Source organism: Balaenoptera borealis (genome assembly GCF_965194805.1).
Source record: "Balaenoptera borealis genome assembly, chromosome: 20".
Lineage (NCBI taxonomy): Eukaryota > Metazoa > Chordata > Mammalia > Artiodactyla > Balaenopteridae > Balaenoptera > Balaenoptera borealis.
The window spans coordinates 45,932,788-47,004,319 of record NC_138879.1 but is presented as its reverse complement, the minus strand read 5'-3'; the positions used below and the strand labels follow the sequence as shown (position 1 = coordinate 47,004,319).

Below are 1,071,532 nucleotides of genomic sequence, written 5' to 3'. Positions count from 1 at the left end.
ATGTAGGGCTCCCGCCTCGCCTCCTCTTCACACCTGGCTGCACCACTTTTCTAGGGTCTTCGGTGAGGTCCCACTGTCTGCAGAGAGAGGGCCTGATAAACCGTCTCGTGCTCTCCGCAAGGGAGGACCTTGTCGGTGATTCACATTTTCTTCGTTTTAAGGATGAGGAAATTGATCCTGTAAGAGACTAAGTGACTTGGCAGCTGGAAATTCTTCCTGGCCACAGTGCCCTTTGGGGACTGGAGCTAAACTCAGCGACCTCTCTCTCCAGATCCTGCCACTAGCCGCTCACCTGAACCATGTGAACAGGCCATCCCTCTCCCACCTTCCAATCCCTTTCAGCCTATCCCTCAAGGCTGGATATTGGAAAGATACCAGAAAGTATTTCTTAACCACAAATGAGATAGTGTCATGCTTCTGTTCAAAACCCTCCGGTGGCAGGGACTTCCCTGGCAGTCCAGTGCTTGGGGCTTCGCCTTCCGATGCAGGGGGTGCGGGTTCGATCCCTGGTGGGGGGGCTGGGATCCCACATGCCTCGCGGCCTAAAAAAAAAAAAAACCACCAAAAACAGAGCAGAAGCAGTATTGTGTCAAGTTCAGTGGAGACGTTAAAGATGGTCCACATCAAAAAACAAAACAAAACAAAATCTTCAAACAAACAAAACCCTCCAGTGGCTCATGAGGCAAACCTCCAGGATGGAGTCCAGACTCCACTGACAAAGAAGGTCCTCCCAAATTTGGTCCCTGCCCACCTCTCTGCCTTTCTCCTAGGCTTTAGCCTTACCAACTCCCTGCTGCCTGGGGGACTCCAACCCTCCTTTAAGACCCAGCTCCACCTATGAGAAAACTTTTCTGGCCCCTCTCCCTCCTCTTTGTGTCACACTCCATCTTGTACATGTCTTTATCTTTGCCCTTGTTCCACTTTATGGCAATTATTAGTGACATCTTTTGTTTCCCTTTCTCATAGCTGCTCTCAAGGTCAGGGATTGTGTCTTTTCCAGTTTTGTATTCTTGCTGCTTCTTGCAGAGTGTGACCGACAGATAGCTGATAATTGCTGAATGAAATGAATGAATGAATGAACAGGCAGATGACCGAATCCTCACCGGGCAGTTCCTGCTTGGCTGCTCCAGTTGTGAATCACTCTGGGCTGGGAGCAGATGTGCTTCCCACAGACACTTCTCAACTCTGGAATTTCCTTCCTTGACAAAGTCTGTGTTTACTCACTTTCCCAATATCCCTTCTTCCTTTTTCTTTCTCTTTTCTTTTTCTTCCTTTCCTTCCTTCCTTCCTTCCTTCCTGCCTGCCTGCCTGCCTTCCTGCTTTTCTTTTTAAATTTGGTGTGCCACTGGTATGACTCATCTCTGTGTTTGTCTTTGGGCCCGATTGCTATGGAGAAATGGATGTGTTTTAAAAAACATAGTTGTGTATTCCCCAGCTTGTGTGATTTCTCAGTCCTTCACCTAGTCCCTTAAGCTGCTTTCTCTTCCACCTTTGCTTCGTATTTTGAAGAGACTGTCTCTACCTCCCGAGAGGCCACCACCATCTTTGTCTCCTGGGAGGGACTGAGGTGCTCCCAATGCCTGCAGCCAGCCAGTGCAGGGTATTCCATCAAGCGGAGTCCACAAGGATCTTGGCCTCTGTTAAGATTTCAGAATGGGGGAGAAATGCAGCACAGCAGACATGGATAACCCCAGTCAACAGCGTATTGATTGGAAGATGTTTCCATATGTATATTTAAATGCACAAAGGAAAAAACCCTGTAAGTTACTATAAGCATCAATTTCTGAATTTGTAATTTCCCTGGGAGGATAGTTTCAACTCTGTCCTTTAATTAAAGCAGCAGTATGATTCCCTTTTGGTCCAAGGAAGCTGTTACCAATACCACTAATTTTTTCCACGAGGACCAATATAGCCAGAAATGCCAGCATTCATCATCTGTAAACAGATCCCAGGAGCAACCTTCATTGTCTCTAGCTGGTGGATAGTTCAGCTTTATTACTTGGCTTTGGGTCATCATGGGGGCAGGGGTAGAGTGGCTGACATTTATTGAGTCCACACTTCTAGTGGCCATGCATCTTTGATCTCATCTAATTTTGAACAACCCTGTAAAGAAGGTATTATTGTCAAGATAGTGAGAGAGAGAGAAATGTAAGATCAAAGAGGTTAGAGGTCACACAGCTAATTTTCTGGAGTCTAAAGCTCAGTAGCTTTGCAAGGGCTTGGCCCAGGTGCATCTGGTCATTAGCATTTATTCATTCAATAAATATTTGTTGAGCACCTATTAAGCTCCAGAGCCTGGCAAATAAAGTTTAAACTTTGTAACCTGGCATATCAGACTCCTCACAATGGATCCTCTGACCCCAGCCTACTTGTCCAACCCCATTTCTTGAATTTCTTCTGCTTGCTGCACCCATTCAGGCCCCCAATCTGAGTAACCCCCAGAGAAGATGCCTTTTCTGTTCTGTGCCACCTCCCTTTGGCCCATCTTGGATTCCTGCGGCAGCTGCAGTGGACAGTTCCCAAGGGCTGCTGGGGTCTCACCTCAAACACCCAACCCTACTACTCTCCACTTTTCTGTCCTAGGGTTTTTCTCAAGCATTCCAGATGAAAGCTTCTATGGGGGGAAGTTATTCTGGGGCATCCCATGGCCAGTGGAAATGGGAGTTGGTTAATAAATGCCGCAGGCTCCTGTCTTTGGAGGACCTGAGGCATATTCTGCATGGTTGCTCAGTGGTCTCCAAGAGGAATGAGTCCCCATTGTTCACAGTGGTAATCAATCCATAATGAGCTCTCTATTGGCTTTCCCTTCTTGTCTGTCTCCCTCTCCCTCACTCCTGCTTCCTGGGATAATCTCCCGACTAAAATACTTGTACCGGGTCCTTGTGTCAGTCCCTGCTTTGCCCCTCTGATCCCCCCACTAAGACACCCTCCAGCCTCCCCACACCCTCTCTGATAGCCACACAAGGCGCTTCACCATTCCCCCAGTTACTCCCCCATCTCTCTTGTCTTCCTTTGCCATGTTGCTTCCTCCCATGTGAAAGGATGAGATCCCTTTTCACCTGTCCAAGCCCAGCTCACCTGTGACATTCTCTCTGAAGCCTTCCCTTCCCCAGGTCCAGTTAGGCATGCTTGTCTGCAGAGGGATTTAACTTAGTCACACCACATTGTAATTAGTTCCATGGCTCCTTGAGGAAATCCTGGCTCCAGCCAGCTGGTACCTCTTATTCCTCTAACTGCCACAGCCCCTGACACGGTGCCAGAGTCAGTGCCTAGTAGACGTCTGCTAAGGGAATAAATGAATGATGAATGAGTGAGTGGACTCTTTACACCATAACCTCACGCTATCTTAAATCAGGACCACCCTTACCCAAAGGAAAAGTGGGAAGACACCTGTGAGCTCATGCTGTCAGGAACTCTGCTTTTTACAAAATTCCTTTAGATTAACAAGCAGCCTCTATGAAAATATAAAATGTGACTATCAGTCATTCACACTTCAGTGTGAACTGCTTCTCCCTTGCTTTTTCCAGAGTTATCTGAGGTTCGTATTAGAGGGCTGGGAGTTTGGACTAGGAAGGAGAATGGAAGCAGAGTGCAGCCAGAAGGAGAAGGGTAACCTGGGAAGAACTGGGCTAGGGTGAGGCCTGCATCTTTGAGTGCTAAAGGTGTGAACACAGAAAAAAGGCCCCTCTTTTTGGGGACCCTCTCTACCAGGCTTGCTTCCTCTAATGCAGGAGTTCTCCTGAGTACAAATTAGAATAACCTGGGGGAGCAATTAAGACTATTCAGCCTTGGACTTGCTTCAATGCCAATTCATCCAGAATCTCAGGAATGGGACCCCACATCGGTATTTTCTTTCCTTTTTTTTTACCTTTATTGAAGTATAATACAATAGATTCATTTGTTTTAAGTATGCAGTTTGATGAATTTTGGTAATTGCAAACCATCATGTGTGTAATCTCCACAATAAACAACATACAGAATAGCTCCATCACCCTCAAGAGTTCCCTCCTGCTTTTTTGCAGTCAACCCCTTTTCCTGACTCCCAGTACCAAGCAATAATTGGTTTCTATAATTTCTGTCACTACAGTTTTGCCTTTTCTAGAGTTTTGTATGAATGAATGTATCTTTGGTGTTTGAGTGCTGAAGTTCAGTGTCCTGTTTTTGAGTTTCATCTGTTATGTGTATTTATATTTCATTCCTTCCCTCCCTCTCCCCCCAGGGTCAAGTGACTAGGCATTTTAATGTACTTTGTCACGTTCAACCCCCATCGTAGTGCTGTGACAGAAGTATTATAACCACCTTGCAGATAAATAAATTATGGTTTGATGAGATTGAGAGAGTTGGTATAAATTACCTCCTTTTCACTGTTGAGTAGTAAGTATTCCATACTATGAATATACCCCTATTTGTTTATCCATTCTCCAGTTGCTGGCCATTTGGCTGTCTTTTTGTGGACATAGTTTTCATTTCTGTTAAAAAATACTAATACATAGGAATGGGATTATTGGGTCGATGACAATATATGTTTAACTTTATAACATCCTGCTAGGGACTTCCCTGGTAGTCCAGTGGTTAAGACTCTGCCCTTCCAATGCAGGCGGCACCAGTTTGGGGAACTAAGATCCCGCATGTGGCTCAGCAAAAAAAAAAAAAAGAAGATACTGCTATGTAATGTTTTCCAAAGTGGCCGTACCAGTACCATTTTCCATTACCATCCGCAATGTCTGAGAGTTGCATTGCTCCACATCCTTGTCAACACTTAGTGATGTCAGTCTTTTCATTTTAGCCATTTTAGACGGTGTGTAACGGTATCTCATCATGGTTTTAATTTATATTTCCCTGATGACTGGTGATGTATAGCATCTTTTCATGTGCTTTATGGCCATCTGTATATCTTCTTTGTGAAGAATCTATACAAATCTTTTGTTAATTTTTTATTGGATGTTTGTCTTCTTATAATTGGGTGGTAATAGTTCGTATATTCTTTATTCAGACCTTTTGTCATATATGTTTTGCAAATAATTTTCTCCTAGCCTGTGGCTTGCCTTTTCATTTTCATATCTGTAACCTTTGAACAGTGAACATTTTAATTTTGATGAAGTACATTTTATCCATTTTTTAATAGTTTGCACTTTTTGTGTCCTGTTTAAGAAATCTTTACCTAACCCAATGTCACAAAGATTTCTCCAATCTTTGGAGTTTTCCTCTAGAAGTTTAATAGTTTTAGATCTTATGCTTCAGTTTCTAAGCCACTTTTAATTTTAGGGTATGACATAGGATAAGGGTAGAGATTATTTTTTTTCCATGTGGATATCTAGTTGTTTTAATTTTTAGGGTATGACATAGGATAAGGGTAGAGATTTTTTTTTTCCATGTGGATATCCAGTTGTTGCAGCACCATTTAGTAAAAAGACTCTTCTCCCTATCAAATTACTTTGGCAGCTTTGTAAAAAAAAAAAAAAAATCGGTTGACCATATAAGTATGGATCTATTTTTAGACCCTGTTCTGTTCCATTGATGTATATATCTATCTTCATGGCAATACCTTACTGTCTTGATTACTGTAGTTTTATAGTAGGTTTTAAATCAGACAGTGTAAGTCCTCCCACAGTCCTTCTTTTTTTTTTTTTTTAGACAGAAGCTCACTGCCCCTGAGATGCCAGGTTCTTTTTTTTCTTTTTTTTTTTTATTATTTATTTTATTTATTTATGGCTGTGTTGGGTCTTCGTTTCTGTGCGAGGGCTTTCTCTAGTTGTGGCAAGTGGGGGCCACTCTTCATCGCAGTGAACGGGCCTCTCACCATCGCGGCCTCTCTTGTTGCGGAGCACAGGCTCCAGACGCGCAGGCTCAGCAATTGTGGCTCACAGGCCCAGTTGCTCCGCAGCATGTGGGATCCTCCCAGCCCAGGGCTCGAACCCGTGTCCCCTGCATTAGCAGGCAGATTCTCAACCACTGCGCCACCAGGGAAGCCCTAGTAACTTTATTGTAGATTCATTATGGGTTTTTACATTTTTGTTTTGTTTTATTGAGATACAGTTCACATGCCATAAGTCTTGTCATTTTAAAGTGTACAATTCAGTGTTTTTTGGTATATTTTCTCACTTGTATAACCATCGCTATTATTTATTTTCAGAATACTTTCATCATCCCAAAAGAAATTTTTGCATCTGACCTCTTTCACTAAACATAATGTTTTCTAGGTTCATCCATGTTGTAGCATGTTTCAGTACTTCATTCCTTTGTATAACTGAATAGTATTCCATTGTATAAATACACTACATTTTGTTCATCATTCATCAATTGATGGCTATTGGGTTGTTTACACTTTTGGCCTATTATAAATAATGCTGTTATGAATATTCATGTACAAGTTTTAGTGTAGACATATGTTTTCATTTCTCGCTGGTCTATACCTAGGAGTGAATCATATGGTAACTTTATGTTTAACTTATTGAGGAACTGCCAGTTTCCCGAAGTGGCTGCCCCATTTTAATTCCAGCCAGCAATGTATGAGGGTTCCAAAATTTTCCACATGTTCATCAATACTTATTATTTTCTGTTTTTTTTAAATCATAGCCATCCTAGTGGATATGAAGTGATATTTCATTGTGGCTTTGGTTTATTTATATTTCCCTAATGATTAATGATATTGAATGTCTTTTCATATGCTATTGGTCATTTGTATATCTTCTTTGGAGAAATATCTATTCAAATCCTTTACCCATTTTTCAGTTGGGGTTGTCTTTTTTTTTTTTTTTTTTAATTATTTATTTATTTATTTATTTTTTGGCTGCATTGGGTCTTGCTGTGCGCGGGCTTTCTCTAGTTGCGGCGAGAGGGAGCTACTCTTTGTTGCGGTGCGCAGGCTTCTCGTTGTGGTGGCTTCTCTTGTTGTGGAGCACGGGCTCTAGGTGCACGGGCTTCAGTAGTTGTAGCACGCGGGCTTAACAGTTGCGGCTCGCGGGCTCTAGAGTGCAGGCTCAGTAGTTGTGGCGCACGGGCTTAGTTGCTCCGCGGCATGTGGGATCTTCCCAGACCAGGGCTTGAACCCGTGTCCCCTGCATTGGCGGGTGGATTCTTAACCACTGCGCCACAGGGGAAGCCCAGGGTTGTCTTTTTATTGTTGAGTTGTAAGAGGTTTTTTTTTTAGTATATTCTGGATACTAGACTCTTATCAGATATATAACTTGCAAATATTTTCTCACATCCTGTAGATTGTCTTTTTACTTTCTTTATAGTGTTCTTTGATGCACAGAAATTTAAAATTTTGATGGAGTGCAGTTTATCTATTTTTTCATCGGTTGGTTGTGCTTTTGGTGTCATATCTAAGAAACCATTGCCTAACCCAAAATAATGAAGATTCACCCTGATGTTTTCTTCTAAGAATTTTGTAGTTTTAGCTCTTCTATTTAGGTCTTTGATTCATTTCAATAGATGGCTTGAGATAGGGATCCAACTTTATTCTTTTTTTCTCCCCAGCTTTATTGGTATATAATTGACATTTGAGTTTAAGGTATTCAACATGATGATTTGATATGCATACATATTGTGAAATGATTACCACAATAGGGTTAGCTAACACCTCCATTCCCTCACATAATTGCCATTTCTTTCCCCATAGTGGGAACATTTAAGATCTACTACTCTCTTAGCAACTTTCAAATATATAATACAGTGTTGTTAACTATAGTCACCATGCTGTACATTAGATCCCCAGAACTTATTCATCTTATAATTAGAAATTTGTACCCTTTGAGCAACATCTACCCATTTCTCTCACTCCCCAGCCCCTGGCAACCACCATTCTACTCTGTTTCTATGAGTTCAGCTTTTTTAGAATCCACATATAAATGAGATCATATAGTATTTGTCTTTCTCCGGCTGACTTATTTCACTTAGCATAATACCATGAAGGTCTATCCATGGCAGGATGTCCTTTTTCCCATTGTGTGTATATGCACAATGGAATGTTATTATATATATAATAATAATAGAATTATTATTCCATTATTATTATTAATAATGGAATATTATAATATATATAATTATATATATATATTACATCTTCTTTATCCTTTCATCTGAAGATGGACATAATGTTGTTTCCATATCTTGGCTATTGTGAATAATGCAAAAATGAAAATGGGAGCGCAGATAGCTCTTCAATACAGTGATTTCATTTCTTTTGGTTATATAGCCAAAAGTGGGACTGCTAGATCATATGGTAATTCTATTTTTAATTTTGAGGAGCATCCATACTGTTCTCCATAGTGGTTACACAAATTTACATTCTTAAATAGTGCACAAGGGTTCCCTTTTCTCTACATCTTACAACACTTGTTATCTTGTCTTTTTGATAATAGACAGTCTAAGAGGTGTGAAGTAGTATCTTATTGTGGTTTTGATTTGCATTTCTCTGATGCTTAGTGATGTTGAGCACCTTTTCATGTACCTATTGGCCATCTGAATATCTTCTTTGGAAAAATGTCTATTCAGGTCCTTTGCACATTCTTTAATTGGATTATTTGGGGGTTTTTTCCTATTGAGTTGTAAGAGTTCCTTATCTTTTTTGGATATTAACCCCTTATCAGGTATGTGGCTTGCAAATATTTTCTCTCCATTCATTTTGTTGATTTTTTTTTTCTGTGCAGCTGATTTTTAGTTTGATGTAGTCCTACTTATTTATATTTGCTTTTGATGCTTGTGCTTTGGTGTCATATCCAAAAAACTGTTACCAAGACCAATGTCTAGGAGCTTTATCCCTATGTTTTCTCCTAGGAAACATAGTTTTATAGTTTCAGGTCTTATGTTTAAGTTTTAAATCCATTTAATCCATTTAATTTTTGTGAGTGGTGTAAGATAGGGGTCCAATTTCAGTCTTCTGCACGTGATGATCCAGTTTTCCCAACAACTTTTATTGAAGAGACTTCCTTTCCCCATTGAGCATTCTTGGCTCCCTTGTCAAATATTAGTTGACCGTAGATGCAAGGGTTTATTTCTGGGCTTTCAATTCTGTTTCATTAGTCTATGTGTCTCTTTTTATGCCAGCACCATACTGTTTTGATTACTATAGCTTTTTAATATAGTTTGAAATCAGGAAGTGTAAAGCCTCCAGTTTTGTTCTTCTTTCTCAAGATTGCTTTGGCTAACTGGGGTTGGTTGTGTTTCTATACACTAACAAAAAAAATCTGATTCTTTTTCATTCCATAGATCAGTTATATGACATTCACTTTTGAAGAAAATTTCTGCCCAGCCAGTGTCTGCAGTTGTATTTTGTTCTCTTCCCCCAGCTTTATAACTAGAACAGCCAGATGGAAGAGATGCATAGGGTAAGTGTGTTGAGAAGCTGGAGCTGGTATACTGAATTAAGAATATGCAGATTATAACCTGCTGAATGAGGGGGCCCAAGCCACCGACATGGGGTCAGCAGGTAGCTCCCTCAACATTCGAGCTTCCACTTTGGAGAAATGAAACCCATGGGGTCATTTTGATTGAAAGTGCACTTTCAGTGCATCCACACAAAGGAAGTAGTCACAAGATTTATTACTTACAGATCCCAGAAGAGGGTGGGGTGGGGCACAGTGAGCTGGGGGAAGGCAATCCTTCATCCCAGTTCAGGAGCGAGTAGGAGACAGAGAGCACAGTAGCAGGCACCTATTACTTATAAGGTGATTGGGGCGGAGGTCACTAACTTCTCACAGGCTCAACACTACGTGATATTTTTTTAAAAGATGCCTTAGGAGAAGCAAAGTGGGAACTTGGGGTGGGAATCCTAAGCTCAGGTCTTTATCTAAATGTTCAGACTCTGGGGGTGTGCAAGGTTGTCATACTGTAAAATGCTTAGGCAGCAACTCAAAATAGCTGTTTTCTCATCACACAAGGTATGGGAAAAAGGCAAGGAGCTTCCATGCCCTCTCTGAGCACACCACTCTCCCCAAACTTCCATGTGTTCACCAACCCGGAAGCTCCCCAACTTCACTTTTTTTTTCCTTTTTGTTTCTGTTTTTTTGAATTTTATTTTATTTTATTATTATTATTTTTTATACAGCCCCAACTTCACTTTTTTTGTAGGTGGGTATCCAGCTCTTCCAGCACCATTTGCTGAAGAGAATATTCTTTCCCCATTGAATGATATTGGCACCCTTGTTGAAAATCTTCAAAAATTGAAAATCAAAATAGAACTACCATATGATCCTGTAATTCCACTCCTGGATATATATCCAAAGAAAACGAAAACTCTAATTCGAAAAGATACATGCACCCCAATATTCATAGCAGCATTATTTACAATAGCCAAGATATGGAAGCAACCTATGTGTCCACCAGCAGATGGATGGATAAAAAAGATATGGTATATATATACAATGGGATATTACTCAGCCATAAAAAATGAAAAATTTCCATCTGCGACAACATGGATGGATGTGGAGGGTATTATGCTTAGTGAAATAAGTCAGACAGAAAAAGACAATTACTGTGTGATTTCACTTATATGTGGAATCTAAAATATAAAACAAATAAAAGAATATAACAAAACAAAAACAGACTCAAAGATACAGAAAACAAACTAGTGGTTACCAGTAAGGAGAGGGGTGAGAGGAGGGGCAAGATAGGTTAAGGGGATAAAGAGGTACAAACTAGTAGGTATAAAATAAAGAAGTTACACGGATGTAATGTACAGCACAGGGAACATAACCAATATTTTATAACAACTTTATATGGAGTATAATCTATAAAAATATTGAATCACTATGTTGTACACCTGAAACTAATATAATATTATAAGTCAACTATACTTTAAGAGAAATAGAAAATCAATTGACCATAAACATAGGGTTTATTTCTGGACTCACAATTCTATTTCATTTATCTATACCATTTATCTTTGTGTTATTATCACACTGTTTTGATTACTGTAACTTTGTAGTAAGTTTTGTAATCACAAAGTGTGAGTCCTCCAAATTTTTTCTTCTTTTTCAAGATTGTTTTGTCTATTCTGGGCCTTTTGCATATTCGTATGAATTTTAGGATCAGCTTGTCAATTTCTGCAAAAGAAAATCAGAGGAGATTTTGACAGGGATTGCACCGAATCTGTAGATCAATTTGGGGAGTATTACCATCCTACCAATATTAAGTCTTCCAATCCATGACCATGGGATATCCTTCCATTTATTTAGGTCTTAATTAATTTCTTTCAATGATGTTTTATAGTTTTTAATGTACAGGTCTTGCACTTCTTTGGTTAAATTTTTCTTATTTTATTATATTTAAAAATTGTAATAAAAACATATAATATAAAATTACCTTCTTTACCATTTTTAAGTGTACAGTTCAATAAAGTTAACTATATTCACATTGCTGTGTAACGGATCTCTAGAACTTTTCATCTTGCAAAATTGAAACTCTATATCCACAGAACAACAACTCTCCACTTGCGCTTCCCCTACTCCCTGCAACCACCATTCTATTTTCTGTTCCCATAATTTTGACTACTCTAGATATCTCATATAAGTGGAACCATACAGTATTCGCCCTTTTGTGATCGACTTATTTCATTCAGCATAATGTTTTCAAGGTTTATTCATGTTGTAGCATGTGACAGGATTTCCTAGTTTTTAAGGCTGAATAATATTCCATTGTATGTATATACATTTTCTTTATTCATTCATCTGTCAATGGACATTTGGGCTGCTTTTACCTCTTGGTTATTGTGAACAATGCTTCAACGAACATGGGCGTGCAAATACTCTTTGAGATCCTGTTTTCAATTCTTTTCAATATATAACCAGGAGTGGAATTGCTGGATCATATAATACTTCTATTTTTAGTTTTCTGAGGAACCTCTATACTGCTTTACATAGTGGCTACACCATGTTACATTCCCACCAACAGTGCAGAAATGTTTCAGTTTTGCCACATCCTCACCAACAACTGTTATTTGTTTTGTTTTGTTTTTATAGTGGTCATCCTAATGGGTGTGAGGTAATACCTCAATGACATTTTGATTTGCATTTCTCTAATGATTAGTGATGTTGAGAATCTTTTCATATGCTTGTTGACCATTTGTATATCTACTCTGGAGAAATGTCTCTTCTGGTCCTTTGTCCATTTTTTTCATTGGGTTATTTTTGTTGTTGTTGTTGAGTTGTAGGAGTTCTTCATATATTCTGGATATTAGGTTCTTATCAATATATGACTTGCAATTATTTTCTCCCATTCCATGTTACCTTTTCACTCTATTGACTATTTCTTTTGATGCACAAAAGTTTTTAAGTTTGATGTAGTCCCATCTGTCTATTTTTGCTTTTGTTGTTTTTGGTGTCATACCCAGGAAATCATTGCCAAGTCCAGTGTCATGAAGATTTCCCTTTATGTTTACTTCTAGGAGTTTTGTAGTTTTATGTCTTACATTTAGGTCTGGTTTTTGTTTTTGTTTTTTTGTGGGTTTTTTTTTTTTTTTTGAGTTAATTTTTGCATATGGTATAAGGTAAGAGTCCAACTTCATTTTTTTTGCATATGGATATCCAGTTTTCCCAGCACCATTTGTTGAAAAGACTGTTCTTTCCCCCATTGTGTGGTCTTAGAACTCTTGTCAAAGATCATTTGACCATAATATGAAGGTTTATTTCTGGGCCCTCTATTCTGTTCCATTGGACTATGTGTCTGTCTTTATGCCAGAACCACAGTTTTTATTACTGTGGCTTTGTTAATGTTTTGTTTTACAATAAGAGAATTTGCACTCTTCCCAATGAACCAAAAATTGCTATTAAAAAAATTAATCTCAAATAGGTTTTGGAGATCCTTCTATGACAATACATGTTGTGTGATTTTTTCTTTCTGACACCAATCAATTCTACAATTCTCTGACACTAACAATTTAATTCAATCCTGACACCAACTTCCTGAAGTAAGTCAGATCCCACAGGATAAGGGCTCAGTCCCACAAGACTGCCCCTACTTCAGATGCCAGCCACAAATGGGGGCCCAGGCTACCCACACTTCTGCCCAGTGAACTACAAATTTGAGGATTCCCATACCCCACCCTCAGGTTTGATAATTTGCTAGAACAACCCACAGAACTCAAGAAAACATTATATGTACTACTACAGCTTATTATAAAGGCTACAAATGAAGAGCCAGGTGAAGAGGTACACAGGGAGAGGTCTGGAAGGTCCTCAGTGTAGCACGGGTTGGGGTTCACCACCCTCCCAGGATACGGATGTGTTCGCCAACTCAGAAGCTCTCTGAATTGTGCTGTTTAGGGGTTTTTATGGAAGTTTCACTGTGTAGGCATGATTGTTTAAATTATTGGCCATTGGTGATTGAACTCAACCTCCAGGTCCCCTCTCCTCCCTAGAGGGGGAGGCAGTTCTAAGCCTCTAACCTTGTGGTTGGCTTGTCTGGCCACCAGTCCCCATCCTGAAGATATCTAGCCCCCTATCATGAGTCATCTCATTAACTTACAACAGACAGTAAATTCCAAGGGTTTAGGAGCTCTGAGCCAGGAACTAGGGACAAAGACTAAAGGCTTATTTTTTATTTTACCACAGGTGTGGATCTTCCTCATTATTTTTAATAGCTTCATGGCAGTCCACTGTATAGATGTACCATAATTTATTTAAACATCTGCTATTGACAGACATTGCAGGCGTTCGCCTACTCCTGCTATTGCTAACAGTGGTTTATTGAAATATCCACTATTGATAGATGTTGTCAGTATTTGCAGTTTTCTCACAAACACTAACAAAGTTGCAGGAAACATTCTTGTTGAGTATTCCTTTAGGTTAGATTCCCAGAAGTGGAATTCCTGGGTCAGAGTATATGTACCCTTGACATTTGGATAGACACTGTTAAATTGCCCTTAAAAATCCTGTACCAATTTGTACTCACAACAGTAGTGAATGAAAGAGACCATTTCTCCAGACCCTTATCAAAAGTGGATGTTTCAACTTTTTTTCCTTTTTTTTTTGGCCGCATTGCGGGTCATGTGGGATCTTGGTTCCCGGACCAGGGATGGAACCCGCACCTCCTGCAGTGGAAGCGCAGAGTCTTTACCACTGGACCGCTGGGGAAGTCCCTGGATGTTTCAACTTTTATTTTTTATTATTTATTTAGTAAATATATATATATACATACATATATATATGTATTTATTTATTTATTTATTTTTGCCTGCATTGGGTCCTCGTTGCTGCGCGCGGGCCTTCTCTAGTTGCGGTGAGCAGGGCTACTCTTCGTTGCGGTGCGCGCGCTTCTCATTGCAGTGGCTTCTCTTGTTGCGGAGCACGGGCTCTAGGCGCGCGGCCTTCAGTAGTTGTGGCTCATGGGCTCTAGAGCACAGGCTCAGTAGTTGTGGCGCACAGGCTTAGTTGCTCCACAGCATGTGGCATCTTCCCGGACCAGGGCTTGAACCCGTGTCCCCTGCACTGGTAGGTGGATTCTTAACCACTGCACCACCAGGGAAGCCCCTTCAACTTTTAAAAAATGTTGTTGTGGAAAATTTCACATATTGTGCGAAAGAAAGGGGATGATTATAAAGATTTCTCATGTGCCCATCACCCAGCTTGAACTCATGGCCAATCTTGTTTCATCTAAACTCCACCGTCTTCCCTACTGTCACTGGAGTATTTTGTAGGAAATCCCAGACACAAAACATTTCATCTGTAAATAATTCAGTATGTATTTCTAATACAGGAATTTTTAAAAAACATAACCACAATCCCCTGATGACAACTCAATCAATTAACAATAGTTCCTTAACAACCTAAATGCCCATCGACAGATGAATGGATAAAGAAGATGTGGTACATACATACAATGCAATACTACTTAGCCATAAAAACGAATGAAATAATGCCAACTGCAGCAACATGGATGGACCTAGAGATTATCATACTAAGTGAAGTAAGTCAGGAAGAGAAAGACAAATACCATATGATATCACTTATATGTGGAATCTAAAATATGACACAAATGAACCTATCTATGAAACAGAACCAGACTCACAGACATAGAGCACAGACTTGTAGTTGCCAGGGGGAGAGGGGGTGGGGAAGGGATGGACGGGGAGTTTGGGATTGGCAGATTCAGACTATTATATATAGGATGGATAAACAACAAGGTCCTACTGTATAGCACAGGGAATATATTCAATATCCTGTGATAAACCAGAATGGAAAAGAATAAGCAAAAAAATGTATATACATGTATAACTGAATCACTTTGCTATACAGCAGAAATTAACATAACATTGTAAATCAACTATACTTCAATAAAATAAAAAAAATAGTCCCTTAATATCATCAAATATCAGTCTTCAATTTCCCTATTGTCTCATAATTTTATTGGTAGTTTGTTTGAATCAGGATTCAAAACATCCCATAGATTACAGTCTATAAGTCTCTTTTAACTTATAGGTTCTCCTTCCATGTCCCCTCAACCCCTGCCTTCATCTGTCCTTTTAACTTATTTGTTAAAGACATTAGACAGTTTATCCTGTAGAGTTTCCCACAGTCTGTATTTTGCTCATGGAATCCTTTAATATGTCCCTCCTGTGAATTGGTAGTTAGATCTAGAGGCTTGATCAGATTTAATATGGGGGAGAGGGTAGGACTGCTTTGCAGGTGGAGTTGTGTTCTTCCCTCAGATGGCAATCATGTCATCATGTCTTTTCTTGTGATGTTAGCAGCCATTCATGATGAGTGCAAATGGTGTTATGCCATCATTCCTTCTCCATGTAGCAGCAGGAAAATGCCTATAAAGGGAAACTTCCGGGCTTCCCTGGTGGCGCAGTTGTTAAGAATCTGCCTGCCAATGCAGGGGACAGGGGTTCGAGCTCTGGTCTGGGAAGATCCTACATGCCACAGAGCAACTAAGCCCGTGCGCCACAACTACTGAAGCCCGCATGCCACAACTACTGAAGCCTGTGTGCCTAGAGCCCGTGCTCTGCAACTAAGAGTAACCCCCACTCGCCACAACTAGAAAAGCCCGTGTGCAGCAACAAAGACCCAACGCAGCCAAAATTAAATAAATAAATAAAGTTTTTAAAAAGAGCAAAAAACCCCAAAAAACAAAAAGGAAACTTCCCCTCATCAACTATTTGTTTACCCAGAGGTATAGTTCATATATGAAACACAGGATGATTACTTGACTCTTTACCTTTATTTCCAATTTTTAAAAATGAGTTGGTTCACTAGTATCCTTGAAAAGTAACCAGTGAGGTTTTCTTTTGTTTTGACTTGTTTTTAGTATAATGATAAATTCAGGGATTTAACTGTATTTATGCATTTTGTTCTATTATAGTTATTATCCTTCTTGACATTCAAACTGTCCCATCTTTGGCCAGCGGGAGCTTCTTCAAGGTAAGTTCTGAGGCCTTTTGACATCACTCTAGTAGTCTTTGATAGTTTTGTTGCTTTCTTGTTTGACAAGATATTTCAGGCTTATCTTATATATTTCCTGTCCTAGACATAAAATCAGCTGTTTCTCCAAAGAGCTCTGGTTCTTTTTAGTGGGAAATGGCATTTGGAGACCTCAGTCAAGGTATTAGAGGCGTTTATTGCTATTGGATTGGTCATTGTTTATATGTCTTTCCAGGGGAAAAAGCTAAGAAATATATATATTTAAACCATGTCATGAGTGTATAGTTAATTTTGCCATTAATATTCAGGATGACAGAATTTTCACTTACTCTCAAAGATCTCACTTTCTCTTTCTTCCTCCTCAGAAAAGAGCCCTTGTTCTCAATAATACTAATTCGATTACTCACATAACAGCCTCACGCGATCGGTCATCACTTTGCATGTCATCTGTGCCCAGGGACCCTGCCAATGCTCTCTGTGTCATTCTAAATCTAGTATATGTGCTGCTGAAGTGAGAACAAACTATATAATCCTGACCAAACTGAAAGGTGAAAAATTGTATCTCATTCTACTTTCATTCTGCATTTCTCTGGTGATTAATGAGGCTGAGGGGGTGTTTCTTCGTCATTGGCAAGTCAGTGGTTTAAGTCTCTTCCCCCAAACTGTTGGTGTTCTCCGCACCGCATTTCCTGCACTTCAGTCATCTGCTTAGTATGTCTTTTCCCAATTAACAAATCACCCATGCTATTATTGACTGAATATATTTTTAGTTAATGAGCACCACCCCCCTCCTAAGTAGTCATACACAAGCATAATAAACATGAATAGATTTGGTGTCCACTTATATACTTCCCTAGTGCACATTAACATAAATACATTACTCTTAACATTTATTAAGTGGGTACCACATGAAATCATCTCATGTACAACCCACCTGTGGTATGAGCACCACGCTCTGGGAATCACTACCCTACAGGCTTTGGCATTTTGTGATGAAAACGGGAGGAGAGACGTCGGTCATTGCCCCGTGCCCACCTATCTTTCATGAGAAAGACCACGTTCTGAGAAAAGCCAGACCAAATGCCTGCCTTCACTTGGTGCTGGATTCAGCTGCACAAGAGCAATAATGTGCTTTACCATTTGATGTGAAAAAGAGGACCTGGGACTTGATTTGCAGTGCTGCCAAGAACCAGCTGAGTGTCTTGGGGAAACCACATCACCCCTCAAGCCCTCAGGTTCCCCATCCATAAAATGGGGAAGTTGGAGGAAATGATTTGAAATCCCTTCCAGGTTTGAAGGCAAGGTTTGGAACCCCTTCCATCTCCATGCACTGAGAGTTCCTAGTTTAGAAACATTTTCTCCCTTCAGAGTTCCTGGCTCAGGACTGGTGCTGGGTGGCTCCAGTCCACACCAGCAAGCCTCTCTCTGGTGTCACTGGCAGAACTAACACCTAAACAGCTAACCAGCTCCTGAGCACAGGAAGCGCCAAAGGGCAGCTGAAGCATTAAAGCAGCCCCGTCCAGATCCTGGAGGGGCTGGGGTCAGGGCAATGCAGGCTGTGTGATCATCACAAGAGGGTGAAACTTGCCATGAGGTAAGCACACAGTTTATGTGTTTCTAAGAGAGAGAGGGAGAAAGGAAGAAAGACAGAGCAAGTTAATCAGAACTACTTCTCCAGGAGGTGGGGGTGATGGGGTCGGGGAATGGTCTCCAGCCCCCAGTACACAGGGATACACAGAGGTGGGCTTCTCTCACAGAGCAAAGGCTAAAAAAAACCAAACAAACAAACAAAAACCACCCAAAACAAACAAAAAAAAGTGCCTTGAGGTATTTTGTTACTCAAGCGGGGCCAGGGCGCCCCTGGCCTCACCCAATAAGGTGTGTCTTGCTAACAAAAACACCACCACCTGAAACTAACATAATGTTGTATGTCAGCTATATTTCAATTTAAAAAGGGAAAAAAACACAACACATTGTTCAGTGGCATGTGTGCCTCATGTTATCTGTTTAAGGAAGAAGCTGAGTTACCAGTGATGGTATCTTCTATGGAGATGGCTGTGTAGCTCAGAGGGGTGTAAATTGCACTCAATCTGCAGGGAAAGTCATGGTGAATTACGTGGGTCTTACCACCTAGAAGAGCAACAGATAGATCTGTGGGGTGGGCCATTTTCTCGTACAGTTACAGGTACAGAGGAAACCATACATTGCTCTGGACGGTGGGTCAGGTAACCTGTTCGGGGCATTAAGCTCAGCTCCAAACAGTCAGTGCTGGGGCCACCCAAGCATCCCGTGATCAACCAATGTTCGTGACCCTGACATAGATAATCTCTTCCAGATGCCACACCCACAGAAAATACTGCCCCAAAGGAAGTTGTTTCTTCTCACCAGAACAGCATCTAAGACCTATTGCAACATTTACTATTTTTGTGTAAGTACTTTTAAAAAAAAAGTCTGGTCACATCCTTGTAGCTGTGTGCGTGTGTGTGTGTGTGTGTGTGTGTGTGTGATATCTAGAGAGACAACCTTCCTTTCAGCCCCTTTCCTCAAGTGCTGGGGAAGGTTTGAATCCTGAACCATGTTTGACTATTTCCCTGGGATTTTTTCCTGCCGTGGGTTCTTCTCCTTTGAGACTGGCTGCCAGAGTCAGCATGAAAGATTCAAGAGGCATCAAGAAGTTTCTTTATACCTTCCCAATATTTCCCCTCCTTGCTGGCAAAATGACTCAGGTTCCTTAAACTAGATCAGGCCTTATGTTCTACATCAGGAAGCTTATTCTGTAAAGAGCCAGACAGTAAATATTTTAGGTGTTGTGGGCCATACAGGCTCTGTCCTGGCTACTCAACGCTCTGCTTAGAGCTAGAAAGCAGCCATAGACAATGTGTAAATGAATGAGCACAGTTGTGTTCCAATAAAGCTTTATTTACAAAAGCAGGAGCCAGACTTGGCCCCGTCAGCAAGAGGTTGCCCACCCTTTGTTCTATACTTACAGAGATGGCAGTGGGATGGGGGAGGGAGAGCTGATATTTATAGGATATTTACCACATGCCAGGCACTGTGCTAGCACCTTCATACGTGGTATTTCATTTGCTCGTCACAAAAATCACTGTGTGGAAGGTATAATCAATATCCATATTTTGTAGCTGAGGAAACTGAGGCTCAGAGAGGTTAAGTAACTTGACTGAGGTTGCTCAGCTGATGTTAGGATCCAATCTCAGGTATGTGAGGTTCAGAAGCCTGTGCTCTTTAAGAATGCTGGAGCTCACCAAATCCAACATCCTCATTTTATAGAGGAAATGAGAATAGTAGGGGGAGATCAGACCAAGACAAACTTGTCTTCTTTCTTCAATTTATACAAGAATGGTTCTCATGCCGTCACCTGGGGCATAGCAACTCCCCTCCTGAATAAGTAGTCTTCAGTAGGGACTCTCACTTCCTTGGGCCAGACACCAAACTTCCTCTTCACATGCTTTCCATCCTCCTGCCCTTATCCTCTGCTGAACTTCCAGTAACACATCATGGAAACAGCTAACAATTTTCTCTCACTGGAAGATCTATATTTCTTGTAGCATTGATTATGAAGGCTTGAATTAGCTGGACAACTTTATGCTGCAAATAATAGAAACTCCAACTCAAATTGGCTTTAAAAAAATAAAGGTCATTTATTGGCTCACATAACTGAACGGTTCAGAGACGGGGTTAGCTTCAGGTGGGGCTTGATATAGGTTCAAACAGTGTGCCCAATTTCTCTCTGTTGGTTTCTCAACGTCCTCAGTTTTAATCTCAGGCATGCTCTCCCTCATGGTGGCAAAATGGCTGCCAGGCACTCCTGAGGCTACATCCTTCCTTATTTGCATGCTTCTGCCCCAAAAGGGGGCTTCTCCTTCTCCTTCCCAAAAACACCAGCAAACATTTCCTTGCATCTTACTGGCTTGGGTTAACTACTCATTTTACACTAATCACTGCATCCAAGGGCTGGGACACTCTGTCTTAAGCTAATCAGGATCCATCCCTGGAACTGTGGGGCGGGGTTAGTTATATCTAAACCACGTGGCTGAGGGAATTCCCTGGTGGTCCAGTGATTAGGACTCCGTGCTTCCACTGCAGGGGGCATGGGTTTGATTCCTGCTCAGGGATCTCCCACAAGCCATGTGGCACGGCTATAAAAAACCAAAAAACAAAAAGTACCACATGGCTGCGAACCAGGGAAGAGTTAATTCCCCCATGAGAAATTAGGGTGGTGTGGACAGAAGAGGGGTTGGCAAACAAAAATATCTGCTCTGTGTTGAACTAAGGGTCCTCAAAAAAGAGCTCTCCCGATTCCAAGAGTTCATTGTGTCATTCTTTCACCTCCTCAAGGCAGAGGAAGCTGCTTTTGCATACATGATCCCTCCCTTATCTTCTTGGAGTTAAGGGTGAGCCTCTTCTGCCATCTGCCTGGCAGCAAGCCACAGTGTCAACTGCATACAGGGTGAATGTGGGGCGGCTACGTACCTAACAGGCGCTTCTCTGTGGCCAACTGTGGGATTTCAGAAGTGACCCACTGTAGGAGGGTTTTGAGAAGTTTTACACAGAGGAAACAGCCTTGCCAATAGCCACTCACCCACTGTTCAGGATGAGTAAAAACTGATGCCAGAGAAGTGAGAAGGGCAGCGTGCTTATTTCACAAATTTGGTGATACCTTGGCTCAGGTTTAATGCCGTTTAGGATGCCTCTGCCCAGAAGCCCTCTCAGAGGAGGTCAGAACGCCATCAGCAAATTATTAAGCTTGCCAGCAGCCTTTTTCAGAGTTCTCATCAGCAGACGATACATTAGTGTCACCACAGGGCAGCTTTGCTGAGTGCCAAAAATCCCATGAGGCACAGCTCAGGTTCCAATTTACCTGTGAGTAGCTAGAAGCTGCGGACACATCTGTGCTTCCTATAGGGGGAGTGCCAGGCATCCTTTGAAGTCCTTCCCGCCCTGGGATGAAGACAAACCTGAGATACCAACACAGCTGTGGATCATTTGTGGGGAAAAAGTCGACGACATAAAAGCCCGTGGCATTCAGTTGCCTCGCGTTCATTTTGGTTGTGATGCATTTATGTGTAGACAGACGGTGCTTGGCTGTTTTACGTTGTTTAATTGTTTGTATTTTAACTTTCTTCCTGATTTTCCTTGCAGTCAAGAGTCTTCACAATCTTTGAGGAGTGTTGCTCTGGTTAGCTCATTTGGTTAAAAGCCAAAATAAGGGCAATTTCACTCCCAGGTATATGTTCCCCAAAGAACTGAAAGCAAGGACTCAAACAGATACTTGGACACCAACGTTCATAGCAGCATTATCCACAATAGCCGCAAAGTGGAAAGAAACCAAATATCCATCAACTGATGAATGAAGAACTAAAATGTGGTATATCTATACAATGGAATATTAGTCATAAAAAAAGAATGAAATTCTGGTGCATGCTACAACATGGATGAACCTTCAAAATATTATGCTGAATGGGGCTTCCCTGGTGGCGCAGTTGTTAAGAATCCACCTGCCAATTCAGGGGACACGGGTTCAAGCCCTGGTCTGGGAAGATCCCATGTGCCGCGGAGCAACTAAGCCCATGCACCACAACTACTGAGCCTGCGCTCTAGAGCCTGCGAGCCACAACTACTGAAGCCCACACACCTAGAGCCCATTCTCTGCAACAAGACAAGCCACCACAGTGAGAAGCCCATGTACCGCAACAAAGAGTAGCCCCCACTCTCCGCAACTAGAGAAAACCCACGTGCAGCAGCGAAGACCCAACGCAGCCAAAAATTAAAATAAATGAATAACTAAATTTATAAAAAATATATTATGCTAAATGAAATAAGCCAGGCACAAAAGGACAAATATTGTATGATTCCACTTATATGAGGTATCTAGAATAGGCAAATTCATAGAGACAAAAAGTAGAACAGCAGTTACCAAGGGCTGGGGAGAAGGAGGGATGGGGAATTGTTGTTTAATGGGTACAGACTTTCTATCTGGGATGATGAAAATTTTCTGGAGATGGATGGTGGAGATGGCTGCACAACATTGTGAATGTATTTAATTCCACTGAATTGTACACTTAAAAATGGTTAAAATGCAGACAAAACTATAATTCAAAAAGATACATGCACCACTATGTTCATAGCAGCACTATTCACAATAGCCAAGACATGGAAACAACCTAAATGTCCATTGACAGATGAATGGATAAAGAAGGTGTGGTACCTACATAAAATGGAATACTACTCAGCCATAAAAAAGAATGAAATAATGCCATTTGCAGCAACATGGTTGCAACTAGAGATTATTATACTACGTGAAGTAAGTCAGAAAGAGAAAGACAAATACCATATGATATCACTTATACGTGGAATCTAAAATATGACACAGGGGACTTCCCTGGTGGTGCAGTGGTTAAGAATCCGCCTGCCAATGCAGGGGACATGGGTTCAATCCCTGGTCTGGGAAGATCCCACAAGCCATGGAGCAATTAAGCCCATGTGCCACAACTACTGTGCCCGTGTGCCACAACTACTGAAGCCCACACGCCTAGAGCCTGTGCTCTGCAACAGGAGGAGCCCGTGCACCACAACGAAGAGTAGCCCCCACTCGCCACAACTAGAGAAAGCCCATGCGCAGCAATGGAGACCCAATGCAGCCAACAATAAATAAATTTAAAAAATTTTTTTTAATAAAAGAAAATATGACACAAATGAACCTATCTATGAAACAGGAACAGACTCACAGACATAGAGAACAGTCTGGTGGTTGCCAAGGGGGAGGGGTTAAGGGAGGGCTGGTGTGGGAGGTTGGGATTAGCAGATGTAAGCTTTTATATATAGAATGGATAAACAACAAGGTCCTACTGTATAGCACAGAGAATTATATTCAATATCCTATGATAAACCATAATGGAAAAGAATATTTAAAAAAAGAATGTATATATATGTATAACTGAATCACTTTGCTGTACAGCAGTAATTAACACATTGTAAATCAACTATTCTTCAATAAAAAATGGTTAAAATGGTTAATTCTATATTATGTATATTTTACCACGATTAAAAAATTGTTTCTTAAGTCAAAGTTAGAGGTAAAATCAACGTAGGGGCCTGTTAGCTCCATTCTATCTCATAAACCACGTCAGCTGCATTCCAAGCCTAGCTGGTGATTAGAAATTAGTGCCTTTGGCCAGAAGAGAGTTCATCTCAGGGCAATCTCTTCTGGTTGCTGGGAAATAGAGTCCATCTGCTACTTTAATAGTGGGTTAGGAGGTTGGCCATGACACTGAAGGTTACACCTCAGAGGTGTAAATAAATAAGGCATCCACATTGTTCAAACATCAAATAAAACAAAACACAGGGAGTAAAAAGTCTCCCTCCTACCCTTTTCCCATCCACTCAGTGCCCATGTCCCTCAATAGGTGACTCTTGATTTTAGGTTTTTGTATATCCTTCTAGAAAAATTATGTGTATACCAACTACTATGGGTATACGTTATTTTTCTCTCTTTTTTTACCCAAACGGTAGCACACTGCTCTGGACTTTGCCTTTTTTTGTTAGAATGTATCTTGCTGAACTTTCCATAAAATACATAAGGAGTTTCCTTACTCTCTTTTTTTTTTAATATTTATTTATTTATTTATATTTTTGGCTGTGTTGGGTCTTCGTTTCTGTGCGAGGGCTTTCTCTAGTTGTGGCAAGCGGGGGCCACTCTTCATCGCAGTGCACAGGCCTCTCACTATCGCGGCCTCTCTCGCTGCAGAGCACAGGCTCCAGACGCGCAGGCTCAGCAGTTGTGGCACACGGGCCCAGTCGCTCCGCGGCATGTGGGATCCTCCCAGACCAGGGCTCGAACCTGTGTCCCCTGCACTGGCAGGCAGATTCTCAACCACTGCGCCACCAGGGAAGCCCCATGGAGTTTCCTTACTCTCTTTTTACAGCTGTATAATATTCCAACATATGGAGGGACCATAATTTATTTAACCAATCCTTTATTGTTGAACATTTAGCTGTTTCCATTCTTTTGCCATTACATAATTATGAATATCATTTTGCACATGTGTAAGGATAGCTGCAGGAAAAAATTCTGGGACTGCTAGATCAGAGGGTATAAACATTTGTAATTTTGATAAATACTGACAAATTGCCCTTGATAGGGGGTGTCAATTTACCTTCTTACTGGTAATGTGTGAGAATGCTTGTTTTCTGACGCATGCAGTCTGATATCAAATTTTTGGATTTTTACCAGTATAATGGGTGAAAAATGATACCTCAATGTGGTTTTAATTTGCATTTCTCATATGACTAGGGTTGAGCATCTTTTTATAATAAGAGCCATTTCTCTTTTCTTTTTTGTGGACCATCTGTTTATATCTTTTGCCCACTTTTCTCTTGGGCTAGTAATCTTTTCCTCTTTAAATATTATGGAAATTAACTCTTTGCCTGTGATTTGAGTTGAACATATTTTTCCCAGTTTATCATTTGACTTTGTTTATATTTTGCGTTGAAAAATTTTTTTATGTAGCCAAATTTATCAATTTCTTTTTCGTGGCTTTTGGATTTTGTGATATAATGAGAAAGGCCTTGCTCCCTTTGGAGTTATAAGAGAATCCTCTCATATTTTCTTCTATTATTTTCATGATTTCATTTTTCTTCCATTTCAAACTTTGATTCAATTGGAATTTATCCTCATATGCAGTGTGAAGTCTGAATCCAACTTTGTTTTTCAAGTGGCTACCCAGTTGTTCCAATACTACATATTGAGAAATCAATCTATTCCCCCACTGCTTCTAGATTCTATCTGAATTAAATACTATGGGATGGAACCATAGTCTCTACCCTAGGTGGATTCCATCTTTTGTCCCCCATCCCTATGGGACTGCACAAAGTACATCTTAGACTCTCAGCACATTTTCTGGAAAAAGTGACCCCAAGTGCTCTGCTCACCAACCCGCTTTCCCAACCTCTCCCAGACCTCATTCGGTAATTGATCCCTATCTTATTAACTCTTATTAAAATATTTTTGTTATACTTTGTCTAACTTAAAGATTTTTCTTTGTGGAAAGTATTCTTCTAAATTACCTAGTCCACTAATACCAGAAGAGGAAGTTCTGGGTTTTGGTAGTAGAGGTCCATATGTTGAACCACCCTTGAACTCCTGGAACAAACTCCATATGATATATTAATTTTAATATGTTATATTCTTTTTATTAATATTGTAATTGAACTTTTTGCATTAATAGTAATTAATGACCTGCACCTATGTTTTTATATTTAATGAAGTTTTCACTGGATTGGTATCAGTCTTGTGCTCATATTTCTAAAAGATTTTGGAAAACTTCCTTCTTTTTCTATAGCATGTTTAAACAGCCCTGGGATTATCTTCTCTTTAAAGGTTTGTTAGAATTCCCTTGCAAAATCATGTAGTGCAGTGGTTTTAATTGTAGTCATTGGGACCCTTGCTGGGGGGCTATGGAGGGGAGAAGTGTAATCTAAATGACAGACAGTATTTGATTCACACCAGTGCACACAGCTGGAGCTGGAGCAATTGTGTGATTTAAAACAATTTAATTCTAGTAACATTTCAATACTATGAAATTATAAAGATTAAATTTTTGTGGGTTTTTTTTTTTTTTGCTCCAAGAGTCAAAAAGCGTTAAAGTCTTTTCATTTACTTATTTCATGCTCTAGCCTTTTTCAGAGATCAAAATATTAAAACACTTCCCAAACATTTATTCCACCTTTCTTGGCCATCAGAGCTCTAGAGATATGTCTAGTTGCTTCAGGCCATAATGATAACCCTCCCTCCAATACCCAAAGCTAATCTCCTATAAAATTTGACATTTTCTCATCAGAAAACAGTTCCTATTTCTGGGCTTCTTATCTGTGCTGTTCTCCCCCACAGGCAGAGGGTTTTACCTCTTTGATTACTCCTATAAGTGGAATAAATGTGATCATTAAGAATAAAGATGAAAGCAAGATGGGGAGGTGGAACATCAAATCTATACTCTAAAGCAAAATCAAAACAAACAAAACCTCAATAACAGCATAAGCCCAAAAGTCCTTTAGGACAAAGTGTTATTTATTAATGGGCTATTTTCACATCTACCCTCCTGAGGGAAAAATCACTCACAGAGACCCTGACGCACAGTGAAAGGGCTTTGGGTCAAAAGTGACCTCGCCAAGGTGGCCTGGGGTTCCATAGGAGATATGGGATGTAGATCGTAATTTGGAGCTTCAGAGTAATAGGAGACTAAGGGCATCTGAACTGGAACCTCCCCTGCCCCACCACCCTGGGAAAGAGGGTGGGAGTCAAGTTCACTGCCAAGGTAAGAGGTGGTTGAATTTCAGAAGGATGTTGTCGTGTCCAGCCAGTATGTACCCTTACTATGTGACTGGTGTGATTTTGCTGGCTAAATGAAGTTAGTTAACCACTAACTAGGGGAAGCTAGAAATTCTAGCTGCCCAGATTCATGTCTGTCTCTGTCTCCAGGCTATAATTTCCTTGAAGACTGGGATTATATTTTAATCTCTGATTCCTCAGTGTCTGGCACAGAGCGCTTGCTCAGTACATGAAAGAATGAAATAATTAAAAGAAAGGTTTATATGAATTCATTCATTCATTCATTATGTATCATGTATCCGTGTTAGCCCTGTGTCGGTAATAGATCAGAGGACAACCCTGATCTTTGCTCTAATGGGATTTGTGGCCCAATGGTACAAGATGCCCAAGCACCACAGGAGATCGGATGAGGGGTGATGGATGTGAGCTCACCCCGCGCTCTAGAGACGCTTCCCACCTGCTGTCGGTGGGACCTGCAGAGCACAGAGCAAAGGAGTCTTGAGGGAAATGGCTCAGACTCCGGGGGGGCCTCTCTCTGCCTTAGCCCCCATGCGGTGGGCGGCGATGCTCTCTTTGGGTGTGAAAAGATAAAGAAAACCGAGGCGCTTGCCTTGACAGCCGCTCCCAGCCCGAGGCCCAACGTGCAGAGATTGTAATCTACATCCTTGCTGTTACCAGAGAAGGAAAACCAACACAGAGACGGGAAGAAAAGCACACTTTCTGTGCAGATGGTGGGGGTGTGGTTTCGCAAGGGAGGGAGGCCCGAGCTCTAAATCAGGCAGTGGCGCGCCCCCTGCTGGATATAAGATTGTTCTGCAACTAGCGGAACAAGGGCTAAACCAGGTGGGAGGACGGCCGCAAAGTTGCAGCAAGGAATAAGGAATGTTCCTCGTTCCTCCCAAATGCAGAAACCAAATTGCCAAGGGGAAGAAATCTACCAAGACTGATCAAGGGCCCTCCATCTTCCCAACCTTCTGGGGAAATCAGGAATGGGTAAGCGGTGAACAAAACTCCATCTGTAACCAGGGCCTTGGCTAACCACTCTTCTGGCAAATTCACTACCACTTAATGCCTCAATTCCCATCTTGGGCTCAACCTGGGGAAAAATGTATGAATTATTATAAAACAGCTGTCCCCCCTCTTTTTCTGCAAATATAAGAACACTGGGCATGGGTAATAATACAGATAGCATTCTTGTAAGGTCTTTGTATCTAGCTTACTGGCATCCCCCATCACTCCCTCCCCAACAGCATATAATTTGAGGATTTTCTCTAAAAAAAAACAAAACAAACAAACTTTAACGCCCCCAACTAATCTTTTCCAAATAGTAACAATTATAAATTCCAAACAAAAACTTAGAGGCATGTGAGCCTCTCTTAGGCTTTTCATTTTAATCGAGCTGCTAATTAAAAGCTATAATTTAACAAATAATGACCTAACCATCTCACTTTGAAATCAAACAAAAACCTACCACTAAAACGTTGGACTAGATAATGAATCCAGGCACAATTCAGACTCCTGCTGGGCCCGTGCTGGCCCCCTTCCAGCAAAGGGCCTGACGCCTTTGATTAGCGGCAATAGTTTTCCAAACCATTTGGAGCAAACTCACTATGGGGAGGATAAGTGAGCAATTTGTGAGGCTAAGTGTTTTTTTGGACCCACTCCCACTGCTGATGGAGCAGGATGAATATTTATCCCTTCTCTGCCCTCATTCATTGTCACTTGGTCAATTTCATTTTCTCCCTGGCCCCTCTTTGGCCCCTGGGGAAGAATGTTGTTCTTGAGGTAGCAAGCAGGAAGGAATCACAAACAGGAAAACTAGAGATGAAACCAGGTGATGCTCACTGCATACAGTATCCTAAGTGGTTAATAAAACAATAAACGATGGAAGCACGACTGCTTCCCATCTACCACGCCCCCTCCCTTAGCTGGGAATCTGGGCATCTGTGCCAGGCTATAAATAGTCTCCTGTTCTGGAACCTCCCCCGCAGTCCAAGCTCGCACCAGTTGCCAGTACGTGCCATCCAGTGGCTCTGCAGGAGCACTCATTCTCTGAGGCAGGAGGACCTCAAACACTGGCCCCTTTCTGAAGTCCTAGGAGGGGAGAGAATTGGGTACCTCTGAAAAGGCATCAGGTAGTGGCAGAGCACTCCCCATGGATCCGAGGCAGGAGGAGTGGGCACTGGGTGAGACCCTAGGAGAATACGGATCTTGGACACTCAGTCCATCTGTAGGTGCAGGGAGGAAGGAGCTGCCAGGTGTATGCATGTCACACTGCCACTTTTAGGACCTTGGCTTGGGCTGTTACATCCCCAGAAGCCACTCCTGCTTTGAAACCTTAAACCCTAATGGCCCTTCTCTTGAGTACAATCTGTCCTTTATCTCCCTCTCCCCATCATTCTACCTGTACCTGTTCTTCAGCCTCAAATAGACCTGATAACAGTCATAATCGTCATCACCACCATCAACATTGTCATCCTCAAGGCTACCACATATTGAGTGCTTACAATTCACCCAGCACTTTGAGAAATCCTGTATGTGGATTGATTCCATTAATCCTCCCAACAACCCTAAACCAATAATAATAGAGTTTTTAATCCCTTGTTCCCTCATTTAAAAATATATATATATTTATTTATTTATTTGGCTGTGCCGGGTCTTAGTTACGGCATGCGAGATCTTTAGCTGTGGCATGTGGGACCTAGTTCCCTGACCAGGGATCGAACCCCGGGCCCCCTGCACTGGGAGCACAGAGACTTAGCCACTGGACCGCCAGGGAAGTCCCCCCTCATTTTCTTCCAGGCTCTTTCTGGATTCTTTTCTTTTCCTAACCAACTGTACTGCACAAGCCAAAGAGTTCTGAGTACCTGCTACTCCTAGAGCCCTCCTCTGAGGAAAGCGGTTACATTGGTGGGGGGCAGTTCTTGTTTTGTCTTGTGTCATATCACTGGACTATGCTTCTGGTGCCAGTGGTTTGGTCTGGGGGTGGGGCCCAAGCCCAAAGTAGCTATGGATAGGCTGGACATCAAAATGACCACCCACCCATGATATGGGTCTGTGAGAGTCTGTCTAACAGAGATGCTCTATATTGGATAATGACAACGTCACCCAATCAGATTTTCTCTGGAGGGATGAATGTGAGATGCACACTGGGACAATGGAAGGCGACCTCCACAGAGATGACAAGATGACAAATGATAACTATACGTACCTGGATTTGTGTTTACTATGTGCCAGGTGCCCGGCCGAACGCTTCTCAAATTTTAGATTATCTTTCAGCAGTCTTACAACATAGATACTATTAGCACCTCCACTTTACAGATGAGAAAACAGAGGCTTAAGCAAGTTAATCCATTTGCCATAGGTTACACAGCCATGGTAGGGAGGAGATCCAAACCCAGGCAGTGGGACTGAAGATATTAGTCTGTTTCTTTAAATAATAAAAATTTTTAAGTTTTAAAAAGATAACACTTGGTTGCCAGGGGAAGGGGGTAGGGGGAAGAAGGGATGAATAGGCAGAGCACAGAGGGTTTTAGGGCAGTGAAGCTACTCTGTATGATACTATAATGGTGGATACATGTCGTTATACATTTACCCAAACCCATAGGATATACAAAGCCAAGGATGAACCCTAATGTAAACTGTGGACTTTGGGTGGTAATGATGTGTCAGTGTTGGTTCTTCGACTGTAACAAATGCACCACTGTGACGGGGGATGTGGTTAATGGGGAGGCCGTGCATGTGTTGGGGCAGGGGGCATATGGGAAATCTCTGTATCTTCTGCTCAGTGTTGCTGTGCATCTAAAACTGCTCTAAAAAATAAAGTCTATTTTAAAAAGATAATAGAGTCACATGGCCCAAATGCTTTTTTAAAAAAGCATAAAAGAGTATTCAGTAACATGTTCATCTCCCACCTCTGTTCTCCATCCTTCCAGTCCTACCCCCCCACCCCGGTCTCTGAAACCACTATTATTCTCATTTATCCTTCAAGAATTTTTTCATGCAAAAAAAAAAGAATTTCTTTATGCAAATGCAAGTATGTACATATATTTATATATAAACATGTATATTCTTATTTTACACAAAAGTAGGATTGCTGGGTCAAAGGGAATATACAAGTGCTATGTTGATAGCTGTTGCCAAATTGCCCTCCATAAGGGTGATGCCCTCTCAGGTATGGCTGCCGGGAGGGAAACTGGCCTCACTCTGTGCAGAGGGAGCCTGTCTTCTCAACCCTCTGTTAGACCAGAACCTCCTCCATGACGGGAATTCCAACGAGCCAGTGTCCTAATTCTCCCTGTGTCCCTGGGTCACTGTACGGCTGCCATGAAGGCATCCCTGCTACCTCACTTCCCTGAGGATGGTAACGCCGAAGGCGGTAGTTCTCACAGTGTGGTCCTGAGACGGCAGCATCAGGACCACCTGGGAACTTGTTAGAAATGCACATTTTCAGGCCCTGCCCCAGACCTACTGAATCAGAAATTCTGGAAGCCAGGCATGTTCTAAACAAGCCCTCTGGGTGATTCTGATGCACGCTTAGGTTTGAGAACCACTGTCCTAAGGTAAATGAAGTCCCTTCCTTGTATCTTGCAACAACCTCAGAATCCAGCCGGTACCCGACAGTTAATCATCTTACTTGACTTCTCCAGAGCCTCTAGCTCAAGACCGTGGCTACCTTCTTGAAATGTGCTACTCACTGGTTTCCATGAATCTTCTCTCGTGGTTTCCTTTCCACCTCTCTGACCTCCATCTTCAGCTTCCTTTGAGGGTCCTCTTTACCACCCACTACTTTAACGTTGTTAATGACTCACCGCTGTTCTCACTCTACACGTTTCCCCTGGGCAATTTCATCCACTCACCTGGTGTTAACGGCCACCAGCATGTGCTGATGACTCTCCAGTCTGTACCTCCACACTCACCGCTCCCTCGGGCTTCGTGCTTCTTTAACCCTCTGCCTGTTGTGAATATCTCCACTTGGATGTCCCACAATCACCCCAACGTCAACGTTTCCAAAACTGAGCTCCTCATTTTCTTCACAAGACTCGTTCCTCCTCCAAAGTTGCCTATTTCAGGCAATTCCTTTACAACTTAAGTTGCTTGAGCCAGAAACCTTGGAGTCATTCTAGATTTTCCCCTTTTTTCACTCCGTACATCCAATCAAGCACCAAGGCTTGCCTATTTAAAAATCTACTCCCTCTTCCCCACCCACCCTACTATTCCACCTCTAATTCAAGCCTCCATTATCCATTATCTTTTGCCTGGACTGGTGCAGTAGTCTCTTTGCTGGTCCTTTTGTCTCCAGTCAACCTGACCCAGCTTCCTCCATACCCAACACAGTTTTCTGCACCAGAAACTCCAATTCTGCACCCAGTTTTGACATGTGGCCTTTTTCCACACACCAAAAAATTCTCTGACACTAGCTGAATTCTGATACTATTTACTTGGAGGTAGCATCAGCTCCCACAGGTTAAGGGCTCAGTCCTATAAGGCTGCACCCCCCCGCCCCGCCACTTCAGATGCCGATCAAAAGTCTAGGTTGTCACCTGTGCTTCTGACTGACTATAGATTGGAGGTTCCAATGACCCTCCTAAGGTTCAATTAATTTGCTAGAGCTGTTCACAGAACTCTGAAACATTTTACTTACTATAGTACTGGCTTATTACCTAGAACTCAGGAACAGCCAGGAAGAAGAGATGCATAGGGCAAGGTATGGGCAAAGGGCGTGGTGTGCCACTCTCTCCAAACCTCCATGTGTTCACCATCCTGGAAGCTCTCTGAACCCAACCATTTGGGGTTTGATGGAGGCTTCATTACAGAGTTATGATTGATTAAATCACTGGCCATTGGCAATGCATTCAACTTCCAGCCCCTCTCCCCTCCCCAGAGGAACTGGGGACTGAAAGTTCCAATACTCTAATCACATGGTTGGTTCTCCTGGCAACCAGCCCCCATCCTAAGATACAGTCTAATAGTCACCTCATTAATACAACAGTAGACATGTTTATAACTCTCATCACTTAGGAAATCCCAAGGGTTTTAGGAGCTTTGTGCCAGGAATGGGGATGAACACCAACTATATACTTATTATAAATCACAATATCACCATCTCCTATTGGTTCTGTTTCTCTGGCGTGCCTGACTACAAGGCACCTCCCTGGGTCTGGTCTATTTTCCTACTCAGGCTCTTATTTGATCCCAGATAACAGGCTGCCTTAAAGAAAGAAAATTAAAAAAAAAAAAAAAAGCAGCAAAATATTCATTTTTCACTGCTGTGAATTCACCAGAAACAGGAGCAAAACTTTGTAATGCTTAGGGATTCCAGCAACTACTTTACACTATTTTGTGTCTTCCAGTGAGAGGAAGGTTATCTTGATAGCATTATGTTTGGTTGTTTGTTTGTTTGTTTTTATGGTGATGACTCTTTTCTTTCTTTATAAATTTTTTTCAATAAATAAAAATTGTATATATTTAAGGGGTCCAACATGGTGATTTGATATACATAGTGAAATGACTACAGTCAAGTTAATTAACATACATCTCCTCACATAGTCACTGTTTTGTGTGTCCCATTTGCATTATTATTCATTTGCTCTTTTTATATGTATATATTTATGTTTTTTTCCTCCTGAACAATTAGAAAGTTACAGACATCCTATCCTGCTCCTTTTAGATGAGTGCACCTGAAAAATATGAGATGCTTCAGGAATTTGGGTCTCATCCTTGCACAGGGGCCCTGTTCATCTCCTCTGTATTTTTCCAATTTTAGCATATGTGCTGCTGAAGGGAGCATTTGATAGCATTCGTTTTGTGTCGTATCTCTTCATTCTTTAGGATGTTTCTAGGATACAGAAATATCTGGGCTTGCAGAGCTGGAATTCTTCTTGAAAACTTTGATTTTTTAAAAACATCAAGCCTGAGGACTTCCCTGGTGGTCCAGTGGTTAAGACTGCGCTTCCAATGCAGGGGACGCACGTTCAATCCCTGGTCAGGGAACTAAGATCCCACATGGCCCATGGCACGGCCAAAAAAACTAAAAAATAAAAAGAGCAAGCTGGGTTCATCTGTAATGACAGTTTGTCTTGCAACCTAACTGCCTTTATTTTATCAGTTGTGGAAGGATGCTCTTCATTTTGCTGTTTAGCAAGGTCAAATTGGGCAGCTTTTAGGTGCAAAATTGGAGCCTCATTCTTTAAATCAAAAGTAAAGCCTTGTTAACCACATTGAATGATGTGGGATTTGGGTTTTCATCAGCTGCTATTTCCTTGATGGACACATTGACTTACTCAATCTCAAATCCTTAGAGCAAAACTATCAGATGTTAATTCTCTCCAGCAGCGTCTCCAGCAATGTCCAGAGATGGGCTTTCACAGCTGGGCTGCTTAGGGTGAATCTATTAATTGATTACAGGAGCTGTGTGAACTCCTCGGAGGGATATTTGCATTTCAGAGGCAGGGTTCAAGTTCAAGTCGTCCTTCTCTTCCCTCTTCCTCTTCTCCTGACTGAAAAGGGGCTCTTTAAGGACAGGACCCCCTCTTGTTTATCTTTGCATTTCCCCAGCCCCTCATGAAAAGCCTGATGATCAAGAAATACCCATTAAATAGAATCAATGGAATCTGACCATCTGTATTCATTAGAACTCTTTACATTACAAACAACAATTCCATCTAAAGGCACTACTTAAATAATAGAGACTATTTTGGCTCATGTAACTGAACAGTGCGGGTAGATTTTTAAGTCTGGCTTGATCTAGTCTTCAAATAATGTGACCAGGAACCTAGGTTTTCTCTTACCAACCTTCCTGGCTCTCCTTCTTTGGTGCTAGCTCCATTCTCAGGCCTGCTCTCCGCCATGGTTGCCAGATGGAAATAACCATCCCCCAGAGCTTGAGCCAGGCTCTTGCCTATCCAGCAGGTGAGTCTACTCAGGCAATTTCCACACAGGACGATGGAGGCTTGAGATTCTTGGAAGCTCCAGCAAATGTCTCTGGGCTTCTTATTGGCTTTGGCTGGCAACTGCCCACACCTGAACCCTGTACTACAGCCAAGAGGGTGAGACTTCCTGACGGGATCCCACCCAGTGTGCTGAGAATGAAAGAGCAGTGAACCTCTAACAGAAAATGAAGATCATTTTGGTGGGAGAAGAGGGAATGGGTGTCAGGAAAACAACCAGAAACCCCCACCAGCTCCTCTGTGGGTGGAGGTGGTGGTTTGGAGCAGCAATTCCTTTGTGGATGCTGTTCACGCCTCTCTCGAAGGCTCTTTGGCCCCTTCACGCTGGAACAGCTTCAGGCAAGAGAGTCAGAGACCACATAGCCTTGGAGAGGATGAGGAAAGGCTTGCCTCCCCACCTCTCACAGGTGCCCCCAATGCTTGCCAGGTTTCAGCAGCCTGTCAAGACTTCTCTTTGCCTTTCCCTCAACCACTAGACCCCTAATTCTCAGGCAGTGTGCATACCTTTGATAATATCTGCTTGCCTCAAATTCATGCACATGGGGGAGTTTTTCTGTTCTTAGGAAAAGACCCATCAGTCTGATTCTTGTAGACCTGGGACTCAATTTTATTTGCATAAGTGAGATAGTCATTGCTTTGAAAATTCCTGTAGCACTTCCCGAATAAACAAAGGTGCCATTCCTGCTCTGCTAAGCTTCACCCCTGTGACATGGGGATTGAGAGTGAGGCCTCTGACAGGGAAACGCTGCCCCCAGTTACAGGAGGCTAAAAAGACATGACAACCAAAGGCAATGCATGGACCAGGGGGAAAAAATATAGAGCTCAAAAGGACATTAATGAGGCAATTGACAAATTTGAATACGGACTGTGGATTAGATAATAGTATTGATTATTTTGACAATCGTACTCAGGTTATGTAAGACAATGTCTTTGTTCGTAGGAAATACACATGGAAGCCTTTAGGGGTAAAAGGAGCAGGATAGGATGTCTGTAACTTTCAAATTGTTCAGGAGGAAAAAAACATAAATATATACATATATAAAGAGCAAATGAATAATAATGCAAATGGGACAAAATGCTAAAAATTGGGGAATCTAGGTGAAGGATTATGGAAGGTCTAACTGCCTGGGTTTGAATCCTGGCTCCACTGCTTGCTAGCTAGCTCTAAACCTCTCTAAGCCTCACTTTCCCCATCTGTAAAATGGAGGTAATAGTAGCAACTACTGCATAGGCTTTTTGGGAGAAATAAGTGAAAGAATTCATAAAATGAGCTTAGCACAGGGTCTGGCTCATGGAAAGAGCCAAGAGTAATAAATGTTAGCTATTTTTATTACTATTACTGTCCCACAGTTCTCCCAGTCGCTGGGATAAAGAGATATAAATAGAAACTATTCTCTCTAGGAGCATACACGGCAGGAGATGCCGGCCAGAGGGAGATTTTTCCCCTCATATGGAATAGACTTGATCCACTGTCCCATTTTGTATGCATATGGTGTTACCTATTATTATGTATTATGTAATGCATACGTATACCATATGGTAATATGCTTTAAGTATTTTTCTTCAACTTGCCCCTTTTACTCAACACAATGTCTTGGAGATCTTTCCATAATAATACCAATAATAATGAACATTTATTGAAGCTTACCGTGTACCAGGCATAGTTCTGGGCACTTTCCATGTATTATTTAATTCTCACAACAATCCCATGAAATAGATTCTCTTGTAATCACCATTTTATGGATTAAAAAAACTGATGCTCAGAGAGGTTAAGTAACTTGCCCAAGGCCATAGTACCAAAATTTGAACTCAGCCTGTCTCCAGAGCCTGTGGCCTTAATCACTATATTTTTCCATGCAGGTGTACACAAAGATCTATTTCACTGAAAGAAAGTGACAGGGAGTTGGGGGGAGCTACCTAGTATTTCATGAAATGGTTATACCCAAAACTCATTTAATCATTCTAACCCAACTGATAGACATTTAGGTTATTTCCAATATATGCTATTTGAAATAGTGCTGTGATAAATATCATGGAACAAGCCTTGATAATATCACTATGTGTCTGACACCAAAGAAGGAAGAAGTTAAAAATATTTGACAGAGAAAAATTTAAGCAACAAAATAAAGTAGTATTAAACCAAAGTTATATTAAATTATACAAGATAAATATTGATGAGCCCACAATGAAATGAATGAATGAATAGGAGAGAAGAGACAAATCTCCAGTGCAGAAAAATTCCAAATAATTTGAAATTCCACCAAATAAGTGTGATGTGGTATCCAGGATAGGATCCTGGAACAGATAAGGAACATTAAGAAATTAAGGAACTATGAATAAACTACGGACTTTAGTTAATAATAATAATGTATCAATATGGGTTCATTAATTGTAACAAATGTACCAGGTAAGAGGTTAATAATAAAGAAAACTGGGTGCAGAGCATATGGGAATTCTCTGTACTATCCTCTCAATTTTTCTGTAAATCTAGAATTATTATTATTTTTTTTTAAGAGTTGCACTCAGTGCTACAACTTCTTTTTTTTTTTTTTAATTTATTTATTTTTATTTTTGGCTGTGTTGGGTCTTCGTTTCTGTGCGAGGGCTTTCTCTAGTTGTGGCAAGCGGGGGCCACTCTTCATCGCGGTGCACGGGCCTCTCACCGCCGCGGCCTCTCCCGTTGCGGAGCACAGGCTCCAGATGCGCAGGCTCAGTAGTTGTGGCTCACGGGCCTAGTTGCTCCGCGGCATGTGGGATCTTCCCAGACCGGGGCACGAACCCGTGTCCGCTGCATTGGCAGGCGGATTCCCAACCACTGCGCCACCAGGGAAGCCCCATAGAATTATTTTTAAAAGATAGTCTATTTCAAAAAGTTTTAAAAAAAATACTGGAGAGCGAGGGACAAAGTGTAGGTTTTGTAAGAGATGGGAGGGGAGGGGCTTCCCAGCTCAGCAGGGGAATTATTTTATTTTTTACTTTTTTTTTAAAATTAATTAATTTATTTATTTATGGCTGTGTTGGGTCTTCGTTTCTGTGCGAGGGCCTTCCCTAGTTGCGGCAAGTGGGGGCCACTCTTCATCGCGGTGCGCGGGCCTCTCACTATCGTGGCCTCTCTTGTTGCGGAGCCCAGGCTCCAGACACGCAGGCTCAGTAATTGTGGCTCACGGGCCTAGTTGCTCCGTGGCATGTGGGATCTTCCCAGACCAGGGCTCGAACCCGTGTCCCCTGCATTGGCAGGCAGACTCTCAACCACTGCACCACCAGGGAAGCCCTATTTTTTACTTTTTAATTAATTTTTATTGGGGTATAGTTGCTTTACAATGCTGTGTTAGCTTCTACTGTACAGCAAAGTGAGTCAACTATACGTATACATATAGCCCCTCTCTTTTTGGATTTCCTTCCCATTTAGGTCACCACAGAGCACTGAGTAAAGTTCCCTGAGCTATACAGTAGGTGCTCATCAGTTATCTATTTTATCTATTCCCCAGGAGGGGAATTAGCTTCAGACGGCAGGAGGAAAGGAGGCGCAGGTGGGTGCAGACAGATATTTTTGTAGGCCTTCAGCAGGAAGTTGAGGGTTCCCACCTGATGGCCTCAGTTTTTCCTTTATGACACAAGAGGTGAGGGTGGGCTATCTGCTGAGAGAGGGCATGTGGAAAAACTGTGGGTTGCAAGTGGCAAAAGTTTGGAGAGCCCCTGAGAGGAGTGCAAGAGGAAGCTGACCAGGGGCAGAAAAGAGCAATTTCCTCTCAGGTCACAGATTTGTGTTGCCCCAAAAGTCAGAGCCTTGGGCCGCAGGCCTAGAAGCTTAGCTGGACCGTCTCCTTGGAGTTCCACTATTTGACCAGCAGAGGGCGCCAAGACACCGCCCAACTTTTCCACACCCGGTCCTAGATCTCCCAATTTTCTCTCTGATTCCAAGAGTAAAACGTTCTTTTTTGAGCCAGCCATATTTGAAGGACGACAAACTCTTTGAACTAGCCCAAAGGAACACCTTTGAAGAGCAGGAATTTAGTTATGTGTCTCAGAGCTAATGTCTTTTACTTGCCTCCTCCCTCCAGGAAGTGCCGGCAAAGCAGAGTACACGACCGCCATTATTGAGGACCTACTGTGTGTCGTGTGATGTGCCAAGCGTGTCTCATTTAATCCTCACAAATCACCTCTGAGGTAGTGATTATTATTACCCCGTCTACAGAGGAATAAATGGAGTCTCAGAGAGGTAAAGGAGGTTATCTGAAGATCCTTCCTATTGAGAGTAGCCCTATTCCTACTTGGTTTCAGTTAACAATCAACCAATTAACAATTTTTCAACAGGTGTGTGTGTTGGAAAGCTTGCCCTGGGAGATGCTCTGTGAGAAAAGCATCCTGTGTCAATAAATTTGGCAAAGCTGCAAACTCTTTCCATTTCTGTGAACTGGGCATAAAAATGGTCACGACAAAGGGCTGTCCTGAAGCTAAGCTAGGCCTCTGCAGTGCCTGGAGAATGTCTGCTCCCTCTCCCCACTTCCCTGACCCACCCCAAGCAGGTGGCTCTTTCCTTTATGGGGGAATGATACAGCTAAATTAGAGGAAAATTTTCATATCGACCCCCAAGAAGTAATTGAGAATGGAACAATATACAGAACTGAAGCTTTGGAGTCAGGGCAAACGAAGTCTCTGAGATTTCGTTTTCTCATCTGAAAAACAGGGCGACAGATACCAGAACCTGCAGGATATCGTCAAGAATCAGTAAGCACGTGGAACCCCCAGCTCAGAGCCTGGCCCTGGGAGACCCTGGTGCGGGAGGCGCCAGGACCTGGGGACCATGAACCGGAATTGTGGCAGGACATGCACGGCCACCCTGCAGGATTTAGGCGCAGGATTTAGGCGGGTGACCACCTGCCTCCTCGCCTAGCCCCTGGGTCCCCCCCTCGCCTTCCCCTCCACCCCTTCCTCACAGTACTTGCTCCCGGTCGTAGCTCGTAAATCTCCTTCACACAGAGGGCGATAAATTAGTGGGGTGTGAGAGACCCCCCCCCACCTTCCTGCGCCCTCCCTCCCCCTTCTGGGGAGGACTTTGGGAGCAGGAAGCCCCTGGGACGGGGGTAGGCGGGGTCACCCAGACACGCCCACTTCGGCTTGTTAATTACAGACCCAGGGTCTGCAGGGCCTGATTTATGGCGGGGCGGGCTGCGTCCTGTGGCTGGGCAAGTCTAGGGGAGCCTGGAGGGGCGGGGGTGACGGGGGTGGGAGGGGTGGGAGGACAGGAGACCAGAGAGGATCCCTACTGAGCCTGCGTGTCTGGGGCCTGTGCTCCGCAACAAGAGAGGCCGCGACAGTGAGAGGCCCGCGCACAGAAACGAAGACCCAACACAGCCAAAAATAAATAAATAAGTAAATTTTAAAAAAAAATCTGATTTATATTAAAAAAAAAAAAGAATCCACCTGCCAACGCAGGGGACATGGGTTCGATCCCTAGTCCGGAGAGATCCCACATGCCATAGAGCACCTAAGCCCATGCGCCACAACTACTGAGCCTGTGTTCTAGAGCCCGCGAGCCACAACTACTGAAGCCTGCACGCCTAGAGCCGGCGCTCCGCAACAAGAGAAGCCACTGCAATGAGAAGCCCTCGCACCGCAACAAAGAGTAGCCCCCGCTCGCCGCAACTAGAGAAAGCCCACGCACAGCAACAAAGACCCTACGCAGCCAAAAACAAAAAAATTTTTTTAAATAAGATGATATTAGGGACTTCCCTGGTGGTCCAGTGGTTAAGACTTCGCCTTCCAATGCAGGGGATGCGGGTTCGATCCCTGGTCGGGGAACTAAGATCCCACATGCCTCACGGCCAAAAAACCAAAACATAAAACAGAAGCAATATTGTAACAAATTCAATAAAGACTTTAAAAATGGTCCACATCAAAAAAGAAAGATGATATTAAATGCTGTAGGAGATAAATCCCCAAATCTCAAAGGCTTTAACATAAAAGTTTATTTCTCACTTGTGTAATCATTCACTGTGGGTGTTCCCCATCAGGCAGTTTTCCTGGCCAGCTCTCCTCCAGGCGATGAAGGGCCTGGCTCCTTCTACCTTTTGGTTCTATCATCTTTAGCTTGTGGCTCCCATGGCTGCCCTAGGTCTTTGAGCCAGGAGGAAGGGGAAGGAGTGTGGAGGCTGCATATGGGAAGTTATGATGGACAGGCCTGGCAGTGACACACATCACTTCCGCTCATATTAAGAGGAGAACTCAGTCAACTGCAGGAAAGGCTGGGAAATGGTATAACTGCTGTATTCATTATCTATTGCTATGTAACAAATTACCTCAAAACATACTGGCTTAAAACAACAATGAATATTTATTACTTCACAGTTTCTATGGGTCAGGATTTGAGAAGCGGCCTACCTGGGTAAGTCTCTTCCCCTTTTGTGCATGATGGAGTATGTATGTGATTCCTAGAACTCCTGCAGCCATTCTGCCACCATGAGGGAAGCCACCTTGAGAAAGAAATATACATAGAAGAGATATGAAAGAATCACAGAAGAATAATCATATGGATGATTAAATTAAACAAAGGGGTTCTAAAATTCCCATGGAAGTGTAAAGAGCCAAGAATACTCAAGAAAATTATGAAAATGAGCAATGAGGCCAAGGGACTGCCAGATCAGACAGGCATTAAACAGAGATGGCTGGAGGTGGCATTATAGAGATGTGGCATTACGAATCATTGGAGACAGAATAAACTATTCCCAAATGGAGGTGGAAAAATTGGCACTTGGGTTCCAATAAAAATAAAAATAAAAATCCAATAATAATGAAAGCAATCACAACAACAATGATAATGGCTACCATTTGTTGACACCTACAAAGTTTTAGAAATTTACATTTGATTTATTTATGTCTATTTTCACACCAACCCCACCAGGTAGGTATTATCATTTATTATTCCCACTTGACAGATGAGAAAATTGCATCTCAGGAAGGCAGACCACACATGGCTCTCAGTCTCCTGGGCACTGAGTAGGAGCCCTGTTTCTCCTCCCCACAATAGCAGGACCCTGTCCCGAGAATTCCAGTTCAGGGCAGTGGTTGCCTCTCCCAGGAGACAGGAAGACAGAGCCCTCCATCAACGCCAAGCCAGGCCCCAGGAACCAGAATTCCTCCTTCACCCCTGACTGACCCTGGGGCAGATCTATGGCTGATTAGACCCCAGCTAAAAGCACAGAGGCCTCTTTGTCATTGCTTTAATGAGAAGCCAATCACCAGGTCATTAGTGGGTGGAGGTGATGAGGAGTTTGGTACTGGGGTGGGAGGGAGGAGGGTGATCTTGGCTTCTGGATGATTTACAGCTGCAGTGCCAGGCTGCCTGGGGAAGGGAGCAGAGCCGCAGGAGGATGAGAAAGTTAGAGCACCTCAGAAGAGCCAGGACCTCTTATGAGAGCATAGCATCTGTTTTATTTAATCCTTGCAACTAATCTGATGAAGCAGTATTATTGCATATCCCCATTTTACAGATAAGGAAACTGAGGCTCAGAGAGGTTAATTAAGCATTTTACCCAAGGCTATACAGTTAATAAATGATGGTCTTATTCCAGAGCCCAAACATCCACTCTGTTGTTCACTGTTATAGGCACAGCAGAAGTGAATGTAGGTGAAGGTCCAAGAAATATTCTAGCTTTAGACCAAGAAGGAACAAGCAGTCAGGAGATGCTTGACTGAGCGATGTTACTTTGTGGGCTGGGAGTAGGGACGGGGAAAGGGATATTACATAAGCTTGGAAGAAAGTACCCCTGGGATGCTGAGTAAGTCTGCCAGAAACAGGATAAAAATAACACAATATCTAAATATTATGAAGTGCCAACTATATGCCAGGCATTGCACCAAGGGCCTTCCAGTTATGAGGCAGTTACCAATCCATTTTGTAGCTGAGGAAACTGAGGCTCAGAGAGGTTAAGTTACCTGCCCCACGTCTCAAAGCTGGTAAATGGTAGGTACAGGGACTGATTTGGGAGTAAGAGAGGAGCAACAGGGCAGTTACTTACTCTCTGCTCTAGATTGTCAGGATTTTGGTCATAAACAACAAAACCCAACTTGGTTCACTTAAGAGGAAGAGGAAGTTGCTGGGCAGCTCTGAGATAGCTCACAGGATCAGTAGAAATTTTAATGGGATTAAGTTTGGGAAACTCATTAGAATTAGAGGAAACTGGGTGGCTGGAACCACAGCCCAGCCAATAACCTCCTGAGGATGCCCCCACAGGACACTGGAGGCTACTGGCCCAGTACAGGCAATTTCTCCCCAGGAGCCTGTTTCTCTGGGACACCTGCTCCATATTCAAGTCAAGGAGTCAAGTACCTAGACTCCTGTCCTAGCTGCCAGGAGTCTTTCCCACCCAGAGCACTACCATGGAGGCGTCCCTCCCCTAGATAGACAGACTATTAAAATGCTGCAGAGCAAACAATGACTACAAAAAAAACATTCACTGCAAGCCCCATGTGCCCCGGGTCTCCCAGCCCCTGGGAAGAAGTGACCAGAATGCCATCAACTCTCTGTCCTTCCTGAGACTCCTCCCACATCCATAGTTGGACTCTACATTGCAGAGAGCCCATCACTAGGGGCTGCCCAGAAATCTCAGGCCTCAGATTCTTGAAGGAGGATATGGAGATGGTAACACTTTCCTTTTCATCATCTGCTACCTCCAGCTGGCCACCCCCATGTGCCAATTCTACTTTCCAAACAGGTGTGGACTCCAGCCCACCTCTCTCACAACCTGCATAACTCAGGCCCCTCCTCTCTCACCTGGATCTTTACAGTATCTTAACTAGAGTCTGCCTTAGATCCCTTCTCCACACTGTTCGAAGGAGCTCTAGCTGCCATCCAAACATGACTGTGTCATTCCTCAACTTAATATCCTTTTGTGGTACCCAGTTATCTATAGGATGAAATCCAAGCTTTTGGGCATGATGCCTAGTAACCCCCCAGCTTCATCTCCCATCACCCCCTGCTCTCTCATATCATGGTTTGGCCAATTTACTGTATTTTCCTCATCATACTATGATGGTTTATACTTCCAGGCCTTGGCACACCCTGCTCCCTCAACCTTCTATGCCCTTCCACCCCTTGTCTGCTTAGCAAACTCCTATTCATCCTTTGAAATCCAGTTCGGGTATCATCTCCCCTGTAAAACTTTCCTGACCCCTCAGAGAAGTTCATACTCCATCCTCTGTACCACTTCCAAACCTTGCACGTTCTTTTGTTTCATGCTATTGAAATAACTGGTTTACAAGATGGTATTCTGCACTAGATGGCAAACTCCATGAGGGCAGGAACCATGTCCGATTTGTTCATCATCGTACCTTCAGTCCCTAAGCCAAGACTTGGCAAACAGCAGTCCTCAATAAATGTGTAACTTAATTGGCCAGGAAAGGCTTCCTGAGATCATGGGGGATAAATGTGAGAGAAGAGGGTTTCAGTAGACCAGGGTTGTGGGATGGCAAGAGCCAGACTTGGTTTGTGAGGGCTGAGAAGTGAAGCAGGGAGATGAAAGGAAGGAGAGAAGGTATTAAGTCCAGGATGTAGGGGAAGACTAACTCAGAAAGCAGCCTGAGAGAGAAAGCTGTAAAACGAAGAGAGGGACAACTGATGAGACAAGGTCCCCAGAAGAGATGGGGTGGAAGCAGGAGAGGAGAGAAAAGGACACACCCCAGAGCACAGCAGGGATACCTGGGGAGGGAGGAAGGACACTAAGACATAAAGATGGGTGCTGTCTGGAGAGGGGTGGGGTGGCGGGAGTACTCATCCAGCAGTCAGGGAAAGAGAAAGCTAATGGGTTTTCTTTTGTATTTAAGACTCATGAAGTGAGGGGATGGAATAAATATTTAATGGCTTCCCATCTCTTGCCAAGTAAAAGTGCAAGATATTGCAGTAGACTGTGCAACCATGTCACCAGCTGGAGCTCACCTCTTGCTCTGCCCCAGCCCCACTGGCCACCTTGTTGCCCCGGAACTGTTAGACACGCTCCTGCCTCAGGGCCTTTGCACATGCTGTTCCTGCTGCCTGGAAGCTCTTCCTCAAGATAGCCACAAAAATACCTTGTCTCATTCAAGTCCTTACTCAGATGTCACCTTCTCAGGTGGGTTTTCCCTGACCCCTCCCACCCCCACATTCTCCACTTTCTATCTTTTCTGATTTTATCTTTTCTGTACCATTTATCACTTTCTAATATACTTCTAATAGTACTTATTTACTACATAAATTACTTATTTTCCTTATTATTTGCTCTCTGCACTTGAATGTGACTTCCGTGAGGCCAGCTTTTTGCCTGTTTAATTTACTACTCTGCACCAGTAACTAGAACAGGAAGCAGTCATCACATTTTCGTTGAATGAAGGCACAGAGCCTGAAACTGAGCCCAGATCTGCCAGATTCCAAATTTCCCCCACGCCAAGTTTCTCTCTAAGTTGAACGCTGAGGATCCCGGTCTGGGAGAGAAGGGAGGCTGCGGGGCTTTCTGGAGGCCAGCTCTCCGGAGATGACGGGGTTCTCAGGACCCCCTGGACTCGGTTTCTCCGGAAAGCCCGTCCCTGGATCCCGGCTTTCTCTCCAAGGTGGGAGTTCTGTCTTCCCTCGGGGGAGCGACGCCGGAACTTCCCGGGGAAGAGCAGGAATTTCTGAAATCCAGGCCCCGCCGAGAGGTAATAGGCACCTTCGCGGCCGTCAGCGGAATCGCCCGGCCCTAAATCACGAGCGCGGCCCCTCCTCTCTGCGCCTGCCTCCTGGCGGCCCGGCCGGGAGAAGCGGCGCTCCCCGCGGGGGCGGATTCCAGCCGCGCGGCGGGAGGGACGGGCCGCCGCTGCAGATGCCGCGGAAATGCCTGCCCCGCCGCCGGCCTTTGAAGTCGGCCCAACCCCGCTCGAGGCCCCCGCGAGCTGCACGCCCCGGGGGTCGCAGCCGGGGATCACACGGGTCCCCTCGGATTCCAGGGATTCGTGGGAAGGGGGCCAAGTGGGGCGGGGGCGCTTCTATCTGGGAGCCCCGGCCATTTGTCAGGAGAGTGTGGCCTCAGAATTATTAACTTGGAGCCGAGGGTCATTTCCTGACGTGTGCGGGGAAGGGCGGAGGAGCCGGCCTGGAGAAGTAGGACACACGGGAAGGAAAAGCCAGAATTGTTTTAGGGAAGGGATGGGAGGGCAGGCCCGCTCCCAGCATCGGAAAACTTGTGCCCTTGGGACATTTTCTTTACTTTCACTGACCTCCTTTTCATATCGATTTGAGGGTTCATGGTAGGGGGCCAGCAGAGAAATCTGTGGTTCAATCTCATTTTTTTTCCTTGCTGATATTCTACGACTATATTGTTACGTTGGAGCCCCAGAGTTGTCTATTGCCATGAGTTCTTTTTCCTCCATCCAAGTATAGGTGGGGATGTTCTCAAGTTAATGTGCAAGAAGAAAATTGTGTGTACTCAAAATTATCTTTGAATAAGACTTAAATTAACCTTAAATAAGTCATTACGTGTACAATCCTGAACAGTCATTCTTAAGCAAGGTAAAATTTAGATTGGGCTAGATTCTGGATGAACAAATATATATATATTTCTGAACATTTGAACCACTTTGCTCTTACCTCAGAAGTTTGAATTCAGTAGATCTGGGGTGGGGTCTGAGAAGTTATAATGTACTGCGGCTGCCACTACAACCACATTGGAGAATACAGCTTTGGCAATTATCAAATTCCCCCCAGGTGACTGGGGGGGTGGGGAATTCTATGGCATTTCTTTTTGGCTGCAAGGTTTACTTCCTTCTATTTTAATATGGAGCTATATACTTTGTTTTTTTTTTGGCCACGCCGCATGGCATGCGGGATCTTGGTTCCCCGACCAGGGACTGAACCCATGCCCCCTGTAATGGAAGCACAGAGTCCTAAGCACTGGACTGCCAGGGAAGTCCCTTGGAGCTTCTACATACTTAATATACATGTTCATGGCTGTCAACACACGCGACAGCCTATAGCACTGGGCCTGGTATTTAGTACATGTTCAATAACTGTTTACCAGATTTGAATATAGAGCTTGTTTGATCAGACCAGTGTGGAGTTTCCAGAGTTTCGTGAATATCTTTTTTTCTTTTTTTTTTGGCTGCGTTGGGTCTTCGTTGCTGCACGTGGGCTTTCTCTAGTAGTGGCGAACAGGGGCTACTCTTCATTGCGGTGCACGGGCTTCTCATTGTGGTGGCTTCTCGTTGCAGAGCACAGACTCTAGGAGGGTGGGCTTCAGTAGCTGTGGTGCATGGGCTCAGTAGTTGTGGCTCGCGGGCTCTAGAGTGCAGGCTCAGTAGTTGTGGCGCATGGGCTTAGTTGCTCCGTGGCATGTGGGATCTTCCCGGACCAGGGCTCGAACCCGTGTCCCCTGCATTGGCAGGCAGATTCTTAACCACTGTGCCACCAGGGAAGTCCTCGTGAATATCTTAATATCAGGGATGGCACCATTTATTCAATATTCAGCAAATATTTCCTTGCATCTACTATGTACCAGGCACTGTGCTAGGTACTGGGAATATAGAAGCGACCTGGATGTGGATCCAGCATGAACATAAAAGTATTGAATACGATATGCAGATAACCAACAAGGACCTACTGTATAGCACAGGGAACTATACTCAATATTTTGTAATAACCTATAAGAGAAAAGAATCTGAAAAGAATATATATATATTCTTATATATATATATTCATACATGTACATACATATATATATATATGTATCTGAATTACTGTGCTGTACACCTGAAACTAACACAACATTGTAAATCAACTACACTTCAATTTTTAAAAAAAGACATATAAATACATGGGAAAAGAAGTACAGTATGATCTGCTACATGCTAAGGTGGGGTAAAGCACAGAAGGGGAGGGTTCAGGGCTGGCTTCACAGAGGAAATGTTGGCAAGCAGCCGAGGCTGGTGACCCACTGCAGGCCACTGAACTCAATCCAGAACTCCAGCAGGCAGAGGCCTAAGGCCTTTCCAACACGTGCATGCAGGTTGCTGCAGGCTGACCCCGAGTCCCCTCAGGCTACTCCTGGCTTACAGGGCCCTGGCTTACCTGCAGTGGAGGGTCAGGTTGGCAAGTGGGCACTGGCCTGTCACTTCCGCTCTCTGGTGCTCCCGCTGGGGTCCAGCAGCCGTCAGTTCAGCTGGGGACAGAGTTAGAATTAGCCAAGGAAATCCCAGGTAGCAAATCTCAGTCCCAGGAGGCAGGCAGTTGGGCTGCTTCGGACTGCTCCTAGCTTCCAGTCCAGATTCTCTATATTTTTCCTGCTTGTCTGTCTTCATTTGGAGGACCCTCCTTCCCCCACCCCCACCCCCTTCCCTGTCTTCTCTACAGCAGCCAAGCTCTTTTTATTTTCACACGCGGTTGAAACTATTTGACTATCTCAATGACTGTTGTTTCAAAGGGCAGATGCAAGGCCTCTATTACCTACAGGTGGTCGGTGGAGGCTGTCGGCTTGGGGGGTGGAGAAGTGCTCACTGAGCCCAGAATGCAGGCCCAGCACAGAGGGGTTAGGAGCTTGGTCTTCAAATAGGAGCCACGCTACCTGATTTGAAATCCTGGCTCAGCAACAGCTCAGCCCTCTGACTTGGGGCAGATTAGTTAACTCTCTCAGTCTCAAGTTTCCAGTCTGTAAAATGGGTATTATAATAATAGAGCCTTCCCTATAGGATTGCTGTGAGGCTAAGATAATGTATGTTAAAAAGCACTTAGGGGTTTCCCTGGTGGCGCAGTGGTTGAGAATCCGCCTGCCAATGCAGGGGACACGGGTTCGAGCCCTGGTCTGGGAAGATCCCACATGCCGCGGAGCAACTGGGCCCGTGAGCCATGATTACTGAGCCTGCGCGTCTGGAGCCTGTGCTCCGCAACGGGAGAAGCCGCGATAGTGAGAGGCCCGCGCACCGCGATGAAGAGTGGCTCCCGCTTGCCACAACTAGAGAAAGCCCTCGCACAGAAACGAAGACCTAACACAGCCATAAATAAATAAATAAAAATTAAAAAAATGATATCTTATAAAAAAAAAAGCACTTAGATTACTTAGTACCATGCCTCGTCTATAATAGTCAATAGAAGTCAGTACCAATATTATTAAGATGACTATTGTTATTATTACTAGTTTTTACTAAGCAGCATCCTGCCTGTGGTGGACTGTTAGTTTTCACTGAAGGAAGGAAAGGCCCGGGAAGCAGTTTAAGCTTGTTTATCAACCGAAAGGGGCAGCTCCTGCACTGCCCTAGGCAGATTCTCCCCTCTGTGAGGCTGCCCTCGGGGTCAGTGGGAAGGGCGGGCTTCCTTGCATAGGTCATCTCCATCCTTCCATGAAGATGGGAGGTGCTCTGGGCTTGCACATCTATTTCCTCCTGACTGTGGGTCATGGGCTCCCGGGAACACCACAGGGGAGGGAAATGTGTTAATGGGCACATTCAGGTCCAGGTTATCTTGCGATAACCAGATCCAGTATTTCTAAAGGCCCAATCTTTACCAGGTTCCTTTCATTGAGTCCTCTGAGGCTGGTATCACTCCCATTTTGCAGGTAGAGAACTGAAATTCAGAGCTTTTCCCAAGGTCTTTATGAAAGTGGCAAATGTCAGATGAGTTTAGACCCAAAGCTTATGCTCATGACCACTATACTACTCTATCCTACACTCAGGGCCAGCTTCACGGGTACGGGAGCTGTGCAGCGGCACAGACTCCAGGCTTAGAGAGCCCCAAGCTTGGTTTCATGCTCTGCTGTCACCATCTTCAAATTCTTAATAATTTTGAACAAAGGGCCCCCATTTTCATTTTGCACTGGGCTCTGCAAATTATATAGCTGGTCTTGCCTACCCTCCTTTGTAGAGGGGATGTCTTCCTTGCAAAGGAAAGAAAACTGGGGTGCAGAGAGGAGGGCATGACTGGCACAGGGTCCCATAGCAAGTTCGTGGCAGAACCAGAATCAGGTCTCCTGACCCCCTGTCCGGTGGAATTCTCTGGAAGCATTCATATATATGTCCAACTGTGCCCTTGACAGGGGAAGTTTTGGAAGAGGCCATCGGCTGGGAGTGCTTGGAGAGGGAAAGGGCTCCCACCCACCAAACCACCTCTCCCTGGTTTTTCTGGGGCTGGAAGGTCCACCTGCTGCCTCCTGCTCTGCCTGACTTTGAGCCCAGGGCCAGGCCTTTCTGAGGGGCTGGGCAAGGCCGACGAGCAGGAAAGCGATTCAGCTCTCTCTAGGGTGGCCTTGAGGGGCTAAGGGACAAGGGATGGGTGTGGGAGCAGAGGTGGCTGTGGAACGTGACACTCAGGAACCATAGTGTCTGGGCTTTGACCTGATTCCCTGCTTCCCACTCTGAGACCCACTGAGACTAACATTGTGGAGCACCCATGAGAGCTCAGACATCTGTGTGGCTCAGGCTCAGGGTAGGCTCCTGCTTGAGGCCTGCATTTTTGTGTGACTGTGTGTCTGTGTGTTGTAGGGACAGTGGGAAACAGCTTGAGAGGTGAAAACATCCAGTTGTAGCTGCTTTCATTCACTTTTAAATTTCACAGACATTGCAGATTTGGGGAATAGAGCCCTAGAAATACAATGTCCTTAGGGTGTTTACAGTCTAGTAGGCAAGGCAGAAAATAAAACAAAAGAACAGCCCTATTCTTTTTCTCCGTAGAGCAATTCATAGTTTGAAATAATGGGGTTGTTAGTCGGCTCTTTGGCGAGATGGATGTGAACTCCATATCCATCCCAGCTGTTAACACAGGCTTGCCATTTTGGAGGCATTTGGATTGTGGCTGGGAATGATATTGACCTTGGTGCACCATACAACTTACTTGTGGATGCCTGAAATTCCATTGCCGGGGGAGTCTTTCTCTAGGACTAAGCATTATTCTTTTTCTGATACCCTGTGTAAAATTAAAAATCCCTGGGGTGGGGATGGTGAGTGGGTTCACTGAGTTCATAACATGGCAGTGTTGTGTCTCGAGCTGCTCAAGGACCCTGGACTCCAAAAGATGCCCTGATGGGTACCACAAGGGGAGCCAGGGGGCCACCAGACAATCGCCATCACCCTCTGAGTCAGCACTCAGCCCAGCTCTGCCTGCAGAAGAGGGAGCTAAAGAGAGGTAGGAGATGAGTTAAGGCCCAAGCAAAATCCAAAACCAGAATCCCAGCCAGCCTCACTCTGGTAGCTGAGAAAGCCAGAAGTTCCAGGTCCATCTTATCTGCAGGGCCCTGCTGTATCTGATCTGCCCCTCCCTTATGGGTCCCGCTGGAACAGTCATGCTTTCCTCTGTGATAGCCCTGTGGTTGCCCACAGGACTTGACAAAACTTTCAAGGTTCTTTAAACACACTCAACTACAACTGGGGCCCTTCTGTGCACCTATCAGCAGTCCTGACCGTTGGCCAAATGTGGCACCCTTTTTGGGGTCGGGAGTAAGAATGTGGAACCCAGCCACCCCAGAGAGGCCCTGGAGTGAAGCAGGGCAAGCTCTCCCCGCGGCTGGAGTACTGCCCTGGGCGTGGCCCGGCGGCCCTTCCTACAAGAATCTGCATGCGTCCTCCCTTCCTTGCTTCCTTCCTCTGGGTTCCTCCCTCACCAACCTACCTGGAGGCAGGTAATAAAGCAGGAGGAGGGAGATGGATGGATGGGGAGGGCGGAGAGCCACGTGGTGCCATAAAGCCCAGCTAGAGAGGGCCTGTCCCGGGAGTGTCCAGACTGCAGGAGTCAACGCTCGGAAGGTGGACTGTCAGGCTTGTGAGCCGGAGCCGGAGCCGGAGCCGGGGCGGCAAGGCCTGGGAGAAGGCCATGCACCGAGGCGCGCCGGGACCAGGCCTCAGGGGCCTGAAGGGGGACGAAGGCTCTGCCCAGGACTTGGGGAGCTCTTGCCTGGAGGCCGGGAGGGATTTTGGGGTGCTGAGAGAGAACGGCAGTCCCCGCGGCCTGGGCGAGGCAGAGGAGGCGGTGGGCAGCAGAAAGCGCAGCCGGCCGGTGCGGTCGAAAGCGCGGCGCATGGCGGCCAACGTGCGGGAGCGCAAGCGCATCCTGGACTACAACGAGGCCTTCAACGCGCTGCGCCGCGCGCTGCGGCACGACCTGGGCGGCAAGAGGCTCTCCAAGATCGCCACGCTGCGGAGGGCCATCCACCGCATCACGGCGCTCTCCCTCGTGCTGCGCGCCAGCCCCGCGCCCCGCTGGCCCTGCGGGCACCTGGAGTGCTACGGCCAGACCGCGGGCGCTGGGGACGCGGGGGACGCGGGGGACGCGAGCTCCAGCCCGCCGCAGCCTGCGTCACCGCCCGCCGGGCCCTTCGCGCAGCGCTGCGCCTCGTGCTTCCTGCACACGCCCCTGGGACAGGCCAGGGCGACGGCCGAGGCGCGGGGCGTGGCCCAGGCCTCCGCGGGAAGCTGGCGCCGAAGTCTCGGGGCTCCCACTGCTTGGCCGCGGGGCCACCTGCGAGCGGGCCCCGGGCTGGGCTACCAGCACTCCTGACCCGGCACCGAGAGCACCGGCGGCCCTGGAGGAGGGCCGGCCTGGGAGGAGCCAATGACCCGATGACTACAGAAGGGAAGATTATAAAATCATCCTGGGCAAAACTGAACGGGCTGAGGCCAGAGGGGGAAAGGAGGCGCTTTGCCAGTGGGAAGGAACTCTGGAGCCTGGGGCTGCACCCCTTAACCACCCCCAATCCCAGCCAGGGTTGGCAGCTCCAAAAGGAGCAGGATCCTGCTGGGTTCTTACCTTTGGACTTGATGAACTCTTCTTGGAAAGTGACTTTTGCATCCCTGTGCCTCTAAGTCCTGCTGTTTTTTAGGAGAATGGGGACTTTTGGACAGGGGGGTGATGGTATGTGGGAGCGTGGGTGGCAGATGGTGTGGTCTGAGGGCACAGTGTGGGGTCCCCTCCCCCTGCCTGTGCTGATGCCCCAAGTCTGTGATCTGGGAGAGGCCATCAGGAGCAGCTAAATAAAAAGGAGAAGCTATCGTCTCTGTCTGCTACCAGGACTCTATTGGGGCCAGGAGCCCAGGGTGGCAAGAAGGCCTGAGGGGCTTGAGGCCTGGAGGCTCACCCCGGAATGTTGGGCCCTGGCCTGAGTGAGGCCCACGGTAGGTACTTGGAGACGTTGGTTCCTGGTGAGACCCCAGGTGTGACGGAGCACTGTGAGGGGCTCTGTGGGAGGAGACATTATCTGGAGACAGCAAGCGGGACCGGGAGGCTAAGGATGTGGTCAGCCTCCTCTCTGGCCCCCCCGCAGAGCTGCTGTCTGCAGTGAGCCACAGAGATGGTGGCAATGAGAGCGGAGTCTGGGCCAGTCTCAGGGAAGGAAGCTGAGGCCAGGGCCAAGGACTGGGGGTAAGTCCTGCCTGTACCCCAAGCTATGGGCGGATGGAGCTCCCAGGGAAGAGTGGGCCAGTGCAGCCAGGGCCTCTGTGATGAGGGGCAGACTTGGAATCCAGGAAAGTGGGCCTCGGGCCAAGGCTGCCCCCCAGAGAAGTCTGGAGAGAGCTGCTCTGCAGCTAAGACGAGCACTCTGAGCTCGTGTCCGGTCTCACTTGGGCTGGCCCGGCTGATGTTGCAGGTACTGCCTGCTGGGGTGAGGACCCAGGTGTGCCACGGGAGGCCTGAGGGCTTTCTGGTCTCCTTGGAGAGCTGGGCTCTTGCCAGCTTGGGGTGGGGGGAGTTATACAGCTCAGAATGGGGGACCCCACAGAAGCTGGAGAGATGCCTATAGTCACCCAGGGAGGAGTGAAGGGTCCCCAGAACAGCTGAGATGAGGCTCACCGTCCTGATTACAGGTGTCTTTGCTTTCTGCAAGTGAGACACTGGCTGGCACACTTGGCATCTGGTCCACAGGCCTCAGGGCTCCAAATTTCACAGGGCAGGTAGACGTGTCACAGATCACGGGAAGGCTTTGACTCTGGGGCAGAGGGGTCTTGGGGCCTAGCTAGGAGCAAAATGTGGGACTCGGCCCCAGGCCTGCCCGCTGAGCCTGCCCTATAAGGAAGAGGCAGTGTCACAGTCTAAGAGCGGAAAGGAAAGAGCCAGACTGGCCTGGGATCCAATCTCTGTTCTGCCACTTAATACATGTGTGACCACTTAACCTCTCTAAGCCTCCAGTGCCTCACCTCTGACACAGGTGATTTCACCTCAGGGTGGCTGTGAGCACTAACATTCGTTCTAAGGTACAGTTTCTGGCAATTAGAAGGTGTTCCACAACTTAGTACTGTTTGCATATTATAATTTTATGACAGACCAGCCTGGACAATGCTTCCACCTTGTTTCAGCCTCAGGTTTTTATTCTGTGGAAACATAATAAAATGACCATCAAGTCCTGCTTTCCAAAGTTCCAGGATGGAAAGAAGTGACCTTCTTCCCCGGTTGCACTCTCAGCCCTGGAAGGGCGAGGGCGCCCCCTGCAGGTAGAAGCGGGAGTGCGCCGCAGACTGTGAAGTCAGCCCGAGGATGAGAGGATTTGTCTCCTCACTTACCAGCTGAAGGACCTTGGCAAATCGCCTAAGGGCTTTGAGCCTAGGTACTCCATCCGTACAATGGGCTGAAATAAGTACTTAACATCATAGACTGTTGTGCAGACTAAAGGAGAGAATGCATTTAAGGCACTTAGCATAGTGCCTGGCCCACAAAGCACTCACTGCATGGAAGCTATTAAGACAAATTCTATTCACAGGGTTGTTATGAGGAGAGAATGCATGGGAAGGTGTTTTATAAACTAAAGCCTCCAACACATTAACACATTGTTTCATCAGGGCTATTTGTTTGCACACATCTGCATATTTACAGGATGATAAGTATTTGCCTGGCATTCTGAGGTTTTTTAACATGCGCATATTTTGTGCATGCTTACAGAGATGTGTAGATCTGTGAATGTGTGTGTGTGCATATGTGTATGTATTGACCTAACAGGTACCCCCTCCTCTCCCTGATTCTTTAGGGGATACTAGGCCAGAGTACCTTTAATTATGTGCCTTCCAGGTTTTCTGGAACTCTTGCTTGAGTTTTTTAATCTGCTTCCTAAGACCACATCCGTTCTCCAAGATAACTGATTTGCTGTGGAAAGAAGATAAATCTGTGATTGTTAAGAAATGGAAGTTATCAACCAAGACCACATAGGTTTATCCAAATATAGAGAAAAGTAATACGAGAGGCACTGAATGAATATAAAAAGGAAAGTTCTGGAAAGAGAAAACACACATATAAGAGAGAGCTGCTAAAAGTTATGGCCAAAAGACATGAACGACTGATACCTCAAGACAGAAATTATGTGTCTATAAGGTTAATCCCAACAGATCCCTCAAATAGTGTTCAAAGGAGAGAGAGGGTTCACTTTGAAAGGGCAGAAAATAATAACAATTTACAGCACTTTTAGCAGCTTTACAGCATAATGAATGAGACATGCCAGCGAAGTAAATAACAACTGTAAGACCCAGTGTTGTCAGGGATATGGAGAAAAGGGCACATTTACAGATTTCTACTTGTACTGTGTGTCTGTTCCCTTTTTGGTAGAGAACAATTTGGCAAAATCGCAGTAAAAATACCCCAAGGGAGTAATCCAAAAGGAAAAACAAATTTGCAAAAAGGCAGTCCCAGCGGCACTGTACCTATCGATGAAAGATTTTGAAACAACACAGATGCCCAGCCACAGAGGCACGGGCAAAGCATTCTCTAGTGTTGTAACAGGATGCCAGTTATGGTGAGTTCGGGGAGCGGATCACAAACTGGTCTGTGCCCGCTGATTATAAGTGTGGACAAACAGGTAGGTGCAGGAACAGACCTGGAGAGAATTTGGGAGGATGTAACAGGGTTAGTATCCATTAGGGTTTTTTTTTTTTGTAAAGATTTTTTTTGATGTGAACCATTTTTAAAGTGTTTATTGAATTTGTTACAATATTGCTTCTGTTTTAGGTTTTGGTTTTTTGGCCGCCAGGCATGTGGGATCTTAGCTCCCCGTCCAGGGATTGAACCCTCACCCCCTGCATTGGAAGGCAAGGTCTTTTTTTTTTTTTTTAATCTTTATTTTGTTTGTAATTTAATTTTTTTATACAACAGGTTCTTATTAGTTATCCATTTTATACATATTAGTGTATATATTTCAATCCCAATCTCCCAATTCATCCCACCACCACCACACACACTTTCCCCCTCTTGGCGTCCATACGTTTGTTCTCTACATCTGTGTCTCTATTTCTGGGAAGGCGAAGTCTTAACCACTGGACTGCCTGGGAAGTCCCTCCATTAGGTTCTTGATAATTGTTTTTAAAAGGTGAAAGTTTTGTTTCCTTAGGGCACCTTCCAAAGAGGAGTAGGGAAATGTTTTGAGCACAGACAGCAGGATTCCTTTGGAGGGACCCCATCTCACTGGATGTGAAACTGGGGTGCTTGCTGATGGGTGCATGACCACATCAAGTTTTGCTCACACTTTGCACGTATGTGTGTATGTGTGTGCAGACACCAGAAGGCTGCCTGGAGCAGTGGAGCTGGGCCCAGGCAGGCCTCAGTGAGAAGTGGAGTTTTCTTAATTACTCCTGCCTCCTCAGCCCCATATGGTTTCCTGACACCCAAGGCGATGCTGGGGATAAAAAGAGCCTTGGGGCAAATTCCCTGGCGGTCCAGTGGTTAGGACTCCACACTTCCACTGCAGGGGGCACGGGTTCGATCCCTGGTCGGGGAATTAAGCTCCACACGGCTGAAAAAAAAAAGGCCATGGCTACAGATATAGGGGGGCTTTTTACCTCTTCCCCTTGAATTAAGCTCGAACTTACCTACCCTTCTGTTTGCTTCCCTGTCCACTTTCCACTCCACTGTTTACATCTCAGCATCCTTCACACCCGGGGTGTCCCAAGGGTGGGACAGGCAGAGGTGGACTTAGCGCCGGCGTGGACACACCCTGGGCACTTTATTGGCGTCTTCATCTTCCTCTGGGTCATCCAGCCAGCCATCACTGCAAGTCAGGCCCTGGGCGAGGGAGCTGGGGTCACACCTGCCCACTCCAAGACCTCACAGCCCATCAGGGAGGGGACACAGAGAGGGGAGTGACTTTCTTCAGTTCCCAACATCCACGCTAGAGAGCAGCGAGGCCAGCCCGCAGCGGAACAGAAAGGCCAATACACCTGTGTAGCTGCAGGCGCTCACAGCGCAGGCCGCCACCTGAGGCCCGCGGGCGGCGTGAGGGCGGAGTCGGAGGAGGGGCTCAGCGCCCTCCCTTCTAAAGGCTGCAGCGGGCCCAGCTGCTTGCTGCTCTGCAGAAAATGGGCCCAGGGTTCCCAGATCTTCATGTTAAAAGTCTGAAACCCCCATGTTTATGTGAAATGGATTTTTAAAAAACACTGTTGAGCCAACACTGTGCAGGCCAAACCCACTTTGCATGATGAACATGGCCCGTGGGCCTCCATTGAAGACCTCAGCTGCGGGGGGAGTGGGGAGGCCGCACCTGCAGGCGGGGCAGGACCGGGCCAGAGGAGGAGCAGCTGGCTGGGTTGGGCTCACCAGCCCCGGAGCCCAATCCCGGTGCTCTGGTCCTCGCCTCTGCGCCTCCCACTGGTTCCCACTCCCACTTCTGGTCCTTTCCCTCACCACCACTCGGCCACTAGATGGCACCACAAGCCGAGGATCTCACAGCAGACAGAGCAAACCCGGCTCCCAAGTCCCTGAACCCCAGCATACCTGGTAACCTCGCTGCCGTGGGTCACCCTGGGGACTTCTTGGCTTTTTCTCTTCTCTTCGAGTTTTTATTAAGTCAAAAAATCCCTTTATGTCAGCTTCCTTCTGTCCTCCAGGCCAGTGCTGCCCAATAGAAATATAATGCAAGCCACGTTTTAAATTTTCTAGTAGCCATATTAAAAAAAGAAAAGAGACACAGGTGACATTAATTTTAATAATGTTTTATGTAGCCCAGTATATCCAAAATATTATCATTTCAGTATGCGATCTATATACAGTGTATTAAAGAGATATTTTACATTCTTTTTTCTCGTACTAAGTGTTTGAAATCTAGTATATGTTTTATACTTACAGCACATCTCAGTGTGGATGAGCTACATTTCAGGCGATTAGTAGTCACATTTGGCTGGAGGCTATGGAATTGGGCTGGGCAGCGGTAGGTCCACAGGGCCTGAGTCCGTCCCCCCAAGAATCAGCTCCCAGGTTGTAACATGGAATTCTGTCCAAGCTGGACACGGACTTAGAGTCTAGGGGTCTCAGGCACACAACCTGCCACCCTCTGCAGGAGGTCTCTTATTTAAAATGGCATTAGCCACTCTCTTGAAGTGAGAGAGTGGCATGGACATATATACACTACCAAATGTAAAATAGATAGCTAGTGGGAAGCAGCAGCGTAGCACAGGGAGATGAGCTGGGTGCTTTGTGACCACCTAGAGAGGTGGGATAGGGAAGGTGGGAGGGAGACGCAAGAGGGAGGAGATATGGGGATGTATGTATATGTATAGCTGATTCACTTTGTTCTACAGCAGAAACTAATACACCATTGTAAAGCAATTATACTCCAATAAAGATGTTAAAAAATAAATAAATAAAATGGCATTAGCACATTTCTGGAAGTTCCTGGGCACAAGAGCCCAGCTCACTCCCTCTGCCCCATCCCTGGCCTGGGGGAGCCCTCCTCCCATCCCTTTGTGGCCAGCTCTCCACTCCCTGCCGGTCACACTCTGCCTCCTTTGCCTTGTCACGGCCCTTGTTGGAAGCAGCATTTCTGAAGCCAGCTTGATACACAACCCAAAGATATTTCTTTCCACTAAAATGGCTCATCTTGCTCCAAACCAGCCCCTGGACTTGGACCAGGGATTGATATCTGATTGGGATACAGTTTGAGATGACTCTGGGCCTCACTTTTCTAATCTGTGATATCAAAGGATTTGAACTCCACAACCTCTGAGACCCCTTCTCACCTCTAACTTCCCACCCCCAACCCCCATGACCTATGCCCTCCTCCAAACCACACACAGACACACACACACACACACCCTGGTGGTTCTAGGTCACCTTATAAAACAATGTAAGGAGAGAGATCGGGGACATAGAAAGAGATGCAGAGAATAGAGAAGGTGGCAGAAACGGAGGGAGGAGACATGAGAGAACAAAGAGACAGAGGACAGGCAGCCAGAACCGAGGCCCTTCAGAGCCGGCATCTGCCCTAAGGAGCTCCTGAAACAGGATCTTTGCTGGCTTTTTAAAAGCACCTTAGAAAAGCTCTAATGGCCATGAGATGGGGCCAACACTCCTCCTTAATAGCCCCTCTGCCCCACCCCTTGGTGAGCTGCTCATACACCCATTCAGAGGGTCCAGGCAGAATCCAGGGGCCACACTAGTACTAGACCCTCCCGGAGCTAGGAGCCAGGCTCTGGCCTGGACGCCTCTGGGCGTTGGAGGTCAGGGTCGAGGTGGGATGCAGTAGGTCCAGGGGCCAGCGTTTCCCAACAGATAGGAGAAGCGGAAGCCCCCTCCAGTAGAGGAGCTGCAGAGGGCTCAGTCTCCCGTGACAGTTGAAGACACACCCATTTTGACCCACTCTGTCTTTCTTCCCCATCCAGAGCCCCCAGCCCAGAAGAGCAGGTCCTGGGTCAGTAGTGGAAGCCAGAGGCTGGCCCAAGTCCCCCTGGGCTGGGCTGGGCAGGGCTGAGCTGGGCTGGGCTGGGGCAGAGGCAGAATGCTGCTGGGTGGTTCTCTGGGGAGAGGGGAATTGAAAAGCATCTCTGAGGAGGGCAGGGAGGGAGGGAGGCTGGGTGATGTACACACACACACACACACACCCTCCCTGACTTAGCCAAAGCCTCACTCGGGAGAAGAGCAGTCTTCTCTCTGCTCTTGGAGCTGCTTTCTGTTGCTTCCCCGCCCATCTGTGCTGTCAGCGGCATCAGCAAAGTTGGCCTCAAACTTGAATGGAACTGAAGGCTCCAGCTTCCCGGAGCTCCATGGGGCAGTAGGCCGGCCTGAGCCTCTGAACTCAGCTGGCCCGGAGAAGCTGACCCTCCCAGCCCCCAGCTGGCCCTTGCTCTCCTGGGTGACACGTCTGCCCCTGACCTGTAGGCCCTGAGTCTGGGCTGAGGAATGGTGTGCTGAGGTCCCTCTGGAGCCCCTCGTCCCGGCCTGGAGCTGGAGCAGCCCAAGGCCCAGGCCAGCATGGCCCACCCCGGGCAGCCTCAGTTTTCCCCGGCGCAGGAGCCAGGCACCGTCTCACTCCTGGACCTGCCGGAGATGGAGAAACTCCTCACCAAGGTCGGGGGCCAGGATGACAAGGCCCTGAAGCTGTCCAAGTCCCCCTCGGGGGCTCTGGACCTGGAGCAGGGCTGCCACAGTCTGCCCTTCAAGGTGGTATCCGAGGGGCACCGGGAGGCCTCGCTCCCCCAGGCATCCTCCCGGGCCAGCTCGAGGCGGGCATCCTCCATTGCCACCACCTCCTATACCCAGGACAGAGAAGTTCCCAAAGATTACCTCCTCCTTGCCATCACCTCCTGCTTCTGCCCCATCTGGCCCCTCAACCTCATCCCCCTCATCTTTTCCATTATGGTAAGTGCTGCTCTTCGTTCCAGGGCAGGGGCTGGGCCTGGGGTCAGCAGCCATGCTTCCCTGCGGGCACCAGTCTCCCTGCCTGGGAGGCAGAGAAAAGAGCTGGGTGCCGGGGGCTTGGGGGAAGGCTCCCCTTCTCAGCTGGTCTATTACTCCCCCTTGGAGAGGGGCCCAGGGGCCTGGAGAGCTTCTGTTCGCTGTCCTCCTTCATCTCTGCTTCTGGACATCACAGCTTGACTTTGCACACATCCCTGCTGGGAGGGGGATTCCAGAGAGCCACCTGGAGCTAAATTCCGCACAGAAATACAGCTAAGTTGGGGGTCTTGCCTTTGCAGGGGTCGGGGGCATTGTCCCAAGGAGTCATTCCTGAGTGGGGCTGTGAATCAGCAGAGCTTGCAGCCGGCATGGGGTCCCAGGGCCCCATGTTCTCAGGAGGGGAGCCAGGCACCCCCCCCTGGTGTTCCGTCAGCCTCTGGCAGCTCTGGTTTCCAAGAGCAGGCGGTGGCTTCCCTGCCATGGACTGAGGGCCCCGGGGCCCGGCTCCCCCAGGGCTGCTCCTCTGGGGGGAACTTCTCGCTGGGGCCCTCTGGGCCTCGCCTTTGCACCGATTTCAGCATCTGTCTTCAGGGCGGGGGGTCTGGGCCAAGGGTGGGAACACACGTGTGTCAGAGGGCATGGCTGGCCTGGCCAGGGAGGGGCATGGGGGCTAGTCCTTGCTTCCCACACACTCGTGCTCTAGGGTTTTGAGTAAATTACCTTAGATCATCTCCAATCCAAGTCATCTGGATAGAGCTACTTACAGAGGAGGCACAGAAAATGTTGGTAGATGTTGGCAAGTGCTTTTGTGGTCCAGGAGATTGTGAGAGAGAGACGCAGAGAGGGGCTGGCAGGGAATGACTTTCAGAATGAGGTTAGGAGCAGGGGACAGTACACTGAGAAGGGAGACACTGTCTGCTTCCCTCTGGAGTGACTCCCTTGCTGAGTCATCCATCGTCGGGCCCCCAGGAGCTGTGGTCATTCCCGCTGCCCCGCTGTCCTCTGAGAAACCCCTGATTTCCTCGTACGTCTCTATCCACTTCACCGAGGCCCAGTCTCCAGCCACGGGGGCCTTCCCCAACCCCCAGCAAATCCAGCACCACCTGCCAGGGCTTTAGGGGATGCTGGCAGGGACCTGGCGTGGGCAGAAGAGCCAGGGCTGGGCCAGGCCTTTGAGGAACTTCCTGTGCTGCTCGCTGCTCTTGGAGGCAGCTGGGGGCAGAGCCGGGCCACAGGGGTGCAGCCAGTGGTTGTGGGCAGGGCCAACCTCTTGGTTACAGGGAGAAGCCCCAGGAGGAGAGACAGGCTTTGCGGAGGGAATCCACACAAGGACCCAGGAGAAAACGTTCGCTAGAATCCATCTCCTGCTGGGGGTGGCAGGGTGTGAGCTGGGTAGGAGCTGCCTTTGTCAAGGGAAACCCGGGCCCAAGGCTGTGAGACCACCGAACCCACCCCCAGTGCATTTCTACATCCTTCTCAGGTTCTTGAGTCAGGTCTGATGGTCACCGGGCCTGGGGCAGGGAATACAGTGCTAAACCAGATGCCATCACCAATTCCCACGAGCCTCCTGTCCAGTGGGGAGAAACTTGTAAACAGATCCTTACAACACATTGCAAGAAGCACCCATGCTAGACAAAACCACAAGATATTCTGTGGCCTCGGGCAAGTCACTCAAACATCTCTTCTCCTCAGTATTCCCATCTGCAAAATGGGTGTCAGCGTAACACCTGAATTATAGAGTTGTGTGAGGGTGAAATGAGATGAGCCATACAAAGTGCTAAAGCACCCAGCACATAGGAAGTGCTATTACGTGATGGTAGTAATTAGGCGAGTGTCTCCCTGGGGGAGATGGGAAGCCATCACCAGTTTGTTGGGTTTTTTTTTTTGTTTTTTTTTTGGCCGCACCACACAACATATGGGACCCTAGTTCCCTGACCAGGGATCGAACTTGTGCCCCCTGCACTGGAAGCACGAGTCTTAACCACTGGACCACCAGGGAAGTCCTGTTTGTTGTTTTACTTAGAGCTTTGAAATATAATTCACATATCATACAGTTCACCCATCTGAAGTGTACAATTCAATGATTTTTAGTATATTCACAGACAAGCGCAACTATAACCACAGTCAATTTTAGAACATTTTCCTCACCTCCAAAAGAAACCCAGTGCCTTTTTTCTTCCCCATTCCTCCCAAACCTGAGCAATCACTCATCTTCTTTCTGTCTTCATGGTTTTGCCTCTTCTGGACATTTTATAAGCAGACATACTCCGTTTTATTGTGCTTTGCCGCTATTGCATTTTTTGCAAATTGAAGGTTTGTGGCAACCCTGCATCGAGCAAGTCGATCGGCGCCTTTTTTTTTTCCAACAGCATTTGCTCACTTTGTGTCTCTGGGTCACATTTTGTTAATTCTCGAAATATGTCAAACGTTTTCATTATTATTATATTTGTCATGGTGACCTGTGATCAGTGATCTTTGATGTTACTAATGCAAAAAGATCACAACTTGCTGAGCAATGATGATTAGCATTTTTTAGCAATAAAGTATTTAAAAATTAAGGTATGTACATTGCTTTTTAAGATACAGTGTTATTGCACACTTATTAGACTACAGTAAGGTATAATCGTAACTTTTATATACACTGGGAATCCAAAACATTTGTGTGAGTCGCTTTTTTGTGATATTCACTTTTCTAGTTCATAGGACACTCCCATGCCCTGGGGAGGGAGGGGTCAGTTATTTATCTAGAGCTGAAATACTTGGTGCCACTCAAACAGCAGCAGGGGTGAAGGAGAGACAGAGAGTGTGGAAAGAGAGTTAAGTCTCCATGCTGGTGTCTCCAGGTCCTGGCAACAGACTTCAGAGCTCCTCATCTGAAGTCTTCCCACTTGTTACCAAGTGAAGGATCAAGCCCTTGACCCCAGGGGAGAAGGAGACCCACATCCCTGACAGCCTGGCTAGGGCTCACTGTCTGCAGAGCATGTCCTAGTATGAGGCTGACAGAGTCTAGCTAATTGTCCCCATTTACCAGATGAGGCAACCGAGGCATGTAAAACAGTGTCTTGCCCATGGTCACACAACTGGCAAGAGGCACATCAGCTGGATACTGAATCCAGTGTTCTCTTCATGGCCCCACCCTGTATCTACCTCTGGGGCAAGGATGGTGTGTCCTTCCCAGGAAAGGCAAACCTTTTAGGCATTTATGCAGGAAGGGAATAATCTACTTCCTTCCCTCTTTTTCTCCCCCACCTCCCAGTAGCCTCCTCTCCACCACCCACTCACTCCATCAGTGGAAGACTAATGGACCAGCAGTGTCCTTCCCACTGTGGCTCTGACAGGGGCCTGCTGGGACCAGTGCTGGGATCAGGGGCTCTACCTCAGGAGCTGTGATCACAGGTGTCCAGGCCCAGGCCTGCTCAGCACCGCAGCTTCCTGTGAGCTTCCTGGGGTGGCCAAGGCAAGGTTGGCTTCATCCATTTTACCTCTGGGTCAGGATGAGAAATGGCCACGCTTCCCGATCCAGCAAGATCTCCTGTCAATGAGGGATGCTGGGCCCCAGGCAGTGGGCCTTCAGTTGTTAATAAAAGAAGCATCAGATAGACTTGGGTGTGCATCCCATCTCTATCCCTTTTAAGTCACATGACCATGTCCAAATCATTCAACCTCCTTCCTTAGCTCCAGTTTCCCCATCTATAAAATGTGTAATAAAACCACCTACTTCATAGGGCTGTTGGGAGGATTAAATGAACTAATAATGTGTGTGCCAAAGCCTGGAACATAGTAAATGCTTAATAAATGGAAGTGGTTGCTATTATTCTTAATACTAAATGAAAGTGCAATGTCAGAGGACAGGGCAAACCCCCAGTGAACAGGCATTTCTGGCTTTTAGCAATTTGGATATAACGGAGTCTCACCCCTCATTACAGCCTTGGGAAAGGTAGGCAGCCCTGTCTGTAGTTTTGGTTGCGGCCTCTGAGCAGTCCCTTCTCTGTAGGTTGTTCCTACAGCATGTGGGAACGACGCAGAGATCCAGAGTGGCTTCAACGCTTCCTTACTTAGGCATTTTCAACAACTTAATTATTTAACTGATGTGTTGCAGGCTCATTTTCATTCATTTATGATTTATCCATTCACTCAACAAGAGTGATAAGCCCTGACCAGGGCTGACGGTCAGCTGGCATGTAGGCATATGGCTTAAGATACTGACGTCTTTTTTTCTCTTTTTTTGGCCATAACTTGTGGCTTGTGGGATCTTAGTTCCCCAATCAGCGATCGAACCTGGGCCCTTGCAGTGAGAGCACGGAGTCCTAACCACTAGACCACCAGGGAAGCCTCCTGACATACTTCTGAATAAGTTGGTAAACAGCTACGGTCTCAAGCCCCTAAATCTTCCCAATCCCTCCCATCCACCACTGCAGCTGTCCTGACTCCTTCCCCAGGATCCTCCACCATCCCTCCCCTCTCTCCAGCAACAGGGGGGTTAAACTGTAGTCAGGGCATTTCAGAAACAATTGTATCTATGCAGAGAGAGTGCTGTGAAGCACATGGAGAAGCACATCCTTTTGCCTTGACCCGCTGGTAGATGCTTGATCTCTGTGGAAGGGCTAATAACTGATCAGCCCTGGCACAGCTTGTCAGTTCTCCTGAGATCTGCTGGGCCTTGGCCTGAGCCTCATGGGTGGAGGAAGCTCGTTCCTGAGAAGTTCTGTTGCCACCCTCCCCTGGCTGGTGTCAGCCTCTAGCCGCTCTCATCAGCATCCTCCTCACCCTATCCTCTCCCCAACCCCGCCTTATCCTTTCCCCACACTCAAACGTTTTTCAATGTCTTTCCTCACCGATCTATTAACCTGAATTCATTTTCTCACTCACCATTCCCACAGCCATTGCAATCACAAATGATCTATTAATTCAGTCATTACAACCACTACTGCAGTTATTATTAGTGTGCCTTCAACTTGAGCCATTTGGTATAAGAGGAAGATGATGTCACTAATGGGGATGGAGAGCAGCTGGTAATTTACTCATAAAAAGAAATGAAGGGTTTTCTTCCATCCCTGGAAACAAGGGATGGATCTTTCATTTGGTAACTAATGGTGGGGGGGGGTACTTCAGAAATGAGTGCCAGCTAGCAGTGGACAACTTCTCATGTAAAATTAGGGCTCTCTTCTTAGAGGCAGTTACTATCCCTCCTTTCTACAGATTGGAAAACTAAAATTTACGGAACAGTTGTGAGGTTGACATTGCATAGCGTGTATAAAGTGTCTGACACAACAAAGCAGCCACAGTCAGGTCTGCCCTGTTCCTTGCAGCCATTCCCACTGTGTCTCCTTCAACGGTGTCCCTCGGGCTTGAAGGAACATGCATGACCGGGGTGCATGGATTGATGGCTCTGCGGATAAATAAGCGAGATGGGGCTCAGTAGAACTGAAAAAAATTCTCTCTCCCTCTCGCCTTTCTTCCTCACCTCTCATACCCAAGAAACTACCTGTGTGCCTCTCTCCATGGCCCTGAATCATTACTGCACAGACTTTTTCTGGAAAGTCGGGGGCAGGACTCATCTTAAACCCTCTGCCCCTCCCCCTGATGCTATATTTACAGCTGAGAATGAGTCCTGGATAATGATTCAAGGTAACCCCAGGATTTCTGAAGCTGAAATTCCTGGAAATCCCAGAAGTCTTTCTGTATGTTGCTTCCTCTTCCCCCCAGTGTTGCCTTAGTGTTGATGTCCTGAGTTTGGTGACCTGAGCTGGCCATCCATTAGAGCATTTTATCCTCTACCACTCCTATGAGGCAGGGATTGTTATTAGGCCATTTTACAGATGAGGAGATGGAGCTGGAATATAGAACACCAGGCAGGCGTGGTGAGGGAAGCAACTGGAGAAATGGAGAAAGGCCAGATCAAGAAGGGCCCCAACTGTCACAAAATGGACTCTGGATTTTGTCCTGTAGGCACTGGGGAGCCTACAATGGGGTGAGACAAATAGAGGATTTCTTCAAGACAGGAGAGAAAAAGATTCAGTCAAGAAGGAGAGGGTGAAAAGACCAAGGAGTGATTGGTGCCCCAATGTCCCTGGGCAGCAGAGAGAGGCTGAGGTCTAGACTTGAGCTTGTATAGTTCCTGGCACAAGGTAAATGTTCAAATAATGCTAGGGATTATGACCATTCCAGTGGGGGTGGAGGAATCTCAGTGGGCTTCACAGAGGAGGTGGCATTGGAGCCAGCTGTTGAAAGATAGAGAGGATTTGGACTTGGGGTGTTATGGGGGATCAGGAATGTGGGCGGGAGAAATAGCACGAGCAAAGGCAAGTGGAAGTCGGTGCTCATACCCTGAGCAGTCCAGATCGGCTAGACCCAGAGGTTGTGGAAGAGAATGGCAGAGGGTAAAACCAGGAAATGCAAAGCAAACCTGAGTTTGGACTCTATTCTGCAGACAGTGGGGGGCCGTGGAAGATGCTGGACAAGAGTGATTGCCTCAGCCATCATCATCTCTCTGAGCTTTTGCCTCAGCTCCTGGCTCTCCTCTGATCCCCCACTACGGTCAGTGGGGTCTTTAGGAAAACCTGCATCCAATCATACTATCCTCTGCCCCCAGCCTTCCATCTTCACTGGCTCTCACTGTTCTGGGATAAGGGCCGACCTCCTTCCTGTATGGGCAGAGCCCTACCTGGCCTGGCCCTGCCCACCTCTGCAGCCTCCTCTTCCTCACTGTCTCAGCCCCGGCTGCACTGGCCTTTGTCAAGTTCCCGCCTACTTCCTTCAGTCAATAACGATTTATTGAACATCTACATATTTGCCACGTAGGGACTCCCTCTGGGCCTTTGCACATGCTGTTCTCTCTGTGCAGAACACTCTTCTTCCATTTGAAAAATAATCTATTTAATTCGTACTCATCTTTCATATCTCAATCCAGATGTCCTCCCTTCAGGATGTGTTCCCTGACTCTCCCCTTTCATAAACTCTCATAGTACCAGGTACCTCGCCTTTGGAACACTACCCACACTTGCAATTTTGCTTTTATTTGTGTGGTCACAATGGAGGCCAGCCTCCCCCCAAGGCTGTAAGCTCCACGAGCATAAGAACTGGGGCGCTCTTGCACACTGCTGCGTCCCATGGTCTTCGCACCACGCCTGGCATGAATATCTGTAGGGTGAAATGGTGGTGTGGGGAGTAGAATGGAGAGGAAAAGAGCTTGGAGCCAGGGGGAACTTCAGGAGGCTCTTGTCATGGCTTGAGTGAGAAGTGGCACCTGGAACTAGGGCAAGTGCCGTGAAGCTAGAGAGGAGAGCTGCAATGGAATTGACTAGGAGAGGAAACTCATTAGTAGAGTGGGATGGGAGGGGAGTTAGGACTGAGTGGGAGGACTCCAGGCTGTTGCCAATAATTGGGGCTTGAGCACGTGGAAGGAGGAGCGCGAGGCAAGGAGCAGATCTGGGAAGTAGGAAGCTGTGGTTTGGGGCAAAGTGAGTGAGGTCACACTGGGGGGGGCAGCTGGCCCTGGCCTGGAAGGAGCTTGGCACAGGGAACCACGGGGTGGAGGTGGGGAATCAGAATTCTGAGAGATGAAGACAGGACCCAGGGGATGGGGGGTGCCCCAATGAAGAGAATAGAGGGGGAAGTGTCGCTTCTGTGAACTTCAGCTTCTTTAAAAGTGGGCAACACTGCCAACCTCATAGAATGATTCTGAGGCTGAATGAGATCATTTAGGCATAGTCATCAGTAAGCTGCCTGGCACAAAGTCAGGGCTCAATAAATCTTCGTCATCATCGTTACCATCATCATCAAGGTACTTGATGGTTCCATGCTGAACTCAGGAGCCTCCAATAATCAGAACATAAAATAACCAAATAAATGGCCTGAGGTCTTGTAAGTAGTCACACCTTTAGTAGACTCCTGCCTGTGCCTGTTCTATCAATACAAGTTCAAGTTCTAGAGCTGGAGGAATCTGGAGGTCACAGGCCAGTCCCGGGCAGTGGTGAGGGGGCCTCCATGGAGAAGCTTGGGACACACCTCCTACTGATTCCCCCCGGACCCCTCATGATCCTCTCTGTCTCTATGTCCTCTGTCCATCCCCATCCTCACCCAACCTGGTTTCACCCAATTAAATAGGGCCAAGAGAAGCCGAGCTCACTGAGAAGGAGTGAAATATCAGATAGGGCCCCCGTGAAGCCATACATGGCTCCACCCCAGCCCCAGCCTTCCTGGTTCAAACCTAAAATGCCTTGCCTTTCTGGTGTGATCTGGGAAGCAGACTTGGTTGAACAAGGATGTGGTTCCTGGGTGGGATATAGGGAGAGAGAGGACCAGTGATTTCCTTCCTTTTATGGCAAGAGGGGGCTCACAGAGGAAAAGAGGCAGGTATGTCAGGCCATAGAAAAAGCCACAGGGGCTGCCTTAGTGCAGCTACAGGAATGAGCCTTGGGCTGGGGTCCGCAGGGGCCTGGCTTATCTCTCCTGCCAGCTCAGCATGGCCTGGGCCTGGTCCACGCTCCCAGGCCCTCGGTCCCCACTATACCACCCTGCCCGTCACTGTCCTGAGATAACGCCCTGCAGTGCTTGGTCGTGCTTCCAGCTGTCCCCAGCCAGCGAGGGGCAGGCTTAGTTACGGGTCTCCTCAAGAGGTCTGGCCACTTCTCCTGAAGGAGCCCCCTGCCTCTCCCCTGTGGGGGCTGCTGGAGTGTGGGCTGCAGTGGGGACCGGGTGTGTTCCGGAGGCTCAGCAAGGGGCCCCCTCCCAGGCTGCCAAGGACAGCCTTCCCGAGGTCTCTGCCACCTTCTCTCTGCAGTCTCGAAGTAGCGTGCAGCAGGGAGACCTGGACGGGGCCCAGAGGCTGGGCCGCCTCGCCGGGATGCTCAGTGTCACCTTCATCATCATGGGGGTCGTCATCATCATCGTGGCCGTGACTGTCAACTTTGCAGGTGAGGCCCAGCCGCACTCCAGCTTACTCGGTGTGAGGACTGTGGAAGGCCGTGGCCCAGCCCCCTGGGACAGGGGAGGTGGTGGGGAGAAGGGTGAGAGCACGTGTGGGCCGCAGCCTCTTCCTCTCACTCAAGGACAGCAACCCAGTCCCCTGCAGGGACTGGCTGAGTGGGCTTGGCTTTCTGACTTTCTAATGCCTGGAGGATAGATCACTAGCAAAGGGTGTGGGAAGAGCACGTGCCCAGGAGTCAGAGGCCACGAGCTCTAGTCTCAGCCCTGATGGTCCTGCGTCCTGCACCAGGGTCTGCCTGGGTTGAGTCTCGGCGTTTTCACGTCGAAAGTGGTCGGAAGAAGCCTCCAGCACAGAGGCTTTTGCGAGCATCACCTGAGATGACGCATGTGACTCTGCTTGGCAAACTGGGGGCCAGCCAGACAGCACCCCTGATGAGACAGCCAGGACCTACTGGAAGTAAACCATGCACGTGCTGGAAGTCAGGAAGCAACACTTTTGTGAGCGCCCAAAGGTGGCCCAGGGAAGTTATCCAAGCAGGGCGGCCCTTTTCAAAGGTGCCGCTCAGCTGCTCACAAAGCTCAGGCAGCTTTGAGAATTTCTGGGCTATGCAGGTCAGTATTGTCCATTTCCCTCCCGTCACACACTCACATTGGGAGCCTCCAAGCGTCTCTGCCCCTTTGGTGATCAACATAAGCTGTTCCGCTAAAGACCTTGCCCCTCAATGTGTGCTCCATGGACAGCAGCCGTGGCTGCTGACACCAGGAAAGGGTTGGAAATACAGAATCTCAGGCCCCACCCAGACCCACTGAATCGGAATCTGCATTTTAATAAGATTCCCAGCCCAATCGTTATAGTTTGGGAGGCACTGTTCTGGAATATAGAGTTTTCAACTTGGGGCAGAAAGCCTGGGCTTCAGCCGTGGGGTCATGGGGAACCTTGGCCTCGTAGGAGAGGGAAGAGTTCAGGTTTGTAATCAGTCTGCCTGGGTTCAAGATGCAGGTCCTCCACTTCATCTGTCTGAGCGGAAACATGTTCCATAATCTCTGAGTTGACAGGTGTGCAGGTGCCTGAGAAGCAGGACCCCGCTGGCCCAGGGTATGAGCCTCAGTGTCACCTTCTGACGTCTCAGTCTTTGTCCTGCTGCTGCTTGTCACCTTAGCCGTGACTCTTTCAATGGCAAGTGACAACCACTGAGCTCAAATTGGCAAAGGGGACTGTTTAGTTTTCACTAAAATATTCAAGCAGCGATGGTTCTAGCCTCAGGGGTCCACGTGCCCACCTCCAAACCAATCACCGAGGCCCCGGTCCTCTCCTTGGCAGGAGTTCACTTCCACCAGGAGCCCCAAACCAACTCAACTCACCCCTGTTACCATTTCCCACTAGGAAACAAAAACTCAAATCCTCAACAAAGGGACCGGAAGACCCTATGTTCTGAGCTCTGTTCTGCCATACCTGTTCTTTTCTTTACAGTTCAGAAGAAATAGAACTAACTAGGGGGCTGTGCTAGCAGAAGCAGGCCCCCGCCCGCTGGAAAGCTCCGCACCCACATGCCCCATGTACCTCGGGAGACAGGATGGTAACTGCCAGGTGCCCACCTGCCCCCCAGCTCCAAAAGCACAAACTTGGAGGGAAACCCCCAAGTCACCCCATTGCCAGCCCACATCAAATGGGAAAGCAAGAGGAAAAAAGGAAGGAAGGAAATGAAATTGACTGTGAAACCAGTGAATACTGTGGTTTAATCTCAGGGGCACGTCCCGGCATTTTAACCCCAGGGTTCTGGCTGGTTTCTCATCCCCATGATTTCCTGGGACCTGCCAAGCAGCACATACTGCCAGAGGGAGAAGAAACCAGCCCCATAAACAAGACTACAGCGGGGAGAGAGGTAGCACAGTCCCTGCGTGTCTGATGACCAGGAGAAAAGACGCGGGCCTTTATTATCTTTTGTATTTTTCTTGAGGCAGGATAAAAAAGATTTTGCATGCCTTGTGCCACATGCCTGCTGCGACCCCAGCCAGCACCCTGAGCTCGGAGGCCAAGCTTCTGCTCAGCACATGCCCTGGAACCCCTCGGACACACAGGAGGTGCAGCTGCTCTGGAAAGAGGCAACAGCCAGACTTCAATCCTACATCCATCGCAGGGTGGAGGCACCGAGAGGAATGTTGGTGGAGACACAAACGGGGACAGCATGACCCACAGACCTCTTCCCAAACATTTCAGCCTCAGGAGCGTCTCGGCTGAGAAGTCTGGTGTCAGAGCATCTGCCAGGCTGACGCAGTCCGCCTCTAGTCCCTACCTGGGCTGTAGCCTGGGGCACCAACCAAGAACTCCCGGGGCCTGACCTTGCCTCCAGGACAGCCGGTGAAAAGGAACCCAGGCCTGAGCTCTCATCCTGACAGGCCCTCCCTGGCTGTCTGGGCCACAAACTCGGAGTTTCATGCAGAGGGGCTCAGGGTCCCCACGCAGAGTGGCTCAGGTGGGGCCTGGGCTCCCAGCTCCCAGCCCAGCTGCATCTGATGCTCTGTGCCTCACCCTGTGCCCCTGGCCAACCACAAACAGCAAAGGCTTTCCCTGGAGCAGGCTTAGGGACCACCCCTGGGGGAAATTCCCATGGGCTCCCAGGTCATCAGGGGTGTTTGTGCCTTCTGCAGGGGCGTGGGCCAGAGTTTTTATGAAGGTTTGTTGTTCATGGGGTCTAGAGAGTTTCAAGATAGAGGGAAGAGCTTGGCTGAAGGGTCCCATCTTTGGGGACCCAGGCTTAGGAACACATCCACATGCCCAGAATCAGGGGCCCGGACACCATGGCCTTTGTCTCAGGACCTAATGGGACACCTGGAAGGAGTTAAGCAGGGCCCCTCAGATTTCTCCCTGGTCTTTCTTGCTCCCACGTCCCCTGTTGGCTTCAGCCCCCAAACCCTTGCAGAAGGATGCTCCAGGCCTTCCCACCCTGGGAGGCCCTGCCTAGCGGCTAGGGTTCCAGGAGGTTGGGAGGGCAGGTTCTCAGGGCCCTAAGTTGGCCAAGAATGTGTCCTCTGTGCCTGCTCAGGACCCTCATGCCTCCTTTCAGGGTCCCTGCCCGTCTCTCCCGCCCTCCTCAGAGGCTCCTGAGGAGGGAGCATGTCAGCACAGAGGCGCTGTCTGCCGGGAGGGGCTCTGGGTCCTGGGTGCAGCCCCAAGCCTTCTAGGAGGGCCTGTATGAACGAGGGGAGGGTTCAGGGCCCAGGGGCATGGGCAGATCCCACTAGGGCTGGCGTTCCTGTGTCAGTCACCCACCCAGGGAATAAACTCCAACCTCTCCCGACCCTAAAGGAGGGACCAGCTGGATTTGCTTTATGGGACCTTTGAGGCCAAAATAGAAATGCCCGTGTTTGTCGGGGGGAGGAAGGGGATAAGCCCAGAGTATACGTGTCACTTTCAAGGTCAGGTCAGGCCAGGGGAGTCATGATGAGGTCTATGAATCTGACATTCACCGGCCCCCACCCTGGAAGGAGGGGTCATGAGCCAGCTGTCTTCCGGCAGGCCCCAGGGGTCCCCAGCTTTAGCACCCCAGGGAGAAGAGAGCAGTGAACCAGACTGTTTAGGCGTGGTCTTGTGGGAAAATGATGGCAGAGGTGGGACTGTGGCCTCTGTGCGCCCTGGGACCGTCACGCACACCCAGACCTGCCCCCCCATCTACAGTCACACCCACAAAAACAGGCCCTGCCACGCACTCACTCCCACAGACGCACACACTGGCTCCTACTCCAAACCCAGGAGAGTGGAGAAAGAGAGAAGCCGCAGCAGACCGCTGCAAAAGCAGGTACGGCAGGAGCAGCCTTCCATGCAGGCGAGAACGACTTGAGAGTTTCTAGTCATACTAAGGATGTAGCTCAGAGGCCTCAAGAGACTGGCCCTTCCAGCAGAGAGGAGCCCAGGGCCAGAGGATGGGGAACCCTTCAGAGGTAAGGCTGGGAGGGAGGGTTCCTGCTGCCTCCCACCCACAGGCCTCCTGACACCCCCAGGCCTCGTTGAACATGAAGGGACAGTGGTCCTGCCATCCCAGCGCCTTCGTGGGTCCAGTACTGGCTGCATGAACACAGTGGTCCCCTGGCTTGGGGCACTGACCCAGCCCCTCCCCGGGCCCCCTAGGGAACAGCAAGCACCACCCCCTGACCACCACCGGCCCCCACTCACCAGTTCTCTCCTCTGTATTTCTCGGCATGGAAAGAAATAAAGCTGACCATCCACGCCCACCGAGGGTCTGTTTGTGCCGCTGGGTTCAAAGGGTTCCAAACAACTTGGGGGGCACTGGGGAGCCTGGCCATCCAGGGGCTCCATGGCCACCATGAAGCATTCCCCTGGGCGAGCCATTTGTTCTCACCCAGCCTCAGTTTCTCTGGTAAGCAATGCTGGTCTTCCCTTGGTCGTTCCTTCTGCCTCTGAACAAAGACCTCAGGCATTGAAGAGGAGGGCAGGAGGCTGTGCTGGACATCTTACAAACCTTGGTAAATCCACACGGCCATCCGAGGGGGCCGCTAGTGTTATCCCGGGGTTCAGATTAGTAAACCGAGGCTCAGAGAGGTTCAGACACTGGGCCTGGGTCACACCGTGCTTGGCATGCAGAAGGTACTGAAGAAATGTTGGTGAACTGACCATATCCCTAGTTCTGGCCCCAAAGTTGGCTTCTTGCCGCCGTGCTTTGCTGCCTGGAGAGCAAAGCCCTATGTAAGGAAGGTGAGAGTTAGTTGTGTGTATGTGGGGCAGGGGAAGGGTGGGAGGAGGGAATCTATTTACAAGGCTGTAGGATGAAGCAGGCAGGGATGGCTTGATTGCTTGACGGTGGAAGGTGGCAAGGGCTTTAGGAGGGGGGTGTGGGCAGAGCCACTGGGCTGGGCAGCCAGAAGGAAGGGAAGGAATTGTCATGTGGCCACAATGAGCTGCCCACACCAAGGGCAAGAGGCTGGGGGAAGGGCATAGGACTGGGGTGGGGCAGGAAAGCAGGGAGAGTCCCAGGACCCAAGAGGCAGCCCAGCAGAGTAGACCAGGGGGTGGGAGTTCGGGCCAGCCACTTATTAGCTGCATCTCCTTGGGGAAATTCCTTCCAGCCAGACTAGGGGTCAGGGGAGTGCTTCTCATGTGCCATGTGCTGGGCTCCATGTTTTGTGCAAATTATCTCATTTAATCCTCACATCACCCCCATGAGGTGTGTCATCCCATTTTCCTAAGAAAAAAACAAAGCTGAGAGAGGCCCAGTGACTTGCCCAAGGTCACAGAGTCAGGAACCCGTGAAGTAGGACAGTCCCAGAAGCTTTGGTGACAGGAGTCTCCTCCCTCACCTTAAAAAGTTTGTGAGCTATTCCAAGGGAGTTGGCCATTTTGACGCCCTTTTCCTGCACTGCCCGGCATGTGATGGTCACATTTCTCTGCAGCTCTTTGTTTCAGTGCTGCATGTGACCTTTTCAAAGGTATTTTGAGCACCACCTGGGGAGTCCCAATTAAGATGAAATGCCACCAGTGAAATGCTACCAATTTAATAACACTCAGGTATCCGGACGCCTTCTCTACACATGGGCACTGCCAGTAACAATCACACCACTTTACTGCCTGGCTTGGTGATCTGGAAGTTTTTTGGCATAATTTTTCAGACACAACCCAGTTTTAGAAACTTTAAAACGGGGCATAGGGGGACATGTGTCTGAGATTAAGCAAGGGAGAAGCTGCAGCTTCCACAATGCAGAAAGCCTCAAATCACAGATGGCTGCGCCCTCTCTCTACCTGGACTCCCCACCTGTGAATGGTGTAGTGAGCCTCTCTGCACACCCACAGGGCTGGCGGAGACCCAGTGGCGCGTCCTGGTGAACGTGAGGGCTGGATACACGCCGGGAATGCCAATAACAATTTCCCAAGGCACAGCCAGGAGAGCACCCCAGAATCTGGGAGGTGCTGGGCACCCCAGGCTGGCCCTTGAGACTCTGCTCCCCTCCATCGCCAGCCCTACCTGCCTCTCCCTGACTCAGGACAGGAGACCACCCCGCGTGCCCAGGAGGTCTCTGGCCCAGGCCTCAAACCTTCACTCCTTGGCTGTGTCAACTTGAGCAACCCTGGCCTCTGTCTGGGCCTCAGTCTCCAGGTAAAGGAGTGAGCTGTGCGGGTCAAGAGCGGCTTGTCAATCCTTCCTGGCGGCACGTCGTTGGAATCACCTGGGAGCTTGGGCCATGCTGGCGCCTGGCTGCCACTCCTAGTGAATCAGGTTTAAGTGGTCTGGGGTGTGGCCTAAGCTTCCAGATTTTTTAAAGATTTCCAGGTGATCCCAATGGTCATTTGAAGTTGGGAGCTATGGGGCTGGGCCCTCGAGACTTACTACTCAGCATTAACAGGCGTCGCCAGGAGCGGTCAGAAATGCAGAAGCTCAGGCCACACCCCGACCCAGAATCTCTGCCCTTTCACAAGATCCCCAGTGGTTCCTGTGCACTGAAGTTGGGGACGCTCTGGGCCAGACACCTGAAGCCGAGTCAAGTGGGCCAACTTGCGGCAGTCTCCCCTTAGGCCGTACCTTCTGCGGGGGCGGGTCTTTTATCTCCCCTCTAAAAATAGTAATTGTTTTCCTTTCTTTTTCGGCTACTCCGCGCGGCTTGTGGGATCTTAGTTCCCCGACCAGGGATTGGACCGGGCCCTCGGCAGTGAGAGCACGGAGTCCTAACTACTGGACCGCCAGTGAAGTCCCATTCTCCTTTCTTTCTTACAACAAGGGTCTATTGAAACAAATGGAGAAAATCTAGGCAATACTGAGAAGCAAAGAGAAGGTCATTAAGAGAAACCCCAAATAAGTTGGGGGGCTCTCATAGCAGAAAAATTCTTCACCCTGTTTCCCAGAGTGTTTGTGAAACTGAGTCCCCCTTTAACGGAGTTCCCTTAACGAGTTTATGATTGATCTCTCTCTCCAAAACTTTCTTCCCTTTCTTGTTCCCTCTGACCCCAACCCTGAGCGAACTGAACATTAATCAACCAGAATCAGATGACTCAGACTGCTGTTGTGGATATCAACACCAATGTACTAGAATTGCTGTTATAGATCTCGTCATTAACCTGCAAATTCAGGTCATTTCTCTAGGGCAAGATGAGCTAACAGACCCCCCCCCCCGAGCCACAGACCACCTCTCCTGGGAATCGTAAACCAGAGACATCCTGACTCCTGAAACTATGATTAAGAAATGTCACAAGACAATGATTAATCCCAGCCAGTTTGTTATTCCCTTTAAAAGAAACAAACAAACTGCTAACTCAAAGACCAAGTTGGAGTGGATCTGAGGCCTGTCTCCCACTCCCTTGCTGGGTGCTCTGTAATAAACCTTTACTTTGCTGCAAACTCCTGCTGTCAGAGTCTGGCTTTCTGTGCTGTGGGCACACCAGCCCTTTGCCCCGTTACATTTGCCTGTGAGGCTGCAGCGCGCAGAAGCTGGCCTGTGTGGGTGTGGGTGTGGGTGGTGAGTGTGCCCCCAAAGCACAAATCCCTAGGAAGCCAGGACCTTCTCCCCTCTCCCAGCCTGTCACCCCTCACCCCACCCCATGCGCCAGCTAGAACCTGCATGGGGCTGGCGGAGGCAAGCAGGTGTTTTAAAGCTGCTTGGATGGAAAGTTCTACTTGCAGTCAAAATTAACACCCTGGTTCTCTTGGGTCTCCATCCCCCAGCCTCTAGGCCCTGGAGGAGGCGTGACGAAGGGACCTTGAGAAGCTGTGATGCCTCTGGCACCCCTGTCCTCTGGCAGAAATTCCTATTCCCAGGGTTGGCCCAGGTACATGTGGTTCCCCTGTACTGATGGCCCAACGGGCCCACTGCAGGCAGAGGAGGTACGGAAATTGTAAAAGGCCTCCCCTTCCTGGCTGTGTCTGTAGCCCACTCCCAGACTGGAGCCCTGAGGACAGCTGGATTTCTGAGGCCCGGGCACAGCTGCCTTTCCCCACTGGCCTGCCCACACCGCCCCACTGCGACAGGGCTGCCGCGGGTCCCTCCCTGGAGCCGGGGGACAGAGCTGGTCAGCTAGGAGCTGGGCCCTGCCAGGGTTTCTGCCTCCTGCATTATTGATCTGCTGCCTGGCCATGGACGTGAATAATTCATCCGAGCAGGAAGCCTGATGATCGCAAACGCTAGGCGTCTGGGCTCCTCCCCTCCTCGAGCTCTGGGTTTACTCCGCTCTGCTTAATGTGCTTCTAGGAAGGCCCCTGCTGATTCTCCAGTTTCTCCTCCTGCCAACAGGGCAGGCTTAGAAAGACCTCGAAGGTTTGGGGTGGCAACGAACCCAGCTGCCCACAGTTCCAGGAGCAGAGCGTCCATCCCCACCATGCTCTGGTCACCGGGGACTCGAGGCACACGGCCTGAGCCCTTTAGCCCCTCTGATTAGGAGGATGAGTCCTGTGCGGGAAGGCCTAACACCATCCCGACCCGCAGCACCTGCTTAGTAAACACGAGTCATTATTGCTGTTGAGGCCATCTGTCATAAAAGGTGGATTCTTTGCTGCCGAGGTCTTGGTGGAAGGCTGAGGGCCCCAGCTGGGAAGGAGGTGAGCGCTGGATGATGGATGAGCATGCTTGGGGTGGGGGGCGCTCAGCGCACAGGGGTGTGGGACCCCCGGACGTGGGTGCCCGGGAGCGGGGCTGGCTGTGCGGGGCAGGGGGTGGTGGTTGTGGGCGGTATCGAAAGACTGACTCAGAATCCCTCCAGTGATTTTCCCTCTGACTGAACTTTTCCAAACCACAGTGTCGGGGGCTTCAAATCCCCCAGGGAGAGGCAGGGGGGACTGCACGTGTTGGAGTCGGCCCGTCCCCTGATGCTGGGGCTTTCGCGCCGAGTTCTGTTTGACAGTTCCACTTAACACGTATTTAGTAAGGGTGATGTCAGTGTACAGTCTCAGGCCAAACTCAGGTGTGCAAGAAATGTTTGCTTTTTTTCTTTATAATTCAGTTTAATCTCTCTTTTGTCTCCATTCTGCCTAGTGGCAGAAAACATAAGCCCAGTCATTTCAGAGTTCCTTCCCCTTTCCCTGGGGATGACAGCAGGCCGGGGTGTCCAGGACACAGGTGGCAACAATCTGGTCCTCGGTGTCACCTAGAGGCATCCCCATTATGTCACCCTCAGTCCCTGCAGATGGCTGCTGAGTCAACCTTCAATGTGCCGAAAATATTTACTATCTGGCCTCTTACAGAAAAAGTTTGCCTATCTCTGATTCAGAAGGATTTCTCCAAATGTTCTATTTATGATTTCTCCACCCTGGGCTATAAGGAAAAGTGTCAAGTCTGACAGTAGATGGCAAATACTCTTTCAAAGCAAGAAAAAAGCAATTTCATACTCTTCAGCAACTGCTACTAAAAACGAACTGCAAACAGTAAGCATGATAATAATAATGCTGGTTTCCATGTTGGTCATGTCAGCTCTTTGCAGGCCACGTGGTCTCTGTTGCAACTCCTTAACTCTGCTGTTGCAGCACAAAGGAGCCATAGACAATACACAAAGGAGTATGGCTGTGCTCCAATAAACCTTTGTTTACAAAAACATGGGGAGCTCGGGAATTGGCCCATCGGTTGTAGTTTGCTAACCCTGCTCTAAACCCACTCAATATATTAGTTTCTGTGGCAAGAACAGGCTAGCTTTTCACTAAACCCATTTTCCTTTGAATCTTGGGCACCTAGCTACATTTCCCAGCTTCCCTTGCTGTTAGATGTGGCCATGGGACTAGGTTTTGGCCAAGTGAATGTGAAAGGATGTGATGTGTTTCATTTCCAGGCCTGGCCCTTAAAAACCTCCCCCAGAATCCTCCAGCTCTCCCATCTGCCAGCTGATACCAACTCCCAGGACAGCCTTGGAAGCCGCTCATTGAAGACAGCAGAGATGCTGTCACCCTGGGCCCCTGGATGACTACGTGGAGCAGAGCCCCCTCCCCAATCCCAAGCTACAGACTGGACTTATACGTGTTATGCCACCTAAGATTTCAGGGTTTATCTGTGACTAATTCAATTTCCTTCCTTTTTTCTACCCATTTTACAGATGGGAAAATAAGGTGAGCTAATTTAAGATGTGAAATATCAAGGTATTGGCTAAGTAATTTAAGTAAAGTAACATCAAGTTATAGTTCATTCGCTGAACAAATATTTGTTGGCCTACTATGTGCCAGACACTGTGCTGAGTGTTGGATATACTATGCTGAACAAAACCAACTGGGTGCCTACCCTCAAGGATTTTATAGCCTAGTGTCTGGAGAGATTAAACAAATGAATACATAATCACAATCTGTGATGGGTGGTAGAAAGTGTCTATGAAAGTACGTGATGGAGGGAACTAACACATGATGGAATCGGGGAAGCGCTCCCTAATGAAATGACATTTACACCGAGTCCTGAAGGAGTTGCCCAGGTGTGGAAGTGGGGAGGGTACTGAGGCAGAGCCAGGCCAATGGCTGGCATGGGCCAAGGTCCAGGTGGGAAAGTGCTGGGCTTATCACATGGCAATATTAGGAAGGCCAGTTAGTGCACCTGGCTCCTGGCCCATCGGTGATTAATCCCTTATTGTAGGTAGATTAATGACAGTGCTGGGGCTGACTGATTGTTCATTTCCCACGATAAACACCATTTAAAGAAGAACGAATGAAAAGTCAGATCATCAGTATCTAAACTGGAAGCAAACATGGACTGTAATTCAGTCCAATCCAAAAGCTCTTACTGCAAAATCCCAAGTGCCAGGCCATGCGTGGGAATCAGGGGCAGGGAGAGGAGACGGGAAATGCAGTCCCCATGTCCAGGAGCTCTGGGGGCCTCCAGGGAGGTGTGGGAAGCGCGCCAGATGCTGGAGACACAGTGACCACACAACAGGGAGACAGGGAGGCTGAAGGCAACATGCCTCGGCCCTGTGGTCGAGAAGGGGTCTCCACAGAAAAGGGCTCTGTCGTCAAATAGATCCCGAAAACACTGAGTTAAATAAAGCTAAATACAGTCGCTTGACTGTGACACTCCTCAGAGCCTTTAACACATCAACGTGCAACATGAATCTGTGAGAGAGGGTAGGGACATGGTATTTCCTAAATTTAATGCACCACCAAGCCCTTTCTTTGAGGTGCATTTTCTTGCAAACCTACTGTAGATTTGCTAAGCCAAGCATTTCCCTATGTTATTAAAGACTCTTTGTAAACATCTTTTTTAGTGGCTGTATAATAGGTATAAACCATCACTCATGTATTTACCTATCTTTTCTCCCATTGCGGGGCATGTAGGTATTCAGATTTTCTCTCTCCAATTTTTTCCCCTGCCTATAATTTAAAAACAGGGCTTAAGCACTAGGGGAGGAAATTCTGAAGGTGCTCCAGGAGCAGCTCTTGCTACTCGGGCCTCACTGGGTTCTGTTGCTCTCAGGAACCAGGGAGAAGAGCAATGCCTGGGGCTGACTCGTCGCCATGGCAACCTCAGGGTCAGGAAGAGGGAAGATGCTGGCTGGTGGGACTACACAAGGAAGCTCCCAGGGTCTGGTGGCTGGGACCCTGGAGCCCTGAGGCTGACCAGATCTGACTGTTGGGGGACCCACCCCCCCGGGAATGATGGATGGGTCTCGAAACTGCTTTTACTTTCTTCATGGCTCCTGGCAGCGCCAGGCTACCAGCCAGAAGCCTCCTTCTCCACGTGAATTTGCCTGCTGGGGCAAAGTGGGAGGCAGAGGTCAGGAGCTGGGAAAGTGGGTGGCTGGGAGTAGATTAGCCCACATTCCTGCCTTCTCACTGGATGGAGAATTTTCCTGTACACATTTCTTAACCGGGTTTGAATTCTAGGATCCTCAAGGAAGTTTTAACAAGGATCCCCTTGTGCACAGTTGCCTGTCAGGGGAAGAGGTTTCTGGGTGAGAGGAGACTTGGTCTCCTTGGGACTGTCCCAGGAATGCAGTGGGCAGGAGGGCAGTGGTGCAAGCACCAGTGTCCCAGAGGCCTCTGTCTGCTGCTGCAATGCTCGCCTGACTCTCAGGCCCCTCAGATGTAGTCAACAACCCTCCTCCATGAGAACTTTCTGTGCTCCCCGGCCCATGCAATATGCATTCTTTAAACTTTTTTTAAACATAAAAACTATACAAGTAATAGACACCACACGGATATCAGCAGTCACACATGGGGTGGGGGGCGGCACTGGGGCAGTGATCAAGTTTTTATTCCATATACCTCGTATCCATGGAATCTTACAGCAAGCGTTTATATCTGTATTACTTGGACAATTTAAAATTTAATTTAAAAAATCTTCCCCATAATCCATTAGCTGAAGCGATCAATGTGAATATCTGAGTATATTTCTTCCAGGCTTTTAAAAAGGAATTTGTTTTTAATATACAGCGAGTCGCTTTATAATAAAAGGGCTCATCTAAGTGCTCTTAGCATTGTAGCTGGACTTTGCAGCACTTTTAATTAACAGGCCCCTTCCATTCCCTCAAGCCCACCTCCTTACACGTGCCAGTCTCAGCACTACAAAACGGGCGCCACGGGGGCAGGATGGAGTGGGTGCTGTCAGAGAGGCTGGAAGCCCCCAGAAGCTCTTCCCCTCCTTGGACTGACCGACTGGCCAGATGGGTCTCCAGAAAAGCTCTGTCCATCATCCGTCAGCATGGCCTCCAGGACCCCCCCAGGGCTCACTTCTGACCTTTGCTTTGGAGTCAGTGCTTGCCCTTGGTCCTTGCCCTAGAACTGGATGCTTCTGTCTGGCTTTTGTCTGGAGTTTCCTCTCAGCCCCAGCCCCAGGCCTCCTGGCTGGAACCCTGCCCTCCCATGACCCCAGCTGGAGACAGATGCCCCTGGTACCTCCTTCTGCTCCTGAAGTCGGAGCTCCTTTCACTTTGCTCACCTTTCTGAGGGGCTGTAGTTGTAGCACTCCGTCCATTTAAGGGACAACTCGGATGCTGGGAAGTCTACTGTAGTGGGATTAAACCTGGATGGAAAAATGGGCCTGTGTGATTTTTCTCTTTTACCCCTCAAACCAGACCTCACAGGCCTCCCCAAACCCATCCATCTGTTGGGAAGCTGAGGGAGGTCCCAGGTCAGGCGTCCTCTGGCTCTTGGCCGGGAGAGACACTCTAGAGCCTCAGGACATTCCCCAGAGAGGGGGACCCACAGTTCCAGGCAGGCCAGGCTGCCCTCCCAGAGGAACCAAGCGCGATGAACTCATGTTTTGATCACGGCCCGTGGGAGCTGCTCTTGCGCTGGTTGAACAGGCAGGAGGTAAACAGGCACCAAGGAGACCGGCTCCTGCTCCCTGTGCAGCGGGTCGCATTGCAAACGCAACATAATGACGACAGGGTAGAAAGTGGGGGACACAGAGGGAAAATCTCTCACCAGCCACCTCCCCCCACTTTTCCACTGTCCGGTGTGTACACTCTCCCTCCTGGGTGACTTCCCCTAGAGTGTGGAGTGGTTTTTTCCTTCCTTAATTTCATTCTGATTACAAAATTAATACAACTTCATTGTGGCAAACTTGGAAAATGCAAAAAGTGTAACAAACAAAACAAAAATGTCTCCAGATTGCGTCCGTCAGCTCCTCTCTTTCACACTAAGCAGCCTTATTTTTAGCATCTCACTTCACCATCACCTGAATTCATTTTATTGACTTGTTTGCTTGTTTACTATTTCTCTCCCACCACAACCTTAATTTTATCCTTTTTTTTTTTTTTGGCCACGCCATCCAGCTTGCGGGATCTTAGCTCCCCAACCAGGGATTGAACCCAGGCCCTTGGCAGTGAAAGCACCGAGTCCTAACCACTGGACCACCAGGGAATCCCCAATGCCTTTTTTTTTTTTAATAAATTAATTTTATTTATTTTTATTTTTGGCTGTGTTGGGTCTTCATTGCTGCGCGCGGGCTTTCTCTAGTTGCGGCGAGCAGGAGCTACTCTTTGTTGCGGGGCGCGGGGTTCTCATTGCGGTGGCTTCTCTTGTTGCGGAGCATGGGCTCTAGGTGCGCGGGCTTCAGTTGTTGCAGCATGTGTGCTCAGTAGTTGTGGCTTGCGGGCTCTAGAGCTCAGGCTCAGTAGTTGTGGCGCATGGGCTTAGTTGCTCCGCGGCATGTGGGATCTTCCCAGACCAGGGCTCAAACCCCTGTCCCCTGCATTGGCAGGTAGATTCTCAACCACTGCACCACCAGGGAAGCCCCTCCACTTTTTTTTTAAGTGTCTGCTGTTGGGTTTTCGCTTGCTTGGTTGTGTGTACACAGTGTATACAAGTTGAGTTATACAGAAACCCAAGAAAGAGTCTGTCTTAAGTCTGCCTTGTACACAGTTAATGCCCAGGAAAGGGCCGGGCACATAGTAGGTGCTTTATTGCATGTTAGATGAATGAATGAATTCAGAGTGATGTGTATGTTTTCAGTTAGTTGTGATGACCCAGTTCATGCTATTTTGTATACTGATCTCTTCATGTTCTTCATGCCAGTCGGGGTGGCATTGGGGAGGGAGGGCTGGTGCCTCTGGGCCCAGGCTTAGGTCCAGGCAGGACAGGGAAAGGCACAGAGAAGGTGGTCTAATGATGTTGATGTCAGAGTCCCATGTCTGCCCCGTGTGGGGACTATATCTCATAACTCTTTGGGGTTGTTTGTACAGAAATCTGAGAACTGAACTTGCTCAAGGCTTCAGAGCTGGTCAGCAGTGGAGTTAGACTTGGAACTCCAGATACAATAATAAAAGCTTCATCTTTTAGAAAAAAAAATCAAATCAGAAATATGGGTTACATATAAAAGAGGCTTTTAATTAAAATGAAGCTCTGAAGCCCATCTCAGGGACCCAGATGTCCTTTTCATCTGGACACTGTTAAATCAAAAACCTTAGTCTCTGCTGATAAGAAAATGTGTTTCACAAGATTGAATTCGACAAAGAGGTTTGGTTAGCTGATTAATTAACCGAGACAAAGTTCTCACAGGAATTTCAATTGGGTGACCCTGGTCTTGTTCAACACAGGAAGATAGACTCTCTTGCTGTTAGATTGGTTTAATGTATGAGTTTGCCTTTATCCATCTGAAATGTAAAGCTCTATGTTTGTAAAATATATTTTAGATAATTGTGAAAAAATTGTGGTTCAGGCAGGAGATGGTAATAGTTCAACTGTTATATATTCATATATATATTTACAGTTGAATATATACCAACTGTATATATTCATCACTTCAAATGAAATACATCAATTGCACTTGCTAATTAAAAATAAATCAGGGGGGCGCAGTGGTTAAGAATCCGCCTGCCAATGCAGGGGACATGGGTTTGATCCCTGCTCCGGGAAGATCCCACATGCCATGGAGCAACTAAGCCCGTGAGCCACAATTACTGAGCTGGCACGCCACAATTACTGAAGCCCATGCACTATAGGGCCTGCCTGCTGCAACTGCTGAGACCGTGTCCTGCAAGTACTGAAGCCCATGCGCCTAGAGCTCGTGCTCCGCAACAAGAGAAGCCACCACAATGAGAAGCCCGCGCACCACAACGAAGAGTAGCCCCCACTTGCTGCAACTAGAGAAAAGCCCGCGTGCAGCAATGAAGAACCAATGCAGCCAAAAATAAATAAATAAAATAAATTTATAAAAAAAAAAAGTGAAAAGACAAGCCACAGAATGGGAGGGTATGTTTGCAATATACTCATCCAATAATGGCAAATTTAATTGGAAAAAGATTCAATGAATACATGTGCAAAAACTTGACGGACACTATACAAAGGGTATCTCCTCAATAGTGACTGAGCATATAAAAATGTTCAACCTCATCAGGCATCAGGGAATGCAAGTTCAGACTGGCAACACCAAGGTGAGAATGTGGAGGAACTGGAATATTCATACGTTGCTGGTGGGAATGGAAACTGGCACATTCACCTTGGAACACTGTTTGACGGTGTATGGTAAAACTGAGTGTATGCACAACCTAGAATCCAAAAAATACTACCCCTAGGGATATAGAAACAACAGAAAAGTGCACATATGTGTCCCCAAACCCACGTTCAAGAATGTTCAGAGCAGCACAATTTGTGATAGTTCCAAACTTAAAATAATTATCCACCTACAATAGAACAGCTAAATAGAATGTAGATATTCATACAATGGAATACTCTAGAGCAGTGGTAGACATTTGTGTGCATCAGAATCACCTGGAGGGCTTGTTAAACTACTGGTTGCTGGGCTCCACCTGCCTGTCCTCTGGCCCCACAGAGAACACAGCTCACATTTCCTCTTCCCCTTAGCTGTCCTTATCAGAGTTGAAGATGGCTCCCGGCCCCACCTTGAATGTTCTCTCCTTCCCTGTATCAGCAAAAGAGGGGACTCGGGAGGCATAAGAGGCCTGGTTTCTGACCATTAGTGCATACACAAAAATCTCTCTTCTGTCAGGTCAGCTCTGAACCCCTGCCTTTGTTGATATACTTGTGAGCATTTCCTCACATAATCCTGACAACATACTTAGAGCATAATTTTGACATGATTATGGCAGCCATCTTTATCTCCATTTTATAGAGAAGGAATTGATCATTAGCTGGATTAACTGCAGGGTCATGCTGCTAGGCAAAAGTAGAGATGAGATTCAAACCCGTATCCTCTGACTCTGGATTAATGCTCCCTCCTCCATAGCTGGCTGCATCCCCAGAATCCCAGGCACGCTCCTCCCTCTTCTCCATCCATCTGGGTACCATCAAGTTCCAGGTCTAAGGCGAGGCCCTCTTTCTCCAGGAAACAAGTACTGTGACTCAAAGCAAGATGCTTCTGCCTGATATGAATATAGTATTGTTTAGCTACATAATGTGCTTTTGGGCATTAAAAGTTCAGCCCCGAAAGAGCTCGTTTAGGCTGTGTCTGCTGAGTCTGTGGCTAATTGGCTGTCTGGGGAGGTGGATGCAGCTGCAGCGAAATGCTGATCTTCCAGCCTAATCACTTGGAGTGAGCTGGGAGACCATTTCCTCCATGTAGCAGCAGTTTTCAAACAGCTGCTATGACTTTGGCAGAGCCCAATAGGAAGCAGGGACTCCTCAAGAGCAGCCTGTGACCTGAAGAGATTCAGCACCCAGGCCAGTGATTCCAGCCCCACTGGAAGACAAGAAGCCATAAAGCAGAGGTTCTCAGCCCTGGCTGCAAGCTGAAATCACCTAGAGAGCTTATAAAAAATTCCCATGTCTGGGCTCCACCCAGTGCAATTGGATTGAAACTTCTTGGGGGTAGAACTGGAATATATATATATTTAAACCGCTCTTTCCCAGGTGATTCTAATATGCAGCAAGGATTGAGAATGATCATAGTAATGAATCAACAAATAGGAGGCGGAGTGTTCCAAAGCATGGACCATGAGACAGGGTTTTAAAAGGACCCTTTCAGGGATTTCCCTGGCTGTCCAGCGGTTAAGACTTCGCCTTCCAATGCAGAGGGTACAGGTTCGATCCCTGGTTGGGGAGGTAAGATCCCACATGCCTCGTGGCCAAAAGAACAAAACATAAAACAGAAGCAATATTGTAACAAATTCAATAAAGACTTTAAAAACAGTCCACATCAAAAAAAAAAAAAAAATCTAAAAAATAAAAGGAACCTTTCAGGGGAGGTCATTTAGTACCCCTCCCTCACCAACCCTGCTTCCATAAAACCATTCCTGGTCTGCTCTAAGTGGGTGAGTGCTACTCTCTCCACTCTGGCACCGTCCTCCTTGGGCTCCCTTCTTCTTATATCGACAACAAATAGCCTAGACCTTTCTTCATGGCAAACTGGAGAGCTCAACTGGGTCCAATTAAAAAAAAAAAAAAAGCAAACAAATACATACACACACACACCCAGAAAGAAACGATGAGGCTGCAGACATAACAGTAGTCTGGGAGTTGGCAGAATGTATCCTGCTTTTAAGATTTTTAAAAAGAAAAACCAAGTGTTGCTCAGTTATTTATAATGGGATAAAAATGGGAAACCACTTTATAGTTAAAAAAATAGTGTTATAGCCATACAATTAAACAATCAGAAGTTGGGCATCTGCATAATGAAATTCAGTGCAGCCATTGCAAAGAATGCTGCATATGAAAATTTAATGACACGGGAGGCTGTGTATGCTGTATTACATGAAAAAAACCTGTTCACAAGATAATATGTACCAGAGGATCCCAATTTAAAAATATATGCATGTTTAAGTGTTCAGATATTTAAAAAATGAAAAACATTCCAAGGGTTAACAGCCATTATCACAGAATGTTGGGGAAATAGGTAGTTTTTATTTCTATTTTTCTAGTTGATCCTTATTTCTATAATAAACACACATCAATTTTGTCAGAAAAAAAGTAATAAAAAAGCTTAGATGCTGAGCCAGTGAATTGATCCATAAAATTTTGCCATTTTCAACAGAGGGATGCACAGAGTTTTAGGCTGAAACAGAGTTTCACAGCATAATCAATGACATTCAAATAATGACAACAATATAGATCCTTCCCTGGAATAAAGAACTCCTTTAAGGCAAATGTCCACATTTCCTTGGAGTCAAATGTTAACCTGATAGAATGCAGCCCCGACTAGGAGACAGAATTTAATTTATGTGAAATTTTTATGAACTAATTAGTGGGTTGGATCAAAGGGCAGGACCAGAATAGTCACAAAGAGGTCTCAGAAAACAAAGCGTTTCTTGTCAATTCACTACTGCTTTCTTAAAAGGACGTGAACTTGGATGAGGCACTTACTTACCCAGGGTCTGCGAAACAACACCTACAAGCCTAAGTCACGTCCCAAGGTGGGAAGCAGGGCTGGAAGCAGAAAGCAGGCTGTGAAAAGGAAAATTTTACCAAATCATTTACCACAGACAGGCTGGGAAAGCCACTCTTGGCTTCTCTTTCCATAGGTCACCTTCTGCAGGGAAGAGGGAGGAAATTAAAAAGCTGGAACAGTATTCACTTAAATATAAATACCAAGTCGGCTTGATGGGGTCTTAGAGGAGCCATAGCCCAGACATCACCACCGTAAATGATTAAATACGAAACACTGTAAAATGCTCAGTGTCTCATTAATAGTTCAGAGCTCTAGTTTCCTACCAGTGCGGAGTTTCTGAAGTGCTCTTGGCTGAATAGAACAGTCTCCATCCGTCCATTAAAAAACATGCTTTCAATACTGCCCTTTTTCAGAGCAACCTACTTCTCTTTTTAAAATATAATTTAGGGACTTCTCTGGTGGCGCAGTGGTTAAGAATCCACGTGCCAATGCAGGGGACACGGGTTCGATCCCTGGTCCGGGAAGATCCCACAGGCCACGGAGCAACTAAGCCCATGCGCCACAACTACTGAGCCGGCGCTCTAGAGCCCGCGAGCCACAACTACTGAAGCCCACACGCCTAGAGCCCGTGCTCTGCAACAGGAGAAGCCACCACAATGAGAAGCCCATGCACCGCAATGAAGAGTAGCCCCTGCTCGCCACAACTAGAGAAAGCCTGTGCACAGCAACGAAGACCCAACACAGCCAAACAAACAAACAAATAAATAAATAAAATATAATTTAAACAAAAAATGCGGTATATGGAGGGTGAGACATTGAGTCCTTCTCATCTGTGCCCTCCAGTCTGCTCATTCTCTTTCCCAGAGGCAACTGCTCATACCATCTTCTTGACTATCTTCCCTCAAATTCTGCACATAAAATAAACAACCCATAAAAATAGGGAAAAATCTGAACAGACATTTCACCAAAAAAGATACACAGGTGACAGATAAACACCTGAAAGATGCTCAACATCATTAGTTATTAGGGAAATGCAAGTTAAAACCACAATGAGACATCACTACACACCTATGAGAACGGCTAAAACATAAAGGCCTTGTACCAAGTGTTGGTGAGGATGTGGATGAACTGGAGCTCTCAGACTGAACTGTAAAATGGTACACTTTGGAAAACCATTTGACAGTTACTTAAAAAAAGAATGATCTATTGGTACACTCACCAACATGGATAAATCTCAAAATAATTATGTTAAGTGAAAGACGCCAGACCCATACCAAAAGAGTACATATTGTATGATGCCACTTACATAAAACTTTAGAAAGTGCAAACTAATTGATAGTGACAGAAAGCAGAGCAGTGGTTGCTTGGGGAACCACCCAGGGAAGGGGTTGGAGGAAGGGATTTACAAAGGGGCACAGGAAACTATTGGGGATGATGGATACGTTCATTGTCTTGATTAGGGTGATCAAATTTTTTAAACATATGGAGTTTATTATATGCCAGTTATACCCAATAAAGCTGTTTTAAGAAAACCCATATGTATGTGTCTGTGACACACGCATATCATTTCCCCACTTAACATATCCTGGAGATCATTCCATGTCAGTACATAGCAAGTTACCTTTTCTTTTTAACAGCGGAATAGTATTCCATGGTATAGATTTACAGAATTTATTTAGCCATCCTTCTTCTGATGGACATTTAGGTTACTTACTATGTTTCTTTTACAGTCAATGCTGCCATGAACATCTTTATATATACACCCTTTTGCACCTGTAGGATAAGTTCTTAGAAGTGGACTTGCTTATTAGTCAAAGGTTTAATGTACGATTTTGAAAGACAGTATGAAATGGCCCCACTTCTCTCACAGGCTCAAGTCCTGCCTTGTTCTGAAATGGAAGGGATGGTCCTCACACGGATTAAGGAAAGTGCCACGCAGATTTCTGAGATCCACAAAGTGGGATTTCCTTGGCAGTTACGCTCCTATGAGCTGATAGCGCAGTCCTGATTTGCAATCACTCTTTGGTTCCAAGCTTTCTTTGGCAACAGGATTGTCTTGCAACAGTTGTGGGAAATCAGGTACCCCGTGCCAAGGTGCCTAATTTATCTGATTGAACCCAGGGAAAGGAACCTGAAGGGCTGGGCTGCTGTAAAGCAGTGAGGCGGCAGTTAGTGGGGAAGCCATAGCATCTGACGACATTCATTTCCAGCGTTACAGCCACTGCACTTTGATGCAGGGCAACCAGATCCTTCCATTTATCTTTCTTTCTCTCCTTCTCTTTCTCAATAATTACTGAGCACCTACTATGTTGATCGATAGGGATTGTGGGATCACAGAGGAAAACAGGAGGCACAGAGGAGGCGAAGGTCAGAAAGTCTTCCCAGAGGAAAGACCATTTAAGTGGAAAATCGAGGTGAAATTCACACAACATAAAATTAATCATTTTAAAGTGTACAGTTCAGTGGCATTTAGAACATTCACATCATTGTGCAAACATCACCTCTATGTAGTTCCCATTTTGTCACCCCAAAAGGAAACACCATACCCATTAAGCAGTTACTTCCCATAAACAGGGTTTAGAAACAAGGAGGAAGCATTGCGCAGGCAGGCTTGGAAAGGAGCTCATTCCAAAAGAGGAACTTTACAAAGGCCTTGGGACATCAAGTCACTTGGGATGGTGCAAATGTGTATGTTGGAGGGGTGAAGAAGTGATGAGATGAGGCAGGAAGGAAAGGCTAGGGGGACAGGGAAGATCACATGTGCCACCTTTGTCCCGGAAGCAGCTCACGTTAGTCAAATAAGGAGGAATCGGTGGTTCCGGAACCCATTTGAGTAATCTTCATGCCTGGGGGGATACTGTCAACTTTAATACGAATTCAGTTTGAGCCAGGGTTTCTCAACCTTGGCACCACTGACATTTTGGGGCCTGATAATTCTTTGCTGTCCTTTGCACTGTAAATTTTTTTAGCAGCACCTCTGGCCTCTACCCACTACCGGTAGCATCTGCCCTACTCCACCCCAGCCCAGTTAAGACAACCAAAGATGTCTCCAGACATTGCTAAATGCCCCCTGGGGGAGTGGCATTATCATTTCCTTAACATATCCTGGATATCATTCCATATCAGTATATAGCAAGTTACCTTTCTTTTTAACAGCTGAATAGTATTCCAGGGTATAGATTTACACAATTTATTTAGCCATCCTTCTTCTGATGGACATTTAGGTTACTTACCATCTTTCTTTTACAGTCAATGCTGCCATGAACATCTTTATATATACATCTCCCAAATATATATACGTATTTATATACACAGAAAAAATGTTTTTTTCTTTGTGTGTAAATCTCTCCAAGTTGAGACCACTGGAAGAACTCTGACCCCATATTCCACCATTCGAAGGAGTGGGCAAACCACACGGTGCTGTGAGAGGCACCCCTCCCGGCTGTACGGAGAGCAGGACACGACACAACACAGAGCAGCACCATCTCTGGGAACTGGTCAAACACAAGCAAATTAGCATTAAAACTTTGTGGCGTTTTTTAAATTCCTTCCTCCATTTATTCAACAACCACTTAATGCCTACTACGTGCCAGGGAGGCTGAACCCCCTGGCCCAGGAGCTCCTTGGCAAAGATCCCTGTGTCCAAGGGTGACACAGAAGCAGAGCAGCTGGTGGCTTCAAGGACGACTACATGCACTCAGGTGGCAAGCGTATCAGTGGGGTCCGGTGCGGATTAGAGTACCTGCCCCAAATGTTCCGGACTGTGAAAGACTCTTGGGAGCTTTGCACAGCCCGAGAGGCAAAGGGAAGGAGATTCAATTATGAGCAGGATTATTATTATTTTTTTGCTAAGCCCAGTAGGACGGGGGCTCTGAGTCAGATTTAATTGAACTTAGTCCTGTGACAGTTTCTGCATAAGGTTCATAAACATGATATTAAGATGAACAGACCACTGCCCTGGCTCTCCAGGGACTTGCAGCCTCATGGAAAACTCTCTGCCTCCACATTAGTTCTTGAGAACATTCTGAGGAATTTTGTCCCATTGTTCTCCTTGATCTCTACAACTGCATAAAGTTACTAGAGTCCATTTTGCAGATAAGAAAACTGAACTTAAGAGTGGTTTAGTGACTTGCCCTTGGCCTAAAAGGATCAGATCCAGTGCCAGGATACAGCCAGAAACTCCAAGCCTCGTTCTTTCCATTGCACCAGGCGGCTCTGCTCATTCACGAGAGATGAGGAAACTCTGGTTAGGCAAAGGGCAGCAGATGGCTATCAGGAGTACTCTGATCTCTTGGGCTTGTTTCTCTATCTGTAAAAGGAGAATACTGCCTCACTAAGTGAACAGGATTTTTTATGTGTGATGTATGTATGCACGCAGGTATGTACGTACGAAGCGAAGTGCTGGGTGTACATTCCACGTGTGAATGTGCTATAACACACTGGCAGAGATAGAAGGAAGCTGCCGAATATTCTTTTTTTTTTTAAAATTAATTAATTAGGCTGCGTTGCATTGTAGTTGCAGCATGAGGGATCTTTGTGGCGGCATGCGGGATCTTTTTGTTGCAGTGTATGGCTGTTCGTTGTGGCACGCGGGCTTCTCTCTGGTTGTGGTGCACGGGCTCCAGGGCGCACGGGCTCCAGAGTGTGCAGGCTCACTAGTTGCAGCGTGTGGGCTTAGTTGCCCCACTGCATGTGGGATCTTAGTTCCCAACCAGGGATCGAACCTGCGTCCCCTGCATTGGAAGGTGGATTCTTTACCACTGGACCACCAGGGAAGGCCGTGCCAAATATTCTTGAACAGAGTGATGAGAGATTAGAAGTTGTTTAGGAAGATAAACTAGGCAGCTAAGTGCAGAGCGGGTAGAGGGGTTAGATGGGAGACAGTGCACACAGCCCAGAGGGCAGCTGCTGTGTGCAGTTTGCCACAGGGAGAACTAATTGAGAACTGATTCCAGGGCGAAAACCCCCCAAATGCCATATTATCAGCATGTTATCCTTAATGAGAGGGAGAACTGTAAAAAAAAGCAAGTGCCACATTCGTTTAGGGATAACTTGGCACTTTGGGGGAAATAATTATGGTTAAACCATACTTTTTCGGCACTGAGTTAAAAGTAGCTACCAACCATATTTGCCTGCTCTCTCTCAAACTGTAAGCAATTTCATCAGTAAGAGACTAATTGAATGTTTGAGAGTATCTAAAAGAAATGTACTAATTAAGACAAAGTGACTGTTTCCTAAGAGCTTTATATCTCAAAGGAGAGAAAATGAATACCACAGATCGGGATAACAAATTAGAAGCCAATTTTACAAGGGTGAGGAGAACATTGTCAATGATCTCTGGGATTCCTCTAAGCAAAAAGTTACAACAAACTTTCAGCTCCCTGTCTTCTTAGCTTTTAAGTGTCTTCGGAGAGTTAGAAATAAAGAGCTTTGCAAGCTGATCAGCTCTGCCAAGGTGAGAAATCTTAGTTGAGTGGAGCGGAAGGCATCAGGCTGAAGTGCATTCCTCTTTGGTCCAACTCAGCCAGCAAATCTCTATCTTTGGAAGGAGAAATACACTTGTTTTTCTCATGGCTCTGGCTTTATAGAAACAATAGAAAATGTCCCGATAGCAAACACCTTCAGTGAGATTCCCTGGCCGCCTTTGTTTTTGGGTTTTTTGTTTTTTAAATTCTAGGCGTCTCTGGTAGCAGACAAGGCACGTTGGGGCAGAGCCTCGGATCCTAAGGAAAGGCCAGGTTAGGTAGGAGCTGGCAGCCCGTCAAAGCCATGCCACCTGAAGGGAAATGTACCACGACATGGTCTGGGTGGCACTGACTGAGGATCTGTGCTGAGATGCCTTGTCAGGCTTGGCCTCAGCCATCTCTAGGAAGACCTCCAAGGTTCTAAACTAGAAGAAACGGGCAGGAAGTTTGGTCCAAATTAAACCCATTTTAAAAAAAAATTTCCTACGTCAATGCATTATTTCTCTTAAAGAAATAGTGATTTACAAATGAGAACTCTTTATTAAGCACTTGGCTAGTAGCTAGCATTCCTTGAAAATAATCAAGCCACAGGGCTTTAAATATTCTAAATGTATTGCCTCTAAAATCAGGCAAAATTGGTGGTTCTTCTATAGCTTCTTTCCTAATCATGCAGCATGAGTTAAAATATATTTTGTGGAACTAGGATAATAAGGTTTGGCACCAAAGAGCCCTCAAGATTCAAATCCTCATTTAACTGTTCACTCTGATTTTGAGCAAATTAGTCCTCTGCACTAGTTTGTTGATCTGTAAAAAGGTCAAGATCCCAAGGAAGAGGTGGCTTTAGGGGCCATGTGAGTGAATGGGAGGGAAAAGCTGGGGGTGGCCCACAAAGGAAGAACAGCGTGGTCAGATAAAAAGGATGAACGGGCAGTGGGGAATCATTACCAATGGGGACAGGGTTTCCTTTTGGGATGACGAAAATGTTCTAAAGTTAGACAGTGGTGCTGGTTGCACAACTAACATACTAAAATCCATTGGTACACTTTTAAAGGGTGAATTTTGTGAATTGAATTATATCTCAATTATACTGTTATTTTAAAAAATATTTATTATTAATTATTTTGGTTGCACCGGGTCTTAGTTGCGGCACGTGCAATCTTCGTTGCGGCATGTTTAATTGCGGCATGCGGACTCTTAGTTGCGGCATGCATGTGGGATCTAGTTCCCCGACCAGGGATCAAACCCGGGACCCCTGCATTGGGAGCGCAGAGTCTTACCTACTTGACAACCAGGGCAAGTCCCTATGCTGTTATTTTTTTAAAAGGATGCAGAATACATGAATGAGAACATTTGGAGAGGTAATGGGAAGTGAGGGATTTTCAAACTCTTTTGGGGGGTGGGGGTCCTCAGATCTATACAATTAAATGTCATTATTTAGGGAGGGCAAGCACTTGTTTTTATTGCTAAATTCTACAATTTTACATTTCCATCATACTTCCTGAAGTTTCATTTTGATAAGAGATTCTCCTTCACTTCTTGGGCTAAATTATTAGTGGAATATTCCTATGATGTTTTTGAATGATAGGTGATAGCTTTTCCGTGCCTGTACTGTTTCACCCTGGGTTTTAGGACACCATGAGAAATACTTATTAATACCAAAGATTTCATAATACTACCCCAAACTGCCTTGATGGCACTATTCCAATACAAACAACAGACACACCATTCATATTTCTAATTTATTATTAAATTACATAACAAAGCTTCTATACAGTCAGAAAATGCACATTTAGATGAGAACAAAAAATTAAGTACAAATACAATAAACCTGGTTCCAAGAAGCCATTTTAAAAGCAAAAAATTAGAAAGTGCATTTGGAATAGATTTTTTAAAACCTGTATTGGCATTTTTCATGAGGAAACATCCTCCATCATGGTAAAGTGTGATTGGAATTGATTTCCCTCCCTAAGAGCTAATAGGATAGGAATAGATGCAAATACTTTGATACTAAAGTAATACTTTTGATACTTTGTACTAGGCACAAAGAAAATGAGAAAGATCCCTTAGGACATGGCTCAGCTGTCTCAGCTTCTTATCCAATAAACATCCTCAAGAGTGACTTGTTCCTCATTTTCTTTTGCCCTATAAAACTTACGGGTATGCAGATTTATAAAGGAGTAACAAGATTAGTTTATAAAGATCATGATGAAAAGCTCTATATCTTTTTGGAGACCAGGCTAAACAACCCCTACCCCAAAAGGAGAATAGAACACAATCATTTCAATTCCCAGTAGAATCCATTTACTCTTTACATTTGCCACAAAATTCAGTGTAACACTAGACATGGCCATTTATCCTCAATAGCTTAATATTGCAAGTTAGAAAATGCAGTCAATTTCCAAGAAATCATATCTGGCTAGTGATCAAACATGAGGTATTAGAAAACTAAAAAGGCTAGTCCAGTTCTTTAAAGTCCTTTTCCTCAGGTTGAGATCATTAACAATGAAATAGAAAATTAATGGTGGGAATGCAAGTCCAAGGTGCCTCAATTCCATAGAGGCCAAAAGTCATTGCATCAGAAAGCTCCATAAGTACATTTTTCTATTCAGATGTATTCAGCGTCCAACAGGAAAGAACTAAAATCAATATTAATTGGTTCCAGATGCAAAAAGTGCCCTCATGATGACTCCTCTCATTACTCATCTCCACTCTCAGGATTGTACTCCCATGTCTGATCTGAGTACTGGGCAGTATGGAAAAAGGCATTCTCTATAAAAGTGAATTTTGGTAAGCAGGAGAAAGGAATAATGGAGAAGAAAAGCCCATATTTTTCTAACATTAGAAAAATATGGGTGAGCAATGCTGCAAATTACAGGGACTCCTTCAGCATCGTTAATAATAACAGTAAGAAGAATATAGAAATAGCCAGGAGATATCAACTGAAGCACTTGAATATCTGGGCTTGAACTTGAGTAATAAATTCATTAAGCATTTCAAACTAAAGTTATCAGCGCACAGTAAAACAAACTCTCATTAGTATACCTTTTGGAATTTTCTGCCCTTTTTGTTGCCATGGTTTTTCATACTTTTAAAGTGAAATGGAAAGTTTTGAGTGGTTATTAAAAAGATCCCAAAAGGAAAGATCCATCATATAAGACAATGGCTGAGAGAGAATAACTTCCTCTAAGAGGTAACATTTGGGACAAGGAATAGAAAATTCCTTGGACCCGGCTCTGTCTGGCTCTAATAAGCAATTTACTGTTGGCCCCTGAGCCTAGTAACTGGTTTGTAAGGACAGCAAAAAAGTTAAGAAAACCAAGATGCTTAAAAAAAAAGGCTAAATGGCATGAAACTGAAAGAGTTCAAATCAGCTATCATGGGATCCAAAATAAGCCTCTACTTGTAAATGGCACATTTCTATCCTTGCTCTAGGGCCTCCTGCAAAAGAAGGAACCATAAAGGATAGAGGAGCACAGCCCTAGCGCTCTATGTTTGGCCCTGGGTTACCTCACTATGGGCTACAGCACTGGGAGGTTAGTCAGACCTACCTGACACCAACATCTACACCACGCTTTTTCAACTTCCTCAGAAGAACTAGTTTATTTTCATAAAGAAAATAATCAACATAATTCTATTACTTCATTTAAGCGCAACCCTAATGGAAAGGCTTACCAGCCATCAAAAGTGTTTGTTTGCTCAGCTGCAGCAAAAGCTAGATTAGCTTGGGTCCTAGTTTTAGTCTCACACCATCACCCGTTAATGAACACACCAAACAGTCAGACCAGTAAAAAAGACTGGTAGTATAATTAAATAAATAACTTTATTTATGATACTTCAGATTTTCTAAATGCCGACTATACAGCAACCAAAGTCCCATAAATTCTAGCTGAGGCACAACCACTGATCAAGACCCTTTGAAAAATCAAAGATAATAAAGTGTCAGGGGAGAGAAGTTTTGTTCTCCCAACAGAGAATTTAATAAATGAACTTATTTCTCTGATCTTTTAAGGTTCACACTGGGAAAACTTAAACTTTCTTTTAAGGGCATCCCCAATCAACTGACTGATCAATCAACCCATATTTAGAAAAATAAACCCCGTAGTTAAAAAAAATGTATCAAACACTCTTCATACCCAGAACATAATAAAACTTTGACACCAGAATGAAAAACCTCTCGGTTTCTGCACCAGACCAGAGGTTAGTCTACCCATCACCCTGTAATCAAATTCATCTGAATATCACCATCAACACTCTGTGACGTAGTTAAGAACTACATGCTAATATCCTTTTATTCCCCACAGCACGGTCTTAAGCCAACACTATAAATACCATAGTAAATTCCAAAGGTGAAGAGTAGCCTTCTTTCTTGGTGAGGAATACAGCTGTTGGAAGTCTTCGGCCTATTTGTAGTAGTTCAGTTAGAGAAGTAAAAGATTTACAGAAACTGAGAAATGGTTAAACTTGAAAAGAATTCTGGTGGGTGGTTTAAAATTTTGTCACTGTCCAGGGTGGTAACAGAAGACAGGTGCAGATAGAGAGAGATTCTGTTATATGCACCTTCAATAATAAAGCCATTCTCTGGATGTTTGAAAAAGCTTAAGAGATTTGGAATGAATAGGTTTTCACAGAACACAGAATTCCTGGTACATCAGACAGTGGTTCTTAAACTTTTGCTCATAAATGTGGAACGCTTACAAATGGAATTATCTGATGATGACCCCTCACTCAGTGTCTTTTTACATGTGGCCTGTTAAAGAGATCTCACTGAAAACCAAGCATTCCCCTCACTCAGTTGCCGGTGTTAATCCTGACATGATGAAGAACAGTTGCAATGACAGACATTGGCTTTTTGTCATGGTAGAACTGAGATTTCGTTTTCTTACAGTAGTAAATATTAACCCAATGGAAGAGATTAACAAAAAACAAAAAACAGTGACTGACCAAAAAAAAAGCCTGTCATTCTTGATGTTTTTCCAGGAATACAGTTAACCCCAGTGTGTGCACGATTAAAAAATAAAATAAAGAAAAAAGCTTTTTTGCAGTACGTGTCTTCTATTTCAGACAATCTCAACTGTGTTTCTGAAGGTGGTCTGTGAGCATCTCAAAGATTCTTTGAAAAATGTAATTTTTCTTGAATACCAAAAGAGATGGGGACAAAGAGTAGAAATTTATAGCACAGATTATCAAGAAATGACTTGTGATTTCTCATCATGAGTGTAAAATAAAAGGACAAAAACTATTTTTATTCACAACCCCCATCTGGTGGCTGAAAGGAAAGCAGTCTTTGGATATAGAGAAACCTGGTTTTCTGAAGAATCCAGCTGTAAGACCGGGCTTGTCATCAGCCTTCAACACTTTCACCGAGGCACGGAAACTGTGTTTCTGATGGGTTTACTTACCTCTTCGGGAGACAAAAGCAACTGAAAACATTTATTATTTTTTTTAAACTAAAAACAGAAGGAAATGTGTGTTAGAAAAGATAGCACAGAAAACCTGTGACTTCAGCTCAACCTGACCATGTCACAGAGTCCATCACTATCAGTCTTGAATTAATCCTGCCGGTCAGGCTAATTATCAGGCCAGTCAACTTCTCCTTCCTACTTTTTCTGATTCCGGATCAGGGTGTGAAAGTGGTGGTTGTCAAGAGTCCCTGGAGATGTCTCATCAATGGAAAGCATACAGCAGCAATAGGATGGTACAGACACCAATAACACCACCCAGGATGAGTGAGTCTCGCCGCTTCCTAAGGTTGACCCTCTGGATAAGGCTGTTCACAGCAGGAAAACGATCTTTGGGAAATCTTTATTAAGGTCATATTTGGAAGAAGCCTCTTTAGTGAAAACTCACAGGAGTCACAAAAACAGAGATCAGTGGAGTCCAGAAAAGATAAATGATGAGAAGAAATAGAGGGGAAGAAAGTCACACTGAGGGAGCTGCAGCAAACACAAATGCCCTACTGCTCAAGGGCAAATTCAAGTCTCCCAGTACGCTGCAGTACACAAGAACCATGAAAAGAAAAAAATTCATAGCGAGAGAAGAAACAATGATGACTGCTACCATGTACTGAGGGATTACCATCAGGGTGGGAGCCCGTGTGGTCGGGAGAGAGGAACCCTGCAGGGCACGGAGGTACAGGTGCAGCCAGCTACCACCACCACTATCCTGAGGTTCCTGTCTTTCTTTTTTTTCCTTCTCTTTCTCTCTCTTTCTTAAACCCCTTTTCTCAGGAGACTGGGAAGTTTTGCCAGAAAGGTTTTGAGGAGTATGTGATCTTCTCCCCACGGTATAAGCCCCCTTGGATTCAGGTAACTGGTGGGAACAAACTCTAAGTGTCTCTATGGTCAAGCACTGGTTAATTATTTAAAATTTTAAATTTACTTTGCAGCAGTAGGCAGGATACCGTAAGAAAGTGGGTTAAACTGCTCTGGCTGTCCTATTTGGGGAACATAAAAAAAGGAAATATAGGAAATTTTCAATTTTAGGAGTTTTATAGCAGTCACAACTGTATTTTACTTAGTATTGTAAAGTATCTTCATATCTTACTTGTTGGTATGTTGTAATCAAAGCACATGCTTCTGCATCCTACATTGTTTTGCATTTCTAGCACTGGTTGCTGACTACACACCTGCAGGTGCATCCTCTTTGTTAATAGAGGTATTGTATCAAGGTCAAGAAAAGCAACAACAAAATCACCTAGGTTACTAGAGAGCTGGAATGATCCCTACTCCCGGTGAATCCTCACTGCATTTTCCTGTAAATAAATGACTCTCAGCAGGGACTGTATTGTGTATTTATATACTCTACATACTGTATGCAGAGGTTATGTTTTTTTCTAATCTTGAATTTTCCTGTGCCTACTGAAGAGAACTTTACACACTGTAGGCATTAATGTGTTTTTCAAACTAATTAATGAAAAAAAGGGGACAATTTGCAGAAACAATTTTTAAAATGCAGAACAGAAAGCATGAAGTAATGTGCAAAAACTTATACAGTGTAAGGTACAAATCTCATTTAAAGCAAATGCTTCATCTTTTCTTGCTTGGTAAAAGAAGGGTCAACAATCCCGTGAGAGAAAGTAAGGAAACTTTTGACATTAGGAAACCCTGTCTATAGGGGACATATTTCTATCTAGTTTATTACATTTAGGGGAACCACCGCCTTCCTTCTATAATAATCTAATTCAGTTCATGTAACAGGGTGGGGCTGACCTTGTCCTCTGCCATCAGGTGAACATACACACTCACGACTGGCCAGAGAGAATATTCCCTCCCCTTGGGCAAATAGCTGGGTTAGGAATAGCTTGAGGTAACTCAAGCTAGGGCAACCACAGTCCTCTTGGGACATGTGCCAGAGCTGTCAGAAAATACGCCCTTTTTCCATGAGAATTTTTGAACTGGTAGGAGGTGACTCTTGTAGCCCTCTCTATCAGCACGAGGAGAAATCTGCCTGAGAATGAGGCCAACACACAAGAAAACAGAAATAAGAGATGGAGTAGGGGAACAGAGAGGAAAGGCAGATTCTTGACAATAAAATCTGAGCCCCTGCATCCAGCCATACCTTAAGCCAAATTCTACCCCTGAATTTTACAGATATATGAACAAATTAATTCCCTCCTTTTCCTCCTTAAGTCAGTATGAATTAGGTTTCTATTACTATCTCTCTATGGAGTCCTGACTAACTCACACCCATTTTATTTGATTTTTTTAAACATAATTTTGGGAATGATTCTAATTTATGGTACTGATAAAATGAGATAATGTATATAACAGTATTCTGTTAACTGTAGAGCCCTATATAAAATATAAATGATTTCGGAGGTGTGGTTTTATACTTAGGGTGACAAAGCAAGAACAAAATTCACCAAAAACTGGAAAATACCAACAGGCTTCAGGATATTCCTTTCCTTAGGCAAATACGGTATCAAACTAAAAGTGACCTTAAATTATCTAGGACCAGAAGATACTCAACTTTTGAAAGTTAAAGGTCCTTTCCCCCTTAGTAATTGGGGGAGGAAACTTTTTTCTCTAAAAGGCTTGACTTCTCAGAGTAAACAAAATGTTTTAGCTTAGCAGGCGTATCAGTTTCCCTGCTGGGTTTCTCAGAAGTATCAGTAATACTACTTTAAATTGGGAAACTGAAGAATTAAAAAGGCAGAGGTCACAATAAACAAGCAGCAAATCTATCCTAGAGTTTAGCTTGTGCAAAATGAAACGACGCCATCAGCAGTTACAACTTATTTACATGTATGGCTGTCTACTTCCCTCCTTTTCTAAGCATGTGCCACTGACTTATTCTCCAAACTGAAAAAAGAAAGAAGAAAAAGCACATAATTTATGACGTTTAGGTAAAAATTGTGTACACTGTGGAGTTCTAACATGGATTCAAGAGCTTTTAAAATATAAAATAATTCTGTGAATTTGAAAATTCACATAATTTTTTTCTAGATCTACTAGTATTAACCCTCTGGTGTGCAATCTTTCAGATATGGCATTAAACAGTATGATCTTTCAGGAATGCAGGGCATATCATAACACAGAATTACTGATGGCCTCTCCTGTTACTGATGATGGCAACCTGTCCAGAAGAGGGGGAGAGTGGTGAAGCACATACACAGATTCTTTTCCCCAAAAAAACCCCAGATTTCAAGCTTTCAAAAAGGATACTAGCCAAAGTGTTCATTTTGCTCTGAATTGACTTCAACATTCCTCTCTGTGAAGTCATATTTTCTTTTGTTGCCATAGCAATGCTGCAAGGGAGGAAGAGAGAAGCTCATTAAACTGATGTTTCAGATGATCCTGCATGCATCCATCATACCCTTAAAAGTGAACAGAAAACTAAGGTGAGCACATCACCTTTGAAAACCACTGGGCAGGAACATGGAAAAAAAAAAAAAAAAATCACCTCCCAAGTCATCTTCCCATTGTCCTTTTTCTGAATGACCACTTCATCCCCAATGCTATCCTCTGATATTTTTTTGGACAAGGCAGTGGACTGTTTCCTGTGGGTTGTTTTTTTTCCTTCAAAGTAACATATGAAATAAGACAACTGACAAATCACACATTACAAAAGCTTCTTAAAATGGTTTTAAAAGGGTCCAGGTACTAAAATATCCTTAATCAGGAAAAACCCTTGAGAGGGAAGTAGGGAATTACAATTATAAAAATAGAACCAAAGGTGCAACATATCACAAAATATTTATATACAACCAGCCCTTAACTTATGGAAAGATTATGTTCCAGGGCTTCCCTGGTGGTGCAGTGATTGAGAATCTGCCTGCCAATGCAGAGGACACGGGTTCGATCCCTGGTCCGGGAAGATCCCACATGCCGCGGAGCAACTAAGCCCGCGAGCCACAACTACTGAGCTTGCGTGCCGCAACTACTGAAGCCCGCACGCCTAGAGCCCGTGATCCACAACAAGAGAAGCCACCGCAATGAGAAGCCCACGCACCGCAACGAAGAGTAGCCCCTGCTCACCGCAACTAGAGAAAGACCACGCGCAGCAACGAAGACCCAACTCAGCCAAAAAATAAATAAATAAAATAAATAAATTTATTAAAAAAAAAAATTATGTTCCAAAACTCTATTTGAGAACCAACCAAGTAGATTTTAGGACACACATGCAACATTAAGCTGGTTTCCAAGCCAGGTGACAAAGGTCACAGATTCATTAAGCAAATGACAAAGAAGGGAAGTCACTTTTTCACTTTGTAGAGTACAGTTTCTTTCATGTAACTACTTTGATGTGCTTTTTAAAGAAATCTCAGTTAATATCTTTTTGCTATCACTGCCAGGATTATTAACTTTCAATAGTCTTATCTTCTTGGACATTAGTATCCTAGAGGGCAGGGTCAGTATACATTTTGATATATAACACACAGGGGAGCGTTTTAGATACTGACATTATAAAAAGCAGTAGGAAATAGGAAGTTCTTCAGTAATTCTGAAAATACGTGAAACATTAAAAAAACCGAAAAGCAACAGAAATGAAGATATCCTGGGAAGATGGTAGAGCACAAATTCTTGACCTTATCTCTGGCCCAATTTCCTCTATGGAAGAATACAAGACAAAGGCAGACATGCCGGGGAGGGTCCATCTGAGGTCCCAAGTTCTCTTGAGATCTCGAGGGAAGAAAGCCAGGGAGGGCTACACTCTCTCAATCAAGGGAAGAACCAAATGGCAGGGAAGACTATATTTTTCTTCAAGCCTGGGGCAAAGACCTAGGTTTCACTGCATTCTGAGAAGCCCAGGCAGTGGAAGGTAAGGGTCTGCATGTGCAGGGGCTGCAGTGATGAACTGAACTGCTCTCAGTCCCTACAGCTGCAAAAGGACTGCTACACACAGCCAGAGAGACCTATAAGCAGACAGCTGACATCTACAAGCTGGTGTGACAACGAGCCCCTAAGAGGGAAAACTGCCGGGCCATCTACTGCCACCTGTATGTACCTGCTTTAGGGTCTCTAATAGCCTGACCTACCAGAGGGCTAACTGAACACATTTTTGGACAGGCCAAGACCAGGTATGCTACTGGAGGAAAATGCTAGAGGGAGTACTTGGAGCAAATGGCAAATGAATCAAAACTGGAATTTCAAGATCTGAGAAGGCAAAGAAGAAACAAAAGTGTGTAGGGAGATATATACAAGGATAAGCATTGTTTGGAATAGTGAAAGACAAATGAAAAAATATTCCCCACCACCACCCCCTCCCCCCAAAACCTGGTAACAACATTGGAATGGTTTAGTAGATTATGGTATACCTGTACTATGAAAATAATATTTGCTTATTAAAAGAATGAGTCAGAATTATTTCCATTAACCTGGAGGGATGTTTATGATATACTGAATGATTTAAGTGAGCCACAGAATGTGTATAGTATTAGTCCTTTTTTATTTTAAGGAACACTCAAAACATCTTTGTGTATGTTTGTATGACAGTGAGAAAGGTATTAGAAAGATACATAACTGTCAGTTAATACAAGTTACTTCAGGGGGTAGGAATGGAGGGGCACCACCAGGAGACAAACTTTTTCTTTATACATTTTAGAATTATTTAAATTGTTATAGTAAGAACACTGTACTTTTATAATACATAAACATCTAATAAAGAAAATCAAAAAGAAAATTAGAGGAACTCCACCTGAGTGATTAAGAAATGTTAATAACATTACTAGCACCAAATCCCCTACTGTTATTCACCTCAGTATCACTATGAGTCAAGTAATGATTTATAAAGGTTTTCCCAGATCCTAGAAAATCTAAAGAATTGAAGGGATCAGGTATATCGGAAGACAGAATGAAAATTTGTGGTAATTTGTAAAAGGAGTTGTCAGACCCCTAAATTACCTGCTCCAAACCATGCAGGCAGGTGACTGACCTCAGTTCAGCAGAAAATCCAACCAAGAAGAGACCTACAGATACTGACATTTTAAAGCCCCCAATAAAACAGTCAGGCCCCTTCCCGATCACCCACGGTGAAGGCTCCCACTCAACAAATCCTACCACCCACGCACACAGAATGAGCATCCAATCACTAGATTTGGAGCCTCACCCTTAAATATGAACAAAGAGCCAAGGTTCACTAGGCATTTGAGGAGAGCCTCTAACATAAAAGGCAGAGATCCAAACAAACCAACCAGCAAACAGAAGAGTGATTCTGAGGAAACAGAGGCAATAAAGGAGGCTCATGAAACTCTAAAATCAAATTATATTTAATGCCCTCCGAGAGATAAAATATCACATTCATGAAACATACAAACATAAACGTACGTGTGTGTGTGTGTGTGTGTGTGTGGCTCTATCCCTTTAGAGAGCTCGTGTAAATTACAAAAAGGAGAATGGAAATAAAAACGTAACAGAAGCGTTAGAAGGAAAAATTGAGTAAACTTTCCAGAAAGTAGGAAAAAAAAAAAAAATGCAAGACAGAGAAAAGGTAAGAAAGGCTCAAGAAAAGGCAGGGAAGTAAGAGGTACAAACTATTAGGTATAAAATAAGCTACAAGGATATATTGCCCAACACAGGGAATATAGCCAATATCTTATAATAACTAATAAATGGAGTAAAACCTTTAAAAATTGTGAATCACTATATTGTACATGCATATCTTATATAGTATTGTATAGCAACTATACTTCAATAAAAAAATAAGTTAAAAAAAAAGGGGGGACACTTCCCTGGCGGTCCAGTGGTTAAGACTCCGCACTGCCACTGCAGGAGGCGCAGGTTCGGTCCCCTGTTAGGGAGCTAAGATCCCACATGCCACATGGCGCGGCCTTACAAAAATAAAAAGGAACTAGGAAAAATGCATGTTGTGGTTCTACCATTCAGGAGTTGGTTACAGTAGGGCAGCTCCCTAGACCATTATGGACTTCCACTGCCCAAGGTTATCCTTGGTCAAGAATAGGAACCCCATTTCCAGTGTCCATAACCAGTGTTCTACAAGCAACCACCCTTCCCTTTACAGGGATTAACACTTACCCATATGGCCCTCTCACAACCTACTGATTTAAGTCATGGACAAGTTAGGTGACTGCACATACTAACCTGCTATGGTTAATATCATTCCACTTTTTCTAAATGCCCAACTACACATGTGTCTGCCTGTATCTATGAATATGTTCATATTTTTTATTATTTTTAAATAGATATGAAGAGAGACATAGAGAAAAATATGGAAGAATACATACCAAATTATTAACCAATCTAGTGGCTGTGTTTTAGGTGAATTCTTTTTTTTCCCGTTTTATTTAGGTATATTTGACAAATATAAAGTGTATATTAAAAAAAAAAAGGATCAAGAAGAAGGAGGGAAGAAAACGATAAACATAAGAAAATTTCTCAGATCTGAAGATAAGTTTCCAGACTGTAAGAGCCCACCAAATGCCTAGTTCAATGGACTAAAAAAGATGCATATCAAGCTCATATGGTGAGATTAAAAACAAGCAAAAACATAAGGGAAAAGGGATGATCTTAAAAGCTTCCAGAGGAAAAAAAATGCTTATCAAATACAAAGGACCAGAAATTTTAATTGGCATTGGACTTAAAAAGCAGCACTGGAAACAATGCTTTCAAAAATTTCAAAATTATTTTCAACCTAGAATTCTATATCTTAGCTAAACAATGAATCAAGAATACGGGTAGAATAAAGACTTTTTTCGACGTGTAAAGTCCAAAAATTTTACCTCCTATTCTTTCTGAGGAAGCTACTAAAGAACATGGTCCAACGTAATGAGGGAATAAACTAAGAAAGTCGAAGACTTTTTTTTTAGAAATAAGTGATCCAATAAAGGAGGTCATTTTAGGATAATGGTGAAAGGACATCCCAGGACCAGTACAGTGAATGCACCAGGTCTAGAGCAAAACCAGTCAAGATTAGAGCAGAAAGAGGTGGGCAATGTCAACTTTATAACACACTGAATTTTAGATCCACAAAGTAAAAAGATCACAAGAATAAGAGTCAAACTAACAACATCCTTTGCACCATTAGTTCTTATTCATAATTTTTCAGGCTAAGTGTATATCTATGATAGAATATGATACATTTAAAATGTGGTTGTTTTATAATAGATTTACTTTACCAGGTATTTTTAAATAGGTATTATGGCCTTGTAAAAAGTTACAATTCAAACCTGGGCTGAGATATCTGAGGCCAATCTCTGAATCATATAAGCCTCTGTTTTCTTAAACTGGGACTATCACCATCTCCTATGCACTCTGACTCAGAAGTAGATAGGGAAAATTAAAAAATAATTTCTGCAAAGCACTTTGTGTTCCTTGGAGAACGGATATTATCATCATACATTATGTTATTATCTTGTTGAATATGCATGATTTCCAGTACCACACAAAGTATATCGAGACTTACTTTCCCATCTTATTCCATCATCTGGAGTCAAGCTGAGTGAATCTAGGCTGTTGTTATTTCAAGGGTCAAATATGCAGAGGCAAAACATAAGCTCCAAATAATGTATAATGCTTTTAAAATGATAAATTATTGATGTGTTTACTGGAACTTCAACATTCTCACCTGTTCTGTGAACTAAACTCAGACACTTATTTTTTCAACAACAGACAATACTAGTTATACATTTAAAGCTTAAGAATACATTTACAAATATTAAAAATATCCGTTCTTTTCAATAAACTGGTGTCAGCTTATATTCAGTTGTGTACATATTCTAAAAATACAGCTCTAAAAGGAAAAGGTAAAATTTTACATGTAGAATATGTAAAAATAATTATTTGACACAAATTCTATATTATCCATAAGTAATCATAACTAGTTTTATATACAATAAAATTTCACTTGTGACACCTATCATATTTTGAAACAAAGTGAAATAGTGAAATAAAAGGTCTTTTAATCACATGGTTTTTTGCTTTTTAACTAGCAAAATAATTATATCAGTGACTTGATAGTTCTCAAATGTTCCTATCCTATGAGGTACTCCAAATTTTTATACTCATATCACCTGCCCTTAAAAAGGCCAGCTTGGAATCGAAAAGCTTAAGGCAGCCTGGTGCTAGAAGATAAGGTATAAAGGAAGAAATAAAAGGAAGAAAAAAAAGAAAAAGGGTTATAAGGAAACCTTAAGTAAAGAATCCTTTGCAAAATGTGACCCAACTTTATGTGCTGATGAAAGGAAAGGAGTCACAAGGGAGATATTTCAGTTGATAATTAGGCAATTTTGTGAAAACGTTGGTCAGATGGAAGACCCAGTGCATGCAATTCAAACAAAATTCCAAGATGTGATAACTGCGTATTATTATAAAAGATAATTTATTAAGATTATTAAATAATGATAGGATCCATTTAATAAAATGAGAAGCCATGAGTCCATTTCAACATAAATATTTAGGATATGAACACTGAAATATTTAGAGGTAAAGAGGCAACATGTCTGCAACTTATTTTCAAGTAGTTCAGAAAAAAAATTGCAAAAAAGCAAATGTGGCAAAATGATAACATTTGGGGAATCTAGGTAAAAGGTATAAGGAAATTCTTTGTACCATTGGAACTTATTCTGAAATCCGAAATGAAATCAAAATAAAAAGTTAAAAAAAAAAAGTGTAAATAATACAGCTGCCATTTTCAAATTACCTAGTATCAGCCAGGCATTGTATTAGGCATTTTACTCATATTATCTTTAATTTTCAAAACAATCTTCTAGAGTAGGTATTATCATCAATCCCATGTTTTTAAACACATAAGAAAATGAAGATTCCAAGAAACTTATCCAAGACAGAGATCTAATTAAGTAGCACAGCCAGGTTTCAAACCAAATAACACTCCAAAGCTTGTCCTCTTTCTATAAGGTAGTAAATATAGTAGTGGTTTAGATAGAGCTCTTATTCTATAGTTAGAGACTCAGATTTGAGGATTTGAATCCTCAATACTATTTGTTAGTCATGTGACCATGGGCAAATTACCTACCTTAACTTCTTTTTTGTTTTGGAGATAGTATCTAGTGATCAGTGCCTATCTCATGAGTTATTGAGGAGATTAAATAACATACAGCATGTAAAACACTTGAACACAATACCAAAGCCTATGGTAAGAATACAAATGTTTGTTGTTTTTCCCATGTACTTCGTTCTACCTTTCCTGAAAAACAGTGCTGTAGACATTGCTGAATTTTAATGAAAATGAAACTGTGATTAAAAATCTTCCAACAAACAAAAGTCCAGGACCAGCTGGCTTCACAGGTGAATTCTATCAAACGTTTAGAGAAGAGCTAACACCCATCCTTCTCAAACTCTTCCAAAAAATTGCAGAGGAAGGAACACTCCCAAACTCATTCTATGAGGCCACCATCACCCTGATACCAAAACCAGACAAAGACACTACAAAAAAAAAGAAATTACAGACCAATATCACTGATGAATATAGATGCAAAAATCCTCAACAAAATACTAGCAAACAGAATCCAACAACACATTAAAAGGATCATACACCACGATCAAGTGGGATTTATCCCAGGGATGCAAGGATTCTTCAATATATGCAAATCAATCAATGTGATACACCTTATTAACAAATTGAAGAAGAAAAACCATATGATCATCTCAATAGATGCAGAAAAAGCTTTTGACAAAATTCAACACCCATTTCTGATAAAAACTCTCCAGAAAGTGGGCAGAGAGGGAACCTACCTCAACATAATAAAGGCCATATATGACAAACCGACAGCAAACATCATTCTCAATGGTGAAAAACGGAAAGCATTTCCTCTAAGATCAGGAACGAGACAAGGATGTCCACTCTCACCACTATTATTCAACATAGTTCTGGAAGTCTTAGCCACGGCAATCAGAGAAGAAAAAGAAATAAAAGGAATACAAATTGGAAAAGAAGAAGTAAAACTGTCACTGTTTGCAGATGACATGATACTATACATAGAGAATCCTAAAACTGCCACCAGAAAACTGCTAGAGCTAATTAATGAATATGGTAAAGTTGCAGGATACAAAATTAATGCACAGAAATCTCTTGCATTCCTATACACTAATGATGAAAAATCTGAAAGAGAAATTATGGAAACACTCCCATTTACCATTGCAACAAAAAGAATAAAATACCTAGGAATAAACCTACCTAGGGAGACAAAAGACCTGTATGCAGAAAACTATAAGACACTGATGAAAGAAATTAAAGATGATACCAACAGATGGAGAGATATACCATGTTCTTGGATTGGAAGAATCAACATTGTGAAAATGAGTATACTACCCAAAGCAATCTACAGATTCAATGCAATCCCTATCAAATTACCAATGGCATTTTTTACAGAGCTAGAACAAATCATCTTAAAATTTGTATGGAGACACAAAAGACCCCAAATAACCAAAGCAGTCTTGAGGGAAAAAAATGGAGCTGGAGGAATCAGACTCCCTGACTTCAGACTATACTACAAAGCTACAGTAATCAAGACAATATGGTACTGGCACAAAAACAGAAACATAGATCAATGGAACAAGATAGAAAGCCCAGAGATTAACCCACGCACCTATGGTCAACTAATCTATGACAAAGGAAGCAAAGATATACAATGGAGAAAAGACAGTCTCTTCAATAAGTGGTGCTGGGAAAACTGGACAGCTACATGTAAAAGAATGAAATTAGAATACTCCCTAACACCATACACAAAAATAAACTCAAAATGGATTAGAGACCTAAATATAAGACTGGACACTATAAAACTCTTAGAGGAAAACACAGGAAGAACACTCTTTGACATAAATCACAGCAAGATCTTTTTTGATCCACCTCCTAGAGTAATGGAAGTAAAAACAAAAATAAACAAGTGGGACCTAATGAAACTTCAAAGCTTTTGCACAGCAAAGGAAACCATAAACAAGACGAAAAGACAACCCTCAGAATGGGAGAAAATATTTGCAAATGAATCAACGGACAAAGGATTAATCTCCAAAATATATAAACAGCTCATTCAGCTCAATATTAAAGAAACAAACACCCCAATCCAAAAATGGGCAGAAGACCTAAATAGACATTTCTCCAAAGAAGACATACAGACGGCCACGAAGCACATGAAAAGATGCTCAACATCACTAATTATTAGAGAAATGCAAATCAAAACTACAATGAGGTATCACCTCACTCCTGTTAGAATGGGCATCATCAGAAAATCTACAAACAATAAATGCTGGAGAGGGTGTGGAGAAAAGGGAAACCTCTTGCACTGTTGGTGGGAATGTAAATTGATACAGCCACTGTGGAGAACAATATGGAGGTTCCTTAAAAAACTAAAAATAGAATTACCATATGACCCAGCAATCCCACTACTGGGCATATACCCAGAGAAAACCGTAATTCAAAAAGACACATGCACCCGAATGTTCACTGCAGCACTATTTACAATAGCCAGGTCATGGAAGCAACCTAAATGCCCATCAACAGACGAATGGATAAAGAAGTTGTGGTACATATATACAATGGAATATTACTCAGCCATAAAAAGGAACGAAATTGAGTCATTTGTTGAGACGTGGATGGATCTAGAGACTGTCATACAGAGTGAAGTAAGTCAGAAAGAGAAAAACAAATATCGTATATTAATGCATGTATGTGGAACCTAGAAAAATGGTACAGATGAGCCAGTTTGCAGGGCAGAAGTTGAGACACAGATGTAGAGAATGGACATATGGACACCAAGGGGGGAAAACTGCGGTGAGGTGGGGATGGTGGTGTGCTGAATTGGGCGATTGGGATTGACATGTATACACTGATGTGTATAAAACTGATGACTAATAAGAACCTGCAGTATAAAAAAACAAACAAACAAAACAACTAATACTAAACTTTCATTGGGTTATTTGTATGGAAATATGTTAATATAAATGTTTCAGACATTACATGAAATTTCTAAAAATCTTATATTTGTATTTGTATGGAAATATGTATGGAAATATGTTAATATAAATGTTTCAGACATTACATGAAATTTCTAAAAATCTTATATGTTCTGGTATAATGTTATAAGTCATAATCCTAGTTATTACTTTAAAATGTATATCTCAGAAATAACTAATTTTCTTGTCAACTGCATTATTATGAACTTTCATCAAATCTTTAACCGTGGTCATTTTTAAGTCTTTTGTCATTTACAGACAGTTCTGGGTGTACTCTGATGATTTTGCAAATATGTTCCTATAAAAGGGTTTCATCTTCAAGAAATTCATGGAAAAGACTCTGACAAGTACAGGTTTCTGGTAACTGACTGTACTGCTGAACTGAATGAATAAGCATTTTCAGAACTCTAATGAAAAACTGATGAACTCATAAAAGTGCTAACAAAAGATCAAGATGGAAAAAAAATTAATTACATGGGACTGAGTGAACTGATGAGGATGAGTATAATTTTTGTGACTTTCTGTCTGAATTAAAAAAAAAAAAATCCCACAAGGACTCAGAGGCAAAGAATATACAAATCAATTTTCACTGCAAAGTAAAGGAGCTGTTACAGTGGAGGATTACTGGACTGAATGTCAATATTATGACATAGTATGAGTGTGTTTCATGTTTGGTAATTGCAATCATTGTTGCTTTTGTTATGGTCATCCATGTACAATGCTTGGTGTCAGTCTATCTCTTGTAAAAATAAAATACAGTGTGTGTGTGTGAAAAAAAAAAAAAAAGTTATGATATCAGAAAAGAAATGTGGGTTAGACATGGTGGTAGAGAGTTTTTGGCATATAGATTGTGATTGAAGCCATCAAAATGGTAGAGATTTTTGAGGGAGAATATGCGAAAATGTAGGAGCTCTGGGATATCTGATCTTAAAGCATTCTGTAGAGAAGGTAGGACATTTGTAAGAAGCAGATAGGAATGTCTACAGAATTTATGAGAAATCCAAGAAAATTTGAGCCCATTGAGACCAAATAAAGAGGTGTCATCCACAGTATTAACTATTTATGAGTTTGATATAATGGTAAAACAATACTGTCATTGTTCATCAACTCATAGAGAATCATATGTGTTTTCCAAATGTACATAAAATACTAGATGGGAATGCATAAACATAATACAAAAATTTTTAATCCCAAAAAAAAAAAAAAAAAAGAACGGAGACCGTTCCTAGTTAACTTACTTTTTTACTGTCTTAAAATAGGTACTTAAAAATTCACCAAACCTAGAGAATTAAGCAGTTCAAACCAACATATTTCCCTTACCTTAAGCAAGAAACTACTTTAATGTTATTACAGATAATACTAATTACTACAGATTTTCTATAACTTCTGTAACAGAAACCAAGTCTACAAAAATGGTATACATAAGACATTTAACAAATCACATGTTCAAGACTGTTTTCATTAAAAAGTAAGAATAAAAAGACAGAGGCTGAAAATACTGAGTATGAATTAATCAGAAAAATTAACCTAGGTAAAACAGCTCAATTCTACTAATTCTGGAAACAAATGTTTTAGGCTTCAAATGTATCTTACAAGGGAAAGTCACAGTAAAAATACATAACCATGTAATGAAATTCTCATCTTTAATGAGGATGAACTGACTTTAACTCTAGTTATAGAATTAACTTTATCTGTTCATTTATATGCAAACAAACAAAAACAAAACATTTTTCCTACCTTATTGTCTCTTCTATTAGACGATCTGAGCTGCAAACAAAAAGAAAATTTGAATTCTGGAATTATTAAACGCACATTTAAAACTTGCACTTAATTTTTCTACATTTTACAGATAGATTACTCTTCCAACCATTTATGTAAAAAGAGCACCCAGACTTCTGAAAGCGTCTGGAGAAAATTCTGGACTCTGAAATTAATTAATCCACATATACAGTTTTCATCTTACTTTTATTTGTTGGCTTAAATCTATTTCTTCCACAGAGATACTTGATTATTAAAGTCAGAACAGTTTTAATGACAGCACAAATAAATAGAACTTCTTCTTTAGTTTAGATAGCTCCAAGTTGTCACCATTGTCTATTCAAAACTTAAGAATTACAACCAACTTGTTGAGACAGGATAGGCAAATATAGTTCTAATGCCTATAAGTAGTAATTATTTATATCTTAAAGTTCCTTCCTTTTTTGAAAAACAAAATCAAATCTCAGCTTGCCACACTTTAGAATTCAAGAATCTGAATAGGGACTTCCCTGTGGCGCAGTGGTTAAGAATCCGCCTGCCAATGCAGGGGACATGGGTTCGATCCCTGGTCCGGGAAGATCTCACATGCCGCGGAGCAACTAAGCCCGTGTGCCACAACTACTGAGCCCGTGTGCCACAACTACTGAAGCCCGCGCACCTAGAGCCCGTGCTCCGCAACAAGAGAAGCCACCACAATGAGAAGCCTGCGCACCGCAATGAAGAGTAGCCCCCGCTTGCCGCAACTAGAGAAAGCCCGTGCACAGCAACAATGACCCAATGCAGCCAAAAATAGATAAATGACCCCTCACTTGTTTAAAAAAAAAAAAAGGAACCTGAATAAAGACACCAATGCACCTTTGATCTGTAAAATATTTGCCTTTATGCATCACACACTGGAAAAAGAAACCCACCAAAAATCCATTTTAGGGAGGAATTTACAGGTAGCTAAATTTGGTAAAGGGGCAGCTTTATAGCAGAAAGTAGGAAAACAAACTCCCAGACATCTGTATCCATTTGGTACAGTGCATGGAACACAGTAGGGACTCAAATACTTGTATATTTTTTCCAACTACCTCTTTCCAAAAGGATTTCTAAGTTCATTCTATAAATTAATAAATTGAGGTTTTATTATAAAGTAGTGGACCAGGAAATCTAAGTTACTGCAATGAATTAGGGAACAAAGATGAACTTTAAAAATGTCATAAATATCTTATATAAATGCTATGATTAAGAATTTCAAAAATTACAAAGACGGTGGAGGGATTAAGAGCCAGACTATGTGGCTTTCTGAATGTTGACTGTATCACCTATTAGCTGAATAAACTCCATTCATTAAAAGCATCCTGGATAGTGTGGATACAATTCAGCAACAAAGTGGCTCCATAAAGACAGCATAATCCAGTAAAAATTGAATTTAAAATTACTTTCCTTTGGGGTATATAATATATAATCAAGTGGAATTATCCTTCTTAAACAAGTACTTCATAATAGCCCAGAGGCATTCCAAAGAGTCATCTAGAGTCTATATTAAGCAACAAGTTTCTGTTTCTTTCAAGACCAATTTAAACTAGCTGAAAACAATGAGCTAAATTTCATCACCAATTATTGTACCAAGGAATCACTAAAGCCACATTTAGATAATAATTCTCTGTTTAAAAAATAACTCATTTCCCTAAATACACAAACAGCAAATGACACAAATTTCAAGCACATATTTTAAAGTAGTTTTAACCAACAAAATGTAAGAACTTGGGAAAACCACTTAGGTAACAACTAATTAGAATCTTCTTTTAAAAGAGTAGGTGAATAAGTAAATAATAAACAAGTAAGCAAGTAAGAAAACAAACAAGCAAGTGCATAACAAATAAAATTTTAAAACTGATCCCTTTGCAAACTGCAAAAAAATCTGATGAGGTTGTCACCAACCAATGAGATAATTTACATCAAGCACTGTGGTGATGCAGTCTTTCACTTACAGTTAACCAGAGAGACCTGTGTCTTATTCATTTCTATATAATATCTTCTAAGACATGTTAACAATACAGTTAAGCTGCAGTAGGATACAAAAAGCTGTTTAAGCGCTAACAAAGTGTTATTTTACAGATAACATTTGGAAAATACCGAAAAACAAAGATGAATGTAGAAATCATTTGTAACCACTCTTCCATTAACACTGATATTGTGGCATATTTGTTTCTTGTCTGGGTAGGCCAAGGAGTATCTCTACTTGCTTTTTTCATGGTTTATTTAGCAGACAAATTTTGTTTTATAATCCCATGAAGTTACCTAGAGACAAAAAAGTTAAGCACCTGACAGACTCTGCCCAGTTCAGTCAGGGAGAGAAAAAAGAGAAAGATAAAAGCTAAATTATTAACAGTGAAATCAGAAAGTCACATTTTCTATTTTAAAAACATCAGTAGACTTTTTAGAACAGTTTTAGGTTTGCAGAAATATTCAGCAAGAAGTACAGGGAGCGCATATACCCATTTTCCCCCAACTATTATTAACATCTTTAGTGTGGTACATGGGTTACAACTGATGAACCAATATTGATACATTATTAACTAAAGTTCATAGTTTATATTAGGGTTTACTCTTTGCAGCTGTACAGGTCTATGGGTTTTACAAATGCATAATGTCATATATCCACCATTACAGTATCATACAAAGTAGTTTCACAGCCCTAAATATCCCCTATTCTCCACTTATTCATTCTTCCTCCTCTTCCCCCCCTGAACCCCTGACAACAGCTGATCTTTCTACTGTCTACAGTTCTGACCTTTCCTGAATGTCATGTAGTTGGAATTATACAGTATGAAGTCTTTCCAGACTGGCTTCTTTTATACATTTAAGGTTCCTCCATATCTTTTGGGGGCTTGATAGCTTGTTTCTTGTATCACTGAATAATATTCCATTGAATGGATGTACCTACAGGTTGCTTATCCATTCACTTATTGAAGGACATCTTGGTTGCTTCCAACTTCTGCCAATTATGAGTAAAGCCGCTATAAACATTCATGTGCAGGTTTTTATTTAGACATATTTTCAATTTGTTTAGGTAAATACCTAGGACTGTGACTGCTAGATCATATGGTAAGACTATTTAGTTTTTAAGAAAAACTGCCAAACTGGCTTCCAAAGTGGCTGTATCACTTTATATTCCCACCAGCAATGAGAATTCCTGTTGCTCCACATCCTTGCTAGCATTTGGTGGTGTCAATGTTTTGGATTTTAGCCATTCTAATAGGTACATGGTGGTATCCAGTTGTTTTAATTTGCAATTCCCTAATGACATATGATGTTGAGCACTTTTAATATGGTTCTTTGCCAGCTGCATACCTTCTCAGATGAAGTGTCTGTCAGACCTTCTGCCCACTTTTTAACTGTTGAGTTTTAAGAGTTCTTTGTATATTTTGGATAATAGTCCTTTCTCAGATATGTGTTTTGCAAATATTTTTTTCCAGTCTGTAGCTGTCTTTTCATTCTCTTGATAGTGTCTTTGGAAGAGCAGAGGTTTTTCATTTTAATGAAGTCGATCTTATCAACTTTTTCTTTCATGGATGGTGTTTTTGGCATTGTATCTAAAAACTCACTGCCAAGCCCAATGTTACCTAGATTTTCTCCTATGTTATAAAACTTCTATAAGTTTTGTATTTTATATTTAGGTCTATGATCTGTTTTGAGTTATTTTGGGGAAAGATATAAGGTCAGTGTCTATATTCATTTTTTTGCATGTGGATGCCCAGTTGTTCTAACACCACTTGTTCAAAAGACTATCCTTCCTCCACAGACTTGCCTTTGCTCTTCTGTCAAAGATCATTTGACTATATTTGTGTGTCTATTTCTGGGCTCTCTATTCTGTTGCACTGATCTATCTGTCTGTTCTTTCACCAATACCACACTGTCTTGATTACAAACAATATACAATAGGAAGTCAAGTTTAAATGGGGAGACAGTTTTTGTTCCTCTTTTTCCCCCTGAAAGTATTTTAATAAACATTTTTGTGCAAAAAAAATATATTTTTTTAACGTCAACAAACTTGTTTAACTACAGCAGAAACAAAAAGCCTAAGAGAAAATGTGAGGAATCACAGTTTCCATTTGTTGTTCTTCAGATAAATGGTACATAAGGATTGAAATCCTAAAAATCTACCTGAATTATAAAGAATATGAAATATTAAGGAAGCATTTTCTAATTTGTTTCTGAAACCTCTAAAAAATTAACTTGTATATCAATATAAACTAATCTGCTTATGTAAATAAAAATGGAAATATACTTTTCATTGTATGTATATGTTTTTCTCTCTCACATACTTATAACTCAGAAAACAATTCTCTCATAAATATAATCACAGAAATTCAATAGTATCAGCAATCATGACATCCATGAAACTATAAAGAATAAAATGGCTAGTTGCTTTCTCTTACACCCTACAACCTGAGTTTTATTAGTCAAGGCTCAAGCACTTGACTATATGAACTCAGCTCATGGAGTTGTCATAAGGCTCAAAAGCGATAGTGTAAACAAAAGTATTGTGTAAATTGTATAAGCCTACAGATACATGGCTGATGTAGATCAAGGCACTTTCATGCCTCATAGTCTCTCTTCTTCTGCATCCCCTCTTCTTCTGCATCCCCTTTCCTGATTTTCAACATAAATTGCTTTCATTTCAAAGTCCAGTTCAGAAGTCATATCCTTTGGGAAGCCTTTCCCATTCTATCTATACATCGGGCAGAACTAATACTTCTTTATACTATAATGTGTTTTCATAGCTCCTTGCTCTTCATCAATTCCTTCAAGATTATAACAAGCATTTAAGATATATCAGACATCATACTATGCACTGGAGGAAAAATATTTTAAATTTGTAAAGCTTATGAAGTTTTTCACATATGTTATCTCATATATTTTAAAAAATATAATATTTTGGGGACTTCCCTGGCGGTCCAGTGGTTAAGACTTCACCTTCCAATGCAGGGGGTGTGGGTTTGATCCCTGGTCAGGGAGCTAAGATCCCACAGGCCTCGTGGCCAAAAAACCAAAACATAAGACAGAAGCAGTATTTTAACAAATTCAATAAAGACTTTAAAAATAGTCCACATCAAAAAAAAATCTTTAAAGAAAAATAATATTTTTTAAAGTATATGAGATACTTTTAAAAATATAATATTTCACAGGATATCCTAATTATATGTTTATTATTTCTCTAACTAGAATGAGTTCCCAAAGGGTAGAGACTGAGTCTAATTTATCTTAAATTCCCTAGAGTCTAGTACAGTATCTAGCACACAGAAGACATTCATTAAATGCTTGATAAATGAATGAATAAGTAAGTAAATGAGACACTTGTTGGATCAATAAAATATCAATGAGAGTTAACACTGAAATAATCCTTATAAATTTCCACAGAGGACAAGGAGGATATAAATGTTATATTATACAAACACATCTGGGCAGAGAAAATTCCTCACTATTGCAGAGCACCTCCAACTCAAGTTTTACTGTTTAACAAAGCCACAGACCAACTGAAGGTGAATTTGATTTCACTATAGCTCCAAGTGAAAAAGAGTTCTGTATAAAAGCTCCTAACAAGAACATTCTGCTTTGTTAAACTAGACATTTACCACATGAATATAAAAATTAAAAAAATGCTGCTCAGGGTAATGTTAATTTGCTTTGTCATCTATTTCAATATGGCAGACAACTGTACCACCTGAAACAATGGAGCTTTGATATGTAATTTTAAAATACCCCATGAGTGGAATGACAGATGCATAATGAAATAAATGCTACCGGTTCTCACAGGCTAAAAACTCAACACTCCATTACACAAATGACTCCTCATATAAGGGATATATCTCAAAGATCTTTGCAGATTCCCAAGTTTATGGCTACTACTACTACATATAGTTTCTTCCAAAAATTTATGTAAGATCACTGCTTTCTTAGGATCACTTTACCTTTACCTTTATAATTGTGTTTTCTCCTTGGAGTAATGTTTCACAAAGAAACAAAGTATATGTGTGTATATAAATCATTTCATAGTAGCTACCAAGTAAATAACAATAAGCAGCAAATGTGAAGTTGGAAGTTAGGCTGAAGTGTAAATGTTGCCCAGAAAGGTCAGATGTACTCATTAAGTGACTTCCTCAACACCAGCTCCATAACATTCAAGTCTGTATTTCAACAAAATCATATATCGTGAACTTTAGGGTTCATAAATAGTTAAGAAAGCTAACGTTAATCTTGAATGCCAAGAGTCTGCTATATTGTTCCATTCACAGATGTTATAATCTGACCATTATTTAATTGACTTGTATGGTATTTATTAAATAATATACATAAACTATGTATACCAAAAACTTTTGGGAGAAAACCACTCCATCAAAAGGTCACTAAATTACGGTGACCATGTATCTCATATTTTTCAAATATGGTCATGGTCTGTTAATACATTAGAAATGCATTTCATCAAGACTATTCTGGCATCAAAAGTATTTCAAATTTTATTTAAGAAAGGTAAACTGACAGTGCATACAAAAGGTTTCCTCCTTCAGTATTTTCTTTTCTTACTCTTATAACCCCCGTTACGTTCTGCCTTATACAGAAATGCCTCACAGTTTACAAAGCCTTTTTACATGCATTAGCTCAGCAACTCTGTGAAGTAGATACCATAAAAATCATCTTGGAGAGGCAGTGCAGTATAGCAGAAACAACACAAACAGAGGACGTAGGTTTAAATCTCAGCTTTTACTAGCCATGTGACCTCAGGGAAATTTAACTAAAATCATGAAACAAACAAAAAGTGAAACGATTTTTAATGTTTTAAAAATGCCTACCTAAAATATTTCTGCAACCACAACATTGGAGCACCCAAATGACAAGGCTGGTGAATTTAAAAATTCAAAAAAATCAAGTCTAAACATAGCCTAAGACATAAGAAAAGTTGTCAGCAGGTAAGTCTCCACCTGAGAATATTCTTTACTCATTCATGGACATATTTATACTGAAGTGTACAACTATAATACAAATATGTGTGCCATCTCAGATAACTCAATCATATCTGCTAAACGTTAATGGATTGAAAACAAAACAAATTCTCAACTAAATAATGTAACTGATCCTGTTTAAGTGTAATTTGCTTTGTACAACAGTCCCATATTTGAAAAGTTATATGAAACAAATTCTTTAGATTTTTAGAGTGCTTTTAATTTTGTAAAATGCCTTAAATCTTAAGTCATTCTTCCTCAAAATCATCTAACATAAGGGAACAGCTACTATCCCATTTTAAAGATGGAAAAAACAGAGAAAGGCCAAGTCACTTGCTTTTCAGAGAAGTGAAAAGTCACTGGTCTTTCAATTCTCATTAGCATTACACCATGCTGGCTCCCTAATACAAGAAAAAACAAAGATTTAAAGAAGTAAATCACAGAGAAGGCAGTGTGATGTGGGACAAATATGGAAATAGGTTAGGAAATGTGGGTTTAGTAAGAGCTATACTATTAAATAGTTATGAGATCTTGTCCTCTCTGAATCTTGTTTCCTCATCTGTAAATAAGAGAGATGCTTGCCAGGCTTCTATTATATACCACATAAAAATTTGATTTTTAAAAGGTATTTCATGGAGAATTCATCTTGCAAAGCAAAAAAAATCACATCAATAATATCCCCTTCAGTTCTCAAAATCAGATTTCATATATACATAGCACTGGAACCAATACCTTGTACATAGTATGTATTCAATAAATATTTGAGGAATAAGTATATGAATGAAACAGATTTTCTACATTGGGGCACACATGTATATACACATATGTATATGAAACCAAAATTAATACATCTTCTACTTACATCCATTTATTCAAACAAGTAAATATTAAGTGTTTATGATATAACAGGAACTGGGCACCCAACACACTGCCAAGAACTAGACAAACTAGGCCCTACCCTCATGAAGCCTAAGAAGAGTCAGATAATTAAAAAAATAAACAAAAATAACAAATTATTACAGATTCTCATAAATGCTATGAAGGAAACAAAAAAAGTACTTTGTTAAATAATAATAAGGGAGAGTCTATTTCAGACAAGATAGTTAGAAAAGGCCTCTTTGAAGAGGTGACAAGTGAGCTTAGACCATAAAGATGTCAAGGAATAAGGTATATGAAAAGCTAAGAGAAGAGTATTTTAGGCAGATAAAACAAAATATAAGAACAAAGAAGCAAGAAAGGAAAAGCCTTGATATCTTTGGGAAAGGAAATGAATAAAAACCAGTCAGGCTGGTATCTAATAAGTAGAGGGAGAGAGTGATACAGATGAAGGGATGGAAAGAGATAAAATAGGTAGTATGTTGGTCATGTAGGGCCTTATAGACCCATAAATAGTTCGTAATTCATTGGTAGGGGATGGAGGGAGGAATGAAATATTAAAGTAAAAGTCCACTTCGATAACTATCACTAGAAAAAAGGATTTTGCTTAACTATACTATTTCTACGTCTATGGCTTAGAGTACAGAAGAGAGTGTAGTAAACCCAAATTGAAGTGACTAAGTTGGCTGATAACTTCCCTGGAGCCCTGTATATGCCACATTCTCTTTCTTCTGATAACAAACTTTCCAGTCCATTGGCCACAAGGATGGATGTGTGACAGGCCGGGCCAATCACAATCACCTATCACTCTCTGGCCCAGGAATAAATGAAACAGAGCCATAGTCTTACATCTACAAAAGAAACTGAATTTGTAATTTAAATATCTTGCCACAAAGAAAACTCTAGGCTAAGATGGATTCAATAGTAAATTCTATCAAATATTTAAGGAAGAAACAACACCAAGCCTGCGCAAACTCTTTCAGCAAACAGAAAGAACTCATTTTAATGGTGCCAGTCTTACCCTTCCACTAAAACCAGGTAAAAACACTTCAAAGAAAAGAAAACTAAAGATATTCTTCACAAGCATAATGTAAAGATCCTTAAAATAAATCCAGCAATACATAAAAGTGATAATAAATATATCATAATAAAGGGGGGTTATTCTAGGAATCAAGATTGGTTTAATGTTTGAAAATAATCAATGTAATTCACTATACTACAAAAAAGGAAAAAAATCTGATCAGTTCAACAGACTAAAAGATATGAAAAAATTCAACCCCATTCAAGATAAAAACTTTTAGCAAGGGCTTCCCTGGTGGCGCAGCGGTTGAGAATCTGCCTGCTAATGCAGGGGACACGGGTTCGAGCCCTGGTCTGGGAAGATCCCACATGCCACGGAGCAACTAGGCCCGTGAGCCACAATTACTGAGCCTGCGTGTCTGGAGCCTGTGCTCCGCAACAAGAGAGGCCGCGATAGTGAGAGGCCCGCGCACCGCAATGAAGAGTGGCCCCCACTTGCAGCAACTGGAGAAAGCCCTCGCACAGAAACGAAGACCCAACACAGCCATAAATAAAAATAAATAAATAATTAATTAATTTAAAAAAAAACACAAAACTTTTAGCAAGAGAGAGCCTAGGGACTTCCCTGGTGGCGCAGTGGTTAAGAATCCACCTGCCAATGCAGGGGACACGGGTATGAGCCCGGGTCCGGGAAGATCCCACATGCCACGGAGCAACTAAGCCCACGTGCCGCAACTACTGAGCCTGCGCTCTAGAGCTCGCGAGCCACAACTACGGACGCCTGCGTTCCTAGAGCCCGTGCTTCGCAACAAGAGAAGCCACTGTAATGAGAAGCCTGCGCATCTCAATGAAGAGTAGCCCCCGCTCGCCGCAACTAGAGAAAGCCCGTGCACAGCAACAAGACCCAACACAGCCATAAATAAATAAATTAATTAATAAAAAAAAAAAGAGAGCCTAGAAGGAATGACACTTCGATAGCAATAAGCATATCTAGCACCCAGATCTTAGTTTCTGAACCACTCTCCAATAAGAGGAACCAAGGTTGTTTGGAGAAGTGGTTCGTTCTAGAGCCAAGGCAGGGAAAATACAAGATGAGCCACAAACACTGTCGTGCCAGATAGTACAGGAAGTGCTCAAAAAAAGGATGGGGCATGTCAAATGACAGAAGCTAATTTGCAGGAGCTCCCAATGGCCAAAGGTGAAACAGTTTGAAGAACAAAATAATGATAGTGCTGGATTATAACCCAGAGTATAAAATAAGACTATGAGTCTACACTGGTAATAAACAGTACCATACAGTAAAGTACACAAAAGCACACCACTTGTAGAGGATGCACGCACATGACAATGTACATGAGACACGTGAACTAACTTACGTGATTGGACATGCGAACGCAGGTTCGCGTCCTTGAAAGTTCACAACTTGAAGGTTCGTATGTAGGGGACTTACTTATTGTTTCAGCACCATTTGTTGGAAATATTCTCCTTTCCCCCACTGAATTATGTTGGCACCTTTTGTTGGGAATTAATTGACCATATGTTAGTTGGTTTATTTCTGAACCCTGTTCTGTTCCATTAACCTATATAGGTCCATCTTATGCCAGTAGCTTACTGTTTTGATTATTATAGCTTTATAGTAAGTCTTGAATTGAGATAGTGCAAGTACTCTAACTTTGTTTGTATTTCCCGAATTTTTGGGCTCTTCCAGGTCCTTTGCATTTCCATATAAATTTTACAGTCAGATTGTAAAAAAAAATATGCTGGGAATTTAAATAAGATTACATTGAATCTATGGAACAATTTGGGGAGAATTGCCTCTTAACAGTAGCAAATCTTCCAATCCAGAAACATGGTATGTTTTCCATTTATTTAGGTCTCCTTTAATTTCTCTCAGCATTTTATGGTTTTCAGCATAAAGGTCTTGCACAAATTATATTCAGTTTACTTTAAAATGTTTCCTATTTGGGGATGTGTTGTAAATGGAATTAAAAATTTTTAATTTTCTAATTGTTTTTGCTAGTATAGCAATAGAATTTATAATTATATATAACCTTTCATCCTGTGACCTTGCTAAATTTACTTACTAATTTAATAGCTTCTAGATAAATCCTTTGGGATTTTCTATTTATGTAATCTTATCTGACAAAAATAGTTTTATTTCTTCCTTTCCAATCTGTATTCCTTTTATCCCTTTCCTCCCTTATTGCACTTGCTACGACCTCCAATACAATGCTGTAAAATGTGGTTAGTGCAAACATTCTTGCCTTGTTTTATATTTTAGAGAGAAAGCATTCATCCTTAAGTTTGATATTAACAGTTTTTGTACATGCCTTTAATCACGTTGAGGAAGAACCTTTTCCTTCCTATTTTGCTTATAGTTGTTTTTCTGTTGGTTGGGTTTTTTAGCTTTTTAGTTTGAAATAATTTTAGACTTAGAGAAAAATTGCAAAAAATAGTACAGAGGATTCTCGTACACCCTTCACTCTGCTTTCCTATGTTAATGTCTTACATAACCCTAGTACAATTATCAAAATCAGTGAATTTAACATTAGTACAATAATATTAACTAAACTACAGACTTTATTCACCAATTTTTCTACTAACGTCCTTTTTTTTTTTTAACATCTTTATTGGAGTATAATTGCTTTACAATGGTGTGTTAGTTTCTGCTTTATAACAAAGTGAATCAGCTATACATATACATATATCCCCATATCTCTTCCCTCTTGCATCTCCCTCCCTCCCACCCTCCCCATCCCACCCCTCTAGGTGGTCACAAAGCACCAAGCTGATCTCCCTGTGCTATGCGGCTGCTTCCCACTAGCTAGCTATTTTATGTTTGGTAGTGTATATATGTCCATGCCACTCTCTCACTTTATCCCAGCTTACCCTTCCCCCTCCCCATATCCTCAAGTCCATTCTCTAGTAGGTCTGCATCTTTATTCCCGTCTCACCCCTAGGTTCTTCTGACCTTTTTCTTTCTTTTTTTTCTTTTTAGATTCCATATATATGTGTCAGCATAACGTTCCTTTTTATGATGCAATTCAAGATCCTGTATTACATTTAGTTGTCATGTCTCCTAAGTCTCCTTCAGTCTGTGACAAAATGGCCTAACCTTAATTTGTCATGAGAAATATCAGACAAACCCAAGTTGAGGGACATTCTACAAAAATAACTGACTAGTATTTTAAAGTGTTATGGTCATGACCTTATGCAGTTTTAGCAAGAATACCATACAGTGATGTCAGGCCCTTGAAGCATCATATCAGGCTGTATATCATGTCAATATGTCTTATTACTGATGTTAACCTAGATTGCTTAGTTAAGGTGGTGTCTGCCAGGTTTCTCCACTGTAAAATTACTATATTTCCCATTGTAATTAATTAACATTGGGGAAGATGCTTTGAGAGTATGCAGGTACCCTGTTTCTCCTCAAAATTCCCACTAAATTTTAGCATCCATTTAGTGACTCTTTCTTTCCCAATTATTACTGTGCTGTTTACCTACTGATTTTCTATTTCTATCAGTCCTTGTACATTTATTAATTGGAATTCTATAAGAAAGAATATTAGGAGCTTTAATATTCATATTCATAGCAGCTTTATTTGTAACAGCCCCAAATTGAAAACAACCCAAATATCCATCAATGGGTTAATGGATAAACAAATTGTGGTATAGCATCATAAAATGGAAAGTACTCAGTTATAGAAAGGAACTGACTACTGATATAAAAAACATATAGATGAATCTTAGAAACACTACGACCTCTCAGTTCATCCCTCCACTGTTTTCTCTTGCTCCCTATGAGGCTGCCCTTTCAGGGGCATGAGTAAGGCCTGTAACCTGGGAGAGGGTTTGTAGACAGGCAACAAATGAATGATATTTCTAATATATCCACATTGATCATTTATCAGGAATGATATAGATTTTTTTTTAAAAAAAGATATGATCATAAGGTTCAAGTTTCATCTTTTCCCAAAACCTTTTCTTATGTCTATTTTAGTGAATACCTACTCATCCTTCAAGACTCAAATCAAATGCTTTATTTCTATAAAGCCCTTTCAGAAGCTTTAGAGTTAATCATTCCCTTTAATGTGATACTATAGTGGTATGCACAAACGTCTCCATACATTAAACTTAATTACGATGCACTTTAATTACCTGTTAACATTTCTCTTCTGCCCCCCCCACTCCCATCCTAGTGGAGCTCATTAAAAACAGGGCAGAACGTCACTAGGCTTTATCTCTTCTCTATCTCCAACACCCAGTACGATGCTTTCCACATTGCAGATGCTCAACAAATGCTTGGTAAAATAATGAAAATTGAATATATATATACCACATCTTCTTTAACCATTCATCTATTGATGGGCACTTAGGTTGTTTCCATATGTGAGCTATTGTAAATAATGCTGCAATAAACAGAGGGGTGCATCTATCTTTTTGAATTAGTGTTTTCATATTCTTTGGATAAATACCCAGAAATGGAATTGCAGGATCATATGGTAGTTCTACTCTTAATTTTTTGAGGAATTTCCATTCTGTTTTCCATAGTGGCTGTACCAATTTACATTCCCACCAACAGTGTACGAGGGCTCCCTCTTCTACATATCCTTACCAACACGTGTTATTTCTTGCCTTTTTTATAATAGCGATTCTAATAGGTATGAGGTAATATCTCAATGGATAAAGAAGATGTGGTATATATATATACAACGGAATAATACTATTCAGCCATAAAAAAGATGAAATATTGCCATTTGTGACAACATGGGTGGACTTTGAGGGTATTATGCTAAGTGAAATAAGTCAGATGGAGAAAGACAAATACCATATGATTTCACTCATATGTGGAATATAAAAAACGCAAACAACAACAAAAAACCAAAATAAATGAACAAACCAAACAAAACCAAACACATAGATACAGAGAACAGAGTAGAGGTTACCATAGGGGAAGGGAAGGGGAAGGTAAAATGCGTAAAGGGGATCAACTGTGTGGTGGCAAATGTGAACTAAATTTTTGGTGGTAAGTAAGCTGTAGCATATACAGAAGTAGAAATATAATGTTGTACACACAAAACTTCATTATATAATGTTATAGACCAATGTTACCTCAATAAACAACAATAACAACAAAAACTGATACAAAAAAATTATATGTGCATTCAGATAAATGCAAAGAAACAGATGAAATGCAACTGGAATTTGAAAACTCCCATCTAAAAATGAAGCTTAGGAATAAATAAACCACTTATTATACTAATGAAAATCCAATGAGCAATAAATGAAGAGAATGATTAAAAAACACACTCTGAGCTTTAATAGATAATCAGGGTTAGCTGATAGTTATTTATTCCTACATACCATTTTGGCCCTGAAGGGCCCCAGAGGGCTGGAATCTCTGTCACCTAGCTCTAGGTACACAATTCTAGTTACTAGTCTACTTTTCTGTTCTAATGCTGCTATGGGCAAGAAAGGCTCAATGTAATTTGAGAACTGGTCTACTACATGTCAGGCACTGTACTAGGTAAAAACTTTACACATTATCTCTAATTTTAAGTGTTTTAACACTGTGCAAAGTAAGAATTCAATTTTCCCCATTTAAGACAGTAGAGAGTCAGAGGGTTTAAGGCCCTTGCCCCCAAATATACAGTTCACACCAGGATTTAAACTCTCATCTGTTTGGCTTCAAAACCCATTCTCTATCTATTATACCAATTTAAGGAATAAATCCATTAAGGCATCTTCGTCAAGATAAAAGTGGCAAGTTAGTAAGAGGAAAAACTAAAATGTCTATTTGTATGTCCTTATGATGTGATCCAACCAAATAAAATGATAGTTTAGGAACTGACATATTACGTAATATTTTAAATATTTTGACTACTTTGAAATCCTGCCAAAGGTCTGTTTAAAATGTCAAGAATTTTTAAGGTGATGTGCTTAATATAACCAGTTTGCAATTCCAGTTGTAATCACGCCATTCCCACAAATCAGAGTACTTCCATGAAAACAAACAGAGCCTCTAAGTATGGATGAAATTCCTCAGCTTACCTTCTTAGCTGGGTCTATATAATTTCAGAATTTGCTCCTCTTTCTTCAACTCTCTCATTAATTTTATTATTCTTGGCAGTATAAAAATCTCACCAGTTGCTTTTCCTATAAATTTCTGAATGAAAATTTCAATTTCTCTTTGCTAGGTCTTCTTTATAGCTGCCATCTCTGGGGAGGAGGAATTGTTATGATGCATGTCAAGGACAAATAACTGGGCTAATGTGAGAGGGGAGATGACAAATAAGTTTCACCTGGTGGATTAGCTCTAATTAATTTCTGCCTGGAGAACACTGTGTAAAGGATTCTGAGGCTACATCAGAAGGCAGCCAGGAAGGAACAGAGTAATAAGAAAGGCAAGTGGAGAACCAGTAAATTTCAGTGTTACAGTGGCCTAGGTTTCCAAGGAGGGAACAGATTAAGAGTATCAAGTGAGGCAGAGCAGTCAAACAATATTAGATTTGGCCTTCAGGAGCTCATTGATGTCCCCAGTGACAACATGCTCAGTAGACTGTGAGGGAAGAAGTCAATAGGCTAAGGAGGAAATGAGTACTGACACAGAGACAGCAAGTGTATTTATAAACTAGAGAGAGCCAGTATAGAAGATGACTGAAGAGTAAAATAGCTGAGGTAGCAGGTAAGGACAGAGATAAAAGCCAGATGGATGTATTCAGCCTTCCCAGTAAAAAAACTCGTCCTCTAAAAACTACAGGAAAAGAAGGGTATTCCTGTATGTGAATTTGTACTAAGGAGAAAGAACCTTAAAATTTCAATGAAGTAGGAGTTAAGGACCTCTCTTTTAGGTGGAGGGACCAGAAAGTCAAGAAGGGGAATGAGACATTTTGGTAAAGTTCTTTTTTTTTTTGGCCGTGCTGTGGCATGTGGGATCTTAGTTCTCCGACCAGGGATTGAACCCGCACCCCCTGCATTGGAAGTGCAGAGTCCTAACCACTGGACCGCCAGGGAAGTCCTGGTAAATTTCTTGAAAAGAATGAGAGAGACAACTAAACTGAGTCAAGCAAGCAAAAGGTACTGGGCAATGCTGAATACTCAGACGAGGTTGGAAATAATGAATCTAAAACAAAGTTAATCTGTATATTGGGTGCTTTCTCTTTAACCCTTAGATAGAGGAGTAGAACAGTAGACTGTGGATCGGGTTGGCATTTTGCTAGGGTACAGAAAAAGAGAGGAGCACAGAAAAGGCCAAATGTTGGGAATATTTCAGTTGATCAACTATGAGATCCAAGCTAGCGAGGGTAGGAGAGGTTAAAGGTAAGAAGAAAAATATAAAAGAGAAGCTAGTGACGCTGCAGATAGGCTTGGAAGAATAAAATGTGTTGGTCAGAGTGAAATGTTAGAGTTGAAGATTTTTGAAGTGGTACAATCACAGATGAGAAGATGGAGGCAGCAGCCTTGGTAAAAGGTGGCTAATTTTCACGTGGAGGTGATGATCGCTGGCAGTAAAGAAGTCCAGCAAGAGGCTAGGCTCTTTCTATTTGTGTACACTTATCTCCTAATCCAAGTTTCTCACCACTACTCTGAAATTTGTCAACTTCATTAAGGTAAATGTGGAAGACATGTTTTATTCAAAATGACAAAACTCTTCTAAAGAAAAAGCTGTAAAAACAGCAATAATACAATCAGTCCCACACCCTTTAAAAATAAATAAGGAGAGAAAAGATCATACAGGCAAAAGTTCTTTAGAGGGGAAAAAAAAAAAGAACTTTGAAATACAAAACTAACTCAGATACTCCTTTCAAAAAGGAGCAATGAAAGAGAACAAACATATAAAGGAAGTTAATCTAAACAGCAACCAAATAGCTCACAGGAATGCATCCACAGTCCAGCAAAAAACAAACAGCTACAAGCCTGACACTCATTCAAAGCCAGCATTCTCTTCTGACATACTGAGAATCAGGGTAAGACAAGTTAAAAAAAAAGCTAGGGACTTCCCTGGTGGTGCAGTGGATAAGAATCCGCCTGCCAATGCAGGGGACAAGGGTTCGATCCCTGGTCAGGGAAGATCCCACATGCCGCGGAGCAACTAAACCCGTGCGCCACAACTACTAAGCCTGCGCTCTAGAGCCCACGAGCCACAACTACTGAGCCTGCACACCACAACTACTGAAGCCTGAGCACGTAGAGCCCGTGCTCTCCAACAAAAGAAGCCACTGCAATGAGAAGCCGGCACACCGCAATGAAGAGTAGCCCCCACTCGCTGCCAACTAGAGAAAGCCCACGCGAAGCAACGAAGACCCAACGCAGCCAAAAATAAATAAAATTAAATCTTAAAAAAAAAACACAAAAAACAATGAAAGCTAGCTTATCCACCAAATAGGAAGAGAAATTACTATCTTCTGTAAGATAAACTGCTACAAGCTAACAACATTTATTTTTAGACAAAAAGAATATTAAGAAGAGCTTTAAAAACAATTCATTACAAAGTCAGTTTTTTTTAATAAAGTTTACCATTCATTTATAAAAATTGCTTTACTCTTTTTCAAGGCAAAAATATGGACTTTTGAAGCAAGTTGTAGAAATTTACATTAACATGAAAAAATATTTTATGAAGAACCAAATAAAAATGTAAATATGCTTTTTGCCATGAAAAGTATGACCCTACTGCACAAAATCAAATGAGCTGAGTTACTGAGTAGTTTAAAAAAAACACCTTTCTTCATGAAAGATCAAACTAAAAAGTACCCTAACAGCAAATCTGGCCTCTTCATTGCAAATGGTCTTGCTGCAATACATAATCTCTTGCTGTCCATTTCACTTTTAGGTTAATTTAACTATTACTTCTTCTTCTTCTTTTTTTTTTTAAATTTTTTTGTCCACTCCATGGGCTTGTGGGATCTTAGTTCCCGGACCAGGGATCAAACCTGGGCCCATGGCTGTGAAAGCTCACGTCTTAACCACTGGACCACCTATGCTTCTTCTGCTTGGCTGTTTAACCTATGTTTTCTCTAATGAAAATATATTTCTTATTTAAAAAAAAAATCTATTGCCTGAGAATTTTTGCCTATCTTCATGGCATGAGTTAGAAAAAAATCAAGTAACTGTTCCTGAGAGCACTGGTAGAATATGCTACTAATGGGACTCTAAAGTAGCAAAACTTTAGAGGGAATTTTGACAATACTATATCAAAAGCTTTAAAAATGAATATATTTTTTAGTCCTGCAATGCCAATTCTAGGAATTTATCATAAGGAAATAATTATGGATACATGCAAAGACTTCAGTATGTACAATAATAAAAACTAGAAATAATCCAAAAGGCCAACACTCATTAGGTTACATGAATTATGGTTTATCTGTATTATAGGATATGTACACTATTAAAAGTTAAAAGAACTATTCAAAAACAAACAAAAAAAATTGTCAAATAACATGGGAAAAGGCTCAAAATCTACTGATGAGTAAAAAATGGTATAGCATCTATACTGATAAGTGTTTCAACTTGTCTTTTCTGTGTTGCTGAATTATTATTCATACTTTCTAAAATGAGTACTATAAAAAGTACATATAGCTCTTATGTTAAAAAGTTATTCTAAAAAAATTCTTCCTCAAAGCACTTAGCAAATGAAAGAGAGACAACATTGAAAAAAAGAGAGAAACTTTTTCATATCATTACTTTGTATATATGTTAGTCCATAATTTTATATTATTTTATTACTTAACAAGTATTTGTAATTTACACAAAATATTGATTTTTCTAAAACATATTTGGAAGCTCTGTTTTAATACTGAGAGCAATGACTAAACTCTTGTTATTGAGATTAAGCTTTAGTGTTAACAATTCCCCTCATTTATCAGCTCACGTTCCACTCAACTTCATCCTGCCTCAGTTTCTCTCTGTATGGAGTGAGCACATACTAACTTCTCACAAGAATGCTGAAAGGAATATATGTAAAGTATATCATACATAAAATCACCTGAGAAACAAAATGGTAAAAACCTTTTGATTGGCTTCCCTGGTGGCGCAGTGGTTGAGAATCTGCCTGCCAATGCAGGCGACACGGGTTCAAGCCCTGGTCTGGGAAGATCCCACATGCCGCAGAGCAACTAGGCCCGTGAGCCACAACTACTGAGCTTGCGCGTCTGGAGCCTGTGCTCCGCAACAAGAGAGGCCGCGACAGTGAGAGGCCGCGCGCACCGCGATGAAGAGTGGCCCCCGCTTGCCACAACTAGAGAAAGCCCTCGCACAGAAACGAAGACCCAACACAGCCAAAAATAAATAAATAAATAAATAAATAAAATTTAAAAAAAAAACAAAAAAAGTAAATTGAAGTTGAGTTCTTTAAAAAAAACAAAAAACAAAAAAAACTCCTTTTGATTGCCAATCTTCTTATCGTTCTTATAACCCTAAACAAATTACTTAAGCTGTGTGCCCCTGAACTATTATATTTATTTTCCTGTAAAATGGACAATATTAAACTCCTGAAGGGTTTTCTTTGAATTACTAAAATGAATGCAAAACTAAAATTTTCATATAAAATTTATAATAAACAATGTGTTCTGAAATAATGAAATAAAGAATATCAATTTATATAATAACTCTGGTATACTCTTTTCAGCATCAAATCATCCTTAAAGTAATTAAACTATTGCATTTCTGTTTAACTTCTTTTGGGGTTGATAAATATAAAAATGTTAATGCAAGCTAATATTTATTTTTATGCTACTTGAGTATCTTATTCCTTAAATTACTCTGTACCCCAAGAATATATTAATATAGTTTTGGATATAACGCAAAATTCTTTTTATGGTGGTCTCTATCAAATACAAAAAGAACTACCAAAGCTATAAATAACTATAAACTAAACATACTCTAGGAAAGGCTGCCCCCTTGTGCCAATCAATAATATTTAATATATTAAGAAATAACAACTTTCTGACACTAGAAGCACTCAGACTTCTACTAAAAAGGTCTTGATCTTTCCATGTTCTGATTTCAACAGCTCATATTTAAAGTGGTAATCTTTAAAGAAAAACAAATTGAACAGTACTTTAAGCTCATATGGACATGACTAATTTATGACATTCAGCAGCAAATATCAACATAATTCATATCATTTAACTATCATGGATATTAGCTGCTCAAGTGCTTAGAGGCTGAGCTCAGAGAGAGAAGTAATTTTCTGATCCTTAAGTTCTATAACAAAATACAAAGAAAATAATTAAAGAAACCAGTGTATTTCAGAAGAAAAATAGATAAAGCAGGGATAGAGTATGGTGGCTTGTTTTTATATATATGTGTATATATATATATATATATATATATATATATATATATATATATATATATATATATGTGTGTGTGTGTGTGTATATATACATATATATATATATCTCTCTCGTTCATCCAAGATTTTAGGTATTTTCTTCTGAGTTCTTGGAAGATAAGATATTTTCTTCCAATTTGATGTATGGCCAATTACCCTTTGTAAAGCTTCTTGACATATATAAGTGGTATCAGGCCATTCAAACGTAAGTCAGTATCAATATTATTACTATTATTATTACTAGTAATGTATAGTAGTGGACAAAGTATTAGAGCAATAGACTTGCTAAAGAAAACAAACATTAAGGCAATAAAAGACATATTACGGGTAACAAATAAGTAATGAATGCATATTTTGTATATCTGATAGCATCATATCGTTCCTAATTATGGTCAGAACAGGTGCAATTCTATTTCTACCCAATAGGATCATTAGAAGAATTAAATGAATTAGCATTGATAAAGCACTTACTATAATAAACACCATAAAATGTTTGCTATACATGTAAATAAATAAGTAGGTACTATATAGTATGCATTTTTTCAATAATACCTACTTTCGAAGGTGGTCATGTTCTTTCAAAAATAGTTCAGTTCTTCTGTTGTTTACTCCAGACCCACTTTTATATGACCTAGAACAAAAATAAAGAAAACTTAAGAACATTTTTGGTACATGTTATAAAAAAGGATTAAATGATTGACTCAAGTAATATCCAAAGTGGACAAATTGAGCCTCTCCATAGTTTTGAATAAACAATTAAAATGTATAATCCTTTTCATTTCCTTCTAAAAATAGCATCTATCATAAATGGATAAATATGAATGGCTCTCTAACTTAGGCCTAAGTTTATTATTTTTCACCAAAATAATCCAACATTCTTAAACAAAAATCTTACTTTTTCCTTTTTTTGATTTTATATACATTTATTAATAACTCTTCTAAAAGTGTTTATTTTGTATCATTTGCCAAAAATTCCAACTCACTAAAGTACATGAAAAGAGAATATACATTCATTCGTTTATTCATTAACTCAGCAAATATTTATTCAACATTTGTGAGGTACCAGACATTACAATAGTAAAACATGCTACCTAGCCACAAGTTGGTCATAGACAGTTTAGAGAGGTACATAAATTATATAATTGTAATTCAGTGTAATAGGAACTATTATAATAGTTACATACAAAAGAAGAGAGTAGTCATTTCTATAGGGCAGGAGGTAGATTAGAGAGACTGTGAGAAATACAGAAACATTCTTAAAGAGAGAAAATCCTTAAAGGGTACCCTGTAGAACGAGTGATAATTTAGTTATAAAAAGTGGAAGATTATTCCAGGAAGGAAGCAGAGCGTGTGCAGCATCATGAGGTGTGGAAGAACAGTGTCTTCAGAAAACTTTGCATTGTCCATCTTGAAGAGTAAGGTTTGGGAGGATACTGTAAAAGATGAGGAAAGCAGAGGCCTTTAAAGCCATTACTTTTCCTTTCTTTGTCTATTATCTCCTATATCTTTATTTTCCCCAAGTGGGAATAATACTTTGTTGGGGTTTTTTTTGTTTTTTGTTTTTTTGATTTTTGGCCGCATTGGGTCTTCGTTGCTGCGCACGGGCTTTCTCTAACTGCAGTGAGCGGGGGCTACTCTTTGTTGCGGTGCTCGGGCTCTAGATGCATGGGCTTCAGTAGTTATGGCACGCAGGCTCAGTAGTTGTGGCTCTCGGGCTTGGCTGCTCCGCTGCATGTGGGATCTTCCCGGACCAGGGCTCGAACCCGTGTCCCCTGAATCGGCAGGCAGATTCTTAACCACTGCACCACCGGGTAAGTCCGCGAATAATACTTTGGATTGATTACTACACAGCACATGGGGTGGGGAAGGTATTGAAATGGAATGTTTCCCTTCACAACGATACATGCAGTCCATCAACTGAAGCCTAAGGAACACAAAAAGGAAGCTAAAGATCTGCCAGTTGTGGCATACTTAAGGATTTCTATCCTGGTCTTAAGTTCATTACAATTTACTAGAAAACGCTTTGTATCATTACTATCAACACTTACACGTTTCAGTTTTTACTTACAAAGTATCAAGAACAAAATAAAAAATTTAAGTAACTGCACATACACTGCAGGAAGACAAAAGAGGGTCATGCTGCTAAAAGTGAACCACTGGCTGAGAGTAGGGCTGATGTGCAAAGTGCTGTGGGGAAGAAAACACCAGGAAAAGCAGCATGATATAACCAAGAACACATTGGACTTGAAAGACTGATGACTAGCCAGTTAACCTTAGATAACTCTTAATACCTAGTTTTATAAAATGGGACTAATAATTTATATCTATACCAAAAGATTATATGAAGCCAAAAAAGAGAGAATATATGAAATAGCAGTGTATAATTGTAGAAAAAATTCTTAAATGTCAGTTATTACTACTATATCTCATTTCACTAATCATGTTCTGCCATGTATTGTATTAATTTGAGTATGTGCCTTACTCCCCTCTAGCATCTAGAGGGCCATGTTGATCTTTCCATTTCTGCCTTCTACTGTGACTGACATATTATCTTACTCATGGTTGGTAATCAGGAAATAGTTTAGTAAATGGATGAACATGTTTCTTTTATGATCATCTTTTAGAAAACAAGTTATTACATTGGAACGTAGTCTAGCAATTCCCACAAATTGCGTGGTAGTTAAAAGCCTACACATTAAAGGCTGTCCGCTACACTGATTCTCAGCGCATTCTTTAAAATACCTATGTAAATAGACTATACAGAAATTAGACACAAGACTTATATGTGCCAGATAACTAAAATATTCCAAAATTCCTAATATGGCAAAAATGTTTCATTTTTTTCACTCCTATATGTTGTACAAAGTACCTATGACTAAATATAAGAAACATAGATAAAACAGAGACAAACAATAAAAATTAATTTTCCAAGATAATTTCTGGAGGTAGAAACACAACTGGTGACTGGATAATCCTGGTTTAGAGTTTTGGACAAAAATTTTGCATGGGATGAATATTAAATGATCTCTCCTGCAAAACTGTCTTACTGTTACAACAAAATAAAGGAACTCTAAGAAAATGTTTACCAGAGTACACATGATATATATCAGTTCATGATATGGTAGTACATATCACAGTTCATGAAACATAAGTATCATACTTATGAAACCTTGTACCATAAGCTTATCACAAGTGAGACAATGATAGGCATCAACAGATGGTCCCAAAGTGGAAAGTCTGCAGCTTTAATTAGATGCCCAATGGATTTAACCCTGTCAGTCATGTACAGCTGCGAAAAACATTTTGAAAATGTGTATAAAATGCTAGAATATATTATTAAAGGTGAGGTAAAGGAATGGAAGAAAAGAATACATTTTTTAAATTATGGGTTAAGAGCAGCATAAAAATGTTGGGAGTCTTTAAATAATTTGACTAAAGTTATGAATCTGTATAAAATCCGGAAAAAACAGATTTCAGATTCCAGGGAAGTAAAGGCTACTTTGATAGCTACCTAAGTACTGATGTGTAATTGTTGGGGCAAGGGAGAGGGTAGGGGGATAGACGGTAATCAGGAAGGGAAACACAGACAGCTTCAGTTATTGGTAACGTTATAATGCTTAAGGTGGGTGGTAGGAGATCAGAGAAAAACTCACAAAGACATCATCTAAACTGGACTTTGAATTAAGACAGGAAAGTCAAGGTTGGCAGGAGCCAATGATAAAACTAGGGGAAACCAGAGATAAGACCAGCAAAGTAGATTAGGACTATACTGGAGCAGCAATGTTTAAAGAACAGTGAAATGGGAATCAGAAACCTTGAAATCTAAACCATGGTTTCTGCTACTCAATTTGGTGCTAATCATGGATATACTCTAAATCTGATTCTGAATAAACATCCTACAAAAAAATATAAAAGGTAACTTACTCAATATCCTTTCGTACTGATCCCATGAGATTCTCCCTTTCCCGTATTGCCACAAAGTTTGCTTTGGTTTTATGGAATTCATGTGTATAATCCTGCAATCAATCAACATCTAGAATCAACACTAGCTAATTATAAATTTTCATCTTATTGAGCCAGCTATATATTGTTATATTACAAATTTCTGCCCAGAAAACTGCTATTTAAGAAATCAAATTGCCAAGAGGTAAAAATAACATTATAATCACTTTCCTGAAGACTGACCAACTTCTTTCAAATGAAAACAATTTGGAGCTAGGGTAATAGTGCCACTAAATCACTATCCTTTGTATCCCCTAGTACCTTGTCTTATGGGGCACAATTGCAAGGAAAAAATAATTTTCAGATAACATGACTTCAAATAGCCTAAGATAAAACTTAAGAGGCTCCTTCTACCATCAGTGCACCCAATGGGGCTTATTTTCAAATTTCACCTTTTTGGAACTCCTGCAGAAATTTAATTCCTAAACTAATCAAAGGAAGAACAGAAGTAAGAGAGTTGTAAAGAATAAAATAATTTTAAAATATTTTCCTTTCTTTTTCTACCATATTTTTAAGTTCTTAAGGAGTATTCATTACTTTTAAAAATTCGGATCAGTATATAAAAAAGATAAAAAACATAATGCCACCTCCCAGAGAGCCCTTTAAAAACAAAAATAATACATGAACATGGGGTACCATGAACTGAAAGAGCACCAAAAAGAACAGAAGTAAAAACCATCTTGCTCCACAGTTCTTAATATTATGATTACTTTCTTTCAGTTTCTTTCAGGAAATATGTTTTTGTATATACAAGTTTATTATTTCTTTCATTTATGCTAAAGAAATCATACTATATTCTGCTGCAACCTTGTTATTTGTAGTTCATAAAGTATCAAGTAATCCTTCCATATCAGCAAACTGAAATCTACATTCTTTTTAATATTTAATATTTAATTTTTAAATTGACTATAGTACTTTAATAAATTCTCTACTGATAAACATTTTAGTTGCCTTTTTTTTTTGCTGTTAAAAAAATGCTTCAATAAACATTCTTGTGTATATATTTTATTGAACTAAATGTATTTAAAGGGTAAATGCCTAGCAGAATAACTGGGTCAAAGAATCTTACATGAAAATTTTGATAGTGTTAAAATGCCTTCTAGAAAGACTACACCAACTTACATGCCCAGCAAATGGATGAGTGCCCATTTTTCTACACCCTTGCCAACAATGGGTTACAAATGCTTCAATATTTGCTAACCTGACAGGTGAAAAATCATATCTCATTTTTTTTTTCCATATCTCATTTTGATTTCTATATTTTCATTTGGGAATGTGGCTGACCATCTTTTTATGATTTTGGCCACTCATTTTCTGTAAACAAGTTCATATCCTTTGCCCATTTTTCTACTGGGTTGCTTTTTTCTCATTTCTATTATCTCTGTATATTAAGCAAATTAGTCATTTATTATAGTTTCTGGTATCAGGTCTTGCTTAGGAAAGTCCTTTACTACCCCAAAATGTACAATTTCACCCACGCTTTATTCTGAAATTTTATTGTTTCTTTTTCTACATATAAATCTTTGATCCATTTGGAATTTACTCTGGATAGGAGGAATGAGATAGAAATTGAGGGTTTTTTCCCCTCAAATAATTAGCGAATTGTTACAGCTCTATTTATTTTATAATCCCTCTTTTCTCCATTGATTCAAAATAGCACCTTTATCAGAAAGTAAATTTTCATGCATATTTGAGTCTATATATGAACTCTACTCTATTGGTCTACTTTTTATCCAGAATCAAACTGTTTTAATTATTCTAGCTTCTTAACAGGTTTTAACAGGTGGCAGAATTAGGCATCCTTTACTACTTATCTTCATTTTCACATGGGTTTTTTTCTTGGTTATTCTTATATGACTATAATTCCAAATAAACTTTGGTGTCATTTTGCTGTTTTTAAAAAAATGAAACAAACAAAAACCCCTGTTATTTCCACTGGGATAACATTCAATATATAGGCTGATTTAGAGAGAAATCTTCCCATCCAAAAGCAGAGTAAATCTTCTTTTATGTTCCTCAGTAGAGTTTTATACATATAAATCCTATACATTCTTATTAAATTATACATAAAATTTTTTATAGTTTCTTCCATTGTACTTTCTAACAGATTATTGTTTGTGTGTAGGAAAACTACTTGCTTTTATATATTAAGTTTATAAGTCATCAACTTACTGAATGTTTCCAATTTTTTTTTTATTTTTCTTCGTTTGTATTAGCTATATAATCTTATCATTGCCACAGAATACAGATTTTATCTCCCTTTTCAGTATTTATATCTTGTTCTTTTTACTGTGTAATTGAACAACCAAGAACTTCTAAACAATGTTAAACATCTGTGGGGACTGTGGGTATCCTTGTCTTGCTTTTTTTTTAAAAAATAAATTTATTTATCTACTTTTGGTTGTGTTGGGTCTTCGTTGCTGTGCATGGGCTTCCTCCAGTTGCCGCGAGCGGGGGCTACTCTTTGTTGCAGTGTGCAGGCTTCTCATTGAGGTGGCTTCTCTTGTTGCAGAGCACGGGCTCTAGGTGCACGGGCTTCAGTAGTTGTGGCATGCAGGCTCAGTAGTTGCGGCTCACGGGCTTAGCTGCTCCACAGCATGCAGGATCTTCCTGGACCAGGGATTGAACCCATGTCCCCTGCACTGGCACAAGGATCCTTAACCACTGAGCCACCAGGGAAGTCCCTCCTTGTTTTTTTTTTCAGTGGGAAAGCTTTTAGTGCTTTATTATTAAGCATTATGACAGATTTTAATCTGATGTACACATTTTTGCATTAGGTAAATAAAGTATCCTTCTAGTCCTATTTTTAACAAGTTTTAAAAATTAGAAATGGTTGAATTTTTTCAATATTAAAAAATTTGGGGACTTCCCTGGTGGTGCAGTGGTTAAGAATCCACCTGCCAATGCAGGGGACACAGGTTCGAGCCCTGGTCCAGGAAAATCCCACATGCCGCGGAGCAACTAAGCCCGTGTGCCACAGCTACTGAGGCTGCACTCTAGAGCCCGTGAGCCACAACTACTGAGCCTACGTGCCACAACTACTGAAGCCCGTGTGCCTAGAGCCCATGCTCCGCAACAAGAGAAGCCACTGCAATGAGAAGCCTGCACACTGCAACGAAGAGTAGCCCCTGTTCGCCGCAACTAGAGAAAGCCCGCGTGCAGCAACGAAAACCCAACGCAGCCAAAAAAAAAAAAAAAAAAAAATTTGCCTTCCTATTTGTACCACTATATTTTTAACACCTCCCATGTAAATCTTTAAAAGTTTTTTCATTTTATTGGTATACTTTTAATATTTTTCTCAAACAATACACTAAATATAGCAAATTACTTCTCTTCCATGTTATCTTCAAAGCCTGACGAAAGTATACTCTAAACCACCATATGACTGCTTATGCATGACCACTGGCTATTTCACTGTTTCAGCTAGCTAGCAAGATCTCCCACAGTAGAAGTATACTTACCTACTGATGAATATTATTCAATTTTACCAGGCAAAAGCAAGAGCTGCTAACCATTTTCAGAATTTTATGATATCAAGGAAAAAGAAAAGTAAAACAGGACAAACTTCTATAGCACGGCATTTATCCTCTTCGAAGATTTTTCCCTTTGTTCCCCTACATACACGTGAACACATTCTATTCATAGAGTAAAAAAACCCCTAAAACTTCCTGTAATAACATAAAAATCTCAAGCCCAATGTACTACCTGCAATATGTCTCTATGTCGCTGCAATGTATGCATCAATGCCGCATTCAAGGAGGGGACACCGGCACTGTTGGTATATTCTGCCATTTTATCATTTACTCCTGTAAGCTAAAACAGAAAAAAAAAAAAAAAAAGAAAGAAAGAAAAAGAAAACCAATAAAAATATTTTAGAAAGCACTGTAAAGAGATAAAAGTAAATTATATGCCTATATTCCTTTCTGGCTAACAGCAAAAAACAAAAACAAGAAGACAGCAGGCAAGGATTCAGTATTTCCCCAAAATAATCCATAAAGGCTAAAATAACATCCATAGGACCTGGGAATGGCTGTCATCAAAATTCAAGTGGCCTGGGGAGGCACACATCTTGAATGAAAGGGTGATTTCAATAAATATGTCTGCATTAATATAATCTAGTACCATATCTAACAGGTACACGGTTATTAGCAAAACAGCCATTTAACAGAAGGTACTTACCCTTGCCAAAAGCTGTTCAATCTCAATCGCCATAGTTTCAAACATTCTGTCTTGGCTTGATCCATTTAAAAGGGGTGTTGTGTCAGAGCTAAAGAGAAGTTCAAATAAAGAGTATCTATTACTTAAACCTAATCCTTTAAAATATACTGAAAATAATAAGGTAATTATTCTTAAAGAAGCCAAGTGGAACCCCTGAGACATTCTTTTTGTTTCATAAGAAGTTATAATTTTTATAGAAGTTTTTCTATAAAGATCACATATCCTAAATATTAAATTCAGTATAAAATATAATTGAATGTAAGACTGTCCCAAGCTTTAATACATCCAATCTTAATAATGCAAAGAAATTCTAAATTCTTGTTTACTGTTTCCCAAATGAAAGTAACTTAAGCTATGGCAGTGTCCAATTAAATGCTGAATCTAAAGGAACAAATTATGTGAAATAAAACTGCAGACCTATGTAGTACAGCATCTAAGAGGAGCCATAAAATGTATTGCAGATTATGTTAGCTCTGTGAGGAATAACCTTTAAAATTTTTACCTCAATTATGGTTCCTGAGACCTTAATTTAAGTTCTCTCTTCCTTCTATGACTCTTTCCAAGAAGAAATAAAATTGAGATTTAAACAATCCACAGATTGGATAAATAGTTATCAAATAATCAGGAACTGGCTTTAAGTCTAATACAGATAGCCACGTCCAGCAGGGAAGTTTTAATACCAATCCTTTACATTTCCACTTATATTACGTAATTGTTTCTGTTTTGCTTTGCAAAAATGTATTTAACTGTCTTCTGAAATCTGAATAGTCAATCCTAACTTTTTACAAGTGAAACTATGTTTGACAAATTCAAATTCTAAAACCACATGTCTTGAAAGTTTCATTTGTCTCTTCTGAAAAACCATTAACCTTCATTAGGTCCCAAGTGGTATATACTATATATGAGCAGCTGCAGCTCAATACTGATCTTAGTAATACCGAACACAGATAAATACCAGGAAATGACTATGCTCTCCAACCTTACTGAACACTTTTTCTTGCCCTGTGAGAGTTGCTTGGGTGCAGTAAATGAAAAGATTAAATAACCAGTTTAATGGTAAATTTACCTTGGCTCTTTCCCTTTTCCACATACACATCTACAGCAATAGTAACAAGCAGTGAAATAGCCAATAAGGAGGATTTTTATTTTAGGATGTTTAACTAGGTCCAAATTTTTATTTCTTTAAAATTTTTAATTTATTTGCCTTAAAATAACTCATTCTTGATCATGTGTCAGAGCCAACCCAAGGTTCTGCGCTTATCTCTTAGAACATGCCCATGTGAAATGCTCTATATACTACTAATACAGATCCTCCCCTACGAGAAATACGAAAAAGAACAATGGGCCAATAACATAAGCTCCATCAGGAGGAAAACTGCCTATGTCTTGCTCACAGATATATGCCTATCACTGAGAATAGTGCTTGGCACACGGTAGATGCTCTTTAGATACTTGTTGAATGAACGAGGAGGCAATCTCTACATTCACCATTCTCAGGGAGGTATGAGTCCAGGGAAAAGGTCAAAAACATACTCTCCACAATACTAAGATTCAGTTAAATTTAATTCATTTTATATGTACATGGTGATTCATAGACCATAAAGTTCTCAAAATACAAAAAGTAAAAAAATTACTCCTGAAAGAAACTTCTGGTCATCACTGAGTTTATTCATTATGATGTGCTTTCAACCTGGGCAACAAACAAAACACTTTAGAATGCACATTGGATCTTGGTCCTCATGGCTCTAGGTTTCTCATTAAAAGGGACAGTGAGGCTGAAGTAATTCCACAAACTCATTTCCAATTTGTTGTAGAATTTCTGAGGGAATGTTTTTGAATAGTTTCCCCTTTAAAGGAGTCATAAAAGTACAGGCATACCTTAGAGATATTGTGGGTTTAGTTCCAGACCACCACAATAAAGCAAGTATCTCGATAAAGTGAGTCACACTAATTTTTTGGTTTCCCAGTGCATATAAAAGTTATGTTTACAATTTACTGTAATCTATTAGGTCTGCAATAGTATTATTCTAAAAAACCAATGTACATATCTTAATTTAAAAATACTTTATAGCTAAAAAATGCTAACCATCATCTGAGCCTTCAGTGAGTAATCTTTTTGCTGGTGGAGGGTCCTGCCCTGATGTTGATGGCTGCTGACTGATCAGGGTCCTAAAGGCTGGGGCAGCTGGGGCAATTTTAAAAAACAAGATAACACTGAAGTTGCTGAATTGATGGACTCTTCCTTTCGTGAACGATTTCTCTGCGGCAGGCAATGCTGTTTGATAGCATTTTACCCACAGTAGAACTTCTTTCAAAATTGGAGTCAATCCTCTCAAACCCTGCTGCTGCTTTATCAACTAAGTTAATGTAATATTCTAAATTCTTTGTTGTCATTTCAACAATCTTCATAGCATCTTCACTGGAAGTAGATTCCATCTCAAGAAACCATTCACTTTTAAGAAATTTATATATCTACAGGAAACAACTCCTCATCTGTGCAAGTTTTATCATGAGACTGCAGCAATTCAGTCACATCTTCAGGCTTCACTTCTAATTCTAGTTCTCTTGCTATTTCCACCACATTTGTAGTTATTTCCTCCACTTAAGTCTTGAACCTCTCAAAGTCACCCATGAGGTTTGGAATCAACTTCTTCCAAATTCCTGTTAATGTTGTTATTTTGACCTCGTCCCATGAATCATGAATGTTCTTAATGGCATCTAGAATGGTGAATCCTTTCCAGAAGGTTTTCAACTGATTTTGCCCAGATCCATCAGAAGAATCGCTATCTACGGAAGCCATAGAAATGTATTTCTTAAATAATAAGACTTGAAAGTTGAAATTACTCCTTGATCCATGGGCTACAGAATGGGCATTGTGTTAGCAGGCATGAAAATAACATTAATCTCATTGTGCATCTCCATCAGAGCTCTTGGGTGCAATGTCAATGTGCAGTCATACTTTGAAAGGAATCTTTTTTCCTGAGAGTAGGTCTCATCAATGGGCTGAAAATATTCAGTAAACCATGTTGTAAACAGATGTGCTGACATCCAGGCTTTGTTTTTCCATTTATAGAGCACAGGCAGAGTAGATTTAGCATAATTCTTAAGGGCCCTAGGATTTTTGGAATGGTAAATGAGCACTGGCTTCAACTTAAAGTCACCAGCTGCATTAGCCCCTAACAAGAGAGTCAGCCTGTCCTTTGAAGCTTTGAGGCATCAACTTCTAACTATGAAAGTCCTACATGGCATCTTCCTCCAACAGAAGGCTGTTCTGTCTACACTGAAAATGTGCTATTTGGTGTAGCCACCTTCATTAATTACCTTAGCTGGATCTCCTGGATTACTTGCTACAGCTTCTATATCAGCACTTGCTGCTTCACCTTGCTCTTTTATGTTATGGAGGTGGCCTCCTTCCGTGAATCTCTTGGATCAACCTCAACTAGTTTCAAACTTTTCTTCTGCACCTTCCTCACCTCTCTCAGCCTTCACAGAATTGAAGAGTTAGGGCCTTGCTCTGGATTAGGCCCTGGCTTAAGGGAATGTTGTGGCTGGTTTGACCTTTTATTCAGACCACTCAAACTTTCTCCATATCCGCAATAAGGCTTTTCACTCTCTTATCATTCGTGTGTTCACTGGAGTAGCACTTTTTAATTTCTTTCAAGAACTTTTCCTTTGCATTCAGAACTCGGTTGCTTAGCACAACAGGCCTAGCTTTCAACTTATCTCGACTTTCAATATGCCTTTCTTACCAAGCTTAATCATTTCCAGCTTTTGATTTAAAGTGAGAGACGTGCAACTCTTCCTTTCACTTGAACACTTAGAGGTCACTGTAGTTATTAATTGGTCTAATTTCAATATTGTTGTGTCTCAGGGAATAGGGAGGCCTGAGGAGAGGGAAAGAGATGGGGGAAGGACCTGTCCACGGAGGAATCAGAACACACACGTTTATCAATTAACTTTGCCATCTTATACGGGTGTAGTCTGTGGTGCCCCAAAACAATTACAAAGTAACATCAAAGATCACTGATCACAGATTACCATAAGAAATATATCCTAATAATGAAAAAGTCTGAAATGTTGCGAGAATTACCGAATGTGACACTGATACACGAAGTGAGCAAATGCTGTTGGAAAGATGGCACCAACAGACTTCTAAACACAGGGCTGAAACCTTCAATTTGTAAAAAAAAATGCAGTATCTGTGAAGCACGCAGAGCAAAGTGCAATAAAACAAGGTATGTCTGAATTAAGATCATGATACACAGAGAACACAGGAAAAGCATCATGTAATCGTATCTCTTAACAGTTTGGAGTTTTAAAATTGTATACTCACTGGCATAGTCAAATGGGAGACTTAAATTCAGGAAAAATGCTTTCTAGTGATAAAATAAGTTGACTCATAGAAAAGAACATTCCTCATTCTCTTTACCTGCTAAATAAAGGCAAGCCGAAAGCAATGCATTGCAATCAAAGCTATGTGACATGCCAACAGCTTACCTTTAGCTCCTAAAGTCAGTATGTTGGCCCTGCTATCTTTAATTCTTTAATCATGTGACCTTGTAAAAAGAAGCAACACTGGCTATAGTACTGAAATAAGTCTTTTGTTGGAAGGTACATAGAAAGGTTTGGAGCATGGGCTCAGGATACAGAAAGATCTGGTTTCAAATCAAAGCTCAGTTTTTATTGTTTTTATTATTACTAGCTGAAAAAATATCCCACCCACCACCAATCCTCAAGAAAGTATGTAAAATAAGTAAAAATGTTCCCAGCAGCCTTTATATAAAGCTCTTAAAAACAGTACCTGAGGCAATGATGAACACTCTTGTGTTTAAAATTATTAAAATAAGCAAAAATTAGAAACAACATTCATCTACAGAATAAACTGATACAAGCATACAATGTAATACTATATGCAGCAAATGAATATACTAGAGCTAAACGTATCCATAGCTTAATCTCAAAAATAATGTCACACAAAAAAGCAAGTTGCAAAATAACTATTATGAATTGTTCAGGAACACAAATATATACGTAGTAAAAATATATGGAGATTACCCGGAGGGAGAAAATGGGATGCCATCAGGGGCTTCAACTGAATTGGTAATGATTATTTCTTAAAGTGGGAGATAGGCACATGGGGATCCATTATATTATTCTTTACATCTTCCTAAGTGTCTTAAATATTTCCTAATATTTTTTGTAACAAAGTGGATGGCCTAAAGTGAGTTTCAAAGATAAGAATACATTTAAATATGTTCAAGATAGTAGTATACCAGTTTCTCAAAAAAGAACCAAAATTTAAAAGAGCTTCGACCATTAACAGTGAGGATACACACTGCATTAGATTAACTCTAAAACACCAGAATAGCAGTAGGTATACTTTGCATTTGAGTAGTCTCTCAGATCCATTTAGCAATCAGAAAATATAAGAAATACAATGTGGGCAAAGCAACATTTCCTTATACCGGCTTATTTCTGATGCAAACTCACTCTTAAGCCTTAGCATTTTCCTCCTGATAACAACACAGTCCTTGCCTAAGGATCCCAAACAAATGTTCACCTCAAGAATTAAGAAGAATTTTTATAAATAACTAAAAAAAAAAAGGCAAAAACAAAAAATAAAATACCAAAAATTCACCAACAGACCAAGTTACAGTTATATATTTTACTTTATTTTTTTAATGCTTTAAAAACATGATATAGTTTAAGGCATAATAGAGAGAATCTGGTAGTACCTATACCTGTCGCGTCTTCCATCTCGGGCACTGCTGTGACTGTAACTTGTACATAGTTTACTGAAGGAAACTAGTTTCAGGTCAAGTTCATTTTCCAGCTGTCGAGCCTGTTTCCTGAGATCTTTAACAAAATTACAAAAGCAAATAATTAGACACAAAAAATCCATCAGTAGATATAAAAATCACAAAACTTTTCTGAAGAAAACAAACTATGCAAATGATCATATATCTAGAGTCTCCCTTAAAGAAAAGTATTAAAAGAAGCAAACCAAACACCCAGGAAAGCAAATTGTCACTTATTTAAACTTCAGATGAGGCAAAAAGGGGAGAAACAGTGGGAAATGCAAATTTTCAGCTTTATCCCAAAGACAGCTAGACAACAAATGCTGTTCTAACATCCCTGAAATTATTTCTATAGCAATAATTAAAATTTTTCATTTTAATTCAGGGGAAAACAGAAGAGAATACAAATCACAAAGGAACTGAGTATGGTTTATGACAAGCATTATATAAATTTACCAGCTAACTTTATAAGAAAGAAACCATCATTGTTTTGACAAGGGTTTTCCTATCTCTTTATGTTCCAAAGCTTTATTAAGTTTATGGAATTCTTAACAGTACAGTGAGTAAGTGCTTGACTGTAAAGAAAAAAATCACTGACATATATTTAAAAAACTGTCTTTCAATAAGCTTACTGAAAGATATTTGGAGAGGATGAGTTTGACAGTAAACGATGTGCTACCGACAAGATCAAATATAAGTAAAACAGAAATAAGAGTGTAAGTTTTTAAAGAACAGAAGCAAACAAGCATGCAGAGAAATTGGTATAATGGTTTGGCATCTAAGGTGGTTTAGTGAGAGGAAACCCATATCTAGATGTGAATACTCTCATTCACGGTGAAGTAGAGGTCAAAATAAAAGGGCTGAAATACAGAGGGCATAGTATAAAGATCTCATCTTTCAGGAATAAGAATATGAAACATTATTTCAATATACTTATCAGCAACCAGAAGTAGGAAGCAGCATGCAGGTAATACAGGGGAGCACATTTTCCCAGAGACCAAACCTCAACTAGAATCTCAGCTCAGCCTAAAGTTCTGAAGTTCTGAGAACTGGCTCTGATTTATTCACAATCTACTTAACCTATGAATCTCTGCTTTTCGTTTTTTAAACCCTTACCTTCAGGGTTTTCCTATGCATTACTAATCATGTGTTTAAGGCACCTGGCACAGAGTAGGCTGTCAATAATAAGTTGCTATAATTATTATAGCACGACGCTTCAAAAAAGTATAGCCTAATGACTAATGTTCAAGATACTTCTACATAATTTTAAAATATTTTCTAGCAAGCACACACATTTCAAATAACCGTTTTAATACATGTTTTAAACTATAAGCATGCTTCTCTGTAATTAGTAACTGTCTTCTATAGTAGAAAACATCAAGTAAAAGCATTTTGAAAGTATGACAAGCAAGTATGGATGACCTTAGAATTAAGTATTTTATACCAAGTGGCTGATAGTGACAATACTGCTATTTGTGGTGGGTTCCAGAGGCTTTGGGGGGTAGCAAGAGGAAACAGGTTAAAAGGGAAAAGGGATTCGGAGAGTAGTTTCTATTTTTCAGTAAAGCAAAGAGACAACTGAAAGAAAAAGGTCAGCCTTCTCTGATCTCTGCTTATCATCATGGTCCAGGAATGAGTTTTACATGAGCCCATTTTATCAAACCATATTTTCAGGAATTAAATAAACTTGCTTGTCAAGTTACAACATGGTTTTTTGGTAGAAGAGGTAAAGCAAATGCAATAATTACAATTCACACTGGTTCTCTCAACTTTCTCGTTTTAACAAAACCGATTTCCAGAGCAGAGGGTAAAGTTATTTCCTCTGCCTTCAAACGCGACTCCACACCCAATCCTCGAAGTCCCAGCCTGAAGGTGCCAAGGGGACCCAACAGGAGGGAGACATTCCGCTCACACAACTTCCCTCGATGGACCGGACTGACAAGTTTCTCCTTTCTCTTTTCCTACTCAATTCCCCAACAGTGACCTCAACTCTAAGGCGCTGACACCTCCAGTCTCCTGGACTCGGCATATTCTCGCTCAACACTCGTTTCCTCCCAGAGTTCACACCCAACCCCCTTCGTCCGAGTTCCGCTACCACCTCAACCCAGCTCTCCTCCGGCGACTCAAACCCTCTTCCTCTCGGTCCCGGCTCAGCCCTCTCTGCCCAACCCCTGCCCCAGGTCCCGCTGCCGCTCAGGTCAGTCCCCTCCCCAGACCGCACGGTCTCTACAGCCCCCAGGCCCGGCGGCTCGCACTAGACCAGCCCTGCCCGTCAACTCGGCCGCTCCGGAAGCCAGGCTCTTCCCCCTGCTGCCTCCGCCAAGACCCGTCCTCGCTCAGCCCTTCTGCCCCTCGGCGAGACGCACACGGAAGTCTCCCCTCACCTTCCCAGTAATTGCTGGTTCCTGCCGCCATCTTTGTTGTCCAACGTCAGTCGGGATAGGAGAGTAGAGGCGATGCGAGCCAGAGAGTCATTTCCATGCCTTCTTCCGCTTGGCGCCAGGGCCGATGGGATGCGTGAGCTTCCAAAGACACCGCCACCTGGCGGTCAATTCATCATTTTACACCTTTTGAGCAGCGAGACTGACAACTTCAGGTTTAGCACCTGACACTCCCTGAACATCTGCCTTTCTGGTGTTGGTATCCGCTCTCCGCGCCCTAAACCTACATCATCGCCCTCAGCTGGGCTTATCCCCTCTCCAACAGGGACCTCCCAGGCTGAGAAGAAAGTTAACCTTAGACGCAACTACCTGTTTCCTTCACCTTCTCTCAAATGTGTATCTTCAGCCAGCCTCTTTCTCTTCTCCAAGCCAGAGGCTCTTTTCTTTCCAAGACCAACCCCTTCATGCTACCTCCGCCTGTGCTCAATTATCCCACATCTTTGATATATGTGCTCTTCTCCACTGGCCGCCTTTTCCTCTGTCTACGGTAGAATCCCAGCCCTCTTTCCTCCCCAGCCGCCAAATCTAAAAAGTGTGTGCTAACTGCTTCCATGTGTCTCATCCTGACCCCTCAACCTGTTAAAATCAGCTGTCAAAACTCACTCTTTATAGATACATAAATTATCACAGTTTGCTCGTGTCCACATTTTACCAGTTCTCGTGAAATGCAGAAATCTTACCTCTTGTAAAGGTTTTAAAATCACACCTGGGGCTTCCCTGGTGGCGCAGTGGTTAAGAATCAGCCTGCCAATGCAGGGGAAACAGGTTCAATCCCTGGCCTGGGGAGATCCCACGTGCCGCGGAGCAACTAAGCCCGTGCACCACAGCTACTGAGCCTGCGCTCTAGAGCCCGTGCGCCACAGCAAGAGAAGCCACCGCAGTGAGAAGCCTGCGCACCGCAACGAAGAGTAGCCCCTGCTCACCGCAACTGGAGAAAGCCCGCGCACAGCAACGAAGACCCAACGCAGCGAAAAAAAAAAAAAATCACACCTGTCCCTTTACTCACTACCATATATAATTGTCTTTAATATTTCCTCTACATTCATTGAGAACCACATCATTATCTGATGTGTTATAATCTTTGCTTCAACTGTCAAACATAACTTACAGAGTTTAAAAGGAGAAGGAAAACCTGTGTTTACCCATTTTTTACTCTTCCCATTTTTCTTCCTTCCTGATGTTCCAAGATTCCTTCGTTTATCATTTTCTTTCTGTTTCAAGAACTTCCTTTAGCCATTTGTTAGAAGAGTAGGGCAGCTGGAGACAAATTCTATTTGTGTTTCTTCATCTGAAATGTCTTGAATTTCCCCTTCGTTCCTGAAAAATATTGTTGCCATATTAGGAATCTGGGGTTGACAATTTCTTTTTTTCAGCACTTGAAAAATGTGCCAATTCCTTCCTGCTTCCACAATTTCTGATGAGAAATTGGCTGTTATTTGAATCGTTTTTCCACTATAGCTAAGGTAGTTCTCTCTCTCTGCTTTAAAGACTTTTTCATTTTCTTTAATTTTCAGAAGATTGATTATGCTGTGTCTTAGTGTAGATTTTTTGGTTTTATCCTGTTTGAGATGTGTTCAACTTTTTGAACCTTAGGTTTATGTCTTTTGACACATTTGGGAAATTTTCAGCCATAAGTTCTTCTAATACTTTTTCTGCCCCATCCTCTTATTCTTCTTCTTCTGGGACTCCGATGATGTGAATGCTAAATATTTTATTATAGTCCTGCATATCCCCGAGGCACTACTCATTTTTTTCAGTCTATTTTCTGTTTCTCAGATTGGGTAATTTCTACTATTCTGTCTTCAAGTTCACGGACAGGCATGTCTTTCCTCTGTCCCCTCCATTTTGCTGTTGAGCCCATTCACTGAGTTTTTTTTTTTTTTTTTAATTATTGTATTTTTCAGATCTAAAATTTCCATTTGGTTCCTCATTATATCTTAAATTTATTTGCTGAGACTTTGTATTTCTTTGCTGAGGCTCTTTTTATCATTTGTTCTAAGATTATTTGTAATTGCTCATTGAAATATTTTTATTATATCTTTGTCAGATAATTTCAATGTCTGTGTCATTTTGATGTTGGCATCTTTTGTCTTTTTTCATTCAAATTGAAAATTTCTGGGGTCTTGGTATGCTGAGTGATTTTAAAAATTGTATCCTGGATATTTTAGGTATTATAAGACTCTGGATCTTATTTAGAACCTCTGTTTAAGCAGAACTCCTCTGACACTGTGCTGGTGGGAAAGGTGGGGAACTGCCGTGTTACTACCAGGTGGGAGTGAAAATTCAGGCTCTTCCTTGACCCCAGGTGAGGAGGGCGACTTGTTACTGCTTCTCATGTGCCCCCCACTGACACCATGGAAGGGGTCCTCATTACCACTGAGTGATAGTGAAAGTCCTGGTTCCCCACGTGGCCCTTTTTGATACCACCCAGGCAATGGGGAAGAGTGCTTCATTACACACAGGTGAAAGTGGAGTCTAGGCTCCCCATTCAGCCTTTGCTGGCAGAGGGTAGAGATGGGCCTTGGTTTTTTTCTGTAGCAATTGGCTGGAGTAGTACAATTGTTATGTAAAACTATTCTGTCCTGGTAGGTTGCCCCTTTCCTGGTCCTTTGGCTAGAGAAGTCTTTTCTTAGGGCTTTTTTGTCTGCACCCTTTGGCATTTCTGGGTTGCCAGCTTCTCCAGCATCCGTTATGGGTTATATGAGGCAACATCTATTATGGGATATATGAGGCAAAAAGAAAACCAGGGAACTCACCACAGTGTCTTTCCTTCGATGCTGGAGGTCCCTTGGAGGTTCCTTGGAGGTTCCTAGCTGGTCTGCCTTCTTCTCTCCACCTTTCTGAGTCTTTGTTTTATATATAATGCATGACGTTTTTTGCTGTGCTTAGTGGGAGGAATAGAAGAGAAATACATCTAGTCCATTTTGTCGAGAAGTGAAAGCCTCCGTCTAATTTTTAATAGATTTCAATTATCTGCTAAAATTATTCATCTTGCCTTATACTTTCTTGAATTTATTCCTTGCCATTGTTTTAAAGTTTCTGATTGATAACTGAAAAAAATCTGTAACTCCCGTGGGACTGTTTCTATTTTTTTCTTGATCTTTCATCATTTGAGCTGTGACAATAAAAGTAACTTTTAACTGGATGCTATATGTTATAGATTAAAATTTGTAGTAATCATTTGAGGCTCTAGATGGTATCTTGCTCCAGACACAGTTTGCTGCTTCTTGCAGGCAGTTCAAGTAGGGGCAGATCAGCTTACTCCAGTATGGGATGGGACTAATACCAAGTGGGATTCTACGTAAAAATTGGTCTGTTTTTGACTAGCCCTTACTTCTAATGTGTAGCCATTCAAGTGTCCTAACTTAAAGTTGACCGGTGCCCACTGCCTTGATAGGTGCTGAATTCATATTTCCTGCCACACAGTGGTACTACCTAAAGCTTCTGCATGGTTCTCTGCCTCTTGCCTGGCCTCTCTGCTACTAGGCATCTCTAAACTCTTAGTCACCACTTATGAATCAACCAATAACGTAAGGTGAAAACTTCATTATTTTCATCCCTGAATTCCCTTTGCTAGGATCTTGACCCCTAAGTCCTTGTTACTTTAGTAACTCTCCAATCCTTCAACAGGTTTTTTGGTTGTTGTTTTAAAATCCAAGCTTTTCTAATTATTCTTGATGGGAAGGTCTTTCTGTTTTAATCCACCCATAACTGGAAGTAAAGCTAAGTTATGTTATTATTTCTAACTTACCTGTAGATTATTTTGTATTTTTCACATGCACAATCATATCTACAAATAATGACAAATTTGTTTCTTCCTTATCAATATTCATATCTGTTACTGATATTTCCATGCTTCATGGCTGAGATCTCTTCTGTCCATATAGTAAAGTTCACATGCTTTAGTGGGGTTTTTGTTGGTTTGTTTTGGTGATAGGGAGGGGTCATAAGTGTTCCAATTTTGCAATTTTCATTTATCTTGCAGGACTGTAAATTTTCCTTTTTCTTTCCTCTCTCATCACCTAATTGTCAAAAGGTACATCTCCTTTTTCACTTTTTTTCTGTATTTCGGAGATTGCCCACTTAGATTACACCAGCCCCTTTAAATTGTGCTCACTTTGAAGCCCCTTCTCTATGGTTTGTGCTCTGATCTGCTTGCACATATTTTTTAGAGCATTCAGACTTATGGTGCGCTTAGTCTTTTTGGCAGTAGTTTTACACTAACTTTAGGCCCATTTGCTGGCATCCTTCTCTCTTTCTTGAAGTTCATCTCCCTCTGCCTTCTCTCCACAAAGCCTTGCTCTAAGGTGGGATTGGGGCAGGCATGTGAAAGTATATGCAGAGATTTGGTGATTTTTCTTTTTATTGTTAGTTTGAAGTTTCAAAATTGTCTGGCTTCAAGTTACACTGAGGTTTTTGTATAGATTTACTTTTTCCTTCTTGTTTTATTGCCTTATTTTACAATGAAATATTGGGAGATGGGGAGCTTAGGTTGCCACCAATGTTTTTAGCTACCTGGACGTTTACCTTCATTCTTTTTTTTTTTTTTTAATTTTTTGGCCGCACCATGCAGCACGTGGGATCTTAATTCCCCGACCAGGGATCGAACCCGTGCCCCCGGCAGTGGAAGCCTGGAGCCCTAACCACTGGACTGCTAGGGAAGGCCCTCACCTTCATTCTTGAAAGATGTGTTCAATAGAGAATTCTATGTTGGAAGCTAATGTCTTCCCTGGCACTTCCAAAGTTTAATTTCACTGTACTGGTTTCCTTTGTGGGGAGTGATTCTAATCTCAGTCTAATTGCTAATTCTTTGAAGTTAATTTCTTTTCCTTCTGACTGCTTTACATTTTTTTTCTCTTTGTCTTTGATGCTCAGCAGTCTCACCAATGTGTCTAAGTGTGGATGTTTACTTTGTCTGTCTTGGATGGAGTTTCATCTACAGATACCATTTATCAATTTTGGAAAATTCTCCGTCGTTGTCTCTTAGTTTCCTATGCTTCATTCTTTCTCCTCTTTCCCTCTAGAACAAATTATCAAACATGCATTAGTCATATTTTTACCCCTCTCCTTCCTATTTTCTACCATTTTATCTCGGCTGCAGAGGAGAGAATCTATAGATCTGCCTTCTAGTTTCTGTTTCTCTGTGTCCAAACTGCCATTGCAACTATCCATTTTAGTTTCTGTACTTTCATTTCTAGAAGTTCTATTATTTTACCTGTGATAGTCTCAGGTTTATCTTTTATTTCTTTGAAAACAGTAAGTTTATTTGCTTTACAGTGTTTGATAATGTCATCATCTGAAGCTGGTGAACTTTTTCTGCTTTTTTTACTGGTGGTGTTTGATTCCTCTACATGCTTAGTTATCTTTGTCCATGTTTGGTCATCGCTCTTGAAAAATAGTGAGATCTCCAAATCTAGGATGGAGATACCTTCCACTAGAGAAGATCTGAGTTGAACTAGAAGTAGTCCCATGTGGCTTGACACCTGGACTACCCAGGCTCTACATACCTGACTAGGTTCTAGACATCGTGTTCCCTCCTATGCCCACTCCTTTTCAAATGTGTTCCATTCAAGTCCTGCTGAATAGCAAACTGTACAATCCTTTCTCTTCTGCCCTCCCAACACCCACATCCTCCAAATAAAAGTCCAGCAGCCAATTCTATATTATCTTCCCAACTTTTCTGGAAATCTAAATCTTCTAAATTATTTTTAAAATCTAGCAGTCATCCAATTCAGCTATTACCATAATATGCCCATTCCCCATCTATCCCATTCCCTAACTATCTTCAGGATCAATTTTTCTGGGCACCTGCCATCTTTCAAACACCAAATCAGAAGTCGGTTGATCTTGAAAAACTCTAATAGGAATCATACAAAAATAAGTGATGATAATACTTATAAATATTGCAATAACTGCAAATACTCGAAATTAGTAGTGGTTCAGATCTAGCAATCTAGACCTTCCCTGTGATTCTTTCACTTTGGCTCAACCTCAGTGACAATCACAGAATATAATCCATGTTAAAACAATTTCTATTTAATCCATAATCTCTTTCTACATGTTGTATCTTAAATTTCTCCTCCTACTACTTTTATTTTCCACCTACAGCTCTGACTGTATCAAAATCTCTTCATACGGCTTCTAATTGAATCAATAAACTGTCTTAGCTGAACTTGAGGCATCCATCTCTATATACTCCCACTTCCAATTATCACATTTTTCAATCTAATCAAGCTTCTCACCCTTCTGCTTTCAAGATTTTTCCAGGCTGGCCTCTAAACTTGAACGACTTTCTACTCTAATTCTTGCTTGCCTCGTTCACATTTGTTTACACAGTAATAGGGAATAGGATTCCAGGCACAATGCCAAATAACATGCTTGCTTTTAACATTCTACTGATTAATGTAGGTGGAAATTGTGATACTAAAGTTAAAATTTGGCTTTATAGGCTGATTTCATTGCTTTTGGATTGGGAGTAATGGTGTATTTATCTGAGGTTTGTAAACAGCATAGCATCAGTTGGCATTCTAACTGCAAGTGAGAGTAAGAGATGAAGACCTACATGATAGCATTTATTCATAACTGAGTAGTGCATTAGCATTGAGCATTCATGTTTACTTTGCTGAGAACCATCAGCTTCTAGAAATCTGAAAAACCGAACATAATCGGTAGGTTACTATTTATAACACAAACCAAAAGTTTCTTGATTGAGTTATGAGAAAACTCCAGACAAAAATTCAGGAAAATATTTCAAACGTTGGGGGAAAAAGAGCCATCATTATGGTTCATATTTCTCGCAGCAGTTAAGTAAGGCTGTTTTCACTGAATAAGCATAAATATAATCTAATTTTATTTAAAAACAAATATGAAGCATTTGGCACAATTTAAAACTTTACTGCCGTGCTATAGACAATTTATGGAACCACATAATGGAAACTTTTATTTTTAGTATTCATGTCTAGGGATTTCTTCTAAATTTAAAAGGCCACCTGTAAACAGATCTTTGTTCATATATTTGATAAAATAACTTTCTTTCACAGGGATCAGAAAACAGCAAATGATGCTGGTTACCATGGTAATTCAATTCTGAGTCAAATATTATGTTGGGCCCTTTGCTAACATTATTTTGCTTAATTCCCGCTATAATCCTTTCAGGTATTATTCCTTAACCAGTAGAGAAACTAAGACTCAGAGAATGTTAAGAAGCTTATACAAAACTAAGTCACATAGGAAGCAAGAGAAGAGCCAAGAGTCAGTCTGAGATTGGTTCAACTCCAAAGTACATGCTCAGATCTCTACGCTGTACTTCCTCTATAGCAGACTTTCTTTTCAGAGGAACCAGTCACTATAGAAGTACAGCTTATTCCCATTTCTATTTTTCTGGTCTGGAGTATGAATTCCTTGTCAGCAGAGCCCATGTTTTTTATATAACTTTGTTTTCCCAATTCCTATTAGAGCAGCAGTATCAACAAGTTATTGCTAAATGAAAAGGGGATATTAAATTCATTGCCACTGTGCCTAAAAGTGCCAGGACACATTACTCTAACTCGGCTCATCTGTAAAAAGAAACAAATTTTAAACAAACAACCTTGAAATGGGTACATAAACCTTTCAATGGCCACTTTTATTATGCTCATTGTGGAATGACTGGACACATATCTATCTAGCTGAGCTGTGGCTACTATGTAATTATTCCAGAAACATAGTTTTATTTTAAGTCAATTCATGAAGACAGAAACACTCTGCAGCTAACAACCTGTATTCCTTGCCTGGGACTATTTTTCCCCTCATATAGGTAGAAAAACTAAATCCATAACTTTCGAATTGGAACAGTAACTTTTTCTGGTCTATTGCTTTTGAAAAAAGATTATGAGACAAAACACAAAGAAAGACAAACATCATAAAATAACTTTTATACAGGATTAGTAGATCTGTTTACATATAAAAAACAGAAAGGCCCTCATTACAGTTAGATTTCACATAAATTACACAGATTGACTTTTTAAAACTACTATTCAACTTTGTTTAAAGTCCCTTTTAAAAATTTCATTTTGAAGGCACAGTGCATGAAAATGAACCAAAGACTGAAGCACTTGAGATGACTGAGTTTTGGGCACCTCATATAAATAGCTATAGATTGTTGTGGAGCTGGGGAATGTCACTCTGAAAAAATGGGGAGGTGAAAAGTTGATTTTTAATCTGTGTGTAAAAAAATACCATTATGGCATACCTCCAGAAAGTCTGCAGCATGGCCAGCATAGAAGGTAGCTAGTATACTCATGTTATGCCAGTTGTAAAAGCCATAATCATACATATTTATATAATTTATATCCAAATGCCTCAAAATGGTAGCCTATTTTCAAATTTCACAATAGATTCTGCCAAATGGAAATCAACTAGGATAATATTCTGAAAGTCAAGTGGAATATTAATGAATTATTGCTAAGAATAGGAGGATCGGATGTTGGGAAACATTTCTTCATGAACTGGAAATCCAAGTTCAGCTGACATTAATCAAGGGCTCTAATCACCCCCCCAAAATCTGCTTTAATTAAAGCAAATCAGAAACCAAATACTTATCAAAAATTTGCTATATAGAAGATCATTGAACACCAACCATAGTGGACTTTTTTGTAGTAACATTAAAGTTGCTACTGTTAAGAACAATTCCACCAGAGAACCATAACATAGGGCACTATTACAGCATTCATAGCCAAGAAGCTTTTAATACAGCAGGGACAAAACCTGGCACAAATGCACTTCAGGCCACAAGAAAATAAAATGATTTACTGCCGAGAATAAATGGAAATAGAAGAACAGGTCCTGGTTACTGAGTAACCTGGTGTTAGCTCAGAAACACAATAAGCTCAGGCATAAGCACTACCTTTTATTTATTTGTCAACTCATAATTAGTTTTAAGTTCAATATTCATTAATTCAGCAAATCCCATTCAGGTGAAAGTTACCAAAGATTAACCAATCAATCATACTGGGTCAAATATACATTACGTTTCCTTTCTGGAGGATGACAAAGTCCCAAAGCACATCCCCTCCAAAGAGAATTGCAAGCATTCCTCAACTGGATGGGATCCCAACTACTACTCAAATGTTCAGCAAAGTACATCAAAACTAAAGGGTCTTTCCTTCTGAAATTAACTTGAGTTCATCTTATTGAACTGCATAATCAGTACAAGTGCATTTACATAGGCAGACACTTTGAACATTACCTACTCAATCACTTTGCTTTTATTAAGGAGCTGGGAGGGAAGAAGGCTTACAAACTGATCACCAGGACAAAAAAAAAAAAAGCCTTGTGAGTAAAGAAAGGCACAACTCAGGCTTGGGCAAATTTCTTAATACTGTGATACTTACTTGCCTCCATGACTCCAAGGAAATGGAAAGTCTCTAGGAGAAATACTGAAGAAATGCATTCCCCATGCCATATGGCTTCAACGCCTTAAGCAGTTGATGTGGTCTAATATTAGATTAGATCCACAAATAAAAGACAAAGCAGGGCAGAGAACACAGTCTTAGTAGTCATTATCCTGTACATTCATGTTAACAGGTAACACAGGCTGAGAAGGCCTTGTTTTCCAGAGCAATGCATTATTTAGAAATTCATTAGAGATTCAAGATTCATCGCAGAATTTGGTTTCCCTTTCAGGACAAATTATTAAAAGAACTATTTGTACGTTCATCTCTAAAAATAGTTTACACATGCTTAAAAGGCATGGACTCCAGCCACTGTGATGTACAGTGAAAGACATGTTTAAGACAGAGATGAATTTAAAAGGCATCCTCTAGTGAAGACCAATGCTAATAAAGTAAAGGCTGTCATGCCAACTTTGTTTCATTTCTACCTGCAATGTCCCAAGCAGAGCCAGCCACTCATAGGCCCTTTGTTGGTTTTCTGACTTTGCACTCAAAAATAAAGCTGCAAAGAGCAATACCACCACATCATCCCCTTAAGGAAAATGCAGAGCATTATTAGAAGAAATTAAATCATGTATATTTCATTAAGTATTAGCACCCCACAAACTCTGTTCTGTGTACGTGGTGGGCTAAGAGTGGGGTGGCAAGGGCTCAAAATTTCGAGTTGTTAATAACAGGATTAATACCAGAATGGCTTAACCTGGACCCACCCAAATTAGATCACAGATACTCATTAATAAATGTCATGACTTCATTATTCCTGCTAAACCAAATCTCTGTTTATGAAGCCACTTTGGGTACATTTCTCACAATACTTGGTTGAATGACCTAGATGGGTGGTAAACCACTCCACATGAAGGCTTTGGGATGATAGATACATTAATGGATATAGAATACAACTTGAAAAGATGAGAGCAAGTTTTTTGATCCCCTGATTTAGTACAAGTTCAGCAGCAACTTGGCCATTAAAACATTCAAAGGTATTAAACCATTAGATCATTGGTAAGACACATACTTACAAAAAGCATCATTTCCATTGAATAGTATGATATGACAGACACAATAAAACGCAAATCTTTTAGGCCTTTGCAGTAACCCCACTGGCACTGAAGATAACACTTTCTCACTACAGTGTTACTTTTTTTTTTTTTTTTTTTAATGGAGGGAGCCATATTTAAGTGCTTCCAACTGAACTTTTAACACAATTGGTTGATCAAGAAGAGACTGTCAAATGAAACACTGGACAAAGAACCCAATCACACGCAGAGGCCTTTACGAATAAGGTTGGCCAAGCTATTTCAATAACAGGATGCTATGATAGGGCGCTGGCTTGGGCTAACAGGAAGTGTAGATACTCTGCGTTCAAATGTAGGTTAAGAATGTGCAAGTAGGTCTCTTCCACGCCTCCAGGTATTTTCAGTAGAATTCAGATCTTGTCGATTGCCAAGTCATCTGAAAACCCTAAGTGTACAACATAGAAAAAGGTTCAAATTTAGGAAATAGTAAAGAATTAGGCATTCCTAGAATAAACTAGTGCTTCACAGATAAAAGCAACAGCACCTGTGGGTTTTTACCAAGTTAAAAGATAGGCAGCACGGGTTTTAGCTTTTGCTAGATCTCCCTCTCGGCTCTACGCAAATGGACACTGAGATCTTTTACAACAGTCAACAAGTTCTCCCTTAAAATGGGGATGTTTACAACTTTGCTAAACCTTACACAAGAGGTAGTGAAATCCTGCTTAGAGCACAGCCCACCAGTTCTGATCTAGCCTTGGAACAGGTAGAAAGCCAAATACAGAAGCCCGTTTAATCATTTCCTAATGTTACATAAGTTTCAAAATCAATTCAGCCTCCATTAAACCTGAATAATAAGAGAAACTCCAGCTATTTAATAACTAGAGAAAAGTACTCCTCAATAGGTTGAAAAAACCTCGAGTTTTTAAAGCTTTATGTCAGATTCTGACTGCTGTCCCTGCCTTAATGTTTCTGGATTCTTTTGGCCATTTAAAATAAAGAGAAAAAGCTAAAGCCACTAGTAAACACCTGGTGTGCAAAATACAACATCCACTAGTTGGCTTTCTTCAGTTATAGCATAAGCTCCAAACAGCTCAGCTTAAATTAAGAAGAAAAACAAAGTGGCTGTCCCATCTCTGCATAAATAGAAAGCAGATTTTTTTTTTAAGGTAAGAGTACTTTAAGGAGGGGAAGTTCAAAACTGCCAGCCAAATTCACAGAGAATACAAATTTAGCAAGTTAACTTCCCAAAGCTCTTTGAAGAAGCAAGATAGTCTCTCTTCTTAATGCGGTGTCTCCCAAAAGGAACTGTAACTTTGCTTGGTACTTATGCTGGGAGAGATGCAAGGTGTGTGTTTCAATGTTTGCTGGAATATAACGTTTCCTCTTCAGTGTCTGTTTCATCCTGGAACTCATGGCTTAAGAGAGACTTCTTGGAGCCAGTTGACATCATGCGAATTTCATCTTCATATTCATCATGATGCTGCCTGAGCCGATGAAAGCCATCCTTGTGTCTGTTAGACTTGATTGAGCAGATGCACCAAATAATGCAAGCTGTTAGGATCAATGCCGACATGGTGGCACCTGTCAACCAAAACCATCACGTGAGTGGTGTTCTAGTTGAAGAATATAAATAAGCAGCTGCTTACGATAGCACTTTTTATATTATGCCCTTCATTTATTTTATTTTTATTTCATTCACTTAAAAACAACCTTTTTTATTACAGAAGTAGTACATGTATCATGTGCAAAATTAGAAAAATACAGATAAGCAAAATACTAAAAACCCAAACCCCAAACTCCACTTCACATCTCCATTACCCTGAGGTCATTTTTAACAACCCTAGGGCATATTTTTTCTGGATTTTCCTTCACGTGTGTGTATGTACACCTATATTTTTTCTCTTACCATAATGAAATCAAACTGTGTCTACTGTTGTGTAACCTGCTTTTCATCAATCAATGACTTCCACTTTTCCTTTCCGGTAAATTTTCATCTCATCCCAAATCCCTCATTTATTTAAAATATTTTTACATAAGGTTATCAGAATAACAGTCTAAGTAACAGAAAATAATACAAATAAAATCATAATAAAAATTAAGTTCATGGGACTTCCCTGGTGGTCCAGTAGTTAAGACTCCAGGCTCCCAGTGCAGGGGCCCATGGTCAGGGAACTAGATCCTGCATGCATGCCACAACTAAAGATCCCACATGCCGCAACTAAAGATCCCACATGCGACAACGAAGATTCTGAGTGCCGCAACTAAGACCTGGCGCAGCCAAATATTAAAAAAAAAATTAAGTTCACAACAGCAAATGGGTGGCAGAGCCAGATTTAAACTGAATCCCAGCTCCTATGTTTCTAAGCACTTAGTGATTTACACTTTATCAAGTTAAGAACTCTACCGTAGTTTCATCTTCAAGGAATTCATGGAAAAGACTCTGACAAGTACAGGTTTCTGGCAACTGATTGTACTGCTGAACTGAATGAATAAGCATTTTCAGAACTCTAATGAAAAACTGATGAACTCATAAAAGTGCTAACAAAAGATCAAGATGAAAAAAAATTAATTACATGGGACTGAGTGAACTGATGAGGATGAGTATAATTTTTGTGACTTTCTGTTTGAATTAAAAAAAAAAATCCCACAAGGACTCAGAGGCAAAGAATATACAAATCAATTTTCACTACAAAGTAAAGGAGCTGTTACAGTGGAGGATTACTGGACTGAATGTCTATATTATGACAGTATGAGTGTGTTTCGTGTTTGGTAATTGCAATCATTGTTGCTTTTGTTGTGGTCATCCATTTACAATGCTTGGTGTCAGTCTATTTATCTCTTGTAAAAATAAAATACAGTGTGTGTGTGTGAAAAAAAAAATGCAGGTTGATGACAATAATGACAAAAAATACTAAAAAGGAGCATAAGAAAATAAAAATAATTTTAGTTATTGGACTCAGTTCTTTATAGGTTTATTGAATTGCTTTATCTTATTGAAATTCATTAGAGAGTTTGTGGTGGAATATATTTTTACTTTAAGTGAAATTATTCTCTTAGATAAATATTCTGTTTTTTCTAATATCCTATCTTCAGCACTTTTAAACTTCAGAGTAAAAAATTTTCATGTCGCTAAAAAAAAAAAAAAAAAAAAGAACTCTACCGTAAACACCCCATAACAGGCTCTATGATTTGACCATGTTTCCAATATACCACTCTCTCTCAACTAAGGATCTCTCCCCAACACACCCTGTAATAAAACTTGGTTATTTTGCATCAGGTCCAAGTTGTACCTAGAAATGGACCAAGGTTCTCTGTGTCAAAAGATACAGTACAGCAGAGTATTTATTATTTTACGACATTTTTTCTTTCTAAACTTTCAGTGATTCAAGTAATGGCACACATTAAGCCTGGAGAAAACAAATATTCCCTCCTTCCAGGATCATGGAAAAAATAGAACTAATATAAGTCAAAGTCCAAGGGACTTATGATCTTCGTATAAAGCAAATCATTCATTCAATCAACAACTCTTCATTAAGACCCACTACATGCCAACCCATGGTTCTAGGCACTGGGGGGCAGATGAAATCCCTGCCCTCTCAGAGTTTATGTTTTAGTGGGAGAGATCGAATACCGACCAATAGATGACTAATACAAAATGTAACGGCAGGGAGTGATAAGTGCTTTAACAGAAACAAGTGGCGGTGAGATAGTGACAGGGGTACTATTTTAGCTAGGGTGATCAGGGAAGGCCTCTCTGTGGAGGTGACATTTGAGTACAGACCTGAAAATGTGATGGGGCAATCCATGAGAACATATGAGAAAATAGTGTTCCAGGAAAATCATGTTTAGATAGGAGACGTTAGAAGAAAAGTGATTAGTTTCAGGTGATTATGGAGGTGATCCACTCTCAAATTGAAATGTCAGGATTGGTTTTAACTTCAACTACTGAAAATTTAAATTTTTTTACCTGATACAGTTACCACAAGCTCCCTTGGCAAACCAAATATCCGGTTATCTGTGTCAAAGACTATTACCACAGAACTGGCTGCATCATGATGCACAAAGACCTAGGAAGATAAAGTGCCAGAATTAGGAAAAAGTTTACCTAAGGTATATTGTATCCCCGCTATATTCCTAGGGCCTTTATAGCAAACCAAGGAGACGGTTCATTGTCATCTAAAGTACACAAAATGCCACAAAAATTTCCCTTTTGTTGCTAAAGGATAGAAAGATAACAAGATATCATAATCAAGAGGTGGTCACATTTTTCTTTATTCCCCACAAGCTTTCTAACAAGAGTTTCAAATTAAATATAAGTATTATTAATAATAAAAATTTACATGAGACCACTCAAGTTGAGTTTCTTACCTGGGAATGTTGTTGCTGATACCCATCGGCAATGGCATTGATGTTATGGACACCTGGGGCTAACAGTACATGGAAATAACCTCCCTCTTTTGTGTGTACCTTTATTCCTTCATTGAGCACAATGACTGCTTTAGAGATTGGTTTTCCAGTCTTATCTTTAACAAATCCATGAACTCCCTTGTGAACCTTAAAAAAATAAATGTTTAAGATATAAATTTATGTTTTCATAATGCCAGATATTCTAGAGGCCATAACTTGAGGCCTGACAAAAACAAACAAAACAACAAAACCCTCCATAAGTCTAGCTTATTCGTCCCTCCCCACTGACTCTGACCTTGTTTGCTACTCATTCACTGCTTCAGAGGCACAGAGATGGAAATAAGGGGAGAGAGGCCTCTGATAGAGTCAAAGCCTAAAGTGTTCGAACCCAAATCTTCCGACGTCTCGAATGTTTTACTTCCCACCACAGGACACTGTATCGAGTAACTCCGTGTGATATTCAAATGGAAGAGCCTGCAGCATCTCACAGGGTTAAATTACCTCAATATACATCAGATAGGTGAACTCATGGCACCTATTTAGGCAATAAAAAAAGAACAAAACTCTCCTTTCTACATACATTTAAAATAATACAAAATTTTGGTAAAAGATTAAGAAAATATTTTGATAAAGGTTTTCATTGACCATATTCCTGGGAGTTCGCTTCTAGTTAAAAGGGAAAGACTCACCTCCACCAACATGCTAAGAAGAGATTTTTTATTTTCTGCCCACAACGAAGGGAGTTGTGCTGCACTAGGAAAGTAGCAGCAGCTTGTGTATACTGTGATTTCCGGACAGTGGCCATAGGTAACACTATAATCCTGGAATATAAGATTCAAAAACAAATGTAGGAAAATTAATAAGTAAAAGTAAGAATGAGGCTGTGTAACATGACAAATGGAATGAATGGAATAAAAAGAAAAGCTGGGTGATGTAAACAAAGAATCTGTAAAGCATTTTACAGCAAATATAAATAAACCACTTGGTATTATAGCCAGTCACAAACATGGCCACTCCTAAGAGAGTTCTTAAGACCAGGGACTATGTCTAATTCATTTTTATATCTCCAGTGCTTCCTACAGTGACTGGCAGTAGAGGGGTTCTTATTAGGGTTTGTTGAATAAATGAATAAGTACATGCAGAGGGCCAGCTTCCCTCTAAACCCTGGAACTTCACAGCTGTTACTGCTGTTTTGGAGTTCTTAGAGGTAAAAGCACAAGTATTTGCTCTCTGATACCCTCAACCTGCAGGCTCGAGCCTACCATACAGCAATATAGCAATTATTTAGGTAGGAACTACTTGCGTGGACAGGTTCCAAAATCTAACTTACTACTTTTTCCCCCCAAACCCGTTCTTCTTCCTAATTCAGTTAATGACAGTAACTCATTTTCTCACACAGGTATGAAATATTTTGTCTTTGACTTCAATTTCTTGCCATCATCCAGAATTTGGCAAATCCTGTGAATTCCACTTCTACAATATCTCTGGAACTTCATCCCTTGATTCCATTCCCATTGCCGCTACTCTAATCTAGGCCCTCAGTAGTTCTCGTCTAGGCTATTCTAAACACAGTCTCTCCTTCCTCCAAACCATCTTAACCCACTGTTAAAAGATTTCCATAGAATAGCTCAGATCATGTCACCATATCCCTGCTCAAAACCTTTCATGGCTTCCCATTCCTTACTAAAACAAAGCATTCAAAGCCTCAAACTCTCTTTCCATTCTTGTCTTCTGCTGCTCTCCATTACACCCCATATTCTAACTAATGTAGACTGATTCTTTAAAAAAAAAAAATTTATTTTATATTGGAGTATAGCCAATTAACAACATTGTGTTAGTTTCAGGTGTACAGCAGAGTGATTCAGTTATATGTAGACACGTATCTATTCTTTTTCAAATTCTTTTCCCATTTAGGTTATTACAGAGTATTGAGCAGAGTTCCCTATGCTATACAGTAGGTCCTTGTTGGTATAGCAGTGTGTACATATTAGACTGCTTCTTGACCTCTGCCCATACTGCTTCCTCTTTACGGATGTCTTGGTTCACCATCTCTGCATCCCTAATGCCATCTCATCTATGAAAAGAAGGCTACATCACTAACTAGGTGTAACCTTTTCTGTCTTTAATTTCTCATGGCACATTGAGATCTCTTCTAGATCACAGTGATTAATTCTGTAACATAGTTATTTGTATAATGGGCCACAGAATATTCTCTATCTTTCATATAGAAAAGCGCCTCACGCATAGCAAGTTCTTAATAAATAAAGGAGGGAAGGCAGGCAGAGAAGGGAATGAAGTCAATTTTCTGGTTGCACGTGTGAACGGAATGATGAGCTAACCACCCATCTGCTAACAACTCCTGACTAATTTGAAATGGATGGACAACAAATGAAAATGCTCTCAGAAAGAAATTAAAGAAGACATTAAATGGAAAGACGTGTTGTATTCTTGGATAGCAAGACAATACTGTTGAGATGTCAAAACAACCCAAAGTGATTTATAGATTCAACACAACCCCTAACAAAATTCCAACAGCCTTTTTGCAGAAAAAGAAAGGCCAATCCCAAAATTCAAGTGAGACTGGAAGGACCCTTGAATAGCCAAAACAATCTTGGAAAATAACAAAGTTGAAGAACTCACAGTTCCCAATTCAAAACTTAGTACAAAGCTACAGTGTTCAAAACAGTGGTCCTAGAATAAGAATAGACATATAGGGGTTTCCCTGGTGGCACAGTGGTTGAGCATCCGCCTGCCAACGCAGGGGACACGGGTTCAAGCCCTGGTCCGGGAGGATCCCACGTGCCGCAGAGCAACTAAGCCCGTGCGCCACAACTACTGAAGCCCGCGTGCCCAGAGCCCCTGCTCTGCAACAAGAGAAGCCACCGCAGTGAGAAGCCTACCTGCTTATGAGAAAGCCCGCGGGCAGCAAGGAAGACCCAACGCAGCCAAAAAGAAAAAAAAGAAAAAAAAAAAAGAATAGACATATAGACCAATAGTATAGAATTGAGAATCCAGAAATAAACCCATACATCTATGGTCAATTGACTTTTGACAAGGATGGCAAGACTATTCAATGGAGGAAAGAATAGTCTTTTCAACAAATGGTGCTGGGACAACTGGACTTCCATATGCAAACAGATGAAGTTGAACTCCTACTTCATATCATATACAAAAATCAACTCTGAATATATCAATGACCTAAATATGAGAGCTAAGTCCATAAAATTCTTAGAAGAAAACATAGGGGTAAATCTTTATGACCTAGCATTTGGCAATGAATTCTTAGATATGACAATAAAGCATGAGCAACAAAAGAAAAAAACAAATTTGGCTTCATCTAAATTAAAACTTTTGTGCATCAGAAGTTTTCTTGACATTATCAAGAAAGTAAAAAGACAACTTACAGAAGAGGAGAAACTATTGGCAAATCAAATATCTGGTAAGGGTTTAGTATCCAAAATATATAAAGAATTCTTATAACTCAACAACAAAAAGACAAAAACCCCAACTTTAAAATGGGCAATGGATTTGAATAGACATTTTTCCAAAGAAAACATACAAATGGCCAATGGGCAAATGAAAAGATGCTCAACATCATTAGTCATCAGGGAAATGCAAATCAAAACTAAAGTGAGATACCACTTCACACCTACTATGATGGCTATAATTTAAAAAATGGAAAATAAATGTTGGCGAGGATGTGGAGAAACTGGAACCTTTATACATTGCTGATAAGAATGTAAAATGGTTCAGCTGCTGTGGAAGTTTGGTGGTTCCTCAAAAGTTAAACAGAGAATTACAATATGACAAGCAAATCCACTTCTAGGTATATACTCAAAAGAATTGAAAACAGGGGCTTAAACAGATACTTGTACACAAATGTTCACTGCAGCATTATTTTCAAGAGCCAAAAGGTGGAAACATCTGTCCATCAAAAGATGAACTGATAAACAAAATGTGATCTACACATACAATAGAATATTATTTAGCCATAAAAAGGAATGGAGTAGGTGATGTATGCTTCAGAATGGATGAACCCAGAAGGCATTATGCTAAGTGAAAAAAGCTGGACACAAAGAAAATATTGTACAATTCCACTTATATGAAATATCCAGAATAGGCAAATACATAGAGACAGAGAGTAGATTAGAAGTTACCAGGGGCTGGGAGAAGAGGAGAATGGGGAGTTACTGCTTTGGGGCACAGAGTTTCTGTTTGGGGTAATGAAAGTTTTGAAAATAGATATGGTGATAGCTGCACGACATTGTTAATGTAATTAAAATATCACTGAAATTATAATTAAAAATGGTTAAAATGGCAAAAAAAACTGCTGTCAGAGGTTAGTTAATTTAAGGGCTATCATGTCAAGGAAGCCACAAAGCAGATGCCATTCACTTTACTATATCAGAAAAGTCACCTATTCTTTCACTCAATGTCCAATACGTATTTATAATTCCATTCTCACCGTATTCTAGAAAGCATACCTTCATGCTGCCCAGGTGACTGTGCCATTCTGCTCCACGCATTACTCCTCCTGGAATATTCTCATCTATAAAAGCATTGAGAGATGTAGGATCAGCAAGATCATAAGGCCAGTCCTCATCCTCTCCCAAAACAGCAACAACAATAATAAAGGGTAGGGAAAATACCTACCTGATTTATTTGGGCAACTGGGCTGACCCATATGCATCGATGGATGATTATTTGCATAAAGAGATGCCAAATGCTTTAGAGTCTCTTTGTTTTCCACTACAAAAAGAAAAATACAGAAGTTAGCGGAGAAATTGAAAAGATTTTTCTCCAAGTTCAACTTCATGGACACAAAAGTCATATTCCTTTCCTTCTAGTAAATCTTGTACCTCACTGAAGTTTATTGAGGAGTTATTATAATTAAGCACACAGTTCTGTTCACCCCAAGATAATCTGACCAAGAAGATAAGCATCTTCCTTATATTAAAAGGCACTAACGGCGAGTTTAACAAGTTATCACACTAAAATACAAACCTATTTTGGTATGTTTTACTACATTTGGGGGCGACTGTGGCCTAATTACAATATTCCTTGTAAGCTGCATTGAAAGCAACACAAATTATCTCCATATACAATGGCCTCAGAGAGATTCAACAGGCAACTGTTTAACTCACCACAAGGTGCAACCAGTCAGTCAAGGTTTAAAGCAGGAGAGGGCAATTCTGTATTGTTAATGTTTGGTTACATCATATGGATTTCTTGGGGTGGGCATTGTGCCTTATTCACTTTTGTATTTCCAATGTCTAGAGACATAATAATTGTTCCATAAATGTTTATGGAGTAAAGATTGAGCAGATGTGACAAGATGGCTACACTGAATAAAGCTAGGCCATCATGGCTACACTGAATAAAGCTAGGCTCCCTCCTCCTCCAAGTAACTGAACTGTTGATGTATGTACAGTCTTCTTAGGTTGTTTATTCATGCAGTGTGCTCAAATGCTCACCATTTAAAAAATTTTTAGAAGGGATATTACCTAATTGAAATTTCCTATTTAAGCTTAAATAGTATATATGTAAAGTGACATTCTACATACCTGTTTGTACTGGCTTGTCATATGGGTATGTGACCAGCACTGAACCACCATCTAAAGCAACAGAAAGACTGAAGTCCTGTTTCTGAATCAAATTTTCAATGATGGCTTTAGTTTCAGGTTGGGAGGCATTATCTAAAAAATAGAAATGTCAAACATAAAATATCAAGTTTTAAAATTTTAGTATGAGCAGCTAAGAAAATATTCCCTACCTAAGCACAGTCAAAAGGCTAACTTACAAAATCTGTAGATAAATACTTTATTACTCCATAAGCCACTCCCTCAAGCAAGAAAGATACATCCTAGGAGGTAGGTTATTTTGAGTTTTACACACTTTAGGATAACGTTGAAAGGTTAATGACTCTAACCAAGTTTAAGAAAATTCTTACTGGAAACAAAAAGGGATGGACATATCCTCTTTTAAAAAATAATAACCCGTCCTTGAAAGAAAATAAGATTTTCAGAAATCAGGGTATTTTCTGAAGCATTGTTTGCAAGAGCAAAAAATTAAAAAGAAACTAAATGTCCATCAGAAGGGAAACTGTTGAATAAACTAGAGTACTACCATATATTCATAGCATAAGATGCCATTAATAAGAATGTTAGAGATCTATGAGTATTGAAATAGATGTCAATGATATATCCAATAAAAAAGTTGCAGAACAATATGTATAGCTGATGATCCTATTTAAGTAAATAAGAAACAGGCCCCTTCAAATCAATACACACATACATCGTGTGTGTGTGTACGCGTGTGTACACTCATATATAAGAGAGTAGAGAGAAAGAATATACATCTCTGTATGACTATGATGAAAACCTCCCCCCCAATATTATTGATTGAATTTCTAAGAAAAAAACTTGAATTACTTTTGCAAATGAAAAACAAGAAAAATTTGAAAAGTTTTCTAGATGTCTCCATTTATATTGTACATCCTAGACAAGAAAGCACCCCTTACTCATCTATAAAATAGGATCAACCAATCTCCTAGCAAAGAGAAATAAAATTATCTACAAAGTACTTTAATGACCTAAATATTGGTCTTACTTGTGAAGTCTGTATCCAGGTCTTTGCCACGAGCATTTGTCTGTCCTATCTTTGAAGTACAGTCTTTCTCTTGTGCTCTCTCTCGCCCATCTGGATTTAGAGAAGGTACAATCACAATTCTAGTCCTGTCGACCAACTAAAACAGAAACAGAAATCAATGAGTTTATTAGCTCTATGTGGAATCAAAAGGTACCCTCCCATGCTTCAAACAGAAAGTCTTTATTGCTTGTTTTAAACACAGATTTAAAAGGCAGAACTGAAAAATAAATAAAATTCTCTCTTGCTCCAAAAAAATTAAAAAAGAAACAAAAAACTGCACAACTACTGTTCCCAGAGACCTCCCAATAACTTACAACAGGGTCAGAAACCACTGTCTGTAGGCTAAACCCAGCCTGCTGCTTGCTATTGTAAATAAAGTTTTATTGACACACAGCCTTGCCCATTCACATGACTGTTTTTGTTCTGCAGTGGCAGAGTTGAGTAGTTGCAACACACAACATCTGACCCACAAAGTCCAAAATATATACTATATGGCCCTTTATAGAAAAAGTTTGCTGACCACTGGCTTAGGTCAATAATAACTGACCAATAAATAAAAATAATACAAATACAATAAACACAATAATATTGTATTCATAATATTGTACTTCCAGATTAAAAACTGGAACATATAATGTGACAAATATCAATGTATGTCTGGAAACATTGAGACAGAAGAGTTGAAATCAGCATATCAAAAAAAAAAATGAGGTAGGATATTTGTCTTACCCATAATTTCTCCCTCAGATGAGCCATATCCAGAGGTGTTAATACCTACATTTATGGCATGAATTTCTGATATAATTCATCCTACATATTTCTAATAGTAAATCAGAATAAGTGATCCCTGGTTTATTTATTCTAGTAAAATTGTCAATAGCTTGAAAATATATTTGCAATCCTTTAATTCATTTATTCTGGAATCTCTGAGGGAGATTTTTTTCCTATATGCTTGGGCTTAACCATATGTCTCTGGGTATATGTATATTTTCTTGAACTCTCCAGACAATTCTGGCACTTAGCTCAAAACAAATGGCAATCTAAAGTGATCTAAGCCTAATTAGACCAGTGAGGCAAATTCTCATAAACTAGGAGTTTAGAAATTCCTGGCAGATATTTTACCTGGGGTATATAGTCTCTTATAACCTTAAGATCAGTAGGTAGTAACTCTGGCCAAATGTAAGAATAACCTAAGGAGCTTTTAAAGAAATATTGATGCTTCTGGGGATGGAGCCCAGGCATTGGTGTTTGTAAAAGCTTCCCAGATGTTTTCAATGTATAGCCAGGGTAGAGAACCACTGTCCTAGGTAATCTCCCTTTTAAAAAAGAACAACAACAAAAATCTTTGAAATACTCCTGCAACTCACATGAAGAAGTCAATGGGATCTGCTCTGCTGAAAATGGTAAAATAATTTTTGATCAAGTCTGGTTTAAGTTCATCTCACCTAATCCCACATCATGGGATCCTAATCATGACATCAATTCTTTCCAAATTTCTTTCAGGGGAGGCAATAGGGTAAAACAGAACAGCACAGGCTTTAGAGTGAGACATGCTTGGGTTTAAATCCCTGCTTTACCACTTAGTAGCTGTGTGACCACCTGTAAGTTACCAAATATCTCTGCCTCAGTTTTCACATCTATAAAATGAAGCTAACATAATTGCAGGGTTGAGGATTAAATTATGATGTATGTAAAGTACCTAGCACATAGTAGGTATTAAACAAATACTAGTTCGTTTCCCCTTTCCTAAGTTCTATATAGACAGTGCCAATTAGTGAGTGTTGTAGACAGACACTCTTTCCTTCCTTTCCCTAAGACAACACAGAAACTAGGTTGCTTAATCATACATAACCAGCTTCTGGATCAACATTCTATTCTATAGTCATGGGCGACTAAAGTAGGCACTGCCATATCACTTTTTCTAAAATCTCTTAGCATCCAAGGTGTCCAATAATTTCATCTTTATTACATGAAAAAATACCCGATTTCTCTTCTACCTCATTTTTCAATATAGTATCCTAGTTATAAATAACTGGCAATGGAAGTCCCTCTAATTAGAATATACATCACTTTGAGTAAAGATTGGAAGGGTAACATAAAGGAATAGAGGACTGAATGCAAATCTTTATTATTTTTTTCCTCTATGGCTCTTAATATATACAAAGAAATATAATAGAAAGACACTATTAACAATGACTATATACCAAGGTCCATTTTTAAAGAGTAAAGTTTATAATGACCTTAAAAGTACCTTTGTATAAAATCTAACAGGAAATTAAATTAAAAAAAAAAAGGTGCCTTGATATCAGTGTATCACTGAGCTTTTTCCTTTTAAAGCATGTCAAAACAGGCTATTTTCTTACTTGGGTAACAGCTGGGTTCTTTTTGTAGTTTAGGCAGAGAAATTCTGCCAGAGCCAAAAGAAGTTCAGTTCCAACTGGAGCATTTCCATGGATACCAGCAACAAAACGAATCTTTGGTTCTTCAGGCTCAGATACATTGGGCTTATTGGAGATTTCAAGGGACCAAATGTGACGATATTCAGCACTCTGTCCCAAACTTTCAAAAACCAGAAACAAAAAGTCAGCAAGTAATCAAGTATTATGTTAATGCTGCCTTACAGATTTTAAAAAAACAAATGAGAACAAAATTTGAAAAGTCTTAAAAAGTCTTTAAAGAGTAACTCGTTATGTCAGAATACTTTAAGAAAATTAGGTTCCCTTAATCAAAGAAAGTCAAATAGATGGGAGATACTATCAGATTTAGGAAAGATTATGATTTAGTTCAACATTCCTCCAAATTGTCATTCTCCTATCATCTTCATAATATTTACCCAATCTTCTATAATCTATACTACTCTTTAGTTAATACATGTCTTTTTTTTTTTTGGCTGTGCCGCCTAGCATGTGGGATCCTAGTTCCCCGACAAGGGATCGAACCCGCGGCCCCTGCACTGGAAGCATGGAGTCTTAACCACTGGACCTCCACGGAAGTCCCTAGTTAACATATGTCTTTTAAGTTAACTCACTTAAATTTTTATTATGGAAATATTTAAATATACAGAAATGCAGAGCACCTTACTTTTAAAATCTAAATTAATTTACACAAATAAGACATTTTATACTTTAAATGAAGTACCAAGATTACAGCAAAACTAATTTAAAAGGCCTGTTTTCTTTGATATAAAGGGAGATTTACAAGAGTTAGATAGAAAAAAAATATTGGCATTAAATTGAGGATTAATAGAATAGACAAAGTACCGCTTTCTCACAATGGTATTTAATAATACTTAGCAACCGTTGGAGGACCACCTAAAACTGCCTTGTGTCCCACCACTGGCAGGTGTTGCATATTTGCTGGGGAAATATTTAACTAAGAAGTGCCTGTTTAATTGAAAGGTTAAAAAAAAAAAAACTTAAATGAACTAAGTAAATGGATAGCAAAATAATGTCCAATTTTTTGTTTTAAAATAAGAAAGTCTGTAACGTCTATATGGCACTAACATGGACAGTATTAAAACCTGACCTGGGCAGAAATGTTCAAGAGTCAGTTGCAGAAGAGAGGTAATTGGTATTGCCAAAGTAAATATCAGTCTTTGCAATTACAGACATTATAAACCAGTATTTGAGAAAGTAAATTTACTGGTAAAATTAAAAGAACCAATGAAGGAAAAAAAGTGAAAAAGTGAAAGGCTAGTTAATGTTCATTAGGTTTGTAGTAGAGAACTGTAAGTTCAGGGCAAAATGTAAAGTAAAGGCCCTAAAATAGGCAAATAATAGGAATCAACAAATCAAGGAAATAGTTTTGAGACAGTGAAAGTGAAGCAGAGAAGCCTAACAAGTGAAGGTAAAAGTTGTCTCAGCCATCAGTTTTACATAAGCCAGTACTGCATGTTTTCCCAGAACCCTCAATCACATATGTCCCTAAGGCTTCAGGGAACCATGACTCTGAGTAGAGACTAAAGCACAGAAAATGACAGCCAACCAGGCTTCATTTTCTAATTTGAAGAAAAGGTTAAACATGATCCCTGACAAGTGAGCTCATAGTTCCAAATTTGTCCCTGCCCCCAGCAAAATGAAACAAACTAAATAATATTTAGTCAGAATGTGAATCTGCAGCTGAGAAGGAGAAAGGGTTTTGAAATCAAAGTAATCATTAGAAAGAATGATTTTACATTTTCTGGAGGCAAAGGCCACACATTGCTAAACTAGCAAGTAATTCTGCTCCAATGTTTCTCATAAAAGTTTCCAAGATTCATTGTTAGAAAGATCTCCAAGCAAACATCTGTTTCAAAATAAGTGAAATCCAACTCTCTACACATTCAGCTCCCAAATATCTCTAAATAGATTACAAGAACCATTTAATGTGGCTTATGCTAAATGTAACCTCTTTAAAATGAAGAAAGAAGGAAGGAAGGAAGGAAGGAAGGGAGGGAGGGAGGGAGGGAGGGAGAGAGGAAGGAAGGAAGGAAGAAAGAGGGAGGGAAGGAGAAAGGGAGAAAGAAAGAGGAAAACAAGGCAGCAAGAAGGTGACACTTACTTGGTAAGATTTGTAATATGTGGATAGTTCATCACAAGTCCTCTCAGAAACTCTGATAAGTCCTTGTATGAATGGTATCGATAAAGAGCCAGATTTGAGGAGGAGCGTAACATGAAGGCTTCCAAACCATTCTCAGCTGAAAGGTCTTTAATTAAAGTTTCAAACTCTTTAGTAGTCGGATCGCTGGCACCCTCATTGTTGGTGCTGTCCCCCTTGCCTTTCTTTGATTCATTGTTTGAATCTGTTGAAGATCGAACAAGTGTGAAGTTGACCTGAACAGCACCTTCACTGTTTACGGTCACATTCTTGGTAACTGGATTATACCTGCAATAAAGGAGACAGATCAGAGCCACGCTTCTGCAGCTGGAGTACCCAAACCCTGGGAAAACAGAGGTGTGCAGATGATATGTGAATCCTTGAGATAAATGTGGTGCATCTCCCTAAAGGGTCAAATTGTTAACTTTGTGATAATTTAAGATTTGTTTTAAACATTAACGAAGACCATACAAGGGTAGACTATAAAACATAAATGAGTTTTTAAGATTAAATATATGACTTCAAAAGAAAGCTCATGCTTGCAGTGTATACTCCCATATTTCCTGGAATCTGAGTTCACTTGTCTGTCATCAGGGAGTATGGTGGAAAAAGTTTGAGAAGTACTAACTTAGGACATTCTCTGCCAAACGCATCATTCTTGCCCCATTTTTCAGATACCTTGATGCTTTGTTTTTTCCAATACTATGCCAAAACTGAAAAAAACCAGAATAGACTTCTTTACTCCTTAAAGTTCTAACCCATTCATTTACAGACCACTTGATATTTGAAAAACATTTTTTAAAAAAAGGTAACAATAACTTTAAATGTTTCCATGTATTTACCCTTACTTCAATGAGTGTTCAAACTAACTCTTCAGAAATAAGAGAGCTAGTAGGGGGAGGGGAAAATATTCTGTGGGAACACCTACATGTATCAAATATAAAAAAGAAAACTACAAGAGGATAAAAATGATAAGTTTCGACTAAAAAGTAAGGTGGCTCCAGTTCTAAGGTATTTGTAAAGGAGGAGGAACATAAGGAATGTTAAGTTTTTTCCAAGGGAAAAGGTCATAAGTTAATTTTTTCTTTTCAAGTAAATATATCTTTGTGGTGAGAAAAACTGTAAAAAATATGAAAATGGCTTTTCTCAGAGAATTAGCAGTAAGTAAGAAAATCTCACTCATGCGAGAAGGCAAAGGTACAATAATAAAAAATAAGTGTCTGTGAAAGAGTTTTAAAAGGGTACAAATGTAAAGTGGTGGTATTTTGGGGACAACATGACTAGAAGTATGCAGAAGTCTTTTTTTCCCTACTAACAAGTACTTCCCAGAACTGTTACCTATAGTGAAGGACATCAGTCACTATGGCTTTACATCTGGACAGGGGAAGGTGACCTGAGAGGATGAAGGTAAAAGAGGGTACTGTTCAAAGTGAATAATTTCACAGATTTCTTACATCTGATGGTTCATGTACTCACTGTGCCACCAGAGAAGAGTCAAATGTGTAACCAGCTCTAAACCTCTCAGCGTTAAACTCAAGGTTGCTTAGCCTCTACAGAGCTTTCTGGCAATAATCTTTCAGAATGGAACTATGCTTGTTTCATCTCCAAGCACTCAATTACAAAGCATTCAGTAACTCACCCTCGAGCAGATGCTGTGATTTTATAAGTTCCTGGAACCAACAGACGCCAGTAATCTCCAGTTTTGTAAGTAGTTACTGGGTGATTAATTTCAGCAACACTAATGGTGGCATTTAATATACCTCTGCCATCTGTGGCATCTAGGACGAATCCTTTGACACCCTGATGAACCTGGATAAAGCACAAGAACACCCAGATTTTACTGATAAAGATCATCATCTAATTATTTTGGGAGTTCACATCCAAAATAACAGATTGTTAAATAATGTAAACATGTAGAACAAATAGGAATTCAGGGGCTCAGAGTAAAGCTAAATGCAACCGCCCATTAAACAAAATATTTCAGTTTCTGAAAGGCTAGTTTTTCATAAGTTAGATTTGTCTTTATCTTCCTATCAGCTACAGAAAGACATTTTGAGGACAAGTGGAGGAAATTTGAACATGGATTAGGTATTAGGTAGTATAGGGAGTTACTGTTAATTTTCTTAGGTGAGATAATAGCAATTGGAGAAGTCAGGTAGGAGAATTAACCTTATTTTTAGAAGATGTATTCCGAAATACTTTGGGATAAATATCATAACACCTGCAATTTATACTGAAATAGTTCAACAAAAGTGTGTGTGTGTTTATATATATATAAAATACAAATGCAGCAAAGTATAAAAATTGTTAAACCTAGGTAAAGGAATAGTAGTATTTATTGTTAGTCTTATAATTTTTCCTGATGTTTACAAATTTTCAGAATAAAATGTTCTAAAAAATTAGTATGCAAACTCACAGCCATTATGCCACTCTACTCAGCAAAGTACTGGCACAAAGTATTAGTCAGATTATCCTAATAATTTTAACCACTATCAGCATATTTCTTATAGTCTTTACCTATCAGCCACAATGCACATCCAAACAAAAGGAAATTAATCGTTTCACAGTAAACCAATGGCAAAAAAAAAAAAAAAAATTTTACCCCATAGCCCATCTTTATCACTTGACAAATTCTTAGGCATGTACCCAATCTATAGTAGCCTTTTATAAAGACAAGGGTAAAAAGTGACCACTAACCATTAAGTGCAAAACATCATCACTATATTGTTTAATCATTTTTAACTCTTCTCCACGCATATAAATAAACTCATTTACATCCATGAATTTTCTAGATAAATATACGAAAACATGAATAGGTCAAACTGGAATTCAAATGAGGTGTATTCTAAAATCAATGCATGAAAACCACATGTACACACAAAAATCTTCTTGCTCTTGGGAGAAATTTCATACGTCACTCCAGAATTGTCACCTGTTTCAGAAACTGGATTAGAGATCTTCGATTCTGTTCCCAAAATTTTGGCAGATCTTTCTCAAATGGGTATTTCACACAACCAAGTTCAATAGTCACTTCAAAGCAGTTTGTTTGTAAATAGTTCCAGTCCTGCATACCACCTGAAGGATAAAAATTTTAAATCAGTTACTCTGAAGAAGTTCTAACTAGCTCAGATCCCAAATTGTAAGCAACATTCCTAGTAAAAAGCCAAATTCATCTTTTATCAGCATGGCTGAAAACCAATAATGCATTCATTTGAGAGCTCTCTGATGCCTGTGGTACAGGTAAAACATCTGTACTTTCATGTTCAGGAAGAATTCAAGTGTAGTTCACACTCTTCTTCTTAGCACATCTAAAGTTCTTTGTAATAGCCAGCGGTAAAATATAACACTTTCATGAAGTTTCAGTACATTATTTTACTCAAAAGTCAAAGTGCACCAAATATTAAAAATAGTTGAAATGGTAATTTGAATGTTTTAAACTATTTATACAATATTTTTAAAAGAATGATTCTTTCTCAAAATTAAAAAATCAGTAACAAGCAGTACCATCCAGGGGGACAGAAAATCCATCAAGTTATACGGCCTTAATATAAAAGAATGTTTTACCTGGGACATTGTACCAACTGGCTCCATTTGTTATTCCATGAGGAAAATATTCATTAGGGTACATATTCTTGCAAGGTCTACCTTGAAACATCTGGGAATTTTCCTGAAAAAAAGAAAAAAAAGAATCTTTACTTGTATTTGTTTGTATCTGCATCAAAAAACATGGGAAGGATAAAGAAAGATAGGAAGAGTGGTTACCAATAGGGTATATGTGGGGGTGGATGGAGTCATGGGAAGCAGTGACTTACTACCTACTTTTTAATATCAAAACTAAACAGTTTATGCTCTGTAAAAAAAAAAAGTGAAGACTTCATTTATTACTTGTAATTACAAGTAATATAAAAATCCAACCCAACCTCTCTCAAAAACAAAAACAACGCTGTTCATATTCGTACTTTCATTTCATGATCTCAAGAAGCTTAAAGTCCAAAAGAGGTAATTCACACATAATGGAAAGTAAGCATCTTTCTCTGACTTCTTGGGGACTAAGGTGGCCCCTCTGTGCTTTGACTGCACTCTGTACAATTATTTTATCCTGTTAAAACTGGTTGCACCTCTTTTCCCCCTAAAGACAATACACTACTCCTTGAAACAGTTTGTGTCTTTGTGTCCTCGGCATCCAGCAGTGTCTACATAGCACGTGTGCAATTGCTTGTTCCATGGAGAGTAAGAAAAACTGCCATAGAAGCACAAATAAACACTATTGGAAGCTAGAGGAGAGAAAGATTATTTCTGACTAGAGTGGCAGGGGAATTTTCCTGAAGAAATTAAGCTTTGAAAGATGGTCAAAACTTCATTTCTCTCTTTTGTAAATAGAAAAAGAAAAAAAGTACAGAAAAGTGTAAAGAGAAAAGTAATTTCTCACTTTCCCATCACTGAGAATTAACCATTTAACTTTAAAATATACAAAACAACCCCCTTTCGTAAACTTAACATACCAATTACAGGCTTATGATCCCACCACTCTGTTATCAAATGAAAGCTATTGTTTTAGGTTACTGGAATATTTGTGTATATGCTCTTTTACTCTCTGGTTTTTCCACTAAACACTTGCACACATCTTCTATGTCTCTATATCCTTATCTCCATTTCCATCAATATCTATCCATTTGATTATAAATTATATAGATGTACTACTGTACTAATTGATATAGTATGTATATTACAAACCTGCATTAAAAAAAACATTTTAAAAACAGAACTTCTAATATATTCTTCCTACATCTTAACGGATCATCTAGTATAAATCCCACTCTAGACACCACAGTTCTAGGCAATTGCTGTTAACATTTTGACTTTTTTCTCAGAGCAATAAGGAACTTGTGAAGATTTCTGATGGAAGGGTGATATATGATATATTCATGGCTCTAGGAAGTTTATTCTGATAATAATGTGAAAAAATGGACCAAAGCCAGGGAGACTCATCAGAGTACTACTGAAATAATCCAACTGAGAGATAATGAGCATCTGAAAAGTTGTGACAGATTGGTTTTACCATGTGTATTTTACCATCTTCTTTAATTCTCACTACTCTACTTTGATAATTTTTTTAAAAAAAAACTAATTAAAAATTTTAAAGCAAACAGTTTGACAACTTAAAGAAGACAGGGGGTGAGGATGTAGGTGTCCAGTCTCAGTCCATATATAAAGAGTCTAAAATATATACCAAGATAGTAAATGATTCTCTTCTTTTTGCTTGGCTATCGTCTCTAATCTTTTTATAATAACTTTCATTATATGAAACAACTTTTTGAAGAGGCATTTACATAGTGGTGACAGCTAAAGCAACTGGGTGCAATTGCCAAGACAGTAAAAATGGCTAAGGACAGAATATGGAGGGGGGGGGGAAAGTAAAAGAGAGAGGTTGAGCCACTGAAAGAGAAAAAAGGAAGCAAAGCTCTCTGCTATATAATGTAACAGAGATCAAGGGGAGAAGACAAGAGCGTTAGACTTCAGAGGTCAAGAACATTTAAAAAAAATAGACTTCTGGTAACCTTTGAGGGGTCACTTCCAGGTAAAACAATGTAGGCAGAAGACAGATGACAAGAAACTGAGGCATGAGAGAACAATAAGGAAGTGGAGATAAGCAGAGACTATTCATTTTTCTTATTCTTTTCTTTTGACTTCTTTTGAACTAATTTTAGAGTTGCAGAAAAGTTGCAAAAATAGTACAGAGTTTTATATACCTTTGATCCAGCTTTCCCTGATGTTAGCATCTTATATAACCATAGCACAATTATCAAAACAAGGAAATTAACACTGGCATGTTACTATTAACTAAATAACCTATATTTTATTCAAATATCACCAGTCTTCCACTAATGCCTCCTTGAAATTTTCTCTTCACTTACTATGTCACACTGTATAGCTCCATTTTTTCACTTTCACTTAATTGAATTCATTGAATTTCATTATACTTAAAATATAATAAAAGTTATTGTAGAAAGATTAGAAAATTGAGGCAAGCCAAAAGAAAAAAATATAAACCTAGAGATCACCAATCATTTAATATTTTGGCATATAACTTTTGACGTTTTTTTAGCCTACATATGAATTGAGCATGGATACCCCACCCCTGAGTCTTCTCTAGGTTCTCAAAATCTGCTTTATTGAAATATAATTCACACACCACACAACTCACGCATTTGAAGTATACAACTCAATGGTCCTTGGTATATTCACTCAGTTGTGTGACCATCACCACAGTAAATTTTAGGACATTTTCATGACCCCCAAATAAACCTGTACCCATCAGCACTCCCCATTTCCTCCCAACCTCTTCCCTGCCCCTCCCTACATCCCAAGCCCAAGGCAATTACCAGTCTATTTTCTGTCTCTATGGATTTGCCTATTCTGGACATTTCATATAAATGGAATCACACAATATGTAGTCTCTTGTGACTGGCTGCTTTCACCTAGCATGTTTTCAAGGGTCATCTAAGTTGTAGTTTGTATCAGTACTTTATTTTTTTTATGACTGAATAGTATTCCATTGCATGGATATATCACATTTTGTTTATCCACTTATCACTTGATGGACATGTGGGTTGTGTCCATTTTGGCTATTATGGATAATGCTGCTACGAACATTTGTGTACAAGTTTTGTGTGGACTATGTTTTCATTTCTCTTGGGCATATACTTAGGAGTGGGATTGTCAGGACATATGATAATTCTATATTTAACATTTTGAGGAACCGCAAGATTGTTTTCCAAAGCAGTTGTACCATTTTACATTCGCACCAGCAATGCACAAGGGTTCCAATTTCTCCACATCCTTACCAACCCTTGTTATTTTCTTTTTTTTTTTTTTTAAACTATAGCCATCCTAGTGGGTAAAAAGTAGTATCTCATTGTTGTTTTGATTTGCATTTCCCTGATGGCTAATGATACTGAGCACCTTTTTGTGAGCTTGTCGGTCATTTGTATATTTCTTTGGAGAAATGTGTATTCAGATTCTTTGCCCATTTTTCAATTGGATTGTCTTTTTATTATTTAGTTGTAAGAGTTCATTATATATTTTAGATATGGATCCTTATCAGATATATGGTATTCTCCTATGCTGTGGGTTGTCTTTTTACTTCCTTGATTATTATCTGTTATATTTTGAATGATTTCTCCTCCAAAAGATATGTTGAAGTCCTAACCCCCAAAATCTCATAATGTGACTGTATTTAATTACAGAGGTAATCAAGTTAAAATGAGGTAATTACGGTGGGCCCTAATCCAATATGACTGGTATCTTTATAAAAAGGGAAAATTTGGACACAGACAACAGGGAGAATGCCATGTGAAGACAGAGGACTGGGATAATCCATCTAGAAACCAGTGAATGGCAAAGACTGCCAGAAAAACACCAGAAGCTAGGAATAGGCAAGGAAGGATTCCCTTCCAGGTTTCAAGGGAGCATGGCCCTGCCAACGTCTTGATTTTGGACTTCTAGACTCTAGAACTGTGAGACGAAAAATTGTTACAGTAGTTCTAGGAAACTAACACAGTATCCTTTGCAGCAAAAAAGTATTAAAGTTTGTTGATGTCCAGTATGTCTTTTTTCTGTCACTTGTGCTTTTGATGTCACATCTAGGAAAACATTGTCTAACCCAAGGTCACAAAAATTTATTTCTATATTTTTTCCTAAAAGTCTTACAGTTTACATTTAGGTCTATGATCCATTTTGAGATAATTTTGGGGTATTATATCAGGAAGAGGTCCAAATTTATTCTTTTGCATGTGAATATCCAGTTTTCCATAACCATTTAGTGAAAAGATTTTTCTATCCCCATTGAATTGTCTTGGTGCCCTTGTTGAAAAATCAATTGACCATAAATGTAAGAGTTTATGTCTGGACTATCAATTTTATTTCTTTGATGTGTATATGTCCATCTTTTTTTTTTTAACATTTTTATTGGAGTATAATTGATTGCTCTACAATGGTGTGTTAGTTTCTGCTTTATAACAAAATGAATCACCATACATATACATATATCCCCATATCTCCTCCCTCCCACCCTCCCTATCCCATCCCTCTAGGTGGTCACAAAGCACCGAGCTGATCTCCCTGTGCTATGCAGCTGCTTCCCACTAGCTATCGATTTTACATTTGGTAGTGTATATATGTCCATGCCACTCTCTCACTTCGTTCCAGCTTACCTTTCCCCCTTCCCGTGTCCTCAAGTCCATTCTCTACGTCTGCATCTTTATTCCTGTCCTGCCCCTAGGTTCTTCAGAACCATTTTTTTTTTTTAAGATTCCATATATTTGTGTTAGCATGTGGTATTTGCTTTTCTCTTTCTGACTTACTTCACTCTGTATGACAGACTCTAGGTCCATCCACCTCACTACAAATAACTCAGTTTCGTTTCTTTTTATGGCTGAGTAATATTCCATTGTATATATGTGCCATGTATATGTCCATCTTTATTCCCGTATCACAGTGTCTTAATTACCACAGTCTTGTAGTAAGTTTGAAATTGGGAGATGTGAGGTCTTTAGCCCTTACAATTTATTCTTCATTTTTAGAGATAATTTTCTTTTTCTTCCATTACTTTCCTGAGTTCTATCAACTCTCCTTCATTTCTTCCTGTTTCTTTTTTCATTCCTGTTTTAATTTTTTAAATATCTGAGCCTATGTGGTTTTTCATATTCTCAGTGTGTGTTTGGGTATAGTCAATCTGCCTGGAGTGTAAACTTATAGTTTTCTTCTGCTTCTTGATTGTTTTTTGGTAGTGGTAAGGTTTCCTCAGGTGATATGTGTGAAATTTCATTTCCTGATTTTTTCTGCAATGGTTCTTCATGGTTTTTTTTTACCTCTTGTTCATTTTTATTATACTGAGCTGTTTCACATGATTCCTAGTTAATGGTGCCCTTTTTCTGTCAGTCTAGCAGTCAAGGTATTTTAATGTGGTTTTTTTTTTGTTTGCTTATTTGCCTTGGTATAAGGGTGGAGCTCTGAGTCCTCTGATTTTATGGTTCTCTTCTGTCTTGGACAACCCTACATTTCCCCCCTTTTCTCTTTCCCCTTCACTATCTAATTGTCAAAGGGCACTTCTTCATTTCTTTTTGCTTTTCTTCTCCCCCAGAAGCTATGAGTTTGGAAGATTTTCCTTTAAATCCAGCTGTCCTTTTAAATTGTGCCTATCCCTTTAAGTACACCAGATCCTTTAATTTGCATGTACTTTGAAACCCCTTCCCTATATTCCAGTGCTTTCATCTGCCCAGTTACTATCTTAGTATTTTCAGATTTAGGTTTCAGACGTAGCGTGTTTTCAATGTTTGGTGGTCCTTCCAAATCACCTTTATGCCTGCCGTTCCTTAAACCCCCCTCTTTTGTCTTCACAGATTTTCTTGGTCTGCTTTTCCTTACCATGAAGCCTTGTGGCAGGGGAAAGGTGGCTGGGTGCACAATAGATCATGATAGATCACAGTCAAGAGAAAGGAGCCTGGAGTAAAGATTGAGGAATTTAATTGGCACCTTCCCATTTACAACAGAAGAAACAAAGACAAAGAGGAGGCAGGGTGCTGTGGGATCAAGAAATGAAGAAGAGAGATCAGCCAAGATGGTGGAGTAGAAAGACCCTGAGCTCACCTCCTCTCACGAGCACACCAAACTCACAACTATTTGCAGAACAACCATCAGTGAAAAAGACCGAAACCTATCAGAAAAGATCTTCTACAACTAAAGACATAAAGAAGGAACCGCAATGAGATGGGTTGTGGACCATCTTGGACTCGTGATATAGTCAAGTCCCATATCCGTGGGTGGGCGGCCCACAGACTGGAGAATAATTATATTGCAGAGGTTTTCCCACAGGAGTGAGAGTTCTGAATCCCCATCTCGCTCCCCAGCCCGGGGTCCTGCATAGGGAAGATGAGCCTCTAGAGTATCTGGCTCTAAAGGCCAGTGAGGCTTAATTTCAAGAGTCCCACAGGACTGGGGGAAACAGAAACTTCACTCTTAAAGGGCACACACAAAATCTCACACGCTCTGGGAGCCAGGACGAAAGCAGTAATTTGATAGGAGCCTGGGTCAGACCTACCTGCTGATCTTGGAAAGTGTCTTGGGGAGGCGGAGGGCGGCTGCAGCTCACCCTAAGGACACAGACACTGGTGGCAGCCATTTTGGGGACCTCCTTCCACTGCATGGACGCTGGTGCTGGCAGGCACCCCTGTGGAATCCTCCCTCTGGCTAATTAATGGCAATACCTGGCCCCCACCCAACAACCAACCTGTAGGTGCCAATGCTGGGATGTCTCAGGCCAAGTAACTAACCTGGCAGAGACACAGCCCTATGCATCAACAGACAGGCTGCCAGAAGATCTCCTGAGCCCACAGTTGCCTCTGGAAACAGCCCTGCCCACCAGAGGGCCCAGGACCCAGCTCCACTCACCAGTGGGAAGGCACCAGTCCCAGACTCCCCTGGGCCCTGACCCTGCCCTCCAGGAAGCCCACTGTAGCCTGTGGACCAGCTTCACCCACCAGGGGGCAAACACCAGACATGAGAAAACTGCAATCATCAACAGATGAATGGATAAATAAGCTGTGATACACACACACACACACACACACACACACACACACACACACAGAGCGGATTACTACTCAGCCATAAAAAAGAATGAAATTTTGCCACTTGCAACAACATGGTTGGACTTGGTGGGCATTATGCTAAGTGAAATAAGTCATATAGAGAAAGACAAATACTGTATGATATCACTTATATGTGGAATCTAAAAAACACAACAAATTAGTGAATATACCAAAAAAGAAACAGACTCACAGATATAGAGAACAAACTAGTGATTACCAGTGGGGAGAGGGAAGGGGGGAGGGACAATGTAGGAGTAGGGGATTAAGAGGTACAAACTGTTATGTATAAAATAAGCTACAAGGATATATTGTATAACACAGGGAATATAGCCAATATTTTATAATGACTACAAATGGAGTATAAACCTTAAAATTGTGAATCACCATATTATATACCTGTAACTTATATAATATTATACATCAAATATACTTCAATTTAAAAAAATTAGGAGGAAAAAAAGAAATGCAGAATATGGGTAAAACACAAATAAACAATAATTGAGAAGACAGAATCAGAATGAACGCACATCAGATTATTCACAGTTCCACTTTAGTTCAAGGCAAAGTGATCCACTGAGAATAAGACAAACAAAGCTGGGATTAGAAGGCTCAGGTAGAAGATGAAGGCTCAGAATCACCATAGTGGGAAATGAGCCAGGGAGTCAAGTAGCAAAATGTGAAATATTGCCAGGTAGAACTGAGGGCTCAGCTGAGGTTAGAGAGCACTGCATATACATAGTATAGTCAATTGCCATGACTGTGACTTTTCTGGGATGTAGAAGAGAGATGATTGTAATTAGTAAGCGTTGGACATTGGCAAGGCAGGTATGTCAAAAGGGTATAAAAGATCCTAAGGTGTAGGTGAGTGCATCACTGAAAGGTATGTCCATAGGTGTAGGCTGGGTAGAAAGGAAATCAAATCAAAAGGGTTAAAGGTCAAAGAAATATAAAAAGAGGCTAAGGAATGAGAAGTTACAAAGAGGATGAAAAGTGGAACTGTAATAATGGACAGAATGTGATGGGGATATGTGTATAATCTGATCACTTAGTTTTTATTTTGATGATTGGAGGATATCTCATTTTTGTTTTATTATTTCATGTACATCCCTCTAAAATGGCATGCCCAAACAGAAGACAACTACACTTTAAGGTGAAATAATAGATGTACTCCCCTATTAGAAACTCTGAACAATCTCACAAGATCCCCTTGTAGAGAATGAGGGAGTGGGAAAAATAGAATGACAGAAAGGTGTGATTAGAGAGCACAGAGCTGCAGTAATAATCTTCATTTATCTATGACCAATAAAGTCACAGACTGAGTCAGTAGTAAGACCAAAAACTGAAACTAACAAGCCCAGTTCTCAAGCCTCAACTTTTAACATGCTTTCTAAGAACAACTTTTAAACTAAAATTTCACACATACACACACACACAGATATAACATTTCTGATTATGAAAGTAATGTGTGTTCATTATAGGAAGTTTAGAAAATACAGAAATTTCTACTTGCTCCTTTGCAATATGTTACTACTAGGCTCTTAAATACCTTAGACCAGGGGTCCCCAACCCCCAGGCTGCGGACTGGTACCAGTCCCTGGCCTGTTAGGAACGGGGCCACACAGCAGGAGGTGAGCGGCCACCAAGTGAGCAAAGCTTCATCTGCCGCTCCCCATCACTCGCGTTACTGCCTAAACCACCCCCAACTCCCCACCCCTGTCCGTGGAAAAACTGTCTTCCCCGAAACTGGTCCCTGGTGCCACGAAGGTTGGAGACTGCTTCCTTAGACTATAGGTTGGCAATTTTTTTCTGTAAAGGGTCAGATAGTAAAAACTTTTGGCTTTACAGGCTCTAAAGTGTCTGTTGCAATGACTCAACCCTGCCCTCCGCATCTATTGAGATGATTGCAGCGTTTTTCTTCTTTAGTCTGTTAATATGGTGAATTACACTGACTTATTTTCAAATGTTAAACAAGAAAGCAGCAATGGACAATATTTTAAAGAATGGATGTGCTGTATGTCAATAAAACTTTATTTACAAGAACAGGTGGTAGGCTGGATTTAGTCCCAGAGCTATAACTTGTGAACCCCACCTTAGACTACTTTACGAGGTTTATATTTAGTACTTCTCAAATGAAATAAACTAGCAGTTTGTTTAATTTATTATGTTCCAGGGACTGTGCTAAAAGCTATGGATGAAAAGACATTACCTGAACTTCATGGCTAATGGGGAAACACATGCAGTATGTTTAAAAGTGAGGTGGGAAACAGAGGAGAAAAAGAGGTAAGGTTGTCTGAAAGGAATCATGGAAGGCTTAACAGAGAAGAAAGCACTTGACCTGAGTCTTATAGGACTTTGTTTTAACGCATTTTTTAAATGAAAAATGAATTTTTATAGCATTTTATGTTTAAGCACAAGCCTACCTTGGAATAAGAAAGTGCTATTTGTTGAAATACAGCATCATCTGGTGATTTACTATATGTGGCAAGCCCTTGTTCATCATCATCAAAAGGGTAGTTAACCACCAAAGAACCTATGAGGGAAATGAGCAAAATGTATTGTGTTATTTCTTTCAAGATGGAGCATTAACACAAAGTAAGCTTTTCACAATACTGCCAGAGACAGGAAACCAGTACAATTTTCCAAGGTTAATTTCCTCAGTAGAAATGAAGAAGTTGCTAATTTCCTCAATAGAAAATCAAAGTGGATAAATAAAATATTAAATAGCTATGCATGACACTTAAAGGCTGTCTTAACTGGAAAGGTCTTGGGAGTTTGCCTGAACTTACAGGCATACTTTACATGTTAGAACTGAAACCAGAAGTATACAGGCTTAATTTAAACAATTTTACTTTTATAATATTTAGGATCAGAAAAATTGAGCAAAATTTGGTACTTTTTCACTAAAATTCAGACATTTATAAGGTCATGTCATGGAATTTTAAACTAAGAAAGGACCCTTGAAGTCCGATTAACCCACCCTCTTCATTTTGCAGATGTGGAATCTAAAATGGAGAGGCTAAACAACAAATGTATGGATAGTAGAGCCAGTCCTGACCTTCATTCAGAAAAAAATGGTAAAAATTCCTCTTATGCTCATATTATAAATTAGTCAACTGGAGTTATATCATATGGCTTTTCATGACCTAAAATACAGAGAGTGATGTTTTAAAACATATATAAAGGATATCAACTCCCTTCATGCTCCCCATAGGACATAAAGCAATTAGGGTGCTTCTCAGGCAGGAGCCCTGAGCCCACCCCCCCACCATAGGATCAAATCCCTTATTTTCCTATCAGTCACATCATTTTCATTTGTCCATGTGCCCATTTATTCTGCCTTGATTAGGCCACTCATCTTTGCCTTTTTTGTCATGCCACTTCCTGGGCATGGAAGTGAAAGAACAAAATTCAACTTGAATCCAGATGAAGTAATCCTGTGGTAACAAATACCAGCAAACATTCATATATTTTAAAAAATTTTTCTTTAAGAAACAAGTATAAAGAACTATGCTCATTTTATTCCCCAAAATAGTTCTAACAAGATAAGTGTACTTCAACACCTGTTCTTAGACAAATCAGTCCAAAAAAATTTAATTTCACCCTGGATCCATGACTCATGCCTAAAAATTACAACAGAAAAAAGTCAACTTCTACTTAATATTGTCTTTCAAATGGCTAATTTTCTAAGGCCAAAAAAAAGTCATAAAAGACTTACAATACTCCTACAAAAGTTTATTTAAAAAATAATTAGTATTGGGACTTCCCTGGTGGCGCAGTGGTTGGGAATCCACCTGCCAATGCAGGGGACAAGGGTTCAAGCCCTGGTCTGGGAGGATCCCACATGCCGTGGAGCGACTGGGCCCGTGAGCCACAACTGCTGAGCCTGCGCTCTGGAGCCCATGCTCCTAGAGCCTGGCTCAGCAACAGGAGAGGCCACCACAATGAGAGTCCCACGCACCACAACAAGGGGTGGCCCCCGCTCGCCACAACTAGAGAGGGCCCGTGCGCAGCAACGAAGATCCAACGCAGCCAAGAATGAATGAATAAATAAATAAATAATAAATTAAAAAAAAAATTAGTATCAACACAAAGAGCATGAGCTATTTTAAAAAAGATAAATCTGACTTCATCAATATTAAAAACTTTTGTGCATCAAAGGACATTATTAAGAAAATTAAAATAAACCTATAGAATGGGAGAAAATATTTGCAAGTCAGCAATTTGATAAGGGTCTAGAATCCAGACTATATAAAGAAGTCCTGCAACTCAACAAAAAGATGAAAAACCCAATTAACAATGGGCAAAAGACTTGAACAGATATTTCTCCAAATAAGATATACAAATGGCCAACAAGCACACAAAAAGATGCTCAGCATCATTAGCCATCAGGGAAATGCAAATCTAAATTTCAGGGGGATATCACCTTTCACCCACTAAAATAGCTATAATCAAAAAAAAAAAAAATTAACAAGGTAAGGATGTGGAAAAACTGGAACCCTCATACATTGCTGGTGGGAATATAAAATGGTTCTGCTACTGTGGAACAGTTTGGCAGTTCATCAAAAAGCTAAACATGGAATTACCATATGATGGTATTTCCATCAAAAAGCCAAGATAACCCAAAAGAATTGAAAACAGGGACTCAGATATTGTCTGCCAATGTTCAGAGTGGTATTATTCATAATAGTAAAAAGTAAAAATAACCCAAATGTCCATCAACAGATAAATAGATAAACAAATTGTGGTATATACATACAATGGAAAATTATTCAGTCATAAAAAGAAATAAAGTACTAACATATGCTACAATATGAATGAACCTTGAAAACACTATGCTAAGTGAAAGAAGACAGACACAAAAGGTCATATATTATATGATTTCATTTCTATGAAATATCCAAAACAGGCAAATTCATAGAGACAGAACACAGATTGGTGGTTACCAGGGCTTGAGGGGCATGGGGAATAGAAAGCAACTGCTTAATGGGTAAGGGGTTTCCTTTTGGGGAGGTGAAAATGTTTTGGAACAAGATAGAGATGGTGGTTGCACAGCATTGTGAATGCACTAAATGTCACTGAATTATTTACCTTAACATGGTTAGTGTTGTATGAATTTCACCTAAATAAAATATTAATATCAAAAATTACAAAAAGAAATATTACTTTTCTCTATATTCTTTCAAAATCCTTCTAAATTGTTAAGTTGGCAGCAAAGAATTCCTCTGTTAAATTTCTTTGCCAAGATTTCAAAACTCATTTAAAGATTTTAAGATGAGAAAGCAAAATACGTCATGGAAAGAAACATATCTACGTGATTGAAGATGTATCCCCCACCATGCCAAGGTCTTGATACCACATGTAAACATCTGTCAATTATTTTCACTGGAATGTAACTAATATTAAGTTTTCAGATTTAGCCAACATGATGTGATGTATTTTTTGCAGAATATTTTTAAAAGCTCAAAATAAAAAATATTTTCTGTCAAACATGGTATACAATTAATAAAGTAAGAAAAAAGCCAAAAAAATTATTTTGCTAACGAGGCTGCAACTTCATAATTCCTGTTTGGGTCTTTGAGAATCGTCCATGATTACCAATTATAGAAGTATTTTCTCCTACTATTAGCAAGCTTTCAAAGTCATTTTTGGAGAATCTCAATTTACTTCTTAAATACAAATATCCATCAGTGTGTACTGTCATTTCTAAAATGGCAGGTTAATCTATATGCCATCAAATCTTGACTGTGATACTTCCTTGGATAATCCAACAAATGTGGACACTAAATTTCTTACCTATTGCCCCTGGTGTTAATACCTTCACTCTTTTTTTTTTTTAATTTATTGAGATATAATTCATATACCATATAATCCATCCACTTGAAGTATATAATTCACTGTTGCTTAGTATATTCACAGGGTTGTACAACCATCACTACTTCCTAATTACAGAACATTTCATTACTGAAAATAAAAAACAACCCATACCCATTAGCAGTCACTCCCCATTCTCTCCCACCACTATCCTCTACAGCTTGAGGCAACTGCTAATCTATTTTCTATCTCTATGGATTTGCCTATTTCTGCACATTTCATAAAAAATGTAATCATACAATATATGGTTTCTTATGACTGGCTTCTATCACCTACCATGCTTTCAAGACTCATCTATGCTGTAGCATACATCAGTCCTTCATTCCTTTTCACAGCCAAATAACATTCAATTGTATACCACATTTTATTTATCTGATTGTTAGTCGGTGGACATTTGGGTTATTTATTCTTCCTGGTTATTAGGAATAGTGCTACTATGAACGTCCACATACCAGTTTACATGTAGACATGTGTTTTCAGGTCTCTACGGTACTGACACTTATTCCCACAACCCTAGTTGGACATTGTGATGATTTTTTGTTGTTGTTGTTGTTTATTTATTTATTTTTGGCTGCGCTGGGTCCTTGTTGCAGCATACAGGCTTTCTCTAGCTGTGGCATGCGGCGGGGCCTACTCTTCATTGCGGTGCCCAGGCTTCTTGTTGTGGTGGCTTCTCTTGTTGCAGAGCACGGGCTCTTGGCACGTGGGCTTCAGTTGTTGTGGCATCTGGGCTCAGTAGTTGTGGCTCACAGGCTCTAGAGCACTTAGCTGCTCCGTGGCAGGTGGGCCCTTCCCAGGCCAGGGCTCGAGCCCGTGTCCTCTGTGTTGGCAGGTGGATTCTTAACCACTGAGCCACCAGGGAAGCCTCATTGTGATCATTTTTAATCTTGACCTCTCATCCTATTCAACTAAGTTACTGCTGAATTATATGGAGGTGTATAAGCTCAGATACTACATGAGAATGAGGTCATTGTGCTACAGTTAATACACAGCAGATAAAAGATAAGAGAATGTCAAAATCTAAACCTACATAAAAGGGCATATTAAACTTTAGGGAGAAATAGGACTAAACATTTGGATCTGTTAGTGTTTAATTTTTATAAATGACAAAGAACATGTTACCAAATTCCCAGTGAGAGGGATAAATATAAAACATTTGTGAGGGATAAATATAAAACACTTGAAGAACTAAGTGAGAAAGAAATGGAGGGAGGGAGAAGGAGGAAAAGGGAAGGAGAGGTGGAGGGTGAGAGACAGAGAAAGAGAGGGAGGCAGGGTAGATGGCAGGAGGGAGAATGGAGGAGTACTGGGAGAGGGGAGGGGTGGGGGAGGAACGGGGAAAACAGCCAGGAAACTGGCTTAAAAAGTAATGAGAAAAGACATTTACTGTTGTCTGCCATAAAAGCAATAACAGGCTTAAGACAGCCTAAGACTATAAACAGATAAACTTTCACCAGGATTTTCAAATGCTCTCAACAAGAATTAATTAGTGGAATATCAAGTTGCTATTACCTCCATGCAGGTTTGCTGACAGCACAAATGGATAGGCCTTCATCCAGCTCATTACAGCAATAGTTTCTGGTTGGGTAGGATCTGTGATCTGAATGAACTGATCTGGGAAATTTCGGTTCAGGTCAAAGTTGTTGCTGTTGTTTCTGCCGACTACACTTACTGAATCTCCTGTATGATAAAAGATTCAAATTTAAGCCATGTTTCATTTATATTTTAATCCAATACATACTACTTCAGCTATCTTAACTCAAAGGTAAATGTGCACACATCAGGCTTCACTATAATCAAACACACTATGATTGAAACCGCGTAGGACCCTGTGGGGCCTTCCCAGGTTAAAAAAGCCCCTCTGTATCCCGTATTTCTTGTTTGTAGAAAAAAGGCTTTAGTCTCCTAGGCCTTCCCTAAGTTCCAAAGAGCAGGCATAAGCAGTTACTAATTAGGGAAGTGAGGAAATTCAGAAGTAAATGAAAAGCAGTTAAGCAAGAAAAGTAATGACAACAATTCAGGATTAAAAACAAGAGTCCTAGTTCTTACTCAAGGGATATACATAACAATCTAACATGTATCCTTGAGTTGTTCTGCAGGATGTAAGACCCCGACCCAGTAGGGGAAGGTGACTATGTGCTGAGCATAAGCATGTAGACCCCAGACTGGTTGGAACCAGAAGCCTGATGATTAAGATTCCCGAAACATCACCCTGTTACCTCCACACCACCAATCAATCAGAAGAAAGTCATGCACCCTGTACCCTCACCCCAAATGTTGCCTTTAAAAATCCTTCCCTGAAAGCCATTGAGAAGTTCGGGTATTTTGAGCATGAGCTGCCCATTCTCCTTGTTTAGTGCCTGCAGATAAATCCTGTACTTTCCTTCACCACAACCTCATATCAGTAAATTGGCTTTGCTCTGCAGCAGGTGAGAGGATCCAAGTTCAGTTGGGTAACGTGATTAAAACACACATCATTTTTACATTGTACATTTAAAAAAATGTATCTCTTCTAGATCTTTTGAATAGAAAGGTAAAACCATTATCCTTTCATTTCTGCCTCTGGTCATACTTTGAGGGGAAAAACTCCAACCATACGAAGTATATTAAAATATTGCTCATCTGTCAATAACCCACATACAGTGACATGATCACAATGTTGAGTGGGCATGACTGGCATGAGGGGGACTCTATTGTACTGGTATACAGGTCACTAAAACAATGTAAATAAACAGACCAGATGAAAAGAAAAAAGTTGCAGTATGCTTACATTAAAGTGATAACAAAAAGGTAAAGTTAGTCAAGAACATAGTTGGAAGGGAGGAGGAGAAAGGGTTCAACTTAAGCTTATTCCATTTTACTATGGGATGAGAGCCCTATTATTGTCATTATAATGAGAAAATGAATGCAAGTGAATGAAGAAAACCTACTAGAGGGCTCACTAGTAGTAAGTAGTTCCATCTTTCAGAAAGGTCTCAAGGGAGGAATGTGGAAGGGATTTGTGAGGCTGACAGAGAATAAGGTCCTTAGGGAAAGAATCTAAATAATATATATAAGGATTAACCTGGTCATTCACTAATCGATTCTCTCAGTGTTCAGTCAGTGAGGGTAATAAACCACGTGGCTGCATATTCATATTGTGGTATCTTTTCTACTCACTGGTATCACTGCCTGGAAGGAATCACAGGTTGGGAAAAGATGGATTCTCACTCTCCTAGTGTTCTGCATAATGTGGCCCATGTAAGAAAGTTGCTCTCCCTGCCCTTACTATAATGCCCTAGGAAAGATGGGCTAGCCCAGAGGAGGCAGAGGAATGGGAAGTCAATAACTTAGCAGGTTTAGATTATACATGCATGGGGAGTAGAAATGGCAGTCAAAACAGAGTCACTGGCTTAAAAAATATTTGGTTTGAGTTTTCATTTATGAGATAAAGTTCCCAATACAATAATTTAACAAAAATTACTGTTAAAATGGAACAATTTGTAAAAATCTTACATTATTTTAGTAAATAAGAGCCATTACCAAAGTAGAGAACTTCATTAAATATAAACTTGATGACATAATTGTTGAATGAACTAGCCTATCTTACAAGAATACAAAAGCTAGAACCAATGATAAATTATAAGAATAAAAATAGGAAGAAATTTCAGGGAAACAACCAGTTCAAATTCTTTTCTATCCCCAAATAATTATGCCATATAATAATCAAAAAGGTTAAGCACTAATAGACAGCTATTCTTTACCTTCCTGGGCCTTTTCATACCCATCAGGATTCATGGATGGCATAAGGTGAATTCTAGTGTTAAGAACCAAATCTGTTACATCGGGATCTGTTCCAAAGTTCTTACAAAGGTATTCGATGAGGTTCAGTAACAGTTCTCTTCCAACCACTTCATTGCCATGCATATTTCCAATGTACTTAAATTCTGGTTCACCTGAAAATAAAGTAATTACATGGAAGACGTTTTTTCCTCTTCATTAATCCTAGACTCTCTCTACTTTTTCCCCAACACATACAAAGACCCTGAACCAAAGATTTAAGATATATTTTGGCAAAAGAAACAGGAAAAAGCCTCATATAAAGCAGTCCTTACTAATATATACGTCTGAGCAAGCTCAAAGCATATATACGTATGTGTGTGTGTGTGTATATATATATATATATATATATATATATATATATATACACACACATACATATATATGCCATATTATATGAAAATAAAAGTACTATTAGCAGAAAGAATCTAATTATGCAGTATGTTAAACTTTGTGCATAATATGGATTATCAAATGGATTTTCTTCTTTTCTAGGAAAAAATTGGTTACGTTTTCTTTGATCCAGTTATACATACAATAGGTGACCTTTCTAGATGAAGCAAAGCAATATAGCACATAGCTCTGAGAAGCAATCTGAAATTATGTGTGAAACTACACCAATTACCTGGTTCATGGACACCTGGATTATCAGATATCTCCATTACATAAAGTTCTCTTGACTCTACCGATTTTCCCAATGAATAAAGCCGGGTGATGTTAGGATATTCATTGGCAAACCTTCTCAAGAAGATTTCCATATCAGGAAAGTGGTGGTGGTGAAAGTCCTGTGGCTGAACTGGCTGGTGGGAGGACTGTGTTCCAAGAGGACTATTAGATATAGCAACTGTGCTAGCAGTTACTACAACCTCAGTTGTGTCAGGGACTACTGAAGCCACAGTTGGCCGAAGGGGAAAATTCACCTTTGTGGCTGGTCCTTCTTTCACTATTATGTTATTAACAGTCAGTGGCATATACCTGAAAAGAAAAGTTTGAAAAAGTAGATGACTTGGAGTTAAATTGAAACAGACAATGCTTTAACATTATAAAAGTACATTATAAAAGTACAATAGCCTTTTCATACTCTTGCGCTTAGGCTATCGAAAGTCATATCAAATAAAGATAAATGTGTAAATTCAAGACTTTTAGCGTATTATCTCACAAAGAATTCCAGATTAAGTCTTTAAAGAATTATTTATCTTACCATCCTTTCATTCCACACATTAGAATGCTTATAAAAAATTACATTCAAAGGAGAGAATACGATGAAAAATGAAGGTCGTTAATCCATTGTAACCATTGCTACAATACTCAAAGTAGGGATAAATGATCCAATTCTTTGCAGTGCTTTATCAGACTGACATTCCAACTACTTTACCAAATGGGAAAGTTCAAAATTAAAGGTAATTTATTTGCTAAAGGTAAATCCTTAGCAAAATGAGCTTCCAGAAATATTTCCAGAGGAGGTGGGGAACCACTCATGTCATGTATTAGAAAGCTGATGGTGAGACAGCTCTTCAAAATGTCTTTCATAGAGCCCTGAGTTTCTTCTACCTTGGTATTCAATTAGCCTTGCGGCAATGCTTTACACAGCTGACCATCAAGCTTTTTTTTTTTTTTTTAAATTTTATTTATTTATTTATGGCTGTGTTGGGTCTTCATTTCTGTGTGAGGGCTTTCTGTAGTTGCGGCAAGTGGGGGCCACTCTTCATCGCGGTGCGCGGGCCTCTCACTACCGCGGCCTCTCTTGTTGTGGAGCACAGGCTCCAGACGCGCAGGCTCAGCAATTGTGGCTCACGGGCCTAGTTGCTCCGCGGCATGTGCGATCTTCCCAGACCAGGGCTCGAACCCGTGACCCCTGCATTGGCAGGCAGATTCTCAACCACTGTGCCACCAGGGAAGCCCCATCAAGCTTTTAAAACTGTCCTTCCTCCCAATTTTACAACGATGCTTCATATCCAGTTGTATTGATAATGTGACAAAAGATCCACCATAGTATTTTCTCATTATAAAGGGGGAAAAAATCAGAAAACAAGGAAAAATAAAAGCCAGATACAGTAAATAAGATCTCCAAGAGTATACTTCTCTTCTTAGATATAAACGGAAACTTGACATTTTAAGAGTCTAGTTTAAATTCTTACCCAGTTAAAACTGCTGTAATGTTATAAGTTCCAGGAACAAGTAATCGGTGGAAATCACCAAATCTTCCTGTTGTGATATTATGATTAATACCAGCTACTGAGATGGTTGCATTCTCTAAGCCAGCTCCTGTTACTGAATCTTTAACAAATCCTTTAACTCCAATGTGGACCTAAAAAAACAGGAATCAAAGTAGACTGCTCAGAGACAGTCAGTTTGGAAGGCAAGAGAAAATAACCTCCCTGCATTGATGCTAGAATTTTTAAAAAATAAGGTTACTCCTCTAGCTCCCTGAAATATTTTTCAATCCCTCCAAGTTAAAATAAAATACAGACCAAAAAAATTAAATCCTTAAACTTAACTCATCTGAAATCTAGACTGGTAAAATGCTTTTGAAATTCCTTCTCCTCAAAGCCAGACTTCTGCTTTTATCAACAAGATATAAGTAATCATTTCTGATATATCCAATAGTATATTAGTCTGCCTGATATTTAAATTAAACTTATGTCCATGGTTCATATAATGGTAAAGGTTCTCTAGCAAATATGATCGAATGGCATTGTAAGAATCTGGTACTACAAATTTTGCTAATTATTTCAGGTTGTAAAAGTGTTGTAAGACAGTCAAAAGAAGCCCTCCAGAGGAAAAGAGCTGGGGGGAAGGATAACAGAGGCATGGCTAGAATATGTTCTAATAGATTCTAATATAATCATTTCTAAATATAATCTACAATCTTAAATAATAAAAACAAAAATAAAGGGTATCTAGAATAAACTGTTGTTCATATACACAAATTTCTCCCTTACTTAATCAATTATTACCATACGCCAACCTTCCATTCAGCTTTTACCTTTTCAATCAATGTGATCAAAGACTCACGATTGTTCTCCCATTCTTGTTGAAGCTGCGAAGCTGGTGGGTACTTGCAACAAGACAGTTCTAATGTGATTTCAAAACAGTTGGCCCATAGATAATTGTAATCTTGCATGCCACCTGAAACATGAAGGAAAAAATAAGTTTATTCTCAGAATTCTACTCTCAAAAAGACCATAGAAATTAAATCAGCCATCTCTGCATGTATAAATTTTCTTTTCATTAAATTGTTTGAAATTGGAGAAGGCTCTTGAATTATAGAGGACACTAACAAGGAAGGCGAAAGGAATACACCTTGGAAAGGAATATACATGAAGGAAATACATTTGACTGATAGGATAAACAGTTATAAAGAGCATGAATATAATAGTTAATAACAATGGCAATAATGATAACCACTCTACATTTGAGTGTTTACTATATGCCAGCTCTGTTCTATGACCTTTATGTGTATTAACATTTAATCTTTACAAAAACTTTTTGAGGTAGGTATTGCTATTTCACCCATTTTACAGATGTGAGAAGTAAGGCACAGAGAGGTGAAGATTTTTGACAAAATGAACATGAAGAATACTCATGATCTTAAAGTTATAAAGGGTATTCACAGCAAAGCATTATTAAGGGCTTACTATTCTAACTGTACTCCCTGTATCACAAAGGTGACAAGAAGGGTCTGGATCAAAGTGGTAGAGTAGAAAGATCCTGAGCTCAACTCCTCATATAGGCACACTAAAATTACAACTACTTACAGAACAACTACCTCTGAAACAGCCTGAAGAATAACAGAAAAGATTTTCCACAGCTAAAGATATAAGGAAGGAGCCACAATAAAATGGGGTGGGTGGGTGGAGATGCAGTCTAGTCAGGGCCCACACCCCTGGTGCAACGACGCACAAGCAGGAGGAATATCACAACTGTGACAGTCATCCCTGAGGAGCATGGAGTCCAAGACCAACATTGAGCTCCCTAGCCCAGGGTCCTGAATTAGGAAGACAAGCCTCCAAAATGTCTGGCTTAAAAGCCAGTGGGGCTTATGTTCAGGAGTACCAGAGAGCTGTAGGAAACCAAGACTCTGCTCATAAGGGTGCATGCAAAAATACACTCGCTCCAAGTCCCAGCACAGAGGCAACAGTTTGAAAGGCACCTGAATCAGACACACTTGCTGATATTGGATAGCCCCCAGGAGAGGCAGGAGGCAGCTGGGACTCCCCCTGGGGACTGAGATGCTGGCAGCAGCCATTTTTGTGATCTCATTCTATCATGCTGACACCAGCACTGACAGGCATCATTCTGGAATCCTCTTTCGAGCCTATTAGAGCCAGGGGCCAGCCTCACCCACTAGCATGCCCACAGTGGTCAAACAATGCTGAGCATCACAGTCAGTCATGCCGGGGCCTGCCCTGACCATCAATGTGCCCAAGCAGTTGGCCCTGCCACAACAGAAAGGCACAAGCAGCCCTCATAGGGAACACCCCTGAAGTGTCTGCCCAGAGGGGAACAAGCTGCTCAGCCCATAGGACATCTCCAACATAAAGTCACTTCTCCAAGATCAGAAGACATAACAGACCTATTTAATACAAAGAAAATCAACACAGAAAATTAGGCAAAATGAAGAGACAGAGGAATGTGCTCCAAATGAAACAATAAGACAAAACCTCAGAAAAAGACCTAAATGAAATGGAGATAAGCAACCTACCTGATAAAGAGTTAAAGGTAATGATCATAAAGATGCTCACTGAACACAGGAGAAGAATGGATGAACACAGTGAAAACTTCAACAAAGAGCTAGAAAATATAAAACAGACCAATTAGGGCTAAAGAATACAGTAACTAAAATGAAAAATAGGACTTCCCTGGTGGCGCAGTGGTTAAGAATCTGCCTGCCAATTCAGGGGACATGAGTTCGATCCCTGGTCCGGGAAGATCTCACATGCCGAGAAGCAACTAAGCCTGTGCTCCACAACTACTGAGCCTGCGCTCTAGAGCTTGCATGCTGCAACTACTGAGCTGTGTGCTGCAACTACTGAAGCCCGTGCACCTAGAGCCTGTGCTCTGCAACAAAAGAAACCACCGCAATGAGAAGCCTGTGCACCGCAACGCAGAGTAGTCCCCACTCGCCACAACTAGAGGAAGCCCGCGTGCAGCAACGAAGACCCAATGCAGCCAAAAATAAATAAAATTTAAAATAAATAAATAAATAAGTAAATAGAAAGGGACACATGAATTTTTTTTTTAAAATAAAAATAAAATGAAAGATACACTAGAGGAAATCAACAGTAGATTTGATGATACAGGATAATGTATCAGTGATCTGTAAGACAAAGTAGTAAAAATTACCCAAGCTGAACAGGAAAAAAAAAATGAGGATAGTTTAAGTGACTTCTGGGACAACATCAAGCATATTAACATTTGCGTTATAGGGTCCCAGAAAGAGAAGAAAGATAAAAAAGAGAAGAGAACTTATTTGAAGAAATAGTAGCTGAAAACTTCCCTAACCCATGGAACAAAACAGACATCCAGTTCCAGGAAGCACAGAGAGTCCCAAACAAGATGAACACAAAGAGGTACACACCAAGACACATATTTAAAATGTCAAAAATTAAATATAAAGAGACTCATAAAAGTATCAAGAGAAAAACAACTAGTTACATTTAAGGAAACTCCCATAAGACTATCAGCTAACTTTTCAACAGAAGCTTAGCAGGCCACAAGGGAATGGCATGATATACTCAAAGTGCTGAAAAAAAAAAATACAACCAAGAATACTCTACGCAGCAAGATTATCATTCAGAATTGAAGGAGAGATAGAGAGTTCGACAGACAAACAAAAGCTAAAGGAGTCCATCACCAATAAACCAGCCCTTCAAGAAATGTTAAAGGGACTTCTCCAAGCAGAAAAGGCCACAACTAGAAGTAAGAAAATGAATAAAGAAAAAATCTCAATGGCAAAGACAAACATATAGTAAAAGGTAGTGGATCAACCACTTATAACTCTAGTAGAAAGGTTAAAAGACAAAAGTAGTAAAATCATCTATATCTACAATAAATAGTTAAGGGATACACAAAATAAAAAGATATAAAATATGCATCAAAACATAAAACGTGGTGTAGGGGTGGGGGGAGTAAAAATGTAGGGCTTTTAGAATCCCTTCAAACTTAAGAGATCATCATAAAATAGACAGCTATACACAAAGGTCATTATACATGAACCTCAAGGTAACCACAAACCAAAAACCGTTAAGAGATACACAAAAAATAAAGAGAAAGGAATCCAAACATAACACTAAAAATAGTCATCAAATCACAAGGGAAGAGAGACAAGAGAAGGAAGGAACAAAGAACAACTACAAAAAAACCCAGAAAAACAATTAACAAAATGGCAATAAGTATATACCTATCAATTATTACTTTAAATGTAAATGGACTAAATGCTCCAATCAAAAGACACAGGATGGCTGAATGGATAAAAACATATGACCCATATAAGAGACTTACTTCAAATCTAAAGACACACACAGACTGAAAGTAAAGAGATGGAAAAAGATATTCCACTCAAATGGAAATGAAAAGAAAGCTGAGGTAGGAATACTTATATCAGACAAAATAAACTTTACAACAAAGACTGTAACAAGAGACAAAAAAGGGAATGTCATAATGATAAAGGGATCAAGCCAACAAGAGCACATAACACTTGTATATATCTGTATGTCCGACACAGGAGAACTTAAATACATATAGATAGCAAATATTAACAGACATACAAAGAGAAAGACAGAACACAATAGTAGTAGGGAACTTTAACATATTTTCATAAATAGATAGATCATCCAAACAGAAAAATCAATAAGGAAATACTGGCCTTAAACAACACATCAGACCAGTTTGACTTAATAAATATATACAGAATAGTCCATCCAAAAACAGCAGAATATACATTCTTTTCAAGTGCACATAGAACATTCTCCAAAATAGATGACATGCTAGGCCACAAAACAAGTCTCAATAAATTTAAGAAAACTGAAATCATATTAAGCATTCTTTTCTGATCACAATAATTAGAAATCAGTTACAATAAGAAAAATGGGAAAAACACAACCATGTGGAGGCTAAACAACATGCAACTAAACAACCAATGGGTCAATGAAGAAATCAAAGAGGAAATAAATAAATACCTTGACACAAATAAAAAAGAGATGGCCCAAATAAATAAAATCAGAAATGAAAGAGAAGTTACAACCGACACCACAGAAATACAAAGGATCATAAGAGATTACCATGAAAAATTCTATGCCAACAAACTGGACAACCTAGCAGAAATGGATAAATTCCTAGAAACATACAATCTTCCAAGACTGAATCAGGAAGAAATAGAAAATATGAACAGACTGATTACCAATAATAAAATTGAATCAGTAATCAAAAAACTCCCAACAAACAAAAGTCCAGGGCCAGACAGCTTCACAGCTGAATTCTACCAAACATTTAAAAAAGAGTTAATACTTATCCTCCTCACACTATTCCAAAAAGTTGAAGAGGAAGAATCACTACCAAATTTGTTCTACAAGGCCAGCATTACCCTGGTACCAAAACCAGAAAAAGACACTACAGAAAAAGAATATATTCCTGATGTACACAGATGCAAAAATCTTCATTTCTTACAACAGATGAACCTACATCAACACATCATTACTACCCAAAGTCCATAGTTTACATTAGGGTTCATTCTCGGTGTTGTATATGCTATGAGTTTTGACAAATGTATAATGACATGTTTCCCCATTATAGTATCATACACAGTGGTTTCACTGCCCTAAAAATCCTCTATGCTCCACCTATACATCCCGTCCTCCTCCCTAACCCCTGGCAACCACTGATCTTTTTACTATCTCCATATTGCTTTGCCTCTTCCAGAGTGTCATATAGTTGGAATCATATAGTATGTAGCCTTTCCAGATTGGTTTCTTTCATTTAGTAATAGGTATTCAAGGTTGCTTTGCGTCTATTTTTTTTTTTTTTTTTTTGGCTGCGCAGCTTGCGGGATCTTAGCTCCCTGACCAGTGATCGAAACTGGGCCCCCTGCAGTGGACGTGTGGAGTCCTAACCACTGGACTGCCAGGGAATTCCCTCCTCCATGTCTTTTCATGGCTTGATAGCTCATTTCCTTTTAGTGCTGAATAATATGCCTTTGTCTGGATGTACCACAGTTTATTTTACCCATTCACCTACTGAAGAATATCTTGGTTGCTTCCAAGTTTTGATAATTATGAATAAAGTTTACTATAAACATCTATGTGCAGGTTTTTGTGAGAACATAAGTTTTCAACTCCTTTGGTTAAATACCAAGGAGAAAAATTGCTGGGTTGTATGATTAGAGTATGTTTAGTTTTGTAAGAAACCACCAGACTATCTTCCAAAATGGCTGTACCATTTTGCATTCCCACCAATAATGAATGAGAGTTCCTGTTGTTCTACATCTTCACAAGCATTTGCTGTTGTCAGGGTTCTGGATTTTGGTCTTTCTGATAGGTGTGTAGTGGTAACTTGTTTTTTTTTTTTTGAAGTGCTGCCATCTTTTTTAATTTATTTATTTTTATGGCTGTGTTGGGTCTTCGTTTCTGTGCGATGGCTTTCTCCAGCTGTGGCAAGCGGGGGGCCACTCTTCACTGCAGTGCGCGGGCCTCTCACTATCGCGGCCTCTCGCTGCGGAGCATGGGCTCCAGACGCGCAGGCTCAGCAATTGTGGCTCACGGGCCCAGCCGCTCCGCGGCATGTGGGATCTTCCTAGACCCGGGTTCGAACCCGTGTCCCCTGCATTGGCAGGCAGACTCTCAACCACTGCGCCACCAGGGAAGCCCAGGTAACTTGTTTTAATTTGCATTTCCCTGATGACATATGACATGGAGCATATTTTCATGTTTATTTGCCATCTGTCTATCTTTGTTGGTGAGATGTCTGTTAAGGTCTTTGGCCCATTTTTTAATGCAGTTGTTGTTTTCTTAGTATTGAGTCTTAAGAGTTTTTTATATATTTTGGATAACAGTCCTTTATCAGATGTGATTGCCTTCTTTTTTAGGCTGAATAATATTCCTTTGTATGTATATACCAAATTTTCTTTATCCATTCATCTGTCAATGAATATTTAGGTTGCTTCTTGGCAATTGTGACTAACACTGCAATGAACATGGGTGTACAAATATCTTTTCAAGATCCTGTTTTCAATTCTGTTGTACTTACACCCAGAAGTGGGTTTGTTGAATCATATGGTAATTCTATTTTTAACTTTTTGAGGAAGCTCCATACTGTTTTCCATAGCAACTGCACTATTTTATATTCCTACCAACTGTGCAAAGTTGTGCAACTGCACTATTTTATATTCCTACCAACTGTGCAAACTCCACATCCCCATCAACACCTGCTATTTTGGTATTTTTGATAGTGGTCATCCTAAGAGGTATAAGGTGATATCTCATTGTGGTTTTGATTTGCTTTTCCCTGATCATTAATGATATTAAGCATCTTTTCATATGTCTGTTGGCCATTTATATGTTTTTTGAAGAAACGTCTATTCAAGTCCTTTGTCCGTTTGTTAATCAGATTACTTGTTTTTTGTTGAGTTGTAGGAGTTCTTTATATATTCTGAATATTAACCCCTTATGGGGTTAATATTTGGTTTGATATATGGTATGCAAATATTTTCAGTAGGCTGCCTTTTCACTCTGTTGATTGTCTCCCTTGCTGCACAGAACATTGGAGGGTTTTGAGCAGAGGTGTGATATAATCTGAACAGCCTTTTTAAAAGATCATTCTGACTGCTGAATGAAAAATGACTATAGGGAAACAAAAAGGAAAGCAGGAAGATGAATTAGAAGAGAATGATGGATTTGGCTAGGTTGCTGGTAATGGAGATAAAGCAGAGAGATTTGGATGTAGAAAGGACTTGTTTAAAAGGAATCAAGGATGGTGTCTAGATTTTTGGCTTGAGAAACTAGGGAGACAGTGTTATTAGTGTCATTAACTGAGAGGATGAAGGAGAACAAAGGAAACAGATATGGCATGCCTAAGGCTCTGTCTTTGATCCTCTTCTCTTTCTTCACTTATGCCCTTGGTGTCTCATGCAGCCCCATGGGGTTTAAATATTATCTATCGGCTGACAACTCTCAAATTTCTATGTCCAGCCTACACCTCTTTCCCAGAATCCAGACTTGTCCATCCAACTGCCTACTCAATATCTCTACTTGGATATCACAAACCTAACATATTCTCATCTTCCCTAAACCAGTCTCTCCCATGATGGTCAATGGCACTAGAAGAATTTAGTTGCTCAGGCCCAAAGCCCTGGAGTCACATCCCACATCTAAAGCATCAGGAAATCGTGCTAGTTCTAACTTCAAAATATATCCAGAATCCCAAGATTTCTCCTCACCTCTACTGCTGCTGCCCTAATACAAGCCACAATCGTTTCTCCACCTGGATTTCTGCAATCACTCTTAATGGGTCTCCCTGTTCCTGCCCTAGCCGTTCTATGTTCTTTTCTCAACAGAGGTGCCAGAGAAATTCCGCTAAAATGTAAGTCGGATGTTATTCCCCTATACAATGACTCTCTATTTCACTCAGACTAAGAGCCAAAGCCTAAGCCTCTGCATGATTTGTCCACCACCACTCCCCTTCCCTCTGTAACCTCCTTTTATACTCTCCCCATCACTGGCTGTGCACCAGCCACACTGGCTTCCCCGCTGTTCACTGGATACACTAGGTACCTCCTGACTTTGGGTCTTTGTTCTAGCTGTTTCCTTTGCCTGGTATGCTCTTCCCCCAGATATCTCTACTTGACTAACTCCCTCCCCTCACCTTCAGCTCTTTGCTCCAATTTCAACTTGACAATTAGGCTCACCTTGATCTCCCCACTTAAAGTTGCTACTTACTTCTCCCCATCGCTGTCCCCAAGCCCATCTCACCAGCACTCTCACCCTTTTCTACTTTTTTCTTTTTTTTCTACAGTACCTAACAATTTACCTATTATGTTCCTTATTTAGTGCCTGTTCCTCCTCGCTAGATTATAAGCAACACAAGGGCAGAATATTTGTTATGCTCATTGATGGATATTCCAAGCACAAGAACAGTACCAGGCACATCGTATTCCTTCAGTAAATATTTGTTGAAGGAATGAAAGTAAGTAGGCTGGGTCAGTGGGAGATTAAGACTTCTGTTTTGAATGCATTAAATTTGAGATTCCCATTGACCATCCATGTGGAGATGTCAAATAGACTTTGTCTTCGTAAAATATATGTGCAGGTTTACCACTACCACAAGCCCAGTAACTTTGTCTTAACCTTTTTTCTTAGAAGGCAAGCTATCCATCTTTTGGTTTTCTCTTATCTTCCAGCATCTTGGCACTTACTTTGGGTCTGGAAGAAAAATGGTGAGATGCTGATTTTCACATCCCTACCAGTCATATTTAGTCATTAAGTGACGTAAGTCACCTTCAGTCATTGTTGACCTCTGATCATCTTTGGTAACTCTGACTCACATGTACACATACATATGTTATTCATTGTATATCATATTTATTAATCTCCAATATTTACTACTGTATTGGTCACAGTACAATGGTCATTGTAAGTCATTAAACCAAGATTATAGGGATTTATAAATAGGAGACATATTTCCATTCAGAGTTTAGAGTCTTGGTGAGGAAAAGAAACACAGAACACATACAAATAATTTCAGAGCAATACAAATGTGAACTAATCTATTTTTCTGCATATGTAAAACTTAATAGAAAAAAAATCTTCCCGTCTAAGGAAAAAAAAAACTTAATAGCTGAATTAAATTGCAAACACAGTCAACTCGTGCTTTAATTATGCCAGAATGCAGTGAAGTAGACTACTTATAACACTATAATCACCAGGCTTGAGTCCTAGCATTCTTTTGTCTACCTCTTAATTGTGTTACTTCAGCAGTAATTTAAGAAATACTAGCTAACAGCAACAAGAAGACAAAGCTTACAGTCATATTTTAGAGTGTTATCTAATCATCTTTTTAGATGTAACTTTAATAGGACTGTAACTAGCCAGCTCCAATCAATAACACATACAAACATATGCCCAGGGTAAGGGTGGGGAGGAAGGACAGAAATCTTTTAAAAATAAGACCTAGTTCTCAGAGAAGAAACTACATTCAGTGGCCTCTGGTCCTACAGATCACATTTTATATAAATAGTGATTTTGTAACATATAACTCTACGAACAATCTAAAACTAAAGGTCTGATTCATGATGACAAATCTCTTTTTGTAGATTCTATAGATTTGGGGAAATATTACAGTGAATAGTGTACCTAACTGTAACACATCTTCATAGAATTAATATTAACTTTACCATGTGGAACCTAGTGGAGATATATAATAGAATATTAATGAAATCTTGACATATGTTTCCCAAATTTTCCTTTGATAAGACACTACCCAACAGAAAGTCATGTAAAATGACGTTGGAAATAAAAGGATGACTGTGTAAAAACAATACAAAATGTCTTTCCTATACTTCAGCAATAATCAGAAAATGTAACAGAAGAAAGATGCCAGCAACAAAACCCACAACATGTATAGGATTAAATGTAATAAAATGCATAATATAAATCAACGTTATAAAATTTTACTAAGGGATGTAAATTTCATGCTTCCAGACAGGAGGCTTATAACAATATCAAATTTCCCCGAAATTAATTTACAAGCATCATGCAGAAAAATAGATATTTATTGGAACTGGACAAAATGATCTGGAATTTGGAAAAATAAATGGGTGAAAATATCCAAGAAAACATTAAAAAATTAAAATGATAATAGAGACTTGCATTGCCAGATATTACAATGTATTATAAAACCATATTTACTAAAGCAGTGCAATTAAGATGTCAAAATAAATAAACCAGCAGAACAAAATAGAAAGCACAATAACAGAAACAAAAGCATTTGGGATATAATTAAAGACATTTAAAACCAACGGGGAGGGCTTCCCTGGTGGTGCAGTGGTTAAGAATCTGCCTGCCAACGCAGGGGACACGGGTTCAAGCCCTGGTCCAGGAGGATCCCACATGCCATGGAGCAACTAAGCCCATGTGCCACAACTACTGAAGCCTGCACGCCTGGAGCCTGTGCTCTGCAACAAGAGAGGCCACCGCAATGAGAATCCTGTGTACCGCAACAAAGAGTAGCCCGCGCTCGCCCCAAAGAGAGAAGGCCTGCACACAGCAAGGAAGACCCAATGCAGCCAAAAATAAATAAAATAAATAAAATTAAAAAAAAAAAAAAAAAACCCAACGGGGAAAGAATTAGTAACTGTTACATGGATAACTGGTTAACTGTGTGACAAAAGTATAGGTGAGATTTACCTCAGATCATACCAAATAAAGGCTTAAGTCCACATGGAACATGATGTAAAAATGTAGCCATAAACAAAATCAGAAGCCAACTAGTATTTTTATACTCTCAGGATGAGGAAAGCCTTTCTAAGTATGACAGCAAAGTAGTATAAAGCCATAAATGATAGATTTAACTACCTAAAAACTGTAAACTATCTGTTGATCAAAAAACTGCCTTAGGGCTTCCCTGGTGGCGCAGTGGTTAAGAATCTGCCTGCCAATGCAGGGAACATGGGTTCGAGCCCTGGTCTGGGAAGATCCCACATGCCATGGAGCAACTAAGCCCGTGAGCCACAACTACTGAGCCTGCGCGTCTGGAGCCTGTGCTGCGCAACAAGAGAGGCCGCGACGGTAAGAGGCCCGCGCACCGCAATGAAGAGTGGCCCCCACTCGCCGCAACTGGAGAAAGCCCTCGCACAGAAACGAAGACCCAACACAGTCAAAAATAAAAAAAAAAAAAAAAAAAAAAAAAACGCCTTAAAAAGGTAAAAAAAAAGACTGAAAAAAAAACCCCAGATAAAAATAAAGGCATATAGAATATTGCTGGGTAACAATTTAGCAATATGTTTATAAAATCTTTAAAATAGGCATGACCTTAACACAGAAATTCATTTTCCAGGAATTTATTCTAAGATAACAGCTACAGCGATAAGGACTATAGTGTTTAACTTGAAGGAGAATAAAACAGGGAACAACCTGAAGGTCCAAAAATGGTGGACCAGTTTAGTAAATATGATATAAAATGGGCTACTATGCAATAATTTAAAATGTTACAGACACACACTTATGGTCATGATATTGACCATGTAATAATAAAAAAGGTTATAAAACAGCATATACAAGATACATCTTTTTGTAGGATACTTTAAATTTTATTCTTCTTTGAAGCCTACAGAGTTTCTCAGTTCCCCTTTACCCAAGTATGAAGTAACCGATCCAAAACAACTTTGACAATCTCTCTGATCTACATGCTGCTTTACAGCTTTTTTTAAAACTTAGGTTTATTGTGGTATAATTTATACACTGTAATCCCTTTTAAATGTACAGTGCAATGTGTACAGTCATATAACCACTTCCACAATCAAGATACAGAACATTTGCATCACCCCAGAAAGTTCCCTCCCCTCTGCTCCCAGGCCCTGGGCAACCACTAATCTAATTTCTTTCCCTATATTTTTGCCTTCTCCAGAATTTCATATAAATGAAGTCATACAATGTATAGTCTTTTGTATCAGGCTTCTTGCACTTAGCCTAACACTTTTGATATTCATTCATATTGTTATATATACAAATTCTCCTTTTTATTATTATATAGTCCATTGTATGGATATAGTACAATTTGTTTATCCATTCACTATGTGGCAGGTATTTGACTTGGTTTCGGCTTTTGGCGATTATGAATAAAACTGTGCCTAAGTCTTAGTGTCAACATATTTTTTCATGTCTTTTGGGTAAATACCTAGGAGAAGCATGGTTGCATCATGTGGTAAGTGTAAATTTAACTTCATAAGAAACTGTCAAACTGTTTTCCAAAGTGGCTGTACCATTTCACACTCCCCCCATCAAGGTATGAATGTTCCAATTGCTCTGCAACCTTAACTAACAAGCTGCTCAAGCAACTGGTCAGCCTTTTTTAATTTTAAGCATCCTGGTGGGTGTATAGTGGTATCTCATTGTGGTTTCAATCTGTATTTCCCTGACAACTAATGACAGTTGACACCCTATGATGTCTTTATTCATGATCTATTTTGGGAGACCTTGGAAGCCAGAGATTATGAGACTGCAGACAGGAGAGAGCTCAAAAAAGGGATTCTATGAAGTTTTTTATGAACTCCTGGGCTCAACTCTGAACTGCACATGTAAGGGTCTGACCCTAAACAACATACTAAAAGCATTGGGAATTGATCTACAGAACAGACCACTGACCAGGTCTCAGACTGCTCCCTGGGTGGTGCTCACATAAGACAGATCCAAACAGGCAGTGTAAAGGCTTTGAAAACTGAACTGACATTGGAATCACAGCCTACAAAAGGTGAGTCAAAACTCACAACTGAACAAGTCTGACAGTGGGTCATTCACTGTCAGAACAAATAAACAAAAAGTTACCATTTTTCTAGGGTTTAAACAAGGCTCAGATTTTATAACCTAAGATTCAAAATGTTCAGAATATAATCCGAAATTATTTGACATTTAAGGAACTAGTCAAATGTCAACAACTTGCAAGGAAAAAATAATCAATACACACCAACCCCAAGATTACCCAGATGTTGGAATTATCAGACTAACCTTAAAGTAATTATTATAGCCATGCTTTAAGGAAGTAAGATTAAACATTCTTGAAATGAAATAAAAGAAACAAACAGAAGGTGTAAAAAAGAACAAAATAGAAAGTTCATAAGTAAAAAATATAACCAAAAATTTTAAGTTTACTGGATGAGTTCAACAGAAGAATGGAAGTGACAGAGATAAAGAGGGTTAACTTGAAGATAAATAGAAATTACCTAATTTGAATACAGAGGAAAAAAAAAAGAACCGAGTTTTAGGGACATACCAAAAAGTCTAATATTCTTGCCACTGGAGACTCAAAAGGAGAGGGAAAAGAGTGCTATGCTGAAAAAAAAAAAGTGTTGAAGAAATAATTGCTGAAAACTTCCCAAATTTGGCAAAAGACATAAACTTGTATTTCAAAAAGCTCAGCAAATCTCAAATAGGATAAACTCAAAGAAATTCATGCCTAGATCCTTCATAGTCAAACTACTGAAATACAAAGACAAAGGAAAAAATCTTGAAAGTAGTCAGAGAAAAATGATACATTTATATAGGGAAACAATTTAAATGACTGTGAATTTCTCATCAGAAGCCATGAAGGCCAGAAGGCAATGGCACAAAACAATTTAAAAAAAAAAAGAAAAAGAATAGTCAACCCAGAACCTAGAGTTTTATATTCAGGGAAAATATCCTTCAGGAACAAAGGCAGAAATAGATATTCTCGGTGAAGGAAAGCAAAAATGATCCACCACAAGCCGACATGCTTTAAAAGAAATGTTAAAGAAAGTTCTTCAGGTAGAAGAGAAATGATAGCAGAGAAAAACTTGGAACTTCAGGAATGAAAAAAGTATGTATATCAAAATATTTCAAAAATATGTATATCAGTATACATATTTCAAAAATATGTATATCAGTTGAAAGCAAAAATCATAACACTGGTGGGGGTTTTAAGGTACATATATAAAAAATATACATATAATAAAACTGCTGCATAAAGTGGGGGAGGGTAAAGGGTGTGGTGGTAAGATGTGTACGTTCTTCTTGAGGTGGTAAAATACTACTTCTAGGTAGAACTGTCAAAAGTTAAGTATGTATATTGTAATTCCCAGAGCAACTACCAAAACAAACTTTATGAAGAGATATAGTTAAAATACTACAGTTAAAATGATATGATAAACATCCAAACAATACAACAGAAGGCAGGAAAGAGGAAACAATGGAATAAAAAACAGAGGGACAAACAGAAAAATAATAAAAAGGTAGACCTTAAACCAAACACATCAACAATTATATTCAATATAAATGGTGCAAATGCACCAACTAAAAGAAATTGTCAAATTGAATTAAAAAACAAGTCCCAACCACAATATATGCTCACTTTAAATATAATGGTATAGTAAGTTAAAAGAATGGAAAAAATATACCATGCAAACACAAATCAAATATTAATATCATATAAAGTAGAATTCAGAGCAAGGAAAAGTGCCAGGTATAAAGAGGGATAGTACATAATGTTAAAAGAGTCAATTCACCAAGACAATATAACAATCCTAAATGTGGCACCTAACAAAAGAACTTCAAAACACATGAAACAAAAACTGATAGTACTAAAAGAAGAAATGAATAAATCCACAATTATAGTTGCAGACTTCAGTAGTCCTCTCTCAGTAATCAACAGAAAAAGTAGACAGACCATATCCTGGGCCATAAAGCAAAGATAAAAGATTTAAAAGAACTGAAATTATACAAAGTATGTTCTTTGACATGATGGAATTACATAGAAATCAATAACAGAAAGATGCACACAAAATATCCTTCTCTCAATGAAATCTCATAAAAATAAAGCACATTTCCTCTGAGTCTATAATAACGAGCCAGTCCCAGAAGGCAATTAGTGAGCCATGATATACACCTTAATCTACCTCTTTCGAAACTCACAGGAGTCAATCAATGTCAGAAGAGTAGCAAACTGGGCTTCCCTGGTGGCACAGTGGTTGAGAATCTGCCTGCCAATGCAGGGAACACGGGTTCGAGTCCTGGTCTGGGAAGATCCCACATGCCTCGGAGCAACTAGGCCCGTGAGCCACAACTACTGAGCCTGTGTATCCGGAGCTTGTGCTCCGCAACCAGAGAGGCCGCGACAGTGAGAGGCCGCGCACTGCGATGAAGAATGGCCCCCACTCGCCGCAACTAGAGAAAGCCCACACACAGAAACGAAAACCCAACACAGCCAAAAATAAATAAATAAATAAAATTAAAAAAAAAAAAAAAAAAGAAACAATTCTTTAAAAAAAAAAAAAAAAGAAGAGTGGCAAACTAACTTTTAGTTTGCAAGACAAAAATGATAAAGCTATCCTAACTTCAGAATATCAAAAAGTCTTTATTCACCAACTTCAAGTTTTAGTTTAAAAACTACTTTTAAAAATCATCTAAAAAACTGGAAACAAATGGGGATATTAACTGAGTTATGAATAATTTAAGAATTTTTTTCAAGATGCCACAAATAGGCGTTATTTGCCATCTGTGTTAAACTTCACATTATTTTTCCAATACTAAATGTCAAAGACTGTATAATAAGTAATCTTAGCTAAGTAGCTGGTCCAGATCCGTTGTCTTGATTTTTTCCTTAACAGAAAACCTACTTATGCAAAGCTAGAGCTAGAGTTCACTGTCACAGAGAACACTGATCTGCAGATAGGCCTGACATTTCTGACAGCTGCAGCTACTACCAGATTCAGTTAATACATTTGTTTATCTTTTTAAGCTGATATGTTATGTGGCTCAACATAGACTAAAGGATAAAATGTCTGATTTCAGAACATTATCCAGTCAAAGAAAATTTTAATTTTGGGAGTGAAACATTCACCATAGGCATACCTCAAAGCAATAAAGCACTTTATTAACAGTATAAAGGATCTGCTATTTATCCTACTCATTAACAATCATAAATAATCAAGCCTCTAAAATCCATTAGTCTCTTACTGGGCTATCTAAACCAATGACCTTCAAACTTTTTTATTCATAGGAAAATAATCTTGAAAAATTATGCAACACTTCACACATTTTAAAGTTGGTACCTAAAAGTTTTGATTTTAAATTTAAATAGTAACAATGTCATTTATTGCATAATGTAAATTTTTATTTTTTAAATAAAGCCTTTACATTGTTATTTTAGGTGGATTCAAATAAATAAAAATACTACAGAGATTTGATTCCTAGAATCATCTTTTAAAACTTGCATGAACACTCTTCTTCAACAGGAGGAATTTTATAGCTTTCTTTTGTAAAAGAAACTTGAACTTTTGTTTCCATTCCACTTGCTCCACAGATTGTTATTCAAATGGGACATACTTTTTTTTTTTAATAGATCTTTATTGGAGTATAATTGCTTTGCAATACTGTGTTAGTTTCTGTAGCACAACAATGCGAATCAGCCATATGAATACACGTGTCCCCATATCCCCTCCCTCTTGAGCCTCCCTCCCATCCTCCCTAGCCCACCCCTCTAGGTCATTGCAAAGCACCAAGCCGATCTCCCTGTGCTATGCTGCTGCTTCAAATGGGATATACTTTTATGCTTGAAAGTCCTTCATTGATCATCCTATAATACTTCAATCTATAATAATATGTATGTATGCATATTTAAATTTCTCTTAATTTCTAATGACATTAATGCCCTATTAAATTTTTGTTTTCTAGATTGAATTATTGGGACTTCCCTGGCAATCCAGTGGTTAAGACTTCGCCTTCCAATGCAGGGGGTATGGGTTTGATACCTGGTCGGGGAGCTAACTAAGATCTCACGTGCCCCGAGGCCAAAAAACCAAAACATAAAACAGAATCAATACTGTAACAAATTCAATACAGACTTTAAAAATGGTTCACATCAAAAAAAATCTTTATAGATTGAAGTATTACAATAACTACTGGTATACAATTTATCAATAAAGGCATAGTTTTATTATCAATTTCAATAAATAATAAACCTAACAGGTAATAATTACTGAAAATATATCTTTTCATGAGACGTTTCAGTGATGCTTTTATGATACCATTAAAGTAATCACCAAATTGTCCCTTTTGTTTTTGGCGCACTTTGTAAAACTCTGAGTTAACGTATCATAGTGTGATTCAGGCATGGAAGATCTGGAAATTTATTTCCTTAAAGTTATCCAAACTAACTGGTCTCTTCCTCCTCCCCATACATACTCAGCTTGAAAACCACTGATTTAGACTATTTCCTCTACTCCCAAGGGAAACTGGCAAAGAAAGACAAAAGGTATATATTTTGTTTTTAAGCCTACCTACCAATCTAATTTTTCTATACTCAGAAAATATTGAATGCAATGTATTGTGAAAGCTATGATGTTTTCATTCCTTTACCAATATTAAAGAATAAGACTAAAAGTGTAATCACTAGGAATCTGTCCAGCACTACAACAAATTGTGATCAATACTAATTGTTATGGGTGGCTAAATCTTCTGATCAAAGGATCTATTCATACCCATTCAACTCCTTCAATCCATGTGTCTCACAACTAATCTTCATATGCTTGAAGATACTCAATTCATCTTTATGATGGAACCAATCCCTATTACTGTTTTCACTAGAGAGATCTAGCTTTAAGGAGGTAAAGGGTATTTAAATAAATTCAACCATTCATTCAAAGATGGTGCACTAACAACTCACTCTTATGCCTCATGCAGAAAGCCAATGGAAAAAAAATATAACCAATGCTACAATGTTAAGACTTGAACATAGCAAGTTGTTTTTTTTAACTTGCCTCAGTATGCCAACTATAAAGTATCAAACTGTGTGACACAAGAACCCCATAAACCTTTTACAGAAAAAAAAATGCAATGTATTATTTTCATTAGGAAAAGCATTTTAGAATGCAGGAATATAGATAGGCAATTTCTATTCTATATTTAAATTTGGAGCTTACTGTTATTTCTTTAATAAAACTACTTCAAGCTGGGATGAAGTGAGAGAGTGGCATGGACATATATACACTACCAAATGTAAAATAGATAGCTAGTGGGAAGCAGCTGCATAGCACAGGGAGATCAGCTCGGTGCTCTGTGACCACCTAGAGGGGTGGGATAGGGAGGGTGGGAAGGAGACGCAAGAGGGAGGAGATATGGGGATATATGTATACGTATAGCTGATTTACTTTGTTATAGCAGAAACTACCACACCACTGTAAAGCAATTATATTCCAATAAAGATGTTAAAAAAAAAAAGAATGTGGTGGAATAAAATTAAAAAAAAAAAAAACTTCAAGTGATAGTGAAAAGTTCTCACAACTTTGACTTTTGTGAACAATTTATTTATAGATAAGTGGGTTATTAAATGATAATTTTGCACTCCTTGAGATATTTTTAAAAGTTAATGAGCATGATGGTCATAAAAATTTTTAAGTGGAAGATCTGCATTAAATGAACGGAAAAAACAGAGACTGCCCTTGAAAGAATTTTTCCCATATTCCTGGTCTTTAAATTCAAGTTTGCTTTCACCAAATATTAACTGAACTTGGTCTTCATATTCTGAACAACTTATCTTATGAAAATCTATTTCCTTCACCACTCCCACTGAATATATATTTGCTAATGATATGATTCTACAAAGTTAAACTACATTACACAGTCCTGCATCTGTTTTCAGTTTTGTCTAACTTGGTCAACACTCCCTCTCACGCAGGTCTTTGAATTGTATTTTCCTTTGGTTTTTTTTGTTGTTGTTGTTGTTTTTAAGTACTTTCCTATTTTCTACCACCTGTATTTAAAAAAAAAAAAAAAAAAAAAAAGCACATCTAATTTTTAGACTTTGGATCTGAAGATTTAGGGGCCATATCCTAAAACAGTGTTTGGTTCTCAACCTTGATGAAAGTCTACTATTACAGTACAAAATACACAAGCACACTGATCCTAAAGGTTAGATTTTTATATGAGGCTATACTTCAGTTTACTAAAACAAACAAACTTATGACTCAAGCAGAAGAAAAAATTCTGTTTGAGTATCATTTTAAGTTTTTGCTTTCCTTTTAAATGAGGTGGCACTCAGGTAAAAGAGAGAGAGAGAGAAAGGAAGAAAGATCCAACTAGCTCCTTAATGTACAAGATCAGATAAAACCAAAAGCCCTTTATTAATGCACATTTGATTATCAATAGTATTCTTAAAATATGAACAGGCTGAGAATATCTAAACTGTTGGCATTCCTTAAAGAAAACATCCCAGTACAAAATGCCAGAAGTACATTCACTTTGGAGATGAAAGTGGAGATGAAAAAGCACCCATCTGTTCATATATATATATATATATTTTTTTTTTTTTTTTTCCCTAGTTGAATTTCTGGCTCCAAGCAATTAAATGATGCTAGGAAACAATATCAATTCAACTTTCAAAATCAGGCACACTGCCATATGCTTTCCACATATCTCATAATGCCTAAATCTCTTTATAATCTTGACCTCTTTCCCAAGCTCCAGAGACTATCTCCCAACTGTACATCAAGTATTTATAACTAGTACATCCAGTACCACCTCACCTCCAATTTTCACTCTTCTCACATCTAAAGAGAAAACACACACACACAAACACACACACACACACACCCCTTCCAATTAGTTTTTTCCCATTTCCATTATCATTCTTACTTATCCAGGCTCAAAATCTCCAAGTTATATCTTTAAGTCTTTCTTTGCCTTGACACTCTGTTCTACTATCTAACTGATGGTCAATTCTGCAACTCTTCTTGCACAATTTCTTATATATCTCATACTCCCTTTTCATTCCCATGGCATCCCTCTAGATAAAGCCCATATCTCCAAGAAAAGACCTTACTCCAAATAACCGTAAAAACCTCCCTAGTCTCACTTCCTGTAGGACCCTTTCCCTCCCAATACATTTTGTATAAAGATAACTACATAATGCATAGCACCACACTGTCCTTATCAAAGAATTCACACTCTAGCAGGAGACACAAAAAACTAACAACATAAGTAGATAAGCATTACACTGATGTTAAACAAAATGTTCTAGGAAGTTAAGAGTGACAGTTACTACAGGGGAGGTTTCAGAGAAGGTTACAGCTGAACTGGAAAAAAGCATTCCAGACAGAGAATAGCCCAGTATGTGAAGGTTCACATTTTGCAGGAAGGACAAGTCATTCAGTGGTAGGTGAAAAGTAGGAGAGAAGGCTCCTAGAAATGTAGGCTTGAGTCAGACTGTGAAAAGTTTAGACTTGCTCCAATTAAAATGTGAAACAAGCAAAGATATAAGAACGCTTTAAGTTTCAGTGTGTTTGCTAGTTTGCTTTTAATATGTAATTTTTAAAACAAAAATTAACACAAGCACTAATAGAACTAGACACATCTACCTTAAGTGTGACCAATGGTAAATCACTTATCATATACACTTTGGATTAGTAAACAGACTCTGCAGGAAAATTAGATATGAGGACAGTATTTTGTACATGTTCATTAGGTCAGATTGGTTTATGTTATTTAAATCCTCTGTGTCCTTACTGATATTTTTGTCTTTATGATCTAACAATTACTGAGAAAGGCATGTTTAAAATCTCCTACTGTATTTATGGATTTGTCTATTTCTTAATATCAGATATTATATTTCTTCAGTTCTGTACCATCCATTTGATTCTTTTTTATTTTATATAGATTCCAATTTCCTGGTGTCATAAGAATTAGGACATAATGCCCTATTTAATGACACAGAAAATGCTGCACAAGAATAAGCTTTTCAGTCCATTTTTTGGACCAAATCTAACCTTTCATGCTGTTCAAAACAGTTTGGTAATTATTTTCCCCGGGCTCTTTCCTTTCTGTCAGCAATCTGCTTAAAGCCAAACATACCTCAGTATTCAGAGCACATTAGTGCTGCTCAGTCTGACCTCCACTTTATGCAGAGAATGGCTGCCCACATGATCAAAGGAGTTTAAAGTCGCACAAAAAAACCTGAATTAGTTACAGATATGTTATCTGGTCACATTTCATTGCTCTCTTCTCTTTCTAGGTGGTTACTTGCCCTTTTAAAAATTTCTGTAAGTTGAAAGAGGGCAATTCTTAAAAGTTGACTGAAACTACAATCCAGTTTCATTAGGTTTGCTTTGGAATAAACGTATTAAACTATCAGATGATTTTTATAATGTCTTCAAAACCATGAAGAAAGAAAATAATAAAGAATGGTAAACAAAAGGCATACAAATCAGCACACTGTGGTTAAAAAAAAAAAAATAGAAGAAGGCCTGCCCCGTGAATAAGTTCAGCTTAGGCTCTCACAATAACAGGCTTTAGCAGAGGAGCACGACTGTTCGCAGGCCTTATTAGGACAGTCATTCCCTAGATGGATCCTGAGGTTTGAGAGACATGTTGAGAGAAGCAAGGCCACCCACGTAGGCAGCTAGATATGCTGAATCAACCCTGGCAATGAAGGTGAAGGTGGTGGGGGTCAAATTACCTCACATCCCCCACTACTAATACACTATCTGATCCCCGAGAGCAGGAATTGTTTCTGTTTTGCTCACACTGTACCCCATCACTTAATAGTGTATGGGATGTGGCAGGTGCTCAGTAAATATTTGCTAGGTTAATAAATGACTCCGCACCAGTTATTTCTTCTCTAAGGCCTTGATTGCCTATAAAGCAAAAGGGTTGGACTAGATCAACATATTCATTTTCAGCTCTAAAAGTCTATACTTCTTTGAGTCAGAATTTCTAAATGCATCACATAAGTGTCGGTCAAGTTACTCCAGGACATCCGGGTCTGAATATATGCCTAGTCACAAGGTTTCACAACATCTTATCGCAGTCCAGTATAAGACAAACGATGAATTTACCCTGTTGAAACTACTGAAACTTAATACTTATGTTTCATGGGTGCACATATATGTTGAAACTTATGAAATTGTACACTTTAAATGTGTCCAGTTTATTGTATGTCCATTATACCTTGATAAAGCTATTAAAACACACACACAAAAGAAACTACTGAAACTGCTCAATATTGTTAAGGCAGTAAGAGATATAAGCTACCTATTGTAGAAATAAAATGTGCCTGACCATCCAGCTAAAACAGGAGAGAAGTAGATGCTCATAAAAACAATAATAATGGCAAGAGCAAAATTTAGCTCCTTTAGATGTCTGAAGACTCAGAAAAACCCGTTGCCTGGCATAACCAAATAATCTTACTGTGAAGGAAGCACACTTACTTTTTAAATAGTATAACATATATTTACCTTCCGTAATCATCTGTCAATTAGAAACTACTTTCTAACCTTTTACAACTTTCTCCAAAAATGAAAATTTAATTATTTTTTAGTCCATTATTTTAGATAGTATCTCAAATAATGAAGCAACTTGACTACATCACAAAACCACTAGTTCATGAAAGCAGGTTTTATTAAATATACTTGCTAAAGGGAATTCCCTGGTGATCCAGTGGCTAAAACTCTGTGCTTTCACTGCGGACGGTGTAAGGTCAATCCCTGGTCGGGGAACTAAGATCCCACAAAAAAAAAAAAAAAAAAAAGAAAGAAAGAAAAAAAAAGAAATATATTTGCTAAAGATTGAAATTAGATTAAACATTAAAGTACGTCCCTTATCTTTAAAATTTTTTAATGGTTTTCAAACCACCTCTAATTGTTCTGGGCTGAAAGTCTGGCTTCTAAATATTTCAAAGCCCTTTCTAAATAGTTCAAATCACTAGTTATATATAAGAAACATTGGTAGAAACTATACGGGAATAAGAAGACTCTAGAAAGTATCAAGTCCTCAAACTTAGCACTCAATTTGGGTACACTTGGCTTGACATAAAAAGTCAAAGAGTTATTCAAATATTTATATGAAGGCACATCAAGAGAAACGTCGTAACATACTTTATAATGTGACTAACTGCCAATAAAAAGGTAAGGGGAAACCTAAGGCATTCACCGTGAGCAGATTCTAAGAAGAGAAAAAAGTTTATACTGATGACCTTTCCATAGATTGACTTGTTCCTTCTGATTACTCTTAATTAAATTGTCTAAGCCTGTTCATAAATATGAAAAAGTCATTATTCAAAGGATACCAAAAGTTTAAAAAGAACAATAGCTGTTTTTATAACATTTAAAAGAAAAGGTAAACAATTCAAGCTTACTTTAACATAAACATAGCATTCCATGAGAAATTGCTGGTGGATATGTAAAGTAGTACAGCCACTGTGTAAAAAGCTAAATACAGAATTACCATATGACCCAGCAATTCCACTCCTGAGTATTTGAAAAGATTTGAAAACAAGGGCTCAAGTAGATACTTGTACACCAACATTCATATCAGCATTATTCACAGTAGCCAAAAGGTGGAAACAATGGATGACTGGATAAATGAAATGTAATATATACATACAATGGAATACTTCTCAGCCATAAAAAGAAATGAAGTTCTGATACATGCTGCAAAATGGATGAACTCTGAAAACGTTATGCTAAGTGAAATGAGCCAGATGTAGAAGGACAAATATGTTAACTCCAGTTATATGAAATATCTAGAATAGGCAAATTCACAGAGATAAAAAGGAGATTAGAAGTTACCAGTGGCTGGGGGGGGCAGGTGGGAAATGAGTGGGGAATAGGGAGTTTTTGCTTAATGGTTACAGAGTTTCTATCTGGTATTTTTAAAGTTTTGTAAGTAGACGGTAATTAATACCACTTAATTCTACATTTAAAAATGGTTAAAATGTCAAATTTTATGATATATATTTTTTTTTCAACCACAATTTTTAAAAAACAGCATTCCACAATCATCCCACATATTAAAATACAAAGGGAAAATGTGCCTTTATGTAAAATGGAGAGAAGTGGTGGTCATCACATTAACCAAGCTGTCCAACTTGGCCACTTGCAGCCTGACTTTATGTGTCTCCTGATGTGATTGATATAATGATCTTGCTGGAAATTTTGACCTGATAATCTTATCAGGAAGAAAGCAGCAAATCTAGAATATGGGATGTTCTGTAGGACAACTGGCCTGGACACTTCAGAAGTTTCACCATCATTAAGAAAAGAGACTGTTGACATGACTCTTCTAGATGGGGGAAACTAAAAAAACACAAGAGCCAAATGCAATGCTGGAGCCTTGACTGCATCTGATCTGGAAGAAAAGGAGCTATAAGAGCTATTTGGGGGATAACAGAGGAATTTTGAGTTATGAACAGCATGTGCGATGATAGTACTGAATTACTGTTGATTTCTCAGTTACAATAATGGTACATGGGTTATACAAGAGAATGTCCTTGTACTTAGGAAATACATACTTGGGAGGTATTTACAGGTGAAGTGTCATGAAATCTGCAACCTACTTTTGGATCATTTGGCAAAAGAGTGTGTGTGTGTGTGTGTGTGTGTGTGCGTGTGCGTGTGCGTGTGCGTGCACATGCACATGAGAAGGGTTAGGAGGGGGAACATCTGGGGTAAGATAACAGCTGGTGAATTTAAATGAAGGATATACAGGTGTTCGTGTAGTTTTCTTTCAATTTTACTGTGGGTTTGAAATTTTCAAAATTAAAAAAAAAAAAGATTAAAAAATCAGAATTCAGACTTCCCCAGTGGTCCAGTGGTTAAGACTCTGCGTTTCCAATGCAGGGGGCGCAGGTTTGATCCCTGGTCAGGGAACTAAGATCCCACATGCTGTGCAGTGTGGCCAAAAAAAAAAAAATCAGAATTTCTCGAAATTTCCTCTTTCCACCAGAGTATACTTAGGAATGCTAAATGAACATGGGGGAAAATATAGCAAATTCAAGGCTTTACATACCTTCCACATCATACCAATGTGCACCATTTGTGATCCCATCTTTGAAAGTCTCATCTTCATCTCCAGGACAATGAGGGGCACCAGTTTTCATTATGGGGTGGTTTGAAGCATAGGCTTTTGCCAAGTATTTAAATACTTCATCATCTGAGGTTTTGCTATAGATTCCAGTAGCCTTATGTTCTGGAGAATCATCAAAAGGATAGCTTGCTACCACCGAGCCACCATGCAGATTTCCAGAAAGCACAAACCTTTGAAAACACAACCAAATCACATATCACTTTTTAAAGGGCACAGAAAACATGTATTTTAAAATTCTACATCTTTCATAAATGAACTTAGATATTCCTCTTGACACGTAGAAGACAACTCTGTCAGCTGTTAAAACAGACCAACAACAATAAAAAAAGAAAATGGAAAGAAAGTATTATTAACTCAATAAATTTCAAACAGTTTTTACAGTCCAAGTTAACTTCAAATAACTTTAAATAATTTCCCCATCACTGAAAAAAATAGCTGAATAACACAGTGTAAATTAATGTTTCAGGAGACGTCTTATTCAGGGAACTGTAAAATCATGTATTAACGGGCTTTCCTGGTGGCGCAGTGGTTGAGAATCTGCCTGCCAATGCAGGGGACACGGGTTCGAGCCCTGGTCTGGGAAGATCCCACATGCCACGGAGCAACTGGGCCGTGAGCCACAATTACTGAGCCTGCGCGTCTGGAGCCTGTGCTCCACAACAAGAGAGGCCGTGATGGTGAGAGGCCCGCGCACCGCGATGAAGAGTGGTCCCCACTTGCCATAACTAGAGAAAGCCCTCGCACAGAAACGAAGACCCAATACAGTCATAAATAAATAAAAAGAACGTGAATTTCTTAAAAAAAAAAAATTGATAAAAAAAAAAAATCATGTATTAAGTTGAACAATATGAACTTGCCACTATTCAACCATGTTTTGACCTACAAAAATGACAATTTCATAGAGTTCAATCTAATTCTTGTACTTCATATTGTGTTAATTTCATAGAAAGCGTGGCTGGCATAAATAAATATTTGTTGAATATACGAGTTAGGTTAATAAGTTTCATGCTTTTTATATTACTGTCCACAGAGAATTTTTAAGATAGGGAGTCTAATTTAAAACAGGATGTGCTTTGCCTCATTCCATTTTCACAGTACACTAAATTCACATTTTCAGGAGAGAAGCCGTAGTTGAGAAAATTCAGGGGGGGGAAAGACCTGAGCTGCTTTCAGATAAAAACAATACAGCACATTGCATCACTGTAAAAGCAGCTCTCTTTCTAGGTGCAAGGTTCCTGGTTGGACCATTAAAAAATAAACTGACATGGAGACAAGGCTGTTTCTATAAAAGAAACATTTTAAACTTCTTGCATTTTTACTGATACTTCTAAGCGAACCCATTTACAATTTGGTCAAATTTATAGATATAGAAATACTGAAGAATGCCTTTTACGGTAAAAGGTAAAGGCAAAAACATGCCGAAGTCCTATTTATACATTTTTCACTCAGGTAACAGTTCAAACCATTACTATGAGTGGAGATTAAACACTTTTCTCTTTGCACTCAAAATTATGATTTTTTGCTTCTGCCTTTTTGTGTCTGAAATAAACTGACCTACAGTAATTCTAAAGGGGGTTGATTTATAACATTTCTTTCTACATGTCTGAAAGAAAATTAAGCCTATGATATGTTTAATTTGAAATGTTAAGTATGATCAGTACCTCCCAGAGGAGGTCAAACAATGAAAATTACTTGTAACACAGAATCTATTCATCAGAAGACAGAATTTAGCTGATAAAGACAGTGATTAAACACCAGAATAGACTATGAAAGAAGACTAGTTTTATATAATTAAAATTAGCACAGTTCTAGATACCAGAGGGGAATGCCATTTGGTATAGTGGCAATAGCACAGGCTTTAAAACCAGGCAAATATGGGTAAGAACATTTGGTTTTGCAGACATGTCACTCACTAGTAACATGATCAGGAGAAGTTGTTGCCTCTAAATCCACTGAACCCCAGTTTCTCTCTCATCTGTAAAATGGGGATTAATGCTACCTGCCTCCCAGGATTGTTACAAGAATTAAATAAGATAATACATGTACAATTATCTTCCAGCACAATGACTGCTTTATAGCACCTGCTCAACGAATGTTCATTCCTTTGGAGACATCTAGCATCCTGCTTAGGGAATCACTGCCTTACAGACTATCATTCTACTCACCACTTCCAATGCTACAATGTTACAGAAACAAAAACTAAGCATCTATTCTAACTCCAATTTACCCATCCCTCCTCCATAGCAAGTTATTAACAATTTACTTTTTGGTTTCTATGCCTAAAATAATTTAAGTACTTCCCCACCACCACCCCACTCTGACTTTGGGAAAGTTACAAGAAGGCTGGCCCAGTTTAGACAATCAACTGAGCAACAAATTTTCTTGAGTGTCAACTGTAAGCCAAATGTTCTAGGCACTAAGGAATGTATCAGTGAAGAAACATACAAAAAAATGCCCTCATGGCATTCATAGTCTAGTGGGGAAAAAAAAAAAAGGATAAGTGAATATTCTAAATAAGTGAAGCATGTTACTTTATACATGTTCAATTAAAATTTTAAATTCCAAGATTCTCTAATAAATGCTGTTTTTCACTTTGTTTGACATTTCTTCTAACACTTCTCAGAAATACTGTTAAAATGGCCTAACCAAACACTTTTAGAACAATGAAATATTTGCAATCTACTTGAGTGATAAAATTAAATTATTAGATTTTCCTTACTCTACTCACATAGTTTTAAAAGCACCAATGCCACTCCGGTAAGGGTGATTTCAAAAGAAAGTGATATCTATTATAGTGGTTGTAAGATTATTTTCTTTTAGTCTTTGTCAAACCAACTTTGTATATCGATCCAATTTTATTTGAAGGGTATTTTATGGTTTCCAATCAAATCAATTCTCTTAAGTGTTTCTCACACTTGACTTCAATATCATGTATCATTCCTTGCATAAGATTTAAAGTAGCTGGTAAATATATCATAAAAATTATAAACAAGAGTCTGTAGATATTAAAAAGTCAATCTCCGGGCTTCCCTGGTGGCGCGGTGGTTGAGAATCTGCCTGCCGATGCAGGGGACACGGGTTCGAGCCCTGGTCTGGGAGGATCCCACATGCCGCGGAGCAGCTGGGCCCGTGAGCCACAACTACTGAGCCTGCGCGTCTGGAGCCTGTGCTCCGCAACAAGAGAGGCCGCGATAGTGAAGGGCCCGCGCACCGCGATGAAGAGTGGCCCCCGCTCATCACAACTGGAGAAAGCCCTTGCGCAGAAACAAAGACCCAACACAGCCATAAAATAAAATAAATTAATTAATTTAAAAAAAAAAAGTCAATCTCCAAGTTAACTTTATTATGGTCCCCAGAGAACCCTGTAAATAACTTTAAAAAATTAAGAAAACTTGATGTCTGATAAACTAAATTCTAAAGGTTTCAGGAAATTGTAGCTATACACCTACCCCAACAACATGATAATGCTTATCACAGACACACCCAAAAAATCATTTATATGCTAATCTCCTATTAAAGTCTAAGCAGGTATATTTAATTAAAGAACTGTGCCAAAAATATGAGGGTGAAGTAAACTATAAAATCTTTATTTTAATGATGGAGTTAAAATCTTGTATATTTTCTTAAGCAGATGAGTCAGTTATCAGTAGTACAAAATCACGGATTGGATGAAGTGTAAAGTGAAACAAAGAAAATAAACTCCACTTTCCCAAGCAGGAGGAAATGAGTCTTAAATTGTTACCTATCCAAAACAACAACAAAAATCTATTTCTAATACAGCTGGGTGAATAGGATATCAAGAAATTATTCAAATGATTTATTTCACAAAATACATTGAAAAAGGTAATTTCCCTGTACAGATGGATGTCTGTGGTTTTAGAATTTCCTATCCATAAAGCTGACTCTATATATTTAGGAATCAATCTCAAATCGTGTATGTGCTTGTTTTTTTTACTTTATTCACATATCAACGTCCCTTGTTACTGATTAATCATTAAATAATATGCATCTTGAGTTATTTATGATTGAGGATGGAAGGATGTACTTTTCACCCTATACACTCACCTACTTTCCCTTCTGATTAGTTACATTTGAAAAGAGGGCGGATATGATTAGGGTAGTCCATAGCCGTAAAATAGAGCCACTTTCTTTGTAATACCAACTGACACAGATGAGCTTTTAAAATCTTCACAAGCTCCTATCATTGAACTAGCCAGCCCAGACTATAACTTTAATCATTAAATACTGGTGATATGAAAGAGTTATCCAAAGAGCACATTTTTGGTCCTAGATTTAAAGTTTAAAGCTTTCAGTATAGTCTCAAGGTGACTTGCACCAAGACAAAGATCATTTTTATTTTTGGTCACAGCAGAAGTAATACTGAATAGAAAAATCTACTCACAGAATTTACATCCCTGCAAAGGTCATGATGGGGCTTTTTAAACGTGTCCTTTAAGCAATGCAAACAGTGAATTTGATATATCATCTCAGAAAGGCCCTGGCCATCACAGCTTCTGACAATAGGCTGTACGTTAAAGTTACACTTCTTATGTAAATGTTCAGAGGCCCTGACACCATTATCTTTATTTTTTTATTTTTTATTTTATTTAAATTTATTTATTTATTTTTGGCTGCGTTGGGTCTTCATTGTTACACTTGGGCTTTCTCTAGTTGCGGCGAGCCAGAGCTACTCTTCGTTGCAGTGCACAGGCTTCTCATTGCAGTGGCTTCTCTTTTTGTGGAGCCCGGGCTCTAGGCGCGCGTGCTTCAGAAGTTGTGGCACGCGGGCTCAGCAGTCGTGGCTTGCGGGCTTAGTTGCTCTGCGACATGTGGAATCTTCCCGGACCAGGGCTCCAACCCGCGTCCCCTGCATTTGCAGGCAGATTCTTAACCACTGCGCCACCAACACCATTATCTTTAAAGGAAAAATCTTCCCAGAAAGCGTATGTGAAATTAATACCTACAGGGGATCTCAGAAGGAGTAAAGTGAAAGGTAGGAGATAAAAAGAATCTAGAATTGTCATAATGGCCATGAATTTTTCAAGGTCTGCTATATATGCTGAACCTTGTAGAAGAGATGATTCCAAGTCCTACAGGGAAACTTCTTTGTTCATTATTGCTTGTATCTTATCTGTCACTCAGATATCTTCTTCAAATCAGGATGGAAAGATTAATTGCTTCACAAGCCTTCTGAGGACACAAAAATGGGGATATGCTGGGAAAGCCGATGCTTGACAAAAGGAAGAGGTGCACGGTCACCTCAGATATTATTCCATCTGGAATAAGTTCCTTCTTCCTTTATTCCTCTCCTCCACTTTTTTGCTGAAAATCCTACCCATCTCTCAAGACTCAGTTCAAGTTCTACCTTCTCCACAGAGATGACCCATGTTATTGCAGCCCACGCACATTTTGCCAGTAGGAACAATTCCTGTAAGGTTTAACTGGGTACATAAACACACCATATATATATTTATAATATTTTCTTGTTATACACCAATTTCTTCAGGTCCTCGTGCTTCTTTTAAGTTTTTACATCTCACAGAGCGGTTACTAACACTTAAGGTGTCTATTAAGTGTGACAATTAGTCATTTGGCCCTGGCCCACTAATAATGTGCACAAGTGGCAGCAGAAACCCTTCAGAGTCTAAAATGAAGCTGCTTATAGATGAAGGTTCCAGATCTGTACAAGTTCTCCAACCAGCCATATCTGTATGTTCCATAGCTGAGTCAGAGGTAAAGACTGGAAGAGAACCAGTTTCTGTTAAATAACCAAGAAGAAGACCCCGGGAGTGTCATCTGCCATTTCTAGGCTACAGTCTCCCTCCATGCCTGTTAAGAGCACTGACTAAATGCGTGAGTTGAAGTCCCAGCTACAGAACAGGGATGTTAATGCTGTCTGTCTCATCAGGTTGTGGCCAACATAAACTGAGATCATGCAGTCCACAGAAAGGGCTTAGCACAGTGCCTGTAGTAATAAGATAATCGCAATCTTGTCAGTTTATGTATAAAATAAGTGAGCTGACCTAGGTCATCCTTAATGTCTGTTCCGTCGCTCATATTCTACGATCCTGTGAGAACAGGGGCCAGAATGCTAGAAAAGAGTCTCCCCTCCAGCCAAACAGCGCTCTCCGCATCCTTTGAACAAATGACAGCCTCTAGGCAGCGCTTCTCGGACAATTAGCGGGACAGGAGGCTAAGCGGCCTGGGCCCTGTCCCCGTTACGGGGTGTCGCTCTCCGCCCTCACTATCCCCGTCCCTTAGGCCTGAGAGCACCGTTGGAGCGCTTACTGAGTGCCGGACCCAGCCTCTGCTCTGGAGGCTCACTTGGATGGGGAGGGTGGCGGGGGGGGGGGGGGGGGAGGAGGCGGCGGTGGAGGGAGGACGACACTCACTTGTTCCTGCGGATCCACTCGATCAGGGCGCGCACCTCGGGCACGTCGTCCAGGGACGGGGGCTCACCGGTGCTGAACTGGTCCGGGAAGCTGCGGTTGAGGTCGCGGCCACGGCTGTTGTCGCGGCCGCTGGCCCCGGGAGGGCCGCTGTCGCTGAAGCCGCAGTCGCCCTCACGGGCGCGTTCGAAGCCGTCGGGGTTGAGGCTGGGCAGCACGTACACGTCCGTGGTGTTGAGCAGGCGGACCAGGCGCAGGTCCCCGCGGCGGTAGCCAGCCGCCAGCTCCCGCGCCAGGTAGATGAGCACCTGGCGCGAGACGGTCTCGTCGCCGTGCATGTTGCCCACCAGCTTCACCTGCGGCCGGCCGGGCAGGAGCGGCCCCGCCGCGTCGGGCCCCGTGTCGCCGTCAGAAGGCGGCGGCCCCAGGCCGGCCGTGAGGCGCAGCACCCACAGCGGCCGGCCCTCCACCGAGCTGCCGATGCTGAAGAGGCGGGCCAGGCCTGGGGGCCCCGCGGCCGCCGCCCCCCTCAGCGCCAAGCCCAGCTCCTCTTCGTGGTAGTAGCGGTCGAACTGGCCCTTGACCGCCTCGGCGCCCGCGCTCGTCGTCGTCGTCGTCGCCTCCGCCTTCTTGATGTGCGCTGCCCGGGCTGGGCTCCGCAGCAGCAGCAGCAACAGCAGACACAGCAGCAGCGGGACGCGCCCTGGCCGCCAGGGCGGCCGCGCGTCCCAGCCTCTCGCCATCTTCCAGCAGCGCTGCAAACCCGGACTCCGTTCCCGCGGCTCCGCGCTCCGGGAGGCCTTGGCCAGCCGGATCCCCTCAGCTCCTAGCAACCCCATCCCGCCCTCCGGGCCGCAGCCAATCGCGGGCGGCTCTGCTGTGGCGTCACGCCGAGGGGCGGGGCTGTCCTTAAAGCAGCCGATTCCCTCTAGGCGTGCCTTCCTCCTCTCGGGGAAGAGTTTGGTCACTCTCTTCATCGGTCTAGGTTCCTGTCGCTCCCTTTCCCTCCTCCCCGTTTCCCTTCTGCGTTTGCTCCGCTTCTCCTCTACTCCCTCAGTCTCTTCTTTGTGGCTTACCGCTTAAATTCTCACCCCTTTCTCTCTGAGTACTCTCACTAGCTTCCTTCCCATCTTTGTTGCAGCTTTTCCTAGCGGCGCTTTAACGCTTGGAACCGAGAATTGAAAGAATCAAAAGGTTCGAAGGAATCAAAGGACTCGAAAAAATCCAAAGGTTCTAAAGAATCTACCTTGGAAGAGCCAAAAGACGCCTCAGCCCTTTGCACCTTGCACCCCTTCCATCGGAGTTGGTCTCCCAGCGCCCCGGCAGCGGTTGAAGAGACTGGGACGCTTGGAGTGGCAGAGGGCTCACTACCTCATTTCAGTTTTTAGTGTCTACGTTGAAAGAAGGTGTCTCCTTTATGTACAGTGGAAATCTGCTATGTAGTAGGCTCCCTTTGTGTTGATGGATATATTTACTTGGTGTTACCCCAGTTTATTTCACTGCCATTGGTTCCTGTGTGTGCTGGTCTCAGCCCTGTAGGCAGATTTCATTTCATGATTCACTTGCCCACCTCTCACACCTCTCCTGAGCGAGATACTTGTTTAACTGTGGCCTTAGAATAACATTTGAAAAGCAGCAGGTATGACATTTCTGGAGACACTTGCTTGGTGAGTATAATTCCGGAATGCCTCAAAGCTGACAAATACCCTGTTTTATCATCTGGAGAAGAGGCCTTTAAACTGGTCTTTAAAGTAGGCTTAAATCACTTTAGCTTGAAGAAACACAAAACCTCACAATCCTTTTATCAAGTGTGAAATTCTACACAACAAAGAGCATAATTGCAATAACTGTTCTGGTTCCTTCTTTCAGAGCCAGGCGATTCAAGTCTCCTTCCTTGAACTATGATTGAACCCTAATATGAATAGTAAAGAGTTCATTCATTTATCAGATTTTTACTGAGCAACTATTGTGTGCTAGAGCTATGTGCTGGTAAGCAATTCACTCTGCTTAGTTAGAGGTTGGATGCAGTTTGTGATAAGTGGTACAATATGGATATGGGGGCCCAGGTGAGGGAAACCTCATTCAACCCAAGGAGGAGTAAGAGAGAAAGAGAGAAACTAGGGGAGGAAGGGAGGTATTCTGGACAGAAGGAAGAGCAAGCACCGAAGGCTTGAGAGCAAATACTGCACATTTTGGGAACTGCATGCAGAGCAGGATTGTGAAGGAGCTCACAGGTATGGAGGACACAAGCCAGAGAAGCAGGACCAGAGCCCAAAGAGCCTCACAAGCCAGGCTCTGGGGAGCACTTGATCTGTAAGACCACGGAGAGCCACTGATGGATTTTAAGCTAGTTTAGAAAAATCCCTCTGACAGTAACGTGGAGAATGGAGTGGAAGGCCTAAGACTCGAGACCGAGAACCCTGTAAGGAAGATATAATCCGAGAAGACATGAGGCTCTGAACCCTCAAGGACAGTGCCAGTGGAGGTAGAAAGAAGGAAATGGATTTGAAAGAACTTTAGGAGAGAAAGTGGACAGGATCTGGTGACAGAGAGAGACAGAGGGTTGTAGGCTGACTTCAAGTTATAGCCAAAGCAACTTGCAGGTGTTCACTGAGGTGTAGGACAGGAGAAAGCACGGGCTTAGGTGAAGATGATGACTTTAGCACAGTCACTCTGGTCCTGTGAGCTCCTCTTCTCCTCCCTGCCTGTTTGGTTTAGTGCGCCTTTTACACAGCAGCTGCAACTCATCAGAAACAAAGCTCCAACTCTGTACAGAGACCACTCCCCCCCTTCCCCCCACCCACCCCGGAGTACTTAATCATTACACTGTGCAATTTTAGAATAATCCAAATCAAAGAAGCCCCAGGGGACACGTTAACCTCTAATCAAATATTTCCTTTTCTACCATTTTCACTCTCCTTTGAAGCCTCTTCCTGCCAACTCACTCCTGCAGCCTCACCTAGTGAGGCGATAAATAAACGTGTGAAGGCAGTGAAATAATGTGATGTAACTTGAGCCACCGCCCTCCCAGGAATCCCTGGGCCTCCTGCCTTGTGCTTGTAGCCTCTTTTGGGTCTGGAGTCTCCATCCTAAGCAGGTACCCCATGCTGGTGGTTAGAAGTGAAACCCAAAGCTCCCAACCCCGTCACTGCTCACTGGAGGGGAAAACTCCAACTAAATAACTCCAGCTGCCCCTGAGAAATCTTAACCTTGTGACAGGTGTCCCTTTTCTCCTTCCCACAAGGAAAGTCTTGGCCTCACAAGTGAGGGAACTTGGGGAAAGGCTTCCGGTTCACAGAAGCAGAGTGGTAATGACCTGGATTTTTGAAAACAGGGCAGAGCTTTTGAATGGCTTGCCTGACTTCAGCAACCACTTTTTCTAAAAAGACTCGTAGGTAATTGAAGCACACCATAGATCATGAACCTGTAAATGTCACACTGTCTGGCAGAAACACCCACAGACTGACACATACAAATTGGCAAATGTTTGTGGAGCACCCATCTAGTGAAAGATCTGCTGTGCTGGGTGCAGGAGGATTGGAAGATGAGTGAAGGATTGTCCTCTCCTAGGAGGCCAGAGTCTAGTGAGGGAGATATAACATAGACAGGACAGAATATTCCCATGAGGCCAGTGCTATGTAACAGGCACTGTGCTAAACCCTTTACGTTGGTTGATGCATTTAATCTTCACAACAATCCTGAGATAGGTACTATTATCTTTCCCGTTTCAAAGATAAATAAATATACTGAGGCACCAGATCTCACAGCTGGCAAGCCACAGATCCAGGACTCAAACTCAGGGAGTCTGGCTTCAGAGTCTGTGTGTTTATGATAAAACTGCTTCTTTGTAGTGAACTAAAACAAAACAAAATGAAACAAAACCAAAAAACAAAAAAAAACCTTCTGTGGGAACACAGAGGAAAAAGCAACTAATTGTGATGAGGAGTCAGAGAAAACTTCATCAATACTGTTAGATCATGAACTGAATTCAAATCCTAGATCAGCCATTTTCTAGCTGTTTTAACTTGGGGAAGTTATTTCATTTTTTCTGAGAATTAAATGAGATGATACATGTATAATATTTAATGTAATACTTGATACATGGCATATAAGAGATTTTCAGAAATCATCATTATTTTTATTTGCTTAATAAGAAGAATTCTCAAACAGGAAAAAAAAAAAAATGGAGAAAAGAACACTCCAGGCAGTGGGACCAGTGAGGATAGAGGGACAGAAGCATGCAGTAATGGTGGCTGGAATATAAGATGTGTTGGGAGGAGCAGCTGGATCCATAGCTATGAAGGTAGGATGGTGCCAGATGATGAAAAGCCTTAAATATTATGCTAAGGGGGTTTTGCTTTATTCCACAGCAAATGAAAAACTTACAGAGCTGTTTATGAAGGGAGCGGTGTGGATCATATCCGTGCTTTAGCAACAGAATTCCAGGAGCTGTGTGGGGCAGACTTAAAAGCAGTTGCCAGGAATTCCCTAGTGGTCCAGTGGTTAGGACTCCACACTTTCACTGCTCAGGGCGCAGGTTCGATCCCTGGTCGGGGAACTAAGATTCTGCCAGCCGCGTGGCATGGCAAAAAAAAAAAAAACAAAAAAACGCAGTTGCCATCCAGACAAGAGCTGATTCTGGCAAGGTTAGTGAGGACAGAAAAGAGAAGATAAATTAGAATGATATTTGGGTTATTGGATTGACAAGATGTAGCAACTGCTTGGATAAGAGGGAAGAAGAAGTAAAAGATGACTTCACGACTAGTGAGGATGACCAGATTAGATGGCCTTGCCAGTATCCAAGACAAGGAAGGCAGGAGAAAAATCTCTTTGAGATGAGGACTACATTGAATTGAGCATTGGATTTAGCAATGCAGAGGTTACTGATGACTTTTTTTTTTTTTTACTTTTTGGATGGAAACTGCACCCCTGCAGTGGAAGCACGGAGTCTTAACCACTGGACCGCCAGGGACGTCCCTTTACTGATGACCTTTATGAGAGCAGTTACCGTGGAATGGTGCAGGGAAAACCTGAATGGAGTGGGTTCAAGAGAGACTAGAAGGTAATGAAGTGGAGTTGGTGAAATAACTCTTTTGAGGAGTCTATAAAGGAGAGTAGAAAAATGGGACAATGCTGAATGGGGATGGAAGGCCAAGAGAGTTTTGGGGGCTTTGGGTTTTTTTCTTAAGATGGGAGAAACTACAGATTGTTTATATACTGATGGGAATGATCTAGTAAAGAGGGAAACTTTAATGATGCATTAGAGAGGAGGGAGAATTGCTGGAGCCAAGACTTCGAGAGGGCATAGGATCTAATACACCACTGGAGGCTTGGTCTTAAGTAGGAGCACAGACACTTCACCTGTAGTCACAAGTGGAAAGGCAGAATGTATGGGCATAAGTACAATTAAGTGGGTATGTGACATGTTGGGAGCTGGTGGTTATTCTCTGCTGATTGCTTTTGTTTTCTTAATGAAATGGAATGTTGTAGCCATCAGCTGAGAGTAAGGATGTTGTAGTGGTATTGGAGATTTGAGGAAAGAGAGAAAGATGTGAAATAATTATCTCAAAGAGTGGGAGAGAGAAATGGAGAGTAATAGTTTTCAGCCGTTGACACTTAATAGGGACCAGCAGTTTTTTAACATGTCATCTGGACCTGCTAATGGGACATGGAACAGAAGGGTTTGTTGGCTTGTTTTGGTTTTTACAGAGTTTGGTCTTACTTCCTCAGAGTCCTTATCTTTCCAGGCCAAAGAGAAATGAAAGATGTTTATTGAAATCACTTTCAAAAATTGCCCATGGTTAGGTAGGCCCATTCTATTTTAATTTTAGTCAGGCCTGATTCTAGGGCATAGACATGCTGCTGCCCAAACCTGAGGCCATGACAATGATTTTGATCAGTATTTCAAAAAAACTCACTATTTGCCAGCACCAAATGGACAGCAGTTCTATTCTCACGAGGCAAAGAAGGAGGGAAGCAGGTATCAGTTACTTTCGGTTGTACATATCAGAAAACCTGACTCATACTAGTTTGAATAATAAATGAAATGTATTGGCTCATATCACTGAGAAGTCCAAAGGAGAAGTCTGGATTCAGGCATAGCTTTATCCTGTGGCTAAATGGTTACCAGGCACCTGCTTTCTTCTTTTCCCTTGACGTTGCCTTCTACAATGTTCACTTTATTCTAAGTCTGACTCCCTTTGTGGTCCCAAGAGGGCTGCCAGAACGTCCTAAAGCCACATGCCAGAAGGTCCTAAAGCCACATGCTTTCTTTTCATACTCAGCAACAGAGAATGCCCTTGTACTATCGATTTTGCTGAGTTACACTCATATTGGATCAGCTTAGGTCATATGCCTAACCCTGAACCAATCACTATGGCCAGGGAGATGGAGTATGCTGATTGGCTTGGCTTAGGATGTGAACTCCATTGCTGGGGCTGGGGGTGGAATCTGATTCCCAAGAATTACATGGTTCCCCAAATGGAAATTAGGGCCTATGGCAAGGCAGAAGGGGGGATGGAAGCTGGGGAGACAGCCGGTCAATACCAACCTGCTTCACCAACCAAGTGAAAGCAGCAGAATGTTTTATTCACTCAACATTTATGAGGCATATCTGTGTGCCCTGGCCGGGGATGGGGGTGGGGGCATGTGAAAGAAGAAAAAAGGGAGAAGGAAGAGGAAGTGCTGTAACACAGTGAAATAAGTAACAGTATGTACAAAGTGCTGATAACTGAGCCCCGCACAGGGCTTTAGAGTTTACAATCTGCAGTTTGTCTCACTAATCCTCACAATTTGGAAAAGGAATATTTGTCCTTATTTTTGGCTGTCCAGTATCTGAACCCCTTCCCCTCATTTGGGGGACCCTCCATCTTAGGGGTCTCTGTGGAGGGCAGGGTCTCCTACTATGCAGGCTGAAAATGCCTCCTGGAACATGGGCTCGTAGCCTCGGTTTGGTCAAGCAGATGAACCTGTGACGGACTTTGAACTGGGAGCCAGTGACACAAAGAAGCAGAGACTGTGGATAACTCTTTTTGGCTGTGGTGGGTGAGGGTGGCAGCAACGTACAATTTCTGGGGTGACAGAGGAAACAGGAAGAACATCCAGTTCCCAGTGCCAGTGGTGGTAGGGGGACAAGCTGCAGCAGTTGGTACCTGGTGATAGTAGCAGCAAATTCCGCTGCTCGTTTTGGAGCATTGTTCTATCTGTGTATAACCTCTGATTTTCCAACGCTTCCAGCAATTCTGCGAGCCAACCAATATCCTTTCAATAAACCTGTTTTTAATCAGAATCAGTTTCTGAGGCTGCAATTTATTGAAATACAACCCTTTGAGGTCAGTATTATCATTATCATCCTCATTTTTCAGGTGAGAATACAGGCTCTGAGAGATTAAGTAACTTGTACCTAGGACCACACTATCTTCCAACTTCAAACGCATACTTTTTTCACCATATGTGTCACTCACAGGTAAAGGAGAAACAGAAAGACTCTTTCATTCCCAAAATAGTCCCTTTCTCTCCCCATCTGTCTAGTACCCGAGGTATCACTAGAGAGAGGTTCCTCTGAGTCTGAAAGGCTTTTCCCTCAATTAAAAGGCAAACACTCCAGGGATCTTGAGGTCTTGTCAGCTGACACCAGGATGGACTTGTTTAACAGCTGCTTAAGAGTAAGGGCCCATGAGAGTGGGATACAGATGGGTGGGGCAGGAGAGGGAGAAAAACACTAAAAGAGGAGGAATAGGGTTTCCATGTGACTGGGACTAAAAACAGAACTTGCCCTCACATTTCTAAGGAGGATCTTTGGCTTCTCTACTTAGCCCACCGGGGTAAAGAGTGGAGATGTCAGTAGGGGAAGCCCCAGGGGAGACTAGATTGCTTCATACTGATGGTTCTCAACCCTGCTCAGAATCACCTTGGGAGCTTTTTGAAAATACAAATGTGGGGGGGAATGGGAGTGGCTGCTTTATGTATACGGGGTTTCCTTTTGGGCAATGAAAAAATTGTGGAACTAGATAAAGCTGCTGGTTGTACAATATTGTGAATGTACTTAAATGCCATTGAAATGTACACTTTACAATGGTTATTTTTATGTTATGTGAGCTAAAATTTAAAAAAAAAAACACAAAAAACTAGTACCCTGAATTCCCTGAGAGGAGGGAGGTAATAAAGAGCATGTATGAGGGTGGACGAGTTTCAGAGAGAAAAGGAAGACTGGAGGAAGTTCCTGAGAAGTGTGAGACTTTAGGAGAGACATACCTTTAAAATAACTTCAGTGAAGACTTACCATGCTTTCCAGGAATCGGATTTGGATTTCCTTTGGATGTGACCATGCTGAGACAGGGCTGAGTAGAGCTTAGTCTTACTTGGGTTATAACTTATACCTATTGTATAAGTCTGCCCAAGGCTGGTCCTAGATTCTAGCAACAAATTCAAATGGGACCAAGTGCTCTCTTGCCCAGACATAGTCAGGTATGCCCCGATCCAAAGACATCTTCCAATAAAAACAGCAATAAACTAGGACTGTGCGCTCTTGCATAAAGGCCCCAGAGCACAACTCACACCTCCCAACCAGAAAAATATTGTTACCAGGGATGCTCTGGCAGTCAGCAATTGCAGCCTCTAATTTTGATGAAAATACTTGCCGAGACTGGATTGGCACAAATAAAGCACATTCACACCCAGCCAGCTGGACTCTATCTCAAGAGTACAAGATGAAGAAGTTCCAGAAGGTGAAGAGATTGATACTATTTATGGGAACAATCTGCAGTCATCTCTCTGTTACAGGTCTGGGTGAAAACGGTGTAAGGGAATGATAGCAGTTACAAGGAGAAAGCAGTTACTGAAATGCTGCAAGCCCGCAGAAAAGCCAAGGCTCCCCAGGAGACCCTGAGTGCCAGGGACACAGAACAAAGCAGTGGGTTTGCAAAATGAGCCTTATAAGAAGGAATTACTAGCTCATATGCTCAATAGAGAAGGGAAACACTTTATGCAGAAAGGAAAGAATGACAATGAAACCAGATAAAACAGGCGGAACTGATGCAACCAAAGACAAGACAGCATAGATGGCAATTACAGCAAATGTCTAGGGACACCAGAGCAGATGTTCCTGTCAGGTTCTCTAATGCTGCTTCCCAATGCCACCCTACCCCCAACTCCCATCTTTGCTCCTTACCCAGCACTTCATTCTACTCTACAAGTCTTCCATCCATTTATTAATTCATGCAATAGAACTTGACTAAGCACAGTCTCTGTGCCAGATCCAGTACAAGGCTCTGGACATAGAAGTAAGGAAAACACAATTAAGGGCAGATTAAGAAGAGTCTCAGCGCCTTAAGAACTAAAGAATTATGGTATCCCATTCCCAAAATAAAACTCAAATTAAAATTTTATTTTTCAAAATGACACAAACCTTATATATATTCTAGAATCAAAATAGCTTCCTTCTAGATTTGAGGATTAGAAAGTTCAGATTACATTAAAGATGAATGTTTCTCTCATTTTGATGTTCCTGCTTTGCCGGTGCCTTAAGGGGTAACCTAGCTCTGGGCCTTTTCCCAGCCCTTAAAAAGCTCTCAAGAGGGAGGATGGTGCTTGCCTTTCTGGCTACAATGGCTGCTCTTCTCTTTCCCAATTTCTGGTAACCACCATGGTTGTTAATGAGTGGAAGGAGAATAGGATGGCAACACGGGGAGGAATTAATATGCTGGAAAAAGGGCCAGCTTTCTTGATGACAAAAATCGCACAAAATCATTTGGGCTCTCACATCAGGACACTGAATGAACTTTTAGTAGTTGTGCTTCAAGATGTGCCGAAGGTTTTGAGAGGAGGAACACCAAGATATCAGAGGGATGAAATGACTTCCATCTTAATGATAAACTAAATCATTTCATACTTTTAACACTATCTAAACATATAAAAATTGGGAGGTTATATGACCCAAATCATAAAGCTATGTCTTCAGCAAAAGTGGCCTTGTCCATCATATCCTTGAACACTAGAATTAGAGATCACTTCTTATAACCGACCTCAGGGACCATTGGAATCCAGTGGCTAAAGTCTGGGAATAATGTTAAACCAGGCAGGACTTGAAGAATGGCAGGTCCACAGAAAAGCAGTATAGGTATGGGTCAAGACCAGGGAGGAAAAGAGAGTTCCTGAGATGGCTTCCAATAGCTAAAATAATGAGGCTTGGAACCTGAGAACTGTAAAGAAAGAAAGTTTCCAAAGTTATAAGCTGGGGACTCCCCTGGTGGTGCAGTGGAATCTGCCTGCCAATGCAGGGGACAAGAGTTCAATCCCCGGTCCGGGAAGATCCCACATGCCGCGGAGCAACTAAGCCCACGCACCACAATTACTGAGACTGTGCTCTAGAGCCCGCGAGCCACAACTACTGAGCCCAAGTGCCACAACTACTGAAGCCCACGCACCTGGAGCCCGTGCTCCGCAACAAGAATAGCCACCACAATGAGAAGCCCGCGCACCACAATGAAGAGTAGCCCCCGCTCGCCGCAACTAGAGAAAGCCCATGTACAGCAACAAAGACCCAGTGCAGCCATAAATAAATAAATAAATTTATTTATTTAAAAAAAAAAGCTGGACAGTGGAAGAGGAGTAAAAAGCCAATGATTTACTGTGTAGAGTTGGGTTCTAAAGGCAAGATTAAATAATCAAAGGAGAATATGAAAGAGAGAATGTCAACATATTAGCAAGGTATGGCAGGCCTGCTAGGAAGCCTAGATGGGATTTTGGCTACTGGGCCCAATAGAATGTTGCTTACGTGGCACTTCTCTTCCAGTTCCTAAGTTCACCTGAGAGGCCATACAAGCCAGAACCTAAATGGAATTGGTTCACAGATGGTTAGTATGCCCATAGCTGAGAGATGTGCAACAAATTAAGTGAGATTAGAAGTGTCTAGACTACACTCTTGTGCATATATCCAGGGAAAACTCTAATTCAAAAAATATACATGCAAAAAAAAAAAAAAGGTACATGCACCGCACTGTTCATAGCAGCATTACTTACAACAGCCAAAACATGGAAGCAACATAAATGTCCATCGACAGACAAGTGGATAAAGAAGATGTGGTACATATATACAATGGAATACTACTCAGCCATAAAAAAGAATGAACTAATGCCATTTGCAGCAACATGATGGACCTAGAGATTATCATACTAAGTGAAGTAAGTTAGAAAGAGAAAGAGAAACATCATATAACATCACTTATATGTGGAATCTAAAATATGATGCAAATGAACTTATTTACAAAACAGAAACAGACTCACAGACATAGAAAACAAATTTATGGTTACCAAAGGGGAAAAGGGGTGGGGGAGGGATAAACTGGGAGTTTGGGATTACCAGACACAAACTACTGTATATAAAATACATAAACAGCAAGGTCCTCTTTTTAAAAAAGAGTATTGAAAAAAGTTGTACAGGGACTATGATTGTCTCCTTTTTATTTTGCCAGGTAAGACACAAAAAAAACAACAAACAACCCGCCATCTACTATTACCTGCATTTCACAAAAGGAGGGATATTTTTGAAGGTAAAAAAAATGGAAGAAGGACATAGTCTCACGATAAAGAACAGTTCTTTACCCCAAAATGACTTTGGACATGTTCTCCCATGTTATTCTTACTCTTCTTATTTCATTATAGATTAATTTTTAAAAAAAAAATTCCCATATCAGCAGCTGTTTGGAGACCAGAGTTTGGAACTGCTACCACTAGTTACTACAAAGTGGGGGCTGATGGCACCAAAAGCAGTGATAAAAAGCCGGAGCCCACCGAACCATTATTTGACCCAATATGACATTTCTGGTGTCCTGAAACCGTGTTTTCATTCACGTGTGGAGACTATCACACAAAAATATCCCAGAGACAGCTTCTGAAAGACTGAAGATCAGAGAGACCGCTTCACCAGAGGATGACAGTGAGGGCTGGGGACACAATGTTCTTCTCACCCTGACACCCTGAGAAAGCACACTTGTGACTTTCCTGCATCTATGTTCTAATTTGTCTGCCTTATATAGGGCGCCTGCTTAGCGTGCAAAAGCTCTTGCAGCTGCAGCTTCACAGAAGCCAGGAAGTGAAGCAACCCAAAGTTGACACAGCCAGGAAGGCTGAGTCTGCGTGGGTAGTGGCAAGGTGAGAAGAAAATGCAGTAAGTGTGAAACCACAAGGAAATTCAGAGCTGGTTCCAAGGTTCAACCTTTGCAGTGAGTGGCGTCCCAGAAAATTCTGGGTGCCTGAACGCTGACTAAGTTTCATGTGCCCGTTTAGGAAAGAGGTGAACAGGCATTGCAAAGTGAGGTGGTCCAGGAATTTTCAGGGTCTATATGCATTCTACTGACTTCACATTCTTTAAGTAGCATTAAAATATTCTATTAAATTAGCACAACAAAATTCTTAGTGATACACCCAGAATGATTTATGTATTATGAAAGCAAGATACAGTTGAAAGGAATCGGTGTCGTGTGATTTAATATGATAATCCCAGCATTTGTAGACATATAGTACATCAAATAAGACTTTAAATATATTTTGTATGTTGTTTCCTCCCAGGTAAGTAGCTGCAATATCAGAAAAAAAATCTGATGTGTTAAGACACATTTTAAAAAATAACATACTTTCAGAAAAATCATAAATAAGAACAAAAACTTTTTTATGTCCCTCCAGTGGGGATTCCCTTTCATCCTGCTCAAGCTCTCAAACCCTATGCCAGTTTGTGCACCCATAGGACTGCTCCCCTCCACCCTCCTTGGGCTCTGATACCCTCACCAGGTCACCCCTATGCACGGATATTTTCCTCAACTGGCTCAGACTCTAAACCCTGCTCTGAGTCACCACCATCACCACCGCTCCATGAGGACACCATTCTCACCTTGCACAGGCTCCAGCTCCTTGCATTCCACCACAGGCACCCTACTCAGATTCGGACACCCGCCCTGTGCTGAGTTGCCCCCCTGAGGGGATGCTCTCCTTGCTCCACTCAGGCTCTGACACCCCATACTGGGTTGCACCATTGCATGGATGTCCTCCTCACTTTGCTTGCCAGCTTATCTTCCTTGTTCAAACCTGTAGGTCATATTTTGCAAGATCTGTAATTGTTTTGACTTATTTCTAGATTTACATAGATTCGACTTCACGACAAGTCTTGTTATATCCTATTTTCCCCATTCCCTAGTTTTCCGTTCTGAAATGTCTTAATTGGCTGGATTTTATCATCAGGTAGCTTTTTTTTTTTTTTTTAATTTGTTTTTGGCTGCATTGGGTTTTCATTGCTGCATGCGGGCTTTCTCTAGTTGCGGCGAGCAGGGGCTACTCTTCGTTGCGGTGCGCGGGCTTCTCATTGCGGTGGCTTCTCTTGTTACGGAGCACAGGCTCTAGGCCCGTGGGCTTCGGTAGTTGTGGCACGCGGGCTTAGCAGTTGTGGCTCGCGGGCTCTAGAGCGCAGGCTCAGTAGTTGTGGCGCAAGGGCTTAGCTGCTCCACGGCATGTGGGATCTTCCCGGACCAGGGTTCGAACCTGTGTCCCCTGCGTGGGCAGGCAGATTCTTAACCACTGCACCACCAGGGAAGTCCCCAACTTTTTCAAAAAGTATTTGTATGTGACTTACCTGACCCAAGCTGTAGCATATTTGAGACTATTTGTTGGTTTCCTTCATACACAGAAATTTGACTGGGTATACAATTCTTGGGTCACCTCATTTCTCCTTAGGACTTTGTAAACATTGCTCTATCATCTTCTAGTGAGGATCATTGCTGTAAGTGTGAACCCAGATTTACCTCTTCCTATTACAAGTGGCTTGTGTTTTTTTGCCTAGATATACATAGGATTATTCATTTAATTCATGAGTTTAGTCATTTCATGTGGCCATGTCATATTTCTATGCTTCTGTGTTAATTTTTCCGACAACACAGTGTATCCTTTAAATTTGTGGATTCTGTTCTTCATTTCAGGAAAGTATACTTTTCTCTTTGAATACTTTTATTCTCCATTTGCTGTGCTCTCTACCTCAGGGACACCAAATATATTTATATAGTGGATTTCTCTTGTCACTTATCATTGTATATCATTTCTATAACTGCAAAATTCTATGTAGTTGTAAAGTGTCTTAGCTCAGGTTTCTACAACAAAATAACATAGACTGGGTAGCTCATAAACAACAGAAAATTGTTTCTCACAGTTCTAGAGGCTGGGACATCCAAGATCAAGGCACCAGCAGATTTAGTGTTTGGTGAGGGCTCACTTCCTGGTTCATAGATGGCCATCTTCTCACTGTATCTTCACATGGCCAAAGGGGCAAGAGAACTCTCTGGAGTCTCTTTTGTATGGGCACTAATCCCATTCATGAGGGCTCCACTCTCATGACCTAATCACCTCCCAAAGACTCCACCTCCTAATACCATCATATTGAGGGTTAGGATTTCAACATATGAATTTTGGGAGGACACAAACATTTAGTCCAGAACATAAGGATCATAATTATTGTTGCAAATGTGATCCAAATATGGGAATTTTACTGTTCTTTCTCAGTTCAGGTCTCAGATACTAAAAACTTTGTGAATGACCTTTAGTGCGTGTTTGAGTGTGTGTGTACACATTTGAGCATGTATGTACTTTTCTTATGAAACAGTAAAAAAAATCAAACATATGCTACATGTGTGCCACTGTTTACAACAATATTGAAGGGGAGAAAATAATGTTTATTTAGGAACAGACATACCACAAGGTCTAGGCTTGATCAGCATGTGAATGCGTGATAATGATGTAGCAGGCTGAGATAAAAGATAACACAGTAGTCAGCTTGTTTTCCAAGAACTACAGTGACCAAGCAATACTTAGAACTAATTTTTAGTTAACATTAAATAATGCTTCAAAACTGTACAAGGCAAAGACATAAGCACTTTACACGTGTTAACTCATTCGATGCTCAAAATAACTATACAAAACAAATATTATTAGACCATCATTCAATAAAGAGATCAAGCCTCAGAAGAGTTAAATAAATCTCCAGAGTTGCCTCACTGCTAAATGGTACAGTGCGTTTGGAACCAGAGTTTCCCAAAGCAGTGTTTCCACATTAATCCTCTCTCTCTCCCATCTTCTGCTATAGTGGGAAGTCCTGAAGGAAAAAAAGAGATGTGTGTGCCTCTAAAGGGTATTCATATTTTAAGAAGTCAAATCTGTTGGTTCCCACAAATGCATATTATCTTTACAGCAATATATGTCAGAATTGTAAAACATATGGACTGTAAAACTTCTCTAAAAAGTCATTTTTAGTCATTGTCACCTGGTCTTTTTTCAACTGTTCCTTAGATCCTTTCAGTTAATGTTCCAAAAGGCACTCAAGTTCAACATATTTAAAGGGAAATCCATTGTTTTACTCCCAAGAACTTTTTCTTCCTCCCAGTTTATTCACTGACACCTCCCTCTCCCTTGCTTTCTATGTACCATTAGTCGTCAAAACTTATTGCTCCTGTCTTTTCATTCCCTCATTTTCTTTTTCTTTTTTTAAAATACTTACTTATTTATTTTGGCTGTGCTGGGTCTCAGCTGAGGCACGTGGGATCTTTGTTGCAGCATATTTAGTTGAGGCATGAGGGATCTTTAGTTGCAGCATGCGAACTCTTTTAGTTGTGGCATGCACGTGGGATCTAATTCCCCGACCAGGGATCAAACCCAGGCCCCCTGTATTGGGAGCACAGAGTCTAACCCACTGGACCACCAGGGAGCTCCCCTCATTCCCTCATTTTCTTGAATCTGTTCCTTTCCATTCAAAATGTCACCACTCTAATTTAGCCTCTGCCCTGACCTGGAATGTTGCATTGTTCGAGGGCTTGATTAATCTCCTGTCCTGTCATCCTTCTGCCCTCTCTCTACTTTTATCTCATACACAGGTTCAGACCTGTCTTTCTAAGCAGTGGTCTTCAAAACCTTTTGAAAGCACACTCTACCAATAAAAATGCTTGAGCATGAATTCCTACTATATTTATTTATTTCTAACTAATGTACACATATGACCAAACATACATGTAGTTTGTAAAATGTACAGAAAAATAGAAAGTAAAAGGAAATAGAGAGGAAATGAATACTTTAAATTTTTATTTGCTTTCTTAAAGGTACAAAATCATTTTTGTTCTCCCTATAATTGAATAAATGTCACTGTGTTTTTAAATTATTGGTTAATAATTTGTGATGCAGAGATTCACAAGTATGTTTCTAACTTCACTGTCTTTTGAAAATAGGTTTTACTTGTCATCATAGCCGAAGAAGATATTCACAAAGTTACATAGTACCAAATGCACCAAAAATGCATTACTGAATCCTATTATTCATTTTCATCCACCAATTATGCAAAGTTTTTTTTTTTTACAATTAATCTTTTATTTAATTATTTATGGCTGCACTGGGTCTTCGTTGCTGCGTGCGGGCTTTCTCTAGTTGCAGCGAGCAGGGGCTACTCTTTATTGCGGTGCATGGGCTTCTCGTGGTGGCTTCCCTTGTTGCGGAGCATGGGCTCTAGGTGCGTGGGCTTCAGTAGTTGTGGCTCGCGGTTCTAGAGCGCAGGCTCAGTAATTGTGGTGCATGGGCTTTGTTGCTCCGCAGCATGTGGGATCTCCCCGGACCAGGACTCCAACCGGTGTCCCCTGCATTGGCAGGCGGATTCTTAACCACTGCACCACGAGGGAAGTCCCATCAAAGAGTTATTCTTGCAAGCTCATTGAAAGATATTTTAAGTCTATATCTGGAATATTAATAGGTTAGAAGATTGTTTCCAAATTTTTTTAAGCATGCAAACATAAATTTTTCATAGGCAATGATACAGTTGTATTAATTTCAGGAATAAAATAATAATGGAAACATTTCTAAGCATTTTAAGTAAAATGCTCTCTCAATAAAAAGTGTTTATTTGCAAAAGCAATTACTTTTTCATTCATTGTTAACACCATCTTTTCCTTAAAGGTACTGGTTAAATAAATGTATTTATTATTTGAATATCTGCTAGGTAGCACAGTATTGAAAGTCACTTGTCATAACAGAAAAGGTCCGGAATTTTGGAACACCAGTCTTTTTGTAAGAGAATAAGTAATTCATCTTTAAATTGACAATTCTTTTAACTCCTTTAACCTCAAGTGACCTGTGAACCTGTTTGATTCAATTGATTTTTACTGTTGCTCCCCATCTCATTATAATATTATAAAAGTTCTACCACTTAAAAATTTCAGGGGTTTGTTTTTGTTTTTATGAAAATGCTCTTAACAATGACACCCTAGAGCACACAAATTCCTCGCAGGAGATTTCTCTTACCATTATGACACAACTTGTGTACAGACAAGTGTGGCTACCAGCATGAATCGATACATTAGATATCAGTAAAGTTTAATTTTTTTAAAGAAAAATAAATAGAAATTGTAATATTTTTTCTGTATCCTAAGGCAGCATCTAATGTACACTCAGGAAAGAGCACAGGTACCCCCTTTGGAGGCCACTGTAGTAAAACATTGCTCTGACCCTGTCCCTCTCCTGCCAGGAGGTCAACGTCAGCAATGCACTGTTTGGCCTGAGCCAGTCTTTCTACTGGGCACAGTCTGACCTTAGCAACTTAGTTGCCAGTTATGGTTTTCTCGCCTTGTGTCCTTATTCGTCAATGCTTGGGTTTGAGTCCCGGATTTAAAATAAATAGATGATAGATAGATAGACAGACAGGTAAATAGATAAAGTAATAACAACAACAATAATAGCAAATACTACAGAGCTTACTCCTTGCCTAGTATTGTTCTGCGTGCTTAACATACATTTATGTAATCCTCGTAATCTCTAAAATAATATTATTATCCCCATTTTACAGAAGATAAAACTGAGACACAGAGATTATACAACTTCCCCAAAGTCACTGACTAGTAAATGGTAGAGGTGGGTGGGTTGGAGTCTAGGCAGTTTAACTCCAGAGCCTGTGCTTATAGCACTTCATTGTTCTGCCCTGTCTCATGCCAACTTGTCATGGCTAATTGTAACAGGGGTGGAGAGGCATTGCTAAGTCAGACAGCTTTCAGCCAATATCATGGCCAATCCCAAGTTCAATATGAGGCAGTGTTGCTTCTGAGTGGATCAGATACTCAAGTTCAGAAACACTGGCACTGGTTGGGGGTTGAAATATGAAAAAAGACTGGGAGCCAGAAATGGTTCAAAAGCTAGAGTGAAAAACAGAGACTGTGGTTGAGTCCAAGGAAAAGGATCTGGTTGCCAAGGAATAGAGTGACAGAGAAATACGAACAATAGCCACCCGTTGTTCATGCTTACTATGTCCCAAACACTGTCTTATTCTCCTTATGTTCATTGTCCCTTTAACTCTTACAGTGGCCCTGTAAAGAAGGTACTGTTATGCCTTCAATTTCTAGACAAAGAAACTGAGGCTTAGAAAAACGAAGCCATTTTCCTAAGCCCCATGGCTAAACTAAGTGGCTCAGCCAGGATTTGAACCTAGGTATGTCTGAATTACGTATGCTAAAGGATGGTTTGGTGTGGAGGAGTGCTCCAACCACTGTCTCTCCATAATTTCTATTAGTTTGCCCAAAGCTACCTCAAATACCTCAAATCACAGTGCACCATATTTCCAAAATTTAAAAAAGGATTAGTAGTAGATTGGTTCAAGATGGCTGAGTAGAAGGACGTGCTCTCACTCCCTCTTGCGAGAACACCAGAATCACAACTAACTGCTGAACAATCATCAACAGGAAGACACTGGAACTCACCAAAAAAGATACCCCACATCCAAAGACAAAGGAGAAGCCACAAAGAGATGGTAGGAGGGGCACAATCACAACAAAATCACATCCCATAACTGCTGAGTGGGTGACTCACAAACTGGAGAACACTTACACCAGAGAAGTCCACCCATTGGAGTGAAGGTTCTGAGCCGCATGTAAGGCTTCTGAACCTGGGGGTCCGGCCACCGGAGGAGGAATTCCTAGAGAATCAGACTTTGAAGTCTAGCGGGATGTGATTGCAGAACTTCAACGGGACTGGGGGAAACAGAGACTCCACTCTTGGAGGGCACACACAAAGTACTGTGCACATCGGGACCCAGGGGAAGGAGCAGTGACCCCACAGGAGACTGAACCAGACCTACCTGCTAATGTTGGAGGGTCTCCTGCAGAGGCAGGGCATGGCTCTATCTCACGGTGAGGAAAGGACACTGGCAGCAGAAGAACTGGGAAGTACTCCTTGGCGTGAGCCCTCCCAGAGTCTGCCATTAGCCCCACCAAAGAGCCCAGGTAGGCTCCAGTGTTGGGCCACCTCAGGCCAAACAACCAACAGGGAGGGAACCCAGCCCCACCCATCAGCAGACAAGCGGATTAAAGTTTTACTGAACTCTGCCCACCAGAGCAACAGCCAGCTCTACCCACCACCAGTCCCACCCATCAGGAAACTTGCACAAGCTTCTTAGATAGTCTCATCCACCAAAGGGCAGACAGCAGAAGCAAGAACTACAATCCTGCAGCCTGTGGAACAAAAACCACATTCACAGAAAGATAGACAAGATGAAAAGGCAGAGGGCTATGTACCAGATGAAGGAACAAGATAAAACCCAGAAAAACAACTAAATGAAGTGGAGATAGGCAACCTTCCAGAAAAAGAATTCAGAATAATGATAGTGAAGATGATCCAGGACCTCAGAAGAAGAATGGAGGCAAAGATCGAAAGGATGCAAGAAATGTTCAATAAAGATCTAGAAGAATTAAAGAACAAACAAACAGAGATGAACAATACAATAACTGAAATGAAAAATACACTAGAAGGAATCAATAGCAGAAAAACTGAGGCAGAAGAACAGATTAGTGACCTGGAAGACAGAATGGTGGAATTCACTGCTGCGGAACAGAATAAAGAAAAAAGAATAAAAAGAAATGAAGACAGCCTAAGAGACCTCTGAGACAACATTAAATGTAACAACATTCACATTATAGGGGTCCCAGGAGGAGAAGAGGGAGAGAAAGGACCCGAGAAAATATTTGGAGAGATTATAGTAAAAAACTTCCCTAACATGGGAAAGGAAATAGCCACCCAAGTCCAGGAAGCACAGAGAGTCCCATACAGGATAAACCTAAGGAGAAACATGCCAAGACACATAGTAATCAAATTGGCAAAAATTAAAGACAAAGAAAAATTATTGAAAGCAGCAAGGGAAAAATGACAAATAACATACAAGGGAACTCCCATAAGGTTAACAGCTGATTTCTCAGCAGAAACTCTACAAGCCAGAGGGAGTGGCATGATATACTTAAAGTGATGAAAGGGAAGAATCTACAACCAAGATTACTCTACCTGGCAAGGATCTCATTCAGATTCGATGGAGAAATCAAAAGCTTTACAGACAAGCAAAAGCTAAGAGAATTCAGCACCACCAAACCAGCTCTACAACAAATGCTAAGGGAACTTCTCTAAGTGGGAAACACAAGAGAAGAAAAGGACCTACAAAACCAAACCCAAAACAATTAAGAAAATGGTCATAGGAACATACATATTGACAATTACCTTAAACGTGAAGGATTAAAGGCTCCAACCAAAAGACACAGGCTCACTGAATGGATACAAAAACAAGACCCATATATATGCTGTCTACAAGAGACCCACTTCAGACCTAGGGACACATACAGGCTGAAAGTGAGGGGATGGAAAAAGATATTCCATGCGAATGGAAATCAAAGGAAGCTGGAGTAGCAATACTCATATCAGAAAAAAATAGACTTTAAAATAAAGAATGTTACAAGAGACAAGGAAGGACACTACATAATGATCAAAGGATCAATCCAAGAAGAAGATATAACAATTATAAATATATATGCACCCAACATAGGAGCACCTCAATACATAAGGCAACTGCTAACAGCTATAAAAGAGGAAATCGACAGGAACACAATAATAGTGGGGGATTTTAATATCTCACTTACACCAATGGACAGATCATCCAAACAGTATATTAATAAGGAAACACAAGCTTTAAATGACACAATAGACCAGATAGATTTAATTGATATTTATAAGACATTCCATCCAAAAACCACAGATTACACTTTCTTCTCAAGTGCGCACAGAAAATTCTCCAAGATAGATCACATCTTGGGTCACAAATCAAGCCTCAGTAAATTTAAGAAAATTGAAATCATATCAAGCATCTTTTCTGACCACAACGTTATGAGATTAGAAATCAATTACAGGGAAAAAAAACATAAAAAACACAAACACATGGAGGCTAAACAATACGTTACTAAATAACCAAGAGATCACTGAAGAAATCAAAGAGGAAATCAAAAAATACCTAGAGACAAATGACAATGAAAACACGACAATCCAAAACCTATAGGATGCAGCAAAAGCAGTTCTAAGAGGGAAGTTTATAGCTGTACAAACCTAACTCAAGAAACAAGAAAAATCGCAAATAAACAATCTAACCTTACACCTAAAGGAACTAGAGAAAGAACAAACAAAACCCAAAGTTAGCAGAAGGAAAGAAATCATCAATATCAGAGCAGAAATAAATGAAATAGAAACAAAGAAAACAATAGCAAAGATCAATAAAACTAAAAGCTGGTTCTTTGAGAAGATAAACAAAACTGATAAACCATTAGTCAGACTCATCAAGAAAAAGAGGGAGAGGACTCAATTCAATAAAATTAGAAGTGAAAAAGAAGTTACAACAGACACTGCAGAAATACAAAGCATCCTAAGAGACTACCACAAGCAACTCTATGCCAATAAAATGGACAACCTGGAAGAAACGGACAAATTCTTAGAGAGGTATAACCTTCCAAGACTGAACCAGGAAGAAATAGAAAATGTGAACAAACCAATCACAAGTAATGAAAATGAAACTGTGATTAAAAATCTTCCAACAAACAAAAGTCCGGGACCAGATGGCTTCACAGGTGAATTCTATCAAACATTTAGAGAAGAGCTAACACCCGTCCTTCTCAAACTCTTCCAAACAATTGCAGAGGAAGGAACACTCCCAAACTCATTCTATGAGGCCACCATCACCTTGATGTCAAAACCAGACAAAGATACTACAAAAAAAGAAAATTACAGACCAATATCACTGATGAATATAGATGCAAAAATCCTCCACAAAATACTAGCAAACAGAATCCAACAACACATTAAAAGGATCATACACCATGATCAAGTGGGATTTATCCCAGGGATGCAAGGATTCTTCAATATACACAAATCAATCAGTGTGACACACCATATTAACAAACTGAAGAATAAAAACCATAAGATCATCTCAATAGATGGAGAAAAAGCTTTTGACAAAATTCAACACCCATTTATGATAAAAACTCTCCAGAAAGTGGGCATAGAGGGAACCTACCTCAACATAATAAAGGCCATATATGACAAACCGACAGCAAACATCATTCTCAATGGTGAAAAACGGAAAGCATTTCCCCTAAGATCAGGAACAAGACAAGGATGTCCCCTCTCACCACTATTATTCAACATAGTTCTGGAAGTCCTAGCCACGGCAATCAGAGAAGAAAAAGAAATAAAAGGAATACAAATTGGAAAAGAAGAAGTAAAACTGTCACTGTTTGCAGATGACATGATACTATACATAGAGAATCCTAAAGATGCCACCAGAAAACTACTAGAGCTAATCAATGAATTTGGTAAAGTAGCAGGATACAAAATTAGTGCACAGAAATCTCTTGCATTCCTATGACACAAGAAAAAAATAGGTAAATTAGACTTATTCAAAATTTTTAAAATTTGTGCTTCAAAGGGCAGTATCAAGAAAGTGAAAAGGCACCCTTCATTTCTTGGCAGGGATGGGGCTTGCGGTCCTGGTCCCCGTAATGCAGGGAGTAGAGGGAAAGAGGTAAGGCTCTGGCCCCCTTGGCATCATGTCTTCGGTACCGGCGGCTTCTAGTCTGCCGGTTCTATCCTCAAGAGCCAGGACACGGGGGAAAAAAGAAACAGAAAAAATATAAATAAATACATAAAAATAAATGAATAAAAAAGAAAGTGAAAAGACAACCCACAAAGTATTTGCAAATCATATATCTGATAAGGAATTTGTATTTAGGATATATAAAGAATCTAACAGCTCAAAAATAAGAAGAAAAATAACTCAGTGAAAATTTGGCAAAAGACTTGAATAGACATTTTTTCAAAGAACAAGTGCAAATGGCCAATAAGAACATGAAAATATGCTCAGTATTATTACTCATTAGGGCAATGCAAATGAAAACCACAATGAAATTGCTAAAAGGTACCGAGTTTCTTTTGGAGATGCTGAAAATGTTCCAAAACTGATTGTAGTGATGGTTGCACAACTGTGAATGTACTAAAACCCATGGAATTGTACACTTTAAATGGGTGAATTGTATGCAGGTGAATTATATCTTAATAAAGCCATCACCGAAAACCCACAATGAGATGCCACTTTACACCTACTAGGATGACTAAAATAGAAAAGACAGACAATAACAAACGATGACAAGTATATCAAAACATTGCAACACTCATACGTGGCTGGTGGGTTCATAAAATGATGCAGTCACTTTGAAAGTTCCTCAAAGTGTTAAACATAGAGTTACCATATGACCCAGCAATTCCCCTCCTCGGTATATACCCAAGAGAAATGGAAACATAGTCCACACAAAAACCTGTACGTGAATATTCATAGAAGCATTATTCACAATAGCTAAAAAGTGGAAACAATCTAATTGTGCATGAACTGATGAATGAATAAGCAAAATGTGGTATATCCATACAATGGAATAATATTTGACCATCAAAAGAAATGAAGTCCTGTTACATGCTACACCACAGATGAATTTTGAAACCATCATGCTAAGTAAAAGAGGTCAGACATAAAAGACCACATATTGTGTGATTACATTTATAAGAAATGTCCAGAATAAGGAAATCCATAGAGACAGAATGTAGATTAGTGGTTTTCAGGGACTGGAGGGAAGGGGGAAATAGGCAGTGACTACTAAGAGGCACAGGGTATTTTTTGGAGTGATGAAAATATCCTAAAATTAGATAGTGGTGGTTGCACAACACTATGAATATTCTGAAAACCACTGAATTGCACACTTTAAAAGGGCAAATTTTATGTGAACTATATATCAATAAACCTATTATTAAAGTTTTTTTAAACAAATCATTAATATGGTAATGTGATACCATAAATCAGAGTAGCATTATAAAGTCAAATAGTGAACAGGACTCTAGTGAAAATATAGAGTATGATTCTGTGTGTTATAGAATAAGCATCTGAAAATACGATTAAATTGCACAAGTAAGCAAAAGATAACAGTGCAAATAGTAAAAGGGATGATGAGTATCTGAAAATTGGATATTACTGGGCTAGCAAGTTATTCATCTCTATTCCTCAGTATATTATTTATTATGAACTTGTTCATATATGAGCATAAAGCTACCCTTGATTTTTTATTGTAATTTTCAAACAAAAGTGACCTGCCTAGTAAAGAAATAATATTTTTCTAGAATAAGAACACAACAATAGGGCTTCCCTCGTGGCGCAGTGGTTGAGGGTCTGCCTGCCAGTGCAGGGGACACGGGTTCGAGCCCTGGTCTGGGAAGATCCCACATGCCACGGGGCAACTGGGCCCGTGAGCCACAGTTACTGAGCCTGCGCGTCTGGAGCCTGTGCTCCGCAACAAGAGAGGCCACGACAGTGAGAGGCCCGCGCACCGCGATGAAGAGTAGCCCCCGCTTGCCGCAACTACAGAAAGCCCTCGCACAGAAACGAAGACCCAACACAGCCAAAAATAAATAAATAAATTAATTAATTAAAAAGAAAGAAAAAAAAGAAAGAGGAGCGTGAAGCATCTTCGTTTAAAAAAAAAAAAAGAACAAAACAATACTTTGCAAATTGAAGAATTTTGTTTCTAAAGGCAGACAGAAAATATCAAAACTATAGCAACGTCATTGCTATAGTAATGAAATCTACCCTTCTTCAGCAAAATAAGGCTGTAAATCATTCTATTGCCAAATAGGTATAAATCCAATTACAAAGCTAATGACACATTTTATGCTTGAAGAGATAGTGAACAAAAGTCCTTTATAAAGTCTAGGCAATTGCAAAAATCCAATGGCATACAATGTGAAAGAGCAATTACTATCATGTGGGCATCCTGTAAGCTATTTCCCATTGCATAGGAAGGAAATGGCTGATATGCTATGTACAAATCAGCCCTTGACATACGTGTGCTACATATATGAGGGGAAAATGCTCCATGACATTTAATTCTATTTATCACTACAGATGCATGCTATGGGAGAAGAAATTTTTCATCTACAAAAATTATTTTCTGAGAAAATATATGTTGGAGTCGGTACTGATGGAAACCTGGCCATATGTTAAGCAAAGAAAGGTTGCACTTGAATGCCAATCTTCTGCTTCATTCCTAGAGAATGATTAGCAGACAACATGCACCCTGACCTTGAATCAAGGATGAAGGAAAGAGTGAAGATCGCAAATATGCTCAGGTCACAACCACTGAGTGAATGTCTTTTTAGTGAGAAGAAACAAGATACTGATTTTCTAAGTGGAGACATGTTGTCTGCTGAAGAAAGTCACTCCCACACATTTTTTTAAATAAAGGAAGGGATTTTTGGTATTTTTTTGTGACACTCATAATGCCTGCAGAGACATTTCTCTATTTTCAAGTAGATTATCTCGGCTCTGTGTTCACAGTCTTGCATGGCCTGAACCTGTCACTTCAAGATGGATATAGCAACAAGTTTTAAGTTGAAAATAAACCAGCAGCATTTCTTAAGAAGATATAAACAAGCTGAATTAATTATTTATTGCTACATAACAACTTATCCCCAAACTCAGCAGTATAAAACAACAAACATTTATGATCTCACAGTTTCTGTGGGGCAAGAATCTGGGTGCAGGTTAGCTGGGTGCCTCTGGCTCAGGGTTCCTCGCAAGGCAGTGGTCAAGCTATTGGCTGGAGCTGCAGTTGTCTCAAGGCTCGACTGGAGAAGGATCCATTTCCAAGCTCACTTGGGCGGCTGTTGGCAGGACTCAGTCATCCCTGGCTGTTGGCTGGAGATGGCAGTTCGTCCACTGCCACGTGCCCCTCCACCCACCCCGAGGCCATCTCACAACATGGCAGCTGGCTTCCCTCAGAGTAAGTAAGAGAGTAGGAGAAGGCCAGCAAGACGGAAGCCACAGTCTTTTTGTAACCTAATCTCAGAAGTGACATCCATCCCTTCTGCCCTAATCTATTTGTTAGAAATGAGTCAGTAGGTCCTGCCCATGCACAAGGAGAGGAGATTACACACAGGTATGGAGACCAGGAGGTAGGGATCATGAGGGCCCTCTCAGAGGCTGCCTGCCACAGTATCCATATACTTCGTGGGTGTGGTTTTACTTGGACCAGGTGTCACACAATTCACCAGGTCTTGGTCAGTGAAGCTCTCTACTCCTCCATTTGGCATGGGCTGAATTCTCAGTGTTCTGTGATCCAGGAGGCCAAAACTTGACCAGCCACGTCAGTTGCTGAAGATGGGTGTAAGGTCTAAATCAAAACCTCATTTAGAAGTCCAGTGTCTGTGGGTACACGTGTATTATAGAGCTGGTGGGTATTCCCCCGCCCCCTTCAGCTGGCATGGCTGTTTGGTGGGAGAGGTCTAAACCTATTGTTCTTCCTTCCCATGGCAGGGATAAAGGTTGTCTTCAGTTAGCATGCCATTTCAGCTGGGATACATTGAGAAATGGATTCATCCTAGTTCCTCAGATAGAGTTGGTCTGACCTGACTGAAACAGCAATAGAGTGGGTTTGACCTGAGAGGATTCTCCATCGTTATGGATTGGGAGTAGGCTTTCAAACTTTAGGCATTTTTTGTTTCGGCCATTCAACCCAAATAAGAGTGGCTTGAATTAGGGCAGTGAGTCTTTTATTGATCTGCTTTACCAGGGATGAGTGACTGTTGGTCATCCTCCAATTTCCATTTTCCTCTTTGTCCTTAGAAACAAAATCTCAATTATTAGCTGGGCACATGGCTGCCAGGAGAAAGGACAACAATGGTCAGTTTTCTTGCAGTCAGATGTGGTCATGTGACTGTGTTCTGGCCAATGAAATATAAGCATAGTTGGTATAAGCAATATAAGTAGATGGTGTGAGCAATGTTTTTTTTTTTTTTAAAGATTTATTTATTTATTTATTTATGGCTGTGTTGGGTCTTCGTTTCTGTGCGAGGGATTTCTCCAGTTGCGGCAAGTGGGGGCCACTCTTCATCGTGGTGCGCGGGCCTCTCACTATTGCGGCCTCTCTTGTTGCGGAGCACAGGCTCCAGACGCGCAGGCTCAGTAGTTGTGGCTCACGGGCCTAGTTGCTCCGCGGCATGTGGGATCCTCCCAGACCAGGGCTCGAACCCGTGTCCCCTGCACTGGCAGGCAGATTCTCAACCACTGCGCCACCAGGGAAGCCCAGTGTGAGCAATTTTGAGGAAGTGGCCCTACAGGAAAGCAGTATACCCTTCTATAGCCTTTTTCCTTTATGTTAGCTAGAATATGCATGTAATGACTGAAACTCTAGCAGTCATATCGAGTTAACCTTGGGACTAGAAGGTATGCAGGATGAAACAACATGAAAGAAGGACACTCTGGCAGACCACTTCAATCCTGGGATGACTATCTTTGGATTTCTTATATGTGAAAGAGAAATAAAGTTGCATTTTTGTTTGAGCCATGTCTTGATTTTTCTGTTACTCTGAACTGAATCTAATTCTAACTACAGATGTGGCTTTGTCCCAGTGCAGATCCTAAATGTATGCAATTCACATCTAGTCTTGCTATGACCTGAGCTGCCCCACTACTTCCTATTTCTCTTCTAGCGGGCAGGTATTGTTTCTAAGTATAGGGCAAAAAGTTACAGCAAACGTTGCCAGGTTCCCACTGGTAATGGGTGAGGACCTAGGATGGGCTGACTGGCTGTATCCAGATTATGGGGCAATCTGCAGTGAGATGTACCTGTTGAACCGCAGGGGTGGGGCTACATCAGGGCAGGGGCTAGTCCTTGGGGTTCTCTTCAGGTAGCAGGACTAGCAGGAGGTTGTGGGACCCTGAGCTCTCCTGCCATCTGCCGTGGGTGCTACCTAAGTCCAAAGGCCTGACAGGTTTACGATCTGTAGGTCAAGTCCCTGTCTAACTCAGATATGCAGAGCCAGCAGGTACCTTTAAGAACAAGGGGTGGGAGTTGCCAGGGACAAGGAAGTACAGATAAAAGATAAGCAAAACTGTCTTCTGAAAGTAGGCAGGGAATAGACACAAACAAAAAACCCATATCAAGCACCAACGTGCACAGTGTTTGCGATGCCAGCCAGAGGGCCCTGGGAAACAAAGGCCATGTCTGTTTTCCTTTCACGGCCTCTGCTCTACGGTATCAATGACCTTCTCTAGTGAAACCCACACCCAGGCTTATGCCAGGGCTATGCTCAGCTCCCACTCTCCTTTTCACGGCATACCAAGAAATAACTTGTCTCAGGGCACACACAGGGGATGTTTCTGGGGCATTTTGTGCCGATGAGAGCAGTGGAGAATCCAAGGTATCCACCAGTTGCTTAGGCTCAAAGTATTCCTATTGTAAAATGCAAGTCCAGCCTTGTGGAAAGAGCAGGAATTCACCTTAAGGAACAGGAGAGTTTCAGCAAATTTATAACCTACTGTCAAAATTCTGGACCATGCACATTTTTCTGAATGCTTCTGGACTAAATTTAACTTTAGTTTGATAAACTTACTCCATTATCTTCAGACTGTTCTATCTTGGTATACACTGGCCCAAGAATGCCTCTTGTTCAAAATCCATTACCAGCGCCAATTATTTTAAAATACATTTCCCAAAATCAGGCAAAGGGACCTTCACTGGTCCAGAAGGGGTCAGTGTGGGAGGCTCAGTGTGGAATACAAAGTGTTTGGGTCCTCAAGTCTGGCAGACCTGCGCTGAGATCAAGACTCTCACACTGGAGTCCAAAGATACTATCTGTAGTTGTGGAACAAGAAATGAAGGAGTACATCCATTACTTAGAGTTGCAAGATGACCAGCTGAAGAACTAAAAGTATTGATAAAACCTAACCGGGAAGCAGTTTGGGAGATGAAAGGGAGATGCTGTTAGTGCACTAGAGCCTTTTCTCTCACAGCAGGAGGTCAATTGATAAATCAAGAAATGATATTCCTGCACTGTTGGTGGAAATGAAAATTGGTGTGGTCACTATGGAAAGCAGTATGAAGGTTCCTTAAAAAACTAAAAATCAAGTTATCATATGATCCTGGAATCCCACTCCTGGGCTTATATCCAGAGAAAACTCTAATTTAAAAAGATACATGCAGCCTAGTGTTTACAGCAGCACTCTTTACAATAGCCAAGACATGGAAGCGACATAGATGTCCATTGACAGATGAATGGATAAAGAAGATGTGGTATATATATGTGTGTGTGCATATATATGTATATATATGTGGTATATATATATACAGTATATATATATATATACATATGGTGTGTGTGTATATATATATATAGTGGAATATTACTCAGCCATAAAAAAGAATGAAATAGTGCCATTTGCAGCAACATGGATGGACCTAGAGATTATCATACTAAGTGAAGTAAGTCAAATAGAGAAAGACAAATATCATATGATATCACTTATATGTGGAATCTAACATATGATACAAATGAACTTATTTACAAAACAGAAACAGACTCACAGACATAGAAAAGTAACTTATGGTTACCAAAGGGGAAAAGGGGGGGGTGGGATAAGTTAGGAGTTTGGGATTGGCAGATGCAAGCTACTGTGTATAAAATAGACAAACAATAAGATCCTACCATATAGCACAGGGTACTATATTCAATATCTTATAATAAACTGCAGCGGAAAAGAATTTTAAAAAAGAAATAATGATATTTTTTCAACACATGTTTATGATGTGCCAACCACTGTTCTAGGTATCAAGGATACAAACATAAAATACTAAACTAAAAAATGCCACTGTACTCATTATTCTACTAATAAGCCTATTGGTTAAAGATGGAGACATTAAGATGACTACCAGAAGAAACAGTAAAAGTCTGAAAAGAGTTCCTTTGGGGAGAGGATTTAGGATATGTATATACACACACTTTCTTAGATATAAAAAATTTTAAATTATCAACAAAATATTCTACTACCTACTAGCTATATATCCTTGAATAGATTAAATCCCCTAGGCCTCTGTTCTTTTGTCCGGAAATTGGGAATAATGACTATTTATTACAGGAGTACCTGGCATAAAGTAGGCATAAAAATGTCAGTCCCTCCCCTATGCCTCCAATGTAATATTTTGTAGCTCGAGGTCTTCAGGCTGAGAAGTGACATCCGTTCTTGGGTTTGACTGGCCTGAGCAAGTCACATGACTTTTCTTTGCCTGCTTCTGTCCATCTGACACAAAGCTGCTCATCTCAAATTTCTCTGAGTGCTACAAGAACGGGATGTACACTGGTGAAAACTGAGCATTGTGAAAGAACACTGACCAAGTATTAACATGGTTTCCATTTGGATGATACTGTGCAGATATTCGTGTCATGTTTACTGCTCACTTATGGATAGCTAAGGTAAATCCACTATCCTGACCAGTATTATTGCCTCAGAACTTTCACAATTGGCTACTTTAATCCCTGAGGCACTGAGGGCCTCATGATGTAAGGGAGAGAACAATTGTGAATGAGAGAGAGAGAGAGAGAGAGATCACTGTGTGAGATCAGGATGTAATTAGTAGAAAAACACTAAAGATGTCGGCACGACAGAGCAAGGAGGATTGCTGACATCCAAGCTGGCCGTAAAGGGGAAAGTGTACATATATGGTCCTCTGTGTGTCTACACATATACAAATACGCAGGGGGATGTGTCTGCAGGTTCTGTGATGTGTCAGTGGGTGGGGTGGGGCAGGAGAGGGAGAGTAGGTTGGGGGTGGGGTGCAGGCAGCAATGTGCTGGTAAAGGTCTAACAGCCCGTCCTGGAGAGGAGAGCCCTGATTTGTAACGGGTGCCAATTTCAATGGTGTAAATGCTCCCAATGAGGCCAATTTCAATGTACAAAGTTAAGTCACTGAATGCAGAGTTGAGAAGAAAAGCGCAGAGGCAGCTCTTACTAGTTGGTACTAGCAGTTCCACCACGTTGCTGGCTGCAGGTTTCCAGCACCATTCTCTTTCAGAAACAGAAACAACTCCTTACACTCATCTGCTTCTAAATTTGTGGATATTGCTTTAACTTTTATTCCAAAATCCAATCCATAAGTCCCAAACAGAATTGTTCATTCAACCCTGGTTGATTATTTAATCCTTTGTAAACTTCATGGCTTATCCCGGCTCACAGGAATCCTGGAACCAGAGTTTTGTTTGGTTGGTTTTTTCCTCCGAAATCTACACAATGGTTGGCAAGACCATTTGTTTATTCAGAAAGCAGCCAACAGGATGCTACAGGCTTGTTAGTTCACCTAAAGATTTGGCAAACTTCTACGGGTCAAGGAAAGCTCTGAGCAGGCAAGAGGGAGCCCCCTCACTTCTGGTGCCCTCACAGTTACAATTCTTTGGAAATTAAGTTGCTGTCTGGTTCATTGGCACATGTATGAATCTCTTCCTCATCCCACAGAAAACTCTGGTTAGTCTCCAGGGACTTTGAAACTCTCCCCCACCTCCTTCCTCCCTGAAATCCTGTATCCTGGAGCCAGACAGGGCTAGATCCAAGCCCTACGGGGCCTAATGTTTATATACTCAGGGGTCTTCTTTAAGGAAAAGAATTACAAATATAATTACAAATATAAAGCTACTGAGGTCAGGGCCTTTAGGATGAGCCTGTGCAAATGAGGGTCTCCAGCAGAAGCATCATTAGCTTCCAGTAAATATGCCCCTGGAGCCAGACTACACTCAGAAGGAAATTGGATGTTTGCCAGGTGTTGGTGAGTGGTGGAATGTCCTGCATCTTTTTTTCCTTTTGTTTGAGGAGGAAGCTCCAGACCCCTGCTTCTGTTTAAAACTCTGCCTTCGAGCCTGACACTGGAAGACATTATCCAGTTTCTTCTTAGGAAGCCATTTCATTCTGCATCATTCCTGCTGTATCACATGGCTACTTCCCCACTGCTTGATACAGAATACGCCAGTTATGCCTGTAACAGGCAGAGATCTGCCCCATTTGTCCAAGGAAATATCTTCTCTAACCCCCAGCAAAGTCTAACTTCAGAATCACTGTGGATAAGAAGGGACCTCTAGTGGTCAATCTCAGAGGTCACATCACTGCAACCTTCTCCTACCTATCCTCTGAAAGGTGTTCTGACCTGTCAGCTCTGGGTTGCCAGTCTAAGAAGTGGAGGAAGGAAAATATAGGATAGATAAGAGGAATTTTGCATTTTGATATAGGTAGGTTGTGGAGGGTAAGATGGCTTCCACCGCATGGCATGTAGAAGATGTAGTGGATGTTTTTCCGTATACTTGCACTCAAAATCTACTCATCTCTTAGCATGATTGGACCCAGTGCTGTGCCAGGGAATGAAGGGATATAGAGGAAGCAGAAATGTGATTTCAGCCCAAAGTAATAGATGTTCTGCATTTTGAAAGCAGAACGTAGTACTGTGAAAGAGTATGTTTTATTTTTTTATTTTATTTTTAAAAAGTTTTTTGGCTTCGTTGGGTCTTTGTTGCTGCACGCGGGCTTTCTAGTTGTGCCGAGCGGGGGCTGCTCTTCGTTGCACTGCAAGGGCTTCTCATTGCGGTGGCTTCTCTTGCAGCGGAGCACGGACTCTAGGTGCGTGGACTTCAGAAGTTGCAGCACGCAGGCTCAGCAGTTGTGGCTCGCGGGCTTAGTTGCTCCGTGGCATGTGGGCTTCCCCGACCAGGGATCAAACCCATATCCCCTGCAATGGCAGGTGGATTCTTAAGCACTGCGCCAGGGATGTCCAGGGAAGCAGGGAAGTCCCTGAAAGAGTATATTTTAATATTTTATTAAAATCTTGACTCTTGAGAGGCTAATTGAAAAAGCAGAGACGACCTCCCCAGAAAAATACCCACACGTGCTCGCACACGCACACATGTTTTTGCCTAAAATTCAGGGATTTTACTGACACTCTAAAATTCATCCCTAGTGGTTCAAGAAGCCAAGTTAAGAAACTCTGAAGTAAGGCATTTGGAAAAGGTTACAGTGTGGCAGCGAGGAATCCTGAATGGATTCTAACCCTGTGTCACTTTGAACAAGTCGCTTTACGTCTCTGAACTTCACTTCCTTACCTATTAAAAAACAGGAGGATTAGACAGAAGTAGAGTTGCCAGATAAAAGACAGAACACCTAGTTAAATCTGAATTTCACATAAATATAGGTTTTTTTTAGTATAAGTATATTCCAAATATTGGCTTTGTCATAAATTAACAGATAGTAGGCGCACAGGACATAGTTATACTAAAAAATTATGTGTTACTTATCTGAAATTCACAGTTAAAGGGTGTCTTGTATTTTTATTTGCTAAATCTGGCAACCCTAGACAGGTGGCCTTTCAGGTCTTGATTTAAGGTCTAGGATTTTTGGGGATGAAGGAATCCTAATGGAGGATGGGAAGTTAGAGGATCATTAATTACTGTTTACAAGCTGGAAATTCTGAAGTTCCATGACCAATTTTAAGCAGTTTAGTTGATACTCTGTCGGATTCTAGATGGAAAGGCACCACACTGGGTCCCTGCATTGCTCAAAGAACCACTCTGTCTTTGCAAGGCTGTGACTACCAGATTTCTAATTTTTCTTTTACATTAAAACCCTCAGTTGTATTTCCAGTGACCTGGCCAGATGACCCTGATGGCCTGTGACCCTCCACCCATTTGCTGAGCTGCTGCCTCTGTCACATCAAGCTTGGTGATAGCAGATGTGAAGGCTGCAGCTCAAAGGCCTTTGGGGATGGCACTTGTCAGCAGTCAGCTGTGCTGCCCATCGGGTCTTTCCTCCTGGTTGTGTTTCCCTCCCTGTTCTTTATTCTCACACAGCAGGAAGTACTGTGAGGTCTGTGCACCAGCAGAGTCATTTTCCCACGGGGCAGCCCTGGGTACACATTCTCTTCCGGGGCAGAGCACCCAATTTACCTCCGAGTAGCCATCCTCCCCATCTTCCCCCCCTCCCTCCCTTCCTTTTTTCCTTCCTTCCTTCCCTCCTTCCTTCCTTTCACTACTGTTTCTTGAGTACCCACCATGCACTAGGCACTGTGCTCGGCACTTACCCTGAGCTGAGGGGCTTCTACCTTCATCACCCTCATCAATACTTAGTCCCATAGTCCACGGTTCTCAAAATGAGACCCCTGAACCACCATGTCAGTCACCTGGGAGTTTGTTAAAGATGAGATTCCTGATGCAGGAAAGGTGCCCAGAGACTCCCCAGGTGCTTCTTGGGCTCACTTAAATCAGATGGCCATGGCTGCCAGTTCTTGGACCCCCTCCTCTGCCCAGAAGTACATGGGCCTGATGTGAAGCAGACTGTTTCTACTCCCAGGAATTTCTACATTTGAGGCTGCCTGTCTTCTCTCCCTCTGGGCCTGAGCCACTTGTGGAGGACGTGGAGTGTTGGACTCTGTTAATACTCCAACCAGCCAAACTACTTAGGCTTAATGGTTAACTACTGGGCTTAACTACTTATGACGAAATGGTTTCCTCTCTCTGTCGGTCCTAGGAAAGAGGAATGTTCCAGGGACAACTTATATGGTCTTGGACAAGTCACGTCACTTCTTTGACTCTCCAGAAGGGGCGCCATGATAACGTTTTTTTAATCTGAAAATGCACTCTAACCGGCTCCTAATCATTGTTACCCCTCTAGAATGTAAGATGCTTGAAGACCGGGAGCTTTGTTTTGCTCATCTTTGTATCCCCCAGGGTACCAACCTAATGTTGTGGAGTTAAGGGAGCACCATTCGTTTTATAGACATCATCCATTGTATAGTTATTAAAACAGTTCTCCACAGATGGCAGGAGAGTGACTTGAAAAGCCAAGTCTTACTAATTCATGACGAAGATACCATCTTGGTTTGGATGGGACTGGCAATCCCATTGCTTAGAGTACTCAGCACATAGCAGACACTCAATAAATACTAAATACTTTTCCTCAACATTTTATTTATGAAAATGTCAAACATACAGAAGAGTTGAAAGAATAGTACAATGAATATCTATAGATCACTACCTAGACTCTAGATTCAGTAAATGTTAACATTTTGCTGTATTTGCTTTGTGAGTGTGTTTATTTATTTTTGCTGAATCATTTGAAAGTTAGTTGCAATCATTGTGACACTTAAATATTTCAGCAGGCGTCTCTTAAGAATGAAGACATTCTCCTATATAACAACAATACCATTATCACACCTAAGAGTAATTAACCGTTATTTCCTAACCACCTAACACCCACTTGTAGAAGTTGGTGTTGGTGCCCTACTCACACCCCCTTGGCCTGCCTAGAGGTCACCTGCAAACAATTCCCGTAGAGCCAATGACTTCCTGAGTGTCTGCCTGGACATTCACAGCCAGACCAAGAGAGTGAACTCTGCCTTCACATGGTGGGCTGGAAGTGCCGGGGAGTCAACACCCCAAGAGTGTCCCTTAACCAATGATGGAGGGAAGTTGGTAGATAGATACTCAAGCTTCCTTCCCCCGCATGAGTTGATGCTGAGGTGTGTTCCACAGAGCTTGTCAAAGGGTCCACAGCAACAGTCGCCCATAGTAACCTGTTCATTAACACATCCTTTATTAGCTTTCCTTCCTTCCCTATCTCACTTCCTTACTGTGCTTCCTGAGATCACCTTTAAATAAACTACTTGCATGCAAAGTTTTATCTTCAGGTCTGCTTTGGAGGGACCCAGAACCAAGACATCAATCCTCTGCTAAGTTCATTTTAAAATGAGAGCAAGGGCTTCCCTGGTGGCACAGTGGTTAAGAATCCACCTGCCAATGCAGGGGACACGGGTTCGAGCCCTGGTCCGGGAAGATCCCACATGCCGCAGAGCAACTAAGCCCGTGTGTCACAACTACTGAGCCTGCGCTCTAGAGCCCGCGAGCCACAACTACTGAGCCCGTGTGCCACAACTACTGAAGCCTGCATGCCTAGAGCCCGTGCTCCACAACAAGAAAAGCCACCGCAATGAGAAGCCTGCGCACTGCAACGAAGAGTAGCCCCCGCTAGCTACAACTAGAGAAAGCCCGCACGCAGCAACGAAGACCCAACACAGCCAAAAATAAATAAATAAAATAAATAAATAAATGTAAAAAAATTTTAAATGATAGCAAAACACAGTGCCCTTAGATCCATGCAGAAGCAAACTCAAAACTTGCTTAGATGGTGCTTGCAACCCAGTCAACAGGAAATGCTCTTAGTTATGATTCTTACTGGAACAATGCTATAGTGAGGCTGTGTTTATTTATTATGCCCTGCCCAGCCTATATTAATAATAATAATAGCTACCGCTTAATAAGAGCTTACTGTGTGGCTGCTTCACATGCTTTATTTCATTTAATCCTCAAGTGACCTTGTAGAGAGGGCACTATTATTATTCCCATTGTATTGATGAAGAACCTAAGGCCGCTAGAAGTAAAATAACTTTATGAAGTCATACAGCTAGCAAGCAGCAGATCTCTGGTGTTCTTAACCAATGTATTAAAATGTACAGATGACCATAAATATTTTTTATTCTACTCTTGTATGAATGGGAACAATAGTACTTGCCAGATAAAATTCATGTTGCAACACCACCATAAACATATATTTTTAAAAATTTCTTTTATCAAAGTGTAGTTGACTTACAATGTGTTAATTTCTGCTATACAGCAAAGTGATTCAGTTATACATATATATACATTCTTTTTCATATTCTTTTCCATTATGGTTTATCACAGGATATTGTACATAGTTCCCTGTGCTATACAGTATGACTGTGTTGTTTATCCATTCTATATATAATTACATCTACTAACCCCAAACTCCCAGTCCATCCCTCTGCCTCTCTCCTCCCGCTTGGCAACCACAGTCTCTTCTCTATCTCTGTGAGTTTGTTTCTGTTTCGTAGATAAGTTCATTTGTGTCATATTTTAGATTCCATATATAAGTGATATCATAAACATATGTATTTTTAACCAATTAAAAATGTTATCTTCATTATTCAACATAGTTTTGGAAGTTCTAGCCACGGCAATCAGAGAAGAAAAAGAAATAAAAGGAATACAAATTGGAAAAGAAGAAGTAAAACTGTCACTGTTTGCAGATGACATGATACTATACATAGAGAATCCTAAAGATGCCACCAGAAAAACTACTAGAGCTAATCAATGAATTTGGTAAAGTTGCAGGATACAAAATTAATGCACAGAAATCTCTTGCATTCCTATACACTAATGATGAAAAATCTGAAGAAGAAATTAAGGAAACACTCCCATTTACCATTGCAACGAAAAGAATAAAATACCTAGGATTAACCTACCTAAGACAAAAGACCTGTATGCAGAAAAGTATAAGACACTGATGAAAGAAATTAAAGATGATACCAACAGATGGAGAGATATACCATGTTCTTGGATTGGAAGAATCAATATTGTGAAAATGACTCTACTACCCAAAGCAATCTACAGATTCAATGCAATCCCTATCAAATTACCAATGGCATTTTTTACAGAACTAGAACAAAAAATCTTAAAATTTGTATGGAGACACAAAAGACCCCAAATAACCAAAGCAGTCTTGAGGGATAAAAATGGAGCTGGAGGAATCAGACTCCTTGACTTCAGACTATACTACAAAGCCACAGTAATCAAGACAATATGGTACTGGCACAAAAGCAGAAACATAGATCAATGGAACAAGATAGAAAGCCCAGAGGTAAATCCACACACCTATGGTCAACTAATCTATGACAAAGGAGGCAAAGATATACAATGGAGAAAAGACAGTCTTTTCAATAAGTGGTGCTGGGAAAACTGGACAGCTACATGTAAAAGAATGAAATTAGAACACTCCCTAACACCATAAACTCAAAGTGGATTAGAGACCTAAATGTAAGACCGGACACTATAGAACTCTTAGAGGAAAACATAGCAAGAACACTCTTTGACATAAATCACAGCAAGCTCTTTTTTGATCCACCTCCTAGAGTAATGGAAACAAAAACAAAAATAAACAAATGGGACCTAATTAAACTTAAAAGCATTTGCACAGCAAAGGAAACCATAAACAAGATGAGAAGACAACCCTCACAATGGGAGAAAATATTTGCAAACAAATCAACGGACAAAGGATTAATCTCCAAAATACATAAACAGCTCATGCAGCTCAATATTAAAAAAACAAACAACCCAATCAAAAAATGGGCAGAAGACCTAAATAGACATTTCTCCAAAGAAGACATACAGATGGCCAAGAAGCACATGAAAAGCTGCTCAACATCACTAATTATAAGAGAAATGCAAATGAAAAGTACAATGAGGTATCACCTCACACCAGTTAGAATGAGCTTCATCAGAAAATCTACAAACAGCAAATGCTGGAGAGGGTGTGGAGAAAAGGGAACCCTCTTGAACTGTTGGTGGCAATGTAAACTGATACAGCCACGATGGAGAACAGTATGGAGGTTCCTTAAAAAACTAAAAATAGAATTGTCATATAACCCAGCAATCCCACTACTGGGCATATACCCAGAGAAAACCACAATTCAAAAAGATACATGCACCCCAATGTTCATTGCAGCACTATTTACAATAGCCAGGTCATGGAAGCAACCTAAATGCCCATCGACAGATAAATGGATAAAGAAGATGTGGTACATATATACAATAGAATATTACTCAGCCATAAAAAGGAGGGAAATTGAGTCATTTGTTGAGACGTGGATGGATCTAGAGACGGTCATACAGAGTGAAGTAAGTCTGAAAGAGAAAAACAAATACCGTATTTTAACGCATATATGTGGAACTTAGAAAAATGGTACAGATGAACCAGTTTGCAGGGCAGAAATTGATGCACAGATGTAGAGAACAAACGTATGGACACCAAGGGGGGAAAGCCACGGGGGTTGCGGGGGTGATGAATTGGGAGATTGGGATTGGCATGTATACACTGATGTGTATAAAATTGATGACTAATAAGAAACTGCTGTATAAAAAATAAATAAATAATAAAAAAATAAAAATGTTTTCTTCAAATTGCTAATTCTTGAAAGTGTAAAGCAAGGATTCCCAGTCAGTTGAGAGCCTCAAAGGGATAAACTTTCCCCTGCCATGCCTGTCTTAGCACAGCTTATATACTATGCTTGGGTTGCCAGTGGTAAGTAATATTTTTCCAGCATTATTTAAGTTGTGTGGAATCTTCCAGTGTTTCAGCTGCTGTGAAAATCAGACTCCCCTCAGACTTGCCCCATCACAATTCTCAGGCTGTCAAATTATCAAGCACAGCCATCTAACTTGAGCATGACAACTCTCAGTGAGATGTGCTACAATTTTTGCACAAGGTCAGGCTTTCTTGGAAGAATTACATCCTTGTTAGTAATACCTGGCCCCACCCAATAACTTAAGTACACAGAAAAACTTGGATCTTAGGAAGATGCCTTTCCCAATTACTGTCTTCTCTAAGAATCCACAAAGAGAAACAGACTTTGAACCCAATGTATCTTTTTTACTTGACCCTACTGTCATAAAGTGTTCAAATTCAAGTATTATAAAGATGGTAAAAGGAAAAGGATTCAGGATTCCCAGACGGAGGAACGATTGGCCACAAAAGTCAGCTTTCAGAGCTCAGTGGGTAAGTGGTAAGACTTTGTCTTGTATAGAAAGTAGGGAGTCATGAAAATTAAAAACAAGTCAAGTGAGAGAAATTCATTTTGAAAAGTTGTTGTCTTAATGGGGTGGAAGAGAAAGGGAGACAGCAATCATCCTCCTTAATAGGGTAGGGTGAAGTCTGCTAAGAAGGCCACACTCTCACTGTTTACTAAGCACCTACAGTGGATAGTGCTTGAGAAAACCCTATTAATGACCAAATTCTGAAATCATCACTGTTAACAGTGCTGTATTGGAAATCTTATTGACAAAATTTTTAAATTATAGAAGAATCAATATTATTTCTAATAGCGTCTTACTGAAAGATTGATGAAGACTTGCCAGCCAGAAAGAGTGAGCCTGGCAGGAATGAAACTTGCTCCTGGCAGGTCAGGCCTGGGATGGGGAGGAGCAGAGCCAACCCCCAAAAGTCATAGGTATGTTCCAGCTCTTGAAGATTAATATTTGTGTTAAGAGGACAAAACTCCAAGTTGTTGAGGTCTTTGGATTGGACAGGGACGGGAAGGGATTAACAGCAGTTTCTTTAAGGAAGATAATATTCACCTAGGCAGCAGCATGGTGAAGAACGTTGCTTTAGGAGTCCTGGGTTAGAATCGTCACCCTGACATTTACAGATTATGTAATTTGACATTTGGTCAAATTATATAATCTCTCAAAACCTTTACAAATGACCTCAAGAAGCTTGTTAGGGGCTTAACTGAGATCGAAATAATGTATGTAAAGGGTTTAGCACACTGCCTGTTGCTTAGAAAACATTCCATATGTGTTTCTACTGTATTTATAGTGATAACTCCTGAAAGGAAGTAATAAATACATGTTTCTCCCTGATGGAAGCAGGGAATATCTTTGGGAGAGAAATGGCAGCAGGAAAAGCGCAGAAGAAGGGAGAAAAGAGGCCTTTGTTATTTATTCTTTTTAACCCATACTGGGTCAAGGGGGAAGAGTGTTATGAGGGAGTAGAGGCCAGGGGGAAAGCAGAGATTAATGTGGTTTAAAGCTTGAGGCTGGGACTTCACTGGTGGTCCAGTGGTAAAGAATCTGCCTTACAATGCAGAGAACGTGGGTTCAGTCCTTGGTCAGGGAACTAAGATCCCACATGTCGCGGGGCAACTAAGCCTGAGTGCCACAACTAGAGAGAAGCCCACGCACCACAACAAAGATCCCGTGCGCTGCAACTAAGACCCGACACACAGCCAAAAATAAATAAAATAAATAAATAATAAATAAATCTTAAGAAAAAAAACAAAACTAGAGGCCACGTTCGAATTGAGTCTTTTCTAAGGTGCAAACCATTTGAATCTATGGGATTTGGAACAGTTTCAAAAACCCTCTATTAACAGAGAGCAACTTTATGAAAAATGACCCAAGAGAGGCTTTCAAGACAAAAATTACTTTGTTCAGCAGAGGCTACCTGAGCAGAAAGGAAATTTCACTTTTCCTACTGTTAAAATGACATTCTATCAATGTCTCTGGGGAAGACTGGTTTCACCTTCCCGGGGGGCTGCTCTGTAGCTGCCCTCTATTTTATGGCCTATTTCCTTGTGGTTTCGTGTTTTGCTGTCTTTTAAAAAACCCCTAATACTAGAAGTACTTTGAACTTAGTAATCAGACAAGATTGTTTAATTAAAAACTAGAAATAGTACCATTATAACTGGGATGACTCATCTGGGACTTTATTTTAAGTATATAATAGACAAGAGGAAGGTTCATAAGCTCAGTGTAGACCAAAGTGCAGAATCAAATGCGCTCTTTTTCCCCAGCAGATCAGACTTAAATTCATTAAACATGGCATGGAAGACCAGCAACCTAATGCAAATGTACAGATTTCTTCTCTTAGCGATTTTATTTCTGCCACATGAGATGACAAGTAAGTTAATACTTTTGGGCCTCTTTTTAAATAAAGAAAATTTCAGATTATAAAATGATTGGGGGCTTTGGGAAATTACAAAATCCAAACTGGAATGATTATACAGTTGGTATGGTTCAGAGTACAGAAGTCAGATAAAATACTGAAAAATTAAGTGGAAAAATATTTTTATGGTTCTAATATTATAAGACAGGGTGAAGTATTTTATTCTCTCCAGAGCCACAGCCAGAATTTTCCTACATTTTAATGTATTTCATTACTAATCATATCTAAAATAAACCTCTGCTCTTTATTTGAGCATACAACATACACGAAAATCTTTTCTGCGTTTGCTCCCCACCCCAACCTGGAAATACCTTTTTCCTTCTTGATTTAAAAAGTGATAAGCTGTCATTGTAATATAAGTTAGGAAATATATAAAAGAATAAAGAAAAGTAAAAATCCCCCCAAATCCCATCATCAAGAGATAACCACTCAACGTTTTGATGTATATTCTTCCAGGTTTTAAAAAAATGCTAGGCAGCAATCACCAGTAGTTCATGCTTTTTAAAGGAAAAGTTAATGCATTTACAGAATATATTAACAAATGATATATAGGGGGCCAGTTTGTGGCAGCTAAAGTCATTTTTAAGCTTTGTTACTTGCTTCTAAATGAGGAAAGTACAAGCTGAAATTTAGGTATGTTACAATGGATTTCTAAAAATCAGAGGTAAAAATTAACTGCTATATATCCTGATCATCCACCCCACAACAACAACTTTACCACACAAACCACAGATGTTTAAACATCTTATTTTACTACACTGTCAGTATAATAGTGAAACATCAGATATACAAAACCAAATTTGTCTATAATCCCATCATCTAATCAAAAATGTTTTCAAATTAGCTTTTGCCCATATGCATATTCAATTTTGATATATTTATAGGAATTGTTAGAGATGTACTTTACATTCTGCCTATTCACCTAATATTATGTCTTAAATATTTTTCCATTTTGCTCTTTCTTTCTCCTTTGTATTTCCCCACTCCCATCCCCTTACTATGCTATTTCCAAGCACTTGAAATAAACAATTTAGATCTGGTAACTATTTCGCCACCATTTTCTCTATTTTTTATCAATCCTAGTCAATATATAGATAGGATTTTCCCAAGATTTGTCCATACATATATATGTATACGTATATATATGTATATGCGTGTGTGTGTGTGTATACATGGGGTAATTCCATACATATTGTTTTCTAACCCAGTGGTTCTCAAACTTCTCTGCATACTAGAATCGCCTGGGAGCTTCTTTAAAACCCCAGTGCCCAGGTTACACTAATATTAATTAGTCAGAACGTCTGGGGGTGGGAGCCAGGCATCAGTACGTTTTTGAAGATCCCCAGATGATTCCAATGTGCAGCAAAATTTGGTAACCATCATTTTTTAACCTTTTCCTTTTTTAAATTAATAAGCCTTTTCGATCTTTTCCTTGTAAAATCACATAGCTCAATATGACTATTTTTAATCATTGCAGAGCATTTCATTGTACTGATGTAATATATTTAACCAATTCTCTAATTATGGTCTAATTAGATTGTTCTGGTCATTTAGATTGTTCACTCTATCTTAATAGTTTCTTCCTGCACTCCCAGGTTCTGTTTTAACTGTGAATGGTAAAACTGAAAACTATATTCTGGACACTGAGCCTGGCCTCGAAGAATCTCTGAACTGTGCTGTTCAAAACCATACCAGAGAAGAAGAACTTCTCTGGTACCGCGAAGATGGGATAGTGGATTTGAAATCTGGAAACAAAATCAACTCAAGCTCTGTCTGTGTCACTTCCATCAGTGAAAATGACGACGGTATCACCTTTACCTGCAAGCTAAGGAGGAATCAGTCGACGTCCATCTCAGTGGTGCTGAATGTCACTTGTGAGTGAGGGGAAAGAAACTGCTAGTTAGTCTGTGTTGTATGTACTACACTAAGTGGTAGATGAACTCTGGGTCTAAAGAGTATGTGTATTTTAACATTTGCTTGATACTGCCCAATTGCCCTATTTATGATCCCACAACAACGCATGAGGGTGCCTGTTTCCCACACCCTCATGAGCCTGAGTATCCTCAAGCTCTAAGAATCTGCCAGCCTGACTTGAAATTTTATTTTCATTTTCTAAATCAGGAATGAGGGTGTTCACCTTTTCGTAAATGCATTCGCTTTTCATGGTTCTTGTCTGCAAAATGCTTGCTCATGTCCTTTACCCATTTTTCTATTGGGTTATTTGCCTTTTTCTTATTGATTTGTATAAGTGCTTTGTACATTAAGGAAATTAGCCTTTTGTCATTTTGAATGATAAGTATTTCGTCTATTTATTTTTGACATTTTAAAATAGTTCTTTTTTTGGCCATATTGAAATTTTAAATGTTTGTGTATTTAAAATTACCAATCTTTTCTTTCTTACCAAGTTTTTCTAGCTTTTGTGTTCTACTTAGAAAGATATTCATTGGGAATCTTTTAACATCACCTTAAACCCTCAAAGGTGAAGCTCTTTGATATTTGGGTTCCAGGTACTGGTAACCCATTGGTGGAACTATCTGAGGTTAGTCATCCTCTGAATGAGTCTATGGAGGTGATCATGTAGGTGGTTTGGGTGGAAAACTGGTTCTACCTGAGGGGGGTGTGGGTAGTGTGGTGAGGGGTGATGTGAGTAAGGGTGATAATATGGTGTGGTCTGGTAGAAAGAGCTCTGGACTTGGAACCTAGTAATAAAATGTCAAAGCCATTTGATCCCATGAGCTCAGCAAACTTTTCTTTGAAAAATTGATGCCATTGTTCTTGAGATAAAAGGGTGGGAAAAATGTCAAGGAATCCAGTGCTGGAATCTGCCGGCATCCTGCAGCTTGAGCTTCCAGAGTGAATCATTTACATGTTTCTGGGCAAAGGAGCTTTGTTTTTTATTTCCTATGAATTGATAAAATGTGATTTTTAACAAGCTATCTCTTGGCAACTTTGTTAGAATCCAAGACTATCAGCATACCTTGGAGCTTTTGTAATCCTTATAAAATGACAGACGAGGAAACTGAGGCCCAGAATGAAGGCCCTAATTATCACATCTGGAGCTGAGAACAGAACACAAATCCCCAGGCTCCTAATCTAGTGCTCTTTCCATTGTACCTTCTTAAGAGAGACACAGTAGAAATGCCGATAATATGATTCAGTGGCTTAAAAAAATGATTTTCAGTTTTCCAGCCTGATTCTACGTTTAATATTATCATCGTTGCACATATATAGAAAAAAAACCAATTGGTCAGTGATTCACAGTGACAATAACTGACACAAACTCATCAATCAATAAATCAAGATAAGGTCATAAAGTGACAAGAATATCATGTACAATCTTGAGAAGTATTATGGATTATTGTTATAAATTGCAGACCAAGAACTCAATGGAAGCTTGATAATACACTATTTGGAGGAGGGTGTGCAGAAACTTTTTTTTTTTTTTTTTAATTTATTTTTTTGGCTGTGTTGGGTCTTCGTTGCTGTGCACGGGCTTTCTCTAGTTGCGGCGAGTGGGGGCTACTCTTCGTTGCGGTGCGCGGGCTTCTCATTGCGGTGGCTTCTCTTGTTGCGGCGCAAGGGCCCTAGGCGTGCAGGCTTCAGTAGTTGTGGCACGCGGACTCAGTAGTTGTGGCTTGCAGGCTCTAGAGCGCAGGCTCAGTAGTCGTGGCGCACGGGCTTAGTTGCTCCGCGGCATGTGGGATCTTCCCGGACCAGGGATCGAACCCGTGTCCCCTGCATTGGCAGGCGGATTCTCAACCACTGCGCCACTGGGGAAGCCCCAGAAACTTCTTTTATACGTTGTTGCTGAAAGTATAAATTGAGACCACCTCTTTTGCAATATCTATCAAAATTTAAAGTGCACCTACCCTATGACCCAGCGTTTCTGCTTTGAGATGTTAACCTCAGAGAAATATATGCACATATGCATAAAGAGACATATACAAGGATTTTTTTTGACTTTTCCTTTTAGATTTTATTCAAATATTTGCTGAATATCTGGTCACATTTTTCTCCTTGCTTTTGCTTTTAGTCTTTAGATTATAGCCACTACACAGGGTTCTGTCCTGAGCCCATTCTTTTTTTTACAAGGATGTTTATTGAAGCACTGTTTAGCATTTTAAAATGAAAATAACCTGATGCCCATCAAAATAAAATAAGTAAAGAGTCAGATATTATACTATAGCACTCTAAAAGCAATGAGCTGGAATTCTGTGGTTCAACATGAATATATCTCAAAGCATGCAATTGTTGAGAGAGTGAAGTCTTTTATGTAAACACTTCTCACCCTCCTAGAACAATACAATATATTTCCTATGGGTATATCATATGTATTTTTAAAATACTATTAAAAAAAAGAAGATCTGCAACTATTTACATCAAACTCATAGCACTGGGTGTCTCTGGGGAGTCAGGAAGTGACCAGGATGGAGTCAAGGAGGACCGTAACTTTATCTGAAATGTACTGATACTTTTAAAAGGGAATGCTCATATAGAGCCAATATGCTTAAAAATTAATTTTAAATAGTTAAATAAAAAGGAACAACTATCTGAATACCATATAACATTCTTGTTGGACATGGATACAGAATTCAAACACATTGCAAAGAGCAATAAAATGTCATTCTTCTGAGAGAGCTATTAATAGCACAGCCTACTCAGGGTCTAATTATTCAGTGTGCAGATTATACAAGCTCCTTTTTTCCCTCCTTCTCTGCATCTATCTCTTTCCTACTGCCCACTTTTCATGCATTTTATTACTCTTCTGTACCTTGGCCAAAAAAATGCAAGGAGCATGGAGAAGAGGGGAGAGTCAGCTCAATCATTTCTCCCCCTAGATGTTGGAAAACCCTGGTGGTAGTAAGGGTTGGAATTATTTGGTGAAGATAAATGTGTTTGACAATCTATGGGTCTACAGATGTCCTTATCATGAAGGGAATAAGAAGTTGCTCACACAGAAGGTTGAGAGGGACTCGAGGTTATGCTCTTCTTCCATGGATGCCAGAGTTGCCACAATTGGAGTGCCTTCTGAGAGAAGGACATTATTTCTAGAAGATCATTGAGGAAATGCAAATATGCATTGGTAAATCTCTGGCCAGGGCAAGTATGAGTATTCTTCCATGTGTTACAAATTGTCTACTTAATACAGATTCATTATTATATACATTTGTTTCATGGTTTGTCTTCCCCACCACATTAAAAGTGCTATTAAGTTTGAAAATGGGTGTATGTTATTTACCATTGTATCCCTGGTTCCTAGCCCAGTGCTTGTCATACAGTAGGTACTCAATAAATTTTTGTCAAATAAATGAATGACTACATGAGATAGACTGAAGGGACATGTTGAACACTGGCAATAAACTATTGCTTATCTGCTAATTAAACTTAAATGCTTGCATCTTGCAGTTCCTCCTCTCCTAAGTGGCAACGACTTCCAAACAGCTGAGGAAGGCAGTGATGTGAAGTTGGTTTGCAATGTGAAATCCAACCCCCAGGCTCAAATGATGTGGTACAAAAACAGTGGCGTCTTGAATTTAGAGAAAAACCATCACCAACTCCAACAGACAAGTGAGTATCTTCAACTGTCAATCACCAAAGTCAAGAAATCTGACAACGGAACCTACAGCTGTATTGCAAATTCACTTATGGAAACGAAGACCAAGGACTTTCACCTTATTGTCAAAGGTAACTCTCTTGTTTATTTACTGAAATATAGTTGATTTACCATATTATGTTAGTTTCAGGTGTACAGCATAGTGATTTAATATTTTTATAGATTATACTCCCTTTCACATTATTACAAAACAATGGCTATATTTCCCTGTGTTGTACAATATATCCTTGTTACTTATACACAGAGTTTGTGTCTCATAATCCTATAGCCCTATCTTGCCCTTCCCTCCTTCCCTCTCCTCACTGGTATCCACTAGTTTGTTTTCTATATCTGTGAGTCTGTTTCTGTTTTGTTTTATACATTCATTTATTTTTTTTTTTGCACATATAATTGATAACATACAGTATTTGTCTTTCTCTGTCAAATCGACAGAGAGCTTAATACTTTTGAGGTCCATCCACAAAGGTAACTCTCTTTTTAAGTAATATCTAGCATAGTACAAAACTCAGAGAGATGCTCAGTAAATATTTTTTGTGACAACGAATGACGATGACAATTATGATTAGTAGCTAGGATTTTCTTTGGAGAATTATCTCGATCCAAGGAATTCTAGTTATTTCTTTTAGGGGAATTATTCCCATTCCATATAGGATACTGCTTTTTGAGCAAAGGTCCTTTTCTAGAATCAAGTAGTAGAAGACAGTTCTGGTTGGCTTTTATGGAGGAGTATTTCCATGAATTTTCCTGGGCAACAAGGTTTGTAGGAACTGGACTTTTTTTTTTTAATTTGGCTGCGTTGGGTCTTCATTGCTGCGCGCGGGCTTTCTCTAGCTGCGGCGAGCGGGGGCTACTCTTCGTTGCGGTGCGTGGGCTTCTCATTGCGGTCGCTTCTCTTGTTGCAGAGCAAGGGTCCTAGGCGCGCAGGCTTCAGTAGTTGTGGCACGCGGACTCAGTAGTTGTGGCTTGCAGGCTCTAGAGCACAGGCTCAGTAGTCGTGGCGCACGGGATTAGTTGCTCCGCGGCATGTGGGATCTTCCCGGACTGGGGTTGGAACCCATGTTCCCTGCATGGGCAGGCGGATTCTTAACCACTGAGCCACCCGGGAAATCCGGAACTGGACTTTTGAGTTAACAGCTTAGTGACAAACAGAAGAGAAGTCATAAACACATAGAGGAAAAATATACTGACTAGATAAGAAAATAGATCTATAAAATCACTCCTAACTCTGAAATTGTAACCTATAGGCTAATCAGAAAAGGGAGTGGGGGAGAATGGGGGAAACAGCTTCTTTCTCTTGGCTTCATGCTTCTTCTACCCAGGTTTATGATCTCTGCAATAACAAGGAACAAAAGAAGCTCCAAGTGTCTTTCCCTCCTCTTATTTCTCACTCATATAGAAAGAGGAAGGCGAGATACCTGGAGTGGCAGATGCAGATAATGCTCACGCACACATTTCCTGGTCTGGGGCCAGGATGCTAGAAGCAGCCAAACAAGCTGAGGCTCCTATATCTTGTTAGAACATCATTCACTTTGTCATTGGCCTCTCTGTGCCACTCATTGCCTTTCTTGCCAGTCCTCAGGAAGCCAATTGAACCCCAGCCAGAAGCGCTGGACATACGACCATGGGGCTTCTTATTACGGTATCGATAGAGTGGCTGGTGGGTAGGAAGGGCTGCCAGTTGAATGCCCATCACTGTGATTACTGGTGCGTTCAGTAATTTGTCTTGCAGAACAGTGACAGTATGCCCAGGCGCTACTTGCTTTAAAAACCAAACCCACAAACTCTTGGTTAAGAAGGAATCATAATTGCTCTATGTCACATTAAGCATACAGCTTGGGCTTCCCCGGTGGCGCAGTGGTTGAGAATCTGCCTGCCAATGCAGGGGACACGGGTTCGAGTCCTGGTCTGGGAAGATGCCACATGCCGCGGAGCAACTAAGCCCGTGAGCCACAACTACTGAGCCTGCGCGTCTGGAGCCTGTGCTCCGCAACAAAAGAGGCCGCGATAGTGAGAGGCCCGTGCACCGCAATGAAGAGTGGCCCCCGCTTGCCACAACTAGAGAAAGCCCTCACACAGAAACGAAGACCCAACACAACCAAAAATAAATAAATAAATAAATAACATTAAAAAAAAAAAAAAACAGCTTGTGTGGCAAGCAGGATGCCAGCTTGGCAAATTAGCTTTCAGGTGGGCAGAATCCTGTTTTGGGTTGAGCTCTTCCAAACCAACTGGTTTTTCTCATTTCTTCCTGCGTTATTACTTGCCTGGCTATTGGCTGCCTTAGGAGCATAAGCACTCCGGTGCTGGTGCTCAGGCTAAATGCCAGGTTTGCCATGAGCTCTCCCAGCTTCACGGCTCAGTGGGGTAGTTTCTAAATGAGGCCGTGCAAAGTGAGAAATGACAACACGGATCTCTTCTTGAGCACAAGATTTTAGCCACGTGTTGAGATTATTTTACCATAATGAATATGGGCTGGGATGGGTTGGGGGGAAATACCAGATCTGGTTATAAGTAAGAGAGTAAAAGGAAGAGATGCAGTTACACTTTCCAAACTCACTTTCAACAGAAACTTGGAATCCAAAGTGAGCCAGCGGGTCAGGCAGTTTATTTCAGTTTGTTTATGGAGTGAAAGCTGTCACGTGTGGCTTCATTTTATTCAGCTTGGTAAAAATATTCTGATCTATGACTGAGTTCTGATTTTTTCCCCCAACTGTACCACCTTTGCCTCTTCTTCATTTTGACATCTTTCCTTGGCACTGTAAGTTCATGGGGTCCCCAGTAAGAGGTGCTTTGGTGTGTCCCAGGGCTGGTTATTACAGAGTCAGTGTTTACAAGAAGTCCCAGGGACTTCCCTGGTGGTCCAGTGGCTAAGACTCTGCACTGTCAATGCAGGGGGCCCGGGTTCAATCCCTGGTCAGGCAACTAGATCCCACATGCTGCAACTAAAGATCCCGCATGCCGCAACTAAGACCCAGTGCAGCCAAATAAATAAATAATAAAAAAAAAAAAAGAAATCCCATTGAGCAGAGCTTCTCCAGAGGGTTGGTGCCACCCATACCCTCATGAAAATAATTTTTAGCAACAGCTAAAAGAGAGCAAAAGTAAAGGATGCTTAATCTACTCCCTAAAATTATCCTGAGCTGGACACATAATGGAGAAGAAAACAGTTAAAAGGTAAATAGTTAGTGTGTCATACAATTATGGAGGGATAAACCCCATTTCATAATCTTGAGGCATATAGGGCTTGGGCTTTGAAATTAGATTAATCAAAAGTCTTCTCTTCCCCTTCTCTCTTCCTTTCACCTTTCATATACTATCTCATAACACTTTGTCCTTTACAACACTATCTCAGTCTGCAGTAGTTTTTTTTTTTTAATGTCAGTCTCTCCCACTAGAATATGAGCTCCTCAGAGACAGGAGCCTTCCATGCCTGTCCTATTTTTTCAGGGCTAAGAACAGCACCTAACACACAGTAGTCATTTAGCAAAAATCTATTGATTTCATTCACTCTACAAACTCAATTATACAATAAATAGCACACTCTTTATTTCCTATAAATTCCAAAAATTTTATCTTAGCCATGATTGGAGCCCCTTTCCCTCCTAGGGCGGCATCAGAATCCAGGAGCTTAGACAGAGTCATTTAAATACCTTTGTTGACCTTAGCACTATTACTTTTGTAAGTTTCACCCCATATAAAATATATTAAAATGAAGTATTGAGGATACTTTTTGGCTGTAAAAATTTGAAAGGGTATTTAAAACTTGCATACATTTTGAATTTTTCTATAAATAAGTTATTAATTTGGTTCTTAAGTTTTAAATGTTATTATTATTATTTAACAGTTGGGTGATAGTCGACACAAAGTTACATTTTATAGATGCTTAAACATTTATGAATTTTGATTAACTTTGCCACTTTATTTTCATATTTTGGAGCCAATACTTTTTTTTTTCCGGTCTCAAATATTTTCATAGGCTCTTGGAAAGCTTACAAGCACAGGGACTGCACCTGTAGTACAAAATGGCTCTGAGCTTACCTGGTGTTCATAAAACAAGGGAATGGGCTTTCACTTCTAGGTGGCTGGTGTCTTCCTAGCCCAAGTTAGAAGTAGACTCTCTGTTCTTCCATATCATTTAGAGAAAGATGAAAATCTTTGCCAGGGTTGGGAAGGCTGATGCTTAGCGTTCTACTTTCCTAGGGGCACTAAGCAGCCACCCTGTATAATGTCTTGTCACCTACTTGGGGCACTATCACAGCACAGCTACAAGGGTCCCACTGTTCCTCCCTCCTTAGTCCAGCGGCTTCCTCACCTTTTCTCTTCTTGCTCTTAAAACCTTCCTCTCTCTCTTTCTCCCTCGAGGATACCTCCCAACATCTTTCAGGCTTTTCGAATGGCAGGAAAAAACATTGATTTCAGCCTACTTCTGCTTTCTGCATGGCAAAAATTATGGATCAAGCACAAAATGATCTGACTTTGGGGAGTTATTCATATTACAGTAAATTATCCTTCCAAGAAGGAATGGATTCAAAGCCTGTCTCTGCTAGTTACTAGTTCTGTGACTTTGGACAAGTAAACTCAAAGCCCCTGGTTCCTCGCCTATAAAAACAAATGATAATAATACTCTTCGGGATTGTTTGGAGAATTTTAATTAAGAGGAAAAATGTTAAGTGCAAGGCACCGTGGCTGGGACATACTAGAAGTACATAAATTAGAAGCATATAAATGTTAACTTTCTCGTTTCCTGTGTTTTATGCTTCCAACAGATAAAGCTTCATCTGTACCAGTAGAACCCATTATTGCTGCATGTATTGTGGTCTTTCTGACCATGTTATTTGGACTGATTGCCAGAAGAAAAAGAATAATGAAGGTATCTAAGTATTCTAAGCTAAAAAGTCATCTAAATAAAGGCAGAGAACTGGCTATATAAGTGACTATAGAATTAGGAAACATACTTGAACAATCTGGTCTCTCTACCATGAGATCTAAAATGGAAGTTGCTCAAGGGAATAAAAATTGTACATCTATTATGAGTACAGCTTTACGAAGAATAGAGTAGAAGAATAGAAGTTCATATGGACAAGACCTGAATGAAAATAGCTGTGGTGTTAGAAGTAGGTGCTGATTTTTCTTCCTTTTAAATTTCTCTTTATTGTTGCTATGGTTCCTTTGGTACAATAAATAAATAAATAAATATAGAGGCACATCTGCTCTGGATTCAGAGATCTGTGTGAAAAAGATGGCACTTACTGCTCACCTCTGGAGTACAGGCACATGCCCTGGCTGTGGTGGGCTGGAGTTTGAATTGTTGAATGGTTAACCTTGTTGGTTAGCATGATGCAGAGGACCTGCATGCATAGGTTAATGCTATTCATTTGACTCCACCAGTTAATCCAGTGCCAAAGGCAGGCAAACGTGGCAGAAAGCCTCTAAGGAAAGGCCAGTGTGCAATTACATTTTCTTAGGTTAAATAAAAATGATTAATGTGGTCAAAGAAATAAGACCTAGACCAGTGCAGAGGTGGCTGTATTCCCAGCCACCTTTGTATTGGTATGTATTTTTCTACATAGACGATTAACAGACATGTGGGTTTCCTGTCCCTTGAGCCACCTTGATGCATTCAAAATGTTTATCCATGGGCCTTAGCAAAACAGGCAAATTCATTGCCCTTGTCATGTTTGCTTTTAGCTCTGCATAAAGGATAAAGATCTTCAAAGCAGAACAGCTCTGTAAGTACTCTGGGCTGGGGTTAATGATTTTCCATAAGCAGATGGGTAGCAGTCAGTGGTGTGCATCATAAAGCCCATCCTGGGCAAACTCCTCCTGAGATGGAAGGTGCTAGAAGGTGAAGTGGTTCCGAGGAGAATGGAGGGTGGAGGAGAATCTGCCTCCACTTTAGAGGAAGACAGGTGAGGCTAGGTTGGAAGGTTGCTTAGAACTGACAACACCTTTGGTCTTGAGCCTACTCTTTCTTTAAGCAATTTCAGGCTAATGCTTGTGCAACTGCCTTTTATTGCCACACAATGTAAATGTCTGAGAGAGCTTACCCTGGGGGAAGCCACTGCTGCATTCTCCTTCACAACCAGGTCAGAAGCCACATTCCTCATTCTAAATACCACCTTCTCTTTGGAGCTTGCTTCAGACTGTTGGCTCCAGCATACCTGAAGTGGGCAGTGGCTAAAAAGGACAGAGGCATTCTTTCCAAGAGTATGAATTTTGTTTCGATTTTTTTCCTTAGTGTTGTGATCACCATTATAATTAATTTCTTGATTCATTTCAGATGAAAAAGCCAAGATGACATCTAATACAGCAAGAGTTTTGCATCAGGACCTCCTTGATTTATGTAGTCCCATCTGTATTTATTGCTATTATTAAATTCATTCCTGTCAAATTGTCAGAGGTTATGAAGTGTTTCATTAAGCACTTAGCAGCAGTTGTTATGACTAATTTAATATACTTGCAAGAACACTTTCAGGAAGAAAGCTGTAAAGATTGAAAGATAAGATTTTTAAAGTCTTCTCCTTGAAGGATATGTTAATTAATTGAAATTTGTCCTGAAAAGATTGGTAACCATTCACATTTAGTGTGTATTCTTCTAGGTAGGAGATTAACAGACATTTGGGTTTCACAAATCAGTACACTACCAAAAAAAAAAACTGGGGGATGGGGCAACATAGAGGGATCAATTTCTAAAGTTGCCAAGGAAACACATAAGTAATATCAATTATATCTACCTTCACTGTCATTTCAAAAAAGAAATGTTCTAGGACTGAAAAAGGAAGGATATAATCTCAGAATATAAGGTATTCCTTTAAATGGAAAAAATTCAGTATTATAAAAAACAACATATGTCCTTATTTTTCTCATCTTATTGTGGTTGACAGTCACAAACTTTGTGAGTTTTGTGTGGTGATGAAGATGAAAACGTCAGGGGACAGGGGATAGCATGTTTGTTTCCTAGTATCCTTTGTTCTTTTTGCATAGCCATTTGCATAGATCCAGCGATAATATGAATCAGCCTGTACTCTTCTCATATACCTCACTTTAAAATTGCAGCTCTCTTATTATTTATTGCTGACTTTCCCCACTTCCATTCTTTCTTCATTTTTTTCCCTGTAAGAGTCTCTGCTTCAGTTTCCCACACAACTGGGTTGGGTTATAGGGAGAGGCAGCCTTGGCCAGAAGCACCCTTGATTGTCTCTGCTGTGCTCTCACTGTATCTTAGAAAAAATTTTTTTGTCTAATGTTGCAGGAGCTAAATGCGCCACAGCGAAAGAGAAAGAGAGAGAGCTGCTGTCAGACAGGTGGTTAAAATCCCTTTATTGCCTTAGAAGCAAAGAGAAGAAATGAGCAGAATGTATTAAATCTTAACAGTCTTTTGTTTCTAAGAAGGACAGACACATCCTCCTGTTAGGCTCCTCTTTGCTTCCTTGGAAACGTCAGCATGAAATGGAGAGAGACCATTAAAAACTGTGGTTCACAGATTTCTCTGTCTTCTTGGAGGCCCTAGTAGGTTTTGTGGGGAAGCCTTCAGATCATGTCCCTCATTCAGGGTTTCTCAAATTAGAATTTGGAAGCCCTGTGAAAATGCTGTAAGGATAAGGTAGGAGGATTGTGAAAATCTGAAAGGTTAGACAATTAAGTGGAACCCTGGAAACGAGAAATTAAAAAATGGTGGGGTGGGATAGTTTAAAGTGGAAGAGGAAACAGAAAAACTTAACATATTTAATTGGACTTGGAAACAGGAGATCTGAGTTCCAGTCTTGGCTGTGTTACCTTGGGCAAGCGCTTTTCCCCCTCTTGGGCCTTTGGAAAATAAGGAGGTTGGATTAAGAGGAGGATTAAGATTCATTTTCATTTTAGCGTGAAAATTCTGTGATCCTCAGAAGATCCCCACATAGTTCAGTTAAATGTCTAAAGGAGTTGGCAAGAAAGACTGTAAATGTAATACCTTTGCCCCACCTAGCAGAGTAATGAATCATCTTTGTTCTAGGACACATAAATATCCTTGAGAATTACAGGTCATCAGGAAAGAGTTTCTTCACCCTTGTTAAATACAATGACCTTGTACGTTAGCACAGAGAAGCAACCTTAACTAGTTTTAACAGAGCACAGTCATATTATAAATAGTCGTTGCCTCTCATTTTGCCTTACAGTTTTGAAACAGAGTCTGTACTTAAACTATGTCTATTATTTAAAATTAGAAGTTAGCCTAGAGCCTGTCTTAGAAAGATGTGAAATTCCAGGACTCAAAAGAAACCCCATATGTAAATCAACTATACTTCAATTAAAAAATAATAAAATTAAAAAAATAAAGAAACCCCATAACCTTTCCCCAATGTTTTCTCTACCTACTGTGAGGTACGTGGAATTCCAACATACCCTCATCTGGTTTTGACCCTTTGGACTACAAATACCAGTGGAGAAGTGACAGAAAAATCCAGTTGCTCCCTTCTCAACCTTCCTATCAATAAGGACAACTTTCATAAGTATTATTTTTCTCCTTCTAGGGCCCCATATTTTGAAAGAACTGGTCTATCAAACAAATTTTATTTATTAAATAAGAGTCATCTGTTTTCCCAATTTAAAAAACATTTATCAATGATACCTACTTGTCAGTCTAAGTTTCTTTTATGACAATACAATCACCCACTTGACGTAATTCCATTTAAAAGAAAATAAATCTCGTACTATAGTTAACCTGTGCAGTTTTTTAGAGGTTAGCAATATAATCATTGCAATCAGGCTTTTTGAATCATTGAAAATAGCTTACAACTATTACCAAATAGTTCACCAACTTTACGCCTGTCATCACCATGATCATGACTACTTTCCTGAACCTATTAGCCAGGGGTCACAAAGTCAAATTCTTACAGGGGTCAAGCAGATCAATGAGTGAAGCAGGCTAGATGTACAACAATAGGGAGTGGTGGGGACTGTGGCAAATAGCATATCTATGTCTAAAAGGGAGCTAGTAGTTACCACTGGGGACAGATCTTCTGATTCTGTAAGAGAAGTCAGAAATCTGGATTTTTATGTGTCGGTCTCCTAATTTAAAAAAACTTAAAAAAAATCTTGTATATCTAGGAGTAGAAGAATCTTCTCACCCCAATATGTGTCATTCTCTGTTAGGTAAGTTACAACCTGGTGTTGACTTGGGCTTTCATTGTTTCATGGAGATTTTTGTGAAACAGCTCTTGTAATTTTCACTCATAGCCTACTATCTCCCAAAGCTCAAGCATGATCATGATGAACCAAATCAGAGGACAGTTAGTTCTGCAGGAATACCTCAGAGATATTGCGGATACATTGCAATAAAGCAAACATCTCAAAAAAGTGGGTAACAAATTTTTTTGGTTTCCCGGTGCATATAAAAGTTAGGTTTACACTTCACTGTAGTCTATTAAATGTGCAATAGCATTATGTCTAAAAACGATGTACATACCTTAATTTAAATATACTTTACTGCCGGGACTTCCCTGGCAGTCCAGTGGTTACGACTCCGGGCTGCCAATGCAGTGGGTGCGCGTTCGATCCCTGGTTGGGGGAAATAAGATTCCCACATGCTGCGGGGTGCAGCAGAGAAAAAAAAAACAAAACTTTATTGCTGAAAAATGCTAACTATCATCTGAGGCTTCAGTGAGTTGTATGTAATCTTTTTGCTGGTGAAGGGTCCTGCCTCAATGTCCTTGGCTGCTGACTGATCAAGATGGTTGCTGCTGAAAGTTTGGAGTGGCTGTAGCCATTTCTTAAAATAAGGCAGTAATGAACAATGAAGTGTGCCACATCAATTGATTCTTCCTTTCACGAATGACTTCTCTGTAGCAGGCAATGCTGTTTGATAGCATTTTACCTGCAGTAGAACTTCTTTCAAAATTGGAGTCAATCCTCTCAAACCCTGCTGCTGCTTTATTAACTAAGTTTATGTAATATTCTAAATCCTTTCTTGTCATTTCAACAATCTTCACAGTATCTTCACCAGGAGTAGATTCCATCTCAAGAAACCACTTTCTTTGCTCATCCATAAGAAGCAACTCCTCACCCATGAAAGTTTTATCATGAGATTGCAGCAATTCATCACATCTTCAGGCTCCACTTCTAATTCTAGTTCTCTTGCTATTTCCACCACATCTGCAGTTACTTTGTCCACTGAAGTCTTGATCCCCTCAGTCATCCATGAGGGCTGGAATCAACTTCTTCCAAATTCCCGTTAATGTTGATATTTTGACCTCTTCCCATGAATCATGAATGCTCTTAGTGGCATCTAGAATGGTGACTACTTTCCAGAAGGTTTTCAATTGACTTTGCCCAGATCCATCAGAGGAATTACTATCGATGGCAGCTATAGCCTTATGAAATGTATTTCTTAAATAATAAGATTTGAAAGTTGAAATTACTCCTTGATCCATGGGCTGCAGAGTGGATGTTGTGTTAGCAGGCATGAAAACAACATTAATCTCATTGTATATCTCCATTAGAGCTCTTGGTGACCAGGTGCATTGTCAATGAGCATTGTCAATATTTTGAAAGGAATCTTTTTTTCTGAGCCATAGATCTCAACAGTGGGCTTCGAATACTCAGTAAACTATGTTGTAAACAGATGTGCTGTCATCCAAGCTTTGTCGTTCCATTTATAGAGCACAGGTTTTCAACAGGTACCAAAAAACTGGAAAGCATTTCAGATAAGATGTTAATGGCACAAAGATAGGTACATGCCTCAGTGAGACAGATTGACCCTCATACTAGCTAAATAATGAGAGCAATACTCTGTAGGACTGTGATTTTCTGAAGTAAAGATTATCTGTTTCTCAATTCTATGTGTATAATACTCTCCTGGTGCTAGCTTTGACAGGCGAATTTTGAAATGTTGGCCCCAGTAATGACTGTGCTAGTTCATAATCTTCATTAGATTATGAGTATAATCCCCAAAAGTGTTAGAAATATTTCCAAGCAGTTTCTGATCTTTATTCTGTATTTCTGGGCATTTGTAATATGGTATTCTACTGATTTATATATATATATATATATTTTTTTTTTTTAACTAAAGTTTATGTTTAGATTATGATTTAGCATAATTCTTAAGGGCCCTAGGATTTTTGGAATGGTAAGAGAGCATATGGCTTCAGCTTAAAGTCATCAGCTGCATTGGCCCCTAACAAGAGAGTCAGCCTGTCCTTTGAAGCTTTGAAGCCAGGCATTGACTTCTGTTCTCTGGCTATGGCATCTCCTTCCAATATAAGACTGTTTTGTCAACATTGAAAATCTATTGTTTAGTGTAGCCCCCTTCATTAATTATCTTAGCTGGATCTCCTGGATAACTTGCTGCAGCTTCTATATCGGCACTTGCTGCTTCACCTTGCACTTTGATGTTACGGAGATGGCTTCTTTCCTTAAACCTCATGAACCAACCTCTGCTAGCTTCAAACTTTTCTTCTGCAGCTTCCTCACCTCTCTCAGCCTTCATAGAATTGAAGACAGTTAGGGCCTTGCTCTGGATTAGGCTTTGACTTAAGGGAATGTCGTGGCTGGTTTGAGCTTATATCCAGACCACTCAAACTTTCTCCATTATCAGTAATAAGGCTGTTTTGCTTTCTTATTATATGTGTGTTCACTGGAGTAGCACTTTTCACTTCCTTCAAGAACTTTTCCTTTGCACTCACAGCTTGGTTGTTTGGCACAAGAGGGCTAGCTTCCAGCCTATCTTGGCTTTTGACATGCCTTCCTCGTTAAACTTAAAATAAGAGACATGCGCCTCTCCCTTCATTCGAATACTTCGAGGCCACTGTAGGGTTATTAATTGGCCTAATTTCAATACTGTTGTGTCTCGGGGAATAGGGACACCTGAGGAGAGAGAGAAACGGGAACAGCTGGTCGATGGGGTAGTCAGGACACACTCAACACTTATCCATTGTTTGCTGTCTCATATGGGCACAGTTTGTGGCACCCCAAAACAATTACAAAAGTAACATCAAAGATCACTGATAACAGATCACCATAACAAATATAATAATAATGAAAAAGTTTGAAATATTGTGAGAATTACCAAAATGTGACACAGAGACACAAAGTATGCAAATGCTGTTGGGAAAATGGCACCAATAGACTTGCTCGATGCAGGGTTGCCACAAACCTTCAATTTGTAAAAATCGCAATATCTGTGACGCTCAATAAAGCAAAGTGCAATAAAACAAAGTATGCCGGAGCTGTGCTGAGGACTTTACCTGCATTACTTGATCCTGTGAATGACCCTATAAAGTAGTCATGATTGTCCCAACTTTGATGACGAGGACACTTGGGCTCAGAATGCTTAACTAAGTTATAGAGAGTGACTAAGCTGGAATTCATACCAAGCTGATCCAAAGCCTGGGGACTAGAGTAGGAGAGAAGCTATCACAGAAGGGGCAAAAGTTGAATAATAAAGACAAACCACCTCTCTCATAATTTCCTGTTGTTGCAATAACCCTAACAGGTAGGTGTTGGAATCCCCATTTTACAGATGAGGAAACTGAGGATTAGAGAAACAAAATAACATGCTCAAACTCACACAACTAGCAGGAGGTGTAGTTGGGATTTGAACCCAAGGCAGTTTGACCCCACAGTCCATGCTCCTTTCTCTACACTGCACTATCTTGGAGCCTAAGGATTAGGATAAAGCTACCAGAAAGCGATTGAGAACATCTTACTGCTTTAGGAGTTTGGGGGTTGTAGCAGAGATATTCATCATTCACTGAATATCCTGGTGCTCTTCACATTTCCCTGCTCGCTTGCCATTAACTAGACCATGTGACTAGTTCTAGTCAACGGGCTATGGATAGAATTAATGGTGTCACTTTCAGACAAAACAAAGCAGAATGGATGCATATTCTTTCACTTCTTTCTTCCTCTGACATGGCAATTGGGGAGAACATCTGTTAGTCTGGGATTCTGAATAACGTTGTGGAACAGAGCTACCTGCTCACATGTAAGTGAGAAATAGACCCTTGTGTTAAACCACTATTCTTTAGGGTTAATTTGTTACTGCAGCATAACTTAGCCTATCCTGACTAACGCAGGTATTTTCATTGGCATAATTCAAATACTCACAAAACTTTCATTATAATAAGAATTCAGGGGAAAGTTTAATCTAGTTTAATGAAATAATGCTTAATTTCAAGGGCAAGTTCATAATAATCCCCATCCCTCCCACCAGGGACATATAAAATGCTGAATAACCTGCAGTAAAATCATAACTTTCCCTTTGAGTAGACTTACATCTATTGACAACACATCTTTAAGGAAATAGGGCAGCAGTAGTGCAGCTAGAAAAAAATTAATTCATTTGTTTCATTTTATTAAAAAAGACAAATTATACTTAATCTCATGCCAGCAACTATAGAAAATAAAATCTATAAGTTAATGACAAATTCCTTAACACTCATATAATCTTTTTTCAAGAGCCTATCTCTGCAACATCAAGGTTGTTGTATAGCAAACATCATGGGTAGTTTTTGTGTATGTAATACTGGAAAACATGAAGGACACTACTGTGAATTCCCAAAAACCTGCACTCTCAGAGGATTGTGTACATATTAAGAAAAAATTGGAGATCTGGTGTTCCTGCCAACAGATTCCTAAAGTGTTGCTGTGGAAACTCATGAATTATTTGTCTTTATTTCTTTGGGCAATCTTGGTAGTAACAATAGTGTCAGCCTCTGTTTAAATTATAGGTATTGGGCTTCCCTGGTGGCGCAGTGGTTGAGAGTCTGCCTGCCAATGCAGGGGACACGGGTTCGGGCCCTGGTCTGGGAGGATCCCACGTGCCGCGGAGCAACTGGGCCCGTGGCCCACAACTGCTGAGCCTGCGCGTTTGGAGCCTGTGCTCCGCAACAAGAGAGGCTGCAATAATGAGGGGCCGGCACACCGCGGTGAAGAGTGGCCCCCACTTGCCGCAGCTGGAGAAAGCCCTCGCACAGAGACGAGGACCCAGCACAGCCAGAAATAAATAAATAAATAAATAATAAAAATAAAGGAATACCTTTAAAAAAAAAAGTAAAATAAATACCCTTTAAAAAAAAAATTATAGGTATTAACAGCAATCTCTTACATTTTCATGTTACCTTATAATTTATAAAACATTTTACACATGTCTTGTTTGATCCTCACAGCCACTCTCTGAGACAGGTAGTGATGTCATTATTTATGATGTACAACTGGAGATACCAAAGTTCAGAAAGGTTAAGTGATCTGTCCAAGGTCACACAGCTTGTATGAAGAGTCACTCTTCCCATCACCTGACTTTTGGCTGTAGGTGAGTACTATAATTGCTCTCAGTTTTGTACAGGATAATCATTCAGCCCTTTTGCCTTTTGGGTAATCACTGTATGCCAGTAAGAATTGAGATAGGAGATGAGAAATTAAACTAACACACGTAATTTTTAGAACTTCTCAAAATTGAGTTCTCTGAGTTACCTGAAGTATAGTGACATCACATAGCAATAGTTATACTCCGATAAGCACTTACCTTATATTGTACTATGCTAAGCACCTTATATATAACTTACTTAATCTTTATAACAATCACATAAGAAGGGTCCTATTTTTATCACACCCATTTTACAGGGGAGGAAGACTGAGGCACAGAGAATTTAAGTCACACGTCCTGGGTCACACAGCTTGTTAGTGGCTGAATAAGAATTTAGACCAAGGTTGTATGGCTCCTGGGTCTTTAACCATTATACAAAATTGCCTCTTACATTAATAACTAACTTATATAGTACTTCCTACATGGCAGGAACAAACATATATAAACTCATTTAATCCCTATAAGCGACACATTTAACATTTGAATTCAAATCGAAATTAGATTTAGGAGATAGGGAGGAAAAAGAGGATGGGTAAAAAAGGAGGGGTGCAGAGAGAGAGACAGACAGACAGACAAGAAGAACAACTTAAAAGTGCCTGCAATGAGACCTGCCATTCAGCTGAAAGAACATGTGCCCTGAAGTGAGCATGAGATGAGGAGGAGAATCAGCTCCCCTGGCCAGTCCCAGTTAGTTCCCTCCTGGCTCTCAAAGTGTGAGCATCTCATGTGCTGAGGATGAATCTAGTGCTCACAGATTTGCCAACTACTTCATTTGGTTCTCAACTGAAGAAACAGCAATCTCTCCCCATACTGGAATAGAAACCTGCCCTCCAGTGCTTATTAAGAGGAGGTGTTTGGGTCTCTGAAGTGATACTTTCCCAAAGAATTTCCAAGGATAGTGTTGACTATAGTCTATTTTTGCCTGACTTTGGAACTTTCTCTCTGAGTAAGCTGCAACCCACTTGTATCACTGAACATGAACCGGGTCAAAGGGAGTAGCTGGATTCCTATAACTGTAACGCAACTCTGCTGCATATATTCAACATTGCTCATGGAAAAGATTCAGCTACCAGATGTACATGAAGCTACCACATGTACGAACAGAAAAACAGGTCTCTTCTCCTGGCTCAGCCGCTAATGAGCTGCTCAGCTCAAGGGTGTCACATAATCTTTCAGAGACTCTGAACTAAGGGACTATACCAAAAGACAATCTCTAAGATCCTGCGAGCCCTCATATTATATGACTGACATTAAAAAAAAAAATTTAATGGTAACAAAACTTAGGAAGTCTTACTACCTCCTTGTGTGTCGTTCTGCAAACTGTATGTTCCTCTTGCAACAGATTCTCATTCCAAAACAGGTCATTTTTCACTCCAGCTGTCATTTGTAGGCAGTTTATAGGCAGCTCAAGGGCATCATTTAAAACATTGCACTAAAGAGGATATAGACTTTGCTGTCGATAAAGAATCATAGCCTTGAATTCCTGAATTTTATAGTTATGGTACTCATAAAAGTGTTTAATAACAAACTTGGCTCACTTGGAAATCACCAGTCTAAAGGACTTTGCCCCAATTTGACATGTGGATCATATTTGTTTTTAAGAAAATATTTAACGATTTATTAACAATTTCATATTTCTGCTTAAGATTTCTGCACAACCTCTTTCAATCACTCTAAATGTAGGCATAATGTGTTTTATGATTCTACAATGCTATTAAGCATCTATTAAGCTATTAAGGCTTCTATCATTGATCCTTGTTTGTCATGATGAGTGGTCATCATGATTTTCTACCTATATTAGACCAACTAAAATGGGCCAATGCGAAAACTTAACAGCTGCATATGTATGGGCCCAAGAAAAACTTCCTGATTATGTTCCATTTGTCAAAGCCTAGAGTAAAAGCACCCATAAAACTAAACCATCCACAAATGGAATATCCACAATGGTTACTTCATCGCAAATTGAAAAATGACACACAACGCTCAGCAATTTATAAATCTGCAAGTTTATTATTTAAACTGACATGTCTCAAATACTTGTTTCAAAATTCTTTCACTTACATTGTATCTTTTGATCCTTAGGCTTAGGGAGCCTGAACTCTTAGTCTCTGGAATCAGACTACCTAGGTATATATCCAAGCTCTACCACTTTACTAGCTGTGTGGTGATAGGCAAGTTACCTAACCTCTCTGTTCCTGCATTCCCTCATCTATAAAATGAGGATAGAAATAGAATCTACCTCCTGACTTATGGTTACTATGAGGATTAAATGAGATGAGACATGTACACTGTAAGACTCACTAAGCACTCACTGAATTTTAGCTATTATAGCTACTATCCCACTTTTCAGAAGAGGAAACTGAGCCTCAGATTAAATGATTTTTTACACCTATAAACAGGAGTTGGGAATTAAAAACAATGTCTAATGAACTTCAAACCTTGGCCTCTTAACTCCACATTGCTTTTCTTATTTAACAGAAGAAACCAGGCTTTCTAACAGAGAGCTTTTAAGGAACATATTCTTTTCTTTTTTTAGTCCTAAAAAGAGAGGACAAGTTTTTCATCTACTTTCAGGGTGAGATGCATATTATCTTTTTTTCGTTTTTCATTTGCCCTGTGAATGTGTTCAGTTTTACTTTTTTTTTATTTTTTAAAAAATTTTATTTATTTATTTATTTATTTATGGCTGTGTTGGGTCTTCGTTTCTGTGCGAGGGCTTTCTCTAGTTGTGGCAAGCGGGGGCCGCTCTTCATCGCGGTGCGCGGGCGTCTCACTATCGCGGCCTCTCTTGTTGCGGAGCACAGGCTCCAGATGCGCAGGCTCAGCAGTTGTGGCACACGGGCCCAGTCGCTCCGCGGCATGTGGGATCTTCCCAGACCAGTGCTCGAACCCGTGTCCCCTGCATTGGCAGGCAGATTCTCAACCACTACGCCACCAGGGAAGCCCCAGTTTTACTTTTATCTGGTGAATTATTCTTGGAACAAGGAAGAAAGAAAATTAAATGAAAGAAAAATAAAATGAGATGCACAAATGGGAATCTGATGAGAAAATATAAAGAATGTGCATTAGGAAAGGTGGATTTGAGTCACCACCTCCTTCGTGTTAACTTTATTTCTCAGATTTTTATACTTTGTCTCAAGAAGCACCTCTGAAAAGAGTACAAGAATGTCATAATTATTACACTTAAATATTTGCTTAAGATAGCAAAGAATGTAGTTCATGAACAAAAGAAGAAATAAAGAAAGCTCTGGTTTTGTTCATTGCACCATTAAGGAAAACCAGTCTAACAGCATTCCTAAAAGGAAACCGGGATCTATAGTCTCCACTGATGTTTATTATTTTCTCTCAAGTCCAATTTCTCCTTTTTCATCTCTATCATTTTCTCTTCCATGTGCCTTTCTTTTCCTTTCATACTCATCTCAATCTTTCTGTGATTCTACAATTTAGGTTTTGGTGATCACAGGTGATCATTTTCTAAAAATGATTAGTTCAAAGAGAAGCATTTTCAGAGTAGCCCAGCTAGGGCCTCCTTATGGCTAGATCTTCACAGTGTTATATCAGTTCCTTATTTTGTTGTTGTTCACAAGGATCTGGCAAAAGGAAAGAAAAACAGGGGCAATTTCCCTGCATCTTCCAGAATACGGTTTTAACCCCCAATGGGCACAATTGGCTCTCCGCGTTTGGCCCCTGCCTTCTCGCTCTTTAGTTCCAACTATGCTCAGTGTCTACAGTTTCCAGACAGAGACTTGCTGCCTTAAATTCTTCTTAAAAGCCATTACCTCCAAATAGAATGCCTTTCCTCAATCATTATCATTTAACAAACCCCTAATTGTTCCAAATTCAAATCATCTCTCCTCTCTTCCAAGGAGCTCTCCCTAAAGCTCCCGGTCTGACTTACATATTCTTCTTTCATGCTTCTTTCATGTACACCATGCAAACCTCTACCAGAGCATAATGGTTAGGGTTAGGATTGGGGTTAGGGTGATTCACCTCCAAAACATATCCCATTTTCATCCACTTCCTTTCATCTCCACTGCTGCCCTCTTGATCTCGGTCACCAGTCACCTTTTGCCTGGACAATTATAGTCTCCTAACAGGTCTCCAGCCTACATTCCCATCTCCCTTCAGTCTCTCATTTACACTGCAGCTAGAGTGACCTTTTTAAGAAGAAATATTTCATATATACAAAAATATAGATAACGTATGAAATCAGGTGTAACAAATAAGATGAAACCCATGTACCCACCACCAGTTTACGAAACACAATATTGCCAATGCCTTTGAAGCTGGCTGTGTCTCTTTCCCAAAGGCAAACACTACCTTAAATTTGATGTTTAATATTCCCTTGTTTTCTTTTTTTAACATCTTCATTGGATTATAATTGCTTTACATTGTTGTGTTAGTTGCTGCTGTATAACAAAGTGAATCAGCTATACATATACGTATATCCCCATATCTCCTCTCTCTTGCATCTCCCTCCCACCCTCCCTATCCCACCCCTCTAGGTGGTCACAAAGCTCCGAGCTGATCTCCCTGTGCTATGCAGCTGCTTCCCACTAGCTATCTATTTTACATTTGATAGTGTATATATGTCCATGCCACTCTCTCACTTCTTCCCAGCTTACCCTTCCCCCTCCTCGTGTCCTCAAGTCCATTCTCTACATCTGCATCTTTATTCCTGTCCTGCCCTTAGGTTCTTCAGAACTTTTTTTTTAGATTCCATACATCTGTGTTAGCATACGGTATTTGTTTTTCTCTTTTTGACTTACTTCACTCTGTATGACAGACTCTGGGTCCATCCACCTCACTACAAATAACTCAATTTCGTTTCTTTTTATGGCTGAGTAATATTCCATTGCATATATGTGCCACATCTTCTTTATCCATTCATCTGTCGATGGACACTTTAGGTTGCTTCCAGGTCCTGGCTATTGTAAATAGAGCTGCAATGAACATTGTGGTACATGACTCTTTTTGAATTATGGTTTTCTCAGGGTATATGCCCAGTAGTGGGATTGCTGAGTCATATGGTAGTTCTATTTTTAGTTTTTTTGTTTTTTTTTTAATTTTATTTATTTATTTATTTATTTATGGCTGTGTTGGGTCTTCGTTTCTCTGCAAGGGCTCTCTCTAGTTGCAGCAAGCTGGGGCCACTCTTCATCGCGGTGCGCGGGCCTCTCACTATCGCGGCCTCTCTTGTTGCGGAGCACACGCTCCAGACGCGCAGCCTCAGTAGTTGTGGCTCACGGGCCCAGTCGCTCCGCGGCATGTGGGATCCTCCCAGACCAGGGCTCGAACCCGTGTCCCCCGCATTGGCAGGCAGACTCCCAACCACTGCGCCACCAGGGAAGCCCTATTTTTAGTTTTTTAACCTCCATACTGTTCTCCATAGTGCCTGTATCAACTTACACTCCCACCAACAGTGCAAGAGGGTTCCCTTTTCTTCACACCCTCTCCATCATTTATTGTTTGTAGATTTTTTGATGATGGCCATTCTGACCAGTGTGAGGTGATACCTCATTGTAGGTGTTTTTTTTTTTTTTTTTTTTAAATTTATTTATGGCTGTGTTGGGTCTTCGTTTCTGTGCGAGGGCTTTCTCTAGTTGTGGCAAGCGGGGGCCACTCTTCATCGCGGTGCGCGGGCCTCTCACCATCGCGGCCTCTCTTGTTGCGGAGCACAGGCTCCAGACGCGCAGGCTCAGCAATTGTGGCTCACGGGCCTAGTCGCTCCGCGGCATGTGGGATCTTCGCAGACCAGGGCTCGAACCCGTGTCCCCTGCATTGGCAGGCAGATTCTCAACCACTGCGCCACCAGGGAAGCCCTCATTGTAGTTTTGATGTGCATTTCTCTAATGATTAGTGATGTTGAGCCTCCTTTCATGTGTTTGTTGGCAGTCTGTATAGTTTCTTTAGAGAAATATCTATTTAGGTCATCTGCCCATTTTTGGATTGGGTTGTTTGTTTTTTTGATATTGAGCTGCATGAGCTGCTTGTATATTCCCTTGTTTTAAAAACAAATTCTTTTACCATGTATGTCTGTATGTCTAAACAATACATTATGTAATTTTGTTTCTTGTTGAACTTTTAAAAAGTGGTTGTGTCATTTGCTTTGCAATTTGCTCTGTGCACTCAACATTATGTTTCTGAAATTCACCCACGTTGATTTTCATCTTCTCTGTAATAGTCCAGTGTATGAATATGTCACAATTCACAATTCACACAGACTCCTGTTGATGAACTATTGGGTTTTTTCCAGGTTCTATGCAATCACCAGCAATGCTCACATAAACAGTCATGACTGTGACGCCTAGGGCACATATGCAAGAATTTCTCCAGGGCAGGGCTGTCCAATGGAACTTACTGTGATGATGAAAGAGTTCTGTATCTATGCTCTCCAATATAGTAGCCTGAGCACTTGGAATGTGACTACTACTATTGAGAAAGTAGATTTTTAACTTTAATCTTAATGAATAAATTTAAATAGCCACAAGTGGCTAGTGGCTACCATACTGGACAGTGTAGTTTTCGAATACAAACCCAGGAATAAAGTTTCTGGGCTATAGGGTACTTGCATCTTCAACTTTACAAATATTGACAAATGTTTTCCAACTTGGTAATATTATTTATATCTCCTCAAGCAGTATGTAAGAATTGCCAATATTACTTTTTAATACCTGCCTTTAAAATTTTTGCCTATCAAGAGATAACGTGGCATCTTATTAAAATTTTATTGTGCATTTCCAACATTACTGTTGCCATTCATTCTTCCTTTTGTGTGAAATGCCTGTTTAGGTCTTTTTTCCATTTTTTATTGGGTTTTTTGTCTTTTTCCTACTGATGCTTAGGAGTTCTCTACATATTTTTAGTATTATTTTTTAATTTGCCTTGACACTGGATCTGTTTATCTAGGGAAGCCCCATAGAAGCAATAGGCAGAAGGCATATCTGCAACGGCAGGTGATGCCACTCACTGAATTTATATGGATTTTCTTTTCTAAAATTGTGGATTCATGCTAGAATTCTGCTTCTTGTAGCTTTGTTCCATGAGATGTCACAGGGCTCAACAGTATCTTTTCTGGATGGAGTTAGAGGGTAGTTCTGAACAATCCTACTCTTAGGGAAACGTCTTCCTGGCTCGGTCATCTGGGGCAGACCCATTGGAAAACCAGCTTTCCTCTGCTCTTCGTCTCCGTGCCCAAACAGGGGCTGAGTGTATGGGTGTGAGTTGCTGGGTGGGAAACTGATACTAAGGGTGACACCCTAGCAATGAGGGCAGAGCAGGAGACCTGGCAAAGTGATGATGATAGGAATTTCTGGGCATGGGGTGGGGAAATGTAGTCATTGGCATGAAAAGGGTAGCAGTAGCTGTAAAACTGGCCCTTCCACCTTCTCCAGTGATTCCATCCCTCCTCTTTTCCAGTGCTTATATTCTAGTAATTGTACCTTCTCTGCCACATATTTAATCTCTCATCTGTACTGGTTCCTGCCTTTCACCCTCCAGGTAGACGTCAGTTTTCCTTTTCTCCCAAAAGACTTTCCCTGGTATTTCCTTCCCTCTCAGCTTACTGCAATGTGGTGGCTTCTGCCCACCCCAACATTCACTGAAGCTGTCCTCTCTGAGGTCGCCTCTGATGTAGTTACTAAACTTTTCTGGAGCTTTCAGGCCTATTCACCATCTTCTCCTCGCCTTCCTGGGATTCCAGGTCATAACTCTATGGGTCTTCTCCCTCTCTCACTGCTCTTTCTGTGATTCACTGCTGGCTTCTCTGTCTTTACCCATTCTTTAATGTCACTATTTCCAGAGTTAATGGTACCCACTTATGGCATCCTTGTAACAAGCATTAAAAGGTGTACCATAATCTGATTGGGCACAGCCCTGGGCCAGGGCGTGTGGCTTCAGGTCCCATTCACCCCACTCAGCCTGGTACCCTTGTGCCATTAACACCCTGCACAACAGCATGCAGCTGCCCAGGGTACAATTCTTGGTGCTCATCTTTTTTTGCTTTATTCTCTTTCCCTGTGCAACCTTGTTGACTTTCATGGTTTGAAGACCTATGTAATTCTAGACATCTTTTAATCATCCTCCTGGACTTCTTTTCCTGGGTGTCCTCTGGGCATCCCAAACTTGCCAAGGCCCAAACTAATTTCATTATCCACTCACTTGCATATTCCCAAACATATCCATTTTTCTGTATTCCTTCTCTAAGTTAATGACACCACCATGCATTCACTCATCAAGTGAAAACTTCCAGATTATCTGTGCTTCCTCCTTTTCCACAGTTTAAAGCTTCTGTCATCCCCCAAGTGCACTGCTGGATTAGCCTTCTAACTAGTTTCCCTAGGTCCAGAATCTCTCCCCTCCAAATCACTCTCCCCACTGCTCTTACATTTCTTTCTTTACATAGAAATGAGCATATTGTTCCTTTGTTCAAAAACCTACATTGGCTTCTAGTTAACCATAAAATAAAGTCCAGATACTCAGGCATGGCATACAAAAGCCTTCATATTCTGGCCCAAATCTACCTTTCCAGTCCTACACTTTGACCCTGATCTTAACACCTTCCCTGATCTTAACCACATCAGACTATGATGCACAGTTTCTTGAACATAATTTTGCCACATGCTTTAATGCCCCAGTGCCTTTGCTGGTGCCTTGCATGCCCTTCCTCTGTGTTTTGCCTTGTGAAACCCCATCATCCACTCTTTAAGACTATGCTCACTGTGACCCCTTTTTTCAGGCACCACTGGTCCAATTAACAGCTCCTTCCTCACTGCTTTTACATCTCTATTGTTATGCTAATACAGATTCTCCAAAAGTTATTTTGCATCTTTTTCACTACATTGTGTGTTTCTTAAGGGCAAGTTTAAGCTTGTTGGTCTCCATATCATCAGCAGTTTGTCCAGTGACTGTACATGGTAGATATTGAATAAAATTTTTTGAGTTGAATTGGGCAGGATGCTTGAACATCATTTTGTGAAAGGACCAATGATTTCTTTCAGCATAATTTTCAACCTGTTCCTTTTCTTCAGACATCAGAAGAATCTCAGAATGGGACAGCTGATGGGCCCTGTTGGAGACAGTTGCTATGTCATATCCCCAAACTTTGGCTAGGTCTCTCTAAGGACACAGAGACTGTGATTTCTCAAATGACTGATCGGTGTCTGAGTATGGTTTTTCCCCAGATATTAGAGTTCCTTAGAATCAGAGATTATTTTCAATCTAGGACCTAGATGCTAGGTTCCACAGAAGACTCTCACTGCTCTGAGTAGCAGAGTCAGGCTTTTCAGTGGTAGACAGATCTATCTGGATTTGTTTCATCACCTTTGGGTCCCATCCCAACATCTCACTAAGGTTTGAGATTTTAGAGCACGAAAAACAACATAAAAAGGCTTCACTATCTCAAAACCTTGTTAAACCTCTCAGTTATCCTGAAAGCCTGGGGAGGAGGGCCCGCTCATTTGAAGGTTTTGTAGAGGGCTGGACAAGCAGTATCGATGCATCAGACTGACTTCTGTCACTTTCCTTAGCTAGGTAGGAGATACTCACTGACTCCATGAAGCCCAGAATTCCTCGAAATGAGCAATTGTATGTTTTTTATGTTGTTGGTTTTTTTTGGCTGCTTTGGGTTTTTTGGCTGTGCGCAGGCTTTCCCTAGTTGTCGCGAGTGGGGGGGGCTACTCTTCCACGCAGTGCGTGGGCTTCTCATTGTGGTGGCTTCTCTTGTTGTGGACCACGGGCTCTAGGCACGCAGGCTTCAGTAGTTGCAGCATGCGGGCTCAGTACTTGCGGTTCGCATGGGCTTAGTTGCTCCGCGTCATGTGGGATCTTCCCGGACCAGGGATCGAACCTATGTCTCCTGCATGGGCAGGCAGATTCTTAACCACAGCGCCACCAGGGAAGTCCCAGCAATTGTATGTTTGTAGAACCCTGGTAGCAACTGAGTGGGTAGGAAAGAGCTTGATTCCAATTTCCCCTCAACACAAAAACACTACCATTGAAAGTGCAGTGACTGGTCAGCGAAGGATGCCTATTGGAAGAGCCTCTGGGTTCATTTATGAAACGAGGCAACCCATCCTAAGCCCAGTGCTTAATTATGCGGTCCCTGAGCCCGTCCTACCGCCTTGGAGCCCCCTTTTGGCCTCTGAAAAGGCTTCATGGGGCCAATTTCACAATGCTAGGGTATTCGGTCTCCAGGCCCAGCATGGAACCCCTCGAGTTCCACGCTCTGGGCTGACCTTATCCCAGGAGGGCGCCCCGGTGGTCAGGAAGCGTAATCACGGCTGCCTGTAGACTCCGGCGCCGCGTGGGCGGACGCCGGGCAGCGCGGATGGAGAGCGTGGGCCTGAGCCGAGGGGGACCCGCCCGGGGCGGGGGCGCGGGCGGCTGCAGCGCGTCAGCGACCCGCCCCCTCGGCCCTCCCACGGGCGGGGCCAGCCCCGATGGCGCTGACTCAGCAACGCGTGTGGGGAGTTTTGTCCCTCCGCGGACCCCGTTTCTCTCAGTCCTCCGCCCCCGCTGAGCCGGCTTCCTTTTTCCGGCGGTCGGGGTGCGAGAGACAGGTCGGGCAGCTTAGGCAGCGAACGGCTGTGCAGCCCCGGGTCTTGCCTGAGGACCCCGAAACTACCGTTCCCCCGCCGGGCAGCGTGGGCGCCATGAACGACGCGGGTGAGGCGCCGCTCTTCCCCGCCAAGGGTAAGCCGGGGGGGCGCGGGTGGCCTCTGGGGACTCAGCTGCGCCCCGGAGGCCCGGCGGCGGGGAAGGGCCGGGGCCGGGACCCGGGGCGATGGTGAGGGTGGAGCTTTCTGGGTGGGCTGGAGCGGCCCGGAGGGAGGCAGCATCGTGGGCGAGGACGCCGGTGAAGGGCTTCTCCGCTGCTATGGTCACCTCGGGATGCTCTTACCAAGTTAGAGCCCGAGTGTGGGAGTCCCGGATCAGCCCTTCTCAGCCTCTTTTTGATGTTATAATCAATCCTGTTTGGTCTTTTAGCAGGACTGAATTCGGAGAAGGTAGCTGCTCTGCTTCAGAAACTGAATTCCGATCCTCAGTTCGTACTGGCCCAGAATGTCGGCACCACCCACGACCTCCTGGACATCTGTCTGAAGAGGGCCACGGTCCAGGGTGTTCAGCATGTGTTCCAGCACGCCGTGCATCCTGAAGGCAAGCCCGTCACCAGCCAGAAGAGCTCAGGTGAGGTCTTCAAACTTCTTGCGCACTTTCCTTGACTTTCTTGACAGCGTCCCATTGTGGTGTCTTACCTAAGAATGGCCTTAGGGGAGAAGACGTTTGGATAGAAAGAAGTTGTAGTAAATTTTTAGAGAACAGGCGCCAAGTACAGGCAGGTCCAAGAAGGTTACTTTGTGACTTGTTTTGGTGCTCTGTGGTTCGTTAGTATATTTGATTTGAGCACTAAAATGACTGACTAACCCATGGTCATCTGTTTGAATGTAATTCACGATATTCTGTCCTGAAGTTATGTGACTGCAGCCCCATGTCTTGGAGATATATATTCTTGGTACGAAACAGATCATGTAAAAAGGTTCATGCCCTAGAGGACACCTCCACGTTGCCCTGAAGGCCATGTACAAATGTATGGGATGGAAAAGACACAATGTAATTGCATCAAAATGTCATCAAATGTTATTTTTAAGTGTACCTTTTGGTTGCAATTTGAACACATGTGCTAATGGGCTAAGTTACCACCAGTAGACTAGTTTGTAATACAGAAAAATACTCATTTCTCATGCCTTGCTGGTCAAGAGCTCTTGTTTTGCTATCTGCTATCTAGCACCACTAGAAAACAGAAAAACAGCTACAGTGAAAGATGGGTTATCCAGGAATCTAAATAAGGACATTCTCGTGGCAGAATTGTACTAAAAGGACTTTTTAAAGTCTATCCATTTTAAAACTACTCCCAGTCTATTTATTTTGGCAGAAAGCAGATCAGTGCTTGCTTAAAGCCAGTCAGAACTCAAAGTGTACATTTATAACATGGATGTATTTTATTGTATGTAAATTATACCTCAGTAAAGTTCATTTGTAAATTTTAAGAAAAAATTACGATCTTGCAATAATTAATGTTTTGCCACAGTAGCAAGTGCTTGGGGTGGTGTGGCCTGTCACGCTACAAATTATCCAGTTAGATCCAGTTAGTAATGTTATTAGTGGTCCTACATGGTTTAGATTGCAGTGCCCTTTTAGGGAAAAGCCTGGAAATGTTCATCTGGAACAGGTCATGTCTTATATATCCTGTAGTGTCACTTTTATTTGCAAAAGGTACAAATAGCACATGAGCTATGTAGGTTATTTTCCTGCAGTTTTCACATTAACAGTTCATCCAGATTTCCTCACTAGAAAATAATAGTGTGCATATGAGAGAGGTGGCATACAGATAAAACCAAGGTAAAGATGAGCTATACTAAGTCATTAGTGACTTTTTTTTAAATTTTTATTTATTTTATTTATTTTTGGCTGCGTTGGGTCTTCATTGCTGTGCGCGGGCTGTTCTCTAGTTGAGGTGAATGGGGGCTACTCTCCATTGCGGTGCGCAGGCTTCTCATTGCGGTGGCTTCTCTTGTTGCGGAGCACGGACTCTATGCATGCGGGCTTCAGTAGTTGTGGTACTCGGGCTCAGTAGTTGTGACTCGCAGGCTGTAGAGCGCAGGCTCAGTAGTTGTGGTGCACGGGCTTAGTTGCCCCGAGGCATTTGGGATCTTCCTGGACCAGGGCTCGAACTCGTGTCCCCTTGCATTGGCAGGTGGATTCTTAACCACTGTGCCACCAGGGAAGCCCCATTAGTGACTTTTGAAAAACACTGTGTGTAGTTACTTATTTTTAATTATTTTTTCTTCTTGTAAGATTACTGTTGTTCAATGTAGAATATTTGCAAAATACCGATGAGTAAGTATTCTGTCAGGTCTTTATCCTGTGTGTGTGTGTGTTTAATATGCGTGATACCTTACATATTGTTAGGTAACCTACCTACCTTTTTCACTTACCAATATATTGTGAACATATTTTCATATTAGTAAAAAAGTTATGCCCAGATAAAAGTCAAGGTTTTTCCCCTCTGAATCTTCCTTAGAAAAGAGTTACCCTATGTGTGAGGCTTTACAAAGACTTTGATAATGAGCATTGTCAGTTAATTTAATTTGAAGTAAAGTACATTTTGGCAAAGACATTAATTACTCTGAAATGACCTTGATCCATGCTAGTTTGGGATGCTTATGGAGATCATTTGATTGAATCAGTTTTTTTAAAAAGCAGAAAATTTGAATGCAGTATTTTTCTAGGACATGACCTCACGTGGAAATGTTGGATATCCTTGTAAATAGACCTCTAAAGATCACTTAAGATGAAGTACAGAAGTACAGAAGATGGTGACATTGTGGAGTTTGTGATTATCCACTTACAGGACAAATGACAAATACGATTATATGGTTGAGTGGTGGCATAACATTTTTTAGGGACAGCATTATGCATGGATTCAAAGCATTGCTGTGACTCAAACACAGTAGATGGAAGAAAGATGATGTGTTCTGTTTGAAAGAGTGGATCTAATAATGGTAAAGGCACTGATGCCAAGATGCACGTGAAAAGTGTGGATCAGTGTGAAAATGACGTGTGAAAGTGGAAAAAACAATGCTTCTACATCAATTTGTTATATTAATATGATTTTAAATATCTAAATATTAAAGCTACTAAATTAAATATTATAGGCAGACAGTTACTATTTCATCTATTTTTTAAGTGTTTATATAATCCAGTTAACTAAATAACTTAAAAAAAAATTCTCATTGGGGGCATGGGGATTGACTTATGTTAGAGTCATCTTATATTGAAGCATATACTATATATTCCACATTAAAGGGTAGAGAATTTTTAAAGGTTTTGCCATATATTGCCAGATTGCCTTCAGATATTTTTTTACCCATTTAGATTCCTATCCAGGGTGTATAATAATGCTGTTTCCCCACTTCCTTGCCAATATTGGGCATTATTAATTGAAAAATAATGTTTCTCCATTTAACAGGTGTCTTATGATGAACTTTAAAAAAATGTTTCTTGCTATTTGTATCTTTTTTGACTATTAAATTAGCTGTTCATGATCTTTGCTCATGTTTCTCTACCAGTATTTCTTTTTCTAATGTAATTTTCTTAGGTGATTTATAATTGATTCTTTATGTGATACGTAAAGAGATTTTTTTTGTATGTTAAGGATATAAACCTTTGCATATATATTGCAGATAGTAAGTACTACCTTTCTTGTTTTTGTTTTTGTATCTTTCTGCTCTTTCTGATTTGGTCTTAAATTGTCCAAGATCTTGTCATGGACTCACTGTTGGGAAATACAGTTGGAACAATGTAAGCTATGTAAACATTCATCATAATTTCTTGATTTGCTTTCTTTTTTCAGGGCGATGCTGGATCTTTTCTTGTCTGAATGTTATGAGACTTCCATTCATGAGAAAATTAAATATTGAAGAATTTGAATTTAGTCAATCTTACCTCTTTTTCTGGGACAAGGTATGGGACTGATCTTGAAATACTCTTTTTGTTTCAATATCAACCTTGGTAGGGACTATCTCTTCGTTTCTTGCTTTTCTAGTTATAGTCTGCCTTCCATTATAGATGGGACAGCATTTATTCTGATTTCCAAAGAATCAAAAGTTGACTCTTTTCAAAGGCAGAACTACTTTTGGTTGGTAGGTGGCTACTTTTTGCAATGAAATAATAAGTCTGATGACTCACCTTACTACTTCCTTGTTTCTTTCTTATTTAAAATTTTTTATTTCGTTTTCAGTGATTTCCCCTTTTAGCATCTTTATGTAGATTATTTGTATTTCTAGGACCTAATTCCCTTTCTCCAGGTAATACTTGTCTGAAAAAGAGTAAATAATTTTATTCCAGTTTTTTATCTTTAAAGTGTATGTTATATGTGTCCGTTAGATCTTTATTGATTGAAGGCTCTAAATATCAGATTTTTCTGTTTCAGAATAAAGCAGTGCCTTGTTTTGGATAAACTATTACAATGTGTACACACAGATAAAGGAAAACACTTCAGACATTCTCATGAAGCCAGATACTGCTTTTTTTTTTTTTTTTTTTTTTTTCCCACACCACGTGACATGTGGGATCTTAGTTCCCCGACCAGGGATCGAACCCGTGCTCCCTGCAGTGGAAGTGCGGAGTCTTAACCACTGGACCCCCAGGGAAGCCCCAGAGATACTGCTATGTAATTACCAACTTTAGTTTAAAAATACCTACTCTGTTGGGTCTGCAGTAGTTCCGGGACTCGTATTCTGTTGATAATGCCAATAAAGATATTAGCTCTCTTCTCCTTTAATTTTATTTAATTTCTCTTACTCTAGGTCGAACGCTGTTATTTCTTCTTAAATGCTTTTGTGGACACAGCCCAGAAAAAGGAGCCTGAGGATGGTAGGCTGGTGCAGTATTTGCTTACAAATCCTGCAAATGATGGAGGACAATGGGATATGCTTGTCAATATTGTTGGTAAGAGCCTTCCTCTACTGAAACTGAAACCCAGCATGATCAAGCAAGGCTCTGTAGTTAGGCATAGGCCATTTCTTTGGTGGTTAAGTACAGAGTAGAATTGGTCCCCAGAGGGGTATACAGTTAGCTCCAGGAACCTTTATCTCACACTCTTACCTATTAAGTACCTTTCTTAAATTAGAGGTAAGGAGATAGGTACTGTGAAGGTTGAGTTAGAGGAGAAAAGGTTGTATTAAGTAGAACTAACTTTCTATGAAAAAGTTTATCTCTTATCCATTGATGTAATCAAGAAACGCATTGAAACTGCAGCTGTTTGAAAATGTCCTCATTCAAAAAATTGTCTTTTGGAGAAACTTCATCATGCTGAATACCTTACAAAGTGTGTTAGATTAAAAAGAACAGAATTAATTCAAGATAGATGGATAAATAGGCAGATTAAATGACCTGTTTAATAATATTGTAAGGTCATTAAGTTTTCTGAGTTAGACTAGGAAAATATGGCCTATTTTTAAAAGCAATAGCTATTTTTGCCAGGGTTCCTGACACTGGAGTATACGTTTACTTTATTGAACATTAAAATTTGTTTTCTTTTAGAAAAATATGGTGTTATCCCTAAGAAGTGCTTCCCTGAATCTTATACAACAGAGGCAACCAAAAGGATGAATGATATTCTGAATCACAAGGTACAGCATATGGAGCAGGGTGGGATTGCATGTCGTATACTTACCTTAAAACTCCTAACTGATTTTCCAGGGACATTCCTGGGCATTTCAGTATACACAGTCTGTGTACAAGATAGCTACTCAGTGTCTATCCAAGGCAATGTAGCCTCATATTAACTTTAAAAATAATTGAGATTAGGGTGTTTTTTTTCCTTCTCTTTAAAAATCTCCCACTTTTATTTCCGTTGATTTTAATATTTTCTTATGGGTACTGAGGAAAGAAAGTCCCATTCTCAGCCACCAGCATGCTAACTTGGTTCTCGTGGAGGTGGACTGGGGCAGCATTATGTTTTAGTAAAACCAAAAAGAACTCTTCGGAAGACTTCCTCAAAGAGTATGCAGAGCTCTGCGGCTTCTCCAAACTATATCAGTGTAGTTTATCCATTCACTTAACATTTGATGTAGTCACTGAACTGCTTTTTATTGCCTCAGTTGTCTTAATGAATCATCCTCTCTTCTCTGCATAACCCCTTTTCCCAAGGAGGATTGTGAATCCTACAGGGATGCTGCTCTGCCAGCCAGACATCTTTTTTAAGAACTGGGAGTTGCCAGAATCTGCTGTCTTGATCTATGAGGCTAAAATTGGATTTGTCATCCCTGGGAGAAAGACTACATTTTAAAATAAACTGTAAATGTGTTTCCTCAATATTAGAAGTAGGTTATTTTCCACCCAGGAAACTGGGGAATATTATCCACAGGCTAAAAGGTCATTAATAGTATAGCACTGGATTCCATTTCAGGTGGGAGCAAGATTCTCTTTAGCACAGTGGTTAGGTTTATGACTCACCTTTATCTTTGGCATCTCTCAAAATTGAAAACAAAAATGAAAAGTATATTGGGGGTTGGCATAGCCATGTTCATAATGATTTTACAGAGAAGAAATGGACAACCAGTAAAATTGTAAATTAAAATCTATTAGAGTGACTTAGTGGCATAATCAGCTTGTCTCTTGCTTTTTCCGAGGGTGATGGCATTATGGAATTACATGTTTTCCCCATCCCCAGACATGTATCACAGAGGGTCCCATCAGTTGCAGAGCAGGAGCAGTTCCATCTAGTATTTTTGGGGAATGATCCATGTCTTTTCTCCTTATGGAGAGCGTTTTTAGCTCTGTGCTTAAGTGGACTGGTTGGGGAAAAATGCATTTGCTTTTATGAACTTTGCCCGGGGTCTTGGCTGAGTTATACTTCAAATCAGAGCTAGCACTGGTCTGTTAGGCTCATTTATAGTTGAATTTGGGTAACTGAATAAGTTTCTGTCATAGATGAGAGAATTCTGTCTACGACTAAGGAACCTGGTACACAGCGGCGCAACCAAAGGAGAAATCTCAGCCACACAGGATGCCATGATGGAGGAGGTAATAACAATTATTTGGAATTTTTGTGACCCTTCTAAAGAACTCTCAGAATATTCCTATCTGTTACATTGATTGGGAAACGTGGTCATTGTAGTTAATGTTGAATTGAATTGAAAATTATTTTAGGGACTTGCCCTGGTGGTCCAGTGGGTAAGACCCTGAGCTCCCAATGTAGGGGACCTGGGTTCAAGCCCTGGTCAGGGAACTAGATCCCAGATGCATGCCGCAACTAAGTAGTCTGCGTGCCGCAACTAGGTATCCTGTATGCCACAACTAAGACCTGGTGCAGCCAAAATAAATAAATAAATAAATATTTTTTTTAAAAAAAGGGCTTCCCTGGTGGCGCAGTGGTTAAGAATCTGCCTGCCAATGCAGGGGACACGGGTTTGAGCCCTAGTCTGGGAAGATCCCACATGCCGCGGAGCAGCTAAGCCCGTGTGCCACAACTACTGAACCTATGCTCTAGAGCCTGCGAGCCACAACTACTGAGCCCGCATGCCACAACTACTGAAGCCCGCGTGCCTAGAGCCCGTGCTCCGCAACAAGAGAAGCCACCGCAATGAGAAGCCCATGCACTGCAACAGAGAGTAGCCCCCGCTTGCCCCAACTAGAGAAAGCTCGCGTGCAGCAACGAAGACCCAATGCAGCCAAAAATAAATAAATAAAAAATAAATTAAAGTATAGAATCTTTAAAAAATAAAAGAAAGAAAATTACTTATTTTACAGCTGAAAAGGCTGAGGTATAAACTTTGCAGTTTAGTATGGGACTTGTACTTATATCTTCTATTTCCCAATTTATTATTCTATAATTCACTCTTTTATTCATTTCATAAATATTGAATACGTGCTATGAGTTTGCTACTGGGAATACAAAGATGAGAAAGACATGGTCTCTATTTTCAAGGAGCTCAATCTCTTGGTAAAAGAAACACATGAATAATTATAATAAATCCTATGCTAGAGATGTGTTATAAAGGATTTGGTGGTCACAGAGGAGGGAGTGACTAATTCAGTGAACTGAAGGTTTCATGCGGAAGATATTGGAACCAGCACTTGAAAGAGCAGTAAAGATGTACCAGATGGGTAACTGGGAAAACCATTCCAGACAACAGGAATCGCATGTACAGTGGCATGAACAAAGGTGGAATCTTCAGAGAACAGGGTAGCTGAAACATAACATTTTGTGATTGTGTTTGGTAGTAAATTAAGCTAGAAAGGCAGAGCTGTGAGGGATCTTAGGTAGATGCCAGGTCTTTTGGTTTTATTCTGTAGGAATAAAGATGAGAAGCTATCGTTGGTTATAACAGTTAAAATAATGTATGTGAAAACATTTTGGAAAACTTAAAAAGCATTAAACAAATATAAGGCAGTAATATTTATTATCAAGGCAGTTAAAAATCTTTATTATTAAATACTATTCATAATCCAGATGAATATGTATAAAACTGTGAAATCACTTGGAGAAAAGTACAAACATTTCCCTTTTTCATCTAGTGGGCCCATTACTAGGAATCACTCAACTAACAGTCCTTTCAAGACTGTTTGTATGGAATTAAGATGGCCTAAATTTTTTCACTGCAGTGCACAACTTTAATGCTTTACTCGTGTTTTCCTTTGAATTTTAGAGAGGCAGCATAGTGTAGTCGAGAGCATGGTCTCTGGAGTCAGGCTATCTAATCTTCTCATTTAACAGCCATGTGACCTGAGACAGGTTCCTGAAGCTCTGAAGTCTCAGTTTGTTCAAGTGTAACATGTCTAGCTTGATACAAATATTCATTTCTTAAATATTGTTCAGTGGATGAACACAGAGGTTTCATTTTGCTAGATACATTTAAATTATCTCACATTTACCTCTTTCTTTACTCCTTAAGTGTTCTTTGTTAAGAGAGGTATCTGATTGTAGTAGAAGAAAATAGGTTTTGGAGTAGGACATGGGTTTCAGTTCCGGCTCTATCACTTAACGGCTCTGTGATCTTGGATAAAATACTTAACCTGTCTGAGATTCCATTTGGGGTTTAAAATATATTTCTCATTGGATTTTTGTGGGGATCAAATAAGGAATTAAGTATAAGAGTATAAGGCATAGTGCCTGGTACATAGCAGTGGTCCAATAAATGTTAGTTTTCTTCCCTTCCTCCTTGGAATGATCTCTCCTGTTGAGGCCATATCTCCTGCATAATTTGCCTTTATTTATGATTTTAGTAAGATGGTGGGGTGTAGTAAGGATGAAGGTTCTATAAAGAGTTATGGAAACGGGCTCAGATAATACTTACTGCAAATCACAAGCATTCTGTTGGCTTAAGATGTTTGCTTTAATGATCTTTTAAATGATATGTCTAAAATCCATGTTTTGACTCTGGGATTAGCTGATAAGAATTAGGGCAGGTTCACTTCCCTGGCGGGCCAGTGGTTAAGACTCTGTGCTTCCAGTGCAGGGGGCGCGGGTTCGATCCCTTGTTGGGGAACTAGGATCCCACATGTGGTGTGGTGCGGCCAAAAGAGAAAAAAAAAAAGAATTAGGGCAGGTATATTTCACATATCTTTTCTCTCCTGTTCCTAACCTTGGAAAAATAGTACAACACCACCTTACCAAGTCCTAAGTATGGATGTTTTATAAATAGGGTTGTTTACTTAATGATTCTAGGTAAGCTGTTGACTACAGAATTCTGTGTGGTATAGGTCTTTAGATTTTTACAATCCCCTAGATAACTCTTTATTTAACCTGACTCTTATGTAATGAAGAGCCTAGCTCTGGTTTTAAAGCCACAAATTAGTACCTATGTTTTGCCTAGCCTTGTAGGCACATCAAAATGATGACTTATCAGCCATGAAGCTCAGATAGCTTTGAATGAAATGTATTTATGCTAAAGGCATTCTTTCTAAGAGAAGAGAAAGGCAGGTTGTTTGTTGTGATGACAGACAAGGCAGATCTGGAACCGTGTAGTCACTTCTGTTGTAGTGTTTTCTTAGTGTGTCTACTCTCTTTTAGCCTCCAGATTCCCTTAGGATTATTAAATGTATTCTCTACCAAAACTCTGTCTGTTAAAAAACAAAACATAAAACAAAGACCAGAAACAATATTTATCAGTGCCATAGGAAGAGACAGGGAGTCATTATGATTTACTCAGGAAATTCTATAGCAGTGGCTCTCAGGTCTTAAAAACAATATATGGGCTTAGGCTTGCTTCAGACCTAAGGTCAAGGTCATTTTCCTTGAGATTAGGGCCTAGTTATCTTTCTTTGGGAGGTATACCCATTTATTTTATTTTTTCAACTGAACAATTAACTTCTTAGTTTGAAACATAGAACATTTGAATTACATTTGCTAATCATTCTACCCTGTTGCACATTAGAGGCTTTTGAGTGTTACACCAGGAGCATGAATAATGCTTGTGCTTTTAAACTTTATAAATATAAGAAATTACGTACTAACTAACACAGGGAAGGATGACATAGAAAGTCCTTGTGAGCCAAAGGTTATCACTGCTAACACTCTGGTGCATTTTCTTCCATATTTTTTTCATTTAAGATCATATAAAAATAGCTTTAAAAAGGGATCCTATACACTGTTTTATAACTTGGTTTTTTCATTTTCTTTGTCTTTCTCTAAAGCCTATAGTTTCTTTTAATACAATTTTTAAAGGTTACTTTCCATTTACAGTTATTATAAGATATTGGCTATATCCCCCATGTTGTACAATACATCCTTGAGCTTGTCTTACATCCATTAGTTTGTACCTCCCACTCCCCTGTCCCTATATTGCCCCTCCCCCTCCACACTGGTAACCACTTGTTTGTTCTCTGTATCTGTGAGTCTGTTTCTTTTTTGTTATATTCACTAGTTTGTTGTATCTTTTAGATTCCACATGTAAGTGATATCATACAGTATTTTTCTGTCTGACATTTCACTTAGCATAAATATCAAAAATAGAAGAAGATATACAGTGAGAAGTCTTCTCACCCTATTCTCCATCCTTCCAATTACCATGTACCCCCAAATTAGTTTTATTAGTTTTTGTTATTAGTTTTAGCTGTTAGTCATCCTTCCAGAGATTTTTTTTTAAAAAAAACATAATAGAAATAGGATTTTTGAGTCAGGGAGAATAGACATTTGTAACTTTGATATATAATGCCAAATTAACCTCTTTGGAGGGTCTATCAATTTACGCTCTCATCAGCAATATCTGACAGAACCTGTTTCCCTTTAGATTTATCAAGGCAGTGCATTTATCAAACAATCGGATCCTTACCGATCTGATAAGGTACACAGTTGACAGGTAAACAGTCTGATAGTTAAACTATCTCATTGTAGTTTTAATTTATATTTTCTTACTTTGAGTGGGGCTAAGGATCTTTTCTGTGAACTGTCTATTCTTATCCTTTCCTTGTTTTTTTTCTTGGTCTTTTATCAATTTTAGGTATTCCTTACATGTTACAGAAATTAGCCCATTGTGATATGAGATGCAAAATTTTTTTCTTAGTTTGTTGCTTATCTGTGATATGCTTTTTTTTTTGCTATGCAGAATTTTTTACTTATATATAGTCAAATTTGAAATTTTTTGTGGTTTTTAATTAGAAAAGCTTTTCTCGAATTATAAAAGAATTCGTCCATTTTTCTTCCAGTACTTACAGAGTTTTGATTTTTGTGTTTGAATCTCTGATCCATTTAGAATTTATCCTGGCATAGGGTATGAGATATGGATCTAACTTTTTTCCTCTCAAGGCTGCCCAGTTGACCCACATCTTTTCAAATAGTCCATCCTCTCCCTACCCCTTAATTTGAGATGCCATCTATCAGTTCTAAAATCTCCAGGCATGCAATTCTGTTCTTTTAGTGTGTTTATTCATCTGCCAGTAACTCTGTATTTTAGTTACTGAAGCTATTTATAGTGTTTTCGTGTTTGTAGAGTTAGCCCCATCTCATTGTTCCCTTATTGTTTTCGTGGTGAATTTTGTTTTGGCATTTGTCGAGTTGTGGCATCTATACCATTAAAAGCTTCTCAGGTGATTCTCATTTAAGAGCCACTGCTGCTAAGAAGTAACATTTTCTAATATGGTCTTCTCTTTTGGATTCTGGAAGAGGAAAGGAATTATTATTTTGATAGTCGTAGAGGACATTTCTGACACTGAAGAGGGGACTAACCTTTCCCTTGAGGTTCTTGAAGGAAATAGATTATGTTCACAAATTGCATTTCCCTTTTGAAGTAAAGCTGCACTTCAGGAGATTAAGTTAGTTAAATAGGTGAAACTGGAAGGAAGAGAGGTAGGAAGACCAGTTAGAAGCTGCAGCAGTCCAGGTGGTACTAATTTGGCCTGAACGAGGATAGTGATGATAGAAATGGAAAGGAGAGAAATGTGAGATATCTCAGAGGAAAAATCTGTAGCACTTGGCAACTTATCTGCCAAGGATTCATCATTACAAATAACTTTAAGGTTTTAAGCCTGGCAACTGGGAGAATGCTGCTATGGGTCACACACGTCAGTAAGAGAAGCTCTTTTCAGAGGCCACCGTGAAGAGGAGAAATATTGACTTCAGAGTGCCTAGTCCCAAGGCACTGTCCAGTTGGAAATAGGTTTCAAGCATATGGAAATCATTCCAAAGTTCAGGAAAGAGAATGATCTAGAAAAGTGATAGTGATGCTAGTACAGGTGGCTGAAGCCTTGCAAATTATTGGAATTCCTGAGGGAGAATGGAAGGATAGAATAGGTCTGAGTAAAGAATTCTGGAAAATAATCTGTTTCCATAAAACTTCTATTTCTATAAAAGTGAGTGCCAGAACTGTGTGATGTAGGTGCTGATCATCAGTGTCAGATGCTGCAGACAGGCCAGAGACTCTGAGGACTGAGGAAAGGCTGCCGATTCCTGAGTAGGGGTGTGTGGAATGGAGAAGGGAAGGAGCTAGGTGGAGAGGAGTCAGACCATGGCACGGAGAGAAAGGGAGTTTCAAGAAGCTCGGCAGTGCAGAGGAGAGAAGTTGATACGCATTTATTCCATAAGTATTTATTGAATACTACTAAATATTAAGCATGTTCTAAGCACTGTGGGTGCAGTGATGACTGAAACAGACCTGGTCCCTGCTCACATGGATTTTACATACTAGTGGAGGGAGACAGACGATACACAAGTAAATAAACAATCTGATGTGATATGTACTCTGAGGAACGTAGAATGCGGTGATTGATAGGGTGGCTAAGAAAGGCCTTTCCAGGGAGTTCCCTGGCAGTCCAGTGTTAGGGCTTGGCTTTTACAGCTGTGGCCCCGGGGTTCAATCTCTGGTCAGGGAACTAAGATCCTGCAAGCTGTGGCACAGCCAAAAAAAAAAAAAAGGCCTTTCTGAGGTCAAATATGAGCTGAGATATGAATAGCAGGAAGAATCCATCCATTCAGAGATCTGGACATAGAGCATAGCAGGCTGAGGAGACAGTGGGTGCAAAAGCCCTAAGACAGGAGGAAGCTTGGTATTTTTGAGGAACAGAAAGAAGGCAGTGTGACTCGAGCTTGGAAAGAGAGTGGGAATGGCTGGAATAGATCTCAGAGGAAATGAGAACCGGCTAATATAGCGCCTGTGAGCCATGGTAAGGATATTGCATTTTATTCTAAGTGAGCTAGGCACCGGGGAATTTAAGCTGAGGAGTGACATGGTTTAATTTTTGTTTTAAAAATATGCCACTCTGGCTGTTTTGAGAATGGATGGTAAAACAGTGGGAGAGGAAGTAGGGAGACCAGTTAGGAGGCTCTTGTGGTTGTGTAGATGAGATATCATAGTGGTTCCGACCAGATTGATGAGAGTGAGGGTTAAGAGAAATGAATACATTTGGGGGTGTATCTTGGAAGTGAAGCTGTCAGGACTTGCTGATGTGGAGGACAAGGAAGAGGGAAGAATTGGAGTGATGTATGGTACCTGAAGTGGGAGGGGTTACAAGTAGGGGAGAGGGCTTTTCGGCAGTGATGAGGAAACCTGTGTGTGGTAAGGGATAGCAGATGCGAATGAGAGAAGCAATAATTGAAGAAGCAAGGTTTTGGAGGAGAGAAAGAATAAATGTGCTCTAAAGTAGTGCTTTCAAACTTTAATGTACAGTCAAATCCCCTGGGGATCTTGTTAAAGTGCAGATTGATTCAGTAGGTCTGGGTGGGACTGGAGAGTCCGAATTTCTATTTCTTTGATTCAACCACCACTCTAGAAGGAGTCTCAAGATGATCATTTGACTCTTATCATCTGTATGACCTCATTTACCTTAGCATCACAGAAGGGCACATGCCCTTTAAGTGTACCTCTTTATGTCTTTCCCTGCCTGAAAATATATTTGGTGCCCCCAGAAAGTATCTCCTTCTCTGCCTGCTTTTGCAGGCACAGGTAAGATTTTTGTTTTTAAAACAGATCCTTGCCTTTCTTTCATTCCCCACCAGAAAGCAGTAGAGAGCTGTCTTCTCTCTCCTTTCTCTGCATTATCAGCAGTCACTAAGGTCTCTACTCCTTCCCTCTTGTAACTGGTTCATTTACCCTTAGCACTGAACTTTCTTCAAAGTTCAGCTATATTCTTTGACCACTTTTGTGTCCTGCGGTCATTCTACTCTGTGATCAATAGGTCATTTTACCTATGAGCCTAATTTCTCCATCAGTGAAACTAAAAAGTCAGAGTAGGTGATTTCTTAATGGCACTGTAGCTTTGCCTTTTTATAACAATAGAAGTAAGTAATATTTCTACAGTGGTTTAGACTTTACTAGGCAATACAGTATTGCAAATACAAATGAAGATTCTAATATTCTGTCACTTCTGCAGTGGTTCCAAGCACTGAAATCTTTTAGCTTTACCAGTTTTGCTCCATTACAAGTAGCTTGGTTGTTACCATTGCTACCTTCCCATTCTAACATTTCTAATTATTACAGTTTCCTCCATTCTGCGTCTGCCTGTAGCTGGCTTTCAACTCTCACCCTTCTAAGTATTCATGACTGACGCTCAACTATTGCATCCTGCCTTCCTCCTCTCACTTGATGTCTGTCTCCCAGTTTAGCCATGGGTATAGGAATTGACTCCATCCCACATCATTTGTCTTTAAATTGGGGTCCCCACATTCTTTCCCTATGTCCTGTATTTCATGCTTTCTGTGTCCTTTTTCTTTTTTCCATTCCCTTTCCTGGTTCTGTTATTCACCAGTATTCAGTGCTGCATAATGACTTGTGTTCAGTGTCCAGTATCTTTTTTTGTCCTGAATACCAAGTGCATCTTGTGAGAAGCAGGTGACACTCCCAAGTTGCTCACCAGAGAGCAGACTCAGATATCCACAGCTCACTGCCAGCTTTATACTTTGGGAACCGGGAATATTATTTCAGAACAGCAGAGTCTCTTATCAAGAAATGTAGTGTCAGGGGCCCTGGAGACTATACTTTGGAGAGTTTTAAAAAATTAGAGCTTGTTTAACTATTGTTAGTTGACTTGCAGCCAAATATTCCTTCCAAAGTGTTATAAACTGACTTGAATCTGAATGGCTTTGGATAATTATAGTCATAGTAAACAAAGCAACATGTCTCAAATTACAGTTTTACTAAAATCCAAGAGAAAGAGATGTCACCCTTATCCTCATTCATGCCTTATGTGTATCTTTGATAAAAATTTAGATTTATAAATCATATGCAGTAGGGCATAAGTATTTGTATTCCAAAAAGATTAATCATAGAATTCATTTAGATAACTAAAATGTAGGTTTCCTTTAATGCATTTTTGGGGAGAAGGAAGGAATGATTTAACACTTTTTACTTTAGATAGGGAGTCAAATGCATAATGAGGTATATGTAAATTATAGTGTAAAACACTCATTTATATTTAGAATGTGTTTAAAAGTAAACAGAAATTCACTTAGTTGTCTTAAATCTTCATTAGGCCTAGCCCTAGCCTCATTTTTTTTGGCCAGAGCCTAACTGAACTGGATAAACCACCCTTGGATGACTGAGAATTAATCAGAATGACCCCATATAAAATGTTCATACACATGTGACAACGATTACTAGTTAAAAATACACATCATTTAAGTCTATAAAACCTTCCTTATTTAAACATGTTCTGATTATATACTTTCATTGTCATTGTCTTTAGTTACCAGTGGCAGTGTCCTCATGAAGAAAGGTGCCAATTGTGGCCTTGGTGCTGAGCAAATACAAAATGACTCTCTGGTCCTTATGAATCCCAAACATAGCTCATTAATCCATGGCTAGATTAGCTCAATTACAGTTGCTGATGTGATGCCCTGCTGCTGCTTTTCTGTACTAGAAACCAACCTGGGAATGATACAACATTAAAAGAGAGGTGGTTTAAGGAGCAGCTGTTCAGGCTCGTAAAACACAAAGTAAATCCTAGTAAAGGAAGATTCTCTCTTGGGAAACAAAACATAAAATGAAAGGCAAACATAACTTCATCTGTAGGTTAATCTGTTTCTGTTAAGATGGTAGAGTCAGGCTCTGTCTTCCAAAATAACACATGAATTAAGAGTCTTTTTATCCTTAATTATAGGCCTAATGTCATAGGCAGACCTATGTCTAGTTTTCTAGCTTTGGTTCAGAGAATAAGTTTGAGCCTTGGTATCAGGTTCCAGTCTGTCTCAGGGCTTTTTGAGGCCTAGAATGAATGCACTGGAGATGATGAAGAGAAATAAATACAATTTCAGCGGCTGATGATGACATATGGATGCCGACTTAGAATTGGGGGATCTTGGACGTGTGTTCCCTAAAGCCAGATAGGGACTGGGGTATCTAATGAATTTACCTAAAGGTCAGTCTGGAGAAGTCCTGGCTGCTCAAAACAACTACTAATGTACAGCTAAGGGGTATCAAAAACTAAGCTCCTTAAGTGGTCTTTCTGGCTGAAAGTGGTGGGGTTGGGCGTATTAAGAAATCAGGCTGTCATAGATCATTCTCTGGTGATTCTTTCCAGAGCAGAGGCAGGAGCTGACATTTCTGAAGGGAGTGGAGGGTAAAGTGAGGGAAGAGGGTGAGGTCTATCAGGTTAAGGACAACAGAGTTCTCCAGAGTTGGGGTCCAAGGAGAGGAGGGGAAGGAAGGTTTATTTCTTACAGGCTATAGCTTTGTTTTATTCTCTAAGCCTTCCCTTTTGTTCTGCATTTAGGGTCTGCCCAGTTTGAACTCCTAAATTTAAGTTTTACACCAGTCACTGGAGAAGAACTTCAATTTAAGAAAACTGTTTTTAATGTGGTTCTTCTAGTGTTTGTTGGGATACGTCTAGGGTCTGGTTTCTGTCCCTGGTAGATTAAGTCTAGCAGGGGAGACAGTAGAGAAACATAACTGACACTATGGAATCAAATGTTAATTTTTCTAGCTCACACTAACTTCTCCCTTCTCTGAATACTTCTGACATAAAAATTTAATTAGTGAAAACTTTCTGGAAAAGGGTCATCCAGCACTGAGTTTTGGTTTTGTTTTTTTTTTTTTTATTTTAGTTTTTTGGCTGTGCCACATGGCTTGCGGGGTCTTAGTCCTCTGACCAGGGATTGAACTCGGGCCCTCGGCAGTGAAAGTGTGGAGTCTTAACCACTGAACCGCCAGGGAATTCCCTGCACTGAGTTTTATAGCGTGGGAGTAGGATTGGGTTTTGAGGAACAGAAGAGACAGTCAAGTTATGAAGGTGACAACGAGCTGAGTGCGTGAGTGGACAGTAAGGAGAGACAGAGACAGGCCCGACGGGTGAGCAGGCTCCGTGATGGGAAGTACGGTTGGGTGACGTCACGGAGAGCCTTTAACATCCAACCGTGCTCATCAGAGACATGCAAGCGAAAACCACATTGGGGGTACCATTACTTACCCACCAAAATGGCTAAGATTAAAAATACAGTGCCAGGTTTGGCAAGAATGTATTGTTAGAACAACTGGAACTCTCTTCCTTTGCTGGAGAGTATGTAAATTCCTTCAAGCCCCTGGAAAACGGTCTGGATAAAAATATTCTTAGCTGCTTTATAAATAACCCTACACTGAAAACAACTCACATGTCCACCAACACGAGTGAATAAATTATAATATATTTACACAGCAGTAAAGACAAATTAGTGATACCCACAGCACCATGAGTGAATCTTACAGGCATTATGTCAACAAAGGTTGCCCTACACAGCAGAGTATATGCTGTGTGATTCCATTTATATGAAATTAAAGAACAGGCAAAACTAATCAGTGGTTATATAAGTCAAAATGATGCTTACCTTGGGGAAGGTGTGGTTATTGACTGGAAGGGAGCTAGGGAACCTTTGGAACCCTGGAAATATTCTGTATATTTATTTGAATGGTGGTTACATGGGTGTATACCTATGTAAAAAATTGAACCGAGCTGTATGTGTAAGATTAGTGCACTTTGCATACCTTTTGAATGTATGTTATGCCGAAGTAAAAAAAGAAGACAAATAGATCAGGTCATGGAGTTTAGATTTGTTATGGGAGGTAATAGGAAAGCATTATTGAATCTTCAACAAGGAAGTGACTTGAAGAAAGGGTGGTACTTCTGAAATTATTCATCCTGTGGTGGAGAGTGGAATAGTGTTCACATTAGTTATCATATCTAGGTCAGATATAGTGCTAGATGCTATAGGAGATACAAAATATCCATGACCTGGTCCTTATCCTTGAGAAGTTTATGACCTTTTGTAAGAGACAGGTTATAGGAAACCCAGAAAGTTACAGTAAACGATAAATGCTTAATTCATGGTGTTATAGAAATAGTGCTGAGGTCAGACCTGGGTTCAAATCCTAATTTTGTGATTTATAGGCTTTAAGACTTCAGTCAAGCTATTTATTTCCCTGAACCTTGGTTTCCTTATCTGTAAAATATGAATAATACCTACCATTTTTTTTTGAGAGGATTGAGAGATATGATATTTAAAGATTGTAGTACAGCACAGAAAACAGTCAATAAATGTTCCCTTTTTTGTTTTAAACCCTGTACCAATGGAGCAATACTTTTTTTTTTTTTTTTGGACAGTGTGTGACATCAGTTTAGACCATGGTTCTGCCAGTTACTAGCTATGTGATCTTAAGTAGGTTACTTATTTTCTTTGAGTCTCAATCTCTTTGGGGGGAAAAAAAGAAAAAGGGGAAATTATGCCTTGAGAGAGTTCTGTGAGAATTAAGTTAACCTAGCAGATATATAGTATCTAGCACAAAATAGTCACACTTAATAAATACAGGGTCCATTTCTTTTGACTGTATTGGAGTATATCAATACAAATGTATGGAGCAAATAATACAGGTAATAAGATTGGATTAGGGTGGTGCCTGGGGTGGAGAAAGAAGAAGCGGATTGTAGTGTGTATTTTTTAAAAGATAAAAACAAATTTGATACAGAAGAGGAAGGTATGTCTCTATATTTCTATTTTTGTCTTTCTATAAGATGAAAATAATATAAAATATTGAAATATCCTTGGATTGTAATAATGCTAATTGAAGGTTTTATGACATCATTGGAAAGTATGTTAAGGTCTCACAACCCAAAAAATGGTACCTTACTACTAAATTTAGTCTTGTTCTAATAATAATTTTAATAGACATTGTCATCTAAGCTCCACCAAAAAGTTAATGACTTTTCTGTGAGTAGAGACCCCTGTCACAATCAAAGCCAAACCTAGAAGCATAAAGGGAAGGAAATCCATTTATAAAATGTATGCAATTATTTGTCACTTGAAATATAATCAGCAGAGCAGCAACCCAGGTCTTGTTGTGTATCAGTGGTGAGTGATTTCTTGGCTAAGGAAGTTTAACTTGCAGGGCAAATACTAAGCACTAAATATTAACATTTCAGAATTGTATTGTTCACAGTGTTTATTTAAGAACTCAGAAGTTGGCTGATATCAAATCCTGGACATCAACCTTCCAATTTTTGGAGCAATATTAGATTTCCTGTGAAATTTCTGGCTTGAATTTAGCCACTGATTCCTTGTGTTTCCCAAGCTAGAAGAAAATGAAGAGGTAAAAAATACTGCTTCCCCCTAGCCATCGCTTATCTGTCCTCCTTTTTTCCAGATATTCAGAGTGGTGTGTATCTGTTTGGGTAATCCACCAGAGACGTTTACCTGGGAGTATCGAGACAAAGATAAAAACTATCAGAAGATTGGCCCCATAACACCCTTGAAGTTTTACAAGGAACATGTCAAGCCACTCTTCAATATGGAAGATAAGGTTGGAGACTGGCACTGGCAGCCACTGGCTGTTTACTTTCAAATGCCTGTTGACTACAAGAAAGAATACACGATTCCTGGGTTACCATGCATGCTCATCAGACTAGACACTAAACAAAATGTTTCCTCCTTCCTCTGAGGTATTTTATGAACCAATTCAGTTGGTCATATTAGGATCCCCAGTGCTCCTCTTCAGAGACTTTTCTAACTATGGGCCAGCAGTCAGTTTAATTCCCATATGCTCCCCTGATTTGGGCCCTGAGTCATTCTCAGTTGCGAAGACAATAAAAGTATATTGGGTGTTTCTTACCATGGGTTCAGAGCATCACTCTACTGTGGGCCCCTCTTGGGACTCTCTTGCGGAAGGGAGCAGTGTCCCATCCTAGTTTTTCCCGCTCACTTCAGGGCTTCTCCACCTGCCTAGCAAGATGACTAGCGCCCCTTCTTCATTGGCATCTTGACCATCTTAAAAGCACGTGGCGTTTTTTTATGATGGAGTCCCAACTCAGTTGTGGTACTGCCAGATGTTGAGCCTTTCTGGTAACTTGAGAGCAGAGGTCTTGTAGTGATGGACTCGTGAATCGCCATCTTGCCATACTCAGTGCACACAATTCTGCAGAATTAGTTTTGGGGTGATTCCCGCCAGTAGGAAAAACAGGTTGATGCAACTCCCAAATGTGTCCCTTATACTAATTAGGATATACAGGGACCTCTCTCACATGACCTTGCCACCTTTTGTTTCTCAGTTATTTAACAATGTGTAATGCTTGTTCTTGTAGGCAGAGGTGCTAAGCTTGATACAAATATATGAACTTAAAGGAGAGGTCTGTATCTTGCTTGACACTCCTGGTTTTATGTTCTAATCAACATGTTCTTGATCTCAATAGATTTGTTTAGTGAATGACCCTCGGCCCCACCATAAGTACAGCAGGCTTTACACGGTGGACTACTTAAGCAACATGGTTGGAGGGAGGAAAACTCTATATAACAACCAGCCCATTGACTTATTGAAAAAGGTGGTTGCTGCCTCCATCAAAGATGGAGAGGTTGGTATTGTTTCTTTGTCTTCTGCATAGGGGTTAAAACCTTTTCTTCCCACTTCTTTGGTGTAATAGGAAGAACTTATGTTGACTTCTTTCATCTTCTTTCCTCTATTTCTAGGCTGTATGGTTTGGCTGTGATGTTGGAAAGCACTTCAATGGCAAGTTGGGCCTCAGTGACATGAATGTGTGAGTGCAAGAAATTTAAAATAGAAAATCATTTGTGGGTTGTGACTGTTGGAGTGCACTCTTGGTACGAAGTGACTCAGCTCAGGTTCACTCAAAGATTAAGGCTGGCCTGAGGGTGGGTCTCTTTCTTTCTATTTTGTAGAATTTGAGGATTCGTAGCAGAAACTCCACATATTTATATGCTCTAACCTGGGAAGTCAAGATCATACTTCATATCTGAGTTGAAATTGTTGGACGTTCCTAAAAAGTCATCCTACATGAGAAAGACACTTAAAAAAAATTTTTTTTGTTTAAAAAAAAAAAACAATGTAACACTCAAAGTAGTATTGTAAAAGATATAATCAATGTGATGCCAAGTATTTGATACCAAGTATTTATCAAAGATACCACATACTTTTTGTCTTTTTTTTTGGTACAATAATTACTTTTTAAAAGACAAGGGACTTCCATGGGTGGTCCAGTGGCCAAGACTCCATGCTCCCAATGCAGGGGGCCCGGGTTCAATCCCTGGTCAGGGAACTAGATCCCACATGCTGCAGCTAAGAGTTCACATGATGCAACTAAAAGATCCCACATGCTGCAACTAAAGATCCTGCATGCGGCAATGAAGATCCTGTGTGCCGCAACTAAGACCCGGTGCAGCCAAATAAATAAATAAATATTTTTTTTAAAAAAGGCAACTTAAAAGTTGGATTACTGGGACTTCCCTAGTGGCAAAGTGGTTAAGAATCTGCCTGCCAATGCCAGGTACACAGGTTCGATCCCTGGTCCGGGAAGATCCCACATGCCACAGAGCAACTAAGCCCGTGCACCACAACTGCTGAAGCCCACGTGCCTAGAGCCCGTGCTCCGCAACAAGAGAAGCCACTGCAATGAAAAGCCCGCGCACCACAATGAAGAGTAGCCCCCAGCTCGCCGCAACTAGACAAAGCCTGCACGCAGCAATGAAAACCCAACGCAGCCAAAAAAAAAAAAGAAAGTTGGATTACGAAAGTTATAAAAATAATAGTAATTGATTACTGTGTAAATCTGCTCAGTGCGTTTGGGGATATAATGAAAGGTTTTCCAGATCTCTTGTTTGCTATTTGAGCCTTCTTAACTACTTCTATTACTTTGATACCTTATGTATTTTGTCTTTATGACAACTAGGACTAATATGCATACACACTTTAAAGCATTCCTCCTGGTTGTTTATGACAATGAAGATTCATTTGTGAACTGAATCATTCAAATTCCTTGACTTAAAATATATCACTTTAGCATTACTTGTAAGTAATTATTACTTGTAGGAAATTGAGTAAATATCTTGACAGTTAACAACAGGACAAAGGAAATCTGCTAAAAGAATTCATGAAGTTTTTTAAACTTTGAAAATATTCTCCAATATTTTGACACTATTTATTTAAATTTCACAGTTAGCAGTGGTCTAAATGAATTCAGAAACTGAGTGTTTCTCCCGGCTCAAAAGAGACCATTTTTGAAAGAAATTACTTCAGAAACTTTTAAGTTTTCTTGCCAAAATGACAGTGTAAGCTTATCTTGTCAGCTTTCTGATTTGGGGAATTTATGTTTAATAACTTCATATTTTTCTGAGTACTCTTGTGACACAGAGAGAATGGAATCCCATTGAGAGACTAAATTTTGCACGTACCACGTTCTCTAAAGAGCTACAGCCCAGATATATCTGGAGCTGCAAAGCCCCTTCAGGTTCTTCTATGATCCTTTTACAACCAGAAGCCAATTATCCCCCATGATTGTACTCTCTATATTCTGTGCTATTGTTCTCTTTTACAGCTATGACCATGAGTTAGTGTTTGGTGTCTCCATGAAGAACATGAATAAAGCTGAGAGGCTGACTTTCGGTGAGTCACTTATGACCCACGCCATGACCTTCACTGCTGTCTCGGAAAAGGTATGACCCTCAGCGTGCCCACTCCAGTGTTTGCATAGGTGGATCTACATGCTCCTGCAGACCATTTAATCCAGCAGAGCTTCTTCATAGTGTATATGATTTCTGTTAAAAGTTAGCGAGACATTGTACCTGCCTCACTTGGGGTTTGGCTGGATGCTCAGAAGTAATAAAAATAGAAACTTTCCAGGAGGAGCAGAATTTGTGCCAGCAGGGAGTAAGGAGGTAACTGCTTTTCTGTAACTTTGGAAATTCTTGGTGTGAAAAGAGGTCAGCAAGGGAACTTGGGAGAGGATAACTTCAGTTTAATAAGGAATTAAAATGTGCCCTGAAAGTGTTCATATCTTGATGACTTATGTTCAGACTCACCTTCCTTTCATTTGTCATTCAGATTCTTCTGCAGTAAAATGTCAATAACAATAATTTGTAGACTCCATGCCCATTACTGGATTTATGCAGAGCTTCAGGAAATTGAATGTAAAAAGTATGTTGAATTTCCTATGAAATACTCTGACTAGTAATATCACTGTTTCTAAGACACAGTGTTGGAAACAACAACTGCAGTTTTATTTCACAAATAAGCCTCCTTATTTCTAGGCTGTAGAATAGATATTTACTCCTGTGCTCAGGGGTCATAAAGAAGAGAAGACTTCAGAATACTTTAGTTCTTTACCACTGCAAGCAAAAGTGTTCTTTTCCTAGCCTAATTGGAAAGAAAGTCACAGAATAACTACCTTGACCTTAGAAGCAAAATATTAGAAGGAACTTCTCGTAAAATACTGTAAGTAATGAAATAAAATTCTATAGTAAATAAACTAGAATAAAATACTACTAAAATACTTAGAATAAAATATTAAGTTGTTCATATTTATGTTTAGACCTCCTATATTGTAAAATTCAGTGGATTTATTACTAAAGCTCCTTAAAGTTAAACTTTTAAACTATTCAGAGGATTATTAAAAGGGAAAACAAACTAAAAACCTTGTAATTTCCAAGAGAGTTTTGGGTTTTATCATTTTCCATCTCTATTATAGAGTATTCCTGTTTTTCAGAAATAAAAATCATACATACTCCATGTCGTTTTCTCTGGAACTTCCATTCTTTCACTGGCATGGTTTATTAATATGCTTTTTTTTCCCCTCTGGGAAATGGAGCTACATTACCTGTAAATATTATAAAGCAGAATCGATACTATCATAACTGGAATTTTATATTGAGATTTTTCTCTTCCTTCCACTTTGAGTTTTTGACCACTACAAAACTAGTTTGCACTGCATTTGAATGATAATGCAGAGATAAATGCTAGTAAGTATTCTGGGATATTCTTTCTTGTTTCTGGTTTCTTGGAATCCCTCTGAGGGAGGTCCAGATATTATTCTATATTTGTAGATGACATGGCTTGATCTAGGTCATGCAGGAATTCATTGGCAAAGGAAAGAAGAGGAAACATTTTCAAACTTACTATAATAAATGACTTTAGGTGATATAGATTCTAACAGTTATATTTAAAAGGAAAGTAAAGATGGACTATAATGCAGGGAGTAGAAAACCAAAACATTTAATAAGCTAGCCCCAGAATGTATAGTTTATTGATGTGGTTTTAAAGGTACCTGGGGCTAAGATTAAGGGGTAGGTAGTACAGATAAGGGTGTTTGAAACTTGTGGGTTTGATTGTTGGCTATTTCTGAGACTGAAAATTACTGAGATTCAAGAAAACTGTCAGGAGTAAAATCAAATCCCATGTAGATGAGACTCATGCAGTTTTATGCAGGTGGGAGTTGACAGATGAAATCATTAGGAGATAATTCAGGAGCCAGCTCTCTTCTCATGCTACAGAGATTTAAGTTGTTTTGACATCAGCTAATGCCCTGGGTAAACATGAGAGAGAACAGTCTTTTCCCAAGTGCAGCCTTCTTATCCCTCTCTGCGTCACTGTAAGAAAGACTGTAAATGAAGGTTATCAGGATGAGTATCGTTGTCCCTTTAAGAAGATGAAAATTGAGCTTATTTTATTAATGAAGATAGAAGGAGAACGGAACTGCCTGGGTTTTGTTTTGTGAAAATAGTGTTTGGTTTGCCATTCAATCTCTATTGTATTAAATTCAATATTTGTGTAACTGAATCAATAAAAGAACACATTGGAGAGTGTCATTACTCGGTTCCCCTAAGAAAGAAAAGTAGGCTGTATTGATGAGAATGTGTTTGTTTTCTTTTTTAAACTCTTGACTAGGTCTTAGAATCATTTCTAAAATAAATACAGTGGGGTACCTTTGCAATGAATGCTGACTAATTAAAAGCAAGAGTCTCTGGCTTCAGATGGTGTTCACTGCTTTCAGTAATTTAATATTTTGTTTTTCTTAGCCAAGAGGCATTTTAATGTGCTTATTTTCTGTATACAATAGAATGTAAAGGAGAAAATAGTATTTATCGCTTTGCTGGGTTTATTGCATTTTCACCCCAAGAGATTCAAACTCCACTTCTATTAGAGTATCCCTTTGGTTATAGTGGAAGATATACGGCCCTGGTCATGTATATCATTGCTGTATAGCGAAGGCTCTTTCTTCTGAGTGGCTGAATAAGAGCTGAAATTACATGACACCTCATCAGGACGGATCTAGTTTCAGACTACACACTGTCATCCACTCTTTTGCAGGATGATCAGGAGGGTGCTTTCGTGAAATGGAGAGTGGAAAATTCGTGGGGTGAGGACCACGGCCATAAAGGTAAGCTTAATCTGGTAATACGAACTCAGAGTGACTAGGTCTGCTCTACTCTCTGCCTCCTAATGGGAAGAAAAAGCTGCCCTAGTGTGGATCATTTTTATTTTTCAGTAATTGGTCCCATTAGCTAGATTATTAGCTAGACTATTCTGGAGAAAAATCTGAGGATCTAGTTTGCCCCCAGGATCCCTACGACCAGCATGGTAGGCCTGAACTCCCTGGTTGGCTCTGAGATCAGTATGTGCTGGCATTTGTTCCAAACTGTGCTGACCCTAGTAGACCTCTTTGTACCAGAATCACTTGGCCCGTAAGAAGTTTGCCCTTTGCCAGGACACTTGCTGTATGGAGTTTGGTGCATTTTCGTTTACTGCACTAACTCTCTAGAAAATCAGAAGCTTTCTAGTGGGAGAATGGGATTGGCAAGAAACTTTAGGCATGTATTGGAGACTCATGAGAAGTTGTGAAGTCTAAAGAGGAAAAGAATGCCATGGTTACCATTTAGATGGTTTTATTCTGACAATCAAAACGCAGGCAGAAGTCATAAGTAAATTATAGTAATTAGGCTTAAAGAAAAACCACAGGTAATATATGAATTGTAGAAAAATAAAAACTACAGATAAGCCAAAAGAGGGGGAAAAAAATCTCTAATAATCCTGCTACCCAGCGATCACCATTGATTAACTGTTTAGGGTATATTCTTGCAAATCTTAGAGACCATATTTCTTAAGACTGTTTTTCATAGTAGATTTAGTAGATAAAAGCCTTTTAAGGTGTTGTTATGCTTTAATTTTTAGAGTTTCAGACCAAAAAGTGGCAACTACCAGAGAATATTATGCATGTCAGCATGTATTTGCGTGTGTGTTATGTGCTGGTCACATCTTGTAGCAGCTGTTTCCCAGAGTCCATATTTCTTACTTTTAGCCAGTAGATTCTGGCTAGGAAGGACACATTAACCGCAGCTCTCTAGACTAGTTAGAAGACTGGAAGGAAATAGGTAGGGAATCCAGTGAGATTACCCAGACACTTGGAATCAAACTTCAGCTATCTCACCCAAGCAGCAATCAGCCAGAAATTTTCTTTAAAAAAAGTAAAACAAAATGAAAGAAAAAAAAGAAAAAGAAAATAGCGATCTCAGCAACTCTTTACCTGTTGCTTCCCTCTTTGTTTAAGTGATTTTCCAGCTAAGTTCTTTAGAGCTCTAAGATTTCCAAGGGTAAAAGGTGGAGGTTTGGAAGTGAGCAGATGGGGCTTCAGTCGTTTATATTTGAAAACTACTGTCTTAGAAGAGCCTTGACAAGACTTGAGTATGCTGCAGTTGAGTGGCACAGGCTAGTAGGTGATGGCCAACACCTAGAGGCCATTTAATGTGTCATTCCAAGTCTTTTCATCTCCCCATGAAATGATCATTGGTGGATTTTGGCTAACTGTCCCTGGGATCTGCTGTGAAACTCAGCAGCTCAGTGATTATATGTAAACGAATATTAATGCTGTTGGTACGTATCTGCTCATCATCAGGTAGTTGCATGTCCCCCATCTGTGATTTCTGTTATTGTTCTGTGATTATGGGGCACTTGCTAAATTAACTGTTATGAATTAAAGTGCAACATATTTTTTAATTGGTGATTTCTTATAAGATAAATTCATTTTAAGACACAAAAACATTGGGATCAGGTAGAGGTGGGTATAAGGAAACTAGCAAAAAGATTAAAAACAAACAACTCAGAATTCAGTTATATCCCTTAAGTTGATGGTGGTTAAGAAGTGGATGCAAAGGAAAAGCTTGTCTTGAATTGGAAGGATTTGGTATTTGTAACATTTTAAAACATAAGCTATTGTTTCAGATGAAACTCTGTAGCTTCTGTTTCATTTTTGGTCTTATTTGGTCCCTGTAAATGGTTTGTTATTGTAAAGATTAGTGTCTAGAAAAAGGACTAAATTTATGGTTTGTTTAGACCAGCCTGGACCCCTTGGCTTGTTTCTGAGATATTTTTCTATCTATAACAGTCACTGAGTTTGTAGATAGTAGTGATACCCATTTAAGAGAGGATAAACACTTGTAAAGTCAGGCAAAAGCTCTGTGTTCTGTGTAGTGTGAGTTATTGTCTTTCTTACTTTGAACCTAAATACCTACTCTTAAAGAGGATTCTAGGCCACTTTGCTAATTTTTTTCCATTCAACTGTACCTCTTTACTCCTAACGCAATAAAAGTTTTGCTTCTGCTGACTTACTCATTCTATTATCATGTTGAGAGAGCTGGGGTCTTTTTTTTTTTTTAAGTTCAAAGGTTATAGCTTATTGTACTATAACACATTAACCAGTTTTGCTTCCAACCCAGAAGTCTAACATTTAATTATTTACAGAATTATATGAATTTTATAATTTATGTTATAAAGCACACATAATTATATCACACACACACACATTTTCAAATGTCCTTTGGCTCTTTGAACTGATTGTGTTATCTTACTGGTTCACTCTTGTAGTGAGTTGAATAAAATCTTTAACACGTGTTTATTTTACATTTGCATTATATCACCATTTTACTTCTTAAAATTTACTTTAATGACAGTGATACTCCCTTCTTGGTTTTTTTTTTTTTTTTAACATCTTTATTGGAGTATCATTGCTTTACAATGGTGTGTTAGTTTCTGCTTTATAACAAAGTGAATCAGCTGTACATAAACATATATCCCCATATCTCCTCCCTCTTGTGTCTCCCTCCCACCCTCCTTATCCCACCCCTCTAGGTGGTCACAAAGCCCTGAGCTGATCTCCCTGTGCTATGCGGCTGCTTCCCACTAGCTAGCTGTTTTGCATTTGGTAGTGTATAGATGTCCATGCCACTCTCTCACTTCATCCCAAGAGCTGGGGTCTTGATCCCTGTGGTCTGCCTATAATCCTTCCTAGCGAAACCTGCAGCTGTCTAGTTAAGACTAAACTAACTTTTTTGTTGTTCTCGAATAACTGAAATGCCTGAGATTATACAGAGTAAAGCATTTCAGTAGAGAGCCAAAAGATAAATTGTACTGAGTGGGGGTAGCGAATAGTTCATTCAAAGCCAAAATAAATTATTCTCATGTGTTTCTTGGTAATGTTCTTTCTGACTTAACAGGAAGGAAGGAAAGAAAACATGATCTAATTTAATTGGCACACTTGGCCTGACCTTAGGAGAATACGTAGTGTGCTATTATGCTGGCGAGGTGTGTTTACCCCAGCAGGGCCCTCCCGTCTGTCATCCTGGTGGGCATTGGCTGCCATGTGTGAGACAGAACCTCTTTTGTGCTCTTTCAGGAGACAGGACAACCTTAAACAGCATTGCTAGGATTTTGTTTCTGTAGATAACATTGTTAACAGTTTGTTACTGTTCTCTATGGGGTTTCTGCTTGTTAAGATTGATGGTTTCTCAAAAAGCAATGTTGATAATACTACAAGCTGGAGGTGAACAGAGCAGAGATACCTGGGCAGGCTGCCTTTTCCCTCTGCCCAGTTCTGGCTTTGGTCTTTCCCATTGGTCATGAGACTACTAATTAAATCAGATAACCTGACTGTTTCCCAAAGGGGACAAATATTAGACACATAAAGGGAGACACATAAAGGGAGAAATTAATTCTTATCTTATTGAAGCCATTGGGTTACTTCATATTGGTGAGGTATTCTAGTATTCTAGAATTCTGGTATTCTTAGTCAGATGGACTGAAAATTGGATACATATCTAGGATGGTGTACAACCAACATGGCTTTCTTTTCTCCCCTGCTTCTTGAAGTACTTGACTGTGTGTTTATGGATCATATTAGAAATGGATTTCATAGTTGAATGAGGGAACAGACCTTGGGACTTGTTACATTGTCTTTCATTTTGAAAAGCTGATAGGCTTGTTAGAATCAAGTAGTTTGTAAAATGTTTAAGAATTTAAAATAGGGGTGATAACCTTTGGTGCTTCTTACTCTTGGTCAGAAATTCATCTGAGAAGAGCATAATCTTTAAGCCAAAGTGACCTACAGGTCATCTCACTAAAAACTGGTAGAGCCAGAATTATAATTCAGTCTGACATTAGAGCCTGTTTTTTTAACCACTAAACTGTGCTTCCTCCAAGCTTCTCTGTTCTAGTAACATCTAGTCTACTCATGGACATACCAGATCAATTTATGATCTTGGTGACCAGAAACTAGTGGCTACGGGGACATAAAACTTGAATAAAGTATCTGGAGATGAGTAAATGTCTGCTGTCAGGAGAAAGGGCTCTTAGAGCACTGTTTATGTCTGGGAATCTGAATAAGGAGGGGAGGATGGAGCAACTCGTGAGTGGTTTGTGTCCAGAGTTAGCACATTGTGAGTTGGGCAAGTGAAAAACTGTATGTAACCACCAAAAATTTCCCAGGATTATTTTGTCCATGCCGCTTTATAACATGGTCTTTGTTTTTGTTTCTGTTTTTTTTTAACTTTTTATCATGGACAATTTCAAGCATATATAAACAGAATAGTATTAAGAAGTCCCCATAGCCCAGCTTCAATAGTGATCAACATTCTGCCATGCATATAACAAAAGTGTTGATACTCAATAAATTAAACTCTTGGATGGTCTCCCTAATGAACCAGTCTTATTATGGAACTTCTTTTTATGATTGGTTCACTTAGTCATGAGATGATATTCCAGTTCTAAAGTCTGATACATCAGAGCTCTGAAGGTAGAATTATCATAACATAGTTCTTAATGCTTGTAGTCTAGTTTCTTAATATGCTAAATAATACAACTTTTTAGTAAGGTTAGGAGGAATATTATTTTCTAACTCTGCAATGGTCATTGAAGGAAAATCTTTATCTTTTAAAAATTTGTTTCTCTACATTTTCATTTCGAACCAAGATTAGTTTTCATTTTTCAAATTGCTTTTGTGCCTGTCAACTTCAACTTTGAAGTTGTTTTTAACTCACATTCTTCATCTTTCCTTACAAATAAGCCTTTCTGTTCCTGATTTCATTTTAGTAAAATTTCCACACTTCCTCATAAAAGGGAGTCTCTTGATGATTTCAGTTAAAGAGGCTTTGGCATGTTAGAGATTAATCTGGAAAGAAATTTATGTGGCTGATTCACATTACATCTGGACTTCTGCTGCTTTCTAAAAACCAAAAGTATAGCCTTTAAATTGCCTCACCATGTGATTTTGGAAACAGTATGTCCAAAGCTAGGCACAAAATTCATCATATCCTTCATATAATGTTATATGGTGGAACCAGGAGAGACAGTTACTACTTTCTTGATTATAGATCCTGGGCAGTAATTTGTCTCCTTATGGTTTCACATTTCTCTATCAGTAACAACGGATAATGACTACTTCCTTATGAGGTCCTATAGTTTATATATAGCCATCAAACTGTATACTGTTATATAACTCTAAAAAGTTCAATGAATATTCTATATTTCTGTCAGAGGTACTCAGGACATAGAGTTCATAACATCTTGCTTCATAAGAATTCAACATTTGCTAATGTATTTGTATTTTTTTCCCCCACGGCATCATGTAGAGTAACTCAGGATATGAACACCCATGTTTGATGTGAAAAAATGAAAACATGCTGAGAGGTTTTGACTTGTTCAGGTTGCACAGTGTCAGAGAGAGAATTGGAATTCAGATTTCTTAATGTGACACAGGCAGCTTCCCTGAAAATGTATATTACCTATGAAAGATAACCAGTTACTTGCAGATCAGTTTGAGATTTAGTGGATTTCTAGCACAGATAATATAAATTATAGACAATATTGAGCTGAACTTGCAGAAATAAGAGAAAATTATATGAGCTAAAAGTGGATGCTTCTGATTTCCTGTAAAAGAGCAAGATACAAATTTGTTTTGTCACCTCAGGGTTTTCATGTCTCTCCAGGCTTGGGAAAAGCACTGCTACTATCAAATTCGGGTATCTGAGTTCTTTCAGAGGGACTTCTCATCCTCCATCTTCATTAACCAATGAGCCTGCATGACTCAAGCTAAAAAATAGTTCATGTGAGTGGAACAGAGGAAGACTGACGGTTGCTTCCTTATCAAAGTGTGTGACTAGCAGAGGGCTACCATTTGTGAGAGGGGGACAAACTATGGAACAGAGGCTCCTCCTAACCTGCAAGCAGGCATTGGTTTCAGGGAGAAATCTCTTCACATTTAATATAGATTTGTGTGTGTGTATTTGCTTTCTCCTCTAGAGAGGATCTGTCATTTTCACCAGATTGTGTCCCAGGTGTGTTTGCGTTGCTTTGAGGAGGATAGAGGTTAAGCACAGAACCTGGCACCAGATGCCTGGGAACACATCCTGGCAGTCCCTCCTATTGGCTGTGTAGCCTTGGTCATGGTATTTAACCTTTATAAGCCTTAGTTTTCTGATCTGTAAAATGGGGTTAATAATTGTACCTACCTCATAGGGTTGTTGTGAGAACTGTGCCAGGCATATAAGAAGTGCATGAAAATATTAGCTATTGTTGTTACTGTTGTTAATGTTATCTGTAGGCAGGTGAGAGCAGGAGAGCGAGAACATAAGGCTCCTTAATCCTTCCCTCTGGGAGAGGGCTGTCTTAACTTGCCCATGGTTCTAGCGTCAGGTCTCTAAGAATTCAAGACCCTCGTGTGACCGCTGGACTACATACCGGTTTACTGGATGGATGACTCGTCATGCGGGCTTAGTTGCATGAGGGAAAGCAGTGGAGGCGAATAAACCTAGTGCCCAGAAGAACCCATCGGCAATAACATCACCTCACATTTATTGATGGGATGCAGGGAACCGTGCACAGACCATGGTGGAACGAATGTCTCTGACCCTCAGAGGAATTTATACTTATTCACCTGGGACATGGAAGGGGATTTGAAGAGGGCTGTGATGGGACAAAAGTGGCATTCATGGTGTGCTCCTCAGACTGTAAGATATAGGATAAGTAGACCAAGAAAAGCAGGAGAAGGGATGATTTCTCCAGGAAGGCAGATGACAGCAGAAGTGGAGGAACCGGGCAGAGCCCCCTCAGTGGGGAGACAGTAGAAAGACATTGAAGCTGAAGTTATTGAAATGGGTGAGGGGTCAGGGAGAAGTCATGGAACTGGGTGATGTCAGGGAGAACTTGGTGGTAAACAGTGCTGCAGCAGGGCAGCCAGAAAATGAGTCAGTGGGAGAGGCTTCGGGATTGGACTTTAAGGCAGGTTTTGGAAACTTTAGGAGGGGTGAGTGAGGGTAGAAGCCCAACTGTGCTATTAATGCCACATCAGGAACATTTTGTACTTGATTCTTTCAAATGCTAGGTACAGGGAGTGGGGAGGCCAGGAATTGAGCTGGGATCATTGAGGCTGTAAATCTTGTTCTGTATGGTGTTTGCAATTTATTATAAGAGCAATTTATTATAAAAACAAATTGCTTTACCAAAAGTAAATAAATAAATAAATAAATATTTTTTTTAAAGACCCTTTAAAAAAAACAACAAGAAAAATTGCTTTTATAAGTGCAAAATAATAAAGGGGGTAAACTACAAGAGAGATGGTGAGTGATTGGAACAGGGAAGGCTCCTTAGTGATTCTTCAAAGGTGAGCAGAGGGCTTCCCTGGTGGCGCAGTGGTTGAGAATCTGCCTGCCAATGCAGGGGACACGGGTTCGAGCCCTGGTCTGGGAAGATCCCACATGCTGCGGAGCAACTGGGCCCGTGAGCCACAGTTACTGAGCCTGCGCGTCTGGAGCCTGTGCTCCGCAACAAGAGAGGCCGCGATAGAGGCCCGCGCACCGCGATGAAGAGTGGCCCCCACTTGCCACAACTAGAGAAAGCCCTCACACAGAAACGAAGACCCAACACAGCCATAAATAAATAAATAAATAAATAAAGACTTTCTCTCTATTCACTGTCTTTAAAAAAAAAAAAATAATAATAATATTTAAAAAAAAAAAAAAAGGTGAGCAGAGTTTTAGAAAGACGTTAGGGTTGTGGCTCTTTTGGGAAGCGAAGTGGAAGGCCAAGAAAAGGGGAGCTGAGAAGCGTAGCTCTTGACCTGTGAAGCATGCTTCAGGCCAGTCCGAGGCCTGGGGCCAAGAAATAATGTGGCCTGCCATCAGTGGAGCTTTTGAGGAATGATCAGAAAGCAGGCTTTGCCTGAAACAAATAGGAGTAATGATGTTTGGGGTTAGAGAGAAGTCATTGAGTTTTGGTGAGGAAACAAACCCTTGGATGACACCTAAAGTTGTGTTTCCTCCTCTTGTCCAACATCAGAGATCCTGGCAGGATTTTGTGTGATCTTGTACTTGCCTGGATCATGCTTACCGTCCAGGGAAACAAAAAAATCAGACTGGTTGGTGTGCTGCCTTCTCTCCTCAGCCCAGAGGTGGACAGGCTTCTTCTGGACTCCTTAGCAGAGGGACTTCCTCAGGAAGTGTGCACTTCTGCAGACTGAACTTTGTTGTGGTTTGATGGTTTAAAAAAAATGCAACCCACAAACCAAAACAACCCTCTTTCCCAACCACATTTTCCACTCTGCCTTCTTACCAGGGAAACACAATCTTCTGTAGCCTTTGTTTCTGAAAGAGGCTACAGGTAATATCCAGCTGTAAGAGTATCCCTTCTCTTATCAGCAAAAGGTTCAGGAACCTGAACCACAGACCAGACGTTTGTGTTTTACTCTGGAGGAAAAAGAAGCTTCTCCTCAGATCAGTGTCCAGATATCTGTCTCATAAGTAGTGGGTTTGTTTCTTTTTGAAAAACGTCCAGCCCATCCTGTTCTCCAGCCTTCTAAATAAATGCACTTAGAACACATGACATCTCTTTGATTTAAAGATACAAAATACCTCATAAATGGACCCTGCAAAACCTGGGCTCATGGCTCTGGATGTGGGGTGTGTGAGCGGAAGGAACCCGGTTCTAGACAGTGCCTAGATGAGGAGCTAGATAAAGCAGTTACCTGTTGACCAAGGTCATAACTGCCTGCCACTCTCTTTGCCCCCCTGAGTGCGGAAGCTGAGCCCCATGGAAAAGACCGAATTTGAAGTTAAGACCTGGATTTGAGTTAGGGCTTTACTTACTTACTGGCTATGTGACTTTAAACAGCTCATACCAACCCCGCCTGCCTCGTAGTGTTGCTGTGAGGATTAAAATCAAAACAAGGATAGTGGATGTAAAATTGCATTTTGAAGTCTAAGCTCCCTACAGATCCCTGTGTGTGTTTTTTATTTTGCTTTCTAAGGTATAATTCTTTTAATAAATAATAAAATTACATTGTTCCAAAATCAAAATACAAAAAAGTATATAAAGGGGAATCTTGTTTCCATCTCTGTCACTCTCTACTCCTTTCACCTCCCCTTCTTTCAGTTTCCCATTTCTGTTGTATCCTTCCAGTGTATTTTAGTGCAGCAAAGGTAGCATACCTTATGCCCCACTCTGCATCTTGCTCTCACTTCACTTAACAGCATGTCTTTGAGGCCTGTCAGTACGTTTTCACATCAGTACAGCTTCATTATCTTCCATTGTCTGGATGTACCATACTTTATTTAGCCAGTTCCCTTACTAATGGAACTTGGGTCATTTCCAGGCTTTTGCTATTACAAACTATATTGCAGTGAGTTAATATCATACAATGATTAGAACAGTGCCTGACAATACTAAGAGCTGAATAAATATTAACTGTTATTGTGCCTGAATAAACATGTATTGTCTGCATGTAAGTACTGTTTTGTCTGTAGGATGAAGTTCCAGAAATGGCCTTGCTTAGTGAAGAGGGTAAATGCATTTGAATTTTTTCTAGGTTGCCAAATTCCATTCCATAGGGATTGTGTCTTTTTGTACATTTGCAGCATACTCTGTACAAATGTAAGGCATGCTTTACACAGTGGGTAACCAACAGAAGTGGTTGACAGATTGTCACTACTTACTTACCTGTTAAAATTGTGTATGTTCATAGCTGGGGACTAGACTGTGCCGAGGCCTTACTGAGTGGTGGATTTTTCACTGAGATTGTGTTTCTTATGTTTTCTTACCACTAACCCTACTTTTCTCTCTTATTTATTTATTTTTTTAATATAGTAGCAGGAAAATGTTTGTAAGCATAACAAAAAAGTTAGAAGTCATAAAGGAAAAGATTGATAAATTTGACTTCATAAAATAAAAAAAATTTTAGTATACTAGAAAACACATCATCAACTAAATTAGAAGGCAAATTGCATAATAGGAAAAAAAGTTTGCAATCATTATAGTATATTAATATAGAGAGCACTATTACTGATCACTGTGAAAATGACAAACATACCAGTTAAAATTAGGCAGAGGTCCGAAACAGACTCTTTATAAAAGAAAACTGTGAATAGCAAGCACACACAGGCAAAAGTTCAAATTGGACCCAAAAATAAAGTTGTAATTATATATACCAAGTATTGATGAGGATATAAGGAAATTAGATAGATAATTAAGGATGTACACAGAGGTTTAATTACAAAAATGTTTATAGCAGTGTTGTTTCTAAGCCTAAAAAAACAATCCAGATTCCAACCGTAGGGGATTGATTAAGTACATTTTGGTTTTATTCATACAAATTCAGCTTAAAAATTAAGATGTAGATAGGTGTCTTTTTTTATCAATGTGAAAAGAGCAATATTGGAAAACAGCATGTGTGGTACTCTAGTAATAGAGCACGATGATGTCTCATTTTTATTAAATGTACAGAGTATATGTAGAAACTTTTATCAGAGGATGATAAATCTGAATAGGGCTTAACCCAAGGTGGTGGGGTTGTAGGCAGTTTTAAAATTTATATTCATCTTCTTACCATCCACCTCTTCCTTCTGCCCCTCTTCCTTCTTTTTTCTCATCTTCCTCCTCCTCCTGTGTTTCCAGAATTTTTTATAATGGGCATTAATTATATGGGTAATCGTTAAGGAATCAAAAAGCAATATAACATTTCAGAATTTTGAGGGGAAAATCACCTACCCAGTGATATAAAATTATCATTTTGCTTTTTTTTTTTTTTCATGTTTTCTCCCCCTGTGTATCTGGATTTTTAACATAGTTATATAGGATATGCCATTTTTATATACTTGTTTTTATACCCGTGTTTTATATACATGTTACTATGTAGTCTTTGCAACTTCATCTTAAATGACTGATTAATGTTGGGTGAAGTGGTTTCTCACTATTTATTAGGAAGTTTGAAATACAAGACAAGTGTCAGTAAAGCCTTTGCTTTCCTTTCTGGGAGCCTTTCTTCAGCCTTGAGTTATCAGCATCAGGTGAAAGATTGGCAGTGACTTAATGAGGCTTCAGTCGTCTGGCTTCCTTAGGTCTGTGCTGCCAGACAGATCCATCGCAGCAGAGCTGATAACTTGATTTTGTCATACCTTTTTTTAAAATAGCAAAAAAATATATATATATATATATATTTTTTTTTTAACCACAAATAGTTTGTTAGTGAGGTGAAATACTTCATAGAACAAAGCAAAAAATATATCTAATTCGTAAATGATAATATATTTATCACTTTAATTTAGTTTGAGAGGTTTAAAACTTAGATCTTTAGCAGGATTTCAGAAAACTGTTTTCTTAGGGTAAAGTTCTTCTTTCCCTTAAACGAACCCATCCGAAACTCTTCTGTGTCTGAGTGAATTTGGCCTAACCGGCCTAGAGCTGTATCCACAGACACTTTTTCCCCTTACAGGCCGATACTGCCCTTTCTCTTAACAAATACAGAAACATTGCCAGTGTCTTTGAGGGACTGTTCACTTATTTTATTTCTTCCTCATAGCATGTAAACAAGACATTAAAGTTTGAACAAAATTTAATTTAGTTCCTAAAGCTGACTTTCTTTATCCATTTATCTGTTTCCCTGAATGCCTTGTTCCCTGAACCTCGAGATCCTTGGAGCAGATTTTTTGTTTTCCTTTTTTTTTTCTTTTTTCCTTTTTCCTTTGAGGAACACCAGTTTCTAATGGCCAGAGTACATAAGTACATAAGGGCTAGAAGCTGCAACTCTCCTCAAATCAAAATGGCCTCTTTCATCCTGCCTTACTGCTCCTCTGCACAGCCCTCACTTGGGTTTTAGACACACTGATCCTAATCTTCTCATTCAAACTCCAAGACACGCAGTATCAACAGCTACAGCGGCCACAAGTTCATTACCTACGCAGGGCGCAGGTACTCGGCAGCCACCTAGACTGTGCGGTTCCTGTGGGCCCCCAAAGAACTCATATCCTGAAGAGAGAGACTAATCAAGGCAGGCCCTCTTGGCAGGGACACTGAAAGGGTGGATTGCAATTGATAGGAGTTTTAATTTGTAAGGACTTACTCTTATCTCCTGCTTTTGGAACAAGATGGTGTAGATGTACTTATTGTCCATTTTCTCTGGGCATTCTTTGAAGACTCATTTGATTGTGTGATGATAGTATTGTCATAAGGATACAGAACTTTATTACATGAATCTGCCTCTATCCTTCACCTGCCTCACTGCCCCGAGCTCCTCTGAGGATTTATTCAGCGTGCATTAGGGTGAGGGGGAGGATGCCTAATGTCTCAAATGGTGTAGCGTTTAGTAGCCTGGTCTCCTGCCCACGAGAACTCTTAGACAAGGCAGATGCTGACTTTCTCAGGAAGCACGCACTTACATTTCTTGCAGCAAGGAATGGTACTGGTTGGCCCTTCGGCCAACCAAGCTTTGGCTGCTAGAACTTAGTGGCAGTAATGTAGGTGATGGTAGGGGCCAGGGACTTTGGAATGGCACGGGCTACAGCGTTTGTCTGTGTTCTTCTTCCCTCAATCTCCTGTTGAGAAAGGAACACTGGATCGTGAGGGGATGAGAGCCCTCGCACACTTGCGCGGACATTTTCTGGTGAGGGTAAACGTGCGGTGCCGCATCAGGACGAGCTGTCTGACTGCTGCCGCAGGAGCAGAATTGGGCGTAGATGAGCTCCCCAGGGCAGCTGTGTTTTCAAGTTAAATAATGTCCTCTGTCACACCATTTAGCTTACAAAATTAGACTTAACCGTCATGATGCCTTTTAATTATTTAAATCAGTCTTGCTTTTAGAGCAGCGGTTCTCAGAGTGTGGTCTGAGGACCCCTGCCAGGTCCCTGGGACCCTTTTAGGGCATCTACAAGGTCTTCCTTCTCCGACAACGTATCTGTGTGAGGCCAGATTTGCTTCATCTACTTCATCCAAAACAACAGATTGCACACAGAAGCAGGTACAAGAATTCAGCTATCTTCTGAATTGTAAAGTAATGCCACTTTCCTAACTAAAATTTATTTTGTTTTGAAATATATAATTATTTTTCCTAAAAATATATTATTAATATTCACGTTTTTTAATTCTTATTTTTAAATGCACCAATATTTTTAACTTTCTGTTTTAATTTTTACTATGGTAAATATCAGTAAGTATAACCCACATAAACAACTTGTTAGGGTCCTCAATAGTTTTAAGTGTACAGTCTTGATCCTGGGGCCAGGAATTTTGAGAACCAACGTACTAGAAGATCACCTTAGGAGAAATACTTACCTCCTCTCCCTTCCTCTTGGTCCTGTGTAGTGGGAAATGATATAGCATAGACCTAGATTTGCACAGACACTTTCAGAGAAAAATTGCTCAAGTGTCTAGTATACAGCAGGTGCCAGATATGATATGATGATGATGATGATGAAGAGGAAGATTGCTAGTTCCTGTGAGTCCTTGCGTGTGTAGGTGCACACAGTACCCCTGTGTAGGTACACAGTTTTGTCCTCTGTGCTCTTTCCATGGCCCATCCTTGTTTTAAATACACACTCTTTCATCTCTTGCTTTAATTTTGCTCTTTGTATTAGCAGTGGCTCAGGTGAAGCATTTTCCCCCCTGTTTCAGTTTGTTGGCCGTGTGATCCTGAAGAGGAATTTGTGTTGTCCTAGTGGAGCCTGAGATACAATCTCCCTGAGGGGAAGAGGCAGGTGTCTAGGATAGGTACCTGATGACGCCACACTTTTTCTCAGCTAAGCTCTCAGCCTGGGGTGTTAGTACAGCTGAGCCCCTCTACAGTCCTGCCACTGGAGAGATCCATAAATCCCAGGGCCTTTGTGAGGAATATACGTCGAGCAACTGTCTCGTCTTCAGTTCTGCCTGATCCTCACCACAGATTTCCTCCTAAGAAAGCAGCGACTCACCCAGTATCATCTGGAAATAAGTGGCTACCTGGGAATGATGGTCAGGCCCCATCAGGACTCCCTCAATGGCTTAGCTGGTTGTTGTAGGAATTTATGGTAGAGAGGAAGGAGAGACAGCAGCCACGGATGCTGAGAAGGTGGGTAGGGTAAGAATCGAAGTGGTATGCGTGCCCTTCTCACCCTAGAGATTAACCCCCTATGTATGTATGGCTGTATGAGCAAGAAACATTTCCACCTACCTTTAGGGTCATTGACTCACCTTCAGGAAGGCAGCCTGGGCAGTGGAATAGCAGGATCTGGTAGCAGCCTTAGGTCCAAGGCCCAGCCCTGAACTTCTGACCTGGGTACATCACTTAGTTACTCTGAGCCCCAGTTTTCTAATTGGTAAAAATATAGCCATCCTGTCCTGTCTGCTTCACAGGGTTGCTAATAAGACTTAATCAGATTAAGTGAGGTTATAGATGGGAAAGCTGAAAAACATGTACAAATGTTAGTTTTGTAAGAGACTTTCTTAGAGTGCCAGTAAGGCTTCTGCTCTTTGCCCCTCACCTTCCGGACTCATGAGGCTTCTCTTCTTTCCTCCAGGCTACCTGTGCATGACGGATGAGTGGTTCTCTGAATACGTCTACGAAGTGGTGGTAGACAGGAAGCACATCCCTGAAGGGGTGCTGGCTGTGCTGGAGCAGGAGCCCATTGTCCTGCCAGCCTGGGACCCCATGGGTGCTTTGGCCGAGTGACGTTGCCTCCAGCTTTTCCTCCTCCCGTGGGACCTGAAGTAGCTGCAAAGGACAGATCCGGGGACTGAAGCCAGAGTTACACAGGTGACTGTGTGTTCCCACGGGACACAGTCAGACTCTTGGATTTCTCCTCCAGGAACCTCTTTGGGAAAGTGTGCTTTATGCTGAAACAAAATACTCTCTAAAGAAAAAAAAGGGAAAGATCAGCTCATACTATCGACTCTCCTCATCTCCAGCAGCTCAGGATCTCTTAGCATTTTAATCAGATGTAATTGTTTGTCTTCAGTCTGTCTCACCAGTCTGGTTCAGTGTCTGTTTTATGAGGCAGGAGAGGATGAGCAGTTATGGTGTGTGGAGAGAAAGCGGACTTAGTGCTCCTTGTTCCTAGAGTAGAGCGGGGGGAGGGCGCCCTGATACTCGAGCTCTCAAAGCTGCATGCTGCCTGACAGTAACACTGTCCCTCCTAGGTGGCAGTCACTGAATTCGGATTTTTCAAGGTAATTTCATGTGCCTCTAATAGCCCAGGATTGGGAGGTTGATCAAAACTGACATGATTCCTTCCTGTTGTTCTGAACTGTGGGGGAACACAGCTCTACTTGAGTCATGGTTAAGTAGAGGGTTGGAGAAAGTAGGTGAGAGAACAACCAAAACCTTATCATGATCTGAATTATAATCATTAGAGGGAGCTCTCGCCAAATGGTTTAACTTCTGCCTCTGGGTTTGGGAGTTGGGTGGGCATAAAAAGGGGATATCCATTCTTTCTGACAACTAGATGGTGCTGAGACGCTTTTGAATAAAACACTTTGCTAAATGAGAGTATGTTGGCTTATTTGATCTAAGAAGTGTGTGTTTGTTTAGCTACGAAGGAAAGCAACCAGGTGACTTGTGTTCTTGACAGTGAAGAAACAGCAAGATGGTTCAGGGCTGCCCTGCTTTAGGTTCTCTGTGGGATGTATGATCCTTCCCAGCCTGTGCTGATCTTCACTGGCTTCTGCAGAGGGCTTCCAGGCACCATATTTAGGAGGGCTTGTGCCCCTGCCACTTAACCATTCTTTCTCCAAGATCCAGGGTCTCTACAAGGGTGGGAAGTAAGGCTCTGCTAGGTCCAGCCTTAGAATGGGCTGAAGAGTATGTATTTTACTAAGACTGGGCCTTTCTTTCATTGAAAGCAAATAAATACAGCACCCTAATCAACATTTCCATCAGTGCCTGAGTCCCTACCTTTCGGGCTCTCCAAGAACCTTCTCAGTTCTAGCATGGAATATTGTTTGTCATAGCACTTTCCAAGATAACATTAGTTAAAGGCTCAAGCATTAATCAGTGTTTACAATATTCTAATAATCCTGTTCCAAGCAGGATAAATCCATTTCTAGACATATCATGATGAAACCCCAGAACAGATCTTAAAAGCATCCAGGAAGAAAATACAGATTGCCTCCAAAGAAAAGACAGTTAGATTGACAGCTAACTTCTCATCAGCAACTATATATGACAGCAGACAGTGAAAGGTACCTTCAAAGTACAATTAGAAATTAACCATGAACCTAGAATTCTATAATGAGTGAAACTGTGTTTCAAGAACTAGGGTGGGGAGGGGGGAAACAAGGGTGAAATAAGACATTTTCAGTCAAAAACTGTTGCCCAAGCAGAACAATAGTGATCTAATATAGAAGGTCTGAAATTCAACAAAAGAATGTAGAATCAAAGTGATAAACACGTGCACCATCTAAACAAGAAGTGACTGTGGGTAGTCTTACAGGGTTCAAAAAAAGATAAAACCAAAATACATGAAAATAGATAATGAGGGAGATGATTGGAATAAAATAAACATACTCTGAAGTCCTCATGTCACTGAGGAAGAAGATAAGTATATTGATTAAAATAAAACAAGATGGGGGAAAGAAAAGAAAACACAGGACAAATACTATATCCCAATAAGATAGAAATCTAAATGTGTCGATAATTACAACGTCTATAAATGGGTTAAATGTTTCAGAAAAAAGACAAATTGTCACATGGGATTTTTAAAAGAAATTCAGCCATAAGTTGATTATAAGAGATATCAGTACCTAGGATAAAAAAGGATAGAAGAGATATATCAGGCAGGTACTAACCAAAATAAATTTGGTATAGCTATCTTAATAACCAGTAAAATTATGGCCACTCAGACTAATTCTGGGATATGTTTTTCACAGCCTCCCTGGAATTGTACAGCACAGTGGCTCTGGTAATAGGCTTTAAAACTAAAAGCATTACTAAGGATAGAATCAGTACATAATTATATGCTCACTTGATTCTCCAGAAAAATTGAAGGATTCTAAATTAGTATTCACCTAATAACCTCAAAATATATAAAACAGAAACTGATGGCTACATGGAAAAACAAATAACCCAATATCATAATGGAAGATTTTAACACTTCTCAATTATTGATCAAGCAACCAAAAAAATCAGGTGAAGATTTAAGCATTTAATAAGTTTGATATAATAGACATCTAGTATCCTACCGCATCTAACAACTGCTAATGCTTTTTTTTTATTTTTTTGGCCATGCCACATGGCATGTGGGATCTCTCATTCATCCCCGACCAGGGATTGAACCCATGCCGCCCTGCAGTGGAAGCACAGAGTCTTAACCACTGGACCACGAGAGAAGTCCTTACTGATTCTGTTTTGAGCACACATGGAACTTCTGCAAAAATTGAGCAGATGCTGGGCAATAGAGTCAATCTCAACAAATTTCAATGGATTGTTACCATGCAGGCCACACTCAAACCACAATGCAATCAAGTTAGAAACCAAAAATTAAAAGATAACTAATAAAGCTATAAAAACTAAAGAAAAGGGCTTCCCAGGTAGTGCAGTGGTTGAGAATCTGCCTGCCAATGCAGGGGACACGGGTTCGAGCCCTGGTCTGGGAAGATCCCACATGCCGCGGAGCAACTGGGCCCGTGAGCCACAACTACTGAGCCTGCACGTCTGGAGCCTGTGCTCTGCAACAAGAGAGGCCGCGACAGTGAGGCCCGCGCACTGCGACAAAGAGTGGCCCCCGCTCGCCACAACTAGAGAAAGCCCTCGCACAGAAACGAAGACCCAACACAGCAAAAATTAATTAATTAATTTAAAAAAAACTAAAAAATGATAACTAATAACTAATTAAAAGGAAATTTAACCTGAACAATAATAAAAATACATATCAAAATGAGATACAGATAAAATAGTACTTAGATTTTATAGAGTTAAAAGTTTATTAGAATGTAAGGAAGCCTAAAAATTGAGTTTAGCATCTATTTCAAGAAATCAGAAGTACAAAAAAACCTGAAGAAAGTAGAAGGAAATAGGAAAGATATGTGCAGAAATTAAACATAGGATCAACATTCCCATAAGTGGTTCTTTCAATTTTTTGGCTTTCTTTTTTTCATTTTATTTTTTTATTGAAGTATAGTTGATTTACAATGTTGTGCTGATTTCTGCCGTACAGCAAAGTGACTCAGTTATATGTATATATACATTCTTTTTTAATATTCTTTTCCATTATGGTTTATCGCAGGAGATTGGATATAGTTCCCTATGCTATACAGTAGGACGTTGCTGTTTGTCCATTCTAAATGTAATAGTTTGCATCTACTAACCCTGAACTTCCAGTCCATCCCTCCCCCTCTCCCCTCCCCCTTGGCAACCACAAGTCTGTTCTCTATGTGAGTCTGTTTTTGTTTTGTAGATAGGTTCATTTGTGCCATATTTTAGATTCCACATATAAGTGATATCATATGGTATTTGTCTTTCTCTTTCTGACTTATTTCACTTAGTATGATAATCTCTAGGTGCATCCATGTTGCTACAAATGGCATTGTTTCATTCTTTTTTATGGCTGAGTACTATGCCATTGTATATATGTACCACATCTTCTTTATTCATTCATCTGTTGGACATTTAGGTTGTTTCCATGTCTTGGCTATTGTGAATAGTGCTGCTATGAACACAGGGGTGCATGTATCTTTTTGAATATAGTTTTGTCCAGGTATATGCCCAGGAGTGGGATTGCTGGATCATATGGTAGTTCTATTTTCAGTTTTCTGAGGAACCTCCATACTGTTTTCCATAGTGGCTGCACCAACTTACATTTCCACCAACAGTGTAGGAGGGTTCCCTTTTCTCCACACCCTCTCCAGCATTCGTTATTTGTAGACTTTTTAATGATGGCCATTCTGACCGGTGTGAAGTGGTACCTCATTGTAGTTTTGATTTGCATTTCTCTAATAATTAGTGATGTTGAGCACCTTTTCATGTGCCTAGGGCCATCTGTATGTCTTCTTCAGAGAAATGTCTTCTGCCCATTTTTCGATTGGGTTGTTTTGTTGTTGTTGAGTTGTATGAGCTGTTTATATATTTCGGAGATTAAGCCCTTGTCAGTTGCATCATTTGCAAATGTTTTCTCCCATTCTGTAGGTTGTCTTTTCATTTTGTTTATGGTTTCCTTTGCTGTGCAAAAGCTTGTAAGCTTGGTTAGGTCCCATTTGTTTATTTTTGTTTTTATTTCTATTGCCTTGGGAGACTGACTTAAAACACTGGTACGATTTATGTCAGAGAATGTTTTGCCTATGCTCTCTTCTAGGAGTTTAATGGTGTCATGTCTTATGGTTAAGTCTTTAAGCCATTTTGAGTTCATTTTTGTGCATCGTGTGAGGGTGTGTTCTAATTTCATTGATTTACATGCAGCTGTCCAACTTTCCCAGCACCACTTGCTGAAGAGACTGTCTTTTTCCCATTTTATATTAGAAGTAGTTCTCTTAAAAAAAAAATTAAGCAAATCAACATATTTGGCAAGACTGATCCCAAAAAAGTACATACACAGACACAAAAGAAATTGAAAGGAGCATACTATTATACTGCAGATATTTGAAAAATAGAAGATACCCTTAATGTTGTCAAAAGTGACAGTAAAAGGGATTTGTTTGGAAGACATAAATCCCCAAACCCCGGGAAGAAGGGAAAGAAGAAACAAACTGAAGAGCAGATTGAGACATTGAAAGATTTAGCGGAACTGAAGAAGTTGAATCCTGAGCCAGTGGTGGAGACAGCTAGTGATAAGCAAACCAATCTATAATTGCATAATCCCCCCAAAGCTCAGATATGGTAGCACCAGAGAGCGTTACTCTGGGAATTGGGAGTAAAAAGAGGGTTACTGAATGTCTGTTATAGATTCCCTCCCTGCTTTGGGTAGCTAGGTGACTGCCCCTCCCCCTCTCAGCAGCAGCCAATTGAAGATTTATTCTCCGTAGAGAAAAATAGTTTACGGCCTAGAGGTCAGAAACTGAGTTGAGGATGAAAGTACCTTAAGGGGTTCTGTGTCCTCAGTCACACTAGGCTCCCAGGACCTTAGTGCGCAGGAGATTGGAAGCGTTCTCTGGGGAACCTTGATTAGATTAAGAGGAAAGATGTAAAGAACTATTTTATGGCATAAAGAATTATTTTATGAGGCTGCCATAACCCTGACAAAGATAGTAAAAGAAAAAAATACGTGCAAATCTCCCCCATAAACAGATGCAAAATTCCTAATCAAATATTACTAACCAAATCCAACAATATATAAAAAAGATAATCTTCATAACCAAATATTTAATAAAAGCTATTTTCCAAGTAAAATTAGGATCCTATGTAGAGAAACAAAGAATGGCGGGTATGTCTTCTCTGCTGAAGATTAAAGGAAATGGGCCAGAGTTTTAGCCAGACATCTGAATTGGAAGAACTTTCTAACTTTTGGGTGAGCTCGGAAAGGAGAAGGTATGAATTGTCTTCCCCTGTAACTCTTTGAATGACACTCTCACCTCTGGAAGTTCCTTGCCAGCCCCAGGATTCCTCCTGAGACATGTAGAGTCATGCTGACCCTACACATCCAAGAAGCCAGGACCTGATAATGAGACATTTCTCCAGGATGTGGTTCTGGATCCATCTGTGTGCTCTGGCTTGTCATCAAAGGGTAGCTGAATTCTTATTTGCTGTTGGCAGTGCCAGGGCACTTGCACTTTAATTCCCATTTCTCCGGCCGTGTGGCATGGGTGAGCCTTGTTGCTGACTACGCCATAGTCATTGGTTAAGTTGGATTTTTCCTTTTAAGTAATATCAGATGAGCATTCCCATAGTTAGGACAACTTGTTCAGAACCAGTCTTGCTTCTCATGAAGATGACTATTCTTCCTTGGGGTCTGTGACACAATTTGATTGAAAACTAGGAATCAGTTGGCCAGAGTTGTTTTGTTTTGCTTTGTTTTCCTTTTCAAAATCCAAGCCCTTTACACATTACCACAAAGGGAAAGAAAGAGAGGGAGGGAATGTCTGATTCATAGAAGCTGCAGTTACTTGGGAACAGGATTGTGTGAAGATGGGAAGCCCTTCTGCACTATTTTTATTTATTTATTTATTTATTTATTTATTTATTTATTTATTTATTTATTTTGGGGTGTGTTGGGTCTTCGTTTCTGTGCGAGGGCTTTCTCTAGTTGTGGCAAGCGGGGGCCACTCTTCATTGCGGTGCGCGGGCCTCTCACTATCGCGGCCTCTCTTGTTGTGGAGCACAGGCTCCAGAAGCGCAGGCTCAGTAATTGTGGCTCGCGGGCCCAGTTGCTCCGCGGCATGTGGGATCTTCCCAGACCAGGGCTCGAACCCGTGTCCCCTGCATTGGCAGGCAGATTCTCAACCGCTGCGCCACCAGGGAAGCCCCTGCACTCGTCTTTCTTGGTACGGTTTGAATGCTCCCTGCTGTCTCTCTCTTGCTTACTCCTGTAGAAAAACTCTAGTAGCTCCTCTTGAAGTGGATGGAATGGGCTCTGGAACCATCTCTCAGGCTATCCTAAGACAGTTTTTTGTTTTATTTTTTTAAATTATCTGCTTTGCAGAAGAATGGAGCAGCTGAGGCAGGGTAGGTACACGGTGGAAAGTACCAGAGTGTGCTCTCGCCTGGGAGGGTCCTTATAGGTTATCTCGTCCACACTGCCCCAAGATGGATAAGGAACCCTTTAAATTCTCCTTGAACACATTCAGTGACAGGAGCGCACAGCCTCCTCCCCTGTGGCCCTGACCCGCCTCTCCAGACTCAGCTGCCTCCCTTCCCTTCTGTTCCAACCAACCGCCCTCCGCCCGCTTTGTCCCTCAGACACACCAAACTCCTTCCCACCTCCTAACTGTTCCCTCTTCCTAAAGCTCCTCCCTCAGCCTAAAGACTGGCCTCTTATGGTTCAGGTCATGGCTCGAAGGTCAAGGCCATCCTGGTCACCTTATCTAAGTAGCCAGCTGCCCCCTCCCCACTGCGTCTACCACCTCCATACCTGTCTTTCTCTATACCGTAAGTGGGATCTATTTCCTTCACTTCTAGCACTTTCTGAAATTCTTGTTTATTTATACGTTTACTTCCATTTTCCCCAAAGTCGATGATACTCCCTGTCAGCTCCCCAAGGGCAGGGCCTTTGTCTTGCTTGCCACTGCCTTCACAAGCCCGGTTCATGGTAAATACGGTTGGCTGACTGATTGAAAATGCCCTAAATTCTGACAGCTATACTCAATTAAAAGTTTACACATAGGGACTTCCCTGGTGTCAGTGGTTAAGAATCTGCCTGCCAACGCAGGGGACACGGGTTCGAGCCCTGGTCCGGGAAGATCCCACATGCCACAGAGCAACTAAGCCTGTGCGCCACAACTACTGAGCCTGCGCTCTACAGCCCGCGAGCCACAACTACTGAGACCGTGTGCCACAACTACTGAAGCCCGCGTGCCTAGAGCTCGTGCTCTGCAACAAGAGAAGCCACCGCAGTGAGAAGCCTGCGCACCGCAACGAAGAGTAGCCCCCGCTCACCGCAACTAGAGAAAAGCCCTCGTGCAGCAACGAAGACCCAACGCAGCCAAAGGAAAAAAAAAAAGTTTATACATAGATCCGAAGTGGGCTTCCCGATAACTTGCTGAGTAGGGACAATTAGAATGAGAACAAAGCCCCCGTGGATCTTCATATTTCAGTGCTTAACAGAAAGGTCTAGCTTTCCTGGTGACTGGCATAAGGGGAGTAGAAGAGAGGGGGAAACTCTCAAAAGTTTACTCCACTTTTTTCACTGCTTGCACGTTTCTTGCTTCAAATCAGCCCAGCAGAGTGAGAATCCCAGCAACTTTGGACTCAGGCAGACGGCTTGGCTGAGCTGCTTGGAGCCGTGTAAGCAGGGACAAGTCACCAAACCTCTCTGAGCCTCAGTCTCCATACCATCTTTATTGAAAAGCATTTTGAAATGTATTAAATAGGAAAAGTCACAGCTTGAAAAGGAGACCTATATTTTAAATAACACTTACAGGAAAATATAGCCAAAGGGTTGAAAAGACTGCATATTACCCATACGTGGTAGGAAAAGAACAAAAGAGGCTGCAGATAATGTGCCTGGGAGATAGAGGCTCAGTGAGTGGGAGCCGTTGGTAATAACCAGTTCTCACAGAGCTTCTCCAGTGTGTCCATTGTGTGAGGCCCTCTGGGGCTTAAAGCAATTCCCTGCTCTCCAGAAACGTGCCATGTAGTTGGGAAAATAAGATGTATATACACGAGCCGGTTGCAAAAGTAGATGACTTGTCTGAAGTTTTCCAGTAAATATCATAATAGTTAGGAAAGGGCTTGAAGTTGGAGAAGGAAAAGAAAAACTGACCGGTTTTAAACTAACTTCTGACCACAGTGACCACAGACATCAAGGATGAGGGTGATCAGTTTTCCAAGAAGAGACTAAGGGAAAATCTCCCTGTATGCAGAGGCCCAAGTTATCTTGAAGTTCCTGGAGGAGAAGAGCTAAAGAGAGGGTGAGTGTTTTGTAATCTTGAGCAGGCCAAGAAAGCGGGGAGTGGGGCGGAGGGGAGAGGAATGACTTCAGGGGCTGGAAGCAGAGGACTTGGGTTCTAAAAATAGCCCTGTCCCTCTTGATCGGATCCTGAGCAAAGCCCTGGATGTCACCTCTTGGCTCACAGCATCCTTGTTAGAAAATTAGAGAAAATATTTGCCTCCTTCCTAAGGGAACAAAAGAAAATTACAGTGGTCCTGAGTAATTTGGCCCCGTTTAGGAAGGAAACATGTGTGCACTGCGTGAAGTGGAGCTGAGAATCTTCCAGGCTTTTCCCTTGCTTTGCCACAAGCTTGGGGCCCTTACAACATCTTCCTGTGTTCTTTCTTTCCCCTCTCTTTTTTTCTTTCTTTCTTCCTTCCTTCCTTTTTTTTTTTCTTTAAACTTTTATAAATGTTTTAAAATGTTGCTTTTCTGAAAAGGTTTTATAAAAATATTACCTACACATGGCAAATAATTAAGTAGTACAGAAGGGAATGCAGTGAAAAAGCAGGGTTCCCTTCTACTTTTAATGTCCCTTCCCTCCAAGGCACTTGTGATTCCCAGTTTCTTCTACATACTTAAAGCGATTTCAATACGCAGAGAAAACCGCCTCACTCCTTTCACTGCTGGCTGTTTCTCCATTGTCAGATATGCCACGGTTTACTCACCAGTCCCAAGGGCACTGGTTCTTAGGACACTTTAAGTCTGCTAAGAGTGAAAGGCATTTTCCTAGTTGTTCATTGCCAGTTCTTGTTTATGGGGCCTGCTGTGTGCAGACACAGTGCTGGGTGTTGAGACGTGGAGAGAGGCAGAGCCCCTTCCCTTGGGAACTCAGAGCCTAGCGGAGGAGGTGGGCATTTAGGAGACATCTGAGGGCTCTCACAGGTCTGTGCGTGCACAGGGCTGGGGTCCCGCCCTGGTACTCTGTGCTTCTCCCAGCTGCGACTTCTCAGCCAAGGTGGAAGGTAAAAACAGCTGCCCTCCAGAATGTGGCCCTAGCTAAGGTGTTTAGAGTCAGGGGAGGGAATCCTGTAGCAAGGAAGTAAAAACCAAAAACCTTAGTTCAAAAATATCATAGAAAGAGCATGGGGAAGTCACAATACCTGTTAAATCTGGGGGAACAGGGTTTGTTTAGCAAAGGCAGTAGGCTCATAAGGAATGGGAGAGAGGGGGCCAGGAAAAGGTGACCAAAGACACAAGTCATCTACTTCCAAATGTTTTCTGCCTTCCTCGGGGCAATTCCTCTCCCACACCCCCTGCATGTCATGTTCCTGGCACTCCTGAAAGGGCTTTTCATCTCCTCCCCTTGGCCTTGCTTCATCTGGATCAGAGACAGCCTCCCACGGGGGGCTCCTACGTAGATCTCTGTGGGCATGAGCCCAGGGTTCACAGTGGCAGCGAATCCTGCCCTGGAGGTGCTGTACCCCTCGCATGGTTGACCGTGGACCCCATCACCAAAACTATGCCACGTCCCAGGAGAAACAAGGGGGTCCTGTGAGACACTCTAAAGACTGGAGTACTGAGAAAGAGCCCACAAGAAGGGGTGGGTGGGCCTTGTCTTCCATGATTGTGATTTACACCGTGTGTCCCAGTCTGGCTCCACAGGGGAACAGTTGCTGGGCCTTGAGACGCGCAGGAAGTGGGTCTCCTTGGCGGCGGTGTCTGTGTGTGGTGAGGGAGAGACAGCTGGGGAGAGGATGGAAATACTTAAACGTGCTCTTTACCTGTCAAAGCGAGACTGTTTATTCTGCAGCCTCATAGCAGACCGGAGGCCCCGCTATTTCTGATCTAGAGCTAGTGGAACAAAGAGAAAGTACTGCTGAACCATGATCGCCCAGGTTCACGGCATCATTGACAGATGCACCGTTTTCCCCAGACACCAGCCGCCGAGCCCCACAGGTTCTGCTTTGGTGTCTGACTCCCGTCTCTTCCCTGTGTGTGCTGGGGCCTGCCTGCCTCACACCTGCTTCACACCTGCACTCACGGTCTAAGGAACCCGTCTGCTTCCTCTAGGCCATGTCAGTCCTCCCCGGGAACATTGCTTTCGTCAACGCCTCTCCCGCTCAGGGCTCCCAAATGCCTTCCATGCTCAGCACAGCCCTTCTCCCTGACCCCCAAGGGCAGAGGGTGTGTCCTCCTCGGGACCTGGCGTGGAGCAGGTGCTCAGTCGTGAAGGAGCTTTGATGGAGGCAGACAGCTGGGAAGGGTACAGGGCTGCCCTCTCTTGGGCAGTGGATGATGTCTGTCCACTCAGCCCGATCGGGAGGCGAGGAAGGGCGGTCGAGGCAGCCCCCACCCCCCGGCAGTGGGACCAGGTGCCGGAACTAAGGAGCTCCACCAGGGAGGGAGTCCGGATGCTGGAGAAAGACAGGGCAGATGTGGCAACGAGCATGGGAAGCAAGACAGGGAAGACTTCGCTTTGGGAGGAGAGAGGCTGGATTTGTTGAGGGGAAGGCGGGCAGCTGAGGCCAACTGGTCTCTGTGGGATGACACCCACAGGGACAAGAAGAAGCGAAAGCACGTGTGTAGAGAGGATGGACCGTGTGCAATAGATCTGTGTGGACTGCGCCAGGGAGGCAGTGAGCAACAGGGAAAGGTCCAGTCTGGGTAAGCCCCATGTCTTTTTCTGATAGCACCCCTCAGCCAGGGAGCGAGTGGGGAGAAGACTGGCCTGGGGCGGCCCAAGGCCGAGGAGGGAGGGTGGGTGGGGTCTCCCTCGGGTGGAGAGGGCCCTGAGGTTACTGCACACACCAGCCCCTTCCCTCCCTGCAGCTGGGCGGTGCCCGCCATCCTTGTGATCCCTATTTTACACACGAAGGAGCTGAAGGCCGCACCGGCTGAGATGAAGGGATTCACCTTGGGTGGGAACAAACCCCCACGGACAGCACAGGGGCAGAGCTGGGATTTAACCCAGGTCCGCGGAAGTCCCACTCTCTAGGCCAGCACCCCCCCCCCCCAAAACAGCAGTTCTGAGAGGGGCCGGGGTGGCTGGGCAGGAATGGGTATTAGGTCCTCGAAAGAAGGCCAGGAGTGTTCAACAGGTTCATGAGACTCTGGAATGGTGTTAAAAAGTCATGTTGAGGGGACTTCCCTGGCGGTCCAGTGGTTAAGGCTTCGCCTTCCGCTGCGGGGGGTGCGGGTTCGATCCCTGGTCGGGGAGCTAAGATCCCACATGCTGCATGGCCGAAAAACCAAAACATAAAACAGAAGCAATATTGTAACAAATTCAATAAAGACTTTAAAAATGGTCCACATCAAAAAAAAAAAAATCTAAAAAAAAAAAGTCACGTTGACCCAATGTGGAGGACAGACTGGGTGGAGAGACAAGAGCCTTAGCCAAGGGCTGGAGTCACCCACTGCCCCCAGTCCCCTCCTCAGAACCACACCTTACACTTGTGTAGTCCCTGTTCACACAGTGCTCACACATTGTGTTCATCTGAAGGGAGGCGCTGCCTAATGTGGACCCTGTCACCCCGGGATTTGGCCACGGGATGAAATGCGCAAGATTGACCGGGAATCGCCAGCCAGCTCACCAGAGCAGCCCGGCGCTTTCTGAAGCCCGTCCCGCTTTCCTTGCAATCGCCACCCTGACGTCTAGGTGGCGCCAAAACCTCAAACTGATTCCTCCCAGGTTGGGGCACCGCCCACGCCCGGGAACGGAGTCGTTCCAACTCAGTCCCTGCAGACTACAGCTCAACTCAGCTGGCTGCCAGCTCAGCTTTCTGGGTTCCGTTCCGTCCAAGTACAGGGGGCTGCAAACTTGCAATTGTTGTTTCTGTTCTGCCTTCTACTTGGCTGGGACCCTGCCCTCCTCTAGGGAGAAGTAGGTTGGTCAGCCCTCACCCTCCCATCTCAGCTTCAGGGACATCCCAGAGCAAGTACTGCATCTGTTCTTTTCAAATGTAAAAAATAATTTTACTGAAAATATAATAACATTAAGTTCACTTTTAAACTTAATTTTAAAAAAATTATCGAAGCAATGTATTCACATGGTTCAACACAATAGGCTCCTGTTGACCCTCTTCAGATAATTAAAATATTGTTAACAATGCACCCACTCGCGCAGCACCACAGGCATATACTACGTTTTCCAGATCACCACCCACTGTTTTGATACTGCTTTTAACTGTAGCTGGTTAACAAAACGGGAAAGAATACTTCATTCCTTCATTCCTTCTGCAAGTATTTACTGTGAGCCATTAGGCTGGGCTTTATTGGAGTCACCGGGGAGGGCGAGGAATTAAACAAGGTCCCTTCTGGCTGAGCTCACCTCCCAGCGGCAGAGCCGGACGGAGAGCCGGGGGCTAAGTCCCAGGAAGGAAAATAGGGCAGGATGCGGGGTGAGGGTGATGGGAGGGGGTTGTCAGTGGTCAAGAGAGATCCTTCTGAGAAAGTGACATTGAGCCGAAAACTAAATAAAATTTTGGGAGCAATTTGCTGGGGGAGGAACTACACCTGTGGGTTGTGGAGCAGCTCCTCCCCCGCAAGCTTAACGAGCACGAGGGTCAGGATTCTTAGCTCCTCTCGGCCTGCTGCCCGCCCCTCACCGCCCCCGGCTCCCTCTCTTCCCAGGGCGCTGCCCCTTCCGGGGAGCGAGTGTGTGAGTGCGCGCGTGTGTGTGTGTCAGTGTGTGTGTTGGGGCGAAGGGGTCCTTCCCCTCCCCGGGCCCCGGCTCCCCCTCCACTCCCACCCCCAGCGGCCCCTCCCCGGTGAGCGCGCCCACACCCCCATCCCCCATCCTTCCCCCTCCCCAGGAGGAACGCAGAGCCGCAGCCGCGGGGAAACGTAAAGTTTCTGCGGCTCAAAAGTGACGCACAAATTCTTTAAGAGCTCTTTGGCGGCGGATATCTAGAGATCAGACCATGTGAGGGGCCGAGAGTACAAATACGGCCGCGCGGGCGCCGGCGCCGGCACAGGCAGCGGCGCCCCGGTGCCTCGAGGGCGCGAGGGTCGCCCGCCTCGGAAGCCCCGGACCGGCCTCCGCGAACTCCCAGCAGGTGGGTCCGCTTTCCTTACGGCTTCTAATGCCCACTTCTCTCCCAAACTTCATCCCGCCCGGCCTCTCCGGGCACCGGCGCGGGGGCTCTGGGCAGGGTGGGCGCGCGCGGAATCGGCCGCGGGGACAAGGGGACGCGGGCGGGCGACCGGCTTGGAGCGCTCCTTCGTCCCCGGCTGCCCGGCTTCGGGTGGCCCAGTAGCCCAGGAAAGCCCTTCAGGACGGTCCTGCGGTCGGGAGGAAAAGTTGCTTTACTTTCAGCCCATGGCTTCTGTGTGCTCTTCACTGACGGCCATCGCGTGCAGGGGGCTGTGTGCAGGCGTCTCTGGGGGGAGAGTCCTGGTGGACGCAAATGCCCAAATACCTCGAGAAATCTCTGAATGACACCTAAGTGGGACGAGTCTCCGTGCGCTTGGGTAGCTTTCCTTGGCAGAGCCGATGCATGCTCAGTCATTCAGAATTTATGTGAAACCCAAAACTCCAGCGAGCTGTTTTACGTGGTTGAAGTGTGTAACCATCAGTTGCCTGAAAAATGTGTACGTTCAAATTTGCTTTTGAAAAGGCTCTCTGGAGCTAAAGAACACTAAGAAGCACATTTCTTTTTGCCCTGGGTCTTCTGAATAATGAATTTCTTTTTCAGTTGGGGTTCTAAAGAATTTCAGAGGGGTGGAATTTCTAAGAGTCGGACATTACAAAGGCTTGTGTGTATGTATTTTTATGATCAATTTTGTCCAGAAAAATGAACCAGGTCAATGGATTATTTATGAGCCTGCTAGCTCTCATCAGAGTAAGACAAGATCAAATATTTAATGTGTTTTGCCTTCAGTTACATAGGAAAAATGTCTAAGAAAGCAACATTGGGATTTGTGTTTAATGAAGTGGAGGGCGCCATGGCACATGGCTGTTTGGGTTTGGGGAGTGGAGGGAAACACACAGCTTTGACTCTGTCCCGTTGCTTGCTTTTGTGTGAAGCCACTGGTGCTCAAAGGTTCAGATTTTCCTACCGCAGACTCGGGTTGGGGTGGCCACTTCCAGCGTGGATGAGATGCAGGTTCTTATGGGGTTTGTGCAAGCTGTTTTGGGCACGGGTTCTCCTTTTTTTTCACTGAACCTGAGTAAGAGCAGGTTGCAACTGCTTCACAATTAATCAAAAGTCCCCTCAACACTCAGGTGATCCATCTAGGACATTTCAGAGATGTGACACCAGCACAGATATTCAAACCCATCTCTTTTAGTCTCCTTGCTTAAAAATATTTATACTAGGGGTGGGCGGTGGGGACGGGATAACATTGCAGTTTTAATGGAATCAGCAAAACCTCAGAAATTCCTCTTTGGGGAATTCTTAGAGTTGTCTGAGCATTTTGATGAAACTCGGAGAGGCATGTCAAAGAGTCACAAATGGGTGAGGTGACCGTGGAATGGGGTGCTTGGCTGGAGGGGGTTGTCTCTTATGGCAGGCTTGCAGAAACATCCTGGATGTGTCCCCCTCCAAAGAGAAATGCAGGTAATTCCAGACATTAAGCCAGTAAATGGCAGTTCTTCTCCTTCATACTCCTCGAATGGTATAATTTGGGAGAACAAAGGCAGGGTTGCCTGAAGAAGTTTTATTTTAATTTGGCTTAATGAATCAACAGGATATGGTCATGACTTGACTTTTTAAATAAAGATGCCTGGATGGCCAGAGGGAAAATTATGCAGTCATGTTTCTGTCAGTTTAAGAAGGTACCTCAGACCTTAATTATTCCCCGTCACAGATCAGCTCCTCTGGGTCTCGAGGTCCTCAGCTCTAAGTGAGGGGTGGGGGGCCCTGCCTAACATGATGTCCGCGTCCCCTCCACTCACTCTGTGACTGTGAGCCTAGCCTCTCTGCTTTAAGCAAACACGAGTTGAAATGATGGTGCAAAATGCCTGGGGGCCAGGACTCTCTACCCAGATGTTTCCGTCAGATTAGGGTCCTCTGGGGACCCCCGGCTTTCCCTCTAAGGCAGAGGCTTTGCTCACTGACATGCACAAGTTAAGTCCTGCACCTCAACCCTGTCCAGCTGACAGGAGCCTGAGTTCCTAGACTCCTCGAATCCCCTTTGCAAACTGCCCGGGGTGTGGGGCAGGAGAAGCAGCCCCCAGCCTGTAGAGATTTGGGCTGGGCTGGTTTTCTTTGCAGTCACTGAGCTGTTGCCAGTGGGCTGCACTCCACTGAGGTTGGTGTTGTTCCACCGGACAGGCTTGGGAGTGGAGTCAAAGGTCTGATAAAGCGTCCCGTTTCTCCGTTCCTCAGGCAAGTGATGCCGACTCACCTGCTCCTGTGGGGAATCCCATTTCTGGGCTTAACCGGGCCAAATAGCACCCTAAGGAAAGGGAACTGCCATCTTTCTAGGAGGGAAAGATGGAAAATAGACCCAGGTGGAAAATAGATGAAACGTAGCATTTTAAAGAACCCTGGCATAAATGACTTACCCTGGTCAGAGGGTGACCTGCTTTTCTAGGGTGGGCACGAGGCCCAACGTCGGCCAGCACAGCCCCCCATTTCTAGGTAGAGCTGACGAACTGACAGCTCTACCTGTCAGTAGAACTGACAGCTCTACCTGTCAGTAGAACTGAATCAGCGAACTGACGTGGGTCCACATGCAGAAATGATCTCTGAGTAAAGGCTCTGTGCAGGGGGCACTTCCTCCTGCCTGACCTTTGTCAGCTGTCAGCACCTGGAAAGATGAAGGCTCACTTACTGAACATCAACATTTTTGTAAACCACGTGTTTTCCCAGCCGGGTGTCTAATGGGGTGACGAAACGAGTGGAGATAAGGCCTGTGTGGGCAGAGGAAGTCCGGCTGCCTTATTTTGCTCTTTCCTTTGGCTCCCCTGGAACCTGGCAGCAGCTCCCTTGCTGCCACCCCAGCCCGGGACCAAGGGCACTTGATAGTGGGTATGTAAGCCCTAGGCTTTCTAAAAGCCAGGACAGGATAGTTCTCCATTAACCCCCAAAACTCCTGGACTGCAGAGTGAGGGATGAACCCCAGCGACGTGGAGACACGGAGGTGGTGTCCCAGGGCCAGCTCGACTGCCAGGGTCCCCAGGCACTGGCAAGTGGCATGGGGAAGGTCTCCTGGAATCCTGAGGTCCAGTTCTTCGTGTCATTATTTGAGGTAGGAAGGGAAGAGGTAGGGGCTGTGACGAGGCCGGTGGCAGACGTGGGAGAGCCACCTGTGTGCCCTGGGCGAATCCAGAGCTGGAGCCTGGTAGGTGGGCTCAGTGAGAGGGAGCCAGTCAGCGGGCCTTTGCCTTCTCGTGTTATCGTGTGGTCTTTCGGGGCATATTCAAGGAAAAAGAAGATGGTATTTCCTTTGCTATGGAGCTGCTGCACGAAAATAAGATAAACTGATTTTTTTCCCTCTAACTAAGGGATTCCCTAGAATTAGGGAAGGGTAGAGCTGGAAGGGGCCTCTCTGGGGAGCTGCTCCGAGTCCTCCGTGGCTTGTTGAAGTTCCCCCACGGCCCCGAGTTCCAGGCCAGGCCTCGAACTTGAGTCTCCTGCGCATCTGTTTTTTTCTCTCCGCTGGGTGTGTTGTTTTAAACGCTAAATTAGCTGGCTCTTTTCCTTGTTTCAGAGGAGAGGAGCTGGGGCAGGAAGGAAAGGGGAGGGAAGAGACGGGGAGAGAGGAGATATGCTATTCCAGGCAGCAGGGAGGTTTGACTGACTGGAGGGGTTTCCCAGCTCGTCCGAGGGCTAGAATTATTTTTCTCCCCCCAATTTTTATTTTATGATTTAAAAAAAAATTTTATTGGAGTATAGTTGACTTACAATGTTGTGTTAGTTTCAGGTGTACAGCAAAGTGAGTCAGTTATACATACACATATATCCAGTCTTTTGTTTTTAGATTCTTTTCCCATGTAGGCCATTACAGAGTATTGAGTAGAGTTCCCTGTGCTCTACCTTAGGTCCTTATTAGTTATCTCTTTTATATATAGTAGTGTGTATATGTCAATCCCAATCTCCCAATTTATCCCTCCCTCCTTTACCCCCTGGTAATCATAAGTTTTTGTTTTTTTTATAACATCTTTATTGGAGTATAATTGCTTTACAGTGTTGTATTAGTTTCTGCTGTGTAACAATGTGAATCGCTATATATATACATATAACCCCATATCCCCTCCCTCTTGCATCTCCCTCCCACCCTCCCTATCCCACCCCTCGACCATACCACCCTGAACGTGCCCAATCCCATCTCCCCCCAGGTTTTTGTTTGTTTGTTTGTTTTTGGGGTTTTTTTGTTTGTTTTTTTTTTCCCCCCCAGTTTTTAATTTTGAAATATTTCAACTGAAAAGTTGGCGAAGTGGCCCAGCGAAGCTTCACCAGTTGTTAACATTTTGCCACATTTGGGCCTGAGCTTTCTCTCTAATTAGACACATATCTAATTTTTACACATGTTAACATATCTATAACTTGATACATTATGTATAATATGATATAACTAATGTAATAATGATACTATATATATATGTACATATATATAATTTTGTTGTTGAACCTGTGAGAATTTGCAGATATCCAAATACTTCACCCCTGGATACTTTAGCTCATGTCTCCTAAGAACAGGGACATCCTCCTACATGACCAGAGCCCCATAATTATCACATTTGGAAAACTTAACATTGATAAAATATTTTATAAAATATACAGCCCATATTCAGATTTCCCTCACTATCTCAGTGATGTCCGTTTTAGCTCAGAGGGTTACGTTTTGAGACCATCAGATCCTAGGGATGGGAAGTTACCTTGTGCCCTCATGTCAGTGCATCTGAGAACTAGATCAATTCTGTGTAATGATGAACTGATTTTTCATGAATGTTCCCGAACCATGTGGGTGTGACACATTGTAAAGCACATTTCAGAACTTGACCTAAGAGCATAGGCACCTTTGAGCAACGTTACCCAAGTCACAAACAGCTTGTGGCTGCAGAGGTGGCCCCCATCCCCCGCCCTACTCCGCTGCTGGACCCCATCTCTCCCCTCATTTAGTTCTCCCCCTCCCTGCCCCACCCAGAGAAATGGGCCTGGTTCCCCCTTCCTTTCCTCTTCACTCACATTGTATCTAATTCCACTTGGAGTCCCTTTCTCCTCCCCTTCTCGTCCCTTTCTCCTCCCCTTCTCTCTTCAACCAGCTGCCACTGGTAAATCTGCCCTCATTTCATAACACCCTCTCCCTGGGGCTGGTTTTCTCTCTCTCCCGTCTCTCCCTCTCTTGGCTTCCGTTGTGGGTCTAATCATGTCCGTTTCACACAGAAGTAGTCTTAGTAATATACCTGTGTTAAGGAAAAGAAAAATCTGTGTTTAGAAATGCTCCCATGTTTTTTTAAATCTTGATTTCTATTTATTGCATAAATTGCATTATAACAATAAAAGAGTATTTAGAAGGTGTAAGTGATACTCCTTGTTCTTTTTTTTCTTTCTTTTTTTAAAGGAAACTAACTTTTTTTTAATGATTTTTTTTTTTAATTTATTTTTTGGCTGCGTTGGGTCTTCGTTGCTGTGCAGGCTTTCTCTAGTTGTGGGGAGCAGGGGCAACTCTACTCTTCCTTGCGGTGCGCGGGCTTCTCATTGCGGTGGCTTCTCCTGTTGCAGAGCACAGGCTCTAGGCACACGGGCTTCAGTAGTTGTGGCACATGGGCTCAGTAGTTGTGGCACACGGACTTAGTTGCTCCACGGCATGTGGTATCTTCCCAGACCAGGTTTCAAACCCTTGTCCCCTGCATTGGCAGGCGGATTCTTAACTACTGCACCACCAGGGAAGCCCGGTACTCCTCATTCTGCCTAATCTAACACATCACCTGTTCGAGTTTCCCAAGCCTATTTCCTGGCCTTGTCCATGTTGAAACAGAGTGAAGGCAGTTTTGTTTTCTGCAAAAAGTTGTAAATTGTGTAGTTAAATGTAATAAGGGATCTGTGTCCTCAACTTCTAAAGGCACCTCCACAGATTCTATACACAAGCCTCTCTACCTCCTTATCCTTCTCTCCTTAAATTTAGTTTTCCTCAGGAACCAGGAAGAATGTTAAAATAAACAACTTCTAATCAGTTTAATTGTCACCTCCCACCGCCTTTTGTAGTACTTAACAATGCTGTGTTCTACAGCTTGCATGTTAGGTGTTTTTGTATTTTAAGGTTAAACTAGGATTTTGTAAACTAGGTTAGGAAGTTAACCACCACTTACAACATTTCTTTCTGTAGGTAGAAAATATATTGCAAGTTCCAAACAAACAACTCACAAATGAATGTTTGGAACACAGACCTTTGACAGGCATGCCTGCTGGTACTTGTTTCAAAGTCTAAAAGCACAACCTGGGCTCTACTTTAATCCTAGACATGTCAGTCTTTTGCAATCCAGAGTTCATTAAAATTATTGTTGTGACAGTCCTCCCTCGGCCCCCGAGATGCACAGCAGATCTTCCTAATGGGTGAGGAGGGAGGAGGGGCAGCCCCCTGAGATTGGGACCCCGGGAAGAAAGAGTAGAGCCTCACCTGAGGCTTACACCTGCCAGCATGGCAGCTGTGGTTCCCTGGGTCCCGTGCCCAGGAAACCTGAAATAGACCCTCTGTGCTGGGAGCTGTGCAGTGCACACACCGGTCAGCAAGTATTTGAGTACAGAATGTATGAGCCATGGCCCCTGCTTCCAGGGGGATGCAAATCAACTAGACATAAAAGGATAACTAATGATACTTGAAAATCAGTGAGGAATGACAAATGAGTAGAGAGAGATCATCTTGGGCTGGGGTGGTGAGAGAAAGCTACATGGCGGGGGTGGATAGAAACTTAAGCCATGCCTGGAGGATGCAGGATGATTAGAGGGAGAGAAGGGGCAGGGTGGAGATGTACTGGGCATGCTCAGTGGCCCACCTGCCCCTAGTAACCTGGGGTACTTGTTAACAATGCAGCACCCACATGGATCTCTTTATTAGAATCTCCGAGAGAGCAGCCCAGGAATCTGCTGTTTACAAGTTTCCCAGTGACTCCAAGCCACTGATTGAGAGGAACAAGCAAGAACCAGTGAGGGCCCATGGAAGGGGATGGAGGCTGTAGCTTCTGGCTCAAGTGGCCCACTTGTGCTGTGGGCTACGAATCACTTAGCCTTGTGGGCCCCAGTTTCTCGGACTGGGGTGAGGAGTAGAAAAGCAGAATGGGTTGCATATATGTGGTGGCTTAGTGGCCATCAACTCACTGTCATTTATTGATGCTTTCCATGTGCTAGACAATGAGTTAAGTGTTTGTCATACGTTTATTTAATTTCCACAACCACCTTTAGGAAGCAGGAATTTTAAGGGTCTGCTGTCACACATGGGGAAAGGGAAGCTCAGAGAGGTTAAGCAACCTGCCCAAAGTCACACAGCCAGTAAGTGATGGGTCTGGGGTTCCAGTGCAGATCTGTGCAACAGGAGAGCCACGGATTGTGGACACACAAGGACTGTTAAAAATGATGCCTCAGGAAGGTAGTTAGTCTAGGTTTTCCTGTTCATGTTCACTACAGCAGGGCTATTTATGCCTATCTATGCCAGATCCACTTCTTTTTATTAAAGTCAAAATAAATAATCCATTGTACTTTTGCCCAGCCTCTGGAGTGATCTCAACCCCAGCACAAATGGCTAATCCTCTAAATTTTACACCCTGTGTGGTGAGAAGCTCGAAGCTATCCTCCTCCAGGGAAAGTTCTGGATGGAGACCCTTTTCCTTTCTCATGGTAACTGGCCCAAATGGCCCTGAGGATTATAGCCTATTTAATTCCTCTCCAAAAAATTAAACTGTCTCATACAAGGCACTCTTTGGATAAGGAGATGGCTGTGATAGTGGAGTTCATTTCTGTCCCTTACGTCCAAAAAACAAGGAGATTTTCTCTACTCTCTCTGTTCAGATCATGAAGTCTCTATTTTGTTTGAAAGGCGAGTAGGAGTCCCATGGCTTATGACCCTCAGAGAACTCAACGGTCCCTTCAACAGGTACAAATACAAGCCACCATTTTTGCACTGTGAAGACATGAGCCAGAAGCAGCGAAAATCCAGGGTCCTGTGACAGAAGCTGTGCAATAGCAACAAAAGGAAGACCTTTAAAACCCAAGGGCAACTTGGAAGCTAAAAATGCAAGGTATCTGAACATGCTGCGTCAAGTCAGCGGAAATCTTGGTTTACAACAGGTTGTGTGGCAGCACTTGGAAGCAGCACCAGCCTCTCCCTTGTTCTGCATGCTGGTGTTTTCCTCCCAGTCATATTTTGGCCTTGTACCATAAACTTCATGAAGGCAGGACTGAGCCTGCCTTGTCTGCAAGAGCCTAGCACATAGTAGGCAGACAGTATGTGTCTGCTGAATTAGTGCCAATCCGTGGCAGAGGGCCAGGTTCAGTGTTTACTGCATTACAGGCACCAGGACTCTGTAACTCCTATCATCCTTGGTGTCTTGGGAACTTTAGACTCCCTCTGAATAGAGAGTGCCAATTACCACTTGGGTATATGACCTATAATTAATCTTATCTCAGTGGTAAACCCATAATTCATGTTGGTTTTGGGGGGGGTTTGTTTTTTGGTTTTTGTGGGGTTTTTTTTGAAAATGAAAATTGAGTGTCCTGAGAAATGAACTCACTTTGATATGGACACATGAAGTCAAAGTACAAAATGTCTATAGTGTTTCTGCTTAGGATGTGCTGAGGCATCAAACAGACAAGAGGGTCACGGGCATTTCCAAAGGGCTGGGTGGTTTCATGACTAATCACTGTAATTACATGCTTGTTCAGATACTGGTTCCCCTGGCTACAGAGACCAAGTTTGTGCAAAGAGGAATGGAGATTTGATCAGGAGAAGTTTAAGTAGAAACAGTCCTTTTTACTGGGGGGTGGGGGGGAGATGGAGTGAATTAGCCCACTCCCTGGACTAATACGAGCATTCTGTCAAGTGCATCACTGCTCGGCCCCTCGTGTGCGGACCCCTGGGGGATGAGCCTCCTGCGTGTCAAGCTGTCATCCTACCATGGAGCTGGGTGACGTGCATGGCCCCACCCACAGCTGGTCACCTGCTCAGCCCAGGAAAATGGCATACATTCAAGGTGCACAGGGAGGCTTCTGGGGCTGTTTCTGGCCACGGAGAAACTCAAGTCTGCATGGAAGAGGACACAGCTGTAATAGTGGACTCATTTGCAGTCTCTCTACCCAGCAGGATAAAAATACCTTTTAAAAAAGAAAGCTTTCAAGACAACATTCTTAGAAAGCAACCTTCTTAACATCTCTTCCTTCTATATTCCTGGGCCAGCTTGCTCTCAACTATTGCTATCTGCTGGTCTCAGTAGGAAAAGTTGGTCAGTGCTCTGTAGAATCAGGAAAATGGGAAAGGAGTCTGGATCCACAGGCAGCATCCTGCAGGCAGAAGGGAACCCAGGCCCGGCCATCTGCTCCTGGATGACAGATTAGTCTTTGGGAGGAGCTTTCTTCTAATAGGCAGAGGAGTGATTTGAAGAAAAGGAGACGTGCATCTCCTGCCTGTTCGGTGGCTTCGTGTGGCTGTAACTTATCTATTTGTACCCCGGGTTCTATGATTGGGGCAGGAGCCCAATAAGAGAAACCCAGAAAGCACAGCTGGATGGAGAGAGACCAGCCTCAGGGGAGAGGCAACCTGAAGTCATGATTGGGCTAAAGGACCCTCTGAACAGGTTTTCTTATGACTTGGGCTATTTCAGCTGTTGATGATTTTTTTTTTTTTTTTAATGCTGAGGGATATTTTAGGAAACAAGACCTTTTGTAATGCTCAGCAAAAATAGTCTGGTGTATTATTCTTCTAGGAGTTGCTTATAACAATTGCCGAGAAATCAAGATCAAATACCTTGGGGGCTGAACCTCTGAGAACCCTGAAGAACATACATTGCCCAACCAAAGTTCACCAGCCCACACACATTTTTCAACTTCCTGCAGAGTGCCCCAAGGGAGGAAGTAAATGAAATCTAGAAAAATTCACACGACTCTTGCAGCAGGAGGGTGACGGAGCCACTGTATGGCTAAACGTTTATTCCCCCGCCAATGTATTCTTCAGAGATAGGTGATGTTTCCCTTCTAGAGACTGTGGTGGACATGCCAGAGAAAGGGTGGGTGATACAGTTGCTCTTTGAGCTTCAATTTAAATGAGAGGAAAGCTGCAGTATTAAAGATGGGAAGATGTTCCTACAGAAAATTTTGGGTAAAATTTTGAAGGTGGAAAAAGAAAGACCAGGGAAGGGGGCCCTCGGTCACAGGCAGGGTCTGTCAGCTGGGTGCCGTCTGACCATCCGCACGTGGTAAAGCTCTGTTTCTGCCATCTGGTCTGCAAGTTCTTCACTGTTTAATGTGGAAAACATGCCATTGATATAGGCTGGAGGGAAGTACAGAGGCCTTCTTCAAACAACACAACCAGAGACTGCCAAGTTCAGGTTTAATTTAGCTGTGTATTTAAATATATTGACAACTCATCTCTCTCAAAAACAAAAACAGAAACACCTTAAAATAAAAATCCCTTAGCCTGGGCTTCCCTGGTGGCGCAGCGGTTGAGAATCTGCCTGCTAATGCCGGGGACGCGGGTTCGAGCCCTGGTCTGGGAAGATCCCACATGCCGCGGAGCAACTAGGCCCGTGAGCCACAACTACTGAGCCTGCGCGTCTGGAGCCTGTGCTCCGCAACAAGAGAGGCCGCAATAGTGAGAGGCCCGCGCACCACAATGAAGAGTGGCCCCCGCTTGCCGCAACTAGAGGAAGCCCTCGCACAGAAACGAAGACCCAACACAGCCAAAAATAAATAAGTAAATTAATTAATTAAAAATGCAACTGCAGGAAAAAAAAAACTTAAAAAAAAAAAAAATCCCTTAGCCTAGTAAATGGTACCTTATGGTGGATGAGAGGATGTGTGGTTATTTTAAAAGTCCGTCAAGTCTAGTTGAGGTCTCAGGGAACGGGTGGGGGCAGGGAAGGCTGGACAGCAGCATAAAGATAAGCAGAACAGGTTTTTATCTAGATCACTCTGTCAGAAATTCATATCCTTCTATGGGTCATGTTTGCCTCCTTGAACCCGGGATAGGGTCGGGGGCGGGGGCCAGTTAGATAGGGTGGAACCCAGGACACCTACCCCACCCCGTTAACACGCACACACACACACCCTCGCTACATAGAGATGGTTTCTCTCTTGTTGCTGTGATATTTTTGGCATCAATCAATCCCTTTAAAATGTTTATTTTCTACTTTACAGAAAGAAACTACCCAGTAAACATGAAACTCTAATTAGTTGCATCCCCTGTGTTCATTTCTGATCCTTGCCAATATTTATGTGCATAGTCATCAGTGTGAATCTACATACTTTGTGTTCTAATTTTTCACTCACTACATTTTTGTCCCCACATTTCCACACGTGGATAGTTAAGTTGTAGTCATCGAAAGCCCCACCAGGGTAGGAGACATACACTCACATTTTTTATGAGCTACCAGTTCCTAGCCAGCCTCCTACTGTTGGATTTGGAGGATTAGTATCAGATCTTTGCAGTTATGAAGAGCAGTAGCAGTATCCCTGGACATCTTTTCCTAGAAAGGTATAATGTGATTTGAGCTAAGCAGAAACAAAGTTCAAGCCCAGAAGAATGAAGTTAGCTAGAAGGTCCTGGCTCCTTACTACTTTATAACAGGCCATAGGTTTAAAGTCCGAAAGGGCTCGGATTTCTACCCCATGTTTGACATCTCAGGGAGCTGAGCTGACTTCCCTGTACCCTGGCCCACAGCAGTGACATGAAGGCACGGCAGCCCTGAGGCATGTGGGGGCAGAGACACCAGTCACACTGGTATGTGTAACCTCCACGCTCTTCTCTCTGGCTCTTCCAGCGTGGATGAGAGGTGACCCTGCCTGCCCACTGTTGCAGAACACAAGTGGATTAGCCTCAGGAGTTGCTGGGGAGTGGCAAGAAGAATGAATGGTGAGCAGCAGTGACATTTAAGGCTCAGTGGGACTTGCAGAGGCATGATGGGAATGCAGAAAGGCAAGGCACAGACGGACTGGACACAGCTGGAGGCAGCTAGAATCTGCCCAAAGGTTTCTCAGAGCTGGGCTCCAGCAAGAGTGAAAAAGTCTACAGCTAAGGAGCTAGGGGTGCCTCACAAAGGGTGGCCTCTTCATCTCTTTCCTATGCTCTCTTCCTTTTTAAGTTACACCTATAGTTTATATAAAATATACTTTGAGTGTTCAGTTTAAATGATGGAGAGGACTGTCCTTATCTATTTGCAGCCAGAAACTGCTTCTTTGTTACTCTTTTCCCAGCACAGCATCCAAGACAAAGTAAGTGCTCTGCGAAACTGTTGAAGTGAAGCTTTGTTCTTCCTGAGTCCACTGGTAAACTCCAGGGTGGGATTCCAGTCCCTCAAATTGAGGTCAATACTTTGCTCTTAATAGAGCCTAGGCAAAACCTTGGTTATTTGCTATTTTTGTTGTCCTGTTGTTGTTTTTTCCTTTTCAATTACTTGGTTGTGATTTGATACCTTGCATAGGATGAAAAATGTAGTTGATTTTACTTTACTTTAAAACTTTTTTGATAGGCAAGAAGCAGATTTATTAATATCCTTTTGTAAAGAGTTTACAGAAAATGGATCATGGAAGGATGGTCACGTCCCAGGTCTCGGATGAGTTCCTGGGACAGGCCAGCCAAGTGAGGGTCCTTGGCTTCGTGCGGGAAAGAATTCAAGAGCAAGCCATAGTAAAGTGAAAGCAGGTTTATTGACCACAGGCAGAATGCGATCCGTCTCAGAAGGCGAGTGGCCGTAGTTGATTTTTTTTTTTTTTTTTTTTTTGCGGCCATAGTTGATTTTATTGACTCTCATATAGCAAACAGGGTGTCTCACATTTAACAGATGCCTTCATAATCCCATTAACTAATGTAATTCAAGATGTATGATGAGTTACCAAAGACAAGTAAAATGCCTAATTCTGTTTTCCTTTCTCTGTGTGCCTTTCCAACAGAGCTCTCAACCCCACTGATATCAAGTGCTGAGGAGACTCATAGATCCGAGCACCAAGGATTCAGTTCGGTCCTCGGCACATGGGTGTCAGCATCATCTACTAGCCAGTAGGATGGAGACCACACCCTTAAATTCCCAGGAGCTATCAGCGTATAAGGATGGAGAAGATTGTCAAGGAAATGGTGTTCTACAGAAGGGTGTCCCTGCCCCTGGGGATAAGGCAGAGTCCGGCCAAATCTCGAATGGGTACTCAGCGGTTCCAAGCCCCAGTGCAGGAGACGACACTCAGCATTCCATCCCGGCTGCCACCACCGCCCTAGTGGCTGAGGTTCATCCAGGGGAACGGGAGACCTGGGGCAAGAAGATGGATTTCCTCCTCTCCGTCATTGGCTACGCTGTGGACCTGGGCAATGTCTGGCGCTTTCCCTACATCTGTTACCAGAATGGAGGGGGTCAGTATCATGGGCTGCAAGCAAAGGCTGTGACCCAGGGGTGGTCTGTAGATCCTCTTGGGAGGCCAGAGGATAAATCATGTCTTTTCTGTCTTGTTTAACTGATAATGCATCTGGGAACATGGTTGCTTAGACTTTCAAACTAGTCTAAAAGACAAATCTCCAGTAAGCCAAAACTTTAAGTCAGCATGTCTGCGGCTCTCTGGGTCATGAAGTTGAATGAAAGCTCTCCTGAACCTGACCTCACCAGATTTTCAGCATCATTAATGCTTCATCTGTGGAAGAGCCCCCTTCTCATCCCTGCATTATACAAGCCCTGCTCTCCTCCAAGTGAGACGTGGGGGAATGAGCATCAGCACTATGCTGAGTTCTTTCAGTCCTGCCGGCTGGTTCTGCTCAGAAGAGTCCAGAGAGCTTAGATCTGTGGAAGGAAGAATTGGGAAGTGGCTCCACGTTCCCAGACCCTGCTGGGTCTTTGGACCTGTGTGAGGGCAGAGACGGCATCAGCTCAAGTCCACAGTCTTAAGTTACAATCTGGGCGTGATCCGTAGCTGAACCCAGCCACGTTAATGCCAGCCCCAAACCATATATGGATATGCCTTATAGCTCCTACAAGAGTGTTAGATTCTTGAGGCCAGAGACGATTTCTTATTCCTCCTACTATCCCTAATGCCTACAGAGCAGTTTATTTGCAGATTATCAAAAATAGTAGCTGATTGTAGGCATAGATATGGGAGCCCCAGAGAGTAGAGCAGGGTGGAGGAGTGGGTAGGTATGGGGCCTCTGTTTTGACAATGGACTTGCTATCAGAATAGGAAAAGGACCAGAAGTGGGAGTCAAATCAGTTTGTTTGTTTATTTATTTATTTATAAAATTTATTTGGGTGCACCAGATCTTAGTTGCGGCATGTGGGCTCCTTAGTTGCAGCTCATGGGCTCCTTAGTTGTGGCTCACAGGTTCCTTAGTTGCGGCACGCATGTGGGATCTAGTTCCCTGACCAGGGATCGAATCTGCACCCCCTGCATTGGGAGCTTGGAGTCTTAACCACTGCGCCACCAGGGGAGTCCCAGTCATTTATTTTGACAGGAGCTCTGGCAACAGATTTAGGAGGGCAACTAAAATGAGGTTTGAGGGATAATTCGTTTGTGTCCCCCTCATTTCCTCCATGACCTGACACAGAGTTGCCTGGATTTGCTGCATCTTTTAAGGACCTGGGTCCATTCAGCTGCAAAGGCTATTCCAAGAGGGTGGGGGGTGGAGGGAGTGCTGGGAAGCCCAGCGCTCCTGGCCTGGGAGGAGCAGAAGTTGGAATCATCTTATCTCCAGCTTGGGAGGACCCGCCTGTAGCCTGAGCATTATATAAGGGGTTGGGTCACCGGTGATGTTTCCCCTACACTCATTCCCTACTGTAAAGCCAGTCAAGCAAACCCTTTGGACAAATGTCATCATGAGAACACAACATGGTTATTATTCTCAAGCCAGATTTACCCAGTGTGATTGTAAGTTAGATGAAACCTTTCTGAGTTGCACAGATTTCAGATTTCTAGGTTCAGAACACTTTATGGGAGGGAAAGTTGTCAGGGAAAAATCACAGCCGGCTCACCCTTTGGGCTGAAACTCAGGCTGCAGGTGAGCAATCCCCAGCATGGTGTACCCAAATTCTGCCTCAGCCACAAGAGCCAGGAGACACCAGCATCTCCAGTGATGCAGCAGTTCTGCACTTTCTCATTCTGTAGCAAACTACCTGCAAATTTCAGCCATACCTGCAAATCTGCCTCAGGAGGGAGCATTCTGGCTCCGTGGAGTTATGGAAATATAACCAAACATCAGTAGTCAAGTGTCTAGAGCCAGGGATACAGATGAACAAAGATACTAATTCAGTGATTTGCAGTAGTCAACAGACTATTGCAGCTGTTGTACAGGTTGTCACAGGAGATCTGTTCCAAGGGTCCCAAATGCTGGTCCATGTACTGGTTGCATCAGAATCACCTGGAGAGCTTAAAATAATCTTTGTTATACTTATACCTGAAGCTTCTGCTTCAGGAGGTCAGGGTGGGTGTGTGTTTTTAAGCTTACCAGTGATTATGATGAGTGGCTGGGTCTGGGAACCTCAGTTCTTCTCAACCCCGTCAGTTTCTAGTGGAAGAAAAAGAGGCCCAGAGAGAAGGGTCCTCCAGGCAGTTAGAAGTGGAACTGGTCCTAGGGCCTCTTCTGTTGACTCCCAGACCCAGTTTCCTTTCCACGTACTCTCTGCCTCCTCCCAAACCTCACTTCACTGTGGAGCTCTGTCTACTACTACTTTTGGCAAAGGACTAAGACCAGGGGAGCACCGTGTGAGGTCACTCAGGACAGGGTGGCTTCATGACTCTGGAGCATCAGATGGCTCTGTGTGTCCAGATCAGTTGGGCTGTCCTGGGTCAGATGTGGGCAGGGAGTGAAACTGTCTTTCATCTGCCTCAGGGGCATTCCTCCTACCCTACACTATCATGGCCGTTTTCGGGGGGATCCCGCTCTTCTACATGGAGCTCGCACTGGGCCAGTACCACCGAAATGGATGCATTTCGATATGGAGGAAAATCTGCCCAATTTTCAAAGGTAACGGAAAGGCTTGGGTGGGTGAGTGGGTCCTCCAAGGAAGTGATGATTTCTATCAATGGGTCGAGCTGGGGACCTTCTTCTGGATTCAGTTAGGCCTTAGGTATCCCTGGGAGATAACTTGAGTAGTTAAGGTTTTGACTGCTCAAGCAGTATGAGATTGTTAAAAGTAAAATAGAATAAATGGCAATTAAAAGTAAACTAAATAGAAAAAGCATTAATAGCACATGTACACATTTTCTAAAACATGTAACCTTGCAAATACAAATAAGGAATCTACCATATTGCCACTTTTCCACTGTCTCCTGGAGTCTTTGGAGGATGAAATGAATGGCAGCCCCACCTTTACCCCTCACCTGGGCTGCAGTGCCTCCTATGCCCTGCTTAGCTGCTGGGCTGCCCTTGAAACTTGGCCTCCCTCACCCTCTCTCTCCCAGGGATCGGTTACGCCATCTGCATCATTGCCTTTTACATCGCCTCCTACTACAACACCATCATGGCCTGGGCGCTCTACTACCTCATCTCCTCTTTTGCGGCCCAGCTGCCCTGGACCAGCTGTAAGAACTCCTGGAACACTGGCAACTGCACTAACTACTTCTCCGAGGACAACATCACCTGGACACTCCATTCAACATCCCCTGCAGAAGAATTTTATACGTAAGTGCATGTAAGTGAGGGGGTGGCCTATTCGGGGCAGGCCACACCCCTGGGCTTTGGCTTCTTAGGAGGGAGGTGGGAGCCAGGGGCTCTTTACCTCTTGGCTGATGGATTTCTGAGAGATGAAGCTATCGGGGAGGGGGAGTAAACGTGAGTGAGGGAGTTGGGAGACTACCTTGAGTGCTCCACAGTCTGGGCCTCTGCGCCGTCCCCCTCTTTTCTGTTGTGCCCAGGCCAGTCCCTACCTTCACATTCCAAAATGATTCCCCTGCATCAAAACTGCCTTTCTTCCTGGGCCCTCCTTGCAGCCAGCTGTCATGTAAGCAAAGCCTCCCACTACTTCAATAGTTTGAAACTACGCAAAGAGTTTCTGGTTTCATGTATTCACTTAATACGTGGGATCTACCCTTTGGAAGAAGATGCCTGGAGTAGGTAGTTTTCTTTAATGCTGGAATTTCAGGCAATAGCAGCCCAAAGGGAGCTGTTTTGGGGTGGGGAAGGGACCCACTGCCCACACATACAAATCCTCATGCACCCAGAAGCCAGTCATGTTAGTCATTCGTTGGATCCCAGCCTAGGAAGGAGACCTGGAAGTCTGCTTTTGGGCCGAGCGCTCTTCCCAGGGTTGGTCGGCTTGACTGCCCTGTTCTCTCCTTCAGGATGGGCAGAGCCCCTCCCAGCTCTTCCCGAGGCTTGCTGACCACTTGATCCTTGCAGTGCTGTGTCCGTTTTTTTCTCTTGGCATCCTCCCAGAGGTATCACACACAGTATGCTCAGGTAACTGTTCAGACCACGTCACCGGCCCTTCTTTCTCATTCACTCAGGCGCCACGTCCTGCAGATCCACCGGTCAAAGGGGCTCCAGGACCTGGGGGGCATCAGCTGGCAGCTTGCCCTCTGCATCATGCTGATCTTCACTATTATCTACTTTAGCATCTGGAAAGGTGTCAAAACATCTGGCAAGGTGAGGAGGACTCTGGCTGCTGATCCAGGCCTACCAAGGGGCCTTGGAGGATCTAACTCAGAATTCAGTGGCCTGGATAGCCAGAGACAGGGGGACATGTTTTCCTTTACACCAAACACATTCCATGATTTTCAGTCTCTCGTCACCAAATCGGTTAGAAAATTCTAGAAATGGGTCAATCCCAAGAACCATTATATGATTTTTAAAAAATTCCTTTAACATGCTGGTAGTGTCATAACTAATAATAGTGGCAATAATTTACTGAAAACCCATCATGGACCATGTACAGTGTTTTGTATACACTGGCTACTTTGTCTCCTGCTAGGTATTTTCCCCATCTTACAGATGGGGAGTGGGTTTAGAGGTAGTTAGTACCAGCAAGCAGGGAATCAGATCCCTGTATGATTTTAAAGGCTGTGATCTTTCTGCCACCCTGCCTCCTAAAATTACAGAAAAAAAAGAGGTGGATCTTCTTTCTTGGAGGTTTTCAAGAATAAGACACCAGCATTCATGTGGTGATAACCTATGTTTCCTTCCTTACAGGTGGTTTGGGTGACAGCCACCTTCCCTTACATCATCCTTTCGATCCTGCTGGTGAGGGGGGCCACCCTCCCCGGAGCCTGGAGGGGAGTTCTCTTCTATTTGAAACCCAACTGGCAGAAACTCCTGGAGACAGGGGTAAGATAATGAGGAAAGCAGTGTGCACCTGTCTGTCTTTTTACTAACTGAAGCTAGTCCTCCGAATAGGACAGTAGGAACAACTGAAATTTGGGTTCAGCGGCAAGTCTGCAGTGATGCTTTAAACCAGAAATACAAGCATGAAAAGTACAGTTGAGGCCACTGCGTTGGTTTATGTCTAAGTGATAGGAAGAGAACTCACATTTGTTTGCACTTGGTATGTGGCCAGCCCTGGAAGGAGCCCTGAGAAGCCTGTTTTTTGCCTCTGCATGTAGCCACATGGAGGCATGAGGGCGCTGGCCCCACTGGTGCTCAGCGATGGCCTGGGTCTCAGCCCTGGCCCTTACCTCTGCTGTGTTGCAGGTGTGGGTGGATGCGGCCGCCCAGATCTTCTTCTCTCTCGGTCCTGGCTTTGGGGTCCTGCTGGCTTTTGCGAGCTACAACAAATTCAACAACAACTGTTACCAGTGAGTATCTGGGGCCCCCCAAGCAAAGCTTGAAAGTGGAGTGAGTGTAAGTCAGCTGGTCTGGAGGAAAGCAATCAAACCGATGGCCTCAAACCTGGCCAGGCTTAGGCCACGTTGACACTCTGACCCTCAGGGGTGCCACAGGTGCCTGACCACTCACCCAGACCATAGCCTCACCCAGGCCACTCGGGTTGAGAGAGGCTCAAGGCCACTTCCGTTTTGTGAGATTCTCTATATGTCAGGAAAAATTAAGAAATTCCAAAGCAGGTTTACAAAAATCACAACATACATCCAATGTTTAGATTTGACCTGTTAATGTATTTAACAACAAAAATTGTGATAATTTATTTATGTATATATACACAAAAAGAATAATGATTGAACTACTTTGACCAACATAGAATGCCATAATTTTTATGTCAAAATCTCATTTCAGAAATGTGACAAAACAGGGAGCATGGCGCCAATTATGATTTAAATATCACTCCTCATCTTTAGAGTTAACTTTGTCTTAATATTCTATCACAGATGGCAATGTCCAGCAGTCTGACTGTGCTATTCGTAAGATAATTATAGAATTATCTTTAAAAAAAAAAAAGGAATTTACATGCACCCTAAGCAATGTGGCCTTGCATTGGGACACCAGCCTAAAGTTGTATGATGAGGTCCTCTTTTAAAAGTGTCAGGATCTTTGTGGCACTCTTATAACCTCATTTACACATAATGTCAAAAGTCTAAATCTGAGATCTTCACAAATGTAAGGCCAAGGCCTCCTCCTGGCCCCCGCTGCAACTCAGGCCCTGCTTCAGAGCAAGCCTTGTTTGAAATCCAGAGGTCTGTGCTGTGCTGGTTTACAACAAAATCATCTCTTAAAACCACCCCTGACTGCTGTTCTCCCCATGCCATGCGTGGTGATAACAGCAGCTTGTGCTTCAAGGTAATGCAACCCGTCTGAGAGGCTGGGCCCTGGGAGGAGGGGAGGAGACACACGGACAGGCTTGAAGTCCCTGTGAGCTCAGCCCACTCACCCTTGTCACAGCTGGAGACAGATGCTCCTTAGATTCCTGAATTGGAAATGTCTCAGGCCCCTTGGGTTTTCTGCTCCAGAGACGCCTTGGTGACCAGTGTGGTGAATTGCATGACGAGCTTCGTTTCAGGATTTGTCATCTTCACAGTGCTGGGGTATATGGCTGAGATGAGGAACGAAGATGTGTCTGAGGTGGCCAAAGATGCAGGTAGGACCTCGGGTTTTGTTTGGGTTCCTGGCTCCCACTGAATTGCTTTGCTGCTCTTTGGATCTTTACAAATATCTAACTTTTGCATTATTTCTAAATGTTCCTCTTAAAATTCTCAAAGGTTTTAGAGAAACTTACTGCCTTGGAAATTTCAACCCTTTCCATGGTGGTAATGGGGCTGGAAGTCCGCTGGCCTAGAGCCCGTGCTCCGCAGCAAGAGAAGCCACTGCAATGAGAAGCCTGCTCGCTGCAACTAGAGAAAGTCCGCTCACAGCAACGACGACCCAACACAGCCTAAATAAATAAATAGATAGATAGCAATTCCTATTTAAAAAAAACAAAACAGAACAAAAAAAGTGTGTTTGGGTCCTGTGATGGGTCCAAGTCTAGTAAGCAAATGATTACTAATCCTTTGCAGAAAAATTAGATGTAGATGATATAGCACTCTACTGTACTGTAAGGTTTCATGGAAAAAGAGTGACAGACGTTGAAGAAGAGGTTATGGGATCTTGTGGATGGAGTCCCAGGGCTTTCTTGCAAACATACATCTGTCTTTAGCCCGACACGGTGCTCTGATGAACTCCATGCCCCAAACTAAGGGCGGCCTATCTAGTCCATGAGAGGTTGAAGACATGTCCCTCATACTATCAAAAAGGACTTCAAAATAGCTGGAGGTCTTTATTCCGAGGCCTCTATGATTCTTCTGAAATCAGTATAACATTTCCTACTGTTCCGGAGCTAAAGAGAGAGCTAAACGCTGTGAGACTTCAGAGATGTATCAATCCTCATGTTGAAAAAAAAAAAAAAACACTGAATTATTATATAGTGGACACTCTAATTCATGTGCTCAGCTTTGCTAGTCTTGAGGTCTCAGGTTTGTTTCGTTTCTCCATGTTGGTTGAGGGTGCACACTCTTCAAGGTGGATACTGTTCCCTTCCTGCCTCCCAGGATGTCCAGGTAGGATGGTGTGGGGTGTGAGGAAGCATTTGGTACATGTCCAACCCTGATTCACATGTAAGGTTTTGTGACAGGAATTGTAATTGTTGGTGTAGCCAAGTTTCTCCTGAGACATCTTTGTAGGGCAGGCCTCAGCGACCACCTCCTCCTCTTTCCCGCTCTGTCTCAGGCCCCAGCCTGCTCTTCATCACATATGCGGAAGCCATAGCCAACATGCCGGCATCCACGTTCTTTGCCATCATCTTCTTCCTGATGTTAATCACACTGGGCTTGGACAGCACGGTAAGTGAATGGGGAGAGAAATCCAGCTCTCGGGAGGAGGGAGAAGGGGGGGAGGAGGAGGGGAAGGAAGCTACCCATTCCTTCCCATCCTGGCCACCCCAGGCCATGTTGGCTGCTCCCTCTTGGTGCTCCCTCAGCCCCTGTTCACTTGGGTGCTTACTGCCCTCTAGTACATTAGAGGCATTAATGGGATGAGGGTAAAGTGCCAGGCACAGGCCAAGAGCTCAGCATATGTGAACTGTTGTGCACTGACTGTGCACTGTCCCTTGACCAGACTGGCAGCACCTGGAGGCCAGGGCAAGGTCACACTTGTGTCTCAGTGCCCTGCAGCCCAGCATTCATATCATTAGTGTGGAATGAGTCTCAGCTTTGAGTTGGCGTTTCTGGTGCAACCAAAGTCTCCCCGAGAGACCTCATGTAAAGAAGTCCTGTCCATGTGCTATACTTTCTTTCCTTGATGTCCTTAGGAATGGGTTCTAAATGACGGGGTAAAACGGAGATATGTTTCCAGTGAGGGCCGGTGAGTAGGGGGAACTGGTCACGATCAGCTTGACAGGTCACTTGGCAATCTAACCCCTCCCTTCTGTTCACTGTCCTAGAGGTAGCAGATTTGTCCCAAAGTCTACACAGTGACCATTTGTGTGCCCCTCTCAGTTTGCAGGCTTGGAGGGGGTGATCACAGCCGTGCTGGATGAGTTTCCACACATCTGGTCCAAGCGCCGGGAGTGGTTTGTGCTCAGCGTGGTCATTACCTGCTTCTTTGGATCCCTGATCACCCTGACTTTTGTGAGTACCACAACCCTAAACTTAGAGTGAGCCTCCCCTAGGGCAACAGAATGTTACAAGAAGCTGTTCCTTTCCATCCTACATGATGCCCTGGCTTTGGGGCCAAAGGGAGAGAAGTTGTCACTGCTGTTAAAAAGTTAGTCATCAAGGAGAAGAAGAAAAGTTGTTTCTAGTGGCATCTGTCTAAAGAATCTGGGCGTGGTATCTGGAGGCTCAGCATTTTACAGCAAATCCAACTAGATTTAAGGCTTGACAGACTATCTGGAGGAAAACTAAGATGTGCCTTTTCAGTCTATTTCCAGTCCTTAGGGCTGCTTTCATAGGAATAGTGCCCTGATGTCCTGATATGCTGAACATCTGGAGGCTGGCATCTCATATTTGTAATGTCACTTCGTCTCCTCCAGAGAATTTGTAATGGTAAAGAATTTAGACCTTCTCCAGTGATATGATTTTTTTTTTTGGGGGGTAGCTAAGGCAAATACTGTCAAACTGTAAATCAGGCATCAGATAGTACCCATAGGCATTGTAGGCGTGTATCCTTCTGACTCAAGGCAGATTTTGTAGATAAACATCTTCAAGCCGTGACCCCAATGGCTCTGGAGCTTCAGCAGGGTTGTGGGGCCCTGAGTAGGACCCAAGGGATTTGTGAGTTAGGACAGAGGCAAAACCATGACCACTGGGCCCGGTGTGTCTGGTATTGTAGATTTTCTGGGGTAGAATACACAGTAGGTATTCAGTAAATTGAAGAAAGTTGAAAACAGATCCAGAGGCGCTTTTGAGTTTGTCTCTTAAAGCTTAGTGGGGAGTGGAAACAAGACGAGAGTGACCTGTAGGGCGGGAAGAGGTGTGTCTGATGGGATGAAATCTTGCCCACCTGCCAAGGCCAGTCCAAGAAGTAGGCTCTGGGACACTTATGTTAGATCCAAGGTGAGAATTTTCCAGAATTATCCTAAGTTAAGAAGTTCTTTTTGCTCCTGTCGTAAAGAGGAGGCAGTGCCTCAGAGGGCCTTTAACCAGGTTTGTGGTCTCATTTCCAGGGAGGGGCCTACGTGGTGAAGCTGCTGGAGGAGTTTGCCACGGGACCCGCAGTGCTCACTGTTGCCCTGATAGAAGCAATTGCTGTGTGTTGGTTCTATGGTAAGATGCTCCCTTCCACTAGCCACGATCCTTCCTACACCAGCCCATGTAGCCACCAGAATACAGAAGGGCTGATGTCGTCAGGGAAAAGCAGGCCGGTGTACAAGACGTCACCTCCTGCATCCCTTCTTCAAAAACAGGTCATCACTTCCTCCACACTCTATGCAACAGATTGCCTGCACTCCTGGGAGGACGTTTTTTTCTTCTGAGTTTATATGTTTACCCAGTGGAGACAGGCTGAAGTGGTTCCCTATAGCTCATCCACAGTGGTTGCTTAAGATCCCGACAGGCTCTAAGAATTGGACAGACAACAAAGAACTAGTGCACAGTGAATGCATTTGCAGAGTGTACAATATTCTGCTGTTACATAGAGTGGCCCCACTTTAAATTTCACAAACGAGCACTCCCTCCAGAGCCCTGAGACAGAGTTTAGGAGCTTATCTTCTAGGGAAGAGGCAAGAATGTTCCTGTTTGTTTGGATTATCTGTCTTGGTAAAGCCTCCAATTTACACTGCACCCCCCCCCCCCCGCCCCCCTGATCGTGGGATGGAATCTGATAAGGGTGAAACCACCAGGAGCGGAGAGAGAGAGAGCTGACACAGGTTCATGGGCAGGGATCCCAAGAGCCCCTGGGCGAGGATGAGGAGGGCACAGGCAATGGAAATGAAGAAAACCAAGTTCAGAGATGCCTTTCTTCATCTTTAAAATCAAGACGTGATGATTTCATTCTGAAAATATTTTCCTAGTTTCTATGATAGCAGAACAGCTTTAACATGTGTGTCATTGCACATAATATAAAGGGGGGGGCCCACATTTTGAGTTGCATGTGAGCCCTTTTTTTTTTTTTTTGAAAGAAGTCCTCCCCACCTCCTCAGCACTTCGGAGGACCAAGTTCAAGGTGTGTGATGTTACAGACCTGCTGGGCACTTTCAGGGAAGCAACTGCAGAGCACCCTTCCTTCCCCTTGTCGATTTCTCCCCCGAGTCCTCACTTCCATGCCAGTTACTTTGTAGAGAAGAACCTTGATCTTGATCTGACATATGAATGAGCAATAGTGTGGTTAAAATTTTCTCTTGAAAGTTTCCAGCATATGGTCAGAGTCAGTCTCTGTTAAGTGAGTTCACCATTTTTAGACAAAATTCCACTTCCTTTTCTACAGTAATGATAAAATCAGATATATGCTGAAACCCTAGAAAGGCAGTGTGGGCACCAAGAGGGGGCTTTAGGTCCCTCCCCAGATGTCCACCAATCCTCCCACTCTGTGTAGAAAGAGCTTTGCTTACTGTAACGTGCATTTTTGTGACAAGTCCCCCATCTCACTTTCAGACCAGATTGGTGCCCCCGAGCCCCTCCTTTGGAGAAACTCCAGAGCTGCTACTCTCTCTGAGAGTCAAGGGATAGGAGGACAGTCTAGTTCCTCTCTCAGTCAGTCAGTCTCGTTCTCTTTCGGATGATTTTAGGCATCAATCAGTTCTGCAGTGATGTGAAGGAAATGCTTGGCTTCAGCCCTGGATGGTTTTGGAGGATCTGCTGGGTAGCCATCAGCCCTCTGTTTCTCCTGGTGAGTTGTCATTTCCCTTCTCCTTCTTGCCCTGGAGAAAGATTCACCCTCAAACAAACACTCATAAAAAAATAAATTTTATCGAAGTGTAACATATATATACAGAAAAGTGTGCAAATCATAAGTGTACATCTCAGTGAAATTCTATAAATTGAGCACCATTTTGTAGCTAAAACCATACCAAGAAACAAACACATGACCAGTACTTCACAAGCCCCTCTTGTGCCCCCTCCCAGTCACTGTGCCCCCATAGTTAACCACTCTTCTGGTTTCTGTCATTATTTCATCCCTCCCCTGCTCCGTGATAATGACACATAACGTTCATTGAGCAGTAAGTGCCAGGCCAGACTTTACGCTAAACTTAACACCCATTGCTGTTTCAACTGTCACAACAATTCTATTAAGTAGAGTTCTAGTTCCCCATTTCACAGTTTCAGAGAAATTGAGGCTTAGGGTCCAAGGTCACATGACAAGAACTGTTCAAGGCCGGGGAAGTATTTACTGTGCTGCTCATGAAGGACCTAACAAGGGTCCTAGTAATTCTGTATTCATTTTCTTAAAGACCACCCCCACCCCCCACCAGGTTTCTCAGGTGTAGATCTGAGTCAAAAGTAGAATCCATTCATTGTAGAATGAGAGAGCTCAGCTCCAAGGGTTGCCTGTTTGCCAGGACGTGTTCAGTGCTGACTCCATCCTTGCTGCGTGTGCCCCTACGTCCCTCCTGGTACCCGTCTGAAGGAGATGTTTGCCCAAAGATGGATAAGCACCCTGCTAACATCCCAAGTGCACTGTGAGGTAGCCTGGGGTAAAGTGACTCTGTGCACATCACCAGGGATTACTCTCAGTTCTTTCATTTATCTGTAACTTGATTTGGGGTGGGGGGAGCTTTTTGATCTTTTAGAGCCAGAGACTGTTCCTTCAGTCCAGCTCCAGCTTATTAGGATATCTGGACCATCCATTTCATCTTACGACATGTATGCAGCTGTGCCTTCCTCTTCTTTCAAAACAACCCTTTTTGCATTCTATTTTGACTTTCTCGGGATAGTTCTTTATTTTTTGTGCTTTTCTGTACCTGCATATCTCTATGTTAACCTATAAGATGGACAGTGTGCTCATTCTTGCCTCCATAATGCTGCACGTGTCTCTCTCTACCCCAGAATCCCTCCTTGACTTCCATTCCCCGGACCCTGGAGGTTTCCAGAACCAAAGCCAACCTTTGCCCCAAGCAGCAGATACTCTCAGGGCCTGGGGGCTCTGGTGTGTGCTGTGCGCTCCAGTGTTCCTCTACATCTCGGCCTGGTAGTTCCTTATTACCTTGTCAGCTCACTGTTGCTTTTTGGTAAATTTAAAACAATGTATTTTTAAATCCAGAAATTTTAGTTGTTTTCAGTGAGAGGGTTGGTCTGGATCACTAGTCTGCCATTACTAGAAGCAGAAGTCCTGACATAAATGGGTTATTATATTGTTACCAGTGCTTCTTGATAATCTACTTAAATCTTTTCATTTGTTTTTCAAAGGAAGGAGAGATATTGGATTAGTTCCCTGAGGGAAGAAGCCATGTTTGTTTGTTTGTCTACTTTCATATTCTCCACACAGGGAGGGAATGATGTTCAGGGCTGAGACTCAGGAAAGGCAAGCAAGGCACTCATCCTGGACGTAAAATTTCCGGGGGTACCAAAAAAACTCAGTAGTCAAGATAAATACTACTTTTTTTTTTTTTGGCTGCATCGCGCAGCTTGTGGGATCTTAGTTCCCTGACCAGGGATCGAACCCTTGCTCCCTGCAGTGGAAGCATGGAGTCTTAACCACTGGACTACCAGGGAAGTCCCGATAAATACTATTTTTATGCAGTAGTTTTTAAAAATCAAAATTAATGCAAAAAAAAAATCCCTGATGAACAAAATACCAACGTTTTAAATAAACACAGGATCCAACCATATACTTGCATGTCTCACTTCACTCACCTTGCCCTAAGCTGGCCCTGTCAGAGCTTGTCTTTTTAAAGTATTGCACTAAAATATTATATTATTATTATTTCTTGATTACTGAAATTTTGACATCCTCTTAAATGTTGTGCCCAAGGTGAATGTCTCATATGCCTTACCCGAGTCCTGGCCCCAGGCTTTTAGTAGTTTCATTTCTGTGGTTGTCTGGCAAACTGGGTGAACTCTTGGTGTACAGCCAATGAGTTTCCGTGCCCAGCAAAACCCAGGTACAGATCTGGGTTCAGGGACATGACATAATTCCTGTGATGTTCACTCTACTCACTTCCTCTAAAGGCAAGTGCTCCAGGGCCCAATTAAGAGGAGGCAAATCTGTCTTCCACTTCTGGGTTTACTTAACAGATCCCCTGCTGTGGGCTGGGCTTTTTAAAGCTGCTTTAGGTAAACAACGAGTAGCTTACTAAAAATATTCTTTTTCACTGAAGCCAAGTTATAAAGAAGAAAAATATCGTATATGAGCAAGAGGAAGTGGGGATGTGCGAGGGGGTGTCTGGAGCAATACTTAGTGGCCACAATGAGAGCTTGAGACCTCCCTGAACTGCATTAGGTTTCACACACCTGACATCAAGATGAGACGAGTTACAGCAGGGATGGCTCCTAACCAGACCCCACCTTTCCCTGTTTCAAAATTACCTTTCTTAGTAGCCGGGTCTGGGGCTGAGGAGAGTCTGTCCAGAGAAAGGTTTGCGATTGGCTGGGCTCCTGTTTTGAAAGCTTCCTCCTGGACTTAGGATAACACTGTTCTGAAGATGAATGTGTGTTTAACAATTTCCCATTTTATTATCTGAAGAGAAAGAAAAAAAAGATATAAATAGATGTTTAAGCCCACAAATAATTTACATTACTGTCTTCTTTATGACTATGAAATAATAAGATAAAATTAAATCAAGAGCAATAACGATTTCAGCACAGCGGTTACTAGGCAAAAACTGGTATTTACGCTGTCTCTGGAAACCAAACTGAAATAAGAAAACTCATAAACCGAGTGTTGGGAGCACACCATGGAATTTTTCTTGGTCGGAATCTTCACTGAATTTTCACGTAAAAAGTGTACTGAGCTGCTTTTTCCTTCCATTATTCCTTTCATTACAAGGGCCTGTGGCAGGCAGTCATTTATTGTCAAGATGCCTCACGGCAGAGCCATCCTTGTTGAAATCCCAGTTCTTAGCCTGGGGTTAATGCAAGGAAAGGGGGGAGAAGGAGAACTTACCTAGGACCCTGAGTCTTCTCCAGGTCTTGAGAACCTTATTATGTCTCCTGGACCTAGGTGCCTTCCATCTTACCAAAAACAATCACCGCAGAGAAACGCAGGAGGAAATGAAAACAAAGCAGAAAGAAATATGAAGCCCTAGGACTGGCAGGAGCTGTGGAGAGGTCTCCCAGTTTATTCCTCCACTGTCTCACAAATCGGGGCCTAAACCACTCCTGATGGATGCCAGTCTCTTCTCCTTTGCCCTGAAAGGGGCGCTGTAACCCCCCTAAATAACCTTCTGAGGCCTTGGCATCCCCACTGTAGGGGCTGAGGTGGGGGGTAGGGAGGAAAATCAAGATAAGCCCCTAACGGCTTCATTGTTGGCAGCTGAGGCACAGAAATTAGCGACTTCTTTGTGTCAGAGTTCAGTCTAGGATATATAACACTTAGGCAATTTCCTGAAAGTGTCTTAGCTTTAGTGTTCAGTGTTTGTGGTATCCAGACTGTCTCTGTGTGGATATCGTGAAGATTTTTTAATGTTTCTTGGAATTTCTGTTTTAGTTCATCATTTGCAGTTTTTTGATGAGCCCACCACAGCTACGACTTTTTCAGTATAATTATCCTCAGTGGAGCATCATCCTGGGTTACTGCATAGGAACCTCATCTTTCATCTGCATCCCGATGTATATAACTTATCGGCTGATCATCACTCCAGGGACACTTAAGGAGGTATGTGCTAGTGTGTGTGTGTGTTCAGATTGGTAACTGTTTGTGGAGAAAAGGGTTCTCTTCTTATGCTCTATTCAAAGGATATAAGTCCACCACAAGAATTCACCAGGAGGCTCTTAGTCTTATATAATTATATAACTATACCATCGTGTAGCCTCTAATAGCTGCCACTGTCACCTTAAGGCATCTCCCATAAGCCTCAAGTACAAAGGTGAAAGAGTGAGCTGGCCATTTGGATGCACCATAGCACACAGCTTGGTGTATAGCATTCTAAACATATCAGAAAACTGCTTTGCCTCCTGCATGGCATTGGGCATGGACATCAGATCAGTGGTGTCTGGAGCAATAACGCAAATTTGATTCAAGTGGATTTAAATTAAATCCACTTGGTTTAAGTGGAGATTATGATGGAAAATGTCTGTGGTCATTTTCTAACAGCAGTGTGACAAGGGCCGTTTTGAAAATCATCACTAAATAAGGGTGTTGCAACAATATCGTAGTTTTAGTTCGTCACTGGAGTGAAAAAAAAAGTTGCCATTTTAGCAAGATTCATGTCAGTAAATGAATAATGTGCTGTAAAAATTTCAATAACAGAATCTTACAATTTGTATAAGATTGTATATATTTTAAAGCATCTTCATGTAGACTATTTTATTTTGTTATCAAAATACTTTGTGAGGTGGATGGGCAGGTATCATTAGCAGACAAAGATACTGAGTCTGGGAATAATGCTGCTCATAGTTTCCTTATTTCAGTGACTTGTCCAGGGATACACAGTACAGGGAGGCTCAGAATCCAAGTCTTCTGGTTTTTGGTCCAATGCTCTTTCATGTTTAGGTGCAGCTTCTCTTTTGTGTCCTCAGGGTACTAATAGTTTGCTAATGTAGAAATTGGCTCTAGAGGTTAGGGAGAGATGAGTTGCCCCTTTTCATCCTGTACTGCCAGAGTTAGTGTTTAGGCTACCAGGATTCCCAGCAATGTTACAATTGAAAATGCTTGGGTCATTACTTGTTTGGTTGTGTTTCTTGCCATAGTAAGGTTACTGTGGCAGTAGAGCCTGAAGGAGTGGCCACTTATAAGTCTGTGGGTGGGTGCTTTTGTAGGAGACAAGCTCAAAGGTGAAGAGTGGTATTTGGGGGAAAGCTAGAGGGACTGTGCTCTATAATGACGTGAGAGCATAGGTGGGCTAGTCTATGGGCTCTTAGAAGCAAAATTTAAGTATCAGATCATCACACTCATCTTCCTAAAACATTTCACAAGAAACATGAAGCAAGAGAACATGAGGCCATTAAACAAACATCATCTCTTTTCTAAGAACTGAGATTGCTTCTTTTTCCAAACAGAAAGACTGAATTCTAGGTGAACAGAATTAGTAATTCTGCAAGGAGTTACTAATTTCCTACACCCAAAACAGTCCTATCACAACCTCATTCCTCCCAAAGGGGCTTGGACTCTGGTGTTGCCTGAAATACTCGCTCAGACCAGAGTCATTGTACTTGCTCCTTCAGGTTGTCCTTTATGGCAGTCATGATAGTCCACTGGCCCAGCTGACTCAAACCCAGAGGCCAAGGTCAGGGGTGGGAACTCTAGTTAGGTTAATAAATTTCAGTATTCTTTGGTCACAGACTGTACCTCAAGTCTTGATCATCTTTCTTGCAAATTCCCCCTGTTGGCCACAAGGAAATGCTACCCAAAGGTGTATAATTAACAGAGCTCAGATCCATTAGTAGTAGAGGTAAGGCCGATTGCAGGGTCATGTTTGTCATAGGCCACCAGATGGGAAACAGTGGGTTACCAGGAAGCATCATGATATAGCTGGTCAAGGGGGCCTAGGAGGGAAAAGACTATGGCAAGTCATTTACCTGCTCTGGGCCTTAGTTTCTTCATCTTTAAAATGTGCTCACTGAATTGGATTAACATTTCCAAAGTATGTTTTAAGGAGTAGTAGTAGTTCCGTGGGATATCAATAAGTGTTACTGCTGGGGGAAAAAGGTTACGTGGTCAAATAATTTTGGAGAATGCTGGATTAAGGCAAGGTAAATAGGTCTCTTTACTACAGGATTTCTCAAAAGCCTTAACATGCCTATGTGCATGCTTAATTTCTGAGAAGAATAAAGCATGCCATGTTTTTGCCAAGCACCCCAAGGGACTAAAATTTTTTTGTGAATACCAGACTTGACGGTCTGTAACATTCTATCTATGAGGGAGAGAGAACTCATATAAAATTTTGGTATGGTTAAAAAGAAAAAAAAAAGGTAAAATTCTTAACTCTTCTGGGCCCTAGCCATATACAAGGCTACAGTTTGTGGAGTGAGCCACCACTTGCTCACCTGTGATTTGGAGGCTATCATGTGCATCTGCAACCTGGAAGTCTCAAGGTTGGAGTCATCAACTGGATTAGGTCACTGCCCCCAGAAGCCCCTAGTAATCTGCACAAAGACACTGGGAAGATGGTCCCTAATAAGTTAGCATTCATGAAGATGGCAACAGTGATCCATTGCTTAGATGACTGCCTTGCAGAAGGCCAGGGACTGGCAAATTTTGAGAGCAATAGTAATGTGGCAACTGGAATGCTGCTGAAATACGGAAGACGAAGGTGGACCTGGCATTTTGGGAGATCAGCAGCCAGAAGGGCAGGAGAATGGGCAGGTGGGGGTAGGGCACAAAAGCCAAATGTTCTACTTTACAGTGTTGTTCACTGTGGGTCTTGCCTCTACCCTACATCTGACTGCTCTTCTCTCTCTGCACAGCAGAGCTCCACTGAAGACTAGTTAGAGTGATGTGTCCAGTTCCCAATTAGCAAGGCCTAATTCTCCTTAAGCAGTTATGGGTTACAGATTCATCTATGGGAAAGGATGGTTTGTGAAATTTTGCTTTCTATGACTTGACATGTCCAGGTAGTTGATGAGCACTGCAGCAACTCGTTTTCAAATGGATTTCCAGTGTGAGATTTTAGTTCTTGAATATTAAGGTCATTAGGAACACAACATGTACAATTTTGTGAACTTCATTACCTATGAGAATGGGAACTTTTAAAATTCCATAGGCCCTGCTCCCTAAAGAAGAATCAACCCCCAGAACCAGGAAATAAAAATGACTGAAGGGGACTACATACTTTTTCAATCCAAAATAAAAAGGATAAGTAGCAGAGCTTCACCTAAAATCAATAAATCAAAATATGCTTTCAGATCCAATTTTGCCTTGCTCACCATATGTACAGACTTTTGGCATCAAAGATTTTACTGAGCAACTTACTTACTTAACAAAGATTTTTTTCTAAACTTCTGCAGTGCTCCCCACATCCCTGAGCTGCTTCGTGTCACTGATGCTAAGTACTTTTGGCATCAAAGATTTTACTGAGCAACTTACTTACTTAACAAAGATTTTTTTCTAAACTTCTGCAGTGCTCCCCACATCCCTGAGCTGCTTCGTGTCACTGATGCTAAGTTTTGCAAGGCAGGCTGTATATCTCATACCCAAGCCCAAGCATATTTCAGATCTGTCCCAAAGCTTCTGAGGACCTCAGCTGTTTCTAAAGTAAAAATTCTCAGCCTTTTCCCTGTGCTAAGTTCTACGTCAACATGAGATTGCTTTAGGAATGATGATTTAAATGGGCACATCTTTTAAAATTTAATTATGTAATAATTTGCACCCTTGTATGAACTAACCAGTGCTCCTTTACAGGTAAATTCATTAAATCAGTAACATCCTGGCTGTTACAGTGGCTGATGGCACTGTGCACTGTGCCTGTAGCATGTATGCGGGCACAAGGAGCATGGCTGAGGTGGGGGGAGCCAGAATCCAGAGCTCATTCTGCTCCCCAAGCCCTGTGGGCCACATGAAGCCTCCTCTGACAAGAGAAAAGGATGCCCTTTCCCAGGCCATCAAAGGCATGTTACAGGCCAGCAGAGGTTCTATTGAAGGTCCATCATTTCTCCCATTAGTGTTATGATGACTTTCTTAATTAGTTTACAGATGCTTATATAGTTCCTGAATATGCCATTTTTACACATATTTGAGAATAAATTGCGGATTCCTTTCTTAAGGAAAGTCAGTAAGACTATTCCAATTTACTATTAAATGCCATTTAAATGCTACTTAACCTTTGTTTTAATATTAATATTGAAAAAAATTTTAAACTGTTAAATTATAAGAATATTTATAACATCATGTTTTCTTCCTAACAGCGTCTTATTAAAGGTATCACTCCAGAAACACCGACAGAAATTCCCTGTGGGGATATCCACTTGAATGCTGTGTAAAACATCAATGAAAGGAAAATGGCTTCCCAACAAGCTCTTCCTCCAGTTCTGACAAGTCACACCTTGCCTTCTCCCTCTAAGTCAATGAGTTGCCAGCTAAGCCTGCCGATGGAAGGGCCTTCTTCATAGAGACACAGTCCCAAAAGACTATGGTGCCCAGACTCTTATGGCCTCTAGCCACTTCTTTCTGTGAAATCTCCCAGACATGTTATCATGTTAGACTCTGTGATGCAGCTGAAGTGGACTGCTTTGGATGTGTGAGGGTGTGTATGGAGGTGATGAAAACCACCATGTCGTCAGTTAGGATTAGGTTTAGGATCAAGTCTGTGAAAGTCTCCTGTATCATTCCTTGTTACGATCATCAGTATCTAACATCGTTTGCTTCCAAAGGTTTCACTGTTCATGAATGCATAAACCATTTAGGAGAAAACAGGGATACTGTCTAGCTAGCCATATATTTCCTGAGTAGCATAGAATTCTATAGCTGGAATCTACTAGAACCCTGTAACCTGTGTGCTGCTCTGGAGTCAGGAGAGGAAGATGTAAGAAGCTAAGCTGAAAAATAATGTGTACGTGTGAGCATGTGTGCCTGTGTATACTGTTGTTCCAGTGTATCCCTATCTCTATTCTAATACTTTGGGCCCGTTACAAACTATATGAATTTCCTCTAGTTTTTCTTACATTAACAAATTCCACCTACTGAAATTTGTATGTATGTTATTATTTGAAGGGTATAATTACTACAACATGCTCTGCCACCTGCTCCTTTTCCAATGACACTACTTTAGCCCATACATCTTCCTTTATGGGCCATGCTTTAGTATTTCCTGCACTTCACTGCCATCTTCCTGTCTCTCTCTGCTAAACATTCAGGATAATGTTCCACAGGCAAATCTGGCCTATTTCATTAGTCACTGTGGCTTGGCTATGAACTACTTTGAAGATGAATATTGATAAATGCATCTTCAGTGTTCAGTTGACTATCTGGTTTAAGCTGTCTACTTCAAATGACTCCGTTTAACCATTAAGGTTACTTGGCTTTGTAAAGAGTGGATAAATCAAATTTTCACAGGGTGTAGAGATCTGGTACCCTGACCTAAACCAAGGTCATCCTCAACCCAAAAGTAATTGGAGAGTCTGGGTTAGCCTTAAATGCACCTCCTCCCAACCCCTTGACCCTTCCTGGTTGGCTACCAGGATAGTGAGCCCTCCAGATAATATTCAAGACTGAGTCTAAGTAAGCCTGATTGGAAAAGGGTCAGTTAAGTGAATAACCTTACACGCCACATAAAACCCTTAATACAGATCAAGTATATTTGACCTTCAGTGGCTTGGGACTCTCAGATGCATAGGTAGAGAAGCAAATTTTACCTTGTAGTGTGAGATTTCCTTACCAAAATCTTAAAGGGAGTAAAGCCTAGTCAATGATAAAAGGACTCAATGATCTGGCCCCATATCACATCAGTCCTCTGTATAAATCTAACTTAATCCTAACAACCTTATAGAAAGAAGATCCATATAGCAGAGGCCTAGTTTAATCTAATTATAGAGCTTCCTCCCTTGGCTTCCTTTCCCCAACACTATTCCCTGGCCATCTTCCTGTATTCCCCCTACATTCTTCTATTTCTGATTCTTTGCTTTTCCCAGCAGAATATTTTCCTCATAGATGTTAGCTGCCGAGAAGTTTCCCAAAATATTAGAGGAAAAGAGAGGGGGATTTTAAAATGACTGTTAACTGACCTACCTTCATTATCTTCACTCTTTCATTCCTTCCTGCTACCTCATGTCCATTCCCTTTGCTTTCTAGCATGCTGAAAGGAGAGAAGTTATATAAGTGGCAGCGTATTCGGTGGTAAATAGCTTTGCAAATTTAAGAACTTGCTTTATAAATATATTCAGATATGTATTCCCCCCATCCCACACACACATGCATTTTCCAAAGATACCATTTTTTAAAAAGCACTTTTTCAAACAAAGTTTTGTCAAGCCAGGTGTTATACAGGTGTTTTGAAAAGTTTTCAAATGTCACTAGACAGAAAAAATCCAAAATCTCTCCCCAGCATAGTTTGCATTTACTTGACCCCTATTTATCAATACTACCGTGGATTTTTTTTTTAAGGAAAACTTGAGTTGGTAAATGGACTTTAATCTTTTAAAGACCTTTTACATCTAATGTAGCATTTACATAAAAGTAAAAAATAAAAATGGACTGAATTGTAAAGTTATTTAAGTACTGAAGTTAATTTTTTTTCTGTGATTTTATTAGTGAGAAATACCTGAGAAATAGGCAAGACACAAGCAAAGGCATGGAGGCAGTTCAGTTGATTGAGGTTGTTCCTATATGTTGACATGTAATGGAGTCCGAAGAATTCATCTTTATTCCAAAAAACTTGCAACCCATTTAAAACTTATTCCATTTGTTGTGTGGAATGCATATGACTTGTAACCTAAATTCATTGCCCTGGCTGCCCCATGTAGAGATGGATGCAAAGACCCCAACAAACCCAAAGTCAATGTATTAGCTCCAAAATCAAACAATGACAATCAAATCAAATAATAAATCTCAAATCAAGGCAAAAAGTTATTCTTGAGATGAGTCACTCTCTCACTGTCCCTGCTTTTTACGAAACTTGTTAATTTGGTGCTACCAATCTCAATATTTAAGTGTAAATATGAATTTCCATTTAACTCACCCACCCCACCCTGACCCCTTAAAAGGGAGATTATTCTCCTAGAATTAGAACCATATTCTTTTGATAATTAGGAAAGGCTGACCTGATACATTGCATCTGTTGTATAACTGATTTGGAGGTCACTGTCAAGCAAAGCTTAAAACCATGGAATGCAGTGGCTTAACTGTGCTGTTCTTACGCATTTTAGACAATGCTTAGCTACCCAGTGGTACAATCCACACTTGGTTCCTTTCATAGCGTGTTTCTTTGCTCATAAATCAACACCTGGTGCTTAAGATATCATTAAATAAGGCAGTATTCAGAAGGCATTTTCTACCCTCCCTTTTTTCTTTTATTGTCAGAGATGGGTGGGGAAGTGAAATAGTAGATTCCTCAGAGAGACTATACTACAATCTGTCATCCCCATAAAGCAATAAAAGCAAAATAGTCCTATGCTAAGTGGAAGAAGTTGTATACTTTAAAGTCATCATTATTACACAAAAGGCTCTAAATTAGGAAGGGGAACTTAGAAAATGCTTGCTTGAGAAGTATGTTAGAGATTGAAATTTATAAATCCAAATATGGAAAAAAACCCATTAAGACAGGGAATATTCTTACACTGTGGAAAGCTTTCCTGGTCCACTTGAAACATTCTGAATTCTTTTCTTCAATATCAGAGATAAGTCAGTGATATTTATTAAAATTTGTCACGTTCAGTTCCATGGAAGGACTATTTTAAAAGCTCTAAATCTTTTTTTCTTACTTTTTATAGTATCACCTTTTCCCCTCATTGCTTAACTGTCTCTAAATTTCAATGATAGAACAATATTTTAAAGTTCAGATAACTACATTTAGAGGCAGAAACAAACCTAATTTCTCTACTCTTCTTGGGATCTGGAATTTTCTAAAGGAAGGTGAGCTTAAGTTTTATTTCCTCTCCTAGAATGAAATAATGCCCCTCTCAATTGTTTAGTAGGCATTTACCACAATGGAAAAGATGGAATCTTAAATATGTCTTTCCTTTTGTTACATACAGTTGGAATCCATTCAGTACTGTTTCTGCATTAGGTGTTTCAAAACAAATCATCTTTTCAGGAGAAGTCTTTATTTTTTGGAAATAATTCACAGTATATTTCAATTGGAATTTCAGGTTGTATTTCTCTTACCAACACATCATAAAATTCACACCAAATTGCTCTACCACCTATGCAAGTTTTTCCCTTAAGCTATCAAAAAGAGATTATTTCTTTGGCCAAATCTAATTTGGAACCAGTGTGCATTGGTGGAGCATGTCATCAGAAGAAAGTTTTACGTCTGCTGAACTAAGAAGAACCTTATCATTTAGGAGAGAGAAAAGATGATTTCAGTCCTTCAGTTCTACAACTGAAGACTACAATTATAGTAGATAATTTATTTCTAACAATTTGTAAACACTGACAGTCCAAACAACAAATATTTAGGAAGGAGCAGCTAGCCCATCTCTATGCTAAAATACCTAAATTTCCATAAATAAATAAGAACATTTGCTGTTTTTTTAAAAAAACCTATTTGATTCTTACTCAAACTCTAATATGATAAGTGTACCTTATCTTAAAACTTGATACATGAAAAATGCAAAGTTTAAAGGATAAAATTAGGGACTTTACATAAGAATTTGCAGTTATTTCTCCAGTGGCATTTCAAATATGATTTGATTTACAAAAAACATTTTCAGGATACTTTGTGTGTTGAACATATCAATGAGGTGCTTCAAAGTATGGATTATATAGTTAGTTGAATTATATAAATGGTATTTCTTTTTCCTCATCTTTCCTTTCTTCTTCCACATTATTTAGAGCTAAGAATAAATAAATTTCTTCCACTATTCACCTGTCAACAGTGGTAATATGAAATTTTCCATTAAACATTATTTTTTACATGAAACATGTTTATTTTTAAACTTTAGTGACAGAATTAAAACCTGTTTTATTTATACAAAATAGGAGTCCCCTCTTTAAGATGCATGAAATGCCCATGTATACATTTATGCAGTTTAGTCATAAATGTTCCAAACTATATTTTAAGATATCAGTAAATGCCTTTTGTTGTGAACTATTACTGTAATAACTCTTAACATCATGATGAATAGATTCTGTCTCATTAAAAAACAAAACAGAATAAAACCAAAAAAACCTTTCCAAACTCTTAAGGTTAAAAGAAAAATCTTAACTGTATATTGTCAAAACATTTACACATCCCCCAAAACATCACTGCATGTGGGACTTCCCTGGTGGCACAGTGGTTAAGACTCCATGCTCCCAATGCAGGGGGCCTGGGTTCAATCCCTGGTCTGGGAACTAGATCCCACATGCATGCCACAACTAAGAGTTCCATATCACAACTAAGGCACCGGCGAGCCACAACTAAGGAGCCTGCCTGCTGCAAAAAAGGAGCCCACCTGCCACAACTAAGACCAGACGCAACCAAATAAATAAATATAAAACCATTGCATGTGATTTGCAAATACTTAGCATCAAAAGTACCTAGAGTTAGAGATATTAAATTTCAGTAAAGCTAAATAAATTATTACAATTTTTGCAATTTGTGCAGAGCTTCAGTTTATAATGTGCTTTCACATAGATCATCTCATTGGATCATCAGAACTCTGGGTGACATGGCTGACAGGTGTTACTTCCCCCATTCTGCAGATAAGGAGCCTGAGGCTCAGAGAGGTCAGCTGATTTGCCCAGGTTCACACAGCTGGAAAGTTCTAGAACAGGCCTTATACCTAGGTTTTCTGATTGCAGGCCAAACATTACTTGCATGTCTTTCTTTAAAATCATCACCCATATAAAACTCTTAAAGAGAGCATAGGCAAAACATTCTCTGACATAAATCATGCCAATGTTTTCTTAGGTCAGTCTCCCAAGGCAATAGAAATAAAAACAAAAATAAACAAATGGGACCTAATCAAACTTACAAGCTTTTGCACAGCAAAGGAAACCATAAACAAAATGAAAAGACAACCTACAGAATGGGAGAAAACATTTGCAAATGATGCAACTGACAAGGGCTTAATCTCCGAAATATATAAACAGCTCATACAACTCAACAACAAAACAAACAACCCAATTGAAAAATTGGCAGAAGACCTAAATAGACATTTCTCCGAAGAAGACTTACAGATGGCCCTAGGCACATGAAAAGGTGCTCAACATCACTAATTATTAGAGAAATGCAAATCAAAACTACAATGAGGTACCACTTCACACCGGTCAGAATGGCCATCATTAAAAAGTCTACAAATAACAAATGCTGGAGAGGGTGTAGAGAAAAGGGAACCCTCCTACTCTGTTGATGGGAATGTAAGTTGGTGCAGCCACTATGGAAAACAGTATGGAGGTTCCTCAGAAAACTAAAAATAGAACTACCATATGATCCAGCAATCCCACTCCATATGATCCAGCAATCCCACTCCTGGGCATACATATCTGGACAAAACTATAATTAGAAAAGATACATGCACCCTTATGTTCATAGCAGCACTATTCACAAGTAGCCAAATGTCCATCAACAGATGAATGGATAAAGAAGATGTGGTACATATATATAATGGAATAGTACTAAGCCATAAAAAAGAATGCCATTTGCAGCAACACGGATGCAACCAGAGATTATCATACTAAGTGAAATAAGTCAGAAAGACAAATACCATATGATATCACTTACATGTGGAATCTAAAATATGACACAAACGAACCTATCTACAAAACAGAAACAGACTCACAGACATAGAGAACAGACTTGTGGTTGCCAAGGGGAAGGGGAGAGGGGGAAGGATGGACTGGGAGTTTGGGGTTAGTAGATGCAAACTATTCCATTTAGAATGGACAAACAGCAAGGTCCTACTGTATAGCACAGGGAACGATATCCAATCTCCTGGGATAAACCATAATGGAAAAGAATATTAAAAAAAAATAATGTAGGGACTTCCCTGGTGGTGCAGTGGTTAAGAATCTGCCTGCCAATGCAGGGGACACGGGTTCGAGCCCTGGTCTGGGAAGATCTCACATGCTGCGGAACAAATAAGCCCGTGTGCCACAACTACTGAGCCTGCGCTCTAAAGCCCATGAGCCACAACTACTGAAGCCCACAAGCCTAGAGCCCGTGCTCCGCAACAGGAGAAGCCACCGAATGAGAAGCCCGCACATGGCAACGAAGAGTATCCCCCACCCGCCGCAACTAGAGAAAGCCCACATGCAGCAGTGAAGACCCAACACAGCCAAAAATAAATAAATTAAAAAAAAAGAATGTATATATAACTGAGTCACTTTGCTGTACAGCAGAAACACAACATTGTAAATCCATTAAAAAAAGTCTTAACTAAAAACATCATCCATAGAAGCCAAAATACAGATGCTAAATTCAAAAAGGAAAATCATGAAGGATGTGTTTCCAACAAACAAGGACATTCTCCTACATAACCACAATAGGACCATCAAAATCAGGAAAGTAGCATTGATACATTACTGCCATCTAATCTCAGACACCATTCAATGATGTCCTTTTACCAAAAGGATCCAGTCTAGAACCACACGTTCATGTCTCTTTTGTCTCCCTCAGTCTGCAACAGTTTTCCAGACTTTCCTTGCTTCATGAACTTGACACTTTCGAATATTACAAGCTAGTTATTCTGTAGAATTTCTCTCAATTTGATTTGATAATTGACTCATGATTAGATTCAAGCTAATATACATTTTTGGCAGAAATATCACAGGAATGTTGTGTTCTCAGCACATTCTATCACATCGAGTATGATTCAATTTTTGTCCCCATACTGGTGATATTAACTTCAATCACTTCATTAAGGTGGTATCTGCCAGACTTTCTACCAAGTAAAGTTTCTTTTGTTTTTGTAATTAATATTTTGTAGGGGGTTTACTCTGAGACTGTGCGAATACAGTTCCTCATCTAACTTTCATTTTTTATGGATTCTTATTTTATTCAATGGATTATAATCAATTATTATTAATTTTGATGCTCAAATGGTTCCATATTTAGCCAGTGAGAATCCTTTCAAGCTGGCTCCAGTATCCTTTGACATGTCCCCATCATTCCTGGAACACTCACTTCCTTACCTTCTGGAGTAAGATGTTACAGTATCATCTTGTACTTTCTCTGCCACAGCCATTTCTCCAAGAAGTCCTGGTTTCTTTTAGTGAAGAATATATTTAGAACCCAAGATCTAGGTGCCAAGTATGCTCATTGGAGTGTCACTGATCCTGTCTTCTCACATGTGTGCACAAAAACACACATTTTCATCTATTATTATTTCTCTATCTTGAAAACTATGTGAGTTTATACCAGTAACTCCAGTTCCAAACCAACATTACAAAGTTCATTCTAATTTTCTCTCTTCATGTTTATAACCCCTTCTAGGGCAGTGAGAAACCTGGCTCCCATTATAACAAATATATTTACTTTTGATCAATATCCCTGAAGGTAAGCAATATTCCATTGCTGCTGTCACTGCCATCTACATAGCCCTTTTTACCCCATTCAGGTTCTGACACCTCATGCTGGGACTGTCCCTGTACAAACGCCCTTCTCACCCTGCTCAAGCTGACATCCCTTGTTGGGCAGTCACCATCACCACCCACTGCACAGATGCCCCCCCCTCCACCACTTGGGCTCAGATATCCTGAATGGACCTCCTTTCTGCATGGATTACCCCTCACATTCATTTGGGCTGCTCCTTCACGATGCTCTTCACTGTGTTTTAGTGACACCCAGCTCTGGGTCATGATAGCTTTACCTTGCTCAGCCCCACTTAATGGCTTCTGGACTGAATTGTTAGGGAAGGGATGGTGAAAAAGGAAGAGGACCGGTTTACATTCATTAATTTTTACAATTATAGCCTAAGAAAGCCATAGTCTTTTCTTAAGGGGCGGAGAGAGGAATGGGATTAGCAGTATAGGGGGATGGGCAAAGCTTGGACAAAGCATCTTCCAAGACAGAAACTTCAGTATTACAGTGTATCTCTAAACTCTTTTTCCAAAACCTTTCCTGCTTAGTATTCCTTTGATTCTTAAGGCTTTGTCTTCTTAACACAATTAAGAAGAATCTAGCACATATGGTACATAGCCCCCAATTTGCTGAATACATGAAAATAATGCAAACTTCATGTCATTTGTCTGGCCTAGTTTCCCTCCATAGTAAGTATGGCTCATGTCATACATTTTACCAAAAGCAAAAAAACTTTTCTGCACCTGTGTTAAGAGCAACCAGATAGGATTGAGAAGACAAGCTCAAGTCCTTTCTCATCCACTACCAAGCTAAGGAACCTTATTTAAGTCACTCAACTTTACTGGCCCCATCTCCTCATGGGTAATAATATACATATATACACACAATATATATACATATGATATATATACACACTAGTATTTACTGTGTGCTAACATCAGGCACAGCATTACGTACATTGTTTCAAGCAATCCTCATATCAGTCTTATGAAAGAGACCCTTTTATTATCCTCATATTACAAATAAGGAAAAAATAAAGTTCAGAGAACTTAGATAATTTGTCCAAGATTATGCAGCAAGTGGTGGACCCAAGATTTCCAAGTCTCAGCTATTAAACCTGATGTCATACCATCTTAAAAACATTTTAAATTCGAGGAGTTATAGATGATTTCCAAGTTCATTCTTGTTTTAAAATTCTAATTTTAAGAAATACTTAACAGATATTAAAGTAAATGAAGTTAAAACAATGAAGTAAAAACTCTTCTAAATGTTCACTCATGCCAGCTATTATAGTAGGTACTGGGCATACAAAGTTGAGATCAGATCTTTGCCTTCAAACAACTAACATACAATCATTATACCATAATGCTGTGATAGTATTACCCACAGAATTAAAAGGAAACAGAGGTGTGGCTGAAACAAAGAAAGGTATTATAAGAGGTTTTCTGGAGGCAATCACACTTCAGTTTTAAAAATAAGGAGTTAGGCAAAAACATGACTTTCCAGGCAAAGCGATTAGTATGTGAGAAGGCACGGTTACCTTGAAACAGCACTGCGTAACTGGTACGATTGGAACAGGAGTAAACAAGGGGAGGGAGAAGGAAAATTAAAGACACTGAATCACAGGAACAGCTGTTTACCTATTCAGAAAATTTCTTTTAAGTACATTATTTTAGACCTCATATATTTAAAAGAACACGTATCTAGCAACAAATATAATGAACCCCTTATTTATACTGGTCCCAATAATTCGTTATCCAAGAACTGCTGCCCTGTGCATAAGCCATTTGACTAATCAACATCTACATATTCTTCCTATAGAAATGACTAAGATTAACCAGCATGGCCAACATTCCTCCATTCATATATTAAAAACCTTAAATTACAAAAATGTTTACTGTGAGATATCTTATGCATACAGAATAATATATAAAACATATTTACAATTGATAGAGTGAATAGCCAAGTAACTACCACCCAGGTCAAAAAACTATTTCCAGCATCTAGAACCCATGTGTACGCTCCCATATCACAAATGGTATCTTGACTTTTGTAATTATTTCCTTGTTTTTCTTTAGTTTTACCACCTACCCATGTGTCTCTATACAGTTTTGCCTGTTTTATAAAAACTATATAAATTACTTTTTGTTTCTTACAACACTGAAATTCATCCTAGTTATACCTCTAGTATATTCATTTCACTGTATTGTGCATATATACACACTAGATTAATTTACTACTGATGGACATTTAGATTATTTCCAGTTTGATGGAAACACTATTATGAATATTCCTGATGCATCTGTGTAAGACAAATGTGCAGCATCAGTGTTACTAGGTAAAGCCAAATTGTTTTCCAAAAAGATCCTACCAGTTTATCTGCCACTAGTAGCATATGACTTACTTTTTGCTCCATATCTCACCAACACTTGGTATTGTAAGTCTCTACACATTTTTGCCATTCCTGGTGGATGTATAATGGTATTCATTGTAGTACTAATTTGAACAAATTTTTATTCACTGCTGAGTCTACCTCATATCCATATGGAAAAAAATCTTAATCTCTATATTATACCACACACAAAAATTCATTGCAGGTGCATGGTACATCTAAATGTGAAAAGAAGACAATAATGCTTCTAGAAGAGTGTTGTCCAGAACTTTCTGCAATGACAGAAATGTTCTATAAAGCTTCATTTCCCTCTATGGCAGCTCCTAGCTTCATACGGTTATTGAGCACTTCAAATATGTCTAGTGCAACTAAGGAACTGAATTTTAAATTTAACTTTTGATTAAGGTGAACTTTATCAAAATTAAAGATTTCTGTTCGCTAAAAATACCTTATGAGAGAGTGAAAAGGCAAGCCATACTGAGGTAGAAGTTACTTGCAAAGACAACTCCTATCCATATAGAGAATCAGTACAGGTCATGAAGAAAAAGGAAGATAGTCCTACTCACCCACTTCAAAACAAAAATAGGCAGGACTTCCCTGGTGGCACAGTGGTTAAGAATCCGCCTGCCAATGCAGGGGACACGGGTTCAAGCCCTGGTCCGGGAAGATCCCACAGGCCGCAGAGCAACTAAGTCCGTGCGCCACAACTACTGAGCCTGCGCTCTAGATCCCTCATGCCACAACTACTGAAGCCCACGCATAGAGCCCATGCTCTGCAACGAGAAGCCACTGCAATGAGAAGCCTGTGCACCACAACGAAGAGTAGCCCCTGCTCGCCGCAGCTAGAGAAAGCCTACACGCAGCAACAAAGACCCAGCGCAGCCAAAAATAAATAAATAAAATTTAAAAACAATAGGCAAAAGAAACAGATTCTTCAAAAATGAGATATCAAAATGCTAATAAATATGAAAGTCATCAGGGAACCCCAAAATAAAACCATGAGATACCATCACACCCACCAGAACGGCTCAAATTAAAAGACAAAAAGACAAAGGTTAAACAATTACAAGTGTAAGCAAGAATGTGAAGCAACTGTAACTCTCATACATTGGAGTTTATTTTGGAAAACTGACGTTACCTATTATTATGAACATATACTTACCCTATGGATCAGCAATTCCATTCCTAGGACCTAAGCAATCAATATATATATATGTACATACTAGAAGACAAATGTAAGAATGTTCCTAGAAGCATTATTCACAATAACCCCCAAATGGAAATAACTCAATGGCCATCAACAGTAGATGGATAAATATTATACAATCAAGAAAACAAGCAAAATTAATCTATGGTGTTAAAAGTAAAGGCAGGGAGTAGGCTGGGAAATGGTTTGAGGGGAGCTTCTGTGGGGCAGGTAATGGTCTCTTTTTGAATTGGGTATGTTCACTGTGTAAATCCATTAAACTATGTACTCATGATATATGTACTATTCTTTATGTTTGTTATACTACAATTTTTAAAAGCTTACTAAGAATATTCTGGCGATTTTTGGCACAGACTTATCAGAGGTGGAACCTTTTTGTGTCAAATAGGGCTTTTTTGGTAGAAATCTAAATCCAATTGGCCCAAGAGAAAAATACTGGTTTAAATATTGAAATATGATCTACTAGAGCCAAAGCTTCAAAAGCAATCATCAGGTCTTTGTCCTTCTCACCTCTCATTTCTGTTTTCTTTTGTGTGGGCTTTATTCTGTCAGGCAGTCAGGCACTCATTTTCCCATGTAACTCTGGAATTACTTCATCTTCACAGTCCAGAATTCTACTGGAAAACATCACTTTAAGTTATGACAAGTCTCAGAATTGGCCTATCTTGAGTCACATACCTTCCTGGAGCTCTTTCAGCCCCATTTGAAACACTGGACTAAGAGTAGTGAAGGGTACTTTCCCAAGGCACTATTCTCAGAAATGGGGGAGTGAATGCCAAAGAGGCAAAAACATCTCTACATCTGGGGAAGGAGAGAGAAGAAACCCTTAATTTGCAGTTTCTCCCTGAGTTATGTCAAACTTGGTTAATAAAAGTATTATGTAACAGAGCTATCACATGATCCAGCAATCCCACTCCTGGGTATATATCCAGGAAAAACCAAAAACTCTACTTGGAAAAGATACATGCACCCCAATGTTCATAACACTATTTACAATAGCCAAGACATGGAAACAACTCAAGTGCCCATCAACAGGCTGGCTTAAGAAGATGTGGTATATATACACAGTGGAATATTACTCAGCCATAAAAAAGAATAAAATATTGCCATTTGCAGCAACATGGGTGGACCAAGAAAAGAACATGCTTAGTGAAGTCAGAGAAAGACAAATACTGTATGACTTATATGTAGACTCTAAAAAATAATTCAAATTAATCTACATACAAAACAGAAAGACTCACAGACCTGGAAAACAAGCTTATGGTTTCCAAAGGGGAGAGGGAGGAAAGGAGGGACAAGAGTATGGGATTAACAGATACAAACTACTGTACATAAAATAAATAAGCAACAAGGCTTTACTATATAGCACAGGGAATTATATTCAGTATCTTCTAATAACCTATAATAGAATCTAAAAAAAGAAAAACTGAATCACTATGCTATATACCTGAAACACAATAATGTAAATCAATTACACTTAAATAATTTTGTTTTTTAAATATGTAACTTTTCCTATCTAAACCATCCATGCTGCTTTAAGTCTCTGAATTACTGGGAGAGGGAAATCAACAGTTTCTTATCAGATCTCTCCACCTCCAGTCTCTTTCTCCTAGGCTTTATCTTGCATACTATAGTCAAATGAAATCTTCCCAATTTATGGCTTTAGTACGACAACCCTAACAAAGGAATCCAATTCTCTACCAAAGTTGAAGATTTTTAGCCTGTCACTCATGGTCTTCCATGATCTCACCCTAACTCTTTCACAGTTACATTATACTACACCCCTCTGTGTAAACAAAGTCAGTGCTTTTGAAGTGTTTGTCACTGTCACTGATATATTTTCAAGTATTAGGGTGTAACCGATATTTAATGTGTCAGTCAAGAGATAGAGACATGAGCTTTCTTGCTACTTTTCCTTTCTGGTTTAAAAAGTATAACAAAATGATTTATGAATGCTAAATTTGATCTTTTATATATATTTTCTTAAAGACAATATTCTTACTAAACTATGTTTATCCTTCTAAAATAAGACAATGTGGTAACTCTTCATGAAGTATGAGATAAAAATAGCACTTTCTTAATGGGAAGACTGTTAAGAGAACTGTTTTCTCTGTATGATTCATCCTTTTCACATGAATAAATTATTTACAGTTTATAACTTCAAATGGTTAAGTTTCAAAGAATACAGAAATTTTAGTTTTATTTTGATATATAAATAGAAACTCTAATAAGATGTACTATATTTTTTAGAGTATATTAAACAAGACATGTTCATAAATAGGCCACCTGGATCTTTAGGTAATTTCTTTAGGCTGAGTATCTCCATCTTTTCACCCTCAGCTAAAACTGATTTATACACATAACCAATTTACTAACCTGCTAGGGTTCCAGAATTAAAGTGATTTTTAATTAAAAAAAAGAGAAATTACGGCATGACATGAATGACATTATTTTTAAAATAAAATATAAGCATCAATTAAACATACAAATATATCACTATTTTAATTTTCATTTAAGTGAGTATGTTGTGGGCTAAAAAGCTTAGACAAGATGTGTGATCTGGGGCTTCCCTGGTGGCGCAGTGGTTGAGAATCTGCCTGCCAATGCAGGGGACACGGGTTCGAGCCCTGGTCTGGGAAGATCCCACATGCCGCGGAGCAACTAGGCCCGTGAGCCACAATTACTGAGCCTGCGCATCTGGATCCTGCACTCCACAGCAAGAGAGGACACGATAGTGAGAGGCCCGCGCACCGCGATGAAGAGTGGCCCCCGCTTGCCACAACTAGAGAAAGCCCTCGCACAGAAACGAAGACCCAACACAGCCATAAATAAAATAAATAAATAAATAATTTTAAAAAAAAAAAATGTGTGATCTGTATTTTACACTTTAATACAAATTTTAGAACATAAAGTAAAACAATATTCTCTGTTCAAATCCACATATTTTAATCTGAAACATGACATTTATAAAACAAACAGCTCCTGCAACAAAAGCAACATAGAAGAGTTATTTAAATTATTTTTTAATGGTTGTAGTGAAGCCAATTTTCCTCATTAAGTACCTACAGGGATTCAGCACTCTCTTTAGGTTGCTTGAATACAACCAAGAATGTGGTATTGATAAGTAAATATTATATATTTAGTTAAACATTCAAGATAAAAGGATTGACTTCTGACTTAAATCTAAACCAAAAATGAATTTTGAAAATATATTTTAAAATACCCTCCCAACCACTGTTAACACACTCCTTTATGTGTTCACTCAACATTTGCCAGGAATTATAATTTTCTGTGCTTCCACAGGTCTTCCTATTGGGGCAGTTATCAATCATCTTCTTTCTCAATATATGTCTTTGCATTAACCCGTGCCATTTGCCGGGCCAAGTATCTGTCTCTCGCTGACATTACAGTTTCTTCGTTGCTCCTCTTTGCAAACTTGTTCACTGTCTCGTGTGGCCTCTCTTGTTCTTTGCCAGTCCCTTGGCATTCCTCTGTGATTCTGTGTTTTGCTCCCAGTGATGTGTCAGAACTAGAGGGTTTCTCTGGGTTTCTTTCTTTGTCCTTTTCCATGTTTCTCATTTTATTGGCTCTTTCCTGGTTAAAGAACCTATCCTTTGCCCTTTCTTGATTTCTTTCTGAAGATTGAACACTTACTTCTCGTTTTTCTCTATCTCTGTATTTATCACTGTTTTCATATCTTTCTTTCCTTGCTTTCATATGCTCTTCCTTTTCTTTGCTTTTCTCTTCTTTGCTTTTCTCTTCCTTCTCTCCTCCTTTCTCAATGTGTCGGTCATAATCATTTCGTTGTCTGTCTCTTTCTTGTTCTCTTGACGGGTATTTCTCCCTGTCTTTCTCCCTTTTCCATTCCCTATCACTTCTTTCTCTCTGGTCTCTTCCCCTCAGTCTATCTTCTTGTTCATGCCTCTTCCAGTGTGAATCTCTGTAACTGGCCTCTCTGTGCCTATGGGAATCCTTCTTTTCTTTTTGGTAATCACGGTCAGCGTAATAGTTGTCCTCCCTGGATTGTCTCTCTTGGTGCTGATCTTCTCTTTTCTCATGTCCTCTTGACTTGGAACTTTTTGTGTGGTATTTGGTACCATGCTCTCTTTCTTCACTAGATGACCGTGAGTGGGTATGACTCCTGTGGTGCCTGGAGTCATTTTTTAAGGTCTCTGTGCCCTTTTCCCTTCTGCAGTTCACTTTATTATCTTCTTCCATTTCATCATCCTCACTGATCTTAGCATCAAAGTCACTGTCTGCATCTGGGTTTTCCTCTACTTTCACAACAGTTTGGCGAATGCAGTTCTCATGAGGTGTTCTGTTTTCTGAACTTACTTCATCAGAATATCCCTTTGATTTCTCTTCTTTTATCCCAGACCTTAAGAAAAATAATGTAACAGAAAATGATACATTATCAATTATAGTAAATAAATGAAGTGTTCATATAAAGCTCATCAGTACTTAAGTCAATACACCTACACTATATAAACCTTCTGATTATCCCAAATTCGAAAAGGTGCTGCTGTCTATTTACCTTGTAAACATCTGCAAACTAGTATTTTCTAACCATTCCGAATATTTTCAATATTGGTAGAAATGAAAAAGTAAAAATCAGCCCTTCTGTATGGACCACTAGAACCTTCAGGCAGGGGTCTGTGCAAGGTCTTCATTTTTGCCAAGCACAGACAAAGAATAATTGGGAAAAGATATATTCTGAATATAAGTACTAGTTTACAACATGAGGTTCAAGTTGTGGTTTTGTTGGATTTTTACTTTATTTTTAAAAATATTTAAAAATAGTCCTGGAAGAAGATGAAGATAAATTTTTTCACAGCAAAATGGTGACAAAACCTAATTCTAAATATCACTAAATTATCCCTCTCATGACTGAAAAGGCACCAGCATCCTGCTCTACCCCTTGGCATCTTTTACAACAAAATGGAAATATGTGAATCAATCCAGCTATTACGATCAGTTACATTAACACTGTTTACATCACCTACATTTTCCCAGCCAATAAGCATGGTTAATTTATTTACATTACACATTTATTCTCACTAATCACTTACTCACCAAACAAAGCAACAACTATGGTTCTCTAGCAATTGCTGGCAAAAGTGTCTTGGCTAAAGGACTCACTAATAGTTAGGAATTCTATTATTAGACTCTGGGAATTGCAACTACTCTATGACATTATGGAGTTTCACAGGTGGCCTCACAACATTCCAGATGAAACTCTAATTTTTCATTCAAAAATTTCAGTCTTCAAATATGCTTTCTGAGACTCACAATTCTCACCAATTTTACAATCAAAACCTAGTAGTTGGGGTGTAATCCCTTCTCTTCATCCTTAATTCCATTCTCCTGCATCTCCTCCTTCCCTAGCAACAAAGACTCAGACCCTCTTATCTGAATGTTTCTATTCCAAAAAATGATTTCCTTAGATACAAGTTTAAGACAAATTTTACCTTCAGCTATATACTTACACCATAATCATTTCACCATCCCTATAATATTTTATAATTTTATTCAAAAATCCTCCAATCCTTACTTTCTAGACCAGTACTAATAGAAATGTCTACAGAAATGGGGAATTCCCTGACGGTCCAGTGGTTAGGACTCAGCGCTTTCACTGCCGGGGCCCAGGTTCAATCCCTGGTTGGGGAACTAAGATCCCACAGGCTGTGCAGCATGGCCAGAAAAAAAAAATGTCTACAGAAATAGTAATGTCTATATATCTGTGCTGTCCAATATGGTACCCACTAGCCAAATGTGGCAATGGAGTACTTGAAATGTGACTGTTGTGACCAAAATTTTAGATTTAATATAATTTAAATTTAAACAGCTACAGGTAACTAGTGGCTACATATTGGATATGCATTTCTAAGCCCTTGATTATGTGAATCTTATGTTTTATGGAGGCTAGGTCCTATTTATGAAAAAAATATACTTCTCTTTTTGGGAGGAGATATGGGGATATATGTATATGTATAGCTGATTCACTTTGTTATAAAGCAGAAACTAACACACCATTGTAAAGCAATTATACTCCAATAAACATGTTAAAAAATATATATATACACTTCTCTTTTTATATACTATCTGAACATGCGTGTAGAATTACTATAAAATAAAAATAAACTTGAACTAAACGTTTTTTAATTAAAAAACTGTAAATCCCTAGTTATTCATTCAATTAGGACAGGTTTGGCTAACAACACAATATGCAATACTGCAATCCTCTACTTCCAGAGAGTTAAAATGATCCCACAATCACAAATCATGAACAGTATCTTTCTTCTACATATTCCATATGCCACATCTCACCTGGCTTCACGAAAGCTGCATGTAGGTACTTCCTCCTCACCAACTGCTTGATTTAATAGGTGCCTATAAAATCCACTGAGATCGCTCTGCTTGGTTACATCCAAACATGCTAAGAGAATGAAAGCAAAAGTGAGAATAATATATTCAAAAAGGCAAAATGCAGTTCAGTTTCACAGGCATAGAGTATGTAACACAGCGTATGAACTAGTTTCCAGATCTATATAGCCTTCAGGCCAAATTCGGCCTGCTGCCTGCTTTTGTAAATAGATTTTTATTGGAATGTAGCTCTGTCTATTTACTATCTGGTCCTGAGTGGTGCTCTAGATGAACACATAGTACATGCTTAGACCAAGCCTTATACTTTTGGTTTTCTTCCACTTAAAGTTGATAAGCATTTGCCAATTAAGCTATTTGTAAGTACACATTTTACTTAGACCTTGAGAAACGACCAGGAGTAGAAAGCAATGAAGTAAAGCTCTAAGGTATTCTTTGGCCTCTGCACATCTTTGTTCTTTCTTGAATTAATGTTATTCTTTTTGTAAATGCCCAGTTAATGCTTGGGCAATGTTACTCTAGTTTTCTCATCCCAGGAAACATAACTAGGATTTCAATCTCCGTTTATACTGCTTTTGACAAATGCCATGCTTTCCATGCCTTGTAATCGATGTTTTTACATTTGAAATCATTTTCTAAGGCAATGACTTGTGATAATCATAGTTTTAAGCAACAAAGTGAGATGTAATTGAAAAGTTCAGTAGAAGTAATAGTTACTAAGAGTGCAACTGTGTTTTTAGTTAAAATCTCCTGTTTTATAATATACATAACATCATATATCTTGTACCCTGTATTCATATACATAAATTATGACAACATTATAATCTAAAAGTTCAGTGACGAGCAAGTGGCTAACCACAGGGCAGAACTCTCCTGTTTGTTTCCTTCTACTCCTCTCCCTCTTCCATTTCACCTTCAAGTGCAGCAGCCCTCTTTTCTCTTTCTTCCTCTTCAGCTCTCTCTTGCAGTTTTTTCTTATAAGCAGATGTTACAAATGCCTCTTTATCATCAAATTCTCCCTTTTCCATTTCTCGTTCTCTTTGTATTTTCTTTTCCATTCTTTTTTCCTGTTCCTTTTTTCTAATCTCAACTGCTTTTAGTAAGTTGTGAATGTACTTGGGCTAGGGGGAAAAAAGTAAGATTATTTAGGAAAGAGTCAAAGGTAATTAACTGCTAATATTCTATTTTTATCATGAATTTATTACTATAGAAATTCATTAAGATAGAAATCCAAATAAATAGGACTGTCAACTTCTCAAAATTCAATATAAATTTACTAGCAAGATAATAAAATTCTTTTCAATAGAAATTTAAGTATAAAAACAAAAAATTATTCAAAATGGCATTTTTAAAAAATCTCAAACTAAATAGGTCATTTTCCCACTGTTTTTCTCTCCCTTTTTACAAAATGGTATTGTCTTACTTCTTCAACAGATACGTGAATAGGAAGGCTTCTAATTTTTCACATTAGTTGAAATACAATCATTTAAAATAGCAGCTTTAATATCATTTTACAGCACCACTTTATCTGTAGATACTGTAAGATGTAAAGATCCTTAAATACCAGTCTGTGCTTTGTGAAAGAATAAGAGTGATAGAAAATTTGAACTTATTTCAATCTCCACACCCTAACTTGTTTTTTCAAACTAAAAATACGACCATGTTACACACAGATGATTCAGTTACCAGCTAGGAAGCAATAAAAAATTATAAGACACCAAACATGAACAGGAGAAGAAGCAGTACAAAGACTTCCTTAGGAAAAACTTTCAAAAAATAATCTGCAAAAGTTTTAAAGCAAAAAAACAAAATTTATAAAATTGTTAGATAATTCTCTTGCTCCTGTTAGGATACGAAATATATAGTTTCCTAGGTTCTCAACCAAATCCATACTATCTGGAACTAGGGGCTCTTCACACTTCAAATACCTAAAAGCTGTTTCTCAGATCATTCTCATGTTGAAATAAGCGTAAGATACAAAATGCAGGTCAAGGTCAAAGAAACTTTGTATTTTCAGCTACAAACCTTTCGGTCTTTTCCCAAAAGCAATTTTGGATTACTTTCTTCCTTTTTTTTCTGCATTTCATCATAAATACTGTCATATTCATATACAGTAGAATCTTCTGCAAGGGCTTTCTGGATTTCCAGTTTGGTCTTTAAAGAAAACATTGAACATGTTTCAAAAATATGAGCCAACTAATAGATACTACAAAAAGTCTAAGTAATTCTTTTGAGACAGGATCATAAATCAGAAATATATCATAAAAATTGTATCAATCACATTTTAAACTTAAAGCACTTAGAACAGAACCTGACAGAGAGTTAAGTGTTCAGTAAACATTATTATCTATTCACTTGTACATAAACAGAATTATCTACAAAAGGACCAGGGTATGACTTAGAAACACCTAACCTTAATTTTGAGATGCCTATATTACATATTAAACTTTCCTATCATTTTTACTTGTGTTACCAAATAAAATGTTCAAGTTTCAAATGGTAGGAAATAATTTTTTTTTTTTGGTAATTGAAAAATACTTTATTTTTAGAGATGTCACCTTCAGAATTTAAAATAAGCAGTATATTCACTACAGAAATTACAATACAGGTAGTTAAAAAAAATTTGTCTGTGATATGTTTTTCATAAAAATATTTTAATAGGGACTTCCCTACTGGCACAGTGGTTAAGAATCCGCCTGCCAATGCAGGGAACACAGGTTCAATCCCTGGTCCAGGAAGATCCCACATGCCACGGAGCAACTAAGCCCGTGTGCCACAACTACTGAGCCTGCACTCTAGAGCCTGTGCACCACAACTACTGAAGTCCACACGCCCTAGAGCCCACGCGCCACAACTACTGAGCCCACGTGCCTCAACTACTGAAGCCCGCACACTCTAGGGCTCACGTGCCACAACTACGGAGCCCGCGTGCTGCTACTACTGAAGCCCACGCCTAGAGCCCGTGCTCTGCAACAAGAGAAGCCACCACAGTGAGAAGCCTATGCATTGCAACAAAGAGTAGCCCCCACTTGCCGCAACTAGAGAAAGCCCGTGCACAGCAATGAAAAAGACCCAACGCAGCCAAAAAAAATTTAATAATAATAATAATTATAAGGAAATATTTATTTTCATTGAAGTATAACTTACATTATGATTTGACATTTGTATACATTGTGAAATGATCACCACAGTAACTCTAGTTACCATCTGTCACTATACAAAGTTACCAAAAATTTTCCCCTCGTGATAAAAACTTCTAAGATTTACTTCCTTAGCAATTTTCAAATCTGCATACAATATTACTGACTATAGTCACCATGCTGTACATTACATCGCCATGACTTATTTACTTTATAACTTGAATTTTGTATTTTTTTCTCTTTTTTAAATACATTTATTTATTTATTTTTGGCTGCGTTGGGTCCTTGTTGCTGCGCAGGCTTTCTCTAGTTGCAGCGAGTGGGGGCCACTCCCCGCTGCAGTGCACAGGCTTCTCACTGCGGTGGCTTCTCCCGTTGCGGAGCATGGGCTCCAGGTGCGTGGGCCTCAGCAGTTGTGGCTCGCGGGCTCCAGAGCACAAGCCCAGTAGTTGTGATGCATGGGCTTAGCTGCTCTGTGGCATGTGGGATCTTCCTGGACCAGGGCTCGAACCCATGTCCCCTGCATTGGCAGGCGGACTCCCAACCACTGCACCACCAGGGAAGCCCCGAATTTTGTATTTCTTGATCCCCTTCATTGATTTCACCAACCCCCCCATCCCCCTCCCCTCTGGCAACCATAAATCTTTTCTCTATGAGTTTTGTTTTGTTTGATCATTTTGTTTTTTAGAGTCCACATATAAGTGAAATCATATGGTATTTGTCTTTCTCTGACTTATTTCACTTATTAGCACGATATCCTCAAGGTCCATCCATGTTGTTGCAAATGGCAAGATTTCTTTTTTTTTTAATGGCTGAGTAATATTCCATTTGTGTGGCATGGAATACTTTATCCATTCACCCGTCAATGGACCCTTAGGTTGTTACCATATCCTGGCCATTATAAATAATGCTGCAATGAACACAGGGGTGCATGTATCTTTTTGAATTAATATTTTCATTTTCTTTGGATAAATACACAGAGGTGGAATTGCTGGATCATATGGTAGCTCTATTTTTAATTTTTGAGGACCCTCGACACCATCTTCCAAACTGGCTGTACCAATTTACATTCCCACCAACAGTGCATGAGGGTTCCCTTTTCTCCACATCTTTGCCAACACCTGTTATATGTTGTCTTTTTGGTAAGTCATTCTGACAGGTGTGATGTGATATCTCATTGTGGTTTTGATTATTATTTCCCTGATGATTAGTGCTGTTGAACATCTTTTCAAGTGCCTGTTGGCCATCTGTATGTCTTCTCTGGAAAAATGTCTACTTAGATCCTCTGCCCAATTTTTTTTCTTAAATTAATTTTTATTGGAGTATAGTTGATTTACATTGCGTTAGTTTCTGCTATACAGCAAAGTTTATCAGCTATACATGTATCTGCCCATTTTTAATTGGATTGTTTTTTGTTTTTGAGCTGTATGAGTTCTTTATGTATTTTGGATATCAACCCTTTATCAGATATATGACTTGCAAGCATCTTCTCATGTTCAGTAGGATGCCTTTTTATTTTGTTGATGGTTTCCTTCACTGTGCAGAGCTTTTTAGTTCGACGTAGTTCCATTTGTTTATTTTTGCTTTTGTGCTCATTGCCTTTGGAGTCAGATCAAAAAAATATCACCAAGAATGATGTCAAGAAACTTACCACCTATGTTTTCTTCTGGAAGTTTTATGGTTTCAGGTCTTACATTCAAGTCTTTAATCAATTTTGAGTTAATTTTTGTGCATGCTGTACACTAGTGGTCCAGTTTCATTCTGTCACATGTGGCTGTCCAGTGTTCCCAATACTATGTGTTGAAGAGACTGTCCTTTCCCCATTGTACATTCTTCCCTCCTTTATCATAAATTGATTGACTATATATGCATGGGTTTATTTATGGGCTCTCTATTCTGTCCCATGACCTATGTGTCTGTTTTTATGCCAATACCATATTGTTTTGATTACTATAGCTTTGCAATATAGTTTGAAATCAGGGAGTGTGACACCTCTTGTTTTGTTGTTCTTTCTCCAGATTGCTTTGGCTAGTCGAAATCTTCATGGTTCCACACAAATTTTAGGATGGATTGTTCCATTTCTATGAAAAATGCCCTTGGAATTTTGAAAGGGAATGCACTAAATCAGTACACTGCTTTGGGTAATATGAACATTTAATCAAAATTAAGTCTTCCAATTCATGAGCATGGAATCTTTCCATTTATTTTTGTCTTCTTCAATTTCTTTCATCAATGTTTTATGGTTTGCCATGTACAGGTCTTTCACTTCCTTGGCTAAATTTATTCCTAGAATTTTATTCTCTTTGCTGCAACTGTAAATGAGATTGTTTTCATAATTTTTATTTTTGATAGTTCATTGATAGTATATAAAAACAACAGATTTCTGTATATTAATTTTGTATCCTGCAACTTTACTGAACTCATTTATTAATTCTAACAGTTTTTTTTGGCAGAGTCTTTATAGTTTTCCATATATAAAATCATGTTATTTGCAAATATTAATAGTTTTACTTCTTCCTTTCCAATTTGGATGACTTTTATTTCTTTTTCTTGCCTAACTGCTGTGGCTAGGACTTCCAATACTATGTTGAATAGAAGTGGCAAGAGTGGGCATCCTTGTCTTCTTCCTGATTTTAAGGGAAAAGGTTTCAGCTTTTCACCATTAAGTATGATGCTAGTGGTTGGCTTGTCATATATGGACTTTACTATGTTGAGGTATGCTCCATGCATATCCACTTTGTTGAGAGTTTTCATCATAAATGTAATGTTGCATTTCAACAAATGCTTTTTCTGCATCTATTGAGATAATCATTGATTTCTGTCCTTCATTTTATTAATGTGGTGTATTACATTGATTTGTGGGTGTTAAACTATCCTGATATCCTTGGAATAAATCCCACTTGATTATGACATATGCTCCTTTTAATGTATTATTGAATTTAGTTTGCTAATATTCTGTTGAGGATTTTTGCATCTATGTTTATCAGGGATATTGGTCCATAATTTTCTTTTCTTGTGGGGTCCTTGACTGGTTTTGGTATCAGAATAATGCTGCTCCATAAAATAAGTTTGGAAGAGTTCCCTCCTCTTTTTTTAAAAATTTTATTATGCAGTCTCTGCAGAGACTGTCAAAAATTGCCAGTGCCGACAATATTTCAAGTCATCATGGAAAGGTATGGGGAAAAGTTTTCAATTAGCAATAATCACACCTCGGATAAACCTCATTGGCTGTGATACTGCCACTGTACAAGGCCCCCCTCTTCTGTTTTCTAGAAGAGTTTGAGAAGGATTGGTATTAAATCTTCTTTAAATATTTGGTAGAATTCACCAGTGAAGCCTGGTCCTGGACTTTTGTTTCTTGGGAGTTGATTACTGGTTGAACTCCTTACTAGTAATCAGTCTATTCAGATTTTCTATTTTCCCATGATTCAGTCTTGGAAGATTGTATGTTTCTAGGAATTTATCCATTTCTTCTAGGTTGTCCAATTTGTTGGCATATAATTATTCATTTTCTCTTAAGATTCTCTGTATTTCTTTGGTATCAGTTGTAATTTCTCCTCTTTCATTTCTGATTTTATTTATTTGAGCCCTTTTTCTTAGTGAGCCTAACTAAAGGTCTGTCAATTTTATCTCTTCAAAGAACCAGCTCTTCAGTTCACTGATCTTTTCTATTGTCTTTTTAGTGCCTACTTTTTTTTTTTTAATAAATTTTTATTATTTATTTATTTATTTATTTATGGCTGTGTTGGGTCTTCATTGCTGCACGTAGGCTTTCTCTAGTTGCGGTGAGCGGGGGCTACTCTTCGTTGCAGTGCGTGGGCTTCTCATTGCGGTGGCTTCTCTTGTTGCGGAGCATGGGCTCTAGGCACGCGGGCTTCAATAGTTGTGGCTCACGGGCTCTAGAGCGCAGGGTCAGTAGTTGTGGCGCACGGGCTCAGTTGCTCCGCAGCATGTGGGATCTTCCTGGACCAGGGCTCAAACCCGTGTCCCCTGCATTGGCAGGTGGATTCTTAACCACTGCACCACCAGGAAAGTCCCTTAGTGCCTATTTCTGCTCTAATTTTTACTATTGCCTTCCTTCCGCTAACTTTGGGCTTCATTTGTTCTTTTCTAGTTCTTTTAGATTTCAGATTTTTGTTTCTTGAGGCAGGCCTGTATTGCTTTAAACACCCATCTCAGAACTGTTTTTGCTGTATCCCACAGATTTTGGTATGCTGTATTTCCACTGTCTTTTGTCTCAAGGTATTTTTTATTTCTCCTTTGATATCTTCATTGCCCTATTGGTTGCTCAGTAGCATGTTGTTTAATCTCCACATATTTGTGATTTTTTTCCAGTTTTCTCCTTATAATTTCTAGTTTCATACCACTGTGGTTGGAATGATGCTTGATATGATTTCAATCTTTTTAAATTGATTAAGACTTGTGTTGTGGCCTAGCATATGTTCTATCCTAGAGAATGGTCCATGAGCACTTGGGAAGAATGTGTATTCTGTTGCTTTTGGATGGAATATTCTGTACCTATCTATTAAGTCCATCCAGTCTAATGTGTCATTTAAGGCCAATGTTTCCTTATTGATTTTCTGTTTGGATGATCTACCCATTGATATAAGTGGGGTACTAAAGTCCCCTGCTATTATTGTATTGCTGTCAATTTCTCCCTTTAGGTCTGTTAATGTTTGCTTTATATATTTTGGTGCTCCTATGTTGGGTGCACAAAAATGTACAAGTGTTATATCTTTTGTTGGACTGATCCCTATATCATTATGCAATGCCCATCTTTGTCTTTTATTAAAGTCTCTGTTTTAAAGTATATTTTGTCTGATATTACTATCCCCACCTTTCTTTTAGTTTCCATTTGCATGAAATATCTTTTCCCATCCCTTCACTTTCAGTCTGTGTGTCCCTACATCTGAGGTAAGTCTCTTGTATACAGTATATAGATGAGTCTTGTTTTTTTACCCATTCAGCCATTCTACGTCTTTTGATTGGAGAATTTGGTCCATTTACCTTTAAAGTAATTATTGATATGTATGTACTTATTGCCATCTTGCTAATTGTTTTCTGGCTGTTTGTAGGTCCTCTCTGGGGAAATACTTTAATGTTCCTCCTCCTGCTTTCAGGCCATCAAAATCTTATCTAGAGTTTCAGGCCAGCTCACCCCCTACCTCTTAAACGAGGCCATCTCTGAGGGCTTTTACCCGCAATGAGGTCTTTCTTTTGAAGTCTGATGGCACATTCTGTACTGCAATATATAGTTCCTAAGAATACTCCTGATGTTATTACTTTCTAATTATTTCACAAATCTTGGCCTCTTGTCCCAACTTGTAAGTTCCTGAGGTACAAAGAGTACACATTTTAACTTCTTCTTGAATTGGTACATTGCCTAATGCAATGTGGAACATAAAAGTGATCCTTTTAAGTGATAGGGTGATAGTATAAATTATTCAAAGAACTGACCTGATATTCTCAGGTTTTTACATGTCAACAATTAGACTGGAATGATGTACATGCCAAATTAAAAACTTCTTTTCTGGAATATTGCTTAAGATATTAAAAAATAATTATTTTTTTAAACATTTCAACATTTACTTTAACCTCAGAGCAACAATGATTCTCCTGCCTACATGGTGAATTAGCACTGCTACTCCTTCTCCAAAACCAACCTGGAAAACTCAGACGAGGAAAACATGGAATCCAAGAAATCATCACCATCACACCAACAAAAAGCAAGGGAAACAGGACACTAAATTGTTTTAAATTGATAACTTGCTTTTTTGTACATTTGGAGAGCGGCAAGAGGGCATGTGTGTAGATATAGGGTACTGTTAATTAACCTAAGTCCCAAAATATATAAAGTAAAAACTGAACAGAAATCTAAGGAAAAACAGACAAGTCCAAAACTATAATAGGGGATTTTAACATATGCCTCTCAGTAATTAAGAGACCAAAAAAATTAGAATGAATATATATGGATTCACACAACTGGCCAAAAAAAACCATTTAGAATATTTTTTCAATCATCAAAGGAATATTTATTCAAAACTACTGGACCACACAGTTAATCTCAACACATTTTTTAAAGACATGAAACAATACAATGCATCATCCTGGAACACAAAGAAATCATGTTAAAAATCAATAACAAAAAGGAAACAAAAAACCCCTATATGTTTAAAAATTAAGTTCTAAATAACCCACAGATCAAAGAAGAAATCGTAACAGAAATTAGAAAATATTTTGAACTGAATAAGAAGTACTACTTACCAAAAATTTGTGAGATAAGCACAGCTATACCAGTGCTTAGAGGAAAATGTATAGCTTTAAACACATTAGAAAAGAGAAAGGGCTTTTGAAAACAGCTATGCACTCATTTCAAAAGTAAGAAAAATAACAAAATAAACCCAAAGAAAGCAGAATGTAGAAAACACTAATTTGTCAGGACAGAAAGTAATGAAGTAGAAACAAACTTATCCCACTAAATCTTGGGACTGTCAGACTTTTATATCTTTTTCAATCTGGATAATTACAGTGGAAGAAAAGGAAAATCACAGGCCAATCTCACCGATGATTAAAGAAAAAAAAAAACTCCTTAACACTTAAAACAAATATCCTTAATGAAATTTTAGTAAACCAAATGCAATGGAACATAAAAAGAATACTCTATACCTATGTTGTGTTTATATCATTTACGTGAAGTGATCATTACTGATTTTCTAAAGTTAAATTGATCTTTACTGGTATGAATATAGTTCAGTCATGACTTTCAAAAAATAAAACACAACAACAAACAAAACCTCAAACCAAGACCAGAAAAGAACTTCCTTAGCTTGAAAACAGATATCTACCAAAGACCTACAGGAAATATTATTTTAATGATGACATATTAAAAGTTTTTCCAGTGAAATAGGGAATAAGATAATAACGTTGACAACATCAGTTCTGTGCACCTGATGGCCAGATAAAAAAACTGATGGGAGAGGAGAAGAGGGGAGAAAAGGGAAGGGGAGAAAAGAAAATAAAAGAAAAAAAAAAAAGAGAAAAGAAAAGAAGGACTTCCCTGGTGGCACAGTGGTTGGGAGTCCGCCTGCTGATGCAGGGGACATGGGTTCGAGCCCTGGTCCAGGAGGATCCCACATGCCGCGGAGCAACTAAGCCCATGCGCCACAACTACTGAGCCTGTGCGCCACAACTGCTACTGAGGTGTGCCACGGCTACTGAGGCCCACGCTCCCGGAGCCTGTGCTCCACGATGGGAGAGGCTACTGCAGTGATAGGCCTGCGCATTGCGGTGGGGGGTGCCCTCGTTTGCTGCAGCTGGAGAAAGCCTGTGCACAGCAGCGGAGACCCAACGCAGCCAAAAATAAATAAATAAAAAATAAAAAAAAATTAAAAAAAGGAAAGAAAAGAAAAGAACAAAGGTCTAACAGATAAAGTACCCATTTCTAAGAGTATTTTCTCTTAGATTTAGTAAATGCAATCAAGGTGGTATTCTTCATGATAAAAGTTAGTTTGAGATTAAAGCAGAAGACAAGAGTTGAATCATTCTAGTGGGGAAAATAAGGTGAAAGGTAGTATAGCAGCAGCAGGCAGGTGAGAGGTAGAAGAGCTGTAGCAGCATCCCCAATTTCCAGGCAAATTATGAAAAAGTCCCACTATCAGAAAAAGTGGATTTGAACAAGCCAGAGTTAAGAATAAAATTAGATTTGGGACTTATGCTTTAAGTGAATAAGAAAAGGCAACACAGGGACTTCCCTGGTGGCACAGTGGTTGGGACTCCATGCTCCCAGTGCAGGGGGTGGCGCTGGTTCGATCCCTGGTCAGGGAGCTAGATCCCACATGCATGTTGCAACTAAGGAGCCGGGTCAATCAAATTAATTAATTAATTAAAAAAAAAAAAGGCAGCAAAAAATGTGAAAAGAACACTAGAAAACAAGATACCTACATGACTTGGAGAAGTCACCAGACTCTCTAGAACTAATTCTCTCATCCATATAGTAAAGAAACTGAACTTGATGGTCTCTCTAAAATTCTGAGCTCTAAAATTCTAATTCAAAGCACTCCAACACTTATGCTAAAGAATCAAAGTTTTTAATGTTATGTGTATATTAAATCATTTTGAGGCTGCTAAGTTACATGTTATATCTCATATGACACTAAGATATTATCTTAAAGTAACTAAAAACATAATTCTGTGCCCATTCCCCAAGGAGGCAGTAAAACACAGTGGCTAAAAGCTTGGGCTCTGCAATTTCACTGCCTGGGTTTGAACACAACTTGACCATTTACTAACTACGAGATCTCATCAAAGTCACATAAATCTTTTTTGCCTTCATTTCCTCAACTACAAAATAGAGATTATAAGAGCAATTATCCTAAAATAGGACTGCTGTAAGAATTAAAGATAACTCTTAGAAAGGAGTTGCTATAATGTCTGGCTCATAGAAAGTGCTTAACAAATTTATCCTTATGCAGGATTCTAGATACACAAGGGAAAAACAGGTGCCAAAAATTAAAGAAAATGTGGAGGAAAAGGAATTAAAATTGAAAAGAAAGGTACTTTGCCATTGTTTAATTTCATTATTTTCTACTGCAGCTATATCTAAAATACACTGGTACAGTAGGAGAAAAATTACTAAACCTCCAGGCCTAGTTCTGTAATGAGCTGCGTGATCATGAGGGGTAACATCCTTTTGAAGTTTCAAACTTCTTTATCAGGCCCATGGGCAGGTTTGTGAGAATTTTAAAAAGATAATGTATGTATAAAAGTACTTGGAAATACTATACAGTGTACATAAATATAAGGTGCTAGCAAGTCTACCAAAAATCACCTGATATTCCCCTTCCTTGCTAGATGAGTTTGAAATAATTATAAAACTGTAAAATCACTTTGGTTGGGGCTTCCCTGGTGGCGCAGTGGTTGAGAATCTGCCTGCCAAGGCAGGGGACATGGGTTCGAGTCCTGGCCAGGGAAGATCCCACATGCCGTGGAGCAACTAAGCCTGTGTGCCACAGCTACTGAGCCTGCGCTCTAGAGCCCACAAGTCATAACTACTGAGCCCACGTGCCACAACTACTGAAGCCCACATGCCTAGAGCCCGTGCTCCACAACAAGAGAAGCCACCACAATGAGAAGCCTGCGCACCACAACGAAGAGTAGCCCCCGCTTGCCACAACCAGAGAAAGCCCGTACACAAAGACCCAACGCAGCCAAAAAATAACTAACTAAATAAATAAATAAACAAATTTATTTTAAAAAAAAATCATTTTGGTTGATCTTTTGTTTTTTTTTTTAGCAAGTAAACTCATTAGCAGGAATTATTAAACCATGTAATCCATCGTCAGACTAAGTCATCTGAAAGCAGAAATGGGTTTAATCTACAGCATAGCAATAAGGAGCTAATTCTTCCCTGTGTTTTGCTCCTTTAAAATTTATACAAGAAATCTGAAATCTATGTAAATCAAGAAACATCTTATACATTTTCAGAAAACAAGTGTCAAGATAAAATTTTTCCTTATACACCCTTATTCTTTTTAGTCTCAGGTACCTAGACACCAAAACTGACACTTTAAAATGTGAGCTGAACTACTTACTTCACCAGATGCATTTAATTCACCCTTCTACCTTACCTGTTTCATTGCTTGCTTCTTAGCAGCTTCTCTCTGAAGGCTTTCACTCACGGAGGTCTATAAAACAGGAAAATGCTGTCACTGTTTCAACCAATTTACAACTTCTTTTCCAGTATTCTGGTTGGCAACGAGTCCCTTACTTATGGTTAAAAATAGAAAGATAATATTATGAATTAAATTAACATTTTCAAGGTCTTCACCCTAAACTTTAGGAAACGAATGAATCTTCATTATAAATCATCAGGGTGTAAGAGAAAATAAAATGGTACAGGACAAGATGAGGTAACATGGGTTTTCAGTTCCAGCTTCACCACTAAGTTGTTAAACTTCTATGGATTTCAATTTGCTTTGTGTACATATGTGAATGTGCGCGTGTTGAGTGTGGGAAAATTGGTCCCTTCCAATACTAAAATGGTATGATTCCCAGCAACAAAAAGCACATTATTTTAATATTCACCACTGAATATAGTATATCAAACTCTTAGTACATGCTGAAGGCTCAGGGACAGCCAGGACTATCTGTCGTTATTATCATTCAATAAATATGTACTGAAAAGCATACCATAACAGGCATTGTTCTAGCTCCTGAAGACAGCAGAAAAACAAGAACAGTCTCTGTGCTTGAGAGATAAATGGTCTGAAAGGGAAGACAAATAACTAAAAGAGATAATCACAATATAAATGTGATAGGCAATATAACAAAGGGATAAAAAAAGGGCTGCAGGAGAACAGAGCAGGAGACTAAATGTATAAGGAATCAAGAAAGCCTTCCCAAAAGAGATATGACATTAGACCTCAATCAAAAGGAATTTCAGAGAAGACAAGAAGAGTACAGAAAGTAGTAACCACATGGGCAAAAGTAAAGACTTGCAGCTAAGAAAAGAAATATAATTAGAATACTTAGGAAAAACTGTTCCCTTAAAAGTATAAGGCCTTGTAAATATACTAACCAACAATGAAATGTACACACTAAAGGGGTGCATTTTATGGTGTGTAAATTATACCTTAAAAAAAAAGACTACTAATGAATTATAGTTCTCTAGCCTATTGACATTTGCTATTTCCAGCTGTATAGTATCAACTGGTGCATCCTTTGTTTTCCATGGCAACAAACAGAACAAAATAAACCTATTTCTAGTTTTCTATGACCATGCAGATGAATAAAGTTAACACACAAAAGCCAGACAATAATAACAGAATACTTACTTAATAAATTAAAAGAAGTGTACAGGCAGAGACTAAGTTTTACTTTAGGTGACAGTAAATTGACTCCAACTAGAGGAAGAGATGTTGATAACAAAAATAATAATAGTAGCTAACATCTATAGAGCCAGGTGCTATTATGCTAAGTTTATTACTTGTGTATTACATGTATTACTCATTTAATTCAAATGTCCCTGTTATGTAATATGACACATTTTTCACTCATTAGAATATAAATTTTAAACATGAAAATATTAAATATTATAGTAAGTATATCTCATGAAATTCTAATGCATTTTGTTTGTTTGTTTTTTCACAGCTTGTGGGATTTTAGTTCCCTGAGCAGGGATCAAGCCCGGGCCCCACCAGTGGAAGCACCAAGTCCTAACCACTGGCCCACCAGCGAATTCCCTCCAATGCATTTTTATGTCTCAGTCTTTCTAATTAGTGTATACTAAATATATTTTTCTTGATCATTGAGTCAGTAATGTCCTCAGGATTGACTAAAAGAGTAAATCCCCAAATGCTGGACTTTTACTTATTTTTATTACTTTTTCCCACCTCTCCTCCAGTCAGTCACAGTTCACAGGCTGTTACTTTCAAACTGGTTGCTTCAACCTGAACTACTGAACTTGAAAAAACAAAACACAAGTCTATGACTTTTTAGACTTTTATATAATGTAGAATAAGCAGACTGGGAAGGGCCTTCCAATGTAAAGTATATATACTTTGAAATATCTCAAGAGACTTTGTTTTCATGCTTATAGCTGTTTAGAAGGATGAAGTCTGACCTTTGAAAAACATCAGTTGTTATTACTTACGGGGTTGATAACATATGGAGAGAGTAATTTTACAGATCCTATCCACCAACTTATATCCCTGGAATTCCAAGAGCATCAGTGGATAAAGAGGTAATTCTGAACCTACGCTGAAAAACTCAGGGAGGACTGTCTCCTTTTGAAGTTCATGTCTCAGTTTTCTAGCTAAAGGAACTCTAACAATGATTATTAGTGGTGATGGCTAAAATGTTAACAACCTGTTTAAATACATATACACAAAAAACTAAAAATGAAAATAGTAGCAATAAAACTTTTGCTTCAGTAATAGTGATCCTATATAAAAATCAGTAAATGTATTAAATGACATTTTAATCTTTATCTTCTACATAACAAACATAAGAAACTGTAGTCTAGATTCATACTGGAGACAAAATAACTGGTAAAATTAAACACAAGAGCAATAAGATTTTATATTTTAAAGGTCAAGTCTTTCTAAGTTTTAAGAGATATCCTTAAATTAAAATACCAATACAAATGTTAAGACAACTTTTAATTTAGTCTGGTTTCCATGAAAAAGGATATGCAAGAGAAGAAAAAAATGAGAAAAGCAGGTTGTCCTGCATAAGTCAGGGAAGGTTTCACCTTATTGAACTCAGCAAGAAACAGATTTCATACATGTGCCCTATGAATAAAACAAAACTAAAATATGTAATAACTGCCAACATGTCAGCCTCTAACTTTAGAGTTCCTATACTGCATGGCATAAGGGGGAAGTACAGAATAACGGTCAAAAGTGTAGGCTCAGGAATATGACTGACTTTCAAACTATTCCCTCTCTCTTACTAGCTGTATTATTTCAGATATGTTACTCATCTATATAATAGTACCTATCTCACTAGGTTGTTTTGAGGATTAAATGAGATAACACGTAAAAAGTACTTGACAAGTATGTGGCTTATGCAAGTGCTCAGTAAAGGTTAGCTATCATTACTACCATTATTATTACTATGCTCGTATTTAAGAACATTTTGGGCTGAAGAAATGTTTATATTTAAACAAATTAAAATTAAGTTATGTGAAAACAGTAGTTATAAGTTTTTTTCCCTTGGAGTATTACAGTTAAACCAAAGTGTTCACCAGAAAAGCATGTACACTATGTTCCACTTTATAGTATATTTATCAGTGTGTTTAATAAACATAAGATTGGCTTACTTGAAGTTGGACAATATGATTCAATTTGCATCTACTGAAATAGAAGAGTCTATCCTGTTGTATATTTAAAAGGCTGTACATGTTTTCTTTTGTGTGTTAAGATTCCTTAAGGTTTCATACTGAGTACACCAAAACACAGGAAAATAGAGGATGCAAACATTTGAATCCTTTACTAGCCATGGGAGCTATGGCAGAGCTAGAAATGGGTTTTCTAGAACTAAGAGTGGTTTTACAAGCAACTATAAATGAAAATACATTGCCCCAAAGCATGAGATTAGAAAGAACTCTTCTTTTTGAGAGAGTCCTCTGTTGTGCTGCTGTAATAATCATTGGATGATGGGAGGTGATAGCAAGGAATGACCAAATGAATGGACATCCTCCTTTAATAACTGCCCGGTTTGGGGTGGGAGTTCTTGTTAAAGAAGTATATTTTTTTAAACTTTATTTTGAAGTAATTATAAATTCACTGGAAGTTGCAAAGAAATGTACAAGAAGGTCCTTCACCCAGCACCCCCCCGCAATGTGAGCATTTTGCATAACGAGTAAAATACCAACACCAGGAAACAGACTTTGATATAAACCACAAAGCTTATTCAGATTTCACCAGTTTTACATGCAAAATCTGTGTATGTGTATAGCTCTATGCTATTTTATGACATGTATAGATAGTTTCGTGTAACTGTCACCACAATCAAGATACTTAACTGTAACATCACCACAATATTCCTTAGTGCTACCCTTTTATAGCCATACCCACCTCTCCTCCCCTCCCCACCCCCATCCTTAATCACTGGCAACCACTAATCTGTTCTCTATCTCTATAATTATGTTACTTCAAGAATGTAACATGTTAAATAAATGGAATCATTTTGAGACTAGCTTTTTTCACTCAGCATTATTTTAAAGGAATGTATTTTGCTTAGTACAGATATTACAAAACACTTCAGTTCTTGCCACAAAATATTCTAGCCTGCAAGTGACCTAAGGAAATATAGCTGTTAAAAACTGATGATGGGGGCTTCCCTGGTGGCACAGTGGTTAAGAATCCACCTGCCAATGAAGGGGACACGGGTTTGATCCCTCGTCCGGGAAGATCCCACATGCTGCGGAGCAACTAAGCCTGTGCGCCACAACTACTGAGCCTGTGCTCTAGAGCCCGCGAGCTGCAGCTACTGAGCCCACGTGCCACAACTACTGAAGCCCGCACGCCTAGAGCCCGTGCTCCGCAACAAGAGAAGCCACCGCAACGAAGAGCAGCCCCTGCTTGCCGCAAATGGAGAAAGCCCACGCACAGTAACGAAGACCCAATGCAGCCAAAGATAAATAAATATTTAAAAAAAACACAAAAAACAAACTGATGATGGAGGCTGAATATGACCAAACCACAATACTGTCATTAACTGATTAGTTTCCAAATTAGCAGGTAGGCAATTATCTTAATTCTATGTCTGAAGACTTCACAGAGCAATAAGAGTATTCATTAATGGTGCCTTCTAATAAAACCACAAATTATCATCAGTTTTAAATTTAGGAAGACAAAGGGGCTTTATCTTAAATTTTAAAAAAATTCAATTTATAAATTGGGTCAAATACAAACTTTTTTTTGAGGAGGAGTCACACACAGCATGCGGGATCTTAGCCTGCGTCCCCTGCAGTGGAAGTACGGAGTCTTAACCACTGGACCACCAGAGAAGTCCTGAAATGTAAACATTTTGACTGTCCTAAAAGCACAAAAACTACTGTATTACACTGGTGTTTCAAAATGTTTAGGTTCTCTACCAAAAATCTCAGGGAAATACCCTTTAAAAAACCTGTAGTAGCTCCCTGAAAATGTTTGAACTTAATTGAACAAACATGTTCAGAGAACCCAGTATGTGTATAGCACTAAAAGTGGAGGAGGAGCCATATTTGGTCAACATCTTAATTTTTTATGTCTAATCTAAGAGTTGGTACACTTACATTAGCTTTAATTCCAAATAAGAAATGAACATGAAGAAAAAGAATATAAAAACCTGGTCCATTTTATATATACAACAATTCTTTCTCTCTCTACACACACACACACACACACTATTATAAAGGGTAAAGATGCGATCATCAAGTATAAGCTCCATGATTGCAGAATTAAGGAGAACACTGCAACTGGATTTTCTTAGTCTTTATTACCTCCATTGTTCTTGTAGAGAATAAAAACTATTTACTAGTGTTTTGTTTCATTAAATTGCAGTCAGATATGACATGACTAAAAGGTAGACTGTTTTAAAAATCTTTCCAGTTAGCTCAGATAAATGGAAGAGAAAGCACATGGTTGTGCAGCACCTTTCTTCCACCACTACTGGGTTGCCTCCTGGGCTGTGGTAACAATCAGAAGAGAAATGGATCTGTATTTATTACTGGAACTCCTTCATCAATACACAAAATATAGTTTAATGACACTGGGGAAAAATTACAGATACTGGACCATTATTTATATTATTAAATTATCTTTCTCCAGTCATAAATTCTTTTTAATTAAATGAAAATTCAGAAAAGGGTTGATTTTTTTTTTTTTTACAGAAACTAATCTGTTATTCCATAACTAATAAACCACAAAGGGAAAAAAAAAATTACCTATGGGCTTCTTTCTGAAAAAAGAGGTTTACCTATCTACTTATCCAAAACAGATCTCAGTTAAAGAAAAAACAGTTCAAGAATCAATCCTTCCTTGGGCTTCCTTGGTGGCGCAGTAATTAAGAATCTGCCTGCCAATGCAAGGGACACAGGTGTGTGCCCTCTCCCGGGAAGATACCACATGCTGCGGAGCAACTAAGCCCGTATGCCACAACTACTGAGCCTGAGCTCTAGAGCCCGCAAGCCATAACTACTGAGCCCACGTGCCACAACTACTGAAGCCTGCGCACCTAGAGCCCATGATCCGCAACAAGAGAGGCCACGACAGAAGTCCGCGCACCACAACGAAGAGTAGCCCCCCCTCACCGCAACTAGAGAAAGCCCGCGCATAGCAACGAAGACCCAACACAGCCAAAAAGAATAAAAATAATTAATTTATTTATTAAAAAAATCAATCCTTCCTTAAATGGCTTATGGCTACAATCTTCTGTTGTGCTCTTAGAACTTAGAAATGAAAAATTCCTGTTCTTTTTCTTTAAACCTAGCAACAGATCATTTATTAAAGGTCTTACAACTCAGTAATCTGTATTATGGGCTTTATTTGTCCACATTCACATGACTCTTTTAAGTACAAAGCCTGTTTAAGAGTTGTGAAAAATACAGAAAATTTTTATTATATAAACTCAGACAGAAAAAGATGTGGCTCTGAACAGAAAATTTCGAAATGAGAAAATATAAATGACCATTAACTATATGAAAAAATGTTCAGGGCTTCCCTGGTGGCGCAGTGGTTGAGAATCTGCCTGCCAATGCAGGCGACACGGGTTCGAGCCCTGGTCTGGGAAGATCCCACATGCCGCGGAGCAACTGGGCCCGTGAGCCACAACTACTGAGCCTGCGCGTCTGGAGCCTGTGCTCCACAAGAGAGGCCGCGATAGTGAGAGGCCCGCGCATCGCGATGAAGAGTGGCCCCCGCTTGCCGTGACTAGAGAAAGCCCTTGCACAGAAACGAAGACCCAACACAGCCAAAAATAAATAATAAATAAATAATAAATAAATAATAAATTAATTTTTTTAAAAAAGTTCAATCTTACCAATAACTAAAAAGATGAAAATGAAAATACTAACTTTAATCACTTATCAAATTGGTAAAGATTTTTTAAATGATATCATCCAATACTGGCAAGGTAATGAACAAAGATATACTCCTGCATTGTGAAAATGTGAAATAGTTTCAATTTAGCAAAATGTATCAAGAGAGCCTGAAAAATATCCATTTCTTCTGATCCAGTAATTCCACTTACAGTTTATTCTAAGGACATAAAAAAAGATGCACAAAAAGATTTAGGTACTATGATAGTCACTGTGTTATATAATGGGATATCTAGTCACATTAGTGAAAAACTTTGAACAAAATAAGACTGGTTAAATAAGTGTATACTCTTCAACAGAAAGTTTTGTAGCCAATTGAAAATCTGTTTTCAGCAACATTTAATGGTATGGGGAAACTTTAAGGCTACATGCATACTAGTCCTTCCTTGTTCACTACTCAAGAAGCCACCAGATAATCATTCCCTCTCATACTATGGCCACACTGCTTCTTGCGTATTTTACCTTGACTCAAACCTCCCCATATCCTCATCCTCTCTGATGTACTTCTCTTTCACTTCGACTAAAAACTGGCTTTTCCCTAAAGACATCTTTCATTTGAGGCTGCTCATCGCTCATATACCCTGTACTTCAGATTAGGAGGCTGTGTCTCCTCCTGATTCTAGTCTCATACACTGTAGGTAAAAATCCCTGTTCCTTTGAAGCTCATGCTATATGATATATGACTATGTTACCCTTACCCCTCTCTTCTCTCAATTCATGAACCCTTTATTACTTACTATCTCTGACATCTTGAGCTCAGTCTTCCTCTCTCGTGCCATCACCCTGGCATGCCATCATCATCCCAGATAATGCATACAACAAACACTAACCTTGTTTTCCTCATCTCCACTTACGTTTTAAAGGTTTTTAAGTCTCCCTTTTAGTCATATCATATCTGTCTGACTGTAGTTTAATGACTGTTTCCTCTCTACTTCAGCCACCCTCTCTCACGGTCACTCTTGTTACTACCTGCAACTGCCCCAGCTCTGAAATTATAAACTTGTGCAACCCACCTGATAACCACCACTACTCTTCTAACTATATTCCACTGAACATAAGATGTGCATTATTTCACATTTTAACATTGCTGAAATCCGAATACACCTTACAATCAGTGGCATCACTGAATTACTGTCAAACCAGAGGTATTCTTAATACTTTAGTTGATACTACTGCTTGCATCTGTGAATATTAAAAGTATCAGCATCAAAACTTGTAGAATGAGCATCATTGAATGCTGCTGTAGCATTTCTTAAAATTATGCAATTTTGTGGAGATAATTTACTTTTGACTCCCACTTGGGATTATTACTTAACATGCCTACTTCACCACCTCCAAACACCCTCCTTATAAACGTCAAGTTTGATGTCAGAGAGAATGATATAGTGTGGAAAAACATTGTCTGAGTGAAAAAGTGAGTCCAAAAAATACTATATATGAAAAAGTTTTAAGAATTCCTTAACCAATTAATTTCGCTTATATTTTGTTTTATGTATGTATAAGAGTAACCTAAATTAAAAAATTTGTATCTAATTTAGACTAAAAGAAGCCTTTCAATATTGTATCGTGCACTAAATATATAATTAAAATTCTAAGTGACAGGAAAGACTGTCATATTTAATCGACAGTGTTCTTTTTTTCTTAGTGGTACATAAAATAACAGTGCAACCTACAATGTTTTCGATTCAATGAAATACAGTAGCTCTCTTGATCATTTATTTCCACCGTATCCTTTCTTTTATCCTATGGATGCCCCTAATCCCTTGATTCTTCTATTTTCTATTAGAATCTTTATAGTAGTAAATCTTCAACTACTCTTGCCAACAATCTTAACTCCTTTGCTATACTGTCTACCTTCTGCTACTCATTTGACAAACCCAAGTCCTGAATCAATCCAACCATCTGCTGTCTATATTAGGCCTGTCAAGCACTTCCGTAAAATGTAATTTCTTAGTTTCTAATTGTAATTGGGCCCTAATGCTACCTACGAATTCTTCTTTTTCATTAGTCAAGTCTATCTTCTTTCTCTACCAGCTATATCCAGGCCTCCTCTCTTCTTAAACCTCCTAGTCTTTGTCAACTCCCTGTACACACATTACCTAAGATTACTGCCACCTTTCAAAACTATTATGAAAAATTATTTTGCACAAAAAAGTACAAAAAATAACACCTATGAATTCATTATCCAGCCTAACAAACAGAACATTATCAGCACACCTGAAGTCCCTATATATCCTTCCCTAATCCCATCTCCTACCCTTTCCACCCTGAATTTTGTTTACAGTCTCCTTGATTTTTTTTTTAATAGTTTTGCTACATAGATATTGAAGGGGCTCAGGACATGCTACCCCAAAATATGCTGCTTTGGCATATTGATTATTTTGAGTTAAAGACACCTGAAAAACAGCAGATGCAAGGACACTCTGACCTTCCTTTTTCTTCCTAAAAGCAGGAGATAAAATTCCCATGTGAAAGGTGCCTTCCCTGTACTAGGAGTTAGAAAAATTCTTATCACCAGAGATAGGGAGTCAAAGCCAGGAGAAATCTATACAAACAGACATTGTTAGAATAACTCTATCTTTCTTTAGTCTCCCCCAAATTTTACTTTTCCACAATTGCTACTCTTTGTTAACCTACTATACAAGCACTTAGGCCTACTCACTTCTTTGGGTTTTCATTTTTCTTGTGAGGGCTCCCATATATGTGTAAAAGAACTTCATATGCTTTTCTCCTGCTCATCTGTCTTTACGTCAGCCCCAGCCAGAGTCTCTAGTAGAATGAAGGAGTTATCTTACCTCCTTCTACAATATACCTCTCCAAATGATGTTTTACTTTACAGAAACTGAACTTGTATCCATTCCTCTGCTGATGAACATTTATTTGCGTTTCGTTTTTGTTTTTGCAAACAAAGAAGCTATGAACATTGTTGTGCATGTGTCCTGATACACATGTGTAACCATTTAGGAGAACTGCTACACTGTAGGAGATATATCTTCAATGTCACTAAATACTGACAAATTATTCTCCAAAGTAGTCTAACCAATTCACACTCCCACCTACCGTGTATAAATTCCCACTACTCTATCCTTGTGAACATTTTATATTGTGGAACATTTTATTCTCTAGGCAATTTTATGGGCATAAAATGATTTTGTTTTGCATTTCCCTTATTATTGAGGCTGAATTATATATTCATATAATTTATATATTTTTCATATATTTTTTAGTCATATTCATGTCTTTTGTACATTTTTCTATTTGGGTTCTCTTGTTTTCTTAATGATTTGTTGGAGTTCTTGGTATACTCTGGACAATAATCTTTTCTTATTTTTATGGTTGCAAATATCTTTCCCCTATGGCTTGTGTTTTCCCTTTTTAAATGACACCTATGATATTGGCATCTTTGAAGAGAAACATCATATAGGAACTCCTATAACTCCCTCTCACAAAACCTAAAAACCTTGTGTGTCAGGACCCATGCTCAAATCTCTCCTATATGAAAACAAAGATTCCCTTCCCCCTGACCCCACTGTCCCTATAGCCACCGTAAGAATACTGGCATCCCATAAGAGCCAAAGTGGTCTACCCTTGTTGCCTCTATCCACATACATTCCTCAACCCCAGCGCAACCTGGCCTCTGCCCCTACCACTCCACTGAAATCGTTCTAAAACCTTTGTTGTTAAACCTAATCCATAGTTTTGATATTTATCTTATTTGACCTCTCAGAAGTATCTGACCTAGTTGATCCTGGCCTTGCTTTAAACTCCCTCAAGCTCATTTGTTATTCGTTCCTCTCTCTCTTTTTATGCTCCATTCTTTTTTTTTTAATTGAGGTAACATTGGTTTATAACATTATACATGTATTGTATATGTAAATACAACATTCTATTTAGACTTCTGTATACACTACAGTGTTTATGATCCATTCTTAATTAACTACTTTCATTCTCTTGAACACACCATGTCCTCTTTCAACTTCAGGACTTTGTGTATCTAACTCCCTCTGCTTGGATAAGTGACTTATCCTTCTAGTCTTGGCCTCCTTCAGGAAATCCTCCCTGACTCAAAGAATGTGTTAGATATTTGTACCCTCCTAGGTACATCTATATCTTCTCATTTTACTTATCATTCTATACTGAAGTTGTCATTTTACTTAGCTGTACCCCCTATTGACTAAAAGTTTCATAAGGACAGGGACATTGTCCATCTTTAAACACTTCTGTAACTTCACAAACTGGCAACATGACCGGCACATAAGTATTTGATAAATAAGTAAGTGTTCAATTTATGGTTGTATTTTCCACTACTATCACATTTTCTATGTGTGATATTACAAGCTTTAAAAATTTGCTCAGCCTCTGATCCAGCAATTCTACTTCAAGAATTCATCCCTAAGAAATAATCTCAAATGTGTACAAGAATGCCTTGTGGGATAATGGAATTTGTAAAATCAAAAAGCTGGTAACCACTCTAAGATTCAACAACAGAATGGTTAAATTATGGTTTATTCATATAACGGAATGTGATATGACCATCTAAAATGATACTGCACATCTATTTAGTATTTAAAATATATATACATATTCTTCAACCAAGAAGCGTCATTATGGAAATATGTCATTGAAATAAAAGCACCAGAGTATTAAAAAAAAAAATTGAAATGTCCAACAATAAGAAAACCGCTGAATAAATTATGGTCCAAATATACTATAAAATATTATGGAGCTGCTGTCCAAAAGTGTACAGTGGTTACTTCTGAGTGATGGGATTAAACAGTACTTTTAATTTTTCTTTCATACTTTTCTGTATTTTCTAATTGGTCTATAATGACTACGTATTTTTATATAACAAGAAGTTATTCTGATTTATTAAGTAAACAGAAGTTATTCTAATTTATTAATTAACAAAAGCATCTTTAAGAGCCTACTCAGAACTGAAAGTTAATTATGCTTAGTATCTTGACCAGTTTTGCAGAATAGGAAGTGCCATCTGCCTTTGTGTGGTCAAAATTTCTAATTCCACACCTTCAGCCAGTTAGTATTTAATGTTGGTTAGGTCACTCTATGCCCAACACCAAGAAAGAGTTGAGAATATACTCTACCTTTTAAAGAACTGACCGTTTAGTTAAGGAAACAATTAAACAACTAATACTTTTATACAACTAAAGAGCAATCAATACCAACCTAATGGTATTTATTCATTCATTTAAATATTTATGGAGCATATGCCATGTGCAAGGCACTATTTAAGGTGTTGGAGGAAAAATTATAAACAAAAACCCCTGCCCTCAATGAGCTTATAAGGGAACAGACAATAAACAGACAGACAAAATTTATGTCAGATATGTTGCGTTCTATGCAGAAAAATAAATCAAAGAAGAGTAGAGGCAGGAGTGGACTGAATCTGAAATAGGATCTTCGAGGAAGGTCTCAATGAGAACGTACCATTTGAACCAAGACCAGTAAAAGATGAGAAAACAAGTCACAATGAGATCTGGAGAAGAGCTTTTCAGGCACAGAGAATAGGCAAGAACATACCAGATATGTCCAAGGAGGAAGGCAAGGATGGAACAGTGAGTGAAGAAACAAACTCTAAGTATTAGAGTTCAGGGAAAGGAAAATCATGGTCTGAGAGAATCAAAGAATCATCTATGGAGGAAGAAGGATGAGGCCAAATTTAGAAAGATGGATAACAGTGAAAAAAGATTGTGGGGACTTCTCTGGTGGTCCAGTGGTTGAGAATCCGCCTTCCAATGCAGGGGATGCGGGTTCGATCCCTGGTTGGGGAACTAAGATTCCACATGCCATACGGCAACTAAGCCCGTGCGCTCTAGAGCCTGTGCATCACAACTAGAGAGCCCGCGAGCCACAATGAAAGATCCCGCATGCCACAACAAAGATCCTGCATGCTGCAACTAAGACTCAATGCAGCCAAACAAACAAATAAATAAATAAATAGATTGTATTATATAGAGGAAACCCCAGTAGGAAATACAATGACATAAACACGGCAATAAAGAATGTACAGATCAGGAATTCCCTGGTGGTCCAGTCATTAGGACTCTGAGCTTCCACTGCCTGGGCCCAGGTTCAAACTCTGGTCAGGGAACTAAGATCCTGCAAGATGGGTGGCATGCCAAAAAACAAAACAAAACAAAACAAAACAAAAAAACCCAAGGATGCAGAAATCAATATGATTATAGCAAATGACTTCTATTTGGGTGTTAAGAACTAAAGTTGGACTAAGACCATGTTATGAAAACAGCTGGAACTCTGAAAGTGATACAAAGACAAAAAAGAATTATTAGAGTTTTTTTTAAGCTAATGAAAAAGTAATTTAGAAAAATGATCTGGAATCAATGCCATATGGTTAATAAGGAGACTCAGGGCACAGGGTTTACAAGACTACAGTAGGTGGGAATGGACAGAAAGGGTAAATCTAGGCAATATTCTAAAAGAAAAAGAACTTGGAAACAGATAGAAGGAATGTAGAAAATGGAAACAAACATGGTATTAAAGTTTCTAAGCTAGGAGACTGCAGAAATAGTGATGAGAAGTGGAATGATATGTATGTTACAGAAAGATCATTTCATCCAGAGCTGTTTTTAAAATGGTTTTAAATTAAACAAAAAATTATATTCCCTATCCAAAAGATATGAATTATATTTTTTGAAGTATTATTATAATAGTTTGCCCGTTGACAACTCACATCTCACATAAAGGACACGATCCTCATAATTTTACCTCCTTAAAAATACCTTATTGCATCATAAATGGAGAATTTTCTGGTTTGTTCTACATTTTTTTCTAATATCTAAACATATAAGGTTCTGAACAGGCAAAGAACCTAAAAGTGCATTCATTTGAAACAATTCCTTAAGAAAGCAAATTTCAAATCAGTGGGAAAATGATAGACTATTTAATAAATGGTGTGGAGACAACTATCCAGCCTTTTGAAAAAAAAAAAACAACAACAAAAAACAATTAAAACTGATACCTTCCTCACACCTCATTCCTTATAACAAACATCAAAATACACTCCAGGTGTTATTAAACATTTAAATGCAAACACAAGTTGCAAAACATTAAGAAGAGAATAAAATTTTACTCAAAGGTAAAACAACAGTATGTCTGTACAAAGGAGGCAGAACAATTATAATTCTCATATACCAATAGTGGAAATGTAAAATGGTACAACAACTTTGGAAAAGAATTTAGCAATTTCTTTTTTCTTTTTTTTTTTTTTGGCCACGCTGCACAGCATGTGGGATCTTAGTTCCCCTACCAGGGATCGAACCCGTGCCCCCCCACAGTGGAAGCACAGCCTCTTAACCACTGGACTGCCAGGGAAGTCCCCAGAATTTAGCAGTTTCTTAAAAAGTTACACCTACCATGTGACCATTTCATGCCTAGGTTTTACCCAAGAGAAATGAAAGCATAACTCTATACAGACTTGTACACAAATGTTCATAGCCATTTTACCTGTAATAGCCAAAAACTGGAAACAATCCAAATGATCAACAGTGAATAAACAAACAAGTTGTAGTATATTCATACAAAGGAATACTACTCAGCAAGAAAAAAGGAACAGACTACTGAAACACAATGTGAGTTAATCTCAAAACAGTTATGCTGAAAGAAGCCAGACACCCCTCACCCCCATCCAAAGTACACAGTGCATGATTCCATTTATATAAATTTTACAAAATGAAAACTATAGTGATACAAAGCAGATCAGTAGCTGCCTGGGGGTTGGTGTGTGTGAGAAGGGGCAGAAAGGAGAAATTACAAAGGGGCATGGGGAAACTTTTGAGTGCGATAGATGCTCACTGTCTTTGTTGCAGAGCAGTTTCAAGGTATAAACTTAGGTCAAAACTTAGCAAATTGTATACTTTAAATAAGTGCATGTATATGTCAATTATTCCTCAATAAAGGTATTTTTTTAAAGTAAAATAATGTCAGGCCATATGCTGAAAACTGTGGACTATTTACCTCTGGCGGGTAATTTTAAATAGAAAAAATGATATAACAATAATTTTAAAATAAAATGAGCTGTGGTTATCACGACTCATCTACTGGGGAGGAGGAAGAGATGATTTGAACCAGTGACAGGGTTGACAGGTGTTTTACAAAACCAGATGCAAAGAAGCCTCAATGAATTAACCTCAGGAAGAAGAGAAGTGAGGGCATATTTAGAAACCAAAGCCAAGAATCAAAATATGCCAAGCCAAGTACATATGAGGACAGGTGCAGAGAAAATTCAGAGGCAGGAATCTGGTAGCAAAGGCAAATTATGATGCAACAGATGAACAGACTGACAGAGACAAACTAAAGAGCACAGTCCAAGTATATAAAGCAAATCATTCCTGGAATGCATAAACAAACTATGGTTTAAGGCTGACTTTAAGAACAGAAAGCAGGCAGCAAAAACAGGTGAAGCTAGAGAGTGGTTAGAGTCAAGTACACTGCAGAATAAACAAAAGAAGCAAAGCTATGCACGAGAATAGGAGCTCACACAAAATTCTTCTCAAAGTAAGGCTGGACGCTCCATTTGGCTTTTATTCCTGGTGGCTCAACGAGAAATGGCCCTAATTCTAACAAAACACCCTTAATAGTTTCTGAAATTTTAAATTCTCCCAGAAGTGAAGATATTTTAGTTTTAACTTGTATTGTCCATAAATTCACTTTCATAATGTACAATAAAAAGCTCCTTGAGAGCAGAGATTGTCCTGTTCAGCCTTTTATTTACTAACAGGAGTTCAGTATTTTCTACACATCAGATGCTCAAATAATGATGGTTAAAAGTGTTGAACAAGAAAACCATTAAAATATATACATATTATTTTTATTGAAATCTCCATTATCTACTTTCTGAATTACCACTTAATAATATTCCTAAACCAGTCTCCTTCCATTGCACAGGCCCTCCCTATGTTCTTTACCACTGCCAACAGAATATGTGATCCCTAAATACAAAACTAGTAAAAAAATAAATAAATAAACACTCATGAAATCAAAAGCCACATATATAAAATTTTTAGAATTAGTCATACTCAGCTTTCAATTCTTGGTAAGAAATTAAGACAGGCTCTCTTTCTCTGAAGATGTTCTACAGGTGAGAGAGGTTGGACACGAGAAAAAATATAAAAGCTGTGGCGAAAAAAATGCCTGGGGAAAAAAAAGCTGACTTGTCTGGACAGAGGGAGGGCAGAGTAGCAAACCACAGTTAAAGAGGATAGGGCATACAACTTAGGGGTTGGATGATGGAAAGCTTTTCAGAAATGTTCTTTGTCTCCCCAGAGGCAAAAAAAGCAACTGTTCTGAGGTAATGTCAGAGCAGCACCCCAATCTTTGAACTTCCATGGGAGTCTGTTCTCAAATAAAGAGCAACTCTGATGTAGTTACTGGGAAGTGCCCTGAGGGATATGGTTACTTGGTGGATACAGCAAAGGGAAGCCTAGGATTAACATCATAGGCTCTCTGTCCTGAGGTTCTTCTTCCTTTCTCCGGACCTTACCATTCCTCCCAAACATATTACCATCAAAATTAATGTGGCTGATAATCCCAATGGAAAATATGTTCATGAAAGAAAAATAATAATCCAGCATTGGAGAAGTATAAGGATTATAAAAATCTTTCTGAAGATTAAAAAAAGGACAAAAGAACTGAATGATATACATTAAAAAGAACCAGATTAATGAACCAGACAGAATATAAATTTTAAATGACCATAATACATATCCTCAGAAATAAGAGAGAGAACACTGGCAACATGAAGCAGAATAACAGTTTTTAAAAAGAAACAATTTGAAATAATGTATATAGAAAATACAGTTAAAATAAAAATATTAAGAGATGGGTGAATGGATTAAAAGATATGGCTCTAAAATGTTTTAGTGAGCTAGAATTATTAGGCTGAGAAATGCTCCTGGAACATATGAAGAAGGGATAAGGAGATTTTTTTAAAAAGATACAGAGATATGAGAGATAGAAGTATCAACATTCATAAAAATTAAAGACAAAGAAGACATATAAACAGATTGAAAGAAACATCTGAATGACTGAGGCTTTTCAAGAATTAAAGGAAAAAAAGTCAAACTGAACAGATTGTGAATGCCAAAGAGAAGAGAAAATAAATAAAAAACATATACATACACAACACCTTGATACATTATAATGAAATTTAAGACAATCAAAGACAAAGGAAAATTCTAAAAGCTTCTAACAAGAAAGAATAGGTCACCTATAAAGGAATAAGATCAGAATGACCTCAGACACCTCATCAGCCACACAAGATTTAAGAATAAGTAATTCTTAAAATTACTGGGTGGAGTAATTTTAAAGTGTTGATGGAAAAAACTTCAAACCAAAAAGTTTATATCCAGATAAACTAGCATCAAAAGCAAAGATATTTTAAGCACACAAAGTCTCAGAAGATTTGCCACATAAAGGCTCTCTCTGAAAATACGCATTAAAGGAACTATTCCCAATAAAAATGATATTGTGAGATTAAGTAAAACTTAATATTATCTTTAAAAATGAGCAAAAAGATAACCAAAATGATCCAGAACTAAAGATCTAGAGCAGCTCTACACAACAGAACTTTCTGAAATAATTCAAATGTTCTATACTTGTTGCCCAATATGGTACCTACTAGTCACATGTGGCTATTGTGCATGTGGAATGTAACTAGAGTGACAGAATTTTAAACTTAAATTTTATTTAAGTTTAAAATTAAAAGTTTCTATGACTAGTGGCTACCATATTAGCACAGATCTAGAGTAGGAGTCAGCAAATTTTCTCTTTAAGGCCCAGATGGTGAATATTTTAGACTTGTGGCAATGTGGCCTCTGTTGCAACTGTTTGCAACATGCAAACAGTTTTGTGTGACTGTTTCACAGAAGCAGTCACAGACAACAAATAAGTAAATGGCAAGGCTGTGTTCAAATAAAACTTTACTCAGGAACAGTCAGAAGTATTTCATTTAAAATACAGACAAGAAAGAATGCCCATTGAGGTAGTCTAACATACTACTGGAAGACTTGGCTAATATAATAAAACAGAGGGGAAAAAAGCATAAGGATTAGAAGAGATAAAGCAGACGGTATAGACAAATTATTACAGTAAATGAGTTCAGAAAGACTGCCAGATACAAAATCAATTTACAAAATCAACAGCATTGCTCTACACCGGAACAGTCAACTGGAAAATATACTTGAAAATAAGGTACCATTCACAATAGCTACAAAAACTATGAAGTATCTAGGAATAAACCTGAAGATAAGGTACAGAACATTAATGAGATAAAAAATTACTTCATTAAAAAGTCTAAATGAATGGAGAAGTACACATTTATGGGTAGTTCCTAAAGACTAAACTATAAATCCAAGGCAATTCCAATACAAATTGGAGTTTTAATTTTTAAGGAATTTTACAAATTCTAAACTGTCTAAAAACAGTTTAATCAAGTTTGTTAGAGAGGTGTAAAATAAAGGACTCAGCTTACTAGATAGTAAGATTTAGTACTAAGCCATAATAATTTAAAAAAAACTGTAATAAAATGAGAGATAAGCAGCAGATTCATGAATATATGGGAACTTGACATGATAAAGATGACCCACAAATCAGGAGGTAAAGCACACACTGTCTATAGATGGTACTGAGAGAACTGGTCCATTTTAAGAAAAATAATGTTGGATCCCTACCTCACAACATATATAAAGAGTGAATTCAAGATGGATTAAAGACCTATATATAAAAAGTATTATATATCTAAAAGATAGGAGAATATCTTGGTAGCCTAGCCTCAGGGTGGTGAAGAGCTTGTTAAACAAGACCTCTTAAGCACAAACCATATAGGAATAATTAATTTGACTATATTAAAGAGAGAGAATTTATGCTCTATAAAGGACACTATATTATAGTCAACTTTAAGTTACAATAACAAATTAGCTCTCAAATACTGCTAATTAAGTTTCTCTCTAGATTATTGTTCCACCAAGGGGACAGTTCAGTTTGGCAAGACAGCTCTCTGTTCCATATGGTCATTCAGAAACCCAGGCTCTTTCCAGCTATCACAAGGGTATAGAGAAAGCTGGGTCATGGCCTGAAATAATAAACCTATCCATATTCCAACTTACGACAAGGTAGAAAAGAAGTCCACATTGAGGTAAGAGTGCACATAATACTTTTGTCCATGTTTGATTGGCAAAATTAGTCATGCGGTCTCAATTAGCTAATGATAAAGTAGAAAACACAACCCCTAACTGAGCAGCTATGTGCCCAGCTTAAACTCTGTCACTGCATTAGGGAAGGATAGATTTATGTGTATTATTAGCAATCCTCACCATAGGGACCACAAAAAAAGTAACAGACTGAGAGATTTTGCGAGATTTTCAATGTCTAAAACCAACAACGGATTACTATCCAAATTACATATCATGAAGAAAGATAGGAAATACAATAGAAAGGAGGGTAGTGGATATGAATGAGAAATTTACAGAAAAGAAAGAAGAAATGTCTAGTAATTAACAATCAATGAAGTGCAAAGTAAAACAATGAAGAATGGGAAAAATTATTAAGTGTTAACAAGATGAAGAAATAGAGACCACCAATGGAATGCAAATTGGTATAGTCATTCCAGAAAGCAATTTGCCAGTACTTAGTGAAATAATGTATCTATATACTCTCTGATCCAGAAATCCAAAGAAACCCTTTGGTTTCTATTTGGCTTTTACTGGGACATGTACAAGAATGTTTTTTATAGTGCTGTGATACGGAACTGAGGATAACTTAAATGTTTATCTCTGGGGGAATGGGATAAAATATGGTGCATGTAATATGCTATAGTTAGAATCAACTAGCTATATACAATATAATGCAGTATTAATTGAAAAAAATGAGATCTGTAATACAGTGAAGTTCATATATATATAAAATATACACACTCGGGAGCTCCCTGGTGGTCTAGTGGTTAGGATTCTGGGCTTTCACTGTCATGGCCCGGATTAAATCCCTGGTCAGGGAACTGAGGGCGTGGCCAAAAAAAAAAAATACACACTCAAAACAACACAATACAAAAGCATACACACATATTCAAGCATATATATCAAACATATCACAGTATGTTTAAAAGGGAATGGGAGAGAGGATGAAGAGGAAAACTGATAAATAAAATAAGAGTCTTGTGCAGGCTGATAATGTGAGTGTGCCCTGAAATGAGAAGTATGACTAACAATTCTCTGATTGTTTAAAAAAAAAGCACATTACCACATGCTTAACAGTTCTTTCCTTGTGAGAGATGTCACAGTTCCAGAAAGACATACACACACGTGCACCAACAACACAAAGATGAATATGTCAGGAAGGATGCTGTTCTGAAATAACAATCTTATCTGTTTCATGTGACAATTTCTCTGTGATGACAAGACACAGCAAAGTGGGAGAAGCATAAAAGTTGTGTAAAAAAGAGCGTAATTTTGGACTGCTCATAAGGAAAAGAACACAGTTCTTTAATATCCACATATAGTGACAGATAAGGATTACAGGAAAAAAAAAACTCAGAACATGATTCTTGATATCTTATGTTGCACAGTCAAAAAGAGTGGTAGAAAAACATTTATAAGATTTAGTAAAAACATTTATTATAATAACACCTCTTCCAATTATTGCTTAATTCACCAATAAAAGGAAAACTACATTTTATTCCACTTATTTCCCAAAGGAACATCATTAACCATGTTGGTAATAACCAGCACGCTTATAATCAATAGTTGATGGTCTTGTAATCCTCCCCACAGGCCAAATTTTAATGAAATACATTTGGTAATGTATTTTTTTCAAAAGACAAGCAACAGTTTGGCACCTAATATGTAATCATAATGACCAAGTCAGGTGTGCAGTAAACCCCAGTACAGACTTTATTAGAGTTCAGTTATAAATACACAATCTCTTGACATTGAAGATGTAGTTCTTACAGATAAAGCCCAAAGGCAGGAAATGAATCTCCTCCCAAATGCTGCTTCTTATCTTTAAAGTAACCTCAAATTATTACTAAACTAATAAAGTAATTTTGTTTCAGAAAGTGATCTGATCTATTTTATTTTCAGCTTTTGATAAATCCAAGAATGAGATGGGGGATTATTGCTTTCTGTCTGACTACACACACTGAAACACAACATGAAAATAAAGGAAAAACTTTTTTTAACGTTTTTTTATGGTGAAGCTAGACTAGGCAATATCAAAGCCTGTCAGTGTATGAGAAAGATGTGTATGGTTTTAGAAAACAGAAAGCTAATTTTGTTATTTAACAGCAAATTTAGAAGTAAGGCTTTTACCATCATCTAATTAGAAATTGTCAGTTAAAAATGATGACTAAAAAGGGTGCAATAAGATTGTATAGAAACCAAATAAAACAATAATAATGCAAAAATATAATTATGGTTATTACTGCCTTCTTCATAGAAAATTTTTCTAATATAATGGTTCTTAGCTAATGGCCACAGCCCAAAATGAAGATCAAGATTCTATTAAAAAGTCACAAAAAAGCCAGGCTACCAAATACAGTCTAATACAAAGTGCAATGGAGACAGCACAAGTAACTTTCAGATGACTAATGATTAATGATGACAGTTACTCTACACAAAGAAGATATCATTTTTATTGTAGCAATATAGCTACCATTTATTATACTTCTATTCTGTGCCACGCACTGTACTAGGCACTTAAGGTACCTCTAATCCTTAAAATAAATGTTTAGATATTATAGAGATTTTCTTTAATGTGGAACTAAAACTAAAAAGATTAAACAATCTGCTCAAGATCTCAGAGCTAGGAAAGCAATGCAAAGTTTCTGGTTTAAGTTGGCAAATTAATACATGCTGCGCTCCAATAAAGACGTTAAAAAAAAAAAAAAACACGCTGCAGCCTCCTCCTCTTCCAAACCCTTAGAATGACAGAAAAGAAATCCACAATTATGCTGGAAAACAAGAAAGGGTGCTTTCAATAGACTGGAAACTTGAGGAAGATAGAAGACTAGAAACCAAACTGCCCAGAGGCTGAATGCTAGAAAAGATGGGAATGGATCCAAGGGCACTACATGTTCTGAGGTAAGGGATACAAAGAGCAGAAGAAAACAAAGATAAATTAACTGGGGTTTTTGCATTAGAAGCAGCAATGCAGGTGATCCTTACATGCTACCTTTCTTGGAAAAGGTAAATAAAAAGATTCACTTCTGCCCTTAATTGAGAATAGTGAACGTAGGAGCTTGAGTTAGCCTGGTGAAATTTTTATAATACCAAGGATAAAGAGAAAAATCCTAACACCTAAGAAGGAAGCTGGGAGTGAAAATTACTTACAAAGAATCAGACTGACATCAGGTGCCTCCATTTGGAAATAGTGGATATAAAAGGAAAACAAAGTGTTATTTTAAAGTTCTGAAGGAAAGTAATTTTGAACTTGGAATTCTGTATGTAGCCAAACTATCTTTCAAGAGTGAAGGCAAAATAAAGACATCTGGAGATCTGCAAGGATTCAAAGATTATCACCCCCAGATACTCTCTAAAAGAATTACTTGAGAAAATACTAATGGAAGTACAAACAAAGAAGCAGGATGCAGAAATCAACAATGCATGTACTGTTAAAAAAATACATGCAGGGCTTCCCTGGTGGCGCAGTGGTTGAGAATCTGCCTGCCAATGCAGGGGACACGGGTTCGTGCCCTGGTCTGGGAAGATCCCACATGCCGCGGAGCAACTAGGCCCGTGAGCCACAGCTACTGAGCCTGCGCGTCTGGAGCTTGTGCTCCTCAACAAGAGAGGCCGCGACAGTGAGAGGCCCGCGCACCGCGATGAAGAGTGGCCCCCACTTGCCACAACTAGAGAGAGCCCTCGCACAGAAACGAAGACCCAATACAGCCATAAATAAATAAATAAATAAATTTAAAAATAATAATAATAATAATTAAAAAAAAAATACATGCAACTAAAATCTCAAATGTAATCAGCATAAGGTAACAGAGAAAGAGGAAAAAAGAGAAAAATGGAAGGAAGTAAAAAATTGCTGGGCTTCCCTGGTGGCACAGTGGTTAAGAATCTGCCTGCCAATGCAGGGGACACAGGTTCGAGCCCTGGTCTGGGAAGATCCCACATGCTGCGGACCAACTAAGACCATGCACCACAACTACTGAGCCTGTGCTCTAGAGCCTGCGTGCCACAACTACTGAGCCCGCATGCCACAACTACTGAAGCCCGCGTGCCTAGAGCCCATGCTCCGCAACAAGAGAAGCCACCGCAGTGAAAAGGCAGTGCACCGCAATGAAGAGTAGCCCCCGCTTGGACTTCCCCGGTGGCACAGTGGTTAAGAATCCGCCTGCCAATGCAGGGGACATGGATTCGATCCCTGGTCTGAGAGGATCCCACATGCCGTGGAGCACTAAGCCCGTGTGCCACAACTACTGAGCCTGAGCTCTAGAGCCCGAGAGCCACAACTACTGAGCCCATGTGCCACAACTACTGAAGCCCATGTGCCTAGAGCCCATGTTCCCCAACAACAGAAGCCACCGCAATGAGAAGCCCGCGCACCGCAATGAAGAGTAGCGCCCACTTGCCGCAACTAGAGAAAGCCTGTGCACAGCAACGAAGACCCAATGCAGCCAAAAATAAAATAAATTAAATAAATTAAAAACAAATTGCTAAGGTTCTTGACTTGTCCAAGAGAGGATGTGAATATTCTGTTCTAAACACCATTAGAATAATTTAAGTTTAATTACTGTGCTGAAATTTTAAGGGTAAACATTAAAATAACAGAATGTAAAGCTCCCAAAGAGAAGGGTAAAATGGAACCACCACCATCACCACAGCAACAAAAACTTAATCCAACAAACAGAAGAAAAAACAAGAAATATATAAGATTAATAAGAAAGCATGGTAAACAAGAGATATAAAATGACAGGAGTAAGTCCAAACATCATAATCACCTATTTACACGACAAGAACAAAACACAGCTATATCCAAGAGATACAAAAAAAGGTAACGAATGGATGAATTCAATAAAGCTGAAAATAAAGAGATGAAGAGAGACATAGCATGAACACGCTAAAAAAAACCCAGCAAAATTAACTTAAAGAAATCTTAAATCAAGGCAAAAACGAAACAACCCATGGAGATATTAATGAATCTTTACATAATTAACATAGTTCCAAACATATAAAAATAAAATTTATTTAAAAAGAGAAATCAACAAACTGTAACCATAGGGGAAAACTACCATACCATACTCAGAGAAAAATCAAATAGATACCAAGTGAGAAAGGGTATAGACTTGAACAATTCAGTTAAGTTTGGACAGAGAATGTAAACTCATTCCTGGGCCAGAGAGATGCAGCCTACAGTAATCAACAGCGACTGGTAAAAACTACAGCTAACCAAAGAGTACAAGCCCCACCTAAAGGCAGTCACATTTAAAAAATTTTAAAGACTGTCATGACAGACAGCCAACTTGCTTGTGTCTATTAAATAAATGAATGCACAAATGTACATACAAACATGAATATATATTCATATATATGTACATAAATGTTTATTATAGTACAAGTATATGTAGTACTTTAAAGAAAACAGAAAAAATTTTCACTTCAAATATACATGGATCAGCCACAAAATCTGCATTGAGCCACTAAGAAAATGTCAAGAAATTACAAAAAGCAGAAGTCACATGGACCATGCTCACAGGCAAAATGCACTAGGATTAATAATAGCAAATGGGAAGGAAAGACCAGACACCTGGAAATTAAAAACACAATTCTAAATGATTCTTTCATTAAAAAAAGAGAATCAAAACAAAAATTATGAACTACTTTTTAAAAAATATACAATGAGGTAGGCAAATAACAAAGCCTATGGCATGCAAAGCAGGACTATGGAAAAATTTACAGTCATTAATAAATTTCTTAGGAAACAAAAAAGATGTTCAACTGAAGAATGTAAGAGAGAACAGACTAAGAACAAAGAAAGATTATATGGAAATAACAGAGAACAAAGTAATAAAATAGAAAACTAAAAGATAGTTGGATGACCAATAATCAAAAAGCTAATGCTTTGAAAAGGTAATATAATAGGTAAACTTTTGCCAGGTATGATCAAGAAAAAAAGGAGAGAAATAGCAAACAACATCAGGGAAGAAAAAGAGACATAATTACAAATGCAGAAGAGATTTTTAGAAAGCATTTTAACTATTATTAAAATGCTCTACAAATATAATTTGAATCTCTAGAAAAATGAATGACTACTTAGGAAAATAGAAATAACCAAAATTAGCTGAAAATGTAGAAATTGGAACAGATTTACAAAAGGAAGAAATTGAAATAGTCAATGACCAAATGCAAAATATCACTGTGCATTTTAGAATATTTTAAAGGAACATATTTTCTCTGTTAAATGTTCTAAAGCAGAGGCTCTAAGATGTTTTGGTCTCAGGAAACTTTTACACTCAAAATTATTTAGGACCCAAAGAGCTTTTGTTTATATGAGTTATACCTATCAATATTTACCACATTAGAAAGTAAAACAGAAAATTTTAAATACTTATTTCATTGAAAAACAGCAATAAACTCATTTCATACTAACCACAGTCTTATGAAAAAAAACTGTACTTTACCAAAAAAATTTAGTAAGAAGAGTGGCGGTGTTCTGTATTTTTGCAAGTCTATTTAGCAGAAGACTGTTGGGTTTTCTCATACTGCTCTGTGTTCAATTTGTTGCAATTCACATGTACTGCAGTATCTAGGAAACTCCACTGTACATTTGTAAGAAAATGAGAGTAAAAAAGGCAAACAACGTCTTAGTATTATGATGAAAATAGTTTTGACTTTGCAGACCTCATGAAAGGATCTTGAGGACATCTAGGGGCCTCTATATTACAACTGGAGAGCCACTGCTCTAGAAAAGAAAAAAAAGATGTAAAGCTACACCAACACCAGGTAAGAACAGAACAAGAAAACTAGGTCAGTGTGACTTAAGAGCAAATACTTACCTTATAACATACACAAAAATTAACTAAAAATGTATCAAAGACCTGTACCTAAGAGTTGAGACTCTTGGAAGAAAACAGGGGAAAAGCTTCATGACACTGGATTTGGCAATGATTTACTGGATATGACACCAAAAGCACAGACAACAAAAGAAAATGTGATAAACTGGGCTTCAACAAAATTAAAAATTTTTGTGTATCAAAGGACACTATCAACAGAGTGAGAAAGCAACCCATGGAATAGAAGAAAATATTCACAAGTCATATATCTGATAAGGGATTGATAACCAGAATAAACTCCTACAACTTAACAACAAAAAAAAACCCCCGAACTACCCAATTTAATAATGGGCAAAGGACTTGAACAGACATTTCTCTAAAATAGATCTACAAATGACCAATAAGCATATGAAAAGATGCTCAACAACATCCGTTATCAGGGAAATGCAATCAAAAACACAATGAGATATTACTTTACTACCATGAGAATAGCTATTATCAAAAAAATAGTCAATAACTATTGAAAGGATTGGAAAGGATGTGGAGAAACTGGAACCACTGTTCATTGCTGGCAGAAATGTAAAATGGTACAGCCACTGTGGAAAACAATATGGTGGTTCTTCAAAAACACAGAATTACCATATGATCCAACAGTCCTGCTTGGGTATATACTCAAAAGAAGTGAAAGCAGGGAGTCAAAAGATACTTGTACACAAATGTCATAGTGGCATTACTCACAATAGTCAAAAGCTGGAAAAAACCCAAGTGTCCATGACAGATGAATGGATAAGCAAAATGTGTTATATACATACAATGGAATGTTATGCAGCCTTAAAAAGGAAGGAAATTCTGACGTGCTACAGCATGGATGAACCTTGAGGACATTATGCTAAGTGAAATAAGCTGGTCACAAAAAGACAAATACTGTATGATTCCACTTATATGTGGTAAGAAGAGTAGTCAAATTCATAAAAGTGCAATGGTGGTTTCCAGGAGCTATGGGGAGGAGGAAATGCCTAATAAAAATTTCTGGCAATCCAGAGTTACTGACCAACTTTCACTAATTTATCCTGCATTAAGAAACATGAAAATCTCATGGCTTACAACACAAGGTTTATTTCTTGCTCATACTACCTATCTGCAACATGTTGTTCATATGGCAAAGGGAAAAAAAAAGCAATGGCTAAATCAGGATATAGCTTATCACTTCCATTCACATTCCACACTCCTCGAAACAAGTCTCATGAATAAGCCTAGTATCAAGGGGCAGGAAGTATACTCTCCCAAAGGGAGAGGCATCTGATGGGAGGACTCTATAGAGATAGACCCAGTAGAGAGGGTTGCCCAATAATTGTAAGTAAGACTTGGGGATGATAAATCTACAACAAAGGGCAACTCCCTTAATTTGAAAAAAGGTATTTACCATGAACCTAGAGCAAAAATAACTATTGCTATATATCAGCAATAAATGCTTAGAAAATGTAATAAATGTAACAATAAATTTAAAAGATCCCAACCAAGCATATGAGCTATGAAGCCAATTAACTACGTCATCTTAGGCAAACTCTGCTTGTTTCTTCAACTGTGAAATGAAGATAATGACAACCTATTTCACTGATTCTAAAACAAATTTTTCACTTTAACCTCTCAGAAACTGATGACTTCTTGAAAGAACAGCTGTCACCCAGAAAGCAATAATAATGCATCAGTAGTATATGAACACTTTCCAGTGTCACTTTCTGGTAACATCAAGAAAGCATCAATATCTAAGTACATTACATTTGATAAAATACAGTAATATTTAATATTACTGTGATGTTTACATGAGCTAATTCATATTAAACACTTAGAGCAGTACTTAACATATAGCAAGTTCTCAATAAATATTAGTTTTTTTATTCTTTGTCCCACTGTATTTATCAAAACAGATTATGATGCTAGAGTAATCGAAATAAAATGGCATTGGAGCAGGATTAGAGAAAGAAATCAATGGAACAGAATAAACAGTCCAGGGAAAGAGACCTGCATATTTATGGGAATTTAATACATAATAAATGAATCATTTTATATCAGCGAGGAAGGCACATAATGGTAGTTCTCATCCTATCATACTCAATACCCCTCTTTTATAGGAAGTCTTTGTAAATACTCCTTATCCATACTGAAAGAAAATGAATAGATAATATAAACGTCTACACACAATTCTTAAAAGTTATACATACACACACCCATTTCTTCTTTCTAACCCAGTTTTGGATACACACATACATCCTTACAGAAGTAAAAAAATAAAGGGAAATTAATTTATAGGAGAATAATATATACTATATTTCAATATATAAATGCATAACCACATTAGAAGACAGTAAGTTGTCAAATGCTTCTAACAGGCAGAATCACTGTAATCACCATTAATGCTACAGATACAAATGCTGACTGTAGAACTGGTGACTCAAATACCACAAGTGACACTGGGGACAGTGACCTGATTTTCTTAAATGGCGAACTCTTGGTAAAGTTCTAAACAGAATAGGATACAATCTTCACTTAATCTATAAGACAGTCAAAAATAGGGGAAAATTTAGCCACATAAAAATAATACTTTTTAAAAGTATTTAAAGTTTTATTTTATTTTTGGGAATTCCCTGGTGGCCCAGTGGTTAGGACTCCGTGCTTCCACTGCAGGGGGCCCAGGTTCAATCCCTGGTCAGGGAATTAGGATCCCACAAGCTGTGTGGTGCAGCCAAAACAAAAAACAAAACAAAACAAAACTTTTATTTAATAAAAACAGAATGTGCAGGGACTTCCCTGGCAGTCCAGTGGTTAAGACTCTGTGCTTCCAATGCAGGGGGTGCGGGTTCAATCCCTGATTAGGGAACTATGATCCCACATACTGCGCAGTGAGGGTCAACCCCCACCCCCCCAACCAAAAAAAAAAAAATGTGCAAAACATATGTTGTGTTTATGTGTAAAAAGAACTCAGGTCCAAGGCTCATAAAATTATAGCTTTTCATCTGTACACATGTTCAGAGGGATTTCACCTATATGAATGGGGGTAATGAGAGGAAGAATATTTACAATTCCTGGCCCACATCAAATTGTTGTCAATATACTCTCACTCAATAACTGTGATAAGTAAAAGCCACTCCATAAGTTTCTTTTTTTAATTTTTTTTTTTTTAACTTTGGGTTTATTTATTTATTTTTATGGCTGTGTTGGGTCTTTGTTTCTGTGTGAGGGCTTTCTCTAGTTGCGGCAAGTGGGGGCCATTCTTCATCGCGGTGCGCGGGCCTCTCACTATCGCGGCCTCTCTTGTTGCGGAGCACAGGCTCCAGACGCGCAGGCTCAGTAATTGTGGCTCACGGGCCCAGTTGCTCCGCGGCATGTGGGATCTTCCCAGACCAGGGCTCGAACCCGTATTCTCTGCATTGGCAGGCAGATTCTCAACCACTGCGCCACCAGGGAAGCCCCGTAAGTTTCTTAATGCCTCTCTTGAAGTGCCGAAAACCCCTGGAATAAGACTGTTCAAAAAAAAACCTGAACAACTAGATATCCATTTTGTTGAAAATTAATAGACCCATCTCCTCAAAACATTCCTAAATCACTGGAAGGCAGAGTTGTGTAATTTCACATGATAAAAACTACATCTCAACATAAGCTTGTGTTCCTTTTCCAACTAGTAAACAAGTTGACTCTGAAGTCTCTAGCTCTGCCCAATTCCTCAACTAACCCTTTTTCCATTGCTCTCTCAAACTTTTAAAACTCCATTACAAACAAACTGCCTCTCAGAGGCAGTACATTATCATGTTTAAAAGCATGGACTCTGGTAACAGCCAGATCTTCTGGGGTCAAAAACTAGCTCTATTACCTAAGTACTCTGTGTGTGATATAGATTAATTAACTTCTTGACACCTCAGATTCCTTAGCATAAAATCTCCCCTTTACCTTCAGCTTCTTCCATTTTAAACATGTACAAAACATCTTCATCCTAAGAAAACAAAAACAAAAAGGAAATTTCCACCAACTCTACCATTATTCCTTCTATCAACTCCGTCTCCTCTCTTCCTGGTCAAACTCTTTCAAAATAAGACCATGAATTAAATCAAAGAAGTTAATGATCACATAATAGAACAATAAAAGGGATGGAAAGGGAGACTGAAGAACTAAGAAAATACACCAAGGACTAAAACAACACCACTAGAGCCAACAAATAAATTAGAAACAGCAAAAAAACAGAAAAGATGTAACTGAAATACTGACAAAGGTTTAAGATGATCATCTTTGATGCAGAGAAAAAGACAAAGATTGAGTAATTCCTCCAAATATCTGTTTAACTCTCTCATCTTACCCCACTCTACTTTTTCTTGGTCCTTGTCATCTTCTAATTTAACATGTAATTTACTAATCTGTTAGGTTAACTATTTATCACCTCTCCTCCTCCCACTAGAATGTAAGCTCCAGAAAGGCAGTGGCTTTGTTTTGTTTCACTGGCACAGAGCAGGGAATCACTAAATAGTTGAATGAACTAATGAACGCATGATGATATGGAAGACAAAGATGATCCTCCAAAAAGATAAAAGATAAAAACCAAATGAATCAGAAAAAGTACTGACATGATGACGATAAATTTCTATGAAATGAAGGAATAGTTAAATATTTAGGTAAAAAACAACAATGTATTCCAGAAAAAGTAATTCAAAATGATTTGCACCAAAACACACTGAACTTAAAGGATATAAAGAAAATACTCACCAGCTGTCCAAGCCAATAAAAAAGTAAGTCATCAAAAGTGGGATAAAATAACTACAGTATTTTACTTCCTTATAAAAATACTCAGTGCCAGGGAAAATAACTACAGTCTACAAAGTTTTGAAATAAATTGTTATTCTAGAAATTCTACAACCATTCAGATAGATTATTTAGGTGACAAAAGCAACAGGAAATCAATCATCCCTTAACAATTAAGAATTTAGGAAATAATGCCCCTATAAGCACATGTTGAAACACTATGGGACAATGAAATTAAGCTGAAGACCTCAGAAATGGAAAGCACCAGTAAAAGGACTAGTAGAGTGCACTGAATTAAATTAAATAAAAAAACAAGGAATACAAAATACAGGAATACAAAAATGATTTAACTTCAAAACATTAACGTAAACTCACATTGATGCTAAAAAATTAAAATTTATGGGGCTTCCCTGGTGGCGCAGTGGTTGAGAATCTGCCTGCTAATGCAGGGGACACGGGTTCGAGCCCTGGTCTGGGAAGATCCCACATGCCATGGAGCGACTAAGCCCGTGAGCCACAACTACTGAGCCTGCGCGTCTGGAGCCTGTGCTCCGCAACAAGAGAGGCCGCAACGGTGAGAGGCCCGCGCACCGCAATGAAGAGTGGCCCCCGCTCGCCGCAACTGGAGAAAGCCCTCGCACAGAAACGAAGACCCAACACAGTCAAAAATAAATATAAATAAATAAATAAATAGAAATAAAAAAAAAAACCATTTATGATAAAAATTCGTAGTAAACTAGAAATAGTAGCTAAAATGTAAAGCGAACATCACACTTGAGAAATTTTATAAGCAATTTCCATTAAAGTCAGGAATGTAACAAAGTTTCTATCACTGCCCCTCTCTCTATATTGTAGTTTTCAGACAGCATAATAAGACACACTCATAATCACACCAAAAAATAAGAAATATGAGGTAAAAGAATTGAAAAGAGACAAAATTATCCTTATTTACAGACACTATGTCTACAAAGGAAATTCAAAAGAATCATCAGGTAAACTATTAGAACTATATAGGTACTAGAATTAAATCAACAATAACAAAAAATCAGAAGCTTTTACACATACTAGTAATAATAAATTAGAAAAAATCCCCTTATACGATAACAAGGGCTACAAGGTACCTAGAAATAAATCCAACAAAAGGTGGGTGTGACCCTCATGGAAGAAACGATAAAACTGTACTAAAGGACATATAAAACACCTGAACAAATTAAGAAATATGCTATCTTTATATATGAAAAGAGTGAAATACTAAAATATCAATTATCTTCTAAACTAAACTATAAATTCAATGCAATTCCAATCAAAATCCCTAGTTTTATTATGAAACTGAAGGTGACACTAAAACACACTTAAATGACTTAAGGCAATTTTAAAGAATAAGATAGAGCACTACAGTAGAGAACAGGCTGAACAGAACAGCAAGACAATGAATGACTCTGCAGATCAAAAATGAAGATTTTGGTCTTTAAGAGCAATGGGAAGTCAACAGCGATTTTAAAACAAGTAAGATGACTTTATCAAAAGTGTGCAAAAATGTATTGGAGAGGCCCAAAAGACAACCTGGGATGTCACTGAAAATGGTGGTATGGACCTAACAGAAATTCTCTTCTCCAAAACAGCATAAAAATACTGGCAAAAAAGGTCAGAATCAGCTTTTTTAGAACTCTGGAAATTAACCAAAGGCTTACAGTAGCCCAGGGAGCATTTATTCAAGAACAACTGAACCTTGGTAAGAACTTTGTGGTGTTTTAACTTGCCCTATTTCCATCATCCCCTCCCTAGTGCCATGGTAGCCTAAAAACAAGAGACCACAATCATAGTACAGTAGAAAAATCAGCAGTCTGGCAGCCATTGCAAAGGGCAGATGAGGTTCCTTGAAAACCTCATCCCAGAGAATTACTGGACCTGTCTGGTGGTTCCCTGGAAGACACCACTCACAAGGCTGTCTTTACCTGACTTAACAGAGTTGCTGATGTAAAACAGCCTTTTCCCTTGGGGTATCTGTCAAAAACAATCAAAGACAACTGTTGAACCTCAGGGTGGCCTGAGGCAGTGGGTAACAGTTTTAACAGTTGGGGAAAACAACCCGTTAACCAAAAAGCTTAAAAAGAAGAAAAGCAGAGGAACAGAATGTCCATATGGGCTTGAAATCTCCAAAATATTCCTAGGGATCATGAAGATCACATGCATACACAGACAGACCTTTGAGCATGATCAGGAAAGACCTAAGAAGGTCCTAAACTCTCAAGACAGATCTTGAGGACTGACATCGGGCTCTGCACAAGCAAGAAGTGAAGGATAAGGCAAAGTTGTAAAATGCCTGGCTATATGTTGAAGGCATACCCCAACATGCACACAGAGTCCCTTGGCAGATTTGTGACTTATTAGTTACAGGTGTTTAAGGAAGTCTCTGTCAGCTCATTAGCTGACCACTAAGCTAACCAAGCAGACTTCAGTGGCCACACACAACAATGAATACAGACTTTAAGAATTACTTCAGGGAATTCCCTGGCAGTCCAGTGGTTGAGACTCGGCACTTTCACTGCCGTGGGCCCAGATTCAATCCCTGGTCCAGGAACTAAGATCCCACAAGCCACGTGGTGTATCCAAAAAAACCAAAACCCAAAACAAAAACAATTAGCTCAGAAAAGTCACTAAGCAAAAAACAACAACCAAAAAAACCCAGCAAAAACAACCAACCTTGGGAAGAGGGGAAGCTCTGATTTCCACAGTTGCCATTTCTATTATTTTAAATGTTCAGTTTTCAACCCCAATTTATGAGACATACAAAGAAACAAGAAAGTACGGTCCACACACAGAATAAACACATTCAATGAACTAAAGGAAACTGTCTAAAAAACTAAAGAAAAGTATGAGAATATCTCACCAAATTGAGAATACCAATAAAAAGAATTTACCAAAAAAAAACCTCAGGAGTTGAAAATACAACAATGTGCATTATATCTCAGACAAAGGAGATTTTTAAAAAATAATTCACCCATGTGCCAACATAAGTAAATCTGGCTAAACAGATTTAACCAGAGATTCACAAAGCAACTTTACATCTATGAGGGCACATGATTAATACCACCATTTCTTTCCTAGAAAAGAACAAAAATTCCTACTTCATCTCATCTTCATAATCTGGATGATCTCAGCCACTTCAGTAACGCTCTTATCCTACTGGCATAAGAAGAACAGAATCCTCTTGCTGTCGCTCCCACTCCTCACAAAATTCTATCATTTAATGTTGTCCTTTGCTCTCTTCTTGCATTTTCTTACATATCCATTTCACTCACGGATAGCAGGTTAAGGGATGAATTTTTAGCAAAGCTACACAATTACTTAAAATCTCTCACTGCTTATACTGCTATTAGATATATTCAGTATCATGAATCTCTAGGAATTCAGTTTAGTAGCATATGATAAAAGCGTAAAAAATTCTTAGCCATCATTAAAATAACCCAAATTCCTGCCATTTTCACAAATAATATGCTTTGTCATGTCTATATAAAACTGTCATTTTATTCAAACTATACCAGACTATCTCCAGAGAAAGAGGAAATTATGAGACTGATAACTGATGAAAAACTGCAACTGAAACACTTCCTTGATTCAGATGTACTATAATGTTCAGAGAGATTAAAATTTTTAACTTTTTCTTACCATTAGCAAGCCAAACAGGCTTCCAATGAAAAAAAGATTCATTGTAGGAAAAACAGACTTATGAAGACTACTTCAGTTATTCAAGAAAGTGTTTTTATTTTTTTTTAGCTGGGGGAACTATTTATTTATTTATTTATTGGCCACACAGCATGTGGGATCTTAGTTCCCCAACCAGGGATCGAACACACACCCCTTGCATTGGGAGCATGGAGTCTTAACCACTGGACTACCAGGGAAGTCCCAAGAAAGTGTTTTTAAAAGACTGGAGTTGGGACTTCCCTGGTGGTGCAGTCGTTAAGAATCCACCTGCCAATGCAGGGGACACAGGTTTGAGCCCTGGTCCAGAAGATCCCACATGCTGTGGAGCAACTAAGCCCATAAGCCCGTGAACCACAACTACTGAGCCTGCACTCTAGAGCCCGCGAGCCACAACTACTGAGCCCACGTGCCACAACTACTGAAGCCCATGCGCCTAGAGCCCATGCTCTGCCACAAGAGAAGCCACTGCAATGAGAAGCCCACGCACTGCAACCAAGAGTAGCCCCTGCTCGCCGCAACTAGAGAAAGCCCACATGCAGCAACAAAGACCCAACTCAGCCAAAAAATAAATTAAATAAAAGATAAAAGACTGGAGTTAAAGTGGTGAAAGATTAAGAAATAGGAATAACCCTCCCAGACTGCAAACAATACTACAAAGCTACAGTGATCAAAACAGTGTGTTATTGGCACAAACACAGACATATGGATCAACGGAACAGAATAGAGAGCTCAGAAATAAACGCACACACCTACAGTCAATTAATCTTCAACAAAGGAGGCAAGAATATAAAATGGGAAAAAGACAGTCTCTTCAGTAAACAGTGCTGGGAAAGTTGGACAGCTGCATGTAAATCAATGAAGTTAGAACACACCCTCACACCATGCACAAAAATAAACTCGAAATGGCTTAAAGACTTCAACACAAGATATGACACCATAAAGCTCCTAGAAGAAATCATAAGCAAAACATTCTCTGACATAAATCATACCAACGTTTTCTTAGGTCAGTCTCCCAAGGCAATAGAAATAAAAACAAAAATAAACAAATGGGACCTAATCAAACTTACAAGCTTTTGCACAGCAAAGGAAACCATAAGCAAAACGAAAAGGCAACCTACAGGATGGGAGAAAACATTTGCAAATGATGCAACTGACAAGGGCTTAATCTCCAAAATATATAAACAGCTCATACAACTCAACAACAACAACAAAACAAACAACCCAACTGAAAAATCAGCAGAAGACCTAAATAGACATTTCTCCGAAGGAGACTTACAGATGGCCCTAGGCACATGAAAAGGTGCTCAACATCACTAATTATTAGAGAAATGCAAATCAAAACTACAATGAGGTACCACTTCATACCAGTCAGAATGGCCATCATTAAAAAATCTACAAATAACAAGTGCTGGAGAGGCTATGGAGAAAAGGGGACCCTCCTACTCTGTTGGTGGGAATGTAAGTTGGTACAGCCACTATGGAAAACAGTATGGAAGTTCCTCAGAAAACTAAAAATAGAACTACCATATGATCCAGCAATCCCACTCCTGGGCATATATATCTGGACAATACTATAATTAGAAAAGATACATGCACCCCTATGTTCATAGCAGCACTATTCACAAACAGCCAAATGTCCATCAACAGGTGAATGGATAAAGAAGATGTGGTACATATATAAAATGGAATATTACTCAGCCATAAAAAAGAATGAAATAATGCCATTTGCAGCAACACAGATAGACCTAGAGATTATCATACTAAGCAAAGTAAGTCAGAAAGAGAAAGACAAATACCATATGATATCACTTATATGTGGAATCTAAAATACGATACAAATCAACATATCTACAAAACAAAAACAGGAACTTCCCTGCTGGTCCAGTGGTTAAGACTCCGCACTCCCAATGCAGGGGGCCCGGGTTCAATCCCTGGTCAGGGAACTAGATCGCACATGCTGCAACTAAACATCCCGTATACAGAAATGAAGATCCCACTTGCTGCAACTAAGACCCGGCACAGCCAAATAATTAAATAAATAATAAATATTTTAAAACAAAAACAAAAACAGACTCACAGATATAGAGAACAGACTTGTGGTTGCTGGGGGGTGGGGGGGGGAGGGAAGGAATGGGAGTTCGGATTAGCAGAGGAAAACTATTATATATAGGATGGATAAACAACAAGGTCCTTCTGTAGGGCACAGGAAACTATATTCAATCCTGTGACAAACCAATGAAAAAGAATATATATATGTGTGTAACTGAGTCACTTTGCTGTACAGAAGAAATTAACACAACACTGTAAATCAACTATACTTCAATAAAATTTAAAAAAAAAAAGAAATAGTAAAAGCAATGAAAATATACCATGAAATCCAGTAATTTGCAAATGTTTCTAATTTGGGGGATATACAATTACAGTCATGTATTTTTTAAAGCACTGACTTCCTTCTGTTCTTCAAAAATTATAACAATGAAACAAATACAATTTTGAAAAAAAGAAAAAAGCTCATACTGTCACCAAAAAAACCCAAACCAATTCTCTTATATTTTCCATTTATATACCCATATAGTTTTGTACAACCATATATACATATTCAATTTTGTATTCTGCTTATTTCATCTTCTTTCATGCTTTTAAATAGTTCCAGTACTCTCTCTCATTATGACTTCTATCAGATTAAATGTGTTATTTCCTTTTATATTTTAATATGATTTGAAAGCTAAGTATCTTACAGGAAATTCTTAAAGTTCACCGTAAATTTTTCTTAAAAATTATTTTTCAATTATAAAAACTATTGTGGAAAATTTAGAAAATACAGAAAAGCATAAAAAACAAAATAACCACTCATAAGTCCACCAAAGACAACTACCATTAATATTCTGAAATGCTCTCTTTACTCTTTTTTCCTTTCATTTTATTTTATAACAATTCTGTAATATACACTGCACCTCACTTTACTTAGCCATGCTTTCACTGTTGAAAGTTGGACTGGTTCTAAGTTTTTACTATCATAAACAACCCTGAAATAAAGACTTCTGAATACCTATAAATCTTGAATGCAAACTTCTGACAACTTCCTCAGGAGAGAATTTTAGAAGGGAAAATTCTGGCACAGCCTCTGTCTTCTGATTGATACAGTGGGTTAAATATACTTGATTCTTAAAGGATTGATACAAATTGCAAAACTGCCTTCCAAAAAGGGGCAATGATTTACAAGAACAAAATTTTGAATTTCAGAATTTCCCATTTCACCAAAACCTTGCCATTATCATTTTTTAAAGTATTTTTTAACATAGTAAAAAAAAAAATGGCAGCTTACTGTTGCCCTAATTTACATTTCTTAGATATACTAAGATTACATATTTTTAATGTTTATTAGATATTTCCATTTCTTCTATATTTCTCTATGTGTTTTCCTTAGTTTTCTGCTGGGGTTTTAATGTTTTTCTTATAGTTTTTGTAACTGTTCTATAGTTTATGAAGATGAAAGCTTAACCTATAAAAGAACTATACCATGGCTTCTGAGTACTCAAAGTGCAATTATCATCATCCACCATTTATCTAACATATTTGATATATACACAAAAAACTAAATTAATGAACTTAAGCTATCTATTTTAACTTAATATTCTCTTTAAAGAGATCAAGGAGTTTTGCATCTTTATCCAACAGCGACAATTCTCAGGTCGTATGGATCGTACCTCTTCATGGCATATGAATTATACTACAAAACTGGATCTCACAAGATTATTATTATCTAGAAATGAGCATTTCAATTGCCAAGACTAAAAGAAAAATTCATTATGTTCTGCAAAATGAGCAAGCATTTATCACGGAGAAATATCTAAAAGGAAGTTCCATGTTTGTCATGCAACATCTATTTTAGTCACTAGCCACTTTATAACACTTGTGAAATACTGGTTGTCACACGTACTTTGGATAATTGTATACATCATGGGTCAGCAAGTTACAGCCAAATCTCAGCCATCCCCACTTTTGTAAATAAAGTTTTATTAGAACACATTTATTAGTCATGCTCATTCATTTACATATTATCTAATGGCTGCTTTCACACTAGGAGATCAAAGTTGACTACTTAGCTTGCAAAGCCTAAAACGTCTACTATCTGGCTCTTTACAATATAGACAGCTAAAACATCTGAGTAAATGATTTTACTCATTCTTGGAAGCCAGCACAAACATTCGGATCCTAACTCATGGAGCTCATACTCTAGTACAGTGAAAGACTTGTATGCAAATAACTTATAATACAAGGTATAAAAAGCTAAGTGCTCTAAGAAAGGTAAAGAGTGTCAGAAAAAGAAAGAGTCTTTCCAGTGGGGAAAATCTTGAAGGAAGCAACTTTTGCACTGGGTTTTAAAGGATGGCTATAATTTGGACATATAGGATGGAGAGACTTCCAGTGTGAAGAAAAGTAGAGTTGTGAAAGAAAACAAACATTAACAGTGTACTTTGCATGGAGAAGCACAGTTAGGAGAAAATGCTAATAAGTCCTTTGAAGCCAAAGCACAGGGAAGGCTTTCAATGTCAGAATGAGCAGTTTAGATTTTAAATACAATTAGGTTCAAGAGTAAGGAAGTTAACAGTGATTAGAACTGTGCTTTAGGAAGATCAATCTATCAGCAGTATTTGAAATGAATTTGAGGACAGAGCGGTGATAAGGAAATTGTTACAAAGCTATAATAATCCATGACAGAAGTAATGAAGGTGGTGGCAATGGGACTGGAAAGAGAGGAGGGACTGGACAAAAATGAAACAAACACACTACTATCTTAGCAAAACCACTCAAACACTTATTATCAGACAGCAGCATTTGGATATAATATAAACCTTACTCATATGGGGTAAAAACTCTTCATCTCTTCTACCTCTGAACAAAATGATAATTGTTTCTATTTAGTTCTGATAATTTCAAAAAGATGGGACTATTTAAACAATAATTTAAAGTGCTGGACTACCACTTTCTCCCATTTTTAAACTAACTCGGATAAAAACACACATTGAAACAGAATTCGTTTGCTAGGGCTCCCTCTGCTTGACCACTGGAATAAAAGTCTGATCTTAAATTTGGGCTCTTAGTTGCTTCTGCTGAATTCCTGAAAATAAGAATAGTTGGATTTGCTTCAGAAGCTCCTCGCCAGGTTTATCAAATGCCCTCCTCAGGAGGGGAAACATAAAATATCTTTCTCTGTATTTTCCTAAACACCAATAATTTTATTGTTTCTTAACTGATTAATTTTTTTTTAATTATTTATTTATTTATGGCTGTGTTTGGTCTTCGTTTCTGTGCGAGGGCTTTCTCTAGTTGTGGCAGGCGGGAGCCACTCTTCATCGCGGTGCACCGGCCTCTCACTATCGCGGCCTCTCTTGTTGCGAAGCACAGGCTCCAAACGCGCAGGCTCAGCAATTGTGGGTCACGGGCCTAATCGCTCCGCGGCATGTGGGATCTTCCCAGACCAGGGCTTGAACCCGTGTCCCTTGCATTGGCAGGCAGATTCTCAACCACTGCGCCACCAGGGAAGCCCTTAACTGATTAATTTTTAAAGAGAGTTTTAGATTCACTGACATAGAGAAGAGACTTGTGGTTATCAAGGGGGAGGCGGGTGGGAGAGGAATGGATTGGGAGTTTGGGATTAGCAAATGCAAACTATGATATACAGAATGGATAAACAACAAGGTCCTACTGTATAGCACAGGAAACTATATTCAATATCCTGTGATAAGCCATAATGGAAAAGAATATGAAAAAGAATGTGTGTGTGTGTGTGTGTGTGTGTGTATATATATATATATATATATATATATATATATATATAAACTGAGTCACTTTGCTGTGCAGCAGAAATTAACACAACATTGTAAATTAACTATATTTCAATAAAATAAATTTTTAAAAAAGAAGAGTTTTATATTCAAAGCTCACAAACATTTAAATAATATACAAGGATAAGCTGGAATTCACCAGACTGATGTTTTATAGGTAAGGAAATTATTGTAAAGACCGGTTTTCCCTCACAATAAATATTGGGTTGGCCAAAAAGTTTGTTCGGAACTTTTGGGCCAACCCAGTGCTTAAATCCAAAAAAAAAAAAAAAAAAAAAGACCGGTTTTATATTCTCTGCTCATTAAGAACTGCAGCTCCCTGTCAGTTGGCTTCTGGCTGGGTTCTACCAACAGAATACAAAAACAGTATATTGGAGGGTAGGAGAAAGGGAGAAGACGAGGTATTTCTCCCTGCCTTTCTCTCTACCTAAGACTGAATCTCCCAGTGGCTACAACTCCTTTTGGAAAAGTCCAGTTCCCACCAAGTAACCCTAGCCCCTGGCCTCCAGGCCCAACTCCTACCTGTATCACTCCATTTATCACTTCTTGCCTTTTACTACTGCTAATCTCTGGGTTGCTTCACCATCTCTTATAGCTTCTCAAGTCTTCCATCACCCATGTAACCAATTATCTGCATTAAAGTCTCTCTATGTAAAAGGAAGGAGGGTGGGAGGGAGGGAGGGAAGAGCAAAATGGCCCTAGGCCTTTCTTTTCTGACTCTAGTGTACCCACCGTCCAGCTTCCACTAGCCTCATTTCACAATGGAAAAGAAACAGCAATCACAGCAGTAAACTTTCTAGATCACTTGTATAAACCCATCCTTCTCAAACTGGAGTATATGTTGCTTTGCATTACATGGGTATGCCAGGATGATTTATGTGAAACTACAAGATAACCATGTCATATTTTTCTGTTGTGTCTACAGTGATTTTAAAAAATTATTTGTATATTAAAACAAACCACAAGGGTAGTGTCAATTCAACAGGGAAGAGCCTTCAACAAATGGTGTTGGGACAACTGGATATCCATCCACATGCAAAGAGTGAAACTGAACCCCCATCTCATAGCCGTATACATAAATTAACTCAAAATGGATCATAGATGTAATTTTAGAACTAAAACTACAAAATTCTTAGAAGAAAACATATGCGTAAATCTTTATGACCCTGGATTAAGCAATGGTTTCTTAGGTATGACACCAAAGCAGTAGCAACCTAAGAAAAAAAATATATTGGACTTTCTCAAAATTGAACTTTTGTACTTCAAAGGACATTATCAAGAAAGTGAAAAGATAATTCACAGAATGGGAGAAAATATTTACAAATTACATCTAATAAGTGACTTGTATCTAGAATATATAAAGGAATCTTACAACTCATAACAAAATGACAACCCAATTAAAAACTAGGCAAATGATATGAACAGACGTTTCTCTAAAGATGATACATAAATGGCCAATATCTTTGGTCATAAGTAAAATGCAAATCAAAACCACAATGAGATAGTTGTCTGGGGCATAATGTGGGGAAGCAAACTAACTGCAAAGGGGTGTGAAAGAACTTTCAGGGAAGAAAGAAATATTCTACAATACATCTTGACTGGGGCGTATGTATTTGTCAAAAGTCACCAACCTGTACACTTAAAATCCATGAGTTTTATATTCAAATTATATGTAAATTATCAACTTTTTAAAAAGTAAGCCATCTAGAGTCTATTTCTTCAACAGAAGAAAAGAAGCAAAGGATCAAATATGTTCAATTACCTAACTATGCTATTATACAATTAGCAAAAACTGAAAGAGAAGTGATTTTTTCTGCCAGAGCAAAGGAAGTACGAAATTGATACAAAGATCTTTTAGAAATACAGAAAATGACTGAAGTATTAAATAAGCACACACTTGGGGGTTTTATAAACTGCTGTAAACTGGGGATTCATAGGAAAACACTGTTTTGGCTGCTAAAACATAAAATGTTCATATTAGATGTCATTATCATCAATGCTAACTTTATACACTACCATATTACAACTGAATAATTACACTTAGCAGACACTGAGTAACCACAAAAGTAGTCTCATAAGAAACTACTTTGCTAATAAAAATTTCTAGGAAACTGGTGACATCTTAATAGCTTATTTCCAGGGATCTTTACAGCAACAGTTTTGTTATATATCAGTATTATTGTCTGAAATTACTCTGTATAACTGCTTAAAAATAACTGAAGTTCATAGCCTTGGGAAAAAAAATCTTAGATTATCCATGTATCACCTACAAAAAAAAAAAAAAGTAGAGCTTTCTTCTTTATTCTTTTTGATAATTCTGTAAATTATAATGCTACAGATACACTGTATTAACAAATATCTAAAGCAAGCAAAGACATAAAATTCACAAGTTCAATTAAAAAAAAAATTTCCAACAATGCAGTAGAAAAACATAGTTTCCCTTACCTCATCATCATCATCAGAATCATTCCCAAACACTGAAGGTTTTTGCAAAACAGGGTGCAACTGCTGTGCTTTCTTTGGCAAAGTAAGCCCATACCTGCATATTTTTTTTTGAAATAGAAATTACACCATTATATCTAAATGTTAAACAATAATACATCCACTACCTCTTCCAGATGAAGCTACCAAGTCAAAACATGTCATATAACCTATGAACATATAACACTGGTTCTGATTTTCAACTATCTAAAAGTTCTAATATGCGCTAAGATTTTATAATTATTACTCTTAGTGATTATTTGTGGGCCAAAATCAAAATACCATTTTAATCAAAGAAGGGAAGTGAATGAAGAGTTCAGAAATGTTTTAGATGGTGAAATGATAGCAAGGTTTTAAAAAGAACATGTTAGTGGAAAGCTCAGTTGATGTCCACTAAAAATAAAAACGCTCTAAATTATCGTTGTGATCTAACGAGTCAAGAAAATACTTTTTTTTCTCCTACTGGGTACACAATTTTAAGGAAGTTATTGGATAAAGGTTAATGTCACCCATGAAAAATTTTTAAAAGATTACATTAACTGAGAAACCCAAGTAGCCACGGGGCAAATTGCCATTACACTTTATTAAGCACACTTGCTTTGTCTTGGAGCACCTGAAAGAACCATCCCATCAGATCCAACTCATTTAGTTTCTCACGTTTTGGCCTTTAAGACGCAGAAATCACGGGAAGCCGCATCACAAGCGAGGATTATACATCAAAGATAAAACTTCCAAGAACATATAACATTTGTCTCTTTTGTGGCAACGTATACCCCAATTCCCTATATGCCTACCCTTTTCTGTGACTTCTCAGCACAACGTTCCTAAACCGAGAAGGGAGGGCGGTAATCAGAACTTGACCTGCCAAGTAGAACAAGGCCCTCTAAGAAAGCCAGGAATTGTCTCTCTTCTCATTGCCCCTGAAAGCATCCAACCGGGGAGAAACTCAAGCGCGGGGTAGGAAGCAAGACTGAGGGGCCTCAGACCGAGCTTTTGGAAAATAGAAAAGTCTCGCTCTCTGCCCCTCAGCCTAACTTCCTTTATTTCCTCACAAGTTTCTCCCTCAAACTTCGGGCTTCCATCCTGGAAAATGTGGGGGGGGATGGGAATATATGTTCCTCAGGATTTCTCGCTTTCCCCCATCTCTATCCCTGACGACACAGCCCCTTCACTTCCAGCGCACTTCTACTGCTCGGCCAAAGACACAGTCGCCGTGGTGTCTCGCTCCCCAGCCTAACCCTAACTCCCAGGTCACTCACTGCCTGCCCGGAATCGCCATCTTGCTCCCGTCTCCGCTGAACGTGGCCGACGCCGACGTGACGCTGACGCAGACGCTGACGTCGAACGTGAGCTCTCGCGCGGGTTTGGGCGGCCTAGAACCCGCCTACCGGCTGGGTTCGCGTTTTGTGTTGCTTCCGCACTGCTGGGAGTCTGATGTTTGGCTTTGGGCGTTGTTTTGCAAACCGACAGACTGCCTCGAAATCAGTGGGAAGAAAGGAATGGCAAAATTTTAGGCCAGAGGTTCGCAGAGAGTGGTCCTGGGACCAGCAGAATTGGCATCACCCAGGAATTTGTTAGAAATGCAAACTTTCCGGCTCTGTTCCACATCTACGGAATCAGAAACTCTGGGACGGGGCCCAGAAATCTGAATATTAACGAGCCCTCCAGGTAATTCTGATACTCAAGTTTGAAAACCACTGCCCTAGGCTATCGATTTCTCCCCACCACCACCCCCGAGGTACTCAGTGTGAATATACCTGGCTCAGGGTAATTTGGCAGAAGATGAAAATCTATACGCTAAGTATCTCATTATAGGACAGAAATGATTAATAAAATACCGTGGTACCACTGGGTATAGAAAGTAAAATTATATATGATACTTTTTTTAAAATGCTAGTCGCATTTCACCTGTGGACCCACTTATTCTCGGCCCCTTCCAAACTAGTAACAGCAAAGAGATCTTTCGAATTACCGACAGAAGAATGTTAAAATCTCCAGCTGTAATTGTGGATTTGTGTATTTCTCTTTTTACTCCTGTCATGTTTTGTTTCATGTATTTTGAAGTTTTGTTATTAGATATATAAACATGTAGGATTGTTATGTCCTCTTACATTGACCCCTATACCATTAAGAAATGATCCTCTTTATTTTTTTATTTATTTTTATCTACTTTATCTGATATTAATATAACCAGCATTGTTAGCATAGTGTATCTTTTCCCATCCTTTTACTTTTAACCTATTTTAATTAGTTTGTGTCTTTATATGTAAAGTGGTTCTCTTGTTGATAGCATATAGTTGGGTCTTGCTTTTTTATCCAGTCTGGCAATTTCTTCCTTTTAACGTGGGTATTTAGAACATTTTCATTAAAGCAGTTATTAGTATAGTTGCAATTTGTTTTCTCTTTTTCCTATCTGTTCTTTGTACTCCCCCCTCCACCTTCCCCTGCCCTTTTGAATTAATCAATAAATTTTTATGACTCTGCTTCAGATTTTTATGCTTCAACTTCTTTGTTGGCTTATTGGCCATACTTCGCTTTTTTTTTTTTTTAAGGTTTTGCTTTAGGGTTTCTGGTACACATCTGTAACTTATCACAGTCTACCTTAAAGTAAGAATAAAGCACTTTCTGTATAGTATAAAAACTTTATGAAAGTATAGTTCCATTTTCCCTCTCTGAGACTTTGTGCTATATTTGTCACACATTTTACTTCTACCTATGTTATAAATGCACAATAAATTATCATTTTTGCTTTAAACAGTCAATTATCTTTTAAAAATATTTTTAAATAAGAAAAATGTTATGTTTATCCACATATTTACCATTTCTCGTGGCTGCGTATCTTTGTGAAGATCCAGATTTCTTTTTTTTTTTGCTTTTTAGCAGGAAGGGGTGGGGTAGTGGGAGGAGGAATTGGATGGTCAAAGGGTACAAACTTCCAGTTATAAGATAAAGTATTAGGATGTAATGTACAACATGATTAATAAAGTTGACATTGCTGTATGTTATATATGAAAGTTGTTAAGAGGGTAAATCCTAAGAGTTCTCATCACAAGGAAAAATATTTTTTCTTTTTCTTTTGTATCTATATGAAATGATGGATGTTCACTAAATTTACTGTAATCATTTCGTGATGTATGTAAGTCAAATTATTATGCTGTACACCATAAACTTATACAGTGCTGTATGTTAATTATATCTTAATAAAACTGGAAGAAATAAAGTTGAAAGAAAACGCAAAAGAATCCACAGGCACACGTTCTATTAGCTGTCAGAACGATGACATCATCACACATCATGAAGCCTCTGGAAAGTTCAACTGCACACTGGTGTGAGGATGAGTGAAAAAGGCAAATGATGTCATAATATTGTTAGAAATATAGTTTTGACCTGGAAAATCCCAAAAGTGTTTTAGGGACCTTGGGAGTCCACAGACCACATTTTGAGATCCACTCTTCTAAATGAATTAATGCTGAGATATATTATTAAAGGAATTATATAGCTTTTCATACAGGAATATGCTGAATGTCTTTTTTTCCCCCAAAGTGATTAGGGTAAGGCTAGATAGAAGCCAAATATGAAATCTGCTTGGGGCACAGTGAAATAAGAGGGAAAAAATATATATACATATATAGATACATATATTGGTTTCTGCCCCAGATTCCCGATACAGAGCTCCTAACCTTTGTGATTTCCTGAGTAATTAGAGCACTAACAGCAACTGTTGTTTTGATACTTGGTCTTTGACCCTAGTTCCTGGTTCCCTGGGTGATAGGGGTTATTTTGTTCCAATGAGGTAACTCTTGGTGGGCTTCTGGATAGCATCAGCTTGGGGGCTAGTCACCAGAGAGACCACACTATAATTAGAAGCTTGGAACTTTCTACCCCACCTCCCATCCTCCGGGAAGAAGAGAGAGGTTTTAAACCAAATTAATGATCCATCATGCCTACATAATGAAGCCTCCATAAACAACCCAAAAGTATGGAATTCTAAGAGCTTCCAGGTTGGTGAACATATCCACCTGCCCAGAGGGTGGTACTCCCCAACTTCGTGAGGACAGAAGCGCCCTTCCTGACCTTACCTATGTATCTCTATCTGGTTGTTTATATGTATACTTTATCATATCCCTTATATAATAAATAGGTCAATGTAAAAAGAAAAGAAAAATATTATGTTTATTCACATATTTACCATTTCCAGTGTCTCCATATCTTTGTGTAGAACCAGATTTCTATTTAGTATAAACATCTTTTTTTTAAACAGCTTTATTGAGACATTATTCACATACGATGCAATTCACCCGTTTAAAGCATACAATTCAGGACTTCCCTGGCGGTCCAGTGGTTAAGACTCCACGCTTCCACTGCAGGGGGCATGGGTTCAATACCTGGTACCGGAACTAAGATCCCTGTACGCCATGCCATGCAGCCAAAAAAAAAATTAAAACAAAACAAAACCGTACAATTCAATGGTTTTTAATATATTCAGAGAGTTGTGCTCCCATCATCACAAGCAATTTTAGGATACTTTCAATACCCAGAAAAAAAAACATGTACCCATTAGTCACTCCCATTTACCACCCCCGCAACAGTAGGCAACCAGTAATCTACTTCTGTTCTCTATGGACCTGCAGTCCTATTAGTTTTTGCTGTGTGTATTTTGGAACTATGTTGTTAGGTGTGTAACTATTTAAGATTTTTGTGTCTTCTTAATTAATTGACCCTTTTTTCATTATGGAATGACCTTCTTTATCACAGTAATATTCTTTGCTCTGAAATCTACTTTGTCTGATATCTTTATAGTCACTCCAGCCACTCCAAAAGTTTTCTTTTGACATGAACGCCAGGGAAAGCAAAAAGATGTTCAGGAAAGGAAAATAATTGTAACTTACTAAATAGCTAAGCCCTAAATAGCATACATGATCATGATAATGCAAACACTGAATATCCAGCTATTCTGATCTAAATTACTATGTAATTATATTGGGAAGAAGGAAGGAGTGGGAAATTGTATGTGTTTGTTTGTGTGTGGATGCACACACTGGGGAAGGAGCTAAATCTTTGTATTGCATACTGGGAGGTTAATAAGTATTGCCTAATTCAGGAAAAAACAAAAGAAGTAGCCACACAGCGTGTTATTTTGCAATATGGAGGCACATGTCAAAACTACAGCCAGAATAGGGGTTGGCAAACTTTTTAAGCAAAGGGTTAGATAGTAAATATTTAGGCTTTATGGGTCATAAGTCTCTGTGGCAGCTACTCAGCTCTGCCCAGTGGTATGAAAGCAGTCATAGACAATATGGGCATGGCTTTTCCAATAAAACTTTATCATGACAGGCAACTAGCCAGATTTAGCTTGTGGGCTGTTTTTAACTCCTGAGATAACAGAACTGAAAGTAGGTGACTCAGAAACAAGGAAAATAGGGGTGAGGTTGAGCTGGGAAATGCTCTGGTCTTGATAGACCTTGTATGACAGAAGGACTCTTTAAACTATGAGCATGTGTTACTTTGCTTAAAATTAAAAGAATCGATAAAGGGTAAAAATAAAGCCTCCTGCCTGGGCTGTCTGCCTCTTACTTATGGAGACTGGATGGGGAATTAGTTACGCAAAGTTATCCAGCTCGATATCCTATATAATGCAAGCTTCTGTATTCTCCCATTGCCTTTAAGCTCAGGCAGTAGGTTGAGGAGAGGTAAAATATGGTTAATGACTAGGAGATGGAACACCCACCAAGAGGAATTACAATGCCTACAGAGAAAGACATAGGCAATATTTAATTAATTGATCTTGCCTGCTGAGAAGTCTTTATAGTAAGGTCATGGAAGGGAGAGTAGGAACATAGAGTTGAGGATGTAGGGTGGGGTTAGGTGGGAGTGGCATTGCATAAAACCTTACAGAAGAGGAATGAAAATTCCCTAAATTACCTGCAGAGGGTCTTCTGAGTCCGTAGATTGGGGATGTCTGTGGAAGTTAAGGGCAGCTGGTTGCCTGATCACATTTAGATTATGCAGGAATGGGAAGTCAGTCACAAAAGACCACATAATGTATGATTCCTTTTATATAAAATATCCAGAACAGGCAAACCCATAGAGAAAGCAAGGTTAGTAGTTCCCTAGGGCTGGGGTGGGGAAAAATGGGGAGTGATTGCTAATAGGTATGGAGTTTTTATGGGGGTGATGAAAATGTTCTGAAATTGATTGTTGTAAATGGTTGCACAATTTTGTGAATATACTAAAAAGCATTTTCATTAAGTATGTGAATTGTATAATATATGTGTTATATTTCAATAAAGCTGTTAAAAGAGCCAATAGGAGCTTTTCTGAGATTCCAATATCATTGTCTTGAAATCTTACATTGTTTCTGGACCATGGAAAGCTATAATTATAAAGGAAAGTGGTCTGGATGGTCTACACCATGCAGTGTCATTGTTACCTATAAACTATGGAGAAAGAGCTAATAAAAAATCCAATTAATCAAGTCTAAGCTTCTGAAGTATATGTAAATACAAATAAATCAATAAATCTATTGAGTCAAATAAATAGGTTTAAATATAAACCTACATCTAAATTTTTGTCAAGTATACATAACATCCTCTTCACTAAAAGAGTAAACTCCTGGTGTTAAGGGATAGGATTTTACTTGAACGATAGTTAGATAAATTCAACCCTGTTGGTTGCTTCATTTTAAAGTAGTTTCCAAAAGACTAATAGCATAGTCTTTAGCCTAGTAAAGTCTGGAAAGTGTTGGTGAGATGTCTGGAATGCTGGCAAGAGCAATAAAACAGAAATTAGGACGTGTGGGTGCCTCTTACTAGCTATCGTGACCTAAATAACTCACTCTTTGAGCCTATTTCCTTGGTTATAAAATGGGCATAGTATCGTAATATCGAGACTGCCACCTTACACGTTATGAGGAGGATCAAATGAGCTAGTATGTGAAAATGCTGATACTTCAAAAAAGTTAAAATGCCATGCAAGTGTGTGATAATTTATCATTAACCTGGATGCCATTTAGTTAACTCCCATGATAATGGTTAAACAGGTGGCAGTCTGCAAAAATTTCCCCTCCTTGCTGCCTAAAATGCCATTTGTATTCACAGTGGACTCTTTATAAGCTTGATCTGAAGCCATCACGATATGTGGCTATCAGTTTAATATCTTCAAGAACATTGTTCCTAGAAATGTTGCTGCAAATGCCCTGAAAAGACCACTTCCAAATATGAAACAGGCTTTTAGGTTAAAACTGGGCATGCGATCATCCAAGAGATGAGGACTGGTAATAACACTGCCATCTTATCAGAAAAGGTTAAAAAGGGACCTCCAATCTCAAAATATAAGATGTTTGGAACACATCACATTTTGTCAACCAAATAAAGAAAATGAAGTTTAATTTCCCAAAATTTTATTAAAAATGGACTCTGTCATCAGATATCTTATTGCAAAGATGAAATCTCACAAAAGAGCAGTAAAGTTTGCTGTAGTAAGAAGCTTTAAATAAATATAAATTCTTTTTGCAGTTCTTGAACTAGAGAGGATTTTGTTATTTAAAAAAAGTGTTTTCTTTTTTCCGTAAGTCATGGACAAACATTTTCCCAGAATTTCTATTCATTGAAATAACTTTTAAGTTGTTAAGGTAAGTAGGGGTGGGGGGTGGAGATGGGGATGGGGAGGAAGTGGTGCTCATATAAGTCTTTCAAAAATTAAAAAAACAATTCCCAGTCCATCTCTTAAAATCTTTATTACTTGGTGCTCTTTTGATGTAAAAACTGCCAGTTTTTCTAAATCCTCAGTCTTTCTTCACTTGTACCTTAAAAAAATTAAAATAACTCTGCCCAACGAACCATAATAGTCCCATGCCAGATACAATGCTAAAACTAAAAGGAAACTTTAAAATATATTCTATAACATACATTTGGTTGTAGCTACCTTAACTGGATATTTTTTAGATCAAATTTCTCCTTAGGTAGCACTTTTGGTTTTATAAAGCGCTGAGATAAATGTCTAGGAGAAGAATATGTTTATGTGGCACTCCTCTCCAAATGAAAATATTTTATAGTTAACAAAACTGAACATGACAAAAATACCCTAAATACAGTAGCAATTCCATTAGCATTTCCCTAGCAAGCTTCCCCCTGGCATTTTTGCATACACATAGGAGTTAGTCTTGGATGGCAATGGGGGTGAAATGGCACTATTTATTTTTTTGTTCAGCTTCATAAGAGCTGAACAGATGTGTGCCCAGTGGTATAAGTATTCGATAGCAGTATTACCAAATTTCCATACTTCAATTCGAGAATGATCTGCACCAAGAAAAAAAAAAAGTGTGAATAGTTTTGTACTTTTATTACTAAAATATATTTTAATACTAAAATATAAAATATAAATTATGACAAAAGTTCATTAGATATATTTTGAGTCAAAACCATAGCAGAATCTTGTTTAAATATGTAATTACAGGAAAATGGATAAATAAATTTCCTTATATTCATATAATGGAATACTACACAGCATTTAACAATTAAAGAACTAGAGCTACATATATCATTGTGGATAAATCTCAAAAACATACTGTTGAGAACAATAAGTTGTAGAATAGTATGTTCTTTTGGATATAGTTAAAAACAATTTTAAAACCTGAAAAATAATATTATATTGTTTATGGATTCATAGGCATGTAGTAAAAGTAAGAAATCATGATGAAACTGATAAACACCAAATTCATAATAATATTAGCTCTAGGGAGGAAGAGAAGAGAATGGGGTCAGGGAGGGGTATACAAAGTCTCAACTGTTCCTATAATGTTTTCTTTCTTTAAGAAAGTCTGACTCAACCACGCATAATGTTAAGGTTGGATATAGAATATGGCTCCATAATGACTACACAGGTGTTAGTCTCTAACTTCTGTGTTTGAAATATTTCCTAATTAAAAACTATTTTTAAACATAAAATCACTGCACACCAAAACATTTCATTTGTTAGACTGCTAACTATTAAGCTGCCATTCGTAAAAGTTACTTTTTCCCAGGAGTCAGTCAGTGACTAATATTCAGATAGAATGGTCCAATGGAAAGAGAATATACTTTAAAGTTGAAAGGATCTGAGTTCTAATCTTGGCTGTACCCCAACTAGTTTTGTGACCTTGAAAAAAGTCACTTAATTGCTCTGAGCCTGTTTCTTCTTCCAAAAAACAGAGATAACTCAGAATTGCTATGAGGATTAATGAGAAAAGATATGCAAAACTCTGTCACAGAGTAGTTGCTCAAAAAAATGTTAATTACCTTCCTTCTTTCAGGTGCCTTCTACCCTCAGGTCTATGTTTTACTCATTTTTGTTACTTCTAGTGTCTAATACAGTTCCTAACCCAATAAATGTTTGCTGATTTGAGTTGAATCAAACTATTAAATGATACTTATAATTGAATAAGAGGTTTTAAATGTTGTCTTCTATACAGTAGCTCATTAACAACACTGACAATTATGTCACTTATGGATATCTATTAGGATGACAAAACAGAACATATATTGTTTCCCTATCTTCTATCAACATGAAGGAACAAATTTCCCTGAATTTGGCTTAGACTTTCTATAGTTTTGAAGGCATCACTACCACAAAAGGTACAATGTGGGACAGGAAAGGCACATAAAATATGGAAAACATACTCGTCTCATTTTTATTTGAAGCTCACTTTAAAACACGTGGGTACAATTTTCTAAAATTCTGTTTTAACACACACACGCACACACACAGAGGTACGGTCTTCTCTCAGTTGTAGGTGTTTAATAAATGTTGATTGAAACAACATTAAATTGTGGAATAATTAAGTTAGGTTTTTCAAATACTAAGTCTTTTCAGTAACATTAGTGACAATTATGAATAAAAATTAAAACAGATGCTGGTCATGAGAGCACATTAAAAATACCTGATTCATATCACATTATGGGTAATACTAGACCAATAACATGCATACTTAAAATATTGAGATGCATTTGTTATAATTGATCCTTTTTTGTATTAATTAGCTTCCTGGAAGCTTTAAAAGTTAATGCTATAGGCTGCAAAGATTACTTTGATTATCATAATGTTCCAATGTTATGAATCTAAATTAAATAAAAGTTCACTCTAGAACACTCCTAAAACCAGTCCTAACTAATTTTCTGAGATATAACAGCTCTGCTACTCCCCACAGCCTTTATTCTGCCTTTTCCAGATCCCCATTAACAGCCCTGTTGCATTGACGCCTGCCAGTGTTCTTATCCGACATCCAAATGATCAGACCCCTATCTGCAGCCATTATTAAGCTAATCAGCCATCTCCATGGTGATTCAAGGATATGAGGATGGGGAGCGAGGTCGCTCCCTTTCACAAGCCCCTGTTGCTTATTTCCTGTTCTACTATTACCGAGGACAGAAGCTCCGAACCTGTCTGGGTGGAGGTTCCTGTTTCCCTGCCCCGTTTCAATGAGAGATTGATGCCTTAACAACTGGCTCTAATGATTTCTCTAATGAAGCCTCCATCGGTCAGCTGGGTTCCCAGTAACAACGGTTGAGTGTTACTGCCCTCTTGTGGTGGATAGACGCCAGATCGCTGCAGTTCAGCAGAGCTCCAATGCGCATAGATTTAGTAATTCTTCCTTTGTAAAGGATATAGTAAATTATTTGAATATATCTGAGTTTAAAAACTTGCTGGGTCAAACTTTGAATCTCTGTTTATGAACCTATTAATTCAGAAATATTTTATGGTATTTTTGTAGGGTCTAGCTTAATCAAACTTTTAATTACATAGGGAATTCATTCTGCTGAAAACATTGGGGTATTATAGGATATTTATAATTAAAAATCCATTTATGGATCTCTGCTTTAACACTGGATTAAGGTAAATCCTTTGGGAATGATAGACAATTAGAAAGATGTGCGAAGCAAAAAAGAATGAAGTTCTTAAGCTTCAAGTCCAAAAGTTAAAGCGTAACTGCTTCAACTAAAAACTAACCCAAGATCAGCAAGCAGTGTATCTTTTTTTAAAATTTTTGGTTGCATTGGGTCTTTGTTGCTGCATGCGGGCTTTCTCTAGTTGTGGCGAGCGGGGACTACTCTTCGTTGCGGTGCGCGGGTTTCTCACTGCAGTGGCTTCTCTTGTTGCAGAGCACGGGCTCTAGGCGCGCAGGCTTCAGTAGTTGTGGCATGTGGGCTCAGTAGTTGTGGCTCGCGAGCTCTACAGCACAGGCTCAGTCGTTGTGGCGCACGGGCTTAGTTGCTCTGCAGCCTGTGGGATCTTCCTGGAGCAGGGCTCAAACCCGTGTCCCCTGAATTGGCAGGTGGATTCTTAACCACTGCGCCACCAGGGAAGTCCCTTTACTGTTTATTTAAATTAAATTATTTTAAAACACTTTTAAACAAAAAATAGAAACTCGCTGTTGATGTGATAAAACCATTACAAATAAAAGTTGAATGATATTTTTCTTGTATTCCAATGGCACAGGTATCAGTTGTTTGCTCCTTTTTGTTTGGAGCTTAGTGTGGGAAGCCTACAGGGGTCTTTGCGTTCAGTAAACACACTCATACTCTCCCTGTTTTCACTCTGGTACTCTCCCTCTCAGTTGTGTCTGATGTCCCCCAGTCCAGAGACCTTCTAGGTTACCCTCTCTGAGGAATAAATTTCTAGGGTTGGGGAGGGAAGGTTGCCCAGTGGCGTGACGTAGAGAAGATGAGATACAGAGACCAAAATGCTAAACCAGAAAGATGAGAAACAACAGGGAGAAGAAAACTTCAAAAAATACTTACCATTAATACTCTCAGTGAGATAAGACATTGCATTCATGAAATATGAACAAGATGTTGTAGAAAGCAAATATTTAGAGAACAAGAGCAACAAAAGCTCTCAAACATTAAAATGCGCAGAAACAAAAATTCAATAGGATTAAAAGTTGAGAGAATGTCTCAGAAAGTTAAACAAAAAGACAAAAAGATGGAAAATAGGACAGAAAATACAGGGATTTTTGAGGCTGAATCTAGGAGATCCCATGTCTGAATAATAGGAGGAGTTCCAAAGAGGGAACACAGAAAAGGGAGGGTAGGGCCTCCACTAACCTCTAGGTCATTTTTGTGTAAATAAGAAAAAGACACCTACCATGGATGAATATACTCTATAAGCACACGGCTTGCTGAGCAGAAAAAGGTGTATGATCTACTGTATAGCACAGGGAACTCTGCTCAATGTTATGTGGCAGCCTGGATGGGGGAGAGTCTGGGGGAGAATGGATACATGTATATGTATGGTTGAGTCGCCTTGCTGTGCACCTGAAACTATCACAACACTGTTAATCGGCTATACTCCAATATAAAATTAAAAGTTAAAAAAAAAAAAAAGAAAGAAAAAGGTGTGAGGAAAGAGATACCCCTCCTCCAAGCAGATGTAGCCTTAAGCTGAAGCACACAGTTTAGTGAATGGAATTCTGGTTAGATTTCAGCCCCCACCATCCTCAGCAGGGCACATTTGTGCAGTGCACAGACTGCACAGCCGTAAGTAGCAGCCTTGATGCCATGAAGGAAATCATCAGGACTTAAGGACCTGTGTTTCACAATTGAAAAGGCCCAGTGAGTGCTCAGATCAATGGATGAAAACAGACCCACATCAAGACATAGCATTATGAAATTTCACAGTCTTGGAGATAAAGGAGTAATTCTATAGCTTCTGGAGAGAAACAAAACAAAACATGCACAGAATCAGAAAGTTACATGCGCAGAATCAGAAAGGCTTCAGACTTCTTTTCAACAGCAAGCTTGGAAGTTTCCAAGTTTCTTCTAACAATGGAGCCATTTCCTCAAGAAGTTAACCATAGAGTTTCCATATGACCCAGCAATTCCACTCCTAGTTATGTATCAAGAGAACTGAAAACATATACTCACACAAAAACTTGTAAACAAATACTCATAGCAGTATTATTTATAATAGCCAAAAAGTAGAAACAACCCACATGTCCATCGACTGATAAATGGATAAATAAAATGTGGTATATCCTTATAATAGACTATTATTCAGCTATAAGAAAGTAATGAAGTACTGGTACATGCTTGGACATAGATGAACCTTGAAACATTATGCTAAGTGAAAGAAGTCACATACAAAAGCCACCTATTGTATGATTCCATTTATATGAAATGTCCAGAATAGGCAAATCTATAGAGACTGAAAGTAGATTAGTGGTTGCCAAGGGCTGGGGTGGGGAGGGGCAAAGGAGAGTGACTGCTAATGGGTACCAGGTTTCTTCCTAAAGTGATGAAAATGTTCTAAAATTAGATAGTGGTGATGATTGCACAACCTGGTGAACATACTAAAAACCACTAAATGGTATACTTTAAAAGAGTGAAATCTGTGGTATGTGAATTATATCTCAATTTCTAAAAAAAGACAATGGGGGACTTCTCTGGTGGCACAGTGGTTAAGAATCTGCTGGCCATTGCAGGGGACATGGGTTCGAGCCCTGGTCCGGGAAGATGCCACATGCCTCGGAGCAACTAAACCTGTGCACCACAACTACTGAGCCCGCGTGCCACAACTACTCAAGCCCGCGTGCCTAGAGCCCATGCTCCGCGACAAGAGAAGCCACCGCAGTGAGAAGCCCATGCACTGCAATGAAGAGTAGCCCCCGCTCACTGCAACTAGAGAAAGCCCGCGCGCAGCAACGAAGACCCAACGCAGCTAAAAAAAAAAAAAAAAAAAAGACAATGGGGCAATGTCTTTAAAATTACACTTCTTAGCAAACTGCAAATCAAATGTGACAGTTGAATAAAAACATCTTCAGACATGAAAAGTCTCAAAAAATTTACCATTCATGCACTAGTGCTCAGGAAACTACTAGAGATATGCTACCTCAAAACATGGGAGTAGATCGAGGAAGAATGAACCAAGAGAATGGCAAAGTAAATGCCTCTGACGGCAGCAAAATGAATTTCAGGAAGGCAGCTAAGGAGCAGATCTGGGGTGGGGGAAGGCCCCAGATTCAAAGAAAATTAAGATCTCTAGAAAGGATGGCTTCACGAAAAAAAGAAATTGAAACCAACAAAAATTACCTGGTAAAACTGACTTTTTGGGAAATTAAAAATATGGAGAGACAAATGGAAGGGGTGAGAATAATTATGAAGTACAAAGAAAACTAAGCAATTTAAAAAATAAAAGGCAATTATTTACTTCAGGAAAAACAAAAAGTGAAAAAGGAATGATCAAAATATGCTACAATGCTCAGCTGTGGATATCTGAATAGGCAAAATCATGTAAACATTGCATTTTGATTTAACTCCAAATTGCAATACAATTTCATTGAGAGGGCAGGGTAAGAAAATTGTGGTATAACAGAACTAAACTTTCATCTATAAGAAGAAAATCATTTGACAAGGCTTAAATTAATGACTCAAAAGATAGCAATAGTGCATAATATTAGAAATATAGAAAATTTGAAAACAACAGAAGAAGCAGTCAAAAGAGTCAAAAAGAATTGCATGGTGAGAGGAACTGGGGAAAAGAGAGGAAAGGGATGGGCTAGTGACTTCTTTGTTAGAAGGCTTTTAGTTCTATTTGACCTTTTAAAGTACTTTAATAAAAAGTATGATATAATTTTTATAATCCTTTTGGGATAAAAGATTGTTTTAACATCCACTGAAATGAAAAAAATGAGTGACAAAGGAACTTGAAAAATATGTTTGCCTTAAATAGAAAAATGTTCTCATTAAACTGATTTTCAACAGCCTTTATCAGATATCAAAGCAATGGGATGTTATCCTGACAAATAAAACCATTTTTCACATAATTCAATAACTACTATTGGAAAACTTCAAAATTTAAAATCAAAAGGAGTGATAAGGAACGAAAGAAAATAGCTAATTTAATTTTTCTCTTTCTTTTTCCCCCAGATGACTTGAAACTGGAAGGGAAATGCATGGGAAATGGGCAAGCATCTAGGCCCCAGGTCTTTACCAAATTCCAAAATAGTTCCTGAACAGTGTGTGAGTACTTGTCTCATATCTTAACTAAAAGGGCCCTTCAAGCGGTTCTTTTCAGGACAAGGGAATCTATTCTAGAACGGAATGGATGTTTCTACCTCTAGAGCCTGAAATTCGTGAGCAACTCATAAATATCACACTCTAGGCTCCCTCTTAAACCCAGATCTAACTGTGATAGCAGCTCTTTTCCGACAAGTAGGAACAAGTCTTGGAAGAGACCACTATCCAAGAATACTAGGTTTGAAAAGGTGGTAGGGAACTGTAACCAAATTCAAGCCAAATTAATAGGACAAAACAATTTTCTTGGTTTCTTGTCCATTTCGTTCTGACTCATTTAAAAGAACCTGGCACATTTGCAGATTCAGTTCAGTGCTGTATTCGTATTTGCTACTTCTGGATGGTTGGCAGAATCCTGTCTGATCTTTAGCTGTGCAGTGGGAGGTGAAGGAGAGAGTCTTGCCCCACTTCGGGAATGGAGAGAGATGGAGAACAGCACGCAGTAGAGCCACCACGGTGGTGGCAATAGCAATTAGGGAAAGATCTCCCGGGGAAAGGTGAATCTTGAGGACAGAAGTTAATCAGGGCTGTGAGTCCAGCAGTCCTGCCCCCTGATGGTAGAGCATCTCCCTCCATTGTCATTCTTGGAGGATCATGGTGGTATTTTATGGAGGAAGCTGGTGAGTTTCTTTATAGATGGTGATAGCACTGAGGCTGTGGCTGCTTTGGAAGAGGAGCCCTGGGGCTCTCGCAGGAAAAGTGGAGGGCCTGGGGAACTCCTGCTGAGACCAGTGTCTGTGAACCTATAGACGCTTGGATTTAGGTGTGGGGCGGAAGTATGGCTACTTGCAGAAACACAGTTTCTAGACAGCAAAGTGATTCTGGTCACACTTGGAATGGGAGATAGCCCTTCTTACCTCTAGGTCTGAGAACATTTCCTGGTAGAAAACGTCTGTCCAAACCCACTGGGAAGGGGACATGGGACAGAAAAGCCAGGAGGCGGGCATCAGAGGTACAAAATGGAGTGAGGAGAACAGATTCATTACAAGGTGGTCAGGTCACGGGTCTTCAGGTAGAGAAGGCTAACTACGTGAGTACTTTAGGCAGAGTAACAGAGGGTAGCAGGCTTTTGATGCACTATGCACAGCTGTCCAGGAGTGGTCACTGGAGTCAGTGGGTCCCCCACAGGGAAGTATGTCAGCAACATTCACATGCAATGGCATAGTCTTGGGAAGCCAAGCCTGCTGAACAAAGCTGCCTAGCGCTCCTTCAAAGATGACTGTCTCAATATAAAGGTGGGACACAGCTGCCTGGAATTCCACCAGAATATAAAATAACCCTTTCTAGAAATGCAAATCAAAACCACGATGAGATATCACAACACAACTGTTAGAATGGCTATTACCAAAATGAAAAACAAACAAACAAAAAAACCCCAAGAAATAACAAGTGCTGGCCAGGATGTGGAGAAAAGAGAACTCTTATGCACAGTTGGTAGGAATGTAAATTGGTGCAGTCACTATGGAAAACAATATGAAGTTTTCTCAAAACATTATAAATAGAACTACCATATGATCCAGCAATTCCATTTTTGGGTATATATCTGAAGGAAATGAAATCACTATCTTGAAGAGATATCTGCACCCCTCACGTTCACTGCAGTGTTACTTACAATAACCAAGACGTGGGAACAACCTAGGTGTTCACTGACAGATGAATGAATAATGAAAATGTGATATATACATATAGTGGAATATTGTTCAGTCATAAAAAATAAGGAAATCCTTCCATTTGCAACAACATGGATGAAACTTCAGGGCATTAGGCTAAGTGAAATGAGTCAGACAAAGACAAATACCGTATGATCTCGCTAGAGCTAGGATGAAGTGGAGTGAGAGTTGGAAGCAGAAGCCCTAAAAAAGTGTGGGCACATCACCAGCCCTGACTCTGTCTTCTTGGCAAAATCATCAGTTTGGAAGGTTTGGTGAGTTAGGAGCTATGCCAAAAGTCCCTCCCCATCCTGGGCAGAACCTATAGGTATTGGTGGCATTTCATGCTGGGTGGAGTCATTGAGTAGGGGCCTTACTTACTTCTAGAAGAAGGCTCAGATAAACTTGGGCAGCAGAGTGCCCTGCCAGAAGACTCCTCTTTTTCTGGCACAAGCAGAAAGGTGCCCCAAGAGTTCTCTTTCCTTTCCCCAAATGAGGAGCTTAGAATTTCCTGATACAATTGCATCTGAAGGAGAGAGGGTTGGTACCTGGGTGGTCTATGAACTTTCTTGATTGCTTCAGAGACTGTGGTAATGCTAAAGGTTTGGTGGTCGTGGTAGGGGAACCTAGGGGATATTAGCTTCTGGCTGAATCCAGCTCTGTTAACCACAATTGGAATTCCTGGCACCTGAGGACACTTTTGGAAAAGAAAGTGGTGGGGAGCATTGGAGATCAAGGCTGCTTAGGAATCAGCTAACACAGTCCGAAGTGGGGGCAAGCAAAGGAAACAGAAATTTGCATGTTTTCCTGAAACAAAAGAGCTATATATGACAACAGGAGGTAGTTCTGATAGGCAAATCGGAGGTGAGCCTGAAGAAACTCCCTTGAAGCATTGGTACAATGCCATGGACGATGCCTTTATTAAGGGCTGAGAGCCAATTCCTGAACATGCCTTCAAGGTGGAGAGGGGAGGGGCCCGTTCCTCATCCCTAGCTCATATCTGACAGAGGGACTGGACACTGGGGGGTACCTGAGTCCTTGCCCAAGAAGGGGAGCATCAGCCTGAAGGGACACAAGTGGCAGCAGGGTCTGGCTCTAGGCCAAGGGGCTGGCAGGTTGGATGGGGACCAAAGTGGAGTAGGGACTCAGGGAGAATATCAATTAGACAAATGGGTCACACATGGGGCAGTGCCAGGCCCATGGCAGGGACTAAATCTACTCCAAAGGGAAGAGCAGCAACTAGGCACTGACATAGAAAACATTTCTTCTAGAGTTTTAAGTCCTCAGTGAACAGTGAACAAGTATAGACCAAGTACAGTGATACAAATATATAGTGAACACGTATTTGTTTTTGTTCTTGCTGCCATTACTGTTTTCCTTAAACAGCACCTTAGAAGTGATAACTGCAACACCTGTGAATGCAGAGGTTCTGTGAATCAGTTCATGGCCCTGAGCGCACACAGAGACCTTCCAAACAGGAATTCTAATCTTTACTCACACCACTCTCGGTCCACATGAATTCATGTTAACTTTTATGTGGATCTCGTGTCTAGCACTCCCGAACTTCTGGGAGTATCTCTCCTTCCTAAGCCAGAAGATCTCTCTCTCTCATCCACCCGTCCTCGCTCACTGCTTTGTGCTTCCACTGTGCTACGTGCTTCCACTGCCACAGACAGCCTGAAGAGTGTGGCTGTCTTCCTCTGAGTTGCCTTTTCCTTTCTCTTGTCCTAGGAGTCTGATTCCAAGCCTCTCTGCCTACTATAGGTGTCACAGAAGTCCAGAAACCCTTGTGACTTGGTCCAGAGTCTCCAAAGAGAATGGGGGAGAGATGGATAGGCTTAGTGAAGAGATTTCTACAGAGCCATTTTTCCAATTAATGATTAGTTTTTTAAATGAGTTTAAAAAAAAAAGAGCCAAATTTTTAAGTTCACTCTTTACTGTTCCATTCATATAAATGGCCTCAGGGGGATTCCCTGGCCATCCAGTGGTTAGGACTCTGTGCTTCCACTGCCGAGGGCCTAGGTTCGATCCCTGGTCAGGGAACTAAGATCCCACAAGCCAAGCAGCAAAAAACAAAACAAAACTGGCCTCAGGTCTCTGGTGGGGTAATATACACACATAGAGAAATGTGTGCTTGTATATGTATATTTACCCTTATATGTGACCAGTTCTCTGTGGTCAAAGAGTTCATCACCTTTTCCAACCTGGGAGCCTCACTGCTTTGATTCCTGCTGATGCTCCTCCTCCAAAAAGTCTACATTACTAGTCTATAAAGACTCATGATCTATTATTTTCTTCGGTTCTTCATGGAAACTAAAGATAATAGCTGCCTTTTTGCTTAACATACTTGTCTCCTAGTCTCACTGCAGCCCCTATTTGCTTTTGTTTTTTAGCGAATTATGAACATGTAGTCAATAAGTGGGAGACAAGAGGTGCTTCTGAATTCTCATATGTGTGGCATAGACAGTCACTTTGGGGATTGCAGTAGATTATAGACAATGCCCCTCCTTTTAGAAGACTATAATCAGAACTATTTTCCTCTAAAAATTGAATGTATGAGCCACTTGCTTTATTCTAATAAAAGTCTCTGGATTGCAACTGTGTTTTGTTGCTGTTGGTATAGATTTAGACCATAATTAAGTGGAAATTTACCTCTGATATATTCATCAATGAGCTTTAAATTGACCTTCAGTTTCCTAGCAGTTGGATCAAAGTCACAAATATGCTCGACTAAGTATTGGTTAACGTACTGTGAACAAAGAACAAAAGTTATGGAATCATCAACAAGTGGAAGTAGAGTGCCCAATTCATCAGTTTACATAATTCCATTTATATACACTTTAAAACAGGCAAAACCAGTCTATGGTGTTAGAAGTCAGGATTCTGGTTACCCCGAGGTGAGTGTGCGTGTGTGTGTGTGTGTGTGAGAAGCTGGTGATGGGAGAGGGTACAAAGGAAGGCTTTGGGGATGCCACTAATGTTCTGTTTCTTGATCTAGGTGCCTGTTACAAATGTTCATTGTGTAAAAATTCTTGCCTTTGTATACTTAGGATTTGTGCAATTATGATTTGTATATCTAAACGTGTGTAGGATATTTTTCAATAAAGTGTACTTAAAAAAAAACTTACCAGTTTACACTGATCCCAATTTCCTAAGTCACTTGATAATTCCAATTCTGGGTGAAAGAACAAGATAATCCCTTTTAGGATGTCTTGTACTAGTTTTATGTTGGCTTCCAACTCCTGGGACTGGCTGTCTGGTGATTTCGGCTCTGCCAGAGGATCATAATCATAGAGCAACAGTGACACAAAGTCCATGGAGGTAAGCAGCCGGAGGCACTGTTGTAGCTCTTTCAGCATGACTCGGAAGAAGAGAATGCCTGCCCGCTGGACTTCTCCCACATTTTCAATTTCTGGAATAATAGAGTGACATCCCACATTGTTGTTCAGTACACACACTACTTTTTAATAGGATTCTGAACATAATATAGTAAAACTTTTTTTTTGTCTTCAGGAAAAAGAAGATCATATCCTATGGTTTTAAACAATCAGTTTCTCTAGTCACGAAATCAAAAGGCAAAAATGGAATTACACCTGGTGAAGTTCACAGGAAGAGGCTTTGAGGAAATGTGAAAACTTTTTTGGAGTTAGATCTTGGTTTGAATACCTACTTTCCCCCTTATTGGTTCTGCTGTCTCTCTGAGCCTCCTTTTCATTTTCTGTGAGAATAGAGCTGATCCCTACTTCCCTGTTGAGCTGTGGGAATTACAGGAGATGGTATATGTAAAAGTGCTTAGCCCCAGGTCTTACACATAGTGGATGCTCAAAAAACATGAATTTTCTTTTCTTTTTTCTTCTTCTCCCACACTGTGTAGTGGCTAGAAACCTTTCAGCTTTACCCCACCAGAGTGTTACTCTACCAATTCTGGTCATTCCATTCTAGGCAGCCAAAGGTTTCCATGCTTCCTTCTTCCCTCCTTTCTGCCCAAACTGATTTTGTGCGAAGGTAGCCTAGTGGATGTGGAAACGTAAGGACAGGGGCCTGTTCTTGGCTGTGCACTAGCTTGCTATTGGACTTTTATTTTGACGGGCCTTAGCTTCTTTATCTGTAAAATGAGATGTTCCGATGAGTTAGTGCTGTGTAATGTAGTGAAAAGAGCACCCAAACTGGGGTGCAAATCCAGACTTCACCACTTGTTAACTATGTGATTTGGTGCAAGTTGTTTCTCTGAACTTTACTTTCCTCATCTGTAAAATGAAATAATCACCATTCACCTCATAGAGTTATGGTAAGGACTAATTGAAATAACATATTTAAAGTGCTTGACACATGATGTGACATTTAATATTGGGCTGGCCAAAAGGGTCATTCGGGTTTTTCCGTAAGATGTTACAGAAAAACCCAAACGACCTTTATGGCCAACCCAATAAATGCTACTTGTATATTGCCTTTATGAGTCCTTCCAGTTCTAAAACCATGACTCTAGCCAAGAAAACGTGATTCCTTACCCTTTGCTATAATTTATAGCCCATATGCATCAGCCCAAGACTGCAAGAAGGAAATCCTTCCATGTGGAAAGATCTATATATTGCAACAGTTCATTTTAGAAAATGCATCCTACATTGCATTGTCTGTGATTTCCCCAAAACTTTTTAAATCCATGAATTCAGATGGTCGCCACATGCACAATACCTAAGATATAGTTTTTCTTTATTTCTCCAGATAATTCGCCCAGTATTTCATTGCAGGCAACTTGGATCACCTTCGTCATTTTCTGTAGATCTTTAAATTCTCGATACAACAACATCTTACTCCTGCCAATGTTAACATCGAGAACTCCCAAAGCTTCTCCTGTTCTCTCACGAAGTGGAACTACTATGTGGTTTTCTCCACAGACAGAGGCCAAAACAACTTCTGAACTGTCTGTACACTTAAAGAGGAAATCTCTGAAACCAAAACCAAATAAGCATAACAATATAAAACAACAGCCTGTTTGTAACATTCCACCCAAACATACTGAATCATCTTCTCTTGTGCCTACTACACTCCAACCGCACCAGCCCTTGTTGCTGTTTCGTCTGCCTGGACCACTCCACCCCTTGAGTTCACAGGGGTCTCTCCCTCAGCTCCTCACAGAGAAGCCCTCCCAGACCCCACAATCTAAAATAGCTGCACCTGAGTCTCGCTCCACCCTAATACTCTGCCTTATTGTTTTTACTATATACTTATCCTTATCTGAGGGTATTTGTTTTTTGTTTAAATATTGTCCAGTGAGTATTGGTTGAATGCCTGAAGGAACAATGAGCGTGTTAGGTCAGGTGTCCTAGAAGCAGAGCCTGAGAAAGGGATGCTCTGTGCAAATGATTTACTGAGGGAGTGCTCTCAGGAGAAACCTGTAAGGGTCTGAGAAAAGCAGGATAGGCAAGGGGGAGGAGCTAAGCAAGAATGTGATTTCAGGTGAACTCTAGCCCCAGTCTGATCCCAAGGGGAGCTATGGAAGGCAAATTGTGCCCAGACTCTGCTCCACCTTGAGGCAGGGGAGAGGCCTTTTGTCAGTCATTAGAGCTCTAAGCTGCTTGGGTTGTGTGTGGAGAGGGTGTTTACAGAACTCTTAGGCACCTCCTGGTGAGAGGTTCCCATTGCTCAAGGGCACTCCTCCAGAGAAAGTTACAGTGTGAGTCATTAGCAGTAGGACCTGGCCCCTGGCAGAAGGTACATAGGGATCTGGGCAGGGCACCTGCTTCAGTGAGGGACCTGCGGTTTTTATAGAAATGTAGTGGCTCCTTTTTTCTCTAGTGAGGCATCTCTTTTTATCTCTTTCCCTCTTTCCCCATCTACATGGTATTGAGTGTATCTTTTTTTTTTTTTGGCCGAACTTTGGCACGCGGAACTTCCTTAACCAGGGATCAAACCCCCGCCCCCTGCAGTGGAAGCGCAGAGTCTTAACCACTGGACCATCAGGGAAGTCCTTACATGATACTGAGATGTCATTCCTTTGAGGTATTTGTAAAAATGTTGGTGCTTTGCATAGCCTCAAAAAGCACGTTTAGGGAATTCCCTCGTGGTCCAGTGGTTAGGACACCCGTGCTTCCACTGCAGGGGACAGGGGTTAGATCCTGGGTCGGGGAACTAAGATTCCATATGCCGCAGGGCATGGCCAAAAAAAAAAAAAGCACACATAGTTCATAACAACAATCCTATGATGATAGGGAAGGTTATGTCCTTCTTTTGCTATTCCTACCCCTTGCTGCAGCTGAGCCATCACTTTGTGTCTCTCTTTCTTTTTTTTTTTTTAAATTTTATTTATTTATTTATTTATGGCTGTGTTGGGTCTTTGTTTCTGTGCGAGGGCTTTCTCCAGTTGCGGCAAGCGGGGGCCACTCTTCATCGCGGTGCGCGGGCCTCTCACTATCATGGCCTCTCTTGTTGCAGAGCACAGGCTCCAGACGCACAGGCTCAGCAATTGTGGCTCACGGGCCTAGTCGCTCCGCGACATGTGGGATCTTCCCAGGCCAGGGCTCAAACCCGTGTCCCCTGCATTGGCAGGCAGACTCTCAACCACTGCGCCACCAGGGAAGCCCCCATCACTTTGCGTCTTTATGATAACCATAGTAATGATGCATCATGCTAAGCTTTCTTGGTCAACAGGGTTCCTCAAAAAGCACCTGCTCTAAGTTACACACAGGAATCCGAGGTTATAAGTCTGGGTGTTACAAGGACTCCTGTAAAACTCTTGACCAGCACAAGGAATAACTATATGGAAAAGAGCTTAAAACTGAATGAACATTCTGGTATGAGGCCAAACTAAAATTGAATTAACATAGGTACTTAAATGTCAAATTAGCCTACTAGTCTGAGATAGGTTACCGCCTATTCAACTATGCTGACCCTCTAAGAAGCAGTGGTCCCCTTTTGCAAAAGATGTATTCTAGTTAAGATCTGTTTTGCATCTGTCCACAGTTTAATAGCCTTTGCGTTCCACAGGTGAGAGGTATTCAAGGTTATCTAGAACTGGGGGCTTATTAAAGGCAACATTCTTTGCCTCCTCCCCATCTTTGCCCCAGACTGTCTTCTTTAAATAAAAAATACAAGTCCACAGGCTAGCTAACATTAAGAGGATGAGCTCTGATTAAGTGATGTGGGTGTATTTTTCATAACCATGGTGGGTTTTTGTTAATTCCATGTTTACAGGACAATTATAGAAAATAAAACACTAAATTGAAATCTGTTTTAAAAAGGACTTGAGGGGGAAAGGACCCAGGCAGACAAAGGTTTGCAGTAATTTTTCTTTAAAACCCAATCAGAATGAGAGCCAGTGTATATTAATAAGAGGCAGAAGCTGGCAGTCGAACAAAACAGACCATGAGGTATGTCTCATACCTGAAGATGCAAGTCTTCCTAAAGATGATAGGGGGATTCCTGTGGACTTCTGTTAGACCCAGGTGCCCTGTGACCATCATATTTCGTAAAACATAGTCCGAATCCTTGAAAAGAGGCAGAGATATCATTAGAGAGAGGAGTACTTAGACTTCATACTCTCTTTTTTTAAAAATATTTATTTATTTGTTTTTGGCTGCGTCAGGGTCTTAGTTGTGGTGCATGGGTGGCGTGCGAGCTCTTCGTTGTGGCGTGCCGGCTTCTCTCTAGTTGTGGCCCGTGGGGTCAGTAACTGCGGTGCACCAGCTTAGTTGCCCCGAGGCATGTGGGATCTTAGTACCCCGACCAGGGATCAAACTCCTGTCCCCTGCATTGGAAGGCAGATTCTTAACCACTGGACCACCAGGGACGTCCCCTAGACTTCATACTCTCATTAAGACTTTTGGGGACAAATAAATAGAAAAAAAATTAGAAAAGCTCAGGTAATAGAAAATGTTTTTCAAATTATAGGTCAAGGTCAATATAATTTTGAGCCACAATGGTGCCAAACACTTGGGCCTCAAGGTTTGGGTCTCAGAATTTTTTTTTCCTATCCTCACTCATTCTATTGGTCATCCCATCCAGTCTCACGGTTTTTGTTTTGTTTTGGGTTGTTTTGGTAAAATATACACAGCATAATATTATCATTTTATCCATTCATAAGTGTGCAATTCAGGCTTGGACAGGCTGTACTGGTCTCTACGTGGCTGTGACCCCACCCAGACCCTGGCTGCTGAGTGGTCCTCCTCTCCCCGTCAGGAGATGGTCTCCACCTCCATAAGATGAACTTGGGTCAGATGGATAGTGACCCTTGTGGTCTTGTCCACAGCATTACAATTCTGAAACTACACGCCCCTTCAGCCGTGCTTCTTGCTGACTGCTATAGGTGATGTTAACCTTCTTCATGGGCCCTACGTGCTATTCCTCTGAGGGCTCCAACAAAGTGCTTAGACACTGGCCAAATGGAATGCTCCCCAGACCCCACACACTATGGCCCCACTGTGTCTGTGGACTATGGGACCTGGTGGTCTGCCCCCTATACCGAGAGGTTCTCACCGCCGCCCGCCCAACACATACACACCAGGTGGTCTGCCCCAGTTCAGAAGGCACTTGAAGGCTCCCACCCCCACCCCACCCCAGGAGCAGCACCCACAACTAGGCATTCTCCACCTCCTTGGCCTGGTCACCCCATCAGAGAGCTCTGTGATTCTGCCCTCTTTAGCCAAGGCCTCGTCAGCTTGATCCAGCCACTGAAGGAGGGAAGCGGGGACCTGGAGGGAAGGAAGGAAAAGAAGCCAAAAAAGGAAGGGGAGAGGCACCTGTGGGACGGCCAGGTAAAGGACTGGAAGACAATCAAGGTGTTGCCACCACCTGATCAGGCACCGTGCAGAATAGTTTAGCCTCTTGAAAGGAAGACCCCTTTCCATCCATTCTTATCACATGAAAAATCCTAACCTTAACATTAAGTGTAAAGAAGCAAAGCAAACATTCATCAAAAACTCATCACATTGTAGATAGGGAGCCTTTTTTGTTCTTTTTTTGATTGGTGTGATATAAGGTGTCCTTCCAAAACAGGGGTGCCTCATCCCTTCCCAGTTCACCCATATGATTCTGGTGGGGTCTGCCAGTTACTGTAAATTTCCCACCCTGGCCAGGAGGGGCATATCTCAGGATAGATCAAAACGAGTTTTCTTTCTTGGGTTTTTCCAAATTAGAACAGGAAAGCAAAATTCTTTTTTAGTTACTAAGCATCAGGCTTGCCCTGTAGAAAAAAACCTGTCTTTAGCCAGAAGGGCAAAGCCAAAGTGCAGAGGGAAACAAACGTGAGAACTGGGAAGAGAAATAACATGAGAGAGTCCAGATGGTCATCCCGAAAGCCAGCCTGACTCCTGCCCTTTCTTCATTTGGTTACCTGAGTTAATCAATCCCCCCCCCTTGCCTAAGGCAGTTTGATGGATTTCTGCCACTCACAACCAAGGATCTTGAGTTGGGGTCATAGCGTAATAGCTAACTGAATATGCTTTAAAATACGAGCAAGACAATAGTATCTAGAAACTCTGTTAACCTGGGGAGGTCTAACACTGCCCAGCCTTGCCTACCTTCGCTGGGCTAGGCTCAATGAAGTATGTAGTGATGGCAGTGATGCTGGATGTGATGTTGTAGAGCCAGCTGATGCCAGTGATCACGATATGCAGGATGTGCTCTCGGCTGTGGACGTAGTGATAGGCAGTACTGAAAACATTGGCAACTCCCTGTAGAGACAGAAAATTTAAATTGCCTTTTCTATTTAAAACACCAAAATAATTAGTAATGCATCAATTGGATTATCTTTTTAATTGATAATCTACTTCCTACAAATTATTCATCAGTTCTCAAAAGGCAGTGTTCCAGATTCTACTGTGAAAAAAGGATCACAATGAAATCAAAAGTAAGGAGAGATCTACCATAAGATCAACCAAACTTACTGTGTTTCCTGACAATCATCCAGTGAAATCTGTGATATGTGCTATCAGAAAATAGTGTCAGAAGAACAAGATAAACTTTGAAATCAGAAAAAAAGGTTTAAAAGCCAAGAACTGATGCCAGCCTTGGACAGATGGGTAAGAGCCGCCCTGATCTGATGCAATATTAATGTCTGCATCTTTACAAGGCTACTGTCATCAGATCAGCAAGCAGTACAGGTGTGCTGGGTTCCAAGGCCTGCAACACGCTAGAGTACACCATCTTCTTAGATACATAAAGAGAGCCTGTTCCACAGAGAAGGGACGGGAAGTCCTTAGAACCCATCTGTGGTCTTCTTGTCAAGAAACTCTAGGAACCAAAAATTCTTCAAAAATATCTGCATTTTATATTAGGACCCAAGGCATCTAAGGGTAACCCAGGAGCCTTTACCTCCAAGGGCTAGAGAGTCAATTTGGAATTCACTTTGACATATTCTCTAATAAGACCATATATAGTTCACCTACTGATAACTCCATACTCTTCCATTTTGCTTCTTAATATCTTCACATGATTCTTACGTCTGATGAGAATGAACCTTATTATTAAAAAAGATGTCCAGGGAAAAAGATTCTACCACTTTCCTCAGTTGTACATCCAGTAAATGAGAGGAGAAAAATTTAAATAATGGTAAATAAACATCAAGAGCATACAGGGGAACAAATGACAGCAACTTCCTGATTGCTGCTATGTCCCAGTCCATTGCCTCCATAAAGGTTTTCAATCTTCCTTCACTGAAATTTCTATTCATAAAATTAAATTTAAATGCTTGTAGAAGTGGTCCAGTTATTTTATAGTCTTAAAAGTGCCTCTCCTTTTTGAGATCTAATATGAAAACACGAATACTCGAGAAACATTTAGGCTTTTCCTTCATTCTTTATCCTCAAAAATTATAACACTGAAATAAGAACTATGGGAAGGCATATCATATTTAGAACCACTTGTGGAAAGAGCAAAGGATTTCAAGGTACCACTATTAATAAAACATTAATATGTCCCTTCTAAAAGTTCATTCCTACTTTTTGGGTTTTAGTTAGTAGTCTAATAGCTGGATTTCAGTTCTATAGCAGAAAATGCTGTTCCTATGATTAATGCAATCAGACACATATTAACAATCTTCCCAGACAGGCTGAGACATAGATGGGCAACTGAGGCTGAGTCCTTCCATGTGTAATGGGAAGCCTCTCCAAAAACTGATACAAGTATGATGACACTATCTGTATACATAGCTTCACTCTCATCTGGTTTCAGGTTTCGCTTTTTAAAAAGTATAGAAGGAGAGGCCACCCTACCATAGATCTTGAAGAATTTTTCTGTGCCTTACCTGATAGAATTTGATCTCATGGGGTAGGAAGATGTTTATTTTCTGGGGATCTCTTAAGGTGTCAACAGCCAAGACCCCAAAGATCCTCATATATGCATCCTGAAGAGGCAGAGCCAGGAATGACCCATTTTGATCGTTCTTCTTGCGGGAATGGTTCCAGAAGAAGATGTTCCCATGGTTCTGAACTTGGGGGACGTGTACTGGCTTCCCTTCATCCACTACTGTAAAGCTGAGAAATAGGAATATGAGGATGGGAGAAAGGCAACAGGAGGGGGCTTTAGATTAAACCATGCAGGAAACTAGATCCAACCATTCATAATCATTAGTATTATATATCAGAGAAGTGGGCTCAGATAAAATTGCCAGTTAGGAGAGTCTGACTTGAGAGAAAGATTTAAAAAATAAGCTTAATGGTGTGTATATAGAAGAAGAAAGATGTTGCTTGGAAAAAAATGAGGATGGATGAGCCAGATACAGTCAGATTAGGGGGACACGATGGAAAGGGCAAGGAATTAATAGTGATTACATTGTCATAATGGTTGCAATATCCAGCTGCATTTGATGTGGGACTCTAAATGTTGTTGGGGAAAGACTGCTACAAAGGAAAATAATATCAATAAAAGTTGACATAGAGTGCTTACACTATGACAGGCAAAAAAAAAAAAAAAAGCTTCGATCATAACAGAGAAAACATATATAAAAAGGATGCAGGAGACATAACTTACAGAGTAGGCAGAAATAATTGAACTGAAACTGTGAAGCAGAGTCCCTACATGGCAGATTAATGCCTAAGAGTGAACTCTAGAAACAACCAGGTGAAACCATCCAAGACTGGAAACACGTCACCTCCTGCTCTAGAAAGTTTGGTGATCTGAGGCATTTCTCTCTTGGGCAGCTAACTAGGATTTCAATGCTAGTTTACTTCACAAAAGGAATTATTTTTTTTAGAAGGGTGAAACCAACCTCTTCAAGATATTCTTACCTGATCCCCTTCATGTCCCTGTAGAGCACTCTGTTCAGTACAAATGGAGCATCGTCTAAAGTACAAGCTATATTCCTCAATAGAACATTCCCTCTATCAGGCAGTAGTAGGTTTTCTTCTAATAGGGAAATGTGAGCACTGATCTTCTTATTTCCATGGGCTTCAGCATCCTATGGCAAAATGTTTCCGACCATTTATTTGCCAATAGCCAAAGAGCTATTCTCTTAATCATGTCTCCCTTCATTAGCCAGTTTGTGTATCTGAACCCAATAATTTAATTTTCCTGAATAAATGATGCAGATATTACCATTCATAGGCAGTGGGGAAAAAGCTGACACCACAGGTGTTCCTGAAACCTGAGTTTTACTGACTGGAATAGATTTACACAATGTCAATCAGACTAGTTTACTTTAAAAAAAAAAATCTGCCAGGTCTACTTAAATTTAGAGGTTTAAAACTTGGATCCCTTTGAACCATACTCATGTTGTATGGGCTTCAGTTAAAAGTACTTATTCCAGAGAGCTGGGGCAAGAAGATGACTTCATTTCATTCCTATTTCTTAACCATCTACTATGATGTGAATATGGGAAAAAATGCTCTCAAGAAATTCTTAACATTGTTTGGCTATGACGTTTGATTTACATCATTTCAGGAAAGGATTACTTGGGGATGCAGATTGCAGACTTTACTCAACTACTATTTCTAATTAAAATAACTGAGAATTCTCTGTACCTAAAATATTATAACAATATTATATGTTAACACATATATTAAATATGCCCATAAATTGGGGACATGAGAGACACTTTCTCTGATATTTGTCTCCTCTTTCTATGTACTTGGGTTTGCTCTTTGTGCTTTTCTTTTCCCTTCTGCCTTGATTCCTCCTTTTCTACATAGAAGATCAACAGGCTAACTAACAAAGATGTATTAAGATGTATTAAGATGTATCTCAGGGTGGGCTTCCCTGGTGGCACAGTGGTTAAGAACCTGCCTGCCAATGCAGGGCACATGGGTTCAAGCCCTGGTCTGGGAAGATCCCACATGCCACAGACCAACTAAGCCGGTGCGCCACAACTACTGAGCCTGCGCTCTAGAGCCTGCGAGCCACAACTACTGAGCCCATGTGCCACAACTACTGAAGCCCCTGCGCCTAGAGCCCATGCTCTGCAACAAGAGAAGCCACCGCAATGAGAAGCCCGCGCACCACAACAGAGTAAACCCCGCTCGCCGCAACTAGAGAAAGCCCACACACAGCAATGAGACCCAACACAGTCAAAAATAAATAAAATAATTAAAAAAAAAAAAGATGTATCTTAGGGTACTGCAGATCTCTGAAGCAAGTTGGAGCAATACATCTTTTTCTTGATTGGTCTCCTGTTGCTGGTCACATCATTTCCAACTACATTGGAAAATTCAGCCATTCAGGAGATGATTCCCATAATCAAGTGCTGCTATTTAGCTGAGATGAACGACATAGTTTCCCTGGATCAATGGAAGCTGTGATATATGTAGAAGACAGCCATGCTGTTTCTGCCTGGAAAGAGCAGCAAGCTGGGAGTGTCTGAGGTGGCAGCAGAGCTGTGGACAGTGGTCCATCCAGGTCATGTATTTTAAGTGACAGGATTCTGTAATAGTCTCAGATTGTTTCTAGGCAGTGCTATGAAATATAGTGTCATGTTGGATTCTACTTTATAATGACTTTATGATTTAAATTGTTCCTTTTAAAACTGACTCCCAGGAGGCTTCCCTGGTGGTGCAGTGGTTGAGAGTCTGCCTGCCAATGCAGGGGACACAGGTTCGAGCCCTGGTCTAGGAAGATCCCACACGCCGCGGAGCAACTGGGCCCGTGAGCCACAACTACTGAGCCTGCGCGTCTGGAGCCTGTGCTCCGCAACAAGAGAGGCCGTGATAGTGAGAGGCCCGCGCACCGCGATGAAGAGTGGCCCCCGCTTGCCGCAACTAGAGAAAGCCCTTGCACAGAAACGAAGACCCAACACAGCTAAAAATAAATAAATAAATAAATAATAAAAACAATAAAGGAATTCCTTAAAAAAAAAAAAATGACTCCCGAAACATCATGCAAGGGAAATGTAGCTTGAACTGCATGTACATCTCCTCACGGTTATTTTTTTTTTTTAACATCTTTCTTGGAGTGTAATTGCTTTACAATGCTGTGTTAGTTTCTGCTGTATAGCAAAGTGAATCAGCTATATGTATACATATATCCCCATATCCCCTCCCTCTTGCGTCTCCCTCCCACCCTCCCTATCCCACCCCTCTAGGTGGTCACAAAGCATCGAGTTGATCTCCCTGTGCTATGCAGCTGCTTCCCACTAGCTATCTATTTTACATTTGGTAGTGTATATATGTCAATGCTACTCTCTTACTTTGTCCCAGCTTACCCTTCCCCCTCCCCGTGTCCTCAAGTCCATTCTCTACGTCTGCGTGTTTATTCCTGTCCTGCCCCTAGGTTCATCAGAACCATTTTTTTTTTTTTTTTAGATTCTATATATATGTGTTAGCATACAGTATTTGTTTTTCTCTTTCTGACTTACTTCACTTTGTATGACAGACTCTAGGTCCATCCACCTCACTACAAGTAACTCAATTTCGTTACTTTTTATGGCTGAGTAATATTCCATTGCATATATGTGCCACATCTTCTTTATCCATTCATCTGTCGATGGACACTTAGGTTGCTTCCATGTCCTGGCTATTGTAAATAGTGCTGCAATGAACATTCCTGATGGCTATTTTTTTTTTTTTAAATCTCCTTTTAGCGGTTATTTTTTAATGTCACTTTATTGTCTGTTCTAGGCTTATCTGACTTTTTTTATTTTTTTTATTTTTTTTAATTTTTTATCTGACTTTTGGCACAATGAAATTAGGAATCCCAAGACATAATTTTATTTCTTATACCTTTCCTCTCTGCTTGCCAACTTGCAATCATTCCAGTTGCATCTTTACTAGGCTTTGGGTCATTGTAAAGTATTGGAATGAATAAAACATCTATAGCAGCAATTTCTCAAGAGAATTTAGTGTGTTCCTCCTTTGTAACCATTGCACATCACCTACTGTAAGGAAATTTTTTCTCTTATATATCATTTTAGAAAACACACCTGGGTGAGGGCCTTAAAGGTCTCCGCGTACACTGGCTCCAAGGATACTCCACTTGTCTCTGCAGCACGTTGGATTTGGTGCAGCCACTTTTGTCTGGCACAATTTCTCAGACTCTCAACATGGCTCCTTTCTAAAGTATTCATCAGAAACTCCACAACGCTTTCCAGAACTTGATCTTCATTGCCCCTCAGTTCAGATACAACCAATTCTATGTATTTCTGAAACTGTTTGGAAGACAACCTCACTTCGTGACCAGGGTGTGGCTTTGGAAATTGGATGTGTAGTTTAGCTAAAAGACATAAATACAAAACCAAGAACTAATCAAAAGTTCATTCATCTGTGGGGGAAATTTTCATTCTCCTCTCTTACAGCAAATTGAAGCCTCTGACAACTGCTTCCCATGGAAAACCAGGCATATCAAAGGCACCTCAAGCCCAATGGAACATCTTACAGTGACTTCCTATACTGAACTCAAGATGACTCTTATGTCATCTGTTATTGTTTTGTTTTAATTCTACCACTCAGCCAGGTGAAACCTTATAACATCATCCTTAGGTCCCTTAAATTCTAGAATCCATCATGTCCAACTCCTTCATTTTACCCATGTGGACACCTGACTCTATAGAGGTTCAGTAACTTGCCCATGGTCATGTGACCATTTAGTGAAAGATCCAGTATTGGAACCCAGCTCTCCTGACCATTGTGTAGTATCTTTTCCTCTGTGGAACATAGTTCTCTGTTATGAAGTTTTCCCATCCTGTAAGTGGAAACCACCTCATTATGCCTTTTGAAACTTCATTAAGTAAATTGTCTTCGGAGGCAGTCTAAGACAAGTAGTGTAGTATAATGTACAGTTTGCAGAAGACATAGTTAATGAAGAACACATGACAGTTGATAAACTTAGGTACCTTTGAAGATCAACGTATTGGTTACGTTCATTTCTGAAAAGGTTGAAGACCTTAACTAACTCTGATTGCTCTTTCCCTTATGTACTACATACTTTAAGAATTTGAAATCTGTTATGCCAAAGTAATCAGATAAATCCTTAAACCCAGTGAAGAGCAAAATCATTTATACTGGGATCTAAGCAAATGAAGGAGAGAACTTATTACATTAGAATAAGATTTTTAGTAGCTTTTGATTGAGAAGAATTGATCAGAAGAGAAAAATATAATATAGGAGAAGAAAAAGTCATTAAGGAGAATAAGAAGTTAAGTAACTTCAGGGGAAACTTTCAAGCCATTCAGACTTGAGAGGTGAGTCAGACCTTGTAGAAGCAGAAAGATAAAACAAGAAGGGAAAATAGGCAGAACTGTGGAGTGGTTTGGATTCTTTTAACCCCAAGAGCATGGGTAGCCAGACACACAGAAGGAATCTAACTATGTACAGTTAAGGTCTTGGACAAAGCACTCTACAACAGTTCAACTCCTGATTGCTCTGACATTTTCTATATTCCCACCAGCAATGCACAAGGGTTCCAATTTCCCCATATCCTTGCAAACACTGTTATTTTCCATTTTAAAAATTATAGTCATACTACATGAGCAACAAAAGCAAAAATAAATTAGCGGGGCTACATCAAACTAAAAACCTTCTGCACAGCAGAAGTAGCAACAAAATGAACACCTACAGTATGGGAGAAAATATTTGCAAATCATATATCTGATAAGGGGTTAATATCCAAAATACATAAGGAACTCATACAACTCAATAGAAACAAAAAATCTGATTGAAAAATGGGCAGAGGAACTGAATAGATACTTTTCCAAAGAAGACATGCAAATGACCAAAGGTGCATGAAAAGATGCTCAAACATCATTAATCATCAGGGAAATGCAAATCAAAACCACAATGAGATATCACATCACACTTGTTAGAATGACTGTCATCAAAAAGACAAGAGATAACAAGTGTTGGTAAGGATGTGAAGAAAAGGGAACCCTTGTGGACTGTTGGTGGGAATGTAAATTGGTATAGTTACTGTGGAAAACAGTGTGGAGGTTCCTCAAGAAATTAAAAATAGAACTACCAAATGATCCAGGAATTCTACTTCTGGATATATATCTGAAAGAAATAAAATCACTGTCTCGAAGAGATATCTGCATCTCATGTTCATTGCAGAATTATTCACAATAGCCAAGATATGGAAACAACCTAAGTGTTTGTCAACGAATTAATGGATAAAGAATCATGGAGTGTGTGTGTGTGTGTATATATATATATGACATACGAATTATATATATATGTATGTATATATGTGAATGACACATATACCATGGAACATTACTGAGCCATGAGAAAGAAGGAAATCCTGTCATTTGCAACAACATGGATGGACCTTGAGGGCTTTATGCTAAGAGAAATAAGTCAGACAAAGACAAATACTGTATGATCTCACTTATATGTGGAATCTAAAAAAGCCAAACTCACAGAAACAGAGTGTAGAATGGTAGTTGCCAGGGGCTGGGGGTGGGGGAAATGGGGAGATGGTGGTCAAAGCGTACAAACTTTCATTATAAGAAAAGTTCTGGGATTCTAACGTACAGCATGGTGATTATAGTTAATACTGCATTGTATACTTGAAAGTTTCTAAGGGAGTAGATCTTAAATGTTCTCATCACAAAAAAAGAAATGGTATTGTGTGAGGTGATGGAAGTATTAACTAAGCTACTGTGGTAATCATTTCATAATACATGTGCATCAAATCAATACATCGTACATCTTAAACTTACACAATGTTACATGTCAATTATATCTCAATAAAGCTCAAAAAAAATTATAGCCACACTAGTAAGTGTGAAGTGGTATCTCACGGTTTTAGACCAACCAGTGTTTTAACTGTATATATGCCACAATACCGGGAAACTTGAAGCCAAGTTGTTACCACAACTTAAGAAAATTACATTTTTACCTTTCTTCATAGATTCCTTTTCCATTCCCTCCTTGTATGTGTACAAGAGTTCATCAACTTCATTCAGATCCAGGAAGCCTGAGCCATCACAGTCCCACTTCTGAAAGAGGGCATTTAGGAGAAGTCCCCGTCGGACTTGGGAAGCATTTTGTCTAGCCTAGGATACAAACAGGATAACAAAGCACAGAAGATACACTGTATTGTGCTAGCTGGCATCTTATGCTTATTCCCCCCAAAGTGCAGCATTTTTTATAGAAACAGCTTTACTTTGGGACTAAGCATAAATATGAATGGTAAAATGAAGCATTTAATTTTTTATTATTTAAAAATATTTTTTAATTAAAAATTTTTTTTTAAATGAAGCATTTAATTTTAATTCTTTAAATATCATTTCTTTGTTTCACCTCTAAGCCAAAAAGCAGGCATTCTCTGCATTGAACTAAAACACATTAATTTAGGAAGGGGACTCACTCCTTGAGAATCTTTGATTCATTCCTTTCTACTCCCTTACTAGTTGTTTAAGAATGTGATAAAACATGGGGTGCTCTGCCTGGCTTCTTGATGGAATATGTTTTGTAGTAAAGGGGGTTGGATGGCAGTGTTCAAACAACAAAAAAATGACTGTGTTCAAAAATTCTTTTTTATATTTAACATTGACCTAACTTGATATTAATTTTATTTACCATTTAGACTTTTTTACTAGATTATGTCAACTAGATAGTAATTTAATTTCGTTGCTAAAAGAAAGTGAACATATACCATTTGATTAAATGGGGGGAATAGCAGTTGAGGAGGCAAAAGGAATATCAACTCTAGATTAGGTTGAGAAGACTCATAAGACTGATAAGTTTACTGAATATGCCTGGTGAACCTGATTTATGTATTTCATATAAGAGTACCTAAGTTGTTTATATCAGCTAATGTGTTTGCATTTATCAGCTAGGTAAGTAGTAATTTCTTAAGAAATATGTACTACCTTGGTGCACATGAATAAAAATATATATTCAAGCCACAATTGTACCCCTATGTATGTGCATTTGCAAATGCACTCACACAGCAGACAGTGCACACACACACACGCACACACACACACATGTACACACACACACACATCTTTGCATATACACATTTCTGCTCCTCGGAATCTGCTCTTCCAGCTTCAGAGGAGCAAAAACACAGCTGTAAAATAAACCATCACTTGCCATCAGCAATCATGTTCTTATTAGGGGAATGAGTTCTCTGGAGTGTGATCTTAGAATATTTGACATTAAAATGAAGTATTTAATGGCCATGCTCGTTGAACTAAAGTGATAGGTTTGGTTGTAAGTTACTTAAGAAGAGCTAGACTAGGAGCAACTGAGATTGATAGATTTATTTATAATAGTGACCTCACTTGTTTTATTGATAAATAATATTACTCACCTCTTCTAAGCCACTCATTTTCTCTTCTTTTGTTTCAACAAAGCCCTTCTTAAAAAAGGAGGTGAGGGCTTCGCTGACACTCAAGGGGGCATCTTCACCAACAAATGTCTCCAGGAGTTGCACAAACTGGAGCAGATTGAAGGAAACTCCATTGAAGGCACTCCTACCTTTTATTTCCTTGTAAGACTGAATATTTCTGATAATCGAGTGTAGGTCTATCAGGAAGAAACATACATCAAACAGTGAAGTGAACAATTTTATCAAAGTTCTGGAAAATATACAAGTACTTATTGTAATGGACATCTGCTCCTTTTTCTCCTGTCAGGAATTCATGCTCCCTTCATGAGTTCAGCACCCTCCTTTTTTGATTTAGGAAAACATCTCTCCCCCATTGTCAGTTTAGATGTATCAGGTAGTTCTGAGCTTCCTCCACCCTTGCTTCAAGGATGGCCATGTGATATAGGTCCGGCCAGTGATTCACATATGACAGCAATGGAATCCACTATAGGCCAATGAGGATTAGCCCCAGAACTCTTGGGGCAACTATTGGGGCAGAATCACTCTTCTTGTACTCTGATTCCTGAACTAGTAGGATGTAGGCTTAGAGATGCTCTCATGGACATCTCTGCCACAATACAGAGAAAACTGAAACTGAAAGTTACACAGAGAAGAACAGGGCTGAGAGGCAAAGAGACACTGTCCTGCTGCTATTATTGAGCTCTTGGATTCAGTTGTGCCTGAAGCCAGCTGCAGTCTGGACTCACTAGTTAAATAAGTCTGTAAATACCACCACTACCACCTCTCCCCACAAGAGTCTTGACTAATATATTTACCTTGAAGCTCAGTGTTATAACATGAAGCATATTTCATAAAAAAGCCCTGTGATTTATGTTTGATTTATTAACTAATTCAATCATTCATGCCCTTATGCTTTCCATATGAGATTTGATGTGACTTAAAAAGGATCACCCACACAACTGTTAAAATGGTAAAGCAAAACTGAGATAAAGAAGTAAGACCAGGAGAAGAGGAACATGAATTAGCAGGCAACAAGAGCTTACTCAATGCCATGCAATTTCACCAAATATTTGGAGGATAGAAATTTGTCATTTGATCCATGCTTAAATGAGAAAAAGATTACAGATAGGTAGAAAATATCTTGATCTTATAAGTTCTACTACTTGTTGATGAAAGATAAAATGATAAAATCGTACTTGTTGGAATAATTGTTGTTAAAAACATGGTTTACTGAGACCTAATATCTACTCTTTATTGTCTCTGTTGAGTAGATCTTCCTTTGTTAAGTCTTCAAAAACAAGACAGATCCTCACCTACCTCACATATTTGGATGTGGAACTACCAGGGAGAGGAATAGCTGGAATGATTTCTATTTTTCTAATATCTAACATCTGATTCCCTTTGTATACCTTGATGATAGCTTCAAAGTGGTTTCAGGGCCATTTAACAGTAAAAAGAAAAAAAAATTGTATACGGTTGGCTCTCTGTAGCCGCAGGTTCTGCATCTGTGGATTCAACTGTGGATCAAAAATATTCAGAAAAAAAATTTCCAGAAAGTTCCAAAAAAGCAAAACTTGAATTTGCAACATGCTGGCAACCATTTACATAGCATTCGCATTGTATTTACAACTGTTTACATAGCATTTACATTGTATTAGGTATTATACGTAATCTAGAGATGATTTAAGGTATATGGGAAGATGTGCACTGGTTATATGCAAATACTATTCCATTTTACATAAGGGACTTTAGCATCCCTGAATATTGGTATTCATGGGGGGAACTTTGGGGGGTGGTTTCCGTGGAACAATCCCCTGCAGATACTGAGGGACAACTGTATTAATGCATATGTTTTAAAGAGCATTCATCAATAGCACTGCATGTACACTACCACCTAAAACAGTCATCTTGAATATGTTTAGATCCATCAGCTCAGGGACACAATAATGCAAGTATCACTCTGCCATTGTGCCTTGGCTAAGTCCAGTCCTTATCATCGTGTACGACAGTAAATTAAGTTCATCAATTAGAGTGCCATCTGTTCTCCCTGGTTTTGTTGTTAACATGTACCTGTGAACCTGGAGTTACCATAGATTAAGTTTGCCTGTTCCTCCTCTTCACATTTGGCATACTTCGTGTTCCAGTTACAAGTCAAAAGTTCACCTATAAAATACATGTTCCATAATATAGCCAACGTAACTTCACTTTCATAATGGTTTTGCTCTAGAGTATGAATGAAAGGAGGATTAAATGAGGAGTTACCTGACCATGATTTTCCTTCTATTTTTTGGGACTTGGGTTCACAGGATTTGTCTTTCTGAACTTCCTTTTTTTCAGTTTCTAAGAGGTACAAAAGAAAATGCCTATGAATTGGACATTATATATTCTATTATATATTCTAAAGTTAATAAATGAGAGAAGTGCCTTGCATATAGAACACAAAAACTTTCTTTCAGGTCTTTCCTATATATGCTATATCATAATGGTATCACTTAATAACTTTAGTTGTTGGGAGCAGCTCTGTGACAAAGGCTATTTGTTGTACCCAAATTTGGCCATGCAAATTAAGGGCTATATTTCCTAGCCTCTCTGGCAGCTAGGTGTCACTATATGCCTAAATTCCGACCAATGAACTGTGACGGGAAATGATGTAATACCTATCCTTTCTCCTCACCTGGTGGTCAGAATGTGGACATGGTGGTGAGCTATCCTGGGCCATGTGGTTGGAGGAGACACAAGACAGAAAGAGCCTGAGCCTCTGCTGATTTCATGGGGCTGAGCTGTCATATAAATTTTTACTTTTACATGAGAAACAAGGAAACTCCTGTCTTGTTTAGACATTGTTATTTTGTTTTGCTTTTGTTTGTTTTTTTAGACACTGTTATTTTGGATCACTGTTGCAGATAGTCAAAATTAAGTCCTCACTAATAATACATCTGACTGAATAGTAACTTCATTAACTTTTTAAGCTGTATCCCTACTATGCAGGGAGAGCCAGAAATTAGTAGCCTTGTTTCATGGAGAAATAAATATAATGCTGAAAAAAATGAAAGATTTAAAATTAGTTAATGTTAGTGTAGAATCTAGAACATAGGTTACCCATCTCTTAGGAGTTTTAAATAAGAATTTTCTTTGGGACTGTAGAACTATAGAATTAAAAAATTATGCTTAACTGAGGTCTTAAGTGGCTTTGAGATTGGTTCTCTAAAAGATTAGAATTCTTCAACAAAAAGAGCGTAAATTGGCATAGGCAATTCAGAGGAAAAGTCTTCTTCAGCATAAATATTTGAAATGCGGGGTGCTTTCAGTCTTAAATATGACCTCCAGAAACTCTTATATACAACTGGAAAAAGTGAGATACTTTTAAAGTTTGAAATAAAAGAAATTTATTTCTTTTATTTTGATATCAGACACCACATTTAAAATAAAAGGGTTTCTACTGCCTTTTCAGAGGTCCAATGAAAATTTCTACATGTAATATTACCAGATTTCTTCCTTACAAATGGGCTTCTAGTGTAAAAGGAATTCTAGGTAAATTGATAATAGAGACTTTCTGGTTTGCATGTAATTGATTACTCAAGGTCTAGACTCATGTTGAGTAGCAAAATATATCTGAAGATTGCATGACCTCATATGTCAGGAAGAGATCCTAACTGAAATGAATATTTCCTGAAAGGACTTTAAAAAACACTCTACAAAACAAGGAGCTGATGTAGAAGAACTATATTACTGCCTGAAAGATGACCTTTTCTGCTTGATACCGAAATTTTCTCTTGCAGTTCAGGACTCATGAATAGTTGCTCGTCATAGATTTGCCCCTGAGTCCTTTCTTCCTGTGGAGGGATTTCAGTGTACTCAAAGGAAATAGCCTCCCTAGATTTTTCACTTTCTCTTAAGATACTACCTTTTCTTGATTGTGAAGTTGAGTCTATATCCTCTTGTTTTTCTGGAATTGTCTCTGTGGGTGGTTGTCGTTCTGCAGTTGACCCTCTGTGTGGTCCTTGTTCTACTACTGACTCTCTGCGTGCTCCTTGTTCTGCAACTGACCCTCTGGGTCGTCCTTGATCTAATAGGGATTCTCTGCGTGCTTCCTGTTCTGCAGTTGACCCTCTGGGGTGTCCTTGATCTAAGAGTGACTCTCTGTGTGATTCCTGTTCTGCAATTGACCCTCTGTGTGGTCCCTGTTCTAATACTGACTCTCTATGTGTTCCCTGTTCCTCAGGTGACCCTCTGTGTGATCCTTGTCCTGTTGTTGACTCTTCATGTTGTCCTTGTGCCGTTACTGATTCTCTGTAAAGTCCTTGCTCTGCAGCTGGTTCAGTGTGGATTCCTGGTGGTACTCCTTGTTCTATTATTGACTCATTATGTGGTCTTTGTTCTATTATTAATTCTCTACTTGATCCTTGTTCTGGAGTTGAACCTGTGTAGGTTCCTCGTTTTGCTACTGATTCTTTGTTCGGTTCTTGTTCTCCAGTTGACTCTTTGTCTTGTTCTTGTTCGTTGGTTGAAATTCTGTTTGGTTCTTGGTTTGCAGTTGTCCCTCTCTGCTGTTCTGGTGGGCTTTGTGGTAGTGTTGATTTTCTATGTTTATCATGTTTATGTTGATCTTCTGGATTTGCTAATAATTTACTTTGGCTCTTGCTAGCATGTTTTTCAGAAAGTAATGTATTCATCTCTAAGAGTACTTTGTCAAAGTCTTCATAAATGTGCTTCTGATTATCCATGTCTCCCCAGAACTCAGGCAAGTCTATCTCTCCAAATTCAACAAACGGCCCTAACACAGAAAACAAAACATTTACCTAAACAGTTGATCTTATAGTGTAGAATCAGAGCTAGTAAATTAATGTAAAAGAGCAATGGGCTGTGATGACCTAGATGGGTGGGATGGGAGGGGTGTGAGGGAGGACCAAGAGGGAGGGGATATATGTATACATATAGCTGATTCCCTTCATTGTGCAGCAGAAGCTAATACAACATTGTAAAGCAATTATACTCCAATTAAAAAAAAATCTATATGGGAAAAAAATCCGAAAAAGAATGGATGTATGTATATGTATAACTGAATCACTTTGCTGTACACCTGAAACTAACACAACATTGTAAATCAACTATACTCTATTATAAAATAAAAATTTAAAAAAAGCAATCAGCACAGTGACTGTAACATAGACCTATTGCTTTAAATAAATATCAGTTACCTTTCCCAGCAACTCAATAAAAAACAAAAAGGTATCTAAAGGAACATAAAAGATGCTCACTACTGTAAATTAGAAATAATCCCTTCCTAAAAGGTATGGTTTTGGAAATGAACATGATTCTTCTTTTGCTACTAGGAGAGTTGCTTAGACTTGTAAGGCAAATAGAATTTATCCTCTACTCTTGGTCCTCCCACAATAAGCATAGCATAGGGCTGAGGAAAGCGACAAATGTCTTTCACCTCATATACCTTTTCAGTATCTGCAATACCAAAATAAAAGCAAAGCTCTGTGACAATCTTTCACTGAGCTGTATTTTTCCAATATTCATTTTCTCTCCCTTCCCTCTTCCCTCTCTTTCTTCTTCATTCCTCAATTCTTTTTCTCCACAACTTATGTGGACACCTGGTTCAGAATTCTAGGGAAAGATTGGATAGCACTCATGAGAATCCCACTGTTAAACAACAACAACAACAACAAAACAACCTTGATATCCAGGACTACAGAAAATGGGACTCATGCCACAAGACTGTACCCCTTCCTCCCAAAACAGTTAGTATTTAAGTTCTAAAACTGCGATTCCCACAATTTTCAGGATACTCTATGTACACTATCCATAGATATTTAAGTATCCAAGTAATAAATTTTCACACAAGTAAAATATTCACTTTCTTTGGAAAACTCATCCATTCAAAGACCTCCTCTTTAAAAAATAAAAATATAACCCACAATCCTTTTGTTTTGGGAGTAATATAAAAAAGATATTTTACTGTATAAGTACAGTAGAGGTGTACAAGTAAAAGTGCTTGAGAGAGAGAGGTGTGGCCAAGAGGCCAGATTAGGAAGACCACGAGGTCACCTCCTTCCTTGGGCACACCAAATTTACAACTATTTACAGAGCAACTATCCACGAAAGCAGAAAAGATTTTCCGCAACTAAAGACATAAAGAAGGAACCACTATGAGACAGGCAGGAGGGGCAGAGATGTGGTATAATCAAGACCCACACCCCTGGGTAGGTGACCCACAAACAAGAGGATAATTACAATTGCAGAGGTTCTCTGCAAGGAGCAAGGGGTCTAACTCCCACATCAGGATCCTAGACTGGAGGTCCTGTCCCAGAACATCTGGCTTTGAAGGGCAGCAGGGCCCTTAAAGACTGGTACCTGGAAACTATAAGACATTGATGAAAGAAATTGAAGATGACACAAATGGAAAGATACACTGTGCTCATGGACTAAAAGAATCAATATTGTTAAAATGACTATATTACCCAAGGCAATCTACAGATTCAGTGCAATCTCTATCAAAACACCAATGGCATTTTTCACAGAACTAGGACAAATAATTCTGAAATTTTTATAGAAACACAAAAGACCCTGAATAGCCAAAACAATCTTGAGAAAGAAGAAGCTGGAGCTATCGCACACCCTGATTTCAAAATATATTATAGGGAATTCCCTGAGGCTTGGTGGTTAGGACTTTGCACTTTCACTGCCAAGGGCACGAGTTCAATCCCTGGGCAGGGAACTAAGATCCCACAAGTCATGAAGTGTGGCCAAGAAAAGAAAAAATCCAAACAAACAAACAAACAAAAGCTATGGTAATCAAAACAGTATGGTACTGGCACAAAACTGGCATGTAGATCAATGGAACAGAATGGAGAGACCAGAAATGAACCCACACTTATATCGTCAATTAATCTACAACAAAGAAGGCAAGAGTATACAATGGGGAAAGACAGTCTCTTCAATAAATGGTGTTGGGAAAACTGGACAGCTACATGCAAAAGAATCAAGCTGAATTACTTTCTCACACCATGTACAAAAATAAAATCAAAATGGATTAAAGACTTAAATGTAAGACCTGAATCCATTAAACTCCTAGAAGAAAACATTGGCAGTAGGCTCTTTGACATCTGCCTTAGTGATGTATTTTTGGATATGTCTCCTTAGGCAAGGGAAATGAAAGCAAAAATAAACAATGGAACAGCATCAAACTAAAAAGCTTTGGCACAGCAAAGGAAACTATCAACAAAACAAAAAGACAGCCTAATGAATGGGGGAAGATATTTATAAATGATATATCTGCTAAAGGGTTAATATCCAAAATGAAGAAGACATACAAACCAACATCAAAAAAACAACCTGATTAAAAAATGGACAGAGGACCCGAATTGACTTTTTTCCCAGAGAAGATGTACAGTTGGCCTACAGATACATGAAAGATGCTCAACATCACACTAATCATCAGGAAAATGCAAATCAAAACCACAATGAGATACCACCTCACACCTGTCAGAATGGCTATCATCAAAAAGACAACAAATAATAAGTGCTGGCAAAGATAAGGAGAAAAGGGAACCCTTGTGCACTGTTGGTGGTATTGTAAATTGATGCAGCCACTATGGAAAACAGTATGGAGATTCCTCAAAAAATTAAAAGTAGAACTGCCATATGACCCAGAGAACAAATGGTGGTTGCCAGAAGGGTTTGAGGTGTGGGTGAAACAGGTGAAGCGAATTAAAAGGTACAAACCTCCAGTTATATAATAAATAAGTCACAGGGATGTAATATACAGCATAAGGAATACAGTCAATCATATTGTGTTAAGTTTGTAGGGGGATAGATTGTTACTAGACTCATCACGGTGATTATTTCCTAATACATGAAAATGTCAAATCATTATGTAGTACATTTGAAACTAACATAATATTGTACATCAACTATATTTCAATAAAAAATGCTTGGGAGAAGGAAACATTTTTCTTAGAAACTTTAGAATTCTAAGTTGGACATTAAAACTGGAATTACCACTACCAACTTAATTTCCAAAACATTCAGATTGTCACTAAAGCACCCCTTCATTTGAATGAATTTAAAATTGAATTCTAGCTGAGTTCTGACTTAACAACTTTTAGTATTACACCATAGTGAAAAACACATCTAGTTGTGATGAAGACTGAATTTTGTGTGGAATGAACAACTCGACAGAGCTATCATGATCTAAGGGAGATGTTATATGAAGGGATTCCATGGGGATAGAATGACCTTGTATTATCATTTCGGTGTACTGCATCACTCCAGCTTGAGCATGCTCCCTCTGGGTGGCACTTACATTGTCTTGGGTTTCGGAGTAAACCTCTGAGCACTTTTGAACTTTGGTCATAGAATGTTTCCAGTAAAGCCAATGTCCTCTGCCGATCCAAAAACCCTACCTAAGCAGAAAGTTGGCAATTAGTTGTTACAGGAGATTTGAAATTTTTATGTAGATGGAATACTGAAGATTTTATCATTACCACCAGCACCGTAATCACGTAAGTAAAAGCTGCAGAGTCAAAATCAGGAAAGTTATATCTTGCCTTTAAGCTTGCACTCTACTTCTCCTTTCTGTGACACTTAGTAGCCGCATAAATATTTGTTGTTACTTAACTGCTAAAACCAATACATGATGTTCAGTTCTTATCTAATCTGACCTGAGTATGACATTCGGAACAATTAATTGCTCCCTACTTGTTCTTTATTTGCATTGTTTTTATTTTAGGAAAAATTTCAATTAGAGAAAAATATAGAAAATGATAAAACTGACACTTGTGTTCCCAACACTCAGAAATTATGTTTGTTAACATTTTATGTATGTACTTTAAATACTGATATAATAACACGTTCCCTTGCTTTTATTTACTCAACATTGAGATCTGATTCATGTATTTAAGGAAATATATTTTATTTCTTTAATTGATGTATGGTATTCTATAATATGAAAACATCTTAATTTTTAAAAACACCCCTCTGTGGATGAGCATTTAGATTATTTCCAGTATTTTGATACCAAAATAATGTTGCAGTAGATATGCTTATATACATCTCTTTGTATACATATGTAAACATTTCCTTAGGGTAAATAAACAGAAGTATAATTAACAGATTGTGTATAATGTGCATTTTCAACTTTAGTAGTTATTGCCAAATAGCTCTACAAAACACCTATACCAATTTACATTCTCACCAGCACTGAATGAGGATATAATTTCTCCATATCCATGCCAATATTTGATATTGTTAGAGTTTATAATCTGATGGATAAAAAATGGTATCTAATTATTTTAATTTGCATTTCCCTGATTATTAGTGAGATTAAATATATTATATTTTCATATGTTTATTATGTACTTGGGTTTCCTGATCAATGAATGGCTTTTTTTTTTTTAAGATTTTTTTGATGTGGACCATTTTTAAAGTCTTTATTGATTTTGTTACAGTCTTGCTTCTGTTTTATGTTTTGTTTTTTTGGCCACGAGGCATGTGGGATCTTAGCTCCCTGACCAGTGATTGAACCCGCACCTCCTGCATTGGAAGGGAAAGTCTTAACCACTGGACCGCCAGGGAAGCCCCCCAGTGAATGGCTTTTTCTTGTCCTTTCCCATTTTTTCAGTTGGCATGAGTAGTCTGTTTCTTATTAACTTATAAATTTTTGATAATGATTATTCTGTTATCTATATAGCAAATAGTCTTTCTCAGTTTATCTCTTATCAGTTATCAGTTAATCTCTTATTAACTTAACTTTTGGTGAGTTTAGCCATATCAATGTTCTAAATTTTGAAGTAGTCAAATGCATCAATCATTTCCTCTATGGTTTGTGCTTACTTGCTGTATTCTTTAGGAAGTATTACCTATACTGAGGTCAAAAGGCATGCTCTAGGGCTTCCCTGGTGGCACAGTGGTTGAGAATCTGCCTGCCAATGAAGGGGACACGGGTTCGAGCTCTGGTCTGGGAAGATCCCACGTGCCGCAGAGCAACTAGGCCCGTGAGCCACAATTACTGAGCCTGCGTGTCTGGAGCCTGTGCTCCCCAACAAGAGAGGCCGCGATGGTGAGAGGCCCGCGCACCGCGATGAAGAGTGGCCCCCACTTGCCGCAAGTAGAGAAAGCCCTCGCACAAAAACGAAGACCCAACACAGCCATAAATAAATAAATAAATAAATAAAAACATCGCCAATGTTATTAAAAAAAAAAAAGAATAATGCTAAAAAAAAAAAAAAAAGGTATGCTCTATATCTGCTTCTAAAGCTTTAAAAATTTTGTTTTCCACATCTAGGTCTCTGATCAGATGGAACTTATTTTTCCTCATTAAGGAGACTGAAATCTAATTTTATTTTTTTTCCAATATGGAAGCCAATCATCCCAATATCGTTTATTGATTAGTCCCTTCCCACTAGTTTACATCCATGTTATACACTAAATTCCCACATTCTCATGGGTCTGATGCCAGGTTCAATATTCTGTTAATATAACTTTATTTTTGTAAATCAGGAAAATTCTCCCCAACTTGTTCTTCTTTTTAGAACTGTTTTTGCTATATTTGGACCTTCATTTTTCCATACAATTTTTAAAAACTAAAGCTTTGAAAAATAACGTACAGAAAAGTACACAAATAATAAGTGCATGGTTTTATGAATTATCACAGTATAAACATACACATGAGCTGTTTCTCAAAGGAGAATAGTTAACTTTGGTAGAAGGCATGGTTTTGCTCCAAAACTTGAGGGATCTACATTGTGATTCTACTATTGCAACTTGCGATAGCTTTCTAATTTGCCCTGTTCATTTCAAATACTGTAGGATCTTCTAGGCGATAAGGCACAAGATAAAGAAGAGGCTTTGTAATGCAGCCTAGAAAGCCTACAAGACCTTTTCTTGCTCTGGGACCCCCTTTGCCAGCTGATGGCTCAGTTAACACAAAAGAGCAGCACAGATTGATACAAATGTGGTAAAGGTTGTTCCTAAAATGTAAAAAGGTCCAATAAGTATTATGCTTCTTTCTTAGTGGTAGGTGGCACAGGATATAGCAATTTGCCTCATATTTGAAACAGATATCCTGTCATGCTACCAACTACTAGAAGCTAAAAATTTTACCAACGTAGAAAACACTGAATTTTTATGGTTTTTATCTTCCACCCTCTGACACACATGGAGCTTACCAAGGCATCTAATGCTTCTTCCAGCTCATCCAGTCCAATCACCACAGTGGAAATCATCAAGGTGGTGAACCTGTATGATGTTCTATGTTATGTCAACACAGTCAATGTCTCTGCATACTAAATTATGATAGAAAGAAAAAGAGCTGCCTTAGCCCTATGCCAAGGCAGTGAAAGGATACTGCTGTTCCTAACAGGTGAAATCAAGCTTCTTTTGTTGGTCCTTGCAAACTGCTCTAGAGAAAATAGTAGTTGCCAGATCAGCTGTCGTGAATGATGGATCTGTGTCAGTTTGGTCCAATAAATGTTCCACATCTTGGATTCCATATATATGTGTTAGCACACATATACATGGAATCTAAGAAAAAAAAAAAAAGGTCATGAAGAACCTAGTGGCAAGACGGGAATAAAGACACAGACCTACTAGAGGATGGACTTGAGGATATGGGGAGGGGGAAGGGTAAGATGTGACAAAGAGAGAGAGTGGCATGGACATATATACACTACCAAATGTAAAATAGATAGCTAGTGGGAAGCAACCGCATAGCACAGGGAGATCAGCTCTGTGCTTTGTGACCGACCACCTAGAGGTGTGGGATAGGGAGGGCGGGAGGGAGGGAGATGCAAGAGGGAAGAGATATGGGAACATATGTATATGTATAACTGATTCACTTTGTTATAAAGCAGAAACTAACACACCATTGTAAAGCAATTATACTCTAATAAAGATGTTAAAAAAAAAAGGTTCCACATCTTGAATAGCAGCTGCAAATGGTGTTAGTGTAATCTACAAATATTCTTCAAGATCTACCTACCTTCTGCATAGGCAAAACAGAAGAACTAGATAAGAATGTAATAAGAATGTTATTTTCTGAATCCTTCATATCACTAATATATTTTCATACCTAATCTCTGTGGAATTGTGTTTCTTTTTTAATTTGTTTTTGTTATCCGTTTGTTTTTTACCATTTTGGCAGGCAGAGAAAGTTCACCATGATAGCCTTCAGCCCCTAATTTGTAAGAATTCTGCTAGTTGCTCTACATGTCTATTCCAGTTGTACATTCAAGAACCAGAAATAAATATAGCTAGGTCCCGCAGATTAACTGGGTCTATGATATAACCTTGGACCAAAACAGCATTTATCACCTGACATCCATAAGCCCTAACTTTAACCAGTGGTCCACTGGGGCACTTTGGGATACCAGGGATTAGTGTTAACTTGGAGTCTGGTAATCTCTGAAAGTCTGGTGGAATATTTCCCTCTTTCCAATGCATATTCACCCTAGTAAAGGGCTACATGTCCTTTGAGGAAGGCTTGAAGTAAAATCTACAGTATATGCTTGTAGCAGTCATGTAGAATTCTTCCTCAAGAGAGCCAGCCTCCACTTCAACCAAAGCCTTCTGGGTGTATCAACTGCTTGTCTGGGAACTGGATAAGAAGACAAAACTCTCCATTGTGGTGTCTCAGCTCATGTTTCTGGCCCCATAGTTAGAGCTTTTCTGTAAATAGTTCTAGTAATAATTTAGTAGATATCCTACCTATGTAATTCCTAAGAAAATCATGATCACTACAGAAAATCCATGAGTCAAAACATTCATATGGCCACTTTAATTTCTGCTGTTCATTATGGTAATTCCAATCATATGTTCAGGAACTAGGTAAAAAACCACAGTATGAGTCCTAGACAAATAAGGCCTATTATAATATGGCCTTTAACCTTGGACATTAAGTCAAAATACCATTTATCTATGATATTAACTTTGACCAGTAGACTCTATCTCTGGCAGTTAAATGCCACTTGTCTTCTAGGAATCCCATCAGTTCCTTGAAACCAGAAAGCTCATTTCAATGCCACTAACTCCTACCATCATTCCCAACCTACAGAGGACAGCTACCAAGGAGCTTTTTAGGGATGTTAGTGCTCCTGTCATTAATGGATTTCTCAGGGATTGTCATCTGGGCACTCTTGGGGAATAGGATGAAGGTGAATATGGGTAGGCTACCTATAAGAAATCAACTACGTCAATTTTACAAGCCTTTGGATTTATTCCTTTATAGCATGCCATGAAGGCTCTGGCATCTCAATCTCATTGAATGTAGGCTGTATTTGAGTCAAGGTTATAGTTAATCTACCAAGAAAACTGTTAAAACCATTTCCAAGATACTAAAAATATTACTGCTTAGCAAATCTTCTAAGTATAATGATATTGATAAATCTGGGCTAATCCAAAGTTATATCCATCCTCCTAAGTCTAAAAGTTTTATAATCAGGAATTCTCTGGCGGTCCAGTGGTTAGGACTTTACCTTCCACTGCAGGGGGCACAGGTTTGATCCCTGGTTGGGAACCAAGATCCCACATGCCACGTGACGTGGCCAAAAAAAATTTTTTATAATCAATTCCCACACATGTTCCCCAAGTTTCTGCTGCTATGAATTAGCAAAAACTTGCTATTCTCCTGGAATACTAACAATCACCTTTCTCTACAGATTTGACTAGTCCTCGTGAGGCATGCTGAGATCTGACTTTTGGGTCTAAAGGCAATGGATGATACACAGGTGGGCCTTAAGGAAAATAGCTAATTGCCCCAAGTGAAGTTATAGGTTCTGTAAGGAAAGAAAAGCTTATATTCTCAAAAAAAGGAGAGAAGGGATTGATTTTGCTGCCAAGGGAGTCTTTAGGGAGGTTCGTAGCACAAGTCTCAGCTTCCATCCAAATGTAACCATTCCAAGTCTCAGGATCCCTCTATTTTCCAAGCAATGTGCTGACTTTCACACGAGAGACTTATGAATTTGGCTTATGTTTTCATTCTGTCCCATTAAACTTGGGGGCTGATTTTTTTTTAACCTATATCTGCTCTGAAGCTACAAGAAATAGAGATTCCTTTAGAGTCATCATGGACATTTTCTTTTGTGACTGAAACTTGAGCCGAGCATTTAAAGCCCTGAGCTTGTCTTTTACTTTCTATAACCTCTCCAATGCAGTGAGATGAAGCTCAACCACCGACAGCCCTTGTAGTCAGCACTATTACAATTATGATAAAATGCAGCAGCCACTTGGTCTCTTAAAGCCCAAGGAACTTCATCCCAAGCAACCATAAGTGATCATTTAAAATTTTTTTCATTGAGGAATAATAAGTATGCAATAAAGGGTATACATCTTAAGTGTTTAGCACAATAAATGTTTACCTATCTACTGTGTAAACATTACTCAGATAAAGATATAGAACATTTTTATCATCACTAGAAGGCTCCTTCATGGTTTCTGTTAGTCAATAATTCTCCCAAAGGTAGTTATTATTCTGATATTTATCACTATAGATTAGTTTATCTGTTATTGAATTTCATATAATCGGAGTTATATGACCTTTTGTGTCTTTCTTTGTTCAACATTTTATCTGTGAATGTTATTCATGTTTCATTTGACTGTAATTCTTGTTTCATTGCTACACAATATTCTACTGTATGAATATATATATGAAAATTTATTTAATCATTTTATTGTTGATGTACATTTGTATTGTTTTTAGTTTTTGACTATTATGAACACTTTTTGGATTTTTTGGTCAATTTCAATGAAGCATAATTTACATCCAGGAAAATGCATCAATTTAAAGTGTACAGTTCAGGGACTTCCCTGGCGGTCCAGTGGTTAAGACTTCGCCTTCCAATGCAGGGGATGCAGATTGGATCCCTGGTCGGGGAGCAAGGTCCCACATGCCTCACGGCCAAAAAACCAAAATACAGAACAGAAGCAATAATGTAACAAATTCAATAAAGACTTTTAAAACGGTCCACGTCAAAAAAATCTTTAAAAACAGTGTACAGTTTAATGAGTTTTGATAGTGTATATACCCAAGTAACTACCACCACAATGAAGAGAAAGAACATTTTCATGAAACCAAAAGTTCTCTTGTGCCACTTTGCAATCAGTCCCCTCTACTCATGGCCCCAGAAAACTACCAATCTGCTTTCTACTGTTGTAGATTAGTTTTCTGTGTTTTAGATTTTCATATAATTAAATCATGTAGTGTGTTCTCTTCTGTGACTGCCTTCTTTCACTTAGCATAATATTTTTAAAATTCCTCAACGTTATTATATATATCAGTAGTTCATTCTCTTTCATTGATGAGTAGTAATTCCACTGTGTGGCTATACTACCGTGTGTTTATCCACAAGTTATGGACATCTGGGTTGTTTCCAGTTTCGAGCTGTTACGAATGAGGCTGTTAAGAACATTAAATATAAGTCTTTGGGTATACATATGTTCAGATTTCTCTCATTCCATTTTATTTCTCCTAGGTAAATATCTCGGAGTGGAATTGCTGGTTGATGGGTCATATGGTAAGTATATGTTTAACTTTTTAAGAAACCACCAAACTGGGAATTCCCTGGCAGTCCAATGGTTAGGACTCCGTGCTTTCACTGCCCAGGGCACGGGTTCAATCCCTCGTTGGGGAACTAAAATCCTGCAAGCTGTGCGGTGTGGCCAAAAAAAAAAAAGAAAGAAACCACCAAACTGTTTTCCAAAGTGGTTGTTCCATTTCTATCAGCAATGTATGAGAATTCTGGTTGCTCTACATCTTTACCAACACTTGGTATTGTCAGGCCTTTTAATTTTAGCTACTCTAGTGGGTGTAATTTTTATCTCATAGTGGTTTTAATTTGCATTTCTCTATGACTATTGACATTGAACATATCTGCATGTGCTTACTGGACATACATATATCTTCTTTCCTGAAAGTTAAAAAAAAAAAACCCATGGCATTTTGATTAGATTGTTTCATTAAGTTGTAGGAGTCCTCTATACACTCTGGACACACAACTTTTGTCATTAAATCTATTGCAAATATTTTATCCCAGTCTATAGCTGTCTTTTCATTTCCTCAATAGTGTCTTTCAGAGAACAGAATTTTAAATTTGGTGAAGTCCATTTTATCAAATATTCCTTTAAGGTTCTCTTCTGGAAGTTTGTGATTTTACCTTAAACATTTAGGTCTAAAGGCAATTTCAAGCTTATTTTTATGTTTGGTGTGAGGTAAAGCTTGGAGTACAACTCGCCCCCCCACCCCAAAGTCGGTAGCCAGTTTTTCCAGCACCATGTGTTGAAAAGATTATCCTAGGAACCTCTGTTGAAAATCAACTGACCATGTACATGTGGTTACATTTCTTACTATTTGGTTCCACTGATCTATTTGTCTATTCTCACGCCAATACCGTGCTGTTTTGATTTCTGTAGATATATATTAAATCCTTAAATCAGCTAGTGTAAATTTTCCAACTTTGTTCTTTTTCAAAATTATTTTGGCTACTCTGCATCCTTTGAAATTCATGAACGTTTTAAAATCAGTCTTGTCAATTTCTATAATTAAGCTTACTAGGATTTGGATCAGAATTGTGTTGAATTTATAGATCAATTTGGGAACTGACTAAACATAGTGAGTCTTTTGATTCATGAGTATGGTCTCTGAGAGAAATGAGGACTGGTCTCTTCAATGAATTAGGTTTTTTATTTCTCTCAGTAATGTTCGGTAGTTTTCAGTCTATGGGTATTGTATATACTTTGTTTAATTTATCTGTATTTCATGTATGTGATTTAGGTATTTAAAATTTTCATTTTCCAATTGCTCATTGCTAGTATATAGACATACAATTGATCTGTATGTATTGACCTTACGTCCTGAAGCCTTACTAAATTCATGTATATGTTCTAGTGAATTCAATTTTTATATTCCTTAGGATTTTCTACATAGAAGATCATGTAATCTTCACTAAAGAGGATTTCTTTTTCTTTTCATGCCTACTTCACTGGCTAGTACCTCCACTACAATGTTAAATAAAAGGGGTGAGGGTGGACATCCTTGCCTTGTCCCTGATATAAGGAAGAAATCATTAATTTTTTCACCATTAAGTATAACTGTAGGCTTTCCATAGATGCTCCTTATCATTTTGAAAAAAATTCTATTTCTAGTTTGATGAGAGGTTTTTAAAAAAAATCATGAATGTGTGTTGAATTTTGTCAGATGGCCATATAGTTTTTCTTTTTTTAGTCTCTTAATATGGTTAATTGCCTTGAAGGAATTTTGAATATTAAACCAATCTTACATCCCTGGATTACACTCCACTTGATCTTAATATATTACCTTTATAATATATTGCTGAGCTAATTTGCTAAAATTAACTTAAAGATTTTTGTATCTGGTTCATGGAAGATATTAGCCTACAGGTTTTTTTTTTTTTTTCTTGAGATAGTTTCGTCTGGCTTTTATATCAGAATAATGATGGTCACATAAAATGAGTTGGAAAATGTTCTCGCTTCTATTTTCTGGAAGACTTTGTGTGGGTCTGGAATTATTCCTTCCTTAAATGTTTGCTAGGATTCAGCAGTAAAGCCGTCTTGGCCTGGAGTTTTGTTTGTGGAAAGGTTTTTAATGACATTAATTTCTTTATACATATGAGAGTATCTAGGTTTTCTATTTCCTTTTGAGTCAGACTTGGTAATTTGTGTCTTCCAGAGAATTTGTCCACTCGATCTAAGTGGCAAATTTATTGGCATAAAGTTGTTCATAATGTTCCCTCATTGTCTTTTTATTTTTTATTTTATTAAAAAAACTTTTTTTTAAAAAATATTTTTGGGCCATGCCACACAGCATGAGAGATATTAGTTCTCCGACCAGGGACTGAATCCATACCTCCTGCAGTGGAAGGGCGGAGTCTTCTTATTTATTTTCTTCCTTCCTTCCTTCCTTTCCTTCCTTCCTTCCTTCCTTCCTTCCTCTCTCCCTTCCTTCCTTCCTCCCTCCTTCCCTGCCTTCCTTCCTTCCTTTCTCCCTCCCTCCTTTCCTTCCTTTTTTTGTTGGCTGCGTCCAGTCTTAGTTGAGGCACGCGGGATCTTTGCCGCATGCGGGCTTCTCTCTAGTTGTGGCGCAGGGTCTTCTAATTGTGGCATGCAGGTTTTCTCTCCCTAGTTGTGGTGCATGGACTCCAGAGCGCGTGGGCTCTGTAGTTTCCAGCACATGGGCTCTCTCGTTGAGGCACGCAAGCTCAGTAGTTGTGGCGCGGGCTTACTTGCCCCGTGGCATGTGGGATCCCAGCTCCCCGAATACCAGGGATTGAACCCGCATCCCCTGCATTGGAAGGCGGATTCTTTACCATTGGACCACCAGGGAAGCCCTGGAAGGGTGGAATCTTAACCACTGGACTGCCAGGAAAGTCCCCCCCCCATTGTCTTTTTAATGTCTGTGGGCTCTGTAGTGCTCTTTCTTTCCTGATATCAGTAATTTGTTTCTTCTCTTTTTTCTTTGATCACTCTACCTAGAGGTTTATCAATTATATTAATCTTTTCAAAGAGCCAGCTTTTGTTTTGATTTTCACAATTGTATTTTGTTTTTTATTTCATTGATTTTTGCCGATTTCTGTATCATTTCTTCCTTTTTATTGACTTTGCCTTTATTGGGTTTTGCTTTTCTTTTTCTAGCTTTATAAGATGGAAGCTTAGATCACTGATTTTAGACTGCTCTTGTTTTTTTAATTTTATTTTTTTAATTGGAGTATAATTGCTTTACAATGTTGTGTTAGTTTCTGCTGTACAAGGAAGTGAATCAGCTTTATGTATACATATATCCCCTCCCTCTTGGACCTCCCACCCCCACCCACTCCACCCATCTAGGTCATCACAGAGCACCGAGCTGAGCTCCCTGTGCTACACCGCAGGTTCCCACTAGCTATCTATTTTACACATAGTAGTGTATTTATGTCAAATCTAATCTCCAAGTTCATTGCACCCTCCCCTCCCTGACTGTGTCTACATGTCCATTCTCTACATCTGCGTCTCTATTGCTGCCCTGGAAATAGGTTCAACTGTACTATTTTTCTAGGTTCCACATATATGTACTAATATACGATATTTGTTCTTCTCTTTCTGACATACTTCACTCTGTATGAAAGACTCTAGGTCCATCTATAAATGACCCAATTTCGTTCCTTTTTATGGGTGAGTAATATTCCATTGTATATATGTACCACATCTTCTTTATACATTCCTCTGCTGATGGACATTTAGGTGTTTCCATGACCTGTCTATTGTAAATAGTACTGCAATGAACAATGGGGTACATGTGTCTTTTTTGAATTATGGTTTTCTCAGGGTATATGCCCAGTCGTGGGATTGCTGGGTCATATGGTAGTTCTATTTTTAGTTTTTTAAGGAACCTCCATACTGTTCTCCATAGTGGCTGTATCAATTTACATTCCCACCAACAGTGTAAGCGGGTTCCCTTTTCTTCACTCCCTCTCCAGCATTTATTGTTTGTAGATTATTTTTAATTTATTTTATTTTTATTTATTTATTTATTTGGCTGCGTTGGGTCTTCACTGCTGCGTGCCGGCTTTCCCTAGTTGTGGCAAGGGGGGGCTACTCTTTGTTGTGGTGTGCAGGCTTCTCATTGCGGTGGCTTCTCTTGTTGCAGAGCACAGGCTCTAGGCGCGTGGGCTTCAGTAGTCGTGGTGTGTGCGCTCAGTAGTTGTGGCTCGTGGGCTCTAGAGTGCAGGCTCAGTAGCTGTGGCGCATGGGCTTAGTTGCTCTGCAGCATGTGGGATCTTCCTAGACCAGGGCTCAAACCTGTGTCCCCTGCATTGGCAGGTGGATTCTTAACCACTGTGCCACCAGGGAAACCCTGTTTGTAGATCTTTTGATGATGGCCATTCTGACTGGTGTGAGATGATACCTCATTGTAGTTTTGATTTGCAAATCTCTAATAATTAGTGATGTTGAGCATCTTTTCATATGCCTCTTGGCCACGTGTATGTCTTCTTTGGAGAAATGTCTATTTAGGTCTTCTGCCCATTTATTTATTTATTTATTTATTTATTTTTGGCTGTGTTGGGTCTTCGTTGCTGCGTGCGGGCTTTCTCTAGTTGGGGCAACGGGGGCTACTCTTCCACACAGTGCGTGGGCTTCTCATTGCAGTGGCTTCTCTTGTTGCAGAGCATGGGCTCTAGGCACGCGGGCTTCAGTAGTTATGGCACATGGGCTCAGTAGTTGTGGCTCGCGGGCTCTAGAGCGCAGGCTCAGTAGCTGTTGCACACTGGCTTAGTTGCTCCGAGGCATGTGGGATCTTCTCGGACCAGGGATTGAACCCCTGTCCTCTCACTGGCAGGCGGATTCTTAACCACTGTGCCTCCAGGGAAGTCCCTTCCGCCCACTTTTTGATTGGCTTGTTGTTTTTGTTTTTTTGTTTTTTAAAAATTATTTATTTATTTATTTTTGGTTGTGTTGGGTCTTTGTTTCTGTGCGAGGGCTTTCTCTAGTTGTGGCAAGCGGGGGCCACTCTTCATCGCGGTGCGCGGGCCTCTCACTATCGCGGCCTCTCTTGTTGCGGAGAACAGGCTCCAGATGCGCAGGCTCAGTAATTGTGGCTCACGGGCCTAGTTGCTCCGTGGCATGTGGGACCTTCCCGGACCAGGGCTTGAACCCGTGTACCCTTCATTGGCAGGCAGATTCTCAACCACTGTGCCACCACGGAAGCCCTGGGTTGTTGTTTTTTTGATATTGAGCTGCATGAACAGTTTGGAGATTAATTCTTTGTCCGTTGCTTTGTTTGCAAATATTTTCTCACATTCTGAGGGTTGTCTTTTTGTCTTGTTTATGGTTTCCTTTGCTGTGCAAAAGCTTTAAGTTTAATTAGGTCCCATTTGTTTATTTTAGACTGATCTTATTTTCTTATATAAGCACTCAAAGCTATAAATTTCTAAGCACTTCTTTAGTGGCATTTCTCTAATTTTATTACATTGTGTTTTAGTTATCAGTTTCAAATATTTCCTAATTTCTCCTGTGATTTTTTTTTTTTCCTCATGGGTTATTTAGAAGTGTTTCTAAATATTTGGGGATTTTCCAACTATCTTTCTGTTATTGATTTCTAACTTAATTCTGCTGTAGTCAAAGAGCGTACACAGTGTGATTTCAATTCTTTTAAATTTATCGAGATCTGTTTCATGGTATAGCATGTGATCATCTTTGTGAATGTTTCAAGTGCAATTGAAAAGTATGTTTTTCTGCAGTTGTTGAGTTGAAATGTTCTATAACACTCAAAGTCAAGTTGGTTGACAGCATTTTTGAAGTATTTTGTATCCTCGCTGATTTTCTGTCTATTTGTTCTATCAACTGCTAAGAAAGTAGTGTTTAATTCTCCAATTGTAATTGCAGTTCTGTCATTTTTTGCTTGAAACTCTATTAGGTGTATAGACAATTAGAATTATTATGTCTTCTTATCAAATTGACCCCTTTATCATTATACTATAGCCCTCTTAATCCTTGGTAATACTCCTGTTCTGAAGGCTCCTTTGTCTTATACTAATGTAGCCAAAAGATATATCTTTTTCCATACCTTTACTTTTAAACTATTTGTATCTTTATATTGGTCTTATCCAGCCTGACAATCTCTGTCTTTAGACTGGTGTGTTTAGCCCATATTCATTTAAATAATTATCACTATGGTTAGCTTTAAATAGACCATCTTGCTACCTGGGTTTTCGTTTGTTTTTGTCCCATTTCTTCTTCCTTCTTTCTTCTTCTTCTTCTCCTTCTCCTTCTCCTTCTTCTTCTCCTTCCCCTTCTTCTTCTCCTCCTCCTCCCCCTCCTTCTCCTTCTTCCTCTTCCTCTTTCTCTCCTCCTTATTTTTTTTGCTTCTTTTACTGCCTTTTTTAAAAATAAATTTATTTATTTATTTATTTTTGGCTGTGTTGGGTCTTCGTTGCTGCGCGTGGGCTTTCTCTAGTTGAGGAGAGCGGGGGCTACTCTTCGTTGTGGTGCACGGGCTTCTTGTTGCGGTGGCAGAGCAGGGGCTCTAGGCGTGCGGGCTTTAGTAGTTCTGGCACACAGCCTCAGTAATTTTGGCTTTCAGGCTCAATAGTTGTGGCACACAGGCTTAGTTGCTCCATGGCACGTGGGATCTTCCCGGACCAGGGCTCGAACCCGTGTCTCCTGCATTGGCAGGCAAATTCTTAACCACTGCACCACCAGGGAAGTCCCGTTCCTGCCTTCTTTTGATTATATTTTAATATTCCATGTTATTGCCACAATTGGTTTAATAGCTATGCCTCTCTTTTTTCTAGTAATTGCTATAAAATTTAACATTATGCATCTTTATCTTATCACAGTCTACTTTCAAATAATATTATATACTTTATGCCTAATGTAAGAAACTTATTTCTATTTTCTCCCATCCATTATTTTTGCTATTGTTGTCATACATTTCACTTCTACATATATTATAAACTTCACAATACATTATTAGTTTTGCTTCAAAGAGTAAATGATCATTTAAATAACATTTTAAATGAGGAGAAAAGTCTTTTATAACCACTCAGGCATTTTCTTTTTCTCTCTCTTTCTGCTTCGGTTTGGATAGTTTCTATTGCTATGTCCTTATGTTTACTAATATTTTCTTCTTCAGTGTCTAATTTCATGCTAATCTTATGTAGTAAAGTCTTAATTTCACATATATATATATTTTTTATCTCTAGGGGTTCAATTTGGAACATGGCTGGTTGAAACAAGAAGCTAGTGGATGGCACTGTGGATTCAAGATCCTGGTTAACACTTAAAAGATCATTGCTCCTCACTCAACAAAGCATGGCTCCATATATATATACATATATATATATATATATGTATATATATATATAAAATATATATATATGTATTTTTAAAATTAATTTATCTATTATTGGCTGCATTGGGTCTTAATTGCTGCGCGCGGGCTTCTCATTGCGGTGGCTTCTCTTGTTGCGAAGCACGGGCTCTAGGTGCGTGGACTTCAGTAGTTGTGGCTCACTAGTTTCAGTAGTTGTGGCTCACGGGCTCTGGAGCACAGGCTCAGTAGTTGTGGCACACGGGCTTAGTTGCTCTGCAGCATGTGGGATCTTCCCAGACCAGGGTTCGAACCAGTGTCCCCTGAATTGGCAGGCAGATTCTTAACCACTGTGCTACCAGGGAAGCCCCAATATATATTTTTAATAGCATCCTCTGACTAAGAACTAGTATTGCTTTTTTTTTTTAATGCTGTACCTAATTCTGAAAACTTCAACTGAATAAATATCTCAGAGGAGACATTCTGCCTTTAAGGACCACTCTGAATGGTGGATCCTGAGCCTCATTCCAGTTAACTACGTGTCTTGTTATAAACATTTCTCTAGGCTCATGTAGCTATAGATATACAAACATGTGTACCTATGTATATGTACCCATATGGTTTATGTCCTTGTTTGCTTTACAAAAATGGGATTTTATTACATACATTTCTCCATCTTTTACTTTTTTCACTCATTAATAATGTATAAAAATCCTCCAAGTCAGCTGGTGTAGATCTATTCAGTTTGTATAAAGGCTGCATGATATTCCAAGATGTAGATGTACCATCATTTAAAAAACATTTCCTTACAGATAAACATTCCCTTTATCTCTCCCTCTCTCTCTCTTTCATGTGTAAGCAGTGCCATAGGAATCATCCTTGTACATGTATTTTCTATCTACTGGTGCTTTTATTTCTTTGGGATAAAAATTTCAGGAATGGGATCACTTGGTTGAAGGATGTGTGTATTTTTTATTTAAATAGGTATATCCAGATTGCTTTACAAAGATACTATACTATTAAATTTTCACCAGGAATGTTTGAGAAAATACTTTTCCTCTATCCCTACCAGCAATAGGTATTATCATTTTGTTTTATTTATTTATTTTTCGGTATTGTCATTTTAAAATGTTTTTGCTCATCTGTTGAGTATGCAGTGATTCTACATATTCTATGTTCATATCCTTTGCCCATTTTTCTTTGGGGGCTTACATAGTGTCCTACCATCAAATAAAGGGGCAATTAGTTCAGTGCCAGTAGTACTTGTTGATTCTGACCACATGGAGTTCATCCCACTGAATCATTTGGAAGTGGGCCTTTTTTTTTTTTTTTGGTGTTTTTTGTTAATGCCCATGGTTCTCCTTGTCCCAACTTCAAGTGTTAGACACTTTCTGGGGGTATTTCCAGAACTTTTACTGTCATCTTCTCTGCACACCCACCCCCTTTATACACAGGTATTTAGGAACACTCATTATCTTTCCTCTAGCCACAGGAGTGGGACTACCCTCAGGCTCATCCACCTAGACCCCTCCTTCTGTAGTGGCTAACCTTCCTCTTTAGTGCCATGTTGCATTCAGGACTTCTCAATGAAGCTTGCAGTCTCTGAGCTACACCCAGGAAATGATGCATAAGCCCTGGTGTTCTTAAATTTCTCCTCAACCTACTTGGAATTTCTAAGTGTCTACAATGTTGCCTTCAACACACAACCCTGGTTGGGGTATAAGAGTGTAATATCAGATATTAACTCTGACTTAGGGATCCAGGCAACCCCTAAGCAGTAGTCACATCCCCTCCAACCTCCTTCTCCCATCAGCTGGTCACAACTTCCCACTGACAGAAGAAGTGCTTTGATGTCATATTTTGCATTCTTCTTCACTCTATGATTCTCCATTCTTTCTCAAGATCCCAGAATTTTCAATTGAAAGTAGAGGATTTTGAACTCTTGTCTCAGCTCCTCATTGAAAATATTCAGAAACTCAATTAACTTCTTTACTCTAGACTGTATCTACCTTCCTTCAAAGATCAGCACATAACTACTGTTTGAATGATGGGAAGAAAAGCAAAAAGCATAAGCAAACCTGAGTTATTTTTCTAAATATTATCCCACTGTGTGGGATATCCCACTATGTGAGGTAATGTTTTGTACTACACATGAGTTGGTATTAAATTGGCCAACAGAGGATAGTTGTTCTCCAGGCATTTGTCAGGGAGTAAAATCTTGACCCATGTTACCCAATATTTATTATTAGCTCTGTTAAAAGAAACAATTTTCAAGGATTGCCTGAAAGACACATAGACATTTCAGATTTTATAAAATATATTCCTGACTTAAGCCAAATTAGCAGGTATCTGAGAACCTAGACTGTAATGCATTGGCTCCTTTAAGAACTGCTTTTTCTGAATTGCAGTCAGGTGTGGTATCATTTACCTACATGTAAGGTGGTTTTAAGAAACTGTTCCAGGCTTCCCTGGTGGTGCAGTGGTTAAGAATCCACCTGCCAATGCAGGGGACACAGGTTCGAGCCCTGGTCTGGGAAGATACCACATGCTGCGGAGCACCTAAGCCTGTGTGCCACAACTACTGAGCCTGCGCTCTAGAGCCGCAAGCCACAACTACTGAGCCCTCGTGCCACAACTACTGAAGCCCATGTGCCTAGAGCCCATGCTCCACAACAAGCCACCGCAATGAGAAGCCTACACACTGCAACGAAGAGTAGCCCCCACTCACTGCAACTAGAGAAAGCCCGCATGCAGCAACGAAGACCCAACGCAGCCATAAATAAATAAATAAATATATTAAAAAAAAAAAAGAAACTGTTCTAATAAAGTCGTTTTTTCACTTATTATAAGTCCAGCATAAAGATGTTCACTTCATCACATAGGGCCCCTTTAATGGGTACTTTCAGAAGAAACTCCTGACTATACTTTTTATCCCAAATTTCTGCACTTCTTCTTAGCTCCAGTTTATATTTATCTTAAAAGCATTGTCAATAGTGTGTTTCGTCATGTTTCCCTTTCACATTCACTACTAGGAAGATTAGATTCAGACCTGTAGACAACCAGAGCAAATATTTAGGTCATTCTGGTATGCATTTTGGGCTTTGTTCCCAGCTTCACTTAGTATCCTGCCTCTTATTTTTTTCTTCTTTCATCCTACTTTTAATCTATGTTATTTTGTTGCATTTTATCTATTCTTATAAGCTTCCTTAAATCTTTTCAGGAACATGGGGATACAAACAAATAAATATAAGGTTCATAAACAAATATATTTCAGTAAAGTTTGTATCTACTTTTGCAAATCCATTTGGTATCCTGGCACACTAGTGCCTTCCCGAATCCTATTTCTAGAAATACTTTTTGATATAAATGTTTCTTGTTTTTAAGAAGCAGAATAAAATGTGGTAGGCTTTCTATTCCCAGCAGCTCTTTTCTATAGGAAGCCACCAGCAAAGAGAGTAAGCAAAAACAATTCTAAGCAACCCATTCTTAAGAATGGGAAAGAAACTTACGGACAAGTTATAAATCATGAAATACAGTGCCACTCGAGAGGTAACCTGTGGTGAGAAAGGTAGAAATTGAGAATAGCATCTAGAATGTTATAGCAGCTTGAGAAAGTGATAATAAATCAGATTTGAATCTGATAATAAAACGTGAATTGTATTTTGTATGTCCTTTTTCCCTCCTAGTAATCCATTTTCATTACTAGTCCACAACAGGTTGGATATTAAAAACATCACCACCACCAACAACAACCTAAAAACGGGTCCTTCATAACAAATAGTTTGAGAAGCACTGCTTTAAGGGTCTTACCTTACCTTCCCACAGTCACAATGCAAGAAGAGTTCAGCAAACATCTGTCTCCGCATGTCAGTTTTTATAACCTCCCTGAATTCATCTGCACAGTGGCAAAGGTGCTTAAGGAGCTCCTCAAACATTTCACTTTTAAAGCCTGCAGTGTGAGAAGAGATGAACTGTGGAGAAAAAGAGGATAAATGATTGATTTAAAACTGTGTTCTTTACTTGGATTTTTTCCAAGGATTCAGTTGATGTGCATGAAATTATTGACTGCAATTTTTTCCATATCATTTGCTTGTCACTTAGATAAAGTATTTTCATGTTAGTGTCATTATACAAGGCTATGCTGCAGAGAGAGGTGATCAATACAGTCCCCAACACCATATACAAGCGGGACTAGATATTTTTGGAACAATTTCCCTCTAGATCACATCAGTTTTATACGGGAGCAGTTTTAACCTCACAGTATGAAATAGCAGCAGTCATAAAATGTGGCCTATAAATGAATAGCTCTAAAAATTGAATGTAGTTTTTCTTTTGATGTAGGGGATATAAGAGCATGTGTTTTCCAAGACTGGCTACATTTAATTATTGGAGTAAAGGGATGGGAGAGTGGGTGGTTTTTTATCTTTTGATTTTGCAATAAAGTATCCTTTGTCCATGATTTGATTTATCTTTTGAAAGTCTAGAATCTGAAAACACCTATGCTCTTGGGCTATTCCTCTTGAGCCCTGTTGAATAGATTCCCAGAAGTGGGATTGCTTGCTTAGAAGGTAAACGCATCTGTATTTTTGGTAGGTTTTGACATCAGGCTTGTACCCTTGTGCACTCCCACAACTAATGTATGAGTGGCTGTTTCTCTTCAGCCTCATCATCAGTGTGTATTGCTTTCCACATTTCTGCTAATTTGATAGGTCAGGAACATTACAATCTTGATCTACATCTGACTGTAAGTATCTTGTGATAGAGAGCAGTGTATCAACCACTGGAAGAGTTTCTGAGTGGACTCCTCTTTAAGTGTTAGCCTACCTCACAAGTCAATGATTTCTTCCTCTGCCCCAAGCACAGTGGCAGTCAAATTTGTACTGAATGACCCTGCTTCCATAGCTAGAAATGATTGGGCCATGGGAGGATACTTATCCTAAACAAACTCATTCAGATTCTCTATACTGCGAATTGAGAATTAGGACTGGGGAATGGCCAACTGATCTCTGAGAGGGGCTGGACCTGTGAATGTAAACTTAAGATTTGTTGGGAGGCCAGATTTCTCCATGTGAACTAAGGATGCAGAATAGTCTGTACACAGAGACAGATGAAACAAAAAGCAGAGAGAAAAGAGTCTTGATGTTCTCCAACTCCCTATTCTAGTCTCTTCCTGAAGCCAGAACAAATTCCTGCCTTTGGTTTCTGCACATTGCATTTTCAGCTATGTTAGCTCAGGTTGGTTTCTGTTTCTTACAATTAAAGAATAACAGCTAATACAGTTTGTTTGAAATGGAACATTTTGTTGGCATATTTCATTGACATAATCTTTGAAATGAAGGTTATAGTCGATATTTCACTTCCTCATTAATATCATATAGGCAAATTTAGGATGTATTATGTAAGAGCTATATTAGGCTTGAATCCATGCTAATGAATCATAAACCATCATTCAACTGGCTTAGAGATCAAAAGAGGAAAATTTAAAGCACAGCAAAGGAGCTTTTCTAAATACTTCATTTCCTTAACTGCCTAAACCACCTAATTGTCATTTTTCTTGATGGATTAATGAGCACAATTAAGTTCTTTTCTGTTACTTGGGAAGCAGAATAGTATACAGTTAATACCTCACATTTTGTCTGGGGTCAAATCCCAGTTCTCATATTTACTGGCTGAGTAACCTTGGATGAGTCACTGGACTTCTCAGTTCCTTAATTTGTTCCCTAATAGCTACCACAGTCGCTATCTCACTGGGTCATGGAGAGGACCCTGTATATGTACAGAGTATAGGTATTTCACGCAATAAGTTCTCTGCAGCCATCGCTCTTGTCTCCTTTTGAGCTAGGTAAGAAATTGATCAAGAAGGTTTTCTTTATAAAATAAAAGTCCTCTCAGCTGACATACGTATTTTAGAAGGAAAAACTCAATGACATCAGTGGTTCTCAAAGTGTGGTCCCTTGAGAGCTTGTTAGAAATGCAAATTTGGGGACCCTACTCCAAACCTACTGAATCAGAAACTCTGGAGTGAGACCTAGAATCTGTTTTTAGAAGCCCTCTGGGTGATTCTTATGCTCAAACTCACTTAAGTTTGAATTAGATGGTCTAAGGCAACTGGTCCTAATTATACCAGTATTCTAAGATCCTATTGTTCAATCCTTAATGACTTTTTGCTTGAATAGTAGGTACTTTTCTAAATTACTGATAAGGTAGAATTACCGAATAATTGACATTTTCTGGCAATATTGTGGCTCAGTGCTCTAATGCTGAAATAAAAATTACTGATTCATGAAAAGATTCATCTTGTTTTGTATTAAGCTTTTGGGAATTGACCTCAAAGCCATATGAATTTTCTGGCTGTGGGAATGCTATTAAATCAAGAATTAGTTTAAGGGGCTTCCCTGGTGGCGCAGCGGTTAAGAATCTGCCTGCCAATGCAGGGGACACGGGTTCGAGCCCTGGTCTGGGAAGATCCCACATGCCACGGAGCAGCTAGGCCCGTGAGCCACAATTACTGAGCCTGCGTGTCTGGAGCCTGTGCTCCACAACAGGAGAGGCCGCGATAGTGAGAGGCCCGCGCACCGCGATGAAGAGTGGGCCCCGCTTGCCACAACTAGAGAAGGCCCTCGCACAGAAACGAAGACCCAACACAGCCATAAGATTAAATAATAATAATAATAATAATAATAAAGATGGAAAGCTGTCTTTAAAAAAAAAAAAAAGAATTAGTTTAACTGTTTCTCCAAGAGACATTTAACATTCCAGATTTATAGCCTATGGCTTTTCTGAGTGAGCATGTTCTGTAAGCATGGGCTATATGACATGAAAGAAAACCAGATGCCAACTGAACTACAAATCAAATTCCAAATAGAACAATTATAGCAGTTGGCCAGTATCTCTTGTAAAAACAGAAAAAATGAAAACATATGGTAGCTTTTGTGTTTTCACATCCTCCCAAGGAATGAGTCAATTAATATCCATAAGTCCTGAAATAATTGCTTAGATGAATTTAAGAATATGATTAGCTACTAATATCCTTCAGTTTAATCACTTTGTGAGCTGTTAAACATTTGAACTGAACTTAATCAAGTTGTCTGTGTGTGCTGGATCCCAACGTAATGAATTCTAGGATTTTCCTTTCTGACAGGAAAATCAAAATGTTGAGAATGCAGTAAATGTCACACTTAACAGGTTGGTAGCTACTGTTAGATTCTACAGCCTTGGGATTCACACTTATTTAATTATAGACATACTGGAAGATTGATGAAGTGGGTGATCTGAGAGCAGTAGGAAGAAAACTATGTTTGGAAACTATCTACGTTAGGTATTAACTTCCAAATTGTGTTTGGAAGCCTTGGTAGTAAATAACGTTTTCAGAAATGTCTGCAAGCAAGAACTATAGAATATTGAAATACACATATTATATTTGCTATCTATCATTGAAGAAGTGATATGTTCATATAGCATTTGGCAGAAAATTAGCTTTCCAGTCTCAGACAGGGAACTTTTAAAAACAATTAATGCTAATTATATATTCAACAAAGCAGCAAAATGTTCTGATCTTTAAAAACTTTGCTTAACAAATGAATTGAACAAAGGCCTCATTTAATATCCAATAATACTAAAAGTGACAGACTGAAACACACAGTCTAACCCATACTGGTGAAAGGTGGCTTAGGCAATGTTATGGGTTGAGTGGTGTGCCCCCAAAATTCATGTGTTGAAGGCCTAACCCCCAGTACCTCAGAATGTGACCGTATGTTGAGATAGGGTCTTTAAAGAGGTAATTAAATTAAAATGAGGTGACTAGGGTGGGCCTTCATCTGACTAGTACCCTTTAAAAAAGAGGAAATTTTGGGACTTCCCTGGAGGGAAGCCCACTGTTTAAGACTCCGTGCTTCCACTGCTGGGGGCACAGTTTCAATCCCTGGTCGGGGAACTAAGATCCTGCGTGCCCCACGGTGCAGCCAAAAAAAATTTTTTTAGAAAAGAGGAAATTTGTACACAGGCATTTACAGAGGGGAAGACCACGTGAAGGTACAAGGAGAAGATGGCCATCTACAAGCCAAGGAGAGAGAGACCCTCAGAAGAAACCAACCCTGCCAATTTCTTGTCTTGGACTTCTAGCTTCCAGAACTGAGAAATTAAATTTCTGATGTTTAAGTCACCCAGTCTATGGTACTTTGTTATGGCAGCCCTAGCAAACTAATACAAACAATAAGGAATTGCTGATCAGACAGTTCCTTGATTTGTGTGTTTCTTACAGTTGAAGACGACCTGGGAAGACACACACCAACTTGGAGGATAGTTTACCATAGGCTCTCCCATTTCCCTGGCTTAAAATTCCCTTGTTTCCTCCTAAGGTCTCCTCAGGTAGTTTCACAACATATTGCTGCCTCTACCTCCCCCAGAGCCATCATTCTTCCATCTTCTGTCCTTCTCTGCCATAGCTCAAAGCACATGAAAAACAAAATGAGCAAAACAAAACAAACAAAATTACAAAATACAGTTGAACTAGAGAGAATAGAAAGCCACTCAGATGCATACCATTTCAAGGAAAATGCACAGCCTGGACTTAGTAGAATATGTTAAAGTACAATCTTTGGGTACAGCTGATGAAGCCTCTCTATTTAAAGTTTAAACTTTGAGCTGTGTCAGTTTGAAGGCCTCAGACTGTCTGATTGATATAAAACAACTGAGCATAAGGAAGTGACCGTCTCAAAGCAGACCACTTTGGAGCAAGAACAAAGAATCCCAAAAAAGGGTCTAGGCAGAGGCCTGACCCTTATTTACACCTGGCCAAGGGATACACTGGTTCCTCAGTGTGGCAGAATCAAAACTTAACATCTGAATCCCACTGTATAGTAAATTGCAGTTTTGAATATAATTATTCTTAAGCCCATTTTATAATTCAGGTGTAGACCTCAGATTGCTTGAAGCCTATGTCTACTGAAGGATGCTGCTGGGAAACTGACCCTCAACCTTAGCCAGGTCCACAGTAAACAGGAAGGTGTTGGGTTGTTTTCACTTGTCCTTGGTGAGCAGGTAGATACGTGGCCAGAGTTTCCACAATGATCAGGTGGGAGATAAGGACAAAGAAAAGCAAACTCCTCAATTAGGGTGACCAACTGCCTCACTTTGCCTGGAACTTTCCTGGTTTAGCACTGAAAGTCCCATATACTGAGAAACCCCTCAGTCCCAGGCAAACCAGGATGGTTTGAAACCCTCTACTCTGATTCATGCCAATAGTCTAATCCCTGCGGGGAACTCTAGGGATCCTCTGGAAGCATGCTGTGTTGTATCCTGCTTTATATAACAAACTTTCTCTGTAAGTATCTGTAAACGAAACTTTGCAGCTGTTGTGTCTGTGGCATCTTTCCATCTCCAATCCACTGGGACAAACATAAAGCAAACTATATAGAGAGTTATTATTCTGTGGTATGCATTCACCCATTCTTGATCCTTCTGTTGTATTTAGATAATTACAAGATAAAGAACACCTAAACGTTTGTTACAAATAACTGGGAATGGTGAACACAAATGACAATCTGAGTCAAGATTCTGGTGCCTAGAGTGAGCAGAACTGATAAGTAGGCCACACACTCCTACAGAATAGTTCTTTAAAAGGATTCACTCTTGTCTGAGAAATCTATACTTAGTATTACTTTGAGGCAACAGTTGCAGCGGTCCCCAACCTTTTTGGCACCAGGGACCGGTTTTGTGGAAGACCATTTTTCCACGGCGGGGGGGTTGGGGGGAGGTTGGTTCAGGGAGTAATACAAGCGATGTGGAGCAGCCGATGAAGCTTCCCTGGCTCGCCGGCTGCTCACCTCCTGCTGTGTGGCCTGGGGGTTGGGGACCCCTGGTTTAGGGGACTAACTGTGAAACTGCATCAGGGAAAGAACATCCATCAGTCAAGGGCCGATTGCTAGTATCAGTAGAAATAGAAGTGTGTCTATCTCTGGACCCCAGAGGTGGGAAAGGATGATCTGCATTGATGAGAGGACAGCCTCCTTCAGCTCCTCACTGTGGGGTCTTCGGAGGCTCTCTTCTACCTGAGGCCATCCTTACCCTTTACTCCATGAACCTTGTCATACTAAAGGTCTTGTATATAGTCATCACCAATGGATTAGAAATAAGGAAGTTCCTTTCCCTGGTAGTGCATGGTGATGCCCTCTTCTTCAGGTAGCACTTTCCCCCACAGAAATAGTTACTTAATGATTATTAAGAACTCCATTTCAGGAACTTTGAAAACAAGGACTCTGGCCACTATATAAAATATTACTTCTATTTGGAAAATGGGTTTCAAGTTCCAAACAACCAATCAACCTACAGAAACTTTTTTTGGAGAGGGGCATACAGCCATTTGTGGGACTATTATCAAAAAAAATTATGGGCACTTTTTGACAGCTCAAGGTAATCTTTGCCTTAAAATGTACCAAGAAAAATTTAGACATACTTATCTTTCAGACTTCTCTTAAAACAGATTATTAGGAAATTCTTTACCAAAACAAAGGGAATTCATGGAGTTCAAAAAGTCTAGGAAATTAAAAAAGAACCCTCCTACCTAAAAAGTTAACTACATTTTCTATAAACACATTAGTGATGTTCAGATAAAGCAAGTATACTTGAAATGGTTTTCTTCTGTTGATAAACAAATTAACCACTCAGATAGGGAAATGAAAGGGTAGATCTTCTGTAAGATTGAAATCTGGGAACTTCAGGAAGGAGCTGCCTATCAGCACCTGCTTACTCCTAGCCTGAACACAAGACAATGCGATTAGTTTTGCTAATGGGAGCCCACTGAAATCTAAGGGTTAAGACTTGTGTTCCTTTTCAAACTTGTATAGAGAACACAATATCTACTTGAACAACTCAGCCCCAGCATTAAAATGATACTAATGGTAAGTTTTGTCTCCTAGAAGGAGTTGTCTTTTGGGAACCAGAGTGTTCTGAGAATTTAAAACAAGCCTGACACTCTCCCGAAACATATTTCTTATATGTCTAAATATTTAGCTTATAATCAAAACAAAACAATCTCAAATAAACTAGCACATTTTACATTTAAAATTGTTCCTGTCAATATATAAATGTTTAAAGCATTGTTCTTAATGTTTAAGAGCATTAAACATAAAGTAAGGAGATACAAGGTGGAGATACATGGCAAGTGGAAGAAATTTAACACTCATGAACACCAGATGAGTTTCCTACATCAAACCTGGTCCACTGAAGTCTCATTTTTCTTTTACTATGCATCCCTCAGCAATATAATAATATAATAATATAATTCATAATGTTTTGCACCTGTTCATTGCTTTCTAATTGTCTTTTTGTGGTGTCTGTCCTTAATTTGCTTATATTTTGATCCTTCCATTCCCTGTATCCTACTCTGGTTTTATCCAGTGTATGTTTGCATGCATCTACACACACACACACACACACACACACACACACACACACACACACACACGGACATAAATGCCTGCATATAGCCATAGGCATACTCCCATACAGAAATGCAGTAATGCATTATTTGGTCCTTAAGGGTAAGAAGTACAACTCTAATTTTGACATCTTTCCTAGCACAGAGAATAAACAGTCAGTATATACTTAATGACTAAGAGACTAGAAGTAAATATTCTAAAATAGTTACTCTAGATCTTCATTTACTGCAATAAAACAGATGAAAAGAGAGAGAGGTAAAAGTCAACAAAAAGATCATCATCTATTCATTTAACCACCAAAAAACAGACATGCTAGGAAAATGATGTGCATGTGGAAGCATCTGTGACCATTCAATCTCTCCATTTGTCTTTTTCTCTATATTAATTATTACTCAGTGACTCCACTTTCTCCAAACATGCTCCAACCTGAATGCTAATTACACTGCTCATTAAAACAATTAGAGGGCAACTGCATGGCATAGTATCTCCACTGAGTGGCACCTGTGTGTAATAGCTTGACTTTAAACCCAACATTTATAATTTGATTTTCTTCCAGTTTCAGGGAGTGATGACAAAATAACCGTAAAGCACATCTCTTTAGAAGCAAGTATTCCATCTGTGCTGTACACATGAACCTTATAAACCAATGTTACCTCATAAAAAATAAATATAAAAAAATGCAAGTGTTCTCAACACTACTTCTATGTCAGATGTCATGTCTCAATGATTTATTGATCAGATCATTAAACATTTTCTATAAATATTTCTATACAAGAAATACTTTCTTGGTTTCTGTTGACATAACAGCTCTTCGCTCTAATGAAAGTACCTGAAGATATGCTGTTTGCATTTCAGGAAGAGAAGTTGGGAAATGTCAGAAAAACAATTATTAATAGCCCAAACCACCCATTAAAACAAAAATTTATTTATATACACACATACATATATATATATATATATATACATCTACAAAGGTATTATGTAGAATGCTAATGAGTTTGTATTAAGTATGTATATATATCACCCTTACCCACTTTCTCCTTTAATTGTATGGATTTACTCACATATATACATATGCACACAAATAGATAAATATCATATATGGATATATACATATATGTATTCATATACGATATGTGTGTATGTATATATGTATTAGGTATATGTACATATTTGAATTAATTAAAACGAATGAAGGGAGAAAAGTAAAACTGACAGAGTTCACAACATTCAATACCAGAAAATAATTGAGCAATGTCCATAATGTTTTGAAGTGAAAAGAAAATGTGACCCAAATACAGTATACCCATCCAACATATAGCTTTAGAGGCAATATGCAGGCATTTTCAACATAAAAGAAGTCAGAAAATATAGCACCCTTGAGACCTTCCTGAAAAAACTTTACAATAAATTTAGCTAATTAAGAGATGAAGCAAAATAAGTAACTCAGGAATAGCAAAGCCACTGTAAAAGAACAGGAAGTGAACCTCAAATCCAGTTGAATATTAGACTAAGATTAATCAATTATGGGAACTATAGTTATAGAAGAGAAAGTAAATGATATAAATCTGGATAAAATAAAAATTATAAAATAACTAAACTTGGGAGACATAACAAGAAAAAAGATAGGAACACATGAGGAAATATTAAACAACTTCATCTTTTATAGTGGGGTGTCAACTGTTATTTCTATAATTGAAATATGTGATTTTAAAAAAATGACTGCAAGCTTTTCTGATTTTTATCATATTATCTTTTCTTGGAATGATTTTAGAATAATTTTTGTGAAGATATGTTCAATTTCAATAATTCCCTTACTTTTACTTCAGTTTCTCTTTCTTCTGTTGGAATTAAGTACAATTAAAATTTTTTATTTAAAGTAATTAAAAATTTTAACAGAATTTATGATCATCTACGTTGCTATATATTCCTCTACCTACTGAGACATAAAATATAAAGCTGTTTTAAATGATGTTCACCTAAGGGTAACAATGGTTATTTCTGGGTAAGAAACTTATGATAATTTTTAAATCCCCATCTTTGTACTTTTATGAGTTGTCTGAATTCTTATTTTGGTCATGATAATTTTTACAAAGCCAAATAATTTTTCCTTAGAAAAATATTCCATGGTGTTAACAAGAATTAATCCTAGGTTATGGGAATATATACATTGTTATTCTATTTTTATATTTATCTGTGTTTTTAAAATTCTTCACCCCACTGCATTTTTTAAGACTACAATTTTGGGGGACTTCCCTGGCGGTCCAGTGGTAAAGAATCCGCCTTCCAATGCAGGGGACGTGGGTTTGATCCCTGGTCAGGGAACTAAGATCCCACATGCTGCAGGGCAACTAAGCCTGCACGCCACAACTACTGAACTCGTGCGGCTCAACTAGAGAGCCCACGTGCCACAAACTACACAGCCCATGCGCTCTGGTGTCCGCGCACCACAACTAGAGAAGAGAAAACCCTCACGCCACAACTAGAGAGAAGACCACACACCGCAACGAAGAGCCCGCCTGCCGCAACGACAGATCCCGCATGCTTCACCGAAGATCCCATGTGCCACAACTAAGACCTGACGCAGCCATAAAAATAAAAAAATTTTTTTAAAAAGACTACAATTTCTCATCTGAGTAAACATTTAGTAGCATTCCATAAAGTCAGATGTAAGATTTTGACCTAAGAATTACTAAATAATTTTTAAATTTTCAAATAATTGGGCTTACATAATTTTAAAATTTGTTTATTTTCCAGTTTTATTACGTAACGATAAGAGAATATAACATGTCACATTTCTAGTTTTTGAAACTTATATAAAGTTCTCTTGGTGGTCTATTTATGATAAATTTTGATCAATATTCCATGAAAACTGGATCACGGTCACTATAGGGATTGAAGTTCTATACGTACTTATATAATGTCTTATTGATAATATAATAGGTTCTTTATATCCTTATTTATTTTTTGCCTTTTTGACTTATCAAATACTTCAAAAACAGTTTTGCTACTTCATGCCACATACAAAAATGAACTCAAAGGATCAGATATTTAAATAGACATATATGTAAGAGTTAAAACTCTAAAACTTAGGAGCTTATCTTTATGACCCTGAATTAGGCAACAGTTTCTTGGATATGACACGAAAAGCAAAAGCAAAAACAACAACAAAAAACTGACAAATTGGACTTCATCAAAACTAAAACTTTTGGGAATTCCCTGGCCGTCCAGTGGTGAGGACTCCGCCCTTTCACTGCTAAGGGGGCGGGTTTGATCCCTGGTCAGGGAACTAGTATCCTGCAAGCCAAGTTAAAAACAACACCAACAACAAAAAAAACTTTTCTGCTTTGAAGGACATCATCGAGAAAATGAAAAATAACCCACAGAATAGGAGAAAATATTTGTGAATATAGATTTGACCAGGGATTGTATCTAGAATAAAGAACTCTTATAACCCAATAATAAAAAGACAAATAACCCAATTAAAAAATGGTCAAAGGATGTAAGTAGACGTTTCTCCAAAAAGATATGCAAGTGGCCCATAAGCACATGAAAAGATGCTCGGTATCATTTTAGCCATCAGAGAAATCCATTTCAAAACCGCAGTGAGCTACCACTTCATGCCCACAAGGATGGCTATAATTAAAAAAACAAAACAATGAAACAAAACCAAAAAACAAAGAGTAACCAGTGTTGACAAGGATGTGGAGCAACTAGAACCCTTATTCACTGTGGGAATGTAAAATGGTGCAGCCACTGTGGAAAGCAGTCTGGCAGTTCCTTAAAAGGGTAAACATAGAGTTATCATATGAACCAGCAATTCCACTCCTAGGTATACAGTATACCTAAGAGAACTGAGACACATGTTCACACAAAAACATATACACAAATGTTTGTAGCAGTGTTATTTATTATATAATAATCAAAAAGTGAAAACAGCTCAACTGATGGATAGATAAATAAAATGTGGTATGTCCATATAAAGGAATATTATTCAGCAATAAAAGGAAATGAAGTATTGAAACATGTTACAACTTCACAATATTATGCTTAGTGAAAGAAACCAGTAACAAAACACCACATATCACATGAATCCACTCATGTGAAATTTCCAGAATAGGCAAAGCTGTAAGAGACAGAAAAGAGATCAGTGGTTGCCTAGGGCTGGAGGTTTAGAGGGAAATGGAAAATGACTAGCTTAATGGGTATGGGGTTTCTTTTTGGGGTGATGAAGATGTTCTAAAATGGATTGTTTTAATGGTTACAACTCTGTAAAAGTACTAACAACCATTAAATTATATACTTTAAATAAGTGAATTATAAGGTATGTGTAGGAGGCTGAATAACGGCCCTTAAAGAAATCAGGTCCCAATCCCTGGAACCTGTAAATATTACCTTATATGGGAAAAAAGTCTTTGTGGCCCTGATTAAGTTAAGATATTTGGGATGAGGAGATTATCCTGGATTATTTGGATGGGCTCTAAGTGCAATCACATGTATGCTTATAAGAGGGAGATTTTTCAGACAGAAGAGGAAAAGGCAATGTGACCACAGAGGCAGAGACTGGTGATGTAGCCACAAGTCAAGAAACGCAAGGAGCTACCATAAGCTGGAAGAGGAAATTCTCCATTAGACCCTCCAGAGTGAGTGCAGCCCTGCTGACACCTTAATTTTGGCTCAGTGATAACGATTTTGGGTTTCTGGCCTCCAGAGCTGTGAGAGAACAAATTTTTGCTTTTGTTTTTTAAGCCACCAAATTTGTAATAATTTTTTATAGCAGCCATAGGAAATAAATATAGTATATGTATTATCTCAATAAAGGTATTTCCAAAAAAAGTTTTAATATCTCCACAATTATTGTGAATTTTTATTCATGTATTGTTGTAATGTATGTTTCTTTTATATATTCTATTAAAATGTTCTGAAACCCATAAAGCTTAAGAGTATCCAACTGTCTTTATTAACTTTTTTAAAAATTAATTAATTTATTTATTTTGGCTGTGTTGGGTCTTTGTTGCTGTGCGCGGGCTTTCTCTAATTGCGGCAAGCGGGGGCTACTCTTCATTGCAGTGCGCGGGCTTCTCATTGCGGTGGCTTCTCTTGCTGCAGAGCACGGGCTCTAGGTGCGTGGGCTTCAGTAGTTGCAGCATGTGGGCTCAGTAGGTGTGGCTCACGGGCTCTAGAGCGCAGGCTCAGTAGTTGTGGCGCACGGGCTTAGTTGCTCCACGGCATGCGGGATCTTCCCAGACCAGGGATCGAACCCGTATTCTCTGCACTGGCAGGCGGATTCTCAACCACTGCGCCACCAGGGAAGCCCCTTTATTAACTTTAAATTTTACAAATATAAAATTTTAACATTTGCAAATATAAAAAATTCTTGGTTCCATGAAATGATTTTTAATCTTGAAATTTGCTCAGTTTTATTTGATTGCTTATTTTCATTAATTTGATATTCCTTTAAAAATTCTCTTAATTTCATCTTTCTTGTCATCTTATATTAGGTGATTTGCTTATAAAGTGCATATAGCATTTTTTTTCAATTATCGAAAACCACCAATCATAAGAGACTATTGATTTAAGAACAGATTTTGGAAAAAAACCCCAGATTTTAGGGGTTGGAGAAGAGAGGAAAAAATATTATTTCACTAATGTACACATTGACTGTAAGATGCATCTTTTTTAAAAAAATCACTTTACTGAGGTATGATTAACATGTAAAAAGCTGTACATATTTAATATATACAATTCAATGAGTTTGGGAATAAGTATATACCCGTGAAATCATCATCACCAAGATCATAGACATATCCATCACCTGTAAGATGCATCTTGCTTTCAGAAGTGCAAAAAGAAAACTGTTCATCTTAGAATTGGGGAAATAACAATGGTTTGGATTTTTTAAAAAGAGGTCTCCAATCACGTAGAAGAATGGGAGAAGTTATATTTTAACATGACATTGCTAGAGAAGACTTCTCTCTCTGAAATTGGGAAGAACTTGTAGTTCATTTTTATATTACTCTAATAATAGTTCTCTTAATTAAAAATATTTACTTTGGTGATGTTATTTTGGCAATTTACAGTTAAAACAAGGTCTCTGGAATAAATTTATTCTCAATCGAACAAGGATAAGAAGTCGTACCATGATTTATCTTTTCATTTCAGTCTGGCAAATTAAATTGGCTTTCCCAAGAAATGTGAAAAGACAATGAAAGGGTGACAGCTTTGTCAATAGCAGGCAAGGTAACAAGAGACAACATGGAACTAAAATTTTCTCACCACTTCTAATTTATATGGGAAAAATTGAAAATATTTTTACTGAAAATTGTGATCTGTTTTTGCAACTGAATTTGTTAAAGTAAAAAGAAAGCCTCTTTTCCATCCATCTGATTTTGATTTATCTGATACCAACAGGAAAATGGTCCATGTTGGTCATAGAGAATCCTCTTCTTTCTGGCAAAACTGCATTTACATGGGCACTAAAAAATTTCAGAATCATGTACCAAAATGGTCATTGCAGCTCTATTTACAGTAGCCAGGACATGGAAGCAACGTAAGTGTCCATCATCGGATGAATGGATAAAGAAGATGTGGCACATATATACAATGGAATATTACTCAGCCATAAAAAGAAATGAAATGGAGGTATCTGTAATGAGGTGGATGGAGTTAGAGTCTGTCATACAGAGTGAAGTAAGTCAGAAAGAGAAAAACAAATACAGTATGCTAACACATATATATGGAATCTAAGGAAAAAAAAAAAAAAGGCCATGAAGAACCTAGTGGCAAGACGGGAATAAAGACACAGACCTACTAGAGAATGGACTTGAGGATATGGGGAGGGGGAGGGGTGAGATGTGACAGGGTGAGAGAGTGGCATGGACATATATACACTACCAAATGTAAAATAGATAGCTAGTGGGAAGCAACCGCAGAGCACAGGGAGATCAGCTCGGTGCTTTGTGACCACCTAGAGGGGTGGGAGGGAGGGAGATGCAAGAGGGAAGAGATGTGGGAACATATGTATATGTATAACTGATTCACTTTGTTATAAAGCAGAAACGAACACACCATTGTAAAGCAATTATACTTCAATAAAGATGTTTAAAAAAAATCATAAAATTGTAAACTTAAAATTAAGTGAATTTGGGGGTATGTAAATCATAACTCAATAAAGCCATTAAAAAAAAATTTCAGTCATTCAAATTTTGTAAAATACTCTACTTTTTTCCATTGGAAAGAAGGAAAGTAATGATGTAGAAGAAATTTCATTTGGAAAATCAGCTACTTGTAAAAGAAAGGTTTATGTAATAAGTAGAGTGATAGGTATGTTTGGCTAGTCATTTTATGGGAAAATGAAGTCAGACTCTCACTTCATTATTTACCAAAATAATTTTCAAATTAATTTTACAGAGCAAAAAGAGCTAGAAAAAATGGGTGAATATTTAGCTGATCATGGGAAGGAGAGAAACCTCTAAGCACAGGAGCAATGGAAAAGACCTCAAAAAATCAATAGATTTATTTATAAAAAAAAAAACATTTTTGGAAGTTAGAAAACACATTAAAATTTTTTAAACAATTGGAAAAACTTGAAAAATACATGTAATTTACAGTCATAAATGGTAATGTCTTTAGTACATAAAGAGCATTTACAATTCCACAAGAAAAAATAAACATCAATAGGTAAGATGGGCAAAGGATGTGAACAGATAATTCACAGAAGAAAAAAATTTTAATTGCACAGAAAAATGTTTAACCTCATTAGTAATCAAAAAGATAAAAGTTAAAAAACAAAATGCCATTAAATTGCAGAGGTTTCTTATACGCAATAATGCCCACTATTGGTGAGAATATGGTGCTTTGAAAGCTCTCACATATTGCTAATGGGAGAACAAATCAGTATAATCAAAAGCGCAATTGGACAATAGATACCCAAATCCTTCCAATGTTTATTCTTTGACCTAGTAATTCTTTCTGGGAACCTATTCTAAGGATATTACTGTGTCTTAGCTCGGGCTGCCATGACAAAATACCATAGACTGGGTGGCTTAAACAGCAGAAATTTATTTACTCACAGTTCTGCAGGCTGATAAGTCCAAAATCAAGGTGCCAACAGGGTTGGTGTCTGGTGAAGGCTCTCTTCTTGGGTTTCAAATGGCTGCCTTCTTGCTGTGTCTTCACAAGTCCTTTCCTTAGTGCATGCATGTAGAAAGAGAGAGAGGTCTCTCTCTTTCTCTTCTTGTAAGGTCATCAATCCTATCGGATTTGAACTCCACCTTTATGACTTCATTTAACCTTAATTACCTCTGTTAGCCCTATCTCCTACAAAAAAATCACATTGGGAAGGTTAGGAATCCAACATGTGAATTTGCAGGGGGCATAATTCAGTCCACATCAAGCTGTAAACAAAAGTTTATATGCAGATATTAATCCTATCATATTTATAGTGAATAATGAGAAATGTCCAACAATAAATAAATGATTAAATAAATTATAATAATTATAATGTTTCCATTAAAATGAATTATGGATTAAAATTTTTTTCTTCTTTATACTTTTTATTTTTAATTTTCTAAACTGAATATTACTTTCTTACTGAGATATAATTCACATATCATAAAATTCATATAGTATTACTTTTATATTTTAAAAAATAAGAAAATTTTCTAAATTGCCCTATTTTAGGGAAACTAGTATAAGACAAAAAGGCAAGTAGCATCTAGAATCAGTGTCTTGCAAAGAAAATTAAGTTACATTTATTACTACATTAAAGTGATAAAGCCTTGACTTTTTCTAAACCATTTTAATACTATAGTTTATTCTTCTGCATATTTTTCTTTGAGTAACTTTTCTCATTTGCACTCACAAGATTTTATTGGGTTGGCCAAAAAGTTCATTTGGGTTATGGAAAAACTTGAAAGAACTTTTTGACCAATCCAATAATTTATGGAGATGGCTGACTGTTGGCATGGGGAAGCTAATGTCAGTGACAGAAGATTTTTTTTTATTATTTACAGTTTCCAAGAGAAGGGAGCATGTCATGCCATGCAAAGCCACAGAGGGAGCACCAGGTTTGGGTCTGGAGGCAGAAGCAGGAGTAAGTGGAAAGCCTGGGCCAGAGCCGTTATTGAAGTTTCCTCAGGAAAGGCAAGGCAGGGCAGAGTAAACAGTTTAGGATTGGCTAGTTTGAATAATCTCAGCAGGCCTTGGGGTACAGGGGCAGTCCCTAGTTATCTGGTATCTGGCCCTGGGTTGATTTAGTGCAGGGGAAATATTGGTTTGGTGAGTGAGATTTAAATAAGGAGGTGGTTCAGAGTATGTGCTCTGGACCACAGAGGACATATAAACAACTTTGGCCATTAGTTTGGCCCTGTGACTAATGGATGCCAAATAGACAAATACAGAATATAAGAAAACAGAACATAATTGAGACAGGCTTGACAAATACTTATCTGTATGATAATTATTTCAAGGATTCCAGAAATCCTTCATACAGAACCTTGAAATTGTATATAGTGCATAGTCACACCTTCCATAGAGCCAGGGTATAAGAGAGGAGGAGAAAGGTACCTTGACTCTGGGACTCAGAGAAAAACAAGGGGAATTAGAGGAGAGACATGAAAAAATATAAAAGCAGGCTATAGAAGACTTAGGACCCTGGTACTATTAAATTGCTTCTTTTGCTTATTCCACTACAGTAGAATCATACTTTCTCAGGTGTAATTTTATGTAGACTTCTAAGCCAAACTGCCTGAATACAAATTTCCCTAGCTCCACTAATTGTGAGACCGTGTACAAGTTACTTACCTTTTCTGTACCTCAGTGTCTTCATCTATAAAAGTAGGAATAAGGATTGCTGAGATTACCTGAGTTAATATATGGATAGCTTTGGACAGCACCTGGCCCATAGGAAATGCTTTGTAAGTTTGAAACCTCATTATTATTTGTAGAACCAGATTTCACTGACTATAAGAAGCTGGTTTTTCTTGGCCCTACCTGAAGGTGTCAGTGGAAGTTTTTCACACACATCATGAGTACCACTGACTGAAAGAAGTTGCAACATGCCTTTGATTATAAGATGTAACCTAATTTCAGAGGGGTTAAAATATTTTGAAGTGTACATCTTACAATCGATAAAATAAGTTTTTATGCTTTCATTTAATTTAAGTAAATGTATGTGTGACATCCACCAAAAGACAACTGAAACTGGCAAAATAATTTGATTTAAATAATGAATAATGTAACTTACTTCTATAAATTCCATTTTGTTCAGTCTTGGTTCCAGTGAGTCAGCAATATCCAATTGTTGGCAGCATGCTTTTAATTATGGAACAAAGGTTATTTGATAGTTTGGTTGTGATACATTCATATTTTATATTCATATTATAGTACTCCAAAAGAACATAAAATTCTTAATGTCCATCAATATTTATAATAGAGTAAATGATATATAGTTGGGTAACATTACAATTACTACAAAATTATTATTTTTCCTGGCTTCTATTTAACTAAGCAACTCCAACACTAAAAAGAACATGCCTACATTTTTAATGACCATGTCAAGATAAAGCAGAAATAAATAGGCACATCAATAGTATAAAAGACTGCAAAAATATCTGTGTTGGTTTATGCTAGTATTTATGCTAGAAGGTCCTAAAACACAACACTTCCACAAACTTTCCTTTTAAATACTTAATTTTGTCTTTAATATTTTAAAAATTAAATAAATAATATATGAATATATTCTTTTGGTAAAAGACTCAAATAATACAAAAATATAAACAGCAAAACTTGAAATAAAGACTTTTTTAAACCTCCATTTGATTATGACAATTACATGATCCTTATTGACCTTACCAGGACACATAAATTGTATGAAAGCTCATGATAAAAGAATTAATACACTGGTTTCCTCTCCTACTTCTAAGAGTAACTCTCCCTGCCTATTATGGGCTGGTACATAAAAACATTTTTTTTTTGAATTTTTGTATTTTATTTTATTTATTTTTTTATACAGCAGGTTCTTATTAGTTATCCATTTTATACATATTAGTGTATACATGTCAATCCCAATCTCCCAGTTCATCACACCACCACCCCAACCCCCACCACTTCCCCCCTTGGAGTCCATACGTTTGTTCTCTACATCTGTGTTGCAATTTCTGCCCTGCAAACCGGTTCATCTGTACCATTTTTCTAGGTTCCACATATATGTGTTAATATACAATATGTGTTTTTCTCCTTCTGACTTACTTCACTCTGTATGACAGTCTCTAGATTCATCCACGTCTCTACAAATGACCCAATTTCGTTCCTTTTTATGGCTGAGTAATATTCCATTGTATATATGTACCACATCTTCTTTATCCATTTATCCGTCGGTGAGCATTTAGGTTGCTTCCATGTCCTGGCTATTGTAAATAGAGCTGCAATGAACAGTGGGGTCCATGTGTCTTTTTGAATTATGATTTCTCTGGGTATATGCCCAGTAGTGGGATTGCTGGGTCATATGGTAATTCTATTTTTAGTTTTTTAAGGAACCTGCATACTGTTTTTTAAGGATACTCCATAGTGGCTGTATCAATTTACATTCCCACCAAAAGTGCAAGAGGGTTCCCTTTTCTCCACACCCTCTCCAGCATTTGTTTGTAGATTTTCTGATGATGCCCATTCTAACTGGTGAGAGGTGATACCTCATTGCAGTTTTGATTTGCATTTCTCTAATGATTAGTGATGTTGAGCATTCTTTCATGTGTTTGTTGGCAGTCTGTATATCTTCTTTAGAGAAATGTCTATTTAGGTCTTCTGCCCATTTTTGCATTGGGTTGGTTTTTTTAATATTGAGCTGCATGAGCTGTTTATATATTTTAGAGATTAATCCTTTGTCCGTTGATTCGTTGGCAAATATTTTCTCCCATTCTGAGGGTTGTCTTTTCGTCTGGTTTGTAGTTTCCTTTGCTTTGCAAATGCTTTTAAGTTTAATTAGGTCCCATTTGTTTATTTTATTTATTTTTTAAAATTTTATTTATTTATTTATTTATTTTTGGCTGCATTGAGTCTTCGTTGCTGTGCGCGGGCTTTCTCTAGTTGCGGCGAGCGGGGGCTACTCTTCGTTGCGGTGCGCAGATTTCTCATTGCAGTGGCTTCTCTCATTGTGGAGCACGGGCTCTAGGTGCGCGGGCTTCAGTAGTTGCGGCACGAGGGCTCAGTAGTTGTGGCTCACGGGCTCTAGAGCACAGGCTCAGTAGTTGTGGCACACGAGTTTAGTTGCTCCACGGCATGTGGGATCTTCCCAGACCAGGGATCAAACCCGTGTCCCCTGCATTGGCAGGCGGATTCTCAACCACTGTGCCACTGGGGAAGCCCCCATTATTTTTGTTTACTCTTGTTTTTATTTCCATTACTCTAGGAGGTGGATCAAAAAAGATCTTGCTGTGATTTATGTCAAAGAGTGTTCTTCCTATGTTTTCCTCTAAGAGTTTTATAGTGTCTGGTCTTACATTTAGGTCTCGAATCCATTTTGAGTTTAATTTTGTGTATGGTGTTAGGGAGTGTTCTAATTTCATTCTTTTACATGTAGCTGTCCAGTTTTCCCAGCAACACTTATTGAAGAGACTGTCTTTTCTCCATTGTATATCCTTGCCTCCTTAAAAAGATTCTTTAGTCAAACTCCTAATTTTTGTTAATGATTTATTATGAGATACCAGTTATTGTCATAAGAGGACTGTATAAACTTTAGTATAAGTTTACACATGAGATGCTCTTATCCCCATCCCAGACTTTCCCCCAAGCTCCAGAAGATTACGCAAGCCAGACTGTTTTCTACCAGTAACCGTTGTTATTAAATGTATGCGTCTCTCCCTTAGCTGCACTTTGAGCAACTTAAGGTCAGGATACATGTCTTAGTCCTCTTTGCATCCTCTACCCCATCACAGTATCCGGAACTGAGTGCTCAATAAATACTGAATGAATAAATGGTACAGAAAATAAATACTATATGGTATAGGAAGTGAGAGGAGAAGCAATCACTGTCAACTAAAGTGGTCTGGAATTTCTCTAATTTTATCACAGTCTCAAATAGAGCTCTCTTAACTCATTCTTTCTGTACCCACAACAAAAACTAAATGAATAATAGAAGTTATTGCAAAGATTTTCTGAAAGAGGAGTTAAGGCTGTGCTGTGAAGAATTATAGTTTTTAGATAAGCTGTGAACAGGTAGAAGGAGAAAAGGTTATCAGCAAGGCCTAAATCACGTTTGGGGACCAGTGATAGGGAACACAGGAAGCATATTTTATTTTTAAAAGTGAGGGACTTCCCTGGCTGTCCAGTGGTTAAGACTTCGCCTTCCAATGTAAGGGGTGCGGGTTCAATCCCTGATTGGGGAGCTAAGATCCCACATGCCTCGTGGCCAAAAAACCAAAACATAAAGCAGAAGCAATATTGTAACAAATTCAATAAAGACTTTAAAAATGGTCCACATCAAAAAAAAATCTTAAAAAAAAAAGGTGAGAACAGATTTCAGACAATCTATCCTTATTGTAATAAAGTGGTCAAAAAATCAATTAAAAAAATCAATTGGATATAAATTATATAAATCTCAGAACCCAAACTCTAGTTCTTTATTCAACAAGTCAGATTTTTTTGCTTAATCTCCTGTAAAGAAACTTTTCTGAAAACAAAATCAACAAAACCTGTGGTTCTCCATAGGTATGGTACTGTCTCTTTCTCCCCTCAGTGAACATGGTGGAAATTCATAGATGAGTTTTTGTTGCTCTGATGATGGGGAGCGGGGGTAGGGGCAGAACTCCTGCAATTCCTCCACAATAAAGACTTTCCCCCTCCTGCCAGACATTCAAGTAGGTGAAGAATTTGCTTAGAATAATTTTGAGTCTGGAATCTAATAATTCTGTTTTACATATAAACACAGACATATTTTTGCTGTTGAATTTTTCAAGAACGTAACTGCTATGAAAATTTGAAAGAGAATTGTACTTTGCTTCATTTTGGAACTTTGCCAAGAGTTGTTCACCATTTTACAAAATTATATAATTGAAGGTAATATCATAAATTGTATCTGAACTCCAACATAACATACCTGTGTTAGTCTGCATTTGTAGCTTTCCTGTTCATGGGGATTCTACATGTATATAAAAATCCATTCATTTTGCTCTTATTTCAAAATGCCAAATACAAAGAGTATGACTGATTGGATATAATTTTACTTTTCTTATGTCTAAACATTCATTATAAATAGGTACAAATGTCTGACTATTCCATATGTCTTTTAGCGAAGTTGTAACTAAGCATTTATATATTGAAATACAGCACATTTAATTTTCTTATGTCTTTACTTGTATTTCTCCTTCATATCACAGTTATGACATTATATCTTTCTTTTAAAATTCTGTGTATGTAAGCAATATTTTCTAGGAATTTGATAGGATAATAAAGGGTTATTACAAAATAGTTGTAATAAAATGGGGCACTCAACTAAAAGAATTAAAAATCACTGATTGCATCTCTGCTTTTCTACATTCTCCAACTGAAAAGAGCAAAAGAGCTTGACTACATGACTCTTCATCTTTATTCAGCATCCCTCCACCCTCAAAAAAAAGGAGAGAGAGAAATATAAACACTGCAGTAACAGGCAGGCTTACCAAGCTGGAAATCTGGATTTTGAAAAAATTCATGAAGAACATTCTGAATCTGCAAATCAAAGAAAAGAAACCATATACTACTTTTCAATTAGTATATATTAAGTATTTTAGACTAAAAGCCATCTGTAGTCTTTTAATTTAAGTCCTAGGTAATTCTTCTAACCCAGGGACAGAAATAGCAATAATTAACATTTAGTTTATAGCAGATTTCAAAGTATATAAAATGCTTTTGCATATATTTCCTCACTGATTTTCAACCTTTTTGTGTGAGAACTAGGATGCTGAGCAGATCCCATTTGCCCCCTCCAGGGAAATTTCTAACAACACTCAGACATTGGGCATGATGGAGCTAAGGCAACTTTGGCAACCAGCTTGGCAATCCAAAGAGTCCTCTATAATTCCTCATTCTTCAATGACTGAAAACAAAATTTCAGAGCTCTTCTTGGTCCATTTTTAATTTTTATTTATTATTTTATTATTTTTATTTTTAAAATTTATTTATTTATTTTTGGCTGCATTGCGTCTTCGTTGTGGTGCGCAGGCTTCTCATTGCGGTGGCTTCTCTTGTTGTGGAGCACGGGCTCTAGGTGCAAGAGCTTCAGTAGTTGTGGCATGTGGGCTCAGCAGTTGTGGCTCACGGGGTCTAGAGTGCAGGCTCAGTAGCTGTGGCGCACGGGCTTAGTTGCTCCGCAGCATGTGGGATCTTCCTGGACCAGGGCTCGAACCAACGTCCCCTGCATTGGCAGGCGGTTTCTTAACCACTGTGCCACCAGGGAAGTTCCTTTGTCCATTTTTTAAAAATAAGACTTTATTTTTCAGGGCAGTTTTAGGTTCACAGCAAAATTGACCAGAAAGTACAGAGAGTTTCCATAGACTCCCTGCCCCCCACCACCACATACATACCTTTCCTCCACTACCAACATCCCCCATCACAATGGTACATTTGTTACCATCAATGAACCTACATTAGAAACTCATAACCCAAAGTCCATAGTTTACATTAGTGTTATACATTCTATGGGTTTTGAAAATTATATGATATGTATCCGTCATTATGGTATTGTACAGAATTGCTTCACCACCCTAAAACTCCTCTGTGCTCTGCCTATTCATCCTTATTTCCCCTCCTCACTTCTGGAAACCAATGATCTTTTTACCGTCTCCATAATTTTACGTTTTCTGGAAAGTCATAGAGTTAGAATCATACAGTATATAGCCTTTTCAGATTGGCTTCTTTCACTTAGTTATATTCATTTAAGGTTCTTCCATGTCTTTTCATGGCTTGATAGCTCATTTCTTTTTAGCACAGAATAATATTCCACTATCTGGATGTACCACATTTATTTATTATTCACCCACTGAAGGACATCTTGGTTGCTTCCAAGTTTTGTTAATTGTTAATTATACTGTAAACATCCATGTGTAGGCTTTCGTGTGGACATAAATTTTCAACTCCTTTGGGTAAATACAAAGGACCATCTACCATGGCTTGATTGTATGGTAAGAGTATGTTTAGTTTTATAAGAGACTGCCAAACTGTATTCCAAAGTGACCATACCTTTTTGTATTTTACCAACAATGAATGAGAGTTTCTGTTGCTGCACATCTTTGCTAGCATTTAGTGTTGTCAATGTTCTGGACTTTGGCCATTCTGATAGGTGTGTAGTGGTGTCTCATTGCTGTTCTAATTTGCATTTCCCTGATGACATATGTGGAACACCTTTTCATATGCTTATTTGTCACCTGTATATCTTTGGTGAAGTGTCTGTTCAGGTCTTTTACCCATTCTAAAATCTGTTATTTGTTTTCCTATTGTTGATTTTAAGAGTTATTTGTATATTATTGTCCTTTATCAGATATGTCTTTTGCAAATATTTTCTTCCAGTCTGTGGCTTGTCTTCCTTGGTCTATTTTTAGCAACTGGAAATATGCTTGGTATTGTATCTAACCAATAATTATTCTCACATCTATATACACCTAAGAGAACATATATAACTCTTAGAGTACAGTTATTTTTCAGAGCTAAAGACATGGTCTTTTAGGGAATTCCTTGGCGGTCTGGTGGTTAGGACTCTGCGCTCTCACTGCCGAGGGCCTGGGTTTGATCCTTGGTCAGGGAACTAAAATCCCACAAGCCACGTGGCACGGCCTCCCCCCCAAAAAAGGATATGGTCTTTTAGTCCACAGAAGTAATTAGTCACACACATACAAAAAACAAACAAAAGCTATGTCTGTCTGTAATGAAGTGTTTGTGAAATTCAGCCAGAGTCAGTATTTTGGAAATCTACCTAGAATTTTCTTTTTAATGTTCAAGAGAAAATTGGAGAAATTGACTTTCATGGGCTAGACTTACATCAGCAGGACCAAAAATTTAGAGGGAGGCTTCTATCACTCTGCTCAGTATCTAGCAATCACCCTCTTATCACCCATTCCACCTACCCTTCACAGATACCCTCTTCCTTACCACTATCATAGGAATCATTCCTTTGGGGTCTAGAATCCACTCATTGAACTGTTCCTGCAGAGCCTGTTTCCATGTGTTGGCCACCTTGGCTTTGACTTTGTTCATGCATTCTCTTTGCTCTCGTTTCTGTTTAATATTCTCCTTCATCTTGGATACTCTGAAGGATGTAGAAACAGAAGAAATGTTGAGTTGAGACCACTGGATTTGACTCAGATTGCTCAAATGGCAGAATACAGGAGTTCAGAGCCTCATTTGAACTTTGGATCTGTCTTTTTCCATGAAATTTTCCTTCATTCAAGCCTGTAGGGATCCCTCCTTCCCCCAGCACATACTGAATTTGGCATTAATGATAAGCTGCCTTCTACTATTATTTGACTTTTTATAGAGGTAGGCCTTATTTTACTCAACTAAATACTGTACTTAAGAAGCACTAAGAATAGCTCTAGAAGCTGCCACATATAAAAGCAAGGTTGAACGCACTAAAGCCTCAAAGTGGTGGGCCTCTTTTTTCCCTGGACACATAAATCATCTTGGAAGGACTCTGATTCCAAGTCTAGGGTGAAAGCCTGGAAACTGCATTTATAACAAGCATCTCAGGTAATTCTGATGCCTTGGACCAAACTTCTGATTTCTGCCTAGGAAAATTTATTGCCAATTTCCTTTATCCGGCCGGAGTCAAATACTTTTGACAGCCCCTGAGCATAATAGTTAACTTGTACTCAGACAGAGTTGCATCACCCAGGTTGAAAATGGGGGAAGAATGTGATTTTAGTCATTCCTACTAGGACTTCAAAACCCCCAAACTGGGGCTTCCTTGGTGGCGCAGTGGTTGAGAATCTGCCTGCTAATGCAGGGGACACGGGTTCGAGCCCTGGTCTGGGAAGATCCCACATGCCGCGGAGCAACTAGGCCCATGAGCCACAACTACTGAGCCTGCGCGTCTGGAGCCTGTGCTCCGCAACAAGAGAGGCTGCGATAGTGAGTGGCCCCCGCTTGCCGCAACTGGAGAAAGCCCTAGCACAGAAACGAAGACCCAACATAGCAAACAATCAGCTAATCAATAAATAAATCTTAAAAAAAAAAACAAAAAACCCCAAACTGGTTTTCACTGAAACACCAAAATGGTTCAGAATAATAAAAATAGCTGCTGGTTTCAAATACAATTTTCAAGTAATGCTTGAGTCAGGTCTTCATCTTTCAAAGAAGAGAGACTAGGGCAATCTGACAGATTTGGAAATGCAAAAGAATTCTCAGTAAGAACTGGTAAACTGGAGAACTACAATAATCCAAAAGAAACAACTAAAATCTAAATCATTACTTTATGCCCATATAAGGCCTTCAAAATTCTCTAAGAAAAGAAGCCTTCAAAAATAAACTTTGAAGTCTGAAAACAAAAATAGGCAAGTTGTTAAATAGTGCAGAAGGGCTTGTTTCTGAACTGCTGTAAGATTAATTAGCATTTTAAAGGATGTGCTAAGTTCCTCTAATGCGACTACTAACTAGCCAACCCTCCACCACTTATCTCAGAAACCCCAGTCTATTCTTGGCTGGGTCTTCTTCTGCTCTTCCCCTACTTTCTCCCCCTGCTGCTTTATCTTTCTCCCTCTCTCCCTCTCTCTCTATCCTCCTCTCCCCTTTCCCCTGTCTCTATACAGCACTCTCCTCAACTTCTGTCTTTTCTGCATGATTCTCTGTTCTGTGTCTGCGTCCTTCTTCTAGCTTTTTCTCATTATTCACTCATTCACACTCACTCACTAAGTCAGTTACTTATTCACTCATTACACAAACATTTATCAAGCACCTACTATGGATTCTGCCATTATAAAGCTTAGGGTCCACTGCAGAACAGATAAGTAAGTGATATTGTGTAATAAGTATTCGGTGTCTCCAGATTCTCATGTGTATTAATCAACACAGATTAACAAAATTGAGTTTCTGTCCTATTTCCATCTGCCTGAAAAGCCTTCCTCCCTCTCTTTGTTTGACTAGATCCTCCACGTCCTTTAGGTCTCAGTTCAGACATCATTTCCTCCCTCTTATTAATGCCCACATTGAGAAACAAAACTTAGTTTTGTGCTTCAGGGCTACTGCACATGAGACTCCAAATATAACCCAGACGGATTTTTAATTTACTAGGTAACTCATTGAGGGACTGAATAAAATTTCTCTTTTGTGGTCTGCATTATCTCAAGAGGATATCTAAATTAATCAACAGAATTCCATAGCATCCAAAACTCATAACTTTGGGTAGTGTAGGGTAGACATAATCTGTAAGCAGATTCTAAGTATAAATCCACATTTAAGGAGACCGGAAAGAAAAAAAACCTGCAGTGTGGTAAAATGCAAAAATTATCACAGATTCTTCCCATTCCTGTATGCATGTCTGTTTGTATGCAGTGTAACTTTGCAGCTTTTCCCATTATGAGCTGGAGTCTATTTCTGCATCTCTTGTGTCTGTCTGTGGCCATGTGACTTGCTTTGGCCGATGGGTCATTAGCAAACATGATGGAAGCAGAAAGTTGAAAAGTGCTATAAATTATATCACAATAAAACTGGAAGAAAAAGTGCTTAAACATTGGGGTTTTCTCTTTTTTATTGAACTTAAGAGCACCTCTACCACCACCTTGGAAATAAGCCTTGGCTAGCCTGCTGGATGATGATCCAGTTACCTCCATTGCTTTTACCAACAGTCAGTCAACTAACAGACAAATGACTAAGACTATCATTGCCATTTTACCGCAATGTATGAGTGAGTCCGACTGATACCATGTTGATCAGAGATGAGCCATGAGCTCAGTCCAAAATCATGAGTAAATAAATGATTGTTTATTTAAGCCACTGAGTTTTGAGGTATTTTGTTATGCAGCAAAAGCTAACTAACAAAACAGTTTTGCCATCTTAACAAGTGTTTTGAGCTCTTTTAAAGAAAAGTGCAGTGTAAATCTAACTGATTAAAGAATAGAAGTAAAAATGCTTCTTTACCCTAATTGTGACAATCCAAATCCTATCCATCCATCCAAGCTGTGTTAGGAAAATCTTCCACTCAGAGTATTTGCCTAGATTATATCAAAACTGAATGTTGGGGCTTCCCTGGTGGCGCAGTGGTTGAGAATCCGCCTGCCAATGCAGGGGACGTGGGTTCGAGCCCTGGTCTAGGAAGATCCCACATGCCGCGGAGCAACTCGGCCCGTGAGCCACAACTGCTGAGCCTGCGCGTCTGGAGCCTGTGCTCCACAACAAGAGAGGCCGCGACAGTGAGAGGCCCGCGCACCGCGATGCAGAGTGGCCCCCGCACCGCGATGAAGAGTGGTCCCCGCTTGCCACAACTAGAGAAAGCCCTCGCACAGAAACGAAGACCCAACAAAGCCATACATACATACATACATAAATAAAAAGAATATAAGCAGAGAAGAATAGCATTAAAATAAATAAATAAATAAATAAATAAATAAATAAAATTAAAAAAAAAAACTGAATGTTGTATTTCATAAAAACTGGTTCTAACCAGCTTAAGGGGGTAATGGACCATGAACTTTGAGTGACCCCAGTACACCAGACCATTACTAGACCTAAGGGAAGACTTTTTCTCGACTGCTAAACAATAGAACTTGTTTTAATCAATCATGTACAAACCTATGGACTCACTCTGTCCTATATACAGTGTGATCGTCTTCAGTTGTTATAAGTATAACCACTATAAAGCTCCCTTCCTAACACTTAAAAACTCCAGAATTTTCCCCCTCAGCAAACTAGTCAGTGAATTCTTCACTGGTGTAGATTCCTTTGCCTGGCAAGTTAATAAACTCAGCTTTTGTTTGTTTGTTTGTTTTTAAGCTCTGATGGTCTTAGTTTCACCAAGCTAAATTGGACTTCTTGCCATTCTTGGAGCATGTCCATATTATTCCCGTGATGAGTATTCCTATAAAAATACGTATATGATATGTGTCTACTTAATTATTGTACTTAACCCATTTTCTTCTGTTTATTCAATATACAGCTTATTATGAAATGAAGTTCCTGACATAAGGTTCAATGACTTAAGAAAAATCTAAGTTACTGGTTAATCCATGATACTTGAACAGCTAAATAATTAGGCTTATTTGGAATTTTATAAAATGATGAAGAACATTTATTATAGCCTCCTACTCAAGTACAGATGATTAATCATAGAGATTTCAAAATTAAATACTCAATTACTCCAAATTAAGACATATCTCAAAATAATCTTATGTATCTAAAAAAAAAAAACAAGAAAACTTTCATCATTCTAAGCCAGATTAGAATATGTCAGTTAATTTATTTAACAAATATTTATTGAGCATTACTTACACGACACAGTGTTAAATGCTGGGGATTCAATGGTGAATATGACAGATGTAGTTCCTGCTCACATTACAGCAGGAGAAGCAACCATTACAATTGTGATAAGTTCAATGAAGAAGAAACACAGGATGCAATGAGAGAGCCTATAAGGGAAGATCCCAACCCAAATTCATGACGAAGTGGTATTTGAGCTGAACTCTGAAGGACTGGTAGGATAAGATAAAGAGGAAGGGGAACAGACCAATCACAAGCACTGAAATTGAAACTGTGATTAACAATCTTCCAACAAACAAAAGCCCAGGACCAGATGGCTTCACAGGCGAATTCTATCAAACATTTAGAGAAGAGCTAACACCTATCCTTCTCAAACTCTTCCAAAATATTGCAGAGAGAGGAACACTCCCCAACTCATTCTACGAGGCCACCATCACCCTGATACCAAAACCAGACAAAGATGTCACAAAGAAAGAAAACTACAGGCCAATATCACTGATGAACATAGATGCAAAAATCCTCAACAAAATACTAGCAAACAGAATCCAACAGCACATTAAAAGGATTATACATCATGATCAAGTGGGGTTTATTCCAGGAATGCAAGGATTCTTCAATATACGCAAATCAATCAACGTGATACATCATATTAACAAATTGAAGGAGAAAAACCATATGATCATCTCAATAGATGCAGAGAAAGCTTTCGACAAAATTCAACACCCATTTATGATAAAAGCCCTGCAGAAAGTAGGCATAGAGGGAACTTTCCTCAACATAATAAAGGCCATATATGACAAACCCACAGCCAACATTGTCCTCAATGATGAAAAACTGAAACCATTTCCACTAAGATCAGGAACAAGACAAGGTTGCCCACTCTCACCACTATTATTCAACATAGTTTTGGAAGTGTTAGCCACAGCAATCAGAGAAGAAAAAGAAATAAAAGGAATCCAAATCGGAAAAGAAGAAGTAAAGCTGTCACTGTTTGCAGATGACATGATACTATACATAGAGAATCCTAAAACTGCCACCAGAAAACTACTAGAGCTAATCAATGAATTTGGTAAAGTAGCAGGATACAAAATTAATGCACAGAAATCTCTTGCATTCCTATATACTAATGATGAAAAATCTGAAAGTGAAATTAAGAAAACACTCCCGTTTACCATTGCAACAAAAAGAATAAAATATCTAGGAATAAACCTACCTAAGGAGACAAAAGACCTGTATGCAGAAAATTATAGGACACTGATGAAAGAAATTAAAGATGATACAAATAGATGGAGAGATATACCATGTTCTTGGATTGGAAGAATCAACATTGTGAAAATGACTCTACTACCCAAAGCAATCTACAGATTCAATGCAATCCCTATCAAACTACCACAGGCATTTTTCACAGAACTAGAACAAAAAATTTCACAATTTTTATGGAGACACAAAAGACCCCGAATAGCCAAAGCAATCTTGAGAATGAAAAATGGAGCTGGAGGAATCAGGCTCCCTGACTTCAGACTATATTACAAAGCTACAGTAATCAAGACAGTTTGGTACTGGCACAAAAACAGAAATATAGATCAATGGAACAGGATAGAAAGCCCAGAGATAAACACATACACATATGGTCACCTTATCTTTGATAAAGGAGGCAAGCATATACAGTGGAGAAAAGACAGCCTCTTCAATAAGTGGTGCTGGGAAAATTGGACAGGTACATGTAAAAGTATGAAATTAGAACACTCCCTGACACCATACACAAAAATAAACTCAAAATGGATTAAAGACCTAAGTGTAAAGCCAGACACTATGAAACTCTTAGAGGAAAACATAGGCAGAACACTCTATGACATAAATCACAGCAAGATCCTTTTTGACCCAGCTCCTAGAGAAATGGAAATAAAAACACAAATAAACAAATGGGACCTAATGAAACTTAAAAGCTTTTGCACAGCAAAGGAAACCATAAACAAGACCAAAAGACAACTCTCAGAATGGGAGAAAATATTTGCAAATGAAGCAACTGACAAAGGATTAATCTCCAAGATTTACAAGCAGCTCATGCAGCTCAATAACAAAAAAACAAACAACCCAATCCGAAAATGGGCAGAAGACCTAAATAGACATTTCTCCAAAGAAGATATACAGATGGCCAACAGACACATGAAACAATGCTCAACATCATTAATCATTAGAGAAATGCAAATCAAAACTACAGTGAGGTATCATCTCACACCGGTCAGAATGGCCATCATCAAAAAATCTAGAAACAATAAATGCTGGAGAGGGTGTGGAGAAGAGGGAACACTCTTGCACTGTTGGTGGGAATGTAAATTGATACAGCCACTATGGAGAACAGTATGGAGGTTCCTTAAAAAACTAAAAATAGAACTACCATACGACCTAGCAATCCCACTACTGGGCATATACCCTGAGAAAACCATAATTCAAAAAGAGTCATGTACCAAAATGTTCATTGCAGCTCTATTTACAATAGCCAGGACATGGAAGCAACCTAAGTGTCCATCATTGGATGAATGGATAAAGAAGATGTGGCACATATATACAATGAAATATTACTCAGCCATAAAAAGAAATGAAATGGAGATATTTGTAATGAGGTGGATAGAGTTAGAGTCTGTCATACAGAGTGAAGTAAGTCAGAAAGAGAAAAACAAATACAGTATGCTAACACATATATATGGAATCTAAGGAAAAAAAAAAAAAAAAGGTCATGAAGAACCTAGTGGCAAGATGGGAATAAAGACACAGACCTACTAAAGAATGGACTTGAGGATATGGGGAGGGGGAGGGGTGAGATGTGACAGGGTGAGAGAGTGTCATGGACATATATACACTACCAAATGTAAAATAGATAGCTAGTGGGAAGCAGCCGCATAGCACAGGGAGATCAGCTCAGTGCTTTGTGACCGCCTTGGGGGGTGGGATGGGGAGGGTGGGAGGGAGGGAGATGCAGGAGGGAGGAGATATGGGAACGTGTGTATATGTGTAGCTGATTCACTTTGTTATAAAGCAGAAACTAACACACCATTGTGAAGCAATTATACTTCAATAAAGATGTTTAAAAAAAAAAAAAAAAAAAAGGAAGGGGAAGAAGTAATGACATGTGAAAAGATCCTGAAGTGGAAAGAAGCATAGTATGTTTGAAGAACTGAAAGAAATCCTATATGCCTTGGGTATAGCGTGTGAGAATGAGAGAGGTGGGAGCCCGGGCTAGAAAGAAAGTCAGAGACCAGGTCATACAAGAAAGTTTGTATAGGCCTAGTTAAGGATTTTGGTTTTTATCCTAAGAATAAAGGGATACCATTGAAAGGCTTCACACTGGAGAAAAATGTGAAAACGTTAAACTTTAAAAAAATCTTCAGATACAGGTAAACGATAGAGTGGAAGAGGGCAAAATGGATGTAAACATAACAATTAGGAGACTATTGCAATATTGCAGGTGACAGATGATGGTAGCTTAGACTAGGGTGACAGCAGTGGGGAGGGTCAGAAATGAATAGATTTGAAAGAAGGAGGTAAAATCAGCAGGATTTAATGATTGACTGGAAGTGATCAATGAGGAAGCAGAAAGTGTCAAGGTTAATCCCTCTGGTTTTGGCTTAAAAATCTGGATGGATGATCAATTAAGACAATGACTTGTTGAAACTGAGATGCTCGGGAAACATCCAAGTGCAGATACTGAATAGATAGTTACATGCGTTGTAATGAGGGCACTCAGGGATGGATTATGGAGTGATAGGAGAACTATGCCTTAAGGAACCTTAATATTTGAAGATCAGGTAGCAAAGAATGAACCAGCAAAGGATACTGAGAAGGATTAAACAGAGGTAGAGGGAAAACTAGTAAAAAATGATATCATGGAAGGAAGGGAAACAGTATTTCAAGGAGGAAATGGCCAACATAATTGAACACTGCTAAGAGGTCAAGTAAGATGAGGACTGCAAACTTGCCACTGGGCCTAGAAGCAGAGAAAATGTTGTCGTATTGGTAAGTGACATTTATTGAAGAGAGCCTGGAACAAAGACCAGATGGAACAGGTTGATAAAAGTGTATGAAGTAGGGAAAGTGCTATGTGGACAACTATTTTGATAAATTTAGCTATGTTTTAGTCATATTTCCTCAACTAGAGTGTATAAGCTCCTCATGACAAGAACCAAATTTTGTATTTTTTTTTTCGTATGGCTCAACATTAAGCACTGAGTAATTATGCCATAAATACTGATTGACTGTGAAGACTCCTCAATAAATTTAAGTTATTAATTCATTCATCTAACAAATATTTATTGAGGCCCAATTCATGCCAAATACTTCGCTCAGTGTTAGAAATATAGATATGATAGAAAATGGCATGCAATATAGTGTGCAATATGATAGAAAATAGTGTGCAATAGTGTACTTCTCTGCAGTAGTGTGAAATTCTAACATTAATAATCTTTCTCTATACTTCCTTTTTAATGTTTAATTTAAAAAATATATATACAGTAAAATTAACCTTTCTTGGTGCATAGTTGTATAAATTTCAACACATGTACAAATATGTGTAACCATCGCCATAATCAAGCTATCAAAAGTTTGTAATCTTATTTTAAGAGCAAATATTTTTCATTATCAATTCACAATAAGGCAGTAGTGACATAGAATATGCATTCTCAAGAATTGGAGGGATCAAGAATCAGAGGGAAAAGATGCTAAAAGAAAAGAAAATATGAAGAAAAACAAAATGACACAAACCTACCCTCCTTATCAGTTTTGCAAATTTACATGTAAGAATTATAGTCCACTTCAATTCTATACCTGTCTTACAGGAACCCTGAGGGAAAGCAATAAAAGTATACTGCATATGTAAAACTTACAAATAGCGGTGATATTTTATTTTTTAGGTAAGTGGCTACCACTATATAAATTGTTCCAAATCAGTAAGGAGTGTCTTCTCTATCTATCGTACTTAGACACCAAACAAAGATGAATCCCTTTTTGTCCAGGGAAGTAGGCAGATGAAAAATTTTCAGATCAGGTTGAGTCAAACAGACACTTTAACATTATCACCAGAAGATAAAGTCTTGACAAACCAAACAAAAATATTATGTGTCCTTTTTCTTGAGCATAAGTAAGGAAAACTCTCATTCCTAAAATGAATGGACTTCTCCAAAGCTCTCTAATGGACTGAGAACAACACAAACAATGATATAGTTCAGAGAATTTAAAAGCAGGACTGTTTTTGCTAAGATTGCTGGGTATCCAAGCTTTAAGTTAATAGACATTGTGCTGCTGTAAAGCATCCCTAGGATTTCTGAATATTCTACAAATGCCTGAAACTGTCTTGTGTTGACATATGGATCTTGGATTTTTGCCAGAGGAAGATGAAACCCTAATTCTGATAATCTCAGCAAAGAAAGCATCTTTAAATACTTTAACTCTTTCATGATATTCCTAACAACTTTAAGACAACATTGACTGATACAGAATAAGATGAGCAAATGGAAAGATAACCATTCTCATATAGAAACACTTGTCATTATTAAGGATGTTGATTTTCCCTAAGATAATGAATAAATTTAATCTTATTTCAATAAAAATTCCTATAACGTTTCTTTTGGTGTTCTCTCTCCCCCCCCCCTTTTTTTTTCAGGTAGATGAATCAATCCTAAAGCTCATATTGAAAAGTAAACACACAAGAATAGACAGTAATGATTAGAAAAGAAGAACAAATATAGACTATTCAGTAATTGTTATTGGGCTAACTATGTAGCCATTTGGAAAAGGAATAAGTTGGATACATATTTTAAATCTTACACTAGGATAAATTCTAAATGGATCAATACTTTAAATTAAAATTAAAATAATTCCAGAAGAAAACATGGGACAATTCTTTTAACATCTTGAAATAAAATGTAACAATGACTCAAAGCCCAGAAGCCATAAAATAAAAGTAAATAAATCTGACCACATAGAAATAAAAAATCCTCTACATGACACAAGATAAATGACAGGTGAAAAACAGAGGAAAATATTTGTAACTTATTCACATCCTTTGGATAAAAGGAAGAAAATTAAGAATGTATATTTGCATTTGCTTATGTATGCACTAAGAAATTTCGGAAAGGTCCACTGAAAACTAAGAACAGTAGCTATTTATAGCAGAGGTGGAGCACTGCGTGGATGGAGGATAAGAATGGGAGAGAAAGTTTTCACCGTATAACACTTTATACGTTTCAGCTTTTGAACCAGGTGAACATATTACCTATCTGAAAAGTTAAATTTTAAAAAGTCCTTCCTCTCATATAGCTTACTTTCCAAAGCAAGAAGACAAATAATAAACAAATAAATATACACTTGGGATCCTAGTGAGATAACTAAATTCATGAGTACAAGGAACTTACTTAATATACCTTGTTAGTCTTCACAGTGCCTCATAAATAGTGAAGCACATAGTAGTAGCTCAATAAATACTTTTTGAAGAACTATAAAATTACTTTAAGTCCTATTTGTATGATTATATTATTGTTCTACTTGCTTTTCAACATAAGGAGCTAGATCATCAACTGAAAATACAACAAACTGTACCTGTTGTAAGTAGTGTTCGGAACGTATATCTTCAGGTCTTCTGTGATATTTCTCATCACCCTCTGATAACCAGACATTCCTGAGTCTTTGATATAATTAGGGTTGTTTCTCATTAAGTATTCCCCCAAATAGTTAATTGGATCAAACTTGGTTGGAATATCAACTTCTGCCAAAAGCTTCTTCTTTTCCACTTGCATTAACATTTTTTCCATTCCAGGAACTAAGGTGGGTAGAAGTTTGTCGAGCAAATATGCACGAGTGTTCAGTGTCATGTTTTCAGTATTAAACCACTCTTTGGCCAAATTATCCCTGGGGAGTTTTTCTTCAGCCTTTTTTTCTAGTTCCTTCTTCAGATTTTCCTTATCTATGATTTTCTGCTGCATTGTCTGGGCTCTTGCCTGCAGTCTTTCAAAAAGATTTTTCTTCCATGACTGTTCTAGCTTCAAACTCTGTGTAGTTTGATCTAAATTGAAAATCACTTTTGCAGGTTTTCTGAATACAGTATTCTTTGAGATTCTAGAGTCCTTTATTGAACAAGTTGAGATTTTTGGCTGCTCCTCCAGGTTTAATTCTGAGGGGACAAAAATTGAAATGTAAGAAATATTAGAAGTAGATTTTAATCTATGTTACTTTAGAATATTATTAGAAAATTATTTTACCTCCATTTACATGGTATATTCAAACACAGCTAAAAGTAACAGAAAATCAGACAGCAGTGACTTTAACCATAAGGACATTTACTGTTTTCTTAATCAGAAGCCATTCAACAGCTCAGTGTTTTTATTAAGTACCTAGCATGTTTCTATTGTTCTTTATTCATTTTTTGTGCTTGTATCTCAGGATCACAAGATAGCTATTGCAGCTCCAGGCATCACATCTTTACAGGAGAAAAGGATTGAGAATGAAGGAGCTTTCTCTTCTTGAGGTGCTGTTTTATTATTCAAGAAGAGAAGATCCCAGACTCCTCACTCTAAGACTTTCCTTTACATTTCATTGGCCCTAATTAGGTTACATGCCCACCCTAGGCCAATAGCTGGTAAAGGTAAAAGGGTTATTGAGAATAGTTTTGATCAATCATAATTTATTCCTTGGTCAGGGTTTAGACCAAATTTGGTCAGGGTTTAGACCAAATTCTCTGATATCAAGTGATTTCCATCTGCTACAAAATTGAAGTTCCATTGGCAGACAAAAGGTGGGAAAATGTCTGCTGAGTAGGCAGTGAAGAGAGTCTACCAGACATGTATGTGTATTGGGTTGGCCAAAAAGTTCGTTTGGGGTTTTCCATAAGGTGTTACAGAAAAACCCAAATGAATCTTTTGGCCAACCCAATAAATATATTTCTTCCCACTCTCATATTTCCAACTTCTTCCATGTTGGAGATTTTAGACCAAGATAGTGGACTGAGGTCAGGACCTACATGCCCTCCCTACCAAAATCTCTAGAAATGATAGAAAAGGGTGTGTGTGTGTTTGTGTGTGTGTGTTTTAATATAAACATAAGAATGCTAACAACCAGTAGAAACTAACATAACATTGTAAGGCAATTATACTCCAATAAAAATTAATTTTAAAAAAAGGACTTCTCTGGTGGTCCAGTGGGTAAGACTCTGCGCTCCCAATGCAAGGGGCCTGGGTTTGATTCCTGGTTGGGCAACTAGATCCCACATGCATGCCACAACTAAGAGTCCTCATGTCGCAATGAAGATCCTGGATGCCACTACTAAGGCGGCACAGCCAAAAAAAAAAAAAAAAAAGAATGCTAACAATCAGTCATGAAGAGGGCCTTCAGAAACTTTGAGGGTCTCTGAAAAATGTAAGGTCGATGGGATTAGATTGATTAAAGAAACTATAAGACTAAAAAGATCCAGAAGATGACTGTGAAATTTGGGAGCAGCTCTGAGGCACCCTAAGTTTAAAGGATGTAGATATGGATAGCAGGGGAATGACTGACCTTTTTGTGTATCTTCATCCCCATTTGAGCTAATCATCAGGCACCAGAGGCATTCACCCTTGAACTGGGACAAGGGGATTCGGGCAAGAGAGGCAGGATAATGCCTCCACACACAGAGAAAATGAATTGCTGACAGACTTCACTGTCTGCACATCTTACCCCTCCTCCACAATCTGCGTATCTTACCCCTCCTCCACAATCACTGGCAGCAGGCTACAGAAAACAGAAACGTCATCCAGAGAAAAGCAAACAGGGATTCCCAAATGCAAATGTAAGCACACACGTAAGGATCACCAAATATTTAACGAAAACTATCTCCATGACTAAACAAATGCAATGATTAATACTATCCAAGGAAGCACCATTAATAGAACAAATATAAGGAGTTCTAAAAGAGCTGTAATTAATATCCTCACAGCAGAGAAATTAGAGGAAATTAAAAATATAGTTATATTATTTTTAAAAATTACAAGAGCTTGGAAACCTAGTGCTCAGATCTTGGCTTCTTTCTTTTTTTTTAATAGGATTGAAATTTTTAATTTACTTATTTATTTATTTTTGGTTGCATTGGGTCTTCGTTGCTGCATGCAGGCTTTCCCTATTTGCGGCAAGCAGGGGCTGCTCTTCGTTGCGGTGCGCAGGCTTCTCATTGTGGTGGCTTCTCTTGTTGCGGAGCATGGGCTCTAAAGTGCAGGCTCAGTAGTTGTGGCGCTCCGGCTTAGTTGCTCCACGGCATGTGGGATCTTCCCGAACCAGGGCTCGAACCTGTGCCCCCTTCATTGGCAGGCGGATTCTTAACCACTGTGCCACCAGGGAAGTCCCCAGACCTTGGTTTCTAATATCATTCTCCAATTTAAAAGAATCAGGACTCATTGAAAAAATGGCTGATTCTAGGACTGGGGCAAGAAATATTCAAGATGAGCCTGGAGCAGAAATATACCCATAAATATATGACCAATTGACTTTTGCCAAGGGTGCGAAGATCATTCAATGGGGAGAAAATTATCTCTTCAGCAAATGGTGCTGTAAAAAATGGGTATCCATATGCAAAAAAATGAAGTTGGACCCATACTTCATGCCATAAACAAAAATCCAGCTCTAACAGATGTATACTGAATATTCCACCCAACAACAGTAGAATACACATTCTGCTCAAGTGCACATGGGACATCCTCCAGGATAGACTATATGTTAGGCCACAAAACAAATCCTAATAGATTTAAAAATATAAATATCATACAAAGTGTCTTCTTTGAAGATATAGGAGAAATCTGTGGGATTAAAAAACACACTTTTAATCAACCAATGGGTTAAAGGAGAAATCACAAGGGAAATTAGAACATACTTAGAGATGAATGAAAATGGAAACACACTATACCAAAACTTATGGGATGCAGTGAAAGCAATGCTCAGAGGGAAATTTATAGCTGTTAAGTGACTACATTAAAAAAGAAGAAAAATCTCAAATCAATAATCTAAGTTTACACCTCAAGGACTAGAAAAAGAAGAGTAAAATAAACCTAAAACTAACAGAAGGAAGGAAATAATAAAGATTAGAGTGGAGATAAACAAAATAGAGACTATAAAAACAGCAGAGAAAATCAATGAAACCGAAAGTTGGTTATTTGAAAAGATCAACATAATTGACAAATTGCTAGACTGGCAAAGAGAAAAAGAGTGAAGACACAAAAAAACTAATATAGGAAATGAAAGTGGGAACATTACCACCAATCTCACATAGATAAAAAGGATAACCTAGAATAAATGGACAAAAAATACATAAAAAGTATCTAAACTGACTCAAAAAGAAATAGAAAATCTTAACAGACCCATAACAAGTAAAGAGATTAAATTAGTAATCAAAACCCTCACAAGAAAGAAAAGTCCTGGACCAGATGGCTTCACCAGTGAATTTAATCAAACATTTAAAGAATTAAAACCTATCCTTACAACACTCCTCCCCCCAAATTGAAGAGGACATAACAGTTTCTAACTCATTCTATGAGGCCAGCATAGATATGATACCAAAGCCAGATAAGGACACCACATGAAAAGAAAATTTCAGACTACTATTCCTTATGAATATAGATGTAAATCTTCAACAGAATATTAGCAAATCATGACAATATTCTCCTGTTATCTTCTAAAATTACTTACTGTTTTATCACTCACATTTATATCTACAATACATGTAGAATTTATTTGCATGTGTGGGGTGAGGTAGGACTCAAAAATACATATTTTCCATTTTGGCATCATTACTGAAAACACCTCCTGTTTTCAATACAGGACTTTCAACTGGACTCTATTTCATTGGCTTATTTGTCTATCCTTATGTCAATGTCCTACCGTCCTAATTTCTGTAACCTAATTATAAATGTTGATATTTAGTAATATAAATCCCCCAGCTTTGTTGTTCTTCAAGATTTCCTTGGCTTTTCTGGGTCTTTTGCATTTCTACATAAATTTTAGAATCAAATTATTTTATATACACACAGACACATATACAGAACCCTGCACAAATTTTTGCTAGAATTACACTGCATCTAGAGGTCAGTCGAGGGAGCACTACTTTCTTAACAATATTAAGTCTTCTAATTCATGAATAAGGTATATTTTTTCATTTATTTAGGACTTCTTTAATTTCTTTTAACAATGTTTTATAGTTTCAGTGTACAGGTTTTGTTCATTTTTGGTTAGATTTATTTTGAGATATTTAGTGCTTTTTATGCCATTAAAACTGTATTTTAAAATTTTCATTTTCTAATTGTTTGTTGTTAACATATAATAGAAATATAATTAGGTTCCCAGGACCTAGCTAGTTCAGGCTCTGAACAATAAGCTCTCAGATGTTTTTTTCTACAGCCACGATTGCTGAGGTGATTGGAATGAAAAACTTAGTAAGAATCTTAAGGTTTTTTCTGGTATGGCCATGGAGGTGAAGTAGTTCCAGGTCTTTCAAATATTATCTACTAGTCAATTTGCTTCTCTCCACTGAAAAAATATTAATGTCCAACTGAACCACGATAGGATTAGGGCCATACACTGTTAAAGTTCTTTGCCTCTATTACTTCGTGGATTCAGGAGAAAAGAAGAAATAGATATGTAAATTATTTTGATACTCATTATTTTTTTAAAGATTTTTTTTTTAATGTGGACCACTTTTAAAGTCTTTATTGAATTTGTTACAATACTGCTTCTGTTTTACGTTTTGGTTTTTTGGCCACGAGGCATTTGGGATCTTAGCTCTGCATTGGAAGGCGAAGTCCTAACCACTGGGTGGCCAGGGAAGTCCCCATACTCATTGTTTTTAACATAACCAGAAAGCAGTTATTGAGCCATGCTTCAATCATTAATAACTCTCAATAAATAGTACTAGTGCAATAAAAGGGTAAGAGACCAGAACCTCCACAACTTAGAGCAGTGTTTTTTTTAATTTTATTTATTACGAAATATTTAAGACCTGTAAGTATAATGACGATATAAGTAGCCATATAGCTACTCTTAGCTTAAGAAAAAAATTACCTGTATATTAAAGCCTCTCAAATACCCCTACTTTGATAGAAACACTATTCGGAATTTCACATTTATCATTTTTCTGCATTTGTATATATTATATATAAGCAATATAATATTGTTCTTGTTTTTCATTTCTATAAAAATGATTTCATATCATGTGTATTCTGTGACCTTTTAAATACTTAATATTACGTTTATGAAATTCATCTATATTGATAACTGCAGCTCCAGTGTGTTCGTTTTTCACTGCTTCATAATATTTCATTATATGACTGCATTGCAATGTATTTATTCATTCTCATTTTGGGGGAGGCTATCCATAAATATTTTAAAATTCTTTTTATTTATTAAAATTTCTTTCTTAGCTTTGAGAGTACTCTGAAGAATACTTTTAAATTCTACCTACAGGTGGAGCTTCAAGATGGCGGAAGAGTAAGATGCCGAGATCACCTTCCTCCCCACAAATACATCAGAAATACATCTACATGTGGAACAACTCCTACAGAACACCCACTGAACGCTGGCAGAAGACCTCAGACCTCCCAAAAGGCAAGAAACTCCCCACGTACCTGGGTAGGGTAAAAGAAAAAAGAAAAAACAGACTAAGAATACGGACAGGACCTGCACCAGTGGGAGGGAGCTGTGAAGGAGGAAAAGTTTCCACACACTAGGAAGGCCCTTCGCGGGCAGAGACTGCGAGTGGAGGAGCGGGGGAGCTTCGGAGCCACGGAGGAGAGTGCAGCCACAGGGGTGCGGAGGGCAAAGCGGAGAGATTCCCGCACGGAGGATCGGTGCCGACCAGCACTCACCAGCCCGAGAGGCTTGTTTGCTCACCTGCCGGGGCGGGCGGGGACTGGGAGCTGAGGCAGGGGCTGGGAGCTGAGGCTCGGGCTTCGGTCGGATCGCAGGGAGAGGACTGGGGTTGGCTGCGTGAACACAGCCTGAAGGGGGCTAGTGCGCCACAGCTAGCCGGGAGGGAGTCCGGGAAAAAGTCTGGAGCTGCCGAAGAGACAAGAGACTTTTTCTTGCCTCTTTGTTTCCTGGTGCGCGAGGAGAGGGGATCCAGAGCGCCGCTTAAAGGAGCTCCAGAGACGGGCGCGAGCCGCGGCTATCAGCGCGGACCCCAGAGACGGGCATGGGACGCTAAGGCTGCTGCTGCAGCCACCAAGAAGCCTGTGTGCAAGAACAGGTCACTATCCACACTGCCCCTCCCGGGAGCCTGTGCAGCCCGCCACTGCCAGGGTCCCGTGATCCAGGGACAACTTCCCCGGGAGAACACATGGCACACCTCAGGCTGCTGCAATGTCATGCTGGCCTCTGCCGCCGCAGGCTCGCCTCACATCCGTACCCCTCCCTCCCCCCGGCTGGAGCGAGCCAGAGCCCCCGAAGCAGCTGCTCCTTTAACCCCGTCCTGTCTGAGCGGAGAACAGACAACCTCAGGCAACCTACACGCAGAGGTGGGTCCAAATCCAAAGCTGAACCCCGGGAGCTGTGCGAACAAAGAAGAGAAAGGGAAATCTCTCCCAGCAGCCTCAGGAACAGCGGATTAAATCTCCACAATCAACTTGATGTACCCTGCATCTGTGGAATACCTGAATAGACAACGAATCATCCCAAATTGAGGAGGTGGACTTTGGGAGCAACGATATATATATTTTTTCCCCTTTTTCTCTTTTTGTGAGTGTGTATGTGTATGCTTCTGTGTGTGATTTTGTCTGTATAGCTTTGCTTTTACCATTTGTCCTAGGGTTCTGTCTGTCCGTTTTTTTTTTTTTTTAATTACTTAAAAAATTTTTTTTTTCTTAATACTTATTTTTTATTTTTTATTTTAATAACTTTATTTTATTTTACTTTATTTTATTTTATCTTCTTCCTTCTTTCTTTCTTTCTTTTTTTTCTCCCTTTTATTCTGAGCCATGTGGAGCACAGGCTCTTGGTGCTCCAGCCAGGCGTCAGGGTTGTGCCACTGAGGTGGGAGAGCCAAGTTCAGGACACTGGTCCACAAGAGACCTCCCAGCTCCACGTAATATCAAATGGCGAAAATCTCCCAGAGATCTCCATCTCAACGCCAAGACCCAGCTTCACTCAATGACCAGCAGGCTACAGTGCAGGACACCCTATGCCAAACAACTAGCAAGACAGGAACACAACCCCACCCATTAGCAGAGAGGCTGCCTAAAATCATAATAAGGCCACAGACACCCCAAAACACACCACCAGATGTGGACTTGCCCACCAGAAAGACAAGATCCAGCCTCATCCACCAGAACACAGGCACTAGTCCCCTCCACCAGGAAGCCTACACAACCCACTGAACCAACCTTAGCCACTGGGGACAGACAACAAAAACAGTGGAAACTACGAACCTGCAGCCTGCAAAAAGGAGACCCCAAACATAGTAAGTTAAGCAAAATGAGAAGACTGAGAAACACACAGCAGATGAAGGAGTAAGGCAAAAACCCACCAGACCTAACAAATGAAGAGGAAATAGGCAGTCTACCTGAAAAAGAATTCAGAATAATGATAGTAAAGATGATCCAAAATCTTGGAAATAGAATGGAGAAAATACAAGGAACGTTTTACAAGGACCTAGAAGAACTAAAGAGCAAACAAACACAGATGAACAACACAATAACTGAAATTTAAAATTCTCTAGAAGGGATCAATAGCAGAATAACTGAGGCAGAAGAACGGATAAGTGACCTGGAAGATAAAATAGTGGAAATAACTACTGCAGAGCAGAATAAAGAAAAAAGAATGAAAAGGATAGAGGACAGTCTCAGAGACCTCTGGGACAACATTAAACGCACCAACATTCGAATTATAGGGGTCCCAGAAGAAGAAGAGAAAAAGAAAGGGACTGAGAAAATATTTGAAGAGATTATAGTTGAAAACTTCCCTAATATGGGAAAGGAAATAGTTAATCAAGTCCAGGAAGCACAGAGAGTCTCACGCAGGATAAATCCAAGGAGAAACATGCCAAGACACATATTAATCAAACTATCAAAAATTAAATACAAAGAACAAATATTAAAAGCAGCAAGGGAAAAGCAACAAATAACATACAAGGGAATCCCCATAAGGTTAACAGCTGATCTTTCAGCACAAACTCTGAAAGCCAGAAGGGAATGGCAGGACATATTTCAAGTGATGAAAGGGAAAAACCTACAACCAAGATTACTCTACCCAGCAAGGATCTCATTCAGATTTGACGGAGATATTAAAAGCTTTTACAGACAAGCAAAGGCTAAGAGAATTCAGCACCATCAAACCAGCTTTACAACAAATGCTAAAGGAACTTCTCTAGGCAGGAAACACAAGAGAAGGAAAAGACCTACAATAATAAACCCAAAACAATTAAGAAAATGGTAATAGGAACATACATATCGATAATTACCTTAAATGTAAATGGATTAAATGCTCCAACCAAAAGACATAGACTGGCTGAATGGATACAAAAACAAGACCTGTATATATGCTGTCTACAAGAGACCCACTTCAGACCTAGGGACACATACAGACTGAAAGTGAGGGGATGGAAAAAGATATTCCATGCAAATGGAAATCAAAAGAAAGCTGGAGTGGCAATTCTCGTATTAGACAAAATAGACTTTAAAACAAAGATTATTACAAGAGACAAGGAAGGACACTACATCATGATCAAGGGATCAATCCAAGAAGAAGATATAACAATTGTAAATATTTAGGCACCCAACATAGGAGCACCTCAATACATAAGGCAAATACTAACAGCCATAAAAGGGGAAATCGACAGTAACACAATAATAGTAGGGGACTTTAACACCCCACTTTCACCAATGGACAGATCATCCAAAATGAAAATAAATAAGGAAACACAAGCTTTAAATGATACATTAAACAAGATGGACTTAATTGATATTTACAGGACATTCCATCCAAAAACAACAGAATACACATTCTTCTCAAGTGCTCATGGAACATTCTCCAGGATAGATCATATCTTGGGTCACAAATCAAGCCTTGGTAAATTTAAGAAAATTGAAATCATATCAAGTATCTTTTCCGACCACAATACTATGAGACTAGATATCAATTACAGGAAAAAAATCTGTAATAAATACAAACACATGGAGGCTAAACAACACACTACTTAATAACCAAGACATCAGTGAAGAAATCAAAGAGGAAATCAAAAAATACCTAGAAACAAATGACAATGAAAACATGACGACCCAAAACCTATGGGATGCAGCAAAAGCAGTTCTAAGATGGAAGTTTTTAGCTATACAAGCCTACCTTAAGAAACAAGAAACATCTCAAATAAACAACCTAACCCTACACCTAAAGCAATTAGAGAAAGAAGAACAAAAAAATCCCAAAGTTAGCAGAAGGAAAGAAATCATAAAGATCAGATCAGAAATAAATGAAAAAGAAATAAAGAAAATGATAGCAAAGATCAATAAAACTAAAAGCTGGTTCTTTGAGAAGATAAACAAAATTGATAAACCATTAGCCAGACTCATCAAGAAAAAAAGGGAGAAGATTCAAATCAATAGAATTAGAAATGAAAAAGGAGAAGTAACAACGGACACTGCAGAAATACAAAGGATCATGAGAGATTACTACAAGCAACTCTATGACAATAAAATGGACACCCTGGAAGAAATGGACACATTCTTAGAAAGGCACAACCTTCTGAGACTGAACCAGCAAGAAATAGAAAATATGAACAGACCAATCACAAGCACTGAAATTGAAACTGTGATTAAAAATCTTCCAACAAACAAAAGCCCAGGACCAGATGGCTTCACAGGAGAAGTCTATCAAACATTTAGAGAAGAGTTAACACCTATCCTTCTCAAACTCTTCCAAAATACAGCAGAGGGAGGAACACTCCCAAACTCATTCTATGAGGCCACCATCACTCTGATACCAAAACCAGACAAAGATGTCACAAAGAAAGAAAACTACAGGCCAATATCACTGATAAACATAGATGCAAAAATCCTCAACAAAATACTAGCAAACAGAATCCAACAGCACATTAAAAGGATCATACATTATGATCAAATGGGGTTTATCCCAGGAATGCAAGGATTCTTCAATATACGCAAATCAATCAACGTGATACACCATATTAACAAATTGAAGGAGAAAAACCATATGATCATCTCAATAGATGCAGAGAAAGCTTTTGAGAAAATTCAACACCCATTTATGATAAAAACCCTCCAGAAAGTAGGCATAGATGGACCTTTCCTCAACATAATAAAGGCCATATATGACAAACCCACAGCCAACATCATCCTCAATGGTGAAAAACTGAAACCATTTCCACTAAGATCAGGAACAAGACAAGGTTGCCCACTCTCACCACTATTATTCAACAGAGCTTTGGAAGTTTTAGCCGCAGCAATCAGAGAAGAAAAAGAAATAAAAGGAATCCAAATTGGAAAAGAAGAAGTAAAGCTGTCACTGTTTGCAGATGACATGATACCATACATAGAGAATCCTAAAGATGCTAACAGAAAACTACTAGACCTAATCAATGAATGTGGTAAAGTAGCAGGATACAAAATTAATGCACAGAAATCTCTTGCATTCTTATACACTAAAGATGAAAAATCTGAAAGTGAAATTAAGAAAACACTCCCATTTACCATTGCAACAAAAAGAATAAAATATCTAGGAATAAACCTACCTAAGGAGACAAAAGACCTGTATGCAGAAAATTATAAGACACTGATGAAAGAAATTAAAGATGATACAAATAGATGGAGAGACATACCATGTTCTTGGATTGGAAGAATCAACATTGTGAAAGTGACTCTACTACCCAAAGCAATCTACAAATTCAGTGCAATCCCTATCAAACTACACTGGCATTTTTCACAGAACTAGAACAAAAAAGTTCACAATTTGTATGGAAACACAAAACACTCCGAATAGCCAAAGCAATCTTGTGAAAGAAAAATGGAGCTGGAGGAATCAGGCTCCCTGACTTCAGACTATACTACAAAGCTACAGTAATCAAGACAGTATGGTACTGGCACAAAAACAGAAATATAGATCAATGGAATAGGATAGAAAGCCCAGAGATAAACCCACGCACCTATGGTCACCTTATCTTTGATAAAGGAGGCAAGAATATACAGTGGAGAAAAGACAGCCTCTTCAATAAGTGGTGCTGAGAAAACTGGACAGCTACATGTAAAAGAATGAAATTAGAACACTCCCTAACACCATATACAAAAATAAACTCAAAATGGATTAAAGACTTCAATGTAAGGCCAGACACCATCAAACTCTTAGAGGAAAACATAGGCAGAACACTCTATGACATAAATCACAGCAAGATCCTTTCTGACCCACCTCCTAAGGAAATGGAGATAAAAACAGAAATAAACAAGTGGGACCTAATGAAACTTAAAAGCTTTTGCACAGCAAAGGAAACCATAAACAAGACGAAAAGACAACCCTCAGAATGGGAGAAAATATTTACAAATGAAGCAACTGACAAAGGATTAATCTCCAAAACATACAAGCAACTCATGCAGCTCAATATCAAAAAAACAAACAACCCAATCCAAAAATGGGCAGAAGACCTAAATAGACATTTCTCCAAAGAAGATATACAATTGCCAACAAACACATGAAAGAATGCTCAACATCATTAATCATTAGAGAAATGAAAATCAAAATTACAATGAGATATCATCTCACACTGGTCAGCATGGCCATGATCAAAAAATCTACAAACAATAAATGCTGGAGAGGGTGTGGAGAAAAGAGAACCCTCTTGCACTGTCGGTGGGAATGTAAATTGATACAGCCACTATGGAGAACAGTATGGAGGTTCCTTAAAAAACTAAAAATAGAACTACCATACGACCCAGCAATCCCACGACTGGGCATATACCCTGAGAAAACCATAATTCAAAAAGAGTCATGTACCAAAATGTTCATTGCAGCTCTATTTACAATAGCCAGGACATGGAAGCAACCTAAGTGTCCATCAAAGATGAATGGATAAAGAAGATGTGGCACATATATACAATGGAATATTTCTCAGCCATAAAAAGGCACAAAACTGAGTTATTTGTAGTGAGGTGGATGGACCTAGAGACTGTCATACAGAGTGAAGTAAGTCAGAAAGAGAAAAACAAATACCGTACGGTAACACACATATATATATGGAATCTAAAAAAAAAAAAAGAAAGAAAGAAAATGGTCAGAAGAACCTAGGGGCAAGACGGGAATAAAGATGCAGACCTACTAGAGAACGGACTTGAGGATATGGGGAGGGGGAAGGGTAAGCTGAGACAAAGTGACAAAGTGGTATGGACATATATACACTACCAAATGTAAAACAGATAGCTAGTGGGAAGCAGCCGCATAGCACAGGGAGATCAGCTCGGTGCTTTGTGACCACCTAGAGGGGTGGGATAGGGAGGGTGGGAGGGAGGGAGATGCAAGAGGGAAGAGATATGGGGACATATGTATATGTATAACTGATTCACTTTGTTATAAAGCAGAAACTAACACACCATTGTAAAGCAATTATACTCTAATAAAGATGTTAAAAAAAAAATTCTACCTACATAGTATCCATCTTTCTAACCAGGAAAAAAATTAAGTGGTTTATTTTTAAAAGCACTTGAAAAGCCAACATTTCATTTAAAGAATGTCTTAAGTCCAATAGTGGATAGTATTTATGAACATCCCTCCCAAGTTTTGATTTCCTCCTTGGCTTATTCATATATGGGGGAAATGAGGAGGGTAGTATAATGCTCTCCCTTACCTCTCAGTTGGATTTGTAAACAAGTTAACCTCTTTTTTTGTGGGGTGGGCGGGTAGTGTTTCCATTCTGTTTTGTCACAATGCTCATTAATATACAATACTTTTACTTCTATTTTAAATACGTGTGATAGAGACCAATTTTTTTTGTTTAAGTCTGCAGGTTCTAATGTACTCTCTTTGCTTTTAACCTCTCCAGCATAACCCAAGGCAGATATTCCTCCTCCTGCTTTAAGGGGAGTGCTACAGATTTATAGCAACTTAATATCTAGCCATCTGCATGGCTCATTAGTAAACTCACACATGAACTAGGGCATTGTCTTATCTTTGCTGCAGCCTGCTAGTGCTCCTCTAGTGTGCTTGGCTATTATAGGTTGCTAGGCAATAATCCTCGTGCTTGCATTGTCCCCACCGATATGCAGAATGGAAGTAGATATGTGTTTGGTTACAGCTCTGGTCAAACACTTCTGTCTTAGAGCCATAAAACCAAGAAAAGAAAAGGAGGCACAGCAATAGCAGGGTCAATACATCAGAATTCTGAACAAGCCTATCTGTAGCTGTCTTTTGATTGGGTGATCTCTGAATTCATAAATTACAGCACTGCCCCAAGGGAAAATTAAGAGGTTTAATTGAATATAATTTCAAATAGGTACTGGGTTTTTTAGCAGGTCTATGCTTGGACATTCCTAAATCTTTTACAGATAGATAGATTCATTTACATATTCACTCAATAAATAATTATTGATGTCATAGTGCCAGGCACTATGCTAAGCACTGAAATTCTTTTTCAGGATTGTCTTCCTAAACTCTCGCGGAATTAAGAGCCTTTCACATTCTTTCCCAATATGCACACCTTCACCCCTGTATCAATCCACCTTCTAACATACAAAGTCCTGTTCAGGCACTATGGGCACAAATGCTTTCAACCAAATAAGTAGGAACACAAAAGAATTCCTGGGGCTTCCCTGGTGGCGCAGTGGTTGAGAGTCTGCCTGCCAATGCAGGGGACACGGGTTCGAGCCCTGGTCTGGGAAGATACCACATGCCACGGAGCAGCTGGGCCCGTGAGCCACAACTACTGAGCCTGCGCGTCTGGAGCCTGTGCCCCGCAACGGGAGGGGCCGCGATAGTGAAAGGCCCGCGCACCGCGATGAAGAGCGGTCCCCGCACCGCGATGAACAATGGCCCCCACTTGCCGCAACTAGAGAAAGCCCTCACACGAACCGAAGACCCAGCACAGCCAAAAATAAATAAATAAATAAATAAAGTAGCTATTAAAAAAAAAAAAAAGAATTCCTTATTCATATTTTGAAAGGTCCAATCTTATAAGTGACTTTTATCATTTCCTGCACTTAGTGCATGGCCCACTGCTGGGCACGGCCTCAGTACAACCCTATTTAAGGACATAAATAGGAATGAATTATAACCCACATTATAATAAGCTTTAACAGACTCTTTCTTCACAGAAGGCATATAACATTACAGGGACTGGCTGCTGATTAAACTGGTGAAAATTGACGCAGCAGGGCTACTTAACAGATGTGTGATGTTCCCTTTAAACACAGGTCCTGTCTGAAACTCAGCTGTCTTGGTCTTGCCAGAATTTCTTACCATTTGTACATAATGTAGAATAACTACTATGAAAGGAGGAGGAAAAGAAGCACTATTAAACACTATTGTAATTAAAATTCAATAGCTATAGGAAAAGGCATTTTCCTACAAAACGTTTTTAAACTTAGGGCTGTGTAATAAGAATAAAACTGAGCAAATTAATAAAAAAGAAATAAGATTTCTCAAAACACAAGTTAAGCTCATATCCTAAAAAATACAATAACCAGGGAAACAAATGAGGAATTCACATGGTACATTTAACCACAATATTTTCTATGCAAAGATATGTATTTGAGTGTATTCTGGGAGCTGCCTGGCAAGATAACATCCTTTTAATTTTGACAAGTATATAACAAGGATAACGACACATCCTTTGACATGTTGAGACTAAAATAACAGTTCCTTTTCCCACTTCTTACACACACACACACACAAACACACACACGTATTTACAAAGGGAGATTTAGAAATGTTAGGATTAACAGTGACTGATCACTGAATAAATAAGTACATTGCATTGCATTTGATATCGCAACAAGCAACTGCAATGTTTTCAGTATATATCATAAACTGGGATGAATAGACTTAAACAAACAAAACACATTTCCCTCTACCATACATTGAAAAGTGATAACAAATTGAAAGTACAAGAACAGAAAAGACCATAAACTCTTTTTTTAAAATTTATTTATTTTTGGCTGTGTTGGGTCTTCGTTTCTGTGCGAAGGTCCTCTCCAGCTGCGGCGAGCGGGGGCCACTCTTCATCGCGGTGCGTGGGCCTCTCACTGTCGCGGCTTCTCTTGTGGCGGAGCACAGGCTCCAGACGCGCAGGCTCAGTAGCTGTGGCTCATGGGCTTAGCCGCTCCGCGGCATGTGGGATCCTCCCAGACCAGGGCTCGAACCCGTGTCCCCTGCATTGGCAGGCAGACTCCCAACCACTGTGCCACCAGGGAAGCCCCAAGACCATAAACTCTTGATCGATATGTTTTCTAGAGAGGCAATAAATTACATGTTGGAATATATGTGTGAAGATTTGTAGGTGCAAATTTGGCCATAAACTGGTGAAAGTGAACACCTAATTAAATTTACAGCAAATTACCTAGATCGCGATTCTGTTTGGCATGTTTAAAACACAAGAGTTCATTTATAAACCTGGCCCAAGTGAGTATGGTAAAGGCAAAGTGTATTTATGGGGTGGTGGTGAAGGGTGGGAGTGAGGAGGAAGTAAAATCAAGAAACTGGTGGTATATACAGTGGAATACTCAGCTATAAAAAGAAACGAAATTGAGTTATTTGTAGTGAGGTGGATGGACCTAGAGTCTGTCATACAGAGTGAAGTCAGAAAGAGAAAAATAAATACCATATGCTAACACACATATATAGAATCTAAAAAAAAATGGTTCTGATGAACCTAGTGGCAGGACAGGAATAAAGACGCAGACGTAGAGAATGGACTTGAGGACACAGGGCAGGGAGGGGAAGCTGGGACGAAGTGAGAGAGTAGCAATGACATATATACACTACCAAATGTAAACCAGATAGCTAGTAGGAAGCAGCTGCATAGGACAGGGAGATCAGCTCGGTGTTTTGTGACCACCTAGAGGGGTGGGATAGGGAGGGTGGGAGGGAGGCTCAAGAGGGAGGGGATATGGGGATATATGCATATATATAGCTGATTCACTTTGTTATACAGCAGAAACTAACACAACATTGTAAAGCAATTATACTCCAAGAAAGATGTAAACAAAAAAAAAAAATGTTGACAATGCAAAAAAAAAAAAGAAAAAGAAACTGGTGGTAGGGGGCAGGTAGGGAGGGACTTGCCAAGAAACTTTTTAGAAGTTAGTGAAGCTGTGAAAACAGTACTAAGTTTATAATAAAGGCAAAATAAATGCTGAAAAGTTTGGTTCTTAATGTGTATGTATTATATAATATTTACTAATAAGAAGGAATAGTAAATAATACTTATAATTAGTTTAAAAGACAGAGAAACACTTTGGAGAAAAGTAAGCAACTACAAGTTATAACTAGCAATTTATAGTTTAGAAAATGCTTTAAAAATTATTATTGGGACTTCCCTAGTGGCGCAGTGGCTAAGAATCCGCCTGCCAATGCAGAGGACATGGGCTCGAGCCCTGGTCCGGGAAGATCCCACATGCGGCGGAGCAACTAAGCCCGTGCGCCACAACTACTGAGCCTACGCTCTGGAGCCCGCGAGCCACAACTACTGAGCCCACGTGCCACAACTACTGAAGCCCGCGCGCCTAGAGCCCGTGCCCTGCAACAAGAGAAGCCACCGCAATGAAAAGCCCGCCTGCCACAACAAAGAGTAGCCCCCGCTCACCGCAACTAGAGAAAGCCCGCGCGCAGCGATGAAGACCTAACGCAGCCAAAAATAAATAAATAAAATAAATAAATTTATTAAAAAAAAAATTATTATAGTTCAGCCCAGCATATACTAAACACTCAACAGTTGTAAACTAAATTGAAAATAATTTCAATTAACTAAAATATAAGTTGAAATTGTTAAATTTTAAATATTGTGAAAATTTTCTGTCATACAGGATTTCACTAAGTATCTAAAATTAGAAGAACCGTAGTGAAAGGCATGAATGTCTTGCCCAGTTATTTGTTGCCTTTTGATCATATAAATTTTCAACCTGCATAATTATGTGGGATTTGGGTTAAGGATTGGGCTGGAAGTCAAATAGAATAAATGTGTTGTCAAGTACAGAGGTAAAAAGAAGAAATAGAAAAACAACAGGCAGGTTGAATCACTAGGGTTCTTCATTTTATTTTTGTATTAAAGGGTTGTCTGCCATGTGTCAGTCAGCTCTCTTAGCTAAATTTTCTCTTTAAGTACAAGATGAATAGTTATAAACTTGCCTCAAAGTATCAATAGAAGATGACGGGGATATATTTTAAACTATTTCCCAAACTGCATTTAAAATATCCCTGGGATTATATCTTTAAAAGGCAAAATCTTGAGGAATCCATTCCCAACTAAAATTTAGTAATAGTTTTACATTCTATTGTGTAGCAGAAAGCCTAGTTCTCTACCTTGGGATTTGACTTTATTTGCTGCTGTTCCTGCCACATTGCTGCAGGTGCCTAATGCCGAACTGTCTGGTATACTCCGTGAACTCTGAAAGGAGAAAAGAAATACCAATTAAAAAGTGAAATGCTTTTCATCAAAGTTGCATCAACTCTCCCAATTAAAGAATGCACATAAATCCCTTTTAAAAATCACCAAACATTCCTCCCTAATTTTGCTAGGATTTAATGCTATATATTAGAAGCAAAGCAGTAATCACGGTCTATTTACTGCATTTACAAGATAAAGTGCATTGGCTCAGAATGTCATCACATCTTCCTATTGCTAAGAAAGTAATATGCTAAGAATATTATTCCAGATGTACATTAATCCTTGAATTATATAATACTTTCTAGAAACATAATTTGAGACCACAACACAGTGAAATCGGACATTTGAAATTGCTGCTGTTTTCTTTTACTATTAGAATCACCTTCCACATTTGTGGTGGAAAGAAAAACATTTTCACCTTAATTAAAGAAAGTAAAGGTTAGTTTTATGAATAAATGGTGACAAAATACCTTTTTGTACTCATGTTGATGTACTTTTAAAAGGATGATAATAGAATACTTTAAGACTCACATTAGTCAACTTAATGGTGAATCCATATAACTATTTTCACTTGCCTCCCCTTTTCTATAAAATATTTTTCCTCACTGAAGTCTTCTATTTATTTAAACACAAAATTACTTAAATGATTAACATGGAGATTACATTTTCAGAATGATAGTGAAGTTCCCCTAAAAACTGGTGGTTATTGTACTCAGGGTAACAGTTCTGATTTTAGAAAGTAAACTTTATTTACTTATAATTCATAATAGCTCTTCACAAATAACTTACCTGTCAATGGAAGTTTTCTGCAACGGACTCAAATGAGTCAGCTTAGTGACCAACAAGGGTTTGTTTTTTCCCATTTGCCATTTTATCTTTTTGAATACCCACATCTTTTCCTTTTTCTTCTTTGTAAGAAAATTAGTTTCTCCAGTTTACTCTCAAGCATTAACATCTGATTACTCATGAAAACTCTACCTTAATAGGCTCTTTTACTTCAGTTGCTTCCTGGTTCCTTTCTTTGTCTTCTTTTCCATTTTCCTGAAGTGGAAATAGTGTTAGTAAATGGTACCCAACAGGAGCCGGAAATAAAACTAACATTTTATAGTCTAGTGTAGCAAGCTTTTTATGTAAAAAAATTCACATAATGAGTAAACATCAACCAAATAAAATCACATAAAGTAGCTGTATTAGCAAACTCAAACAGTAACAGACTTGTTAGGTATAAAGAATACAAAGCAACTGGAAGCAGGCCACTGTGACTCAACTATTAGTTGACCTCATTTTTGTCAAAACTTGATGCAGAAAAATTCAACTAAAAAGAGAAATAATTCAATGACAGAATATGATATTGCATCTCAATTTTCCCAAAAATGTTGAATCTCAAATCCTCTCATGGCTAAATGGTTAGAAACTTATGAAGACCAGGTACCTGAGCAGGTTTGGGTTCCTCTTGAGATGTCGACTCACTCATCTGGACCATTAAAAGATACCACCAAATGGTAAGGAAAAGTATTACCAGACCACTATTAATAACAAAAAGAGAGAAAGAAAATATTAACAAACAGAAATACTCTGGAAGATCAAAATCTGCACCCCCCACCTCATCCCACCATTCTACTGAATGATAATAAGTTCTCAACTGCTAAACTTTTCAAACTGTACTACTGTTATTACTGTGGTTACTGATCAAAGCTCGATTAGTGCTAGGCTAGGGTTCAGGGAGACAGGAAAAGTCACCACAGTAATCATCACCATTAGCATTTAAAAAAACAGCAACAGTAATGCAACTGAATTTTTAAAACATTATCATCATCCTCATTAGTTTTTGAAATTACAAAGTGAGGTGAAATGAAACTTTGATTGCTACCTAATTCAAGTGAGAAAGACAGACATTAGAATAATCACCTTGCTAAAAAGTATTTTTGGAGGGGGGAGTTCTGAGAGGAATGAGATTTATCTGGTTTATTTATTCATGCTAAGGAATAAAAATGGATAATTACCACATCCCCTACTTCAATTGCAAATGACTATAGATTCAGTCACAGATGATCAAAATCACTGTTGTGTCAAAAATCATTTAAGACTTTGTGTATATTTAAGACTTTGTGTATATTTAAGCTAGGTGCTATGTAAAAAGTAATGCATTTTATATACATGGCCTCTGCCACTACGGCAGTTACAAACTAGGGACTTCCTAATTTGAAATGGTATTATTTACAATGTGCTAGAGTATTCACTTTTCTTTTTATCAACATATGTTCTGCTTGAATAAACCAAAAGTACTGCCTTTGCAGACAACAGCTTCCAACACAAAAATGGCTGCCTCAAAGCCTTTTTGAAGCAATTCATAAATAATAAATAATATACAATAGATTTCTTTGATAGGTCTTAATTGTACATTTTCACAGACTGCTTTTTTTGCTTCTGGTGTCCATCTCCTGAAATTGCTAAAAAGCTTCCTCCCATTTCTTTTAGATTTATTTTTATTTATTTATTTATTTATTTAGGCTGTGCTGGGTCTCAGTTGCAGCACATGGGATCTTTGCTGCGGCACGTGGTATCTTCGGTGCGGCCCGCGGAATCTTATTCAGGGCAGGCATGCAGGATCTAGTTCCCCACCAGGGATTGAACCCAGGCCCCCTGCATTGGGAGCGCAGAGTCTTACCCACTGGACCACCAGGGAAGTCCCACCATTTCTTTTAAAATTTGTTCTGTTTGGATGCACCCAGATAAATTCAACTCAGTAAACCTTTACTGGGTGCCTTCTATATGCAGGCAGACTTTGGGGTTAAAAAGATGGATAAGACCTGCTTTTGAAGAGTTCCTAGTTTATTGAGAGATAAAGGGATAAACAGATGCAATTCCATCTGTACGTGCAAAAGCAGAGGAACATACAAAATATTAAGGAACACGGAGGAAGGGCAATTAATTTTCTCAGGGAGGTCAGGGAAGATTTCACAGAAAAACAGATTTCCAAGCTAGATTTAAAGTGACTAGTAAGACTTTTTGTGTGTGTAAAGGAGGGGGGAAAGAGTATTTGAGGCAGAAGGAACATTATACGCTGGAGTACTAAAGTTCAAAAAGTGTTTGAAGCATTCATAGCAGAGCATAGTTATATAATAGAAAGTGGTGGAAGATGAGGCTAAAAAGGTAAATTTTTCACAATAAATCAAGGAGTTTGGATTTTATTTTGTGCTTTTTAAGCATAGGACAAGATGTAATGAAATCGGTGTTTTTAAAAAGTTGACTCTGCCGGCAAAGACTGGAAGTGTGAAAGACTGGGGAAAGATAGAATGAAGGTAAATTTTGTACCTTAAATGTTGCACCTGAGATGAATGCCCCTGACTGTAGTCTACTTCCCTACTCCCTTACCATTGTTTCCACCCAAATAAACTTGCACTCAACTCCTTGGACCAGGGTCTGTTCTGAGGGAACCCAAACTATTTAAAACAGATAGAATGATCACGACTGGGGGCATAATTAGATCTAAGGAGTGAAAGAGGAGTAGTTAAGGCTCACTGAGTGTTTTTTAATATTTAGAAGGCTGAATGGATGATGATGCCATTAAGTGAAATAAGGAAAGGAGAGAAAAACAAACCATTAGAAATGTTAGGTTTGAGGAATGATATGAGTTTGAGTTTGGAGGTATTACATTTAAGACATCTGCTTGATAGCATTTTTTAAAATATTTATTTATTTGCCTGTGTCTGGTCTTAGTTGCGGCATGCAGGATCTTTAGTTGCGGCATTCGAACTCTTAGTTGTGGCATGTGGGATCTAGTTCCCTGACCAGGGATCGAACCCAGGCCCCCTGCATTGGGAGCGTGGAGTCTTAGCCACTGGACCACCAGGGAAATCCCAATAGCATCTTGATTAGTAAGACTGTCAGTCATATGTGAAACAGTAGCCAATTATCCTTGAGGAAGGAGTTTCCCAGTATGAGAGAAATCATACATCATTCTGATTTCTCAAACTCATAGAGGATAAGAAATGTCATTTACCTGGATTTCTTGTGAGTCTTGAACCCCTGGGTATTGATAGAAAGATACATTTGTAGGAGGATGCTAGTGGGGCTCACCCAAAAATAGCTAAGAGAAGAAAAAAAAAGGCTGAAAATAAACCCTTGTTGATGAACACTTAAAAGTAGGGCTAAGAAAGAAGAGCTAGTGAAAGATACTGATAACTGCTGAGAATGGCAGGAGACTCCTGCAGCTGTGCACCTGCACACTGCTGGCCTGACTCCGACTGCCAGCCGCTACAGCCGTGCACATGCCCACAGCAAGCCCCTATGGCCCCACAAGTGTACACCAACAGCCAAGGCCCCCCATAGCTGCTGGAGGGCCTGGATTCAATGCGGACACCTGTCACTGGCTTGCATGGCTCTGCTCACCTGCAGTTAACCCTACAGTTGTGTACCTGCAAGACACCAGCCTCAACTCCTGTCACTGGCCACCACTGCCCAGCATGTGCTTTCAGCTAGCCCCACTGTCACTCAAGGACACACTGACAGCCAGGGCCACTGCAGCTGCTTGTGCACCCCCAGTTGGCCCCAGCCCCTGCCACTGTGCCCCTGCAGCCAGCCCCCACAACTAGCCCTGCAGCCAAGCCTGTGCATACCACTGGCTCCAGACACCACCACTGCCTGGCCCGATCCCTAGCCACTGGACTGGAGGTACTGTTAAAGACTCCAACAGCCCTTGAAGCCACTGTGGACTGCCTACAGCTCTCACCAAAGATTATGCAGTTGTTGACGTCATGGACCCCAGCTGCTGAGCCGACAAGACATCACGTCCCTCCCCCTCATTCAGAGATGTTACATGCCCTCACACTTTGCACCCTGCACCACTAGACCTAGGGTCACAGCATGTTCCAGCACGTGCCTGCCCACAGATGAAAGTCTTTCCATACCAAAGTCAGTCAATAAAGTCTGAAAGAGGTAACTGCTTCTTCAAATGCACAGACACCTACAAAAACTACAGGGATCACAAAACATCGGAGAAACGTGACACTACCAAAGGAACACAGTAAACTTCCAGTAATGGGAGGTGGAGATTCACAAATTGCTTGACAAAGAATTCAAAATAATTGTTCTAAAGATGCTCAGAGAGCTACAAGAGAACACAGGTAAACAATTTAATGAAATAAGGGAAACGATACAAGAATGAAATGATAAGTTCCACAAAGAGAAAACAAAAAAAGAGAACCAAACAGAAATTTTGGAGCTGAAGAATACAATGACTGAAATGAATAATTCAATAGAGAGATTCAATACAAGACTAAACGAAGCAGAAGAAAGAATTGGTAAACTCAAACACATCATTTGAAAATATTCAGCTGGTGGAGAACAAAAGAAAAAAATGAAGGGGAATGAAGAAAGCCTATGGGACTTATAGGACACCATTAAGAGAAACAATTTATACAATATGAGAGTCTAAGGAAGGGGAGAAAGGGGCAGAAAACTTTTTGAAAAATTATGTCTGACCTATACCACCAGCCTGCCATAAAAATACAGTGGTGTAAGTTTGACCTCTCCAATTAACTGCTGTTGTCTCAACTTCTCCAAGTGATTAGAAAATCTCGTATTTCCATCTTCAAGTCTCCTTCCTGGTCCATTAACTTTCTTCTTATTATATACTAAATGTTTGTAAGTGCAACCTCCACCATGCCCCCACAAATTAATATGTAGAATCCTTAACAGCCCCCCCCAAATAATGTCTGAGAACTTCACAAATCTGAAGAGAGATTTGGACATCCAAGTTCATGAAGCTCATAGGTCTGCAAACAAATTCAACTCAAAGAGATCTTCTCCAAGACACATTGTAATAAAACTGTAAAAATCAAAGACAAAGAGAAAATCTTGAAAGAAGCAATAGAAAAGAACTTTGCCACTTACAAAGGAACCCCATAAGACTATCAGAGGATTTCTCAGCAGAAACCTTACAGGCCAGGAGAGAGTAGGATGACATATTCAAAGTGCTGAAAGGAAAAAAAACCCCCAAAAACCTGTCAACCAAGAATATTCTATCTGGCAAAGTTATCCTCAGAAATGAAAGAGAGAGGGACTTCCCTGGCGGTCCAGTGGTTAGGACTTTGCCTTCCAATGCAGGGGATGGGGGTTCGATCCCTGGTCGGGGAGCTAAGATCCCACATGTCCCGTGACCAAAAAACCAAAACATAAAACAGAAGGAATATTGTAACAAATTCAATAAAGACTTTAAAAAAAGTGGTCCACATCAAAAAAATCTTTTAAAAATTTAAATAAATAAATAAAAAGAAATGAAAGAGAGAGAAAATCTTTCCCAGACCAATAAAAGCTGAGGGGAGCTCACTCCCGCCAGAACTGTCTTCCAAGAAATGCTAAAAGGTGTTCTTCAAGCTGAAATGAAAGGACACTAATTAGTAATATGAAAACACACTGGTAAGTATAACTATACAGTCAAATTCAGAATATTCCAATACTGTAATATGGTGGTGTGTTAATCACTTACCTCTAGAATAAAGGTTAAAGGACACAAGTATTAAAAATAACTATAGCTTTACAAACACTAATTTGTTATTGGATATCCAATATAAAAAGATGTAAACTGTGGCGTCAAAAATATAAGATGGGGGGAGGATATAAAAAGGTAGAGTTTTTGTATGTGATCGAAGCTAAGTTGTCATCAGTTTAAAATAAACCATTGTATCTATAAGGTGTTTTATGTAAGCCTCATGGTAACCACAAAGCAATAACCTATAGTAGATGCACAAAAGAGAAAGAGAATGGAATCAAAGCATACCACTGCAGAAAATCATCAATTCACAAAGGAAGGCAGCAAGACAGGAAGAAAGAAACAAAGGAATTACAAAACAGCCAGAAAACAATAAGATGACATTTAATTAAATGTTGATTAATAAAAGTCCTCACCTATCAATAAAATGGATTAAATTCTCCATCTAAATGCATAGAGTGGCTGGATGGATAAAAAACCAAGACCCAACTATATGCTGCTTATAAGAGACTCACATCAGCTTTAAGGATACACATAGGCTCAAAGTGAAGGGATGGAAAAAGATATTCCAGGCAAGCGAAAACCGAAAGAGAGCAGAGATAGCTATACTTACATCAGACAAAATAGACTTTAAGCCATAAAACTATAATAAGAGACAAAGGAAGTCATCATTTAATGATAAAAGAGTCAATTAATCAAGAATTATGGGTTGCAGAATTACAATATTAATTGAATTCAAATTCCAGCCAAGTTATTCATCTCAAAATTGGGGCACTGATTGGGAAGGAATACCCTGAAATTTGGAATGGGGACATTTAGTTGGACTAGGAGACTGCTAATCTCAAACTTCTGAGTCACTTTGAGCCTTTTTTTGACAGTGAAAGCAGTTTGTCCTCTTGTATTTGTGAAGACTATCCTCTTAATTGAAAATTTTGTAATAATCTCATTTGGGCAACTGCCTTGCAAGAGGATGCCCATTTTCCTCAAGACTCACCACAACCACCTCTTACTTATAGTAGATTCATAACTCAAATCAGGTCTTTTTATTTTCTCATTAAACTTTGTTTCAATGGGTCTCAAAATTCTGTGACAGATTTTTGGTCAAGTTGTTTCCATAAAAAAGTACTGATTTTAAAAGCTAACTTAAAATTGCCACACATACCACATAACCCAGCAATCCCACTCCTGGGTATATACCACCTGGAGAAAATAATAATTCAAAAAGATACATGCACCGCAATGTTCATTGCAGCACTATTTACAATAGCCAGGACGTGGAAGCAACTAAATGTCCATCAACAAAGGAATGGATAAAGAAGATGTGGTACATATATACAATGGAATATTACTCAGCTATAAAAAAGAACAAAGTAATGCCATTTGCAGCAACATGGATGGACCTAGAGATTGTCATACTAAGTGAAGTAAGTCAGACACAGAAAGACAAATATCATATGATATCACTTATATGTGGAATCTAAAAAAAAGGGTACAAATGAACTTGTTTACAAAACAGAAGTAGAGTCACAGATGTAGAAAACAAATTTATGGTTACCAGGGAATGGGGGTGGGGAGGGATAAATTGGGAGATTGGGATTGACATATACACACCACTATATATAAAATTGATAACTAACAAGAACCTGCTGTATAGCACAGAGAACTCTACTCAATACTCTGTAATGGCCTACATGGGAAAAGAATCTAAAAAAAAAAAGAGTGGATATAGGTATATGTGTAACTGATTCACTGTGCTGTACACCTGAAACTAACACAACATTGTAAATCAACTATACTCCAATAAAAATTAAAAAATAAAAAATAAAATAAAATAAAGGAAAAACTGTCACACATAAAACAAATGGTGGACGAAATATTCTCCTTTCCTTCTGAAGGTTTTGTGATGCAGTCTTTTACTATTAAATGGCCAACTGAAGCGAACAGTCCTGAGACCGTTCTTCCACCACTGATTAAGACTGGGGTGGCAGGTACTGGGGATAACATTCATGTAGCCTTCTGAGCTTTCCGGGGCAGACTTGATAACCTTGCCAGCTGTAGCTGCCTTCTTGCCCACTTTTTTTTTTTTTGTCCACTACTTTGATGACACCCACAGCAATCGTCTGTCTCATGTCGCGAATAGCAAAATGACCCAGAGGAGGATAGTCAGAGAAGCTCTCAACACACATGGGCTTGCCAGGAACTATATCAATGATGGCAGCATCACCGGATTTCAAGAATTTGGGGCCATCTTCCAGCTTTTTCCCGGAACGATGATCTATTTTCTTCAGGTCAGCAAACTTGCAAGCAATGTGAGCTGTGTGACAATCCAGCACAGGTGCATATTCAACACTGATAAGGCCTGGTTGGTTCAAGATAATCACCTGAGCTGTGAAGCCCACTGCTTCCATCGGTGGGTCATTTTTGCTGTCACCAGCCACACTGCCACGACGAACATCTTTGACAGACACGTTCTTGACACTGAAGCCCATATTGACCCCAGGAAGGGCTTCACTCAAAGCTTCATGGTGCATTTCAATAGATTTCACTTCAGTTTTAACGTTGACCGGAGCAAAGGTGACCACCATGCCCGGTTTGAGAACACCAGTCTCCACTCAACCCACAGTGACAATACCAATACCACCAATTTTGTAGACATACTGGAGGGGCACATGCAAGGGCCTGTCAGTCGGACATGCTGGTGGCAGGATGCAATCCAGAGCTTCAAGCAGCATGGTTCCACTGGCATTGTCATTTTTATGGGTGACTTTCTATCCCTTGAACCAAAGCAGGTTAGCACTTGGCTCCAGCATGGTGCCACCATTCCACCCAGAAACTGGCACAAGTGCTACTGCGTCAGGGTTGTAGCCAACTTTCTGAATGTAGATGCTGACTTCCTTAACAATTTCCTCTCAGCTCTTCTGGCTGCAGGGTGGCTCAGTGGAATCCATTTTGTTAATGCCAGCAATTAGTTCTTTCACACCCAGAGTATAAGCCAGAAGAGCATACTCACGGGTCTGCCCATTCGTGGAGATACTGGCTTCAAATTCACCAGTGCCAGCAGCATCAATCAGAACAGCACAATCAGCCTGAGATGCGCCTGTAATCACGTTTTTGATAAAGTCTCTGTGTCCTGGGGCATCAATTATGGTCACATAGTACTTGCTGGTCTCGAATTTCCACAGGGAGATATCAATGGTGATAGCATACTCACATTCAGCTTTCAGTTTGTCCAAGATCCAGGCATACTTGAAGGAGCTCTTTCCCATCTCAGCAGCCTCCTTCTTGAACTTTTCGATGGTTCTTTTGCCAATCCCACCACATTTATAGATCAGATGGCCAGTAGTGGTAGACTTGCCCAGATCTACATGTCCACAGTGATGTTGATGTGAGGCTTCTCCTTTCCCATTGTGGCTTAGATTTAGCGGTGGTTTTCATGACACCTGTGTCCTGGTGGCAAACCCACTGCGAAAAAAGCTAAAATCAGATCTTAAAATGCTCCAGCAGGGCAAATACAAAGTCTAACCAAGTGGGAATAGATTTTATGGCAAAATATTTTCATTATTTTCTTGTTTAGTGGCAGAAGCCCAGGGAACATACATGAGTATATTATAAGGGAGTTAAAGGAAGGAGCACAAAATATAATACTGGGTTGGCTGGAATTTATTGATATGGGTACCTGTATCAGAAATTAAGGATTTAATGTATTAGCACCTACAGCTGGAAGTGACACTATTTACTTGGTAAGTTCACTGAAACTTGGACTCCATAGTGGCCTATGTTTAATTAAGTGGAGATACTGGAACTTCCCTGGATAATGTAAGAGGAATCCAAAGTCTTAGGGATATGGGAATGTTGGAGTAGATTTATCACATATTGACTTGCATATCCACTCCCCACAAGTATATTCTCCAAGAGAACTTGGGGGGTGTCCCTTTACTAAAGCACTGAAAAATACATTAGTGAGTGGGAGTACTTATATCCTTGAAAAGCTCTATGTTGGCTTTCTTCTGTAGGCAAGGCATGATGGCATGACCCATTTCAGGCAGCAGAAGCCAGATGTCAGTGTTTATCCACCGAAGACAAGGCGGGCACATTTACCATAAAGAGAAGTAGAGATACAGTGGTAATCAGATTTTTTTTGACATTCAGCTAAATGATTATGGTGGTCCTAGGATTAAAATAGATGGGCAGCCTAATAAAGTACTGATCATCTACACATAATATTTAAAAATCTATATATGGTAGCCAAAAATATGACTTTAGTCACCATAGTGGAGAGTTCTGACCTCTCTCACCCAGTTTCCAGAGCTGAGCCTCTTAATTGAAAGGACAGGCTGGATCCCCTTAAAGAAGGATTCTGCTGCACTGCCATAGCGTATACTGAAAATCTTCCTCCAAGTCTTCTCCACAGAGACCTTAGGCCATTTCCTAAAATGACTGTGTAATGAGGAAAAAAATTAATATTAGGTATTTCAGGGACTTCTAAGCATTGGCATTAATTGGTGTTAATTTCTGGGGACCCAAATGCATTCCACCAGTTTAAGTGGGGCCTGTATTGGACAGGTGAGAGATGGAGTCTTAACTGGTTTGTGTTTTGCTTTTTAAAATAAATTTATTTATTTATTTTTGGCTGCGTTGGGTCTTCGTTGCTGCGCACAGGTTTTCTCTAGTTGTGAGCGGGGGCTACTCTTCCTTGTGGTGCGCAGGCTTCTCGTTGCGGAGCACGGACTCTAGGTGCGCCGGCTTCAGTAGTTGTGGTGCACGGGCTGAGATGCTCCCCGGCATGTGGGATCTTCCTGGACCAGGGATCGAACCCATGTCCCCTGCATTGGCAGGCAGATTCTTAACCACTGCGCCACCAAGGAAATCCCCTTAACTCAAGTTTGAATCACAGTGGGCAGAGTAGGCCCATAGAACCACTCTGCGGTGATTTCACCAGCTCCTGGATGTATAATTAGAATAGATACCTGGTAACTGGCAGAATTTCCATATTGGTTCTTTGATCCTGGAATAAGGACAATGAAGAGCCAAGCTGAAGCCCTTGGGAACCCCCCTCCCACCTCCCCCATACACCAGAAGAGTAAACAAAAATTATTGCTTCCTTGGGATGGCAGAATGGGGGATTACATAGATTAGTGACACCAATAAAGATTTAAAAGAAGCAGGAGTGATGAAATCTATCTCACGCCAATTTAATTTACCTGTTAGGCCTGTGAAGAAGGCAGATGGATCTTGGAGAATGAGTGTGGGTGATTATAAATTTAATAAGGTGATGCCTCCAATTGCAGCTGCTCTTCCATATGTAGTAACTTTACTGGAGCAAATCAACACAGCCCCTGCCACTTGGTATGCAGCTAGTGATCCAACAAATGCTTATTTCTCCATACAAATTGGCAAGAAACACCAGAAGCAATTTGCTTTTACTTGGCAGGGTCAACAATATAACTTCACAGTCTTGCCCCATGGCTACACCAATTTTCCTGCTCTCTGCCATAACATAGTCCACAGAGATATTGAGCATCTTCACCTTCCAATCAGCATTAAGTTGGTCCAGTACATTGATGACATTATGCTGATTGGATCTGGGGAGCGAAAGGAGTGAGGTCTTTAACTGTCTTCATGAAATATATGCAAAACCAGAGGATGGAAGATAAATTCCACTTCTGGTATCAATTTCTACATCAGCCAAGTGCCAGTTATTAAATTATTTTCTCAGCTCCAAATTCACCCTTTTGTACTTTTCTTCCATGCTGGAGCTGGAGTATGAAAACCACATTTCTTTGCCTTGCCAGCTGGCTCTGTTAAGCTCTGCTAATTGGGGGCATCAGATGGAGACCACAAGCCTGAGGAAGGACAAGAGACTTGTTCCTTCCTGTCTACCTCATGACTGCTTCCTGTGGTGTTCTGGTTCCAGTGTGCTTCACTCCAGCTATGCTTCTTTAACCTGGCAGCAGCAGCTGAATCCAGTTTGCAGTTTTTCTACAGTTTTGTAGTTTTCATTGACATCAGCCAGCCAGTGTTCCTGCTGCAGAGGTCTGGGCCCCAGACTGCTGGGTCCCATGGAGCCCCCCATCTAAGCTCAGAGACACCAACGGCAGCCAGGCAGTGTCTTCTTCTCAGAGACCTGAGTTTCAGCTCTGTGGGGTCACTCCTCCAAGTCTGTAATTTTTTCCCTTTAGTTCCTTTGTTTAGGTTGTTTTTCAGCCCTACAGGTAATAACAGTTGCTACCTCTGTCACACGTTAGACTTCTCTTTTCAGTTTTTCAGTCACCTACTTAACTTCATACCTAGTTAACAATTCTTGTTAAATTATCTGTTTAAATAACTGGTGTGAATTTTATCTCCTATCTGGACACTGACTATCAATAAAGTTAGTATAAGATTATTAAAATTTAAGAAAAATTACAACCAGGTAGAGGCAATACATGACTCAATCATACTCCACTCACTCTTAGCTATTTTATATTCTATCTCTATATATTTCTACTTGTTTTATTATTTGTAACTAGTCATTTCAAATGTAAGGGGTTGGATTATTAAGAATGATTTCCACCCCCCCCCCATTTTAACAAGCTTAGCTATACAGTCTTTTAAATGACACACTTCATTTGGTCTGTGATCAATGAGTTACAGACGTACTGCAAGATAGTTATCTATTCAGCCCTAGGAGTGGCCTGAAAGGACTATGGTGGTTGGTGCCTCTATATAATTCACCCCTGGCCAGAAGCAGTTTGACTTAAGGATTCTCAAAGAGTAACCCAAAGAATCAGAGTCTGATGACCCATCCTAGTGCGCCCCATGGTCCCACAGGAGGCAAGCACAATGGAGGACTTGGTTTATTAAAGCAAGTATCCTCTAATAAAGAAGCAAAGCCAAGGAATGTTCTATCTCCAAGACATCACTTTCAGAGGCCAGTTGCGGTGTGTATTGCTGCTTATCATAAACATTGAACCTTGGAGCTGCTGGAGGAGTGCATGCTCCAGGCACTCAAGGAGCAGGACTCAGAGCCTAAGGTGTAGCCAGGAAAGTCTGCCAGATACTCCTCATGGACTCAGCCCCTAATCTCTCTTCATATATATTGAATTCTTCCCTTTGTTTATTGCTGATGTGCCCTTTTAGTTACATCCAAGTTAGCTGCAGAATTATTGCTCTCGTAACACAGTCCTACCCTGCAAATTGGAGTTTTGTCATTACTTTGTAAAATATACTTAATATGAAAAAGTTTGAGTGGATTCTAAATCCAGTCATGCTATCATATTACCACATTACATTTTCTAGTGGGAAAAAAGTAAGAGCTACTAGAGTCACACATAATTTATACTTGCAAATTTTGAATAGTTGTGAAAATTATTTTAAATTTATCATCTACTTGTATGAACTAAATTCTCATCAATAATGACTACTAATTGATCACTGTTAAACTGTCTTGTTCAGAAATTACATGCAGTCATTTCGGTCATAAAACCCTACATAGGAAATGTCATATTTATAGAGGCAATCTCGGGTTTTTCATTAAATTTTTGAGAGGCTTTATTTGGAAGCTTATACAAATTCAATATTTAATATCACCCTTAAATATGTTTGTTATTTTTCTCACTATAATTATAAAAAGAAAATAAGTTTTTTCACCAAGCCCCATATTGTTGCCTCCAAATCCCCTCTAATTTATCCCAGTGTGCTGAACAATATCATTTCTATGGATGTCATGATATGAAAAAAGGTTGAGAAGCATTGCTTTAACCTTTAAACCAGGATTCTTAACCTGGGGCCCCTTAATGGATTTCAGTGTGTGTGTGAAATATGTAAATGTATCTTTCTGGAGAGATGGCCAACAGTTTTCATCAGGTTCTCAAAGCTTAAGAACCAGCTGATCTCAGAAATTTCAAAAGCTCCCTTATAATTTCACCTTGAAGAAGTGATAATACAAGTTAAGGGTTAAATGAACTCCAATGGCACAAGGAGGCCTCCATTAACACAGGTGGGAAGAAGAAAGGTGCTCTAAATAGAGCTAGGAGAACTTTTCTCTTTGGGAATCCTGCTCTTGGCCTCTCTCTTCTCGTATTCAGCTAGCGTATTATGACACCTCTTCCCTCAGATCACCAGAAGACCAAGTAGGAAGCAGGGTGGAGCCCAGGAAAGAATGGGTATAAACGGCGCAGAGAGCATAGACTGCAAATGCTCACATGTGATCCAGATCAGTTCACAACATGGCTATACTGGGATCTGTAGGCAAAGCCTGAAATCCAATATCATAAAGCATACATTTATTTGCCCAGACCTTCTCTGTGTTTCTAAAGCACTTTGTACATATCTAGACTTCTCATATATATGTGTGTGTATGTGTGTGTGTGTGTGTGTGTGTGTACTTCTGGGGCCTAGCAGAGGCGACTGAAGCAACAGTACCACTAAACCTTATTGTAATTATTTGATGAGCTTTTTCCTGCTAACAAGCTATGAGGGGTAGATAGACTTTTGTTTTTAAAACAGTGACTAGTGTATAATACACCCTCGGTATTTTCTCAATTAATTGTGAATAAATCAATGAACATGCACCAACAATTTCCAAATCTTAGTTTCCTTAAAAGGTATATGCCAGGAAGAGATATTTCTCCTGTAAATAAATTAACTTTCTGTTACAAGCCTTATGTGAATTTGGGTACCTTACAATCCCAATTTTGACCAGGATTTTATCACCTCAGATGTGATGAATAATGATGTTCTATACCTACATACAAATGAGACATGTCTTGACCACTAATCTACTTCTCCTACTGTTAAGAAAAGGCATGGAATCATGTATTTTTCATTCCTTTTTATTACCTTTCTGCTTGATGCTATTTTCTACACATGGGATACACTCAGCAAGAGCTCACTGAACTTGGAACAAACTTATGAGAATAATAAAGTTATCTTCATTACATATGGGGCTTTACAGTTTATATTGCACTTTACATTTTTTCTCATTTGATCACAGGAATCCTGTGAGTTAGAGCTCCGTTGCAGAAATGAAGAAATTAAAGCTCAAAAAGTTTAAGCCATTTGCTCAAGGTTTTACAGAGCTGGAACTAGAAGCCAGGTCGCTGACTCCTAGGGTGGTGCTCTTTCCCACTGTAGGATTATCTTACACTGTAAGATTATCATCTTCCAAAAGAATTTAAGATTATGTTGCTACATAAAAGTAGATAATCAGTGTTGCTGTCCCTGCGTCAGTAAGAAAATTAACATATAAATACATTACTAAGACCTATTGATTTGAATAATACTTTTTTCTAGAATGATACTTTGGTTTATAAATCACGTTTCATTTATTTGCCTTCATTCAGCTTTCAGCTATGTATAATTCTTGCCTACGCATATAGCTTCCTGTTTGATCTCCTAAGCTTTGGTTCAAAGTTCTTACTTCTGAACTTTGTCTTCTCTTTTCCTGTTTACTAAGTAGCTCTGGGAAAAACACAGTCAGATTGTTTCATCTGTGAACCATACATCTTTGTTTAATTTTGTCTCGCAGGCACTCTTGACCACCACCAGGGGGCAAAAGCCTACCAGCTGGCTTCTCTGCAGTACATTCTACATAGGACTGTACAGTACAGGGACCCTCAGTGTCTGATTCTTGATGGAACCTCCCTGCTAATTATTTCAACCACAGGGCCCCAAGGAGAGAACAAAGGCTCAGCACAGAGGGCTCTAGTGGCACTTAACCATAAAGCGGCCAGAAAGAGCTCACGACAGCTCTGTCAGTTTAAAAGAAGCAATAAGATCCAAGAGAGTTTGAGTGATAAGGCGGTGGGTTAATAACTGCAAACTCCTGAATGTGTGTGTTTTACAGCTTTGATATGTATGGTAGTATTTACCAGCACATTCACTCAAATTGAGAAACAGCTTTGTCAACTTTCTTGCCCTGTGTAATCAATCAGTGGCATTTGCATAGTGCGATTCCCCCCCACCTTCAATCTTGATTTTTCATTACATTCTTGGCTTACGTTCAGCTGACGATTTACCTTTTAGAAAACGATTTCTTTAAAATATTTAATCAGCATTCCGCATATGTCTATGAAATAATGAAATCTAAAGACGAAGGAGAGGAAAGCCCTAGGAGCAAATCCTGTTTAGCCAAGAGAACTTCTTGCCAGCAGGAAGCAAGTGGGAGGTAAATAGCAGGTTGGACCCTTCCAACTCCGTGAGCCCAGCTTTCTCGGCCTCCCAGGCTCGCTCGGCCTCTCTGCACCTCACGAATAATGAATGAGTCCTAAGGCAGGGGCCAGGATAATAGAGGAAGCACGAGGGTACCATAAAGACTCCCGGGGTATAAAATTACAAATCTTTCTTACTTTCAAAGTCTCATCCTAAAACATAGATTCGGAGACGGAAGGGTGGGAAAGCTCAGAAAAAGCCTCCCCGAGAGCCGGGTCAAAGGGAGGGTCTCTAGCCCAGTAAGCCCCATCCACGCTCAGAGAAAGCGTTTGAAACCCCGCGGCGCCCTTTTCCAACTGGAAACGTTTGCCTCAGGATTTTTACCTCAGTTTCTTCTCACGAAGGTGGGTTAAGCTGTGCGCCCCACCTCAGAAAATGGTCGTCCCTTAGGAGTGGGGGCTCCAGCGACCCTCAGCTCCGAGACCCCGCCCCCCAACCCACTCCACAGCCCCCGGCGCAGCCAAACTGCGTGATTCCAGAGCCAAGGAGGAAACGCGGGAGGGCGCGGCAGCCCTTGGCGCACGCACCCGGCCGGCTTCCGGCAACTCAAGGGTTACGGCCAGGCGGCGGCGCGCGCCGAGGGGAGAGGCGGTTGCTGACAGGTGGCGCCTGCGCACTGGGAGCGCTCATTGTGCCCCGCAGCTGCCGAATCGCTCGCTCGCCCGCCCGCCCGCCAGCCGCCAGTTCAGCGCGTCAGTCTGCGAGAGTCCGGTGGTGGGTGCGGAGCCTGCTGCCGTTCGCGCGGTCTCCTCCTCCTCATCCTCATCCCCGCCCCCCTCATCCCCACCCCACACCCCTTGCCTCATCCCGGCTCCGTCACCCTCCCGCCCCCCACACTCAGGACAAGAATGCCCTGCCCGGAACAGCCCAGCAGCGCCTAGATGGCTTTGGTCACGGTCCAGCGGTCGCCTACCCCCAGCACTACCTCCAGCCCCTGCGCCTCGGTGAGTCTTTCCCGGCAGCCGCTCTGCTCGCTTCTGTCACTGCGGCTCCGCTTTGCCTCAGCGGGTCCCGCCGAGCGCCACTGCGCACGCGCCGCGCCGCTTCCCAGGCCTGGGCACTCGGCTGCCGCGAACCCCCCACCCCCCCATCTTAAAGACGAGCTGCAGGAACTACAGAACGTTGATTTGTGCCCCCATCACTCTGAGCACCTAGCGCCTCACAGTCCTCGCCCCGACCCCCCCCCTGTGGCATGCCTTCCTCTGGCTTGAGCACTTCCTTTCGGGAATGAGTCATTCTTGCTTTTCACCCTCCCCCTTCCTTTACCCTCTGTTGCTCTGCTGCAGGGAGAGGACCCTGGGACTCCTGCGTTGCCCCATACACACACCCACATCCTCTTACCCGCACCCATTTCAGGGACCCGTTCCGTATTCGCACACTGCACGCCCTTCTCCGGGTGTCTTTCTTCACCCTGGTCACTCGCTGTCTTTTTGTGCCCTGTCCGTTGGGCTTCACTGGAGGGCTGAACGGTAGTTACTCCTTGGTTTCTCCCCTCCTCCCCTCCCCCAGAGGGTGGCCTTGGTCTCTGCTCTTTGGATCTCTTACCTCTGCGAGGTCCCGAAGCATCTGGCGCTGCTTGATGACCAGTGCCAATTCATTTACATCTCACAGACATTTATGCCTTACACTCATTGCTCATGATCGTTCTTGTTCTTGGGTCGTGTTTGTATGGCTCGTTACTTCAGATGCCTGTGCCAGTGAAGCGTGCTTCCAGAAGGAAAATACCCAGTAACCAGCCTTTTCCTGCTGGGCCCTTCTTTGCCTTCGCCCCACCCCCACTCCTTTACGCTCCATTCTTTTAGGCTTTTTTTTTTTCCTGAAAATATTTATTTTTTTAAATAAAATATTGTACCAGTTGGGGGAAATGGGATCTTAAAAAAAAAACTAGATGTTTTAGAGGGAATAAGTGGAATGAATATATGAGAAATTGGAAAAACCATTTTGAACTTCCTTCAGAACAGTAATTTAAAAAACTGTGTTGGCGGATGTAGTGGTTTCAACTTGCAAAAACGTATTCAGTAAACGCTGTACTACCTTCCACTGTAAAAATTCGGGTTACTCTTCATATGTATATGTTAACTGAGGTGTGTGTGAGTGTTGACATCTTGAAAATGTGCTGGTTTGTAATTTTAACATAGTTTCCTGAATTTCAAAATTTTGTTGTGTAGAGTGGTGGTTTCTTTTTTCCTGAGCTAGCTTTTGCACTTTGTGTGACCAAATTGGCAGCTGTATCCTAATTCTAGAAGTGATTATACTTCAAAGGTTACCTTACCTTGTGTTGTTTCCAGAGAGCAGAACTAGCTAGGATTCTTGGATAGAAGTTCAGGGAGGCAGATTTCCAATCATTCTAAGGAGGAATTTTGTAACAGTGGGGTGGACTGCCTTGCAAAATAGTGAGTGCCCATTGCTGAAAGGTTCAAGCAAAGGCTGAAGGGCCTTTTGCCTAGGAGGTGGTAAAAAGGCTCTTTCCAACTCTGAAGATTATGTGAGTTGAGAATAACTGCACTTGAAAGCTAGTGAAATATTTAAGGGTCCTCTGAAGACAAGTATCATAGGGGTGGAAATTTAATATACTTTATTCTTATATGTGGTATTTTATGCTAGTTTTTGGAAAGTCACTAACATACCATCAGACCATCTTAATTCACCCCACCAGTAAACCTTTGGAAGAAAGTGGTTACCACGCCAGATTTTGGCTGAGAAAGCAACTGAAGGTTAATTGAGTCATGTCAGCAAACCAGGAACCAATATTATATTGACATGATTTTCCCTGGGCATTGTTGGAAGCAGTTTATGCTGTAATAATAATATATGTGTATCACGTTATCATACTAATTTTCTTGAGGTGAATGATTAGTAGTACCATATCTACTTGATGTGACTTAATTAGCCAACACTTGGTTATTTTAGAATCTGGAGGTATGTTAATAGGCACTTTTGACATAGGTAATTAAATTGATCATGTGATAAGCTCAGTTGTTGAGCTAAATGACTGGTATTTCTACATCTACTTGCTGTAGTAACCTGGGTATTTCAGTTTATATGTGGCCTGGGGAGCAAAGGAATCCTGGGACGTGTGTGTGTGTGTGTGTATGTGTGTGTGTGTGTGTGTAACAGTCAGCATTGTTAGCATGACTATGACCCAGTTACCTTTCCCTTTAAATTGTTTTCCTATTCCACTTTATCCAGAGCTTTTTCAGCTGAGTTGTCTCATGGTCCTTGTGTTCCAGTATTTGACTGCTTTCCGACTTGAATATATTTGCTGTTGCATCTCTTGCTGCATGAATAAGTTGAGTTGTTTGTTTTAAAAGAGAGCAGAAAGAATCTACAGAACCATGAAAGGAGAGATTTAATTTTGTGAGGCTGGAAATTTAGGGTTTTTTAATTAATCATTTTAAGCATTCTGTTACGCTTTTCCACTGTAGGAGGTAAGACATTTTAATACCGTCAGCTCTTCAGTGTTCTTTCATTAGAGATTAAACAAATCTATTGATCATCTACTGGGTGTGAATGACTATTATAGTACCAAGATGTATAAGATATTGACCCTATCTATCAGGGTCAATAATCTTGGGAGGGAGGGGGTGAGGGAAGGGACAGGGACTAGAGGAGGAACAAACGTGAGAGAGTAGAAAAGGAGAGTGAGGGGAATGCTACTGTATGTACATGAACAGCCAGTTTGTAAATGGCCATATGTATTGTCTGAATTCAAATTAAGATAAATTCACTAATGGCAGTAGTAGTAATAACAATATGTAACATGTAAGTGCCTTACATGGATTAACTTATTTACTCCTCACAGTATGCCCAAGGGAAATTGCTATTATCCCCATCTTACTGATGAAACTGAGGCAAAGAGCTATTAAGGAATGTACCCAGTGACACTCAGCTGTTGAAGATGTAATTGAAACACAGATGTGTCTAACTTTAGAATCTTCCATCTTTTTCCTTCCTGTTAATCAAAGAGAAGTATACATAGTTAGGTGGCTCTTGAACTAGGCCTTGAAGGATAGGTTGAAGGATAGGCTGAGATAGAAGCTGGGAAGTAGAGAGTATTCCAGGTGGAAAGAAGCTATATACACCAAGACTTAGAGACAGGAACGTACAAGGCATATCTGAAGGACTTAAATAGACCAGTTTGAGGAAGGATTTGTTTCGAAGAGTAGTCATAGATAAAGGTGGGGAGGCAGCTAGGGCTGCAAAGGGACTGCTGAGCTTAGGAATTTGAACTTGATAGAGAAGGTAATGGAGAGTTCTCAGAGGTTTTTGAGCAGATATGATCACAGTGGTGTTTTAAGAAAACTGATCTAGCAGCTGTGGGCCAGAGGGAGTTGAGAGGGAGAGAGGGCATGAGTGGAGCAGGTTAGAGGCTGTTACAGTAGCCCAGGTGTGACATAATAAAGACATGAACTGGGAATGTGAAAGAAGGGAAGGAAAAGGACAGATGCAAGGGATTGTGGAGAAGATGCAAAGGACCTGGGATTGATTGGATATAGGGGAGGAGGAATCAGAGATGCCAACTCTTGGAATATATTCTTCTAGATGTTTCTAACTAATTGGGGGCAATTTAGGAATTATCTCTTACCTTCTATCTTTCTGGTATGAATTTTCTGAATGGATACCTATATTGATCCAGGATTATATAAATACAATGAAATACCATAAAAATCTTTTACTTTTGTAAAAGTGCTTTATGCTTTTCAGAGTGTTTTGTGTTCATGGTCTAATTTAATTCTAGAATAGCCTCATAAGTTACGCAGGACAAATACCAAGGTTAAAAGGCTTGCTGAAGATTGCAAAACTGTTTGGTATAAGATCCTGCAGTAGAACTAAGTTCCTTGGCTCCTGGTCCACGGAGTGATAAGAGAGACAGCATATTAGTTTCTGATCCTGAGAACTTGACTGCCAATAGAGAAAAGGAATCAAGACTTGAGATGCAATCAAGAACTCACACTGTCTTTTGAGTTCGTTTATATATTGTCTGTTTTGACTTTCTGTCTTAACTGTCTAGAACAGAATCATCCAAGTCTTGTACAAATCATTTTTCGGTGGTACCCTTATTTGAAGCCTATTATCTCTTGGTTTACATAGAAATCTTATAAACTTGAATATTTAGTTTCCATACTCTTAGAAGATTACCAGCAGCAAAATAGGAATGGAAAGGGGCAGGTGCTACTAAAGGCAGGCTCCTTAAAGTTCTGGGAAATAGTAGTTGAATGGTTTTACAGCAAGGGAGGAGGAAGAAAACCTATAAATAGCTGACCCAAGGAAAAAATTTAGCAGTTAGGGACTACTTAATGTAAGGACAAATACCCCTCTAAAACCCAATACTCCTTCAGAGCAACTATTATGTGGTTATAGTGATGACCCCAAATCATCATAAGAAGGCTTAATCTTGTTTTGTCTTGGTTTAAGCAGTCGGAATTGAGTGAAGTGTATTTTCAGATAGAGATGCATCCAAGTTTCACCAAAGTCTTGATGTTTAAGATGCACATTTTAATTAATTGGGCAATTCATATATATATATATATATATATAATTTATATATAAACAAATGGGGATGTAGGATAAATAGATATTATTGAATTATATATATTCAAATATGACCACACCTCTCTCCCTAGGCAGAGAAAATAAAGCCATAGCAAATATGAAATTGATTTATATAAAGTATATACTTAAAAGTGATGCTTTTTAATTTTTTTGAAGACTGCTTTAGAAACTTTCTTGAACTGTAGAAATAATACATGCCAGTTGTAGGAAATTTGGAAAATATGGAAAAGCACAGAAAAGAGAATAAAAGATATGTGCCATACATCTGAGCTTGTATTTTTACATAGCTGAAATGCTGCTGTATGTATAATTTTGTATGCTTTTTAAAAAAGTTTTATATATATCATAGATGTATTGCCAAATCACTTAAATGGCTGCGTTGAGTAGTTATAACTCATTCTAACCATTCCGTTATTGGTGAATATCTCGGGTTTTTTCTAACTTTTTTTCTATTATAAATTACATTGCAGTGACCATCATTGTGCATAAATATTTGACTGCATTTTGGAACATTTATTAAGATTTCAAGAAATACAATTACTGGATCATAGAGTATATACAATTTTAAGTTTCCTGTTACATAGTTATACTTCCTAGGACAGTTGTTCGCAGTTAACATTTATTCCAACCAACATAGTGTAAGAATGCTCAATTCTCTTAGCCTTATTAACACTTAGCCTTATTCTCATTTTATTGTTAATCATTGGTAATTTTTGAAGATAAACAGTAGTACCTAGTTGGCTTGATATGTATTTTATTATTAGACAAGTTGAATATTTTTTAGATGTTTATTAGGCATTTTTGTTAACTTTTTAAAAAGATAATTTTATTGAAGTATAGACTACAGGCCCTAAAATAAACCTGTTTTAATAAGTGTTCAATTCAGTGTTTTTTTATAAACTTACAGAGTTGTTCAACCTTCACTATAATCCTGTATTTCTATTTTATGAGCTATTTATTCTTTTCAATCTGTGTATTCTCTTGATACGTTATGAATATTACCCCTTTATTTATTAAAACTGTTTGCTTTTTAATTGTTTGTATTACCGTTAGAATAAAGTCTACACTCCAGAGTTTTGCTAGCAAGACTTTTACTAAGGCAGCTTTGCTTACCTCTTCAGCCTTGTCTCTGCCCAAGTCCCTGCCTTGCACACTGCTCAGTCACGCTGACATGCCATGCTCCCTTTGATCTCTAGGCTTTTGCACATGCTGTTCCCTTTACCTGGAACACCTTCCCTTCATCTCTTTACCTGACTAATTCCTGCTCATCCTTCAGGTCTCAGCTTAAATGTCACTTCTTCTGGGAAGCTTCCCTGACTCCACTCCCAGACTATGGTAGGTGCTCCTTCTGTGCACAACATAGCACCCTATACTTATCCGTCGTGGCTCTTATCTCTTTATTGTACTTGACTGTTTGATTGCTTATCTCCCCAACTAACCTTTAAGCCAAGGACTAGGTCTACTTACATATTTTTGTATCACCAGGGTCAAAAATATTGGACTGTGGATCAATGGATGGATCGATGGATATAGTCGTATTTAGCAGTTTTTTCCATTTTGAGTTCTTCCATTGTTTTTAAAGACTGATTTGTTTCTAGAAGCCCAAAAAATATGACCACCCTTAAGACTTTTTAAAAATTTTTATTTATTTATTTATTGGCTGCATTGGGTCTTCGTTGCTGTGCGTGGGCTTTCTCTAGTTGGGGCGAGTGGGGGCCACTTTTTGTTGTGGGCTTCTCATTGCGGTGGCTTCTCTGTTGCGGAGCATGGGCCCTAGAGCGCCTGGGCTTCAGTAGTTGTGGCGCACAGGCTCAGTAGTTGTGGCTTGCAGGCTTTAGAGCACAGGCTCAGTAGTTGTGGCTTGCAGGCTTTAGAGCACAGGCTCAGTAGTTGTGGCGCATGGGCTTAGTTGCTCCGCGGCATGTGGGCTCTTCCCGGACCAGGGCTCGAACCCATGTCCCCTGCATTGACAGGCAGATTCTTAACCCCTGCTCCACCAGGGAAGTCCCTACCCTTAAGACTTTTGATAAATATTGCTAAATTGTCCTCCATAAAAGTTGAATCAAATTTTGTTGACGAGCTGTGTATAAAAATGTCTGCTTCATTGTACCCTCATCGGCCCTGAATAGTGTCATCATTTGTTTTCTTTATCATGATAAGAGCTCTTGTTTACTGAACATTTACTGTGTGCCAAACACTGTGCTAAGTACCTTACGTGCATTATACTGTTTAATTTTTACATCACTCCTGTGGTTTAGTTATTATTATCTCAATTTACAAAGAAAATTGAGGCTCAAGGAAGTAAAATGAATTGCCCAAGATTATAGGTCTGGTGTCTGACCCCAGAACTCTCTTCAACACTAGTATTTTATTATTGTTTTGAGTTGCCTTTTTTTTTTTTTTTTTTTCAAGATTTATTTATTGATTTATTGATTGATTGATTGCTATGTTGGGTCTTCGTTTCTGTGCTAGGGCTTTCTCTAGTTGCGGCGAGCGGGGGCCACTCTTCATCGCGGTGCGCGGGCCTCTCACTGTCGCGGCCTCTCTTGTTGCAGCGCACAGGCTCCAGACACGCAGGCTCAGTAGTTGTGGCTCACGGGCCTAGTTGCTCCGTGGCATGTGGGATCTTCCCAGACCAGGGCTCGAACCCGTGTCCCCTGCATTAGCAGGCAGATTCTCAACAACTGCGCCACCAGGGAAGCCCGCCTTTTTTTTTTTAAGTCAGAGGTTAAACATTTTTCAAATACTTACCATTGTTTATTTTATAGTCCCTGTTTTTTAAGTCATTCATGTGATGAGCCCAGCTTTCATCATGGAGTTATTTTTGCCATATTGATTTGTAAATATTCTTTATATACTTATAATATTAACCTTTTTCTGTTATGTTGCACATTTTGCCTTGGTTTTCATTTGCCATTCTGTTTTATTTGTTTTTTATTCATTTTGATGTACAGACATTAAAAAATTTTAATGCTGTCATTTCAGAGTCTGTGTGTGTGTGTGTGTGTGTGTTTCCATTGTTTTTCTACTTAGTTCAATTTTCCATCAATAGAGTAGAGAAATATTCACTGATATTTTCTTAAGTTGTTTTATAGATTATTTTTATACTTAATTTTACTGCATGGTGTGAGGTAAATATTAAATTAATTTTGTTCCAAATAGTTAACTTGTCCCAGTTCATTTTATGAAACAATCACTCCTTTTTTCTAATTCCACCTCTGGGAAATACTACATTAGGGTATAAGCTAGAGTGTGTTCCAGTGAAGTTCCATTGCTCTTCCCACAGGATTTTAGTTAGTTTAGCACGTATTATTTAGTATTCATTAAATTGTGTGCACAGTGACTTCCCTGGTGGCGCAGTGGTTAGGAGTACACCTGCCAGCACAGGGGACGCGGGTTCGATCCCTGGTCCGGGAAGATCCCGCATGCTGTGGAGCAACTAAGCCCATGCACCGTAACTACTGAGCCTGCGCTCTAAAGCCCACGAGCCACAACTACTGAAGCCTGTGCACCTAGAGCCCATGCTCTGCAACAAGAGAAGCCACCGCAGTGAGAAGCCCACGTACTGCAATGAAGAGTAAGCCCCGCTCGCTGCAACTAGAGAAAGCCCGTGCACAGCAACGAAGACCCAACGCAGCCAAAAATAAATAAATTTATAAAAAAAAAAAGTTGTGTGGACAGAAAATAAACTTAAACTAGATTAGATTTTAAAATTTGACTGGTGTCTGGAAAGTCCAGAGGAAGAGCAGTTCTTTGGTACTTAAAATGTGTCTTCAAGTCTCTTGTCCTTTCTATCTGGCTTTAGTGAGTGGGAGCAGATTCTAGATTATGCCCTGTCTGAAAAAGGCACCATGCAGAGCCCACACTGCCTTCCTGTGTATCACCGTTGCATATCGTTCCAGGTTCCAGCAGCTTAGAGCTTTGTAGTTTTTCCATTAAATGCCTGCTGTCGTGTTGGCTACACAGTGCCTAGCCCATAGTAGGCATTCTCATGTCCATGTGTTTCATTTATTTGTTCATTCATTCAAGAAACCTAGCTGTAGTAGGGAAACTATTTCAAAAAAAAAAAAAACCAAGCAGTTTGATTATTGATACGACTCTACCCAATTTGAAATATGCCAGAGGTCAGGTGTACATGGGAGGTGAGACCTAAGGAATCTTGTTAATCAGCAAATAGGTACTGAGTGCTGTTTTGTGCAGGTAATGCCATCCATTCTCTTACTCTGGTTCTCAGCACTGTGTCTTTTTCAGATACATTTACAAACTGCCCTGCATTTTCTTGTGCAGCTGAGCAGTATAGCTGCTGTTAACAGTGCCCCTCATTTTCCTGTTTGTCAAGAGAAAGTCAGGTGAGGTGATCTTGGCTCCAAAATGTAATGAAAGTCCCATGGTTCCCTTGATTTTCTGAAAGTGAAATAATTTCACTTACTTGGTGGGAGAGGATATGCTTAGAAAGAAATGGGCAGAAGTAATGTACTGTGTTGCAGCCTAGATTTTTTGGAGCTGTTTGATTCTTTTTTTTTTTTTTTTTGAAGTAATTTAGTACCTTTTTTGTATCCTGTGCTATACTTGATTCTGAAGGTATCTATTTCTTTACTTATTCATGCCAGGACTGGGGACCCAGCAGCCAGTTAGTCCCTGACCTCAGGAAGCTTAGAGTATAGTGGAAAGATTGGTATTAAATAAGTAATTATATTACAGTGTAGTAATTACAATTGATGTATAAGCCTTGAGGAAGAGAAAGAAGGCCAGCAAGGACTTCTGAGTTGAGCCTTAACGAGTGAGTGGAGTTGACCAGCAATTAGAGGGTGAGTAGCAGGAGGGAGGCAGGCATTTCTAAGCATGAACTTAAGGCACAGGGCCAGAAATGGCACGTGTGTGCTGGAAACCACAAGCAGTACAGTGTTGATGCTGTCTAAAGTGCAGAAAATGGGGCTGGAGAAGCAAAGATAACTTCTTTTGAACTGTAACACGTGTGCCCTTACTTTGGCTTTCCTTTAAAGTGAATTTGTTGAAATTTGTGATATGAGCAAGAAACCTTAAAGTATAACTGCATAGCTACCATTTTTCAAGTGTTTGCTGTGCTGTAGACACTGGATTCAGCATTAACAGGCATCACAACAATGATTTGAAGAAGTACTATAATTGTTCCCATTTTACAGATGAAGAAACTGATTTTTCGGAGAGGTGTCTAGACTCCCCCAGCTAGGAGTGGCAGAGCCGGGACTTAAACTTTGGTTGTCACACTCAGAGACCAACTACTAGACTAAATTACCTTCTAGGTGTTAGAATTAGTCTCAGTGTCTAGGTGCTGTTTGATTTCTTCTTCTTTTTTTCTTTTTTGGACCATTTTGCTTCCTGTTTGTCCTCCTTTAGTTTAAGTCACTGCAATTTGAGTCATTTTGCTGCTTATGCCTTGGTACTTGATAAACTCAGTTCAGCAGAAGTTTGTTGAGAACCTTCTCAAGCACTATGGGATGATATAAGGCATTATCCTTGCCTTAGAATTTAAAAGTCTAGTAGGGGAAGGCAGCTATAAGCTAAGCATGAATTAAAACAAAACAAAACAAACCCTAGTATGGTGAGGGCAATAGGAGAGGCACAAACCAAGTGTGAACATGGGAAGAAGATACCAATTCTGTAGGGCATGCTGGACAGGAAATGTTTAACAGATCAATTGGAAAAGTTGGAGGAGCAAAAGATTTTTGCAGCTAAGAAAATGAAAGATATGTTTATTATTTCTAAATATTAATCTCTTCCAGTTCCATTCACAATTAGAAGCCAGTTTTCTCTACAGGGTGATTATTGTAAGATATTGTTGTCTAAGGCATGGTAGCCAGATACTGAAGCTTCTATCTTTGAAAAATGTGTGTTTGTAGATATTACCTTGCCCCTTGCCTGTTCTTCCTCTCCCACCTCTATACTTTCCCCCACTTAAAGAAAAACAACGACAACCTCTTTTTTACTGCTTCATATAGGTGAATGTATGAAATTATATTTATTGAACTTTAAGGGAAGACATTTCTGTGCAAGTTAATTATTAGAGCAATGATTTTCCAGTTGTTGCTTCAGACAGTTTTATAAAAAGAGCAACAATTTGGGAGAGCCCTTTTTTCACATTTATGATATTTAGCGCATCTCAGGCAGGAATTAAAGTAAACCACAGGTTAGCAACTCATAACACATTATCTTAGTCTATTAGGAAAGCTCATTGATTCTTTGGGGTTTAAGAAAGTGATTGTGGTTTAGAATAAAAATAGTATTTGCCAGTGATTCTAATATAAATCACATGGGAGTGGGGAATCCCTAAAAGTATTTTCATTTCTCTTCTTAGGCCTTCAGAAATGCCTGTAGCAACATGAAGCAGTCTAGCATAGTGGTAAAGAGTGTAAGGTCTGGAAACAGCCTGCCTGAATCTGAACCCTGCCTTTACAACTTACTAGACTTAGACAACTCACTTAACTGTTCTATGCTTCAGTTTGCCCATCTGTAAAATAGGGGTAATAATAGTACTTCTTTCACAGAAATAAGCATTAAATGAGAGAATGCCTTAGCATCATGCCTGGCACCAAATAAGCATGCGCTCATGAAGTATTAGTCATTTTTATAATGATGGTGATTTAGAGTTGCTATTTGGTTATTAAGCAATTTTTCGTTATAACACAGATTTGGTGGGGAGGATATTTGTTTTATGGCGGTATAATTCAAATGAATAGCCTATTTCAAGGGTTAGTTTCTCGTTACCTTTTTTCTTTCTTTTGTATTTTTTTAACTCAATAATAGCTGTATTTTAAAAATTGGGGAATCTCAGCTCTAGATGCCAATCTCCATGACAAAGTATGTTGTGTTTGATTTTGTAATGACCCTGGAGCACCATACAGAATAATAATGTAACTGTAATCTTTAAAAAAATTTTTCACTTGAGAGCTTATCAGTTTTCTAGGCCATGCTTAGCAGCATTTTTTTTTTTAATTTATTTATTTTATTTTTGGCTGCACTGGGTCTACGTTGCTGCGCGCGGGCTTTCTCTAGTAGCGGTGAGCGGGGCTACTCTTCGTTGTGGTGTGCGGGCTTCTCATTGCGGTGGCTTCTCGTTGTGGAGCACGGGCTCTAGGTGTGCGGGATTCAGTAGTTGTGGCACACAGGCTCAGTAGTTGTGGCTCGCAGGCTCTAGAGCACAGGCTTAGTAGTTGTGGCGCACGGGCTTAGTTGCTCCGCGGCATGTGGGATCTTCCCAGACCAGGGTGCAAACCCGTGTCCCCTGCATTGGCAGGCGGATTCTTAACCACTGTGCTACCAGGCAAGTCCAGCAGCATATTAATCTGTTGAATGTTTGGCTATATGGTAGCCACTGTAAGTGGTCACCTTAGTTTGTATCATAGACTGAATATGTTGGTGTTTTTAATGATCGAGGTTATGACTCATGTAGCAAAATAGAACAGAAATTGACAGATTTTTTTTTAACATCTTTATGGGAGTATAATTGCTTTACAATGGTGTGTTAGTTTCTGCTTTATAACAAAGTTAATCAGTTATGCATATACATATATCCCCATATCTCCTCCCTCTTGCGTCTCCCTCTCTCCCACCCTCCCTATCCCACCCCTCTAGGTGGTCACAAAACACCGAGCTGATCTCCCTGTGCTATGCGGCTGCTTCCCACTAGCTATCTAGTTTACGTTTGGTAGTGTATATATGTCCATGCCACTCTCTCACTTTGTCCCAGCTTACCCTTCCCCCTCCCTGTATCCTCAAGTCCATTCTCTAGTAGGTCTGCGTCTTTATTCCCGTCTTGACCCTAGGTTCTTCATGACCATTTTTTGTTGTTGTTTTTTAGATTCCATATATATGTGTTAGCATACGGTATTTGTTTTTCTCTTTCTGACTTACTTCACTCTGCATGACAGGCTCTAGGTCCATCCACCTCACTATAAATAACTCAATTTCATTTCTTTTTATGGCTGAGTAATATTCCATTGTATATATGTACCATGTCTTCTTTATCCATTCATCTGTTGATGGACACTTAGGTTGCTTCCATGTCCTGGCTATTGTAAATAGATATTTTTTAAATATGGAGACTCTGAGGACATTGAATGTATTTATGGGTTTAAATATATCTTTGTATAAGGAAACAATAGGTGAAAAGAATGATCTGTCTAATCCAGCTATACCAAGCAGTTGACAGTAGAAATTGAATGCAGCTTTTTGAAGATGCATTTCTAAAGCAACTGGATGAACTCACATATGATATAACAAGAGAGCTTTGGTTCAGACTTTGGTTGCACTTTGATTACAGTTTTTATTATTGAACCTGTCAGAAAATAGAGACAACCTATTTCTTCTTAGAGTACTGAAAAAAATTGCATTAAGATTTCTATAAGCACAATATTTTGATTTGCCTTTTTGATCTGTCTATACAAGCTTCAGCTTTCTCAACTCAGCATTTTTATGCTGATTCTGTGGTTTCCAATTAAACTTCAAAGGAAATTGTGCTGGCTGTAAAGGAAGTCTGGTTAGGCAAGGTGTGGCTGAAAAATCCAGGAACTCCTCCACTTGCCTACAAAACATTCTTGCGGGATATAGAATCTTGAAAATTAAATATAGGGCTCTTAGGAGAAAGAAAATATGCTTAGGCGATTTCCATTTAAGCACCATTTTTTGTAGGATTTTAATCTATAAGATTAAAAAAAGAAAATTTGGGGCTTCCCTGGTGGCGCAGTGGTTGAGAATCTGCCTGCCAGTGCAGGGGACACGGGTTCGAGCCCTGGTCTGGGAAGATCCCACATGCCGCGGAGCAACTAGGCTCGTGAGCCACAATTACTGAGCCTGCGCGTCTGGAGCCTGTGCTCCGCAACAAGAGAGGCCGCGGTAGTGAGAGGCCCGCGCACCGCGATGAAGAGTGGCCCCCACTTGCCGCAACTAGAGAAAGCCCTCGCGCAGAAACGAAGACCCAACACAGCCATAAATAAATAAATAAATAAAATGAATAAACCCAAAGTTTAAAAAAAAGAAAAAAGAAAATTTTATTAAACAAAACCATGAGAAGTCTTCTTGTGTTCTTAAAATTGTCTTATAGAAGACTAGTTGTGGCGCAAAGTGAAAAAGTTTAAAGGCCCAAGGCTGATTGGAACCTCTCTGTTTCATGAGCTTGTTTAGAGTGCCAGTACATGGAAAGTTAGAAAGAGAGGTATTGCTCACCAAATTAGTGGTTGGTTTGTTTCCAGTTGTCTTTTCAGGTGAGTCATGGCACTTAGAGGAAGATAGTGTTTTAACAGGTCCCAGGCTCATGTTTTTGTTTTGTTTTGTTTTTTCCCATAGATTTTTTTTTCACTTTATTGAATGGCATTCACTTGCAAACATTTATTAAGTTCCTACTGTGCATAAGACTTTATATCATTTAAGCTTCTAGTACAGTGTACTCTTTTTAAAACAGATTGCCTTACCTTGAACGTGTGATCTAGAAAATTGGATGATTGAGGTTCTGGGTTTTATTCTTTCTTCTTATATGCTGAAATCTCCCATTTGATTTTGTACTTTTAAATTTTGTATTCTATTTGTGGCTCACATTTCTGAAATAACTGTAATAGTGATTCTCTAATTAGAAATAACTTTTCTGCAATAGTTGTGTGGACTCCAAAGTGAAACCTTATAGTGTAGAATGGGATCACATGTGGTCCTAATTCAAAGACAAGGAAAGAACTTATTGAAATGGACAGTTGCCTTTGGAAGATATTCAAATATACAAAAGTGTTATTTGAAACTGTATGGGTCAATAGTTTAGAAAATGCCTTATAAGATAATTATCTCTTGACCCCCTCCCTAAAATTAGGAAGTTCTCTTTTCTCATTTCCTTTTTGCCTACTTCACTTGATTTATTATTGACTTTCTAAAATACCATTCTGGAAATTGAGAGCAGAATTCTTCAAGATCAGTAGCCAATGTGACAGTGATATTGAAATAATGAATTTTTTTTTAATCCTGCTAAAACTTTCTTGATTATATCCCTCAGAAGAAAAGTATTCTGTACACTGACCCTGAGTATACTTTTCTTCCCTGCCAAATCCAGACCCCAAAGGACAGTTTCCCTCTCTGGCTAACTTAATAATGATTTTCTGTCTTAAATTCTTGTTCTTAAGGAAGCAGGCTGTATTGTAGCATAGTGGTTAAATTGACTTTAAGTTCTAGAGCCAGATTCTGGAGGTAAAATCCCAGCTCTCCCACTTACTAGGTGTAGACCTTGGGAAAATAACCTTTCTAAGCTTCAGTTTCCTTACATTATAGGATTTTTGTTGGCTTTCATGAAATAACTAAATGAAAGCTTAACACAATGTCTAGGACTATAGCATAGTGAGTGTTCGGTAGCTGCTAGTGATTACTAATGTTAAGTAGATTTAATTCTTTGCTTTTTGCACATTATTACATAATAGTATTTAATTTTTAAAGATTAATATGATTATATGATTTGGAAGCTTGGCTTCCAAAGCGAATTTATTATAGGTGATATATTTGGGTCTTTACTGAATTGTGTCAAATATGTATTACTTTCACATGGGTCACTTCATGAGAAGCTGTACACCCTGGATTGAGATTAGCACAACCATCCTTGTAATGGTAATGAAGTGATATGTAATGAAGTGCACTTGAAGATAGTGAAAACTGTAGTTTGTGGTTATCTACAGCTACCCTTAAAGCTATTAAAATTCTTTTTAGATAAAGATGCAGTGACCTTTTGCACTAAGCATATGAGTCCAAAAGTTAATGCTCAGTGAGCACACATGAGTGATATTTAAAATAATTCAGCCATTCATTTATATTATTTGTCCAAAGAATTGACAAAGAATAGTCTTCTGACAGTTGAGATGTGTGTCATTTCTCAAAACTGCTTCTAGTGAAAGTCTCCATTATTTAGCTATCCTAAATGACAGCCTTTTTGAAATGTCCCCCAACATCATCCGTCACCTGTGACATTTGAGTTTTTGTAAAATTCTGACTTAATAGTTTTGGACATCAGAACCCTAAACCTTTTACCAGTAATGTACAGTGGTGGTGCAAGCTCCCCTTATTGTTAAGATTACTGAATCACAACCCAGTCTCTTGTTTGGGGAATTTGGATGCAGTGATTTTTATATTTCCTTGCTACTTCTATGAAACAAATCCAGCAGGTTTCTTGGACCTTTGATGACTGTTGAAATCTTGGGGTTTATTCATAAATATTGCTTCCTAGGGTTTCACAGAGTTCCAGAACTAGAAAATTGACTATTCTAACTCCTGTTAAATAGTTTCTAGTTTGGTTCTAGTGATAAAGTTCAGAATAACTCATCTTTTGGGCAGTTTCAGGAGAGTTTTTGCTATAGTAAAAGCTCTGTACTACATCTTTAGTAGGAATTGATTGGAGGTTTTCTGCAATGCTAGGCATTCAAGTAGGCACCTGGGTTCTAGGCTAGACCTACTGAGAGGTATAATACAGAAGGTCACACATTTAAATGTGGCGGTGGGATTATGCAGGTGACCAAAATTAATGAAATTAGCCAAATGGGGCTTGTGGTAAGTTGGAGACTTTAAGCTGTATTGTCAGGGGCTGCCAGTTGTGACCAAGTGAGAGTGCAGACCCAGTGTTGTGGGAAAAGTCTTCTATTTCAAGAAACACTAGTAATGCAGACTGTTACGTGAAATCTCTTGATTCTTAAATGTTGGCAACTGAATTGTCTGGGAATGATTTTTTGGCTACGAGTAACAAAAGACCGTTTAAAACATAAGAATATTTTTGGCTTGTCTAGCAGGAAATCCAAAGACATATAGTTCAGGACTAACTCATTCAGCAGCTTAACAATACCATAAGGATCCAAGCTCTTTATGTCTTTATGTTCTACCATTGATAGTATGTTGGATTCCCATTTTTATACTTGTCTCCACATAAAAGATGTCTGTTGTAGCCCCAGGCAGTACATCCATGTTTGATGCAAGAAGGGGTGAAAGGTACAGTGCCAGCAATTAGCTTTACTTTTAATTAGGAAAGCAAAAGTTTTCCTGGAAACCAACCCCATTTCTAGCTGACTTCTCTTTAAGTCTCTGGCCAGAATTTAGGTTACATGGTTATCTCTAGCTGCAAGAGAGCCTGGGAAGTGCAGTTATATGACTTTCCATCTTAATCATTGAGTGGCAACAAGGGAGAAATATGTTTGGAATGTCTGTTGTCAAACTTTATCTATCATAACAACTAATGAAATTTAAAGAAATGTATCTTGAGAGCTAAACAGAACACATCCGTGGCACAGATTTGTCTTGTGGGCCACTGGTTTGTGGACACATTATCACAGTCCCCCCCCCCCGCCCTAGTTTAGTACTCTACTACTTGTTATGGCTTCTATCAGTTAGTTATTTTATTAGGTTTCCAGGGTAACCTAGTCGAAAAGAGATATCTTTTCATAATGCAGAAAGAATGTTGAAATTAGAAAGCTTGCATTTGGGGCTTCCCTGGTGGCGCAGTGGTTAAGAATCCGCCTGCCAATGCAGGGAACATGGGTTGGAGCCCTGGTCCGGGAAGATCCCACATGCCACAGGGCAGCTAAGCCTGAGTGCCACAACTACTGAGCCTGCACTCTAGAGCCCGAGAGCCACAACTACTGAGCCCATATGCCACAACTACTGAAGCCCGTGTGCCTAGAGCCCATGCTCTGCAACAAGAGAAGCCACCGCAATGAGAAGCCCGCGCACCGCAACCAAGAGTAGACCCCGCTTGCCGCAACTAGAGAAAGCCCACGCCCAGCAACAGAGACCCAAAGCAGCCAAAAATAAATAAATAAATTTATTTTTTAAAAAAAGAAAGCTTGCATTTAAGTCCTGTTATAAAGACTTGTTAACAGTGTAATATTGGACAAGTTTGCTTAAACTTTCTGTGCCTCTCATTCTTCATCTGGAAAATGGGCATATAATATTGCAGTATAGCATAGTGGTTAAGTGCAGAGGCTGTGGAATCAGAAAGACCTAAGTTGGATCCTATCTCTGCCAAGCAAGTTGCACAATCTCTCTGCTTGTTAATTCTTCTGTAAAATGAGGTTAATATTTGTACTTATTTCACAGATTCTTTATGAAGACCAAATGAGAGACAGTGAAGTCCCACCTTAGCCGGGTTTGAAAGTTAACATATAGGAAAAAATCAAATTATAGTCAAAATTACCCTTGAAAAAAATCTCTTAAATCACACATAAAGAACAATATTCATGGTTTGGGCATACAACTCTGTAACTGAGACTGTCTGAGGGGACACAGTTTCTCCCATCTCATGCTCATTTTGTTGCATGCACTTTTTTTTTTTAATTAATTAATTAATTAATTTATGGCTGCGTTGGGTCTTCGTTGCAGCGCATGGGCTTTCTCTGGTTGCGGCAAGCGGAATCTACTCTTCTTTGTGGTGCACGGGCTTCTCATTGCAGTGGCTTCTCTTGTTGCGGTGCACGTGCTCTAGGCACGTGGGCTTCAGTAGTTGTGACACGTGGGCTCAGTAGTTGTGGCTCTCGGGCTCTAGAGCGCAGGCTCAGTAGTCGTGGCACTCGGGCTTCGTTGCTCCACGGCATGTGGGATCTTCCCGGACAAGGGATCTAACCCGTGTCCCCTGCATTGGCAGGCAGATTCTCAACCACTGGGCTACCAGAGAAGCCCCTGCATGAACTTGTTGAATGTAATGGCATGTAAAGTCATGTGAGCTATAACATAACTTATATTTTCATTCATATTTATTCTCTTATGAGCACATGTAATCAAATTAGCATAAATTAAATGTGTATTTGATGCAACTCGAGAGTTATTATTTGTGAGATGCTTAGCATAGAACCTGGCCCTTTTAAGCCTTCAATAAATGGTAGCTATTGCTGTTAGCATAGGTATAACATGTGCTGTTTTAGGATGAAGAAATTGAAGTTGTCCAGGGCTTAGCTTGACTCCTATGTGCAACATGGACCAGTGATGATTCTTTTTTCCTGCCACACCAGCCAAAATTTATGACAGATGAGTGTAGCCAAGGGAATAATGTCACTATTTTAGGGGTTAAGATGAGGGTTATGAATTGTATTTCAAGGGAAAACTCTAACATTACTGCCTCCAAATTTATAAGCCAAAATTAACATGATCCCCCAAAATATGCTAATTCTTTCTTTTTTGTTGTTCAAGTTGGATGTATGTCATTTACACAGAAGAATATTTTGATTTTTTTTAATGCAAAAAATTTTTTGCTTGCTTTTAAATTTATGATGTAAAGGTTTTTAAAAGACAAAGTGATATTAAGTGGAATGCAAGATGTCAGGAAGCCCTAATGATAAAATTCATCTGGGAAGTCAGTCATCAAGGATGTTAATCGTATTCAAGTAAAGCTACACTGAACCCTAAACAGTTACAGGTGATCTGTATTACAGCATTGACACATATGTCTGACAAGATCTTATACCACTGACAAAAAGTGCTTATTGTATATATAATGATACCATAATCTTTGTACACTTACTTTCTGAATAACATGCAGTTGTTGCTTAGAATACTTTGGGACTTCAGTTGCTTGGGTCAGATTGTGGTGCTTCAAATATAATTAATCACATAAAGAGTAAGGCATAAATATAGCTTAAGAAATTGCCATGTAGGAAGACAAATAGACCCCCCTTTTCTCAGAGGAAGTACTTATTTTGCAGGTTACTATGGGCAAGGATGCAACCTCTGAATGTTTTTCTTGAGGATCCAGAATTTAAAAGTAAGAATAACAGTGATAGAAAGTAAAACTCTAAGATCAATAAAATGCTTTTGTTCAAGTGCTGTCAGGTATATTCTACTGGAAGTAAAGTTGTCTAAATTTGTACCTTATCACTCGTTGCATGGTATAGAGTTGTCTTGTTTTTAAACGAAGGAGGAAAATCTTGTTTTAAAGTGACTCATGTAGTGATGTAGTATGTTAGTAATGGGGTGGGTGTTTCTTTACTCAATATGAGAACTAGTAATAACAGATACTGACAATTTTCCCATAGAATTTAACTCATATGGGGAATTCTCAGGAATCTGTACAGGTAGGTACCTGGTTCCAGAAGTTTAATAGTAAGAATCATTAAATATCACTGCTATATGACCATGGGAATTTGTGTGGCATTTACAATATATGAGTTATAATTAGCTTATACTTTTAAGACTTCAAATATATAACAGTCTCTTATCCGTGATTATTTTTCTCCTTATGTCCTTTGAGACCCATTCATTTTCGATCGGATGATTTATCCATTTAGAGTTAATTAAATTCAGCTACTGAGTCTTATTTTATGGTGTTTCTTTTCTTTTCTTTTCTTTTTTAATCTTACTGTAGTTATGGAACTAGGTCTAATAGAGACTTGATTTTTGTATCTTTATAGCTGTGCAGGTATTGCCATGATACCGGGAAATACTGTTTGCTAGTAAAAGGGGGAGAAGTATGGATAACTGGAAAGATACTTAGACATTTCTTTTCCTACATACAGAGATTTGGAGATGTTTTAAATTTCCTATAAGAGAAGTTGTATTGAAACGTAAGTTATTTTTACAATAAGGAAGAGTATAGTTTTTAATAATAAATCTTCTAAAGCTAAGAGAGGTTTGGAGAAACTCTTGATGAAAAACTTAGGGAATGGATTGAAACGTAATTAAGATTTTGGCAGGGTTGATGCACTTTGACTCTGATTGCTAGTCTTATCTTGGAGAGAATTAGAGAGTTTTTAAAAGCAAGAAAATGTTTAAGGCAGATGTTGATGAAGAGTAGCCAATTTGGCTCTGGACTTTAAGTTTTTTCTTTATTTATTTGGAAGATTTCAGTTAAGGAGTTCCAGGATTTGAGTAATAAGCTTAATTCTTTTAAAAAATATGAAAGAGCTTATACATTCAAAAGACTGTTGTCTAGTCCCCAAGGGAAATGGACAATGTACTTGTGCAAATGATGCAACTTTGCTTAGTATCTTTGGAGCTCCTTTTTTGGCATTGCCTTCAGTTCTTTTAAGTATCTCCAAAGGTAGCAAATCTTCCTTTGAAGGTGAATTTGATTCTTGGAAATAGCCAAAAATAACTTGTATCCATATCTGATGAATATTAATTAACCAATCTAAAACAGCTTAGTTGAGTGTCTTTCATATTTCAGGCCCTAAGGGTGCAAGAATGTTTAAAATAATCAGTCCCTGCCTTCAGAGTTGTGGGGCAAGAGTTGGTACATAACCCTGGGGCAGATGGCACATCCAAAGACTGTTTAAGGGATTTGGCAGGGAGATGCATGGCAGAGAAGTGGACTCTAAAGCCCTACTTACAAAATTAATAATTTTAGTAAAAGAAAGGAAATGAAGATAGGCCTGTCTATAAGTAAGTGAGATAAATTTTTGTGAGTCATGAACTGGCTTAAACACAGTTTCCAAGCAGATATTCCAAAAATATTTCCAATAGTGGGATATCATAGAACCTCTTAAGATGACCATTTAAAAAGAACACTCATTGTGTTGGTTAAAAAATAAACTTTCATTAGTTTATTTTTTTGGAGGCTTAAATTGAATTCTCTATTTTTACCTTAAGAGATATTCTCAAAAAGTATTCAACATGTAAATTTAACATAGAGTTTGTCCATTGTTTCCTACCTCTCCTAGATGCCTCTCCCCACCTAAGGCTAAAGAAGACAGTCTCCTTTCACAGCAAATGTGAGGGGGAGAGAGGGAGAAAGAGGTAGTAAAACTGAAGAATATTTTGAGCTGATCCATCTCAGAGACAGAGTAGTTAAAATTAGATACTTTTTCCCCCCCTCAAAATGTTAAAGATGTTAAATGACAGAAATAAACTTCAGAGCAAAAAACCCAAATTATTGAGATTGGTTTTAGGGGAACAGGAAATGAATGATAGATAAAGTGACCTTATAATTTATTCCAAACCAGGATGATAATGGGAATGAAAGGAGTGCTAGTGGTCATTTCACTGTGTGGCAGATGTTAACTAGGAAGTGCGAACTGGGACATATGGCCACTCTATGATAGAACTGGAATTTATCTTGATATTTATTGGGTTAGTGTTTACTGAGGGGGAAAATATTTTATTTGGAATTTGTTCCCATTAATATTCTTTTGAAATCACCTCACATAAGTTAGTCATTTCTTCCTTTGTTTTCTTTTAGAAATTTTATACATCTACATATATTTATAGCATTATATTGGGGTTATTTGTTTAAGGGTCAGCCTCTCTCATTAGACTGAGGTCAGGCACTTTTCTTGCTCTTTTTTGTAACCCTCTTAGTGTCGGAATGTAATAAATATATGTCAGTGAAGGAATGTTGATCTCATTTAACTACAGATTTCCTCATTACTAAAATAAGACAATTCTGGGGCTGATAATTTTACCTAAGCATATTGGATGGATTGCTTGTATTTCATAACATTAAATAGGTTGAGGATGAATATTTAAATTTATAGGCTGTGTTTTACATTTGTTACAGAGAAAATTTAAAGGATAAGAATGAGATAACGAACTCATGAAAAAGACCATTTGGAATTAACCATCAATAAAGTGGGTAGGAGTAGGGTTGAATTGACTTTATGCACAAGATAGAATGTGCAAAGACATGACAGTATGATCATTTGTAGAAATACACATGATATGATTTGTTTGGAGTGGGGAGTGTATGTCAGGATGGGGCATGGAGAGAGATGAAACTAAAGAGGACATATTATGAAGAGGCTTCTGTAATACATTAGCAGGTTGAATTTTATCCTGAAAACCATGAGGAAATATTGAAGAATTTTAAGAGGAGGAGTGATGTGATCAGATTTCGTGCTTTTGAAAGTTAGCCATCAGAAAATGTATTGGAGGGAAGCCAAGTCTACTTAGTTACTAAATTGGTAGGCAGAGGGAAGGATGGTAATTGAAAAGGAAGAGTCTAGAGTATGGCTTCAGCGTTTCAGGTTTGGGCAGCTGGGTGGAGAGAGTAGTGCTGTTCACCCAGCTAGGGTGTGCAGGGGTCAGTTTAGATGGTAGGGTGGGAGGTGAGTATCTTGAGTTTAAGGTATATATGAAACAACTAAGGGAAAGTCCCAAGTTGGATAAATCCATCTGCTGCTCAGCAAGAAGATCTAGGCTGGAGACAGAGAAAATGATTGTGACCATTTACTGAGCTTCTGCTTAAAGGTGTAAATGTGTGAATACACTGTGGTAAATACTTTATATACATCATGCATTTAGTCCTTATGAATTAGTTATCATTATTCCCATTTTATAGATTATGAAACCAAGATCCATGGTTGCACAAGTCAGTAAGTGTCAGAGTCACTTGTTGACTTTAGAGTTGGGTTGAAACCATGAGGGTAAATGAGGTCACTTACGGTGAATGTATAAGGTGAGATAAGTGGAGGACTAAGGCATGAGATGAGTGAAGCACTAAAAGTGAACTTTTGAGAAGCTTAGACATTTGAGAGGCTAGTGGAGGAAGAAGATCCTGCAGATAAGACTGAAAAAGAACATCAAGAGCAATGTTACCCAAAACATGTTCCTCCATTTGTCATATGAGATAGTTCTTTAAAAGGGAGGGGGGTTCCTGAATCAAGTAAGTTTGGGATGTAAGTTTGACTCTACAAATGCTGACCCCATCTTGTAGAGTCACAATGCACGTCAGTATTGATGTGAGAAATATGAGAAATCCTGTAGTAGAGAAACCTGTTTAACTTAATACCATATTTCCCAAATCTATTTGATCATGAACCCTTCTCCCGCTTTTTTGTGTACATTCCATTGACATCCCAGAACTGAAGAATCCAACTGAGTGTGGCATCACAGACTCTAAGCAAAGAGGGAGTTTCAGGAAGGAACTGGTCACTGTTGGATCAGATGTCTCAGATTACTCAACGGAGCCAAGAGTAGAAAGTCCGTTGACTTTGGCAATTAGGAGGGCACCAGTGACCTATGTGAGAGCAGCAGATACCGTGGAGTAAGTGGTCAGAAGACAGTTGTGTTGCAGCTGTCTAGAAGATAAATGAGTGGTGAGGAAGGGGAGGTAGCAAGTAGAGGCTGTTCTTACCAAAACCTTGCCTCTGAAGGAAAGAAGAAAGTAACTAGAAGAGAGTGTGGGTGAAAGAAGGGCTCTTTTGTGTTATTTGGAAGAGACTTGAGAATATTTTTCTTATGAAGGGAAGGAGTCCTTTGGCAAGAAGAGGGTCAATATATGGTAAGGAAGAGAGGATGATTCATGGAGCAAGATTCTGGAGGACATGGGAAGAGAAGTTTCCAGAAGATGGAGAGATTAGCTTTGGAGGAATGGGAAGTTTTACACTGAGCTCTAATACAGTAATGTCCTTAGCAGCTTCTTTTCCAAGTAAGGTTGTATTTCAATGTCTACTTTTTATTGTCTTGCTGAGTCTTCTTATTGTCACAGAGTTGGCTGTCACTTTCTACTGTCATAGTGTCTTCTAGTAGTTCTTTACTTCTAATTTGCTGCTTCATATCTGCTTCCAACTAGAAAACCAGGAAATAAGCTGTTCAGGTTTGAATAGGAAGCAAGAGTAAATAAACTGAAGGTCTAGAAAGCATGTTGCGCCCCACCCCCAAGGGATGGAGTTCATAAGCTTTGGGACGCGTCTCTTCTGTACTTAGAATCCCCCTTATTTTAGGTGAGGTGGTGGAAGGGAGTTGCTTTGGAATTTCTACATTTTCCAGATGAAATGCCAAGTAAGGAACTTCTAGAAGTTTTTAATTTATATATATTTTCTATTGAAAATGTCTACTAGTACTTCATTTCTCTACTTTTTTAAATTCCAAAAGCCATTCCTTCATTTTAAAAAACTATATATTGCTCATACAAAATCTCTTCAGTTTAAAGATGGTTTTTAACTAGAGTGTAGTAAAGTAATGGGATGACAGGACATAAGGTTCTGAATTATAACCATTAAAATGTGCAAGAGTAAATATTCTCCAGTTAGTAGTACCAGGTATTTGTGGTGTGGTCTATACTGAGGCCTTTTGATTTAAGTGGGTCATTATATAAGGATGTAGTCCTGCTCTGTGCTTTTATGGCTATTTATGATTCTTTCTCTAGAGCTAGCTAGCCCTTTTGTTCAAATGAGAAATCTGGAAATTATGCAGTTACTTCTGGACTGCTTTTCAAAAGTTTGGAGGCTATTTTTTCCCCTTTTTCTGTTAACTAGGGTATATGTTCAGCATTTTAGAATTTATTTAGAAATGTAGATTAAATCTGGTGGGTTTCATACAGATAGCATAGTACAGGGAAGTGTTTGTATTAAATGTGTTTGCTATCCATCTGCACTAGACACATGTGGGTACATAGCAAAGCAGATTCATGGGCCTCATCTCTGTCCTACCAAATCTCTCTTGATGGAGTTCAGGACTGTGTATTGTTAACAGGCTCTTGGGTGATCCTGCGAGGCACTAAACATATGAACACTACTGGTGCAGGGGATCCAGCCTGTGATTAAGTCTGACCTATCCTGGTTCTTCCACTGAGTGTTGGCAAAAGTATCCATGGTTAGAACCTAAATCAGATGAGTATGCGTCCAGGTGCTTTTCATGGGATGATATATATATTTTTTTAAGGTATCCATTTTATTATTATTATTATACTTTATTTTATTGTTTTGGCCACACAGCTTGTGGGATCTTAGTTCCCCGAACAGGGATCAAACACGGGCCCTCGGCAGTGAAAGTGCGAAGTCCTAACCACTGGACCACCAGGGAATTCCCGGGATGATCTTTTAAAATGTTTTTCAGACTTATTATTTTTTAACAGCTTTATTGACATAGAATTCATACTCTTCAGTTAACATATTTAAAGTGTTCAGTGGTTTTTGGTATAGTCCCTGATTTGTGTACCTATCACCACAGTCAATTTTTTAAACATTTTTATCACCTCAGAAAGAAACCTCTTACCCTTTGGTTATCACCATCCTATTTCCCCTGGACCCTAAGCAATCAGTAATCAACTTTCTGTCTATAGATTTCCCTATTCTGGACTTTAATATGTATGGAATCATACAATATGTTGTCTTTTGTGACTGGCTTCTTTCACTTACCATAATATTTTCAAGCTTCATCCATATTGTGGCCTGTATCAGTATTTCACTCTTTTTTAGAGCAGGATAATATTTCACTATATTGGACTTCCCTGGTGGCGCAGTGGTTAAGAATCCACCTGCCAACGCAGGGGACACGGGTTCAAGCCCCCTGCCTGGGAAGATCCCACATGCCGTGGAGCAACTAAGCCCGTGTGCCACAACTACTGAGCCCACGTGCCACAACTACTGAAGCCTGCACGCCTAGAGCCGGTGCTACGCAACAAGAGAAGCCACTGCAATGAGAAGCCTGCGCACCGCAACGAAGGGTAGCCCCCGCTCACCACAACTAGAGAAAGCCCGCGCGCAGCAACGAAGACCCAGCACAGCCAATAAATAAATAAATAAATAAATTTTTAAAAAATTACAAAGCTGAAAATTCTTTCTTTCTTTCCTAAAATTAATATCTAGCAATAGCATCCCCTAACTTCCAGTGCAGAAGACCATTTAAAAATAGGTCTATTCCCTGTTCTGTGATGTCCAGAAAGTTTCTTCTCTCCAAAGAGACAGAAATAAGAATAACCAACATTTCCTGAGCATTTACTCTCTGCCAGGCACTGTTCTGAGCTCTTTGTAGGTATGATCCCAGCAACCTTCTGAGGATAGGTGCTCTTATCATCTCCATTTAACAGATGAGAAAATTGAGTAACAGATAAGGGGTAGAACAGGATTAGAATCCAGGTAGTCTGACTTCAGATCCCACTGTCTTAACAGCTCCTGCCGAAGATTGGCCTGCTTTATCCTTCCTGTCTTAAACTCTAATCTTGAATTCCATATGTCATTTTTGGTGGGTCTAGGAAAGAGGATCTAGGAAATACACCTGAAGTGCCCTGGGGTTTATTGGGTTTTTTTTCCTCCTAAAACTCAATCTTATCCTCCATTAATCCTCATTAAACAGTTCCATAATGATAATATCCTAAATGTAAAAGATCCCCACATGTGCTCCAAGACATTTTTTTATGCTATTAAATGTATTCTATGGTAACAGTTTGCTTTTATAACATTAATTAATTACTAATCCTGGGTATTATATTGTTACCAAAATATCGTCCATAGGAATATTATCAAATAAAACAGGTGTCCCTGGGACTTCCATGGTGGCATAGTGGTTAAGAATCTGCCTGCCAATGCAGGGGACAGGGGTTCGAGCCCTGGTCCGGGAAGATCCTACATGCCGCGGAGCAGCTAAGACCATGCACCACAACTACTACTGAGCCTGCGCTCTAGAGCCCGCCAGCCACAACTACTGAAGACCATGCACCTAGAGCTCGTGCTCTGCAACAAGAGAAGCCACTGCACCACAACGAAGAGTAGCCCCCGCTCGCCACAACTAGAAAAAGCCTGCGTGCAGCAATGAAGACCCAACACAGCCAAAAATAAATAAATAACTTTATTAAATAAAATAAATAAAACAGGTGGCCCCAAAGTAACACAAGCTGCATGACCTGGAAGAAGTAACATTGCCATGGTAGGAGAGCCATTCATCTGACTTTGCTACCATCTAACTCTGCGACCCTAGCCAGTCTCTTCATCTGTCTGACCCTAGTTTTCTCATGCAAGAAATAAGAGTTGAAGTTCTAAGGTCCTGTTCAGTTTTAGCATTCAAAGATACTATATACTCTTGGTAAAGTGTCTTTGGAACCATGAAATATAATTTGAACGAGTACTTTAATTGGGTTTTGTTCCTTGCGTTTTATGGTAATTATTGGCAGGCATGCAGAACAGGCTGAGAGATAATTCTGTTAACTGACCTGTGGATCCTTGGAGTAGAAACCTCTGTTCCTGCACAGGAAATGTGATTTACATGCTATGTTTTGGATATGTATTTTTAGTTGGTCTTAGTGTTCTATTAAGGATCTGCCCAGAGACTGTTCAAGGCTTAAATATATTATCTAATGAGTTAATATATTACTGACTAAAATTAGATTTTTAAAAACTTGTTTTTAAAATAATTCTTAAAAATGGACCTTTTGGTATGAATAGAGGTAAGAATAGGAAGGGAGATGGGGGTTGAAGGATAATTTAGGATCCAGATTTAGTTTTGTCCTGGGAAACTGACAGTGGTTTCTAGAATATGCTTCCTTGGTTATTTTTAGTATACTGTAACCAATAAACTCTTAGTAATAATAGTAGCTACCACTTATAGAGTGCCCACTGTGCATGGCAGCATTTTGACAAGAAATCTGGAAGACCTGTATGAGCCCTACTGAAGGATATAAAAGAAAACCTGAGTAAGTAAAGATCTATGCATGTTCCTTGAAGAGAAGACTTAATATTGCAGAGATGCCATTTCTACCCCGATTAATTTACAGCTTCAGTGCAATCCCAGTCAGAATCCCAACAGGCTTTCTCTTAGAACTTGATTCTAAAAATCATGTGGAAGAGACATGCTCAAGAATAGCAAGATACTTTTAAGTAAGAGAGTGAGAGATGTGCCATAGCAGATAGCAAAATATATTATAAACCATTACTAAAGCAGTATAAATTAATGGAACAGATACAGATCTATGTGTATATATAGGGACTTACTACATGATAGAAATAATGTTTCAAATCAGTGGTGATAGGAAGAATGACAACTGGAGTTGGTAATTAGCTTTCCAAATGGAAAAAAGTAAAATTAGAGCTCCACATTAGATCAAACTCAAAAATAAATCCTAGATGGATTACAGGCCTAAACCTTTTTTAAATATATAAAGTTATTAGAGGAAAAATATAGGAAAGTATGTTTATGTTTCCTTGAGAAAGAAAAAAATCATAAGTAGGTGACAAAACACAAAACCCTATAAAAAGATTAATAAATTTGACTATCAAAATATAAATTTTAATAAAATAAGACACATAATTACATTAGAAAACAAGCAATAATTGAGAAGTATTCATAATATACATAGCAAATGCTTTGTACTCCTGATACATAAAGAACTCCTAAAAATAATACAAAACATACCTAATAGTAAAAAACAAATTCATAGAAGAGGGAATAAAAATGACTCATAAGAAAATATGTTCATTAGTAATTAGAGAAATTTAAAAATAAGATAAAAATTTTCACCCATTGCGTTAGCAAAATTATTTAATGTGATAATATCTGCTATGATGAGGGGATAGGGAAAGAAGTATTGTCATAAACTATTTGTGGACATACAATTTGGTACAGCCACTTTGGCGGGCAATTTGATGTAGTATCTGTTAAAATTTAAAATACCTGTACCTTATGACTCAGCAGTTCCCTTTCTTGTTATCTACCCTAGGAAAAACATTCTTACATGTAACACAAGCATGAGCTGCAAGAATGATTGTTGTAGCATTGTCTGTAATAGCAAAACAAGACAAAATAAAACCAAAGAACCTAAATATTCATTCATAGGGGAATGCTTAAACTCAGGAACACTATGTAGTGCTTAAGAAGAATGGGATAAACCTATGTGTACTAACAGGGAAAGATCTTCCAAATAACATTGAATAAAGAAAGCAAGTTGCAGAACAGTAAATACAATATAATACTACTTATGTAAAATAAAACATTTCTGTTGTATAAACATACACACGTACACATATCTAAAAATCTGGCTAGGGACTTCCCTCGTGGTCCAGTGGGTAAGACTCCATGATCCCAATGTAGGGGGCCCGGGTTCCATCCCTTGTCGTGGGGAACTAGATCCCGCATGCATGCCACAACTAAGAGTTTGCATGCTGCAACTAAGAGTTTGTATGCCGCAACAAAGATCCTGCGTGCCGCAACTAAGACCCAGGCAGCCTAAATAAATAAATAAATAAATATTTTTAAAATAATAAAAAAAAATCTGGCTCATAGGTGCACTTACCTTGGGAGGAGACTGAGCCTGGGCTTTTTCTAAAGGGAAAGTTGGAATTTTTCTAAAGTGTAGTTGGAATTTTTTAAACAGTGTATTCTTGTCTCATTTGTTTAATTTAAAATAAACTTAATTTAAAAAATTATGGTGATAGGAAATTTTGATTTAAAAAAGCATATTTGAAAACACTTCTACAGTGTGGAATCATTTTTACTTAATAAAACACTTTTTAAAAATTAACTTCTTTTTGGCCACGTCAGGTCTTAGTTGTGGCACGAGAGATCTTTTCATTGCGGCGTGTGGGCTTTTCGCTGTGGCGCCTGGGCTTCTCTCTACTTGTGGCCCGCGGGCTTCTCTCTAGTTAAGGCGTGTCGTGCAGGTTCAGTAGTTGCAGCACGTGGACTTAGTTGCCCAGAGGCATGTGGGATCTTAGTTCCCTGACCAGGGATCGAACCCACGTCCCCTGCACTGGAAGTCGGATTCTTAACCACTGGACCACCAGGGAAGTCCCCAATAAAATACTTTTATATGTGTGTAACTAGAAGGTAGTACATAAAAACATTGAACCTCCCTGGATGGTAGAATCATGGGTAGTTTTTAATACTTGATGTATTCTATATGCTTTTATATTTTTAATGTTTTTCTTTCACAGTGAACAACACATTTTTATAACAGAAGCAATTTTCTAAAGAGAAAACAAAGAGGCCTTCTGATGAAGGTTGAAACCTCTTTTAAAAATTCACTTGAATCATGATATTTAAGTTTTTGTGAAAATTACTCTTAATCAAATCTAACATTTACTGATGTGAGTTTAAGTTTGGAGGGTGGTAGTAACCCATATATAAACATGGGCTTTCTTCTTCAGGAAGCTGTAGAATTAGACTTAATCCACTTCAGTACTTTGAAAGACATTGTTACATTTCCTCTTAATGAATTCCAGTTTCCTATCAGCAATTTTAACAGGTCAAGTGGGGGTACTTCATGGATTGTTTTTGAAAATGTGGTCACTGGAAATTCCCAGAGAGTCTTCCTTCCTTGTTTATCGTTGTATTAGAGTGTGAGATGCCTTTTTTTTTTTGCAGTAGATTCTTAAAGATGGAGAATGATAATAATTTTACTTATTTTCTTATTCATAAGTTCCATCTCCTTCAGAGAATGCATATGCTTCTAAAGACAAGTGAGAATTGTTTTTCCTCCTGACACCAACCAACTTTCTGATTCTCTGAGGACACTAGCTAGGTGTCAATTCAATTCTGACACTAACTACCCAGAGTTAGCATCAGACTCCAGAAGTTTAAGGGCTTAGTCCCACAGGACTGTCCTTACTTCAGACACCAGTCTCAAGTATCAGGTCCCCAGATTACTCACACTTCTGTCCAACTTGGCTACAAAGTCAGGGATTCCCACAACCCCTCTCCTCAGGTTCAGTAATTTGCTAGAATGACTCATAGAACTCAGGAAAGCACCTTACTTGCTGTTACCGGTTTATTGTAAAGGATACAACTCAGAAATAGGCAAAAGGAAGAGATGCATAGGGCAAGCTGTGGGGGAAGGGGCATGGAGCTTCCATGACCTCTCCAGGTGTTTCACCCTCCCAGCACCTTGATGTGTTCACCAACCTGAAAGCTCTCTGAACCCTGTCGTTTAGGGGGTTTTTATGGAGATTTCATCACCTAAGCATGATTGATTAAATCATTGGCTATTGATGATTAACTCAGTCTCCATCCCCTCTCCTCTTCCTAGTGTTTGGGGGGTAGGGCTGAAATTTCCAAGCTTCTAATTAAGGCTTGGTCTTTCTCGCCACTAGTTCCCATCCTGAAGCTATTTAGAGACCCAGTAAGAATCACCTCATTAGAACAAAAGATGCTCCCATCGCCCTTGCCACTCAGGAAATCACAAGGGTTTTAGGCTCTGTGCCTGGAACCAGGGACAAAGACCAGATATCTTTCTGTGATACCATGGCAGCAAAACTCAGTCTTTGGTTAATAGGATTTGGGAGCTAAGTGTCAGCTTGGTAGAATAAAGGCAGTTTCGTGGTGGACCTTCTTTCATAATTCCATAAAGGTTGAGTAAGGCTTGATGAAGAAAGGGGAAGAACAACAAAGGCATGGAAGCCAAAGACATGGAGATAAGTGCAGAAAATTTCAATATTCTAGAAAATAAAGCACTTGATGGGAGAGAGAGGGAGATGCTAGCTTAGAGAGCTAAGTAGACAAGAGCCAAGTCCTGCAGGGCCTTGTGTGCCTTGGTAAGAATTTTGGACTTAAACTTTAGCCTTTAATTCTCAAGCTTTAGATTGTATCACAGTCACTTGGGAAGCATGTAAAATTGCAGATTGGCCTAGGAATATGCATTTTTATAAGCATCCTTAGGTAACTCTGACACAGGAAACGCTGCTTTTGGCAATGAAGAACATAAAGGGCTTTATTCACAGAAGCAAAGTCAGAACTGCGACTTAGAGTAGATCGTTGCAGTAGCCGAGTCCTAGAACTAAACACAAGGGCCCAAACTAAGGCAATTGTGGTTGGGATAGAAAGGATGAGACAGATTAGAGAAAAATATAAAAAGTCAAGTGGTGTAGGGGCTTGATGATGGATTGTGAGAGGTGAGGCAGAAAAAGAAGCCTAAGTTGACTCTTGAAGATTTTCAGCTTGGTTGGGCTGAGTAGGTGACGGATTCCATTAACAAAGGTACAAGAAGCAAAACTTCTGTGGGAAGAAGATGAGTTCAGTTGTAGACATGTTGAGTGTGTAATCCTGTAGAACATCTAAGCAGATATGTTCCCATTAGGCAGTAGGATATCCAAGAGGACTGGCAATGAAAATTTGGAAGTAATTAGTTTGTAGGCTTTTGTTGAAACTCAGAGATGAGATCACTGAAGGAATGCCCATGGAGATAGATGCCAAGGGTAGGATCCCGGGAGCCCTCATGTTTAAGGGGTAAAAGTAGAAAATAAATATCTGACAGAGACTGAGAAGGAACAACTGGAAAGCAGTTTGCGGAAGACCAGTAGAGAGTGGTGTCACAGATGCCAAAAGAGAGTTTTAGGAAGGAGTGAATGGTCCAGTTCTGTCAAAGGCAGCTGAGAAATCCAGTAAGACCAAGAAAAGTGCTCTGACTGGAGACCGCCAGTGACTTTGGCTAGAGTAGTTTCAGTGGAGAGGTGGGACAGAGAAACCTGATTGTAGTAGGTAGAAGAGGAAATTGATCAAGTGGAAACAGTGCATATAAAATACTCCTTTCCAGAAGTGCTGCTGTGAATGCAAGGAGAAAAAGAATGGTAGGATCAGATGAAGATACGTCTTGTTTTTGTTTTTAAAGTATGAGATAGACTTGAAAATGTTTATATGTTGAGGGAAATGAGCCAAAGTGTTGTGAGCAGGGGAAGATATAGAAGATAAAAGTGAGGGAGGGGATAATTGATGGGGTCCAAGTCTCAGGGGAAGGGGGGGCATCCAGAACCCTGAATAAGGAGTTAGTGTGGACCAGGAAAAGAGCTACCTCATCTTCTGTGATTTAAATATCTATTTCCTCTTATGGTTGAATCTTACTATATAGGATGACATTTCTCATTCTTTTACTCCCATTAGAACTTAAAATATATCCAACTTGTGGTTTTATCAATCTGTCTGTACATAGATAAAAATTCCTACAAATAACCAATATTTAGATAATATAGTATGTCATATATAATTAGGTTAATACTAATCTGTTGCCTTGACTTCTGTACAGATTAGCAAAAACCTTTCTGAAACGTGGTAGGAAAATGTCTATTCTCTTTCTTTTTATATTCTTCCTTTCTTTTCACAGTCATTCAACACATACTGGACACCCAAAAAAATGGCAACTCATATAGGATTTGGAGAATGTTTGAATTACAGGCCTATAGCCTAAAATATAAAAGGTAGTCATCATTCAGGGTTTACATTCCTTGAACTTACTAACTCTAAAAATGAATACCAAACTGTTTTTAATAGGTGTCTTTTGTTATACAAGAATTCAACTTGTCACTAGAAAAAAGAATTTAATTTGGCCATTAAGAAAAAAATTGTCATTAATGATAACTTGGTAGACTTCCAGCTTGAAGAATGTTTATTAAAAAGCAAGTATTGTAAAGTTCTATGTGAGAATAGAATGCTACATTGAGTATATTATGAGGGGGGAAAAAGTCCTGGCTTGTTCAGTCTCTAGCATCTTAAGGGCAGTTATGAATCCTTGATGATTCAAATTTGTTGTATTCATTTGATGGTGATGATAGTAGGAGGAAAGAAAAATGGCATGGCAAGATAGATTTACTAGAAAAAAGGCAAAGAACTTTTTAAAGAATTTTGGTGGGACTTCCCTGGTGGCACAGTGGTTGAGAATCCGCCTGCCAATGCAGGGGACACGGGTTTGCGCCCTGGTCCGGGAGGATCCCACATGCCGTGGAGCAGCTAGGCCCGTGCGCCACAACTACTGCGCCTGCACTCTAGAGCCCGCGAGCCACAACTGCTGAGCCCGCGTGCTGCAACTACTGAAGCCCGCGTGCCTGGAGCCCATGCTCCGCAACAAGAGAAGCCACTGCAATGAGAAGCCCACGCGCTGCAACCAAGAGTAGCCCCCGCTCGCCGCAACTAGAGAAAGCCCGCACACAGCAACAAAGACCCAACACAGCCAAAAATAAATAATGGATAAATAAATAAATTTGTTAAAAAAAAAAAAGAACTTTGGTAAGCGTGCCACATTACTTTCCAGAAAAGTATATTAGTTTGCACTTCTACTAGTAACGACAGTGAGTGTGCCCCAAACATCAGTTTCCAAAAATTAAAAATTATATTCTCATTTTAGGAAAAGTTAAGAAACTTGTCATTGTATAGCTATTCAGGTGACAAAGTTGATAGCTGTGTACCAACCTACTGTATGTCCCAGAATCCTCTAGCCATTGAATTCGATAACCAAACTACTTCCTATACATCTTTTTTTTTTTTTTTTTATAAATTTATTTTATTTATTTATTTTTGGCTGTGTTGGGTTTTCGTTGCTGCACGCGGGCTTTCTCTAGTTGCGGCAAGCAGGGGCTACTCATTGTTGCAGTGCGTGGGCTTCTCATTGCGGTGGCTTCTCTCGTTGTGGAGCACGGGCTCTAGGCACGTGGGCTTCAATAGTTGCGGCACGCGGGCTCAGTAGTTGTGGCTCACGGGCTCTAGAGCACAGGCTTAGTAGTTGTGGCGCACGGGCTTAGTTGCTCCGCGGCATGTGGGATCTTCCCGGACCAGGGCTCGAACCCTTGTCCCCTGCGTTGGCAGGCGGATTCTTAACCACTGCGCCACCAGGGAAGCCCAACTTCCTATACATCTTAAGGAGCCAATTTTGCAGTCTGTTTCTCAATGGATATATTTAATGTTTTTTTTTCTCCTTGAAGCCTTTAAAAGTTTGAGTTCATTTTATAGTTTTTAGGGAATTTTCAAGTTCTAATTTCATCTCCCAGGTGTACTTTACATAATTATTTTGTTATTAACAAAAAATTGGGAAAGTGGCTGCTACAGATGGTTTACAATTCCCTGATTCCATTTAATATAAGGATTTTATTTCTGTTTTTCATTTAAAAACCATCCTACTATTTTTTGGTGGCCAGTTGACAAACTTATAGCTACTGTAGCTAAAGTTTGGGATATCTTCAGCACTTCACATATGTGTAGATGTTGGTAGTGTATTATTAAATTCTGGTTTCTAGTCTTTAGGGTTTTTTTGGTTTTTTAAAAATCTTTAGCCATTAAACACTTTGTACATCTTACATTCCATTTGTGATAATTGTTTATACATTTGTATTTGAAGACATTAATCACAACCTGGAATATAAAATAGGCACATAGATACTACTCTATTTTTTAGACCCCCTATACCTAGTGTGAAATATACTCGAGTGCAATATGTTCACTTTTAGTTTCATATAAATATTTTTGTGAAAAGAAGGAATTGAGCTATAGATGAATTGTTGTGGGATATGCTGTTTGGTCCTGTGGGCTCAAGGCTTAATAAAAAGACCCCTTCTGTGTTTCCATACAAATTTTAGAATTATTTGTTCTAGTTCTGTGAAAAATGCCATTGGTACTTTGATAGGGATTGTGTTGAACCTGTACATTGCCTGGGGTAGTATGGCCATTTAAACAATATTAATTCTTCCAATTCATGAACACAGTATATCTTACTACCATACTATTCAAGGTAATCTACAGATTTAGTGCAATCCCTATCAAAATACCAGTGGGCATTTTTAACAGATCTAGAACAAATAATTATAAAATCTGTATGAAGACACAGACCAGGAATAACCAAAACAATCTTGAGAAAGAAGAACAAACCTGGAAGTATCATGCTCCCTGATTTAAAACTATACTATACAGCTACAGTAATCAAAAACAGACACAGATCAATGGAACAGAATAGCGAGCCCAGAAATGAACCCACACTTACACGGGCAATTAATCTACAACAAAGGAGACAAGAATATACAATGGGGAGAAGACAGCCTTTTCAATAAATGGTGTTGGGAAAAAACAGCTACGTGCAAAATAATCAAACTGGACTACTCATACCATGCACAAAAATAAATTCAAAATGGATTAAAGATTTAAATATAGGACCTGAAACCATAAAACTTCGAGAAGAAAACATAGGCGTACTCTCTTTGACATTGGTCTTGGTAATATTTTTTTTTGGATATGTCTCCTCGGGACGGGGAAAACAAAGCAAAAATAAACAAATGGGACTACATCAAACTAAAAAGCTTTTGCACAGTGAAGGAAGCTATCAACAAAATAAAAAGGCCACCTACTGAATGGGAGAAGATATTTGCAAATGATATATCTGATAAGGGTTAATATCTAAAATATACAAGAGCTCATACAACTCAATGTCAAAAAACCCAAACAACTGGATTAAAAAAAATGGACAGATCTGAATAGACATTTTTCCGAAGAAGACATACAGATGTCCAACAGGCACATGAAAAGATGCTCAACATTACTAATCATCAAGGAAATGCAAATCAAAATCACAATGAGATATCACCTCACACCTGTCAGAATGGCTGTTATCAAAAAGACAACACTTAACAGGTGTTGGCAAGGCTGTGGAGAAAAGGGAACCCTTGTGCATTGTTGGTGGGAATGTAAATTGGTGCAGCCACTGTGGAAAACAGTATGAAGATTCCTCAGAAAATTAAAAATAGAACTACCATAGGATCCAGCAATTCCACTCCTGGGTATTTATCCGAAGAAAACAAAAACACTAATTCAAAAAGATACATGTAAAAAAAAAAAATACATGCACCACCGTGTTCATTGCAGCATTATTTACAGTAGCCAAGATACGGAAGCAACCCATCAATAGATGAATGGATAAAGAAGATGTGGAATATATATACAATGGAATATTTCTCTACCATAAAAAATAATGAAATCTTGCCATTTGCTACAACATGGGTGGACCTAGAGAGTATTATGCTAAGTGAAATAAGTCAGACAGAAAGACAAATACTGTATGGTTTCACTTACATGTGGAATCTAAAAAACAAACAAATGAACAAACATAACAAAACAGTTATAGATACAGAGAACAAAAAGGTTGTTACCAGAGGAGAGGGGGATGGGGGAAGAAAGAAATAGGTGAGGGAGATTAAGAGGTGCAAACTTCCAGTTGCAAAATAAATGAGTCACAGGTATGAAATGTACAGTGTGGGGAATATAGTCAATAACTAAGTAATATCTTTGTATGGTGACATAGCATAGACTCAACATGGTGATCATTTTGAAATGTATAGAAAAAAGTCACTATCTTGTATAACAGGAACTAACATAGTGTCGTAGATCAACTCTGCTTCAAAAACATACAAACAAACTCACAGGAAAAGAGGTAAGATTTGTGGTTACCAGAGGCGGAGAGTGGGGAGAAGGGGAATTGGATGAAAGCAGTCAAAAGGTACCACAAACTTCCAGTTACAAGTTAAATAAGTACTAGGGATGTAATGTACAACATGATAAATATAATTAACACTGCTGTATGTTACATATGAAAGTTGTTAAGAGAGTAAAGCCTAGGAGTTCTCATCACACAAAAATTTCTTTTTCTATTTCCTTAATTTTGTATCTATATGAGATGGTGGATGTTTACTGAACTTATTGTGAAACTGTTTCATGATGTATGTAAGTCAAATCATCATGCTGTACACCTTAAACTTATACAGTGCTGTATGTATATGTGAATAAAACTGGAAGGAAAAAAAAAAAGACCTCTGAACTGAATCCTCGGGTCTAGCCCTAGCTCTGTCACTAGTTAGCTTTGTAACCTTGAGCATATCACTTATCTCTGTGTTTTCATAAAATGTCCTACACAAAGAATATAATTTATATCAAAGTATTGTTTCAAGTATGAGGTAATATTACTAGGGAAAAGAAAAAAAACTTGGTATTTGAGATTTGGGATGGTAGGGAAATAACTTCCTTGATTAAATTCAGTGTGTACTGTTAGAGAAGGCAGCACAGAGAAAATTGGTCAGAATTCATTCTACCGGAGCCAGGCAGGTAGCATGAATATGTGAATTGGGACTATCTAAGACTTAGGGAATAGATGGAGTCTGTAACAAATCTCTGTGTGTCTCTTGTTTAAAAATTCAGATTAATAAAAAAAATACCATGGGGGCTATACTGAACAATTCTGTAGGCAGGATTCTTCCTGCAAGTCCTGGTTTTCAACCTCTGGTTTAAAGGAAAGAATGCTGGACCAGAAATGGAAGTCCTAGGTCTGCCATTAACTAGCTGGACAATCTTGGGCAGGTCATTAGATCTCCCTCAGCTTTAGTTCCCTCATCTGTGTAAGCTGAGCTAAATCCATCTGTAACAACCCTTCCAGTTTCTGAGAATTACTTTCTTTTATGTTAAGACGCTTATATTCTGATGGCAGCAAACTAATTCACCTGAGTGTATTTTCTATCTCACTATTACCCCTCCTAGGCAGTTGCTGTGTCTTACTTCTGTTGTTAGCCTAATAAGGGTTAAGACACAGATCCAAGGAAGCCAAACAATTCTGTGATACTTTGCGGAATTATCTTAGGTTTATTTATTAGGTCGGCTTGGCTCAAGAAACTAACTATGGCTGATGTAAAACTTATTAAGGAGAAACCAGGAAAGAAAATGTAATGTGTAAAATGATTTTCTGTCTTAAAATTCAGGAAAAGAAACTTCCTCTGAGAATATTACTCCTTTGTAAGTATTAATTACTCCTCACAAAATCCCAGGCAAGGAGGAGGTAGTATTAGCTCCATTTTATAGTTTAGAAGTGGGAAGTATCTCAACATTATGAGCTAAGTGGGCTGAGTTAATAGCAAAATCATGGACTCCAGGGTGAAGCCTGGATTCCATTTAACCTCCTTATGGTATTCAACCTGCTGCCTCCACCCAGTCAGAATACACAAGTACACTCTCCTCACGTTTCCATATGTCCACATCTTTTCTGTGTGTCAAGGTCCAGTTTAAACACCCCTCCTCTACAAAGCCCTCCCTAATGCTTGAGCAGAAAGTAAGCTTTCCTTTCTACCTTGTAATTATTTTTTCCTTCTAGTACTGAAGACTACTTAAGAGTGCAATCCACATTTGATTCATCCTTATGTACCATTCAGCAGAGTGTCCCATGTAATAGGCACTCAATGATGTTTGATGGCCAGCTGGTGAGATGGATAATGGACAGATAGATGAATGAATGAATGACTAGAAGACTTTTTTTAAAAAATTTATTTAATTTATTTATTTTTGGCTGTGTTGGGTCTTCGTTGCTGGGCGTGGGCTTTCTCTAGTTGCAGCGAGCGGGGGCTACTCTTCGTTGCGGTGCACAAGCCTCTCATTGCGGTGGCTTCTCCCGTTGTGGAGCACGGGCTCTAGGCGCGCGGGCTTCAGTAGTTGTGGCGTGTGGGCGTTAGAGTGCAGGCTCAGTAGTTGTGGCACACGGGCTTAGTTGCTCCGCGGCATGTGGGATCTTCCCGGACCAGGGATCGAACCCGTGTCCCCTGCATTGGCAGGCAGATTCTTAACCACTGTGCCACCAGGAAAGCCCTAGAAGTCTTTTTTTTCCTAGCAGCATGTGCATAACTATGTTAAGTGTGGCCTTGTACTTGGTTTGCATTTTATTTTTTTATTTGATTCTTAACAAATTATTTTATAACATTAAGTTTTTAAAAACAGCCTTAGTCTTTCTAACATTCTAATTCTCTTACATCTTTAGGTGTCAAAATTTAGAATTCCAACATTATATTTATGGCATTGCTTTTACCAGCTTAATTTTCATGAGCCTTGGCTGGGACTTGGAAACAATGCATCTTGTTTTGATGACTTTCTGATGGGCCAGAGGCCTCAAATGGATGTCACATGCTGTTTGAGCAGATCTAACAAAGAAAAAGACACAGTTGATCCCTCTTTGTTTCAAGGAACCTCCCTCTCTCCCCCTCCGTCCTTCCCTCCCCCCGCCCCCCCCCACGTTAGGTTTATTTTGATTCTGGAAATATTCTCGAGCTTTAAGGATAAGTTATAGTTTCCTATCTTATATCTACTTAATCACAGTAACATCTAGTAGATACTCAATTAATATTGGAGTGAATGAAAAAATGAACAGCAGAAAGCATTGTAGCAAAGTGGAAATAGCATGAGCCTCTGAGTAAGAAAAACCTAGTTTGAATACTGATTCTATCTCTTATTTTCATCTTGGATAAATTACTTGACTGAGTCCCTGTACTCTTATCTGTAATATGGAGATGATGATACTTAAGATTTTTGATACTCTTGTTTTAAAATATTTGTCAACATACATTCTGATTTTTTGTTTGGAAAATATGGTCATCATATTTTAGTTCTTAGACTTTTCACCATGGAATTTTAAAACGATATACTCCTGGACACATTTTAAAAAATAAAATGTACAGACATGAGATTTAGAGGAAATTAATGTAATTTAGTCACCAATTTGTATAATTATGAAAAATAATAACACCAAATGCTATGTTTTTAAAGATTTCCTATGATTCACATCAGAAAATCAGCGAGTCTTGAACCAGACTTTTTCAGTTGTTCACTTGCTGCTTTGAGCTTATTTTTCTGCCTATTCATAATTTATGTAGCTTATGCCTATTCTTAATTATGTAGATAATTAATAATTTGAGATCATGAGTATCATACTGCACCATTAGAGTTTACTAGTTACAATCATAGTGTAATGTATTTAGTAGGATATGGCTAGATTTTTATCTCATATTTTCCATATGCCTTCACTGATACTTATGACTAGTAATGCATTATTTAATATGGAATATCTACTATAGTAGAAATCTGGAAGAAATTTTAAATACTGCCATACTACCAAACAGGTAGTATGGTAGTATTTGCCACCCAGATTCTCTTGATCTTCTCATTGTTTTCATACATTTCTCCAATTGCTTTTAAAATATCTTCATTCATTGATTTATTAATTCTAAAAATATATATTGAACACTACTATGTGTCACATACTGTGCTAGGCAATAAGCACATACTGTTCTAGGCAATTATGTATACATTGATGAATAAAGCAGACATAGTTCCTTCTCTCATGAAGCTTATTCTATATAGTAGTGAAGATAGAATTAAGCATGTACACAAATTTGTAATTAAAAATTGTGATGGTTCTCTGACTGAAACAACAGGGAGCAGTGCTTAAATTGGAGATTAGGAAAGGCCTCCCTGAAGAAGTCATACTTAGTGAGGAGGGGCCCGCCATAAGAAAATAAGGAAAAGAGTAGTGTAAGCAAAGAGAATAGCGTGTTCAAAGGCCCTGAGGTGGAGAGAGTTTGGCATATTTGAGAATTCGAAGGAAGGCCAGTGTTTCTAGATCAACGTGCCATGAGACAGAATAAAAAAAACTAGAGAAGTAGGCAGGGGCCCTCCTTCTGTGCTCCATATCACCATGTTAAGAGAGCACTATCTCTAGTTGTTCCTATACCCACCTAACCTTATGTAAATATTATTAAACTTTTTTGCTGGGGGAGGGAGCTTTGGCTTTTCTTTTTTTAATGTAGGCTCTAGGCATAGGAATACACACTGATTTTTATTGTTGCTATTGTATTGTTTCTTGGATGGGAGCCAAGCCTTCATGCTAATGTTGTACTGCGCCGTTATGTCCAGTGGGTACTAATAGTCACCAATTCCTTTTGTGAGATGCTAAAACAAACGTAAATCTCTAAACTCTCAGTTTTCTAGAATCAGAGCCAGAATTAGTCTAAAACAAACATGTACATAATTCAAAAGAAATTGTTTTATCCTTCTATCACTTTGAAAACCAGAAAGCAAGCATGTCTAATGGACCACTGCTTTTCATCACTGTTTTTCTGTTTTTAAAAAATGAATCAGACTTATTAAAAGATTTGGCTGAAATAAGAGTCTCCCTATGTTTTACTAAGGTATTCATTTCAATGTGCTATAATTTAACTATTTACCTGTTGTTGGATATTTGAGTTGCAATGTGTATAATTCTATGGGGAATATTTTGTGCATAAATCTTTTAAAAAAATTTTTTATTGGAGTATAGTTGATTTACAATGTTGTGTTACTTTCTGCTTTATAGCGAAGTGAATCAGTTATACATGTACGTATATCCACTCTTTTTAAGATTCTTTTCCCATATATGTCATTACAGAGTATTGAGTAGAGTTCCCTGTGCTATACAGTAGGTCCTTATTACTTATCTATTTTATATATAGTAGTGTGTATATGTCAATCCCAATCTCCCAATTTATCCCTCCCCCGCTTCCCCCCAGTAACCATAAGATTGTTTTCTACATCTGTGACTTTATTTGTTTTTTAAATTTTTTATTTTTTATTTTTTTACGTAAATCTTTATATACATCTCAGATTATTTCTTTAAGATAAATTCTGGAATTTCCTCAGTCGAAGATAATGAACATCTTCAAGATTTTTTTGATACAATATCAGATTACTTTTCAGAAAAATTTTACTATTTTATACTCACAGCCATTGGCATGTGAGATTTCCTCTTTCTCTTTTCCTTAATAGCTTTGGAAACATTTATAGTCTCTTATCTTTGCCAGTCTGAAGGATGAAAATTGTATCTTGTTTTATTTTGCATTTTTGATTAACTAATGAAGTAGGACATGTTTATGTTCTGATTTTTTTAAAAAAATCAAATGCATCAGAAAGCACTTATGTAGATAGGATAATATACGTTTATTCCACATGGGTATAAAAAGGATTTGCTTACAAATGGCTGCAAGAGAGTATATTTTCAAATCTTATTATCTTCAGAGACTAGATGTAAACTTTCAAGCTCTAGCCAGTGTTCAATAGGATATTAACATTGTGAATCCAGTGTCCCAGAACATAAATTTGACAGTTCTCTGAAAACACTGGAACACAGATGGAAAATTCAACAGCCCTTCTTCATTGACTTGCTTATGATCTACCAATGAGCAAAATGCAGCAAGACTGCCAGCTGCTCTGCATCTGCAAACATTTGTGCAGAACTAATTTTAATAGCAGATGATGGAAATTTTAAAAAAAAATGCAGCCTCCCCTCTGAGAAAGTCAGACCTATCCCGTGACTTCTCAGATGCCCCATAACCTTGTTAGCCAGAGTTTCATTCCTAAAATTCCATATATTACTTCCCTTCCTTCTCATGTGAGAAGTTTTAGAAATGCTTAAGGGAATCTCACAACTTCAGAAAGTCTTGATACTCCTTTAGTTGCCACCCTATGATGTTGTCATATTTAGAAGACTCTGTGTACAATTAGAGTTCACCCATGAAAGATTCTATTTTGACCTTTGAAGATACCCAGACTTCACTTGTCTTATATCCATTGTAAGAAAGCCTGCTTCTTCATATTGTATTGAGGTAAAAATTACAGGTGATGAAAAGAAACTTTAAAACTATTTTTTTAATCAAATGGATGATGAAGGAGTGGTAATTCCAGTAGGAATTTGACGAATCAGTGTCTGAATGATGCCACGTACAGGTTTTGGGTTTATTGTATCAGTATTTCAGGTCTCCAGAAGAACTCACACAGGCCCAGATGGGTGCCTCTGTGACACTTGTCAGTATCTTCATTCAAATGTCAGAGTTTAGTCAAATCTGTTTTTTTTTTCTTGGACTTGCTTACTGCTGAAAAACTAAGTAAATTCTTTCATTATTATTATTTGATTTTTAAGTTTACTTTTTAATTTAATTTTTTAAACTAGATAATGTATTCACAAGATTCAGAATTCAAGAAGTTATGAAATGGTATATAGTGAAGAGTCTTCCTACTTCTGTCCCCCAGCCATTCACTCCTCTTCTTAACATACAACTAGTGTTATTAATTTTCTGTGTCTCTAGAAGTACTCTGTGTATAGACAAGCAAGTGTGTGTGTGTGCGCGCGCGTGCCTTTCCCCTTTTTTATACTAATGGTACCATACCATCTACAATATTCTGTACCTTGCTTTTTTTCACATAGTCTAGCTTAGAAATACTCCATATTAGTACATAAAAAGCTCCCTTGTTTTTATTATTTCTAGATAGGATTCCATTGCATAGATGTACTTTAATTTCCAGTCTCCAGGCTTTTGTTTTTATAATAAATGCTGCAATGAATAACATTAGAAAAATGTCATTTCACATAATTATAATAAATTTCTAGAAATCATGTTGCTGGGCCAAAGGGAAGGTATAGTTTTATTTTCAACAGGTATAAAGCTAGAATGTGACCCAAGGGTTCAACCTTAAAAACCAAACCTGGAAAGAAACAGAGGTCATAGTTAACTGACCAGAGATTCTGATCTGTATCACTAAATGAGATAGCTTTGAAATATTTTTCTTTATGTAAGTAAAAAAGGCAATGAAAATACTAAATGATTACTTTCAGTAATGATTACTTTTCAGTGGTGGCCAAAAACTCTAATTCAGCACTTTAAATTACTTCCTTATTACCACAGATAGTTCAAGGCAATTACATAATTCTAAGAAAGTTCACTTATTCAACTTGCTACCATCCTAAATACTGCTTTGCAGTTTAAAAAAAATTAATGATCGACATTTTAAATAGCATCATGGTTTTAAACTCATTCACAATACACTAGGTATAAACATTTATTGAGTTCCTAGTCTTTGAAGACATTGTCCTTGCCCTCAATATAGTAATATAAACTATATTAGTAGTTTATAATCTGGGCAAAAATTCAGAAAGGATTCTTTTCATTCTTTAATGTTACGTATCATGATCTGTACTTTATCTATTTCTTTATTTTCCCGTCAATAAATGGGACACATGGCTGGCATCTTTTCATGTGCTTATATGCAGTCTGTATCTTTTCTTGGTGAAGGGTCTGTTCAAATATTTTGCCTATTTTTTATTAAGATATTTGTCTTTATATATTGTGTTTACAAGCACTTTGTCAGACATATTTCGCATATATTTCTCCCCAGTCTGTAGATTACTTTTTGTTTTCTTAAGTGTGTCTTTCAAAGAGCATAAGGTTTTACAAACTTTTTCTTTTACGGTTAGTGCTTTTTGTGTAGTTAAGAAATCTTTGCCTAACCCAGTGCTGCAAAGATTTTCTCCTATATGTTCTTGTAGAAGTTACACCTATGTTTTGGTAACCATGTATAGTTGTCACAACTTGCTTTCCCAGTTGAGGAAATTAGGCTCAGAGAAGTTAAAACAATTTGCCCAAGGTCATTTAGTCATTAGTTGTCATTATGTCTAATTCTAAATTCTGTGTTTTTCTCGCTCTACAAGTTTGTGCATATTATGTGAGACTATATATATAGGAAGATCATAAACCATGCTGGTCTGATATATCCTAAGGGTAATCATTTAGTTTGTCAGTTCCCAAGACCTTGCCTTCTCTCATTTCCTGCTGGGATCTACCATTTGTTTAGCACATCAATCAGAGGGCAAGCAAGGGAGAAATTGTTAAATTTACTAATCAAATGTTATTTTCTTAGTGTCTCATAAAAGATATTGTCTAACTACTTAGATTCAGTCCAAATTTTGATTTATGGACCACAGTGTTAATAATGTAAGAATGCATATTGAATAGTCAGCCAACAAATATTTATTGAGTGCTTATTATAAATGCCAGGCATTATGTGTAGCTGCTGGGTATATAGAATGAATGAATTAGGTACACTTGATCTTTTTCCTCATGAAACTTATAGTCTAGAGCAGCAGTCCCCCATCTTTTTGGCACCAGGGACGAGTTTCGTGGAAGACAGTTTTTCCACGGATGGGGTGTGGGGGGCTGGTTCAGGTGGTAATGGGGAGCAGCAGATAAAGCTTCTCTTGCTCGCCCCGCGGCTCACCTCCTGCTGTGCGGCGGGTTCCTAACAGGCCGAGGACGCTACCACAGCCTGGGGGTTGGGGACCCCTGGAAAGGAGTAGCTTTCAAATTCTTATGACTGAGATTCACAGTAATAAATACATTTTACATTATGACCTGGTATGCTTGTGTAGGTGTTCTTGTATACATATCTAAAACAAGTTTCATGAAACAGTTTTTCCTTTTCCTTCATGCAGTGTACTCTGATATTTTCTATTCTAGTTAGTTTAAAAAAAAAAAGTATGTTGCTACAAACCACTAAATTGATTTCATAAGCTGCTCATGGGTCTCTCAGCCTGCAGTTTGAAAAAAAATGAATAGAAGCTGGTTTATGACTGTGTTTTGGGAAGACTTACAGACTGTGGTTTGTTGCCAAGGGGCTTGCTGGGAGAACATGAATATAGTGTTTGCTTCTTGAGATTCCCAGCTGCCCTTTGGTCAAGTGGGACAGTAAGTATAACTATACTTTCCCCCTAAACACACCAAAACTTACAAAATTTCAAAGCAAGTGCTTACTTCCTTTGTAAGATTCTGAAGTGCTGGAAATGACAATGCTTCTCTACTTGTTCACAAAATTATGAGACCCATTACAGATTTAGGAATAAGTGGGAAATAACTAGCTAAGGAAATTTGTCACTCAAACTCTAATGCTAAAACATACACAGAAACCTGAAAAGCTGTTTCAGTAAGAAAATTAAAAAGTTTCTTTCTTCATTGATTGTTTGGAATTGAGGAAACTGGGTATCCTGAGTGGTATTACTTGGCTGGATGTAAATTATGAACAGTCCTCAGAGAAGGGAGTTTTATAGACCCTAACCACAAGTGACCTTTTTATCAAAATATAAAACTGTTTCTTATCTTTTAAGCAGACAATTCAGAACTTCAGAACATGAGAGGGGTCTATCTATTTATCTCAGTTTGCAGTTATTTGAGGATTAGAGAAGAAAGGATGTTGCTTCAGAAATTTGAAATTAGAGACTTTTAATCAGAGGAAGTTTTATTCTGTGACATTTTTTAGTCTGATTTCTACTCAAAATGGACCTAAAAGTTGAGTTTTTGGTAGTGGAGATTTTTGTTTTTTAACTCCCAATGGGAGTGTAACACTATAGCAGGGTGCTTTTTTACTTTGAATCTTTCTAACCACCTTCCTTTGACAAATCCACATGAGCTACTTAACATTGATTTGAGGACTTACAGAAAATATGGTCCAGATTTAAAGTTTCTGGAGGGTGTAAGTTTCCATTGCATTTCCTGATGGGCTGGTCCCCTTTCTAATGGAATTATTTTATTGTGGCAAAGGGGTGATAGTAAATTATTGTATTTTAAACAATAATTTTCTAAGATGCACGTGATTTAAATACCAACCAAGAATACCAGTGTTCTCATACAAATATTTGTTCTCCATCTAGACAGTGGGAATAGTGAGAATAACAAAATGGGCTTAGGACAGTTCCCAAGTCTAAGGCTTCTTAGGTTTTTGTTTGTTTTGTTTTGTTTCTCCAGTTAGAAGAAACTAGTGTATTTAGAAAGAAATTCCTTGGTTATGAGAAACAGAGACCATCATCTTTAGAGGATATGTTAACATGAGAACTAAGATCTTTCTCTACGTGGAATGAACATTTTCCTTCAGAGAAGTTATCCTCCTGGGAGGGGATTTTCTGCTGGAATATCCCTATTTCTGACAATCCTGACCAGGCTCAGACAACTCTGGCTGTCAGAACCTGACTGATGTCTGTGAGACATGGCACTCTTCACTTTGCTTTGCTCAGGGTCCCTGCATGGGTCTGGAGTTCTTCCTTGTGCTGACTGATGTCCCATACAAGAAGTCCATGCATAAGCTCCAGTTTTTCTCTAGGATCAGGATAGTGGCTATCATAAATTCCTGTGCTTTAGTATCTATCCCTGCTGCTCATGTAAAGAGCTCTGGTTTCAGCTGGCCCTGGGCTCTGTGCAGAGATTGACATGGACTTTGATTTCTACACAGGATCTTCCTGCACTTTGCCTCTGTTCTTGAGAAAAAGCCACTCTCAAAAACAAGTCATCCTTTTCTGCAAGTTTCTTTTCAGAGGAACTTCCTTCTGTGGCAGTTATCAGCGGGTCTTGTTCACAAGGGTCTCTAACGCCCTGGCCTAGGCAGGGTAACTCTTCCCTTGTGAGTTCTCCAATCCTGCATTCGTCCTTGATATTCTCCTCCTTTGAGTCTCTAGTCTAGTATCCTTGCTTCTGTCAGTTGGTGCAAAATCCTTGTCCTGGCTCTTCCCTTTGGCCTGAAGCTTAGGGACCCAAGGTGTTTCCCTTTGGCCTCCATAAGGACACACAGCACCTGGAAAGCTGCCATGGCCCCATTGGAAATACTCTGGAGATGGGACTCTGAGACCTTAGAAGCCAACCTATCTGAATTAAGGAGCACTGCAAGGGGACAGCCCTGTGACTGGTACTGGAGCCCTACCTCAAATTTGAGCTTTGACTCGCCAGCAATCTCCTCTTTAAAGCATGGTTGGCTTGGATTTGGGGCAACCAGCATTCTTGGTTGTAGGAGACACTGCTTTGTTGCTGGAGCCCATAGATCACTTCAGCTTTTGGGAGTTTCTCACAATGGCTCTTATGATGTCTTCCAATTGTGGTTTAGGAGATAAGACCCCCTTGGTATTGACCATCGCCCTGGAATCTCTGGCCCTTGAAGCAATTTCTGAATTGATCTCTAAAATCCTTTTCCTAAAGTGGAAACTAAACTTAGAGAAGTGCCCTCTTTTATGGGTTCTTCTCTCCAGGTTCTCTTGCTCCTCTCACTCTGGGGCATTGCTGTTTTATGTCTGGAATCTCTTGAGACACTTCCACTCTCATCTCTTTGCTCGTTTCCTTACGTTGCTCAACTTGTAGTCAGCTCTGCGCTATTAGCCCTCCACAAAGTCCAAAGTCCCACTTTTCCAGATTACTTTTTATGATGCAGGATGAGAGAGGCTGAAAAGTCCGTCTTTTTTTCTCCTCACTGAGGGGAGTGGGGAGGATTTCACAGGCCCATGACCAGTATTTGATAGGGATCCTTCTCGGAATTCTCTGGTGGAAACTGAATTTTATGTGATCACTTTGTCTCTGACCTGCGTGAGTTTTCCCCAAGGAGCTTGGCAATCTCACTATGGTGTCAGCCTCTGAAATATAGGTGACTAAGGAGAAAAAGACTAGGACAGATTTTGTAATTGGGCTTCTCTCACCTTTAAATAGCTTTATGAATTCAAGGATCTTGAGGGGCAGGCCCTACCTCTGCCATACCCAAAGCTGAATGTGATTTTTTTTAGCGCATGTTGAGCGTTTGGATCAGGAAAGGAGAGCTCTGGAATGGTATTCAAGTGAGGTTCCCCTTGGATAGTTTGAACTGTTGGTGTAACTATTTCTCCAGAGAGAATTTCTTTGAAAGATTATAACCTGAGGTTTACAACCTTTCAGCTCCTTCTGGGCAGCTTCTCTCATCATAGTCCAGTTTATCAATTGAAATGCAAAAATGACCTTTCTGCCATGTGAAGAGATCTTGTGGTCAGAATTTATATAGGAAATTAATTACAAATACAAAACCATCACTCACTTTACTCCCAGTTCAGCCTGTTAGTTTTTAATTTTAGGTATCTCTAGCCTTCCTTGCTGATCAGCCTAGATTCCTCCTCCAGGACTAGAGCTAAATCTTTTAGTTCTCTTATTTATTGCAGAAGGAATCAAGCTCTTTACTTACTGGAAAATAGGCCTAATCCTCGGTTCTCAGTAAAAAACTGTTCTTTTCACAATCGTCTGAAACCTGACTTGGTAATGTCTCATGATTCTATCTCAGTAACAGCAATCTTTCTTTCCTGGCACACATCCCCAGACAATTGTCCAAGGGAGGCTTTTCTCTCCTTTCTTACTCAGTGTCTTCTTCAGATTCCTCTTGTTTCCTGAATTCTCCTACTTTCTCTAAAATAGCCTTCTCTTTGCTCTTCAAACCTGTGTTCCCCAAAGGAATAAAGAGCTTCACCTCTCTGCACACTCTACAGAAGCATGCAGTGGTCATATTACACGGCATACACATTAGCATCTCTAAAACCTAATTCACTTTCATAGCCCAGGTTCCAAATCAAGCTACACAAAAAAGTTTTAAAGGTGTTTGTGTTTGTGTGTGTGTGGGAGGGGGGAGTTGGGGGTGATTAATGGTTGTGTTTAAACCACAGATAGCGCTCATACATTGGTCTGAGGCGGGAAATAAAGAATTAGAATTCTAAGGCGTTAAAGGCCATAAGACAATACGTAGAATGATTTACAAATAAATGGGGTCAACAAGAATTGTATGCTTTCAGCAGATGTATAGTTAAGCTTTCTGTATCTCCTTGTTTTGCTAGCTTGCTCTCAGCTCATGAAGTTGACAGAATTGTTTTTTTTTTTTTTAACTCCTACACAGAACAGGAGGGAAGTAAGCAGCTAACTAGTTAATAGCAGAAGCCTAACCGAAAATGGAAAATAATAGAATATTTGGTTTGCCTAAATTGAGACAAACCCGTCTCTCTGTAGATTACATATCAATTTTGAGCCACTTAATTATCAACTAGAGACATAAATCCAAAAGTTTTCTGTTTTCTTTTGTATCTTGAGATTCCAGATCTTGAAGTTCTGAGTTGCTGCAGCTATTTTTTAAAATTAATTAATTAATTTATTTATTTATTTTTGGCTGTGTTGGGTCTTTGTTGCTGTGCATGGGCTTTCTCTAGTTGTGGCGAACAGGGGCTACTCTTCGTTGCAGTGCGCAGGCTTCTCATTGCGGGGGCTTCTCTTGTGGAGCATGGGCTCTAGGCGCACAGGCTTCAGTAGTTGTGGCATGTGGGCTCAGTAGTTATGGCTCGCGGGCTCTAGAGCTCAGGCTCAGTAGTTGTGGCTCACGGGCTTAGTCGCTCTGGGGCATGTGGGATCTTCCTGGACCAGGGCTCGAACCCGTGTCCCCTGCATTGGCAGGCGGATTCTTAACCACTGTGCCACCAGGGAAGTCCATGCAGCAGCTATTTTACTCTCATTCTTTCTGTGGGCTTTCAGCGAAGGTTGAGCATCTACCACCAGCTTCTTTGCTTTTCTCTGTGTTTATGGACTTATTACTCGTTTATTAATTTGTTCTTACTTCTGTGGATGATTACTTTTCAGAATCCATCATGGTACCTAGCTTAGTTACCTTATATACGCATTCATTAAATACAGGTGGTGCCCCTTTATGTAAGTTGAATAACCTGTGCATATGAATAACTGCTTTTATATCTCACTGGCCACTTTTCATTACTCACTACTTTCCTTTTGTTGGTTTTGCTATCAGGAGTTAGTTTTGGAGTGATACGATTCCATCATTCTGGTTCTAAAGCAGTGATATATGTGCTATGTACAGATGCAAATACTTTAGTCCAGTGGCTCTCAAACTTTAACTTATAGTTAATATATTTAATGTACATCAGAATCACTTGGAGGGCTTGTTAAAAATACATTTCTAGGCCCTAACCCCAGATTTCCTAATTTGATAGATCTAGAATGGAGCCTAAGACTTTGCATTTCTAACCAGTTCATAAGTGAGGCCGCGGCTGGTGGTCTGGGCACCGTACTTTGAGAATCACTGCTTCTTCCAAAATAGGAATTTTTCTCCTATTTCAGAAACATGCCCTTGTAGGACAGATGGTTATATCAGAAAAAGAGAAGAGAAAAGAAACCAAACCTCATGGAGATCATGGGATTTGGTGCACTTTTTAAAAAATATTTTCAGATTATCTCTGTGTGAGGGTGTGAATTTGCTGGTACAAGTAATGTGGCATTTGTTTAGGATCTGAAATACTATCACAAGTGAATATTCAAAGAATTAAAAGCAAAACCTCTAAATCTATAAAATATCCATACGTCAAATCATTATGTTGTATACCTTAAACTAATACAATGTTATATGTCAGTTATATCTCAATAAAACCGCAGGGAGATAAAACTATGATCCGTACAACGATTAGAGACAGTTCTAGGCAGTATTCTCATTAGCCTGAGTTGAATTGTGTGCTCTAGGCCAGGGATTGACAAACTTTTTCTGTTAAAAGCCTGACAGGGGCTTCCCTGGTGGCGCAGTGGTTGAGAGTCTGCCTGCCAATGCAGGGGACACAGGTTCGAGCCCTGGTCTGGGAAGATCCCACATGCCGCGGAGCAACTGGGCCCGTGAGCCATAATTACTGAGCCTGCGCGTCTGGAGCCTGTGTTCTGCAACAAGAGAGGCCGCGATAGTGAGAGGCCCGCGCACTGCGATGAAGAGTGGCCCCCACTTGCCACAACTAGAGAAAGCCCTCGCACAGAAACGAAGACCCAACACAGCCATAAATAAATTAAAAAAAAAAAAAAAAAGCCTGACAGTAAATATTTTAGGCTCTGCCAGCCTTAAATGGTCTGTGTTGCATATTCTTCTTTGCCTTTTCTTTAGAAAACAAAACAAAACAACCATTTAAAAGTGTGAAAACCATTCTTAGCTTGCTGGCCATATGAAAGCAGGCTGTTGATGGCTAACCCCTGCCAAGGCCAGTGAGGCTGAAGTCATCATTTTGAAGCTTCCTGAAATTCTGGGATTTGAGTGGTGCTTTGAAGGATGGCTAAAATTTAGATTGAGAGATTATATTCCTTCTGAAAGGAGAAGTGAGTAGAGGAACAAGCCTGTGATGCTTACCATAAAAGAGTTGTGAATTACATACAGAGTGTAGAGAGCAGCAGTACCTTTGCAGATGCAATGGACTAACTGCAAGCCAGAGTCAGGGAGTCCTGTGGCATGAATACCTGGACAGTCTCAGCCACTGACAAGCCAAGCTGCTAAGTAGCTCTGAGAAATTGAAGATGCTCTTTTGGCTTAAAGCCTCCATGTTGACTTGGAGCCCAGGGGAGGCAGTGTCTCATGTAACAATTGGCTCTTCAATAGGAGCTGTTGCTACTATGACTAATTAATGGACAAACATCATGTGTTTAGCGTAGTGAAGACTCTTGGTCTCTTAACCAAAACTATACACAAAGATTATAACTCATCTTAATTTGTGTTATTGTTATTGGCAACAAGGAAGAATTGTAACAACTAATGCTGTCACTTACTCATTCATTGAACATATACTGAATGCTTACTCTGTGCCAGACTCTAGAGATACAACTTGAGAAGCTCACCATCTAGAGAGAGAAACAATATATATAGAAATAATTACGGCAGTGTGAGGTAAGCATTAGAAAATATATGTGCAGGGAACTATGGATGCTTAGAAGAAGGAATCACCAATTCGTTCTGATTTAATCTGTCAAGTTGACCCAGTCTAATTATTACTGGCCATAGATTATATCCTTAATACTAACCAGTTATCTTGCAGATCTGTACCATTGATTATAAAGAGGCCTGTGTAAAATACTGTGGTTGGATCAAATCCAATTCATCATCTGGAAAAAGCTATTTCAAACATCCTGCTGTTGCTACTAAGTTTTTAGGATCCTCTTTAAGTGTAAAATATATAGCTCTAGCGTTGCTTGGTCCCTTAATTTTGTGCTTCCCACTGTACTGGTGTGAATATTGGGTTCTAAAACACAATTGTTTTCCCCAGTAAAACTTGCAGAAAAGAAGATTCTGTGGTAGGCAGAAGAATAATGGCTCCCCCAATAGAGTCCTCATCTGTGAACCTGTGAAGATATTATGTTACATGGTAAAGGGGAAATTAAGGTTGGATGAAATTCAGGTTGTTAATCAGATGACTTTAAAATGGGCAGATTATCCTGGATTATCTGAGTAGGGGACAGTGTCATTATAAGGATCTTTAAAAGTCAAAGACGGAGACAGAGAAGAGGTCAGACTGATAAGAGAACGACTCAACCCACTTTTGCTAACTTTAAAGATGGAGGAAGGGGGTCACAAGCCAAGAAATTCAGGTGGCCTCTAGATGCTGGAAGAGGCAAGGAAATGGATTCTCTCTGTATTCGTTTGCTAGGGCTGCCATAACAAGTACTGTAGACTGGTGGCCTAAACAACAGAAATTTATTTTCTCACAGTTCTGGAGGCTGGAAGTCAGAGATCAAGGTGTTGGCAGGGTTGATTTTTTTCTGAGACCTCTCTCCTTAGCTTGTAGATGTCTGTCTTCTCCCTATGTCTTCACATGATCTTTCCTCTGTGTGTATCTGTGTCCTGATCTTCTCTTATAAGGATACCAGTCGTACTGGATGAAGTCCCACCCTAATAACTTCATTTTAATTTAATTACCTCATCTCCAGATGTAGTCACATTATGAGATACTAGGGATTAGGACTTAAACATATAAATTTGGGGTTTGGGGGGGACCACAGTTCAACCCATAATACTCCGCTAGAGCCTCCAGAAGGAACATGGGTCTGCCACCACTTTGATTTTAGGACTCCTGACCTCCAGAACTGTAAGATAATAAATTTATGTTGTTTAAGCCATCAAGTTTGTGATAATTCGATATAGCAAATGAGAAAACAAATACAAGTAACCTGAATCTACCAATAGGAGACTGATGAACTGTATTGTGGAAAATGTATGCAATGGGATATCATGCAGTGATCAAAAATCATGAAGTAAATGTCCATCGATGGATGAGTGGATAAACAAAATGCAGTATATACATACAGTGGAATATTATTCAGCCTTAAAAGGGAAGGAAGGACTTCCCTGGTGGCTCGGTGGTTAAGAATCCGCCTGCCAGTGCAGGGGACATGGGTTTGATCCCTGGTCCGGGAAGATCCCACATGCCGTGGAGCAACTAAGCCCGTGTGCCACAACTACTGAGCCTGCATTTTAGAGCCCACGAGCCACGACTGCTGAAGCCCATGTGCCCTAGAGCCCACACACCACAACTACTGAGCCCACGCACTGCAACTACAGAAGCCCACGTGCCTAGAGCCTGTGCTCTGCAACAAGAGAAGCCACCACAGTGAGAAGCCTGTGCACCACAACAAAGAGTAGCCCCTGCTTGCCGCAACTAGAGAAAGCCTGCACGCAGCAACAAAGACCCAACATAGCCATAAATAAATAAATAAATAAATGGGAAGGAAATTCTGATACATGCTACAACGTGTATGACCATTGAGGACATTATGCTAAGTGAAATAAACCAGTCACAAAAAGACAAATACTATATGATTCTACTTATATACTTATATGAGGCATCTAGAGTCATCAAACTCATAGAAACAAAGTAGAATAATGGTTACCAGGGGCTAATGAAGGAGAAATGAAGAATTTTGTTGTTGTTGTTAATTTTTTTTTAATTTAATTTTATTTATTTTTTTAACTTAATTTTATTTTTTTATACAGCAGGTTCTTATTAGTCATCCATTTTATACACACCAGTGTATACATGTCAATCCCAGTCTCCCAACTCATCCCACCACCACCACCCGCCCCCGCCACTTTCCCCCTTGGTGTCCATACGTTTGTTCTCTACATCTGTGTCTCAATTTCTGCCCTGCAAACCGGCTCATCTGTACCGTTTTTCTAGGTTCCACATATATGCGTTAATATGCGATATTTGTTTTTCTCTTTCTGACTTACTTCACTCTGTATGACAGTCTCTAGATTCATCCATGTCTCTACAAATGACCCAGTTTCGTTCCTTTTTATGGCTGGGTAATATTCCGTTGTATATATGTACCACATCTTCTTTATCCATTTGTCTGTCAATGGGCATTTAGGTTGCTTCCATGACCTGGCTGTTGTAAATAGTGCTGCAATGAACATTGGGGTGCATGTGTCTTTTTGAATTATGGTTTTCTCAGGGTATATGCCCAGTAGTGGGATTGCTGGGTCATATGGTAATTCTATTTTTAGTTTTTTAAGGAACCTCCATGCTGTTCTCCATAGTGGCTGTATCAATTTACATTCCCACCAACAGTGCAAGAGGGTTCCCTTTTCTCCACACCCTCTCCAGCATTTGTTGTTTGTAGATTTTCTGATGATGCCCATTCTAACTGGTGTGAGGTGATACCTCATTGTAGTTTTGATTTGCATTTCTCTAATAATTAGTGATGTTGAGCAGCTTTTCATGTGCTTCTTGGCCATCTGTATGTCCTCTTTGGAGAAATGTCTATTTAGTCTTCTGCCCATTTTTTAATTGGGTTGTTTGTGTTTTTAATATTGAGCTGCATGAACTGTTTATATATTTTGGAGATTAATCCTTTGTCCGTTGATTCGTTTGCAAATATTTTCTCCCATTCTGAGGGTTGTCTTTTTATCTTGTTTGTAGTTTCCTTTGCTTTGTAAAAGCTTTGAAGTTTCATTAGGTCCCATTTGTTTATTTTTGTTTTCATTTCCATTACTCTAGGAGGTGCATCAAAAAAGATCTTGCTGTGATTTATGTCAAAGAGTGTTCTTCCTATGTTTTCCTCTAAGACTTTTATAGTGTCCGGTGTTACATTTAGGTCTCTAATCCATTTTGAGTTTATTTTTGTGTATAGTGTTAGTGAGTGTTCTAATTTCATTCTTTTACATGTAGCTGTCCAGTTTTCCCAGCACCACTTATTGAAGAGAAGACTGTCTTTTCTCCATTGTATATCCTTGCCTCTTTTGTCATCGATTAGTTGACCATAGGTGCGTGGGTTTATCTCTGGGCTTTCTATCCTGTTCCATTGATCTATGTTTCTGTTTTTGTGCCAGTACCATATTGTCTTGATTACTGTAGCTTTGTAGTATAGTCTGAAGTCAAGGCGTCTGATTCCTCCAGCTCTGTTTTTTTCCCTCAAGACTGCTTTGGCTATTCGGGGTCTTTTGTGTCTCCATACAAATTTTACGATTTTTTGTTCTAGTTCTGTAAAAAATGCCATTGGTAATTTGATAGGGATTGCATTGAATCTGTAGATTGCTTTGGGTAGTAGAGTCATTTTCACAATATTGATTCTTCCAATCCAAGAACATGGTATATCTCTCCATCTGTTGGTATCATCTTTAATTTCTTTCAACAGTGTCTTATAGTTTTCTGCATATAGGTCTTTTGTCTCCCTAGGTAGGTTTATTCCTAGGTATTTTATTCTTTTTGTTGTAATGGTAAATGGGAGTGTTTCCTTAATTTCTCTTTCAGATTTTTCATCATTAGTGTATAGGAATGCAAGAGATTTCTGTGCATTAATTTTGTATCCTGCAACTTTACCAAATTCATTGATTAGCTCTAGTAGTTTTCTGGTGGCATCTTTAGGATTCTCTATGTATAGTATCATGTCATCTGCAAACAGTGACAGTTTTACTTCTTCTAAGGAAATGAAGAATTTTTTTTTAATGGGTGTAGTGTTTTAGTTTTGCAAGATGAAAAAGTTCCAGAGATTGGTTGAACAACAACGTGAATATGCTTAACACTAATGAACTCTACACTTGAAAATGTTTAAGATGGTAAATTTTATGTTATTTTACCACAATTTTAAAAATTTTAAACAAAGATTCGTTAAAAAGGCAGCAACAGAAAAATAGGTGCAGTGTGTTTCCATTGTATATTTTAGAGAAAGGATATATACACATGTAATGCTTGTATGTGTACAGTATATCTCTGAAAAGATATCCCAAGAAACTAGCATAGTGACTACTTCTGGGAATGGGGTTGTAGAGAACTAGGAGGTGTGGGGGACAGTGATGGGAGGAAAATAAATACTCTCTGACACCTTCTGAATCTTGTTTACCACGTACATATTGAAATAATGTTTTTTACTAAGTTCGCAGATACAGACAACAGGTTGGTAGTTGCCGGAGGCAGAGAGTGGGCAGAATGGGTGAGGGAGTCAAAAGGTGCAAACTTCTAAAATAGATAAGTCATGGGAATGTAATTTTTTAAAAAGAAAGAAAAGAAAGAATGGTTTTAAATGTGTAACTTGGGGTTAGGGACTGCAGAGAGAGTTTTCTCAGCTGGGTCATCCTTAGGCTATGAAGTTGCTTTGTTCAATCCAGTTACACGTAAGTGTCAGGATAAATAAGACCTACTTCTTGTCTTGACCTTTAAAGGTTAAAAGCTCTTAGTCCCAAAGTGGTCATCAGACTTTAGGGTACACACGTATTTTATTGTTTGATGTCCAAAGTATATTTTCAGAGTCTCTAGTTCTTTAAGAACAACTGCAGGGACTTCCCTGGTGGCGCAGTGGTTAAGAATCCGCCTGCCGATGCAGGGGACATGGGTTTGAGCCCTGGTCCGGGAAGATCCCACATGCTGCGGAGCAACTAAGCCGTGCTGCAACTACTGAGCCTGCACTCTAGAGCCCATGAGCCACAACTACTGAGCCCACGTGCTGCAACTACTGAAACCTGTGCGCCTAGAGCCCATGCTCCGCAACAAGAGAAGGCACCGCAATGAGAAGCCCGTGCACCACAATGAAGAGTAGCCCCTGCTCTCCACAACTAGAGAAAGCCCTCGCGCAGCAACGAAGACCCAACGCAGCCAAAAAAAAGAGAAAAGAAGGAACAACTGCGATCTCTTCACTTAATTAGAACCCCTAAAAGAGTTGGGGGGAGAAAAGATGCAGGAAAAAAGGAAAGATAGAAATGTAATAATAGTTAATGTTTTCTACTTCTTCAAATCACATAACCTGTAACAAAAATAGAATAAAAGAGACAACAGTAGGAATAGGTTTTGACTCTTTTGGGATTATTTTTTAAGACTTCTGCTTGCAGATTGTTAGGTAACTGCACAAGTTAGATTTTAACACTCTTCAAAACATCCTCCGTAGTACATGAGGCTTTACGTCATAAGTTCCATATAAAGATTGCAACATTTTATTACTATAATTGTTGCTCAGAAGCTGTTCTGGATTGAAACTTCTTGTTATATACGGATGTGTTTTCCTAACCAACAATCTTAGCCCCTGTTTTTCTCCAAATGATACTTGACCAAAGGGGCATATTTCCACAGAGCCATATTCTTATCTTTGTGGTTTTTGCATCTCCATAAAAACTAAAAAGTCTTTTTGGAACCTGTTCAGTTATCTTTCCCTTTTTGTTTGGAGTTTTACTATAGCTAATCCAGGACCAAGTGAAGTGCTTAGTACACAGTAGGGATACAATAAATGGTAATGAATAACTCATTGTGAGCTCAATACTTTAGGGTTATGTAGGGAATACAAAATTGTCTAGATTTAGAAGTGAAACACTTATAATTTTCTATTATAGAAGCAAAATTTCCCTAGATGGCAAAATTTTCTTTGAAAGAGAATTTAGCCCAAATGTGTAAGTCTTTTACATTTAGGGAGGAGATTATTATTATAGTAATATTACTATTATAGTATTACCAACATGAGTAGCTAAGTTATGCTAAGTGTTTTTCTTAGATTATCTCTCATACAATTTTTCCAGTGACCCTATTAGATAGATGCTATTGTTGTGCCCATTTTTATGGATGAGGAAATTGAGCTCAGAGAGATTAAGTAATGTGTTCAACACCACATGACTAGTAAGTGGCAGAACCAGGATATGAACTCAATTTAGTTTAGTTAAGATTTGGGCTTGGTACTTCCAGTGCAAGAATATTAGTTTGACTTTATTGTCTTAAAAATTCCTACTAAAAATGGTCAAAGGGTTATTTAAAAAGGAAGGAAGGGGCTTCCCTGGTGGCGCAGTGGTTGAGAATCTGCCTGCTAATGCAGGGACCACGGGTTCGAGCCCTGGTCTGGGAAGATCCCACATGCCGTGGAGCAACTGGGCCCGTGAGCCACAACAACTGGCAGACGTGAGCCTGCGCGTCTGGAGCCTGTGCTCCGAAACAAGAGAGGCCGCGATAGTGAGAGGCCCGCGCACCGCGATGAAGAGTGGCCCCCGCTCGCCGCAACTAGAGAAAGCCCTCGCACAGAAAGGAAGACCCAACACAGCCAAAAATAAATAAATAAGCAAATGGGTTTAAAAATAAATAAATAAATAACAATAATAAAAAGGAAGGAAGGAAGGAGGGAGGGAAAAAAAAGGAAGAGAAAGAAGGGAAAAGAATTGATATCTGCACTACAAACTAGGCATGATCACTGTCCTCATGTTAGAAGAAACACTGGAGGATTTTGTACAACATGAAATTCAGGCAAGACCAGGTTGAGGCAAGGGCCTACCAACCTGAGAAGTACTAGATATAAACTAAACTCACCTAGGGAGTGAGTTTAAGGAAACATCTTTTGTTCCTAGCTTACTAAAAATGTTTGAAACTAAAAATGACTGTTAATTTTATCAGTATCTTTTACTATCTATTAGATAATCATTTATTTTTTTCTTAATTACATGCTAAATTATATTAATAGAGTTCCTAAGCATTCATTCTCAGAATAAATCCTTTATAATGTCAACAAAAATAATCAATAAACAGTCTGTAATAGGAATAAAAAAGAGTTTTATGCGAACCAAACTGAGGACTATAGCCCAAGAGACAGCCTCTCAGATAACCCTGAAGAACTGCTCTGGAGGAGCATGGTTTTTAGCACAGTTTTATATCTTGTCAGAACAAAGAACATCAGACAAGTCAGAGATACATTTCTTCAAGGTTTAAAAAAAAAAACCAGATCAGCATGTACACAGCAAATCAATATGGCCTTGGCACCTGGGAAGGAACTTTTATCATCGAAGGAGTACCAGCATTGGCGTCCCAGGAAGGGAGGCATTTAATCTTTATTTTTAACATGGACATTCCTTACTTCTGGTAAATGCACCTTTTTTTTAAGTGATTAAAGCAGATGTACAATGTATGTTTGATAGGCCACAAAAGGCTTATAAAATTAGCATAAAATTCAAGTTAAATCATGTACAAGCTAGAATGACGTCCCCATAACTCAGTATGTGAAAGTTCCTTCTATGAATAGTCATAAGCAAGACAGTTCAATCTGCAGAACCCAGAAACAACTCAGGAATTGGAATTACCAAGTACCTCAGAAAGCAGAGGAAAGAAATAGAAATATTGTCTTCCTTTAGGATTCTTAGGATTTAATTTAGAATTAAATACGTTGGTTGCAAGTAAATACTTGTTCCACGAACCAATTATTTTTAATGCTACCAGCACACTTAAATTGATACCTTGTATCTTAATGAATTGAATTTCAATTAATAAGTATGCAGTAAAGTCTTAAAATAACTTTAGGAATGCAAGTGTCATTATAGGACCTCTTTTTTTAATTGAAATATAGTTGATTTACAATATTATATTAGCTTCAGATGTACAGCATAGTGATTCAGTATTTTTATAGATTATACTCCCTTTAAAGTTATTACAAAATAATGGCTATAATTTCCCTATGTTGCACAGTATATCCTTGTTGCTTATCTACTTTATACATAGTAGTTTGTATCTCTTAATCCCATACCCCTATCTTGCTCCTCCTCCTTCCCTTCCTCTGGTATCTACTAGTTTGTTTTCTATATCTGTGAGTCTGTTTCTGTTTTGTTATATACATTTGTTTTATTTTTTAGACTCCACATATAAGTGATTACATACCATATTTGTCTTTCTCTGTCTGACTTATTTTACTAAGCATAATACACTCCATGTCTATCCATGTTGTTGCAAATGGCAGAATTTCATTCTTTTTTATGGCCGAGTAATATTCCATTTTATATAAAAGAATCTCTTTCTTGAAATGTCATTTTGAAAGAGCTCATGTAAACATGCTGAAGTATATACAAGAATGAAAACTTAAAAATCTTAATTAGTATAATTTGGATTAATTAATGTGTACTTTTTTCAGTTTATGTACACCTTGACAATGACAAGCCATTTTTGATATGCTTAATATTATCTATGTTATCATTTTGTTGTGATATGGGAATTTGGGAGAACTGAAAGCAGCTTTGATCTCTACCTTATTCCTTCAGGTATTTTGTTTGTTATTTATTAAGCCTTTAGCTTTTCTAATATTAGAAGTATTCACATATTTTGCAGACTGATTTTTTTCTTTTTGAAAAGACAAAGGAGTGTAAATATTCTTATTTTTTCCTCCTCCAAAATGCAAGGGAGTAAGGAATAAAGAGACTTTGCATTTGCAGGACCTAAAAATGATTTTAAATATTTAGTTGTTTCTGTTTATTTTCTGAAAGAGGAAGAGGGAGGAGAAATGGAATATGAGACCTGGTTGTAAGGACAAAAACCAAAAGTAGGCAAAGGATCAGGGTAGGAAAAAAGTAAGAAGGAAGTTAACCACGAGAAGGCAGTTAGGAGAAGTAGGAACTCTGAACTTTACTTTGTTTATTTGCACTCTAAAACTCAGTCTCTGCAGGTATTCTGTGAGTTGAAACACAGTCTCAGTTTTGAAAATACAAAATATGAGTCAACCATGCTAACCATAAAGTAGTTGTATGTGATTAAGTTTCAGCCACTGGTAGTGAGAAGTTTTTTGTTTAATAGCTTTATTGAGATGTAATTGATAAACAAAAACTTGACGTAGTTAATGTATACAGTTTGATGAGTTTGGACAAATGCGTACACCCATGAAACCATCATTAAAATAAAGGTAAATAAACATATCTATTACCTCCAAAAGTTTCCTTGTGCCCCTTAGGGGTTTTGTTGTGGTTGTTTGTTTTGCGGTAAGAACATTTAACATGAGATCTACCCTCTTAACAAAAAATTTTAACGCACAGTATTGTTAACAGTAGGCCCCATGTTGTACAGCAGATCTCTAAAACGTAATCATTTGCATAACTGAAACTTTATACCCTTTAAACAACTCCCCTTTTCCTCCTTCCCCTCAAACCCCTGGCAACCACCATTCTACTCTGTGCTACTGTGAGTTGGATTATTTTAGATACCTCAAATAAGTGGAATAATGCATATTTGTCCTTCTGTGACTGGCATATTTCACTGATCATAATGTCCTCCAGGCTCATCCATGTTGTCACATATGGCAGGATTTCCTCCTTTTTTTAAGGCTGAATAATATCCCATTGTAGGTATATACCACATTTTCTTTACCCATCTGTCTGTCAATAGACATTTGGGTTGTTTCCATATCTTGGTTATTGTGAATAATGCTGCAGTGCACATGGGAGTGCAGATGTCTCTTCGAGATCCTGATTTCAATTCCTTTGGATTTATACCCAGAAGTGGGTTTGGTGGATCATATGGTAGTGTGAAGTTTTGATGGCATAAGTTTATATATCTCTATGTAGGAATAACTCAGTTTCCAGCAGCTGTTACCCAAACAGCAAACATTTGAAGGAACTTAATGGGTCAGAGTTGGAGCTTTTTCTCTTCTCTTTTTTGTGTTGCTGTTAGTCATAAGGGAAAAATACTCTTGTGTTACCAGCTCAATGTTTCACTCCTTTGTCTCATTTTTCTTGTCTGTCTTCCAGACAGATTTTGAAAAAGAGATTGGAGAGTGGAAGAAATGTTTTAAATTGTTTTCTGGCATCTGTCAGTAGGACTTGGGTAGGGCATGTTTCTTGGCTCTTCTTATAAACATTTGTTAGCAGAGGGCTAATGAGGCCAGGCTGGTAGTTAGATCCCTTAATCATGTGTTATGTTACATTCTAAAGCCTGTCTCCAAACAGTCATCAAATATAGACCTTTGAATATGAGGGTAAGTGAACACAAACCTACCCCATTCTGGAAAAAGTGCAGAGTACATACTCTGAAGGTTTAGTAGCACCATCTTTACAGAAAAAGGACATCCCATTGCCCAAATTGGAAACCACGAAAAATGCTTCTGCTACTCAAATATTCCTCAATTTTCCTAACCAATCACCTTGTTGGCTTTATTCTCTTCAAAACAGCCGTTACTAATCAGAATTGCACCTTCTCACCTGTGGGCTAACACTGACACAGTGATTTCTGCTGGCCTTTTCCCTTATGCTTATGGCCCCGTTATCTGGATCTCTGAAATGATCTTGTTTGTATTACAGAGCTCTCATTTGGAAGACAGTGAATCCGCAGCGTTACTTTGCTGTGAATGTGAAGAATCAGAAATCTTTAGTGATTCCAATGTACGTAGGTATTTGTCTTTATACAGCCTTTGGTGATTCAAGTGAGAGCTTTTTGAGTAAATTTGGCTCTTAAATGCATCTGAGATAATGCCTATTATTTTATCTATTTGGCCTCACTCAGCCAAATAGCCTGGGAAGGCAAATAAGTGACTTGGAATGAGTGTATGTATAAATAGTATGGTATATTTGTATGCGTAATAATCTCCATTCAAAGCATATCTCTCAAAGTAGATAAATGTTGCACCCTGAAACCTTGAATCTCCTTCACTAAGGAATATGATTGTTTTTGTGGGTTTTTCACATTTTTTTTTATGGCCTTTTGCCTGTGACAACTGCTTGGTATTGGTGCTGCCACTGGACCTTTATTCCCCACATACAAAGACCTAACATATCCTGGCTGTTGATAATGTTAAGCCAAAGAAATGTTATAAATCCTAGACTAGAGAGTCAGCCAGATCATCTCAAATGCAGAACTATCTCACTACATTTCATGAGGTGTTATAAATTGTATTGATCTCATCTGACCCCCAGCAGAGTTGCTTAATTATTGCAAATTACCCACAGAATCAGGCTGAAGTTAGAGAATGACTTAAATTAACTACGTATCGCTTCCAATAGGATAACTGCCTTTGCTAGCCATGGCTAAAACTAAGTTCTACAAACCTTGATGATAAAATCTGAGTTCTGTCTATTCCAGAATGCTTATTGTGCATAGTAGGTATTCTATAAATATCGCTGAAGTTTCATCAATGGAAACTCTCTCTTGAATGAAGCTGTGCCTCTCAAGTATATCACCATAGTACTGCCTGCTTTTAAACTGTCTTTACTTCACCTTCATGGCACAGTGAAGGTGATCACTATTTTAAGACCTCATTCAACCGTTATGTTGATTTATCTGGTTGCACTTCATTCAGCATTGACTAAGAGTCTGAAATGGCATGAAGTCAGTTATTGTGACTCACTAATAGCTGGAGTGGTGCTCACTTCCCTAGTACTTGAAAACATTAACTGATGAATTCATATGAACACTCATTTATTATCAACATTTTTCAGATGACAGACTGAGGGTGGAAATGCTATATTCTTTGCCCAACGTTGTGTGATAATCAGGGGCAGCGCTGACATCAGGTCTCAGCTGACAGCCATCAGTGAGCTCATTATCAGCAGGCAGCATCTTCAGTGATGGAATGTGTACCAGTCTCCTTATATATAGTGCCTTACAAGATTTATCCTGTTCAGTCTGCAGTGGAGTCTTCTAGACTTGGACTGGCTTATTGTTTTGGCTGATTTTGTCTTACAGAGGTCAGTGCATGGCAGTCCACATAAAGAATATTTTTATGAAGTTGGACATGTGGGGAAAAGACTCTAGTTTTAATAGTTTTCTCTCTTAGAAAAAATTAGATGGGTATATATATTTGCAGATTACTCAGGATTGCTTGATTTTATTGCCAGAACTTTCATTCATTTAAGTCAGGTTTGTTGTCTTTTCTTCTTCAAGAGGCAAAAGTGGTTACATGTATTTGGCTGGCTTTACCTATAAAGGTACTGGATCTTCCTCCTGTTTTGTGTGCTCAAGAAGTGTTTTCCACACTTTTTTTTTTCTTTTCTCACCTTCCCATTCCCACCCCAACATCAAAGGAGATTGAAAAGCTCCTTCCCAATTTGAAGGCTTAAACTTGAAAACAAAATTTTTTGCAGAGCAAACTGACTGAAATGCCCACTTCGAATTTTTTTTCAAAGGAAGCGGTACGGGATCTTGATAACTATTTGAGATAGAAGTTAACTGTCGTAATGAAGAGTAGAAGATAAAGAACTTTTTCAATAAACCTTGGAATAACAGAAATGTGAACTTTGGTTAGCTATATTCATTCCTTCACTTATGCACGCACTCATTCATTCACCAAGCATTGATTGACTCTCATGTACAAATTACCAGGCCCAAGGCGGTGGGAGTTAGGCCCAAAATATCAAATCTACCCTAAGAGCAAACATCCAGCTATAAGGTAAATAAGGTCTGAGGCTCTAATGTAAAACATGGCGACTGTAGTTAACATTGTATTTTATAATTGAAATTGCTAAAAGAGCAGAACTTAAATGTTCTCACCAAAAAAAAAAAAAAAAGATAAACATATGAGGTGACTGACGTGTTAGTTAACCAGTTGGGGGAATCATTTCACAATGTATTCATATATCAAATCGCCATGATGTACACTTTAAATATCTTACAATTTTACTTGTCAGTTTTACCCCAATAAAGCTGAAATTAAAATTACTCTAGGAGAATGTATAATCTACTCTTCAACAGATTAGTTTTATGGATATTCATGGAAATGCAGTACATGGGGAGAAGAGAAGAAATCTGTGGGTGAGTGGAAAGAAATTTGGCTGGAGGCAAAGAAGGGATGGCTCTCTCTGGAAGAGGGCTGGCTGCCTTACATCTCCTGGGGCTTTCCCGGAAGAGAGGCGAGGAATGTAGAGAGACCTCTGCCCCTTCTCTAGTCCCACTCAGCCTCTAGGGAACCAGATAAAGGGTAGAAGCAGAAGAAGCTATTTGCTCCCTCTGCTATGCACAGGGTTGTTGGAGGTCTCCATAATGGGAAGAGGGACTGCCTGCCCTAGAGCAGGGTGACCGTGTGACTGGAAGAGGTCACAGAGGAAGAAGACACTGGTCCTAGCGCAGGAGTTTCACTTTGGCTCCAGATAAGAAAGAATGTAGGCAGTGACTAGAGCAGGTTCCGTTACTAGTGGCTGCAGCAGCTACTGAGACTCCTGAGGGTTCTCTTCAAATTTCCCATCCCCATACCTACTGCTATCCTGCCTTAAAGGAGGAAGAGCTCTGCCTGAACTGGGATTCCCATTATGGTGATTGTGCGGTTCAGCTAGAAACAACTGGATTCATTACCATTGTAGGGTTATTTCTTCCCTAGCCTGTAGGTCAGGAAAATGCTTGTTGTGTTACTTTGTCTCCTAAGAATACAACTTAATTCTTTCTCTCCTTTCTCTCCTCTTCTGACCCCACCCCTACCCTACCAAGCAGGAAGAAGGATGGATATAGGTGGTCATATCATTTTTATGGTCTATTTCGCTCCTTTGCTTGGATATTATATCCTTGTAGGGAATGCATTTTCCCTCTGTGCAATCAAAACAGATTTTATGTTTGAATAGCCCAGTGAAAGGGAGAGGTATTATTAGCCTTCTGTTATTAAAACAAGAAAAAAAAAGGAAAGCTACCCTCTAGAACTGAATGTGGAGAAGGCAGATGAAAAGAAAGGAAAATCTAAAATGTAAAAACTATTTGGTTTAGAATACTTTACATTTTTAAACTTTAGGTTTGCATTCTCTTATAGGGCAGGACAGGTGTCTCAGAATAGATGGCAACTTCAGTGGGGGTTTTCATTTGTAGTGGGGTAGGAGAATGGCTTTGGGAGAGAGAGACTGTATGACGTGGCTAATACTAAGTTCAAGACGAAGGATTTAAGAATTTTTAAAAGTTATTAGCATTAAGATAAGCCCTGGTTCAAAATAGTCGCCAACCTATGGATTGAAGATAGAAGGAGCTTTAATCTTCAGGATTCTTTGGAAGCATCCTGTTTTTCTTGTGTGTTTTAAGTTTTAGAATATGGTGTATGGAATGATCAAAACAATGAATGATTTGTTGGCTTAGAAAGTAAAACTACACTTAGAAGGGGAGAACCGCTATTGTCAGGAAATCTACTTTTGTAAATCTCTAGAGATTGTAAGCACAAGCAAGATGCTTGTGGGTGAACCTACAGATACAATGATAACCAACTGGTTGGATGGAAGGTGGTGATGGTATGTGGGCCAACGAGCATATGCATCTGGTCATTTCTGATGATTTGTATTTACCCTCTTCCTTTCAGCTCTCTCTCCCTTTCAGCTCTCTCTCCCTTTCAGCTCTCTGTACTGTGTTTTTTATTTCTTTTTTCAGACTCCCTTGCAGAGACACCATTTCACTAGCCAATGAACACAAATGTAAAAAGAATTTAAAAAGGAAAATTCGTTGCTAAGGAGATGTGGGTTTTATTACGAGTTTCAAATGGCCATTTAGCCAACAGCGAACAGCTGTCCAACCAGAGTTCAGGATGATTTGAATTGTTTCTGCCTCACCTCTGCTGCATAGTAAAGAGATTGCTGATTAGGGCACCTGGTCGGAAAAGAGGTTAAAAGTGTTGCTAGTGGCAGAAACATAGTTTTACCATGAACAGTATTCCTATTTTTTCCTTTGGAGGGAGTCTGATCCAAATGATAACACTGGTAGAAAGCCTCCTATGATGTTAAAATTATGTTACTTTGTTCCAGAATAAAGCATAGCTCGACTATTTTATCCTAGAATAACAAATGAGAAACAGTTTTCAACTTTTCTTTTTTTAAAGTCTTACCCTCTTAAGTGATTTATTTGAAGAGAAATGAGGTTTGTAGTAATCTTGGGTACAAAGTCTACTTTAAAAATTAGCTTTATAATTTAACTCAGTGGCTCTCATCATGGCTGCACGTTAGAATCACCTGGTGACCTTTTAAAATAATTTAATAACAGGGTCTCACCTCAGTCCAGTTAAACCAGGATCTCTGTGAGTGGGACCCAGGTATTAGTATTTTTTAAATGCTCCCAGGATTATTCTAATGTGAATCAAGGGTTCAGAACCACTGTTTTAACTCCAGCTATGCTAATTATTTTTTACCTCCAAATCAGAGCTCCAATCTGCAACATTTGTAACATCTGTTTACATACATGAAGAGAGAATAAAATATGAGATTGATTAGAATAATGAGCTGACTGTATGCATTTACTACCTCAGGTACAATGCAATTAACTTTTATTCAGTGAAATTCCTTGGCTAGGCTTCTGTTAAAAGAGGAGCAAGATACTGAAATTAGGTAAGTCAAATCCTCAGTAAACCTGTGTCAATGAAGGGTAAAGTTTTCCATGAGGTTATTAAGACTTACACTTCCTGTGTCAACACAGCTAGGAGCTGGCATAGAAAAGAATCAAAGAGCACTTTTATACTTTGTGTATTATAACTTTATTAAAATAAAATATACATACAGAAAAGTGCACTTATTTTGTACTTTTATTTATATCGTAAATTTTCACAAACTGAAGTTTTCACAAACACACATCAAGAAACTCTGTAACCTGGACCTAGATCAAGAAATGGAATATTACTACTCCCCTCCACCAGTTCCCCCTTCCTCCAACACCCCCTCCTTGCTTCCTTCCAATCACTACTCACCCTCTGGCTATCACCCCCCAGAGATAACTACTCTCCTGACTTCTTGACCATATGATTTTGATGTGGGCATGAGGCTATGCCCTTTAGATGACCTCTCTGACCTCCAGAATCAGGAGTAAGCATCATGTAATATTTAAAGAGCTCAGGTTCAAGGTTTTGACAGCCTGAGTCAAAGTCCCAGCTCATAGTAAGTCACACTGGCTGTGTGACTCCACTTCTCTAAGCCTTACTTCCCCCATCTGTAAAACAGGGGTAACAATAGGACCTGTCTCATAGAGTTGTTAGAATTAAATGAGATAATTTATGGGTCTGGCACATTACCTGTGCTGAGAGCAGAGGCAGATATAGGATTCCCTGATGTCATCATGTCTTCAGCAGAGTCAGGACAACGCCACTGTGGTCCGTGGGCACAATTTAGTTCATAGTCTAGCTCTGGAGAGAAGGAGGAGGAAAAAGTGGGCATCCTGACCGTCTTTCCTTTTCCTCACCATCCTTGATTTGGCCTGTGGCATGACTAACTTGTGGCAACTTCTAAAATATGTTATTTAAATTCATAAAGTGATTACTTGAAAGGTCAGAAACGTCTTCATATGCATCTTTATATTTGCCACAGCACCTAGCACAATGATTTACAAGTTGCACGTAGTGTCGTGCCTTGGCTAAAGGAATCTGAAAATGATGCTTCCTGCACATCTTGCTTTCCTGTGCTGGATTTGTATTGGTCTGATTTCTGTTCCTTTTGACCAGAGACATATTTTTGAGACATCTAGCACAAGAACATACAGAATGTAGCAGTTAAACAATTGCAGGCAGAAACCAAGAACTTGGCCTAATTTATAAAATCAACCAAATAAAAGCTCTAACTAGCTGAGTTATTCTGCTTCCATGATCTGAGGTCAGGCCTGCTCAGGTATATTTTCCCCTTATTTTGGTTTAGGAGAACAAGCAAAACAGGAGATGGCAGGACTTGTAGGTTTTTCATTAATAAAATAGTACAGACTTTTTTTTAAAGATTATAGTTTGGAAATAATTTACCCTTTGGAAGGTTAGCAAGATAATTTATTGAGCACTTACTATTTGCCAGATGTGTTAAGTGATTTTCATACAATTTAGTCTTAAATCCAAGTCTTTGAGGTTAAGTACTTTTAGTATTTCCCATTTAAAGCTGAGGAAACAGAGACTTGCCTAACGTATGTGACAGTGCTGACATTGAGAGCCAAGTCTGCCTGACACTCCCTGCTTGAGCCCTTAACCTTATGCTGGATTGCCTTTACCCTTGAATAGAATATTGTTATTCTCATGCGAGGAGATCAGGAGCAAATGGCATAGTGGGTCTCAAGCTCTGGCTTTGCAGCAGAATAATCTGTGGAGCTTTTCAAAAATATAGACACTCAAATCTCACTTTAGGAAGTTCCTAATTCAGTGGGTCTTGGATGAGCTCAACATTTTTATTCTTTACAAAGCTCCATACGTGTTTCTTCGTGCAGCCAGAGTTAAGAATAGTGGTTCATAGAAGTTCCCTAGAGAGGAATTATAAGATTACAGATTTGGGGGCTTTTGAAGACTGAATTTGGAATATTGTAGAGACACATTGTTGTTAGAAGTGTAGAGAAGGAGGAGGTAGCTTAATAACAATCAAGTTTCATGTTTCAGGAGGTAAGATCGTATTTATCACTGGAAATTGGATATATCACTGGGGTATTTTATAGAAGGATTGATTCTCCATTCTTTCTATGAATTTCTAGAGTGCTGCCACTTTTGTGCTCAAGCAGTCTTTCTCAACCCTAGTTTGCTCTCCCAGGTAATCTGTTTTCTCAGTGCTGGGGGTGAAGTCCTGGTGAAGTCGTGATTTCAGAGCTATTAGGCAAGAACTGCTAACCTTGGAGAGAGCAGTGGATGGCCCTGATTAAGACAGATGTCATGGGAGAGTTGTAAACTGGACAAATTCTTAATCTCAATGGATCCTGTCTTCTGAGTTCCTCCTAATGCCTTTTGTTTATGTTTTTGTAATCTCACAGTGTGCTTTGGCGGTAGGGAAGGGGTAGTAATTCTTCCTTTCACTTTACAATTAAGAAAGTTGAGTTACAATTTCAAAGGCCGTGACTTTCTGAGAACTATAAATGAAATAATGGCTAACATTTGTTGAGCACTAACCATGTGCCTGGCTCTATCCTAAATGTTTTTACATTCATTATCTCATATTACATCTCTGATGTGAGTAGTGTTATTTATCCGTGTTTTAGAGATAAGAAAACTGAGCTCATTTATTCTACAATTACTTGAGTCTACTCTCTGGCAGTCACCGTGCTGGGAAATGAGTATTCAGTGATGAACAAGTCAGACCCTGTACTTGTGGAACTTACAGTCCATTGGGGAAGACACATAATAAAAAACAAATAAGAATTCAGTTACAAAATGTGATAGTGCTATGAAAAATACAAATGGGGAAATAATAATAAAGAATAACAAGGCAGAATTGCCATTTAGATAAAGGATAATCAAGAAGAGCCTCTCTAACATGGTGATGTTTTAGTTCAAGACAGTTAAGGAGTTTGCTTAGCATCACATCTAGTAAGTGGTGAAATTCCAGTCTGATTCCTAAAGCTCTACTCACCATGCATGCTGCCTGTTAGACATGTTCTTGGAATCTACCCCAGGTTTGTGACTCTCCTCTCTGGTCTGACCAGCATTCATACCGTGACACTGTACCAGATTTCCAGAAGGGCATCATAAATAAAGAAATTATAACAATAAGATAATTTTTTAGAAAGAAACTTGCTTCCTACAATGCTTCTTTAAAAAGAGCCCTAGGAGGCAGCATAGAGAAAGGGGAGCAAACAGGGTGGCCAATAGTATATGAATTTCAGCAATTGATAGACACAAAGAAGCTGAAAATCTCTGCTGTAAATGCACTAGGTGCATTTGCATGAGGAAATGCCCTCTTCACACGCATGGGCTGGGGTGGATGTTCCACTTTGGATCAACATCCTATTTCCTGTCCTTACTTGAACTTAATTTGAAGGCCCTGATCTAGGAACCAAGCAGAAGACTGCTCATGGAAGATGCTGACTAAGAAGTGTTAGATGGTACCTAGAACCTCAAGGTGCTTGGAAAGAATGTAGGAGGAAGGGAAACTGCTCTTGGGAAGGGAAAGGACAGAGCGGAACAGTGAAATACAGTCTTGAATTTAAATGCTGCAGTCTTCTTCTGACTCTATTGCAATGCTTGATTTGCCAAGTTACTGTCTTAGGGTTTTCCAACAGAGGCCTCTGCATTGCCCTTTGCTCCAGAAGAATTTGTTCACTTGCTCTTTTTCCTCCCAGGAAATAACAACAATTCTTTTTTTTTTTTTTAATTTTTTTTTTTTAATGGGCAAAGGATCTGAATAGACATTTCTCCAAAGAAGACTTTTTTTTTTTTTTTAATTTTTGGCTGCGTTGGTCTTTGTTGCTGTGCGCGGGCTTTCTCTAGTTGCGGTGAGCGGGGGCCACTCTTCGTTGCGGTGCACAGGCTTCTCGTTGCGGTGGCTTCTCTTGTTGCGGAGCACGGGCTCTAGGCATGCAGGCTTCAGTAGTTGCAGCATGCGGGCTCAGTAGTTGTGGCACAAGGGCTTAGTTGCTCTGCGGCATGTGGGATCTTCCCGGACCAGGGCTCAAACCCATGTCCCCTGCATTAGCAGGTGGATTCTTAACCACTGTGCCACCAGGGAAGTCCCAATAACAACAATTCTTAGGCTGGTCAGAGTCTGTAGAAGTGTGATGCAAGTTGTTAGATTCTGGATTATAAGCCTAACTGTTTAGATGTAAAGAGTGCCTAGTGTAAATTTCTGCTTGGAAAAGATTTGTGTGTGATATTCATATATACATCTTACTTGATGATTGTATTGGTGAAGATTATAAATTGACTAGATCCTTGCAATCTTGACAGTTTAGTCAAAAGTTATAACAGCATTCAAAGTCTTTGACCCAGAAATCTAATTCTTGAAAATTTCCTCTGAGGAAATTATTTAAAAAGAAAAGTATATGTACTAACATATTAGTGAATATGTTTAGTAATAGGAGAGAGGAGATGGTTAAGTAAACTATGGTAATATTAACTCAATGAAGCCATTAAAATGAAAAACATGAAAACTATTGATATATAGTTCTATGAGAAATTATATATGAAATGTTAAGTGAAAAAGTAAATAAATGGAAAAATTAAGTTGCATCTCTACCTCACTCTTATGACAAAATAAATAACAGATAGATCAGAGAATTAAATTTAGAAAAATTGATATTACAAGTTAGAACATACAGGAGAAACTTTTTTTATAATCTTGGAGCCGGAAAGCCTTTATTAAAAATATGACACGAAACTCAGAAATCATAAAAGAAAACATTGATTAATTCAAATACATAACGTCAAAAATTCTACATTAAAGATCCTGTAAACAAAGTCAAAGACAAACAACATGTTGAGAGAAAGATTTTCAACACATGACAAAGATCTAATTTCTAAAATACATAATGTGTTCTATAATTTTTTTTAAAGCTCAGAAACATAATAGAATGATGTGCAAAAGAAATTAACAGACTTTCACAGAAAAAGATATATAAATGGCTCTTCAACATATGAAAAGATATTCAGTAGTTCTCATAACCAATACCATTTTTTACCTCTAAAATTGGCAAAGATCAAAAAAGTTTGATAATTGCATTGTGTTGGCAGGATCACAGGGGAAGCAGCTTTGCTATTTATTTTTGGTGGGGTGTAAATTAGAATAACCGCTACTGAGGACAATTTAGAAATATCTGTCAAAATTCTGAATGCCCATAACATTTGCTTCAGAAATTTCACTAGTAGAAACTTATCCTCCAGAAATATTCCTATATGTGTAAAAATTCATATATTCAGAGATATTCATTGCAACATCATTTATAATAGAAAAAATTAGAAATATCCTAGATGTCCATCAAAGGGTTTCCATATGAACCAATATGAAATTATCTCCTATTGTGAAAAGACAACACCACCAAGATGCAAAGCATTGTGTGTATCATTTGTGTAAAACAAACAAAAAACCCAAAAACAAAATAGTAGATGGAAAAGAATATGTTTAGATCCTTAAATACACTTAGATTGTATCTGGTAATATACATAAAAATTAAAAAGAGCAATTCCCTTTAAGGAGAAGAACTTGTTGGCTGGGAAGCAGATGTAAGGTAGAGACTTATTATTTAATATATATCATATTGTCCTTTTTTAAATTAAAAAAATTTTTTATTGGAGTATATTGACATAGAATATTAGTGTGAGGTGTACAACATAGTGATTCAATATTTTTATACATTCTGCACTATACAAAGTTATACTGACTGTATTCCCTGTGCTGTACATTATATCCCCATGACTTATTTTATAACCGGTAGTTTGTACCTTTTAATCCTCTTCACCTATTCCACCCCTCTCCTAACTCTCCTCCCCTCTGGCAACCACTAGTTTGTTCTCTGTGTCTATGAGTCTGTTTCTGTTTTGTTATATTTGTTCATGTGCTTTGTTTTTCAGAGTCCATATATAAGTGAAATCACATGGTGTTTGTCTTTCTCTGTCTGACTTATTTCACTTATTATTAGCACAATACCCTCTAGGTCCATCCACGTTTTCACAAATGGCAAACTTTCAGATTCAATGCAATCCCTATCCAAATACCATGGCATTTTTCACAGAACTGGAACAAATAATCCTAAAATTAGTATGGAACTACAAAAAAACCCCAAATAGCCAAGGCAATCTTAAGAAAGAAGAACAAAGCTGGAGGTATCATGCACCCTGACTTCAAACTATACTACAAAGCTATAGTAATCAAAACAGTATCATACTGGCACACAAAAAAAACAGACACATAGATCAAGGGAACAGAATAGAGAGCCCAGAAATAAACCGATGCACATGGTCAATTAATCTATGACAAAGGAGGCAAGAATATACAATAGGGAAAAACAATGTCTTCAATAAGTGGTGTTGGGAGCACTAGACAGCTACATGTAAAATAATGAAACTAGACCATTTTCTTACACCATATATAAAAATAAACTCAAAATAGATTAAAGACTTAAATGTAAGACCTGAAACCATGAAACTCCTAGAAGAAAACATAGGCAATATGCTCTTTGACATTGGTCTTAGCAATATATTTTTGGATCTGTCTGCTCAAGCCTGGGCAACAAAACCAAAATTAAACAAATGGGACCACATCAAACTAAAAAGCTTTTGCACAGTGAAGGAAATCATCAACAAAATGAAAAGGCCGCCTACTGAATGGGAGAAGATATTTGCAAATGATATGTCCAATTAGGGGTTAATATCCAAAATATGTCCCGAACTCAGGAACTGATTAGTGTATAGCTCATATCTGTAGAAGTGTTCAGTGGTCTTTGGGTGGAGGGTGTGTGTGTAAACAAAAATTCTAAATTTTTTGTTACTTAACTGCTTTTTTCCTCCTCAAGGAGCTTCTTTAACATAGCAGACCCTCACTGGAGCCATTTTTAGATAGATGCCTTAAAGGTGAGCTACAGAGCAGCCAGTACTGTATTAAGCAATTCTAGCCCTCAGAATTTATGGTCCTTCCTGTTATGAGCTACATATAACAAGTAAATACAAATTAAAATCCACTGGAATATTAATCCATGTGATGGTGCTATGTCCTAATAATTTAAATTCTACCATGCAAAGTTAGGCCCAGTTCTTGTGATCAGCTCCATCTCTCATTAAGTCATAAGCACTACTGCTTCATTTTCTTCCCCATTATTGGTTTCCACTGATCTGGTACCGTGCCTCCATTTTGAACTATTTTGCACTATCCTGAGCTATTTAAACCACCAAAAGCACAGCAGAACTGGCCTTGGTATTTCCTTCACTGGCTATCGTGACACTTCCCTGCCTGGCCCCTATGCCTTAAGGGCATGACCTTAGTTTCCATGTTTTGTGTGTATGGTTACCTTTCACTTAGTTATTCTTTCAACAAATATGTACAGAGTACATCTGATGTGCTAGACACTGTGATGGTTGTTGGGGATATACAGTGGTACATACAGCAAACGTGGCTCCTCCCTTGGAAATTTACATTCTCGTAGAGAAAGGTGGCATTAAACAGCTAATTTAGCTAGTGAATTTTAAAATTTTGATTGTGATAGATTCTGAAAAGAGGAAAGCACACCATACTGTGAGAATACGGCAAGCCGGGACCTGACCTGCTTAAGGTTAGTGGTCAAGGGAGGGCTTCCTTGGAGAACTGGTGTTTTGAGTTGTGCTCTGAAAGATGAGTCAGAGTCAACCAGAGAAAAGTTGGGTGGACAGAATGGGGAAGAAAATACTTAGACGTCAGGAAACTTATTCAAGGAACCAAAAAAAGGTCAGTGAGGTTGGAACATAGAAAATAAGGGAGGAAATAACACAAGATGATGCTGGCGAGGTCAGCACAGGCTAGATGGTACAGAGTCTTGTAAAGTAAATTAAGAAGCTTAGTCTTTATTCCTCAGACAAGAAAAAGCCATTGAAGAGTTTTCAGCTGGGGGCATGAATAGGGTACCGTTTAAAAAGGTCTACCTGGCTTTACTATGAAGAATGGACTTCCAATTAATTTATTTATTTATTTATTTATTTATGCATGCATGCATGCCATAGACAGTTGGGGCACTGTTTTTTTGTGATTTGATTTGGTTAACTCATTCGTTGGGCAATGGCGCTCTTAATAAGAGGGAAGTTGACAGAAAGGCAGTATGGTGGTGAAGAGTGTGTGACCCTGGATAAGTTACTTTCCTTCTCTAAGTCTCAATTTCTTCATCCAAAGAATGGAGATAATAAATAGTATATCTGCCTCATGGGGTATTGTGAAAATTGAATGAGATAATATCTGCAAAACACTTAGATTAAGGCCTGGCACATTGTAAGCCTCTAATAAATGTTAGCCACTGTTACAGTCTAATAATCTCATGAAGGGTTTAGCTGCTGCTCTGAGAACCACCCATTCTTGGTGGTCCATGGAGTAGCTTTCCATCCAGAGGTCACGTGTGGGCTTGTCTAGCCACCACCACTGGACTGTAGGAATCTAGCCTAGTCAGCTGGTAGAGAAACATCATGTATAAGGTTTAATTTCACAAATGTCACTTGGAGATGGAAATGAAAGCTGAGGAATGGTAGCTTGCTTTAACCCTAGCTATGGTTTTGCTTTGAAGCTGGCGTTTGAGAGGCTTCCAGCACTTGCAGGAAATCAATAGAATGTAGTCGTTGCTTGGAAACGGCTGTATCTCTTTGTTTCCCGCAATACTAGATAACTAATGTCTGTAATTATACTGCTGAGCAAAGCTTCAGGTTGATCAAGGTTAATTGTTGACAGTATTTGAAATGTTAATAATGTCTACTCTAAAACTACTTTTCCAAAATAGATTGTTCCAGCTTCACAAAAGGTTTAAATTCCACTGATTTCTTCATTCAGTGAGATGTAATTCTAGGCCTGGAAACTGGGATCTTCCAATTTAATGTTTTCTAAGAAATTAGTACACAGAAAATGTGTTTTTTCTTCTGCTTTAAAGTTTGCCACATCACATGCTTATAGAAATTCTCACTGCCTGACTTTTGTTATTGTTAGCCTGTTCTCTAAAATTATACATTTCTGCCTTTGATTTGTTTTGTGGAACTAGGGAGAGGGGCTAAAGCATGCCATTTTTATGTAAGAGTCCTGGGGAGTTTGGGTAGGTGGGAATCTATTCTAAAAGTTTGCAGTGGATTCAGACTTCCTGGAAAGTCTTTTGTGTTTAAATTTGTCTTCTGTCTTGAGAATATAAGAGGGCAGAATTTTAAAGGGAGTTTTGCTGCCAAGTGCTACCAAGGGAAAAATTTAAAGTTTCTTATGTAGTCAATGAGAGTTCCCTGCAATCAAGTTTACTTACTGAATTTGTCAGAGATTTCCTGTGGTGAGATGGTTCACAGATGGTGGATAATTCCATTTTTAAAATAAAAGTGAGCTTTGTGTTTTGTTCTTTCTCTTGTCTAACATGATGTCTCCACCTGCAGAGCTGCCTTTTCTGTCACTCAGTGCTCTAATGGAAGACCCAAAAGTATTAGCTAAATTGTTCTGGCAGCGGAGAGAGTGTTAGGTAAGGAAGGACTTGGCCAAAAATAGGGCTTTCCCTAGCTGTTGCAGGAAGATAAACAGAGGTTCTACCATATGTAACTACCTTCTTTTAAATGATTAACTAATGTGTTATGTAGCATACTGCTAAAACCTAAAGTTGTGTGGGCTTATGTTGATGTAAAAAAATGTTCACATATAGATGCTATAGCAATGTTGGTTTTTTAATGTACTCATTCATTCTGTTTTTCTTTTTCTTTCATTGTTTTGTGTTTTTCCTGCCCAGCTTCAAGAAGCTATATTGAGGAGTGTACCAAGTCATAGTGTGTGTTACCTGGAACTTCCTGGGAACTGAATATTTTATTCCTCTAGAAATTTGTTTACTGAAATTTTAGAAGACTGACAATGTAGGAAAACCAAGTTTATTTTATGTGTTGACTATTATTTAAAATAGGAAAAGGAACTTAATCCTTGCTCCTCTTCATCAACCACTTAGCATGTAGTATACACTATTCTAGTTGCTTAAGGTACATCTGTGAACAAAACCAGAAAGCACTGCCCTGTAAAGCTTGTAGTTTGATGCCTGTTACCATTTCACCTTCTGCCTCTGCCAAGGGAAGTGCTAGGTTCAAATCTAGCTGACTATGACTACGTGTTGTCGCTGATCTTGGGAAGTCACTCTTTGACCCTCTTACTTGTAAGCCTAGTAATCGTGTTGTCATGTTATCATTCATTTGGGTTTCTCAATAGTCATCCCTTGCATTGGTTCTGTAAGATGAAATTTCCTTGTTAATTGCTTGGGTTTGTACTCGGAGGAACTTTATGCAAAATGAAGAAATTTTGTCCCAGGATTTACCTATATATGTTCCCTAATGTGTTTTTACAGCTGATCTGGCTTAACATCACCAACAATTTGTACTATGTGAACCAAGACCACATGAGTTTATGTTTGTAGAATTTAATCTCACACATGTCATCAGAGTTGAGGGGAATGAGGTAGGAAATGAAATAACAGAGTTCTCTGGGTAGATAGCTGCTACATTTTTGGTATGGTCTTCTTTCATTTTGGGAGCTTATCTGCTCTATTCCATGTGATTCTGGTGGGGCTGACAATCACTTGGCCCTGCTTTTCTACCACTGGGATGGTCATATGCCCATAGACCCATGTCAGGCTGGTCAAAGTATCCCTTTTCCTTGGATACCATGATTGATCCAGGGTAGCACATGACCCAAGCTGGACCAGTCAGGGTCATGTTGAGAGATATATGGATGCTTGGAGTAAAAAGTTTAAGTTCTTTTTTCTGGACTCTCTGATTAAGAGGATGATATATGCTTGGTGTGGTTGGTGGTCATCTAACTACCACCTTGAGATAGTCTGCCTAAGAATAGGAAGCAAGTAGAGTCCAAAGAGAGAGGAGAAAGTAGAGACCTAATAACATCATTGCATTTTTTTAATCCCTCTTGGATTTACCAGTTACATGAACCACTACCTTTTGTGTTTTTCTTAACTCACATTGCTTCTTGTATAATACGGTATCCTAATCCTTATTGTAGTAGTCATTTGTGTTTGCCAATATTTCTGGTCCTCCTTATTCCAGATAATGGTAGGATTACAATTCCTTGGGAGTTGGGCATGATCATGTGACTGCTTTGGCAAATGAAATATGTGACTTTTGTCTCTTCCAGATGGATGGATGCCTTTAAGTCTGAAGGGCTGATGCATGACTCATTATATTCAGTTCTCCCTGCCATAGTGACTAGTCATGTTCCAGATGAGAGAGGGTAACATGGAGCAGAATCTCCAGCAACCTAAGACAGACATATAGCATAAATGAGAAACTTATTATTTTAAGCCACTAAGATTTCAATGCTGTAGGTTATTGTAGCCCATCTAAATGATACTTGTTTGGAATATATATATATATTTTTTTTTTTTTTTTTTTTTGTTTATTTATTATTATGGCTGTGTTGGGTCTTCATTTCTGCACAAGGGCTTTCTCTAGTTACGGCGAGTGGGGGCCACTCTTCATCGCGGTGCGCGGGCCTCTCACTATCGCGGCCTTTCGTTGCGGAGCACAAGCTCCAGACGCGCAGGCTCAGTAATTGCGGCTCACGGGCCCGGTTGCTCCGCGGCACGTGGGATCTTCCCAGACCAGGGCTCGAACCCGTGTCGCCTGCATTGGCAGGCGGATTCTCAACCACTGCACCACCAGGGAAGCCCTGGAATATATTTTTATATATTAAAATTTTCTAAGTAATTCAAGTGAAAAAATCTTTTAATATGCCATCTAGAAATACTAATGTCCGCAGGATGAGATTATTAAAATATTTAGTATGCATAGTTACTGCAGTTAAGTATTAAGCTGCAAGGCTAGAAGCAAACAGCAGTGCTTCTTGGTTTACCATACAGGAACTAAATCTGCTTTTAGGGCTGTGACCTCTGACCAAATTATAGTTGCCTTGTTTCATATGATGTGGCAGGACAAAGTCTATAATGACGGGTGTTTAAAACTCAGACACTATGTAAACACTCTAGCCTTACCCATGAGAATTTCTCTTACGTGGCCAGGACAAGGATAGCATCTCCGTAACCAGGCCTTGCTATCTGAAAATAGAGAAACCAGACAGGTAGGAGGAAATGGTTTAAGGACAGATTGAACAAAAGCCTGATTTGCAGCCATGTAGTATCAGTATGGAAGCATTGAAATTAATAGAGCCTTTGGCAGATAACCATAAGGAAGGTGCCTGCACTCTACAAAATGAGTGTGTGATACAGGCAGCAATGAGCTCTGTGGACCTGAACACCCTCTTTAACCGTGTCTCTTTGAGGCTATGGCATTTGTTCAAAACATCCTGTCTTCTCCTCCCTCCACTGTCCTGGACTTCAAAGGCAGATATATAAAATTTTTTTCACTGAAATTTTAGGGAACATTTTGCTTTAAAAATATATTTGTGTGTGTAAATTATTGTAATCTTCAATATCTGTGCTGGACTTTTCCAGCTTGCGTGAGGGGCAACATATTCTCATGGGCAAAGCACGATAGTGATCTATCATTTTAACCTGTTGGTGCTTTAATTTTTCTACCTGTAAAGTAGAAATTAAAAATTGGAAACAAATAAATAAATAAAATGGAAATAAAATTTTTTTCTTCTCTTACCTCTCCTTGGTGCACATGGGAAAATGTGGTTGATAATATATTTGTCAGGAATCTTGGTTGAGAGTAACAGAAACTGGCTTAAATAGAAAAATAAAGGTTATTTGTTGTTTCATGTAACAGCCAATCAGAGGGTACCATCCCCCTGCTGGAGGTTGGCTTAAGAATGAGCATGTATCCAGTTCAGATGAGAGAAGATGTCGGGGGAGGTTGGGGAGGAAGCTACTGGGACAGTTTTCCTTGTACTTAAGAGACATAGGGGAAGAGCTGTTTTCTTCAGCTGACTGATGTTAGGTATGTATGTGATGGACCTTGAATGTGGCAGTAATCTTGGGACCATATTATCCTAAGAGCAGTGCTGAAACAATCAGGATGGCAGAGCAGAAAGATAAGGAAAATTTCATTCTTGATAAAGTTCATCTACTGAATTAATCAAGATGATACTTTTCTGTATTGTTTAAGCCTTTTTTTTTTGGCTGCGTTGGGTCTTCGTTGCTGCGCGAGGGCTTTCTCTAGCTGTGGAGAGCGGGGGCTACTCTTCGTTGTGGTGCACGGGCTTCTTCTTATTGCGGTGGCTTCTCTTGTTGCAGAGCACGGGCTCTAGGCACGCAGGCTTCAGTAGTTGTGGCACTCGGGCTCAGTAGTTGTGGCGCACGGGCTTTGTTGCTCCACGGCATGCGGGATCTTCCCGGACCAGAGCTCGAACCCATGTCCCCTCCATTGGCAGGCGGATTCTTAACCACTGTGCCACCAGGGAAGTCCCTTAAGCCACTTTTTGATGGATTTTTTTTTTCTATTACTTGAGATTGGAAAACATCCTGAGTAATAAGTAGAGATATTGTGGGTTCCTCAGAGAGAAGAGAAGCTCTTGGAGGGCTACATAGTCCCACTGGACCTATTATAGTGCCTCATATGTATATAGTTGAAGTTGAATAAATATGTGTTAGATAAATGTGGTTGTCTTTATTTGTATTTATAACTGAAGCACTGAAAGGTAAAACACCCTTCTTCTCCTTCTCTAACAATTCAATCCAATAGCCATTAGATAGGACTAAGCATGGTAGGTATCTTCAGGTGGGCACTGAGGCCCAGTGTGGGTGGGATATTGGAGCCCAAGCGAGGTGAGGGGGCATCAACATGAGGGAGGTGCCCTGGAGCTGGTTGTTTGAGCCTGTGTGTATGGTAAGCAGGGAGTCGCTGTGGGAAGCCAGAGGGGCGGCCCAGTATGGGGGTGGTAGAGCCTGAGGAATGTGAGGAAGGCATATACAGAGAGTCATTGGCCCAGTGCAAGGTGTCAGATTCTTAGTAAGGTGAGGAAAGTACCTGCTTAGACTGCTCTGGAAACTCTACTGTGATTTTGTAATCATATGTGTTCAAAATGCACCTCTTTTCATTTTTTAATGAAAATGTCATGAAGTTAACATTCCTAATGCCCCGTTTTAAAATATGAAACTATTGCTTATTTTAATATATCACACGAAATGTCCTAAAGACCTGTATGTTTGATTAAAGCAACTTCACCTTCCCAAGTCAGCTTATTTTTTATAATGCATAAATTTTATTAATTATAATCTGCATTTCATCTGTATAGAAAATATTTTTCATTTTAGTTTTCAGTGGAGGAGAACTAAAGTATTTAATTTTTTCACAATGGTTCTATGGCACTTTTTAAAAGTTTCAGAGGAAGCCTGATAGAAATAGTCCTTTGAGGGAAAAAGATCAAGCTTACTCATGTCCCAAACTCTTTGATTCTGTAAGCAGAAATTTCAGCTCACCATTAATACCAACATAACAGCACAATATGATTGCAATCACTTTGCAAATGTGATTAGCTATTCAAGATTAGCCCGTTTTATTAGTGGTAAGCATGGCCAACCTAGATCCCACTGTGATCGTCAGTCAGAATTAGAGCCAGGTTGATTTTCGCAAAGCCAAGAGCTATACATTGTACATTAAAATGTGCTTTTATGGGAATGAGGATTGGAAGAAACCAGGATCAGTAGAGAGGAAAGTAAAAGAGTACCTGGCTCATACGAAGTTTTTCTTCAATGATTATATGACATCATTTTAACAAAAGCTTTCATATCTAGAAATATATACCACTTAAAATTTGCTGAATTTAATGAGATTGAGGAAGTGCAGCACTTTATGTTAACTAGTTGCCAGTCTCAGGTGACTGAGCTGGTAGATCGCATATCACTGGAGATGCTGAACGATTAGGCTAGTGTACAGGGAGGTAGCAGCGTTTTTTAAGAGGGCCTCGGTGATTCTGGTTCTGTGATTATATTAAGTGTGGCCTTTGCCCTTAGCTACAAATTTGACCCAGGTTATTATTTAGCTCTTGTTTCCAGTCTCTTATCATCATGAATTCCAAGGCTTATTAGGTATAACACATTTAGATATTCTTTTGGTTATTATTGGCGTGGTTGACTGGTTAGTTTTTGTTTTTCCAATTCTTTTTTTCTATATAGTGGATCACAATTTTCCCCCTCCATGGTTTTTCATTATTTTGAAGACCAGTTTACTCATTTTTCCTTTCCTTACCTAGAAACTTTTTTTTTATAATTTATTTGTTCCAATGACTCACTCATTCAATAAATATTTTTAGAGTATCTAAAAAAGTGCTTTACTCTTAATAAATCAGGATAAGATGTGATTACATGTAATTATAATTCAAGGAAGAAGAGAAATACGAGAATAAAGAACAGGACTTTTAGGAAAGGAGAGCGCATACCCAGTTGAGGAAGATCAGAGACTTCAGGATTTTTCGTGATTTTTCCTCCTAAGAAGCAGGAACCAAGTCTTTGATGAAAGAGAGTCAAAGCGTAATATGTTTTTGACTGAGGCATTTCCATGGGACATGGTGCAAAGAATAATTTGAAATGGTTTGGAATTCTGAATGGACTCTTTCAGATGCTTGTAGGTGGTACAGAAGAAAAGTGAAAGTGCTGGAGTTCTCATGGTTGATGGTTTCCCTAAGTAACAAAGGCAAAAATTGCTGCACAGTCCAAGGACCCCTGGGAAGAGAGAGGTGGCAAGGGGCTGAGTTTAATCTAAACTGAATTTCATAAGAATTAAAACCTTTTTTAATTTTAATTTTTATTTATTTATTTATTTTTACTAGTTTTCCAATAGGCTTCCTTATAATTTGAAATCTAAAGTCTACATTAATGGCCTCTGGTTGAGGTAGTCTCCAGGGCAGCCTTATATCAGAAAATCAGTAGAAATGTTTTATTTAAATTTGTTTTATTCAGTAAACCAGTGATGAGGAATGAAAGGAACTTTGAGGAATAACTTCTAGAAGGGAGTTAGGATTTTTACTGCAGACAGCATAATTTCTGGGACCTGGGGCATGCTGTCAGTGTGTATGTGTGGTAAATACCGGTGGTACTATTTTATCTCCCAGCTATTGGTAGTTGCAGTTTTAGTTATGCTTATGTGATTGTTTGATTGCTTCCTTTATCAAACTGAAAACATGACATGAAAGCATTTTGTTTGCCATCTCAATTCACTTTATTAGGTTGAGAGGTTTTTTTTTTAAATCTACAGCACACTTTATAGCTACTATTTTATTCTGTAGTTTCAGTTGACTCTGTTCAAGTTATATGAAATAGCAGTGTGTAATGTTTCATTTTACCAACACTTAGTAGCCTTGGTTATTCTTTTCATGGGGTGTTCAAGACATTGTTTATCAGGAAAGTTATGGTTCTAGGAAATTAGGCAAGTAATAAATATTTCCTGGTAGTTGCTCAGAGGTATTTACTGACCAGGATATTGTCTGTGGAATGCCTTTTTATACTTACCTTTGCTTACAGGAATTGCATTTTTATGGAATTATTGGTGCCTTTTATTGGTTCTTTGAATTTACACATTCAGCTAACTCCCTATCGGGTCTGTACTAGTTTCTCAAGAAGAAATATTTAACCAATGAAAATGAGGATAGATACTTTCATAGTTAAGCTTATTTATGTTAGAATCTATAAATAGGGAGGGGGCTTCCTGTCAGGTACTGTATACTCATCTTGCCTTTTATTGTTTACCTTTTTTTCTCCCTTCCCTAGTTCTATTCAGTTTTGGGGGGAAAATCTAGATCGAAGAGTACATTACTAATAGATAACATAGGATAATTAGCAAAATAATCTGACTATATCATTATAGGCTTCCTGTAGTTACTTGTCAGATTCTAATGACCTTAAGCATCACTGGTGAGTTGTATTCTGAACTCCCTGAGGATGGCAGAAGAAAAGTATTGCATTGAAAAGTTGGTTATAACAGTTTCTTCTGTCTTAGACTGTTAATTGGTGAGAGGGTGGCAGGGGGAAATGCATCAGTATTTTCCCAAAGTTTAGAGCATAAATATTTTCTTATCTCAAGATATAAAAGTAAAAAGAAGACCAATGAGAGAACTTGAGGTTTGTGAAAAATGAAAGGGAATAGTAGATAGGAAGGAGCCTTAGGGAAGTAAAAGTGAGGTTGCAGGAGAAAAGGAGACATGTGGATGTGGTTAAAGAAAAATAATAGATACTTAAAAGAGGCAGTAACTGAGAAGCTTCTGAGGTGGGTTAGATAGTCTATAAATTGACAACACATGATGCTGATTTTCAACTGTTGGAGGGAAATTCAGATGATTGCGTGCTTCTCATAAGATTTTACCTTTCTCATGAAGGTATTCATGAAGTTTTAGTTAGACTAATATTAGTGGGGGAGGTGCTGTCTTGTTACACGTTAGTTGGTGGGTTGTCAAGGTAAATGGTGACTGTGACTGTACTTAAAATCTTCCTGCATTAAGTTGCCAATTACTTTTTTCTCTGTCATTTATTTCCATTAATAAAGAAAAGCAAGGAGTGTTTTAACTGTGGAAGACTTAATAATTGGTTTCTTTATGATGTTCAGTGTGTTAGCAAGGGTCACTAGCTAGGCCTAACCTATATTAGGAATTAGATCGTACTCTGATTTATAACTTCATATTTTTTCCTTCATTTCAATACCTATGTTTCACTTCAAGTAAGTTTGGAGGCTTTGGGTTTGTTTGTTTGTTTGTTTAAGTGCTGAATCGGCTTTTTCTGAACTTTTGTTTTTTTTGTCTTTTGTTTATGGAAGCCAAATAAAGTTAATGACATGCCTGTAGTCTTAGGGATTAGACCAAGGAGTCATAAGCACCCGATCTTCTCTTCGTATTTATTAACTACCATACCCCCCCCCCAAATTTAAATTCTATCTTAATTTTTCAATATTAGGCACAAGCTTAACTTCAGAGTTACATACAGCAGTCCTCTGCAGGGCTCCTCAAACCTTTCCACCAGAAATTGCTCTAACAGCAGAACAGTGTGAATGCAGAACCCCTGGCAGTGTGGATATATAAAGTTTAAAGGAGCTTATTACAAGGCTGAAATGTATTTGAGTTCTTATGATTTACTTTAAATTTCATGCACATTTTTATGTATCTGTATCTCTGTTACTATAAAAATATTACTTTGCATCAAGTAAAATTGATACTGTCGGAATATGCCTCAGTCTAGAGGCATCAGGGAAAGCCTCAGGAGAAAGGGACACCTAAGCTACAATCTGAAGGATGAGTAGAAGAAGTAGGCAAGCAAAGACGAGAATGAAGTGTACCAGGCAGAGAGAAGAATATGGCAAAGTCTAAGAGATAAGATGGCCTAGCTGGTTGGAAATACTGTAAGAATTTTAGAATAGCAAAATTCACCTGCAGTTTAAGTACCTGATATCTGAAACTAAATTGTCATTTTCCAAGGGAAAAGAAAATTCTTGTGATATGAGCACTGGTCAGCATTGGTCAAAACTACATACAGCTAATGGCAGAAAGTCAACCTACTAAATAGAAAATTGCCCTTGCACCTTTAATGAGAGACATTTTGTAAGAGAGAAAAACAGAAAAAGTGTTTATAGTACTTTGCAGATCTATTTTAGCATCTAAATGTGTGATGGAATTCTCAGTCCTTTTATTTAGATGTTAATATTGATGCTGTGTCCCAGTTAGTGAGACCTGAGGGACTTCCGCCAACACCCCTATGTGACAGCTCCTCAGCCTACTAAGACAAATGCACATAGAAGAACCTCTGTCTGGTGACTTCACCTTACTCTGACTTTAAAGGGTTGAGTCCTTAGGACCAAGCATCTCCCCAGTTGACCAAAAGGAGAACCCAGATTGAAATCATGGTCCAGGTGGTATACACATTGTTAGGCTGTGTCTTGAGTGGTGGTTAGGATGTGCCTGAGATGGGTGGGGAAGATTGAGGTAAATTAGCCAGTGATGAGTGCTGCTGTTGGCATTCCAAGGTATGCTTGTCATGTATAAGCACATGTGTCTGTCAGCCAAGCCAGATTCCCAAAGTATAACTTTTCCACCAGTCCATTTTGCAATTAAGACACATTTTATACCACATAAAGCTAACCTGTGAAAGATTTATCTGCTAGCTAAAGGCTCTTTCCAGGGTTGAAGGCACTGAAAATGGTCTTTAAGCAACAATGTATGGTGTTTACTCTTAGTGTTAGTTTTCTGTGGATGCACTGTTTCTCCAGTTCCATCACAGTGTAACCTTTGACTTGTCTGCCCTCTAGTGGAGATATGTGGTTAAATTAACCAGTGTCTCCCGGCTTTAGGAAAAATACCTAAGTTTTCTCAATTGGCTTTCCAAATTTTAGCCTCTGTTTCCTTAAAGAATTTTTTATTACCACCAAAGAAACATATTTATAATTTTATTCTACTTTCTAAGATTCTGATAAATCCCCTCCCTGGCTTCCCCCTAGGATCAGGTCTAGACCCCTGCCCTCTGCAACTTATCTTTGCAGCTTACCTCAAGGCAAGCCCTGGGTTTCAACTCAACTGGTCAGTTCACCACCACCCCAGTGTGTCAGACATATTCCCACTGTCCTTTCCTTTTTGTTCATGTCTCAAATGCTCTGTCAGCCTCTGTGCCTCTTCAGATCTTCCTGTTCCTTCAAGACTGGATTCATAGCTCTCTTGTTCCTGTGAACACTGTACCCACAGTGTTCTCACTTCTGAACTCCTATGCAATATACTTCCTGTGCCATAAATTTACACTGTATTTGTTGGATCAACTTTTCAAATATAACAGCCTTATCTCTTCAGGCAGATAAGCTCCTTGAGCATAGTACTATCTCATATTTCTTTGTGTCTCTGATGGACTCTAGCAGCTCTAAATGAATATGTTGATTATTTATTTGCCATTCAAAGATATTGAGCATCCTGCCTCTATCTTTTCCCCTGTTGATGGCTGAAAAGCTAATTGTCTAGATTTAAATATAAATATTAACAAAATAGCAATGCATTTCCCCCTAATCAAAACTGACAGCAGTACATCTGTTTTAAATATTCTATTTTCTTTTTGGTCAGAACCAGTGACGGTATTTATCAACTCCTTAGTTTGAAAATGACTGGAAATTTGAAAATAATCATGCTGTTAGTTTAGTAACATTTGGTAAGTAATCAGTGTTGCTTCATTACCCTTCTGCATGTGTTCTTTGACCTTATTTCTGAATAATGTTTCAACTTAAACTTTGGTTGATCATAGTCTAATTCTTTATATCCATAAACAATTCAGAGATTTAATATTAAAAGAGTCTTAATACATGGATTTTACTTAGCCTCCCCCAGGTGTTATCAATGCTTTTTATAGTTTATAATTCCTTGTGGAGGAATGCTAATCATGTATAGCAGAGGACCAGTAATAAAACCAGAAGCCAAGCTAAGCAAGTGGGGTGTAGCTAGCAGGACACACAAGCAAGAGAACAGATTATAGAGGCACTATCTCCAAGGTGAAGCTAAGATCAGAGTCAAGAATTTTAAACCAAAGGTTAGAGAACAGTAAAGATGTTGCCATAGGTAGAGGTGATATTCAGGATATTTAGCAATATGGCACAGCTATCAACCAATCAGAATAGGCAGGAGTAAGACCTGGAGGTCCTCTACTCTGCCAGGCATTAACCTGATTGTTGCTGGATCGTGAAACATTCAGAGGGGCTCTAGGCAACCACTATTTACCATTCACTATTTCAGTGTGTAAACAATTAGTACAGTTGTACCACCATGTCCTGGCTGAACATAAGACCATATGTCCATATTGAGGCCTCAGGCTACCATGAAGGAAATGGACCAAGTGTGAGGTCTTGAGAGAGTGGGATGTGGAATTTCACTTTAATAGAAGGAAACAGAATCTGGACAGGGAGATAAAGACAAGGTCTTAGGCCCCTATTGGTGTACCTGGAGTATTCCTTTAAGCAAGGGGAGCAGTTTGTTCCAGGAGAAGGTATATTCACCCTTCCCAGACAGAGTCCTGACTGCTCCTTACTCTTAGGTTACTTTGAGCAAATTATCTCACTTTCATGAGGCAGTTTCTTCAGCTGAAAAATAAGTATTAATCATACCTGTGCTGCATTTATCCTAGGTTGCCTCAAATGAGATAATAGTCATGAAAAGACTTTAAATTATGGAGCGGCACACAGGCAGAGTCTTATTATCTTATGATGGATGCTGCTTGCTCTCTACCCCATGTTTAAGCACTCAGTTTGGATTGACAAACCAAGGATTTGACCAATAATTGAATGGAGATGAGGCACATGATATACTGAGTTAACCTAAGGTGTATTCCTAATTTTGCCACTTACTGGTTACCGTACCTTGGGCAATACTTATTAATTAATCTAATATCTACTGAGCATCTTCTGTATGACTGCCACTATACAAACATAGTCCTGCTCTTACAGAGCTTACTGTCTAGGAAGGGAGACGTAAGAGCTTTCTGGAGAGCTGAGTTCCCATCGTCACTGATCTCCCTGGCACCTAGCACAGTTATCTGGAGGAGGAGTAGCTCTGTGTACTCTGAGCTTTTTGATGTTTTTCCAGACCTTTAAGACAAATGTTTTCAATCTTAACTGCTTGTCAGTTATCAGGAGCTTTTAAAATGTGCAGATCCTTGGGCCCCACACCTCATGGTGTGCTGGTAAATGTTCAAAAACCTGTTTTCTGGGTAAGGGCTGCTTTGTAGCATTTGCTGATTTCCCTGGTAAATACTCCTAGCATGGCCAATTTCAGGCTACCAATGTGAGTCTCATAAGATCCCTAAAAATCTAGCAATTGGCTCTAGCACACCACTGGCTTCACCTCAGAGCTAAAGAATAAAAGCCTGTAGGCATGAGGCCTGGAGATTTTTGTTATTAAAAAGGTTTTGAATGGAGCCAGAGTTAAGAACCAGTGACCTATGAAGTTTCCATATTGCATGCTTGTCGGATGTGACAGATTCAGACTCGTTGCTTTTTAAAACCAAGTAGCCTCAAGGAGTTGGATCTCTGTGATAGAAAAGACAGTCCAACAACTCTCTAATTATGGCAAGTGGGTAGGTTAAGTCACATATATTAAATAAAATGTTTAAGTGGAATAAGGATTGTAAACAAAAGGCATCCAATAACAGCTCTACACCCAGAGCTCAGGTTTTCTAGTGGGCAGTGACTGGACTGTGATACCCCTTAAACTAGCTGTTGACCAAAGACTTGGTGTTCTTCGGAAACAGTTGTTGAAGTCACATTCTAATCAAGCTGGTTTTCTCATCACTGAGGAAGTACCTCATTAACCATTCCAACGGTGTTTCATACATATTTGTATTTGAAAGGAATTCAAAGGAAACACTTGAGAAATAGTAGGTGTCTCACAGAAGTTGTCTATTGCTTGAAATCATGGGCAAGAAAGTTTATTTAGGGCTTCTTAAACCCTGTCATGAGAGCATGGTGTGGCTTTGATGTCGGTAATAAGTATTGCACTGTATTCTGGCTTCCTTATTTTACTTTAATGCATGTTATATCTCTCTAAAATATGACTAGATTGACTCTCTGTTTTGGTTCCTAATACCAGCAAGTACTGTACACCTCAATTTAAGCTAGACTTTAAACCAAAGTCAAATTATGTTGGGACTGCTGATTTGATGGCGTCTGACCTTCTTACAGACCAGCTTCTCAGATGTGAGTGCCCAGGTTATTCATTCTGGTCCTGGACAGTAGAGTGTGTGTGTGACCACACTTGCAGGTCCTTTCTGATCTTCAGCCTTCCAAATGGGAGGACACTTCATTGTAGGCACCAGCCTGTAGAAGTATCCCTATGGCCTTCAGGGCATCTTGTACTGACATAAGAATCATCTTCTTTATTCTTTACTCTCCTGGATATCTCTATGGCCCTAGTCTTTAGAAGTTCTACTTCGTTAACTATCTTTAACAGCCTTTTTCCTGTCCTGTTCATTTTGCCTACATACTTAATAGCTGGTCACCAAAACTGGTAGAGTTGATTAAAGATGGCTGCAGATTCTTTGCTATTTCTCCCACTGAGAGATAGTGTCTAATTCCCCTCCCCTTGAATCTGGGCTAGACTTCTTTAATACACCAACAGAGCATGGCAGAAGTGACACTGTGCCAGCTCTGAGCCTAGCCTTTTGGAGTTCTAAGCCCCCATGCGAAAAGACCAACCCTGAGCCCACAATGGACTTTGAGAAGGCCCAATCCATAGACGTTCTAGTTGACTTTCCAGTTGAGCCCAGCTTTCCAGTTTTCCAGGCTAAGACGTCAGACATGTGAGTAAAGCTGCCTGGACCCTGACTACTAGCCCATCTTCTAGCTAAATACCACCTGAGTAGCACTGACTGACCTTTAGCAATGCCATGTGGAGCAGAAGAATTGCCTAGCTAAGCACTGCTTGAATTTCTGACCCATGAAATCATGCAATATAATAAATTAGTAGTTTGTTATTAAGCAATGGATAACCCAAACTGCTGGTTCCATCCCCATCGTCTTTGTCTCTTGTTTCTAGGAGAGAATCTAAGCCTTCTCTTACCAGTAACCAAGTGGCAAAATGGTGCCTTTACTTCCTCCTCAAGCCTGTGTTCTTCACGTTTGCTTCTTCCAAAAGCCAGAAGCAGGGCTTTTCTGATTTCGAAGCTCACGTCCATTCTTAGGAAGACTACCAGGTTACTTTATCCTGTCTGACAGACACCTCCCAGTATTAATTTTCTCCCAGGGGCAGAAGTGACTGATGGATAATCTGAAGTCCAGTTAATGGATAATCCACAACCACTTTTTGTGATCATAGGACTGTTATCTTAGTATTCCTACCTTTATGGGCTCATAACATCAATATTACTTGATAGCCTTAACCCGCAATACCCGTACCTTTGCTCCAGCAATTCACAGCTGCTCACCATTCCCTAAATGTCCAGACTCTTACTCCTCTTTCTGTTCCTTTTGCCAACCCTTCTGCCTGAAATACTCTTTCCTCCTATTTTCCATCCAACACAAACCCACTAATTCAAGCCCAGCCTGAAAATTAACTTCTGTGAAGCATATCCAAGCCCCACAGTTAGTCATTTCCTCCTCTGTTGTTTCTATAGCATTTTGAATATCCTCTGCTATAAGCCAAATGACATATCATTATATTATGGAACTGTCTCCCCTAATACAATGTGAACTATCCAAGGATAAGGGCAGTTTTGCTTAATTTTAATTCCTGGTGCCTAGTACCTAACACATAATAGGTAGTCAATTAGTGTTGAATGAGTGAAAGAATATATAAATGAGAGCAAGTGAATGATTCTGTCTGTTTAACCAAAGGGAAAACCTAAGCTGTTACTTCCAGATCTTCGTCACAGGCTAACTCCTGAGCAACAAAAACTATTCTTTTAACCGGCTAAGGAGAAAACATAACTGGCATAGTCCTCACTAGCTGAGAATGCACAGCCAATTAGCTCCAAGTGTTCACATGGTTTTAGTTCACTGCTCTAATCACGCATTCATTCAACTCTTTATCGAGTTCCATCTGCACATAGGGCATTGTGCTAAACACAGAGTGAGATGCAAAGGGAAAATAAGGCAGATTACAGTCTGATAATGGAACATAAAACAAGAACCCAGTGGTAACCCAGAAACAGATCTCGGTAGTGCCACAGGAAACATGCACAGTGACCGTCAGGTTTGGAGGGAGGCAGACAGCCTATCAGTAAAGTGATAGAAGAGATACCATGAACTACTGGCTTTTGAAACCAGCTTTGAATGCTAGGGAAGGATATAGGAGAGGGGAGAGGGGCCTTCCAGGATGATGAAACAGCACAGACAAAGGAAGTTAATAGGTGCTTTTGAAAACTGATGAATGAGTCCACTTGGATTGGAGTGTATGGAAAGTGTAAAGAATCTTGCAACAATAAAGCTTGGGAAATTATTGCTTAACACCTACCTAGCCTGGTGTTTTTCAAGGCTGGCAGCACTTCCAGCCTACTTCTCAGCAAATATGACTTGGATGCGTATGTTTTTTCCAAACATCTTTTACTTAGTTACCTACTTTTATGCTCAGGTATTAAGTAGATTAATAAGAATACATTAATTTTTCAATTCATACTTAATGGTTCCCAAATACCCTAAAATTATGTATTTTATTTTTTAATTGAAGTATAGTTGATTTACAATATTGTATTAGTTTCAGGTGTACCACATTAGTGATTCAATATTTTTATAGATTATACTTCATTTAAAGTTATTACAAAATAATGGCTATATTTCCCTGTGCTGTATAATATATCCTTTTTACTTATTATACATAGTAGTTTGTATCTCTCAATCCCATACCCCTATCTTACCCACCCCCTTCCCCCACCTCCACTGGTAACCACCAGTTTGTTCTCTATATCTATGAGTGTGTTTCTGTTTTGTAACAAACATTTGTTTATTTTATTTTTTAGATTCTACATATAAGTGATAACATAGAATATTTGTCTTTCTGTAACTTATTTCGCTGAGCATAATACCCTCTAGGTTCATCCATGTTGTTGCAAATGGCAGAATTTCATTCTTTTTTATGGCTGAGTAATATTCCATTATATATATATGTATGTATGTATATATATGCCACATCTTCTTTATCCATTCATCTGTTGATGGGCACTTAGGTTGCTTCCATATCTTGGCTATTGTAAATAATGCTGCTATGAACATTGGGGTGCATGTGTCTTTTTGAGTCAGTGTTTTCTGAATATCCTAAAATTAAATGCACATTCAGAATCTCACACCATATTGTTTATAGGTCAAATTTTTCATAAGAACATCAAGAAGAAATTATATTCTTTAAATAAAAACTACTTAACGATAGGACTCTGGAATATTTTTAAAAAGTCAACAAACATGTATTTAATCATTTAATTAGTTTTCCTTATACATCAGAAATTATTCTATTTACTAAGAAGAAACTAATGTTTATCTCTACACTTTTCTCCTTGTGATTTCTAATGTTCTGAGCATGTTGATTACTTGCATGTCTTTTTTCTTTTTTCTTTTTTTTTTTTTTTTTAACTAACAATATGTGAAGTTACTTGACAAGGTAGGTGGTTATATATGGTGTGGTGTATGCACTTGTTACAATAAAATGGTAAGCATTCTCCCTTTAGCTACCATTTAAATGCCATTATTCAAGATAACTGTATTATCTGGTAATTAATCTTGCTGAATAAGCAATGTTGTATCTTTGGGTTTTGGGCAGTGAATTCCATTGAAATAAGCATAATCAACACTTTCTTCATTAAAAAAAAAATCCACTTTACCTTAGGCCTACAATGCCTTGACATACTCAGTTTTTTTTGTTTTTGTTTTTGTTTTTTAAGTCTCTTTTTCCAAGTAAGATGAAAGGGAAGCAAATCATTCATTGGCCTGACTCTTGTAATGTTAATCTAAGAAAGAAAGAAAAAAGTCATTTGGGGTATTAAGTAGATTATAAATGTGCTTGTGTTAGAAACACTTCTCTGACTTGCTTTTTTTGTGTGCCAAAGGAATTTCCACTCCTTTGGCACTATTTTAAAGTGTAGAAGTCATAGAAGAAAGGTGACAAAGGATATTACTTTATTATAAGCCATGAGAAAAGTTATGCTTTTTTCTGCAGTTCCCTTCCTAACCACTGTCCCGGGGTATAGGTACCAAATGCAGATTCTTAGTTAAGAGGCAGCTGGTTATAGCAGAAATGTAGACCTGAGCTCAAATCATGACTCCACGTGGCATTTATTGGCATTGTGACCTTTAGCAAGCTGCACGGGGTTGTAGTGCACGTTAAATAAAATAACATATAAAGTACCTGGCCCATAGTCGTGTTAAATAGATGTTAGTTCACCTCTGTAGATGTAACTGTTTTTAGCTGTTTGTGGCCTCTAAGGAAACATCAAGGGTATTTTTGCTTTTTATTTCTCATCGCAATTCTCATAGGTAGAAAAATCTACCAAAAAAGCTGAAAATAATTTGAATTATCCCTTTTGGTCAGCTCGTTTTATGTATGAGGGAAAGGATATTAAGTTAGTAATAGCCCATAAACATCTAAAAGGGTACTCAACCTTAGTAGCAGTCAAGGCACAGCAAATTAAGACCATGGTGAGATACATACAACACTAGATTGGCAAAAAAGAAAAAGAAAACATCTGATGATTTTAAGTGTTGGCTAGGATTTAGAACAAGTGAAACTCTCACTCCTTCCTGGTGAGAGTATAGATAGGCACAACTACTTTAGGAAATAATTTGGCACTACCTGGTAAACTTGTACCTTTAGTTATTCTGTGACCCTGCATTTCTACTCCTAGGTGTACGTATATCCCATTGACACTCTTGTGCATGTAGACCAAAAGACATTGCAAGGAAGTTATAGCAGCATGGTTGATGTCACCAAAAACTGGAACAGTCCAATCTATCTGAGTAGAATGGGTAAACTTTGGTATATTCCTAAAATGCAGTCTTTTACCCCAGCAAAAAAATGAATGAACTGTAGCTATAGGTAATAAGTGGATGAATCTTATTAACATAATATTTAGTTTTTAAAAAACATATTGGTGTAAAAATAAAATACAGTGTGTGTGTGTGAAAAAAAATTTAAAAATAAAAAAATAATAAACATATTGGGAAGACTGCATAAGTGTAATACAATTTTTAAAGCCCCCAGACAATCAAAACTAAATAATATATTGTTTAACAATATAGACATCATGGAATTTTTTTAATAGTGGAATAAAAAATAATGCAAAGAACCAATATGTAAATTAAAATGAAATTCTAAAAAATATTCAAATAATACAAAATAAGGCAGAAAAGGAGAAACAGAGGTATAAAGGTATAGGGGACAAACAGAAAATAAATAGATTTGGTTCTACCATGTTACTAACTATATCAGTAATTACATTAAATGTTAATGGAGACAAAGTGAGAGAGTGGCATGGACATATATACACTACCAAACGTAAAATAGATAGCTAGTGGGAAGCAACCGCATAGCACAGGGAGATCAGCTCGGTGCTTTGTGACCACCTAGAGGGGTGGGATGGGGAGGGTGGGAGGGAGGGAGATGCAAGAGGGGAGAGATATGGGAACATATGTATATGTATAACTGATTCACTTTGTTATAAAGCAGAAACTAACACACCATTGTAAAGCAATTATACTCCAATAAAGATGTTTAAAAAAAATGTTAATGGACTAACCACTACAATTAAAAGGCAAAGATTGTCAAAATGGGTAAAATAAAGCAAGATCCAACTACATTCTGTCTATAAAAGACATTCTGTAAATTATAAAGAGATTGAAAAATATACCTTGCAAACAGTGAGCATAAGTCTGGAGTAGCTATGTTAATATTAGATAAAGTAGATTTCAAGATAAAATGTCTTACTAGAAGATAAAGGTATCCTGAAAAATAAGAATCAAGTTAAAGGATTTATATTTCCTTCAAAACTTACTATGAGCTATAGTAATAAAGATATAGTACTGGCATAAAGAATGACAAGTAGATCAATGGAACAGAATAAAGAACCCAGAAGTAGACCTCACTTACACTGTCATTTGATTTTTTACAAGGAGCCAAGTTATCCAATGGAGAAAGGAAAGTCTTTTCAATAAATGTGCTTGAAAACTCGAAATCGATAGGGGAAAAAAAAAAGAGCCTCCACCCCATCTCACACCACATACAAATATTTATTCAGGATAGATCATAGACCTTATACATAAAACCATAAAGGTTTTAATAAGAAAATATTATAGAGTATCTTTGTGACTAAAGGGTAGGCAAAGGTTTCTGAAGACATAGAAAACAGTAACTATAGGAGAAAAAAATTTCCAATTAGACTTCAATTACAACTCTCACACATTGTTGATAAGCGTGTAAAGTGGTATAAGCACTTTGGAAGCTCCATGACCTAAAAAAAACCAAAAGCACATGTCCACCAAAAAAATGGCAAAGAATGCTCATGTAAAAGTTTTATTCATAATAGACAAAAACTCAAACATCCTGGGTATATATATCAATAGGAGATGAATAAACAAACTGTGGTATATTCATACAATGGAATCCTCAGGGGTAAAAAGAAATGAACTCCTTTTACATACAATAACATAGATGAATCTCAAAAACATTATGCTGAGTGAAAGAAGCCACACACAAAAGAGTACATACTATATGATTCTATTTATGTGAACAGGGAAACCATTTAAATGGAGTCATATGCTATATACTAATTTTTGATGGAAAAGAATTGTGGTGGAAGAAAAGTAAGAACAGTGGCTGCCTCTAGGTTGTGGGTGGTGCCAGATGTTAAATGAGAGAAATTTCTGAGCTGGTAGAAATGTTGCATTTCTTGATAAAAGTTTGAGTTACACAGATACATACATTTGTCAAAACTCATTGAATGGTGCACTTAAGATTTGTGCATTTATTTCATTGTATATACATTTTACCTTAAAAGAAAAAAAAGAACTGTAATACCGAATTCTAATTATGTGCATTTAAGGGCAAGTACACTGTAAACTACTTTGAAATGCAACAGAAGAATAAGATGGATTGATCAGTGAGGCAGAAAGATGAATAGAGAAGTGATAACGCAATTATAAAAAATGTTACTGGTAGAATCCAGACGGTGGATACACAGGTTCACTATAAGATGTTTCAACTTTTCTGTATGTATGAAATTTTTTATAGTAGAATGAAAGCAAGAAAATTATAAACTTAAAATTCAAGATAGTGGGACTTCCCTGGTGGTCCAGTGGTTAAGACTCTGCGCTCCCAATGCAGGGGGCCCGGGTTCAATCCCTGGTCAGGGAACTAGATCCCGCATGCCACAACTAAAGATCCTGCATGCCGCAACATAAGATCCCGCACGGGGCAACGAAGATCCCACGTGCAGCAACTAAGACCCAGTGCAGCCAAATAAATAAAAAATTAAATATTTTTTTAAAAATTCAAGATAGTACTCACATCCTGGGAGAAGGATAAGAATGGGAGATAGGAAATAAGCACACAGGTAAATGCAAAGGTATTGGTACTATTCTAGCTTTTAAGTAGAATGTTGTTCACAGGTATTCATTTTATTATTGTGCCTCATAGTTTACATATATTTTAAATATATCTATTGTCATATAATTTTTCATACAATTAAAAAATGAGAAGAATACATCAGAAGTAGAGATCTGTTAACCACTGATAACAATAATGAAGCATTATTTGTTAAATGAGATTCCAGGAAATCATTTCTATTTATTACAGTTCCCTTGGGCTCCAAAATGTAACATTTATCTTTGCTTATGAGTCTTCTCATTTTCATTCTTGCAAACTTTCCAGGTTCTGACTATTGACTCTAGAGACGATCGGTTCTTTTCATTTTAGCACCATTCTTTTCACTTCCTAAAGGGCATACTTCTGAACCTAAAACTTCCCCTGTCGGCAGAGTGTAATATACCATGACAGCTCCCCTGTCCTCCCTCTGAGGGTAGGATCTTTGCTGTCTTCTTCCCTTTGTGCAAGATAATGGGCATACCTGAAATCAATAATGAAAATAAAATGGGAATAAAAGTTATAGAGCTGGCCGTGGCTGCCCAGGAATGGAGGTAGAATGATGTAGAGGTGAATGGGGATGGTTCCATAAACTCAGAAAAGTAGGTGACTTATCGGCAGACAGTACACGTATTGTTTGAGATTGTTTTTCTCCTCCTATTTTTGTGTTTGCCAAATAGGGCAAAAGTGACCAGAGTGCAAATATAAAATGTCAGAGAGCAAACTTAAAGAAAAAGTTAGCACCTCAACATCATTAATTCTCTCATCTTTTCTCACTTTTCCTTCATGTTGCTATTCGTGTCTCCATGAAGATCTGTATAGTATCTTAACATATAATAATTCCTAACCTAGGTTAGGGAGAGGTGAATGATATGCTTTTTCAATGTGTTGGGAGACAGTATTTTATCAGTTTTAATTCTAGCTTTACTACATGAGTTTCCTTTAGCAACTTAACTTCTTTCCTTTCTGTGAATTTCAGTTTCTGTAAAATATTCATATTTCATTGAGCCTAAATTGCCGTAAGTATAACACCCTCAGTTATTTTATGTGCCACTAAAAAAAAATAAATATTGCAATTAAACTATGATTCAGTGCTTTTTAGTCACATTGATTGTAAATTTATCCCAATTTATGTGTATGTGTCAGAATCAGTGAAACTAGGGTACCGTCAACCTTCTGAGTTTATAAGGAATAAGTTGGACAATGTACTTAAAGTGTTGAGCAAGGCACCTGGCATGTTATAAATACTCAATAAGTAGTAGCCATTAAGGTGATGGTGATGTGATCATGAGCACTTTGCAAAATGGTGTTCATTGTTTAGATTGTTCTTTGGGGATCAGAATCATTAATAGATCATCTTGATGAGATTTGTTGGTGAAAGTCAGAATGCCCACTCATTTTAATTTTAAGTAACATAACAGTAACATAGCATCTTCATTTGGTTTTCAGAGGTAATTCTTTTAATCATGAGCACTTTGTTATTAAAAAAAATTTGTAGACTATTGTGAAAGTTTCCTCCAGGAATAAATTATGTTGATATATATCAACTCCCTGGGTTGGTTGAAGTCACTTTTTATGGAGAGAATTTAGTTTAAGTACACAGCATCAATGAGATATTCCTACATGTAAAGCTTAGTAAAATTACATTGTTGGTATTATGATATGAGACCTCAGGTTTTAAATTATTTTTTTTCTCATTTTCCTGTCTATACAGGAGGCAGACAGTGGGGAGGAGGAATGCCGATCACAGCCCAGGAGGTATGTTTGTTCATTACATCCTATAGTATTTCTGTAGTTAGTGTGTTTTCTCTAATTCTTTTTCAGTCTTGTCAGATTAGTTTATCCTTGTTTTCCAAGATGCTTAGTTGGTCTCTCAAAATGGAATTACTTTAAGAATCCAGTTACTGGGCTTCCCTGGTGGCACAGTGGTTGAGAATCTGCCTGCCAATGCAGGGGACACGGGTTCGAGCCCTGGGAAGATTCCATATGCCGTGGAGCAGCTGGGCCCGTGAGCCACAATTACTGAGCCTGCGCGTCTGGAGCCTGTGCTCCGCAACAAGAGAGGCCACGATAGTGAGAGGCCCGCGCACCGCGATGAAGAGTGGCCCCCGCTTGCCGCAACTAGAGAAAGCCCTCGCACAGAAACGAAGACCCAACACAGCCATAAATAAATAAATAAATAAATACTTAAAAAAAAAAAAAAGAATCCAGTTACTGGGACTTCCCTGGTGGCACAGTGGTTGAGAATCTGCCTGCCAATGCAGGGGACATGGGTTTGAGCCCTGGTCCGGGAAGATCCCACATGCCATGGAGCAACTAAGCCCGTGCGCCACAACTACTGAGCCTGCGCTCTAGAGCCTGTGAGCCGCGTGCTGCAACTACTGAAGCCCACGTGCCTAGAGCCGGTGCTCTGCAGCAAGAGAATGCACCACAATGAGAAGCCCGCGCACTGCAACAAGGAGTAGCCCCCGCTCACCACAACTAGAGAAAGCCCATGCCCAGCAACGAAGACCCAACGCAGCCAAAAAAAAAAAAAAAAAAAATTAAGAATCCAGTTACTGACTCAGAAAGATTTTAAATGGTAGACTGCATCATGTTGTGCACCTGAAACTAAGATAATGTTGTACGTCAGTTATACCTCAATAAATAAAGTAACTAATTACTTTAATTAAGTGGTAGATTTCTCTTTTTTTAATGCAGAAAGGCCAGTATTGGCCCAGCTTTAGACCCAAGTCTCTAGAACTGTCTTGGGTAATAAAAAAGCAAATTTTCCTTACCTTTTAGGAAAATGTCAACTAAGGAACATTTCAGCCTTCGGTTTTATACTTATTTTTGTCATTCATTTTGATAGGTTTTGGCAATTTTTACAGATTGGTTAATATTTCACTTCCTCAATACAAAGAATATACTAAGTAACTTACCCAATCTTTTAAAATACAATGAAATTTTTTTTTTCCCTCTCATGGAATGTGGGCATGTTATAAGGATACCAATACCTGCTGCCATTAAAAGAAAAAAATTATGAGAGACATCTAGGACATATATAATAACATTTCTGTTATCTTCTTTAAAATTTTTTATGGTAGTATTAAAGATTCAATAGTTCAGAATTCACTGAAATCCTTAAAACTTTGAAAGTCTATAATAACAATGTCAATGTTGTATGCAACAAACTATATTATATGGTATTTTAATTTCTCAAGATTGCATGGAATTCAACTTTCCTGTTATAAACATTATTATACTGTGACACAATAGGGTACATCTTTTGTAAGAAATAAGTGCCTTTTAAAAATATTTGTTTAAATATCTGTGAAATAAAATGTTTTTTTTTAATCAACTCCCTCCCACAAGAAATAGTCCTGGTAAGTTCTAGATGGTCATTTAAATGCTACCAAATTTGTGTCCTCTGAACTCAATCACAAGAGCTATTCTAGATGATACTGAGAACGGATACAATAAACGTGTTCATTGTAGAGAAGCTGGCTAAAGGGCGTGCTTCCTTAATGATAAATTATCGTGTATTTGTTGATGTATATATACCTCACTTGTGTAAACCACAACTTAATATAAAAATAGTTCCTTTTCATCAGTAACTGAGGTTATTGGCAATATTTTTCCTGCCTTATCACAAAAATTTAGGCTTAAAGCTTAATTTCTCACTGTCTCTTAGGGAAGATCTGACAGTGAAGTGTCATTCTTTTGCATAGGACTAAGGGACAGAAACCTAGAAGAAATTTTAGCTCATTGTTTACCAGAGACATCATAACCTTATTCCCATTAGAATGAAAAAGGATTCCAAAGGATTCTTAAATTTTCTATTAGGCCAGATTTAAAGATCTCTGGGTTAATTTCTTTATGCATCTACTGGGATAATTGTCCCCCAAAATTACATAATGATGAGGCAATGCAAGTCTATTTTCTTATTCACAGCACTGAATTGTCAAGCCATTAAGAACCATAAAAACAGTATATCATTGAAACTAATACCAATTCCAGGTAATAAAAAAAGATGTTGCATTAATCTCTTATTTTAACCAAATATCATTTATTGGGAAAGTCATAAGTTAAAAGTAATCTTTTAGTATAATTAGCTCAAACTATGCTGCCTTTAAAAACCAATGTTCACAGGCAAAAACAATAACAAAAATAGATAAATTAGACTGCATCAAAATGTAAAATTTCTGTGCATCAAAGAACACAACAAAAGAGTGAAAAGGCAACCCACAGAATGGGAGAAGATATTTGCAAATCATGTAGCTAATAAGGGATTAATATCCAGAATATAAAAAGAACTCTTTTACAACTCAGCAAGAAAAAAACAAACAACCTGTCTTAATCAGCTTGGGCTCCTATAACAAAATACCATAGATTGAGTGGCTTAAATTTCAGACATTTGTTTCTCACGGTTCTGGAAGCTAGTAGTCCAAGATCAATGTTGCTGGCAGATTTGCTTCCTGATGAGAACCCTCTTCCTGGCTTGTAGACAGCTGCTTTCTTGCTGAGTCCTCACATGGCTGTAAGAGAGAGGGTGCTCTGCTCTCTTCCTCTTCTTGAATGTACACTAATCCTATCATGTTGGCCACACCCTCATGACATCATCTAACCCTAATTTCCTCCCAAAGGCTCCTATCTCCAAATATCATCACATTGGAGGTTGGCTTCAGCATACAGATTTGGGGGGCACATAAACATTTAGTCCATAACATTCCACCCATGCCCCCCAAAATTCATCTCCTTCTCACATACAAAATATATTCATCACATCCCAACAGCCCCAAAGGTCTTAACTCATTCTAGCATCGACTCTAAAGTCCAAAGTCTTATCTAAATATCATCTAAATAAGATATGGGTGAGACCTGAGGCAAAATTCCTCTCCAGCTATGAACCTGTGGAATCAGATTAATTATACACTTTAAAATACAATGGTAGGACAGGCATAGGCTAGACATTCCCATTCCAAAAGGGAGAAATAGAAAGGAAAGAAAAGATGACAGGGCCCAAGTAAGTCCAAAACTTAGTGAGACAAATCCCATTAGATCTTAAGCCTCAAGAATAATCCTCTTTGGTTTGATACTGTGCCTTCTAAACCCAGTGGGGAAGTAGTCCTGCCTTCAGGACTCACTGGAGTAGTGGTGTCATTTCCAGGGATCACCTGAGCAGCCCTGCACTTCTGGCTCCCTTGGAGTACCACCCATGCAGTGTTCTGCAAGGGCCCACCTGCCTGGCACCTTTGAAACGGACGTGGAGGCAGCCTTGCCTGTCAGCCCTCGCACTCTCGGCGTGTGGTGGGAGTAGCAGCCTTGACGATCTCTGAATCTTTTTGGGGTACCCTTCCCCTTTCTTGGAGAATGTTCATGTTCACAGCCTCCCTTCATTCTGTCTCATTTTCTGTTTCTGATCTTCAGTGAGATTCCATGGGATGTTACAATGATGGAAGAATTGGCTGCTCTTTACAAAAAAAAAAGAGTAATCTAGTAACAAGCACGCTAAAATTAAGAATTCAAAGAGGTAATGAATTGAGTGTGAATATTGCTAGAAACCAAAATTAGTAAGTTAGAAACTAAACTTCACAGAATTAAAAAGTGAAAATTAAAACATGTTTTAACCATTGTGTTAGCAAAGATTTAGATTATTAGTATCCAAAAAAATAGCATTTTCTGCCTTATAAATTGGTACAACCTTTTTAGAATGTAAGTTAGCAGTATCAATTAAAATTCAAAATATTCTGGATTTGGACCCAGAACTTCCACTTTTAGAAGTTAATCCAGAACAAAGAGATGGACCCAAGAGTATTTGTTGCAACATTTTTTCTAAACTTGGAAACATCCCAAATGTTGATTAATAAAGAAATAACTAACCAATATTTCTATTGTGTATAGTACTCAAAATATTTAATAAATGTTAATGTGTGGGAAAAAATTAGAAATTACCATATGATCCAGCAATTCCCTTTCTGAGTATATACTCAAAATAACTAAAAGCAGGGTCTTGAGAAATTTGTGCACCCATGTTCATAGCAACATTATTAGCCAAAGGGTAGAAGCAACCCAAGTATCCATAGACAGATAAATGGATAAACAAAATGTAATATATACGTATAATGGAATATTATTCAGGCTTAAAAAAGTAGGAAATCCTGCAATTTATGATGAACCTTGAGGACATTATGCCAAGTGAAAAAAGGCAGTCCCAGAAGGATACATATTGTATTATTCCACTTATATGAGGTACCTACTGTAGTCGAATTCTCAGAAATGGGAAGTAGAATGTTGGTTGCCAGGGGATAGGGGAGGATGGATAGGGAGTTATTTAATGGGTACAGAATTTCATTTTTGGAAGAGAAAAAAGTTCTAGAGATGGATGGTAGTGATAGTTGAACAACGAACAACAGTGTGAATTACTTCATGCCTTGTACACTTAAAAATAGTTATTTAAGAGGGCAAATTTTATGTTATATGTATTTTACTATAATTAAAAAACAAATGATCTACTCATGTCACACCAGCTCCTTTTTATGATATCTAACTCTGGCACTGCTTTGTCGTTCCCAGGAGATAAGCATAAAAAAATAATAATTGTAGAGCTAAAAATCAGGTTGTGTATTATTACCTTTTTGATAAAAATATAAATGGATGAAATTCAGTTCCAGTCTTGTCCTTTTTTTTTCTTTATAAATTTATTTATTTATTTTTGGCTGCGTTGGGTCTTAGTTGCTGCGCACAGGCTTTCTCTAGTTGTAGCGAGTGGGGGCTACTCTTCGTTGCGGTGTGCGGGCTTCTCATTGTGGTGGCTTCTCTTGTTGCAGAGTATGGGCTCTAGGCATGTGGGCTTCAGTAGTTGTGGCACGTGGCCTCAGTAGTTGTGGCTCACGGGCTCTAGAGCACAGGCTCAGTAGTTGTGGCTCACAGGCTTAGTTGCTCCGTGGCATGTGGGATCTTCCTGGACCAGGGCTTGAACCCATGTCCCCTGCATTGGCAGGCGGATTCTTAACCACTGTGCCACCAGGGAAGTCCCTCCAGTCTTTTCTTTTGCATATTTATGAACTGATAGCTTTTCGTCTTCTTGTGTCATAACCCACTTTGCTGACTTGGGAACAGCCAGGAAGGTAACTATAAAATGAAACCATATAACACACCAATATTCAACCATTTTGATTTATAAATGGCTATCTCATATGAGTCAACCTAATAAAATTGCAAGATAATAAATAAAAGTGAGCAAAAGAAAGATGCCATTGAAATAAATCTTGAAATTCCAAGACATCTTTTTTAAGGTGACTAGTTGTGGAAGGAAACAAAGTACCTTAGATCTAAACTTGGAAAATATTTTAATTATAGTAGAATTCTCCCATTTCTGTATATATCAACTCTAAGCTAAGAATTGTATAAAGTAAAGAGAAAAGGAATAACCTTTAGGAATTTGTCTTTTGGGTCAGCAATTTATAGTATTGTACAATAATATAGTTTCAAACATCTCAAAGAAATCCCAGCCACCCCCCGTACTACTTTTTTTAGGCAAATGAATGTTTAAGCCACTCAGGATGGTTTTTATGTTTTCTCCCCTCAACTCAAGCAACATGTATAATATTTGTTACTTTTTTTAGTTACTCTGAATGTGTAGTTATTTTTCATGTTTAGCCCTAAACCTCTCCTGTTTCTAAACGTAATTTCTTCCTCTTCAGTTTTTCATAGACATAAAGAATTACTTACCATCTACTGAAAAAGTTCTGCACCTTTGAAAACGTGTTATTTTCTCTTAAGTACTTCAAACCTAACAATGAAAGTTTTGTTGCAGGTGGGGAAGAGAGAGAGCAAGCAGTGTGGGCCAGAGGAGTATCAGAAAATATCCTGGGAAGAGTTGGGTCTTGAACGAATGGGATTAGATAGGAGAACAGAAGAAGAGCATTCCAAATATAGGAGGATGGGGAGAGTGGGAGGATATCCCCAGAAGTCTGGAAGTAGGTGCTAATGTGTTCCAGGGACAATAAGAAGACAATTGTCTATATCTTAAGAGCAGAGGAGTTTTGATTTGATAGATCTTTGTCTAGAAGAATGGCATGAATGCCAGAAAAGAGTCTGCCAGTGTTATGCAGTATGAGAGGAGGCAGGAAAATGACTCAGGAAGCTGTTGCAGGCAAATGGCTAGAGGTGGGCAATCACTTCCAACTGACAGCAGCATGAGGACAGGGACTGTGTCTTTTATCTCAGTAGCCACAGCAATTAGCCTGTAGTTGCCACTCAGTAAATGCTTGTTGAATGAATGAATGAATGAAAGAGAATAGAATATTGGTTGATATCTTTACTAGAAATGATATAGTTGAAAAAGAGAACTTCTGTGAACACATATGAAGAGTTCACCTTTGAACATGTGAGGCAACAGGGCAGTAGTCAAGTGGAAACAGCTTGAAGACGGCTGAAAGAAAACATGGAATCAGGGCATGTCTTTGTGTAAGATATAATTTCACAATGGTACTGTGTTACTAATGCATTCATTTTGTGGCCAACTCTTTCTTCCAGATCTCTATTTGGTACCTTGTGAAGTTCTCTTTCTCTTGCATTTGCTCTGTTTATTTTTTTAGTTTTGAGATATGACTTCATTTAATTTCAGCCTATTTAGTGAAATAATTTTTGTATGGATTTAAATATCATAATGACAGTAAATACTACATTGCCCATCTTTAGGCTGTGGAAGGAAAACAGATGTACTTCTACCTGAGTATATGTTCTAGTTAAAGAATTTGTTAACCTAGAGAATAAGAGTATTCTACTTAAAATTTAAAAAAAGGTGGTAAAGAGGAAAAGTCTGCTGTAAAAATGAACTGATAATTTATCCTCATATGTATATTTTTTAATTTTGAAGGAGTCTCATAGAAAAATTGCTGATACAGTACAAGGAACTTTTTTTTCTGAGCCATTTGATAGTAAGATGCCCCCCTCACCTCACTTTTCTATTTTAAGAAACAGAATGATGATATTAATATTTCATGGAGAAGGCTTTTATTGAACTTATAGCAGAATATGTGTGTGTATGTGATTGATTGATTTACAAAAGTAGAGCTTTCCATGTATTTAAAAACCGTCTCTAACTGATGATAGTGAAGCTCCTCATCTTTTGCTTTTGGCCCTCCTGAAGTCTGAATCTCCACCTCCCACCATATGGGTTACTATTCTGATCCAGAGAACTTTCAGCTATTTATAAATATTTTGATGTGGCCACCAGGGGATGTAGTGAGCTAGCCTCTCATCTTCTTGAGTTCTGCCACTGTATGGAGTAGCCCCTTTAAATTGGTAAGTGCACACTTTGAAAGGTTCTTTTCCTAGCCACTCAACAAGAGTAAGAATTTTCACTTCCCTGAAGTACTCTGTGTTTCTGAAGAATGTATTCACAGATTCTATTTTATATTTATCTGACATGTTCTGCTTCTGGTAGCTACGATAGGCATTTCTCTTAAATCTGACTTGAAAAGCAAACTAATTATTGCAGCCATAATGAAATTAGGTATATCTTTTAAAGCTAGGTAAATAATTTTACTTGGTTTTTTTCTTTTAATAATTTTACTTTTTCCCCCCCAGATGTTATTCTTCAGGGTATTAAAAAAAAAAAAAAAAAAGAGAAAACAATTTCCCCTCAATTCTTGACTTTGCCAAAGTAAGTTTTTGAAAAGTTGTTTTCTTATAGTATAAAACTCCAGAGACTAATAAAGTGTCAAATACCTATTACTGCTGGGAGAGGATTCTGGGAAGATAGTGGAGTAGGAAGCACCAGGAATCTGGCTCTCCACCTCGACAACAAATTGCACTGGCAGAATCTGTCTGACGTAACTATTTTGGAACTCTGGAGTCTGTTGAAGGCCTGCAACTACTAGGGGAAGAACTGGAGGGTAAATTGTGGTCAATTTCAGCTTTTAGCTCTTAGTAGCTATCCATCCCTCCCCCTCAGCCACATGGTAGGCAGCTGTGCACATGTTCCTGGTGTAGCTTGCACACGGCTCATATAAGATGGGGTGGGCAAAAAAGACCCTGTCCTCCAGATATCACGGATCTGTGATCTGATAACTGAGTGCCACTTACGATCATAGAGGTGCAGACAAAGGGGCAGGCAGCCAGTGTTGCTGCATCTTCCCCCTTTGTTGCAAGCCCCTCTCCCTCATGCTGAAGTGACATCCAGGGATTTAAAGGGCTAGCACCCTTTTTTTCTCCCCCTTCACTTTTTGCCTTTCCACCTTTTGGGAGTCAGACATTAAAGAGAGGACTTAAAAAACAGCTCATATAGGGGGAAAATTAGAATGTGTCCACATATGCCTAGGGAAGGGCTCAGAAAAGACCTGAGAAGACCTTAAGCTTACATCTCAGACTGATCCTTGGCACAGAGATGGCCTACAGCAATCAAAAAAACAAAAACAATAACAAAAAAATAGTAAACCCTGGGGAAGGTGGAGAATCTGATTTCCAAAGTTACCACATTATTAGATTCAAATGTCCAGTGTTCAACAAAAAAATCACAAGGCATACAAAAAACAGTAAAGTATGACCCATTCAAAAGAAAAAAATAGCAGAAACTGTCCCTGAAAAAGACCTAATGGCAGATATACTATACAAAGACTTTAAAACAACCATCTTAAAGATGTTCAAAGAACTAAAGGAAAATGTGGAGGAAGTTATGAAAATGATGTGTGAACAAAATGGAAATGTCAATAAGGAGATAGAAAATCTAAAAAGAAACCAAAAAAGAGCTTCTGGAGCTGAAAATTACAGTAAAATTAAAAATTCGCTGGATGGATTCAGAGGCAGATTTGAGCAGGCAAGAGAAAAGATCATCAAACTTGAAGATAGGACAATGGAAATTATCAAGTCTGAGGAATAGAAAGAAAAAGGACTGAATAAAAGCAAGCAGAACTTAAGGGACTTATGGGACATCATCAAGAGGACCAACATACATATCATGGGAGACCCGGAAGGATGAGAGAGAAAGAGCCAGAGCAAATATTACAAGAAATAATGGCTAAAAACTTCCCAAATGTGGGTGTTCCCTGGTGGCCTAGTGGTTAGGATTCCAGGCTCTCACTGCGGTGGCCCAGTTTCAATCCCTGGTTCGGGAACTGAGATCCTGCAAGCCACGTGGCACAGCCAAAAATCAACAACAACAACAAAAAAAACCTTCCCAAATTTGTTGAAAGACACAGTATAAATATCCAAGAAGCTCAACAAACTCCAAGTAAGATGAACTCAAAGAGACCCACACTGAGACACATTATAATAAAACTTTCAAAAGACAAAGACACAGAAAGAATCTTGAAAGCATCAAGAAAGAAGTGCTTCATCACATACAAGGGATCCCCAAGAAGAATATCAGCAGATTTCTCATCAGAAATCTGGAGGCCAGAAGTTTTCTTATCAGAAACTTTGGAGGCCAAAAGAGAATGGGCCAATATATTCAAAGTTCTAAAAGAAGAAAACGGTCAACCAAGAATCCTATATCTGGCAAAACTGCCCTTCAAAAGGGAAAGAGAAGTTAAGATATTCCAAATAAATAAAAGCTGAGGGAGTTTATGACCACTAGACCTGCCCTACAGGAAATGCCCAAGGGCTTCCTGTAAGGTAAAATGAAAGGACGTCAGATAGTAACTCAAAGCCATATGGAGATATAAAGATTTCAGTAAAGGTAAATACATGAGCAATTATAAAAGCTAGTATTATTGTATCCTTGGTTTGTAACTGCACTTTTTATTTTCTGCGTGATTTAAGAGACTAATACATTTAAACTAAAAAACCCCCAATGATTAGTGTAAAAGCTAGTGTTTCTGTAACTCTGGTTTATAACTCCAAATCTTGTTTTATACATAATTTAAGAGACTAATGCATTTAAAAGAATTATTAGTTTATGTTTTGGGACACCATGAATAATGGTGTTGTGACATCAGAAACTGAAAGGAGTGGAGACAGAGCTGTAAAGGAACAGAGTTTTTGTATGTTATTGAAGCTAAGCTGGTATAAGTTGAATTCAGAGTGTTAAAACTTTAGGTTGTTAAGTGTAATCCTATGATAACCACAAAGAAATTAGCTATAGAACATACACAAAAGGAAATGAGAAAGGAATTTAAACATTTCGCTACAAAAACTCAACAAAACACAAAAGAAGACAGTAATACGGGGAAATAAGGGACAAAAAAAGCTTTAAGGCATGTGTAAAATAAATAGCACAATGAGAGAAGCAAGTCCTTTCTTATCAGTAATTACTTTAAGTGTAAATGAGTCCATGAAACTCTTCAAACAAAAGACAGAGATTGGCATAAGGGATAAAAAATACATGACCCAACTACAAGAGACTCACTTGAGATCCAAAGACACAATCAGGTTGAAAGTAAAAGGATGGAAAAAGGTATTCTATGCAAATAGTAACCAGAAGAGAGCAGGGGTGACTGTACTAATTATCAGATAAAGTAGACTTCAAATCAGAAATGTTACAAGAGACAAAGAGGGATGTTCTGTATTAACAAAAGATTTGGTGCAGCAAGAAAATATAACAGTTATAAACATTTATGCACTTAATGACAAACCATCAAAATGTATGAAGCAAAAACAGAATTGAAGGGAGAAATAGACAGTTCTATAATAATAGTTGGAGACTTCATTACCACACTGAAAATAATGTATAGAACAATCAGACAAAAGATAAGTAAGGAAATAGAAGACTTAACACAATAAACCAACTAGATCTAACAGACATATACAGAACACTACCCAACAACAGTAGAATACACATTCTTCTCAAGTGCACATGGGACATTTTCCAAGATGGACCATATGTTAGGCCGCAGATTAAGTCTCAATAGATTTTAAAAGATAGATCTCATACAGAGTGTCTTCTAAGATCACAATGGAATGCAGTTAGAAATCAGTAACAAAAGGAAAACAGGAAAATTATGGAAATTAAACAACACACTTTTAAACAACCAGTGCATCAAAGAAGAAATTACAAGGGAAATTAGAAAATACTTAAGAGTCAAATGAAAACAACACAGCATACCAAAATTTACAGGACACACACAGGAAGAGCAGTGCTAAGGGGGAAATTTATAGCTAAAAATTTTTACATTGAAAAGTAAGAAGGATCTCAAATCAACAAACCAACCTTACACCTAAAGGAACTAGGAAAAGAAGAACAAACCAAACCCAAAGCTAACAGAACGAAGGAAATAATAAAGATTAGAGCAGAGATAAATGAAGTACAGACTAGAAAATCAGTAGAGATAATCGATGAAACAGAAAGTTCGTTCTTCAAAAAGATTAACAAAACTGACAAATTCTGGTGCTAGGTGGACTAAGAATAAATGAGAGAAGACTAAAATTACTAAAATCAGGACTTCCCTGGCAGTGCAGAGGTTAAGACTCCACGCTTCCAATGCAGGGGACGCGGGTTCTATCCCTGGTCAGGGAACTAAGATCCCACATGCCACGCGGCCAAAAAATAAAATTAAAAAAAAACTTACTGGGGCTTCCCTGGTGGTGCAGTGGTTAAGAATCCACCTGCCAATGCAGGGGACACGGGTTTGAGCCCTGGTCCGGAAAGATCCCACATGCCGCGGAGCAACTAAGCCCATGCGCCACAACTACTGAGCCTGCGCTCTAGAGCCCGCGAGCCACAACTACTGAAGCCCATGCACCTAAAGCCTGTGCTCTGCAACAAGAGAAGCCACCACAATGAGAAGCCTGCTCACTGCAACAAAGAGTAGCCCCCGCTCACTGCAACTAGAGAAAGCCTGTGTGCAGCAACAAAGACCCAGCGCAGCCAAAAATTAATTAATTAATTTAATTTAATTATTTTAAAAATTTACTAAAATCAGCAATAAAAGTGGGAACATTATTACTGATTCTACAGAAATAAAAAGGATTATAAAAGTGTACTATGAACAATTGTACACCAACAGATTGGATAATCTAGATGAAATGGACAAATTCCTAGGTTGTCCTTAAATAAAATTGATACTTTAAAAAATGTATTAAGGAATAATTGACAAATATACAACAACATTTTATAGGTAAAGCTTGAGTCTTCAAACAGGAAGGTTAAAAATGTAAAATTATGCCTCGAGCAAAATAAAAAGTTCTCAGTAATTAACAATTATTTATGTATTAACTACTAAAACCAAGGAGACATTTCCCTATAAGAACTAGATAGTGCTGTAAGTTATAAGATCTAACAATTAAATAACTGATAATAGCAATGAATTTTTAATTTTAACCACAATCCAATATGTTTCTGTACCTTTTTGAGTTAAAAGAAAACGTCTACTTTCAGTAATCGCAAAGTGCTATGCAAATATTCTTTTTTAAGTTTATCCTTTTAAAAAGACGTTGTCAGTGAGCTGCAAGAGAGAGAGAAAGCCACAGGTACTACCATCATCTCCAGTGCTCTGTATGTGGGTACAATACCTCCATGGCACCCACATGACAATCCAGATGTACTTTTTCAGCTATGTGTGTTGCAACTTCTTGCATCAGTCTGTCCATCCCATCAAGGTCCAAAAAGCCCAGGCCAAAGACCCCAACCCAGGCCTCAGAGATTTTGAAGCCAATGTCATAAGGCTGCTGGACAAAACAATTATTGGTTTTCCAATGGAAGTAAACCAAATTAGTGCGCCCTTTTATTATCAACTAGGCCTTTTTATGGTGAGTTAATAGAACACAACTACAGTGCCCATCGCAGTAGAGGCTGTTACCTCCAAAGCCTTCTTTGCTTGGCTCTTTATGACCACAGCCCTGTGTGGAAACAGTTTGAGATTGATGAGTGAATCCTTTGAACTAAAGACTATGCAATGGGGATGCCTCCTAGAGGTGGCGAAGTATTTTTCTCATGTCTTATAAGGAAGGTCTTGAGACCTATTCAGCTCACAGATCCTAGATAAATCAAAAGTATTAGAGGGCTACTCCATAGATGTATAACCTTCAATGACTAACCAAATTGTGGCACTTGAGGGAGCACCTTCAACATTTTCTTTCTTTATTTATGCAGACCATGTGAAAGGGGCCAATCCTGGGAAGGCTCTGGGCTTGGGGCTATCACTTTTTGCCAAGACCACCAAAAGAACCTTCCTGAGTGCTGAACTGGTCTTCAACCTTCAGGGCCGGGGGCAGCAGTGCTCCAGTGGATCTTGGCAGAAACTATGCCAACCAAGCTGCTGCTGGAAGGAGTCTAAACAGGCAAATGTGTAGATTCTACTAACTATAGCCTGATCCTAGAGGCTGCTCGTGCTCCAAAGTCCTGCTAGCCCTGCTGTCTTCCCCTTACCATAGTTTTTGAGGCATTTGAAGAGTTTTTTCCAGATTATGTTTAAAATTTTAAAAGAAAGCCATGTTGTGAAGAACTCAAGGGCAGAGATAAAGTATTGATGACTTGTTTTGGCATTGGCTTTACTAATTCAGCAAGACCATCAAGTGGTATTATCTCAGGATAAGGCCCTACCTACAGAAAAAACAGTGCAGCCAAGGAAACCCAGGGAATGAGTTTGAATGCATACATCCAGGACAGGAGAGCTACTATATTAAGGATTTTCTTTTCTTTTCATCATCAACAACAACAACGAATCAGAACATACAAATAAAAGACAACTATATATCCAAAAAAAAAAGAAAATAGTTTCACTCACTCATGAAAAAGTGTACTTGCTGTTAATCCTACTTTAAAACTGTGTTGAATTTTGCAAGTCTGTTGTATATATAATTTGGTGAATAAAATTAACGTTGAAAAGTTCATAGTAATTTTCTCTAAGGAAGGACTTCATCATTTTTCACACTCTTGTTTGTCTCCCCTCATATGCCGTCGGCTCCCATGCATGCCTTGGTTTTACATTCCCAAGATCCAGGCCGAGCCCTGGCAACCAGTAGGCATGCATTACCTAATTGTTAAATTACTGAGCAAATGAATGATAAATATATGAGTTGAAGCTAGGGAAGCTTGATAAAAAAATCCATCTTGTGGCTTTAAAAGTAATTCATGGCTGGATGATTAACTTTCTGTAGTGCTGGTACCTTCTCCAAAAATGATTTTCCCAAATGAATAAAAGGTGTAATTAATTTCATTTTTTTAAAAAGTAGCCTACAAAAAAGAATCAAAGATTTGCTCATCCTTTTCCCTACTTCTCTACACTCCCACTGCAGTTCCCAAAATCAGAATCTACCTTCCTCCAGAAAATTTTCAGGAAACTTTAAAAAATTAATAAAGTTAATATACTTCCTTTCTTGTTCACTACAAGTTATTTGTTTTGGATGAAAGGATAAGAGGCTATTAGGAAAGGTTTATTCTGAACACTTAATATCAGAACTGCTGAGTTCAGTATAAGGTCAAGTTTTTATTTTCTTCTCTCCTTCTGATATTCTTGTGCTTATGGGTTTAAACAGTATGAACTGTAGGAACTCCTGAAATTCATGATTTTTCTTACCCTGAAGTATATCTACATATACATATGTATGTGTTTGTACACACACAGGGTATACACACACACAAGTACATATTTCAGAGTAAGAAAAATTATATATATATGTATTTATGTATCACCTGTATGTGTTTGTGTTAAACATATTTTAAAGGAAATAAACACTACAGAAAGATTTCCTATTATAACTCAAATGAACTCTCAAATTGCCGCCATCATCAAATTCCATATCACTTCAACATTCATATTTAATTATCTCAGAAGATGATGAGTAAAGCGTTTATTAGAACTGATGTGTTGAATATTAGTATTATTTGTAGACTATTAGTCTTTAGAAAAGATAGTTCAAAATGCTTGCTATATTTTCATCAGGTGATTAGAGAACAAGATTTCTGAAAAACAAAAGATTTCCCAAGTAAAAGTGAAAACTTACCCCAGCGCAGCATCTGTTTTTCAAACTGTAATCTAAAAGGAAATATATATAAATGTATATAAATTATAAGCATCAAACATTTTTTATTATACCTGTGTAATGGCAGAGAATTGGACTACATTATTTTTTCTATCATCATTATAATAATATTTCTATGGATAAAAATTCACTTCTGTTTGAGCCTTCCTGTCTATCTGTAAAATGAGGATAGCATCTGCCCATCTATCCTATAGGATTGTTGAAAATGCAAATAGAATTGTTTATAGGAAAGCTTAAATGAATATTAAGCACCAAGTATTAAGGGCAAGATATAAAGTGATGTACTTTCACTAGTATTTTCTTATTTCTGTTCCATTTTAATTTCACAAACTCACAGCCTAATTTCTCTAACTCTGTACTATGACTGACACCATTTACATCATATAATATTAAGATCATTTACTGAGGAAAAGCAAGAAGAGAAATTGTCACACTTCATATACCAATAAAGTTCTTATTTAGTACAAGCCTAGTATTGAATTAGAAATGGGAGCTTCCCATCTCTGAGTCAGTAAGTCAAATCTGATTCAACCTGGATGATTACCTAAAGTCACAGCCATTGGATGCTATTTGTAAAACCCTGTTTAAAGGTACTGATCATCTTGCTTCATTCATCAATGAATATTTATTGAGCACAGACTCATCTGCTTCTCTGACTCACTGCTATTCCACCATCCTGAGGCAAAAAAATTGTATTAATAAACATAACTGGCAGACTATTCTGGTATTAATTATTCACTGAGAATTTCCCCAAGCCAAGGACCCATTTGGAGGAAGAAGAAAGGACCTGTTATGGATTACCTAAACCAACCCTAAAACAGCTATTCTGCCAATACACCAAACAAAAGGTCAGGAAATTTAGAAACTATTTAAAACACATAATTGGTTATGAGCCACCTTTGCTTGTAATAATCCTTACTCTTCAGTGGAAAAATTCTCACCTCATGCTCTAACGGAACTCTCTGCTTCCCTTTCACAGCACTTCCAACACTGTTGTTACACATTACTTGTTGTCTGTTCTTGCCACTTAAACTGAGTGAGAGCAAAGACAATATCTTGTTCATGATTGTATCCTTAAATTCTGGCACATAGATGGTACTCATTAGTTTTCTGTAGAAGGAATGAATAAAGAACCATACTTTCCACCCATTTTCAGGCTTTGGAAAAAGATACTTAGGCTCTTTGAGCCCATTTCCTCAACTCTATAACAGAAACAAGGATTTGAGATATAAAGGTTAAGTGCCTATCACAATAATAGGCACTCAACAAGTGGTAACTATTATTATTATTATTACTAATATTCCTTTTTATTATTATAAACTGAGCTCTTCTAAAAGTAGGATCATAATTTTATGTCCATAATAAACAAGTAAATCTTTACAGTATTTCAGAAACCTTCAGAATCACTATAGCCTAGTTCTTCATCCCCCCTTAAAAAAAAAATAAAAAAGGCAGTTGATACATTAAGGTTTTCAACTAAATTTAAATATAACTGGCAGGCCAATGTTTTTTTGTTTGTTTTGTTTTGCAAAACTATTCCTCTTAACAGCTGGAACATGTAATCAATGAAATCACTTTTAGTGTTCAACTGAGTTAAATGGTGATTGTCTTAGGTAGATTGGTATGTGAATTCTACAGAATACCAAATGACTTAATTTTAAGAAAACCAAACTCTAAGCTTTCTGTTAAAAGGATGATCTATAACATATATACGTTACATACACACTCTCTCTCACACACACACACACACACACACACACGTTGCTGCTGTGTCTTTAGCCACATAAAATATTTATAATTGATACCCTCTGGGACCGGAAAATACAGGCCATGTAGAATATAGGAAAGGCATATTTGGGAAGATTACAAATAATTACATTAAAAATATGATGCCAATAAGAAGTTCACGTGTGTTACTGTTTTTAAGTTGGAGATTTTACCTGTGATTGAAAAGAAGAAATGGTTCTTATTTTTTAAAAAATAACCTGCTGGCCAGAAGTTACATATGAAATTCCAAGTCCCTTAACTGTGTGCGATAAGGTAACTATGCAGGAGCTCAATTTTTAGAATACCAGATTCCACCACGTAAAGCTCATTAACTGAATTACCCCCTAATCTCTCCTCACTCTAGGCTTTTGTTTATTTTTTACATACTGTAATTTATTTGGGGGTATTTTAAACTCTTAATGCCATGTAGCAGAAAATAAGCCTATGCAGATCTCTTTAGATGTCAAGCATATGTTGAGAATGAGAAATTAAATTATCCTTAACACACACACACACACACACACACACACACACAATTACATTTCTCTGCCATTCTAGAAATTTCTGGAAAATAACTTCTGAGCCAACTTGATACGGATCTTTAAGGTTCAAGTATGTGAACACATTTTTGGAAGGTTTTTAATCTGCAAAGCATTCTAATGGTCTTATTAGCATCTATACCTTTGGTAAAAATATTCCTGTTTCATGGAATTTAGACTCTTTAAATATTGTATCCTTTACCAAGATTTATTGTGACTATTATTTAATCTTTTAATTTGTCATAGGGTTAAATACAATGTTTTACCTCTCTCTGTTGGCTTGTTTCCCTCATCTTATAAACACGGTCAGGTCTTTATCAGACTAAAAGAAATTAAAATATAATTTTAAAATACCATCCCATAACCTTGTTTTCACCTCAAACTACAAGTTTATTTTGATTTCTTGAAAGGACAGTCTGTATTTACTGCCTCCTTTGTCAACTCACATTCACTGTTTAACCCATGAAATCTGACTTTTTTTTCCTTCCACTACTCAAACGGCTGTTCTTGTTAAGATTGCCAGTGAATAATTTTTGATCCCCATCTTAAATGACACTATTGACCATTCTTCTCTGCAGTTCTCACCTCCTTTGGCTTTCTAATCGTCATTCTTTGCTGGTTCTCCTTATACACTCTGCCCATAGTATCCCAGTTGGTTTCACCAGCAATTCTTACCCTGTTCATCTCTTTTCTTTTTCTTTTTTTAACATCTTTATTGGAGTATAATTGCTTTACAATCGTGTGTTAGTATCTGCTTTATAACAAAGTGAATCAGCTATACATATACATATATCCCCATATCTCCTCCCTCTTGCGTCTCCCTCCCACCCTCCCTATCCCACCCCTCTAGGTGGTCACAAAGCACGAGCTGATCTCCCTGTGCTATGTGGCTGCTTCCCACTAGCTATCTATTTTACATTTGGTAGTGTATATATGTCCATGCCACTCTCTCACTTCGTACCAGCTTACCCTTCCCACTCCCCGTGTCCTCAAGTCCATTCTCTGCATCTGCGTCTTTGTCTTTATTCCTGTCCTGACCCTAGGTTCTTCAGAACCATTTTTTTTTTTTTTTTGATTCCATATATATGTGTTAGCATACGGTATTTGTTTTTCTCTTTCTGACTTACTTCACTCTGTATGACAGACTCTAGGTCCATCCGCCTCACTACAAATAACTCAATTTCATTTCTTTTTATGGCTGGGTAATATTCCATTGTATATATGTGCCACATCTTCTTTATCCATTCATCTGTCGATGGACACTTAGGTTGCTTTCATGTCCTGGCTATTGTAAATAGAGCTGCAATGAACATTGTGGTACATGGCTCTTTTTGAATTATGATTTTCTCAGGGTATATGCCCAGTAGTGGGATTGCTGGGTGGTATGGTAGTTCTATTTTTAGTTTTTTAAGGAACCTCCATGCTGTCCTCCATAGTGGCTGTATCAATTTACATTCCCACCAACAGTGCCAGAGGGTTCCCTTTTCTCCACACCCTCTCCAGCATTTATTGTTTGTAGATTTTTTGGTGATGGCCATTCTGACTGGTGTGAGGTGATACCTCATTGTAGTTTTGATTTGCATTTCTCTAATGATCAGTGATATTGAGCATCCTTTCATGTGTTTGTTGGCAATCTGTATATCTTCTTTGGAGAAATGTCTATTTAGGTCTCCTGCCCATTTTTGGATTGGATTAGTTTTTTTTTTTGATACTGAGCTGCATGAGCTGCTTGTAAATTTTGGAGATTAATCCTTTGTCAATTGCTTCATCTGCAAATATTTTCTCCCATTCTGAGGGTTGTCTTTTCATCTTATTGATGGTTTCCTTTGCTGTGCAAAAGCTTTTAAGTTTCATTAGGTCCCATTTGTTTATTTTTGTTTTTGTTTCCATTTCTCTAGGAGGTGGGTCAGAAAGGATCTTGCTGTGATTTATGTCATAGAGTGTTCTGCCTATATTTTCCTCTAAGAGTTTGATAGTCTCTGGCCTTACACTGAGGTCTTTAATCCATTTTGAGTTTATTTTTGTATATGGTGTTAGGGAGTGTTCTAATTTCATTCTTTTACATGTAGCTGTCCAGTTTTCCCAGCACCAATTATTATTTTTTTTTTTTAAATAAATTTATTTATTTATTTATTTTTGGCTGTGTTGGGTCTTTGTTTCTGTGCAAGGACTTTCTCAAGTTGTGGCAAGCGGGGGCCACTCTTCATCGCGGTGCGCGGGCCTCTCACTGTCGCGGCCTCTCGTTGCGGAGCACAGGCTCCAGACGCGCAGGCTCAGTAGTTGTGGCTCACGGGCCTTGTTGCTCCGTGGCATGTGGGATCTTCCCAGACCAGGGCTCGAACCCGTGTCCCCTGCATTGGCAGGCAGACTCTCAACCACTGCACCACCAGGGAAGCCCCCAGCACCAATTATTGAAGAGGCTTCAACAGCAATTTTTAAAGTAACTCTCCTCTTTTTAGGTTTTTCAAAGGCATCCGACTTTATTTTCATAGAAATAAATTATTTTTGTATTCATATGTAATTGGTTTACATAATGTTTCATTAAATTACATAATTATGATTGCAATAGGAACCAACAGGGTTTTTTTTGGGGGGGGAGGGATTTGTTTCTGTCACTTTTTTTTTTTAACATCTTTATTGGAGTATAATTGCTTTACAATGGTGTGTTAGTTTCTGCTGTATAACAAAGTGAATCAGCTATACATAAACATATATCCCCATATCTCCTCCCTGTTGCATCTCCCTCCCACCCTCCCTATCCCACCCCTCTAGGTGGACACAAAGCCCCAAGCTGATCTCCCTGTGCTATGTGGCTGCTTCCCACTAGCTATCTATTTTACATTTGGTAGTATATATATGTCCATGCCACTCTCTCACTTTGTCCTAGCTTACCCTTCCCCCTTCCCGTGTCCTCAAGTCCATTCTTTACGTCGGAACCAACAGTTCTTAAAACAAATACAAATATTCTTGACGAGCATCCAACTTGTAAAAGCAGAAGTGAACAGGCATACTAGAGAGGAGTAACCTGTTAGGCACGAGCATCTCTGCTACTATGGTAGGATGCTTTACAGAGAGAATGGAGACTCTCAGTTACTCCAGGAAATTCCTTAAAAGTGAACGCTGGTTAGCAGTTCTCATAAAATTGCCGTGATGATGAAATGAGATATCATTCATTTACATAGTTTGGCATGATGCTTAGCACGCAGTAAATGCTCAATAAATTATTTACTATTACTAAGAACATTTATAACCCACTATAACCTTTACAGAAGACATCTTGAATAAAAGCATTAACCAGAAAGCTTTGGGTAGTGATGAGAGGAGGGGAGGAATAGGTTTTTCAAGTTAAGTGAACAACATCTGCAAATGCAAACCTGTAAAAAGCATGCTGTTCAGGGAGGAGCATTGGGTAGTTTGGTGGACTGAGGGCCACTTTTTTCACATATCTCATCTGTCTCCCCTGCTTTACAGGGAGCTGTTTAGTATATAATTATATATTCTCATACTTCTTTGAATATCTCACACTAACATGGTACCTGACAAAATTGGCATTCACTGTTTTGGTATGCCTCTGTTTACCCATCTGTAAAATATAAACAATAAGTATCGTATATGTCCAAACATAAATTAACATTTAGGACTGTAAAAGCCCTATTTTGAAGGTTCAGCATAAGAAATGTAATATTCTGCTTCCTAGGGTTCCTTTTTTTATTATCACAGAATTTTCCCTAGATTCTTAGTACTTATCATTCCAGTACTTACTATGCCCATGTAAAAGAGTAAGCAGAAATTTTTTCGTAGTTAATGCTTCAGTTTCACTGACTAAAGCTCTCTTTCCCTTGAGATTTTGTAAAAAACAGGGTTCTTAGGGGAAAACATGGCTACCCCTTATGGGGTTTTTTTGATGCAGAGCAAAATTTGAACTCCCTTCAGAGATGTGAACTTAATGTTTGATGGAATACATCCATCATTCAAGCCGTATCACTCTATATAGTCCGATATCAATATTGGTCTTTGGAGAAGGGGTGGCTGTGCAGCATTAAGATGCCTTTAAACAGGGATTATATCTTTACAAAGAACACTTATAGCCCACAAAGACAGGTATTTGTGTGCTTTTCTTTCTTTCTTTCTTTCTTTATTTTTGTCTGTGTTGGGTCTTCGTTTCTGTGCGAGGGCTCTCTGTAGTTGCGGCGAGTGGGGGCCACTCTTCATCGCGGTGCGTGGGCCTCTCACTACCGCGGCCTCTCCTGTTGCGGAGCACAAGCTCCAGACGCGCAGGCTCAGTAATTGTGGCTCACGGGCCTAGTTGCTCTGCGGCATGTGGGATCTTCCCAGACCAGGGCTCGAACCCGTGTTCCCTGCATTAGCAGGCAGATTCTCAACCACTGCGCCACCAGGGAAGCCTGCTTTTCTTTTTTTTAAGTGACGAAATTTCTTCTTGAAAGAATTAACCTTTTTTTTTATAGATTTATTTATTTTTCGCTGTGTGTCTTCGTTGCTGCACGTGGGCTTTCTCTAGTTGCAGCTAGTGGGGGCTACTCTTTGTTCTGGTACGCGGGCTTCTCATTGTGATGACTTCTCTTGTTGCAGAGCACGGGCTCTAGGCGTGCGGGCTTTAGTAGTTGTGGCACGTGGGCTTCAGTAGTTGTGGCTTGCAGGCTCTAGAGCGCAGGCTCAGTAGTTGTGGCACACGGGCTTAGTTGCTCCACGACATGTGCATCTTCCCAGACCAGGGCTCGAACCCGTGTCCTCTGCATTGGCAGGCAGATCCTCAACCACTGCACCGCCAGGTAAGCCCATGAAAGAATTAACCTTTAAATGTGTATTTAGGTGCCACTTTGGATTACATTCAGCTGTAAGAGTTTCAGAGTGGGGCGGTGGGGGGGGTTATGTTTTTATTACCGTTTAATTAACTGTAACATCATATTTAATCATCCACTTCTCTTCCAGTAATATCTAGAATAAATTACACCTGGTAATATTATAAGAAGAAAATAACTCTTTAACTGTAATTCATTCATCGTTAGCTAAATCTGTCACTAGGCTCACACACAAAGCCCAAAATTTATTTTCTGTAATATAAAAAGGACTATGATTATAAGTAGTGTTCAGCAATCAGTAAATTTCACTGACTTTATTTTTTTTTTTTTTTACAATCACTTTTGTTATTTATTTATTTATTTATCCATTTATTTATGGCTGTGTTGGGTCTTCGTCTCTGTGCGAGGGCCTTCTCCAGTTGCGGCAAGTGGGGGCCACTCTTCATCGCGGCGCGCGGGCCTCTCACCATCGCGGCCTCTCTTGCTGTGGAGCACAGGCTCCAGATGCTCAGGCTCAGTAATTGTGGCTCACGGGCGCAGTTGCTCCGTGGCATGTGGGATCTTCCCAGACCAGGGCGCGAACCCGTGTCCCCTGCATTAGCAGGCAGATTCTCAACCACTGCGCCACCAGGGAAGCCCCTCACTGACTTTATTTTTGACAATCATTTATCATATCTTTTTATTTGCTCAGTTTTCAAAAGTCAACTTGTACGTATTTTAAATTTTAATTTAAAATGTTAATTAAATTTAATTTTAATAAGTACACAATTTTTCTTAAAAATTTTTTGTTAAGAATTGTGTTGATGCAACAATATCTCACATTGCCCAAAATGGAATTGCTGTTTTTAACCCAACATAATCCTTTTCCTTGAAGAACCTTCCTTTTGGAAAGCAGTATGCTGTAATTAAAACAGTCTTCATTAAGCTTAGTTTCCTCTGAATATGTTACTTTACCTATAAAATTATGAAAATATCGACCCCAAAGAGTAATTACTATTAAATTAGGCCACTTAAGGTAAAGTACTTTACAAACAAATGATAAATAGTATAATTTCTGATAATGTCATTTTTTAAATGCCACTAAAACAAAAAGATTTTTAGTTCATTGTTCTCAGTTATATGAAAAGAGCACTGGTATTGAAGTTAGGAGGCCTATGTTTGTATTGGTTGCATGACTTGACACAAGTAGATTCATTCTTTGAGACTCCGTTTCCTCTTCCTTAAAAAAAAAATTAGTGTGCTTATTGTCAGGCAAAAATAATATACAAATATGAAAATACCTGAAACAGTAGGCAAAGTACTATTGTGTAATATTATATCACAGTGGTATTTATTTTACCAGTAGTGAATGTCTTTTGTACTAGTTCTTCTCAAGATCAACTTGTAGCAGAGCATTTTCCTGAGATAAGTTCATTTAGAAGGTTTGTGAGAAGGACTATAAAAATCTTTTAAAAACATTTAAAAGTATTGCTCTTCTGATTTTTTAATACACTCATTTTATTAGGTGTGCTTATCAACCATAAACAGTTTTCCATTTGGGGGCTTAAATCATGGTGAGAAAGGGATTACAAACAAATCATTTTATGAACTCTCCAGAAAAGGATGGAAAGGTCAAAGCTGAAATTGCTGCTTTACAAGATGTGGCTCTGTGAAGATAAATCTTAGAAGAACTGGTCTTTTCTCTTTTTGTTTGTTACATACCATAAAGTAAGAGCTTAAACAGTAATTAGACTATCAAGCCTAATTATTGTTTTCTGTAAGTATACTAGATCCTTAAGCATCTGAAACCAGTTGATGTCCTTCCTCACTGAGATTTTTAGACAAAATGTGAACTAGAGATTTTGGGGGGGGGGGGTTTCCTAATATTTTATTATTAAAAAGATATGTAGGGCTTCCCTGGTGGCGTGGTTAAGAATCCACCTGCCAGTGCAGGAGACATGGGTTCGAGCCCTGGTCCAGGAAGATCCCACATGCCGCGGAGCAACTAAGCCTGTGTGCCACAACTATTGAGCCTGCACTCTAGAGCCCGTGAGCCTCAACTACTGAAGCCCACACTCCTAGAGCCCATGCTCCGCAACAAGAGAAGCCACAGCAATGAGAAGCCCGCGCACGGCAACGAAGAGTAGCCCCCGCTCGCTGCAACTAGAGAAAGCCCGCACACAGCAATGAAGACCCAACACAGCCAAAAATAAATAAATAAATAAATAAAATAAAAGGAAAAAAAAATGTAAACATGCAAGCAAGTTGAAAGAAGTATACAGTAAACAGTCAAATACACATACCCCCTAGATTCACAATTAACATTTTGCTATATTGGCTTTATCATATACCTACTCATCTATCCATCCCTGGACTAGAAGTTTTTAAGCAGGAAAACGTTTTTATTTACTCTCTTATGTGTATTTTATATAGCAACCTTAAGAAAAAATTTTTTGAAAGTTCAATGCTTATAAGCTGTAATTTTCTGAGTTTTATATTAAAGAAAAATATTCCACATGCATAATATAAACACATGAATGGAAAGATGAACACCAAATTCAGGAGAGTAGTTACGTGCATAGAGGAAGGGGAAAGTGCTCATAGAGAAGTTCACAGGGGGCTTCAACTGTAATGTTTTAAAATCTGAAGAGTAAAATGTTAGAACGTGATCCTGCTGTCTACTGAGTATCTGGCTGTGTGTTATCCTCTCTGTTCTTTGCTGTATGTTTGAAATATTTCACAATTAAACATTAAGAGAAAGAGTTGCTACCTAGTCTTCTTTTCCCCTGGCAAAGTATTTTTCATTTCACTTAAGATCCGTTGTCCAGTTGACCTTCCAGCTGAGGTGGATTGAATAGAATCGAGCAATACCATATCTCTTCTCAGTTAGTTGATGTACTAGCTGAAGAATGATACAGAGTACCCCCTTTCTACTGAGAACTGAAGAGTATAACTTTTGCATCCTTCTTGATTTTTGCCTAACCGAGGCAGGGAACAGAAAAAAAAAACCAAAAACTTCCTGTATTATATTTAAATTCCTTGAAGATATTTGAAGGTTGTTGAAAAGTACAAAATTGTGTATAACTGTGTAGTTTTGCATGTTCACCTGATTTCAGAGAAGAAAGACATGGAAAGTGAAATATGGCCAGGGAAGCTGATACATGAAAGCTTGGAGAGATAATGATGCTGCTCAGCCAGGGCCTGGAAACTTGATCAGTCTAAACAAACTGCATAGTACTAAATTGCTTGTGAAAGGGCTGAATCAATCCTGCTGCGATTTGAACTTTTGGCTCCTGAAAGTCTAGAGCAGTCTTGAAAATAAAAATAAAACCCTTACATACTGGATTGTGTTCCAGGCCCTCTGCTGTATTCTCTGTATGAAGGAGGCATCTACCCAAAGAGCAAGAGGCAGCAGAAAGATGAGACAATGAAAAGGAGTCCTAGGGATTTCTCCCCGTATCAGGAGCTCCCAGGGAGAGAGACCCTCTGTCATTAACATATTGATTCCTTCAGGGAATATTTATCTAGAGCCCTAAGCAGAATATAGTGGGGTGTGGGGTAAAGGATCAACCAACCAGAATATATTTAATGCTTATGACTTGCCCAGCACTGTGCTAGGCTCTATGAAGTCCACAAAAGAGAGTTACTGTACGTGATTTGCTTCAGCAGAGAGATAAATTATGTGGCATATGTGACATAAAATAGAGAATAAGACCTTGAATAACAATACAGATTATAATGCTAAAGGAGGGACTTCCCTGGTGGCACAGTGGTTAAGAATCTGCCTGCCAATGCAGGGGACACAGGTTCGAGCCCTGGTCCAGGAAGATCCCACGTGCCGCAGATCAACTAAGCCCGTGCACCACAACTACTGAGCCTGCACTGTAGAGCCTGCGAGCCACAACTACTGAAGACCACATGCATAGAGCCCGTGCTCCACAGCAAGAGAAGCCACCACAATGAGAAGCCCACGCACCACAACGAACAGTAGCCCCTAATCACCGCAACCGGAGAAAGCCCGCACGCAGCAACGAAGACCCAATGCAGCCAAAAATAAATAAATAAATAAATTTATTATTTTTTTTAAAATAAATAAATTCTAAAGGCATTAGAAAAGAGTCATAGCGTACTATAAACCAGGAATTGATCATTGGACTTAATCAGAAGGCCTCAGTTCAAATCCTATCTCTGACACTTGCTATGTAAACTTGGGCAGGTCCCTTAATTTTTGAGCCTCAATTTCCACACCAATAAAATGAAGCTGATAATCCCAGCTAGCTCTATTTACCTATACACAGGATTTCAGTAAGAATCAAGTGAGGATGTATGTGAAAACACTGTAGAGTTTTTAATTAATGAAAGAGCTGAGAATTGAACCAGGCCTTGAAAATATGTTGTACATGGATAACCTGTATAAAAATGGTCTCAGAGAAGGAATAATTTGAACAGAGAGGAGAGGGAGACTCAGATATAGGAGGACAGGATAGAAACCACCTAATTATGGCAAGGATTTGTTTTGGGAGAATGGGTAAAAAATAGTTACACTGATTGTGTTGGCGAAGAGATGGAGTTGAGAATAATATGCCATAATGGCTGGATTACAGTAGGATTTAAATTATGGAGGATCTGGGACTTCCCTGGTGGTGCAGTGGTTAAGAATCCACCTGCCAATGCAGGGGACACGGGTTCGAGCCCTGGTCCGGGAAGATCCCACATGCCGCGGAGCAACTAAGCCTGTGCGCCACAACTACTGAGCCCACATGCCACAACTACTGAAGCCAGTGCGCCTAGAGCCCATGCTTCGCAACAAGAGAAGCCACAGCAATGAGAAGCCCGCGCACCGCAATGAAGAGTAGCCCCCACTCGCCACAGCTAGAGAAAGCCCACACACGGTAACAAAGACCCAACGCAGACAAAAATAAATTAAAGGAATAAATAAATAAATTATGGAGGATCTGAAGGCCAGGAGAAGAGCTTGGACTTGATCTGAAAGGGAACAAGGAACTATTTGGGGGTTTTAAGTAGGGAATTATTATAAAAGGGTTTAACTCATTTTGATAATCAGTATCTAAAGTGCCTGGCCTTAAGGTGTTCAGGATTAGTCCAATTGTATTCAGTTAATCTGTCAATAGTATGTTGACAGATTGAATTGCACACATCTCAGCTTAGGTAAATGGATCTGAGACTGGATGAATTGGACACACCTTAGCCTAGAGTCTAGGCTTCTTATCACCTAGACATTAGTCTGGTTCATCTTTTCCTTAACTGTAGCAAGGAATGATAATACCTGCCCAGCTAGTAGGTTTATTTAAAACATCAAATGAGATGATGATCCCATGATTATCCACAAATACATTAAATGCCTCCTTCATGTAAGATGCTGTGTAAAAAAAAACTAGGGAAACAAAAAAATGTTTAGATATAAGTGCTTTGAAAAATGTCTTGGGATGAATAGGAGTTTGAAATACAGAGTTCTGAGGGATCTGGTAGCAAGAGGATGGTATACAACAGCCAGAAGATCATCTTACTGCTATATTTAGCACTGGGTTAGGTCCCTATTATTGTCAGGACCTGCTAGCTATAGCTAGGATCAAGTAGAGGAAAAAACACCAGGTGCAGGAAGGTAGGTATTTAAGGTCCGCAGGAGTTCTTCCTGTTGGCAGTAGACCTCTTCAGACTTAACGTGTTCGGTAGTGAACCTACATAATCATGCAGACAATGTAGAAGACTGATTAACAAAACAGGTTCTGGAGCCAGAATAACTGGCTGAGTTTGAAATACTACTGTATTACCTCAGGCAAATCATTTAACCTCTCTGAGCCTCGTAAAGATAATAATAGAATCATAGGGTTGTTTGTGAGAATTGAGATACTGCATGTAAACTCTTAATAGAGGATCTGGTACACAGTGAGTGTCAGCTCAATAAATATCAGTTATTGTTTTTACTTTCAAGACCTTCTCAGCTCCTCTAGATTCCGTATTATGTTACTCCCAAATTTATTTCCCATTTTTCTGTCTCTGTCTCACCCCATTTCAGGACATTGATAGTATTAGGCCACATTTGGCTCATTCACCTATAATGTCTTCTACATCATTAGCATCAAACAAGATCTTAAAACATCTTCTGAATTAAAAATTATCTTCAAAATAGTTTTTGTACTATATTTTTTACAGTCTAAGTAATTCTTTTAAATTAATTGTCTATAATATAGTTCTTCATATTTTTCTTTATAATTTAGTATATTTCTCTAGTTTCCTTAAGCATGTTTTACTTTTCTAATATTATACACATATACGTACGCATATGTACGTATATATACATATATTGATATATATATATATTTTTTTTAATGCAGTATGTAAAAGATGTGTAGAAGAGAATCTTGGGCCCTGAGTTAATTTAATAGATCACAGTGTGGGAGGAGACACAAAGATTCCAGTGGAAAACAGAAAACTAAACCCTTTAGGAAGGCAATTTGATAATGTCTGCCGATTCCTAAGATGTTTAAAATATTTTAACTAACTGCCAATTCCACCTCTAGGTATCCATCCAACAAATATATTCACATGAATGCCCAAAGATTGTGTGAAAGCATGTTCATAGTGATACTGTATATAATAGTAAAGACTGGAAACAATTTAAATGTTCATCAGTAGAGGACTATTTAAATAAATTATATATAATTGCAAAATAGAATACTATGCACTCCTTTAAAAGAATGAGGTATATCTTTATAAACATGGAAAAGTGTCCAAGATATAGTGATAAGTGTGTGGGGAACACAAAGCAGAATAATATGCATAATATAATTATGGCTTGTGTGCATGTGTGTTTCTTAAAGAGCAGCTACAATATATTAATGTTTGCTTATGCAAGGAAAATTTCTGGAAGTATTAACAGTCATCCCTGGGAGTAGGATGATGGGGATGAGAAGAGTGACTTTTACTTTATCCTTCTGAATACTAAAAAAAAGTTTTTGAGCATGTGTTTAAAAAATTTTTTTTAATGTTTAAAGAGATTGTGAGTATTAAATGGTTAAATGTTTTGTAAGGTGTGTTGGATGTGAAAAGTGATCTATAAATGCCTGTTGTTTTTACTAAACAATAGAGTGTGAGGCTTTTGTAACCTGAAGAAAGCAGCATTTCGGCATCTCTTCCTACTAGAGCATATGGTTAAGACTATGGGGGATGAGTGCCTTAGATCTGCCTCTCATGGAGTTGATAGGCAGATCTTTTCGGTATTCCCCATTGCTCTTATGGTGGAAAGTTCCATAGAAAGGATTGGAAGGGCTCAGTGACATTGTTTAATCCAGTGTTTAAAACTATTGTCAGATATTCTTTTAAATAAAACTATTAGCCTCATGGTGATTGCAAAACTTGATCACTTTTAAGAGCCTTTGTTTACAGAGTTTAGTGTATTGTATTGAACGAAGAGTGCCTTTGACTAAGTGTAGCAAGATACCTCTAGGTACTGTCTGGGCAACAAGTTTAAAAATTAGGGGTATTATCTTGAGAGTTTTATCCTAGCATTTTACAGATTAACAGGAGACAGACTGTTGTGCTACTCTAGGTAACAGGCTTTTTGCTTTGTAACTCTTTAAAGTGTTGGTTTTCTCCCTTTTGACCCTCAGGAGATTAATTTACTATTTATTTCTCTAGATCAAGCCCCTTAGAGAAAACATAAAAATGCAAATAGGTCTTCTGATTGGTATAATCATTCTTTCTTATGACTAGGTATTTAAAAAATAAAGTTATATAAGTTAATACTATTATTTCAAAGCTTAAAAAAAAAGAAAGCAAAATCCCAGTAAGCACTGCAGATCTCATGTTACTACAAGATGGCAATATATAATTAACTGCCTGGTAAACAATAATAGTAAAGACTTCCTGAATGAAATGGTGGTATATAGGGGAAGTTTATTTGTATTTTAATTTTCATTCATTGATTAACTTCTCATCCCAAATACAAACAAATACAATGCTTTCTGTTATTGGAAGCTGATTGGCCAATTTATGGACGGTAATAATACAAAAATTTAGTGCTGTCCTGTTTACAAACACTTGTGTCTGTGTATCTTAGTAAACCTGGGAGGTAAGCATTACCATCCCACTTTAAGATTAAAAGAACCAGGGCTGGAACAGTAAGTTCTGCCTGTGGACAAAGTAGCTAGAGTCTAGAACTTTCTGATATCAGATTCATTGCCGTTTTAATGTTGCCCACTTTAGCTGTTTTTCAGGTTGGTGGAAAAGAGCATAGAGGATTATCTCTAGTCCAACATTTTCATTTTCTCAGTGAATAAACTAAAACGCACAGTGGACTTTACCTGAAGGTTGCCAGACTGACTTCAGAGTCCCCTTGCTCCCCCCACACACGCACACACACGCTTTCTGAACAACCTAAAGAAAAGCACATAGGTCTTTTACCTCAGAGAAACACTCAAAGGATAAGATACACGGAAGAGTTAGAAAAGCAGAAACATTTTAATAAAAATGTAAAAATGTATTATAGTCCTGCACTCTGATCTAAGATTCTTTATTGAACGCTCCAACTCTCTGATTTTATTCCTGAAGGGCAATCTCCTCAACCTTTCCCTTAGCTCTCTTAAGCTTACAGAGCCATTAAGGCCAAAAAGTAGATTTTTGTGCCAGGCACTCTTTTCAGTGCTTTATATGTGTTAATTTAATTAATCCTCCCAATAACTTCATAAATTAGGTACTAATATTGAGCCCTAGGTTAAGTAGCTATTTAAAGTTCATAGCTAATGGTGGCACTAGGATTCAAACTCAGCCGATTAATTCCAAGGCCAGAGTTTGTTGGGTTTTTTTTATAAACTTGAAAAAAAATTATTTTTAAAGTTCTTTTTTTAATAAATTTATTTATTTATATTTATTTTTGGCTGTGTTGGCTCTTTGTTGCTGCGTGCAGGCTTTCTGTAGCTCCAGTGAGCAGGGGCTACTCTTCTTTGAGGTGCGCAGGCTTCTCACTGTGGTGGCTTCTCTTGTTGCGGAGTATGGGCTCTGTAGGCGCACGGGCTTCAGTAGTTGTGGCTCATGGGCTCTAGAGCCTGCGCAGGTTCAGTAGTTGTGGCGCATGGGCTTAGTTGCTCCACAACATGTGGGATCTTCCCGGACCAGAGATCGAATCCGTGTCCCCTGCATTGGCAGGCGGATTCTTAACCACTGTGCCACCAGGGAAGTCCAGCCAGAGTTTTTAACTGTTGGGCTGTACTGCTTTGAACTAAATGACTACATTAAGTGGATTAAATCCATTTTTCAGGATCTCCAGATTGGATGAAATTTCTTTCCTAAGGTTCCCGACTCTCCCAAAAACAGATCTTGGGATATTTCCTTAGGGTTTTATTATCCCATTTTACAGATGAAGTTAAGTGACTTGGCCAAAATCTTAGATTATTAAATGACTGTGTTAGAACTAAATTTAGGTCCTCTGGTTTCTAGCCCACAGTTTTTGATACTATAACATTGTCACCTTTTAGCTCCTTAGCTATTGTCCGTTCAAGTGATCCACCCATGTTGAAATTTTGTTACAGCAACAAAAGCATGTTCACATCCTTCACATTTCACCTTTGGACCTGTCCTGGAGTACAGTTAGGTCAGTATGCAAGTCTCTGGTTTTATACAGTTTTACAGTGTTTATACCTTATGGAGGGACACATGGAAACATAGTAATGGAAGTATCTTATAGATACAAGAGACATCTATTACTTTAAAATTTTTTTAATGCTATTAATATATGACTCTACAAAAAATTTAATTTGGTCATAGCTAATGCTGTCAAGAGCCAAATTAACATTTTAGAATATTCATATTTCTGACCCTTGAAATAGTCAGCAAATGACATGACAAAATTCATTTCAAATCTACTGAATTCAAGCAACAGTATAAAGAAATGCAGCGATTTTTCTTCAGGGCCTTTGTGCAGATTTTTTTTTTTAGAGACAGCCCCTTCTGACTTCATGTGGAGTAGAAAACTAGCTTAGTTTATTTCATGCTGCTCAATTTAATTTGGAATCATTTTTGAATTCCTAGATGCTTGGGTACAGAGAACTTGCTCCCTAGAGCCTTGTTTCCTGACACTGGAGAGTAAAGGATTAAATTGAGCTGAAACTAAATTGATTGACATTTTGACACTCTGCAGATTGTGAAAAGAAACGGAATTTGTTCAACTTTTTGAAACAGTAGTAGAAAGAACTATTTCCTTAAAGGTACCTCAGTCTGCAGAGATGATTTTTTTTTTTTTTCCTTAAAAACCAAGAGGCATGTTCTAGCACTTTCCCAATTTTCTATATTACAGTTCAAAATGAGAATTTAACTTTGAAAAGCTTTTGAAAAGGCCTCGATGGGGGTGTTAAAATAGTCTCCTTTTGTTGAATGGGCATTGACAGAAGTCTTTTGAGGAGAAACAAAGGACTATGCACTTATGGGGTGTCACTATAGGAACCTATTTATAAAAGACAAGTATACATATTTATGAAATCTTTATCTCTATCGTTTTTAAATGCCAGAGATATTAAGTGTTGCACTGAGTAAGATACATTTCCTGCTGAGTTCTTTTTCCGGCAGATACAAATGATTACCATGACATAATCTTTTCCTAAACGGCGTCATTTATGTGTTGACTTCAATAAAATCTTATCACTGCTGTGTCATAAAAGGAACTGGACTCACCTTAACAGTGCTGTTCCAAACAGCCTGCTATGGTTTTTTTGTTTTTTGTTTTTTTTTAAAAATCACTGCAGGAGGCTGTAATAAATTACAGCCTGGAAGAAGTTTCAAACTGGCAAGTTTGCCAGATATTTAAAGCAATTTATTTTGGGGTGTATCAGCAGATTTTTTCTTACACTGCCATTTGGGTGCCTGCTGACATAGCCTGAATAAATCTTTCAAAATTTTTCCTTCCTAGAGATGGATGAAGATGATGATGCACTGGACTCCAAAGTCCAGACCTTTCATTAACTCTTCACTTGCCAACTAGTTCCTTCCTAATTTAGATATCTATTTCTGGCATGAGTTTGCAATATTTCCAGTCCCTCAGTGCCTTGGCAACAACTTTGTTTTATGGAAGGATCAACTAACAAAAGAGGGACTCTGGTTGTAGACATAGAATTTATAGTTTAGATTATTTCATTACTAGTATTTTGAAAATTGCCAAACTTCCCAATAGGAAAAGAAGTTTGAAATTTTATATAAAACAAAGACTTATTTCTTTTTGATTCTAGCATATGCTGAGTAGTAAAGTGAGGTCTTCCTAGTTATAGTCTCTTTTATAATTCTAATTTCTCTTATATTTTTTTCTCATGATCTCTTATGATAGTGAAGTCGCTTTTTTTTAAATTATTAATTTTTGGCTCTGGAATTCCTAAAGCAACTTATATCGATGTATATTTTAGTCAAGTATTCATAAAAGCTAAAAATACTGATGCCCAAAAATACTTGTTCTGATGAGGCAGTAAGGACAAGAGATAAGGGAGCTAACTTTTTTTTTAAATTAATTTATTTATTTTTGGCTGCATTGGGTCTTCGTTGCTGCGCACGGGCTTTCTCTAGTTGCAGAGAGCGGGGGCTATTCTTCGTTGCGGTGCGCGGGCTTCTCATTACGGGGGCTTCTCTTGTGGAGCACAGGCCCTAGGCACGTGGGCTTCAGTAGTTGTAGCACGTAGGCTCAATAGTTGTGGCTCGCGGGCTCTAGAGCGCAGGTTCAGTAGTTGTGGCGCACGGGCTTAGTTGCTCCGCGGCATGTGGGATCTTTCCGGACCAGGGCTCGAACCCGTGTTCCCTGCATTGGCAGGCAGATTCTTAACCACTGCACCACCAGGGAAACCCAGGAAGCTAACTTCCACTGAGTGCCTGCAGGGGGCCAGTCCCTTTTGTAAGCCACTACACATAGCATAGTGTGTAGGTGAGAGAGAAAAGAGATTCTCTTTTTACAGATCTGGTCCCTGTTCAGGTGAAAGGCACTGCTCAGCGAGTTGTTAAGGAAAATCATAAAGCATCAGGGAATAGGGTTTGGTGGGGAAAGCCCTAGATCAGGAGTTATAAAACGGGAGTTCCTATCTAAGTTCCTATCTAAGTCACTTACAAATAAGATCATCTGGCTAGACCCTCAGTGTTTCCACATCGGTACAGTGAGGATATAATCTCTAGCCCGTCTTCCTCTCTAGATCATTTGGCACAGTAGTTCTCAACCAGGCTGCGCAATGGGATTACCAGGGGAGCTTTGAAAAATACTGACTTCTAGATCCCAACCTTAAGAGATTCCGATTTGATTTGTCTAGGGTGCAACCGGGCATTGGGATTTTTTTAAATCTCCACAGGTGGATTCATATGTGCAGTTAAGGCTGGGAATCCTTGGTTTGGAGGATGGTTAGTAAATTTATTTACAAGCATTAGCAGATGTTATCGACAGTGTAGATAGACCTTTTTTCCCCACCACAGCTTCAACTATAAAAAAAAAAAAATCCAGTTTATCTCAGCATTTTCCTAGCCCGTAGCACATAGGAAGCCGTTGATAAACATTTATTGCATTTGCGAGTGTACAGCCTTTTAAAGTTTTAAGGTCATTTGAAAAATGGGGTTTGTTTGAGGTTCATGCATAAAGCCGATTAAGAGGCAGGACCTTTCTGTTGAAACATTCCAATGAAATGCGAGCCTTCCTGGCCTACCCCCCGGCTCCCTTCACTCCTTCACCCAAGCCGAGGTGGCTTGGGGCCGACCCTTGTTCCCCAGGCTCCGACGCCGACAGCGGATCCGGCGGGTGCTAAGAGCTCCGGGGCGGGGCGCCCGCGGGGCCGACCCTCTCTGGTCTCAGGACCCTCCCCTCGGCGCGCTCAGCCCCGCCCCGCCCCGCCCCGCCCCGCCCCGGACGCGAGTTGGGGCGGGCTGCTGGAGGCGCCCGGCCGCCGGGACTCCACAGCCGAGCCCCAGGGCTACGGCAGCTGCTTCTGCGCGACCCGGCGGGCCCACTTCTGCCGCCGGGAGTCCGCGCTGTCCGCGCCTCCAGTCCGGCGGAGCCCAAAGCGAGCGCCTTGTGCCGGAGCCGGGCGGGGGCCGGGATGCGGAGCTGTGCGCCTTGAGCCGGCCCCATGACCCTGAGCACGTTGGCCCGCGAGAGGAAGGCGCCCCCCGCCTGCACCTGGAGCCTCAGTGGCCCCGACATGATCCCCTACTTCTCTGCCAACGCGGTCATCTCGCAGAACGCCATCAACCAGCTGTGAGTGCGCCACGCGCCCTCCCACCCTCTGTGAACGCTCGGAAAGTTTGCTTTTCAGCAGCCGCTTTCCCCCGGCAGTTGGGAGCAAGCAAGGGCGAAATCGCATCCTGCTTGCTTGCAGGTCTCGGGGCGTCTGGGGGCATAGTGGGGTGGAGGGGAAGGGTAATTCTTGGAGGGAGAAAGTGTCCTGGGGGTGAGGAGGCGGACAGAAGAATCCTTTGGGAGAATTTCTGGTAAACTTTGAGAGAATCTCAAAGTGAGGTCGCCCCAGGGAAATTGTCTGTGATAACTGAGTGACAGCCGTATGGCTTTCGGGAGACTTGGGCTGAAGGGCGGTCAGTAGCTCTGAACCGCCGGCCGGAAAAGCTAGCACTCCCTTGCGGGTCCTGCTGGTGCTCAAGCTACCGTGTTTGTTGTTTTGTTTTCTTGTTTCATATAAGTTTGCTTGTGACCATAGGTTTCTGTTACAAGCCGTGCACACGAAGAAAGGCAGTTCATTCTTAACACCCGCTGGCTGTAGTCTGAAATTATTTCATAAAACTGGATTTTAGTAGTTTGGCTCTTTTTCTTTTTGTCTCCGCCTGTAGTAGTACGTGCTAACAACCCAAGCCTGTATGCACACCTTCAATCGCCAAAGTGCACGATTCATTTGCATCTTTGAATCTTAACTGTTTTCAAAGTCTCTAGAGTTGTTCCTCCCTTCCATTGTGGTTTAGCTATTTCTGAGAACTGTGTGCTCAAGCTTGTGGTTAATCTCATCTCACAGTTAGGGCGAAGTAGAGGAACTCTCATCTCACAGTTAAAAAGGGCGAAGTAGAGGAACTCCCATCTATTCAAGTTGCATCCTTAAACTAGTTGAGTGATTTAGGGTTACTTTTAGATAGCAGCAGTTTGGTCTTTGTAGTGTATTAGCACTCATTCGGAGTAGCTTCAAGGAGAGTCATCTACTGAGGTTTTCCCAGACTCCTGGCACTTGAGCAACTTCTCTCTCTTTCCCTCCCAGGTCAACCCTAAAGAACTTTTTAGTTTCATGTCCAACAATAGAAACTTTCCATTATCCCTTATTAAAGGTCCCAAGAATAGCATGTAAAGTGATTTATAGATAATCTTAAAGCTAATTTATTATTTTAACTAACTGTTTTGCTCTCTTACCAAATCAAATTTGCATTTCAAGTTTTTTCCTTTGTGTTGATTCATGGTGGCGCACCGAAAAAACAATATCCCCCCGCAGTATTGTGGTTTTACTGTTCTGTATTATAAACTCTAAAGAATTAAATCAACTGTTTACTTGTATTTTCCCTTTTTTTAAAAAAAAAAAAAAAGGACAATTGGAGTGAATAATCTGAAAGTGGATAACCAATCTCAAAATAAGTGTTAACAATACTTTTAAAAAGGTAATGGAAGCAACCCACGTGTCCATTACCTTAAAAAGGAAGGAAATTCTGATATATGCTACAACATGGATGAACTTTGAAGACATCATGCTAAGTGAAATAAGCCAGTGACAAAGTACAAATATTGTTATAATTCCACTTATGTGAGGGACCTTAGAGTAGTCTGGTTGCTAGGGGTTGGAGGAGGGGAATGAGATGTTTGTGTTTAATAGGTACAGAATTTCATTTGAGGATGAAGAAAAAGTTATGGGGATGGATGGTGGTGATGGTTGCACAACAATGTGAATGTATTTATTGGCACTGAACTGTACACTTAAAAATGGTTAAATGGCAAATTTTATATATATTTAATTACAGTTTAAGAAAAAGGTTAAACAAAACTTAAAAGGCAGAGCTTCTAAGCTTTGTGGGGGAAAGGGGTTTTGAATCTTGCTTCCTAGTATGGTCAAGCAAGTACAGATTTCTTTTCCTACTAATTAGTGACTTTGGGTAAGTCATTTGAGTTCAATTTCTTAAACTGTAAAATGAGGATACGGTGGTTCCTACCCCAGAGGATCGTAAACGATTATATGTGTGGTAACAATTTACAAGCTGTAAACCCCTGCCCAGGAAAATGGGTTAATTGAAATTAAACAAAAACTAATAGCTGCCATTTATTGACCACTTGGCACTGTGCTAAGTTTAATGTGTATTATTATCTCATTTAATCATCACAGCCACCCTATGAACTAATTTATTCTGTTTACAGATAATGTAGCTAAGGCTTAGAGAAGTTAAGTAATTACTCAAGACCATATAGCTCGTAAATGACAAAACTGTCCTTAGAATCCAGATGTTTCCTAGGCCAGTGCTCTTAACCACTAGAAAAATGATCTTCTGTCTTAGTAGTTGCAAGGTCACTTTTGAGACTCACGTCTTAGGAGTTATCTTTATGTGCTGACATCTTCAACTTAGTAGTGAAAACATTTGCTACACGAAGAGTTTTGCTGCTAAGGTAGGCAGTCTTTTAAAGAATTTGCAGAATATTTCTCTTTTCCTTTTTGTCTCTCTTTTACCACTTTTTTTTTTCTTAAGAGAGTTTTGCTAATATTCACTTCTTCTAAAGTGTATTTATTAGTATTGCTTTAGCCATTATTTTTATTTTACATTTATAGTGTTGCCCAGTTCATCATCATTTAAAAATCTTTAGGGGCTTCCCTAGTGGCACAGTGGTTAAGAATCCGCCTGCCAATGCAGGGGACACGGGTTCAAGCCCTGGTCTGGGAAGGTCCCACATGCCGCAGAGCAACTGAGTCCGTGCGCCACAACTACTGAGCCTGCGCTCTAGAGCCCGCGAGCCACAACTACTGAAGCCCGTGCCCCTAGAGCCCGTGCTCCGCGACAAGAGAAGCCACCGCAGTGAGAAGCCTGTGCACCCCAGCGAAGAGTAGTCCCCGCTCGCCACAACTAGAGAAAGCCCGCGCACAGCAGCAAAGACCCAACACAGCCAAAAAAAGAAAAAAAATCTTTAAAGATCATTCTGAATAAAACCCTAAATTTTGTTAACTTACACACATTTTTGGCACCTAATGCAGAAGTTCTTAATTTGGGGTCTATGGTTACTGAAACCATGAATTGGCCTTAGAAGCTTAATGAACTCCTTGAGATCATATGAAAAAGTTGGGTAAATATATTTTTAAAAATCATATTCTCAAAGTAATGTGATCTTATAAAAGGTTAAGAATCTCCTTCCTGGGACTTCACTGGTGGTCCAGTGGTTGAGACGCCATGCTCCCAATGGAGGGGGCCCAGGTTCCATCCCTGGTCAGAGAGCTAGATCCTGCACGCCCCAACTAAAAGATCTCGCATGCCGCAACTAAGACCCGGCACAGCCAAATAAACAAACAAATAAATAAATATTTTTTAAAAAAATCTCCTTCCTAAAGGGAAGTATTGTTTCTAAGGCCTGATACAGTAAAAACTTAACTGGTGTGAGCGTTTCCCTGTGGTGCCAGATATGTAAATAGCAGTGATGAATGGGAGCAACTAAAAGATTAAGATTTAAGGTCCTTAAGTGAAGACTGAATTTTAAGTGTATGTTTGGGGGAAGGGGTACCTTGACACCTGAGTACTCTTAGCCCAGTGGTTCTCTTGTCATTGCTGAGGACCCACTCATAAGAGCTTTTTTTCCTTTTCTCATTTGCTGCCTCAGATTTGCTCTGGGTTTAGAAACCAAGTAAACCATGTAACAAATCCCATGAGAACTGTGTCAGAGTAAAAAGACCACAGTGAGATCTTAGGGGCTTCCCTATGGAGAAAGTTAATGACCTTTAGAGTAGGGCCTTTGGATACCTATTTTGGTGATTTCACAGGCTCTTTCGAATTTCTTGACTTTTAACTGTGTGTATATACATATAGGTGAAATTAGAGAATAGCTTGGGTATTACTGTATTTTATTGGGAATTATATCATCATTATTAGATTAAGGTCTCCCCTTACCATTGTGTAAAACTCACCAAATATAGTGTTATTTCTTATGTATTCAGAGAAGAACATTAAGAAGTGATTGAATTAACTCCAGAAACAAAGAATAGTTACTGTCATAAGTGTTAATCCTACTAGAAAAATATATGTGCGCAACCCAAGCATCATCTGATCAAACTTCAAGAGTCTTGGATCAGACTGCTCAAATGATCATGAAAAGTTCCATACCCTTTAAGAATCTACACATGCTTTTAAATAAAACAAAAATCTGAACTTCTGAAAATATGGGAGCCTATGTTATTTTTTTTAAACCTATGTTATTTTTAGAGAGCCAGCCTTCAATCTCTGAGAAGTGAAGTTGCTAAGCAAGGGGCCAAGGCTTTTCTAATGTTATTGTTATATGCCAAACAAATAGCTTATCGACAAATAGGTGACTATTTTTGTGTCCTGAAAAGTTCAGGGGAGGATCAAGAATTAGTAGATAAAATGCTGGCAAAGGCTATCATTAAAGCAGTGTTCCCATTATGAAAACCGCTGATCAAAGGTCTTGGAACTTAAAAAAAAAAAAAAAAAAGTCTTGGAACTTAGAAGCTTGAGACATTGCTTGATTTGTTAATGAGGTTACCTTGAGCTTTTTATCCTTGACCCAAAATACTTGTATTTATTTACTTAGTTACATATATGAGTTTGACTTCCTAGCTTCACATCAGTGCTTTCTGAAGCTCAAGCTCAGCAACAGAGGAGCATATTGAGATGATTATCCAAAATGTACCTTTTCATGAAATTGAAAGGTGCTTTATTTTTTGTGTTTATTAGTGGTAGTACGAATGCTCTTTCAGTTCTGCTGTATAGTTATGCAAGTGATTTCACATGTGCTCATCTCTGAACTTAAGCTTGCATCAGGATCACCTAGATGGCTTATTGAAACACAGACTGCTGCCTACACCCCCAGAGTTTCTGATTCTGTAGGTCTGGGGTGAGACTAGAGAATTTAAATTTCTAACAAGTTCCTAGAGGATGCTGATGACGCTGATCCAGGGACCACAGTTTGGAAACCACTACCTTAAAGTATTCCTGTGAGGCAGATTGGGCAAGTCATTATCCACATTTTGCAGAGTAAATAAACTAAAAAATCAAAATGGTGAAGTGATTGCCACAGGGATTACATGATTTGCTATTGGTAGAACTGAAACTAGAACCAGCATTTCCTGTCTCCAAATCTAGAGCTCTTAATGATGCTGCACTCAAAGTCCTGATGCTTTGTATATATGTGGGAACATTTCTTTAGATAAAATTCTGGCAGTGGAATTTCTGCGTCTGATGGTATGTACCTGTTAAAATTTCGATACATGCTGCCAAAATGCTTTGCAATTTGCTTTGCCAATTTGCTCTTACCAGCTATAAGTAAGAGTATATCTTACTTATATACTTACATAGGTATCTTCACCAAACCTGGTAATATTAGTGATATTAGATAGCTGTTAATTTTTTACTGAGCTCTTACTGTGTGCCAGGCATTGTTTTGCGTACTATGCATATTATCTCATTCTCTGTTCTTAACAGCTTTGATTTAGGTGTATCCTCAGTTACACATGAGAGGCACAGAGATGTTAAGTAATTTGTCTAAGGTAATACAGCCAGGATGCAAACACAGACAGTCTCACTCCAGGACCCCTGCTCTTAAACACTCCTCTGTTTGCACTTCCCTTACTACTGAAGAACTTTAGGATCCTTTTGTATTTTTATTGGTCTTGCTCATTTTTCTTCTGTAATTTGCATGTTTGTACTTTAACCATTTTTCTATTGGTAGTTTTTTTCATTTTCATGTAGTACTCTGTATATTCTGAATATATTTAAAAAATACTTTGCCCAGCCTATTGCTTGTCTTTTAATTTTGCATCTTGTATAAAAGTTTTTAATTTTTTTTCTTTTTTTAATTTATTGGCTGTGTTGGATCTTCATTGCTGTGCACGGGCTTTCTCTAGTTGTGGTGAGCGGGGGCCTACTCTTTGTTGCCGTGCGCGGGCTTCCCATTGCGGTGGCTTCTCTTATTGTGGAGCATGGGCTCTAGGCATGAGGGCCTCAGTAGTTGTGGCTGGCGGGCTCTAGAGCGCAGGCTCAGTAGTTGTGGCACACGGGCTTAGTTGCTCCGCGGCATGTGGGAACTTCCCGGACCAGGGCTTGAACCTGTGTCCCCTGCATTGGCAGGCGGATTCTTAACCACTGTGCCACCAGGGAAGTCACAAAAGTTTTTAATTTTTATGTAGTAAAATCTGTCAGTATTTTCTCTTACGATTTCAGTTTTGCATCTGGCTTTTAAAAACCCCTTCCCACCCACTCCCAGGATTATAAATACTCTTTTGTATTTTTCTAGTATGTCTACACTTTAAAAATATTTCACTCTTTAAAACTGTAATTTATCTTCACAGACATACCTTGGAGATAATGCGGGTTCAGTTTCAGACTACCACAATAAAGTGAATGTGACAATAAAATGAGTTACACGAATTTTTTGCTTTCCCCATGCATATAAAAGTTACGTTTACACTGTAGTCTGTAAAGTGTGCAGTAGCATTGTGTCTAAAAAAAACAGTCTGCTTACCTTAATTTTAAAATGCTTTATTGCTAAAAAATGCTAACCCTCATCTGAGCCTTCAGCAAGTCTTGATCTTTTTGGTGGTGGAGGGTTTGAAATATTGCAAGAAATACCAAAAGGTAACACAGAGACATGAAGTGAGCAAATGCTGTTGAAAAAATGGCACCAGTAGACTTGCTCTACTCAGGGTTGCCACAAACCTTAAAAAAACCTTAAAAAAAAATATGCAGTATCTGTGAAGCGCAATAAAGAGAAGCACAACAAAACAAGGTATGCCTGTATTTATTGTGTGAGGTCGAGCTTTAACTTTACCTTTTTTCCAAATGGACAGTCATTTATTCCAATACCATTTATTTAGCTCATTCTCACTTCACTGATTTGAAATGCTATTCGTATTATATATTAAGTCCTATTGACATGTTTTCTTTCATACACCAATACCACATTTTTACTTAATGTAGATTTAGTGGACATTTTGATATCTTGTATCACAAGGCCTACCTCAGTGTATGTGTTTTTTAAATATCTTAGCTACTCTTGCTTATTTTCCAGGTAAGTCTCAGAAACAGATGGTCAATTTCTACTTTTAAAAACCCTATTGGGATTTTGATTTAAATTGTACTGAACTAGGTTTAGGAAGAATTAACAGCTTTATAAAATGAGCCTACTCGATGAGGAATGCGGTATGTGTGTCTGTTTATCCACTGTTTTTAAAATGTCCTTCATTTAAATTTTACACTTTTCCTCATACAGTAGTTACACATTTCTTATTAGGTATATTCATGGGTGTTTTATAAAGTTTTTGTTGCTCTTGTGAATGAGCTCTTCTTTCCCATGATGTTTTCTAATTAGTCCCTGTAGGTGTGTAGTAAAATTGCTTTTTATAGTATTTGCTTTTGTATCAGACCACCTTGCTAAACTCTCGGTCCTAATGTCTAATAGATATTTTAGTTGATTTTCTTGACTTCTCTGGGTGGATGATTATATCATCTGTAAATGGGTTTTCTCTAAGTGTAACTCTTCATCGCTTTGCCTTAGGCTTTAGTGTAGTGTTAAAGAGGAGCCATGCTGGTGGTCTTATCTTGTTTTCCATTGTAAAAGGGATGCTTTTTATGTTTTCTAAATAGATGTATTGTGTGCTGTAGGTTCCAGCATAGATCACTTACCAAGTTGAAGATATTTCCTACTATTCCCAATTTCAAATATTTTTAAATTAGATATAGTTATTGAATTTTATTACGTGTTTTTTGGACATCTGTTGGAAGAATAATATTTCCCCCCTTTCCTGGGAATGCAGTGACACGCTGAGTTGCAAAAGTTGAATTGTCCTTTCACGCTGTTTGCATTATTTGTTAACATATTGCTGGAATTGTTTTACTAATATTTTAAGATTTTTTCATTCAAATATTTGTTGAATCTTTGGTGCTCCCTTTGTCCAGCTTACATATGATTTGTTGAATGATTTAGGTGTAGTCTTCCATCTTTTTCTAGCTCTAAAACAGTTCTTTAGCAGAAATACTGTACTTTAAAAGCCTAGAACCAAGAAGTCCTACTCCAAATGTTATAATTTTATGAAATTGTTTTGCCTTTCAAATTCTTAAATTTCCTTGTTCTATTGAATAAGTGTGTTTATCGTCCATGATACTTTTAAAATCTAGATTTGTCCTCTGCAGAAATGGATGAACATAATTATAATAATTGATAATTCAGTGATTGAAGCCGGGCATTCATTTATGATTTAAGAGCTTTTTTTCTCTCGTTGGTGGGTAAAGAGACTAATAATAATATTTTTAAAAGGCATGAGATGTCTCTTTGATTTTAAATCAGTACTGTTTTTGTGCTTGTTTCTGATCCTTGAATAGGTAATATAGCCTTAAAAGGTAGAATGTTATTTAAAAGGTGCTCAAATAAGTTTACATCAAGTGAATTAATCTTCTAGGTGTTATGGCCTTCAAATATGAAGGAGAAGTTAATTGTCAGAGTAAAAGGTACATTTGTGTTTTCATTAGCAGTGATAACTTTGTGTGGCTTTATCTGCACTTGTGCTGCTTTGAAGTCAGTAGAGCAGTAATTGGCTTGGAACAGAGAGGAAAAAAGCTGTCAAATTTGGCCTTACTGGAAACCAGTTAACTGAAGAGTAACTCTGCATAACGAAGATGAACAGGAATGGCGAGGTTGTGTTGCACTCAAGGCAAGATTTCTTTGATAAATCTGATTGAATTTTTTTTTCTAAATTACTGTTCTTCGGATTGTGTGCTCACCTGTAATCACTCCTGAAATTGGGCAATTTCTTTAGACTTACACTGAGAAACCACTGCCCAAAGCCAAATAATTAAGGATGTTGTCATTCTCTGGCTCCAAGAGCTGTTGGACCTTGGAGTAATGGAGGGGCTAAACTACAGATCCTCTTGCTCCCTCTCTTCTTGGGTTTCTCCAGTAAATGTGAATCTTCTTAATTACCGTGTGCAAAATTGCCTTGGGGCTAAAGAACAGTGGTGTAGATGCTATCACATAATGTTTCTGAATTTCTAAGGTGAAAGCAAAAAAATAATAATAATCAGTATCTTAACTACTTTCAGATAGAGTTAGAGTTAGCTTTGCATTGTTAGAATTATACAGGATGTTGCTTCCACTAACATAATTAGATTTAACTTGAAGAAATGTGCTAAAAACATCAAGGCCTTTTTAGGTGTTCCTGTGATTTGGAAAGGATGCAGCAGATGATTTATAAATAGATTGCTAGTACTGCACACCAAAGGGCACATTTGGGCTCACTTCCTTTTTGCAGGTTGTGCAAATTGGGCAACTCTTGTTTTTTGGGTTAATCTGTTTTTAGAGGGGTGTGACCCTTCTTTTAGTAACCTGAGGGATTTGGCATTAGTTATATGTCTGTTAAAGCCACAGAATCCAGAGGCTTGTATTCCTCTCAAATAAAGAGAAACTTCAGTGTTAGCCTGTACTAGAGTGGGTTTTTTTTTAATTGTAAGTTCAGTTTTCCAGATGTAGAAGACATAGAATTATTTGATTTTTTTTTTTTTTTTTTTGATGATGAGCTAAATGGTTCAAATTGTTGCTATGTTTTGGGGAGAATAATATCTGCCTCATTTCAGGGGACTGTGGAGATCAAATGAGATAGTTAATAAGAAAGAACAATAACATTTTCAGTTAACGATTATGTTACTTTTGTCATTTGTACTTAATGTTTATTGACAAAGATTCACGTGGATATTCATGATCCGTAACAAGACATTTCAAGCCCTGAGAATTCTAATTGTGGACCTCATATCGCTTGTCTTCTGTGGTGTCTGTATTCTTAAAACTTCATGCCACAGATAGGCAGGCCTGTTTACAACCCAAGACGCCTCAGTACCTCAACAAAAGGCTGATCAGGTTTATGAGCTTAGTACCTCAACAAAAGGCTGATCAGGTTTATGAGCTTAGCATCTTATCTGTGCATCTCATCTCTGTTGTTCTTTGAATTCTGTGTAATAAAAGCCAGTTGATCTTCATAAGGAATAAATTGAATGAGAGTATTTATGATTTTTCTTCACTGATTTTAAATAAGTATCACTTATAACAGAGAGCTCTTAAGAGAGATGTCATATCTTTGGGACTCTCCTCTGTCCCAGGTACCTTTAAATTACTGTGTTTCTCCTAAAATATACCCAATTCTCATGAACACCAAAAAATTTTAACTTCCTATTATTTTATCATCTTTATTTTGGGGGGGAAATTTAGTTTGAGAAGTTGGGACATCTATCGGAGAATGTGAATTCTCAGTGTAAATTTTTCTTCCTAGGAGGGGAATGAAATAGATTTAGACGATGTGTGAAGCTCAACTTTTTGGACGTCCCTTTGACCAGATTTGGTATAGATCATTCTATCAACCCCACACCTGTCATGCTCATTCCTCCCCAGTAAAATCTCACACTCAATTCTTAAAGTATCCCATTCATTAAATACTCTATTTAGAAATTCTTAAAAGGTGTCTTGGGTCACATATTCATTATCTTACTTGTCATTTGTTCTTGTGGCTGATAGTAATAGTCTGGTGTTTGGAATGACACAGACCTGAGTTCCAATCAGTTTCACCACCTGTAAGCTCTTTGACCTTCAGTATGTTCAACATATCATAAAACCACCATGAGCCTTGGTTTCCTTATCAATAAAATGGAACTTATAGTGTCTATTAATATTAATGTAGTTCATTTAAGTTAATTAAATGTAATATTTATAAAGTACTGCAAATAGTATGCACTCAGTAAATGGTAGCTAATATTTTTGCTCTTTTGACATGAGCCAAAGTATAGGAGAAAGAATTAGAGTGGTACGCCAGCCTGGTGGTAAAAATTCCATCATATGCATAATTGTCATGGGAGTTACAAAGAAATACAAGACATGGTTCTTGCAGTCAGAATGCTCAGTCTGTTGAGAGATATAAGACAGATCAATAAAAGGATAAATAAGAACACAATTTAGCACATGCTAAGTGGCAGACGAATGGTGCAGTTGGTGCTTTAGGTATTCAGAGGACAAAAAGTTATTGTGAATGAGCCTTTATGGTAGGATTTGAGCTGGAATGCTGACCTTTATTTCTGGTCCTCTTAAATGTCTTGATCTGTATAAGCAGAGGTAAAGGGTACTTGAGTGGTGAGAGAAAAGGAAGACTAATATGGCAGATGTCATGGCCGTATTACAGATGGTTTTCAGTGAATGACTGCTATTAATCATTTGTGGTAAGAAGGAGAATCCAGAAATACTTTTGTATAGACTGATAATGTTCTTTAGAAAATAGGTATGAGCATATTTGGGATATATCATGTGGGCAGAATTTTAATCGCGTTTTTATCAAGTACCCACTGACTACACAGCACAGTAACCAGCATTTGCAGGCTTTACATAGCTTATTTAGGAAGGCTGCCAATTTTACAAGGCTGTTGTTGAATTAGTACCAGTGGTTGGTAGCGCAGTGTGAAATCCCCATAGGCAGCATAAGAACAGAAATCATTAAACTATCTGCTAGTGGCTTTATGGTTAAAAGAAAGAAAGGAAGGAGGGAAGGAGGGAGGAAAGAAAGAAACATTCAAGTAATCCAAAGCAAAACCTCATTCCCTGCTTTCTCCAGGTGCATAGCTCTAGATATTGTTACATCAGCACCGTGTGGTAGGCAAGGTGGTTCCCATGGCACAGAGGGCTTGTAATATTTCCAGTGGAGTGAGCTGTAAGGGGAAGGGTGTGCTGATTTTGTTCTTAACGGCTTGGCTACCAGTTTAATGGCCTGGTTGTCAATTAATGGCTCATCTTATTTAGAGTTGTATAAGCAATGTACAGCTCCTTAGTTTAAGCAGACATGGAAACCATCCTAGTGGACAGGGGGATCTTTTACACATATGTAAGTAAGCCTATAATTATATATCAATAAAGACCAAGAACTATATAAATGCCCAAATGATAGCTTAACAATATTGATTCAAAGAAGAGTTACTGCAGCTACTAAAAATTTAGCAGATTGTGCCTTATTATACTCTCCTGCACTGAGAGAAATGCCAAACTGAAACTGTATTTATTTCCATTTAGTGATTCTAACTAAATGAATTTAAACCCAGTGTAATTTTTTTTCAGAGTTAAAGAAAAACTAAAGATTGTAGACTGGCTAGTTATCATCTCTCTAACTTAAAGATTGAAAGCCATTGTTATTTTAATCATACTTTATTACTTACCTCCTTGGAAATATACTTGAGTATATCCATTGAGAACCTACCTTAGTCCTGGCTGTTCATGAGTTGGGGCCTGTTCACTTTTGTGTCTCGCCTGTGGTCAGTCTCAGTTATCTTGGTAGTCCGCCGCTATGCTCACACTGCTAGAATTCTTTCTTGCCATTTTACACACTTGGAGAAGTTCTCAGCAAGGCCATATGCCCCGTTTGTCAGAAAATGATAGTGTCGTAAGAATGTTTATTATGCTTCTTAAAGAAATGATAACATCTAGTTTCTTCCTCAACTAAAATCAAAATCAACCAATAAATATGGAATATCAGTGCTCCTCTTTATGGCAGTCTTACAAATCCATTTGAGGAAATTTTTCAAATGGAGAATCTCTTTTGCTTTAAAAAGCCTGTCTACCTTATACACAGTAAAGTTGATAATATCTCATTCTTTACCACCCACTCAGCTTAAAAGTGAACGTGTCCTGGGTGAGCGATTTTTTTTTTTTTTTTTTAATGGAACTGGTCTTACTGGTACTTAAAATCAACAAAGCAAAAAGTATTGGTTATTTTTTAATATTGCAGATAATGCGTGTTTATTATAGAAAAAACAGAAAACACTGAGGCATTCCTCCTCTCCCCCAAAAGCATTATCCTTACTCTTTTTTTTTTTTCTTTAAAAATAATTTATTAGTTTTGGATCACAAAATATAGGGAAGACACAAGGGCAATGCCTGTGACCCCTTGGGCCGTACTTCCCTTCCATAAACACCTTTTAAAACCCCAGACTCGTGCTGCCCAAGCATTCTCTCACATCCTAACAGCTGCAGAGTATAGTACCTGACCATGTGGGAAGCTTAGACTCCCCGTAGGCGACGTGAGTGGCCCTTCCAATTAGGTCTTCCAGCTCACTTTTGCCAGTATTGCAACAGCACGGGTTGTTCAAACTGTCCATGTCCTAAAACTCTCATGAATGAATAGTTCACAGGCAAATTCTGCCTGCACAGCCCTTACAACTGTCTACGCTTTTAAAAAAGCCTTTCTTAAACAGCAGTGGCTAAGGCCCCTTCGCTATACCCAGTCTTCTAAGTCCCAGGCTGCCTGTGGCACCTGGATGGCAGCCCCTGGGGGTCCCCCACATCCTAGGGTGGTGATGGAGGAAGGGCAGGCCAGGCCAAGCATGAAGAAGAAACGGTCAATTTTATTGGGCTCAGACTAAGAATCCATGGGTCTTGAGGACCTCTGTGAATTGGTCGATTTTCTTCTCTATGTTCTTTTCAGCCTGCTTCCGTAGCCTCATGAGCTGCTTCTTTTTGCGGTAGTGGATCTTGGCCTTCTCCTTTCTCTTCTCCTCCAGTGTAGCCGTTACTGCCTGGTACTTGCAGCCAGCCTCATGAGCCAGGCGCCCTAGGTAGGCAAACTTCCGTGTAGGCTTCAGACGCACAACCTTGAGGGTGGCAGGAACCACCACCCGCTGTTTCTTGTCATAGGGCGGCGGGATCCCATCAAACACCTTGAGGCGGTCCCGAGCGGCCTGGCCTCGCTTGGTCCTGTGGGGCAGCATGCCTCGCACTGTCCGCCAGAAGATGCGGCTGGGGGCTCGGAAGTGGTAGGGGCCACGGGAGGGGTTGGTGTTCATCCGCTTGCGGAGGAATGCCAGGTACTTCAACTTGTTTCTATAGAAATTGCCAGAAATGTTGATGCCCTCACAGCGCACAACCACCACCTTTCGACCCAGAAGCACCTGCTTAGCCACGATGGCCGCCAGGCGGCCCCGGAGATGGCCTCGGCCATCGAGAACCAGGACCTGCCCCTCCGCCATCTTCGGCAGCCGCCTGGGAAAGCTATCCTTATTCTTATCTCCCAAATATATTTACTGTTAGTACCATCCAGGCATTTCTATGTATGTGTATACTTTTATTTATTTATTTATTTATTTATTTTATGTATGTATATACTTTTAAAAATGGGATTGTCCTCTATCGTTTGCTTTGTACTCTGTTTTTCTTTTTTTTTTTTCACTTAGCATATTGGGAACATCCTGTCATTGTCCTCAAATGAGTTTCTTTCATATCCTTTTTGAGAGTTGTTTGTTTTCCATAGAACTGAATTCTGTCTGCCCTGTTGCTGCACATTTTGATTGTGCTCAGTTTTTTGCAGTTATAAACAAAGCCTCACTGAATGAATATCCTTGTGCCTAAATCTTTACACATGTCCCTGAAGGAAATACCCTAAAACTCATTTCTGGGATTGCTAGACCAAAGGGTATACATATTTCTAGAGTTTTTGATATAGATTGCCAGTTTGCTCACCAGAAATGTTGTACCAGTCTACACTCCCACCAACAATTTTAGTAATTCATTTTCATAGTGCTGGTAAAATAATAAAAAATAAAATCAAGGTAGATACAATTTTATCCTTCAATTCATCTGAACCAGTTGGAGACCCAGAAAAGTTGATCCTTATTTGTCTTTCCTATCAGGAATTGCTTTCATACCGAAGCACTAATGGAAAATTTGTAAGCTATTTGAGTAGAACTTATGGAAAGATGAAATAATAGTGCATTGATAAGATGAAGAAATTAATTATCCCGAGATGGTGTTGAATATATCTGTAGTGTTTGTGAATTTAGGTTTGCTCCCCATGTTTTTATTTTATTCTAAAATCATCACCATTTTTGACTTAGAGATTTCTGAGCCAAAAGATAACTGACACTTACCTAGGGTCCTGCAGCAAATTAACCTTGAACATTTCATTGTTTTCTGTTTAGGAAGTGTTAAGCATCATTGAGATTTCTCAAAGTTCTATCTTATTAAGGATACTGAAATTTTAAACGATGATCATATACCTTAGTTTGTTAATGCTTGTAACTATACTTACAAAGTTAGAATTTCCTCATCTTGTTTATAGGAAGCAGTGGGTATATTTCTCAAAGTTGAGGAGGTGAACTTTTTAGGGAACAAGCCGTTTAAAATCTTGAAAAAAAGTTTTCATCTTTGAGGTTATTTCAATATTGAATATAGGAGAAAGGAGAAGAGTGTATGTATTTCTCTTTTTTTAAATAAATTTATTTATTTATTTTATTTTTGGCTGCGTTGGGTCTTTGTTGCTGTGTGCGGGCTTTCTCTAGCTGTGGCGAGCAGGGGCTACTCTCGGTTGCCGTGCGCGGGCTTCTCATTGTGGTGGCTTGTCTTGTTGTGGAGCACAGGCTCTTGTTGTGTCTCACGGGCTTCAGCAGTTGTGGCGTGTAGGCTCAGTAGTTGTGGCTCACAGGCTTAGTTGCTCCGCGGCACTTGAGATCTTCCCAGACCAGGCTCAAACCCGTGTCCCCTGCATTGGCAGGCGGACTCTTAACCATTGCGCCACCAGAAATACACCAGAAATACATACATACATATTTCTTAAAGCTCTTAAAGAGTCTTACTTTGAATGTCCCTGAAGATCTAAATAGTACTCAGAGGGGCTTCTGGCAGACTTAAAGAAAAAAGATGGGAAGGAGAAAGGAATGTTAGAATGCAGGCCACATTTGCATGCTGGATTCAGTAGTATTGGTTGCCTGCCTCTGTCCAAAACCGAACTCCTTCCTTACTGAAGGTGTGTGTTTAAATCACAGGCGGAGAAAGTTTTGGGGTGAAGTTTCACTTTTTTGTAGTGGCAGCAGTCCTGGACATGCTGCTGAAACACAGAGGATGAGTTCAGCACCTTCTCTACAGATGGTATCTCTGCCCACAGCTCATCTCTTTTACATAGCAAGCCTTTGTTCTCTGGAGAGTGGACCTCTGTGGGTTGGCCAGTCCAACTACTGTCGGAGACTGAAGGTGACTGATACGGAGTCCAAAGGTCAAAATGGACCAATGTGGGGTGGGTCTGGCTTTAAGGGGGAAAAGTATCTTTTTGGCCTGCAGCCATCAAAAATTGAATTTGCTGCACGGGAAATGTTCAGTTCATCAGCTTCAGCCTTTCAGAAGAAAAAGCCACCAGCTGTCTCTCAGTCCACAGGAGCAGGAAAGAAACAAAACATTATTTAAAGGGTGTGCTTTAATTGAACTGGATTGTGTTAGGGCTTTCACTTCAGAGATGATTTCTGTGGCACTGTCACTCTGCTCTGCGTACTGTAAGGTAGCAGATATTAAATCAAAAACTGAAGGTAATCCATAATCACTGGGGTCTTTTGTTGGGTTTCAGAATGAAACGTCAGTTAGGTTAGATTCAGGTACTTCATTTGCTGACATCACCGTTTGGCCTTTTATTAGGACGTGATAGACCACAAAAATGGGAAAGGCAAATAATATTTGCATTTCTAATTTGGTCTACTGCTTTTAAATTAAATTGGCTTTTACTAAGTATTTTGTTAACTTCAGAATTTAGGTACTACAAATATGTGATCACCAACCTGATTAAAAGTCTACTTGTTAGTGATTGTCCTTTAAGTTAGTAGTGGTCCTTGTATGCAGTCATTAAGATTGTAAGCTATTATCCTGTCCTCTAGCCTAGTGGAAAGATTGCAAGCAGGACTAGCTACATAATTTGCAGGGCCCAGTACCTAATGAAAATGTGGGCCCCCCTGTTTGAAAAGCATTAAGAATTTCAAGACAGCAACAGCAGAGCATTGAACCAAATGCAAGCCCCTTTCAAGCACCGACCTTGTGCAGCTGCACAGATCGCACATCCATGAAGTGGGCCCTGACCTTGGGATATGAAATTAAATATAGACTTGGGACTTCCCTGGCGGTCCAGTGGCTAAGACTTCCCCTTCCAATCCAGGGGGTGCGGGTTCGATCCCTGGTCTGGGCGCTAAGATCCCACATGCCTCTTGGCCAAAAAAAAAACAGAACATAAAACAGAAGCAATATTGTAACATATTCAATAAAGACTTTAAAAATGGTCCACATCAAAAACTTAAAAAAAGAAAAAAAGAAATCAGATATACTCAATGTTGATCAGAACTTTGCTACTTATTCTACTTGCTGCTTATTCTTTGCTACTTATTTGTGTCTATTTGAACCTCTGTTTTCTCTTTCCATTCTGTATCTTCCTTTTCTGTCTTTTCATGTTCTGTTCCATCCTGTCACCAAAGTTGGAGAACTTGCAGCAAGAATTGGGAGTATGTATACTTCTGCCCATAGTTCATGTGAGCACATTCTGGAATAATATTTCCTTCCATTTGGCTGGTGGAACAAACAAGGTTAGGATTTTCTTTAAGGAAAGGTAATTAATTGATTTAACTAAAAATACATATTCTGTGTCAAAGTTTAAAAAGTGCTTTCACAATTAACGTAACATTTAGTTCAAACAATTACACTTTTGAGGTAGCATTTCCCCCCACATTTTATACATAACAAAAGTAAGCCTCAGAGAGGTTAAGAGATTTTCTCAAGGTCAGCCAGCTGGTAAGTGAGGTTCAAGTCCATCCCTTGCAATGCTGTACTTTCTCACTACTTCATTCTGCCTCTACAGTTCTGCAAGACCGAAGATTAGGTGACAGAATAACTTGCTTTCTTAAGATTGATCTGTTTTACAGAATTTTCTGCCGATTTTCCAAGAATAACTGCTGGGATAGAATCATTAATATTTGCAACAAGTTTTTACTTCTGTTATTTCCTATAACCCTTGCAAATAACCCTTTGTAGTAATATTTTAGCATCATTTTAAAGGAAAGAGATTGACGTTCAAAGAGATTAAATGACTTATTCAGGTTATATAATTAATAAATGTAAGAGCGGTGACTAAAATCCAAGTCCTCTTTATATCTCATGCTTTTTTACTACGCTATATTTGCCTCCAATTAATTTTGTATCTCCACTTAGTAAATACCTGTTCATTCATGTATTGATCACCTACAATGTTCTAGGCACTGGCAATGATCCAAAAAGACCAACTCTCAGCTCTTAGAACTTACATTCCAGAATGTAAATAAACTATTGTAAATAATCAGCTGGTGATATGGCTATAAAGAAAAAATAAAGCAGGACAAAAAAGATGGAAAGTAACCTGGGAGAAGGAGTGCTATTTTAGAGAAAATGGTCAGGAAACTGATAAATTTTTTGAGCCACAAACTGAAGTATAGACATTTGGTATAAATGTATAAATCAATTTTTTAGGTATGACAATCTAAACAATATGAGGCCACTGCATTTACGGACATAATAACAGTAGATAAGGATTGTTGGGGCTTCCCTGGTGGCGCAGTGGTTAAGAATTCGCCTGCCGATGCAGGGGGCACGGGTTCGAGCCCTGGTCTGGGAAGATCCCGCATGCCGCGGAGCAACTAAGCCCATGCACCACAACTACTGAGCCCGAGTGCCGCAACTACTGAAGCCCACGCGCCTAGAGCCCGTGCTCCACAACAAGAGAAGCCACTGCAATGAGAAGACCACGCCCCGCAACAAAAAGTAGCCCCCGCTCGCCACAACTAGAGAAAGCCCCGCGCGCAGCAACAAAGACCCAACGCAGACAAAAATAAATTAATTTTTTTAAAAAAATAGATAAGGATTGTTAACTTACATAAACATTAGCCTTTACAGTAACACTTATACCTTGCATTTAATCTCCTCTCCCATGTAGCATGGATTATAAAATCATAAGCTCAAAAAAGCTCTAAATCTAGTCATTTCCTTCATGCTAAATCACTACCACATAAAGCAGTGTTTAATGTATTGGCGATCTTGGATTTTTCACACTGTTAGAATATAAGTACAGTAATGGCATGCTACATGAAATGGCATGCTCTGGGTAGCTATTAAAAAATTCTGGAGTATCCAGCAGGTTTAGGAAATGTAAAACCTCATTTGCTGGTCAGATTTGACTTTAATGAATTTCAAAATCTTGTCCAAAATCCTTTATTGTACTGAAATTCTGTTATATCTTGTACTTCAGGGCTTCAGTAAGTGAACTTTCACCTAATGCTTGGGAATCTTTGTGATATAAGCAAGTTTATTATAGAGGGATTTCCAGAAATGAGGAGAGGAGGCAGTGTTATGGGGCAGGTAAGGGGGCCTTTTCATAGGATTTGCCTTTTGTGTGCTTTAGAATGGCAAGAGTCCAAAGTATTAATAGAAGACCCTTAGAAAGCCCCAGGCCTTATCTGTTCCTCTGGTTTCAAAGTTAAATCCAAGCACCAATCATTCAGTGTTTACCTCTTGTTAAAGCTGAGTTGTTGTCTGCTAAAAGATGAGGTGGGGGGGAGGGGGTCGGAGGACTGTTAATTCCCAGTTGCTCATAGTCTCCTGAGGGCAACTACAAGGTTCCTTTAATCCAGAGTTTTAAACTATGTTCATGAATACAATGAAATGATATGCAAAGGTGGGTGTATATATTTTTAGTACATTTATTTTTCTGCAGGAAAAAGCCGTAACTTTCATCAAATTCTCAAAGGAATGTAATGCCCTTCCCCTCACCCCAAATTAAGAACCTGGAATAGACTATTTTAGGCATTTGACTTAGAAATTAAGTAAGGTGTTTTTAAGCTGTTTGACCTTCCCAGTGAGATTCATTTATCCATTTTTAAGCAATCACTCATGATTTCCCCACAATGAAAGATTTTGAACTACCATTTTGTCTCTATTGAGAAGGATTATGCAGCCTTGTGAGTTCTCTCTCTCTCTAATAACCTTGGAGTAGATATTCCAAGAATGGTATTTGCTTTGCTAAAGAAGACTTGGAATATTACTGTAAAGCCTGAATGTTTGTGTTCCTCAGCAAATAGTCACAACCTGTGTGGTGAGTGAAAAGAGAAGCAGTATTGGGGTAAAGTATTTCTGGTGCTTTGAACTATATCCAGGAAGGCAGAAATAACTTAAAGTTGTTATTTGAAGTAAAAGTCGTGAGAAGAATTAGGAGAATTTCTAAATACATTTAAGCCAGATTCTTATTAAATTATAAAGAGCTTGTTGAGAAGTTTGGGGACGACTGCCCTGGGCTTAGATATTTAGTGGAATGAGTGTGCTATTTAATGTGTTGTGCACTGAGAGTCAAAGTATTCTCCAACCCATTAAACCATTCTTTGCTATTCAAGACCAGTTTCTGCAGCCTACAGCGTATAGTTACAAATTTTTAGAAGTGTGAGCAATTAAGTTTTATGTGCCATTTTTGCTTTCTTGCCATCTCACATAATTCATTTATTTAGGCCTTAATCCAGTGCATATTTGGCAAAAAAAAAAATCTGCGTTTCGCATATAAAGCTGTGAGAAAACTCAGACCAGTTTATCTCTCTTAGAAATTAAACACCCTTTAAAAAAGCTTATTTATTTACATCCTAGAATTTTGTCCTACAAGAGGATTCAGTTTTTCAGTGTCAACTGAGAATATTTAGATGTAGTTATTTTTCATTAAGTAGGATTTTAATGCAGAGGAAACAGAGAATGGAGTTTTTTTCAGAATTCACACTATTTAAAATATTTTTCTATGTTGCTTTTAGTTTAGAAGTAAATATTGGAAAATGAATATACAAGTACTGTATAAGCTGTATGTGTAGTTGTTTTCTCTTTGCTGACTGTTTGTTAAATATGTCACTGTAGAAATGTTAAAATATATAGGAAGAGAAAAAACAACATTCAAAATGTTGCCTTTTTAGCATTAACCATTAATCTGAAAAAAATGCCTCTTCAGTGACACTGAAAAAAACTGGGAAAACATCCAACATCTGCTTATCTTTCCTGCAGTGGAAATGTTCATAATTGCAATGTGCAGTTTCCTTTGAATGAAGATAAACAGATTTCTATTTGTTATACTTATGTTTCAGAAGTATGTTTACTGAATTCTTTAAATGTATTTAATTTTTTTCACCTCACAGTTGGGGAGGTACCAAAAACATCTGATTGTTATTGGGGTTTTCTTAGCTTTCTCTTGAGGGCAATTGTGTTTTTCTTTAAGATATTTTCCTCAGACTTTTTCTTTTGACCCCAGGTTTAGGGGCCCATTACAGAATATATCCACCCAAGCAGGTTCCTCCATTACCTGCATTGCCATGTCCCTGACTCAGTTCAACACAGTCTTTATTATAAAATCCATGTTCCATAAGCTTTTTAAAATACATAAGTCAATTTTGTCCCCATTTGGTTCTTCCTTTGCTGGATGATGGATCCAAGAGGCTGTCAGCTGGACACTGCTAGAGGACTCTACCAGTCTGACCCTGGTGTTTTTGACATAGTGGGGATTCCCGAGTTGAAAACCCATTTGTTCCAGTTCCCAGGAGATCAAACGGCTGAATATTTTACCCTGTTGACCTAGGCAGCTCTTTGGCTAAGGCATGGTGAGCAATCCTGGCGAGCGAGTTATCTAAATGATATTCACTGCTTTGCTTTAGTCATGACTGTGCTGGAGTTATGTATGGTAGAGATTGTTCTATGCATACTAGAGATTATACATCTGTTCACAGTGAGATAAAATTGAGCATTGGTTGTTCTATTGGTTGCCAAGGAATGCATCAATATAGGTTTTCTTTCTTAGTGTCTTTCCCCCTCAGCTGAGGTAATAACCCCACCATTCTGACCCTAAGCCTAGGACTGAGTCTCCTATCTTTAGAGGGGTATGCATACCTTGTCTAAATATAGCGAGGTGTGGACTTGGCTAATGTGGAAAAAGACAGTAGAATGACCTTAGCTGGTCTTCATTACTAGTGTTACAATTATATTTAAAGAAATAAGGACACTATTTTAGTTCTGCTTATATGTAGAGATGCTTTTTTCCAGCTGCTCCTTGGGTTAAAAGGTTTTATGCGCTAAACCAAAAAATTGTTTTAAAAGCTAAAGTGAATCACTTCAGAAAGAAGCCAGGAGTTCATTCCATATGAAAACATGCCCATGGGACTTCTTGGTGGCGCAGTGGTTAAGAATCCGCCTGCCAATGCAGGGGACACGGGTTCAAGCCCTGGTCCGAGAAGATCCCACATGCCGCGGAACAACTAAGCCCGTGTGCCACAACTACTGAGCCTGTGCTCTAGAGCCTGCGATCCACAACTACTGAGCCTGCGTGCTGCAACTACTGAAGCCCACAAGCCTAGAGCCGGTGCTCTGCAACAAGAGAAGCCACCACAGTGAGAAGCCCGCGCACCGCAACGAAGAGGAGCCCCCACTCACCGCAACCAGAGCAAGCCCGCACGCAGCAACGAAGACCCAACGCAGTCAAAAATATAATAAATAAATAAATTAATTAATTAAATTTATTTTTTAAAAAATATGCCTGGGGGTGGTTTCTTTTTCTATTTCATTGACCAACAGTTAACATTTATTCAGAATTTAAAAGGTAAAGCCTAAGCTTCATGTACTTTAGGATAATAACTTGTATTTATATAATTCTGGTACTTGATACTTTTTAGAAAGCTTGCACAAACTTTTGTCAACTAAGAAGAAAGGATATTTTATCCCTAAGCATGTGAGACAGGATAGATAGAACTAATCCTGTTTTACAAATGGAGAAACTCAGAGGTAGAATGGCTTTCTAGAGGACCAAGTGAATCAGTAATATGGCCAATTCGGGTGACTCCAGTACACCACCTTTTTAGCTCAGGCAGGCAACTTGTACCCTCTTTTATGAGTGTAAAACGACTCAAGCAGCCGTTTCATCCTTTTCTTTTTTAATTGATCAACACTGGAGTGGGGGAGGGATGGGATTCCATTTGCAGAAAAATTTTCCAGTGGAATCAGGAATCCAGTGGACAGATTAACCGTTTGGTTACTGAGCAGAAACCTGTAGGATTTAACATCACATTTGCAGAGGCATCCAGCTCACTGTGACATAACCCTTTAGGGGCATTCTTTGAGAGTTACCTCTTCTGCTGTGAAAAACCTAGTTGGTATTTTTGACTGTTTAATACTATAGGAATATGGTGATCTCATCTTGAACTAATGGAATAATTTTAAGGTTCCTAGTGGTAATCTCCTAAAATCACAAACTTAAGAGTTTATAATGTTGAATGAGGAAATTGAGGTCCGATTGTCTCAGGCCATATTATACAATTCATTGGTGACAGAGCAAGAACTCTAGGTCACCTGACTGTCAGTTCCATGCTTTTTCCTCTCTACCTTTACATGTTTCCCTGCAGCAGGTGAGATACTAACCTTCTGTTTGTAAATAGAGAATCTGCCTAAAGTGCTAAAACTGACTCAAAGGCACCAAACCATATGTAAAGTGAAATTAGAAAACCCTGGTCCGGCTTCCCTGGTGGCGCAGTGGTTGAGAATCTGCCTGCCAATGCAGGGGACACGGGTTCGAGCCCTGGTCCGGAAAGATCCCACATGCCGTGGAGCAACTAGGCCCGTGAGCCACAACTACTGAGCCTGCGCTTCTGGAGCCTGTGCTCCGCAACAAGAGAGGCCACGACAGTGAGAGGCCCGCACACCACGATGAAGAGCGGCCCCCGCTCGCCACAACTAGAGAAAGCCCTCGCACAGAAACGAAGACCCAACACACCCAAAAATAAATAAATCAATAAATAAATTTATTAAAAAAAAAAGCCCTGGTCAGCTGAGTCCTGGCCAGGTGTGCCCCTACTGTCTTCCCCAAGACAACGAAGAAAGGTTTGATACAGCCACCTCATCACATTTTTAATCATCTTTCACTCTAGCATCTTATTTAGTGTTATGAACCCACTTAACAGAAGAGAAATAAGAAGCAAAGTTAGTTGGCTTTTATAACGTGGCAACTTTACTGTGATTTAAGTATATTCCCCAGGTTATTCCGGTCCTTTCCTCTGGATATCCTGTGGTTAATGTTTAATATAAATTCTTTCTAAGTTCTCCAGAGCTATGTTTTACACAACCACAGATTTTAGAGTTGGGGAAATTAATTATCTATGAGAACTGCCTTCTCATAGATAGTCTTTAATAATGGGTGGCTTAATTTAGCTGAGAGCCAAAGAGATTAGCATTACCAGCTCAGCAGTTCTTCACTGATGTCCTATTCTAATGTAATACAGATAAATGTGTAAAATTCACTTGCCTTCTTTTGATTGAAGTTGGCCTCAGGTTTCTGGTTCATTTTTTGCTTGTTATTATGTGCAGACAATTAACCTTGCTTTCTTTACGATTGGTTTAAAATGGTGGTTTCACAACTTAGCTGCACTATCTTCCGTTTAAGTTGAGCCCTGACTGTATCATCTGTATACTGTCATATCCGTTGAGTAGGGGATTAGGAAGGAGGGAAGTCCTTTGTGTAAAAGTATTCTCTTCAGCTGTTCTTCCTTGATGCTGGAAGTTTGGTGCCTGGCAGGAAATGATTTAGACATGTGTGATAACAAAGTGACGACGTGAGGAAGAATTGCCTGTAAGTTTCCCTGGCTTGTGCAGGATGATTGGCTGTCAGCTGGCAGATAGGTTAAGGCAAATTTGATCTCCAAATCTGAGGATTAGTGAAGTAAAACTTAAGAGAAAGTTGAGGTGGTGAAAAAAACCTATTTTGAGAAAAGTTTGGACAGAAGCAGGTGGTATGAAAGTTAATGTCCATGTCAATAAGACTTCTTTTTTGACCCTCTCGCGTGAGAGTCTGTAAAGCATTGGGATTTGTTAAAGGAAAAGATCTGTCTGAAGAGTCAGGAGGTGCAAAGAAAAAGACATTCTTTGATTGCAAGGAATTGACACATATCAAAGCTTTCTCTCTCAGATTTTTTCTTAGAATTTGAATTTCTTTACAGAGTAAATTTTCCATCGGTACCAGAAAGTAAACTAGACGAATATCCCTAAGATATCCATCTTCTCTTCATTCCCATTAGCTCAGATAAGACTACCCTTCTCTCCTTCTTGCCTGAAACACTAAAGTAACATCTGTCTCCCTATTTCTAAGTCTCAACCCCTTCCAATCCATTCTCCATACTGTAGTTAGAGGAAGCTTTCTAGAAATGGAAACTATGGATCTCTGTTATCCTCAGGGTAAAGTCCAAATTCTTTGGCAAGTAATATAAGACCCTTCAGATCTATGACCTGCTTACCTCTCCCCATGTTTACTTTGACCCTTCCTCTTAACTCTTTCACCATATAGTAAGATTATAGGGGCTTCCCTGGTGGTCCAGTGAGTAAGACTCCACACTCTCGAATGCAGGGGGCCCAGGTTCCATCCCTGGTCGAGGAACTAGATCCTGCATGCATGCCGCAACTAAGAGTCCGCACGCTGCAACTAAGAAGCCTACGTGCCGCAACTAAGACCCGGCACAGCCAAAATAAATAAATAAATAAATAAATATTTAAAAAAAAAGATTATATTAGCAGGTTGGGTAGCTTTAGCCAAACAAATTTATATAAATACAGATTATCAGCTCCACTGTCAAGTTAGCAGTAAGGGGAGCTCATATAGGACCTAGAAGAGGCTACTATGCTTGAACAAGAAGTCTCTAAAATCTTTTGTAGTAAACTCACTCAGAAGGCAGATGTAGGACAGTAACCCACACAGCACACCCAACTTCTCAGAAAAGGGAAGTTCAAGAAAGGATAACAAATAAAAACTTTGTAAGAACTTTGCAAGTAAGTTGAAAGTTCTTCTGTGAATAGAAGTTCCCCACTTGCATCAGGCATGATTGAAGGCTGCAAAGAACAAGTAAGGCAGGCTCTCCCTGTGATGTGTGTTGCAGACCTCAGGGCTCACACACCCTATGTACACACAAACACCAGAGAAGAGGTTTTACAGTGAGTGACTTTCATACTTTATTATCCTTCGAAATGTGCTTGAGTCTTCAGCATTGTTTCTGTTGTCATTTTCAGATCACATTTATTAAATACTCTGTACATGGTGTTAGAGCGGGCACTATATAAAGCAGTGTCAACGGACTCTCCTTTCAGTGCCTCACACACAAAGAAGCAAACAATACAGACCTAGGAAGATTCATCTCATTAAACAGAAGTAAAGTTTAACATACAGCAAAGCAAGGCGGTGGAACAAGTGTATTATCTTTGCTTTTACATGAATTTTTCTGTACATGATAAACATTTTTATTTGAAATTGAAGCAAGAAGGGAGGAGTAGGGAAGCTTGCTTCCCACTCAGATTTTTATACAGTAGGTTGTGCCCTATCTCTTCTACCACAGAGAGATAGCCTCTCTCTGCAAAGAGCTGAGTGGTGCTGCTGACAAAGAACCTCAATCACTTGAGTGGAGACATATGGGCAGCTTGAGTCCTCCTTGTTTGAGTAGCAGACATTGCTGATGGCAAAGCATTTTGGGCAGAGAGGTGGCTCATAAATGAGGAACTTCATCTAAGAAACTGTGGGTTTCTCAGCCCTAAGGGTACTAATTGTTGGTTTCTTCACAGCTCACTTTCTCTCAGGCCCCACCCGTCACTTCAGAGAACTTGTTGACGACAGCTTTACTTTCTCAAGTCTTGTACAAAGGCAGATGTCTCTGAAAATGCAGCTTACGCAAAACATCTGTGTGCATGACTCTGTTCCCACGGTGTGTTTTCCTGTACTGCTCCCCCCCCCCCTTTTTTGGGTTCTTTTTTAAAATTGAAAACACAGTATAACCATCATTAAAAAGAAATTTGCAAAAAGAGAAAAAAATCACCCACAATGCCTCCATCCTTACTAATAGCCATTTCCACTCCTGCCGTATTACCTTCCTATTCTTTACATGCATAGCTTTTTGTCTGGTTATGTCCTTTTTCTTAAGCCGAATTTCAGATACTTTGTCATTCAGCCACTTCCCTTTTTTTCCCCCTGATCCTGGCATCATCTTTTGGTTTTCGGTCTTGAGTTACTGAAAGGGCATTACAGCTTATCAGCATTTTGTCAGTGAGTCCCCTTTCTCTTATTTTCCTTTCCTAGATCCAAGTATTCTAGTGTTTAGAGTATGGCTGAGATCCAACCTTTATTTTTAAAAGTAAGACACATATATGTGCAGGATTTTTAATTTTCTTAACGTTTAAAAACTGGTGTTTTAAATTATATTGACTTTCAAGGCACATTGCTGTGCCCATCCCAGGGAAGCCTCATTTAGGAAGAAACATATCTACAAACTAGAAATATTGATTTGCTGCATTAAATATATTTATTAAAATGTTGATAAGCATGTAAAAATGGAACTAGAATATATATTCTTTACCCTGATAGATGAGAGGAAAGGAAATATACAAGAAAAGTAAAAGCTAAGTAAATAGAAGAAACAGATTAGTCCATATATCAATATTTATCATAAATATAAATAAACATTTCAACTCACACAGCCCTCCAAAAAGAAAAAAAATATGCACTTTTAAGAATACCTTCAGCCACCTTCCTTTTAGACTTCCTGTGGTCCCCTGTGCTTAGGTATTTAAAGGGTAGACCTCTATGGTGTGTAGGGTCCCCTGATGACTAAGGAAGTCTGCAAGACTTACATACAGCCTTGCTATCTGTCTATTGCCATGTGAGAAGGTAAAAGATCCTCCTCAGGGTTGCAACTTTCCTTCCAATCATTGTGCAAAAAAATCTGCCTTTGGCAGTTAAAAATCATTTCCTTTTGTTCCTTATGTTTTCCTGTGTCCTGAGTTTCCACTTGGAGTAGTTTTAGGACCTAGCTCAACCAGTACCTAAAAACATTTAGGTGGAAGTTGTAAGATTGTTCCTACACTGGAGCAAATATGTGATGATTTACCATTTTTCCCTCCACCACATTTAAACACATAGGAAAATTTTTATTTACTCTTGAATCATTTTGATTTTAATATTTTCCTCTTTTTCCAAATCCTAACTAAAATGTTTGGAATTCTCATTGCTTCATATTGCACACTAGAGTATTGCAAAATACTACTGTGTGATCTCTTTGTCCCTAGCCCTCTGATTTCTTATGAATACTATCTGGAAAATAGGGAAGAAAGTGCTGTGGGTCATTGCTTCTGCATAAGTTTATCTAAAAATGTGAATTTAGTGAATTTGAAAAATTAACTATTAAACATTAAATCAGGCATCAGGAAAGCTCAATAAATTAAATTTGCAAGGAAAAGTGGAGTAACTTTTTCATCTGTATTGGTGGTACAATTCTGTGATGATTCTGTAAGGGGGAAGACAGTAGGAAACAAGGAACATCAGGTCGATTAAAAAATGTGAGCTGATTAAGACCAGAGACTGACTGCCATTTGCTTTTCTCTTTTCCCTTTTCTTTGACAGCTCCTTAAATTGTCCTTTGAACTTTGCCTTTTGCTGTTTGTTTTTTTCTCTTCCTTCTCATCCTCTTCCTCCTCTTGCTCCTTCATCATCATCATCATCATCATCATCATCATCGCTAGTATTACTATTTTACAAAAGTTAACTACTTTTTTAAGTGTCAGAACCTAAGCACTGGCAACAGTGTTCTTCCTAGATTTCATTGTGCATCAGTGTGCGGCTGAGAGGATCTGTAATGTGCATTAAGACAGTTACAAATATAAGGATTTTGCCCAAGGACTTTTTTTTTTTTTTTTTTAACATCATGTGTGTGTTTTTTTGTTTTATTTATTTATTTATTTATTTATTTTTGGCTGTGTTGGGTCTTCGTTTCTGTGCGAGGGCTTTCTCTAGTTGCGGCAAGTGGGGGCCACTCTTCATCGCGGTGCGCTGGCCTCTCACTATCGCGGCCTCTCTTGTTGTGAAGCACAGGCTCCGGACGTGCAGGCTCAGTAGTTGTGGCTCATGGGCCTAGTTGCTCCGCGGCATGTGGGATCTTCCCAGACCAGGGCTCGAACCCGTGTCCCCTGCATTGGCAGGCAGATTCTCAACCACTGCGCCACCAGGGAAGCCCGCCCAAGGACTTTTAAAAAGTCAGACAGTGCAGTGGATAGTAAAGAAGACCAGCGAGTAGATTTAAAAAAGAGTCAACATACTTTGCCATGCCTTTCTCTATTCCTCTTGGTTTGATAGTTCGAGAATTAGTATCTTTGAGAGACTTTTAAGAGTGCCTGTTGGCAAATTATTTCATTTTCTTAGCCTAGTAAGGTAGAGAACAACTATAGAAGAACTGGTTAGGCAAGGAAAATTGATAGACTAATGTTCTACAGACTGGGTTAAATTTTTGTGGCCAGTGAATTTTGAGAATTACTTGTAAGACTGCGGTAAAGTAGTACTGAACTAACTCAATTTAAAACCAAAACCAAAACATAAAACCTTGGTTATCTGATGATTTGAGAATTCTTTCTTAGAACCCTATCGGTACTCTAGTAGGTAGGTTACAGTGAGACTGCATTGTACAAAACAGGCAAAGAACTCAAGACTACTAAAGCCATGGAGTGGAGTTTCAAAGCACAAAACAAAACAGCATAATTTGGAAATAGGCCAAAATTTGATCCCTGCTTTGTCATGCTGATTGTGTAATTGGTAAGCTTAGGGAAGTTACCCTCAAAACCTTTGTTTCTTCATCTGTGAAATGGGAAGAATAACTTCCGTTCACGGAGTTGTTGCGAGAGAGTGATTGTAAAGCACCAGGCACCGTGCCTGACACAGGGTGGGTACTCAGTAAATGATAGTTACAGCATCTTTAAGTTTACTTCATAGTGCTCAGAGCCAGCACCTAACCACTTCCACCACCATCACACAACTCCCGGAGAGAACGTTTTGATGGACATGCCATAGTACCCGATTCCAGGTTTTCACAAAAAAAGTTTGTGAAGTTAATGGCAGAGTTGTTGCCATTATTATCAACAAACAATAGCTATTCAGTAGACAGCTGACTGTACAGGTCTGGGGCTTTGGTGATAAATCTGAGCTAGAGAACCAATTTGGGAGGCGAGATAGTCAGGCCTCAATGATCGTTCCCAATGATTCTTTTTTTTTTTTTTTCCCAATGATTCTTGCCTCCCACTATTTACATCCCTGTGTAGTTCCCTCCTGCATTAAATAGGGCTGACCTATGTAACTAATAGGATATTGCAGAAATTATGGTGTGTCACTTCCAAGGTTAAGTCATGAAATACCACACTTCTGCCTTGTTCCCCCTGGGATCACTTACTCAGGGGAAAGACAGCTGCCATGTCATAAGGTTAGTCAAGCAGACCATTGCATGGCAGAGAACTGAGGCCTCCTATCAATAGCCATGTAAGGGAGCAATCTTGGAAGCAAAGCAGATCTTCCCAGCCCCAGTCTAGGCTTTAGATTACTTCATTCTCATAAGAGACCCTGAGCCGGAACCACCAGCTGGCCTGCTCCTGGACTCTTAACCCACAGAAACTGTATGAGATAATAAATGATTTTGTTGCTTTAGGCTTCCAAGTTTTAGGGTAATTTGTTATCTATCAGTAGATAACTAGTCAGGAGTCATCCTTTATCCTTTATAGGACAGGGTGGCCATGAAAGTGAATGAGGGCATCCAAAAGAGTATATATAGAGCAAGAAGAAGAATGACAAGGAAATGATAGAAGACAACATATTTAAGAGGTTGGCAAAAGAATAGGAGCCCACAAATGAAAATGTGAAGGAATAGAAGCATAGGAGGAATACAAAGAAAGTGAGAATATTACAAGGTCATCAACGATATCAAATGGTCAAGAAAGATTAGGTCTGAAAAATGCCCATTGGATTTGACTAACCAAAGAAAATCTCAACTACAGTGCCTTGGAAGCCAGATTACAAATGAAGTGGAGATACTGAGACCTGTGCCACTTGCCCTTCCCTATCTCTTTGATTTTATCTTCTACCACACGTCTTTGGCTCACTACACTTCAGTGCTGTTGACCTCCTTGCTATTTCCCACACCAGCCAAGTACACTTCAGAGCCTTTGCATTTGCTGCTCCCTCTACTTTTAATGTTCTTTTCCCAAACCGCCACACAGCTCCCTCCCTTACTTCCTACAGATCTCTGCTCAAACGTCATCAGAGAGACTTTCCCTGGGCATACCTTTTTTTTTTTTGAATTTTTGAATTTTATTTATTTTTTTATACAGCAGGTTCTTATTAGTCATCAATTTTATACACATCAGTGTATACATGTCAATCCCAATCGCCCAATTCATCACACCACCACCCCCACCCCCCAGCCGCTTTCCCCCCTTGGTGTCCATATGTTTGTTCTCTACATCTGTGTCTCAATTTCTACCCTGCAAACCGGTTCATCTGTACCATTTTTCTAGGTTCCACATATATCCCTGGGCATACCTTATAACACAAATACATACAGCAGTGCTCACTGTTACTCCGCTGTGTTTTTCTCTGTAGCACTTACCATCATGTGATATCTAAAGGGGCAGCCACTGTGCAGCTCTGGCCAGTTTTTGCTAGGCGTGAATGTGGACATATGTGTTCAGATTTTCTCATCTTTCAAGAGAAGCTGGAAATTCTGATTTTTAAGTACATTTAGTTGTAAATGAGTTTCAGAGCACTGTGAAGGTCAGACAATCTGTCTGGTGTAAGAGCAGTGAACAGGGTAGGGTAGGGTATCTGGCAGAGGATCTCGAGCTGGGATGCTTAGAGAAGTACCAAGTGGAATCCAAGTGGATTCAGTGTCTTAGACGCTAAGAGGAGAGATTCTCAAAAAGGAGAAAAGGATTTGCTAGTGCCCATCAAGGCTCCAGGTGCTAAATGAAAAACAGAAATTGGTGTCAAGCTAAGACTGAAGGATCTTTGTCCTTTGGATCTATCACTTGGGAAATCCCTGGCAAACTTAGGATGGGGAGGAGTTTCAGAGGTGGGACAGAAGCAAGATGGCAGCAGAGAAAAATGACTGGCAAGGGAAGAAAATGGAGACAGCAAGTATAGACTTGCTGTAATAAAGAAGAGAACTTAGAAGGGGACACAAGATCAAGCAAGGGTTTTGTTTTAAGGATGTGAAAGAACAGAGTTGAGCATGTTTCTGGGCTGAGGAGAAGCGGTCACTAGAGAGAGGGGTGACTAATTGGTAAAACTAGGATACAAGGGAATGGGGTCAAGGACACAGGTGAAAGGGTTGACTTTTGACAGCTGGATGCATCATTCTCTCAGATTGGAGAAAGGCGATAAGTCCGCAGGTGAGGGAAAGTATCAATAATTGGGAGAAATCACACCAGCTAGCCTCCATTTCTTGATGGTGTAGAAGACCAGGTTAAGTGGAGAGGTGAAGGAAACAGGAGTTGTGATGGGACTTGAGAGCGAGGAGGGTTTGGAGCAGGTAGGCATGGAAATGGTGGGGGGCTGTCTGGAGGTGTTAACTGCCCAGCTGAGTCAACTCAGTGTTGTTGCTGTCATCTCTGACATCTCTGTCACTGAGACCATGGATGTGCGCCAGCATCCAGAGGCATGGTTTCATAATCTCCTTAAACATTGGGCTACCTTTCGTTTATTCAATATATATTTATTGCACATGCACTTAGTGTCAGGTACTATGCTAGACGTTAGAGAGATAACATTAAACGAGGCAGTTGTTCCCGCTCAAGGAGCTTGCTGCTCATACAGAAAATTATAAATAAGTCATCAAAAAATACTATAATTTTAAGCTGTAGTAAGTATTATGAAGGGAATTCAGAAACAAAGAGAACAGATTGCAGGGAAACCAGTTAGGAAATAGGACATGGGACTAGGTTGGTTAGGGAAGGAAGAAAAGCCAAAAAGAGGTAGATGGCTTGGGAAAAAATTGAGAAATCGGGCTTCCCTGGTGGCACAGTGGTTGAGAATCTGCCTGCCAATGCAGGGGACACGGGTTCGAGCCCTGGTCTGGGAAGATCCCACATGCCGCGGAGCAACTAGGCCCGTGAGCCACAATTACTGAGCCTGCGCGTCTGGAGCCTGTGCTCCGCAAAAAGAGAGGCCGCGATAATGAGAGGCCAGCGCACCGCGATGAAGAGTGGCCCCCACTTGCCGCAACTAGAGAAAGCCCTCACACAGAAACGAAGACCCAACACAGCCATAAATAAATAAATAAATAAACCCAAAGTTTAAAAAAAAATGATGTAACACTCAAGATTTCAGCTTAAAAAAAAAAAATTGAGAAATAAAGGGGCTGGAGTCTCAACCAGGTTGAAGAGAGAGTGAACACATGAAGGTCACAAGAGAGGGGGTTGTAGTCAGAAAGTGGGAGTTTGGCTTCTGAAATCAAGTCCATCAAAATCTGATGCCTTCAAAAGGGACTCTGGGAATTAGAAGTCTAAATGGAGTCCAGGTGAAGGTGTTTGAAAATCAAGAGGACAAGAAATTTGGGAACAAGCTGTTGGACGTTCATCTCTATGAATGATGGAATCCGTTAAGATTGTAGTAGGAATCAGGGTGAAAAGAGAGGAGATTGAGGAAAATGAGTAAATTAAAACTAGTGACAAGGATGTCAGAAGGTGACAGCAACAAAGAATAGAAGGTGCCCTGAGCCTCATAAGAGGCTTTGTGTAAAGGTGAAAGAGAAATGGTCTGAAAGCAGGGGTTGATGTTTTGGCCAAGTGCTTAAAAGCCCGACTTAACATTCCTTCTGCAGGTGTGTTTAAAATACCTGGAAAGGCATTTGTTGAATCATGCAAATGAAATAGTATTTCAAATGCTGAACAGTTTTTCTTAGTTAATCTCCTTTTGTTTTTTATTTAATCCCACCAACTATTTAAAATTTGGTGCTAAGTAATGTTGGTCATGTCTCTTGGTGATCAGTACATCCAGCATTTTAAATACTGAGAAAGAACTGTTTAGGTCATTTAGTCTTTGGTTCAGACAGCTTTTAGGCTTTACCTTTTTGAAAGAAAAGTATTTAAGTCTAGAGTTTTGGGCCACAGGACTGAGAAGCTTTATTAATTCAGCCTGTAAAGGAAATGGGCTCCTTTGAGCTGAGGTGGTTTCTCCCCTCCTTGGAGGAGGACCTTCTTGAAAACAAAACTCCCCAGCACTGTCAGTCATCAGGAGGACTAGGGTCAGTTGTGTTAGGAAGTGCCTGAAACCAACTCCTTTCGTAGGCACCTAGGGGTTTGTTTTTTTTTTTGGTGGTGGTAGGTGGGGGGGAGGGGGGAATATTTGTTTTTATTTCTCTGAGGAGGGGTGGGTGGAATATTGGCAGATCGATGTTGGAGATGAGGCTGAGACTTGGTAGAGTGGCTGCAAAGGGACAGAGATTAGAATGTGGCAGTAGTGTCATGAGGAGTTCTGGTCTCCGAATCTTAGCTCAAACTCAGAAGTGTTTGGGGGCCAGACTGCTCAGTGTAATTCCAGGGGTGGTGGCCGCCTGGAGGAGCTGGAGAGAGTGGCTGCTCTTCTCGAAGGTATTCAAAAATTAAAATGATTTTACATCTGTGCTGGTCTCACAGAATGTGCTGAATTAGGCCCGCCTACTACCAGTTGGAGCCATGACCTAGACCCTCTCTGAGGGCCCTCCAGCTCTGACCTTACATTATTTGGTAGTACTTCAAAACTCCAAACCAAAATCTAAACACTTTAAATCCCTGACAGGAGGTCAAGTGTGTATGTGACCAGACAGCATCTAGAAAGAAGCACCTTTGGTCTGAGAGAAGACTGCAGAGGAACCAAGGGCTGGTCAGGCATCCACTTCTTTTCCCATGTAGGCTTTCTTGCCCTCCTGCATAGGCCTCATGGTCCTCCTTACTTCTTGTTTTTGGCATCTAGTTTTTGATATTTTTCTAAAGCAATGTTTAATATCCAACAAACATACTAAAGGAAAAAGAAAAAAGAAGCAACTTTAAGAAACAGCATGAAAGTATTTGCCTCATGGGAGTATGTCTAAATATTTCCCTATCTAGACCTGAACTTTGTTTTCAGGATACCATGAAAAATAGAACAAATATCACACCAGGCTTTGCCATGAAATCCTGCCTTTGTTCTCTTTAGATGAACTAACCAGATGTGTTTTTAACTTCTAATTGCTTCAAATTATTAAGTCAGCAAATATGTCCTGTTATGGTAACCGCTAACTTAAGATAAAGGGTTAAAGCGCCGCCCTGGGTTTCCGATGACATGGGCCTTAGTCTATGCTCCACTGCTATCTAGCTGTGTGACTTGGGGCAAGTCATTCACATCTCTGAACTTCAGTTAATGTATCAGATTCTTTGTCGCAAGCTCAGAAATGAATTTTAACAATCTTAAGCAAAATATTTCTTAGAAGGATGTCAGAGCTTACCTAATGGATGGGAGACTAGAAGACCAAACGTAGAGAACAGGCAGGAGCAAAGGGCATTCAGGGAAAGCCCAGGAGCAGGAGTAGACTGTTCTATACCTTGCTACTCTCCCCACTGTGAATGTGACCATCCCCCATTCTCCCTACTCACTTGGGTCACTTGCCTGAGATTCAGGAGAGAGTTTCCAACTGGCCAGGCCTAAACCACATGCCAGCTTCCTGCAAGGCCCCTTGCAGTTCCAGAGTTGGAGGGTCACCGTGACCAGGCACATTTGGGGGATTCCCCAAAAGGAGACTAGGGTGAAATTAGAAAGGAGAGCTCTATTGCTGGACAGCCAGAAACCACAAATGTCAACTCAGATGTGCCCCCATCTATAGAAATTGGAAGGTTGAATTGTATGGCCAGTGGTAAAATTATTGATCCTAGATTGTGTTTCTATCTGGACATTTCTAAGATGCACATGTTTGAGGCAAAAATGGGATAGTTACAAGATCTTATCAGTAAATGAACATTCAAAAGGAATATTCTGGGGTTTTTTTCCCCTACAATTTATGGTCTGTAGGGAAAGGACCGGGAAGATTAGTCCTGATGGAATTTGTCCCTCAGCCTTGAACAGACAGACCTTTTTTTTTTCTTCTTAGATTGTAGAAAAGTAGGAAAGGGGGGAAAATAGCTGCATCTGAAGGTAGTTGTGCTGGGCATTGTGCAACAGAGTTTAAGAGGAAGATTAGCTGGAACTAAAATGGTCTGGTGGTTGTAGTTAATGAATAAGAACTGCCTTAAGCTCTTATCCACTTTGCCAATAACTGGTTTACTAATGTACCCCAGCCTCTGCTTGTCTGCTGATAGAGAAAAAATCCCGCTGCCTGCATTCATAGGCATGTATCTGGGAGTTTATGTCCTGGGTGCAGAGAGGGTTCCAGGTATCCATTGCCATTCCAACACTGTCACTTGAACGTATGGCCTGCACGTTGGAGATGGGGTTGGGGATTGTTTAATTACAGAGAATAGTGCATACAATATTTGGGTTTGGATTTTCTCCCTTTAGGTTTACAGAATCAAACTTTTCTCACTACCTGAAGTGTGCTTTTGACTTTTGTAGCCATGTTTCATCCATCAAGGCACAGTGACTTTGTCCTTCCTGTTTTTTGGATTTAGCCAAACTTTTTCAGTAGGTACTAGTATTGATAGCTCTGTAGTCCTTTGGCCTCTGGTCTGATATTTGAAACTTTTTATTATGAACTTACCTTTCTGTGGGATGTGGTCACACTGAGTGGGAACATGAATTCCTTTCCACCTAATGAAATTGACAGAGCTGCCCTAGTACCTTGAATCTGAAATTAAACAACTAAATAAGCAGAGAAAGCTTATCAGGAAAGGGAGAGTGTTGTTAGGAGAGTGGAATGTATTTGCAAGTTTCCCATAACTGAATATTCTTCAAGATAAAAATATAACAGTTCAGATTATGTGTATTTGAATTTTACATAAATGCTAAACTAACTAGCTTACCTTGTGCAGTTACATTTTGTGCCATCAACATTACACAATAATTTACCTATGAATTTTGGCTTCAAGCAGAAATGCCAAACAAACTCAAGAGTTTGGCATTAGAAACATTATAAACATGAAAATCTACTTTCTTCATTTTAATGTTAAAGTAAAAGCATTACACCCACTTTATGAAACTTGATTTCCCATAGTGAATAATTCATTTCATCTCGTGTGTTACATGTAAAGCAGAAGAATGTCTGTCAAACTAACATGTAGCAGTTTGGCCAGGTGTGTCATTGCTTTGTTTTGCTTCCTTGGCCTTCCTGCTGGTCATGGATGACCACCCTGGCCACATTCCTCAAAGGTTATTCTAACCTCAGAACAGTTAAGTATTTTCTTCACTTAGTTGACATTTTCCTCTACACTTTGCCTGAGAAGAAACTGCCAGTTAACAAATTTCATGCTTTGCAAAGTGCCTTTGATTGGGAGGGATTGGCACAGAGTGCTTCCCCAAATTATTTAAAACACAGTACTCTTTCCTCTATTTTTGAGACTAAAATGCTACTATCATTCCCAGTTCTTTTCTCTACTGTCCAGCCCATCTGGATTCATCTCTCAGCCAGATGTTCTTCGTTCCCCTCAGTAAAGTCTTTCTGTTCATGGCCTTGATAGGGGGAACAAAAAAGGAATGAGAAGAGTTGAGATCTGAATGGATTTCAGTCCTTTTCTTTCACTTCTGTATCTACTTTTAAACTCTGTGCTGTTGAAAAGTTCTGTAGGGAAGACATTGCGTTTCATCTTACATAAACTATATCATAAAACTAGAACAGCATAGGGGCTTCCCTGGTGGCGCAGTGGTTAGGAATCCGCCTGCCAATGCAGGGGACACGGGTTCGTGCCCCGGGCCGGGAAGATCCCACATGCCGCGCAGCGGCTAGGCCCGTGAGCCACAACTACTGAGCCTGCGCGTCTGGAGCCTGTGCTCCGCAACGGGAGAGGCCGCGACAGTGAGAGGCCCGCGCACCGCGATGAAGAGTGGCCCCCACTTGCCACAACTGGAGAAAGCCCTCGCACAGAAACGAAGACCCAACACAGCCAAAAATAAATAAATAAATAAATAAATTTATAAAAAAACAAAAAAACTAGAACAGCATAATAAGAGAGTGATTCAGAGCATGGGCTTTCAAGTCAGAACTTGGTTTGAATCCTTGCTCAGAGGATTGCTAGCTAGCTGTATGATCTTGGGCAGATAATTTACCATCTCTGAGCCCCTCAGTCTCTTATGTGTAAACTGGGGGTAAAAAATAGTACCTACTTTATAAGATTGTTGTGAAGGTTAAATGAAATAATGTAAAGTGCTTAGCTCAGTGCCTGGCATACAGTTGGCATCTACTCAAGTTAGCTGTTATTAGCTCAGTTCATACATCAAACTAGGGATGACTTTCCATTTGTTGAGCAAGTGATCTTACGGCAAGAGAAGAGATGTTCTTCAGACGTATTCTGATAAAAACTGGAGAATGTCACTGTCACTGTGTTAGAAAGATGATCCTTGTCATTTTCTCATCAAGCAGCTAATTACTCTCCATCTTTAGATTTGGAGAATGTTCTTTATCTTGTGTTTTCCTTAATATGGGGGTTCTTAAGTCCTTTGAGGTTTGTGTTTAACTTGGACATCTGTAATCACATACAGATGGCTCCATAGAATTTACTGGAACATTCCTTTTCCTGGGCCAGGCTCTAGATAACTGGTCAGTTCAGAAAACATGTAAAAGTTTTCATCTGCCTTTCTAGATTTTAAATTAGAGACCAACTCTGTGTTGATTGAATCTTTAGCCAGATGCTTCAGAAAGACAAATATTTACATAAATGTCTCACTATTCTAGCAAGATATACTAAGCCTTTACCTTACACTGAAGTACATGTGATTAAATATACATATTATTTTCTTCATATGCAAATAAAGCATTTAATTTTCAAGTTGAAATTGATCCTCCTAAACTCTGGTGGTTTCGAATTTTATTTTTTCACTTCCATGCCACCATGTTGCCATCCCATCTTTGATAGCATTTATAGAACTTTGACTTTTTTTCAGTGATGAAAAGGGTTTTTTGTAATCAGCTACACTTTCATTCCTGGTCCCCTTGTGATCAACAGTTTATGCCACTTTTGTGATAACTGGGGAGTCATAATCTGGGACTACAGAATAAAGAGGATTGATCGTACCATCCAGAATGTGTCTGCTATGACTCTCTGGGGGCCTAGATCGCACCTACTAGGGCAGTCTCCTGGCCCAGCTGGACCTGCTGTGCATTTTGTTGTATCAGAAAAGTTTATTGAGATTTGTATAAATGACTCAAATAGAACGGCATCTTTTCCCTTATACCAATTATGACTTTGACTCCTGGTTTTTCTTTTATAATCAGAAATTTTCCAGGTAGCTTTGAGTTAACCAAGGGCCCTTGTCCTCCACCCCAGTCCTCCCCTTGTGAAAGCACTACATACATTTTAAAGAACACACTTAAGAAATATGCTTTAAAGCATAAGCAACAAATGTATCTAAGAACAATATTCCAGAACTCTAAAAACCAGGAAGTTGGTGTGTTTGTCAAAGAGAAACTACTTTTGTCTCACAAAAAGAATGACTGAAATAAGCTCTCGACAAATATCCTTCTTTAGTAGATGTAGAGACCACTTTGTGTACTGGAAACCAAAGTGCCCATAGCTGTAACTTGCCTGCTGATAGGTAGACTATTTAGCCTTTATTTTTAAAATATTTTCATTTAGTAAAACAGACAGTTGCTGTGTTGGCAGAAGTGTGAATGTCATTTCCTGTCTGTGGTGTACCCCACTCATCCTGTCGCTCAGACATTTTGTTTTAGGTTGTTCCCGTAATGTGAGTGAAACAGAGTGACCCACAGCAGGGTGACATGCGCATACCACGAATGTAACAAGAGACAAGACTTGTGCAACAGACCACAAGAGTGCAATGCTTTATTTAAAGATGAAAACAAAACAAAACAAAACAAAGGCAACCAGCACGCAGAATTTTAAAGCGGCCTCTGTGGAGTCTCGTGTTTGTTTTTAGAAGACATGTCCCAGTCTATTTGGCAAGTTACCTTAAAGGTATATCAGCTTCATGCCACATGATTAAACGGTAAAATTGAATCAAGGACTGACAACTGTTATAGAGATGATTTAATTTCATTTAATCGATTAATTTATCATCAGACATTTGTATTTTACAGCCCAGTAATCTGCCACATATATTGAATTCTGTAATCATTACTTTTTACCTGTGAGATTACAGAATTTCTATTTTCTTGTCCTAAATTACAATTCCTGTTTCAGGGATGGGTCAGATAAAAGAGTATGGGGGGAAAAAGCCCCTGGGATGAATTCATTTATCCATCAAATATCTGTCAAGCACCTAATATGTGCTTGGCACTATTTCCAGTGTTGAAGATACAACAGTGCTGAGCAAAATAAAGTCTTATTCTTCATGGAGCTTATATTCTATCATAGGGAGATGACCACAATCAAGTATACAAGTGAATAAATATAATTTTAGCTTATGATAAATATCCTGAAGGAAGCAAAACAGGACAACAGGATAGAGTATGATTGGGATGGGGGGCGAGGTGATGATATTGGAGCTGTGACTTAAATAGTGACAGGCCAGGAGAAAAGTGTCCCAAGTAGAAAACAAAGAGTACAAAGGCCCTGAGAAGGGGCCTGAAATATAGAAGAAACAGAAAGAAGGCTAGTGCAACCAGATCATAGTAAACAAAAGGGGAGATGGTATAAGACCAGAGAAATAACTTCTTATCAGCTGTTACAGGGCCTTCAGGTCCCAGCTAAGGACTTCAGGTTTTATTTATACATAAAAAGGGAGGCTGTTGGTGGGTTTTAAGCAGGAAAGTGACATTATATGATATTTATCTGTATATTTTAAAGCACTCTGGTTGCTGTTTGGTAATAGCAACTGTTATAATAATAGCAATAGTTGCTGTTTGATAGTAGTGATACAGAAATACTTGCAGACAGACCAGTTTAGAGGCTTTTTGCTGATATAATGTCTGGGGTTAGTTTCACTTCAGGGACAGGGCGAAAGAGGTAAAGATATAGAAAAAGCAGAATTGCCCGTGAATTGAAGCTGAAATGTATGAGAACGTGGGGGGCTCATGTATTATTACCTCTACTTTTTTGTATATGTCTGAAATTTTCTGTAATAAAACACTTAACAGAAAACTTTTTAACGGTAGTCTAAGTGAAAAACAGTGGTACCCTGGACCATTGTCAGAGTAGTAATGGAGCTACATGGGCAGATTCAAGATGTATTTGAAAGTAAATCTCATAGGTCTTGTTGAATGGATTAGATATATATTGTTGGAAATAGAGAAACCAAGGATGACTGTTATATGTTTGTACCAAACAACTTGGGTGGATGAGGCTAGGGAACAGGTTTGCAGGGGACTCAAGAGATTAGTTTTGGCAATGTAAATTTGAAATACCAATTAGTTTTCCAAGTGGAAATGTTGAGTAGGCAGCACAGTGTAATTTACAATACATTAGCTAACACTGAATGGCGTACTCGCAAGCAATCTTGGAATCCTTCATTATGTGTTTCTAAACTTTGCCATTAATGATTTAGAAGTTCTATCCTTTTCGGATTCTGTGGATAACATTGAAAGGCTTAGTCTGTCGATATGAAATAATTTAGATACAATTTCTGTTTTCTGTGCATATCCACTAGTAATTGTATTTTGAATAGCTTCTATCCTGAGCAGTAGTTCCCCACCTCTGTTGAGCTGTCATTCACATGAAGGATGTTAACATGGAGGGCAAACTCCATGGGTTGACCATACTTCCTGTGCACTACTCCTTTTCAATGCATATGGAAATGGAAGTTTGTGAAAGTAAAATTTTGAGTAACGCTTTAGTGTGATGTGTGTATATTTTAAATATAAGTCTGTTATGCAAACTTTGGATCTATTATTAGTAGCTAAGTATTGTAACATATTTCACGTCTGATTAGAATGCTGTTGAAACACCATTATTGACAACCACAGATCTATTAGTTATTGACAACCATAGATCTATTAGTTATTGATAACCATAGATCTATTAGTTATTGATAACCATAGATCTGTTAGCTCTGTTAGTTGTTAAACTAATATTTATTAAGGGCACCACTCTAAGAAGCTTCTTATTCTTATTGATTCCTCACAACAACCTCAATTTATTTATTAATCCCTGTTTTATAGATAAAGAAACTTAGGCCCCCTAAAATTCACTCAAGTAAGAAGTAGTAGAGCTAGGATTCAAACCCAGGCAGTCTGGTTCCAGAGCCTTTACCCTTATATTTCCAAAGCCTTCACTCTTAACTGCTACCATGTAATGTATATAGAATATTGTAAGTTTTGTTTCAGAAAAATTATAGTAGACAAGACTGTGTGAGTAACCAGAGTCTCTCTTTTTTTTTTTAATTGAAGTATAGTCGATTTACAATGTTGTGTTAGTTTCTGTTGTACAGGAAAGTGATTCAGTTATACATATATATATGTGTGTGTGTATGTGTGTGTGTGTGTGTGTGTGTATATATATATATATATATATACACACACACACATACATACATATTCGTTTTCATATTCTTTTCCATCATGGTTTATTACAGGATATGGAATATAGTTCCCTGTGCTATACAGTAGGACCTTGTTGTTTATCAGAGGCTCTTTTGATTTTATTTTTACTTCATCCCATGAGGTTGGAACTTTAGAAAAGGGAAGAGAAAATAATCCCAAAGTCGGTCTTCATCTTACTCTTTGATTTTCTTCCTTAAATTACTTGTTTATTTATTTATTTATTTTTACTTTTTCCTTATAGCATCAGCGAGAGCTTTCTAACTGTCAAAGGTGCTGCCCTTTTTCTACCACGGGGAAATGGCTCATCCACACCAAGAATCAGCCACCGACGCAATAAGCATGCAGGTAAAGCTCCACATATGCCATTCCTTTTCTTGGTTTCTTTGCCTTTTGTTTTGTTCTAAAAGACTGACTACCTCATTGCCATTTCTTCAACAGTTCTGTAATAGTGAAAGAAAGCATTGTACTATGCTGTAATCACTTTTCTTTCGCTCTCATAGACCATATTTCTGGCACTTAGCAGAATACCTTATACACGAAGTAGATGTTCAATAAATTTTTGTTGGAAAAATAATCAGGTACAAAAATACGCTAATGAAGTCTTATGTGACATCTCAATTAAGGTTTTGGTAATCAGCTAAAAGATGTTCAGATGTTTCTTCAGACTCTATGCAAAATCAATTAACCAAAGATGACTTTTTTTTTCTGTCTGCTCTCTAGTGATGTTATGAGGAGACTAATATGGTATATTACTAATATAAATAAATTCAGTAGCACTATTGTGTTAACAAGAGTTATCATATCACATATTAAAATACCAGTTCTTAAATACCAGAGTCTATTTCTTGATTGTATTCACGCTAAAAAGACTGGAAATTTAATTCAGAGGACTTTTATAGAAACAAGGAATCATCAAATAAATGTTCACTTAGAGATAAGTATAATACTCTGATTTTGAAATAACCCACTAATATTCTGCACCCAGTACCAATGTGAGGCTTGTTTCCCCACACATCCAAGCAATTCTCAGACACCAGCTGGGTGTCCTGCAATTCAACTCAATTCTGACACTATCTCCTTGGAGATAGTGTCAGATTCCACAGGTTAAGGGCTCAGTTGTATAAGGCTGCCCCCCTTACCCCCCACTTCAGGTGCCAGTCACAACAAGTCCGGGTTGTCTGTAGATTGGAAGTTCCAATGACCCCTTCCTTGGGTTTGTTTAATTTGCTAGAGCAGCTCACAGAACTCAGAGAAACATTTTACTTATTGGATTACTGGCTTATTATAAAAGGATGTAACTCAGGAACAGCCAGATGGAAGAGATGCGTAGGGCAAGGTATGTGGGAAGGGGCATGGAGCTTCTGTGCCCTCTCTGAGTGTATGCCCTCCCCAAATCTCCATGTGTTCACCAATCTGGAAGCACTCTGAGCCCTGCCCTTTTGGGTTTTTGTGGAGGGTTCATTACACTGGCATGATTAATTCAATTGTTGGCTATTGGTGATCCATTGAACTTCCAGCCCCTCTCCCCTGCGCAGATAAGGAAGTTCCAACCCTCTAATCACATGGTTGGTTCCCCTGGCAACCAGCCCCCATCCCTAGGTGCTTTCATAGAGTCAAGTCATTAATAGAACAAAAGACACCTTCTTTGCTCCACATCACTTAAGAAATTCCAATGACCACTGTAAAGCAATTATACTCCAATAAAGATGTTAAAAAAAAAGAAAGAAAGAAAGAAAGAAATTCCAATGATTTTAAGAGCTCTGTGCCAGGAACTGGACAAAGACCAAATATATATATTTTTTATTATAAATCACTGTATCACACCCACTAACAGTAGTGTACACATTTAATATTTCCATATGTTAGACTTCTCTAAAGTCAGGTGCATTGTGGTGATGAGGTTAAGAAAGAATCGAAGAAAGTTTGTCTAGAGAAAGAGGTCTCCAGGTATAGCATATCCACAGTTTAAAGGAAGATAATCAGCCTTATGCCTCTCTTCTAACAGCAAGCCTAACTTGTGTCATTTTGGGGGGAAAAAAAAAAGTCAGTTGTCCTGAGGACACCAATTAGAGAAATCCCAATCAGTGCTATACAAAGAGTGTTTGCTTATTGTCCAAAATGTGCCATTTTGATGACGTGTGATGTCCAGGAGTGGAAGAAATTGGAATTACTAAGAAGAGAACAAAGAAGACTGTAAACCTTGAGTGTGTAGGTCAGAGGTGAAAGCCAGAAGTACTGGGTCCCATTGAGCCAGTAGTGGGTTTAACTCCAGTGCAGGTAATCTTAGCTATTTTAGTGGCTGCCCTGCTTCTTGTTTGGACCTTCATCTAGTTCCAAATGTAGCAGCTCAGAATTATAATCCATCTCATTGGACAGTATTATCCTACTACCAAAACTCTCCAGCCATGGAAAATTTTTAAAAGGGGCAGGTGAAAAAACTCTTTGGAAAATTAACTTTGTACTGCATTTTCTAAAACCCTTCCTCTTCAATGCCAACCACCAGAGTCAAGGGGGAAACTCCTCCCCACCCCCACCAAAACTTGAATGCACAGAGGAAGTAGACCCAGCTGAGCTTTGTGTTTCTGTTTGGTGTGGATATTTATCACAGTAAAAAGAAGACAAAATATTGGTTTAAATCCAGCTTGTCTGACTAAGATGTTAGGCAAATTGCTCTGTGGCATGTAATAGTAAGTGGGGTCAGTGGCTTTTAAAGCTCCTGGCCCTGGTTGGTCTTTTTCTTTGGTCAGACTTCCACACTCAGCTGCCACCCAGGTTTCTACTTGACCTTGTTCACTTAGCTTTCTCCATACCAAAAAGAAAAGCAGATTTAACACAAGATGAATGGACTTTACTTGTGATCCAGACCAGAGCAGATGAGGCAGTGTGAGTATAAATGCAGCTCACAGAGCCATACCTTCACTTAAGCTGGAGCTCCCTTGGCTGAGCCCGCAGTAACTGAAAGATGATGGCAGAATTGTGAGCAGATCAAGGGCTTACTCTGTCTAATTGTACTTTCTTATGCATATTTCTTGAACGAATGAGTTAGAATTTTATCTGGGCTTCATTAAAAATATCCAAGTACTTTTTTGTAACCAAAAAGTGATATTATAAGTGAATGTCTGCTAACATTTTAAAGAGAAACAACCAAAAGTCTTTAAAATCAAACTGAAGTCTAAAACTTGGCTACCAGCAGTGAAGTCTATGAAAACAAAATGTAGGAAAAGGATCTTAATGGTATGGGTATATTGCCTCTATTAGTCTCTGTGAAGGACAGTTTCCCAAGAGGAAATACCTCATGGCAGTACTTTTCACCACTAGCAAACCTGAGCTTCCACATACCCAGCTCACGTAAGAAGCCCTACTGTAGGGGTAGGGCTCCCTGACTTTTGTCGGACCTTCTAAGAAGGTCCAGCTAGATCTTTGGGCCAGTAGTGCTTGGAGTGGAGTCTTAGGGCTGCTGTTTGCCCAGAAATGTTTCTCCTCTAGAAGTTCTCCATCCTGAAAATTCTTTCTTCAGGTTATTTGTCCTGACAGAACAAAAGGAAACTTAATTTTTCAAAAGCCTGAGCTGCTTACCTCAATTGTAACTGTAGTCATTCTTCATTGTTTAAACCTAACACTTTGTCTCCCCACGCTGATTCTTTTATTTTTAACAGCTTTATTGAGACATAAATACCATATTATTCACCCAATTTACCCATTTAAAGTGTACAGTCAGTGATTTTTTTTTTTTAGTATATTCACAGAGTTGTGTAGCCATTACCGCAATCTAATTTTAGAACATTTTCATCACCCCAAAAAGCAACCCAGTACCCATTAGCAGTCACTCCCTGTATCCCCCACCCTCCCTCCTAGCCCTAAACAATCACTAATCTACTTTCTGTCTCTATAGATTTGCCTATTCTGGGTGTTCCATGTAAGTGGAACCATATAAACAATCTTTTGAGACAGGCACCTTTCACTTGAGACATGGCCCCTTTCAAGGCTCACCCATGTTATAGTATGTAACAGTACTTTATTCCTTTTTATGATTGAATAATATTCCAGTGTATGGATATACCACATTTTATTTATCCATTCATCAGTTAATAGACGATTGAGTTTTTTCCATTTGGGGGCTAATATGAATAATGCTGCTATGAACATTTGTGTACAGGTCTTTTGTGTGGACATATGTTTTCATTTCTCTTGGATTTGTACTGTGAACCCACACTGGTTCTTGCACATGAGACTTAGATTCTGTCTCTGGGTTTGAAGTATAGTAGAATGGCCAAACATAATGACTCTTAATTTTGAAAGTTGAAAGATTCTGCAATAATGGAATTGGTCAGAAGCCAGCAGTAAAATGAGGGGGAGAAAAAGGCAAGAAAACTATTCTTTAAGGTTAGGACTCCACACTTTCACTGCCAGGGGCCCTGGATTCAATCCCTGGTCAAAGAACTAAGATCCCACAAGCCACAAGGGACAAACACACTTGTTTGCCAACCTACTTCTTTTTTCTTCCTGTCTCTCTCTACTTCTTGAACATATCAGCATTTCATCTCATCATTAACAGCTGTGAAGTTATGTGGATGAAAATCATGTATGTAGATTCCAAGACCAATGTGAGAACAGGTTACGGTGGCATCCATGATTATGCAGCTACATTACTCACTTTAGACTCTTGAAAAAGGGTTGGGCAGGAATGAAGTTTTTTTGTTCTCTGATTGTTATCGTTTATGACAGCACATTATCTAATTATCTACTAGCCAAAGCTTCCGATTTTCTAGTACAGAACAGGGAAATTGAGGAAATCTATAATAGTTTAATACAAAGAAATTTAACTTAGTTTTATAGAATGTATAAAAGCAAGTGAGGATTGAAATAATGATTGGCCATTATTTATTTATTTATTTATTTTATTTTTGGCTGTGTTGGGTCCTTGTTGCTGCGCGTGGGCTTTCTCTAGTTGGCGGTGAGCAGGCACTGCTCTTCGTTGCGGTTCGAGGGCTTCTCATTGCAGTGGCTTCTCTTGTTGTGGAGCACGGGCTCTAGGTGTGCGGGCTTCAGTAGTTGTGGTGCACGGGCCTAGTTGCTCTGCGGCATGTGGGATCTTCCCGGACCAGGGCTCGACCCCATGTCCCCTGCATTGGCAGGCTGATTCTTAACCACTGCGCCACCAGGGAAGTCCCTGATTGACCATTTTAAAGCACCTAATAATATGTTCACTAGAATATATATCCCTTGAGATCTGCAGTATTTAATAAGTAAAGTGTCTTTTTAATATCAGCTACTGATGTGGAAATCATTTTTAACTGTTGACATTATTCTAGGGGGGAATCTAAAATTCTTCTTAGATTAAGTGCAACTGAATATCACAATTACAGAGATAAGAATGGCAAAATGGTTAGCTTTTTAAAAGTTAGAGATAATTCTAACACTGTATACCATACATCCCAATTTCAAGATTCCCTTGATTCCACCTTCAGTGGGCCTGAAAGCACAGCCAGTGCTTTCTCTGCCCAACACATTGCACCATCGCTCTCATCAACATCAATCATGGTACAAAACTGACTGGTTTCAAGTGCAGCTTTCATAGGACAAACACGAAGCAAATTTTAATGTAGTGTAGACTTAAAAGTGAATGTATAGAGATCCAGTCTACCATTCATATTAAGACACTCACTCAATTTCTGTGTCTAATTAGAATCCCTCAGTGAACCAGAACTTTCTTTTACACAAGTTATTAGGGTAGAAGGAATCCTCTCTGTTAACATTACAATGGAGAATAATTATCCTTTGTTTTGTAAATTTCACCAGGTGATCTCCAACAGCATCTCCAAGCAATGTTCATATTACTCCGCCCAGAAGACAACATCAGGCTGGTAAGTTAGAGGTATTATTATAACTTTCTTCCTCAAAAGACTGTCTAAGATAGCAAACATTAAACAGTCATTTTTATGTCCCAGCATAAAAACTGTGTGGAATAGAAAAGAAGAATGACATGTCCCCATCATCAAAGAGCTTAGAATGTAACTGGGGATATGAGTTAATCTGAAATGATGTGAAATAATTTGGTTCAAGACTTGATGAGCACCAGTTTGTAAGTTACTGACCATAACACCAATTAAAATTCAGAAAAAAGAAACTGGGCCACTTAACCTAGTTGAGGAAGGTTTTATATAGACAGTAGAGCTTAAGCTGGGTCTTGAAAGATGATGAGATTGGCAGAAGGAAAGAAGACAGTCATTCTAGATGAGGGCATGACTGAAGCAAAAGCACACATAAGAGGGACAGGGAGAGAGTAAAGTGGCCAAAGGTTTATGCTGGACTCAGAGTCAGGAGACCTGGGCTTAGAGACAACCATGTGATGTTGGACAAATCATTTTGTCTGTCTGTGCCTGCTTCCTTATCTCTTTCCTACCTCTCACAGTTGAGAGAATCAAACGGACACTAAAGCATATCAAAGAGTATAAAATGCTGCCTAAGTATGGGGACTGTTGTTAATACAGGGAAGTTAAGATACCAAAAGACAAGGCAGGCAAATAGGGACTTAATGCTCCAAACTAGAGGTCTCAATCTGGCAGTCCACAGGCCAGAGATATGTTTTGTTTGGACCACACAGTGGTTTTTGTTGCTGTTGTCGTTGTTTTAAATCTGAGCCAGAATTTTAAAGCTGGATGATTTCACATAGAAATCCAGACTTGGGGCTTTTCTTCAAAAATCAAGAATTCTGGCAACACTGGGATCTTATTCTTACATGGCAAAACTTGGCTAGACTTGGTAGGGGGAGGGCATAAGTGTGGCCTGGGTTCTTAATTTACTGTAATTTGTACGTATTCTGTTGTCTCCTGCACACTAAAGCCAAGTGTCACCATTTGTCATCATTCCTTCACTGTTGCCTTATAGTAAAACATCTAATAAAAGTAGGAAAGTAAAAATGGGATGCGTATGATTCTTTGTGGAAAGCGAAAAGTATTTCTACCCATTTAATCTTCACGTGGACTACTCCACTCATTTACATTCCCTATCTGACCCCCTGATATTTAATACCTTTAGTACCTCTACCTCTTCAGTAATCTGTAGTGAAGCATTAGAGGTTTTTGAGCCAAGAAGTTACATGGGACAGCTACAGTATTTTTTTTTTTTTAAGCATCTGTATTGGAGTATAATTGCTTTACAATGGTGTGTTAGTTTCTGCTGTATAACAAAGTGAATCAGCTATATATATACATATATCCCCATATCTCCTCCCTCTTGCGTCTCCCTCCCACCCTCCCTATCCCACACCTCTAGGTGGATGCAAAACACCAAGCTGATCTCCCTGTGCTATGTGGCTGCTTCCCACTAGCTATCTATTTTACATTTGGTAGTGTATGTATGTACATGCCACTCTCTCACTTCGTCCCAGCTTACCCTTCCCCCTCCCCGTGTCCTCAGGTCCATTCTCTACGTCTGCGTCTTTATTCCTGTCCTGCACCTAGGTTCTTCAGAACCATTTTTTTTTTTTTTTTAGATTCCATATATACGTGTTAGCATATGGTATTTGTTTTTCTCTTTCTGACTTACTTCACTCTGTATGACAGACTCTAGGTCCATCCACCTCACTACAAATAACTCAATTTCGTTTCTTTTTATGGCTGAGTAATATTCCATTGTATATATGTGCCACATCTTCTTTATCCATTCATCTGTCGATGGACACTTAGGTTGCTTTCATGTCCTGGCTATTGTAAACAGAGCTGCAATGAACATTGTGGTACATGACTCTTTTTGAATTATGATTTTCTCAGGGTATATGCCCAGTAGTGGGATTGCTGGGTGGTATGGTAGTTCTATTTTTAGTTTTTTAAGGAACCTCCATGCTGTTCTCCATAGTGGCTGTATCAATTTACATTCCCACCAACAGTGCAAGAGGGTTCCCTTTTCTCCACACCCTCTCCAGCATTTATTGTTTGTAGATTTTTTAATGATGGCCATTCTGACTGGTGTGAGGTGATACCTCATTGTAGTTTTTTTTTTTTTTTTTTTTAAAGAACATTTTTTTTTTAGAAATTCACGTTCTTATTGATTGATTGATTGATTGATTGCTGTGTTGGGTCTTTGTTTCTGTGCGAGGGCTTTCTCTAGTTGTGGCAAGCGGGGACCACTCTTCATCGCATTGCGCAGGCCTCTCACTATCGCGGCCTCTCTTGGTGCGGAGCACAGGCTCCAGACGCGCAGGCTCAGTAATTGTGGCTCATGGGCCCAGTTGCTCCGTGGCATGTGGGATCTTCCCAGACCAGGGCTCGAACCCGTGTCCCCTGCATTGGCAGGCAGATTCTCAACCACTGCGCCACCAGGGAAGCCCCTCATTGTAGTTTTGATTTGCATATTTCTCTAATGATTAGTGATGTTGAGCATCCTTTCATGTGTTTGTTGGCAATCTGTATATCTTCTTTGGAGAAATGTCTATTTAGGTCTTCTGCCCATTTTTGGATTGGGTTGTTTGTTTTTTTGATATTGAGCTGTGTGAGCTGCTTGTATATTTTGGATTAATCCTTTGTCAGTTGCTTCGTTTGCAAATATTTTCTCCCATTCTGAGGGTTGTCTTTTCGTCTTGTTGATGGTTTCCTTTGCTGTGCAAAAGCTTTTAAGTTTCATTAGGTCCCATTTGTTTAATTTTGTTTTTCTTTCCATTTCTCTAGGAGGCAGGTCAAAAAGGATCTTGCTGTGATTTATGTCACAGAGTGTTCTGCCTGTGTTTTCCTCTAAGAGTTTTATAGTGTCTGGCCTTACATTTAGGTCTCTAATCCATTTTGAGTTTATTTTTGTGTACAGTGTTAGGGAGTATTCTAATTTCATTCTTTTACATGTAGCTGTCCAGTTTTCCCAGCACCACTTATTGAAGAGGCTGTCTTTTCTCCATTGTATTCTCTTGCCTCCTTTATCAAAGATAAGGTGACCATATGTGCGTGGGTTTATCTCTGGGCTTTCTATCCTGTTCCATTGATCTACGTTTCTGTTTTTGTGCCAGTACCATACTGTCTTGATTACTGTAGCTTTGTAGTATAGTCTGAGGTCAGGGAGCCTGATTCCTCCAGCTCCGTTTTTCTTTATCAAGATTGCTTTGGCTATTCAGGGTCTTTTGTGTTTCCATACAAATTGTGGAATTTTTTTTCTAGTTCTGTGAAAAATGCCATTGGTAGTTTGATAGGGATTGCAGTGAATCTGTAGATTGCTTTGGGTAGTAGAGTCATTTTCACAATGTTGATTCTTCCAATCCAAAAACATGGTATATCTCTCCATCTGTTAGTATCATCTTTAATTTCTTTCATCAGTGTCTTATAGTTTCCTGCATACAGGTCTTTTGTCTCTTTAGGTAGGTTTATTCCTAGATATTTTATTCTTTTTGTTGCAGTGGTAAATGGGAGTGTTTCCTTAATTTCTCTTTCAGATTTTTCATCATTAGTGAACAGGAATGCAAGAGATTTCTGTGCGTTAATTTTGTATCCTGTTTCTTTACCAAATTCACTGATTAGCTCTAGTAGTTTTCTGGTAGCATCTTTAGGATTCTCTATGTATAGTATCATGTCATCTGCAAACAGTGACAGCTTTACTTCTTCTTTTCTGATTTGGATTCCTTTTATGTCTTTTTCTTCTCTGATTGCTGTGGCTAAAACTTCCAAAACTATGTTGCATAATAGTGGTGCGAGTGGGCAACCTTGTCTTGTTCCTGATCTTAGTGGAAATGGTTTCAGTTTTTCACCATGGAGAACAGTGTTGGCTGTGGGTTTGTCATATGTGGCCTTTATTATGTTGAGGTAAGTTCCCTCTATGCCTACTTTCTGGAAAGTTTTTATCATAAATGGGTGTTGAATTTTGTCAAAAGCTTTTTCTGTATCTATTGAGATGATCATATGGTTTTTCTCCTTCGGTTTGTTAATATGGTGTATCACATTGATTGATTTGCCTATATTGAAGAATCCTTGCGTTCCTGGGATAAACCCCAGTTGATCATGGTGTATGATCCTTTTAATGTGCTGCTAGATTCTGTTTGCTAGTATTTTGTTGAGGATTTTTGCATCTATGTTCATCAGTGATGTTGGCCTGTAGTTTTCTTTTTTTGTGACATCTTTGTCTGGTTTTGGTATCAGGGTGATAGTGGCCTCATAGAATGAGTTTAGGAGTGTTCCTCCCTCTGCTATATTTTGGAAGAGTTTGAGAAGGATAGGTGTTAGCTCTTCTCTAAATGTTTGGTAGAATTTGCCTGTGAAGCCATCTGGTCCTGGGCTTTTGTTTGTTAGAAGATTTTTCTCACAGTTTCAATTTCAGTGCTTATGATTGGTCTGTTTATATTTTCTATTTCTTCCTGGTTCAGCCTTGGAAGGTTGTGCTTTTCTAAGAATTTGTCCATTTTATTGGCATAGAGTTGCTTGTGGTAATCTCTCATGATCCTTTGTATTTCTGCAGTGTCAGTTGTTACTTCTCCTTTTTCATTTCTAATTCTATTGATTTGAGTCTTCTCCCTTTTTTTCTTGATGAGTCTGGCTAATGGTTTATCAATTTTGTTTATCTTCTCAAAGAACCAGCTTTTAGTTTTATTGATCTTGGCTATCGTTTCCTTCATTTCTTTTTCATTTATTTCTGATCTGATCTTTATGATTTCTTTCCTTCTGCTAACTTTGGGGGTTTTTTGTTCTTCTATCTCTAATTGCTTTAGGTGTAAGGTTAGGTTGTTTATTTGAGATGTTTCTTCTTTCTTGAGGTAGGATTGTATTGCTATAAACGTCCCTCTTAGAACTGCTTTTGCTGCATCCCATAGGTTTTGGGTCGTCATGTTTTCATTGTCATTTGTTTCTAGGTATTTTTTGATTTCCTCTTTGATTTCTTCAGTGATCTCTTGGTTATTTAGTAGTGTATTGTTTAGCCTCCATGTGTTCGTATTTTTTACAGATTTTTTCCTGTATCTAGTCTCATAGTGTTGTGGTCGGGAAAGATACTTGATATGATTTCAATTTTCTTAAATTTACCAGGGCTTGATTTTGACTCAAGATATGATCTATCCTGGAGAATGTTCCATGAGCACTTGACAGCTACAGTATTTAAGAAAGATTCCTCAGAAGCTAATACAGAATAGAGGGGAGGAGGCAGCCAACTTAAATCAGGAAGCCTGCTGGGTAGTTATTGCAGTAATCCAGGTGCGTGGTGACGAGTCCTTCTGGGCTAAGGTGATAACTTGGAAATTGAACTTAATGTATCTGTGGAAATCCAAATAGCCGATCTCTGCTTTGTGTCTGGGAAGAGAGATAATGAGTAGAATACATGAATGATTGGAAAGTTGATGATCAGCCCTCTGAACTGTATGGTAATTACACTGATCATTCTGTGTTTAGATTCTGTCATTTTTTCTCCTGAATGCTGCCTCTGTAACCTTCTTGACATGGCCACTAATTTTTGTTGAGAAACTCACTTTGAAATTTAAAGGAATTGAAATAAGAAATCCCTCCATAATTATTTTATATCCTAATCCTAATGTAGCATTATACTTACATAAATCTTGTCTATATTTCTTGATATACTTCTATCTTAAACACTTCTTTTTAAGTGAAAAAAGTGGGGTCCAGTTCTTACAGCATTAGTATTTTAAAGCAGTGATGCTCAAACTTTAGAGTACATCAGAATCACCTCCAGAGCTTTGTTAAACTGACATTTGCTGGACTCCACCTGAAGAGTTTGATTTGGGGAGCGGGAGGCAGTGATAATTTACATTTTTAACAAGTTTTCAAGTGATGCTGATGGTGCTGGTCCAGGAGTCACACTTTGAGAACAACCCCTCTCAAACCCATAATAATGGTCATTTGCATATATTAGAAATAGAGATAGAAATTTGTGGCTAGTTTCCAAAAATTATGTGCTTTGGTAGAGCTAAAGCTGAGGTCTATCACTCAATTTATCTCTTTCTCATTAATAAAATTCCAGAGTTTGGATTGCACCTCTGAATGTTAAAATAATTTCAACCACAAGAGACTTGTGAAAGCATAAGGGAGCAGTTACGAAGGCAGAATTGGCAATTAAATTTTTTCTTTCCTGCTAAAGTATGCAGCTTCAGCTCCTTTACATTTATAAAATATAAATTCAAAAAATGTAACTGACGCCTTTGAATTAATTCAGAGTTCAAGCAACAAGCCATTTTACAGCAGTTGTTTTGAATTGTTACAAACACATAGTCATTATGTTTCAGATTATTGAGTGAGTCATCTTCAAGAAAATGAGTGAATACATTGTGTGACTTTGGACAAATTAGCACTTTTCTAACTGAAAGGAGCATTTGTAGACTCAAAGCAAAGCCTTTTGTTTTGAGTTAAATTTGAAATGCTGAAACTCTCATTCTGGGGATTGTGCATAAGGTTAAAAGTTTGATAGTTAACTGAAATTCCTGCTTTTATTTTTTTTAATAACCCAACAACAAATAAAGGCACTAAATCCCACATTTTGCTTTAGCATTGAAAATAGGACTAAACTAATTTTTCCTCCAAGGAAGCTCTACATTGTAAATACAATCTTAAGCGTTAACTTTAGTACTTAGGAAAACCATAGCTGAAAAAATGAAGGCAGTGGTTTTACAGTACTCTTGCACATTATCAAAGACCCATTTAATTAAAAAAAAAAAAAAAGACTGGGAAATTAAGAGCTTTCCTAACATTTAAAGTAACTTCAGCTAGTGTTTTTAACTAGCAGTGAGGTGCTGACAAGGTACTAGGAGTTGTTTTTGAGTAATTTGCAGGAGAATTTAAGAAAATTGAGTTTTTTGGTTTTGTTTTTTTTCCCAAAAAGAAAAAGGGGTTAATTTTTTTTTTTTTAATCAGACAGTACAGAAAGGCGTAAAGGCAAAGTAAAAATCACTTTGTATCCTATACTCCAAGAAAACCATTCTTACTCTTTGGATGAGTATCCTTCTAATCTTAAGTGTACGTGTAAGAGTATGTGTCTGATTCTCTGCGATCTGCTCTTACTGAACTGGGTCAGTGATGAAAACAGCCAAATCTGAGCATCAGAAAACCTTGCAGTCTACCTAATGCATGATCTCTGTAGTACTGAGAAGCAAAAGTATAAAGTAATTTAAAACATAAGTATGGGCTTATGTACTTACAAGGTGACGGTGGATCACTGAAGACTTGTCAGTGGTTGAATGAGATTGGGGGGAGGGGCAGTGTGTGTATGAAAGGCTAATCAGTTCTGAGCCATGATGAAAAGATTTTACTACTGACCTTTATAACAATTAAGGTTTCTGTACTTGATCTGAGCTCAGAAATGAAAGAACAAAAAAAGTATGTGTCATGACAGAGTGCCTTTTTTATCTTTTTTTTTTTTTTAACAAACAGGTGAAAATCTAAATGTTGTTTTATAACCTGCTTTTGTCAAACTTTCCTGTGGGTATCTTTCTATGTCAGTAAATAAATCTGTTTTTAATGCCTGCACAGATATAAGTCATTGGGTTTGCAGGGGTTTTTTGTTTTTTGTTTTTTGTTTTTTTTGGCCGCACCCTGCGGCATGAGGGATCTTAGTTCCCCGACCCGCGCCCTCTGCATTGGAAGGGCAGAGTCTTAACCCCTGGACCTCCAGGGAAGTCCTCCCATAGGGTCTTTTTTTAAAGAATTTCATAGAGATTTTAAAAAATAATAAAATCCAGAGACTCCCTCAAGCTCTGTTTCTTTTGAAGACAGTGTTCTTTAGTTCATTAGTGTCACATCTGAAGTCTATTTTAATTTTAGGTATTAACTTTGTTCTTTTGGCTAGAATTTAATATTTGCATACTTTTGAAACCTTTCTTTCTTGATGGATTGCGTGAGCTGCCTGTCTAACGTTGGGACTTTATAATGTGGCTTCCCTCAGGATACACACTGCATGTAGGGGCATGATGTAAGATTCTTGTTGGAAATAGATTAAAGACAAAGGTGCAATGTAAACTTAAGGAGGAGTATTTCCTGATGCTGGATGATGCTGAGCAGAAGTTGTTGTATTGGTTTGTGAACTGCTTATAATCAGATTAAGCATTTAAACAAGGGAAGTTTTAACATTCTTTGATAAGATGAGCTTTGAAAATGAGATGGGGCTTCCCTGGTGGCGCAGTGGTTGAGAATCTGCCTGCCAATGCAAGGGACACGGGTTCGAGCCCTGGTCTGGGAAGATCCCACATGCCGCGGAGCAGCTGGGCCCGTGAGCCACAACTACTGAGCCTGCGTGTCTGGAGCCTGTGCTCCGCAAAGAGAGGCCACGACAGTGAGAGGCCCGCGCACCGCGATGAAGGGTGGCCCCCGCTCGCCGCAACTAGAGAAAGCCCTCGCACAGAAACGAAGACCCAACACAGCCAAAAATAAATACATAAATAAATAAATTTATAAAAAAAAAAAAAAAAGAAAATGAGATGACTTCTCAGACCTAGGATTGCTGGATCCAGTTCTCCTGAAACTTGTACTATTCCAAATTTAGCAATAAATGGACTTTCTTGGAATAATTTTCTCAGTTGCTATTGCTGCCACGTTTTAAAATCCAAAACGTTGGGACTTCCCTGGTGGCACAGTGGTTAAGAATCTACCTGACAATACAGGAGACACAGGTTCGAGCCCTGGTCTAGGAAGATCCCACATGCCATGGAGCAACTAAGCCCGTGTGCCACAACTACTGAGCCTGCACTCTAGAGCCCACGAGCCACAACTACTGAGCCCGTGCTCCACAACAAGAGAAGCCACCACAATGAGGAGCCCGTGCACCACAACGAAGAGTAGCCCCCGCCCGCCACAACTAGGGAAAGCCCGCGAGCAGCAACGAAGACCCAACGCAGCCATAGATAGATAGATAGATAAGAAAAATATTTTTTTTTAATCCAAAATGTTGAGGAGATATGGAGATATATGTTTATGTATAGCTGATTCACTTTGTTATAAAGCAGAAACTAACACACCATTGTAAAGCAATTATACTCCAATAAAGACTTTAAAAAAAAATCCAAAATGTTATTTTATTTGGGGGATTAGAGTAAACTTCAGTAGTATCCTTTTCAATGAGAACTTTAATCAAATGTATCTGAATTGTTGCCTTATTTGTCATCTATTCCATGTGAGTTCTGGAAACTGAGGAAACATTGGAATTCCTGCCAATTCTAATTAATATTAGGGTACTATGTGCAAACTGCCATTTTAAACTATATTTCTCTGATTGACTTAATGAATCAAATTAGATTATTAGATTTTGTCAATCTCCCCAACACAGGAGTGAAATAGACCTCAAACCAGGGTGGGTATTAGTTTTTTCTCTATGCTGTGGCTCTTAAATTTTTATTTATTTCCTTAATCTAGAATCTTGAAGCTTAAAGGGAATTTCGAAGCCTCAGGTCTGTCTCCTGGCATTGCAAAAAAAATTTTTTATAAAAAATTTGATTTTGGGCTTCCCTGGTGGCACAGTGGTTAATAATCCGCCTCCCGATGCAGGGGACACGGGTTCAAGTCCTGGTCCGGGAAGATCCCACATGCCATGGAGCAGCTAAGCCCATGTGCCACAACTACTGAAGCCCGTGTGCCTAGAGTCCGTGCTCCACAACAAGAAAAGCCACTGCAATAAGAAGCCCATGCACAGCAACAAAGAGTAGCCCCCGCTCACTGCAACTAGAGAAAGCCCGTGCGCAGCAACAAAGACCCAACGCAGCCAAAAATAAATAAATAAAATAAATAAATTTAAAAACAAAATTTGATCTTGTCCTTCTAATTAGGATGTAGGTGTTAAGTTAATGTCATGGCTTCTCACCCCCTGATTAAAGCTCCACTTCCGTTTAGTAAAAGTTTAGTAATAACTGCAGGTGCTATCTAGAGGTCCATGATCAAATCCCAAGACTCTAAGTGCTATTCTTCCATCTAAGAAGCTTAAAATGGAATGAATCTGTGATGTTCATGGAACATAAAAGTCAGCAATACAGCTCTCTACCTGGTACATGGAGTTAGTATGGTGGGAATTACATTCTTGGTATATCAGCTCTATCAGCTCTTTATTAGAGACAAGCTTAATGTAGTTACTTCAGGTGTTTGTGCTTACAAGTAGCTTTTCCTAGGAGTATCAGAATAGAGGTGAAAAGATAGCCAGGAGAGACTCACCTCTGCCTTTCTAAGTGGGTCATTTGATGTCTCTTTTTTTTCTTTGCCTGGCCACTTTTGGAATAGTGACAGAACGAAGGAGGAGACTCCAAGAAGAGTAGCACTGAAAGAATTCCAAATAGAAATTTCTATCAAATTTGTGACAAATTTCTTGAGCCAGGTGATAGGATTGGAACAGTTTCTCTTCTGAGATAAGGAATGGGGGTGGGAGAGTATGTTATACAGAGGATACTGCCTCCAGTGCACATCTTCCTGGCTTTTTATTAACAGAAAAAAAGAAGAGTAGTCTAGACTCTGCAGTCTGTGAGGGCAGGAACCATATCTCTCTCTTCCACCATTGAATCCTCATGGCTGCTCTGATGATATACACTGTAGATACAGAGTAAATAATTGAATGAATGTTGACTAGTAGCCATTTTACTTTATTTTTAAGGTTTATAAAGTATCTTTTTGAGCCTTCTTATTAAGAAAATTCCCAAACATATAAAGTAGAAAATATGTCTGCATGAACCCGTTACCCAACTTTAATAACCATCAACATTTTGCCAGATTTCTTTCATTTATCTCCCCCTTTTATTCTTTCTTTTCTGGAACCTTTTTAAAACCACTTTATTGAGGTACGATTGACATACAAAAAGTTGTACATATTTAATATATACAACTTGATGAGTTTGGAGATAAGTATGTACCTGTGAAACCGTTACCACAGTCTATGTCACAGACATATTCATCACCTCTAAAAGTTTCCTCCAACCCTCCCTCCCTCCGTATGATGATGACAATGATGGTGAACTTAATAGAAGATCTACCCTCTTAGCAAATTTTTTTAATAGACTGCATTTTTTAGAACAGTTTTATGTTCACAGTAAAATTGAGCAGAAGGTACAGAGACTTGCCACGTACCCTCTATTCCCACTCAAGCATAGCCTCCCCCATTATCACGATCTCCCACAAGAGCTGGACATTTGTCACAACTGATGGACCTACGTTGACACATCATTATTACTCAAAGTCCATAGTTACATTAGGGTTCACTCTTGGGTGCTATACATTTTATGGGTTTTGACAAATGTGTAATGACACGTTATCTACCACTTGAGTATCATACAGAGTAATTTCACTGCCCTAAAAATCCTTGGTGCTCCCCTTACCCCTGGCAACTACTGATCTTTTTATTGACTCCATAGTTTTGCCTTTTCCAGAATGTCATAGAGTTGGAATCATACTATCGACCTAGCCTCTTCACATTGGCTTCTTTCACTTAGTAATATGCCTGTAAGATTCCTCCATGTCTTTTCATGGCTTGATAGCTCATTTCTTTTTAGTCCATTATCTGGATATACCACAGTTTATCCATTCACCTACTGAAGAATATCTTGTTGCTTCCCATTGTTGGAAGATTTTAAAGTAAAACTTGGGCTTCATGTCATCTCACTCCAGATATTTAAGAAAAAGGCATAACCACAATGCCATTATCACACTAACAGTAAATCCTTAATATCATCTAAGACCATGTGCATATTTGAATTTTCTGAAGGACCTTTTAAAATATCATAATTTTGACAAAACTAATATAAACTTCTGATATTTGAAACTAAAGAAGAAAATCTTGTAGTGTATAATCTGTAAGAATGCAATAGAGCATATTCCTCTTAGATATTAAACTTTGCTTCCTATTATAATTGTTTGCGGGACATGGATCTGTGAGTCAGGTGCTCACATTCATATACCTCACATTCCACTCTTAGATCATTAGAACATGCCCCGTTAATCGTTATTGTTATAAATTATCCTAATAGCAAACATTTATTGAGCATTTAGTATATGCCAAGCACTGTACTTTACATGCATTATTTCATATGATTCTTACAACCCAATGGAATAGGTATTATTATATTTCCCTCCAATTAACTTACTGAAGTTTTCATAGTTAATACATGAACTGGGATTTGAATTTAGGTCTCCTAATTACTGGCTCTTCTCTCTCCTTGAGTATGCTTTAAAATGGTGATGTAAAAAGGGTTGAATGATCTAAAATTGATCTTCTAAATTTCTTAATTTCTTTATTGTCTATTAACCTCCAGGCTGTAAGACTAGAAAGTACTTACCAGAATCGAACACGCTATATGGTAGTGGTTTCAACTAATGGTAGACAAGACACTGAAGAAAGCATCGTCCTAGGAATGGATTTCTCCTCTAATGACAGGTATGGTACCACAGAAGGGAGAATGAGAAAACCTCTTTTTAAACAACCCACTCCAGTTACCTTTTGAGTTATCACAAAAACATCTTATGCAGTTCTAATCTAAAAGTTCAGTGCGTAAAACTAGAGAACATCAAAAGTATCTTAGTCACACAATCTTGAGAGACAAAAATGTTTAGTGAATGTCTTTGGTTGTGTGTTCCTAATTTACCACTATTCCTTACCTTCTTCCTCTCATCTTTAGGTGGTAATGATATAAAGCAAATGGTTTAAATTTCTATCTCCAAGGGGGGAAAAAAACTGGCTTTTCTTTGCAGTCCACTTTATTTTAAGCAGTAACGATTCATTTGGTGGTTCTCGGGCACACACCCTTTGTGATAGTGTACCAGTGGGTTCTGGGTTCAAAGAGAGCCCACTTTAATTCCAGTCTCTTATATCCATGGCCTTGCACCTTGCTTTTGTCAAATGTTACACTTGCTTTTTTCTTCTTCTGAGTTAAAAAAAGGCAGGGGGGATGATTGTTTAAACTCAAAACGGAACCTTTTATAATCATTTACCTTTGGCTTTAGCAGCACTATACATCCTAAGATTAAAGGTACCATGTATCACCTGGCTTTTTTGTGCCACTAAGGTTTGTTGCTTTCCATTTTATTTTCCCATTTTTTCTGGAGAAACCTTGGGAAGACTGTGGAATGTGGCTGCTAAGCAGACCTTTGCACTGTAGATAATAAGCCTCAGGAAATCCTGCCAGATAGCTCAAAGCATTGACTTCCTGGTTCAGGACTAGAATGCGATGGTGGAGTAGCTAGGGGTGTGACCCAGGCCTGGGAGAATTTAGCCGCAAAGAGAAGAGGAGACTAAGAGTGATTCTCATTGTCCTGATGTTGGAAGGAAAAAAAAATCACATTGTCACCAGAAAGATTCCCAAACTAGTGTTTACCTGAGCTTGTACATAGCAGTCAACCTGAAAATGATATGTGGGTTCACCAGGATCACAAGGCCAGAATTGTTACCTTGTATACCACTTACAGCCTTTAATCGTACGCTCTGAAATTACACAGGCTTGTAAACCACATTTAGGAAGCTTTTTCTCCTGCATGGTTTTAACCTCTGGTGTTAGCTAAGCAACACAGATCTTTCAATAAGCATTTATCCTGTAAGAATACCTACCTTGCCTACATTCATTAGTACTTTAAGACCTCTGATTTGGATTTTTATGTCTCTAGATCTGTGCTGTCCAGTATAATAGCCACTACTCACATTGTAACTACTTAAATAAATAAAAATTAAATAAAATTAAAATTTCAGTTCCTCAGCCACAGCTAGCCACATTTCAAGTACTCTAGCTACATGTGGCTTGTGGCTTCCCTGTTGGGCAGTACACTTACAGAACATTTCCATCATTGCAGAAGGATCAGGTGGACAAGTGCTGCTCTCCATCTTATTTCCTTTGTTTGGTTCTCCCTGACTACTCCTTTGGAAAGCCCATAAAACAGGAACTGGAGCTGCATGGAAATGTCATTTGAGTCTTACCCTAGAGAGAGAAGGCGACAACTTCAGATTCTCCTGACCCAGAGTGTGGGAAATCAGATGTCTAATCTTATCTCTCTTTCACTTTGTCCTAAACGTTCCCAGAAATCATAAAGAATGCTTATTAATGTGGGTGCTCAGTAATTTATCCTCGGTAAACTGCATCTGTCTTTGGTAATAGTCCTGCCTGAATCGTATCTGACTAACAGAAAATTTTCATTTATGGAAGATAAAATGTGGTAAGAAGAGCTATAGAAACTAGTTTTCATTCTACTTGGTAAATTTGATATTATGAATTCCCCTACACCCTCTGTCTGAATGAGCTTGGACAGTAAGAAAATTGCTGCCCACTTCAGAATACTGTTGCTCAAGTAATCTAGTGTCATTTCTATCTCAGTTGCTGTTTGAAGGAATCTGTATCATTTTGTATCTGAGAATATAAAAAGTTAGTGTTTCAAAACGGTATTAAACCAAAGTGGAACCCAGATTGTTTATGACATGCTCATCCCAAGTAATTCTCAAGATATATTACAGCCAGTTTATTTAGCCTATTTATAAGTTCTTTGAGTATTATGTTATATTTTAAGTAATAAATTTTTAAATAAAAACTATAACCTTGGTTTCCAAATTGCATTTGGTATATATGTCAAGTTATAAAGTAATAGAGTTTTATGGTATTATTTTATAATTTTTCTTCATACCCCCAACACCTTGAAATGTCTGGTACATAGCGGCACTCAATAAATAATTTTTTAATGGAATGAGTATCTATTAAAATAAGTAACTATACTTTAATGGAGAAAATTTCATGAGACTCAAGATAAACTAGATAAAAATACTAGGTGTGCCTAATTCAGGCCTCTTTCCTGTCATGTGAAAAAGCTACTTCTTAATGTAAAAAAGCATTCTGACCTGAATACAAGCAGAAAATGTGATGTTTGGTTCCTGCATATCATTGTCACTTGTCTAAAGGTTAACTGGTGTCTGGTCACAAGCTCATAGATCACACTCTTTTGGACCTTTGGTATCTTCTGTAGTTACTTAATTTCTCGATTTGTCACTAAGCTATAAATCCTTCATGTTTATACTCAAATTATACTTGCTGCTAGGACCTAGCTAAGCATTCACTTAAGGAAAAAAAAAAAACTACTCTAAAAATAACTCGCTCAACCTTGGGAAGCCATTTTCAAAACAGGTTTTCCTTGTACTCACCTCATCTAGTCAACAAAAACAGTGGTGGAGCAGTCTTCCTCCCTCCAGGGCCTGGCTTGATAGCTGTTCAGGAGTTCAGGCCCAAGGTTACAATGTGCCTAAGCTGTTGGCAATCTTGATTTGAATCTCCTGAACTCTGGAATCACTAGTGGATGAGTAACACAGGCCAGCAAGTGCAGTGCAGAGCCTTAGATACAGCCCAGCTAGGGAATGGCCTTTGTTAGCCCTGCAGTGACTCCAGCAGCAGTGGGAGTTCAGTATTCCCCATGTTGTTTTTAATGCATTTTTCATAATGTCCCCCACCCTGCCCTGCCAAAATCACTTTCCATTGTGTCAGAGCACCCACCACAGATTCATATTCAACATTTGTTTTACATGACAATACATTCATATGTATTGTTTCACTTTAAATATTTTAAATTTTTATGATAATCCTGTGAAGCTTAGGTTTCATTACCTATATTTTAAGATGAAGAAATTAAGGCTGTGAGAGGTTAAATAACTTGTCAAAAGGAATTGAAATGCTGAAGGAGATCGAATCCAGATCTTTTGATATAGTATAACTGCTCAACTGCTCAAGTGGTAGTTGTTATTGTGTTTTAGGCACTGTTGTACACATTTTTTTTTGGTGTGTTATCTAATTTAACCTTCAAAACAGTCCAATAAAGAAAGTGGTTTTATCCGAGTTTTACAGATGAGGAAACTGGAGCACAACGCAATTAAATAATTTGCCTAAAATTATACAGTTAATGCAGAATCCAGATTCCAAAGCCCCTCTGACTCCAGAGCCTATGCTCTTAACCATACTTCGCTGTTCCACCTCCTACATCTGGTGTTCTTTCTACTATACCATGCTGCTTTTCTAGATACATTGGAAGGGGGAGGGTGTAGGAGCCTTTGGGAGACTGGATGGAGGGGAAAATGGTTTATGGCAGCCTTAAGGAGAGAAAGTGGCAGAGTTCTAAGGTAGATTATAGTTGTCCAGAGAAGTGGTGTGATAGAGACACAATTGGGAGTCCATGGCTTCCCATCCCAACCTGTTCCATTAACTTAAAGCTAGTTTCCTCCCTGGGACAGGGTGTGATTTAAATAATATTTTAATATACCATACTAGAGCTACCCTTTTTTTGGTTGTTGACATTCCGCTTCACTCTGCATTTCAGCAGTGCTGTTTCAGTGCACAGCCACCAAGCACTGTTTTATTTATTTAAGTTGTAATGTGTCTGTTTTGTCTCTCTAACTTGATTACAAGCCATTAACAATTACTTTTCCCTTTTAGACTATTGAGTATGTTCTTATTTAATAAATCTATGTAAACCTCAGGATTAGAATTGAGCAAATCACATATTCAGAGGTCTTCAGTAACTAGGAGTAGTTCTTGGCATTAGAAATCATTCTGAGTTGAATTGGGTGCTGTGAACTTGGGCTGAGACCTGCCAATCGCAAGTCAGCGATCACCTGGACTTTTTTAGACAGTGGCCATGTGCAAGACAGCAGTAAAGGAAGCTCAGTCAATAAGTTCTCTATGTTTAATACATAGAGACCTAACTAACACCTGTTTAAAACAGCTCCTGGGCACATATGTTGGGTTACTAGTAATATGATAGAAATTTCTGCACTTATGTCAGAACTTAGAGCTTAGGGACTTATCCTTTGTAGTGAAAGAGTTAATAAACAGCTGCTTCCTAAAGTAACAGGAAGTAACTTATGGACTATTTCTTGTCTTGCAGTAGCACTTGTACCATGGGCTTAGTCCTGCCTCTCTGGAGTGACACCCTAATTCATTTGGATGGTGATGGGTAAGAGCTTTCCCTTTTTTATTCTCCAACAGAAAGCCAAGGGGTGGGGTTCCATCTTAGTGCCCATTCATTCAGCTGAATGGGAGGCCCATTGTGCCCAACTGAACTGTCATGTCAGCAGCTCAGTGAGTCCTTTTAAACTCCTGTTTTGTAAAGTAGAGTAAAATTACAACTTGCCAGAGCCTCTCACTTCTACTCCTTTAGACCGACTATGGTAAGAATCCAAACAAAGAAGAACTAGTTTGTTGGCTCACTCTTTAATCTGAGCATGTGGGACTGTTGCAGTGCTCTCCCAGAGGATGATATGTTCTGTTTCAAATAACCTCTTGCTGCCTCTGCCAGCTGTCAGCCTACAGTATAACCCATTCCTGTGCCAGTTCTTTCCAGCGACCCCCCCCCACCCCCACCTACTGGTGTTTTTAGAATGTGTCCTCAAGAGACGCAAGATGTTTGCTCCAGTTTATAAAACCAGGGTCAGGTTTGCTAAGAACCCACAAGACTTCCAAATAGAAACATACAGCAGAACAGTTTGTCCATAGCTACAGCTGGGAAGCAGTATGTAATTCCCTGACTCCAATGTGGGAGTCCATTCATTTTGCTTGGTAGATAAAATCAGACAATTCGTTGAAGCTTTTCAGTCAAGTCCCATACTCCAGTTAACTTCTACACAAAGTGCCTGATGATACCTTCTACTGAGCCAGCAATTGCTAGCCTGGGAAACAGCCTTGAAAACTCACAACTGAAATAACCTACTCTCATTTATGGATTTTTGTCTCATTCTGTTTTCCTTAGCGGGTTCAGCGTATCAACAGATAACAGAGTTCACATATTCAAACCTGTGTCTGTGCAGGCAATGTGGTAAGAGGACTTTTAATATCTCTGTGAAAGTTTTTTTAACGTTATTGGAACAATATTTTGTGAGAAGTAGTATTTGAAATGATACAGTTCTTTACGAGAATGCTCTGTCATCTGTTTGTGTGTATAGGATTTTGTGTGATCTGTCTGTGTGGCCATCATAGTTAAAGATGACTTAGAAGTTCAGTTTTCAAATTATCACAATGGAAGGCCTTCAGTGTTGGTGAACAAGTGAAACTCAGAGGTGCTCTTAGACTCTGGAAGACACTTAATGGATCAAATAGCCAGTTGGAACTGAGTTTTATGGGGACACATTGACTGAGTTAGTAGCAGTCTAGAGCCGAGTCTAGAACATTCATGACTATGCATTAACTTCCCCTTTCTTCAGGTAATCAGGGATATCACTGATGGAGTTATATTATACATCGATAAGTTTCCATCTAATTGCTGGCAACTGTTTGTGAGACTATTTATATAATGCAAATAAAGCCTAGAAAAAACATTGTAGTTGTTAATAACCATCAGCTGGTGTACTGACACTTTTGGGTTACTTACTATATATGTCAGACATTGAGCCTAGTGCTTTACATGGAATACATCTAATCATCACACCAACTCCCTAAAATAGTATTATTAGCTCCTTCTTATGGGTGAGAAAACCAAAGTTTGGAGAGGTTATATAACTGGCCTAAGAGTATCTCTTACATTTAGACAGAATAGATTCTTATTCTCTTGTTCTAGATTATCTAGAAAAATGATCCAGTATAAGCAGGGAATGATGTGACTCTTAAGATTCAGAGTCATCCCCCAGTCAGCGATTTGAATTTCAGTTCCTCATTCAGTTGCCTGTTCTATAGTGGAAGTCCCCATGAGTAGAATGGGCAGAATGCAAGCCAAACAAGAAATAAAGGAGCCTGAAAAAGACTCCAGGGAGATAACTTACCCCTGAATAACAGGATTGATAGGCTTGAAGTGGGTGCGGTCCTAAAAGAGAGTCAACTGAACAATTAAATCTTATTTCATGCAGTAATTGAGGTAGGGCAGAGTTTCAGGTTATGTGTTTAGACCAATTTTTAGATTTAGGGCATATTTCACAGATAAATTTCTCATAGAAAACTTATGACCTCTTTTGACTAAGGGTCCATTAAAAGCAACTGACCTATACCAGGTAAAACCCATAAGTCCCATAAATGCAGTGTTTTCAGTTATATTTTGGGGAGGAGTACAAAGCAGTCTTAATTCTTAAGGATTCAAGTAATTCAAGCTTTGATGTTCTAAAGTAGACTGACTAGTCCTAGCTCTGTTGGCTTATTGCAGAATAAACTTTTTTTGGTGTACCGCATGAGGAGTAGTGAACTGAAAGTCACAAAAAAAAGAAAAGAAAAAGATGATGTATGGATCAAAGCAGCATTTAGACCAGGTGTTTCCTTCACAGGAAAGTAGTTACTGCAACCTCGCTCTCTTGTATGCAGCTGAAGTATGAGCTGGTTATGCCTTGAGTGTGTTTTAGGACACTTGCACCAGACACTTGTGGCATATGCTTTTAAAGCATGTGTTTCCTGGATGAAGAAAACATGCATCGAATATCCTGTACATTGCATTAAGCTGGCTTTTACCTCTGAATCTGTGTAAGAAACTGAAATTTGCTGAGAATTCTGAGAATTTGGCTTACTTTAAGTAAAAGGAGGCATTTTAAAAGATTCTGCAACTTTGTTCTTACGGGAAAATCTGTTTCCCTACTAAAAATGGACTGGCATGTTTTTCTCATGAAATTGGTCATGATTTTATTTTTTAATTTACGTTATACGGGGTTGACAAGGACTCAAGGAACAGCATTGTCATAGACTTACTTGTGGGAAAATAAACTGGAACAACCTTTCTGGAGAATGATTTGCCAGCTTTCTATACCATTTTGTATATCCTTGGACATAGTAATTCTACTTCTAAGAATTTATCCTAAGGTAATAATCAAGGGTGTGTGCAAATTTTTAACTATAAGAATGTTTGTCAGTGTTCTAATAGTAGCAAAAAATGGAAAGCAATTTAAATGGCTAAAATAATAGGAATCAGTTAAATTATGGTGCATCCATGTTTCTAAATATTATGCAACCATTAAAAATTATCTAGTTGAAGAATATTTATTGACCTGGAAAGATGTTGATGACAAGGTGTATAGTAAAAGAACAAGTTAAATGGTATGCAGAATATGACCATCTTTATTTTAGATCTCTGCAGAGACCAACAGTGGTTATTTCTGGGCAGTCAGATTATAGGATATTTCTGCCGTTTACCTGAGGTCCCTAAATTTTCTAAAATGAGCGTGATCACATTTGTTATGAAAGAAAAAAAACAATAAAAAGGCATTTTTAAGAAAAAGATGGGAATAGATTGGCCACAGAGTTCTCGCATACTATCCTTTTCCCTTAGGAGAGAGACATTAGTTTATAGCTAATAAGACATTTCATTCAACAAATTTTAACTGTGCTCCAACTTTGAACTAGAAGGCATTCTTTTTTGTTTTTTTTTTAAAGAAGGCCTTCTTTTAGGCACTTGAGACAAATCAGTAAACAAAAACATAGAAAGATGCCTGCTCTTGTATAACTCTTCCTGGCATTTCTGGCTTTAGTTCTCCCAAGTATATCACCAAAAAGGTACTTTTCAGTTTTGTTTACCCTTCTTGAGTTCCTGAGTTCAGAGTCAGAGATTTAATTAGTCTCAGTATAACCAGAGCTGTTCTTAGAAAGTAGCTCAAGTGTATGAATAAATGGTTTAAAAAGACTAGGAGACTAAGGTAGCAAGAATGACAGATGTCATTAGATCAGTACATCCTGGACATTAAAGGACTTGTCCTCAAGGCTTAGGAACATCTGTCTATGTGATCGTTGTGGAACCTCTAAGAGTCATAGGGAATACATGCCCTGACGTGACTCTGTGCCAAGAGAAACAAATGTTTGTGTAGTAAATGAAGTAGATCTTTAGTTCTCTAGCGACAGTAGCCACAGCGTGGTTCCAACTACAGGATTGTGAGCTCCATAGGTACTCAGACCTGTTTTTCACTGGTAGCTTGTCAGTTCTCCTGCTCCCCTCTAACCCCTGCCTTAATAATGCATCATATCTTTCAGCAAGAAATGTCTAGTTGATTGCTATGAAGAGATAATGTAGTATGATCAGAATCAGAGAATCTTGAATTCCAAGGAAAAGATTCTCCAGAGGCCCAACTCTATAGGATTTAAAAATTGGAAGAGTTTGGGGAGCACATGGATTATTGGCCTTTTGGTATCCCCACAGTTCTCCAGTGCTCATTTCCCAGCATATCTTTCAGGTCTGCATTACAGAGTCTACACAAGGCTTGTGAAGTCGCCAGAATGCATAACTACTACCCTGGCAGCCTGTTTCTCACCTGGGTGAGTTATTATGAGAGCCATATCAACTCAGATCAATCCTCAGTCAATGAATGGAATGCTATGCAGGATGTGCAGTCCCACCGGCCTGACTCTCCAGCTCTTTTCACAGACATGTAAGTCATCTTGCTGAGGATCATGGAAGTCCTCTCTGTTGTGTTCTCGGGGGTCAGAACCAGCATGTTCCTCCCTAATCTCTCCTCTTAGGGAATTAACCTTACCAGTGATATTAGTCATTGTCTGCACTACACATCTGCCACGCAAAGAAACCTGTCCTTTCTGTTGTGTGCAAAGGCCTGAGGAGTTTCACTCCTGGGCACAGTGGAGTCTCCATAGTTAAGAACTGCAATACCATAAAACCCCATTAATTCAGATTCCACTAATTTGAAATTTGAGTTTAAAGGAGTTAGGCTGAAGTCCGACTTTCCATTATCTTAAAAGAAGCATTTCCTAAGCAAATTAATGACATAGAGAAGCTTTTAGAGGGATGTTGCTAATACTCAAGAAAACAAGATGTTTCCAGTCAATTTAGAATACCTACGTTGTTATGCTAATTTTTAACTGATTTCTGTTCAAATTTTTTAAAATATATATTGTAATTTCTGTCTTACTCAGCCCCACATTTGCCTTGTTAGGTCTGTAACATTTTTATTAAATCTCCCTGCTGTACTGCAAATTGGATAGCCTAAGGTGGAGCTGATGTTTATTGCCTTTTTAGGTCTATGTGTTGAAACTTATGTGACTATTTTGGAAATTTTTTCACACTTAGTTCCTGCTTTGGAAATTAATCAGGATGTTTATTTTGCTCTGAATTGATCTTTCTGCACTTCCAAGGTGTTCTACATCTGGGAAAGAAGAGTAGCTACTTGCTAAATGGTCCTACAAACCTTCACCTTCAGATTCCTAAAGTGATACCAAAACAATTCATGATTCTTTTTTTAAAGGCTTAATTTAGATAATAAATGCTTTTTACTAGAAAAGGTGAAATTTCCAAGAATTGTGTGAATGGAACAGTCAAAAAAAAACAGTGAAAGCTTTTTTGTATAGGGTATTATTGGTACAAGGACCAGTTAGTACTGGTAGCTTTAGTCCTTTCAAGATTGCACAGTAACTGGGGCTTCCCTGGTGGCGCAGCGGTTCGGAATATGCCTGCCAGTGCAGGGGACACGGGTTCAAGCCCTGGTCCGGGAAGATCCCACGTGCCGTGGAGCAACTAAGCCCATTCGCCACAACTACTGAGCCTGCGCTCTAGAGCCCGTGAGCCACAACTACTGAAGCCTGCGCGCCTAGAGCCCGTGAAAAGCCATCGCAATGAGAAGCCCGCACACTGCAACGAAGAGTAGCCCCCAATCACGCAACTAGAGAAAGCCCGCGCGCAGCAACGAAGACCCAGCGCAGCAATAAATAAATAAATAAACAAATAAATAAATAAGATTCCACAGTAACTAAAAAGATAAGGATAGTATGTATGGCTTTCAGAATCGTGGGCAGTGTTATTGATTTCATGCTTTATGACTGGTTGATGGGTATTGGAGAAATGGATGTCTCATCTGGTTCATAAATGGACATTTTGAATCAGACTTTTCATTTTTCCTGATTTTATTAGAGAGGATTTGGAAATTACAGCACAAAAAGGAAAGAAAATGAAATTGCCCATAATCTCTCTCTATCCCTGAGCAAAAAAAATAATAATAATAATGTAAAATGTAGTCCCCGGCACATGGTAAAGGCTCATTAAATGTTAATTCTTACTAGGTACAATATAACCACAATTTAAGATATATTTAATAAACAAATGTCTATCTGTCTATAGAAAAAGAGACTGAGAGTTGTAGGTGAGAGTATTAATACTGACAGGGGGATTTTCAGTGATTTTTATTTTCTTTGTGTATATATGTATTTTCCAGATTTTTCTCTAGTGAAATCAAGGGAGAAAGTATGTTTGTGTTGTAATGCCTTTTCCATTCCCTCTTCTTCCCTAAGTTGACTAGAAAAGCCTAAAAAATAATGCTGAGGATACAGAGGAGAATGTATGCCAAAATGGACTTAAGTGCTCTACTGTGAATAAAGTTTATATTTTGAAATCCAAGGAAGGTAGAGCAGGGAACATAGGTGTATGGTGCCTCCAGTGTACGTCAGATGTTATGCCAGGCGCTTCATACATGGTATCTCATTTAATTCTCATAAAAACCTCATGAGGCAGATAGTATTACTGTTTGCATTTTATAGAAAAGGAAACAGAGGTTCAGCAAAGGGAAGGTATTTGTTCAAGGTCATACCACTAGTAAGTAGCAGGGCTGGGATTAAAACCCAGGTATGTCTGCTCCCAAACCACTCTGGCCCAACAAGTGTGAAAGATTGGGAGAAAGTCTGCTAAACTAGGGAATCGAACCGATGCACACAGGTGCTAAAATTTGTTTTTTACCAATATTTATTTTTAGTACAAGACTGAAATGTATAACTTTCTACCATTAGCTATGTCTAGGAAAAATGGTGGGGAGCATGGTTAAGAATGTTAATCCTAGTCAAGACAGGGATGCTTTGGCCGATTGACAGGGAATTGGCAGAGGCGTTAGCTATACTCTGCAGGGTTCGTGAGAAACTAAGAGTCCAAGTAGTGGGGAGCCCCAAGGTTGTGGGGTCAGAGCATCCATCTTTGGAGATTACACTGAAGCTATTTTTGCAGCCAGTGATAAGGCCGTAGGCAGCAAGGGCAGGCAGGATGCCTGAAGGCTTAGTCCATTTCCATCTCCAAATAAGGAAGTGTACAGGGCAGATACCTCTCTCAAGTAGGTAGGAGGGAAAGATGAGACAGAAAGTGCTCTCTGTTAGCCTCACTCAAATTCTGCATAATATGAAATAGTGCTTTTAGAGAGAAGCATCTAGTTATGTTGAACCAGTATCTTTCCAGTAATTGGAGAATCAGCTTCCTAGTTTGATTTCATAGTAAAGTTCCAAGGGAAATTTTTGTTTTTAAGAGAGTCAGAAGACTAAGGGAAGCAACATAATCTTGCAGGTAGAGTGTTAGGCTGGACGGAGAGTTCTGGGTCTCCTGCCAGTGAAAGTGACGGTTGGCATGTCATTTAACCTTTTAGCTGTTTATTTCCTTTATCTGTAAAAGGGGGATAATAATTTCACAGAGATATTGGTGAGAGCTTTTGTGAAAAAGAAAACATTTTGGATGGAGTACTCCAGGTAGCTAATTCTTAAAATCCATTTTGGAAGAGAATTTGCTTCATTGAAGAAGGCAGAAATCACTCTTCTCTCTTTCGCATTTTTCTAGAACTGTAGCAATAAATGGTCAGCATTGGGTGGCATTTTTAAGCTACAGAAGACCCAGTTCCATAGTAGGTCACACCACTGGTCTTCCCAGCTTGGTATTCTAGCTCAGCAAGTGGTACTCAGGGGTACTTGATGGGAAATGGTCCTCCATTAAAGTATTACACTCAGTATAGCCTATTTGTCTTGTACTCCTTCTTGGATCTGTATATGTGAATATATTTATGGGCTTTTAGACATGTACAATCTCTTCAAGTAATAATTTGTACATGTTTATATTCTGTACATTCTGAAAAGAAACTTTTTAAAGTATAATTTTCTTTCTCCCATGCCTCCAGAATATAAATTTAAGGGTAACAAAGGGAAGGCCTGCCAGTTTGGAAACATAATCAGATGGCACATTCATTAACTTGGTCAAATTCCTGCCTAAGAAAAATCACCATCTCTCTCTTCTCAGACCAACTGAACGTGAGCGAACAGAAAGGCTAATTAAAACCAAATTAAGGGAGATTATGATGCAGAAGGATTTGGAGAATATCACATCCAAAGAGGTAAGAGACCTTGAGTCCCCATTGTTCCAAGGCTAGAGGTAGAATAATAATAGGAGTGGGGCTAGAAATGGTGAGTGATTGAAAGTCCAGAGGGACTTTTCAGAGATTAGTACAAAGTGTCATCTCTGTTTCAGATACGAACTGAATTGGAAATGCAAATGGTGTGCAACTTGCGAGAATTCAAGGAATTTATAGATAATGAAATGATAGTGATCCTTGGTCAGATGGATAGCCCTACACAGATATTTGAGCACGTGTTCTTGGTAAGTCTTAGGGCCACTTTAAAGCGGTGTGCTGGGGCTAGTCCATACCAACTCATGGGGGTGGGGGCGATTATCAAATTTTATCATATTTAGAAAAACTGTAACTTACATTAAAAACAAAGGTCATAAATACTCAAACCTCATCACTTCCTATATTTTACTACATTTTACTATTATCTGTGCTGTTAAGGTTATTTACATCTGTTGTATGGTGGAAATGTTATATAATGGTGTGCTTCTGCTCATCTCTTCCCAATTCCTCAGTGACATCAATTGACTATGGTGGGAAAATTTACACCGAGGAAATTGGCAAATGCTACAGATCAGGCCTTTCTTACCCATGGGTTGTTAAAGATCTCATCTGTCCTATATAATAGAGCCACAAAGCAGACCAGTCCACAGTAGTTTTATACAGTGTATCCAAAAAGAATGATCCTTTTTGAGGCCACTCTTTTAAATCTGCTAAATGGGTCTAAGATCTGATATATCTGAACAGAGCAGAAAACTACTTATATACAAAGACTATTGGACTTTTAAGACATTTGGAACCTTGTAGCTACATTTTTAGTCCCTCAATTACTTTTTTTTTTTTTTAATTTTATTTATTTATTTATTTATTTATTTATTCATTTATTTATGGCTGTGTTGGGTCTTTGTTTCTGTGCGAGGGCTTTCTCTAGTTGCGGCAAGTGGGGGCCACTCTTCATCGCGGTGCGCGGGCCTCTCACCATCGCGGCCTCTCTTGTTGTGGAGCACAGGCTCCAGACGCGCAGGCTCAGCAATTGTGGCTCACGGGCCTAGTCGCTCCGCGGCATGTGGGATCTTCCCAGACCAGGGCTCGAACCCGTGTCCCCTGCATTGGCAGGCAGATTCTCAACCACTGCGCCACCAGGGAAGCCCCTCAATTACTTTTTGATTACCAAATCTTCAGTGACTTAAAATTGTTCTTCATGGTACCTGAACATTCAGTGGCTTGTAATTAGCCCAAGGAGATCTCTCTGACAGATGGATTAGGAAAGCTTATAAAATCCTAAGACCTATTTATCTCCCAAATGTTAAAGAGTTCTAGTTTTCATCTGTACATGGTAATGGGAACAAGGATAACAAGGATAATTGAAGTCAGTGGGGAACACCAAAACCTCACTTTTATTTCCAATTCCCACATACTTTGACTAAAAATGCTAACAAGGAACTAAATCGATTGGTTTGAATTTCACTTCCTTTCTCTGGTAAGGACATTTGTGAAGTGATTAGAAGCTGGGAAACAGGAGAGAAGAGGAATAAATATGCACAGGAACTGACTAAACTGCATCATCTCACCCTGAATATAAGAGTTTATTTCACCAAGCAGTCAGACTTCATGCCATTGAAGGCTTGTGCCCTGAATTAACTTGTTGACACTTTGGAGTATGTATGCTTGTCAAGTGATTCATGGTGGTGTTTAGCTATGAAATTACTCATGAAAAGCTGTGAGCTGGGAGGGGAACTTCTTTTCTTTACTTTAACTTGACCAATGTGTGTTGCCATTTCTCGATGTAGATCATACGGCAAAACTGTCATTGACCTTTCCATTTGTATAGCACCTGGCTTTGTTGTCTTTTGTGTGTAATTCCATGAGGGTTCACATATTCCCTGCTCTTGTATCCTTGGAAATAATTTTTGTGTTGTGCATAGAAAACTTATGAGTCACTCATTCAAATGGACCCTGCCCCCAACTGTCTCCATGTAACAGGACTAATTTTTATGAAGGGCAAGTGCCTGTAGCCAAAAATAACTCGTTTGAAAGTGACCAAAGCTATAAACTTGCAAGTTGCTTTCCCATTGAGCTTAGATCTTAATACCTCAAAGGACGTAGACATGACGAATATCAAGTTCAGTCACTATCTAACTGTTTAATTTCAGACATGCTTCCCTGTGTCTCTCATGCCACCCACTCAAAAACTACCTTCTCCTTACCCCTTCCTCAAATGGTACTATTTTAGGACATATAAATTTTAATAGTACTCTGAGCAGAAAGAACAATCCAGTTCTCCCCAAATTAGTCACTAATCAACTAGAAATGCATTTGAGTATTTGTATCACTAAATTCATCCTATTATTTCATGATTATTGGTGTAGTCTTCTGTCTTGGGTTTTTCTCTTATTACAAAAATAATTCATGTTCATTATAGAAAATTTAGACAACTTCAGAAGACAATAAATGACATTTAATCAACACCAAGAGAGATAAGCACTATTATCTTTCATTATATAATATTGCCTTCTAGTTCTTTTTTACTTTTTTAATATGTATCTATATACATATTTTTGAAAAAAGGAAAATGTATTCAGCTTCAGATATAATTCTGTTTTCTCGAGAATGGACATGTTCTTTGCATTGTGAATATTTTTCTCATTTGGGAAAAAAACTTTCAAACTGGAGAATCCTGAAATTTAACTCTTATCCAACAAAATAAGTACATGAACAGGTTGTCTAAACATCTTATTGTATTTCTTCCGTGATGGCTTCTTCCCTTTGTTTATACCACCATATCCTGTGTCCAGACCCCTATCTCTTCTCCAGTGAGTCTGTGCTCTGCTGGCTTTCCCAGCAGTTGACACAGAAAAAGAGGTTTTATCCAAACTGTAAGTGGTGTTGTTAATTTTCTGCAAAGTCATTTCATCTGTGCGTAGCTGCCATGCCTGGAGCGCAAGCAGATTGTGTGAAGGGATGCAGCAGGATTTCTCCCCTCCCTTTGGAAGAATGCTTGGCTTAGTAGTGCACTGCACAGAGATGTTTATTTGGAAAGGTGTCCAGCTGATATGGAGAAGAAAAGTATAGAGCGTAGTTTAAAGAAAGTCTGCAGTCAGAAGCCAGGATTGATTGGTTGGAAGCCAGGGTATTTCCAGAAAAAGCAGTTCTTCCACACCCTTAAGAGTGTACTACTTCTCTGAGCTGGAAGCCTTTGCCAACCAAATCTCGTATCAGCAGCTCTCCTGGAGGCTGTCCGGTTTGGCTGAGAAAATGCTAGATGTGAACAGAGAGCCTTTGCAGAAAGGCAGGCAGCATTCTTAGTTAAACTAGGGAAACACAGTAATATTGGACAGGCAACCAGTAATGTTGTTTGTGAATGAGAAAGAAGTCAGAATTTTACTGCTGATTGTTATCTTTTTCAAGATTTGACATTACAAATCCTTTTAAAATAGAGTTTTGGTTTCAAAGAAAAATTAAGTCTCATATTCATGATTTTTGCCCCTCAACTGGAGATGTGTAGCATAAACTTTTTAGAAGAAAAAGTTATCGATCCTGTGCCTGGCTGCCACAGTAAAGTGACTCACAGCATTGAGGCTGTAGGTATGGTATGATAAAGATTTGGACAGGGATACCAATCCTTGAAGATTATGTCGAGTTGTATGATCTTCGCAGAACCCCCAGTACAGTCGTCCTTCTTTGCCATAAATGTGCTCTCCTCTTCTATTTTGCTTGGAACTTTTGGACCCCAACAAGGTTCTTTCCTAAGGATAACATTTTTTTTTTTTTTTTTACTTCAGGCAGTTTTAGTTTTCATCCCAATTTGGAACTTACAGAATTCTTCCCTTTTTTTTGGGAGGTGGGGGTGAAGTATAGCCGATTAACAATGTTGTGATAGTTTCAGGTGCACAGCAAAGCAACTCAGCCATACATATACATGTATCCATTCTCCCCCAGACTCCTACATAACTTTGAGCAGAGTTAGGCCCCTGTGCTATACAGTAGGTCCTTGTTGGGTATCCACCTTAAATATAGCAGTGCATACATGTTGATCCCAAACTCCCTAACTATCCTTTCCCCGCACCCTTCCCCCCTGGTAACCATAAGTTCATTCTCTAAGTCTATGAGTCTGTTTCTGTTTTGTAAATGAGTTCATTTGTATCATTTCTTTTTAGATTCTGCATATAAGGGATATCATATATTTCTCTTTCTCTTTCTGACTTACTTCACTCAGTATGACAATCTCTGGGTCCATCCATGTTGCTGCAAATGGCATTATTTCATCCTTTTAATGGCTGAATAATATTCCATTGTATATATGAACCATATCTTCTTTATCCATTCCTCTGTCAATGGACATTTAGGTTGCTTCCATGTCTTGGCTATTGTAAACAGTGCTGCAGTGAACACTGGGATGCATTTACTAAGGATAACATTTTAAAAGAAATCAGTCACTTCAGTCTTTGGGCCAGAGTACAGTGTAGGTGAGCCAGAGTGAAAGGTGGAAGTGAACTTATTTAAAAACTGTAGGAGCGGGACTTCCCTGGTGGCGCAGTGGTTAGGAATCTGCCTGCCAATGCAGGGGACATGGGTTCGATCCCTGGTCCGGGAAGATCCCACGTGCTACGGAGCAACTAAATCGGTGCGCCACAACTACTGAGCCTGCGTGCCACAACTACTGAAGCCCACGTGCCTAGAGCCCGTGCTCCTCAACAAGAGAAGCCACTGCAATGAGAAGCCTGCCCACTGCAACGAAGAGTAGCCCCCACTCGCCGCAACTAGAGAAAGCCCGTGCGCAGCAACGAAGACCCATCGCAGCCAAAAATAAATAAATTTTTAAAAAAATGTATTACAGTATAGTTTCAAGATTTCATTTTATACGTCCATACAATTAAAATATGCTTTGCATAATTACATAGAACTTACCAAAAACCCCCATGGAATTATGTCACTGCCTGAGAAGCATGGAGGAAAAAAAAAAAGAGATTGAGTCTGTTGAGGACCCCAAGGGGGCTAATATGCATGGCATTTGTCTTGAGAACAGAAAAGTAATTACACCATGTTGATTCCAGTTCTTTCAGGTTGAACCTGAAACAGCCCTAAGCAGAGCCCAAGTCACTTTATATGGGCTTCACTGAGTCAGTAGCTGATGCGTTTAATTTACTTTGTTTCTGGATATGTGTCATTTCAGATTGTCAGTTTGAAGTTCTCTGGACAGGTAGATGAAAACCGTGGACTTTTACCATCACATCAGGGTTATTTCCATCTAGCTGTACAGAATTCCGCAGAGGATTTAGATTTCTAAATTAAGGAGTGAGGTGGTCACATTTCCCTGGCTCCAATTTAGCCACTCAACCCTTATTGCTTGGCTTCTGTCTCCTTGAAAGTCCTTTTTTTTTTTTTTTGTAATAATTCTTACCTCTTTCTTTGGTATGGGAGCCAGTTTTCTAAGTTTGAGCACAGTCTTCAGAACCTCTTATATTTTTTTTAAAGCAAGTCAGGTGAGCCCTGGTCTGTAGAAAAGATCAGTCATCCATCACTTACTGACTATTTTCCTAAATGTAGTTCAGCACAGCATCCTTGAGATCTCCTAGTTCGATGGCCAAATTACAGATCACTTGTAATACGAAGATAGTGCTTACATAACACTTGACAATTTTCAGAGTGCTTCATTTACTTATCTCATTTGATGATTTATTCAACAAGCATTTGTTGATCCTCTTTGTTGTGCCTGGCATGAGGCTAGATATTTGTGCAGTCTGATCTAATTCCATAAGGAGGGAGTGATGACCATATCAAGATAGATACTCATAGAAGGCCAGTGGAATAAGGTTACAAAGGTGACCTCTGGATTAGACAATTAGAGGTCATTAGCAAGAGTGATGAGGGCAGAAACCACAGTGCTGTGGGTTGAGATACATGGGAAATGAGGAATTTTAGAAAGTGAGTATTAGATTGTATTTCTATGAATCTTGGCCATGAAAGGAAAAGGAAAAGGACAGTGTCCAGAGGAGGATTTAGGATGGAGAGAGGGTTTTCCATTTTAATATGAAAGAAATGGGAGGGGGGGGTGGGAGATGTTGGCTTATAAACAATAGAAACTTATTACAGTTCTGGAGAGGCTGGAAGTCTTGAGACTAGTGTGCCCGCATGGTCGGGTGAGGGCGCTCTTCCAGGTCACAGACTTCTCTTTGTATTCTTACATGGCGAAAGGAATGGGGAGAAACTTTATATTTGTAGTTTGAGGGGAACCTATCCATTAGATTCCTAGGACTAGGATGGGAGGAGTGTTTCATTTTACAGATAAGGAAAGTGAAGACAGAGAGGTTAAGCAGTTTGCCCAAGGTCCCCCAGTCAGAGGGGGAGTTGGGACTTGAACCTGAGTCTTCTAAAGCTAAATTCCGCTTAATGCATTATTCTGAAATAGATAAATTCTTATTTTTAAATGTTTGCCTTTTCAAAAGACATGAACAGATAGCTCAAAGACAGAAAATGGACCTGAAACATTGAAGAGTTGCTCACTTTTACGCTTAACAGAAATGCAAATTAAAATTACACTGAGATAACATTTCATGCCTATCAGTTTGGAAAAGATTCAAAAGCTTAACCACACATTTTGTTGGCAAGGCTATGGGGAAAGTGGCACTGTGATGTGGAGTGGGTCTGAGGATATATTGTAAAGTGAAGAAAGCAAAGAACAAAAAAAGCATATGTAGTAAAGTACTTTTGTGTAAGTCAGAGTGGTAAGTATATATTTGCTTATTTTTTTTCAAAATACAACATAGGTAGAATAAGCCACAAACTAATAAAAAACGGTTACCCATGGGGATTGAGGAGATGGGGGTGGGAGTGAGACTTCAAGTTTACTTTTTAATAAACTTTTGACTTTCAATATTATAAAAGTCTTGTATATTCAAAAAAATGGAAAACATGGAAGAAAAAACACACTCTAAAACTGAATATAAACAGGAGCAAATGAACTGAAATATATATCAAATTGATAACCTCACAGAAAGAAATTAATTCAAATAACTTAAGCATAATACTCTAATTGTACCCCTTAGTGGGATATAATAAGGAAAAAAAAAGAAATGCAAAGAAAATTTGAACTTAATATTTTTGTTATTGGTTTTGGTATTGGTGTAATAATGTTAAAACTATTTTGTAAGTAGAGTAAATGAGTTGTTGGGAACCAAAGTTCTCACCGTGGAGTAAGGAGATATAAACAGTGTGGGAGAGTCAAGAAAGAAAGGAAGAACCTTGTGGTGTTGAATTAATTTCAGTTGAAGGTACCAGTATAAACTCAGTATTTTTTTAGAAATATTTCCTAGATCTGACCACTGAAAAGTTTTAGAAACAATGACACCCAGTAGTTAGGAGCATACCTAATTAATGCCCAGATCTTGGTTACAAAATATCATTCTTCACTAAAAGAAACCAGGGCTTCTTGGGGAACTGGCTGACTGTACTCACAAAGTGAATCCGGAACAACGTTTTGTACCACAAAGCATGGATGCGCTCAAAGACTAATGGAATCATATCAAAAGGAACCTGTTTGAAGAGATTCCCACTGGCCAAATTCTGGACAATCTGCATGTCCAGAAAAAAAGATGGTAATGGATTATAACATTCTAAATACAAAAAGAATTCAAGAGTCCATAGTGACACTTCAGTAAAGGGTGTGATGATTGATTAGGTGAGACTCTTTTACAGAAGAATGCCAGCTAACTTGCAGAAGGAATGATGGAATTAGAAAATTACCGTTTTGTAACCTCCAGTAGAATAATTCATTTGGGCAAGATCGGCAATTGATGCTGAAATCATAGGGCAAAAAGATTATTTTGGCTTTCACACGGCTTCAAAGATTACTATAGACTACTAATTAATTTCAAAGGAACCTTTACAATAGAGGGATGTGGCAGACACAAAGGTATCTACCAAGAATTCAAACTCAGTCTGACATAATGGGACAAACTGACATTATGTGCCTCATGATTTGATGCAGTATGAAGTACACAATATCTCCCTTGTAATATTCTTTTTTTATATAAATTTATTTATTTTATTTATTTATTTTTGGCTGTGTTGGGTCTTCGTTGCTGTGCGCGGGCTTTTTCTAGTTGCGGTGAGCGGGGGCTACTCTTCGTTGTGGTGCACGGGCTTCTCATTGTGGTGGCTTCTCTTGTTACAGAGCACGGGCTCTAGGGCACATGGGCTTCAGCAGTCGTGGCACGCAGGCTCTAGAGCGCAGGCTCAGTAGTTGTGGCGCACAGACTTAGTTGCTCCGCGGCATGTGGGATCTTCCCAGACCAGGGCTTGAACCCGTGTCCCCTGCGTTGGCAGGCGGATTCTTAAGCACTGCGCCGCCAGGGAAGCCCTCCCTTGTCATATTCTTGCCAGGAGTGTTTGACCTGAATCTAATCATCAGGAAACAATCAGATAAATCCAGGTTGTGGGGAGCTCTCCAGTATTACAGACCTGCAGTCTACAAAAATGTCAATATCATGAAAGACAAAAAGTAAAGGCACAGGGGTGGACTGTTCTAGATTAAAGACATGGCAACTAAATGCACAGTATGATTCTTGATTGAATGAATATAAAGGACATTTTGAGGGCAATTTTTAAAATTCACATATAGATGATGTATTAGATTATTATTGTATTAATGTTATCTTTCTTGGTTGCAAAAATGGAATTATATAGGAGAATATTCTTGTTCTTAGATGATACATGATCAAGTACTGAAGTGTCATGATGCTCAAGTTACTTAAATGGTTCAGATAAAAAAAAATATGATGTATATCGAAAGAAAGGGAAGGAGAGCAAGAAAGCAAATATGGCAAAATATTAACAATTGATGTATCTTGCAGATAATCTATAGAAACATTTTCCTTTAAATTTTGCACATCATGTTTCCCTCATTTGTTTGACTATTTCACTCTCTCCCCCTACAGACATACACACACACCGTACCATCCCAACTTCTTAGATGCAACATAATGCACTAGAAAAAGTGTGGGTTTTAAAATGAAATCCAGTTTTAATTCATAATAATGCCACTCTGTTCATTTAAGAATACCTGCCAGGTGCCAGGCACTGTGCAGGAGTTTCCATAGAGAACAAGAGACCTGGTTGCTGCCCTCAAGAAGCTTGTATTATAGTGGAGGAGAAAGGTAGTAAATAAGCACATAAATAAATATACAAGTAAAAATAGTGATGCATGCTACTGATAAAATAGACTACTATAAACAAGAGTGACAGACGACATTTAACTTAGATTGGAGAGTGGTCAAAGAAACCTTTCCAGCAATGTGATCTTGAGCAAATATTATCTGAATTCTATAAGGGTTGGTTTTCATATCTCTAAAAAATGAAGGTAACTTTCTTACTCTATCATTTGTGGAAACTGAATATGATAGCATATAAAGTACCTGGCACATAGAGAGGAAACTTGGTAGATGTTATTGGCCTTCTTTTTAGAAACTCTGTTTCTTCCCTCACAGGGCTCCTTTTCAAGTATTGTATTTGGTTCATTGGCTAATACTCTCTAACCTTGTCTTTTTGGTTCCACAGGGCTCGGAATGGAATGCCTCTAACTTAGAGGATTTACAGAACCGAGGGTAAGCACACAGAGCAATTGCTGACACCCCCATGTCGCAGAAATCACTGTTATATCTTTACATTTTCCCGTCAGAGAGGTGTCAGTGAGTAACTTTAAGCTTAAGAGTTGCTTCCAGTTGATTCTTACTGGGTGTAATTTAATAAAAATTAAAATGGCTCTTCTCCCACTGTTTCATCCCCCCACCTCTGAAGAAAGATCAACTGTTTCAGTGGAAGGGCTTTCAGAAACAAGTGTGCAAGCCTTTCATGCTGTTTAAAACCAAATCTAATTATTGACTCCCTTTTTTTTTTTTTTTTTAAGAGCAGTTTAAGGTTCACAGCAAAATTGAGGGGAAGGTACAGAGAATTCCCATATACTCCCTGCCCCACACATGCATAGTCTCCCCCATTCTCAACATCCCCACCGGAGAGGTACATTTTTTACAACTGATGAACCTACATTGACACCTCGTAATCATCTGAAGTCCATAGTTCATGTTACAGTTCACTCTTAGTGCTGTACGTTCTATGGCTTTGGACAAATGTATAATGACCATGTGTCCATCACAATGGCATCATACAGAGTATTTTCAGTGCCCTAAAAATCCTCTGTGCTCTGTCCATTTATTCCCCACCCCTACCCCCTGGCAACCACTGATCTTTTTACTGTCTCTCTAGACCTTGGTTCCTATTTTTATGTAAGAGTACACAGAACTGCATATGCTGGGTTCACAGGTCTTTATTAAACATTTATTGAGCAACTTCTGTAGGCCAAGCACAGTGCTAGATGCTAGGGATCCAAAGAAAAATAAGACTCAGTTCCTATCCTTTTATAGTAAGGTGCACGAAGACTAAGTAGGTTATAAATATAAAAGAGACAGTGTAAAATTGAACAAGAAGACTGACCTTGTAGTAAGAAATGTGTTCCTAAGCGTCATGGTTATGAGTTTGATTGAAGCAACTGAGACCACAGTGAACATTCAGCAAGCAAAAAGCTGCCATTCTTCCCTTTTCACTTCTTAGCTAATGCCTAAATCTTTCATTGAACTCGGCCTTAGGAGGTCAGATCATTCCAGTAAGAGAAGAGAAAATCATGTCTGGAAATTGGCCATTCTAACTCTTCATTTTGGACAGAGATAAGACCTCCTGAGACTCAAGAGATAGTGATGACTCCCTGACTGGTTTCTGGCTGCCTGTTTTCTCAGCTACAAGTCAGCCTTCTGGTTATCTTTAACATGATTAGATGCATACTTCCTACTTTTCCCTCAGAAGAAAGGAAGCCAAGTGATTATACAAAGAGTTCTTGTGGCGGGGGGGGGGGGGGGGGGGGGATGGAAATCTGGTTACTTAATATTAAGGTATGAAAATAAATAGAACTTGGAAAATTTAAGTTGATAAGGATTGAATCAGAAGTTCTTGAAAGCAGAGACCATATCTTAGTTTTGTGTGACACATACCTAGCTCAGAGCCTTATATCAAAAGGGTGCCCGGTAAATGTGAAGGAATGATAGAAAAATTGACAGAATGTGACCTGCAGGAAACTAGCACCTGATACAGTGTTTAATATGAAATCTGAGATTTGATAGAGCACTGCCTGCCAAATGCATTAAAATCACTTCATGCATATATTCACTTTGACTTTTGACTTATATCCCCAGCTGGAGATGAGACCTATTTATCTCATTTACTACTTACAATGCTAAATTTATAGAACACAGAAAAAAGACAAGAATGGTTAGATGCTCAGACATCTACTTAGATCTTATTTCTTAAATTCACTGGTGCTTAAACTTTAATGGATGAAGGATTTCCCAGGTGGCACAGTGGTTAAGAATCCACCTGCCAATGCAGGGGACACGGGTTCGAGCCCTGGTCCAGGAAGATCCCACCTGCTGTGGAGCAACTAAACTAAGCCCGTGCACCACAACTACTGAGCCTGCGCTCTAGAGCCCACAAGCCACAACTGCTGAACCCGCGTGCCACGACTACTGAAACCCTCGCGCCTAGAGCCCATGCTCCGCAACGAGAAGCCACTGTAATGAGACGCCCTTGCACCACAACGAAGAGTATCCCCCGCTCCCTGCAACTAGAGAAAGCCCGTGCGCAGCAACGAAGACCCAACACAGCCAAAAATAAATAAATAAAAATTAAATAAATTTATTAAAAAAAAAAACTTCAATGGATCAAGAATTATAGTTCAGGGATCTGTACACAAAACATGTATATTGCCCCCTGTGGATGATTTAAGGGATTTTTCAAGTGTAATTTTGACAATAAGGCCATTTTCTCCCAATCCACTGACTTTAGAACTCCAAGTAAAATGCTATTCCTTACAAAGCATTGTAAGGAATAGCTTACAATGAAGTGTAAGAATGACAAAGAAGTTGCAGGGAGTGCCATTTCCAATTGGTAGTGGCTGACTAGACTTCTGTAATGAAAAAGATTGGGAAACCCTGTCCTGCTATAATCCATTACTGAAGTATGGGATTGGGGATGGGAAGGTTGTTCATTTTTATTTTAAATGAAATAAGAGGAAGTGTGCTTGCCTTTTTTTCTGACAGTTTTGAGATATAATTCACATATATCGTTCACCCTTTTAAAATGTGTACTTCAGTGGTTTTTAGTCTATTCACAGAGCTGTGCAACAATCAATTCAGAACATTTTTTTCCAACCCAAAAGGAAAGCCTGTACCCTTTAGCAGTCACCCCCATTTCCCTTCCTCCCTTCAGCTCCTAGAAACTACTAGCCTACTTTCTGTCTCTATAGATTTGCCTATTCTGGACATTTCATTTATATGAAATTATACAATATGTAGTCTTTTAAGCATGGTTTATTTCACTTAACATTGTATTTTCAAGGTTTATCAATGTTGTACTATGTATTAGTACTTCATTCCTTTTTATTGCCAAATAATATTCCATTATATGGAGATATATATACACATCACATTTTATTTGCCCATTCATCATTTGATGGGCCTTTGGGTTGTTTCCACTTTTTGGCTATTATGAATACTCTTACGACCATTCATGTGTGAATCTTTGGGTGGACATATTTTGTCATTTTCTCTTCAGTTTATGCCTAGGAGAGGACTTATGGGGTCATATGGTGGTAACCTTTTGGGGAACTGCTGGAGTGTTTTCCACAGGTGCATGTTGCTTGCTTTTTCTTAATTTTTTTTTTTTTTTTTTTTGGCCGCACCGCACGGCATGTGGGATCCTAGTTCCCCGACCAGGGAATCGAACCCTTGCCCCCTGCAGTGGAAGCACCGAGTCTTAACCACTGGACCACCAGGGAAGCCCAGCTTGCTTTTTAAATTAAAAAGAAAAAATCCTTTCTAGTAATGGACTTTGATGCTAAGTTAAAACAGATTCAAACCGTGTCCCAGAAAAATTTTGGTTGCTTGACCTTAACCACAGAATTGGTTAGCTTGGCTCTCCCTTTTTGTAGTCATTTCTCTGACTTCAGTGATTGGGTTTGTAGAACCCCACGTGTGCTTCTGAGAAGGAAGCAGCTTCTACAGAGGGAAATGAGTGAGTCTGCGCTGTGTTGTTGGAGTTGACAACAGTGATGTCTAAGTCCACACAGCACTGAGAAAAGATAATCCTTTGGCAGATTAAACCAAAGCATTTATTGAGATTGCACAGTGAGAGAGATAGCAAAAGAAATTTTTGATACAGAAACCATTTTCTGCAAGCCTGGGAGAACTCTCAGACACATCTGCTGCCATAGCAGCCAGGAATGCAGCCTAGAGAGTTAAGAGAGCTTTGAGTCCAACTTTCCTCTGACCCTCCCAGCCTGGCCTCACTTGCCTTCATGTAGTTTAAGGAGAGTAATAGAGCAAAACCTGACAACCTGGCATTTAGAAAGATAGGAGGGAATGTTTCCTTCTATTTTTGTTTTCTTAAGGTACACGTTAATAGTCTGATTTAATACAGATGACTTCCAAAAAATAAATTTTGTTGCTGGTAATTTTAGTGACTGCAGAGAAATTGTCAGATCATGGGCCTCAAGTTGATTCTTTGGAGTAAAATGCAAGGCATATTTTCAAAAGACTCTGAAAGATGAGATTGTATAACTAAACACAAACTGAAAATGGAATATAGATGTTGAACTTGGTAGACAGCTTTTCTCTCAGTAACTCCCTAGTACCCAGGTATGCCCAGGACCCTGTTATACAATTTCTGTATTAAATAAGGATAGCCTCTTAGGGTTTTTTTTTTTTTTTTTTTAGCTTTCTTCAATATTTTAGTATTTAATTTCAGCCTCAGGAATAAACAAGTTTGTTTTTTATTTATTTTTATTTTTGGCTGCGTTGGGTCTTCGTTGCTGTGCACAGGCTTTCTCTAGTTGTGGTGAGCAGGGGCTACTCTTGGTTGTGGTGCGTGGGCTTCTCATTGTGGTGGCTTCTCTTGTTGTGGAGCACGGGCTTTAGGCATGTGGGCTTCAGTAGTTGCAGCACTCGGGCTCAGTAGTTGTGGCTTGTGGGCTCTAGAGCGCAGGCTCAGTAGTTGTGGCGCATGAGCTTATTTGCTTCGCGGCATGCGGGACCTTCCCAGACCAGGGCTCGAACCCGTGTCCCCTGCATTGGCAGGTGGGTTCTTAACCACTGTGCCACCAGGGAAGCCCAGGAGTAAGCAAGTTTTAAATAAGAAAAACAGTGCTGGGAATTGGATTTCGCCTGAGTAGCAGGGCTCATATTCTCCGTTGGTTTCCTCACAGGGTGCGATATATCTTGAATGTCACTCGAGAGATAGATAACTTCTTCCCAGGAGTCTTTGAGTATCACAACATTCGGGTATATGATGAAGAGGCAACGGATCTCCTGGCTTACTGGAATGACACTTATAAATTCATCTCTAAAGCAAAGTGAGTAATGGTCCCACACACACGTTCTGACCCCTCTTCCTTGTGCACCACACATGGTTGGGGTCTGAAAGCTGTAGATAACTTACTGATGATACTCAGAGGAAAGGAAGTAAAGAAAAAAAAGGAGACTGAGATCTCTTAATACTAGGAAAAAGATGACTAGTGACTTAATACTTTTGCTTTAAGTACATGAAGCCCCTGGAAGATGATCTCATGTTGGCTATTTCCGTTGAGCACAAAATTAGAGAAAATAAACTCAAGCTGCAGTGAAAGAAATAGAAATGAGAGAAGGAAGAAATTCTGAAATAGAGAAGAAATTCTGAATGAGAGAAGGAAGAATTCTTAAATTACCAATGGGGACACTTGGAAGTTATAGAATAGAAATTATTCCAGACAGGTGGAACACTTCATCCTGCTCTCTGGAGACAAGGAGAGAAACAGTAGGCTTTGGAAATCTTTTCCCATTCTTTTACTTTACTTTTATGATACTCTAAATAGTGAAATTTTTCTCTGGCCCTTCTGTTGTTGTCTTCCTTAAATTAATTGGTCCTTTTAGTGAAACAATTCCATAGTATTAATTTAGTGTTTAGTATTAGTATTAATATATCAACACTGATTTTTTAAGTCCCTGGGGATTTCTTTGCCAGTCCTATTTATCCCTTCAATAGAAAAAACCATCAGTAAGCATGTTGGCCACATTCCCTCCGCAGGTGGGGTGACACTCAGAGCCTCCCTGGCAGATGAGAGAGAAAAGACCCAGGCCCTCAGCAGTGAAAGCGTGGAGTCCTAACCACTGGACCGCCAGGGAATTCCCACTTCTGTTTTTAAAGTCCTCCTTCAAGAATGATACCACACCTCACTTAAGGACCTTCATGGTCAGGAAATGCTTCCTCTTAGGTGTCCTGAATCCCCATACTCCAGCTCTGAGCCCATTCTCTCAGTCTCTAACCAGTACCTGAAAGACTCTTTTATACTGTTGAAGCTTCTGCCACTCATGGCATGCTTCCTATGTGCCATGTACTTTACACATATTCTCTCCTCTACGTTCCAAAACCCAGAGAGGCATATGCTGTCTTCCTTCTGTACAGAAGAGGACAGACTGCAGAGATGAGGTTCAGAGATATTAACTAACTAGTGGTTGAGACAGGACTTGAACCTAAGATCATGTCTCATTTCAGTCCATCAAATATATGGGAATAGTCTAGTTCCTAGTTCCTAAAGACTAGGCAAGTTGTCAGGGTTACAGCCAAAGAGGCTAGAGATCAAGGCGAGGCCCCAGTCCTAGTGAAGAGAAAGACTTGATTTCAGCAGGGCTGGGGTTAGAGGGAGATATGTGAGGCACCCACATTACATTTACTGAGAGGCACGTACTCTCCATGTCCTGCAAATATAGGTCAGCGTCTCAGAGTGAGTGCCTCCCCTTAAGTGGCACCCTGGGCATCTCATGTGTTTCACCCTAATCAGGGCCCTGGCAGTCCAGTGGTTAGGACTCCACACTTTCAGGGCCACTCTACCTACACGTGGGTGAGTTTAGGATTCCTAATGTGATGCTGGGCTTAATCTGGACAATCTAGCACTTGAAGTGAGGGGGTGGGGTGGGCACTGAACCTGAAAGGTGAAATTGGGCTAGGTGAGAACTAACTGCAGATCCTTCATTACCTGAGTTAGAAGCCATCCACTGAAAAAGCCCAGTTCAAAATGAAGAAATGTTTTCATAGGAGTGGATTTCATAATTGTATTTTTCTTAAGATTGTCCAAGTTTGAGCACCTTCCGTTCCTGCAGGCATAGACCTGAAATTCGATGTATTAAAGTTGTCAGAGCTTGATGGGAGAATATAGAGCACATGTCTGAACTTCCATCTGAGTCACTGTGACTTGGCTTGCCAACTGTAGTCTAAGTGAAAACTCTGTGGTGCCATAAGCAAAACAAACATGTCCTAGTCACTTGGGATCACCTAAGCATACAGAGACACATAGTGCACCAACCGTAGGACACTAAAATTTTACCTTTCTTTTGAGACTGTTTCAGTTATTCCAGACCATTCTCTCCATTCCCATAGCTTATCTGGCTGGCCCTCTCATTTTGGCACTTAACCTTATGCCTCCTTGCATTGGTGCTTAACTCATTCATGTGTGTCTGTCTCCAGCAGAAGGATTATAAGCTTCTGGAAGGAAGCTTGTCTCCTGTAATACAGTGAGTGAGTGGATGAATAGATTTCCCCTGTTAGCTGACATGTACATTTTTTAATTTATTGGAATAACCACTTGGGAGGGATTCCAGCCCACGTACACTAGTGATAAGAGTAACTGTTCTTTTTTCCAGATTTTAAAATGTTGTTCCTACTTACAACTGACAGATCTAATCAGGAGATCCATAAGTTTGTTCATACATTTAGCAAATATTTGAAGGCTTACTCTGGGCCAGACTCTGTGTTATTAGCAGAATTAGCATAGCTGAGTAATGCTCAGATCCAAGGTAATGAGCTCTGGCATAAGACTGAGGAGTTTTGTTTGTTTGTTTGTTAGTGTCACTTTATGGTGACTTTGTTTTCTCTTTCTTCCACCCCGTAAAAAAACACAAAGACAGCTAGTTATTCATTCCACCCTCCTTGCTGAGAAAGCCATGTGGTGCATCACATGGTCCCATCCAGCTCCACGGGTTATATAGCCAGTCCCTAGACAGAACACGGGTGGTGGTGTTGTAAAAAGTAATATCCAGGGCTACATCTGTGTAAAGAGGAGAGTTAGTTTCATTTGGTTTGTGCTTTCCTCCCGGGACAGAACTCTTTCTGGAACTGAAACTGGAAGCAACTCACATTTGGGTAAATTAGATGAATCACTGCCACACCTGTAATTCAATAGCGTGCCAGCCGTCAACATGCCCCTGGGGCTGAGAGGACTGGCCTCCAGCCACACACAAAATGGGGTCCAGTCTCTAAATAGAAAATTTTCCTTCTGTGCTCTGTGACCAACTGTCGTTGCAATTACCATTTTGAATTTTAATTGTCTACTTCTCCCAATGAGTCCTACCCTTTAGGGAAAAACTGTTACTTATTTTTGCATCCCAGACCTTGCACATTATCTTAAACATGGTAAATGCCTGATAAATGTTTGCTGAATGAACTAGAGAGGCTTAATATTAACACTGAATATCGTTTGAGTGCACCAGAATTGCCCCACACATTTGATTAGAGGTGCACACTAGTGCACTAAGGTGGGGTGAATTGCAAAGCAAGAAAATGGAAAGGCCAGACAGGAGACGTGGACACATTCAGAACCTAGCTTTTAAAGTGTACTCACTATTGTGTTTTCCTCCTTACCTCAATCCCCCAAACTAGGAAACACGGATCTAAATGCCTTGTGCACTGCAAAATGGGGGTGAGTCGCTCAGCCTCCACTGTGATTGCCTATGCGATGAAGGAGTATGGCTGGAATCTGGACCGAGCCTATGACTACGTGAAGGAAAGACGAACAGTGACCAAGCCCAACCCCAGCTTCATGAGACAGCTGGAAGAGTACCAGGGGATCTTGCTGGCAAGGTGAGTCCTTAATTGACTTTCTCAGATTTTCCCTCCTTTATGCTCCCCGGGGCGCAGTGAAATGTCCTTCTCTGCAGCTAGTTCTCACCTAATTTAAGTGTGTGATAGGATTTGAAAATTGAAACCTCTATCCATCTAGTTTTTTAAAATTAAGTACCAGTATTTAAGATTAGTATGGAAGATTAGGCATTTAATCTAAACTAAAGACATTAAACTAAAGGGTGGAAATACTGCTCCCTTATTTCAGATCTCAATTAGGTGCAGATTTTAATAAATACTTCTCAACATCTTCTAAGGCCAGATGCAGCTGCCTTATCAAAATGGGTACTGATTGCTCCCAGGGTAGTGCTAGCTGAAATTCTTAGAAATTTTTTGGCCCTTTTTTTTTTTTTTTTTTTCCAGTGCTTGGTTTCACTGAACCTTCAACAGTAATTCTGGTCATGTGACAAATCTGTAGAATTGGGATATATATAACCCATTTGATGTATGAAGGGGCTTCCCAGAAATAGCTCTCTTGTTTTCTTTTTTAAGATCTTTTCATCTGATTTTATATATATATGTTTTGCAGAAATGCAGAAAATTACAAAGGGAGAAATCATTTAGAAACTCAATAACCACAGACAGCAGTTGACATTATCTTACCTATTTCTCCAGGTCTTACTCTTATCACATATATTGATGGATTTTTTTTTTTTTTTTTTCCACAAAACCTGTTCTTCAGCCTTACTTCTTCACCCAGTATTAGGTCTTTTTTTTTTTTTTTTTTTTTTTTTAACTGTAGCAGCGTTTATTGAGCACTTACACTGCACTTAACTGCCACTGTTCCTTTTTTTCCCCTAGCTTTATTGAGATACAATTGATGCACAACATTGCATAAGTTTAAGGTGTCCAATGTATTGATTTCATACATTTACATATTGCAAACTGATTAACACTGTAGCATTAGCTAACACCTCCATCCCCTGACATAACTGCCGTTTCTTTTTTGTCGTAAGACTATTTAAGATCTCTCTTAGCAACATTCAAGTATATGATTCAGTATTATTAGCTATAATTGCCATGCTGTACATTAAATCCCCAGAACTTTATAATCTCATAACTGGAAATTTGTACCCTTTGACCAACATCTCCCCATTTCCCTCAACAACCCCACCCACCCCCTGGTAACCAGCACTCTACTCTGTTTCTCCGAGTTTGGCATTTTTAGATTCCATGTATAAGAGATACCGTACAGTATTTGTCTTTCTCTGTCTACCCAGTACTAGGTCTTGAACGTCTTCCTGTATCAATAAGAACTGGCTGTTTCAACAATAATTTGGTAATTGGTTATAAAATGAGTAATTTCACTACGTTATTTTTATTACCCCTTTGGTGGTGAAAGCCACCTTCAGCTGATCTCAGGGAAAAGATTCAGTTTACTCTCTTAGTAAACTGAATTCAAGGACCAACTTCCTGAGATGCCACATGCTGTAGTTCCGTGGAGTGCTATATTTCGCTTTGTTTTTCCATGTAGGCACAGTCTAGGTGGTTTTGTCAGGGTGAAGGCACTGCTGCCTAGAAGCAGTCGGGGCTGATGCCAGAGTTTGACTCCAGTGAGTCTCATGACTTGGTCTCGACTCTTGAATCTGGGCTGTGTTTCCCCTGAACAAAATGGTAAATAGCCTTCCAGCCTAACCAGGCAAAGGGACCACCCTCCCACCGCCGAAGTATTGTGAAAATGTGGCCACATAGCATAGCATTACGGTTTCCACTAAAAAACCCCTCCCATTTACTCAGTACTTGGCATGATTTCATCTGAGCCATTCTCTTAGGAGGCTGGGAGGATACTGAAGTCTCCTCCACTTAAAAAGAATTTATAGGTCTTTGGGGCCAGATTTTGATGACATTTTTAGATTACATCAGAAGGTAGGACAGAGCAGTTCTTTTTGGCACAAGAAAGAGGCATCTGAGGGTTGGATGAGACACAAATACTGTATATTCCCAGACACACACATGACGGATATTAGGCAGTGTCCTCACGTGACCCGTTGAGAGGAAGGATACTGTGTGTCCTGCCAATTTCAGTATTTATTCTGGAATCCCAGGCAAGCTGTTGGGTTGGGGTGGTTTTTTTTGTTTTTTCTTTTAGCGTATGTAGTTTTTCTTAGATGTTAAAGGTATTTCAGAAAAATCTTAGATGAGGATAAGAAGGGCAACATACACCCACAAGTCACCCTGCCTCTTCCCTTTCCCTTTGGGTTCCATCCTGCCTTCCTGGTCTTGATTCACGGAGGGAGGGGCAAGCCCTGGGGAGTGAGAAAACCACAGAATTTGAGTCAGTAGATGTGGTTTCCGTTCCTGGTTCACCCCCTTGCTGCAACTTTGAGAAGTTAATTCACAGTTCTGATCCTCACCTGACCCCATCTATAAAATGAAAATCAGGAGACCTAGCTCACAGGGTTATTGTAAATAAAAGTGTGTATAATGTATATTATGTACTCTTAAGGGTTATTCAGATATGGTTCTCATCAAGCCCCTCCTGCAAGGCTACCCAGAGAACACACGTGCATGTGCCATTCTGTTCCTCCAGCCACTGACTGCCTCCCGCCACCAACAGACGCACTAACTGTGTTAGAAACTGGAAGGGAAGTGTCCTGGAATTTTCTGTATTGTGATGTTTCCTGAATTTTAAAAACTAAAATCTAGTGCTGGGGGTGTCACTTAGGCTGCTTTCAGCTGCAAGTAATAGAATATCTTCATCAACTGGGATTTCAGCAAGAAGCAGCACACTCAGATTATATGGGGAAGACTTTATAAAGGGACTGTTTACAAAGGTGTAGGACTGTAGTGGAATCAAGGAACTTATATCAGCAGAGCTGTTTGGTAATAGCTCCTGGGCCCAGAGAGGGATGGCGCAGTTACTACAACCTGGAAGGAGACTCCTGGAGAAAAGGCACCTTCAGAGAGGAGCAGTAGCCTTCAGTCAGGGGACACAGCCAGCCAGAGTGGCCCTGTGGGGAAGGAGCTACAGGACTAGAGGTCTGCCTTCACTCTCCTCCCTCCAGTCTCCTGCTGGGGCTCCCCATTAGCCAAACCCTGTGGAAGTCCGAAGACAAGGGGACCAGTGGAGGTGGTTCATACGTCAGTCTCCAGGGCAGAGAGCGGGGCAGAAAGGCTGAAGAGTGGATCTGCAGGAGCCAGCACCCAGCTATAGGTAGTTAAAAAGTTGGACCATTTACCTTCTTTTATAGCAAGAAGCACCAAAGTAGACTGTAATGGGCTCAGGGATGTAATCAGGGACTTTGGTGCTCTCATCTTCCTGATCTACTTTCTGTTCTCCCTTCCTTAGTTAATAGCTTGGTCCTTGAATTTGCCTCATGATTGCCAGATATCTGCCACATTTCTAGGCATCTACATGTAAATTCCACAGCGTCTGGCTGAAAGAATGGGCATTTCAATTAGAGGAGAAGACTTTTCCCAGAAGCTCCCCAATAGACTGCCACCCACCCACCCCACCCCCACAGGACCACTGACCAGGACTGGGTCATATTCTTAAAACTAATCACTGGGTAGGAAAATAGAATTTCCTGGACTGGTTAAAACAAATTCACATTCACTCTCTGGTGCTAGGGAAGTGCCACATTCCCTGAAACTGTGGGGCAGTGAACAGTCAAACCAAATCAGGCCTCTGCCAGTAAGGAAAAAGAGTGGGCGTGCCTCTTGGGTATATAGCTGTTAGGGTCTGCAATCTATGATGTGTTGTCAAGAAACAGCACATGTAGGCTACCTGCCAGACTGACTGCCGAGTAGATTGGGCCTCGCAGACTCTTGCCAGCCCTAGAGTATTGCTCCAGGGTCTGTCTGCTTAGAAGAGCAAAGAATGAGAAGCCCCAGATTCCTGTGACGGTCTGAAGCTCTGTCAAGCCTTGCAGCTTAAGTCACCAAGAGAGGAAGGTCCTTGGGAAAATCCCACTCATTGTATTTGCAAAGAAATTCCATTTCCTCTTCAGGTGCTTAGATACCTTGTATTTCATATCTTCTCCCAGAAAGCACATGGTGGTTTTCCCAAAGAGATAGAGCTCTGATCCTGGCATTGTCAAGCACTGTTGGTTGTCCAGAGTGGCACTGGGTGCTTAACTTGAGGTGGCAGCCCTCTGTTTGAGGGTATTAGCTTGGTACTTTGACCTCTTGGTAGAAGAGAAGTTTAACAAAGTGATTCTAGGCCCCTGTAGTGATTTATGAATTGGTTACAGTCTCTTAATCAGAATGTGAGAGGGTAGACCAAACAGTGACAGCCCCTCTGAAATACAAGGGACTTTTTGCATCTTTTAGTAGGTCTTTAAGCCTGAGGGAGGCTAATATTTAATAGTCTCCTTTAGACCTAAAAGTGAGGGTATCATAAAGGCACTGATACTGTTCATATCTAATTTTATTTTTTCTGTTTTTATAGCTGGGGGATGGGAGTGAGGGCAGGAGGAGGGGTGTGTGTGTGTGTGTGTGTGTGTGTGTGTGTGTGTGTGTGTGTGTGTGTGTGTGTTGAAACCCTCCATTAAACTACCAGCAACCCTGTTTGTTATTCTGGAGTTGGATCATTTAGATATCTGGCAGATTTATGTTCCATTAGACAAGTTCAGATTTCGTGCATCTGCGAGCTGGACCATGTGTCTGAGATATTAGGTTCCAGTGTATAAGGGGCAAGGAAGAAAAACTGGGTGGTGGCCAGGGAGAGTTCATGACACATGTCCTCATAGATGTTAGTTTTGATTCTTTGAATGTCCCTGTCACCAGGGCCAGAGGAGACAGAGCTGTCTTTCACCCTGGCTTTGCTGGTGAAGACATTGAAGTCTAGTTAGCTGGTACACAATGGTCAGCCAGCAGCAGGAGGGAACCCGAGAATGAGAGGACATGGATTCCTGGTCAGGTGACAGCCAATCACAAGTAAGGTTTAAAGGATTTCTTAACAGCTTTTCAGTGAAATAATCTTAAAGTATTTAGGACCATGCACAGCGCAGAAAATGCTCAATTGTTGATGCTTTTTCTCTTCCTTCTCCTCTTCTCTACAGGCTGCCTAATGCCCTAAGAAGTAACCATAAATAGTCTGATTTTACTACAACTGATATTCCATTTTTAGCAGTATTTTCCTCTATGTAATTTTCTCAGAGTTGGTACTTTACCAAACATAGAACAATAAGAAAGAAAGTGGAGGCAAGAGAATGGGACATCATATGCATCCTGTCATTTAGCTTTCCTTCTTGCTCATTTACTAAGTAAAAGGCCAAATTCTTACCCAGAATGGCCCAGTCATCTCATGTGTGTCAGTGTGTTTATGTGAATCCAAATTCAGGTCAGAGGCCACTCAAGGAGGACAAGAACCTGAGACTTGGTTGCATCATCCAGGCCACAAACCAACTCTGAAGTTCTTTTTGGCACTGGCTGCCTACCTGGAATAGGTCGGGGGAGTCAGCTGAATATAAACATAAACAGTTTAAAACAACAAATATGATCTAATGTCTTACACCTATTCCTACCAGTGACGGAGCCTTAGAATAAACTGGCTTGAGAAAAGGCTTCATTGGGAGACAGTTTGGTGTTACCAAGTAAAACTAACGATGCACATATGCCTTGTGACCCACCTTTTTCCCCCTCCTATATTTAACACCTTTGTGAAACCAAAGTGTGCACCAGGCACAAGAATGTCCATGGCAGTGTTGTTCATAATAGCTAAAACTGCTTATCAACAGGGCGGATGAATGATAAATTGTGGCATATTCACTACACTCTATGAAATTACAGCTACACACATCGATGAGTCTTAAAACATGTTAGGCATAAAAAGTAGAAGAATACATACAGTATGATTTCATTTATGTAAAATTCAAAACATGCAAACTAAGCTATATATTGTTAGAACAAAACATGCGATGACACAATAAGGAAAAGGGAGGGAATGATAAGCACAAAATTCAGGTGATTGGTTACTAACGCCTGCACTGGGAGGAGAAGGGGGAATCAGGAAGGGCCACATGGAATAGCAGTGCTTCACGTGCTGTGGTAATGAGTATCACGACTATGGTAGAGAGCCGCCTACTACTCTCCCTGCAGGTTTTACTGCAAAAATGAAAAAGGAAGCAGAATCAGACTTATTTTTGGATTGGGATTTTTCTTTCTCCTTTACAAGAGGTGTCAGTTTAATTCCAGAGCCCTGACCCAATATTTTCTGATGAATATCTTCCCCAAGAAGAGAAGGAAATCCCTGCTGGGTAAAGCAGCTATGATGTCAGCTACTTTCTCTGAGACTTGCACTGTTGGTGCCTATTAGCATAACATCAGTCTCTCGTTCCCTCTCAATTTATTAGTGATTTACAGGCAGTTTTTTAAAAACATACTTTGGAGGGTTCTCGGAATCCTGAAAATTTCCCGTCTGCCTGTTGTCTGATGAGATAAGCTGTTCTTTACTATTAGGGTGAGAACAGCTACTCCCTGAGATATCTTCCCAGTGATTTGCATCACAGGACTTGTCCTGCCTTGGTGGGTGGTGGCTGAGAGGACTTGGTGCAGGTTTGAACCTCCTCATGATAGGTGAGGGACAGAAATTGGAGAACACAGTCCTATTTAGGTCAGGAAACAGGGTGTCTAGACAAAAAAGAAGAAGCTTTAAGGGGAGCACATTGGCACCCGTTGGTCACAAAGTACAGTTCGGGCCCACCTATCCCACCAGTCAGCTTGCCCCTCCCCACAGCCACTCACTCATTTGGGGTGTGTGACACGTTGTCTCCTCCTAGGGGTGGCTGGAGCTCGTGCAGCTTGGAAAGGGGGAAAACCCCACCTTACACCCAGCTACTTGATTATAGCTTGTCTTCATAAACAAATTGACCTGCGCCCTACCCAGAAAAGCCCCCTTCTGCTGGGCAGGCCTGAGTCAGAGAGAGCCCCACCCAAGCAGCAGGCAGGCAGGGGAGCTGAGAGCAGGTGCAGAGTTGAGCACAAACAGGGGTTCACATTAGTGCAGGCGTGTGACTCGGCAGAGATTCACAGGCAGCCAAGGCAGGTATGGCCCTGAGCCCAGGGTAAGTTGTTCTGGGCTGTTTCCATTCCACCCTGCGGCGAGGTAGCTCTTCATCAGCTTGTAAGTCATGGAAACCATACCCCCAAATGCCACATTTAGCGACCTGTTCTCTGGGCAGGTGATCCTGCCCAGCCACAGGGCCACCTTTCTCTTTTTCATTGGAGCTTTGAGAACTGTCCTTCCTTGTTAGAGTGTGGTTTGAAATGAGATCTCATCAGACCTTCTCTCCATAAAATCAGCCAAAGGATGGATGTGTGCATATAGTCTTTTGGCCCACCTGCTTTTCCAGGGGTCACTTTAGCTTGATGGTTTTTATCCACAGATCCTTATGAAAGGGCCTGTACTTTACGCTTATCCTCTTCCGTTCTGTTACCAACCTTTTTCTCCAGATTTACTAGCCTCATCTTTGCTTTCTCTTTTTTTTTGGCTGCGCTGCATGTCTTGCAGGATCTTAGTTCCCAAACCAGGGATTAAACCCGGGGCCATGGCAGTGAAAGCACTAAGCCCTAACCACTGGAACGCCAGGGAACTCCCTCATCCTTGCTTTCTAATTCAAGAAAGATTACCACGCTCCTCACACTTCCACATCAGTGATTAATCCTATATCAGCTCTTTATCCCAACTATGAGAACTTATAATGGGCTCCAATTGATTATTTCTCTTTGTATTACTTGGATGCTGTTTTATTTTTTTTTCCCCCAGTTATTAATATTAATCAGGCTCATTTTTTTAATTCAAAAATTATAGACGTACTACAGAGTGTAGAATGTAAAGCCCTCCCCAAAAGTAAAAGCCCTGCCTTCCTTGAAAGAAACACTGTTACCAGTTTGGTGATGTTCCTCTAGATATTTTCCTATACTTATACTAGTATGGGAACTGACTATTCCAAGTGTGTTCAACATGCTTTTCACTTAATAGTGTACCTTGAACATCATTCCACTAAAATACTTGACTGGTTTTTTTTTTAACTTTTTAAAAAATATTTATTTATTTATTTTGTCTGCACTGGGTCTTAGTTGTGGCACACGGGATCTTTTAGCTGCGGCATGAGGACACTCTTAGTTGCGGCATGTGGGATCTAATTCCCCGACCAGGGATCGAACTCGGGCCGCCTGCATTGGGAGTGCGGAGTCTTACCCGCTGGATCACCAGGGAAGTCCCCTTGACTGTTTTTAATAGCCTCATATAAGTGTATGGACTCTAATTTAAATAAATTTTTTTTGGTGTTGCGGTATTACAGTAAACATCCTTTTATATGTATAGCTTTGTGCACTTATGCAGTAGTATTTCTCCAAGTAAAAATTTTAAAGGGAGAGTTGCTGTTTAAAGGGTTAGATTTTGAGAGCTATTGCCGGATTTCATTCTTTAAAATTCTACAGTTCACACTCCTATCAACTGTGTGTTATGAGAGGGCGGCTAGTTTGACCAAACCATCATCAACACTGGCTGTTAACAACTATCTTAGCTCTTATAAGTCTGATAGTAAAAAGTCAGATCTCATATTCATTTGTTTTTGTTGTTATTTTGCTTTGTTTTTGTTGTCTGCTATTAGTGAAATTGAGCCTCTTTTCAACTGTTGATTACCTACTTCCATTGGGCATTAACAAAGCATCTTGCAGGTTAAGATTTAAGTTTATCTGGGAGCGGTTTCCTGGGAGGGTATTGATTGTTTTCACAAACCAGAGTAAGGCGTTTCCTATGTATGTCCTCCACAGCAAACAGCGGCATAACAAGCTCTGGCGATCTCATTCAGATAGTGACCTCTCGGACCACCACGAACCCATCTGCAAAGCAGGACTAGAACTCAACAAGAAGGAGATCACCACCTCAGCAGACCAGATTGCCGAGGTGAAGACCATGGAGAGTCACCCACCCATACCTCCCGTCTTCGTGGACCATGTCGTCCCACAGGATGAAAATCAGAAAGGCCTGTGTACCAAAGAAAGAATGATCTGCTTGGAGTTTACTTCTAGGGAATTTCATGCCGGACAGATTGAAGATGAATTAAACCTAAATGACATCAATGGATGCTCATCAGGGTGTTGTCTCAATGAATCAAAATTCCCTCTTGACAACTGCCATGCATCCAAAGCCTTAATCCAACCTGGACAGGACCCAGAAATGGCCAACAAGTTCCCAGACTTAACAGTGGAAGATTTGGAGACAGACGCACTGAAAGCAGACATGAACGTCCACTTACTGCCCATGGAAGAATTGACATCCCGCCTGAAAGATCTCCCCATGTCCCCTGATGCTGACTCACCGAGCCCCCAACCCAGTTGCCAGGCTGAAGTCTCAGATTTCAGTACAGATCGCATTGACTTTTTTAGCGCGCTAGAAAAGTTTGTAGAGCTTTCCCAAGAAACCCGGTCCCGATCTTTTTCTCACTCAAGGATGGAGGAACTGGGTGGAGGAAGGAGCGAGAGCTGTCGACTGTCAGTGGTCGAAGTAGCCCCTTCCGAAGCGACAGCTGATGACCAGAGAAGCAGCTCTCTGAGTAATACTCCCCATGCATCTGAAGAATCTTCAATAGATGAGGAACAGTCAAAGGTAAAAACTGTCTTTATAGTTCTATGCCTAATGAAGTTCTCTTTAATGACAAAATATTTGGGACTCTGCTATGTTCACTCTATTTTTGATGTTGCTAAAGATTTAGGAAGGCGATGTGAGAGAGACAGTCTGGCGTGAAAATTTAGGGTTTAAATATTTTTCTAAATCAGTTGCCTTTCAAGGAATTTATCTTTGCAGGCTTTTGGTGTCATTGGAAGCACTTCTGAGAGGGGATGAGGGAAGAAGGGATTAGCCAAAACAAATGTCCTGCCTGACCAAGGAGAGGGTCCCCTCTGGACCTCCGCAGTTCAGATCAAATCTCACCAACAGTGAGGTGCCAGGGACTGATCTGTTACCTGAGTGAGACGTGTGTCTCTCTGAGAGGATGGATTTGTTTGGGAAATTCTTTCTGCCTCAGAAAATTCAAAGACTAGACGTGTGTTAATAGTTGTTGGAGTAGCAACTGATTCCCATGCTGAGTTCTTGCTATTAATAATGTCTCTGAATGGTTCCTCATTGCAGACGCTGTGGTATTCAAGAATTGAGGGATGGTTTGGGGAAATGATTTGAGAGCAGACAGAATCCCAAGATTCGTCTCAGTGGCATGAGTTCTCATGAGCCATCTCAGACCAGGGAAAGAATTACTATATATCATCAACTCTAAGACTCACACTTATTCTCATTTTGACTTTTGAAATTGGGTTGCATCTTAAAAACAATGGTATCTTATGTCAGTATAATACAATAATTGGGAAGCAAGTGGGGACAGATTTACTCTAACATAAATGAAGTCATTTCACGATTTCAGTGGAGCTGACTAGATTCTTGACATCTCCTGATTGCTGTCTACTTATATTTACCACCTCGTTCACTCCTCATCTGTTCTCTCTCTTCTTAACTACCCCAGGGCAGTTGTTGCCTCTGCTTCTGTCTTCCCTCCCCAAAAGCTATGCCTCTATTTCGTTTCTACCGGGAAAATCAGAATGCCTGAGCTCTCCTTTGGACTAATGGATGTAGTGGCTCTGACAGAAATAGCTTTTCTGCAAAGTTCTGGTCATATGAGCACTCTCTCCACAGCCTATGCACACACTGGGCCCGCTGTGGCTTCTCTCCCAGCCTTGGCAAGTTTGCCTCTGCCTGATGTCCCAGCAGATTTCTCCCAAAGGCATAACTGATCTTGTTAGTTTGTACTAGCTCTGACTCTTTTTGAAGGAGAAAGACAAGAACAATTCCTAGGGAAATACTGTACCTTGAAGGTTTATAAAAATGTTAACAAAGTAGATTGATGGTCATAATGATGTTGCTTTAAGAGATGTCCAAGGACCATTTCTAAATTTTGAAATTCTTATTTTTTTACAGTAGGACTTGATTTTGCATTGGCCAGTTTTCTTTGGCCTTGTTCTAAATCCATCTGGGAATATGTAACTGGTGGAACACTAAAATGTCAGATTCGCAGTTTCTAAGTTTGCTCAGGCACGTGGCTGCATAAGCCAAGGAAGAAGCCATGTGAAACATAGGAACTGTGCAGTCAGATATAGAGTGCCCCCATGTGCTGGGATGCGGCTGCTGGGAGGAGCAGTGGGAGGATGTGGACAAAAGCTGTCAAGACAAAGGACAGAAGAGAGCAGTGAGTCTCCAAATCAGATATCCAGCTTCCTCTAACACTGGGCATATTTAAGGTGGCCACTGAGCCCTTCAATGGAACTCCTCCCCTTGAACCAAGTTAGGATCAAACTGGAAGGGGATAGGCTAGAGAGGAAAGGTTTCATTTACCCCAGTATGGCCTAAATCCTGAAGGCTCATGGTCTTAGGAAAATAAGGATTATAGGAGCCTCCAAGGCTACTTGCTGTTTACTTTTGGAGCAAGATACTGCATTAGAATCCTATTTGAGTCAACAGAACAAAAGTTTAGTAGACAGTGACACAACCTATGACTAATTTTGTATCTCTGCCTTTGATGAATCTGGTTTTTTCTTGTACAACAAAAACAGAATACAACCCCAGGCAGAGGACGGTCCCAGGCACTCCATGATTTGTGTCCTCAGAGAGCCAGAAGGTTCTCCTGGATCAGAGGATTAGTAAGCAAAAACTCTGGCATTTTCAATTAGATTACAGTTTGCCATAACCATCTCACTGTTTTCTCTTCTTAGGCAATCTCAGAACTGGTCAGCCCAGACATCTTCATGCAGTCTCACTCAGAAAATGCAATTTCAGTCAAAGAAATCGTCACTGAGATTGAATCCATCAGTCAAGGAGTTGGACAGATTCAAGTGAAAGGCGACATCCTATCCATTCCATGCCATACACCAAAGAAGCACATCGTCCATGAGCTGCCCCTTGAGAGGGTCCAAGCCGCAGAGAACAAACCTGGAAATCTGGAGCAGAGTGAAGGTTCCTGCACAGCCCAGCCTGAACTAGCCAAAGACTCAGGGAAGTGGGAGCCAGAAGGGTGCCCAGTGGCACACTCATCCACCACAGAGTTGGAAGAAGAGGAACCAGCTGAGGGGGAACAAGAGCTCTGGGGCCCAGGGATGCCCCCGGGTGCCAAGTGGTACCCCGGGTCCGTGAGGCGAGCCACCTTGGAGTTTGAGGAGCGCTTGCGGCAGGAGCAAGAGCACCACGGTGCTGCCGCTGCTTGTACTTCGTCGTCCACTCGTAAGAATTCCAAGAATGATTCTTCTTCTGTGGCAGATCTAGCACCAAAAGGGAAGAGTGATGAAGCCACCCTAGAACATTCATTTGTCCCCAAGGAACCAGAGATGAGCAAGGGCAAAGGGAAATGCAGTGGGTCTGAGGCTGGCTCCCTACCCCATTCTGAGCAGCATGCCATCGTTCCAGCACCCGAGCTGCTGGAGTCTCACCCGTTGCCAGCTCCTCAGAAGTGCCCAGGGTCAGGTCCCAGAACACAGCAGGAAGGAGTCCTGAAGGAGCAGAGGACTTCGGTCTCATGCCAGGGACCTGAGACACCAGCAGTCCCTCTGCCTCTTCCCAAGAAGATAGAAATCATTGAATACACCCACACAGTCACGACACCCGATCACGGGCCAGAGGGGGAAACAGCCACCGGTGAAAAGAGTGGGGAGCAGGGACTGAGGAAAGTGAAAGTGGAGGAGTCCATCACTGTCCTCTGTGCACTGGATGAAAATCTGAACCGGACACTGAGCCCCGACCAGGCTTCTCTGCACCCCAGAGCGCTACCTCTGCCTCATTCTTCCTCTCCCGAGCATGAGCACGGCAGGCCCGCCCACCCAGCCCCCACCCTGAGCAGCCCTGAAGACTGGGGCAACAGCCCAGCAGCTGCCCTGGAGACAGCAGCACCTTTTGTCCGTCACTCAACCCACGTACTTGGTGCCAGCTTGGCTTACCTGCATCCCCAGGCGGTGGTTCACCTGGAAGGCTTCACAGGGCAAAGCAGCACCACAGACAATGAGCCCTCTGCAGAGAGGGGCAGCTGGGAAGAAAGTCAGGAGGGCCCCCTCTCCAGGGGCAGTGAAGTGCCATATCAGGGCTCCCAGTTAAGTAGCGAAGACCTGTGTTTAATTAGCAAACTCGGTGACAGTGTTGGGGAGCAACAAGAAAAACTGGACCCATCACCTGTAGCCTGTCAGCTCCCACACAGCTCTAGTAGTGACGGTATAAAGGGTCTCAGTCATAGCCCCAGTGGGGTGAAGGAGGGCGCTAAAGAAATCGAGTCCCAAGCGATTTCTCAGGTAGGGCTCCCCAAACCATCGCAAATGAGGCGTTCAGCTTCCCTCGCCAAGTTAGGTTACTTGGACCTCTGTAAAGACTGTTTACCGGAGAGGGGGCCTGTCTGCTCTGAGTCCCCTCATCTCAAACTGCTTCAGCCCTTCATCAGAACGGGCTCGGGAATGGAGGCCCAGGAGCCCCCAGAAAACCCAGATGCTCCCCAGAACCTAGAGCCCACCAAGTATTTCATAGAGCAACTCAAAACAACAGAGTGTATCGCACAGAGCAAGCCAGTGCAGAGGCCCCTTGTACAGTATGCCAAAGAATTTGGTTCCAGTCAGCAGTGTTTGCTCCCCAGGGCAGGCCCTGAATTGACTAGTTCTGAAGGAGGCCTTCCTTTGGTACAGACCCAGGGACTGCAGGGTGCAGGCCCAGCTCCAGGGCTGGCTGTAGTGCCCCGTCAGCAGCACGGCAGAACTCACCCCCTAAGGAGACTGAGAAAAGCAAATGATAAAAAACGGACAACCAACCCCTTCTATAATACCATGTGATTCTGAGCCTATACCTGTGACTTTCTGAAAGAAATGTTTGTAAAAGGGGCAGGTGTAATATGTAAGGAACATGCACTTTATGGTTAATTTTATAATATTTTGGTCATTTTACTGTTCCTGGCGCATGCAGGGTTTGGTTTATTTCCTCTGTGTGTGTGAGAGAGAGAGAGAGTTTGATTTGGACGGCAAGACCATTTTATCATTTTTTATTTTTGGAAAATGCAAACCTCAAAAAATACTCATTTTCAAAGAACACCTTTATCAAAGGCAAGTTGCTGTTTTTCAATCTACTGCCACCTGCTCCTCATTTTGCCCCCCGAGGGAAGGCATGCTTGCTTGATTGAGGAAGGAAGCAGATGGGGAAGGTGGGGTTGAAGCTGGAAATTGGAAATGCTGCCCCAGGCCTGTGTGATGATGGTTAGGTCTCCAGACCTGATGCATTGGATTCACTGAAGGGGGCAGCCCAACGTCAGCATGCTCTCAGACTTGGTCTCCAGCCCCAGCCCCAGCCCCTTGGAGTTCCCGAAATGGGCAGGTTCTGCTTTGCTTTCAAAGAGGGTCTTCCACAATTCATTTCTCCTGGTCTCCAGAGTGTATCATTACAAAAAGGCATGATAATGGCTGGCTTTGTAAACTTATCAAGCAAATACTTTTTTACCCCAAGCAAATAATTTTATTAAATTTAAAATGAACTCCAAAGGAAATCCAAGAGGTCCTCTCTAGAGGAAAGCAGAAGAGGAGGAGGTGAAATTGGGGGTGGAGAGGCCACCACCGCCCAGTATCTTCCAGGTGGATGGGCTCCACACAGGTGGTCATCCTACCCCACCCCCCCCATGCCCTGGAAATGTGCCCTGCAGCATTCTCCCAACTAAATCACAATAGGGACAAGTTTGAAAAACAGCAATTAAAAGTCAGTGTGTTCTTGTAAAATGAATACATATGTAGGGTTTTAACCCTTTCGTTACTTGAATAATTCTGTGGGCCTTCTAAGTTTAATGGCCATATTTTTTCCAGTTTATTTTCCTCCCTCATGCTGTTTCTCCCAGTGCTGCCTATTTTTTTTAATTTTGTAGGTATTTGAATTGTTACATTACATATGTATAACCTCCATTGAATGCAATGTTTTCTTTTTAATATTATCACTGTTAACACTTGACGTAAGTTTTTTTTTTTCCTTTTCCTGGAAGATTTGTCATTTCTCTAGTTTATACACAGTACTTATGTACATAATGTTGTCACTTTCTTACATTGTTTTGTTGTTAATGTTGTATGTTGTAGGGTCTTTTTGATTTATCCATTTTAAGAAATAGTAAAGCTGCAACTGGAAAACATACGGACACCACAGAAATAAGACTGATGGGTGTATGTAGGAATCTGCAGAGCATATATTGATGGTGGTTTTTTTTTAAATGGAGACTTCTAATCACCAGCTCCTGCCAAATTCTGCGTTAGTAACTTCCTCCTCAGAGAAACCCCTAAAGGCTCCCATTAGATCACAGTTTGACTGAAGGCTGATTTCTCTTTGAGACTGAAATCCCAGAATGTTGTTTGCCACTAGCTGAACCAGAGCCAGGGAGTATATGTGAGTGTTACTGCTGCCCAGGGTGGAAGCTCCTAATGGATTAGGCTGAAGGGCTGCAGGGAGGCCTCGGCCAAGGGCAGGCACCCTTAATGACCGCGTTTAGGATGCTGTTGCTTTGCTGCTGTTGTGGAGGTCCGTGACACAGGAGCACCTGCCGTAAACAAGCCTGTTTCAGCTTCTCACAGAAAACATATTTAGCTTGGAATGGAACACCCACTGCAGCTCATCAAAACTGAAGAGGTTTGCAGATTTGCTTCCTGTTTGCTTTGGTGGTTGTCCACATTGCTGAGAGGTTGACCGAGCACAGACCTAAGATTCAGGTTTTGGGTTCATCACAGTACTGAGAGGAAAAAACAGATGCACAGACTGTCAAGGTGATGTCAGAGGCCAGAGTTCGATGAGGACAGGTGGTACGGTGACCCAAAGGAGAGAGCAAAGGTGGACTGAGGCCACTCGTAGGTGTTCAAGAGGAGCTGTGAATCCAGTTGCCGGGTGGAGGTCTGACATCAGACCCGGTTGGGTCTGACATCACTGCCAGGAGGCAGATTGGAAAGAAACCTGCTCTAAGTGTTTTTATGGTGTAGTAATGATATGTGCCTGTGCTGTCCCTAAATAGTTTCCTTAAATGTTCAAATGTGTCATCCACACAGCTTTGTGACTCCAGGATATTTAATGTGTTGTAAAATGTTTTACTAGGTGGCACGTTCCAGTGTGAGGAGGCTTGCGGGACAGGGTTATGAATTTCCAGGGCTCATCCATCTAAACTGCCCTTTCTTGTTGAGGCAGTTCCATCACCAATATGTTGGCGAAAGGACAGGAAACTGTGGCAGGGGTGGGAAGAGGAGGCTTTGCATGGAGGTTAAGAGAGTAGTGTCCACTCAGTTAATCCCTTGAGATGGTGACATCCCTCATATTAAGAAGTACACACAGGGTCGACAGTATTGCACTGTTCTCTCTTCTCCCGGCCACTGTGTTTAATGCTCACTCTCACTGCATTAAAGAACAACAAAGATTGGGAGTGGGGAAACCTCAAACGCTGTGAAGAAAAACAAAACCTTTTTTTTTTTTAAAGAGTAGAGGAGGTCTTGCTCTGCCTTTTTTTTTTTTAATAATTATACTTTTTATCATTTAATTTACCTGCCTAAATAAACATTCGCTATATAAGGTCTGTAATTCAACCATGCCATAGGGTTTTGCCAGCCCTCAGACTCCCAAAACTGAGTGTTCTTGTGCTATTTATGTAGCTGAGCACTGTCCGGGGGAAGTACATGATGGCCTATCAAGAACTTTCTAAACTTTATTCTCTTCAAACGGATAATCTCAGGTGGCCTATTTCCCTTTCCTGTTCATGGAAAAGCCAGACCCGAAACAGCAGGTCTGGTAGATTGACAGAGATGAGTAGGAAAAGTTTGGACCTCTCGCTCAGTGCCTCTCTTTATTTTGAAAACCACCATAGTCTGACTCAAAATTATTCTAGAGGGGTGTACGTGTGTGTGTGTGTGTGTGTGTGTAAAAAGTAACACTGTGGTGCATGGGGTAAAAGCCCCAGGAGCACACAGATTTTGAGCTGTAATCTGGATGGTTACCTGGTCAGTAGGAAGGAGAGAAACCCCTTTTTTGATTTTAGAAACACTTAGGAGTAGTTTGTACTATAGCAGATACACAGTACCGTAGTGTAGTAATACTCATCTCTCCTCATTTTGGTTGCCTTTCAGATTCCGAATGTTTAGGATCATTCCTAACATCTCAGCCTCTTCAGGCTCTTTATCTAGCATTTTCCTGGTTCTGTACCTTTATCCCAACTGGTATTTCCTCTTTCTCATTTTGGGAGCTACCAAGAGCCCCAAGGACAGCCTGAGGATGACAGCCCAGGCTCTGAGGTCCCCTCCTGCTAAAGGGCCCCAGACAGATGCTCTTGGATAGATCTGAAGCTTCTGAGACATAGCAGCTCACAGAAATCTTCATTTGGTCCATCTGAGGATTTCAGTTCTGAAGTGATCTAGCCATGTTTGGTAAAGATGTTTTTGTGGGAATTGTTTCTCTCTCTCTCTCTCTTTTTTTTTTTTTTTTTTTTTAAGAAAGCATTATGCAAAAAGGGTCTCTTTCAAGGGCATTTAAAATTTTTAAAATAAAGCCATTCTTTGGCTTTTTTGAACTGTTTGTGGATATTTTGTTTACATTGTGAATATTAAAACGTGCATCATCTTGATGGCCGCTCAGATTCCTCCTTCTCCAGGCACCCAGCCCTGGCCATCCTGTGAGTCCTCACACTGAGCAAGGTCAGCCTTATGGTCAGCCCCCATGGGTAAGTGGGGAAAACCTGGAGCTGACTTCCATCTGTGTCTTGCACTCCCATCCAACACTCTGTATGGAAATATTCATAATTTCCTCAGTGATGGTGTGTCTTATAGTGATGGTTGTAATGGTGAATGGCTAGTGTCGTTTTTGTCTAATTTTGTTTTGCTTTTTGATGGTAGATGAGATGAAATTTTAGCTATTTCAGCACCAATCCAACTTAAAAACATCTTGGATTTGTTTTCCCTTCCAAACTAAAAGATTAAGGTATGTATTAGGCATAAATGTATTTGCTGCCGCGACTCATCCGACGGCTATATCAGGAAAAAGCCTCCTGCCACCAAAGCAGGAAGCTGCACACTCCTAACCCTTCTCCAGGGCTTGGGGTCCCTTGATGCCATGGAGAGCTATTGCAAGGTGCTTCTGTACTTTTCTGGCCTGGAAGTGGAGGGTGCCTGCGCCTGGCTCCTGCTATGAAAAGAGAACCAGCCTCATTTTCTCAGTGCCCCAGAGATCTGGGACAGGATTTCTAAACTGGAATCATCCCTCATCGGCTTGAAGATGTCCCAAGGGGTGTATGACTAGTGCTGCCATCTGTGTCCTCACAGCAACACTGGTGGCAGCATCCTATGCACACATGGAGAGCTAATACCCAGGGCTTAACTCAAGCTGATGACCCAGTCTGGAAGCTGGGTAGCTGGCCCTGAAATGTTTCCCAATCAGTAAATCCACAGGGAACTGTTTGGTTTTTATGTTTTATTGGAATTTGGTTTGCTTGGCATAGCTTAAGGTGCCTTTTCTTTCTTTCTTTCTACTTTAATTTTGTAGGACTTGTTCTAAATGTAGAAAACAAGTCCAAAAGACTCTCCCACTGACTGTTACCTTTGCCCCAGGCCACCCCAAACTTTTATGCTCACATTTTATTAAAGCAGGTGCTCCGTGGAATCTCTGGGACCTTTTTGAGGCATTTGAAGCAGAATATAAAGAGTGGTCTCATCTCCTTCCTTAATCTTCCTGGTGGTTGGGATGTTCCACTTGTATCATAGGTTTTTTTATTACTGATGTGCTCCGCTGTTTTTAAATGTGAACTTGTGCGCAAATGTGCAGATTCAATGTTCTTGTTACAGATTGAATAAATTTTTATTTTGAAGATGAAACGTGTACTTGATCAACTGCAACAAAAGGGGGTTGCTGAGAAGGTGGAGGGATTGGAAGAGAACACTGATGGTAAACATGATGCAATTCTCATTGATTGATCTCCCTCCCTTATGAGAGAACTGAGCTCTGGGAAAAAATATAACTTTCTACCTCTCACAAAATAAAGACTGGATGGAAAATGAGATCACTAAAGATTATTTCAGACAGTGTGGCTCCAATCAAGTGACCACGCTGGGAACTTGCCTGGTCAAAGAGGCTCTTGCCAAAGCCACCACCTGAATGTTAGGAGAATGAATAAGCAAAGAGACCAAAATTCCGCCACCATCTGTGGTACAAAGTGTTCTGGGACAGCTGCCGTGACGTGCCCCAGCAGAGACTGGATTTCTTGGGTAGGTGACTTCTCTGGACATTAGCAAGATAGAGTTCACAAGCTTTCGGCACAGGGCACCTCAGCTCACTGAAAGGTTTCTAGAAACAGGACATGACTTTGCAAAGAAGTAAAAGATTTAACCCTCTCCCATCATTAGAAGAGAAGAGAAGCACTTGATGTCAGTGGTAGAGGAAGAGAGATGGGGCCAAAGAGCAGTTCCCTAAAACGGGCGCGAGGGGGCGGTGCGGATTCCCTGGCGGTCCAGTGGTTAGGACTCCGTGCTTTCACTGCCGAGGGCAGGGGTTCAATCCCTGGTCAGGGAACTAAGATCCCGCAAGCCCTGAGGCATGGCCAAAACCAAAAACAAACAAACAAAAACAGGCTGGGGGGGAGGGGTCTCCACTTCTCCCACCCCTCCACAGAGCCATCATGAGATATTTAGTGGTGCCATTCATCACATATAAAGCAGCCCTACTATCTAGGGAAAGCTCAGTTTCCAGAGAAAACACTGCCTTGAACTAAAATTAAGTCAGCCTGCTTCAGTCTGAATCGTCCATATCAAATGAGGTGGGCACACCACTGGTCTCTGGCTGGAGTGCCAGAGTGCACGATGGTGAAGGCAAGGTCATTTCACAAAATATTCTAGGGGTGCCTGGAGTCCCTGACCCTGATCAGTCATGGCTTTCTAGCCAAAGCAAATGGACTAAATCATGTCTAAGTTGCCAGGCCACCTCTTCCAGAAAATGGCTTTATGAAAGATGAAGTCTATGCCTTTCTTTTATGGATTGCTATTCAGATTAACAGTTCAAATGGATAACAGCAAGGGAAAGCACCAAGTCCAAGTAGCTTCTTCCACTGATTGGTTCTTTGTGCCTTGGCTCCACCTACTCCCAGCTCTGCCAGGCCTTGGCAGCCAGAAGAAGCCTAGAGGGCAGGGCTGAGCCATGCCAGCTCTAAACAACACCTGTAAGTTCCTGCTCTTGTACCTGGAGAGCAACCCCCACACACACACCCAGGTGATGGAACTGAAGGCAGAATGGATTGAAGGATTTCTGCTTCTGGGCTTCCCTGGTGGCGCAGTGGTTAAGAAACCACCTGCCAATGCAGGGGACACGGGTTCGAGCCCTGGTCCGGGAAGATCCCACATACCGCGGAACAACTAAGCCCATGCGCCACAACTACTGAGCCTGCGCTCTAGAGCCCGCGAGCCACAACTATTGAAGCCCGCATGCCTAGAGCCCGTGCTCTGCAACAAGAGAAGCCACCGCAATGAGAAGCCCACGCACCACACACGTGCAGCAACAAAGACCCAACACAGCCAAACATGGACGGAAGGAAGGAAGGGAGGGAGGGAGTGAGGGAGGGAAAGAAAGGATTCCTGCTTCCTAGTCCCAGACCCTTACCTCTAGAATGGAGTACCCGGCTCTCTTTAAAGAGGAGAAAAGGAGATGGGAGAAGAAAAAATGCCGTTTCAGGGTAGGAGACAGCATGTCAAATCCCTTCTCTGCCAACAAGTGGTGCAGAGTTGAAAAGCACCTGACCCAGCCCTTTTCAGTTTACAGCCCAAAGAGCTGAAAAAATAGGGTGACTGAGCAACGGCTGAAACTCCAGTTTTGTAATTAGTATAGGCATCCTTTCCTCTGTGCCACAAGCATATCTCTCAGTATCAGCACTTGTGAGATAAGGTGGCCTTCAGGGAGAGACAAAAAGGCATGGTGCTGAAAAGCTGGACACAGACACCAGACCTCTTGGGTAAGAATCTCAGCTGTACTACCTACCAGTTGAGTGATGCAAAAGCTATTTAACCTTTTTGTGCCTCAGTTTCCTCACCTGTAAAATAGGGGTAATAATAGTACCCATCTCAGAAGACTATTTTCAGAATGGAATTAATATGTGTAAAGCCCTTAGTACAGTGTCTAGCTATTGTTATTAAGGAGCTACTGAGTCACTCAGGTCTTTTCCTCCTAATCATGTGCCTGGAATCTTCAGGTAAAAGGGAGATTCCTCATCTACCCTCATGCCCTCCCCACCAATGCCATAATTATTTCTGGGGCACCTGTAACAGTTTCTGGTTCTGATCCCCACAAGCCACTGAATACTTGGACTCTTCCTGAGAAACAAGCCTTGTGAGGGCCTTTGAGGTTCCCACCACCTTCCCTCCCTTTACCCCCAGTGCTAATCTTTACCCTCTGGAAGGCTGTGTTCCATTGATTTCCAGGTGTGTCCTGGAGAGTGAGAAGTAATAACCGGTCCCCTGCTTCTCTCCAGGGCCTTATGATCCAAAGGAAGAAATCCAGGCAGTGGGTGAGCACTGGAAAGACAGCAGCTACAGGGACTAGTTGTTCTTCACTGGCTGCATTTTGATCAGGTTTCTTTTTATCTCCTCCTTAACCCTGGTCAATACTCAGATCCGCGGGTCTTGAAGGGAGTGGGAGGGGGCAGGGGCTTCCCTGGAACACAGTCGGGCACCAATTCAAACAAGGCCCTCAAGACTTTAGGAGTCAGGCTGAGTGTCTAAAAGACCTGGGCCAGGGCTTCCCTGGTGGTGCAGCGGTTAAGAATCCACCTGCCAATGCAGGGGACATGGGTTTGAGCCCCGGTCTGGGAAGATCCCACATGCCTCGCGTCCACTAGAGAAAGCCCACCCAACGAAGACCCAATGTAGCCAAAAATAATAATAAAATAAATAATAAATTTATTTAAAAAAAAAAAAAAAGACCCGTGCCAGCCACTTTCCCTTGAACCTGGTGTTCACTTTTTATTCTCCCACACCCCTACCACCGGTTTTTAGGCTGCTTTGTGCCCTGTTCGGTGGAATCCTCTCTAACGGCGTTAAGTGCCTAGTACAGTGACAGTGGTCGCTATTGCTATTAATAGTAACATTCACAGGCCCCTGTCGGGTACCCTCACAGCTGCCCTGGGCCAGCCTAGGCCCTCATCCAAGGGCCCCCAGAGCATCTTCCGGGACCTGTACTCAGGGGTGTCTGGACGTGCAGTCCCACAGCCCCGGCCCGCCGGTATGGTCTAAATTGGGAGTGTGATTGCAGCAGGAATGCAGCGTGAAGGCATCTGATCTTGCTCGGCAGCCGGCTCTGAGGGGAGAGCGCCCCCTCGTAGGCTCCCTCTCTCAGCGCCCAGCTCTGGGTCCGGGAACCTGGGCCTCCTCAGCCCACCCGCTAGGCGCGGAGCGCGGAGGAGCGCGCACATCCGGCGCACACACGCAACATTACTTTTGACGCTTCTCGAAGGCCCGCGGACTGGCCGGGCAGAGTCTGCAGCGCTCGACTTTCCCGCCGCTGGAGAGGGCGGGGCCTCTGTGACCCCGCCCCTGCCCTAGGCCCGCCTCCGCAGGTTGATGGCAGCGGCAGCTGGGACTGCAGCGACGCCCGGCCCCGAGAGTCGCAGGCAGCGGCCGGAGCGCGCAGCCGAACGCCCGGGCCCCAGACGCCGCGGACACCCGGAGAGGCAGTTCCGGTGCCCTGACGCCTCCCTTGGTCCCCAGCGCAGCCCCAACCCCCTCCGCAGAGAAGTCGCAGCGTGAGCGCCCCTCGGCCGGCTCAGGACCAGGTACCCACCCCCCCCACCGCCGCCACCGCAGCCAGTGAAGCGGGCGGGGTGTCTGGAGGGGACAGAAGTCTGCTCCCCCTCCCCCCCACCCGCCGCCAAATTCGGTCCCGGGCGGGGCGGACTTGGTGTCTATATTTGGCCGAACAGCGGCCCGCCCGCCCGCAGGGCGCAGACACCTCGTCTCGCAAGAACGCAGTGCCGGGGCAGGAGGCCGGAGAAGGGTGCGGGGAGGCTGGGCCTCAGGCCGGGAGCCGCAGAAGCGTCTTGAAGGGCACAGGGATGCCCGGGGCTGGGGAGGGGCTGGAGTCAGTCGCTGGGGCTTTGGAAGAGCTCGGTGTGTCCCCTGGGGAAGAGCTTAGCGCAAGCCCCAAGCGGGAGAAAAGGCACCTCGCACTCCCCACTCCACTCCTGATAATCTGGCTCTGAGCCGGGAGGAGGGGGGTCGAGGACCCCACCCCCAAGAGAATTTAGTAGGAGAGAGGACCCAGAGGAGAAGTGGGGCTGAAGTATGGCCGGCAAAAGCCAGAACACAGTGGTGAGGGCCTCTTAGAGAAGCCAGTGCAGAGAGAAGTGGGAGGAGGAGAGATCCACCTTACACTGTGTCCCCCCGTACCCCACCCCCCCGCCAACAGCATGGGAGGAAACTGATGAAAACAGTAGCAGGAAGAACTCAGGTGAGCTAACAGGAGGAACTTCTCCTTGGCAAATTTTTAGAAAAAGGCAAAACCCCATCCACCTAAACTATGCCACAGACGCTGAGTTTAGGATCTTGAGGGGCTGCAGTCCTAGCCCCACAAATGGCCTTAAGCCAAAGCCTCTGATTCTGGACGAGGTGCCTCTGGGAGATAAACCACTTCCGTGAAGAGATGCTCATCCAAGGCTGGCAGCGGGAGGGCAGCCTGGCATTGAGGCTCCTTCCAAAACCACTTCAACTTCCAGGAAGCTTTCAGGCCCAGTCAGGCTCCACTGTCCCCCAAGCCTGGCTCTCTAAGGAGAAGTCAGGCCCCAAATCCTAGCCCCTCGAACTAAGCAAAGAACTTTCCCATACATCACCTTGAAGAAAACTCCCTGCTTCTAGGACCAGACTCTATATTAATTTATAGCTGACTCTTGGTTAGATAACCCTTCTCACTTGCCACTCCCCCAACTCTTCCTCCCTCCCTCCCACAGCTACGGGACTAAGGACCAAAATTTGGGCACCGAGATCCTCCATCTCTGCCCCCAGCTATGAGCCGGCGAGTGGTTCGGCAGAGCAAGTTCCGCCATGTGTTTGGACAGGCGGCAAAGGCTGACCAGGCCTACGAGGACATCCGTGTGTCCAAGGTCACATGGGACAGCTCCTTCTGTGCCGTCAACCCCAAATTCCTGGCCATTATTGTGGAAGCTGGAGGTGGAGGTGCCTTCATCGTGCTGCCTCTGGCCAAGGTGAGGGATGAGGGGAAGGAAGCAGGTGGAGGACACTGTCTGTGACTCCTGGGGACTCCTGATAGCAGCCTGTGTTCTCACCTAGTTCCATTCCTCAGTCAGGAGGGCAGTCTATGTGGACTGACTGCTCCCTGTTCCCCAATCACTCAGGGACCAGTTGGGAGGCTCTGTCACCCCTCCTAGAACAGCAGCATCACATCGGCCCCCACCTACTCACAGCCCATCCCTTCTCCATGCAGCACCCTGTTCCCAGCAGGGACCAGGAGCGGGTGATGGATAGTTGGGAAGCAGTGGAGACAGAACCTGGCCAGATTCTGTTCCTATCTCTCCTGATGCCACACCCCTTATGTTTTTGGTGTCAGGATCTTTGTACGCAGCTCAGGGTGACCCTTGGATTAAAACACACCCCGGAGCAGCACACTGAAGACAGGGTCAGGCTCTATCCAAAGAGTTCTTGGCCACCTCCCCCATTCTGGATCTTGCAGTGAGGTAGAATGAGAGCAAAGGGCCGGGGGACATGACATATAAGGCCAGAGCCCCCTCTACTCCAGGGATGGGGGCCAGGCAATGACCAACACCTTTAGTGAGTAGCCTCAAGCCCCTCAGCAATCTCTACCCACAGGATGGCCACTCCAAGGCATGACCTTGACCTGGATTCCGGCTCCTACACCTTGTTAGGGGAGGCCCCACAGGTGGCAAGGTCAGGATGAGGCCTGGCAATAGCCAGTGACTCACTCCAGCACAATGCAGACACCATCCAAGGACATCATCCCCTGGGCTCAAATTTCAGCTGGAGCCACCTCCTCCCCCAGTACAAGTGCCATTCCAATGCCATACAGCCACCCCTCTCCCCTACCGCCTGGTCTGGGTTGATGCCAGCCCCTGCAAAGGCCTCAGAGCCCCCACAAACATACCATAAAGATTAAAAATAGATGAGCCCCAGCTCAGGTTGGGAGATGGCAGGCACAAGGAATGCCTGCTGCTTATGGTTCCAAGGTAAAGCCATTGACAAGGGGGAGATCTGCCAACTGCGGCTAGGAAAGGGCTGTCAAGCACTGCATTGCATCTTACCTTACCTTGACCTATTCCACCAGGGGCTTCCCATAGACATTTCAGTTGGGGGAACAGGCCCAAGAACAGTCTCCTCCAAGCAGATGTTTTTAGAAGAGCACTGGACTAAGAAATCAAGTCTTGGCTCTACCAGTATCTTGCTGTGTGTCCTTGGTTAAGTTATCTTACGTCTCTTGTGTCTGATTCCTTGATATTAAATGACTTCAACTCTGTCTTCCGTGAAGTAGAGGAAGTAGGCCGGATGGGGTTGGAAGAGCAGAAAGGAGGTGGGTGCTGCAAAGAGAAAACAGATAATAGAGAATTGAGCTGTAAACAGATCCACTCCCCACCCCCTGAAAACACACAGGACAGTGGCCCCACATCTCCCTCTCTGACCCCTGCAGACAGGTCGAGTGGATAAGAACTACCCACTGGTCACTGGACACACTGCCCCTGTGCTGGACATCGACTGGTGCCCACACAATGACAACGTCATCGCCAGTGCCTCAGACGACACCACCATCATGGTAGGAGCCAGGTGGATGCTGCTGGGCTGTTGGGCAGGGGAAGCAGGGAGGGCTGCCTCACCTGTGCTGTGGAAGGTGGTGAGGGAGGTGCTGAGTTCCAGGGCCCTGCCCTGTCCAGCTCCCAGGCTATTTTTAGCTACATGCCCACCCCCTCCCAGGATGAACTGCTTAGGACTAATTTTAGCCATGGCTACCTTGGGGCCTGAAGAGCAGGGGGGCAGTGCTCTGAAGTCTCCCTGCTCGTGTGAGTAGGGAGGTCTCTGGAAAGCTGACAGTGCCACCTCCTGGCTCCCAGCTGCTTCTGCCCCATGTGGGCACCATCACATCTTGTCCTGCACTTGACCCTGGGGAAGGGGGGTGGGGGAAGTAAGGGAAGAGCAGAGTGACAAAGTGGGCTCCTCATCCCACCTACCCTATGCCTTTTCCTTCTATCTAGGTGTGGCAGATTCCAGACTATACCCCTATGCGCAACATTACAGAACCCATCCTCACACTCGAGGGCCACTCCAAACGTGTGGGCATCCTCTCCTGGCACCCCACTGCCCGGAACGTCCTGCTCAGTGCAGGTCTGGGGGCCTAGGGAGGGGTCCCTACCATAGATTGGGGGGTGTGGGGAGTGGCAAAGGCAGGGCCAGGTGACGGTGCCTGGCCATTCTGGGCAGGTGGTGACAATGTGATCATCATCTGGAACGTGGGCACTGGGGAGGTGCTTCTGAGTCTAGACGACATACACCCGGACGTCATCCACAGCGTGTGCTGGAACAGCAACGGGAGGCTGCTAGCCACCACCTGCAAGGACAAGACCCTGCGCATCATCGACCCCCGCAAGGGCCAGGTGGTGGCGGTGAGTGCCTAGCCTGGCCACGTCCCAACCCCTACCCCAGGAAGCAGCTGTCAGGCCTCTGTACCCACAACCCCCTGAGCCCCTCATCCCAGCTCTCACCTCCACCTCAACCCCAGACACCAGCCCTGCCCCGCCGTGTCTGCAACCACAGCCCCTGCCCTAAGTAAGCCCCCAGCCCGCAATTCTCAGCCCCGCTCCTGTTCCCTCCCCTCCCCTGCATCTCAGAAGCTCAGAGGAGGGCTGCTCGATTTGTGACTGAGGAGGGGAGAAGCTGCAAACTCTACCCTCCCACCAGACCTGCATGAACCGAACCTGCGCCCCCGGACCCCTCTCCTCCCAGCCGGCACCCAGCGCCATCTTCCGGCGCCTGAGCCTGACACTGGCTCGCGGGCAGGCCCCTTTCCAACCTAGCTGACCCGCTGGGCGGGGGACTGGAGGCAACCCTCGCGCGTTGCTTGTCCCAGCTGGGTGCCCTGGGAGGGCGGCGGCACCTGCCTCACCAGCCTCAACCTAAGGCGGGGCGCTGGATGCGCGGGGCACGTGCACGTCTGCGCGGAGTGCGCGCGGCGAGCGCGGCGGGAGCGGAGCGGGGCGGGGCGGCGGGCACTCTAACCCACTAACCCCGCGAGCAGGAGCGAGCCCGGCCTCACGAGGGCGCCCGCCCGCTGCGGGCCGTCTTCACCGCAGACGGGAAGCTACTCAGCACCGGCTTCAGCAGGATGAGTGAGCGGCAACTCGCGCTCTGGGACCCGGTAGGCCAGGCCGCGCCGGGCGCACGCGCTCGCTCCTTCGCTGGGTCAGCTGGGAGCGCTCTCCCAGACCGTGGCCCGCGCCCAAGATAGCTGAAGCGGAGCGGGGAGCTCCCGTCTGGGAAGCGCCTCTCTGCTCCCCTGGGAAGCCCGCAGGCATCCCCTGCTCTGAGGGCGCTTAAGGGCTCAGAATCTGCAGAGAGAGGCACGCGCCCCGCGCTCTCCAGGCCTGGGGCCAGCCAGGAGACCCCAGGAAACTGAATATTTAGGACCCCTTTTGTTTCCGCCCCCCACACCCAAGTCAGCAAGTTGGTTGCCCGCCCCTCCAGGCTCCTCAGGGCAGGCAGCTGGGTGACGCCTCTCCCTGTCTCCCCCTCCCCCCAGGAGAGGTTTGCGGCCCACGAGGGAATGAGGCCCATGCGGGCCATCTTCACGCGCCAGGGTCATATCTTCACCACGGGCTTCACCCGCATGAGCCAGCGAGAGCTGGGCCTGTGGGACCCGGTAACGCAGCTGGACGCTTGGGGTGTGTGCCCCGGGGACTGGCATCACGGGAGAGGGGCCAGGCGCCCCCCACCCGCAGGGCATGCCCACCTGGACAGGGCTGGAGGCTGCTGCCCTCTTTGCAGCGCCTGCCATCCTCACACCAACCCCTCTGCCCAGTTTTGCTGCGTCGCCTGAAGAAGCCCACGCTGGCGCCCCCGCCTGGTGATGCCGAGTCCCTGGGGGTGGTTTGCGGTGACTGCATGCGGCGGCGCAGGGGGTATAGGTGCGGGGGACCGAGAGTGGTGTCCAGGGGTGGGGTCTGCAGCTCTCTTCACCAGAGTTGCCTTGGGAATGCGTGGGCTTTGGGGAGGGCACGAAGCGTAAAGGAGCTTCAGGGCATCCATAGTGGCACGGCGGGCGGGACAGGGCTGGTCACGCCTCCTGTGCTCGGGCAGAACAACTTCGAGGAGCCAGTGGCACTGCAGGAGATGGACACAAGCAACGGGGTCCTACTGCCCTTCTACGATCCCGACTCCAGCATCGTCTACCTGTGTGGCAAGGTGCTCGCGGCCGGGAGGGGAGAAGAGGGGGCTGGGCCGAGATATCGGGGGCCCGCCCAGCATATCTCCGAACCGACTGGTTTTGCAGGGCGACAGCAGCATTCGGTACTTTGAGATTACCGAGGAGCCACCTTTCGTGCATTACCTGAACACGTTCAGCAGCAAGGAGCCGCAGAGGGGCATGGGGTTCATGCCCAAGCGGGGACTGGATGTCAGCAAGTGCGAGATTGCACGGTCAGCAGCCTTGCCCTTCCCGCTCACCTACCTGCCTCTGTTCCCACGTCCCATCCGGGAAGACACGGGGGCTTCCCCAATAGTGTAGTCTCTGGAAAATAGTGGGTTTTCAGGGGTGGGGGGTGTCATATGGGCTTGTTTCCAGTGCCAGCCCCAACGCTACAGGCTTGACATTCTCTGAACTTAAGTTTCTTCATCTCTTAATGATGATAAACACCCCATCAGAGGGTGTTTAAAGTGCAATGCATGGTAGGCGCTCAGCAAGTGTTGGCCTCTAACCCCTTGGTCCCGGGCAAAAGTTAAGGGAGTGGGAGCCTGAGCGGGTACCGATCCCCGCTCCCTTATAGGTTCTACAAGTTGCACGAAAGAAAGTGTGAACCCATCATCATGACTGTGCCCCGCAAGGTGAGTGGCCGGGAGAGGGGTTGGGCAGGGCTCCGAGGCGGAAAGGAGCGGAGCAGGCCTGGCACCCTGCTCGTTCTCGTGTCCCCCTACCCCTGCAGTCAGACCTGTTCCAAGACGACCTTTACCCAGATACGCCGGGCCCCGAACCCGCCCTAGAAGCGGATGAATGGCTATCTGGCCAGGACGCCGAACCCGTGCTCATCTCGTTGAGGGACGGTTACATGCCCCCCAAGCACCGCGAGCTGCGGGTCACCAAGCGCAACATCCTGGACGTGCGCCCGCCCCCCGGCCCCCGCCGCAGCCAGTCAGCCAGCGACGCCCCCTTGTCGGTAAGGTCCCGCCCTGCTCCACCCAAGCCCAATCTTCACATCCCCCTGCCGCCCGCCGCCCAACGCCGCCTCTTCCGTCCTCTGCGTCCAACAGCAGCACACCCTGGAGACGCTGCTGGAGGAGATCAAGGCCCTGCGCGAGCAGGTGCAGGCCCAGGAGCAGCGCATCACGTCTTTGGAGAACATGCTGTGCGAGCTGGTGGACGGCACGGACTAGCGCAGTGCGCCGGGGAAGCTCCAAGCCGGGAGGGCAAAGTGGGGCGGAGCGCAAGCACTCCCGCGCCGCCCCGGCTTTGGGTCCTCCGGACCCCGCCTCTCTGGGCCTGGGCCGGGACTGGGGAGGGAACTCCGCCCCTCGCGGGAGTCCTGGACAAATGAAGCGCTGCGGACACTCGCGTCCGTCTGGCGCCTGCCGGGCTGTGTGCCTCGTACAGGACTCAGCAGGAGCTGGCCTTGGAAGGAAGGCCCAGGGTGACGGGGGCCTAACAGTGGTGCTGCACGGCAGGCAGTGTCCCCTTTGTTTCCCTTCCCGCCCAGGGCAGGGAAAGTGCTTAGTATTAGCGCAATGCTTGGGGATGTTGGGGAGCTTGGGCTTCACCTCAAAGGGGTAGCGATTCGACGGGTCTCCCCAGACTGGCTGGGGAAAATTACAACGCTTCTCCCTCTAATCAGCTCACTTGACTCCACCACCCTGAGTGGTAAACTGAACGGGCGTCACCCCAGTTCTACGGACATACACAAACGTTGGCTGTACAGCCGGACCCACGGGCTACACCCAGCAGTCTATGGCAGAGGGCTCTCTTCCTTCTCTCCATCTGCAGGGGAGAGGACGGCTTCCTCGCGGCACTCCCGCAGGAGAACCAACCAGAGAACTGGCATGAGGAAGCAAGTTCACACCTCCCCTCTCCCAGACACACACACACACACACACACACACACACACACACTCACACACACACACACTGCCCCCAGCCCTCTGCTGTGGCCTTGACTCTAGGAGGAAAACAAGACGTACTGAATGAAACATTTTACCAAGTGCTCAGTCTGTGCCTCCTGCATGGGTGGGGATGCTAGACCCCCCAGCCTCTGTTAAGTGCCACCACCAGACTCCTGGGGGCCCTGACAAATGCAACGCTCGGCTCAGGACCCACCAGACATCCTCTTACTTCAGAGCCCTCCCCACGCAGGTTCAGAAGGAACCCTCAACCCGCAGATGGGCGTTCTTCCCCAGTAAAGGCAGGTAGGAAAAGCCTTGGGTTTGAAGCCTCTTTTATTTGTGCCTCAGAATCAGTCTGGTGCCCCTGGCATCAGGGAAGAGGGTGAGAGGAACAGCTTCCCTTTGTTGTTTTCTTCCATCGCTTTCGTGTCCCTTCTGAGCCTCACTGGCTGAGCCAGGAAGGCCAGTCCGAGAGAACCCAGACAAGGGTGTGCAGTGGGCCCCTGCCCCTGGCGGGGTCTGTGCTTCTCTGGGTGGTGGGGTGGGGCAGGGGAGAGCCGGGGGTTAGCACCATTGGATGAAGGGTTTCGGAGTCAGCCCCTGGGTGGGGGGAAAGTAGGATGCACAACCACAGAGGGCTAGCAGCAGCTGGTGGGAAGGGATGGATGGTGGTGCCAGGGCCCTGGGCGACCCCTGTGTCCAGTCTGGTGTTTGCCCCACGCCCACTGTGCCCCCCCCATTCGCCAAGACACCACGAGGGAGCCAGGCCTTGCCCAGACCTGGGGCCACCTTGGGCACCCTCCCTGATCACAAAAACGTGCCTTGGGGATGGGGACTCCAACCTCTGGTCACCCAAAGAGAAGCTGGGACCACCCTGAGACCCGGGAGGGGTGTGGGGGCTGGGGGAGCCGGGCACCCCGCTAAGTGCACTTGACGCTGAAATGCCGGGGTGGGGGAGGAGCTGGGCCCTTGACGTGCTGGTTTGTGTCTAAGACGAAGCAGCCACACAGCACGTGGGGAGCTCAGCTGCCCCCCAGGGGTGAAGAGCGGAGATGCAAAGGCTTCACGGGCAGTGTCCTGGAGTGCGGTCAGTGAGCAGAAAGGAGGACTGGCCAGAAGGAGCAAGGGATGGGGATAGTGCTCCTCTAAGGACCGTCTCCCCCTCAAACGGCCTGGCTCCGCCCTTGGACCGGTCAGAGCCCAGGGGAGTGGGGTGGGGTCAGGATACAGCAAAGCAGGGGAGCCGGGCCGTGCCAGCTGCCTCCAGGAAGGTACCCCACGGCTGGGCCGAACCCCTCCCCATCTGGTGCCGGGTGCACCGCTACGCCCCCGAGGCGGCGGTTCGGGTCTCCAGACTCAGCTAGGCGAGCGCGCAGGACGGGCGACTCTCGCTCCGGGGCAGGTCCCGCGGGGAGTGGCCAAGGGGCCCGGCAGAGGGCGCTACTGCTCAGTCAGAGAGAGCCGCAGGATGCGCTCCAGCTCCTCCTCCTCCTGGCGCGCGCGCCGCCGCCGCTCCTCCTGCTCCTGCGCAGACAGCTCCATGGCCAGCCGCAGCTGCTCATCGTAGCTCCGGAACACGTGGCCGCCTTGGCCTGGGCGTGGGCTGGGCCGAGGGCTGGGGACCGACGCCAGGCCCGCGGGGGTTGTGGACTGGCGCTGCGGCGTGGGCGGAGCGCTCCTGGAGGCAGGTAAGATACGTCGAGGGCTCCGGGCATCTGCCCGTGTGCAGGGCGGAGACGGTGTGGAGGCCCCGAGACAGCGCAGGCCTCAACACCCTCCAGTGGAGGCGATGAGTCCCGCATCACCTCCCTGGCTCCCTCCCACCCGGTAGGAGCTGATTCCAGCTACTACGAAGCCCATCCTCCCAGTCTTCTAGAACCCCAGCCCCGACATTCTGTCTGGTGAGGGTCTGTGAAGGCTCTAAGGCCGCGTTTGGAGTACTGCTCACCCACCCCTGAGTCAGGAACGGGTGGTGGTGGTAGACGCCATCTTGAAACCAGTAGGGTCCCTGATGACGGTACCACGGTTCCTCTGGGCCAAGAGGGGTTGCTCATGCGGCAGTGTCCATACGCACCGTGACAGGGCCCTGGTGTTCTCTGTGCACGTGTATGGGAGGTGGGGGAATAGGCGTCTCCAAACCCTCTCAGGACGGGCGGGCACTGACCTGTCCTGTCGGCGACCCTCGTAGGACATGGGGTGAGTGCCCGGTTTGCTGTTCGTTAGCGCCTCCCAGATGGTGACCTGGGCGGAGGCGGGGGTGAGCCAGTTAGCTGTGGCGGCACCGCAGTCCAGTGGCCCCGTGCGGCCGCGGGGACGCACCTGGTCATACTCACTGCCCGCCTCAAGCAGGCTCTGCTGGATGGCGAACTGCAGCAGGTCGTCATCGTCGTCGCGGGTGGTGGCCTCTCGCTGGCCGCCCAGCACGCTGTAGCCGCGTGGGGCCTCGAACAACGTGGGGGAGATCTCGCAGCCGCGGCACGAGGCTGGGGGCGCCGGGCTGTGGGTCAGAGTGGACCAGACCTCCCCTCCCGGCCACTCCCGGGGAAGTACTTGGTGGGGAGGGGAAGTGAGGGCGGGCTCAGGGCAGGACAGGGTCTCACTCGTGGAACTGGAGCTGCTGACACTGGAGGAGTCACTGCCTGGGGAAGGGGTCTCGCTGCTGGGGCTGCCTCGCACCAACGGCACCGGCTCATCGCAGCCATTGAGGTTCCCGAAGGTGATGCGGGCATTGAGGATGTGGAAAATCGGGATTTCTGAGGATGCAGAAACCATCAGGCGCCACCACCCACTCCCTCACACCTTAGGTACCTACTCTTTACCTCCTCTAAGCCCCATCCTCCCAATAGCTGCTCAAAGGAAATGGGGGTGGAGCCTCACCAATCTTGACAGGGAATCCCGGAGGCAGGCGCAGGGTAATGAAATCCCGGAGCTTGGCGAAAAGTGCATTGCTGACGGCCATGAGGTCAATGATGGGGGCCACCTGCTCACACAGGGACAGGGGATGCTCCTCACACAGCCACAGTTTGGCCTTGAACCTGCGCCCCAGATCCCAAGGGGTGAGGGACATTGTAGAAGCCATGGCCTCCCAGCCCTGCCCACCCTTCCCCAGCACCACCATGGGGCCTCACTTCTGTGTCTTGGTGGTCAGTTCCATGGGTCGGCCCATGTCACGGTTGCCAAGCTCAAAGTTGGGATTGAAGTACTCTTCTGCGGTGATGGCAGTGGGGTTGGCTTGGCTCAGAGTCTGAGTGATCAGGGTCTGTACCACACAGGGAGGGGCTTATGAGCCCTTCTCAGTCCCTGAGGCCAGGCCAGCCACTTGGTATTACAAGCCCCGGATCTGTCCCCCCGCCATTGGAGCTGACAGGGCCTTGGGCATTGTGGAAAGAAAGGAAGTCCCCACAGGGTGCCTCCCAGACCTCCTCCTGATCCCCATCCACACCCTTCCACAGAGGGGTACCCCTCGCACACACTCACCCCATTTTGGGGGCCCCCATGCTGCTCAGCAATTCCCAGGAAGGACTGCAGAGGTGTCTTACAGCCTGCAAGAAATATGGCATTTCAGAGGACACTGCAGTCCTCAGAAGTGACAGCACCCAAGACCCAGGGAGGAGGCTGGTCCCTGGGGGGAGGGAGGATTGCTCACCCACACCACACACCCAGGCACCTTCACCTGAAGGTGACTGAGGACTCCAAGGGGCAGGGGCAGGACCACCATAAGCACAGCTGGAATAAAAGTAGGCCTGGGGCTCAGGAGAAACTTCCAAAAGTGTTTTGGGGTATGCATGTGTATGTTTTCCTTCAGGTGCTTCCATATTAACTTCATTTTGTTCTCTTGTGAGGTGGGAATTATGTCTATCCACTTCAGACAGACTAACTGGTGCCCAGAGAGTCAGTTGTAGTATCAGTGGGCACAGAGAATCAGTGGCAGGGCCCCTGTCCTTCTGCCTAGGGTATGTCCCACTAGACTAGAATGGCCAACAAACAGCGTACATGACATTCCCCCCTGCCCCCAAATCCAATGCAGATATTAGTAATCAGTTGAGCCCGTTGAGCCCAAATGTTGCCTTAGAATCTTAACAGCACTCTAGGCAACCACTACCAATCACTAGGATTTGGCACTTGAATTGAAACCTATTTGCCTGAATAAACTATCCTGGCTCTTGCTAGGATGTCAGAGGAAATACTGATGGAGGCTCTTGAGTGGGGCTGGTTCCTCCCCCCACCCCCATCCACCTCTGCCTCATTACCTTTGACCTTGCCCTTGTGCTGTTCTGAAAGATGCTCTGTCCGTGTCCGGGTGATGAGCTCCACATTGGATGCCCCATATACCTGGGGACAGATGAGGAAAGGACTCACAGACAGCTTTGGTACCCCTACCCTGCCCCTAAGGGCATTATGAACACTTCCTACAAGGAACGGTCAGGGGAGGGGGGTGCTGTCAGTTCCAATCTCCAGGCCTTTGGGCAAGTAATTATATGAAGTTATTCATTCAGTTCTCTTATTCATTCAACAAACATTTTTGTGAGGAGCCTTTATAAGCCAGGCACTGAGGCAGCCATCAGGGATACAGCGGTGAACAAGCATGGCCAGACATGATCCTTGCCCTCTTGAGGCTCACAATCAAGAAGACGATGGACAGTAATAACACAGTGTGATACATGCTCTAATGGGGAGAGCACAGGACTGTGGGAACAAAAAACAGAGGCCATAACCCAGCCTATGAACCAGGGAAGGCTTCCAGGAGGAAACAACAACGACACAGAAACTTGCATTGGTTAGACCCTTCACCACATGGCCCCACATGGGTGATATGGGGGTCCCAGAGTGACTGCTGGGGGTCCCCCACAACAGTCTTCTTAGGGGTAAAGTCCTGGCTTTGGAGTCAGCCAGCTGGGTCTGAAGGTTGGCTCTGGGCAACCTTGTACTGGCCACTTAGTCACTCCAAGCCCCTGCTTCCTCATCATAAAATGGGCCAGTACCCTACTTCATAGAGTTGTTGTAAAGATTAAATGGGAAACTGTGGAAAGGGCTCGATAAACATCTGTAAAATGGGAATAATAATAGCATCTACCCGAAAGGGTTGTCGTGAGGATTAAATGAGTGTGTGTGTGTGAGACATACACACATATATATATAGACGTGTGTGCATGTGTACATAGACACACATACATACATACAAGTACATACATTTAAAATGTCAGAACAGAGCCTTGAACATGAACATAATATTAGGTGCTCAATAAATGCTGGCCATTCTCGTCAGTTGCCTCTTAGTCTCATGACCTTCCCTCCACGCTGCATTGCCTCTGCACCTCCAAGGCTGAGAAAGCATGGTCAGGAAACCCCTGCCCAGCTCGCTGTAGGCAAGAGTGTGGTGGGTCTGGCACCCGGGAGCTATGACCTCACCTTGGCTTCATACCCATTCACCATCTCGGTCTTCTCGCTGCGCCAGCCCAGGATGCCGGTCTTGTTCCTAGGGAAGCAGAGTGGTCTAGGTGAGGGGGCGTCCACCAGGCTGGCTCCAGGCTTCCAATGTCATTCCCACTTACCTCTCAAAGGAGATGTTCTTGGTGTCGAGCTGCGTGGTGACGACGGGTGCGGTGAGCCGGCTCAGCACCTGCTCCTCGGTGGGCTGGGCAGCAGCCAGCAGTAGCTCACGGTCCTGCCCGGCCAGAGCCAGGGTCTCTGTGTACACCACCCGGCGGTCGTGGTCAATCTCCATGACCACGGCGCTCGTGTCTGCCAGCCGCAGAATAGCACAGGGGGTCAGGGGTCTCAGGGGGCTGTCCCCAGCCTCCCCACCCTGCCCCATCTCCCGCCTGCCTGACCTTGGCCCCTGAAGACAAAGCTGCGGTTCCCTCGCTGCCACGTCATGTGGTCAAAGCCCAGAAGTGTGGTGTCTACCCGAAGGTTCTGCCCACTCTTCCACACTTTGTAGGTGTCACTGGGGCAGATCTTGGACACCAGGGGCACTAGGTTGAAGAGAAGGTCAGAGGTGGCTTCAGTTTGTCTGGCCCACCACCCTCAGCCACCTCAGAGCATGGGGGTCAGGAGTGTGGCTGGGAAAGGGTAAGGGAACCGGTGGGAGAGCAGCCCCTGCTCCAGTTCCCCCCCACAAATGTAGACCACAGTCACTCAGAAATGAACAACCTGAGGCTGGGGACAGGCATGACTCAGCCACCACCAAGTCCCTAGTATCCACCATTTAATTCACTCACTCAACCTTTCATCTAGTCTTCCAACAAATATTTATTAAACACCTACTATGTGCCAGGCACTGGGGATACAACATTGAACAAGACGGGACCCCTGCCCTCTTGGAGCTCACCTTCTAGTAAGGGGTGACAGGTAACAAACAAATGAGCCAGTCATTACAAAGTGAAGGAAATAATAATGGAATCAATCGAGGCATGGTGGAAAGGCCTCAGGAAGAGGTAGCAATGAGCTGAGAGCTAAGAGGTGAGAAGGAGCCATGGGAGAGTGATGGGAAGAGTGCTCTAGGCAGGGAAGCAGCAAGTGCAGAAGCCCTGAGGTGGGAGAGTGCCCAGAGAGGCCCCCGTCAGCCCCTCTTACCCCAGCTAGTGAACTCCCATTTCATCTCCACGTAGAAGTCCTGGGCCTGGAGGATGAAGAGGAGAGTGGCTAAGCCTGTGCTAGAGATAGCGTTCAAAGACCGTGGTGGGGAGGCTGAGAGGCTGGCCCTCACCTTGCGCAGCTTCTCCAGGAGCACAGGGATGCCTGCCAGCCGCTTCACCACCCGCTGGTAGTCCCGGTACCGCAGCACCAGCTGCACCAGCTCCAGGTCCCGGGTACTCACAGCTTCCTGAAGCACTGGGGGTGGGGTGTGGGCAAGAGGCAATGTCACAGGGCAGGATCCTGCCTAGGGCTCCCTTCAGCCAATCAGAGGTGAGGATATGATGCCGGGAGACCCAGGCTGTGGGGTAGCGGTGAGTAGGGGTGCCCACCTGTCCAGCCGCTGCGATTCTCCCTGCCCACATCTGCGCCGTGTGCCAGGAGCACGCGGGCACACTCGAGGTGCCCCAGGGTGGTGGCCAAGTGCAGGGGAGTGCGCCCACGGGGATCCAGCTGCTCGATGTCCACCTGGAAGAGGTGAAGAGGTCGCCCTGGTCACTTCTGAGGTAGCCCATCTAAGCCTGACAGCCTCTAGGCAGGCAGCAACCACCTAGCTGTCCTGTCCTGCCCATCTCAGAAGGCAATGGAAAAAATAGACACAATGAGCTGGGGTCAGGTGAGGGGAAAGGGGCTTGCAGGAGAGGGCAGGAAGTAACTCTGAGAAAGGGAAGGACTTCCTTTCCTGTCCACCTAGGTGCCCTGACTGGGTTCACTCTTCCAAGGCCCAGTGGTCTGCCTGTGAAGAGTAAGCCTGGGGCCGAAGTGTGGTCTAGAAAGACTCTTGGCCAGGGAGGGCACCTGAGACAGGACCTATCCTAGGGGTCCAAGACCACACCTTCAGGAAGGGCCACCAATTTAGATCATTGACATTATCCCTGAGAGGTTTAGCAAACAGTTGCAGTAATACATTGATAAGAATGAAAGAATATGTTCATGGTACAACTTCAAACCCATGTCCTGTGCCTATGGGACACTATGTATTAACATTTTTTATAAATACTCTTATTATTTTGTGAATAACACGATTATATGACATGAGATTTTTGTTGCGTGATAAAAGCATATGTTTGTTAAACATAAATATTTAGATATATTTCAGGAGACTAGGACTTCTGCTTAAATATGTGAACTGACCACGTGTATGTAACTCCTTTTCTCCTCCCCAAACTTGATTAAAATGCCAGGAACAGGCTTCTACTCCAATATGATGCGATAACTGAAATTACCCTCCCAACAAACAAAGAAAACTATTGCTTCAAAATATATGAAATAATTGTTTTCAGACATTAGGCAACAATTAGTCCAGGACTGTGATCCCTGAAGTAAGAGAAACAAACAAGGTGGGCTCTATGATTGCCTAAGTTTCTACTTAGAGGAATATTCCAGACAGCAATTCAGGTAGGGGAATCCCCAGCAGAGCATGGTAGTCTTGCTGAGGAGTTAAGGAGACAGAGATAGGAGTTCAGGGAGGCTGAGGTAGCTAGAAGTTGCAGGGCAGAGTTCCAGGAAGAAGTGACCTATGTAAAAAAAAAAAAAAAAAAACTCCAGAAATCTGCATATAGTCCCCTTTGAGTCTTCGCTGAATACTAAACTTCACATGTGTAGAGTGAAACTCAACAAAACCAGGCAGAAAAGGAACAATAGGCTGGTAAATTCTCAGAGCTCACCCATGGCAGGGAGACATTCAAGCTCCAACCTGCTAGAGTAGAGAGTTCTTGTTGATTACCCAGGGTATTCAAGAGACCCAAGAAGGGTTATATCTTAGGAGTAGGAATCCTATCCCAAGAGAAAAGGCTCACCCAGACCTAATCTAATAAAGATTAAAAATAAGCTCAAAAGGATCAAACTGATTTGCAAGTAACTTAACTTAGGCTGCCAGAACAAAGTCTAACACTCTCTAAAGGAAGACAACAATATCCCGATGCTTAACATCACAACATTTACAATGTCCAACATCCAGTTAAAAATGACTAGACATGCATAGAAGTAGGAAAATATAAAACCCATAATCAGGAGAAAAATCATTTAATAGAAACATATTCAGAAACAATAAAGATGAATGGCTCAATATGCTCAAAAGTTTAAAGAAAAACAACATTCACAGGGAAAGAAATGGGAGATAAAAAGTACAATATCTGAAATGAAATTTTCACTGGATAGAATTAACAGTAGACTAGACACTACAGAATAAAAAGAAAATCAGTGAATTTAAAGATACAGCAACAGAACTGTACAAACTGAAGAACAGAAGAGAAAAAAAGTATCGAAAAACATTCAAACAGCCTCAGCAATCTGTGAGACACTATAAGGCATTCTAACATATGTATAATTGCAGTCCCACAGGATAGGATAAGGAAGTGGAAGAATAACACAAATTTAAAGAAATAGCCAAAAAATTTCCAAATTTGGTTTAAAAAAAACTACTGTAGTAAGTTGAATGGTGGTGCCCCCACAAAATATATGTCTACATCCTAACTGCCAGAACCTGTGAATGTGACCTTATTTGGAAAAAGGGTCTTTGCAGATATAATTAAGTTAAGGATCTTAAAATGAGATCGGCCTGAATTATCCAGGTAGGCCCTAAATCCGGTTTATAAAACACACACACAGAGAAGTTCCATGTGAAGATGCAGGCAGAGACTGAAGTTATGCAACCACAAGCCAAGGAATGCTTGGAGCCGCCAGAAGCTTGAAGAGACAAGGAAGGATTCTCCCCTAGAGACTTTGGAAGGAGTGGAGCTGATACCTTGAACCTGGACTTCTAAAATGATGAGAGAATAAATTTTTGTTGTTTTAACCCACCCAGTCTGTGGTAATTTGTTGCGGAAACTAATACAATGATAAATCCACAGAACCAAGGAACTCAATGAATACCAAGGAACTCAATGAATCCCAAGGAAGAAAAACACCAAAAAAACCTACGCCAAGGCCCATCATAATCAAATGCTGAAAACTAATGATAAAAAGAAAATCTTAAAAGCATTTTAAAAAAATTTTTATCGGAGTATAGTTGATTTACAGTGTTGTGGAAAGCATTTTGAGAATTGAGACACGCTATGTATGTAAGGACAAATATAGGAAATACTACATACTTTTCGTCAGTAACTATGCAAGCTAGAAGACAACAGAATGAAATCTTTGAAGTGCTGGGGAAAAAATTGTCAACCTAGAATCCTATATCCTGTGAAAAATATACTTCAAAAATGAAATGGGGGAATAAAGACTTTTATGGACAAACAAGAGCTAAGAGAATTTATCACCAGAAGACATGCAAGAAATGTTAAATGAAGTTATTCAAGTGGAAGGAAAATGATACCAGATGGAAACTTAGATCTATACAAAGGAATGAAGATTCCCTCAAAAGGTAAATGTGTGATGGACTTCCCTCGTGGCGCAGTGGTTAAGACTCTGCGCTCCCAATGCAGGGGGCCCAGCTTCGATCCCTGGTCAGGGAGCTAGATCCCACATGCATGCTGCAACTAAGAGTTCTCATGCTGCAACTAAGGAACCCGCCACCTGCCACAACTAAGACCCGGCACAACCACATTAAAAAAATAAAGAAAAGTAAATGTGTGAGTAAGTATAAGAATGCCAATAAAATATTTAAAACCCACAAGAAAGTGGCTGGGGCATCACAATTGACTTAAGGGAACAGAAGGTACTAGAACCCAAGCATTCACAGAGGGAAACCCCAGTGATTAGCAAGCTGGATTCCCCCCTTAGCACCCCTGACAGGTGCAGAACATGCAGGCAGTGGGAACAGCAGAGGTGGGAGAAAGGCTCAGGACTGAATACAGGGGGGTCTGGTTAAAATTCAGAACCCCCTCCCCAATCTTGTAAAGCTGGGAGATGCCCCCCTTCCTCTCCACAGGATGCCAGGGGTTTATTCTTTATAGAAATTGAGCTTCAGATGCACTGAACTCGGACATTGGTCTGAGGATGAGGTCATGGGACTGAAAACTGGTGAACAGTGAAAGCCCAGTCCCTTCCCTGCCTCAAGTCCTGAACCACTGGCAGCCAGACTGCACATAACACTGCCCCATCCTACCCCTAGCAGGAGACTGGAGAATTCCTTCTTGCAGAAACTAGAGGCACCACAGACCTCTGGGTACAGAAATTTGGGGATCCCAACAATAAGCAGGCCAGTCATCTTAGAGCAGCACCCGTTCGTTAATAAGCTCCACACCCCCATCCTTAAATATGCCCCAAGAGCCGAGGGTGAGTGGACACTTGAGGAAAGCTGCCAACATGAAAGATACCAAAACATGCAAATAGATGCTAAAAACCCAGAGGAAACAACTGTCAATGCAGGAAACAGATGAAAAAAAAATTTGGCCGGGGGGGACAGTAATTTACACCCTGAGAAAAATATGAAAAGGAAATTGAATTCATGAAACAAAATGGGACATTCTGACCTGTGACTTCTTTCCCTTGCTTTCTTTATGCCAGCCATACCTGGACAGCTTCACCTGCCCCAGTTCTCCCATCACAGTAAACAGCACCTCAGTTCACTCCCTTTCCAGGTAAGAAACATTGGGACTGTTTTTATCTCTTCTTTTTCTCTCACCTTCCATATCTAATCCATCAGTAAAATTTGACCTTACAGGCTCTACCTTCAAAATAGATCCAAAGTCATCTTAGTTTTCACCACCTTCAGGCTACCCTCCTGGTCGTGGCCACCCCATCTGTCACCTAATTCCGCCCACTCTTCTCTTGGTTCCTTAGGTCTATTCTTCACAGGGCCCATCATAGGTGCTGTCATCCTGTGAAATATTCCTCAGGTCCTGACGCCCCTTAGCTCAAAATCTCTCCATGGCTTCCCATCCAGTTGAGAAAAGAATCCTGGACGTCTCTTTGAACTCACATGCTCTCCCATCTCTCCAAGCTCCACTCCTGCATATCAGCCTTCTCCGGAACCATCTTCTCCTGGGTACCAGTAGCCACAAAGCTGCTTCTCTCACTTCATTCAGGCCACTGCTCAAATGTCACCTCCTTAGAAAGGCTGGTCCTGACAACCCATCTCAAATGTCAGTTGCTATTTATCTATCTGTTGTCCCTTATCCTGCTCTAGTTCTCTCCCAACATTAAATTGCTTATTTATTTTTTCATTGTCTCCCTCTCCTAGACTGTTAAGCCCCACAAAGGGACCGTCTGTCTTGTTCAGTGCTACATCCCCAGTCTCTGGACAGCATCTGGCACATAACTGGTGCTTAATAAATATTTATTAAACAAATGCATAGATGACTTTTTAAGGGACATGGGGAAGGAAGGCAAGGCAGTGAAGTGTAAAATTGATTAACCAGTAAATACTTGTAGAGGTATATTGCTTATAATTATGGAGGCAAATAACCAGAACAGCCTAAAGAGTTCAAAGTGGTTGCCTCTGAGAGGAGTGGGGAAGTAGTGAGGACTGCTACCTTCTAGCAACAGTTAAATATTTTAAACATGAGTGGGAACTCCTTTGTCAAAAATGAAACATTTAAAATAATTCAGATTATTTATATAATTTTTATAACCCTTGTTGGCATTTCTTCATTTTTAAATATACTGGGAGCCTCAAAAAAAACCCAAAACTGTGCCTGGCCCCTGTGAGCGGCCCCCCTGCTGCTCCTCTACATGAGCTCCCCAGAGGGGAGGGGAGCCTCTTACGGGTTGAGCTGGGCCCCTCAGGGTCTGACCTGGGTGGGGTCCTGAGTCCTGGGGTGGGAGTGATGCAGGATCCATAGACCCTGAGCTGGCTGGGTCATGGGGGGTGTCAGGAGGAGGCCTTCCCATGGGGCCGCAGCCCAGCCACCCACGCCTCCCACCGGCCCCGCCCCAGATGCTGCTGCTGCTAACAAGGCCCCAGGGAGCCAGCAGGGCCCGGTCCCCGGGCTCCAGATGCCGCCTGCCTCCTTCCCCCTCAGGTGCCTCCGCTCCAGGCTCCACAGAGAGGCTGGCACCGCCTGCCAGGCAGGGGTGCCCTCCCTACCCCCACTCCACAGGAGCTCTCCCGACAGCCCTCCCCAGGGTCCCCAAGGCACCGCTGTCTTCCAGGGCCAACATCAGCCCTGCATACTGTCAGCCGAGCCCCAACGAAGTTCCCCCTCACCCGTCCAAAGCTGGGCCTGCAGGGGAAGAGGCACCTTGCCGGGGGCCCAGGTGGGAGAATTCATTAATTTCCTCGGCAAAGGCCTGCTGCTATTTAATTGCTGGAATGGAAAGGTTTCCAATGAAACCCAATAGCCAGCCCTCCCCACCAAGAGAACGGAAACTCTGCACCCCAGCTGGCCTCAGCTGGAGCCAAAAGCAGGGGTCTTTTGAGCTTAGGAGCTGGGGCTCCCTGGGCAGAGTCTCCCTGCTTCCACTCAGGCACCTGCCTGCACACACACACACACACACACACACACACACACACACACACACTCGTACAGGTACCATAAGGACACACACTCTTACTCCTGCATCCACACTCATTGTACATGTGCACCCCTAAGTGTACAAGCACATGTGTGCCCAGCTGCCCTCCGGCCTGCAGGCCTCTACTCATGTAACACATGTATTTGCCAGCACATTTGCACATGCACACTCCTTGAACCCACATGCACTAGCAGGGTATTTTTCAAAGTTGTTTAGCATTAGCAGAGTCCTTTTGTTAGGTGAAATCTTATAAGAACATACCAGATGTATAGACTAAACACAGGTGCTGGAGAAGTAAGGTGAGGGGCCCAGAGCCTGGGGCCCCTTGCCTCCTCAGCCTGCGTCTCCTTTCCTTGCCCCGCTCCATCCCCCAGCCCCAGGGAAGACAGCCAGAGTCTGGTATGGCCACTGCTCCTCTGCTCTCCCACCAGGCAGGCCTGAGCTCACTCAATGGGGGGAGGGAGGCAAGATGCTTCCCCAAGTGGAGTTGGGCCAGTGGGGGTGGCACCTGCTGACTCCCCCTCCACCCACCCCCTCCGCCCACCCCTCCATCCACCCCTCCACCCTGCCCCCTCCGCCCACCCCTCCGCCCACCTCTCCACCCACCCCCGCCACCCGCCCGTCCACCTAAGCCCTCCACCCACCCCCCTCTATCCTGCCCCACACAGCCCCTCCCCCTCATCCCAGACACATTGATTTTTGGTTTCTAGGGTCTGTGGCTCCCTCTCCTGAGCTTCCCAACTCATCAGCTGTGGTGACAGCCCATACCCAGGACTGCCTACTTTGCGAGGAGAAGGGATCACAGGTGCTCCTGGACACAACAGGTACTTTGGGTGAGGCAGCCTCTGTCTGAGTATCCAGGGGCCCCACCATCCCATCTCACCTGCCTCTAGGTCAGAAGGATGAACCGGGGAAAGCAGGAAGGAGGACCATGGTGGAGGCAGCCGCCGGAAGAAAAAATGTTTCTCTAGGACCACAGTCCAGCCCCCTCCAGAGTGCCTGTTGCCTGGGAAGAATCCTGCTCTCCTTGGCCCTCCCACAGGGAGCTATTCAGTCTAACTTCCACCTCCCACCCCCAGGGAACACCAGGGACGCGTGACTCCAGAACCAAGGCCATGCCCGGCTGTCTGGACCTCAGGCCTCGTGCCGGCCAAGGGGGAACTGGCACATCCCCTACCCTACAACCCCCTGCCCCCTCCCAACCTGGTAGAGCAGGTGTGTGGCAGGAAGCAGGGCACCCAGCAACCATTGTATTGCTGGGTATTGGCTAGGGGTGATCATGGACCCTTCCCTTCACCAAAAAACACCCGCTGAGCACCTCCCATCTCCCCACCACTCCCTGCTTCCAGACCCCATGAACCTGCTCAGAAGCCTGCCGTGCCATCCCCCTCCTCCTTGGCCAGCATTGCCAAGCCTGCCCACGGGAGGGCTTCTGCAGGGCTTTCTTGGAGTGAAGAAGAGGCAGCTATGACAAGTGAAGACCAGGGAAACCGAGCTGCTGTGTGTTTGAGGAAAACCCAGCTGTTTTCTGTGACAGTGGGTGCCAGAAGGACCAGAGATCAGGGACCCCCAGATGAGCTGCCTGGGGTCTATAGTGTTTCATTATGATGTTAAGTGGCTGCCCCCAGACCCATCACCTGCAGGAAATGGCTGGGGTGGGCGTCCTCAGTTCTCCCTGGGAGTCTGAGGCCCTGGGGACTGAGCAGTGCACATCTGGATGCAAGCATCACCCTGGGTCAGTCCTGGAGTCGAAATACAGCCAGGGGGCTCTCCCACCCAGACTGACTGGCATTCCCCTTCTTGGCACCCCTGATTCCTTTAGGGTTGAAGAAGGGTTTAATCTCAACCAATGCCCTATATTCCCCCTGGCCTGGATCAGGGCAGGCAGTATCCGTTTCAGGAAGACAAAAACTCACCAGGGTGAGGGGATGAGTGGGTGGGGATGGGGTGAACCTGGTCCCTGGTTTCTGTGGCAGCCTGAGGGGAGCAAAGAGGAACACACTCAGTGGTCCAAACCACCCCTACCTGCAGCGGGTTCCAGTGCTCCCCATCCAGCCTCACCCCAGGAAGATGACTGCTGACCTGAGGACTGTCAATCAGACAGGGCTGGGTGAAAAAGCCTTTTCTTCTAAGGCATTCTGCCTCTCTCCAATCTCTGCAAGAAAAGGACCACCCACCCCTTGGGCAAGGGAGTGTGATTGAGGTGTTCTGGACATTCAACCACTAGCCTTCTGCCTAACAATTCTTTGACCAACCATCAACCATCCCATTGGGAAGTTCCTCTAAGATCATACTTAAATCCCTCCAGCTGTAACCTCTATCAGAGGCTTGTCTTCTCTTGCCCTCAAGGGGAGGAAAGCAGAGAAGAGCCAGAAGAGGCTGGACTGTTTTAGCACCCTGCACATCACACTGTACTTCCCTGTTCACACTTGCTTCACCAGAACGGGGTTTCCTGGAGGGCATGGGCTGTGCCTGGTTTGTTCATCTTTGTCCCGCAGGATCCACCACTCTGACCTTGCTTCCTTTACCAGTGGCTGCAAACCACTTCCTTTATGATGGATAAACAGAGATGTGGTCTGAGGAGCAACCTGGAGCATCCTTGTGGAAGCAGAGGTAGAATGGAAGTGGACACCCCGACCAGAGATGGAGGCTCAGGTCACCCCAACACTTCCTGGGACTGCTATGCAGAGCTGGGTGCTGCACTGGTCCGAGGGCTCAGTGGTGGAATTCAGAGACACACTCTGACCCTCACTTCGCTCACCATCTGGGGATGTCCTGCTCTCCACCTCATTCTTCCCTTGGAAGCAGACAGCTCCTCAAACTGAACTTCCTGTGACTCAGGAAGTGGCCCTCAAAAGGCATATTCCCAAAGGGGCAACGCCTTAGCAAACCACTCCCAGCCCATGGCCCCAGGATCTCAGATCTAGGCCAAGTCTGCAGGCCTCAACTGGAGACAAACCAGGGCAGGCTGGGCCCAGCTCTCGCTCCTGCCTCCCCAACCTGGAGGGTTAGTCGTCCGTGCCACGTGTGCCTACCTACGCCTGAAGGCCAAGGGCAGAGTTGGGAACTACCTGTGACCTGTGCCTGCCTGCCTGTCTGCCTTGGTCCTAAAGAACGGCCAGGAGACCCCATCCCTTACCTTATCTTCTTGGAGGCCACCGCCCAGCCAAAGCTGGCTGACCCACCCATTCTCAATGACTAGAGGAACCTGGTAGCCTGCTCTGTGTGCAAAACCTCAAATCCTGCCAGGGGCCAAAGGGCCCCTCGCTTCCTCAGCGCCTAGAAGCCAGGCCCCAGCACCAGAGGGCAGGAGAGCGCCTTTCAGCACCTGGACAAGGCCCTTCAGGGCTAAACCCAAGAGGGTCTCCCTCTTTACTCCCCATTCCTGAGCCGGGTCTGAGGGATCCAGGGGCTCTGCCCAGTCTGAGCAAACAGATAAGCGCTCATCGTGAGGGTAGAGGGCACTGGGTGGGGCTGGAATGTCTGGGAGTGTCACAGCCTCTTTGATCCTTGACCCGTGACCCCCTCCCTACGCAGGCCTTGCCCACCTCCGCACACTCACGCGGGAGGTGTTGCTGCCGAGCTGAGTGGGGCGGACTCTCCTACCGCGTGGAACACAGATGGAGCCGGCAGCCCCTCCCCGCAGCCCTCACTGCCCCGGCGGAGGAGGGGCACGGCGTCCCCTACCCCAATCTGGGAGGGTCCGGAGCACGTGTGGGCCGCCAGTCCGGGCCGGAGGGAAGCGGGCGGGGGCCGCTCCCATCACCCTCTCCGGGTCAACAGCACAAAAGCGGCGGCTGCGAACAAAGAAGCGCTGCAAACTCGCCAGGGGGGCGGGACAGCCCGCGCCGCGCCCCCTCCCCAAGCCGGGCGGGCGTGCCCGGCCATGGGGTCCTCGCGGCGCCCCGACGGCGCTCTTACCTGGCCGGCGCGGACCTCCTTCTCCAGCTCGCGGTGGCGGTTGTGCCACACGAGGTAGTGCAGCGGGTACTTGCCCTCGGGCCCCTTCCTGGCGGAGGCGTTGGCGGGGATCATCGCCCGCTCCTCATGCCGGGGCCGCGGCGCCCGGCCCGGGAGGAGGGACCGCGCCAGAGCCAGGGCCCGGAGCCGCGGGGCGGGGGGCCAGCGCTGCCTGCTCGCAGGGCTGCGGCTCGGGCATGTGCTAGCGGCGCCGGCGGGCGGGGGTGGCGCGCCCGGAACGGTGCGGGCGGCGCGGGCCGCGGGCGTCCTCGCGAGGCGGCGGGCGGCGCGGAAAGGCCCCCACCCGCCCGGAGAGGGCGCGGGCACTCGGCGGCGCGGCGCGGACTCGCGCCTCGCCTCCCACACCCCCGCGTACAAAGACGCTGCTCGGCCGAGGGGGCAGGCGCCCGCAGCAGGCGCGGGGGCGCACGGGGCGAGGGCCCCAGGGACGCCGCCGCCGCAGGGACGCGCGCCCGCAGCTGCATAGCCCGGCCCTCAGCCCGAGCGGTCGGCTAGGGATGCAGGGATGCGGGGGAGAGAGGAGGGGGACGTGGGTGTCCTGGGCAGTGCTTGTTATAACTCGGCCCCGCGGCATCATGGGGCTTGTAGTCCGCCTCGTGGAACTGGGGGTGGCGAGTGGCCGGAGAGGGTCCCGCAGTGGCCCCCTGATTCATTGAGAGAGTGGGGAGGGAGTCAGGCCTGGCTGGAACGGAGGCAGTGTCCTGACGCCAGTTGGACTGGGGCGCACCGCCACCCGCTGGCATTTTGCCTTTTGCTGGGGAAGGAGGGGGTTACAGGCCTTGCTCAAGCCTTAGGGGTCGCGGGAAGGTGTGGCCTTCAGGATTGAGTTTGGGTCCTAGTGGAACGTGAGCAGGATCCAGATTCCAAGAAGAGTGACTGATGGGAGGAATCCTGAGAAAGGTGCGGGGCGTTAGTGCCAAGGGTCACTGGAGCAACCAGGAATCTGGCACCTGAAATACTGCGTAGGAGTCTTCCCTGCCTTCTTTTAAAATTAAACTCCATCTTCCACATTTGACGTTAGAAAGAGAATGTCTATTAAGGCTGGGAGAGCAGACCCCTCCCGCCATACGCTGTCCTCTGCAAGGACCAGAGTGAGGCTGGGCAGAGACAGCAGCAGGTGGCAGCTCCCCACCTCCACCCCATGTGGTACCCTCTGGAGAGGAAGTGACTGATTCCAGAGACTAACTCCTTCCTGAATAACCCCAGGGCAGAGAGGTCTTTCCAGAAGGGTGCCTGCAGATGCCGCGATAAAAGTGGAATTGCCCTCTGGGGCAGCCTATTGCAAGGGCTGGTAGGACCTGGAGTGGATAGGGACTGGGGTGTCTGAGAGAACCTGAGTGAATTCCTCCTTACTATCTGCCTGACCTTAAGCAGATTGCTTAAATTTTCTGGCTTCTCGGACCACTCACCTCTAAAATGTGACACTAAATACTACCTCCTCGGGTGAGCTAAGGATAGTGACTGCCCTGGAAATGGCGCATCCCTCCCCCAACCAGGCGGACTGGGACAGGTGGGGGGACCAGGCACAGTGCCTTCTTGACCCCACCTTATAACAAGACAGGAATAAGGGATTCCATACCAGCCCTACTTAGAACAATCCAGGAAGCATTTTTGTGGGAGGTGCTAGCAAAAGCTTGCAAACTCTCCGAGCCTCTCTCAGGTTTCTTTGTGTGGTCTTCTGTCCTACCTCCTCCACACCCTGCAGTGCCAGGCCCCGGCGGGAAAGGATGAGGGAGGAGTGGACCGCCTCGCCCCTTTCTCTAGGCTGGGAGGATCCAGCTGGCGTCTCCCGCAGCCGGAGACCGCTGCCCACCTCCACCACGAGGGGTCAGCAGAGTGTCGTGGCTGCTGCCAGAGTTGGGGAGGGGGCTGGAGCGGGGAAGGGACGGCTAGGAGTGGCCGGGAGAATGCCTGTACATTTCCTCATTAAATTGTTTTTAGAGTCTTTTTGCGATTCCTCTTTAACTGTCCTGCTTCCTGAGGTGGCGAAGTCTCCAAAGGGAAATTCTGAAACCCTTTTATCCCTAACCCCAGGCCCAGAAGCTCGTCTGTGGCGGGGCTGGGGGCTTCGGGAACAAAGTTTGGAGAGTGGATCCGTGCTTCGGCCACTCCCAGGTAGTCCCAGGGCCAACCAGGAGATGGGGCTAGCGGGGTGGGGGGAACGGGGTGACTTAACCTTCCTCCCCTGAAAAGGCTTGGAGCTTAAGGAGGCGGGGAGCTCAGCCTGGATTGTGGGGGGGGGGGGGGGCCTATCCTCTGGGCAGCCGGAGTTTCTCTTTTTGCCAAGCGGCCCTGGACTCTAAACCCAGGTCGCTTTTCCTCCGGCCTGCGCGCTCCAGCTGCCACGTGCTCGAGACGCGCCCACACAGCAGAGAAACAAAGACAGCCAAGCAATGGGGCTGCCAGCAGCCGCCTCGACTTCTAATAAATGAAATTCCATAGCTGGGGGTCGATCGGGGGTGAACGGGCGGCCACAGTTCGTGGGCTATGCGCCCGGTAAGAGCGGCCAGGCCGCTCCTCCCATCGCCAGGGATGGGGCCACGAAGCCCACGGACGGGCTCCTCGGTGGAGTGCAGCACAGGGCGGCAGGTGGTGTCCTCCCTCCCCCCGCCCCCGCCCCCCCCCCCCCCCCCCCGCGAGGTATCTTTGCTCGCAGAAACCCTGCCAGATGAGCTGCTGGCTATGGGGGGAGGGGATGCCTGCAAGAAGATTTTTTTTTAAGGTGTGATTATAAATATACCTCGTGGATCGCAATCTCAAACAAACTTGTCAATCTGGGCTGCAACGAAAGGCGATGGAGGCAGCTTTGCATATATTTCGGGTGGTGTGACTCATGAACATTACTTGTCTCCCCCAGGGAAGCAGCCTGCCACCCACAAGTCACTGCTGCTCTGGAACCGCTGGGATAAAATCAACCAACTCCCGCACCCCTGCCCAAGGACTCCCCTCCTGCTCCCTTGTTACACAGCAGGACTACATGCCGCTGGGGAACCCTCCCCTAATCTGGGGAACCGTCCCTTAATCGTGTCACCACTGACCGGGCCCTTGGGCCTGGGCCTGGGCACCCCTGCCCTCTTCCCACAAACAGAGTTCTGGCCTTTTGCTGCTGCAGGGATGGGGGTTGGGTGCACGTGGGGCACACGTGTATGGGGGAGCATGGTCAGTCCAGGGGTGCACCCACGTGCGGCCTGCGCCTTCTCTCCCTGTCCAACCCCCCCCCCACCTCCAGTGAGTCTCAGTGTGAAGTCCAGGAAGAAAGGCCACCACAAAAAAGGTCCCTATATGTTATATGCACACGCCCTGGACACACACACCCCTGGTGGCTTAGAAACACCGTTGACATATACAAGACCGATGTGAAGTGGATATTACTGCACACAGGCACAGTGGTCACTCCTCAGGAGGTCTTCAAAAAAAATTGCCCAGATTCTTTCCTCTCTGGATGAAAGCATGGAGGAGGAATAGATGTCTTTTTAGCCCGGTGGCAGGGGATACACTGCATGACCTCTGGCTCCTGGGCGCCCATATTGCTGGCGGTGTGCGCAGTCAGCAAGAGTGTGACCACACATACACCTGGACACACAGAGGCGGACTCATGGGGGACCAGGATGCACAACTCACCCCAAACAGAGACAGGTACCCTGAACCACAGCGGGTACCCTGAACCACAGCCCCTTGATGAGGAAGGGGACCCCGGGCCTCCAGCTCCTTACTCTCTTCTCTGATCCCCAGGGTTCACTGTCCCCGGAAATTAAGGGGATGGGGCTGTGAGGCAAACTCACACCGTCTGGGGACAGGGGTACACCGGAGCCGAGGCCTGGGCCTTAGGAGGCACTGCCGGCTCTGGCCTGGCGGCGGCCGTGGCCCCTTTAAACGCCCCCGCCCCTTCCCGCCCGCGCTCTCGGCTTCCTTTCTCCGGGAGGCGCGGCAGGCAGGGCCTGGCGGCGGGGCGGGTGTGCAGTCTGCCCCTCCCCCGGTGGGCCGGGCCTGCGCTGCTTCCTGCAGGAGCGGCCGGGAGCCGCGCAGGGGGCGGAGAGAGCGAGCGGCGAGCGGCGGTGGGGCGGCGCGGGGCGGTGCGGGGCGGAGGGCGCCCGAGGGCGAGCGGGCGGGCGGGCACGGCGGGTTCCGGGCCAGCCCCGGGGGCGGACGGTTGGCCGGGCTCGCGGAGCCTAGCCGAGGCCTTGCCGGAGCTGGGCCGGGCTGCAGGGGCCGTCGCCGCCCGGGCCCGCCGCCCGCGCCCCCCACGCTGGCCCAGAGGGCTGCGGCCGCGTCGCCGCTGAGGATGTCCCGGAAGGGGCCGCGAGCGGAGGTGTGTGCGGACTGCAGCGCCCCGGGTAAGCGGGTCCGGGTCGGGGGCGGGACCGCTCACCGAGGCGCCGCCGGGCGGGCGCCGGGGCCTGGCGGGAGCGCCTTGCGGGGCCGGAGGGCGGGGCGGGGCCGGGCCGGGGGCTGCGGCCTCCGGCCTCCGGTCTCGGCCCCCGCCCGGGCCACTGCGGAGCCGCGTCCTTGGCGGGAGGGACGCCTGGGGGGGCCGCTGTTTCCTCGCGTCCGTGGACCGGCGAGGAAGGACATTCCCAGCGCCGCCTCCCACCCCTCAGTATGAGGGAGGAGGGCAGCTGGCTGCCCCCGCTTCCATCTCAGTATCCAAACGGAAGCGCCAGCCTGGGGTGGCAGGAGGGCTGTGGCAGAGGCCGGCCGAGTTTAGGAGGTGGGGGCGAGTGTGGTTTTGTGTCATCTCAGTGCCACCCCCGCGTCTTGCACCTGCTGCTCGCATGGTCTGCGCGCCCGCTGGGGTGGCGGAGGGCAAGGGGCAGGGAGCTGGGCAGATGGGCCAGGGGGGCCTGGGTACTGTTTCCTCGGGATCAGGTGAGGGGGTGGCTACTCCTAGGAATCCCTGCCCCGGGTTCCCAAGGCTCCTCGCAGGGCCTGGTGTTCAGGGCCACCGCGAGCCTGGGCATCTTCCCTTGAGGCGTCCCCAGGCCTGGTGACTGGGAGCAACGAGACAGCTTTTACTGGGTTCCAGTAAGGCCTACTTGGAAGGTGGGCTTGGCGTTACCCCAGCCTGGGCACAGACCCCTCCCCATCCCCTAGCCCAGTTTGGCCAGAAATGGGTAGGGAGCAGTGCCGAGGGGTGCCTAGATTCCTGGGATCCACCTGGCTTCCTGGCCTGCCTCCTGGCTGTATTTACCATGGTGTTTCCCTTCTCCTTCCCAGCAGAGTCAGGTCCAGGCTGATGTGAACCCCCCCTGACCTACTGAGGAAGTGAGGATCAGTGACCCAGAGAGGCTGCTCCCTTCTGATGCGGGAGGACACTGCCAGTGATGGGGCTCAGCAGCTGGCCTGGGGAAAGGAAAGCCCTGGCCCTTGACCGTCTTCTTTTTAGAAAAGGCGCCATCTCCCTGGGAGACCTCGGGGGAGGATGGGGTTGTCTGTGAACCTCTGGGCACAAAATAAGTGTGAGAGTGTGGGGTGCTGTTTTGTGGGCCCGTAACTTCCAGCCACCCTTTGGACAGAACCAGGACCCCAACAGGGAACTGTGGGTGCCTGGCAGAGGCACGGTGGTCTGGGTGGTTTTGACCCTGAGGCCTCCTCTCAGGGCATGTCATGGTCTAGAGGGCCTTGAAGAAACTTATGGGGGCGGGCGAAGGGAGGAGAGAAGCGGTGTCCTTACCCCTGATTAGTTAGAAACTCTCTCTTTACCCCAGCTGCAGGCAGGTCTGGGGATGGAAGGGCTAGGAGGAGAGCTTGCCTTCTGTATGTCTGTCCAAGGCTGTTCTGCACCTCTGCTGGGCAGACGTAGCAGTGGGGGGAGGGCAAGTAGGACTGGGAGGGGGTTGCTTAGCAGACACTTTATCAGGGAAGCCTGGATTTTGGTGTTGTCTTTGTTTCCAGCTTACTCTGTGACTCATGGCAAGACTTTCCTCACTCTGGGTCTCAGTTTCCTCAACTCTGAGGCAAAGAAGTTGGAGTAGAAATGGTTTTTGAGGACTGTTCCATCTCCAAGTCTGTGGTCCTGATTCTGGGCCAGGGGGACGCTGGGCAGCATTAGCAAGGCAGTTGTCCTTTCTCTGCTGCATTTGACTGTTTGGCTGGAAGCCTCTGGATGTCCAGTGGGCATGGGCAGGAGTGGTGTGTATCTGTTGTGTTGGGGTGCCCAGCTCCTACCCCCAGTCCTCATCCCACAGAGCCATTTGTGCCCCCCTGGAATCTCCTTTTCCCCTGATCCAGAATACAGATCAGGAAGAGGCAGGTGGTGAGGTCAGGATGGTGAGGTGTGCGGGGTGCTGATGAAGTCTTGCTCATCCCCCCACCCCAGCACCTAGCATGGTGTCTGGCACATCGCAGGCATTCTTCAAGTGTCTGGATGCTTCTCAGGACCCCAGCTGACTCTTTGGGGCTACCCCACACCCCGACCCTATGATGCATGGAGTGGCATTTTCAGTCTGGGACCTGTAGCAGCCCAGGTAAGAGGCTTGAGGGAAACCAGCAGTTTGGAGCCCAGGCCCAGAGCCACCTCCTTGGTGTGTGCTTCCTACCCAAAGTCGTAGGCTTCTCACTGTGACAAGAGCCCTGCAGTCCCAGCCCTAGGAGTGGGGTCGTGGCCTTTTTGTGGTTGGTTAATTTGCAGGGTCATGGAGGTGAAAGGTAAGATGCAGCCTGACCCCAAAGGGCCCTGTCCTCCCTCTGATCGCAGGCCTGGGCACACGGGACAAGTGTGAGTATGCTGTGAGACGGCTGGGCATAGCATGGCTGCTCTGGCAGCTGGTGCCACCTCATTAGGCACCGTCTGTGTCCCTGCCTGCCTTGGGAATCCAGGAGAGGGCCAGGGGTCGGGGAACCCTGGAGAATGTGTTTCCTGCCCCTCCACTCACCCTGCCACACAGTCCCGGCTTCTCTCTCAAGGGCCTGCTCCTCACGCCACAGGCCTTCAGGCAGCCTTCCCGCTTTGGCAGCCCCAGGCACAGGCGTGAAGACCTCAAGATGCCCATCCTACAGGCACCTTGAGTGAGCAAGGCTGGCCACCAGCTAGGGACATTTGGGAAACTGCAGGCTCATTTGTCTTCATAATATAGATTGTGGGGCAGGGTGAGTGATGGGCTTCTTCTTTTACTGAGGTATAACTCATGTACAGCAAAGTGCCTCTTCCTTATTGTTCAGCCTGATAAGTTTTTACTTGTGTATATACTTGTGTAACCACAACTCCGATCAAGAGCTAGAGCATTCCTATTACTCTATAGGGCTTTCTTGTGTCAACGCCCCCCAAAGGCAACCGCCATTCTGACCTCTATCCCCATGAATTACTCTTGCCTGCTTTCAAGACGGTGGGCTTCTCCCTCTTGTCTAGTGAGGATCTGGTCCCTAGATCAGAAGAGGCTGGCTCCGGGCCCTAGAGGTCACCAGTGGCCTTGGTTAGTGACATGTATTCACCTTAATAGAGGTCTCCATGGGGTTGGTGCTGGTTAACATTATCCCAGGACCCCTCCTGCCACTTGCTCACACATACCAGACGCCCCCCACCCCACGACTGAGGCAGAAGCCCAGGGGGAAGGTTGGCAGGATACTGAGGAGGAGACCACATCCCCTAACCCTTATGCCCCCTATCCCTTCTGCCCTGAGTTTGGTCCTGGAAGCCTTTTTGGGGGCAAGGGTCCCTTAACCTTAAATTACAGTAGCCATTTGACTTTCAGAAACCCTTCCTAGCCCTTTGGCTTAGGAACTGGCCTAGGTGGGCCTTGGGGGCTCCTGCTTGGGTAGGCCCAGGCCCCTTGGGCATAGGGAGTAGGTAGTAAGGTGACCCATCTGTGTCATCCAGAACTGAGCTGGCACCAGTGTGCCCCAGACCAGGACAGTGTCCCCTGCCCACCCTTCCTATTTCAGGTCACCGTGGAAGAGAGGGAGAACCCCTCCCCCAGGCTGGGAGAGTGCCGAGCAGAGCCTTGGACCCCTTTTCCCAGATCCTGGTCACTGCCTCATTCAGGGGCTCACCATGTCTGGTCTGGATATCTGGATATCTGGCCAGCCTTCCCAGGTCTGGCTTCTCCGGTAGGGCCATGGGCTTGGGGTGGAGGCCTTAGAGCTGCCCATTTATGATCCTGGCCTGGGCGGCTCCCTACTGACAGGAAACCCCACCATTTCAACAAGAGGAATTTAGGCTGCGTCATTTCCAGCTTCCTGCCTGGGCTGGCGGAGGTAGCTGGCAGGCAGACCCCTGACCCAGTGGTGTTTGGGAGTGGGGGGGAAGGAGCTTTCCATGCCTGGGGGGGGGGGCCTCACCGTTTGGGTAAAGCCAACACTAAAGTTTGCTCTAGGGCTCCCCCTCTTGGCACAGATGGCAGGTCCCTTCCTCGTGGGCCCCTCAGCCTCCGAGGAAGGTGTATGGCGGGTACCTCCTGCATCCCTCTGCCCTGTTTTGGGGGGATCCCTAAAGAAGTCCAGACCCAAAGAACTGAGCCCTCCCCCTTTCACTTCCTGTTTCCATGCCATGGAGGGGACACTCACCACGGCAGAGCTCAGGCTGTATCCTGACTCGGTTTCCTCACAATTCTCTGGCGAACACTGGCAGAAGTCCTTGCAGGGAAGGGTCTGAGAATTGCCTTCTGGTTGGAGAGGCTCTCATTACCCCAAGCCTGTCCCCTCCCCTAGTGGGGGCCACTCTGGACAACGTGAGCACTAGGGGTGAGGCAGGGAGCCAGTCCCCACCCCCTCACCCCCCGCCAGGACAGGGCTTCCTGAGACAGGCCGGGGGCCTGGGCAGAGCCCAGTGTCCTTCGAGAGACTCCCTGCCCCCACTCTCCAGTGGCACACAATGGCTGCTTTCTCCCCCGTGACCTTTCCGCAGCCTGAGCTGTATGCAGCTGTCTCCTCCCCCTCTCCCAAGGGGCCTGGGATGGGTGGCATCTCCCCTGCCCTGGAGAAGGACCCCAGGAGTTCCCATCCTGCTCTGGTCCCCCTTCTTGCTTCTAAAGTTCACTTCTCCCCAAGGAGTGGAGAGTGGCTCCCATGGCCCTTGCCCACTTGGGGCTGCAACAGCAGCTGGTGTGGACATGGCATGGTCTCTGGCGTCTAAATGCCTGGGTTCACATCCCAGCAGTCCCACTCATTAGCTGTGTGCCTTTGAGTAAGCACCCTAACCTCTCTGAGACGCTGCTTCCTCATTGGTAAAGCAGGGGTAGCATTTCCCACCTTGCCTGACAGTCATTAGAGGTACCATACTTATGGCACCCAACTGTACACAGTGGGTACTCAGTCAGTGTTAGTTCCTTTGCTCCCTCCATCTCCCTTAAGAGGGGCTCCAGCTCACCCCATCACTGTTGGTTGTCAGGAGACTCGGTCATGAAAAGGGCTCTTACCTGCCAGGATGAGGACAGAGGCGGGAGCCCCCAGAGGGGTGTGATGGGTCAGGCAGGTGAGCCATTGGTTCTAAAAGAAGCCTGAGTGTAGGAGAAATGTGGCACTGACCCGGACACAGGAGTGCCTAGAGATGTGTGGCATGCAGTCCTTGGGGACTCCTGCCTCCCTGGGGCAGGGCTAGGGTCTCAGCCTTGTTCCCTGGGGAAAGGCTGTGGAACTGGTCGCAGTGGCTGCAGGACAGGAAGCTGTGCCCGCCGAGTAGGCCCTGGGGACCACACCTCCCCAGAGGGGCAAAGACATGTAGGAAAGGGCTTGGCTCTGATGGGAGTCCCTCCCACCTCCAGAGCTCAGCGTCCTCATCGCTGGTCCAGCTCCCAGAGCCTTGGGGGACTGAGTGAGCAAATGTGCGTGGAGTTCTAAGCGTAGTGCGGGCCCAGGGCCGTGTTCAGGAGGCCTCGCCGGTGTCTGGCTGTGGCTGACCCTTCCCCCCACCCCGGCAGACCCCGGCTGGGCCTCCATCAGCAGGGGTGTGCTGGTGTGTGACGAGTGCTGCAGCGTGCACCGGAGCCTGGGACGCCACATCTCCATCGTCAAGCACCTTCGCCACAGCGCCTGGCCCCCCACTCTGCTGCAGGTAAGGGCTGTGCCGGGCAGTTCTTCCCCGCGGCGTGTGCTGAGCGCCAGCACGTTTCCCCCCGCACCCACATACACAGCTGTCTGGATCCCGCAGCTTCCGGGGGCAGCACCCACCCAGGGCGGAACCCAATCCTGACCCTCTCCACCCGGGCGCCGGCCCACGCGGAGAGGAAGCTTCCAGGACGGGAGTCACACAGACCTGGGCTCTCACCCCAGCTCTGCCACCTAGTAGCTCGGCCACATAGTGTTGAGCTTAACATCTCAGAGCCTTGGTGTGCCCACCATGTCACCCTAAGTGCTAAGCAGGACCCACATCCTTGGCTGGGATGGCCTGACTGGGTAGGGGTGCAGCGGTGCCGGGCACACAGTAGGCCTGTTAGTACTGTGTCCAGCCTGGTGCTCGGAGGTGTTCCCCAGCGCGCAGTGGGCATTCTCACTCTGGCACTTCTTCCTTACAGATGGTGCACACACTCGCCAGCAACGGGGCCAACTCCATCTGGGAGCATTCCCTGCTGGACCCCGCGCAGGTGCAGAGCGGCCGGCGCAAAGCCAACCCCCAAGACAAAGTCCAGTGAGTCGGGCTCGAGGGCTGGTGGCTGAGGTTGTGCGCTCAGGGGCAGGAGCCTGGGAGGTGGCTGGGTGACTGGCCTCCCCCGCTCTGCTCCCCATTTCCCCCTGTGTGCTCCATGTAGCCCCATCAAGTCAGAGTTCATCAGAGCCAAGTACCAGATGCTGGCTTTTGTGCACAAGCTGCCCTGCCGGGACGACGACGGAGTCACCGCCAAGGACCTCAGCAAGGTTTGTGGGGCCCCACAGCGGAGGGCTGGGCCTCTCCTCTCCTCACCCACAGTGCCATCACCACTGAGCCCTAGGCCCCCAAGGCAGCCAGGTCAGGCAAGCATGGTGGGCACGGTGGAGGGACGAGATTGCGTGGTCAGGCCACTTGTGAATAAGGCCCCTCCGCTCCCAAGTGGACACACGAGGCTAAAATTCTTCAGCTGCCACCCGAAAGGCAGAAAACTCTGGGCAGTTTCTGAGCCTCCCAGAGCCTTGGTTTCCTCATCTGTAAAATGGGAAAGAAATAGCATCTACCACAGAGTTAACAGCTGTTATAAGCAGAGCACGCTGCACGTGGTAGGTGGTGACTGACTGCAGCTGTGATTAATGGGCATGAACTCCTAGTGGGAAGCCCTCTGCCCCACCAACAGCCTAACTTCAGCTGGGCCCCTTGGAGCTCGTAGGAGTCCCAGGCAGGCCTGGACTAGGTGCCGCTGGAGGTGGGAGGGGCCCCCCACACACCCGTTTGTGGCACACTCTGCTCCTCACAGCAACTCCACTCGAGCGTGCGGACGGGAAACCTGGAGACGTGTCTGCGCCTGCTGTCCCTGGGTGCCCAGGCCAACTTCTTCCACCCAGAGAAGGGCACCACACCGCTGCATGTGGCTGCCAAGGCAGGGCAGACGCTGCAGGCCGAGCTTCTCGTAGTGTACGGGGCTGACCCTGGCTCCCCTGATGTTAACGGCCGCACACCCATTGACTATGCCAGGTGAGGGTCTGCTGAAGGGTGAGGCTCGGGTGGGTGTGGGGAGCGGGCTGCGGCTGTAGGGCTGAGCCATGCCCCCTCCCCACAGGCAGGCGGGGCACCATGAGCTGGCGGAAAGGCTAGTCGAGTGCCAGTATGAGCTCACTGACCGGCTGGCCTTCTATCTCTGTGGACGCAAGCCGGGTGAGCAGAGTGTGGGGCGGGCTTGGCTGGGCCAGGCAGGTGGGACCCAGACACACCCCAGCAGCAGGTGCCATGGTGACAAAGCCGGCTGGGGAACAACGTTGCTAGGCAACTGGCTCCTGTGAAATTGCTGCAGGCTCTGGGCTGCAGCGTGTTGGGGTAGGGAGTGGGGGTGGGCGTAACTTCCAGCCAGTTCCCAGGGCTCTTGGGGGTGGCCTGCCCTCCTCCCTTCCCCTGTCATTTCTGGGTGCCAAGCCCTGCTCATGGCAGTGAGGTGGGCTCCCAGCTGCTAAGGCCACCCAGCACCAGTGACTTGGCATTTTTATTTTTATTCAGATCACAGGAATGGGCATTACATCATCCCGCAGATGGCGGACAGGTGAGTGCCCACCTGATGCCCCTTCCCAGAGGTGGCTGGATGCCCTGTGGGTGCCTGACCCCCAGAGCTGCCCCCACCCCCGAACTCTTCAGCTTTAGGGGCCTGGGACCCCCGCCCCCACTCCCCTTCGGGGGCTGGAGGCACAAGCATATCGCAGTCCTGTCCTCACTCCCTAATGCTGGGCCCCAAGGCAGGTAAGAAATGTTGACTCAGCACACAGCCAGCACAGCCTAACCCCCATGGCTGTCAAGCACGTGGGGTTTGAGTACAAGAAACGGCCCCCCTAGGAGCACGGATCACTGAGTTCTGTTCCCAGTGGCACTGACCCCAACTGTAAAATCTTTAGACAAATTTTTGCTCTTCAGTGAAAAGGTGGTGGGCCCCGGGAGTTTGACTAACTTTGGGATTCTGCCAGGCCTCTGTGGTGTGCTCAGAAATTGGGCAGGGGCTGCGGGCCCAAGGCCAGTAGAGGTGTTTCTGCCTCTTATCCAAGAGGCCCCAGGAGCCCAGGCTGGGTTGGGGACGCTCACCCAGCTCACAAGATGGATGCTAGCGCCACCTGGTGGCTGCCCGCGATGGCCAAGCTGTGCCTGCTGGCCTGGATCTGGAGAGGAGGCTCCTTCCCTCTCTAGAAGCCAGTGTGGCCAGATGGGGATGGTCAGACCTGGGCACCTCGGATCCCTGAACGCCCAGATCTTCTCTCTTCTGAGACCCCAAGACTCCCCGCTACTTTTCTGGTCTGATTTTGCCTGGTGTGTCTGCCTGCTTGCGTGTGTATTGTAAACGTGTTCTCAATGAAATGTTAACTGACCACCTTCCCAGTGCCAGCTGTTCTTGGCACTGGACCCAGAGGTAACTCAGGCGTGATCCCTACCCTTAAGGAGGTCACAGCCAAGAGGGGAGGCACCCTAGTCAGTTGTAGTCCATTGTGGGGAGTGCAGCAAGAGAGGCAAAGGCATAGACGTCAGAAATGCTGCGCCAGGAACTGCAGGCAGACTGTGTAGCTGAAGCATGTGAGAGGCAGGGAATCCCAGGAGCAAGACTGGAAGAGAGACGGGGCAAGAGAGTGGCTGGTCCTGAGCCCCGACAAGAGCTGAGACCACCCCAAGAGCAGAGAGGTTCCAACACGGATGTGTGGAGTCTGCTCTGCCACTTACTGGCTGTGTGGCTTCAGGCAGGCTCCTTAACCTCTCTGAGCCTTAGTTACTGCTCCTGGAAATAAGGGTGACTGTACCTATCTTTCTGGGCTTCTGAGAGGATTAGATAAGAGAGTGCATGCAAAGCATTTAGCGTTTTTATTTCGTTTATTTTTTTGGCCTCACCGCGTGGCTTGCGGGATCTTAGTTCCCCAACCTGGGCCCCCAGCAGTGAAAGCACCGAGTCCTAACCACTGGACCGCCAGGGAATTCCCTAGCATATTTTTAAGTGAGCTTTTTGTTGAAGTGTTCCATACATAACCTGTTACTATTGAAAAGTTCCTAAGGCCAGGGGTAGCGCAGCCAGATGTGTCAAGAATACTTTGGCTTCTGGGTGAATAAAGGGTTGCAGGGGCAAGACTGGAAGTGGGAAGATGGATGAAGAAATGTTGCAAAAGACCAGGCAGGAGGATGGAATGGCAGAACCTGGGGAAAGCCTGGCTAGGGCTTGAGGGTGAGGGAGGTTGCAGGTGACTCCCGGGAGCTGCCGCTGGTGCTGGGCAAGTGGGTCACTGAGAGGAGGAGCGAGCCGGCCGAGGAGCGGGCTGGGGGGAAGATGAGTTGGGTTTGGTACACTTTGGGTCTGGCATGTGCACGGAGATGGGTCTGAGCTTGACGTGGGAAGGCGTTTGCTGCCCTGCTCCTGGGTAATTGCTGCCTCTGTCCTGTTCTTCCCTCTGCTGCCTTCCTCTGGACTTAGATCGCGGCAAAAGTGCATGTCTCAGAGGTATATGGTGCCTGCTCGGGAACAGGCTCTGGAGGTTGGGTGGGGCAGGGAGGCACTTTGGTGTGCAGCACCTGGGGTGTCGTCTCCCTGGGATCCCTGCATGTTTGGGAGGTCACTGGCAGGGGCCTGGCCACCGCTCATGTCTGGCCTCTCCCCTCTTCCCCATTCCCCTCTCCCTCCGTCATCCACAGCCTAGACCTGTCCGAGTTGGCCAAAGCTGCCAAGAAGAAGCTGCAGGCGGTGAGTCTACTCAGACAGGCCCCTAAGGCTTGGAGCTGCCCTCCATCTCTGACCCGCCTCCGTCCCTGCGATGGCGCCCCCTTTCTCTGACCTGGTGCCCTTTTCCAAGTCTTGGACCTGCCCCTCCCTCTAGTCTCCTCAGTCACCTGTCCTCCACCTCCACACCCCTCACCTTTGACCCTGGCTCTGCCCTCCTAAGGCTCCCAGGGCGCGTGGCACATCTCTAGCTACCTGGGCACTAACCAGTCTGCTCTGGTCTCCCTCTGCCTCTCCCACCTCGGAGCTTGGCAGACAGACCCCTACCCCAGTTGCCAGTTCTGAGACTGGGGGGAGGGCTGCGGCACAGGGGACACACAAGTGGTTTTCAACATCTTATAAGATCCCGGTGAGCTGGCTTGGTTGGCACTGGGGGGCCAGTTGATCTGACAAAGCCTGGGTCCCCGTCTCCGCCTCCAGCTCAGCAACCGGCTTTTTGAGGAACTTGCCATGGACGTGTATGACGAGGTGGATCGAAGAGAAAATGACGCTGGTGAGCCGGGAGGGGATCAAAGCCTTGGGCGGAGGGAACAGAGCACCTGCCTGCTGGGGAGGGGCTGGGACCTGGTGTGGCTCTGGGGTCCTTTTCCTGGGACTAGGAAGAGGTACCGGGGGCTGGTCTGCTCGGCAGGCCTGCACGTAAGCCCTGGCCAGCTGTGAGCCCAGCCAGGCAGGCAGCCTGCTCCTCCCCGCAGCCCCCGGGACTGGGGCTCCTCTGCTCTGGCTGCCTCCCGCTCTGGCTCTCTCCCCAGCCCCACTCCGCCCCCTACATCCCTTCTTCCTGGCCACAGCCAGATTCCAGCCCAAACTCCCGGTTGGGGCTGGCGGGAGGGAGTCGCCTCTTTCTGTTTGTCAGTCCCCAACCAGCCTCGCCCGGCCTCGCTCTGACCCAGCCTTACTTCCCCTGTCCAAAGACCACCCCTTTCTTGAACACCAACACTCGGTGGGCATGGGGAGGAGCTCGGAAGGCTGTGCTCCTTGCTTTCCCACCTCCACCCCGTGGGCCTGGTCCCCGCGGACCATCCGCTCCCTGCCCCTCCCCCCCCAGTGTGGCTGGCGACCCAAAACCACAGCACCCTGGTGACGGAGCGCAGTGCCGTACCCTTCCTGCCCGTTAACCCTGAATACTCAGCCACGCGGAATCAGGTGAGTGGGCTGGACGGGGGTGGGGGGGGGGCCTGGGGCGATGAGCTCCCCTCCTGGGGTCACCAGCTCCGTGGGTCCTGCCCTTCCTGGCAGGCTGCTGTCCAGGCCGAGCCTTCCCCACTCCTGGCCCCGCTGGCTCTGGGATCTGGGGAGGGGAGGAGGCTGCTTTTTGGAGCACTTAGTGAGCAGCCCCTGGGGGGGTTCCAGCCTCTTCCTGAGAGCTCCCCTAGGCACCCCAAATCTGTGTCATTCCCCACCCCCTGCCCTGGCCCGGCCAGCTGGGCTGGCACATTTTAGCTGTGGTTAAGTCAACTGTCGGGACAGCCTGGCTGCTTTGTCCCCATCCCCGTGTGTCAGCCGTAAGGGCCTCCTCACGCCAGCCCGGCCCTTTCTGCCTCCCAGGGGCGACAGAAGTTGGCCCGCTTTAATGCTCGAGAGTTTGCCACCTTGATCATCGACATTCTCAGTGAGGCCAAGCGGAGACAGCAGGGCAAGAGCCTGAGCAGCCCCACAGGTGGGAAGGGTGTGGATGGGGGCGTGGTGGTGGGCACTGTTCCAGGATATTCTCTCTCATGGCTCCCTTCTGGGGGTGGCATGACAGATGGGCCGTGTGAGCCCTGAGTGACAGGCCTGTGCCCTCAGACAACCTCGAGCTGTCTGTGCGGAGCCAGAGTGACCTGGACGACCAGCACGACTACGACAGCGTGGCCTCGGACGAGGACACAGACCAGGAACCCCTGCGCAGCGCCGGTGCCACCCGGAACAACCGTGCTCGGGTCTGAGCGCTGCCCCTCCCCACGCCTCCACCAAGGCCCTGCTCCATCCTCTCATAGCTCGGGGCCTCGGGGACAAGGGGGCTGACTGTCTCACGTCTCCTTCTGCAGAGCATGGACTCCTCAGACCTGTCGGACGGGGCCGTGACACTGCAGGAGTACCTGGAGCTCAAGAAGGCCCTGGCCGCCTCCGAGGCAAAGGTGCAGCAGCTCATGAAAGTCAACAGCAGCTTGAGTGATGAGCTCCGGAGGCTGCAGCGGGAGGTGAGGATGGGGGCCTGCCAGGGCCCCAGTGCAGGGAGGAGTTACCCCCTCCTGGAGGTGGTGGTGCTGCCTGGACCCTCCGGAGTGTCTTGACGCCATTCTCACTCTCAGATCCACAAGCTGCAGGCCGAGAACTTGCAGATCCGGCAGCCGCCGGGGCCAGTGCCCTCAGCCCCACTCCCCAGCGAACGAGCGGAGCACGCGCCCATGGGGCCTGGCGGGAGCACCCACCGCAGGGACCGCCAGGCCTTCTCCATGTATGAACCGGGCTCTGCCCTGAAGCCCTTTGGAGGCCCACCTGGGGATGAACTCACCACCCGGCTCCAGCCTTTCCACAGCACCGTGAGCTGCCTACGGGCCTCGGGGTGGGGGGTGGAGACAGGGTTGGGGCCACTGCAGGGCCCTCCATGACGCCCACTGTGCCACCCCCAGGAGCTGGAGGATGACGCCATCTATTCAGTGCACGTCCCTGCTGGCCTTTACCGGGTAAGCAGGGCCTGGGGGAGGTGGGTCCGTTCCCACAAATAGGTTGTGAGCCCCAGCGGGTGCCAGGCTCTATGCTGGACGCTGGGCACAGGGATGGCTAGACACACACGGTCCCAGCCTCACTGCAGGGAAGCCGCAAGGTGGGTGGTGGGGAGGAGGAGACTGACTCCAGCCCCGCCTGGGTTTCAGGTCCGGAAGGGGGTGTCGGCCTCAGCTGTGCCCTTCACTCCCTCCTCCCCACTGCTGTCGTGCTCCCAGGAAGGAAGCCGCCACACGGTAATGTGCATCCCCAGGGCCCGAGGGATGGGCTGAATGAGATGTGTGCTTGGGAGGTGATGGGCGGCGGGGGGGGGGGGAGCGGGTGTGGTGTCTGTGAACGTGCACCTTACCTGCCACCCCTTCCCTGTACCCCTCCAGAGCAAGCTTTCCCGCCATGGCAGCGGCGCAGACAGTGACTATGAGAACACGCAAAGTGGGGACCCGCTGCTGGGGTGAGGCCCCTGGGGGAGGGGGGTGAGTGGCCCCTGAGCGTCTGTCAGGGTGTAGGCAAGCGGCCTCACGGTTGGAATGCCTCCCTCTCTCCTCTCTAACCCCAGCCTGGAAGGGAAGAGGTTTCTAGAGCTGGGCAAGGAAGAGGACTTCCACCCGGAGTTGGAAAGCCTGGATGGAGACCTTGACCCTGGGCTTCCCAGCACAGAGGATGTCATCCTGAAGACGGAGCAGGTCACCAAGAACATTCAGGAATTATTGCGGGCTGCCCAGGAATTCAAGCATGACAGGTATGGAGGTGGGCAGAGGCTCGTATGGGCTTCTGGGGTGTTGCAGATGGCAAGAGAGGGACCAGTGTTCCACTGTCCCTGGGAACCTTCCCTGAGAGCCCTCCTCCTAATTTACCCTCCCTTCTCCCCATAGCTTTGTGCCCTGCTCAGAAAAGATCCATTTGGCTGTGACTGAGATGGCCTCTCTCTTCCCAAAGGTACAGGGGCCAGAGAGGGGAGCAGGACTGGGCGGCGCCTCAGGGTGGGACAGGGCCTCAGGGCGGGGCAGGTGTAGAGAATCTGACGACTGCCTGAGTGGAGACATGGACACACTGGGCCATATCATAGCTCGTGGTTTGAAATCCAAGGCCCAACTAACTACCTCCGCCCTCCCTCCCTCCCTCCAGAGGCCAGCCCTGGAGCCAGTGCGCAGCTCCCTGCGGTTGCTCAACGCCAGCGCCTACCGGCTGCAGAGCGAGTGCCGGAAGACAGTGCCCCCGGAGCCTGGCGCCCCTGTGGACTTCCAGCTGCTGACTCAGCAGGTGATCCAGTGCGCCTACGACATCGCCAAGGCTGCCAAGCAGCTGGTCACCATCACCACCCGAGAGAAGAAGCAGTGACCACTCTCCCTGCACCCTCACCCGCACCCTGGGACCTCACTGGCCATGGGAGCTGGGCCACTCCAGACACTAATCCCCACCCCAACAGAGCCGCTGGCACAAGTGCCCTTAGTGCTGCCACTCTCACCTGGCAGCCAGGTGCCCTGGTGCCCGTCCCCCTTGAGCCCCCAAGGATGGGGAGATGAGGTGGCAGGAGCTTCTGTCCCCTACATTCCATGCACCTCTCCCTGTACATAGCATCCCCTCCCCCTCTAGTGTGCCGGGGCCTGCAAGGTGTCACTCCCAGCCCCTTGCCCTCTGGGGCACCCTCAGCAAAGGGTCGGGTGGGGACACTCCAAATGGGGTGGTTCCCTTACATGCACCCCACCCCCATGAGCCAGTCCAGCCCTATTGGGGGCTGAGCGGGGGCATCCCCCCTTGTACATAATACCTGTGGATGTCCCCACCCTGTAGCCACCAGCCCCCTGCTGCTCTCCTTCAATGCCAAACGGCCCCAGCCTAGGGCACAGGCCCCAACCTGTGTTCCTGGGGTCCCCAGCAGCAAACAAACACTGGAAAAGTCTTTTTTCTCTCTCTCTCCTCTCTCCCACCCCTTAATTTTAACGTTGTGGTAACTGAGTGTCCCTGCGTGCCTGCGTGTGAGTGTGCGGGGCGGCAGTGCCGTTCCGGAGGCCTGGCCCATCGGGAGTTTTGTGAGGGGTGAGGGGACCAGAGCAGTGGGACCCGTGTTGGGCATTGGCCCCTCTCCCCCATCCTGGGGCCAGGGACTGCCGGGGTAACCAGCTGGGGTCCTGCCCTCTGCCTCCCCTCATTGTTCCCCCCACTCATACCCTTTCTCTATGAACGTAAAAGGAAAACCACTTGGCTCCATCTCTCTTCCCCTCCCTTGTGGAGGGGGATTGTGCTGGCTGGGGCAGAGAACTGAGCACCTGAGCCTGGGGCTGGCTCCCCGGGGTCCCTGACTCAGCTGAGAGCCCCCTCCCTGTAACCTCTGAGAAGCCAGTGCCTGCGGTGTCTGGGTCCCTGGAGCCTGGGCTGCAGCCTGGGAAGGCTGAGAGGCAGATGGCAGCGCCCACCAGCTCCTCTCCCCGTCCCACCTCTGTCCCAGGGGCCAGGCTCTACCTGTGTGGTGGTGGTGGGCTGACTGTCAAGATGTGTGTCATGTACATTTGTATCAAAAATAAATAAGTGACCATGTGCCCTTTCTGATGCTTAGGGAACTGTGGGAGGGATTGGGGAGGTGGCAGACCTGAAACGGAGAAAGACCAACCTGGCAAAAGTAGGAAGCAAGTGAAGACCACGACTCTTCCAGCCCCTGTACTTGAGGGAAGGGAAGCCCCTGTCATCTCTTAGAGGAGTCCTGGAAATAACAATGTTTCAGTAAATACCACCACCATCCCCACCACCTGCTCACCCCTGGTGGTGGGAGGGGTCTATCACGCTACTAAACCCCAGTGTCTGAGGCCAGGTGGGCAAGAGGAGACAGGCCAGCACGTGCCCAACTTGATACTGTAAACCCCCTACCTCAGACACGACCTAAATGGCCTAGGACAGTGCCCTGGGTGGGAGTCTGTCTGTGTGGCAGATGCACAAGCTTAACTCCAGGCTCTACTAAAATAATTTAATAAGAAAAACGGAGTTTTTGCAACGGAGGCTGAGACAGCTCCTTTTTCTCTCCTCCCTCTCCCCCTCCCCATCCCTCCCAGCAAACCACACACTAAGGACCAGCCCTTTTGCAGCGCTTAGGCAGGACTGCGCCATCTGGCCACCAGGGGGCGGCCCTGCGCGCGGTCCACGTGGCGGAGGTCGCAGCCTCCCGGCGGGAGGAGGAGCCAGACCTGCCACAGTGGCAGGCCTGGGGCAGGTCACTCGGAGCTGTCCCCATCCGGGCCGCTGTCCGGCGTGGGTGGGAGGAGGGGTCTCCGGCGGGAGCGCTTGACCCGGCGAGGGGGCATCAGCAGCCTCCGCTTCAGCACCGCTATGGGCAGGGTGGGGAGCAGTCAAGGGCAGGGAAGCCATGGGGAGGGGAGCGGGGCGGGGCAGGTGAGGAGGGGAACTTCTCACCAGCCACTGTGTCCTGGCTGTCCACTGTGGGCTCCCAGTAGATGCTCTCCCCACGCCTGAAGTTTCGGTGCAGCCGCGTGCAGAGCGTGGCCAGGGTGAGCAGCACCAACAGAAAGGTCAGGGCCATGGCAGCCCAGGCGGCCTCCTCCGTGCGCGGGGTGGGGCCCCGGGCTGCCCGCGGAGGCGCTGCTGCCCGAGCGGCCGGGGAAGCCTGACTTGGACAGGCACAGACCCCTGGGCTGCTTTGCCCTTTGGGCACCTGAGCCTCTAGCCTGGAACTGACATTGCTTCCAGGCCCCCCAAGCAGCAGTGGGCCGGTGGGCACAGATGGGGCATTATCCCTTGCACCCTGGGGTCCCAACATAGGCTGCTTGGCCTCCATGCTCCGTGGGGAAACAGAGCGGAACCTCAGGGCTGAGGGGGTGGGCTGGAGACCAAGGGCAGCCCGCAGTCCACGCCTCTTGGCACCACTAGGAAAGAGCTGCGTAGGCCCTCTAGATGCCACCTCTACGCCTGGGGGCCTCCAGCTCCGCAGTGTAAAGGCCAAAGCCGGGGCCTAAGAGGAGAAGAGACAGCAGTCACCCTTTCCCTGCCCAGATTACCCAATGACACCACCACCCTGGGCCACCAACCCAAAGACCATCAAGCCCGGCCAGCACCCCTCACCTGCACGCACCCTCTCCGGCACAGCCTCCCTCTGCCCGGTGCTGGCACCAAGGGATAGGGCCCAGAAAAACTGTCAGAGCGAAACCATGCTTTCTCCTTCTTTTGCTTCCGCCGCCTCCTCCTCTTCAGCCAGTGGGCAGCCCAGGCTGGCTCTACCCATGCCATCTCCAGTGCCACCCCCCATGCTGCCAGTACCAGGGGCTATGAAAGGAGGTAACTGTTAGAGCTAAGACAAAGATGGGGAGCAAGCAAGAGGAGGCCCTGAATTCCCCTTGCCCTGCACGTGGGGCTGCAGCCTCTGCCAGTGCCAGACAACCACCTTTCAGCAACCACTTACCCGATCCTGGGTGAGGCTGGAGTCAGGGGCCAGTAAGGGCTGGGCCACGCAAATGTGGGCCAGGAAGGCAAACTGGAGCTTCAGCCAGGGGTGGGCACAGGGATGGTAGAGGAAGCTGACATCCTCAGCCTGGAGGAAAGGCATGGAGACATCAAGCCAAATCCCTCCCTAAGAATCCCAAGTTCTCCCATCCTGGGGAGCCAACTTAAAGGGACTCCCAGGATGGCCAGATGACCCTTCCACCTTCAGGGCTCAGGAAAGGACAAAGGGCCCTAGATACTGGCGTGCACCCCCTCTTGCCTCTGAGCATTACTTTCATCCCTCCTCTCCACGCACTGCCACCCCTCAAAGCTCACAACTTCTGTGACAGCATGCGTGGTTAACCCTGCCAGACCCAGACCACACTCTTTAGCTATATTTCTCTAGACCTGCCACGGTGGCTCTACAGGTTCCCAGTCTAGACTGTAAGCACTCCCCAAATAGAGACCAGCTCTTCTATGTATTGACCCATCTATATATTCAATCTCATCTCCCCAACGCATCCAAATACAGGGCACAAAGGCAGCAGGTGCACAATCTCAGGATGGAAACACTTCATCAATTATTAATTATTCTTTGATTGAGCTGACCTGACGCTCAGCACTTGTGCCAGATGCTGTAGGAGATGCCAAAAGAGAACTCCTGGACTCCGCTTGCAGGGAATGCAAAGGAAACTCAGGGGAACAGAACTAACGCAAATGAAAGAGCAAACTAAGAAAACTCAAAGTGATTAGTTGTTAAATTACAAGAGATAGATTATAAGCATTACACAAATTTGGAGAAGGTGATGAATAAATAAGGGCTGATATGATCAGGCAAGGTCTCAAGAGAGAGCTGACTCCTATGCTGGGCTTTGAAGATGGATGGGGATGGATGGCAGGAGGGCAGGGAGCTGCCCCCTTCAAGTCAGGATACGCCAGGTGTTGAGGGGAATAAGCAGGTGAAAAAGTACAGCGGTGTGAATAAGCCTCGAACTCATATGTGTGGTGAGCAGACCAACAAGACGAGAGGAACCAAAGATGTGGGGAGGTTGGACGAGGTTTACTTAACGAGGTAGAGCCTGAAAAACTAGACAGGGGAGTATGGCCATGATAAGGTGAGAAATAAGGAGCCACTGGTTTCTGAACAGTGGAATGAAAGGGTTGTTTGGGAAAAGGAATCAGGTAGGTGGCATGAGCTCTTTTGGCCTGGAGCTATTACAAGGATCAAAAAAAAAGATATTTCAGAAGGAAAACCAAAGGGACAGAGAAGCTATCCAACCACTGGCAATGAAAATAGGCAGCCGCACAAGGTCAACCCACAGTTTGGTTGGTAACCTGAGGTACACACACTCCTTACAGCTTCCTATTTTCCAAAGTGCTGTCCCACACTATTTGTTAACTCCTCATGGGGAGGGACGTTACTAATAACCTCTCCTACAGAAAAATGAGGCCCAGAGAAGTCAGGAGACTTCCAAAGTCACACAGCAGAGCTGGAGCACAGGTTGTTTTTTCCTACTACCCTCAGAGTTTCCCTTGCAGCCTCCTGCCCACACAGCCAGCTACTCAGCAGGATTCCTGACAAGCACTGCAGAGGACCAAGGCCTGTGGCTCACTGTCCGGGGACTAAGAACGTTGCCTCTTACTGGGGGGAGTGATAAAGAATGGAGCTGGTGAGCAGAAAAGGTGGAGAAAGCCTGCGAGGAGCTCGCTGTTTACAGTGCAGACACTGAGGATGCCTCCTGCTTGTACTTACCTGCCGTGGACTCACCCGTGTGTAGGTCACTCTTGGCGACACCTATACAGGGGGAGAGAAGAGAGCTTAGAGCCCCCGGGGGACTCTGGGGGGGTGGGGGGTGGAGAGAGGACAGCAGGCCCGTGACGTTACGTTGGAATGGAGACGTTGGTGACTTGAGGGCCGGAGGAACCGGCAGAGGTGCTCAGAGGGTGGCTGTGGAGGGTGCCGCGAGGCCAGGGCGGGACTGGGCTGCCCCTTCACACTCCTCTCTCCCACCGCCCTCCAGGCACCCACCTGTGGGGGCAGAGGCCACAGGCCCTCGGGACAACGGGCTCCCGCCTCCTCAGCCGGCTCAGCCACCACCTGTGGGTTCAAGGCGCAGAAGAGCTGGGGCGTTTGGCCTCGGCGCGGGCTCTGCCCTCTCCCTCCCAGGCCCAGCCCTCCAAGGGGAGAACTCCTAGTCTCCTCTCCGCGCGCCACTCCTTCCAGCACGAACTTTTGGCAAAGCGCTTTGAGATCCCGGGCCGAAGGCTTCTCGGGAGCGGGTCGCCTTACCTCACTGGGACCCAGGAGCCCCGCCAGGGCCGCCAGGAGCAACAGTTGGGGCGGAGGCGGAGGAGGCGCCATCCCGGCCCGCCCCAGCACTGCCCGCAGCCCAGCAAGCCAGGGAGCGCGCGCCGCCTGGCCCTGCCCCCGCGCACCCACGCCGCCCGCGTGCCCACGTAGACCCCGGGCTCGCGCGCGCCGTCCCGCCCCGACCCCAGACCGCGCGCCGCGACTCCCCAGGCTCGCGCGCCCCTCGCCTCGCCTCGCCTCGCCCCGCCCCCGCAGCTCCGGCCCACTCCCGCCGGGTCCCCGCCCCGCCCCAGTGCCCGCCCACAGCCCGGGACAGTGCGCGCAAGCGTCCTCAACCCCAAGGCGGAAAAGTTCGGAAGCCGGTCTCCTACGCGCCGCACACCGAGGCAGGCGGGACCACCTCCTTCGCCCGGGCACTCGTCTCAGCGGGTCTCCGCGGCCTGCCGGGCGCAGCTGCAGCTCCTGGGTGGAATCTTGGAGCGGGGAGGAGGGCGGGAATTGGTATTCCACTGTGAACTGGGTGGCCCAGGAGGGGAGACGGGTCCGCTCCTTCGGCAAACCCGCTTCAGACTTATCAGTGTGACCTGCATCTAGAAGAGGGACAGAAGCCTGAAGTCCGAGCTGCAGAAGGAAGAGGGTCCCCACTCTAGAGCTACACCTTCATGCCATCCCACTCTTGCCCTCGCAAATAGCGCCCGAACCCGGAGGAGTCTCCGAGGGTCTCAGGCCTCCACGTTCCCCAGACCCAGAAGTCCCAGGAAGCTGGAGTCGGGCTGGGGGCTGCTTTCTTGCCCACGTCCTCCTCCGCTTTCGTAATTAGCCCAGCGGGGACCAGCAGATGCCCAAGGAGACTTTGGTCACCGTGAGGTGGAGTCACAGGCCTCGCCCCCAGCAGGGAGCGCTGGCCAGACGTCACCTGCAGCGGGTGCCCGCTCTGCCGCCCTCTCCCCGGTGCCCTTCTCCTTGGCCCGGCTCAGGATTTTGAGGAAAGACGGGAAAGTGGGTGGAGGGTGAGAGTTGAAATGCCCAGCCCAAAACTTTGAAATAGAGCAAGACCGTCTCCCACATAGCTGTGACTTGCAAGGGGTATTTCTTACCCTTCCCCCATTCCCCGGTAATTGCCAGTTATTGAGCTGATGAAGGGACTGCCATCTATCCCCTGCCACGGCCGGGTCGCGGGGTGATAGGCATCCCCCTCCAAGGGCACCTGAGTGCGTCTTTTCCTCCAGCTTATTCTCGGAGGTTTGGGGCTGTTTCTTTTGGGAAGTCCTTCCTGGGGAGCGGTGTTGAGGATTTCCTCTACCTGAAGCCAGGTTCCAGGGGAGCCCCACGCTCCCGGGCGGATCGGCACAGCGCACTAATGCAGGCAAGGGAACGAGCATTCCCCGGCACTCCAGCCTCCCGCTGCTAACCCGCGGTCGGGACACGACGCCGGCCCTGGCCCTCGCTGGCCCTGAGCCGGACCCCCGCCCGGCCGGGTTATTGCGCAGTTGCGGGTGCCCGCGGGGCCGAGACAAACACCGAGGTCAGAGAGCACAGCCGAGCCCGGCGACGGAGGTGCGGGTGGTGGCTCCGGCTGCACTGCGGCCACCCCGCGGAAGCCCAGGAGCCCGCGCCGGGAGCTGCGGTTTATTCACTTCTCCCTTTTGCTACTTCTCAACAGCGGCCCCTGAGGGCGCAGCGACGCAGGTCTCCCAGGTAGCTGCACACCCTACACACCACGCGGGACGGAGGGGCGGGGGCAGAAGATTCTGAGACTCATCCCCGTCCCCCAAGCCTCGGTCTCCAAGTCTCCCCACTTCTCCGCCCCCCACACCCCACTCCTCGGCTTGTTGCCCTCCCCACTCCCTTCCGCCTCGCCGGCGCGTCCTCGCTCCCTCCCCGTGGCCTCCGCTCCTTTCACCTCGTGCTCCTGCTTGTCGCAATCACTGTACAAAGGGCCGTGGGCGGGAGTAGGGGGCGGGTGAGGGGAGCCTGGACCGAACTGGCTGCCTCTGCGGGGCCGCGGCCAATCCGGAGTGCACCCCCTCCCTCCCCGCGGGAGGGCCCTGGGCAGCCGCCGCGGCCCGGCGGAGCCGCGGCCAGAGCGGGGAGCTCGCCAAGGGGACGTCCCCGCCGCTGCTGCCCGCCGGGGGCTCTCCGGCCTCGCCATGCCGCCGTGGGGCGCCGCCCTCGCCCTGCTCCTGGCCGCGTTCGCCCTGCTTGGCCTGCTCGCCGCGCTGCTGCGGCGCCCCGGGAGGCGCGCCGTCGGAGCGAGGACCCTGCCGGGGGCGCAGGGCCAAGACCACGAGGAGGAGGTGGACGGCGCAGGCCCCGCGGACCAGTTCAGCGACGGGCGTGAGCCTCTGCCCGGCGGGTGCAGGCTCATCTGTAAGCCGTCGGCGCTGGCCCAGTGCCTGCTGCGCGCCTTGCGACGCTCGACAGCGCTGGAGCCGGGCCCGCGCTCCTGGCTCTCCGGGCCCCACCTGCAGACCCTCTGCCATTTCGTGCTGCCGGTGGGGCCGGGGTCCGATCTGGCCCGGGAGTACCTGCAGTTGGCGGACGACGGGCTGGTGGCCCTGGACTGGGTCGTGGGACCTTGCGCCCGGGGCCGCCGGGTCACCAATGCCGGAGGCCTCCCGGCGGTGCTGCTGGTGATCCCCAATGCCTGGGGACGCCTCACCCGCAACGTGCTCGGCCTCTGCTTGCTGGCCCTGGAGCGCGGCTACTACCCGGTCATCTTCCACCGTCGCGGCCACCACGGCTGCCCACTGGTCAGCCCCCGGCTGCAGCCTTTCGGGGACCCGTCTGATCTCAAAGAGGCCATCACTTACATCCGCTTCCGACACCCCGCAGCCCCGCTGTTCGCGGTGAGCGAGGGCTCGGGCTCGGCGCTGCTGCTGTCCTACCTGGGCGAGTGTGGCTCCTCCAGCTACATGACCGGTGCAGCCTGCATCTCGCCGGTGCTATGCTGCCGCGAGTGGTTTGAGGCCGGCCTGCCCTGGCCCTACGAGCGGGGCTTTCTGCTCCACCAGAAGATCGCCCTCAGCAGGTGGGTAGCCCTCAGAGGCTGCAGATGAGCAATGGGGGAATAGAGGTTTGGGGCTGAGAAACGGCTCTGTCTGGTTTTGAATCAAACAGGTTTAGAGCAATTTGGGCAAAGTTCTCCTCACATACTTCCTGAAGCGTCCAAACCCTCTAGTCTGGACAGAATCAGGGAAGCAGGTTTAAAAGCCACAGATGGACTCAGCATCATTAGCTAGAGCAGGGACTCCTGACCTGGGGCCGCTGGCCTCACCTCGGCCCCACCGTGTCCTAGCAACCTGAGCACCTGCCCCACCCGCCGCAAGAGGCAGCACCTGACACGTACATCGCTTAGTCCATAACTTGTCAAATCAGCAAAGAGGGCTCTGGAAGCAATTGTGACTGGTTATCTGTCCAGAATGTTTCCTCTGAGCCTGGAGGTGACAGGAAGCAGAAATTTGGTGGTATTTGATTTATTAAAATTCTTTAGACCTGACAGATGTTTTGCATATTCCCAGGTATATACTCAATATTTAATGCAAAAATTTTAAGAGTATTTAAACATTTTTTTTTAATCTCCAAAAAGAAAAGAATCTACCACCAGGGTGACAGGGGAGAATTTTCCACTGAGAAGGCCTGAGTGACATTCCCACAGCAAATAACCAGGCCTCTGCTTACACTGTTGTTTTCCTAGGAGATGGAAGAAAGAGGTCAAAGACATGATGGCAGCAGTGTGGTGTGGCAGAAAGACCTGGGATGTGGGGTCAGACCCACTTGGGTTCAAATCCTGAATTTCCAGCAAGTTAGCTAACCCCTTTGAGCCTCACTTCCCTCTTCAGTTAAATGGAGTTTATAATAACCACTTCCCAAGGTGGTTATAAGCATGAAATAAGATAACGAAAGTAAGGGGCATGGCACCAATACATGGTGACAATTGTGATTTCTCTTTCTTTCCTTGCCCTATCTTGCCTCCTGTTCTAAGAAGGTCAACCCTGAGCTCAGCAACAGCCCATGTGCTACCATGGCAACCCAGAGCCGCTGGAACAGTCCAGGGGCAAGGTACTCTCACATGGCTTAACTGCCGGTTTCCATCCCCAAATGACCACCCTCAGTGCTGACCCTGGGCACCAGCTGGAGGATAAGGTAAGGGAAGTGGAGAGGAAACCTGGGCCTTTAGGAACTGCCCTGCCAATGGAATTTTGGGATTGCCAACTTGGGGCAAGCCTCTTTGAATGTTTGCAGGAAACACCTATCCAAATTCAGCTGGCTAAGACTGAACTAACCCAAATAAAGGACTGAGCTGCCCATCCTGGCCTCCTGGTCAGGGTGCCAGGCCCTCTCCAGGGAAGTGGAAACAGCAAAGATGTCCCTCTTTCCCAGAGCAGTTGCTCTCAGGCTCCCATTTGGGACCTCACCCAATTAATTACACTCCCAGTCACTTCCTCCGCCACTCAGCCCTCTCTAGGAATACCTGCCCCACTGATCAAGGACACACTCATTTGTCATCAGCTGGATAGCATATTATCTTTTAAAAAAGCAAACAAACTAATACAACTTAAAGTAAAATGTTAATGTTGGGGGATGTCACTTGCTGGTTTGGATAGTCTAAGCCACTGAGTTCTTCCAAGAGAGGTTCAGGAGGTGACAGTTCATAGCAGGTTGCCTACAGAGGGTCAGAAGATGAGGTCTGGAGGAGAGCTGTTGCAATAACTCAGCAGCTGTAAAGTCAAATGCTGCCCCGGGGCTGGGGAGGTAATGCCATGAATGACTGTCCTGGTAGAAACTGTAACACAGGAAGGAGGGAGGAAATACCCTGATTGTTGCCATGCCAGCCCATGTCGCCAGATCTCCCCATTTCCCTCGAGAAGCCAGATAGCTGCATTTTATGTGAAATCTCCTGATTTTAAATGATGGCAATGACATGGAAGTTTTTAAATATATTATATGGCCAAAGAAAGCCTCTGTGGTCAGAATCTGGCCTGTGGGCTGCCACTCTGTAACTTCTGCTGTCAATTTATTTTCCAGTTCTTTCCTCTCTTTCCTTCCTTCCCCATTCAACTTCTTTCTGCCAGGTATGCCACAGCCCTGGAGGACACAGTGGATACTGGAAAACTTTTCAGGAGCCGCTCCCTGCGAGAGTTTGAAGAGACCCTCTTCTGCCACACCAAGAGCTTCCCCATCAGCTGGGACACCTACTGGGACCACAACGACCCCCTCCGGGATGTGGATGAGGCAGCCGTACCTGTGCTATGCATCTGTAGTGCCGATGATCCTGTGTGCGGGCCCCCAAACCACTTTCTGCCAACTGAACTCTTTCACAGCAACCCCTACTTCTTCCTCCTGCTCAGCCGTCACGGAGGCCACTGTGGCTTCCTGCGCCAGGAGCCCTTGCCAGCCTGGAGCCACGAGGTCATCTTGGAGTACTTCCGGGCCTTGACTGAGTTCTTCCGAACGGAAGAGAGGATGAAAGGGCTGAGCAGGCGCCGAGCTTCATTCCTAGGGGGCCGGCGTCGCTGGGGAACCCTGCCAAAGCGGGAGGTCTCTCCCTCTTCCAACCTGGAAGAGATCTTTAGCTGGAAGAGATCGTATACAAGGTGAGACCTGACCCAAGAACCCGCCAGCCCTGCGAGGAAGAACAGAGCTGGGCACGGCTGAGTCCTGAAAAGGCAGTGAGGACTGAATGGGACAGGCAGCTTCAGCTCTTTGCCCCTGATTCAGCCCCTTCTCTCTTAAACTGGTCTGTGCAAAGAGATGGAACTTCCAGCAAGCTAGCGTTCATTTGCCCCTGAGCAGAACTCCTGCCCAGGCCCTGCTCTACAGATGCCAACTCATCCTGGTTCAGCAGCTGGGCATTCCCCGTCACTGTCCCCTGTCACCGACTTCATAAGCCAAAGAATATCTCCATGTATGTCCCTGGACTCAAGAGAAAATGCTCGCTCACAGCAAAGATACAGAGGAGATGAGTTTTGTGAGCCATTGGGCAGGTCTGTGCCACATAAATAATCAGCTCTGTGACGCTGGTTCTCAAGCTGGAGCCACTTGATGTAGGGAGGACAGGATGTTTGTGTCTCGATGCCACTTCCCTCGTTTTTTTCTGCGGCTGTGGCGCTCTGCTGACTTCACGTGGTGACAGACGTGGAAGCGGCTCACAGAGCCAACGCGTCTTGCGTTGAGTGTGAGATAGGCCCATAGGCAGTAAGTGCTGTGCTGAGACTGGGTTGGGGAGGGCAACCAGCTAGAAAGCGTGAACGCCTGCGTCTGGAACACCAAGGGCCAGTCTTTTGGTTGAGTTCTGCAAGTCCTGACTGGGAGTGGGGCTGATCTGGGGCTTCAGCCTAGGACCTCAAGACTCACTAGAGAGATCCCAAGGATGATTTTAGGAAGAGGAAATCCTCGCAGGGTCTGCTTGGCCATGGCTCAAGGAGCCAGGCTCTCAGACATTCTAGCTGCTCCCTCCAGTACCATTTCGGGGGATTACTCCAGAGAGTTCTAGCGAGAGGTGTTTTTCTCCTGAGATGTGGGCTTTCTCTAAGTGGTAAAAGTATAAACCTCATATCTTAGGTGTTTTTTTGGTTAGTTGCCCTCTTTTCTGACACTACTACTAGCCTTTCCCTCTCCAGACCCTGGAGGGACATCTGGGACCAGAGAAAGCAAACAAAATTTCCAAGAGATTGGCTAGAGCTGACTCAGTGATTTATGAATATTTCACATTACCATGCTTTTTCTGCTCAGTTATTCAAAAGGCCATCCATGTAGATGCAGGAAAAGCTTCCTCCTGGATCTGACCACTCAGTGACTGATAGGCTCTTTGGTTTTATGAGGACTAATGCTTAAGATCAGAGTAAAATAAGGCATTGTACAGATTGACCCACACCTTGGTTTGGATTAGGCCATTAAGCAATACAATAGGACATCCAGTTCCTCCCAGAAAAGCTTTGCCCTGAAGTTTTAATTGGTCATCAAGAAAGAAGGCACCTGTTTTGACAGGAAGCTCCATACTGGCCTCACAAATAGCAAAGCAATTTGAAGAAGGAGAGATGTTTACCAAAAGCCATATCCTAAGGCTTGGTATGAGGAATTTCTGGGGCCATGATTTTAGGTTTGGATAATTTTAGCCCATCCTTGTTCCTCTGGATCAAATAAGAAGAAACTCTGAACTATCCAAGAATCTAAACTGAAATGCAGACAACATTCAATTGTCTAAGGCACATTATCCTGTCATGAAAAAATTCCCTCCCTCCTTCCCCACTTCTTGTTCCTCCTCCTCTGTGTTCCTCATCTAACATTCTCTCACCATTTCTGAGCAGGAGAGATAATAAGGAAGTGAACCCTAAAGAAGCTGTTGTACTTCTGGTTAACGCCTTGGTATAAGGCTTGGCAAAGAAGAATTACTGACATCTGGCCAGCCCCCTCCCCCAGCATCTGGTACAGTGGGGATTTCAGTTTATTAGGTCTTGCAGTCCCATATGCAGGACCTTATAATCATTCAGAACTCACTGCAAAATGGGGAGCAGTCCAGTGGTTTTTAACCACCCCCCACCCTCACTCCCCAGGATTAAAGGGCCCCTAAGGGCTAAAATCCAGATTGTTTCTCTAGCCCAGATACCACGGGACTCTGGTTAAGATAATAGGTTTTGGAGAAATCATGGTTCCTTTTTTACAGGAAAGCCGGCTTGTGGGGTGGGGTGGGGTGGGGGAGGATATATATATATATATATATATTTTTTTTTTTTCCAGTTATAGTCTTAAAGCTCTGTGAACAGCAGAACAGCCCTTGTCCCTTGGATCCCCTTGGATCCACAGCCCTAATGACCTAAACCCTAAAGTATTTCTCCTCCATGCCCCTGTGCCAGAGGTACTCATAGCCATTCTCAGGAAGCTACCTCTCTCTCATCTTCTCATTACCATTTGGTGACATCACTGCTTTTCAAGCCATTTTTGCCAAGAAAGCGTAGTTCCTGTTCAAGCAGGTTTGGGCGACCCTGTCCTTCAGTCTAACGACGAAGGAATCACCCAAATTGGCTCTGCTTTGGTTAATAGCTAATTATATGAAACCAGATGGAGGAACCCCAGGCACACATTCTGAGAGAATGCATGGCCCTAAAAACAAAGTGACAGGGCTTCCCTGGTGGTGCAGTGGTTGGGAGTCTGCCTGCTAATGCAGGGGACATGGGTTCGAGCCCTGGTCTGGGAAGATCCCACGTGCCATGGAGCAATTAGGCCTGTGAGCCACAACTACTGAGCCTGCGCGTCTGGAGCCTGTGCTCCGAAACAAGAGAGGCCGCGATAGTGAGAGGCCCGCGCACCGCGATGAAGAGTGGCCCCCGCTTGCCACAACTAGAGAAAGCCCTCGCACAGAAACGAAGACCCAACACAGCCAAAAATAAATAAATAAAATTTTAAAAAAACCAAAGTGACAAATTATGAGTTTGGGGAAGCAAGAAACAAACAACAAAACAAACAAAACCCAAAGAAGTACCACTGAGTTGGTAGTTTTCCAGGTAGCAAGTCTTTGGCAATCCTCTCAGGTCTCATTCACTTGCTTGCCTCCCTTTTGGTCTCTTCATTATTTATAAACACCTTCAAATGGTAAAGGGGGAGAAGAAAACACAACCCAATTACAATAAAGGAGGCATAATCTCAGACCTGAGTTATCTGTCTCCACCCACTGGATCAGAATGCAGGAAGCAGACAACTGCTTCTCAAGGTTTCCTTGAGTCCTACTAAGTTCTGACCTCTGATACCAAAGACTGTGCTAAGCTATAACTTAATTCTCTTAAAGATTTAGTATTTTATGTATTTATGCATAGGTTTCCAAGGTGGCTTGGCCAGAGATGACAATAATAAAAAAACATAGCACCGAATCCTCATTTTGAGATGTCATCTCTGTTTTGAGTGAAGATATCCTTGCTAAGACTTGAGTACTGTTAGAAAAGAGGTCTTGACACAGGAAGTGTCATCTTAGCTTTATATATATAACCTCAAAACCACCCCAGAGTCAGAAGTTCCTCTGTACTCATCTTCCACCCAGACCGCAGGATCCTTTGTCAGTCAGTCACCCTTAGTAATGCCATGGTTTCTTCCTTTAGAAATGAACTTTAGTATAAAGTTCCCTCCCTGATTAAACAGGCAGATATACTTGGCCACATTGGCAGAACTTGCCAATGATACCAATGATTCAATGATACCAATGATACCAATGATCCTACAGCCAAGCCACAAAAGATGGCATCAGAAACTGTTTTCACTAGTTATGACAGTTTGTAGAGTTAAGATTAAGAAGCTATACCTAGGGAGTGTCTGAGTGCCCAGGGATGGAATGAATGCCTTAGGAAGCAGCAGGTCCCACATCATTGGTGGTATACACAAGCTAGACTGCTCCTAGGCACGTATCATGGAGGGGACATGTGCTGAGAAATAAGGGTGGCCTACATTAGATATAAGGTCTCTTCTCATCCGAGAGTTGGTGACTGGAAATAATGCTAACGAGCTCAGTTGTAACGACTTCTGGTTGGTTTATGGGCTTGAGGATCAGACCACAGACCTGATCCAAATTCTGGGAGTTGGGATATGACATAAAGATTTTAATGAAAATAACCCTACCAAAGTGACCAGAGGATGTTTTAAGACATCTAATAATTATGCTCTGAAGTATCCAGGAAGAGCTAAAAGTTTAGAGGAAAAGTAGAATTTCATTAAAACAAACAATAAAAGATATTAACACTTAAAAAACAAATGTCTCTGGCTCCTCCAGCCTTCCTGTGTAATAAGGTATCTTGCTCTAGTGTCTATCACTAGTGAGACTGAAGAAAAAATCCTCTCAGCTTGTTTGCCTCTGAATAATAAATTGCAGTCTCCCTGCAACAATGGAATGTCATTCTTTTTTAAATCTCCACAAACAAATGTGCTGTTTGTCTTCTTAAGTCCTCTATGTACTGAGCTGTGCTTACCTACCTGTGGAGTTAACGGAGCCTCACTGCACATTCTCCATTTGCTGGTTGTTGCTTCACTTCTATAGATCTAGGTTTGTGTCCCCTAACACTAACCAGCAGAACCTCTGTTTAATCAACAACCAGCCCTCCTGCTCTGGGCTAATAATTTCCCAGCAGGCTCAAAATTCCCTGATCATCAGTGGTACCTACATAGAGATATTTTCCAGTGGGCAATTAGTAATTTGTGTGTTGGATAGAGCACTGAAATAGTTTGGAGGTGTGGGTTCTAGTTTCTACTTCATTTGTGACTCATATGACTTTGGGCAAGTTATGAGTTGTTCCATATGAAAAGACTGAGACTGTGAATAGGCCTTAATTAAGGTCTGTTAGGCTATAATGAAATAGTAAAAGCAGATGGATCCCATTCTTCAAGCCCATTTAATTCCTCAACCAGAGCTCAAAGACCTCTATAATGAGGTGGCATCTGCTTTCAGATCAGAGTCTATATTCTAATTCTTGTAAGGCCAAGGATTTCCAGTTATTAATTCCACTGCAAAGTTGGGAAGGGCCTGGAAGAGCAGCACCTTTGAGGCTTACAAACTGGGTGCTGGCTTGCCCAATTGAGGACAAACTCTCCCCACCCTCTTCCCAAACACACACACACACATGCTCTCTCTCTCTCTGATAACCATGTTATGGCTAACAGGTTATACACTGGTTCATTTGTTCCAGCCAAAAACCATCTGCTTTCCTGTTTCTTGTAAGTGATGGTCAGAAAGGATGTGACTTTTAAGATCTCAGTTAGTAGTGATGGGGCTAAAGACCAGAACCCAAACCACTGGTCTTTATGCCATACTTTGCCTTTTCCTAGTCAATCACTGGCTGAGATGACAGCAAATAACGCTCACTTTGAACTCCATAATGTAAAGGACGTTAACAAAAGGAGAAAGAATTTGTCTTCAGAGCTGCTGCACAACTCTTGTGGCGGAGCCAACATGAATCTATAAACGGCACCCCTAAAGTTGTTTACTACATAGCCTGCAATAAACGACACCCTCAGCAGCCTTGTCTCCCTCTTATCCGTAAGAACAAGTATCTGAAAGTATAATTAAAGTCACTAATTGCCTAGTACATATATAGGAAAACCCTGGTTTGGCAGCTGGCATCACTGATAGCACTAACTTATAACCCTGGGGCTGTGGAGCTAGCCAACCACTGTGGTGATTTTTTAATTTATGTTAAAATTTCTTCTATAAAAAAAAAATTTCTTTTATAGTCAGGTAGGATAGGCTTTAAACCCTAAGCATAACTCAGAGCATCTTTGATGTGTTTAGTCAATGACAGCATTTGTTTTGGGTTGCTGACATGGTAGAAGCACCTAACTCTCCTTCCACTGTAGTTTGAACAGCTCAATTGTGGGGATAAAGCAGAAAGAAATCTTGTTTTTTAAACCCCCTTTTAGCTCAACCAAATTTAAGGTGGGATGTTGGGAAATGCTGGAGATAGAACACCTGGAATCAAATCTTGGCTCTGCCACGTAGTTGTTTGACCCAGGCAAATTAAACACTACATAAATGCTAATTAATCTCAAAATAGCTCAGCATCAACATTCTAGGAGTTTAGAAGCTATGTTTAAAAGTGCCATTTTTGGGCTTCCCTGGTGGCGCAGTGGTTGGGAGTCCGCCTGCCAATGCAGGGGGCGCGGGTTCGGGCCCTGGTCTGGGAGGATCCCACGTGCCGCGGAGCGACTGGACCCGTGAGCCACAACTACTGAGCCTGCGCGTCTGGAGCCTGTGCTCCGCAACAGGAGAGGTCGCGATAGTGAGAGGCCCGCGCACCGCGATGAAGAGTGGCCCCCGCTCGCCGCAACTGGAGAGGGCCCTCGCACAGAAACGAGGGCCCAGCACAGCCAGAAATAAATAAATAAATTTAAAAAAAAAAAAAAAAGTGCCATTTTTCTGATAGTCCTCTATTCAATAAAGTAGGTAATCTCAACTATACTTTTTAAAATGACACACTTAAAACTATTTTCTAATAGAAAAAAACATATAAACCCCAGCCCAAGAAACTCCTTCCCTCCAAATTAAGCCTTCTGACAAAGTCATTTTAACAGGACTGGATTAGATACTCTACCCCATTCAGGGCTAAAATGTGATGATTTTCAAATCTGGGAAGACGAACCCAGGCGAAACCACCTTGTGAAGCTTTGTACAAGGTCCAAGAACTGCATACATCTATGTGTCCATGTGTCTGGGAGGAACTGTAGTTACACAGACCACAACATATGCCTACATAAAACTTAAGAACCTGCAACAAGCCATTAGAACCTAAAGTAGAATCATTGCACATCCACAGCACAGTAGGCCACTTCACTGGGCACACAGAATTCGAGGCAATTAGTCTAGAGGGTTTTAGTCTACACTAGGGAGCTCATTCTTACCCATATCTTACTCATTTTTGTAACCCCCAACATCCAGCACAGTGCCTGAGATTCAGTAATTATCCAGTAAATAGTCACTGAACAAATATACTTTATGGGAATACAATTACTTAAAAAAACCGAGCAGACACTCTGTGTACTAAAATTACTTTATTACAGTTGATTTTTTTTAAACATTTCCTTTGCTATGATACAAAGGATACTTACAAACAAAATATTACATATGACCTTGTTTTCGCTCTTATGTTCTGACAACTTGGTAACAGCTTTAAATGCACAATCTATACAATTAATACAGGTTATATATGAACTATAAGGTATGTTGAACCAGAAGAATACTGACAATATACTGTACAATAAGCCTTACCAATTAGTGCTGCGGACCATTTCTACCAAAAGGAAAATGCACATCTGTACAGTCACCTTTACCAGCTGGTGCTGACAGTGAGGGAGAGGCTTCTTCCCCATTGCAACCCTTGATAAGCCTCCACTGTGGGTGTCTGTTTGGTCCGAAAATTAAGAGGACTGTGTATATTTAAAATTAGTCATCGGTAAACTGGCAGAACATCACTTTCAACATGATAATCTCTTGCCAAAAAAATCAGTCCTAGTTTTAAAAGACCACAGGTCCTTTGTCCACCATGAAAACCCTACAGGCTCAAGGGCTTTAGGAGATGAGAAGATGAAGGCTGCCAAAAAAGGAGGCAAGAAACCAAGCCAAAATCTAGGTCTTGCAAAATCATCATTTTTTTTCCCTTCACCAAAGGGAACTAGAAATGTACAAATTCATTGATGAACCTCAATGATAACATATCAGTTAGCTGATAACCCTCATTTTATCTGGACCCCTGACTTGTGGGAATAACTGAAAGAGATTGTGAATAATATATACTACTTTTAGAAAAGAACCTCTTGCTTAGTTAAAATATTCCCTTTAGCCACCAAAGCTGGTCCTGGGCTATTACAGGTGTGCATTCATCTCTCAATGGTCTACTCAGAAATGATAAGGTTACAGCTTTTTTTCTTTTCTTTTTTCTTTTTTTTAAATAAAAAAGCAATTGACTGAAGCATTTTTCTTTTTTTAGGTAAATAGCAAAAATAAAAATAAAAACCAACCCTGGCATTTGCACAAATAATGCAAATGGAGCGATATGGCCTTTAAGGTAATGGGTTAGTAGAAAGGAAGAGAGAAGTGAAGAAAATCCAGAGAAAATGATGTACTGATTTTTCTTTTTAAAAATTTCTACAATACATGTGCAAAAAAATCATGCTGGTTGAGGAAAACAAAAGTAAATGAGTATATAAAACTAAAATCATAAATAATATGTTTGGATGACTGGTAAAAGCAGAAACCAACCTGGGTTACAAAAAGGATTATACATTCAAGATGCTCTTAAACCCAGTGGGATAACTTATGTTAAAACTGTGTTAATAGTTACGTTAAAAATCTCAAGTTTGTTTTTAAATCTTCACAATACAAGCAAAGCTGTTTTAAAATATACACTATACATATTTCTCATAGTCTCTCCAACCTCATTAATGCGCATTAGGCTATCTTTTTCATATACTAAAACAAGGGGGTTTTGAAAGCTAAAATGCTCAGAGTAACTCATCCATTATTTAAATGTTTAAGTTTTAAATGGGTTAAAATTTTTAGCAGACTTACATAAATAGGATTTAGCAACACAAGTGTTAATGAAAAAAACTCTAAAGCATTTACAAATTATCAGGTTGAAATAGTCTCGGGAACTTATGTGCACTATACTTCAAAATGTTATTTACATCAGACCATCACTTTTGTAAAAATTTCCCTAAAAGATAAAAAACAAAATAAATTTGGAGAATTAACCCATTCTAACCCAGCAGAGAAGGATCATAAAAGGAGAGGTAAAACAATAACAAAATTATCTCTTAATAGAAACCCCACATATCCCTCTCTACTTGGATTTTGTCCTATGAAACCACCTGCAATTCCTAATAGGCTCATTTATCAAGTGGCAAGATAATGTGGTAAAATACCTTGTCAGATAGATTACTGGCCTCGAGTGGACTTCCTAAAAAAATTTTCCTACCTGTGTCTCCTGCTTGGATTATTTTAGGACACGTGTATGTAATTAATTGGAGGGGCACTCTAAGTAGGCACAACTCCCATTTAATGTGGAATAAAAGGTCTGACATAAAATGCTGTTGGGGAGAAGGGTTGGTGGTTTCTTTGATATTATGAAATGCAAGAAAGCACATTTGGAATGGGCACCAAAAAAGAGCTTTCTGGCAACATACCAGGGGCAGCCAACATCTTAATAAACTAAATATACTTGTCTATGACCAAAAAAGGGTTAGAAGGGTTCCAATATTTCCCCCCAGGTTAGTTTGATATGTGTCCAATAGTCACATGGCCAGCTGGAATCTGCAAACATTAAGCAGTTCCATCCTTTTAAATCACATAATTCATTCCATGACCATGTGTAATTTATAGAAACAATAATGTTCATGCTGAGGCAATGTATTTGAGGGCTCAGAAAAAGCAAAATGTGCCACTGCGAGAAACCTGTTCCCATACAACTGGTCTTCATGCTTTCAAGTGGCCCAAATATACCCTTGATGCTAAGCCAAGCCATGCAAAAGCAAAGAGTACACACTTTTCATTAACACTGGTATCTCATTTCTAAACTTCACTGACCTCAGAGTTGCCAAAGAAACATGAGTAATGAAGGCATACAAATGAAGGTTCATGGATTTTAAAAAATGCAATTCCCTCATCTATGTTTACCAGCTTTTAATACCTTAGGCTACAAGGCATATCAAGGGATAATGACAAAGGAATACATGTAATTCTGGAAATAGGAAAATGCTCCAGAAATGGGATCAATGTGCCAGTAATAAGCATAGTTCATTTCATTTGAAAATTCAGCAAGAGAGCCCAATAAACAATTCCAAGCCATAATGTTATCACCTGCATAATTTACATAAACATTAAAACCCTTGCACTTTATAGACAAAACACACTTCTGTAAACATGGCCACTGGGGGAGGGAGGTTCCCTACCTCATTCATGACTGAGGACATGTAATCATTGTATTAAATAAAATGACTTTGCTTCAAAAGATTTTAAACCTGACCAATGGTTGAGCTTAATTTCTCCCTGTTTAACAACACTGAAGCATTAATTCTAAAAATGTCACCTAGGATGGTTTCAGGGTTAGATGCTAGGACCACAACTGGCAACGACAGCAACTCCTCTCTAGCTGGCACAGACTTATAAACTTTAGTACAAAAACAAAAAAATACAGAAACTAGGTCAATTTGTTAGCTACATATTTACAGATAATTACATGATTTCTTCACTCACAATTGCTAAAAACTATGAGTGAAAAGGAAACTGTGCAGGTTGAATTACCCGTAATTTAGGGGGAATTCTGGGGTATCAAGATACCCTTTTCATTCATTCACAAGTCTCATCTTCTCTCTGCTTTTTCATGGCAAACTACCTACAGATATCCAGATTAGTATATCCATTGTGCATCCTGTTTCAGAGAGGATTAACCTTTTCCTCTATTTAAAGAAGACTCTCTTGTACATTGAAAAACAAAACAAACCCAACACAATCAAACAGATACACACACACACACACACACACACATACACACACACAAGCTCTGAAACTTCAAAAAGTTCTGATTGCTGGGTAACAGTTAACAGTGATGGTGACATAGTAAATGGCTCCCCAGTTTTAATTCTCTGCCTTTTTCTTTAAAGGATATCTATTTTGGGGTGGGTGAGAGAGAAGTGCAAGTTTAAGAAACCCACAACAGGCAGATAAGGTGCATGCTAATTTACATATTTCTTATGATCTGAAGACCACCATTAGGCCAAATAGATTCTCTTCCCTTGCATGAGTGAAATTTTGGAAATCTGAATATAAACAAGGGAGGAATTAGTTAATGTGACTTTAAAGGGGGCTACCAGAATTCAGTAGAAAATATAAATGCACAATAAAGGAAGAGTTCTCAGCTTCACTTTCTTTTTCTAGACAGTGTTTAATAAAACTTCTTTACAAATTAAGTCACTTCCAATGTAGACTTACTGTAGTGATTTAATAAAAGTGCAGACAACATAACCAGACACACAGCAAAATAGACTTCAATCAGTAGTCCTTGCATACAAGAGGCAAGTCTGCTAAGTGTACAGCACACTCTTCATCCTTTAAGGAATCTGAGGATGGAAAATTTCCAGTTCTTAACAACTAAGAGTAAGTGACTGCCTTTTAATAGGCAATGCTACAACCTGGTTGGGGGGCACTATCATGATAGATGAGGGAAAACAGAGAATTTGTTTCTCTTTAATAAGGATTTGTATTTTGGTAAGCAGCTCCAAGATGACAGGCCAAGTTTTAGATTTGTTCCTTAGAGAAAGCAGTTTTCTAAGAAATAAGAGCCTCCTCTTCCATCATTATAGGAGATTCACACTTATACACCTTAAATATATTATTTTCTGACTGGAATATACACTAGACACTTCACATTGTGAGCATGGAACAAAACGCAGGGCCATATAAACTTCTTAGGAAAGGGTTGCAGTGTTGGGCCAAATCTGTGCTTGAAAAGTAGTGCCTCCGAAGGGGTGGAAGGTGCATGAAGAACTTACTATTAGCAAGCAAGAAGAGGCAGCTAAAAGGAGAAATCCCCTGCCAATACCAAATCCTTCTCTCCCAGTGGCCATTTCCTGTTGATTTTATAGTTTAGGAGAACCTTAGATGCTTTAGCAGTAATTCCTTTCTTGGATGTTTTGGTCCTTAGCAAAATTTATAATTATTATTATTAATGGAGTAAAAAGGGCAAGAGGATCAATGGCACCACTACTAAGAAATATGTATGGAGTGCACATGAAGATTACGTGACTTATTGGTTCTTTTTATCTTTGCAGAGGAATCACCACCAGTGTTTTTAGTTTCCATGGTTCATTTCTCTCTGCATCACCTATCTTTCATTGCATCACGACACAAACTCACAGAAACACTAACTGGCTCCTTCCCCAGCACTATTTTACTGCATTGCAACTTATGGTTCCACATTTTACTTAACTTTCTTTCCACCCACTCAAGTGCTAAGAGGGGATTAAAATAGAAAAAATTGCATCTAATGACCACCTTCTCATAAATATCAACCCAGAGTACTCACTGTTAAGAAACACATGCATTCTTGCCTTAACTGAGGACTAAAATAATGAAACAAAATAACAGAACCTTAAGTGCCCTGATGGAAATGTACAGTATGAATTATATTCATCAATCTATACACACATATAGACACTCATATGTATATACAATATATACATACAAATGATAATAGCTATACCAAAAATGTGCATATTTAACACAGTTTTTAAAAGCCAGTAGATTATGGTATAATACAATTTATTTCCACTAGTGAATGGCACAAATGGAGAAATGCAAAGGAGGTGTTTCAAGTACAATAAAGTCATTTTTCACAGGTGAAAATAAACAGTATTATTCCAGTGTCCAACACAATGTATTCTATAAAAGTTTAAAATGCCAGACATTTAGTTAAAGAAGTAGAAAGCTACTAAAGTCTGCCTTATGGTCTGAAAAAGACACTCATAGCGTTTTCAATTTTTGAAAAGGGGGTGAGGAAAAATAGGTGGGAGTGGGAGAGAGTCAAGGACAGTTTCTTTAGTGTACTGAATGGTGTTTACCTGATGTCTTGGCAGCTGAAAATCATGACTATGCTAAAAAGTTCAACTTACCAATAATAAATCCTTGGCCTAGAGTACCAAGCATATTATATCTGTGGGTGTGGCTTCAAATGCAGGACTACTCATCTCTAGGCACAGAAATGACTAAAAAGAATGGCAGCTCTCAATAAGACTAATAAAAACGTATTTTCCAACTAACTTTATCTATATAATGAAAATACTTTCAGATACTTTAATTCGGGGTTAGAGCTGACTTTAACAAGGGGAAAAATATGTGCAAAAGGAAGGGAACCCCATTAGGAACAATATATTTCAAGGTATGAGGTTTTGCATTTTTCTAATGCTAACTTAAAAAAGGGAGAGACAGTGAACACAGGAAACTTTTACTGCCAAGCTCTGGATACCAGACATAGCGTTTACGACTTTCTGATATGCTGGACAAATATCGCATACTTTTTATTTTCTTAAACACATATATATCAAGTGAACACCAACAATGGGGAAGAGGTAGTAGTAATTTGATCAAATGTTGACGTCTGTACACTGATTCAGAAAGTGCCTGCTTCTTTCTTCAGAATCTCTCAAAACCTTTCAAATTTTCCTGCTACAAGCTTTACTCTTTGATAATTCCTACCATGTATGATATTCCTCAGAAGTTAGATCTTGCAAACACACACAAATCAATTAAGTTGAACCATTTTTGCAAACTATATATATTTTAATTAAAATGAACTTAATGGAATAATCCAGGTATAGTCATGACCTACATGTAAAACTGGTTGCCACACAATTAAATCAGATACAAAGACCTACTGGATAGACATCTGGAGTCAGTATTCAATCACAATTTTACAAGTACATAGGATCTGCATGAACTCAATAACTCAATCTGACTAATTTAAGTCCACAAGTGGACTTTAACATGTATTATTGGTAGTATTTTTTATTTTAAAGAGTTTTGTATGTAAAACTGAGCTGTACTCCTATTCCACCCCTCCAGTAGTACAGAGGGGCCAGATCTAATAAGAAGTTTTTTTAAAGGTATCAAATTCATTATATTTTTGGACATTAATTCTAAAGCTCTCTCCTATCATTTTCCTCCAAATAGGTAAATATCTCAATTTGTTTGAAATACTGTATAATAGGTGAATGCAAAATGATAGAAAATTAAAAGCTCCTTTCATTAGACAGACAAGAAGTACATGTCACGTTCACCTAAAAACTGGTGATCTCAAGCATGGCCAAGAGGACAATGTACCGGAGTGCTACCTGAAACACTGCCTAAAACTGTGTGTGAATTCTACTGTGATCTTGGTTTTTAAAAGATTTACAGTAAAATATTAATTTTTCTTCTAGTTACCTTTAAATGAATGCCAGAAACTCCTAAAGGGGAGGATTCATAGAGATTAGACTGACATACCTGGGGAAGACTTAAATTTTGTTGAGAAAGCCAATATTTCAACAATTATAGATTACTGCTTGGTCATCAGCCTGGTCTAGGTGAAGAGTATCATTGAGAGGGACTCAGAAAATTCTACCTTGGAGTCCTCTATTACGAAAAGCAGGATCCAGAGTCAGCAGCAAGGGTTCTTCAAGACAAGGGAGGGGTCAAGACAACTTGTAAGAAACTCTGATTTATCACTGAAAAGGAAGTTTTTTTCCTTCAAGTCATACTCACAGCTTCCTACCCACCTTCGACTCAATTTCCACACTAGCAGTGGAATACCAAGTAACATCTAACTTTCAGCATTGGGTTGATCCTTCATTGCAAAACTAAACAGAACAGAACAGAACAAAACAAAACAAAACACGCCCCTCTGTGGGAAAAAAAAAAAGTTAGCGTTTGTCAAGAGATTCCCTGACCACTATAACTTACTTTACTTTTTTTTTCTTTAATTTGCCAAACTTGCTAGTTCCTTTTCAGTAGTACTTTAGCACTGAGGCTAGAGACTTCTGGAAGTGGTGTTTCCTGTTGTGTGATGTTAACATGATGCCAAATGGTCACTAAGTCTCAAGGAACTAGAAGTTTGTAAAGTATTGCAGCAACAAAAACAGCAATTTAAAAAAAAAAAAAAAAAAAAAAGAGGACCTGCACATGCAGCAAAATCTACAGTGGTGATGAGCATTAGTCAGCAGCTGGTAAAGTCATTGGCTCAGTGACTCCTGGTTCACTATGGCAACTAAGCATTTAAATAACTGGCTATTCTACTTGTAAACAGGAAATCCCATAAGCCAAAAGGGGTAATCAAATTATGTCTATGTAGTGTGGTGAGAATTCCAATAGATGGCAGTTTGCAAATATGGCATCATTCAAAACCCTCTGGCATTTGATTTGTATTGGCTATATGTCTTTGTTTTTGTACAAAGTAAAAGTACTGTTTGGGGTCTTGGGAGTTATAGAGCTTAGCTAGGATGAGATATCACAGTATAAGCAACAAAACGTCAGGATATAGAGGCTTAATCTCCTCACTATGCTGCTGAACATACCCACCATATGAACTTTCAGGGGCCTCTCTCACCCTTCTGGTCTTCCCCTTTAAAGGCTCACAGGTTTGTTGATGCAATTCCCACACAACTTGTGATCTCCTTACACCTCCATCTCACCATGCCACAAAAAAGGCACAATTGAATGGACAAAAAAAAAAAAAAAAAAAAATCACTGACAAATCTATGCAGCATTCAGAAAAAGAACTAAATTGTTTTCTACTCTCTGAAAAAGTCAATGGAACCCTTTAGTGTTCATGGATTTCCACGTTCTTTTTCACTCCAAATGAGGCTGAGAAGTCAGACCAATTTAATAAAGAAAATACATTGGTGAGGGGACACAGATGTGTTTCCATAATAACTTGTTTCAGCATATGCTGCCTGCTGTGAGTGGCTTATAAGAATTTGGGGTATGGAGAAAGGCTTTAGATTTTTTCACAACCTTCTTAGGATATAACTGCCCCAAAGTGATGACTCAAGACACACTGCTGCATTCTATTTTTGCAGTGTTCAGAAAATACCCCCTAACTAGCCAATTTCTTGTAACCACATGCTTGAGATATATATATATGTGTGTGTGTGTGTGTGTGTGTATGTGTGTGTGTGTGTAGGTATATGTATACACACATACATATCAATTCCCCTTTTCAAAATTTCTCCAAAAGTTAAAAAACAAAAACAAAAAAACAAAACCCGGCAGCCAAATACTATGACATCTCAATTAGTAAACACAAAACAGAACGCTTTACAAAAATGAATAAAATATACCATATGCACTCAGCTTCCACACTGTAGTACCCAAGTGAGGAGGCTGCTGTGACGATGTCTGTAGGCAGTTTCTTTTGGCAGACAGCTCCAGCGGAATTGCCACTCTCAATTATTAAGTTATGTATAAGACATGTGTGACCCATTGGATATTTGTGAAGTGACACTCGTGCTTCTGCTCATGCCCTGCTCCGTCCGTCCCCCAGAAGCTGTCCGCCTTAGAGCCTGAGGGCTATTGCGGACTCCCATACTGCTACCTCGAGGTACCCCTTGCATTGGCCCTGAGGGGTGACCCCACGGCTGGGGTCCACCTTGCATTGGATGGCCCCAAGCCTGTGGTGGGCCACCCATGGGATGACCCCAGTGAGGTCCTGGACCCCCAGTAGGATTGTGAGACCAACCAGAAGCTCCCGGGTAGCTGTGGCTGAATGCCTCAGGGGAGAGATTAGAAAGGACCATGTTACTAAAACCTAGTCTCATGCTTTCAGAGTCAAAGGCTTCAATTTCTCTGGCTTGACGCTCCAGCAGGCTTCGTATTCGTTCTGTGCGTTCATTCTGCAAAGCCAACATTTCTTCTTCAATCTGATGGGGGTTAGGAGGAGAGAAGCAAAAAGAAGGCTGATTTATTTTTTAAAATCTACAAACTAAGGAAGTGATAATTACTCAGCTTTGAAGTGAATCATAACAAAGTTCCCTCTGGCTATTTTATGGATGTGCATTCAAAAATCAAAGAGATGTACTGTAGAAATAATCCATAATTTATATTTCTAAAATGTGTAAAATCAAGTTCTTAAAAGCAAAGGCAATAACCTCTACTAAAATAATAAATCAAGGCAATTATCATCAATGGCTACTAAATCATTAGGTAAAACACTGAATAAAAAAAAAAGTGGGTGAAGGGAAACTAGCTTCATCAGACACACCAAAATCTCACTCTAATAAAATAAATGTGGGGGACTTCCCTGGTGGTGAAGTGGTTAAGAATCCACCTGCCAATGCGGGGGACATGGGTTTGATCCTTGGTCCAGGAAGATCCCACATGCCGCGGAGCAACTAAGCCCGTGCACCACAACAGCTGAGCCTGCACTCTAGAGCCCCAAAGCCACAACTACTGAGCCTACGTGCCACAACTACCGAAGCCTGCGCGCCTAGAGCCCGTGCTCCGAAACAAGAGAAGCCACCGTAATGAGAAGCCCACGCACCATAACAAAGAGTAGCCCCCGCTTGCCGCAACTAGAGAAAGCCTGCACACAGCAACGAAGACCCAACGCAGCCAAAACTAAATAAATAATTAAATTAATAAGATTAAAAAATAAAATAAATGTGGTATTGGTGTAGGGACAGACTAGTGAAATAGAAATAGAATAAAGATCTCAATTTGTAGGTTTTTAAAGCAGGACAAAAGCATTAATTAATTAATTAATTAATTAAATGGGGGGAAAGATGGATTCTTAAACAAATGACACAGGCACAACTGGCCAACCATCTGGAAGGAAATAAAAATGAAACCCCATCTTACACCACATTCCAGATAGACCAAAGCCTTAAGTGAAAAGCAAACAAACAAAAACTAAAATTTTCATTAAAAAGTTAGTTTCTATATACCTAGAAATTAGTGGTTGGGTAGCCATCATAATCAGTTCTGGAAAACTAGAAGGTATTACAAATAAATGTAGTTGACTATACATATATTTTTTAAAATGTAAAATACTTCATAATAAAGTCAAGAGACAATGAAAAAAAAGTTGATGGAGAACTTTTTTATGACTGATCAAATTGATAATTGCCTAACCCCACTGATCAATATTCATATCACTTAAAAGGGGGACAGCTAGACATTATGTATCTCTTGACGTGATGCAAAAGGAAGTACACAGTAACCCTCATGAAAATTCCTTGCAAAAATTAAAAACTGAAACTAAATACAATCATGCCTCTGTATCTAATTACCAGTTTATATAGGAAATATGAAGTAAAAAAGAGAATACATTAAATGACACCATGAGGACGCAATCAGCCAAATCCAGATTTTGAGAATTCCTACAGAACAAATGATCCAATCCAAATGGGGGAAAAAAAAAAGTGTAGGGGAGAGGGGCCTATTATAGACTAATTAACTTAAAAGACAATTAACCAAAGCAATGTCTGGACCTTGTTTGGGCCCCAATCCAAATAATCCAACTTAAAGAAGACATTTCTGAGATAAAAGGAGAAATTTAGGCATGGACTGAGTATGAGGTAATACTTAAATTTTATTACCAATTTTGTTAAATATTATGATGGACTTATGATTATATTAAAGTAAAAATGTATTTATCTATATTTAGGAGTGAAATGATGCTATGCTAGAATTTGCTTTAAAATATCCCAGACAGGAGGCAGAGGCAAGGCGCCGAGGGAAAGATGGAAGACTACCAGGCTACCAAAGAGACTGCTTTTGTTGTTGATGAAGTGAGCAACATTGTAAAAGAGGCCATAGAAAGAGCCATCGGTGGCAATGCCTATCAGCACAGCAAAGTGAATCAGTGGACCACAAATGTAGTGGAGCAAACCCTAAGCCAACTCACCAAGCTGGGGAAACCATTTAAATACATTGTGACCCGTGTAATCATGCAGAAGAACAGAGCGGGATTACACACGGCAAGTTCCTGCTTCTGGGACAGCTCTACTGATGGGAGCTGCACTGTGCGATGGGAGAACAAGACCATGTACTACACTGTCAGCACCTTCGGACTGTCCATTTGACCATCTCGTCCAGACTGTGATTTTCTCCTTTTGTCCCAACGTTTCTCTACCATCTTCTAACCACCAGCCGTCTAGTCAGTGATCACCTGTCTCACTCTCTTTAAGTGTGTTTTTGTGGCACTCTCAAAATGTACAGAAAAAAACCAAATAACCACACTGTTCTGTGACCTGCACACCCTAAGTCAGAGGAATCATCACTGAAGGTAGTCAGGAGCCTGTCCTGACACTTGTCTTAACTTTGAATGTTTCTTTTCAAAGGTGCTAAAAGCAGAAATCTGCTAAGTGTGAAACTTTCTCTACTCTCTGAAATGACTGAAATACACTAATTTTCCATACTTTGTACTTTTGTTAGAATAATACATTATTCCAATTAAAAAAAAAAATATCCCAGACAGTCTTTCCCCCAAGTGTGTGTGTGTGTGTGTGTGTGTGTGTGTGTGTGTGTGTGTGTGTGTGTGTGTGTGTAGCAGGGGGAATAGATAAGAGAAAATTAGCAAAATACTGGTAACTGTTGAAGCTGGGTGATGAGTACTTGGAATTTCATTGTACTAATTCTTCCTACTTTTGTATATGTTTGAAAATTTCCATGAAAAAAAGTTTTTAAAAGATAGGAAAAAAGAGAATTTGTAAAGGAGCATTAAATAATCATGTTTCAAGATATTTGAGAACTTAAGCCAATAGTCATATATATATATATATATATATATTGCTATCTGTAGAAATCTAGCTCAATAAATGTTTCCTTTCTATGTGTCATTTTTAAGTGCCCTTAAAAAAAACACAGTTTAGCATGGGAAACACATGCAAATAAAAATTACAATAGAATATGATAAGATGTAATAATAGATTTATAAAGTATAGCAGAAATACTAAGGGACGGAGTGATTCACTCTACAGGAGAAGGAGACTAGGGCAAAGAAGTCTTCTTAGAGGAGGTGGCAGAGACTGGATTCTGAAGGAAGAATACAAGTTTACCAGGAAGACAAGCGGAGGGGAAAATATTTTCAGCAGAGAGAACATGTGCAAAGACATGGACAAATGGTAAAAATAAGAAGTGTTCGGAGAATTACAGATCGGCCAGATGGACTCCAGTGAGAAGAGTTTGAAAATTATCGAAAGTTCTAAATACTAGTGTTACAAAGATTTAGAGAGGGCCATTCATTTGAAGATTGAAGGAGAACTTAGATTAAACATGAATGCTTCCTGTGAGGGAAAGACATCAAATTGTTAACTGTGGTGACTTCTGAGTGGAAGGATTAAGGACATTTCTGTTTCTCTATATTTGCCAGGTTTTAAAAAATGATTGTGTATTTATAAAATAATTTTCCCACTCTTTTAATATCTATATATAAAATACCCAATTCTTTGGAATTAAACTTATTTATCTCTAAGGATTCAGAGAACTTCAAATTTTTAAAGTATTTTATATGTAAAAAAATTTTAAATCCATTTACTTAAAAGCACTTATTTTAATTTTTTTTTAACATCTTTATTAAAGTATAATTGCCTTACAAAAAAGCACTTATTTTAATTTGAAGGATCTAATAAATGATGGGAAAGCACTTAGCATGTAACTGATCTGAATTCCTTGCATATAATCTGAAGGAAACTCATGATAAAAATATTAAACACATTAATGCTTATGAACCTTTTATCCAGTAAGTATTGCTTCAATTTTGTTTGCTGATTAGTTTTGCCATTCAAGAAACTCAGAACATTTTTCAATTAAACAAAAATAAAACCTAAGATTTGTGATAGGTTACATTAATCCCCATTTCTTTTAAAACATGTTATTTATTACTGCAAATTAAAAAGGTGGTTTCACTGGGTAGATAAAAGTTACCATACTTAAGACTTTTGAGAGGCTCTCCCAACCTGTCTTCTTTGAAATCAAATGATATTTTTGTGTGAATATTTTCAGTTCCACAAAGAAAGATCCTGTAAGATGTTCCAGTCGTCAATTCTCACTTAAAAACTACCAACCATGTTTGTTGATACTAAGTGAAATACTGAAAGAAAATTAATTGAAATGATAAAACTAAAAAAATGAAAACATTTATACTTTTGGAAATACTGCCACTTTTCATGCACATATAAAATTCACACGGAATCAACTAGGCGCCAATAAAAAATAAAAAATTTAAAAAATTCATAGGGAATTTAACATTTATAGTTATGTTGTCATTTTGCTGAAAATATTAATGTAAATGAAATATGAGAAAAGTCATAAAAGGACCTTATGTGAGTCAAGTGAGGCTTACTTTTACTTTGTTGGTGCCTCAACCTACAGGAACAACTCTTGGTTCATTTCGGGATTAAAGCAAACTTCAAAGAGAACTATTCATCATGAAACAAGTAATATTCACTCTGGTTCCACCTCTATTTATTCTCAGATTACTGTTTCTCATCTGTACAACCAGTAAGTGCCAAGTGCAGAAAATACAGCAGTTAAGATTTTTCAAAGTTTCTGTAGAGAGGATACCTGGGGTTTGGTAGCTTCCAACTGACCCCAAACTGCTTTACATGCATGTCACTTGAAATGTAAATATTAGCCCTAGTAGCAACTCAAAGCACTATAGATTCATCACCCTACTGTTCCTTTATTATTTGTCATACCAAATAATCTTATGTATTTTCCCTTATCAAAGTAATATAAACCGCATTAAAAAAGTAAAATAGAGGGAATTCCCTGGCAGTCCACTGGTTAGGACTCTGTGCTTCCACTGCAGGGGGCATAGGTTCGTCCCTGGTCAGGGAACTAAGATCCTGCATGCCGTGTGGTATAGTCCCCCGCAAAAAGTAAAACAGAAAAACAAACCATTCTATCATGTTAATATAGCCACTACTAGCATTACTTCAATTCACTTTAAGTGTGATTGGTCTTTATTTTATTCAACACATCATAAGCATTTTTCTATATTAATACTGTCTTTGTAGCCATCATTTAAATGGTTGAATAAGATTTTATTAAGTGGCTTGGCCATAATTACTTAATTATATCTCTATCTTAGACGGTTATGTATTTTAAACCATTATAAACTATGCTATAATTACCATATTTAGCATCTTGTTTTTCCTATATTTGGATTTCCTTAGAATAAATTCTCAAACACTTAACATTTCCAAAGTACAATATATACTTCCAGAGGGAAGAGATATGGGGACATATGTATATGTATAACTGATTCACTTTGTTATAAAGCAGAAACTAACACACCATTGTAAAGCAATTATACTCCAATAAAGATGTTAAATATATATATATATACACTTCCAAATTGCTTTGCAAAATGCATTAACAATATATGAGAGTGCCACTGCACCTTCACCAATGTGTATCAGTTTTATGCCCATATTTTACTAGGCTCTGTAGAACATACAGGCTTGGTTCATATAGTGAAATAAGATTGTACCTAAGACACTAATCAGCACTAACTCTGAACCACTAGGTGGAGCTAAAAATACAAATACACAGTCCTATCCCAGTATCCTTGGGGGAAGGGTTCCAGGACCGTTCCTCAGATACCAAAATCTGAGGATGCTCAAGTCCCTTATCTAAAATAGTGTATTATTTGCATATAAGCCACACAGATACTCTCATACTTTAAATCACCTCTAGATTACTTACAATACTCTATACAATGTAAATGCTCTGTAACTAGTTGCTGGGGGCGTGTGGCAAATGACAGTTTTGCTTTTTGGAACTTTCTGGAATTTTCTTTCCCCCGAATACTTTCAATCAGAGGTTAGTTGAATCCATGGATGCAGAACCCACAGGTATGAGAGGGCTGACTGTAAATAGTACTAATATTTCTCTCACAACACTATAGGGAGTTTTCATTTTAGTGTTAATTTTTTGAAGCATAAGAGACAGACTTTAGGTTGAATTTTAATACGCAAGTTGGAATCAGACAGATTTATGAAATCTGTACAAGGGACAAACTAGATTTTTCTCAAAATTTATATGTGTTTATATCTTTCCCATCTTGAATGAGAAACATAAGTGAGATAATTTTTAGAGGCAAGTACCTCTTGAAGAAGCCAGTAATGAGAGCTATGCCAGAAAAAGAGTAACATCTTATTTAAGTGGGTTTTTTAAGAATGTATTTTTTAATTTAATAAGGCGTTCTATTTTTATCACAAGAACTGCAGGAAACAGAGGAAAATCTATGGAGCAATGGTCTAGAAACCATGACAACTTTTATTAAGTTAGCCAAGTACTAACATACAAAGGATCAATGGAGCTAAGACTATCACCTGTTGGGAACTTATGGCTCAGGAATTCTGGAACATAGCTCTGAATCCTAGATACAATTATATCCTACTACTTCTCATGGCAAAACTTTCTTCTTATCTTTCAAAATCTAAAAATCTTCTGTCCATCAGTCTTTCCCCAAAATACACACACACACACACACACACACACACAGCTATAATACCTTAAAGGATAGAAAGGAAATGAATCTGGGGATTTTAGTTCTATTCTCTAATATATCTGACAAAGAATAAGTGAAAAAAAGAGAGAAAGAAAGAAAAAAAGATACATCTAGAAGTAACATTTTCAGCTTGTGTAGAACTGGCTTTACCTTCTGTCCCCTAGTACTCTTCCACCAATCTGTATAGTTCCAGGCCCAGGATAGAAGAGTAAAGTATATATTCCAGATCTTTTGCCCCTGCCTCTCTCAGGCAATTACTAAAGTTCTTTTTCTTCACTATCCAAGTTTTTCTCCAATCTCTTTAGGTAGAGCTAGGTACACAAAAAAAGTGAGGAACATGGAGCCAGAGCTACTCTCTCATAATTCAACTGTCTTCACATAACACCATATCCTTCCTCTAGCAATTACTACTTAACTATATTCCTCTGATGTTTAGAATTCATTAATTATAAGGTTCATTACTGAAATAATAATTTTAAAGAAAAACACTACCAAAACTAGAATTAAGGAAATATGGTATGGTGAAAACAATCTAACGCCACCTCTGTTAATATGAAAATGTATTTGTAAAATGTTTCTGATGAAGGCAAATACTAGCACAATTAACTTCCTTCTATTATCTATACCTTTTGTTCTAAGAGCGCCCTGCGGAGGGAGACCCTCTGTTCAAGTTCCCGAAGCTCTCGATCATGTTGTGCCTCAGCTTGCATCTTGATTTTGCTCTGATATGCATTTAACAGCTCCAGTTCCTGCTGCAGCTGCATCTTTAAAACCTGGCACTCTGCTTCCTGTGCTTCATCCAAACGCAGCTGAAAGAGAGGAAAAAACCCAGATATATCCTACTGTGAGCTATTTATCCATGACCTATGGAAAGGTGGTGTGAGAAAAGACAGACAACTCTTTTGTAGGATACACAATTGTTCTCTCTTGTATCTTGGAGTAAACATCTCTGAAAAAGGAAGGCACAATAACCAGTGATGGTAATATGAAGATAAAAGCTATCATAATCTATTAGGAGGATGCCTGAATAATCATATTTTTCTTAAGAAAAATCTAGAATCTGACTAGGTGATGTAAGACTCTAAATCTCTTCTCTGCAATGGAAATAACTAGAGAACAGGGACCAGCAAACTATAGCCTACAGACCAAATGTGGACAGCTGCCTGTTTTAATTAATTACTTTGATAGTCCACTAGTTAAGAATGGCTTTTACATTTTATTTATTTATTTTTTTTTAGAAATTCACGTTCTTTTATTTATTTATTTATTTATTTATGACTGTGTTGAGTCTTCGTTTCTGTGCGAGGGCTTTCTCTAGTTGCAGCAAGTGGGGACCACTCTTCATCGCGGTGCGCGGGCCTCTCACCATCGCGGCCTCTCTTGTTGCGGAGCACAGGCTCCAGACGCGCAGGCTCAGTAATTGTGGCTCACGGGCCCAGTTGCTCCGTGGCATGTGGGATCTTCCCAGACCAGGGCTCGAACCCGTGTCCCCTGCATTGGCAGGCAGATTCTCAACCACTGCGCCACCAGGGAAGCCCGGCTTTTACATTTTAAATGGCTATATAAGTACCCACATAATTATCCTCAATTTTGTACCACGGACTACAAAACCTAAAATATTTACTATCTGACCCTTTAAGAAAAAGTTTGCAAAACTTATATAGAAAATATTTTGTATTTGCCTTCACTAAAATGTGACCATTTGGATTCCCAATACAGTACTACTTTTTGCTCACTGCTTAACAAAGCTGCTGCTCTAATCCTCCTATACCGTTGGGATATGTGCTGAACACCTGAGAGGCACTGGCAGAGCGCCTATTTAGAACCTCATGACTAAATGTATCAATGAGAATTCTATATAAATCATGCCTACCTCCAAGCAATGCAGAGAACAGGAAAAATACAGATAACCACCACTATCTCTCAGGCTGTAGGAGAGCTATCACTTCCGACCAGTATTTTAATTGCTGGGATTTCATTCAGGTGGTGGGATGAAAGGGGCACTAAATTTGTTTTGCTTAAATAAAACGAACTCACAGCTTGGGTGGACAGCATTTCATTAATGCTGTGGTCATACTGTTCAGCCAAGATGGCTAACTTCCGGGTCTGCTCCTCCTTGAGCCGTTTCAGAACAGCTTTGTGCTCACTCTTTGGTGTAGTCTCCAGTAGGTGATTTCTTAATGCTTTGTACTGTCTGGTCTGGATTTTGCAGGTGTCCTGAAACTGCTTTTTTATTTGGAGTTCTTTAGACTGGGAAGGAAAAAAAAGATGTATATAATTTTTAACATATGGCATTTGTTATACCTTATGCTTATATGAAAATAAAGGCTACTAGGAGACAAGGAGATGAAAAACAAAAAGGTCAGACCATAAGGTTGCAGGTATAGTACTTTTCCACTTGGTTATTAGGTCAAACCATTACGTTCTATGGATTTTGGTAACAAAAGCTCTAATTTAAAACATTAGAATATCAAAAACCTTACTTTTTTCATAGGACTTAAGGTAATACTCATTATTTTACTAGTACATTTAGTTACAAGTAAGTTTTTTTTTTATAGATTTTTTTGATGTGGACCATTTTTAAAGTCTATTGAATTTGTTACAATATTGCTTCCGTTTTATGTTTTGGTATTTTGGCCGTGAGGCATGTGGGATCTTAGCTCCCGACCAGGGTCTGAACCTGCACCCCCCTGCAATGGAAGGCAAAGTCTTAACCACTGGACCGCCATGGAAGTCCCAGTGGCACCACTCTTAAATACTGTCCTTGGTTAACAAAATTCTTCCAAGTTAGCCAGGAATGGGACAATGACATTTAGACATTCTCTTCTACCTCTGTATAACAGTCTCTATTCTTTTAAAAGTTTTTATTTTTAAAATATTGTGCCAAGAAAACTGTAATCATTCCACATCACTAGCCTAATGAGGGGAAAAAAAAAGCTCCTTGAAAAAATTTTTTTCTATAAGAAGAGTAATACTTGTACCAAGAATAAACTATATCCCTCAATGTTTGACTCAAGTGAAAGCAAGATGAATGTAAGTTACAGTTGTTTCTACTCATTTAACACTGACAAAACATCATCTGGATGCCAGACGAAGAAACAACAGAGCAGGCGTATATCCAACCCATTCCATAGACATAGTACCCCAAACCCCCCACCCCAAATCCTAGTCAAATTACGTAAGTGCTAAAACTGAAGTCCCCCTACCTCCCTTTAAAGTCCTGGAAAAAGTTGGAAGAGGTAACCATTACTTAGGTAAATAAAAATGGGATAACTTGGTATTAAAATCAAGTCAGTTTTGTTCAAATTGAGTAAGTAGATAGAAATACGTAACTAAGAGGAACATGATGGTTTTCTTCCCTAGTAAAGTAACAGAACAATCTCTTTTATGGAAAATCTTGAGCTCATCTGTCATCAGAAGGAGACATTCTATTCTAAATCTGACTATAACTGTGAAACATTATTTTTTGCCTCACTTTTTGTATAGTATCTGTGAAGATTACACTAGTATTTACAAGCTTTCAAACTGAAAAGGCAACAACAAAAAACAGAAAGGAATGGTTAAACATCAAACAACTCTATGCCAAGCCCTACAGAAATGCAGTCATATCAAATTTATGGTATGACGATAGAAAACTAACAAGCTTTCAGTTTGGTTTACTCTGGGTGCTGCTGACTTTAAAACAGTCATTAATTTCACAGACATGTTATTTAACTAATCTTTTGGTGGGAAATTATCTATTCTATAGCCGAAAGAGTATATACCTCTCCCCTACAGAGACAAAATAAATTTGAAAAATCATTATGAATTCCAATTTTCTAAGCAATGACTAATGAAGATTATGTGAGTAGTCAACATAAGCTACTCTGTAAATGATGTTAATCAGCTGTTCGGAAAACAAAGTGAAATTTTACTCAGGTTCACAAGGAAAGGGTAAAAACAACTTTGCTTCTATACTTTTGTTAAAGACAGCTTGTTTGAATGGAGTTGAGTGGGAATCAAGAGATACCATTGGGTGTGGTGTAGCTTCTAGATTTTGACACAGATTACCCCTGTGAATGAATTTCACTTCACTCCAGGACAGTTATTCAGATAAGGGGGTAGGGTTTTAAAAGAAAATACTATGGGACCTGGGCCTTACTGGATGTAAATAAAAGTTTAAAATGCGAAATCATGTACAGATTATTTGAGGTACTACTATTGATGAGTCTATATCGTGACTGGTTTTTGTTTTTATTAAGATACATATGATTACGCTCTTTCAAATATTTATTACAAGTTATAAAATTGAAAATTTTCTTTGAATTGTTAACTCTGGTTAAATTTGGTGGCAGGGGCTGGACAAGGTGGCCAGAGGGACAAGGAGAGATGGAAACCTTTACCTTTATAATACTTTGGTGTCTTTTGAATTTCATACCATGTGAATGAATTCCTCTATACAAAGAAAATATAAGACTTAAAGTTCTTTGGTATTATATATATCACCAACACTTGTCTTTCCTTATTTGTTTGGGGGAGGGCATATAACAACTTGCTCCACTCTGACATGCTAATTAAAAAATACATACCCCAACTACCACGCCATGGTCTCACCTACACTACCAAACACATAAAGAAAATAAGCAGAATGGGAGTAACACTGTGGTGATTCCACTATTCCTCTTAAGATAAGCACAGACGATGAAGGGAGAGGGGGTAAAAAGGCATTTTTTTTCATTCACTGGCTTCTGTACTGACTAGGAACTTACTGTCTTTTTTGGATACATATCACACTAAGAGCAAATAAGATTCCCAAACTGTATTACTTGGAACAATAAAGAGAAGCCAACAGGTTAGTTAGCATGTTGACATGTAGACTGTAATGTCAGCATTGGACATTTGGGTACATTAAAATAAGAATTTTGATTCTTATTTATGCATTTCCCACAGTTAAAATTTTTTCCGTACTCTACTGAGAAATACATGAGCAAAAGTCCGTAGCTACAGACACTCCATGTTAAAACTAATTAAACATGCTTAAAATGAAAAGAAAAAAGTTTATTCAATTTCTTTATGACAGACTTCTGTCTTAGACTTTTACTGCTTATATGGATGCCTTTTATCCCTCTTCCTCTTTGTCAAGAAGCTTAGGCTAAAGGTACCTTCAGACTCTTAGGCTGTTGTCGAACCTCCATGACATGCTTTCGCCTTAGTTCTCGTTCTCTTCGTTTATTATATTCCAGCTGGTTAGTGAGCTCAGTTTGATGCTGCAATCTGATCAACTCACAGCGCATCTTCTGAATTGTGTTGAGGTGGCGGAACTCCAGTTCTTGCATGGACTCATGCTGTCGCAGCAGCATGGCGTGCTCTAAGTCCTTTTGAGTCTGTCTTTTATTTAACTCCTAATCCATAACACAAAAGACAAAGGTATAATTTATTGCTGTACAATGCCAGGAAAAAAATTCCTAAGAAATAGATTAACCAGGAAGTAGATGTAATCCTCAGATTCAATAATGACTGCATAGTAAATATCAGATTTTATGACCTTTACTGCAGTAAATGGGCAATTAGTAGCACCAATTTCCTTATTCTATTCATTTACTATTCATTAATACTATTTTATGCAATAAGCTTAAGACATATCAAATCTATCTCAGTAGGCTTAATGTCCTTCCTTCTTTCTTTTCTTTCTTTATTGTTTCCCAATTTTATATTTGAAGAGCACTCCTAAGCCATTCTTTGAATTTCTTCAGAGTATCCTATTCAGTTCTATTATAGGCAGTATACCCAGCACAGTATAGTGGATAAGAACATGGATCTGCCTCTGCTACCTATGAGCCCTAAGTCCTTGGGTTAATTGTTTAAACTCTCTGTGCTTCAGTTTCATCACTTTTCAAATGAAGATAATAATATAGCTATTTCATAGATTTAATGTGAGGATGAAGTGAGTTCATAAATGGAAAGTTCTCAGAACAATACCTCGCACATGCTGCTCAATAAATGTTCTAATTCTTTTTTTTTTCAGATTAAAAACAAGTGTAAAACACACACACACACACACACACACACACATACACACACACATACAGAAGTCAAACCTACCCCCTTTGCCCCTGCAAACCCTTTCTCCAGAGGCCAACAGTTTGGTGCAAATGCTTCCCAACCTTCCCCATGCTTATCGTGAAACATCTATTACACAAAAACATACAGTTTTAAAAACTGAATAACATACATTATAGGTATGTAATGTGCTTTCTTCACCTAACAACATAATGGATATATACCCAGATCAGATCAGTATATACAGATCTTTTTTTCTTTTCAAGTTTCATAGTAAGCTTCTGCTTTGTAATACCATAATTTTCCATTTTTTGCTTGATAAAGAAATTTTCATTAAATGTTTATGCATGATGCATCATATAATCATGTTATTATTTCTGTAGGATAGAGTTCTAGAAGTGGATTTGATAGATAAAAGCATATCTATCAATATATCAGTATCAATTTATATTCTTACCAACAATGCACATTTCCCAATGCCACTACTAGGATTTAATGTTGCTAGTCTTTTAAACTGTTCTTATTTAATTGATGCAACTGTTTTAATTTGAATTTCTTTAATTATTAGTGAATTTGAACAATTATGCTATACTTGAAGTTTATTTTAAGCCACTCTTGGAAATAGATTAATCTGTGCTCACAGGTATCACTGATAGTGAGAATATTTGTTTTCACTGGCATAAGAGTTTCTACATTTGCCCAATTAATAATTACATGATTATAAAAAATGTGTTAAATGATAACACATACTTCATGGCACCCATTTCAGTTCAAAAGGTATAAAGTATCCAATAATTTTATGGTACTTAAAAATGAACACCTCTCTCATTCATAGATTTAATATGTATTTAATAAATATTTATTGAATACCTACTATGGGCCAGACACTAGGGGGATATAAAGACCTGAACAAAACCAGTGACTTCATAAAATTTCCATTCTAGGCAGGACGAGAAACTTCCCCCCAAAAAGTGTGTACGTGTAAGAGAGAGAAGTGACAGAAGAACATTTAAAGAAGAAGAAGGATTTGGACATTAGAGAAGGCATTTCTGAGGCGGTGGTATCTGAGGAGAGACATGAAGGGAGGAAGCAAGCCATGTAGATAATCTAGGGAAGAAGAATTCAGGCTGAGGGAGGTACAAGTGCAAAGACCCTGAGTCTGGGAAGTGACAAACATACTTTCAGGAAATATTCTCGTTTCAAACGTACCTCCCTGACAAGGTCCTGTTCTAAGTTATGGCGCCCAAGTAACATTCTTCTCTTGAAGCGACGGCATTCCAGCTCTAGGTATTGTCTCTGACGCCGTAGAAGATTAGCCTCTTCTTCTGCTTGGAAATGCTGTATATTCTCCTTCTGCTTTGAAAGCCACTCCTGTTTTTCTTTTTTGGGGGTGCTCTGATTTTCATTCAGCTCCTGGCAACATAAAAAAAAACTCAGTTCAAAATACATAAAAATTAATTGCATGAATATATCATCTGGTATTTGGTACATTTAAATAAAAGTACTTAATCTGTGTCCTTTCCAATGCTCAAGGCAGGGCAATGACCTTAAGGAGAAAGGTAATATTTTCCTTTTCTTGAGTTAACTGGTGAAGTAGGACAGGAAAAGAGAAACGTATGCTAGAAAACATGCATACCTTTTAGTTTTACACAGCTACATTTATGATGGTTCCTAGCTTTAAAAGCACACAATAGTGGTAAATGAAGTAAAACACATCATTCTTTAAGTGCTTCCCAAGAAGAGACATAAGGCAGTGCTTTCAGGTAAAAATCATTTATATGAATTAATATTAGGGAAAAAATACATCTAATGTGTCACTTTTTGGTTTCTGACATTCTAAATATTAAATTTTTGGCAAAATTATGGATAGACTCAGTATAAAAGAATTAGAAATTAAATGGAAAATCAACAAAACCATGGGAGAATAGAAACCCTCTTTATGAATGGTATTTAACTAAACAAATCAAAATCAGTGCTTTTCTATAGCATTTAAAATATTACCTTCCACGGTCCTGTGGACACAGGATGGGGGGGAAGGGGAGAGTAGGAAGAACTGGGATATTAGGATTGACATATATACACTACCATGCGTAAAATAGACAGCTAGTGGGAACATGCTATAAAGCACAGGAAACTCAGCTCGGTGCTCTGTGAAAACCTAGATGGGAGAGATGGGGGTTGCTGAGATGGTGGGGCGGGGGTGGGAGGGAGTTCCAAGAGGGAGGGGATGTAGGTATACATATAACTGATTCACTTCATTGTACAGCAGAAACTAACACAACATTGTAAAGCAATTATACTCCAATAAAAAAATAATAAAAGTGAAAATAAAATATTACCTTACATGTGGTATATATATACAATGGAATACTACTCATCCATAAAAAAGAATGAAATAATGCCTTTTGCAGCAACATGGATGGACCCAGAGATATCATACTAAGCAAAGTAAGTCAAAAAGAGAAAGACAAATACTATATGATATCACTTATATATGGAATCTAAAATATGACACAAATGAACATATCTACGAACAGAAACAGACTCACAGGTATAGAGAACAGACTTGCCGGTGGTGGTGGGGAGGGAATGACTGGGAGTTTGGGATTAGCAGATGCAAACTATTACATATAGGATGGACAAACAACAAGGCCCTACTGCATACCACAGGGAACCATATTCAATATCTTATGATAAACCATAATGGAAAAGAATATGAAAAAGAATATACATATGTAGAACTGAGTCACTTTGCTGTACAGCAGAAATTAACACAACATTGTAAATCAACTATACTTCAAAATATATATATATATTATCTTACAAACTACCTAAATGAAAATGCATTTATATTGGACCAGATGAGAACACTGACAATGCACTCAACGAGGCAAACTCTAGGATGATAATTAATACTAATATATCTTCAACCTAAAAAGCAACAATGTTGCACAGTATATAAATAAGCCATCTTTCCTAGGTATAAGATAATTTTTCAAAGACTACTAACCTTAAGGTCCTTCCCCTGGTTTTCAAGAAAGAGATCAATTCTTTATAACTTTAGTTCATAAGATATACAAACACATTTAAAAAAATTTAGTAGTTCTAAACTTAAGGGTATATGTGTACACACACTATGGGAAGAGAAAGGGCACATAAATAATCACCTGGGTATACTTTTCAAAATCTTTTGCCAGGGAACTTCTCCACTAAGATTCTAGTATATCCCTTCCTCTATGCTAAAAATCATTGTTTTAAATGAACTCACACACATAAATACACACTAATTTGGCTTCTAAAAGAAAACGAATTTATTGGCTGGACTACCTGTTATATGCCTAAAGGATTACCTAAAGCAATGCACCCATAAAGCTAAAATCTCATTTCACTGGGAAACGGATCTGTAAAACTGCATTTTGTTGGATATTTATTTACAGTTGGGGACCTATTTACAGTCTTTTCAAACCCAATGTGCCAATATAGAGTTTGGCTTTTGTATTACAGTCACGGGAATATATTACAGGTTATACCCTTTAGAGTTAGAAAAATCTTTTCAATGAAGCTCAGTTGGCAGGGTATATACAGCAAGATTTTGTGCCAACAATATGTCCATAATAACATTTAAGTAAATGACTATAAATTCCTACACAAACAAAAGCATTACTAGCAAAGAGATTACTATTATTTTATCAAGACCAATTAATTTATCAGTGCCCTAATAATTAATTACATGGACTAAAAATTTCAATCAGTCTGTAAAAGGGGGTCTAAATTGAGACATATCATTTCTCTCTCCTGACTACTATCCTGTATAGTTAACCCCTTTCAGAAATTGCCTTGGAACAATCAAGGCGTTCTTCAAAGTCAGACTACATCTGCTTTTAAAAGAAGTTCAAAAATGCAGCACATGGAGAGCAAATAAATATGAAATCGTGGAATCATAAATAAATAATCATCACGTTTTGCTATTAAAGAAAATGTGATGAGCAAATATGCCTCTTATCCTTACTCTATGAACAAATTATTGTAATCTTCTGAGCCAAAAGTAAGAAGGTACGGTCTACTTTTTTTTTTTTAAATAAATTTATTTATTTATTTATTTATTTTTGCCTGCGTTGGGTCTTCGTTGCCATGCACAGGCTTTCTCTAGTTGTGGCGAGCAGGGGCTACTCTTTGTTGCGGTACATGGGTTTCTCATTGCGGTGGCTTCTCCTTGCAGAGCACGGGCTCTAGGCGCGTGGGCTTCAGTAGTTGTGGCTCACGGGCTCTAGAGCGCAGGCTCAGTAATTGTGGCACACAGGCTTAGCTGACGGCATGTGGGATCTTCCCGGAGTAAGGCTCGAACCTGTGTCCCCTGCACTGGCAGGTGTATTCTTAACTATGCGCCACCAGGGAAGCCTGGTATGGTCTACTTTTAAAAAAAGAAATGTGTGGCTTCCTTTCACAGCTCAAGTATTTTTGGGGCGGGGGCTCCCTTCCTCCCCAAAGTAGCGGGGGCTGGGGCAGGAAAGGGATGCGGCAGGTGACAATGAGGGCCTGGCCTACCCCTCCCTCCCAGCTGCCCCCACCCTGCCAGTGCCCCACCTCTGCATTGTGGCTCCCCTGTAACCTCCTTTAATCTCATCTGTCTCAAGGGGAGCTCTGTCTGTCCATGTTATTTATTGCTACCCCTGCCTGGTCTCCTGCCCCCACACCTGGCCCCAGGGCCTCTACGGAGGGACATGAAATAAATGCCCTGAAGCCAAATACCCATCTAGATCCTGATGATTTCGGACCCGTCCTTGGGGAGCCTGTCACCCGCCTCCTTGCCCTTTCCTGGGTCCTCAGGGATTCTAGCCCTGAGCCCAGGCCAGCCGCCCTTAAGTTGCTTCCACGTTGATCACAGCTCAAGTATTTTATTTCTAGTGAGTCAGTTATTTAGTAAGTGCATATGAAAGCTATTATAAATAAAATAATTTATATTTTTAGGAGATGATTCTTTTTAGATCCTACTCAATTGAAGATCTCTGTTGAAGAGTAACTGATTAAAATCAATGCCTTCATTCAAACTGGTAAACATTTAGTGGCCACAAACAACAAAAGAAGAATTTATCCTAATGGTTCTATGAGTCTATCAACATCAATAGATAAAATCAATAAGTAGAAAACTGGCTTGAAAAATTTTATAAAATAGATACCTCCTTAAGCTGTTCTTTTCGAAGTTTATATTCTCTTTTCTGGGACTCCAAAAAGCTGTTTAGTTCTTTCTTCTGTTGGGCCTGAATATGTTGCTGAAATTTTTTCTCTTCATTGGCCATCACTTTAGCCTATGGGAAATTTAAAAAATGGATCAAATTAGTTAAGTAGATTCAAAGCAACAGTTTAATATATACCACTAAGGATATTTTTTCCCTTAAGAACATAAAATCAGTATAAGCATTACCAATACCAATTACATAGCATCTTATTATTTGAATTTCAGAGAACCAGTAAAATGGAACTCATCTTTAATATGTTGATCTTTTACAGAATCAAAACGTTTTCACCTTTTTAAAAATTTAACAATATGTCCTCCCCCAAGAAAATAAAATATATATTTATCCACAAATATAATTAAGTCATAACCTTTTATCTAGATTGATTTGTATATTAAATAATGTAATATACTCCTCTTCAAATTAAACCCTGACCTTTAACTTATATATTAAGTAATATGAAAATGTTAAATATTAGATACATATCATACTGTTTTATTTCTGATTATATAGGCAATGCATATTCATTGTAGATCATTTAGGAAATACAGAAAAACACAAAAAAATCTTGTATGATTTTACCACCCAGAGATAACCAATATAAACATTTTGGTGCACACCCTCCCTACTTACTTCTATGCATACATACATTTTAAATAAATCTGTAATCATATTGCACATCCTATTTCATGATTTGCTTTTCTAAATATGTTAGTATCTACCTCTTTCCGAGTTATTAAAAATACTATCCAATGCCCAACAGGATTCTAAATATCTATACATTCTTTCATCAAATTATTTCAAAAGCAAATAATTATTTACTCTGTAAATTATTTTCCCAAATTCTCTATTATGAGAGGGTAGTTCTTCTATTTTGGGGGGAAAGGCTGAACAGGGTAACTATAATAAATAATGCCTCAATGTGGACAAGCCAGACACATTTCTAGATATTGTGTGAATTTACAGAGAACCTTACATTTTACCTGACAAATGTGACTATCAAAATAAAATTTAACTGATGGGACATCAAAAACATTAGAAGAGGGGCTTCCCTGGTGGCGCAGTGGTTGAGAATCTGCCTGCCAATGCAGGGGACACGGGTTCGAGCCCTGGTCTGGGATGATCCCACATGCCGCGGAGCAACTGGGCCCGTGAGCCACAAGTACTGAGCCTGCGTGTCTGGAGCCTGTGCTCCGCAACAAGAGAGGCCACGACAGTGAGAGGCCCGCGCACAGCAATGAAGAGTGGCCCCCGCTCGCCACAACTAGAGAAAGTTCTCGCACAGAAACGAAGACCCAACACAGCCAAAAGTAAAAATTAATTAATTAATTAATTAATTAAAAATATATCTATATATATATTTAAAAAAAAAGAAAAAAAGAATCGGCCTTCCAATGCAGGGGACACGGGTTCGAGCCCTGGTCTGGGAAGATCCCACATGCCGCAGAGCAACGAAGCCTGTGTGCCACAACCACTGAGCCTGAGCTCTAGAGCCTGTGAGCCACAACTACTGAGCCTGTGTGCCACAACTACTGAAACCCGCATGCCTAGAGCCCGTGCTCTGCAACAAGAGAAGCCACCGCAATGAGAAGCGCGTACACTGCAACAAAGAGTAGCCCCCACTCGCTGCAATTAGAGAAAGCCTGCGCGCAGCAATGAAGACCCAATGCAGCCAAAAATAAATAAATAAATAAATATTTTTTAAAAAAACCAAACCCACAAATGGGCTAAATCTTAATCTGAACCTCTTTTATTATCTCTAACATTCTCTGTAATCTTCAATTATTCTGATATTAAAATGCTGCTATAAATTTAAGATAGGTCTCCAAAAATCACAGAGAATCATGAATGATTTTTCGAGACCTAAATCACCTATTGATAGGTGATTAACAAACTCCTCAGATAATCAGGGTACCTAGGGCCTAGAATGGTTGCATGATTTACCCACTGTGATACTATAAAACTATCAGTGTCAGGAAATAATCCCACATCTGTTGGTTCCCAGACTCAGTACCTGATATTATACAAGTTATATAAATGTTTCTTCCTTTCCCCAACTGATTTGCTTGGTTCTGGGGAAGATATATCCTAACATCAAAATGCCATCTTGGTTAATTCTGAGATGGTTACAATCTAGAGTAAATAAATTAGTAATACTGAATCAGCCACCTCTTTTTCCATGGCAGCCTGATGTTTCTTGATAAGTTTCTCCATTTCTGCAGCAAAATTGTTACGTTGTGTTTCAAGATCTTTGTCTAATCTGAGGCGATGTTCATCCATCTCAGCCTTTAACTTATTTTCCAGAGTCATCAGCTGCTTTTGATGTTGCCGCCTCATTCTCTTGTAGCCAGACATTTGTTCTCTAAGCTCAGAGTCCTGCTCATGTTCTTGCATTTGCCTTGTAACCTAGACACACAAACAATGGAGAGAAAAGAATAAAATTAAGCAAAACATTTTTATTTCAGAAGCATTTTAGACCACTCTACTATTGAGCCAAGTAGACAATCACTGTAAGAGATTCCAGTGAGCAGTTTCCAATTAAATTTCCAGGTGGTCTCCTAAAGAAATAGACACGCTGGTTCTAAAGTTTATATTGGAATGTAAAGGACCTACAATAGCCAAAACAATCTTGAGGGAAAAAAAGTTGGAAGACACACATTTCAGTAATCCAAACAATGTGGAATTGGTGGAAGAACAGGCTGAATAGATCAAAGGAACAGAATAAAATCTAGAAATAGACCCAAATATATTTAGTCAATTGATTTTCCACCAAAAAGTCAATTCAAAGAGGAAAAAATGTGTTATCATCAAATTCTGCTCACGCAACTGGTTCTCTGTATATAAAAGCAAAAGCAAAAATCTTGACTTCTGTATCACTCTATATACAAAAATTAATTTGAGAATCATTTGACATAAACACGATATCCAGAATTATAAAGTAGGAAAAAAACCAAAATATCTTCATGACCATAGCACAGGCAAATATTTCTTGGGCAGGACACAAAAAGCACTGACTATAAAGACAAAAATGTATAAACTGAATTTTTTAATTGAGGTAAAATTCACATAATATAAAATTAATCATTTTAAAGTGAACAACCCAGCAGCATTTAGTATATTCACAATGTTAGGCAACCACCACCTCTATCTACTTAAAAGACAGTTTTACCACCTCAGAAGAAAACCCTGTACCTGTTATGCAGCTGCTCCCCATTCTCCCCTTTTGGTAACCACCAATCTGTTTTCTGTCTCTAAGGATTTATCTACTTTGGATACTTCATATAAATAGAGTCATATAATATGTGACCTTTTGTGTCTGGCTTCTTTAATTTAGCATGTTTTCAAGGTTCATCCATGTTGTATAGCATGTATCAGTATTTCATTCCTTTTTATAGCTAAATAATATTCCACTGTTTGCATATATCATAATTTGTTTATACATTCATCCACTGGTGAATATTAATATCTGTGTTGTTTCCACTTTTTGGGTATTGTGAATAGTGCTGCTGTGAACATGTGTGTAGTGTACTTGTTTGAGTAACTGTTTTCAATTCTTTTGGGTATATACCTAGTAGTAGAACAGCTGGGTCATGTGGTAAATCTATGTTTACGTTTTTGAGGCATCATCAACTGTTTTCCACAGCAGCTGAACCACTTTACATTCCTTCCAGCAATATACAGGAGTTCCAATTTCTCTGCACTCCCTCCAACACTTGTTATTTTGTTTTTTCTTTTCTTTTCCTTTTTAAAAAAGATATCTGTACCTTCCTATTCACTGCAGCATTATTATTATTTTTTAAAATTTATTTATTTATTTATTTATGGCTGCGTTGGGTCTTCGTTGCTGCACGCAGGCTTTCTCTAGTTGCAGCAAGTGGGAGCTACTCTTTCTTGCAGTGCACAGGCTTCTCACTGCAGTGGCTTCTCTTGTTGCGGAGCATGGGCTCTAGGCACGCGGGCTTAAGTAGTTGCAGCACGCAGGCTCAGTAGTTATGGCTCACGGGCTCTGGAGCACAGGCTCAGTAGTTGTGGCGCACGGGCTTAGTTGCTCCGCAGCATGTGGGATCTCCCCGGACCAGGGCTCGAACCCATGTCCCCTGCATTTGCAGGCGGATTCTTAACCACTGTGCCACCAGGGAAGGCCCTCTGTTTTTAAAAAATAGCCATCCTAGTGGATGTGAGGTGGTACCTCTTTGTGGTTTTGATTTGCATTTCCCAAATGACTAATGATGTTGAGCACTTTTCATGTGCTTGTTAGCCATTTGTATATATTCTTTGCAGAAATGTTTATTCAAGTCCTTTACCTATGTTTTAATTTGGTTGTTTAAATTGGAATTTAAAACTAAAAAAATTTTAACCTCTCATCAAGACAACAGTAAGAAAAAGACTAGGTAAACCACAGATGAAGAAAAAACATTTACAAGATATATATGAGATATAATACTTGTAACCAGACTATATAAAGAACTCGTACAAATCAATATTATAATGTGAACATCTGAATAAGAAACCAGGCAAAAGAGTTGAAGAGACACTTCACTAAAGAAGAAATATGAACAGACAATAAGCACATGAAAAGGTGCTTATTACAGTGACATCTTTAGTCACAGGAAAATGCAAAAAACAAACAAAAAAATCCACTATGAGATTCCATTTCACACCCACTACAATGGCTAAAAAAAGTGACAACACCAAATGTTGGAGAGGATACAGACCAACTGGAACTCTTACACATTGCTGATAGGCATGTGAAATGGTACAACCATTTTGGAAAACTGACAGAGGAAGTTAAACATATATATACCCCATGACTCAGCAATTCTACTCTTAGGTATTTACCAAAAAGAAATTAACACATAATGTTCACATAAAGGCTTGTATAAGAATGTTTATAACAATCTTATGCATAATAGCCCCAAACAGGAATCAAACCAAGTGTTCCTCAATAGAAGAATGGATTAAAATATTGTGGTATATTCACACAATGAAAATATATTTACAGTAATAAAAAAGAATGAACTTTGATGAACACAATATAGATGAATCTCAAAAACATTAAGCTGAGCAAAATAAGCCAGACACAAAAGAGTACATTCTGTGTGATTCCACCGATATAAAAATCCAAAAACAGAACTAACAACAGTGAAGAAACAAAGTGGTGGTCATGAGAGTGGAGAGTTGACTAAAGAGGGGTATGAGGAAACTTTCTGGAACGACAATAAATTTTAATTTTTTTTTTTTTTTTAGTCGATGGTTAACATAATGTGTACCACTAAAAATACTTCAAATTGAATACCTAAGATCTACGCATTTTATTGTATGAAAAAAATCCAAGGCATAAGTCAGACTGAGTTATGGTACGTGGTAATCATATTGAATAATATAGCTACTCATATCTTTGCACACAAATATACCTACTCTCTGAATGTTTTACTTGAAATAAATGGACTTACTAGGTTTAAGGATATGGATCTTAAGTTTTCTAAAACTTTTTTTTTTTTTTAATTTATTTATTTTTGGCTGTGTTGGGTCTTCATTTCTGCATACAGGCTTTCTCTAGTTGTGGTGTGCGGGGCTACTCTTTGTTGCGATACGAGAGCTTCTCATTGCGGTGGCTTCTCTTGTTGCGGAGCACGGGCTCTAGGCACCCTGGCTTCAGTAGTTGCAGCACGCGGCCTTCAGTAGTTGCAGCATGCAGGCTCAGTAGTTGTGGCTCACGGGCTCTAGAGCACAGGCTCAGTAGTTGTGGCGCAAGGGCTTAGTTGCTCCACGGCATGTGGGATCTTCCCGGACCAGGGCTCGAACCGTGTCCCCTGCATTGGCAGGCGGATTCTCAACCACTGCGCCACCAGGGAAGCCCTAAAGCCATAACTTTTTAAGACTGTCCTTACGGAACTCCCTTGCGGTCCAGTGGTTAGGACTCCTGGTTGGAGAATTAACATCCCGCAAGCCATGCAGTGCAGCACAACTAACTAACTAACTAACTAACTAACTAACTAACTAACTAACTAACTAATTAACTGACTAAATAAATAAATAGTGTCCTTAATTAATTTGAGGGAGCCAAAATTTGGGACAGAAGGCTTGCTTGGGAAACACTTAATATGTGCCCAGTCACAAAGATGTTTTCCCACAAGCTGGCCCCTGTCCAGGTATTTATTAAAATAGTCATGAAAAAATTAAGCAATCATTGTTTGCTACTTGCTCTGTTCAAAGAATTATTTACATGTTGTAGAATAGTAGGAATGACTTGACTTATGGTAGGGGATGGTGTTCTTGACCTTAGACATCATTCAGATTCATGGGCCACAGCATGGGATTTATAACATCTGCTATGTAGTTGATAATTCAGGTAACTCCCATATATTTTTTTCTTTCTGTCATATTTTCTAATAACCTATTTTCCCTTTGATATCTTAATATATTTTCTTTCTATCCCTAGTAAGTATTCTTTATCATGTTTTGGTCCTACATATCTGACTGATTAGGGTTATGAGTACCCCAGTATAACAACATCCTTGTAATGAACAAATAATCCATTTTTATTATTTGGGAAATCAGAAGAACTACATTTTGAATATATCAAATTGGACTACTTGCTATTTCCCAAACATCCCCCCCCCGCTCATTTTGGTCAATTCTTAGGTGGAAATTACATTTTTCCTCTCCCCCGTGCCTAAAACCAACTAATTATTAAAGGCTCAGATGATTTATTTTATAAATACCCCCTTTATGCCCCGATTCAAAGGTAATCTGAATTCCTATTTAGTACCTTTTAGCCCTCTTAAGCTAATTCAATATATTCTAATATATTACTTATTTGTGCACACATCTCTCAGAGTGCTTTGTATAATATCTTTCTCATAAGAGGTAGTTAAATGTTGAATAAATGTTTTGCAAAATAAACCCCGAATAAATAAAAAAGAGATAATTATACTTGAGTATAGATAGGTGCCAATGTCCAACATGAAAAATATATTTCTAATTTGCAGTAGAACATACCAGTGATGCCGTCCGTATAGTAGCAAAGTGTTCTCGATTACGGTAGTGTGATTTATGACGAGATACTTGGGGTGGAGATTGTGGATCTGATGCCCTTGTTCTAGGATCTCCCTCTTCTCTGTAATTTTCTTCCTCCTAGGCAAAGAAACAGACATTACTATCTGAGGAGAACACAGTTCACGTGAACTTTCAAGAAAGTTAAAGGTTAAACACAACTTGATCAATAAATCTCAAGGACATAATTTTAAAAAGCAAAAACAAAAAATGGGAACGCTGACATTTTATTTTCAACACAATTTGAATCAGGAGACATTATTTCCTCAGTGTATGAAATAGCACACAGATTCAGGATAAGGAAATGTATATGGCTAGAGTTATTAATATTCATTAAATGCAAAATTAAAAAGCTTTAACATAACTTAAAAACAAAGATAATAAAGCATGCAGCCAGTATTTTAAACAGCAGTAATAAAGTAAATTACTCTAAGGCTCTTGGGTTTTAGAAGTAATAATATAGCTTAAAAAGATCTTTATAATACTTCTGCCATTTGTCCAAGTAAACAAAAAATAGTTATACAAATTTTTAGAACTTATGTCTTTCTTGACATATACCTTAGTTCATTAACTGAAGAGGAAGTCAACTAGCAACCAACTAATTGTGGGAATAATCTTTTTACAGCTAATCCTCTTACCTAAGAATATAAAAATTAAACATGATTTTTCCCTAAATAACACTACTACTTAACTAAATCATTCTTGAAAACTGTGTGTTAAAACATTTGTAATATAAATTTTTCCATTTTAACCATTTTTACGTATACAATTCAGTGGCGTCAATTATATTTTCAATGCTGTGCCACCATCCTCACTATTTCCCAAACTTTTTCATCACCCCAAATGGAAATTCTGTATCCATTAGCAAAAATTCTCCATTTCATCCTCCAGTCAGCCCCTGGTAACCTCTAATCCACTTTCTGTCTCTATGAATTTGTCTATTCTAGATAGTTCATATAAGTGGAATTATACATTATTTGTCCTTTTACATCTGATGTATATCATTTAGCATAATGTTTTCAAGGTTCACTAATGTTGTAGCATGTATCAGAATTTCATTCCTTTTTACAGCTGAAAAATATTCATCATTATGTATATACCATGGTATTCTTTATCCATTTATCTGTTGAGGAACACTTGTACTGGTTCCACCTTTTAGCTATTATTCCTAATAACTTTCTAGGTAACACTGCAAGCTGTGAAGTTTAAAAGGAAGCATTCCTATTAACTGCTAAAAGGAGTTATCTGATCTTCAAATATTTTCAAGAAAATTTAAAATCTTGCATTTGAAAGTATGAAGACTAATATACTAAACACCGGTATTTCCTAAACCCAGAATTTATATTTTTCCATAATTACACTAAGTTTTATCTTAAAGATGTAAACATTATGGATAATGCAAAAGTCACTTTTGGTCACCACCCATCCTACCCCATTCTCCCACTCTTCAAAGGTAACCGTTATATTATAATGAATTTCATGAGTAAACCTACTATTTTTTTTTATCTACTATTTTTAAATACTTTATTTTCCATCTAAGTAACTTCAAATAATACATTATATATAGTATTCCTGTATTTCTTCTTCTAAGATTTTTAAAAATATTTTTTGTATTCTCAAAACATTAGTTTCCCAAATGCAGACATTACATTGGGAATTAACAAGCCTATTGCCATTCTAAAATAAGTTACCTAAAATTGTTCCAAACTTCTGAAACAGCAAAGAAAAAAAAAAAAATCTCGAAGGGGATTAGGAACCAAGATGGCGCAGTAGAAGGACGCGCTCTCCCTCCCTCTTGCAAGAACACCAGAATCACAACTAACTGCTGGACAATCATCGACAGGAAGACACTGGAACCCACCAAAAAAAGATACCCCACATCCAAAGACAAAGGAGAAGCCACAATGAGACGGTAGAAGGGGTGCAATCACAGTAAAATCAAATGCCATAACTGCTGGGTGGGTGACTCACAGACTGGAGAACACTTATACCACAGAAGTCCACCCACTGGAGTGAAGGTTCTGAGCCCCATGTCAGGTTCCCAACCTGGGGGTCCGGCAACGGGAGGAGGAATTCCTAGAGAATCAGACTTTGAAGGCTAGTGGGATTTGACTGCAGGACTTCGACAGGACTGGGGGAAACAGAGACTCCACTCTTGGAGGGCACACACAAAGCAGTGTGCGCATCAGGACCCAGGGGAAGGAGAAGTGACCCCAGGGGAGAATGAACCAGACCTACCTGCTAGTGTTGGCGGGTCTCCTGCACAGGCGGGGGGTGGCACTGTTTCACCGTGGGGACAAGGACACTGGCAGCGGAAGTTCTGGGAAGTACTCCTTTGCATGAGCCCTCCCAGAGTCCGCCATTAGCCCCACCAAAAAGCCCAGGTAGGCTCCAGTGTTGGGTTGCCTCAGGCCAAACAACCAACAGGGAGGGAACCCAGCCCCACCCATCAGCAGTCAAGCAGATTAAAAGTTTTACTGAGCTCTGCCCACCACAGCAACAGTCAGCTCTACCCACCACCAGTCCCTCCCATCAGGAAACTTGCACAAGCTTCTTAGATAGCCTCATCCAACAGAGGGCAGACAGCAGAAGCAAGAAGAACTACAATCCTGCAGCCTGTGGAACAAAAACCACATTCACAGAAAGATAGACAAGATGAAAAGGCAGAGGGCTATGTACCAGATGAAGGAACAAGATAAAACCCCAGAAAAACAACTAAATGAAGTGGAGATAGGCAACCTTCCAGAAAAAGAATTCAGAATAAGGATAGTGAAGATGATCCAGGACCTCGGAAAAAGAATGGAGGCAAAGATCGAGAAGATGCAAGAAATGTTTAACAAAGACCTAGAAGAATTAAAGAACAAACAAACAGAGATGAACAATACAATAACTGAAATGAAAACTACACTAGAAGGAATCAATAGCAGAATAACTGAGGCAGAAGAACAGATAAGTGACCTGGAAGACAGAACAGTGGAATTCACTGCTGCGGAACAGAATAAAGAAAAAAGAATGAAAAGAAATGAAGACAGCCTAAGAGACTTCTGGGACAACATTAAACGCAACAACGTTTGCATTATAGGGGTCCCAGAAGGAGAAGAGAGAGAGAAAGGACCCGAGAAAATATTTGAAGACATTATAGTCGAAAACTTCCCTAACATGGGAAAGGAAATAGCCAGCCACCCAAGTCCAGGAAGCGCAGAGAGTCCCATACAGGATAAACCCAAGGAGAAACACGCCGAGACACAAGTAATCAAACTGGCAAAAATTAAAGACAAAGAAAAATTATTGAAAGCAGCAAGGGAAAAACGACAAATAACATACAAGGGAACTCCCATAAGGTTAACAGCTGATTTCTCAGCAGAAACTCTACAAGCCAGAAGGGAGTGGCATGATATACTTAAAGTGATGAAAGGGAAGAACCTACAACCAAGATTACTCTACCCGGCAAGGATCTCATTCAGATTCGATGGAGAAATCAAAAGCTTTACAGACAAGCAAAAGCTAAGGGAATTCAGCACCACCAAACCAGCTCTACAACAAATGCTAAAGGAACTTCTCTAAGGGGGAACACAAGAGAAGAAAAGGACCTACAAAAACAAACCTAAAACAATTAAGAAAATGGTCATAGGAACATACATATCGATAATTACCTTAAACGTGAATGGATTAAAGGCTCCAACCAAAAGACACAGGCTCGCTGAATGGATACAAAAACAAGACCAATCTATATGCTGTCTACAAGAGACCCACTTCAGACCTAGGGACACATACAGACTGAAAGGGAGGGGATGGAAAAAGATATTCCATGCAAATGGAAATCAAAAGAAAGCTGGACTAGCAATACTCATATCAGATAAAATAGACTTTAAAATAAAGAATGTTACAAGACACAAGGAAGGACACTACATAATGATCAAGGGATCAATCCAAGAAGAAGATATAACAATTATAAATATATATGCACCCAACATAGGAGAACCTCAATACATAAGGCAACTGCTAACAGCTATAAAAGAGGAAATCGACAGTAACACAACAATAGTGGGGGACTTTAACACCTCATTTACACCAATGGACAGATCATCCAAAATGAAAATAAATAAGGAAACAGAAGCTTTAAATGACACAACAGACCAGATAGGTTTAATTGATATTTATAGGACATTCCATCCAGAAACAGCAGATTACATATTCTTCTCAAGTGCGCACGGAACATTCTCCAGGTTAGATCACATCTTGGGTCACAAATCAAGCCACAATAAATTTAAGAAAATTGAAATCATATCAAGCATCTTTTCTGACCACAACGCTATGAGATTAGAAATGAATTACAGGGAAAAAAACGTAAAAAACACAAACACATGGACACTAAACAATACGTTACTAAATAACCAAGAGATCACTGAAGAAATCAAAGAGGAAATCAAAAAATACTTAGAGACAAATGACAATGAAAACACGATGACCCAAAACCTAAGGGATGCAGCAAAAGCAGTTCTAAGAGGGAAGTTTATAGCTATACAAGCCTACCTAAAGAAACAAGAAAAATCTCAAATAAACAATCTAACCTTACACCTAAAGGAACTAGACAAAGAAGAACAAACAAAACCCAAAGTTAGCAGAAGGAAAGAAATCATAAAGATCAGAGAAGAAATAAATGAAATAGAAACAAAACAATAACAAGGATCAATAAAACTAAAAGCTGGTTCTTTGAGAAGATAAACAAAATTGATAAACCATTAGCCAGAATCATCAAGAAAAAGAGGGAGAGGACTCAAATCAATAAAATTAGAAATGAAAAAGGAGAAGTTACAACAGACACCACAGAAATACAAAGCATCCTAAGAGACTACTACAAGCAACTTTATGCCAATAAAATGGACAACTGGAAGAAATGGACAAATTCTTAGAAAGGTATAACCTTCCAAGACTGAACCAGGAAGAAACAGAAAATATGAACAGAACAATCACAAGTAATGAAATTGAAACTGTGATTAAAAATCTTCCAACAAACAAAAGTCCAGGACCAGACGGCTTCACAGGTGAATTCTATCAAACATTTAGAGAAGAGCTAACACCCACCCTTCTCAAACTCTTCCAAAAAACTGCAGAGGGAGGAACACTACCAAACTCATTCTATGAGGCCACATCACCCTGATACCAAAACCAGACAAAGATACTACAAAAAAAGAAAATTACAGACCAATATCACTGATGAATATAGATGCAAAAATCCTCAGCAAAATACTAGCAAACAGAATCCAACAACACATTAAAAGGATCATATACCATGATCAAGTGGGATTTATCCCAGGGATGCAAGGATTCTTCAATATACGCAAATCAATCAATGTGATACACCATATTAACAAATTGAAGAAGAAAAACCATATGATCATCTCAATAGATGCAGAAAGAGCTTTTGACAATATTCAACACCCGTTTATGATAAAAACTCTCCAAGAAGTGGGCATAGAGAGAACCTACCTCAACATAATAAAGGCCATATATGACAAACCCACAGCAAACATCATTCTCAATGGTGAAAAAATGAAAGCATTTCCTCTAAGATCAGGAACGAGACAAGGATGTCCACACTCATCACTATCATTCAACATAGTTTTGGAAGTCCTAGCCACGGCAATCAGAGAAGAAAAAGAAATAAAAGGAATACAAATTGGAAAAGAAGAAGTAAAACTGTCACTGTTTGCAGATGGCATGACACTTTACATAGAGAATCCTAAAGATGCCACCAGAAAACTACTAGAGCTAATCAATGAATTTGGTAAGGTTGCAGGATACAAAATTAATGCACAGAAATCTCTTGCATTCCTATACACTAATGATGAAAAATCTGAAAGAGAAATTAAGGAAACACTCTCATTTACCATTGCAACAAAAAGAATAAAATATCTAGGAATAAACCTACCTAGGGAGACAAAAGACCTGTATGCAGAAAACTATAAGACACTGATGAAAGAAATTAAAGATGATACCAACAGATGGAGAGATATACCATGTTCTTGGATTGGAAGAATCAATATTGTGAACATGACTATACTACCCAAAGCAATCTACAGATTCAATGCAATCCCTATAAAATTACCAATGGCATTTTTTACGGAATTAGAACCAAAACTCTTAAAATGTGTATGGAGACACAAAAGACCCCAAATAGCCAAAGCAGTCTTGAGGGAAAAAAATGGAGCAGGAGGAATCAGACTCCCTGACTTCAGACTATACTACAAAGCTACAGTAATCAAGACAATATGGTACTGGCACAAAAACAGAAACATAGATCAATGGAACAAGGTAGAAAGCCCAGAGATAAACCCATGCACTTATGGTCAACTAATCTATGACAAAGGAGGCAAGGATGTACAATGGAGAAAAGACAGCCTCTTCAATAAGTGGTGCTGGGAAAACTGGACAGCTACATGTAAAAGAATGAAATTAGAACACTCCCTAACACCATACACAAAAATAAACTCAAAGTGGATTAGAGACCTAAATGTAAGACCGGACACTATAAAACTCTTAGAGGAAAACATAGGAAGAACACTCTTTGACATAAATCACAGCAAGATCTTTTTTGATCCACCTCCTAGAGTAATGGAAATAAAAACAAAAGTAAACAAATGGGACCTAATGAAACTTAAAAGCTTTTGCACAGCAAAGGAAACTATAAACAAGACGAAAAGACAACCCTCAGAATGGGAGAAAATATTTGCAAATGAATCAATGGACAAAGGATTAATCTCCAAAATATATAAACAGCTCATGCAGCTCAATATTAAAGAAACAAACAATCCAATCCAAAAATGGGCAGAAGATCTAAATAGACATTTCTCCAAAGAAGACATACAGATATGGCCAAGAAGCACATGAAAAGCTGCTCAACATCACTAATTATTAGAGAAATGCAAATCAAAACTACAATGAGGTATCACCTCACACCAGTTAGAATGGGCATCATCAGAAAATCGACAAACAACAAATGCTGGAGAGGGTGTGGAGAAAAAGGAACCCTCTTGCACTGTTGGTGGGAATGTAAATTGATACAGCCACTATGGAGAACAGTATGCAGGTTCCTTAAAAAAGTAAAAATAGAATTACTATATGATCCAGCAATCCCACTACTGGGTATATACCCAGAGAAAACCATAATTCAAAAAGATACATGCACCCCAATGTTCACTGCAGCACTATTTACAATAGCCAGGTCATGGAAGCAACCTAAATGCACATCAACATATGAACGGATAAAGAAGATGTGGTACATATATAAAATGGAATATTACTCAACCATAAAAATGAATGAAATTGGGTCATCTGTTGAGACGTGGATGGATCTAGAGACTGTCATACAGAGTGAAGTAAGTCAGAAAGAGAAAAACAAATATCGTATATTAACACATGAACGTGGAACCTAGAAAAATGGTACAGATGAATCGGTTTGCAAGGCAGAAGTTGAGACACAGATGTAGAGAACAAACGTATGGACACCAAGGGGGGAAAGCCGTGGTGGGGTGGGGATGGTGGTGTGCTGAACTGGGCGATTGGGATTGACATGTATACACTGATGTGTATAAAATTGATGACTAATAAGAATCTGCTGTATAAAAAAATAAATAAAATAAAATTCAAAAATTCAAAAAAAAAAAATCTCCTCTTAAACTAATCAGATGAAGAAAATTATTTACCGAAGTAGAAATTTTTTTTCACTGAAATCCAAATACTCACAGGTTTTAAATGGATGACAGAACTATTAGACATCACTGTGTGGTCTCCCTCCATCATGTCTAGCTCACTCTTGTCATCCGAGGCATCTGGAAGACTGTTAACACTACTGCTTTGGCTACTGGCACTGATGGACATACTGGGAATAGACTGATTACTTCCAACACTATTCACTGTTCCTGTCCGTCCAACACCATGATCTTGTTCCTAAGGAAAAAGAGCATTAGGTTCAAATATCTGTATCTCTTTCGATTTCTTGAATACAAGCACCAAGCACACTGCTTGGCACACAGTCTTTAGAAAGTCAGAGGCCTATCATGAGACATTCCCTTTATTTGGTGAGACCAGGAAGTTAACCAACTGCTAATAGAAAAATAAACAAATAAAAATGACCAACAGGTAAATAACAAAAAGCAAACCAACTGTGTGAAAAAGGCAGTTTACCAGTTTTGGGTTATTTCCAAAGTACAGCATTTTCTCTAAATTGTTTGACACTTTTTGAAATCCATTTTTACCAGACATCTCATGGGGTATATACAGAGATTCTGCTCATTTCTTAATGATTCCCATGGTTAAAAGAAGCCCTAACCATGGGAATTCCATGTCAGTCCAGTGGTTAGGACTCTGTGCTTCCAAAAAACAAAAAACAAGCCCTAACCTTTAAAAAAAAAAATCCTAGAAACAACTCCTTTTAGTTGTTATTTTTTTGTTGAAGGCTTTTGAAGTGTATTTTTCTTTCTACTTAAAATATAGTCTCTAGCCTATCCTTCTACCACCAAATAATTTAATTCCTATTTTTCTGTAAATTAAAAATTATGTATTACATATATATGTAGTCACAATCACAAGAATGTTTTTCTGAAGTAACCAGGCAAGCCATGGTATCTGGGTACCAACATTACAATAGTCTTACCATACCAAAATTCTATAAGGTATGCAGAATTTAATAAATATGAACACATGGTATATATAGAGGAACTTTTCTTTTATCTCTAGCCTAACAGAGATGCTGTTATAGATTAAACTACATTAGAATCTTATTAATTTCACAACTTTACTTTACCACAACTTTATTTCATATATCTAAAATAACCGAAAACAATTTTCGAAAGACTATCAAAAGAACTAAAAAACAAAACAAAAATACCCAAAACTGTAGGTTAAGAAAATCTTGCATTTTATAGTTCATTAATTATGTAGCACTATTAAAAAGAAAAGTAACTAACTGCTGCTCCTAGTTTCAGAATGCAAAGTGATCTCTCTCACTGGACAACAGAAAAAACAAATCAAAGCTCTGGAATTCTGACAGATGCAAAGAAGAAAACTGAAAATATTTACAGTAAAAAAGATAACTTTATATGTATATTTCCATGTGAGAAAGTTCTGTAACATATCCATTGCAAATTTATATTTCCATTCTCCTTAAAAGGCAACAGGGAAAGAACTTGACCTTAAGAGTGACAGCTATTTGAATTTGAACCCATATGGCTCTACGTACAGTGAGTTAACCACTGACCCTTGCTTTTACTCATTTGTAAAATGAGTATTTTAGAACTGCATAGATGGAATGAAAGTATGCAGAACTGAAAAGAAGTGTCCCTGGAAGAATGCTTGGTAACTTTCTAATGACTTGTGAGTGAGTACTGTCAACTTCCAGAGTCTATAGTTTCAAATACTTTCAAAAGCATGTCCCACACAATTGGACAATCAGGCAAAAAAAAGGGTTCAGTGGCCAAGAAATTTGAGAGGGACTAGATTAAACAAAGTTGAACCGGTTTCTTTAATACAAGAGTTCTCAGAGCTTTACTATGTATGCCAATGTGCACTATGAAGGGACTGGATTTAAAGAACACAAAACCCTTTTTTCCCACCTGGGATCTTACAGGACCAGTGTTAAGAAAACACAACCTGGGCTTCCCTGGTGGCGCAGTGGTTGAGAATCTGCCTGCCAATGCAGGGGACACGGGTTCGAGCCCTGGTCTGGGAAGATCCCACATGCTGCGGAGCAACTAGGCCCGTGAGCCACAATTACTGAGCCTGCGCGTCTGGAGCCTGTGCTCCGCAACAAGAAAGGCCGCGACAGTGAGAGGCCCGCGCACCGCGATGAAGAGTGGACCCCACTTGCCGCAACCGGAGAAAGCCCTCGCACAGAAACGAAGACCCAACACAGTCAAAACTAAATAAATAAATAAATTAAAAAAAAAAAAAAAAAAGAAAACACAACCTGAGAACCACTGATGTAAGAGATTCGTGATGTAAAAGACAAGTTGCAAAAGTAAAGAAGCCAATGAAGAGAGCTCAATATTTGCATCATTTCTAAATTATTACCTCTTCTTCTTCCTGTGCTTCTACTGCTGGTCCATTATGTGCCTCCTGGAAAAGGAGTTTCTTCATCTTTCGATACTGCAGATTGTCCAGCTCCCTTACTGCATCCTTTGTCCTCTGAATAAGATCTATTAACACTGTTTCAGGGCGCTCCCGAAGAACAAACATGTGCTGGATAAGAGAATGTAAAAGTCAAGTTGAAATCTGTATATTTTTCAATTAGTACAAATGTACCCCTTCTTAGACCCTAGAGATACTATCCTGAATAATCATGATAATGCATAAAATCTATAGCTATTGAATTCTATTACATTTCTGACATCTTATACTTACAAAATTGTCATTTACATATATTCACTCTCTGCCTACAGAACTACCCCTGTACATTTTATAAAAACTTTGCACATCATACTTTTGTTGGTCAACTGAAAATGCAGAGTTGAAATGATAAAAAGGTTTAATTAAACACTAAGAAGTAAGTTCAATTAGAGCCCTAAACAAAGGCTAAAGGTTTACATATTCTTATAACTGATGATTTCACAGAAAAGGCACGTCAGTTCTGAGTTTTATTAGGTTTCAACAGAAATGCATTTACTGACGGTGAATTACTTAATATAAACCTGGATATTACGGGTTTCTTTATATGTTGCATAAACAGTACTCTTCATAAAACACTACCAGTTGATTAAAAGCCATTATATTATTAGTGATTTTTACCACTAACGTTTAATAAAGCTTAACGTTATCAAATAAATAAAAGTAGAAAGAACAATTCCAACTTTAGAATATCACTGCTACATTTTGATACCTTTCTTTTCAGAAATTTTCTATGTATAGACTTTTGTTTTGTAGATACAGTTAGTATATAGATTGCAGAAAGATACTTTCTGTCCTTGAGTTCATGAGATACCCTTGAATTTTTGTAACACTTTTACGTTCTTTGTTAGCCAAATTTATTTCTTCTCTATGCAGAGTCCTAACTATATCATATTTGATTCTACTTTCACTATCATAAGTATTGTTATTTCAAACTCATAAACATGATGCCTACAGAATATTTCATCAAATCTTTATGCCAAAATTATTTAACCATTACCTTAATTCTGGATAGTTATTTCCAACTTTTAATTCTGAGATAAACAGCTTCATGCATAAAAAAAACCTTTTTTCTATTAATTTTTTTCTTTATGATGGATTGTGAAAGAAATGTCATTAGGCCAAAGGGAAAAGAAGCACTTGATAGATATTTCCTATCGTTTCCAATAAGGCTGTGCCAATACACACTATGGACCAGGTAAATGAATACTATATACAGACTTGGGACCTAATCACCAAATACCAAATACCTAGGCCTGGTGGGTTGTCTTATACCCAAAGAGCTTCTTTCACCTATATTATACAAGTGTAAGAAGCAAATCACATTCTTCCTTCTTCCTGAGCCTTAGTTTGGTATGTACCACTATTTACAATATTCAGTCTTCTTACCCAAAAATAATATATCTTAGAAATATTTCTAAGTTTGACAGTTTTCTACATATAGATCTTGCTTATTTTTCACTAACATAATTCCTAGCTTTACTAAACCTTTTGTTGCTATTGTGAATACCAATTTATTCAAGCTTTCATTTCTGACAGTATGAGTGAGCTTACTGCCTAAAATTCCCCAAGCATTACTGAAACTTTATACTGCTCTTCTACATGTTGAAGTTGCAAATAATACTATCGAATATATATAAGATCCTTCCAATTTCTTTGTATCTTTAATTGATGTGTGTTGGTGAAAATAAACTGAATCCCTTTGAAATTCTAAAACATTCATATAAAAATAGGCTACTTAAATTTTAGAGTGAAAAATCAACAAGATTTCTTAGGGTCACAAAGAGAATCAAATCTACTTACTATTGCTTTATGTAGATGTTTTAAGAATTATATTAAGTTCGACAATACTGTTACTGCTATTAATAAGATAGTCAACTGCCAAATGAAATAAATAAATTTTTGAGAACAGGAAGCATATACCAATCATTTATTTAAATTAGGCAATGGAAGTTAGTGAAAACTGGGCTTCCCTGGTGGCGCAGTGGTTGAGAATCTGCCTGCCGATGCAGGGGACACGGGTTCGAGCCCTGGTCTGGGAAGATCCCACATGCCACGGAGCAACTACGCCCGTGAGCCACAACTACTGAGCCTGCGCGTCTGGAGCCTGTGCTCCGCAACAAGAGAGGCCACGACAGTGAGAGGCCCGCACACCGCGATGAAGAGTGGCCCCCACTTGCCGCAACTAGAGAAAGCCCTCGCACAGAAACGAAGACCCAACACAGCCAAAAATAAATATTAAAAAAAAAAAAAAAAGAAAGTTAGTGAAAACTGAATAGAATTTACATGATTTAAAAAATATTTTCATTGCTAAGTTAGAAAAATGTATTTCCAAAAAAGATAAATGATATCCATTTTAACAGTTTCTTTTAAAATCTCTTTTCTCCCACAATATTTATGTAAATATATTACATGTCATTTCTTTCTTTCATATTATTTTAATACAGGACAGAAAAATACATAAAGTATGGTAGATATAAAAATTAGATCTAAAGTTAAACTATGCTTTACCAACTTTGAAATATGATATTGTTCCACATGAATTAAAATTTGTAATTATAACTCATGAATATATTATTGCACATATAAAAATTTAGCCATTTGGTACTATTTTGGATATTTAACTATATCCAAAATAACTATCCAGACACAGTAAAAGCAATTAATCAATTTTCAAAAAATAAATGAAAAAATTTAGGATCTAAGAAGAGTCTCAAGAGAGAACAGTATACAAAATTAGCATTTTAATTAAAAACTAGTAGAGAATACTTAATACTGATTCAGAATCAAAGAAAAATAAAACACATTCTTAAATAATTTCTTAGGGGTAGAAAACAGTATAACTGAACTGACCTTTAAAAGTTCCTCTGATGTAGGGCGATCTTGAGGAATTTTCTGGAGGCAAGAATCTACAAAGTTGCGAAAATAATCAGACCTATTGTAAAGGAAAGTATCAAGTGAACATATTGCTATTTCCTTTAAAAACACATCCACAAAACAAGGCATGTGCCTATTGATAGGAGGGGGGATGGAAAAGAAATGATAAAAAAAGGAGATACTATTTACATTTCATATATATCTATGAAAAGTTATCTAAAGCAACCAATGAATCTTCACCATTTTCCAAAGATAAATTTGCACAGATTATTTTAAAATCCTGCTCCCACATTTAAAATATCATAACTCATTCTATATTGAGGGAAAATTAGAAAAGCCAATATTTTCCTTTTGGCATTCAAATCTAAGATAACTTTATTTTTTTTTCCTTTCTATAAGCCATCTTTCTTTCTTCTTTGCCCCTTGGATCATCTTCTGTATAGCGTGATTCAGAATATCACTCCATTTGCTTTGAAGGGAGCATTTTGTATACCTAAGTATTTGGTGTCCTAGAGCAAATGGATAAAACTTCCATTAAATCCAGAAAACCAATTGAGATATTTTTTAAAAACATCAGAAGTCTGTAACACATTATTATTATATAGTGTTACTGATGAGAGTTCAATGAGTAAGCCAGTAATAATTTCTCCATCGATGTTTGTCTCAATATTCAAATAAGACCTTAAGTTCCTTATAAGCAAAAAAGGAACTCTTTTTTGAATCCCCAACATATCGAACACAGTGTGAAGACAGTCTGTGTTCAACATATTTATTACTTATACGTACCATAATAGTAAAGTCTGAGCCAAAAGATTCCTTCTATGTATATCTATAAAAGTACTAAGAACTATGAATGTGTGTTAATTAATCCTTAAAAAATAAAGTATTGCTAACTTATGCATCTACCTTTTTTAAAATATTTATTAAATATGCTACATATACCCCTGGAATTTTTCAAATGCTAGATACACCTGAGGAATTAATTTCCCAGTAAAATCTTCTATCTCTGATAAAAATCCTGGTTTTCTAAAACTGTCAATCAGTTCTCCATAAACTTTTTTACATGAATGAATGTAATTTTATCACATCAAGGAAGCACTAGAAGAAAAAAAAACATTAAGCAGTCTGAATAACAAATGTCATAATAACAATTAGAATGATTCCAAAGTTATGAATTATCTGGAAATTCTGATAAATCAAACCACTTTACCTATGTCTTATACTATATAAATTATAAACCATTCTCCAACTGAACTTCACTACAGGTTGTGGCAATCTATATTTTAGTTATAAAATATTATGTTTAAATCATGCTATTTATTATATAATCAGGGTTATGTATGTTCCTAAAGTTCAAAAAACTAAATATAATTTTTTTGTGAAAAGCAAATACTTTTTTGCTTCTGTGTGGCATCATCTATCCTTTGTTTCTGAACTAAGTTATATATATGCTAAGAAGGCAGACATAATAAAGGATAAACATGATAGAACCTATTTTAATATCTTTGCAGGTAATACATTTTACCTAACTGAAATGAAATCACTTTGATAACATTATGAAAAAGCATTTAATTTATACAATGTCGAGTAATATATCTCTTAGCAATACTCACCATTCATTAGACTGTAGTGTAGGGGATTCATTTTGGGCTATGTGATATAAGGCACTCATTGCATTCATATTAAATAAAGGAGGCTTCCTTTCCGCTGTAAAAGAAAGAAAACTTTCCTGTTAAAATATGTGCCTGTTATACAGGGACATACAAGTATTGTTAAAGTTTTTTTGTTTTTGTTTTTGTTTTAAATAATTTTAAACTTAGCAAAAAAAATTTCAAGTAGAGTTCAAAGAACTTTTTCAAGTGAGTCAATGTACAGTAAATTGCTGCCATGATGCCCCACCATTCCTAAATACTTTAGTGTATATTTCCTGAAACATATTCTCATAATACTAAAAAACCATAACACATCCATTAAACTGACCATTAATACTAATACATGACTATCATCTAAATCCTCAAACCCCATTCAAGTTTCAATCAAGTGTCCAAATAATGTCCTCTGTAGCAAAAGTGTCCTTTGGTCATTTGCATCCTTCAAGGAAACTATTTTATCTAACTTGTTAAATTTATTAACAAAGTTGTTCATAGTATTTCCTTATAATTCATTCATTCATTCATTCATTCATTCCTTCTTTCCTTCCTCCTTCCCTCCCTTCCTCCCTCCCTCCTTTCTTTTCTTTATTTTTTGGCTGCGTTGGGTCTTAGTTGCGTCACGGGGGCGGGGGTCTTCGTTAAAGCGTGAGGGATCTTTCATTGCGGCACGGGCTCTTTGTTGTGGTGTGCAGGCTTCTCTCTAGTTGTGGCATTTGGGTTTTCTCTCTCTAGTTGTGGTGTGCGGGGGCTCTGCAGTTGGTGGCACGCGGCCTCTCTCATTGAGGTGTGTGAGCTCAGTAGTTGTCGCGCATGGGTTTTAGTTGCCCCCACGGCATGTGGGATCATCGAACACGCATCCCCTGCACTGGAAGGCGGATTCTTTACCACTGGACCACCAGGGAAGTCCCTATAATTTTTTTAATACCTGTAAAATCTGTAGTGATGTCACCTCTTATTCCTGATATTGTGTCTTCTCTCTTCTTTTCCTGATCAATTTGGCTAGCGGTTTATCAATTTTATTAATTTTCTCAAAGAACTAGTTTTTGGTTTCATTGATTTTGTCTACTGCTTCTCTGCTTTCTATTTAACTGATTTCTGCTTTGATATTTTATTCTCTTTCTTCTGCTTATTTTGGGTTGAATTTCCTCTTCTTTTTCCAGTCTCTTAAGGTGAGTTGAAGTCATGACCTTGATAATTTTGAAGTATAAAAGACTCTTGAATATCCCTCAATTTGGGTTGGTCCTAATAATTAAATTTGGGTTATACAACTTTGGCAGGAATATCACAGAAGTAAATGTTATATTTTTCTAATTTATTCTATGAGATGATGTATGATTACAAATGGTTCCATTATTGATGGTGTTCACTTCGATCACTTACGGTGGTGTCTACCAGGCTTCTTCACAGTAGTTTCTCTTTTTGTCTTTGTAATTAATAAGTATTTTGTGAGAAGGTACTTATATAAATATCCTGTTTTTCATAAAACTTTCATTTTATTCTTTAATTTATTGTATGGACTTGCAGATTTCTATTTATTTAATAAGTTATAACGTGCTATTATCATTTATTTTGATGTTCAAACTGCCTCACATTTGAGCAGTAAGAACCTTTTTATGATGGCTTCTATTTTTTTCACATGGCCCCATCACTCCTTGATCCTTCCTTGCTTTCTGGCACACTAAGATGTTCCAGGAGCATCTTGTACTTTCCCTACTCCAAGGAACTATGGCAATAGATGTACTCACTGCTACTGAGGTGTCACTGTTCTTAGATCCTCTCAGTGGATAGAGTTAGGGAACACATACATGCACATTAAACATCTATATTTGTTTATTGAAAACTGAGTTCACCATAATATCACAAATCCAATCCAATACCACAGTATTTATTCCAGCTTATCCTCTTTCCATGATTTGTAATACCCCTCTCTGACAATGAAAAACCTCACTCTCATTATCTTTAATATATTTTCTTATTTGATAAATTTCCCCTGTATGTAACCAGCTGATTTTTGTGTATGATATAAGACAGTGGTCCATTTTCTTTTCTTTTCTTTTTTTGGCCATGCCATGCGGCTTGCAGGATCTTACTTCCCCGACCAGGAAATTGAACCCGTGCCATGGCAGTGAAAGTGCTGAGTCCTAACCACTGGACCCACCAGGGAATTCCTGATACTGGTCCATTTTCACTCTTTGCATGTGGTATTCCAGTTTTCCCAACACCATTTACTGAAGAGACTGTCCTTTCCCCATAGTCTATACTTGACTTGTTGCTGTAAATTAATTAACCATATATGCATGGGTTTATTTCTGGGCTCTCTATCCTGTTCCATTCATCTATGTGTTTGTCTTATGCCAATATCATACTGTTTTGATTACCAAAGTTTTCTAATATAGTTCAAAACAGAAGTATGATGCCTCCAGCTTTCTTCTTCTTTCCCAAGATTGCTTTTGCTATTCAGGGTCTTCTGTGGTTCCATACAAAGCTTAGGACTGTTCGTTTTATTTCTGTGAAAAACGTCATTGGAATTTTGATGGAGATGGCACCGAATCTGTAGATTGCATTGGATAATATGGACATTTTAACAATATTCATTCTTCTAATCCATGAGCACGAAATATCTTCCCATTTATTTGTGTCCTTTTCAATTTCTCTCATCAAAGTCTTATAGTTTTCAGTTTACAGGTCTTTAACCTTCTCAGTTAAATTTATTCTTAGGTATTTTATTCTTTTTGATATGATTGTAAATGGGGTTGTTCTCTTAATTTCTCTTTCTTATAGTTTGTTATTAGTGTACAGAAATACAACTGATTTTTGTATACTGATTTTGTACCCTGCAACTTCACTGAACTTGTTTATTAGTTCTAACAGTTTGCTGGTGGAATCTTCAGGGTTTTCTGTATATAATACCATGTCATCTTCAAATAGTGACAGTTTTACTTCTTCCTTTCTGATTTGGATGTCTTTTATTTCTTCTTCTTGCCTATCTGGATTTCCAATACTATGTTGAATAAAAGTGGCAAGAGTGGGCATCCTTTTCTTGTTCCCGATCTCAGAGGAAAATATCTTAGCTTTTCGCTGTTGAGTATGATGTTAGCTTTGAGCTTGCCATATATGGTCTTTATTATGTTGAGGTATGTTCCCTCTATACCCACTTTGTTGAGAATTTTTATCATAAATGGATGCTGAATTCCATCAAAAGCTTTTTCTGCATCCACTGAGATCATCATATGATTTTTATCCTTCATTTTGTTAATGTGATGTACCACACTGATTGATTTGTGCATTTTGAACCATCCTTGCATCCTTGGAATAAATACCACTTGATCATGGTGTATGATCCTTTTACTGTATTGTTGAAAACTGTTTGCTACTACTTTGTTGAGGATTTTTGCATCTATGTTCATCAGGAATATTGGCCTGTAATTTTCTTTTCTTATAGTGTCCTTGTCTGGTTTTGGTATCAGGGTAATGCTGACCTTGTAAAATAAGTTTGGTAGTGTTTCCTCCTCTTCTGTTTTTTGGAAGATTTTGAGAATGACTGGTATTAATTCTTCTTTAAATGTTTGGTAGAATTCACCAGTGAAGCCATTGGGTCCTGGACTTCTGTTTGTTGGGAGGTTTTTGGTTACTGATTCAATCTCCTTACTAGTAATCAGTCTGTTTAGATTTTCTGTTTCTTCATGATTCAGTCTTGGTACGTTGTATATTTCCAGGAATTTATCCATTTCTGTTAGGTTGCTCAATTTGTTGATGTATAACTACTGTTCATAGTAGTTTCTTGTGATTCTTTAGTATTTCTGTGTTATCAGAGATAATGTCTCCTTCATCTCTTATTTTATTTGAGTTCTCTTTCTTTTATGAAAAGTCTATCTAAAGATTTGTCTATTTTGTTTATCTTTTTAAAAAACACAGCTCTTAGTTTCACTGTTCTTTTCTATTGTCTTTTTAGTCTCTATTTCACTTATTTCTGCTCTAATCTTTATTTCCTTCCTTCTACTAACTTAGGGCTTAGCTTGTTCTTTTACTAATTCCTTGAGGTGTAAAGTTAGGTTGTTTATTTGAGATTGTTCTTGTTTCTTAAAGTAGGCATTTATCACTATGAGCTTCCCTCTTAGAACTGCCTTTTTTTTATCATTCAAAAAAATTTTTATTGGAGTATAGTTGATTTACAATGTTGTGTTAGTTTGAAGTGTAGAGCAAAGTGAATTTGTTATACATATACCTATATCCACTCTCTCTCGTTTTTTTTTTTTTAGATTCTTTTCCCATATAGGCCATTGCAGATTATTGAGTAGAGTTCCTTATGCTATACAGCAGGTTCTCATTAGCTAACTAGAACTGCTTTTGCTGCATCCCATGTTTGTTTGGTTTTTTTTTTTGAAATCCCATTTATTACTTTGATTTTCCATTGTCCCTTAGTTTTTTTGGGGGGGCTGCATCAGGTCTTAGTTGCAGCATGTGGGATCTTCGTTGCAGCGCACGGGCATCTCTCTAGTTGCGGCGGTGTGCGGGCTTCTCTCTAGTTGTGGCGTGCGGGTTTTCTCTCTCTAGTTGTGGTGCGTGGGCTCCAGAGCGTGTGGGCTCTGTAGTTTGCAGCACACGGGCTCTTTCATTGAGGCACGTGAGCTCAGTAGTTGTGGTGTGAGGGCTTAGTTGCCCTGAGGCATGTGGAATCTTAGTTCCCTGACCAGGGATCAAACTGGCATCCCCTGCAACTGGAAGGAGGGTTCTTCACCACTGGACCACCAGGGAAGTCCCTGCTGCATCCCATATGTTTTAGTATGTTGTATTTCTATTTTCATTTGTCGAGATATTTTTTGATTTCTTCTTTGACCCACTGAGTGCTCAGTACCATCTTGTTTACTCTCCATGTATCTGTGAATATTCCAGTTTTCTCCTTATAATTGATTTCAAGTTTCAAACGACTGTGGTTGGAAAGGAAGTTTGATGTGATTTTAATAATTTAAAAAAAAAATTTTTTTTTTTTAAATTTTTTGGCTGCGTTGGGTCTTCATTGCTGCGTGTGGGCTTTTCTCTCTAGTTGCGGCGAGCGGGGGCTACTCTTCATTGTGGTGTGCGGGCTTCTCACTGCGGTGGCTTCTCTTGTTGCGGAGCACAGGCTCTAGGCGCACGGGCTTCAGCAGTTGTGGCAGGCGGGCTCAGTAGTTGTGGCTCACGGGCTCTAGAACACAGGCTCAGTAGTTGTGGCGCATGGGCTTAGTTGCTCCGCAGCATGTGGGATCTTCCTGCTCAGGGATCTTACCCACGTCCCCTGCATTGGAAAGTGGATTCTTTACCACTGGACCACCAGGGAAGTCCCAGGTATTTTCATTTGTCTTGAGATATTTTTTGATTTTTTCTTTGACCCATTGAGTGTTCACTACTGTTTTGTTTAATCTCCATATATCTGTGAATGTTCCAGTTTTCTTCTTATTTCAAGTTTCATACGATTGTGGTTGGGAAAGAAGTTTGATGTGATTTTAATCTTCTTAAATTTATTAAGACTTGTTTTGTGGCCTAACAGAAGATCTATCCTGGAGAACATTCCCTGTGCACTTAAGAAATATGTGTATTCTGTTGCTTTGAGATGAAATGTTCTGTGTGTGTCTGTTAAGTCCATTTGGTTTAATGTGTCATTTAAGGCCAATGTTGCATATTGACTTTTTGTCTGTGATCTAGTCACTGATGAACACGGGGTATTAAAGTCCCCTACTATAATTGTATTGCTGTTGATTTCTCCCTTTAGGTCTGTTTATATTGTTTTATATATTTAGGTGATCTTATGTTGGGTGCATAAATATTTACAAAAGGTATATCCTCTTGCTGAACTGACTTCTTTAATCATTATGTAATGCCCTTCTTTGTCTTTTATTACAGTCTTTGTTTTAAAGTCTATTTTGTCTGATAAAACTATAGCTACCCTAGCTTTCTTTTGGTTTCCATTTATATGGAATATCTTTTTCCATTCCTTTCAGTCTCTATGTGTCCTTATATCTGAAGTGACTCTCTTGTAGGCAACATACAGATGGGTTTTGTTTTTTTATCCATTTAGTCATCCCATTTCTTTTGATTGGAGAATTCAGTTCACTTACAATTAAAGTAATTATTGATAAATATATGTACTCATTGCCATTTTGTTAATAGGTTTCTGGCTGTTTTGTAATTCCTTTGTTCCTTTCTTCTTCTCTCACTCTCTTACTTTGTGAATTGATGACTATCTTTAGTGTTACGTTTGGATTCCTTTCTCTATATCTTTTGTGTATCTACTATAGGTTTTGCTTTGTGATTGATACGAAGCTTACAAAATATATAAAACAACATATTTATAATAGTCTATTTTAAGTTGATAACAACTTAAGTTTAAAAAAAGCTCTACATTTTTACTCCCCACCCCCATGTTTTATCTTTCATTTGTTGGTTTTGATTTATGGGTTTTTTTGGTAGAAATTAGAACTTTATCATAAACATTTCCAGAATATAAACTGATTTTGTATCAAGACTTTTTGAAATGTTTAAAACTGTATGTAACTTAAGCTTATTATAATGTATGTCATTTTCCACTTTCCAATCTAGAAAATATACTGCAAGTTAGATCTAATGAAGGGAAAAAAAGAATCAATCTAAACTGCTTCACAGAGAAAACTAATGAATATAAAAACACCCACCCCAAACTAACACCCAATCAAGAAACAGATTCTATAAAGCCTATTAATCCTCCAATTTAAAATAAATGACCTCCCAAGGGAAAAATACTTCCACCATCACAGCAATTTGACGAATAAAAGCAGAGCCACCCTCATTAAGGGAAATTACATTATGTATAAGAAAAATGTAGTAATAATTTTAGAAGAGAGGAAAAGTAATTTCCATTTTGGAGAGCAAGCACACTAAATGTCTTCTGTTCACTTAGCCTTTGTACCTGTTCACATGAAAAGAGCGATATGAACATGGACATCATAAAACCAAGCTCCTTAACTATTTTTTCAGTTTAACCTCAGGAGAACCAATGCAAGAGCTTCAAAATCCAAGGACAGACTGGTCCCAAAGCATCTCCTCTTCTGTCCTTTCTTTCCCTTGTTCCTTTTTCTCTTTTCTACACTTATGTTCCTCTTTCTTAGAGGCTACACCTCAGCTTTTTTTCTCCTTTCGGTTCTTAAGCTTTTCTGTACTGACTCTGACTGTTTCCACCTCTGTTTTGTTTCTTTGGATGCTCTTGTGTTTGTCTAAATCTATTTCCTCATAAGCTTTCTTCCTCTTATGCTTGGGCCACTCCTCCTCTGGTTTTTCCCAGCCTTCCTCTGGGTGTCTTTTTCTCTTCTGATGTATCTGTTTATAACTAGCTTGATGGGCACTGGTACCGTTTTCTGAGGAGAGGTGTCTGTAAACTCCAGATTTTACACTGTATGAGCTACAGTTTTACTCTTGTTGACTGAAGTTCAGGGATACTGGTTTTCCTGAGAAACAGTCCCTGGTGAATTGACAGTAGTTCAGGGAGTCCAGTCTCAGCCTGCTGTCATGAGCTGGTAGTCACTGAGGTAACTGCTTCTCCACTGCTTGTGAAATATTGCATGGTCTTCAGTAGGTCTGGACGGGTTCATAAGGGAGTCTTTGATCAAACATTCTACACCTGGGTCTAGAATCAACCTCTTCTTTGTATCCACAGGTTTCCAAAAAATCCTCTCTCATCTTTCTGAAACAAGTTTTTGGCTCTAAGCCTCTGGTTTTCTGCACTTTGATATAATCTTCAAGTTCATCTTGGAAAGAGTCAGATGTCTTCTTTGAATCCTTCATTAGGTTGACAAGGGATTCTGCTTATCAGGTTGAGAACTTGGTGGAGAAATTTGATCATATTCACCCATTAATTGCTTCAGTTTTTTAGCATGAACTTTCCCCAAACAGTGAGACTGTGCAACAACTGAGGAGCTAAAAACCATGATGCAGAGATTAAAAAATCTATTTTTGTCCAATACTTCACTCCCATTCACCTCATAATGTGAAATCCATTGTGATTCAAATTATGGCACTATTCCTTACAAGTCTTTTACAAAAGGTATCTGTAAAAAGTTCATTCTTTGCTCACTCAATGTGGTATCTTCTCTGAGGCAGGGGTGGCCGTCTACAACTACCGTCCCCCTCCCCGCCAACGCCAGCTGGTGGATAGGCCGAGGTGGAGGAGGCAGAGAGGCAGGGACAACCGCTGCCTCTGTCGCCACTGAGCAAGCGTGGTGGGAGCAGGAGGCGGAGACCGGACTTCCTGAGAGGAAGTCGCCACCACCACCAGCGGCTGACTGGACAGCACCACCGCACTGCCACCATAGCTGCAAGGTGCGCCACTGATTTATGTTTCTGATGTCACAATTTACATCTTTCTATCCTGTGTATCCATTAACAAATTACTGTAGTTATATTTATTTTGATTTATTTTCCTTTTACTCCTTTTAAAGTTCTGAAATTTTACATCCTCAATATATACTTTTATAATCAGAAAAAAGTGGTAAATTTATTTTTATAGACACGACTGTACAATCATTCCTGAAAACAACAAACTAGGGATCTTTTCCATCAGATTAACTGTAATCAAACAGATAAACTCACCTATGAAAAATCCTTCACTTTAAGATTTCTTGGTCATAAGACATAACCAAGCTACGAGAAAATAGTTTGCTTTAATTCACTATCTTTAACTATTTTAAAGTAAAAGCATGTAACAGATTTAGTTCCCAAGACTACAAATCTAATTTGCATGCCTATAGACCTGTACTGTCTAACAGGGTACCCCCTAGCCACATGTGTCTATTTATATGTAAACTTATTTAAATGACATACAATTTTAAGGGACTTCCCTGGTGGTCCAGTGGTTAAGACTCAGTGCTCCCAATGCAGGGGGCCAGTGTTTGATCCCTGGTCAGGAAACTAGTTTCCGCATGCCAGAACTGAGATACTGCATGCCACAACTAAAGATACCGCATGCCACAACTAAAGATACCGCATGCCACAACTAAAGATTCTGCGTGCCGCAACGAAGATCCCGCACGCGGAAACAAGGATCCTGCATGCCACAACTAAGACCCAGCACAACCAAATAAATAAATAAATATTAAAAGAAAAAAAAAAAGAAAAATACAATTTTAAGGTCAGTTCCTCAGTTACATTAGCCACATTTCAAGTGCTCAAAAGGCATGCAGACACAGAACATTTCTACCAATGCAGACAGTTTTATTTGTTTGTGCTCCTCTAGACCTTTCCCTTGGAACCCAAAGCAGGCTTAAAATATAGTTCCTGAACTTAGAACAACTTCATAATTCGAAACATTTGTAAGTAAAAATTTTAAAAGTGATTATGAAAAACTATTTATAAAAGTTGAAGATGCCTAATGTATGCCTAAAACGCTAAGAATTTCTTTAAGACATCTCACTCATTTGAAATTATCCAAAGGCAGTCACATCTTCTGAAGTTGCTTTATTATAAGCATAAAAACTCTCACTGTGAAGTAATTCTATCTTATGAACTATAATAAAAAGAAGCTAGAAAAGTCTGGAAAAAAGAGACCATTTCACAGAAACTGCAGAGTTTAGAGAGATTTCTTTCTGAGCAGTACAATTAGCCAATGAATACTTTCTAATCAGATAAACATTAAAATATATCATTGATATCTAACAGGACCATTAATGCAATTTCGCTATCACCAAGGCGCACATATATGCATCAGCCAGCATAAGAGTGTAAAAATAACCCATGGGCAGAATATATTAACCAGCTTTTTTACATTTAAACCCAGGTTTCTTAAGGAAGTAATTAGGATCTACCAGTAGGAAGAAGAATCAAGAGAAAAAGAATTTAAGACACTTAAGGATACTTTCAAATGGAAGAAACATTTTGCAAACCTCAAACTGAGATGAAGAGATCAGAGGAGAATGGCATTATGGTAATCGCCAAATCTCTGTTTACTGCTGTTATCAAACTTTAAAATAAATATGATTTGTCAAAATTACACATGGATTTTTACTTTAATGTGTTGTTTTCAATCCTTGGTCACTCCTAGAATGGTTCAATTAAATACTCTTATTTTTAAATAAAGTTTAATGGAATGTTCTTATAAGAAGGAAAAAAAGAAAAGGATATTGGGCTTGTGGGGGGAAGCCTGGGGAATCAAGAGCAAGAAGATGGCCATCATCTTCAGTTACAGTGACAGTTCAATTACCCACCTGGCTCACTTACATTGGGAATGTTAGTAAAGTTATGGTGGTCCGCTGCTTTAAGCATAGTTCCATTTATGGGCAACAGAATAAAATGTGTGCATAAAATCAAACTACTACAGTATGCATGCAGCCTGACAGCTAATTCTCAAATCTAACGCAAAGTAATAAGTATCCTAGGTAAAGGTAAGTAACTCATAAATGCTTTAGAGACCATCTATAGATGGTAAATCTAGTAATCACATATATATTCCAAGTGTTTAACAAATACTCATTAATAATAAGACATAGATACCTCAAACTTAATTAATACTATAGTGGAAATTATTTTAGACCTAATTTAACAGAGCAAATACAACATACCTAAGCTAATATATATAAAAATTACCAGATAACCAAAATGAAAATTATGTAATAAACATACTGCTCCCCTTAGTAACCAACATAAAAAATAAAAAGCTGTAATTTGGTATAGAAATTGAGGTAAAACTTTGATCAAAATTTACTACATAGTAATAAAGAACATGCTTACCTAGTTCAATACACGTTATACCAAGAGACCATACATCTACTTTTCCATCATACTGTCCTTCATCCATGGCTAAAATTACTTCTGGGGCCATCCTAAAAAATAAAATGTCATTTAAATTAAAGTTAGAAAAAAGTATGCTATTCTTTTAAAATGTAATGACTATCTATATGGAGAACACCTGGTGTGAATTCCAGGCAATATATCTGGACATTAAGAATTTTTATAATATGAAATAAATGTATTACAGGTTGTGAGGTAAATATTTACCTTTGCATATATAGTGTGACTCATTCTCACCATGTGTCATGATCATGTAACAGCATCCTAAAGGAAGGATGCCCTAGAGCAGGACTGTATTCTGCATCTGTTCAAGTCTGCAAATTCTAATACTGTATAGCCTTTTAGGCCAGTGATTCTCAAACATTTTGGTCTCAGGATCCCATCTAATTTTTGCTTGAAAGATGGAATTTTACCAATGGCATTGAATACCATCAGTTGTTTCCCTTGAAATGACAAACTCACTCCATTTATTTCAGAAAGTACCTATCACAATATCCAACGCTGAATAACCATAGCTTGTCAGTCTTTCTTTCAAATTAGAATAGTGTCCCATGACAAAAGTGGCTAGGGCAGCTCACAGCTAAAACAATCACAAAATTATCAACTTTATAACCAACCAACAACAGGTGTCTTGGTAATAAAATGAAATGCAGGACTTCCCTGGCAGTCCAGTGGTTAAGACTCCACGCTTCCATTCATTGCAGGGGGGGTGGCAGGTTTGATCCCTGGTTGGGGAGATCCCACATGCCACTCAGCACAGCCAAAAAAACACAAAAAACAAAACAAAACCCCCCCAAAAAAGCCTACAAAAAATGAAACACTAATTCATGTCTTCAACTAGAGTCTGTGGTTCTTGATGATACTTTACCTTATACTTCATATGTATTTGGTATTAAGCACAGATAGGTACTTAGAACAGTTGCTGACTGCTTCAATAAGATTATTACCAGGTATCCCTGTGTGTGTGCACACGTGCATTTGTGTAAAGACATATAAATATGAACCTAGTTCCTGTGCTCCAAATACACTATATACAAATTAACCAATATGTTTACTTTATTATAAACTTTCAATTGTCAATGTGTTCTTTAAGATGCTGAAGGAAGTTTGAGAAATTATCAAGTTAAGAAAAGTTAAACAAGTAATCTGTTTTTTTATTGCAGAACTTTCGAGGGCCTTTTTAATATCTAATATTCATCATTAATATCTAAAGAGGGGAAGCACTGAGAAATATTATTCACTCACAGAACCCTTTTTTACTGGGGGGACTCTATCTAAACTAGGGTTTTACATAGAAATTTTTGGTCATCTAGAGCAGTGGTCTTCAAATTTTTAATTCATTTATTTACCTTCAATGAATTTATAAAAACTATGTATCCCTTGCACACTTTTGAGTTGATATGTAAATTTTATAAATTTAATAGTTGCAAAGGATATAATGCATAGTGTATGTATGTATATTGTGTATGTGCTTTAAAGATATTAAAAACTTGGAGTTGCAGAATTAGTTCATTCAATTTATTAAAAACACTGCCCTATAATCTAGTTAGCAAAATCAGTCTTCATGGTCATATCAGTCAAATCAAAATCACCTTCTACCAGAAAAAAGTCTGAATTCAATGCAAATAACATGTTAATGTGTCCCCACAACAACCATGTCAGTTATGAATTCTACACTAGAAGAAGAGAAGAGAAGGAAGATAACCGGGGAGAAAGAAAAAGCAAACGGTAAAAGGAACGGAAGGGAGATGACTGGAAAGGTACAAGGACTTGCCAAGAGTTTTGTCCTGACTCTTCAATATATCTGACAGATGCTACATCTTCTCAAATTGTTCCTCTGGTGTTGCTTTGAGGTTTTTACACCCCAGAGCAATGCATCACTGTAATATTCAGGGTGGGTTAGAAGCCTTTCTTTTATGAGGCAGGAGAAGGGAGATTTGAAAGGCAGGTGAGAAAGATGATGTAGTGGGCCTAAGACACAGCTCTCAGCATACACAGAGAAAGAGAATACATTTGAAAGTTGAAGATCTGGAAAATTATTCCCTTCAAACTTGCTGACATGAATAACGAATTATTTATGGATAAAATTAGATGATGTCCAGAATGTTTCAAAATAACTGAGGGGAGAGGAAGAAAGGGAGAGGTGAGTGCATAGGGCAGGACTAGCCATGGGGATAAAGTTGCTGGGCTGAATGAATGATATGTAGGGTTCATTATACTTTTGTCTAGTGTTATGTATATTTGAAATTCTCCATAATAACAAATAAAAACAAAAAACCCCAGAGAACTCCAAGTCCACTACCAGTCTTTAGGTACTCCTAGTCTGAAGATCAATGATATATAGTAAATATAAATCTAAAGAAAACACACACATTTCCACTTAGCATTTCTATCTTTTCCCCACTTGAATTTTTATTGAATGTTTCCACTCCCACACCCAATATATGATGCAGATAATCATAGGAAGGAAAATGTAGGGGGGACAAATTTTAAAAATGGGGGGCGTAAGGGGAGCACTCCCAATCTATATTTGAAACTAACTATAATGCTTAAAGTTAAAATGTCCAAAATAACATTATATTTTCAGGAAAAAGACATCTTAAAAACACACAACCACACACAATATCAATTATGAAGATCAAATCCAGATAAGATTATTCTTACCAATATGGCGTTCCCACAAAAGAATTGGCAGGAGATGCCATGGAAGCGGATCCAAAGTCAGCAAGTTTCACCTGGCCTGGCTCTGTCAGAAGGATATTTCCTGCTTTGATATCTCTGGGTTTAAGGAACACAGAAAATTACTTCTCTTTCCTTCACTGGGTTGTGTAAAAAAATGATAAAAATCAAATAAAAATTTGTAAAACAGAGAAGGAGAAATCAAAATAATTAAGTCCTAGGATAATCTCTCAATTGGGATGAGAATTAAGATCCAAATTAGAATACAAGAAATACAGAATTCATATATAGTAACAACTTTGTAAAAGAGAAGGCAAAATAGCAGTAAAAACAAGACAGAAAATCAGGTAATTAAAGTGTATAGTCTACATTTGAGGTCCTGTTTATTGGTACAAATAATGGTTTTAAAAATTAAATTTAAATAGCGGACCACTCCTTCACAATTTTAAGATTTCTGAGTAACCTACTTAATGTAAAAAAAAAAAAAAAAAAAAGAATTTCATGCCCCCAATTTTTAAAAAAGGATTATTCATATCATTTCCACCCTTAGGATATGAAATGAAAACAAACATATGGATAATGTAATATCCATGATCCCAGAAAATTATGGATATTTATAAAATGGGACTGTATGTCCAACGGACACCATAACATACACTTAACCTTTCAAAAACAGAAAAACTAAGTTCCCAAGCACTTGTCAATTCTTACTATTGTAATGGACATAACACTAAATTAATCTGTTTTCCTTCCATTTGTTTTTTAAAAATGAAGAGGCACTTTAGGGAATTCCCTGGCAGCGCTTTTACTGCCTTGGGCCTGGGTTCAATCCCTGGTCAGGGAACTAAGATCCCACAAGCTGTGTGGTGCGAAGACCTTAGGTTATAATTCTAAATCTTCTATTCACTTACTTACTAGTATGTAAATTTCTCTTGGACCTTACAATCCTCATCTTAAAAAAGAAAAAATCATATTAACTCACAATTGACTCTACTATATAGTTTAACATGTATTGCCTGATTCACACATATAATAAAAAAATGCTAATTTCCTTCTAAAACAGGTAAAACCAATACCAATGCTAAAAATGCATTATAGAATGGCTTAATCTTACTATTCATTATCAAGGATCATCAAGGATTAATACTCAGAGCGTAAAAAGTATTAAGTATCTTTTATTTATCCATATCATGGAATCAATGGAATAAATCTGGCATTATCAGTTACCAGGAAGACAGAAGATCTAGGTTTAGTTCTAGTCTAAATGCACCTGGCTTTGTAAACTTTGGGAAATTAGTCACAAATTGGGGCATCAGTTTCTTCACTGGTAAAATGAAAAAAGGAAGACTATATAATCCCTAATGTCTTTTCTATTCCCCAAATTAAATGATTCTACAATTAATTTCAATTAAATGTGCACAAATCTATAAAGTGCACATACAGGCATACCTAAGAGATACTACAGGTTTGATTCCAGACTACCCTAACAAACAGAATACACAATAAAGCAAGTCATATGAATCTTTTGGTTTCTCAGTGCATATAAAAGTTATGTTTACACTATACTGTAGGCTACTAAGTGTGCAGTAGCATTATCTCTAAAAAAACAATGTACATACCTTAATTTTAAAATATTTTACTGCTAATAAATGGCAAAACAATCATAATGGTAACATCAAAGATCAATGATCACAGATCACCATAACGAATAAAATGATGAAAAAGTTTGAAATACTGTGAGAATTACCAAAATGTGACAGAAACACAAAGTGAGCAAATGCTGTTGGAAAAACGGCACCTAGAGTCCTGCTTGACACAGGGTTGCCACAAACCTTAAATTTGTAAAAAACGAGGTATCTGTGAAGTGCAATAAAGCAAAGCATAACAAAATGAGGTACGCCTGAACTTCGGAAAATCCAGCAACATGTGTAGACAAAGATAAAAATTATCCTAAACAAAGAGATCAAGTGTACTAGTACGTACTTTTCAACATGGACAATCTAAAAAACCTGAGTTTATAAGAAATGGTTTTACTTGGCTATAACCAACAAAACTTTCAGGGTTAATAAGTTAATAATGTAACAAGCCATTTGCTTGTTAATATATAATAATTTTCAAAGTGCTTACCTATGGATCATGGTATGAGAATGTAAGTAGGCTAATCCCTGGAGAGCACCATGTGTAATCGCTGCTATTTCCACTTCTTGTAATGGCTTTTTGTGAACTTAAAATAAAAAAGTTATTTGAAAATATTTATTATAAAGAACATTTTTGTTTAAAAATACATACCTAATATATAGGGCAATTTTTAAAAACTAACATTTAGCAAGACGGGATTTCCTTCCAAAGATAATAAAATAATGCTATTGAACTTTACAACTAGTATACAGTTGTGCCTAGCTGTTAAAGTATATAGTCCACAGCCAATTTTCCTCTAAGTTAGCAACATTAAGCAATTATTTGGTGATTACAAAAACAAAAGTAATAAAAGTTCTCCCTTTATTCTAATATCTTCATTCTGAACAGAAGGAACAGATCAAGTTGAATGACAAAGAATCCAAAAAAACTTAAGTCAAAATGAGAGAAAAATCACCTTTTTTATGCTATTACGTAACATTTAATGAGGATAGTGCATACTATGCAGAGAATATAGAAAGGTTACGATTTTTATTCTTTCTGGGAAATTTGTACATTATTTAAGAAACCTCTTATTGAATACTCATTTTATTTTGCTAATACTATTTTTTCTTAATGATTAAAGGAAACCTACCTTCTAGTAAATCTGAAGCAGATCCTAAACAATATTCCATTACAAGCTACATGGGAAGAAAAATTATATAAGCATTAAAAAGATTCTACTTGAGATAAAATAAATTCATCAAGGAGATCAAGAAGACAGTTTGAAGTAAAACAAACCCTAGTCACCATTTACCTTAAAAAATGAGTATTTATGTATCTAGTAATTTATTAAGTGCATATGTAAAGATAAGCTAATGATACATTAATCTTTTACAATACCAACATATAATCATTTGTATAAGATGTGTATTTCATATATAACTACTACTAAAATTATAAAGGAATATACATATTCTGTTACTATTAATCTATAGTACTAAAGCAATACTTTAGTAATTGCTAGGAAGCAAAAAACTGTCCTTTGGAACTATATATACAAAGCTTAGGTTACAGTTAAAGCAAACACAGAGCACCTTCTATGTGCCAGATATTATATATATATTAAAGCTAATTAAGGGACTTCCCTGGTGGTGCAGTGGTTGGGACTCCGCGCTCCCAATGCAGGGGGCCTGGGTTCGATCCCTGGTCAGGGAACTAGATCCCACATGCATGCAGCAGCTAAGAGTTCACATGCCACAACTAAGGAGCCTGCCAGCCACAACTGAGGAGCCCGTGAGCCACAACTAAGGAGCCCACCTGCCAAAACTAAGACCCAGTGCCACCAAATAAATAAATATTAAAAAAAAAACCTAATTTAATCCTCACAACCACCTTATGAGGTAGGCCCTATTACTATCCTTATTTTACAAATGGAGAAACATGAGAGACAGAGAGGTAATCTCCCCAATGTCACTGTTTTTTCTTTAACCACAGCCTTGTATTTAGGAGTACCGCCATCACCACCAAAATTAAACTGGATAAAAATGCACCAAACATTACAAATCTAGGTTTAGGATACTAAAATGATAATTAGCTGTGACTTATTAATTATGCAAAATAAGGGATCATTCCCATTTAAAGAAAATTTAGCCTCTCTCTTAAAAGATACAGTTATGCCCACAATGCTACGGTATTACTACCGCGTCACCTCAGCGGTAACAACGGGGCAAAATTAATCACCACTTCTTATAACAAAGTGTCTCAATTCTCTAGCGTTAGTATTATTCAGCCAAGGAATCATAATCAGTTCAAATTTCACCAGGACTCATCAGGACTTCACCAAGATCTTTGTAGTTAAATAGATTACAATATGTTTATGTCAAAGATAGGCTAGATTTCATCCTCAAGTAACAGGATTGCTTTCACAATGTTTGATAAACCATTTGAAGAATGATACTACTAAAAAATGTCAGAGAACGTTTTACCATGTACCATGTAATATATTATTAAAAAGATTCTACTTGAGATAAAATAAATTCACCAAGGAGATCAAGAAGAGTGTTTGAAGTAAAACAAACCCTAGTCACCATTTACCTTAAAAAATGAGTACAAAAAATGTACATAAATGTCAGCTAAATCTCTGCAGTAAACTCGCAAAACATACATTCCCTCTCCTGCCTAGGAGTTCTAGGAAAAGCTGCTCTCCCTCTCAGAATGAACTAACATTTCAAGGTGTTTCTGCATGGGATTACACAACCATTTTGAGACATTCTTGAAATAATTAACTCTAAACAGAAACCAACTAAAATTACAGCAAGGGGGAAGCATATACCTACCCATGCTGTGTGCTCACGTAAATAGCAGCCTTTGTATTCTATACTGTTGGGATGTTTTATTCTTTGTAGAAACTTGACTTCCTTAATAATATCCTGCCATTTCTATGGGGAGAAAAAAAACGAATGAAGGAAAAAATTATGAACAGCTGCTTTTCCTGAGAAAGTTATATAAGAAAAAAAAGTAATCAGATTAAGAAGGGTTATTGAGAACATTAAACTTCATTTGTAATATGTAAATATCAAAATAATAAATTAAAAAGTTATGTTCATATAGTTTATAACTCAATTACATAATTTATAAAATTATTTCATTCATGGTAGGACAAATTTTAGTTTGGTAAAACTTATCATCAATGAGTCTTATTAAAATTTTACAACCACACACCAAACATGCCGATGAAAACTATATACCATATTTAGTGATTTTTCTTCAAAAGTTCATCTTCCCTTCTTATTTGCAGCTTTTTGATGTATAATTACATACCATAAAGTTCATCTATTGTGTTTTTGGCTTATGTGTTCTACCAAACGTTAAGGTTTTGTTTGCTTTTTAAATTCAAACGAAGATTTAAACCCGTAAGTGCACACTTCCTAAAATAAAATGCTAGAGAACAATTAGTTATTATATGGGAAAGTTCACAGAAAAAAAAAAAACAGTATGAAAACATTTCCCTACATATTTTACTAAGAGCATTCCTCAATGACACCTACCAGGAAATACAGATAAACCTTCAGCCATAAGCTACTCCATGACAACCTTAGACACTTAGGCCATGTCCTAAACATAGTTACTCTTAAGAAGCAACCAGAGAACTCTAAAAATACTGGTTACCGTGTCTACACCCAGAGACTCTAGAGGCTTAGCAGCTGTGGGGTGAGAATGAGGAATCTATTTTTTGTTCTTGTTTTAGTTTTTTCAACCTTTACCACTGACTTGGGCCATATTTCTAAAAGCAGGGAAACTGGCATAATAGGAAACTTTAAAAAATGTTTTGTACTAGAATGTAAGATCCACATATCACCGATGTTATTTCACAAGCCCTCAACAAAATACAGCAAAATATGTTCACAGTGTTTTATATAAAATGTATAAGATATAAGATGTTAAACTCAGAAAATGTTTCATGGCCTTTAAATTTCAAGTTTGAATGATATTTGAAACTTTCAAAACAAAACAAAACCCTGCATTTTTCAATGTAAAAAAATTTCATGAAAGACGTTAATATTAGCTGTGAAAAGATGATGCCCTAAATGAAACTTTTTGTTCTAGGTGTGACTAATCGAACAGACACAGTACAAGTTTGCCTATGAAAGCCAGCTCTGAAGTTGTGCTACAGAATAGAATATAAATGAGAGTAATCCTGTAAGAAACTGAGTTTTTTAGGTATCAAAATGATGGAACAGTGATATAATCATAACAGTGTTATCATATTCATAGTATGATCGTTACAAAAACAAGATTTATCATAAAATAAAGAGATTCCAAAAAAGTAGAAAACCAAAGTCTTTAAAAGTTAAAGACTGATCCAGCAATTCCAACTCTGGGCATACACCTAAAGTACTGAGACTAAGGACTCAATAACCAAGAGACAGTAGGAACCTAAGCATCCACTGACAGATGAATGGATGGATAAATAAAATGTAGTGTTTTACACACACACACACACACACACACACACACAGAGAGGAATATTAGCCTTAAGAAGGATGGAAATTCTGACACATACCACAACATGGATGAACTCTGAGGACATTATGTAAAGTGAAATAAGCCAGTCACAAAAGGACAAATACTGCATGATTTCACTTACATGAGATACTTAAAGTAGTCAAATTCATAAAGACAGAAAATAGAGGAGTGATATCCAAGGGCTGAGGGGAGGAGGGAGTGGGGAGTTATTGTTTAATGGGTAAAGAATTGCAGTTTTTCAAGATGAAAAGAGTCCTGGAGATGAATGGTGGTGATGGATGCAAAACAATGTGAATGTCCTTAAAGCCACTGAAGTACATACTTGAAAATGGTTATGATGGTAAATTTGTTATGTGTATTTTACCACAATTAAAAATAATTACATTGAAAAATTAAAGACTGACAGATCCTAGTTTTTAACAGTAGATTATATTTCATAAAATAAATTTATGCAATTAAACAAAATAAATATACTAAAAAAAACTACTCACAATATTAGTGAACTAAAGTATACTCAGTGTAGTATCAATAATTGTATTTAAAAAAATTTTTCAGACTAGATATATATTGTCTGCTGATTAAAGTTTGCTTAAATCAGCCCTTAATGTCTGAATCATTAAAAAAATTACATCCAATATAATTTACTGTTAAATGCATCTTATTCTAGTTTACTCTTTTAGAAACTGATAAGCCTTCTATGATAAAGATAAAGTAATACATTACACCACAGTTAAAAAATTAAAAGCAGGGGGACAGGTGGGCTTTTGGAATGCCAGTAATATGCTGTTTATGGCTCTAGGTACAAGTTAAACGGGTACACTCAGTTTGTGAAAGAAAATACACTGAGATATATTCTTAATATTCGTATACTTTTAGGTATGCTACACTTTTTTGAAAAAATTCCCAGCTACCCTCAATTAAAAACAGTATGTCTTTTTCTAACATGTCAAGAAGAATATAAATATTTCACCTACCTCAGTGGACTGCTTTCCACTATAAGACATTTTCTTGATAGCCACCACTTCATTGGTGCGCACATCTCGTGCCTAAAAAAACAAAGAAAGAACTATTGTAAAAATTAACAGATTAAATCTGGGCAATAATTTATTTGAGAAAAAAGCATTTATGAGCTACCATGTCAAAAGGAGCATCAAAACTGCCTTTAAAGAACATTAAAAACAAAAAAAAACCCAATAACCATATAGTGAAACTTATCAAATCATCCAGGAACTGGTACTTTGGAAAGAAATATAAAGCAGGGTTTATCTTTGAGAGATCTAGTTAAGAGGAAAACCCAGAAATTTGAATAGCACTGTAACAGAGAGACAAAACAAGACTAGTATATACAAGCCCATGCTAATCAATTTTGAAATCTCAATGAAATGGACAATTTTCTGGAAGGAATAAATTACTAAAACTGATCTAAAGAAGAAAATGTAAGTAAAACAAACAATGGTGGCAGACTGAAAAGAACACCAATGAATTGTCTTTAAAATACTCTTGAGTGGGGAATTCCCTGGCAGTCCAGTGGTGAGGACCCCGGCTTTCACTGCTGAGGGCACGGGTTCAATCCCTGGTCAGGGAACTAAGATTCCGCAAGCCGCAAAAAAACAAAACAAAACGTAGGGACTTCCCCAGTGGTCCAGTGGCTCTGAGCTCCCAGTGCAGGGGGCCTGGGTTTGATCCTTGGTCGGGGAACTAGATCCCACATGCCGCAACTAAGAGTTCACATGCTGCAACTAAAGATCTTGCATGCCACAACTAAAGATCCCACATGCTGCAATGAAGATCCCACACACAGCAACAAAGATCTCACTTGCCACACGAAAACGCAATGCAGCCCAATAAACAAATATTAAACAAACAAATAAACAAATATAAAATACTCTTCAGTGGGAAATAGTTTTACCAGGTGAACTTTCCAGGATATAAGGGGGGGAAAAAAGGAAAGCTAGCCCATTAATTTTAAGAAGGCAGTATAACCCAATAACTAAAACCTCACAAACAGCACAAAATAGCAAGTTAGGTATCAATTTCACTTGTAAATATAGACAAGAAAACTCTAAATAAAAATTTTAAAATATTATAGAGCATTAAAATAATTTTTAATTTGGATAAAATACACTAATATATATAATTTTTCATTTGGATAAAATTACAGAAATGAAAAAGATTCTAATACTAGAAAAAAAATCTCATAATTTACCACAATTTTTAAAAGTTAAAGGGGGAACAAACAAACAAATAAACACACACACACACACATATATACTTATAAATGCTCAATAAATCCTGAAAATGCAGAAGTGCCCAACTCTAAATGTATTCAATTGCAAAGAAGGCCAAACTCTTAGGAAACACAAATTAGAAAGGTAATTCCTTAACATGATAAATCACCTCTATTGTAAACTACTGCTAATCAGGCTTAAGACTGCTAAAATGCTATCACAATTATTACTTAACATTGTTGAGGTAATTCTGAAAAAAGGTAATAAAAATGTAACAGAACCACAACAGTTAACTAGAAAAGCCAAACTTCCATGTGTTAAAAAAATGATTATATATTAAGAAGGCACATGAGACTAGCTGCAAAATATTTAACTGGGTTCACTAAAAGTGTCAGAACCACCTCAAATCATCTGTTGGAAGAACTCATCTTCAATTCAGATTTTTAATGAGTTCCCAAAGATAAAATGTTCTAAATTAGATTATGGTGATGGCTGCAAAACTCTATATTTACTGACAATCATTGAAATGTAGGCATAAAATTGGTGAACTTATGGTATGTAATTTATACTTTAAAACTTGTTAAAAAAGACAGCACATATGTAAATTTTATCTCAATAGAGTGGCTTGGGGAAAAAAAAAAAAGACAGTTAAGTGGGCCCTGGGAAACTTAATCACATTCCAATTTCAATTACCAGTGTACTGGTTAGGAAACTGGCACCACTTATTGTAATGGGTGAAGCGGATCTATCCACAGACGTCCTGCTTGAATATAAATTTATTTTTCCAAAATGTTCTCTGCTTATCTATCTATGAACCTCTTTATTTTAATCATGTCTAAACAGCTATACTGCGCTCTTTTATAAGAGCTGAGATATAATTTACATGCCATACAATTCACCCATTTTAATGTGTACAATTCAGTGGCATTTCGAACATTCACAGATATATGCAACCATCATTACGGTCAATTTTAGGACTTTCATCACCTCAAAAAGAAACTCCAAATTGTTCATTTAGAAATGGTCAAACGGGGGGCTTCCCTGGTGGCGCAGTGGTTGAGAATCTGCCTGCCAATGCAGGGGACACGGGTTCGAGCCCTGGTCTGGGAAGATCCCGCATGCCACGGAGCAACTGGGCCCGTGAGCCACAATTACTGAGCCTGCGCGTCTGGAGCCTGTGCTCCGCAACAAGAGAGGCCGCGACAGTGAGAGGCCCGCGCACCGCGATGAAGAGTGGCCCCCGCTTGCCACAACTAGAGAAAGCCCTCGCACAGAAACGAAGACCCAACACAGCCAGAAATAAATAAATAAATAAATAAATAAATAAATAAATAAATAGAAATGGTCAAACGGTAAATTTTATGTGTATTTTACAATAAAATTCTTTTCTTCATTAAAAAAAAAAAACCCATTCGGCCCTAAGCAACAACTAATCTACTTTTCCGTGTCTCTAGAGACTTGACCATACTGGACATTTCATATAAATGGAACTATGTAATATGTGGTCTTTTGTGACTGGCTTTTTTCAAGATTCATGACTAATGATTTAATCTTTTCATGTGCTCCTTAGCCATCTGTACATCTTTCTTTGAGAAATGTCAATTCAGATCCTTTGCTCATTTTTAAATTGGGTTGTCTTTTGATTGAGTTATAAGAGTTCTTTACATATTCTAGGCACAAGTCCCTTATCAGATATATGATTTACAAATTTTTTTCTCCTATTCTGTAGGTTGTCTTTTCACTACTTTGAAGCACAGAAGTTTTTATTTTTGATTAAGGTCAATTTATTTTTTTCTTTTATTGCTCATGCTTTTGGTGTCACATCTGAGAATGCTCTGCCAAAACTAAAGACATGCAGATTTACCCCTATGTTTTCTTCTAAGAGTTTTATAGTTTTAACTGTGACATTGAGGTTTTGATCCATTTTGAGTTAATTCTTCTATAGTATGAGGTAAGGACCTAATTTCACTGTTTTGCATTAAACAGCTACACTCTTAATTGGCCTAAGACAAAGCTTAATTTAAAAGTGGGTACACTAAATGCAAGGAAGTATCCTGGATTAGATTCTAGAACAGAGAAGAAACAGTGGAAAAACTGGCAAAATTTAGTACACAGAATATAGTACATAGTTTAGTTACTAGTATCCTATCAATGTTGATTTCTTAGTTTTGATAAATGTACCATGATTATGTAACATATTAACATTAGGGGAACTAGATGAAGAATATAGGGGAAAACACTGTACTAACTGTGAAATCTGCAAATCTATTATTTTAAAATACTAAATTAAACTAAAACGTGACTATTAAAATCCAAATGTACTAGTAATGATGATTAAAATTAAATGACCAAGTTAAAAGGAGATACGACTTTTGCTTATTCATGTTTTTAAAAAGCAAAAAGTAAAAATATTTAATGTTCACAAACATGTTTTTCCCTCCCTTCAGGAACACATATTGTGCTTACTTAGTCACCTCTAATCTAGAACAATTCCATAACCCCTCTTTGTCTTTCATGATACTGACATTTTTGAAGAATACACAGTGGTATTTTAGAGAATGTAACTAAATTTGTGCTTGTCTGACATTTCTTCAAGATTAGATTCTGATTATACACCCCTGGCAAGAATATTATAAGAGTGATATTGTGTCCTTCCCAGGGTATCATATCTGGAGGTATACAATGTGTTCACTCCTCATTGGTGTTACCAATTTTCATCACCCACTAAAGGTGTTGTCTGTGTTTTTCCAATGTGTATAGTTAAAGTTACTGTTTCCTACCTTGTATCTAACAAGGGATCTGTGGAGAGATACTTTAAAACCACGAAAACATCCTGCTCATCAAAATTTTCCCTTAGATTTAGCAAACATTGAAGATAATAGCCCAAAACAATCTTCACTATGATGATTACAGAATGCTCATTTCCTCCCCCCGCCTCTACCATTCCCTTCACATTTATCAGTCAGGCATTCTATTATAAGGAAAAGACCCCCCTTTTCATCCATACATCCATCATCTATCATGGAAATTATGAAGTCCTATTTTATTAAATGGGTTATAATCCATTACTATCTTTATACTGATGTTCAAATTGTTCCAGATTTGGCCAGTGGGAGCCCCTCCAAGCTGGCTCCAATGTCTTTTTGACAGGCTCCATTTTTTTTTTTTTTTCTTTCTTTGAAGCACTTTTTAACTTTCTGGCACAAGGTCTTCTAAGGCTTATCATTTATGTTCCCTGCCCCCGCAACAAAATGAGACATCCCTCCAATAAGTTCTTGTTCCTTTTAGTTAGGAATTAAATTCAAGATCTGAGTGCTAAGTGTGCTCGTTACTACTGGGTGTCATTACAAATACAATCTTGCAGCAGATGGAGCTAGGAGATGCACACACACATATATGAGATATAATTATTTCATATTAACACTGTTAATTCCTCTCCAATCAATCCCACAGGGTTCTTCCTTACCTTTCCCACTTCCGTATTTCTTTCCATATTTTCAGTTAGGATCCTGACCCCAAACAACATCAACATTATTCATTACTCAGTCCTTCTTCTTTTTTTTTTTTTGCCACACCACGTGGCTTGCAGGATTTTAGTTCCCCGACCAGGGATTGAGCCCCAGCCACGGCAGTGAAAACACCCAGTCCTAACCACTGGACCACCAAGGAATTCCCGCTCAATCCTTTAACATATAGTTTCAGATCCATCACACCCATACAAATATGAAAGAAGTCTATTAAGAAGGGTTCAAGATTTGCCTACAGTTTCCCTCTCCCAACCAGACTGAGAGTATACAGTTAAAATACTATGTACAAAAGTTACTCATATTAGTTCTATTTTTCCCCTCAATGTAGTTATGTCTGAAATACAGTTGGGTTCATTGTTCCTGTTTGCCTTTGATGTCAGTGACAACCCTCCCCCCATACATATTAATTTTAATTTTTAAGTATATAAAGTATTTATTATCCAAAGAGGTATATTCAAACAAAAATCATTCCATCCTCTATCTCTTCATATCCATTCCTACAACTATCACCATTTTATATGTTGAACTGTTGGTTGTATAATTTATCTAATTTCATCAAACTATATATTTAATATCTGTATATTTATTATATATGAATTAAACTAAATAAAATCAATTAAAAAAAATCCTACCAGCATATTGAATGGCTATTTTTCAGGGATTTTCTCAATGGGGTTCTTTTATTGAGCCCATTTCTAAGATTCTATGTATATTTTTCCTTTTTCTATATTTCTCTATATTAGTGTATTTGGAGAGGAAAGGTATAAGCATAAACTCAGACAAAACTGTAAAATAGAAAAAGGGTTGTTTCTAAAATATCTATATCCTGGGTCCCTCTTCTCTATTTTGTGTCCAATCCAGAAATTAAACAAAAGTGAGCAACATGAAACACACACATACACATGTGTACACAAAATTCTACAAGTTATATACCTAAATGTTAACAGTAGCTGTCCGTGGGTAGTGAAATTATAGATGGAGTTTTTATTATTTTTGTCTCCAATTTATAATTGGGGTATAAACCAAAAGCTCAAATTGTTAAGAATTTGAACCATATATTCTCAAGAGAAATAATATTTTATTATTAATAAATTACTAAATTTATTAATTTATTAATAAATTGTAGTTTCATTCCTAAGGTGCCCATAAAAAAAGACTAAACCCATAATACTGCCAAAATATTAAACATCTGTATAACACTTGCTGTTTGAGGGGGAAAAAAAACAATTTTTATACAAAGAAGAAATAAATGAGTGGCATTTTCCCCTATAGATTAAGAAAGGAATACTTAGAGATGTTTTATGACTTCAGAATAGTATATCACTGGCTCAATCTTAAAGTTACAGTTTTTAAAATAATAAAACATATTCCTTTACCAATTTTATTTCCTGGAAATTTTAATTTCTAAAGTGTATATTATTTTTCTGAAGTAAAAAAAAAAAAAGAGTCAACAGAAACTTACATCCTCCCCACTTTTTGGGAAAAAGTCCCTTTCTGGTTACTAGTGAGTTAAAAAAATTTTTTTTCTTTGAAATTATTTTAGACTTAGGGAACGGTGCAAATATAGTACAGAGAGTTACCATATACCTTTCACCCAGCTTTTGCCTAATGTTAATATCTTGCATAATAAAATTATCAAAACTAAGAAATTAACACTGGTAAAATTATTAACTACTAACTAAACTACAGGCTTTATTTGAATTTCACCAATTTTTTCACTAATAACTTTTGTTTTTCTTTCTCTGCATTGGGTCTTCATTGCTGTGCACGGGCTTTCTCTAGTTGTGGCGAGTGGGGGCTACCCTTCATTGCGGTGTGCGGGCTTCTCATTGTGGTGGCTTCTCTTGTTGTGGAGCACGGGCTTCAGCAGTTGCGGCGCGTGGGCTCAGTCGTTGCGGCGCACGGGCTCTAGGGCGTGCAGGCTCAGTAGTTGTGGTGCACGGGCTTAGTTGCTCCACGGCATGTGGAATCTTCCCGGACCAGGGATTGAACCCGTGTACCCTGCACTGGCAGGCAGATTCTTAACCACTGCGTCACCAGGGAAGTCCACTAATAACCTTTCTCTATTCTGGGATCCTATATTGCAAAAATATTTGGTTATCATGTTGCCTTTCTTTCCTCCAAATTTGCAAAAGTTCTTAAATCTTTCCTTGTATTTCATGTCTTTGACACTTTTGAAGAGTACAGGTTATTTTGTATAATGTTCCTTAACTTGAGTTTACCTGATATTTCCTCATAATTATATTGTTTATGGATTTTTAAATGAGAATGCCACAGGAATGATGTGTCCTTCTTAGTGTCATGTCAGAAAGGAGATAAATGATGTCGACGTTTCTGGTGATACTAACCTTGATCACTTGGTTAAGGCAGTCTCTGCCAGGTATATGCCTTGATTTTTCCATTTTAATTAATAAATATCTTTGGGGCTATACTTGAGATTATGCATATATCCTGTTTCATCTCAAACTTTAACCTACTAATTTTAGCATCTACTAATGGAACTTGGCTGCAACAATTATTTCCCTTAGTCCTTCTACATTTAATAAAAGATATTTTTAACCTTTATAAATATGTGTATATCTGTGTGTGCATGAGAGAGAGAGAGAGAGAGAGAGAGAGAGAGAGAGAGAGAGAGAGTGTGAGGAGTTCCTACTGATACCTCCAATTCCAATCCAACATACAACAGGGTTATTTCTAGCCTTCCTCATTTCCTTACTCCTAACTTCTTTCTTGGACATTAAGAAAACTGCTTCTCGAGATAAGGACGGCAGAAGAGAAGGACGTGGAGCACACCTCCTCCCACAAATACATCAAAAATACATCTACATGTGGAAGAATTCTCACAGAATACCTACTGAACACTGGCAGAAGATCTAATACAACTAAAGCTGCAAGAGCACCACGTAACAGAGTAGAATGAAGGAAAAAAAAAAAAAAGGAATCAGGATGGGACCTGTGCCCCTGGGAGGGAGCTATGAAAGAGGAAGGTTCCCTCAGTCTGGGAACCGCTTTCACTGGTTGGGAGATCAGCTGGGACAGATAAGGAGCTTCACAGGCTCAGAGGAGAGTGCAGCAACCAGACTGTGGGAGGCAGAACAGAGAGAAACCAGCACAGATGGTCCTGGCCACCTTGCTGCACTTCCCAGACCGAGATGCACATCTGCTAGTGCGTGCAGGGGCTGAGTGCTGCAACTTGGGCTTCAGTGGACAGACCTGGGGAAAGGGCTGGGGTTGGCTGTGTGGAGATAGCCGGAAGGAGCTGGAGGGTGCTCTGGGCTGCAACCGGGGGTGTGCACAGGAAAGAGCCTGGGGAAAGGGCTGGGGTTGGCTGTGTGGAGACAGCCGGAAGGAGCTGGAGGGTGCTCTGGGCTGCAACCGGGGGTGTGCGCAGGATAGAGCCTGGGGCCACAACAGAAGCCACATAGTTAAGCACACATGTAAAGGGAGGGGCGGGGCCCCATCATAGCAGCCTCATTCTCCAAGAGCTCACCTGAGCTCACAGTCAATGTGGCTCCACCTCTACCACCTCTGTGCTGGTGGGCTGTCCACATGCAGAAGTGGGGCTGAAATCTGAGCCTACCCTCAGGGGCTGTGAGACTGGTGGATTTACACGGCTACTGGCAGCTTTGTAAGCTCTGTGCCTGCGGGACATCCCAGTGGATTACTGTTGCTCCCAAGGCTGGGGTGGTCCGGCGTTAGCAGCTACAGGCTTTGCGGGCACAGGCATGCAGAGGCAGGGCCAGGATCTGGGCTGATTCTGTAGCCCCCGTGGAACGTCCAGGTGCCTGACTTCAGTAGATCTGCCCTACTGGCTTTGTGAGCACAGAGCCTGAGGGATATCCAGGCTGACTGCCTGCATTCCTTGACTGAGGCAGGGCCGAAGGTAGTGCCAACAACAGTGTACTTTGTGAGTGCACATAGCGTGACACGCAACACCACAGAGTGCACTTCCTGGTGGACAGCTCCTGTAGAGGAATACTCAGTGGCTCCTCTCCCAGCAGAGGTGCTCCAGTACCACCTACCTCACATCACAGCTCAGAAACCGATCTGGAGGCTTCTACTACAACAACTGGGGAGCAGACCTTACCCCCGAAAGGGCTGTGACAATTATAGAGCAAACAGGCGGCCGCACTCAACATCCAGTGCAGGTTATCTGCTCACCACAACACCAATCACACCTCCTATCAAGAGGAAAAAAGCCACCACACACTGAAGAAAGACGTGGCAGGCATCCATATTAAAAACAGTCCTTGCACCAAAAATATCAGACTCACACAGGCTACACAAGGATGCTCCCACATAAAAACAGCCCTTCAAGACCACAGTAGATAAGGGTTTCTCCTAAATGCACAGAGTCAGAGAAATATAAGTAAAATAAAGAAGCAGAGGAACCACTCCCAATTAAAAGAACAAGAAAAATCTCCTGAAAGAACAAGCAATAAAACAGACCTCTCAGGACTTCCCTGGTGGCACAATGGTTAAGAATCTGCCTGCCAATGCAGGGGACATGGGTTCAAGCCCTGGTCCAGGAAGATCCCACATGCCACGGAGCAACTAAGCCCGTGCACAACTACTGAGCCTGCGCTCTAGAGCCCACAAGCCACAACTACTGAGCCTGTGTGCCACAACTACTGAAGCACGCGCGTCTAGAGCCCATGCTCCACAACGAGAAGGCACTGCAATGAGAAGCCCGCGCACTGCAACGAAGAGTAGCCCCCACTCGCCACAACTAGAGAAAGCCCGCGCACAGCAAAGAAGACCCAACACAGCCAAATAAGTAAGTAAATTAATTAATTAATTAAATTAAAAAACAAAAACAAAAACAGACCTCTCCAGTCTATGAGATCCTGAGTTTAAAAAGGAAGTAATAAAAATACTGAAGGAATTAAGAAAGCTATTGATAAAAATGCCAACCACTGTAACAAGGAATTAGAAACTATAAAGAGGAGCCAATTAAAATTAGAAAACTCATTTGCTGAGACGAAAGCTGAGCTAAAGGCAAAGAAGAGCAATCAAAAGAATGAATAAGTGATCTAGAAGATAGAATAATGGAAATCATCCAATCAGAACAGCAGACAGAAGACAAATGAAAAAAAAAAGAAAGCAATATGTTAGACCTATGGGATAATACAATGTGAGCCAATCTACACATAATAGGGATCCCAGAAGGAGAAAAAAGAGAAATGGGGATCGAAAATGTACTTGAAGAAATTGTGACTGAAAACTTCCCAAACCTAAAGTAAGAAACAGATATCCAGGTACGGGAAGCACAGAGGATCCAAAACAAGATGAACCCCAAAAGACCTACACCAAGATATATTATAATTAAAATGGCAAAAGTTAAAGAAAGGATTCTAAAGGCAGCAAAAGAAAAACAAAGAGTTAGCTACAAGGGAACCCCCATATCTATCAGCTGATGTCTCTACAGAAAAGCTATAGGCAAGAAATACTCAAAACCCTGAAAGGGAAAAACCTGCAAACTAGGATACTCTACCCATCAAGATTATAATTTAGAATAGAAGGAGAAATCAACAATTTCTCAGACAAGCAAAAACTAAAAGAATACAGCAATACTAAACCTATCCTAAAAGAAAAATTGAAAGGTCTTCTCTAAATAGAAAAGAAGAATCTATAGGAAAGAGAAAAATCACAATTGGAAAGTATTTCATTTGAATAAACCAAAACATAGATTAAAAAAAACAAAAAATAAAACCGTTTTGTAAAAGTGATGATAACTACAATGAACAGCAAAAGGATAACAACGGTGTAAAAGAGGACATCAAAATCATTAAATGTGGGGGAGGGGAGGAAGAAAATGCAGATTTTTTTTTTTAAGAACGTGTTTTAGCCTATATGGCTACCAGCTAAAGCAAGTAGATATAGTATTGGCTTAACATACTTGAAAAACAGGGTAAGCACAAATAAAAAGCAAACAGTAGATTCACAAACACCAAAAAGAAGAGAACTCAAGCATGACAGAAAAGAACACCATCAAACCACAAAAGGAAAAACAAAGAGAAAAAGAAACAAAGAAGAAATACAAAATCAACTGGAAAACAAGGTTTAAAATGACAATTAATATGTCTATCTATCAATAATTACCTTAAATATCAATGGATTAAATGCTCCAATCAAAAGACATAGGGCAGATTGGATAATAAAACAAGAGCCTACAATATGCTGCCTACAGGAGACCTACTTTAGAGCAAAGAACACACACAGATTGAACGTGAGGGGATGGGGACTTCCCTGGCAGTCCTGTGGTTAAGACTCTGAGCTTCCACTGCAGGGGGCACGGGTTCGATACCTGGTCGGGGAACTAAGATCCCGCGTACTGTGTGGCCAAAAAAAACAAAAAAACAACAACAACAGAACGAATACCAGTGTATCCACCACCAGCTTAAGAAATAAAGGCTAACTTTAAAAGAAAAAAAAATAGAAAGTGAGGGGATGGAAAAAGATATTTCATGCAAATGGAAATGTTAAGAAAGCACGGATAGCAATACTCATATCAGACAAAACAGACTTTAAACAAAGGCCATAAAGATAAAGAAGGACACTATATAATGATAAAAATATCAATACAGAGAGAGTATATTACACTTGTTAACATATATGCACCCAATATAGGAGCACCTAAATACATAAAACAAATACAGACATAAAGGGAGAAACTGACTGGAATACAATAATAGCAGGAGACTTTAACACCCCACTGACATCAATGGACAGATCTTCCAGACAGAATCAATAAGGCAACAGAGATCCTGGATGACACAACAGAACAAACAGAATTAATAGATATTTTCAGGACATTACATCCAAAAAACCTCAGAATACATATTCTTTTCAAGCTCACATGGAACATTTTCTAGGATAGACCACACACAAGGACACAAGACAAGCCTCAACAAATTTAAGAGGACAGAAATTATTTCAAGCATCTATTCTGACCACAACAGAATGAAACTCGAAATCAGCCACAGAAAGAGAAATGTGAAAAAAATGATTACATGCAGACTAAGCAACATGCTACTAAAAAACAAAGGGTCAATGATGAAATCAAAGAGGAAATTAAAAAATAACTTGAGACAAATGACAATGAAAACACAACCATACAAAATCTATGGGATGCAGCAAAAGCAGTCCTAAGAGAAGTTCAAGGCGATACTGGCCTTCCTCAAAAAACAAGAAAAGTCTCAAATAAAGAACCTAATCTACCACCTAAAAGAATTAGAAAAAGAAGAACAAACAACACCTAAAGAAGGAAGGAAATAATAAAGATCAGAGAGAAAATAAATAAAACAGAGATTTTAAAGTCTAGGAAAAAAAAAATCAATAAAACCAAAAGCTGTTTTTTTAAAAAGGGTAATCAAAATCGACAAACTTCTGGCCAGGTTCACCAAGAAGAAAAGTGAGAGGACCCAAATAAACAAAATAAGAAATGAGAGAGGAGAAATAACAACAGATACCACAGAAATACAAAAAAAAAAAAAAAAAAGAGAGAGAGAATATTATGAGCAATTATATGCCAACAAATTGGACAACATGGAAGAAATGGACAAGTTTCTAGAAACATATGGCACACCAAAACTGAATCGAGAAGAAACAGATAATTTGAATAGACTGCTCACTAGAAGTGAAATAGAATCTGTAACATAAAAAAAAAAATCTCCCTGCAAACAGAAGTCATGGACCAGATGTCTTCACTGGGGAATTCTACCAAACATACAAAGCAGAAGTTATACCAATCCTTCTCAAACTCTTCCAAAAGACTGATTAGGAGGGAACACACTAATAGTCATTCTGTGAAGCCACCATCAACCTGATACCAAAACCAGACAAAGACACTACCAAAAAAGAAAATTACAGGCTAACATCTTCGATGAACATAGATGCAAACATTCTCAACAAAATTTCAGCAAACCAAATTCGACAACACATAAAAAAGACCACACACCATGATCAAGTTGGATTCATCCCAGGGTCACAAGAATGGTTCAACATCCATTTTTGGGAACTTGGTCTACCACAAAGACACTGGGGCTGACAAGCACCTTTTGGGAGTCTTCCCTCCAGCTTATTAGTGCCTAGGACTTATCCACACACCAGCCAGGCAGCTCTACTCCTGGTTCCCCCACCGCCAGCCAACCAACAGACCAGCACCAGCCCTGGGACACCTCCAACAAGCAAGCCAGCACCAGTCCCGGGACTCCCTGGGCTGCACAGCCAGCTGTACCAAGATCCAGCTCCGGCCCACCAGCATCAGGCAGCTTCCACACAAGGCAAGGACTGGCAACCAACTGGGCTGGAAATCAGCCCCGCCTACTACTGCACCTATAGTAGTTGGCCCCAGCACTACAGAAGAGTCTGCTCAGACAAAATAGGGGGCACCCCTAGATCATACAGCTCTGGTGACCAGAGGGGAGTGTACTGCTGAGCCCAATAGGATATCTTCTACATAAAGCACTCCTCCAAGATTGGGAAACATAATCAACCTACCTAATACATACAAATAAACACAGTGAATTAGGCAAAATGAGGCAACAAAGGAATATGGTCCACATGAAGGAACAAGATAAAACCCTAGAAGAACTAAGTGAAATGGAAGTAGGCAATTTACCCAATAAAGAGTTCAAGGTAATGATCTTAAAGATGCTCAACACTTGGGAGAAAAATGGATGAACACAGTGAAAAGTTTAACAAAGAGTTAGAAAACATAACGAAGAACCTAGCTGAAGAATACAATAACTGAAACAAAAAATAGACTAAAAGGAATCAACAGTAGATTAGATGATACAGAGGAATGGATCAGCAAACTGGAATACAGAGTAGTGGAAATCACCAAAGCTAAACAGAAAAAAAGAATTAAAAAAAAGGGGGGGGGGACAGTTTAAGAGACCTCTGGGGTAACAGCAAGCTTACTAACATTTGTATTATAGGGGTCCCAGAAGGAAAAGAGAGAGAGAAAGGGACAGAGAACATATATGAAGACATAATAGCTGAAAACCTCCCTAACCTGGAGAACAGATGCAGGTCCAGGAAGCAGAGAGTGTCCCAAAGAAAATAAACACAAAGCGGTCCACACCAAGACACATTCTAATTAAAATGGTAAAAATTAAAGGTAAACAGAGAATCTTAAAAGCAGCAAGGGAAAAGCAACTAGCTATGTATAAGCAAACTCCGTACAAGCAAACTCCTACCAGACTGTCAGCTGACTTTTCAGCAGAAATTTTGCAGTGCAGAACGGAGTGGCACCATATATTTAAAGTAATAAAAGGAAAGAACCTACAAATAAGAATACTCTATCCAGCAAGAATATAATTCAGATTTGAAAGAGAGACAAAGCATTTTAGAGACAAGCAAAACCTAAGAGTTGAGCACCATTAAACTGGCTTTACAAGAAATGTTATGGGGACTTTTCTAAGTGGAAAAGACCACAACTATAAATAGAAAAATTATGAATGTAAAAATCTCATTGGTAAAGGCAAACATACTGTAAAGCTAGATCAGTTACTTATAAAAGCTAGTAGGAAGGTTAAAAAACAAAGGTAGTAAAATCATCTATATCCTCAATAAGTAATTAAGGGATACAAAAAAGAAAAGGATGTAAAATATGATATCAAAAACACTGAATGTGGGGAGGAGGGGAATACAAATGCAGGGTTGTTAGAATGCATTCAAACTTAAGAGATCATCAATTTAAAATAATCATTCAGGGGACTTCCCTGGTGGTGCAGTGGTCAAGAATCTACCTGCCAATGCAGGGGACATGGGTTCGATCCCTGGTTCAGGAAGATCCCACATGCAACAGAGCAACTAAGCCTGTGCGCCCCAACTGCTAAGCCCACGTGCCCTAGAGCCTGCGCACTGCAACTACTGAGCCCACGTGCTGCAACTACTGAAGCCCGCGCGCCTAGAGCCCGTGCTCTGCAACAAGAGAAGCCACCGCAATGAGAAGCCCACGCACCACAATGAAGAGTAGTCCCCGCTCGCTGAAACTAGAGAGAAAGCCCGCATGCAGCAATGAAGACGCAACGCAGCCAAAAAATAATAAGTAAGATAAAATAATCATTCATATATAAATATTATTATTATATTATTATCAAGCATCTTTCCCAACCACAACAGTATCAGACTAGAAATCAATTACAGGAAAAAAACTGCAAAAACACAAACACATGGAAGCTAAACTATATGATATTAAACACTAAGTAATCAGTGGGTTACTGAAAAAATAAAAAAATACCTGGAGACGAATGAAAATGGAAATACAATGAACCAAAAGCTATGGGACATAACAAAAGCAGTTCTAAGAGGGAAGTTTATAGCAATACAAGCCCACCTCGAGAAACAGGAAAAATCTCAAATAAACAACCTATCCTTAAATGTAAAGGAACTAGAAAAAGAAGAACAAACAAAATCCAAAGTTAGTAGAATGAAAAAATTATAAAGATCAGAGCAGAAATAATTAAAGGCTAAAAATACAACATAAAAAATCAATGAAAATAAGAGGTGGTTCTTCAAAAAGATAAACAAAATTGATAAACTTTTAGCCAGATTCATTAAGAAAAAAAGAGAGGGCCCAAATAAATAAAATCAGAAATGAAAGAGAAGTTACAACTGACATCACAGACTACAAATGTATTACAAATGAGATTACTATGAACAATTATACACCAATAAAATGGACAACCTAGAAGAAATAAATAAATTCCTAGAAACATACAATCTCCCAAGAATGAATCAGGAAGAAACAGAAAATAGGAAGAGACCGATTACCAGTAATGAACTGTATCAGTAATCAAAAAACTCCCAAGAAACAAAGTCCAGGACCAGATGGCTTCACAGGTGAATTCAACCAAACATTTAAAGAAGAGTTAACACCTATCCTTCTCAAACTATTCCAAAAAGCTGAAGAGGAAGAAATGCTTCTGAACTTATTCTACAAGGCCAGCAAGATTTACAAAAATCAACATCCATTTATGATAAAAACTCTCAACAAAGTGGGTATAGAGGGAATATACCTTAACATATTAAAGGGCATATATGACAAACCTGAAGCCAACATTATACACAATGGTGAAAAGCTGAAAGCCTTTCTTCTAAGATCAGGAACAAGACAAGGATGACTACTCTTGTAACTTTTATTCAACATAGTACTGAAAGTCCTAGCTAGAGCAATTAGGAAGGAAAAGGAAATAAAAGGCATCTAAATTGGAAAGGAGGAAGCAAAATTATCACTTTTTGCAGATGGCCTGATACTATATACAAAAAAATCCTAAGGATGCCACCAAAAAGCTATTAGAACTCAACAGTGATTTCAGTAAAGTTGCAGGATACAAAATTAATGTACAGAAGTCTCTTGGGTTTCTATACAAATAACAACTATCAAAAAAAGAAAGAAATTAAGAAAACAATACCATTTACAATTACATCAAAAAAAAAACCTAGGAATAATTCTGACCAAGGAGGTAAAAGACTTGTTCTCTGAAAACTATAAGACATTGATAAAAGAAATTGAAGATTACACAAACAAATGGAAGGATGTATTTACTCATGGATTGGAGAAATTCGTATTGTTAAAAATGCCCATACTACTCAGGGCAACCTACAGATTCAATGCAATCCCTATCAAAATACCAATGGCATTTTTCACAGAACTAGAACAAATTATTCTAAAATTTGTAAGGAAACATAAAACCCCAAATAGCTAAAACAATACTAAGAAAGAAGAACAAAGCTGATCGTATCATGCTCCCTGATTTCAAACTATACCACAGTGCTACAGTTACCAAAACACTATGATACTGGCACAAGACAGACACACAGATCAATAAGAGAGAACAGAGAGCCCAGAACTAACCCACATTTATATGGTTAATTAATCCATGACAAAGGAAGCAAGAACACACAATGGGGAAAAGACAACCTCTTCAATAAATGGTGTTGGGAAAACTAGAAAGCTACATGCAGAAGAATCAAATTGGACTACTCTCTCACACCATATACAAAAATAAACTCAAAATGGATTAAAACTCCTAGAAGAAAACATAGGTAGTACACACTTTGAAATCAGTCTTAGGAATATTTTTTCAGATATGTCTTCTCAGGCAAGGGAAACAAAGCAAAAAATAAACAAATGAGACTACATGAAACTAAAAAGCTTTGCACAGGGAAGGAAACTGTCAACAAAATGAAAAGGCAGCCTACTGAATGGGAGAAGATATTTGCAGATGATATATGTGATAAGGGGTTAATATTCAAATTATACAAAGAAATCATACAACTCAACATCAAAACAAATAACCCAATTAAAAAATGGGTAGAGGGCCTGAATAGAAATTTTCCCAAAGAAGTCATAAAGGTGGCCAACAGATACATCAGGGAAATGCAAATCAAAAGCACAGTAAGATATCACCTCACACCTGTCAGAATGGCTATTAAACAGACAACAAATAACAAGTGTTGATGAGGATGTAGAGAAAAGGGAACCCTCGTGCACTATTGCTGGGGATGTACACTGGTGCAGCCACTATGGAAAACAGTATGGAGCTTCCTCAAAAATTAAAAATAGAACTACTAGACAATACAGCAATTCCACTTCTGTGTATTTTTCCGCAGAAAACAAAAACACTAATTTGAAAAGATTATACGCACCCCCATGTTCACTGCAGTTTTATTTACAATAGCCAAGATATGGAAGCAACCTAAGTATCCAATGGATAAAGAAGACATGCTGCATATATACATACACACATATATATAATGGTGTGTGTCTGTGTGTGTGTGTGTGTATAAATAAAATGGAGTATTACTAAGCCATTAAAAAGGAGTAAAATCTTGCCATTTGTGAAACCATGGATGGACCCAGGGGATATTATGCTAAGTAAAATAAGTCAGACAGAGAAAGACAAATATATGATTTCACTTACATGTGGAATCTAAAAAACAAAACAAACAAACAAAATGGAAACAGACTCATAGATACAGGGAAGGTACAGGTGGTTTGCCAGAGGGGATGGGGGTGAGGGGATGAGTGAAACAGGTGAGGGAGATTAAGAGGTACAAACTTTCAGTTAGAAACTAAGTGAGTCATAGGGATGAAATGTACAGCATGAAGAATACAGGCAATGATACTGTAATAACTTTGTATGGTGACAGATGGTAACTAGATTTATCATGGTAACCATTTTGTAACATATAGAAATATCAAATCACTATGTTGTGCACTTGGAACTAACATAGTATTGCAGGTCCATTATAATTCAAAAAATAAAAAAATTAAAATACTATTTAGAACAGAATTAAATGAGCTATGAGTAATTAAATAAGAGCACAATACTACATGTTATCTCTTCTCACCATCTGAAAGTAAAAGAATAAAGGTAAAACTGGCTACAGGCCTAAGGACAAACTTCATGCTGTAAAGAGCAAAAAAAGACAATATATACAACCAATCATTTTGTTACAGACCAGGAAACTGTGAATATCCATTTGGGAGCTATTTTAATGAATTAATAAGAATGTTCTGAAATCACCATATCAATTAATTATATGTAAACTGTCTTTCTATAATTCTTTTCTTAAAAATAAATTTATTTATTTATTTTTGGCTGCACTGGGTCTTCGTTGCTGCACGCGGGCTTTTCTCTAGTTGTGGCAAGCAGGGGTTACTCTTCGTTGTGGTGCACAGGCTTATTGCTGTGGCTTCCCTTGTTGTGGAGCACAGGCTCTAGGTGCACGGGCTTCAGTAGTTGTGGCTCACGGGTTCTAGAGCACAGGCTCCGTAGTTGTGGTGCACGGGCTTAGTTGCTCCATGGCATGTGGGATCGTCCTGGACCAGGTCTCGAACCCCTGTCTCCTGCATTGGCAGGAGGATTCTTAACCACTGCGCCACCAAGGAAGCCCTTCTTTTTTATATTTATATCTTTTTTCTTAAAACATTAAACAATTTGCTGTACCACTGAAAATATAAAGCTTGCCAAGCCCCTAAAAGAATACAGATTAATAAAATCTTACACTAGGAAATAAGAGGTAAATATTACATCTCAGTTTTTAAAATAAAGAAAAAAACTTTTACAAAGTAAATAAATGACTTCACTGGGATCATACATGGTCTGCCACATTTGTTAGGAAGCTTGGTTCCAAAGCCAGTGTTCTATGGCCCATCTACAGACATCATGTTGGTTCTATGTAAGGTACTGAAAACTAAAAGAGAACGTTTATCTTCCTGGCAATCTAGAGATAGTGGTCCTTATGGATATCTGACTCTTTGGTTTGGTTTCAAACACTTATTATGATGCCAGTCCTTGATTAGCTTGTCTGAAGACAGCCAGAATACCTGGCTCAATTGAAGTATTCTTAAATTTAAGGTGACCCCTACTGTCAATTGATGAAAATTCAGACCTATATTTTAAGAACTATTTTTAGTCACCTAAAAAAATTTGATGAGAAGGTCCTTCCTGTATATACTCTATAGAAAGACACTGCACATTTAGCCCTGTCATGAGGCTGGGGCGAGAGAGCACATAAAATCAGAAGCACACTTTTAAGTGTGCACACTCACATATGCAACACACACATACACACACTGCCACATGGGTTTATCTAATACTACAAAATATGAAGGTTAGTGACCTAGAAATAGAATGACAGCAAAATTAGTCAATTGTGAGCTACAAACTATGCTCATCTATATGGTACATGTTTCCCAGACATCAAGACAATTAACAGAAAACACCTGCTCTGAGCAGTTGCCCCTGACTCCTCTAAGCTGCCATGCAATGGTTCCTCAAGTGGTCCTAACCAGAACCTAGGTTTCTTTACTTTATATACATATATATATACATTTTTTGGGGGGGCTGCGCCATGTCTTAGTTGCAGCATGTGGGATCTTTTAGTTGTGGCATGCACACTTCCTAGCTGCAGCACGCATGTGGGATCTAGTTCCCCGACCAGGGATCAAACCCGGGCCCCCTGCGTTGGGAGCGTGGAGATCAAGATATTAAACATTTTAGGCCTTGTGGGCCAAATACATTTCTTCTTTTTCTGTTGCATACTCTTCCTTTTGTTTTTCCAAATGTAAAAATCATTCTTAGTTTGAAAGTTAAATGAAAATAGTTCACAGGCTGGACCATGAGCTATATAGCATGGCACCTACTATAGATAAATCCTTGGTTAACATTTTGCCACATTTGCTTTGAAACTCTTTATCTAAAAATATATACTGTTATCATTACGTTATCATTCTTTTATTATTGAATAGGACTTGAGATAAATTCCTATCGTTGGTTCCAAAGAACTTCATATATTTCCTGAGAACAAGAACATTCTCTTGAAAAACAATAGATCAAATTTAGGAAATTTAGCATTGATATAATACTATTATACAGTGCATATATAGTCCATATTCAAATTTCACCAATTATCTCAATGTTCTTTATAGGAATTTTTTCCCAATCCAGGATCACCCATTGTGTTTAACCACCAGGTCTCTCCTAAGCCAGCTCCTGATATCTAGCTTAGACCAATTAGCTTTTGTTGCCCCTCCTATACTTAACTCTGGGACTATGAGACTTTCTCTCCCAACCAAAGCTCTCTGAAATAATCCAGCCTGGGTAGGACAAACCCAGAAATACTGCACAAGGAGGTCCAAGCACTAGAGAATCTCTCCCTGCCCACCACTACCCCATCCCCAGTAAGTAATTCTCTTCCGTGAGTGAGGCACCACAGTGTCCACCCTCTTATCTTGTCAGAAAACAAGTTCTTTTGATTCTATCAATTTAAGCTTTAAATTCACTGCCACTATCTAGTTTGAGCTCTCAGCATTTCTTTCCAATTATAAAATCTTCATAATCAGCCTCCCTTCTTTGATCTTTGACACTTGCCAATCTCTCTTCTACACTGCTACAAAAATAAACTTTCTATGTCATAAATGGAAATATAATATTTCTGTTGCACTTCAGTGTTCCCTCAAGACTTCAGAATAAAGCCTACATTTTTTAGTATTTAGTGGAGGAGGCTCCCTTCAGGAGCCCTTGCTTGTCTTTCCTTTTTACCTTTCTCTGATCCCATCCTTAGTTCTCATTACAACCTTAATTCAAAACACACCCACTTCAGTTCTGGATTTTGGATAATGCAATTTTATAGTTTTATTTAAAATTTTAAAATCATTGATAATTTGCTAATATGTGATTTAATTCAGTCCCTTTAACGAAAGGAAAAGGACAATAACATTCCTCACTGGATAGATCATATGGGCAGGTCTGAAGAAGACAGAAAACCTACTGAAATTCTCTACTTTTCAATATCAATGAAAGACCAATTGCTCCAAAAACACATATCTTGGGCTTCCCTGGTGGCACAGTGGTTAAGAATCCTCCTGCCAATGCAGGGGACACAGGTTTGAGCCCTGGTCTGGGAAGATCCCACATGCCGTGGAGCAACTAAGCCCATGCACCACAACTACTGAGCCTGCACTCTAGAGACCACAAGCCACAACTACTGAGCCCACACGTCACAACTACGGAAGCCCGCGCGCCTAGAGCCTGTGCTCCACAACAAGAGAAGCCACTGCAATAAGAAGCCCACGCATCGCAACGAAGAGTAGCTCCCGCTCACCGCAACTAGAGAAAGCCCGTGCGTAGCAACGAAGACCCAATGCAGCCAAAAATAAATAAACAAGTAAATAAATAAATAAATAAAAATTAAAAACTAAGAACACATATCTTTAGAGTAGGATATATGAAAAGTCTACGCAAGTACAAATAATATCAAACATAAATCAAGGGAAATTTCACCACTAATTTTTGCCATGTTTCTGTTAGACTGTCCCAAAAGCCCAAACAAGAATCAAAGCAGTCAGTGTATGTAAAACAATTGTATGAAACTACTGGAGAGCAACAAACGTAGGCAAAGCTTTCAAGACTAGAAGCCTTGAGAGAAGAACAGTATCCAATGTGAGCAATAAATTTACTCCAGCTTCATCCCTGAACTTGTGGTATAACAGGAAAACAAGAGTCCAAGGAGGAAGCTAGGCTGAGGAGAGAGGCCAGAGATAGGAGCTTCCAAAGCACCTGGAACTTAAAAAGCACAATCGTGGTTTAAGAAGATGTGGTATATACATGATGGAATACTACTCAGCCACAAAAAAGAGTGAAATATTGCCATTTGCAACAGCATGAATGATGTAGAAAATAGCATACAAAGTCAAGTCAGACAGAAAAAGATAAATATTATATGGTATCACTTATATGTGAAATCTAAAAAATAATACAAATAAATCTACATACAAAACAGAAACAAACTCACAGACATAGAAAACAAACTTTTGGTTACCAAAAGGGAAAGCGAGGGGGGAAGGGATAAATTAGGAGTGTGGGATTAATACATACCAACTACTATACCTAAAATAGATAAGCAACAAGGATTTACTGTATAGCACAGGGAACTATATTCAATATCTTACAATAACTTGCAATGAAAAATAATCTGAAATATATATAACTGAATCACTCTGCTATACACCTGAAACTAACATAATATTGTAAATCAACAATATTTCAGTGTTTTTAAAGGTTAATACATTGGAAAAAAAGGCATAATCACAGAAGAGGGAGCTGAAAAGAAGCAGCTCGAAAATCTGCAAATTCTCCTGAAGTAAACAGTCAACTACTAAGTATATACTGCCTAAGACTCCCAGAAACCCAAAAGAAAACAGCAGTTGGAAGACTAAAGAGATAAGCAGAGCTTTCAGAAGACAAAAAGTGCTGGAGAGAAGGAGGTTGGAATTCAAACCCCACCAAACTGCTTGAGCTTTTTTTTTAAATAAATTTATTTATTTATTTATTTAATTTATTTTGGCTGTGTTGGGTCTTCGTTGCTGCGCACGGGCTTTCTCTAGTTGCAGCGAGTGGGGGCTACTCTTCGTTGCAGTGTGCAGGCTTCTCATTGCAGTGGCTTCTCTTGTGGAGCACGGGCTCTAGGCGTGTGGGCTTCAGTAATTGTGGCTCGCGGGCTCTAGAGCACAGGCTCAGTAGTTGTGGTGCACCGGCTTAGTTGCTCTGCGGCACGTGGGATCTTCCCAGCCCAGGGCTCAAACCCGTGTCCCCTGCAGTGGCAGGCGGATTCTTAATCACTGCGCCACCAGGGAAGCCCTGCTTGAGCTTTGATAAACACCCTAGACAGTCAGTTGGGATTCTAGAAGAGCCATGGTTTAAGAGTAAGGGCAAAGGCCTAGTAATAAGGGCAAAACTGACATCAACTAGCCCTAATAAAGCCTAAAACCAAGCCTCAAGGTGATTCAACACTATACTATCAGCTTACCAAAAGAAACCACAACTGTCTTTGAAGAAAAGTAGAACCATCCAAAACATCTACAAATTCTCCTCTACAAAGAAGAGTAACCAATCACAAATTGTAAGGCATGCTAAAAAGCAGACCAAATACTGAAAAGGAAAAAACTGGAAATATAAATAGGCCCAATGGGGACTCAAATACTGGAGTTACTGACAGTCTTAAAAAAAAAGGGGGGGGGGTACTTCCCTGTTGGTCCAGTGGCTAAGGCTCCAAGTTCCCAATGCAGGGGGCCTAGGTTTGATCCCTGGTCATGGAACTAGATCCCACAGGCTGCAACTAAGAATTTGCATGCCACAACTAAAGATCCCACATGCCGCGACTAAAGATTCCGCATGCCACAACTAAAAGATCCTGCACACCACAACTAAAAGATCTCGCATGCTGCAACTAAATAAATAAATAAATAAAGATCCCTCATGCCTCAATGAAGATCCCACACACTGCAACTAAGACCCAGAGCAGCCAAATAAATAAATAAAATATTAAAAAAAAAAGGGGGGAATCAAATGGACATTTTAGAAGTAAAATATATGAGAAAAACTTCACAAAACACAGGAGAAAGAGCTGAAATACTGTACAGTTTTTACATTGTTTGAGAAGTGGTAAAAGGGCTCATTTAAGTTAACTATAGTAAGTCAAGAATATATAGTATAATCTCTAGGGTAACAATTAATAATAAAGGACTGTATAACCAAAAGATTAATGTGAGAAAAAAATATATTAATCGTATCTTCTAAACTGCTGTAATCTGATGCTTTGACAGCTAGGGCCTTGCTAACAGGAAGAGACTACACTCCCAGAGCTAGCTAATTCCTAGAGAGAAAAAACAAGCACTTCTTTCATATACAAACCACAAATCCAAAGCCTGTATCTCCAATGACTTCACACTATGGGCCCCTACACCATATTCTAATCACCACAGGGCCGAGAACCAGACAACTAGGGACATCCCCTCTACCCACAGCCTGCTGAAATTAAAGTAGTTAATCCAAAACTTGCTTACCCTGCTTCACTTGTTTATTCCCACAGAAACCACAATAAAGGCTCTTGCCCATGCTTTTTCCCTTGCTTTCTCACTTATACCAGTGTTTCCCCAAGTGGCCCTCTCTGGCATGGCATGCCCTCTTCTCTTGGAATCTGTGAGTATAATAAACTATCTTTTCTTTTTTTTTTTTAAGACTTATTATTTTATTTATTTTTGGCTACATCGGGTCTTAGTTGTGCAGCACTCAGGCTTCCCTCTAGTTGTGGTGCGCAGGCTTAGTTGCCCCATGGCATGTGGGATCTTAGTTCCCTGACTAGGGATCGAACCCCTGTCCCCTGCATTGAAAGGGGGATTCTTTACCACTGGACCATCAGGGAAATCCCTAAACTATCTTTTCAATGGCAGTTGTTAACTGATCTTTGGTCTTTCCATACCTGAATTAAAACCTATATTTTAAAACAAAAGAACAATAAACACTTGATTAATTCAAAAGATAGCAAGAATGAGGAATAAAGAAAGAACAGATAGGACAAACAAAAATCAAATAGGAAAACAGACTTATGCCCAACTATGTTAGTAATAGCATCAAATATAGATGGGCAAAACACTCCAATTAAAACAAAGATGAGATAGAGAAAAAGCTCCTTGACATTGATCTTGGCAGCAATTTTCTGGATATGACACCCAAAGCACAAACAACAAAAGCAAAATTAAGTAAGTGGGACTGCATCAAATTAAAAAGCTTCTGCACAGCAAAAGAAACAATCAACAAAATGGAAGGGTAATCTATGGAATGGGAGAAAATATCTGCAAATCATGTATCTGATAAGGGGTTAATATCCAAAATATATACAGAACTCATAAAACTCAATAGCAAAAAACAAACAAAAACAAAAAACCAACCTAATTAAAATACAGGCAGAGGACCTGAATAGACATTTTTTCAAAGAAGACGTATGTCAACAGGTACATGAAAATATCACTAATCATTAGGGAAATGCAAATCAAAACCACAATGATATGTCACCTTACACCTGTCAGAATGGCTATTATGAAAAAGACAAGTGATAACAAGTGTTGGCAAGAGTGTGCAGTGGCCATAAACTGGTATGGCCACTATGGAAAACAGTATGGAGGCTCCTCAAAAAATTAAAAATAGAACTACCATATGATCCAGCAATCCTACTTCTGGATATATACCCAAATGAATGGGAATTGCAATTTGAAGAGATATCTGCACCTCCATGTTCATCACAGCATTATTCACAATAGTCAAGACATGGAAACAACCATATCTTGAAGTGTCCATCAAAGGAGGAATGGATTAAGAAGATGCAGTGTGTGCCCATACAAACAACAGAATATTATTCAGCCATGAAAAAGAAGAAAATTCTGCTGTTCGCAACAACCTGGATGAAACGTGAGGGCGTCATGCTATGTGAAATAAGTAAGACAGAGAAAGACAAATACTGTTTATTATCACTTATATGTGGAATCTAAAAAAGCTGAACTCAGAGAAACAGAGAATAGAGTGATGGTTACCAGGGGTTGGGGGTAGGGAAGATAATGATCAAAGGGTACAAGTTATAAGATTAACAAATTCTGGGAATCTAATGTACAACATGGGGATTACAACTAATAATACTTTATTATATACATGAAAGCTGCTAAAAGAGTAGATCATAAATGTTCTCACTACAAAAAGGAAATGGTAATTATGTGACGGGATGGAGGTGTTAGCTAATGATATAGTAGTAATCATTTTGCAATATATAAATGTATCAAATCAACACGCTGTACACCTTAAACTTACACAATGTTATATGTCAATTATATCACAATAAAAGTGGAAAAAAATTCGTGGAGGAAAAAACAACAAAGATGAGAAATACTTTAGAATAAAGTTCCAGAAATAATAAATGAAAAGGAAAAAGAAATACACTACATAAGCATTAGCCAAAGAAAGCTATCATTAATATCAAAGTAGATTTTAAAGCAAGAAATACTAAGAAAGGTAAAGAGTGGAATTTTAATGATAATGGGACAATTCAACAAGATACAATAATCCTAAATTTGTACATTCCCAGTAACATAGGTCAGAAATGTATAAAGTAAAACAAGATACAGCTAAAAAGCAAAATAGATAAATCCACTATCAGTGGAGATTTTTAAATACTGATAGAACACACAGACCAAAAACAAACTAGTAAAATCAGAAAGGACCCAAAAGATCTGAAGAATATAACCAACAAATGTTACCTACTTGACATACATAGATAATCACACCCAATCAACTGCAGAATATATATAATTTTCCAGTGCACATACTAGAAGAAAATATTCACAAAACATATATTGATTGACCAAGTATCCTGGAAATTCTACAAACTCAATTTAAAAAGAAAGCCCAATTTTCAAAAAATGGGCAAAATATTTGAACAGATACTTCCAAAGATACGTGAATGATCATTAAGTCTATGAAAAAGAGCTCAACATCATCAATCAGCAGGGAAACGTACATTAAAACCTAACTGAAATACAATTACACACCCACCAGAATAACTCAAATTAAAATGACTGTCAATATCTAATGCTGGCAAGGATATGGAGCAAAAAGAATTCTCATACACTGCAGATGGGAATGTAAACTTTCTACTTAGTGAAAAAGTCTGGCAATTGGCATAGAACTAAACATACACCTGCCCTATGATCCAACAACTCCAACAAATCTTAGGTATTTACTTAAAAGAAATGAAAGATTGGGTCCACAAAAAGACTTGTAAGTCAAAAGACTTTAAATCAAAAAAGGTTATAAAAAACAAAGAAGGACATTATTTATTAATAAAGGTTCACTACAGCAAGAAGGTATAACAATTATAAACATTTACACACCTATGGACAGATAAGTAAGTATATACAGTTCTACAATAATAGTTGGAGACTTCAATAACCCACTCATAATAAAGGAGAGGACAACCAGACAGAAGATAAGCAGGGAAATAGAGGACTTAACACAATAAACCAACTAGATCTAACAGAATATGCATTCTATACACAACAATAGAATACAGTCTTCTCAAGTGCACATGGGACATTTTTCAGGACAGACCATATGTTATGCCAAAAATCAAGTCTCAGTAGATTTTAAAAGATAGATATCATACAAAGTATCTTCTCTGACCTCAATGGGATAAAGTCAGAAATCAATAATGAAGATGGAAAAATGGAAAATTCACAAAATTGTAAAAATTAAACAGCACACTTTTAAACAACCAATGTATCAAAGAAGAAGTCACAAGGCATATTAGAAATACTGAGAGCTGAATTAATACAAAAATACAACATACCAAAACTTATGGAACCAAGTGAAAGAAGTGCTCAGGAGGAAATTTATAGCTATAAACACATTAAAAAAACAAGAAAGATCTCAAATTAACAACCTAACTTTACAACTTAAAAGCCAGAAAAAGAAAAACAAACTGAACTCAAAGCTAGCAGAAGGAAGGAAATAATAAAGATTAAAGCAGAGATAAGTGAAAGAATCAAAAAATAGAGAAAATCATTGAAATCAAAAGTTGGTTCTTCAAAAAGATCAACAAAATTGATAAACCTTTACCTACACAGACTAAGAAAAAAGAGAAGACCCAAATTACTACAATTAGAAATGGAAGTGGGAACATTACTACTGATTCTACAGAAATAAAAAGCATTATAAGAGTACTATGCAAACAAATTAGACAAAATGGGCAAACTCCTAAAAACAAAACCTACCAAGACTAAAGGATGAAAAAATAGAAAACCTGAATAGTATTACTTATTATTATTATTACTTACTATAACTAGTAAAGAGATTGAATAAGTCATCAAAAATTTCCCAAAAAAGAAAAGCCCTTAAATGAGAAAACAACCTGATTAAAAAATTGAGCCGAAGACCTTAACAGAGGTCTATATATCAGGTATATATCTGTATATATCAAAGAATATATACAGGTGGCAAATAAGCATTTGTAAAGATGGTCCACATCATATATTATCAGGGAAATGGAAATAACAATGAGATAACGCTACACACTAATTAGAACGGCCAAAATCTGGAACACTGATAGCACCAAAGGTTGGTGAGGATGTGGAACAACAGGAACTCTCATTCACTGCTGGTAGGAATGCAAAATGGAACAGCCACTTCAGAACATAGTTTGGCAGTTTCTTACAAAATTAAACATACTCTTACTTATCCAGCAATAGCACTTGGTATTTGCTTAAAGGAATTGAAAACTTACGTCTACACAAAAACCTGCACACAGAGCTTTTTTCAGGGCAGTGAAAATACTCTATATGATACTATAATGATACTTGTCATTATACATTTGTCCAAACCCAAAGAATGTACAAGACTAAGAATGAACCCTGATATAAACTATGATGAGTATGCTACGTCAATGTAGGTTCATCAGAACATGGTTCATTGAACAGTACAAAACATTGCTAAACAAAATTAAATAAGACCTAAATAAATGTTTAGAAAGACATGCTGCGTTCATGGATTGTAAGACTTAATATCGTTAAGATGCCAATACTACCAAACATGATCTACAGATTTAAACAATCCCTATCAAAATTCCAACAGGCTTTTTCACAGAAATGGAAAAGCTAGTCTTTAAATTCATATGGAATTGGGAGGGGTCCCAAATAGCCAAAACTGTCCTTAAAGAGAATAATAAAGTTATTCCTGATCTCAAACTCACTACAAAGCTACAGTAATCAAAACATGCTAGTAAAAAAAAAAATAAAAATGCTAGTATGCTAGTGTGGTACTAGCATAAAGACAAATGGAATAGAACAGAGAGTTCAGAAATAAATGTATACAATATGGCCAAGTGATTTGACAAGGATGTCAAGACAATTCAGTGGGGAACAACAGTCTCTTCAACAGATAGTACTGGGACAACTGGATTTCCATATGCAAAAAATGAAGTTGGACCTCCACCTCACAACATATACAAAAATTAACTCAAAATGGATCAATTACCTAAATAGAAGAGTTAAGACCATAAAACTCTTAGAAGAAAACACAGGGGTAAATCTTTATGACCTTGGATTTGGCTATGAATTCTTAGACATGATAGCAAAAGCATGAGCAACAAAAGAAAAAATAGATAAACTGGATTTCATTCAAAGTTTAAACTTTTGTATATCAAATGACATTATCAAGAAAGAGAAAAGATAAACTACAGAATGCGAGAAAATATTTTCAAATCATGTATCCAATAATTTAATATTCAAAATACATGAAGAACCCTTACGACTCAACAACAAAGAGACAAAAAAACCAACTTTTAAAACGGGCAAAAGACTTGAACAGACATTTCTCCAAAGAAGATACACAAATGGCCAATAGGCACATGAAAAAATGCTCGACATATGTCATTAGGGAAATGCAAATCAAAACTACAAGATACTACTGCAGACCTAGTAGGATGGCTAAAATCAAAATAACAGACAATAATAGGCATTTTCAAGGACATGGAGTAATTGGAACACTGGTACACTGCTGATGGGAATGGAAATGAAGCAGCCACTCTGGTGCAGTTTGACAGTTCCTCAAAAAGTTAAACATAGAATTACTATGTAATTCAGTATTTTCACTTCTAGGTACATACCAAAATTTGAAAACAGGGACTCAAACAGATACTTGTGCACCAATGTTCACTGTAGCATTTATTCACAATAGGCAAAAGGTAGACACAATCGAGTGCCCATCAACAGATGAATGGATAAACAAACCATGGTATATACAAATGGAATATTATTCAGCTATAAAAAGGAATGAAGTACTGATACATGCTACAACATCAAAGACCCACCAAGTGATTATGCTACACATTATGCTAAGTGAAATTAGCTATACATGAAAGTACAAATATTGTATGATTCCACTTATATGAAATATCTAGACTAGGCAAATTCATAGAGACAAAAGGTAGATTAGAGGTTACCACCGGCTGGGCAGAGGGGGAAATGAGGAGTTATTGCTAATAGATACAGAGCTTCTGTTTGGGGTGATGAAAAAGTTTTGAAAATAGATAGTGGTAATAATGGTTGTAAACATTGTGAGTATAATTAATGCCACAAATTGTACACTTAAAAATGGTTAAAATGGCAAATCTGGTGTTTTCTGGGTTTTTTTAAGTACAAAATACACACATACGGGGCTTCCCTGGTGGCACAGCGGTTGAGAATCTGCCTGCCAATGCAGGGGACACGGGTTCGGGCCCTGGTCTGGGAAGATCCCACATGCCGCGGAGCAACTAGGCCCATGAGCCACAATTACTGAGCCTGTGCGTCTGGAGCCTGTGCTCTGCAACAAGAGAGGCCGTGATAGTGAGAGGCCCGCGCACCGCGATGAAGAGTGGCCCCCGCTTGCCGCAACTAGAGAAAGCCCTCGCACAGAAACGAAGACCCAACACAGCCAAAAATAAATTAATTAATTAAAAAAAACAAAAAACAAACAAAAAAAAAACACACATACGCACACAAGAAAAAAAAACTTTGGTACATAGCCTTCTGCCAAATAATAATCCTAGATTTCCACAAAACTAAAACTCACTCCGTATGGAACTTTACAGAAGTCAGTGTTCTGCAATATTTAATTCTATAGCAATGCAAGTCATGTGACTCCTAAAAACAGTGTGCTAAAAATTCTAAACACTAAGTCAAAGCAAAATAATATTCGTTTCCATTTTTTCAATAATCCAAGAAACTCAATAAATAAAGCTATTTTCATATTATACACACACACACACATATGCAAGTGACTATAAAATGGACTATGGCCTCTGTCTGTCTCTTTATGTTATTGTTTTTCATTTTGCCAGGACTGGATTTTGAGTAAATCCTGGTCACTGACATTAAGCCTTTAACACTTACAAAATACACTGCTCCAAAGCTTCCATGGCCAATTTCTCTGAGATCTGTGAAGAGCTTCTCTGGATCTTCTTTGAAGAAGAGCTCTGCAATTTCAGGGTCCTTCAGGCTGCCCGCACGGTTAGTTGATGGCATCCTGCTGGGCAATCAGCTGTCTGATTCTAATTTTATATTGCTATCCCAATCCTTGGTTCATCTGTATGAATGAAGCCACGCTGGCATAAACTATTGTAGAGAAATAAGAAAAGAAAAAAGTCAGGAAAACCAAAAGGTGCTAAGAATAATTAGTATAAGATCATTTTCTGATAGCATATATAAAATTCTCTCAGGCCTAGAATTTCACTGAGAAGGAAGTGTGATCTACTAGTGCAGTAGTTCCTAAATCTGGCTCATCATCACAATCACCTGTGGTGCTTAAAAAAATGAGTCCTACTATATACACAGGGTAAGTTTTACCATACATATACTTTCAAATATTAAATAAATCTTTATATCTTGGAAGGCTTATCTAATCCTTATCTAATTCTGAGGTAGTGAGCCCATTGGCAGACAAGATAATAGAACACACAGACCATTAAAAAAACATGCATGATAATTTAAGATGTACCCGTAATAGGTTTCTAACAACAGGAAGATTCCCATCTATTAATGATTTTCAAATATAAGAAAATACACAAAGAATTTAACTCAGTTAGCTGTCTTTCTTTTCCTTTCAGATACCGTATGCCAGTGTTCAATCAACTCTAACACAAACATTCCAAAGAAAAATGCAGTGGGAGAAAGTAATGAATTTAATGAAGACAACTGCTTCCCCTGTAAACCTGACTCACATTAAAATATGGCCTTTATCAAATCTGCTTCATTAGATAAGTAGACATTACAGATAACCAATAAATTCCCTGGTGGTTCTGCTATCAGTTCCTCTATATCAGATACCCAATTTAAAAAATGGCTGTCATTACTGAGAAACTTCAGAACCTAGGTTCTGGAATGTTACTACCTGGATATGAATCCTGGCAACACTATTTATAAGCTGTGAACTTGAATAGCCTTATTTTCCTAATCTGTAAAGCGAAAATAATATCCTACCTAATACAGTGGTTCTGAAGGTTAAATGAGTTAATAAATACAAGCATAGACTAGTACTCAGGCATAGTAAGCACTATATTAAATGTCAGCTATTTTAACCTAAATAAATTCACCAATCAAAAAAAAAGAAAACCCTCCAAAATGTATTTCATTTGCCTCCTAATTGATTTCATTAGACTCTAGTCAATTCTCCCCCACTTCACACAACTTTTAAGCAGGTAACTACTGGTCTCATTTTTAGTGAAGTCAGCTGAACCAATTTTAATTCTTGGTAGAAAACTTCTTTGTAACTACATAAAACATATTTACATGTCTTTTGTACCTCCTTAAATTAACACTCCACTGCAATAAAAACATTTAAATTATTAATTTGTATTTCATTTCTAACACACTTTCTAGGCTGCCCCATATACATTTACCAATTTTCCTGCTCTGCAAGTTCCCTGCAAAGTGTTTCAATTATAGTTCTAAGAATATGTGATCGTAGAAGATTGAACTAAATTCCATAAAAAGTATTATTATTCAATTAATCCACCTGTTTTTAAAAAACCTGCAGTGTTACTTAAGACTTATTTAAGAACTCTGAATGATCAAGTTATAGTACCTTTATTACAAGAATTATTTTACATTAAAATTCTCTAACCAGTTCCAGGATTTGCATATTCCTATCTGCCTAACGAATTCCCACTCAAAATCTTTCAAGATTTAGATTAAATGTAATGTTTAAAATTTTAACTAGACAGGTAGGCACAATGTGTCTCATTCATCTTTATATTACCTGTCTACATCCTACACCATACCTCCGACAGTTAATATTACATAAATATTTGTTGAACTAAAAGAATACTTAATTCTTCTTTAACACCCCTTAAAATGATTTCGCTTCCACAAATATTTACCAAATAGTATACATGAGAGTATGATATACGAAATATTAAAGTTAATAGTAGAGAAACAGAGTAAATTCATAAGGACAGCACCCTCCAGAAAATCAGAGAAAAAAGAAATGAAGGAACTGGAAAATCTGCTGTACCAAATACCAAAAGATAATACAAATCTATTGCTATCAGTAGAATGTTAAAATAAGACAAGTAAATCATTAATCTAAAAGAGTCCAGAAACAAACCCATGTATGTGTATCTCGGAATTTAGCATACAATTAAAGGAGAAGAAATAAATTTTGTTAAGAAAACTAAGAACCCATTCGGAAAAAATTATAAAAATTATATAATGATATCCCTATCACATACCTTATATAACCATTACTGCTAAATGGCTTAAACAAACCTCTCAAATCAATGAGGAAAAAAAAGTATTTGATAAAAGTAAGTGTTGTTGGGAGACCCCAATAGCTATTTGGAAAAAAATAAAATAACACCTGTTCCTCAAACTAAATATCAGAATTACATATGGGTCAGAAATGCAAAAATTAGAAAAATGAAACTATATAAGTACTAGTAGGAAATGTAAGTTCCTCTGTAATCAGGGAATGAAGAAACTTTCCTAACTATGATCCAAATCCAGAACAATAAGGAAAAAGACTGATATATTTAACAGGATAAAAAAAAAAAACTTCGGAGGAGGGGCCATGGAAAAAGACACTCCAGACAAAAAGGACAAATGATAAACTTGGAAAAAAAATGTTTGAAACTTACGTTTACAAAGGGTTAGTATTCCTAATATGTAAAGAATTTCAAAAAAACAAGACAATAACCTGACATTCTTACATTCTTAATATGTAGTTTCTAAAAACAGCACACACACCCCCCCCCCAAGAAAACACCACCACCACCACCACCAACCCGGAGGAGATATGGGTAGTTCACAGAAAAGAAAAAAAAAAAAAAAAAAGAAAGAAACAACCATGAAATCTATGAAAATACGTTCAACATCACTCAAAGTATAAGAAATACAAATTAAAACTATCCTAAGATTTCATTTTGTACCTATGAGAATGACAAAAATTCACCACACACTGGTGGTGGGGTGGAAGAGAAATATGCACTCTCATATAGTAGCAGTGGTAATGCAAAAACAGTACAAAACCTGTGGAGAAAAATCTAGCAAAATCAAATATGCACTTACCATTTCACACAAAAATCCCACTTAAAGAATCCAGATCAAAAATACTTATACAAAATATAAGAAATGATAAATGTACACAGTGAGCAACTAGGGGAATCCCCTGGCAGTCCAGTGCTTAGGACTCCTCGCTTCCAACTGCAGGGGGCCCAGGTTTAATCTCTGGTCAGGGAACTAAGACCCCATAAGCCATGCAGATGTCCAAAAAAATAAAAAGATCAAAAAAAACAAAGTGAAGAACTGGAACTCATTACATTGTGGATGGGAATTTTAAATGATACAACCATTCTGGAAAACTGTTTAACAGATGCTTATCAAGTTAAATAAACATTTATTATGTGATGGAACAGTTCCTTAACTAGTTATCACTTACTCAAAAGTAATGAAAACAAAAGGCACACAAAAAGACTTATACACAGCAGCTTTATTCATAATAGCCCAAAACTGCATATAATACAAACGTCTATCAACAAATATATGTATAATAAAATTGTGATATATTCTCACAATGAAATTCTTTTCACAGCAATAAAAAGGAATAAAACTACTGATCCATGCAGCAACCCAGGTGAATTTCAAAAGCATTATGCTCCAGCAAAAAAAGCCAGAAACCAAACAGTAAAAACTGTATGATTCTCCTGAAAAATTCTCAAATAGGCAAAACTAGTATTGCGACAGAGTCACGGTTGTTTGGGGCCAGTTGGGGAAAGAAAAGGGGAACTGACCACAAAAGGGCTCACAAGGACTTTCTGGGGTAATAGAATCTTCTATTAGACTGCAGCAGTGAATTACTCTTGTCAAAACTCCAACTATATTAAAATAGATGCCTTTATGTATATTATACCTCAATTAAAGTAATAACTTTAAAAAATTAAATAAATGTCTTAAAATCTAAGATAAATATATGTAGGGACTTCCCTGGTGGTCCAGTGGTTAACACTCCACACTCGCAAGGCCGAGGGCCCGGGTTCGATCCTTGGTCAGAAACTAAAATCCCACATACTGCAAGTAGAAAAGCCCGCGTGCCGCAACGAAGACCCAGCACAGCCAAAAATTAATTAACTAATTTTAAAGATATATATATATATGTGTATATAAAAAATATATAAATATATGTGTATATATACGTATTTTTATATATATAAAAGATATATATATAGCAAATTTATAAACAAGGTATGGAAGGATGTGTATTAAAATGTTATTATTCTCTCTGATAAAGTAGGGCTGTGAAGAGCATTACTTGTTAACCTAGACATCTATATTACCTGAATTTTTATAGCAACCACTTTCAAAATTTAAAAAAATTTTAAATTTGAGAAAAATAAAATAGAATATTTTTTAGACTAGAAGAATACATACTCCAACTAGAGAGAACATCCAAAAGGCTATTAGTACTTTAACTTACAAAAGACTAATGCATTAAAAAAATCTGTATATCAAAAAATTGAGTTGAACGCAAAAACTGAAACATCCGGAGCACACAAAATTAAGCGTCATTATTATTCCTTAAAGATAGAGATATCATCCAAATCACTGAGCAAATACCTAATCCACCAAAATATAAATGGCCAAAGGATATATATCAACATGCCATAAACAGGCAATACAAATGACTGGGGAGAGAAGTCAAAACTTGAAGAATAATGGGTATGGCCATGAGTTTTCTGATTCCATTTTCCTCCTTTATCTCCTGTCTCTGACAGAAAAGTGTGGCCTCAGTTACAAAACTATGTTCAGTGTGCTGACAAGAAAACAAAGAAATTCTCCCCCTGTCCAAAGGACCAGGAAAAGGGAACCCTGTGATCTGGAGATTGTGGGGGGAAATGCCTTCTTTTGGTCTTTTCTTTTTTCTCTCCTCAGCCATAGAATTGCACTGCCCCAGCAATAGAAAAACCCAATGAGAAAACCAATCTCTCCAGCCAGAAAAACTGGGAAAACAGGCTCTCTGTCATCCAAAAAGTATTAGGGGAATTCCCATTATTTTTTTTCCTCCTCTCTCTTCTTTCCCCACTTCACTTAAGGGCAGCCCCAGTTATGGAGAACTGTACAATGCAGAGGTCTAAAAGCTCTGAGAGAAAACTGTCTTTCTGGAACTGGGAAAAAGGCCACTGGAAACTGAAGAGTATGGGGGAAATCATGGAGAGGAGAGAGCTGGAAAAGAGATCCCCTAATTCTGTGTATAAACCAATACAAATAATGATTTACCTTTGTGTAAAACAGACTCAAAGAGGTGCAGCAAAGGCTACGCTAAAGAGAACTAATCTATGATATAAACCACTGCCCAAGTCCCAGACTATCACTGAGAGGCACAATGCAGGGCAAATCCAAAGAGCACAACAAAGGCTTTGTAAACAGAACTGATATTAGAGCCACCACCCACAGAAAGTGAGACAACTTGCCATCTAAACTGGTAGGTGTCTGCTAAAACAAACAAACAAATCAACACTCTCCAGAGGATAGTAACAGAATCAGAAATGACAATACTCAAAATGTCCAAGACAAGGGAAAAGAGGAGCAACAGATGCTTATTCTGAGATGACGCATGTTGGAATTATCACATAAAGACTTTTTTTTTGGCTGCGTTGGGTCTTCGTTGCTGTGCTCGCGCTTTCTCTAGTTGCAGCGAGTGGGGGTTACTCTTTGTTGCGGTGCATGGGCTTCTCATTCTGGTGGCTTCTCTTGTTGTGGAGCCCAGGCTCTGGCTATGTGGGCTTCAGTAGTTGTAGCAATGTGGGCTCAGTAGTTGTGGTGCATGGCCTTTAGGGCACGTGGGCTTCAGTAGTTGTGTGCGGGCTCAGTAGTTGTGGCTGGCAGGCTCTAGAGCGCAGCCTCAGTAGTTGTGGCACACGGGCTTAGCTGCTCTGCAGCATGTGGGATCTTCCTGGACATGGGCTCGAACCCACATCCCCTGCATTGGCAGGCGGATTCTTAACCACTGCGCCACCAGGGAAATCCCCACATAAAGACGTTAAAGCGGCTATTATAATCATAATAAATGAGGTGATGGTTAACACTCTTGAAACAACTGAAAAGACAAATTCTCAGAAGAGAAAGAGAAACTATAAAAAAAAGAACCTCATGGGAAATTCAGAACTGAAAAATACAGTATCAGAAATTTAAAAAAAAAATCATTGCATGGGGTCAACCACAGAACATAGATGATAGAGGAAAGAGTCAGTAAACTTGGAGAGAGAGCAAATGATATTATCTAAATTGAGGAAAAGAAAAAATGACTGAATGAAATGAATGGAGCCTTAGTGACTCACAGGACAATATCAAATTGTCTAAGTTTCACATCACTGGCATTCATATAAGGAGAGGAAAAATAAATTGGCAGAGAAAAAAAACTTTCTTGGTAATGGCAGAAAACGTCCCAGATTTGACAAAAGATATAAATTTAGAGATTCAAGAAGCTCAGTAAACCCCAAACAGGAAAAATTCAAAGAAAATCAGGCCTAGACACATCATAATCAAAATGTTAAAAAACAAAAATAAACAAAAATTTGAATGACCACAGATTTTCATAAAAAACAATGAAGTCCACAGAAAGTAGAATAATAGCTTTTAAAAGTGATAAAAGGAAAGAACTGCCAACCCAGAACAGAATCCTTTATCTACCTTCTTTAGGAATGAAAGCCAAAAAAGAGAGAGAGAGAGATTGAGATTCTTACCTAAGGGAAAACTAAGAGAATCCGTTCCCAGCAGATCTGCTCTAAAAGAAATGCAAAATATTAAATAAAAGAAATCTAGAGTGGCTATATTAATATCAGACAAAACAGACTTCAGAACTAGGAAAATCCCAAGGGATAAGGAAGGACATTACATAATGATAGGATTCCACTATCAAATCCTAAATTTGTATTCACCTGACTGACAAAAGAGCTGCAAATAAAATGAAGCAAAATTGATACAATTGAAAAGAGAAGTAAGACAAGTCTATAATTATACTGGGAGACTCCAACACTCCTCTCAGAAATTTAAAGAAAAAGTAGTCTGAAAACACACAGAACAACACTGTAGAACACCACTACCAATCAACCTGACCTAATGACATTTCCAGAATACTACACCTGACAGAATATACATTCTTTTCAAGTGCATATATGATAATCCCACAGAGAGATCATATTCTGAGCCATAAAACATATCTTAAGTGTGAAAATTTTCAATTCATATAAAATAAGTAATCTGACCATAGTGTAATTAAGCTTAAAATCAGTAACAGAAAGATAACTTAAAAAAAAAAATTTATTTTGAGATGTCTCATGTTGGAATTATCACATAAAGACTTTTTTTTTTTCCAAGTAACCCATGGTTCAATAAAGAAGTTTCAAGGAAAATTAGAAAAGAATGAGTTGAGTGAAAATAAAAATACAACATAAAACTTGTAGGATACAGCTAATGCAGTGTTTACATAGAAACACTGATTCTGTATTGGAAAAACAAGACAGATCTCAAACCAATAATCTAAGCCTCCATCTTAAGGATCTAGAAAGAGAAAAGTAAATAAAACCAAAAATAAATGAAAGGAAGTAACACTAAAGAAGAGAGTAGAAATCAATGAAATTAGAAAACAAAAAGCCAATAGAGAAAAATCAATAAAACCAAAAGCTGGGGCTTCCCTGGTGGCGCAGTGGTTGAGAATCTGCCTGCCAATGCAGGGGACACAGGTTCGAGCCCTGGTCTGGGAAGATCCCACATGCCGCGGAGCAACTGGGCCCGTGAGCCACAACTACTGAGCCTGCACGTCTGGAGCCTGTGCTCCACAACAAGAGAGGCCGCGATAGTAAGAGGCCCACGCACCGCAATGAAGAGTGGCCTCCGCTCGCCGCAACTAAAGAAAGCCCTCGCACACAAACGAAGACCCAACACAGCCAAAAATAAATAAATAAATTTATAAAACCAAAAGCTGGTTTTTGGTGTGTGGGTTGGGGGGACAGGACAGCGGGATCAATAACACTGAAACCTCTGCCCAACTAACCAAGGAAAACAAGAACAGAATCAAATTATCAAAAACAGAAATCAAAGGGGGGAATATTACCATAGACCCTATGACATTAAAAGGGATAAGGAAATACAATGAACAGCTCTAAGCTGATAAATTTGATAACACAGATGAAGTACTTGACAGATATAAACTACCAAAACTCAATCAAGAAGAAATAATCAAGAATAGGTAAGAATAGACATATGTATATAAAGAAGTTAAATTCAAATATTTTCACATAGAAAACTCCAGTCCATTGAAACTAGACAGTTTCATTGTCAAATTCTATCAAACATTAAAAGAATAATACCAATTCTACATAACCTCTTCAAATTATAAGAGAGAACATTCCCAATTAATCTTATGAGGCCACAATTACCCTATCAATACCAGACAAGAACATTAGAAAAAAAAAAAGGGAAAATTTCTGACTAATATCCTTCATGAAGATAATAGCTAAAATCCTCAACAAAAGATTAGCAAATCACAGCAACATGGATGCAACTCGAGATTATCATACTAAGCGAAGTTAAGTCAGAAAGAGAAAGACAAATACCATATGGTATCATTTATATGTGGAATCTAAAAGATGACACACACACACAAAAATAAATAAATAAATAAATAAATAAAATAAAAGATGACACAGGGACTTCCCTGGTGGTCCAGTGGTTTATTAGACTCTGCGCTCCCAATACAGGGGGTCTGGGTTTGATCCCTGGTCAGGGAACTAGATCCCGCATGCCACAACAAAGATTCTGCATACTGCAACTAAGACCCAGTGCAGCCAAATAAATAAATATTTTTTTAAAAAATAACTAAAAAATAAAAGATGACACAAATGAACCTATCTATGAAAAAGGAACAGAATCAGGGACAGAGAAAATAGACCGGTGGTTGCCAAGGGGGAGGGGGGTGGGAGAGGGTTGCATTGGGAGTTTGGGATTAGCATATGCAAACTGATATACATAGAATGGATAAACAACAAGGTCCTACTGTATAGCACAGGGAACTATATTCAATATCCTGTGATAAACCATAATGGAAAAGAATATGAAAAAGAATGTATATATATGTATAACTGAGTCACTTTGCTGTACAGCAGTAATTAACACAACATTGTAATTCAACTATACTTCAATAAAATATGTTTTTAAATTAGCAAATCAAATCCAGAAATATATAAAAATGATACTACATCACAACTAAGTAGCATTTATCCCAGAAATGCAAGGCTGATTCAGCAGTCAAAAATTAACATAATTCTCCCATTCTAAACAGACTAAAGAAGAAAAAACACAGGATCATATCAACAGAGGCAGAAAAAGGATTTCACAAATTCAACATCCATTCATGGCAAATACTCTCAAAAAACTAGGGATAGAAGGAAACAGCATTAACCTGGTTAATGCTATCTACAAAAAACCTACAACTAACACCATACTTAATGATTAAAGATGGAAAGTTTTCCCCTAAAGATACAGGGAAAGCAAGGTAAGAATCTCCACTATAATCACTCCTATTCAACATCACACTAGAAGTTTTATAAGTAAAGAAAAAGAAAGAAAAGGAATACATAACAGAAAGGAAGGAAAAAACCATCTCTAGTTGCAGACATTATTGTATACACAAAAAAACCCCAAGGAACATACAAAACAGCAAAGGAAGAAAATGGAATATTTAGATATAAGTCTAAAATATTTGAGTAGAATTTATATAGTAAGAACAATAAAACCCTGATGAAATAAATCAAAGTTGACTAAACAGATGTACCACGTTCATGAACTGAATGATTCAATATTGTTATAAGGTCAATCCTCCCCAAACTGATTTAAAAATTCGACGATTCATAGATTCAAAACAATCTCAATCAAAATCCAACAGAATTTTTTTGTACATATCAAAAAACTGATTGTAAAATGTTCATAAAAAGGCAAAGAATCGGGCTTCCCTGGTGGCACAGTGGTTGAGAATCTGCCTGCTAATGCAGGGGACACGGGTTTGAGCCCTGGTCTAGGAAGATCCCACATGCCGCAGAGCAACTGGGCCCGTGAGTCACAATTGCTGAGCCTGCAGGTCTGGAGCCTGTGCTCCGCAACAGGAAAGGCCACGATGGTGAGAGGCCCCCGCTTGCCACAACTAGAGAAAGCCCTCACAAAGAAACGAAGACCCAACACAGCCATAAATAAATAGATAAAATTTAAAACACAACAGAGCCAAAAAAAAAAAAAAAAAGGCAAAGAATCCAAATCAGTCAAGACAATTTTTTTTTAATGTATTTATTTATTTATTTTTGGCTGGGTTGGGTCTTCGTTGCTGCATGTGGGCTTCTCTCTAGTTGTGGCGAGCGGGGGCTACTCTTTTTTGCGGTGCACGGGCTTCTCACTGCGGTGGCTTCTCGTTGCGGAGCATGGGCTCTAGGTGTGCGGACTTCAGTAGTTGCGGCGTGTGGGCTCAGTAGTTGTGGCTCTCGGGCTCTAGCGCGCAGGCTCAATAGTTGTGGCGCACGGGCTTAGTTGCTCCGTGGCATGTGGGATCTTCCCAGACCAGGGATCAAACCCGCGTCCCCTGCACTGGCAGGCGGATGCTTAACCACTGCGCCACCAGGAAAGTCCCTGGTCAACTGATTTTTGACAAAGGTACAACAGAGAAAAAAGATTACCTTTTTTGAAAAATGGTGTCATAGCAACTGGACATCCATATGTATAAAAATGAACTCTGACTCATACCTCACACCTTACAGAAAAATTAAGTCCAAACATGGTTCATTTATCTCAATGTTAAAAAGTTAACGCTACAAAACGTTTAGAAGAAATCACAGGAGAAAATCTTTGTAACCTTAGGTTAGTTAAAGAGTTCTTAGATTTGACACCAGAAGTATAATCTATAAAAGTCAAAACTGATCATTTGGACTTCATCAAAATCAAAAACTTTTACTCTCGCAAAGGACACTTTTAAAAGAAAAGAATGAAGTCAAGCCAAAGACTGGGAAACATTATTTCAAGTCACATATCTCAAAATAGATAAAATATATAAATATACAAAGAACTCTCAAAACTCAATAATGGAGTAGAGACATGCATACTTGAATGATAAAACTATAAAGAAACTCCCAGATGTTGTCACTATAAAAGTCATGATAGTGGTTACTTTAGGGGAAAGGGGGAGTTGTGATTGGGAAGAGACACATGGAGGAACTTCTGGAATGGCTGGCAAAGTTCTATTTCTTGCCTTAGATACGGGATTTCATTTACAATAGTTCATTAAACAAATTCATTTGTTTTGTGAATTTTCTATATCTGTGTTTGATTTTACTCCCCCAAAACTTAGCTACTGATAGCCTACTGTTGAACAGAAGCCTTACTGATAACATAAAGTCAATTAACACATACTTTGTATGTTGTATATATTATACACTATATTCTTACAATGAAGTAAGCTAGAGAAAAGGAAATGTTATTAAGAAAATCATGAGGAAGAGAAAATACATTGACAGTACATACATGTATTTACTGAAAAAATCTGCATAGAAGTGGACCCGTGCAGTTCAAGTCCATGTTGTTTGAGACTCAACTGTAGTTTTTGCAAAGAGGGCGATACAACAAAATCATATGGATTATTTTTACGTAATTATGGCTGGTATTCTGAAAAACATTCACAAGTCTATAGCTTTCTTACGTTCCAAATTGTGAACAATAATCATATGTTTGATTTCTACAACCAGGAAAAAAGATTAAAAAATCCAACAACATTTGTGTATGTTCTTTGGATTGTTAGAAGACAGAAGAGATGAACATAAAATGTATAAAAAGTGAGAACACCAATAAAGTTAGAAATCCCTGAAATTTTCTATACATCCTCAAATTTCCAAAAGTAAAGTACTTTATTATAAAAATCAGCACCATCCTGGTTGCCCTGTACCCATGCAGAACATCGCTACAATAGAGTCATCAATGTAAAGCTGACAAAGCTACTTGATTTGAATCTTGTCCATTTTTAAAAGCTGTTATGAAAAACTAGGAAAAGAAAACAGCACAGAGGAACTTTCACAGCAACCCTAATCATAAACTCCATAATTTCTGCTGAACGTGAATATTAGGTACATGAATACCCAAAGTACAGGACTAATACAGCTTGATAAACTACAGATCAGGCTTAAAAGATATAAATATTTGTAAAAAGTTCTTAAAGGTACTATGAGACTGCATATACAATCTTCTTCAAAAAAACCCAAGAAACAGGCTATTAGGTTACATTTTAAAGATACCTAATCTGTCCTTCGGGGAAAATATCATTATTGTAACTCACCATATCCTTCCTACTAAAAGAGAACAGTAAAAGACATTAACAATCCTATAAACAGCAAATGAGATCTAATTTGTTTCTGGTTCCACAAAAACAGACCAGAGAAGCATATCATTTATTAGGCTACTGAGGGCTGAATGTAAAAGATACACAATTTTTGTAGGTGATACCATTTTATTCAATCCTAAAACAAAGATCGCTAAGAAAGCTGATGAAACTAGAATAAAAACCCAATATACTTTAAAATCTCAGACCCAAATAGGATTTTCAGAACTAAGTAACAGCTCCACATTTGCAAACCACAGTCAAATAATTGACAATAACATCAGTCAAGCCACAGAAAGAAGATGGGGGAAGGGTGCTGATAATCACAGCATATTCAGTATTACTTGAGGAATGCTCCTTGGAGGAATGGTGATGATGTCATAGTATTCCATCTTTTAAGAATCTTCAGATTTTCACAAAAAGGACATTGTTGGTCTTAAGCAACTGCTTCAATACCATAACGCCCTTTTCCCTACATGTTACTCAGAGGGTTCAGGCTTAGAAACCAGCCAACTTAGTCAAACGTTCAATTACTTTAAAGAAAGAAAAATTGTCTCTTTACACAGAATCGGCAGAGACAGATTACACTGTCTACTATGTCTTCCCTCAAAAGAAACACACATATACACAAATCACTTTACCAATAACTGAAAAATGTCATCAGTAAGATAACTTTGACATTACAGGAACTCACGTCAGCCTTAATTGACACAGAACTGATTTGTTGCCTGGTGCTTCAACCTACTTACAAATATTATACATTATAATTACAAAAGTTTAGGGTTGGAAGAAATTAAGAGAGTATTTGGTTTCAAAAGGTCACATGCCTTTTCTCAAAATCACAGGGCAAATTAGTGGTGGGAAATACAGAATCAATTACCTGAACCACTGTTACTACTTCAAACTGAAATGAAGAGAAAGGTGAAAAGCAAAAACAATATTGTTAAAGAAGTTACTTGGTTGTTGGGTAGGAGAGAATGCATGGGGCAGTATTATGAATATTGTTTAATTTTAAGCATTGATAAAGATATGAAGATACAATTTTTTTTTACAAAACAAGATATAGGTGTGTAAGTAATATGTGACCATTTATATAAAAATACGAAAATATATCTGTATACACACAGGTAATCTATGGAGGGATTCATCAGAAATAGGGGTGTTTAGGAGACTTTTTTTTCCTATGAATCCTTTCTACCTTTCAGGTTTTTATTCCCCAAATGCATGTATTATTTTTCTTTTAATTTTAAAGAGAGATACAGGTAATATTCTTTTCAAGAAAGCCCTTAATGGGGACTTCCCTGGTGGTCCAGTGGTAAAGAATCCGCCTTGCAATGCAGGGGACGCGGGTTCGATCCCTGGTCAGGGAACTAAGATTCCACATGCCACGGGCAACTAAGCCTGAGCGCCACAACTACTGAGCTTGCGCACCTCAACCAGAGCCCATATGCTGCAAACTACAGAGCCCACGTGCTCCGGAGCCCACACGCCCCAACTACAGAGCCCACACGCCCTGGAGTCTGCGACAGAGAAGAGAAGAGAAAAAACAACTAGAGAAGAGGAAAAAAAACCCCATGCCACAACTAGAGAGGAGCCTGCGTGCCGCAACAAAATATCCCAAATGCCTCAAAAAAAATAAAAAAACAAAAAACCCATGTGCGGCAACTAAGACCCGATGCAGCCAAAAATAAATAAAATAAACAAATTTTAAAAATTTATTTAAAAAAAAAGTCCTTACTTACACAACCTTATTAGTTACTCCAATCAGCCTAACCATGTGAAACTTTTGTGCACCTTTCATATCTTACATGTAATAAGCACTTAAAATCTTTATAATTAGGATTAGGGAGGGACTTCCCTGGTGGTCCAGTAGCTAAGACTCTGTGCTCCCAATGCAGGGGGCCCAGGTTTGATCCCTGGTCAGGGAACTAGTTCCCACATGCCTCAACTAAAGATCCCACATGCTGCAACTAAAGATCCCACTCGCAACTAAGACCTGGCAGAGCCAAATAAATAAATAAATATTTTTTTTTAAAAAAACATCACAATAAAAGAAAATTACAGACCAATATCCCTTATAAGTACAGATACAAAAATTTTCAACAAGATATACCATGAGCAAATGAGATTTATTCTAGGAATGCCAGGGTAGTATAACATATGAAAATAAATCAGTGTAACATACCATATTAATAAGATGAAAGAAAAAACAATCATCTGAACAGAAGCAGAAAAAGCATTTGACAAAATCCAACACCCTTTCATGATAAAAACACTCAACAAACTAGGAAAAGAATGGAATTTCCTCAACCCACAGGTATCATGATACTTAATGGTAAAAGACTGAAAACTTTCCCCCTAAAATCAGGAACAAGACAAGGATGTGGCTCTCAATACTTCTATTCAACATTGTACGGGAAGTTCAAGTCAGGGCTTGACAAGAAAAAGAAATAAATGGCATCTAGACTGAAAAAGAAGTAAAATTATCTCTTTTCACAAATGACATAATCTTATACATAGAAAATCCTAAAGAATCCACAAAAAACTATTAGAATAAATGAGTTCAGCAAAGTTTCAGGATATATCAATACACAAATATCAGTTGTACTTCTATACACTAGCAATGAATATTCTGAAAATGAACTTAACAATTCCATTTATAATGTCACTAAAATAAAACAAATATTAATAATAATATATTTTAAAAGTACTTAGGAATAAATTTAACCAAAGTGCAAGACTTAGAAAATGACAAAACATTGTTAAAAGAAATTAAAGACCTAAATAAATGGAACAACATCATGTGTTCATGGATTGGAACACATAAAATGGTAATACCACCTAAAATAATATATAGCTTCAAAGTAATCCCTAACAGTTTCCAAGCTGTCATTTTGCAGAAATGAACAAGTTCTTTCTAATATTCATGTGTAACTGCAAGTAACACAGAGCAACCAAAACAATCTTTAAAAATTTAGAACAAAACTGGAAGACTCGCCCTGCCCAATTTCAAAGCACACGACAAAGCTACAGTAATCAAGACAGTGTGGAACTGGCGTAAGGATAGGCATATATACCAACAGAAAAGAACTGAGAGTCCATATTTACAGTCAAATGTATGGGACAATAAACCCATACATATATGGTCAAATGATTTTCAGCAAAGGTGTCAAGACCATTCAGTGGGAAAAGAAGTCTTTTCAACAAAAGTTGGTGAGACAACTGGATATCCACATGCAAAAAAGTATGAATTTGGACCTCTTCTTCACACCATATATAAAATTTAAATCCAAATGGACCAAAAAGGCAAAAGCTAAAACGATAAAACCCTTAGAAGGAAACATGGGTGACAACCTGAAAGACCCTGGATTAGGCAACAGTTTTTCAGATATGATTCCAAAAGCACACACAAAGAAAAAATAGATAAAATGGACTTCATCAAAATTTAAAAACTTTTGTGCATCAATGGACACCTATCAAGAAGGTAAAAAGACAACCCACACAATGGGGGAAAATATTTGCAAGCAACATATTTGATAAGGGTCTAGTATCCAGAACATATAAAGAACTCTTGGGACTTCGCTGGTGGTGCAGTGGTTAAGATTCCGCACTCCCATGCGGGTTCTAAGGAACCCGCATGCCACAACTAAGACCCAGCGAAACCAAATAAATAAATAAATATTTTTAAAAAGAACTGTTAACTGGGTTAATCCAATTAAATAACCCAATTAAAAATGGGCAAAGAATTTGAACAGACATTTCTCCAAAGAAGATACACAAATGGTCAATAAGCATATGAAAAAATTCTCGGGGCTTCCCTGGTGGCACAGTGGTTGAGAATCTGCCTGCCAATGCAGGGGACACAGGTTCGAGCCCTGGTCTGGGAAGATCCCACATGCCACAGAGCAACTGGGCCCGTGAGCCACAACTACTGAGCCTGCGCCTCTGGAGCCTGTGCTCCGCAACAAGAGAGGCCGCGATAGTGAGAGGCCCGCGCACCGCAATGAAGAGTGGCCCCTGCTCGCCGCAACTAGAGAAAGCCCTTGCACAGAAACGAAGACCCAACACAGCTAAAAATAATAAATTAATTAATTAAAAAAAAAATTCTCAACACCATTATTAATTACAAATCAAAACTACAATGAGATACCATACCATGCCCACTAGAATGGCTATAATCAAAGAGGCAGAAAATAACAGGTGTTGTGGAGGATGTGAAGAAATTGCAACCTTCACACATTGCTGGTAGGAATGCTAAATGGTACAGCCACTGTGGAAAAGTCTGGCAGTTCAAAAAGCCAAACACAGAATTACCATATGACCCCACAATTCCACTCAGCAAATCCATCCTGCATTTCCCACCCAGGATAATGGCATGGCTATTCCTTGTGTCTCCGAGGTCAGAAAACTAGATGTGACCTAAAAAGAAATGAAATTGAGTTGTTTGTAGTGAGGTGGATGGACCTAGAGTCTGTCATACGGAGTGAAGTGGGTCAGAGGGAGAAGAACAGGTACCATATGCTGACACATATATATGAAATCTAAAAAAAAAAAAAAAAAGTTATGAAGAACCTAGGGGCAGGACAGGAATAGAGATGCAGATGTGGCGAGTGGACTTGAGGACATGGGGAGGGGGAGGGGTGGGCTGCGACGAAGTGAAGGAGTGGCGTGGACTTGTGTATACTGCCACATGTAGAATGGATGGCTGCTGGGAGGCAGCCGCATGGCACAGGGAGATCAGCTTGGTGCTTTGTGACCACCTAGAGGGGTGGGATGGGGAGGGTGGGAGGGAGGAGATATGGGGATGTGTGTATGTGTACAGCTGATTCACTTTGTTGTAAGGCAGAAACTGGCGCACCATTGTAAAGCAATTACACTCCAATAAAGATGTTTTAAAAAAAACCCAAAAAACTAGATGTGACCTTTTAATTTTTTTCCCTTCCTCTTTTTCTCCTCTAACATCAAGCTAATAAACTGGTAAACCCAACAGACTTGAATCTCCTCTATTCACTGTGGGTGGCCTAGTTCAGGCCTTAATCATATCTCACCTAGACTAATGCAATACCTCCTATCTGGACTGTTTGTAGTTTCATTCTCTCCAATTCATCTTTCTTATTGTTTCTCTAATTTTTTCATTAATATATATAAGCACAAACTAAGGCAGGAAATTCTTTTTTTTGGCCATGCTGGGCAGCATGTGGGATCTTAGCTGCCTGACCAGGGATCAAACCCATGCCCCCTTGCAGTGGAAGTGCAGATTCCTAACCACTGGACCACCAGGGGATTCCCAGGAAATTCTTAAGAAAAGTCACAAAATTATTGCTCACTTTTTTATTAAATTCAAATAATACCATAACACTTACAGAATAAAGTTCAAACAGTATATAAAGCATTCAAGAACTCCACAATCTGGCCGAATCCTTCCTTTCCAGTCTTTTCTCTTAGTGTATCTATCCCTTAATCATAGCAATGTCCAGCAAAAGCCTCCATGACACCTGAAATACTGTCTACATTCTTAACCAACCTATCCTACTATTTCAAATACAGCTTCAGAGCTTCAATTTGAAATCAGTGATTCCTTTCTCTTTACTATATAAATTTTCATTTTGTATCTCTATTTTAATACATATTTTTAATGTCGTTGTTTACATGCCTTATATTCCGAGGCGGTATCATAAGTTTCTGGAGCTCCTGCATACGTAGAGCCTAACAGTTTCACACAGCCAATCAAAAAAAAAACAGTTTGTTGAATGACTATTTAAATACCCTATCATTTCATTTATTTCTAAGACTCTATGCAAGTTTAGGTAAGGGTAGATTATTTTTAAACTCATTCCAATTATAAAAGCAGATAATTCATTTTTTTTACAAATAAAAATAATTTTATTAAGCATATACAGTTATTTCCATGTACATTTCAAAATAACTTCAAATCTATCTGCTTCCTACATATTACCCATCTTACTTCTGGTGTCTGCCCCCTATTGGGTGAGGCTGGTCTAGAAGCTTGTGCAGACTTCTTGGTGGGAGGGGCCAGTGTCTGCCTATTGGTGGGTGGAGCTGGGTCTAGGCCCTCTGGTGGGCAGGGCCATGTCAAGGCCCGTGTCTAGAGGTGGCTGTGGGCTCAGGAAGTCTTCAGGCAGCCTGTCTGCTGAAGGGTGGGGTTGTGTTCCCACCCTGTTGGTTGTTTGGCCTGAGGCATCCTGGCACTGGACCCTACATGCTGCTGGGTGGGGCCAGGTCTTGGTGCTAATGACCCAAGCAAGATGTCTGCCTCAAGCAAGAGTTCACAGATGAACACTACCTGATATCTCTGCCACCAGCGTCCATGTCCCAGGGTGAGACACAGCCACCTCCTACCTCCCCAGGAGATCCTCCAAGACCAGCTGGTAGGTCTGGCTCCTAGGAAGTCACTACTTTTGCCCTGGGTCCTGGTGTGCACCCTCCAAGAGTGGAGTCTGTGTTTCCTCCAGTCCTACTGAGCTCCTGTAATCAAGCCCTGCTGGCCTTCAAAGCCAAATGCTCTGGGGGCTCCTTCTCCCGATGCTGGACGCTTAGGATTGGGAGCCTGATGTGAGGCTTAGAGCTCTCGCTCCTATGGGAGAACTTCTGCAATATAATTATTCTCCATTTTGTGGGTCGCCCAATCAGGTGGTATGGGATTTGATTATATCGCAAGTGCACCCCTCCTACCAGCTGTCTCACTGTGGTTTCTTCTTAATGTCTTTGGATGTAGAATACCTTTTTGGTAGGTTCCGGTCTTTTTTATTGATGGTTTGTTCAGCAGTTAGTTGTGATTTTGGTGTGCTCGTGAGAGGAGGTGAGCTCAAGGTCCTTCTACTCCACCATCTTGTTTCTCACCCCTACATATTACCCAGCTTAATTGCTTGAATTACACTAAGCATGTACTCTAAGACAAAATTTTTCTCTAAGTTAAAATTTAAATTTAAATCCGTGATTACTTTCCCAAGATCAAATCTACCATTAAATTGTTTTGCTTACAAATACAGTCATGTCTCAAGGAATTACACTAATGTAAAATCTATATAATAGAATTTGCATAATTAATTTTGCAAAGGAGGGAATAGTGACTCAAATACTGTATCCTACTTTGTACAGTCAGTTCTGCTATAACATTTATTTTGAAAACAACTGTAGTACAATGTGAATTATGCATTTACTTATGTGCAATTTCATCCCTGAGAAACACGAGATGAGTGCAGCAAACTGCACCCAGCTGAACCAAGTCTATTAACTGTGTTTTCTTATTTTCTGTATTTTCAATGTTCTGGTCCTCTCAGGGCCAATCAATTCTTAGAGACAGCAAACAACTAACCTGAGATCATATCTTTCATATGTAAACCAATCAATCCAAAATCCATACTTCCAACTACCTCCTTTACCTAGCTCTTACACTCCAGGCCAATATTCCCCTGCCCTAATCACTCCAGAGCCAGGTACCAGACCCTTAGGACAGCCCCTATAGCTCAGAGACCACTGAATTATTAAAAGTAGCCAATCCTAAAACTGCTTAACCTGCCTCGCCCATTTCCTCCCACAGAAACCACAATAAAGGTTCTTGCCATATTTTCCTCCTGCTCCCTCTGCCTCCTGACCAACCTGGTGCTTCCCTGTGTGGCCCTAGATGGCTTGGTGTCCCACCTCCTCTCGGGAACTGAAACAAACTATCTTTTCAATGCAATCATCTTCTGAACTGTTGGTCTCATCATACCTGAAAAACAGTAAAACCTACATTTTAAAACACCAAGCCATATAAGAATACACAAAACATACACACACACCTTAAACATATATTAGCTACCTCAGTTCCCTGCATGTATTATGCAAACCCAACCACATCTGGTGTTAAAATTTTCTATCCCATTTTAGATAACCCGTCTTTGGTCACTTCACAATAACTCCCACTAAATCAACTTCCACAACAAACTTAAGGTCTCTTTCAGTAAGTTCTGTATTTATTGTAATATTTATGTATTTATTAATCATTTAATATGTGTAAAACTATACTGTTTTTATTAGGTTCCTATCTTTTTTTATGTGACACTAATTTTTTTGAGTGTTGTGCTCCTAGCCCCATTTTTCCCATAAGCCCCGTAGTTTTCACTACATAATTTAGCATAACATGGTGATTTTTTAGGAACACACATGTTGTGTTATAGCAGAACTGACCATATTTGTATCTGAGGTTCAGTATTATTTTCTAAGAGATATAATGACTCTGTAAACTGTATTTTCTTTCTAATAATATTGCAAATTCCTTAATCATAAGATACCAATTATATAGTTCTCTGGGATATATCAATAAATATTAATTTGCTACTTAACCCAAATAACTGTTCTAAATACCTTCTAATAGGGTTCACTGACATATAATTTATGTTCAGTAAGATCCACCCATTTTAAAGGTACAGTTCTGATACATGTATATACAGTCTTGATATCACCACCACAATCAAGAATATTTCCATCACCCCCAAAAAGTTCCCAATACCCTTGATCCAATTTTTGTCACTATAGTTTTGTCTTTTCTAGAACTTCTTATAAATGGAATCATACAGCCTTTGGTGGCTGGCTTTTTTCATTTAGTATAATGCCTTTCAGATTCATCGACGTTATTGCTGAGTAGCATTCAAGTGTATGGATATAATACAATTTGTTTATCCATTCATCAGTTGATGTTCACTTGAGTTTTTCCATTTTTTGGCTAATATGAATAAAGCAGTTATGACTATTATTTGTACGTGTCTTTTGTTAGCACATGTGTTTGCATTTATCTTAGGTAAATTCCTAGGATAGGGATTGCTGGTAAACACACATTTAACTTTCTGAGTACAAACTGGCCACAACATTTTGATTTCCCACCAGCAATATATGTTGTTAACATCCTCACCAACACTTGGAGTTTGTTGGTCAGTCTCTTTTCATTTTAAGATGAACTAAATAAACATTCTTTACTTTTCCATATAATTAATCTGATAAACTACTGAAATTAATTAGATGTCAAAGACTGCTAAAATGTCATCAAAGATACAAAAATTAATCAACCTACAATAATTTAAAACTTAACCCTACTCCAAGGTTACAGAAATAGAATTTGGAACTGAAAGAAACCATGGAAGTAAAGCCTATACTTTTAGCTGAGGAAACAAAGACAAGAAGTAAAATTACTCAGACAATAATAATAGGGACTTCCCTGGTGCTCCAGTGGTTAAGACTCTGCGCTCCCGATACAGGGGGCCCAGGTTTGATCCCTTGTCAGGGAACCAGATCCCGCATGCCACAACTAAAGAGCCTGCATGCTGCAATAAAGATCCCGTGTGCCACAACTAAGACCTGGCACAGCCAAATAAATAAATAAATATTTTAAAAAAGAATGTATGAGAAATAAGAATGTACACTGATTCACATTTCTGGAAAGCAATGCAGGAAAAGGTATCAAGAACCTGCAACGAAGACCCAACACAGCACACACACACACAAAAAGAACCTTAAAAATATTCCTTTGACTCAATTCTACCTCTGGGAATTAAAGAAATAATCATAACAAATATGTTCATAACACCATTTAATGATCTAAAGGTCTATCACTAGAGAGGTGACTAAATGAATCCATTTGATGAACTTCTTTAAAGCCATTTAAAAATTTTCATTTTCCAAGAATATTAATGGCATGGGGATGTTGCCACAATAAAAGCTTTAATAACAGGCTGACTATATTGTATAAATGCAATTTTGAAAAAAAATGAGTAATGTTTATTATTGTCCCTTAAGCACTATACTAAGTATATTACATCCATTATTTAATTTATCCTCTTAAAGGCACTAAGTAGCTCCTAGGTAGAGATATTATGAAAATTAAGATTTTACATATAATATACTTAGCAAAGTACCTGGCACAAAGCAAAGAATAATGTTTACTTTTATTATTCCCACATTAAAGATGTGAAACTCAAGACTCAGAGAAATTAAGTGATTTGCTAAAATCTCACAGCTAATACGTGGTAGAACAGAAATCTTAACTCAGGAGGTTTAATTCTAGAATCCCCATTCTTAACTACTACTCTATATACTGCCTACACATTTAAGATACAGAGAAGCAATAGTAAAGGAAAAATACACAGTGATATTTCTAGGTGGTAAAAAATCAGGTTTTTATCTTCCAAATGGTCTACATCTATACATGAATTACTTTTAAAAAATATATATTTATTTATTTATTTTTGGCTGCGTTGGGTCTTTGTTACTGTGCACAGGCTTTCTCTAGCTGTGGCGAGCGGGGGCCACTCTTCATTGCGATGTGCTGGCTTCTCATTGCAGTGGCTTCTCTTGTTGAGGAGCATGGGCTCTAGGCGCGTGGGCTTCCGTAGTTGTGGCTTGCGGGCTCTAGAGCGCAGGCTCAGTAGTTGTGCCACACGGGCTTAGTTGCTCCACAGCATGTGGGATCTTCCCAGACCAGGGCTCAAACCCACGTCCCCTGCATTGGCAGGTGGATTCTTAACCACTGCGCCACCAGGGAAGTCCCTATACATGAATTACTTTTAAAACTACTTTTTTTCCAGAGAACTTTAAAATATCAGTAACACAAATGTCAGTATTACAATACCTAGAAGTTTAAAAATCTGCAACAAAAGCTTAGTCTTGTTAGTTCAGTATCACAACACTTTCAAAAGTGGCAATATATTTTCTGATAAAGAGGAACCACTGATCTAAGCTCAACAATAAAAATCTAACAACTTGAGAATAGTTTTGTTTTTTTTTGAGAATAGTTTTTAACTTATTTAAGAACTATTAATCAGACCTCTTCTGTTTTTCAAGAAAATTTTAAAATAATTAAAATACCCAATATGCCCAAATGTATAAAGCAAAACTCTGGTGATTTATCAGCTCATCATCAAATGTGATGGGGAAATAAAGAAAAAACACTTCCCTTCCGGTATAGCTATTCCCATTGCAGATCTACAGTAATTTGGGTAATTGTAGTTTAGATAAGCCAGGAATAGTTCCTTTGTTACCAAAAGGAAGGAAATATTTAACTTCAATATTCAAAACAGATTACTTCTACATTGTTATTTTAGACTTAGATTAGCCCTTTGTGCCTTCTTTTCACTAGTCTTTCTCCAGGATTTATTCTTGGTTCTGTCATCCTCCAAAGGAGAACTGTCCTAATATACTTGCCTTGTGGCCTTCTAGACTGCAGAATCTTTTCACATTCTTTTATTAGCTCTAATGATTAAGAGTCAAACTCTATTTACTTTCTTTTTTATTACCAGTAACTCAAGAGATTACAACTGTGATGAAGCCCTGAAAAAGTTATGTTATTAGGAACAAAAGAATGGGCAAGCTTATTTATTTACTACATAAAAAGTTCAAAGGTACTATTAACACCATGTGTTTGACATCTCCACTTGAATATCTCAAAGGCACTTCTAACTCAACATAATCTTATCTCTCAAACCAATCTTCTTTCTGTGTGTCATATATAAAATAAAATGAACCAATCTAATGTACCCAATTGGGCAATTCAGAAACCTAAGAGTTATTTTTTGACACTTCCCTTTCCTTCACTCATAACCCAATCCATCACCATGTCTTGTAGTTTTGTCCTTTTATATCTTTCTTAAATCAGTCCACTTTCCTCCATCTCCACAATCACCTACTTATTCTCTCCAGGCTATTACTTTACCTTACCCGGCTACTTATAACAAACTCCTAAAGGGTGCCACTGCATCCACTCTCAGCCCCCCTCCAATTCATTTCGTCTATTACAACCAGAATGACCTTTCAGAACGCAAATCTGATTATGCCATTCCCTCTCTTTAAGTGCTCGATGCCTTTACACTTAACTTTGGTTCAAATAAAAATCCTTACCATGACATTCAAGAAACTGAATGGTCTGACACTACCTACCTCTTTAGCCTCATCTCCTTCCTGTGCTCTGACGACATGAGCCTCTCAGTTTATCACTATGCTCCTCTTTCTACAGAGCTCTGAACACACAGTGACTAAAAACACAGGTTCTGAAATCATATTATTTAAGTCCTAAAACTGGATCTGCCAACATACTTACTGTCAGCAGTTAACTTGTTGGGCAAGTAACTTAATCTCTCTGACCTCAGCTTTCCCATCTCTAAAATAGGGGAAATGATAATACCTATGTCATGGGGGTTTTGTGAGGGTTAAATGAAATATGTGCAGAAAACACAGTGCTCAAAATTATTAAGTACACTTCATGCCAAACTCCTCTCCATTTCAATTTCTGGTTGTCATCTCCACTGGGAAACTTTTCCCAACCCAGTTCTTCTTCCAGGCAAAATTAATTGATTTTCTCTGTGTGTGATACTTCCATTAAATTTGCTTATACTCAATTAGCACTTACATCATCTCACTGTACTGAATTATTTGTTTACATATCTATCTCACCTAACCACTAGGTGAGTTCCTTAAAGGAAGAAGCTACCTTATTTATCTTTGAATCTTACATACCTACAAGTGTCTCTCATAGGGCTTCCCTGGTGGTGCAGGGGTTAAGAATCCGCCTGCCAAGGCAGGGGACACAGGTTCGAGCCCTGGTCCGGGAAGACCCCACATGCCGCAGAGCAACTAAGCCCGTGTGCCACAACTACTGGGCCTGAGCTCTAGAGCCCACGTGCCACAACTACTGAAGCCTGTGCACCTAGAGCCCGTGCTCCGCAACAAGAGAAGTCACAACAATGAGAAGCCTGTGCACCACAACGAAGAGGAGCCCGCTTGCCGCAACTAGAGAAAGCCTGCGCACAGCAACAAAGCCCACATGCGACCAAAAATAAATAAATTTATTAAAAAAAAAAAAAAAAAGACATACTATGCAAACACTGTTAAGAGTACCAGGGTAGCCTTAGGTATACACCCAAAAGAACTGAAAGCAGGGACTCAAAGATACACATACCAATGTTCGAAACAGCATTATTCACAATAGCCAAAAGGTGGAAACAACCCAAATGTCTATCAACAGATGAACAGATAAACATGTGATATATACATACAATGAAATATAATTCAGGCTTTTAAAAAGGAATGAAATTCTGAGACATACAACAACATGAATCAGCCATGAAAACATTATGCTAAGTGAAATAAGCCAAACACAAAAGGACAAATACTGTGTGATTCAATTTATATGAGGTACCTAGAATACGCAAATTCATAGAGACAAAAAGTAGAATAGAGATTATCAGAGGCTGGGGGAGGGGGAATGGGAATTATTTTTTAATAGATACATAGCTTCTGTTTGGGATGATAAAGTTCTGGATACGAATAGTGGCTATGGTTGCACAACATTGTGAGTGTACTTAATGCTACTGAATTGTACACTTAAAAATGGTTAAAATGGTACATTTTGTGTTATGCATATGTTAACACAATTTTCAAAAAATGTTTAAAGATTGCTGGAGTAGCCATATTACCAAAGGACCTTCCAGAAAAGGAAAGTTACCAAAGAAAAAAAGGGATATTTCACAATGAGAAAAGGACAATTCATCAAGGATATACAACAATCCTAAATGGGTATGCACCTAATAACAAAGGTTCAAAATACATGAAGCAAAACTGAAAAGAAAAATAGAGAAATGAATAATTATAGTTGACATTTCAACATTCCTCTCTATAATTGAGAGAACAAGTACAGAAAAGCAACAGGTGTACAGAAACTTAACACTCAAAATAATTTGACCTAATTCACATTTAAAAACCACACGATCAATAAATGCAGAATACATATTCTTCTTAAGCTTTATGGACCATTAACCAATCTAGACTATACACTGGGCCATAAAACAAGTTTCAGTAAATGTAAAAGAATTAAATTCATACAAAGTGTGTTCTCTGACCACACAGAATTAAATTAAAAATTAAATTAGGAACATTGCTGCATATTTGTGTATTAAACAACATATTTCTAAATGACACGATTGATCAAAGAGCAGGACACAAGGGAAATTAGAAAATATTCTGAACTGAATAAAAGTGAAAACATGATATATCAAACTCTGTGGTTCACAGCCAAAGAAGTCCTTAAAGGGAAATTTTATAACATTAAATCCTTATATTAGAAAACGAGAGGGGACTTCCCTGGAAGTCCAGTGGTTAAGATCCCTCACTGCCAATGCAGAGGATGTGGGTTTGATCCCTGGTCAGGGAACTAAGATCCCACGTGCTGTGCAGTACAGCCAAAATATAAAAGAAAAAAAAAGAGGAAAAAAGAAAGATTTGAAATCAGTAACATAAGCTTCCAACTTAAGAAACAAACAAGAAAAGAGCAAATTAAACACAAGCATAAAGAAGGTAATAACAGGGGTTTCCCTGGTGGCGCAGTGGTTAAGAATCCACCTGCCAATGCAGGAGATACGGGTTCAAGCCCTGGTCTGGGAAGATCCCACATGCCGCGGAGCAACTAAGCCTGTGCGCCACAACTACTGAAGCCCGTGCGCCACAACTACTGAAGCCCGCGCGCCTAAAGCCCGTGCTCAAGAAGAGAACAGAGAAGCCAACACAATGAGAAGCCCGCACGCTGCAACGAAGAGAAGAGTAGCCCCTACTCTCTGCAACTAGAGAAAGCCTGTGAGCAGCAACAAAGACCCAACTCAGCCAAAAATAAATACATTAAAAAAAAAAATTTTGTGACCTTAGTTTATGGAAAAATTTCTTAGATATAAAATCAAAAGCACAACCCATAAAAGAAATTGATAAAGTAGACTTCATCAAAATTGAAAACTTCTTCTCTTTAAAAGATACTGTTAAGAAAACAAAAAACCAAGCCACAGACTGAGAGATAATACTGGCAAAACATGTATCTACCTAATAAAAGGCTTATATACAAATAAATAAAGAATTCATAACTAAATAATAACAAACAATCATAACTAAATAATAACAAACAGCCCAATTTTAAAATGGAGATGGGCAAATAATTTGAACAGACACTTAGCTGAAGAAAAGTAGAGATGGCACGTAAGCACATGAAGAGACATCAAGGAAATGCAAACCAAAATCACATGAATCTCCTCCCCATTTAAGGGATGGGCTAGACTTAGTGACTCACTTCCCAAAAATAGAGTAGGGAAAGGGAAAATTAGTAACTTTACAGTGGTGAAACCTGGCAAACACTACATTACCCAAGGGAGGAAGGCTAACATCATCAGTGTTGTCATGTGGCTATCTTGTACCTCCTGATATGACGTGATAAGAAAGGCACTACAGGGACATCCCTGGCGGTCTAGTGGTTAAGACTCCGTGCTTCTACTGCACGGGGTGTGGTTCGATAAGATCCCACATGCCACGCAAGGCCAAAAAAAAAGCGCTACACCTCTACAGTATTCTTCCCCAAAACCCATAATTTCAGGCTAATCATGAGAAAAACATCAGACAAACCTAGACTGGCGGACATTCTTCCAAACAAGAAGGACATAAAGGACTGAGAGAAACTATCATATTCCAGAGGAGACTGACAGAAAGAGAACATTAATGGAAAAACTGGTGAAATCCAAATAAAGTCTGTGAGTTAATAAGTAATATACTCATGTCAGTTTCTTTCTTTCTTTCTTTTTTTTAATTGAGGTATAGTTGATTTACAATGTTGTGTTACTTCACGGTGTACACCAAAGTGATTCAGTTATACATATATATACATATTCTTTCCCATTATGGTTTATTACAGGATATTGAATATAGTTCCCTGCGCTATACAGTAAGACCTTGTTGTTTCATGTCAGTTTTCTTAGTTTTGACAAAAGTACTATTAAACACACGGTCTCAGGATATTTATTAATTATAAAGGGGAAAATCACAGTAGAGAAATGCAACAGATACCACCTTAAGCAAAAAAACCACGTTAACATCAACAGTAGAACATACCAACATCATGTATCATATCCCTGATATGATGCACTGAGAAGGCCACAGTACACTCTGCAATATTCTTAGCAAAAACATATCCTCAGTCTAATCATGAGAAAACACCAAAGAAGCCCCAAATTTTTGTTAGTGTTGTAACGTATTTTAATTCAATGTGTGTATTTTATTTTATTTTTTTAATTTTTTGGCCGTGCCACGCAGCATGTGGGATCTTAGTTCCCTGACCAGGGATCAAACCTGTGCCCCCTGCAATGGAAGCATGGAGTCTTAACCACAGGACCACCAGAGAAGTCCCCAAAGAAGCCCAAATTGAGAGGCATTTTAAAAGTAACTGACCAGTACTCATTAAACATGGCAAGGTTAAAAAAAAAAGTGTCAAGGTCATGAATGACAAGGAAAGACTGAGGTTCCACCAACAGACTGGAGGAGAACAAGGACTTACAACAAACTGTAGAGTGAAGTCCTGAAACAGAAAAGGGTTATTAGCGAAAAAATGTAAAATTCAAAGGAGGGCTGAGGTTAAGATCACAGGATTATAACAATGTTGATTTCCTTGTCTTGGTAATTATTTTATAGTTATGAAAGATTAGGGGAAGCTAGATGAAGGGCATACCTGAACACTCTACTAACTTTGTAACTTTTCTGTAAGCCAAAAATTATTATAAAAATTTTAAAAGTACATTACATGTCAATTATATCTCAATAAAACTGAGAAAAAAATTATAAAAAATTCCTGGCCATCATCAAAATATCTACAAACAATAAATGCTGGAGAGGGTGTGGAGAAAAGGGAACCCTCCTACACCATTGGTGGGAATGTAAATTGGTACAACCATTAGGGAGAACGGTATGGACGTTCCTTAAAAAACTAAATACAAAACTACCATATGATCCAGCAATCCCACTCCTGGGCATATATCCAGAGAAAACCATAATTCGAAAAGATACATGCACTCCAATGTTCACTGCAGCACTATTTACAATAGCCAAGACATGGACGCAACCTAAATGTCCATCGACAGAGCAGTGGATAAAGAAGATGTGGTACATATATACAACAGAATATTACGCAGCCGTAACAAAGAACAAAATAATGCCATTTGCAGCAACATGGGTGGACCCAGAGACTGTCATACTGAGTGAAGTATAAGTCAGATAGAGAAAGACAAATATCATATGATATCGCTTATATGTGGAATCTAAGAATGGTACAAATGAACTTATTTACAAAACAGAAACAGAGTCACAGATGTAGAAAACAAACTTATGGTTACCAGGGGGGAAGGGGGGGGGGAATAAACAGGGAGATTGGGATTGACATATACACACTACTACATATAAAATAGATAACTAATAAGGACCTATTATAGCAAAGGTAACTCTACTCAATACTCTGTAATGGCCTATATGGGAAAAGAATCTAAAGAAGAGTGGATATATGTATATGCATAACTGATTCACTCTGCTGTACACCTGAAACTAACACAACATTGTAAATCAACTATATTCCAATAAAAATTAAAAAAAAAAAAGAATTCCTGACTCTTTAGTAAAATCACCAAACTTACAAGCCCTTACCCAATAGCTATGCATCAAAATGATATTCCAGCATTTACTTTGATTTTTATAATTAATCCTATGGAAGGAATATTAAATTTTCACAATACTTATTCCTTTGCAGTTAATGAATTTTTATGGTATGCCAGAATATTAGCAAATTGAGAGATGCATTTTATTCTAAGCAATTATTCTAATACTTCTTTAAGTAAAAGGACGATTACCAAAAAAGAGGGGCAAAATATCCTTTAAAATATGTAAAACTTTAGGGGGAGAAATGTCAGTTTTGACCATACATTAAAAGATATAATTATCTTAGCAAATCATTAACAGTAAGGTATAATAATCCTCCAAGTACCAATATCCAAATATATACAATAATTCATGTGGGAAGAGGAACTTGACGTAGATAAAGCATTCTTATTTATCAAGCTTGAACCAACTTGCTTTCATTTGACATAACTAGACAATATCAAAACCAACCAGTAGGGCTTCCCTGGTGGTGCAGTGCTTAAGAATCCTCCTGCCAATGCAGGGGACACGGGTTCAAGCCCTGGTCTGGGAAGATCCCACATGCCGCGGAGCAACTAAGCCCGTGTGCCACAACTACTGAGCCCGCAAGCCACAACTACTGAAGCCTGAGCTCTAAAGCCCACGAGCCACAACTACTGAGCCCGCCTGCCACAACTGCTGAAGCCTGCACACCTAGAGCCTGCGCTCCACAACAAGAGAAGCCACCACAATGAGAAGCCCGCATACCCCAACGAAGAGCAGCCCCCACTCGCTGCAACTAGAGAAACCCCACACGCAGCAACAAAGAGCCAACACAGCCAAAAATAAATAAATAAATAACTTAATTAAAAAAAAAAAACAAAACCAACCAGTAAACCAAATTCATTCAATATTTACTAGGCCGCTACCAAGTCCCAGGCCCTGTCCTAGATGTGGGAATTCAGAAATGATTAAGTGGGAAGGCAAATATACGAACAACTAAAATTTCACTTAACAAATATTTATTAAATAATAGAAGACAAGTAAAAGATCACCCTACTTTGAAGAAGCGTGCCCCTTTTAGAAAATCAATGAGTTCAAATCTGCCTCTCTAATGTACCAAACCAGGTACTGAATTTAATTCCAAAGAGGGAGACTAAAATCTCGAATCATTTTTTAACATTTTACTCAACATAGTTTTTTTTCAGCTTTTTTTTTAAACTGAAGTTTAGTTGACTAAACATACAAAAAACACGACAAAAGAACAAAAGGAAATTTTTGGAGGTGATGGATACTATGATTGTGGTGACGGTATCACAGGTGTATGCTTGTCCAAATTCATCAAAATGTATACACTAAATATGTGAAATTATTTATATATCAATTACACCTCAATAAAGCTAAAAAAATAGTGAATATCATGGATACTTTCAGTGTATTTTACTACAGCACTTATCTTAGTATCCTACCTTTATTTTCACCTGCTTATTTTTATTGTCTATTCAATGTATTATATGTTTTTATGTTAGTCACCTGAAATCAAGTAATTTGATATGCATAACTTCAAATGTTGTGCTTTTTTCCATGCACAAAATCAAGCGAACATCTTTCAATGCCAAGTCAGAGGACAATATTCAAATATTTGAAGTGAGAAAAGCCCCCAAATTACTTTATCTGCATTAAAATTTATAATTGTACATAATGTTAGAAGGGGTTTTAAACTCAAAGTTTAAACTAGTCTCACCACATCTCCTTTTAATTACCCATAGTATGTTGTATTTGTACCAGTTTGGCACTTAATTATACAGTAACACCAAATATTTTACATCTTCAAAAATTTTTCTTGGTAACTAAAATCTTCTTCTTTGAGAATCAAAAGTTTATTTTATATTTGTCCAAAGAAGATATGCAAAAGGCCAATAAGCAAATGAAAAGATGTTCAACATCATTAGCCACTAAGGAAATGGAAATCAAAAGCAAAAGAGGTAGCATTTCATACCCATGAGGATGGCTTATCATTAAAAAAACTTTAATGAAAAATAACAACTATTGGAATGGATGTGGAGAAAGTGGAACCCCTGTGCATTCAGCCACTGTGGAAAACAGTTTGCAGTTCCTCAAAGTTAAACAGAGAATTACTGTATGACCCAGCAATTTCACTCCTAGGTATATACCCATGAGAACTGAAAACAGGTACTTAAAGAAGTACACGTATACACATGTTCACAGCAGCACTATTCACAACAGCCAAAACGTAAAAACAGCCCAAATGTCCATTAACAGATGAAAGGATAAATTGTGTATACAATTCTGTATACAACAGAATATTACTCACCCATAAAAAGGAATGAAGTACTAAATGTGGATGAACCTCCAAAACATTATGTTAGTGAAAGAAGTCAGATACATACGTTCTATGATTCAATTTATATGAAATACCGAGAATAGGTAAATCTACAGAGACAGAACACAGACTGGTGGTTATCAGGAGCAGGAAAAGGGGAGAAGAGGGAGCAACTACTTAATGTGTAAATGGTTTGCTTCTGGGGTAAGTAAAATACTCTGGAACTCAGAAAGAGGTGGTAGCTGCACAATACTGTGAGTGTACTAAATGCCACTTAATTGCTCGCTCGAAAATTATTAATTTAATGTTATGTGAATTTCATCTCAATTTTTTAAAAGTCTGTTTTAACCATCTGGGGCAGAAATATTTCCTAACTGTATTAGAATCTTCCATACAGTCTTGTTTCCCTTCTTTTAAAGAAAAGCACACTGAACATAATTAATATTTTCCTGTTGACTCAGGATCATCACTGTGAATAACAATGACTATATGAGTAAGCGTCACCCCTCTTACATCTTAATTATCTCTGAGCCTCAGTTGTCTCATCTGTGAAATGTCATAGTTTGACTAGATCACAGGATATTTAACAGTTTTAGAGCCACAGATACCTGTGAAAATCCAATTAAGCTACAGATTATCACCATAAAAAAATGCACGTGTGCACATACATACATGGCAAATTACATAGAATCTCAGGAAGTTCACAGACCTACTGAACTCACAAAGGCAATTTCCATGGGTTCAGCATTAAGGAGGGGGTAAGGATAACCTAATTAGATTATTTCTATGATCCTTTCAGTTCTAAATTTCACATTCTACTGCAGTCTAATACACTGGAATAGCCTCAAGATCTACATAGGTTCATGAAGATGTGCTTTTTACTTTGCGTAGTTTTATAAATAGTTGTCCTAGTTCACTGTCAAGCTGTCTACTACGACTGCTAGTTGCTATCCAACACTTAGGAGAACTTAAACTTTAAAAATTCAATTAGATTCTCATCAACAATTAGTCCTATGTATACTATGTTAGGCATCATAAGGGAGGAACAGAAAATAACCACTGTCTCACTAAAGTTAAGACAATCAAGTAATTACAAAAAAGGAGAATATCTCATTAAGTACTAAACTGGGATACTGATAATGAGCCAAAAGGTACTTAGATAAGAACAAGGACAGGGCTTCCCTGGTGGCGCAGTGGTTGAGAATCTGCCTGCCAATGCAGGGGACACGGGTTCGAGCCCTGGTCTGGGAGGATCCCACATGCCGCGGAGCAACTGGGCCCATGAGCCACAACTACTGAGCCTGCGCGTCTGGAGCTTGTGCTCCACAACAAGAGAGGCCGCGACAGTGAGAGGCCCGCGCACTGCGATGAAGAGTGGCTCCCACTCGCCACAACTAGAGAAAGCCCTCGCACAGAAACAAAGACCCAACACAGCCAATAAATAAATAGTTTTTTTAAAAAAGATATAATCAGCAAAACTTAAAAAAAAAACAAAAAACAAGGACAGGGAAAATTCCCTAGCAGTCCAGTGGTTAGGATTCTGCGCTTCCACCACAGGGGGCACAGGTTCGATCCCTGACCCAGAAACTAAGATACCACATGCTGTGTGGTGGGGACAAAAAAAAAGAACAAGGACAGTATAAGCTGGAACAGCTGGGGACAATTTCATGGAAGAACACTTGAATGGACAGGGAGAAAAGGGCAGATGTGATCAGAAGGGCACTCAAGGGACATCATGAACACAGGCAGAGCAGGTGTAATAAAATCTGTGTGCTGAGCAGTAATGGGAAATAAGACTGCAAAGATATGGATGGGCCAATCACAGATAAGCTTAAAATTAAACAATTATTTGCACCAACAAGAAAATAAAGACAACCTACAGAACAGGACAAAAATATTTGCAGGCTTCCCTGGTGGCGCAGTGGTTAAGAATCCGCCTGCCAGTGCAGGGGACACGGGTTCGAACCCTGGTCCGGGAGGATCCCACATGTCACAGGGCAACTGGGCCTGTGCGCCACAACTACTAAGCCTGTGCTCTAGAGCCCGCGAGCCACAACTACTGAGCCCGTGCACCTGGAGCCCATGCTCCGCGACAAGAGAAGCCACCGCAATGAGAAGCCCACGTACCGCAACAAAGAGTAGCCCCGGCTCGCCGCAACTGGAGAAAGCCGTGTACAGCAACAAAGAACCAAAGTAGCCAAAAATAAATAAATAAAATAAATAAATTTATATTAAAAAATTTTGCAAATCATATATCTGATAAGGGGTTAATATCCAAAATATATTTTTAAAAACTCATATAACTCAAGAGCAAAAGGGGTTCATCTTCAAGGAATTCATAGAAAAGACTCTGACAAGTACAGGTTTCTGGTAACTGTACTGCTGAACTGAATGAATAAGCATTTTCAGAACTCTAATGAAAAACTGATGAACTCATAAAAGTGCTAACAAAAGATCAAGATGAAAAAAAATTAATTACATGGGACTGAGTGAACTGAAAAAAAAAAAACAAAACATACAATCCAATTTAAACATGGGCAGAGGATATGAATAGACATATTTCCAAAGAAGACATACAGATGGCCAACAGGTTAATTGCTCAATTAACCTGTTGCAGCAGCTTTTAACCTGTTGGTTAATTGCTTTAACCAACAGGTTAAAAGCTGCTCAACATCACTAATCATCAGGGAAATGGAAATCAAAACCACAATGAAATATCACCTCACATCTGTTAAAATGGCTATTACCCAAATGAAATGTGTTGGCAAGGATGTGGAGAAAAGGGAACCCTTGCACACTGTTAGTAGGAATGTAAATTGAGGCAGCCTATGGAAAACAGTACAGAGGTTCTAAAAAATTAAAAATAGAACTACCATATGATCCAGCAATTCCACTTCTGGGTATTTATCTGAAGAAAATGAAAATACTAAAAGATATATGCATCTCCATGTTCACTGCAACATTATTTACAATAGCCAAGATAACGGAAACAACCTAAGTGTCCATCAATGAATGAATGGATAAAGAAAATGTGCAATACATACATACACACATATATAAAATGGAGTATTATTCAGCCATAAAAAGAGAAGAAAATCCTGCCATTTGCAACAACAGGGATGGACCCTAAGTGAAATAAGTCAGACAGAGAAAGACAAATACCATGTGATCTCACTTATATGTGGAATCGGGGTGGGAGGGGGGAGCTCTAGATACAGATAACAGATTGGCAGTTGCGAGAGGCAGGGGCTGCAGGTGGATAAAATGGGTGAAGTGGATCAAAAGGTACAAACTTCCAGTTATAAAACAAATGTCATAGGTATGTAATGTACAGCAGGGTGACTGTAGTTAATAATACTGTACTGCATACTTGAAAGTTGCTAAGAGAGTGGATGTTAAAAGTTTTCATTACAAGAAAAACGATCTGTAACTATGTATGGTGACAACTGTTAACTAGAGTTATTGCAGTGATGATTTCACAATACATACAGCTATCAAATCATGTTGTACACCTGATACTAGTACGTCAATTATACCTCAATTTAAAAAAGGACAGAGACTTCCCTGGTGGTCCAGTGGTTAAGAATCTGCCTTCCAATGCAGGGGATGCGAGTTCGATCCCTGGTCAGGGAACTAAGATCCCACATGCTACGGGGCAACTAAGCCCACGTACCACAACTACTGAGTCCGCGCACCACAACTAGAGAGCCTGCTCGCCACGACAAAAGATCCCGCCTGCCACAACTAAGACCCGACACAGCCAAATAAATAAACATTTTTAAAAATAAATGAAAAATTAAAAAGGACATATTTGCAAAAATAATCTATAGTAAAGAAGTCAAAACAGATGTGGGAGGAGTGATTACTGAAGGGAAAGAGACAAGAGGGAAGCTTCTGTAATGTTAGAAATTTTATAGCTTAGTCTGAGTGGTAGATACATTTGTAAAATTTAATTTGTGCACTTTACTGTTTGTATATTTTACCACAATTGAAAAAAAGGACACACAAATAGTTGCCAAATAATACAGCAGCTTTATAGCTTTGAACAGGTAGGCAAAGAGTGGTGTGTTAGGAGATAAATCTTACAGTAATATGTAAGAGGAACTGAAATGGGAGAGAAAAAGACAGCCTTTTAAGTAACTTAGAATTAAGATAATCATACTAGCTAACACTTATAGGATACAACATGCCAGGTACTGTTCTAAGAGCTTTACATATAATAATGCATCTAATCTTCTTAACAACGCTATGTGAAAGGTATTATTATTATCCCCATTTTACCGATGATGAAGCCAAGGCCCGGGTTAAGTAGTCACATAATGAGAATATCCGTGAAAAAACCCTTTCTTTTTCACCACTCACACTACATATATACCCATGAATATACAACAAAACAAAAATCAAAACAAACTAAAAAATGGCAATCTCAACCTACCAACAAAAACAGGGACTAAAACAGTGCTTTACCAGGGATGGAGAGCATTCAGCAGCCACATCCCTTTTCCCCATCCTGTAACTTCAATGTCAGTACCATCCTCTCACCAATTTCAGTCAGCATTTCCACCTGACTATAAACCTCACTCAGCAAGGACTCCATTTGCATAATCACCCTTCTATCCCTTACTCCTAAAATAAGGCTTCAAAAAAAAAAAAGAAGCTTCTCACAACACTGTTAAAGATCCCTGGAAAAGAGAACAAAGGGTTAAACATATTTCAAAGGAAGAAACCCCATGACTTCACAATCTGTTGGATGAATATAGGTGAGGAAAGAGATTAAAAGAATCAAAACAATCCCAGTTTCTAGCTGCAAGACTTTAGAAAGGTTATTAACAGAAATAAAAATAAATGTCCATAAAAGACTTGTACACAAATATTCATAGCAGTTTTACTCATAAAAGTCAAAAACTGGAAAAGATTCAAATATCAATCAACAAGTGAATTAATAAATTATGGTATATCCAAACTCAGGAATATTACTAAGGAACAGAAGAAATGAACTGCTGATACATGCAACAAAATGGATAAATATCACAGACATTACGCCAAGAGAAAGAAGCCAAGCACAAAAACACATATTGTGTGATTCCATTTCTACGAAACTCTAGGAAAGACAAATCTAATTCATAGTAACAGAAATCACATCACTGGCTGCCTAAGAATAAGAGTGGAGTGAGACTGATTGCTAGGGAATTTTCAGATGAAATAATAATGTTCTACGTCTTCACTAGGTTGATGGTTACAGTCACTGATCTCTACGCTAAAAATGTGTGAATTTTACTGCAAGTAAATTATACCTTGGTAAAGCAAGCTGACTTTAAAAAAAAGTGTTATTAGCATTGAAACAGGTGGGTAAACAGGGGAACCTTTTGCGAAAGGGAATGAAAAAGATGAGTTCATTTTAGATGTGTTGAATCTGATGTGCCTATAGATACCCAAGAAGTACAAGACATCTCAGATAGGCAGCTGGGTATATAGGATGGGGATGGGAGAGGCACTGGAAAGAGGAGAGAGAGAAAGAGGACCAGAGAGATAAAGAAAAGTATCAAGTGCTGAGACATCTACAGTTAGGGGCAGTCAGAAAGAAGAAAGAGTAAAATAAAATTTTTAAGAAGGAAGGAGATGATAAATAGTGTTAAGTATTACAAAGAAGCAGAGGGCATAAAGGACCACACATGAATTTATTCTTGCGAATTCTAAACCTGTCTTTTATGAACATTTTTTTTTCTAACACTTAACACAGTGTTTTGCAAACAGAGAGAGAGTCTCCCTCTCTGAGAGTCAAAGTCCTGCTCCCTGAAAATCTACCTAATAAACAAATTGATGTTTTAGGCACTTGAGATATTAAAAAAGAAAACAGGGTCAGGAGGACTGACGTCACAAGTAGATTTATGCTCTTAGAAACTTTTTTTCATATGTTTTTGGACACACTAAATGACTAAGAGAATACTAATAACATTTATATATCCTATATTAGCTATGCACACCATACAGTTAATTTGCTAACTATGTATTTTTCTTTCTTCTCTTTTTTTTTTTTGGCCGCGACTCGTGGCACGTGGGATCTTAGTTCCCCGAGCAGGGATGGAACCCACGCCCCCTGCAGTGGAACCTCAGAATCTTAACCACTGGACAGCAAGGAAAGTCCCATCTTTTTGTACCTTCTGAATTTTACATCATGTATTCTTATAACTTATTCTAAATAATTTAACTTTCTTCCATTATTTGAGGACTTTTTGATTTTTAAGGCAAAAGTTGATTTTCCAAAGGCCAACCATGGTCCCAGGATGCAAGGACAGCTTGGATGATGGAAATGTTTTGACTAACTTATTTTTCACAGACCTTGCCCACTACAGAGAGCTTTAGCTCTGCCCATTAACTTCACGTCGAAGTACTGTCAGCCTCTCAAAAACAAGCCCTTTCCTTCCGACGGAGGTAAGAAGACAGTTTTACAGATGAGATTTACTTGTTTCCTTTAATCTTTCCTAAGGTTTTCTTACAAAAATCCCTACTCCTGACTCAGCCTTCTACTTGACTTTTCTATTCCCAACAGCCAGACTCCCTCTTATTCTAATTACCAACATCCCCATGACTAGCAATTCACATACATGAAAGGAAATTCTCACTAAGAAAGGGGAGTAATAGAGAGATAAATCACATACACTAGAATTTCATGTACAAAGAACTGACGAAAGTTTCTCACACTCAGAAAATTAGAGAACAGGTTAAGTAGAGCGACAGAGGCAGAAATCAGACAGAAGGCGGTAAAAAACAGAATAAATGAATAACAAACAGCAGCTTCTAATCTGTGAAACTTTAAAATGCAATTAAATAGTCTACACTTGTGAAATTTCAGAAAAATCTTGGAGGAAAAAATGTTATTTACAAGAACAATACCACTGTTAATTCATTTAAGCCTAATTAACAATAAGTTGAATTAACAATATTTGATTGATTATTCAATCAAAGAGATTTTGGGTTTTTTTCCCTCCCTCTACCCTACTGCCAAGAAGGTTCTACTCAACCAAATAGAGTACAACTAGCTCAGGCTTTACATACACTCCTGGTCCCACCACTTACTGGCTATGTGATCTTAAGTTATTTAACCTCATGAGCATCAGTTTCCCCTCTATAAAATGCAACTGCCATCTACCTTCCAGGGATGTTGTAAAAAATTGAAATAAAAAATATATCTTAAAATACATATCTTGAATAGTACCTGGCACACAGTAAATGCTCAATAAATGGTGGCTCTTGTTACTACTAAAATTCTTACCATAAATTTCAACATTATTCACTTTTTAAATGACTAAATAAGCTGTAAATCAAAACGACATATATTTACCATAGCTGAAGTATTTCACTTCTCCCCTTGAGGACATACTGCACTTTCTTACCCTCTCTGTGAAATCTCTTAAGACCATACGACTTGCTTTGGCCAATGAACAATAAGCCAAAACGACATGACCCTCTTCCAGGTAGACACTTTAAGAGCCAATGAGTTATTAGCAACCATCTCCTTCCCAATGCCACGGAGATCATGGAACCATGTGATGGAGCCTCCATCAGTCTGAGACCTTACATAGTGAGAACACACAGAATCCCCCACAAACCCACACTATGCATCCATCATTCAAGCAAAAAATGTCTGTCCTGTTAAAAGCCACTGAAATCTTTGAACTGCTTGTTACCACTAGATAACCTGGTCTCTCCTGACTGATACACAACCAAAGCCAAAATCATTCTTTTCCTTGTTCTCTTGAAAAATAGTCATTCTCAACATATCCTGGCCCCTACCTCTAGTAAACCCCTGACTCCATCAATATTTCCACCTTAGTCTCTCTAAAATCCATCATGTCAGCTCTACTCCTTATTTAGACTTCTCTAGTAACCTTATAACCAAACTCCCTACATGTAATTTTTGCCCATCTATTCTCCACAACTCCAGAGTAATCTTTTTAAAACACAAATCTGATCATACCACACCCCTGCTTTTATATGATTTTCACATCAAATAGGAGCACAGCAAAAATGGCCCTTCAAGAAATGTAAGAGATGCTCGAAATGTTCCATATGTTGTTGTGCACAGTGGCTACATGAGTATATACAGCTGCAAAAATTCAACAAGCTTACACTTAATATTTATACACTTTGCTGCATTAATTATGCCTCAATTAAACAGTTAAAAAGACATGGCCCCTAGAGGGCAGACAGCAGAAGCAAGAAGAACTACAATCCTGCAGCCTGTGGAACAAAAACCACATTCACAGAAAGATAGACAAGATGAAAAGGCAGAGGGCTATGTACCAGATGAAGGAACAAGATAAAACCCCAGAAAAACAACTAAATGAAGTGGAGATAGGCAACCTTCCAGAAAAAGAATTCAGAATAAGGATAGTGAAGATGATCCAGGACCTCGGAAAAAGAATGGAGGCAAAGATCGAGAAGATGCAAGAAATGTTTAACAAAGACCTAGAAGAATTAAAGAACAAACAAACAGAGATGAACAATACAATAACTGAAATGAAAACTACACTAGAAGGAATCAATAGCAGAATAACTGAGGCAGAAGAACAGATAAGTGACCTGGAAGACAGAACGGTGGAATTCACTGCTGCGGAACAGAATAAAGAAAAAAGAATGAAAAGAAATGAAGACAGCCTAAGAGACTTCTGGGACAACATTAAACGCAACAACGTTTGCATTATAGGGGTCCCAGAAGGAGAAGAGAGAGAGAAAGGACCCGAGAAAATATTTGAAGACATTATAGTCGAAAACTTCCCTAACATGGGAAAGGAAATAGCCAGCCACCCAAGTCCAGGAAGCGCAGAGAGTCCCATACAGGATAAACCCAAGGAGAAACACGCCGAGACACAAGTAATCAAACTGGCAAAAATTAAAGACAAAGAAAAATTATTGAAAGCAGCAAGGGAAAAACGACAAATAACATACAAGGGAACTCCCATAAGGTTAACAGCTGATTTCTCAGCAGAAACTCTACAAGCCAGAAGGGAGTGGCATGATATACTTAAAGTGATGAAAGGGAAGAACCTACAACCAAGATTACTCTACCCGGCAAGGATCTCATTCAGATTCGATGGAGAAATCAAAAGCTTTACAGACAAGCAAAAGCTAAGGGAATTCAGCACCACCAAACCAGCTCTACAACAAATGCTAAAGGAACTTCTCTAAGGGGGAACACAAGAGAAGAAAAGGACCTACAAAAACAAACCTAAAACAATTAAGAAAATGGTCATAGGAACATACATATCGATAATTACCTTAAACGTGAATGGATTAAAGGCTCCAACCAAAAGACACAGGCTCGCTGAATGGATACAAAAACAAGACCAATCTATATGCTGTCTACAAGAGACCCACTTCAGACCTAGGGACACATACAGACTGAAAGGGAGGGGATGGAAAAAGATATTCCATGCAAATGGAAATCAAAAGAAAGCTGGACTAGCAATACTCATATCAGATAAAATAGACTTTAAAATAAAGAATGTTACAAGACACAAGGAAGGACACTACATAATGATCAAGGGATCAATCCAAGAAGAAGATATAACAATTATAAATATATATGCACCCAACATAGGAGAACCTCAATACATAAGGCAACTGCTAACAGCTATAAAAGAGGAAATCGACAGTAACACAACAATAGTGGGGGACTTTAACACCTCATTTACACCAATGGACAGATCATCCAAAATGAAAATAAATAAGGAAACAGAAGCTTTAAATGACACAACAGACCAGATAGGTTTAATTGATATTTATAGGACATTCCATCCAGAAACAGCAGATTACACATTCTTCTCAAGTGCGCACGGAACATTCTCCAGGATAGATCACATCTTGGGTCACAAATCAAGCCACAATAAATTTAAGAAAATTGAAATCATATCAAGCATCTTTTCTGACCACAACGCTATGAGATTAGAAATGAATTACAGGGAAAAAAACGTAAAAAACACAAACACATGGACACTAAACAATACGTTACTAAATAACCAAGAGATCACTGAAGAAATCAAAGAGGAAATCAAAAAATACCTAGAGACAAATGACAATGAAAACACGATAACCCAAAACCTAAGGGATGCAGCAAAAGCAGTTCTAAGAGGGAAGTTTATAGCTATACAAGCCTACCTAAAGAAACAAGAAAAATCTCAAATAAACAATCTAACCTTACACCTACAGGAACTAGAGAAAGAAGAACAAACAAAACCCAAAGTTAGCAGAAGGAAAGAAATTATAAAGATCAGAGCAGAAATAAATGAAATAGAAACAAAGAAAACAATAGCAATGATCAATAACACTAAAAGCTGGTTCTCTGAGAAGATAAACAAAATTGATAAACCATTAGCAAGACTCATCAAGAAAAAGAGGGAGAAGACTCAAATCAATAAAATTAGAAATGAAAAAGGAGAAGTTACAACAGGCACCACAGAAATACAAAGCATCCTAGGACACTACAACAAGCAACTCTATGCCAATAAAATGGACAACCTGGAAGAAATGGACAAATTCTTAGAAAGGTATAAACTTCCAAGACTGAACCAGGAAGAAATAGAAAATATGGACAGAGTAGGAGCAAGATGGCGGAAGAGTAAGGCGCGGAGATCACCTTCCTTCCCACAGATACAGTAGAAATACATCTACACGTGGAACTGCTCCTACAGAACACCCACTGAACGCTGGCAGAAGACGTCAGACCTCCCAAAAGCTGTGTGGATGAAAGGCTCTTGGTGCTCCAGCCAGGCATCAGGGCTGTGCCTCTGAGGTGGGAGAGCCAACTTCAGGACACTGGTCCACAAGAGACCTCCCAGCTCCACATAATACCAAACGGTGAAAATCTCTCAGAGATCTCCATCTCAACATCAAGACCCAGCTTCACTCAACGACCAGCAAGCTACAGTGCTGGACACCCTATGCCAAACAACTAGCAAGACAGGAACACAGCCCCATCCATTAGCAGAGAGGCTGCCTAAAATCATAAGGCCACAGACACCCCAGAACACACCACCAGACGTGGACATGCCCACGAGAAAGACAAGATCCAACCTCACTCACCAGAACACAGGCACTACTCCCCTCCACCAGGAAGCCTACACAACCCACTGAACCAACCTTAGCCACTGGGGACAGATACCAAAAACAACGGGAACTACGAACCTGCAGCCTGTGAAAAGGAGACCCCAAACACAGTAAGATAAGCAAAATGAGAAGACAAAAAAACACACAGCAGGTGAAGGAGCAGGGTCAAAACACACCAGACCTAACAAATGAAGAGGAAATAGGCAGTCTACCTGAAAAAGAATTCAGAATAATGATAGTAAAGATGATCCAAAATCTTGGAAATAGAATAGACAAAATGCAAGAAACATTTAACAAGGACGTAGAAGAACTAAAGAGGAACCAAGCAACGATGAAAAACACAATAAATGAAATTAAAAATACTCTAGACGGGATCAATAGCAGAATAACTGAGGCAGAAGAATGGATAAGTGACCTGGAAGATAAAATAGTGGAAATAACTACTGCAGAGCAGAATAAAGAAAAAAGAATGAAAAGAACTGAGGACAGTCTCAGAGACCTCTGGGACAACATTAAACGCACCAACATTCGAATTATAGGGGTCCCAGAAGAAGAAGAGAAAAAGAAAGGGACTGAGAAAATATTTGAAGAGATTACAGTTAAAAACTTCCCTAATATGGGAAAGGAAATAGTTAATCAAGTCCTGGAAGCACAGAGAGTCCCATACAGGATAAATCCAAGGAGAAACATGCCAAGACACATATTAATCAAACTATCAAAAATTAAATATAAAGAAAACATATTAAAAGCAGCAAGGGAAAAACAACAAATAACACACAAGGGAATCCCCATAAGGTTAACAGCTGATCTTTCAGCAGAAACTCTGCAAGCCAGAAGGGAGTGGCAGGATATACTTAAAGTCATGAAGGAGAAAAACCTACAACCAAGGTTACTCTACCCAGCAAGGATCTCATTCAGATTTGATGGAGAAATTAAAACCTTTACAAACAAGCAAAAGCTGAGAGAGTTCAGCACCACCAAACCAGCTTTATAACAAATGCTAAAGGAACTTCTCTAGGCAAGAAACACAAGAGAAGGAAAACACCTACAATAACAAACCCAAAACATTTAAGAAAATGGGAATAGGAACATACATATCGATAATTACCTTAAATGTAAATGGATTAAATGCTCCCACCAAAAGACATAGACTGGCTGAATGGATACAAAAACAAGACCCATATATATGCTGTCTACAAGAGACCCACTTCAGACCTAGAGACACATACAGACTGAAAGTGAGGGGATGGAAAAAGATATTCCATGCAAATGGAAATCAAAAGAAAGCTGGAGTAGCAATTCTCTTATCAGACAAAATAGACTTTAAAATAAAGACTATTACAAGAGACAAAGAAGGACACTATATAATGATCAAGGGATTGATCCAAGAGGAAGGTATAACAATTGTAAATATTTATGCACCCAACATAGGAGCACCTCAATACATAAGGCAAATACTAACAGCCATAAAAGGGGAAATCGACAGTAACACAGTAATAGTAGGGGACTTTAACACCCCACTTTCACCAATGGACAGATCATCCAAAATGAAAATAAATAAGGAAACACAAGCTTTAAATGATACATTAAACAAGATGGACTTAATTGATATTTATAGGACATTCCACCCAAAAACAACAGAATACACATTTCTCTCAAGTGCTCATGGAACATTCTCCAGGATAGATCATATCTTGGGTCACAAATCAAGCCTTGGTAAATTTAAGAAAATTGAAATCGTATCAAGTATCTTTTCTGACCACAACGCTATGAGACGAGATATCAATTACAGGAAAAGATCTGTAAAAAATACAAACACATGGAGGCTACACAATACACTACTTAATAACGAAGTGATCACTGAAGAAATCAAAGGGGAAATCAAAAAATACCTAGAAACAAATGACAATGGAGACACGACGACCCAAAACCTATGGGATGCAGCAAAAGCAGTTCTAAGAGAGAAGTTTATAGCAATACAAGCCTACATCAAGAAACAGGAAACATCTCGAATAAACAACCTAACCTTGCACCTAAAGCAATTAGAGAAAGAAGAGCAAAATAACCCCAAAGCTAGCAGAAGGAAAGAAATCATAAAGATCAGATCAGAAATAAATGAAAAAGAAATGAAGGAAACAATAGCAAAAATCAATGAAACTAAAAGCTGGTTCTTCGAGAAGATAAACAAAATTGATAAACCATTAGCCAGACTCATCAAGAGGAAAAGGGAGAAGACTCAAATCAGTAGAATTAGAAATGAAAAAGGAGAAGTAACCACTGACACTGCAGAAATACAAACGATCATGAGAGATTACTACAAGCAACTCTATGCCAATAAAATGGACAACTTGGAAGAATTGGACAGATTCTTAGAAATGCACAACCTACCGAGACTGAACCAGGAAGAAATAGAAAATATGAACAGACCAATCAAAAGCACTGAAATTGAAACTGTGATTAACAATCTTCCAACAAACAAAAGCCCAGGACCAGATGGCTTCACTGGCGAATTCTATCAAACATTTAGAGAAGAGCTAACACCTATCCTTCTCTAACTCTTCCAAAATATTGCAGAGGAAGGAACACTCCCCAACTCATTCTACGAGGCCACCATCACCCTGATACCAAAACCAGACAAAGATGTCACAAAGAAAGAAAACTACAGGCCAATATCACTGATGAACATAGATGCAAAAATCCTCAACAAAATACTAGCAAACAGAATCCAACAGCACATTAAAAGGATTATACATCATGATCAAGTGGGGTTTATTCCAGGAATGCAAGGATTCTTCAATATACGCAAATCAATCAACGTGATACATCATATTAACAAATTGAAGGAGAAAAACCATATGATCATCTCAATAGATGCAGAGAAAGCTTTCGACAAAATTCAACACCGATTTATGATAAAAGCCCTGCAGAAAGTAGGCATAGAGGGAACTTTCCTCAACATAATAAAGGCCATATATGACAAACCCACAGCCAACATTGTCCTCAATGGTGAAAAACTGAAACCATTTCCACTAAGATCAGGAAAAAGACAAGGCTGCCCACTCTCACCACTATTATTCAACATAGTTTTGGAAGTCCTAGCCACAGCAATCAGAGAAGAAAAAGAAATAAAAGGAATCCAAATCGGAAAAGAAGAAGTAAAGCTGTCACTGTTTGCAGATGACATGATACTATACATAGAGAATCCTAAAGATGCTACCAGAAAACTACTAGAGCTAATCAATGAATTTGGTAAAGTAGCAGGATACAAAATTAATGCACAGAAATCTCTTGCATTCCTATATACTAATGATGAAAAATCTGAAAGTGAAATTAAGAAAACACTCCCATTTACCACTGCAACAAAAAGAATAAAATATCTAGGAATAAACCTACCTAAGGAGACAAAAGACCTGTATGCAGAAAATTATAGGACACTGATGAAAGAAATTAAAGATGATACAAATAGATGGAGAGATATACCATGTTCCTGGATTGGAAGAATCAACATTGTGAAAATGACTCTACTACCCAAAGCAATCTACAGATTCATTGCAATCCCTATCAAACTACCACAGGCATTTTTCACAGAACTAGAACAAAAAATTTCACAATTTGTATGGAGACACAAAAGACCCCGAATAGCCAAAGCAATCTTGAGAATGAAAAATGGAGCTGGAGGAATCAGGCTCCCTGACTTCAGACTATATTACAAAGCTACAGTAATCAATACAGTATGGTACTGGCACAAAAACAGAAATATAGATCAATGGAACAAGACACAAAGCCCAGAGATAAACCCATGCACATATGGTCACCTTATCTTTGATAAAGGAGGCAAGCATATACAGTGGAGAAAAGACAGTCTCTTCAATAAGTGGTGCTGGGAAAACTGGACAGGTACATGTAAAAGTATGAAATTAGAACACTCCCTGACACCATACACAAAAATAAACTCAAAATGGATTAAAGACCTAAGTGTAAAGCCAGACACTATCAAACTCTTAGAGGAAAACATAGGCAGATCACTCTATGACATAAATCACAGCAAGATCCTTTTTGACCCAGCTCCTAGAGAAATGGAAATAAAAACACAAATAAACAAATGGGACCTAATGAAACTTAAAAGCTTTTGCACAGCAAAGGAAACCATAAACAAGACCAAAAGACAACCCTCAGAATGGGAGAAAATATTTGCAAATGAAGCAACTGACAAAGGATTAATCTCCAAGATTTACAAGCAGCTCATGCAGCTCAATAACAAAAAAAACAAACAACCCAATCCAAAAATGGACAGAAGACCTAAATAGACATTTCTCCAAAGAAGATATCAGATGGCCAACAGACACATGAAAGAATGCTCAACATCCTTAATCATTAGAGAAATGCAAATCAAAACTACAATGAGGTATCATCTCCCACCGGTCAGAATGGCCATCATCAAAAAATCTAGAAACAATAAATGCTGGAGAGGGTGTGGAGAAAAGGGAACACTCTTGCACTGTTGGTGGGAATGTAAATTGATACAGCCACTATGGAGAACAGTATGGAGGTTCCTTGCAGCTCTATTTACAATAGCCAGGACATGGAAGCAACCAAAGTGTCCATCATCGGATGAATGGATAAAGAAGATGTGGCACATATATACAATGGAATTATTACTCAGCCATAAAAAGAAATGAAATGGAGGTATTTGTAATGAGGTGGATGGAGTTAGAGTCTGTCATACAGAGTGAAGTAAGTCAGAAAGAGAAAAACAAATACAGTATGCTAACACATACATATGGAATCTAAGGAAAAAAAAAAAAAAAGGTCATGAAGAACCTAGTGGCAAGATGGGAATGAAGACACAGACCTACTAAAGAATGGACTTGAGGATATGGGGAGGGGGAGGGGTGAGATGTGACAGGGTGAGAGAGTGTCATGGACATATATACACACCGAATGTAAAATAGATAGCTAGTGGGAAGCAGCCGCCTAGCACAGGGAGATCAGCTCGGTGCTTTGTGACCACCTAGAGGGGTGGGATAGGGAGGGTGGGAGGGAGGGAGATGCAAGAGGGAAGAGATATGGGAACATATGTATATGTATAACTGATTCACTTTGTTTTAAAGCAGAAACTAACACACCAATGTAAAGCAATTATACTTCAATAAAGATGTTTAAAAAATAAATAAATAAATAAAATAAATTTAAAAAAAAAAGAAAAAAAAGAAAATATGGACAAATCACAAGTAATGAAATTCAAACTGTGATTAAAAATCTTCCAACAGGGGCTTCCCTGGTGGCGCAGTGGTTGAGAGTCTGCCTGCTGATGCAGGGGACACGGGTTCGAGCCCTGGTCTGGGAAGATCCCACATGCCGCGGAGTGGCTGGGCCTGTGAGCCACAACTGCTGAGACTGCGCGTCTGGAGCCTGTGCTCCGCAACAAGAGAGGCCGCGATAGTGAGAGGCCAGCGCACCTCGATGAAGAGTGGCCCCCGCTTGCCACAACTAGAGAAAGCCCTCGCACAGAAACGAGGACCCAACACAGCCAAAAATAAATAAATAATTAATTAATTAATTTAAAAAAAAATCTTCCAACAAACCAAAGTCCAGGACCAGATGGTTTCACAGATGAATTCTATCAAACATTTAGAGAAGAGCTAACACATCCTTCTCAAACTCTTCCAAAAAACTGCGGAGGGAGGAACACTACCAAACTCATTCTATGAGGCCACATCACCCTGATACCAAAACCAGACAAAGATACTCCAAAAAAGAAAATTACAGACCAATATCACTGATGAATATAGATGCAAAAATCCTCAACAAAATACTAGCAAACAGAATCCAACAACACATTAAAAGGATCATACACCATGATCAAGTGGGATTTATCCCAAAGATGCAAGGATTCTTCAATATATGCAAATCAATCAATGTGATACACCACATTTACAAATTGAAGAAGAAAAACCATATGATCATCTCAATACATGCAGGAAAAGCTTTTGACAAAATTCAACACCCATTTATGATAAAAACTCTCCAGAAAGTGGGCATAGAGGGAACCTGCCTCAACATAATAAAGGCCATATACGACAAACCCACAGCAAACATCATTCTCAATGGTGAAAAACTGAAAGCATTTCCTCTAAGATCAGGAACAAGACAAGGATGTCCACTCTCACCACTATTATTCAACATAGTTTTGGAAGTCCTAGCCACGGCAATCAGAGAAGAAAAAGAAATAAAAGGAATACAAATTGGAAAAGAAGAAGTAAAACTTCCACTGTTTGCAGATGACATGATACTATACATAGAGAATCCTAAAGATGCTACCAGAAAACTACTAGAGCTAATCAATGAATTTGGTAAAGTTGCAGGATACAAAATTAATGCACAGAAATCTCCTGCATTCCTATACACTAATGATGAAAAATCTGAAACAGAAATTAAGGAAACACTCCCATTTACCATTTCAACAAAAAGAATAAAATACCTAGGAACAAACCTACCTAGGGAGACAAAAGACCTGTATGCAGAAAACTATAAGACACTGATGAAAATAATTAACGATGATACCAACAGATGGAGAGATATACCATGTTCTTGGATTGGAAGAATCAATACTGTGAAAATGACTATACTACCCAAAGCAACCTATAGATTCAATGCAATCCCTATCAAATTACCAATGGCATTTTTTACAGAAATAGAACAAAAAATCTTAAAATTTGTATGGAGACACAAAAACCCCAAATAGCCAAAGCGGTCTTGAGGGAAAAAAACGGAGCTGGAGGAATCAGACTCCTTAACTTCAGACTATACTACAAAGCTACAGTAATCAAGACAATATGGTACTGGCACAAAAACAGAAATATAGATCAATGGAACAAGACACAAAGCCCAGAGATAAACCCACACATCTATGGTCAACTAATCTATAACAAAGGAGGCAAGGATATACAATGGAGAAAAGACAGCCTCTTCAATAAGTGGTGCTGGGAAAACTGGACAGCTACATGTAAAAGAATGAAATTAGAACACTCCCTAACACCATACACAAAAATAAACTCAAAGTGGATTAGAGACCTAAATGTAAGACCGGACACTATAAAACTCTTAGAGGAAAACATAGGAAGAACACTCTTTGACATAAATCACAGCAAGATCTTTTTTGATCCACCTCCTAGAGTAATGGAAATAAAAACAAAAGTAAACAAATGGGACCTAATGAAACTTAAAAGCTTTTGCACAGCAAAGGAAACCATAAACAAGATGAAAAGACAACCCTCAGAATGGGAGAAAATATTTACAAACAAATCAACGGACAAAGGATTAATCTCCAAAATATATAAACGGCTCATGCAGCTCAATATTAAAGAGACAAACAACCCAATCCAAAAATGGGCAGAAGACCTAAATAGACATTTCTCCAAAGACGACATACGGATGGCCAAGAAGCACATGAAAAGCTGCTCAACATCACTAATTATTAGAGAAATGCAAATCAAAACTACAATGAGGTATCACCTCACACCAGTTAGAATGGGCATCATTAGAAAATCTACAAACAACAAATGCTGGAGAGGGTGTGGAGAAAAGGGAAACCGCTCGCACTTTTGGTGGGAATGTAAATTGATACAGTCACTATGGAGAACAGTATGGAGGTTCCTTAAAATACTAAAAATTGAATTACCATATGATCCAGCAATCCCACTCTTGGGCACACAGCCAGAGAAAACTATAATTCAAAAAGACACATGCACCCCAATGTTCACTGCAGCACTATTTACAACTGCCAGGTCATGGAAGCAACCTAAATGCCCATTGACAGATGAATGGATAAAGAAGATGTGGTACATATATACAATGGAATATTACTCAGCCATAAAGAAGAACCAAATTGGGTCATTTGTAGAGACGTGGATGGATCTAGAGACTGTCATACAGAGTGAAATAAGTCAGAAAGAGAAAAATATCGTATATTAACACATATATGTGGAACCTAGGAAAATGGTATAGATGAACCGGTTTGCAGGGCAGAAATTGAGACACAGATGTAGAGAACGTACGTATGGACACCAAGGGGGGAAAGCGGTGGGGGGGTGGGGGTGGGGGGGTGATGAACTGGGCGATTGGGATTGACATGTACACACTGATGTGTATAAAACTGATGACTAATAAGGATCTGCTGTATAAAAAAATAAATAAAATTAAATTTAAAAAAGATATGGCCCCAAAGTAGTTTTTCAGCTTCATTTTACTGAATTTCCATCCCAAACCACGTAAATAGCCTATAGCCACAAACTATTACTTATTACATTCTTAGACATTGATCTTTCATGCTCTCAGGTATATAATTCCCTTTCCATTCCTACTTTTCTTCAAGGCCCATATAAAACTGCACTCCCTTAGGGGTCATTCCACCTAAACATCCCTTGACTTTACTTCACTTGTCTGATGACAGCTCTTTGTACCTTAGTATTCACTACACCAGTGAGTCTCAATAAGAGGTGATTTTACTCCCCAGGGGACTTTTGGCAATGTCTGGAGACATTTTTAATTGTCACAACTGGGGAGAGGGAGTGCTTCTGGCATCTAATGGGTAAAGGCCAGGGATGCTTCAAAATACCTTATAATACACAGCACAAATCCGCACAACAATGAATTATCCTACCTAAAATGTCAGTACTGCCATGTTTGAGAAACTTTGCTTTGCATTATTGTATGATGTATTTATTTGCAAGTCCACATCCCTGCTAAACTGAAAAAACAGGAGATTAAATCGAACTCATTTCTGTATCCCAGCACAGTATCTAGGAAATAGCAGTCAAAAATGTATAATAAATAGATGTGTCATCACTGAACCTATTTTGATAAGCACAGTGCCTAGAATGCAGCACTCAAAAGATACATGATAAGTACATGTGTTATTACTGAATCTTATTTTGATACTAAAGCTATGTAGCATACTGGTTAAACTGGTAGTCTTTAAATTCAAATTCCATAAATCACTATTTTGATTTGGTGTTTTCATAGTACATACCAACAGGTCATAAATTATAACCTATGTATCTCAAAGTGTTAAACTGAAATTGATTTCTATATTAAGCTTAAACCAAATATGAGTAAACCAAATAGCTTAATGACTATGCTTCAAAAGGATTTAACAAAGAACACTTTTTCAAAAAAAAAAAATGTTTTAATCTCATATCACAATGCCACCTGAATGAGATAAAGTAGAATAATAGATACTAAAATTTGGGATACCATTTCACCTAATATTAATCCAATATAATTCATGTGAAAAAAACAGAATGGTGGTGTATCTTAATATATTAATTGTCAAAAACAATTAGACAGTTTTTATATTATTTAATAAACATTTCGTACCTCAAAAGCAGAACCATTATATTGTTAATGACTGGATTCATCACCTCAAAGATAATCATAAAACGCATTTTCGATGTTTGCTTACTGTATCTATTTCACCATTCCTCCCCTAATATATTTCATGCCATCTCCAGGAAGGTTGAAAGAAAATGCGTATTTACAAGGCTCTTAAATTAACCAGATGCCTTGTTAAACTTAGTTGTTTAGAGTAGACAGACTGTAAATGTTAGGAGACTAAGTCTCCAACTTAAATTTTTGAGAGAATGATATATTATTAATACATCTACATTTCAAATCTGATAAATAAAAATGAAAGTTCTTTATTTGATTCCTATCTAAGGTTCTCAAAACATTTAACTTCCGACATAGGTTCATTCTTGTTGACTGAAAATAAAATTGCAAAAAAATCACATTTGGTCTTCCTTAAAGACACAAAATCTAATTCACTTCTGATACTGAAACTACTAAATGCAAAAAGAAAACAAAAAACAAAATTTAAAAAGCCTACCACCCTTATCATTTATTTGATTATTAAATAATAAACAACACCTATTTCATATGTATTCAACCAGAGAAAGAAAAAAATTCATTTGGTAACAATGCATTATTTAGGATTTTGGTATAACATCATTTACTACAGGAATAAACTCTCTTGTGAAACTTATTCTTCTAATTTATCAAATTATCTAATACATATTACAAAAACAAAATTCGTGTATCAATATTTTTGTTTTCCCCTAAAACCATGCTATTCTTGAGTAGTGGACCTCTCCAACCAATTTACCATACATTTGTATGCATATGCATAATCAGTTCAATCAAAATGTCACATAAAAGAAAGAAAGAAATATCCAAATTCTATACTTTCTGTTGCTAGCATTCAAGTTTCTCTACTACAGAACATTTCTTTCCTAAATAGAAAATTTTCACATCTTTTCCTTAAAATCTTTTTACTCTTGATTTAAGTTTTATGGCATTATTTCATAGAACTGAACTTTCACACATAATACACAAAAATATTTTGTATCTAAAGATAAAAGGATCTTTTCATTACGGTATTTTCAAATTACTTGTGCTTTTCTGGGTAATGGAAAAATTATCATCACTAACAAGCACATATGTCAAAGTAAAGGATCTGAAAGTGAGCACATCATACTGTGCCCCCAGGACTCAGAACCCTTGAATTGTAAGAAACAAAACCAAGTGAAATACTGTACTCCTATAATGTGATGTTCCCTATAAAAAACATCACAATCATCACCTACCATTTACACAGCATGAGCTTACTTAAATGCAGTATATTAAATACTGTAACACATACTATACAGAGTGCAACAGTGAAGAGTAAAGTTTCCTTAGCAAGTACCATTATAGGTTAATAAGTAATTTTAGTCTTTACAATCAAAGATATGGATGCTTTTGGCAAAGAGACAAGCTTTTCCAATTTTGAGTGACACTAAATTCCCAAGTGTAAAAAAGGAAAAACCTTGACCTTGTTTAGTAATGCTGTTCATCAACTTTTTCTAAAACCTTTCTCAGCTTCAGTGGAAATAAACTGGAAAAAATCAATCCAAAATACAAACTAGAGACTCGTAACTACCACCATAAGTGAACTAAAAACATCAACCAATGGGGCTTCCCTGGTGGCGCAGTGGTTGAGAATCTGCCTGCCAATGCAGGGGACACGGGTTCGAGCCCTGGTCTGGGAAGATCCCACATGCTGCGGAGCAACTAAGCCCGTGTGCCACAACTACTGAGCCTGTGCGTCTGGAGCCTGTGCTCCGCAACAAGAGAGGCCGCGATAGTGAGAGGCCAGCGCACCTCGATGAAGAGTGGCCCCCGCTTGCCACAACTAGAGAAAGCCCTCGCACAGAAACGAAGACCCAACACAGCCAAAAATAAATTAATTAATTAATTTAAAATAATAATAATAATAATAATACTCCCTCACTAAAAAAAAAAAAAAAAAAGCCTGCATGGGTCCTGATAAGTTGAGAGAGACCATCTGAGACTCATTCCCTCACTCTGTTCTTAAAAAAAAAAAAAAAAAAAAAGCACACTGAAATTTTTAAAATATACTTAATATACTTATTTAATACATTTAAAAAGCCACATAATAAACCTTATTAAAATATATATTGCAATTAATAGTTTAAAATTAAATCTACATATGACTCAAATAAAAATAAAAGATATTTTCTTATTATGTTCCAAATAAAGTTTTCTTTTTTTAAAATAAATTCTGCAATTCATGAGAAATTGCCCTCACATACATAGACGTGGCATTAGAGCATGTGATAACATGCTCCCCAATATAAAAACCTCAGAAGTTATCATCATACCCAAAACTGCTGGTATCCTGCCCAGGACCTATCAGTACCCCACAAGCTTTGAGACCTAGGAAAGGTAAATATGTGCAACATAACTAACAAATAGACTAGAGACTAGAATCAGGAGAGACTGAAAGGAGAATTGTTGAAAGAAAAAGAAAAAACAAGCATATTCATACTTCAGAAATATGCGGTTAGAAGTAAAAAGCATGAGTTCAAAAAGAAACTTCAAAAAAATTTATCTGTGTACCCAGAACACATATAAATAAAGCCCAAAAAAGTTTCCCATTACAATGCTCACCCTTACTTACACAACACACTCTAGTATTCCCCATTATTTTTTATTTAAAAAAATTGGTGTTGTGACCCAGTAAATTGAATTGACAAGTCACTAATGGGTCACAACCTAAAGTTTGAAAAGCACTGGCTTAGAGGAACTGACAACCACAGGAAGATCCTTGCTTTCCTCTGAATATCTAGTTTGAGAAAACTATTTAGGAAGTGGAAAAAGTGAGAAGACAGAATTCCTCCAGGGCAGGGACCAAACCCTATTGGCACATAATCATCACAACGTTTGCAGAATTAATATATTGTGGAATATAAAGCACTTTCAAGATGAGACATATCTACAAAACATACCTAAAAAAAAGGCTTAGGAGAACATGAGTACTTTGGATTCCCTCAAAGCCAGGGATGGTGAAAAGAGTTCCAGGAAGTAGAAGTATGATACCAAAAGACTTAAATAAACAAACGAAGTACCAAAGGGGAAGGAAATTTTGTTCTTTAGGACAGGTTTTACATCCAGCAAAGGAAAAAGAAAATCTTTCATAGAACTACATAGTAGTCCATTGCGGATACAAAAAAGTTTGTAAGCTACCCTTGGTTAGAAATTCGAACCATTTCTTTAAAAAATATACGTTGAGCTCCAAATGTATAAATCCAACTTCAAATCTAAATTATGGAATGTAATTCATTCTTAAATATTAGACTCATTATCTTCATTTGTAAACATTTATTAAGTGGCTAATATGTGACAGCCAACAACTTACTGGGTGCTTACTATGTATCAAGCAATACGTTAAGTACTTAACAAGGATTATCCCATTTAAACCTAGCAACCTTATAAAGTAGGCATTATTTTCATTTTATAGACAGGGAAAGTGAGGCTTAAAAATGTTACATAAAGAAGTTACACAGCTAATAAATGGTAAAATTAAGATACATTAAGTGACAGTTGTATTACTGGTGGCTGCAGATCCGAATATTTTGTTCCATTCCAGTATTTGTTGATGTTTTTCTCAGAAACTAAACTTTGCATGTCTTTCTAAATGAAGTAATTCATCTACTTCTGAATCTGCACAACACTATCATATTGAATAATTTTATCAAAAAGAAAAATCAGCCCCTTCTCAGCTTTAAAGATAAGTTAGAGGCCAATTAAATGTAGTTATGCTTATATAACAAGGTCACTGCTACTGGCATTTTTAACAGGCTATATATTAATTACGCAAAGTACCTAGTAACCTGTACTTTTATTAACTTTATTTACATGCCATGTAAATTTTTTATATTGTGAAAAACCTTTCCACCTTTTATGGGCCGCTTAATTTTGTCACTAGGTAGGAAAATGCAGCCTTAAACTGTATTTCAGAACAAAAGTCTGCTTCTAGCACAAACAGAAGAGACTGATATAGAAATAATTGTTACCAAATGTTGAAAGAACATTCCAATTGAAAGTAATTGTTTCTAGCCCCTCCACACAACATTTAAATTCATGTGCATTTTTTAAGAAGGTATGAAACACTTCAATGATATTAAATATCAATTTTTATCATTAAAATTAAAATATTTTAATCCAATATAATGGAATGAATAGAGGTTTGTATCTTTTACACTTACATTTTTAGAATCTGAAATCTTGAAGAATATAAAAAAATAATACAGCCATGAACAAGTACAGAAACCTAAAGGCAGACGAACATACGCTGGCACTCTGTTTAATGGAACAATCTCAATTTTATGCAAGACTTAACTACAGAATTGACACTTTTTAGAAGAGATGCATTCATATATGATCCTGAACTGAACAGCAGCCCTTAACTTATACATACAAAAAAGCTCCTAATTTCTAAAAGGTTAAATCAGTATGAGTACAATTATTACAACAGACTACTGATAACCAAAAAGATACACAGAGGAGAAATAAAATGATTTTAATATACAGAGCGGTCAAATGAAAAACACAGAATTTATTTCCAGGTAATTCGAATAACAGATTAATCTCAAATCTAATCTCAATGCCAACAGTTGGCCCCCTAGATAATTTCTGGATTTACTAAGTATTCATATCTACTAAGTACCAGCAAATTCTTAAAATAAATTACACTTTTTATGGTTAGTTAAAGAGTATTCAGTCCTAGTATTCTGTAGGTAATCAGTTTCTTTCTTACTAGTGGGATGGCATCATAGCATGGGACCAAATATCATGTATATACCTTTATATAAAGAAAACTTGTGTTATATTAACATGGTCAGTTAACTGCCACATCTACAGTTCTCCCAAAATATATATTACAGAAAATACAATAATTATTTTCTATTCAGTTCACTCATACTTTTGGTCCTGTATATTGATGTATTTCTTTAAAACCTCTCAGTTTAAATCTGTTTGAGAAACTATCCTTTAATTTGGAAGGAAATTTAGTTACTGTCAAGATAATCCTAGACTATACAAAGCCTTTAAACCCAATTGATTCTTAGAAATTCTTCCATCTATAAAACATGAGAATTATAACCAAATTAACAAATCAGATATCAGAATGCCAAAAATTAAGTCACTAAGAGGGAATTCAGAGAATCAGTTGTGAAAGAACAGGAAGTGATGTACACTGCCATTTTGTAGATAACTATTTAGAAACCCAAGAGGTACCATATAATCTGGAATCAATTAACTCAGACTAACAGCTCTTAGTTTCTCTTTCTGACAGTGGCATCAGAACTCACCTGCAATAACCTGCAGACAGTTTTTCCTTAATAATGAATTTATCTAATTGGTCATGAACATAGTTTTACCACCTTTAACAGAATTCCTACCAGCTATTGAAAAGGGTTTCTTCATAGTTGTTCTAAAGAGTACCTCTTAGTGCTAGCATGTTGATATATAGCAAGTAGTTTACCTATATCCAGTGTACATCCTTAATTTTTGTAGCCCTTATTGATAAATCCCCTCTGCCTGCACCTTTCCAAGACAAAAACAGTCACTTTTTACTGAGCAGTATGCTTGGGTTTATACATGCTAGTATATATGAATTAATTATCAACAAGCCATAACACAGGAATTAGACTTTACCTCACAATTTGCCAAAGAGGGGAAAACCACACACCACAACATGCAGCTTTGTGCCATGAAATAAAGATTCAAATGAGAAGTGCTGTTTAAGTTAAAATGAGTTCAGATAAAAATCAAAAGAGAATAAAGAAAATAAGGAGAATTCCATTTGCTCAGGAAAAATAATAAAAACTGATTTAACATACCATTAATGTGTCTCCCTCTATCAAAATCATGAAATAACATGACAGAAACTAAATTAATGCTTAACACTACTACTACTAACATCTTTAAATACCTGTCTTAAAAACAGGTTTCAAAATGCAACAAACACACCAAAAAAGCTCTGATGGACAATGTAATATGCAGATGGCATTTGGAAGTATTTAAAAACAAGTCACCCGCTAAGTAAAGCTTAAACACCAAATACAACTTGCTAGTAAAATGTCAAGACATGATCTCTGTAGTCATCTTCATCACTGTGTATAAAAGTTATTTAATTATATGAATATTCATGTACGGAACATTTTGAAATCATTTCATCAGTAACTCTAAATACTTAAAAGAAAAAAGTATCAACTGCAGATCTCAAGACTACTCTTTGGTCACAAGAACTTGGCAACACACTTCCAGAATGTTAATTTTTTTAAAATTTATTTCTACTCTACTAAACAAAACCAACAAGTACTACTGTAAACCAGATAAGATAATTTGTTTTAAATAAATATGACATGAAGCAAAAGAAGTGGAAAAACGACTTACTGACTACAGAATATAGATCCTATCACAGTATCATTAGGCAAATTAACCTTTATTAATTTTTATTACATTAAGAAACAAGGCATTTGCAACAGAAAGATTTGTAACCTAATCATTTTTGGAAAATTCCGATTTCAATGTATACAAAATAGTATTAACCCTAAAAATTCACAGCTCAGGGAGAAGGAATGTCCATCAGACAGCCTGTCTGTATACAATAATCTTTAATAATTCTTCAAGAACTACAAAAGTCATAGGAAGAAAAAAAAAAGAGGGAAATGAGGGAGTACAAAATTATTTTATTTTAATCCTAATGAAAACCCAATATGCTCACACACAAAAAAAGTCAACCCACTGTTTTTAAAAGAGACATCAAAACTGTTCTAACATGGCAGGGTCTCTCTTGAGAGGCCGTATCCCACCAACAGTAACAGACATACTTCCCAGGGACAGATCTCAGGGGAAGAGTATTAAACCAGTACAGTTATCGATTTAAAACCAAAGGAAAAGGGGTAACCTTTCTAAGGAAAGCGCCATTACTTCCCTCTCTTGCTCCCCCTCCCTTCAGTGTCTACACAGGCCTGTGTATGAAGAAACTGCCTTGGACTTCTGCAGCACTGCAGTAGACTAAAGGATGGGGAAGGGTAGGGGGAGAGAAACGCTTCCATCACCCCTAGAGAAGAGGGGTATAGATTTCCCGAGCGGGGAGGGAGGGTGGGAATCCACCCAGTAGACTACCCAGAGCAGTCTCCCTTCCCAAGAATTCACAGACACTACAAAGGAGGAGAGGGAGGAGCAGAGGAATCAGAAAGGAAAGGGACCTCGCGCCTTTAAATCGAGGTGCACATCAACCCAGTCTCCCTAGGAGGGCCACACCTTCCTCGAGACATCCTCTTCTACCACCCCTTCCGGTAACCCTCAGGAAAGAGGAATGTAATTGCTCTTGCCCCTCAAAACGGGAGGGCGCCCAGCTCACCAGCTTCTTCACCCCACCCACAGAATCACAGACCCTCCTTGTCTCCCTCCCCCACCCCACCCCCACAGCCCTTCTTCCGCGCAGCGGCCAAAGTGGGCCGAATTTCCCCGCCCCCTCCATGTCTCCCTTTCCCAAGGCAGAGGTGCCCTTACCCTTTCGCCGACAGGTCTGGGGCGGAGTAGGCAGCTGCAGCCCCCTGCAGCGCTTGAGTAGCCGCTACACTGGAGGGCGAGGAGTGAGGAGGAGGAGGGGGCCAGGCGACAGACCGCCGCCCCCCCCCCCGGAGCCCCAGCAAGCCGCCCAGCCCAAGCTCTGCGACAAGGGGCGGCGGGTTGGGGGGGGGGCGAAGGGACGACCGGGGTCGAGGAGGCGCCCTCAGCGCTTGGACTCAGCTAAGATGGCGCGGGGAAGTGCCGGGAGCCGCCGCCGCCGCCTCGGGGAACCGGCCCGGGCCTCGGCCGCCTCCCGTCCTCACACAGCCGAGGCCCTCTCGGTCCCCCGCCGCCGCCCCTCGGCGGGCGGGCCCACGCACAGCCCTCAGCCACCACCACCCCTGGGAAGGGGGCGCTCACAAAGGGAAGAGAGGCCCCGGGCCGGCCGGCCGGCGGGGCGGGGTCCCCAGGGGCTGGAGGCCTCAGAGGTTCGCGGGTGCCTCGCGCTCTCGGCCCGCGAAGGGCGCAGGCAAGCAGGACCCCTCCTCTCTCCTTAGGCAGGCGGCGGCACCGACTCACTCTCTTTGCCACCCTCCCTCTCTCTCTCCGAGCCCTGAAGCCACAGAGCCCGGCCGCTGCCCAGATTCCCCCCCCTTCCCAGACACCACTCCCCTCCTCCCGACAGTCATCCCCGTCTCCAATCTCGCGAGATTTCCCGCCTGACAGGCTCGACCCTGCGCGAGACAAGACGGCGTACGCGTGCACGCCCTCACGGGAGCGCGCGAGCGCTTACACTGGGCGGAGTCTCCCTAGTGGCCCAGAGTTCCATTCTTTCTGTCCCGCCCGGGCTCGCTCACCTGGCGGAGCCCTTCTGCTACGTGGGCGTCAGGTGCATTCATTTCACCCTGAAATCTAAGAAAGAAGAGCTTATCTGCTCTCCTCCTCCTTTGCTTTTCCCACTCCCAAAATATCCGTACCCCCCCCCCATAACCCTGCGAATGAGAAGCTTGCCCTGACATGTTGAATAGCCCCCTTCTTACACACCTTACTTCAACCCCTCCGTGGAACTCAGAGGTAAGCTGGTCAGCGTAATCAGTATATAATTGAGTTTTTCAGATTCTAAACGTTTATAATAATTTTTGGAACGGTAACAAGAGTTGGAAATACCGAGCTAAACCAGCCTATAGTTAGCGATGGTAGGAAAGGGACAAATTCTTGAAAAGTTTTTGTGGACTGAGTAGGTTGAGTAACAAGAGCAGTAAACAAACTAAAGAGTTCTAAAGGAAGAGGTAGTGCTTCTCATTTTTTTTAATGA

General features: G+C 40.2%; 16 protein-coding genes, 5 long non-coding RNA genes and 4 pseudogenes across 77 annotated transcripts; 12 read left to right on the top strand and 13 right to left on the bottom strand.

The window, feature by feature from the left end:
- The first annotated feature begins 48,699 nt into the window (after positions 1-48,699).
- Positions 48,700-53,108, top strand: BHLHA9 (basic helix-loop-helix family member a9). Its single transcript, XM_082370827.1, has one exon. The coding sequence runs from the start codon at positions 51,454-51,456 to the stop codon at positions 52,135-52,137; it is 684 nt and encodes a 227-aa protein (XP_082226953.1). The 5' UTR covers positions 48,700-51,453; the 3' UTR covers positions 52,138-53,108.
- Positions 53,109-53,148: 40 nt separating this feature from the next.
- Positions 53,149-87,255, top strand: TRARG1 (trafficking regulator of GLUT4 (SLC2A4) 1). Of its 3 annotated transcripts, none has more exons than XR_014238171.1 (3): positions 53,149-60,183; positions 69,002-73,086; positions 76,236-87,255. XR_014238171.1 is itself a non-coding variant. In XM_082370826.1 (3 exons), exons 1-3 carry the CDS (start codon positions 59,797-59,799, stop codon positions 71,112-71,114), a joined length of 525 nt encoding a protein of 174 aa, XP_082226952.1. In that variant the 5' UTR covers positions 53,149-59,796; the 3' UTR covers positions 71,115-73,377. The 3 variants fall into 3 exon arrangements, 2 of the variants coding, with proteins under 2 accessions (XP_082226952.1, XP_082226951.1); XM_082370826.1 differs by lacking the exon at positions 76,236-87,255 and having other exon boundaries at positions 69,002-69,134; positions 71,110-73,377; XM_082370825.1 differs by lacking the exon at positions 76,236-87,255 and having other exon boundaries at positions 69,002-73,377.
- Positions 87,256-95,024: 7,769 nt separating this feature from the next.
- On the bottom strand, positions 95,025-150,190 carry GOSR1 (golgi SNAP receptor complex member 1). 3 transcript variants are annotated; one of them, XM_082370821.1, is made up of 9 exons: positions 150,045-150,190; positions 147,598-147,718; positions 141,824-141,911; positions 141,350-141,457; positions 137,567-137,658; positions 134,199-134,273; positions 113,402-113,431; positions 101,963-102,045; positions 95,025-99,099 (listed from the first exon to the last, which is right to left on the bottom strand). In XM_082370821.1, exons 1-9 carry the CDS (start codon positions 150,073-150,075, stop codon positions 99,071-99,073), a joined length of 657 nt encoding a protein of 218 aa, XP_082226947.1. In that variant the 5' UTR covers positions 150,076-150,190; the 3' UTR covers positions 95,025-99,070. The 3 variants fall into 3 exon arrangements, with proteins under 3 accessions (XP_082226947.1, XP_082226945.1, XP_082226946.1); XM_082370819.1 differs by having other exon boundaries at positions 95,025-99,088; XM_082370820.1 differs by having other exon boundaries at positions 95,025-99,088; positions 147,604-147,718.
- Positions 150,191-157,999: 7,809 nt separating this feature from the next.
- Positions 158,000-231,299, bottom strand: CPD (carboxypeptidase D). Of its 2 annotated transcripts, XM_082370517.1 has the most exons (21): positions 230,488-231,298; positions 224,018-224,265; positions 199,504-199,646; positions 198,656-198,825; positions 197,143-197,492; positions 196,442-196,633; positions 194,211-194,378; positions 189,248-189,357; positions 179,743-179,845; positions 179,111-179,253; positions 177,818-177,987; positions 176,143-176,466; positions 173,967-174,162; positions 171,565-171,700; positions 170,520-170,651; positions 169,609-169,704; positions 169,440-169,504; positions 165,645-165,776; positions 164,917-165,102; positions 164,516-164,615; positions 158,000-162,129 (listed from the first exon to the last, which is right to left on the bottom strand). In XM_082370517.1, exons 1-21 carry the CDS (start codon positions 231,225-231,227, stop codon positions 161,903-161,905), a joined length of 4,131 nt encoding a protein of 1,376 aa, XP_082226643.1. In that variant the 5' UTR covers positions 231,228-231,298; the 3' UTR covers positions 158,000-161,902. The 2 variants fall into 2 exon arrangements, with proteins under 2 accessions (XP_082226643.1, XP_082226644.1); XM_082370518.1 differs by lacking the exon at positions 165,645-165,776 and having other exon boundaries at positions 230,488-231,299.
- LOC309617907 lies at positions 199,659-210,415 on the top strand. Its single transcript, XR_014238183.1, has 2 exons — positions 199,659-205,062; positions 205,384-210,415. It is a non-coding gene; the product is annotated as an uncharacterized lncRNA (long non-coding RNA).
- A 31,617-nt stretch (positions 231,300-262,916) lies between the features above and the next one.
- Positions 262,917-270,783, bottom strand: LOC309618319. The gene is made up of 2 exons (XR_014238408.1): positions 264,876-270,783; positions 262,917-263,494 (listed from the first exon to the last, which is right to left on the bottom strand). It is a non-coding gene; the product is annotated as an uncharacterized lncRNA (long non-coding RNA).
- TMIGD1 (transmembrane and immunoglobulin domain containing 1) lies at positions 270,781-288,193 on the top strand. Of its 2 annotated transcripts, XM_082371877.1 has the most exons (6): positions 270,781-272,224; positions 273,865-274,143; positions 277,676-277,954; positions 282,650-282,753; positions 283,572-283,612; positions 284,164-288,193. In XM_082371877.1, exons 1-6 carry the CDS (start codon positions 272,014-272,016, stop codon positions 284,165-284,167), a joined length of 918 nt encoding a protein of 305 aa, XP_082228003.1. In that variant the 5' UTR covers positions 270,781-272,013; the 3' UTR covers positions 284,168-288,193. The 2 variants fall into 2 exon arrangements, with proteins under 2 accessions (XP_082228003.1, XP_082228002.1); XM_082371876.1 differs by lacking the exons at positions 283,572-283,612; positions 284,164-288,193 and having other exon boundaries at positions 282,650-283,564.
- Positions 288,194-302,648: 14,455 nt separating this feature from the next.
- Positions 302,649-344,517, top strand: BLMH (bleomycin hydrolase). 5 transcript variants are annotated; one of them, XM_082371868.1, is made up of 12 exons: positions 302,649-302,889; positions 303,214-303,411; positions 306,638-306,747; positions 307,593-307,734; positions 308,329-308,417; positions 309,721-309,813; positions 322,830-322,985; positions 323,872-324,030; positions 324,146-324,213; positions 326,008-326,125; positions 328,776-328,845; positions 343,550-344,517. In XM_082371868.1, exons 1-12 carry the CDS (start codon positions 302,664-302,666, stop codon positions 343,699-343,701), a joined length of 1,581 nt encoding a protein of 526 aa, XP_082227994.1. In that variant the 5' UTR covers positions 302,649-302,663; the 3' UTR covers positions 343,702-344,517. The 5 variants fall into 5 exon arrangements, with proteins under 5 accessions (XP_082227994.1, XP_082227993.1, XP_082227992.1 ...); XM_082371867.1 differs by having other exon boundaries at positions 303,211-303,411; XM_082371866.1 differs by having other exon boundaries at positions 302,649-302,916.
- A 12,605-nt stretch (positions 344,518-357,122) lies between these two features.
- SLC6A4 (solute carrier family 6 member 4) lies at positions 357,123-392,708 on the top strand. 5 transcript variants are annotated; one of them, XM_082371857.1, is made up of 14 exons: positions 357,138-357,540; positions 370,528-370,978; positions 373,439-373,573; positions 374,011-374,230; positions 375,055-375,193; positions 375,737-375,871; positions 376,235-376,338; positions 377,446-377,573; positions 378,701-378,813; positions 379,468-379,599; positions 380,637-380,736; positions 382,197-382,297; positions 386,054-386,221; positions 390,409-392,708. In XM_082371857.1, the coding sequence occupies exons 2-14, from the start codon at positions 370,639-370,641 to the stop codon at positions 390,481-390,483; spliced, it is 1,890 nt and encodes a 629-aa protein (XP_082227983.1). In that variant the 5' UTR covers positions 357,138-357,540; positions 370,528-370,638; the 3' UTR covers positions 390,484-392,708. The 5 variants fall into 5 exon arrangements, with proteins under 5 accessions (XP_082227986.1, XP_082227985.1, XP_082227984.1 ...); XM_082371859.1 differs by lacking the exon at positions 373,439-373,573 and having other exon boundaries at positions 357,134-357,540; XM_082371858.1 differs by lacking the exon at positions 375,737-375,871 and having other exon boundaries at positions 357,137-357,540.
- Positions 382,191-386,046, bottom strand: LOC309618316. Its single transcript, XR_014238405.1, has 2 exons — positions 384,934-386,046; positions 382,191-382,328 (listed from the first exon to the last, which is right to left on the bottom strand). It is a non-coding gene; the product is annotated as an uncharacterized lncRNA (long non-coding RNA).
- Positions 392,456-465,570, bottom strand: NSRP1 (nuclear speckle splicing regulatory protein 1). Of its 3 annotated transcripts, XM_082371862.1 has the most exons (8): positions 465,475-465,570; positions 464,180-464,273; positions 421,407-421,463; positions 410,666-410,794; positions 409,554-409,761; positions 408,587-408,695; positions 405,144-406,637; positions 392,456-404,829 (listed from the first exon to the last, which is right to left on the bottom strand). In XM_082371862.1, exons 1-7 carry the CDS (start codon positions 465,492-465,494, stop codon positions 405,584-405,586), a joined length of 1,671 nt encoding a protein of 556 aa, XP_082227988.1. In that variant the 5' UTR covers positions 465,495-465,570; the 3' UTR covers positions 392,456-404,829; positions 405,144-405,583. The 3 variants fall into 3 exon arrangements, with proteins under 3 accessions (XP_082227988.1, XP_082227989.1, XP_082227990.1); XM_082371863.1 differs by lacking the exons at positions 392,456-404,829; positions 465,475-465,570 and adding an exon at positions 464,873-464,998 and having other exon boundaries at positions 405,182-406,637; XM_082371864.1 differs by lacking the exons at positions 392,456-404,829; positions 464,180-464,273 and having other exon boundaries at positions 405,182-406,637; positions 465,475-465,542.
- Positions 465,571-465,598: 28 nt separating this feature from the next.
- EFCAB5 (EF-hand calcium binding domain 5) lies at positions 465,599-604,380 on the bottom strand. Of its 3 annotated transcripts, XM_082371830.1 has the most exons (24): positions 584,879-585,049; positions 582,308-582,401; positions 581,854-581,916; positions 580,791-580,875; positions 562,872-563,442; positions 551,964-552,120; positions 549,500-549,548; positions 545,092-545,159; positions 527,223-527,378; positions 508,918-509,017; positions 504,340-505,380; positions 502,869-502,946; positions 502,677-502,769; positions 500,589-500,803; positions 499,167-499,323; positions 496,255-496,544; positions 493,133-493,302; positions 492,151-492,379; positions 490,427-490,579; positions 488,292-488,395; positions 485,604-485,857; positions 484,040-484,323; positions 483,564-483,660; positions 465,599-472,512 (listed from the first exon to the last, which is right to left on the bottom strand). In XM_082371830.1, the coding sequence occupies exons 1-24, from the start codon at positions 584,926-584,928 to the stop codon at positions 472,319-472,321; spliced, it is 4,752 nt and encodes a 1,583-aa protein (XP_082227956.1). In that variant the 5' UTR covers positions 584,929-585,049; the 3' UTR covers positions 465,599-472,318. The 3 variants fall into 3 exon arrangements, with proteins under 3 accessions (XP_082227956.1, XP_082227954.1, XP_082227955.1); XM_082371828.1 differs by lacking the exons at positions 465,599-472,512; positions 483,564-483,660; positions 485,604-485,857; positions 488,292-488,395; positions 584,879-585,049 and adding an exon at positions 599,105-604,380 and having other exon boundaries at positions 484,135-484,323; positions 502,677-502,946; XM_082371829.1 differs by lacking the exons at positions 465,599-472,512; positions 483,564-483,660; positions 484,040-484,323; positions 488,292-488,395; positions 584,879-585,049 and adding an exon at positions 599,105-604,380 and having other exon boundaries at positions 485,731-485,857; positions 502,677-502,946.
- On the bottom strand, positions 585,527-590,789 carry LOC309618311 (elongation factor 1-alpha 1 pseudogene; annotated as a pseudogene). Its single transcript has one exon. The product of its transcript is annotated as an elongation factor 1-alpha 1 pseudogene (transcript).
- SSH2 (slingshot protein phosphatase 2) lies at positions 598,207-844,463 on the top strand. 16 transcript variants are annotated; one of them, XM_082371839.1, is made up of 17 exons: positions 598,207-598,273; positions 598,401-598,503; positions 662,228-662,308; positions 698,901-698,944; positions 776,899-777,002; positions 782,457-782,521; positions 794,848-794,969; positions 799,439-799,507; positions 800,300-800,365; positions 803,685-803,879; positions 807,500-807,593; positions 807,728-807,856; positions 817,161-817,207; positions 821,911-822,057; positions 825,396-825,596; positions 834,357-835,191; positions 837,342-844,463. In XM_082371839.1, the coding sequence occupies exons 2-17, from the start codon at positions 598,441-598,443 to the stop codon at positions 839,427-839,429; spliced, it is 4,350 nt and encodes a 1,449-aa protein (XP_082227965.1). In that variant the 5' UTR covers positions 598,207-598,273; positions 598,401-598,440; the 3' UTR covers positions 839,430-844,463. The 16 variants fall into 16 exon arrangements, with proteins under 16 accessions (XP_082227965.1, XP_082227966.1, XP_082227957.1 ...); XM_082371842.1 differs by adding an exon at positions 604,389-604,447 and having other exon boundaries at positions 598,210-598,503; XM_082371840.1 differs by having other exon boundaries at positions 598,209-598,503; positions 799,442-799,507.
- Positions 674,808-678,979, top strand: LOC309618318. The gene is made up of 2 exons (XR_014238407.1): positions 674,808-678,576; positions 678,891-678,979. It is a non-coding gene; the product is annotated as an uncharacterized lncRNA (long non-coding RNA).
- LOC309618315 (large ribosomal subunit protein uL13 pseudogene) lies at positions 747,766-748,449 on the bottom strand (annotated as a pseudogene). Its single transcript has one exon. The product of its transcript is annotated as a large ribosomal subunit protein uL13 pseudogene (transcript).
- LOC309618317 lies at positions 811,807-833,648 on the bottom strand. The gene is made up of 3 exons (XR_014238406.1): positions 832,323-833,648; positions 823,717-823,848; positions 811,807-816,004 (listed from the first exon to the last, which is right to left on the bottom strand). It is a non-coding gene; the product is annotated as an uncharacterized lncRNA (long non-coding RNA).
- Positions 844,464-848,169: 3,706 nt separating the features above from the next.
- CORO6 (coronin 6) lies at positions 848,170-856,261 on the top strand. Of its 2 annotated transcripts, XM_082371875.1 has the most exons (12): positions 848,170-848,401; positions 849,572-849,826; positions 851,281-851,403; positions 851,840-851,969; positions 852,066-852,247; positions 852,880-852,999; positions 853,381-853,500; positions 853,938-854,042; positions 854,131-854,276; positions 854,624-854,681; positions 854,780-855,010; positions 855,105-856,261. In XM_082371875.1, the coding sequence occupies exons 2-12, from the start codon at positions 849,629-849,631 to the stop codon at positions 855,225-855,227; spliced, it is 1,536 nt and encodes a 511-aa protein (XP_082228001.1). In that variant the 5' UTR covers positions 848,170-848,401; positions 849,572-849,628; the 3' UTR covers positions 855,228-856,261. The 2 variants fall into 2 exon arrangements, with proteins under 2 accessions (XP_082228001.1, XP_082228000.1); XM_082371874.1 differs by lacking the exon at positions 852,880-852,999 and having other exon boundaries at positions 848,172-848,401.
- Position 856,262: 1 nt separating this feature from the next.
- Positions 856,263-873,487, bottom strand: ANKRD13B (ankyrin repeat domain 13B). Of its 9 annotated transcripts, XM_082371855.1 has the most exons (15): positions 872,904-873,478; positions 862,916-863,051; positions 862,657-862,781; positions 862,524-862,569; positions 861,779-861,922; positions 861,500-861,689; positions 861,357-861,423; positions 860,198-860,279; positions 859,425-859,489; positions 859,076-859,206; positions 858,825-858,982; positions 858,548-858,700; positions 858,267-858,430; positions 858,112-858,188; positions 856,263-857,625 (listed from the first exon to the last, which is right to left on the bottom strand). In XM_082371855.1, exons 1-15 carry the CDS (start codon positions 873,015-873,017, stop codon positions 857,388-857,390), a joined length of 1,890 nt encoding a protein of 629 aa, XP_082227981.1. In that variant the 5' UTR covers positions 873,018-873,478; the 3' UTR covers positions 856,263-857,387. The 9 variants fall into 9 exon arrangements, with proteins under 9 accessions (XP_082227981.1, XP_082227979.1, XP_082227974.1 ...); XM_082371853.1 differs by having other exon boundaries at positions 862,524-862,781; positions 872,904-873,481; XM_082371848.1 differs by having other exon boundaries at positions 858,267-858,700; positions 862,524-862,781; positions 872,904-873,484.
- Positions 873,488-876,981: 3,494 nt separating this feature from the next.
- On the top strand, positions 876,982-892,498 carry GIT1 (GIT ArfGAP 1). 4 transcript variants are annotated; one of them, XM_082371550.1, is made up of 22 exons: positions 876,982-877,297; positions 879,280-879,427; positions 882,815-882,948; positions 883,409-883,521; positions 883,643-883,748; positions 884,279-884,496; positions 884,582-884,676; positions 885,013-885,055; positions 885,688-885,792; positions 887,170-887,218; positions 887,675-887,747; positions 888,303-888,400; positions 888,803-888,914; positions 889,043-889,176; positions 889,285-889,437; positions 889,549-889,779; positions 889,870-889,923; positions 890,113-890,199; positions 890,341-890,414; positions 890,520-890,702; positions 890,836-890,899; positions 891,089-892,498. In XM_082371550.1, the coding sequence occupies exons 2-22, from the start codon at positions 879,388-879,390 to the stop codon at positions 891,299-891,301; spliced, it is 2,379 nt and encodes a 792-aa protein (XP_082227676.1). In that variant the 5' UTR covers positions 876,982-877,297; positions 879,280-879,387; the 3' UTR covers positions 891,302-892,498. The 4 variants fall into 4 exon arrangements, with proteins under 4 accessions (XP_082227676.1, XP_082227675.1, XP_082227677.1 ...); XM_082371549.1 differs by lacking the exon at positions 879,280-879,427; XM_082371551.1 differs by lacking the exons at positions 879,280-879,427; positions 885,688-885,792 and adding an exon at positions 886,952-886,978 and having other exon boundaries at positions 876,983-877,297.
- A 410-nt stretch (positions 892,499-892,908) lies between these two features.
- On the bottom strand, positions 892,909-896,867 carry TP53I13 (tumor protein p53 inducible protein 13). 3 transcript variants are annotated; one of them, XM_082371553.1, is made up of 7 exons: positions 896,679-896,864; positions 896,418-896,486; positions 896,142-896,183; positions 894,369-894,497; positions 894,032-894,232; positions 893,366-893,921; positions 892,909-893,279 (listed from the first exon to the last, which is right to left on the bottom strand). In XM_082371553.1, the coding sequence occupies exons 1-7, from the start codon at positions 896,748-896,750 to the stop codon at positions 893,167-893,169; spliced, it is 1,182 nt and encodes a 393-aa protein (XP_082227679.1). In that variant the 5' UTR covers positions 896,751-896,864; the 3' UTR covers positions 892,909-893,166. The 3 variants fall into 3 exon arrangements, with proteins under 3 accessions (XP_082227679.1, XP_082227680.1, XP_082227681.1); XM_082371554.1 differs by lacking the exon at positions 894,032-894,232 and having other exon boundaries at positions 896,679-896,867; XM_082371555.1 differs by lacking the exons at positions 896,142-896,183; positions 896,418-896,486; positions 896,679-896,864 and adding an exon at positions 894,998-895,109.
- A 1,762-nt stretch (positions 896,868-898,629) lies between these two features.
- Positions 898,630-904,247, top strand: ABHD15 (abhydrolase domain containing 15). 2 transcript variants are annotated; one of them, XM_082372746.1, is made up of 2 exons: positions 898,630-899,730; positions 901,728-902,261. In XM_082372746.1, the coding sequence occupies exons 1-2, from the start codon at positions 898,850-898,852 to the stop codon at positions 902,137-902,139; spliced, it is 1,293 nt and encodes a 430-aa protein (XP_082228872.1). In that variant the 5' UTR covers positions 898,630-898,849; the 3' UTR covers positions 902,140-902,261. The 2 variants fall into 2 exon arrangements, with proteins under 2 accessions (XP_082228872.1, XP_082228871.1); XM_082372745.1 differs by having other exon boundaries at positions 898,631-899,730; positions 901,775-904,247.
- Positions 904,248-904,281: 34 nt separating this feature from the next.
- TAOK1 (TAO kinase 1) lies at positions 904,282-1,070,911 on the bottom strand. Of its 5 annotated transcripts, XM_082372700.1 has the most exons (21): positions 1,070,218-1,070,911; positions 1,030,008-1,030,119; positions 1,009,880-1,010,101; positions 978,827-978,898; positions 976,163-976,264; positions 974,479-974,524; positions 973,836-973,932; positions 971,694-971,807; positions 968,970-969,061; positions 958,200-958,293; positions 956,563-956,644; positions 953,617-953,784; positions 951,292-951,495; positions 943,492-943,626; positions 938,659-938,895; positions 936,433-936,561; positions 932,465-932,668; positions 930,358-930,597; positions 927,254-927,466; positions 925,843-926,025; positions 909,210-918,617 (listed from the first exon to the last, which is right to left on the bottom strand). In XM_082372700.1, the coding sequence occupies exons 3-21, from the start codon at positions 1,010,009-1,010,011 to the stop codon at positions 918,156-918,158; spliced, it is 3,006 nt and encodes a 1,001-aa protein (XP_082228826.1). In that variant the 5' UTR covers positions 1,010,012-1,010,101; positions 1,030,008-1,030,119; positions 1,070,218-1,070,911; the 3' UTR covers positions 909,210-918,155. The 5 variants fall into 5 exon arrangements, with proteins under 5 accessions (XP_082228828.1, XP_082228826.1, XP_082228825.1 ...); XM_082372702.1 differs by lacking the exons at positions 909,210-918,617; positions 1,030,008-1,030,119 and adding an exon at positions 904,282-905,282; XM_082372699.1 differs by lacking the exon at positions 1,030,008-1,030,119.
- Positions 920,385-921,109, top strand: LOC309618658 (dynein light chain Tctex-type 1 pseudogene; annotated as a pseudogene). Its single transcript has one exon. The product of its transcript is annotated as a dynein light chain Tctex-type 1 pseudogene (transcript).
- On the bottom strand, positions 958,840-968,962 carry LOC309618652 (lysine-rich coiled-coil protein 1 pseudogene; annotated as a pseudogene). The gene has a single exon. The product of its transcript is annotated as a lysine-rich coiled-coil protein 1 pseudogene (transcript).
- Positions 1,070,912-1,071,532: the final 621 nt, after the last annotated feature.

Bases quoted from the DNA above. Each gene is read 5' to 3' on its own strand.
- BHLHA9 (XM_082370827.1), top strand. From the start codon at position 51,454: ATGCACCGAGGCGCGCCGGGACCAGGCCTCAGGGGCCTGAAGGGGGAC.
- TRARG1 (XM_082370825.1), top strand. From the start codon at position 59,797: ATGGCCCACCCCGGGCAGCCTCAGTTTTCCCCGGCGCAGGAGCCAGGC. The intron at 60,184-69,001 runs GTAAGTGCTGCT...TTCTCTCTGCAG, and splicing joins CCCTCATCTTTTCCATTATG to TCTCGAAGTAGCGTGCAGCA.
- GOSR1 (XM_082370819.1), bottom strand. From the start codon at position 150,075: ATGGCGGCAGGAACCAGCAATTACTGGGAAG. The intron at 134,274-137,566 runs GTAAGTTACCTT...TTTTTGTTCTAG, and splicing joins TCAGTACGAAAGGATATTGA to GTCATATAAAAGTGGGTCTG. The intron at 99,089-101,962 runs GTATCCTTTTTG...GATTTCCCAAAG, and splicing joins CAAAATGAACACTTTGGCTA to ATCGTTTTCCTGCTGTGAAC.
- CPD (XM_082370517.1), bottom strand. From the start codon at position 231,227: ATGGCGAGAGGCTGGGACGCGCGGCCGCCCTGGCGGCCAGGGCGCGTC. The intron at 189,358-194,210 runs GTAATAGCAACT...TTTCCCTCATAG, and splicing joins GTCAGCAAACCTGCATGGAG to GTTCTTTGGTGGTTAACTAC. The intron at 169,505-169,608 runs GTAGGTATTTTC...ATGCTTTTATAG, and splicing joins CAGTTGCCCAAATAAATCAG to ATGAGAATATTCCAGGAGGA.
- TMIGD1 (XM_082371876.1), top strand. From the start codon at position 272,014: ATGACTCATCTGGGACTTTATTTTAAGTATATAATAGACAAGAGGAAG. The intron at 272,225-273,864 runs GTAAGTTAATAC...CTGCACTCCCAG, and splicing joins TCTGCCACATGAGATGACAA to GTTCTGTTTTAACTGTGAAT. The intron at 274,144-277,675 runs GTGAGTGAGGGG...TGCATCTTGCAG, and splicing joins AGTGGTGCTGAATGTCACTT to TTCCTCCTCTCCTAAGTGGC.
- BLMH (XM_082371865.1), top strand. From the start codon at position 302,664: ATGGCGCTGACTCAGCAACGCGTGTGGGGAGTTTTGTCCCTCCGCGGA. The intron at 303,412-306,637 runs GTGAGGTCTTCA...TTCTTTTTTCAG, and splicing joins CACCAGCCAGAAGAGCTCAG to GGCGATGCTGGATCTTTTCT. The intron at 307,735-308,328 runs GTAAGAGCCTTC...GTTTTCTTTTAG, and splicing joins TATGCTTGTCAATATTGTTG to AAAAATATGGTGTTATCCCT.
- SLC6A4 (XM_082371857.1), top strand. From the start codon at position 370,639: ATGGAGACCACACCCTTAAATTCCCAGGAGCTATCAGCGTATAAGGAT. The intron at 374,231-375,054 runs GTAAGTGCATGT...TCATTCACTCAG, and splicing joins CCTGCAGAAGAATTTTATAC to GCGCCACGTCCTGCAGATCC. The intron at 386,222-390,408 runs GTATGTGCTAGT...TCTTCCTAACAG, and splicing joins CTCCAGGGACACTTAAGGAG to CGTCTTATTAAAGGTATCAC.
- NSRP1 (XM_082371862.1), bottom strand. From the start codon at position 465,494: ATGGCGATTCCGGGCAGGCA. The intron at 421,464-464,179 runs GTAAGGGAAACT...CCTGTTTTATAG, and splicing joins ATTCTGATGATGATGATGAG to ACCTCCGTGAGTGAAAGCCT. The intron at 410,795-421,406 runs GTAAGGTAGAAG...TTTTCTTTAAAG, and splicing joins AGAAGCAAGCAATGAAACAG to ACCAAACTGGAAATCCAGAA.
- EFCAB5 (XM_082371830.1), bottom strand. From the start codon at position 584,928: ATGTATCTTTCTATCAATACCCAGGGGTTCAAGACTCACAAGAAATCC. The intron at 505,381-508,917 runs GTAAGTGCCACC...TTTCTGTGTTAG, and splicing joins ACTCCGAAACCCAAGACAAT to GGCCGTTTGTTGAATTTGGA. The intron at 472,513-483,563 runs GTAAATTTCCAC...TTCTTGGTGCAG, and splicing joins CATTGATGAATATATCAGAG to ATCATTCTCGAATTGAAGTA.
- SSH2 (XM_082371839.1), top strand. From the start codon at position 598,441: ATGGCTTTGGTCACGGTCCAGCGGTCGCCTACCCCCAGCACTACCTCC. The intron at 794,970-799,438 runs GTATGGTACCAC...CTTGTCTTGCAG, and splicing joins GATTTCTCCTCTAATGACAG to TAGCACTTGTACCATGGGCT. The intron at 807,594-807,727 runs GTAAGAGACCTT...TCTCTGTTTCAG, and splicing joins AGAATATCACATCCAAAGAG to ATACGAACTGAATTGGAAAT.
- CORO6 (XM_082371875.1), top strand. From the start codon at position 849,629: ATGAGCCGGCGAGTGGTTCGGCAGAGCAAGTTCCGCCATGTGTTTGGA. The intron at 851,404-851,839 runs GTAGGAGCCAGG...CCTTCTATCTAG, and splicing joins CAGACGACACCACCATCATG to GTGTGGCAGATTCCAGACTA. The intron at 854,682-854,779 runs GTGAGTGGCCGG...CTACCCCTGCAG, and splicing joins TCATGACTGTGCCCCGCAAG to TCAGACCTGTTCCAAGACGA.
- ANKRD13B (XM_082371847.1), bottom strand. From the start codon at position 873,017: ATGATCCCCGCCAACGCCTCCGCCAGGAAGGGGCCCGAGGGCAAGTAC. The intron at 863,052-872,903 runs GTAAGAGCGCCG...CACCTCTTCCAG, and splicing joins AGGAGGTCCGCGCCGGCCAG to GTGGACATCGAGCAGCTGGA. The intron at 859,490-860,197 runs GTAATGAGGCAG...TATTTCTTGCAG, and splicing joins GCACAAGGGCAAGGTCAAAG to GCTGTAAGACACCTCTGCAG.
- GIT1 (XM_082371549.1), top strand. From the start codon at position 877,246: ATGTCCCGGAAGGGGCCGCGAGCGGAGGTGTGTGCGGACTGCAGCGCC. The intron at 883,522-883,642 runs GTGAGTCGGGCT...TGCTCCATGTAG, and splicing joins AACCCCCAAGACAAAGTCCA to CCCCATCAAGTCAGAGTTCA. The intron at 885,793-887,169 runs GTCTGATTTTGC...CGTCATCCACAG, and splicing joins GACTCCCCGCTACTTTTCTG to CCTAGACCTGTCCGAGTTGG.
- TP53I13 (XM_082371553.1), bottom strand. From the start codon at position 896,750: ATGGCGCCTCCTCCGCCTCCGCCCCAACTGTTGCTCCTGGCGGCCCTG. The intron at 896,487-896,678 runs GTAAGGCGACCC...TTGAACCCACAG, and splicing joins GGCTCCTGGGTCCCAGTGAG to GTGGTGGCTGAGCCGGCTGA. The intron at 894,498-896,141 runs GTAAGTACAAGC...CCTTTCCTCCAG, and splicing joins CACGGGTGAGTCCACGGCAG to GCTGAGGATGTCAGCTTCCT.
- ABHD15 (XM_082372745.1), top strand. From the start codon at position 898,850: ATGCCGCCGTGGGGCGCCGCCCTCGCCCTGCTCCTGGCCGCGTTCGCC. The intron at 899,731-901,774 runs GTGGGTAGCCCT...TCTTTCTGCCAG, and splicing joins CAGAAGATCGCCCTCAGCAG to GTATGCCACAGCCCTGGAGG.
- TAOK1 (XM_082372700.1), bottom strand. From the start codon at position 1,010,011: ATGCCATCAACTAACCGTGCGGGCAGCCTGAAGGACCCTGAAATTGCA. The intron at 969,062-971,693 runs GTAAGAATAATC...TTTATTTTTTAG, and splicing joins TTTGTGGGAACGCCATATTG to GATGGCCCCAGAAGTAATTT. The intron at 951,496-953,616 runs GTAATAATTTAG...CTTTTTCCTTAG, and splicing joins AAGCACAGGAAGAAGAAGAG to GAACAAGATCATGGTGTTGG.